Genomic DNA, 1,153,433 nt, shown 5'->3' with positions numbered 1-1,153,433 from the left:
ATATTATTTATGGCAGTCTTCTAAGCAACGTCAGTCTCATTCTGAGAATTTTTTACACAACTTGTACTCATCAAGAAAGTGCAAAAATAATGGGGTACATTTCTACAGATGGGTCAAACGCTTCATCCCTATCGGCCCCTGCGAGATACAGGATGTCTGTGGGTTTAACGTTTGTTTCCTTAATGGGCAAGATTTGATATGTGTGTTTCCTAATCCCAAGCTATTGAAATATTGATTCTCCTCCTGACCTGGCCTCCTGGGAACGGAGCCAGCATATCTGCATCTCTGCACTCCACATTTAGACCGTCTTCCTGCTGGCCTAGCCTGTGAACACCAGGATGAGATTAGATTTGTTTGGGGTGGAGAATCTAAATCCCAGTGACATAGCTGTCTGGCTTCATTTCTGTTTGACAGAATGGGGCGGCCATTCCCAACATTTTTGGCCAGTGTTATCATGTGTTTACCCTAATATCCTCTTAGCTCCCCTTTTCCCTGCTTGATTTAAATGTAGGTAGGCTATTCGGTGAAAATAAGAAAAGAAATCCTAGTTAAAGATTCCTTTGAACTTCTGAATAGGGTTGTCTGAAAAATGTAAAATATCTTACAAGGAATGCCAGAAAGGTGAACAATTCACACCACTGAAAAATGTTTCCTGCCACAGGAGACGTTAGAAGCCCTTCCGCTACTTGTGTGCTCTTTGAATATAGATCAAAGGTGGTTGGAATCATGCTGCCACAACCTGGTGCGGGGCACAGCGCCTGATCAGTGGTAATTCCAGCCTATTTGAAAATGGAGAGGCTGAGGAATGTGTGTGTCAAGTGACCATTTATCATCATCAGCTCAACCCCTTTGCACCATGGCAAAATTTAGGAAACAGAACCAAGGTGAACCCTGAGGGGACTAATAGGACTTCCCACAGCATGTTTAATGTCTTTTAAATGCTGCTTGACTCTCTTCCTCATCTCTTTCCCTTCCACCATTTCGCCAGTTAGGACCCACAGTGTCATTCATCTGGACCAGGGATGATGGTGTTCTACTGGACCTCCCCTCTGTCGGTCTCGTGGCTTCCAATATTCATCCTCCTACCATTGCCAGACTGAGATTTGAAAAATACCTGCTTATTGGGTGGCTCAGTCAGTTAAGCGTCCGAGTCTCGATTTGAGCTCAGGTCTTGATCTCAGGATCATGGGATCGAGCCCCATGTCAGGCTCCGTGTTGGGTGTGGAGCCTGCTAAGATTCTCTCTTCCTCTCCCTTCCCTCCCCACCACCCCCATCCCTGCTCACACCTGCTCTAAACAAACAAACAAATAAAAATACCTACTTGTTTAATCCTCTTGAGGCTCCCTATCATCTAGCCCCATGCCCCTTTTCTAATGTACAGGATCACCATGATCTCACCCACTTCCCCCTGCAGACTTGGCTTCCACGTTTGCCTTTGACCCTACAGTTTGTTTTTCTTGGAGGTCCATTCCTTGCTCTTTTCCCAGTTTTCCCTCTTAGAGACTCCCCTCAAGGACATCTCCAGGAATCCTTCCACATTTGCTGTCTCTTCATCTATCAGCTACCCTTCCTCATACTTTCTACCAGTACCTGTGTTTGCCATCATCACCATGTTTACTGGGGGGTTTTGTCCATCCATCTCCTTGACAACACCATCAATTCCTTGAGAGTAGCAGCACCCCTTACTCAACTTTGTAACCACAGTGACTTACTCAGTGGTGGAACAGAGACAGTGTTCAGGAGGGTTTTTGAACTAAATTTAGAAGAGGATGCTGAGCATATAAACAGGAAGAGTATAAGGCAGAAAGAAATGAGCACCAATAACATTCTGAGTTTAGTATCAACACTCTGAGGAACGATTATCATTACCATTTTGTTGAGGAGGAAACTGAGGGCCACAAAAAATAAGTTTGGGATTAATCGCTTGAGATTAAGCTCAAGAGATAGTTTGAGCAGGAACACCTAGAATAGTTCCAGGAAAGGATCTGTAAGGATCAATAAACATTTGTGGCATTGAACCGGTTGCTAGTGTATCTGCAGGTATTACTCTTGAGTGGGTTCATCATCAAATCACATGTGGGAAGAGGTCTTTTTTTTTTTAAGATCTATTTATTAATTTGAGAGAGAGAGAAAGAGAGAGAGAGAGCACTCAAGGAGGGACAGAGGGAGAGGGAGAGAAGCAGACTGCGCTAAGCCCAGATCTGGATGTGGGGCTCAATCCCATGACCCCAAGATCACAACCTGAGCCAAAATCAACAGTTTGACACTTAACTGACTGAGCCACCCAGGTGCCTCAGGACAGAGGTTCTTTAAAGACCTTCTTTGTTGCTTCTTTCTGTAGGGCTTTTACCTTAACAGTATCAAATTGGCTTTATTTTGCTTTTAAGATTTTTTTTTTTTTTTACTTATTTGACATAGAGAGAGAGCACAGGTAGGCAGAGCAGCAGGCAGAGAAAGAGGGAGAAGCACGTTCACCACTATGCAGGGAGCACAATATGGGGCTCTCTCCCAGGACCCTGGGATCACGACCTGAGCTGAACATAGACACTTAACCAACTGAGCCATCCAGGCGCCCCAACAGTACCAAATTTAATAGAGTAAAATGAGTCTCCTGGATTTGAAATATTCATTCACTAGTTCCTTTAGCAAGTATTTATCAGGTGCTTAATATATGTCAGGCACTGTGCCAATACAAAGGAGTGTGATTTAGGGCAAGAAAAACTGCCCCATGGAAGCTTTTCTGGAAAATAGTCTGCCTGGAAAAATCTCTCTAATAACGTGGAATGAATTAACCATTGACTCACCAGTGGATGAGATATTCTATCAGCCAGACTCACATAAATCATGCCCACTGGTAGACCTAAATCCTTGAAGCCAGAAGCATTTATGAATCACCAAAGAGTTATTGATTTTTGGGTTTGTTAGTTGCAACAGAAAAGACTCTAAGCAGAAAAGGAATTTATTGAAAAGATTAGTTGGCTCAGAGAACCATTAGGACAGTTGGAGGACCAAATTTGGGAATTGGACAGAAACAGAAGGAGGTAATAGCTCAGACCCTTGGCTCAGTCTGTTGGCAGAAAGTGCCAGTGGAGACACTACTCCTGGCCCCCTCCCTCTGCCTCCAGGTCACTGTGGTCCATGTGGCTTGCTGGTGCTGAACTCTGATGCTGCTGGTACCATTACTGCCACCAGAGAAGAATCATTTTCTTGTTTCCATACCTTACTGTCAGTGGCATGTACTGAGTGGGCCCTATGCACTCGTAAGTCTGTGTCTGGCTGAATGGGATGCTGGGAATGTGGATAGTCCACCTCTGCAGCTCCTATAGACAGTCAAGACCTCTGCCTCCCCAAAAGACTTATACACAGGGCAATTCTCCAAACATAGAAGGGCATCTGGGTAGCCAAAAATATGACCAATGTCCACTATAGTCACTAAGATTAATTTTAAATCTTAAGATTAAGGTATCTCAGAGCACCTGGGTGGCTCAATCATTTAAGCATCTGACTCTCAATTTTGGCTCAGATCATGATCTCAGGGTAATGAGATCGAGCCTCGCATCAGGCCCCATGTTGAGCATGGAACCTGCTTAAAATTCTCTCTCTCTCACTCTGCCCCTCCCCTTGATGTGCTCATTCTCAATCTCTCTCTCTCTCTCTCTCTGTGTCTGTCTGTCTCTCTCTCTCTCAAAAAAAATTAAGGTCTCACCAATGGCCACATTGTACCATATGAAAATGAGTAATATCTTTTTTAACACTACTAATTGAATTCCTGAAATGCCTCGGGCAATTAGCTTCAGGACCTTATAGAAATCATGGTCAAAGTTTTGTCACATGCCTTTTTTTCTGGAAATAAAAAAATGGAACGATATTATATTATGACATATGTTTTTCTCCCTCCCTCCCTTTCCTCCTTCCTTCCTTTCTCCATTCTGAAAACACTGTCAAATGCCTACTAAATACCAGGAACTGTGCTTCATCCTAGAAAATCAAAGATAAGTAAGTTATGCTCTTTACCATCAAGTTGTGCCCAACATCCTGGGGGAGAGACAGACATGAAACAAAGAATTGCCTGCAGTGTTAGAGGAGCTAGGATAGACATCTAAACAAGGCTCCATCAGGACACACAAGGTAGAGCATTCATCTTTACCCTGTGTGGTTGAGAGGTTAGAGAAGCTCCATAGAGATGGTGGCACTTGAACTGAGTCTTCAAAGATGTAGGCAGTAACCAGGCTAAAAGGTAGAGGGAGATTCCCAGGTTGAGGGGAACTCACAGTCAGAAAACAGGTCCATGAAAAAGAGGTGGGTGCCCAGAGGGACTCTGAGAGCTTGGCGTGGCCAGGATGTAGCATCTTGGGTGGCTGGTAAAAGGCGAGTCTGGTGGACTGCGTGGAAGAAGGCTTAGATGAAATAAAGTAGAAGCTGCATCGTGGGGGCCCTCGGCACACGCAGAGGGGTTTCGAGCTTATTGTAATGGGTTACAGAGCCATTGAAAGAATAACATGATCAGACTTATGTTTGTGAAAATTTGTATTGGTGGCAGTAAGGGAACAGATCTGGAATGGGATCAAAACCCAGGGGGCCAGTTAGGAATTACCGCAGTGCAGGTGGGAGATGGTAAGATCCTACAAAGTTACCACAGCAGCAGTGGGAATGGAAAAGAGGAAATAGAATCACTTTTGAGGAGCTGAAATGTGTGGGACTGTGTATGGCTGAGGAGAAGGCTGGCAGGTGCTCTTCTCCAAACAGAGGACTCATGAGGAGGAACAGGATTTTATTTGGGGGAGAAGGAGCTGGTTGGGTGGTGCTGAAGATACACACTAGGCTTTAACCAAGCTTATTATCTAGGTGGTTACATATAAAGGACTGGAGCTCCAGGAAGAGGGTAAGAAATAAGAGGTTCATGTCTATAGTTACCTCGCCAACAAACCTCTAGGCTCTCCTCGTGACCAGAGGAAACCTAATAACATATGTACCAATGTGTGAAACTGGAAAAGTAGGTTGTCTCCGAATTCCAGAGTAGGAGCTAAAGTTTACACCCTGTTAAATCTCAGTTTGAAGCGAACCATACTGCATTTAGGGAGAGTTACAAGTTTGGACCATGGAAATGACCCAGGGGTGGCGATCAGCTCTGTGTCTTCTATACGGATTCTGTCCCTCACTTGTTTTGTGATGGAGTGTGTGGATCTGCACTTGATTAGTTCTTTTCTGCAAAACTAGAACTAAACGATCTCTGTGGTCACTTTTGGTTCTAAATTAGCCTGAATGACTGGAGTACCACCCTGCGTACCAAGGAAGCCACGTTCTTCTGTCTTTCAAATTAAATCTAGCTCGGGTCTCCAGAGTTTGGCAGGCTATCCAGTCCCTCTGTCTACATTATCCAGATTACTCAGTTCTGGAAATAAACCCCTTTTGGTGAGAGAACTGCATGTGTGACCAGTTCACTAGGTAGCCCACTTGTGGTTGCTTTTGCTCCATCACTGCCTCCCTGTAGACCCACAGAGTCACGCCTCAATGCCCCCAGCCTCTCCTGTGACAAAGCCAATGCTGGTCCAGATCTTTGTGCCGAGTGGGTCTTTAAGGCAAGATGACGACCACAGTGTCAGGGTCCATGGCTCTCGATTTGCATTTCCTTGCTTTTCTGTACTCCTGCACCTCAGCACACCCACCTTGCCCCTCTATACCAGAACCACCTCTTCATCCTCACTGGTTGTGGAGTTGAGGTTACATTTCTAGACCTTTCTTTTGCTGCCATGGTAAGTCCCCCTTGGTGGCCCTTGGTGTTTTTTTCTGCCAGTGCCTCTTGGTCAGTCTACTTCAATCCACCAGAGACCCACGTGTAGACTTACCCACTTACATTAAACTTGTTCTTAGAGCAAGGGGACCCCCCAAGAGGACTTGCCATCTCTAGGATAAAGAAGTGGCTGGCAAATTTCAAATAACTATGTACTTTCATTGAAAAATTAACTAACATGAACAATTCCGATTACCCAGGCACTCATTTACCATGAGAGCTCTCTGTAAATGATGAACCACAGTAAGAGAAAGGGAGTCATGAAAGGAGGGACCAGGAAAGAACTCTGAGAAGTGAAACTTTTATCAGTCAGCATCCCATTAAGTAGATACAGTCACTGGTTGGAAATCATCTGCCAGGATCCAGCTTTTCAACTGAGGCTGTGGGAAATTCTTGTGGCATGTGGGTAGGGGGGTGTCCATCATCGCGACAGAAAGGATGGGTAGTGCACCACCACCCACTCAGCCGATGGTTGGGTGCAACATATGGTTGCCACATGCTGAGAACCGCCCTTCCTGCTTCTCCCAATTTGGATATGAAAGTGGGGGGGGGGCGGAGGGTGGACTGGGAGTGAGAAGGTTCCCCCCCACACACACACACACAGCATCACGGAGAGTGGGTGGGGCTGCACCAGCAAGTGGGAGGGCCTCTGGGACTGCCCAGTGATTTTCAAGAGAAAGGTCAGCTTTGTGGGGCAGCATGGGGACATACAAGCTGGATTGGTGCATCAGGAGGCAAAAACACACTGGGAAAAAACATCACCATTTCTTGCACAATCAACCACTGAATATGTGTCATCAAACACGAGACCATCCTTACCTGGCAATAACACAGATGAAAAGGTCATTTAAGTAGTTTCTCGTTGTTACTGAACCCACCGTGGCCTTTGCCCGATAACCATCCCATAACAAGAATCCTGACATAATAGCCTGAAGTGCAGGCAAAGTTTATTTTCTTCATAATCAGATGAAAATGTTGTGGGTACAGAGCCAGAGAACAGGCTTGTATTGGATGTGTTTTGGTGCCTTTAAGTTGACCAGCTGTACTTTTTTTTTTTTTTTTTTTTAACAATACCTGTACCATCCTAGTAAAGCTTTTTGAGATGAAATGAGGGATTTGGGTTTTACTGGGAAATCTACGTTTATTTTAAAGATAATATGCAATGTCCTCAACTTTGCTATCCTCTAAAGATGCATTCTTTGAGAATCAGGATCCTGTTTTTGCTTCATACTCAACCCGTGGGTCAGGCAAATCTCAGAGACCAAACCTAGCAGATTGACTTCAGCCACAACAGGCTGATGATGTACAGAGCATGCAACACACAGTGTGTATAGTTCCAGGGATGCTGCATCCCATCTAACGAAAACCCAAGAAAGTGACTTGCTGATCCCTGGTTTCATAATTAGAAGTCTGCAGGAACAGACCAAGTCAAGAGAAAAGGTACATTTTATAACTAGTGGTTGCTATAATTAAAGCTATTAGTTAAGGAAGGGCTGTTCCCCAGGGCAAAACAATCAGAAGGAAGTTTGAGCAATTAAGTCGAATTCACTGTGGTTGTAAGGATTTTCCCCCCTTGCTTTCTTTCTTTCTGGAAAACAAAACAACCCCAGGCAAGTGTTCTGTACTTCTCAAAGAGCGTCTTGACTCTGTAGTGGCTGGAGAGCAAACAGTGAACTGTGCTGTTGACTCTATCAGCAGGTTAATTAAGAAAGCTGTTAGGGATGATAAAAAAGCCGGCACATTTTCAGTGTGTATTGACAAAATCCATGACCTAGGCAGAAGTGATGTTTGTTCGATACTAGGAAGACATGCTAGAGGCATTTAGAGGAAAAGATTGGCAAAGAACACTTAAAGCTCAGTACAGGATGTCCCTTATTTATACTGTTAGCAGAGTCGATCGTTTGAAATTCCACCTACTTTTTCCTTTCATAAAAATGATGTAAGCAGTAGCGTTCACGGCCTCAGATTTGCCCTGGGAAGCCCAGTTCATCCCTAATGGAATAGTTACAAGGGAATGCTGGTCTGGCAGTTGGGAAACCGGGTTCTACTCCTGGAACTTATGTGTTGTGTGGTTTGGGACAATGGGTTTGACTCTCTGGGTTTCCATTTTAGACTCTGTGTACCATCAGCACAGGCCTGTCTCAGGAGCCCAATAAACCTACTTTTCCCAGATTCCCACTTGGGGGGGGGGGCATCTGTTCAAAACCCTAATATGAGGCAGTAGGAATGCACTGCCCCAGAGGGCAGTGGCCCTGATAGGACCGTCCTGCTTTGAAACAGAGTCCATGTCTCCTGCCCCAACTGTCGCTGGTTGGCTGGCCAAAGGCTGATGATGAGTTTGGGAGGGGGCAGGGTTGGGATTTGTCCTACATTTGCAAATCCTGACGTCAGATCTTAATAGGGAAAAAGCTCTCAGTTCCCTAGGTAAGCTTCTGTTTCACTGAGCCCAGGTTTAGCTGTCCTGCTTCTCTTCCATGGCCAACACTCCTTCCCAGTCTCTCAGAATACAGCCCCTTGAAAACATGAACCATCCCCTCATGCTGCTACTAAGTGCTACCTACAAGCACACAAGTGCTTGTGGAATTGCATAGGGGACATGGAAAAGAAGGAAAGAGGGTTCCTGTTAGACCTGGCATTGGCCTTCACTCCCTGCTCCCTTTCTCCCTTAGGGAAGACACCACTGGGGAGTTCCCACTGGAGCCTGGCCCAGCGCAGGAGCCACTAGAGCAAGAGAATGCATGAGAGAAGAGACTTCTCTTACGTATCTCTAGGTTGTAAGGGGGATATAACTGACAAAGCGTGGACTGCAAATAAGAAGTCAGATGCTTTCAAAATATAATTTGAACAGTTACCATGTCAAAGATGAGTTATCAACATTGTTTCTGGAGGCCTTTTCTGCCTGTGAATATTTGAGCATCTATTCGGATCTGAGCTCTAAATTTTATTTATTTTGGACCCTTTTAAAGTCTGATGGTGGGATACCTGGCAGTTGAGTGTCTGCCTTCAGCTCAGGGCATGATCTCGAGGCCTGGGATTGAGTCCCATCGGGCTCCCTGTGAGGAGTCTGCTTCTCCCTCTGCTTATGTCTCTGCCTTTCTCTGGGTCTCTCAATAATAAATAAATAAATACAATCTTTAAAAATAAATAAAATAAAGTCTGATGGTACAAGATAAAAAATTGGGGCCCCTGGGTAGCTCAGTCAGGTAAGCGTCTGACCCTTGATTTCAATGCAGGTTGTGATCTCAGGATCCTGAGATGGAGCCCTGCTCAGTGGGGAGTCTGCTTCTCCCTCTCCCTCTGCCCCTCCCGCCAGCCTGTGCTCTCTCTCTCTCTCTCTCTCTTTCTCTCTCTCTCTCAAATAAGTAAATAATCTTAAAAGAAAAAAAAAGTAAAAATACATTTAAATAACTTCACTCCCTCTGGTGCCCAGGGACAAGGATGCTGTGTGTCCAGATGCAGTGACAAGATGGCATACAGGAAACCACAAATGAAAAGAAGGGGAGAGAGCTTCCATGGTGGGACCACAAGCCATCCCTGGGAAGGTCTTTACAGCAAGAGTAGAAAAGGGGTATGATGAGAAGTGGAAGGAACAAAGTAGTTGGAAGAACTGAGCTCAGATACTATAGAGGGACATGGAAGCTGAACTTGAGAGAACTCAGATGTTGATAAAAGCAGAACCCCAGAACCAGCATCTATGCTAGGGGCACAGAAAGGTACTGGTTTTGTCTGGAAATGGCATGAAACTTTCATGGGAGTAGCGTGGGACTTTCTCAGTTACTGTTCCCTTCCATCCTGAATCCCCTGGGATTTGCTCCCTATGCTCGTAAAGCCGACTGTGTATGGCTGAGCTGACCAGCTGCCAGATAGAAGGTTCGGGAAGGGGTGCTCCTTGAAATGGAGAGCAAAGAAAACTCGTGAAAGTTAGACATAATAGTTTTGGCAGGTAGCTGTACAACATTTGGGTACATGTGCATTTTCTCCATTTTCACAAATTCTTTCTTCTCAGTCTCTAAATATCATACTCTGGTTATACCATTTCCCTGCTCAAAATCCGGTACATCATTTCATGGCTGTGGAATGATGCCCAGATAGCTCAGCCTGGCCCTTGCAAAAGCTCTTCACTATCTAGGTGTGCACATGGGTTAAACTAAAATGTATAGCAAGCCCCGTGCCTGTACATAGAAGGCCCGTGGCCACCGTGGTCCCTATAATGGATTTGGTTTCTATCCAAATTCCATCTTGTCTTCCTTCCTTTCTCCTGAGTGAACCCTCACTTCACTCAGATCTCCCACTTATCCCACACTTAGAGACAAATCTCAGGAGAAGAGGGAGGCCCTGATCGGTCTAAGAATAATCCCAATCCCCTCTCCAGTGATCGCTTTTGCGATGCTCTTCGTGACTCAGTTCTGGTCAATGAGAAATGAGCAGAAGTGTGTTGGAGGCCTCTGAAGAGATGTCCTTGCTTATCAGAGAGTCTCAGGGAGAGAGGCGAAGTCTGGCTTTGGGTGTTGCGTGTTTGGTGTTGATTCCTGGAAGTAAGCCAACCCCAAGGATGGAAGAACACAGCGGTGGAAAGAACCTGGGTCCTTAACTCATGCCCAGTCATACTGCGGAAGCGAGCAACTCTCGAGTTTGCTCTGCCTCTGGAGATCTTGTGATATGATTTAATGTGATGATATGATATGATACATGAGATGTGATATGATACAGCTTTTCATTTTAAATCAGAGTGATGATATATGATATGATATATGAGATATGATATGATACAGCTTTTCATTTTAAATCAGAGTCAGTATTTCAACTACTTGCAGCTAAAAGCATTGTGCACAGTCTTGTTCTGCTCTCATTTTCTCTCCCAGCCTAACTCCAACCTGGATCTTTACAACCTCAGGATCCCCAGCCAGATGCTTCTCTATGTATGTGTCCCCCCCACCCCCAATCCATAATTCCCTTCCTCTGCCCACCTACTGAAATCCTAGCTCTTAAAAACCTTATTGAGACGTCTTTCTTGATAACCCACATTTTCCTTCCCAGGTGCCAGAAAGTTTTCCATCCTTTGAATTCCAAAAGCCCTTTACTTATACATTTCTTCAGGCATTTCTCATATTCCGGCATCACAGTTATTTGTGTGAACCACACGTCTTTTTCTAATTGGAAAGTCCCAGAGAATAATGGCTAAATCATACATATCTTTGTATTCACCTCCCACTTGGAAAAAGAGTCTGAGTCTAACTAAAAGCACTGAGACTTGTTGAAGAAATCAAATACCGCCAGACTGATTTACCACCCACCCTCTGAGAACTCAATGAACACTAATTGGTATAGTTAATAAAGTAAGAACACTAATTAACGCAGTTGATTTTTTAAAATGTCACCTCGGTATGAGAAATGTACAAAAATGGAATCTTAAGGATGTGGTCCCTCTGGTAGGTCTGACTGAGTGAAATTTAATGATAACAATTGAATGGCATTGTAAACAGTAGTGTCAATTCACTTGGAAAGCTCTTTGCATTTAAAATGTGAGAGTAAAATAAATAAATTAATTAATAAATTAATTAATTAATTAATTAAAATAAAATAAAATGGGAGAGTAAATCACCTAGAGGGATTGGTTTTGGTTTTCCAGTTGAGTGAGACAGTCAGATGCCCAAATTTCAAGAGCAAATTGACAGCAAAAAAACAAAAGATGGGACAGAAATCATTTTACCAACCCATCTGATGAAACCTTGGCTCATAAGATTTATAATGCTATGATAAACCTAACAAATTAGGAAACTGCCATCGTGGGCTGAGACAAAGGTTATATTCCATACTGTGAAGTGGCAATAGAATAATGACTCTTTACTTGCAGAAATCATGGATCATGAAGCTTGAATTTCTCCTTCCTGACGTCTTTTAAAACAATCACATAATTTGCTGAACTCTGACTCAAGCCTCACTGTAAACCTACAACTAAGGTTGGAGAGACATTTTAAACTTCATCATATTTTATTTATTTTAGTTTAAGTTGAAATATTTTATACATGCAGAAAATTCACAGAAGATGAGTTTTAGATACTCCATATATCCAGCATCCTGACATGATAACATTTTGCCACATTTGCAATATTTATTTAATATTTTACATCTCATCATTTTGTGTGATACTCAGAATAAAATTTCTGCTCAAGCTCTGAATTCACTTAAATCATCATGATCTTTTGAGTTTCATTTTGAACGTAGGCAAAATTTATTGAGAGTGAAATGTACAATTAATAAGTGTAAGTCCAATGACTTCTGGCAGACACATACACTTGTGCAAGCAACATCTCGATAAAAATGTACAGTTTCCTCACCTTCAAAGTTCGTTTGTATCATGTTACAATCGCCCTTTGAAAAGCAAATTCTATTCTATCACAATAGATTATTTTTGCGTGTTCTTAAATGTCATTTAAATGTATTCATATGGTGTGCAATGATTTGTGTCTGACAACATAATGGGTTTAAGATTTATCCACGTTGTTGCGTGGTAGCAGTGTTCTTTATGTTGCTTAGTAGTATTCAATTGTATGAATATGACACAACTACTTTACACATTGTCCTGCTGGTGTACTTTAGAATTGTTTCCACCTTGGGATTATTATGAATAAAGTTGTGATGAACATTCTTGTGCAAGTCTTTCTATGGATATATATTTTTTAATTTTTTGAGTAGAGTTGGCACACAATGTTACATTAGTTTCAGGTGTACACCTTAGTGATTTGACAAGTGTATACATTATGCTATGTTCACTGCAAGCGTTATACTGTTACATCACTATAACAATATCATTGACTGTATTCCTTATGCTGTGCCCTTTATCCCTATGACTTATTCATTCTATAACTGGAAGCCTGCATCTCCCTCTCTCCTTCACCTATTTTCCCCATCCCTCCAGTCCCCTCCCCTCTGGCAACCATCAGTTTGTTCTCTGTATCAATAGGTCTGATACTGTTTTTCGTTTGTTGATTGATTTATTTTTGTGTTAGAGTCCACTTATGAGTGGAATCATATGATATTTGTCTTTCTTAGTTGACTTATTTCACTCACCATAACCCTCTAGGTTCATCCATGTTGTCTCAAATGGCACTATCTCATCCTTTTTAGGGCTGTGTAATATTCTTCTCTGTGTGTGTGTGTGTGTGTGTGTGTGTGTGTGACATTTTCCTTATCCGTTTGTCTACCAAGGGACACTTAGGTTACTTTCATGTCTTGGCTATTATAAATAATGCTACAATAAGCATAAGGGTGCATATATCTCTCAAATTAGTGTTTTTATTTTCTTTGGGTAAATATCCAGTAGTGGAATTATTGAATCATATGGTATTTCTGTTTTTAAGTTTTTGAGGAACTTCCATACTGATTTCCACAGTAGCTGCGCCAATTTACGTTCCCATCAACAGTGGTAAAGGGTTCCTTTTTCTCCACATCCTCACCCACATTTGTTATTTCTTGTCATTTTGATTTTGGCCATTCTAACTGGTGTAAGGTGATATCTTGTGGTTTTGATTTGCATTTCCCTGATAACGAGTGATGTTGAGCATCTTTTCATGTGTCTATTGGCCATCTGTATGTCTTCTTTGGGGAAATGTCTATTCAGGTCCTCTGCCCATTTTTAAATCAGATTGTTTGGTTTTTTGGTGTTGTATTATATAAATTCTTTATATGTATTGGGTATTAAGTCCCTATCAGATGTATCATTTGCAAATACCTTCTCCCTTTTAGTAGGTTACCTTTTTGTTTTGTTGATGGTCCCCTTACTGTGCAAAAGCTTTTAGGTGTAGTCCCAATACTTTATTTTTGCTTTAGATTTGCTTTCCTGAGGGATGCCTGGGTGGCTCAGTGGTTGAGGGTCTGTCTTTGGCTGAAGTCATGATCTCAGTGTTCTGGGATTGAGTCCTGCTTCTCCCTCTGCCTGTGTCTCTGCCTCTCAATCTGTGTCTCTCATGAATAAATAATTTAAATCTTTTAAAAAATTTTTTTTAAAGATTTGCTTTCTTGAGAAGTCATATCTAGAAAAATGTTGCTAAGGTCAATGTCAAAGAAATTACTGGGGTACCTGGGTGGCTTAGTCAGTTAAGCCTCTGACACCTGGTTTAGGCTCAGGTCATGATCTCAGGATCCTGGGATCGAGCCCTGTATCAGGCTTGACACTCAGCAAGGAGTCTGCTTCTCTGCCTCTCTGTCCCTCTTGCTCATGCTCTTTCCTTTTCCAATAAATAAATAAATCTTTAAAAAAAATTACTGCTCATGTTTTCTTCCAAGAGTTTTATGATTTCAGTTTCACATTGGTTCCTTAATCCATTTTGAACTTATTTTTGTGTATGGTGTTAGAAACTGGTTCAGCAGAACATGAAGACTCCTAACTCTGGGAAATGAACTAGGGGTGGTGGAAGGGGAGGAGGGCAGGGGGGTGGGGGTGAATGTGTGATGGGCACTGAGGGAGGCACTTTATGGGATGAGCACTGGTGTTATTCTGTATGTTGGCAAATTGAACACCAATAAAAAATAAATTTATTATTAAAAAAAAAGAAACTGGTCCAGTTTCATTCTTTTACATGTAGCTATCCATTTTTCCCAGCACTGCTGATTAAAAAGACTGCGTTTTTCCCATTGTATATTCTTATCTCCTTTGTCATAGATTAATTGACCATAAAAGTGTGGGTTTATTTCTAGGGTCTCTATTCTGTTCTATTGATCAGTGTCTATTTTTGTGGCACTATCATTCTGTTTTGATTACTCTTGCTCTGTGGTATATCTTAAAACCTGCCTCCACCTTTGTTCTTCTTTCTCAGGATTGCTTTGGCTATTTGGGGAACTTCTGTGGTTCCATACACATTTTAATATTTTTTTTGTTCCAGCTTTGCAGAAAATGCTGTTGGTATTTTGATGGAGGCTGTGTTGAATCTATAGATTGTTTTGGGTAATGTAGAAATTTTAACAAGATTAATTCTTCCAATTCATGGAGTATCTTTCCATTAGTTTGTCACCTTCAATTTCTTTCATCAGTGCTTTGTGGAATATATTTTTTGGAATATAGATCTTTCACCTCTTTGGTTAAGTTTATTCCTAGGTATTTCATTCTTTTTGGTACAATTATAAATGGTGTTATTTTCTTAAAATACTTCCTGCTACTTCCTAATTAGTGAATGGAAACACTACAAATTTTGGGGTATTAATTTTGTATGCTGCCACATTGCTGAATTTGTTTTTTACTTCTAGTAGTTTTTTGGTGGAGTCTTTTGGGTTTTCTATGTGTAGTACCATGTCATCTACAAATAGTGACAGTTTAACTTCTTCTTTACCAATATGGAGGCCTCTTATTTCTTTTTCTTGTCTGATTGCTGTGACTAGGACTTCTAGTACTATGTTGAATAAAAGTGGTGAGAGTGGATGTCCTTGTCTTGTTTCTGACATCAGAGGGAAACCTCCAATTTTTTTTACCATTGAATATGATGTTAGCTATGGGTTTGTCATGTATGACCTTCCTTATGGTGAGATACGTTCCCTGTTTTTATCATGAATAGGTGTTGAATCTTGTCAAATGCTTTTTCTGCACCTGTTGAGATGATTATATGATTTTTATCCTGTGTTCCTGATGTAGTTCATGAACTTGATTGGTTTGCAAATATTGACCTATCCTCACATCCTCAGAATAAATCCCATCTGATTGAGGTGAATAATCTTTTTAATGTATTGTTGCATGAAGTTTGCTAATATTTTGTTGATGATTTTTGCATCTATATTCATCAGGGATACTGGCCTACAGTTTTCTTTTTTTGCAGGGTTTTTGTCTGGTTTCGATATCAGGGTCATGCTCGCCTTGTTGAATATATTTAGAAGCTTTCTTTACTCTTCTAGTTTTTAGAATAGTTTGAGGAGAATAGGTATTAACTCTTCTTTAAATGTCTGGTAGAATTAACCTGTGAATCCACCTTGTCCTGGGCTTTTATTTTTTGATTATTTTTTGATCACCGATTCAATTTTGTTACTTGTATTGGTCTGTTTAGGTTTTCTATTTCTTCCTGGCTCAGTTTTTGAAGATTGTATGTTTATAGGAATTTATCTATTTCTTCTAAGTTATACAGTTTGTTGACCTATAATTTTTTTGTAGTATTCTCTTATAATCCTTTGTATTTCTGGGGTGTAAGCTGTTAATTCTCTCTTTTCTGATTTTATTTTAATTTTTAAAAAGATTTTATTTATTCATGAGAGACAGAGAGAGAGAGGCAGAGATACAGGCAGAGGGAGAAGCAGGCTCCATGCAGGGAGCCTGACATGGGACTCGATCCCAGGTCTCCAGGATCAGGCCCTGGACTGAAGGCGGCCCTAAACTGCTGAGCCACCCAGGGTGCCCTCTGATTTTATTTATCTGGGTTCTTTCTTTTTTATGTTGAGTCTAGCTAAGGGTTTTTCAATTTTGTTTATCTTTTCAAAGAACTGACTCTGATTTCACTGATTTTTTTTCTCTTTTCCTTTTCTTCACTCCTCTTTCTCCTCCTTCTTTTTTAGTCTCTGTGTCATTTATTTCTGCTCTGATCTTTATTATTTCCTTTCTTCTACTCACCTTGAGCTTTATTTATAGGTGTAAAATTAGATGTTTATTTGAGTTCTTCCTTGTCTCTTGACAAGCCTGTACTGCTATACACTTTCCTCTTAGAACTGCTTTTACTGTGTCCCAAAGATTTTGGGCCATTGTGTTTTCATTTTCATTTGTCTCCATGTATTTATTTTATTTCTTCTCTGATTGCTTTGTTGGCCCATTGGTTGTTAAGTATCATGTTGTTGAATCTCCATGTATTTGTGTTTTTTCCCGTTTTTTTTTCTTGTGATTTATTTCTTGTTTCAAACTGTTGTCATAAGAAAAGATGCATGGTATGATTTCCATCTTTTTCCATTTATTGAGGCTTGTTTTAAGGCCTAAAAAGGATATATTCTGGAGAATGTTCCATGTGCACTTGAAAAGATTTTGTATTTTTGTTGCTTTGAATGGAATGTCCTGTATACATCTGGATCCAATGTGTCATTCAAAGACCATGTTTCCTTATTGATTTTCTCTCTGGATGATCCATCCACTGATGTATGTGAGGTGCTAAAGTCTCCTACTATTATTGTATTACCATTAATTTCTCTCTTTGTGTCTATTTACATTTGCTTTATGTATTTAAGTGATCCAGGGCTGGCTACATATGTATGTTCAATTGTTATATCCTTTTGTTGAATAGACCCATTTATCATTATGTAATGCCCTTTGTCTCTTGCCCTTTGTCTTTGTTTTATTTATTTTTTTTATTTTTAAAAGATTCATTTATTTATTAATGAGAGACACACAGAGATAGAGGCAGAGACACAGGCAGAGGGAGAAGCAGGCTCCCTGCAGGGAACCCGATATGGGACTCGATTCTGGATCCCAGGATCACACCCTGAGCCGAAGGCAGACGCTCAATCGCTGAGCCACCCAGGAGTCCCACAGTCTTTGTTTTAAAGTCTATTGTGATAAATTCTTTATCAGGCATATTATTAATCTCTGTTTCATTTAGTTCCTTTTCTCGGTTTTTTTTTTTTTTTCCCGATTCTTTCTTTCTTTCAGTGCATATTTCCCTGTCTCTCCATTTTCTTGACTTTCTGTATTTGTTTCTATGGATTAGACAGAATGGCTCTTTCTGAAGGAATGATCTTATGCATGGGGTCCCCTATGTAGATGATGGGTGTTTGGTGAGTCTTGCTGGCTGGCTGGAGTTGTGGATGTATGTGCTAGTTACTCTTCTAAATCACAGTTGTTGCTGTTCACAGAGGAAAAACTATAATACTAATAACAGAAAACTGGAATAAAAGAAGAGAGAAGTTAAAAAGAGAAAAAGATAGAAAAGTAAAGAGAAAAGGGGGAAAAAACAAAACCAAAAAGAACAAAATAAAACAAGACAAAATAAGAAAATTTTAAAAATTAAATTTAAAACATTTTACATCTTTTTAACTGAAAAAAAGGGGGGCAGTTTATTTTCTGTGTCGTAGTACCAGTAGGCCTGGTGTGGGCTTGCAAACCCTGGGCTTGCTGAAGTCACAAGCTCACTGTGAAGACCAGAACCACCTATTGTGGGGTCCACCTCCTACACTGGTCTAGGCTTTTAGGGTGGGGTGGGAGCATTAACTGGGTAGTTCCCCAGCCCCTCTGACCAGAGACTTTTCCTATATCTCTGCTGCTGGTTGGCAGAGTTCTAGTGTTGTCGCTTTCTTTTAAAAAATTTGTTTTTAATTTAAATTCAATTTGCCAACCTATAGTATAGCACCCAGTGCTCATCCCATCCCATCAGGTGCCCTCCTCAGTGCCCATCACCCAGTTACCCCATCCCCCCCAACCACCTTCCCTTTCGCAACCCTTTGTTTCCCAGAGTAGGAGTCTCTCATGGTTTGTCTACCTCTCTATTTCTTATATTCCACGTATGAGTGAAACCATATGATGATTGTCCTCCCATTGACTTATTTCACTCAGCATAGTACCCTCCAGTTCCAACCACGTCAAAGCAAATGGTGGGTATTCATCCTTTCTGATGGCGGAGTAATATTCCATTGTATCTATAGACCACATCTTATTTATCCATTGATTTGTCGAAGGACTTCGAGGCTCCTTCCACAGATTGACTATTATGGACGTTGCTAGTGTTTTATATACTAATTGCTCTTTTAAACTGTGGCTTTTTTTTCTCTTTCTGTGCCCAAGCACAGAGGAATCCATTCCCAGTACCTCAATACTATTTCTCCCCACTGAGTTCACAGTGTGGGAGCTGAAGGTCCCCTTTGTCACCATGTCTCCGACTCTCTTGATGTTCTTCTATCTTTTGGTGTTCAGAAGCTGTTCAGTCAGCCCTCAGTTCTTCTTCTAGAATTGTTCTATTAATAGGTATTATTTGATGTGTTCTGTGGAGAAGGTGAGTTCAGAGCCTTCCTACCTTGTCATCTTGGAACAAAGCTGTGGATATATGTGTTTGTGGGTTTTTTTGGTTTTCATTTTTTGGGTTTGTTTGTTTGTTGTTAGTTTTGGTTAAATACCTGGTATGGAATTGCTGAGTCATAGGGAGGTATACTTATAACTTTATAAGACACCAACAAATACCTGGTAGCACCTCATTGTGGGATTTTTTTGTTTGTTGGTTTTTGTTTTATATATATTTTTAAAGATCTTATTTATCCATTCACGAAAGACACACACAGAGAGAGGTGAGACACAGGCAAAGGGAGAAGCAGGCTCCCTGCGGGACTTGATCCCAAGATCCTGGAATCATGACCTAAGCCAAAGGCATCTAGATGCTCAACCACTGAGCCCCTATTGTGGTTTTATTTTGCATTTTCCTCATGACTAAGATAGACCATTTAAAAAAATCTGCTTATTTTTCATCTGTGTACCTTCTTTCATGACACAAATGTTCAAATTTTGACCATTTAAGAAGATCGGGTTGTTATTTTCTTATTGAAATCCATACTGAATTTTGAATATTTGAATTTGAATTCTTACTGAATTTGTATTTTCTGGACACCCATCTTTTATCAGATATATGATTTGCAAGTGCTTTCTCCCAGATTATAGCCAGTCTTTTCAGCCTCTTCATTTGCTTCTTGTCAATGGCAGAAGTTTCTAATTCTGATTAAATTTAATTTATCAGTTTGTTCTTTTATGGGTCTTGCTTTTAGTGTCTTAAGAAACCTTTGCCTTACTCAAGGTCACAGAGATTTTCCTCTTGTTTTCTTCTATAAGTTTTAGAGCTCTTGGCTTTATATTTTGAGTTAATTTCTGTATATGTGTGAGGTATTGATTGAAGTTCTTTCTTCTTTCTTTTTTTTTGCATATCGCTATCCAATTGCAAAAGCAACATTTATTGGGTATCTGTTAACATTTAAGTATTCCTCTTTATATTTTTAAAAAAATCTTGTTGCCTTAGGGTTCATATTATGCATTCTTAATTTATCACAGTCCACTTAAATTAATATTATACCACTTCATGTAAACTATGAGATTCTTAAAATAGCGTAATTCTGTATACCCCCGTTTCATCCTTTATGAACTGCCATATATTTTACTTCTATATGTATTATAAAATTCACAACCCAGTGTTATTATAGTTAGAGTCCACTTTCTTTTAAAGAAATTTTTAAAATTTCAAAAGGCAGGGGTTGTTGTTGTTGTTGTTGTTGTTTTTTGACTTATTCACATATTTACTCTGCCTCGTAGTACTGATTTCGCACTGTATAACTAAGTTTCCATCTGTTATAATTTCCCTTTAGTCTGAAGAACTTCCTTTAGCATTTCTTGGAGTGAAGATCTGCTGGTTATGAATTCTCTCAGCTTTCTTTTTCTAGCAATTTAAACCTCATTTATGAAAGGCTATTTTCACTGGCTGTAGAATTCTAGGGTGCCAATTTCCCTCTGCTTTATGGATCTCATTCCATTATTTTCTGACTCTCATTGTTTTCCAGGAGTAGTAGTCATACATAATTCTTATCTCTGATAGACAATGTGTCTTTCGTTCCCCTCTGAATACTTTGCAGTTTTATCTTTGATTTTCAGTTCTTTGACCGTGATATACCTAGATATGATTTTCTTGATGATCAATGTCTTTTATCAGTTTTCAAAAATTCTCAGCTACTATTGCTTTTTTTTTTTTTTTTTCTATTCTCTCCCCTCTCCTCTATACCTTCATTTACCCTATGCTAGATTACTTTATATTGCCCCACGGGTCACTGAGGCTGTGCTTATTTTTATTCCAATCTTCTTTCTCTATGTTCATCAATTTGGAAAATTTCTATTGAGCTTTCTTCAAGGTCATTGACACTTTATTCTGTAGTGTCCAATATGCTATTAAGCTTATGCCAGGGATTTTTTATTTCAGATTTTGTATTTTTCAGCTCAGTATGTCCATTGGCTCTTTTTTATAGTTTTTATATCTTGACTAAGATCTCTTACTTCACATTTATTCATGTTTTATTTCACATCCTTAAGCATATTATAATAGGTGTTTCTAAATCCTCTTCTAAAAAAAAATCTTCTGATAATCCTAACATCTGAGTCATTTTAGGATCTGTTTCCATTTTTTCCCCTTGATTATAGATCATACCATCTACTTCCTTGCAAGTCTAGTAATCTTTTATTGCATGCTTGACATTGTAGATGATACATCATAGGGAAAATTGATTATGTTGTCTTCTTTTAAAGGGTGTTAAGTTTTGTTTTGGTAGCAGTTACATGATTGGTTGATCTTAATCTAGTTAGACTTTGTTTAAGCTTTCTTAGGGTGGTTTATTGCTATTTTTGTTCTATGTCCTAGGGTGTGGCCCTTATTCTAGGATATAGATTTTACTCATAAAACATAGCTTTGTAGGGTCTTAATCTAATGCCTTCTGTTTTCATTGAGGATTCTCCACTCTGACTGAGCCATAACCCAGGATCTTCAAGGTCTGTGTGATCTCTGATATTTTTCTTTGGCCCTCAGCCTCCCACCAGCACAGTTCACAGAATCAAGACAATGTGTGCACCTCTCAGGGAAATCTCCATGTAGACTTCTTGGGCCGCAGCTGTGTAGCTCCTTTCTCTGGCTATACCCCTATCAATTCCAGCTGTCTCCAAAACACTTTTTGAAGAATATTGTAATATTGGGCAGCTTTTTCTTATTTCTGATTTTAATGAAAATTTCTTTAATATTTCATTATCTGTTACTTTCCAATAAACACTCTATCTTGCTTAGGAATCCCCTTCCATTTTTATTTTACTTAGAGATGTTACTATGAATGCCTACTGAATTGTATCAATTACTCTTCTATCACACAACAGTATAATCCTATATTTTCCCCTTGCTATATTAATGGAATAAGTTATGTTGATAAAAGTCCTAATGTTCAGTCATTATTTGATTTCTGTAATAAATTCTTATTTTCTATATTATTTAAGTATGCTTTTCAAATGTTCAGGCCCTTAACATTCAACTTGTTGGGATGCCTGGGTGGCTCAGCGGTTGGGCGTCTGCCTTCGGCTCAGAGTGTGATCCTGGGATTGGGGATCGAGTCCCACATCGGGCTCCCTGCATGGATCCTGCTTCTCCCTCTGCCTGTGTCTCTGCCTCTCTCTGTTTCTCATGAATAAATAAATAAAAATCTTAAAAAAAAACAAGCATTCCACTTGTTGAAGTAGAATACTATGCTTTAAAATTTAAAATGCTTTGAGAGGTGACTGGGTGGCTCAGTTAGTTAAGTATCTGACTTGCTCTCAGCTCAGATCTTGATCTCAGCGTCATGAGTTCAAGCTCCATATTCAGCTCCATGCTGGGCATGGCGCCTATTTAAATTAGTATATATGACTTTTTTTAAAAAAAAGAAAAACACATTAAGTTTCATTCACTTTGCTTTACTTAAATGTACAAAGGCAAGTTGATTATTAACCGTGAAAAGTTTGTACTGCATTTCTGTACTAGTGCTTTTAAGGCAATTGCATATTTGTTTCAGTTTTATTGAAGCACAGTTGCATAGCAGAGACTGAGCTGATACTATGAAGTGAACAGTATTGAGAATCCAAAGCCCTGCCACTTATGAACCAAGTGACCTCATTGAAGTCATTGCTTCAATTACCTTCTTTGTGAAAGGGAGATGAAATTATATCTACCCTGGAAGGTTCCGGTTATTGTACAATGTGAGTGGCATTTTTTTTTTCCAGAATTGATCCACTATATTTCTTCCCCCACCCCACTTTTCCTTTTAAAAAAAAAATTCAGGTTCTAATTTTTGATAAAGCATTTTAAGGTTCACTGCAAAGTTGAAGAAAAGGTACAGAGATTTCTCCTATGCCCTGGTCCCCACACATGCACAGCCTTCCCCATTATCATCATCCCCAACCAGACTGGTTCATTTATTACAACTGATGAACCTTCTTTGACACATTGTGACTACCCAAAGTCCATAGTTTATGTTAGGGCTCATTCTTGGCGTGCTATATTCTGTGAGTTTGGACAAATGTTTAATGGCATGTATCCACCATTATGATATCATACAGAGTATTTTTGCTGCTCTCTGCTCTGGCTTTTCATCCCTTCTTCCCCAAGTCCCTAACAACTACTGGTCTTTTTACTGTCTCCATAGTTTGACCATGACTATCTTTTACTACCAGTGGTTCCTAAGGACTACACAGCTGACATCAGATATTTCCTCTTTAGGAATTTTCTGTGGGAAGATTCTCTCTTGACCCTGTTGTCACTGTTCATATCAGATTCGCTGTTCTGGCTGCTGGGCAGAACCTGAGGGTCCTGTTGTTATTCGAGGAGACATGAACAAGAAGAAGAAACCCACTCTAATTTCCTGGGTAAGAGTTAAAAAGGAAAAAGTGAAGAGAGGACTCATCTGTCCTTGAGTGGAAAAGGAAGAGAGACATATAAGGGAAATTCAACTCTGGAGACTGGAACTGTATTTAGGGCACAGTTCTCACCCTACTTTCAAAATTCATTAGGACTAGTTCATTGTGTTTCCCAAAGAAACAATTGGAAATGATTTTTAACACTCCAATTCACCTGCCTTAAAGTTTAAATAAATTTTCAGAGGGCTGACCTAGAAACCTAATCCTAAAGAATTCTGTTATGCAGAAAAAGCAAATGCATTCTGGATTTAAAACAAAAACAGAGAAAAACCTTACAAAGATATTTCTACCCAGATCCTTTATATACATCTCATTAGCTCAAGCACAAAATGCCTGAACACATGACAGCAATATTTATGAAGAGTTTTATGTGGAAAGGGAGCTTCCAAAAGGCTGAAAAATGATGATCAAACCTCAAGATAGAAGAAAAGCAAGAAGAAAGCATCTATTCTGTTTTGGAAAGCCATGGAAATGCTTTGGCATGGTCTTTTAGGAACGGTCACTGAACCTCCAGGTAGGTGTTAAATAGTCAAAGCTTCCCTGACACCAGACAATATGAATAATGGAAAGTTGCAAGCAATTTCAGAGAGTTGAGAGTGCCTTTAAGGAAAATCCCAGTAAGCCCATTCTTGGCTAAGTGGCCAAAGTTTTACATGTACCCAGACATAGTAATTAAACAAATGTGCACATATGCCCTCAACTTGTGATTCTGGACAATAGGACTATTAAGTTGCAATACTAAGACTTAAGTACATTCACTTGAACTAATTTAACTTATGTTTCAGATAATGGGGCAGCCAAGTTCCTGGAATTTGCCTTTTCTCATTATTTTTCTTTCTTCTGAATTTAAATCCCAGTTTACCTAAAGGTTTCAGTACTTTGACAGTTCTGATTTGCCTTAAATAGAGGTCAAGAGAAGCTCTTCTTATTTATAACCAGAAAGAGCATGTTCAGTGGTGAGAGAAATATCCCCACATGGTTCAGCTCTAAAACTCCAATGGCAGATAAAAGTGAAGTTGGTGGCATGATGCACTTAGAAGATCTGCTTTGCATTTGTAATATTATCTGTTTGGTTGGTAGCCTAGTTTGTGGTTTTTCAAGAAAAATACTGCAAAGATTAATATCTGCTTCCATGTTGCTGTTCCTCTGGTTTCCACCATCCAGAATATAGGCCTGCCTGCTTTTCCATTTGTCTCCTTTGGGAGACTCAGAATTGATTTATTAAGTTGGATTAGCTTAGCTTGATGCAAAGAAATGTCAAAGACTACTCAAAAGAAGTGATGGAAAAAGGACTAAAGAAACAAGTCAACCAAAAAGTGGGAGAAAAGAAAAAAATAAGGAAGGAGGGGAAATGATGATTGTCAATATGCTTTCTTAACTGAGAGTTTTAAAGACTGCAAAACATTGAGAATTTAAAGTAATGGCCTGGAAAATAAACTCAGATTAAGAAATGTCAGATTTCAGGATAATCTTGATGGGGTGGAAGAAAGAGAAACAGTGACTTTCCCCCACCCTCCCCACCCTGCACATAGAACATTGCAAATTCTTTGGATATATACTTTTCTTTAAAAGTTTTTATTTATTTGAGAGAGAGAGAGAGAGAGAGAGAGAGCATGAGCAATGCGAGGGGCAGAGGGAGAGAAAGAAGCAGACCCCTAACTGAACAGGAAGCCCAATGTAGGTCCATCCCAGGACCCTGAGATCTTACCTGAGCTGAAGGCAGATGCTTAACCGACTGAACCGCCCAGGTTCCCCTGGTTAAATACTTCCTAATTCCTTCCAGAAGTCGTATCTTAATTTCCCTAAAACTTGAAGCATATAGGATGAGAAATTCTTGCAGGAAAAGGACAAATGTCTTAATGTCCTCTGGCCTCTGATTATTTTCTGTTTCTGTGGAGAAGTTCACAGAGCCACATTTCGCTGGCTTTCAATGACATAGGGCTTAAACCAAAGTTGTGAAGGGTTCCAAACATTATGAGTCAAATGCTTATCTGGCTGACTCCAGTTGTCATATTTAAAGAATACACTTCCTTGAACTATTGTCTTGATAAGTATCTTTTCAAGACTGTGCTGAGTCAAAAGAATTTTTGATTAGTAAAGAGGAAAATGTCTTGGAGAAGAAATAACCTACCAAACATTTTCCCTGTTTGTGATCCTACTTGGAGTTCCCAGAATCATCCTGGAGTTACAGTGGGTGAATGGCCTTCTATTAATGGGATCATTCATGGATTACTTATATCACATGAATAACAGATAACAGTAATTGAGCATTTGTTCTATGCCAGGCACCATTCCAAGTGCTTTATATGTACGAATTCAGTTAGTCTTCACTGCAGTCAAAGGTGGAAGTATTATTATCCCTGTTGTAAAGATGAGAAAGCCAAATTTGGGTCATTGCCTGAGGTCACACAGGTCTTATAAGAGAGGCAGGATTCATATCTGAGTTATTCTGACTCCCAAATCCACACTTACAACCACAATACTGTGGTCTTCCCACTATATAAAGACACTCAAGGTTTTTTGTTTTTTTTTTTAAGATTGTATTTATTTATTGTAGAGAGAGAGAGAGAGAGCAGAGGGGAGAGGGACAGAGAGAGTGAGAGGGATTCCCAAGCATACTCCCCACCCCACCAAGTGAGGACCCCGATGGGAGCTCAGTCCAAGACCCTGAGATCATGGCCTGAGACAAAACCATGAGTCAGACGCTCAACCAAATGAGCCACCCCGGTGCCCTGGGACACTGAGGTTTTTTGTTTTTTTTTTTTTAGATTTTTTTTTTTTTTTTAATAATCCATTTCTGGCCATTGGTAGGAAGATATATTCATTTATCCTGGAATAGTTTTGTTGGCAGGAGGAAGTCTCTTTTCTGTTACTCATTCATTTAACAAAATGAGTTTAAATACAAAACAAGTCAGTCTTCACACAGCCGGAAGATGACAGGAAGGTTTGGAGAGAATACAGAAGACAAGCCTGTGTTCAGAAGAGATCGCTAACATCTTCCTGGCCCTCCTGGGATCAAGTGTGATAAGTTCCTTCTAAGAAAAAAGAAATTGTGATAAAACTTAAATAACTGATCATGTTTTTAATTTATTTTCTTTTCTTTGACATAATGGATGGTTTAAATTACTCAGCAGCAGGGAGTGATAAGAGACATGCTTTAATTAAGCGCGTGAAAGAAACATGTTTTGAACCATGAAGTCAGAAGGTGTGAGAAACTCCGATTTACCAGGGGCCAGCTGCTGGCAGAGGAGGAGTTGGTTGCCACACTCCTCAGAGCAAGAGGAAGCACAAGTGTCTCTTAATATGATGGATGTCTCAGCACCACAGGAGTAGAAGCAGCATCTGTTTCTTCCACCCAAAGAATAATTGACACAACCTCTCAACATGGTTGAAGTGGCTGTGAGCTGGGCAGTGTTCCTCGAGGGGTAGAGAGGGTGTGTGGTGCAAACTAGAGAAATTAGAGCAAAGTGGAAGAGATCAGCCCCCCAAATAAACTGGAGAGTTGTGCCGAATCAGGAACTCAGGAAAGGGATAAAGGGAGAAGCCCGGGGCTGGCCACTTGCAACCCCATTACTAATAGCACGTATCCCTTTTATTCTTCCTGCTTTGCAAGGTATGATGTTTGCACAAAAATGTAAGAAAATACCCTTGTGAGCCTGAAAGCTCTACCCCGTGAGGGAGAAGGCACCTAAAGTAACAGTGGTAAGAACTTAGAAAAATATTAAAAGCCATGGAGATTCCATAAAAATGCAAAAGCAATAGCTGTGCATCTAGGATGCCATTGCTTAGGGTCCAAGGAAAGCTTAACTTCGATCTTCTACTTTCTGCATTGATATTAGGGAAAAAGTAAATTTTCTCTCTTTTTCCAATATTTTCTAACTATGTAAAAAAAAAAACCTCACAATTTTGCACAAGGAGAAATGGATGAAATAACTGCAGATGTTCTCTCTGCCATGAGAAGACAGTGTGCTTGCAATTTTATTAATTCACTTATTTGTGAGGTCCCAGGTTCAACACATATTTGCTGAGAATCCTGAGAGAGGGAAATATGGCCATGCCATGATTTAATAATCTAAGAATCCAGAACTTGGAGACATGAGCACAGCCAATACAAAGTCTCTCTGCAGGTATTTCTGCAGAGAGGTATTTCTGTTGGTAAAATGGAACAGCATTTGTGGATGCATCCCAGTAGTGGGGATTTGGGAGACAGCAGTGTTGAACATGTCTTCACCACCAACCCAGCACCAGGCTTGACTGCCTGTGTGTAGATTCGAGACTTTTGGAGGTTGCAGAGTTCAAGCCATTATCATCCCTTGTAATTTTTTAAATTACGGAATGACATATAGCAGCCCTTATTGCAGATGGCACATAAAGCCTCCTCTCAAAGGCATTTTACTTCATGCTTTACCGTGTGGTGCAACTATGATCAACTCTGTGCAAATCCGAAGGAAGAGGAGAGCTCTGTTTCGTGTGAAACATGAGGTTGTCTCTCATTTCTGCTACAGCTGATACAGTGCCAACGTATAGCAGGGGGTGAAGAATTAAAATTCTACTAAAGATTTCTATTCTTGAAAGATATGTTCCATCTATAGTTTCCAAAATTATGCATTTTATGATTTTATAAAATTAAAACCCATTCTTTAAAATATAGAAAGAAAAAAAAACAGAGGGGCACCTGAGTGGCTCAGCAGTTAAGCATCTGCCTTTGGTTCAGGTCGTGATCCTGGGGTCTTGGGATGGAGTCCCACATCAGGCTCCCCAAAGAGAACCTGCTTCTCCCTCTGCCTATGTGTCTGCTTCTCTCTCTGTGTCTCTCATGAATAAATAAAATCTTCAAAACAAAACGAAACAAAACAAAAAACAAGTATAAATCTCCCTTAGAGTCAAGGGCCTCAACCAGTTCCACAAGGAGTCAGGGGTGGACTCAGAGGAAGTTAGAACCTTCTATCAAGTGCTCCAGAGTGTTTTTGAACATTGAAAAATAATATTTTGTGGAACATAATTGTCAAGGGTGAAGATCATGGATGCGGGGAACTCTACGGTGGCATCTAGATGCTGCTGGAAACACAGCTTTTGTGCAAGGACCTGCTCTCCTCAACCTGGGCTGGGGTTTTGCATAGTCAGTAGGCAAATAGTCGGTAGGCAGGGCAATGACCACACCTGTCTTTCTTTCTAGGAAGTCAGAGGTTTAGTAGGTTTTCACTGGGAGGGAGACAGCATTCTTGAAGGAATATTTAAATAAGAAGAGAAAGAAATGTAAGCTTATTCCCTGGGGGTCTCTGAAGGAAGACAGGAGACCGGTCTCATCCATCTAGCGAGGTTGAAATGTGTCTCTGTATCAAGAAAAGTAGAGAATGGTGTGTCAATTAGCTCTTATAGGCTTTAGATCTGTAGGGAATGGAAAAATGTAAAAAACAAAGCAAAGCAAAAAGGTAACTTGGTGTAATATTCTGAAAAGCCAAAGTTGAGTAACAGTAGCATCAGGTTATTCTAGGACATGGATTTTATGGCGGCAGGATTGGAAACCCTCCATTCCTCCTAGGCATCTGTTGGCCTCCTCCAATGGACCTCTTCCCCTCCCGTTGCATTGCTCTCCCCCAGGAAGCTTCTGGCTGCTTCTTCACCCCTCATTTCTGTACTCCCCAGTTTCTTTCCAGGAAGTCACTCCACGCCAACAAAGATACATGTGTTCCTTGTCATGGATACCCCTCGTATGTAGATTTACTGCATGGTTACTGAAGGAGCAGACTCATTTCGCAGTGCGTGAATTAATTTCAAATTCAGTCTCAACCTCTCTGGCACAGCTTTTGCAGCCAAGAGCTGCAGCTCAGATCATGTGCCCGAGTAGCCCCCACCCCTGCACCCATCAGCCAGATCTATTTTCTCTACAGAAGCACATGCATTGCCCCATGCTGACAGTCACTTATTTTAGCATTGGCTAATCACCAATATGTTCTGTTAAGTGAGATTCATAGATGCTGATTGCATTTATTGCATAAATTACTTCATTATTAAAATCAGGTCATTTGAGCCCCCAAACCATTAACATGAAGGTTATTAACATAATTTCATAAGCTAATAAATCAAGCACAGGAAAGGAATTAAAGGGTTCTTAGTGATAAGTGTTTCTTCAGAGATTAAGGAACACAATTTTCTTATGCATATATTAACATTTTATGAGTGGATTCATGCAAGAGCAGTTTTTTCTCTCTCTGCACACATGACTCACACTTCGTCTTCATGCTCGCCCTCTGAAGCTCATTTTCAAAATTAAGTTTTTTTTTCTTTTCAAATAACTGTAGAGCCGTTTTCAACGGAATCCATTAGCCTTCTGTAATGTGCACTACCTATAAAATTCTTATCTTTTCACACTCCTTAGACTGCAAAATCTTTGGAGTGGGGGGAGGAAGCAAGGTAAAGGTGGAAGGAAAAAATAAGTTGGATTGGTCTTAGATAATGCAATTTTCATTCTAGGTGAATTTCAAATGTATCCCTCGTCTTAAAAGGTTCTAGTGAAGTTCTAATTATCTCTCTAATTACAACACATACTGAGGTTAAGTGTTCTTATCAAATGGTGCATTAAAAATAGGTTTTATTCCCAGGCTGGATCTAATAGGTTGAGATACCGGCCTTAACACACAGAAATTGTGTTCATTCCACTTACCAGATTGTGAAAGATTCTGAGGGTCGGAGCCATCATTATCCAGTGCAATGGTGTTGCCTAGAAACGGAGATAAGTTCCCAATGTAAATTAGACTATACAACTTTATCCTTTGTGCAATTTGTGTAATGTTTTTAGCAAATAGCGACTGATGGGTCATAATTGAAATACGTGGAATGTTGTTAGCAAGCATTGGGTGTAATTTTAGAGGAGCATCTGGGAGATGGGTGGGACTTGCCTGTTCTTTCGAAGAACAAATGCAGTGACCGCGTCATACCTTTCCTCTAAATCTTCAGTGACTATGAATATTCCCTTGAACAAGTTACAGGCTTCCCTGGCCCTCCTCCTACCTGCCAGCTTTTAAACATTTCATTGCTCCTAGGATAGAAAAACATTTCTCAGCACAATCTACAAGTCCCACATGGTCTGCCCTGCCCAGCCTACTGGTCCAGCCTTGCTCCCCAGCTTGCTTACTATGCCGCTTGCTCTTAGTTCTTCATAAGCACCACTATCTCCCCACCACAGGGCCTTTGAACAGGTGTCCCTCTCTGATTACAATGCTCTTCTCTGCTCTTTGAACCCACCGACTCCTATTCATTCTTCAGATCTCAATAGCCACTTCCTCCAGAAAGCCTTCCCTGACCTCTCTGGTTAGGTCAAATCTTTCCTGGCTGTAACAATACCATGAATGTCTCATTTAAATATTTGTCACAGTTGAAATTTTTAGTTGAAGAAATTTTTAATTGTTATAATCTTCATGGCTAAAAACTTAAAATGAAATAACAAAGATTATCTAAAGCTGTCTAGCTTTGATTCCCATTCTCATGTATTCCATTACGTCTTCCACTAGAGAGCTACTTTTTTTTTTATTAGTTTCTTATTTATCTTTCCAGTATTCTTTTTTGCAAGGACAAATGCAAATATATATCCTAAATATATATGTTGGTTTTGCCCTTTTTAACACAAAAGATAATGTACTTTGTACATGGTCTACATCATGACTCTGGAGCTTATTCTGTATTGAGACATTAAGAATGTTTCTCGGGATCCCTGGGTGGCACAGCAGTTTGGCGCCTGCCTTTGGCCCAGGGTGTGATCCTGGAGACCCGGGATCGAATCCCACATCGGGCTCCCGGTGCATGGAGCCTGCTTCTCCCTCTGCCTATGTCTCTGCCTCTCTCTCTCTCTCTGTGACTATCATAAATAAATAAAAATTAAAAAAAAAAGAATGTTTCTCCTTTTTATAGCTGCATAGACTTCCACTGTGTAACTCTTCCATTGTTTATGGAACCGATTCCTTAGGCTGGCAGTTACATTGCTTTCAGCCTTTCACTGTTACAAATACTGCTGCAATTAGTAACCCCATGTATGCATGCATGTCTCTCTCTCTCTCTCTCTTTCTGTTATTTATGCATGCGCAGGTTATATGTGGAGTAAATACCCAAAGATAGGTTTACTGGGTCAAAGGATGAATGAGTGTATGAGTAATTTCAGTAGATACCACAATGCTGTGAGCTGTATCATCTTGCAGCTTCATCAGCAAAACATGATCGTCCATTTCTCCCCGACTTTCCAGTCCTGTTTGTCCCAAGTTTGTGTCTGGGAGGTGAGAAGTGGTCCTCTGTACAGTTTAAACATGTATCTTTCTTATATTGATTACAGTTGGCTGCCTTTTCAGGTGCTTCAGGACCCTTAGTGGGTTTTGTGTGTATAAAATGTATGTCCATGTTCCTTGCCCACTTTCTATTGCGTGCTTAATCTCTTCCTTCCTGTTATCTAGGTGCTTTTTATTACAGAGATTAGCCATGTATCTGTGATATGTTTTGCAAATGTTTCCCCCAGTCTGTCATTCTTATGACTTTCCATATGGTGATTTTGGATAGTTAGTAACTATTTCTCCTGCTAAGACACTAATAATGCCAGACACACATCTCTTTTTGGCACCTCTAACATCCCAAAACCTTTTTTTTTTTTTCAATCTGTAAAAAAAAAAAAAAAAAAAAAAAAAAGGTTAGCTGTGTTGTAGATGGTCTCCAGGGCCCCCTCATCTCTGAAAATGTTCTGGTTTGCTTAGTTTCCCCTGCCTTCCCCTCCCTCTGCCTCTCTAAGCTGGAGCTCTAGGGGCTCTTATATCATTGGGAAAGGCGGAGGCTAACATAATGTTACCTGGGAAGCGCCTGGAAAGGCTCCCTACCCACAAGGATTCAACCTAATTTTCACCATCAGTGATACATTCAGTCTTAATTCCCACGGACTTTGTTCAAGTCTTTGTTACCTCTTGTCTGGATGTAAGCCCGTCTCCAAGTTTGGCTGCCTAGATCCTGTCTCTCTGACCTCCAGCCTATATGCTGCCTCCAGATGACACTTCTTATAGAATAGTCCTGATCAGACTACTTTCTCCTCCAGCTTTCTTGTATTGCCCATTTCGTTCAATATTACGCTTTCCACTTCCTTCCTGAGAAGGTCTCAAAGGACTTGTTCAGCTGCATGTCTCATTATGCTCTCGCTGATACCTTTTGTTCCATCCCATGGGCTTCTTGCCTCATCCACCTCAATGCTCTTCTCAGGTTGTTCCTTCCACCTGGCATGTCCTCTTTTAATCCAGTCTAATCTACCTACTAAGTATTTCCCATTTCTCACCATCCTCCTCTCAGCTGGGTTTGAGTTCTGTTTTCTCAGGGTGCTCACAATATTTTAAAAAGATAAAAGATCAGGGGTGCCTGGGTGACTCAGTCAGTTGAGCATCAGACTCTTCGGATCAGATCATGATCTTAGAGTCCTGAGATCAAGCCCTGTATTAGGCTCTGTGCTGAGTATGGAGTCTGCTTAGGATTCTCTCTCCCCCTCTGACCCTCTCCTACTGCTCACACACATGTGCACTCTCTCTCTCCCTAAAAAAAAAAAAAGCTAAAAGAACATATTCTATGCTTTTCTTGGAAGGTATGTGCATGGCTCTCCATCTACCAGAGTATGATCTCTTTGAGGGCAGAAATATCCTCATAGGGTTCTGTAAGAAGTAGTCTCTAAGGCACTTGTTGACTAGAATTGAGGCAACACTCAATTCTAGGAACTTTAATTTTAAATAAATTTGCACAATACTCCTGGGATAGATAGCAACTTAAGACTTACATAAGTAAGAGTTAGTTTAGCACAGTGGGTTTTTTCTTAAATTATGGTTCATGAAAACATTAGTGTGTGTGTATGTGTGTGTGTGTGTGTGTGTGTGTGTGTTTATGAGAGAGAGATAGAGGGAACATGTTCACAGGAGGAGAATGGTGTCAAGACGGAGGGAGAGTATATGTAGACGTTAGAAGTGAAGGTCAGTGAGGAGAATATCTACTCTGCATTTTGCCAAAGAGTATCTCTGCTCATTCCTGAGGTAGCCTGTCTCATTATCTTACCAAACTATATCCTTCCCATCTTTTTGACTTTGGATGAAATGTATCCATGAAAACTTTTCTAGTTAACTCGCAACCATCCACCTTACATCACTCGGCTAGGTTAATATATTCTGCATGGGTGTGCCAAGACATTATTGTATTGTATCTTGAGGCTACCCTTTGTCTGTCTTATCTCCTCTTTGGATTGTTCTTCTTGATTGTATTTCCTATTTAACCTTGTAGCATTTCTAGAGAAAGAGCTCATTAATATTTGATAGCGGGAGCATTCTTCAGGATTTGTGAGTGGGTCAGACCCAGCCTCTCCCATGACTGCCTAGAATGGAGATTAGGTTTTCCTAGGCTTCTTTGCATCTCTGTGTGGCCATGTGACTGAGTTCCCGTCAATGAGATGTAAACAGAAATGCCACATATAACTTCCAGAACTGGCTTTTGAAGTAAGAAGTCTCCCCCTTTGGGGCCCTTTCTCCTTCCCACTGAGAGGGATGCCAAGGTAATGAGTGAAACTTGAGCAACCATCTTACACTGAGGTGTAATCTCTAATGCTAAAAACAGCTGTGTAGTGAGATACAAAGAGCCTGAGTCTGTGATGACTTTCTGAAGACGCATTTCTAGACTGCCTATCTCCAGACTTCTTAGACATGAGAAATAAGGCTTCTGTCTTGTGTGGGTCTTCATGATTTAGTGTTTCATTGTTCTTGGCCAAACCTAATCCCAAGTGAATATAGTCATAGGATAGGACAGAGTGTGGAGATTTACAAGGATCCCTCACGCAAGAACCAAACTGATACTCTGCCTGGATAAGAATAATTTACAGGGGTACCTGGGTGGCTTAGCGGTTGAGTGTCTGTCTGCCTTTGACTTAGGTCATGTTCCCAGAATCCTGGGATCGAGTTCTGCATCAGGCTCCCCTCAGGGAGACTGCTTCTCCCTCTGCCTCTATCTCTGCCTCTCTTTGTATGCCTCTTATGAATAAATAGATAAAATCTTTAAAAAAGAATATCTTACAAATCATTAAAGGGGAGAGGAGGAAGATCAAAATTGTTCACTAATGGTCATATTTCCTTCTTGTTGAGAGCAGAGACTGTGCCCATAATGCAGTTCAAATACTCTGGAAGGGCAAGGAGTATCAGAGAACTGAAGCAGGAACAAGACAAAAACCACAACGTGTTATGGAAGCTCGAATGTAATGTGTCCTGGCTTTTCAGACTATCAGTAGCTAACTTCAAAGCATAGGAGATGTAGAATTTGATCACATGGTACCTTCATTCCTCAACTACAGCTAATTTTGTTTATGGCAACTAACACATTAAAATGAAATTTTAGTAATAATACCTCTCTTTATTTGAGCTATTGCCAGGAATTTGAAAGAAGAAAGCAAAAAAGAAAATTCTAGTCTGGCATCATTATTCCACAGAGCAAACCACCCAAGGAAATCCTTGCCAATAATGCAGTGACATGGGCATTACGTTCTGGTAGAGAAACTGACATCCAGAAGGGAAAGTGATTCACCCCAAACCACCCACCTACTTGGCTAACAACATGATTAGGCTTTGAACTCCCCTTGAGGCTCCTAGGCCAGTTGTCTCAGCACAGTCGTGTCAGCCCACTTATTCCTCTATCCATCAGGAATATTCATTGTGCCATGGAAAAGTGGGGGGAAGTGGAATGGAATATTCATCTCTGCCATAAGGTTGTGGGTAACCAAACATTGAGCTTTCACCTACCACCCACAAAAGAGAACTTTAGCTTTCAGAATGTTTGTAAAGAAACATTCCTTCATGTTGTGTGTCTCCCTGAGTCTAAGAAGTGGGTTTTGCTTGAGAGAATGAGGAATAAGATGACATGTGTGCTGAGAAGAACAGTGTCAGGCCATACCAATGTCTTTCTATGGGGTTTAGAAATCTCCAAGTCTTGAGCTGACAGGTGGGCTAGTCACAGTGACAGTTTACAACGTTGTAGTTGGGATAATGAAATGAAAAAATAAATATGAGGGGCACCTTGGTGACTCAGTGGGTTGAGCAACTACCTCTTGGTTTTGGCTCAGGTCATGATCTTGGGGTTGTGAGATAAAGCCCTGCATTGTGCTCTGCACTCGGTGAGGAGTCTGCTTCAGACTCTCTCTCTCCCTCTGCCCCACCCCCTCCTCTCAAATAAATCTTTAAAAAAAGAAAACAGAAAATATGACCAACATGTTCTTTGGTAGATGGCAATGTCCCAAAGCACAGAGCTCTTCAAACAATAATATTGCTATTAAAAAAAAAAAACAATGTGTTGCCGCTTTCTACTCAACCTTTCAGTGTATTTCTTGCTTATTATAAATTTCTGACACCTGTATGTGAACGGTGCTAAATCAGACTTGGCTATAACAAATCCTGATGTAATGGGAGATGTGCTTTTTCACAGGTTCTCCTCCTTGGCGCTTTAGGTAAAGTGGCCCAACTTAGAATCTCAGGTTTTAACATTGAAAGAAACCTCTTAGCTCAATATATAAGTAATCCAGTCCCCTCATTTATAAATGAGAAAATTTGAGGTCTTAGGAGATGCAAGATTGTGCCCAAGGTCACAAAGCTAGTGGAGTATCCCTTCCATTCCTTTCATATCTTTGCAGAACAGATTAAAAATATATTTTTCCCTCCCCTTCTGTTTTCTCAGTCACCAACATTCCAGATGCGACCCAACTGTTTGGAATCATAAATATGGCACAACAAAGCAATACTATATACAATTTATCAAATGATGATGATTATTTTTTGTACTCTGTAGGAGCAAAATGTATCATCACCATTCACTCTTTCTCACTTTTGTTGTCAGCTTTTTATGCCTGGGTTGAACTGGTTGTTCTTTGCACTGAGGTGTGTGTGTGAGGATGTCATGTGTTAACAAGCTAATTAGTAGCATTTCTGAGCAGAAGTAGACCTTGCTAACACAACCTGAGTCTTTGTGTCACAGTGCTGCTGGATGCAGGTGCTGCTCTTAGGTGTCAACAAACCTCAATACAATGGAGACATTACCCAGGGCTAGGAGAAGTCTTCTGAGAGCAGCAGATGACCTCATTTGGAGCCTTCTAAGTAGCTGTATTGGCCATTGGTCTGAGAAAAGTGCTAGATGCCTGAAGGCCCCTGGTAACCCAGTGCTAGCTCCCAACACCTCTCACAGATATTCACATGGAACCAACTGCTGGCACCCAAAGAAGCAGCACGTACTTGTGAAAAGAGCCATAGTGCTAAGGGAAAGAAACTGAATTCTACCCACCAGCCTGCCTCCAGCTGGGTGATGTTCCCACCCCGTCCACACACTTTGTCAAAATTGTATTTGGCCAAGCTTTCATTCCTGGGACAGAAGTTATCAGGCAAGAGTCCAACAAGTAATGAAATCTCATGCTTTCAGGGGTGGAGAGCGATGCTGTATTAATGTAAGAGGACGAGAAGGTGATCAAATCCACATCTTGTAGACATAATTTATCTGATCTACTTCTAATAGCATCACTAGGACATAAGATAGCAAAGTTCTATTTGACGATTCCAGGGGATTTTGTTATTTCACTTTCATTGAAAAGGATCGATTGTGGCACTTTCACGTTTCATTTCAGATGTTGAGAATAGGAAGTTTGCTTTCCCAGCTTGGACTCAGAAAAACAACTAATGAATTCACCAAGTATTTATTCAGCACCAACTCAATAGGCTTGAGCCTGTGCTCAGATGCTGGGGTGAAAGCTCGGACCTGCACAATCCTGGGAGTGCATTGAAGGCCTCATGCAATCCATATAAATGCCCTATTGAGTACCAATCTGGCCCAGGCAGAGAAGGCTGTTTTGACATTCCTATTTTGAGATTGCTACGTGGTAATTGCCACCTTCTCTGCATTATTTTTTTTTTTCCTTTTCCTTCAGAGGGAATACAAAAATTTCTGAACTCTTGTCACTGGTGTTTAATGAAAACTACCAGAAACTGACTGTCATGCAGAACACAAAGAGTATAATTGGTTTCACAATTACTTAATGCTCCTAAAAAACAAACCATAGGGACTTCCAGGGAAACATGGAAGATTTAAAAAAAAAATGACTTTACCTCCAATCCCTCTCAAACTCCCATTAAGATGACAGGAAGAGAAAGGAAAAGGAAAAAAAGCACACATCAATAAGGACTTTGAGGACAAAAGGGGAAATAGCAATATTTTGAAAGCCAGGGAGCAGATGGATAGGCAATAAGTGACTTAGGAGGGCAAGAGAAAGATGAATGGCAAGAGCCCATGAGAAGTGAAGCCAAAAAGCAGGATTAACAGAGCCACAGAAGTCTATAGTGTCAGCAGCAGTGGCACCAGCTGCTTCCAAAGGGGTGTATGCAGGACTGGAACCAGGAGGAGTGGTTGGAAGTCTGTTGAAGTGGTAGTTCCACCGAGGATCTCCTACAGCATCCCTGCCCTACCTCGTATAAGACAGGAGGTGTATTCTCAAAAGAGGTTGAGCAAGAAGATCCTGGACTAGGGACCACTGGGAATGACTGAGGGCATCTGTGACATATGACAGCCATGGAGACTAAGCGGAAGGGGGCGGGGGAGGGCGGCAGCATCTGCAAACCTAGCAGTGACACCACCAGCACCATTGTACTCTTGCTCCTAGACTGCTGGCAGCCAGGCCAGCAAATGCACTGACAGGAGAAAGGAGACTTTGTTTTGGGTAAACTGGTCGACCCAAGAGAAAGTATCTACAGATACTGTGGTAACTGTGATAAGCAGAATAGTTAGTCCATGTCCCAATCCCTGAAACCCGTGCATGTATTAGAGTACAGGGCAAAGCAGAATTACACGGCAGTGGAATGAAGATTATGCTAATCAGCTGCCCCTGACATAGGGAGAGTGTCCCAGGTCATCTAGGTGGACCCAACATAATCACCAGGGTTCTGAAAAAGCAGAAGAGAGAGAACAGGTCAGAGGGATGTGACGTGAAAGAAGCTGACCCAATGTTGATAGCTCTGAAGACGGAGGAAGGGAGCCCAAACTCAAAGAGTATGGGTGGCTTCTAGAAGCTGGGAAAAGGAAGAAAATGGATCCTTCCTGAGAGGCTCCAGAAAGGAATGCAGCCCTCCCAACACCCTAGTTTTAGCCCAGCGAGACTGTACCAAACTTCTGACCTCTCCAGAACTGTAAGATAAATAAAATGTGTTGTTTGAAAGAACCAAGTTTGTGGTCATTTGCTGCTGCTGCAATAGAAAACCCATGCAGATACTATGGGAAGGGGACCCACCTCCTGGATCCCATCAGTTGCAAATCCTACCCATACTCTCTGGACTGCCATTAGCTTTTTACAACATCCAAGGAATAACATATATTTGATGGAAATATCATAAAAGGCAAAGTTCAAAATTAATAAGCATCACAGAGGGAAGAGACCATGAAGGGACCAGGGGACAATGTAAAGAATAAACAGGCAAACAAACAAACGAACCCTCAGAGAAATAAGAGAGAATATTGTATCCACTAAACCAAAGAACCAAATGCCCTTAAAAAGGAACATCCAACAGATTTAAAGAGCTCTCAGTATTTAAAAATATAATAGGCTAAATAAAATATTAAATTAGAAATGTAGAGAAATAAGTTTAAAAACCTCCAGAAAAAGAGGTCTATGGCAAGCTGTGGACATGGGTCCTTATTAAAAGTAGATACTCTACTTTGAGCAATACCAAGTGAAACCTAGGAGAAAACAAGAGGATAAAATGGATTATTATGCTCAGAAACATTTATTAACCCAGGACAAAAATAAGTACAATTTCCCCAAAACAGTTCGAGTAACTGACAGAGAAGTTATTTGTCAGATTGCTCATGTTTACATGGAAGGGGATATGATAGCCTGTGCGGTGAATGCTCATGAGCTTCCAAAGTATGGAAAGCCTGACAAAGCATGCTGCCCCATATTATACTGACCTACTGCTGGCCTGTAGGCTTCTCAGTAGGTTTGACAGAGACAAGATCTATGAAGGCCAAGTGGGGGTGACCAGAGGTAATCACAAGGAGGATTGTCCTTGTCAAGCTGGTGTTTCACCTACTATTTGAATGCAGGCCTTTGACAGAACTACCGCTAGATACAGTTTTGGAGGCCCTCACAAGACCACATGACTCCCTGGTTATGATTCAGAAAGCAAGGAATTCAATGCAGAAGTCCACTGAAGGTATACCATAGGTCAGATCACGGCAGAGGACATGTATTACCTAATGGAATGGAAGAAAGATGATGCTTACAAGAAACAATTCTCTTGCTCTGTGGAGAACGACATAAACTCCAAACAAGAAAACTCATACTACTATATGGAAGAATCCAGACTATAGGGTGAAGCCTAAGAGGGCACCTGGGTGGCTCAGTGGTTGAGCGTCTGCCTTCAGCTCAGGGCGTGATCCTGGAGTCCTGGGATTGAGTCCCATATCGGGCTCCTTGCATGGAGCCTGCTTCTCCTGTCTCTGCCTCTCTCTCTCTGCCTCTCTCTGTGTCTCTCACGAATAAGTAAATAAAATCTTTTTTAAAAATAAAATAAAACAAATAGTTTTAAAGTAAGAGAAAAATGAGAAAATAAGAGTCTCTATAAAGGATACCCAAAAGGTGTCCCAGAATGAGATGGAAGCTACTGGACCCAGAGTCAACAAGCCTAGTGCAGGAATGGAAGAAGACCCCCAATGAGATACAGACAGCACTATGTTTTTTCAGAAGTCCAGTAACACAGGTGATTCTTCAAGAAACTTCTAGAGAAGAATACCTGATGATGGACAAAGGATCAGGCTTCAGAATGATCTCAGTGGTCTTAAAAGTAATACTGGAAAGTAGAAGAGCAGTGCCTGAACAGCTCTGGAGAAAGTGGTTTCCCCCATTAAGTTTCCAAGTGAGCAAACAAGTCTGCAAGTGCAACAGCATTGCTCTTCGGCCATTTGAAGACTCAAAAAGTTGCCTCCCATGCACTGTTTTTCAGGAATCTACTAGAAGTTATGTTCCTCCAAGATGAGGAGGAAACTCAGAAAGCAGATGCTCTTAGCCAAGCAACAGGGCACTCTACAGAAGAAAGCGGAGAGAACCTCAGAGTGATTACTATGTAACAGGCCCAAAGAACACCCAGCTCGGCTTGGAACAGAAGGACAGAGGGCTCAGAAGGGATGAATCCAAGGCCGTGGGGGAAGCAACTGGCAATTCATCTGTTGCATTGGTCCTTAGGAAGTGCATGCTTACTGCAGAGAGCTTCCCTGGAGCTGAATTCGAAAAACACAGCACACAATTCAAAACAAGACAATTATTTGCTCGGAGGATTGGAGCAGAAATCTGTGTATGTAAAAGAAAATATAATCCTAGGCCAGGATGAGCTCTAGTCATACGTGGGTGTCAATCACTACAATAGGGCAAATACTGAATACTGACTTCACTCCGGTGGGTGCTATAGGACATGCTGGTGGCTCTATAAAGACGACGGTGGTGAGGAGGACTGAAGACGCGTGTATACATGTTATTCACTGGGCTGGATTGTAGGAGTGGCCACAACACTCTTCTCCCTGTTCTTTCACAAAGCATAGCATCTCCTGTCAAGAGATAGAGTTTGTTTGTCCTTCCCTCAAACCCAACCAGCCTTCTGTGAGAATGCAGCGGGAGCACCAGAAAGCCAGTTCTGAGCTGGGTCCTCAAGAAGCTTCCCGTGCTCTCACTTTGCACCATCGAACTCTGACCCTCCCGTGTGTGAGCAAGCCCAGCACAGTCTGCTAGAGGATGAGAGAATCCATGGAGTGTGAAAGAGCCACCCCAGCTGAGACCACTTAGACCAGCCAGCCCCCTCCCCCCAGCCAACCCCATAACCGACCACAGCTGCATGAATGAGCTCAGCCAAGTCCAGAAGGATTGTCCAGCCCAGCCAAGTTCAACTTGGTTCAACTGCTGATCCACAGGCCAATATGTTTCGGAGTCCTTGGTTACACAGTAAAAACTAATTGATATTGTGTGTGTGTGCGCACGTGTGTGTCTGTAGGAAGATGTTCCTGCAAATGCGGAGTTTTGGTGTTCTGTCAGGGGAATCAAGACATCTACATAAATCTGGAAAATCAAGCAATACAGCAGAAGCAGGTTATTCAGAAACAGGAAGACAAAATAGTGAATAGATTTTAAAGTGGATATTCGAGGAATGGAAATCAGGGGTTGGTAGGGACAGACTGGAGGGCTGTGCTTTTTTTTCTCAATTGTTTAAGAATTGCTTGATTTTCTTAAAGTCATGTACACATTTCACTTTGATATAATTGCAAATTAAGTGGAAACAAAAAAGAAAAACAACCAACCTTCCAAGTTATTGATAGTCCGCTGGGGTAGAGCGTTTGCCCCGGCCGGCGGTAGTCATGTGTGCAACACATGCCCTGGTGGCTGCAGGAATTCCCTGCTAAGCCATTGCCACAACCCTTTGGATTTCCCCTTGGATTAATATTCAGTCTTCAGGCTTGCATACTTGTGGTCAGTACACAGTGGGAGCATGGAAGACAGCCCCTGGAAGAGGGGCTCAGCCCCTGCAGGTGTTCCCCAAGCTGTGAGTCTCCATTCTAACAGAGTCAGCGAAGGACCACAGGCATCAAAAATAATGGAACACTGGCTGCCGCCAAAATCAGGGCATGGAAAAATTGGTCATTAAAAATTATTCTGTGGTAAAAAAGCAAAACTATTCTGTGGTAACACTGTTGAATTGGCAGGGCATCTAGGTGGCTCAGTGGTTGAGCAGACGCTTCTCCCTCTGCCTATGTCTCTGCCTCTCTCTCTGTTTCTCTCATAATTAAATAAATAACATCTTTTTTAAAAAAAACCCAACATTGTTGAATTGGCATGAATAAAAAGTGGAGCAATCACTTTGCATAATCACCATTATGTAACATGATGAAACAGCACTGTAAAAACCAACCCCTCCAACACACACACACAGTTTTTTTTTTTTTACACACACACTGTTGTAGCAGAAATGGTTTTTGTCAGATGATCATTCTCTTCCCTGTTACTACTCTCTGTGCTTTATGTGTATTTTCCTCTTTGTCATTATGATTTTGAGGTGTGTTTATTAAATTCCCTCCCCTGGGTGAGGTTGGGAAGAAGTAAGCAATGTTTAGAAAAGGCACAGAAGGTAAAAGCAACTAGACACCAAGTTGACGTGTTTGTCAGTCCGAAGAGCCTAGGGAATGCCAGAGCAACAACCCCCCCAGATCTCTGTGACTTAACATCTCAGGCTACATGTCCAGAGTTGAGTCTTCAGGAGGAGTCTGGTTAGCCAAGTCACTCAAAGATCCATACAGATCCAGGCTGCCACTCTTGCTTCCTCTCAAAACTGACCAGAAGTGACCAGAATCATTTCGCATGGCTCTGTCTGTATTCAAAAGGATGGGAAGACACCATGCTGCCATGTACCCAGAAGGAGAACTGGAGTATTCGGGACACATTCCAGCTCAATCTGGTGCTCTGTCTGCTGTTCAACATTGTTGCACATCACCTAGAATATAAACTAGTTGTGTTTATTTTTATCCAAGCACAGGATCTTTTCCTAGACATGTTTTCCTCCAGCAAAGTATCATGCTTTAAAGGCAGATCATGAATCTGGCTAAAGAGGGAGGGCCCAGGAGGTTATACGAGGTACGAAAGTTATGTAAAGTGATGTGGTTTCCTTTTTTTCTTCCTGCGGTTTAATGGTGGAGCTCAGTATTTGCAGACCAATCCTCGTCTTCCTTAAGTGGTTTCTATAACAAGATCATTTTATTTCACCTAATCACTAACCAATGTATTTTTTGCTTCCAAGTAGAACCTTGTTTTTGCCTAAATTTTTGAAGATTGTGAATTTAAGCAAACACCACTTTTGGCCCATTTAGGAAATGACCCTAGTTGGCCTGGAAATAGCAATGCTAATGTATAAATGAGAAAACTGCATTTATCTAAGTCTCAGAGCAACAGTTGCGCCATGAGAAGGAGAGGTTAAGGTGAGCAGGGCCTGTAGGTCTGGATGATCAAAGTAGAGTTTTCGGATGAAACGTGTGGCATGGGAAAGGAGCAGAGTACATTCCCATCTCCGGTGACTAAGGAAGGAAACTACTTTTCCTGCATTTATTTGTGAAGAACTATAGTGATAAGACCCGGGCTTTTCTCTTGCAGAAAGATGGAAATAGAGAAGCAGGGGTTCCAAATCCTTAGCCAAAGTCCCCAAACCCTTTGATCCTGCAGCTTCTAATGTGTCATGCCTCACATCCAAGTATGAGTTCACCTGCTCCGTGAAATCCAAACAAGCGAAAGGCTGAAATAATTGGAACTCTTTATTGCATTGGAGTAAGAAAAATAATGCATGGCAAGGAAACCAGTAGAAATCAGGCAACCTCCGAAAGAAAAGCAGGTCCAGAATGTTACAGGGTTAGGACCGATTTCAGTCCATTTCTTAACTTCTCAAAAACACATGGCACTTTGAGGCAAGAATAAATTTCACTAGGATGAACCACTTATCTAATAACTTTGCTCATTTTGAAATCTAAAATCCTTATTATGGAAGGTTCCAACTCATCTGAATGATAAGTACCGTGGTCTTCAGCATGGGACCTAATGAGATCTGTTATGCTTATTTGTTGTGAACATTCATACCCGTGAGTATATGCCATAAGCTTCAAACCATCTATTATGGGTCATGAGAGCACTCTCCAGGTCTTCCTAACTAAATGTCCTGACATAGGACAATCAGAGGTTGGAAGGACTAATGTGAGCTGGTCTGTTCTTTTATCTCATGCCACATGCATAGATTGTTTCTGGCCTTAGCACGCCCTCTTTTAATTAATTTATTTAATTTTTAAGTTTTTAAATTTTATTTTAATTTCAGTGTAGTTAACGTACAGTGTTATAATAGTTTCAGGTGTACAATATAGTGATTCAACAATTTCATATTTTACCCAGCAGTCATCAAGATAAGTGTGCTCTTAATACCCTTCACCTATTTCACCCATCCCCCATCCACCTTCCCTCTAGTGACCATCTGTTTGTTCTCTAGAGTTAGGATACTTCTGGCCTCAGGCCCTTTATATTGCAAATGGTAGTTTACTGGTTGTAGATTACTATATCATAAATATTCCATCATATAAGTATAGATTTGTAGATGTTTGTTCACTTTAAACTGCTTTTATATTCTATTAATTGATTTTTCTAGATCAGGGTTTGTCAACCATGACATTAGATATTTTGGATGGGTAATTCTTTGTTATGCGGGGAGGTTGTCCTGTGAGTTATAAGATGTTGAGCAGCATCCCAGGCCTCTATTAAGTAGATGTCAATAGCACCTATACCCTCAGTGGTGACAAAAATGTCTCCAGACATTGCCAGTGTCCCTTGAGGGTGGCCAAAACCACTCTCATTTGGGAACCACCAGGCTAGAGCACTTCTATTTAACAGAAATGTAATGCAGTTCATAAGTGTGGCCTCAGAAGGAATTTTAAATTTTCTAGTAGCTACATTAAAATAAATGTAAAAAGAAATTAACAAAACAAATTGTAATGATTTTTAACTATATATACTCAAAATGTTATTTTAACACGTAACAATATAAAAATTTTCATGAGGTAGTTTCAATAGTTGTTTTGCTTTATGTTCTTACTAAATCTTTGAAATCTAGTGTGTCTTTTATACTCACATCACATCTCAACTTGGATGAGGGCTCAGTTACCACTTGTGGCCAATGGCTATCTTGTTGGACAGCAAAAGACTACATGATTGTTATGGATTGCAAGTTTGTGTCCCTCCAATATTCAGTGGAGGAGGCAGTTCAAGATAGTACATAGGAAGATTCTCAACTCACTTCCTCCCTTGGACACAACAAATCTATAGCTGCATATGTACATTTTCTTCTAAAAAGAACCTGAGAACAACTTGAACAACTACTCCACAACAAAGGATAAAAGGGCCAGTAGGAGATGCAGAGATACAGTTTTACAAAAAACCTAGCCCCTAGTGTGGTAATCTACCATCAGAGAAGTCTTACAAATACAGAACTCCCCCTTGAAGAGTGAGGGGTTTGTGCCCCACAGCAAGCACCCCCAACCCTTAGGACATGCACTAAAGAGACAAACCCCCAAAGTCTGGCTTTGAAAATCAGTTTGGCTTATATCCAAGAGAACCATGGAACATAGGAAATGATGAGTCCACTATTAGCATACATGCATACAGACTCATTTGTCCTAGGATCCAGTGCAAAAAAGCAGTTTGAAAAGACTCCAGACCATATGTGAAGGAGATTCATTACTAATCTTAAAGCATCTACCAGAGGCGCAAAAGCCTGTTGGAACTCTCTTCAGGATGGCTGGCTGGCAGGTACCACTTTAATTTTAATTTATTTTATTTTAGATTGTATTTATTTATTTAACAGAGAGATAGAGAGAGCCAGGAGCACAAGTGAGAGGAATGAATGGCAGAGGCAAAGGGAGAAGCAGGTTCCCCACTGAGCAGGGAGCCTGATCCCAGGGGCCTGGGATCATGACCAGAGCTGAAGGCAGATGCTTAACTAACTGCACCACCCAGGTGCCTCAGGCATCACTTTTATATTCTCTCTCTACCTTGCTAATGCTTGTGCTAGTGGGCACTCTGACTCTAATTTGCTAGCACCTGCTCATGGGCCCCATTGGAAGTGGTGGGTGAGTGCTCCCCCCTGCACTGCTGCCCAGCCTCCTGGAGGTAGTGGGCAAGCAGCCCCCCTTTCCACAGCCATCAGGCACATATAGCCCACACATGAGATGCTTCTTGATCTCAAGAGTCTGGTGGCCATGGGGGATTGTGTTTCTGTGCCCTGTAAGTCTGAAACAATTGGAGAGACAATATGAGAGACAATCAAGAACTAAGGCAAGGTTAAATGATAAGGCTCATCATCTATACAGGGCCATCCCTTTAAGACTAGGAAAGATAGCTGTTTTGCCTACTACATACAAATAAATACAGAGAGTCAAGCAAAATGAGGAAACAAAGGAATACATTCCAAATGAAAGAGTAAGATAAAACCTCAGGGTGGGGGCAACCTGGGTGGCTTGGTGGTTTGGTGCCGCCTTCAGCCCGGGGCCTGATCCTGGAGACCTGGGATCAAGTCCCACATCGGGCTCCCTGCATGGAGCCTGCTTCTCCCTCTGCCTGTGTCTCTGCCTCTCTCTCTCTGTGTCTCTTGTGAGTAAATAAATAAAATATTTAAACAAACAAAAACAAAAACCTCAGGGTGGAGGGAAAGCTTGATGAAACAGAGATAAGTAATTAGTAATATATATATAGAGAGAGACTGTTATATGTGAGCTTCATGGTAACCACAAAGCCAAAACTTATAATAGATACACAAAAGGTAATGAGAAAGAAACCTAAACATAATACTACAGAAAGTCATCAAACCACGAGGAAAGGAAGCAAGAGATGAAAAAGGAACAGAGTAGAGCTATAAAATAGCCAGAAAACAACTAACAAAATGGCAATAAGTACGTACTTATCAATAATTATTTTACATATAAATGGACTAAATTCTCCAATCAATTCTCCAATCTCCAATCTCCAAATAGTTAAAAAATACTAGACCTATCGATATTTTGTCTATAAGAGATTCACATCATGAATGTGAATGGAAGGCTGAGAGTGAAGGGATGGAAAAAGATGTTTCATGTAATCGGAAACCAAAAGAAAGCTGGGGTAGTTAAACTTACATCAAACAAAATAGACTTAAAAATATATATATTTTATTTATTTATCCTGAAAAACACACACAGAGAGGCAGAGACGTAGGCAGAGGGAGAAGCAGGCTCCCTTCAGGGTGCTGAATGTGGGACTTGACCCCAGAACCCCAGGATCACACCCTGAGCTAAAGACAGACATTTAACCACTGAGCCACTCATGTGTCCCGAAAATAGACTTTAAAACAAAGGCTATAACAAAAGACAAGGATAGGCATTACATAACAAAAAGGTGTTAATTCAACAAGAAGATATAACATTTGTAAATGCTTTTTTTTATCCAACATAGGGGCCTATTAACCAAATATTATCAGAACTAATGGGAAAAATGAATAGCAATACAATAATAGTAGGAGACTTTAATACTCCACTTACATTAATGTATAGATCATTCAAATAGGAAATCAATAAGGAAATATCAGCCTTAAATGACACATTAGACCAGGTGGACTCAATAGAAACATTTAAAACATTCCATCCAAAGCAGCAGAATATATATTCTTCTCAAATGCATTTGGAATGTTCTCCTGGATAGATCATATACTAGGCTACAAAACAAGTCTCAGTAAATTTGAGAAGACTGAAATCATATCAAGCATCTTCTCTGACCACAGAGGTATGAAACTATAAATCAATCATAAGAAGAAAACTGGAAAAATCATGAATATGTGGAGATTAAACAACAGGCTACTAAGTAATCAATACGGCAACCAAGAAATCAAAGGAGAAAAACAACAACTAAAACAAAACCTTGAGACAAATGAAAAATGGAAATATAACATACCAAATCTATGAGGTGAGGGAAGTTCATAGTGATACAGGCCTACTTCAAGGAATAGGAGAAATCTCAAAGAAACAATCTAATTTTACACCTAAAGGAATTTGAAAAAGAAAAATAAATGAATGCCCATGCTAGTAGAAGGAAGGAAATAATAAAGATCAGAGTAGAAATAGAGACTAAAAAGATAGTTAAAAAGATCAATGAAACTAAGAGCTAGTTCTTTGAGAAGATCAACAAAATTGGAAAACCTTTGCCAGACTCACTAAGAGAGAGGGCTTGAATAAAATCAGAAATGAAAGAAGAGAAATTATAGCTGATACTGTAGAAGCACAAAAGATCATAAGAGACCTATGAAAAATTGAACAACCTAAAATAAATAGATAAATTCCTAGAAACACACAGTTTTCCAAGACTGAATCATGAGGAAATAGAAAATCTAAATAGACTAATTGCTAGTAAGGAGACTGAATCAGTAATCAATATACTCCCAACAAAAGTCCAGGACCAAGACACTTCACTAGTGAATTCTTCCAAACCTTCAAAGAAGACTCATACCTATCCTTCTGAAACTCTTCTAAAAAACTGAAGCAGTAGGAATGCTCCCAAACTCATTTTATGAGGCCAGCATTACATGGATACCAAAACCAGACAAGAACACCATAATAAGAGAAAATCACAGGCAATATCCTTGAGAAACATAGATATAAAAATCCTTAGCAAAATATTAGCCAACCAAATTCAACAATACATTAGAAGGATTATACACCGTGATTAAGTTGGATTTATTCCAGGGATGCAAGGATGGTTCAATATCTGCAAATCAATCAACATGATATACCACACTAGCAAAATAAAGGATAACAATTCTAGGATAATCTCAATAGATGCATAAAATGCAAATGTTGAAACTAATCCACAATGGAGGTACTAGTGAGTTTGGAAGGTAATTATGTTTAAATGAGGTCATGAGGATGGAGACCCCATATTAATGTTCTTATAGGAAGAGACTGGCACTTGCTTTCTCTCTCTCAGTCCTGTGATAATAACAACCAGAAAACTGCTATTTGCAAACCAGGAACAGTGCTCCCACCAGACTTCAGATCTGCCAAAGCCTTAATCTTGGACATCTGCCTCCAGAACTGTGAGAAATAAATGTTTATTGTTTAAGCCACCCAATAGCTTACATGAATATGTGTGCACCCATGCACCCATGCATGATGCCTTCTTCCTGTCGACTGTCTTCTTGCAAGTTGTGGTGATGAAAAGGTAGATAGAACACAGACATTCTTGTTTAGTTATGTCATGCTAATTTCGTGTGGGTGCACTTGTGTCTAAAGAATTGCACAATGACAACTAAAGTTATGGCTGACCATCCACCATGCTCTTTGGTTTATCATAAAGGATTATATTCAGGAGATGTTTACTGCTAAAAACATTATATGAAATGGTAAACGTCCTAATCACAGTGTCTCACAATGCTGGATTAACTAAATTTCTCTACCAAGCATTCCAGAGGAATAGTAAGTTTTTAGTTTTGTTTTGTTTCAGTGTATTCAGTTTTTGGATGAATCTTGTTGTAACACTGGTTAATAGAACTGTGTGCAGCAAAGAGGATAAAAGAAGTTTCATTGATGGCCATTCTTCCCTGTAGAGAGCCTTTTTTTTCCATTCAAGGCTACCTACCATTTAGAGAATTAAAACAGTTTTCAGAGTGAGACTTGATTATTGAACTAGTGTAGTTGAGTCTTTTTACTCCTGGCTAAGACAGGTCTCCTCTCTGTATATATTTCCCTTTGTGTTGTTTTGTTCACGAATCTTCTTGCCCTGACAACCATCTGTAGAAATGCTGCCAAGATGATGAGTAAGACACCTTCAGCCCAAATTATTTCCCTTTAATTTTTTCATTCTAAAACCGAATGTTCTTGAGATCTTCTAATACTATCTGCCTTCCAAACCTTCAAGATTATCAAAATCCTTTGGGGGGGATATTTTCAAAAGACTAGGGGCACAGAAAATATAGAAAATAGAAATGACAAAAAAAAAAGAGGATTATGAAGATCAGGACATTTCCAAACAGGAAATAAAAAGCAATATACAAGTGTGTTAGGCAGTTCATTAATAAACACATGTTATTTTTCTGGAAAAAGAAGTCTCAAAAGACTCCACCTCCAGAGATTTTATTTTATTAGCTCTGGTGTGGGTCCTGACTATTGCATATTTTTAAGCCTCGTGGGTGATTTTAATGATTAACCATGTTTGAGAACCAGTGGTTTAATTTCCTGCCTGAATTAGAAGAGGCAGCAAATGCTAAGGAGACTTATCCTAAAATCCTTTGTTTTTGTTTTGTGAGCCCTTCTCTGGGCTGAGTAAGATCCTGTCCAATGTGGGTATATATACCTGAGGTTAATGAGACGTACTCTGGGGTTAAAGTGAAGATTTGATTTTATCTGTTACTAATGGTCTGTCTTCAAACAAGTCATTTATTCTTGCAATCAGTTTTTTCTACCTGCAAAATGGATTTTGTAAGCAATGACCCTTACTTTAGTTTGTTGAAAATGTGATTTGACATGTATTTAGGCTGTAGGAGGTACATTAATTAAAACTGTTATGATTATTCATTGGCATATAAAACAAATTATCAAACTTGCTTCTCAGTATCTTCCCCAAAACATTTTTTTTTTTTTGCCAGCCGTATTCACTGCTAGAAGATCTCTTTTATTGTTCACATAAGAAATCATCCTAAAATTCAGTCTGCTGGAGATATAGACAAATGTAGTAGGGCTACAGATATATAATATATAATACAAACAATGTAGATAGACACAAATATATATGGTTTCTCTGATCTCAAATAAAATATAAAATTAACATAAAATATGTTCCACAAAATTATTTCTTATTGTTTTTAAATATGTCATTTTATCATATTTGGGTAATGTTTCATATTTAATGCATAGATATTTAAAGCATTCTTTTGTTAATATTTTGTAAATAATAGGGCTAATTTCAATAAGACATAAAAAGAAAACTGTGGTTAATAACTAAGTATGAAAACATGGCTAGTTAGAATTAATCTGCATATGTAAACTTAATTAACATTTATTTTATTCAAATTGAGTAGTTTGCATAAACGTTGAAGGGTATTTACTTTATGGCATGTTTTCATTTTGTGAAAGCTCCAATACTTTATGAATATCACAATGGCTTCAAACAGTTATTCCGAGATAATCAGGATGTTATAATGATTGCTCAATTTTGGTGGTGAATTTGTTTTCATGGATAGTCATTATTATGTAATCCATCAAGTGTGTTTTGCGTTTGTCTTCAGAGACAACTTTTCTATCTATGCAAAATCTTGATGATCTAGAAAGATGGAAGGTAGTATCACCCAACATTGAGCTATTTTGCCAAGAGGATACTGCTTTGATTTGTTTCTTATCTATCACGAGAAGTGGCACACATGTGGCAACCATCTCAGATCTAAGCCAGTGCCATATGCATCTTGTAAAATACCACCCTCTGAGGCAGTGGAGAAAAGCTCTCTATTCCCATCTCCACCCCATTTCCTGCAACTTCTGTGAAGTCACAGAACTTGGGGAAATAGTGGCGCTTCCTGGCCTAGATTTATCACCATCTGGAAACCAGAATGCGATGCCTGGTGATGCCACCACCACTTTCATCTGCCACATTCTCGGAAGTTCACCACCCACAGGGTCATTCTGGCCAACACAAATCACCTCATCCACTGGGAAGAGGAAGAGAAATAATGGGGAAGGAGTCCTGCTCAAAAACCTCCCAGCCTGCTTCTATTTGCTACCACATCCTGTGTTAAAATTCCTTAGGCCGACTTCCAAGGCCATTGCTGATTTGGCCTCACCCTGCCAGTTTCTCTCCCAAGCCAAATTGGCCTCCATGATCCACAAACAGACTCATCTCAGCCTCTGTCTTCATTGCAATTATTGCTCTTTCTCATGATCCTTCCAGGCAACAGCCCAAGTCTCGAATCTCATAGAAATCTTACTGATTCTTCTGGTTCATACTACTGTTTCTCCCCTCTGACCTCACAATTTCATCTGTAACAAGTAATTTAGAGCCTCATTATGTGCTAGGATGGACTGTCCTTTGATTGTTTCATGTGTTAACTTTAATTCCCCAATTAAATTGTAAGCTCCTTAGGATAACTTTTGTGACTAATGTCTATTTGCTAAATTCTCCTCACTATCCCTTTCCTCCAGTAACGATCAGAGTACTAAGTCCACTAATAGGTATTCAATAATTCATAGAACCTTAGAGTTGGAACTTTTAAATCCAGCTAATAGATGGGCAAATAAACTCTGCTATTTTAGAGAGAGAACCACATTCATGGCTCTTCCTTCCTTCCTTCCTTCCTTCCTTCCTTCCTTCCTTCCTTCCTTCCCTCCCTCCCTCCCTCCCTCCTTCCTTCTTCCTTCCTTCCTTCCTTCCTTCCTTCCTTCCTTCCTTCCTTCCTTCCTTCCTTCCTTCCTTCCTTCCTTCCTTCCCATACTCCCTGTTTTTTCCCCATCCTCTGCCACTTCATCCATTCATTCTTTTCTTCCTCTCTGTCCCCTTCCCTCCTGACTTTTCTCCTTTCTTCTCTCGTTTCCATATTCGTGGAGAGTTGAAACCTCTCCTCTAATGACAGTGATACAATGCGCAAAGATTATGGAAGAAATTTAAAGGTGCTAAGAGAACACCTGCCTCCCTTTGAGGGTCACAGCTTTGCAGTTCTATAAGGTCAAAGCAGATTGTTACTAAGGCTTATCTATCATTGATTCTATTGTGACGATTTGCTACAAATTCTTAGGAAGGAAATGACTAAGGTTGACTTAAAAAATCATACAGGGGGTTCGCAAATTATACCATTTATGTCCTAATGGCTCATTGCTAAGACTATTTTTTGGAGCTTTGAGACAACTTGTTTCTAATTCAAATAGTTTTGCATAATGATTATGTCCCAGGACTAGCACATGAAATCCTGTTATATCCACTATGCACCTAAAGTTTAGCACAGCATAATATTAATGTTCTAAAATCTAACCAGATGTAAATGGATTTTTTTTCAGAAAGCAGTAGAGCTCCAAATCTGCACAGAGGGACCATGGCACCCTGCCCCCTCTCACCTGCTTCTCTGTGCTCCCCTTATCCTACCATTCAAGAAGGAGGAGGCACTCTTTTCCCCTATTCCCACCAGACAAACAACATTGGGATAAATGATCATCTTGCCTCTCCCATGTTGACTGGGAGTGAAGTTTCAAGGAAGAGCAAGGAAAAACACGAAGGGAAGGTTAAGAGAGCTCTGTATACCATAGCCATATTTTCTCACTTTGAAATGGGGCTAAGTTGTGCAACCATAGGTTTTTGGATCATTCTTTTGGTAGGAGAAGCAATCTGAGAGATGATGCTTTGTCACCAACTTCTAGAATTTCTCAGACATTCTACCCCTTCCTGTGTTGTTGAGAGGATTAGAGATAGTGCATGTTGGGGTGCCTGGGTGGCTTAGTTGGTTAAGTTTCTGACTCTTGGTTTCAGCTTAGGTCATGATCTCAGAGTCATGGGATCGAGCCCTGCAGCAGGCTCTGTGTTGGGTGGGCATGGAGCCTGCTCAAGATTCTATCCCCCTTTCCCTTACTCCCACTACCCCCCCAAACTCTCTCTCTAAAATAAATAAAATAAATATTTTTTAAAGAAAAGAGTGCATGTAAAGTATCGACATGTGTAGTAATGACAATTTTGAGTAAAATAAGATTAGTGTTTTTTGAGAGCTTACTATTACTATGAGAGACTAATTAGATATACTATTCAATATTAGCATAGAGGGATACTATGCTAAGCTATTCTATTGTCACTTTTAATTCTCACAACAACCCAGTGGGCTGTTCTGGCCAATTTACAGATGAGTCATGAAATGGAGACAGAAGGTTAAGGAAGGCCACTCAGTAAATAAGTGACAAAGCTGAGATTCAGAACTGTGCAGTCTGATGTCAGAGCCCAGTACCCTGGCTTTTGCTGGTAGGGCCAGTAGAGCAGACACTTAGACAGAGACTGTCTCAGAGTGTTCCAGACACATGCTTTCGTAGTTTCCACTGGGTGAGTGAAGGAGAGGGAATGGAGGATCATATGTGAAAGTGTACGAGGGTGGTGGAAGGAATGGGAGAGCTGAGGTGTCAACACCACGGTCTGTAGGCTTCTTGCCCACACCCACCTGCTTACACACCTGCTCGGAGCCACTTGAGCTCCAAAGCAGCTCCTTCTCTCCTGCCCACATGACCTGTTTTTTTTACTTCCAGCTTTTACCTGCACGCTCTTAGAAACCAGGGCTCCTCTCTGCCTTGATCCTACAATTCCCTGTTTGGGGCTCCGAAGAGCAAACACGTAAGCAGCTTGGGGCTTTCTACCCCCTCCATACCCATCTCCTTGTCTTCAGCTCCTCTCAGGGACAGAGATAGATACATGAGGTCATAAAAGCCAACAGCAGTTACTCCCAAACACCACTGTCTACAGTAAGTATTACTGTTTGTTTTAGTAAAATCCCAGTCTCAGAACACCACTGAGGACTTGGTTTCTAGAACACAGAAAAAGAAAAGCATCAAGGGCTTTTGAAAAGTGAGGCTGTGGGATGGGTGGTCAGTAAAGCTGAGGAAACCATCACAGGTAGGGTGCAAGAAAAAGTGTTCTTTCTGCCTTCTCTCTCACTCTCCTCCCTTTGCCACATACCTGTGTTGACAGCGGCAGCCCAGGAGCCACGAGGGTAGGGGGCTGGAGCAGGAGCTCTAGGTCTGCTTATGTGTGAGAAATAGATAGAAACTGCCCAGCGAACTGCATTTCATAAAACTCAAATGCCCCACTGAACTTTGAAAATTAGATACACGATGCAGAATCACTACAGAAAAAGCAGGATGACTGTTAATTTGGGTGGCACTTCTTCTAATCTCTTTTTATCCCACCCAAATAATGGGATCTGTGGTCATCTCAACTGCCCACTGCTCATTTGTGGTTTTATGATAACTTCATATTTGAGGGATCATCTTAGATTTAGATTGCTCTGGGTTCATGAATATAAAGAACCTCAGTAACTCCTCTACTTTTAGGCCAGAAACCATACGTAGAATAAAATCTATAAAAATAAAAGGAACAAGACAAGACAAGCTTTAAGAATGAGAATTTTAATCTTCCCCATTCAGTGTAGTTCATAGGTCAATTTCTTTCTTTCTTTCCCTCCTTCTATCCCTCCTTCTTTCCTTCTTTTCTTTCCTTCTTCCTACCTTCTTTTTTCCTGTTCTTTCTTTCTTTCTTCCTTTCTTTCTTCCTTCCTTCCTTCCTTCCTTCCTTCCTTCCTTCCTTCCTTCCTTCCTTTCTTTCTCTTTCTTTCTTTCTTTCTTTCTTTCTTTCTTTCTTTCTTTCTTTCTTTCTTTCTTTCTTCTTTCTTTCTTTCTTTCTTTCTTTCTTTCTTTCTTTCTTTCTTTCTTTCTTTCTTTCTTTCTTTCTTTCCACCCCCCCTTTCTGTCTTTCTTATGGGCAGTGATTTTGCCATCTGCAGAGAGAGCTAGACTGAAATAAGTTGTCACAGGAACATTAAATATTATAGTGAAAAATGAACAGGGAATTAGGGCAGAATTTTATACAGCTGGAATGGAAAAATATACAGCTCAATGGAAAAATAATTCCATTGAGAGCTAGAAAACATTAAGATAGGAATTCTGGAGTGATAATGGGAATTGTTTTCAACTCTCAGAGAGTACATTGTAAAGAAAATGTAAAGTTGATGACTGCCTTTTGTGTGGAGAATATTGACTTACTACACAAGAATTACTCACTACCTGGCTGGCTATTGGGCAGAGTTTTGGGAGAACAAGACACCTCAGGGCTGAAGTTTTGGGGATTCCACATCCCACAGCTATAAAAGGTGGGCAAGAGTTTGAAAAGCATTATGATAAATAAGAGCCAACGCCATTCCTCTCCTTACCTGGAAAGGTGTGATCTGTGGGAGGAAGTTCTGATCCTTTTCCTGCTCAGGAAGTTTGCTGAGTATGGTGTAGAACCAACAGAGATGCTCTAGATTTGTCCATACAAATGCAAAGTATTAACAGAGACTTCAAAGCAATATCCAAACCAAAATAGTGAAAACTGTATAATCCCTGTAATAAATACCTATATTTTATTCAACTGATATTTACTGTAAGACTGTTACGTGCAACACACTGTGCTAGGTGCCATGGCAAATAAAAACTGGAGCTTGCCTTCTTCTTGGGGAATCAAGCCCTGCAAAGTGTCTCCAGGCTCTTGATTTGCCAAGTAAATGTGTAGGACTGTGTCCCAAAAATGTGAAGGTGGGGACAGTTGGTTATCAACAAGGAACCTAAACATAAAGCCCAAAGGAAATGATCTTCCTAGAGGTAAACACTATGTTTGTAATTGAAACCGAACCAACTGCAAGCCTGTACTTTGCTTCTTGACTAATGGTAACCTTAAAAAAAAAAAAAAGATAATTAATGGAAGCAGAATGGTACAAAATCAACAATCACAGGGACCACTTTATGGGAAACTTACTCCCCGGGCTCCTTGATTTGTGTATTCCACAGCTACTTTCCCCTTGCCCAAAAGGTAATTAAGAGGTGATAATGATATGTATCTTCCCTTATCAAAGTCATTAACACGTTATTATTGTTGTAAGGAGGCTAGCTATTGCCTGGTTGCAGAGATGCCGGCTTTCTGCGAAAAGTCTTTATTAGTCTACCAGGGATTTCTGCTGTGATGAAGAAATTGCAGTTTGGGGATGAATTAGCAGGTTACATTCTCTGTGACTCTTGAGCATCTTATTTCCCCAAACCTTGCAGGTTTCTGAAAACCCCCAGGGCCATTGTGACTCTCGATTTGACCTACAACTTTACTCCTTTCCAAGCTGTTCTATTCGAATCAGGGCCACAACTATCTACTGCTCATCAAATTGCACATCTATTATACTTGAAGATTTGGCTCAAACCCCATCTATCCATGGTGTCTGCTCTGAACTTATACTCAGATAAAAAGACACCACAAATTCTCCCAACATTAATTGATTTCTGTGCCTTGGTTAGCAAGTGTTATGGTGCACAAATATTCACTCCAGATTTCAGGGAAGGTTTCATAATTAATCTCTTAAACATCTTGGAAAAATATGGGAGTACCTACTCATGCAACTTTTTAACACTTTAAGGATTTCTACAGATGGAAGAAGAGAGGAAGGAGCAAATATACTCACATTGGTTCTAAACTCTCTTAGGCTTCTTTAGATTAGAAAATAATCTGTATGATTTTTCTGAGGGTTGTGTTTAAAAACCTTGATTCTAAGCCATTAGAATCAAACTTATGGCAGCTTGTTTTTAAAAACTATTCAAATAAATATATACATTTTAAGAATCAAATATTACTGAAGGGCTTTTTGAAATAAAGGAAAAAACCCATAGCAATTCTCCTGTTCTACCCTCTTCAGCCATCAGTTCCTACAGGCAGCTACTTTTAATTAATTTTAGCAGTTTCTTCTGTTATTTACCTACATATTTCTAATTAATATATATGTTCTACTAGATCATTTTTAGTGACAGACAATTGGGGAGGATTTAAGCCTGCTATCCCATAACACTGCTTCCTCTTGTTCCCCTTTTTGGTTAAATCAATATTCCGGGTTTATATTATTATAACTATATAAATAACATTCTTTACTGAGCTAAAACTACACTATAATTACCTTTCCTTTCTTGTACAGCTTTTTGTTTTTCTTGGAGTTAATAATTGCCTTGTTTTCATCAGCTTGGCTTTGTATATAACTATACTTAAGTTTGCCACAACTTCCAACAGTCTCCCCAAAACTTTCCACATAGTAATATAGAACAGATAATCTATTAGAATCTAAAGACCTCCTTCTTGGTGCCCTTTTATTCCTTTTTCCAACCTGGACCAGTGTTTCTCCACTGTATCACTGTTATCCCACAACTTCTCTCTGTCTCATCTCGGTGATTCTACCTCATTCTTGTGTTGGAGCCTCTCCTTCCTGGTTTTCATGTTTTCCTCTTTCTTGCTTTATTCTCTCATTTTGGTGGCACACCCTTCCTGAGAAAGGGTGCATGTGAGGTAAATTTACTGAGAACTTTCCTGCCTGAAAATATCTTTACTCTACCCTTGCATTTTTTTGGTAGTTTGGCTGAAAATTGAAATCTAGGTTAAAAATAATTCTCATTCTGAACTTAAAATGCAAAATAACATGTCTTGGTTGAGTCTTTTCCTATTTATTGTATTGGGCTTTAGTGGTTCCTTTAATCTAAAGATCCATATCCTTCTATCTATAAAAATTTTCCTGTATTGTTTCCTCAATAGTTTGTTTTCTTCTCCCTCCCCCCAACCCCAGTTTCTCTTATAGAACTGGTATTGGACAGCTATTGACTCTTCTGGATTAATCTCACATTTTCTTTTCTCTTCTCTCCTAATGCCTGTGTTATCTTTTAGTTTTACTTTCTGGAAGATTTTTATCTTCTTCATCTCCCAAACTTTCTATTGATTTTTTTAAATGCCAGAACTCATATTTTTAATTTCTAAGGAATCTTTCATGTTCTAAGATTGCTATTGCAAGGATGCAGTATGTTTTTTAACTTCTCTGTGAAAATTCATTATATTTCATCGGAAGTGTTCTTTTAATCCCTGTATTGTGTTTCTTCCCCCTGATTTCTCTGTTTTCTGTTGCTTGTTTTATCCTTTTATGCTGGAGGCTCTCTTTCAAATCTCATGATCTTTGGTTGTAATGGAATCACATGCCAAATGAATGTTGTGTGTGCATGTGTAAGGCTCACTGACTGAGAGATCCACTATAGAATTATAGGGCAATGAGTAAACACTTTTATTAGAATACCCCCTGACTTCTACAAGGTTTTTCCTTAATACCCTTTAACTTCTCCACAGAATGATCTTCCAAATATGTTCTGAGGGATATCAAGCCTGGCTGTGGCCTTCTGGGTAGTAGGTAGAAAAAGGAGGCTAACAGAGTTCAATGATCAGGGTTTTGCTAATAGCCCCTGTTGCTCTCTCTTCTGTGTCTTGTGTCATTGGTCCTGAGCCTGTCTTGTTTAGAATAATTCGACTGTCTTTGGGGGTTGGAGGTGATGATGACAGAAAGACCTAAGGAACTAACTGCTTTAACGTGGACTTTCACTAACTCCATGCCAGTACCTTCTGTGGGCCCCATGCTTCCAGTTCCGGAGTCTTCCAAGTTCTGAAGGAGGACTGGCTTGTTTCTTATTGGGATGCCTCTATGGGAGACATAGAATCCAGCCTTCTGTGTTCTGCTTAAACTGTTATCATTACTCTAATAGATTGTATAATGTAGGCATTTGTTAACTTTCTTGTCCACTGTTGTCCTCTTTGCTGTTCTGTTCATTCTTGTAGGTTTATACTTTTGCATTTTTTAAAGGTTTTTACTTTTTAAGTAATCTCTACACCCAACGTGGGGCTCAGACTCACAACCCCAAGATCAAGTGTCACATGCTCCCTGACTGAGTCAGCCAGGCACCCCCTGCATTTTTATACTGACCCTTTCCAGGAGGGAGTGGAGGTGGTATATATAAATGCACACAAACTTTGTAATTTAATTGATGATTACTTCTGTGTTAAGCTTTTTTTTTTTTTCCTTCTTATTAGGCTCCATGCCCAGCGTGGAGGCCAACACGGGGCCTGAACTCAGGACCCTGAGATCAAGAGTTGGATGCTTAACTGACTGAGCCACCCAGGCACCCTGAGTTATAGCTTATTTTTTAAGGAATGTTGGACCTTAACATATTGATAAATAAAATCATATGAAAATATCATTTATTCCAACACTGATACCTGCAAAGACTGGGTCTTTCCTTATAAATCAAACTAATAATATGCTAAGGTTGATGTGCTAACTAGGGTAAGACCAGGGCCAGGGTTTGTCTTATTCATTTTTGTGTTTTGTGTTAAATCATTCTAGGATTTAGCACAGACTCTTGCAAAGAAACTTAAAATCAAAAGCAACAAGAAAACAATGAATCAAAAGAGCTCCAGTTTTCTTTTTTTTCTTTAAATAAACATGTTAATGGTCACCTGTTAAGTGTAGTGAAGAGCTGCATGAGTTGGAGATACAGTGAATGGGACAGAGTCCTTAGCCTGGAGAGTTTCATGATCTAGTGGGAGAGACTAACAAGAAAACCAGTGTATACTAGGTAATGTAATTTGTCTTGGTTTAGAAATGTGTACCCAGTTCAGTGAGAGTACCATTCCCCCAGAAGTGATAAGATGCCTAGCTAATGTCCTCTTGATGCTCTTCATGGAGGAATCCAAGGCTCTGGTTAGTGTGAAAATTAGAAATAAGTCCACAGAGCTGTGTGCTATGTCTTAGATACAGAGCTATGTGCTAGAGCTAGATTCCTAGAGACACAGAGAGATACATGCTATATTTTAGCAGGTCCTGTACCTTAGAGAAGCATCACTGGACATAGATGAAAGCTCTAAATACATCTCCTCCTTAGGAGACTCCCAAACTTTCCCCTTCAAAGCTGATCCAGCAGCATGGTTCAAAACTTCTTCCCAATGCTGAGAAGAGCCCGGGTAAGCCTTGAACATGATTATATTATTATAGTAATCGTGTTGTTATTGTTTGTAAACACATCTGCATAATCTTTGAAGGCAGGTTGAAGGTCTTATTCATTTCAAGTAGATCCTGTGGCATGTGGCAAAGAGCATGAACTTTGAAGCCAGGGCATCTAGGTTTGAATTCCCATATTAGCTGTGTGACTTCAGTCAAGTTACTTGATCTTGCTACACCTAAATCTCCCACTATGTCAGACTGACATAATACCTAACTCGCAGATTTGTTGTATTAAATAAACAAAACTAGACAAAGGGCCAAAGGCACTTATTGATGGGAAGTAGGTGAAGAATAAATGGTAGATCTTGTGTTTTTTTTCTTCCTTCCCCACCAGGCTGTGATCCTCTCAAATGCAAAGAACATATGCTATTCTTATGTGTAATCCCACCCTTAGTGCAATGCCGGGCATGAAGTTGGCACTTAATGCATATTTATTCAAAGAATGAGTAAATAAAAGGATGTTTGGATTCCGCAGACTGAGGTATTTTCCTGCTCTTTGAATCATTATTTGCCACTTTCTTCCTTTAGACTGCACTTCCTTAACTATTTGCTGATACTAATAAACCACCATTCTTTTCTGAGCTCCTGGATTACATGTTCTGTGGTGCTGCAAATAGTACTAAGGAGGACTAACATGATTTTTAAACACCCAAATGGCACTTGAAATCCAGCCCTGCTTATGTACACTGTGGCACCAAATATAAAGAAGGACCCCTGAAGTAAAAGAGGTGTCTGAAGCAACAGATTGTCTCCATTCTGAGTTTCAAAGGCCATTTGGCAATCACGTCTCTTGGCAGCCCCAAGATAGGAGAGCCTTTGGCTGTGAGGCTCTGCAGTGAGAGTAAAAGGTGGGAGGAGATGGTGAGGTGAGTTCATGTGTGCCCCATGTGTTTGCAGATTTCCTCCACAGAGCTGGAGTGCACTTTCCAGTTAGGTCTACCATCCACTCTTCTCTTCATGAAAGCAGAAGCAGTGTTTGGCTAAGCCATCCTTCATCACTTTCTAGCTTGGGCAGTTATAGTGTATCAGGGTTATTTGTAAACAAACAAGCAAACAAACAAATAAAAAACTATACACACACAAAACCAAAAAAACAAGTCCTAGCCTCAAGACTTCCAGTCCACTCTTCCAGTCAGGCTTGGCTCCCTCTCAGGTACGTTGGAAGCCTGTTGTGCGCTGAGAGCGTGCCTTCCTCACTTACTGACACACATCTTGCTCTGAAGGAACCTACCAGCCAAAGGGTTCTTATCTGATAGTGCCTGCTGAGGTCTCTGCAACACTGGACTCTCTGAAACCTCTCTGAATTACACTCTCGTACAAGGATGTCGTTGAGCTTGTTTTGCTTTTTTATTCTCTTTCACATTCTCCAGTGTTATTGTTGATCATGTCTTTTTCTTGCCTTTCCCACCCCTGGGTGGAGGGACATTTTGTCTACCCCCAGGGCTCTGATTATGACTTCTATGCTAATGAAGGCCACTCTGCACACTCATTTCCACCTCTTAGGAAATTCATAATCAATAGAAAAAGGAAATTTATTATCTATTTGCACAATTCAGTTTTCCTCTCCTTTGGAATTCTTTTATTCTATCCTGTATTTATTATCTTAGTATGTTCCTCTTGATTTTAAACTTTCTGTAACTATACCTATAAATCTAGACATATATCAATATTGATATCTCTGTGTGTATTTATATCTATACTCCCCCCAATCACTTGGTCTGTGTAGGTGCCTAATGAATGTTTGATGGTTTATCTTGATTCACTGTTTCGGCCTTTATAATTAAATACAGTCAAGTCAGGAGGGCAGTGCTTTCAGCTGATGATCCTTCCAGTCCCAAAGGAATGGATCCAGTATGTTCTCCAGAGAAGATCATGGGGCTTAAGATAAAACAAATGTAAAATAAAATTGTAAGACAGAAATGCACAACATTTAAAAGTTGATTTTGTGAGGGAAAATACCAGGCCATTACATCACCAAAATCAGCTTAACTGAAGTGTCTAAATTAGTTCCTGTTTAGATTTTTGAGGTATCTGATGCAGAGATTTGAACAATTCTGTGCAGTCTTCTAGGGAGCTTGAGTTAAATCATCTCTTTCAGAATAGCTTTGAAGAATGCAAGAAGTTTTCCCTTTTTAAAAAAGATTTTATTTATTTGGGGGGTGGGGGCAGGGGACAGAGGAAGAGAAGCAGACTCCATGCTGAGCACAGAGCCGGACGTGGGGCTCGATCCCAGGCCCCTGAGATCATGACCCAAGAGGAAAACAAGAGTCCAATACTCAACCGACTGAGCCTCCCAAGGCGTCCCAGTGTTCATTACTTCTAAGAGATTTCAGACGTGGCTCTGGAAACACAATGCTAGATAGGGTCTTTTAAGTTCAAGATTATACAGTCTCCCATTATCAGAAGCACAGGGTGGCAAGACCGAGGAGCACATCATCTATGGGGGGCTGCTGTCCATGCCCGTCTGGATCAGAGGAGGAAAGCCTGCCTGACTGGCCGGGCAGAGCAGACTGACCTCTAAACACTTCATCACTGCAGAACCTTCCTGACGAATCTCTCCCCTTGCCTGTAGTCATATAATGTGGCGGGTCAGATTCACCAGTGTTTTTCAATAATGCCCAAACATCCCACCCTGCAGACTTACAAGGGAGGGAATTGGAATCTGCTGCTTCAGCCCTGAGATGTCTCTCTGGAGCCTCTGATCTGGTCTCTGTTTAGACTGGACCTGGAAATGCCAAGCATGGTGCTTTTTCTCCCCCGGACCCTTGGGAAAGGGACAGTGAGATTTACAGCACAGTTCATTGCATGGCCAGGATATTTTAAAACAGTGGTTTATAGTGTTCAAGCAGGCTGATTAGCCAGCAGGGATTTCTGCTGATGGTCCTCAGGATAGAGAGTTAAGAATAGCTGCCTGCCTGGCTTTGTTTTGGGTTTTGAAGTGGTTTTGTTTCTCAGGCCACATTATCTCAGACTTCACTGCATTTTCAAACAATGCACATAATAAACGACATCTCCAAGAATCACTTAAGTCTTACCTGGATCTCTCCCTCCTTGCTTTGCACTCAGCAGTCGTTGCTTACATTTAGAAGTCTACTGGAGACTGTTTTTCATCTAGCTTACTAAGGCAGCCTTTTCATAAAGAATTGGGTTGCGGAAGGGATTGTAATTCTTCTTCCCAAAATCTTGGCAGCCAGAGTCAACTTACGAATGTACACATTTGGCTGGGTTACTTTGGCTGGTCCTATTTATGATGGTGGGTTTGGGTTGAATTCTCAGGCCAGAGCCCTAAACATTCACATGCCCCAGTGCTTTTTATTAAACTGGCACTTGTATCTGCAAAGTCTCCAGTGAGTCCCATAATATTTAATGCAGTTGAGAGATTACAAACAACAAAACTTTACATATGACATTGAAATAGGAGTCTATTAAGATTCTAGTCTTCTGGTGGGATTCCTCAAAGCAGCCCCACCTGACAGTAGCAATGCCAGATGGTTAAGTAAAAAGGCTGATGGGCATATAGGTCTTTTGAGCTCAGTTAGCAAGAGTGCTGCTCTCTCTGCTTCTTTGAGACTCGTGCTGTCTGTAACCAGACATAATTAAAAGATTAAAGAGACATTTGGAAATGTGAAGCTGGTCACTTTTTAATCAGTGAGATTGATTTTCCAATCCCAGTGTGAAGGTGGAATTTTAAATAATTTATAGGGTAGAAATCAGTGGCTTGTCACAACTTGGCTGAAAGAATACAAGCTAGGGGAAAAGGAGGACTCCATTTTTTTTTTTTTTCTTCTTCTCTAAGTTCTTTATGGAAAGGAGCATAAAAGGGAGTAAGCCATGGCTGGTTGTTACAGAGGAAATGTTTCCCAGCCTCTGTATCTCTGCTGGAAGAATGAAGATTAGTCTGGTTCCCTCCCGCCCTCTCTCCTCTTCTCCCTCTGGCTGGAGGTCTGGACATATTCTCTTCACTACTCAGCAACATTTCTCTTTTATCCTACAGATACCAGTCAGGTTCCAGTCAGGTTAAAACCAGAGTCTCCTGAAAAGGGATTGTGACTGCAGAAAATGATGCTTCCATTAGCCAAGAGGGTGCATTCCAGGGACACATTATCAGAAAGCACATAATCAGAGTCAGAATACAGGAGGGCTAACGGCAGGCTCCATGGGGCTCTATCAGGGCACTTCTGGCACCAAAGGAGAAACAGTCTCCCGGTATCAATGTAGGTTCCAGCAGCTATGTGAAAAAGATATAAAATAGGCATCTAGAAGCCTTGATGTTAAGGGGAAGAATCGACTGGTTGGCTGGCAGAAATCAGAGAAAAACCTGCAGGGATGGGATTGCCAGCAGAGGCTGTTTTTTAAGGGTAGGTTTGGTTTGGGTTCAGGAAACACTGAAACAAATGTCTTCTCTTCCCAAGTAGGCCAAGATGGCTAGTCCTCCCTAAATCAGGGAGTATCAGGTGACGGAGGCTCCTGGGCTGGGTCCCTCCCAAGTAGGAGCCTGTGATAACACCTCTCCCCTTTCCCAGGTAAACTCTCAGGACTAGCACAGATTTACCTTCAGACAAAGTGTCATGCTTCGTGAAATTTCCAGACCGGGTTTGCCCTCACCCAAGATCTCCCTGCTACTTTTCACATTTGGAGTGCACTTGCCAAAGTGGAAGGTGGAATGGAGAAACCCTTTTATGCCATGAATATCCTATGAGATGATGTTTCCCAAGGATAGTTGCTATTAAAGTGTATCAATCAATATGGGAAATAAGTGAGGGCAGGCCCTCTCTACCAGTTCCTGGCTGCCCTGGGCCTTGGGAAGGAGGGAGTAGGATGGATGAGAAGGTGAACAGAGTGGGCTGAAGAGTGCACACTCCCGGAGGGGTGGAAGAGGCAGGGAGAAGATGGCCTCCAGCGGCACTTGTCTGCCATGAGTTGGGCTAGAACAGTAAGTAGAAACTAAGGCATTTTTGCTACTCTTCAAGATGCATCAACTGAGTGATTTATTATAGGCAATTTTCTCCCATAAAACTCACTGATTAGAGGTATCACTGTAACAGGGGCCCAGCACCTCCTTACATGAATTGGCTCAGATTTACGGCTTTCCGGTTACTGAAAGGGCAATGAATAATCCACTATAGGGACCGAAAACCAACTCTCAAATAGCAGGTCAAGGGGCTGAATGTAACAACGGCTTTCTTTTCTTAAAGGTTTTGTTTATATATTCATGAGAGACACACAGAGAGAGGCAGAGACATAGACAGAGGGAGAAGCAGGCTCCCTGTGGGGACCCCGATGAGGGACTTGATTCCAGGACCCTGAGATCACAACCTGAGCCAAAGGCAGACACCCAACCGCTGAGCCACCCAGGCATCCCTAACAATGGCTTTCTGAAGATGAATGACATTTAGGGGCCATTTTCTGTATTTGTGCTTCACGTCGGTGCATTCCTGTTGCTCTGTAAGGTATAGCCAGAAGGTACCACACCACGGTTCTATCATTCCCCATTCCTACTTGCTTACAATCCCAAAGCAGGGTTTCTAGACATTTGGGGCTAGACAGTTCTTGTCTGGGTGAGGTTGTCCTGCATATTGTAGGATGTTCCTCAGCATCCCCAGTCTCCACCCATTTGATGCCAGTACCACCCTTTCTCCCATTTGTGACAACCAAAAATATCTCTAGATATTGTCAAAAACCCCTGGGAGAGGGGGGCACAGAACCGACCACTGTTGAGAGTCACCACCCTAAAGAAACTTATCGTTTATATTGACTTAGTAGGGCAATTACAAATCAGGTTGAATCAGCCCTTATTTATTAGGCTTCCTCTAGATAACTAATAAGACTACATTAGTCATAGGCCTATAGGGTTGAGCTGTACCAGAACCATTCTCTCATAATTGTTACCTACTCTGTTTGCACTCATGTTGCAATGCAGCCCTGAATAAACCTCTCAGCAAAGGTAAGTCTTACATTACCACCTTTTATTCAGGCTCTCTTCCTTTTTCCTCTCCTTGCTGTCTCCCCTCTCACCCCCTTGACCACCAGTTGGCTTAAATATGATACCTCTTTGAAGAATGTTTTCCAGGAGGCAATGCTTAATGCAGAGATGTGATTCAACAGTGGTGGAATCTCGGGTGGCAGGGCTCAGAGGGTCTGAGAGAGAATTCTGCAAAGGAGCCTCTCTGCTGTCCTTAAAGCCTACCAGGAAGAGGCTACAAGATCCTTCCATCTGTATGCTTGGCTCTGTCAGAGCAGATCATGTTATTAGTATCCACTAACAACTGCCAATAATAGTCAGAATGTTGGGTAGCTTTGCTGGGAAACAGACCTGGTTCTGAAGACAAGGGTCTGGTCTCAGAGGAAATGGAAACTGTTTTGCCCCAGGAAAGGAATAAATGCAATCAATGGTTCTTACAGAGCTCTCTGCCCAAGCAATTTTGGTCAGGTTAAGTGTGTCAGCAAAGTGAACCAAGTGTTACCATCATAGATTATGAAATGCAGAGTCTAATGTTAATAAGGTTACCAGTAAATGTGGGAGTTCTGGGTCAGTAATGGGGAATTGGGGTGGGTGAGAGCCAAAGAAAAATCAGTAAGGCAAACACATCAACAATAACCTGTAGGTAAACATGAGGAACTATTCACTTTATGAGAACAGGAAGTAAAATTTCTGCCTGCATTAGCACAGTGTTGCAAATACACGTTAGGTCATCAGTGCGCAGTAGAGGGAAACTGTCCTAAGGCTCTTCAGTATCCAGGTAGCTAGAGGAGGGAATGAGCCTTTGGGAACAGTGAGACCTACATCTCTCTGAAGATGGAGCCCTGTATTAAAACCAGTCCCTTGGGGCGCCTGGGTGGCTCAGGAGGTTAAGCATCTGCCTTCAGCTCAGGTCATGATCCCAGGGTTCTGGGATCGAGTCTTGCATCAGATTCTCTGCTCAGCAGGGAGTCTACTTCTCCCTCTCCCTCTTCCCCTGCTTGTGCTCTCTCCCTCTCTCAAATAAATAAGTAAAATATTTTTTAAAAATTAAAAAAAAGTAAAACCGGTCCCTCCAATGGGAGTAGTTGGTCTATTCCATACTGTTCTGCTCATTGAAAAGAATGAAAAAGAAAAGATCTTGTCGGTTGAAAATTCTCATGGTATATATTCTGAGGAGCTCCTTCAACTGTCCTACTACACGTGTCTATTCAAAACAATGAAATGGAGTAAATGGACGAATTCATAGGCAATCCATTCTGTGCTTCCAACTTTCTTGAGCGGGGATGCTGTTATCGTGAAGAACCCAATTTCCCTGAAACCTGTAGAATAGAGGGGGTGATACAACCAACAAGGTGTAATCAATGACTGCCAGGCCTCTCCCTTTTAAACCAGTTCCTATCTGTCTTTGGAGACAGGCTGTCTTTCCTGTCTGTACAAATGCATTGACTATTTCCTGAACCATTTTTGAGATGTCTGGTGAAAAGCTTTGTAATGACTGCTTCCCTCCCCACATAAATGATCTGCATAGTATAAGACTTAGGGCTGTCTGTTTTTTAGTTGACTCTCAAGCATTGGGTAACTCGCAGCTAAGGTGATCTCATTCAGTTTCCTGGCTTAAATACCATCTGCTTGGTGATGTCTCTCAGTCCAGACTTCTACATGAACTCTTGCTTCTTATTCAGTATCACTACTTTGAAATCCCATAGACATCTCAGATCTAGCATGTCCAGAACCTTAATTCCTGGTTCCCGTCTAGCAAACCTATTCTTCCTGCAGTCTTACACATCTCAGCAAATGTCAACTCCACCCCCCCAACCTTGTTCTAAGGCCAAAAACCTTGGTATCATCCCATCTCCTACTTAAGTACATCCAATCCATCAGCAGAACTGTTGGTTCCAACTTCAAAGAACATCTATCCAGAATCTAATTATTTCTTAATACCTGTGTGTTTGTATCTGGCCCAAACCACCCTTTGTCTCTTGCCCAGTTAAATGTAACAGCTTCTTTCTTTTTTCTTTTTCTAAAAGATCTTACCGTTAAGTAATCTCTACACCCCACATGGGACTGGAACTCTCAACCCCAAGATCCAGAGTCACATGCTCCATTGACTGAACCAGCTGGGTGCCCCTAAATGCAACAGCTTCTTAACTCGCCTTTGCACTTCCTCACTAGTGCCCTTGGTATCAATATTCTTGGCATAGTAGTTAGAGGAATCCCTTTAAAATTGCTGCTCTGCTTAAAATTTTCCAAAATCTTCCTGTCTTAGAGTCCAATCAATGTCGTATGGATAAGAAGGCCATAGTGATCCTTCCACCTTCATTTCCATCCTCTTCCTCTCTCTCACTGGGTTCCAGGCCCACCACCCTCCTGGTTTTCCTGCAAGCTCTCGAACAGTTCTGCATCTGGGTTTTGTACCCGCGCTGCTCTGCTCAGACTGCCATTTCCCCAGAGAGCAACATGTGGCTTCCTCCCTCACTAGCTTGGGGTTTCTGCTCAAATGGCAGCTTGCCAGTGAGGAAGGCCTTGACCCAACTGTCTAGCAGCATGTGGACCTTTCCACACACAATGCTCCATCACCTTCCCTATAATTATTTTTCTCCAAGGCCTTTATCATGTATACTGTTATGTTCAATTGTTTTCTTTTGTCTCACACGGGGATGGGAGGATTCTGAGGGAAACGACTTTGTTTCATTTGCTGCTGTACCCCAAGGGCCTGAATTGATGGCTGATATATTCTGGGTGCTTAGTCCACATCTGTGAACTGAATGGTGACTTTCTATTCCATTTACATGTTGGTTTTGTAGGAAACCTTCCATGACCCTCTAAATAAGGGTGAGGAGATTTCAGGTTGTACTACAAAGCTGTTCATCAAGACAGTGTGGTACTGGCACAAAAACAGACACATAGATCAATGGAACAGAACAGAGAATCCAGAAGTGGACCCTCAACTTTATGGCCAACTAATATTCAACAAAGCAGGAAAGACTATCCACTGGAAAAAAAAAAACAGTCTCTTCAATAAATGGTGCTGGGAAAATTGGACATCCACATGCAGAAGAATGAAACTAGACCACTCTCTTGCACCATACACAAAGACAAACTCAAAATGGATGAAATCCATGAAAGAGTCCATCAAAATCCTAGAGGAGAACACAGGCAGCACCCTTTTTGAACTTGGCCATAGCAACTTCTTGCAAGATACTTCCATGAAGGCAAGAGAAACAAAAGCAAAAATGAGTTATTGGGACTTCATCAAGATAAAAAGCTTCTGCACAAGCAAAAGAAACAGTCAACAAAACTAAAAGACAATCTACGGAATGGGAGAAGATATTGGCAAATGACCTATCAGATAAAGGGCTAGTATCCAAGATCTATAAAGAACTTATTAAACTCAACAGCAAAGAAACAAACAATCCAATCATGAAATGGGCAAAAGACATGAACAGAAATCTCACAGAGGAAGACATAGACATGACCAACATGCACATGAGAAAATGCTCTGCATCACTTGCCATCAGGGAAATACAAATCAAAACCACAATGAGATACCACCTCACACCAGTGAGAATGGAGAAAATTAACAAGACAGGAAACAACAAATGTTGAAGATGATGTGGAGAAAGGGGAACCCTCTTACACTGTTGGTGGGAATGTGAACTGGTGCAGCCACTCTGGAAAACTGTGTGGAGGTTCCTCAAAGAGTTAAAAACAGAACTGTCCTACGACCCAGCAACTGCACTGTTGGGGATTTACCCCAAAGATTCAGATGCAATGAAACGCAGGGACACCTGCACCCCGACGTTTCTAGCAGCAATGTCCACAATAGCCAAACTGTGGAAGGAGCCTCGGTGTCCATCAAAAGATGAATGGATAAAGAAGATGTGTTCTATGTATACAATGGAATATTACTCAGCCATTAGAAATGACAAATACGCACCATTTGCTTCTACGTGGAGGGAACTGGAGGGTATTATGCTGAGTGAAGTAAGTCAGTCAGAAAAGGACAAACATTATATGGTCTCATTCATTTGGGGAATATAAAAATTAGTGAAAGGGAATAAAGGGAAAGAAGAGAAAATGAGTGAAAATATCAGTGAGAGTGACAAAACATGAGAGACTCCTAACTCTGGGAAATGAACAAGGAGTAGTGGAAAGAGAGGTGGGCGTGGGCTTGGGGTGACTGGGTGATGGGCACTGATGGGGGCACTTGTCAGGATGAGCACTGGGTGTTTTGCTAAATGTTGGCAAATTGAACTCCAATAAAAAAAAGAGAGAAAAAAATAAATCGGGGTGAAGCATCCCTCCCACAGCTGTCTGTGCTTCCCTGTTATAGTGTTTCTCATACTGCATGATGATTTCATGGTTAATTTATAAAAACTCCATAGGGATTGAAGTAAGTTTTTCTTTCTCGCTGATAAATCTCTAGTAGTTGCAAAGTGGTCCACACATTGTCCACACTCAAATATTTGTTAAATTGAATACACACACACACACACGCATGCGCGCAACAGGGTTATAATTTAGCAAGTTAAAATTCACATCATATAGAATCAACTGTGTTAAAGTCTGTGGTTCAGTGGCATTTTGTACATTCATAATATTGTAACATCATCACCTCTTTCCAGCTTCTAAGCATTTTATCAGCCCAAAAGGAAACCCCACACCTGTTAAGCAGTCATTCCCATTCCCCAATTCACCTCAGCCCTTGGCAACCACTAATCTGCTTTCCATCTCTATGGATTTACCTATTCTTGATATTTCATGTAGATGGAACCATACACTATGGGGCCTTTTTGGCCAACGAGGTTTTAATGTATATGACTTAGAAAGGTTTTATCATGGCAAGACTGTTTTTAATCCTATTGGCACATGTAGCCATAGGTTTAGCCTGTACCTCTTTCACGTGCATACCACTCAAAAAGGCCAAATCAATCCACGTGTAGAACTTTCTTCCGAGTTACTGCTGGTAATTTACCAGCAGCCCTTACCTTGTGCTACAGCCAATCCCTCAGGTCTTCATCCTCCCCCCTCTCCCCTTCCATGTCCCCTTATAGTTTACCATCCCTCCCACCTCTATCTAGATGCTTGCCAGGATGAAAGGAAGGGCAATAAAAGACCAGAGTTGAGGGGCGCTGGTGAAAGTCCATAAAGTCATGAAGGGTAGGGAAAAATCTGTGTAAGAACGTGTCTTCCAAATCCCAGAATCTTTTTGAAGCTTAAAGAAGTCAGTTTAAGGGAAAAGTAAAAAGTTCTATTTTATGTAGTAGATTAGATACAGACAAAAGTTGTTACCCTGGTGAAAAGATAAATAGCTTTAGGGTTTAGACAAATATCCAGACAATAAATCAATACAAGGCTGTTGAGAGGAAGCAGAGGACAGGAGTTAACATCCAAGAGCAATTACCATCCTCTCTCACAAATACCCCTGGTTGGGACGGCCTGGCCAGGGTGGGCCCCATGGCGACATGTTAACTGCAGCCTTCTCAAATGATCTGCTGAACTGTGTCTGCCTCACAAACCTTTCTGGAATTGCAGTCCGCTTCATATTTTCAGAGGCTAATTTTACAAACTATCCATGAACTTGCCCTGGGGATGAGCATTATTAACATGTTCCTGACTCTGGGCTATTTCAGAATCTGGAGGTGACAGGATAAAAGAGGGAGAGAAGGGCATGGAGACCAGTGCATTCTTCCCCTGTTACCATACATGGAAGTTTTATCCTGGAGGAGGCAAAAGTAAAGTTGTGGATGACTTCAGGTTTTTAAGAGCCTCCGTGAGGGAGCATTGGAGAATTAGCTGAAGAGGCTCAAAACTTTAGGTTAAACATCTTATTGAAGAAACAACACTTCCATTTTATGCTTTGACTTCAACTTATTATGTTCTTACTTCTAGATGTTGTAGTAATCTATAACTTGTGGGCAGGGCAATATTAGCTTGACTTGGTTAAACGTAACTGAATGTACTGTAGAATCTCAGCACAACTGTCTGACACCTATTTGACCTCCAGATAGTGCATTTTCTACTAGACAAATGTTAAGATGTATGGTTTAAACTGAGGTATTACAAAGTTTCCCTGGAACAAATAAATGAACAATCACCAAATATTGTTTCCTTTTGCCAATGAGAGTAGCTGGCTAGATGGACAGGCCAAAGAAAACTAAAACCAGTGTGATGAGATTCACTTTTAGGAACTCAGGCCTCTGAAACAGGCAATTAGAAAAACAGGAGTTTTGACTTTTGAGATTGAGGGTGTGCTATTTTTTTTAATTGGGTGAAATTTAGTGTAGAAATGAAAATAACATCAAGGTTTCAGGCATGATGCAGAGCTTATTAATCTGGAAACAAAGGGCATTTGGCCAGTTAAAATAATAATTTTAAACAAGGACTACAACTTCCTCTGCAATGGCTGAAACCCAATTAGGTCTTTCCAACTGGAGTTGTAGTTCTTTCTTTCAGAGTATGCGGTTTGGCATAATACGGAATGAGTAAACTTTCTTAGATGGGGAAAATATTATCAAAAGAAAATAATATCATGGAGTAGCCTGCCCTTGCCCAGTATTAATGAATGGAGAAGGTGCATTTGCTCATCAAAGAAAACGTGCTAAAGCCCAGCAGTAGGACATCACGTGAGGAAAGCCAACAAATCAGAAGACAAATGTTTTTGATTTGTGTGGTTTCCAGTAGGAAATAACTCATCAACTCACATGTATTTATTTAGGATCTACTTCACATCTAGCCCTGTGCTTGGGATTGTGAAGTCCACAGGAATTTACGTCACTTGGGATCCTTGCTCCATTCATCATATCACCACCAAGGTCATGAACACTGGCTCCATGTAATGAAATGTGTGTCAGGCTCTTTAAATGTGTTATTTTGTTGAATGTTCGCAAGCTCCCTGCACAGGAGATATTGTTTTGCCCATTTTGCAAATAGAAAAACTCACACTCAGAGAGATGAAGAAGCTTGCCCACAATCTATTATCAGTGGCAGAGTAAAGAGGAAAGGACCATGTGTGACCACAGAATGTCTGTGCCTAAGAATATGAATGAGTATGGTTTTGTGAAACATGAATTGTTTAATTCCAGGCAATTATAGGGGCTTCTGGGCCATTTATTTGACCAATTTTCCCTAACTAGAATGAAGGCCAAGAAAAGAGAATGAACATTTTCCATTTGCATCCCATTTTTCAGTTAACAGAAATTCAAATCAGGTGGTCAGAATCTCAGACGGTCCTCATGGCCCAAATAATCAACACAACCATCTTAACTTTAAAACCCAAAATTTTATTGAAATATAATATTGAAATATATCTATAAATCTTGTTAGAACTTACTGAGGTGGTTTTTTAAAAAGATTTATTTATTTATTTTGAGAGAGATAAAGAGAAAGAGAAAAAAGCAGGAGGGGCAGTAGGAAAGAGAATCTCAAACAGGCTCCACGCTCAGTGCAGAGCCCCAAGTGGGGCTTGATATCATAACCTGGGCTGCAATTAAGAGGCAGACACAACTGACTGGGCCACCCAGGCATGCCAGAACTTACTGAGTTTTTAAAATAATCTCCATTAAATCTTGTTAGTTTTAGTTTTCAACATTTTGAGGACCTTTGAGTTCAAAGCCAAGTGGAAATTTATTTTTTCCACAAAACAACTTAGTTTCTCCAGCAATTTCCACATGACCGTAGTATCAGTATGTGTGACAGCTTTCTTTTTGTTTGTGACAGCTTTTTAAAAGTCATTTTGAAAGTCGCCTCTAGAGCTTTAAAATTCTTTTTATTGTGCACATATGTTAAAGACAAGGGACAAAACTTTTGTTCTTCCAAAGGCATTTCTTAACAAAGTACACCTAAACTCATTTTCTTTGTATCTTGACTAAAATTTGAAGGATTTGAATTTTTTTTAGAAGGATATTATTCACATACCACTCTTTACCCTGTAAAATACACGATTGGGGGCTCCTGGGTGGCTCAGTCAGTTAAGCATCTGCCTTCAGCTCAGGTCATGATCTCAGGGTCCTGGGATCGAGCCCCACATGGGGCTCCCTGTTCAGAGAGAAGCCTGCTTCTCCCTCTGTCTCTGCCCTCTGTTTATGTTCTCTATCTCAAATGAATAAATAAAATCTTTAAAGGAAATAAAATAAAATACACAATTGAGTGGTTTTTAACATAGTCAAAATCATGTGACCATCACATCTTTGCTATCTGAAAAAGTAACTCTAACCCATTAGCAGTCATCCCTACTTCCCCTCCCTTCGACCTTTGGCAACTACTAATCTACTTTCTGTAACTATAGATTTGCCTATTCTGGACAGTTCCTGTAAGAGGAATTATAAAATATGTGGCCTTTTTTTGTCTACATTTTTTCATGGACCATGATGTTCATCCATGGTGTAGAGGTATTTGTAATTAATTCATTTTTATATCTGTGCAATATTTCATTATGTGCATATATCACATTTTGTTTATACATTTGTCTGTTCATTTTTATTTCCTATTATAATACTGCTGTCAACACTCATGTAGAAGTTTTTGTGAGGAAAGGCATTTTCACTTCTCTTGGTATATACCTAGGAATGAAACTGGTTAGTTTATATGGTAACTAATTTAATGTTTTGAAGAGGTGTCATACAGTGATTTGTACAGCAGCTGTACCATTTTATATTTCCACCAGTAAGGTATGAGGCTCTAATTTTTCCATATCCTCCCTAATACTTGTTATTCTCTTTTCTATTTTAGTTTTTATTTTTATTATTTTCTTAAGATTTTATTTATTTATTCATGAGAGACAGAGAGAGAGAGGCAGAGACATAGGCAGAGGGAGAAGTAGGCTCCCTGTGAAGAGCCTGATGCGGGACTCAATCCCAGGACCAGGATCACTACCTGAGCCAAAACCTGTCTGCTTTTGGCTCAACCACTGAGCCACCCAGGCATCCCTCTATTTTAGTTTTTAATTATAGTCATCACAGTGGGTATGAGGTGGTATCTCATTGTAGTTTTGATTTGCATTTCCTTGATGATGAGCACCTTTATATGTGCTCGCTAGCCATTGTATATCTTTTTTTGGAGAAATGAATCTGTTCAGGTCTTTTGCCCACTATTAAATTGTGTTGTTAATCTTTTTATTAAGTTTTAAAAGTTTTCTTTTTGTATATTCTGGATACCAGACCCTTACTGATATGTGATTTGCAAATATTTTCTCCTGTTCTGTGGATTGTCTTCACTTTCTTGATAGTGTCCTTTGAAGCACAAAAGTTTTTAATTTTTATGAAGTCCAATTTGTTTGTTTGTTCTTTTGTCATTTATGCTTTTGGTATCATGCCTAAGAAACCATTGCCTAATCCCAGGTCAGATACATTTTCTATACGGTGTGAGGTAGGGTTCCAACTTCATTTTGTTTTCTGTTGCTAGAATTAAATGTCTTTGCAGAATAGCAGAATGATTACAAACTCAGGTGCTAGAGTCCAACTGCTGTACTGTAAAACAATCCCTCTTCTTAAGTTACTAGTTGCGTGATCTTAAGGAACTTCCCTAATTTCTCCATGTTTCGCCATTCTCATCTATAAAAGGGACAGAGTAGTAACTACTTCACTTGTGTTCATTAAAATTAAATTATAGGGGCACTTGGATGGCTTAGTTAGTCAAGTGTCTGACTTCAACTCAGGTCATGATCTCAGGGGTCCTCCTGGGATCGAGCCCCACATCAGGCTCCTCACTCATTGAGGAATCTGCTTGTCCCTCTGCCTCTCTCTGACCCCCCACCCCCACTCATTCTCTCTCTCAAATTAATAAGATCTTTTTAAAAATTTTTAAAAAATTAACAAGGCAGGAAACAACAAATGTTGGAGAGGATGCGGAGAAAAGGGAACCCTCTTACACTGTTGGTGGGAATGTGAACTGGTGCAGCCACTCTGGAAAACTGTGTGGAGGTTCCTCAAACAGTTAAAAATAGACCTGCCCTACGACCCAGCAACTGCACTGTTGGGGATTTACCCCAAAGATACAAATGCAATGAAACGCAGGGACACCTGCACCCTGATGTTTATTGCAGCAATGGCCACGATAGCCAAACTGTGGAAGGAGCCTCGATGTCCAACGAAAGATGAATGGATAAAGAAGATGTGGTTTATGTATCCAATGGAATATTACTCAGCTATTAGAAATGACAAATACCCACCATTTGCTTCAACGTGGATGGAACTGGAGGGTATTACGCTGAGTGAAGTAAGTCAGTCGGAGAAGGACAAACATTATATGTTCTCATTCATTTGGGGAATATAAATAATAGTGAAAGGGAATATAAGAGAAGGGAGAAGAAATGTGTGGGAAATATCAGAAAGGGAGACAGAACGTAAAGACTGCTAACTCTGGGAAACGAACTAGGGGTGGTAGAAGGGGAGGAGGGTGGGGGGTGGGAGTGAATGGGTGACGGGCACTGGGGGTTATTCTGTATGTTAGTAAATTGAACACCAATAAAAAATAAATTAAAAAAAATTTTTTTAAAAATAAATAAAATCATAGAGTTATCATAAGAACAGAGTCTGTACATAAAAAGTGCTGATGTATTGATTATTAGTTATAATCATTACTGGCTCCGTGAACATTTAGAACTGTCTCATTGTCTCCTCTGGGTGCATGTTTTCAATCGCTGACTTGATAAGTGTCTTATAAAGAATACGCTTTAACAGATAGATTTTAATGTACCTTGAATGTTCCAAGGGGATTGGATGTGGGCTGAATTTGTAGCTGTATTTCACCCCTAAAAGAAGCAAAGTATTTGGCAAAAGGCATTTCCAATCTTTTACAGAACTTCACACAAAGAGACTAAAGCATGGTGAAAGTATAGTTTGCTAGTAACAAAATACTGCAAACTGGATGTTGTAAACAACAGCAATTTATTTTTTTCACATTTCTAGAGCCTAGAAGTTTGTCTTTAGTTTCATCTTTTATCCTTTTTGGTGTCTTCAACCCCCACCCCCCACAATACCCTCCTTTCCCACCCCTAGACTTCTCTGGGGGCCATTCCTCTCCCCCAGCTAGCATCATTTTGATCACGTGGAAAATTAGAGACAAAAACCTAATGCTTGCTAATGTTCATGCAACCTAAAATGTTGCATGTCTATCCAATAATGGGCTTCTTACCCAAGTAGTACCACCAAACTATCAACTATGTGTATTTGATTCCCAACGGGAAGAAGCTCTGGAAACCCAATGGTATTCACAAAAAAGGATGCCAGCTCTGATTTGATTTTCAGCATCCTGCCAAGAGAGCGATCCTCTGCTACCCGTTGTCCACCAGTGCTTCCTGCAAAACTAAGCCTCATGTTCCAGGGTTTGATGTGGCCCTTATGACCTGTCTCTGCTGGCCCCCACCACATGGGTGAGTTCTGGTAGCAATCAGAAGTTACTTCTTCCAGGAGTGGTACCTACTGATGTAGAAGCAAAGGCAATGGTTAACTGTAAAACTGGCATATTTGCTGTGAAACTCAGGCATTTGCACAAGCCAGTGAAGGAAATGCTTTGGAGAGAAACACATTTTTGTTACCTCTCTAATCATCTCATAGAGGCAACTAACTGCCTTCTATAGAGCATCATTCCTACTGAGATGAAAGGTCCTTAATTCGGGTAGTTTGTGGAAAACAGTTACCAGGAAACTTTCAGCTCACATAATGAGAAGCTTCCAGGTAATTTAGAATTACTTGTTTTCTAATGTGAACTCTGTATTCTTAAAAAGGAAAGACAAGGGTTTAGCATTTCCTGAGATTGGCTTCACCTAATTAATACACAGTCGCTAACTTCAACTAGGGGAGCGGGCAGGGGGTAAAAGTGTTGCCTTAGGGAGACTTTCGTCAAATGGAGAATTCAAAAAAGTCATTCCTTTTGAGCTTAAAGCCATTAACTCCTCTAGTAACCAACTGTGAGAGTTATGTTTGAGCTTGTCTCGAAAATTACTTTGAAAAAAAGGAGCAGACAAGGGGCTGCTGACTTGGCTGCCAGTTTATTTACACGTCTTAAGCAAGAAGCTGCATATACTTGTTTTAAGATCTGTTTGGAATACTACTGGCACTCCCCAGAAATCTTGTAGAAAAGCCCGTCTATGTCAGAATCAGCACCTGCTGCAGTGTGGGTCAGGCTGAGAAATTGTTACAGACCCTAAATAACTCATTTCTTCTTTTTTTCTTCAGTAAAAGTAATATTCAAATATGTGTTCTTATATATGCAATCAGTTGAGTGGATCAAATTTAAAGAAATTCTTTTACAACAGGCTATCTGGTACCTTGTTCAAAATGTAGCAGCTCATCAGAGCACTGTTAGGTCTGTTGGATCTTATTCATTTTGATGAACATGAGGAAGGGACAGAGAAATCCAATTGTCATAGTATGGAGTGGGGGGCATTTTAGTTTGTTAGGGCTGATGTAACAAAGTACCAGAGGCCAGGTGCCTTAAAGAACAGAATTTATTTTCTGGCCATTCTGGAGGCTGGTGAGTCTAAATAAAATCAAGATGTCAGCAGGGTCAGTTCCTTGTGAGACTGTGAGGGAGACTCTGGAGCTGGCCTCCCTCCTTAGCTGGTGGATAACTATCTTCTCCCTGTGTTTTCCCTCTATGAGTATGCCTATAGATCCAAATTTCTCCCTGTAAAAGGACACCGGTCCTATTAGATGAGGGCTCATCCTAATGATCTCATTTTAACTTGATGACCTCACATAAGGTCACATTCTAAAGTAGTGGATGTTAGGACTCCAACATATGCATTTCTGGGGCACAACATTCAACCCACAATTCTGGAGGTGAAAAGGTGTGGCATTTAGTGAAAACCCATGTAGGAACCACACACTGCTGTAAAGGCACTGATCCCTGGTAGCCTCACTGATACACTCAGTAGACTAACAAACACTTTCAGGGTCTCAAAGACAAACCTTCTAGAAGCAGTCAGACTAAGGCTGCTGTGTTCCATGAACTAATACACAAAAGTATCCGGTACCCTTTGGAAAGACTCTCACCAAAAGGTATAAGCAGTTAAAAGACTCGATATCTGGAGGACCATCACTTTAATTGTCAGAGACAAGTAACTTATAGATCAATACCTCGTTGACTGATTTTTCATTCTGGATAAATGAGCTTCCTGGGTTTCAAATTGTGCTGTGGCCCATTTCATTTTTATCCGGAGGGTGCCTAGAATAATGCGTCTTTAGCATTGAGTCATGAAGACAGTTTTAATGATACTTTGTTAAGGTGCCATGCTTTGGCAACTGATTGATTTGCTTTCTTAAAATTTGGATTAGTTTGGGCATGTCACTTCACCTCTCTTTTTCCTGGTCTATAACATGGCTTAAAAATACCCGCTTCATAGAGTTGGAGAGTCAGATGAGGTAATGTGGGTAAGCTCCCAGTTTGGGACCTGACCCATAGTCAGTGCTCAATAAATGGTAGTTTCTACAACATGATTATTGTATTTTATATCATTATACACTACAGCTGTGGATCGAGGCCAGGTCTTCAGTGTCCACAGAACAAGAGCAGGAAGGAGGGCCACTTGTCATGAAGAGGAGTCTTTATAAGCAGGGTGACGCTGAGGAGGACATGCTAGAGGCTTGTGATGTGACCCATGCTTTCCACGTCCTATCCATCTCTGGAAACCACAGAAATCACAGGATCCTTGATATAACTAGATTTCCTTGTGCAAGTTGGCATGACATGAAGCTTGGCACAAGTCTGGTATTGAGTTTGGGGTAGAGACAGAGAGTCAAAAGGGAGCAGAGACAGAGGAATCTATGAGTAAATAGGATCTGAAAATCACAGTGTTAAGCCCTGCAATCACCTCTGAATAAATGAATGTGTGAGTAAATGAAGCCCACGTGGTTTGAGATATGATTGTCTACAGATAGAAAAATCAGAAAACTGTGCAGCCTGGTTGCTTTCAGCATTCTTCAATATAATTAATCTTTTGCTTAATTACCAGTTTTTCCTTCCTAGAGCCCATTTTCTTGGCCTTGCTTTAGATCTCCTGGTTGTTTGGCCACTGGCTTTTTTTTTTTAAATCCAAATAATTAATCTCTTTGTGATTTTTTTTTTTTTTTTTTTTTTTTTTTTTGCCATACAGTATGTGCAGCTATGCCTTTTGCTTCCTCTAAACTTCTGGCTACTTGTGATCACTTATAGTCCAGGTGGGGAGACACTGCTTAATGGAGAAGTTCACCCAGCAGACAGTTCGACGCTACCTAAAATCTTTCTTTAAGCCATGTTCCCAGCCTCATTTACCATTATCCTTTACAATAAACCCTCTATTTAGGGCACATAGTGACTTACTGACCCTGAATTCCCATTTTCCATGTTGGTTTGTCTCTCTACAATCATACTACACACACACACACACCTTCCCACTCAATACACACATGCAAAACTAGAGTCTCCAAGGTCCACTAAAAAAATATCACCCCTGCCCTCCCAAGAAGAAACAGCTCCATGAGTTCTCCCATCGGCATTTTCATCTGATGCCATCACACACCTTGTCTAATAGTATTCTCAGCTGCACTCTGTTTGCATGGTGAAACTGTGGCTCTCCTCTCCTGGGAGCCTGGCTCACTGACTGACATAGAAGGGAAGCCTAGTATAGGTTTCCATGAAGGTGTAAACTAATGAGTGGAAGTGAATAGCAACAGGAAAAATCCAAAACATCAAATAACCCGAAAATAATCTATATGTTACTTTGGAATGTATTTTATGCACACACTCAGGGAACATCAAACACAAAACTTCAAATACAGCAATGAAGCCAGCCTGTGCAGATCCCAGTTGGGTGAGGTGGCCTGGAAAAAGGGTGGGAATCCCAACAGGAAGGGAGGAACCCCTTACCAGCCAGCTGCCCTTCCCTAGCCTCAGTGACTTATCTAGAAATCAGAGAGACTCCAAATGGCTCAAAGCTCAAGGGCACAGGGCTGGGTAATTAATAAATGATTGTAACGCCTGCAGAAACGGAAGTTCTGAGAAAACACTAAATCATAATGATACAAAAATAAGCATCTTTCATTTTCTTCTTTAAAATGGAAATGGCATAGTTTTTTTAAAAAAAATCTAAAAGGGGTTCAAGAAACAGCAGAAAGTTTAACAGGGAGATGCACCAAATGATCATGCAAACCCATTCAGTGTTCTAAATGCAATTATAGTGCTGACCATCAGCCCTGGAAACAAATTACAGTAGCTAATAACAGCAATTAGGATGTTTTTAGAAAATCACTTGGAAGCAAAATTGTCAACAAAAGACCACTCAAATATAGCTGTAAACAGCTTAAATAAGAGAATAATGCGGTGACCTCTGCCCCAAGTGACATGAAGAAGATATAAACCACATGCAGGGTCCCAAGGAACTGTCTTCCAAGTGATTACGGACATTTGTTTTTAACCTCAATCTTTGGGGGCCCTTCTCAATGTGGTGGAGCGCCAAGTGCCCTTGAACATTTCTGCTGCCTGCTAAGTCTTATCCTGGTTCGCTCATCTACTCTGGATAATTCTCCCCTTCTCCTCTCTTTTGCATTTTTTGTTATCTTTGGCATTCATTTTTGAAAAACATGCGCCTCACTTGGAACAAATCCACTAAAGCAAACAACCTTAAAACTTTCCAAACAGCCCTGACTGTTGCGATCCACAGGCAGCCGCCTCCTGGGGCTCATGGTGCTTGCGGGGATCCTGGTGGGAGAGCCGCTTGTTGGCTCTAATAGAAACTGACATTTACATATCTCAATATTAATTCCCCGGAGGCTGGGCCGGCTCACGTCTGCGATAAGCAAGGGGGGGCGGTGCAGAGTAAAGAGGAGAGAGGGCTGGGTAGAGAAGGGAATGGAAAGGAAGACAAGCCTTGAGATTGAAAAATGTTCTCTGTTAGCGCTTCATTAATAACAGAGCAACATAAGGAGCGAGGTCCTTTCATAAATTGTCACTTTTTTTCATTTATTTATTTATTTATTTATTTATTTATTTATTTGAATTTTATTTATTTTTATTTTTATTTATTTATATTATTTTATTTCTTTTATTTCATTTATTGCCTGTTGAGGAAGAGTGAGCGATTCCTTGCAGGGATGTGTGTGTATGTGTGTGCACGCATGTGTATTCATGTGCACGAGTGTGTATGCATGTGCGCATGTGTGTTAAGGCAAAACAACAAACAAATAATTTAAAAAGAAAGCATATTATGTGGAATTCTTTCCAAAATGTGTATCCCACATGCTCTTCTGACTAGATAGCCTCCCAAGTAGGGTAAGTGTGTTGCTATTGAGAGCTCCAATGTCATTATTAGAGCCAACTGCCATAGAAAATGCTGGAATATAGTTATGCTTGGCATAACTATATATATATATATATATATATATATATATATATATATACTATAACTTGGTAAATAGTTTTCAGGACATTTTGGTCCACTTTGGAGGGGTTTTCTCTACCTCTGGACTTGATGGTCAGGCTGGCAGATGTCTTTTTTTTTTTTTTTTTGCAACCCCATCTACTTTTCAATTCCTTGCTTTTCACATTCTGTGGACTAGAAATTCTAGCTTGTTCAAATTGTGGCAAGAGTAAACCTATCTGGCTGTAAGTACCTGTGAATAAAGCATATGGGTTTTGACAGTCCTTTTGCTTGCAAGAATTTTTACTTTTGCTTTTACCTGTTTCCTGACCAGATTCCAGAGATTTGAGCTGATTACATAAGTGGGGTATCACTGAAATTAATAAAAGGTGAATTTATAGCATAGAATTTAGGCACCTGATAGAGATTTAAATGAAATGTTCAGATTACATGTAACTTTATTTATATCAATTCTTTGGCCCTTAATTTTATATCTTCAGGAATATATAATACATTAAAATCACATCATTTTGATTAATTTAATTGGTAAATTGTCCACTAATAGAACTGAGATAATTTTATTTGTTATACAGAGGAAAGAAACAAACAGAAGTCCTATAGTGCTATTGCCCTAATATAAACATACTTTGCATCTGGGTATATAGTTGACCTTTGAAAAATGTGGGGGTTAGTGGAGCCAACCCCCCCAGTCAAAGATCCACCTATAACTTTTGACTCCCTAAAAACTTAACTGCTCATAGCCTACTGAGACCAGAAGATTTACCAATAACATAGTCAATTAACACGTTTCATGCTATATGTATTGTATACTGTACTCTTACAATAAAGTAAGATAGAGAAAAGAAAATGTTATTAGGTCATAAGGAAGAGAAAATGCATTTACAGTGCGTACTATAAAAAACCGGGTAAATGGATTCACACAGTTCAGACTCTTATTGTTCAAGGGTCCACTGTACTTCCTTAGATATTTTTCCTATGCATGCTTTTGCAAATAGAGTTGTACTATGATCCTCTATATAAGTTTATATTCTGTTTTTAAAATGTACTTTTAGGGGCATGTGGGTGGCTCAGTTGGTTAAGTGTCTGCCTTCAACTCAGATCATGATCCCAACTCAGATCTGGATCCTGGGATCCAGCCATGCATGGCGCTTCCTGTTCAGCAGGGAGCTGCTTCTCCCTGCTTCTCCCTCTGCCTCCTGCTCCCTCTGTTTGTGCTCTCTCTCTCTCTCTCTCAGTCAAATAAAGGAATAAAATCTTTTAAAAATGTACTTTTAATGACTACAGGATATTCCACTGAGCTGCTATAATATGATTTTTTAATTATTTATTTTATTATTCTACATAGAACTCCCAATTACATATAAAACATCCTAAATGCTCTTTTCTTTGAGATAGTCATATACTGTTTTATTGAGACCCACCTGCCCCTTCTGAAATGAGTTTAGTCTGTTTCTAATTCACTAGAGAAAAGTTTAGAATATATTTAAATTTTTACTATTATAACAACCCTGCAATGAACACCTTCCTGAACATAATTTTGTTTGCTTGATTGATTATCTTGGAGTTATATCTTTTGGAGTCCCAGAAATGGAAATACGTAAAAAAAAAACTACAGCAATTTAGAACCAAATTTTGGAAAAGAAGCATTCAGGATGACTCTTGGTGGTCACAGACAAAAGCTGATAGCAACAACGAAGCCAGTGGGCATGAAGCCTGGAGATGAGAGTTATTGGGCTAGGGAAACGTGTTTCATTTCTCAAGCACACATATTGCTGTACAATGGTAACAAGGGACTTGCAGTGTTTTAAATAAGATAACGTGTAAAGTATATACGTACCGTGGCAACATTTCACTTGTGTTCAGGTTGAGTCTTGGGAGGGAAAAAGGAAAAGAACTAGCCTGAGTAAATCCTTAGAAGAGTGTTCATCCAGAAAGAACTTCTACCCTAAGGCAAATTAGCAATTGTCTTACACTCTGTCTTTCCTGGATGTCATCTAAATGCACTGGGATGATCTGGGCAAGTAAGAGAAGATCCAAATAAAAGCTGAAATGGGAAGGGGTTTATTATTTCATTTGACAAAAATCCATAAGTAATAATAATATTAATCATAATTAACGAATTAACATTAAGAACTAAGTTCCAGGTATTTATCCTATGCTCTTAGGGTGCATTAGCTCATTTGCTACTTTATATAAGCCATATAACATATTCCCAACTTGAGATGAGGCAACTGAGACATGGTGAGTTTAATAATTTACTAAAGATTACACAGATATTAAGTGTAACCTAGTAGGTGGGAGATTCAGAACTTAAACCCAAGCCATCTAGCTCTAGATCCTACTCTTTCAAGTATTACAGTAGGGCTATTCTCAGTTAGTTCGGTGATTCCATAACTTTGTAAGGGACGGAAAACACCACTTCGACCATACCAGTTGATTTACAGTTGGTGTGCCTTCTGATTGCTTGCTGCCTAGGGTGTATTGGTTTTAAATATTTGGTATCACCCCTGGACCTAGGTAATCCCCAGCTTTCTACTTTGCTGTCTTCATCACATCAACAGTGTCTTTCTTCATGGTTGAGGGAAGCTTATTAATTTGAAGGATCACATTCGAGTTCAATGTCCAGCAAAGAGGAATTAAACATTTTCCTTCTTTCTTAGAATTTGTTACTATTTAACTTCTTTTTAAGATTTTATTTAATTAATTAATTAATTAATTTGAGAGAGAGAAAGTGTATGCATAAGGAGGAGCAAAGGGAGAGTGACAAGCAGACTTCATGCTAAGTGTGGAGCCCAATGCAGGGCTCAATCCCACGACCCCGAGATCTTGACCCAACCTGAAACCAAGAGTCAGATGCTCAGCTAATTGAGTGACCCAGGCACTCTACTATTTAACTTCTTAAAAATCATAACATACATACACACACAAATCTTAAATGTTCAGCTTGATATTCATCTTGATGAATTTTTATCCTAATACCCAATTAATCACCACACAGGGCTATAGATCATTACCAGTGCCTCATATCCCCTTCAAGATTCCTATGGTTTTTCTGATAAAATCCAACAATTTTCTTAAGCATATTAACCAGAATTACTTTTCATTTATTGTTTGATAACTACAATAACTTGATCGCCAATCATCCTCAGGTTTATGAATAGTATCTGTTTCTTCTTTTGGTTTTTGTCATTTGATCCTATCTGTTCATATACTGGTAATTTTTTTAATTGAATGTCAGACATTGTGTATGAAAGATTGTAAGGCTGGGGTGCCTGGGTAGTACAGTCAGTTAAGCATTCAACTTTTGGTTTCAGCTCAAGTCTGATCTAACGGTCATGAGATCAAGTCCCACATTGGGTTCCACACTCAGCACAGAGTCAGCTGGAGTTTCTCTCTCCCTCTTCCTCCCCCCCTCAAATAAATAAATCTAAAAACAGAAAAAGAAAAATTGTAAGGCTCTGGCTGATGGTATTATTTCTATCCAAAGATTTCATTCTATTCCGGAAGACAGAGAGGCTTTTTGCAGATCAACTTGATCTAGTTGAGCATGAGTCTTAGACTTTGTTCGGCTTGATATGTTAATGGTTTTCTCTTACTCCCATGGTAGAGTCCTCTGAGTCTCAGTGGTAACCAGGCCCTTCAATCTTTTTAGGCCCCCAAAATCTGTCCATCCTCTTTGGAAACTCCCAAGTCCCAATATTTTCTAGTCCAGCAAGATTGTCCTTGTCCACAGCCTTCAGTTTTTTTGCCTATCTTTATTTTCTATACCATTACTAGGTAGAAGTACAGGCAAATGTAGAGCTTCTTTCAGTATGTCTTCTCTCTACAGGATTCTGGCCACTCAAGTCCTGTGTGCCTTAGTTGCCCTTTTGTGCCTTTCAATAGTTGGTTCAAATATATTTTTTAAAGATTTATTTATTTATTCATGAGAGACAGAGAGAGAGAGGCAGAGACACAGGAAGAGGGAGAAGCAGGATCCCTGTGGGGAGCCTGATGCAGGTACTCGATCCCAGAACCCTGGGATCACACCCTGAGCCAAAGGCAGATGCTCAACCTCTGAGCCCAAGTGTTCCAATTGGTTCAAATATTTTATCCAGCTTTGATAATGAATAAATCTATCCAGAATGCTCTTAGCAGAATTCCTCTTAAATCCCAATGGCAGGGATTGCCTAAAAGAGTGAATAACAAGGGGCATGAGACCATCATACACAGTTTAGACCAACTTGGGCACATGGAAAGGTGAACACGAGCAAAATCAAGATTCTGCCAGATAAAAGTGGCAGAAACTGGGATTCCGTATTATTTATTTCTATGATGATGGATTTCCTTATAAAGGACTATCACCTATTTAAGTAGCATGGGCTCTCCATAACTTCAATCTTCTCCAGAAAGACCTGCCTTCTGATTTAGACTCTCCTTTTCTGCCTTAATTTACAAGCTGCTTTGGATCCATTCTCTACCTCTCTCCATATCCTTCCTCAATCTTTATATATATATATATATAATTGGAGTTCGATTTGCCAACATATAGTATAAGACCCAGTGCTCATCCTGTCAAGTGCCCTCCTCAGTGCCCGTCACCCAGTCACCCCATACCCCACCCGCCTTCCCTTCCACTACCCCTTGTTTGTTTCCCAGAGTTAGGAGTCTCTCATGTTCTGTCTCCCTCTCTGATATCTCCCACTATTTTCTCTCCTTTCCCCTATAATCCCTTTCACTATTTTTTATATTCCCAGTATGAGTGAAATCATATAATTGTTGTCCTTCTTCGACTGACTTACTTCACTCAGCATAATATCCTCCAGTTCTATCCACATTGAAGCAAATGGTGGGTATCCTCAATCTAAAGTGTATCTGTAATCTAGATATGAAGCACTTGATTTTAAGTGACATTTCCCTTTTCTAAATGAAATATAATTGACACACAATGTAACTTAGTTTCAGTTGTACAACACAATGATTCAACAACTCTATGCATTATACTCTGCTCACCAAAAATGTAGCTACTGTCACCAAAATGCTATTACAATACCATTGACTGTATTCCCTATGCTGTACTTATCATCTCTGTGATTTACTTATTTTATAACTAGAAGTTTATAACTTTTAATTCGCTTTATCTATTTCACCCATCGCTCCTACCTTTTCTCTGGCAGCCATCAGTTTGTTCTATGTAAATGTCTGCTTGGTTTGTTTCTTTATTTTTGTTTTTTAGATTCCACATGTAAGTGGAGTCATGTGGTATTTGTCTTTCTCTGTCTGACTTATTTCACTTAGCATAACACCCTGTAGGTCCATCCATGTTGCAAATGGCAAGGTATATTTTTTTATGGCAAAGTAATATTCCACTAAATATATACAGCACATCTTCTTTACCCATTCATCTATCAATGGACACATGGACTGCTTCCATATCTTGGCTATTGTAAACAATACTGCAATAAACATAGGAGTGCATATATATTTTCAAAATAATGTTTTCATTTTCTTTGGGTAAATACCCAGTAGTGGGATTATTGGATCATATGATAATTCTATTGTTTAATTTTTTTAGAAACATCCATACTGTTTTCCACATTGGCTATACCGGCTTGCATTCCCACCAACAAGGGTCCTTTCTTTCCACATCCTGACCAACATTTGTTATTTCTTGTCTTTTAATACTGGCTATTCTATTAGGAGTGAGGGGATGTCTCACTGTGGTTTTATTTGCATTTCCCTGATGATCAGTGACCTGGAGCTTCTTTTCATGTAGCTGTCGGCCATCTATGTAAAGATATCTATTTAAGTTGTCTGCCTTTTTAAATTAGGTTATTTGGGTGTTTTTGGTTTTGGTTTTGGTTTGGTGTCAAGTTCTATAAGTTCTTTATATATTTTGGATGCTAACCCTTTATCAGATATGTCATTTGCAAATTATCTTCTCCCATCCAATAAATTGCTTTCTCTTTTTATTGATGGTTTCCTTTCCTGTGCAGAAGCTTTTTATTTGGGTTTAGTCCCACTAGTTTATTTTTGCTTTTGTTTCCCTAGCCTGAGGAAATACATTCATAAATATGTTGCTAAGACCAATGTCCAAGAGATTACTGCCTAAATTTGCTTTTGGGGGTTATGGCTTTAGGTCTCATACTTAGGCCTTTAATCTATTTTGAGTTTATTTTTATATATGACATAAGAAAGCCATCCAGTTTCATTCTTTTGCATGTAGCTGTCCAGTTTTCCCAGCACTATTTATTGAAGAGACTGTCTTTTCCCCATGGTACGTTCTTGCCTCCTTTGTCAAAGATTAATTGACCATAAAAGTGTGGGTTTATTTCTGGGCTCTCTATTCTATTCCTGATCTGTGTGTCTATTTTTGTGCCAGGACCATCCTGTTTTGATTATTAAAAATTCAATTTTCTTATGTGAAACCCAAAAAACATTTAAAATTCTACTAAAATTAAAATGAATTGCAACACATGGAAATAATACACTTTTCTTCTGGATACTAGTACTTCCAAAAAGTATTTTAAAATATTCTATTGGAAGTTTAAAATATAGAATCTATGTGAATTATTTATAATTGGTTGTATGTATATTCTTTTTAAAAAAATACTTGGCTACTATAGGATGTTTGAAAAATTACAGAAATGCACAAGGAAGAAAAGAAAATTAACCTTAAACTCATCATTTTGGGATATCCCTTATTCACTTTTTGGGGAATATCCATCTGATACTCTTTTCCTGTGTGTGTGTGTGTGTGTGTGTGTGTGTGTGTGTGTGTTTAAAACTCATTAAGGGGTGCCTGGGTGGCTCAGTGATTGAGCATCTGCCTTTGGCTCAGGTCATGATCCCGGGGTCCTAGGATGGAGTCCTGCATCAGGCTCCACATCAGGAGCCTGCTTCTCCCTCTGCCTATGTCTCTGCCTCTCTCTGTGTGTCTCTCATGAATGAATAAATAAAATCTTAAAAAATAAAAATAAGACCCATTAAAATGGTTCTGGCATGGATCATTTTCAAAAAATTTTTAGTATTTATTGACTTTTTCTTTAAGATGAAGATAAAAACTACAGTATTTGATTATCTGAATATGAGAGCTTTCTATTTAACGGCAACTATAAAAATATAATCCTTAAAATACTTTTGATAATATTTTTCTCCAGTTAAGCCATATGACCACACATACTTTGAGTTTTGAAGAAAATAAAGATAAAACAAGTGTTATGAGTTCAGTAATAATGAAAACAAACAAGGAATTCAAGAATAATCTGTCAGATTTCACACTGTTATGCCTACAACTTCACAGCAAACATCTGAGATTAAATTGTGACATTTCCACACTGAGAATCCAGAGCCCTAAACCCTCCTTCTGTTTTATTTCACTAATATTTGGAGAATGTTGGTGGTCTGGTATGAGAAGAACCTGAGTAAGGAAATAGCCAACACTGGGGAATAGTGGAGGAAAAGTAAAGCATGATTTCCTTCCTTCTACCAGAAAATATAGCTGCTCAGCCAAGATTGGTCTCTTCTTGTGCCAGACCATTTATTGGGGTACAAAAAGAAAATATTAACATATTATTTTCATTTCTTCATTAAAAATTACATTTTCTGTTTATCTTATATATTATATTAGTTCATGTACATAATTTATAAATGCATAAGTATATGTTTTTGGGGGTTAACTAAAATTTTGTGTATATTTATACACAAAATGGGCATGTATCTTTCAAAGGTTTTTTTAAAAGATTTTATTTATTTATTTGAGAGAGAGAACAGAGTGAGAGAGAGAGAGAGCATGAGGTGGGAGGAGGAACAGAGGGAGAGGGAGAAGCAGACTCCCCACTGAGCAGGGAGCCCAACGTGGGGCTTGATCTCAGGACTCTGAGCTCATGACCTGAGCCGAAGGCAGACGCTTAACTGTCTGAACCACCCAGACACCCCTCAAAGATTTTTTAAAAGATTTTTATTTAATTTTGAGAGAGAGTGAGAGCAGGGCTGGAGTCAGAAGGAGAGAATCTCAAGTAGACTCCTCACTGAGTACAGAGACCTATGTGGAGCCCAGTCCCACAACTCCTGAGATGATGACCTGAGCCGAAATCAAGAGTCAGTCACTCAACTGACTGAGCTGCTCTGGTGCCCCTGAAGGTTTTTTTCAAATATCTTTTTCATGATAGAAATATACAATCAAAACATTTGGAGATCACTGATTATATTCTCTCAAAATCACTTCTTTACTGGGGTCTTGCAAGAGCTTTTAAGTGGTAGAGAATCAAATCCTCCCTGGAAAAATGCACTGTTTAAGATTGTTTTTGATGACTGAACTAATTGCTGAATGGAGTCTGGCCAAGGAAGAGGACCTTTTTCCTTAATCCCTCCCATGTACTAATTAAGAATCAATTCATTTACTCATCTAGCATTTATTTAGCACCACTCTGTCAAACACTGCTCTGAGCACAGTGAAGGAAAAGGTGAGGACATGGTTTAGACAATAGTCTGTCGTTCATGGAAAAGTGAGACTGTGGTAGAAGTATGGGCTTGGTGCTGTGGGAGCGCAGAGGAGGGCTTCTTTATTCAGGTCCAGGCTCCAACTGGAGTTGATTTTCATAGGTTAGGAAGTACGGGCCTGTCCTGGTTATGCAACCAAACAGCCATGCTGGTATGGAAAGTATTTGGTCTGTTGGAGAAAGAAAATATTTCCAGGAGGTTGGATCCCAGGGTCTTCAGAGTGGGACTGGAAAGAAGATCATAAATGTTCTTGGATATCATGCAAAAGAATCTGAGCAACAGCCCTCAAGACTATTCTTGCCATCCCTGTTTTTATATATGAAGAAACTGGGCCTCAGAAAAGTTCAGTAACAACATGGATGTCAAGCAGAGCTGGCCTCTAATCCAACATTCTTTATACCTTTCAACTTGTAACTCTTAGAAATGTAAAAACAAAAATGCAGTATAAAATGCTTTTCTGCATTATTGGTTAAATGTCATGTGGGTTTACTAGAGGTAAGTTGAAGCACCTGATAGGACTTAGCAATTGTATTATCGGTTCTTTTAAATCAATAGGTTTGAAAACTTGCTACAGTGCTCACAACTGTGGTCATTAAAGCATAATGACAGACTGAAATATATGTGCCTCCAGATCTCTGGTGTCTGAAGAGTGCCTGTGCCATGGCAGGTGCATAATAAATGCAAAGGGGGAGAAAAGATTTATTTTCTTTCTAGAATAAAGTAAGTCCATTAAATTTGAATTCAGTCAAGGAAGTTGATTAGAGAAGCATGCACACCGATACATTTGTAATAAACTTATGTCCCCTAACTATGGATCTGGCATTTTATTTATGAAAGTTAGCATCTTTGAACTTCTGGTGGAAAACTACCTAATGGTACTATTGGACAGAGCACAAGGGTGGAAAGTACACAGGAGTTAGAAGTTAGACAGATTCAGGTAAAATCTTGGTTCTACTCTTTATTTATCCATCAAAAGACTTTCTGTAACCTTGGATAATTTCTAGGAGTTTCTGTTTTCTCATCTGTAACACGGGAATATTATTACTACTTTGCAAGGTTGTTGGAAGGGCTAGAAATATCAACTACATGTAAAGTCCCTGTCACATACTAGGCATAAAATAAAGTCTTGCGCTTACTGTTTTTGTTTTCTGTTTTCATGTTTTGAAAACTCTGGTACACGTCCTGACAGTCACTTTTGTTGGATGGAATCCTGAGCTAATAGAATCTTTGAACATGTTCTGTAGCCATATAATTTTCTCAACCTTTGGACAGTAAAATTAAATACAGAATAATCCTGTGGGTATGGATAACTTTAGCTCAGGTGTTTCATATCTGTGAAAATATCATTTGTTTAATAACTGATGTCAGAATAGGGTTAAAGCAACCTAAGAGCAGTAGTGAAATTGGGTTTAAACAAATCTGTCTGTTTATATTAATTCCCTCCACTTTCTGATAGAATGAATGGTTTTATTAGAAAATAATCAGTGTGTGGATCTCTTTTTTTCTGCACTTTCTATCCACCTTCACTACATAGACCCTCTTAATCTCAATGATTCTTGTTTAGTTGGGTTCTTCACAGATAACAATGAATTTTAAGCATAGTATTTACAGCATTCTTCATTCTGTAAGGAAATTGATTTGATGGGAACAGTAGATTTGGAGTTCCAGCCTGAGGTAGTGTGGAGAATTTACAGAAAAACCAGATAACTGGCCAAAGTAAACAATATCTATAGAGAACTTATCATTCCCTCTTCAGAAAAGGCCAGCAGAGTCATTCATTTCTGTGTATCTTCTTTTGTTCGAGACATAAATCTCCGTTATAAAATCAGTGGAGGACTCTGCTACACAACTTTATAAAACACATGCTTGTGAGCATTACGAAGTTTCCACATACTCGGCGCATCCTCCTCATTCCCTCATGAATCTGCCAGTAGAGGTTTGGGACATGTGAGTTAATAGGGTTCATGATCCCCATTCTGTTTTCTTCCAAGCAGATTTCCTGAGAGTATTAATTTACGCATTCAATTCCAATAAAGACTTTAATGCTAAAAATGTCAAATTATTACCCACATAATTTTTGTCACTTATTAAGTGAAATCTCAGTTGTCAAGTCCCCACTTCACCTGGGATATTTGCCTGAGATGAGCTCCAACTTCTTTGCAGTTATCCCTGCTGCAATCCAACACTCTGGAAATTCTGTGTGCAAATCTCAACCTGTAGGCGAACAGGACCTTTTAACCTCCAACTCTTCCTTCCATAAAGGCAAGTTTCATCCTGCTTCATAGTAGACACTTGTTAACTTCTAACGGTCCAATCTTCTTTGCCTTTGCTCTAGTCACACACTTTCCCCAAACTGTTTGCTCTTCTAGTAAAAAGGAATTTAAAAAATGGAAATATCCCATGTTGTAGTGGGCTCCTGTTTTGAGACAAGAGTTCAAGGTCTCGACAGAGGGCCCTTTGCAGTTTGCAAGCTATGACCAGTCTCCATGGAGAAAAAGCAAAGTGAGAAAATGGGAGGTTCCCCCCCCCGCCCTTAGACCTACTCTTACCTGTTCTCCCATTGCAGTGGAACCAGCAACCCTTAGGTCAAGGTGTGGGCCCTGTAGAACTCTACCTTAGAACCCTGGAGAATGAATCAGTTGATTTATAAGAGGTGTTCCCTGACCTCAAAGGGTGTTGGAGAATAGATACAGAAATAAAGTAGAATGGTGTCTTCTAGGGGCTTGGGTAGAGGAGAGATGGGGAACTCTTATCTAATGGGTATAGTTGTAGTGTTACAAGATGAAAAGAATTTTGGAGATGGATGGTGGTGATAGTTGTACCCTATGACTATATTTAATACCACTGAGCTGTGTAAATTTTTTTAAGATTTTATTTATTTATTCATGAGACACACAGAGAGAGTCAGAGGCATAGGCAGAGGGAGAAGTGGGCTTCCTGTGGGGATCCTGATGTGGAACTTCTTCCCAGGACCCCAGGATCACACCCTGAGCGGAAGGCAGATGCTCAACCACTGAGCCACCTAGGCGTCCCCTAAGCTGTATACTTAAGCCCGGTGAAGTTGGCAAACATTATGTATTGTGTATTTTACGACAATAAAAAAATGGAAAAAAAAGGAGTAGGTCCAGGGCTATGACTCCACCTTTCAAGGAAATATGCAACTGGTTGCAGCTTCACAGTTGAGCCAGGTCTGTGCTTGCTCAAGTGCCTCATTGCTTATTCTTGCCATTGCTTTCTCAGATGCCAGCTGTGGGCCTTTGGCCATTGATCAAATATTTGACAAAAATGATTGCCTGAATCCTCTTTTGGGATGCCCTACACAGCTCACCTTTGGGGGTCAAAGGGCAGAGCTCCTGAGTAACTTGGTGACTTCTAACTTCCCACTACGTCTCTTTGGGCTTTTGTTGACTAGATCGACTTGATTCCTCTCCATGTTCAGACCTCCATATATAACACAATTTGAAAACTGCTCTATCTTTGGGGAACTTCACTTTTAGATGGTTTTCTACTGAGGGAGAAGGTAAGATAAATGCTCAGATGCTCTCAAAATTCAAGTTTCCAAACTCCAAAGATTTTGCTGTACCATGACTTCTTCCTAACGAGCCTCTCCTTGGAAATATTCCAATGGAGAGAGTAGTTCTCTTGTATAAAGTACAAATTCTCTCCCCCCAAAAAGAAAATCTTCATATTAAATCATTCCCTCTCCTGCTCCATACTTTCCCAAAGTTTCACATCTTGGTAAAATGCATAGTGATTAAAATGGCCTCAGGTCTGTGTAATCTGGCTCTGCCCCATCATAAACCTCTTTCTCCCTCTTTCTTATTCCATTCCAGCCTCAGTGGCCTCTTCACTGTCCCTTTAACCTGGAAGGTATGCTCCTGCGTCCAGTGCCTTATTACTTATTCTTGTCATAGCCTTCATGGATGCCAGCTATCATTTTTCAGTCTGACATCAATTAGTCAAGATTAATAATAATATTAAAAATTTGAGTGGCTGGGGGTGCCTGGGTGGCTCAGTCAGTTGAGCATCTTGATTTTGGCTCAGTTCATGATCTCAGGGTCATGGGATAGAGCTCCAAGTTGGGCTCTGCTTTCAGTGGGATGTCTGCTTCAGATTCTCTCTTCCTTTGCCCCTCCCCCCACTCACACATGAACACTTTCTCTCTCTCTCTCTCTCTCTCTCTCTCTCTCAAGTCTTTAAAGAAAAATTACACTCATCATGATGAGCACTGAGTAATATAGAGAATTGTTGAGTCACTATACAGAATGAACTAATAGAGCACTGTTAAGTATACTGGAACTAAAATTAAAATAATAATTTTCTATGTTCTTCCCATCATCCTTCTCTGCTTCATTCTTATCCTTACAACTCATTACTATATGATGTACTGTGTAGTTTGAAAAGGTATCTTATCATCTGTCTGCTTTTAAAAACATAAGCCACATGGCAGGATCTTTCATTCATGGTGTTCATTCCCCTATCCCTAGCACCTAGAATAATGCATGGTATATATTAGATGCTCGGTGAACATTTGTTGAATAAATGATTGCTTAAATGAAGAACAGCTCAGGGCCATTTACTGCCATTCCTGACTGTCCTCAGCCAAGAACACCCAGCTCATCCTCTCCCTAGGGCCACATGATACCTCTATAGATGCTCAGAGACGCTGCACAGACTCTGGCCTAATGTCTGATGGATCCTCTTTTCCTTGGTCATTGACCTGGTGGGGGGAGGATGTAATAGATATTCCCTGGCTCTTTGCACGCATAAACTGATAAACTGATGCTCTCCAGCCTCACCCTCCTGTGGGTGAGATTGTATTTACATTGTACTTACAAATGAGATTGTATTTACATTGAAATTGTAATCATAGGCACTCTCAGCTTCTACCCCCTATACTTGCAGGACCTCTACGTATCTCCCTCAATTTCTTTCTTTCACATTCTCCCATGCCCACTTTGCCAAGGCACCTGCCCACATCTCTGCTACCAGTGCCCTCTTGAGAAAGGCTGCCACATGCCTGCCACATGCCTGCCACCTGAACCACTTGAAAATCTTCTCTACTCAGCACCAGGGCTTCTCTGTGGGCTCTGGAGGATTGAGAGGAGGATGGCAAGCAGCTTGGTTTCTACTCAAGACTTGGTAACCACAGCTGCTCTAAAGCAGCTTGGGTCTGTACTATCCATACATTGTACACAATTTATGGACAAACCCTCAGGCTAATGGGGCAGTAGAGAACTTGCACCCTCTCCTTGCTCCCCATCTTCCTCTTCTTCTAGTGCTCACGCAAAATAACACCCCTTCAGCTCCTGCATGCATACACACGACACAGATGTCGCTGTGCAACCAGGTGCTAGGGACTGGGCATCTGGAGTTGTCACCAATGGGCCAGAAGTATCCAGTCTCTGACCTGCAACAGGATGCCATGCAACTCATCCTCATGGTATGCAGAGTGTCCCTCTCTGTGACTCCAGTTCACTCACAGTGGACCAGGAGGCAATGGGAGCACATTGCCAATTCTCTCAGGGTTTCTGGGCAAATCTGCAGATGTCTCTGCACAAACCCACTTCTTTCCTTCTTTATACATAAGCTTGTTGAATTAAGTACAAACCAGCAGAGCCCTGATGGGATTTAGGTCCTCTTGCTCTAAACTCAAAAATTAGTATTCTCGCACATTACAATGAAGAGTTTCCTGGTTAGAGAAAAAAATATCACCCTAAAGTCATCTTCCCATGGCGTCTTCCTTTACTTTTAAGACCCAAGATTATGCCCTTTCCAGATCCTTCCTGTGAATTTAGCCCACCCTCCCCTTACCCACACGAAGCCTTGGTCAGTTTATGATACCCCATGGGCCTTGGGTTTGAAAAAATATGGATCTGAAAAGAATAATGCAATCCTTCAAAAGGAATATGCTTTTGATTTCTGCCTCTTTTAATGATTTGGTTGTAGCTGAAAGATGCCTGTGTCACCCTACTTTGCTGTAGCTTTGGGACAATCAGAAGTTTGCTGAAGCTCCCCACATGGGCTTCTCTTATAAAAAGGATCAAAGCTGAAAAAAACAATGAGGATCAACTGTTTCTCAGAGGAAGAAGAAAATATGTAGGATTTGTCACTGCCGGGAGAAGTGGCACTAAATGTTCACCCAGAATCATATACTGACTATGCTTTTCTAAAGGCTGCTTCTAAACACCCGGCTGGCAACCAGACTGTCTGCCGAAGTGGGGCTGCAGACAGCTTCTTAATCTCCTAGCTAGCGACCTGCAGGCCACAGGCCAGCTCCCATCAAAGCTCTGTGCTAGATGGTGGCCTGCTCTGCTGTGTCTCAGGCTCAAATGTGCCTGTGGAAAGGGTGTTTTAAAGTTGCTGCTTTGAGAATCTGTTTTTCCAGAAAATGTGAACTGTTTTTATCAAATGTCTTTTAGCCTTGTGACCTGAAACAAAGTATCACAAATGTTTGAATGCCTTAAACTTAAAAACAAAACAAAACAAAAAACCCTGCATGCTCTAGCATTTTAATAAGTGAAAATGTCAATTTGTAATTAGAGCTCGGACTTTCAATGGCCTAAGTGGCTGACACTGGTTCTACTTGGAATCACTGCTGATTTATTTATCCTGGAGTAAATGCAATGCCATTATGTCTTGGTGACAACAGAAATAAGCTTTGGCCAGGTCTGTGCATAGTTTGGGGATGAAGAAAATAAGTTTTGAAAGGCAATGGGTATTGCTGATTATAGATTTTTATTAGGAACAGATGTGGGGCTATGGCTGTTAGTGGTGGACAAACTTATTGAAATAAGCAGCTAAGAACCATATTATCTTCTTTTTCCAGAAAAAAAGAAATATCAACAAGTCGAATTTGTAATCTTTTTCTCCAAGGGATGGCCAGATCATCAAAAACAAACTCTTAAGATATTTATTTGTGCATATTATGAATAGTGAACAAACAGGGGGCACCGTGTTTATTAACATGTCTGCAGGCAGAAGCAGAGGTTTGGAAAGTAACTCTAGAAACTTCTTTTACCACTGTGCTAAAGCTTCAGATCTCTCCACTTTAAATTTCTTCATGGCTGATGCCTTCTAACCAGTGTCATCCTCTTAGAGTGGAGAGCTGTCAGTACTATGTTACATACCGTTATGACACTTTGTGTATTCTGGGGCTGTTTTGTCCTCCCTTCAAGGACAGCATAAATATTTTGGATCACTTCCTGCCTCATCTATGGCTAGGTCAGTGAAGGGGCAGGCTTTAGACATCACAGATCATTTCTATCTCTCTCCACCAGCCTCCTTTGTCACTATTTATGGAGACCATGTCACATAAGGACACTCCCCAGAAATTTCACATGACATTTCCCATATATACTGTTGGCCAGAACTTACGTGGCCATGCCTAGCTTCAAAGGAGTCAGGAAATGAAGAGTAATCTGAGCGGCCATGTAACATGTTGGAGTCAGGATGTGACTCTGTGGAAGAATGGGAAATTCATATGGAGATTGGCTAATAGGGTGTTCCATAGGCTCATACTAACTTACATTCCTATCAAGAGTGTATGAGAGCTCCATTTTTTTCACTTTTTCAATAAAATTTGTTTATTGTCAGATGCTTTGAATTTTGCCCAACTGATCAACACTCAAATATTTTTTCAACAAACCTTATATCCATAAACTATTCCATTCCCTCTCCTCACAGCCAACCAATCTATGAGGCATAATGGGTATTATTTGGTGTGTGTCTATTTTTAATTCTTTAATTCACAAAATCGTTCCAGTCGGTGTCTTTTATCACTAAGAGCTGTGTTTGTAAGCTCCATTTGTGTCACCAAGGGTGCTCCTACTCTGTTGCGCCTGACTGCCACGTAGTATTCTGTGATTTTCACCCACACATCTTACCTGTCCATCCTCCCATTGATGGATTCTCAGTTTGCTTCTAATTCCCAACATCACTTAATGCCTGACAACGAGCCTGTGTGATGAATATTACTCCAGTTTTACAGATAAGATGACTGAAGTTCAGAGAAGTTAAAAAAAGAAGTTTGCCCTGAGTCCCCTAGCTAATGTCTTCCTCCTGGTTTCAGGTAATGGCCTCGAGAAATAATGCCAGTGAAAATCCACCTGTGAATATAAAAAAAGTAAGGGTGATTTCAGAGATTCCAGGAAAACCTCTCCTGCTCCAGAGTATCTCCCCCATTCAGCTCCAATGCTGCATTCCAAGTTGAAAGCCGAGATTCTTTTCTTTGAATTGATGATGATTCCTTTTTGATCAGAATCCAAATAGATTGTAAGCCTCATTGGTTTTTATGCCTTGTAGTTAAATGAGCTTTCAGCCCTTCTCTGGAGGTGAAGGATCAGGTGAGCTGCTGTAGCTACCCAGGGATTAGAGGTCATTGTATCAGCTGAGACTGTCTTCTGCTATGACTCTATGAACCCAGAAGCTTTCACAGAGGGCAGTTCAGTTCTCCATGTGGTTCTCAAGCCCAGCCTCCAGCCAGTGCAGTCAGCATCACCTGGCAATCTATTTGGGGCCCTCACTCCAGATCTTCTGAATCAGATCCTCTGGTGGAAGATCCTAGAAACCCGTGCTTTAGTGAGTCCTCCAGGTGATTTAGATGCCCCCTGGAGTTCGGGAGCCACAGGGTTAGCCTTTGTAAGAGGAAGCCCAGGGCAAGCAGCCAGGGCTGGCACTATGGCACAGACCGCTGCTGAGGACCCTGGCTCCTTCTCCCTCCCTGCCCTGACACCTCTAGCATGTGGTTTTCATCTCTGCCGGATGCCACATCTGCATTCCAGGTAGGAAAAAGGGATGAATTCAGAATGGGTGGAGCCCCTACGGAGAAAACAAACCTCTTTCCATCTTCTGCTTCCATCTCCTTGACAGCAATGTCACGCAGCCATGCCCAAACACTGCAGTCTCGCTACACATGGGCATGCGGTCGCTGTGCATATGACCGTGGGAGCCTTGCACCTAAGCTGGGATTCTGTTGATAAGAAAAGTGGGGTGTTGGGGGAAGGGTTGCTGTCGGGTGCAGGCAGATCCACAGGTTTTGCCACGTGCACTTCCAGATGGGCTTAACCTGCTCTGTAACTGGTCCAGAGGCTGGCCTCAGTACGCAGAGCAGAGATCCCCACTCTTCACAAGCCCATGTCCTGGAGACAGGGTGCTCTTTCCCTGGAGTGAAACAGCTGGGATCTGTAGCCAGCACGTCCCTGTCATCCTCAGAGATCCAGAGAAGTTCCTTAATTCACAGTAACTGAATCTGAAACGCTAACCTCCTCGCTGAGAATGTATTTCATCCTGCAGAACCCCCAGCAATGTTTAGCAGTGGGACCGAGATTAAGAAAGGCTTGTTATGATGAGTTTGTTTACACGAGCTCCCCGCAGCCCAGGAGAAAGGATCATCGTTTATTTTTTGCCTCTTGGCCTTGAGCTGGTTTTCATCCCTGAGTATCTCTGCCTGTTGACTTACTCTTTAGGTGAACATGGGGCTGGGCCCTGGATTGGAAAGAAAATAAAGAGCTTTATCTTGGTCCTCCAAAGGCCACCTTTTGAGAAAGAAAAGGCAGGCCTGCTCTGTCTTAAGCAGTGGGAGATTACAGCAGCGTGTGAGGGAGATGCTCTTCCCTGGCCCTTAGGCAGGCGAGCTTCCTGCAGCCTTCTGCCTGGGATGGGTGGGGTGCTGCACTCCCGGGAGACCTTTCATGTTCCCCGTCCCCCCTCCCCCACTCCCAGGAGTGGGTTGTGCCCGTCAACACTACAGGTGGGTCCGAAGCAAGTGCCAAACAGGCAGCTGCACAGCCCAGGGACTTTGAGCTGTTTGCAGCCCTCCTCTCTTTGTACCCCTGCCAACTCACACACACCTGGGATTTCACCAGCTGCCTGCCCACCGCAGCCCCCTTTCCACCACGTGACCTAATCCTCATTACACCTGCTCCTCTTCGGGGCGCCAGCCCAGTCCCCACCTTCCTGGAATAAGGCCTGAGGAGGTTTGCACAAGACCCGCGCTATTCATGCCTCAAACAGCCAACTCCCACTAATTTCATGGCAAATTACGAGGGATTAAAGTTGCCTTCGAAGAAAGGCCAGAGCTGACAATTAATCAGCTTGGTCATTTGGGGATCAAATTAAATTGGACCTGAGACCCCAGCTTTAAAATGGAATCAAATTCTCTCTTTGGCATGGTGTGCATATTGGACTGAGAATACAAACACAGACTGTCCCTATCTTCCTTCTTTGCATATAGATGTTGGTTTGTAATTTTAAAACACAGCAAGGGGTAGAGCGAGGACTACAGCTTGGGTTTTCAAAGTGAATGGCAGGGCTTCTGTTGAATTCAGCAAAGACGTATGTTCTCCCTTTGTCTGAGGCGTCTCTCAATTAGGGGCTGGGGCAATAGGGCAGTAAGATCTGAATAATTCCAGATCCATGTCTTCAGGGAGATCCAAATCCAGTTGTTTTGGAAATGATATTAATATGAATTTGCCTAGCTAGCACTAGAAGTGTAAAAAGCTATAGAAATTACCAATTCCGACTGGGGATTGGCAATGATTTTACGGTGGAGGTGATATTGGAGCTGAGTCTTGAAAGATGAGTTGTAGCCTCGTGTTCTCTCTCTATGGGAGGCACTGGTAGGTCACCTGCAGTCAGGATCTTTTCTTTGGTTGTGTCTGACATTGTTTTGCACCACGATTGCTCCTGACCTTCTGTGCGTGACTATAGTCCAAGGCTAAAAGCGGTAATCACCTTTGGAAACTGCCAACAAACATGAATAACTGTTCTGGGGCCAACTTTTCTCAAGGAAGTAATAAATGTGTGCTTGTGGCTGATGGCAGTAAGCATGGAAGTCTTGGTCTAGCCCCTCACTGCCTTGTGACTTTGAACATGAAACATAATATATCAATTCATTGCCTTTGCGAGTGTGGTTTCTTTATGATGATGTTAATCAGCAGATGAGTTGTAAGCTCTTACTGTGTGCTCGGTGCTATTTATTGCCACTTCTCGGAGTCACAAAAGTGCAGAAAAGCTGAAAAACAGCGAGTGGAAAGCATGTTAATAACAATACAAGGAAAACAGCCCTGTTATTTTAAAACAGTATCATTTTCAGAAATGACTGGAATGGCTCCAGAACATTTTTTTAAAGTAGTTTGTGAAGTTTAGAATTCAAATAACTTTTCTAGTAACTTTGAGAATGCACACAAGCACGCCCTGACCTTGCCCTGGCGCTGCCCTCATCACTCGCTGTGGTAGGCTGGTGGCCCTCAGTGCTGCTCACCAGTATTTACGGTTCTCTTTTGGGGACCACAGTGGATTGCATTTCTTTAGCTCCTTGAGTTTAGGTATGACCACATGTGTTGTTTTTACCAGTGAAAAGTGAGTGTCAATGGCTTCAGATCTGAGCCAAGGCATCTGATCACCAGTGCTCAGTTACACAGTTCTTCAACCTCAGCATCACGAGAGCTACTTCCATAAGGAGATATCTTGCCAAGCCGTCTGAAGGAGGATAGTTTCCTTCAAGAGTCACACAGACCTGCAGTGGCCTCTACTTAAGTAAAATAAAACAAAGTAAAACAAAACCTTTTGAGATTCTTCGAAAAGCATTGAGCTTTAGGAGTTGCTTCTTATGGCAGTGTAACCCAGCCTAGCCTAACTAATGCAACAACTGGTTCACTGTCCTTAAGTGTGTCCACATGTGAGAGACTGGAATTTATTAGAACACACACACCCAGGCAGGACTGATGCACAGAAGTCATCCCAAGGGCTGTGTATCACATACAAGCCTACAGCACATCACATAAATGATCTCATCAGAATTCTCACAAGAGCACCGTCTGATAGATACTATTCTGCAGATGAGCGGGCCAAGAACCACAGAGTTCAAGTAACCTGCCCAAGATCACATAAAAGCGGCCAGTGTGGTGCCAGAGGCCATGTTCTTTCCTTGTACTGCCTCCCAGAATGCTTATCTAGATTTTTCTCTCCTGATTGTATTATTTTATACACATGCACATAAATCCAAAGCCCCCACAGAGCAGGTAATTAGCTTCCCTTTTTTCCAATGGTCACTCATCTCAGGCTCACCCAATTTCTGAATCAAGGGTATGATGGATGTCAGTGTTAAAGAACCTGATGGGTGGGGCGCCTGGCTGGCTGGGTCATGGAGCATGCATGCAACTCTTAACCTCGGGATTGTGAGTTTGAGCCCCATGTTGGGTGTGGAGATTAGCTAAAAAATAGAGTCTTTTTATTTTTTTATTTATTTTTATTTTTTCAAGATTTTATTTATTTATTCATGAGAGACATAGAGAGAGGCAGAGACATAGACAGAGGGAGAAGTACGCTTCCTGTGGGAACCGGATATGGGACTCCATCTCAGGACCCCAGGATCACGACCTGAGCCAGAAGCAGACGCTCGACCACTGAGCCACTCAGGTGTTTTTTTGAAAACAAAAACAAAAACAAAAACAAACAAACAAAAAAAAACAAAAAAGGAAAGGAAAGAAAAAAGAAGAAAAGAAAAAAAAAGAAATCTGGTGGGAAAATGTGGACAGGAGGCAAATGTATCCCAACTTCTGGAAAAAGCAAACCAGATAACTGACTGAGTTATCATTCTGTATGAAAACCACACAAGACTTCCATGTATTATGAAGATTAAACAAAAACAACAAAAAAGTTGTCTACTCCCTGTATTTCTAGAAAAAGTGGTTGCAGCCCAACCCAGGTAAGTGTTGATGAGTCCTCTACCATCAGTGATCTCCAGTAAGGTTTCCATGATTTCATGTAGTCCTTTGGCTCATACCCCTATCTGTGGATCAATCAATGTACCAAGTTCTCCTGTATTTGCATATGGCCCTACGGCCCAGCATCAGGTTATTCACAGGACAAAGTGAAGCTCGGTGGGGGTGAGGGGGGAGGGAGGAGGAAGGGGAGCAGGAACCATGACCATCTTGTTAATTTGTGGATCTCAATGCTTACTTGATGTCTGGAAGGCAAGAAACTGTTCAAGACGTCTGTTAAGCAGACAGGTAAGGGTAAAGAACCCATGACCACTGACAAAGATAGTGAAATAAACACAGAAAATGAGTGGTTTTACCAAAATAAAAGAAAGCTTTCCTTTAGCTGATCACATGAAGGGTCATCACCCAGGATCTGGTTGTACAACCTTAACGATATGGTGCAAGTTTATCTGAGGTCGAAACTCAAAAATGAAAAATAATTCTTCCCTGTGTATGTAAGCGGAAGACCTTAGGTTTTTCTGTTTTGTGCATGTTGTTTTAATATCAGTAAGAATTTCATTTCTGTTCCTAATCCATTCTTTTGGTGAAGGAAGACATATAAATTAGGGGGCTTTGGGAGAATTTTGATTGGGGATATGCTAGCATCTGGACTTGGCTTTTACAAGTGGAAACCAAAGCAGTGAATGAGTGGACATGCACTTCAAAGCAAGCCGTCTAAGGAACAAGAGGCTATTTGAAGAAGCACTGTGTTCCTCTTTGAAGTGTAATCACCCGCCTGGCAATTGGACTTTTAAGAACCATCCATTGCTTCAAAAAATAAATAGTTCCTTATTTGGCAAGTCTAAATTCAATGTATGTCTCATCAATTCCACAGTGAAGATAAAAGAAAAAAGTCACCAGAGAGATTTTTGTCAAGTATACATGCACACCTATGTGGTATTATAAGGACATGAGCTCCGCTACATCTACAGGTGCCCGCCTTGAGAGTCCAGTTCTGAGAATCTACAATTGGCCATGAAGGTGGCTGCTTTCCTTTGTGTTCTTAAGTCAGCTCTGGACTCTTAGCTCCATTTCCTTTCCTTTCTGCAGTTAGTTGTGAACATGTGTGTAGTTTGAGGGAAAGGTTTTAATCAATGTTTTATTCACTAGAATCACACAGGATGGAATTATGGTCAGGAGCATGCATTTGTAACTAGTGTGTAAGTTCCTTGCAGGCAGGGTACACCCTGGACTGGCTATTTTTTAAAAAACCATTTAGCTTTGCATTAAATAGGTGTCTAGTAAGTGCCTGTCAGGTAGGCTAAGTACATACTCGTGTCTTGTAATAAGGCTAAGTTTGTATTGGTGCAAACTCTACAACAGGTTGCTGTCTGCTTTTTTTAATTAAAGACTTTATTTTTTATTTTTAAAAAAATATTTATTTGAGAGAAAGAGAGTGCATAAGCAGGGGAAGTAGCAGAGGGAGAGGAAGAAGCAGACTTTCTGATGAGCAGGGAGCCCGACATGGAGCTCGATCCCAGAACCCCGAGATCATGACCTGAGCTAAAGACAGATGCTTAACCAACAAGCCACTCAGGCACCCCAAGACTTTATTTTTTGGAGCAGTTTTATCTTTATAGCAAAATTGAGAAGAAAGTACAGAGATTTCCTGTATCCTGCCTGCCCCTACACATGCATGATCTCTCCCAGTATCAACATCCTCCACCAGAGTGGTTCATTTGTCACAGCTGATGAACCTACATCAGCACATCGTAATCGCCCCAAATCCATAGTTTAAATAGAGTTCACTCTTGGTGTTGTACATTCTAGGGGTTCATAGTGTCAGCTTTTTGATAATGGAAACATAACCGATCTTGCTTTTAAGAGGTAACAGGTTGGTTGTAGATGCCTAAAAACCTTATTTTAATTTTTTTCTAATTTCAAAATAATCACAAATTTACAGAAAAAATTGTAGCTGCAGCACAAAACTTCTTTTCTGTACCATTTGAGAGTAAGTGCTGGCCCAACACCCCATTACCCCAAATACTTCAGTGTGAATTTTTCCTAGATCGTGGACATTCTCCTACAGGACCACAATATAACCATCAAAGTCAGAAAATTAACATCGATACACTGCTACCCTCTGATCTTTAGGGTCTATACAAGATTCTCCAGTTGTTGCTGTTATTTTTAATAATCTGTACCCACAACATGGGGCTCGAACTCACGACCCTAAGATCAAGAGTGGCACACTCCACCTACTGAGCCAGGCAGGCGCCCCTCCAATTGTTTTAATAACATCTCAACTTTATAGCACAAGGATCCAGTCCAGAATCACATTTCTTCTGTCAGAAATAGTTCCTCAATCTTTGGTTTTCATAAGACTGACATACTTTTGAAGCGTACTGGACAGTTATGGTATAGACCACACCTCAATTTGGATTTATCGGTTACTCTCCCATGATTGGATTCAGGTTATGTATCTTTGGCAGGAATAACAGAAGTGTTGCTCTGTTCTCTCTGCATCCTGTTAGGTGGTGCAGGATTTCATTTTGCCCCCTTACAAGCGCTATTCAGTTCAACTGCTTAACATAGTGTTCACCAGGCTTCTTCACCTGCCAAGTTACTCCTTTTTCTCCTTTCTGATGAATAAGGATTTTGTAGGTGATATTTTGAAACCATGTAAATATTCCATTCGTCATCAAGTTTTTATTTAATGATATGTAAGGATTCATAGTTTGCTATTTTATTTGATGGGTTAAATCTTTTAAAATTATCTTAAGGTCGGGATCCCTGGGTGGCACAGCGGTTTAGCGCCTGCCTTTGGCCCAGGGCGCAATCCTGGAGACCCGGGATCGAATCCCACGTCGGGCTCCCGGTGCATGGAGCCTGCTTCTCCCTCTGCCTGTGTCTCTGCCTCTCTCTCTCTCTCTCTCTCTCTCTGTGTGTGTGACTATCATAAATAAATAAATAAATAAAATAAAATTATCTTAAGGTTCAAATCATCCTACATTTGATGAGTAGGAACCCATTCAAGTTAGCTTTTGTGCTTTTTACATCACTAGATCATTCTTTGACCATTTCTTTAGTTTATGACACAGAAAAATTGTATTTCACTTGCCCCAGCCCTGGAATTAGCCATTTCTTCAAGGAGCTCTGGTTCCATTTAGCAGAGAGGTCAAGATCTGGACAATAAGGATACTCCTTTCTACTGGCAGTGCTGATTCCAGGCACCATCAGTGGACAGAGCTAGGAAATATATATGTAAATACACATGTCCACAGATATGTTTACATCTTTATTTCTGTATCTGCCTATATAGACAATACTGAGGGCGCCTGTGTGACTCACTCAGTTAAGCATCTGGTCATGATCTCAGGGTCCTGCAGTGGAGCCTGGAGTCAGATTCCCTGCTCAGTGGGGAGTCTGCTTCTTCCTCTCTCTCTCTGTTCCCCACTGCTCATGTGCACATGCTTTCTCTCTCAAATTTAAAAAATTATATATGTACATATACACACACACACACATAAAAGAGAGAGCCATGGGTTTGTACCAATTTTTGCACTTCACTCCCACAGGTGTATCCTAATTTTCTCTAGTATTTGTAACTTGTACCTCCCTTCTCTGGTAGTGAGAAACGTGGTATTAGGGACTGAATTGTGTCCCCTTCCTCCATTCCCCCCACATCAAATTAATATGTTGAAGCCCTAACCCCCAATGTGAGGGCATTCAGAGATCAGGACCTTTGGGAAGTAATTAGATTTAGATAAGATCATGATGATGGTACCTTCATGATGGATTTAGTGCCCTTAAAAGAAGAGTAAGAGATAGCAGAGCTGTCTGCTATGTGAGGACAAAGCAAAAAAGCAGTTGTATGTGAGCTATAAAGAGACCCCAACCATACTGGCACCCTAACCTCAGAACTACAACCTCCAGAAGTGTGAGAAAATAGAGTTCTGCTGTTTTAGCCATGAGGTCTATAGTACTCTGTTATGGCAGCTCAAGCAGATTAATATAGATGTTTTCCATTACTCTTAATATATTTGTTTATTTGATCAGTGTTCTTCACTAGGGCCTCTGACCCTCCATGCTGAGCTCTTTCTTTTTGGGGATGCCCCCCTCAACCTCCTTGGGTTCTGATTTCCCATTCTGGCCATCATGCCCCCTTCCTCCCCACCCCCACTCCCCACCCCCTGCCCCGTTAACATCTACTTTCCTCTACCTCATCTAATGGCTTTGGGGTTGACCTCTTCAGGAAGAGAAGGAAATAGATTTTGCTTGGTTCCCTAAAATACCACTTGATCATTTGGGGAGAGGTGTTTTATCAAACAAAAGTCTGAAAAGTTCACTATAATAATAAATTGAAGCCAGAAGGAACCTTAAAGATCCATCCACAACCATCTCATTTTATTTCATAACTATTTGATTCCTAGGGATAATTTTTCTTGCTTTATTTTTTTAATGTCTTAAAGAGAAATTGAGTCATATATTTTGCATGAATGGAGCTGCAATTGTAAAGAAACTTCTAGAGTTAGAACCACTGCTTTATAGAAGCTACTTCTTGGACACCTGGGTAGATCAGTGGCTGAACATCTGCCTTTGGCTCAGGTTGTGATCCTGGGGTCTTGGGATTGAGTCTCACACCCCTCGCAGGGAGCCTGCTTCTTCCTCTGACTATGTCTCTGCCTCTCTCTGTGTCTCTCATGAATAAATAAATACAGATCTTTTTAAAAAATAAGCTACTTCTTATTTTTAGAAGCTCCATGGTTCCTGGCATGATAGAAGGAGATATGCTATTATTTTCTAAGTAACATGGCTACTTCACATAGCTTGTTCGTCCCATTCAGTGTCTTTCTCTTGCCTGTTCTTTGTGTTTCCAGCAGAGGGACTTGGAAGAACAGATGAGCTGTACCATGGCTGGGAAATCTGCTCTGTGAAGAAGCTAAAATGGGAAGATGCAGTGACTTTACTCTTCAAACTAATATTGAACTAAAAGAAACTAATTTTATTATTGTCTTACCACCACCACCACCACCACCACACACACACACACACACACACACACACCAGGACGTGTGGTTTCACAAGTATAAATGCATTTACAGAGGTAGTGTTACTACAGTTGAGCCTACACAGGAAAGTATAGGCAACAGCAATGTTAAGTGTCTTGCTGGGGAATTATATAGGGCTCAGTCCGTGGGAGAGACTATCTACAAGGATGTGCCTTTAAAGATGCAGATTTAAGGATGAGGAGCGTAGAGGGAAGTAAACCTAGGATCAAGAGAGAAAAGCAACCAAGGAACCAAAGATTCATCACTCTGATTTGATTGGGGAAGGGAGGCACTCACAAAAATTCAGTGGGAGAACAGAGCCTGTCTTGAGAAGTCGAATGGATTTGTGTCTCTTCAGCCATATGAAGTCTTTTAGATGATGCATCTCAGAAGGCACTGAAGTCAACTGAGAAAAATGGAAACCCCAACCAAAGTGGCTTAAAGGAACAGGGATGGGTTTATCTTTTATCCTTTTTTTCTCTTTTTCTTTTATCTAAAGAAATAGTTGACATACAGTTCAGTGTTGGTTTCAGAAGTAGAGTTCAGTGGTTCATCATTTACATATAACACCCAGTGCACATCGTAACAGGTGCCCTCCTTAATACCCATCACCCATTATCCCCTACCCACTGCCCTCCATCAACCCTTAATATGTTCTCAATAGTTAAGAGTCTCTTAGGATCTCTCTCTCTCTCTCTCTCTCTCTCATTTTCCCCACTCCTGAATGTTATCCATATTGTTTCTTATAGTCTACATAGGAGTGAAATCATATAGTATTTATCTTTGTCTGACTTAGTTCACTTAGCATAATATACTCTTGCTCCACCAACATCATTACAAATAGTAAGATTTCATTCTTTTTGATGGCTGAGTAACATTCCATTGTGTGTATGTGTATACACATACACACACCACATCTTCTTTATCCATTCATCAGTTGATGGGCATTTGGGCTCTTTCCCTAGTTTGGCTATTGTTGATAATGCTGCTATAAACATAAGAGTGCATGTAGTCCTTCACGTGTGTATTTTTGTATCCTTTGGGTAAATACCTAGTAGTGCAATTGCTGGATCATAGGGTAGTTCTATTTTTAGCTTTCTGAGGAGCTGCCATACTGTTCTCCAGAGTGGTTGTTCCAGCTTGCATTCCCACTAACAGTGTAAGAGGGTTCCCATTTCTTCACATCCTCACCAACATCTGTTGTTTCCTGGGTTGAGGTGGTATCTCATCATAGTTTTGATTTGCATTTCAAACAGGGGTGGATTTATCTTACCAGAAGTCTGAAGGTTGGTGGTTGCTGGCAGTGGTTCAACAGCTCAAAACTGTAGGGCTAGTGTCTGTGTGATTCTCTTGGCCTTTCCCTCATGGTTCCAAGATGGCAACTGTAACTCCAGGCACCATATATGCATGTAAGAGGAAAAAAGGAAAACAAAAGCTTGTCCAGAGCCTTGCTCCGTCACCACCTCCAGCAGATATGCATCCATTGAACATTAGCCTGCCTTTTTACATCATCACTTCTACATACAAAGAAACCTGGAGAAATGAGTAATTAACTTTCCCAACTTTTATGGTGGAGACAAGAAGGGAAAAAAGTGATTAGGAATGGGTGTCAGGTCTATCAATCTATTTAGAAGACTGATCCATTATTTTCCATTTATCGTTTGGGAAATGAAGTTTCAGTTGGACATAGGAAAAATGTTTTTAGCTCTCTGATTAAAAGCCCACTGAGGCAGAGAGCAATGCCTCTATCCTTGGAGATCTTCACATTGAGAAATACTCTTGTGTCTTAGAAGAGTTAGACATTCGGTTGCCTAAAGCCTGGAAACTAGACCAGATGATTTCATTAGGTCCATGATTATTTGACTCACTGTTTCCAAGCTACACATTCCCTACCTCTCAAAGCACTGTGAAAAAAAAAAAAAAAAATACACAATGGCTGCCCCGTGTCATCAGTTCCCCACCCTCCTCCCCCAACTTCATTGGAAAATTTCCAACAGCACTTTGCAATTAGAGCCTCTAAGTCTAATGCTGTTTCTCTTAATCAAAACTAGTTTCAGATATGACAAGGAAAAAAAAGAATTTGATAAATGAGGTATAAGTAAAAGATCAGAATATCAAGATTTATTTAGTATACTGAAATGCACTTGGATAAAACTAAAAATTGGTCTAAGATCCTATTAGGTAGATGTGAAGCAATTACTCGAATTTTATAGCAGAGTCACAAAACTTCCCCAGACATAATATTATACAAGATTATGTCTTATGCTTACTTTTTAAGTAAACACAGTTGTAAATCACTTGGCAAACATGTCAAGAGCCCATGGTTTATTTCTGCTTCACATTACACTGTAGTCTTGGCTACACCAGGTTCCCTAATGGCAACAGCTAACCTTTTCCAGACAACCCTTCATGCCCCGGAGCAGGGAAGACAATGCCCCATTGTGAACTTACACAAGATTCGCAAATATGGTGCAATTTTGGTGAACCAGTGGCCTGAACTTCACAAACCCACCAAAGATTCCAGCTAGCCTGTACTCGTCAGCCAGGAAGCATGAGGAAGACTGGGGTAAAGTCCCCATTCTTAACTGTGTTTAAAGACAATCTAAAAGACGGGTTCTTCCCTCTTGTCTTTTAAATGGCCAGAATGAAAATTGGGATTGGTTTCACAATAATCAAACAAATCATCTCTTTCATACACATTTATTTTTATGACACTGCTGGATTAGTTTAGGGAACCACTAGCCTCCAGGGCTTCCACGAGTTCTGCTAGCTGAGAGCTCGTTTCCACCATGTGCCAGGCTTTACGTGAGGTGCGACATATATTATCTCAAATGCATTTTATCTGTTTAGCAGATTTTTATTGAGCACCTACTTACGAGCCATTGTTCTAAGTGTCAGGGGAACACGCTATTGTGACCTCTTAAAATATCACAAGCTGGTTATTTTCTACCTTGTAAAAATTAAGAAACTAGGGCCCAGAGAGAATATACAGCTTGTCAAGGTCACACAGCCAGTCCGCGGCAAAGCTGGGTGGAGAGCCAGTGTGTTCTCACTCCATGTTTCGTGCATTTTACCCAGTATCTTGCTGCCTGGCCTTGTCATAATGGGCCATCATTGTAAATGCAGGACATCTTCTCCAAGACTACAATTCATGAGCATTTCCAGTTCCTCTGCCAAAAGAGTTAATGTTCATGATAGGAAAATTGAAAGGGGATTCTGACTCTTTTTTTTTTTTTTTTTTTTTGACTCTGACTCTTTGGAACCTGGTATAAAAGTTCATTCCTTTTCTTTCCAAACTGCTCAACTTCAGAATTTGATTTCAGAAGGCTTTTAGCTCTGAGGCATGCCAACTCAGGCTTCCACTAATCATCCTGGAAGGCCAGCCTCGGATTGGGAGTTACATTGGGTCCTGGTTGGAATATCCTCAAAGGGGTGAGGAAGAACCCTGAATCTGCAGTCATGCCCTGAGTTTCTAATCTGCTTGTTCACCATCTGGACAACTCTCTGTGTTTTCAGATCCCGTATGTTTCAACTTCGGCATTGTGAGAAACAAGTGAGGTAACCTATAGCAGGGCGACTCGAAAGTCTGGAAGAGTCTTCCATCTAGAATGATCACCCTCCTTGCTTGCACCCAAGAGGGATTGAAAACCAGGAACAGCATGACACAACACTTCGGCCCAACGTCACGCCACTTCTAATCAAATCTCATTTAATTAGGAGGCTCCGAGGATGGTCATGAGCTCACACACTGCCTGTCACAGCCCTGTGCTTCTCGGTAACTGGGAATGGGATTATTTTTTAAAAATATTTTATTTATTTATCCATGAGAGATACAAAGAGAGATGGAGAGACACAGGCAGAGACACAGGCAGAGGGAGAGGCAGGCTCCCCATGGGGAGCCTGACTTGGGACTCAATCCCAGGACCCCAAACCCCGGGATTATGACCTGAGCCAAAGGCAGATGCTCAACCACTAAACCACCCAGGCGCCCTGGGGGATGAGATTCTGAAGAGGAAGGACATTCCTCCTTCTCAGATGCAAATGCAGGAGAGGCCCAGGGGGGATCCGTCCAGCTCTGGCGATCTTCTCAACAGCCATAAGATGGTTTAGCAGAGACAGAGAACAAGTGGGGTCTCCATTCCAGCCTCTGAATGCAAAATTCACTGTGTGTCAGAGAACAGAGGGCATGTGGCCCTTCCCATTTGGTGCATGAACCCTGAACCACCTCCACGTGGGCGGGGGCCAGAGTCACAGAGGCAGGTGTGCTGGGTCCTGTGGCCTAAGGAGGAAAGAGGGCCTGCATGGTTCTGGGGCCCAGAGCCCTCTGCCGAAGGGTAAAAGGGCTCCCTGGTCCACACCTTTAGCGTAGAGGCAGGGCCCATCATCCAGCCCGTCCCTTCCCCTTCCCAAAGCACCTCCCTAAACCATGGCCTTCTGTGTTCCTTTCCTCCATGGGCCCAATCCATATTTCCGGCCGGCTCTTGTGTCTCCAGGATTTATGTTGCCCTTTCAAACTTGTGACCCCTCCTCGGAAAGGTCGGTCCTTGGGCAGGACCCCATGTAGTGCCTTCTAGAGAGAGCTCTAGGGAGACAGAGCTGTGTCATACCCATGACATGCCGCCAGGTGGGATGAGAGGGGCCAGGCTCCAGTTCTGGCACTCTGGGCCTCAGTTTCCACATCACTAGCAGTGGAAATTATCTCTGCTTGTTTGTTCCATGTGACTCAAACGAGACATCTGTGGAAATGTTTAAAAACACTTTACAAATATAAAACGCTCCCACTCTCCCCACCATGACCCTTGACAAATGCAGTCATCTAGCCAAGGATTATTGAGTCTCTACGATGGGCCATACTGGGCTGGGCCCTGGAGACAGGATAAAAAATGCAGTGCATCCCCTGGGCTCAGGGGGCTCCCCTGGGGACAGGGGACAGTAGGGCAACAGGCAGTTAAAATACACTCTGCTAAATCCTCTCACTGAACATCAGAGGGGTGCCCAGCTCATGCCACAGGGGTTTTGCAGGAGGAGGGATAACCCAGGAGCTACATCTGGAAGGATGATAGGAGAATCTGCTAGGAAAAGTAGAGGTAGAAAAGCAGCATGAGCAAAGGCAGGAAAAATGACAGTGAGGGAAAGTCAGAGCATGGCAAATATTTCAGCGTAGCTGGAGCCGACAGTGAGAGATGACCCTGGAGCATCTGGGGTGGGGGTGGGGGTGCGGGGTGGGGGGAGTGCGGGCCCTCCTCGGGTGGCATGCTGCATGCTCATGATGTGCGGGGGCTTTTCTTAAGTACATCATACGTATTAACTCTAATTCTCCCGCCGCCTCCATGAAGCCAGTCCTGATTACCCATTGCTTATGGAAGGTGAGGCCCAGAAAAGTTAAGTAATTTGCCCAAGGTCATGCAACTAGAGTGTCTGCCAAGTTGTTGGGTTTTGTCCTAAGACCATTGAGAAGATACTGAGTTTTTAAGCATGTTTTGGGGCCAGTTCAGGTTTATTTCTATTTACTCTACTATCTGTTTCCAGTCTTTTAGATATTTCTTGACAGCCTGCATAACCGTAGAGTATACGTCACTTTCTCTTGTGGAGAGTTGTGCTGTTTGCTTAAATACTTAATGCTTATCTCCTGGGCTTACCAATAATGTAGTCCAGTAATTGGAATCTTCTGGGATGGGGTAGATTATAAATGGAAATTTAGACCTAAAGGTCAATTATACATAATGATCAATTAGCTTGGCTAATTTTGCCTTTTCTCCTTTCCTTAACAATCTTTTGTGTGGGATAAATAGAATCAGTGGCCTTCAAAAATACAGAAATTTGTCCCTGTGGCGCAGCAGTTTAGCACCACCTGCAGCCTGGGGTGTGATCCTGGAGGCCCGGGATCGGGTCCCACGTCGGGCTCCCGGCGTGAGCCTACTTCTCCCTCCGCCTGTGTCTCTGCCCCTCTGTGTGTGTGTGTGTGTGTGTGTGTGTCTCTATGAATGAATAAATAAAAATCTTTAAAAAAATCAAAAAAAGAAACTTGTAAATAAGACACAATACATACAAAAAACTTCAAACTGTTTGAACTTTTTTTTTTTTTTTTTTTTTTTAGTAATTTCATTTCTAGGAATTTATCCTAAGCAGATAATCAGGCATTCTAAGTCACACATGTAAGAATCGTGTTATTTCAGTAACAGGCATGGAGTCCACCTTAGCACCCTTTTTTAAAAAATTAGTGCTACACCCAACATGGCACTCGAACTCATGACCCTGAAACTGAGACTCGCAGACTCTACTGATGAAGCCGGCCAGGCATCCCAGGCATGAAGTCCACCTGATGCCCGAGTACCACATATTCTCTCCAAACAAATTCAGTCTGGTTTAACACCACCAACAGGGTTGGCAGGAAGCTCAATCAGTCATTTTTCTAAGTTCTAATTTTTTCTATTGTCCTTTGGGATGGTGGAGAATCCCTGGCTTTAGGTAGTACAGGAATTTAGGAAAAGGTATAGTTCCTGGGAGTTTTGCTATCTAGGCTTGCATGGACCTCACAACCCTCTGGACCAAACTCTGCCAGATGAATGTAGAACAGTCCCAGGTACCCTTGAAGGCCTCCACCCAAGCCACCTCCAGGTGCCACCACCAGCCTCCTGATGGTCCCTGCCCCCCTGAGGAATCCACCCCTCCTCCGTTCCCAGTATCAGAATATTCCACCCTCTGCTTCTGGTCTGGCCCTTCTGCCTCTGGACCCTGTGAGTTCAAAACCCTTTTCTATCTAGGACTCTTGGTTTATTGGACCTCAGTTGACTTTCCTTCCCGAACACATACTTTTGCAGAGACCTATTATCTTGCTCCTGGGACCAAGGAAAGGCCAGATGGCCCCAACTCAAAGTCCTTGGGAAGAGAAAGGAAGACCTCTGTTGCTTTATAATGAACCCACTACCTAGAAAACAGGCCTAGTTGATGCTCAATGCATTCTACTGCATTAAAACTTTAATGTCATCAAATTACATCTACCTAGTAAAAGTCTGGAAAAGTTTAAATGTCCCACTGAAAGAATTGTATATTGGAATAATCCACAAGGCTCTGTTTTTAAAAACTGTTTCAATGATTTGGAAAAATACTCTTGAGATGCTCATTTTTAAAAAGTAGGTTACAGAGCAGGGTGTGCAACTGAAGTCCAATCTCTAGACTTTATTTCCACGCAGGCACACACAGTGCTTAGCTCAGGAGTAGTGGAGTTATGGTTGAGAGTTGTTTTCCCTTTAATGCTTTTGTGCATGTTCCCAATTCTTTTCATCTATTTGTATTACTTTGGTAGTGACACTGAAAGGCACAATGGTGTGTGTGTGTGTGTGTGTGTATGTGTGTGTGTGTGTGTGTGTGTATGGCACTGGCCCTTTTTCTGGGGTAGTTAATTCAAGTGAGGCAGCGAGCCATCTTGACATATTGGTTGGGAATAAGAAGCTAACTTGAAAGGGGCATAAAAATGTGAAAAGCAAAATATAAAATATTCAGGAGGTAGGACAAAAAATCAAGTTTTACCGGGATAATGGTACTATAATATTTTTTTTTTACGTTGTTTTAAGTCTCTCCTTTAGAGATGTAAGTGACCCAAATATCTTTTTTTTACTTTGGCCAACATCAGCTTTCAGGCAATGTGCGACTTTCAGAAATGGGCCTGATGTCTGAATACCTGTGTTTGATGATGGGTCTTTTATTCATTGTGCGGCTGGAAACATGTCAACCATCTCTTTAGACTTTCATTCTTCGTCTTTCATTTTTACTGTTACTCAACAAATACCTCTCTTTTTTTTAAGCAGGCTCCATGTCCACCCTGGAGCCCAACTCAGGGCTCAAACTTACAACCTTGAGATCAAGACCTGAGCTGAGATCAAGAGTCTGACACTCAACCAACTGAGCCACCCAAATGACCCTCAACAAATACTTCTCTAGCACCTGCTACCTGCCAGCCGCTCTTCTGTTTCTCCGAATATTAGTGAAGGTAATCCTCATTCGTACCCTCTGAGGAGGACACTGTTATCCCTACTTCATACATGAGGAGACTGAGAAACAGAGAGAGGTTTGAAATTCATCAAGTTGCCTGGGTGGCTCAGTTGGTTAAGTGTCTGCCTTCGGCGGCTCAGGTCACAATCTCAGGGTCCTGGTATCAAGACCCATGTTGGGCTCCCTGCTCAGCGGGAAGTCTGCTTCTCCCTCTGCCCTTCCCCGTGGCTGTGCTCTCTCCTCCTCTCAAATAAATGGATAAAATCTTTAAAAAAAAAAACTCATCAGAAGTCACACAGATCATAAGCTAAAAAACCAGGATTCAAATCCTCGCTGTCTGGCTGCAGACTCTCTAGCCCTGTGTTATTGCTTTGCTGGACTAAATGACATCATCTGCCATTTACTGTGTGTAAAAACCCTGCCTGGTCCCAGGCACACTCCCTGTCTATCCTCCCTAAGTCTCTTCCTCTCTGTCCCCTGAGGTTTCTTATGGAAAACCAATGGAGAAAACGATCATAATCATGCCAGGTTTTATTTTATGACACAAGGACTCTCCGTTGCATATTAATTTCTTAACTTCTCTGTTTTAAAGTTACCTATTCAGTATTGAATATTGAATTCAGTGCAGTGAAACAGAGATCACACCTTCAGCTAGCTCAATAAAATGCCCCCACTGAGTCCATGTCCTTCAGTCTGGCAATCTCTGCTGCCTTTCTCACCAGGTCAAGTAAGAACAACAACACTGTTTGCCAGGAGAGAGAAAGAACTATTTTCACTCAGTAGAACATACCCAAATGCAAAGTACTTTCATACTTTGAGAATTGACTACCTTTAGAAAAATGTTTTTGGATTAAAAACTTCAACTGAAGAACAAGCTGGCTAGACTTTCTTAACAGCCTTCTTCCCTTTGCACTTAGAGTAAAGATTTAGGGGTGCCTTGGTGGCTCAGTCGGTTAAGAAGCTGCCTTTGGCTCAGGTCATGATCCCAGGGTCCCAGGATTGAGTCCTGCTTCCGGCTTCCTGCTCAGTGGGAGGTCTGCTTCTCCCTCTCCCTCTCCTGCTCCCCTGCTTGTGCTCTCTCTCTCCCTATCAAATAAATAAGTAAAATCTTAAAAAAAAAAAAAGAGTAAAAATTTATTTGCCCACCAATGCGACAACTGCCAACCGATCAGGCTTTGGAGAACCAAGACCTCCAAAAGCTCGTACAGGCTTCGTGCCCAGCAGTGGCAGGGCCTGGGCAAGAGAATTCGGATGGCCTCCCTCCCATGCTTCCAAATATTTAAAAGGCACAAATCAAACCAACATGTCATTAAATAAAATAGATTCTGCTCTCTTACCTTGACAAATGCAAAACCAGAATTGAACTTAGGGTTCTCCGCTGCTCTGGCAGTATATGTGGGCAGTAGCCTCTGGCCTCACCCCCTCCTCTGCCCAACCCCCCCCCCCCCACTCTCTGTCACATTAGGAGAGGCTTCTCCCACACCTGTGGGTATCCAGCCCCCAGGAAGCTGCTCTCCCACAGCCGCCCCCACCCACTCCTGCCATGTAGGAGCACCTACACTGGCAGCATAGCTCACCTTGACCACACAAGCCCTGGTGGTGCAGAGATGTACATGGGGGTTCAGCCTCAAGGTCTGGATACCCGGAGCATGCTGCAGGTGTGAGGAAAAGCACAGGCCCTGGGTGGACCTGTCCCCTTGACCCACTGGTTTCCTGTCCTGTGGGGAAGGCTGTGACAGGGAATGCCAGTGAAGGGACAGAGCCAGGCCCTCTGAGTGCAGCTCTCAAGAGTGGGGCCCAGGGTAGTGGCCTCTCCTGCTGGGTCTGAAGGCTGGATTTCTCCAGTATATCCTCAGTCATCTGCTATGTTTTGTGGGATGGAAGGATTAGGAACTGATGTGATAGAAAATGAATGCTTCCCTGATGCTACCTTTAATCTTCGTATGGCTTAAGACTTTATTGAGTTCTATTGGTTGATCTTATCTCATGCTGAGCTAGAAGCTAGATGCATTTTTAGACCTTAAAAGAAGGAAACTTTAATGGGAAGTCCCTCAAGATAAGCAAATTTGAGCACAGGAAGAGAAGGCCATCTGCTAGGATTTTTTTTTTTACTCGGGGATTTAAAAAAATTTTTATTATTATTATTTTTAAGTATGCTCTACACTCAATGTGGGACTTGAACTCACAACCTTGAAATCAAGAGTCCCATGCCCTACCAACTGAGCCAGCCAGATACCTCTGCTGGGATCTATTAATAGCCGTGGTGAAAGGAGGGCCAGTTGAGTTCTAGGATGTTGGTACCTTCTTTTAATGTGATGACAATGGTGATGACAATGACACTGATGTATGGTGAGTACCAAGTAGGTGCCAGGCACTGTACTAAATACATTAAATATATATGATAAAATTTCATATATACAGTTTATATATAAAAAGTAATTTATAACTATATATAATATATATCATATATATAATTATCTTTTAATATATATAATTTAATACTTAGCTAACTTTTGAAGACATGAAGCTCAGAATGCTTCCATAACTTGGCCTGGAGTCATGTTGCTAGTCGAGTCACAACACAGACTATAATCCAGGTGTGTCTTACTACAGAGACTCTTACCCAGTCCGTTATAACCAATTAGTACTTGATAAAAATAGGACATTGGTGGAATTCCAGCCAAAGACAGACCCAGCATTAACTATTGAATAGTATCTTTAATATCTACTGGGCACCTGGATGGCTCATCAGTTAAGTATCTGCCTTCAGCTCAGGTTATGATCCTGGGGTCCTGGGATCGAGCCCTGCATTGGGCTCCCTGCTCAGTGGGGAAGCTGATTCTCTCTCTCTCTCTCTCTCTCTCTCTCTCTGTCAAATAAATAAAATCTTTAAAAAATTCTTTTAAATATCTACTGAAAGTTTTAGAAATGCTGAACTGAATAAAGAAACATGGCCTGAGGGAGACACCACCTAGAAAATGCCTGCCATGTGTAGGTGGGACCAAACCTTGGGAAGAAAGCTTTGAGAATACCTGTACCCCTACCCAGGAGTTGGGGCCAAAGACATAACCTAAGGCCTTGTATGGCTACTGAAAGGAAGTGCTATGGACCAGAACTTGTGAGTAGACATTTGGCAGATTTTGGAAGCATGAAGACTGTCTTCATTCCTGGGAGCTCTACCAACGCAAATCTCGGAGAAGCTTGATCTAGGGTTCAGTTAAGAGAATAATGGATAAATCTCAACCACAAGACTGGATCCAAGAGCTGAAGATGTGAAGAGGTCTTGAGAGGGCAATCCTGAACTCATTTTTATTAAGACCCAGAGAAACTAATCCTTTTAAGAGTTCTTGTGATTTTTTTCACTCCCCATGTTTGCTTTTCCCTATTTCCCTGAAATTGCATGCAGTAGAATGATTTGAAAAGTGAAGAGATTTTTCCTCTTGTTCTGAGAAAAAAAAATAGGAGTTGGGGGAAAGTGGAAAAGAGAAAGCTGACTGGGAAAAGTAGGGGAGGAAAGAGGGAGGCACAGAAGAATCCACACAGAAGAGCAGTTGGTGGTTGTTCAAGAGGCACAGGTCACTGCATATGGCCTACGGGAGAGAGAAAGGAAAGCTGGTCCAAGAACAGAGATAGGCCCTGGGAATTAATGATACTGATGCCAAGTTACCAGTGTTCACCCGTGTAGTGGGCAAAGGCTCCCTGGCAGTGGAGACCAAGACTGGGAAAAGCCCACCTCCCTCCACCATCAATGTGGGCCGTGTACTTTCCACGTCAAAACACAGCATCTGGGCAGCCCGAGTGACTCGGCGGTTTAGTGCCGCCTTCAGCCCAGGGTGTGATCCTGGAGACCCGGGGTTGAGTCCCATGTCAGGCTCCCTGCATGGAGCCTGCTTCTGCCTCTGCTTGTGTCTCTGCCTCTGTGTGTGTGTGTGTGTGTGTGTGTGTGTGTGTGTGTCTCATGAATAAATAAATAAAATCTTAAAAAAAAAAACAGCATCATTAGTGTTTGCATCAAACCACTCATCATGTTAAAGAAATAGTTAATGCCTCATAAGAAATAACAGTAATGTTGTCCTTCAGAATTCTTTCTTCACCATATACAAAATTTTTTTAAGATTTTTAAGTAACTTCCATACCCAATGTGGGGCTCAAATACACAACCTTGAGATCAGGAATCACACACTCCACTGACTGAGCCAGGTGGGCACCCCTTCTTCTTCATCATGTATAAATTTTACTTAAAGGAAAGCTCTGTAAACAAATATTGAATTCTAGCTAAACACTTCAGCAGGCATGTCCTTAGGGGTCAAGTATATTGATGTCTGCAACTTACTTTGAAATGTGTCAAAACAATAAGACGGATTGATGGATGAGCAGAGTGGTGGATAGTTGGATATAGACGTGATCACACAAGTACAGTAAAGTATTATTTATAGAGTCTTAGTATATGGGTATTTACACATTTTCAGCTTTTCTGTGTGTTTGCAAATTTTCATAATGTTGGAAAGATTCTCATTCTAGAGAGAAGAGGCTCTTTAAAAAGATAGTGCATAGATAGAAGATTTTCAACTTTTTTTTTGATCATGCCATTTAAAAGTAAGCCATGGTGAGAGTGCTTTCTTTTGTGTGTACCTGTTTCTTTTGTCTCATTGGCATTTTTCTCTTTGGCAGCCTAGTGTGGCACAAATATTGGTACTTGGTAAAAAGCATGTTTCATTACTTTACACTTAAAACTTAGGGAGAAATATACTATGTCGTGCTTCTCATAACCTGTTAGAGAAATCTCATACCAACTATGAATATTCTATTTGATTATATGTGAGATGCATCTATTCACTATAGTATTTGTTAACTAGTTAACAAATATTAAGTAGAGATTAATATATACTGTCCCTGAGGAGTTTTTTTGTTTTATTTTGCTCTAAGCCGGACTGTAATATTAAGCTGAAATAAAAAATGCAGTAATGCCCAGAAAGGCTTCAGTTACTAAGTGATAAAATTCATATATTCTTTTTTTGATTAGTGGGATAAAGTTTTTTTTTAATTAAGGTAAAATTGGCATATATCATTATATGAGTATCAGGTGTACAACATTGTAATTTGACATCTGTATGAACTACAAAATGATCACAACAAAAGCCTAATTATCGTCTATCACCATATAACTGACTCCCCTCAACCTTTTTGCCCAGCCCCCACTCCGCCTTCCCCTCTAGTAATCATGGATCTGTTCTCTGTATCTATGACACACATTCTGTCTTAAAGCATGAGGCATTTTGGTGGATTCTCTGAGTGTGCTTCTGGGTATTTACATTTTAAATCACCCTTTGTAACTACAGTTGATGCTCTGCAGTGATTGGGAGTTCCGAGTGAGGAGGGAGGGACTAACTCTGTGCCTATCTTTCTCATGTCCACCAAAAAAGAAAAAAAAAAAAATAGAACACTACAAAATAGTGTTAAGCCCTGATTGTCTGACATTCACCCAAATTAACCCCTAAAAGTATACTTCTATAGCTGACTATTTTTCAAGTTACCTGCAACTGTAGTTATTCTATGTTATGCTTATTAGAGCATTCTAAGTAAGATATAACCATAAATAGTGAATATGTTGTCAATAGATTAAAAGTTATCTAATGAACTTATTTTTTTATATTCTGTATATTTACATTCAATTACTTAAATAGTGTTTGAAAGAAAACTTAATTTCAGGCAAAGACTAGAGTTTAAGTTTTTCAGTTAGTGAGCAGCTCTGTTTGACTTTACCTGTTTCTTGTGGCAAAACAATCAAATTTCAATATTATTAAGCACTAACACGCGATGGTGTTAGTACATGATAGGCACTTGCATCCTAAAGAGATAAACCCTTCACTTTCCAAGAATTTAAGGTATAAATACCCGAATCATAAAACTACAAGCTTCAAAGTAGCTCTCCTTATCAAGTAAATACAGTTAGTTTCTGAGTCCCAAAAAGTTACCAAAAGTCTGATTTCCAATTATTCTTAGATAATTTCAGCATGCCTATATTACTTAAACATCAGACACAAAAAGCAGTGTGTTCAGTAATTATCCTGCTCAAACTACGGCTATTGAAGAGTTTTAAAATGCCAGAAATGAAAAATCCTTTACAAAATATCAAGACTATGTGTTAATAAAAAAAAGAAAAGAAAAGAAAAGAAAACACTGGCCCATAGACAGTGTAGGTTTGTGAAAAGCCCTTTGTCACTATCAGGCAAGCCTCTTTCTTGAAAGGTAAGAATAACGGTTTCAGTATTAGAAATGTGAGCTATCTAAGAAAAACAGGATGGCAACATAATTGGCATCTAGTGAATTGCTTTACTATTTTTTAAAAAATATTTACCAGGTAAAACTGTGTCTCCCTTTCCTTTGAAAAGTATTAGAACCTTGAATGTATTCACATAAAGGGAACAGACACTATTTTTAAGTCACTTTTCAAAATACTATGTTTTCAATTACATTTAGGGAAAAAATACAGAAAAAAAAAGGTTATTAGTTATCCTGAGGGCATTGAGAGCAACAATAAGTGGAAAGAAAGTACAGTATAAAACACATATGCCCACCGAAACCAGACAAGAGGAACATGAACATAATCACTTGTACTAATGATTAGAAATACGACTTACCTCCTTCTGACAAAGGTATTTGAAGGTGTATGGGAAAGGCTAACACCGTAATAATGGATTAAGAAGCATATCAGGGATATGCAAAACACTCACAACATTAGACAGGTAGTTCCAAACCTACCTTCCTCCCCATGGACTGTCATCCCTCAGAGACCCCATCCCTCAAGGAAATCAAACTTAAATCACTTGACTAGCAGAAACCCACACACTGTCTTCATGCTACTGAGAAGTAAAATTCCAGACGTCATCATGGCTCTTAAATGATGGCGCAATGTCTGCTCTCCAGCAAGCTTTATGAACCATGCCACTTTCTTGAAAGTGGAGGGAGGGGAGCACAGTTACCCTGAAATGGACTGTGCAGGCTTTCAGAAAAAGTCCTCTCTCTTGAGGTTAGACTCCACTAGAGAGGCAGCAGACATACCCACAGCCAAAGTCACAGCTGCATTTGATCACTCAATCGGAAATGCATGCCTTTAACAAAAGCTGCACAGAGTTATTACTGGATGTGTCTCTTGAGCTCCTTCTCAAATCGGAGAGGTTTTTTAACACATCACACCAGGATTAGAATTTCCTGAAGGAATCTCTAACCCGAAAGCAGACAGGGGTTTCGAAGAAGAAACAAAGACATGCACCTCATCTTGACTGCATTTTTAAACTCCTCTCCCAGAACAGAATCTTTCCCCCCTTCTAGTAGACACAGGCTTGTATACATTAAAATAAAGAGCATATATACATTAACAAGTCTATGCCGTCCTGTATCACAGCATCAACCCCCAATCCACGACAGGCTCACCATTTCTCCCAAACAGGCATTTGGGGTGAAAGCATTGGAAAAACAAAACAAAAAAAAACCAAGAAAGCAAAAACACAAACCAAACGAAAGAGGCACTGCAGCCTAGGAGAATGATCTTTGCTAGGGCTTTCGGAGTTAAGGTATTTATTTCATGCACCACCTCACTTTTGTTCCGGTGCGAGATAGATCCACGGGTGCCAGGCATGGTGACACATACAATGGGCACGAAAACCACACAGTCAGCCTTAGCAAATTAGGTAAATAGAGATCATTTGATGGCATTCTATTGTTGCTATTGTAATCATAGCCATTTTCCCTGGTAATGGTGCTTTGTGATGAAGTGCAGTCCTCGCAGGATAATTGTGAAAGATCCCGAAAGATTCGGGGATGCAGCATCTGGTTTTAAAAGCTCTTCAGATTCAAATTGGCATTTTACTTTATCTTGAAAATGTATTAGAGATTCAGATCATGCCGGTTTAAATGGAAAGGTGAAAGCAGGGTAATTTCAATCTATGAATTATTCAATCGCAGCCTGGCGAAATTGCCATCCATGAGCTGATGCTCTGACAGTCCTCTCGCACAGTCTCCATTATGCTTGTCACTTCTATTTCTCTATCTAAGATCTCTTTCTCAGTTACCGAGCTTTGTCCCTTAGGGCTCGGCTTCACAAACCAAAGTATTTCGAATTGGCAATAACCTAAACGTGCTGCTGCTGTCTCCACAGGCTGCTTCCCCCACCCCCACCCCCAAATCATTAAAAACCACATCCATGATGATATCTGTTAGGCTCCTCGATTAGATAAATTAAAACACGCGCGCGCTCGCACACACAGGAGAGCATCACTGCAAAGAAGGCTTATGTTCTGCCAACATCACAAGAGAAGACAAAGTGATGCTCCCTGCTTCTTTCTTTGTTGTCACCGTGACCCATCCCAGTTGCGTAGCATCACGCAGAGAGGAGCCAGTACTAAAGCAGGCTTGCCTGGCACCCTGATTTCCAACCAGAGCAGATGAAGGCTGCGCCGAAGGCAGCTCTGCAGACAACTGTATACTTAGCGAGCACGGTCACTTAGGAAAATAAGAAGAAGCCATCGGATGACCGGAATCAGACTGGCATTCTCTTGGGCTGCGCTCAGCAATTCTCCACTGGTGGCTGGTTGTGTCACTGCTAGTCGACAGCTGTCCCCGCATCCAGAGAGGACTGGGATTGAATTAGGTCAGTGAGTCTGGTTTCTCCTTGACACCGTGTCCTAACTGAGGAGTGGGGGCCCCGCGCCAGCCCCCTGCCCGGCCTGAACTGGGAGCGGGGAGGGTCCCAGGGCTTCAGCTCGGTGGAGCCGCCGGCGCAGGCCCGGGCCGGACAAGCCGTGGCCAGCCTGGTCTCCTTTGTCCTAGCCTTTATCCCCGCGGGTCCGGCCGCCCGCAGGCCCGTCCCCACGGTGGCGGTGGCGGTGGCGGGGCCCAGCCGCGCTCCAGGGAGGCAGTCTGGCTGCGAGGCTCCGCGCGGCACCTGCTCGGCTGCAAACTCACGCTGCCAACCTAGAAGCCACCGTACACGCTCAGACGGCTGCTGCGCCCCTGGCCACACAACGGTAAAGGCTCCTCGTGTGAGGGATGCTGAGCAGTGGCAGGCAAATGACACTTTAAAACTCTGTCGCTTGGCGCCTAGTTGGATGCCTCGGCTCCGCTGCAGTGCGGCTGGGGAGCTGCAGGAGCGGGAGAGCAGGGCTGTGACGCAGCAGCCGGCTGATTGGCAGGGCGCTGCCCCGGTGTCCTGCACGGCTCGGCCGGGCCAGGGTGGCACGGGTCAGGTGACCTTGGAGGCACGGGCTCGCTGAAGGGGGGCAGCCTCGCTCCCTCCACACCTGGCGCCCCCCCCCCCCCCCACACACACACACACCTGGCAGGGACAGCCCCCTTGGCTTTCTGGCGGGCGCCGTGGTTGTTTGCTATTTCTTGTGGTTTTTTTTTTTTTTTTTTTAACTCCCAGCCTTTACAACTTAACTGTTTCCGTCCTGCCTGCCAAGATGCCAGGTCCTTCTTGGAGTGACCATCCCACCGCGAAGATGGGCTGAAACCGCCTCCGTCACCCAGCATTTTCCTTAAGCTTCAGCGTCAGAAGAATAAACGTGGCTGAAGCCCTGCCCGGGGTTCTGATTTCAAAAACACATCTTTTTTTTTTTTTTTTTTTTTTTCCCCTAATTTTTAAAAAATAGGTAGCAATTGCCTCCGGCTACTTGTGCGCTGTAACGAAGTAGCGAATGGTGCCTAACCGGGTGGCAAGAGCAGTAGGGAGACCTCCAGGGTAAAGGGGTCCCGCAGCTGCCGCCAGTGCACATGCTCTACCACAAAACGCAGGTTGTGCATCCCAATTAATCTGACAATGGAGCAAAAGCCTTATATGGCATCACCCCAGTGGTTTGAGGAATGCCGAAAGAAGAAAGCAGTCATTACCAGGCATTTGTTTAATGACTGTAATCATACTGAATTAATTTAACTTGCTGCAGTGTTTAACAGAAAGTCAATTATGAATTTGTGCTCGAAGAATAACAATACTAGTATTTGCATAGCACCTTCCTCTGAGGAGACCCCCTCTGAAGATAAGCTCATATCCTCGGCGTTTACAGAGCACTCAGAATGTGCTAAGTGCTTTACAGAACAATCCATGACCAGCCTCTCTGAGGACAGGTGCTTATGATTCTGAGTCAGAAGGACACATGCATACAGTAGGAAGAGCATACAGAGGATTGCTCCATGGCCCCCGCTAGGATTCAGCAGGGTTTGGGCTGGGCTTTTTTTTTTTTTTTTTCCAATTTATTTCCTACGAATTTTATTTTTCTGTTTGCTTCTTATCTGGTTGCCTTGACATGAATCCCACTTGAAACCAACAGGAGGTCAAAACTAGATGAAAGAACTTCATCTATGTAATTACAGAATTACTGTATTAGGGATACTACTTTGAGGCAGTAGGTGGGCAAGAGGGAGCCACAGGCCCATGCTGAGGGATGCTACCTGCAGAGAGCCCAACATAGGTCTTTCCTTCCCATTCCCTCATTCTCTCATTCCAGAATCCAAGTCTCTTAAATTCACCTTGCTACGTTCCTGCAAAATGTGTTGCCAGGAAATGAGCACCAAATGATACAAATAACCGATAAGTTTTACCATCATTCCTCCAAAGTACTTCTATTTTTCGAGGGAAATAAAGCTCCCAGAAAAGGTATGGCTATCTAATTGGGGTATTTTGAGCGCTGATTCACTTCTGAGGTGAAAAGAGACCTTCTCCATCTGCGGCAGATCTGTGCCCATGGTGCCGACATTCCCACAGTGTATGTAAGGCTCAGCTTGGAACCTCTAAAGCATGCACTACAAATGTGGGTGGTCACAGTGGGTCATTGGGGTAGGCCAGAGAGACTGCAGCCACATCTCTCCCTCCCTCCCTCTATGGCATCCCATCTTTGCTCATGACTTCTCTCAGGTCCTTGCCCACCAAGAAAAAGTGGCTCAGGCATTGGTATTTTTAAAAAGCGTGCCCAGGTCATTAATTCTACCCCATGCCCAAGATCGAGAACTCCTGATTAAATACAAAATATTTTCCTTTGTGCAGCATGTGAATCTGCAGTTGGAAATTCAAACATACCGTGTATACTTTAGTTGGACTACCAGAACGGAGATTTAAAAAAATGAAGTCTTCAATTTGCCTATCTGTACTGTTAAAATTCTGTACAAATCAATGAAAAGGAAATGGTTTTTAACAGAGCACATCCATACAGCTCCAGTACACCCACATATCTGTCATGGAGAACAGCCACACGTGATAGTCACACCCTAACATGGTACCTTGTTCTTTCCTCTCTTACAGCACTGGCTGCCTCATGTTGAGATTTTTGTTGACCTGGTGTCCTCCTCAGGGGACTTGAGAGCTCTCCCAGGGCAGGGGAAGGACACATTCATCCTGATGGCCTCAGTGCCTTCACTCTGCCTGGCAAGTGGTAGGTCCTCAGTATTCACAAAAGGAAAGAGGGAATGCTGTCAGAGAAGAAAGCCCAGAGACAGCCAAGTTTCCCCCATGACGACACCAAGCTTTCCTCTCATTGCAGCTTCTCCTGAAATAGCATGCTTCCCAATGACTACAAGAATGCCAATTCTCAACCATAAATACTGCTCTTAAACATAGGTGGCAAAGAATTTAAAAAAGGGTGTGTGTGTGTGTGTGTGTAGAGAAATGGATGGTGGGCTTTATGAAAGTTGATCGAAATCCTATTTGTGGGATCCCTGGGTGGCGCAGCGGTTTGGCGCCTGCCTTTGGCCCAGGGCGCGATCCTGGAGACCCGGGATCGAATCCCACATCAGGCTCCCGGTGCATGGAGCCTGCTTCTCCCTCTGCCTATGTCTCTGCCTCTCTCTCTCTGTGACTATCATAAATAATAAATAAAAAATTTTAAAAAAAGAAATCCTATTTGTATTTAATAACTAATACATTTCTCTTAATTTTAGGTATTTGGAAGTAGAAGGCATACATTTCATTTTCCTTTGCATTTTGTAGAAGGAGGCCAGTAGGGTGGTGGCCATCCATGCCTTTGTGAAAAGTCTGCCCTCTCCAGCCTAGACAAGAAAAAAAAAAAAATCTGTTCCTAAACTCTCTGGAAATCTCCATTTTCATATGTGCACCTTTTTTTATTTCTTTTCTTTTCTTTGGCCACATAATCTCTGGAAGTCTTAGGAAGTTTGTGGATTACTTCTCAGAGCTCTTATATGCATATGCAGTACAAGAAACAGGATTATCAAGGAAACTAATTGTTACATATTCTAGCTTAAGAACTCTTGCCTTAGAAATTCCAAATACTTCCAAGGTGAAATTGCAAAGTGACTCTTATGGTCTCTGTTCCAACTTCTATCCAATAAGAAAAACAAGTTCAAGAAGAACCTAGACAAGATAAAAGGTTAGAAAGGAGAAGAGATGACTATATTTATTGAATTTCATTAAACTTGAAATCATGTTTCTTCTCAAAAGTGATCTTTTTAATGACTAGCAGATTCCCCATTTTCACATTTAAAAGAACGCTATACTCTCCAGACTGTCAACTCACCTCATATGGACCCTTCCTAAGGCTTTAAAAAAATAACATGGAGGCAATTTATTCTTTCATCTTTTTGTTTTACAGGTGAGGGAGACAAGTGGAGCTCAGAAAGACTGCATCTTGCTTACAGCAGCATGTAAGTAAAAAGGCAGTCAAGCCTGGGGCCCCAAATCTCCTACACCTGCATCAGGCCCCCCTCTTTTTACATATTTGGCCAGTCATATACAGGGATTGTAAAAGCTGGGTACCAAAGCATTGGCAGCTTGAAATCAACCACGGTGGGAATATTTACACCACAGAAATGGGCAAACGCTAACATCAGGGCTGTTGTCTTCCTTCTGGAGAGCGGATTTACGTGTTGTGATATATCTAATCTCATCAAGTTGTAATCCCGTGTTCTTTCATTTCAACCCCAGAATCCAAAGTGCTTAAGAATATGAAGCATCATCGTTAAGCATAAAGCTGTCGGGTCAGAGGGCCTTTAATCCGACACCACTGGTTATCTGTGTGACCTTGGGCAAATTCATTCCCCTGTCTGGGATTCAACTTCTTTTGTAAAACGAAGATAATAATACCGTGCACATGGTTATATCTACTCGTGAAGCCGTGCATGTAAAGTACTTAGCATGGACTTAGCATGGCATGCTAAGCAGCCAATGACTATTAGCTGTGATTATTTTCCTCTTCCTCCTCCTCCTCCTTTTCTGATTCAGTTAGTCATCATGGCAGATTGATATTATTTGCACCGAGATGGGTAAAGATATTTTTAAGAGACTACAGGCCAAAAACAAAACAACCCTCCCCCCAAAATAACCCTATACAACCAATTTGGGATTGTAGAGAGTGGAGTGTCTACAGGTGAGGGAGACAAGTGGAGCTCAGAAAGACTGCATCTTGCTTACAGCAGAATGTAAGTAAAAAGGCCTGTGGTTCCTGACTTTTGTGTGTAACAGAGACTGGACGGACCTGTGTCATTTCTGCAAAAATTCCGTAATCTAAAGGAGCATCACAACTCAGCAGAGAAATTATTGAGAAACATGTCTTCAGCATGATTTTAGAGATCTTATAGAAGTATACACTGTATTTGGGGTCTCTAGGCAAAGACCAAGTTGCAGATTGTATGGAAAGCATGCAATCATGGGGCCTCTGGCCCCTGCAGTCACAGACCTCCCTGCATGAATACATTTTCACTTGTGGAGTCCAGTGGCCAATTTGCACACCTGCTGAGCTCAGTACTGTATTTTTTAGAGCTAATAATTCTTCCCTTTATGAGATTGAGCTTTAGGGGAAGAGGCTTTGCTTGCAGGATCTGGGAGGACTTAGTCCACAGAAGCAAGGAGTTGGAATGTCAACTCAGCTCTGTCTAGAGGGCTACAAGCCAGGGAGACGTCCCCTCCCCCTTTTCACTGGCACTGGCATGCCCATGGAATGGGTCCCACAGGTTCTGTGCCATCTTTTGGGCTTCTCTGAAGTCAGAGTGCTATGGAACACAGGACTGCCATTACAGGGAGAGGGTAGAGGAGCAGCTTGGAAGAAGTAGGGCAGAACTACCCTACTTCCACTCATCCCAGCCCAACCACAGAAGAACAAAAGGGGAACAGTGTTATCAACGTGGTACCCTAGGTTCAAACAAAAGCCCAAGGGAATATAGAATGAAGTCATGGCATGCTTGCAGACTGTTTATAGTCAGTAAGTTCTATCAGTTCAAAGAAAAGACAAGTCACCTGGCTCTCCTTCCCCTGCCTCCGCCACAGGCTCCATCTGGTCTACCTACTTTGGGCTTGCTCATTTACAGAGTTAAAGGTCCACTCCCAGGAAATGGCATCAGCTGGGAAAACAGGAACTGTCTAAACAGCCAGGCCGTGGCCCAGGAGACATCAGCCTTCTGGTCCCTGAAGAAAACGGTGTTTTAACCCAAATATCAATATCTAATAACAGAACTGCAAAAAAAGAAAAATAGACACAATTACCATCTATTGAATGTTTACCAGGTACCAGGCACACATGCGGAATCTTCCCAATCATAAATACAATAACAAACACCTGTGTAGGGCCTTCCGCGGTCAGAGTTCCAAATGCTTCGCATATAATAACTTATTTAGTGCCCACAACAGCCCTATGAGGAAGATCTTCCCCTACCAACTCCATAGGTCGGAACTACTAGGTCTCTTTCACAAATAAGAAAACAGAAACATGAAGAGAGTATGGTTCAAATCACACTTGTGGATTCAAACCCACATTGTCTAATCTGGGTTCAAATTCAAACCTCATGCTCTTAAACACTAATATTCAAAAATGGGATTCCTATAGATTAGCGTTCAGTTGTAACAGTCTTTGAGCAGCTTGGAAGAGCCTAGGAGAGGAGGAGAAAATAGAAACTAGTCTTGGAGTCATTCAGGAAAGGGTTAAAATCTAAAAGCTGATGAGGGAGATCCTGTCCCTCAAGAATTATTAGCAAAACGGACTTTTCAGCAAAGGATTCCTTTAGAGATGTCTGAAGTCAGTGGTATGCTAGTGTATTGGCTCTCTGGGGGAGAAAAGAATGGCTTGCAGAGTTAGCCAATTTCTGTGGTGTAAATACTCCCACCATGGCTGGTTTCAAGATTCCAACGGTTTAACAATCTGTTTGCAAGATTCCTGAGTATATAACAATGGGTTCTTGAAAGCCTATAGCAGTTGGCTTCAGCACATGGCAGTCTAGGCTCTAGTGGGGCTCACTCCCCCCAGGAACTGTATCATTTTATAAAGCCTATGCATTCAGGGCAGACTTCACAGTAAACACACAGCTCTGCGATGTTCCAGGACCTTATGTAGTCAGTCTCTTTCTCGCTCCCCCTCCCAAGCAATGTGTTTTTACTTCTTGTATTTAACGAAAGACATTTTTACTTTTGTCGTTCTTGGCTTTAAGAGGAAGGTGAGACATTTATATTTCTCTTCCCTTGACCTTCTAATAAATCTAACAAACGTGTGTGGCTTTTTAAGTAGGAATGACTCTTGGGTAAAAGCTTTCCTTTGTGAATTGGTCGGCCTCTGGGAGACCTGAGAAACTCTCAGATGTTATGCTTACATGTGTACAAGCACATGCTCGCCCACGCACATGCACATGCAAACACATTCAACACTATTTATGGTGAGCTCTGTGTCTGAACACACAGCATGCGCCATTTGGGATTTGCACCTGTTCCCAACTACCTTCTCATGCTTTAGCTGTGCACAATATTCTGAGGCCCCAACAGCCAGCCAAGTCACTCTGTAAGTACATGATTACTATGAGGTCATGATATGAATTCAGACCTAGCAAATGAAATGGCAATTACCCTTTGAAAAACAATGTAACTCTAAGGATAATCACCATGTTCTGTGTAATTTTTTTTTAGATCTTAGGGGGTGCTAATTTGTAAAGCACATATAACCAAATGAATAATTACATAGCAAAGGGCTGAAGGCAATTACAAAATAATTGCATGTTATTTGATCCCTCCATGAAAACATGCTCAATAGAATGATCCCCTAAACTGTTGTACCTGTGGAAGAATTTGAGGTTATTCTTTTTCCTTAACTCCTTTAAATTAATGTTGTTTGGTAAAATATACTAAAGTGTAGGCCCTAAGTGGAGGTTAGAAACTCAAAAGTTTGATTTTTTACTCCTGTATTATATAAAGTAAATTTACGAGATATTCAATACTTTATTATAAAATAGGCTTTGTGTGAGATGACTTTGCTCAATTGCAGGCTAATGTATTTGCTCTGAGCACATTTAAGGTAGGCTAGGCTGAGCTATCATGTCCAATAGGTCAGGTGTATCAACTGCATTTTTGACTTAGGATATTTTCAAATTATGATGGGTTTATTGGGATATAAGTCGAGGAAGCTCTGTACTAGAATCACTCAAAAATTTTAAGAATTTGGTCTTTGTTTTTTTTTTTTTGTTAAATCATGTTCACATGCATTATACATTTCTGTGCATCCCTCACAAAATGTTTCCATTCTCAGCTGAAAACAATAAGCCTGAGAGAGAGAAGGTAAGTGATTTGTTCGATGTCCTCAATCTCTTGGCTCCAAGATTTTCCTCCCATGCTACCTACATGTACTGACTTACTTTTATCCTGATCTTTATTAGTTTCCATTCCTGAAGTCAGATGAGAAAGAGGGAGACAAAGGCAGAAGCACAGCCACACTTGTTATTACAATAAAATGGAATAAGAGGTCGGGGAAACCCGGGAAGCATTTTGTAAGCACATACAGAAGCTAGAAAGCATCCCATGTTAATAAACACACAAGGAACTTGCCCCACTATGGATTCTTCTAAAACAGCATTTACAATAAACTTTTAGAGCCAATGAATAATAGTGTTGAGTATCTCATGTAATTTGTTGAACCCTGCACTGAAAGGGAGACACATAATGGATGCATGCGTACAGGATGATCATAGGTGTATTGGCCGTTTACCCTCATGATCCTGTGGCTGACCAAGAGCTAAAGCTTGTTGCCACTGTCCAGTGTCACCAGATGATATTATACCCCATATTGCTAGCCTGGGAAAAGATGAAAATTCAAGTACACTTTCTACGGACTTAGAATCCCTTTTGCACTGTCGTGAAGCCAAAAAATCATAAGTCACACCAACATATTTTGGGGCCTCCCTATAATCTAGAATGATCAGCAGTATGCCACAGCTAACTCTCCACCCTCACTGCTCTGGGCCCCGCCTCTCTCTCTCCATCTTGCTTTTGGCAATTTCTTATTCTAATCATGTTTTGCAAAGTTTCAAGAGTGAAAAACTACTAAAAGCCAAAGAAGTATCTGGGAGAAAAATTATTTCTTGTATTTTAATGAGATTAATTACAGCTGACCTTTGAATAAGATGAGTCTGGGCTGCATGGGTTCACTTATATGTGGATTTCTTATCATCTGGTACTGTAAATGTATTTTCTCTTCTTTATGAATTAAAAAAAAGATTTTATTTATTTATTCATGAGAGACACAGACGGCAGAGACATGGGCAGAGGGAGAAGCAGGCTCTTCACCGGAAGCCCAATGTAGGACTTGGTCCCCAGACACCGGGATCACGCCCTGAACCAAAGGCAGATGCTCAACCGCTAAGCCACCCAAGCGTTCCTTCCTTATGAATTTTTTAAATAATATTTTGTTTTCTCTGGATTTATTGTAAGGATATATAATATAATACACATAGCATACAAAATATGTTAATTGACCATTCTCAGTAAGGCTTCTGGTCAACAGTAGGCTATTCGTAGTTAAGTTTTTAAGGGGTCAAAAGTTACAGGCAGAATTTTGACTGCACAGGGTTTGGTTATCATGCTGTTCAATGGTCAACTATACTGTTTTACTTCTATTTTTAGGACATTTTAGAATTTTTCCTTGAAGGATCCAGTGGATACAGAAGTGTTCCAAGAGCTGAAATTGGCAGCATTAGAACTTTCTGACACCATGAGTGTTCTTAATAAACTCTAGATGATGGAGTTTAGAAATATAGTTATATGATACTTGGAGTTGAAACTTGTGGTTTTCCAAGCAAAGGCTTGGAAATTATCTACTTCCAAACTATGCTGCCAAAGTGACTCAGGTCTCTCCCATCCCTAGAGGATGTGATGCTGGGGAATGACAAGTATAGGGGTAGATGCAAACTGTCAACAGACGATCTTTTCCCAGATTCATGTCACTAATGCTTCTTCCACTGATAATTAAAAATGGAACCGCCATATTTAATCCATTGTATCACTCAACGTGCCTTTGTTTCCATGATAAGTTAAATATGGTCACAGGCATCAAGATTATGTAAGCATAAAAGAACAGAAATAGCTTTCTTATGTTAAGCATAATATGAGAAAATGAACAGCAAGCTATCACAGGGTTTAGGTTCACCCTTTCATAGTGAATTAAAAGTCATATTGAGTTAGTAAAAGAACACATTTGTGAAAACTAGACTTCTTAACAGATTTAGGAATGTTTTCAAGATGCATATCGGACAGATGAGCAGCCCTTAAAATACAAGGACAAAAAGCATCCGGCTGGTCAGCTTCTCTGATTTATAAAGAGAACTGCCACTGGGGATGGACTTGGATTTGAAAATTGCCAGAGATGTTCGATATAATTGGAAATTGAAAGGGGCATAAATGGGAAGTAAGGAGGTAAAGATAGCACACGTTAAATATTCTTTTAAGAAGTATGGTTAACGGGATCCCTGGGTGGCTCAGTGGTTTAGCGCCTGCCTTTGGCCCGGGGGCATGATCCTGGAGTCCCAGGATTGAGTCCCATGTCAGGCTCCCTGTGTGGAGTCTGCTTCTCCCTCTGCCTGTGTCTCTGCCTCTCTCTCTCTCTCTCTCTTTCTGTGTGTGTCTGTGTGTGTCTCTCATGAATAAATAAATAAAATCTTAAAAAAAAAAAAAAAGAAGTATGGTTAACAAGGACTCATTAGAAGTCACAGTTAAGGGCACCTTAACTGGGTGGCTCAATAGTTGAGCATCTGGCTTCGGCACAGGTCATGATGGGGATCGAGTTCCACATCAGGCTCCCCATGGGGAGCTTGCTTCTCCCTCTGCCTATATCTCTGCCTCTCTCTCTGTGTCTCTCATGCATAAATAAAAATAAAATCTTTAAGAAAAAAAATAGAAGTCACGGTTAAAAAGGTACCTATTTCTACAAATGAGGTTTTGGAGGGCTATTTATTTAGGATGGAAACTTTTAAAATAAATGTATTGGCTGACAAGTTAGAAGTATGGGAGACAGAAGAGTCGATTGTTGGAGCTCCAGAAAGACATGGGACAGGGCCAAGAACAAGGTGGACATGTTGGCTTTGAGCATCTGAAACTGAGGTAAAGGTGGCATGGGGACAAGAAGGAGTTAGCACTTCCCATCTGTCCAAACCTGGCTTCCAGAATGAAGAGAAATGCTACCAATATGTCTGATCAGAGACAAAGACTGTTCTGTTCCCAGATATAGCTCCTGTGATACTATTAATGTAGTCCAAGACTGAATTAGCCGTTAGACGCCTGGCTGGCCCAGTTGGTGGAGCATGTGGCTCTTGATCTCAGGGTTGTGAGTTCAATCCCTATATTGGATATAGAGATTATGTAATGAAATAAAATCTTTAAAAAAAAAAAAAAAAGATTGAGGGACGCCTGGATGGCTCAGTGGTTAAGTACATCTGCCTTTGGCTCAGAATGTGATCCTGGAGTCATGGGATCAAGTCCCACATCGAGCTCCCTGCATGGAGCCTGCTTCTCCCTCTCCCTATGTCTCTGCCTCTTTCTGTGTCTCTCGTGAATAAATAAATAAAATCTTTTAAAAAAATATTCCATTGGCTTTTTTAGACAATAAATCACTTTTCCTTGGGAAATAGTATAACATAAAGGTAAATGATAAGAGTTCTGGCATTAGGTTTCTGTCCTGACTCACCCACTTACTAGCCAGAGGATTTTGGTCAAGTACCTTATAAGTCACAATTTTCAAAAAAAAAGTAAAATAGAAATAATAATAATAATAATAATAATAATAAATCTACCTCAGAGAATTACCCTGAGAACTAAATGGGAGATAACTAATAGTAAACATTCAGGAAATATATTATTTTTTTGTTTGTTTGTTTGTGTTTTTTTTTTTGAAATATATTATTTTGATTGCTATTACTACCCGTGCGGTAAATGAAAATCAGTAGATATTTTTATGGAGTTATTAAGAAACATTTCCCTCATTCTATATACTGTTGACTTTTTTAGACTCCAGCATAAGGTTTTAACCCTATTGAATTTTGTGCATGTTAGATTCATTTTATTGTTCCGTTTTCCTAAGATCCTTCTGTGTTCTGACTCCATCATTCCATGTATTTATTGCCCTCTGCAGCCTGTGTGAGCCGTGAACCTGAGAGTCCTGGCCCACCACTACTACTGCATACCCTGCATCCACTTCCACCTTCTTCCCCGCTGACAGATGCTAGATCTGGTTCAGCCCAGGCAATGGGCTCAATGTCAACATGCTGTCTCCCCACATCCCTTGCAGCTAGGGGTGGTCATGTGACCAGTTCTGGCCAACCAGGTAAAAGCAAAAGTCACAGGATGGGCATCCAGGTATTGTTTATTAAGGAGGCTAGGTTCATGAGAATGAAAACCAGATCCCCAGAATGATGGAAAAGAAGGAAGAGGAGCCTGGGGCTTGATGCCCTCCTGCAGCTGCTGTGCAGGCCTTTCACTGTGCATCACCAGGGTCCTTGTCCTGTGACGAAAACAACCCCTTCTTGGTTAAGTCTCTGCCATCAGGACTCTGTTACATTTAGCAACTACAATTCCTACCTGCGACAGGTGCCATCTGTAACACATCTAAGTATTTGGGGGCAGGAAAAGAAACCTAAGCAGAACAGAGCTAAAGCTAGAACACTGTAGGGGCACCTGGGTGGCTCAATCAGTTAAGCATCTGCCCTCGGCTCAGGTCATGATCTCAAGGTCCTGGGATCAAGTCCCGCATTGGGCTCCCAGCTCAGTGAGGAGATGCTTCTCCCTCTCTCTCTCCCTTCTCCCTCTCCAATAAATAAAACCTTTAAAAAAAAAACTAGAACACTATAGTATATCTTTACAAACCATCCTCTGCTTTGTTTTATTCCAGATTTGAGATATATCTATCATATAACATTGTGTAAGTTTAAGGTGTACAAGTGTGAGGAGTTGATGTACATATATAGATTGCTTTCACATTAATGTCTTACTTTGCAAAAACTGTCCATAGGTAATAGTTGCAAAAATTGTCCATAGGTCACAGTTGTGTTGGCCTTTGTCTCTATGATTAAATCATTGAGATTGCATCCTCTGGGTAGGTGGTATGCATTCAGTATCAATTTGTAAAACCAAAAAGGGTCATGCAGTGATCAACTCCCTGTGGTACAGACGAGGGAACAGGGGCTCAGATGCCTTGTTCCAAATCAGGCTTCCAGGAAGTCCTAGCACTGTGCTCACTCCGTATTCTCACAACCAGGGCTTACTCCACTGCACCACGCTGTTTGGGGTGAAAACTCTTTCAAACCTTTCATTTGTCTTATGCTCTTGCTTCAGGATCTCATTTTACTTTCCGCCAAATTATATTATTAACTTTTAAATATCCTTGGAGCACGCATGTGGGATTAAAGTGTTTGTTTTCTAGGTGAACATACTTTGGTTCCCAGTACCTTCTGGTGTCCTGTCCACAGTCACAAAGAATTGGTGGTAGTAAGGCATGAGGTTGAAGACCACTGTGCAGCTATACGACAAAGCCAGACAGAGGGCCTCAAATCACCACCTAGAACTTGGGGCGGGGGGTCACTCTGCCCTCCTCCCCTCCAATTGTGAGAATGGCTTCCCCCCAGTGATACCTGTCATGCTTCTAGGTGGAAAACAAATTGTGGATTTCTGTACCACCCCAAAATGGGACAATACTAGCACAAACATTTCCTTGATATTTAATAGCTCCCTACCTCCCTCCAACTGCTGCAGCTGCCGCGCTATGACAGCCACAGGGGAGATTAGATAGGGCATCTGCACCTGGCCAGCCATAAACTGCTCCTCAGTCGCATAGGAAGGTGAACAGGCCCAGTGTCCTTCCCTCCTTTGACCTAGAGTGTGAAAACATGAAAGAGAGCTGTAATTATTTATAAACAATAAAAACTTCTGTGGTGTGTGTAAAATGAATGGATTTATTTACCTGCTCAGAGTGGAAGCAGAGCTTTTCCCTGGTTGTTGACCAGGACTTCACTGGGTCCTTTATGTATTTATTTATTTTTAATTTTATCTATGTATTTGTTTGTTTGTTTGTTTTTGGTAACCTCTACACCCAACATGGGGCTTGAACTCACAGCCCTGAGATCAAGAGCCACAGGCTCTACTGACTAAGCCTGCCGGGTGCCCCTCAGTCTGGTAGCTGATGATTCAACCCTTCACAAAGCAGGAACTTTGCTCTCCATAACTCTGCCTGGTTCTTTCTGGTGCACCTGTCCCCCCACGCCCAGCCAGGCTCTGGCCTCCTCCCTTGTTTTTCTGACCCAGCACTGATCCTGAGGCAGGACAAGTGGGGCTCAGCTCGGGAAGCCGGTAGAGCTGGGTGCGCTTTGTGGAGTCCTCTCCATCATTATGATTCAGTGGATCCTGGCTGGCTAAAAGTACGATTAAAATGAGTTTATAGACTTCTGTGGCCAGCTGTCATCTACTTAGCTGCAATGTGGTAATTTGAGAGCATTAAAAAAAAAAAGACTCCACATTAGCAGATCATTTGAATGTGCCCCCCTCTTTTTCCTCCACAAATCCTAATGCTCTACACTTTTGTTACCAGTAGGTTATATAAGCATGAATCATTCTTAGAGTTGAATAACTCCTTTGACCATGTGGAGTTCAGAGGCACACAAGGAACTCTAGCTGAAATGGAAGCTTGCCATTTTGGTGACACTTTCCACTCCAGTTTTCTACTAGTTTCCAAACTTGTCAAGTATGAGAGCCCTTTTTTTTTTTTTTACCTAATACTAGTAGTTTTGTTTTAGTCTCTGTTGATTGAGATTACCAGAAGCTACCATGAAAACAGCCTATTTTATATTTATTAATCATCCCAACAGCCACTTACACATGAAAAATAGTACATACATTCCAGTATATTCTTTATTCTGTTCTCAAGAATACTTGGTATAAATATAGATTTCAGGACTCCTCAACGAAACTTCAAGGGTTCCCAGGGGATTGAGGGCCAAATTATAAATACAGCCACTCTTCGAAAGAGTGAATGACTCTTTCAGAAGGAATTTAGAGAGAGAGCTGTTAAAAGAATCTTGCAAAATCTTGCAGAATAAGATCATTGGTATGTCATGTTCCACAAGACAAATGGAGAGAATGCTAGGAAGATAGCTTCTGAGTTTCCAGCAATAACTTTAGGTGCTGTGCTCTTGCAATTTAATTAATCTATGGGCACTGTGGTTTTTTTAATGGACCAATGTAATTAGATAGAATTCATAATCAACTCAAATATTTATCTACTTGGGGCGCCTGGCTGGCTAAGACAGTGAAGTGTGTGACTCTTGATCTCAGGGTTGGGAGATTGAGCCCTATGTTAGACGTAGAGCTTACTTAAGAAAATTTTTTTTTTACTATCTTTTATCTTCTTATAGTGCATAACCCTTAACAGTATAATCACCATACATTAGCAATAGAGATCATAATGCACAATCTGATTTAATTTTTTTTATTTAATTTTTATATGAGATTTTTAACGAAATACTGAGCTATCATACAGAATCTAAATCATGTTCTCTCCCTTTATTCAGACCTATAAAATAATAATATTCAGAGAATTGGATATGTTTCAGAAGTTATTTCTAGCTTCATTTTCCTTTTTGATTTGAGGCAAACAATGGTTTCCACAAGATTCTCAGATTCACATCTTCAAACACAAAGCAGAATTCTAGTGTAAATTATAGTCCTTTCTTCTCTAAAAAAGTGCAAAGAAAAAACACAGTGTATCTCATTTTTCAATAATTCTCAACTGTTGATATTTCCTCCTGGGAACTCTTCCTGATGAAATTACATTCAGTTTATAATCTAAAGAACCTGTGTTGCACTGGAGAGAAGAAATGTAAGGATCAGTCTCACACCTAAGCCAAACCATTCCCTGGATAATCCTCTCCAGATAACAAACATTAGAAAAAGCAAAGATCACCCTCACATGAGCAGTTCCAAGGTCGCACATCCCCAGGAGGAATACTTCGAGACTTCCTTGGGTGCCTAGTTACAAGAATGATAGGGTCCAATGTGACAAAAGATACACATTCCCATAAAGCATTTATACAAGTTAAATAGTGACCCCCACCAAGCAGGCAGGGGACCTGATAACCTCTCCTAGTCAGGCTGTCCAGAGAGATCTTTGAAAGCCAAAGGGCAGACTCACATAAACTCAACTGCCCTGATAATATGCAGTTGACCTGCCAACATCTTATGGTTACACACCTAAGCAGACTTTCCAAAAGGACAAAAATCAAAGGCTTCACTCTCAGTCTTGTTCTGTAGCACAGGACTGAATTCTTCACAGAGTGTAATACTTTCCTTGACCCCGAAGACACCAACTGCCTCTCCCCAAGTCCACCACAGAACCCACTCTCCCTGGATTTGCATCCAGGTGCAAATTCATACATGTGGTGGGAATCCTTCATCCAAATGCAAATCATTTTGTGAGATCAAAATTCTTTTGCTATGAACAGTAGGGGCCAGCCTCTAAGAAAATTTGCATTTTAACCGGTAATATAGGTACAGCCATGGGTTAGAGAAATGAAGGGACAAAGAGATCATTACAAAAACAAATTAACAAACAAATGAGATATGAATATACTCTATTAACTGTCTACATTTTTGAAACAGGAAGAGACTAGAATTTAGAACACTGAAACACATCCAACTGAAAAGGAGCAAAAGGAATTTTAATGAATTACACCACAACTTGAGATGCAGACTGGATAATTAGAGTCTCCATTATTGTAACTCAGTGGAAAAACTGGCTGGATTTAGCTCCCTTTAGATGATTGCCTGTAGTTTAAGACAGCTAAGTTATAAAGAAAGCCAAGCTAATATTAGAAAAAGTTAAAAACATTTCCTGCCAAATATTTTTAAATGACTTGCTAATATAACACTTTAGGACACTGTTTTCTATATTATATATATAAAAAATGAAACCAGAGAATTTCCCCAAATTTAGTTCCCAAAACTCCTGCATTAGTTTGTTATATCACCCTCCATAATCCAAATATATTGACACTGAGAATAACCAAGATATCCAGAGTCAGTGATATGGATACACATTAAAAGCAATAAAAATGACTGATGGGAAAAGTATTACCTACAATTTTTGAGACAGAGCTGTAAGTACCTTGACCATCGAGGAGATCCACCATGAAAGCACAAAAGTGAGCAATGACCAATATCACATGTCTTTGTCCTCACCACCAGACATGTAGATTCACATCCTCAGGAGCTTTAGGGTTAGACACTGGCCCTCTGAAGACCTGAGCCCCCTCTACCCACAGGCTAGAAAGGGTTCAAGGCTTACCTGGCAATGGATCCTCTGAATCCAATATGCAGGACAGAGTAAGATCAGCCTTAGCAACCATAGGGGAATGAAGGCCACCAAGACCATTTTCTTCTAGGCTTTCCCGAGTCTGGTGAAAATTGGTCACGGACAATAATCTACAATTGTCTTTGAGCAAGTCAGGTCTCCCTACTACTGTTTTTTTCTGCCAGGCCCCTACCCCAAGCTCATGCCTGACGTTTGACTTCTAAACCATTGACTAGGAGCAGCCCGGGTGGCTCAGCGATTTAGTGCCACCTTCAGCCCAGGGCCTGATCCTGGAGACCCAGGATCAAGTCCCACGTCGGGCTCCCTGCATGGAGCCTGCTTCTCCCTCTGCCTGTATCTGCCTGTGTGTGTGTGTGTGTGTGTGTGTGTGTGTGTGTGTGTGTGAGAGAGAGAGAGATGAATAAATAAATAAAATCTTTTAAAAATATATAAATAAATAAATAAACCATTGACTATAGTAGGGACTATGGGCTAGATTAGCTGACGGACTCTATTTGGAATTGTTTAACGTGGTTTAGTGTAATTACTGGCACATGATAATCACATATGTGTTTCTCTTCTCTTTCATTCTCGCCTTCCCTTCCTGCCTTTCTGAAACCAGAGCAGAAGTGTGTGCATGCACACTGGAGTGAATGTCCTAGTCACATCAGACTGGAATTGTAAAACTCTTCCTTATCACAAAATACATGTAAAGCTTATTGTTATTAAAAGAAGGAAAAAGCTTAGCCCACCCTTACCTCCTTAATCCTTCTTCAGTCTTGCCCTAAAACTTGTGCTCAGGGATGTCACAGGGAGCCAACAGTTAGGCTTCTACAAACGGTGCTTTATTAATGCTTGCTTTAAAAAACACAGAACTTTATATTTTCCCACCCAGTCCTTCCCCAAGGTCAATACGTGACTCAAAGTTCAATTTTTTTCAAGCTCTGTTACCACTATTGTTTGATATGGATTGTTTAGGAAGTGCCAAACTCAAGGTCAGGTGTGTATTAAACATTCAATAAAAATTCTTTACCTTCTCACTCCTTATACTTTTTTTAAAAAGACTTATTTATTTATTTATTTATTTATTTATTTATTTATTTATTTAACAGAGAAAGAGTGATCATGAGCAAGGGGAGGGGCAGACTTAGAGAGACAAGCAGACTCCCTGCTTAGTGGGGAGTCCGACGCAGGGCTCAATCCCAGGACTCTGAGATCATGACCCGAGCCAAAGGCAGATGCTTAACTGAGTGAGCCACTCAAGTGCCCCTCTCCACACTCCTTATATTTAAAGCTAAATGGAAACCGGGTGTTGCTTACGTTCTATACTATCCATCCCACTGAGAAAGCTTCAACCATTTGAACACTAAGCCTCTTTATTTTCTGCATGATTTTAGTTTATTCATAGTTTCTGGTATATATAACACTATTGCTCATTCTATGGTTCATTCAACGGACACTTTGCAGTGCCCTTTAGGTGGAGTGTTATGAACAGCACCATAGTGAGGCTAGAAATAAGGCAGTGTTATGGTTGACAGAGGAGGCTAGTGAAGAGTGCGGGCTCATGAATAGTTGTGAGCAAGTTACTTCTATGCTGTTCCTCTGTTTCCTTATATTTAAACTGGGGATATCCAGAGTATCTACCTCATAGGGTTGTTGTAGGTATTAAATGGGGAAGATCCTGTGAAGTGCACGGAACAATGTCTGACACACAGTAAGGATTTAAGTGATAACTATTTTGATGTACCCAGATGCCAGTGCAGGGGTTCTTAATTAGGGGTCCATGGAGTTCTAAGGTCCACAGATGGAATTAGAGTATCCCAGAACTCCTTGAAATTACTTGCAAAATTCAGAGTTCTTCATCTAGAGATCCAAGTTTATGATTTTCGTCAGATTCTCAAAGGGGCGTGTGAAGCACAAAAGGTTAGGATGCCCTGAACTAAGGGCTACAGAGACACAAGACAAAACTTTTGCCCTCAGAGACCTCATAGTCTAAAAGAGGAGACAGACATTCAGTAACAATAAAATAAGACAGCAGTGACATAGAAATGGCCCAGGATGCAATGTGACACATAGGAGAGCCCCCAAGAGGGGTGATGCAACAAAACTTCCCATAGAATAGTTGACATTTAAGAGAAGTACTAAGTATGAGGTAGCCAGATGTAATGGGAAAGTAAGAGTGTTCCAGGGATAGCAAGAGTCATATGCAAAGGTAGGCGCTGATGTGCACTATTTAGGAAAGAGAAAATAGTTGAGTATGCTTGAGCTAAGAAACTAACCGGAGGTAAGGACACTAGAGGCAGTTAGGAGCTTACTGCGTCAAACCACAAAGTGAACCAGTCATTACCTCAACAAAGGCATTGGTCTCAGGTGGTGAATGAGCAATAAGCCCAGGTCTTTCCTTATGCATACATCAGGAGCTCATGAATCTGTCAATTAATTATTGCAAATATGTACTGAGGTATGTTCCCTAACACTTACCTAAAGAATCTTATTCCGACCATCCATGACTATCAGTTGTGGTTAGTGATTTTCATTTCAGAATTAGGAAAATCTATTGAGAAAAAAAAAGGCAAATTTAAAAGCTAACTTATTTATGAAAAAACATTTCCAATTCTATTTCAATCTGTTCCTGAAATCCAGTTGGAATGACCGAAGTATTCCTTGCGCATGTAACTGAAAGGGTATCTGTGATCATTTCAGTGGTGGTGACTAGTTTTTATATATCCTGTAGCTAAACATAATCGATTTTGTAGCTTCCTAATGATCTGCCTTGAGGAGTTATTATTTCTGATGGCAATTAATCAAAATTAAAACAGACTGCATAGAATGAAGCAAATTCAAAATCTAGCCTCAGTTAGGAACACCTGCACATTAAGATTAATCATGGGCCCTGCTTGAATGTGACAGGTGTATCAATATTATAGAGAAAGAGAAAGCTAACATTTTCCAGCAGAGTTCCAAGTGTATTTCCAAGAAGCAAAGGTTCTGAGCCGGAGTCTGTGTTGAACAAAACCACACAAAATCCACAGTGGCCCATTACATTGGAATTAAAATTATTTTCTTCCAAAAAGTTTAGATATTTGTGGCAATCTGCATTACTAAACATAAAATGCAGGGAGAGGTGACAGTGAAATGGAGGAATGAAAGTTTTCCACTGTCTTCCCCCATGAAAAAAACCCCACCAGTTTGGACCATCACCCACAAATGAGAGTGCTTTTGGATTTCCAGGAGTCCAACAGAGAAGTTCCAACACACTTATGGAGGAAAATCTAAGATTGGACACACTAAAGAGGAGGAGAACAGTTTCACTCGATCCGTCAGCCTTCCTCCACAGTAGCACAGCTCAGCACTGAGGGAGACCTTGTTTGCCAGTGACTTCTTCACAAGGAAAGTGCAGGCATGTGACTAAGTGCCTCACTTCCCCAGCTATGCAGGATGCTGCCGAAGAGGCCCCAGTGCTTCTTGCCTCATCCAGGATACTGAGATGTGCTATATAACTGAAGGGTCAGAAGGGCCTGAAAGAACAGCAGCCAGGGCATTTGGAGAACAGAAGTGGTTTCCTTCGAGAAGCCCAACTGTGAACCACTGGGGGTGCCTCACCTGTGCCTCCCCCCAACTGGCCCACAGGCGCCCTCAACACTTGGCACAACTTCCTCTCAGCCACCCTTACCCTCACCAACCACCATCACCACGTGGCCTGCTCATTTTCACACTGCCAAGGTCAATGACTGCAAGTCTTAGAGACCGCTAATGAGCATGTGCAGAAAGCCAGCATGAATCCGTAGGATTGGGAAAAAGCACAAAACTTCAGCATTCAGAAGTGCCCTAAGGAAGATAAATTGGAGGATGTCAGCAGTGAGCTGGGCTTTGCGGGGTTAGGAGGCAGAAACACCATCTTAAGAATCACCCCCCACGCACTCAGCCACCAACAGAGAACAAGAAGTGCGGAGGATGTGTATCCACAGAAAATGTCTGAAAGGGCACCTGGGTGGCTCAGTGCTTAAGCATCTGCCTTCAGCTTAGGTTGTGATCCCAGGGTCCTGGGATTGAGTCTTGCATCAGGCTTCCCACAGGGAGCCTGCTTCTCCCACTGCCTGTCTCTGCCTCTCTCTCTGTGATCTCTTGAATAAATAAATAAATATAATCTTAAAAAAATAAAAATAAAGAAGTTTAAAATAAATAAATAAAATCAAGGAGAACTTTTTTTTAAAGATTTTATTTATTTGACAGAGAGAGAGAGGGCACATAAATGGAGGTGGGGGGCAGAGGGAGAAGCAGACTCCCTGCTGAGCAGGGAGCCTGACTCGGAGCTCAATCCCAGGATCCCAGGATCCCAGGATTACAATGTGAGCCGAAGACAGATGCTTAACCAACTGAGCCTCTCAGACATCCCATAAAAATCAAAGAAAATTTTAAAATCAGCAAAGACAAAACACAACCTTATATACAAGGGAAACTTCATAAGGCTATCAGATTTCTCAGCAGAAGTCTTGCAGGTCAGGAGAGAAGGAGATGATATATTCAAAGCACTGAAAGAAAATAAAATTGCCAATCAAGAATACTTCACTCAGCAAAACTGAACTTCAGACATGAAGGAGAAATAAACAGATAAACAAAAGCTAAGGGAGTTCGGGCAGCCCCAGTGGCGCAGCGGTTTGGCGTCGCCTGCAGCCCAGGGTGTGATCCTGGAGACCCTGGATCGAGTCCCATGTCAGGCTCTCTGTATGATGCCTGCTTCTCCCTCTGCCTGTGTCTCTGCCTCTCTCTCTGCCTCTATGAATGAATAAATAAAATCTTTAAAAAAAAAAAAAAAAAAGCTAAGGGAGTTCATCACCACTAAACCTATTTTTTTTTAAGATTTTATTTATTTATTCATGAGAGACAGAGAGAGAGAGAGGCAAGGACACAGGCAGAGGGAGAAGCAGGATCCATGCAGGGAGCCCAATGCGGGACTCAAGCCCAGGTCTCCAGGATCACACCTGGAGTGCTAAACCACTGAGCCACCCGGGATGCCCCACCACTAAACCTATTTTATAAGAAATGCTGATAGGATTTTTTTTCAAGCTGAAATGAATGGACACTAATTATTAGTTTGAACACAGGTTAAAATATACTTTGGTAAAGGTAACTATATAGTCAAATTCAGAATAGTCTAATATTGTAATGTGATAGTGTGCTAATCACTTAAATTCTAGTATAAAAGCTGAAGGATGGGATCCCTGGGTGGCGCAGCGGTTTAGCGCCTGCCTTTGGCCCAGGGCGCGATCCTGGAGACCCAGGATCGAATCCCACGTCAGGCTCCCTGCATGGAGCCTGTTTCTCCCTCTGCCTGTGTCTCTGCCTCTCTCTCTCTGTGATGACTATCATAAATAAATAAAATTAAAAAAAAAAAAGCTGAAGGACAAAAGTATCAAAGTTTGTGTCTGTGAAAGAACAAAAACATTAAAGCTTGTAATTGTGGCTTATAGCTACAATAATTTAATGGACACACAATATAAAAAAGATGTGAATTGTGACATCAAAAACCATAAAATGAGGGAGAGTGAAAGAGTATCTATATGCAATCAGATTTAAGTTGCTATCTTTCCTTTCCATCCTGGGCCCAACAGCTGGCTCCTGCAAAGAAAGGTGGTGAGAAGAAGGGTTGTTCTGCCATCAACAAGTTGTGACCAAAGAATACACCATCAATATTCACAAGCCCATCCATGGAGTGGGTTTCAAGAAGCCTGCCCCATGAGGCACTCAAAGAGATCTGGATATTTGCCATGAGGAGATGGGAACTCCAGATGTACCCATTGACACCAGGCTCAACAAAGCTGTTTGGGCCAAAGGAATAAGGAATGTGCTATACCATATCCATGTGTGGTTGTCTAGAAAATGTAACAAGGATAAGGATTTACCAAAGAAACTCTATACATTGGTTACCTATGTACCTGTCACCATTTTCAAAACTCTACAGACAGTTAATGTGGATGAGAACTAATCACTGATTGAGAACTAATAACTTGATTGTCAAATAAAGATATAAAACTGCAAAAAAAAAATTAAGTTTCTGTCACCTTAAAGTAGACTGTTACAATGATAAGGTGTTTTGTAAGCCTCATAGTAACCAGAAAGCAAAAACCTGTAATAGATACATAAAGGTAAGGAGAAGGGAATCAAAGCCTAGCACTACGGAAAATCATCAATTCACAAAGACAGCAAGAAAGAAAGGTTCAAAGGAACCACAAAAGAGCCAGAAAACAACCAACAAGATGGCATTAGTAAGCCCTTACTTACTGATAATTGCATTGAATGTAAATAGATTCAATTATCCAATCTAAAGACATACAGTGGCTGAATAGGTTAAAAAAAGATCCAACTATCTGCTGCCTGCAAGATACTCACTTCCTCTTTAAGGAAATACACAGGTCCAAAGTGAAGGGAAGGGCTGGAAAAAAACATTCTATGCAAATGAAAGCTTAAAGAGACCAGAATAGCTCTACTTGTATCAGACAAAATAGACTCTAAGTTAAAACTATAACAAGACAAAAGTAGATCATTATAGGGATGCCTAGGTGGCTCAGTGGTTGGGTGTCTGCCTTTGGCTCAGGGCGTGATCCTGGGGTCCCAGGATCGAGTCAAGCATCCATCTTCCTGCGTGGAACCTGCTTCTGTCTCTGCCTCTCTCTCTCTCTGTGTGTGTGTGTGTCTCTCATGAATAAAAAAATAAAATCTTTAAAAAAAGTAGGTCATTATATAATGATAAAGGGTCAATTCAACAAGAGGATATAACAATAGTAAATATGGGGATCTCTGGGTGGCTCAGTGGTTTAGCGCCTGCCTTTGGCCCAGGGTGTGATCCTGGGGTCCCGGGATTGAGTCCCACATCAGGCTCCCTGCATGGAGTCTGCTTCTCCCTCTGCTTGTGTTTCTGCCTCTCTCTCTCTCTCTCTCTCTTTTTCTCTTTCTCTCTCTCTCTGACTCTCATGAATAAATAAATAAAATCTTTTAAAAAAATAACAATAGTAAATATATATGCACCCAACACTGGAGTACCTAAATATATGAAGCAAATACTAATATATCTGAGGAGAGAAGTAGACAACCATACAACAATAGTAGGGGAATTCAATACCCCACTTACAATACTGGACAGATCATCCAGGCAGAAAATCAATAAGGAAACATTGAGCTGAATAAGAAATCAAAAGGGAGGGGCACCTGGGTGGCTCAGTGGTTAAGCATCTGCCTTTGGCTCAGATGGTGATCTCGGGGTCCTGGGATCAAGTCCCATATTGGGCTCCCTGCAGGGAGCCTACTTCTCCCTCTACCTATGTCTCTGCCTCTCTCTGTGTGTCTCTCATGAATAAATAAATAAAATTTTTTAAAAAGAGAAAGAAATAAAAAATAACTTGGAATACATGAAAATGGAAACATGGAAACACAACATACCAAAACTGATGAGATGCAGCAAAACAGTTCTAATACAGAAGTTTATAGCGATAAATGCCTACATTAAGAAAAAGATCTCAAATAAACAACCTGACTTTATACTTCAATGAACTAGAAAGAGAGGAACAAAACCCAAAGTTAGCAGAAGGAAGAAAATACAAAGAGCAGAAATGTGTGAGATAGGGACCATAGAAATCATAGAAAAGATCTACAAATTTAATAACTGGTTTCTTGTAAGGATAAACAGAACTGACAAAACTTTAGCTAGACTAACCATAAGGGAGTTACAATCTAGGAGTACAATCTTGGAGTTACAATCTAGGAATACAACAACAACAAAGAGGGGAAAAGAAAAGAAAGACAAATTCCTATCCTTTCTAAGGAGACCACTGGAGCCTCCAATCTCATGAGGAATAGTTGAGTGGACAGGTAACTTCCTGTATAGGGTGAGAAGTGCTTTCACAGGGAAATGACAGGGTGCTCCTTTTAATAGGGCTCTGGAATTGTCAAGGACAGCTGCTCAATTCTAGGTTGACACCTGAGAAGTTTACTACAGTGATTTTTATCAGATTTGCATATTTGGAAGATCACTACCAAAAGGAATAGGAAGAGATGGAGGGGGACAATACTGAAGGTAGCAGGTAGGAGGCCAGGGCAATGATCCAGGCCAGAGATGATGGCAGTGGGCACTGCACTAGTGGCCATAGGACTGGAGAAGTTTAACTGAGACAGGGAAGAGCTAGAGAGAATAAAAACTGAAGATATATCTAATCTATATCTATATCTATATCCCTGAAGATATCTGAAGATATTGTACCTGTAAAAGACCATATAAATCATATTGTAATGAGTTTTTAAAAACAAAGGTGAATATCAGGTTAAGAGAGGACTTATGGGTGAAAGAATGATTGTTAATAGAAAATGGAAGAGACTCTTAAAATGTTAATGGGAAAGTAAAAAAAAAATGTTAATGGGAAAGAGCAAACGAAGGGGATGGAGATGAAGGTGCAGGAGAAATGCTAGAAAGGCATGAAATCTCTAGAGAACAGACAGATTGAATCCAGAGATGGGGGTTGGAGGTGGGATGACCTCAGATGGACTTAGTTTCTTCTGTCACAAGTGGGAAGGAGAAACATGGTGGGTCCCGACCAAGGCTAATTTGTAAATTTGGTGACATGAAATTAGAAAGGTATCTGTGTATTTACTCTGTGAATTAAGAGTTGAAGAGAAAGGTGTGAGGGAGGGGAAATCGGTGATGCCACAGTTGTAAGGAGCTTGTGGATGGAATGACTCCTCTCTGGAGAGAACTGAGAATAAGATGGTGAGGTGAGCTGTGCACAGTGGCCCATGTGTAAACCCAGAGACTAAATAGTTGTACTTCCTCAAGACTGGGTTTGAAATGGGTGAACGAGAACGATGATGGGCAAGAGAGTTGCAAAGTGTGTAAGTGAAGACAACAGAAAATCTAAGCAGCATGGGGAAGAATTAAACAAGGGGAATGATTGATAGCAGACTCTCACAGGAATGGTGTTCTAGCTTCCACTCAGGGCGTTCTATTTCCAGGGTTTGGGGTAAGGGGGAGAGCATACTACAAGGGATATCTGTCACAAACAGGAGCCTGTGTAAATGGATGAAAGTTGACAGACATTGATTAATTTGCCAGAATAGAAAGATAAAGCAGGAGCTGGTTCAGAAACCCAGCATGAGGGAAGGAAAGCAGGGCAGCCATGACTGCAAAGTGACATGGCTGGGCCAGTGTCTAACGAGTGTATTCAGTGATCCCGGTCTGTCCGCTGCTCTGTCCCTCTGTTTTGGGTTGAATTGTGTCCTCCAAAAAGATACACTGAAGTCCTAACCCTTGGGTTCCTGTCAATGTGACCTAGTTTGGAAAAAGGATCTTTGTAGACATAATCAAGAAGAGGTCATTTGGGTGGGCCCTAGGCCAATATGACTGGTGTCTTGATAAAAAGAGAAGAGACATAGATAAAGACACACAAGAAGAACCCACGTGGCAATGGAGGCAGAGACTGGAGTGATGTCTATAAGCCAAGGGATGCTGAGGTTGGCTGGTGACACCAGAAGATAAAGGCATAGAATAGATTCTCTCCAAGAGCCTTCAGAGTATGGCCTTCTCTGACACCTTGATTACAGATTCCCAGCATCCAGGACCAGGAGAGAGAACAGATTTCTGTTGTTTAATCTGTTTGTGGTATTTTGTTACAGCAGCTCTAGGCAATGAATACACCTTCGTGCTTCTATATAACTTAGCCTGGGTCTGGGGTATATTCCTTCATGTCACAGGACACCGAGGGATGTCAGCCTGTCGTTGACAGGTCCTGGGACAATCCTCAATTTCTAAGTAGAAATTGGACATTTTCATTGTCATTAAGTATCGTTTTCAACTCTCATCCAGCAATCTGGTAATTCAGTGTACTGTTATTACCAAGCAAAGATGTCCAAAAGTTAAGTTCATCCAAAAGGAAGAGAACTTAAAAAAAAAAAAAAAAAAGCCAAAATGCCTTGCATGTAAATTTAGAAGTGTTAGGGTATTTTAGACTAGAGTCAATGCCAGAATACCTGACATTTACTATATTTTTACTTACAAAAAGAAGCCAGTGTACTTTTTTCTGGTGACAGTACGTGCCCATTTTGTGTACTGGAACTTTTTTCATTCATGGCAATGTTGACACACAGTGATTTAATGTTCCCATCTCGACTGATTGATTTGGCACAAATCTTTTTGTGCCAATGAATTAGAGACCTACGTGACACCTTTGTCTCTCTCTCTCTCTCTCTCTTTCTCTTTCTCTTTCTTTTTCTCACATACACGAAAATGTAACACTGTCTTCATATGAACAAATATTGAGAACACTAATTAAATCAATGAATTAATGAATGCCCCACAGATGTCCTCAAAAGTCTCAAAGCTATAGCACTTTTATTAACCAAAGACTTGAAAATTAGAGATTTTCTGTGACCTTCAGATTGTGTTAGGTTTTCAGCTTCACACAAATTATTTAAAACTTAAAGTAATAAACAGTTTGTATAAGTCAGGGAGGCAAACCCCCCTCAGGAGTTGGCGAGGTAATAAAAATAAAGTTGGCCAGATTGTATTCTTGGGGCGTACTTTGTTTACACATTAAACACACAGCTTCAGTTCCACCAAGAGATGTGTTTTCTCCCAGTTTTCTTGAAACACAAGGCCCTGCTCAGCCTACCTTTCATTTCCTCATCTTCGTAGAGGCTTAGCTTTAAAATTATTCGACCATTCTGTGAAATGTGCAAAGAGAAGCGCAAGCACCAGGCTCAAAGACCACAGTGCCAACAAGAACACAGCGTGGGTGGTGGACATCCAGGCTTTATGTAGGGGGATCAGGCCTTCCTCGGCTCAACCGGTTGTACCCAAGTAGGAGTGTGTGTCCACAGTTACTAGGCAGCCCCGTTTTAGAAGGGATTTTATATAAAATCTCCAGATTTTAAATGTTAGAACTAATTTCATCTTTTTGTACACACAGAATGGCCAAAACAGTGTGAGGCCAAGCAAAACATGTCTGAGAGCAGATTTAGCCAACAGGCTGCTCATTTACAACCTTCACTAAATGGTGCATGGGATTTGTGTGTGTGTGTGTGTGTGTGTGTGTGTGTGGTAAAATATACATAATATAAAATTTACCAATTTAACTATTTTTTCCATGTATGATTCAGAGGCATGAGGTACATTCCCAGCATTGTGCAACTATCACCATCACCGGTTTCTCAAACATTTTCATCATCCCAAGCAGAAATTCTATACTTATTAATTTGTTGTGCATTTTTATTATCAACCTTAAAATGAAAAGAGCCTTAAAATGAAAATGACCCAAACAGTTACCAAATTTATTGTTTTTAAAAAAAAAAAATGCTTCAAACTTCAGTTAGGCTAAGTGCCACCTTCTTCCAAGAACCATCCAGGAGTAAATCTTCTATCAGCTATTAAAGCCTCTCCAGAAATCCTTTATCTCGTCAACTCTCAGCCCCAACCTGCTTACATCATCCATCCTCCATGTGACCCAACTCTGGACCTCATTGTGCCCTTGGAAATGCTGCTCTGTGCCCAACCAACTTTCCTGTGCCTTCACCTCGGCTCTCTCTGCTCTCCACACCCCCTCCACCTCTCTGCCGCAGGGACACCTAAGGGCTGTCTGAGAACATCCCCTCCAACCCCCTGCATCAGCCTCTTAAGCAGAAACTGCTTATTCTCACCTCAGGTTTGGCGGCTGGGTCAGTGTTTGCCTACTTGCAGACATTGAACCTGCTTCCTCTTGTAAATATCCCCTCTCCTTTGAGACTCAGCCGAATCCCCCTTCCCTCCTCATCACCGTCATACACTGTCACTTCTCTTCATTCATTGGAGATTTCAACACCTGACTTCCAATCTTCCAGTCCACCTTAGCTTCTGTCATCATATTAGACATCAACATATATTGGATGACCCATCCAAAGTGCTGAGCTGCTAGTTGGCTGAACTCTCTACCTCAGCAACTTATAAAATCAGAAATCAGGGGCACCTGGGTGACTCAGTGGTTGAGCATCTGCTTTTGGATCAGGTCGTGATCCTGGGGTTCTGGGATCCAGTCCTGCATCAGGCTCCCCATGGGGATCCTGCTTCTCCCTCTGCCTGTGTCTCTGCTTCCCTCTTTCTGTGTCTCTCATGAATAAATAAGATCTTTAAAAAAAAAAAGAAAGAAAGAAATCAGACATCCCATCATCTAATAAAATTATTTTGCTTCCAACTTATTCAATCCAACACCCTGCTCTTCTTCCATCTTATTAAGACTCCCAATCCACAACCCCTTGGCTTTCTCTTTGACCATCAGCCCCACTTGTCTTTACTTCTTTATGTACATAGATCCTTACAGTTACTCTCAGTGTGTAAAGTCCCTTGCAAATGCCATAGCAATTGACATGCTTCTTTCTCCTCTGTCAAACACTCCAAATCCCACTTAAGATGAACCCAACCATCCTTCTGCTCTCACACACAAACTGGAGAGAACACACAACTGAACTGATTGGTATGGATGAGAAGTCAATGCCTCCAACCTAAACACTGCTTGGCAACCTAATTATGTATCTCTAGTCAGCTCCGCTGATCACTCCCTAAATGATTATTTTGTACTTCTCTAACCCCAAATCTTTTTCTTCCTCATCTCCCCAAAACAGTCCATCACTACATTCTATCAATTTCACCCCCAGAATATATCACAAACTATTCACTTCTCTTTCTCTCTTCCTACCCAAACCATCATCATCACCTCTAGACTGGGTCACCATTGTAGTCTTCATATTGTGCCTGTTGTCTTAGGGCCCTCTCCATGAATTCTCCACAGAGAAGCTAGTGTGATGTTTTTAAAATGTTAACCAGAAAAAAAATTTTTTTAAATGTTAATCAGGTGGGGCACCTGCCTGGAGCATTTTGGTGGAGCACGTGACTCTTAAACTTGAGTTGTAAATTTGAGCCTCACATTGGGTATAGAGGTTACTTTATTTTTTTAAAAAGATTTTATTTATTTATTCATGAGAGAGACACACACACACACACAGAGAGAGAGAGAGAGAGGCAGAGACACAGGCAGAGGGAGAAGTAGGCTCTATCAGGGAGCCTGACGTGGGACTCGATCCCAGGTCCCCAGGATCAGGCCCTTAGCTGAAGGCGGCGCTAAACCGCTGAGCCACCAGGGCTGCCCATGGAGATTACTTTAAAAAGTCTTTTTTTAAATTTTTATTTATTTATTTTAAAAGGTTTATTTATTTATTCATGAGAGACACAGAGACAGGCAGAGACACAGGCAGAGGGAGAAGCAGGTTCCCTGCAGGGTGCCCGATGTGGGACTTGATCTCAGATTCTGAGATCATGCCCTGAGTGAAGGCAGACGCTCAACCACTGAGCCACCCAGGTGTCCCCCCAATTTTTTTTTATATTTAAAAAAATGTTAATCAGGCCATGCCATTCACTTACTGAAAACCAGTTCATGACTTCCCACTGCATTTTTAATAAAATCTAAACTTCACATAACCCAGTATCTTGTGTGGTCTGGGCCCTACCCACCACTTCATTTTCATCTCTGCCACTTATTTGCTTGCTCATTGCATGCTAAGCATACTAGTTTCATGGACTAAACTCTCCTTTCTCCGGCCTTGGCACAATCTGCCACCTCTGCATGATATGATCCCCCTGTCTCCCTCATATTCCTCACCATTCATGTAGATGAATTCTGTTGGTTCTTTTGGCCTCATATTTGATGACCCCATCTTGGAGAAGTCTGCTCAATCAACTCCATCTTTAAATTATGCCCTTTCTATTCCCTCTAACTTGCCAATTTCTTTTTCTTTACAACACTTCCATAGTTACTTATTTCATTGTGTACTTACTTGTTTCTGACTCTCACCAGACAGTTCCTTAGGGGCGAGGAACCATGTACAATTTGATTTTTCCTATATATTAGCTCCTGACATAGTACATATTATCTAATGAGTGTCCCAGAAGTATTTGTTAAACTAATGTTGAGTGAAAATTTACTCCTGATTCAATAGGAAATAAGGGAGAATGTATAGGAAAGAGAAATAGGTGGGAGAGATATTTTACAATTATTTTGGTATGGTTACTTGGCACCTCTTTTTGCCCTTACCAAAGCAAACAAAAAAGCACCTTTCAGTACTTCAGAAACAATCATACTATGGTGCCTGGCTGGCTCAGTCAGTAGAGTGTGTGACTCTTGATCTCCAGGCTGTGAGTTCAAGTCCCATGTTGGGTGTAGAGGTTACTTGAAAAAAATTTTTTTGAAATCTTAAAAAAAAAAAAACAATCATACTATATTTGGGCTACAAAAGAGCTTACTACAATAACCCCATATTATAGAGGGAGTATTTGTATTTTGTGACTCATTTTAACTGTGGGGTGATATATTTGCTAATGTTTTAAAGCAGTTTTTGTAAATCAAGTTTATTAGAACACAGCCATGGTCATTTATTTACATAATGTCTGCATCTGCGTTTGCACTATAGCAGCAAAGAGTTTTAACAGAAACAATGGCCTGCAAGCCCAAAATATTTGCTATCTGGCCCTTTACAGATAATGTAAAGGGTCAGTTCTCTCACGGCCATTTCCAGTCAACCCTTCAATGACAGATAATCACCTTCCTCACTTCTATCACTTACTATTGTATTTGACTATTTATGAGCTTCATATAAATGGAATCATGCAGCACATACTCTTTTTTGATAACTTGTTTTGCTCAACATAATGTCTGTTCTTTTGTTTCTGTGTAGAATGCCATCAGATGAAAATTCCATAAGATACTTATTGATTCTCCTTTTAATGGTCATTTGGGTTGTTTCTAGGTTTGGGGTGTGAACATTCTCGTATGTGCCTTTGGGTTGAGATGGAGATATATATATATATATATATATATATATATATATATTATATATATCCTCATTTCTTTTGAGCATATATTTGAGGGTAAGTTTGCCGGACATATTAGTTTAGTAGTGGTGACAGTTTTCCATATTGGTTGTACCAGTGTACATGCTCACTAAACACATGAGAATTTCAGATGTTCCACATTTCTGTCAAAACTTGATATTGTTATTATTTAATTTTATTAATTTTTATTTAATTTTAACCCATTCTTGTGGGTGGATAGAATGATCTAATTCCCATTGTATTTTGTATTTCATACAATTAATGGCCATTTGCATAGCCTCTTGTGTGGTGGCTGTTCAAGTGTTTTGCCCATTTTTTAAATGGGGAAAAATATATATCCTTCATTGTAGTATCAATATCTTCTATCAGGATTTGAGTTTTCTTATGCCTAGATTTTTTGTATCCTGTGTATAAAATCTTTGCCTACTCCAAGATCATAAAGATATCCTCCTATGTCTTCTCTACACATGTACAACTATGATATATAAAAAGTTATTATTTTTAAAGATTTTTATTTATTTATTCATGAGAGACACACAGAGAAAGAAAGAGACACAGGCAGAGGGAGAAGCAGGCTCCATGCAGGGAGCCCGACGTAGGACTCGATCCCGGGTCTCCAGGATCAGGCCCTGGGCTGAAGGCAGGCTCTCAACCACTGAGCCACCCGGGCTGCCCCCAAAGCTACTTTTTGTATATGGTGTGAAGTAGAGATCAAGGTTCATTTTTTTGCCATGTGGATATACAATTATCTTGGCATCATTTTTGATGCCAAATAAACCCACTATCCTTTCCCCCACAGAATTGCAGTGGTGTCTTTGCTAGGAATCAAGTAATTCCATAAGTGTGGGTCTATTTATGACTCTCTTTTCTGTTCATTTAGTCTATAATTTGCCTACTCAACACTTATACCACACTATGTTAATTACTGAAACTCTTAAAGTCTGGTATTATAATCAATTCTCCAGCTTTGTTTTTAGTCTTCTGGATTTTTTTGACCATTCGGTTCCTTTGCATTTCCATTTAATTTTATAACCTGCATGGCTATATACATTTCCCAGCCATCTTAAAGTAGAGCATATATGAAACCTTCTGTAAACCAAGCTGCCATAAAATCTAAGAATATCCCGCACTTTGCAAAAGTTCCCATTAGGCCACTTTGCTTTTACAAAAGACCTAAATTGGTACCGTTTTGCTAACTAAAAGAAATCCAAAGAGGAGTTAACTTTTATGGAAAAAATCTATTGACATACTAATGTGGGTCTTTCATAAGAATTAAGTGGCCTAACGCAAACTTTTGGAAAATGGGGATTACCTGTGTCTGCATCAAATTTAGAATTAGCCTGGCTATCTCTACAAAATAAACAAAAAACTAGAATTTCATTTGAGATTGCATTTAATATATCAATCAATTTTTGAAGAATCAACATATTTACAATATTCAGTTCTCCAATCCAGAAATAAAATATACTTCTTAGCTTAGATCTTTTTAATTTTTCAGAAAATCTCCATAATTCTCAGGATAAAGGCTTTTCATTTCTTTCATTAGATTTCTTCCTACGTACTTTATGATTTTTAACACTATTATAAGTGGCATATCATTTACATTTTGTTTTGTTTGTCATTAGTACATGGAAATACAACTGATTTTTGCATCCTTGGCTATATTGAACTCACCTATTAATTTTCATAGCTTGTAGATTATTCGAATTTTCTGTATACAACGTCATGTCATCTGTGAATCTTTTTTTCCTGATCCTTATATATTATGCTATTCCTTGTCTTATTATATTGGCCAGGATCTCCAATACAATGACTGAATAAAAGTGATGAAAATAGATATCCTTGTACTGTTTCCCACTGCAGTCAGGAAATGTTCAAAATTCTGTAATTTTACGGTTATCAGATTGAGAAAGTTCCCATCTATCCCTAGTTTGCTGAGAGTTTTTATCCTAACTGGATGCTTTATTTTGTCAAATGCTTTTCATTTTTAATATTTTATCTACTAAGATTATCATATGGGTTTTTTCCCATATTCTGTTAATGTGGTATATTATATTGATTTATTTTTAAGAGTTAAACCAACCTTGCATTCCTGGACTAAACCCTACTTGGTCATGATGTGTTATCTTTTTTTATATTGCTGGATTTAATTTATTAATATTTTTAAGATAACTTTTGGATCTAGGTTCAGTAGAAATATTATAGTGTCATTTTCTCTTGTAATATCCTTGCCAGGTATTTGTATTGAAATTACATGCACTGATAAAATCTGTTGTGAAGCATCCCTTTTCTTGAGTCTTTGAAATTTTTCTTGCAAAATTGGTGTTATTTCTTCCTTAGATTTTTGGAAAATTCACCAGTGGACTGCTGTGAGCTTTGCATTTTCTTGGTAGGAAGGTTTTTACATTATAGATGCAATTTCTCTAATAGGTATAGAACTATTCAGATTTCTTATCATGTCAATATTTGTAAGTTATTTTTAAAGGACATTTCTTACTTCCTTTATGCTGTTAATTGATTGGTATACCACTGCTGATTCTATTTTCTCATTATCTTTTAATTATTTGTATAATTTCTATGGATATACCCTCTTAATTTATGATATTGCCAATTAATGTTTCATTTTTTTCTCTTGATCATTCTTGCTAGGAGTATTAATCTCTTCCAGAAACAAATTGGTTATTTTTCTCTGTAGTGCATCTGCTTTTTATTTCATTGATTTCTGAACTCATAAATGTTCTTTCTTCTATTTCCATTGGGTTTAATTTCCTATTTCTTTCTTCAGTTAGCACCAAAGAGGTGTTTAATTTTCCTTTTACACATGTGCAACATATATGTTGAAAGTTATAAACTTGAGAAGCCCGGTGACTCCGTGTGAGTGTTTGCCTTTGGCTCAAGGTGTGATCCCGGAGTCCAGGAATCAAGTCCTCAGATCGATCACATCGGTCTTCCTGCATGGAGCCTGCTTCTCCCTCTGCCTATGTCTCTGCCTCTCTCTCTCTCTCTCTCTCATGAATAAATAAAACTTTAAAAAATAAAGTTATAAACTTTTCTTTGACGACATATGTTTTGATATGTCACATTTTCATTTTGAATTTGTTCAACTAATTTATAATTTCTAACATGAATACTCCTTTGGAGTGTGGGTTTTTTTTAATTTATTTTATTTTAGGGGGCAGCCTGGGTGGCTCAGTGGTCTAGCATCACCTTCAGCCCAGGGTGTGATCCTGGAGACCCAGGATCAAGTCCTGCATTGGGCTCCCTGCATGGAGCCTGCTTCTCCCTCTGACCGTGTCTCTGCCTCTCTCTCTCTCTGTGTCTCTCATGAGTAAATAAATAAAACAATTTTTAAAAAAAAAGATTTATTTTATTTGAGAAAGAGAGAAAGAAAACACAAGCTTGGGGAGAGGTAAAGGAAGAGGGAAAAGGAGAGTGATAATCCTCTAGCAGACTCCCTGCTGAGCACAGAGCCCAACTTGGGGTTTGATCCCAGGACCCTGTGATCCTGACCTGAACCAAAATCAGGAACTGGACACTTAACCAACACCCAGGCAACCTCGGGAGTGTGGGTTATTTAATTTTTTTTTTTTTAATTTATGATAGTCACACAGAGAGAGAGAGAGGCAGAGACACAGGCAGAGGGAGAAGCAGGCTCCATGCCCTGGGAGCCCGATGTGGGATTCGATCCCGGGTCTCCAGGATCACGCCCTGGGCCAAAGGCAGGCGCCAAACCACTGCGCCACCCAGGGATCCCGAGTGTGGGTTATTTAAAAGCATATTGCCTCGGAGTGCCTGGCTGGCTCAGTCAGTAGAACATGTCACTTGATTTTGGGATGTGAGTTCAAGCCCCATGTTAGGCATAAAGTCTATTTTTTTAAAAAAGTTAAAAGTAGTTTGCCTAATTTTGAGACACGTTGGGATATTCTGATACATTTCTATTGCTGATTTTTAGTTTAATACTACTTAATCAGAGGTATAGTCTGTGAAATACCAGTCTTTTGAAATTTACTAAAAGCTGATTTATTACCTACAATTTAACCTCTCTTTTTTTTTTTTTGTCTATTTTTTTATCGGAGTTCGACCTGCCAACATATAGTATAACACCCATGCTCATCTCATCAAATACCCCCTTCAGTGCCTGTCACCCAGTCACCCCATTCCCTCATCCACCTTCCCTTCTACTACCCTTGTTCATTTCCCAGAATTAGGAGTCTCTCATGTTTTGTCACCCTCTCTGATATTTCCCACTCATTTTCTCTCCTTTCCCCTATAATCCTTTTCACTATTTTTTATATTCCTCATATGAGTGAAACCATATGATGATTGTCCTTCTCCGATTGACTTACTTCACTCAGCATAATACCCTCCAGTTCCATCCATGTTTAAGCAAATGTTAGGTATTTGTCATTTCTAATGGCTGAGTAATATTCCATTAAATTTAACCTCTCTTGATAAAGATTGTGTATCTGCAGTTGTTGGGTGTACTGTTTTATTAAGATATCTGTACCTATCTTAATTAGGTCCAGTTAGTTGGCAGTGTTGTTTAAATCTTTCATATCCTCACTGGTGTTTTATTGTTTTGATTTATCAGTTACTCACAGGTGTTGAAATCTCCAACTTTGATTTTTATTTTTTTTATTTTTATTTTCTTTTAATTTTATGATAGTCACACAGAGAGAGAGAGAGAGAGGCAGAGACACAGGCAGAGGGAGAAGCAGGCTCCATGCACCGGGAGCCCGACGTGGGACTCGATCCCGGGTCTCCAGGATCATGCCCTGGGCCAAAGGCAGGTGCCAAACCGCTGCGCCACCCAGGGATCCCATGATTTTTAATTTAAGTTCAGTCATTTTGTGTTTGTTTTACATATTTTAAAGCTATATTACTGGGTGCACACAAGTCAACTTTTTATTGTCTTCCTGTGGACCCATTTATTATTATGAAATATTTTTGCCTCTAGGAATATTCCTACTTTAAAGTCTCTTTCACATTAATATAGACACACCAGCTTCCTTCTGGTTAGCCCTTATAGCATAGCTCTGTTCATCTACTGACTTTTAATTTGTATTCTTTTTTTTTAAGATTTTATTTATTTATTTATGAGAGACACAGACAGAGAGAGAGAGAGAGAGAGAGAGGCAGAGACACAGGCAGAGGGAGAAGCAGGCTTCATGCAGGGAGCCCGACTTGGGACTCGATCCAGGGTCTCCAGGATCACACCCTGGGCTGAAGGCGGCACTAAACCGCTGGGCCACCCGGGCTGCCCAATTTGTATTCTAATATTTATTCTTATATTTATATGTATTCTTATATTTAAAATATATCTCTTGTAAATAGCATATAGCCATGTCCTCTAAAAAGCCAATTTGCCAATTTTGGTCTTTTAATAGGAGTGATTGGTTCATTCATATTTAATGTCATTACTAATTTGGTTTGCTTGTACGTCTATGATCTTGCTATTTGTTTTTTATTCGTTCTGTCTGTGCTTTGTTCCTTTCTTCTCCTTCTCTGCCTCTTTCTGAATCAAATGTTTTTTAATATTCTATTTTCTATCCTCTGTTAGCTTTTAATTATATCTATTTGTATTGTTCTTCTAGTGGTGTAGTGGCTACACAAAAAATTCACATTTGTGTCCTTGATTTATTAGTCTCCTTGAACAGTGCAAGAAATTCACAGCAGTTCCACTCTATTCACATCCCTCCCCCCCTGCACTATTGTTGCCATATATTTTACACCTATATGTAAGCTCCATAAGGCATAAGATTGCTTGAGGGGCACCTGGGTGGCTCAGTGGTTGGGCACCTGCCTTCAGCTCAGCATGTGATCCCGGGGGTCCTAGGATCAAGTCCCGCATCAGGCTCCCCACAGGAAACTTGTTTCTCCCTCTGCCCAGGTTTCTGCCTCTCTCTGTGTCTCACGTGAATAAATAAATCTTTTTAAAAAATAAGATTGCTTGAAATAGTCAATATTCTTATATATTTACCCTTTCTTTTGTTTTCACTCCTACTTTACTTCTGTGCTTGTAACTTGGAATTATTTTCCTGTAGCCTGAAGGACTTTTCATCTTTCTCACAGTATGTGTCTGCAAGAAACAAAATCTCTTAGCTTTTGTTTACCTATTTTTTTCTTTTTAACCATTTTTTACTGAGGTATAACTGACAGATAACATTACATTAGTTTCAGGTGTACAAAATAATGATTCAATATTTGTATACATTGCAGATAATCACCACAATAAGTCTAATTAACATCCATCACCACACATAATAAAAATATTTAATCTTTTTTTTCTCATAATGAGGACTTTTAAGATATACTCTTAGCAATTTTCCAATATGCAATTACAGTATAATAGTAATAGTCACCATGCTGATATTACATCTCCATGACTTACTTATTTTATGACTGGAAGTTTGTACCTTTTGACTCCTGTCATTCATTATGCTCACCCCCTTAGCAATCACCTCATCTATGTATCTATGAGCTTGTTTTTGTTTGTTTGTTGTTTTGTTTTTTAGAACCCGCATATAAATAAGATTATATGGTATTTGTCATTCTCTGCCTGACTTATTCCACTTAGCATAATGCCTGCGAAGTCCATCCATGTTGTCACAAATGGCAAGATTTTGTTCTTTTTTTATGGTTGAATAGTATATAGGTTTTGTTCTGTGTACACACACACACACACACACACATACCACATCTTCTTTATCCACTCATCTATTGATGGACACTCACATTGTTTCCATAACTTGACTAATGTCAGTAATGTTGCAATGAACATAGAAGAGCATATACTTTTCTCTAATTAGTGTTTTCATTTTCCTCAGATGAATATCCAAATGTAGAATTGCTAAAACATAGAATAGCTCTATTTTTAATTTTTTGAGGAACTTCCATACCGTTTTCCACAGTGGCTGTACCAATTTACCCCCTCACCAACAGGGCACAAGGGCTTCTTTACATCCTTACCAACACTCACTATTTCTCCTCTTGTTGATAATAGTCATTCTAACAGGTGTGAGGTGATTTCTCATTGTGGCTTTGATTTGCATTTCCCTGATGGTGAGTGATGTTAGCCATTTTGTCATGTGTCTGATGGCCATCTGTATGTCTTCTTTGGAAAAAGATCTATTCAGATCCTCTGCCCATTTTATAATCAGATTGTTTTGTTTGACTTTGTTTGCTCTTGACTTGCATGAGTTCTTACATATTTGGATATCACTCCCTTATCAGATATACACTTTGCAAATATTTTCTCCCACTCAGTAGGTTGCCTTTCATTTTATTGATGATTTCCTTTTCTGTGCAGAAGCTTTTGAGTTTGATATAGTTCTACTCATTTATGTTTGCTTTTGTTGCCTTTGCTTTTGGTAATTCAGAAATCATTGCCAAGACTGATATTATAAGGAGCTTATCGCCCATGATTTCTTCTAGGAGTTTTGTGGTTTCAGGTTTCAGATTCAAGTCTTTAATCAACTTTGAGTTAATTTTTGTACGCTGTCACATAGTTGTCTGGTTTCATTAATTTGCATGTGGCTGTCCAGTTTTTCCAACACCATTTATTGAAAAAATTGTCCTTTCTCTGTTGTATATTCTTGCCTCCTTTGTCATAAATTAATTGACCATAGAATCATGAGTTTATTTCTGGGATCTCTATTCTGTTTCCATTTAACCTTAAGTTTTGAAGGATATTTTCATTTGTTAGAATTCTAGATAGTTTATTTTTTTATTTCAGAAGTTTAAAGATATAATTATATTCTTTTGACTTTTCATAGTTTCTGATGAAAAGTTAGTCATAAATCTATTCTTTTTTCTTTTAGAATAATGTGTGTTTCCCTCTTGCTTTGCTTTTAAGATTTTTTTCTGGATTTGCAAAGATGTCCCTTTGAATAGTTTTTTTTCAAGCTGCTTGAGGTTCACTAAGATTCTTTGACATATATATCATCAATTTTGTAAAATTCTGTCATCATTTCAAATATCACTTCAGACTCATTCTCACTTCTCTTCTTATATGGCATTAATAACAATGACAATGTTAAAACAAAACAATGTTTAACAAAACAATGTTAAACTGTTTGTCTGTATCCCTCTTGAACTCTGTTTCATTCTTTCCATTTATTTTTTCCTGTACTTATATTTGCATATTTCCTATTGACATATCTTTGGATTTACTAATTCTGTCTTTTCATTTTCCCGGTCCTATGTAAAACATTTTCAATGAGAGGGGTACCTGGGTGGCTCAGTGATTGAGTGTCTACCTTTGGCTCAGGTCATGATACTGGGGTCCTGGGATCAAGTTCTATATCAGGATCCCCGAAGGGAGCCCACTTTTCCCTCTGCCTATGTCTCTGCTTCTTTCTGTGTGTCTTATGAATAAATAAGTAAATTTTTTTTAAAAAGCCAGAGAGATTGAAATTGTTGCTCTTTCTCCCTCAGAAAAGATTTGTGGTTTGGTCTATTAAACAGACAAGGTGAAGTCCTGATCATCTCAACCCAACTAAGAATGGTACTAGAATGGTGCTCACACATTTAGTTAGACTCAGTCCATCTGTGTTTCAAATGTCTTGAGGGCTAGGCCTTCTTGTGTTTGTTCCTGACACTACCCTTCAGTGGAACTCTGAAATTTTACATTGTGCTTCTTGCCCAGCCAATTTCTTGAGCATGGCCTTCCTACAGAAAGACTGGTGGACCTCTGTCTCTGTCTGCTCCACCCTTAAAGTTCTGGTATTAGAGATTTGGTTACTTTGCTCTTTAGCTTCCCATGTCATCCAGGTTAAATATTTGGCAAATAGTTTAAAGGGGAAATGATAGATAGATGATAGATAGATAGATAGATAGATAGATAGATAGATAGATAGATAGAAATATATTTTTGCATGTCCCCTTCCTCTAATATGACTTGGTCTGCAGCTGACTTCTCTCCATCTTTGTGACTCAGCCTCTTGTAATACTGCCCCAGCACCCAGCACATATCCTGTGAAAGAAAATAGCTGTTTGATGATTATGTAGATTCTAATTTGTCCATGCCAACCATCATGGATATGAAAAATTCTGGTTTTCCCCTTTACTTTCCTATGACAGCCTTTGTCCAGACTCAGCAAATGCTCCCAGGCAAGAAAATGGCCAGCAGTCTCAGCCCTCTCTCTCTAAAATTTATTTCTTCTAATCTTACATGCTTCTATAGCTTCCCAATGTCTTTATAAATATGATGTCTGTAATCTCTATTCTTTTCTATTTGTGATAGCTTTCTACTATTATGTAGTATTCAGAAGCATACATGTTCTTGTCTCTAATGACTTTTTAAAATCTTAATGTGTTTTTTAAATTTTTTTATTTGTTTTATTTTAGAGAGTGAGAGCACAAACAGGGAGAGGGAGAGGGGGAAAGAAAATCTCAAGCAGGTTCCATACTTAGCATGAAGCCCAACTTGGAACTCAATTTCACAGTCCTGAGATCTTAACCTGAGCTGAAACCAAGAGTCAGATACTTAATGGACTGAGCCACCCAGGTGCCCTTTTAACATGTTTTTTTTTTAAACAAAAATATCCTAAAATATTAGTCCAGGTAAAAAAATTTTCTGGAATAGCATAACTTTGATTTTTACATGCAGCTGAAAAGAAAATATGATTTATTTAAATTCACTTTATAGAAAATGTAGATGAGGTATATCAGTTCTATAAATAATGTAGCACAGATTTCTCATGTTCACCCATACTCATTTTTCCTCTATTCTGGGGCACAGAGGAGAGTCCTAATCCCAAGCCTTCAGGTTGGGCCATATGCCTAGTTAAGTCCAATGGGTTACAAGCACAAATGATATTCTGTTCCAGGAAGAGGCATTTAAGAGTGAGTGAGAGTTCTCTCCAGTCTTCCTTTCATGCTAACCAAGGAAGTCACCTATTTGGATATGGAGACACTCAACCTGGTTCTATAAACGACTACTGGGAAAAGGGAACCACTTTGGAGAGTTCCCAGGCCCACAGTGGACTTTGTATTAGTAAGAAATAATTTCATGTGGGAGTCACTGAGTTTTCTAGACATCCCTACATCTCAGCATAGTCCACCCTATTAAGGTAAATTTAGTAAGAATACCTAAACTACACAAAGGCATAGCCTTTTCTCTGATGATGACTGTTTTTTTAAAAATCTCTGAAATTTTAATACTCTAGAAACAATTTTTTTTTTACTACTAGATATGATAGACACTGGTTATCATAATAAATTATTTGTAAAAGATGGGTTAGTGAAGAATATCCTTTAATTACATGGTATGGAGTTTCCTTAGGAGCCTTTTTTTTTCCATTTTACCTTTGAGGCATAAACATGAAAAGGAAAACTATATCTATTCTGAGCTATGCTATATCATACCTTAAAGTAATTTCAGTGATATAATCTTGCATATTAACATAAGGGACTTTCCAGTCTCAAGAAATTAAAGCTATGTATATAAAGAAGGCAGCAAATTTTAACCTTAAATCTTCCTTTTCTCATCTATCATACCGTACCCTTTAGCTAAGGGCACTTTAGCTAAGAGTGCTACATTTAAACCTCTCCTTCTCAAAGTTATCTTTTCTTTCTCTCTCCCCAACCCCTCCCACCCATGTTAAACCCTACCTGAACCTACTAGAAAAGAACTGCACTGAAGCTATTATTGCCTAATAGTGCCTCCATACTATTCTTCTTGGATAATCTACATTATAATTAGACAAATATATATTATAATCTAAAGGGATAAATCCTACTTATGAAAGCATTGCTATCATAAAGGTGAGGGTAAGATTTCAGAAGGGAAGATTGAAAATCTCCATTTTCTATCAAAATACCTTTCTTGGGTGGCTACTTACTCAACCTATACATAAAGATCATGCTTGAGTAAAGTCAACTCTCTAAAGCAGGACTGTTGGTGACTGTCTGTGATGGTTAATTTCACATGACAAGCTGAGTGGGCTCCAAGATGCTTAAATATTTGATCAAATGATTCTGGGTATTCCTGTGAGGGCATTTTGGGATGAGTTTAATATTTGAATTGATAAACTGAGTGAAGTAGATCACCTTCCCTAGTGTGAGTAGGCCTCATCCCGTCAGTTGAAAGCCTGAATAGAACAAAGGCTGACTCTGTCTACATAAGTGAGAATTTCTCCTGCCTGACTGCCTACAAGCTAGGACATCAGTTTCTTCCCTGCCTTAGGACTCCAACTAAAACACCAGCTCTTCCTGAATCTTGAGCTTCCTGGCCTTTGAACCAGAAGCACACTACCGGCTCTCCATGTAATGACTGCAAATCATCATATGGGATTTGTCAACCTCCGTAACAGATAAAGATATACAGATATAAATGGAGATGGAGATACAGACCTTCTATTGGTTCTGTTTCTCTGTAGAACCCTATCACACCATTCCATGGCATTACAATTACACTCTGTATGTGAACATAACACTTTTGCAGGTCTATGGATCTGATGATTATCCCACCCCCAACAATGGACTGAAAGAAGTTTTCAAGCAGAAGCAATAGCAAAAAAGCCAAGGTAAGCTAAAGAAGCAAACTAGGGAAGGCTTAACATGGTTGGCTGGCTTATTGACCAAAAGTAAATAAATGTTGAAGCAACAGCAGAAAATGAAGACAAGTGAGACCAGAAGAAAGTGAGAAGAAGAAAAAAGTGTCAAAGGAAGAGCTAGCCAGGAAAGGCTGTGGACAGCAGGAATGACAGAGATGAAAAATAACAGTGCTAGTGAGCAGCAAGCCTCCTGAGAAGAGAAAGAATTTCAGGAATATGTGGGAAAAGGCAAAGGAACACAACTTGCAGCTAGAATAGATAAGATGTCTGGAGTTACTGAAGTCTAGCTAAAACCTACATCCACTGTAGGCAGTGGTGAGTATATCAATTAAACTCATGGGGCACCTGGGTGGCACAGTGGTTGAGCATCTGCCTTCAGTTCAGATCATGATCCTTGGGTCCTGGGATTGAGTCCCACATCAGGCTCCCCACAGGGAGCCTGCTTCTCCCTCTGCCTATGTCTCTGCCTCTCCCTGGGTGTCTCTTGCAAATGAATAAATAAAATCATAAAAAAATAAACTCAGGGGGATCCCTGGGTAGCTCAGCGGTTTAGCACCTGCCTTTGGCCCAGGGCGTGATCCTGGGGACCCTGGATCCAGTCCCGCATCAGGCTCCCTGCATGGAGCCTACTTCTCCCTCTGCCTGTGTCTCTGCCTCTCTCCCTCTCTCTCTCTGTGTCTCTCATGAATAAATAAATAAAATCGTTAAAAAAAATAAACTGAGAATGAAGACCTGAAGTCATTAAAAAAAGATAACCACAAAACTTGCAGAAGAAAACACAGGTGATAAGTTCCTTGACATCAATCTGGGCAATGCTTTTTTTTTTTTGGATCTGTCACCAAAACCAAAGGCAACAAAAGGAAACATAAACAGGTGAGATTACATCCAACTCAAAAGCTTCTGCACAGCAAAGGAAATCATCAGCAAAATGAAATGGCAACATACTGAATAGGAGAAGATATTTGCAAGTCATATATCTGATAAAGAGTTACTATTCAAAATAGATAAAGAACACATATGAACTAATAGCAAAAAGAAACCTCCTCATTTTAAACTGGACATAAGATTGGGGCACCTGGCTGACTCAGTCAAAAAAGAGTGTGAGACTCTGGATCTAAGGGTTTGTGAATTTGAGCCCCATATTGGGTATAGAGATTACTAAAAAATTTATATATATTCTTTAAAATGGGGATTAGATCTGAATAGACTTTTTTTTTTTCCAAAAAAGTTCATCTGTATAGATGATCAATGGCAACATGAAGATGTTTAATGTTGCTAATTATCAGGGAAATGCAAATCAAAACCACAATGAGATATAACCTCACACCTGTTAGAACGATTATTAGAAAGATGAGAGGGTTAAGTATCTGCTTTCAGCTCAGGTCATGATCCCAGAGTCCTGGGATCGAGACCCATATGGGGCTCCCTGCTCAGTGAGGAGCCTGCTTCTCCTTCTGCCTTTCCCCCTGCTGTGCTTTCTCTTTCTTTCTCTCTCTCTTCCTCTTTCTCTCTCAAATAAATAAAATCTTTTTTAAAAAGCGAGAAAAAATAAGTGATAGCAAAGATGGGGAGAAAAGGGAACTCTTGTGCACTACTGGTAGGAATGTAAGTTGGTTCAGTCTCTATGGAAAACAATATGGAGATTCCTCAAAAACTCAAAAATAGAACTACCATATATTCCAGCAATATTTGGATATTTATCTGAAGAAAATGAAAACACTAACTTGAAAAGATATCTGCAGCCCCACATATGCACCTCATTGCAGCAATACCGACATAGCCAAGATATGGATGGAAACAACCTAAGTGTCCACTGATAAATGAATAAATAGGAATGTTGTGTATATACAGAAGACAATTCAAACATTAAAAAAAAATGAATGAAATTTTGCCATTTGTGACAACATGAAGGGACCTTGAAGGCATTGCGGTAAGTGGAATAAGACAGAAAAATAAACACTGTATGCTCTTACTTCTATCTGGAATCTTAAAAAAGCTAAGCTCAGAAATACAAAGATAGATACACAGAACAGGTTGGTGATTTGGTGGGGGGTTGAGTGAAGGGAGTCAAATGGTACAGACTTCCAGTTATCAAGTAAAGAAATATTGGGATATAAGGTACAGCATAGTGACTACAGTTATACTGTGTTGCATATTTGACATTAAAAAGAGTAAATCGGGATCCCTGGGTGGCGCAGCGGTTTGGCGCCTGCCTTTGGCCCAGGGCGTGATCCTTGAGACCCGGGATCGAATCCCACGTCGGGCTCCCGGTGCATGGAACCTGCTTCTCCCTCTGCCTATGTCTCTGCCTCTCTCTCTCTCTGTGACTATAATAAATAAATAAAAATTTAAAAATAAATAAATAAATAAATAAAAAGAGTAAATCTGGGACGCCTGGGTGGCTCAGTGGCTGGGCGCCTCCCTTCGGCCCAGGGTGTGATCCCAGGGTCCTGGGATGGAATCCCACATCGGGCTCCCTGCATGGAGCCTGCTTCTGCCTCTGCCTGTGTGTCTGCCTCTCTCTGTGTCTCTCATGAATAAATAATAAAATCTTTAAAAATAAATAAAAATAAAAAGAGTAAATCTTTTTTAGGGCACCTAGGTGGCTCAGTCATGTAAGCTTCCAATTCTTGATTTCAGCTCAGGTCAATGGCCTCAGGGTCCTGAGATTGAGCCCTGTGTCAGAATCCATTCTCACCGGGGAGACTGCTTATCCATCTCCCTCTGCTTCTATCCCGTGCTTGAGCTCTCATGCTTCTTTTTTTTTTTTTAAAAGATTGATTGATTGATTGATTGGAGAGAGTGCACAAGCATGAGCTGGGGGTAAACGGGGGAGTAAGCTGGAGAAGGAGAGAAAGAAGCAGACTCCCCGCTGAGTGTGGAGCCCCAGGCAGATCTTGATCTCAAGACCCTGAGATCATGACCTGAGCCCAAATCAAGAGTCGGAAGTTTAATTGACTGAGCCATCCAGGCACCTCTAAAAAGAGTTAATCTTAAAAGTTTTCATCACAAGATAAAAATATATATGGTGGGATGCCTGGCTGGCTTAGTTAGAAGAGCATGCGACGCTTAATCTCAGGATTGTCAGTTCAAGCCCCACGTTGGGTGTAGAGATTCCTTACAAATAAAAAAATCTTATTGTTGGGGGCAGCCCCGGTGGCACAGCGGTTTAGCGCCGCCTGCAGCCGGGAGTGTGATCCTGGAGACCCGGAATCGAGTCCCACGTCCGGCTCCCTGCACGGAGCCTGCTTCTCCTGCTGCCTGTGTCTCTGCCTTTTTCTCTCTCTGTGTCTCTATGAATAAATAAATTTTTAAAAAATCTTATTGTTGTATGGCAACAGATGTTAGCTAGACGTATTGTGGTGATCATTTTGCAATATACACAAATAATGCTTCATTATGTTGTCCACCTGAAATGTTAGATGTCAATTACACCTCCATTAAAAAATAATAAACATTATCATGTCTTTCAAAAAAAGAAAAAAGACAACCTTCTTGAGTAGATTTGTATTTTGGCATCTATCACAGGGTATCATAGCTAATACTACTTGGTTCTCTATTACTGCAAAACAAGGCACCCAAAACCTAGTGATTTAAAACAATGATATATTGTTCTCATAATCCTGTGGGTTTGTCCATCTGAGTGATTCTTCTGCTGGATTCATCTCGGATCCCTCATGTGTCTGCAGTCATCTGACAATCCTACTCAGGTCCAAGATAACTTTGGTCACATGTTTGGAATGCTAGCATTGGCAAGGCATTTCAGTTTTCCCCACAGGGCCCTTCATCCTCCAGTAAACTAGACTGGATTCTTCACAACAAGAAGATTTCATAGTTTCAAGTGGACAAATCCCAATAGGAGGCACTTTTTAAGTGTCCATATTGCAGGGGTCTTGCTTGTTAACGTCCCATTGGCCCAAACAAGTCATATGACCAAACTGAGAGAAGCAGAGAAAGGTCCATAGTGAGGCACAAATACCAGAAGGTTGATTTATCATAAAAACGGACCACACCCACTCTAAATTGAAGAATTTACAATATTAATAGCATTCCCAATACTTAGTACTTGCCTGATGTTCACAGTTCACAATTCACATCTAGGCAGCAGTACTATCCAGGGAGAATTTTATAAATTCTAGACGTTTCGGGAGTGCTAGTGAAAAAGAGCCTGAGGATGCACATTTGAAATGTATATCGTTTTATTATAAATTATGTACCTTGTACTTTTCCTTTAATACTGTAGTTTGACCATTCGGTTGATTTTTATAAAAATATCTGGTGCGAGTAGGTTGTATTATCCATGAATTTTCTTTAGTAGTAAAATTACAAAACACTTGTTAGGTAAGCAGTGGTGGGGTCCCATAGCTTGCGAAACTGACTTCAGTTTAAGGACCAGCCTTCAGTTATTTTCAAACGCTGCTGGCCAGACGGTCACTAAATCATTTGTTTCCATAGTTATTGGTAATTTGTATCTCTGCACGAGACTGTGGGACAAAGCACGGCGTGGGGGATGGGGGGGGGGTCTCTGTGGCCTCAGGCAGCAGCGTAAAAATCACCAAACTTCACACTTTACTTTGCCAGCCCCACCACTTGCCCAAGCCCCCCGCACTGTCTCAGGCACTCTCGTTGGCGCGGCGAGTTTACTTCTAGATTATGGTTCGGAGCGTGAACGTGTTGCGGAATACACGGGGCTCCTTTCTAGCTCGAGGGTGTGTCACAGAACAGATGGTGCAGTTCCCGGGCCCAGCAGCTGCAAGGGACCCGGCTGCGCTCGGCACACAGTAGGCGCACCATAAACGTTGATTGACGGAGTTTATTGCGGCGGTTGCCACGAAGCCATCCCTTCACCAGGCGGTACCCTTATCTCTCTCATGCCCACACCCCTACCCCGGAGGCGGTGAGCCCGGAGCAGATGGCGACTCGCGGGTGCCAGGTGTGCACGTACCGCGCGGTCCTGGGCACCGGGTTCGTTGGGCCCGGCCGCCGCCCGCCCCGCCCCTCCCAGGAGCTCCCCCCTCGCCGAGGGCGCCCCCCGAGCTGTAGGGCCGCGGCCGGGTCCCGGGAGGGGAGGGATGCGAGCAAGGAGACCCCGCCCCGCCCCGCGTCCCTTGGCTGCCCACGCGGCCTCGGTGCCCCCCCTTGTCCCTCCCTCTCGTGTCTGACGTTCGCCTCGCTTGCCTCTGCCCACTCCCCAGCGGCTTCCCCTCCCTGGCAGCCGCGCCCGCCCTCGCACAACCTCCAACAGCAGGTCAACTGGTTTGCTAACGTTGGCTGGGGGTTGCTGTGGTTTAAGCGTTTTTCCAGAAGTGAAATCAGCCGCCTTCCCCACCAGGCTCCAGCCGTAATCGCTCCGACTCGGCGGTTGGGGGTGGGGTCCCGTGGGTGCGCTCCCGTTCGCAGCGCTCGCTGGGCCCCGGGGGCGCCGGGGTAGGTGCCCCCGCGCCCCAGACGCTTCGCGCTCGGGCCTGGCCACCGCGGGGGCCCGCGGCAAGTCCGAGACCCACGAATCCAAAGGGGACACGGCGAGCCGAAGCCCTACCGCTTCCCGGGGACCGCGCCTGGGGCGCAGCGTCCCCCGGTCCTCTGCCGGCCAGAGGCTCCCTCGTCTCGGACCCGGCACCGGGTCTCAGTCACGGGGGCGTCGGGTGCACCCCTCGGCGAGGCCGCTCCGCCGGGCATCCCGGCGCCTCTGCGACTCCCGCAGCCCCTCCCCGTGTCTGCGCCCTGGCGAGGGGCGAGGGGCGAGGGGGCTCAGGCACTCCGGCCCCTCCGAACCCCTAGGGAGGGGACGCTCGAGGACTCGGGTGCAACCAAGGGCAGCCGCCGCCCGCCGCCCTCTGGCGTTGTCCTCGCCGCGCTCGGCCTCCGAAGGCCGGGGCGGCCGCAGCTCCGCAGGCGCTCGGGGTGCCCGCGCGGGTCCGACGTCGCCTGCGAGCCGGCCGGGGGCTCCGGGCAGAGGGCGCGCGGGCGGGCCGAGCGCAGGCCGCGGGCACGCGAGGGAGGGGGCCCCGCGGCGCTCAGTTCCGGTCAGTGGCGGAACCGGGCACCACCGCCGGGAGCCGCGCTGGCTCGGGGGCGGGGGCGGGGCGCGCTGGGGACGCTCCCCTCCCCCGCGGCAACTTCAAAGGGGCGCCAGGAGCCAGCGCGCCGTGGAGCGCGCGGGGAAGAGGGGCACGTCCTCCCGGGGGCAGCGTGTGCGCGGGGGACCGGAGGCGGGGTCCTCCCGGGGGCAGCGTGCACGCGGGGGGGGGGGGGCGGCGGGGTCCTCCGGGGGCAGCGTGTGCACGCGGGGGGGGGAGGCGGGGTCCTCCGGGGGCAGCGTGTGCACGCGGGGGGGGGAGGCGGGGTCCTCCGGGGGCAGCGTGTGCACGCGGGGGGGGGAGGCGGGGTCCTCCGGGGGCAGCGTGTGCGCGGGGGGACAGACCGGGTCCTCCTGGGGGCAGCGTGTGCACGCGGGGGGGGGGAGGCGGGGTCCTACGGGGGCAGCGTGTGCGCGGGGGGGGGGGGGAGGCGCGGGTCCTCCCGGGGGCAGCGTGTGCGCGCGCGGGGGGGCGGGGGGGATCCTCCTGGGGGCAGCGTGTGCGCGGGGGACTGGAGGCGGGGTCCTCCGGGGGCAGCGAGTGCGCGGGGTTGGGGGGAGAGGCGGGGTCCTCCGGGGGCAGCGTGTGCGCGCGCGGGGGGAGGCGGGGGGTCCTCCTGGGCGCAGCGTGCGCGCGCGGGGGGTGGGGCCCTTCCCGGGGGCAGCGTGTGCGCGCGCGCGGGGGGGCGGCGGGGTCTTCCCAGGGGCAGCGCGAGCGCGCGTGGGGGTGGGGCCCTTCCCGGGGCAGCGTGTGCGCGCGCGGGGGGCGCGGGGACGTCTTTCCGGGGCGGCGTGTGCGCTCTAGGAGCGGGGGCGGGGGCGGGGGTGCGCGGGCGCGCGTCTGCAGCTCCTTCCCTGGTCGTAAAACCTCGACGGAAGACGGGTGTTAAAATGCTGCTGACAGGATCGCCTGAAACATGTTTACAGTAGGAAAGACTTTCCTCCGCAAGCACCGCCTGAGTCGATCCCGACTTATTTCCTCCCCGTAACTGTGACCGAAAGGCGAGGCGCGGCGGCGGCAGGAGGCTGAGCACCGTTCACCGTGGCCGCGTCCTCGCCGAGCTCAGCGCCCGGGCAGTGCCCAGCCTGCGCCACCGAGCGAGGCGTCCCGGCCCAGGGAAACTTTTTTTTTTTTTTTCTTTAAGGAGGAGCGGCGGCCTCTGCTCATCCTTAAGTAAGGCGCGCCGGTTCCTCCAAAGCCGCGAGCGGCCGGCTGGGGACTCCGTGCCGGCTCGTGCCCGCTGCAGCAAGACGATACGGACGTGGTAATTGATCACGTCCCGGGTTCGGGGACTGTGTCCAACCGGGAGGCCAACCTCGGCTTCCCCGGCCTCTGCGAGCAAGGACAAGGGAACAGGAGGCGGTGGTTGGCTGCCTTTAGTTTTGATTTATGGGGGGGGGGGGGGGATCATCAGAATTCGCCGACACACCCTATTAACCGCTGATCGTTTAAACTGCTGCCTAAGAAAGGCAGAGTCGTGGAGGTTGATAGGGGTTCGGGAGGAGGAGGGGAAGAAGAAAGAAGCCTGACCATCCCCACGTTTTTCCCACGTCTGGGCGCGCGCAGGGAGGCTCGGCGCTGCCACCTGGCGGCTGCTGCTCCGCAGACCGGGAGCCCGCGGGCGGCGGAGCAAGCCCAGACTCCCCGGGGGTGTGGGGGTGTGGGGGTGTGGGGCTGTGCAGGGCCTGGGCCTCGGGACGAGGAGAGGCTCGAATGCAAGCTTCAGATCTACGTGACCCAGGCAAAAATTCGTCGTCTCGTGGGAAATTGGGAAGGAAAGCAAAAGGGGGATGGTAATGCCATAAAGTGGTTACTTTTAATCTCACCAGGCGCTAGCTACCCGATGGTTGGGAGGGGAGATAAAGTGGTCAAAATCATTAGAGATTCTTACCCTTCAGCTTCTTCTAAGAGTAAAAATAAATCACGATTTCATTTTGCACCAGACTCCCTATTTTGGTATTTTGAAAATAAGAGTCACTGACATATGTTATTTTTTCAATGTAAACCCTGAAAAGAGTAAGTCCAGTCCTAATAAAACGTGGGCCCAAAAGGATGAGTGGAAGTTGTATTTGCCAACTTGAGAAGTAAATCAGCCTCCTTTGGAGGGTTCTTTTCCCTCAAGTGTGGAACTGAAAACCCTGGGCCTTTCAGTTGACAAAGTCCAATGACATCAAGTTTCCCAGGGCTGCTTCTAAACTAACACAGGAGGGGAGGGGAGGGGAGGGGAGCGGAGGAGGGTGTCCCCACCCCCTCTGTTTCATTTGAACTGAATACTTGTCAGGTTAGACCAGCTCCCACAGTCATGGTTTCTATAGCCAAGGCAAGGCAAAATCTTGCAAATCAGTGCAAATCCAAGAGATTTGTTAAACTAATTTCCCTTCGGCGCCCTGCCCCCACACTATAGGAATATATTCAGCAGTGGGAGAGAATCTGACTTCCATCTATACCCCATACCGTTCTATGGATGTGAGATTTTATGTTGTACAGGTGTGAGAGCAGAAGAAATGAGTTAGCAGATACTACATTACATCTCAAACAGAATTCCATTATTTTATAGAAAAGAAGATCATTTACCTTAATTCAAAATTGGAAATGTCTAACAGCAGTACCAATGAAGACAATTGTTTATTATTCTATAACAGGATTTTTTTTTTTGCAAAATTATCTTGATTTTCTGTTAATATGGCTTAAAGAGTAGCATTAAGAATTACTTCATGTACTGAAAAGCCAGCAGAGGGAACACTGAGTACTGATTTAGTAGAGGCCACCAAATATCTGGTATTTGGGGGAAAAATGTCAGTAATGGGGAACTGGTTACAAAGCATATGAATTTAGGTATTAAGAACACAGAAATCTTTTCCCATTGCTTGGTTTTCAGAGGCCCAAAACATTCCAGCATGCACATGTTTACTGGGTTGGTGAGAAAGGTGACTTTAAAAAAAGCTAAATGTCTTACATTTGAAAAGAAATACTCACATGGAAGAACAAATGTACTTTAGAAGTCTGAGCGTTCATATATACCATTATCACATTATAAAGTCAATGGAAATGACTAATACCGTATTTCTTCAGTTCTGAGAACTCCTTTTCACTTCCAACATCTGTGAAATAAACAGGGGCAGGTTGATGTCTCTTTGGCAGTTATCTTTCCTTACTTGCATGGGACGATGGTGTATCTTTTTTTTTTTTTAAGATTTTATTTATTTATTTATTCATGAGAAACACAGAAGGACAGAGAGAGGCAGAGACACAGGCAGAGAGAGAAGCAGGCTCCATGCAGGGAGCCTGACGTGGGACTTGATCCCGAGTCTCCAGGATCAGGCCCTGGACTGAAGGCGGCGCTAAACTGCTGAGCCACTGGGGCTGCCCATGATGGTGTATCTTAAAATCCACTGGATTTGTTAAAATCCAAAAACACATCTTGTAATATGTAATAGATCAGTGGCTTTTTTATTTTTATTTTTATTTATTATTATTATTTTTTTTTAGTATCTACTTTGGAAAAAAACCTATGTGCAGGGTGCCTGGCTGGTTCAGTCAGTGGACCCTGAGACACTTGACCTTGGGGTTGTGAGTTTGGGCCCCACATTGAGTGTAAAGATAACTTAAGAATAAAAATCTTAAAAATAAATAAATAACCTGTGTGCTTTAAAGATAAACAAAATTACTAGGGCTACTTTGATTAAATCCCACTTTTCCCCATCATTTTCAGCGGTGAAAGCAGGACTGGTTCTAGAAATGTCATCAATTATGTTGATAGTCACCCTGACCGAATTTTCACAAACTAGCTACATTCTCAAATCATGAGTTGGTACAAATCTCAAAATATAGTATTTATTCTTTTTTTTTAATTCGAGTGAAGATACTGATTTTATAAATAATAGGCCTCTTAGAGTAATTTTTGATGTCAGAGTATAACATTTAGGGTTGTTCAGGTGTTTTGGTGTGCATACCAAAGAAAATAAAACACATGATGACACACCCAACTTTGTTACATGCAAAAAAAAAGATGCCTGTGGGTTTTTGTTTGTTTCAGATTTGTTCCCCCTTCTAAAAGAAAAAGTATATAACTTGGGTAGCTAATGGTCAAAGATTACTTGCTTTTACTCACAACATTCTTGCTTGTGATTGATCCTTACAGATCCAGTCAGATGTCTCCAAAGGGTGTTCTTTCCAGTAAAATTCTAAATCTGACAACCTGGGCCTCTGGCCAGCCTACATACTTTAAAAGTTTGACAAGATAAATAGAAATCTGCTGCCTAGCACTAGTTTGATCTGAATCAAAAGCTTACTTAATTATGTTGGGTTGGCCCTACCTAACCACCACCTATCCCTGGCCTATAGAAAAACAGTTTATTATTACGGCATTAAAAAAGACGAATTTTTACCAAAACTCTAATTTTCACACTTTGGAATGGAGGTAATTTTTGTGGCCAAATAAACATGTATCTGATTACCTATGTACCTGTTCTCTGCCAGAATCTCCACAACACTCTTGACAAAGTTCCTTTCGTTTAAAATCATTAAGACCACAGGATTGCCACTGTCGTCCTTGGACAGTTCACATCATGTGATTCGTGATTACTTTTGAAATGGCTCAGTCAGTAGAGCGAGCTACTCTTGATCTCAGGGTCCTGAGTTCAAGCCCCACCACAGTGGGCATGGAGCCTATTGAAAAAAAGAAAAAATTCAGTGACCATCCCCAACTTTGATCTCTTGGACGACAACATGCTGCTACTACTAGAAGGAGTGTCTCTGGCATTTGAATTACCAACAGAGGGATAAGAGCATTCACTGAGGGCTTATTATGCATCAAACTCCTGGAACCCTCAAGACAACCCTATATAAGGTAGCTCCTAGTGTTCCCATATCACAGATGAGGAAAACTGAGACTTAACCATCTCTACAGAGTACAAAAACAGTAGGAGGGACTGACATCCAGGTCTAATATAAATCCAAGGGCTCCAGTGTCTTCTGCTACCAGTTACACCATGTCCTTTCCCTTAGCTCAATTTGATTCAAGTAACATATAAGTAACATCGGAGGAATACATAGGAGAAAATATACGGAAAATAAAGGGAAAGTAAGAAGGGTTGAGGGGTGGGGAGAAAGTGCAGCACTTTAATTTTGACAAATACGGGAAACGAGTATTTAGAAAGTAGAAAAACGATCCCGATCCTTTACTCGTGGACATTACCGTCCAATACAAAAACCCTGTGGAAATTCTCCCCTTGAGTTAAGTATGGAATACTGCATAATGTGTTCCAACGGAAAGCTCCCCTGTTTGGGCTACCCAGGATTTATAGGGGAGTTTAAATCATTAAGTAACCATAGTTAACCCCTGCTTGGTTAAGAGAGCAAGCAATTACTGCAAAAAATTCCTCTTCTCTGCCTTCCACAAACAGCACACACACAAAAAAATTGCTCTGAAGGGATCTACACAATACATCAACATCTGTGCTGTACCTAGAGCTGTTAAAATAATTGTGATGACAGGTGTCTAGGTACCACTTTCTTAATGGTTTTCAATATCCATTGATTTATTGTTGTGGCTTTCCTTCGCCCCTTTTACATCCTTGGCTTTATGAAGGATCCGAGGAACAGATTTTGCACTAGAGGCTGATTCTTTATTCCAGTACTGAAAAGAACTAATAAAAATAATCACTTGGCTTTTAAGCAGAAAGCTTCCATTTACAGTATTTCACCCTTACCCCCCTCCCCACTTCCAAGCCCCTTGTTATCTAACATAATGGTTAGAATACATTTCCGTCTCTCCCCTTAATAATTTCATGCATTAACATCCTCTTTACACACCGCACACACACACACGCACACACACGCACGCACACACACACACACAGAGCAAAAGGAAAAAAAGGCAGCAGAAATCTCAGCTGTACTTCTAGCCCTTTTAAAAAGTTTGCTCTCTAAATTGGAATGAGGTCAGATTTGGAGCTTCTCATTGCACGCGGAGATTATTATTGCATCGGGTTCCAAGCCAATGGGAAGGCCGGGGGCGGGGCTTGGCACGAGGAAGCGTTAGTTACAGCGGCTGATTGGCCGTGGCCAAGACTGTGAAAGGATAAAGAGGCGCGAGGCGGAATTGGGGTCTGCTCTAAGCTGCAGCAAGAGAAACTGTGTGAGGGGAAGAGGCCTGCTTCGCTCCCGGGTCTCTAGTTCTTGCACGCTCTTTAAGAGTCTGCATTAGAGGAACTCTGCCATCACCAGCTCCCTTCTTGCAGAAGGGAGGGGGGAACATACATTTATTCATGCCAGTCTGTTGCACGAAGGCTTTTTGGCTTCCTACCTTGCAACAAAATAATTGCACAAACTCCTTAGCGCCGATTCCGCCCACAGAGAGTCCTGGAGCCAGAGTCTTTTTTGATTTGCATTGTAGGGAAGGGACTAAGTGATAGAGACTATGTCGCTTTCCTGAGCTCCCGAGAGCGCTCGTGAACTGGAACCAACTGCTTCAGGGGAAGAGAGAGAGAGAGAGAAAGAGAGAGAGAGAGAGAGAGAGGGAAAAAAAAAAAAAAAAAGACTTGCCTGGGAGGCGGCGAGAAACTTGCATTGGAAGCTTCGGCAGCCAGCGTTCAAGAAACTCCTCCACTTAGCACGGTCTCCAGACTCGGAGCCGAGGGACGGCGCAAACTGCGGCGCGGTGAGAGCGAGAGAGCGAGAGCGAGAGCGAGCAGCAGAGGGAGGGAGAGCAGAGCCTCTCCAGCCTGGGAACTATAACTCCTCTGCAGGAGGCAGCGCGCTCCTTCCCCGCATCTCCTGGGGACACTTCTCCCCGCGCCCGGCGCCGGCCCGGCCAGGAGCGGAGGGGCCCGCACGGCCGCCGCGCGCGTCCTCCCGCTCGGCGTGTGCTGCGCCCGGGGAGCCGGGAGGGCCCGGCGATCGCGCCGCGGCCGCCGCGAGGGTGTGAGCGCGCGTGGGCGCCCGCCGAGCCGGGGCCATGGTGCAGCAAACCAACAACGCCGAGAACACGGAAGCGCTGCTGGCCGGCGAGAGCTCGGACTCGGGCGCCGGCCTGGAGCTGGGCATCGCGTCCTCCCCCACGCCCGGCTCCACCGCCTCCACGGGCGGCAAGGCCGACGACCCGAGCTGGTGCAAGACGCCGAGCGGCCACATCAAGCGGCCCATGAACGCCTTCATGGTGTGGTCGCAGATCGAGCGGCGCAAGATCATGGAGCAGTCGCCCGACATGCACAACGCCGAGATCTCCAAGCGGCTGGGCAAGCGCTGGAAGCTGCTCAAGGACAGCGACAAGATCCCGTTCATCCGGGAGGCGGAGCGGCTGCGCCTCAAGCACATGGCTGACTACCCCGACTACAAGTACCGGCCGAGGAAGAAGGTGAAGTCCGGCAACGCCAACGCGGGCGCGGGCGCGGCGGCCGCCGCCGCCTCCAAGCCCGGGGAGAAGGGCGACAAGGTCGGGGGCGGCGGCGGCGGCGGCAGCGGCGGCGGCGGCGGCGCGGGGGGAGGAGGCGGCGGCGCGAGCGGCGGCGGCGCCAACTCCAAACCCGCGCAGAAAAAGAGCTGCGGCTCCAAGGCGGCGGGCGGCGCGGGCGGCGGGGGCGGCAAGCCGCACGCCAAGCTCGTCTTGGCGGGCGGGAAGGCGGCGGCCGCGGGCGCCGCGGCGTCCTCGTCGTTCGCGGCCGAGCAGCAGGCGGGGGCCGCGGCCCTGCTGCCCCTGGGCGCCGCCGCCGCCGCCGCCGCCGACCACCACTCGCTGTACAAGGCGCGGACTCCCAGCGCGGCGGCCGCGGCCTCGGCCTCCACCTCCGCCGCCGCCGCCGCCGCCCCGGCCGGCCTCGCGGCGCCCGGCAAGCACCTGGCCGACAAGAAGGTGAAGCGCGTGTACCTGTTCGGCGGCCTGGGCGCCGCGTCCCCGTCGCCCGTGGGCGGCGTGGGCGCGGGAGCGGGCGCGGGCGCGGGCGCCGACCCCAGCGACCCCCTGGGCCTGTACGAGGAGGGGGCCGCGGGCTGCTCGCCCGACGCGCCGAGCCTGAGCGGCCGCAGCAGCGCCGCCTCGTCGCCCGCCGCCGGCCGCTCGCCCGCCGACCACCGCAGCTACGCCAGCCTGCGCGCCGCCTCGCCCGCCCCGTCCAGCGCGCCCTCGCACGCGTCCTCGTCCCACTCGTCCTCGTCCTCGTCCTCGGGCTCCTCGTCCTCCGACGACGAGTTCGAAGACGACCTGCTCGACCTGAACCCCAGCTCGAACTTTGAGAGCATGTCCCTGGGCAGTTTCAGCTCGTCGTCGGCGCTGGACCGGGACCTGGACTTTAACTTCGAGCCCGGCTCCGGCTCGCACTTCGAGTTCCCGGACTACTGCACGCCCGAGGTGAGCGAGATGATCTCGGGAGACTGGCTCGAGTCCAGCATCTCCAACCTGGTCTTCACCTACTGACGGGCGCGCGCGCGCGGGCCGGGGGCCGGGGGCCGCGGGCCGGGGGGCGGGGGGCGGGCGAGGAGGAGGAAGGAGGAGAAAAATTAAGAAGAGCGCGAGACAAGTGGACACAGGACGAGTTGGAAGAGAAAAAGGGAACGGGAAAAAATTAAAAAGGAAAAGGAAAAAAAAAAAAAGAGAGAGAGAGAAAAGTGAGCAGGGCCGGCGCGGCCGCCCGAGAGCGGAGCGCGGCGGCGTTTCGGGGACCCGCGCTCCCATCCCCCACCCGCCCGGCCGCCGGGGCGCGGGGGGAGGGGGGCGACCTTTTATTGTTGTTCGTGATGTCGTTGTTGATGGCAAAAAAGCTACTCGGAGTTTCCTCCCCTTGGCCCGAAGAGACCCCCCCGCCCCCCCGACTCCCCACTTCCAGCGACCTTCCGGACTTGTCTGCTGCACCCCCAGCAAGAAGCCGACTCGGTCGTCCTTTTTTTTTTCTAGAGACTGAAGGAATCTCGCCCCTTTCTCATCGCCCCCAGTCCCCCACCCCCCACTTTGCTGTTTTTTTATTTTATCTCATTTCTTGGCCAAGAGAGGAGGGAAAAAAAAAAAAAGAAAAGAAAAGAGCCCCAGCGCGCCCCCGCCGGCCCCCCCCTCCCCGTGAAGAAGACCCGAGGCTCCGGGCGTGGAGTTGGACCCGCGGCGGATACGGGGCGGGGGGGGGGGGGGGGTCCGCGCGGGCCGGAGCGCCGGGCCCGAGACTCCACGCTGGCGGGTTCCCGTTTTGGTTTTTTTTTTTTTTTTTTTTTTTTTTTCTTTTTTTGCTCCTGTTTCCCTTTCTTTTTTTTTCTCCCCCCCTCTTTCTTTCCTCCTTCCTTTTTTGATTTTTCCTTGCCCCCGCCCGCAGCCGGAGGAGGAGGAGGAGGAGGAGGAGGAGGAGATGCGGGGCGCCCGGAGAGCCCCCGGCGGGGAGCCCGGCGAGGGGCGCGCGCGGGGCGGGGCGGGGCGCAGGGGGCAGGGCGGGGGGCGGCGGAGGAACTGGGACGGATTTGCACGTTCTGGGGCAGGTGGCGCGTCCCGCCGGCCCCCGCCCCGCCCCGGCCCGGCCCGGCCCGGCCCGCCCCGCCCCGCGCGTCCCCGACATCCGAGCGGTGGGACGCGGCCCGCGGGGGCGCAGAAGCGCGGACTGGGCTGTGGCCGCGGCGCCCGGGGGCGGGTCGGGCCGGGTCGGGCCGGGCCGGGCCGGGGCGGGGAGAGAGGTTTCGGGCGGTGGGGGGGGAAAAAAGAGGTTTTTTTTCTTCTCTTAAAATCGGAATCGTGATGGTGTTGGATTATTTCACTGGTGGGGTTAATATAGCATGTTATCCTGTCTATCTTTTAAAGATTTCTGTATAAGACTGTTGAGCAGTTTTTAAAATAGTGTAGGATAATATAAAAAAGCAGATAGATGGCGCTATGTTTGATTCCTACAACAAAATTATCACCAGCTTTTTTTCATTCTTAACTCTTTAAAGGATTCAAACGCAACTCAAATCTGTGCTGGACTTTAAGAAAAAAAAAAAACCACAATTCAGGACCAAATTTTTTCTCAGTGTGTATGTGTTTATTCCTTATAGGTGTAAATGAGAAGACGTGTTTTTTTCCCTCACCGATGCTTCATCCTCGTATTTTTTTTTCCTTGTAAATGTAATCAGATGCCATTTTATATGTGGACGTATTTATACTGGCCAAACATTTGTTTTTTCTTATTTTGTCCCTTTTTTATTTTAACCTTTCGTTGGCTTTCTTTTCTTTTTTACTTCCTTTATTTCTTCCTTCCTTTTTTTTTTCTTTTTTTTCTTCTTTTTTTTCTTTCTTGCTTTCTTTTTCTTTCTTTTTTTCTTTTTTTTTTTTTTTTTTTGGTAGTTTGTTGTTACCCACGCCATTTTACGTCTCCTTCACTGAAGGGCTAGAGTTTTAACTTTTAATTTTTTATATTTAAATGTAGACTTTTGACACTTTTAAAAAACAAAAAAAGACAAGAGAGATGAAAACGTTTGATTATTTTCTCAGTGTATTTTTGTAAAAAATATATAAAGGGGGTGTTAATCGGTGTAAATCGCTGTTTGGATTTCCTGATTTTATAATAGGGCGGCTGGTTAATATCTCACACAGTTTAAAGAATCAGCCCCTAATTTCTCCATGTTTACACTTCAATCTGCAGGCTTCTTAAAGTGACAGTATCCCTTAAACCTGCCACCAGTGTCCACCTTCAACCCCAGTCTTACAAAAAAAGGGGAGGAGAATTAGCCAAACACTGTACGCTTTTAAGAAAAGACAAAATTTTTAAGTAAAATACCGTTCTGTCCAGAGGCTTTAAAACTGGTGCATTTACAGCAAAAAGGGATCCTGTAGCTTTAACTTGTAAACCACATCTTTTTTGCACTTTTTTTATAAGCAAAAACGTGCCGTTTAAACCACTGGATCTATCTAAATGCCGATTTGAGTTCGCGACACTATGTACTGCGTTTTTCATTCTTGTATTTGACTATTTAATCCTTTCTACTTGTCGCTAAATATAATTGTTTTAGTCTTATGGCATGATGATAGCATATGTGTTCAGGTTTATAGCTGTTGTGTTTAAAGATTGAAAAAAGTGGAAAACATCTTTGTACATTTAAGTCTGTATTATAATAAGCAAAAAGATTGTGTGTATGTATGTTTAATATAACATGACAGGCACTAGGACGTCTGCCTTTTTAAGGCAGTTCCGTTAAGGGTTTTTGTTTTTAAACTTTTTTTTGCCATCCATCCTGTGCAATATGCCGTGTAGAATATTTGTCTTAAAATTCAAGGCCACAAAAACAATGTTTTGGGGGAAAGAAAAAAAAAGAAAAAAAATCATGCCAGCTAATCATGTCAAGTTCACTGCCTGTCAGATTGTTGATATATACCTTCTGTAAATAACTTTTTTTGAGAAGGAAATAAAATCAGCTGGAACTGAACCCTAAATCTCGACTTTTGTCATTATTATGCTCAAAGCCTAAGGGTGGGAGGGCCCCTCTTGGGTAGAAGCCACCCCATCCGCCTTAGCTCTGAAACGAGTAACTCCTCCGGGGGCAGCCTGTTAAATGCTATTTTACTGAGGAATATGAAGTTCCTCTGGGCCAGATTTGGCCTGCCCTGACCCCGAAATGACGGCGTCAGCTGAATATGTGTCAACTCTACATGCTTTCTAGGAATTTTCTGAGTTTGCCACATTTAAATAAATGCCCTTTGTCTTAAAATTTTAAGAACAGTGGGGGAAGGGCGGTGCGGATCAGATTCTTTACAGATGAAAACTGATGTGTATTTTTAACCTTCTGTTCCTAAAGCTCCTTCACTTCCCAAGTTACCACCCGGCTAGAATCGCTTCACACACGGATGAAGATCAAATAAGCCTGTTACGTTATCTATTAATATATTGTGAGAGGACGAAGCCATCACTACTTTAAAAATGGGAAAGTTGCATAAATTTTTCCCTCCAAAGCAAAGAGGTTCTTCACATGGTGCTCAAAATCTCCCATTCTGTGCTATGCCCATTTTGTGGGTTATTAAACGTAAGAGAAATGCAACAATAGGGATGTCCTGGAGAAGTTGGCTCCCTGAGGGCTGAGAGGAAATCCAGCCCTCCCCCCTTGGATCTGTGAATAGCACGCATTCAGCTAGTGGAGATTTATACTTTTTATATGCATCTGGCACAGCAGTATTATTGAGACCTGTTTGCAAGGAGTAAAAAAAAAAAAAAAAAAACCATTAGTCCTTGGTTTGGAACCTGCAACTTGCTAAATAGCAGTATTTCCTTTCTGCTTTGGGAGTTAACTATTGCCATTAACAAAACCCATCCAGGCTTCCAAACGTTTGTTAATTAAAAATGTGTGCTTTGTGTGTCTTCGAGTTCTTTAGCACCGGAGAGAAGGGGTTAATGAGCAGAAAGTGTTTGGAAATAACCCTTTAACCGTCAGGATTGAAGGGAGTATCCTTCATCCCAGGAGATTCTTGGAGACTAGTACAAAACAAGCATTTTTATTTTACTTTTTGTGTGTGTGTGTGTCCAGTGAAGAGCAGTAATGCCTACCTCCAAAGTAGTCTAACTGTTGTGTTACAATATAATTTCACCTTTAAAAAATGATTATAGCTACTAGTTTACAATTTTTTCTTGTATTTTGCTAATACGATTTTAATTGCATTTGTGTTCTGCAATTTTAAGACCTCATTTTTTTAGGAAGAACTTAAGATACCATGGCATCTTGAGTCTCTTCAAAAGCTTTTGCAGAAGGAGGGAGGACTCCTTTTTTATAAAGTGCTTGAATTTAATTTTTGTTCACTGTAGTTACGATAATGTGCTAGTTTTAGTTTTTTTCAGATCCAAAATATCAAAACCTTGACCTTAAAATGAAGCATATGTGATGCACTTTTTTTACATTCTATTTTGTAGGGTTCTCCTTCCAGAGCTATGTATTTCCCCTTCATGTTCCATGTAAGGGCAGATGCTTTGAGTATTTTCTTTACGAATTTTGATAATGTTCCTTTAAAAATAAAGGCTCAAATGTGTATGTCTTCCTAGCAGGTGATAGAGTAAATGTAAGAAACATTTTTGTACCTTCCTCTGAAGCAGTTCTCATTCATAAGGGATACTACCGCGTTGGGTGGGTGGTACAAGGCATAATAAGCCTGAGAAACCAAACAGTTTAGTATGGCCTTTTCTTTCAGGAAAGTTGGATGAACAGAATACGCTTCAGATTTTAAGACTATCAAACCATTTTTCTTTAAATCCACTGCTTCTGGCCCTTTGGCTCCAACAGAAATGTGAATCAGTAATAGACTTGCTGATGCAAGTTTTGTCACTTCCTAGCTGAGTACCTGTAAGTGCCAAGAAAAAAACACAGAGCATGTAAGCTGATCCGGTAGGCTGAATGCCTAAAATGGCTTCTTGGATTTGTGATCCAACTTCTCTGGGGACTGGGGATGAGGGTGCTGGAGACATTAAAGGGATTCTGAAGAAAGTGAAAGCAAAGGGTTGGAGAGTGGACAGCAACAGAAGTTACTAAGTATTTCCTGTATTTATAGGGTGCTCGTGAATTAGAAACTGTGGTTTGGGGAATGCTAAGGGTCAGAATGCTTAGTCATAAATTTAGAACAATTTAAGGATCCCAAGGAAGCATTGGAAAGATCCCTATGTCCAGGAGAACTAAATTCTGCTAGAAATACAAATCCATCTTACCTATTTGGATTTCTCAGAGTGGAAGGTTGGTATATGCTTTATTCTCCTTGTGGTTTTGTTTTATGCCCTTTCTCTTATCATTTGAGGCCCACAAACTGCTTTTTTAAACCATATTTGCTAACATCTATCCTTACCCCTCCTGTCCATCCTGGGAAATTATCTCCATATTCATTTCTAGGTGTTTACTCTCCCTGTCTTTGAGAAACTAAAAAGAGGGTGGAAGGAGGAAGCATCTGTAGGCATCTGCCTGGTGTTTTCAGACTCTCCTAAAAATCTACCAGATAACCCTTCTATCCAGGATAGAATGCAAAATTCACATGCTGCTGCTTAAGGCTCTGCTCAGAATGGTTTTAGCCTGCCTTTCCAGTTCTCCAGAACTCCCAAGAGAGCCAAACTGGTCTCTCCATTAGACTGGGATATTTGGAGGACTGAAACCAGGCCTTAAATACTTCTGGTATCCCCAAATGTGCCTGGTTGGTTGCATAGAATAAATGTTTTACTTATTGACTTTACATTTACATTGTTTCAATGGGGGTCTTAAGAGCTTCCAAAATGCTTTTGCATATTAGCCTGCTTGCTATAGCAGCTGTGGTAAGGGTCCTTGGATTTAGGGAACACCAGGCTCAGAATTCTAGCTTAGGGACTCTAATCAAATTTCTCAGCCTCTTTACACCTCAGTATTCTAAACTGTTAAACAGGAAGAAGACTTTATAACATATAAAGCCATTGTGAATGTGGAGCAAAATTACATATGCAGAATTCCTGCTGTAATGCCTAGCCTACTGTGTGGGCTCATTAAATGCTAGTTCCTTACCTTCTGGGTGGTTATATTAAAAAAAAAATGTAGCACATGTACAAGCCTACTACAGTGCTGGCAACATACAAGACCCTAAGTTCGGGATCCCTGGGTGGCTCAGCGGTTTGGCACCTCCCTTCAGCCCAGGGCCTGATCCTGGAGACCCGGGATCGAGTCCACTCCCTGCATGGAGCCTGCTTCTCCCTTTGCCTGTGTCTCTGCCTCTCTCTCTCTCTGTCTCTCATGAATAAAAAAATAAAATCTTAAAAAAAAAAAGACCCTAAGTTCTTAAAAATATATCCCCCAGAATCAGTGTCTTCCAGTCTGATACATGAACCCCTTCATCAGATTTACCTGGAAATTCTTGTTAAGGGCAGAGATTATAAAGATGATCAGACTCGGGTGGGTCCCTAACACATACCCCCCATATATTTCCACTAAATATGAGTTTGAGAATCCTTGACCCTCATCCCTGCGAGGATGGTATTTTAGCTTCTTCTCCCAATAAATATGCAGCAAGGGATTATCACTCCCTTTTGTTAGATGGAAAAATTGAGTTCTGAGTAGTTCAGTGACTGCTCTGAGGTCCTGAGGTCAGAAGTGAGAGACAGGGCATGGGAACTCCTTGAGTCAATAGTTCTGGTGTCCATACTAGACGTCGTCTCCATTTCAGTAACAGAGAAAACAGACTTTAGCCAAGGCCTTAGGCCTGTGAGCCAGGATTCGTCAGCCCTGCAATTTGCTATGCACTTCCCAAGGATGTCCTCCTACCATCCTGGTTGAAAGAGCAAGAGCAAGTGATGATGAGCTAGTTTGAATATCTGCGTATATTCCAGTTCAACAAATGTGCTCAATGAAAGATGAACTCAGGGACTGAGGTTTGGAAGGAGTAACAGACAGAGGAGAGAAAGGTATAAAATACAGTGAGTGAAATTTCTGTGTGGTTGCCTAAAAGGCAGAGAAATTCCAGCTAGTGAGAAAATTGGAAATTATTCAGAGGAAGGCACTCGGCCTGTAGAGAGAGGGCTACAAGCTACCCATTATATCCTAATGAGATTGACCGTTGGCTACAGTTAACTTGAAGGGTTTTATGGTTTCCTGCATGTGTTGTTTTCCTTCTCGATGTTAAAAAGAAGAAGAAGAAGAAAAAAGCCTCGCATCACCAAGCGGTATTTCCCTGGGGGCTGTTTGACGGGGGCGCTGCATGTTGGCTTGTACCTTAGTTAACAATGCACCTCCGTACATGGGTGTCAGTGGGTACAGGTGATGATAAATTTCACCCATTTTATTTTCTTCCGACACTTTCAATTCAAGGCAATTGGTTTATGGAGGACTGCCAAACAGGCCTAAGTCAAGTCATAGCAGGAAGATTCACGTAGGGCCTTCCTCTAACCCTGCACATTCTTTGTCGAAGGACAAAGTTGTAGCTCATCTGTGTGCCAAGACACAGAACTGCTTTGCATCACACATTTAAGGCATGCAAGTGATATTCCATGTGTGGTGGCGTTTTGTTTTTTTAAGGGTAGAACATAAGAATCAAATGAAACATCATCATCATGTAGCCTGCTTGGTTCCTTAGATATTTTCCCCAAAACATAATTCCTTGGACCAGTTTCTAAAGACAACGAATGTGCCGTTTCCTGACACAATCTACAGTTGAAAGACAGGAGGCACATGAAAACACTATTATCCTTGGTCGGTGCTTGGGGTAGCGAATGCCCAGCAGTGCAGCGCGATGACTGGCTCAAGTGTATGGTGCATGTAACTGCTTTTCTGAGAGCCAAGCAGCCAAGTCTTGTTTAACAATCAATTAGCTCCAGCTGCAGATGTGGTTAATTGCCATTTTCCTACCAGTGCTTGTCCTAACTTCCCCAGCTCCAACACCTAAAACCTGTGAAAATACCTCTTCTGGAACTCCTGACCTTCATCGTGGCCTCTGCTTTTTCCTCTCCTAATTCCCACACTCTCTATGATATGGCCCCTTTATCTCTCTTGTTTGCCAATCCCCTGAAACACTGAATAATTTATTTGAAGTTCCTGGGAAGTTGTGGGACTTTCGTCTAAAAACACATTGCACTTTGTTCTTACCCCTGGCAGGAGTAGATCCAGAAGCCTGTCTTTGAAAGAAGGGATGCTAAATACATTTGAGGACTTGCTAACTGTTTTATTTTGGGGGTGAGCACCCCGTGAATCCAAAAATTGGAGGAAAGAAAAAAAAAAAAACGGGTGGAGGGAGGAGGTGTTGCTGAAGGTGAAAAGTACCTTGCATTTCCCCAGTTGGGTCCCCAGAAGACAATTCCCAAAATCACCTCTCAAGATGTTAACAGGCGTGCTGTGAACACATACCTTGTAGGCGAGTAGGTTAAAATATATTGGTTAGGAAATTTCCAATTTTTATAGTTATAACAATGGCAAACATTATAAAATAGCAAACATTTCTTGAGCAGCTCCCAGAAGTGAAATTGCTGGGTCCTAGGGCCATAAAAACATAGGCTTATGATGGTTTTTGCATCCTGGAGCTGGTTAGTGTAAAGTGGGTGTTGGGGATAAAAATTGGTGATAGGTCGAAGTGAACTAAGATGAAAAATTAAACAAACTTAAAAAAAAATGTAGGGGCACCTGGGAGCCTCAGTGGTTGAGCATCTGTCTTTGGCTCAGGTCGAGATCCCCGGGTCCTGGGATCCAGTCCTGCATCAGGCTCCCTGCAGGGAGCCTGCTTCTCTCTCTACCTGTGTCTCTGCCTCTCTCTCGCTGTTCTCTCATGAATAAATAAATTTAAAAATCTTAAATAAATAAATAAATAAAAATCTTAAAAGAAAAAAGCCACCAAACTTTGAAACAATCCTTTCCTCCACCCCCAGAGAGGGTGGATAGATGACTGTAACGTGTAAACAGGGATATCTATAAATCATTCTGAGATTATTTTTCTGTCACAAGTCTCTGATAATCACATACATGATTTAAAAAACTCAACAATCAGAGAAACAGCCTTGATCCCCACTTCATGGTGCCAGTGGGTAGGGACTCTAGTACTACTGAAATGAGGACAGAGATCACCTCTCTTCGGTGTTTTTCTCCTGCCATTAGAACTCACCAGGCTGATTATCATTACTGTGTTATTGGCTTTGCTCTTGCTAGGCTCTGTATCTGCAAGAAACAGAGGCTGACTCAAGTAACCTCAAATCATGGGGCTTTATTTCAAAGAAACACATGACTCTAAGGGAACTAGAAATTTCATGAGAGTTCTGGAAGAAATATAATTTAAAGTCCATGGCTCAGGGGCGCCTGGGTGGTTCAGTGGTTGAGCGTCTGCCTTGGCTCAGGGCTTGATCCTGGAGACCCGGAATCGAGTCCCGCATCGGGCTCCCTGCATGGAGCCTGTTTCTCCTCCCTCTGCCTGAATCTCTGCCTCTCTCTGTGTCTATCATGAATAAATAAATAAAATCTTTAAAAAATAAGTCAATGGCTCTTGTGAGCACTGTTAATTGGTTGCCTAATTTAGCATCAAGAAGGTGCAGATATTAATACTAATCAGGTATGCTCTAGTTTTCCTGTGTCTTGACTTTCTCCTAATACCAAATTCTTCATTCTTTTTTTCCAAATAATATCCTCAAATTCCCTTTTAAAACAGAACTTTGAGGGACGCCTGGTGGCTTAGTGGTTGAGCATCTCCCTTAGGCTCAGATAATGATCCCAGAGTCCCAGGATCGAGTCTCACATCGAGCTCCCTGCAGGGAGCCTGCTTCTCCCTCTGCCTATGTCTGTGCCTCTTCGTGTGTATCTCATGATTAAATTAACAAAATCTTTAAAACATAAATAAATAAAATAGAATTTTGCATGCTTCGTTATCTCACCCCTCTATTTTTGCCTTTGCTCCTGGGCTCTGAAAGCCTTCATACTTTGTCTCACATCCTTTCTTTGTCCTCTCTGTACTCCACGAGAGTAAGCCCAAGGTCCATGGAGCATCTAGCCTTCCTCTTCTACCATCCACACTATTCCCACTCAAAACAAGTTTGGTTTCTATGTATTCCATATATTAGGTCTTTTTTCCGTAGCCCTAATTTTGGCATGGAGGCTTCAGGATACAAACAGCAAGATAAATACAGCAGGATTAAGCATATCACATTCTTAAAAAAAATAAGATTTATTTATTCATTTGAGAGAGAGAGAGAGACCATGGGGGAGGGAGCAGAGGGAGAAGTAGACTCTTTCACTGAACACGGAGCCCCACATGGGGCTTGATCCCAGGACCGCAAGATCATGACCCGAGCCAAAGTCAGGTGCTTAACTGACTGAGCTACCCAGTGCCCCAGTATACCACATTCTTAAAGAGAGTGCCCAACGTTGTGGGCCAGAGCTCCTACTGTAATCATCCAGAGAAGAATTAAGAAAATGTAATCAATACTCTCCTTCTCAGCCCAAGTCCAACTAAGCAGGAGACTAGAAAAAAGGAAGGAAAGGAATCCAAGAGTCTTGAGACATCCCTGTGGGGAGCACAGCAGATCCTCACCTCATTCCAAAGCCAAGTGATGGGAAGGTTCTGAGGGATTCTCCAAGGGATTAGGATACCTGTAAGAAGTGGGATTGGCATTCTGTTTGGTCATGTGCTTAGGCAGCTGAGTTGAAATCAGCACAAAGAGACAAAGCTCTATGGCAGCGGCCAGTTACATAAAGGAATATTTATATTGTTCCCTTGCTCCATCCCCCAACATACTGGAGGAACTAAGTTTTGAAGTGGCATGAGAAGAAAGCATTTTTCCATTTCAAGCTACTCAAATTGACTGCGGGGAAGAGGAGAGGACATTTAAGTCAAGCCTGAGGATGAATTTTAAAACTATGAACTTTTAATTTTTTTAACATTTTATTTTTAAGTAATCTCTATGCCCAACATGGGGCTCAAACTCATGACCTCAAGATCAAGAGTCACATGCTCTACTGACTTAGCCAGCCAGGCACCCTGAAAATTGTATGGACTTTTTTTTTTTTTTTTAAAGATTTATGTATTTATTTTAGAGAGCAAGCACAAGCAGGGGGAGGGGCAGAGGGAGAGAGAATCCTCATGTAGATCCCGTGCGGAGCATGGAACCCAATGCGAGGCTCAATCCCAGGATTCTTAGATCATGACCTAAACCAAAATCAAGAGTTAGCTGCTTAAACGACTGGGTCACCCAGGTGTCCTTGTATAGACTTTTTAATACTTGGAAGTGATCAGAAAGTTATGGACTCATACCACAATGTCATTAGGCACCCTATTTTGTTTTCTTCTTGCACTATGACACCACAATCTTATCACATTATGCTGGTGGAACATCCATGTGGCAAATTGGTAAAAGATATTTGGGGATGGGCATAACACTCCTTTATATATAAGTAAGAAAGGCAGTTCATCCCATCTAGTCCTCATAAAGCCCAAACTTACTACTCCCTTTCTTTCTCCTTTAAACAGATGTACTCAAAGAAAATCACACATAAACATGCAACCAGAACAGTTCCTCTTTCATCTATTTTACATAAAAATTTTGCTTAAAAAAATGAAAAAGAAAACACACTTTGGGATATGATATAGAGTCAGTGATCAAAGAAATATTTTTTAAGTGGGCTCCATGCCCGGCATGGAGCCCAGTGCAGGGCTTGAACTCATGACCCTGAGATCAAAACCTGAGCTGAGATCAAGAGTCAGACCTGCAACTGGCTGAGCCACCCAGGCATGCCATGATCATAGAATTTTTAACTTTTTAGATTACAAAGAAACTTTAGAGGCTGTTTGACCCATTTCACTAGACTAATCCTACCAAATCCCCCAACTCTCACATAATCCTAGAAAGCAGTGGTCTACACTCCCAAATTAACTATTATTATCCAAATTGTTATTAAAATCCCTGACCCCACAAAATAAAATAAAGCCCAGTGTCTTTCCATTAGAACTACTCTCAGGTTGGTATTAGAAGAACATCAATATGATTGAAACTTTTTAATTAAGTGATTCTCTGCCTCTTAAACTAGACATATTTGCAGTTTTTTTTTTTAAGATTTATTTATTACAGAGACAGGGGGAGGGGCAGAGGACGAGGGAGAAAGAGAATCCTCAAGCAGACTCCCAGCCCCAAGATCACAACCTGAGGCGAAATGTGGAGTCAGATGCCCAGCCCACTGAGCCACCCAGACACCCCTAGACATATTTACGTTTTATTTTTTTTTAATTTTATTTCTTTATTTATGATAGAAAGAGAGAGAGAGAGGCAGAAACATAGGCAGAGGAAGAAGCAGGCTCCCTGCAGGGAGCCCAATGAGGGACTCAATCACAGACCCTGGGATTATGACTGAGCTGAAGGCAGATGCTCAGCCACTGAGCCACTCAGGCATCCCCATATTTATATTTTAAAAACAGGATGTTAGTTAAGTTCAATAAAGCTGTCCACTTGTAAAAGGGTGGGTAATTTGACAAAGTGAAGTGAAAACATTCAGGAAACTCAAGGGGACATCTTTAGCTGTAGGTTATTAATTGGCTGTCATTTTGGAAGGCTCACTGGCGGCGGCAGGGCCCTTGGGGATCTCCCGATAATTTTCCCTTCCACTTCCAAACCCACATGTTCTCTAAAAGAGTGGGAGGGTGTTACGGTCAATGTTCCAATGTCACAGATACCTACTATGTCCGAATACCTTTACCTACTATATTTAAATGTATATTACTAACAAGATTGGCTCAAAGAATTTCTTAATAACCCATAAGCATTTTATGGATGAAACCTAGCCCTAAATATTTATGGAAAATCCAAGATATTCCCATTTTCTCCAGGCCCGCTTGTAAGGAGGCAGACATTTGCAGACTCGGACTGCCAAATTGTTTTCCTTTTTGGCTACTGTGAGCAGAGGCCATAAAAACAACTGTGGAACATTTAGATAAACCTGACAAAAGATCATTGAAACTATCCATTTCTAGGTGTCCCTACCCTAAGTGGTGGGTGCCCACTGTGGTTCCCTAACCTGTTCCTACTCCTCATACAGACGGGAAGGCCCTCCTCAGAAAGCATTTCCCACCCCTTGATTCCTGCTTGGTTCACTCCCCTGGGAAGCAGCTCGTTTCTCTCTCCTATCTCTATGACATCTCTGATGCCAGTTGGTCCATCTGGAAGTAATATTACCCAAGCGTTTATACCCGGAGCCCAGCTCTCCACAAGTGACTGCATGTTTCCTGAAACCAACCATTGGCAGCTGTTACTAGGCATTTTCTGCTTTTTAGATACCTATAATTACACCAATTATGCCAATCATTGATGTTTATAAAGGATTTAAAATTTTATACACCCAGAAGATTCTATCAGAAAGCAGCATCTGAGGCAGAGTGACACCCCACAGAGGGGCCTACTTGGCCATTGCAATTGCTGCTGAGAGTCCCTTAAATTGAGCGTCAGCAGAGTGAGTGAGGCTCTTATGAGCCTATACGTCTTAGGCAAGTTAATCCTGTCACTGGAATAAAATTCTGTCTGGTTAAGACTGCAGAACTCAATCTAACTTTTATTTTTGAAAGAAGAAACAATGTCCCCATTAATGAATTAGGGTTTTGACCTAAAACTTTCTGAATGGCAGCATGAGGATGAGATGGTGGACACACATGTCCCAGTCTCCACTCCTAGCTACAGTAAGAGGTCGGACTGGTCAACATGCTGACCCAGAAAGCGAGGAGTGATCCTGGCAGGCCAGGGGGACCATATGAGAGCCAGGAGCAAAAGGAAAACTTGGTTAATACTGACCCTGGGGATGCCTGGGTGGCTCAGGGGTTAAGCGTCTGCCTTTGACTCCTGGAGGCCCAGGAACAAGTCCCACATTGGGCTCCCAGCGTGGAGCCTGCTTCTCCCTCTGCCCATGTCTCTGCTTCTCTCTGTCTGCATCTCTCATAAATAAAAAAATAAGATCTTTAAAAAAAAAAAAAAACTGACCCTGTCTTTATTTTAAAAATTTGGTACTTTGCGGCACCTGGCTGGCTCAGTCAGGAGAGTGCAGGTCTCTTGATCGTGGGGTCATGGGTTCAAGTCCTGAGCTGGCTGTGGAGCTTACTTAAAATAAAACAAAATAAAATAAAATAAAAATTGGGGATCCCTGGGTGGCTCGGCGGTTTAACACCTGCCTTCGGCCCAGGGCATGATCCTGGAGTCCCGGGATCGAGTCCCACGTCAGGCTTCCTGCGTGGAGCCTTCTTCTCCCTCTGCCTGTGTCTCTGTTTCTCTCTCTCTGTATCTCTCATGAATAAATAAATAAATAAATAAATAAATCTTAAAATAAAATAAAAATGTGTTAATCTGTTCGTTGTGGATTTTTTGGCTTTAATTTTGTCTTATTATATTGCATTAAGGTACTATTTATCTTGATTATTCACGGCTTGGCTCCCCCTTCAGTTTCGTGCATGGGTAAGTCCCTCGCTTGTCTCCTCCTAACCCCTGCCCTGGGTTCCCGAGTGCAGGCTTGGTGTGGGACGTGCTGGCCAGGTGGAATGGCCTTAATTCCGAGTCTCTTCCATATGCCTGCGTTTTACGTATTTGCCACTTGCCTAGCAGCCCGCTGGATGGAATTTCACTCTCTCTCGTAGAGTTCTTAAAACATTGGAACAATTGTCCTTAATTGTTAGTGTGTATAAGAATTGTCTGGGGTGCTTGTTAAAAAGGCAGAATTCCAAAAAAAAAAAAAAAAAAAAAAAAAGGCAGAATTCCAGTCCTCGTGCCCAGAAATTGGGATTTACCGTGCTGAAGTGGGATTTGGATCTCTGCCTACCTGGGCTTTTAGATAAAAAGTTTCTGATGCAGGTGGTTTACAGACCACACTTGTTTAGAGGGCTCGATTTCAGAGGAGAGTTCTATTTTGTGTGTGATCCTCTGTTCCATCAGGGGCAAAAGGGATCACTGCCACATATGGAACAGCCACCAAAAAAGTAGCAATAACTATGTTACTCTCCAAGCCAGCCTATAAGGAAAGGAGGCCTAGTGCCAGAAACTTCCGCTGCAGTATGCCACAGCAATCCCCAGCAGGTAGGATTTGCTGATAATTTGGCAGACGTTAAATAAAACAACACATGTGTACACATTTGATATCTAAAAGCAGCTCACAAATGTAAGGAGTTATTGTTACTACATTTATTCGGGCCTTTTAGAGGCGCTTAAGAGGTTCCACAGAACATTACATTCCTTTGTAAATCTCCATTCAGCCAAATTTTCTTAATTTAATAGGATTATCCCCTTATGGAATGCCTTCACAGTGTTTCTCAAATTGAGGTCTGAGGACCACCTATTTATCAGGCGGTGCACAGCTGGTACAGTGACTTTTCCTGAAAACGTTATCTGGAGCTCCCCCGAAATGCTTCTTCACAGCCTTGAGGCACCTGTGGTAAGTCCTGGCTTTATCTAGATCAAGATGGGAGGAACTCGGGAGCAGAGGCTGATGCTGCCGGTTACTGTGGGCAGACTCTGGGTTTGCACCCAGTGTCTGTGGGACGTCATTCTCACGGAGCTGGGGGGCAGAATGTGAATTCGGGAAGTAGGACACCAGGAACAGAGCACCTAACCACTCTGGGACAGCCAGTGCCTCGGCAGGCTGTGCTTCTGGAAGCCCAAGGCTGTTGCTCTGCAGGGTCACCTTCCCCCTTAGCTTGTTGGGATAATAAGCTTCTTCCCTGGGCGGTCTATCAGGTGAACCTACATCTCTGCTCTCTACTGGACACTTGGTATTTATGAAAGGCCTTTGCAGACCGAGGATCTCCACCACTTACCATGAAGCCTCCATGTGCTTGGTGAGTCCAGAACCTTCCTGAAGTCACCCCATCTTCTTGGAGGTTGGCCACACTGCTGCTGTGTCTCTGAGCTGCCTGCCCTCTGAGATGAGGACTTGCTCTCACGTGGCTGCTGAGCCTCAACATCCTTACCTGATGCTCCGGGGACCCACCATTATCCCATAGTGACTTTGGCTGGTGTAGAATGATTATGATTTTATGTCTTCAGCGGTACCTAAGCATTGACCTGTCCAACTCAATGCCAGGCTCACTGGCCCACGCTGGCAGGGAGGGAGGCATGCTCCATGTTTCGGATTCCCTGTGATCTATCTGGAACAAGATTGCCCCAGGACAGCTGGTTAGGTGAGTCCCACGGTGAGGGAAAAGGAAAGAAGTCCTTCCTGTGAAAGGCAGGGAGAAGTTTCAGCTCTAGCCCCTGCAGACTCTGCCATAGAAAAGAGAGGGGGGCTTCTAGTTCTCAGGATTTCTGCTTTACTTCTTCAGCAGATGGAGGCCTTTTTCATCTCCTGACTTTTTTCTTTTCTGGGGAAGTGGGGAGCAGGGAGTGCCGGGGCCAGGAAGAGAAGCAGGGGGGAGGGGTGGAGAGAGAGCCAAGCCTGGGAATTATCAGAAAGGGGGGGATGATTTTTAAAATTTTATGTTTGAGACATAAGAGGATGAAGTTAAAAGGCAAACCTAGTTTCCCTGTCCACATTCTCTAGACACACACACACACACACACAATCACACACAGTCACACACACTCCCGCACTCACTTATGCAATCCCTTATGGCATACTGTTTCTACTGCTGTTCTCCTGTTGCATTGCCAGAAAAGGAAGGTGATATTTTGAAAGACATTTGATCCATCTAATGGAAGAGGAAGAAAACAGGGAGATGAGATCAGGGGGATTTCTGGGAAAGAAAGTGTGAAACACAAGGGACAAAGGAGTGAGTCATGAGGCCAGAAGCAATTGTGAGAGACCATCTGGCTCAGTGCTTCCCAATTTTTGAAAAGATATTTGTAAATCTTAGGGCCCCTGGCTGGCTCAGTTAGGAGAGCTTGCCAACTCTTGATCTCAGGGTTGTAAGTTCGAGCCCCATGTTGGGTGTAGAGGTTACTTAAGAATAAAATCTTTAATTAAAAAGAGAGATTTGTAAATATTTAAATTGGATGACAGAAGTAAGTAAACAAATAGAATTGCTTGATAGTTACCTGTTTGGCTGCATTAGGGAGGTCAGGCCAGGGAGTGGGGGGAGGGGCCATGTGTCTCACAAAATGACCTAAGAGAGAGGCTGCAGGGGAAGGGAGGGGGTGTGAGAGCGATTTCCCTGCCGGATAATGGGTGAGAGGCCTTTGATGAGTGCCCATTCCTGTTTCCTTCCTGTTTGGAACAGCTGCTGTGGCTTATCCTGTGGCCCTGAGAGAGATCCCAAGAGCACCATGGAGGTGCTGGCCTGGACCCATGACGTGGTGAACTATGAAACCAGTTCCAGAACAGCACCACTGACCTTGCTGCATGGGGAAGACAAATCCACATTGACCAGGTCATTCTTAGTCTGTTGCTTGTAAACAAAAATCTTACCTGATACAGATAGGGAAGCCCATTTTCATGCAGACACGTATTGCTTGGTCTGCTCTGTGGCAAATGGAATTACTATTAATCTGTTCCAACCACCGTCACCACCACTAATGGCATCCACATTTACTGAGCCCTTTATAAACTTGTGCTTTATAGTTTCATTTAAAATTGGCCCTTCCAGATACTTATTATTAGCCCCATTTTGTAGATAAGAAAATCAAGTCCAGAAACGTTCAGTCATTTGCCCCAGGTGTAATAAGAAGTAGAATTGACCTATGCAATGTGAATTCTTTTCCACTGAGTCTAGATAGACATTTTTTTTCTAGATAGACATTTAAAGTACAGCATGTAGGGCCTCTGGCTGGCTCAGTCAGTGGTGCTTGTGACTCTTTATCTCAAGATTGTGAGTTTGAGCCCCTTGTTGGGTGTAGAGATTACTTAGAAATTTAATTTAACTTAATTTAATTAAAAAAAAAAAGGCAACTGGATGGCTCAGTGAGTTGAGCATCAAACTCTTGATTTGGCTCAGGTCTTGATTTCAGGGTCTTAAGTCCAAGCCTCGTGTTGGGCTCCAGGCTGGGCATCGAGCTTACTTTATAAATAGTAAATAAGCAAACACATAAACAAAAATAAAGTACAGCATAGGTTTTAAGGCAATTTTTGAAAACTGGTAAGCTACGTGTCTTGTTCATACATAATAGCATTCATTTGACCATCGTATTTACATGGATTGATACATCTATTTTCACATTATTTTGAATAGCAATTTATTAGAATTAATTTGCAAGATTTCCCAATACCTGGAGTAATAAAGATTGCCAAGAGTCGGGGTGGCTCAGTGGTTGAGCATCTGCCTTTGGCTCAGGTCATGATCCCAGGGACCTGGGATTGAGTCTCCCTCTGCCTATGTTCCGTTTCTCATGAATAAATAAGTAAAATCTTAAAAAAAAAAAAAAAAAAAAAAAAGATTGCACGTGATGTCACAAAAGTGATGTCACAAAAGAAAAGGCACTTCTGAAGGATTATCAAATTTTAGGTTTGGAACAGACGTGGAGAATGTCACATGCAATGTGCTGAAGTCTGAATTTACCTTAAATATGATTTTTACATTGACCAGATTGTAGCTTTTTTGTTGCTGTTGTTAAGAAACCAGCATGTAGTGATTTTATAAATTTAATCTGGCTCCAAGTGTTTGCTGATTTATTTTCTCTGATCACAGTGAAAATTCTTGAACGTTTCTAGAACTTAATGTAAAGCACTTCGGTCTGTGGTTGATCTTGCTCCTTTTCTTCCCTCTTGGAAAAAGAAGAATGTTGGTCCTTTTGTGCCAACTGCCATGATTGCTGGAGATGCCCAAGGATGGTCCTTCTGTCCTCTGGATGCCGGGATGCTGGGAGGTAGTCCCTCCGAGATGACCTTGGGGAGACCCGGAGCCTTGGCTGCTCTCAGCCAACATGCACTTGGCTTTCCGGAGTAGGCTCCTGATGGTTAAAATGGAAACAAAATGGAAATGAAAATGTTCTGTGTTTTCTCTAGACCAGGGAGAGGGCCTGTACCTTTCCTCCTGTGCTTCATTTCTGAGCCACAGCCCTTTCAGCTTTGAGGAATATGCTTCAGAGGCCTTTGGGCATAAAACTTTGTGAATCTCTTTCAGGTCCCTGGTTGTGTCCCGGCTTTCATCTCTCGCTCCTGCCCTTTCACGTCTGAGCACACCCAGAAGGCTTTGCAGGCGGCTTGCTTGTGGCTGACTTCACCTTTTCTTCCCTCGAGAAAGTTCTAATAATACAATCACAAGTGATTCCAATTTTGAGAGTCCTCTGTTCTCTTGTGCTATTTCTCAGGTTTGAATCTCTGGCCATCCAATTTTACCTATCTTCAGACATCCTGAAATCTGCTTTCCTCATCTCTAAAAGAGTATTGTTGGACTCTATTTAGCTTTTCTTTCTCTGTGGGATAATAATGATTCTGTGGGTCTCTTTCCCACGGTTTCTTGTTATTTCCACTGTACTAAAGAATTCTTTTCTTGACAAGAGGAAGTCCAGAAAGAGCATCCAAATCCTACTTTAGAAATTCTAATTTATTCAAATTCCAGTGTAGCAGGGAAATTCAATTATTTCAAAATTAATTAAAATCTCTAAACAAAAGAAAAAAACTTTAAAAAACTTTTTTTTTTTTTTTTAAAAAGATTTTATGAGAAGGAGAGGGAACATGAGCAGGGGGAAGGGCAGAGGGAGAGGGAGAAGCAGACTCCCCACTGAGCAGGGAGCCTGAGATGGGGCTGGATCCTAGGACCCCAAGATCTTGACCTGGGCCTAAATGATTGAGGCACCCAGGCATCCCAGGACTTAGCTTTAAAGGAATTCCGGTAGTAGATGTGGGATCGTGTTCTAGGTTTTTGCTAATCATATTCCACATACAGAAACTGTGTTACTGGTTTGAGTTAACAATAACTTTTGTGCACACAAGCCCAGCTTGAACCTGATGCTACAGCAAACCCATTTTACGGATGAGCCTGTTGGTACATGAAAGTGAATAGACCATGAAAGCTGTTATTAAGGAAAGGGTATGTACAAGCACTTAGCTTATTTAATTGCCAACTAAATGAAAGTGCTTGAAAAAAGTTTAAACTGTGTCATTGGCACAAAGCCTTTAGCAAATAAGAGTTGTGGACGTTCTTTGTTTCATTCAGGAAATTCCATGAGATGAGAGCTTTCTCCTGGCTTCCATTCCCACATCTCCAGGGACCCACCTCTCACCTTGCCGGCCAATGTCATCTTTGTTGTTCACTCCATTGTGTGCTATTTGACCTTGATCTGACTGGCCCTCCAGGAAGTATTCTGTGTCGTCCTTGAAGTGTCTCCTCCCTTGGCTTCTGTGATATCAGATTCTCCTAGGTGTCCATTGGGCCATGTTAGCTTCTCATGGGCTCTTCTGCTGCTGACCATACCTTAAACACTGGTGATCTGTGCCTCTCTCTTCTCACTGCCCCCCACAACCTCTGCTGTGAAGTAAGAGCATCCAACCCACATGGCCTTATTCACTTCCATGGCTTTAAAAATGATATGCGAACTGTTGGCTTCCAGAATCTGGGTGTAAGTGCCCTGGACTCTCTCCTGCAATCCAGACCTACTAAGCAGGTCCGTGTGGGTGTCTCACATTGATATCAGACTCATGTGTCTAAATATGAACTCCTAGGCTTCCTCTCAAGACTGTTCTTTCTTGAGTGGCAGGGTCTGGGGAAGGGGCAGCAGGCACTACGTCCAGCCAGGAAGGTAGCAAGAAGGCGCACCCGAAGCAGCCCAAGAAGCAGGCTAAGGAGATGGACAAGGAAGATAAATCATTCCAACAGAAACAGAAAGAGGAGCAGAAGACACTCGACAAGCTAAAAGCGAAGGCAGAGGGGAAGGGCCCCCTGGTCGCAGGTGGAATTAAGACATTTGGCAAGAAGTAAGCTGTTCCTTGTGCTGGAGGTGATGGTGATCCTTAATTCCATTCCTGTTTAAACATCTGGATTCCCTGTCATTGCGTCTATTGCCACTTACAGCTAGAATGAAGTGTTGTCTTAGGGTCTGTTGTACATTTAAGAATAAACTTTTGGGGGATCCCTGGGTGGCGCAGCGGTTTGGCGCCTGCCTTTGGCCCAGGGCGCGATCCTGGAGACCCGGGATCGAATCCCACATCGGGCTCCTGGTGCGTGGAGCCTGCTTCTCCCTCTGCCTGTGTCTCTGCTGCTTCTCTCTGTGTCTCTCATGAATAAATAAATAAAATCTTTAAAAAAAAAAAAAAAAAAAAAAGAATAAACTTTTGGGGACGCCTGGGTGGCTCAGTGGTTAAGTGTCTGCCTTCAGCCCAGGGTGTGATCCTGGGGCCCCGGGATCGAGTCCCACTTTGGGCTCCCTACATGGAGCCTGCTTCTCCCTCGCCTGTGTCTCTGCCTCGTTCTCGTTCTCTCTCTCTCTCGAATAAATAAATAAATACTCTTAAAAGAATAAACTTTTGTAGGGTGCCTGGGTGGCTCATTCAGTTGAGCATCTGGCTTCGGCTAAGGGTCCTGGGTTGGAGCCGCTGTCAAGCTCCTCACTCAGCCGAGAGTCTGCTTCTCCCTCTCTCCCCACCTTATCTCTCATGCTCTCTCTCTCTCTTGCTCTCTCTCTCAAATAAATAAATAATATTTTAAAAACAAGTAAACTTTTGTAAAAAAAATCATTTAAAAACCCCCAAAAACAATACCCCCCTGCTCTTTCTCTACCACTCATTTTGATGAATGACACTACTGTCAACCCACTGGTACAGCTGCCTTTTTTTTTAGTTTATTTTTTTTTTAAGTAATACCTACACCTGACATGGAGCTCAAACTCACAACCCCAAGATCAAAATTCACATGCTGTACGCCAGCCAGGTGTAACTCCTGGAAGAAGGATTCTAGATTCCTTCTTCAGCTTTCCTTCACTCTACCCAGTGATGTACCATGTTTTCCCCAGCCTGCCTTCTTGAAGACTCTGGAATTTCCCTACCCTCTCCTAATGCACCTATGGCCACTACTGTCATCAGGCACCAATTGCTTTCCAGTCCTGGACGTTGTGGGAGCCTTTGGACTGGGTCCTGTCCTGTGTTGTCTTTCTTCAATCTTTACATCACACTGTGTCTAGCACCATCTATTTAACCTATAAACCCAATCATTTCACTCCTCTGCTTGAAGTCTCTTCATGCCTCCCTGAATCAGGAAGATTCAAATGCTGTAGCAGGTTTACAGGACTCTTGGAAACTGGGCCCACTTAGCTCCCTGATCCAATTTTATTCCACCCCTCCTTCCTCATTTAGCCTCAACCTCTACATTCTAAGTTCTAGCAATGTTAACGTATCTTCAGTTACCAGAATATACAAGACTTTCTCACCTTGGTGCTTCTGGTATTTGGTCTCCTGGCTTCCTGATACCCCCTTTCTGTAATCCTTCACGGGGCTAACACTCTTTCCTTGGGAGAAACCCCACCCCAGTCTGGTTTAGGCCACCTCTGATGTGAGCCCTATCACTCTGTCACTGTCAGAGCCCTTATTTTCATGGTCATCTTTCCTACTCACCAGAAAATCTCTGAGGGAGCCACTCTGTCTTATTGATTCTAAGTGCTGCACCCTGAAGAAGCCATTGGTTAATGTGTACCCAGTGAATGAAGCATAAATGAGGCAACTAGTTATAACAGAAAATAAGTTTAGTTATTTTTTCAAGAAAAGGGAGAAAAAATTAAAGAGATTTACAAATGGCTTTTTTGAGGTCATATTCTGGTAGGGAATATGGATATTTTGATTGCAGTAAAAACAGTATTTTCCTTTTTTTGTTTGAAGGCCTGTCCTTGAGATGATATAACTTAGATGTCAGTGGGAAACAGACAGCAAGCCAAGGCTCCTCTGGTTGGTTGCTCTCAGGTGAGTTACTTAAACTTTAGGAATTCATTTTCCTCATCTGCAGAATGAGGGTTGTGTTTGCCTAGAAATGTGTTGTGAAACTTTAAGTCAGACACTTTTTTTTTTTTAAGATTTTATTTACTCATGAAAGACAGAGAGGCAGAAACACAGGCAGAGGGAGAAGCGGGCTCCCTGTGGAGAGCTTGATGTAGAACTTGATCCCAGGACCCCGGAATCGTGACATGAGCCGAAGGCAGATGCTCAACCACTGAGCCACCCAGGTGGAGCATAGGATTCTGGTGATGAGTTCCAGTCCCATGTTGGGTGTGGCGCCTACTTCAAAAAAACAATAAAATAAAAGTATCTGGATATAGTAAGTGTTGAGAATATATCGATTAGCTTTCTATTCTCTGAATAGCTTAAAGGTTAACAGATAATGCCATTTTCAAATGAGGGAAACACACATTTGGCCTTCAGATAATATGGATTATAGAAACTAAATACCTAAAAATTTGGTCTATTTGTTCAATTCTTCAATTATGGTAACTTTGTAAATTGTGGAATAGACTCATTGGATAGTTATTAATTTATATAAATTATTATTTTTAAAAGATTTTATTTATTTATTCATGAGAGACACAGAGAGAGAGGCAGAGATACAGGCAGAGGGAGAAGCAGGCTCCTTGCAGGGAGCCCGATGCAGGTCTCCATCCCAGGATCCCCGGATCATGACCTGAGTCAAAGGCAGACGCTCAACCACTGAGCCACCTAGGTGCCCCTATTTTTTGTATAATCATAGAGAAGTATCTCTAATTTTCCTGATTATTATATCAATTCTATGATATCGACTAGCACATTAACAAAAGTAGCCTAATTTCACTCCTTTCCTGAAAGCATTTTTAAGTCTATTAAATCATGTGTAAGTATGCAGAGTTAAAATAAGTACAAATACTCATCCATATATTGAAAATTACTATGTGGAAAGATGTACATTTTAGTTTTTTAATTGTTTTTTTAAAGATTTTATTCATTTATTCACAAGAGCCACAGAGAGTGAGACAGAGGCAGAGACACAGGCAGAGGGAGAAGTGGGCTCCATGCAGGAAGCCCAACGCGGGACTTGATCCAAGGTCCACCAGGATCACACCCTATGCCGAAGGCAGCCTCTAAACCAGTGAGCCACCCAGGGATACCCAGATGTACATTTCATAATTTATTTCTCTATTATTGCAAGTTGTCATAAAGCCACTGCTCATAATTCTGGGAGGTAAATCACATGAATGTGGGAAGCTGAATTAAAAGGAGGACTGTAATTCAGATAGTTACTTAGATAAGTTTTCAGATAAATTAGCTAAGTCTAGGAAGTAAATTGGGCAATTTAGCACTTTTTAAATGGCCTACAGACATTTGAAATGGCCTTTTATTTATTTATTTTAAGATTTTATTTTTTTGGGGATCCCTGGGTGGCGCAGTGGTTTGGCACCTGCCTTTGGCCCACGGCGTGATCCTGGAGACCTGGGATCGAATCCCACATCGGGCTCCCGGTGCATGGAGCCTGCTTCTCCCTCTGCCTATGTCTCTGCCTCTCTCTCTCTCTCTCTCTCTGCGTGTGACTATCATAAATAAATAAAAAATTAAAAAATAAATAAATAAAAATAAAAAAAAAGATTTTATTTTTTAAGTTATATCTATACTCAATATGGGGCTCAAACACAACCCCAAGATCAAGAGTCACATGCTGTACTAACAGAACCAACCAGGTGCCCCTGAAGTGGTTTTGTCAAGTTTCCCCCTTTTTTAAAAAAGATTTTTATTTATTTGTTTATTCATGAGAGACACAGGGAGAGAGGCAGAGACATAGGCAGAGGGAGAAGCAGGCTCCCTGTGGGGAGCCAGATGTGGGACTCGATCCCAGGACCCTGGGATCATGCCCTGGGCGGAAGGCAGGACACTCAACCGCTGAGCCACCCAGGCGTCCCTTTTCAAGTTTTCCTAAAGTCAACTCTGTCATTTTTTTCAGGTAAATAATTGCTTGATTCCCTTAATTCCCTTGGCAAAAGGAATAAGGCTCCTTTCCCCAATCCTCTCACTTTCTGGGCTCTTTCACCCACGAATCTCCAGCAGGTTAAACTGGCTACGCGTTGGCTTCTTTTCACAAGATATGACTAATTACTTTAAATTGCTCTGTTTTATTAAGTGAAATCCAAAGTAGCTTCTGTACCTACCTGACATTTAGTTAATGAGCATCGTGGTACCTGCAGGAGATTAATGGAACTTTGGTAAAGGGGTAGTTTAATTGGGTGAAGTAGCACATTTGGATTGCACTCGGAAAGGAGTGAAATAATCCATATATGTGAATGCAATTTAATGTAATTACATTGTAATTTTGTGATTGCCAAAAGACGGTTTGCCATTTGAAGTGAGGATAACTCATGTAAGTAATTGGCATCTATCAACAAATATTAATCGAGTACCTATTATGTTCCAGGCTTTGGGGTAAGTATTATGAGAAATACAAAAACCATAGGACTCAGTATCTATTCTCAAGTGACAATTCTCAAATTATATATATACACAGTATAGTACATAATTTAATTGAGAAGTGTGTATATATGCATGGCAATGTCCTGGATACGTCCATGTATTTTGACTTTATAAGTTTTCACTGATCTGGGGCACCTGGGTGGCTCAGTGTATTGAGCGTCCAAGTCTTGATCTCAAGTCATGATCTCAGAGTTGTGGGTTCAAGCCCCATGTTGGGCTGTCCACTCTGAGCACGGAGTCTACTTAAAAAACAAATAAGTTTTCACTGACCTCTCTGTGTAGGATATTGTATTGGTGACACTGGAAAGTATTAAACATGATTTATTAGTTCATTCAGAATTTGTGTGGGGAGGGATGCCTGGTAAGATGAGTTGGTGGAGCAGTGACCCTGGATGTTGAGGTTGTAGGGTAGAGCCCCATGTTGGGTGTAGAGATTACTTAAAAATAAAATCTTAGGGGGCACCTGGGTGGCTCAGTCAGTTAAGCATCTGCCTTCAGCTCAGGTCCTGGTCTCAGGGTCCTGGGATCGAGTCCTGCATCAGGCTTCCTGCTCAGCCGGGAGCCTGCTTCTCCCTCTCCCTCTACTGTTCCCCCTGCTTGTACTCTCTCTCAATCTCTCTCAAATAAATAAGATGCTTTTTTTTAAATTTTATTTATTTATTACTGAGAGACACACAGAGAGAGAGGCAGAGACAAAGGCAGAGGGAGAAGCAGGCTCCATGCAGGGAGCCCGTTGCAGGACTGATAACCGGGTCTCCAGGATCACACCCTGGGCCAAAGGTGGCACTAAACTGCTGAGCCACCCGGGCTGCCCAAAATCTTTAATTTAAAACAGGACTTTCATACATGCCCTATATTACAATTATTCTCCTTGGGCCTGCTTTCCCTTGAGCTACAGATCTATCTTCCAGATTACCCGAAAGTCTCACGTATACTCATGTCTGGCTGCGTGGCCTTTCTGTACCATCTTCATCCCTGAAGTATGAGTTTGCCTGTCTCTACCCTCCTGAAGTGTTTCTTCCATTAGCCAAATTCAATTGGCCTATTTCAGTTCCTTACCACTGGATCTCTCAGTCATGGTCGACACCAGAAACTATTCTCTTGTTTTTGAAACTTTCTCTTCTCCTTCTCTGATACCATGTCTGTGGCTTCCCCTTCATCTCTTTCACACTAAGTGGAAGGAATGGCCTTGAGCCATGGGCTCCAAAGTCTTAGGTATACTTCTGGTGGCCCCTGAGACAGTAATATGACTTCATACAATATGTGGGCCCATGCAGAGGGAGACCTCAAAGGATGGAAAGGAGGATGGGGTTACGTGGTAAGGATTGTAGGGAAGGGTGGTGGTCCCTATCTGATACCAAGCCTTCCATTGTGGTCCCTTTTGTATATCCTCCACCACCAGCCCCAGATCCAGCCCTCCTTTCCTCTAGTTGCTCTGACATCTGTACCTGCAGCAGCCCAAGGTCTAGGCTTAAGGAGGGTCCAGGGTTTCTCAAGGCCCAACACCAGGAGTTTGGGATTAAGAGGTTGGAGACGATGGGTTGCTGTAGCATTGGGCTTTTTTGATTCAGCAGCCCCAGAAAAAAGAATAGGGCAAATAATAGCTCTGAACCAGACCTTGGGTTTAATATAGCTTTGAAACCAGAGGAAACCTGCTCGTATCAAAACCAAGAGGTCTTTCCTGTTTCTTCTCTCTCTCCCTGAATCTTCCCACACCGGTCAGCATGTCCAGTCCACTCCATCTCCAGAGCCAAACCCTTCTCTCCATTATTACCCTGGTTCGGTCTGCCATCATTTCGTGCTGGACCTCTACACAAGCTTTTAACTTTGTGTCTCTTCCTTCTTTTGCCCTTTATTCTTCAAACAGTACCCAAAGGATATTTTTGAAATGAATTCAGATTATGTTGCTCCCCTAATTAAAACCTTCCAAATGTTTTTCATTGCTGAGAATAGCTTCCAAACTCCTCAACATAGCTACAAGGCCTTATGTAACACTGGATATAACGTTCCTCATCGCTCAGTAGATTCAAGCCATACATTCTTTGTTTTTCCTGAGCATGCCAAGCTTGTTCTTGTCTTAAGGGCTTTGCAATAGCTGTTTTTCACGCCTGGAATGCTCCTTCCCAGTCTTCATAAGGCTGATTGCTTCTCATCATTCCTTTTTAGCTCAATCATTCGTTCTCAGACAAGACTTCTTTAATCAGCCCCTCTTACTCTATCCCCTGCCCTCCCCCAACATATCTCTGGTATATAACTTACTATCCTTACAGCTTGTTACTATCAGAAATTATCTTGTTTATCCTCTCTCCCCCAACCATCACTAAACACAAATGGCCTATGTCTATTCTGTTTGTTTCTGTTGTCTCAGTGCCTGGATGATGCCTGGCACAGAGTAGACAGTCAAGAGTCAATAAATATTTGTTGACTATTGAATGAATGAGGTTAATACATCTCTTTGTGCCTAGAGTTTCCACTGAGAGAAAATTAAATGAGTTTTTTAAAAACATATCACATATATATTATAGCATTTAGATATATAATCTCATTTTATACATCTAGAAGTAATATGTAAAATCTCATTATATATAACATATACATAAATTGACATTCTATAATATAGAGATGCCAGCTCTTTCTCTCTAGCTATATAGATGTCTACTGGCCCCTTAACAAACTGCCCGGCCTGTAGTAAGAATGCAGTAAGGGCACCTGGCTGGCTCAGTTGGTAAAGCATACAACTCTTGATCTTGGGGTTGTGGGGTCAAGCCCTACACTCTGTATAGAGATTACTTAAAAAATAAAATCTTTAAAAAATAAATAAGTAAAGGGGCACCCAGATGGCTCAGTTGATCACATCTGACTGTCAATTTTGGCTCAGGTCATGATCTCAGGATGGTGAGATCGAGCCCCTTATCAGGCTCTGCACTCAGTATGGAGTCTGCTTAAGAGTCTCCCGGCACCCCCCACCCTATTCACACTCTCTAAAAAAAAAAAAAAAAAAAAAAAAAAAAGTAAATATATAAGAATTTTTTAAAAATTAAAAAAAGAGTACAGTAAATGATAGTTCTTGTCTTTTCTGAGTATGTGACATGATAAACTCAGGACCCTGGGAACAAATTCTGAAATGTACATCCATTCTGCTGACAATGCTTGTTGACAAACTTATTGTTTCTTTAAAAGTTTCATCTGAAGAACTTGCTGAAAACACTTTCAAAATTATGAGAAGGCCACTTGACAAAGGTTTTTATAAATGTTTTCTCAGACCAGATGGCAACGATTCAGGAAAAGGAAATCCTCTGTAAATCGCTGCTCTGGTTTTACCAAATAACCTGATCCATTCAGAGGATTTGGGAGTTCACTTTGGAAGTCTACTGGGACAATAAAATTTGTTAAACATCATTTTGAGTAGGAATTAATAATCAGTATCCAACCTTATTTGAGAAGTCCATTAAATATCTTTTGGATAGGGATGCCTGGGTGGCTTAGACATTGAGCATCTGCCTTTGTCTCAAGTTGTGATCCCAGGGTACTGGCATCAAGAACTGCATCGGGCTCCCCGAGGCTGCTTCTCCCTCTGCCTGTGTCTCTGTCTCTCTCTCTGTGTCTCTCATGAATAAATAAATAAATAAATAAATAAATAAATAAATAAAATCTTTTAAAAAATAAAATTTCAACCCATTCCAGGATGCTACTTTTTAAAAAGTGTATTTACTTATTTATTTTTAGTAACCTCTACACATAGGGCTTGAACTTACAACCTCAGGAGAATCTCATGCTCTTCCAACTGAGCCAGCCAGGCACCTGTGCAGAATGCTACTTTTATAAAATCCAATAATTATTAACTTTTAGAAAAAGAAAAAGACATTAAAAGGATACACTTGCATTTTAAATTACTAGATTCAACATTTATAAGGTAATTCTATCAAATGGCTATAAAAGTTTTAAATACTTACTGTCAGTTTCAGAGCTGATCTCTTTGCATATAGGTAAGAATTTGCAGATGGGCAGCTGGTTCACTGACCACACTTTGAGTGACATTGGCCCAGAAAAAGGGTCCAGACCAGAGAAAGACCCTTATTTAAGGGTGGAATAGAGGAAAGGTAATTCCAATGTCTCCTTTTCCAGATCCTTAATTCTAGAGGGTCATTATGAATTCCTATTCATTCTCTCTTCTCTGTTCCAATTCTCTTAGCTTCAAGCCCTCCCTAATGAACTGAGTATAGATGTAGTGTCTTAAAAAGTGCTGTTTCTCATCAAGTTGTTAAAAACAAATGAGGCCTATAAAATTTGCTAATTACCCCTTGGCTATTGAGCATATTATCCTGTATATAGTTCAAAATTTCTTTGAAGATGGCTCTGTAAAAACTTTCCTTTGGAGATATACCTGGCTGGCTCAGTTGGTAGAGCTTGTGACTCTTGACCTTGGTGTCATGAGTTCAAGCTCTGTGTTGGGGATAGAGTTTACTCAAATAAGTAAATAATTGATTAATTAAAATTTTAATTTTTTAAAAAAAATTAAAAAGATTTTATTTATTTATTCATGAGAGATACACAGAGAGAGAGAGAGAGAGGCAGAGACACAGGCAGAGGAAGAAGCAGGCTTCCTGCAATGAGCTCCATGTGGGACTTGATCCTAGATCCCTGAAACACACCCTGAGCTGAAGGCAGACATTCAACCTCTGAGCCACCCAGGTGTCCTGATTAATTAAAATTTAAAAAACATTTTCCTTTGGAATTTAGTGCCAGGAAAAGGTTTTGTTCTTAGGAAGTACTATGTGTTTGTTTTCTTCTTCTTTTTTTTTTTTTTTAACCCTTCAATCAGAGAGTAAGCGTTGTATAACACACCCTGGCTATATATACCTTATGGGTTTGTTAGTTTGTTTTGCCAGAAAGATCAGAGATAGATTTAAATACATAATACAGTAATTATACTGGTGTTCAATTCTCTCTCCTCTTACATAGGTTTGCATTTCTATTGTATAGAATCCCCTAACTGAGAAAAGAAATAGCCTTTGGAAAATCAAAAGTATGACTACTTTTTCAGTACTTCACTTCTATTCAAGTCAAGGGTAAAGAGTTTAAATCTTAGGAAAAAGTAAGAATGAATGAACAGCCAACATTAAATAACTCATTATTCTTCCTATTTTTGTGTATTTCTGAAGCCTTCTAAAAGTTTTGAGTAAATAAAGGCTACAAAGCAGAGATTTAAGTGTTGGGCTTTTTTTTTTTTTTTTTTTAATTGGGTCTATTTCATTGGCCTGGAATTTAACTTGTCCTTTGAGATTGAAACAGTTAACAAGAGAGCTGGTGATGGAGCTAGTTCTACATGTATTTTCTGGTAATTGTTGGTAGGCTGTTGGAATTGGACCTAGATTTGTTCAGGATATGAAGTAGGCATGATTCATCCAGTTATTTTGAAAGGGTTGTCTGTTCCAGTTCCGGGAGAGAAGCTGTTGTTTTGCCTGCTGCCCTAAGGAGGAAGGCAGGAGTGAAGTGGATTGTATGACACCATGATTACTGGTCTTAGATAAGGAGTCGGAAGTGCAGTGTCAACCTGAGGGCATCTCAAGTGGTGGGAATGGGATTTGGAAATTCCAGGGAACAAAATCCATTCCTCAAGTCAGTTGAATCTGTGTTCCTCCAGGTGCATTCTTGATTTTGTCTGTTTTTGTGCTGTTTTTCCAAATGAGTTTAACTTGCCACATGTTCTTGTGGGAAGTCCAATAATTCTAATTTTTCTTTTTTTTTTTTTTTTAATTCTAATTTTTCAATATTTTCTGTGTAACTGCTGGTCAGAAAGAGATACCATTGCAGGCCTATCTTGTAAGATGGTCAGGGGATGAACCAGTGAACAGAAGGTGATTCAGAGTCTCAGGAAGATTGGAACTATAAGATGATAAAACCTCAGGGAGGAAGTGGAGAAAGGTAGGAAAATATAGCTTTGGTGGCAATGACAAATATATTGCAATTGGGATTAATATTGGGATTTTTCATCTATCTTGAACATTGGTTTAAAATCAGGAACATATTACAACATCAAAATTACTGTCACCCTTTATCCTGATAGGGGGCTGGGAAGTCTCTAATGTTCTACTCAGTTGACTGAATGCAGAAGAAATGAGAGAAGAAACAAGCTATTGAAATTTGTATGCTAGAAGAAAGTGCTGGCTGCTTGCTCATCTAAAAAACAATAGTAATAGTGGTGGGAAGAGGGTAGAAATAATCATCATCATAATCATCATCAACAGTACTGCATTTAAGGCATTTATATAAAACTGACTTCACTGATCATGATAAAGTATTTATCATATGTGAGTTCCTGTTTCATGGAATATCCACTTGTATTGAAACTGTGACTAAATTAGTGGTTTACCTGTGATGAGAAGAATGAGATAGCTTCTACTATCTGCCTTTCATGGAAGAAATTCTTTTCCAACTGTATTAGAAATGTTCTGGAATACAGCCACAATGACATACCGAGAAGGCTTGGCTACTTGACTAAACATTCTGTTTTATACTGTAAAAAATATGATAAAAAGCAATAAATGAGGGCACCTGGGTGGCTCAGTTGTTGAGCATCTGCCTTTGGCTCAGGTGGTGATGACTGGGTCCTGGGATCAAGTCCCACATCTGGTTCCCTGCAGGGACCTTGCTTTTCCCTCTGCCTGTGTCTCTGCCTCTCTCTGTGTTTCTTATGAATAAACAAATAAAATCTTAAAAAAAAAAAAGAAAGAAAGAAAGAAAGAAAGAAAGAAAGAAAGAAAAAGAAAAAGCAATGAATGATTGGGGCACCTGACTGGCTCAGTCAATGGAGCATGTGACTCTTGATCTTGGGGTTGTGGGTTAGAGTCCCACATTGGGTATGGAGACTACTTAAAATCTTTAAAAAAGCAATGAATTATTGTTGTAGTAATGGCATTTGTTGCAAAACAACAACAACCCAGCAAAACACAATATAACTTTGGCAGAGAAATTAAAGTATAAACAGGAAAAGTACATACCAGTTATATTAGTAAGTAACCAGATTTCATATATAATAGAAACACATCGGGATCCCTGGGTGGCGCAGCGGTTTAGCGCCTGCCTTTGGCCCAGGGCGCGATCCTGGAGAGCTGGGATCGAATCCCACGTCGGGCTCCCGGTGCATGGAGCCTGCTTCTCCCTCTGCCTATGTCTCTGCCTCTCTCTGTGACTATCATAAATAAATAAAAATTAAAAAAAAAAAGAAACACATCTTAGGAAACTATAATATACCTCATATTTTGGCAATGATTTAACAAGCAATTTACTTAACACTTGCTGTAACTTCAGAACATTTATATTAGTAAAGCTGATTTGCTTAGAGATGATGTTTCTACTGTTATAATCTAATTTTATAGAATTATGAGATTTGAAGGCTAAAAATAGAAACAAAATAGTAATACTCCCTTCTGACCATAATGAGAATTGTTTCTAATTCATATTAATATCCTTAAGTTATTCTATGTTCATTCTAAACAACTACTTTGGGATTCACTTTTTAAGATAACTAATTTATACCTTGACATTAGTTTGACTGTGCAGATATTCTAGTTTCAAATATGTAATCACTGAGAAATTAGAGATCCCCAAATAAACTGCTTTCTTTTTTTTTAATATCTTATATCCTTTAGATAGTTTTCTACTCAGATGAAATATTTTAAAAGCATAAGAGAAAAGAGCAACTTCCTCTAATATGAATTTCTAGTGAAATATATTTCATTTTTTAAAAGCATTTATTTATTCATGAGAGACAGAGAGAGAGAGAGACAGAGACATAGGCAGAAGGAAAAGCAGGCTCCCTCAGGGGAGCTCGATGTAGGATTCGATCCCAGGATCCCAGGATCATGACCTGAGCCAAAGGCAGACGCTCAATCACTGAGCCACCCAGGTGTCCCTGTAGTGAAATTTTTTAAATACATTTCAAAACTTTTTTTTCATGTGGTGTCCATGTAACCTAGCCACAGAGTATGTAAGTAATCAACCTACAACTGGTAGGAATCAGATTGTCAAAGATTTTTATATTCACTTTGTAATTAGTTTTCTAGGATCTTTTAGTGCTATAGCACGATGGTTTTCTAATAGCTCCATGAAATTGCTGGAACCCCTATTCCTTGCCATATAATACACCAAATTTCTGTGACCTTACAGGGGACTTAGATTGTCATGGTCTTCTGTGGTTTGGGGCTCTTTTTCCTACTGAATTAATTTAGATCTGAGACTGACCATTCTTAGTTTTTCCCTGTTCTGCATCATGTTGAGCCAGTTAGAAAATTTGTTCTTTTTTTCTTAAGTTCCATTGGAAAAAAAAAAAAAAATCACTTCCAGAAGGCACTACCATGTGTACAAGTCTTAACTGAATTTTTTGCGATAGCAGAGAAATGTAATTAAGAAAGTACAAACATCTTAGAATGGAATGTCAAGAACACCTAGCTGCATGTTCTTTGATCTTGGGCTTCCAGAACCATTAGAGAAATAAATGTCTGTTGTTTGAGCCACTCAATATATGCTAATTTTGTTATAGCAGAACAAAATGGTCTGTCCACCATGCAGACAATGGGTAATAGAAATGTGAACTCTTGGGGGTATCTGGGTGGCTCAGTTGGTTAAGTATCTGCCTTCAGATCAAGTCTGGCTTTCAGGTCCTGGGATCGAGGCCCACATTGGGCTCCCTGCTCAGCAGGGAGTCTGCTTCTCCCTCTCCCTGTGCCTGCTCATGCTCGCTCTCTCTCTCTCTCTCAAATAAATAATAAATAAAATCTTTATTAAAAAGAAATGTGGACTCTTCATCTGCTTACAGTACAGTCTTGGCATTGTGGTTTTTCACAAGATTTTTTTATGCATCAGATCTGTAGACTGGTGAAAAACCTCTCTGGTGTGTCCCTCAGGGGGAGGGTAGAGTTCTTTTGGCTCCTCTTCCATAGTATGAGCAGCTGTATGCAGAGACCTCTCTGTAGTTATAATACTGCACAGTAAAGATCCCATCTCTTGTCAAGGCACAAAAAGCCCCACTGACTAGGGCCTCATTTGGTGTCTGCTGCTCTTCTGAGTCTTTGCGTCCTCAAGATATGTTTTCACTACTCTGAAGTTCTGTCTTCTCTCTGACACTTTGAGCTTCCTTTGTATTCTTTCAAGTATGTATGTGTGTGTGTGTGTTTGATCATTCTTTTCTTTTTTTCTCTTCTTTTTTTTCTTTTCTTTTTGTCAAAATGGTGATGGGAGAGGGAGACTCACATCAATTGGGTCTCCCAGTTTGCCATATTGCTGGAATTTTGAGATCATCTATTTGACAAACAGGTTGCCAGGGCAGAAACTTTGGCATGGTTTTCTGCAGTGCCTTGAACATGGTGATTGTGTAATCTGCTGAGCTGTGGAAGACTCACGTGATGGTACTGTCCTAGGTGATCCGATCCACACCATGCAGACATAGAGGTGTGGATTACAATGAATGGAAAAAAGGAATGTGTTTACAATCTGAGAATTTTAATAGAACAGAGGCATTTAATCTCTGAGGAGGAGATATTGCAGATTTACAATTTAAAGGAAAAGATTCGGGGCACCTGGGTGACTTCATCCATTGAGTGTCTAACTCTTGATCTCAGCTCAGGTCTTGATCTCCAGGCCATGAGATCAAGCCCCACATTGAGCTCCATGCTAGGCATGGAGTGAATTAAAAATAATAAATAGAGGTGCCTGGGTGGCTCAATCGGTTAAGCATCTGCCTTCAGCTCAGGTCATGATCTCCAGGTCCTGGGATAGAGCCCCACATTGGGCTCCCTGCTCAATGAGGAGTCTGCTTCTCCCTTTCTCTCCATATCTTCCCTCTGCTTGCACTCTTTCTCTCTGTCTTTATTGTGCTTTCTCTCAAATAAATAAATAAAATCTTAAAAAAAAAAAGAAAAAAAAAAAAAAAGAAAAATGGGGCATCTGGCTGGCTCAGTTGGTTAAGTGCCTAACTCTTGATTTCAGCCCAGGTCATGATCTCAGGATTGTGAGATCAAGCTCCCAATGGGATTATGGGCTCAGCATGGAGTTAGCTTTAGATTCTCTCTCCCTCTGCCCTTCCACTGCCCCTAAGCGTTCACCTCTCTCTCTCTCTAAAAAAATAATAATAATAATAATAAAATTTTTAAAAAAGAAATGAAATGAAAGAAAGAAAGAAAGAAAGAAAGAAAGAAAGAAAGAAAGAAAGAAAGGAAGAAAGAAAGAAAGAAAGAAAAGAAAAAGATTCAGCAAAGCAGGCAAGGCACAATGATTTGATTAGTCTTTTCAAAAAGGGCTGTGGCTGATTAGTCTTTATTTTGGTTTCTGAAAATACAACAAAAAATAGGTTATATTTGGCATACCACTAATTACACATCCACAAGGATTTTCTTGTAAATTCAAATATTTACTTGTAAATACAAATGTTTTAAAAAACTTACATCGGGACACCTGGGTGGCTCAGCAGTTGAGCGCCTGCTTTTGGCCCAGGGTGTGATCCTGGAGTTCTGGGATCGAGTCCCGCATTGGGCTCCCTGCATGGAGCCTGCTTCTCCCTCTGCCTGTGTCTCTGCCTCTCTCTCTCTCTCTCTCTCTCTGTGTCTCTTATGAATAAATAAATAAAATCTTTAAAAAAAACTTACATGAATATTTTTGGTGTTAGATGAAGCCACAAGCATACAGATTAATTCTGATTTTTGCTGTAAAACTTTTTATTTTTTTTAAGTTTTAATTTTTTTTAAAGTCATCTCTATATACAACCGTGAGATCAAGAGTCACATGCTCCACTGAATGAGCCAGCCAAATGGCCTGGCATAAGACTTTCTGAGCAAAATGTATTCACTGTCCTTAAGCTCATAATTTTCTATGGTTACATGTTATATTTTCTGGTAAGTCCAGATGTTTTCGATTGATATAATCATGACAATGGATACTTAATGTGCTCTTCTGTTTTTTTCAAATAATGTATAATTTAAAGAATGGCTTTCTAAACATATATGTTTTAAAAACTCAAAACTCACTTGTTTCTTAACATAGTTTATGTCCCATGTTCCATACTTTACTTTATATGCTAATATTTTTTATCATCAGCCTCTTTTACAGGTTGGTATATATAAATGATGACAATATTATAACTCCAAACATGACGATGCTATAATTTCTATAATTTCTACATCTTAGTAAGTCCTGTTAATAATCTTCCATTATAAATTCCAATGACTGAGAGATTTTTTGTCCTAGAATCTGAGTTGTTTATTGGCCATGTTGGAGGAAATCATGGAAGATACCAACACTAGGTCTAGCACCAATATTAAATGTTAATAAAGGTTGACTAATAATGTTGGGTGGTCAAGCCTGAGTTATAGTGATTCAGCAGGAAATAAGAGTGGTATCTGGTTAGAGCATCTCAAGTCACTTCCCAATTTTATTTTTTATTTTAATTTTTAAAAGATGTTATTTATTCATGAGAGAGACAGAGAGAGAGGCAGAGACACAGGCAGAGGGGGAAGCGTGCTCCCTGTGGGGAGCCCGATGGGGGACTTGATTCCAGGACTCTGGGATCATGACCTGAGCCAAAGGCAGATGTTCAATCACTGAACCACCCGGCATCCCAAATTACTTCCCAATTTTAAATCTTCCATCCATCCCTCTCACTTTCCTACATCTTTTTTTTTTTTTTTTTTTTTTTTAAAGTAAGCTTTAAGCCCAATGTGGGGCTTGAACTCATGACCTTGAGATCAAGCTTCATGCTCTACTGACAGAGCCAGTCAGGCGCCCTTCAATTTCCTACATCTTTTATTACACAGGTTACGGTCTAGAACTCAAAGTTCAACTAGCCATTTTACAGAAAGGAAAAGATTGAATAGCAGACTCTTGTCTCGTACTTGAGATTGGTTTTAGTGATCTCAGTATAGAAATGAAAAATAGATGGGAATTCAAGTGAGCTCTGTGTGGGTTTTGAATTCTAGTTCTGTGGGTTTGCTACCCAGTGAGCTTGAACGAATTGTTTAGCCTGTTGAAGAAATAGGCATGATGGGTAAGGCTGATGAGTTAATGTAAGGACCAAATGAAATCATGACCATTAAGGCAGTGCAATCATCTTAACACATTCCTCATTTTTCCAGCATAGTTCCTAGCTTTCTCATATGTTTAGATATTACTGTAAAATCTGTCCAGAGAATCTTATTTTGAATTTCATTCAACACACATTTAAAGATTTTACTTATTTACTAGACAGAGAAAGAGAGAGAGAGAGCAGGAGCAGAAGGAGGAGCAGGGGGAGAGGGAGAAGTAGGCTTCCCACTGAGCATGGAGCCCAATGTAGGACTTGATCCCAGGACTCTAAGAACATGACCTAAGCTGAAAGCAGATGCTTAACCGACTGAGCCACTCAAGCACCCTCAGCAGATATTGAATAGGTACGTATTATCTGTCAGTGCATGTTACACAAGAGTAAATACCACCAGTTCTCAGGAATAGACTGTGCCTGAAATCGATTTGTCTCTCTTTAACATATTAACTTTCATAAATGAATTTGCATTTTAAGTGGGCCTGTATTGATTTACCCACAATGTTTCATGTCATCCCTCCCCTGACCCAGGTCACAGGTACTTCCGAGTGGACAGGACCCCATCAAAACCAGAGTCTCACTAGGGAGAGAGCAAGGCTAGGGCCCATCTGCAATGCTGGTAGTCAGGAGCCGTTTACCAGAAGGGCCTATGAACAGGCCCAGCTAAGGAATAAAATCTGACTGACCCTACCTTATCACTTCTGTCCAAACATCAAATCAAGCAAAAAAAAAAAACATTTGAAAAAATGGAGACAGTACAAACAATTAGCAGAGGACAAAAATAACCCATTGCCTGGATGAAGAAGGAAAATGAGAAGCCTCTACGGGAGGAGATTTAAACCTGTCCATGATGGCTAAACATGCCATGCATATGACCAAAGATCAGTAGGTGAAACTTTCAAAAGTAGGAGTTGTTTTGTTTTAAATATTTTATATATTTATTCATGAGAGACACAGAGAAGCGGAGACATAGAGAGAGAAGCAGGCTCCCTGTGGAGAGCCCCATGTGGAACTTGATCCCAGGATGCTGACATCACAACCTGAGCCAAAGGCAGATGCTCAACCACCCAGGTGCCCCTCAAAAGTGGGAGCTGAATGGGGTAATCATGTTTACTGGGTAGAGTTTCTATTGTGGAAAGGGATTTTGGTGATGGTTATACAACAATGTGACAGTATGTATGTATGTATGTATTTATTTTTAAAGATTTTTAATTTATTTATTAGAGACAGAGAGAGACAGGCAGAGGGAGAAGCAGGCTCCATGCAGGGAGCCTGACGTGGTACTCGATCCCAGGTCTCCAGGACCACACCCTGGGCTGAAGGCGACGCTAAACCGCTAAGCCACCGGGGCTGCCCTGTATTTATTTTTTAAAAAGATTTTACTTATTTATTTATTTATTTATTTGAGAGAGAGGGTGCATGCGAGTGGGGAGGGGCAGAAGAAGAGCGAGAATCTCCAGCAGACTCGACATTGAACGCAGAGCCCGATGTGGGGCTCGACCCTACCAAGATCATGACCTGAGCCCAAATGAAGAGTTCCATAATTAACCAACCATGCCACTGAGGTGCCCCACAACATGCCGTTATTTAATGCCACTGACTTGTACACTTAAAAATGGTTAAAATGATGTACGTATTATCTCTATTTTATCACAACAAATATAAATTAATTAAAAAGCACAATGCAGATATTATACATGCCCTCCCAAGAAAGTAGAAGTTGGCTGGTTGAATCTGGGGGTTCTCAGGGAAGCCATCTCACTTCCTTATTTCTATGGCTAAAATACTGCACTGCAGTTCTTTTTTTTTTTTTTTTTTAAATTTGTGAACGCTCATGTAGATGTTTGTTTCTGCTTCTTCTGATCTACTCCAATTCAGAGAAGTCAGAAGCTTTGTATGTACAGTGTTGTATGTGGACCCTAACAATGCACTTTCAGACTCATTCTCTGATGATCCACACCACACTGGACACGTGTTGCAGTTGATCTGCAGTTGATCTGCAGAACCCAGGAGGCATAAGCTTTATTTCAAGGATTTGGAGGCTCAGGCCTCCCTATAGTCTCCATATAAGCAAGACTGGGACCTATGTCTCCTGGGATGGACATTCTGTGGATACATGGTATTTTGACTTGTCTTTTACAGGCACGACACTAAAACTTTTGTGAGATGAGTGAAAATAGTCACCAACTGCATAAATGTTTGCCATCTCTGGAGGAAAGTAGTGATAGGTATGACCAACACCAACATAGTGGAAATTTTTACTTTCTACCCAAATAGTTTTGGCATCATATAGTCATGCTCTGAAAATAATTCAATGCAAATGTTGGATCAAAATATTTTTTATAAAGATTTTATTTATTCATTTGAGACAGGGAGAGAGAGAGAGCATGAGCCAGGGGAGTCAGAGGCAGAGTGAGAAGCAGACTCTAAGCAAGGAGCCCGATGTGGTACTTGATCTCAGGACCCTAAAATCATGACCTGAGCTGAAGCAGATTGTCACTTAACCATCTGAGCCACCCAGCCACACCAAGATCAGAGTAGTTTTAAACCAGTCTGAACTTGTGATTGTAGCTAGCAAATGCAAAAGGTTAGTCTGAGGGGCACCTCGGTGGCTCAGTTGGTTAAGCATTCAACTCTTGATTTCAGTTCAGGTCAAGATCTTAGGATTGTGAGATCAAAACCCTTATCTGGCTCTGCACTGGGTGTGGAACCTGCTTAAGAATCTCTCCCTCTCCTTCTGCCCCAGCTCTCTCTTTCTATACATAAAAAAAAAAAGAAAAAAAAAGTTAGTCTGAAATGTTAGGTGTCATTGGCTTAATCAGTCCTAAAGCAACTTTGCCTAATCTTGTCATCTTATCAAGGCATTCAAATTCCATATTTGTAAAAAGAGACAAAATTATTTATGCCCTAGAGTACCTGGCTGGCTCAGTCAATGGAGCATGAGGCTATTGATCTTGGAGTTCTAAGTTCAAGCCCCACGTTGGGTACAGAGATTACTTAAAAATAAAATCTTAAAAAAAAATTATTTATGCCCTGATTCATTGTTACATTTTACATGTGCAAAAAGATAAAACGGATTTTTTTTAAAGTAACTTTGAAAAATAAATAAAAATAAATAAAAGTAACTTTGTTGGGTAGAAAATAAGGGTAGAAAGACTAAATTAATAATGCAAGGAATAAGATTACACACGTTTACATTTTCCCTTTGAGTAGGTGCTAAAGAAAAGCAGCAGTTCTGAAGAATATTCTAAGGAACAAAGCAATGAGGGAACCTGCTTAATTACAGGATTTATCCATAAGATTAAAGCTAAACTATAAATGAAACACATTTTCTGATCTTAAAACCTGTGAAATATTTTTTCCTGTAGATTTACATGAAGAATACATGGTATGATACAGTGAAAAATGTCCTTGGCAACATTTACAATAGACACAAAATCATGTGTCTTTGATAACTTTTAGTAGAGGCCAGTATTATATCATCAAGCACGTTCTACAAGGGGTCACTGCAAATCTGTGTTCTGAAGTCTCAATTCCACATGTAGTAAAAATAACGGAAATGAGATACAATTTGAGCTCAAATTCACTGTCGAAGTCCATCGAAAATGCTTAAAGTGGTTATAGTAAACTTTACCAAATCCCAAGAGTATGCAGATTAAAAACTGATGTATATCAGACTCTGTAAGGAAGGGGTGGGAGATGGAGCAATACACTTACCTATTAGAGCACAACATAATGGGTAGGATGTTCCGGGGACTGGGTTTACCCTTAGGCAGACACAGTTAAGGAGTGAAAGTTACAGCGGGTTGGCTAGCAGTAGAATTCAGTGGACAGGTAAGCAGGGGAAATGCGAAAGTAGTTAGATAATGAATTGATATCAAAGTAGAGGGAGATTTTTTAATATCCTTCCTCCAGGCTCTCACCAGGACTTATTAATCCCTTTATGAAATCAATGACTTAGTTGAAGGTACAGAATTGTGATTGGTGAATCCATCATATTCGATATAAGTGCCAAAAAAATCTTGATGGATTGATGAGATAATTCTGGCAAGATCAAAGTGAATAGAGATGAAATAAGGTCATATATTTTCAAAGTAGTGGGAAGGAAAATACTATTCTGATTATTTTTCCCCAGCCTTTCTGTGTCTTTCTTCTGATTTCAGAAACATTGAGGGCCTGTTGTGTGCCAGGCACTGTGCTATGCACTAGGCATACAATGATAAATGAGGCACATGACCTAGTAGGGAAGACATGTATAAAAATTGCAGGTGGGGGGCGCCTGGGTGGCTCAGCCATTAAGTGTCTGCCTTTGGCTCTGGACATGATCCTGGGGTTCCGGGATCAAGTCCCACGTTGGACTCCCTGCGGGAAGCCTGCTTCTTCCTCTGCCTATGTCTCTGCCTCTCTCTCTCTCTCTCTCTCAAATAAATAAATCTTAAAAAAAAACAACAACAAAAAAAACCTTCAGGTGGTGTGACTGGCTGGCTCACCAAGTCACATGTTGACTCTTGAACATGTGATTCTTGATCTCAGGGTCATGGGTTCAAGCCTCACATTAGGCTCTATAGAGCTTACTTGATTTTATTTCGTTTTTTATTTTTTAAATATTTTATTTATTTGAAAGAGAGAGAGAGAGAGAGAGAGACCACAAATGGAGGGAAGGGCAGAAGGAGAGGGAGAAGTAGATTCCCTGTGGGGAGCCCCATGCTTGATCCCAGGACCCCCAGGATCATGACCTGAGCCAAAGGCAGATGCTCAACCTCTGAGCCACCCAGGTGCCCTGCCCTCATCCAACCTTAATTACTTCCTTAGAGGTTCTAACAACAAATGCTGCCACCCTGGACTCCCACATCTTTTTGTTGCTGTCCCCTTTACCAGTATAATAGCGTTCTCCAGAGAAACAGATACATAGAGATATAGATATCTTATTGGTCTATATATCCTATGGTTCTGTTTCTCTTCACAACCCTGGTACTTATGGCCTCCATGGTCACAGGAGCCTGCAAGAAGTCCCACATCCTGCTGACTGCAAACTAGAGAACCAAGAAAGTCACTTGTGAAATTCCACCTGACTCCAAAGTTCTGAGATCTAGGAGCACCATCATCTGAAGGCAAGAGATGATGGATGTGCCAGGTCAACAGAAAGCAAAGTCACCCTTCCTCTACCTTTTTGTCCAATGTTGCCCTCAATATATTGAATGATACCCACCTATATGAGTGAGGGCCATCTTCTTTACTCAGTCTACCTATTCCAAGGCTAATCTCTTCCAGAGACATCCTCAGACACACCTGGAAATCACATTTTATCACCCTTAGTAGAGTCAAGTTGACACAAAATTAAACCATCACAACTGGTTATATGGTAGTACTGCTAGTGAGAAGAAGGATTCTGGGGAAATCTTCCGATTTTAAGAGAAAGCAGGCAAAATCAGTTTAAGATACTCTAAGATAGGGATCCCTGGGTGGCGCAGCGGTTTGGCGCCTGCCTTTGGCCCAGGGCGCGATCCTGGAGACCCAGGATCGAATCCCACGTCGGGCTCCCGGTGCATGGAGCCTGCTTCTCCCTCTGCCTGTGTCTCTGCCTCTCTCTCTCTCTCTCACTGTGTGCCTATCATAAAAAAAAAAAAAAAAAAAAAGATACTCTAAGATACTCCAAGCCAATGGAGGCATATGTGCGGTGAGCAGTTTGGATATATAGGTGTTTGCTTCAAGAAGAATAATGTGGAGTGAAAGTACAGGGATGGGGGAGGTCAGCACTCAAAGCCATAGTGGAGAGGGTCACCTGGATAGTCAGGTGTAGAAGAAGGCAAGAGGATCAAGGATTGATTTGTGGGAAGAAACCAAGCACGGAAACACCAAAAAAACTATTGTTAAACATCTTATTATTTCATTTTAAGTTTAGGAGAAAAATTATATAGAAATACTTTTGATTTAATAATTTATATTTGTTCACATCAGATTCTCACCCTTATTCTTAGTAATTTTGTATGAGCACATCCTCACCGTTATTGCTGACTCAAAGTGATATTTTTGCTAATAAATGAGAGAATCCTCTGGAAGGTGCTGTAATGAGTAAAGGATTGTACTTAGCTGTAAATTTAACCTCTGTAACTCCAGCTGCAGAATGAAGTCATTTATTATAGGGAAAAATTGCTGGCTCTGGAGGAGAAGACAAATGGTTGCCTCTTTGCCCTAGTTTAAATAGGATGATGGCCCTAGCATCGTTCCCTAGAGACAAGGTCTGTGCTTTAGAGGCTCCTGGCAGCCATTAACAAGGCCAACTGTGATCAGGTTGCTATGGGTGCCAAATGGTTTTTCTTATAGGGTGGGAAGGGTTCCTGCCTGTGCTCTGGATCAAGGGATCTGTCTCCAGCCCTCTTTATGAGGGCTAAGCTTGCCTACAAATAAAAAGCAAGCTAAATAAATAATGAGAGAAGAAAATATTGCAAGACTGAAGGAAATCTCTTATGAGCTAACATGAACTGAAATGAAAAATGAATATCAAGCTTGAGTGTATAGAGACTACCATCCTAAAGCAGGTGATAATGCATTTGAAGTTAAAAGTTCACGGAGGGTGGTGGTGGGGGGCACCTGGCTGGCTCAGTCAGTAGAACATGAGACTACATCTTGGGGTTTGTGAGTTCAAGCCTGACGTTGGGCATAGAGCTTACTTACAAAAAATAGTTAAAAGATCACCTCTTCCAAATCATGGTAGAGAGTGTGTAATCAGTGTTCCCACTGGTATATAGGACAATACAATAAAAAGCATGGGATAGAAAGCCAGTGGCTGAGGAAGAAACCACCTTGTTTATCCCTAATGCTTTTTAGTTGTATCCATTAGTGACAGGCTTCCTGAAATGAGTAAGTCAAAGCTATAATAGAAATGTTTCTCTGCGAGGCTTCTTTGACTTGGATAACCTTGATTTTTTTTTTTTAAGCCTAGAGGAGAAAGTCTAATAATACCTTTCTCTAAAAAGCAAAATATTTATCAGTTCAATTCTTTTTTAAAGCTATTATCACCACAAATAAGCATTTCCACAGGAAATCAGAAGCAATAGCAAAATTGCATGCATTTTGGAGTACAAAAAATATTATAAAGTTGAAAGACAACATGTAAGACCATTTCCATTCAAGTGTACTGCTTTTGGCTTAAAGATTTTATCTAAGTTAGATATAAGGGATACATGTTATGACACAGAAAATCTGAAATTAAAACCCAAAATAATGCCATTTAACATGGAACAGGATCAAGTTTTTCTTCTTGAAGTTCAAGATATTCCTGTGGCATAATCATGTTAGCCTGAAGGACTGCTTCATACATAGGATAATCATCTAGGAACTTGACTTGTAATCAGAAGTTCTAATGTACATTGTTCTACAGAAAGTACCTCCCATCTAATTAATGCAGAAGGCTTCAGAGAAACTCTATAATGGATGGAATCCTGATTCCACTGGGAAGCATACATTATAACAGCAAACACTAAATGGGTAAAGGTAGTGGAGAGAGAAGGAAATATACCTCAACAGAGGGAAATGTTGGGGCATCCTGCTGCCTCAGTCTCTGGAGCATGCAACTCTTGATATCTGGGTTGTGAATTCAAGCCCCAAGTTGGGTGTAGAGGTTACTTAAAAATAAAAAAAAAAGAGGGATATATTTAAATATGTTTTTAAAAGATGTGCTATTTTTTGAGGGGGGAGGCAACAGCCTGGCTCAGTTGGGAGAGTAGGTGACTCTTGGTCATGTAAGTTTGGTCCCCCCATGTTCGGTGTAGAGATTACTTAAAAACAAAATCTTAAAAAATAAAGATATGCTGTTTTAGAATCTTCTACAATAATGTCATGGAAATGACCCTTGGTTTACATGGGAAGAAAGTAAGGAGTTGTAATGTATTAAGAAGTACAAGCAGACACTGATGGATTATCTTGGGGAGAGTCCAAGGGTGGAATTGTTGAGATTTCTCTTGCACCACTCTGGGAAAGTACTGTATGGGACAAATGTAACAAGACAGAATTATATTCCTGGTATATTCCTACATGTAAGGTAAGATATTTCTGCCCAATCTATCCTTCAGAAAAGGAATTTCCATTACAGAAAAGTTCTTATGATACGATTTCTCGATTTCTCACTTTATTTTGAATGACAAATTGTACTGGTGGAGCTACATTACCTTCCATCTTTGGGCCTCAAGCTAGTTTTGAATGCTTCTAGAGGTCACTTAACAAATTAGAAATAAAGGATGCTAAAATATTATATATCAATTTTTTTGAGATTTTATTTTTTTTAAGTAATCTACATTCAAGGTGGGTCTTGAACCTACAACCCTGAGGTCAAGAGTCACATGCTCTACAGACGGAGCCATCCAGGTCCCCCTCAACTTGTTTTATTTTAAAGAATTTGTTCCTAGAGATATTTGCTGTCTTTGTAAACAAATGTCATAAAAGGTAAAGCAAGTGTCATGTTGTGGCTCACTCAGCTACACATCTGTAGGAAGAATAAATAATCTTGCTAATGTTATATGAATGACTATTTGTGAGATGGGATAAAGATTCCAATGTCAGTATCACGTGCTCAAGAAGAACTATGTTTTATTTTTTTACATTTAAAAAAAGTAATCTCTATCCCCAACGTGGGGCTTGAACTCACAAGGCTGAGATCAAGAGTCACATGGTCCACTGAATGAGCTAACCAGGTGCCCCCAAGAGCACTATGTTTTAAACAATTTAAAGAGAAATAAAGATGATGGGCTCAGAAAAGTAGATAAAGGAGTTTAATGGCTCTGGGGATGACAAATGAATGTGTTAAGAGGAAACAAAATTGTTTCATGAACTGAGTGGTAATAAAATAATATTTCTAAGTTATTATTTCTAAATTTATTAATGTAAGTAAAATATGTTATGTTAAATAAGCAAACATATGATCCAAAAGTGTGTAGGGATACCTGGATGGCTCAGTTGGTGGAGTGTGTGACTGTTGATCTTGGGTTCCTGAATTTGAGCTCATTGTTGGATGTAGAGATTATTTTTTGTTAAAAACTTAAAAAATAAATAAATAAAAGAGTTGACCAAAAACCCTTTAAAATAATCTTATGAGGGGGTGCCTGTGTAGCTCAGTCAGTTGAGTATCTGACTCTTAGTTTCAGCTCAGGGCATGATCTCATCGGTCATGAGGTCAAGCCCCATATGGGTTTTGTGCTTAGCAGGGAGTCTGCTTGAGATTCTCTCCCTCTGCCCCTCCCCCTACTCATGTGCACACGCACTCTCTCTCTCTCTCTCTCTCAAATAAACAAATAAATCTTAAAAAGAAACCAATCATATTGGGAAAATGGGATATTACCTTATATAGTAATATATACTACCTACTACTACTATACCTTATATAGTAGTCCCATATACTACATAGAGCAGAGATTTTCTCAAAATTCACTGTAGCCTGGAAGAGATACATGAGCCTCCTTCCTTTTTCTGAACTTTATAACGGTCTAGTGGGACCCATATATATTGAGAGAAAAACTGGAATACTCTTGATCAGGAAATATGGTTTCTGGTATGCCTCCTATAGCATAGCAGCCTCTTGAGAGTTTGGGTAGATTTTTGTTTTCAAGGCCCATCATACTTAAGGTAGATTATTTATTGGAGTCCCAGATCTTTTAATCTGCAAAGAAAAGCTGAGAATCAAAAAGAAATTTACCATCTACTATTTTACTACTTTAACTTTCTTTACATCTACTGGAAGGGTATCAATGCTATTTTTATTATTGTGAGGCTTATATATGAAGATGTTACAGTTTAAAGATTTTATTTTATTTATTTATTTTTAAATGATTGATTTGTTGTTTAGAGAGAAAGAGCATGGGCAGGAGGGGCAGAGGGAGAAGAGAGAGAGAATCTCAAGCAGATTCCCTGGTGAGCACAGAGCTGGAGGCAGGGCTCAGTCCCAGAACCCTGAGGTCATGACCTGAGCTGAAATCAAGAGTCAGATGCTTAACTGACTGAGTCACTGAGGTGCCCCTTAAAGATATATTTTTTTTATTTTTTAAAGATTTATTTATTTATTCATGAGAGACACAGACTGAGAGAGAGAGGCAGAGACACAGGCAGAGGGAGAAACAGGCTCTTTTGCAGGGAGCCTGATGTGGGACTCAATCCTGGATCCTGGGATCATGACCTGAGCCGAAGGCAGGCGCTCAATCGCTGAGCCACCCAGGTGTCCCAAAGATTTTATTTTTAAATAATCTCTACACCTTAGGTGTAGAGATTCTACAACCCCAAGATTAAGAGTCTCATGCTCTGCTGATTGAGCCAGCACTGGACTTCCAGGCATACTAGCATTTTACATTTTTAATGTATTTTATTCATACAATCCCCTCATATGGGTAGGGTTATGTTATTTCATATGTGGTAATGGGGTAAAAAGGTGAAGTAACGTCATTGTGGTCACAGAGCCAGTGAGTGGCAGAGCCAGGTGATATACACCAAGCTGATGATTCCAAAATTTGCATTCTTTTTTTCTTTTTTAAGATTTTATTTTTTTCAGAGAGAGAGAGAGAGAGAGAGAGCATAACCACGAGCAGGGGGAGGGGCAGAGAGAAAAGCAGACTCCCCATTGAGCAGGAAGCCTGACACAAGTCCCAATCTCAGGACCCAGGGATCATGACCTGAGCCGAGGGCAGATACTCAACCGACTGAGCCAGGTGCCCCAAATTCACATTCTTTTTTTTTTTTTTTTTTTTTTTCAAGAGGCAGAGACAAAGGCAGAAGGAGAGGCAGGCTCCCTGTGGGGAGCCTGATGTGGGACTCCGTCCCAGGACCCCAGGATCATGATCTTAGCTAAAGGCAGATGCTTAACCACTGAGCCACCCAGGTGTCCTCCCCCCCCTTTTTTAAACAAAAAGATAAAGCTAATCTTTCATAAAGAAAGTAATTTACCCAACACAGTGCTATTAAGCTGGAAGTCCAGCTAGAAAATACTATAGGAAGTTCATGGGAGCTATCCTATAAACCTTCCAAGATCTAAAGCCCATAAGGAAAGCAGAGGTGTAACTTTGCAAAGACAACTGATGAGTATCTGAACAAGTGACGATTAGTCTGGCTGTGCTGTGATTACAACTAACCCTAAAATCTCAGTGGCTTAGGAGAGGGTTATTTTCCCCTCACGTAAAGTAACCACTGAGGTTTGGTGAAGGGCTCTCTCTGGTACCTAGACTAAGTGAGCAACCCTACCCAGCACTGTGGTAGATGGAAAGGGAGCACATACAATGATACACTGGCTGTTAAAACTTACACTCAGGGGTGAGGTATATAATTTCTGTTCACATGTCATTGGCCAGAACAAATCACATGGCCACATCTGATTCATTCCTACCAGGTGCCCAGAGGGAGGATAACAAAAATTTGGTGAACAGCATTTAAGGATGGCCATGGTGAAATCTTCAGAAAAATTGCAATGAGAGGAACCTGGATGGCTCAGTTGGTAGAACATGCGACTCCTGACCTCAGGGTTGTGAGTTCAAGCCCCACATTGGACATAGAGCTTACTTAGAAAAGAAAAGAAAAGAAAAGAAAAGAAAAGAAAAGAAAAGAAAAGAAAAGGAAAGGAAAATAGAGGTAAAAACCACTTAAGAAAAGTTGTGGAGTGAGGAATGGCATTGGGGCTTATAATTATGTGGATGCTGGATGACTTATTCATAATGGTGGTTAAGAGGATAATAGGGCTTAATGTATGATTTTATAAACTGTGTTGCAGTCGTTGGCCAATTTATGCTGTGAGAAGTTTGCTGAAAAATTCCATAGGATCTCTCACTGGACATATTACTGGTTAGGTCACACCAAGGCATAAAATGGTTTGTATTAATCATTCTCCTTCACTGTCATCAGAAGTTCAGTCAAAATCCTACATGTTACTTCTTCTTTTTTAATGCTACTGACCTACATCTTTTTTTGTGTGTGTGTTTAAGGATTTTATTTATTTATTCATGAGACATAGGGAGAGAGGCAGAGACATAGGCAGAGGGAGAAGCAGGCTCCCTGCAGGGAGCGTGATGAGGGGGCTTGATTCCAGGACCCTGGGATCATAATCTCAGCCCAGGGCAGATGCTCAACCACTGAGCCACCCAGGTGACCCCTCTATGTTACTTCTAATTTTTTTTTTAAAAAGTGATTCTAATAGTTTTTCCTATTGCATTGCTATCTGCTGGCATTAGACCTAAGGAACTTCTTTTCTTATGAATTTATGTACAAACATTTCACACGTGAGACACGATCTACATATCGCTGTTTCTATAGTTTATTCAGTAGGATATCTAATTTTAAACTATTACATAAAAAAATGAACTAGATAACTCAAACATTTTTCATTACTGAAATAACCTCCATTCCAGGGAAAATCTGATCTTGTAGCTTCATTGTCCAAAAAGAACAGATCCCTCCCTTTGGAAAGCACATATATGAGAGGTTAGGTTGAGTTCTTCCAGAAGCTGAGCCTAAGACCAGGATTTAAGTACAAGGACTGTAGTTTATTTGGGATGTGATCCCAGGGAGAGACAAGGAAGGAAGCTAAAATAGGGTTCCTTAAAGAGGAGGTTACTGCTATGGGCAACTGAAGTTCAAAATTGGGGACCTCTGGGAAACAGTGTAGAACACAGCTGAGCATAGTCCTACCTGTATGCTGGGGTATTTTTTTAAAAGACCTTTTTTTAAAATTTATTCATGAGAGAGAAAGAGAGGCAGAGGGAGAAGCGGGCTCCCTGTGGGGAGCTCAATGTGGGTCTTCATCCCAGGATGCTGGGAGCATGATGTGAGCCAAAAGCAGATGCTCAACCACTGAGCCACCCAGGAGCCCCAACGCTGGGTTATTTTTAGACCGACTCCCTGATTCCTTGAGACTATGCTAAGACCATTAATTGCCTGGCACTTCTGGCCTATCTGCACTGGCAAAATGGGGTCTGGCAGCCAGAGGAAGTCCTTGGAAAGAGAAGCAGAGATGGGAGAGAATCATAGAAAATTAAGATGCCATTGGCCTGCTAGTAGGAAGCTGAATAGGGGTGTGGTCCCAAATGGAGCTCCAACACTGCCAGTAGAGAGAGGATCCTTGGGTTTCTAAGCCCATCTGCTGATACATCCATCTTTGACCCTAGATGCTAATCAGCTTTAAAAAAATATAAAAAATGTGGTGTCCTGTGAGAAAAGATGGCATCTTTTTAAAAGTTAGTGGTGGCTAGGTCATACACAGTGTGGCCCAGGTGTGAGCCTTCTGATAGAGATAGGGAAACTGGCCTATTTAGGACCAAGATTCTCTGGAGAAATCACTTTATTCATTTTCTTTTTATTTGAGAGAGAGAGAGAGAGAGAGAGAGAGAGAGTGAGCGCACAAGCAGGGGAGCAGAAGAGGAAGCAGAAGAGGAAGAAGCAGAGCAGGGAGCTCGCTGTGGGGTTCCATCCCAGGTCCCTGAGATCATGACCCAAGCAGAAGGCAGATGCCTAACAGATTGGGCTACCCAGGTGCCCCTGGAGAAATCACTTAAAAAAAAAAATTATTTATGCAAGCAGGGGGAGGGGCAGAGGGAGAGAGAGAATCCTCAAGCAGACTCCCCTCATGGGGCTAGATCCTAGGACGCTGAGATCAGGACCTTGGCCAGAAATCAAGAGGCTGTGGCTCAACCTACGGAGCCACCCAGGCTCCCCAAAATCACTCTGTGCATCAGCTGGTTGTGAAAGAGCTAAGCTCGGACAGGAGTGTTTCATAGAGCCCAGAGAAGGCCTTTTTAGGGTCATATTGACTTTTCACCTAGCAAATGGCCCTTACTTCTCCCTCCTTGAGAAAAGAGAGAAACAAGTTGATATTTTCAAAGGATTGGTAATGTTTTAATAGGATCCGTAGGCACACTCTAACAGTAGGTGGGGGATTGGGTGTTACCCAGAAGTTCTGGAATATCTCCGCTGGTTTGCCCTATAACAAGTAGTTCTGTAAGGCAGCCGATGAGAATTGTCTCGAAGCGCCGACTTGTCATTATTTTCCAAGCCGATCCCCGATGATAGCAAAAAGTAAGGGGTTTGTCTGGGGGAGGGTAGCCTTCTCCTAAAAAACGAGAATTGCGGAAGTCATCCTAATTAAATTGTGGAAGTCGTCCTAATTAAACAGAGATGTGCCAGACTGGAGCGGGCGGCGGCTGCTTTCTCTCGGTGCTGGGTGCTGGGTGGTGGGTGCTGGGTGGTGGGTGGTGGTGCCGCCGGGGGACCCGGGGGAGGCCGCACAGGTGGCCCAGCCTCGGGCAGGTGAGGCGGCCTGAGCGCGGCTCGCGGGTGGGGCCGGGCCGAGTCCCGGGAGCGCCCCGGCCTCCCGCCGCCGCCCGGCCTCCCGGTCCCGCGTCCCCGCCGCGCGCATCCCGCCCGCGCCAAGTCCTTTCGCTCTCTCGGGCGGGGCAGAGCGCGTGCTCCTGCCGCCCTCGCGCCGTGGGCAGCCCGGGGTGCGCTGCGCGGAGTGGCCTCGGCGCCCGGGAGCCGACGGGGCGGAGGGCGTCCCCGGGCCAGATGCGGTCGGGCCCGCTGGTCCCTCGGGGCCCCGCGCCGCGCGCGCGAACTCGGGGGCAAGTTGTCGCAAAGTTTCCGAGAGCGGCGTGGGCCCAGCGAAGCCCTGGGCGGGTGCGGGCGCGGGGGGCGCGGGGGGCGCGGGGGGCGCGGGGGGCGCAGGGGGGCGCGGACCCGCGCTCCTCGCGGCGCCTTTGTTCTGCTCTGGGGCGCAGCGGGGCCGGCCCGCCGCGACGTCGCGTCCTGCTCCTCGCCCCCCGCCCCGCCGCGACAGCGCCCCGAGTCCCCACGCCTCCTTCCCCACCTCAAACTTTACCCACCCGCCAAGATCCCAAGTGTGGGGACAGCCAGAGGGTGGAGGGGAAGGTGCGCGACGGGCCGGATGCCTCCCGAAGGCGGGGTGTTTGCTTTGGAATGTCTGGGTTTTGCTCCCGCGCCCAGAAGCTGCTTCCCCACGCGGCCCCCCATTTTCTCCTTCCCCCCCGCCTCCCGGCTCTCCTGCTCTCCAAGTCTAGTTGAATGTGGGGGGGAAAGCGAGCGCTGCTCGGGGTCCCCCAGGGAGCTAGTGCGGTGGCCCGGAGTAGGGATGAGGGACGAGGGATGGGGCGAGGTGAGGATGGGGGGGGGCTCCCCGATTCTGGAGGTCGGGGAACGAGTGGTAAAGGCCCTGGCGAAGGATCTGGGATTGTTCTGGGCCCGAGACACCTGATTTGCCCAGGGCAGGGCAGTGGGCGAAGGGACGGAGACCGGGGATGCTCGGAGGGTACCAGGCGCGCCAGGGGGGAGAAGACGGGGGGCGGCGAGGGACCCCAAGGCGGAGGGTCGGGGGCGGAAGGCTGCGGCCAGGGCAGGGCCGCGGGGGTCACGGAGCACTGCACGCGGGTCCCCTGAGCCTGGCCGTCGCGGTCTGGGGCTCGGGCAGTGCGGGGCGGGCGAGGTGGGCGCGACGCTCAGGTGGGACGGCGCCTCCGAGTCCCCGCACGAGCCCTGCTGCGCGGGCAGCAACAGGTAGCCCCGGGGGTGGAGGCGCCGCCGCCCCGCGCCGGCTTTGTCCTGCGGCTTGCAGTGCTCCCCCAAGGGACAGCGCTGGGGTGGGTGGGGTGGCTGGGGTGGCTGGGGTGGGGAGTTCTTTCTGGACACTTGGAGCCCCTTGGGGGTTCTTTTGGTGCGTTGGGTGGAGGAGGGTGAGTCTGAGCGTCGGAAAGAGGATGGAGAGCCCAGGGTGCGCCCCACCTCTGGTAGCGTAAATGCGCTGATCTCGTGGGGTTGACCCCCTACCCTTCGCCGAGCGTCTCCCGGGAGGACGGGAAACTGACAGAAACTCGATGCCAAAGTGGATGGTTCGCATTGATTGGCAGGGAAAGTGCAAACAAAGAGGTGCATCTCCCGGAAACAATGATTTTGGAGATTCCCCCCCGAGACCCGCGCGCGTGGGGCGGGGGGGACGGCGTGGGGGGCAGGATAAAAGGGCGGTGCGCGGGAAGGGGCCGGGACCCGCATCTCCCGGGGAAAGTTTCGAGTGAGGTCGCGGGAGGAGAGGAGGTCGGGGCCGAGTTGCGTGGAACTGGGGACGGAGCCGCCCCGAGCCGGGCGGGAGATGCGGGGAGAGGGAGGGGGCGGGGAGGGGAGGGAGGGGAGGGGAGGGAGAGAGGAAGAAGGGGTGAGAGGGAGAAACCTGCCGCCGCTCGCCGCCTCTTTGTCTGCTCCGGGACTTGGAACAAAAGGGGGAACTCTGATGAACTCTCCTCCCCTCTCCCCCGGCGCCCGGGTATCTCCTCCTCGCAACTTTGCCGCCGCGACTTTCCCGGCTGTCAGGCCCCACGCAAGTGTCCGAGCGCCTCGCGGGCTGCACAGCGGGGAGGGTCCCTCCCGAGGGCGACGAGGCGGGGGCGGAGGTGAGCGGGGACCGAGGTCTGGGTTCCCTCTCTCCCCGGCGCTCCGGGCTCCCCGCCCTTCGGGGGACGGAGGCGTAGTCCGGTGGCGAAGTTTGGCTGGTAAGTTCTACCTCCTTTCCCTGTTTCCTCCTCTTTTGTTCTTTAACGAACTTGCACAGATTGTTTTATTTGTTGCTTTTTTAAGAGGCAACAGCCGGACAGGCCAGGCGTGGGTCGCAAGTGCCTCGTTACCGGAGGAGCTGGGGTGGGGTGGGGATGGGGGTGGGATGGGGGGCAAGGGTCTCTCCAGGGGGCATTGCCTCGTTTCCCCCCCCAGCTACACGCAAACGGCAGGGAACTTGCTGAAACGGATGGGGACCAGTCCCGTCCCCCCCCCACCCCGCCCCGACTTTGGTCCTGCGAGAGAAAGAGATCGGGGAGGTGAGGGTTTCAGAACTTAACCGTCTGCGGAGCGCTCTGCAGAGCCAGCGCACAACACCAAAGCTGCAACAATAGAATGCAAGAAGAGGTTTGGGCTGCGGGGGAGTGGACACTTGCGTTTGCGGGCAGGGGGTTGGAGCGCGCAGGTAAGAGTTCCGAAAGTTTTCTTTCGGGCTGGGGGAGGGTGGAGGAAGCCACAGGTTCCCGACTGTCAGAGATGCAGGGATGGAGGGATGGGGCCTGGACCACTAGGTAAGAGTCGGCCGTCCCGACCGCCCCTTGCAGCCTCACGACCCACCCAGAACCGCCTATGCAGTGCTGGAGCTCTGTGATCCCCCTTCCCACTTAACACCCACCCCCCTACCCCTTCTCATTGTGTTCGATTAGAAAGGGGAACGCGAGCCCCCGGAGCTCCTCAGACCCAGCAGTCCGCCCCGCCTTTTGTGTTTTAACCTTTTGTTTCTAGCTGCCACGCCCGCCCAAAAGAGGGATGGCTGAGGCTGCTCCTGCGGGGTGGAGAGGCAGCGCGATTCCCTCCTGATTTACAGGCTGGGGGAGACTCCCCAGCCGCTCTCCCAAGTAGCCTGGCTTTGCAGTCTCTGTAGGCCGGTTCCTGCTCAAGTGAGGGGACCACTCCAGAACTAGTAAACATGTCCACTTGTTATGAAAATTTTCAGCGCTTGCCCACTTTCTCGAAAAAGTTGTTTATCTGTCCCATCACTTGGGGAATAGACATTTAGGGACAAAGATGGGAGTGTGTCAAAAGTGGGCAAATGTAGTTTGCTCTGGCTGTTACCATGTGCTTGAATATTAGGAATGTGTGGAACAGGCTTCTCGAATTCAACAATGCAAATTGAGGTCATTATCTTCAGGTATGTTTTATGGGATCCGTCCAAATACCAAGGCAATTTATCACCTTCTCTACTTTCCTCTGCTGTCCCCACCCCTGAGCTTTCCTCACACCCTTGGACTTACTCACCTGCATTTTCAGTTTGACATGACTAATGAAGTATCAAACTGAATATGCTGTTAATAATTGGAGGAAACACCCAGACACAGTCTATTTTAACTTCCTAAAGTTATGATTTTGCCTAGTAGGGTAGAGAATATCCATTATTTAAAACTTGCTGCTAGAAATGATTCAAGTGCCAGAACTATGTATGTGACATCTATTATGGCTACGGTTACTATTCTTTTCTTTTAAAGAAACTGAGTGTGTAGGATGACTTGGAAGCTGATGTTACTTAATTTCAATTGTATAGGTGCAATTATTATTATCAGCATCTAGAAAGCATCACACGGAGCATTGACCTTCATGCTGCATTGTTCTTACTGGATCCTCCTATCCGTGAACATTATGCCAAGTACCAATACAGCATCAAGTCATTTCTGGATGGAAAGTTTTCAAACTTCTTCATTTGGAGTTACTTAAACGTGAGGGTGTTGGGATTTTTGAGGATGCCTTCCCTATGTGGATTATTACAGTTTGATGACTGATTCTCTGCCTCAAAGAAGGTACGTTTCTTTTTCAATACTCTACAGACATTCGTTTTGGGGCTGGTGGTTATTGCCATTAGAAAACTGTCCAACTGTTGCCTGATTAAAGTGATTTATGACTATGGATTTCCTGGTTTTGAATGGCTTTTTGTAGGTTCATTTTCATTTGGAATGATGATTTGGGTACTTCTGATGAAACTTTATTAATTTCTCAACGTGTTCTTCAACATTAGTACACATAGGAATGTGGGTTATAAAGTCACTAAGGAAAGTTATGTAACAGGGTTGGGTCCAATGAGCATGTGTCCTAGTTTATTTATGATTGTGTTTTTAAATATGGCAGTGGATGTTTATATATTTGCAGGACTTTAGTGGTTTGCATTATTTTTTTTCACCTTTGGTATTCCATTTTGGTGAATAGAATCCAAAAGTGGCCCGAAAGAAATGAATTCCTATTAATGGGAGTTCCTATAAAGTACAAGTTCTATCAGAATGAATACTTAACTATGTGTAACAGTGAAGACTGTAAATTTATTTAATCTTTATAGAAAACATCAAGTTTTTATAGCATTCATGAAGCATCTTCTAGTCCTTCCTTTAAGTCCTTAGGATTCATTTTTGTTAATCTCTGTGAGGAAGCAGTTAAGAGTTCACGTAAATACTGTTGGTAATAGAAAAAAGTATTTTGATCCAGTATTGACTTTTCTTGCTTTGCAGTTACTTGCCATGGAAAGTCAGAGTTTTCTTTGTTTAAGATAGGTTGATTTGAAATGACTCAAGTTGTCGGATTTGATCCTCAAAAATGATTCAAGTTTAAGGAGGTTTAAAATCCTACAGATGGAGGATATCACTGACATGTTACTTTATTGGGAAATGTTAAGATCTGGTCAAAGATGATAATTGGGAATTGGAAATATTTTTATCCTGCTGTAAGTTGAGAAAAATATTGTGATTTGCTTTTTTCTAGTTGTATAAACTTGGACAAACTACTTCACTTTCCTGAGCTTTAATTTATTGTCTGTAAAGTGAAGGATAGGTTAAAGAAATTTGAAGAAATTGCTTGGCTTTAAGATTTTGTAATTTGTTGATTGCTCTTGTAATTAGGGTGCATCTTCTCTTGTGAGATTTGTTTTTAAATTGTTGAACAGTAGACTTAGTGACATGGGAAACTTCTTATATATTAATAATAATTATTTCATGTGAATGCTTAGCTCAGGGAGTATTAGTTCAGGAAATATATTTTTAATTTTTTTGGAAAGTATACTTTCAGGAAAGTGTGCTATATGGAAATGCCAGATTTCCTCAAATATTTTTGACAAAAGTTATCTGCTGGAGTATTTTTTTTTTTTTTTTTTTTGGAGCTGGGGGTAGAGAGTGCAGTATTGCCTCTCAGAAGGTGTTTTACCTAGAAATGTCTGAACTGAGTGTGTTTGAATTTGTTCTATTGGCCACCCAGTGTGGGGGCTCAGACATGGGCTTGGAATGAAACAGACCTGAGTTTGAACCCCAGTTCAGGCTGGGATTCACTGTGATGCACCAGCTGCGGTATTGATTTCCTTGGGTCTCAGTTTCCTCAGCTGTAAGTGGGGATCATAATACTTAACCCGTGGGGTCATTGTTGGGAATATATTTTTAAAAAGCATATACATAAGAAAAAAAACCGGAAATAGGGATAAAGATCTATAAATATAGAATAAGAGGTACTATTGTTACCTTTCACAATGAATTGGCAGTGTCTCGATACTTCCAACTTTCTCTATTGACTGTTTTATAAGTTTCAAGCCACATTAACCAAAAATATTCACTAAAATATTCAGTCCAGTTGGATAGAAGTTTTTACATATTCAATTTTTTTTCTCTAAAAATATGTTCTGTTCGCTTTCTCTATCCATTTAAGTGTGGGTTAATCCACTTCAACAACATTTATTTGTAAGTCTTATGTGTATAAGCAATTGTTGAAGGTTATGGCTTCCACTTGGAGTATGTGTTCCTTCCATTTCCTGACACAACTTTCTGTAAATTGAGATAATAGTGAGTCTCTAGAATTGGTTTACTCAGATTTTCAATGCTAACCATGATGAGTAGACTTAGTTTTAAAATTTTTGTTCATTCACTTTTCAGCTGTAATATAAAGTGATGGTTCAGTGGTTTCTGGATGAGAAATCAAGAACTCTAGTGCATTTTCTGATATTAGTTTTTATAGAATGGTCCTTACTTAAATAAAAAACTCAGTATAAACAACATGCAGAAGAATAGCATATCATTATGTAATAAAATTTAAAGTCCTGAATTTTCATTTCTTAGATCTGTAATTTAGCAAGACATATTGCCTTTTCTGACTGATGATTTACTTTGAGGAAGATTATATTCATTTGCCCTTAGGAAGTTTCTGATGGAAATGTTAAGGTATGCTTTCTCTCAGTTGTAATTCTAGTTGCCTAGAAATGATAATATAAAGGGGAAAAAGTAGAATAAATAGATACTAAAATGGGAATTTTTTTTGAGTTGGATACAAATCTGTCTGTTTGTGGACATGATCAATTTTAATCAGCAGATAGTATATCATTAGTGTAGCAGCTACTAATAAACAATTTGTAATTACGGAGTTTAAAATGATAAATTCCATTACATTTTTATATGATGTTAATTCTTAAATTATAGCTAGATATACTTAATAACTCTACAAGAAATATCAAACTTTATAGCCTTGGTTATTTGAGACTGTTAATGTGGACTAGTTCCAATTACTGAAACAAGAGCAATATACCAAGGTGTTCACGATAAACTTGCATAGTAAGAAAATCTAAATATTCAACTCTGCCTTCTAAAAATGATGACTAGAATACATACTAAGCATCTTCTAAGTAAATAAAAAGCATTTATCTCACTTTAAACTTTATAACAAGTCTAGGAGGTGATTGCCTGCGTATTTTGTTGTATTTTGAGTACTGTTTCTACTTATTTATTTGCTATGAATTTCTTTAGGTTTATTAGGTGCTCCCAAATTTCCTTTGGTTTCTTCTTTATGCCCTCACATTGGCTGATTTTTAATTAATTAATTAATTAATTAATTAATTTTTTACATTGGGTGATTTTTAAATGCCAGACATTTCTAAGAGCTTTGGTAGTATTTGTACTCATTATTGTGGAAGACACAGGCGTTTAAGAATACATTTATCAGGAACCTATGAAACCTACTTTGGCCATCTATTCTTTCCTCATTCATTCTTTTAAGCAATATTTATTTAGTGCCTTCTATGTGCCAGGCATTGTTCTAAGCCCTGAGGATACAAAAAATAAAAATCCTGCACTCTTGGATCTTTTTAAGCAGTGGCAATAAAACAGATGTTAAAAAGTGGTAACTACTGTTAAGAAAACTAAACCAGGAGAGAAAGATAGGGAATAGGGGAGGGAAGGTTACAGTTTTTGATGAGTTGGCCAAGTATGACCTCATGGTAAAGGTGACATTTGAGGAATGATTTGAAGGAAGTGAAAGAATGAGCTGTGCCATGTCAGGTAGAGGAGCATTGGGGCAGAGGCATGACAAGTGCCTGGTTGTTATAATCAAAGACAGCAAGGAGTGGGTTAACAGCTGGGTGGTGGTGGGAGGTGAGATCAGAGAGGGAATAGGAATATGGTAGGCAGATCACATGGTTCTTAAAAGACCATCATAAGGACTTTGGATTTTTCATGGCTTGGGATGAGATACCATTGAGGGGTTTTAAACAGTGATTGACCTGCTATAATTAATGTTGCAATAGGGTGAGTGGAGACCTAGAGCAGGGCAAAGGGTAGACTATTTAAAAAGCTTTCTCAGGTATTAAGAGAGGATGTCAACTTGGTACAAGTAGTATGGAGGTGTAGTGAGAAGAGGTTGAATTGTTTTTTTTTTTTAAGATTTTATTTATTCATGAGACACACACACAGAGAGGGACAGAGACATAGGCAGAGGGAGAAGCAGGCTACCTTTGGGGAGCCCAATGTGGGACTGGATCCCAGAACCCTGGGACCATGACCTGAGCCAAAGGTAGACACTCAACCACTGAGCCACCTAGGTGCCCCAAGAGGTTGAATTCTTTTTTTTTTTTAAGATCATTTATTTATTTATTCATGAGAGACACAGAGAGAGAGAGAGGGGCAGAGACACAGGCAGAGGGAGAAGCAGGTCCCATGCAGGGAGCCCGACACGGGACCCGATCCCAGGACTCTAGGATTGCGTCCTGGGCCAAAGGCAGGTGCTAAACCGCTGAGCCACCCAGGGATTCCCAAGAGGTTGAATTCTAAAGATATTTTGGTTGGAGAATTGTCTGGTGGATTGGATAAGAAGTATGAGAGAAAGAAAGGAGTCAAGTATGATTCTAAGATTTTTTGACTTGAGCACTTGAATGGACCAAATGCCAATGAACTGAGATGACGTGTGGGCTTGGTGTCAGGGAGACCAGGAGCTTAGTCTGGACACATTTAGACATATTTTTGAGCATGTAGGCAGTTTGATACACAAGTCTGTTTTTCAGGGAAGAAATCTGGAGAAGCAAATTTGTGCGTTAGATGTCATGAAGTGCCATTTAAAGCCATAATACTGGATGAGATCACCAGGGGAGTAAGTATATGAAGAAAAGAGGTACAGATTTAGGAGTGAGGAAGAAGAGAAGGGTCAAGTAAAGGATAGTGAGAAGAGCTGCCGTGGAGGTGGAAGCCCAGTGAAGAAAGTGTCTCTAGCAAGAAGGCAAGATCATCTCTGTCAAGAGCTGCTGATAGATTGAACAAGAGGACAATTGAGAATAGGGCTTCAGGTTTGGAATTTGGGAGGTCGAAGCTCAATGGTAGTCTTGGCTAGAGCAGTTTTGGTAAATGGTGAGAGATCACATCTTTTTCTCTATTTGTATGGTCTGTTACATTAACTTAAAAAAAATCTCATCTGTTCCAATTAGAATTTGTCCATACTTTATAGTTGGTAAAATGCTTTCACATGGGTCATCTTAGTGAAGTCTCATAGCAGCCTGAGGGAGATGGGATCATAATGTCTATGCTTATCTTACAGGAGAAAATATCAAGACTTAGAAGTAAAATGATTTCTCCAAAGTCCTCTAAATATATGATAGAGCTATCTTTATTTTTTTTTTATTTTTATTTAAAAAATTTTTTTTTTAAATTTTTATTTATTTGTGATAGTCACAGAGAGAGAGAGAGAATGAGGCAGAGACACAGGCAGAGGGAGAAGCAGGCTCCATGCACCGGGAGCCCGACGTGGGACTCGATCCCGGGTCTCCAGGATCGCACCCTGGGCCAAAGGCAGGCGCCAAACCGCTGAGCCACCCGGGGATCCCTAGAGCTATCTTTAAACTGCAAAACCCTTTGCCATTCACAGTAGGGGAGATAGTAATAATAAAACAAATTCCACTATAATGTGATAGAGGTGGTAATAGCAACATGTATAAAGTATTTAAATCAGAGAGAAAGTGATTATCTTTTGGGGTCAGAGAAGACTATCTCCAGTTGGGATTTAAAAGCTGCATAGCATTTTAGCATCTGGTCAAAGGGAAAGAACAGTCTAGGCTTGGGAAATGTGATGTGCAAAAACACTGAGGGATGAAACATGAGATGACAACTGGAATGCATTTGGGATGCTTAAGCTGCTCATGCTGACATGAGGAGAGTGGATGGGAAGTAGGGTGGAGTGATAGCAAGGGCTAGTTCAAGCTTGAATTGGAATATGGGTATTTATTTATTTATTTATATTGTACTTATTTATTCATAAGAGACACACACACACACACACACACACACACAGAGGCAGAGACATAGGCAGAGGGAGAAGCAGGCTCCATGTAGGAAGCCTGATGTGGGACTCGATCCCAGACCCTAGGATCATGCCCTGAGCCAAAGGCAGAGCACTCAACTGCTGAGCCACTCAGGCATCCCGAAATATGGGTTTAGTATAACAACTATTAGGTACCATCTTTTTTAAAAAAGTTTTATTTATTTAAGCAATCTCTACACCCAACATGGGGCTTGAACTCATGACCCTGAGATCAAGAGCTGCATATTCTACTGAGCCAGCCAGGAGCCCCTCAGTGCCATCTTAAATGTGCCTCATGCCATGCAAGGTAGTTATACACAACCTAGCTAGAAATGCCTGAACATATGTACATCACCACAAAAGCCCTGTCTTAGTCTGTTCTGGCTGCTGTCACTAAGTACTAAAGACTGGGTGGCTCATAAACAACAGAAACTTATTTCTGGCAGTCCTGGAAGCTTAGATATCCAAGTTAAAGGCACCAGCAGATTCAGTATCTGGTGAAAGCTGGCTTCCTGTTCATAGAAGGCTAAATTTTTGCTGTGCCCTCACATGGTGGAGGGTCAAGGGATCTCCCTGGGATCTCTTTGATAAGAACACTAATCCCATTCATGGAAGTGCCACTCACATGACCTAATCACAATCCACAGCCTGCATCTCCAAATATCATCACACTGGGGATTAGGTTTCAATGTAGGAATTTTTTTGAGGGGGGGATATAAGCATTCAGTCTATAGCATGTATATCTTCAAGATGTTATTCATCCATTAAAATTAACGATCTATGTGAATCCTATACCATGGAAGAGGATCTGGTGACTATATCTCTAGTCTGTTTCAATCAGGATGCTTTTGGCTTCAAGTAAGAAAATACTTAACCAAAAGTGGCTTAAAAAGTAAGGGTTTTTATTATTTAATTTTTCGTTTCACATTAAAGAAATTTGGAGCCGTGCTACTGTGGGACTGGCTAATTTAGCTAACTTAGCAGCTCAGCAATGCTCTGTTTCCTGGTTAGCTGAATTTTTCCTTTCGGTTATGAGCTCCTGTAGTGTCAAGTGTTATGTCTCCACTTGGGAACCTAAGATAGGAAGGGTTGAATCCTTGTCCATATATATATATACACACACACACACGCATACACACACACACACACACACACACTACCAATGCACACCATTTTTAGAACTTTATATCATGCCTGAAATATCCTCTGTGCCCATTTGCAGTCAATTTCTATTCCCCTCCCCCCTCACCATTGGTCTCTTTCTGTCTCCTATAGATTTGCCTTTTCTAGACATTTCACACTTAAATGGAATTACACAATTAGTAGTTCTTTTGTTTGGCTTCTTTCACTTACCATAAAGTTTTTTAAAAATTATTTATTTATTTTAGAGAGAGAGAGAGAGAGTGTGTGCGCATGTGAGAGCTGGGGGAGGGATAAAGGGAGAGGGAGAGAGATTTTTCAAGCATACTGAGCACAGAGCCCCACTGACCCAGGGCTCCATCTCTGGTCCCTGAGGTTATGACCTGAGCCAAAACCAAAAGTCAGATGCGTAACTGACTGAGCCACCCAGATGCCTCTTGCTTACTATAAAGTTTTCCATATTGTTGCTTGTGTCAGAAGCTTATTTCTGGGATCCCTGGGTGGCGCAGCGGTTTGGCGCCTGCCTTTGACCCAGGGCGCGATCCTGGAGACCGGGGATCGAATCCCATGTCGGGCTCCTGGTGCATGGAGCCTGCTTCTCCTTCTGCCTATGTCTCTGCCTCTCTCTCTCTCTCTGTGTGACTATCATAAAATAAAATAAAAAAAAAAAAAAGAAGCTTATTTCTTTTTATTGTTGAACAGTGTTCCATTGTATGGATATTGCACGTTTGTTTTTCCGTTCATCTGGTGTTTTTCCGTTCATCATGTGGGTGGTTTCAACTTCTTAACTATCACAAATAATGCCGCTATGTACATTTATGCATAAGGTTTTGCATGGACACAAGTTTTTATTTCTCTTGGGTAGATATGTAGGCATCAAATTGCTGTATTGTATGGCAAATTTATATTCCACTTTTTGGAAACTGCCAAACTGTCTGACCAAATAGGGGTACCATTTTACAGGTTTGAGGGTTAACCAATGAGGTATCAGAGTTCCAGTATCTCCACATCCTGGCCTTTTGTAACTTTTTAAGAAGGAGAAAACTTCCAAAGAAGTCAAGAAGCCTTCCCAGGGCAACTACAGAAGCCGATGAGAAAAACTAGTCACTAAAAAGGGGCATGGGATTATTCTGAGAGGTGTGGGTTGATCCAGGAACACCTGGGACCCAGGAGGAGGCTCATTATGCATGTCAGTGCCCAGTTTCAGAGCAGTGTGGTGGCTGGCATGTAGGTGACCATGAAACTCAGCCATATGTCTGTGTGCCAGGCTAAAGACATATTAGTGGTATAAACATACAAAGCAGAGCCAAGTGCTGTGTTTATATGACAATTATGACTGTAAAGGTAGCCACAAACTCAAACAGAAATAATACATCCTATGGCAATTCAGGTTAGTTTTCTGTTTATCAGGGTAAGAATTTCTGAAAATTCACCTGTCCAAACGAATCAGCAAACAAGCACAGCCTTGGTGAGTGACTCTGGGCAGTTGCTGAGCCCCTGCATTCCTTTCCTATGAAGTACCATGTAACTTCTTTTGGCATTTCAGTAACAGTTTTTTATAATCTTGGTTAAGTGTAAGTTAACAGCCACCGAATCCTTGGCTTAAGATATAGAAAGATATTTAGGCTATGTTAAGTGTTGGACAACTTGGCAGCCACGGAGCTAGGATGGGAAGAAAACAAAACAAAACAAAACAAAACGAAACCCAAGACTGTATTTTCATAGTCTACGTCATTCTTATATTAGTTCTTTTAAAATCTATTTTTTATTTTGAGTTTTAGCATGCAATAAGGATAGGTAAACCCATCTATGTGTAGGATGTTGATGCTGGCCTCTGTTGCAAAGTCCACAACATGTAGGACAACATGGTTATTTCAGTGGAATGATGGAATGTCAAGTGATTCATGCTTGAACGTCCCTGAAAATCTGAAAAGCAAAATAATGTTTGAAATTGATTTCTGTGACACTCTTGTTTTTATTATTATTTTTAAAGATTTTAACTTATTTATTTGAGAGAGAGAGGGGAAAGCACAGGCAGAGGAGGGGCAGAGGGAGAAGGAGAGCAGATTTTCCCCTGAGCAGGGAGCCTGAGGCAGGGCTCGATCCCAGGACCCTGAGATCATGACCTGAGCAAAACATGGACCTTTCTCTGACTGAGCACCTAGGCACCTCAACACACTCCTGCTTTAAAATTTTTTTTTTTTAAAGATTTATTTTATTTTTAATTTTTTTAAATTTTTATTTATGATAGTCACAGAGAGAGAGAGAGAGAGGCAGAGACATAGGCAGAGGGAGAAGCAGGCTCCATGCATCAGGAGCCCGACGTGGGATTTGATCCCGGGTCTCCAGGATCGCACCCTGGGTCAGAGGCAGGCGTCAAACCACTGCGCCACCCAGGGATCCCTGCTTTAAAATTTTTTAAAAATTTTCTCTCTTCAGATCTTTAAAGTAGATACCAGCTTAAATTATGATACCTAGAATTTTATAACTGTGGTCTTAATACTAATATGTTGAATTATTCGGTATCTACCTATAAGAATCCAAACAGTACTTCTCTCATACTGGGTAATTGATTCTAGAGATAGAGGCCAAGAAGAGAAATTTAAGTTTAAGTTTAATTATTGGTCTTGGTGGGTATGACATATACATCTTAAAATGTATGGTTTAGTGTCTCAGAGGAGGAATAACCATTACAGAAACCTGGGACATTTGTGCCACAGTATTTTATCTACCCTCTTTAAAAAAAAAAAAAAAAAGATTTATTTATTTGTTTATTTAAATAATCTGTACACCCCATGTGGGGCTCAACCTCACAACCCCAGGATCCAGAGTCCCATGCTCTACCGACTAAGCCAGATGGGCGTCCCGGTATCTTATACATCCTCTTATTTGATTTTCTCTCCAATCCCATGTAGCAGGTGTTAGTAACATTATCATTTTACGGGTGAAGAAATTGAGGCTCAGAGAAGTATTTAGCCCAAATAACCAAACTAGCAAATGGAACAAGGTAAATGTAAATTAATTGGAGACCAGCAATGTGAACAAGGTCAAGAGGAATATCCCCTTGAGAGATCCCATGCAACCAGATAGTTTATTTCTCATTTCATGTTGACATGATTTACTCTTTTTCTTAGAAAGGATTATGCTTATTTTTATAAAGATTTTATTTGTTTATTCATGAGAGACATAGAGAGAGAGGCAGAGACACAGGCAGAGGGAGAAGCAGGCTCCATGCAGGGAGCCCGACACGGGACTCGATCCCGGGACTCCAGGACCACACCCTGGGCTGAAGGCAGGGGCTAAACCTCTGAGCCACCCAAGATCCCCGACATGATTTACTTTTTAAAAAATTTTTTTTAAGAGGAGAGGGAGAGGTTATCCCTGGGTGGCTCAGCAGTTTAGAGCCTGCCTTCGGTCCAGGGAGTGATCCTGGAGTCCCGCATCGGGCTTCCTGCATGGAGCCTGCTTCTCCCTCTGCATGTGTCTCTGCCTCTCTCTCTCTGTCTCTCATGAATAAATAAATAAAATCTTAAAAATATAATAAAAGGAGAGGGAGAGAGCAAGAGTGAGAGAGGGGAGGAGGGGCAATGGGATGTGGGGAGAGAAGATCTTAAGCAGATTCCACACCCAACACAGAGACTGACATTGGGCTCCATCCCACAACCTTGAGATCATGACCTCAACTGAAATCAAGAGTTAGGTGCTCAAGCAACTGAGCCACCCAGGCACCCCGAGGTGATTTATTCCGCAAATACTGTTAATATATTTTGAGACCTAGACATTTAATCAGGCTTCAAGGGAGGATGGTCTGTTCTGATGTTGTTTTAAAATTCCTAAATGATTGTTTTAAAAGCGGTAGTTGAGAAGTCAGCATGATCATGAAACTAGTGGCATTCAAGAGTTTTACTTATTAGATTTTAATGGGATAGTGTCATTATTTGTAATAAATGCCCCAGAGAAGATATGTAACAATAATCCTAGAATCCCCATTCTGTAGCAAAAACAAACAAGCAAACAAACTAAACCGGTTTTTGGATCATCTGTTCATCTCATTTCTTCTTCAAGTCAGATATCCAAGGAAGAGCTTTGGGTAGGCTTGTAGTAGCTGAATCATAAACCTCACATGGAAGACTTCCCTATGGCTTCACTTTGCTTTGTCCCTGAACTTAGGCCTCTCTCTCCCTCTGCCCCTTGCCCCCATCTCCATCTTGATATATATGCAGAAGGATTTGTGCAGTGACATGCTCTTCATTCAAGACTCTCATTCCGCGCTATCTGCTTTGGTGAGCAGCTGCTCTGGATTGTAATGAGCCTCTTGGGAGATTTCTTGTCCTTTTCCATGGGGCCTAGATCTGAAGTAGGCCCAAGTGACTGTTCCATGCTTTCCTTCCCCATCCCAGGATTCAATCTTACTAGTTTTCTGGATATTACAGCTCCATTAGAGGGAATAGGATGTCTTCTCTAAAAGCCTGTAGCAGAATGAGGCCAAGCTACACATGCTCTGCTTGCTTTCTCTTGGGTCTGGGTACACCCTGCTTGAACAAGGCCTTCTGCTGGTATGGGTTTGGGAGGCTTCTTGAGCCCCTGCTTTTCCAGCCTGCCTTGGAAGGAAGAAGAGAACTTGAATCTCCCTCAATACTGCACACCAGCAGGTCCATTGCCTATGCTTTTTTGTTGCTTTCATTTTATGTGAGGCTCATTTTGGACTGGACCTACATTTCCACAGCTCCTATTTAGGTTGGAAAGTGAACCTTAGGGAGTGAACTAAGCTATTAGAGAGAAAAACTGAGAACGCTGTCATCTCTTTTCATTGGGATACAATAAGATGTCGAAGAAAGAAGTTGTCTAAAAACTGAGAACACCCGAAGGTGGGCAGTTCTTGGCTCTCTGGCTCCGTGTGGTCACCCTGTGTTCCTACGTCTCTTTCTGTCTACCTGGCTCCCACCACAATGCCATGTACTTGCTTTGTGGTTTTCCATCTGGATTGCCGGGGTTTGTGTGTTCTTAGGCTTCCAAAGCCAGTGATGAGTTTAGGGAGTGCTGGCTTATTAGATCACCTCTGGAACTTAGCAGTTAACCCAGGCACTCAGAAAAGGGGCATGGAGTCTCCAGCCTCTTGTGGTCCCCATGCTATTTTCTGACTCCTAAGCTTTGCATCAGTTTGTCATTATTTAACTACTGATTCAACTTAGTTATCCAAATTCAGGGACTTGATGTACAAATTCAAATGGTTTATCTTTGCATATCCTGGTCTTTGGTGTCCCTGGTGGTTTTGTCACTGGCCTTAATTGAGCCTAGTCCTACCTACCCTGCTATTATTTCTTGTCCTTGCTTCTCATCTTTGTATCTCAGCCCTCCTGTTCTTATGGAATAATCTTCGATAATGACATGTTGCTAAAAAAAAAAAAAAAAAAAAGTCCTACAACTTATTTTTAAAATCAGAACTCTCCATTTGGTGTTATCCTGTCTGCTCTTCTCTCCAGGGCATTGCATTAAGATACTGACATTCCAGAAGTTCAGTGAAATACAGAGCCTCTCAGTCATCTAAAGAGAATGAAGTTGGGCTGAGTACCATGTTTATCAAATGTATTTTAGTGTTTTGATTCTTTGAAAACTGGTGATGGCTGAATAATATATGTGGTGGTGATTCTTTATGAACCAGACTATTTGATGAATCCACATAAGGAACTGTAACAAAGCAGCTGAAATAGGTTAGCTTTGCCTGGAGACCCTTTGGAGTGATGAATAATAGTAGGGCATTTTGTTTTGAACAAAATGCTTAAACCCAGAATGAACAATATTTAATTCTTTTTTCTTTTTTTTTTGAGAGAGAGAAAGGAAAAGAGAGAGAGAGAGCATGAGTGGGAAGGGAGGGGCAGAACAAGAGAGAGAATCTCAAGCAGGCTCTACACCCAGAGCAGAGCCTGACGTAGTGCTCGATTTCATGACCCTGAGATCATGACCTGAGACAAAATAAAGAATTGGGCACTTAACTAACTGATCCACCCAGGCACCTAGGAATATTTAATTCTGAGCCTAATTTACAAGCACTTGTTGATTGAAATGCTGTTGCTTGTTGATTGGATGTCTCATGGTATACATTTTTGTACCTTTTGAACTTAAACTATGTGACCACATTTTACCCAGGCTAAACAGGAAGATGAAACAAAAGAAGAGGAGGGAGGGAGAGAGGAAAGAAACTATTAATTACAGAGGTGAATAGGTCAATTAAGTAATATTATCAAGTCGTATGCTTATCTAAAGTACTTTGTGAAGCTCTTGGGATATAAAAGTATACAGTTAAAGGAACTATTCAGAGATGCCTATATGCTGGTCTTCAGGGAAATGATCTTTAAACCTGTCAACAACCCCATAAAGTAGGCACTGTTATCTACTTTTTACAAGTGAGGAAGTGGAAGCTGTTAATGTAGAGCAGGAGGTTGGACGCATGTGTCTGAATGCAAACACTGTGCCACTGTGCCCATTTTAGTCACCTTGGGCTGTTTTAACAGAAGAGTGCAGAGCAAGTGGCTTCAACAACAGACATTTATTCCTCTCAGTTCTGGAGGCTGGGAAGCCCAATATCAAGGGGTAAGCAGGTTCAGTGTCTGATAAGGGCTGTCTTCCTGGTATGCAGATCACTGCCTTCTTGCTGCATCCTTGCAGAGAGAAAAAGAGCTCTGGTCTCTTCACCCCCCTTCTAAGGGCACTAGTGCCATCATGGGGGCCCCATCCTCATTCAAACTCAATTGAATCATCATTCAAACTCAATTACCTCCCAAGGCCCTTACCCTCAAATACATCACATTGGAGATTAGGACCTCAATTTGGATGGATTCGGAGGGGGGAGACACAAGCATGCAGTTCATAGCACTTCCTCTTAAACCAACATGTATTATAAGGGATCTGTAAATATTCTCCAGCATCAGCTCACCAGCAGAACCGGCTTTGAACAAAGTTGTCATATAGGGGAAATGTGATGGCTAGTATTTATAGTTCCCACCTTCTCAATTGCCTTCTCCTTTGCTGTATTCCATTCTTCCTTTTTTTTTTTTTTTTTTTAATTCCATTCTTCCTTTTGTCATCTTTCCTTTTCTTGTTCATCTGGAGCAGTTAGGTCTCTCAGGATGTTATTTCATCTATCCATTTACAAAGCATCTACCTTGCAGCCCCTCATTTAAATATCACTGATACCTATTGTGGGTCGGGCCTGGACTAAATGCTGGGGATAGAAAGTTAAGCAAAGCGGGACATGGTTTCTGCCATCATACAGCCTAACGGGAAGAGAGGTGTCTATGTTGTATAAAGTACATCTGGGGAACTTGACACACCATGTGTATATCCCTTACTAAATGCCCTAATATGTCTGGTGGTTCAAATTTTGCTTTCTTAAAAAAAAATGACTTTTTGAACTTAACTTTCTATGGAATCATGATTTCCCTGTTTTTTTTTTTAATTTTGTTTGTGTTTTTTAGTTTTTTTTTTTTAATTTTTATTTATTTATGATAGTTAGAGAGAGAGAGAGGGAGGCAGAGACACACGCAGAGGGAGAAGCAGGCTCCATGCACCAGGAGCCCGATGTGGGATTCGATCCCCGGTCTCCGGGATCACGCCCTGGGCCAAAGGCAGGCGCCAAACTGCTGCGCCACCCAGGGATCCCTGTTTTTGTTTTTTAAATTCACAGAATATTCATTAACACAACTCCACAGAATTAATCTTTTGACAAACATACATTTTGGAAATAATGACTGAAGTTTGTTTTATGAAAACTCAGTAACTTGACCATTTAATGCATAAACCACTACAAAATAGGATTTCAGTTGAATTGAACTGAATTCTGGTTGCAAATGTGCAGTTTAGTCCATAGGAGCAATGTGGGGAATTTTAGGCACAGTGACATGTCCTATTGGGCAATAATTTGGAGCAAGTTTCCTGTGTCTCTCAGGGGGTATCAAAGGTAGTTGCTCACTATAGCTCTGAAAAGACTGACCCCAAGACATGACTTCAACAAAAACAGAAACAAAAAGACTATGTAAGATCATAATGGAGTAGAATAAAAATGTGAAGGAGTGCAGTAGAAGAAAGATGATGCAAATAGGAGATCATTAAGAGCATCTAGAATGGAAAACCTGGGTGGCAGCCCTGGTGGCTGCAGCGGTTTAGTACCCCCTGCAGCCTGGGGTGTGATCCTGGAGACCAGAGATTGAGTCCCACATCCGGCTCCCAGCATGGAGCCTATTTCTCCCTCTGCCTGTGTCTCTGCCTCTCTCTCTCTCTCTCTCTCAAATAAATAAATAAAAACGTTTAAAAAAAAAAAAAAGGAAAACCTGGGTGGCTCGGTAGTTGAGCACCTGCCTTCGGCCCAGGGCATGATCCTGGAGTCCCTGGATTGAGTCCCACATTGGGCTCCTAGTGGGGAGCCTGCTTCTCCCTCTGCCTGTCTCTGCCTCTCTCTGTGTCTCTCATGAATAAATAAATAAAATCTTAAAGAGCATCTAGAATGGCTAAGTACTTAGATCCTTCTGAAGCTCTAGGATCATTTGAGAACATCTGAGAGAAGAGAAGCAGAGCTTCATTCAGGCCTAGGAGAACCATCCTAGTTTAGTTAGGCAACACGCACTGCATTCTCTGAAACTTGGGCAGAAGCTTTTCTGACACCCCACCATTTTGCCCCTACCTATGCTTAAGTTTGCAGTCATTTCAGCTTGATTCCGCAGAGGCTAGGTAGCTCTGGCTGGATAATGCCCCCACCCCACTCCTCCATGCCTTGCATGAGAGGAAATCCTGATACTTGGAAACTGTAGACATTATCCCATAAGGAAAATGATCTCTGCAGATGAAATTAAGTTAGGGATCTTGACATGGGGAGATTTTCCCGGGTTATCTGAGTGGCCCTAAATGCAATCGTAAGTGTCCCTAGAGGAAACAGGCAGAAGGAGATGTCTCCGCAGAGCAAGCAGAGCAAAAGGTGATACGAAGGGCAGAGATTGGAGTAATGTGGCCAAATGCTGAGGAATGCCAGCAGCCACCGTTAAGCTAGAAGAGACAAGGAATGGATTCTCCAGAGCCTCCAAACAGAGCACAGCACTGTCAACACCTTGATTTTGGATATCTGACCTCCAGAACCATGCGAGAATATTTCTGTTGTTTTCAGCCCTGGTGATTTGTTAAAGCAGCCCTAGGACATGAATAGGGGTTGCAGACTCCGAGGACGGGCAAAGTACTTGGCTTCTGTCCAGCATGCAAGTTCTGACCTTTGCAGACACTCAAACGCTTGAGTACTTGGACCGACTTCTTCATTGGTTCAGGACCTGAAGATCTTTATTTATTTACTTATTAAGATTTTTTTTTTAATTTATTGGTGAGAGACACAGAGAGAGGAGCAGAGACACACGCAGGGGAAGAAGCAGACTCCCTGTGGGGAGCCCAATGCAGGACTTGATTCCAGGACCCCGGCATCACTCTCTGAACCTTCAAGGCAGACGCTCATCTGCTGAGCCACCCAGGTGCCCCTGAAGATCTGTATTTAAATTCAGGGCCTGAAGATCTTTATTTAAAATTTCATTGGATGGGAAGTGAGACCAGCAAGATCTGATTTGCAAAAGAAGAAATGAATGCCCCTAAGGCTTAGTCTCTTATGAGTTTATTGCATCTGAAGTTGGATTTACACCACCTTTTAGTGTAGCAATTCCTTTGCTATGCTGCAGTATTAATAATACCACCAAGGAGACTTCATCTAGCAGAACAAGAAAAGCGAGTCATTCCAGGCAATGGTTTGACGTCTTAATTAAATACTACCTTGGTGCCTGCTTTCTCTTCTTTTGCACTGACAATATCAAAATGACAGTGGCCTGGGATTTCTAGATCAAACACAAAATGCCTTCTGCTCAAATCTTCCATGAAATGCAATTTGGAACTTAGGAGCTTGGTTCTTACTTACTCAAGCAGAACCCCAGTGTATTTATTTACTGGGACTTTGGCTGAATGGGAACTGCATGATCATGTTCTTGGGGAAATATACAAAGTTTGTTTTTACGCATAGGGAGGCTGCAGAAAAAATCTGGACTCTCAGCTCAGTAGACTGGCTTGGTGCTGAACATTAGCCTTTCCAGCAGTATGACATTTCTTATAAGATTTCTTATAGGCATTTTGCTTTTGTCCTGTTGAGAGACAAGGTCTTCTCTAAACTATTCCTCTACAATCTCAGTTATGTTGTAAAGCCACATAGGAGTTAAAATAAATCGCTAGAACATTTTGCCAAATATTCTTAAACTAATGGCAAAGGAAAGGCAAATTGTACAGCATGCAGCAATGTAGTTAATGTGTTGATGATTTTGTTTTTGCTGTTGCCTCCCCCCCCCCCTCTTTTTTTTTAAAGAAATCTCTATGCACAGCATAGGGCTCAAATTAACCACCCAGAGATCTGGAGTTGCATGCTCCCATGACTGAGCCAGTCCGGCTCCCCGGTAGTGGTTTTGTTAGATTTATTGTGAGATTTATTTTTCTTAAGCATTGGCCAATGCCATATAGAAATAAGATTACGCTACTACTTTTGCAAGATTTAGTCACTCTCATTGTTTTTAGTGATAAAGTCTTGCAGATATTTGCATAATTATCTTATCTTCTGATTAAGGTTGAAATTAACATTAGAAAGTTTTAGCTTTAAGTTAACTCACCTGGAGCGCCTGGCTGGCTCTGTCAATAGAGTGTGCAATGCTTGATCTTGAGGTTGTGAGTTTGAGCCCCAGGTTGAGTGTATTGGTTACTTAAAATAAAATAAAACAATAACAAAAAAGTTAACCCACCTCACATGTCCAATTAATTCCTTGGATTGTTATTGGTACTCCTGTCACTTGTCATACTTGTCTAAGTCTACTTGAAATATGCTATTTAGTTTTTACTACTAATAGCTACAGACTAATAATAATTACTAAAGTATCAGCTATTGTGACTGGGACCTTGTGTGAAAGGTTCCTTATGAAATTCCCTAGAGACAGGCTCATGTATGATACCTTACAATATGTTGTATTATTTTGCCTGGGATATAGCAGTTGCTCAATAAATAATTATTTTACTAAATGAAATAATGATTCAATAGTGATGAAAATCCACAAATTTTGGCATCAGCAAAGCCTTAACTAGTATTTTCAGTGTCCAGGGCTCACAGATGAACCTTGCAACTGATGTGGTGAAGATGAGCATAGAAGAATATTCTTTTTTTTTTTTTTTAAGATTTTCTTTATTTATTCATGAGAGACACACAGAGAGAGAGGCAGAGACACAGGCAGATGGAGAAGCAGACTCCATGCAAGGAGCCCAACGTGGGACTCCATCCCAGGTCTCCAGGATCATGCCCTGGGCTGAAGGCGGCGCTAAACTGCTGAGCCACCCAGGCTGCCCCGTAGAAGAATATTCTTAGCAGTTTATCCAGTGCTGTTCAAGAAAACTATAATGTGAGCCACGAATATGAGCTCACACATGTGGTTTGAAATTTTCCAGTAGCCACATTACAAAAGGAAAAAGAAACAAATGAATGAAATGATTTTTAGCAATATATTTTGTTTGACTCACTATATTAAAAATATGACTTCAACGTGTAATCAAAATAAAAATTTCTTAATGAGATATTTTATATTCTTTGGTTTTTAAATTCTTATATGTATTTTGTACTTCCAGTACATCTCAATTTGGCCTAGCCTCATTTTAAGTGCTCAAAAGCCACATATGGCTAGTGGCTACCATATTGGGTAGTGCATGTTTATACCATCTGGAGGCTCCTATTTTAAGCAATTATTCTTGCTAACTAGATGTAAAATTTGGATTTCATAAGTTATTGAGTGGGATGCATGTATAGTCCTGTACTGATACAAAAGTTGTATCAGCTGTGCAACCCAAACAGAATTTACCACAAAACTCCACATCATTTAGAGCTTTTGTAAAGTATGTAATTTCCTCTTAAGTTTTAGGGTCCATGACCAAGCTTCCATTGCTGTGAGACTCAGATTTTCTCTTGTGCTCTTATGGGGCAAGTTACTTAGCTTTCCTTAAACCTCTGTTTTCTCTTCCGTAGGATGGGGATAATATTTGCCTCAAGGTGTAGCCATAGCATTTGCAGAGGTTTTAAGGCTGAAGCCTTGAGTACTCATTGTTAAATGGCATAGTTTATATTTTTTTCTTTTACACACAGAACTCCAGAAAAAAAAAATGGGTGACTTCTTCCCTATATTTGCTAATCTTTTTGTAATAGTTTTTTCCAAACTCAGCTCCTCATTGTGGCAAAGACTTGATTTGATTTTTGATGAAAATAAGGTGATTGACACTTTGCTTAAATGGGTTCCACATGGGCTGCTCCAGGTTCTCTCCTGTACAGGGGGCTGTGCAGGATACCAAGAAGCACAAGACTGGCATTTACAGGTGAAGAAACTCAAGGGACCCTTTGTTAAAGTTTCTCTAAGTATTGAACTGAATTTGGAGACTCCATTAATGCATTTCTATTAAATATACCAGTATCAAGTCCAAATCTATTATCTAATGGGGAAAGGTGATCACGATGGAGAATTAATTACATATATACCTAGACTGTTCATTCTATGTAAAGCCTATTTCTCCCTCGGCTCTTTTTTGATTTTAGGGGGATAAATGGAATTTAGGACAGGAAATTGTTTTTAGCCATTGTTTGTTTCCCTTGCTTTGTGTAGGGGTGAAACAAATAATAAGAAATGACTTGGAGGTAGTAGCTAAAATTTCTTTTAGTATTCTACCAAAGCTCATATAAGCTTAGTCAAATAGTTTTTTGCCTGTTTTTTTCCTCCCCCTGTTTTTAAATGATGTAAATATGTCTGGAGTATTGCACTCACTGGGCACTTCCTAAGAATTTTTGCATAACTTCAGTCTCTTTATAATGTAATTGTCATTCTAAGTAAGGTGATCTTCATGATAAAGGGTAGGTGGCCACTGGTTACCTGTTCTTGGCTATCAGTTGTGGGTTTGCTATTGCTTTCATCAATAGTTAATGAGTGTTCTGATCCTCCTTCAACTGTTGTGGAAAAACACTTATCAAGGGAAGAATTTATAATTTCAACAACACTTGAGACAAACGTCTGACTGGTTTAGGGAGAATAGTATGACTTTTGAGGCTGGTGTTAAGATTCTTCTTCTTCTTTTTTTTTTTTTTTTTTTTTCTTCTTTTTTTTTAAGATTTTTATTTATTCATGAGAGGCACAGAGAGAGGCAGACATAGCAGACATAGGCAGAGGGAGAAGTAGGCTCCCTGCAGGGAGCCCAGTGTGGGACTTGATCCCAGGGCCAGGTTCATGCCCTGAGCCAAAGGCAGATGCTCAGCCACTGAGCCACTCAGGTGCCCCAAGATTCTTCTATTTTTAATTAAAAGAAAAAAATATTTGGTTAGTATTAAACCTTCCCACACACAGCTGGACTTTGGAAAAGAATTATTAATTCCACAGTTGAAAACAGAGCTCTAAAATGTCTTAGTAAAAGCAACATACCTTTGCTAAATTTATTGAGTGAGCATAATAAAAACACAGGCATTTTTTGCTTCTCATATTTTTTTTTTTTATTTTTATTTATTTATGATAGTCACACAGAGAGAGAGAGAGAGAGAGGCAGAGACATAGGCAGAAGGAGAAGCAGGCTCCATGCACCGGGAGCCCGACGTGGGATTCGATCCCGGGTCTCCAGGATCGCGCCCTGGGCCAAAGGCAAGCGCCAAACCGCTGCGCCACCCAGGGATCCCTGCTTCTCATATTTACGTGAATTGAAAAAATATCCAAAACTGGCCCTGTATTTTATTTTTTAAAGATTTTTTTTAAGTTTATTTTTTGAAGCAATCTCTATACCCAATGTGGATCTTGAACTTACAACCCCAAGATCAAGAATACTATGCTCAGAGGGGCAGCCCCTGTGGCTCAGAGGTTTAGCGCCGCCTTCAGCCCAGGGCCTGATCCTGGGGACCCAGGACTGAGTCCCACATCGGGCTCCCTGCGAGGAGCCTGTTCTGTCTCTGTGTCTCTCATGAATAAATAAATAAAATCTTAAAAAAAAAAAAAAAAGAATCCCATGCTGGGGACACCTGAGTGGCTCAGCGGTTGAGCATCTGCCTTCAGCTCAGGGCATGATTCTGGGGTCCCGGGATCGAGTCCCACATCAGGCTCCCTGTGAGACTCCTGCTTCTCCCTCTGCCTGTGTCTCTGCCTCTTTCTCTCTGTGTCTCTCATGAATAATAAATTGTAAAAAAATATTTAAAAAAAATGAATCCCATGCTCTGCCAAATGAGCCAACCCTTGTGTTTTTATGTTGCACAACATGGGTAACTTTAATTGAAATAGACATTGAAATGGAGAAAGTGGAGCAACTGTTAACTTTCTTTTAAAATCTTACTATTAAAATATTTGGGTGCGTACAGATCACTATGAACGTAATGGTTTCCCTTTCTCTGAATCACTGGTTGTAAAAACCATGCATTTGGCTTATTTTAGAATAGGTGAAACTTGGCAAGCCTAATATATTTTCTTTGGTGGGGGTCAACATGATGTTCCCTTTTGCTATGAGGTCAAGGGTATTTGCCTCTTTGATCTTTTCTTTGACACAGCTCACCTTGCTGGAAATGTTGAAAACTCTTCTCTGAGAGAGAATAAATTATGTCTGGTTTTACACTACACCTTATCTGTGTAGAATGGTCAGAGAAAGGGGGTCATTTCTGCAGAACTTCTAGAAAAAGTTGCATCCCTGTGGTGTTGAAGGGGTGCACGAGATGGGTGCATATTTTCCCTCCTGTGGAAATAAGATAATCACTCTGCAGTTTTCCTGTGAGTCAGGAAGCAGTTACCAAGCTATAGATATCACAACCAGCTTAAGAAAAATGAGGTAGTTTATTTCGGGGGGGCGGTGTGTGTGTGTGTGTGTGTGTGTGGGTAGTGCGGGGAAGAAGATGAAAGGAGCTGGTGACTTAAAAGTAGAAATATTTGTTTTTCTGGATCTACACCCAAATCTGGTTTTCCCGTTATTTTGTTTGTAAAGAAACCTAATGGGTGGAAACCACCTCTTCATCTTGTGATTGTGCTATTTATTTATAGACAGGGAAGGAGAGGGGACGAGGGCAGAGGGAGAGAGACAATCTCAAGCAGGCTCCACACCCAGTGTGGTGCCCGACATGGGACTCAGTCCTAGAACCCTGAGATCAGGACCTGAGCTGAAATCAAGAGTCAGAATTTTAACCACCGACTGAGCCACCTAAACCGCCACCACCGACTACCTAAACCCAGGTACCCCATGATTGTACTTTTAAAAACTTTTGCTTCCGTTGTATAATGACAGTGATTAGGAACACAGCAGTTCCTCCTTATCCGTGGTTCTCCCTTCTTATGTTCCCCCAAGGCAGATGATCTGCTTTCTGATGTAAGGTTGGAAGGTCAAGAGTAGCCTGACCCCATGTCACTCACCTCACTTCATCTCATCACAGAGGCATTTTGTCTTCTCATCTCATCATAGGAAAAGGGTGAGTCCAGGACTATATGATACTTTGAGAGAGAGAGAGAGAGAGAGACCACATTCCCATAGCTTTCATTACAGCGTATTGTTATAATTATTCTATTTTATTATTAGTTATTGTCGATCCCTTATCGTGCCTATGATAAATTAAACTCTATCATAGGTGTGTACGTATTAGAAAAAAAACATAGGGAACCCTGGGTGGCACAGCGGTTTAGCGCCTGCCTTTGGCCCAGGGCATGATCCTGGAGACCCGGGATCGAATCCCACGTCGGGCTCCCGGTGCATGGAGCCTGCTTCTCCCTCTGCCTGTGTCTCTGCCTCTCTCTCTCTCTCTCTGTGTGACTATCATAAAAAAAAAAAAAAAAAAAAAAAAAAAAAAACGAACCATAGTGTCTAGTGGGTTTGGTATTATATGCATTCTCAGGCACCTGCTGGGGCCTGGGATTGTTACCCCTGTGGAGGAGGGGGGGACCGCTGTAGACTGATTTCCCTCCTTGGAGCTGAGTTCTGTTACACATCTGGTAAGAAACCTCTCATTGTCAGAAGAGCCAAGAGGCAGGCAGGTCTAGCTAGTACTTTCAAACCCAGGAAATATATTATCTGCAATGTTGTTCAACCGATAGGTTTGCAGGATCTTGGCATAAGATAATTTCCCTCATGATAATGAGAGACTGTGTCTCACTTAACTTTTCCACAGGGTGTTTGTTTTCATTTTCTGATTTCTGCTCCTGGATTTCAGACTTACTTTTTTATACTAAAGGATGATGCTGTTGAATACCATTGATAGATTTTTAGCTTAGGGAAACTTGGTTTATTTCCTAAGTTAACAGAGTTCCATTCTCAACAGTAACTGCACGTAGAGAGCCCTGGATATCAGTCTTTATTGAGCCAATAAAGTTTTATTTACTTGCTCTTAAAAGTTTGGTTCAAGATTCCTGACAGTTGTGTGGATAATAATATATTTAACACAGATTTCAAATATCTTTCTTTGAAATGAGGCAAGGGCTGATCTTATTGGCTATGAACTGTGAAAACGTTTCAGCTGACGTTTTTAACATTGTTTGACACTCTGAGAAGTGGTTCATTTTGGAACAGGTCCTTGGATTGTGAAAGAGGGGAAAGGCAGAGTGGTTCTTTCTCCCAAAGCTGGGTGATTTGACCAAGGAGGAAGTTACAGGGCTTGAGCTAGATACAGCCTTACCCTGCTAGGCTTTATGGGTCAAGTGGTCATCCAAGGGAATTGGAGTCACATTTAAGGAATATAGGTACATATATATATATATATTTTTTTTGAGGTACATATATTTTTAAAGTAGGCTCCACACCTACTGCAGAGTCCAATGTGGGGCTTGCACTCAGAACCCTGAGATCAAGGCCTGAGCTGAGATCAAGAGTTGGCACTTAACCAACTGAGCCACCCGGGCACCTCAGGAATATTTTTGATTATTAGAATTGGTTCTTCTACATTTTATCATGGAAGAGTTGGTCAGGTCTCTACCTTTTTGAGCACCAGAGACTCAAGATGGCTTGCAAATGTTGAAGAGTCTATAAATATTATGTGTATCATGATATGCTGAAGTTTTTGTAGTTACCACTGCATGCAGTAGAAGGAAAGCACTCAAAGTCCTTTAATTATTAGGGTTTCTTGCACACATCAAAGAGCCACCAGCAGACATGAGATTGCCTTCAGGAAGGTTCTGATTTCTGGAAGATGACTCTCAGCATCGCGAGGTTGTTGTTGTCTGGCTTAGACAGCCTGTGTTCCTGAAATAGGAATTCTGTAGCAAGAATATTGTATTAATTTTGATTAATATTTGGTTATTGTGCTCGCTTCGGCAGCACATATACTAAAATATTTGGTTATACATGATGTATATGTATGTAATGCATACATATCGCTTAATTATGTTTTTAGTTAAAAAAAACCACATTGGTAAAGTTAAGTCTATGCAAATATCCAAAATAACATGGTGATTTTACCCCTACACCACCTTTTGAAGAAATGACAGTAAGAGTGTGGGCTATTGGCTAGTGTTCGAAAGAAATTGAGTATATATTGACTGCTTCCAACACTGAAAGATTTTATCCTTGGGGCAATTTGGAATCTTCTGTGTAACACAGATACACTGGATGGGTCTCTAGGAATGTCTGATATACACAAATTCTGCAGATTGTGGCTATTAAATGTTAACAACATATGTCTGCAAACATTTTAAAATGCTGTGCTAGGGGAGCACCTGGCTGGCTCAGTCTGAAAACCATGCTACTCTTGATCTTGGGTTCATGGGTTCTAGCCTCACATTGGGTAGATTGCTAAAAATAATAATAATAACCTTAAATTTTTTTTTTTTAAATACCGTGATAGAGACTTCTCATTTGTCATTACATACTGAGTATGTGGACCTGAAAGGGTTCTTCCTTAATTTCACAGCTTGGCATTTCTAGGATTAACCCAGGAAGAACGAGTTGGTTGTGAATCACTCCATCCTGTGCTAGAATCCCAGGCTTATGTCTCCTATTGCTGAAAGTTAAGTCCAAGAGGGTCATTGCTATTCTCAGCATCAAGATTTTTTGCCTCCATTAATTTGCTGATATAGCATTTGTATAATAAAGATGGACCTCCACACTTCTTTCAAGCGCTCTATATTTAGACAAATTTATGTTTTTATCAAAAGGTTAATACTGACAGATTATTGTAAATGATCTCTGGAAGGTCTGCTATCGGTGTGGTCGAATTAATTCCACACTCTGTGTAGCCAGACGTATATTTTAGGAAAGATTTAGTGCATCCTGTGTGTTAAAAATAGAAATATGGGACACCTGGGTGGCTCAGTGGTTGAGTGTCTGCCTTCTGCTCAGGGCATGATCCTGGGGTCCAGGGATTGAGTCCCATATCAGGCTCCCCGCAGAGAGCCTGCTTTTCCCTCTGCCTGTGTCTCTGCCTCTCTCTGTGTCTCTCATGAATAGATAATAACACCTTAAAAGAAAGTAGAAAGACTAGAGATGCTCACAGTGGGACTGGGATCTTTTCCCTACTATGCAGATGAAGGATGATCACTGAGAGGTGGAATTAGAGCTTTCATATTCCTGATTGCTACGCTCTACTTTCTAGTATAATCCTTTTTCATTTTGTCTTTGTGACTTTTCCCCCATTTTGATTTCCTCTTTTTAGTGGGAAGGTAATACCCCTACTTATCTTCTATAAAGAAGTATTCTTTGTGTTTTCGTGACAGGTACTTCTCATACTCATTGTTTCTGGAAAGCAGGAGAACTTTTTCATTTCTGTGGTTCCTGGGTCACACAGATACAAAGAGAGGATAAAGCAAATGTGGGGGGATGCCTGGGTGGTTCAATGGTTCAGTGTCTGCCTTTGGCTCAGGTCATGATCCTGGGGTCCTGGGACTGAGTCCTGCATCAGATTCCCTGTGGGGAGCCTGCTTCTCTCTCTGCCTCTCTCTCTGTGTGTCTCTCCTGAATAAATAAATACAATCTTTAAAAAAATTTAGAAAACAAAAGTGGGCCTTGAGAGAGGAATATAAATTAGTGTTTTGAAGTTGAAAAAAGGCATTGACCACACACCTACAGGAGAGGGTTTGACATAAATTAAGTGCAGCAGTCTTGCCTTAAAGGAGCTTATACTCTGAGACCCATGTGTGTAGTAGGATGTAACAGGCAGTCATGAGTAAGCACACCGATTGTTTCTTGGCCTTTTGGCTAAGATCAAGTGTGGTGAATAAGCACATTGACATTTCTGAACTTCCTCAATGAATGGTTCACCTTAGTTTGGTAGGGCTGCCATAACAAACTACCATAGACTGGATGGTTTAAACTACAGAAATTTACTTTTTTACAGTTCTGGAGGCTAGAGGGCCAAGATCAAGGTGTCCATAGGGTTTCTTCTGAGCGTCAAAAGTGGGGGATCTATTCCATGCCTCTCTCCCTGGTAGATGACCACCCTCCCCCTGTATCTCTACACACTGTCTTCTCTTTGTGGGTGTGTGTCCAAATGTCCTCTGTCAGTGTGCCAGTCACACTGGATGAGGGCCCACCCTAATGGCCCTTTTAACCTAATTCTTTATTTTTAAATTTTTTAAAAAAGATTTTTATTTGTAAGTAATCTCTACTCTTCACGTGTAGGGCTCAAACTCAGTTCTGTGTTCTAAGGTCAAGAGTCACATGCTCTACTGACTGAACCAGCCAGTTGTCCCTAGTTACCTCTCTAAAGACTCCATCTCCAAATACAGTCACATTCTGAGGTATAAGGAGCTAGGAATTTTGGGGTCACAATTCAGCACATAAGAAATGCTAGTAGTTATTTCTTCATACTCCTACTTCTTTTCTCATTTCTTTTGTTCTTTTGAATATAAAGGGAGTCAGAATTTTAAATTTTGTGGACTTTCTCTTAAACTGTTTTGTGAATAAGCTAGAAATTGATTTTAGAGTTTCTTAGTGAGTTTGTAGTTTTTAAAAACAGTATTTATCCAAGTCGTCTTTGCCCCCAACATGGGGCTCAAACTCACGACCCTGAGATCAAGAGTCATGTGCTTTTCTGATTGCGCCAGCCAGTACCCTCTGAAGTTCTATCATAGCTCTCATCAGTGGGTCAAATTTGGTGGCTTCTCATTTCTCACTTTTTGGTAGTCCTTATTGGTCTGGTATTGAATAAAACAGTGAATAAAAGATAGGAAAAATAAATAAATTAAAATAAAACATTTGATGGAGAAAATGCTGGGTTGGTTCTTATGAAGCCCATCATGATCATCAAACGTTTATTGAATTAGTACCTGCTATTTGAGCCCTTTTAAGATAGTTGTGAAGTCATTGGAGTGATTTTTTCCCCCAATATATCTGCTGAGTTAAGATTTTTTGGGAGAAAAAGAAAGCATGAGAATATAACCTATTGGGTATTTTTCATAAACTTTATGAAATATAATATGCATAAAAGTATATTATATTACTTAAGTGTACAATTGTACAGTGTATCATAAAGTGAACTCTTTTTTAAAAAGATTTTATTTATTTATTTGAGAGAGAGAGAGCACAAGTAGGAGGGAGGAGCAGAATCTCTACTGAGCAGGAAACCTAATGAGGGGCTCAATCCCAGGACCATGACCTGAGTCGAAGGCAGATCCTTAACCTACTGAGCACCCCCAGGCATCCCCAAAGTGAACGCTTTAGATTAAGGATGTTGATAGCTCTACTTCTGTCCCTTCCATTTACTGTTTCTGCCAAAGGTAACTACTGTCAAGACTTTCATCACCATAGGTAGACGTTTTAAATAGATTTCCGTTAATATAAATGCAGTTGTACACTATGTACTCTATTGTGTTTGCCTTCTTTTCTCAACATTCTGTCTGTGAAATTCAATCATGTTGTTGAGTGTTAGCAATAGTTTGTTTCTTTCATGGCTGTATAGTTTTCGATTGTTTTTTTTTTTTAATCTTTAAATTATTTATTTATTTATTTATTTATTTGAGAGATAGACAGAGAGAGAGAGGCAGAGACACAGGCAGAGGGAGAAGCAGGCTCCATGCAGGGAGCCTGACATGGGACTCGATCCCAGGTCTTCAGGATCAGGCCCTGGGCTGAAGGCGGCACTAAACCACTGAGCCACCTGGGATGCCCATTTTCTATTGTTTGAATACGCCACACCATGTTTAATCATTCTACTGTTTGTTTCTGCCATTTTGACTGTTATGAATACTGCTGCTATGAATTTTCTTGTAAATGTTACTTGTTAAACATACATGTGCATTTGTTTTGTAGGATAGAATTGATGGATCATAGGGTGTGTATTAAGTTTTAGTATATACTGTCAAACAGTTTTCTAAAAGTACTTGTGCCAATTTACACTTCCACCAGTAATGTATGAGAGTTCTGGTTACTGTAGCTTTGCTAGTACTTGATATTATCATCAAGTTTTAAATTGTAGGCATTCTTTTCATTAGGTACTGGAATCTCATTGTGATTTTATGTTATTTTATTTATTTTAAAGATTTTATTCATTTATTCATGAGAGACACAGAGAGAGAGAGGCAGAGACAACAGAGGGAAAAGCAGGCTCATGCAGGGAGCCCGATGCAAGACTTGATCCCAGGACTCCAGGACTATGCCCTGGGCAGAAGGGAGGCACCAAACTGCTGAGCCACCCAGGGATCCCTGTGATTTTATTTTAAATTTCCCTGATGACAAATGAGTTTGAGTATGTTTTCATCTGTTTTGATCATTAAAGTATCTTCCCTGTGTGTGTGTTTTAGTTTCAGATGTAGAGTTTAGTGATTCATCAGTTGCATATAACACCCAGTGCTTACTGTATCAGGTGCTGTCCTTAATGCCCATCACTCAGTTACCCCATCCCCCCCACCTCCCCTCCAGCTACCCTCAGTTTGTTTCCTAGAGTTAAGAGTCTCTTACAGTTTGTTTCCCTCTCTGATTTTATCTTATTTTACTGCCCCCCCTTCACCTATGATCCTATTTTGTTTCTTAAATTCCACATATGAGTGAAATCATATAATTGTCTTTCTCTGACTTATTTCGCTTAGCATAATATCCTCTAGTTCTGTCCACAATGTTGCAAATATTAAGATTTCTTTTTTAAAATTCTTAATAGCTGAGTAATATTCCATTGTATATATATCCCATATTTTATTTATCCATTCATCTATTGATGGACATCTTGGCTCTTTCCATAGTTGGCTATCATGGACATTGCTGCTATAAACATAGGGTGCAGGTGCCCCTTTGGATCACTATGTTTGTATTCTTTGGACATACACCTAGTTGTGCAATTGCTGGGTTGTGGGGTAGCTCTATTTTTTAAGTTTTTGAGGAACTTCTGTACTGCTTTCCAGAGTGGCTGCACCAGCTTGAATTTCCACCAATAGAGTAAGAAGGTTCCCCTTTCTCCACATCCTCGCTACCATCTGTTGTTTCCTGACTTGTTAATTTTAGCCATTCTGACTGGTGTAAGGTGGTATCTCATTGTGGTTTTGATTTGTATTTCCCTGAGTCTGAGTGATGTTGAACATTTTTCATGTGTCTGTTGGCTATTTGTAGACCTTTGGAGAAATGTCTGTTCATATCTTCTGCCCATTTCTTGACTGGACTATTTGTTTTTTGGGTACGGAGTTTAATTAATTCTTTAGATTTTGGATACTAGCCCTTTATCTGATAAGACACTTGCAAATATCTTCTCCCATTGCATAGATTGTCTTTTAGTTTTGTCAACTCTTTCCTTTGCTGTGCAAAAGCTTTTTAATCTTGATGAAGTCCCAGTAGTTCATTTTTTTGCCTTTGTTTCCCTTGCTTTTGGAGACATGTTTTTTTTTAAAGATTTTATTTATTTATACATGAAACAGAGAGAGAGAGAGGAAGAGGGAGAGAGAGGCAGAGACACATGCAGAGGGAGAAACAGGCTCCACGCAGGGAGCCTGATGTGGGACTCGATCCCAGATCCTGGGATCACGCCCTGAGCCAAAGGCAGATGCTCAACCACTGAGCTACCCAGGCATCCCTGGAGACATGTTTAGCAAATTGCTGTGGCCAAGGTCACAGAGGTTGCTGCCTGTGTTCTCCTCTAGGATTTTGATGGGTTCCTCTCTCACATTTAGATCTTTCATCCATTTTGAGTATATTTTTGTGTATGGTGTAAGAAAATGATCCACTTTCATTCTTCTGTATGTGACTGTCCAATTTTCCCAACACTATTTGTTAGAGAGACTGTCTTTTTTTCCATTGGATAGTCTTTCCTGCTTTGTTGAAGATTAGCTGACCATAGAGTTGAGGGTCCATTTCTGGGTTCTCTATTCTGTTCCATTGACCTATGTGTCTGTTTTTGTGCCAGTACCATAGTGTCTTGATGATTATAGCTTTGTAATAGAGCTTGAAGTCCAGCATTGTGATGCCACCAGCTTTGGTTTTTTTTTTCAACATTCATCTGGCTATCCAGGATCTTTCCTGATTGCATATAAATTTTAGGATTATTTGTTTCAGCTCTGTGAAAAGTATTGAAGGTATTTTGATAGGGATTGCAATGAATGTATAGATTTTTTGGATAGCATTGACATTTTAACAATATTCTTCCAATCCATAAGCATGGAATGTTTTTCCTTTTTGTGTGTGTGTGTGTGTCTTCCTCAATTTCTTTCATACTTATTCTATAGTTTTCAGAGTACAGGTCCTTTACCCTTTGGTTTGGTTTATTCTGAGCTATCTTTTGGTTGTTGGTGCAATTGTAAATGGGATTGATTCTTTAATTTCTCTTCCTTCTGTCTCATTGTGAGTGTGTAGAAGTGCAATGGACTTCTATGCATTGACTTTATATCTTGCCGCTTTGCTGAATTCCTATATGAGATCTAGCAATTTTTGGGTGAAGTCTTTTGGGTTTTTAACATAGAGTATCATGTCATTTGCAAACAGTGAAAGTTTGACTACTCTTTGACGATTTAGATGCCTTGTATTTCTTTTTGTTGTATGACTGTTGAGGCTGGGAATTCTAGTACTATGCTGAACAACAGTAGTGATAGTGGACATCCCTGTTGTGTTCCTGACTTTAGGGGAAAGCTCTCAGTTCTTCCCCATTGAGGATGATATTTACTGTGGGTTTTTTTGTATATGGCTTTTATGATATTAAGGTATGTTCCCTCTATCCCTACATTGTGGAGAGTTAATCAATAAAGGATGCTGTATTGGGATGCCTGGGTGGTTCAGCGGTTGAGTGGCTGCCTTTGGCTCAGGGCATAATCCTGGAGTCCCGGGATTGAGTCCCACATCGGGCTCCCTGCATGGAGCCTGCTTCTCTCTCTGCCTATGTCTCTGCCTCTCTCTCTGTGTCTCTCATGAATAAATAAATAAAATCTTAAAAAAAAAAAAGAATGCTGTATTTTGTCAAATGCTTTTTCTACATCTATTCAGAGGATCATATGGTTCTTTTCCTTTCTTTTATTAATGTAGTGTATCACATTGATTGATTTGTGAATGTTGAACCAGCCCATGAATAAATCCCATTTGGTTGTGGTGAATAATCCTTTTAATGTACTGTTGGATCCTATTGGCTTATATCTCAGTGAGAATTTTTGCATCTATGTTCATCAGAGATATTGGTCTCTAATTCTTTTGGTTTTGGGATCAAGGTAATGCTGGCTTTCTAGAAGGAATTTGGAAGTTTTCCTTCCATCTCTATTTTTGAAACCATTTGTGAAGCTGTTTAAAGTAATCATGGACACTGAATTATCCCTCAAATTCCCCAAACTCTTCTAATTTTGAAGTGGATAAAAAAATGTTTTGATCTTTTTTGCATAGTTTGGTTCTTTATTTCTAGGGTGAAGGAGTTGGTTTACTTGGGGCAGTCTAGGTTTATCCTTAATCAACAGCATCCTCTTTCATTCTCAGAAGTGCCCTGGTTTGGACACTAAAATTATGGTCATGCTGTTTATAATCATCATCTTTTCTTGCATTATTTAAAGCTTTTCTTTTTTTTTTTTTTTTTATTTAAAGCTTTTCTATCTGAAATCACTCCTTCAATTTTTCTATCATTGTTCGACTCCTACTCTATTCCACTAGTGTGATAAACACTCAGGAAATAAAGATAAGTCTAAGGCATCCTCACCCTGAAGGTCCTAAGTATTGAGGAAGAAACAGATTATAGAACTGCTTTACTTGATTTAATCATAGTTCTGTAATCATAGCTCTCAATTTTAATAGAGCCAGATTTCTGCGAGAAGGATATCTATGCTAATGAAATGATTTGTTATACCTAATATCTTGTGTTGAGGATTTATGATATATTTTATGCAACTAATAGTGACTTGGCAATTATATTTGGTCTGAATCACTGAGAGAATTCACTGTGTGTTTTCCTCTAGCTTTGTGAAGGCTCTAGTTAAAAAATACCCCTTTGGGCACTGCATTTATCTCAAGATCTTAATCTGTGTTGTGTATTTATGGTCAGAGAATTCTGTAAGCAGCTTCATAGAACTCATGTTGTGGGCACAAGCCTTAAGCCCTTGAGTTATAGTCAGAGAAACTTGTCTTAATGAGTTGAAATCATGTGTTTAAAAAAAATCATTCTGGTCCCGATGTCCTCATTCACTTGGATCCAGCTGGGTTAAAAAGGCAATCCGATACTGCCTCTTACCAGCAGAGAATACTGTTTTAATTTAAATGTGTCCTGTTGTCACATCTGCCCAAGTGCTTAGCTGTTACTCTGTGCTCACTCCCCTGTGTGATTGAACCATAAACCCTGCCTTGGAATTGTCTGTTTACTTGTCCACCTCCTAGATTAGATTGTGATCAACATCAAATTCCCGGCAGCTGGCATGATGCCCAGTACAAGTTAGCTGTTCTGGTCAGTAAATGCCTTTTGAATGAAGTAGGATAAGCGAATAGCAGAACCCAAGCACACACACTTACTCATTCTTTCTTTCTTTCCACACGTAATTACCGGGAAACTGTAATGCACCTGGCACAGAGCTAGGCACTGGGCTGGGTCAGTGTGGTCCCAGAGAGACTTGTCGACTGCTCTACGAGCTTTCAAGTTGGAGGTGAAAAGCAAGTAATGATTAAGGAATAACACAAAGTCTTGTTCAGTTACAGATTGAGATGAGTGCTTTGAAGCAAAGGAGTGTGTGACTAATAAGCCTGACCTGGATTTGGGAGCTGGGAAGGCTTCCCAAAGAAAGTGCCACTTGAACTCTGAAGGATGAACAGGAATGAAGTAGAGGCAGGAGAGGGGGCCAATGGGAAAGTATCTCCCGCTGAGGGAATGGCCTGTGCAAAGGCTCTGTGGTGGTGGTGGTGGGGAACATGTGTGTCCTGGATCAGAGAGACTTCCAGAAAAGATCAACCAGTTAGGCTGTTCATGGGTTAGCAGGCTTCACAACTATATTTTCTAAGAGCAATGTTTGCCTTTTAAAGGTTGTATGGGAAGGTATGGGAGCAGATTTGCATTTTATAAGGATCACCTTGTGCTAGGAACTAGTTTATTACTTTGAAAATGTAAAGAAAGGGAAAGAATCAAATATTTATCCTTACTTTGCTGTATAATTTATATCTCAAAGCAACTGAGTAGCTCACAAAGAGAAGTTTCTCTATAGAAGTGTTCCAGCTGATACATGAAAAGGAATGGTAGGGTACCACCATTTTGTAATCCTTCATGGATTAGGTGCCTAGGCAGTAATTACCAATGTAACTGTTAACACTGGGAAAAGACAGACAAGCAGACATGACATGATTCCTGAATGTATAGAATACCATCATTTGGTAGAATTGTCGAAAACTCAAACCTGGATCTGACCAAGCTTCTAGGCCTGACTAGTATATTTTCCAGGAAATGTGAGGTGGCAGAGGAACATGCTACCCACATCACAGAGATACAGTAAGCAAAATCCAGGTTCTGGGAATCTCTATAGCACATACAACCCTGATTATTTCAACAAAGAAATTGCAAGGTGGAGGTTTGGGGGAGGAAGATAGGGATTAAAAACTGTAGATTAGAAGATTTACACACATGTATAGACCCTATTTGGATTCTAATTTGAACATACTCAGTGTAATACAAAACAACATTTATGAGATAATTGGGATAATTTGAACACTGGCTGGATATTTAGTGATATTGAGGGATTACTATGAATTATCTTTGCATAGTAATGTTATTTTGATTATGTTTAAAGAGCAACAACAGAAAGAGTTCCTTTCTTTTATAGATACATACTGAAATATTTATGAAAGGAATGATGTGATGTCTCGGATTTGCTTCCAAGGGAGAGGAAAAGTGGATGGAGGTTGAAGCTGGGTTATGGGTCAATGGGAGTTCATTTTACTTTTCTTTCTACTCCTGTTTATGCTCAATATTTTCTAGTATGAAAACTTTTGAAAAGTTCTAAGGGGAAAAAAGAGATCATCCTGACTTTGACTTTTTTTCTCATGCCCCAAATCCTCAGTATGTTCAAGTTGAAATTTTATCAGGTGACCACATTTTAATGGATTCCTATATTAGAATATTTTAATTTTAATATCTTGAATATTAGTATATTTTAATGCCCACGGGAAATGAATGGGTAAATTAATTAACTTTTGGAAAATTAATACTTCTAATTTTATAAAATTTGGATATTTAGGAGAAATCTAATGAGGGCAATAAATAGCATTGATAATACCACCATTCTGGAGAGAGCTAAAGTTAATATTTTTTGGTTCTCCGGTCTCATACTAAATAGAATTTTAATTATAAGACTGATTGTATGATAGATTTTCTGTTTTTTTTTTTTTTTTTTTTTTTTTTTTTAAGACCTATTTATTTACTTGAGACAGAGAGAGAGAGAGAATGAGCAGGGTTAGGGGCAGAGGGAAAGAAACTTGAGCAGACTCCACACTGAGTGGAGATTCTGCTGCAGGTCTTGATCTCAGGACTCTGAGATCATGACTGAGCTGAAATCAAGAGTCAGATGCCTAAACGATTGAGCCACACAAGCGCCTCCCTTGTTCATTTTTTAATAGTACATTGTGAACATTTTCCCAAGGCATAAGGGATTCTGTTATAAATACATTATAGTGACCATTTAACATTATATCTAAAAGACATGGCAAAATTTATTTAATAAATTGCCTCTTGGTGAACATATAGAGTTTTTTTAAAAAAATATTTTTACTGTGTAAATCATGCTCTAATGAATAGCCATATGTAGATACATCTGGGTGCATACTCTGATTATTTTCTTAGAGTAATTCCTACAATTGACTGCTTGGGTTAATGAGTCTGTATTTTTATAGCAATTGATACGTAGTCCTTCAAACTATTGATACTGATGTGCATTCCCATTAGCTTTATATGAGAATGCTTGTTTTTTCTATGCTCATCAACTCTGAATATTCTCTGTAATTTTTTTTTTGGCCAATTTGTTGATAAAAGATGATATTAAATTGCTTTAATTTGCATTTCTCTGATTACCATTGAGCTTGAATGTTTTTCCTATTAATTACTGCATTAGTCTTGGAATGACCAGAGAGGTCTATTTGTGCATTCTTTTTATTGATCATGCATATTCTTTATATATTAAGGGCGGTATCACTTAGGTAGTCATATTGTACATTATTTTAACTCAGCATATGGAATTTTCTGGTATAGATTTTTCATATTTTTAAATAGTCAAATTAATCTTTTTGCTTATGTATTCTTTTTGTTACTGTAAAGTCCTTTTCTATTTCAAAATTGCTGTTTGTACTATTTTTTCCCTGTTGTTTCATTTCTCTTGCATTTGACTCCAATTCACATGGACCTTATTTTGCTATATTATTATGCTGTTATATTGTTTAGAGTATGGATTAACATTATTTTTCTAGTAATGACCATTTATCCCAGATGTTGAACAATTCTTTCTCTGAATTATTACTACATATATTAATATTTTATTCTTGTATATTGATTTTTTTTTATACATGGGCTTTGTATACTCTCTCAATGCATACTATCCAATCCTGTGCCAGTATAATACTATTTTAAGCCTTGAAAGTTCATAAGTTATTTTGGCATAAAATATCTATTTTCTGGGGTGCCTGGGTGGCTTAGTGGTTGAGGGCATGATCCTGGGGTCCTGGGCTTGAGTCCTGCATCGGGCTCCCCACAGGGAGCCTCCTTCTCCTTCTGCCTATGTCTCTGCCTCTCTCTTTGTGTCTCTCATAAATAAATAAATAAATAAATAAATAAATAAATAAATAAAATCTTAAAAAAAAAAAAAACCAATTTTCTGGAATGCCTGGGTGACCCAGTGTTGAGTGTCTGCTTTCGGCTCAGGGCATGATCCTGGGATCTGGGATAGAGTCCCATATTGGGCTTCTTGTGGGGACCTGCTTCTCCCTCTGCCTATGTCTCTGTCTCTCTGTCTGCATCTCTCATGAATAAATAAATAAAATCTTTTAAAAAATTAATTTTTTGTCTCTTTCTCTCTCTTTTTTGTTTCTATCCTTTTAAAAAGACATGTCTTGGCCTTCCTCTGACCCTCTTAATCTTTCAGATGGCTTTCTTACTCCTGTTAGGGTTCAATAGGATTTGTGACTTTGAATGAGATGACATCGGACTGATTTGGGAGAGTTTTGATATTTTCACATCATTCATTCTTCTCATCCAGTAACAAGTAATATTCAATGTTCTTTTATGTTTTCCTGATAAATTTTTGAATAGGCTCTGCATTTTTTTTTAATTCCTAGATAATGTGGGAGGCCTTGGGTGGCTTAGCAGTTGAGCATCTGCCTTTGGCTCAGGGTGTGATCCTGGAATCCTGGGATCAAGTCCTTCATGGGGCTCCTTGCATGGAGTCTGCTTCTCCCTCTGCCTATGTCTCTGCCTCTCTCTCTCTTTCTCTGTCTCTCATGAATAAATAAATAAATATTTATTTATGAATTTATTTATGAATATGGAGCCTGCTTCTCCCTCTGCCTATGTCTCTGCCTCTCTCTCTCTTTCTCTGTCTCTCATGAATAAATAAATAAATATTTATTTATGAATAAATAAATAAATAAATAAATAAATAAAATATTAAAAAAATTCCTAGATATTGTATATTTATGTCTGGGATCAAAAAAATGTAACAATTTTATTGAGATACAATTATTTTACCATTTTTCCACTTACTTTCAAAGGTAATCTAACTACTGGGCATGTATGCAACCTTAATACCGCTTTTAGTTTTCTGTTTTGTCTTTTTAAAGGTGATTTTGCCCACTTCTTATAACCTACTGTTTTTCAAGACAGGAAACAGGATTATGTGACATAGAGATCTCTGAATTAGGCATAAGTAAACATTAAACTCTGGTCTCTGCTCTGTCATCAAACTGGCTGTGTTATCTTAGGTGTTAAAAGGTAAACTGAAGCATGTTCAATTTTTAAAAGTTTTAAGCAAAGATTGCTTCAAATTGGGCAGCACCCATTTTATAGATAGATAGGAGCTCTGAGGAAATGTTTAAAATGAAAGACTTTTACAGGCAGAAAGAGCAGGAACAAGAAAGTTACTCTATGCCAAAAAGTGGCTCGATGATTGCAAGGATATGTTCCCTTAGAGCACTGAAGGGTCTATCAAGCAGATTACTGATTTAGTGCTGATCAGGTGATTCCTGATTGATTGGTTTAAGAATCCACTCCTGGGAGAGCCAAAACTGTAACTAAGTCTTGTTTTGATGCTATAGGGCTTAGCATAAGTGACTCCATGTTGGGTCTGTTGTCTTGTTTTTAACACAGGCAAATCCTTTAATTCTGGATTCTGTTTTTTTCCCAAAGGGTCTTCCTAGATCTTTGTTTCTAAAAATGTAATAGAGGCCCTCAAAATCTTTCAGTTTCATACTTTGTGTATTAGAGAGAAGGAAATCAGAATTTCAATGTCAGCACAGCAGATAAAATGTTATAGAAGTGAAGCTGTGAAAAATATTCTGTATTTCCTCCTCATTCTGTTTACCTGGTATTGGCTCATTTTAGCATTTTAATTGCCCAGAATAATGCCTTTGTGTCCTAAGTCTACCAAGTACGATCAAGAATAAACATGACCTCACTCTGAAGAATTATGTCACTCCTCCATTTTAGATGCTAGTTTTAACACTTCTGAGGGGAGAACACATTTTTATTTTAAGGTTTACTTTTATAACAAATGACCCAACTTCAGTATTTTGAACCTGGTAGCATTTTCACACAGGCTATTTGCATTCTAATGATACAAGAAAAGAGTTCACTTAAGTTGAAACCTGAAATGTGTATTGATTATGGGAAAGGGTGGAAAGTTAATAACTTTGGATATGCATGTCATGGGAGAGAATATGCTACTGGTAAGGCGCTCAGGATTATAACCTTCTACTGGTTGCTCTTCATTTCTCCCACTGGGTATCTAACAACACTGTGTTCTGAGAAGTAACTGAACTTGCAGAAATAGCTCATGAAGTCATTTTCTATTTAAATGGTCTGCACTTTGTAGAATAAATACTCTTTAACTAGGACGATATTAATATATGTCTTTGACAGCAACTGCATTGAGAAGACAGCCTTTGCAAAAACACTTTTGTCACCCATCCAAGTATGGGTCTTTTATGACAGATTGTTGTGTATCTGAAGGAGCTATTGTGTCAACAATGAGCATCATAATGAGTCTAAAAATCTGACTCAATGGAACAAATGTATTTTAATGGCATGCATTTTACTTTAAAAGGATGTACCAAAATAGAGTGAGAGTCTGAAAGCAGGGCATTATTTTATAATGAAAGACTAATATATGGGTAGTTCTAGCTAAAGTAAGGATGTCACTGGGAATGAAAATTGACTTTGAGTGGATAAAATCACTCCCATCAGCAAACCACAAATGCTGTGGGAGAGTTATCTGCAGTGGTACAAGAGGGACTATTAAAATGGGTGTAGATACTCAGGAATGTCCTTTACTGATGTTCACTCTAGTGAGACACAGAGTTCTGTGGGGCATCGTTAAGACTCCCTTACTATGGCACTCAAAATACCCACCATGTTTTTCTGGGCTTGCAAGTTCACATTTACCAAAATTCCATACAAGCAAATCCTAGAATAACCTATTTCTTTCAATGTTTAAATTCTGCTTATTAACTGTATTGTAATATTGAGGGGCAAAGAGGTAGGTTTGGAAAGCATGATAAATTTTGTAACATGTTTAAGATAATGCACAAGTCATAAGTTTGTAGAACTGGGGACCAAATTTGAATGCAAAAGGCGGATGGTATAGAATAACAGTTTTCTTTGTATTGACCTCACTATACTTCTGGAATTGATTTTAAAGACTGCATATTATTTGCATTTTGGGTAAGAAAATTTGCATTTTATGGAAATACACCGTCATATGTTTTCTGCATTTGTATTGTTCAATTTATTAGGCTCCCTGGCCTAAGATATTGGATACCCTGTTCATATGTCCTTATATATCAAAACTTAGGTGTGTAATGTCAACATGGGCATTGTTTTTTATTACTGTCTGTGATAATCCACATGGTTTTTCGTGTTACACCTGCTGGCTAAAAACAGCCATAACTCTTTTCCATGAAAGGCCTTTTAGGAAATAGTACTGCTTTGGCAAGATAAAATAGAGAAAACCGAGGGAAGAATGTGAGTACTGGGTTGTCACTTAAGACATTTTGTTTTGTTTTGTTTTTAAAGATTTTATTTATTTGAAAGAGAGAGAACACAAGCAGAAGGTAGGGGCAGAAGGAGAAGGAAAAGCAGACTCCTTGCTGAGCAGGGAACCTGACTCAATCCCAGGACCCCAGAATCATGACCTGAGCCTAAGGCAGGTGCTTAACCAACTGAGCCACCCAGGCACCCCAAGACATTTTGTTTTCTTAAACTTTTTTCTTATTTTAAATTTTCTTTAAGTTTATTATTGCCTTTTTTTGGGTAATCTTTACACCTAACTTGGGGCTTGAACTCACCACCCCAAGATCAAGAGTTGCATGCTCTTGTGACTGAGCCAGCCAGGTGCCCCAAGATGGTTTATTTTCTGGGCAGGGTTTCCTGTTGACTCCAAATCATCATTTATGTTCCTTACCATCTTCTCTTTCCTATTTAGGTTGCTATAACGTTGTCTTGGGTTTCTTTTGCAAATAGCTTACTTCATAAATGCATGGTGTGGTTCTCTTCTTCCATTACATGTTTCGTTTTTAGCTATTAGGCAGGGATGCCTTTTAGGAAACCTGTGAGATTTGCAGGTTCTTGGAGTGGAAGTCTGAAGAGATACATGACTACAAGAATTAGAATAATTCTAATTATTCTAATTAGAATACACCTAGATAGCTCAGTGGTTGAGTGGCTGCCTTTGGCCCACGGCATGCTCCTGGAGTCCCGGGATCGAGTCCCACATGAGGCTCCCTGCATGGAGCCTGCTTCTCTCTCTTCCTGTGTCTCTGCCTCTCTCTCTCTCTGTGTCCCTCATGAATAGATAAATGAAAAATCTTTTTTTTTTTTTTTTTTAAGAATTAGAATAAGCACTGCTAACTGAGTACTACCATGTTGGGTGGGTAGACTCCTATGCCTGGTGATCTCCTGAGGAAGGCAGTTGACCATGATGTGCAATCCTGGGTGCCCTGTTGGCAGGAAGCATTTACATAGTTTACAGATTTTTTTTTTTTTTTTTTTTTTTTTAGTTTACAGATTTAATACGTAACAGGAGCTCCAGGGCCTGGTGTTTGAAGGGTGGTGAGGCTAAACACATATGCTCCAGTCTGACATGTTGAGGGGAATGTGACCCACCTTTAAGAAAAGTAATATGGAGTTGTGCCTGGGTGACTCAGTTGGTTAATTGTCTGGCTCTTGATCTCAGCTCAGGTCTGGGTCTCAGGTTGTGAGTTCAAGCCCCAAGTTGGGCTCCAAGTTGGATATGGAACCTACTTGAAAGTAGCATGGGGCAGCTACTTTGGTGCAAGAGGTCCACGCTCTTAGGGTGTTTGGTATGCCATCACTCCGCACATGCTATTTCAGAAAACGGACCATGTCTTAGCTACCTCTGCACTGTCTGTGTCACAGTGCCTTCCATTACAGCATTACATGGCTGTGGCCAAATGAATTGAGCTGACATTCAAGTATTTGTTGAACGAAGGGGGAAAACAATGAAAGACCCATGCCTTCCCAATTTCGTGTTCCTGAGCTCTTTGCTCATCTGTGTTCCTCTGTTCTCCCTTATCGAAAAGAACCTGGGAATGTGCAGATGCTACAAAGAAGAAATTCTTGTCAATTGGCACAAGAGAAAGGAGGGCAGAGGTTCAAGAGAAAACAGGAAAGTCAAGCTTCGTGGCTAAAGAAGCACCCCCCAGACTGTCCAGGGGGACCTGCCTCTCGTACCATGGGAGTAGTCCCAGGGGTCCATGCCTGGTTCCCTGCCAAGCCCCAGAAGAGAGCCTCTCTTTACAGAACTCCAGATCGTATTTTTGTGAACAGAAGGGAGTCTTTTGTATTTGGGCCGACCGCGCATTTCAGAGTCCAGTATGGAGAGGTCAGATTTGTGAATGATGGAGGGGCCACTGCGCCGGAGATGGACCGGGGTAGGGGTGAAAAGGTGAGGTGTGGCAGATGGTGGGTTTGTGTATCGGGGTCTCCCATTATCTGAAACGTCACGGGCCTACGGTCATGGCTTAGTGCCGAGCTGTTGACTGAAAGCCTGATGACAGTCTTTAGGGCATTGTGTGCCATGTTGCATCTCACAAGAAGAGTATTAAACTTTTCTGCTTCTGTGTTGTGCCTCGCCTAGACAGTGACAACTTTCTAGAGTGAAGCCTGCCTCCAGAAAAGAGTGATGAGCTTGTCGAAAATGTACTGGAGTCAGTTTCGGTAGTCAGGATTTTCTTTTTTGTGCTTAAATGCATTTCAAAGTGCTTTTTGAAGCTGCTGGCAAAGAGGACTCTAGCTGGGTGACCAAAAGCCCAGCGCTGCCCACATCCAGGTTAGACAAAGATAGAAGAGTGCTCCTGGTCAGACTCCCTCCCTCCTAGGCTAAAACTATGCAGGGCCACCAGACACTCTGTTCTGTATTTTAAAAATCCCAGAGCCTATAATTTTGCACGCTAAATTTGCCCGTGTTGATACCACCATCGCTTAACTCCATCTCTTTTTCCCAAGGCATGGCACACCCACACATTTGCAAGTCAGGGTGGTGGCACAGGAAATATTTCCAGCCTGAAGATGCAATAGAGGGAAGAAGTGCACCTTCAGGAAGACCATGGGAAACCCCTGCTGCCTACACGTTCTCCTGGCTTCCCTCTCCAGCTGTTCCACCTTACAGGGACTTGTTTAGCCACAGAGATCTGGGCACATTATGGAATCTTGGAGACAGGACATTTGGGACACATTTATTCACAATTCAGCAAACATTCATGAAATCCCAATTATATGGTAGGCACCTTTCTGGGTTTGGGGGCTGTGGGCATGAGTAAGGTAGCCATTCACCCCATAGAATGCTCAGAAAATTCCCTTATGCTTTTCCAAGGGAAGGATGATTATGAGAAGACACTAAATTTATGAATTACTTGTTTTTGTTTGTCTTGTGCTAGACATTTATTCTACTTCTTGTTTAGAATAACCCAGTGAGACAGATTTTATAGATGTGGAAACTGCCTTTGGGAGTTTGGCTAACCTGTCCATGGCCCACAGCTAGGGTTAAGGTTAGCCCCAGGTCACCTTGACCTATCAAATGCCCTGTTAGTACAAACCAAGCTGCTACCTGCTGCTACATACCCTATGCTCCCAGAAGATTTTGATAGCATCAGTTATGCCATACTCTAAAGGAAGGGAAGAACTGAAAAGAGCAGAATTTTAAAATTCTCGAAACAAAGTCCACACCTACCACCCATTCCCACTTCTTTCTTGAATAATTGGATACATACTTGCCTGGGCCATGATGCGCTCTTCTCTCTTCATGAAGGATTTATTTCTTGGGGAAAAAAATCTTGATTTTCTTGAGTTCCTGGTCAACTGTAAGTCATTTTTCTTTCTTTTTTTTAAAAAAGATTTTATTTATTTATACATGAGAGACACAGGGAGAGAGGCAGAGACATAGGCGGAGGGAGAAGCAGGCTCCTCGCATGGAGCCCAATGCAGAACTCAAACCCAGGACCCTGGGACCACAACCCGAGCCGAAGGCAGATGCTCAATCACTGAGCCACTCAGGTGCCCCTGTAAGCCATTTTTTGTAGAGACAAACATATTAGCATGGTGCTGAGGAAAGATACTTATTTTGTTCTGGGAAAAAAACTTTGTAACTTAAAATTCGCTTTAAATCATTGAAGAGGAATGAGATAATTTTCAGTAATCATACCTACTCGAGATCCTTGGTTTTTAGGAATTCAAAGTTTGATATTACTGCACTTCTTTAGTGCATCATGTAGCTAATAGCTCAGTAAATTACGTGCTTTGACAACCTAGTGACATGGCAAGCCTCACTAGCTGAACATGCTCACCAAGGGAGTGTTCCCGTAGAGAGAGGCTACCTCCCTACTCTTTGGGTGCAAAATTAGAGAACAGAGAGGAGCTTCATTTATAATTCAGTAATATTCCATTGTCTCCTCCTTGACGGCATGGCACACCACATTTCGTATTAGTTACTCCTTTAAAAATGCACTGTTTTACTTAAGCACATGTAAAAGAATTGTGGCTCCGTGGTACACTTTGAGTGTTTTATTGGAAGGAATCTGTCTCACACACAATTGCAAGACACCGTGGAGTGTGTGTGTATGTGTATTATTGCTGAACAGAATAGATTCAACAACTAAGTTTTTCGCTTCCACGTACTCTAGAATGTGGAATTCCCTTATGATTGAGAGGATGTGCACTCTTCTTTTGGGGACTGTCTCCCATATTAAATGCACAGCTTGCTTTGTCTGGGGACTACTCACAACTCTGCCATCTGCGGTGGGTGGCAACATCTCAGTCTTGGAGAATTCATCTGTTAATTTTCTTTCTCCGACTTGATGACACCATTGTGGTTACTTGTCCTCCCTCTCCAATCAATAACCTCTCATTTTCCATTATTACATCTTAAGGATATTGCAGTGGTTGCAAGCTGTTACATTTTCATTTTGGAGAGGCGATGGCTGGAAAAATCTGTCTGGAAAAAGCAGTGGGAGTTTGAATTCTCCAAACAGGGTGGTCCTTCCAGGTGGGTTAGTTATTTGTTGGAAGAACAACTCCACCTGCCTACGGTTCTCAGTGTCAGCCTGCGCCAGCCCATGCCACCTTTTCACAAAGACCTGGGCTCTGGGGAAGGAGTCAGCTGCCCACATGGGGCTGATGTTGCTCCCGGAGTAGAGTCCTGGGTCCCGACTCTGTTCTTCCCTGTGGCCTCTTTTAAGCTTCACATATGAAGACTATCAGAGGATTTTAGAAGCAGAGCCTTATTTCTCTGTGGATTATTGGGAAAGATGTGTTTGATCATCAGTAGAAATCTAGAATTCTCAAAGTATAAGAATTCTAAGTGGTAGAGTGGCAGGCTTCATATGAGGATGACTTAAAGTCACAAATTGGTCTTTTGGCAAATGAAAGAAATCTGGAGGGTCATTTCCTATGTTTCTATGTGCCAGCGTTTTGAATGTCTTGGTTGATTTCTAATAGATGCCACTTTCTGCATGTGTGTATGATGAGGGAGGAATAGGATGTCTTGCCTTTTACCAGTGCAAATTTAAGGAAATTTCCTCAAATTTAGAGGAAAAAAATATAGCCTGTATTTAAGAAGTTGTGTGGGGACCTTTCTTGGGAAGAGATGGAAATGTGTAGGGAATGTGTCCTAAATTGGAGGAAGAATGGGGTTTAAGATTTCTTGGCTTCGTGAGATTGTGTGAGTTTGGAACTCATGGTGACAGGATCTAGATTGATAGGTGAGCCACCACATGGCCCACTTTTCCATAATGGGCTTTGGGTGTTTGTGGGAGGCTAGGCCTGGGGTGCGCTGAGCTTCCCCATCCTCCATCTTGAGGCCACTGACTGTGGGCTGGTGAACACAGGGGAAGAATGGGGAAATTAAGCTCGGGCCACCTACTGTGTACTTTCAGGGAGTGTATCTCTCTTCAGTGGGTGCCAAGTATAAATCAGGGTGCATTTCCTTTTACAAGATGCGTCATTGTGCTCCTTTTCACAAGAAAGAAAAATCCCTGGGTGGAGGTTTGGCCCCAAAGGAATGGATTAAGCTAATTCCAGTAGTAAGAATAGGACCAATCTTATAGACATCCATTACTCTTTTCCTCACCCCCACTTTCCTCAAGTCTATTCTGTTAATCTGTTGATTTGTCTTCCTAGTGTTTTCTTATGCTTTCCAGTCCTAGGACACTCCCAGGCCTTCCTCACGGTAGAACCTAAAGCCACTCTTCCTCACCCTTCAAGCTCATCCTGATTGCTCCTCTTGAAACATCGGAAAACCTTCCTGAATTGCTGGCTGGCTAAGTGGCCTTAAGCACCTCCTTCTCTCTCAATGCCTCAGTACTACAAGCATCATTGTAGTACCTACCTTTTGGGTTCTTGTGAGTTTTCGATGAAGTAAATACAGGTAAAACATTTAAAATTGGCCAGTGGCCAGACACAGAGTAGGTGTTTTACTGTTTGTGGTTTTTTTTTTAATTGTTATTGCTATAGCTCCGTTCCCCATCCACACCCACGGAATAGCTCTCACGCAGCTGGTGTCGGTGCTGGGGTAGTGCCCAGTGTGGTCTGGAACGGGCCTCCCTTTGCCTGCACCTGCTGTGCTTTCCCCCAGGATGCTGATCTACAACCCCCCACTCCCCAGGCCCCCCAGCAGTCTGACGGGTGAGGAAGCTCTCCTGCCTCTGAGCTGCTCAGTCCTATTCATTTGGGCTGCTTTTCTCTCCCCTTCCTTCCCTCTTCTGGTTGGGATGAATCCTCTTCCCATTCTCTCCATCTACTAAATTTGAATAACTCTCCCCTTTCTTTCCTCTTTCCTTCTTCCTCCATTGCCTTCTGTTCTTCTTCTCAGCGCTCCCCCCTTTCTTTCTTTTTAATATTTTATTTATTTGACTACAGAGAGAGAGAGAGAGAGAGAGAATGCACAGGCGCAGGGAGCAGCAGGCAGAGGGAGAGGGAGAAACAGACATGGGGTTTGATCCCAGGACCCTGAGATCAGGTCCTGAGCCAAAGACAGGTACTTAACCCACTGAGCCACCCAGGCCTCTCTCTCTTTCTTCTGCCTTTTTCTTTCTCCTTCTATCTCCCCCACATATCCACTCTGATCTTTTATCATTGAAATAATTTAGACAATGAGAGGAAGATTGCTCACTTCATCCTTTTCCTAGGTGTCTAGCACAGACCAAAAGTATGTGACCAGAAAGACCGAAAATTTGTCTTAGCAAGACAAATAGCCCAGAATGGTGGGCTCAGAGGACCTTAAAGGTGTTCCCCCTGACAGGTGTGTAGAAAGTGATAAAAGTGCACGAAAATGAAATTGCTTAGTACAATTCCATGGTGGAAAGAGGCAATGGTTATAGCAAAAGGATAAACAGAAGTATTTAGGGTGAAAATTTGCAGCACTTGGATTGTGCTTACTGATGTTAACGAGGCTTCCTCGTTATTTTATGGGAAAACCATATTCTGAGTTCTAGAAACATCTACCCAATTATTTTGACACATGCATGTGTGTATGTGAGTACTCGTGGATGTATATTCGTATTTTAAAATAGAGCAATTTAGGGGCACCTGGGTAGCTCAGGGATTGAGTGCCTGCCTTTGGCTCAGGTTGTGATCCCAGGGTCCTGGGTTTGAGTCTCTAATCCGGCTCCCTGCAGGGAGTCAGCTTCTCCCTCTGCCTGTGTCTTTGCCTCTCTCTGTGTCTCTCATGAATAAGTAAATAAAATCTCTAACAAAATAGAGCAATTTACTATGAACTTGCTAAATTTAAATAGTGAATATTATTAATCTTAGGGAGATATTATACTAACACATAGTTAATGTTCTTGTAAAACATAGTGTATCATTTTTGAATAAAGTGTTTCCTTTTTGTGGCTTTTCAATTCACTTTTCTCTGAGTTTCCCGTGAATCTTTATTAATAATGAAGGTGAATTAAACAAGGCCTGGCATTCTGATATATTTGTTCAAGACCTGGTTCACAGCGTTTGTGTTCAACTGCTTCTCTGTGATAAAGCCCTCCTTGATTTTTTTTTTTACCTCATCTAATAATTGGTGAGACATTGAGGTTTGCAACTGCAAAATATTAAGAGTTGAGAACGTGAAAAGTAAAGCTACAGAAGTATTGCTTCTTAACAGGTGAGGTAATAATCCCTTCTTTTTGAAGCAAGTGGAAGGCTCACTAGGAAGATTGGTATTTTTCTGGGAGGTCAGGGGGCGGTCGCTTGGGTACAAGAAAGATGCTTAGAAATCAGCTTATTGGTCTCCCCAGATATTACTGGGGAGTTCAGGGGGAGACGTCAGGGTGAACGCATGCTTTCCCTCTTCCAATGGTCACCTACCTTTCTGCCTCTAATGCCCATTGATGTTGAGCTGGTTAGAGAGGATAAATAATTTATTTCATAGTATCAACTTCATCAGAAACCCATAAAGATTTCTTTAAGTGTTTGGATCTAAAATCTTTCTGAGTTGAGTCTTAAATTATTCATCATGTGAAACTAGGGTACATTTCCTGCCTGTGGTGTATACGCTGCTGTATTTTGAAACTGAATTATTTGTGGATCCCTTTACCAGTTGTTTCTCTTTTTTGGTCTAAGGCAGACAGCATGGAGGAAATGGAAGGTCCTAGGCATTTTTTACAACCACTACTAGATAGCTCTTCTGGGCCTGATAAGTTCAGGAGACAGAATAAAAGTCGTTAGTCTCTTGGTCCTCTGTTGTTTGATCTGTAAAATCAGTAGGTGAAATGAAGATTCTTTGCAGCTTTAAATTCTGTAATTCTTTCTTATAGAACTTGTGAGGAATTGCTAATATTTATGGGAACCAAAGTTCGAGTCACTACAAAGAGGCAGAAATCAGGTTATCGGTCACGGGGTTGTTTTTTCCAGTCTTGTCTCTGCCAATCCAAACCTTGTTATAACCACATTGTGGCAAGTTATGATGTCCCATTATTATTTCTTTCGCTTGAGAATGCTTCAGCTCTATAGATCTATCACAGCAGTTGTTACACTGGTGAGTTTCCTCATATCCATCAGAAGAAGAAAATCCATCACGCTTTTGACTACTTTTTCCTCTCCAAGAAAATGATCTTTAAGAGAATGACATGTAATATAGACTTTACTATTCTTAAGGCATTGGAGGAACTGCATCTGAAATAAAATCAATACATGATGCAGTAGTTTATTTACATTTGAAATATTGAATGGCAAAGCATTTTATCAAACACTTCGGACCAGATAAGCGTAGCTGACTGATGGAGAGTAGAAGGATAGGATGCCGTAGAGATAAGGGGCTAGCTGCTGTGTCCCATGCCCAGTTGTGGTTCAGTCACTCTGTGTATTCTCAACTATGCTGCCAGAATGAGGGGGATTCATGAGAGGTGAAGATACCAGACATGTAGATAGTAGGGTTGGATTTAGAGATTTATTTTTTTTAATTCCATCCCGTAATGTCAAATTAAGTGATACTGATGGTTACCAGGCAACATAGAGGAACCAAAGCTCGGTCTTACCCTTCAAATTTGTGGTTTCATTTTGCACTCTCTTTGATAGGTATAGGTATCAATTATGTGTGGCTGTTGTGTCTTTTAGGGATTTCTTTTTTTAATGTCCTGAAGCAGTTTATATAGCATGGAAATTACTGATCCTTGAAATTTAAAATAATTGGCCAATAAAACCAAATGGGCATTTAGTCTCTTTGTTGGTGTAAATTACTTTATCCATTTCTTAATTTCTCCTGTGTTATTGTTTTACTTTTGAGAATTGAAATCTATACAGCCACCGGTTTTATTGAGATTTAAAAATTTTACTGTGAATCATTCTGCAATATAGATGTATCAAATCATTATGTTGCACATCTTAAATTTACACAATGTTAGATGTTAATTATATCTCATTATAGCTGGAAAAAACAAATAAAATTTTTACCATGAAATCATAGATTAGGTAACCTTCAATGATAAAATTTTAAACACATAGTTATTTTAAATTTGCGTTTTCTATTTTTCTCTGGTTAGGTTTGCATAGTCTTTCCCCCCAAAATCCAGCTTATGGGTTCATTTACTTATTGTAATGCTTTTTGGTTTTTTATTTACCTTTCAGGGTAGTCTTTAACTTTTCATTCTCCAGCTCTCCTGTTTTCTCCAAGTGGCCCCCATTTTGATATAAGGCTAACCTACATTCACATTCACATTCACAGGCTAACCTACAACCCTCTGGCTTGTTGCTTTGCCCTGGAACAGAAGGCCTTTAGCCTCTTCTCTGGGACTCCTGAGAAAGAATGTGAAGATTCACAGACTTTTATGTATGGCTAGCTGTTTCCTGCACATCTGCTGTCACCTGCCTGCCACTGCATTGTTTTCAAGGCTCCCAGTCTCACGGTTTACAGCCACCATCACTGTGTTAGCTTCAGGGGTTCTTCTTCCCTTTATCACTTTAGTCAAGCTTGAACATAGACCCTTTCACTAGTCCCTCAAACATTTCTAAATTGAGGCTGTAACATTTACCATGACTTTTTATTTTTATTTTTTTTATTTTTATTTTTTAAAAGATTTTATTTATTTATTCATGATAGTCACACAGAGAGAGACAGAGAGGCAGAGACACAGGCAGAGGGAGAAGCAGGCTCCATGCAGGGAGCCCGACGTGGGATTCGATCCCGGGTCTCCAGGATCGCGCCCCGGGCCAAAGGCAGGTGCCAAACCGCTGCGCCACCCAGGGATCCCTACCATGACTTTTTAAAAGTTTAGGGTAATGGGAGAGGATCATGGCACAGAGAATAACTTTGCAAAAAGTTGTGAGATAGGATTATTTTGGGGACCCATGGGTCCAGGTCATCAGCAAGGTTTTACATTTAGGTTGAGTGTCCCCAGGTGGTAGGAGGAAGTCAGCACTCCTCACCATTCATGGGTACCTGGATGTGAATCTAGATTCCTGAGAGTTCAGGCCAACATCCCACTAGAATTAGGGAGAAAAGGTGAGTTTCTTTCTCAGCCTGGGTCTTTTCTGCCTTTATTTCCTCCTTTGGGATCTACCCTTTCCCAGGACAACTGATGGAAAGAAATACTCATTTCTCTCAAAGGAACATCCCAACTTACCTGCAGTGTTATTAGCTTAACCTGTAGCTCTAGCCAAACAACCACATAGTACATAACCGTTTAGCATAACCGTTTAGCTTTGTGTACACAGGTTTGAGTGACATGAGCCCCAGGAAGCCGTGTGCAGTTTCGTGGGTGTAGAGCTTTTTCTGGGGGAGAGGCAGATCCATAGCCTTCCTCACATTGCTAAAGTAGTCTGGCATCTCTCCAGAGATCAAGAAGCACTTTAATTCAGCACTGAAGTCTGAATTGATTAGGTAGGACATCCACAGAATCCTCTCTGGGAGGCTTTACTGATAGTCTTTCTTCCATCAGCACATGAAAATGGGGCTTCCATCTCTTCTTTCCAGACCTCTATGTCTCTGCCTTTGACTGCTTGCAAGCAACTGCTCAAGCACAGCAGATATCTCCATGGAATAGTTTTTGGAACCCCATGGTCCATATCCCGTCTTGGATGAGAAGCATTTCTCCAGGGTTTACACGAATGTGCAGAGTTGACACAACTAATCCTGACAGTCATGGGCTGCCAACAGCCTTCATTTTGGAGGAAATCTTTGTAATATTAAACTGCTGGTGTCTCTAAGTCTTCCTAGGACCAAGTTTTCTACAAAGGGGTATTATTGAGTTCCTATCTCATGGCACTTTGAAACCTATTCCCATCAGGATTTTTGAGATCTTAAAAGTCAAGGTTTAGCTAAGTCTGAATCCTGTTTTTTTTTTTTTTTTTTTTTAACATTTTATTTATTTGAGAGAGAGTGTGAGTGTGAACTTGGCGGAACAGAGGAGGAAGATGAGGGAGCAGGAGAAAGAATCTGAAGCAGACTCTATTCTTAGAATGGAGCCCCATGCGGCGCTTGATCCCACAACTGCAAGATCATGACCTGAGCCAAAACAAGGATGCTCAACTGACTGAGCCACTTGGGTGCCCCTAGCTAGGTCTGAATTCTCCTCCCAGTAGTCTTTGCAAGAAGGAAAGCTCTCTGAAGGACCTGACCTAGGATTTGGAGCCCCGTGGAGTGGTGGTGGCGGCAAAGGCTTTCCTTGCTCCTTCCACATCTTGCTGCAGATCTTGTCCCCTGTTCTGCTTGGAACTCAGGCACTTTCCTGGCTTGCTGTGGATTCCCCAATTCCCTCGCAGTTTTCTGTGGACTCTGGCAGAGTCCCTCTTTCTTTTCGGATACTGCAGGGCAGTTTGATTTGCATTGTGATGAGCTCAGCTGATGATGTCTAGCAATGTGTTTAGTAACTGCTATGTCTCTTTCTGTGTGTGGGATTCATTCCCTTTCCTATAAGCAGTGCAGGGATGTTCATTTCTTTCCAGGCTTAGGTCATGTGGAGAAGTGGGGTGGAGTACTTTGTAGGGACATTGCAGCTTTGAAAATTGGGCACCAAGCCAAAATATTCTTGAGGCCTACTAAGATAAAAAGAGTGTTCAAGGAAGGCTTTTTCCTGGGCTTCTCATCTTGCCTCTGCCATCCACTTCCCAGCATCATGTTTTAGTTTGAAATAAGATTGCTCTTTTGCCTTTATCTAGCATTTTTCTCTCTTGTGCAGCTCTCCTTGCAAGAAGTAGGTTCTTGAGCTCTGAAAACAATCTGTTAGAGCGTTTCTAATAGTATTATTAGGTGTAGAAAGGAAGACCCATAGAATGCGAATGTGGGTCACCGACCTGGCAGGCTGTGCATTTTGTCAGGGTGATGTGGTTTCTTGCTCCGGTGCCACCTGTGAAGGTGAGACCCCTTGCTTTCACTGCCCACCTCATAGCTCAGGAGGCAGGTTGCAAAATGGTATTTCTGAATCTAGCCACAATCTGTGGGAGGGTGGAGGTGTCTCCAGATTATGATTATGCCGGCTTCCTGATCATGTCTTGGCTCTCTATGACCATGTCTTTGCCCCCTATGATGAGATTTCCCCCCTGCTGGGGTGTTTTAACAGGTATTTATAGGAAACTAGGAGGCATTTTACTATTATTTCATTTCACCTGAAATTTTGGAATTTTTATAAAGGATGATTTCACCAATTTGCAAATTTATGATCATGCAGACACAGGTGTGGGTTCTACTCAACTTAAATCAGCGTCTTTACTACTGATTTTGAGTTTGAAATGTAATGTAAAGGAAATATAATATCAGAAAGCCTCCCGTAGAGTTAAAGATTAAAGACACTTTCTCAGGCACCTGGGTGGCTCAGCAGTTGAGCTTCTGCCTTTGGCCCAGAGAGTGATCCCTGGGTCCTGGGATCGAGTCCCACGTCGGGCTCCCTGCACAGAACGTGTTTTTCCCTCTGCCTGTGTCTCTGTGTCTCTGTGTCTCCCATGAATAAATAAATTAAAGCTTAAAAAAAAAAAAAAAGAGCCTTTCAGCTTAGTATCAAATTTCAAGTGTCTCAGTTGTCATGTTGTAAAGGATTGCATAGTCTTCTTCAGTAGTATGGAGTGTCCCATTTTGGACTGAATCAAAATAATTCCTTTCCAGCGTTATTCAGCATCTTAGTTTAAAACTTGGTATATGCGAAGAAGTGTGGATTCCTGAGAAATCATTTTGTAATTCAGACCTTGAAGTACATGGCCTCTCCTCTCCTGATCACTTTGAGTTAGTGCCACTGTAATCTCTGATCCCAGAGGGGAGACAGTGTGCAGAGTTTTTGTGGCTAAGTGGTAGTTCTGACCCAGGCTCTTGGGGCTGGTAAGGTTTCCCACTGACTGCTGGGATAACCCCTGGTGACAGGAGTAGTTGGCATCTTGCACTTGCAGTTGGAGGCGGAGTCTGTGGTCCACCAGGTGGACCTGGGCTGTCTGCCTTTATCACCATGTGCTTTCTTGTGGTATCTGTTGGAGCTGTGGGGGCCCAGCCTCGGTCATGGAGGTTCTTATTTGCTATCTCCCTGGCATCCTTTTGTGTATAGTTGTTTCTCATGTTCTTTCTTTTCCTCCAATGCATTGGGGATGGTGTCTCAGGTTACAATAACAAAAAACTGAAGACCACGTGGTATACGCAACAGAAATTTACTTCTCAGTTATGAGACTGTGAAGTCCAAGATCAAGGCATCAGCAGATTCATGTCTGGTGAGGGCTGCTTCCTGGTTCATGGACAGCTGTCTTCTCGATCTGTCCTTGTACCGTTGAAGGTGGAAGCAGGAAGGAGCTCCCTGGGATCCCTTTTATAAAGACATTAATCCTGATGAGGGTACAGCCGAGGCCCCACTTCCAAAAGCCATCCCGTTGTGGATTAGGTTTTGACTCTGGGAATTCAAGAGCACACATTCAGTCTATGGCAGATGGGTTCATATATTGTGTGGTTAGGCCTCCCAACAAAGCCGAGAATAGAGCAATGAGTCACAGACGGCTAGAACCAAGACGGAACTTCACTGTCAGCCAGTCCTCCCGAATGTGAAGACCGAGGCCTAGAGGGTTTTGGTGATTTCTATGGGGTAACTCAGTTGGTAACAGAGCGGGGAGCACTGGGGATTCATTTCAGTCTCCTTTCTACTGGTCCTAGTCACTTCTGTGTCTGGGCTTGTAATCATATGTGGATTTCTCTAGCTCATCACTAGGTGTATCCAGGAACATCCAGGAACATCCACCATCTCCATAACTACATGAGTGAAAATGTGGCTGCTGCTTCTTTTGTGTGTTCTTTCTCTTTTATTATTACTATTTTTAGATTTTATTTATATTCATGAGAGAGACACAGAGAGAGGCAGAAGCAGGCTCCCTGTGGGGAGCCCATTGTGGGACTAGATCCCAGGACTCTGGGATCATGACTTGAGCCGAAGGCAGATGCTTCACCAACTGAGCACCCAAGGCACTCCCTCCTTTTCCTTTTTAATACTTGCTGTGGCCATATGTTGGGAGTCCGTTGAACATTTTCAAATCAAAACTGTTGAATAATTTCGAGTGTTCATATTCATTACCCCTCAATAAATACAAATATCACTTGTGGTCCTGAAAGTGTACAAAACAGAGGAGTTTGCGGGCTTGAGCGCCAATGTACGGGTACCTTCATTTTGAAATTTATTTTGTTTGCAATTAGCAAAAGGTTAAAAAAAAAAAGGCCCTTTCCGAAAGTTTGGCTGAGGTCCTAGAATTTGTACATGCCTTTGCAATATACTCACAGTATACTCCCTCGGCCCCCATTCTTGGCTTCTTCCACTGATCAACATAGGGAGGAAAAGGAAGGGGTTTCCCTTCTGCCACCAGAGAATGGTCAAAATTTTATTAAAATAATTTTTAAAAGTTGTTGCAAAACACATATAATATAAAGTTTACCATCTTAACCATTTGTAGTGTATATGGTTCACTTATATATATATATATTTTAAATATTTTATTTATTTATTCATGAGAGACAGAGAGGCAGAGACATAGGCAGAGGGAGAAGCAGGATCCTCATGGTGGCCTTAGGTGGAATTCGATCCCAGGACCCTGGGATCATGCTCTGAGCTGGAGGCAGACACTCAACCACGGAGCTACCCAGTGGTCCCTTAGTTCAGTTATTTTTTTTTAAAGATTTTATTTATTCATGAGAGACACACACACACAGAGAAAGAGAAGCAGCCTGATGTGGGACTCGATCCCAGGTCTCCAGGATCACACCCTGGGCTGAAGGCGGCGCTAAACCACTGAGCCACCCAGGCTGCCCCCTACTTCAGTTATATTAAGTACATTTTATCATTGTTGACCATCACCACTATCCATCTGCAGGTCTCTTTCATGTCAAGGAATTGAAACTCTGCATATGAAAATATTTTGTCTATACACATAAATCCATGAAGCTGAAACAGTAAAATTCTAATGGTAGAAAGTGCAGTAGTGACATATCACTATTTTGATTTGTATTCTCCATATTAACATTTCTCCATCTTCACCCAACACTTATCTGGTTTTGCTATAAATATTCTCATTTAATGCTCAGAACTCATGAGAGGTAGACATTAGTATTCCCATTTTATAATTGAAGAAATTGAGCTGGCACGAGGAGAGAGGTAATGATGGAGTCAGAATTCCAGCTCAGTGCTCTGACCCTGAAATCCTTTCTTTTTCCATTACTCTGCCCTTCAAAAGACTGTTACTGATATTTTCTTCATCTATCTGCCCTATCTCTTTATTTCGTGGGGCTGGGGTAGGTGTTGAGAAGGTGGATTTGTGGCATTTGTTTTAAAATATGGGTCTTGCTCTAACAATAGACAGTCTTGTTCATAACCTTGGGCATCTCATCAGATCAGGGATTATTGTGCTTTGCCTAAACACTTACTAGATGTAGCAGATGTCTATTCAAATATTACTTTTAAAAATGCCTGGAATTGTATTTAAATTGCTTCCATTATTCACTAATTAAATTGCAGATTGTTTCTCCTGGGGATTTTTGCACTAGGCTGAGTTTCTTCAATTGTTTGTGTTGGACAATGACAAAATAAATCTTTTGCTTTGTAGCTTAGTGGGAAAATCCTGCCGAATGGGCTACGTAAATCCACAATCATCCTACAACAGACCTATTTTTTTTTAAAAGAACACACACACAACAATCTATTTTCTTCTTTTTGGCAAGATGGAGCGTGGACAGATAGTGGGCCTTTGTTTTATTTTTTATTTTAAGCCCAGTGCTTAAAATACCTGGAGGGGTCTTAAATACAATGGAGGCCCATGTGTTCTATTGAAAGTGTCAGCTCCCTTGGTCGGTACGGATTTTACCAAGAACAGCACAATGGAATTCAGATATTTTAAAACCACATGTGTGTCTCCCACATGGCTGCCCCCATTTAAATCTTTAATCAGTCTTTTTAAGGGGTTAGGCGCTGCAACCAGTTTGCCCTAGGACTTCATCCAGGGTCCTTATCAGTTGTCATTGCCCTGCTATCCTGCTTGCAGAGTCTCCCCCGTGCTATTTTCATTTGCAGAGAGAGGGAAGAAAAAAACAAATTGGGACAAGGAATGAGACAGAAGAGTTCAGTGTCCTTCCAGACCAGGGGCTTGTCACAGGAGGACCTTGACATTTATTTATTTATTAAAAAAATTTTATTTTGTATGTTCAATAATCTGTACACCTAACGTGGGGTGCAAACAGACAATCCCAAGATCAAGAGTCACCTGCTCTACCGTCTGTGCCAACCAGGAGCCCTGACCTTGACATTTTTTGAACAGGAATGTCTGCTTGTGCTTCAAATGTAAATCATTTACATTTCCCTAAAAAAAAAAAATGCACAACAGTTTTGCTCTTATCTTGAGATAATTAAGACTCTCTGCTTTCAGAATAAATAAATTCTTGACAGCTCTGAGCACTGGCTTTGGGACAGTGTCTCTGCCAAGCCTTTCACACACATTATTCTATTTAATTGCAGTGTGGTGAGGAAGGTGGTATTCTCCCCATTTTATAGATGAGGAAAGTGAGAATCGGTGAGGATAAGAAAGTTTGGCTTGAAGGTCATACTGGTAACAAATGCCAGATCTGGGTTTGTGTGCATTCTATGATGTAATTGCTTAGGATTTGAAAAAAGCAACAGGATAGTTGCTGTTATTAATGTTTTTTGGACTTGAGAACTCATGTGGAAGTGAGGCGAGCATATGGATGTTACAGACAAAGTTGGATAAAATGTAAGAATTGAGTTCTGCTCAACGATGTGCTAACACTGGGCCAGCTGAAGCTGGGAGCTCTCGACTTTCCAAATTATCAGTTGGGAAATGGAATGCTTTTACAAATCATGTGTCTTTGAGTGATCCTAGACAGTTGGTGAGAAAGAGTTTGTCACCAACATAAATAATCAGAGAGAAGTTGGATATGCCTGAAGCTACCCAGAGATCTCCACATGGAGCTGCTGAGAGGAGACTGGGGAGTGTGAAGAAATGAAAGTTGCTTGGTGTTCAGGATCAAAGAGGGCTGAATCTTCACACCACAGGTAAAAAAGGACAATGGCGAATAACAGAACCAGCAGAGACATTTCCTTCTGGATTCATTCAGCAAAGGATGTCTATAAACTCTAACGACAGAAGGAAATACATCAGCCCTGGTTTTGTCAGATCAAAATGCAGGATCAGATTTAAAAGGGGGTCTTCACATACATAGTCCCATTTTGAGACACCCTATGGCTTATAAATTGTGTTGTAGGTAAAAACCTATTTTAGTCTCATATATTTAATTTATTTTAAAAATAAAAACACTCCTTTCCACAGATCGTCATACCACTTTATTGTTAGGGACAAATTACAAATTACCCTAGTTAGTTTTTTTTAAGATTTTATTCATTTATTCATGAAAGACAGAGAGAAAGAGAGAGGCAGAGACATAGGTAGAGGGAGAAGCAGGCTCCATGCAGGGAGCCCGATGTGGGACTCCTGGGATCCTGACCTGAGCTCAAGGCAGATAGATGCTCAAGCAGTGAGGCACTCACATGTCCCGCTCTAGTTAGTTTTTGGAATGAAATGTAGGTATTTTGTTCTTAATATTGTTTCCCAGTGTTAGTTCTGAGAGGTTATATGGCAGGTGCTTTGTGTTGTTCTGTAGCCACGTTGTAGTGTTTCAGAAACACTGAAACACCCTTTTGTAGGATAGTGGTGAAATGACTACTGCAGGGGGTTGTGGAGCCAGGAGGAATGAAATGTTGCTGCTTATTTCTGAATGTCAAGTCATGGGGACCTACTTTTTTTTTTTTTTTTTTTAATCTTTTCATGCTTCAAGTTTTTCAAGCATGTATTACTTGGGTGTTTTTTCTCCATTTCTTTGCTGCCTCTTCTCATGGGATCTTTGTGCTCTGGCACTCACCTGCTAATGTGGATCTTTGAATCACATTTTCGATGAAAAAGCATAGGAAAAGAGTTTGACACCTTTCATGAGACAAATGAAAATTGTTCCATGTTTGTATAATAAAATGTTTTCTTCACTGAAACTAGCAGGATTTCATTTATTTAGGAGTGTGTATGTGTGTCTGTCTTGTCTATCTGTCTCACCAGCCTTTTATTTATTTATTTATTTATTTATTTATTTTTTAAAAAGATTTTATTTATTTGTTTGAGAGCGAGAGAGAGTGAGCACAACAGCAGGGAGGGAGGGTGAGGGAGAAGCAGGCTCCCTGCAGAGCAGGGAGCCCAAGCTGGGGCTCCATCCCAGGACCTCAGGATCATGACCTGAGTTGAAGACAGATGCTTAACCGACTGAGGCATACAGGTGGCTTCTCACTGGCCCTTCATGAGAACGTTTTGAAAGCAATGGATCTTCACCCCAAGAAGAAACCCATACATTCTCATGCACATAAGATTTTTTTCATATAATTTCAAATGGTGGATTCATCCCTGCTCTTGGCTATGAGTCCTTTGTTCTGAATTACCAAAAGTCATTTTGAATATACTTGACTTTGGGCACAATTTGTGTGGTCCCCAGAGAAAGGTGACCTTTGAGGTTGTTTGAGACAGTAGGAGATCTGGACATATCTAGATTTCATGCCCATGCAATACAGGTCACACTTTATATAGAGAGAACTTGAGTCTGAGAGTGTGTTTCCTGGGGATGTTGGATTGGTCCCATTGGTGAGAAATGGGACCAGAGAAATTCATGGCTTAGTTTTTTTCTTTTCTTTCTTACTTTTTTTTTTCTTTAAAGATTTTATTTATTCACTCATGGAAGACACAGAAAGAAAGAGAGAGAGAGGCAGAGACACAGGCAGAGGGAGAAGCAGGCTCCATGCAGGGAGCCCAACTCAGGACTCGATCCCAGGTCTCCAGACTCACGCTCTGGGCGGAAGGTGGTGCTAAACCGCTGAGGCACCCAGGCTGCCCCTTACTTTTTTTTTTTTTTTTTTAGCTTTGAACATCCACTGAACATGAAGATTTACAATAATAAATGCAGTGAAAACAAATAAACATTTACAGCTACTTTGGCTCTGTGAGTGAGAACAGAGATATCCTTGAAGGCAAGGACTATATCCTATTGATGTATGCTCAGGGAGCTCCCATATGTACTTAAATATGGGCTCTGGGAGTGCAAGAGCCAGTCTTCATTAGACATCTCCTGGGAGGAGATAAGTTTTGGGTTGGAGCTTCATCTTGAGTCTTCTGGGATTTAAACTATTTTCCCCTATGATTTCCTAGTGATAAACCACCAGCACAGGAGGAAAACCCAGAAGAGTGTAAAGACCTCCCTGCCCTCCTTTCTCCTCCTGGGAGGAAGGGGCCCCTCACTCCTCAGCTCCTGACTGCTGTTTGAGAGTACTGCTGCAAAACAAGAGTTTGTAAGTCTTGGCCTAAAAGGAGCCCAAACTGTCATCTTAGAGCACATGTACCACCCTACTAGCAATATGTAACAAAAGGCCACAAAACAACAAACTTGACTTCATCCTCCTGTAAGTTCCAATAATCCCGTGTTTATACTCATGTGACCTCTATATGTCATGCCTTATCATCACCTTAGTTCATATACCAGACTGAAAAGCTCTTAAATTAGGTCAGAGGTCTTTTTCTAAACAGCTCAATGGTCCTTTTACTGCCAAAGCCAGCCAGGCATGTTGCTGGTATTCAGCAAATAGTTGCCGAGCAAATATTAAAAGGGCCAGATAGCTAGTGTCCTTTAGAATCTCTAAACATTCCCTTTCAAATTGTTTCCAACTCCTGGCCAAGTTGGAACAATGATTCAAGGTTATATTGTCAGAGGCTGAGCCATTGCCTTGCTATTAATTAGTCTTATAATTTATCCTAAGTCTACATAGCAAGTAAACCATACTATTTACATTTTTGGTTTTCTATTGATGTTTATGATGCATAGAATCATGATGGGTGGACTTACGGTCATATTCTGGTAATTTTATTACACGGGTTCAGTCGTTGGCAGGGATGAAACAGATTCCTTCATTAAGTTCATTAAATTCATTGACTCTCATATGCTAGTTATTATTTTATATACACTGCGATAAAAATATGAGTGAGAAGTGGTTATCCGCTTATAAGCAGCTCTCAGGTTGGTAGGCAGACAGATGCATGAGTAGTAATTGCAATATCTAATGTGTTAAGTGGCCTGAAAGAGGTAAGGAAAGAAAGGGCCAAGGAATAATTGATTTTGCCTGGGCCTGAGGAGAATATGCCAGGTCCAAGGACAGGGTGAGGAATGAGATTGGAATGGCAACATTGCGAGCAGAGGAAATGCCTATGCAAAGCACATAGGAAGGTGTGCAGATCTCTGAGTAGCGTGCGGGCGTCTAGGATGCCAGGAATCACTGGTGATGATGAGATGGAGATGTGTAGATACTCTAGACGGGTTTTGAAGCCTCTGTGTAAAGTCCTTTGGATTTCCTCTTGCATGTACTGGGTGCTTTTGAATGGGTGAAAGCAGGTTCTGACTACCACTTTTTTTTTTTTTTAAGATTTTATCTATGTATTTGAGAGAGAGAGAGAAATAGCATGAGCAGGGGAGGGGCAAACGGACAAGCAGACTCCCCATTGAGTACTGAGCCTGATGCAGGGCTCAATCCCAAGACACTGAGACCATGACCTGAGCTGAAACCAAGAATCAACTGAGCCACCCAGGTGCCCCATTACTACCACTCTTTTTATAGTAAACATCTACACCCAGATCTGGGTTCTTGCCTGAGGTGAATAGTAATAAATGGGGACCATAATTGGCCAGAGAAGCGATTTCTTTTTCTTTTTTAAGATTTTATTTATTAATTCATGAGAGACACACACACACACACACAGAGGCAGAGACACAGGCAGAGGGAGAAGCAGGCTCCATGCAGGGAGCCGGATGTGGGACTCGATCCCGGGTCTCCAGGATCACATCCAGGGCTGAAGGCGGCGCTAAACTGCTGAGCCACCCCGGCTGCCCCCCACCCCCCACCCTTTTTTAAGACTGAGAAGCTATTTCATCCACTCCAACAAATAGTCAGCGAAGCTTACAGAAAATGTAGTGTGGGGCATGGTGACTGGCTGCCACATTGAAATCGTTTTAGAAAGTGAGGAGCTCCTCCTGAAGATAAGGTTATTTGTTTGTTTAGAATTAAGAGAAACAAACATGAACTTGAAGTGTTTCTCATTTTGGCAGTTTGACTTGGGAATCTGAGAAAGACCAACATTGTTATTAGTGCTGCCCTTTTTGAATTGGCTTTACCTGGGAGTAAAGAGTAGCAACCAGCGGTATAATTAACATAGGAACCACAACAAACATTTAAAATACTCAATCTAGGTTTAAATATATAAATATATAAATATAAATATAAATATAAATATATATATGAGTTTGATATGCCAACATATAAGACCCAGTGCTCATCCTGTCATGTGCTCCCCTCAGTGCCTGTCACTCAGTCCCCTCATCCTCACGCCCACCTCCCCTTCCACTACCCCTTGTTCATTTCCCAGAGTTAGGGGTCTCTCATGTTCTATCACCCTCTCTGATGTTTCCCACTCATTTTCCCTCCTCTCCCCTATAATCCCTTTCACCGTTTCTTATATTCCTGGTGTGAGTGAAACCGTATAATGATTGTCCTTCTCCGATTGACTTACTTCACTCAACATAATACCCTCCAGTTCCATCTACATCAATCTAGGTTGTTTGGTGGGGTAAGACAACTACTTAGACCCAGAATAACCTGCATAACTGGATTGACATGTTCTGGCCTCATAGTCAGTGTCTGGCAAGTAGTTCTAATAAAAACAGCTTCAGGGGGCACCTGGGGAGCTCAGTCAGTTAAGCATCTGACTCTTGATCTCAGCTCAGGTCTTGATCTCAGAGTCATGAGTTCAAGCCCTGCATTGGGCTCCTGGCCTAACATGGGGCCCACCTAAAAAAGAAATAAAAACAATACCACTTTGTCACACACTTAGTGGCATTGTGGCCCTGTTCATTCTTTTATCCAAAACCAAATATTTATGGAACACCTACTGAGTGCTAGTCTTAGAGGTTAAGTTTTAGGAAACATTTGAAAAAGAGGCCCTCTTTGTAGCCCATTTCTAGGAAAAAACTTACCATGGAGACTTCCAGGACTGTTTGAGTGTAAAAACTTTCTCATTAATTAATTAATTTATTCAGTAGAATAAATCTTGATCACTCACAAAGTGCTGGGCCCTAGGCTGGGCATTTGGTGTCCGGAGGGAATTCAGTATTGAATGCTGTAGACTCAGCCCTTGTCTTAATGGAATTTGCATTCTAGGAAGATATGTACGGATTGTGACAGCATTGGAGTGGAGCATGAGAAATGCTTGGACAAGTTAAATACAGGGAAAATTAAAATGGTTTAGCCTGGCTGTACCGTGAGGTGTGCTGTGGAAGCAGAGAGCAGGGTGGATCTGGTGCCCAGCCGGCTGGTGTTTGGAGCTCTGAGTGTTGAGGATTTACTCTAATGCCAGAAAGAGATTTGCTACCTAGAAAGATTGGGCAGCCTGTGTGTGAAGAGGGTTTGGGCTGAATTTGAAGACAGACCAGACAGATCCTGCCCTAATCCTAATCGGGTTGGTAGATGATTTGTAACTCTACAAGGGGCGGGGCTGTGGGAATGCAGAAGAATGGCTGGAGTGGAAGATTTTTGTTAGGTAGGATCTAAATAGGACTTGGTGAGTGACTGGAGGTGGGGATCTTGAGCAGCTATGGGAAGAGGATGCTCTCCTATCCACTAGGAAACACAGTACTTATCTATGGAGGTGAACATTATTTTCAGTTGTAATTCAAAAGAATTAATACAAACTGACATAAGAACCTTGTCCTTTGCTAGCGCAGCCAGCGGACAGATGCATTAGAGAGAGGAAGGGAAGAAACTCAGAAGGGTGACCGCTCCAATTTTGATTTTTCTCTCTACTTTCCAATTTCAAGGCCAGTTGAATATGCCTCATTAGTTGGAGGGAGACTGATCCTATAATCTGTTTCATTTTCAGAGAACTAGAGAGATGGATACTTCCTTGGAGAAGGTGATTTTTGCAGCCTTTGAATAAAAGCACTTCCAGTTCTACCTTCAGCTGAAAATCAGTGGTGTCTGGTGTTTATCAGAAGCCACTCAACACTCTCATGCCCAGGTCACCGGCACTCATATTTTCTGACTGTCACTTTGAGCCAAATAATCTCTAATGGTCCCCAACTGCTAGGATCTCCAGCTCCCATTCTCTTGGATCTTCAATTTTTTTGTTAATTAAAAAAAAAAAAAAAACTCTTCTAGTAAGGCACATTTGATTTGTTGCTGAATTAATGTTTTTCTCCTTTTGAACATGTCATCTAGGTCGTTAATGGAAAAATGTAGTCTGTGGTGCTGCAGGGTTTATCCGTTTTATTTTAATATGTTTTAAATATAAAATATAAAAACTGCGCTGTTAAAAGAATGTATAGCTGGAATTTTAATTTGATTATCTTTCCCAATTTTCTCAGGCTTTCATAGGCAAGTACTTGTTTGAACAGCTGTACTCCTGTAAATCTCAGTAACAAATGAATGAGGAATGATTTTTTTGTGTAGCAAGTCAGATGAAAGGAACTTCCTAAGAAAGATCGTTAAGAGAGGAAGGAAAACTAGCAAATATTTGAGAAATTTAGCAACTATTTAAAACAAAATAAAGCAGTTTACTCTAATAATTCTTTCCTAATGATCTTAAAATGTGCTGTCACTAATAGAGAAGCAGCTTCTTATTTCATTTCGGTTTTAATCCTGGGTGGAGATAAAATTTAAAACTGGAGTCAGCACGAAAGGAGAAATGCTACAAACTGAGATGCATAAAAAATGGGGATGTAGTCAGTTTTCTATTATCTAATTTTCCTGCATCTATACGTGTTAGCCAATGCTGGCGTGGGGGGAGGGGCGGGGGCGGGGCTGTGAAATCTGTCTGCCTCCAATCACAAAGAGATCCAATTAACATGTGAAAAGATACTCGAAAGAGCTGTGGGATAGAAAGGCTTTGGGCTTTCAACATCTTACCTACTGGATAGATTTGAAAGCATAAAATAAAGCTAAAGTCAATTCAGGGAAACATTGATTCACCCAACTGAATAAACAACTTACTGAATTTGCTAATCTAATTAATCAAACTCTGCTTCTCCTTTCCAAAGTAGATTCACAGGCAGTAAAATAAATTAAGTCAACATTTCCAGCCCCCCTCCCTCCACTTACTAAAAATAAGCTTTCTTTCCCTGGGTAAATCGGTCATTTAAATTCCCAAGGCTGTACTAGGGCAGTCCACTGGCAGGAAGCAATTGTATGGATGCAAAATCGTTTCTCTGCAGATTGCAGAGCTTGGGTTCTGAGTATCATATCTCAGCTCTACCACCTTAACTGATGAATAAAATAAATATGAGCTGAAGTTGTTTTTAGAGATAAATAGCCTATGGATGATGTTGATTTGCAGATAGGGGAGCCTGTGACTTAGAGATGTACTGTAATGGTAGGAAATAACAACTTTGGGGAAAAAAAAATCCTGGAAAATTAAAGGATGTTTAAAAAAAAATTTTTTTTTTAAGATTTTATTTATTTATTCATGAGAGACACAGAGAGAGAGGGAGAGAGAGAAGCAGGCTCCATGCAGGGAGCCTGATGTGGGACTTGATCCCGGGTCTCCAGGATCAGGCCCTGGGCTGAAGGTGGCACTAAACTGCTGAGCCACCTGGGCTGCCCAGGATGTTTAAAATTTGAAAACAGTCGTAATTGTGAAAATTTAAGAGACCAAAAGTAGTAAAAATATTTCAGTTCAGTAGTCTGCAGGCCTGGTCCTTGATGTTGAGTTTCCTTAACTTTATTTTTAAAAAGATCTTATAAAAAAATAAAAAAATAAAAAGATCTTATTTATTCATGAGAGACACAGAGAGGCAGGGACACAGGCAGAGGGAGAAGCAGGCTCCATGAGGAGAGCCCGACGTGGAACTCGATCCTATACCTGGGGATATGCCCAGAGAGGAAGGCAGACACCCAACCGCTGGGCCACCCAGGCACCCGAGTTTCCTTAACTTTAAAACACTAGAATCAGATTCAGTTTTAGGTTGCTTGTGTATACATATGGTTTAGTAACTTTATTTTTTTTATTTTTTATTTTTTTAATTTTTTATTTATTTATGTTAGTCACACACACACAGAGAGAGAGAGAGAGAGGCAGAGACACAGGCAGAGGGAGAAGCAGGCTCCATGCACCGGGAGCCCGATGTGGGACTCGATCCTGGGTCTCCAGGATCATGCCCCAGGCCAAAGGCAGGCGCCAAACCGCTGCGCCACCCAGGGATCCCGGTTTACTAACTTTATATACACGTGCGTTCACATAGTTACAGAGCACAAGGGAGAGGGAGGGACAGAGGAAACAGGGAACACAAAGGAAAGGAATGTAAGGTGGTGATGGCAGGTGCTATGTAAATTAGCCAAAATATAATATATGGATGGATAGTCTAGATAACAAGTCAAGTGTGAGACAAGACGTAACACTAGATTTTTTTTTGCTTTTTAAAGGTATGATACCAAGATGCAGAAATAAGACTACAGATTACAATTGAGAAGGAGATATGCCACAAAGCATATCCTTGCCTTCACCATGAACTGGCACACTTCCGAGGAAGTGCAAAGTGCTTCCAGATGACTTCTGAATGCCACCAACTGTAGTCACCTTGCTGGTGCCCTCCCTTGGAGGAGGATCAAAGAATCCCCAAGGATTGCCTTTCCCCACATTTCCTTCTGTGAGGGACCTATTTCTATTCTTTCCAGTCTTATTCACCCTAGGATATTATGCTCAAAACTCACTTATATGCCCAGCTAGTCTTAATTAAAATGTAAGGGAAGATTAGGGCATGATCAAATGAAGTTCTGAATATACTTGAATAGTCGGGCAACAGTTTAATGGATTAAATAGTTCTTGGAGGTACTTCTTTTTCTGACAGTAAGTCTTACTAGTGCTGTCATTTCTTAATACCCTTTTCTACTTCTAGAAAAGGCTCAACGTTCTCTTTTAACTTACAGATTATTTTGCTATCTGGAAACTCATGCCCACCTCTTTGACTTCGGGTCAAAATTGCTTTCCTCACAGTCTGACTGGGAAAGTTGTAAAACATTAGAATGTCCTTCAGCGGTGGGCTGTGGAATGTCATGTAAGTTATTACTACTTTTTTTCAGAATGTGATGGATTTTCATGTGCAGATTTGGTTGTGTAGATAGCCAAACCAGATGGGTGTCTGAGAATTCACGCTGTAATTTATTGAGTTACCCTTAACATTCAAATTGGGAAAGAATATGGCTAGATGCAGGTGAAGATGATAAACATTACCTTGTTTTAATTGTGATGGCCAAGTCATCCTTAAAAAACTTACAATTTCCTGTAATATTTACCCCAACTCCAATCTGCATGGTCAGGCATTACTACCTACTGAGTCACTCTGTGTGAAGCATTAAGCATAGTGTCTAGGACCACTTAAGTGTGCTTATAAATGTTAGCTATCATTGTTTTTATTTTCAATATATATAGTAAAAATATTTATTTTTATATTTAATTTTATTTTGATTTTATAATAAAAGTATTTTTATATTGTCTGTGCTCTTATATGGTGACTCATACATCATACACACATTCAAGTAGTCATAAATGTTTTCTTTTTTTTTAAAGGTTTTATTAATTTATTTGAGAGAGAGAGAGAGAGAGAAAGAGAGAGAACACGAATGGCAGAGGGACAAGGACAAGCAGACTCACTGCTGAGCAGGGAACCTGCCATATGGCTTGAGGCTTGATCCCAGGACCCCAGGATCATGACCCAAACCAAAGGCAGATGCTTAACTAACTGGGCCACCGAGGTGCACCCCCCAAAATTTGGTTCTTAAAAATAATTATTTCTTTCTGCAGATAACAAACGCAAGCTCTCTGTCCTAAAAATGATGGTCTACCTTTTATAATAATGTGTCACCTTGTAATATATTCCTTTACGTCTTCTGGATTTTGAGTTCATTTGAGGTCAAAACCATGGGAACCAAAAAAATTCATGTCCTTACCTTGAACTAGTTCAGGATTAGAAAGATAAATCACAAAGTGCTTTGCATTGATAAAACTATTTTTATTAAAAAAATTTTATTAGCACCTAACACAGGATCTTACACATAGTAAACTCTTAATAAATCCAGCTACTAAAAATCAATCAATCAATCAATCAATCAATCAATCCAGCTACTCTTATCAGGCCGTTTGTTTTAATTGTGGCTCTCTGAATGACTTTTCATTGAAAATAAGTTTTTAGTGAGGAGGCCCAAAAAGGGATAGAGTATCATGCTAAAAGGTTGACCATTGCTGAGTTTTCTCACCAGTTTTATTAAGATGTAATTGGCATATAATACTATATAGTTTTAAGGTATACAACTTAATGATTTGAAGGATGCATATATTGCAAAATGATTACCACAGTAAGTTTAGTTAACATCCATCACCCACATAGCATTTTTTTCGTAGGACAAATTACTTCAAAAATACTGTATTCTCTTCTGGACCCATTTGGAAATATTGATAGCTGCAGTATATTGACATCCCTATTTATGGTTCAGAAGACCTTACTCTAGCAATAATAACCACTGTTACCATCGTCACAATATCTCCCTACCAACAATACCTAGTATTATATAGAGCTCCCATATCTCTTGGCACATTTGAACCTTACAATAATTCTGTGAGATATGGAGGGTAGCAGATTCTTCCGTATTTTATGGATGTGGGCAACCTTCCCAGGTAATAATGACTTCCCTAAGATCAAGTAACTGGTGTCAGGGCTCAAATCCAAGTTTCTTCAGTTCCATTGTGTTCACCGCTAGACTAATATCGCTGGCATATTCCTTAGACAGGTGAAGGGCCTGGGACTGTTTCAGTATGGGAAAGATGACCACTATCTTACCATGTTTGAAGCCTATCCTGTATCCTGTAATTAGTCTTACCCTGAAATTTCTCAGAGTGAAACTTTGAATGTATGTTGCTTATGTCTATACTTATTTTGGCTTTGTAAGACTTCTTTTTCTGATATGCAAGGCCAGAGGTGGAACATGTCTTGCCACACACCCTTGTGCTCCGGCCTCTGCCCATCTCCTGGCCTCATTTCATTAAGTTCTCCCCAGCCTCACTGGTTTTCTTTTCTACCACAGGACCTTTGCACTGCTAGAATGCCATTCCCCTTTCCCCATAGTTTTGCTTGGTTGGATCTTATACATCCTTTAGGACTCAGCCTTATGGTCACCCCTTGTCCAGAGAAGACTTCCCCATAAGGATCAATGTTGCACACAACCTCAGTAAATTAATCAGAATCCTTAATTGCAAGCAACAGGAATGGAATCTGAGCAGAAGTGAAGTCTGCTGAAAGGATATTGGGAAGTTCACGGGAGAGTGCCCTTTTGGGAGGGGCAAAGAGATAGGCACATAGCTACGTTTTCAGGAGCAATGTCCAAAACTGCACCAGAGAAATAGCTCAAGAGTATGGGCTGTCACCTGTCCTGCCTCACAAGCACTAGGTGCTGTGGTTTGCAGTGGTGGTGGGAGATCTGCCTGCTTACAGCTGCTGTCAGTAGCAGTGCTGCTCTGTGCTGGGGGCTCTGCCTTGCAACAAGACTTGGCCCCCATGCTGGATACCCTGGTTGCCATCCTGGCCAGTAAAAGCAAATCAGATCCATACCAGTATGGAGTGCCCTTCCTCTCGTTGCTCACACGTGAATCCCAATTTTGCAAGGGCAGATCTCATCGGTGGTACTGAGCTCACCCTAGCTGCAAAGGAGGCCAGGGAACTGGGTTTCCTAAGTTCTATATACCCAGAAAGTGGGACTCAGAAAGCCAGAAATCACCCAACCACATTAAGGCTGCTCCAAGAGTGCTGATCACCAGATCAAATATCTTCTGCACGGAGATCAGTATTCTCATCCGTATGATGGACCAGTCATACTTACCTCACGGTGTTGCTGTAAGGATTGCATATGGTGATTTGTGAAATTGTTGAATAAACTGTGCAGAGAGACAGAAGTATAAAATAATAGTATGTATTTGCTATGACTTATATCTTTGGCCCAAACAAAATTGAATGCGTAAACGGTTGATTAATCTTCAATTCACTGTAGAGGTTTGTAAAATATGAAGGATATTCTGTTTCCCCCAAAGCATTCTAAACGCTTAGGAGAAATTGAAAAAACAGTCTTTTTTATATCAAAGTGCTTCCCTTATAAATTTATATCATCTCCACATTTTTGTTTTGTAATGGAAACATACAAAATGATGCCAAGCATAAAAAATGTGGGTGAGTTTTCAGCTACTTTTGAGCCCTTTCTGAATTTTAAGTCTTTGTTCTAATCTAGTTTTTACTCTGGTTTCCTTGGGAATACAGCCCTCTTGTTCCAAAACAGACAATGGGCTATTCAACCCTCAGTGCTCTCTACATTGGGTTTTTCTGCTATGGCCCTTTGGTGACTCTACTAGCAGGATTATTATCTTGGAAAAAAATGTAGACGTGACAGCTGAGTTTTTAGCACAAGTAATAGCAGTTGTGTAAAAGAGGGTGTGCACAGAAATGCTTGTAGCAGTTGCCAGATTTCATTAATGCTAATGCTGTGGGAGTGATTCACACACTCGGTGAATGCAATTCTGGCTTTCTTCTATGGGGACACTTCCTCCATAGGAGAGGTCAATAACAATGCAATTTCAGAGGAGAAAGAGCCAGGCAGGGCTGTTTGCCTATTGGACAGAAATGTTTCTCGTATAACATAGCAGACTTTTGAGTCACAGTATTTGGCTAGCTTTCTCTTTCGATAAATATTGCATTAAAATAATATATTATCGCTAGAAAAAAGCAAAACATGATCCTGCTTTGCAGTACCAAAAATAGGGTTCTAATTCTTGGATTGTTTGATTTCTTTCATCCTAAAGTTATCTTTTATTCAGGAATATGGAGAATTCTAAGATAAGGGCTTTTAGACCTCTTTTACTTAAGTGATACTTCATACCAGATTGAAGAGCATCGTGGATTACCAGTGTTCTCATGCTGAATTTGGAAGAATTTCCTCTCAACATACACACTCTGCTTCTTCCTCCTCAACCCTTTTCCGCTTATCTACACTCATGCACACACTCACTCATTTATGCTCAACCTCAATAGGACATTTGTTTCAAGACTTATCCTTATGCTGGGTTTTAGTAAAGGTCACTCGGCCTGGAAGTGGAACTGCCTTATGAATAGCACGCAAAAGCAGAGCTCTCTTGAGGTAACGGTGCACTAGGACACAGTACATTTTGGTGATTCAAAAGTTATTTCAATTATATGGACCAGTATTTGTGTGATCTGTGAATAGTTTCCAGCTATGGAAATTCTAATTCCATCTCTCAAAATACATCCTGAGCTTAAGGGAGCCGTCTCTTGATTGGGGTAGGAGGAATGAGGTACATTGGGGAGGAAATGGAATATTCAGAGCTGAAGCTTTTGCTTTAATTGGTGGTATTGGAAGGGACTTGACACTGCGCAACCCTCCCTCTTTGTCTGCAAAGGAATTCTCAGGTGACCAAGCGGGTGTATTGTGATTGCCTTTTATTTTATTGGCTTAACTGAATTCTTACATTACTCTTTACCATTTGATATTGACAAACCATAAAATTCTTATAGAACCTGCTCAGTAGCGCCTTACAAAGAATTATCTTGTTAATAAACTCAGGGTCATTTGGAATTCAGGTTTAATTAAAATGGAAAAGTAAATGATTATGTAAAGATTTTTCCTCATTTAAACTTCTATCCTTTTGTTGTCTCTCTCCCTTTTCTCTAAATTCAAAGATAGATTTTATTTCAAACCCATTTTTGCAAGGTGAATTTTTACAGAATCTGTGGTAATACCTGTTCTGCTGTTAGCTTTTGAATTAAAGACTTTTAAAAAATATATAAATTAGAAAGGTTAAGACGAGTGTTCTGAAGTAAAGTCTGAGGGAGGCAAAAATGAAAAACAAATCTATGTTATCCAGGGATTTTTGTTTTTAAGGATGCTGTTTGAAGATAATGATTGTTTATGGACTCTTTAAAGATGTTTTCTCATAAGAGTTGCCAGATAACAGATTAGTTATCCGAGAGTGGTTTGAAAGGCCTTTTGAAATTGCCTCGGTGACAATACTACCTTACGGTACTTATAGAGCTCCTTTGAAGTTGGCTTTTTGTATTGGACAACCGGAAAATATTTTTTCTTTCCTTCTTTTATTAAACAAAAGTAATACTTGGACCAAAGGTTTAGTAAACTGGCATGGAAGAAACACACTAGTTATTTTTGTGATTGACTCAGCTTTTCATCTCTCAGCCTTTGTTGGTGGTGGCAGGATTTTTCTGAATTCAGATTCTTAGCCTAACGTATATGATGCTTTTTGTAAATTATATGTAGTTACCAGGTGCCCACTGCCATGCCTCAAAATTTGAGGGCTTCTCCCCTCAAAAGGAGCAAAGGCCGTCCTGCTGCTCCCAGGCTTGGTTGTTCAGAGAGCTTTGGATTGAGATAAACATTGTAGGTCACGGGACATTCCTGCACAACCTTTGTTATAGGCAGTCATGCTAAAAGAACAGGGAAAATGGACTGGGCTGTCAGGGGTCAAGGCTGGAGACTTGACGAGGCAGACATTGTGGTTTGGGTGAGCAGGAGTTTATGGGAGGCCACTTCAGCCCAAGCTTCTCTGAGCTCACAAAGGAGATTCACGGTCCACTGCTCTGCCAAAGCTATTTGGGCAGGCACTTTTCTTCCCAACTAGCTTTTAAGTGCTCCTGGGGCCCTCCAGCCTATTCACTTAGGCCTCTCAGATTATGAATACATAAACCTTAATGATTTTGGAGTCCTAAAGGAAGGCATAGCAACTAGAGCATCATCAAAACATGTTTCTGCTAATCGAATGAACACGTACATTGGGAAGAATCACAAATACACTCCGTTCTAGTAGTCGACGGAGTGGTGAGTTTTTACAACAGTTGAACAACATTTTTTTCTGTTTTAACAGGGATAGGATGGCTGGTACTGATGATAAATTTGCATTCCAATGGGGGAACCAGTATTGTGTGATGGATGTAACTTCTGAGAGCAGCAGAAATGATTTTAGTTTTTATGGATTGACAAAAAGTAGACGAGGCATTCGATGAATACACAAGTTGGTTATTTTAAGCATTTGGGACCTCTCGTCTTCTCATATTCAGAAGCTGTATCTATTACACAGTTTCCCCCCTTCTTTTCAGTTTTGACTTTCAGACTAAAAATTGTGATTATCGTAAATATGTTGAGTCTCAATGTATATTTCAGTTGTTGTAAGCACTGTTTGATATAATCTGAATCCAAGTCAATTCTTTCAGGAGAGAATAGAAATATTCAGATGAAATTTGTTCTAAAAGGATTTAACCTGTAGTGTTCTGATTCTCTCTTCCCTTCAATTTTTATCAAGTTTTTAATTGCCCACTGGATGATTTATTTTAGAATTGGCCTACTTTCTTTTTTTTTTTGTCTTCAGTGCCTGTGGGCAAATGTAAATTTGCAGCTGAATAAGCAAACCAGGGATCTCTGTGTAAGTTAATAACTACAATAGGGAATCAAGTAGCTGATTTCTCTCCTTTTCTAGATTGGCCATGTATATAAGGGGGTAGAGCTAGGATTGGAAAAATAGGGGGAGTTATGGGGACTTGACTGGCTTTACATTGTTTGATTAATATGAAAGGAATGCATGTTTATCATAGAAAACAGACAAAAAGAAGAAAGGAAAATCCATTGTTCTTCACTTAGGGATAGTTATGTGAACATTTTGATATCTTTTATTTCAGATTTTTACGGTTTTTGAAAATTTTTTTTTTTAAGTAGGCTCCAAGCTCAGCCTGGAGCCCCACAACAGGTCTTGATCTTGCAACCCTGAGATCAAGACCTGAGCTGAGATCAAGAGTCAGATCCTTAACCCCCTGGGCTACCACTCAGGTGCCCCTGAAATATTTCATACATAGGAGTGTACATGTATTTCTGTCATAAGGAGTAGCAGCACACTACCTACCTGTGCACTGCCATCCAGCCCTAACAGAAGGGAACCCATCTGGTTTTAATCCCTAATCATACCCCTTCACTTGTACTCCAGATGCAGTTTTCCTCTGTGCAGGTAAAGTTGGTTTTTAAAAATAAAACATGTTATTGTGATTATTATAAGCACAAGTCAATTTTTAACTTGTATTCTAGTTGGTTAACATGTAGTGTGTTAGTGGTTTCAGGAGTATCAGTATATTTTACATAATTCCGTCTTCTGGATTCTGTATTTGTCATTTTCTTGTGTTCATTAATATTTCCATCACACCTGTGTATGCTCCTAAATAATGTATTTTTGTATGTTTTAAATCTTTAAATAAATGGACCTGTACTGTATTTCTTCTATCACCACTTACTTTTTCCTGTTAATAATATATTTTTAAAAGATTTTATTTATTTATTTGAGAGAGAGGGAGAGAGAGAGAGAGCATGAGCAGGGGGAGGGGCAGAAGGAAAAACAGGCTCCCCACTGAGCAGGGAACCCACTGAGGACTCTTCCATCCGAGCACCCTGGGATCATGCATGACCTGAGCTGAAGACAGATGCTCAACCCACTGAGCCACCCAGGTGCCCCTCCTATGAATAATAGTACATATCTTGTGATATGTGTGGTTGTCGTACATATAATTTTACTACTGTATTATTTTGAATTCAATGGACCACAGTTTATCCAGGTCCTGTCAGTGAATATTTGGGTTTAGTTGTGTGACAGGTTCTGTCAGCCTCACCCATGACTGTTGAATCTTTCTTGGAGCTCTCAGCAACTTCCAGATGTGGGACCCTGCATCTGTGTCTGAGGGCTCTTCCCCACTGCAGCTGCAGAGAGCCATGCTGCCACTGCGTGAGGCCAGCTGGACATGCCCTTGGAAGCAGCTTGGGAGACGAATACGTCAGCTCCTCAGATGACTCCAGTTCCCATAGTTTCCCCATGAGATGATACTCCAGTCATCCACATAATGACTGGTTTAACAATCTACCCATTAGTAGCCGTCTTTCCTTGCCCGAATTACTTGTCCACACCTCTAACAGTTTTCCTGTTTATTTTTCCTTCTAAATGACCTCAATCTTACCTCAGGGTCTGCTTCTGAGAGAAGTTAAGACTGGTTGTTGGCAGTTTTGGTCATTGCAAATTAATACTGCTGTGGACGTTCTTGAACATGTGTCCTGGTACACAGGGCAACTATTTCTTTGGAATATATTCCCAAGTAGAATGACTAGATTATATTCATGAGTCGTGAATAAGAATTGTTATTATTTAACATTCTTGTTAATTTACCTTTGGTTTTGTGGGGAGCATAAAGTTATTTCTTACGGTTTTAATTTGCATTCCTGAAGAATTAATGAGATTGTGCATCTTTATGTATACATTATTGGCCGTTTGTGTTTCTCTTCAGTAAAAACAAATGTATATCTTCTGTTAGTTTTTCTGCTGGCCTATAGTTTTCTTTGTAGGAGCTCTTTATTTATTTATTTTAAAGATTTTATTTATTTATTCATTTATGAGAGATACAGAGAGAGAGGCAGAGACATAGGCAGAGGGAGAAGCAGGCTCCCTGTAGGGAGCCTGATGCGGGACTGGATCCCAGGACCTGGAGATCATGACCTGAGCTGAAGGCAGATGCTCAACCATCTGAGCCACCTGGGCTGCCCTACCGGTTCTATTTTAAAGTAATCTCTACACCTGACATGGGGTTTGAACTTATAACCCCAAGATCAAGAGTTACATGCTCTTCCCACTGAGTCAGCCAGGTGCCCCTCAGCTCGCTTTCTTATTAATGCTTTTTTGGTGAACATAAGCTTAAAATAAATGAATTCAGAAGAAAGCATTAAGTCCTTCACAATTAAGTATGATATTACTTGTAGGTTTTTCTTATATGCTCCTTTAATTGCAATGTTTCGTTCATTTGTATTTAATGTAATTATTGGCTTGATTGGATTTAAATCTACCACTTATTTTCTAGTTTTCTTCTTTTCTTTCTTCTTTTCTTTCTTTCTTCTTTCTCCCTCCTTCTCCTTCTTCTTTTCCTCTTCCCTCTTCTTTCTTCCTTTTATTCTCCTATTTAATAACTCATACATAAAAGTTGAAATACAATATATTACAGTTTTAATGGCATTTTTACTATGTCAACAAGTGGAAGATTCTTTTCTCTACTGGAATCTCCAGCTGTGTAGTGGCTATCTGGAATAAAGTGTTTCTGATGGGATGGGTTTGGATATCACTCATTTAGTGAAAAATATGAAGTGTGAATTTGTAGTACTGAGCCACATTCAATGGGTGACATTGTTTGCTAATAAGGTGGCTCTTGAAATGCCATAGACTCAGACAAATATACTGGAGAACACCAAATAATTGAATGTGATACTTACTTTTGAAGACCAAGTGAGACAAGTGATGGACAATTGTAAAGTTTGGAGTTTAGAGGAACATCTGTGGGTAGCTCAACAGGTCCATGATCAAATGATCAGAGGTCCCGTGCAAGGGACCCAAACCCATGGCTCACTTCATCCATCAAATGAAGGAAGGCTTGTTGTAAAACTTTCCCACATTAATCTGCCTATAAATTCAGGAAAACTCTTAAGAAAAAGTCATTGAAATGACATTAGAGAGCTTTATAAGTCAAACTAAGTCTTGCTCCTTTAAACAGTTTAGTGTAGAGAGGTTTTCATAATGTTTATAAAGTGAGGTTGTGTGAGGTCACTGAAATGGTGTTTGTTTCTCTTGCAGCTATCTCAGTGGCAGTTATATACTGCTTGATATGCTTTGTTTGGGAATATGTGATACCATAAGACTACAATTTTTTGGGCTGTACTTCCTGATGTGACATTCTAGTCTGTGTGTAGATAGTGTGGAATACCATCACTCCTGGGATTTTAATAATGGAATGATAATAATATGTGTGACCTGAAATGGGTCTTTTTTTTTTTTTTTGAAATGGGTCTTAAACATCCTCCAGCTCTCTTACTATATAAATGTATTTTATTTTAAGTAGGCTCCATGCCCAATGTGAAATTTGCACTCAGGACTCCAAGATCAAGCACTGCATGCTCTATTGACTCAGCTAGGCACCCTAACTCTGTTACTATATAGAAAAAGAAATAGATGCAGAGAAAGAGACTTATATCAGTTACAGCAACTAGGACATCTGGGTAGATCTTGTAAAATAGAGATTCACCCACAAAATGTTTTAGTGGCTAATTATTGATTTAACAAAACTATTCACAAAAGTTTTTCTTTTGCCTATCAGAAAGTGGCTGAAGTTTCAAGAATGAGGAAGACAGGCTAAATTTCAAGAGAATGTCTATTTCCCAAGTGAGGCATTCATTAGACAATGGTGGGAAGGGGGTTAAGGATCGTTAATCTAAGTGTAGCTGTGTTCTTTCCAATCTCGTAATATTGTGACAGCCAAATTTCATACAGCCCCTGTCAGTGATTGTATTCAGGAAATGGGATGTACTTAAAAATGGTTAAAAGGGTATATTTGAAAAAAAAAAAAAAAGGTATATTTGGTGGTCTATATATTTGACCACAATTAGAAACATGCAAATAAATGAAAAAAAAAAAAAGTAGTCTGTGGATTCATGCCATATTTTTCCTATTTCCTTGGGTGTGAGGTAAGGTAGGTTTTAATGAGTGGAACTTTTGTGCCTTTTCTCAGGGGAGATACCAACTCCTGAGGACAGGCATCTCTTTTGAAGGCAGAGCTGAGAGGATTGGCAGTCAAAGTTATGAACATAAAAATTGGCTTGCCTGCCGGAGGCTGCCCAAATCCTCTCTTTTTCTGCCATGCCAAAAGAGCACTTCATTCCTATCACTCCATTCAGGCTACTTGGAGTGACTCATGGTTCCCCATAAGTTTGGAGGGCTGATATTATTCAGGATCTGTAATGTGTGAGGCAGTATACTAAAACTTGCCTTTCTGTGATCACATTAATATATTATGGTCATGTGCTGCAGGTGGTATTATCCCTATTTTCATCTACAGAACAAGTGAGGCTCTGACAGGTAAAATAAGCTATTTAAGCTCCCACACGTGGCAATTTAGAATTAGAATCCAAACCCAGGACTCTGTTGTTATAGTTCTTGGTCCTTTCATTTTCATATAATTGAGTAAAAAAATTTTAATATTTATTTATTTATGTGACAGAGAGAGAGAGAAAGAGAGAGAGCATGAGCAGGGGGAAGGGCAGAGGCAGAGGAGAGAAGCAGACTCCCTGTTGTGCACAGAACTGGACTTGGGGCTCGATCCCACAACCCTGAGATCATGACCTGAGCTGAAGCCGAGAGCCTGATGCTTAACTGACTGAGCCACCTCCGTGCCCAATTGATTCAAATTTTTTATGCCATCCAGGATAAGCAGAGGCAGTAATTTAGTACCTTAGACTTGGCATATAATGTATATAATATATAATGTATATAATGTCTTATATAAATATAAGAAATAGGATTTTATTTGGCATGAAGTGAATATTTCATTCGTTCGTTACACTTTTAACGAAGACCCACTTTGTGCAAGGCGAGGTTGATCCATTGCCCGGAACAAGACAGACATGGTCCCTGCTTGCAGGGGAAAATAAATTATGCTATAGCTGTGTAAACCCACTTCATCTCCATGCAACAATGTGTTTGAAACCTAATTAAGGACAAAAGTAGAACTTTTAACCATTTCTCTGCTACTTGTGTTACCACCAGCTGTCATCTGGTGTAGCAGGAGCAAAATAGACTACTCAGCAAAATGTCTTTCTTTGGAGAATTCCAAAAATACATATATTAAAAATAAGTGCATTCGGTTCTTGTTTTTCACAGTAGTTACACTGTTTAAAGTTGCTGTGAACAGTGAATTAACGAATGCAGGACTATTGCTCCTAGGGGAAATACAGGGTTAGGTTCCTGTGAGCCTCTGCTCATAACATTTTCCACCGCAACACATAACCTTGTTTTATGTGTGTTTCTGATCCAAGACACTTTATTTATTTATTTATTTATTTATTTATTTATTTATAGATTTTATGTATTTATTCATGAGAGAGAAGCAGAGACACAGGCAGAGGGAGAAGCAGGCTCCACTCAGGTAGCCTGATGTGTGGGACTCAATTCCAGGACCCCCAGATCATGCCCTGAGCCAAAGGCAGATGCTCAACCACTTAGCCACCCAGGTGCCCCAAGACACCTTATTTAATATATATTGTTGATTCATTAACATTGAACTCATGGCCAAAGCCCTGCATGAATGGAGCCTATCACACACGTGTATTTTCTTGGTAAGCACACCAGTCTTTTTGCACTTGGGAACACCAGACAGCACTTCCACACCACACTTGGGGGGCATTCTAAAAAGTGAAATCACCAACAAAAATCAACAAAAATGCAAAAATTGGGCAGTGAATGGACTACAGAAAGGACTATCATTTACAGTGAATGAGAGCTGAAATAAAAAGGCAGAGTATCACCTTCTTGGCCCTCAGCTGGGAATATGTGCTTTGGGAAACACAAATTTTTCACTGCTCTGCACTTTTTGTGAATGACATGAAAGTGCGGAGGGTATTGATAAATAAAGTTTAGCCAGGTAGGAAAGTTTGTAAATAGAAAATCTGTGACTCCTGAAGTTCAACTGTACTAATTTCAGTGATAAAAATAATAATCAAGAGAAATGTCAGGTATTGCTCTGCAGAGAATTAAAGTAGGGTGAGGTGAAGGTGGCAATGTGGCGGTTGCTGAGGGTGAGGTCTGGTCTGAGAGATCTCTGGCGGGGCCCCTTCTAAACTGAGATCTGAATTATGAAGAATTCTGTTTTCTGATGATGGGGCAAGGGCATTTGAGGTGGTGGTGGGGACAGGCTGAGCAGAGGCCTTGGGTGGGGAAGGATTTTGGTGTGAGGAACCCCAAGGAGGCCAGCATGACTGTGGAGGAGTCGGGAGAGATGGGGCCAGGCGGGGCCAGCAGGTGCCAGGCTGGTCATTGGGCTTCATGAACTGGGGGTGGCATGTGTGTGTAGGGAATTGATTCCAAGTACAGTGGGACATAGCAGATGGATTACAATGTCGGTACCACGTAGGTCAGTTTGGGGACCATCAGTGAGGCTTCGAGGAACTGTAACAATGTCCTGATCATGTGAGCTGTTTAACATGTACACTGCAAAATTTCATTTGTCCCAATTCTACTCTTGGACAAGTGTTTGCTTACCCTGTGGGTGCCCTTCCTGCCTTGCCCAGCAGTCTCTGGCCAGGGAGTCTTTCCCTTTACAGAAGCACCTGATCCCAGCCAAGGCTTTGTTCTACGTTTCCGGTACCCCATTATTTACTCCACTTGTCCTCCATTAGTGACTCTTGGTGTATTGGTCTTATTTTTCCCAGCCACATTCTGTCAGGGTTGGGGTCATTTTTGCTTCTTTATTCTCTTGGTACCCTAGACACAGTAGCTGCTATATGTGTTGAATGACTCTGAGGTTTTGTATTCTGGTGCTGTAACCTCTTCTTCACCCTGTGACCATTATGAATGAGAATCAAATGTGAATGGCTGAGAACATAAGAGTTGGCTGGGTATTGGGGGCTGAGTGGTGGGGAAGGGGGTAGTGGGCAGCCTTTACATAGCGAATGTTACCAAAATGTTATAGGTCTGTATTTTCTCTGAACGATGGATAGCAGTATCCACCAGGAGACAGAGGGCCAGAACAGGACAACATTTAAGGTCTTTAGTGAATCTTAATATCTGTGCATGATGGTCACAGTTTAGTTAGCCCAAAGCCTTTGGAAATGTGGCAGTGTCAACAAAGATAGCATACTTCTCTACCTTTTGGTGTCTCCCTAACTTGACTGCTTTGAGCTCTTGATACCTCATTAACCAATGGTTTGTTTCCCCTACGTATCTACATTCCCTTAGTCCCTGTGAGGTAAGCTTTTAGAAAATGGTTTGCAGCCAGTCTCTTGCTTCTGTTGAGAAGCAAAGATAGGATGATAGAACTTGTGAGTTTTTAAATTTCACAGAACCGTTTGTTGTTGAATTTGTCAAATGTCCTTCAACGTATTTGGTGAAGGTAGGAAAATTAAATTTGACTTTTCCAATATCTTCTGAATTTTTAATGAGCTGCTATGTGTCTTCTCATGTTTTCTGCCGATAGCTATTGTTTTGAGCATAACTGTGTTCTATATTTTTTTTTTCCTTCAAAAGTAATTTATTTCTTGTACTTTTCAAGATGGCTTCCATTTGACTGCTTACAGTTCCAGATTTAAATATAAATATAAGACTTCTTTTTTTTTTAACTGAAAAGCTGTGGAATCTAGTATACCCCATGATAAAATTGTGACATGTTTATCTAAGAAGGAACATGTCACCATGAAGACATGGGTTTCTCTCTTTGGGAAAAGTTTGCAAATGCCTCAGTGCATTACAAATCACCATTGTGTTGCCCAAATGTAAGGATGAGTGATTTTTAGAAGGAAAAAAATGTGTTCCAAACAGATCTCAGTTGATTTCTTTTTTTTTTTTTTTTTTTTTTAAGATTTTATTTATTCATGAGGGAGAAGCAGTCTGCATGCAGGGAGCCTGATGTGGGACTGGATCCCGGAACTCTGGGATCATGTCCTTGAGCCAAAAGCAGACATTCAACCGCTGAGCCACCCAGGCATCCCTTAGTTGATTTCTTTAATCATAAATTTATATTCTCTCCCTCCTTTGTATAACAACCTGAATGTTTTTACTAAACTATGAAAACGCACGCATAAGCCACTGTGTCACTTGGGAAGTAGAAGTTCTTGCACCTGTGGATTATTCCATAGTCTGTGAAGGCACTAAGTCTGCATGCTGAAATTCATTTTAAACATAATTAAAGGGCGGAAGTGGAGCTTTTAACCACTTCTTTGCTAGCTTTTGACATCATCAGCTGTGGTTGAGTATAGCAGGAGCAGATAATAGACTAACTCAGCAAAAGCAAAAATATATATATTTTAAAGATGTTATTTATTTGAGAGAGAAGAGAAAGAGATAGATAGAGATAGAGATAGAGATAGAGATAGAGATAGAGATAGAGATAGAAAATGAGCAGCAGGGAGAGAGAGAAGCAGGCTCCATGACAATCAGATAGCCCAATGTGGGGCTCCATCCCAGGGCCCTGGCATTATGACCTGAGTTGAAAGCATACACTTAACCAACTGAGCTACCCAGGCACCCCAAAAATTTTTTTTGAGAACTCTAAAAATGCAGATACTAAAAAGTAGCTTACTCTAGTGAAAATGTTTTCCTTTTACACAAACATTGATTCTGGAAAATACCTTAGCTGGTGTTTACCTTGGTTTAAAATCTCAGAAGAAAAAGACCAGTTTCTATTAAAACCAGGATGAGCAAGTTGGTGAGGTGAGTGTCTTTATGAACAACCTCACACTTTCAAGAAGATTGAGAGCACAGTAGTCTCAGCTGTCTGATGGGCATAGCTTGGGATCCTGAATGAGACAGGGAACTGTAACTCTATCCTTAGGCAGCAGCCTGCCACATGTCACCTGTGGAACACATGGTTTATGTTGAGAAAATGTGAATAATTCAGTGCCAGATCCAAGTCTAATGATTGGATATACTCAGGACATACGGGTCACTAATAGTAACTCCCTAATAATGAGATCAAATCAATATATTAACTCTATATACACGAAGGTGAAGCCATTTAGAATTTCTTATTAATGATGTGATAATTTTATGAAAATTTTGCAGCTTTGACAAACAAAAGTGTCTATACATTCATCATTATGTTGGTAGACATGCAAACTCAATAGTTTTTTTTTTTTTTTTTTAATGATAGTCACACAGAGAGAGAGAGAGAGAGGCAGAGACACAGGCAGAGGGAGAAGCAGGCCCCATGCACCGGGAGCCCGACGTGGGATTCGATCCCGGGTCTCCAGGATCACGCCCTGGGCCAAAGGCAGGCGCTAAACCACTGCGCCACCCAGGGATCCCTTGGGTTTTTCAATAGAACTCTGTGGGTCAGTGTCTGAGCGATTGGTGACCCTACAGCAAACATATATGACAAAGTCATTTCTTTCCATTAACTCGAGGATCTAAGGGAGCCTATTTAAAGGAGGTTACAAGGAATTAAATTAAACCTCATTTTTATAAAATGCACTCATATTCTTGATAGGAACATGATTTATTGCCAGTTACATCTCTTACTACACACTCATTTTTATCATATCTTTATCTATTACTCTATCTCCCAGAATGTAGCTGTTGACTTACCTCTTAAGATTTCATTTCCTCACTCCATAGATTTTGTAAATTTGAACCCAGTTCCATCATCAGCCCCTGTCAAGATTTCTTTGAATTTTTAGGGGTTGTCTGGCTATTTCTTGTCTTGAGTTTATTTTCCATCTGATCTCTTAATCTCCTTTCTCCGCCTGCAGAGCTGTCTTTCTCCTCTCTCTGCACAAACTGAAACATGAGCTTCAAGCTCTTTTTCATGATTTTTGCAGAAAAAGCAATGTATTGTGAGTGTAGAGATTTTAATGAAAATTTGGTCATCCTAAGGGTCTTTACAATTGTAGTAATACCAATAGTTTAAAATTTATAGTAGACATCCATGTTGTTCAGTATCTTACTGGCTGTCCTTTCTCCACAGACTCGAGGATTTTGCAAATTGCTGATCCTTTTCTCTCTCCTTTCTTTTCATCCCTCTCTCTCTCTCCCCCTTGTTCTCAAATGTCTGCAATATTTTTACGTTGAGTTTTAGCTACAGTATCTTCTTTCTCTCCTATCTCCCCTTGCTCTCAAGTGACCTATAAAGATATTTTCCCAAATAAAGACAGTTACCTCCCCAAGACAGACTCTGGGATCAGCTTTTAGATAATACTTATTTTCCCCACAATAGATATGCTTATTAGGCAAGACATTCCCAAATGGTAAGTGCATTATCTATTTTTCTCTGTTTCTCTATCTTGTAGCCTATCTGCGGATTTTTTGTTCCATATTATAGCGAGTTTTGATTACTTTGACCATATGTGCAAAAGGGGGAAGGCACTGGTATTCACCAATTCAGTAACAGAATAGGGGAGTCACCCTGACTTTTTTTTCTGCTTTGCCTCATTTTGGCACAACTGAAATATTTATAAGCGCATGTTCAGGAGTAAATGGAGAAGGTTGCATGTGTCCCAGGGGCTGTGGCTGTTCCCAGGGCTCTGGGCATGGAATCCTCCATCCAGTCAACCCAGCCCCACGGAGATCAATATGGATACCTGTAAAAATCTCACAGCCACCTTTTGGGAAGCTCTGGAAAAGGGTAGCCTCACCCAAGCCAAAGAAAATCAAAGCAGCTTCTCATCTGTCTGGGCTAAGAATCCCTGTTTGGAACTTATGATACTTCAAGGAAATGTATGTTTCTTAAATACATAATGAAACCTATATTAGGTTGTATTACTTCTGGGTACAGAACTCTGAAAATACAAAACCAAAAGCCTGGCCTACAACATTAGTATTACTGGATTATATTTGATTAAGTCATATTTCCAAATGTGTTATACTAAGATGGAACATGTAACTATCTTTTGTGTTTATTGTTACTTTAACATTCTACTCATTGCTCCTTTTAATTAGCTGGAAAATTCGAGGGGGCTTTGGAACATCTGTGGGAAAATCACCTTAACACATGGGTGGTTAATTCCAAAGCTCATTTTGAAAATGCTTAGTGTGTGATCGTTCATTTTTTTCCTTCACTCATTCATTCAAGAACTATTGGCTGAGTGCCTGGCATACGGTGGTTAAGGAGAGAAAGGGAGAAAGTATATCATAGTTGCTGTTTCTATGAACTATGGAATCTTAAGAACAATGGAGAGACAGTTCTTGGATATATGAAGCACTAAACTTATGTTTATTTTATTTTTAATTTAATTTATTTTTTAAAAGATTTTATTTTTTTATTCATGAGAGATACACACACACACACACACACACACACACACAGAGAGAGAGAGAGGCAGAGACAAAGGCAGAAGGCTTTCTGTGGGGAGCCTGATGTGAAGGCTTTCTCCCCTGTGGGGAGCCTGATGTGGGACTCGATCCCAGGACCTTGGGATCACGACCTGAGCCAAAGGCAGATGCTCAACCACTGAGTCACCCAAGCATCGTCATGTTTAAAAGAGTTAATAGGTGTCAAAATAATAGATAACAACAGTGAAATAGGAATTCTTCAAAAAGAGTATTCTGGTAAGGGAGCATTGTTAGGATTAAGATATAATTTAAGCTGGTCCTTGAAGGATGGGTAAGATAAGAAGAGCAAGAAGCAAGAGACGCCAACTATAGATTCTGGAAGAATGCACTTAAGTAGAAGAAAGGGCTTGTTTTAAAATAAAATCCTTCCCAGAGAATAGACAAAACCAAGAGTTTTTCTAAGTAAAATTTTATTTGTTTTAATGAAAGAGAGAGTGAAATGAAGAAATGATCAAAGATGTTGGCATAATTCTAGTGTAAAATGATCCAGCACAATTTATTCACTAAATATTGGCAAAGGATTGTGTGTTAGCTGTTCAGATGGGTGGTTATTGTTCCTATAATGAAGAATAAGTGTCTCAAAATTGTTGCCTATCAAGAGAGCAAAAATAGGAATAATATCCATTTTTAAGACCTTGTAAATATTTTATTTCTTCATAGCCAACACCTTTATTGAAGGGAAACAATTTTGCTACAGTTGTGACAGTTGCTCTTGTTACATATGTCACAAGTTCTGACTGATCGGAGAGTGATAAGGGTTGTCCATCTCCCTTCCCAACCCCAATTCAGAGGAACCTGCATAGGGCTTACTTATTTTCCTTTTCTTCTTAGAATTGCTTTCATGCCCATAATGGAAATGCCATAAAACTGTAATTTTTGAGTTCATTTGGTCTATGGGGCCGGACTATTTTAAATCCCTAGAAAGAAGCATGACTAAATTTTGTTGGTTCTTCCTTGAATGTGCTGGTTCTGAATAAATTCTTTTCAGGAGTACTGAGAATTATTTTGTGTGAGAAAGTTGCCCAAGAGTTATTGTGTAGAAGGGCCAGAAAGGGGCCGGGGGGAGGACAAACCTAACTATTCTACTTTAGTCATTTTAATCAGTGGAATGAGTCAAAACTGGAGATTCATTTTGACAGCACTAAAGAAATGTATTCCTAGACCTGAGACTCACTCCTGCTGAACTTGTTCTTGAAGGCTTGCAGCGCAGTATGTAGTAATGTTTTTTCTCTCCCATTACTGGCCAAATCTAAGACTTGAAGTTGTTCACACAAGAACAAGTTATTGAATTCATAAGGAGCCATTATAAACATTTTCCATCCATTCACCCATCCACCCATCCACCCATCCATCCATCCATGCAGCCAGCCAGCCAGCTAGCCAGCCAACCAAACTTTAATTGTTTTACACCTTACACTTAACCAGGTAAGGCACCCGGGGTCCATGTGAGCAGCTATACCTCTTGTGCCGCTTACCTTTTTCCGCACATGTCCACATAGTATGATCATTATTCCAGGCCCAAATACCAACATCTTCCTTATTCTTATGAATGGCCACATAACATTTGATGGAATGCAATGGATGTGCCTTAATTTATTCAAGGAGTTTCCTTTAAGAAATGCAGCAAAACTTATCAGTTCTCATAATTAAATCAGAGTTGGAGAAAGCATGTAATATTTGATTTATTTAAAGAATTCCGTGATCCCTAGGGGGTCTTGTGTGTGTAAATTAGATATGGCATGTAACATTTTTTCAAATAGAAAATCCAAAGCTAAAATCACTCCTTAAAGGACAAAATACATCCCCCCCTTTTTTTATGAACATGCTTTTTTTAAATTGAAATATAGTTGAAGCACAATGTTACATTAGTTTCAGGTGTACAACACAGTGATTGGACAAGTCTGTATATCATGCCTCGCTCACCACAAGAACAAAATACATTCTGTCTTTACGCTTCCACAAACAGCAAGGAGACAAAGCATTATGTGGGCTATACTAAAGTCCTAAAGTCTGCAGCTTGGCTGACCCCCGTTGTTCTTCAAGAAGAATCTGCTTTTGATCATTCTATTGTTCTTCATCTCTGGGTATATTCAATTCTAGTGGGGCTTTTCCTTCCTAACTGCTCTGCATATTCTTGGAAGGCCCACCTCCCACCCTAACTTCTCAGAGTCAGCAGGCTTCGTGCATATGCTTGGTGTCCTGAAAATCTGCCTAAGTCTTCTCACCAGGGTCCCTGGTACTCACGACATATTTTGCTGTTTAATTGTGACTTGAACCAGAGTCCCTCTTCTGTAGGGTTTGGTAGAAGACTTCGTTCTGTTTTCAAAGAATACCCAGTCCTTGCTTCCTTCCTCTCCTCTGAACGCCTGGATTGTTTGGTGTGTCTTAATCCATGATCTTAACTTATTTTATTTTACGTAGTTGAATCAAAAATTTCAAATTCATCTATTCAAGTCTATGTAAACATCAGTAGGTAAAAGCAATTGAAGATTGTTCTTCATGCAATAATATCCTTAATGTTCTTCATGCAGTAACATCCTTAATTTCACCCTCAAAGTTGAGATGAATAAGTGTTTTCACAAAGTTGATTTATTGGGAAATCAAATGCAAGCACTGTGGAGAAGAAAATGTGCTGTATATGATCTATTTAGTTTACCAAAGGTAATCACTTAGGTAATTTGAGAAATAAAGCCTTCCAGAGATATACAGAATTAATCTTACCTTTCAAATTATTTTTAGTGAGAGAGGGTTCTTTTTTGTTTAAAACTCAAGTGAAGTCTGATACTTTTGTCTGAAGTCCACTTGGCTTCATTTTGTTTCACATCATTGGACAGCACAAAGCACCCTTATATAGCATGACCCCCATTCCTTAAAAAAAGAAATTAAAATGGGTCAGTGAGAAGATAAACGTATAATTTCTTTTACATACAGGAACCTGAGAAAACTCTCAAGTATTTACCCAATACATGGGTATTTCTACCCATGTGTAGCTAAGTAATTTAGAGTGGGCTGGCTTATTTCAAAACGTCAAATGATATCCTCAGCAAAATAGTCTCAAGAAATAGGAATCTCTAGAAAATAATGAAAAAAATTATACACTTTACCCATAAGACAGTAGTCAGCAAAAACAGATTGTAGGAAGACAAGAAGACAGAGCTCATCTTAATCATGGTAAAGAGTGGAGAAAATTTTAAGAATTAATGTACATTTAGAAAAACCGTCTTGGATAATGGTTCATATGACAGCAGGCTGATTGAAAGCATTTCTTGTAATATTATTGTATAGCATTTACACTCCCTGTCTCTAAAGAACTTTAGCTTCCTAACAGTCTTAGTTCAGCTCACACCATGTCTTTGTGTCTTTCTGTGTCATATTCATTTCCTAGGGATGATGCAACTATACAGACTCAGTTTATTTGAAAGAAATGCAGTATAAGTATTATGAATCATGAAATGCTTTTATTAGATTTTTTTTTGTTTTAATTCTCATTTCCTTTGGTCATGGCCCTTTTGGAGATTTAAACAGTATTATCATTTGGATTTATCTTTTCTATATTCCTTGCCCATGACAAGGCAATCGTCAACGTATTGTTTTTAGTTGATAAATTCTGATGTTTTTAAGTAATCAATCAGCTGTTTATGAAATAATTTACAGAGCATCAACCAAGGGTCTTCACTGAATTAGGTGTTAAGCTGACATTATTGTCATTTCCTGCACGTTGTCTTACTTACTGGTTTTTAAAAGAAATGGACATTAATGTAGATGAGGATGGAAATTTTTTTTTTTCTTTACCAGTTGTTTGCTCCTTGTATTAACGTGAACTAAACAATTAGCTATGGCTGTCCTTCAGCCATCATCCTCCCTTCAGACTTTTTAAAAAAGTTTATTTATTTATTTATTTGTTTGTTTGTTTATTTATTTATTTATTTACTTATTTATGAGTTATCTCTACACCCACCACAGGGCTTGAACTCCCAACCCCGAGATCAAGAGTTGCACGCTCTTCCAACTATGCCAGCCGGGCACCCCTCCCTTCAGACTTTAAAGGCCCTGGTGTAGAATTAAAATGAATAGTTTCTCAGTGCTGGCTGAGCTTATGGATTGGTGGCACTTCTGAATAATGTTGGCTTCTGACAAACAGAAGAGATGTGTATGGAAATGTCGGTTTCAGAGGTAGAAGCAGAGTTGGGATTTAATTTTCCCCTGTGGTTCTGTGTTGAAAATTTGCCTCCCGCCTCCTCTGCCCTTATGCTTGGGTCATTCCAGAATCATCAGAATGTTTTTTTTTTTTTTTCCCTGCTTGGGATCGTAAGGGGTAAGAGGGGCAAACTTAGTCTGTTTTACACCTATTTTTATCCTAATTTTTTACCTTCTGTGTAAAATCATTTTTGTCCTCTTTCTGCAACTGCCTTGGGTACACAGGACCAGTAGTGTGAATGGGAAGGTGAATTCAGGGGCAGTGCTAAGGTTCTTGTCCTTAGCCACAAGGACAAGGTTTTTTGCATGGAGTGACAAGTCTATAGGAACTGCCCCACTTCCAAACTTTAACGGAGAAGCCAGATTTTTTTGCTCAATGGTGTGATCTGCCGTTAAGTTCATGTTACACATCCTATCTTAATATTTCCCCTTCTCTTAGCTTCTCCCCACCCCGGAGAGCAGTCTCTCTCCCCGTGTCAAACTTCCTTTTCTCTCCTCGTATTTCATTCCTCCAGGATCTGTCAAGTGTCCAAGTTCTCAGAGCTAGCTCGCTTAAAAATGGATCATGTCCAGAGGGACCAGTGCCGACTTCTCATGAATCTATTGGAGTTTCAGATGTACACACTTGCACCCAGAGCAGTGGGAGAGGAGGAAAAACGAGAGGGAGGTCTCCTCTCCAGGAAAGGAAGGCAGGGAGGGCCTTTTCTTCCTGTGGCAGGATTGGTACCTTAAAATCTGCTCTCCCAGGGTTGAGTTTTGGGCTGAGCAGTCTGGGAGAAAGTCAGCCTGAATCCAGAGGCCTGAGACCAAGAGCTTGGCCGAGACCCTGTGACCGTAGCTTCATGGCCAAAGAAGAATATGTAAATTCACTGAATTCCCAGGCATTTCAGTTCTAGAGGAAGAAGATTAGGGGAATCCAAGAGTCTTGACCTCACTGTGAGGCTGAATTAGAAGTAGAGCCTGTTTTAACTAGCACAGCTTGAGTTTTGTACTTGAACCCAAGCTTAAATCAAAATACTCTCCACTTCTACCATATTCTGATGGGAACCGTTATGAAATGTTAAAGTCTAGTCTGAAAGCAAACAGAGCTTTAAGTAAAACGATGTAACATCGTTTAATCGTGTTTATAACTTGAGGGACGAGTGTCTGGGCCTCATATCCCAGATAGGAGCTGGAATTCCACGGCCCTCCTTCCCAATCTGGACCTGTCTGGAAGCATTTATTTGTACGAAGTCTCCCAGTCTGAAAGTCTGTGTCATTGTTTAGATACGCCTGAATAAACAGACAGAACGATAAACTTCCTCCTCAGGTGCGGTTTATATCTTTTGAACCAGACCGTAGCCTGTGAGCCATGCTTTCCTGGCCAGAGGCTGCTTCAGCTCTGCACGTGTGTGCAGGAGGCTCTACTTGGTGCCCAGACCTGGAAGGCGAACCAATGGGCGTGAGGACAGGACGGTGACACTCAGCTCCTAGTGAAGTGGGAGTCCCGCTGGGAAAGTGAATCTGATGCACGAAATGAGATGCTCATTTGGGAAAGTCCCCAAGTCAATAGGAGTCAAAAGTCATGATGTCAAATGTCAAATCCTGCTCAAGCAGGTACTGTGTGCTTAGTAATCAGGAGGAAGACAAAATGAGTTGGCTTTAGTTTCTGGGGGGACATTGGATGAAATAAATTGGATTTGAGATCGGCTGTGCAGAATGTGTTCAATTTTGGGTGCCAGACTTTATTATTATTATTATTTCTTACTTATTTATTCATGAGAGATGGAGAGAGACAGGGACATAGGCAGAGGGAGAAGCAGGCTTCCTTTGTGGAGCCTGATGCAGGACTCGATCCCAGAACCTTGGGATCACCATCTGAGCTGAAGGCAGATGCCCAACCGCTGAGCCACCCAGGTGCCCCTTGAATGCCAGACTTAATTTTTTTATTTTATTTTTTTTGAAGATTTTATTTATTTATTCATGAGAGAGACACACACACACACACACACACACAGACATAGGAAGAGGGAGAAGCAGGCTTCTTGTAGGAAGCCTGATGCGGGACTCAATCCTAGAATCTCAGGATCATGACCTGAGCCAAAGGCAGATGCTCAACCACTGAGCCACCCAGGTGCCCTGAGTGCCAGACTTGAAAGGAGTAATCACCAGAGTCAGCTCAGTGCTTCCCATCTGGGTACTGCATGAGGTGGAGCTGGAGCTCCAACCTCACAACCCTTGTGAGGCCCTTGCCTTTCTTCCCAATATGCTATATAGACACTATCATTTTCTCTTTGTGCACAAGCTGAGTAGTTAGGCAGCACTGAATCAGAGGAGTTTTTGGGTGTCAAAGGACCCAGATACCAGGTCTCCTGAGGAAAATGGAAGGGCCTTGCCACATGCACTCGGAGCTGAGAAGATAAAGGATAAACAACAGTGCTTTTCAAACATTGCAAAGGCCATCTTGTTGCAGAAACAAGTCCACTTGTTATCAATCCGGGGCACAGAATTGAGCCTGTAGGGTGGACGTCCCAATGACCATACAAGAATTCAGCTCAGATGAGAGTTTTCTCACAGTTAAAATGCCTGACAGAGCACTGTTTTTCAGAGCAGTGAACTTTTCGTTTCCAATAACGTGAAGGAGAAAGAAGTTAGATGTCAACAATGCTGGCTGCGTGGATAGGGTGGCAGGGTTAGACTAAATGGACTCCAGGGTTTCTTCCAACTCAAATATCTCCTTCACTGGGTATATATTTAGTACACCAAAGCCAGTAGAAATGATGGAGCTTTCTGTAGCATAAAGAAACAGGGAGTGAGGAGAAGAATTGGGATGTCCCTGTGTCAGGTATATGTCCAGGAATGACAAAAATATGAGATCAATGGTAGAGGTTTTTGAGCATTCTTTTTTTTTTTTTTAATTTTTTAAAAAGACTTCATTTATTCATGAGAGACAGAGAGAGAGAGAGAGAGAGAGAGAGAGGCAGAGACACAGGCAGAGGGAGAAGCAGGCTCCAAGCAGGGAGCCTGATGTAGGACTCAATCCTGGGTCTCTAGGATCACGCCCTGGGGCAAAGGCAGGTGCTAAACCGCTGAGCCACCCAGGGATCCCTCTTTTTTTTAAAGATTTTAATTTATTTATTCATGAGAGACGCACTGAGAGAGGCAGAGACACAGGCAGAGGGAGAAGCAGGCTCCCCGTCAGGAGCCCGATATGGGACTCGATCCCCGGACCCCAGGATCACACCCTGAGTGGAAGGCAGAGGCTCAACCACTAAGCCACCCAGGTGTCCCTTCTTTGAACATTCTGATGGGTAAGGGGGAAGGATATGATAAAACAGGTGTGTGTGGGAGTTTGGGTTACTATCCTGGGCTAGAGGGTTGTAGGAGAGATCTGGGGCATGGGGGTGGGGTAGTAAGACATTAACAGCTACTTAGGGAGACCACTGAGGGGCTTTCCCAGTTACCCTACACCTTGCCCCGGCTATGGTGAGAGTAATGGAAACAGAGAAAAAAGAAAAAAGGCAAAAATCAGAATTTAATGAAAAGACCAAAAGGGGTTTCCCTGAAATAGGATTCTGTAAATTATTAATTGAAGGTTATGTGGTTGAGTCTTTAAATCAGGAGACCACAATCAAGTATTTACATTTTGGTCTACCACTCAAGATGACCAGTGACCTGAGTCAAGTCATTAAAATTCCTCATATTTGAATTCCCTAGTAGCATCATCCCAGCAACAGAGAGTGTTTGCAAAATATTCTGGAGTCCTGGATGAAAGGAGCCTTGTTATGTTAATATTAGACTATAATTTTTCTTGTTGTCGAGGTTGTTGTTCTCAGTTACAACAATAATGCAATTTTATATTTCCTACCTTAAGGATGTTTTTGTCTTCCAGTTGGATTCCAGAAGTGGGCTTTTCTGTGAGATGTTCTTTGAAAGACCGGCAAATCGTTCTAATATTTGTTTTAATATTGGTCCAACAAGGGAATGTGAAAAAATATGTAATAGTCAAGATCATTCTTATTTCTCTCCCTACCCCCAATCTAATATCTAGAATATATTGAAAATACTTTGGCCTCATCAATTTGTAAGAAGCTATAATGATTTATATTGGTGCTTTCCTGGGGTACTGATTTTTTTCTTTTTCTTTTTTTTTTTGTGGAATTCTCTGAACAGGGCTTTCCTGAAAAGAATACATTAAGACTGTCAGAATGATTTTTTTCAGCAGACTAAGCTTTGCAGATGCCCTTTGTTGAGGGAAAAATGCATTATTCTGAAAGTCCTTCTGATCTTCGGGAAAACTGAAAATATCAAATGTTCTTCTACCATTTGAACTTCCCTACAAGAAAAATCCCAGGAATATTTATTTTCTGGGCTCACATAGTTCAGAGCTGATGGTATTTTAAAACATAAGAATAGAAGTGCCTTAAAGAAAATTAAACTTTTAACATAGATTTACTGAAAGGAAGCCTCCTCCTGCCCTTGAAAAGCAGAAATTGTAGTACTCCCTTTCTGTTTTCCATTTAATATATATATTTTTTCACCTGAATATTTCCATAGATGAAGTGATGTGTCCAACATAATTATCCTGGGAGATGATTATTTAATGTGTGTCAGCAAGACATGGTTCAGATATGTATTGAGCTCTGGTTGGCTGTGCCCTGAATAAGACCATCCTGCTATTTCAGGATCGCAAAAACAACTCCAATGCATTGGAAAAAGAAGAAAGGAGGCAGTTGGTCTCATGGTTTAGAAATCCATTTTGTGGCTTGCATGGGCAGACAGTCCTTGAGTGTGAGAGAGCTCGCTTTGATTTATAGGGGCTTATAAAATGTGCTGTGCTTTGTACCCAAAGTCACAGACCTGCTGTGAATAGGACATGGACCTGGAGTTTTTGTGGTAGTAAAATTTATAAAACCAAATAATGATCTCTTTGGGAAGAGCCTCAAAGGCGGGAGGGACCGAGTCTGTTAACCTGGGTTTGTACAATGTCTAGCATGGGGCCATGCAGAGACAAGCCCTCACTAATGTCTTTGTTGTTGACGATGATTGAGACTGAGAGTCCAGTGAGGAGCTGGGCGGGGGGGTGTTTACTATGATAGATCGAAGGGGAGCTCGGAGGCCGGGAGGGAGAAGATAAATGGGCAGTTGAGGACCTCGTTTGGCAGATGCTAGTGCTGTTCTTTAAGAAAAAGGAAAATGGCTCAAATTCTCCTCCAGAAGTGTCCTGGCCCCCTGCTAGGGAATTCGCTCCTGGTTTGGAGGCGTCTGAGACGTTCAGAGTGATTGGGGTGCAAAAGGTCATTTGTGGCTGTCTTCTCTCTTGGCATGGCTGGCTGTCCACTGTGCTTGATCTTTTATTCTGCTCCCTTCTTCCTGCCTCTCCTCCTCTCTCCCTTTCTTCCCTCAACTCCTTATTGATGTTTGCTTCTCTACTAGGCTGCAAAGATCTCACTCTTTTTCTTCCTGTGTCTGGAGACTGTTTCGGGGACAGTGTGCATCCACCAAACCAGCATTTTTATGTGTGAGCGAGTTGAGGCTTGCCTAAGCACAGAGCAGGGAGGTCCTAGGACATTTTCTAGCGTGCCTACTGGGTTTTCTTGCACCTAAGGTGGAAAAGCAAACAGATTGTCATAGGATCAGTATGAACTTTAGCTGGCCTTGCAGTTTGTTATTATAGACAATGTATCCCTTTAAGGCAATTTTGTTGAGAGAATGTCTCAGTTTGAGGGAACGGATGAAGAGCAGAAGCAATATGAGGTTGTTAGGTCCCTGAGTTACTCTCTAAGTAGCAAGAGAAAGGGTGTGTTTCTCTCAGGCTGCAAGTGCAACGAAAACCTGTGCGTTGCCGAGTTAATAGTTAATGCAGGTCTAGTTTTATGCCTAAAAGAGAATGTGTTTATTTATTTTAAAGTAGGCTCCATGCCCAGTATGGGGCTCCCACTCACAACCCCAAGATCTAGAGTTGCATGTTCTACCAACTGAGCCAGCGGGGTACCCCTGCCTAACAGATGATTTATCATGGAAGGAAGAAAAGATATTCAATGCATATAGTTTGTTATGTGTGCAGAAATTACTGTGCTCTCAGGTATGCTGAATTAATGAATTAATAGCTATTCTTTTTAAAAAGATTTTATTTATTTGAGAGAGAGAGAGAGAGAGCAGGAGCAGAGGGTAGGGGGTAGGGGCCAGGGACAGAGAGAGGGAGAAGCAGACGCCCCCCACTGAGAAAGGAGCCTGATGGGAGGCTCCATCCCAGGACCCTGAGATCATGACCTGAGCCGAAGGCAGATGCCTAACCCACTGAGCCACCCCAACACCCCTAAATTTAGATATTCTTAATTCTTTTTCATTTGCTGCCTGCAGCTCTGTGCAGAGAGATCTTTTTACTGCATGTATTCATCAACAAGCACGTTTTCTAATAAAGAAAAGGCCTCCAACCTGATTTTTGTCCCTGTTCCCAGTGTACTCTTCCTTAGGAAGATTGTAACCTTGTCTCACAGTCTGGTTAGCAGCGGGGGCCCCATAAGACACAGACAGGAAATGTCATCCCCTCGCAGCTTCGTCACTGCCATGGGAAGGGTGACATCCTTCAGGTCCACCCCGGCAACAGGTTGTGCCATTAGCATCTAGACTAGTTGGTGACTGTACTCAGTGGTGACCCTCCTCAGATCTGCTTTTGCTTTAGGCTTAAAGTGACCTCCTCACTCCAGTTTGCCCAGGAGCCTCCCACTATGCACTCGCTGGCCCAGGATAGTTAGTAGAAGCACCTCGTTCCTTCTCTGGGCTTCTTCATCAGTTAGCTTGGGTATGAGTGGAGAGAAGCCAGGTTCCAGTCGGCTGTTCCTTTAAACAGACGAGAAACTATCGTTGTCAGTAGCTAGTAACATTGGGTCTATGTTAGCAGGTTTCTGATCTGGGAAGGAGATATCCATTCTCCCACTTAGATATTCCCTCACCGTCTATCTCTGGTCACAGACAGTTCGAGGTACTGGGAACACAGAAGTGAAGAAAACAAGTCATGGCCCTAAAGAAGCTTATGTTTTGGTGGGAGAGACAGGCAAAAACAAACAAACAAACAAGATACGATTTAATGTCACATAATAATAAATGCTGTAAAGAAGCCAAGCAGAGGGTGGGGATGGAGACGTCGCCAGAAGCGTGATCTCCAATGGCATGGCCCGAGAGAACTTCTGATGCTGTGACGTTTGAACGGTCACGATAGTGACCTCCGATTGGTCCTGTGCAACAGGAAATGCCTTGTTTAACTACTTCAGATGCCCCTGGGGTGTCCTGGAACCTCACAGGGGAAAGGACAGTGATTGACACGATGTGATGGCCACTTGTTTTGTGTGTGGTGTCTTCAGTTTGCTATGAATTTGCTCTGTATCTTCTGTCCGGTACCAAGAACTGGAGTTTTCCACTTGGTGTATTACTCACATCACACTTCCGGTGAGTTTGAGACTTCAGAGAGGGATGGGGAGAGGAGGACATTTTTGAACATGGCGCAGCAACATTCCAGAATGTCTCCAAGGCTGTCTTCTGTCCGCCGTGTGGCTCCATAGGCAGGTGTTCTGGGACATTCTTCCTGGGCTCCAGGTCCTGGTTTGGAGCCTCCTGCCATCTGAGAGGTTTGCAAAGTCTCCTGAACCTTAGAGAGGGAAGAGAAATGGGCTCTTATACCCAAAACCTTCAGAGTGAAGTATTTGCCAAGTGCTTTGCAATCGGCCTTCCCATAAACCCCCCTCATCATCTCTGTGATGGGGTTTCTCGTGCCGGCACCCACTCTGCGGCATAAATGGAGGGACAGATGGGGATGGCAGAGTGGAGGAGAACAAGAGAGGATATGGAGCTGGAGCTCTTCACAGGGATGACCCCCCTGTGCGCTTCCTGTGGGGACAAGCAAGTGCCTGGCACAGGCTATTGGCTCTCGGTAAAAGCTGTGGCACGAATAAGCTACCCAAGGCAAAGGTGAGCTGCTATTTATTTGAAAAGTTTTGAATACAGTTATATATTAAACTAGTTAATCTTCAAGGAATGACATTTAAGAATGTGTAGTAGATGAAGAAAGGATGAGTGGTGAGGTGGCCATTGTATGGTGGTCAGTACACTATCTCCCAGGGTTTGAATTGCTGATGATATCTTGGATGTTGTATCTGATTGGTGGTTGGTTTGTCCTTATGTCTATCTGTTCATCCATCTATCCATTCCTTAACCCACCTTTGCACCTCCCCATTCAAAGTTGGTCATATAGGAAGAGGTACTATTACTTAGTGCGATTATTCATCTCACTTGGACTCTGCTTTCTTTTTTTATGAAGATTTTATTTATTGATTGATGAGAGACACAGAGAGAGGCAGAGACACAGGCAGAGGGAGAAGCAGGCTCCCTGCAGGGAGCCATATGTGGGGTTTGATCTCAGCACCCCAGGATCTTGACCTGAGATAAAGAGATGCTCAACCACTGAGCCTCCCAGGCATCCCTGGACTCTGTTTTCTTAGTTACAGAGTAATGGGTTTTATCTAGAGTATTTAAAAGGAACTGTTAATATTAGAACCCTGAGGTTGTTATATTTGATTATGCACGAGACATTGGAAAGAATCCAATTGAATTAAACATGAATTAAACGGGGGTCCTACCTCCAAAGAGCACAGTCTGGAGGGTGTGGTGACAATAGGGAGATAGTAATAGTGCATGCAGAGAATGACCAGTTACCCAACACTGCTGCCGTGAGATTGGGAGGGCAATTCAGAGAAGGGGGAGACGTTTTTTGGCTCTGGGTGTTAAAGAAGACTGTCTGGAGTAGGGGAAGGTGGCATTTATTGAGTGCAGGGAAATAACACTTAAGTTACTGAATATGAGTTGCTTACCATCCTCACTTGGAGCTCATTTTAGTTCAAAGCAGTGAGACAGGCTTTCATATTCCTATTTAGCAGATGGAGAAAGTGAGGCAGGGAATAGGAGTAAGTAATTAGCCCAGAGCCACCAGGCAGTGGAGGAGCCGAGCGGTGATTCAGGAGGAGGTCCATGAGTCAGGAGAGAGATGAGGCTGGCAGGGTGTTTCAGGAGAATAAAAGACCATCTGTGGGGTCTTGACCAGGTGGAAGTGCCCTGCATTATGGGAGGAACAGCAGGGACCCCAGAGGTAGTAGTAGAAACCAGGCGTGGGAAGCTGGTTGGACTTCCCTCATGCCGGGCTACAGGATCTGGTTTTCATTTGGCCCATGTGGAGATTTGGTGCTGGGACATAACATGATTAGAGGAGTGCATTTTAGGATGTTTATGACTATACAGCTTTCTTATGATTCTAAAATACTTGCATGCATCTAAGTTCTTCAGTGTGGTATCCAGAAATTCCCTCCCCTGGTGTCTCCTGCAGTCTGGCCCCTGAGAGGTTTTGTGGAGGGCTTTTGTACTAAAAAAACAGCTCGCCCCGCTCCACCGGCCTGCCATTCTGAACATCAGCACTTTTTAAAAATCCCTGTTCCATTCTTGGGATTTTGAGAAGACAATTCCCTAATCTTCCCCCCACCTCTGTGCTGTTCCCTTGGCTTTAATCTATTTCCCGCGATTTCAGAACTTCTCTATTAATAAAGGAATAATTAGATCTGCTTTGGCTTTGCTAGTGAAAAAATATACCATAATATTTAGATTAAAACAGTGTACAACTACACTAGAAAAACACATCCCGGTTACATGATGAGTTCCTCCTTTTCCTTTTTATTCACAATATCCTGGGGTGGCCTACTGGAGAAAAAATACTATTTGATTCTCCCTGGGTGGTCAGACAAGACTTGTAAAGACTCTTGTTTGTTTTGTGTTGAGGCTTCAAAGGCAAGCAAGCTTCCCTCCATAAAGATGTACTAAGAAAATGGGGATTTTTTTGAAGTTGCTATGTATAAAGGGAAATCCAGAGCAACCATCTTCCTTTAGAACTACAAGCTAATGTGATTAGAGGGTCTCTTTTCACCGGGGATCTTTGTTGTTTCTATGTCTGGTCAATACCATCAGTCTTACTGGGAGATCTGTGCTCATGAAAACCATTTCCACCTGTGTTTTTTAATTTAAAGTTTTATTTTTTTTTTACCCACACAAACACATGCGTTCATCTTTCAACCCATGTTTATTGTGCACATTTAGATGGTTTTAAAAGCTAAGGAATCCGAGTGGTGTGCATGTGTGTGTGTGTTGTTGATGCTCTGTTGGTGCATGCTGGTGAAACCTGGTCCTCGGGCCACATGTTCTGCACATTCCAATTAGTAAGGCCCTCTTGCTGCGGAGTGGGAGAAAAGTTTGGATTGGGGTCAGGGCTGGCTAAATGTGGGATCCCTTTTAATGCAGGCTTTGCAGAATTCCCTTATTAGCACCTCGAGGTCAGTGGGAACCGGGGGAAGCTGGTGTCCTGTGCACAGTTGGTATTTTCTGCTGTGTGTAGCGTGTGTCAGCCATTTCCAATAAAATGCTTATTTTCTCCATTTCATAAAATTAATTGTACTTAATGGGGGAGGTTGATAGTGCTGAATTATTTTAAGCCTGGAGGGAGCAGAGCAGCTGTGTCCTACATCAGACCACTGATCTATCTAATAGGTTGTCTTGCCACCTGATTCAATGGACGAATGTGCGTAGCCAATTACGTGAATCCCTGTATGGAGTGAAAAATGACCTTGAGCCCCAGAGAGCCAGACAGTTGCTTGATGCAGTATGTTCACCCACTGAAGCTGTTTTGCTGCCTTGGCCGGATGGGAAATGTGGCATATTTCTAATCTCTAGAATTGTATTAAAAAAAAAAAAAAAAAGAAGTAGCCACTATGTAAAATAGGTAAATCTATCATGACTTGCCAGGAACTTTGCTTTTGAAACCAGATGCTTAGAAAAATAAGTAGTTTGGGGGGTGTAGCCTCTAAAAATGTTAGGGAAGGGAAGAACCTGCAAGCATCTACATTGTTATAGCCAGACATATAACCTGTTCTTATAAACTGTGTTTTTTTTTTTTTTTTTCAAATGAAGACTATTAGGGAAAGGAAAATATAAATTTTTTGAATAAAAAGACTTAGAAACACCATAAGCTAATTTTGTTGGGTATTCTTTTGGGCAAGTATTTCTATAATCAAATACATTCTTAGAAAATATCAGATTTTTAAAAGAGAGAAGTCCTGGCATAGAAAACAAACTTAACCCTTGGTATGACCTTGCATGTCTTTGTAAGTCCCGGAGTCAGGATTCACTGTGGCTTTGATGTGAGTCTACCAGCAACAGGATGGCACTCAGCAAAGTGCCCATGGTGTAGTGGGAAGAAAGTCCTTTTGGAGTCAGCCAGCTCCTGGTTTTGATCTATGGCTCTGCTATGGCTAGTTCTATGACCTTGGGCAAGTTACTGCATACTCTCAGCCAGTCTCTGTCCATAGCCTTCTACTGATGTTGAGACAAGCCTTACAAAAATGGTTTTAGAGGGTAAATGAAATAAGCAATAGACAATGGGGTCTGATATATATGATGTGAGTCAGGATTATAAATATATATATATATTTGTATTAGCTTTCTTTCTTTGCTCTGATTACATCCCAGGGCTAATATTTTTTCATGTGTAAAAATGCACTGTTAACTCTGGTAGTCACTATGAACATTTAAAACCCTTCATTTTTCAGATAATGAAGTCTAGCCCCAGAAAGGGAGAGTGACAAGCTTGCATTGCTTTACAATAGGAGTAGCAGAGCTGCTGCTAAAACCAGGTTGTTGGGTGCTTCCAGCTTTAATTCCAGGTATAAGGAGGGCCTAGCACTCTGTAGTGAGTCTGTGGCATGGGATGGCTCTAGAGCGGGCAAGTCCAAAAGCAACTCTTATGTGTTCTTTTCTTCTAGAAATCTTCAGGGTAGACCAAAATGTGTACTGAAATGTCAGTCTGCTGTGTCCTTCTGTTTACTCTTGCAACTTTTGACTCAGTTTCCCTTTCTTTCCTAGTACTCTCAGGTGACTACGGAAGCATTAGCACCCTGCATGCTCAGGTAAGAGACTTTTTGGGTGGGAGAGATTTACAGATAAAGGGTCATACTGATTCCCTTTGTGGCTGCGGCCTGGTTTTTGCTCTTTCCTGGGTTGCCCTAAAGATCCTCATGGCCACCTTTTGCTTTTATTTATTTTAGTTTCTTTTCTATGCTATTACCCTATTATATTTTTGGTTTCATTTTTATCTACTCATATATGTATGTTGTGATAGAAAACATGCATGGTAATGGCAATCCCTACCTTCAGGGTAAGGCTTTGCTCTTGAAGAGACAATTCGAGTATAAGGCAGGTGGCAACTATCTGTAGTGTTTTAAAATTTTTTTCAATGCATACATTACTCTTGAAGATGAGAGCTCTTTGTTTTTTTTTTTTTTTTTTACATAGATACAATATTGTTTGTACACCTAAAACAATAGTTAACAATAATCTCTTAAAAGATTTTATTTATTTATTTATTTATTTATTTATTTATTTATTTATTTATTTATTTATTTATGAGAGCCCAAGAGAGTGAGAGTGCAGGGAGAGGGGTAGAGAGAGAAGGAGAAGGAGAAGGAGAATCTTGAGCAGGCTCTGTGTTGAGCTTGGAGCCGGACTCAGGGTTCAACATGGGGGTCAGTCAGTCTCACAACCCATGAAGAAGATCATGACTTGAGCAGAAATCAAGAGTTGGACACTTAACCAACTGAGCCACCCAGGTGCCCCAACAAGAATTCTTTTATATGAAACACCCAGTCTGTTCAATATTCTCATTGTACAGACACATACTATAAAAACAAATCTTAGGCATGCCATTTACAACATGATGGCTATGGTTAGTACTGCTGTGTGGTGTATTTGAAAGTAGTTGAGAGAGTAGATCCCAATAGTTCTCATCATAAGGGAAAAACATTGTTTCCCCTCCTTTTCTTCTTTTCTTTTCTTTTCTTTTCTTTTCTTTTCTTTTTTTTTCTTTTCTTTTCTTTCTTTTCTTTTCTTTCTTTCTTTCTTTTCTTTTCTTTTCTTTTCTTTTCTTTCTTTTTTTTGTACCTGAGATGATGGATCTTAACTAAACGTATTGGGGTGATCATTTCACAATATGTGAAAGTCAAATCATTTAGCTATACACCTTAAATGTAAACAGTACTGTATGTTAATTATATCTTCATAAGAGTATGGGGGAAAAGAATCTCCGGTATTTTGTATGTTGGGAGGCACCACTTTAGTCTAAGCAGTGGTTCTCAAGGTGTGGTCCAGCATCAGCATCACCAGGGAACTTGCTAGAAATGCAAATAATTGAACCCTATCCCAGACTGAGTTAGAGACTCTGGGGGTGGAGTGATTCTTTAGGTGATTCTAACCCATTGCAGAGTTAAAGGAAAAATAGTGGTCTAAAGAAAATCCCAATGTTTTACTCTATACACACCCTATTTTATGTTTGTCTTTGGGTTCAACACAGCAGAATATCCTGAGATACTCAAGATACACAAGATGGTGCACTTATACCTGGGTCATTGTGATATAATAGGAAATATATATTTTGGTCTTCCTCCCTGGCTTCTGGCCAGAGCTCCTAAAACCTCAGTAATTTCCTAAGACTAACAGAAGCGTCTTTTGTTTTAATATCTGGTTATTGTTCCTAGCTCCTGAAACAGCTCTGGAGTGATATGTTTTGTTATTCAGAACAAGCCCTTTCAACCACACCTGAGTTTCTGTTAATAAGGCAACTCTTGGAAAGCCTCTAATTATGGGGGCTGGTTGCCAGGGGAACCACCGTGTGATTAGACGATTAGAGGATTGGTACTTGCAGGCTCCACCCCCTGACCTCCAGGGAGGCGAGAGGGGGCTGGAGGTTGAGTTAAACACCAGTGGCCAATCATCTAGTTCATTATACCTACCCTAGGAGAAGGGGTTTGGAGAGCTGCTGGGTTGAGGCTGGGCAGGTCCTGGGAGCAGAGCATGCCAGGAGGCCCACGTCCGCCTCTTGCGCCTTGCCCCAGGCATCAACCCCGTCTGCCCGTCCCGGAATTGTAGTCTTCATAATGAACAGGTAATCTGGTAAGTAAACTGTTTTCCTCAGGCCTGCGAGCTGTTCTAGTAAGTTAATGAACCGACAAAGGAGTTGTGGGAACCCCTGATTTCCATGTAGGTGGTGGGTGGGAGTCACAGGCTGTGATCGGGGCTTGCAAGTGGCCTTTGGGGTGGGCAGCGTTCTTGTGGCTGGAGGCCTTAACTTGTGGGGTCTGTGCGACTCTGGGCAGGTGGTGCAGAGTCAGAATTGAACGAACTTGCAGTACCCCCAGTCTGTGTCCCTCGAGATGTGGAGAATCGCTGGGTGGGGGGCAAGGCGCACGTTTGGTGTCAGGAGTGTTATGTGAGTCGAGGGAAATGGGGAGTTTGCTTTCTCATGACCAAGTTGGGGTTGAAGGCTTTCGTTGCCTTCCGGGGGCCTGGACCAAGCCCCTTCCATCTGTGGCTGCAGAAAGCATCCTGCTGAGCCCACTCCCTTGTCGGGAAGCCAGCACGCGCAGGCCATTGACTAGAACCTTCTGGCCCCGGAAACAATGTCGGGACAGACCCAATTAGAACCATAACTTCTGTGAGTGTGTTTGGTGGAGAAACAAACTTTTTAAAAAAGAGCACACTGCTAAAAATTGGGGTACTAAGGTGCTTGCCGCACTGGAGCATCACCCGGGCAGCTTCTAGAAAGGCCCCGGTCACCTGGCCTGGCCTCAAGAGTTTCAGTTGAGTTGGGAGTTGGTGTCAGGAGGGGACAGGGCTCGGTCCTCGCATCAGCATCAGCGTGGTCTGAAGGTTCTCCAGGGGACGCTACCGGTGGCGGTGGTTCACAACCAGGAATTTATTTGGTTCGGGATAGAGGTAAGGAACTACGTGAAAATACATCGCAAGAGTGTGACTCTCCGGGGGCTTCCTCCAAACGAATACGTGCTTTTCGGACTGTGGTTCTTGAAGCTATTGGCTTGTTCTGTGTTCAGCTGAGGCCCAAATTCATGCCACAATCTTTCTGGCCAGTTCTAGGTAAGGAGATTCGACTAGGGTTTCTCTGCACACCTGTAGGTGTCTTGGGGGTTCGGGGGTACAATGCGTATTTCTGTAGCCCGTGAGTCAACCTCTGCAGTTGCCCTTCATCTAAGTGGACATTGCTCTGGGAAAGAGACTGATGTTTTGCAGGGTGGGCCATTTTAATGTTTCTGAGGCTATCAATGAGACCAGAGCCTTCCTTGCAGTCCCGAGGTTACGGGAAGGAAAGATTGAGCTGTATTTGTTGGTTGAGTGTTGAAATATTCCATGGAAAAAGGGAAACAAGTTCTACCACTGATTTTTCTTGGCAGGATTGGTAACCTTTCCCCCCAAATTTCTGGCAAGTGTGATTAGAAATTGACTTGCAGGATTTGCTCCCACTTGCTTCCCAAGACATCTTTTGCTGGCTTGCTGCTGACTAGCAGTAGTTAATTTGCTATCTCTCACACGTGTTATCCAAAAATCACAGAACTCAGAAATAAACAGCATGAACTTGGTCGGTCACATTTGGAGGATTAGCCAGATGTAAATCTGAGTTGGACTTGGGAGGTTTCGTGTGCCTCATTTAAAAATAAATAGAACTCTAGTTTTGAGTAGAAACAGATTTTTAAAAAATGAAATATCGTACTGGAAAACAAATTTTATTTTTCCAATAAAAAAATGCGGGGAGGAGGTAAGCTTTTCTTGACGCCAGTGCTTATTTTATTTCATGCCCTTTCTTTCTCCTTGCTGATGGCAGATGCAGCCAAAATAAGACCTGAGTTCATTTTCTAAAATGGGGGAAAAATTAATCATTCAGGAATTTATTTATTCTTAATTGACAGCAGACGTTTAAAACCTGATTGGTTACGGTCGACGGTTTAACGTGCCTTTTAGGAAAATACACCTTTATGTATAGCTCAGAGTTTTCTGTGGACTCCTTATGACACAGCAGGTTGAGGTGTTGGTTGACCGTGAGGGTTTCTGATTCTTAGACCTTCTAAAATGTTATTCCTCACCAAGAGAAAAGCGAAAGCTATTTTTCATGTGATTACAATATGAGTTATGTGATTAAAAAGTTTTCTGTTGATATGCAAATTTGCTGCCAGAAATACCAAATATTCATATGCCACCTGTTTTTAATTCGAGCAAAATCCATGATCAGAACGAAATAAAAAGGGATCCCTGGGTGGCACAGCGGTTTGGCGCCTGCCTTTGGCCCAGGGCGCGATCCTGGAGACCCGGGATCGAATCCCACGTCGGGCTCCCGGTGCATGGAGCCTGCTTCTCCCTCTGCCTGTGTCTCTGTGCCTCTCTCTCTCTCTGTGACTATCATAAATAAATAAAAAAAAAAATTAAAAAAAAAAAAAAAAAAAAGAACGAAATAAAAAAATCTTAGAAAAATCAGAAAAAGGATTCAAATTTTCTTAAACTTTTTGTACTTATCCTTCCAGATTGTACTAAGTCAAACTAATACACCAATGCCAAAAGGTTGACTCTACCAAGTAGAGATAATGTTTCATACAGACATGTGATTTGAGTTGCGGATCTGTTAGACCGTTCCGGGGAGTGGATTTTGATCATACAGGTTTCTAAGCAGTCCCCAAATTTAACAATTGTGGATCATATTACCTTTTGTTTTCTATTTATTACAAAAGTGACTATTTGTGACCTGACATAGTAAAACCTGCCTGTCTAAACCGGTACGGCTGTCCAGCCATCCTGTCCCATCTTCTTTGCCCGTGAAATCCTTTTCTGTTCTTCAATCCCGAGATCAAATTTACAGTGTATACCACTACCCTTTTCTAGGGACAAAGATAGTTTGTCCCATTAATTTATGAGTGTTTTAAAAGTAACGAATGGTCAGATGTGCAGCAGACTAACTTCGCAGAAGGGCTTTTTTGAAAGCTTCTGTCACTGAAGGTGTGGGGTGAGGGATGTGGTAGTGATGGGGATCCAACAGCTCTTTGGTAGGTAGATGTTATCCAATTTCAATAAGTAAGGTGTAGGGAAAGGTAAAGAGAAAGAGAGAAAGCACCAGAAGGAAATAATCCTACCCATGCTCAGATATTGTCCATATGACCTCAGACACAGACACTGAAGTGACGGAACCAGACTGCTTCTCTGTGTATTCCTGTGATCTAATTAAATGTGTTTTCACTTAAAAAGGATAACAATGTTAGATCTTAATGGGATTAACCTCACTGAAGTTTATTAGGCATTGCTTTGACAGTAAAGATTATGGATGGCTCAAGTTCTGTGCTGCTGAGGATAGCCAAGGTATCAAACAAAACGTGTATTATATGACTGACACTTGGAATGGGAGCAGAGTTTGAATATTTTTCCCTCTAATTTTTTGGGAAGATTCATTTTGATACTAAGGTGAAGTGTTTAGCTAAAACAAAAGGGAGGCATGGTTGTTGTTGTGTTTTAAGTAGAACCAAGGCTGTATTGTTCCTGAGGGTTTCTCTTGCTCCAAATTATCTAGATGAACTGTTTCTTTAGCTCAAGTTCATTGATAACTACCCACTTATTTTTTTAAAAAAGATTTTATTTATTTATTTGAGATAGTACAAGCACAAGCAGGGTGGAGGGGCAGAGAGAGAGGGAGAGCAGACTCCCCACTGAGCAGAGAGCCTGATGTGGGTCTTGTTCCCAGGACCCTGAGATCATGACCTGAACCGTAGGCAGATGCTTAACTGACTGAGCCATCGGAGCCAACACTTTCTTTTGTATGTGTTGTAGGTACTGAATAGCATTTTTTTTTTCTTGTGGTAAAACATAAAATTTACCATCCTAGCTGCGTGAAAGGTACAGATGAGTTGTCCTGAGTACATACTTGCACAACCGTCACCATTATCTATCTCTACAACTTTTCTTCCCAAACTGGAATTGTACCCACTAAACACTAACTCCCATTCTTCCTTCCTCTCAGGCCCTGGCAGTCACCATTCTACCTGTTTCTGTGAATTAAACGGTAGATAATGATTTGTAGAATCATACAGTATTTTCTTTTGTGTGTGTAACTGGTTTATTCCATTTAGTATAATGTCCTCAAGGTTCATCCATGTTGTAGCATGTGTCAGAATTTTTAATACCATATTCCATTGTATGTGCAGATCATTTTGTTTATACATTCACTTATCAATAGCATGAGTGGATTTCTTCCAACCTTTGGCTGTTATGACTCATGCTAGAAAGAACATAGATGGACAAATATCTGTTGGAGTATCAATATTTTTGAATTGTTTCCCCAGGAAAAGTGTCTTTGTCCAATTGTGTAAGATACCCACATGCTGGTTTTGATACTGATTAGGTGACTTCAATATTGTTTGTAACAAAGCCTTTTTTGTAGCCTCATGAGAATTAGTATGTTGTGTATGATTTGTGAAGGTCCCCAAAGGCGTATAGGGACAGATAAACACATGGCACTACAAACCTTTAGAACACACCTGACGAGACATAAAGATCCACTTTTCCCTGGTAAAGACCCATCGAGATACACTTTTTAAAACAAAGTCTGGCATCATAGAAAGACCTACGTTTTAGAATCTTCATTAAGATGACCTCTGGAAAAATTAAAGTGGCTTCCAAAATTAGCATTCTCTGGCTAACCAAAATTCTCAAAACAGAGGATAATCTGGGATTCGGAGCATATGTCTTTCCCTAGAGAGTAAAGTTTATCTCTTGGAAAGTAGTGCAATAGCTCCTTTTGGGAGCATATACCACCCAAAGATACATCCTCTCCTCACATTTTTGGTGTTTTCAATGTTTTTTCTACCTTCTAGAACAATCCTGACCCGATGATTATTTCAGACACCTTATGGTTACCTAAATAGGGAAGCTCCCTGTAGCTAATATTTGAGCAGGTACTGTATGTTAGTTAGGATATTATTACTAGTTAATGTTCATCCAATCCTTGGTGTGATGGGCATGTTCCAAGCCCTTTATATGTGTCGTGATTTATTTAATCTTTCCCAATATCTCAATGTGTTTGATACCAGTATAACCTGATTTCACAAATGAGACAGAGGTTCATTTGAGGACACAGTTAGGAATTGTCAGAGTCAAGATTTGAACTCAGGCATCTGACTTCAGACTGTGTATCTTTGACCACTATGCCCTACTGGCCTGGCACTTTGCCATTGATCTAACTTATAAGCTATGTGGGCAGCATTCTCTGGAGGACAGATTCTGAGGAGAAAAAGTCAGTTCTGTGTGTCTGTCTTGAAACCCATGCCATATTAAATGATCACCAAGTATTTTAGAAGCTCAGCAACAAAGGACCAAGCTCTCTTCTGAACACCGTGCCCTTTATTTCCCTTTTTAAAAGGTAAACCCATTTCCTGGAAAAAGAAATTCAGAAAGATCATGGTTAGGAATTTTTAAAAAATTAATCTATTTTTATGAAAGTTTACTACTTCTCTATGAATTTATATTTTGTAAAGAATTTACCAGAAGTATTGGGAATAAACCTCACTCAAAAGTTTGGTATTAGAGTTTGTAAGGAAGATCTACTTATGTCCAGTTAAAATTGCGTGATTCCTCTTAAGATACTGGTGTTCTAACAAGTACTTGTAGCCAATTTTATCCCAAAATATCCAAGAATCATTATTTATACCCGTTAGCAAGTGAATGGGTCCTCTTAATGAGGTCTTATTTTTTCTGAATGCTCTTGGTGAGGATTAGAGAGTCCTTTGTAGCTGAAGGAACATTCTATGAGCAAAAGTCATAGTTGCCAGGCATTTTGCTAGAGGCTGTGGAATTAAGGACCTTTAAGAAATAATGGTTAAGATAGGTTTAACTTAGTATGAGACACAGAGCTAAGACAGGAGATGTACTAATTCTGTTGAGGAATGTGGTTTGGAGAAAAATAAACTGGGTGGGAGCTTGGTTTTTCAAGTTGAAAAACCAAGGAGTTGTCTGGACAAGGTACGGAGTAGTGGTGGCGGGGATGGCGGGTGAGTGTTCTCAGGCAAAGGAAAAGCTGCATACAAGAATATTTAGGTAAGAATGACGAGTTGAATTAATGTGGAAAAAGATTTAGGTGACAGATTTTAAAACTACTTTTGAGTCTTGGCTTATCCTCTGTCAAGGTATATCAATCACTTTGGCCTTTGTTTTGAGGATTAAAAGTAATGTATGTAAACTCTTCAGTAAACCTGATGTAGAGATTTCTACATGGATGCTGTCATATGCTATTATCCTTTTCATTTGTCTCTTTGTTTTGAATGGTATTACATTTGCATGATGCAAAACTCCCCAAAATAAAAAAAAAAAATCTTCCACATTTGAGCATCTTCTGTCAGGTTCCTCATTTTCAGCTCCCACGGAAATCACTATTTGTAGTTTCGTATACAGCACTTTATGGTCCCTTTCTGCTGCTCTATGAGGAAATAGGAGTATCCATTCTATACTTCCTGTTCTTACACAAAAGGTAGCATATTATACACATTGTGTAATACCTTCCTGTTTTATACTTAACCATACATACTAGACCTCTTTCCATATCTGTTTATAAGCGAACTTCCTCATATGCTTTTTTTTTTTTAAAGTACTACTTTACTTGGATAGTTTGACTCCCAAGATATTACAGTAACAGTACAGAGTTCTCACATGCGCTTCACTCAGCCTCCCCCAATTAGTATCTTAGTATGTTGTCAAAATCAGGAAATTGACTTTGGGACAATACTCTTCACTCTGATACCTTATTTGCACTTTACCAGTTTTTATATGCATTCTCTTTAGGGGGAAGTGCCTATTTCTTTTTTTTTTTTAATATATTTTTTTCTTTATTTATTTATGAGAGTGTCACAGAGAGAGAGAGAGAGAGAGAGGCAGAGACACAGGCAGAGGGAGAATCAGGCTCCATGCACTGGGAGCCTGACGTGGGATTCGATCCCGGGTCTCCAGGATTGCGCCCTGGGCCAAAGGCAGGCGCCAAACCACTGCGCCACCCAGGGATCCCCAGGGAAGTGCCTATTTCTATGCAGTGTTATCACGCTTGTGTATTTGAGCGACCATCTTGCCAGTCAAGGTGCAGAACTGTTCCCTTACTGGGGCACCTGGCTGGCTAAGTTGGTGGAGCATGTGACTCCTAATCTTGAGGCTGTGAGTTCAAGCCCCGCATTGGGTGTGGAGATTACTTACATAGAAAATCTTTGCAACAATGAATGGGGCACCTGGGTGGCTCAGTCAATAGAGCACCTGACTCTAGATTTCAGCTCAGGTCATGATCTCAAGGTGGTGAGATCAAGCCCTATGTTGGGCTCTGTGTTGGGCATGGATCCTACTTAAGATTCTCTCTCTCCCTCTGCCCCCTCCTCCCATAAATAAAGGAAGAAAATCTTTAAAACGAAACAAAGAAAAACTTTTTCCTTGCCATCAAGCAACTACCTTCTCTGCTACTTTTTATTTTTTATTTTTTATTTTTTTCTGCTACTTTTTAATAGTGTGACCTATCCACTAGCAACTGCTGCTTAATCCACACATTATATGTATGCCTACTTTAAGAAAACCCAAACATATATTCCATGCTTCTCAACGGTAAGAATCATATTTTCATATATTTTTATTCCCTATTGGACCAAGCACTTAATGGGTACTTAATAAGAACTTGTGGAGGGATCCCTGGGTGGCTCAATGGTTTAGCACCTGCCTTCAGCCCAGGGTGTGATCCTGGAGACCCGGGATCAAGTCCCACATCAGGCTACCTGCATGGAGCCTGCTTCTCCCTCTGCCTGTGTCTGCCTCTCTCTCTCTCTCTCTCTCTCTCTCTCTCTCTCTCTATCTCATGAATAAATAAATAAAATCTTAAAAGAAAAAAAAAAAACCAACCTTGTGGAAATGCAGGAGTCAAAACCCGAAACAAAGCCAAGCCAAATAGAAGATTCAGAGTTGAAAAACAGATGAGTCAGGATCATTTGCTTCACGAAATAACTAAGTTCAGACTTCCTTAAGTGGGAACTCCTCAATGTGAATTAAGTGACAGTTTATCATTTCTTATAGGACTCCATTAAAAGTGCTAGTGATCAGAACACAGTCTTTTAAAAGCATCGCTTTTCAGTGTTTCTGTTTTCATAATTTCCTCCCCCTTTAAGGCCCTCTATTTTAGTGGCATGATAGTGTTTATTATCCCTAGTTGACAGAGTAAGAAACTGGCTAAAAGAGGGAAGAAAGCTGTCATTGAGTCTAATAAGACTAAATCAATTTGATTTAGGCTGTCCAACAACCTAAGGTTAACATTACTCTCCTCATTTTACAGAAGAGAATGAAAAGTGCTCAGAACTTTAGGAACTTGCCTCAGGCCAGTTGAGATCAGACAGGTTTCCAAACCTACAATTCTCACCAGGACTCCATAATGAATACTTTGCTTTCCTTGGGTTAAAAGTTAAAGAATTCAGATTCCCTGCCTCTTTTTTTTTTTTTTTTAATTAATAAATGATGGTGAAAGTAGTATTCCAGCACATTATTTATGGACGATCTATACTGTAATAGTTTATAAAAATGATCAAGGGCATTGGAGTTGGCCAGACTTTTGTCCAAATCCCAGCTCAGCCATCCTCTAGCTTAGCTGATGGTGGACGTGTTGATTTACCTATGGAAGCTTCAGGTAGTCCTCTATAAAACAGAAACCTTGGTGATTTCCCCATTGAGTTGAGGGAATTAAATGGAATAAAATATGCAAAACACTCAGCGCAGTGCCTGGTACTTACCAGCCATTTAACAAAAATAAAACTATTAAATGTGGGTCTTTATTTTATGGACCTTTCCACTTATAAATACCAAAAGTAATAAGTATTAAGACTATGCGATTGATGTACAATACAACATACTATTGATGGAATTCACCTAGCGACACAGCGATTTAATTTTTTAAACTTTCTTAGGATGTCCTTTTACCTTGACGTTTTTTTAAATCATTGAAGTTGCTGTATTGTCGAATGTACCTCGATAATTTTTTTATTTTTATTTTTAAATTTATGTTTATTATTTTGAAAGGCTTTATTTATTCATGAGAGACACAGAGAGAGGGGGGCAGAGACACAGGCAGAGAGATGGGCAGAGAAAGAGGGAGAAGCAGGCTCCACGCAGGGAGCCTGATGTGGGACTTGATCCCTGGACTCCAGGATCACACCCTGGACCGAAGGCAGGTGCTAAACTGCTGAGCCACCCAGGGATCCCCAGATAATTTTTTTTTTTAATCATTGAAGTTGCCGTAATGTCGAGTGTAAGGTAGCCCTTTTTCCCCCAAGGTGGTTTTTATTTTAAATTTGTGAATGAACAGATTTTCTAGAAGTTAATAATTTGTGTTGACAGTATAGGAACAACTTTTTTGTGGTTTAGGTCTTACTAAGGTTTTGGTAACGTAATCTTCTGTATGCCCATGGACCTATTCATTACCTGAGAAGTGGTCCAGCAGAAAGGCAGGTAGCTGCTGTGGGTGTGGATGTCTGGTGGTGGTTGGGGGGCGGTGGAGGTGCTCAAGGCAGGCAGCTTTTGCAACAATAAAAGATAATTGAGTGCAATCACCGGCTTTGCCATTTGCATTCGCATTGTTGGAATTGTTCAGGGCCTGTGCTTAACTCTGCTTAACAGGGTGTTTGTTTGTTTAGGGTGAGACCCTTTAGGTATCTGTGAGTAGCATTTGCATCACAGTGACAGACTGTGGAGAGCTCTTTCCTGTGTTACAGATTGCTAGGAAATTGGATAGACCTCCAGAGAAATTCTCTCCCACGCCTTCCCTGGGGGACCAGCCTGTGACACAGGTGAGAAAGGCAGTGGGGGTGGGGTGGAAAGCCAATGGCTAGACTGGCTAGAAGAGAGTGAGCTACAACTCCATAGGGTTGCCTCCAGTCTTCCAGACTTAGGGACACTCTGCGTGTAGCCATGGAGAGGACACTTGGCACATGCACTGAAGTTCCCTTGAGAGCCTCTGGCACTTCTCAAAAAAGAAAGCCGAAGGAGAGCTTGCCTCACAAGTTCTCATTAGGCATCTAGATGATAGAGTTGGATGCTGTCTTCATGAAGTTGAACCCAGATAGGATGGAACAGCGATTCTCAACTCTACATGCACACTAGGCTATTTTTTTTTCTTTTTTCCATCTTTCAAATGATTTTACTGTACAGCTGGGGGTTAAGAGCCACTGGGATAAAGAGTAAACACCCTGACAAAATGACAAAAGGGCAAAACAAAGTTCCACTCCCGGTTTGGTGGATGGATCCCCATCTTTCCCAGTGAGACCATTGATTTGTTGTGTTGGCTGGAGTTTGTCTCTCCACCTTCCAGTGGTGGGCTCACGGGGCAGATGTTCTGTTGGCTGCTGTCTCCACCCAACCCAGGTTTCCATGGTGTGTAGGATATAACTGCACGGCCTGTCTCTGGAGTAAGGAGGGTGACGTTTTGCTGCTTACCCTTGGAATTGTGATTTAAAGTCTCGACCCTCAGGCTTTAAACAGAAATGTACAGTGCGTTCTAAGGGGTATTGTGTTTAAATCTTAATAATTTATCTCTTTCATATAAGAGAAATAACTGCAGGGTAGACAGAAACGCTCTGAGAAAACCATGTGTTTCACATTTACTACAAATAAGTCATCCCTTCTCCTGAGCTCTCAAAAGTCGTAATTTGGAAATCATTCTTTTCCTGTGAAAACCGGAAAGCTGTTTTTTTCCTGTCCTTTTGATAGGAGCTGTAATAAAAGTTCCCATAGGCAAAAGCTTTTGATTTGATATGATACGGTGCCTGTCTCTCTAGGGAAGTCCTGGAAAATGCATCGCTGCATCTCTCCCTCTCTCTCTCTCTCTCTCTTTTTCTTAATTGATATGTCTTTTATTCCCTGGGTTTCATGCCCAAGCATGATGTCAGTCACATGTCTTTCGTACATCCCAAGCCATTTTGCAAATGGAAACTATAGAAGAAAGGAAAATTGGTTGAGTGTATAAACTGTATTTCAGGAACCTTCTAAAGGGTATGTTTCAGAGGCACTAAACTCCGAAGTATTAGCTGACATTTATCGTCATGCTTCAAAATTAAATGTCTTTCTGATCACATGTTTTGCATACTGTGACATATTTGTCCTCTTTTAAATGCATAGGAATTGGCAAGAATCTAATTTCACCGGAAGGTTTGCTGAAGCATTATCACCAGACAGCCAGAATGATTGATGAGTGCTTTTCAGGAAGGGAAATGCTTCCAGCTTGGTTTGTATTTTGTCTTACCTGGACGTTAGCGCCTTAATTTTCTATGTCAGTTAAGAATAATCCCTTTTCATGCTTGTCGTCATAATCACACTGTAAGAGACTTAAAAATTGTCATCTCCCAGCAATGTAGTTCAGTGTAAGCATTTTTAAGATTGCGCCCCTTTTTTCCATCACTTTGTGATTGAAGGAGAGAGATACTGAGATTTCATTGTGTTAATGGTACTAACTCAAGGCACAGTGTGGTCAAGTGGACAGGCTAAGGGGTATCCAAGGGAACCCCAACACTCCATCTGAAATGGCAGCAGTAGGAGGTGTGGTGTACTTTGACAGTTTTTAAAAAGTAACATTAAAATGGTGCCTGAGAGTCCGATGGCTTCAGTTAACGTGGAGTCTAGTGAGGCAGTGTAGGTGATTCTGTTTTTCTCTTCTCATGCTTTTATGTTTTGCTGCCCTCTGAAATGTACTCTACAGGCAATTAGCCATTCTTGAAAGAACCACATGTCTCTGGACAGGCCCAGAGATGGAGATAAACAGGCCCTTCCCAGATAACCATTTCCAAGTCTGTTCCTGCAGAAAGGCCAACAGAGTAGAGGCCCACTCTGCATCTGGAAAGTGCAAAGATGTAGCTGTACTACTTTTACAAACATCAAACTACATTAGTCAGTTCTTTAGTAACACTTGAGCCGTGGAGCATAGACCTTGTGGTTCCTTGAATAATCCTATTTAACTTCGTAGGTCTAGAACTTAGGCTTCATTTCTCCTTTCTCTCCTAAAGTACTTTGGTTTAATCTTCACAGAACTTTTTTCTTTTTTCTTTCTTTTTTTTTTTTTTTTCTGGGCAAAGGATATAAATTCTTTCATTTGGTCCTTCCCCATTCAATATCAATACCAGGTGCTTAAGTTTCCTGCGTTCAGGAGAATATGATACAGCTCAGTTGATTGTTTAGTTGTTGCAGTTTTGATTTATAGTTGCTGCAGACACTGTAAATGGTTTGTGGTCAGGTGGAGTAAATTACTATCTTAAATGAGCAGGATTATCGACTCTTTTATTTAAAGAATATTGACTTTACATGGAGGTTTCTGATTGGCTGCCTATGGCTCTTACAGCTATGTCAATTTTAGAAAAGGTGACTCGGAAGTATTTTTATTGATGAATCTAATCCAATGGATAAGCAGTGTTTGACACTCCAAATAGTAATCCTATGGCTCTTGGGGCATGAAGGCTACGTGACTCCAACTCTATAGTAAGATGTAGAAACACCTGGACTCACCCCTTTTGGATTCTTTTTTGGGAGGGGGAAGGGGTTGGGTTCATGTCTCCTGATTGGGGGCGGGGGGGCCTCACTGAGATCCAAGAGTTCTATACTCTGTTTTTGCAGAAAGACCGAAAACAAGTCAGATATGTTCATAAATATTCTTGTTGGGTTGCAAATAATTCTTTAACAAGTTATGACAAAGGTGAGTGAACACTGAACCACACCTGGGGCAGGGAGAGGAGAGGGCTCTCTAACCATGTGTAGGTAAGTTTCCCACAACTTGGTTCAGTTCTACCGTCAAAACTTAAAGAAAAAATGAACTGGTTTTATTCCTGGAATGGTCTATTTGACAAGCCTCCAATCAGCTACTAAATCCCACTGCCTTGGGGGCGCCTGGGTGACTCAGTTTGTTAAGTGGCTGCCTTCAGCTTTGGTCATGATCTCAGGATCCTGGGATGGAGCCCCAGTCTGGGCTTCCTGCTCAGTGTGGAGTCAGCTTCTCCCTCGGCCCACCCCTCCCACTCGTTTTCACTCTCTCTCATAAATAAAATCTTAAAAATAAATCCTACTGCCTTGGCTTTACTTAGGAAATTACAGTTCATGATAGCTGGGTGTTTCCAGGTCTTACTTGATTCTCTCCTGTCCCCCATTTATGCTTAGATAGTCCTAGAAGTGGAGGAGAGTCTGAAAAAAGAATCAGATTTCCAAATTACATTCCACTAATGTGGAATTAGGAGTTGGCTCATTAGATTTTACCTTATTTTCTCTTAATTTGAAGAAAAACAGAGTATGTACAGAGTTGTAAATAAATGGTACCACCCAAAGTATAGCGAAGGTATGTGACATCCGTTTGAGACTAGGTATATTTTAGAAATACAATTTTTGCACCAACAATTTTTTTTTCTAAATTTGGCTAAAACTGTAAAAATTTTTTTCTTTTGGTATATTTTGCCTTTTAAAGCAATTTCACTTTTTTAGTTTTGTAGAATTCAGATGGGCCTTCAAGGCAATTAATGTTGAATGAGGTTCTCTTGAGCTTACTCTTAGGGATGGGTAAGGGCTGGAATTTGTGCCCCTTGTAAAACGATGATGCTTTGGCACACAGTCTGATGAGCCACATGTTAGGACATTGGTCTTTAGTGAATGCTGTCGATAATCCAGATTTTTCTCCTTAACCAGTTACCTGTGAGCACCTCACCCATTCATGTTCTTTGGTTACAGTTCAGTCACCTGAGAAAGGTTTGAGAGTCGTCTTGAGAGAGAAGTTCATATACGCCTACCATCTTCTCCAGCATGGAACCATTTCACACCAAGAACATAAATTTGGAAGCTAAGAGACCATTCTGTAGTAATTATAATCACAGCATAAAAAGCATCAGTTTACCAAGAAGGACTAAAAGAACCCTCAAGAATTTTAAAAAAAAAAAAAAAAAAAAAAAGGCCAGCTGGGGACTGAGGAGCAATCTGGGGTTATGTTGATCTTCTGGGGCTGGCCGAGTCTCTGGGCACCAGAGTTCACACAGCTGGATCAGGGTTCTACCCTGTAGTTTCTCTTTCCACTTGGACAGAAATGGAGGTGTTGAGCCTATAATCTGGTCCTTGCCCAAAACCAAGTTAGTGTTATGCAGTATTTCTGTTTTGAACACATTTGTCCTCATTTTCCCTTTTCTCTTCTTGCCCACTAGAAGGGAAAAAAATCATCAGAGGTACTGCTGGGGCGGAGTCACTCTTTGATTACAATGCCCCAGGGTTTTCTAGGTTAACAAATTAGAGCTTCTCAGCTGGCCTGAGTAGGGGTGGGTCCTCCCTTCTCCGGTTCCCTTCCAGCCTTCCCACTGCAGAGGAGCAAGGGGAGCCCAGTTGCTGAGCTGGGAGGGCATGCTGGCTGGGGAGCACAGGATTGTTGACAGCAGCTGTGCCCTTTTAGTGGGGCGGCCTTCCAGCATATTGGAAGGTGTGGGATGACCTTCTTTATATGCTCCTTTTGTAACCTTGCCCGATGCCTCTGCTTGGATGTGCAGGGGTGCAGGGTGGGGAGGAGGTTGGAGTTTTTTGGGCTCAGTCAGCACAGCATCCAAGGAAGCACCGAGCAATCCTTTGGCCCACGTCCTCCTGTCCTCCCCCCTACCCCCCCTGCCGTGGATTAGAAAGGACCTTGGTCAGTTGTGTGGGAGGTCAGAAAGTGAGTGAGCCAGCCCAATTCTCCTGCTGCCTTGCCTTGGGGGGATGACTTTTCCTGCTGCCTCCTCTTGCTTCGCTGCTGGGGGTGTGGAAGAACTGGTGGGAGGTTTGCTGGAGCTGGAGTTTATTGAAAAAACAGCTGCCCTGCTCCATTTCCCTGCCTCCCACCCCGCCCCATCCTTCTCTCTGCGGCAGGATGTAACAGGATGTAACTCTGCTGTAAACTTTGGTGGGGGTGAGGCCTGTTAATGCTTTTTTAAAACGGGAATTTACTTTTTTGGCGTGGAGCTGTTAGGTTAAAGCTGGGAGGGGGGAGGAGGAGAGGGCTAAGTAAAATTTGATATAGTCATTCTAGAAATGATTCTTCTGCATCCCCCCCCCCCCCCAAGTCGGAGTGCAGCGGGTTGGAGTCCAGAAGGGCCGAGCTGAGGTAGGGAGGCCGCGCTGCACGCTGGCAAGCCTTGCTAGGACTCCAAAGCCTGTTTGCAGCTCTTCCTTTATTATCATAACCTCTTGAACAGAAAACGCCATTCGAAACGACAGTAAATGCTTCTCAGCGGACAAGTTTATGACCTCGTTTTTGACCAAGAGCACTTATGGGATTGAGCGGAGCGGGGAGGAGCGCGGCGGCCCGGACACCATTGGCCAGAAGTTCTGTGCAAATCAGGAGCTCGGGGCTAATTAGGACCCCGAGACGTGAAGAAGCAGCTGTTTTATGGTGTGAACTTTCGCACAGAGGATTTCAAGAGGCTAATTCTCCTTGGAAGTCTGTTTGCAAAGTGGTTCTTTGCTGGCTGTTGCTTCATTCTTCTTCGGAGGCCCCTATTTCACCGCGTGAGCGTTTCGTGCCAAACCTAGCAGTGACCTTCTGGCGCCCGCGGCCACAAGGCCTGACTCAGCGGCCAGGGGGGGGCGGGGGGGGCAGCACCCAGCGAGGGGGGCAGGACTTTTTAAGCTCTGCTGGCTTTAGGGTTGGCCCCACACTTCAGACCTGGAGGAGCAGAAGCGAAGAGGGGGGCTCAGAAATGTTTCTTCTGCCTCCCTCTGATGAATGCAAGCCTGGTCCCCCCCCTTCTCTCTTGCCCTCCTCTCCCTCCCCCCTTCCCCACCCTTCAATCTGAACTTGCTTTCTTGCTCTGTGAACTTGAGAGTAGATCTTTTCAGGGAGAATTCTGGGCAATGTATGTATGTAATGTCCTAGGCCTTTGGGTATGGTTAACACGTTTTCTCCCTCCCCACCCGTTCCTTTTCTTCCCCTCCTCCCTCCCCCCCTCCCTTTCTTAACCATTGTTTTTCTTTCTGTCCTCCCACTTGTGTTTACTTTTACAGTGGAATTACTAAACTAAACATACTTGGACATGTTTGAGAAAGTGAAGCTACTCTAAAAAAGTTAAGGGCATGATGCAGAGTCTGGGATGCATGAGAAGTTGTAGAATTCAGAGGGCCAAAGTTAGCATCTGTTATTAAGCCACTGGGATTAGTTGCGAAAGTGGTTAAGATTTGCAGAATTCACTACTTTTTCCTACTCTACACTTCTTTTTTAGGAATGCATGTCTTCTATACCTCAAAGGTGCACGCTTCTGACTTATTCAGGAACATCATCTCTCTGCAAAAAGCACTTTTACAAGGGAACAATGACAACATCCCTATCATAAACCTGTAGAGAGATAGGTATGTAAGTGAAAACACAGGAGAAAAATACTAAATATTAAGACCACTTAGACCTGTCTTCAGTGTACATGTAAGTTTAACTTGAACTTTAAGTCAAACTTAAGTATCTGCTTCAATTCTTGAAAACCCAAAAGGACTAGAAGATTGCATGTTATGATATTTGTGTAAAAAAAATCCTAAGGCTAGGAAGGAAGCATCCCAGAACAGTAAGTAGGGATTACAAACCTGTATGCTCATTTTCACACTTTCTCCTCAGTTTTTCACAATGAGCCAGTAAATCTTTTATGATCAGAGCTTGTAACTTTCGCTAACCTACTTGAACAAGTGTGTAGGACAATGGATTTTTCCGTATAGTCGGATACAGTTCAGATGAAATAAAATTTATAAATGCTCAGAGTTGTGTTAAGTCTATTCCTATGTGCAGGGCTTTCAATCTTCTGTGTAACTCGCACCACTTGGGGTGAGCCTGGGGTGGGTGATGTACATTCTGATCTCTAGCAAGAGAATAGAATGAGTCTTGCCTTGGTGCTAGGTTCCCATCTTTCTCCTGTGTGCTAATTTGTGTGTTCTTTTTTTTTCCTCCCCCCTCCTGGGACCTCCCCTTTCCTCCTCGCTGCTGCTGTGCATCCTCTTCCCACCACCCTGGAGATGATCCCTGAGTTACTTTATTGAAGATGACTCATAATCAGGGAGCAACAGGTCACCATTAAAGTTAATAGTGCTTCTTAAGGACTCCATTGCGGCAATAAAATTTGCAATGAGGCACGAGCAATTTCCATTTGCAACATTGTTTTAATTGCTCAGAGATGTCCGTAAAAACATAGTGTGGCAAATTAAGATCACTTATGAACTGCTGAGATTTTTCTTACCAAAAAAGGTACTCCATAGAAAGTACCCTCCTCTTCAACAGTGACATACAGCTGTTGGCTTGAGCCTTTGCCGTCTGAGATGATCAAGCTGTGCTTGACACGTGGCCCAGAGGAGAATGTTTCTTAAACAACTTGCTTTCCATATATTGTTAAGAGAACATTTGAACCAGAAGTAGCACCACCTAGGTCGGCAAATTGAATAAACTGTTCCATTACTGATGCATGTTAGCCTTAGATTCAACCTCTGTGCATGCCACCTAAGGGAAATGAAAACTATTTGAATTCTCCCCATACTCTCTTTCCTAAATCCTTAAAGTATACATACTAGAAATTAGAATTTTTAAGATTTTATTTATTTGACATACAGCACAAGCAGGTGTGGGAGGAGCAGGGAGCTGGACGTGGGACTCGATCCCAGGACCCTGAGATCATGACCTGAGCTGAAGGCAGACAGTTCACTGACTGAGCCACCCAGGCGCCCTGTGATCCCTTAAACTTCTCTGACCCAAACCATAGGCCCAAGGGTCTGGCTCTAGTGCAGGCTAAGGGATTCCTTGTGATGAATGCTGATGTCTGAAACCAGGCAGTGCTTTCTGCAAGCCCATGTCCCTCCTTCTGCACGAACAGCCTGGGAAATAAATGAGGGTGGGGGACAGGGGCACCCCACATGTTCTCACCGTGTTATAAGTGCTTGGCTTTAACTTTACCATTAGTCACCTATACAGAGATGGGCAGTAAACTAACTTCCTTGGTTCCAGATCTCCCTCTTTCTTTGTATGTCCTACCCACATGATTTTATTACTTGCATAAAGCAGAGCTTTCTGGATGAAAACAATTCACGGTACCATTAAACAACACGCTCCAGTTGGCTATTGGTGCTTGTTGGACAGCATGAAAACCCAACCCCCTACCTGGTCATCCTTTCTACACCCCTCTGTGGCCCTTGAGCCTCCCCATGCAACCCCTTAAGACTTCTCCAGATGAGACCTATGAACACCAGTGTTGATGGGGTTTGGAATAGGGTCTTTCTACTCAAGCAGGGCAGAGAACGAAGCTCAGTCTGTACTTAGTTTTGGAACCTGGGGGGGCAGCTCTGTAGCACTGTACCTTATGTTCGAGCTGTTCATTGAGCTAAACTTTGTTTTTAGGGAAAGTCACTGTTCTGAGCACACAGGAAAATTAACTTTGTGTCAGGACACCGGGGTGGCTCAGTGGTTGAACGTCTGCCTTTGACTCAGGTTGTGATCCTGGAGTCTTGGGATGGAGTCCCACATCAGGCTCCCCACAGGGAGCCCGCTTCTCCCTCTGCCTGTGTTTCTGCCTGCCTTTCTCTCTCTCTCTCTCTCTCTCTCTCTCTCTCACTCTCTTTCTGTCTCTGTGTCTCATGAATAAATCTTTCAAAAGAAGTTTGTGTCTACCAAGTTGATCTTTCTCTTCATCCATTCTCGCGTAATAGCTTGCCAGTGAGAAGAGAGTTAAATAACTCAGGTGGGGGAGGATTTTCTCAATCTTCCTAAAACTCCATCCACTTGTTTCCATACTAGATTTTTAAAACTTAGCTGAAAACTGTGCTTTTGAAGAAGGAATTCTAATGACCTAGATGATGTTAACAGTCTTGTTTGAATCAACTCTGTATGTGAGGGCTGGTTTCCCTTTGATTAAAAAAAATAAAGATCCTAAAGTGCCTTTCCTTAAATTTTTTTCTCCAGTACCTTAGAAGAGTGACTTGTGCATAGGTGATGCTCAGAGAATGGATCGTGTGAACTAATAAATGAACTGCTTCCCCTGAAGCACCCCTGGACCGGCAGATTAAAGTACATTGATGCTGTGCTGCTGGCAGTCCTGACTCTTGGCTCGCATGTATGGGCTCACATGTACCTGAGATGAAGCTTATTTCAAGATGACTCTGACAGTCTTCCTCTCTTTCCTGATACCAGTCATTAAGAGATTAGGTTTCTTGAAATATCAGCATCTGTTGGCCCCCTGGCTGAAAAAGCTCTCTAGCTTAAGGAGGAAGGGATTTCTGAATAGATTTTCAGCAGTGAAGAAATGCTGAGTTTTAAAAAAAATACACATTCATAGTGCAAGGCACTCTTTTGCCTCCTGCAAATGGGCCTGTGACTTTCAAGAACTTAACTGCAGTCAAGGGCATATAGAGCTGTCTGTAGACAGGCAGGGGGAGGGGGTGGTGGTGGGAGTGGGAGAGAAAGACATTTCCCTCCTGGATGGTAACCATCACATGGTATTTGACTATGCCAATTCTCACCATATAGAAACCTCTTATTTGGAAAGAAGTGCTCAAATTGCTTCGAGACTTAGTTTTTTCAATCTTTTTAGGACAAGTGGTTGCAGGATTCCTCATTAATAAAGTTCTCTGGCCTGTTCAACTGTGGTAGATTTCATGAAATACGTTTTTGGTACTGAAGTGCCTACTATTATCAGGGGAAGAAATGAAAACAGACTGAAGATTCACACTGGTGGTATCACCAGAAGCAAACTGTATGAAAATAGCTACTTTATTTTTTTAAAAAAATATTTATTTATTTGGGAGAGATTGCAAGAGGGAGCATGAGAAGAGAGAGGGAAAAGCAGGCTCCTCCCTGAGCAAGGAGCCCCACGTGGGACTGGATCCCAGGACCCTGAGATCATGACCTGAAGGCAACACTAAACCAACTGAGCCACCCAGGCACCCTGAAAACAACTTTAAAAGGGAAGCATGTGATCACTTACATCCTCCTGGATGAGCTCTTTAGGGCTGTTAGTGCCTGAAAATGGCAAATCCAGTTTTGTTTGGTAGATGGAAACACCACGAATGGGTTGCTTCTTTGCCTTTTTAATTAGAAAACATTGTGGTATAGAAACTTTTTTGTTGGACTGGACAAAAGGGCAAAGTTGTGTTGTCCTCTCCAAATCGATTTGCCTGATTAGTGAAGTCGGTACCATTTCTTGTACCTAAATAGTATAGCATTCAATCAAATGATTTGACTAATTCTGATAGCTAGAGATGGAATTTCTGTCTGGTTCTGTTGCAACCTTCTGGGACTTGCAACTCACTATAGAAACCCATTAAAGGTGGTGGTCAAGCATAATAAAAGCTGAAAGTGCAGTTTCTCAGTTTGAGCAGGAAAGTGGGCCAGCACTTGGCCCCTGATTAGAGGTTAGACATTCCTGGATCCATGAGCATGAGTCTTAGCATCTATTTTCATGTGATTGCCAATAATTAAAAGACAAATGTGTTTATAACTAATCTTTATCTGTTACCTTTTCCTTGACCGTCACCTGGGAAACTGTACTTCAAGGCATAACCTCTGATATTTTTTACCTTCCTCTACCTTTTCATTTTCGCTGCTTATCCTTACTTTTTTCCTGAGAGATGAAATGAAACTTTTGCGTATTTGTGTATTTTTAACAAATAGTGTGAACCTAAAATTTGTTGCTGAAATATTTTAAGGGTTGTGTATATTTCAGCAGTTGCTTCCTTCACTGCATTGAAGAATCAAGATCATACATTTTCTTCATGTTCTCGGTGATAGATCTCATGTCCACAAATTGACAATGAAGTATATGCCACCAATCAGAGTAATTTAACCTAAAAAGTTGCCGGTGATGGAGCATGGACTATGAGCAAAGTTTAAGGCTAAAATGGAGAGGTAGACACTCGGTATTTCTCACATTATCTTCTCTTCAAATTGTTGGTAGGGTCAAGGAATAATTTTCATGAGCGTCTCGACTTGTCTGGCCAATTAAGCAGGCATGTCTCTGCAGGGTAAACCCTATTAAGTGAAAGGGTTGGGTCCTACTGGGTATAATTGCAATTAAGAACAGCCCACCGTCCCTTTTGCAATTTTACCAAAATAAGGATCCTGAACAGAACAAAATCATGGTTAAGCAAAGCAAAACCTGAAACTCTTACAAGAGGCCAAATGATGTTACATCAGTATCAATATGCAGATTTCCCAGGGCTTCCACCCTGTAGGATCTGAGACTCATTTGAAGTGAGTTTGGCAAAAAAAAAAAAAAAAAAAAGGCTACTCAGACCTATAAAGGATATTTTGAGCTGGAATATAAAAAGCAGATGTAATAATTAATATAAAAGCAGCTGAAAGTGCCTGAGGTCAGTCGTTGCTACATCTATATTACATGTAAACAAAGTGTTAGCCAAAATTACTTTCAGAGGGCCCTAATTATATCTGTTTTAATTTGATTTAGGCTGATTCAATGATACTTTTTATATGAATTTGCTTCATGGTTATTCTGATTGCAATTTCCTTTCCCTGACAAAAGTGTATTTGAGATGGGATAATTGTGAACAATTTTTTTTTAACCCATGTAGTTTGGTGACCCTGGATATATCACAGGCATTGGTATCTTAGTGTACAGGAATCTTTGGTTGAAAGAATATAAAGCCAACAAAGAGCTAGTACTTGAAGCTTAATTCCAAATTATTTACAGTTAGTGTAAAATTTCATATAATGAGTTGCAGCAGTCTTATAGGTCCTTTAGAGTTTTGATAAATGGATATACTTGTGTGACTTAGACTCCCATCAAGATAATATTACCATTGCCCCAGCGAGGTATTTCTTGCTCTGGTCTCTCCTTGACTCTCACTGTCAACTGGCAACCACTGCTTGGCTCTTTTATTTATTTATTTTTGGATCTTAGTTTTTTCCATCGTAGAGGAGATTGGCCTTTCCTCCAGCATCATGCAAATGAAGTCTCACAGTATGTTCTGTTTTGTTAAGGGCTTCTTTCATGCACAAGCTTCATTTTAACCAAAGGTTTTCACAGTATATATAATGGAAGCTAGTTATGATAAGCAGTTGTGTAGGAAGAGAGGAAACCAAGAATGCTTCTGTTTCAAAGAAGGCAAAATTATTGCGATATAATTTTGGGATGGCTAAGCTAGCAAATACTTGTTACCGATCTATTCTTAAGTTGAAACTTTAATTGAGGTAATTTTAGGTTTGCGTGCAGTTGTAAGAAATAACATAGCCTTGGCTCTTTTCTGCAATGGTACCATTTTATGAAAATAAAGTACACTATAACCAGGATATTGATATTGGTGCAGTCTACCAGTTTTAGATTCCCAGTTTCACTTTAACTGGTGTATTTGCGCACATTTAGGCTATTTTTTTTTTAATGATAATCACAGAGAGAGAGAGAGAGAGAGAGAGGCAGAGACCCAGGCAGAGGGAGAAGCAGGCTCCATGCACCAGAAGCCCGACATGGGATTCGATCCTGGGTTTCCAGGATTGCGCCCTGGGCCAAAGGCAGGCACCAAACCTCTGCGCCACCCAGGGATCCCCATTTAGGTTATACATTGTTACCATGTGGGGGGTTTGTATATCCATGATCACCTTAAAGGTGCCAACCAGCTCCAACAGCACAAGGATTCTTTCCTTCAGAGCTATACCTACTAACCTCCTATGACACCCCTCCTGTTTCTAGCCCTTGGAAACCACTAACTTTGTTTCTTTCCTTTTCTTTTTTTCCTTTCTTTTCTTTCTTTCCTCTACCCCTACCCCCATGTGGGGCTCAAACTCAAACCCCAAGATCAAGAGTGGCATGATCTACTGGACTGAGCTAGGTGCCCATTCAGGTTCTCCATTTCTTTAAAAAAATGTGTGTGTGTGTGTGTGTGTGTATACACAATATGGAATTGTACAGTTTGTAACCTTTTAGAGTGGCTTTTTAAAGCCCTCATAATTCCTGGGAGATAAATCAGACTCACATGTATTCTTGGTTTCTTTTTGTGGACTGATACTTCATGATACTGTATATACCGTAGTTTAATTATTCACCTGTCAAAGGACATCTGGCCTGTGTGCAGTTTGGGCCTGCTATGAATGAAGCTCTCTGCACATTTGTGTACAGGTTTTATGTGAATGTACCTGTTCATCTCTTTGGGGTAAATGTCCAAGAGTGAAATTCTGAGTTGTATGGCAACTGCATGTTTGGTTTTTAAAATAAACTGCCAACCCATTTCCCAGGGTAGTTGTGCCATTTTTGGATTCCTGCCAGCAATGTATGAGTGACCTAGTTTCTCTGCATCCTCGCCAGAATTCGATGTTGTCACAGTCTTTCATTTTCAACGTTGTGATAGGTGTAAAGTGATTCCATTGTAGATTTAACTTGAATTTCTGACCACTAATGACGTGAACATCTTGTGTGTATTTGCCATCCATATACTCTCTTCGCTGAAATGTCTGTCCATACCTTTTACCCATTTTTAATGGATTAAAAAAAAATCTGTGCTTAAGAAACAAAACACAACCCAACTAGCTTTCAAGTTTTAAAAATATCCCAAGGAAAGTCTCTTGGCTTGAGAGATGCTGTTAGTAGCTAGGTAAGTAGATGAATAATTTGAATCACCAAATGAATGTAAAAGGATGTTTTGTGTCAGAAGGATGCACAGAAAGAATTTTCATGTGTGGTTCCCATATTCTTCTGTCAGTAGCTTGGTCTTCCCCATCACTCTTTTTCCTAGGTTCTGTGCTCTTCCTTCTTTGGCCCCAGACCTATTCTTTTTTTCTCCTGACACCACCGGGTGACAGATCAGCCCCCTTGACTAGTTTAATTCTGAAACATATCAGTGGATTCCCTAAATGGGTCTTGTGGCCCAAATTCTATTTTTCAGCAGAACTTGGACATTTGACATCCTCTATCTTGGCACTGTTCTGTATGTAGTGTTTGCTTCTATCATTTCTAAGACAGTGTGACAGTTATCTTAATGGAAGGATAAGCAATCTAGAGATAGAGTAGAAAACCCTTCGAGTATACTTGGTAATGAATTTACTATAGAGTGACATATAGGGGTCATCAGAACATTTCCTTAGATGATGCTTTTCTGACCAAGTAATAAAAGAGCCCAAGGCTTACAGGCAAAAGGCCATGGATTTGTGACCTTGTTGTGACCTTACTAATTGAGTGACATTGGGCAAATTACTCAACCTCTCTGAGCCTTCACTTAATTGTGAAAATGGGTAATCATTCCCATGCTACTTCCACAGTGAATTATAAGGATCAAATAGGATAATGTAATGCATTTGTAAGTGATAAAGCACTACACAAATGTAAGCTGCTGTTGTTCTTATAATAATTATATTCCTCCGCCCCATGACTTAAAGCACAGAATCAAAACCTGGAAGAGAAACAGTCATTTTCACAGATTGAGGTCCAATAGTCACTAAGTTTTTTTTAAGGTGGGGGGAAAACGGTTAACATTTTCTTAGATTTGATTTAAATTTTGTTTGGTAGGCAAAACCACAAAAACAAAGACCAAAACCCCCAAAAACCTGCTAAAAGAATTAATCAACCAGCAATAATTATATTTCACATAGGCTGTGATATGGCCACTGAGCAAAGCCAGTAAGAGTGAAAATGTAGTTGATTTAAGAGCATTCCAGTCTTACCATTTAAGTTCTACTTTTAAAGTTGGATTATGAATTAACTTGTGAGTCAAAGCCTTACCTGGGATCCTATTCCCTCCCACTCTTATCTTGAATCATCAGCTAGATTAGCCTTGTGGTAAAGAAGGCAGACAGGCCCAGGTTTGTATAAGGAGTGTTATTAATTGTGTGACCTTGGATGAAAGATTAGTTTTCTCTTTATCCATAATATAGATTCAAATGAAACTGTTAATTTGCTACCTACACCATCAATTATCTGGACATTGCCTTTGAACAGTAACTGAATAATTTTAGATACAGTAGACGCCGAGTGGTTGGCATTCCTGTCTATAAACTGAGGAGTTCAGAGGGAGGGTTGATTAGGGTCTGCTCAGCAGCAAAATCCTATTATTCTAAAATATGAAGCTGATTGTTACCAACTAAGGATTTGATGAAAACAAAAGCCAGTTTGCATGCATGCACTTGTTTGCCTCAGATCTTAGTTTAAGTAATTTACTTTTGTGAGTTAGGGTCATTAAAAGGTCTCAAGGTTGTTGTGAGGATCAGATGTGATTAATGTATGTGAAACTGCTTTGAGAATTGTAATATGCTGTGCAAACATGGTCAGTTGTAGAGGTGATGGTGGATGAAGTGAACGTATGGAGTAGTGCTAGGAGAGTGTTCATCCAGGTTGAAGACTTGTCTAATATTTCTAGTTATTGGGAAGTGTTGGAAACTTTAATTTGAATCACTCTACATTGTAACATCTGAGTTGTAAATGGTAACATTTATAAAATTGTCTTTTAAATCCTAGAGGACTAGTGCAATGAATTCAGAGAGCAAATGGGGAGGAGCTTTTTTTAAAATTTATTTTATTTTTTAAAGATTTTATTTATTTATTCATGAGAGGTATATATATACAGAGAGACACAGACAGACAGATAGAGACGCAGAGACATAGGCAGAGGGAGAAGCAGGCTTCGTGCAAGGAGCCCGATGTGGGACTTGATCTGGGGATTCTGGGATCACACCCTGAGCCAAAGGCAGATGCTCAACCACTGAGCCACCCAGGAATCCCCGGGGAGGATCTTAATGAAAACCCAGGCCATGATTAGATGAGGTGACAGGAAGGGGATCAAATGGATTATGGAAAAATGAGGAAGGAAATGAATTGAGTCCTTATGCTTTTAGTTACAGTATATTTTTACAATTGATTCTGTGGGTGGTATACTGTTTAATTCATTACAGCTTTTAAGGACCAATTTCAGATTAAAAGCATGAATGATTAGAGCTTTAACCAGACTCTAATCCCAGCTACTAGAAAGCTATGACTTTAAAAAAAAAAAAAAAAAAAAAAAAGTCTTTTAATCTGAAATAGATTATGGTTTTCCTGTAGTGTTGGACTCTTCAAATATTCCCTTTCAAATACAGGATTTATTTCACTCTGCAAACTTCTAAGGCAGTTGCTTCCTGCCTTTTAATACAGGATGTTGGTATCTTAAAAAAAAAAAAAAAAGTGCCTGTTTTAAATGAGAATTACATTAGGAATTTGAAGCTTGTTTCTCCTTTATGAAGAATGAAAGATTATATCTGATCACAATTACAATAAAATTAGTAATAAGGTTTTGCAAAATTTGTTTCTGTTACTTGGATCTGATGGTATAAACTATTCGTATATTCCATTCTTTCCCTGAAAAAGAACTCTAAAGGACAATGGGTTTCCTTGGATTTGTTGTGTGTGTGTGTGTGTGTGTGTGTGTGTGTGTGTGTGAGAGAGAGAGAGAGAGAGAGAGAGAGAGAGAGACTGAGACTGATGTGGCCCTCTACGTGTAAGCCAGGCTTGTGATGGTCTTGGTTGGCTCCGATGAGCAGGGCTGGATGAAGGATCTGCCTCTCTGTCCTATTGGCTGCTTCACACATTTCTTCCCTTCTTAAAAATTCTTCAATGTTCCTTCGTTCATGTTCTTGTAAGCAGCCTTTAGCATTTCATGCAGGCTAGTGATTCCTGGTGACTCTGGGGAGTGGGAGTTAATATTATTCTCAGTGTTGGATTTAGTCCATGATTGATTTAAAGGCTTCAGAGAAGCTTTCTCTGCCCACCTTTACATTTAAAATAGCAGTATTATGGCCACCACCCCCTGCCCCCCAAGACTTTGTCACTTTGTATTGCCCTCCGTTTTGTTTTCCCTCCTAGCATTTAACACTGTCTGCAGTTACAGTAAATATTTCATGGCTTGTTGGTAGATGGTCTCTGCTAGAATGGAAGTACTGTATGGCCAGGACTTTGACTCTATCTTTTGAGACTAGGACTGAGCAGGGCATATATACAAGTATTTATGGAATCAGCTAATGGGATCCTGTGAACCCAACCAATGGATGGGCTGGATTCTCTTAATGTTTATGTTCTTTCAGGTTCTAAGCTTGGGATCTGGAATCGTGCTTATAGTTTTCTGGATTCTAGCACTTTTTTGCACTGGAGAATTTCCTAAAGAACATTATTCTGGGAGGACAGATGGCAAATGAGTGTCGGTGTCAGGTTTATCAGGTAATGATGGGAACAACTTTAGCCTACCATTGGAAATGTTTATTTTGCTCAAGTGTGCATTTGGTCTGATCTTAGAGATGGACTTACAAAGTTGCATAAATGTTAATGCATGTTCATAATGTGGACTATGAGCTGAAGGCACTTAAAATATAAATATTTAAGCCATATATTAGAGAATAACCAGAGCCTTGCAGCTATTTTGGATTTGGGGGAATTGCTTTATTGATAAGAGCTGGAAATTCAGAGTCCTAGGTTCGATTTTCATTCCTGCTTTTGACAGCAGTTTATGCTATCTGTTTAATAAATGTTTAATTGAATATTAATCTCTTTATAAACACCTTTTTTATCCATTAGACTTTTTGTGCTCTGGCTTTATTGATGTTTTGTTAAGTCTGTTCTTTAGGGTTTTCTGTTTTTTTTTTTAAACCCACTAGTGCCCCCCACTTCAGTGTGTGTATTTGTAGAGTGATTGTCTTCTCGTCATTACCTCACTGGTACATTTTTCTACCTCAAATTTGTATGAGCTTTGCCTGAAAAAACTTGTCCAGTCTTTAAAATCTAAATCTACCTGACCACACAGCATGCAGTCAGTGCGATTTACAAAGAACAAAGACTGCTAGGGCCAGTTTTACTGGCAATGGGCATGTTGCTTCAAATGAAAGTACCTGAAAACAAGATCCACCCGGACAGCAAGGAAAGCAAGGAGAGTGGACCTCGATAAATCTTGAAAAAGGGTGGCTAGGCACAAACCAGGTTCCCTATTGAAAAAGAAAATCCATTTACTACCATTAGTGTTATCTGGGTTTTTAGGCCAGACTTCTTTCTGTCTGTGGTGTATTTGGTGAATTTTTAACTGAACAGACTTTACAACAGAAGCAAGGGAACAGACCATAAACAGCTTAGAAAAAGAAAAAAAAAAAAACCACATCAGAATTCCAAATGCCAGATTCCACTCTGTCCCTCACTCAGCCCTTTGCGCTCACCCCTCTTCCTGGGGTTTCTGGAGGGGTGGTCCTGGGACCACCAGCATCCAGCTACTTGAGGCCTTGATGAAAGTGCTAATTCCTGGCTTCTTGTGTAGACCTGCTTGGTCAGAAACACCGGGGGAGGATTTTGAAGTTGTAACAAGCCCCTCTCCAGTGATTTCTCAGGCACATTCAAGTTTGGCAACCACTGGTTCCCGGTTTAGTAGTATTCCTTGTCTTAAGGTAGCAGGAGGTTTTTTTGGATCATTTTTGGACAATGTTATGCTATTAACGGAGGGGGAAAGAACTGCCAAGAAAGAAGCCCGATTTTTCTCTTCTGTCTCTAATTTCTTTAAAGGTTGTGGGAGGAACGAGAAAACCCCCACACTTGTTCCTGTAGTGGGCGTGCTGTTTGAGGGGATATCTTAGACCTTCTAAATTTTAACACACTGATGTATATTTGCAAGGAAAACCTCTGCAGATACAAATGAGAAATCCTCTGAGCTCAAAAAGCTCATACATACCCATTGGTGTACATACCACTTTGATGAAGATCTCATCAGGCTGATCAGGCCAGGTGCATTTGGTATTCAGGGTGAATTTGGATCGAAATATTAGTTCTGGGTGGCAAGGAGGGCTTTTTATTTTTATCTTTTTAAAATATTTTATCATTTATTTGAGAGAGTAAGAGAGAATCTGAAGCAGACTCTCTACTGGGCACAGAGCCTGACTCAGGGCTCAATCCCACAACCCCTACATCAGGACCTGAGCCAGAACCAAGAGTTGGATGCTTAACCGACTGAGCCATCAGGCTCCTGAAGGGGGGCTTTTTAAATATGACTGGTATAGAATGTTCTCTAATAATCTAGGACAGGGTGGGTCTCAGGTAGAAGGTTCAGAGTGAAAATACTGCTAGAGATTTGGAAAGGGAATATGTGGTCGCACCCTTTGTCATACTTGTCCATTGAAGCATCTGTGTAAGGGTCCCGGTTTTGTAACAGGTGAACTCCAGCCCATCTAATATAAGAATTCGTTCTGAGACTTGAAGCAGAACACCTTTTTCAATGTATCTGTAAGGAATTCTAGAAGTATCAACTGATCTCGGAAAATCTGAGTTTCGTTGTCATACATTGGCACCTTTGATGAAAAGGAAAAAGGTTAATGTCAAAAAGAAGTTTTCAAAAAAAAAAAAAAAAAAGAAGTTTTCGTGCCAAGCTTCCATTACATCATTCACGAAGAGTTTGTGTGGGAACTCTGCAAGTGGGTTCCCTGCTCCAAATGCTGGAGAGAGTGATGAAGAGAGTGCATTCTGCGTCCTTGCCCTGCGCTACCGCCAGTTTGTGGCAGAGTTAGAAGTGGAAGTGCAGGATGGAGAGCTAGTTTTTATAGACCACTAGGCCATGACAACCCATTGAAATGTTTAGCAGACTGCTCCATTGAATCAGATGGTGGTGTTTTTAAATGGTTCGAGGAGACCTAGGGATGGGCCGAAAGATGCTTTTCTCCCCAAGGTGACAACACCTAGGAAATTAAAACCATAGATCAAAATGAAGTACGTGGCTTAGCAGCTTGGAGGATTGTGTAGTGGACACAGAGTAGTAGGCTTGTATTTCGGGTTTATGGCAGCTGGTGGCCACGTTCATGTCTCCTCTCAACTTCTTGAGGACCTGTGGTTTCAGGGGAGTCACGCCTTTAGGACAGATGTATAGATTTTTCTTGAAATATACTTGACTGAAATTCCTACAGATGCATTTGGAATACACCCTTGCTGAGTTTCAGTTCAAAATTCAGATCGTTTCCCTATTGTACAGGTTTGTGGGAAGGAGTAAATTGAACCACATCTATAATGCCACCATCCAGTTTCTGGTATACAGTAAGTACTTGGCAAAGTGAACTTCCCTTCCTGCCCCCCTACCATGGAAAAATAAATGTATTAATGGAGGGAAAGAAATTATTCCAGGGATGGTAAAGCACTGTTGCTGCCAGTGGCCTTAATAATTCTTTCTTTGGGGTGTCTAGGTGGCTCAGTTGGTTAAGCATCTGCCTTCAGCTCGGGTCATGATCCTCAGGGTCCTGGGATTGAGCCCCATGTCAGCTCCCCGCTCAGTTGGGAGTCTGGTTCTCCCTCTCCCTCTGCTCCTTTCTCCACTCATGCTTCCCCCAAGTAAATAAATAAAATCTTTTAAAAAATGATTTTTCTTTGACCCATTTTTACCAGTGGCAACCTGAAGTGGTCTTTGCCCTTTTAACAGTACATGTAAATATGTGGGAGAGCCAGATTGTCTGTGTTCTTTAACAGGTTTTTTTTTTTTTTTTTAACACTGTACATGGTATACCATTGAGTGGATTTTTTTTTATGATTTTATTTTTTAATTAATCTCTACATCCAACACGGGCCTTGAATTTACAACCCTGAGATCAAGAGTTGCCTGTTCCACCAACTGAGCCAGCCAGATGCCCCTATAGTACCACGGAGTAGATTAATCTTTGAATATTCTTGCCCTCAGAGTTTGGAAGTTGGATGAAGAGGCAGAGAACAGGGCCATTACGTGACCCAGCCTATGCCCCTTGTGCCAGAGATGGAATGAGAATAAACAGAATTGAGGTATGAGGAATCTTTGTCATTCCCTGTAAACCAAGCAGCCACCTATAATCTCAGACATTTCAACAGAGCAGACCTAGGTTTGGTTTGCTCATCCCCTTCTTCCATGTAGGGGGTGTGTGTCCTAAATACAGCGGTGAAGAGCCAGGTCCTAGATGTTTCTTGGAACACCTGTTTGTGGAGGATCTGCCTGGGTGCCGGGTGTTGGAGCGCCAGGCTCTGCTGTGCCGTGTGATGGTGAAAAGAGTATGGACAGTTGCACATTGAGAGGAGCTGTGGAGGCCCTAGTAAATACAGAGCCCTCCGTAGAGGGGAAGATGCTTCCGCTTTAGAGGTTTTGACTTTTGTTTTTATTGCTTGACTTTTGGAGAGGCACAGCTTGACTTAAGATTAGCCAAAGCAGCGTCTTAATTGAAGGAGTCACAGCTATTGGGACAACCAAATGTAATTAACTTTGATGTTTTTGAATTCCTTTTGCATTCTTTGCTTTGCTTGTGCTTTGATCCTTAATGATACGTGCACAGTGAGTTATACTGCAAGAGCAATGTCTGTGTGTATATGAAACATCCGCAGACCTTCTTTTCTTGAGCGCTGGGGCATTCTTACCTCATGGTAAGATGTATTGGTAGGGAACATGGTGTACCGTGGTAAGCATGTTGTCCGCTGGAATTACAGCCAGTAACATCACAAATTCAGGGTCTGAATAAATAAACTCTCCTCCATAGCCTACAAAAAAAAATTGTGATGTTGGGAAATGGAGTGTAGGGTCCGGTAGAGGAAGCAGACTCGAAAGATAATTACTACGTGGAAATAAGTTTGCTTCCATCCTGCAGCAGGTTCACTCCCTAGTCATCTGTATAGGATTTGCCTGTGATATTCCTGACTTGGGGGGATAGTTAGGAGTTTACAACAGGTTCATTTTCCCCCCGACTTTCTTTTACTCTCCTTGTTGTAGATTTGAAGTCCGTACTACAAAAAACATAACCTCTTAACTAAGGAATAGGAAGATCTATATTGGGGCTATCTGGTCACTTATTTGTGTCACTTTGGGAAAGTTCTGCAACTTCCCTGAACCTCAATTTTCTGAGCTGAACCGAGGCTGTGCCTACTTGATGGGTTGCTGTTGGATCACAGGAGATCTGCAGAAATGCCTGGGAAACCCTGAGTTTCTTTAAATAGGATTCTCTAACGATGTGTAGAGAAAGGCAGTCCAGAGGACGCAGACCAGCAGGTGTGTCTTTTCAGTTAAGTGATTAACTTACCTCTCAAATGTGTGTTTGATAAGAAGACTCTCCCTCCTCTATGTATCGGCTCCTCCTGTCCATCTCCCAATACCGGTTGTCTCATGGTGTCTATTTTCTGTAGGGCCTTTCAGTGACAGACACAATGTCCCAGGAACACACCGACAAAGTGACAGTCGCTGGTTCAGATAAGCCCGTGGTCAGTTAGGGGACACAGATACAACTTTTTCTTTCCCTTTTCTCCTCCTCTCCTCCTGATTTTTTTTGGGATGTTAGGTACTAACATTGGGGTGTATCAGCCCATATTTTTGGGTCAACTGTAGATATGGGGATTTGGACCCATTTTATCCAGGAAATGATATTTCACATTTTACTTTCAAGGTAAGTGGATTCATAAATGTGTGTCTAATTACTTTACATTCGAGGCTTAATAACTCCAATATTACTGTTGATTCTGACCTTGTACTCCGTTATATATGTTGAAATCAGATTCTCATGTATTTTTGTTTATATTATGTGTGTGTGTGTATAAATAAAACTTGGTCCAACCTCAAGTATCACTGCAATGACACCATCCCAGAGGACTTCCAAGAGTTTCAAACACAGAATTTTGATTATCTGGATAACTAAGCCAAGGAAGCAATGTGTAACTGCTTTTCCGAACAGTAAAGCCCTATATTTTTTAACTTCCTGCAACCTTTTTTATATACACTGTGGGCTTTCTTTTACCAATCCAAATATATTATATATATATATATATATATATATATATATATATATACACACACACACACACACATACATATACAATTTTAAAAACATAACCTAAGTGTTCATTTAGGAATGTGATTTGAAGCACTTCTGTCATAATTCCTTCACTGTGTACCTGTCTACTCATTGCTCATGTGAAAATTACTTAACCTATTACAAATATGACCCAATCCTTGCAGTAAGTGTGTGCTGTATATTAGCCCACTGGCATTTTGAATTGGTCAATCCCCCTTGTAGACATAGATGTATTTCTGTTGTTTTGTTCTGTGGGAAATCAAATTTATTCTTGTCCTTTTCTCTTAGAGACAAGATATAGGAAGGAAGAGACAAGATCATAGCATTAAGATTGAATGTATTTCTCAATCTTCACATCCTTAACCGCTTTCTTTGAAGCATTTGAGTTTGCTATAAAATGTTCAGGGAGGAAGGAAGGCAACCACTGATAATCAAAGGGGAAGAAAGATCAGGGTAGGACTCCGTGACATTTGAGGCTTAGTTTTTGGAGCTGTTGCAAGAGTTATGGCTGTCTGTGACTATTTGGCCTGGCTACATGTCAGGGCCATTAACTTTAGAATAACAGAGCCTTTAAGAGAATGTACTTTTTTGGAAAACTTCTCATTAACTTAATTTATGGAGGGGGAGAGGAGTTAGGAAGTGAAGAGCTGAAAGCCTGAGGTTTCTACAGTGCCTGGGGGTTAGGTTAGGGAAAAAACAAAAGCTGTATGAATGCTGGGTTGTGTGAAAAATCTTAAAACTCCCCAGCTTGGCTTCTGGTGGTCTCTGAGGGCTGTCTTATAGGGTTGGAATGGAGTCCTTGGTGATGGCCTTTGCAGCTCCAGCCCTACCTGTGGATCCCAGCTGGGAAATCTTCAACCCTAATTTAGTTCTTGTTTATTTTGTTTCTCCTCCAGCCTTGAAGTCCAATAGCTTTGTGTGTGTATAGTCTCTTGCTAACAACTTTTCCCACGGTTGGGAAAATGTGCCTCTGCAGTGTTAGTCTTTACCTGGAAGGCTTTGGCCACCATCGTGAAGTAGGTGATGTGTGCTTCTCCCTGCAGTCCCCCACATGGCTTTTACCAGATTTGGGATCTAAGGACCAAGCTATCGTTACTAATAAAAGACTGGGAGAAGATTGGGTGTCGAGGTCTATGTAATTATGGGAATGTGCCAGGATCATCTCCCCAATCTTTTCAATACCTTTTTGCCATGTTTTCCTGGGCCAGACCAGAAGAGGTGGTGTAAAGTAGATGGAGAGAGAACTTAAACTATTAAATCACTCAGAAATTCTTGCTGAGCCTACCTCTTTGCCATGTGCTGAAATCCAAAGGAAGGAAGAATGTCCTCCTGCCACATCATTGCAAGGCAGCGATGCTGTTCCAATGGTACTGTCAGCGTAGCATCATGATTGCAGATGGAGAAAAGCCCAGTGCATGGCCAGAGGAGGTCAAAGGAAACTGTCCTGAGGAAGTGGCCTCAGAATTAAAGAATACATACTTGTAAGCTTTTGGGAATGAAAGTGGGGTGTTCATGTGGCTGGGATATCATGGAAAATGGTATGGGGAAGGATAGGAAGGATAGGTCTACAAGAAGTTTACTATTTCTGGGGTGCCTGGGTAGCTCAGTGGGTTAAGTGTCTGTCTTCGACTCAGGTCATCATCACAGGGCCCTGGGATCAAGTCCCACATTGGGCTTCCTGCTTAGCGGGGGGTCTGCTTCTCCCTCTGCATCTGCTTGTGCTTGCTTTCTCTCAAATAAATAAAATCTTTAAAAAAATGTTCACTATTTCTGTAAAAGTCATTTGTTCATTTAACATGTGTTTATTGTGTACCTACTTGGCACCAAGTGCTGTGCTACATACCAGGAGTAAAACTGGCAAACGAGGCAAATATTTAATAGAATTCTGTGATGCATTGTACGTGGGAGGAGGTCTTAAGGTGTCTGACATGACCATCAGATGGCTAGAGGTCTACCTTCTAGCATAGAGGAAGACCAAGCTGGGGGGACAAGTGAAGGTGGGCATGATGTACAAGGTAGACCATGAAACAACATGATTAACCCCATCTGATGGATCTAAAGGAGAGGTTAAGTGGTGGTTGGCTTTATATCTCTAGAGTTCAGAACCGTCTGGTTGGGAGATGCCAATTTGAGGTAAAGGTACCTACATAGATCTGTTTAGATCATGAGTGGGGACTGACTGGACCAGATTTGCTGAAGCACATCACCTAACCAGGTGGAATGGTTGAGGAGGCAAAGGAAGCTAAGAGTAAGGAAAGACAGACATTGGGAGATTGTTATAAAAACCAATAAAAGGGGAATATGCAGAGCACAACTATAGCCAGAAATTGAGGAAGGCCACATGTCTACTGGACTTAGAGACATAAAGGTCACTGTCACATTCATTTATGTGGAAAGATTGGACTGGGTGCTAGATCATGTGCCATTTGCTCTGGGGGCATTGGAAATTTGTGGGATACTTTGTGTGTATGTTTCATGGATTTTGTTTCTTTTTAGCCTGAATGGTTGGGGGCCCTGCAGGCATTTAGTGAACAGAACACAGGATGTTTCTATCTTGCAACCACAGAGTACTCCTGTACAGGAACACGTGTCCTGTGTTGAACATGACCCTCAAATGTCTAAACAGATGCTTATGTAAGGTTCAAAACAGACCTGTTATCAGGTATTTGCATTGGAACCTAACGTTGCTCTCCACATATGGGCACAAAGCATTTGTGGTGACATTTTAATATACACATTGAGTTTTCCGGGAATAAAACTACTATATGTAAATTGGGGGAAGATGGTACATGCTTTTGTATAGACTTTTACTAGAAATTCCCAAGGTAGGGTAATCATGTCATCAGTGGCTGCAGGTGCTTATAGAACTGGAATGATCAGGGAAGACCTTGCTGGTATGTACTTGTAGCTGTTGTGTTCATGATGATTTGATGTATGGAGGCATCTGTCTCCTTCATTACATCTTCTCTATAGTTGTGCACAAATACTTCCATAAGCAAAATTATTTGAGAAGTACACCTTTTTTCTTTTCCTTGTTTCATATTGTACTGAGGGCATCATAATGATATCTTTTGGGAATGGTCATGCAGGTAGAGTATACTCATGATTTATATTTCAGGGCAGAACGGCATATTATGAAGAGGGAGACTCAGGATTTTCAAGCTTTTTAACCCCTGGCTGTATCTTCAGGCACCTTTTGTATACTCTTAAGGGGAGCCCTATGTCTTGCGTCTCTTGTTCCTCAGACCTTCCAATCAGAATCACCCAGAGGGCATATGAAATGCATCTTCCTGGGCCCCACTCCACCACTACTGACTTCTTGCCGAAGACTCTGGAATCTGTAGACAAGGATAATCCTCCAAGAATTTGGAGGAACTGAGAGGGCTTTTTTGGGCTAAAAGCCATATTCTGATGGGACATCGGAAGGAAGGTTGAAGGAGCATGGGACTGTGCTTGATGTAAAAATTTGAAACCTAGCAAAGGTAGACACAGAAAAGAGACATTATTAAAACATAAAATGATACTGTGTTGTACATATGGGGAATAAATGGGATACATGATGATTAGGGATGGTTTCTGGCTGGGTGGATGGTGGGATCACAGATCAAGCTGGAGTATTCAGCAGAGAGATGACTAGACTGAAAGTTCTGGTTTGGGCATGCTGACTTAGTTTCCTGTCTGGCCTGTAAGTTGAGATCTGAGTATGTGCATAGGTGATTTAGTTGGGGAGAGTCATTTGGAGAGGAGAATGGGGGAAATCATACATAGGCAGGTGGTGGCTGAAGCTGCTCCCTTAATAGAGATTGTTTTCTAGGGAGCATACACACCTTTCATTAAACTTTATTATTTGTGGACTTATTTTTTTCTTCCTGTTTCTAAGCAAATCTTCCAGAATGTTTGAGTCTTCTTTTAGGCTTGGTGGTTTTGATTATTGAAGACAGAAGGACTTGAAAAATCAAAGGCCATATAGTTACATCTTTGAATAAGCTTAATTGGGGTATAGTGTGGAAAACCCACTGCATACACAACCTTCCTCTTATTTTGCTGTGCAGTCCAGCTTAGAGCCAAGGATGTGTCTGAAAGAGACGAGCGTGGTTTACGATGTCATCAGGAAGGTTACCCTGAGAGCAGCTGCCAGTCTACAAGTTAGTCCAGTTTGTATGAATCTCATCTGTGAGATCTGATCATTAAGACCCCCAGGTGAGGTGTATTGTTTTGCCTTTTTTATCTCTGTACTCTTTTCCACCTTAATATACATACTTGTGCCTTTGAAATGACTGCAATTTGAAGTATCTTCAGTAAAGGAGATTCTAGCTTTAATGGTCATTTCCCATGGAATTCTTTCCTTTTTACTCATTCATATTTGAACTGGCAAATAAGATGTAAAATTAAACAGACCGATTTCTTTGTTTAGCCTTTGACCTCCTATGTCAGAAATCACAGCTGCTTTCTGTTTGGTCCTTCTTTTTTAGCTCTGCTATTAGGAGAAATGGTACAGTGTAAAGTTATTTCTTCCACAAGACTTGGGTATTTCTCTGCTTATACTGTTAATTTTTTAATTTCTTTTAAGATTTTATTTATTTGTGAGAGAAAGACAGAAAGAGCACAGGCAGTGTGATGGGGTCAGGGGAGTCAGGGGCAGAGGCAGAGGGAGTAACAGGCTCTGTGCTGAGCAGGGAGCCTGATTGGAGGCTCCAACCCAGGACCCAGGGATCATGACCTGAGCCTAAGGCAAATGCTTAACTCAATGAGCCACCCAGGCGTTCTTTATTCTGCTAATTTAATAACAAATGGAACAAGTGCTTTTTATAGTATGTCTTGGTTAACACTAAATGTCTTCTACCAGAAGTCCAAAATCTCCAGTCCATATTATGGTTTTCACTGCTGAGAAGTTTCACTTTCATTGTTTAAAATTACCAAGTGCCAGGCTCTGGGGACTGGCTGCTGGGGGAGGGCCCATGTATTTAAATGCACTTTTGCAGCACCAGCTGTGGCTGGTGTCATGCCAGTATTTCCATCCTCCTGACTCCCAGCATGCAAGGGTTTATAATGAGACTGTTAAGTTTCACCACAAACTGAAGCTTGGTATGCATGAGTTAGACCTGAAGCAAACTCTTTCATTAAAAAAAAAAAATGCAGTTACTTTATAAAGCCACTAATAAAGAAACAAAGCTAGAGATTGCTGTTGTAACCAGATCCACACTACTAAGTTGACTTAATACTGTGGGGACATGAGACTCTAAGGTGAAGCAATCACCCCAGGAGTTTGAAGAAAAGACTATGAATGTGATGTTTAATTTCGAATGGGGTGTCCATTTGAATAATGGAACACATTTTCCTCTTAGTTTCAAGATAATTCTCAAGCCTTGTTTGCCTAATTGTCCTGTAAGGGAATGAAGATGCTCAGGATCTCAAAGCAGTCCCTGCCCTCCACCTAGAAGCAAGAGCAGTGACACACACATAACTGAGGGGTGCTGGGTGACTCTGGGACCTGCCCAGACTTGGGACTGTCTTGATTCAGTGATGTGCTTTAATTTCCAGGTAAACTTGATGCCAAAGGACCAATGTAGGGAGAGCAGGTACCTGGTGATCCCTCCCTCTTGCCCTGGGGATGATGGAGTTCTGTGCCCCAGTGCTCTGGCCTCCCTCATGACTAGTTGGAAACATGTGCAAAGTGCTAGTTTGAGTACGCACAAAATCTTTGGCCCTGGAACAGAAACCATGTGATTCACATTAGGCTAAATCCATGACTCTGGCCTAACCACTCTATGCTGAAATCACTGAAATTATTTTGCCCTCAAGTTAATGGATGGCGAGCCAAAGATAACCTTGTGTGAGTCCAATCCTGCCAGTCTTGTCCTCTCTCCGCCATGTTGTCCATAGACATTGGTCACGTTTCTCTTCTGTCTCCTGTTGACTTAATTCCTTTCTTTCTTCATCTCCTCTTTTTGGTGGGTATTCTTTCCTCTCCCTTCAAAAAAATTCAGATCTAGGAGCCATTTGTAGAGCCCCTACTAAGGACTAGGTGGGTGAGCTGAATGTCTTCATATATATGCATGACAGGAATTGGGTGGATGGACTCAGATCTGATATTGGAATGATACACATCTATAGAATATATGTATATATGTGTTTTTAAGAGATTTTATTTATTCATGAGAGACACACAGAGAGAGGCAGAGGCATAGGCAGAGGGAGAAGCAGGCTCCTCCTCCCTGTGGGCAGCCTGATACCAAACTGGATCCCAGGACTCTTCGGACCCAGGCCGAAGGCATATGCTCAACCACTGAGCCACCCAGATTCTCCAAACTTAAATGAATTAGAAAAAAGGTGTCTCTGCTGGTTCCAGAGCTTGTGATTGGAGAGCAGGTGAGGGCTGTGTGTGCTCGCTCACTCATAACCTTCGTGTAGGCATCATTGTATAGGGCAGAGCTTGCACAGCTCTGTGGAATGGCCCCAAGAATGTCACTAATTGGTATCAGTCCTCTTTCCTATGTGCGTGTTTCTCTCTCACTCAGTAGGACTCCAATTTTAAGAAATGTGTCACAGATACTCAAGGCATAATAAAGTCCTGTCAATATAATATCTAAAATTCTTTATGTATAGGAGGAGGTACCTAAGTTTTTAGATTTCTAGACGAGGTAGATAGTCTAAGGAAGTATTTGTGAGATCCCTGCCTATTCATATGATAGCGTGGTGATTTGCAGGCAAGGATCGGCCAGGCCTCTGAATTTGACCCATGGTTATTTCTTCCCTTTAGAAACTTAGAAGGTAATTTCAAGCATGGAGATCTTGTTTTGCACTGAAGAGTTAAGTGCTATGAATGCCAGAGTGGCCTCTTAGATTCCTTAAAAATGTGATGGTTGGTGATTAGGATTATCTATCTGCCTGGATAAATAAGTATCTTAGTAATAGTTGTATGTTTTCATGAAATTCATATCCTAGCCTTCTCTCCAAATCCAGTGGCTTAGTTATAATTAGATGAAAGTTAAGAATGAAAACCAGTAAACAGAGAAACCAGGAGATATGCTTTGGTACCTTGACCTCATCTGCCTCCTGGATGCCTATTAAGAAATGGACTTCTTAACTCTACCTTTACCGTGCGTGGTCCTTTTCCATACCCGTTCATTTTCCATCACCTGTGTGTGGAAAACATGACCTGTAACGGTGTAACTGTCTTCCTTTATCCTCTAATGAATGTTCTATACATTCTATGCAGACACTGCCTGTTAACTGGGAGTAGGGGAGAATGTGACTATGAATTTGCTGTTCCCAGTAAGAGACTTTATTTTTACACAGAAACCAAATCCTGTACATCAAAATGCAAACTATTTAGATGAAATTTTTATAAGAACTGACTTAGAGTCATTATCAACAGAATGAACAATTTGACTATCTTAAATTGTATGGTTTCAGAATAAAAAGTTAACTCTTGAGTTCTTTCTTCTTCCTTCGAAAAACATAGGGCAAGTTCCCCAGCTCTGTGGTTAACTTCCTGTTTTGGGGGACAGGATGTTGAGTGGTAAATGGTGAGGCCCATAGAAGTCTACCCTCCTTGTTTGGGCAAATGGATTGTTTCCATTGTTTATCCAAGGAACCAGGGAGTCAAGTTGCCTCTTGTCAAATTAGAATCTTCTTAAAAACGGAAAGCTAGGGGCACCTGGATGACTTAGTTGGTTAAGCATGATCTCAGGGTCCTGGGATGGAGCCCTGTGTCAGGCTCACTGCTCAGCGGGGAGCCTGCTTCTCCCTCTCCCTCTCTCCCTACTTGTATTCTGTCAAATAAGTAAATACAATCATAAAGAAAAAAACCAACAGAAAGTGATGTTTTAGTTTTGTTTTATCCACATAGTCTTTCCATTCTATGACCTCAGCTTTACATTTATAACGTCAGCTTTCAGTTTATCTTCTATGTAAAAATGCCTAACTGATCCTGTGTACAAGGAGTAATTTGTATCAACTGAACAATGTGTCTCCCCTGTGCCCACCCCCAAGTTGCCAACGCATCTGAAAATGTGTCGCTTGAATGAGACAAGACGTTTTTCCTAAAATCTCAAACCTATCTTCATCTGCTGTACACTTCAAATGTGTAATGAAAACAATGCCCATACGTAATTTGAACATGGATCTGTCACACGCAGTATTTTGCAGTTGATGGGCATCATAAGGGAATTTTACCTGGAGGAGGAGAGGAGAGAGGAAAGATGGTTGTTCTTCATGCCTTGGCGTCCTATTTTGGGAATACCCATTCCACATACATACTTTTTCTAAACTTCCTCTCATGAATTTCAGAAGCAGATGAGAGGCTTCTGTGTTCCCCAAGGGGATTATATTAAAAGAATACACCATTGGGTTGATTTGAATGAAAAGACAGAGGCTAGAATGAGATGAAGAGTAAAAGGATGCCTCAGGAGGTAGCTTCCGTTTCAACTGCTTAGTCATACTCAGGGAAGAATTCATCGTAAAGATGGCAGAAGAATCAGGTACTGTGATGCATCAACACACATGAGGGCTTTCTGTACTTCTTTAAAAGAGAATCTTGGTGTGGGCTCACCTCTGTCTACTGGATGAGATCACTGGGCATTCATTCTCCAAATATTTTTCTGACTTACCACTTAATCTCAATGTGGAACCTCTGGAATCAGCATTGGAATCCAGGTTCAACCTGCCATTTCTGACTGGAATAACTGTGTTGTGAATATGTTGGATTTGAATTAGAGGTTGAAGAAATGGAAGCAACAGCTTTACCTTTGAAGAACTGACGCCGGGGACAGGGTCAGGGTAATGAGCATGGAGAATTGAGTCAGGAGAGTTGATAATGAAAGACATGGGTTTGGTTTGTCACAGTGCTTCTTAAACCCGGCCGTTGTTGCTCACACCTTTGCACACACATATCCCTGGCAAATCTGGGCATCTGGATGCTTACCAGCACTTGTACCCCTTTGCTGCGGCTAATTCTATCAATATGATTAGTATGTGTGGACAACTTATCTGTGACCGTTCAAAACAAAAACAAAAACCCAAAAGACCCAGAAAACAATCGGCTTTCTCCTATTACCAGCCAGTCACTGTCTGTAGTTGTTAGTTGGTTTGTGCTGAGGGAATATGAAATTGAAAATTCTAAACTAAACGTAATTAGGGAGGGAAATTGGTTGCCAACTTACCACCCCCATATAATACAACTAGAACCAAATGTAAATGATTTTCCGATGATCCAAATTAGTTTTTCCTTCTGCCAACTACCATGGAGCACCAAGATTATAGAGTAGTAACAAGGCCTTCTAATAGGTAGGTTTTGGAAAGGATTCCATTTGTCTTAGGAAAGGGTATTGGGAAGGATGCCCTTTTGAAACATTTACTTAAATATTTATTTTTGGATTTATGATAGTAGCATACTGCCTTTTGATATGTTCCTTTCCTGAGTGCTCAGATTCTCTTGTCTTGCTTTTTCATTTTGCCTTGGTGAATTTTTATAACTTTCAAAATGAGAACACCCATTGCTTAGCATATGGGACAAAAGGAACTTTTTTTCCCCTTATGCTTTTTTTTTTAGGCATCGAACACTTTTTCCACTTTTTTTTTTTCTCCCTTAAGTCTCAAATGACCTAAGATTTAGAGGTCCGAGTCATATTCTTTGCTTCACACACAACTATATTCTCCTTATATTGTCATCCTTCTGGTTTGTATGGAAATACCATGTGGCAGGGAGAATCTTTGTGTTGGCTTCAGTGGGTATGCATGTAAGGGTGGTTAGATGATTCTGATTATGTGGCCCCCAAACAAGGGGGACCCCAACTCCTCTTATCCCTTTGAATCTTAATTTATCTTTGAAGCAAGTGAATTATATAAAGGTACAGGCTAATTACTGTATTTGCATGTTTCTGGCATGGGGGGTGGTGAGTTCAAAGCCAAAGGAACTTGTAGACATTGAATTTGCTTTGAGTAGAGTCATTTTTTTCCCCTCCTTGTACATTGTTAAATCTGTAGGAAAGGAACATCAGCTTAAGATCTGTCACTCTGGCTCCAGGCCAGCATGCCAAATTCTGTCATCTTTGCTGCATGGCCAAGCATATTTTATTACATGTTATAATTCTGGGTTTGGGCTTGATCCAGCAATCCTGATACAACATCAGATGGTTAGGGGTGTGGAAAATGAAAAGGGCCATATTCCTTTCTTGACAAGGTTTTGGGAGAAGTGTGAGAGCAGACTGCACGCTGTGGGTGAATAGGGCAGGGATTTTTCATGGGTGCCGTCAACCTTTTCTGTGTGCCACCTAGAATTTTAATTGCATCATCAACTTCTGTTCATCCAGATTGTTGATCTTTAGACTGAAGACAAATTTGGGCCATGCTCCTGCTCTGGCCACCACATCTCCCAGCAGCTCTGTTGTTAGCTCCAGCCTTGAGAACAGTATCGCCATCAAAGATGTGCAGGATCTGTCCCCGTGGCTCCCTGCTCCTGGGGTCCATGGAGAGGCTTGGCCTCCACTGGTCTGGGAGTGGGAAGCTGAATTCCTGAACTCCTGTGTCTGTGCTGGCCAAGGATTAATCATTTCACAATTAACTTTTCTCAGTCCTTCAGGTTGGGGGGTTGGAAGCCATATGAGTAGATAGTAAAAGAAAAAAAAAAAAAAGTAGGGAAAAGCATTTCAGTTGTTTCTTGAGTCCAGAGAACCTTGACCCTGCCATTGACAGTGCAATCCTTCCTGCTCCTTGGGGTTTCACAGATGAATCCTTGGCTTTGGTTTGTCAATGAAGGACTGTCCTAAAGCTCTAGAACGCGTTCAGCAGCTTTGCAGGAAGCAATGACACAAGGTTCCAGCCACTGTCCCCCGCCTTCCACTTATTGTTTGGGGATTGTCAGAAAACCGGCTGGGATGAGGAGGAAGAGCGGAAGAGCGACTGCGAAGGTTTTTTTTTTTTTTTTTTTTGGCAGTTTGGCTGCTGAATGAAAGCAGGCACTTTATTTAGAAGTGAGTAGGGAGGGAAATGCAGCTTAGGGTTGACACCCTTCTGGTGCTTATCCATAAATATGAAATGGTGTTAGAACACCAGACACCGGAGGGCTTTCTGATTGGCTGTTGGTGATGTCATCTTGTCATTAATACTGTGCTCAGAAAATAAACTGATCTGCCTGTTTTCTTTCTTTCTCTTTTTTAAAGCTGAAATGTATAAAATCCATTTTGTAATCGAAAATGAGTCACTTCAGTCAGAGCGTTTTGAAAGAATGATATTTCTCATGTGTTCAGAGTCATTTTGGCCTTCACTTGAGCACTGCAATAATCCACCACAGGTATTCAGCTCGTCTTGTCTTATTGCTGAAAAGTGAGGCAGACGCTTTTCAACACCTGGGCACCAATGGTTGACATTTACCCGTATTAAGTGCTAATGCAGTAGATGGGAGTTTCTTTCTGTCAGCCTTAAATGTCTTAGTATGCTCACAGTCAGGGTTGGCACTTCTGGGTGCGAGAGGGATGTGGATGGTAATGGAAAGTGCTTGCTTTATTTTCTTAAATCCTAATTTTATTTCTCTGCCTCTGATAACTCTGTAGTCCCATCTAAACCGGCCTGCTTTTCCACTCGGTGTTCATCTAATCTCATGATGGTGTTTCAGGAGGATGCATCACACTTGTGGCATGCCGAGTTCTGTGTATGTGTGCGGGTGCGTGTGCGTGTGTGTGTGTAAAATCCAATAGCATTCTTGCTGTGCAGGATTGATTGACATTCTCAGGAGGAAAGGCACTGCCCAGCAACTGTGTGACCCCTGCATTGATCTGTGACCCCCAGAGGTCGGGGAAGGCCTAGCTGTCCTCCCTTCCTCCTGGTTCACTCTGATCGAAGGAGGCGTATGGAGTTTCGATTGACCGTTGGGAAGGGTTTTGTATAAATATAGTCTATGTGTTTTCTTTACATGTAACTATGGAACATGCAACTTTTGAAAGCTGTGACTTCTCATTAGGAATGTTAGCTAGAATAACCATATCCTTCCTTAAAATACCTAACTGGGTTTTTGAGTAGAACTATTTCACGATACGCTCCTTTGTTTGTCAGTGTACTCTGAGGTAGGATCTCTTCATGTCCTACACAAATGTATAAATTCACCACCCCTACCTCCCCCGAAGCTTTTTTTTTTTTTTTTTTTTTGGAGTAAAAGTGCATCTAAGACTTTGCCCCCAACACCGATGAAATGGCTGTCCAAGGTTATTTTATGAATGCTATGGCTGTATTCCTTGGTTTAGCAAAAAGCCTAGCAAGCAGGTGCAACTGATGTGTGTCTTGAAACCATATCTCTGGTTAGAGGGAGATGCTGCATTACTTTTCAGTTTTCCCTTGTTTTCCAGCAAGCCTAGAAACCATAGATTTAGTGGCCTTTGGGGTCAGAGGAGGGGAAAAAAAAAAGAAGAGACAATGAGGCCCATTCATTCTTACGGGCTCTAATGAATCATAGAGATGGTCTATTTTCCAGGTTAGAGCCCTCTCTCTCTGACAGGCTTTAATTATCTGTGAGCTGAAACAAGAAGTGATAAAAACATGCAAAAGCCTTTCAGGAACAGGGTTTTGAAGGAGATGAATCACGCAGTTGCGCGTCCGGCTCAGCCCTTTGGCGAGGGGCCTCGGGCCTCTGCTGGGCGCTGGAGGTGCCACGGCTCACCTGACTGCCGCCCGCGGCCCGAGGGGAGAGACAGTCCTCCGCTCGCAGGAAACCTAATCCCGGGCAGGTGCAGCTTGAGCGATGACCCTGGGCCTGCAGGTCGGTGTGGCTGCGCGACCTAAGCTTTTGCAGATGGCCCGGGAGGGAGGCGCAGGCTGCAGGATCCCTTGGCGCCCCCGCCCCTGCGGCCTGACCACCCTCCGGTCCCCGGGGCGCCGCTGAACTCTTGAACCCCGGGGGGGGGGGGGGGGGGCGGGGCGGGGCGGGGCGCGAGGACGTGTGGGCCGGGGTTTCAGATAAAGCCCAGCGGGTTTTAAGGAAACCGTAGACAGATCCATTTTCCTTTTCCTCCGGCGATGTTAGGGATCTAATTAGAAGTCAGGTTCGAGCGGCTTCCTCCCTGTGTTTTGGGTTCTTTTTCTTTTTCTAAGGGTCGCCTCTGCACGAGAACAAAAGGCGGATGTTGCACCGGAGCCTGAGCCAGTGCGGAGCCTGAGCCACTGCGCTGAGCGGCCGCCCCCCCCCCGCCCCGCTCTCGTCGGCGCTGCGCGGACCCGAGGCACCCGGCCCTGTTGGGGCTTCTTGTTTTCGTCGTCTGCACTGTTGTTTTCACTCTTAAAGTGTCCCTCTGCCATTTTATTTTGTTTTGTTTTATTTTATTTATTTTATATTTTATTTATTTTATTTTATTTATTTTATATTTTATTTATTTTATTTTATTTATTTTATTTTATTTATTTTTATTTTATTTTATTTATTTTATTATTTTATTATTTTATTATATTTTATTTTATTTATTTTATTATTTTATTTATTTTATTATTTTATTTATTTTATTATTTTATTATATTTTATTTTATTTATTTTATTATTTTATTTATTTTATTATTTTATTTATTTTATTATTTTATTTTATTTATTTTATATTTTATTTATTTTATTTTATTTTATTTTATTTATTTTTATTTTATTATTTTATTTATTTTATTATTTTATTTTATTATTTTATTTTATTGTTTCATTTTATTATTTTATTTTATTATTTTATTTTATTTATTTTATTATTTTATTTATTTTATTATTTTATTTTATTTTATTTATTTTATATTTTATTTATTTTATTTTATTTTATTTATTTTTATTTTATTATTTTATTTTATTATTTCATTTTATTATTTTATTATTTTATTTTATTATTTCATTTTATTATTTTATTATATTATTTTTTATTTATTTTATTTTATTTATTTTATTATTTTATTTTATATTTTATTTATTTTATTTTTTATTTTTTATTTTATTTTAATTTATTTTTATTTTATTATTTTACTTTGTTTTATTATTTTATTTTATTATTTTATTTTATTTTATTATTTAATTTAATTTAATTATTTAATTTGATTTTATCATTATTTTTAAAGATTTTATTTGTTGAGACACACATAAAGAGAGAGAGAGACAGAGAAGACACAGGCAGAAGGAGAAGCAGGCTCCCCATGGAGAGTCCAGTGTGGGACTCGATCCCAGGACCCTGGCCTGATGACCTGAGCCAAAGGCAGACACTCAACCACTAAGCCACCCAGGGGTCCCATCCCTCTGCCATTTTAGTTTGCAGCCATTTCAGTTGTCGCTTGGAACTGATGGGGACTCCAGGTGCCAAAGTGTGTCACACCCAAGAGCTGGTGTATTTGGAAACCTGTAACAATCGTGAAGGATGTCAATCACCCTTTTGAGAGTGGATGGGAGGTGAACAGTCCAATAGGAATCATGGAGAATATCAAATACACAAATTTGGCGGCGGGGGAGGGGGAGGTGGGCGGTAAGAATGGAACATTTTCTCACTTGCAACCGGATTTATTGAAATCTGATGTTGGGGAAGAACAGAATATTTGCTAAACTAATCCACTTCTCTGAATAGCTGCCTCATTTCTTGCGGCTTGGCGACTAAAACTTAGAAATCCACAATTATACTGTATAGATGAGCCTTGTTGTAAATTTAGTATATAATCTCCACGCTCAGGCTACGTATGGCTATGAGCACCCACTTGAGAGCTAAAAATGTAAGTTACCACCCACTTTGTCCTGAATTGGAATCCTACATAATTGCTCTGGGCTTTAAAAAATCTTCCCCGGAGGAAGGAGTTCAAGATTAAGTCGTTAGTGGGCAATCCTTTATTACGAAGCCAGGAGTCCCTTGGAAGAAGCTGAGTAAATACTTGTTGTTGAACAAATAGAATAAATGAAGGAATAACATTCAAGGAAGAATTCATAACGTGTTGCTTAATCCAGATGTCACACGGTGAGTCCAGAATAAATACGCATCACACAATGGGTGTAGGCTGTCCAGAGGTGCACTGATGGGCTTGCCTACTAGAACATGTGGAAAGTCTAGTGGTTTCCAACTCTATTTATCGAAGTCCTACTGTGAATTCCTAAAAACAAAAACAAAAAACAAACCAACAACACAACAAAAAACCCCCCCAGGCACACACAAGCAAACAAAAGTCTCCCACTCCCAGACCTAACTCCCAGAAGTCGTGCACAGCTGGAGGAACCACTGGCTCTGTCCATAGGTCGGGAATGCTGGGAATGAGAGATGGATCGTCAGCAGGTGGAGGGGACTTGGTGAGGAGACAAACCAGAACAGTGACAAGGCGGTGCCAGTACAGAGCAAGGAATCACACCCGTTTGGGGGGCTTATTTTAAAAATGGATTAAAAAAACGGATTCAGCAAACACGGAGCACAACACACGGAGTCACATGTTATAATAGGAATACACCCAGCAGAACTCCTTCCTGCTGATGGGTTCAGGCAGGTTTGAACAGGATCACAATGCCACTTGTCCTGGGATCCCTGGGCGGCTCAGCAGTTGAGCATGTGTCTTTGGCTCAGGGCATGATCCTGGAGTCCCCGGATCGAGTCCTGCTTCGGGCTCCCCGCAGGGAGCCTGCTTCTCCCCTGCCCGTGTCTCTGCCTCTCTCTGTGTGTCTCTCATGAATAAATAAATAAAACCCTAAACCCAAACAAACAATGCCACTTGTCCTGTGGATTCTGGACCTCCGAGCACAATTCCTGTAAGGGACCTAGGGAAGGGAAGTCACAGCCAGATTGAGGAAGCCTTCCTGGGGGAGCCGTATTGAAACTGGAGAAGAGAGCTCACCTGTTGGCAGTAGTGTTGCTAGGCTAAGGTGTTTGGGATTTTATACTGTGAATGGCCTTTCTCTCGCAAGAGAGGTGGGAGAGGTATGTGGCTTCTGCCTCCCAACGCAACACTAGCCCTCGGAGGGTGCGGAAACTTATTTTCCACGCTGGTTCTCCATGCCGGCATGCAGTAGGCAGTCCTAACTACTCTTTGGTTAAGATGTTTAATATATGCCTCATTAAGCAGAATAATCATTCTCTGAAAATGCTTATGTGCCTGACTTCTGTTTTTATTCAAAACAAAAATTAAGGGGATGAAGAAGAGGGCAGATCTGCTAGTGTGGGCTCCCTGTTTCCTCTTCTCAGTGATGCTCTGATTTTCACACCTCACCTGCGGGAGGACTTTCTCCCCAGATCCCAGCTTCCTCTGATCACCAAGTGAGCAGAGCCCCTAGAAACAAGAAGGTTTAGAGCTAGTCTGTTTTTCTTCACTCACCTGCCAAGATAGAGCCACAAGGATGTGGGGAAGGAAGGATTTTAAATATTTGTGATGTCTGCCTGGCCTGTCTTTAGCAAGGAGAGGCCTTCAGAGTCCTGCTAAGATGCAAAATGGCTGATACCCATAGGCTAGAAGTGCTGTGTTCTCAGAGTGTTCTTCTGCTTATTTTTACTGCTGGTTTGTTTGCATCTCTGCAGAATATATTCATGAGATAGAAAAGGAATGTGAGGTTTTTTTTTTTTTTTTTTTCCTCCTCTAAAAGATGCCAAATCCAGGTGGGGAGTAATGATCTTAATGAATTCTAGCACTTGTCAATTTGAAAATGTTCAGGGAAAACAAATGAAAGAGAGGATGGGTTTGTTTATGTGCGATCATTCAGTGATTCAAAGCTACAGACATCTCTTTCTTACTACACTTTTGAAGTTGAGGGTTGGAACTGAATAATAGACAACCTTCCAACATAGAGCATTATTAAGCTTGAGGGAGTTTTTATTGGGTTTTTTGATATTTCATTGTTTTCTAGCTTGCTTTTGTCTTTGATCACTTATTCCTCTGACAAAAATTTGGTCATGTTACTGCTTTTCTCTTTCCCCTAAGCTGATATTGCATGATGGGAGTTCCCCCTCTCTCTTTTTTTCCTCCCCTTTTCTTATTAAATTTGTTGGTTACAAATAAATTATTTATTTAGACCTAGATAGTTTAAATATACCCATCCATCATACAGCTGCTTTTGTTTTTGCCTTCAAATATTTTCAGTTTTCTTTTCAAACTTGTCCATAGCAGAGAATTTTATTTTATTTATTTTTATTTTTTTCATAGCAGAGAATTTTAATGATGAAATAAAACCTGTTAACCTCAAGTGTTGGGATGAAGCTTATCTTGGTAAACCTTTATCAATGCTTTGAATTCATAGCGGAGTTATATTGTAGAGGATGTGGTGTGTTTAAAAATCTTAGAGTGTAAACTGTTTTCAAGTGTCCTCAAGTACTTCAGAAGACTCCATTTCCATCCTAGCACTTGATATGATAATGATGATTCTTGTGTGTTCCTTAGAACATGAGCCTAAGTCTCCACTGACCATTTGTAAGCTTCTTACAGGTTGGAAAGTAGTAAGATTGCTTTGCTTTAAAAAAAAAAAAAAATCTATAATTCAGAACTTTCACTAATCCAAATGATCTTTTTCTCTACTTTTCTCCCAGGTTGGTAATGACAGGAATTACTTCTGTTTTTAGAAAGATTTTATTTATTTGAGAGAGAGAGCATGAGCTGGGAAGAGGAGTGGAGAAGCAGACTCCCCACTGAGTAGGGAGCCTGATGCAGGGCTCCATCCCAGGACCCCGGGATTATGATTTGAGCTGAAGGCAGATGCTTAACCGACTGAGCCACCCAGGCACCCCGACAGGAATTACTTTTTATATACCGCTGAGAAAATGAGGGTGGTCCAGCCACATGAAGGAGGAGGAAGTGGGCAGCCCTGGGTGGCTCAGCAGTTTAGCACCGCCTTCAGGCCAGGGTGTGTGATCCTGGAGACTTGGGATCGAGTCCCATGTCGGGCTCCCTGCGTGGAGCCTGCTTCTCCCTCTGCCTGTGTCTCTGCCCCTGCCCCCCCGCCGTGTCTCTCATGAATAAATAAATAAAAATCTTTAAAAAAAAAGGAAGTGTGGGGTTACCTTGGGAGGTCCTGAAAGACCCACAAGTCAAAGGCATGGTGGTGATCCCCCGCCTCTCACTTTCTGTGGTCAGCCTCTATCCCTGTGTTTTTCAGAAAAGATTTCTATTTTTCTCCCTAAGGCCAAAATAAGTTGCTATTATTTCAATAAGACCATCATTTTTAAGAATGGGAATGGGATGGGGGAGGCAGTTTAAAACATGTCCACACGATAGCCAAAAGGTAGAAGAAACCCCAGTATCCGTTGACAAAATGTGGTCTGTACTTAGGGTAGGATATTCAGATTTCAAAAGGATATGCTCACACCTGATACAATACGGATAAACGTCGAGGACCTTATGCATAGTGATATAAGCCAGTCACGGAAGAACAGATACTTGCATGTTTGACTTGTATGAGGTGCCTGGAATAGTCAAATTCCTAGGCTTGGTGGTTCCCAGGGGTTGGCGGTGGAGGAAATGAGAGTTAGTGTTTAATGGGCAGATTTTCAGTTTTGAGGAGTTCTGTGGCTGGATTGTGTGGACAGTAACAACAACATGAATTGAATGTCCATAACGCCACAAAGGTCTACACTTAAAAATGGTTAAAGTGAGGGACGCCTGAGTGTTCAGTGGTTGAGGGTCTGCCTTTGGCTCAGGTCATGATCCTGGGGTCCATGGATCAAGTCCCACATCAAGCTCTTATCAGGGAGCCTGCTTCTGCCTCTGCCTATGTCTCTACCTCTCTGTTTCTCATGAATAAATAAAATCTTTTAAAAAAAAATGGTTAAAGTGCTAGATTTCCTTATATGTTTTACCACAATTAAAAAGAAATCAACAAAAAGGAAAACGAATTTAAAAACATTTTTTAAAAACTTACAAATTAAGTCATATAAAACAAGCTCATCATGTTAATTTTGAATGTTTATGTATGTACTATAAATTGTAAATGTTTAACGTTACAGCAACATCTAAAATAAAAAAATGTATGAAATCTTGGTGACGAATAACTGTATTTTTTTTTAATTTTTTTTTTTATTTATTTATGATAGTCACAGAGAGAGAGAGAGAGAGGCAGAGACACAGGCAGAGGGAGAAGCAGGCTCCATGCACCGGGAGCCTGATGTGGGATTCGATCCCGGGTCTCCAGGATCGCGCCCTGGGCCAAAGGCAGGCGCCAAACCGCTGCGCCACCCAGGGATCCCCGAATAACTGTATTTAATGTAAGAAAACAAAGTCCAGTCAGTTTTCTAGTTTGTGGTATTTGTCTCCTGGACATTTTGTCATTTGGATTCCTGACATAAGGTAAATAAAATTGCTCTGTTTCTGAATTTCGAATTCATGAAACACATGAGAACTGAGATATGTTCAACAGCAAAATAGATTGACCAATGTGCTACTTAGAGTTGATATGCATGTGGAGCACCTGGATCTATCATGTGTATTCTGACTTTGTTGGCTGGGGGAGGGACCTAAGACTTTGCATTTCTAACAACGCCCTCCTTCAGAGGTACTTGGAATGGTTGGGCTGCTGTTAGGATCCCTCTGAAGGCTTGCTAGGTCACTCCTGTGTTTCCTTGCCACTTCAAGCTTCTGCAAGATCAGAGCTGTTGTCATCCACGTCCCCTTGACCTTGAGGATTCTGGCAATCTAAAAACTGCCCTGACCACCACTGTGGTGGGGTGCTGCACAAAAGGAAGGGAGGTGTAGTGCCCACATTTAATGGGAAGCCTCTGATCCCCTTTCAGTTTTTATGGCTATGTGCTAGTTATTGGGGGATAGCTGACTCATTTTAGTCTGATTATGAGCAATGATACAATGATTAAAGTAGGAAAAAAAAAACACTCTGCCTTCTGTTTCAAGCAATAGAACCTATTTCTGTGAAAGTTCTGAACTGTGGCCATGCTATTGGGTCATGGATAGTTTGGATGGAATTGTTTTTGTAGTTAGGCAGCGTTGGGGGGAACGAAACATGGTCTGAAAGCAAGCATTGTGTGGGAGGCAGAATTTTCATCTAGCCTCCAGGTCCCCTTTCTGCAGGTGCACTCTCAGTGATCCCCAGCTCTGTGAATCCGGAGTTAAAGTCGACCATAAGGTAGGGAGATGATCCACGTGAGCATAGCTTCATCACATCAGCTTTGTTAAAAGCAGAGTATTTTGTCTTGGTGATCAAAGAGAACCTTGAAGGATTTGGTGCAGTCTTGCTGGCTTGGGACCTCAATTCTATAACTACGAAGAACTGAATTCTAGTGATGGAAATCAGCTTGGAAGTGGTTTCCCTCTCCCCATGCCCCACTCCACCCCAGCCTTCTGATGAACACTCAGTCCAACCAAGACTCGATTTCAGCCTCATGATGTGCTGGACTTTAGATGTGAAGAATTGTTCTATAACATATGGCTGTCAAAGCCACTAAACACGTGGTAGTCAGTTCTACAGGAACAAGAAACCAATACACAGGGCATCTTTGGGTGTGAATGAATTTAAAAAGTATACAAGCTGTAGAGGTGCCCGGTTGGCTCAATCGGTTAAGTGTTTGCCTTCAGCTCAGGTCATGGTCCTGGGGTCCTGGGATCGAGTCCCGCATTAGGCTCCCTTCTCAGGGAGGAGTCTGCTTCTCTTTCTTCCTCTGCCCTCCCCTACCCCACTCATGCTTACTCTCTCTCTCTTTTAAATCTTAAAAAGTATACAAGCTATAGTAGTACAAACGAGCTAATGCTGCTTAGCCAGGCTGGACAAAGAAAGTCCATCTTCCTTACACATGATGGAAATAAGAAAAAAAATCTCTGATACATAAGAATTTCAACAGTGGAAAGAATGTGGATTTCAAGAGAAGAAACCTGAGCAAGTCTTAGCTCTATAACTTCCTAGCTGAGGCAAGGGGCTCATGCCTCTGGGCCTTACCTATAAAACAGAGGTTAATCAAAGTTATACTTACCATGTATTGTGCTCCCCTCCCCTCCATACTTTCTCTCCACGCAGCCTACCCTTCACCCACTTGGTACAGAATGAGGGGTGTCTGTTGCAGATCTTTTTAAGGTAGTTTTCTAAAAGCAGTTGAAAATTGTCTGCATTTTTTTTTTTTTTTTTAGGACCAGTCCAAAATGTTCCCATGTCAGAACATCAATAATCTGATGTTAGCACCAAAAAGTTACTTCGCAACGTATTAGGTAAAATGTCTGAAATCTGCTCTAGTTCTACAAAACGAATGTCCACGAATAGTTTTTATCTTTTTAAAACCAGAGATTCCCTTCTTGTGTGTTTAAAATATAAAGGTAGGAAATGGTCTTTAAAATCTACTTTTGAAACCTAGGGCGATTTTAGCTATAGAAGTATTTCTCTGCCTAGAACAACTCATCAAAATTCCTTCTGGGTGTTTCTGCAGGGTTTCTGCAGCCCTTCCTTGTGCATCACTGAGCATGAGCCTGGTCTGTTGCACTTAGTCCTGTGTATACCCAGGTCTGTGTGTCTAAGTGCTGGAGTCGTAAAGGAAAAGGTTGTGTGGGGCTTTCTGGGTGGCTGGTCTTTTTTCCTATGAGAGGACTCCTCCTTGAGCTTACAGCTCTTATTCACACTGAAATAAAAAATCTGTGGGAAATTAAGGATACTTCAGTTACAGCATCTCAGGAATGTGATACTTTAGAGGGAAAATGCTACTTAGGGAGAGTTCTTCCCGTCAGCACCTGGAGCTTCTCTCCCTGTTACCAGCTAGCTGCTGACACCCATAAATAGGACTGCAAGGGTGGGGGGGACTCCCAACCATGGAACCACCAGGAACATGGTAGAAAGGATTTGTCCATCATTAGGACGAGAGGAAGGAACACTTTTTCAACCACCTCCCAGCATGTGAGGAGCCTCTTCTAGGAATGTCTTCCAGCATAGAAAACAAAGTTGCCTACGTGGCCAGGGATGTGGAAGTGCCTCGGTCACGTGGTTTCATGACTCCATCACAGACAGTAATAAGCCTTTCCATCTCCATCGTCTACACAAAACCCCCGTCAGAGCAAATCAGTGGTGTGAGCTGTATCCCCCCCTCCATCACTTGTAATTCTGCACAGACTTGCTGGCCCTTATTTGGCTTTGGGCTTGTGAAAATAACTTTTGTGGAGCTATTGTTTCTTCTGTCATTTTTCAAGAATGCCAGAGGATGGCAGGGGAGGGGAAAGGGAATCACAGCTCCCACACAAAGCAGATGCCTCTTAGAGTGTGTGCTAAAGCAGTGATATTCTGGGAATAGCAGTCTCGTTTTTCTTGTCCGCTTTTTACCATTAGTAGAAGTGATGTATTCTCTGACAGTGGTTCAGGGACCAGAAACATCAGGGTTCTCATGGTTGGCCACATTTTTTTTTGAGCGTGCTGTCTTACTATATATGCCATGACACTCGGCAGCCATTGCTACCATTCCATCCTAGTGAAGGGCACCCCAGTGCTTGCAGGGTTACAGCAAAAATCCTTTTTTTTTGGATTTGTAGCTTGGTAAGCACTTTGCAAATGGCTACGCCTTAAGCAAATGAAGCTTCAGTCATTGAACAATCTTGTTGAGCATCTAGAGCTTACTTCTATGTTCCTCATTCTTCCTATCTGTGTTATAAGATTGAGGGCACCAGAGATAGTAAAAGTGGTTTGGCTTTAGAATGCTCATGTAACTAACTGTGCATAATTTCCAATGATCCATTTTTTTTAAAGATTTTATTTATTCATGAGAGACACACACACACAGAGAGAGGCAGAGACAGGCCTAAGGAGAAGCAGGCTCCATGCAGGGAGCCCTATGTGGGACTCGATCTTGGGACTCCAGGATCACACTCTGGGCCGAAGGCAGGCACTAAACCGCTGAGCCACCCAGGACCCATTGTTAAATAGAGGCAGCCAATGTCAATTTCTAGGTTGCCTAGCTTTCCACAATACCAAATTCCAGAGTTTTAAAACCATGGCAATGACCTTCCAAGCTGCAATGTTGAACGAGTGTATCGTCTTCAAAGGATCTGGCTCTGTGAAGTGGTGTTTGATGAGAGGATACCTGGAATCTCCTTGATGTGACTGTGGATGCTTCCTTCCTGAGGCAATGTTTATGTAGCAGAACTGGGATTTCACCTGAAGTCTTTGGTTTGAACATTTATCTTCTCTATTGGTAAATTATTTTCCTTCTGGAGGCTTCGGTGTCCTTCTATGAGAAATGGGCATAATAGCTTTCTCATGGGGCCTTATGCTTATAAAATTGTAAAAAGAAGGGACACCAGGGTGGCTCAGTGGTTGAATGTCTGCCTTCAGCTCAGGGCGTGATCCTAGGGCCCTGGGATTGTGTCCTTCATCGGGCTCTGCAGGGAGCCTACTTCTCCCTCTGCCTATGCCTCTGCCTCTCTTTGTGTCTCTCATGAATAAATAAATAAATAAAATATTTTAAAAAATAGTTGAAAAATTTGCCAAGTATCTGTCACAAAACCAGGTAATTTAGTGGGTAAAAGGAGTTAACTCTTTATTCCAGGTTTGCCCTATAAACATAAGACTTATTTTATCAATGTTAACTTGCTCCCTTGTAGATAACAAGAGAAATAATGCAGAATTGTACTTCACGCGATGACTCTTAAGTATGTAACTCACAGCCTTGCCTCTCCCAGAGCACATATGTACAGAATATGGCCCTTCTTTTCCTGATAATGTTTCTAGGCATGAATTGGGTCAAGTCATGAAGAACAGACAACAGGAGGGTGCAGCAAAGACACAGAGGAGCCTACTAGGTCTTCTTGTTTGGCATTATCTTCATCTTAGGAGGATGAGGGGTGTCCCCTATGGCAGCTCGAGTTTGACTTCCCTTGACTTTTGTTCAGGTGTGAAGCCACACATAATGAAGCTAATGAGTAAATCACCATCTTTCCTTTTTTTTTTAATTTTAAGATTTTATTTATTTATTCATGAGAGACACACAGAGAGAGGCAGAGACGCAGGCAGAGGGAGAAGCAGGCTCCTCAAGGGGAGCCCGATGTGGGACTTGAGCGGAGAACCACACCCTGAGCCAAAGGCAGACATTCAACCAGTGAGCCACCCAGGCGTCCCTAAGGGCTCAAGATCTACTTGTTCATTTTCCTTCTTGACTTCTTTTTGTTCTTGTGCCCTAGGGTGAGAACTCACTGTGGAGAGTGAGAACTCTGTTGCACTATAGGGGGTTTAGGATGTCACTGGGGCCCAGCGGGGGTGAATGGGACATTGGTGGGCCTGTAGGGAGGGAACGTACACCATAGAAGAAGCCAGAAGACTTTTAGTGCTAATGTTTTCTAGTAGGAAGACTTTTGACAGGCAACTTCTTTTAATCTTTGATTTCCTTATCTTTAAAAGAGACAAAACATTGGGGGCACCTGGCTGGCTCAGTCAGTAGAGCATCCGACTCTTGATTTCAGCTCAGGTCATGATCTCAGGGCTGTGGGATTGTGAGCCCTGTGTTGGTCTCCATGCTCAGTGAAGAGTCTGCTTGTGATTCTCTTTTTCTTCTGCACCCCCCGAATAAATAAATCTTTTTAGAAAATGGATGTAACATCTATTTAATCTTCACTATTGGGCCACTGGGAAAATAAAGTGAGATATAGTATGTGTAAGAACTGTGCAAGTTATAAAATGAGTTAACTAGCACCTGTCCAAGACATTATTCTTGGTGCCATGGGAGAACGAGCCCACCTAGAATATTGAAAAAATGTGCAGGATTTAAAGTGAGAAGACCTGGGGCTGAGGGCCACATGTAGAGCTTACTATGGTGAGACGCTCAGCAAATTATTTAACATTTTAGAGGCATAACTTTCATCATGCCTCCTATTATCTCTATTTTAAAAATGTGGTAATGTATTATCTAAAAGATCCGGGGCAGTGCAAATGTCAATCTTTTTTTTTTTTTTTAATCCTCCAAAATTGTTGAGTGATTCAAAGAAAAAATTTTTGGGTCTATCCAAAAGCCCATATTGTGGAATCGTGGGAAAGTAAGGAAGTATATCTTGTGATCCAGGTTGCAACTAAGGAACTTATTTTGGAATTGAGAAGTTAACAGGACACCAGCCAAGTTCCTTCAGCTTCTCCATAGATAATAGTTCTCTCAACTAATTTAGCGCATTCTTTCATTTTTGTAGGATTTTGAGATGAAGGAGAAGTTCCCTATTTCATCCCTCTTCATATTTAACAAACCTGATTGGATCTTGTGATAACTTTTTAAAAAATCCTTTGGTGTCTTATAATGTTCATATGTTTAAAAGGCAGATTAAAAACACATGTCTTAGTAGGTGGGATTGTTGTAAAGGCAATGTGAGATAATTTACTGGTGGGTTTTGGAAACCTAAAAGCTAACAAACAGATTAGTATTGTTTTAATGTATTTTGAACCAAACATATACTTTTGTCCAAAATACTTTGTTTAGAACAGGCTAAAAAATATTTCAAAGAAACAAAATAAAACTGAAATGGGATCAATCAGAATTCACATTAAAGATTGGTTTCATTATGGTGGCCTTGAATTTCATAGTTCACAATAATAGGAAGTACAGTTGAAGTAATCTCTCTAAATAATAAAAACAAATTTTAATACTGAAACTTTATTGGACAACAGAAGTAAACTTACATCGTCCTAACCAGAAACATAATAGAATCAACAAAAGTGCAACTTTAAGGAGTAGGTCAAACACATATCTGTCTGAAGAAGTCAGATGAACAGATACCAAATAAAGATGCTAAGGATTTGGTCAGTGTTAACAACAATTAAGGATTAAGGGATATATTGAATTTCGTGCCTTAATGATATTGGACCTTCTCACATATGAAAGGTTTTTTTTTTTCTTTAAGAATTCATATTATTGCTTCTATTTTTTTTTTTTTTAAGATTTTATTTAAGAGAGAGAAGAGAGAACACATGAGCAGGGTTGAGGAGCAGAGGGAGAGCAAGAAGCAGACTCTCCATTGACCAGGGAGCCTGAGTTGGGGCTCCATCCTAGGACCCTGAGATTATGATCTGAGCCGAAGGTAGGCGCTTAACCAACTGAGCCACCCAGGTGCCTTATTGCTTCTATTTGAAAATTGCCAGGGTAATTGGGTGATTCTATACTATTAACTCATTGGTAATAATTTTCAGACTTTTCTGTTGTTTTACAATAGGTGTTTCTGGCTCCTGCTAAAATACGAGGCTCTGAAGACCTCACAGTGTAATGAGAGCCATGACCATCTGAAGCCAGACACCTCTCCAAAGAGCTTAATAAGAAAAAACAAAACTTTCCATTTTGCCAGCACTTCCCACCCCCCTCCTGTACCCCCTATTCTAGTCTGCATGGAACATTGGGAAAGTGAGGAGGAAGACTCATCAACTTTATATCAGAAATGAGAGGGAAGATTCCAAGAGTCTCACCCACCGAGATTGGGGGTGCCTACAAGAATGCAGAAAATGGTTTTGGATTTCCTGGTTGAATGTCCGCTCAGGCAGACATGTCTATCTCTCCCTGTGCCTGTTTGGGTTGGGAAGGAAAGAACTGAGAGGCATGACAGGAGAAGGGGCTACCAGTGGAGCAGCTCACACATTTTCTGTTTAGTTTGGCAGGAACAGGAGAGCTTTTGGAGGGTGAAGCGAACCCTGCGAGTGGTAGATGGTCTTGATCCATCTTGTTAGACTATTCCTTTGAGGCTGTCTTCTGGTAATGGGAGCCAAGGGGTGGGTGGAAGAGGTTGGGCCATAGCTGGCTGGGGTCAGACCTACATCAGAGAAGCTGTACAGTGAGGAGGTCCCTTGGGAAAATTCACACACCAGCCAGTATTAGAGGAGTCATGGCCAGCTATGTAGAGAGACATTTGTCTTTCCCTCCATAACAGTTGCTTGTAGGAGGGGTATGGACAGCTCAGGGCAGGGAGGGGCGGGGGGAGTAAAAAAGTAGATCCCAGGGATACCTGGAGGGCTTAGTCTGTTGGGCATTGGACTTGGTTTTGGCTTAGGTCATGCTCTCATGGTCTGGGAGATCGAGCCCCACATTGGGCTCTATGCTCAGTTGGGAATCTGCTTGGAGAAATTGAGTATGCATGTGTGCTCTATCTCAAATAAATAACATCTTTTTAAAAAAGATTTGAGAGAGAACATGAGTGGGGGAGTGGCAGAGGGAGAAGCAGACTCCCCACTGATTAAGGAGCCCAGAGTGGGGCTCAATCCCAAGACCTGGAGATCATGACCTGAGTCAAAGGCAGATGCTTAACTGACTGAGCCACCCAGATACTCCTCAAATAAACAAATCTAAAAAAAAAAAAAAAAGGCAGTCTGGGTGGTTTAGCAGTTTAGTGCTGCCTTCAGCCCAGGAACCTGGGATCGAGTCCCACGTCAGGCTCCTTGCATGAAGCCTGCTTTTCCCTCTGCCTGCCTGCCCCTCTCTCTCTCTCTCTCTCTCTTTTTCTTTCTCCCTGTGTCTCTCATGAATAAATAAATAAAAAATCTTAAAAAAAAAAAAAAAGATCCCAGCCCTCTCTGTTTATAGTTGGGGGAAGGGGGTGTCACAGGTTTGCCTGGTGTTATGCTGGGGGCTTACATAAACCACAGGTGACCTTGAGAAAATAAAAATTAAATTGACCTAGAGTTTTACGAACCCAGAGTTATCCCTGAATTGTAGGATCTGCACAAGATGCCATTAATGATAGAAAAGGAGTCGAAAAAAATAACAATTGTTAGTCCTGATGTGAATAAAGCCAAGCTATTTCCCCTTAATTGCTTGCGAGACACGGACACTCAGTAAACGCAATTTCACGGATTCTCCCTCTTTTGCTGTTATGACACCAGATACCCATCCCAGAATTGAATCCTTGCCAGAAAAGTTGGTGTTCCCTGTTAGCCTCCAGGACTTTTACTGTTGCTAAGCTTGTGGCCTTTCTTCACGTTGTATATGGTGTATGTTGTATCAGAGGGCAAAGATGACTCATGGCTCTAGAGGTTTCCTTCAGTGGATTGTTGGTGATAATTTACTGGCCTCTTTGTGCATGAATGGAAATGTCTTTGGAAGAATTGGATTTCTGTTGTCAGTAGTGTACTGGGCAGATCCCCGAGACCTATAAAAGATACTAGATAAAATAATAGAGGCAGATGTATGTAATGATGCAGTTGAAGGTGCCTTGGTGCTCCTTATTTGCTTAAGGAAGACTGGAAGCATTATCAGCTACCATGTCAACACGGCCTAATAAAAAGCTCCCTCATAAAGGGAGGGACCCATTCAGCATGTCTCTCCTAATGTTTTCCAGAGAGTCTGTGAATGGATCGAGAAGTAGATCCAGGATTTCATGTATCAGCACCATAGGTTTGTTTTTTTTTTTTTTTAATCGTTTTTATAATCCTTTTTCCCCCTCCCTGTTACTGTCAAGATATTAAAGGGGGATTTATAGTTGGAGTTAAAGAGAGCAGGCCATGCAGGCATACCACACAAAGTTGTTAAATCTCCAAGGCCTGAGATTTCTTGGCTCTTTTTTAAGGCTTGGAAGCCGAGCACTCCTAGGGAATGCTATTAGGAATTGGCTCCATTGAGGAAATGTAGCTTTTGGACAGTTAGCTTTCAAAGCTGAGAGAGGATAATAGGTTGGCGACCATGAGAAGGGAAGTTGCTTCAGGTGGAGACAGTAAAGGGAGTGAGGAGGGTCCCGTGGTGTGCCTCTCTTACTGTAATAGTTCTTTAGCAGGACCAAGTGGTTCTCCAGATCGAGTTCAATTTTCTACTGAGTGCATTTGCTGAATTTTGACAAAGCCTGGGTACCCTCTAACTGCGTGTTTCCTTGTGCCCTGATTGCTAGGGCTGTGCTATCAACTTTACCAACTGCCCACTTCCTTTGGGTCTGAAACGAATAGTTTAATTTAAATCAGATATTAGAGATTTGGGGCTTGGCAAAAAGTATCTCCAAGTGGTGCTTTTCCTTCCCCCTCCTCACAGTGTTAGAGGTTTCACATCCCCTGGGTACTTCACAGTACAGAGAAGGGTTTTTGAACTCAGTAGTGAGGGGAGGAAGGGAGGAAGCACCATCTGTGCTTTCCTGAGTGGGAAGTTCAAATCTAGGTACTGGCGAAACACAACGACATGGATGGAGCTAGAGGGCATTATGCTCAGTGAAATAAGTCTCATCAGAGAAAGACAATTATTATATGATCTCATTCATATGAGGAATTGAAGACACAAAACAGAGGATCCTAGGGGAAGGGAGGGAGACATAAGACAAGACGAAATCAGGGAGATAAACCATGAGACTCTTAATTCTAGGAAACAACCTGAGGGTTGCTGGAGGGGAGGAAGTGGGGGGGACGAGGTAACTGGGGTATGGGGATGAAGGAGGGCCCGTGATGGGGTGTGCACTGGGTGTTATATAAGACAGATGGATCAGGGATCCCTGGGTGGCTCAATGGTTTAGCGCCTGCCTTGGGCCCAGGGCATGATCCTGGAGTCCCGGGATCGAATCTCACATCTGGCTCCCTGCATGGAGCCTGCTACTCCCTCTGCCTGTGTCTCTGCCTCTCTCTCTCTGTGTGTGTCTCTTATGAATAAATAAATAAAGTTAAAAAAAATAAGACAGATGGATCACTGACTTCTACCTCTGAAACCAATAATCCACTATATGTTAATTAATTGAATTTAAATTAAAGAAGTCACAGGTGAGGAGGAGGGGAAGTAGCCCTAGGAGTTCTTTGGGTGGGTGGGGGGAGGTGCATTTCAGGACAGGGTCACCTGCGCAGGAGTTGGAAGAACTGGAGCACCTCAGTGAGCCGCACCTCTCAGGCTCTGTGCAGACTGATGTTTATTTTGCTTCACAGGCATTGAGTCCATCACCTCGTTAAGTGTCATTCCTAATGTGGAGATGGACTTGTTCCTGCCCCAGAGCTACTGGGAGCCTAGTTGGGGAGACTCGTCTTGGGCACACGCACGCCCAAGTGTCTACACTGCCTGCGAGCAGCATTGCTGTCACTCACTGAAGCCACTTGCCCGGTGGAATGCAGTTACCTCGTTGGGAGGCCTCTGCCGCAGGATCCCATGAGACCAGGCAGAAAGCTGAAATGCCACGTGACTGCACGCACACAGCAATGTTCGGGGGTGGTGTGGACTGCACCTGGGGGGAGACCCGTTTCTTGGCGCAGAGGAGCAGCGGGCTCGTGGCTCTTCCCTCCAGTGCTGTGCTGTGTAGTATGTGTGTTCTGGTGACCGTGTGTTGGTGTCCTAAGTGTGCCCAAGGAGGGGCACTGCTTCTCCCACTGCATTAAATCTTGGGAGCTCGTGAGTGTGGTGGCCGGAAAGTCAGGGGGGCTCCCTGTACCAGGGGCAGGGGGACCTGGAAATGGCTCTGAGTGGCAGTTTCCATGTCAGCTGGAATTCTGTGCTGGAAGAGCCCATCTGCTGTGTATTTTCCAGATGAGGAAATTCAGTGCCAGAGAGGGAGCGATTTGCCCCTTCCCCTAAGATTAGCCGGCGGAGTCGGTACGAAAATCTAGGTCTTCTGATTCAGCCCAGTGCCTTCCCTGAGTGTCACACGGTTTCTCTCATTATCTGGAGATTTGCTGGAGCCACAGGACTACGTAATGGTCACGCATATGTGGATTTTAGTCCTACAGCTGAATTAACTCATGGCAGCCTAAGTCCTGAGCCGGTTTCTGCAACACGTGGTGGTGAGTAGCCGCTCCTGTGGTCTCTGAATTGGGTGCCCCGAGGCTCTGCTCTCTGCTGCACCCTGTGTAGACCCTGCACCCTCCTCTGCCTCTACTTGTCTTTTCCTCTTTGAGGCAGAGACTGAAGGGGTGGAGCCCAGCAGTTCACGGGTAAAGACAGGTCGGCCCCAGCTGAGCCTAATTTGAGCCCCTTGCATGGTGTTCATGCAGACACCATATATTCTTGAAAATCCAGGGGAGTGTCTTTGGGGGGACATAGCTCCATTTTAAGAGCACTTGCTTGACCCGTCCCTAGACCAAGGAGGGGCCCTGGCCGGGCATCCAGTGTCCAGGATCCCCTGTGCTTTCTCCAGATCCGAACTAATCTTGAGAACTGGCTTGGCTCTGCAAACTCCTGACAGCTCCTACGTCATCGGCTGCCAGATTTTGTGCCATGCATTGTACTGATAAGGTACCACGTTTCAATCTTGCAATTATGCAATGCAATGACTTACTTAAAGGAGCCCTCTCCATCTCAGGCCAGGACCACGATCCAATACGTCCTAGGCTCTTTGGGATTTGAAGCTCACCCTCCGTACATTCTTATTTTGGTACATCGTGTTTCAAGAACATTAACCGGATTTAGGGATCCACCAAGTGAGACCTGTACTCGCCCCTTTCACTGGAGTTAAGCCAGCCTCGTGCACGGCTCCCTCTAATTTTATGCCCAGCTCTTTCTTAGAGAAGAAATCTTCCATTTCCTAACTTTTTTGAAAAGCCATCCAGAGTTGGCTTTAGTTGTTTTTCTGTCCATGTGCCTACTTTCTCACTCCTGCTGTCAGGAGTACCTTCCTGGACTTGGGCTGCCCTGGGGTGGTTTAGCTGAAGGCTAAGACCTGAAGGCTGTTGATTTCTGTGGACTGGCACTTCTGGTAGAACCTTTGGGGTTCCTGCCTTTCTTCCTCTTTACCCTCTGTTCCAGATACCGGGTGCTCTTTTGGCTTTGTTGCCTATTAGAAGTATGGGCAGGTGGGAATTGCAACACTTGTACCTCTGGTTCTTCTTCCTTGAGGGCTGGTGTTCAAGAGGAGGGCTAAGAGGAGGATCAGAAGGCAGAGCTGGAGAATAGGAGGGAGGGGGTCAGAGCGGTCAGAGCAAGCAAGAGTGGTGATTGCCACTTAGGTTAGCCAGATGGTAAGCACAAGGAGAGGCTGTAAATGAAAGCAGGCTTTCCCTCTGTCCCTGCCAACCCTCTTTCCTCCTTGTAGGCACCTTTACCCCTTAGCTATTCTTTCCCTTCTGGGTTCTATAAATGACAAGCCTTTATTGCCTCAGCTGTATATGCAATTTCACAAAATGTCTCTGTAGGCCCATCTGGAATCCTAGTCACCAGTTATGATTACTATTTCTATGAGGAGCTGTATTCTGAGTTCCAGATAAATCACAACCATTCCTTAAGAGTATGAGCCATCTGCATGTTTAGATAAGTAAATACATCCTTCGTTGCTGGGTCTTCTTAAGTTCGAACTTCGTTTTAGAATCTAAAGTTGTGGGGCACCTGGGTAACTCAGTGGTTGAGCATCTGCCTTTGGATCAGGATGTGATCCTGGGTCCTGGGATCGAGTTCCACATAGGGCTTCTTGCAGGGAACCTGCTTCTCCCTCTGCCTGTCTCTGTCTCTCTCTCTGTGTCTCTCATGAATAAATAAATAAAATCTTAAAAAAACGAATCTAAAGTTGTGACAGATAGCTGTGAAGGTATCAGAATAGGCAAAAAACCTATTCTCTGGCATTGAATCTCCTTTGCTACTTCTACGACTTCTGAGATGTCTTTGTTTTCCTTTCCTTTTCCTTCTGAAATGAGTATTTTTCAGAGGATCATGTTTTGGTCTTTGGATAGTTGTGCTTTAAGAATACAGCATATAGGGACGCCTGGGTGGCTCAGTGGTTGAGCGTCTGCCTTTGGCTCAGGGCATGATCCCAGGATCCGGGATCAAGTCACATATCCGGCTCCTGCATAGAGCCTGCTTCTCCCTCTGCCTGTGTCTCTGCTCTCTCTCTCTCTCTCTCTCTCTCTCTCTCTCTCTCTGTCTCTCATGAATAAAGAAATAAAATCTTAAAAAAAATACAGCATATAGCTGGGGACTTGCTTTTAAAGTATTATACAGAGTTTTCTCATGTTAGAATACTTTTTTTTTTCCTCCTTGGCTGACTTCACTAAATACTGTAAACTCAAGAAGAGTTCCATGGTTGCAGATCTGGTATCGATTATCATTAATTCTTCCTTTTATGACTTTGCCACTTAAATACACATTTAGAAACAAACCAAATAAACATTAAATAGCGTAACTAGATTTTTAACTTGGGTGGTCCAGTGAGTTTCAACATGTGCTTAAGCTTTGAAAGGTGGTTATGAAAACATTACATTTAACCAAACCATTAAATGATTGAAATAGATTTATTTTGAAATGTACTAATTCAGATATATTTAAAAAGAAACCTTGGATTATTTATAATTTATTGCGATACAAAGTAACTGAAAAGGTAAATTTTTGCCCATCTAAGTGTTTTAGTCACTGTATTTCAGCTTGGCTGGTATAACCTGACTGGTTTCCAACTGTGTGCCATTGGGCAAGTCACTTGAGTGAGTTTTTGTTTTCCCATTAGTGGCAGGAAAGATAAACTAGTTGGCTTGTAGGCTCTTACTTCTGAAATGCTAGGACTCGGCAATTCTGTGAGTTTTAAAGTTGATCTTTAAAATAATCCTATGAAACCAAAAGTATACTATTTACTCCACAATTTAAATGGAGACATGGCACGTTGTGGAATGATCAATAAAGGTCTAAAAATAGCATATAATTCTGAGCCTTCTTTAAAAAGTCAGTCTTTATTTATGGCCTTGTTTATTGAACTGTGCACACGGTGGCGAAAATAGATGGGGCATCTGGAAAAAATACTAACGAAATATTTATGGGCAGAGACTATGCCTCAGCATCTTAAATAATTTGTATTACGAGGTGTGGTGATACTGCCATGAAATGCAAGGTCAGCTATGTGAATCAGCCCCACTCGAATAACTTTGGATTTGGTCCAATGGTGTTTTGTTGGTTTCTGGATTGTGTGTTAGAAACTTGAGGTTCTGGAGTGAAGCTTTTACCCCTTTCACTCCCACAGGTTGGCATTTCACATGGACAAAAAGGAGAAAAAGAGTCCTCCTTTCTGTTTTCCTGTTTCACACCTTTTTGTGATCATCTTTGCTTCTCTGTCTGGTGATCCATTTTCCCACATTACAGTAAGAGCTTTTTTTTTTTCCTTCCTGGTGGGGGGGCTGGGTAACTGGTTGTCCTGTTTCTTCTGTTAAGGATTCTTAACTGGTTTCCTGGAGTAAGAATTGGGAGTTAGATAGTGATCACCTAAAACCATTGTCAAGAAAGTGTCTATATAAGGAAGAACTATATTAAATCTTATAAAAGGCACTGGAATATAACATGTTTGCAAAATCAGTTGTGCTTCTGCAAGCAGAGCCTGGGGCAAGCCATTTTGATTTGTCACAGAGGCAGCCCTTGGGCAAATGCTAATGGCACATGAAGGAAGAGTGACCACAGTGTTTCTCCTTTAGGTTCCTTTGATCACTCTTAACTGGTTTTAATATTATACCAACATTTTATCAGAAACCAAAATATTTCTCAGTGTTCTAATCCTGGAACTGGTTTTTTCCTCCCTCTCTGAACCCAGACTAGAAGGTTGGCTGTTGTGTCGATATCTCATGTAAGCAACTCTCTTCAGTTAAACTATAGCCGTAAGGACTTAGGAGCATTTGCTTCCCTTTGTTCCAGGATGCTAAGAGGGCAGAGGGTCCTATCTCAGTACCCCGGGGCCCTACCTAGTACCTGGTGTTTGGTGGGGGCTTCCTGTTGGATTGGGTTTCTGAGATCCCTGCAAGAATCTTCCTTAGAATCTTAGTAAACCACATAAAATCTAAGTGATCACGGAAGGCGGAGAATAAAATGAGCCTTGCTCCTCTTGTCCTTTTGTTTACATCTTCAGAACTGATGTTTTTTTTCCCCCCTGACAAACAAGTGTAATCCTATAAATGCAGAGTTAAAGTTTGTGCTTTAATATTCACACTTGTAGCAATAGTTGATGATAAAAACAAACATAAATCCTACTTTTCAGCAATAGGCTAGTGAAGTACGATTAAATCTTTAGAAATCGAAGAGGCAAAGGAGTGTGTAGGTGCCTTGATAGGAACATGAATCACTTAAAGTGGAAGAATCTGACCACATCTATCCTGGTTGCTTTTTTGGTGATGATTGGGCAGTTGGAGACACATGGATTTACCATCTCTACTTAGAACTTGGTTGTCTAGGTCTTTACTAAGAGTTCCATGGCTGTATTTTTGCTATGACTTTGCTACCTTCTTGCTCGACTTGGTATTTTTAGGTTCTTCAGGGATTTGCCATTTGATCATCCAGGCATCCTGCCTTCTGATCATTCTGCTCGCTGCTTCTGTACTGGAACTTAGGTTGGAGGCACAGATCTGTGCAGCTATTTCTATGCCCTGGGTTCCTTTGGTGCTTAAAGGCAGAGCCTGTGTTTGTCAGTTGGTGGTTTAGACAAGTTACAGGTAAAACACGATGAAAGTCTCTGTCTAGATTCTTATCTCCTGCCCCAGCAGAAGCAGACAGGGAGGGAGGAATGAAGTGAAATGTTGGGCAGCCCTTGTTTAAACAAAGGAGATGCTGGTGTCTAGAACAATTTCAGCCACTAAAACAGAATAGAGCCTCAAGGTGGAGGAAAGACATCATAAAGCTTTATGCCCAAAGCCTAATGTTGAAGTTAGGGCTCATAAAATCTGTTTCTCAAAGACCAAAACAAGTCCTCCTGGAATGTGAAGGTGTTCATTTTATAAAAAGAATGAAACCTGGAATGCCAGGTGGTCCTAAGGATGGGTTAGTAAAGTCCCAATGGATGTGAAACCACTCATTTTAAGTGTTTCCATTTGTTTTGTGTGCTTGACTTGTTTTATAATATCCAGATAAGAAGTCTAAAGGCTGTGAGAAGGTCTGTTGTTATGATAGCAATGCTGCTTTGATCTGGAATAGATAAAGCCTAAGTGATGGTGTGACTTACTTGTAGATAATGCAGAGCCACCCTTGTGAGGGGAGGAGCCAGGAGGAGCAGATGTGTTCCCAGCCCAGTTAGCTTGCAGTTACCTAGAGTTGCCTGAAATCTGGAAAAACTGGACGAAGAAATTACCCCAAAACTCACGGGACCTACTCTTCAGATGATGCCAAAGTGGCCATGGCAGATCTGTGAACCTGCCTGCCTGCTTCTTCACAAGTTTGGAGTTTTACAAGGAAAACAATCTGGGTTAGAGAGATTATTCCTTATATTATAGCTCCACAGATTCCTCCTTACTCTGACCTTTTCAGCCCAATTTAAACTCTGTTAAGTGGAGAAACTGATATCTAAGCAAGAGTAAGAAGATGAGGTCACTTATCTTAATTTCCTTAAACCTTTAATCATCATAAATACAGATCTGGTTTCTTTGGAGCTTATTACTGATGTCTCAGTTTTGTGGCGGTTGGTTGACTCTTAGCAGATTGAGTCATCATAGGGCTTGAAGATCTAGAATAACATACCATCTGTAAAGAAATGATGACAGTAGCTGGTCTTGACACACCAAAAATTGTATTTACAGAATTATCTAAAAACATCTTTTTTAGGTACTGTGTCACACCTGAAATAAGTGTGTGCTTACCTGATGGGCATTTTAGAGGCTAGACTTGCATCCTATTTTCCTCGGGCCCTTGGCCTCCTGTGGACTGTATCTCCTTTTCCCAGGGACAGACCTGGAGAAGCACCAGGGAATATAAAGCCCTTCACACACAGGAGGCATTTAGTAAGCACCTGATTGGCAGCTGATAGCAGTTGGCAGCCCTGGTGAGTGGATTCTGAAATACAAGGTGGGTGATGCTGTGTTTTTATTTACCAGCCCAAGTTACGCTGCCCAGGCTCACACACTACGATCCTGGTAGGATAGTTGTTGGCATTTACTATCTTTCACAGGTTCCCCTTAGGGGGAGGCACTTTGCAGTAGAGTTTGAATCTTGATCCATGTTGGCCTTCCCCTATGTTGCTGCTTTGAAGGCCTTCGTTGTGGGAGGGAAGTTGCCCTGCTGGCCTGGTCACCCCATTTTGGCAAAGGATCAGTGGGTAAGCCTCCTGCCCCAGAGCTCTCCTACAACTCAGCCGGTATCAGGACACTGATTACATGCAAGCGATCCCCACACTAAGAGCTTTAAAATGAGATTTTTCTTTGAAATTTAAAAGAAGAATCAAAATGTGCTGGCTTTTCAACATAGATTGATTAGCTGGCATGGAGGGAAGGCCGGCCTTTGAAATCTATAGGCATCACGTTGCAGGCCTGACCCTGCTGACCCCGGTAGATTAGTAATGGTCTATGCAGCCTGCTCTGTCAGCACGTCTGGCAGGGCATGCACAGATGGTGCCAGTTGGAGAAAATCACTGCTGAACGCTGCACTGCAGCCTCGCCTTGGCTGTGCTGCCTCTGGAGGAGGAGCCGAGACGGGGTTGTTTACAGACGTGTTCCTGCCTGGAGCTGTGGGACAGACCTGTGAGGATGCCAGTCCAGGGTTAGGATGCGTTTGCTGATTAGGACTGAAGTAATGCTTTCTTGTTGTAGCTTAGGCCTTCTGCACCGTTGAGCAGCTGGGATTTTTACGGGGTCTGTGGCCTTGGGGTTGTTCTGGAAGGGAATTTGAAACTAGAACTGATCTCATTCCAGGGAGTCAAGCATAATGCAATACTTGTTTTCCTAGAGTCAATCAGCCTAAGGAAAATGCGAGTGGGCTGGAATGGGGGGGAGGGAGCAGGAGTCTTTAGAGTTTGAGTAATCAACCCAGGGGAAAGAAGAATTTTATTATAGAAACGAGCTTATGCCACCTCTGTTCTCCCCTCTGCCACCAGGTTGTGGGGTGTCAGGTGGTACCCTGGGTTTAGGATCAACACTGCTCATGTGGGGTCAGTCCTAGAAGTGGTGACTCTGCTCTCCAAAGATGGGAAGGGAAAGGACCTCATGCAAATGTAGCCATTGACTGGGGAATGGTCTTTAAGGAAACCGACCAGAGCTAAGGCTGTAAGCCTGCTCTTTCGAGTTAGGCATTTTATTCTTTGGAAATTCAACTTGGAGTTGCATTGAAAGTCCAGTGTTAAGGAAGTGTATCCTCCTGCCACCCCTCCATCTGAGCTACATTTCAGCAGGTTGAGGACAGGCTGAAAAGTGACCAGTGTCGAGCCAATCAATGTACAGGTGTCTCATCCCCGGGGTCTGACTGCAGGGGCTCTCTCGATCCGTCTCAGCCATGGGCTTGCACCATTTCTGACTTTGTTTTGTATTCTTCTTGTCAAAACTTTCTTCTTTAAGACTCCATCCAGGTTAGTTTGGCTTTGCAACTTGTTACTGTTAAACTGACTCACTGGGTTGTTTTGGGTTTTTATTGAAATATGATGTTTCGTTCTTGAACTTTCCTTGGAGAGGATGCTGTTGTGAAGTGTGGACTGCTCTTTTAAGCTTTCACTTGAGAAGAGTTTACAGTGGCTTCATAAACATGATCAATTTTTTTTTTTTTTCTTTTTCTCCCAAAGATGTAAGGAGATGGGTCCTTTCGATGCATGCTGGTGCTTTTGAACTTGGGATATGGGGCGTGGCCTGGAGGGGGAGTTGAGGGAAGGAGGAAGACATTTGCTATATGCACACAGTGGGTCACACTCAGATGTGGCATTGCCCGCTTGAGTCTGGAAGAGAGGGCTACTCTGAAAGCATACTTAAATCTGATGGAGGAGTATCTATTCTTGGTCACTAGAGTGTGGCGTAGGCAGGATAGCTTATTGACGGGATGGGAGACTGAAGAGAGAAGTTCAAGGATGCCTCCCAAGTCAAGAGGTGGGAGAAACCAGGAGATGATGGAGCGCGTTGGCCAGAGCAAGACTAGTTCAGTTTTAAGCCATTTGTAGTTGAAATGTCCATTGTATCCTTGGCTTTCTGGGTCAGGCTTTGAGCACGGAGATCTGGTCTGGAGACAAATTTGGGAGTTAACCTGTAGTCATGGTACATGAGAGTGGAGACAGATGGGAAAGTGAGGTGACCACTCAGAGCAAACTCTGTTTCTTCTCCCACTCTGGTGTTGGAACAATGATAAGGATTTGCCTAGAGTGGACAAATAACAGAAACTAGTTAGTGATTGTCAGGGTTGTGCTTGTTGTATATTCCATGGGAGAATTTGTAATAGTCTCAGGAAATGGATAAATTCTTCAATAACCCCAAAGTAGAATTTTGGAGGGCTTTGGTCCATTTCACAGATGCCCTACCATTTGAAGTGGCTGCCAAAACCAAGCAGAAGATGGAGAGCTGAGAGTCTGTAGTACACGGAGCGAGCATCTGCTCGTTTATTTAGTAGCAGGAAGAGCAGAGGGACAAGCAGACAGCAGAAGCCAAGAATAAAATCTGGTCAAGAGGCCACATCAACCCAGCTTGGCAGAAGGGCCTAGTGGCTTTGGTAATTACACTGGTGCCCTCCTGTATGTGTGCCTTTTCCACTGAGTTTAAAAAAGACCTTCCTCTAACTACTGGGTCTCCCAGAAGTTGGGCCACTTCTGCCCTTGGTGGTTTCTTTCTTTTTTTTTCCCTCTGTGGAATCTTTGCTGTGTCTGCTGACTCCATGACCATACTCATGGTTCTGCCACTTCACACAGCTCCTGCCCGGGTCCTCTTCCTGCCTGAGCTCCTCCTAGGAGGTTTGTGAGGACATGCCCTTCTGGAAGAGCCCAGCTGAAACCACATGACTGCATGGCTAGACGGGCACACGTGGACTTGACCGAAGCCTTTTTCTTTCTCTGTCTCTCTCTCTCCCTCTCCCTCTCCCTCCTGCTCTCTTTTTCTCTCCAAGTACTTTTGGCATAAATAATATGTAATTAAAATCATTAGAAATTTCATGGCAAAGTTTATTAACTAGTGGTGAGGACTTATTAACACTGGAACTTCCTTTGGATTAATACTTTTTTATTTTGACTAGAACTCCTTTTTTATACCCACATTCACCACCACTTCTATTTTAAGTATTCTAACTCTGGGAATGACATAGGAAGAATTTACCCAAAACTTTAGAGAAAAGAGTCCAGAAAATAATTCTGTAGCTTTTTCTGTGTAGTCCTCCACCATATATAAAGTCCCAGAATAAATATCCAAGAGACTCATTTTTATTCATTGCTTGGGTGTGCTTGTGTTACTTTCTGGGAGAAGAGAACCATAAGCACTAGTTAATAATGTGTTTTGTATTATTTTTTTTAGAAGGAAACAGTGCACTGAGACTAGGATATCCTAAATATTTGCAGCTGGAATACTTCTGGCATTTGTTGAATTTTTAGTTGTTTTAAAATTCCATTCTATTATACATAAATGTATTTGCTTTTTTTTTTTTTTTTTTTTTGCCACTGTATTTTTTTTCTTAAACACTCATCCACCTGTATAAAAATATTAGGGGCACCTGGGTGGCTCTTTGGGTTGAGTGTCTGACTCTTGGTTTTGGCTCAGGTCATGATATCAGGGTCCTGAGATGGAGCCCCATGTCAGTGTGGAGCCTGCTTGAAAGTCTCTCTCTCTCCCCCTTTGTCTCTCCCTCCGCTCGTGCTCACTCTCTCTCATTCTGTTTAAAATAAATGCTAAAAGTAAATAAATAAAAATATTAGGCAATGATAGAAGTTAAGTCTAGCTTTTTTTTTTTTTTTTTCTTCTTCCCCTCCCCTGTCATTTACTGGACATGATGCTGTCTTTTGGAGCTGAAAGATGTGCATGAAATGGTCTTGGCCCTCAAGGAGTCTGGAGTACAGTGGTGGTGGGTGCAGAAATGGATGCTTTTGGTTCAGTGTAATAAGGACTCTGAAAGCTTAATCCATTCTAGGGGGCACTTTTGGGAAAATATTCTCATTGAGTTAACTCCACCTGATTCTTTAGGATCCAATCTAGGAAGAGGAGCACGCTTTCTAGTCAGAGGGGTGATCTGGGTTTTAAACATCATGGGAGAGGCTGGGAACTACATCAGCAAGCTCCGAGGTGGGGATAATAGTGGGGTGGGAAGGAAGGCTGAAAAGCAGAGCCAAGGTCAGATCTTGAACTTGGGTTCCTATTTGTGGTTGAAGGGTGTATGATAGTAGATTAGTTTTCCAGTGGTGTGGAGGATGATGGGATTGAGAAAAGGGAGAACTGCAGTAGGGAATCCAGTGAGGATCCAGGATGAAGGCCTGAATTAAGGCAGGGATACGAGTGTGGCCAGGAAGCAAAAGATGTGAGAAGTATTTGGAGATGTAATTGGTGGGACTTTTTGATGCTTGTGGTGTGGTGTTTGTAGGGAATGGTAGCAGGGGAGGGGTGGGGCGCTCATCTTTTTAAATTTTTATTTATTTTTATTTTTTTTATAGATGAAATGATTGGGTGGATAGCACTTCTGGGATTGTTGAGCCAAAGAGGAACAAGAATTACTGGAGGAGACTGTGAATTGGTATCATTCATTCCTCTGTTTCTTGAATATTTACTATTTTTATTATCTTTTAAAGATTTTATTTATTCATGAGAGACACACAGAGAGAGGCAGAGGGAGAAGCAGACTCCCTGTGGGGAGCCCAATGCGGGACTCGATCCCAGGACCCCAATCATGACCTGAGCCAAAGGCAGATGCTCAACCACTGAGCCACCCAGGTGCCCTGGATATTTAACTTATAAACCATGTCTGGAGTGCTGTTTGGCACTTCTCCTTTATAAAAAAGGTGAAGTATGTGTTCAAGTCCTGCAGTAGTGATTTGGAAAATTTGAAACTGGAGGAATGACTGTATGTGTAGGGCCTCTATGTCTAGAGGCATGAATTGAGGAGGACTGGAGCTGCCCCATTTGCCTATTTTTCCACTTTAAAGCCTTCCAGCTGTGCCTTTGTGAGTTACATTAGGTTTCTGCTTCCTTCTTGTTGTCTCTACTGTTCCCACACTTCCTGTGTAGCCTCCTGACTCCCATGATGGTCTGCTCTCTGGCACAGTTAGGGTAGTCCTTCTGGAACCCTAGGCAGACTATGCTGTCCTTTGCTTTGACTTCTGAAGACCTTTCATTTCAATGAAAGTAAGTACAGAAATGCACTCACCTGCCCTGAGGCTGTAGGTCGGGGGTCCCCAGGATATGGACTCAGGCTGAAATTGGCTTGAGGGAGACTCATGGAGGAGGTTCTAGGGAATAACACCTCCAAGGGGGAAGAGAAGCAGGATTGCCTAGAGTGAGAGGGTGAGCTTTGATGCAGTGGCAGGAGAAGGATTGGCTGATGTTACAGTGATCTCTGAAGCTGGGATGACCTTCCAGACCTCTGTCTACTACCCTTAACCTCCAGGCCACTGGATGTACCCCAAGAAGGGGGTTGAAACTCCAGTGAAGCAATTTCCTTTGTTTCCCAGCTCATGGAGAAGTAACTTCACTGGAAGCCATTGACAAGCAGCCTTCCTAGTGCCTGGAGGAGTCAGTGTCTTGGTCTTGGAGGGATTTCTGGGTGGTAGACAACAGTATCCACTACACGTGGCCTGTAAGACTCTGTGGTCTGACCACTCACTCCTGCCATCTTTGTGGCCTCCCTAATTCCTCTCGTGTGCTTGCTTTGCTGTAGCGCCATTGTCCACGTATCCCTTTGACATTATATGCATTTAGTTGGTTTTGGATGATTGGAAAGTACGCTCCATTTGGGTAGGGACTGCTTACCAGTGGTGTGCTTTTCAATTGTGCATTGTGAAAGATGTTCCTGGAAAAGATAGCCTATGAAGTGCTTTTCCTTTGGAGAAAGAAACAGAAAAAGATTTAGAAGTGCAAATGAAATATAATTTAGATGGTAGCTGATAACTATGGTCTGAGCGTTATCAGGGATTCTTTAGGTAGACGGATTAGCCTAGAACATTTTGCAGTGATGAGATTTATAAAAAACAGTTTATATATACCCTAGTTTTCAGTGCTGTGTCTACTGTGTGAAATAATGTAAACCTTGTACCTTTTAAGGGTGTGCTGCTAGTTTGTCATGGCAGTATAATTTTACATTGGACAAGCTTCAATTGAAATAAATATTTATCCGAAGGCAGAAATTATGCTATTAATAATTCAGAAGAGTTTTCAATTAAGCATTAACAACATCGTTGCCTTTGGCGGCAATCTGCTTGAGCTCATAATAGCGAATTATTTTTCTCAATGAAGCTAAAATTGAGCCTCAGATAACCAGAATGCACAAATCCCAACTCTTTAATCAACATGTGCTCCCTTTGAGCATCTCTTAGGAGAAATATAGGATAGCCAAATTGATCAAGGATTTCTTTCTTTCTTAATTTTTTTTTAATTTTTATTTTATGATAGAGAGAGAGAGAGAGAGAGAGAGAGAGGCAGAGACATAGGCAGAGGGAGAAGCAGGCTCCATGCACCGGGAGCCCGATGTGGGATTCGATCCCGGGTCTCCAGGATTGCGCTCTGGGCCAAAGGCAGGCGCCAACTGCTGTGCCACCCAGGGATCCATCCATCCATCCATCCTTCCTTCCTTCCTTCCTTCCTTCCTTCCTTCCTTCCTTCCTTTCTTTTTCTTTCTTTTTCTTTTCTTTTCTTTTCTTTTCTTTTCTTTTCTTTTCTTTTCTTTTCTTTTCTTTTCTTTTCTTTTCTTTTCTTTTCTTTCTTTTCTTTTTCTTTTTTTTCTTTCTTTCGTGTCTCTTCCCAGGCATATCCTGTGGTCTGTTTACATTTGGCTCTGTGTTCTAGAACAACATCATCACAGTTCATTACACTTAAAATTCTGACTCAAAAGCATGACTTGAACTATTTGAAAATTCTTTACCATCAAAGAAAAATTATGTTTATTACATGGAAGCATGGCTAATTAATGCATTTCCTGAAGATCTCAGGGATAACTACATAAAGGCGTTCTTTTATTGGATGATCTGTACTGTTCTCACCCACTCCAATCCCAATTCCCATCAGAAGGCTACTTAGTCTTCAGTGAATCAGATGCTGTTTATTAAAACATCTTGCTTGACCTAATATGTTTAGTGTGTGTACTTTTGGGCAGAACAATTTTTAAAATTTGTGATTATAGATTTGAGAATGAGCTTCTTTCCTTTCCTGGAGCAATAGTTGTTGTTTCTGCGTTGCAAGTACACAGAAAGTGATTCTTCAAACTCCCAGAGGTGTTGAGGGTACTTGTATTACTTGGCATGCTTCCTTGGTGTGTGTGTATGTAAAAAAACAATAAAAGTGGTGTTACATTCAGATTTTATCTACTTGAAGTTTTCTTTCTTTCTGTTTTTGGCTGGGATCTATTTGCATCCAGCGTCCTTCTGAGTAGACTAGTATCACTCTCAATACTTCATGTTCACCCCTACTTTTTTAATAAAAAGACACTTTCCCACCTCAGACGCTAATTATTAAAATCGCATGATTTGCCAGACAAACATGACTCAGTAGTGGTATTTGAGCAACAAATCAATGAGCAAATATTGATGCAACACACATGCCACATGAGCATGACACCATCTGGGGTTCTGTACATGATTTATACTGGAAGACAGAGAGCATCTCTGCCTTTAAGTGGCTCAAAATTAATTAATAGGAGACTGGAATGAAGCAGTAGAAAAATGAACCGAAGCTCTTAAACTCATTTTCACAGTTGCTAGTGTAGTAATGTCATTCATTCATTCAATATTTGTGATCACTCTTGCTGCTTGTCAGGAGATATACTGAGGGCTATAGATGAATGGGGAATGTATGTGTCCTGATCCTTCAGGAGATTACAGATGGGGCTTACTATGTTTGACCTTATAGTTAGTAATATGGAAAGACCATTGTCAGTGATCCAGAAATGAGTGAGGCAATTACATAAACTACTTATAACTAAATTGTCAGGAAGGTTTACTATCTGACTACTGCAGAAGGAGTTCCCTTCATCACTAGTAACTGGTGGATTTGCCTTTGGGTCTCTAGATTGTGGGAGTATGTGTATATAAGCAAGGAGGCAATGTTGGCAAGAGAATCATCTTGAGTTTGGGTGTTCTGTATATTTCCAGTGCCATTTTCAGCTGTACTTTTTTTTCTTTTTCTTTTTTTTTTAAAGTAGTCTCCATGCCCAGTGTGGAGCCCAGGGCAGGGCTTGAACTCGCGACCCTGAGATCAAGACCTGAGCTGAGATCAAGAGTCGGACACTGAACCGACTGAGCCACCCACATGCCCCTGGATGCTGTAATGTTGTTAGAGTATAACTATTGATGTTGGAGTCTGTAGTTCTGGTTTTAAGTCTGACTTTGCAACTTACCAGCTGTGTGAAATTAGGCAAGTGCCGTAAACTCTTTGAACCTCCACTTATGTGTCCGTAGAGGAGATAGAAACTCTGAACTATCCACTCCATGTGCTCTTTGAGGGTTCAAAAGAGACAATGTGTAATGTGAAAGGAGTTGGAAGATTATGTTCTATATGTTTTAGTTGTTAGTATTGGATGGTTGCACAGGTTTGATCCCCCTGAAACATACCTTCCCAACATGGTTTTCAGTTTTTGAGGATAATTGTGGTCTGCATCCAAGGGACATGTTAGAGTTTGTGGACTTAGTAGTAATATGATAGAAATGTAAGGGCCTTGTCTCATGCCTTTGAGATTGATTAAGGGAAATTAATGGGTCAGGTGATAATTCCAGGCCTCTAAATTATATTGGCATTCAGGCTTGAACTTCTACAATTTGAAGGAATTATGTAAAAGTAGGCTAGATGTATGTTTTACTTGTCATTTCATTGAGTAAATTTCTAAGCCATCAAGAAGAAATGTTCTCTACTGTTCTTCCATTCAAAGATGACTTGAATGTAAGCCCGATGAAGGCTGGCATTTTCACAGATTCTATTCACTGCTGTAACCTCAGGGCCTGGGGCCGGGTCTGGTCAGTAACAGATGGTCAGTGGATTTTCCTTAAACTGTTGGCTGTATTGAGAACCTGTTGTATTTGAGGCACTCTGCAAAGCATTTGGTCATATAGTGGGAATGTAATTTCAGAGTCCATGACCTTAAGATCTCCTCATCTAACAAAGAGAAAAATAAACAGAATATGCGATTTTTAACAAGTCCTCCAATAGAGGAGCTGGGGGGTGGATAGTAGCTGGGAAGGCTTCGTGGAGGTGGTGGTGAAAATTATATTCTATATAATGTGTTCTTCAAGAGTGGTATGCCAATGGGTGTTCTCAGTTCCAAATACAGGCAGTGAGAGGTTTCCTCGTTGATAGAGAATTTATTTATTTATTTATTTTTTTTTATTTTTTTTTTTTTTTATGATAGAGAATTTAATAACAATAATAAAACTGGCTAAAAGTTGGTTGCTTGTTTGATTATTATCCTGGGAGCCATTCTAAAGTCAGACTGTGATAGAGTACTCCTTTCCCCAGGGCTACTCTAGGCCGGCTCCCCAATCATCCCACACAACCTGCCCTGTGCTTCAGTTTTCTCTGGGTGGAGTTAGTCCCTTTGAGATACTTGAGCTTCAGAGACAATTGTCTCCTTGAGATAAAAGCCTTCTGGCTTGGAAATGATGATTTTATATAAGTGTTCTATAAAAAAAAACAGCAAAAAAAAAAAAAAAAAAAGAGCCTAAACTTTGAATACACATATAATTCAAGATAACTCTGGTAAAAAAGAAAATGTTTGCTCTAACTCTGAGAAGTCAGGAAAGGGGTTTCTTAATCTTTAAAAGCAGTGTCGTCTTTGGGGAAAAAGTCTACTCAGTCTTAAAAATTGATGATTGCTTGGACTTACCTCATGTACTATCACCCCTCTGTTATAAAAAAAATGACCTTTTATTTATTGAAAATTTTCTATAAAAATTGATTTTTGAATTCCATCATTTTCATTTTGAATGTCCAAAATGGATCAACTGGTTGTTTATTGTTATGTGTTAGGTTTTTTTGTTTCTTAGACTTAAGAGAAACGTTAGGCCTTCTCTTGGACTAGCCAAAATTCACAACTCTGACGATCATTCACTGATGAATTTTTATCTTATTGTTTTGCCATAATTTGGGTGTTGTTCATGCTTTAGGCTACTTAAGGATCTCTTCCCTTACTGTTTTTTGGGGTGTACGGAATGAGGTGAGACATTAGTCTTAATATCTATAGCAAGTAAAAAAGTCAGTTTAAGAAAGCTCTAAATTTCCTATGATGGATTTTTGTTCCTTGAAGCAGTCACTTTTCACATCCAAAGCTGTGTGGATAGCTGTACCCACCAGAGGACCTTATTTTACCCAGCAAGTGCTATACTGTTGATTTTTGTGGAGTAAATTATAAGAGCCTATTAACATTCCATTATGCTGAGCACAAAACTGATAGGAGAACATCTGTGAGGTCAGAGATCTGAAGTAGATTTCAGAATGTACTATCCAAAAAAGGGTGAAATGGAGAACATTTACAGAAGCCAGTGGGCAAAGCAGAGACTTTAAGGGAAGGTAACAAAGACCAGAACTTTCTAGTCATTGAGATATATTAAGATGGACTTAATCTATTGCTAACCTAATTTATTCTTCACCAAAATGTAGCTGACTTGAGCATGCACATACCTTTTGAACTTCCTTGGGTTTTCTCCTTAGGGTTTCAAATATTTAACTCAATTAATTAAATTAGAAAATGGGGGAAAATTATTTGACTGTTCTAATCTCATTCAGTGCTTTCATATCAGGTGAGACCCTCTGAGGGCAGGAATGGCAGTTGAGATGTGAAGGTGAGGGAGGGGGCAGTATTGGGCAGAAGCACTTACAAAATAGCCTGGATCGCCCTAGACCAGGAGGCATGGCAAGGCTCTGTGAACCACCTGGGAAGTACAACCAAGATGCTTTCCTCCTGCTGTAGCTGTTAAATGGGCCGTCTGTGCAACCCCTAAGTGGCACTGGAAGGAGGTGGGGGGACTATTGAGTAGTTTGAGAGCTTGTCTCCATAAAATCTGGCAGCATCTACTAGGGAAAGCGGTTTTGAATGTGAGAATTTAGCTATGTTAAGATTAAATGAAATCTTAAGCTTTATTATGTGCCAAATACTGCGCTAGGCATTTTGAGGTGTAAAGTAAGTGAAACAGAATCCTATCTCTAAGTGACAACTCTGGAGGATCTGCATCTGGAAGACTCTGGAACCTATTACAAGCCTCCAAAGAACCCTGTGGATCTGTTAAATTAGCTCCAGTTAATCTTGCTTCACCATTCATTTAGTCATCCATTAGCCATTGTTTTGGTGCAAAGTGGGGAAGAAAATCTGCTTCTTAGGAATGTGATAAGGAAGGAGTGGTCAGACAAGTAGGAGGATTACCAGGAGAAAACTGTGTCCAGAAAACTGAGGAAGAGATAATCTCCAGAAGGAAAGGGTGGGTCAGATGTATCCCTGTTGGCAGAGAATCCAAGTAAGAAAAGTTCACAGAACAGCAGTGATGTGGAGGTATCAGAAGCTGGAGGAAGATTCTTTTGAAAGAGAAGGGGTGTGTATGTGTGAGACACAAAGGGGGTGACGTATGCATTCACCACCATCAGTCCCGTCAATGTGGAATCGTGATCTTGCACAAGTTATTTCATCACTCTGGGCCTCAATTCCTTTGTCTCTAAAACAAGATTGACACTAGCAGCTACTATTTTGGAGAATCAAATGAATGTTGATTCACACTGTTGAGCAATCAATCTCCAGAACTTCTTCATCTTGCAAAACCAGCTCTCTACCCATTAAATAATAACTCCCCATAGCCCCCAGCCCCCAGCTCCTGGCAGCCACCATTCTGCTTCCTGTTCCTAAGACTTTGACTACTTGAGACAACTCATGTGAGTGGAATCATACAGTGTTGGGCTTTTTGTGACTGACCTGTTTCATTCAGCATAATGTCCTTAAGGTTTCTGTGTGCAGTGGCTTGAATATTAACCAGCCCTCCAAAGGAAAGAAACATCCTTTGGAGGGCTGAACAAAGTTTCATTGGGTGGGTATTACCAGATTTTGTTTATCCATTTGTCTGCTGATGGATGTTTGGGTTGCTCCACCTTTTGGTTATTGTGAAAAATACTGCTATGAACCTGGGTGTGCAGATAACTTTCTCTTTTTTAAACAAGCCATGTTGACTTGACCGTTCTGTGTGAGTCACAGCTGGTACAAGGCCGAGTATAAGAATAGGGTGCACACAGGAGATGGAGTAGCTGTCAGAAGTGTCTAGAAGTCCACTAATGGAAGGAAGCAGAGCTCAAAGACAAAGGCATTTTTCCTTTAGATCTTAGGAAGTACTATTCCCAAGAGTGTAATGCTTGTTGTGTTTTTCAGTGGAGAAGGGAAGGGTCCATCTTCAATTCCTTTTTCAACTTGAGTGGCTGGAAAACCTCAAGTGTGTCTCCCATTGTGTTGGGCTCTAAAAGCATTTTTCTTTACTGCACAATTTGTTTTTTCTTGTGCTGTGAAGGACAATGATAAGAAGGTACCTTCTAGACAGGTAAAGAGGACATAATGAAGCCCTGCAGCGAGTTCATGGCCAAGCCTGTGTTGCTCTACCAGCTGGGAGCGGGGGCCCCAAGCCCCACTGTGCCTCGTCACTAGTGGTGGTCTCCAGCCTCGGCTGCTGAAATCTTCCTCCTTTTCTCCCTGAGAAATGACATAAGAACCAAAGTTGATGCTGCGTCTTGTGTGTGTATTTATTGAATTTGTAAAAATGTTGCTGTCTTCAACATGGTCGATGACATTCCAGAGGAGCTTTGGGCTGGGCATAACTCCCAGGAAGTGTGATAATGCCTGAGCCCGATAATGTCGAAATTTTTTTTTCAACTTTGTCAAGGTTTTAGGAGTAAATTATCTCCCGATTTTTCTCAAGTGGCTTGATGTTGAATAAGCTAATGTGGAGCTGTGAACAAAGTGGATAGGTACTGTCATTTGGGGGTAAAAAGGAAGAATGAGGGGAACAAGTAGAAAAAACTTAAAAATTAACTTCTTATGGTCTATTCAGCCATAATGCACGTTTTTCACCTAATCAGATGCTAGCTTTGTGACTTGCCCGCTTATCTCCCACATTTAAATTTGTGGGGAACTCCGCTGTGTTCTCCTGCTTCCACCCCCATTCCTGGGGGCCTCTGGCTGCACCACAGAACCCCATCCCTGGGGGGCCTTCTGCTCTGTGCCACACTCCCACTCCTTGGAACTTGACTTCACCCAGTTTTGCTTCCTTTGCAGCATTAGATGCTTAAAGAAGTGATAGTCTTTTGAGGTATAAAAGGTGTTGGGCATTGCTGCTCCAACTGTGCCAGAGCTGAGCCTCCTCAGAGCTTCCATCCCATTCTCAAGTGGCGGCGAGGGGGAGGGAACTAGGGCTCTCTGCTGTAGGGAGATTGCTTTATGTGATAACTGAACGTTCTCCTTAGGAGAGCTCACCTGACTACTGAACACAACTGCATAAACTTCAGGACGTTCCTTAGGCTTCTCATTTCAAATTGGGCACCAGAGTCAGCTGATCTATGGCCCAGGCTCCTGTAATCTTACTACCAAAATGTTAAATGCTGCTTGGTCACACAGTAAAAGCTAGGCCTGCTCTGGTTGACCGTGTCCTCAGCCTAATCTTCCAGTTCTGGTTGGATGTCATCCCATTCACAGAGCTAATATTTTAATGTTTTGGTAGGCTTTGAACTGTTGGTCTGCAACCTAAATAGGGAAGTGACTTTGCCAGAATAACAACTGTGAGAAACAACTGGTTCTGGGGGATGAAGCCTAGACTCAAAATCAATAGATCTTTTCTTTTCTTTTCTTTTCTTTTCTTTTCTTTTCTTTTCTTTTCTTTTCTTTTCTTTTCTTTTCTTTTCTTTTCTTTTTTCTTTCCTTTCCTTTCCTTTCCTTTCCTTTCCTTTCCTTTCTTTTCTTTCTTTTCTTTTTTCTTTTCTTCTTTTCTTTTCTTTTCTCTTTTCTTTTCTTTTCTTCCCTCCCTCCCTCCCTCCCTCCCTCCCTCCCTTCCTTCCTTCCTTCCTTCCTTCCTTCCTTCCTTCCTTCCTTCCTTCCTTCCTTCCTTCCTTCCTTCCTTCCCTTAAAAGTCTCTGTACTCTGAGTAAACAGACCAACACTTTTCCTCAATGTAAACAGCTTTGGTGGATGGAATTTCAAAAAGATTGTTCCTGTCTTTACTTGGGGAGAGGATTTTAATTCTTTTTTTTGTTTTGTTTTTTTTTTTTAGTTTTTTAAGATTTTATTTATTCATGGGAGACACAGAGAGAGAGAGGCAGAGGGAGAAGCAGTCTGAGCCTGATGCGGGACTCCATCCAAGGACCCCTGGATCACAACCTGAGTTGAAGGCAAATGCTCAACTGCTGAGCCATCCAGGCATCCCAAGAGGATTTTAATTCTTATTCCTAGAATTTTATGAAAAGATGGGAGAAAAGAGTGAGAACACAGAGCAAAGAGGAAGAAGGGAGGTATCCGTGGGTTATAGGCAAACAGTTGGCGGGTACCCAGGGCATGGGGAGAGATGGGCCAAATTCCAAGCAAGACAAGCAAGCAAGATTTTGTTCCCCTTTTTTCCCCAGCAAATACATGTTGGTCTTACCTGATTGATGGTGCAGATTATGAGAAAATAAATCTTGAGACTCCTCTCTGCTGGAGGAAGCCAAGCCTCAATGTTGTTGACTTCAGTATGGGATGAAAATTCTCTGTGTTCTGGTCGGCTTCCCTGGACTTCTTTCCTTCTTCTTCGATCCTCCTACTGCCTTTGGTGACAGTCCACACCAGTTATAAGCTTCTCTCCTTAAATAAAACTTCTGTTATATTCCCCCCTCAGACTGTGGTTTACCTGTTGAACTGTTTCTGCCCTTTTGGTCTTGGTCTCTATATCCCTGTATGAAGCAAATTGATGCTAAGGAGGTAGTAGGTATTTTATCTAAGGGAGTTGATACCTAGTACACTAAGTAAAGGGTGGGGATTTGGGTACTCTGACAAGCTGCCTAGAAGAGAGTTCTAGAGTAGTAGGGCTTCTTGATGCTCCTGAAATCTTATATGTATTGGCTGAGTGAGCCAAATGTGTGGTTCTGGCCATATTTAAATACCCTTAGTGTAGTAAGAATGTTTTTTTAAATGCATAGTTTTCTGTTACCCCACTTTATTTTTTTTTTTTTGTTATTTTTTTTTTGTTATTTTTTTTTTTTTGTTTTTTTTGTTATTGTTACCCCACTTTAGAGATTTTTCATTAAATATTACAGCTGGAAAAGAACAACACTGGTCTCTGGAAAGATCACGAATTGATGTATGTATGTATGAATTGTTGCTGTCTCAGGGTGAGAGAAGGAAAGAACAAAAAAAAAGCAACTTCCTGAAGTTGTGCTTCTCACTAGCAAGAGAAGCTTGGCCCAATGATGTGCTAGGATGAACAAGACTGGCTATGTGTTTGCATTCTCAGATTAAATGTTTGTTTAGCTGGTGTTCTTTTGGGGCTGAATACCTAAAGCTGTTTTTACCTAAAGTGCCTGACTTTTGAGTAGTGGTTATGACTATTTATTGAAACATTCTAGGAATCAACCTAGCTTTGATAAAAGGACGGAATAAACAAGAGGGTTATTAGAAAAATTTAAAAAGGAAAGATACTTCTTGACAACCACCCCCCCCCCCCCCCCCCCCCGCCCTGCTACCCCAAAGAGAAATCAAGACTTTGTTCTTTTATCAAGACTTCTCTCAGCTAGCTGGCCAGGTTCTCTTTATGTGGCATCAGGCCTGGAGTTAGTGTGAGTCAACAAATGGACAACAGCAAATGTCCAGCCACCTTATTGGTGTCAGGCCTAGCAAATTGGCAAATTATATGAATACACCAAATGCGTAAACAAGTTTGCATGAGCCAAGTATTCCAAATGAGGACAGCAGCTGCTGGTTCTGTCCTTAAGAATAGAAATGCCCCTCCTGATCTTCTAATCTGTTTTTGCCCTAGGTTGGGAAATGTCAGCTGTAAGATTTATAGATTTAGGGCTCTGGTATAACAAGTTCCCTCTTTGAACTTTTCAGCTTCAAGAGCTGCTAGCTGCTTGTTATCCAACCGGACAGAGCTAGAGAGACATAGTTATGCTTCCTTGTATAATTCTTGAGCCTTTCACAGCATCAGTGGTGGGCTTAAAAAAAAAAAAAAAAAGTGTTTTTTTTTTTTTTTTTTTTTAATTTGTACAAAAATACCCACCAGTAAACCATGATAACTTTCAGCAAAGTTTCCCTTCAGCTCATAAACTCTATTCATACTGGGACCTGGAGTGCAAAACTCTTAGATGCATACTTGTTTTGCAGTCTGAACATAATTGTACCTTAGCGTGATCCTCAGATAATAGAAAACTCTGCTGCCTCCTCTGTTCCTCCTTAATACCCATCCTTTGAGTCTGTGCTTTCCCTCCTCACCCTCTTCCTCAACCTTTAAGATGTTGTTAGAAAGTTGGTTCTGTTCCTTGGAAGATTGTTAGTGCCTCATTGAAATCGAGTATCTATGGTTCATTATTGAGTGCCAAACTTGATGGCAGGGAGCATTTCCTGGCAAATCAATAAAACCAGCTTTATGCCTGGCTATCCATAATCAAGTGGCAGGTAGAGGGGACTTCTGAACTAGCTGGTCTTCTGCTTTGATCACGACAAATTTGTAAACCACTTGGTCTATGAATCTTTTTTGTGATGCTCTAGTGTCAGGAGAATATTTCCATGGATATTTTATTTATATAGAGAAACAAAACCTAAATCTCAAACCACCATTTATAAAACCCACAAACTGCCGGGCTGTCATTTTGGCTGTAGACTCTGAGCAATCCTCTGGTTGTGTTCTGTGTGGTGGTGAATGTGTGTCTGATGGGGGTGCATTTTAAAGGGAAGATAGATTTAAGGATATAATTTAATCTTTTCTTTTTTTTTTAAGATTTTATTTATTCATGATAGACAGAGAGAGAGAGAGGCAGAGACACAGGCAGAGGGAGAATCAGGCCCCATGCCGAGAGCCCGATGCAGGACTCAAGCCTGGGACCCCAGGATCGCACCCTGGGCTGAAGGCAGGTGCCAAACCCCTGAGCCACCCAGGGATCTCAATTTAGTCATGTTTTGCCTAGCATGCTCCTTGATCTGCATACCTCTTCATATATTTTACAATTTTAATAATACTTAGGTATCTGTTAGCCTACTTGAGGCAGGCCTAACAATTTTGGGACTGTTGAAAACATACATAACCATTCCATATATGTCTGGTTTTGACATTAGCCATTCTTGGTTAAATTTAGTACTACTTTGTGGACTGTATATGAAAACGTGTATATTTAACAAATAAGCCTACTAAATGCCATTAAATGAGTTGTCCTTCTTTTGGCTTATGCCCTGCCCCAATTTTAAGTTTTCATATCGAAATCTAGCCTTTAACTACTACTTTAAAATCTCTGCCTTTTAATTTTGGATACCAAATAAGGCAGAGTTATTCAGGTGGCCAAGTAGACTTTTTCTGACCTTGAATGTGGTTTACTGGTATTACATTAAAAAAAAAAAAAAAAAGAAAAGAAAGAAAGAAAGAAAAGTCAGTATTTGCTGTTTTAGGATAGCATAAGCCTGTGAGATTTTTCCAAAGATCATTTTTAAAGTCTGACGTGCAGCTGCCTGACATCTACATTTTTAGCCAAAAGGCGTCTTCCTTACATTCGGATTTAAGTGACCCTGGAATGCAGTACTGGGAGAGTTTGCTGTGGGTTAATCTTTGGACATTTCATATCTGACAGGCACCAGCATCTGTGGTTTATACTGCATTGTTCTTTAGGTCTCGAAATAACATTCTCCTAAACCTGATGATAGTCAGAGGAATGTTTACTAAGATTGGTTTTCTTCCATTTGCATGGCTTTAAAGCTGGAGGTAAAACATAACACAACTGTGATTTAAAAAAAAAAAAGTGTCATTCAAAAACTAATTCATGCCACTAGTAAGTTTGAAATAATCCCCACGAACTCATGTTTTGTGCTGGAACGTTCATCAAGATGTACTCTTTTGTTAAGTAACATATTGTGTCCATGTACTTTACTATGGATGCCAGATCTATTAACACAGGCTTATTGGAGAAAGTGTATTTCTGTTTGCATATACATTCAGACACAGGCATTATTATTAGTGTTTTCCAGCAGCACAACCAAAAAGTCAAAGGAGATACTTTCGTTTTAATATAATGTTAATGGAGTGTGGATAAGAGAGTCCTTTGTTGAAAGTTGAGCTGACCACAATTCATTTAAATTGAGTCAAAGAGCTTTTGGCCCTACAATGTAGGGCATATAATCTTATTAGAAAGCTCTTTAAAATCAATAAAAAATAAAACAACCTTAAAAGTGTGGTAGCACTGAATTCATTCTTTAAGAAACAAAATCTATTTTCAATTTCAGTACTGTTTTTTTTTCTTCCAAGTGTACCATGGTGTTCTTATTTAAAAAAATGCTTTTATCCCATATATTTACTCCTGTGAAAAATATGTGTCATTCTTTGTCCTTAGGAAAATTCCTGTTCTCAGCCATTTCAGAGCTAATCCTTGAGGCGGCCATTTTGCTGAAAAGCAGTTAAAGAAGCCGTCTGTCAGCTTGGTCTGGTTCTTGCTGAGAGAGTGTCTACATGCATTTCTGAGCGCCCAATGTGAGCTTTAGTTCCAGATTTTTGAATGAAATAAAGTTAAGGTCAGGGAGTCAAATATAAAAAAATATCTTGCAGACAGAGCCCTCATTAGCATCTACTCATCAATCTCAAATCTAGGAGCTGGGAGACCATTGTACTGTTATCATACTGATACTGAGCTGATAGGAAATTTGATGTAACAGGCTGGCAGTTGTGAAGGGCAGCTGATAATAATGGTGCAAACTCAACAAAAAAGTTTAGTAAAATCTGCAGGAGGTGTTTTCTATCATTTGGCCTTGTTCTGTTGGCTGCTGGCTTTTGCTTGGCAAGAGGGAGGCATTGTTCTTATTCTCCAGCTAGAGAGATTTTAATGTGCTTAAAAGTATTGACTGTGCACTTCTGTTACTGCCTCTCCCCAACAAGACAAATAAATAAAAGTGATGCACTGGTGTATTGAATAGGAAAACCCACCCAAATTTAAAAAATTCACATAAACCTGGAAAGTTGCCTTTTTTTTTTAATTCAAAGTAAAAGAATCCTCTGACTATTGAAAACATGTCTTCTTTCTGTTCAAGGTCTAGTCAATAAATGGGCGCATAATCTTGGAAAATGGGTTAACATCAAATATTTTTCTTGAGAATTGATAGTATTTTGTGATTCTTAACCACTTCTATGTAAAACTAAGAGTTGTTTTATATAATTAGGTAGCATCTTAAAACTTAGCATTCATTGGTCATGTTTCTGCCCTGACAAATTTATGAGAGGAAAGTCATGCTAACAACCAGGCCAATTCCACTAATTAAAGTCATGCCCAAGTGGGTTAACATGATATAGATGTTTGCTTTTAATGGAGCTTAGAAAGGGTACTGAGTCCTGAAATGTTCTGTTTGGAAAGCTTTGCTCTATAAAATTTGCCTTTAACACGGCTGATGACTCTTAATTAGGATGATATACTTGCTGGTGTGATGTCTTGTTTGAGAAGAAACACCACCAGTTTGCTTAAGTAATCTTATTTTTAATGTATTAAGATACCTTTCTTGGGGCATGGCATTTCCAAGTACCTGTCTTCTCCGCTGTGTTTTAGGTGTGAATCATGGTGCTACAGTGAAAGACAGATTTATTGCTTTGAGGGGTCTTCATGTGTATGATTAAGGAATAGAAGTGCAGGACTCCAAGATTTACCTCCTTCCTGTTCCATTGGGGATAGTTGAGGAGAGTGAGTAATGGGATAGTTTATAACACTGCAGGCCCTTTATCAAGAGACCTCTAGTCAAAACAAGAAGATAAAACTCAGAGGATTTCAAATGGGAGAATACAATTTTCGATACTCTCTGGGACATACCCATTCAGGCTGAGCAGTAGAGTCCTCTGAATTTTCCCATCTTACTCTTTTAAAATTTCCATTAAAAAAGGTGAGCGTATCAACACTGGTTAAATTATGTAGGTGTGCTTAAATTTTGTATATCTTCGCCCTGTACTTTTTATTTCTTGACATTCTTTAGGTTGTTGGGACATCAGAGAAACGCAGTAGCCTAATTATAGAACACAGATGATTTTTTTGTGAGTTCTTATTATTGAATGTTAGTAGTGTAATGATAAATTTAGCAGTGTTATCTATTTTTGAGCTTACCAAAAATTAGCCTGTTTCTCTGAGTCTTTCATTTTTATTTATATGTACTTCATTCCAGTTTTGAAGTGCTGAAATAGGGGGTTGGGGTTATAGAGTTTTCCCCAACTGTGTGTGCGTGTGTGTGTGCATGTGACAGAAAGAGAGAGAGAGAGAGAGAGAGAAAGAAAGAAGAAAAAATATGTATTTAGGGCAAAAGGGTTTATTTGGCCTTGGAGAGGGCTTTATCCAGGATTTTTTTTTTTAAACAAGCAAATTCAGAAGTAGAATAGGGCATCTGCTAATGTTCAAATGGTTTGTTTCATCACCAGTGTATAGATACAGGCTGCTGCTGCTTCTGCTGCTGCTGCTGCTGCTGCTGCTGCTTCTTCTTCTTCTTCTTCTTCTTCTTCTTCTTCTTCTTCTTCTTTTTCAGATACAGGCTTCTATGCTTTGTTTATTCTCATGTTCTTTACAAATGGCAGATACCACCTTTAGAGCAAAAATCACCCTCAAATTAAGGTATAGCCTCACTCTGGAGGAGTTGCTTACTTTTGAGAGCTTTCAGGTACTATCTAATGTGATGGGATCTTTTGACTTGTTGGTGACATTAAATCCTAAAAAGTGACTACTACAAGTGATATTTTTATGTTAAAAATACTGATTTTACCTTTGACTTTGGAATGTGTTAGTAGTTGGCAGTAGAGTTCTTATGTTAAAGATTAAGATAAAATGGGAACATTTCCAAGCTCTTCGTTTTCTCCTCTCTGCCTGAGGTGACTAACACATTCCCATAAATAACTGGTACCCTTTTGAACCGACCTTCAGGTTCATGTGATATAATATTGATGGCCTTGACATTCCATGGTATATGCACAGTTCTGGAGACAGAGCGTGTCTAGATTCCTAAAAGCAAGTGGAACAGGTGGGTAGACACCAATCCCCATAATTCAGGGGGACCTTAGTAGGAATGCTGTTTCTGGGCTTTGGGCAGGAAGAATGTCTCATAAGCAAAGTCCTCCCACCCCTTTAAAAGTAGAGACTTGAGTACTACTACTGGGGTGATCTTGAACGGTAGCTAAATTCTCTGGAGCTGGCGTTCTCAGCTTCACATTCTGGTTCTACCACTTACTAGCCATGTCACCTTAGGCCAATTATTTTACTTCTCTCTGCCTTCATTTCCTCACCTATAAAATGGGGATAATAATGTATTAAAATTTAATGACAAGATACCCAGTTGGGATTTAGCACTTTAGCAAAGATGTCTTCAACATTGGTCATTAATGTGCTGCCCAAGTATCCTGTGCCTCTGGAGATTAAACTACAAAGCTGAGAAGTTCCAGTTAAAAAAAAGGATCTCTCAAAAAAAAAAAAAAAAAAAAAAGGATCTCTCTTTGGAGGTTTACCCTCCTGGAGTATATATTTCATTCCTGAAAACCATTTTATTGATTTAGAAAACATGAGGATATAGCACTGACTTTGCAAAAAAAAAAAATAGTTTAACAAGTTTTATGTTGCTACTGGTTTTAAAGTGATATTTCTGGTTTTGTGCAATGCGTGTATTAGAAATGGGAATATTAGAAAACTTAGTTCATTGTATTGTCAAGCATTATTGGTAGCCTTAATTTATATATCCATTGTGCTGCAATTTTATTTGCAAACTAACCCCTGCAGGGATCATTATAGCACTTGAGGGGATGAAATTACTGCACTCTGTTGTGGGTACTTTTTTCACTAAGAAGTATGGGCACCCCGAGATGGTACTTACCCATCTGTCCGTTGAAGCATTTGTATGTATATTACCTGAGCACTTAGGCGTGCCACCAAGAGAGGGGATTTAAAATGGAGAAGAAAGAAGAAAAATCAAAAATAAAAACATGTGATGAGAATAACAGAAGCCTCTCGCAAAGAATACCTAGACTGCTCTTAAAAGCAGATTTAATAGCTAGTAGCAAAACCATTCACTATTGTCTTTAAGAAACAAAGCCCAATCTACAAAGTTGAAACTGAAGTGCAGATCTGGAAAATTTCCAGGGAAGTCAAGCCATGCAGGCTTCTAGATCTCAAATTCAAGGGGGAAAAAAAATCCAATTTACAAAGTAACTTCTTCCATTGATTGTGTGCTGTCAGTGTTTGGGTAGATCCTGAACATTAACTGATTAAATTCTTCAATGTATGTGGTCATACATATGGCTTCCTCTGTTTGGAGCTTCTAAATGTGTGTTATTGACACATGGGACATTCGTTAAATGAAGAAGAGGGAACAGAGTGGAACATTTTGGCCCTAGCTTGATCTTTCCTAAAAAGAAAGAGTAGAGAGCTATTCAGTTCCATTGAAATATTATTTCTTGATTGCCTATGCTTTATATCACCTAATAAATGGCTGTATGTCTTAAAAACACCTAAAATTACTTTAAAATCAGTGGTGAAACAACTCGCTAAGCCATTTTTGTAAAGTCAGTGCTATATTCTAATTTTTAAAAAATATGTATAAAAACACACTCCATCTGCCTAATTTTCCCTTTCTAGTACATCAGATATAAAAATAGTCTGCCTTGGTAGAGAGGAAAGATTTCAGGTGTACCACTGGGCTCCTTGACAGCTCTTCTGCATTGCGCTGTGGGCCCTCACACTTTTGAATTCCACTTAGGGGCTAAGATGAAGTGTTTCTTTTGTTTTCTTTTTTTCCCTACTATATTCAGTTGTCTTAATTTGTTCCCTAGGTGGCCCCCACTCCTACGGACACAGCTCTTTCACCTATACGGTAAGACTGGGATCTGGTTTCCCGTGATTCTTGGTGTCTGTGCATGGTGGAACACCTTGTGGGCTCATAACTTGGGAGGATTTTGGTGGTGATAGGGCTGCAGAGGTAGAGGTGAGGAAACTGGCCTGAGATCATTCAACCAGCCAAGAATCAGGACAATGTCTACAATGAGTGTGATCTTGGCTTTCCCACTGGGACATGCTGAGGAAGGGATGTGCCAGGATGCTGGACTCTGTCACAGTTAATGGACTGCAGTCTACTGACCAAGGAGTGATAGAAGAAGGGTATAAAGGTAGAAGAAGAGGGAAATGGGTTTTGCCTGAGGTTGCCCTGAAGGGGGATACCCTTTAGTGAGGAGGCTACGAATATTCATTCTCTGATATAGGGGGAAAAGAGATTAAAAGCACAATGAAGATCAGATTTAAAAAAAAATATTTTATTTATTTTATTTTTATTTTATTTTATTTTATTTTTTTTTAATCTTTTTTTTTTTTTTTTTTTTTTTTATTTATGATAGTCACAGAGAGAGAGAGGCGCAGAGACACAGGCAGAGGGAGAAGCAGGCTCCATGCACCGAGAGCCCGACGTGGGATTCGATCCCGGGTCTCCAGGATCGCGCCCTGGGCCAAAGGCAGGCGCCAAACCGCTGCGCCACCCAGGGATCCCTATTTTATTTATTTTAAAGTGAGGGAGAGCAGGAGCAGAAGGAGGGTCAGAGGGAGAGGGAGAAGCAGGCTTCCCACTGAGCAGGGAGCCTGATGTGGGGCTTGATCCCAGGACCCTGGGATCGTGGCCTGAGCTGAAGGCAGACACCTAACTGACTGAGCCACCCAGCTGTCCCAAGATCAGATATTTTTAATAGTTGTTTACCTCCTATTGAAACGGGAACAAGGAATATTGATTCATCAAGTAATTTAGGGTAATGGAGTCTGGACAGTTTGTGGTTCTACCTTCTCACCTCCTCTGGTCCCTGCTCTCTTTTGTTTTGCCAAAAGAGAAAGCAAGTAAACACCTTCCATATCTGATAAATGCAGAGATCTCAAGTGAAGTGTCTGGCTCCCATCCTGGGGTGAGGTCACACAGTCTGACAGCAGCTGGGTTTGTGTCAACATGTCAACCGAAGTGCAAGGCATGTGGCCATGATTCTTTTTTAGCCCTCAGTCAGGTCAGCAGGAGGGGGCTCTTTGGTCAGGTGTAGTCTATATTATCGTTCAGGAGTCTCGCCCATCCATGGATACTTCTAAATGCATGCGTGAAAGCAGACTTTAAGGTGTAACCAGTGGTATGGCTTTGGCCTGCTCCATGCTTACTCATAGTCTTAAATTCAGTCTTGTCTTGGCAAGTCTAGAGGTCTGGTGTTTTGGTTTCTAGGAGTCTATTTTTGTCATTGTTGGAGGAAACTGTGGGAAAGACCTGGTTCAATGGGAAGAGTTAGTTGAATTGGACAAGAAATATTGAAAGGACAGGTAACCTGGTGGCACCTTATACAATCAAAGCAATAACTATTTTAAGTATACATATCTGAGAATAAATACTTATGATAACAAACAATGGTTAATGAGTGCTTACTATGTGCCATGAACTATTCTAAGTACTTTACAAATCTTCTCAAAACCTGAATTGTGGACTTTATGCATCTCTCATGTTTGTCTAAAGGAGCTTGTTAACCAATGGAGGATTGTTTATGTAAACCAAACTTCAAAATGTGTTACTAGAAGGGAGGAGGAGTTCAAGGAGGGCATGCTGACAATCATTTGGGTTATTCTACAATTCAACACCTCCTGGAATCAGGCTAGAAACCTAAGGATATTTGATGATGTTAAAGTGAAACCAGGGTCACCTGAGTGGCTCAGTCAGTTAAGTGTCTGCCTTTGGTCCAGATCATAATCTCAGGATGCTGGGATCAAGCCCCTCGTCAGGCTCCCTGCTCAGCAGGGACTCTGCTTCTCCCTCTGACCCTCCTCTGCTCATGCTTGCTCTGTCCCTCTCTCTCTTTCCCCTTCCCTCTCCTTCTCTCTCTCTCTCTCAATCTCTCAAATACATAAAAAAATCTTTAAAAAGACCAAATTAAAAAAAAAAAAGGTGAAACCAAAAACTGAAGGGAACTGATTGACCAATATCTGTGTGCCACATTGATATGTAAAGTGACACCACTCACTCCATCATGGATTGGGGTTGGCAGCAATAAGAGTAGGTGGTGTGGATAATAGGTGGATATGATATTGTTGGTGTCTCAGCAGCTAAATTAGTACATTGGGCATGGCACCTTTGACATTGGCTCTTTCCTTTGATTTTCTTTTTATTTTATTTTTTTTATTTTGAGAGAGAGAGAGAGGGAGACAGAGAATGTGCTAGTCAGGAGTGGAAGAGGGAGAGGATTGCAAGCTGACTCCATGATGAACATGAAGCCGGACATAGGGCTTGATCTCATGACCCTGAGATCATGACCTGAGTTGAAATCAAGAGTTGGATACTTAAACGACTGGGCCACTGAGGCACCCTGACACTGGTTCTTATTGGTAGATAGACCTCCATGAGACTGAAGTGGAGGAAAGTGGCAGGCACTATGTGATGGACGAGAAGATAGTGTTCATGAGCTTATCAGTCATCTCCTGGGGAGTCCACAACACTTGCATCGTGAGGATGCACAGGATGGGAGGAAAGAGCATAGGGAATTAGAGAGAAAGGAAATTCTTAGCAATAATTCTGCACTTGGTTTGCGGTGTGCTTTGTGGACACGAAGCCCATAAAGTCCCATCTAGCAGGTATTTCTTCTGGAACATCACTGTGCCTCAGTTCTACTGGAATATGGTCATAGTAATAAAATTTACCTTTTTGGGTTTGTCTGAAATAATTAATATAAGGAAGGTGCTGGCAGTGGTACCTGTAGGCCATTATCTCTGTGCTAGCTCTAATGATGAAGAATAAACCGGTCAGTCCTTTTAAACAATAGGAGACAAAAACCACCACTCTAGAATCCAAGGGAGGTTCCCCCCAGCCCTCCTCCAGGAAACTTATCTTACTGAGCAGTTAATTACTTTGACAGTTGTGTATACCTTAGGTCTGGATATCCAATGCCTATCTACCCATACCTATCCAGCCCCAGATTACATTTTACTAACTCTTCTCATGTATCCTGGCTCTCTGGAGCCATGCCAGACAACCCAGGTGACTTGGGTTTGTTTCTCGAATGTCTTGGTACATTAGCATAAGACATTTCCACCGGTCTAAAGTTCCTTCCCCCTTCCCCTAATTTGCCTGTTGGAATGGACCTTCTCTCTGCAAACCCTCCTTCCTGCCCCAGCCCTCTTCTGCCTCCACTGCTTTGCTCCTGTGTTTCTGAGGTGCCTGTTTGAAACCTGTTTCATGTGCACATTCCTCCATCAGATGGAAAGCTTCCTGGAAGATTGATGTAAACGTTTGTATTTCAGACTCTGTGCAGTTGAGCTTAGTGAGTGAACAAATGATTTTTTTTTTTTTTTTCCCAGCACCACCATGAGCTCTTTGAGGCTGTGTGGGTCAATTTTTTTTTTTTTTTTGAGCCAGCTTCCTTGTCTGTAAAATAGTTTATTGCTAAACACCCAGACACCCAGAAGAGCGGATAGCATACAATAAGTGTTCACTAAGTGCTGGATTATTAAGAATAGAACTTTGAGATACATGTTTTCAGTGCAGAGTTTGTTTTGCTTATATGAAGGTAACTGCAAGGGCTACTTTATATGTTTTATTCTTCCTGAATGCCTAATCTTCTTTATTTATGAGGACTCTTCCTCCACCACTCTCAGACAGACTTCCCTGGGGCCATTTACCTCCCACTAAAAAGCAAATGAAGGTAATCTCTGGTTTTAAATTGATTCCTATCTAGCCTAGAGAGAACATGCTAATCACCTTTGCTAAGTGCTTTTTGACCAAAGGTGTAAGAGCCTAATCTGATTGGGGGCGTGTAGTGTGTGATTTCTGTTTAAAATTTGTGATTGTGAAATTTGCATTTTGAAAGGTAATGGGTAATGGGATCTCAAATCTAATGATATGCTACTTGCAGTGGACAGAGCGTACATTTTTGGCCTTTTGGTTGAAAGAAATACAGCAAGGCCTAGATTTCTGTGACATAGTATTTAATTCTGTTACATTCAATTTCATTTCTATAAAAATAGTACAAGTCTCGCCCCCCTCCCCCATATCGGTGGTGTGTTTTTGTGGATGTTTAAAGCCATTTATTTTCCAAAAGCACAGACTGTTTTAAAGAACGGTACTTAAGGCTGTCAGCCTGCCTCAGTTTCTTTGTCAATGAGTATAACCCTGGCCACCTGCATACCTCCCTGGAGTGTTTGGCTGAATGGCTCGGAGCTTGTAAAGTGCTTTGAATTTCTTGGATGAAAGGATCTCTAAGTACAGGTCTTATGAAGGTATTATATGTAGGCTTTCTAAACTGCCGTACAGCCTGTTTTGCAAGAACACTAATGCACTTCTGGGTTTAGAGTTATAAAAAGATGTATGTTCAGAAGCCTCAGGCTGCATCTTGTGAGGTTCCTGAGGCATGTGTCACTGCTTGCTTACCTGTAGCATAAATTCTGTCTACACTACAGGTAGCTACAAGCATGCACAGGTAGAGCAAACATTTGGACTTAAAGTTGCCTGCGTTTGGCTCCTGTGGTATTGACGAGAAAGCGCAGGATGCCGGAGGGTGGCCTCTGGGTTCCCAGACCGGTGGCCTCAACTCTTCAGGGTGATGGAATCACGACATGAGAGGCCACACCCAGGTGTTTGGAAGCAGTGGAGTGGAGGGGAGAGAAGGTTTGCTCTGAGAAGTGACAGTGAGGGTGTAGAGGGTTGGATTTGAGGTCTGGTTCTCCTGGTGACTGGCTCTGGACCCTTACGACGGCCGCCTGCCCTGAGCCCGTTTCCCTAACACTGCCCTGCTTTCTTTGTGGTGCCCAGGACAAGAATGTGAATGCAGGTCCACATTCTGTATAGGTAAGTATTTGGAAGTTATAAATCAAACTAAAAAACTGTCATTATGTTCAGCACTTGTCCTACTCTGAAAAATATACCTTCATGATAACCTTGAAGGCCAGGTTTAAATTTTGAGTTTCCAAATTCTTTTTTTTTTTTTTTTCTTTTTAAGGTTTTGTTTATTTGTTTGACAGAGAGAGAGATTGAGAGAGAACACAAGCAGGGGGAGCAGGAGCAGGAGAGGGAGAAACAGGTTCCTTGTTGAGCCAAGGAACCCCATGTGGGACTCAATCCCAGGACCCTGGGATCATGACCTGAGCTGAAGGCAGATGCTTAACCGACTGAGCTACCCAGGTGCCCCTAGTGTTCAAATTCTTGAGCTATCTTCCCCTGGCCAGGTAGCATGAACAGAAGCATGGGCCTAGCATGCATGAGGCTACATGTGGATACTCTTGTCCACACCTCACCTTGTGGACCTTGGGTTTGTCTGTTGAAGGTTCGGTGAGTATCTGGGGGCAAATCCTGCACAGTCTCTATATAAATGAACTTGGGCTGTTTGAACAGGGAACATAGGGCCATAGTGCCTAGACAACGATACAGAAGGGGTTTCAGGGATCCTAGTGGGCATGTGCTTTTGGCCATGGAGTCTTGTGGCCTGGGGCTAAGGATGGCACCACCTACAGGATTAGAATGAGCATTTATTGCAAAATATGTATAATTTTGCATTTATAAAGTATTAATATCACATAAATGAAAAGACTTCTAGCAGGAAAGTTTCAGCTTCCACTTCAGCCTGGATCATGTCCATGTTACACAGTGACAAGAGTGAGACCTACCAGGTAGGATGATGCCTTATGGTTCTTGTCTCTCCAGGGTGAAGCCCAGTCTGTTTTTACTTAAATATTTATTTGTTTGATAACATATATTAAAAAATATTTATATTGGTTACTTCTTTTTTGCTTACGTATTAGCTTAGCCATGTTTGTAATATCTGTATGCAGACATGACTTCCTGTCTTTGTAGAACTGACACTTTAATAGGAAGAAACCGGAAATAAGGATAAAATATATAAAATTGTTAGGTTCCTTGAAGGTGGCTTGCTCTCCTGTCATTTATATATAAAATGTGCCCCTGCCAGGGACTAGACACTTTGCCTTCACCAGAGATACAGATGGGGGAGGAGTGGTAACCAAACAAGATGTGGTGTGGAGCACCATTAGTTGCAGGGAATACTTGTGCCCTCTGGGACTGAGGTTCAGGACTTTCCTTTTCATTCAATTCATCACTTGTCTACTCATTCTCCATTGTATGTGAGGCATTGTCCCAGGCTCTCTGAGAGGTTAAACATATAAATTGAAACTTTTTAGTCCTTTAGCATTTATGATCTCCTGGAGGTAATAGGTTAAAATTTGAGATCAGTTCTTGGTGTCTGATGAGTACTTGCATGTTAGCAGTTTTCATGTACCTGCCTGCATTCCTGTCAACAAAATGAACTCTGCCCCATGCCCTCTACTGTCTCCTTCACTGGGGTAGGGGGAAATCTTGTCTGAACCAAGCCACTCAGTGGGTGTGTATTGAAAGAATTCTTTTTACCGCCCTGGAATGCTGTCCTTGGGATTCAGCTGACTTCTCTCAATGGGGACTCATACATCAAGAGGGCTGTAGTATAATTATCTCAGCTACTGTGAAGCCACTGAAAGGCACTTGCTGAATCCGGGTGTAAATTTATTGTGAAGTTTAACAAAGGAAATGTCACCTCCTCCTTTCCTTTTTTTCCCCCGCTTATACTTGGATTGCATTTAAAAGTTTTCTGTTGGGATAAATATGCTATTTGATCTATTAAATGATCTATTCTGGTTTGGGATATGTAAATACCTTCTGAAGCACAGGAGATTCCTTGGCTGTTTTATCTCCCTTTGTGGGGATGGTCTGGTTCTTTTTTTGATAATTAAAATAAAACAGCTAGAATGAAAAGTACAAACAATTGTGGTGAGCCATAATTAGGATAATCAGGAATTTCTCACCCAGTTGATAAAGGGGTCAGCCAATCTTCACCGAGTATTTATCATAATCAACTACCCTCTGTGGCTTATCCCTACTATTATGATTCTTGTATATTTACTACAGTCTTTATGCAGATGTTGGTTAATTTTTACATATGAGATATAAGGGGTGAACTTTTTCTGTTAAAGAAATTCAGGAGGTGGTTGTAGAAAACTGAGTAGAAAGAATGTTAAACCCGATTTTATGATTTTTCTTATAAAAAAGTAATTGTGATTTTAAAGAATCTAAAAGCAGTACATTTTGGGGTTCATATTTTATCTTTCAGGGGAGAATCCATTTGCATATAATCTTGTTTTGAGCAACAAGAGTCCTGGCAGCAGTTCCATTTCTAACTAGTTATGGTCCTGGGCAAGTTTCTCAACAGATCTGGCTCCTCCCTATAAAAGGAATGTTCTAATTTTTTTATTTCATAGGATTCTTCTAGGTTTAAAGTTCAGTGATTGGACAAAAAGAACTTTCTGTTGAAGCTACATAATGTTTCAGAGCCCTGGTGTGTACTATAATCATTCAAGAGGCTTTTTTTTTTTTTTTTTTAGATTAATGCATGTGGGCCTTGTCTATCAAGATTCTGATTTAGTCAGGGTAAAGTGGAGTCTTAGGACACAGATTTTTTATAAAGGTTCTCCATAGATTCTTCTGATGCACAGCAAGAATCGAGAACAATCAGTTTGCTCTCAGTTCTTCTAAAAAGGGAAGTGTAGTATGAGTCCTTGAGAATTTAAGAAAACTGTGGAATTTTTCCTGAGAAAACTATATGTACACAAATTTTGAATGTGTAATTTAAGGCCGTTCTTGTACCCTGTATTTAACAAATCTTAAAAGTCCCTGATCTAGAAGCTGCATCTAGGACTCTGTTTTTATAAACTACTGCAATCAAATGCATAATGTCAAATATAATGGAATCACAATGACCACTGTTATGTCTGTTGGAAATGCCACTGAGATTCAGAGACACAGGAATTGGTGTTGAAACTAGGAAATAGTGTGAATAGGAGACTTTTAAAACATTTTTTTGCCTTGGCCTTATTTACTGAGATCTGACCTTTCTGATAGGTTTCATGACTCCTTTGGAATGCAAAGTTGGGGATAACTAATATTTGCCACTAGGCAGTATTTATTTAGTGATGTGAGAACCTAGGGCCATGCGTCGACTGCGTGTGTGATTATTAACAGGACCCAGGAAAATGCTACCAGAAATAATGGCACCTTTGTTATCACAGTGATGTTTTTTTCTTTTCTTTGCCAATGACACTGAAGAAAAAGTGATATTTGTTATCAAATTGGGCAGGGAATTTACAAATGATAACGAGTGAGAGGGACTGCATTCTTGTTAGTATCTCACTCTTGTAGTCCTAACTAGCTGTCTCCTATGGAAAGATAAAAACACTTGACCAGGGCCATAAATCTGCTCTGTCCCTATCACTAGGGCGTTAGGATGTATACACAGCCTTGACCTCCTCCTACTCTGCTTTTATTGAAATGATGCTTATACTTACTATGTGGTGATAGTTTTAGGAGAGCAGAAGAGACACTTCAGCAGAATTTTCCTAAAGAAAGTAGAGAAGTGGCGTTTTGGAGGGCAGACATATCCTTGTGGTGGTGGTGCCGGCTGCCCTCCTTACCTTACCTGAGAACTTGTGGGTAGAAGTGGATCGTGAGATGCATTGGCTAAGAGTAAGCATTAAACAAAACCCAAACCCAGCTCTCCAGGGTTCTCTTATCTGATTTCTACTTTTTCCTGTCAATTTCTCTTGCCTTGATTGCTGCCCATATTTTAGGCAGGGGCACATCAGTTTTCATCTGGTAGCATCGGGGTCAGTGATGACGGACACGGAATGGTTGAGGAAAATCAAACTTCTTTATTTTGACAGTGCTCAAGTGAGGTTTTATGGCCCCCTCTGAACTACACAACACTTTGTAGACTGGATATCTCCAGTATATTCTGTGCCTAGCATTTGAAAGGCCAGAATTTGATACCCAAATTACTGTATCACTATCCAGAGTGGAAAGTGTTATTTGGGTAGATTATGAGCAAGTGTGTGGATTGGTTTTGGGGGCACAGTGGATTGGGTTCTGCTGGTCTCCAGGCCCAAGCCTCGTGTTGCACTGTAGTTGACCTGAACTTAGCAGCTGATATGACATCATCTTGAGTATTGCTGGCACATTTTTCTTAGTAGATCTGTATTAAATTATTTTTACTTTTCAAAACATGAAGAATTTTGGCTTGCTTTGCATACCCTATAGGTATGTCTGGCTGTTTCTGATGAGTGAGGTATTGTCCGCCTGTTTATTTCCTTCCAAGGAAGTATCTGTTAACACAATATGCATTTCAATCATCTTTATTACAGAGCAGTCTGAAAAATCTTGAGGGCAAGTCAGGAAAGCCCCCAAAGCAACTTCTGAAAGACAGGCCTAACAAGATACCAGCAGTTCATATTTCTTTATTTCTGGAGATGTGGCTGGTGATAATGAGAGACCTCACAGAATATTAAGATATTTTATTTAGAACATTATGTTAGGAGATGGGAGCAAAAAGTCTCCAGGTGTTTTTCGTCTCTCAGTACATCTGTCTCTGTCAGGGCAATAGTACAGCACAGGATCACTTTGCTGAATGCATAAATGAAGTTTGCAAAGCTCAGGTCAACTTGGGGTATTTGACCCTTCAAGACTCTTGGTTTTTTCACATTTCCTGGTTTGGGGATCTTTCTACAATATTTTGCTATCAAAGATTTCTGATAAGAATGCTATTTTCAATTTCAGATGCTTTAGTAGCATTGGCTTTCCTGGATTTCTGGAAGAGGGATTGAATACTAGAGTCTTTGCTAGGTCCCTCTCTTACTTTATATTAGTTCTTGAGTGCCTAAAATTTGGAGGAATTTTCCTGTACTCTCGGCCTCCATCTCAGTTCTCCTGCCAGGAGCATTGTACACTTAGAGATAGGTGAGGTGGACTTAGATGCCCAAAACCAATTATTAATGGGGCAACCCACATTTTACTTGGACTTTGTAATTCCTTTCACCCATTCTAGTTCTGACTCCTTCACTGTTTCCTCACAGATATCTAAAGCAATATGATTCCTCCTCACTATATTTATATCTGAAGTAATTAATCATATTTTATCCTATACCAACTGCTCCAAGAGGGGTTTGTAGTTTGTAGTGTATGTTTGACATATAGATATACTCCCCCCCCACCCAAAAAAAAAAAAAAACAAACAAACAGGAGGGACAAGGCTGTGGTAAGGAATAGAGGAGAGAAGTGTTCTATGTAAGTGAGGCTACTAATGCTTTGGGGTTTTGATGAGAACTTAGGTAGAACAGGGCCTGCTGACTCTGTGTTCTATTTAATCACCCATTGTAACTCTACCCAGGCTGGAGTAGGTAGGAGATAGGAGTTACTAATTGGCCTTCTAGAAGTGGAGTTCACTGTGGTTTTGTTGTTGTTGTTATTTATTTTTAAAAAGATTTTATTTATTTATTTGAGAGAGAGAAAGCAGGCATAGAGGGCGAGGCTGAAGCAGACTCCCCTCCTAAGCAGAGAGCCCCATGGTCTGGGATCATGACCTCAGCTGAAAGCAGATACTTAGCCGATTGAGCCACCCAGGCTCCCCTAGAAGTGGAGTTCACTGTTGATGGAAGAACAGTGCATAGTTATTTTTTTTTATGATTGTTTTGGAACATGGCTTACAAACTTTGAAACAAAGGGAACTGTGTAGTGAAACTTCCAATCGGTTTTCAATTACATTTATTACAATACTATATTTTCCTTGTTTGATTTCATCTGTCCCCAGAGACTTCAGTAACTTATTAATCGCTGACTTCTTTGTCTCTAGCCCCTTGGTGGCTCTCTTAAAACCCACATTCCTGTTCTGACTGTTCTGCTATAAGGCTCCATCTAGTTATGTGGGAGATACATCACGTTAGACACCAACAGATTAGAAACAAATTCATTCTCTACACCCAATATTTTCTCCTTATATTGTTTGTCTTTAGAATGGGTCCAAGTTAGAAGCTGGGATTTATCCTTGACGACTCCTTCCTCACAGCCAATTGAGTCACTGTCTTTTCTGTTTCATCTGCTAAATATCCCTGGACTGTGTTTTCATTCACTCTCTTATCATTTCTTGCTGGCAACAGATACTGTCTCCAGAGCTGGATTCTGAAGGAAGTTTCTGATGACTTCTTTCCCTTGCTTCATATCCTCCAGGGTAGACAAGACCCTTCCCAAACTGGTTTTTCTGAATTGTCCTCCTGTCTTCTCCCTCCTCATCCTCTGTTTCAAGTGTCCTGGGTCCTACTGTTGTTGAGGAATAATGCTCTTTCCTGTTCTGTCCATGAATGGACCTGTCCTTTTCTTGGTTCCTCCTCCTTTCTCCTCTTCCTCCTGGAGACTGTGCCACTTACTCACCAGCCTAGCCCGGATGTTTTCTCTTGAAGCCTCTGTCAATATTCCTTTGTCTGTGACCCCTTTGTTACAGCAAATAGCATATTAAATTGTCATTGTTTATGTGTCTGTCTCCCTGTTGAACTGGGTGTTTCTAAAGAGCAATGACTGTGTAATGTCTGGCACCCAAAAGACAGTCAGTAAATATTTGCTGAGTGAAGGTAAGGTGAAGATGGAAGCAATGGATGTTAAACATTTTTTTTCTCTTCATGTGGATCATTGTAAAAAGGCATATTTTACATCTATTAACACATAATAATCTGTTGGCATATATTCCTTTGGCTCTTAAAATAACTATATTGTTATCTATCGGAAACGAGAGTGTAATTTTTGCAATTAGATGATACAGAAACACTGGCATCAAATACAATTAGAATATTAAAATATGCCCTAGCCAACTCCTCCTTCATTTGACATATTTGACAGATTATCTCAACCTTGACCTATGTCCTTAGGAAGCCAAACTTTATTTCCTCTAAATTAGAAAGTCTCCTAAGTATTTCAAGAGTCTAAAAGTCATTCACATTTCAGAAATGGAGATCTTTTCAAGCATGAAATGTCTAAACTTATCTCAAAGCAAAAGGAAGCTGGACAGATGGGATCAGGCCAAGGCATACAGAATCCCAACATGGATTTAGTTATGTTTTATAGCACTGAATTCTTAAATGATTATTGCTGTTAATAATATATATTGCAAGATGATTAACAGAAAACTAAGGTGAAAAAGATCCTATTGATAAAGTTAATAGTCTTTTAGTGACTTATGAGCAACTGATCAGGGAGTAGTACTTATTTGGTGTGAGCTTGCAGTTTCAGAGTAGATCAAATGATTTCTTAATGCTCCACACCAATATTGGCTGTATTAGAGTGGGAGATACACAAGCCTCAATGAGGCTTACCTTGCGATTTACAAATCAAAGACTTAAATCTCTCTTGATATTAATTAATTAATTAATTAAAGTAGGCTCTATGCCCAGTATGAAGCCCAACATGGGGCTCGAACTCATGACCCTGAAATCCAGAGTCAGATGCTTAACCAACTGAGCCACTCAGGCACCCTTCTCTCCTGATTTTTTTTTTTTTAATTTTTAAAAATTTATTTATGATAGGCACACAGTGAGAAAGAGAGGCACTGACACAGGCAGAGGGAGAAGCAGGCTCCATGCACCAGGAGCCCGACGTGGGATTCGATCCCGCATCTCTAGGATCACGCCCTGGGCCAAAGGCAGGCGTTAAACCGCTGCGCCACCCAGGGATCCCTTCTCTCCTGATTTTAATGCACAATGAACTTAGTTAGATTTAATTATAAATTTTTCAAATGTTAGGAGTGCCTGAGTGGCTCAGTTAGTTAAGCATTTGCCTTCGGCTCAGGTCATGATCCTGGGGTCTTGGGATTGAGTCCCTTGTTGGGTTCCCTGCTCTTCGGGGAGCCTGCTTCTCCCCTTGTCTCTGCCTCCTTCTCTCTTTCTTTCTATCTTTCTTTGTGTGTCTCATGAATAAGTAAATGAAATCTTTTTAAAAAATCTTCAAATGTTGTAAATGAAACTGAGTGTCTGTATTTGAATTTTCATTTCCAGATATTTGAAGATGTTTGTGTTACTGATTTGTAGTTTATTTGCATTACAGTCTGAGAATATACATTATATGGTTATAATCTTTTAAAATCTAGATTTTTTAATGGCCTATGTTATGGTCTATTTTTGTCAAATATTTCATTTACTCTTAATGTGTATTTTGTTGGTGTTGGATAGAGTGTCCTCTGTATGTCAAGTATAGATGCAGTTGGTTGATAAATCCAGTTCTTCGCTATCATTATTGATTTTCTGTCTATTTGTTTGACCTATATTACTGAAAGGGGTGGAGTTTGATGTCTCCAACTATAATTGCAGATTTACAGTAGTGCTTCCTTACCTGTGGGTGGTGTGTTCTGAGATCCCCAGTGCAGATAGTACTGGACTCTATCTACACTGTTTTTCAGTATAGATACATACCTATGATAACGTTTAATTTACAAATTAGGCACAGTAAGAGATTAACAGTAATAACTAATATTAAAAATAGAGCAATTCTAACAATATACTGTGATAAGTTATATGAACGTTGGCTCTCTAAAGATCTTACTATACTATACTTACCTTATTGCGATGTGTGATGATAAAATGCCTGTGTGATGAGATGAAGTGAGGTGAACAATATAGGCATTGTGACCATAGTGTTAGGCTACTGTTGATCTTCTGACTGTACCTTAGAAGGAGGATCATTTGCTTCTAGACTGTGCTTGAACGTGGGTAACTGAAACCTCGAGAGCAAAACCATGTATGCAGTGGGGTTTACTGTATCTGTATCTACTTCTCTCTCTCTCTCTCTCTCTCTCTCTCTCTCTCTTTTTTTTTTTTGGTCAGGTTTGCTTTGTGTATTTTAAGCTCTGTTGTTGGGTGCATATACACATGTCTTCCTGGTGAATCGGTTCTTTTATCATTCATTATGCGGTACTCCATCTTTATCCCTAATAATTTTCTTTGTTCTAAAGACTGCTTTCTCTGATATTTATATAGTCTTTCACCCCAATTTCCTTTTTTTTTTTAAATATTTTTAATCTGGGGCACCTGGGTGGCTCAATAAGTTAAGCATTGGACTCTTGATTTTGGCTCAGGTCATGATCTCAGGGTCCTGGGATCAAGCCTTGAGTCCAACTCTGCATTCAGCAGGGAGTCTGCTTGAGGATTTTCTCTCTCCCTCTGCCCGCTCCTTACTTGTGCATGCTCATGCATTCTCTCTCTCAATCTGTCACAAATATTTTTAATCTGCCATAATTATCAATTCACATGCAGCATGGGAGTGAACACTTGATTTAATTTCTCTTAATCATAACATTTTTACAGAGTATAATATGAGGTCCCAGTCAGGATGTGGACATCGATTCAAATCACTGATCTTACTTAGATTCCTACAGTTTTACATGTAACTTGTGTGTGTGTGGGTTTCTGTGTTTACCCCATTGTCAAGATAGAACAATTCCACTGCTACAAGGGGCCTTCCTCTTGTCCTTCCATAACCACACTTGGCTTTCCTCCGCTTCCTCCCAATCCCCAGCCATAGCAACCAGTACTCTGCTCTCCATTTCGATAACTGGAACTTCAAGAATGTTACATACATGGAATCATATAGCACATAACTTTTTGGGATTGGCTTTTTTTCACTCCGCATAATTCCCCAGAGATTCATGTAACCTTGTCCCAATAGTTCTTTTTTTATTGCTGAGTAATTTTTAAATGTTTAATATTGTGAGAAGCTAAACCTTATTTAGTGGATTTCCAAGTGGTTGTATCATTTTATATTCCCACCAGCACTGCATAAATGATCCTGTTTCTCTACATTCTTTCCAGAATTTGATGTTGTCACTTTGTTTTATCTTAACCATTCTGATAGGTTTGTAGTGATACCTCATTGTGGTTTTAATTTGGACTTCCCTGATGGTTACTGATGTTGAAGATCTTTGCATGTACTTATTTGCTATCAGCATATCTTCAGAGAAATGTTGTTCATGTTTTTTTGCCTGTATTGTTTGCTTTTAAGGGTTTTAAAAATTATTTGCATTATATATTTTTCATCCTTTAACTTTTAACCTACCTATATAAATATATTTAAAGTGAATTTATCATAGCACATAGCTGAGTCATTTAAAAAATGCAATTTGAAGGGTACCTGGGTGGCTCCTTCGCTTTAAGTGGCCGACTCTTGGTTTTGGCTCAAATCATGATCTCAAATTCCTGGGATTGAGTCCCATGTCCTCTGGCTCTGCACTCATCAGGGAGTCTGCTTGAGGATTCTTGCCCTTCTTCTGCCCTTATCTCTGCTCATGTACATGGTCCATCTCCCTCACTCTCAATGGAATAAATAGATCTTAAAAAAATTTCAATTTGATTATCTCTGACATTTTATTGCTGTGTTTAGACCATGTGTATTTAATATAAATATTGATATATTTGGATTTAGGTCCACTGGTCCATTATTTTTGTTTAACTTTACTTTTCCTTTCATTCAGTTTTAATATTCCATGTTAATTGTGATTTTGATATCTCTTTGTATAGTTTTATTCCAGCAGTAGCTTCATGGATTACAAAATACATACTTAATTTTTTAACATATAATTTATATCTTACCACTGTATTTGGGCTGTAGAACTCTTCCGGTAGGTCCCTTTCGAGTTCCTTCTTGATGTTCTTGTCTCATATAATATCGACATGTATTGAAAATCCCATCAGGCACTTTTTGCTTTCAACCATCAAGCACATTTTAAAGAGCTCAAGAGGAGAGTAGTCTATTTTATTTATCCAGATATTTACCATTTCTTTTCTTTTTTCTTGTTGTTTATGTTTCCTTCTAGTATCATTTTCTTTGTTTCCGAATTTCTTTTGGTAATTCTTTTAGAGCAGGTCTGCTATCTGCTTCTCTTCATCTGAGAATGTCTTTATTTTGCTGTCATTGCAGATGTTTTTACTGGATATAAAACCTGAGATTACAGTTTGTTAAAGATTTTATGCTACTTCCTTCTTTCTAGCCTCAATGGTTTCTACAAGATATCCACAATCATTCTAATCGTCATTTCCCTATATGTAACATGTCATTTTACTTTGGCTACTTTGAAATTATTTCTTTGTTGTTTTTAATTGTGGTCAAATACACATAACATAAAATTTACTATTTTAACCATTTTGCAGTGTACAGTTCATAGCATTAGTTACAGTCAAATGTTTTGCAGCCATCACCACTGTCTGGTTCCAGAATTTTTTTTTTTTTTTTTTTTACCATCTTAAATGCCATGTCTTTAGACTGTAGCAGTTTGTCTTAGCATAGATGGCTTTGGGTTTACTCTATTTGAGGTTGGCTCAGATTCTTGAATTTGTAGGTTCGTGTCTTTTGTTGAAGGTAGCAAATTTTCCACTCATGTTTTTTCAAATATATTTTTTGCACATTTTTTTTTAAAGTATACTCTAACCCATCGTGGAGCCCAACATGTTGTTTGATCACATGAACCTGAGATTGAGACCTGAGGCAAAATCAAGAGTCAGAGGCTTACCTTACTGAGCTATCTAGGCACCCCACACAGGTTTTTCCCTATATCCTTCATGGACTTTGATGGCATGAATGTAGACCTTCTTCTGTTATTGAGTTACATGTCTCTGAAGCTCTGTTCATTTATTTTCTGAAATTTTTTTCTCTTCAGATTTGATCATTTCTTAGATTGAGCTTAAAGTCCAATGACTGTCTTCATCTCCCATCTTCACTCTGCTCCTGAGTGATCTAAAAAATTTTGTATGATTGTCGTTTTCAGTTCTAGGATTTACATTTGTTTTCTCTTTATTTTTTATTTTTTAAAGATTTTATTTATTTATGATAGTCACAGAGAGAGAGAGAGAGAGAGAGAGAGAGAGAGGCAGAGACACAGGCAGAGGGAGAAGCAGGCTCCATGCACCGGGAGCCTGACGTGGGATTCGATCCCGCGTCTCCAGGATCGCGCCCTGGGCCAAAGGCAGGCGCCAAACTGCTGCGCCACCCAGGGATCCCTGTTTTCTCTTTATATTCCCCATTTCTTTGTTGAGACATTTTATTTAACATTTGTTTCAAGAATGTTCATGATAGGTCATTGAAACATTTATATAATAGCTGCCTTAAAGACTTTGTCACAGAATTTCAACATCTGTATCATGTCGACATTGGTGTCTGTTGACTATCTTTTCCTGTATGAGTTGAAGTTCTTATGGTACTTGGTATGTTGAGTAATTTTGGAATCTATCCTGAATATTTTGAAGATTACATTATGAGACTCTGGGTTGTGTTTAAATCTTATGAAGAATGTTGATTTTTTTTTTTTTTTTTTTTGACCTGGCAGGCATTTGGCCTGGTTAGATTTAGGCTGCAGGTTTCAACCTTTGTTCGGTGGGTGCTTATGCTTCAATATCAGTTTACTTTTCAAAGTCCTCGTAGTACTCTTTAGTTACTTTCTGAGCATGTACCTTCTAGCCGCCCATCTGTTAGTTCATTTCTCAAAACCTTTGGTATGTAATTACAATCTGATCCACCCATTTTGGGCGTGGCGATGATCTGAGCATCTCCCTCTCCATTTTCCTTGTACCTTGCAGTTTCTTGGCGAATCACCTTCTTATTTCTCTAGGTTCTGCTGTGTGCATCTCTATTAGTGCCCAAGCAGCAGAAGGACAGTGTAAAAGAAATGCAAGGGGTTGGCCTCAGTGTCTTCTGATCACAACTTTACGAAGTGGGTAGAAAGATTTTCATCATCAGAGTTTTCATTCTCACTGACTCCTGTTACAGCTCTCTGCCATCACTGCCACAGAACTGTCTAGGGGCAAGAGCATCAGAAAACTGGCAGGAAAGGGAAAATACAGAACAAAGTTGGGGATTTCCATACTCCTGGGAGTGTTAGGAGTCCCCGTTCTTTTTCCATGAGCCAAAATTATTATTATTATTTTTCCTTAAAGATTTTATTTATTTATGAGACACACACACACACACACACACACACACACACACACACACACAGGCAGAGACACAGGCAGAGGGAGAAGCAGGGAGCCCTACGTGGGACTCGATCTGGGAATTCTAGGATTACGCCCCTGAGCTGAAGGCAGCACTAAACCACTGAGGCACCTGGGCTGTCCACTATCAAGCACTTGTAGCTTTCACCTACTTGAGTGCAATGCTCATTTGTAGGATTCTGGCTATATTAAGGTCAGGCTAAAAGATTCTCCTGGTCAATAAATGGTAAGTAAACCCACTGCCACTTGGTGCTTTAGTCCCATCGGTCTTTTTTGATTTGCCTACTTATTCCTCAGAGTTTTCAAACTCTATATCATGATTTGATATGCTTATTTATTCCTCAGAGTTTTCTCCTCTATATTATGTGTTCAGATTGTATAGTTCTGTTCAGTGGAAGAGGTGCTTGAAATATGCTTATATTTCATCTCACCCAGAACCAGAAGTCTGACCTAATTCCTGTTGACTTTTGAACAATAGAGATGGCTTTTTCTCTCCCCTACACTAATGGAGTCATGCATGTAAGTTGTGAGGACTATTAATTTCTATATTGTTTTTGAGTTGTATATAGTTTTAGGTAATCTAAATTATCACAAGACAGGTTTTTTTGTATATAGGAATATGGGAATCTAGGTAAGGGGACAAAATTTAAAAAGCATATGATATCCTATGAGTATGTGTGCATAAATACACTCATATTCACACATAATGATATCCTATGAGTATGTGTGCATAAATACACTCATTCACACATAATGATATCATATGAGTATGTGTGCATAAATACACTCATATTCACACATAATTTTGATAAGCTTAATTTAAAATCAGACAAAACTTTCAGTGATTATATAATTAAACTCAAGCAGTGGCATGCTGTACTTAGTATGTCATTCCTATCCTAAAGGATAAACATCAGTGATCCGAGAGCATATGAATCTCTGTCCAATGGTTGAGGTGTAAACTAATTTTCCTGCTTCACCGTGTTTCATATTCTTGGCATTGAGCAGAGAGGAAACTTACAAAAATAGCTAAAAGGAGTGAGTGATAGAGTAAAAAAAAACCCTCACGTCTAGTAAAATCTGGCCTATTTTCCAAGGGGATCAGAAGAGGAGATTTTGCTGCTTTGTGATTTAGTTGTGGGTTAGTCAAGGGAACTGAATCTATTTATGTCTTTCAGGCCGAGAAGGATTTAATACAGGGCATTGAGTTACTATTGTTAAAAGGACTGGAGGGGAAAATCCAGATCAGGGACTGCAGGAGACCACGACTGCCAGTCCTGGTGTGTGTGTTCATTTGTCCCAACATTGCCCACCGAGTCACTACAGAACTGCTCTGCCCTATGCTGCTTCCACTACAGGAGCTAGTGCATCTCACCGAAAGAACATAACCCTAGAATCTTGCTGGGCCAAAGGAGTCTGAGTAATGTAAATTTCCAGGCTTGCAGCCTCACTGGTAGGGTTAGAGCTTAGAAAAACAGGGATGATAATTAATGTAAATGTTTAATTCCATGATATTTTAATATTTGTTTTTATCTTATAAATGTGTCGTCTGGTAAACAAGATTCTAAGCTGCTGGAGGGTAGCGATGGTTTTTGTATTCTTCATAACTCCACACAGCACATGTAGCCTTGTGCTTCCTTAGTGTTCTTTTCCTATAATTAAGACCAGAACAGCAAGCATGCCTTCAAATAGCAGACTGATGTTCTTATATCACATTAGTTCCAGAGTGATTGATTAAAGGGGTCTTCTCTTTAGTCCCTGGGGCAAAAGCCAGAGAAACTCAATCCTATATTCCACAGAATTCCTGGGCCTACATCATTATCTCCCATTCATCTGCTTTTTATTTTTATTTTTAAATTTTTTAAAAAAGATTTTATTTATTTATTCATGGGAGCCACATTGAGAGAGGCAGAGACATAGGCAGTTGGACAAGCAGGCTCCCCGTGGGGAGTCTGGTGCAGGACTCGATCTCAGGATCCCAGGATCACTCCCTGAGCCAAAGGCAGACGCTCAACCACTGAGCCACCCAGGTGCCCCTCATTTGCCTTTTAAAGAACAAAATTGTCTGTCTTAGCAGGTGATGGCTATGGAGGCAGAAGTATATGCAGGTAGGTTAGTGGGTACCCATCCAAGTGACTTCACATCTCTCATCCAGGGGATTGTCTGCATTGTTATGGAGTCAGACAGGCAATTTTTCACTCACCCCCTCAGCTGTATTAAGGAAAGATCAAAGCATTCTGCTGTAAACCTTTTTGTCTTTTTTCTAGTCTAAGTATAACACATCTTTTAAAGCAAAGTCACATGAAACCTGGCTACTTAAATATTGCAGAGATTTTGGCATATTTCCATCTGGCCTATCTTCAGTCTTGTCTTTAATGGTTAGTTTGCATAGATGGCTGAATCTTTGTAAGATCTTTGATTGTGTCCTGGTATACTAATTAGATCTGCCACAATTTACCTTTTTTTCTTGAGTATTCCTGTTTTGTCATTATAAATAATGCTCCAGGGCCTATCATGCCTAATATGTGGTTGTTTTTTTGTTTTTTGTTTTTTTATATTTGGTATCCTTTCCTCAATGTTCTAGAAGCAGAGCTACTGGAGGCAAGTAAATGAAGCATTTATTTTCCTTTATTATTTAACATTTTTCTTTTGTGAATGTATGTTATAAACAAATCATAAATGCATGGCTCAAAGAAGCTAGAGATTCTCACATGGGCAGCCCCAGAGTCATTGCCAGCGCCTCTGAAACCATCCTCATGCCTTCCCTTAGATTAGTTTTGCCAGATTTTGAATTATATATAAATGGAATATCATTGTTTATAGTCTTTCAAATGTGCCCCCCCACCCCCACATCCTATTTGAAAGGTTCAAGGGGTTTCTCTTATTTATTTTAGCCATCATGTAAAATATCACTCTATTGACCGTTCATTCTACCATTAATGGATGTAGGTTCTTTCCAGTTTGGAGCATGAGTAATGATGCTCCTAAAACCTTTATTGTTTTTGTACAAATCTTTTGATGCATGTGCATATGGTTTTGTAGGTAGGTGCATATTCACACAAACAAACCTGCTCCAGGAGCAACATTGCTGAGTATGAGGTTTTTGTACACTCAAATGACATTGCCATAGAGATTTTGAAGCTAGTTGTACCTTTTTATGCTACCAGGACAAGCATATGAAGTTTTGTTGGAGAAGGTCATTGAGAAGATGTGACTGCCAGTTGACCTGTGAGCCAGGACCTAGGTAGTCAGAGGCTCTTCATTGCTGCACAGCACGCTCCCTCTCCTCCCCACTCCTAGAATGTGGGTCCCTCTTGCCTTTCCTGCTCCCACAGGCTGCTCTAAGAAGACAGCCTTGAGATAGTGACATCGTGTGGAGACCGCCTTTGTCGTATATGTGACTGAACCCAGTTAGGGTCTCTCTGCAAACTTCCAAGATATGATGTATTGGGGGGGGTGATCTATTGGTCTTGCTGGGACCCAAGACAAGCCTCATATGTAAGTTCCTTTTGCTTTATTAAAACTGCCACCTCCAACCTGGGATAGCCTGCCTCTCTATCTTTCTCTCTCTACAGTGAGAGTTCAGTGCTGAAGAGGGTTGAGATTATACCTGGGAAGCTCCTCAGGAGATTGTGAACCAACAGGTTTCTCATTACTCTACATTTGTGTCAACATTTGCTGTTGCCAGACATGTTCATTTTTGCCATTCTGGTGGGTTCATAGAAGTATCTCATCATTTTTAAAATTTATTTTTTCCTCTACTGGCTGGCTAATGAAGTCATCAGTCTTTTTTTCTAGTTTTTATTTTAATTCCAATTAGTTAACACACCGTGTTATGCTGGTTTCAGGTGTACAATACAGTGATCCAGCACTTTCATACAACACCCAGTGCTCATCAAAGCTAGTGCACTTCTTAATCCCCATCATCTATTTGCCCCTTATCCTCTAGTTACCATCAGTTCTCTATAATCAAGAGTCTGTTTCTTGATTTCTTCTTTTTTTTTAAGATTAAAAAAAAATTAGAGTGAGCGTGTGAGAATACAAGCAGAGGGGGCGTAGCAGAGGGAGAGGGAGAAGCAGGCTCACCACTGAGCAGGGAGCCTGACTTGGGTCTCAATCTCAGGGCTCTGGGATCATGTCTGCCAAAATGAAGGCAAATACTTAACCAACCGAGCCACCAGGTGCCCCTGATTCTTGATTTCTTTCTTTTTTCCCCTTTGTTTCTTTGTGTCTTAAATTCCACATATGAATGAAATCATATGGTATTTGTCTTTCTCTAATTTCATTAAGCATTATACCCTCTAAATCCATTCATGTTGCAAATGGAAAGATTTTGTTGCTTTTTATGGCTGATTAATATTCCATTGTGTGTATCTATATCTATATCTTTATATCTATATCATCTATCTACATATATACATGCATATATACTGCACCTTTATCCATTTATCAATTGATGGATGCTTGGGCTATTATAAACAATGCCATTATAAACTTTGGGGTGCTGGATCCCTTTGAGTTAGTATTCTGCATTCTTTGGGTGAATATCTAGCCAACAACTTTTCTTTTACTTAGTGCACATGTGGATACCCTCTTTTTGAACAACTTGATCAAATTACTTGCTCATTTTTTATTGAATTTTACTTCAATTTTTTGAGTTGTAAGAGTTCTCTGTGTACTTTGGAAATGAGCCCTTTGATAGTTAAGTGTGTAACAAATATCTTTGCCCACTCTGTGGCTTGCCTTTTTGCTCTCCTAGTGGTGCCTTTTGTTGAATAGGAGATATTAATATTAATGTCCTCAAATTCATCAGTCTTTTCCATTGTGATTAATGCCATTTGTGTCGTCTTGAGTATTTTTTTCTATCTCCAAATCATGGGGATATTCTGTGTCATTTTCTGGAAACTTTATTGTTTTATTTATTTATTTTTTTAAAAAAGATTTTATTTATTTATTCATGAGAAGACAGAGAAAGAGAGGCAGAGACACAGGCAGAGGGAGAAATAGGCTCCATGCAGAAAGCCCGACATGGGACTCGATCCCAGGTCCCCAGGATCACAGCCTGGGCCGAAGGCAGCGCTAAACCGCTGAGCCACCCGGGCTGCCCTGTTTTATTTTTCATATGTAGATCTACATCCCACTCAGAATTGGCATTTATGTAAGCTGTGAAATAAAGGACCACTTTATTGTAACCAGTCATTTGTTGAAAGTACCATCCTTTTTCTAAATGGCTTGCAGGGCCACTTCACCATAAATCAACTTCCTGTGTATGTTAGCTCTTTCTCATCTCATGGTAGAGCATTGGATGCTCTGGTGATCTCCACCTGCTTCTCCCTCTGGCTGGGCTCCATACACTGATTATCTTTACAATCTTTTATGGAATACCAGTACACACCTCTCTGACCAAAAATATGCTGGGTTACCACTTTTACCTGATTCCTTAATAAATTTGACATTCAGGTTATATCTCTCTATATATAAAATGAGTAACCTGGTAGGTTTCTTTACAGCTCTAAAAAGCTTGTATGCTGTGACTTCCTTGTCATTACTCATTATGTGTTATTGACTCAAATAATTTCAATCCATCACTTTCAGTTATTTTTTTTCTGCTCCTAAACTCTTCATTAGAGCTACCTCAAAAAAGAAAGATGGATTAATTTAATATGATTTTGCCTTCCAGTTATCTCTTTTCATTTTCTGGTAAAGGTGGTTGACAATCAGTAAAAGTATCAAAATTGAAAGAGAGTAGGTAGGGATAGCTGTGAAGAGCTGATGAGGAAAAGAAGCAGAGGATTGGACCCATCCACAAAGATAGTAACCTCTTCTTAACTAATTTGGGGCCAGCTTTGAATGTGGATTAGGAGGTTGGGTGTGGGTGGGGTATTTTATGATACTTGAGAATCATCCATTTTCCAAAAATATATTTGTATTCTCCAATTTTGCTTCTGGAATCCTTCAGGTAGCCTCTTTTATGAGCATGCATTATTTCTTCACCTCTCCAAAGATGAACTTGCAAAAAACTTTTATCAAAAAAGTTGTCCTACATTTTAAAAATGAGAATAAAAAGAAAGGATAAACATTGCAAATACAGTGCTTTAAGAAGTGGCATTGACATCTTTTAAGTCTGATCTTGTTGGCTAGGGTGCACATGTATTTTTGCTAAAGGTTAACTAAATTGTTTAGACATCTCTAAGGCTGGACATCCATCTGCTGTATCCAGCTGATTAATGTGCTAGATTTCTGGAGAAAATTCCTTTAATTACTTATTATGAACTGAGAGTGGCTAATTTTGTAAAGTGAAATTGCTCTATGAAGTTCTTGGCAACCCAGGGAGTTAGCAAATAATCGTCTCTACAAGAAAAAGAGCCCTGGATTATTTGAAATGCGGTGGAACTTAGTTCTAAAACTGCTATTGGTATAACATTGACAATTTATGAAGCTGTTTTTCTTTTTATTTGCTTCTGCAACCATATAGCAATGTTATGAGGACAGGAATATTATGTTTTTAAAAAGAAGGAAACAGAAGCTCAGGGATTTCAAGGACTTAGGCCCAAAGGCATTCAACGAGCAAGCTGGTAGTAATAACAGCTAGGGTTTATTGAGTGCTTACTGTTTTCTGAGAGCTTTTCTAAGTGCTTTACACATATTAAATTTTTAAATCTTCACACTCGTCCTATTAGAGAGGTACTGTCATGATCCTTGTTTTACCCATGGGGACATGGAGATACAAAGATACCATATCCAAGATCCTGGTATGCTACAGCAGCCTATGTAACCTGAGTTGAGGCCATACCGCTACACTGCACTGACCAGGCTTGAACCTTTGGTTTTGATTTCACAGTCAGGGTTCCTTGGTCTTTACCACTGTGCCACATGGTAATGTTGCTCATTTTGATATATGTGGATTGAGATCCTCCACTCTTCACACAAGGGTCCTGGTTTTCAGTCTTTGGTGATAGGGATTCAATGTCTGTCAAATGGATTAGGCTTCAAATGATGATTATTCTTCTCCTATGTCCCCTGTGTTTTTACTGGTCACCATTGAAGTCTCCTGTTGCTTTTCGGCACTGTGTGGTTGCTCATGTGTCCTCCATCACAGACCTCCTGGCTGTAGCCTTCCATCCTGAAGATCCCACCTCTGACTGTATCTATGACATGGGGGCCCTCCGTGCTTTTCTGACTATCCACAGGATTCATCACTGTCCCTCATGAACATTTCTCCTCTGGCTTCTCTATGTTCTGGTAACACCTCTGTGGGTGTGTGGGCTGAGTTGTCTTTCTACACCCAGATTCCACACTGCCAGTGACTACTTACATCTTTTGTTTTCCACATGTTCATGACTTTGTATTGGGAATTGGGAGTCTTTTTATTTTTATGATTTTATTTATTTAAGAATATGAAAGAGAGCATGAGCTGGGGGGGCGGCGGGGCAGGAAGAAGCAGACTCCCTGTTGAGCAGGGAGCCTGCTGTGGAGCTCCATCCCAGAATTCTGGGATCATGACCCACGCAGAAGGCAGATGCCTAACTGACTGAGCCACCCAGGCACCCCTGGACAAACCACTTAAAACAAAAAAAGGTTTACTGATTTTAGAGAGAGAGCAGGGGGAAGGGCAGAGAGAGAGAATCCTCAAGCAGACTCGCCTCACAGGGCTGGATCCCAGAACCCTATGATCATGACCTGAGCTCAAAGCAGACACTTAACCAACTGAGCCACACAGGTGCTCTGTGTTGGAAATATGGATTCCATTTCCATTGTCTAATTGTCAGTCCCTGCATTGTGTTAATTTGTTCTAATGACAGAGCGTAGAGTGTTGTCCATGATAGGGCATATCTTCCCCCTCTCTCATATTTTTTTCTTCAAAATTTTCTTAATTTTTCTTCTCCTTTGGTTCTTCATGTAAGTTTTAAGATTGACTTGTATTCCACAATGTACAATACAGTGTCGAGGTTTGCTTGAATTTAGGGTTGCTCTCTCTCAGTCTCTCTATTTTGGTAAGAATTATTTGTGATGTGTTTTATCAGCAGGCTCATGAGGCCTGTTTATTTTTATGATTTTAGCAGCCATTATGGGTCATTACTTAGATGCATCATTTTCTTTGGGTTTCCAAACTGGTGATGTTCTAATTCTTCAATTATTAGGTGTGATATTTCAATAAAGAGAAACTATGCTAGTATGTAATTTTAAATTTTTATTGGCATAAATGGTTTAATGCCTGATGTGTGTATCCATTTTGATAGTGTGCCTTTTCTATTTTTCATTATATTGACAGCAGATCATGTGTCTTAATAATGTTCAAAAGAACTTTGGGTTTAGTTCATCGCCTGTACTTTTTTTTTTTTACATATTTTTCTTATGCTTCTAGTTTCTTTTTTTGTGTGTTCTTTATTCATCTTAAGTTGGGTAGTTAGCTCGTTACTTTTCCTTTCTTCTCGTATAAATGCTTAATATCTCTTTTCTATTTTAGTAATTTTAAGAACAAGTACCGTGTGATATGGATCTTTGAATTTTTATGAAGACCTCATTTATGACAGTACAGAGTTGATTTTAGTAACTGTTCCCTGTGTATTTGAAAAGAATGGATATGCTCTACATGCTGGCTACAAGATTCTATATGCATTTATTGGATAGCTGATTTTAATGTTTTATATCCTTACTAATATTTTACTCAATTAAACCTTGAAACTGTATTATCCATTGTGGAATACGACAAGTCAATCGTAAAACTTACATGAAGAACCAAAGGAGAAGAAAAATTAAGAAAATTTTGAAGAAAAAAATACAGGGGAGGGGGAAGATATGCCCTATAACAGGACAACACTCTACAGTATTTGATAAAAGTATGTTAAAATCTCATTAGAATTTTGGATTTGACAGGATCTTGTCATAACTTTTTTGCATTTTGTTTTTAAGGCTATATTTGGTGAATATAAGCTTATGAATGTTACAGGTGCATTTTTTAAAATGATGTAGAGTCCATATTTAACCCTTCAGGTGTTTTGCTTGAATTCTACTTTTTCTGATATTAATTATAACACAGCCTTACTTCTGGTTATTTGCCTTGCCAGGACTATCTTCTCTGATTGTTTTATATTCAGGTTTTCTTGGTGTATTATTTCAGTTTTTTCTTTTAAGCCATTATCAGACTCTTTGAGTGAGTGTGTTTTATCAAGACACACTTATTATAATTACATATTTTTTTCTACCTCTTTACAACTTAGTCATTCCTATTTACCCCCTCTTTTCTTTTTAGGTTTTCTTCTGTATTTCCTGATATAAGTCTCCCCCTGACCCCACTGGAATGCATGGTGAGATTTCTAATGTTTTCCAGAGATTGCTTTTAAGTGTTTAATATCCTATGTAACATATAACTATACAGCTTCCTAATGAAATAAGTAGTTCTTCAGTATGTTTACCTTCTTCCTAACTGAGGTAAGGCATGCTAAATTTCTCTTCAATCTATTAAATGACCCCTCTCATCTTGTGTTTGTTGCTAGAGTTTGAACTTACATCTTAACATAAAAAAAAATTGGTTAGTACTTTATCAGTCAGTCCATCACATTTACTGTATTTTGCCAATTGTTTCATTTGTTTCATATATCCCCATGCTTGTATAACCCATTGACTTCAGTTTTTATTTTACTGAAGTCCATCTTCTAAATTTGTGGGGGTTTTTTTGTTTGTTTGCTACCGTTTTTCTTGGGTCTCTTTTTACATTTTCCTGCAAGAGAAATTTAAAAATTGTTATATAATATTTAATATATACTGAGTACACACATGCACACATACTATTGTATATATAATATTATATGTTATATGTTATGAAGCATGCTGTTAAATGAATACCAGTTAATTCATCACAGGCATTTCCAATGCAGTTTCCTTTACCTGTGTATAACCTTTTACTTCCTCCCCAGAAAAAACCACTAGTCTGAATTTAGTGTTGCTTATTGGCTTTTAAAAACATACATGTTGGGCTTTTAAAAATAGATTTAACAGACTTAGATTTATATTTGAACTTCATAAAAATACTATGAAATAAACAAAATAGCTAGTCTTTTGTGACTTGCTCTCTATCCAACGTCCTGTTTTGAAGATTCACTAGTGTTACCCATAGTTGCAGTTGTATTACTATAGCTATGAATAATATTACATTATTTATAAATACTACAATATACTCATTGTCCCATTAGTGCACTTGTATTCTATTGCATTAGTGTCAGTAGCAGTGCGGTTATGGATGCTCTTGCACATGTCAGCTGATGCATATGTCAGAGAGCTTCTCTAGGGTATACGCTTTGGAGTAAAATTGCTTGGATGTGGACTGTACTAGGCATCAAGCTCAGAACCACCACTGGTGCTGCCATTTGGGATTCCAACAACCACGGTCTTAGCCTGTCTTGCTAGTTGGCATTTCTGGTTTATGAAGAGGTTTATGATTCTATCCCTTGGGACTTCTCTTTTATTCGTGGCAGTGGGTTTGCAACAATGGGATGTGTCATTTGTGAACTTTAGGTGTCGCTATAGTATGATGTCAGCCATCATTGACTTCAAACATTGCGTGGTCAGTATGGAACATTGTCTGGAATTAGAAGGGTGAACCCCTCCATATGATAAAATAGCTAGAGTTTTCTTTGTTTTTGTCTGTAGGAAGAACAGCACCATTTATTATTCTGATTTTAATGTCTATCTCTTTGTCCTACTGGGGATGATTTTGTCCTCGGGACATTAGCCAATGTCCAGAGATATTTTGATGGTCATGAACAGGAAGGGTTGAAGATAATATAATACTTGAATCAGATGTCTCAAGGTCATGGATGTTACTAGACATCCTGTAGACAGCCATCTACAACAAAGAATTATTTGATCCGGTAGGTTAATAATGCTGGAGTAAGAAACTCTGATGTACCTGAAGGTTATCAGTCATTGTGTTCTGGAAGTACCGGCAATACAATTTGATAGATTCACGGTTTTTTTTTTTTTTTTTCCTTTCTGTTATGAGCCATCTTTGGAAGTGTGCTTTTGGAATGCCCAGGTAATAATACTAATGAATTACTTGTATGCTATCTATTAAGTGTTCAATTAGTGTGAAATGAGAGATTAATTATCAAGAAGGAACATGTGTTGATTTCAGTTATATGAAAAGCCAGATTTAATTTCTATTTATATCTGTAAATAGAATTCTGTAAGTGTTGGTGGGTATTCTTTGAAGTCTGGAGCCTTTTAGGACTATTGATTCTCCCAGCCATCTCAACTCTCGATCAGGAATCAGAAAGAGGAGAGTCCCATATGTATCAGGGACGGCTGAGGGGGGATGTGGATTTCATTGAATTTTGGGAAAAAAAGCCATGCCAAACCACAAAACCACAGGACATCTCTCCCCTCACTTGATTGGCCCTACCTGAGAGTAGAGCTACCCAATAAATGCAGATGGACTGGAGCTCTCTGAATCCGGTTGGCTCTTCATTTCTGTCCCAGGTCTCTCTCTACTAAAGGTTGAAACCTGAGTGTAGTTTATGACAAAGGGAGCCAGGGAGGGGGGGATGGAAGAGAAGGCAGATAGTAGCCGAATGTAATCAGCATTTTATTACCATCCTCAGGAAGTAGGAATAGGGGGGAAAAAGTAGGTTGGAGCAAGGAAAGTTAATTATGTGAGCTTATTTGACAGGAAATTACTAAATACAAACAGAGAGAAGACACACATTTTTAGAGCAGGGTAGGAAATCTCAAGTTACTTCACTGTGTGTATTTGAAACCCCAAAGCAAATTCTGAAAATAGCAGTTTAAACAAAAGCTATCTTATCTGATAAAAGTATTTCAAACACAAAGGGAAATTTATATATTGGGCAGGCAATCTTAAAATAAACTGAGTTTGTTCCTAGCACTGCAAATTTAATTGTGGGAAAACCCCCTCAGATGTCTGAATTTATCTTGTAAATGTTTTGAATTTATTCTGAATTTGGCATTTTGCTTCTATAGAGGTATAAATGTGTCACCCTGGAAAAAGTGTATGTGTGTGAAATGAAAAGTACCTATATGTGTGCTCCTTTTTAGTATTTCAGAATTTTCCAAGGCTCAGTATTACTTCCAGAAGAGTGTTCTGTCCATAAAACAAAGAAATGAGGAAGTTTTATCTATGGTATTTATTTCCCTGGCCCTATATTTTAAGTGTTTGAATTATTTGGTAATTAATATAATATCACTATTGCTTTTGCAGTAGTTGGGAATGTTGGCAGTATTTTTGTAAATTAGCCAAATATATTTGGTAGTGTTTTTTTTTAAAAGACTGGATGATTAAGGGCCTTTCCCTGTCTTTAATTACTTGGGTTCTCGAATAGCTTCCCGCTAACTAGTCATTGTTGCTGACTTAGGAGTGCCCAAAGTGGTTGATATTTTGGCCTCTCTCCCCACAACACACACACACACACACACACACACACACACACACACACAGGTATACATGCACACATACTTATGCATGGCTTTTCCAAGGAGAGGTAGTAGGAGAAAATTTATCTTCCAGCTCTTCATTGTGGGATTTCTAAAAACATTTAATTAATAGTGGAGATATTGAAGAGTCCTGTCAGGGAAATTCAGTCTGGGTGAATGTAAAATCTCACAGTCTGGATCAAGTTACACATTCCAAGTTACTTCAAAGAAAAAGCAATATTTTGAAAACATAAATGGAGCTCAAAGTCTGCATTCCTTTTAGAAGGCCGACACCTGTGGAAGGAATGCAGGTTGCTTCCACTTGACCTTCAAGTGTGGAGCTGGGGGAGGTACTTAGATATTATGGTGGTCAAATAGGAGCACTTCTCTCTCTCTCCAAGTCTCCTGGGGCAGCATCTGTCTTGTCTGTTGTCAGGAAGGGAAAATATGGCAACAGTCAGAGTGCCTCCTCACCCTCGCTTTGAAGAGCTTGCTTTGTATACCACCGAGTCACACGGTGATGGATGAGTGGGTGTAGATAATGTGAAATAAGCCATAACCCCTCTGAGCAATCAGGGTTACTTTTTGCAAGTCCTGGGAAACCCCGGGCAGACCGTATTAGTACACTCAGGCTGAGTCCTCTGTGAGTAGTAGTTGAAGATAAAGACATCATTTATGTTCCAGACAGATTCTCGTCATGCATAAATAATTCCTGAGGACGGAATTAGCCTCCGTGAGTGGTGCTTCTACTCCTTTAGGCTACTTGCATTAGTTCAGCAGTTTATTGTGGTGTCTGAAGGACTAAGTGCACGATTAAACATCAGGGAGAAAGTTACCCACGGAATACTCTTTTCAAACAAGGAATTTCTTAGCCCATGCAACTTTTGATGGGAAAGTATGGAGGTCTGGCTCATTTGTTGTTGTTTCATTCTTTACTCATGTACGTATGCAGCCAATATTTCTTAATTGCCTTTTCTATGCCAGGAAGTGTTGTCAAGGCTGGGAATACGGTGTTGAGCCATACTTGTATTGTCCCTACTTCTCAGGACACATAGTTTACTGTCCTCTGGTAATGCTTTGTGATCTTGGGCAAGGGATAGTTTCTATCTCCTTTTCTTGGCATAATTTTCATGGTTTTCCTAGATGAGCCATCAAATCCTGTTCAGTGCTAATATTTTCTGGATATATACTTTTATTGTTAAATATTTTTATCCCCATGACCTAGCTTGGTTGTCTGGAAATGACTGAATGGGGTGGCTTTGGTTAGATCCGCTTAGATGATTGTATTCCAATCAGTCACTGATATGATGCCTGTGTGGCCTAGTTATCTTTCTGAGTTTATACAGCTTTTATATCATCTAGCTGTTTGGCTCTTATATAAATGTAGTTTCCTAAAACTCAAGGTTATTTTCAAGAGGAAAAACATGGATTTCCACCAATGTTGGAAACATTTCAATTGTTCTGAAGCATGGTCTTTAAACACAAAAGATTATTATCATATATATTTCTTTGCCAAGGCACTAGCCCAGAGCGGTTGAGTTGTTTTTAGCCCCAAATCAGTGCTAGCTGACCGAACTATGCTTGGGACAGCATTATTGAAGTTTGGATCTTTCATAATTTAGTATTACCTGGGAATGTTGATGAATTCAACCACTGATTACATCACCTGGTTTTGTAAATAAAGTTTATTGGAACAAAGCCTTGTTCACCCATTTACGTATTGTCTGTGGTTGCTCTGGGGCTATAAGAGCACACCTGAGTAGTTGGTACAAAGAGAAATCCAAAAATATTTATCTGGCCATTAAGAGAAAAAGTTGCTGACGCCTGGATTCTAGAATGTACTTGTCTGCCTTAAAAGCTAGGAGCCCTGAATTGCTGGGGGAAAAAAAATATGTTAAATAATTGGTCCTGTGGATCTGGAGATCCTACCTTTCTTCGCATTTCAGCTGTGAGGGGAGATGAGACAACAATTCAGAGACATGTAAGCACTTGGGGACATGTTTATAATCTTCCCCTACAGTTTTCCTGTATCTGTAGTTTACGGAGCTGTAGGGCTAATGCATGTGGCCTGCAGGACTGCTGAGTCAAAACGGGAGAAGCCTGGGGTGTAAATTCTGGCCATTGGTCCAGGGAGCTGGACCCAAGCTAGTGAGCTTCAGTGCAGCATCATAAAACTAGAAAGACCATGAGTGTCAGAGGGACAGGCGGATGGAGTGGAGCTGGTGCCAGAATCTTGCTCTTCAGCATTTTCTCAAGGGCTCAGAATGGATTTGTAAAGACATCAGCTTCTTTTCAAAAGAGTTCAAGGGTGAGGAATGCAGCTCCTTGGTAAATGGCTCACTACTACAACAGAATACATGAAATGAGGGGCAAAATGAAGTTTTAGGGTGAAGCAAGGAGGCTTTTATGGGTTGAAATTTGTCTACTATGACTAATCCTAGTATATAATAATTTCTGAATAAATACTGATGTGTTTAATATGTTTAAAAGCTCTGGAATTTGAAGTATACCAATGAAAAAAATTGCTTTTGGCTTGAGACTTTGTGTTGACAGCCCGCTGATTGGAAATTCTTTGTTATTTTCATTCACATTTGAGTTTTTAAAAAAGATTTTATTTATTGAGAGAGAGAGAGTGCAGAGGGAGAGGGAGAAGCAGACTTCCCGCTGATCAGGGAGCCCAAAGCAGGGCTTGATCCCATGATCCTGGGATCATGACCTATGCCGAAGGAGATATTCAACCGACTGAGCCACCCAGGTGTCCCTTCATTCATATTTGCGTGCCTACTATATACTACACATTTTCTGTCCTCTTGGGGTTTCCATGCTATTGGGAGTGACTGGTTGGTCAACAAACACTTTCCCAAAAGGGTGGGAAATGCCCCTTATAAGGCATGCAGTTGAACCCAAGAAGTGAAGAGGAGGCATGCCTATTTGGAAGAGGGGACTGGGGACAGGGTCATTCAGCATGGAGGAGGGTCCCCAGAGGATAATGCTTCCTTCTGACCTATCCCTAAGGAGGTCCCTTTCCTTAGAAGGTGGGGTGTGTGTGAAGCATGAAGACAGGCTTTAGACCCAGATGACTGGGACTCTCCCTCCTGACACCGTCTAAATTCCCCTACTGCAGTTTTTCCCCCAGTCTGGTCCCATCTGAGAAAAGGGACATAGGCCAAGGACTCCGGTGTGTAAGACAAACAGCTTCCATCCTGGGAACTAAAAAGGATTAAGTCATGCAGGATTGTGAAACAAAGCTGAATGCATCTATATCAGCAGTGCCCTGGTCGGACCAGTGGGTCAGGTGACTCCCCTCCTTCCTCATGACCTGGCCCTCCTCTTTCCTTGATGGGGTCTGCTCCTTTCCCTGGCATGGCCTAGGATCCTTTCCTTCTTCCCAGGAGATTTTATAATTAAGTGAGATAAAGGCAGGAAATCTGTAATAAAGGACTGACTTCCATGTATGCCAGATTAAAAAAAAAAAAAAAAAAGAAAAGAAAGAAAAAAAGAAAGAAACCCCAGCCTGCAAAGTAACACGGTCTGGTGGGAAGAGATCAAAGGGCAGCCGTCTGGCTGGGCTGGCCAGGGCTCTTTTCCCATCAAGTCCACATCCTGCCCTTCAGAGCGGAGACAAGTCAGAGGAGGAAGTGGTGTGCAGTGGGCTGAGGGCTGTTCTCAGGGATATACTCTTAGTTCAAGGGCCCCAGGAGCGTGCCTGGGAGTATGGGAACGATAAGCACACATCTGCTTGAAATCGTAAACAGGGCTCCAGGAGGCATGGTTTTGAATGACCCCTCCTACCCCTGCTGCCCCCCCGCCCACCCGCCCCCAACCATCCTGCAGAGATGTCAGGTCCAGATAGGGCTCTCCACACTCCCTGGTCTAACTGACAACCCCCATATCAAATGGCCCCTGAGCCTGAGGATTAGGTGGCCACAGGAGTACCCTGATCTTGGTTTCATTGTTTTTCCTCTCCCCAGAAGGGTAGGATTGGATCTGGAGGTGGCAGGACCATCTGCAATGGAGTTGCTGACACCCCGTAGGGAAAACCCTCCGAGGGGGTTATTCCCATCTGGAGGGCTCAGCAGATAGGCCAGCAAACAAGCCTGCCACTGTTGTGTCCAGAATCCTTCCCACTGTAGTGCTGGCAAGTCCTGCGCAGGCAGGCAGGCAGGCAGGCAGGCAGGCAGGCAGCTAGGCAGCTGCTGTGGAGGGGCTGGTGGAGGGAAGCTGAGTGCTGGCTCTGCTGGGCTCTAGAATTATTACCTGTAAGAGCAAGCAGGCCAGGTGAGGGGAGCTGAGACTGGGGGTGCACGGAGACCCCTCCACCCCTCCTCAGCAGGCTGTCAGCACGCCCAGTGCACACAGCAGCTCAGGGGATTTATGCTTCCTCTCTGGCCTTCCATTGCTTCTGTGGATATACTTAGCCACGACAATGCTGGTGTGGGAATTTCCCTAGGATGGGCTAGGACTTGTTTCCAAAATAACACCTTTCAAAGCATGCAGAGACTTTTAGAAATTAGATAATTGTGTGATATTTATAAAATGAATTACGTTGTGCTAACAAAGTCTGGGCAGCTGTTTCTGAGGCTGAAGTAAATAACACCTCATGATTCATTAAGGTTGGGGAGAAAAAAAGACTTTTTGAAAAGTTGCTGCTTTACAGCTGAGTCTCTGCAAAAAATTTAGGCAACTCGCGAAGTAGGTAAAAACAGTTCCAGGGTAAAATGCTTGGGGGTGTGTGGCCTGGGGGAAGTTGTCCTATTTCATTCTTAAAACATTTGGCATTTAAAATTTGCTTATCTGTGATTAGACGCACAAGGATAATAGTTTATCGCTCCTGTCCTCCATGAATTCTTACTCTGTTGAGGGAGACAGATGTATAAATAGATAATTATAATATAGTGAGCTAAGTGCTAGCAGAAGGATGAACGAAATGCTGTAATGATATGAGGGACATATCCACTTACAGTGAAAATGGAGAGGAGGGAACAGCTTCACACAGGAAGTGACATTTGAGCGGTATTTGATGGAAGAGGATGGATTTTGAAAGCAGAGAAGGATGTTGTCTTCTTTTGCCTCCTCTTACTCACCAGCCTTCTCTTACCCCAGGGCCTTTGCACATTTCTCTCCCTAGAAAGCTGCCCCCATTTGTCTTCCCTGTTCAGTCCTTCAGATTCTAGATCTCACGTTACTTCTTTAGGCGAGCCCTGGCTTCCTTAAATCCTTTCTGCTGCAAGAGCTCATCAAGTAGCTCACCTTTTTTTTTAGGGTACTTATCACAGCTGTACTCTGAGATTTGCACGATCATTTGAATGCTAGTTGTTTTTTCCACTAGGAAGAGGCTCACTGTTCAACTTTGTTTTCTATCTAAGTAAACATTTTTGAATAAAGTACATAAAGGACATTCCAGGTGTGAAAATAATGTATGTTAAGCAAATACCAAGGAGGTAGGTATGTTGGATCTTGAGGTGTGTGACCTGGGCGAGGTAGAAGATGAAACCATTGAAGGGCACTGGAAGATCTAAGCTTCTGTTCATGCCACATATCTCAGTTCATATTTTTTAAATTAATTTTCTTAATTTAGTTTTTAAAGAGACGGTGTGGGGGATGGTGAGAGGGAGAGGAAGAGAGAGAGAACCTTAAGCAGAGTCCACATCCAGCACAGAGCTTGCTGCAAGGCTCAATCTCACAACCCTGAGACCATGACCTGAGCTGTAACCAAGAGTTGGGTGCCCAAATGACTGAGCCACCCAGTTAATATTTTTAAATACAAAAAGACATCCCATAGGATCTGCCTCTTATTATCAGTACCACATTTTAAGTCAAAGATGAAATATTAGAAAAATAAACTTTTAAAAATAGTGTTTTATTTTATTTTTATTTTTTTGATTTTATTTATTTATTCATGAGAGACACAGAGAGAGGCAGAGACATAGGTAGAGGGAGAGAAGCAGGCTCCCTGTGGGGAGCCCGATATAGGACTCGATCCCAGGACCCTAGGATCATGCCCTGAGCCAAAGGCAGATGCTCAACCACTGAGCCATCCAGGTGCCCCCAAAATAGTGTTTTTATTTTTATATTTTTATTTATTTATTTTTCAAAATAGTGTTTTTAGATGTGGCCTATGTTTTTCAATAGATACACCTTTAAAAAATGTGATGAAAGCACATAACCTGCATACAGAAACAACAAGTAATTGTACACCTGTTTGAACTGCCATGAAGTGAATTGGTATGTGGATCAGAAGCAGAAGAGGACAAGGTGTAGGAGATTATCTGCCAGACTATTAAAAAGTGCAAGTTTTCTGGAGAGAAGGGGAGAGTGATTCACCTAATGCTTCCAAGCTTTCTCATGGACGTGAGAAAGTAGGGTGCAAGCCTTGCAAATCCCAGTGTCCCCTCATCTGTCTCCTTGTTTGTTCTGGTGTGCAGGGTGAGCTTTCATAAGTGTGAAGCCAAGGGACCATGGTTAGATCATGTCACCCCAGCATTCCACCGGGAATGGTATTGACCTAACCAGGTTCTAGCACACCTGTGGCTGAAGTCGCCTATAGCGTAGTGGTGCTGGTGTATCTGAGCGTGGGGGCCTCGTCTTTCACTTACTAGCTGGGTGCTCTCAAACCTCATAGAGTTGTGAGGTTTGACATGTTCATATGTGTAAAGGGCTTATGAGGTGACCTGGGATATAGTAAACACTCAATAAAAAAGAAAGCCTTTCTATTTGTAAATATTTTCTTTTTTGGCGTTTTAATGACGTGGGTGTCCCTAATGGACAACCAAAGTAATTTGAGGGCTTCTGAGAGACACGATTGGAGGGTCGACATTGTAACTTGGTAGAGGAAAAAGGATGTAACCCAGGAGTGAGTGCGTTTGTAAATGATACCAGGGACAGGATATGGTTTTCTAGAGCAGGACTTTGTATATAAAATGATGGAGTCATGGGTTGGGTGGAATGCCACTCTGAAGAAACAGGAAGAGTGCGCATTGAAAGGAAATACTAATTTGATCTTCAAGGTTATAAGCTAATATTTATGCTGTAGTTTGGGAGGTGGATGCTGTAAAGAAACAGCAAGAAAGGGGGCTTTGACAAGAATGATTTTTGATGAACAGTCCGCATGATTTATGATGAATAGAAAACATGTCAGTAATTCCTAGAACTATCGGAGGCTGGAGGTGAGCATGAGTCAGGTGTCTGAATTACGTGCAAGGTATGGCTTAGAAATAAGGGAATTTGAAATAAACCAGAGAGGAACACTCAGTTGTGTAGCTTGGAAACAGAAGGGGACTCGTTCTTGCATACGGTAACAGAAAACCATCGGACAGAAAGAGAACACACATGAGTGTCTTTGTGCACGTTCTCAGCTACCACGTTCAGAGGTTTAAAGATTCACTTCTGAAAACAGTACTGAGATCTTGAGAGTATTAACCTCCTCTCACAGATAAGGAAACTGAAGCTGAGAAGGTTAAGTTTCTTGGCAACTTGTTCAGCCCTAACTGGGGTGGTAGCCCGAAGGTGACTTTAAACCATACACTCCTTCTATTCTGCTACATTGACTTTTGTATTTGTTAAGGAAATATGCACCTGTGTTTAAAAAAAAAAATTCTCCTTGAAGGTAGAAGCACTGAGGACAGCATTCAGGGAAAGAATAAATGGACAAGAAAGGTGATAAATCCTGCGATCATAATAGCAAAGAGTGCCAAGTCTGATGGAGTGTTTGTATGATGTTTTCAAAGCGGGTTACAAAATGGTCAGTAAAATGAGACCGGGGAGCCGAAACGTCAGTGCCCAGACCTTTGCAGTGAGTCTTTTTCTGTTAAGAATAGCATAGGGTAAAATCTAGACTTGCCTTTTGAACAATTTTATCCCTGGAATGTTAAGTAAATAACCAAAGAAATGAGAGTACAGAGTTTAACTTAACAAAATTCAAAATTGTTTCAGAAGTGGAGAGACCCAGGCACAAGTTCAGAGCTCCAAATGAGGGCAGGTTGAGTCAATACACTTTGAACTGTAGGGAATGGTAAGATGCTCTTCTTCCTCTTCCTCCCCCTGCCCCTCCTCCTCCTCCTCCTCCTTCTTTTCAGTAATCTCTTCAGCCAGCAAGTTCAAATTCATGACCCCAAGGTCAAGAGTTGCATGTTCTTCTGACTGAGCCAGCCAGGTACCTCAAAAAAAAAAAATTCTTTTTGGAATGGCTAAGAGATTTTCTGTTGAATGCCAGTTCTCATTGGGGAGCTGTTTCTTCTAGTGTTTTATTGTGAGGTCTTCTAAGACTATGTCTGGGATAAATAGCAAGAGCCAGTTTCTGTGGGTTTTTGGACGGGAAGATGGCTTCATATAAGCTAAACATGCCTTAGCCTTTCAGAGTGAGACTCAGCCTAAACAGCACATTTGAAATATTTAAGTTTTTAATTAGCTAAAATGTCGAGGTATTTTGTTCAAATCACAAGGCAGGGCTTCCCCACTTAGTGCTCATGCTGCTCATGTTTGATTTCTTAAATGGAAGATTTTGTGTTTGTTTCTACTGAACTCCATTATGCGAGTTGGGGCCCACTGCTCCCTGTCAAGATTTCATTCCGTGGATATTTATGTAGAGGCTCTGTTGTGCAGAACACCGTGCGAAATGATGTACAGAGACCACTGATGTGTGAGTGTCGGGGAGATTGTGGTGTAGTGATGAGTTAAAACCAACAAAAAGCGAATCGTTATTATGAGCATTCTAGAATTTGTTCCTTCTAGAAGAGGGATAAAATATACTGTATAAAATATGTTCAGTTGTGTGCAGTCAGGAGAGAGAACCACAGAACACCTACCCCAGGAAGACAATGGCTACACTCTGCCCCATAAAGTAACACTGCCTCGTACAAAAGTCATGAAAACAGGCATATAATACAGTAGGCGATCAGTAACTGTTAGGGAACCTTAAAATAGGTCTCAGGACAGCTGGAGATTTTGTTGCTTTGCAAATGATGGTGCACGGATGCAAGGTGCTCCGGAAATACAGGTACATCAATATCTCCAAATCATGAGAGTTTTTCAGTAAAACTGAATTGGTTTGTTTTTGTGGTATGTGGGGGCATATTTACAACATATTTACAACTCTATCTTTTCTGTTATTTTTTATCGATGTCATTAAAGTCGCTGAAACGAGTATCAACCAGGACAGATCAAGCAAGAGACCTAAAGGCTCTTGTCAATCTTCAGATCTTCAATCTACTAGTTTCAGATCTACTCAAAAATACTCCATGGGAGGAATGGTACGACATGCTTTCATCTGGGATTATTTTCCTTCTGCCTAAAAACTCCCTTTAGAGTTTCTTCAGTTCATGTATCCTGGTGATAAGATCCTTCAGATTTCATTTGAATGACTTTATTCTGGAAAAATATTTCCACTAGCTGTAGAATTCTTAGAGATGTTCTTTTTTTTTTTTTTTAGAGACGTTCTTTTCACTTCATTAGAGCTATCCTTTCTGACATTGCGTCTTCTAGTTTATTGCACTGACACTGTGTCAGTCTTACTTTTGCCTGTTTGAATATCCTGGCACCCCTTCCCCCATGAATCCCCACACCCTACAGCTTTCCTAACGTTCACTTTGTTTTTCAGCAGATTTATTATAACGGTTTAGGCGTGAATTTCCTTATATTTACGTAACTCCAGATACACATGGCTTCTCAAATCTGTGGCTTTGATTTCTCTTATCAGGCTTTGAAAATTCTCAGCCATTATCTCATCAGATAGTGCTTTTACTCCATTGTTTTCTGGGATTCTAATGACATGTGTATTAATCTGGGTTTTTTTTTTAGGTTGCTTTCCTCTGTTCTCTCCATGCTTTGATCCGAATCTTTCCGTGTCCAGTTCTCTTCTAAGCTCTTTGGCTATATAGCTATGCTGTTAAAACCATACATTGAATATTTTCATATCAAATGGTTATATTTTAAATTGTCCCCCTGATTCATTTTGCACTGAAATTCTTTAGTTTACTGTCTGATAAGATACACATACTAATCAGTTATTCTAAAATGGTGTTCTGATATGCAATATCTAAACTCTTGGTGTCTCTTTTCTTTTGATTTTTGTTCTTATTTTTGTAAACATGATTATATTAAAAAATAAGATTTTATTTATTTATTCGTGAGAGACACAGAGAGAGGCAGAGACCCAGGCAGAGGGAGAAGCAGACTCCTTGTGGGGAACCCGATGCGGGACTGGATCCCAGGACCCTGGGATCACGACCTGAGCCAAAGGCAGATGCTCAACCACTGAGCCACCCAGGCGTCCCAAGCACGGTCATTTCTGATGAATGCTGGGCATTGTGTATTAAAAGTATACACATCCCATTTAGCTGTGGGTGATCTTCTCAGAGAGTGTTTATATTTCTTCTGGGAGGCAGGCCGGGTAAGAGAACAGCACCTTGGTACAGGTACAAGGATTGGTGCAGGCAGGATTAAACTGCTCCAAAGGTGGCCTTCGTCTCCGTGTGAGCTGCTCAGTGTCTGGTTTGTTATGCTGACTCCTTTGGTTTAGCACTTTGGAATCACAACTGCAGGTCTGGCTAGTTACTGGGCCCCATTCCCTAGCAGGCTATGAATTCCAGTTTTTGCCCACCCAGCTCTGTGAGACTGTTCAGCCTCATAAGATTTTGGCTCTGTGGTAAATCAGCAAATACCAGGCTCCCTTCTCTCTGCAGCCAAGGCCCTTTGAATCTGTGGGCCTCTGTGCACCACTAATGCCTTCACATAGAGGCTGTGTGGACAGCTTTTCCTCCTCGTTATTTACTTCTCTGTTGGAAAAGGTGGTCTCTCTCATCTCCTCCATGGTATTATTGAAGAAGTTGGATTACTTATTGAAGATGGTCTCATCCTAGATGTCTGGAAACTCAGATACTATGTTCCAAAAATTTCAAATGCTAAAATTTGCCATTAACCTGGCTGCCCTGTCTGTCAGAAGTTTTTTTGATGAAGTTATTAGAAATAATTGCCATGGCCATGATAAAAAACATCACCTATTTTTGTCATATTTTTGTATTTAAAGAGAGTTTATAAATTGTTGTTATTGTTTCATTTAATCCTCATAAGAGCCATAGGATGTCAAACAGTACAACTGCAGGTATGTCTCCCTGGAGAATGTAATTGCATTTAGTGACTACATTGGGTGCATATTCATTTACCTCTCGTACAATGAATATTCTGGGAAATGGGGATGGAGAGGGGCGGTATTAGAGTGGAATTTAGAAGATTAGAATTTTGGGGCACCTGGGCGGCTCAGTCGGTGATGCTTCTGACTCTGGATCTCAGCTCAGGTCCTGATCTCAGGGTCATGAGTTCAAGCCCCATGTCTGGCTCTGTGCTAGGTATGGAGCTGACTTTGGGGGGGGGGCGCGGAAGATTAGAATTGTAAAGGACACAGTGACTAATTGTGGAATGAGGAGGGAGTGAAACATTTTACTCCACTAAACCTTAGACACGGTGGTTTTCCCCTTAAAGGGATCATACTGTGAGTAGCATTAAAGCTTGGCACGGTCGATAATGAATAGAGAAAACGAACACTGCATTGTGCTCCCAGGAGGGAGAGTTGTGACAGAATGAAACTGTTAAGGGACATTTTAAGGATGAGAAGCAAAGAAGAGCCAGCGCGGTCTTGGAGTGGCTAAAAAGAGAAGCTCCTCTCTCCCTCTTTCCCCCACCCTCTGTCCTCTAACTACTGAGGGCTTATAAAATGCTGGGCACTGTGCTAGGTTAGTGTATACTTTCTCATTTAATGTCTAAGCCTGTAAGATAGCTACAGGTGTGTCCCGTGTTATGGCCTTGTCTCCTGGTCAGGCAGAGAGGCCACTGCCTCCAGTGGAGCAACATGGTGAAGCATGGAGTTGATCAGGAGGTGGATGCAGGCGCTAAAGATCCTAGAGTTAGTCTGAGTGAAAGGCTTCAGGACTTTAACCTGGAGTCACCTGGCTGAGCCAGGTACAGTGCCTGGAAGCTCAAATAAGCAGTGGAGTGCCTGCTTGGATAGCAGGTCGGCTGGGAGGTGGAGGAGTGTGCCATAAGGGGGCCCAGAGGTGACTGTGGCTGCCACTAATACCCCCCCCCCCCACTACTGCTGGAGGGCAGGTTATGAGAGACGTGCCCCCCTGGGGTGCAGTCAGCAGGGGGAGCAGTGGGGTCAGCGCTAGCCTTCAGAGCTCCAAGCTGGAGAGGTCAGGACTTGGTGACTGTGAAGGTGGGAATGTCTTAAAGGAGCTTTCAGGCCTGGGGAAAGAGGGTCCCCTCTCTGCTGTTTCCTGCCGCGAACTTCCTGCCACCCCCACTGTTTCCCAACTCACCAGGTGAGTGCTTCCTGTCCTTCCAGACTCTGTTCCACACCTGTCCTCAGGTGGACCTTTCACGCTCTGCCCTCCCTCGTGCACTTAGTATATGGTTTCTCCTGTTTCAGCTTACTATGAAAGCCCCACTTCCAATACAGTATTAGGATCGTCTCCCTCTTCTTCCCTTCTTTCCTTTATGTTTCCTTTCCCTATGCCTCCTCCAAACTTCCCTTAATTTTTTGCCTTAAGGGGGGAAAAAAAACCAAAAAACTTTTTTGGAACATATAGACAACCTAGGACCACAGTAAGATTTTTGGGTGTAGGGAGTGTGATTTTCTGATTTTACTGCTAGCATCTAATACTATGTCTGCCATGCGTAACATACTGAATATGTGACTAAACAAATGGCAGATCATGGTAATAGTGCCAGAAATAGGTGTAGTGAACAAAGCACACAGATTTGAAAGTCTGCCGTAATTGTTCTCATTGCCAAGTGGGGTTCCTCCGTTTTGTCTTTTACCATAATATATCATAAACCATATTATGTCTGTATACTGTAATATTACTGATGTGTTGTTCTGGTGTCTGTGCTAACTTCATTTCTTTAGACAATTGAGTTTACCACTCACCAATGTTTTTGCTTGATAAGGTTCTGCTGGATAGAGGTTGCGACAAACCCTCCAATGCCCAAATAATGGGTAGAAGGAGAGAAGAGAAACACTATTTGGAAGGACTCCTGTGCTTCATTGGGTTGAATATAACAGAGTTCTAGGAAGTGATTGCTAGTTTTGGAAAGCAGACGAAAGTGGGATGGCATAGAGCTCGGAATTTAAGGAGGAACCGAGGGATAAAGGAGCAACAAAATTCATTAATTTAGACCTAAATTAAGACTTTTTATATTAGCAAAGAAATGCCAGTAAAACAACTTGCTGCCTCATCTCAAATCCAGCATTAAGTGCTTAGAAATTATGGCCCCATGGTCATTAGCTGACAGGCGAGCCTTCCCAGCAGGTTCTTCTTAGGGTAAGGAAATCACACAAGCCATAATTGCTGTGTTTTTAGCCATCTCTTCAAGAGGAGATTGTCACTCTCAGCTGTTTAGTTCTTTGACTATCTCTAATAATGCAGGAAGGTTAACATGAGCTTAGTCATTTTTAAGCTCCTGGGACCAGACCGGAATTAATTTTATCTGCAATTTGTCCAGTGACAAGCACCCTGTTGGAGAAAAATAAATATTCACTGTAATTTTTATTAGTTCATGGCCAGTTGTAAATCAAAGCTGTGAAGAATTTAAGTAGCTTTTCCCAATCCCTGGGATTCCTGGCTCCCTGAGTTATCACTTAAACAAGGGTGGTCACGGGACACCAGTGCTAACCCGGGATGGTGAGCTTAAGGGAACATATTCCTTTCTTTCCCACCTAGCTTTAAAAATGTGATGTTGTTGTAAGACTAGGGAGAGAAGACTTTTCAGTTTAAATCCCTTCTTTTCCCTTAGGTAGGACTCCAAATTTTAGATTTCATGGATGAATAGGTAACCTTAGTGAGTGATTTGAGACTCCAGTACATAAAAATGTGTCAATAGTTCGGGATGATTGATGGCATCTCTTGTAACCAAAGCCACCTGCAATTTTTTATAGTCGGGCAGCATAAGCCATCTTGAACAGATAATCAATTCTATTGCACAAACAGTCATTTTTGTTCACCAAGAAGACCCACTTTCTCTTCCTAAGAAGGACTATAAGAAAATAAAACAACCCATAACATACATAATCCAAATGATCACAACTTGTAGAATACTGGGGCATTGGTAAAGTTAGTCTTCTTCATCTCCTCCCTATACCTTGTTCCTGTCTTCGGTTCTGAGATAAGGAACAGTGAAACCTTTAATGCACCCGTGACAGATCAATGAGAACTCCAGTGATCTATCCATATGCATACATGCAAACACACACACATGGGTATTTCACTTAAAGTATTGTTTCTTGCCCAGCTTTTGCCTAGAATATTGATCCTTAAAGGGTCAGGAGAACGTTTATTTTTTTCTCTTTAAATAAAATATCAGATTGCATTGCAACAACAGCTTGTCTATAGCAGGGATTCAATTTTCCTTAGCTACTCTCTGTGTTCCATTGAATTAAAAATTGTTAAAGGGTTTGAATTTGGAATCTGAATTTCTTGAGGTGTTCACTAAAAATATACTTGTGAATTAAAGCTTTTTTTTTTAATTAAAGCAGCCTTATATATAAACAGTTCATCCATTTCCCCCCCTTTACCTATAAAAATGCCATTATATTGCAGAATTCATTAATGCTAGGGTGGCTCCTATTTATAGCTTCAATGTGGTACACACAGTGTCCTATTTGCCTTGAAATACTCAACAGTATTCAAATACAAACTAAATCATTCCTTCATTCCACAAATATTTCTTGAGCTTTGAATAGTTGAGGGGCCCTTGTTTTAGGTGGTGGTTCTGGGGATTCAGTATTGAATAAGGCACTTGAGGTTTCTGCCCTAGGAGCTGGTGTTTGAGGATACAGGTGTATCAGTTAGCCTCTGATGACCACAAGTCTAAAACATTCTTTGTAGAAGTTGGGCCACTAACAAGTAATGATTTTGAAAGAACTATTCTCAACATTTCAAAAAGAGGGGCAAAATCAATAATAAGCGATTCAGGCTTGTTAGTCATAAAACATGTTCATATCTGGATTTCCACCAGCAACGTGGTCGTTCTGCTTATGCTTTAACAGTGAAAAATGTTAAATCCAATGGGTTGTACCCTTTCCAATTTCTAACAGACAAGCTTAGAAATCACATAGACAGGCTTAGAAACCAGTCTTGCATTTTGAGTACTTTGACTAACTCCTGGTTGAACGTCAACTGGGGGACACTTTGTTTGTTTGTTTTTTAAACACATTATCTGGCCCCCATTGTCAGGCACCACGTTAAGCTTACACCAGCAATTCTCAAATTTTGGTTCACAGATCCTGGGGTCCCGCTATCTTTTGGTGGATCTTCAAGGTCAAATCTATTTTTGTAGTAATATTAACACATTATTTGCCTTTTTCTTTCTCTTTCTCTCATGATGTATGGGGAAGTTTTTTCACTGCACTTAGAGCCTCTGCATAACTCAGTATTTTTTTTCTGTGGGCCAGTGATTGGCGTTGCAGAGTTTTGCATGGGCATAAAAATCAAGTGCTAAAGAACTCAATAGATTTTAATGTATTAGACTATGGAAACTTCACTGATGGGGGCCTAGGTTCCTATAGAAACTCCCTGTTGCTGAGTTTTGGTGTAGTATCAAGGAGAGAATATCCAGATTCACCTGAAAGGCCATTACGTTATTTCATCATTTGCCAACTACTATCTGTGTGAGCATGGGTTTTCTTTATGTCTTTCAAGGAAAATAAGATATCACAACAGATTGAGTGCAACAGATAGGACACTCCAGCTGTCTTCTGTGAAGCCAGACATGAGAAAATTTGCAACAATATAAAATGGCCACAATTTTCACTACATTTGTGGGAAAATTGAATTGTTTATGAAAACTTACCACTTAAACAGTGTTAATAGTAATGGGTTTTTAGGTTCTGTTTTAATGAATTAATAAATATTATATATATAAGAATTTTAATTTGCCACATGGTAAATGATGATAAATGTAACCTACATAAGAAGAAGCTCTTTGGAGTCCTTAGTGATTTTTACAGTGAATAAAGGGGTCTTGGTATTAGCTGATCCAAAAGCCACTGATCTGAAGGGTTGCATTAGGGCAAACCTACTCTTAGAAAAATCAAGTGCAGACTGAGAATTTGTAGTAGTTAAATTCCCTGGGATCTGGGGTGTACTTCTAGTTCTCATATTGAAGCAGTTTCAGAGAGTTTAGATTGAGTCTCCTTAATGGTTTCAAGGCTCCCATTCTGGGTGCGGTGATAGGGGATGAAGACAAAAAGCCCATACAGTAATTTTGTTGACGAAGTCCATTTTTAACCTCCAATCGCCTATGTCCCAAAGTCACGAAATCCTCTAAGACCATTTAAAAATTTTCCAACCCCAGCTACTGAAGACGGAGCATTTTACAAGGGCTGCATGACATTTATTCTTCTGGAGCTGCAGCTTGCAGCTCCGCATGCTAAAAGGAAATCAGAGCTGCTTATCTGAAACATCTTCATCACCCATTTGGAAATGAAGAGTTCAGCCTGCTGGACTTCCATCCCTGCAGGAAGCTACACCCAGTGGACTTTTCAGTCTGGACTTGTGCTCAAGGTCACCTATGTAATTTTTTTTTTTCAAAGCCTCCGCGTCCTTAGCTTTCTGGGAGATAATAGCACCAAGCCCATCAGTCATCATTTCCGTCCTCAATTTTCTTTTTGGCTTCCTGCAATTTTAATCCCAAGTCCCTGCAATTCCTTTCCGTGGAGGCTTAAGTAGCCCCATTTACAACCAATTTTCAGCTAATATTTGATGCATTCTTGTAAAATAAACCCAACAGTCCTTGCTCAGCAGGCTTTGTACATTTGGACTTAATAAAATCAAAGGCCCGAGAGCAGAGCTTTAAACCAATGTGGTTTTGTCTCAAGACTTAAAGAAAACTAAAGTGATCTTGAGAAATAGGAGATAGATACTCATATTTGTTCTTGATGAATACATTTCAGAATCTAGTGCTGTGTTGTTAATAAAGGGAAGGAAATTACCCTTTACTCTGTTTTGCACCAATTCTTATAAGGGAGGGGGAGGAATGGAGTGAAGGTAGGGTAGATGAGTAAGGAAGTCATAGATTTTTCTGGGGGCTGTTTCCTCTGGCTCCTTGGCATGCCTTATCTCTGGCCCCTTCTGTAAGCTGATCCAGCTCATGTCGGCCTGACACATGAACCATGCAAAGCTGCTTTTTAAAGAGATTTTAATTCCTGCTTGACAGGCGAGGCTGAAGCCTATAAACCACAGTGTGTGTGTGTGTGTGTGTATCTTTAAAATAAGAGTGAAAGGCACAGTGCACCTGGTATTTCATTGAACACTCAACATTTTTTTTTCTAGAAAAGATAAAAACAGTTAAAAAAAAAAAAAAAAAAGCTAAGCTTTAAGTAATAAAGCATAGCTGAGTTTGCCAGGAGTCGTGTATTAAGAACCGAGAGCCACCATTTTTGGCCTGCTTGAAGACAGTTTTTGTTCCTAATCTGTTTTAAATCTTTTAAGGGTTTTATCTTCTTTCCCCGCATTGCCTTAAAACCAACTCATTTCTTTAAATTTTGTATCTTAGTCTGAAATTTCATCCTTTATTAAGCACCAGAGTATCACATCACATAATGTAAACGACACATTCAGTGAGACCCAGGATATTTGGGTAAACTTGACCACATCCCATGTCCTGATGGAAGTAGAGCTAGGAACTGGGATTGTCCTTCAGGACTGTGTGAGGCCAAATCTGGAAAAACAGTGAAATGATTTAGGAGTTGCCTAAATGTTCACTTGTATATATCGAAAGAGCTTGGTTTTATTTATGATCACAGCACATTTCAATCAGCTTTTTTTTTTTTTCAATCAGCTTTTATTTGTGTGTCGCAAACAACGTCAAGGTTTGAAAGTAATAACTCTGATGATGGAGATCATGATGTTGGTGCTGTGACAAGGTGGTGACGGTCAGGGAGTTGTCACGTAACTGAGCCTTGGATACCTGGCTTACGCGGGCTTTTTTCCCCTCGAGTGACTAGCATAACCACCTCTCAACTAGGTGCCCTCCTCTCCATTTTCCACATGAGGAGTAGAGAAACTGCAACACCAAAGGTTGGAATGACCTAGTTGATTTGATGTATAGTAAGAGTTTGGTGCCAGAGTTGAAACCCTGTGGACAGAGTTGATTCAATCAGTTTTTTTTTTTTTTGACAGAAATGTTATATTAAGGGAAAAGGGAAGGGAAAAAAGAGCCACTTACAGCTGTATAGCATAGCCCCATTTACATAGTATTTTCACAAGCACTGACTTCCTCCTTTCGGAATGCTTATAAGGTAGGAGGTCTTGCCATCCCCATTCTGCATTTCTTCCTAACCATGGCACTGTGGTGATTGATGCTAATTATGACAACTCAGGGCAAGTGCAGAATTCCAAAATAAGGAACTGTTTTTGGTTATGTGAACTATGTTTATGGTTCAACATTTGAGTAAGTGTTTTATTAATGTTCCCATGAAAGACATTGTTCTCTTCTAGTTATTTAAAATTGGCTTGCTACGTCTGTGGGTATAAATTTTTCTCATGAGGGCTTATAGCACTGCATGTCTCTCGGTGGATATATTTTAAAATTGTATGTTTAGTGCCTCAGAAAACATTTTTAAAGACAGCATAGCATAGTGATGGCAGAAGTCGGGAGCCTCAGGGTTGGATTTTGGATTGTGCTTCACTTCTAATGAGCTTTTTGACTTTGGGCAATCCTGTGAGCTTTCTGGGTCCTGCTTTCCCCACCTTTTACTATAAGTGGGTGAGATGTTCGTAAGGATATGCTCAAATTTCTTCTGTTTTAGAAAACTTAGTGACACCTGGTTCTTGAAATTTTTATTGCTCAATAATATATTTTAAAATGTCAGCTCTTTTTGTTGTAAATATATGAACAACTGCCTGTCTTAATGCACATTGGAAGACAGATGAGAATCCACCGGAAAGCGGCTCTAAACTCTGTTACCTCCTGTGGCTAAGAAATGAGATGGCATGGTGATATATTTGGTCTTGGACCTGGATTACTTTTTTTTTTTTGTAAAGAGATGATCGTCTCAAAAATTTAGTATTGCCAGTCTTCTTTGCTTGCTGGCTTCCTTTATTCTCTACTCCCTTTCTTAATTCAGTCCAAAAGCCATTAGGCAGGTCCAAGCAAGGAGGCCTAGGGAGCCCAATGAGCAAATCTTTTGAAGGTAATAGGAGCCAGACCTCTTACTGTCAGAAGACAGTTACAAATATAAAACCAGAATGAATGCTGTGCTGTGGAATTCGAGTATTGATGTGAACTCATGGATGTCAATATGTAGAAGTTACATATAGGAATTTCAATGTAGAAACAAATATAAATGTTAAAGCCTTTGCCTAGTTGTGAATATGTATATAGATATACATACACACGGAGCACACCTGCTTCTTAACTTTCCTCATGGAACAGGCCAGGATGCAGTGATGACCCAGAGAATATGAGCTCATTGATTGTACAGATCTTGGTTTTGAGTCACCAGTCTTTGCTAAAAGGAACCACTTGTCTTTGAAAAAATGTCTAGTTCTTGGGCTGAGGCAGGGAATGTGCAAAGTGGGGAATATCTTGTGCTAGAAAATAGAGGATTTCCCAAAGAATGATGCTAGATGGACATAGTAGTCAGCAAAAAATTACTCCTGCAAACCTGGGACAAAATGTGCATCAAAATAATACTAGAGACAATATTCCACAAAACCAATCAGGAATCCATGGGGCCATAAATAAGTGAGAAGAAGGCAGATAGTCTTTCCTTAAACTAGGAAGCAGTCTGATAAATAGAATGTGGGGACTGGAAAGATGGTGGTTTCAGCAGCCTCCAGGATAAGAATTTAGGTAAGAAACATCAGTGGGTGCTAAATCTAGTGAGCAAGAGTTGGATAAGGATCAGCATGTTTATACTATTTCAAAGTGTCTGTCCATAAAGCCTTATTAATTATAAGGATAATACAGTAACTCTGTTGGAGAAGTGGAGAACAGTTGACCTGACTCAGATGATCAAAGTTATCACTGGGGGCACCTGGGTAGCTCAGTGGTTGAGCATTTGCCTTTGGCTCAGATCGTGTCCCCAGGTCCTGGGACTGAGTTCCATATTTGGCTCCCCACAGGGAGCCTGCTACTCCCTTTGCCTATGTCTCTGCCTCTCTCTCTCTCTGTGTGTCTCTCATGAATAAATAAATAAAATCTTAAAAAAAAATTATCACCGTTGATGGAATAAACCGACATCGCATGTGATATGATGGAATCCACTGAGAACACAGCATCATTTGCCCAAACTGCAATCCTTGAATCTTCTCATGAGACAGCCTTAGGAATCCCAGTTGTGGGGCCTTCTCCAAAATAATTAACTGGCAATCTTCAGTTAATGAAGTTCAAGGAAGAGCTGGGTGCTGCTGTAGATTGAAGGTCATCCTCTCAGATTTCTCAGTACAGAGCGTGGTCCTGAAATGCATTCTTTTTGACTAGAAAGAACACTGTTGGGCCAGTTGGTACAACTTGAATAGGGTCTCTGGGTGATGGGAATGCGGAGGCTCTTTGAATAGTTCATCCAGTTTTTCTGCATGTTTGAAATTCTTTTGAAATAGAATGAAAAATAACTAGTACAGAAGTGCATAGCTGTTAGTTTTTACTTTATCGTACAAAAATAAAACATTTCTGGATTCTATTTTTAGTTTATTTGTATCAGAAACATACAAGGTATGGTCATTAAATGGGATTTTTCATTTTGGATTTTGGTGAAATTGCATAGAGAAGGGTATAGTTTCATGAAATCAGGACTTACTGGACTTGTGGTGTGGTTTGTGTAGCTGTACAAATTAATTCCAATGTTTCTGAGAGAAGAATCAGAACTTTTGAGTTTCCTTGGGTCAATACTGTGAATATCATAATGATGGGGAGGCCTTTTAGATTATGGGGATTAGGACTGAATATTCCGGAGTCTGGCCTTTGGATCCTGCCTCCACTACTTACCAGATGTGTGACATTAAGCAGGTGAACCAAACTGTTTTTTATTTCATCGATAAAATAATTGACAATAGTACATATGTCATGGAGTTTTTGTGAAGACTGTTAATCTTGCTGCTATCATCACAATATCTATAATTTGCATACATACTAGAGAAGCTGGTTAAAAGAAATTTCATTCATTTGCTGGAAATTTGATCCCTCCTTACACTAATGATAAAAAGACAGAAATGCCATTGATTTTGGACATTAGCCCTGTGTATACTGATTCTTCAGGATGCTTCTCTTATCCTCACAGCCAGCCCCTACCCTTAAGTGCACCCTGGGATTCTTTTACTGTTTTATAAGGGGGCGGGCACGCATTTTAAATGTTTAGGAAGCACAATGGAAATGATGAGAGGATCAACGCAAAATATGAGGAAAACAAGACTGGAGAATTAAAATCAAGATCCAAAGAAAAATATGTACTTTGGTAGAAATACCTAGGAAATCTAATGACTCCAGGTCTTTTTTCAAGTTCACATTGAATCTCAACATGTGTACATATTTGCAAACGTAAGTAAATTTATGCACCAAAATGAGCTGGCAAACAGGGCCTGTCCCTAAAGGGAAGGAAGTGTACTGCTAGTCCGTGTTGTCCATGATGTACTCAACATCCTGCCACCTGTTCCTGGCCCTCAAGGGCTCCCTGTCCCCAAGGGGCTTCTGGTCAAACTCTTGACGTATCACACATGATACTTAGCATTGAGCATTATGCATTTCTATTTTATACTTTGCTCCTTTGATAAAAGGATTTGAAGACACAAATTGTTTTGTTTTTAAGATTTTATTTATTTATTCATGAGAGATACAGAGAGAGACAGAGACATAGGCAGAGGGAGAAGCAGGCTCCCTATCGGGGACTCAATTCTAGGACCCTGGGATCATGCCCAGAGCCAAAGGCAGATGCTCAATCACTGAGCCACCCAGGCATTCCTGAAGACACAAATTGAATTGTACCACCCTAGTAAGTGCTGAACTATCCAGGCTGGACCAGCATTGCCAAAGTATAAAATGAAAGAAGAATCTAATTGGAAGAGTGAGAGGAGACACAGATTTTGACCCACATCCCAAGGAATGGATCATGAGGGGACTAATCAGAGGAAAGAAACTCATTGAGCAAATTTGGGCATGAGAGAGCTTGAGAAGTATCTCCACATACAGCTCTTTTTTGTTTCAGCTCTGCTTGAAAAATCCAGGCTCCCTTCCATTGATATGGTCTGTTTTCTCCATATCATCCTGAATGTATTGTATTTTGAATTCTGGATCATGTTTATGTATTTTGAGAAACATTAACAATTAGACAGGCTTAAGTCATCTAGAATTCCTCATGCCATCTAAGCTTTGAGAGTCTTTCGTGCAATAGAGTATTGTGTGTTGTGGTTAAGAACTCAGAACCTGGAGCCAGAATCCCTGGGTTCAACTCCTGGCTCTGCTATCTACTAGCTGCTCAATACTATTGAAAAGTAGTATTGAGATAAGAAACCAATGAGGTTACATGCGAAAACTATATAGGAAGCTTTCACAAAATGGTTAACTAATATTTATTGAGTAGAAATTACACTTTAGTACTTTTTGAGAACTCCTGTGTTTATATGATTTACTCGGAACCATATCACACCTTTCATACAGAATTCTAATCACTGGCTTTCGTCTGTAAGTAAAATCATTTTGTAGAGTTACTCTGTTGTTTTTATCCTGCGGAGATCTAAATCTTGATTTGGAAGTTTTGGACACAATCTTGAGTGTCTGACTTCTCTACATTACCAATTGTAAGTAAAAGCGAGTTCCATTCATTTAAATATGAATTTTTAGTTACTGAAGCATGGAAAATAATTGTTTTGAGATCTGGAATGCATCAAATAAAATTCTGGTTTCTCCATGTTAAAGATTATGAAAATTAAGTTTTCTTAAAAAAAATACCACAAATAAGGAGAAAAACTTGTTTTCCCTTAAGTTTATGAAAAACTTCATAAAAGCCCTTATCACATGAATTTTTGAAATCCCTACTACCTACTTGTTGAAATAATATCATAAAATGGAAAGAATATACAAGTAAATGAAGAAGCAAGTTATTGTAGGAGTTAAAGAATTGACAGACTAAATAGGAAAGCCTTGGGAATGATAAAACATTGGTGTAAAAAAGGCAACAGGAAGTGAGCTAGGGCCCCTTACACTCCAGTCCAAGGATCCTGGAGGTCTGACAGAGGAGAAAATCCCTTCTGAGACTCCCTGTTCATTTTGTGTCCAAGTAAATTGTTTCATAGTGTTGAACATAGAAGCTGATTTTTTTTTTTTTTTTTTAGATTTTGTTGTTTTTTAGTTTTTTAAAGCAAGTGTGGGAAACTTCCAACAACTGGCTTCTTTTCCATTCCTCACTTTCTCCTCCACAGACCTGGTTTTTACCTTCTTCATTTTACTTCAAACTTCTTGCTCTGGCTACTTGCCTGTGGTCATAAGAGAAGCTTTAGGTGTGAACTCCCTCTCTTCTTCCTTATACACTTAAGTTGCGCTTCCCACTTTACCTCTGCCACCAGTGGGAGGAGACACCCCTCATTCACACTCATTTGCCTTCTTGCCCTGCCCTTGGCCCATGTCAGTCTTACCCTTCTCTTTATCTACCATTCTTGCCACTTTCCTCTTTTTCTTCTTCCTGACCCCTGTGTTAGTACCTGGTCACTCTTATTTCTCATTGAGATAGGAAAAGTGTTATTTTGTAGTTTTTAGTCTATTCACAAAGTAGTAAGACTATCACCATGGTCTAATTCCAGAATATTTTCATCACAACAAAGAAACAGCTCATCCCACTAACAGTTACTCTCCATTCCTCTCTTCTCTCAGACCTTGGAAATCACTTATCTGCTTTCCATCTCTGAATTTCCTTGTTATGGAGATTTCATCAAAATGGAATTCTACAATCTGTGGCCTTTTGTGTCTGGCTTTTTTCACTTGGCATAATATTTTCAAGGTTTGTTCATGTTCATACGTTTTTCAGCATGTACCAATATTTCTTGATGATTGAATAATACTATACTTTGTTTACACATTCATCAGTTGGGATGCACCATACTTTGATTACCCAGGTGGACATTTGGGTGGTTGCACTTTTTGGCTATTTTGAAAAATGTTGCTGTGAACATATATGCACAAGTTTTCGTGTGGACATAGCTTTTCAGTTCTCTCAGGTATAAATTTAAGAGTGGAAATTACCAGGTGATAGAAGAATTCTATGCTGAACATTTTTGAGAAATTGTCTGTTTTCCAAAGTGGCTATACCACTGTACATTCCCAGCAGTGATTGAGTCTTCCAATTTCTCCTTTTCCTCACCAACACTTGTTATTGCCAATCTTTTTAATTACAGACATCCTAGTGGATGCAAAATGATTATCTCCTAGTCTCTTACAGAAACTCTCCTGAACATCTCAGCACCTCCCCTCTTTGGATTATGTTAACAGTACCTCCTGTATGTTTCCATGGCACCCTGTTGTTGGAACACTCCTCCTCACACTGAATTATAATCATTGCCTTTATCTACTCCATTAGAGTATGAATGTGTGAAGGAGGGCCCTAAAATATAATGATATTTCCTGTGGCATCTCCTAGGATTAACCCAGTGCCCGACAGTTATTTTTATCTTTTTGAGAAGAAGGGGAGGAAGAGACTTGCAGACCAGGCTTGATAGCATTATTACCCAAGTCCCTGAATATTAGAAAGGAAATATTCATTGGTGTTTTTTGTTAGCTGATACTTCATTGTCTAGAAAAAAAGACAGGACTTTTTAGCCTGTAGAGTTGTCTAGGACATTGTATTTTCTTTACGGTTGTATTGATGAATTCCAGTCCCTTAATTTTACCAAGAAGTTGGAAGGGGAGAACCAGGGGTTACTTATAATACCACCACAAGGAGAAATCACAGAGGTGACTTTAAAAATCTAAATCAACAGGCCATTTTTACTTTGACTTTTTTTGTAAAGCATAACTGATTGAGAGCTGTTCCTTTTCACAAAATATTACTGGTTTCGTATACTAGACTAAAAACCTTCCAAAGTCAATGACAGTGCCATGAAATTTCTAGACCTTCAGAACCATTGCATAGTTTTGATGGTGCTTAGTTCCAAGTATCAGGATTCTGAGGTTCGTTAGCATCAGAGTTGAACAGATACACATCAGTGCTGGAGAACAAAAGCTGGAAGTGGAATTAAACATAATTAAAGACTTAAAAAAATAAGTTTGAATTAAAAAGTACATCCTGCTTGAGGTTGACTCATAGTAAATTACAATGCCCTGTGCATAAGTACAGATTAAAAGGCATATTTAATTAGTTCTTTTGAGCATTTCTCTTCCAAAAACCTATTTGCCTTTATAATCAATATTTAGATGATTTTGTTTCCGGTTATTATTTATGATCCTGTAAGGATTTGTTTTTAATGTAGGTTTTCCTTAGTTGGATAGCCATTCCCTTCCTTGTTGGTGATTTCACTGTGTTGGAAACTCTATCCTGCTTCTTTGCTATGAGTTTTGTATGCTTCTGGAATGAAGAGGAAATGGGGGAGGGACAGAGAGAAACAAATGTAAGTTGGACCCAGATCAGTGAGATAGTATCAAATGAGGCCAAAATGAATTTGGCAGATGCTCTTCTCATGTTTCTCACTCGGGCGCACACATATTGTTACTTGGAATACCACTTGCATTTCTTTCATACTTCTAAGATTTTTCTTCAGCTTCAGTAACAAACTTTAACTTCAAAGATGAGCCAGGAATGAAAATTGAGAAATTTTTTTTTCTTTGAGCGTGCGAATGTGCTTAGTATGGATATTTTGCTATTAAGGATTGGTTAGTAAATAATAGAGGAGGTGTCTTTTCAGGATAAAAATGAGGGTGTGGAGGGCTGAGCATGGTGGAAGGTATAGCAGAGTTTGAAATCTCACTTTGCCAAGAAGAGTTGTATGGCTTCTACAAATGAATCTGTCTAGTGTAGCTTCCCCTCATAGGTAAAATGGGTATATTCAATTTTACTTCCCAGTGTTGTGTTGGTAAAAGAATTTAATGGCACACAGAAGGCATTCGAAAAATGGTAGCTGTTTCCAAATTGTCTTATTCACTGAGAGAGAAAGTGGGTGGATCATTCTTAGAAAAAGTAAGTTTTTTTAATCAAACAATCTTTTTAAATGCCCACTAAGCATTTTATTCTTATGATAATTTAGATATGAAGGTAGTCCTATTTCCCAGGTTTCTTTTCCTAATGTCTTAAAAAAATTTTTTTTTTTGAGCTAGAACCAGAACGTGGGTGTGAGTGGATTGAGGGGCAGAAGGAGAGGGAGAAGCAGGCTTCCCGCTGAGCAGGGTGCCCAATGCAGGGGCTCCATCCCGGGACCCTGGCATCATGATCTGAGCCACTGACTGAGCTATGCCTATTTTCCTGGTTTCTGTCTGTAAATGTGGAAGACAAAGAAAAACAATGAAAATTGAGAGTGGGCCACATAAACTTTTCTAGATACCACCATGTGGTAAATTAATATGTATTTAATGGAAGTTTAATAATATCAAATGGGAGTAAGAGGCATCCAGTATTTTATTTCTTGTAGGATGAACATCACAACTGAAAATTGCCCTTGAAACAAAAATATATAAATATATTTCCAAAAGAAATTTATATTTATCTCCAGCATATATCTTAAATATATACTTATATATGAAGTAGGAGATCTCTATAGATATATCTTAAATATACCTCTGTGCATCAAATGGACCATCTATAAATATGTTGATGTGTTGGATACATGTATATCCAAAGCAAAAAGAGATGAGGTAACCTTCCAAAAAGTTTATTACCATTTTTTCAATAAAATATATCGAAATAAAATTTATTGGAAATAATTTTAGGTCATAGGAACGTACAAATCTTGGATAAATCTTGGCTTTGCTGTTTATTTCCACGTGGTCCCGAGGACTTTTCTTAGCATCTGTAGTCCTCTGTTTGTTCATCCGTAAAAGGGGTTGTCACTGACCTTACAGAATTTTTCTGATGATTAGCAATTGTACAATGCAAAGAGCCTTTTAAATAAATGAGTTTTTAAGATGATTGTCCTCTTACTATGTTTTCATCAGAATCCCCAGTAGCTGGTCATTATCTTAAATGTGGAATGTGCCCCTTTGGCACTTTGCGCATACTCTCAAGTTGAGGACCAGATACTAGTAAATACACTAAAACATTAAAATGACTTCATGGTTCCTGTGTGTCCATCTCTTGGTTCTGTACCTGTCCACAGCCTGTTGGCTTTCCTCTGTTCTCTCCCACCTTATGTGCACTGCCTGCCTTCTGCCTGAAAGGCCAGAAATCATTCCTCTCCTTGTAAGAATCCTCTCTCTCCTCCAGGTCTCGTTTGTTATATGGATTATAGGGAACTTAGTTATTTCTAGGTTTTTGTTTTGTTTTAATAATGCCTCTTAATTACTTAATTCTGTTTTCTGAAAAGTTGATTATAGCTCTCCGTTAGATGCCTACTTGAAACCCAAGCTCACACTGCCAATTCCTGGGTATTCCTGCTCAAAATATCCTCTGGGAGGCATTGTTTCCAGGGCTTTGATGGGGGCTTTCAAATGCTGCTGGCTGTAGAGAGGGGTAGTAGTGTTGTTTCTATGTATGCCAGTGCATCTCTCATCTCTCTACTTGGATGTAGCTGCCAAGGTGGAAGCAAAATTCTGCATCCTGCTCTTAATTGTGTGAGTGTACATGTGTGGTTTTCCTTCTCTAACCTCTTCTAGCCCAGACCTCTCTAGCCCTATTTAAATACTTTAAAATGACTATTTGGAGTATTGGCTCAATAAAGGTGTTTTCTGGTAAGCCCTTCTGGTATAACTAAAGCTGTCCTCAAAAGACAATCTTCAGTTGATTTGGGACAGAAATTTTATTTTTGTTTGCTTGTAACTTTTCACTGAGCTACAACTGGGGAGACTGTCGACTTGTCTTGTCTCTGCAGCATCTCCTTCTCTGACTTGGTTTCTTGCTCTTCTGGATTATGTGCATCCTCCCCCCTTTCCCAAGTCTTCTCTTTTATTTTCTTGGTCCTCTTCCTTCTACCCTTAGCCTGTGCTTCAAATGTAGATTTCCAAGAGAGGGCCCCATTTTCTTATATCTACATAGTATTCAAATGCGTGTAAGGACTATTAAAAAAAAAAAAAGTTCCTTTCTGTGTTAAAGTATCCCTTTATGCTTTAGCAAGTGGCATATCATTTCCTGCTTTAGTTTTGGCCCTAGGCCAGCAAGCCAGGGCTGAAGCAGGGTGAAAAGTTCACTCTCCGGAAGTGCTGTGTAGGTCTGACTCACGTGACCAGGAGCAGCCCCAGACTCCCAGTGATTCCCTGTGGATGTGAGTCTGGGAGAAGCAGCACAAGAAGGACCTTGCCTCAATTCTGCTTTCTGGGCTTGAATTTTTAATGAATGTATGGCACTGTTATTCCAGGGATTCTCTAGAATGATCTTACTATTGTCTAGAGCAGTTGTGCTTTAAAATTGAAAGTTGTCAACAATTGGTAGGTCATGCAATCTATTTAGCCAATAGAAATCCGCATTAAAAATAGGGAACGATATAAACAGAAGACATGACATGTAATTATATGTGTTATTTTCTTCAACTTTTGTTTGGTACAGATATACATATACATATAAAACATACAAAGGGGACCCACTTGTTTGTGGCTGCATACGTGCTGGCATCAGACATTCCCCACTATTTCCCATTACATTCTAACAAGAACTCAATTTTCAGGGCACCTGGGTGGCTCAGTGGTTGAGCATCTGCCTTTGGCTCAGGATGTGATCCTGGGGTCCTGGGATTGAATCTCACATCAGGGTCCCCACAGGGAGCCTGCTTCTCCCTCTGCCTATGTCTCTGCCTCTCCCTCTGTCTCTCTCATGAGGAGATAAATAAAATCTTTAAAAAAACTGATTTTCAAAGTGTAGGTACTTGCCAGTGAATGTGTTTTTACAAAACATACAGTTTCATATTTTGAATTTATTGTGCCTATATTTTAATTTATGTGAATGTGTTATATATCCTATTTTCTGATTTCTCCACCCGGCATCGTCTGAAGGTCCATGACTATTGCCATGTGTACATCTAGCTCATTGAGTCTAAGTGCTCAGAGTATGTTACTGTGCCGAGAATACAGTTATATTCTTTCCCAGTGATGGACACCTGCATTGTCTCCATCTTAGCTTACCACTAACAAGGCTGCTGTGAATAGCCTCTGACATGCCCTTCTGCTGGAAAATATCAAAGGGCATTCATTTTGGGTCCAGACAAATAGTGGATACCGGCATTGCTTGGCCTTAGAGTGTGTACACACACACACACACACACACACACACACACACACACGGCTCAGATACCCTTAACAGCATAGTTTTTTTCAAGTACTGTGATGATCTCCAGATTAATTCACAAGTCCACACTCCCTCCAGCAGTATGAGTGTTTATATACCTACATTCCCACCAATACTTAACATTGAGTTTTCTAATTTTCTATATTTTTGATTAGTGGATGTAAGATGATTTTTTTCTTGTTTTTATAGGATTATTGATGAATTCAGTTATTTCTATAGGCTTACTATTATTTGGATTTTCCTTTTCTGTAAATTTCCCTTCAGATTCTTTGCACATTTGTCCACTGGTAGGTTTTATATTTTTCCTGTTAATTTACAAAGTTCTTTGTATATTCCAGATGGTCTCTGGCTGGTTTTAGACTTTCCAAGTATTCTCCTAGCCTGTTGTTTTTCTATTAACCTAGTCCATCATGTTCTTTTAGTGAGTCAGGATCTTTAATGTAATTCATCATGATTCCACTCAGGGGCTTTGTGAGATAAATTAATCCCTATCTCTCTGTCATAAAATTTATATTATCTACTTTATTTTATAGTTTAATCTTTTACATTTAAGTTTTAACCCATCTGGAGTTCATATATACATATGTATATACATATGTATATATACGTGTGTGTATGTATGTGTGTATAGTAGGAATTCAGTTCTTTTTCATATGGTGATTTCTGTTTCCTCTAGATTTGGTACCAACTCTGTGCTCCATTGGTTTGTTAACCACACTTAAGCTGTTTTGTTGTTATAACTTGTTACTGTATTTCAATATCTAGCAGAGTAAGTCCTCCATATTGCTCTTCTTTTTCAGGGTGGACTTAGGTATGTTTGAAGTATTTTCATATGCACTTTGAGAAGTCTATTAACTTCCTCAAAATACACTTGAAAGTCAAATTTGGAATGCATTGAATGTATAGCTTAAAACAGGAAAACAACATCATTTTAATAGGTTCCATCAGTTTTAACTGTTTTTCTGTTCTATCATCTATACCTTTTTACAGTTCAAATGACTCTCTGCAGATACTGGTATTCTTTTTTTTTTTTTTTTTTTTAGAAAACATGTTTTATTTTATTTTTTTAAGATTTTTATTTATTTATTCATGAGAGGCAGAGAGAGAGAGAGAGAGAGAGAGAGAGAGAGAGAGAGGGGCAGGCAGAGGGAGAAGCAGGCTCCATGCAGGGAGCCTGATGTGAGACTCAATCTTGGGTCTCCAGGATCAGGCCCTGGGCTGAAGGCGGCACTAAACCCCTGAGCCACCTGGGCTGCCCAGATACTGGTATTCTTGTTAATACTTGGAACCTATAGAAGATGAAGGCAAATAATACATATAACGATCCTAAAGTAGTTATAGAGATTAAGGGTTTAGCAGTTCAGGCAGTAATATTCTTTGATCATGGATTATTCATATAAGAAGAAATCTTCAGGTTAATCTCAGATACCCCCCCCCCCATAATATAAATAAAACTAATCCACAGGGAGGTCAAAGGACTCACTGAAGAGTGCAGAGTTAGCCTGAAGATCTCAAATCAAAATCAAATTTTCTAACCCTTACTTAGTCCATTCCTTTTGCCAAAACCATGGCCATATATTTCTGATACCTTGTTTTTGTTTTTGTTTTTTCCTGGTACAGTTATGATTTGCTTATGCTTCAGAGAAATCAGCTTCTTTTGTTACTGATGTTCACAGAAAGAATGATTAATCTGCCAAAGCCCTAAAATGGGGGGGCGGGGGTGCAGAAGCCTCCCGAGCAGCATGTTTTCTTATTAATAGTGATGTGAGTTGGCATTTGAGTCATTTTCCACAGTCATTTCCCTGCATTCCAGACATGGTTGATAGAGACTTTAAAAGGTGTATATACAATGGTACTTGCACAAAACCATGGTCTCATGTTAGCATGTTAATGAAGTGCTAGAGCGCTAAGCTTGGCTGGCAGGCCAAAGCAGAGAGAATGGTCTGTCCTCACCTTGTGGCTGCCAGACGGCATAATCCACATGGAAGAAGGCAAGACCTGGGTTGAGGGGCAGGGCATTATGCATTATTGACATGCACTTTCTTCCTCTCCCCACCTGTATGTTGAAACTTGGTTTTTGCTATCTTAAACCCATCTTGTTTCTCCAAGACAAGTTGGTTTGGGGACAGAAATGAGTGTTCTTCCTTTTTTCAGACAGATAGCAGAGCTCAGAAGGGAATAATTAGGAGACTAACTCCTCCATTTTAATGACATCAATTGAATAATAGTAAGTCTAAGCCCACATGATTTCAGAGCATTTTAACTCGGTGCATTTGAATTGAAATAAGATGTCCTTTTGCTGTGAGTTTGTGTAGTAGGGTCATTAACTTAGAAGGAGTGTGTGTGTCTGTGTGTGCATCTGTAAGTCTGGGGCTAGTCTTGTCATTGGGTGGCTTGAAGGTTGGGGGATGTCAGGCTGCTCTTCTAGCCAATATAGACACTGGGCTCCCATGTAGGAAACCGTAGTAATGCTGCTGACTCCCATGTGGCTGAGTGGTTCTAGATTAATGTCTGCAGGATCAGCTTTTTTTCAAAATTGAGTTTATTTCCACTCACCTGTTAGGACGTCTTTATCCCCTCAGTACCCTGCCTACCTACCCTACATCAGCTCAACAAATCTAGAACCTCATTACTCATTGTCTGGGGCTGAAACCCAGGAATCCAGGGAGTCCTCTTTCTTGGAGTGTCAGCTGCATTCTGCTGGGCTTGTAGGCTCATCGCTCCCCATGGCATGTCACCAAGTCCTGGTCACTCCTTTGTGGTGTCACTTGTGCACATGCCTCACTCCTGCTTCCCCTTGTCACTCACACCTGCAAGCTTGGACTACAACGTGCAGTCTTTTTTAGCAAACCACCTTGCACGCTCCCCTTGATCAGTAACTTTCCTTGGACTCTGGTGTCGGATGAGACCATGTGTTACCTGTTCTCCCTGGACAGCTCACTTAACTTCTATGAGCCTGTTTTTTCAACCACCAAAAGTTAATATAACAACTTGAGTTGTTGGGAAGACTATGGAGACAATGATTGGAAGGTACCAAACACAGTGCCTGCCACATAACGTGTGCTCTATCTTGTCCTGCCTTCCTCCTTAATTTCTTTCAAGGGTGATTTCTTTCTCCTTGGTGATAGTCCCCAGTGCCCCTGTCTTCTTCAGCTTAGATTTCACCTTCCCCAATCCAAAGGCGGCCTGGCTGGCCATGTCTATTGCCTGTCTATTTTAGAATCTCTTTATGTCTCTGACATGGTCTTGCAATGTAGTCATCTAACTTGCTATTTGTCCTTTTTCCCGCTTGTGCCCTGGAACGTGAGCTCTCTAAATGTGAGGGCTGCATCTGTCTGCTTTGCTGCTATAGCCCAGAATGACTGAGGTTAGCCTTTGAGATCTTTCTGAGACTTAGGAGTTATTGGAACTTAGCCTTCACACACCAGCACCAAGCTTTTAGGCATTTTAGGAGACACAGATTCTGCCGCAAGAAGAGAATAGGGAAGAACATTCTAAAGCTGGAGCTACAGGCATATAAAGGATGAGGATCTATCTCCATAGGCTTTTGTGTTTTATACCTGGAATAAGCATGCTAAGGATAGTAATCATGAGGAAAGACCAGAGCAACTCCATAAGATTAGTTTTTTTGTTGCTGTTGTTGTTTTTGTTGGATTAAATAGACTTTCTTAAAGTACTTTCTTATAGCCACCCCATTCCTGGCTCCCTTCATCAGTCTTGCTTCACATCCCACCCAGCCTTCAAGCTACCTGGTCCATTGCCAGGACCTTAATCCCTACTTATTATCCTGCTGCATGCCACTAACTCTGCTTTTAGGAACCCCACATTCAATATGGTGCATGCCTATCCCTGGCCAACTTCCTCTGGTTCTTTGTAATCCTAAAAAGACCTGCCCCATCTGCTGTCACTCTTTTCCCCATTCAGTGGGTAAATAATAAGCACGTGCTTTATCTGCTATCTGAGGCATTCCCATCTGAATTCTAGTGTAGTAACCCAGAACAGAAAGGAGCACCCTGACCCAGCCCCCTGGGTAGGTAAAAACTAGTCCCCATCACCTCTCTCCTCACCCTCCTTTCCTGCCTCCCTGCCTCCCTGCCCCTGAGTCTTCCTAGTCTATCACTGTGTCCTTATTTGTTCCCCTGCTAAGAAAAATTTGTAGGATAAATTTGAACTGTTTAGCCTGACATTCAAGGTACTCAATCTGAACCCCACTTAATTTCCAGCCATGATTCCTACATGAATGCTTGGCCAAGTGTTCCCCAGGCCACTCAGTATGTTTGCACCGCAGCATCTGAGCTTCGCCATTGCTGTCTCTGCACCCGGATGACTTCCTGCTCCTTTGTGCATATTCAATCCTGAGCCTCAGTTCGTAATTCAGGTCCTGCTTGCTCCAGGAAGTGTCTCCAGCTGTTTGAGTTAACGTGTAACCCGCCCTCCCCTTGAACTTCTCTTTCTTGCTTGCTATAACCTTCATTTGGCGGGTGGCTTCTGCTATACGCAGTGCCACTCACCTCTGAGTATAGGGGGCCTCTGCACTTGACTTGAAAGTCCCTTGAAGGAAGTAATATGGTTTTCTTTGCTTTTTGAAATGTTGTAAAGAAAGTAACTTCTGTTATAGCTGGATACGATAAAGATATTTGCCCATTTGGTGCATCCTGTCTCACATATTGTACTATATGTTTTATACATGCTATCTCGTTTAACTTTCCAATTATCCCATGACATAAAACATGTATTTTACAAGAGAAAACAAATTTATTTCATTCAGCTAATTTATTTCATTCAGCTGGGGGAGTTTAGTTTCAAAAGCGCCATTTGTTTTTAAAGCTTGTGTCCTTTCCACTATTCAGTGATGGTGGATAAAAGTGTTATGCATTTGGAATTTGGGAATAAACAGCAGAAAAGGAGAGTGAGATTTTTGGTGTGATCCAAAGACTCTGGAACCTGTCTGTTCCTGAAGACAAGGAATAGTAAAGATGGGGAAAGACTCCGTGTGTGGTGGGGAGACCAAAACCCATGAAATTCGTCTTCACTTAACACTGTTTTTCATTCCTGCTTCTCCATCTGGGCAGTCTGTTCAACTCAATCAGGTAATGGGAAATATAATATCATCGATAATATCTCAAATGTATTTTAGCCAGTGGTTTTCAAGATTTCCTTAAACTTTTTCACTAGATATGTTTACAATTAAGATAACTATTGATTTGAATTTATTTTCTTCTAGGCTTTCTTGGGAGCCAGTTTGTTTAGTGAAAGGAACATTAGCTTTATAGCAAGTCAATGTGGTTTTGGACTTAGATTTAATACAAGAGGAGAGGGACACAAGTGGAACTTCTAAATAATCTGTTGGGATTGGATTTCTTTCTAATATCCAGCAGGTTATAGGTCTTTCTGTATTCTTTTTTTTGGTGGGGGGGGGGAGGAGAGGGAGTTTACAAAGGTATACTTTCTTCCATGTGTTTACCCAAATGATTGACTAGGGCCATTTACTTATGTCCTCTGAAAAAAACTCATGTAAGTGTAATAATAGTCCGCAATCCATACTTTTTCTCTTATGGACCCATGATCATTTGCTATAATTTAATTATCATCACTTGAAAAGTTCTGACGAACACCAAGTTCAAAGAACCACTGAGCTCTAAGTAAATATTGATATCAACTTCTGATGCAAAGTTCCATGACAAGAAGAGCACAGGCATAGAGTTTCTCAGAAATTTGGGGTAGTTCACTCTCTCAGGGTCTAGGTTCCAAAAAACAAAATCAGAGAATTAGACTTGATTGTCTTTAAGGTTTCTCCAGCTTCAGATCATTCAGAATCTATGATTTTTTTCATCCATTTCTTGCCTCATTAATCTTTCCTCCAAAAGTTAACCTAGTGTTTGGCAATATCTGAGGAAATAGAAACAGAATGTTTATAAGAATTGGAAAGACTGTTGGATGAAGTGGTTATTTCCTTCACTACCTGTTAAAAATAGCAGTGTCTTGAGCATAGGGAATGAATGGGATGTGTCAAAAAGACCACTCATCCTATGAGATAAAGAATTTAAAAACACAAAACACAAAACCTGGATAGGATTTTTAGGATTTTACCTGTCCACATGTGGCCACGAGTGGATTAATACTGAGGAGTTAACTATCCCAGAGTCTTGTAACTTAAAATAGCTAAAGACAGTCATCTTATTACACTATGACTAATGAAGTGTCCATGGATTGTTGGCTATGTGCAAGGCATTCTCTCCAGGATTGACTTAAGCTAGTATTATCTCCATTTCTCAGATAAGAAAACTGCAGTTTAGGAGATGTGCTTGGCCTACGGTCACACAGGGTGATGGTGCCACCATCCAGTTGTGTCTATATTTGACCGTGATCCTCAGTTCTCTCTCCTGTGCTTGTTTCTGTCAATACCAGAAATCCTGCCTGATGTATTACTTATAGGCTCAAGATCCAGCACCCTGTTTCTGTAGTTAGCTGGCTGTGTAGAGCATGTATGCTGTAACTCACTACCAGATCTTTTCTGGTGTTATGACTTAATTAAATGTTGAATAATAACGAAGGCACACTTCTGTAAGAAGTGTGAAAACACTGTTTACACCTGACAAAATCAACTCACTGTTATGTCTATCAAGGTATAAGAATGCAAATTGTGAAGTATTAGACAAAGGCCTTTTCTATCTTCCCATTCTTAAAATTAGGGACGAATAATACTGATAGAATCAGATGATTTTTTTTCAATTGTAGCTTTCCTTCCTAAAATACTCATGTACCTGATTCCATTTTTAATTCATTCTTTTTTTTTCTAGATACTAATGCTGTATGAAAAAAGTACTATAATCTATAGAAAATGACATTATTTTAAAATAGACTTTTTTTTTTTTTTTTTTTAGATTGATGTCAGTTTCTACCTTGACTTGATTCCTAAAGTATCTCCTTCAGATGTTGGGAGATCATTGAATGTTTGGTTCATTGAAATTGTAATTCCAATTACAAAATTCTTCTAGACTGTTGAATCAGGGCTCAAATAATGATTTTCTTTTTCCTACTGATAGACTATCTTAAAACCATACAGTCTGGGACGCCTGGGTGGCTAAGTGGTTGAGCGTCTGCTCTTAGCTCAGGGCATAATCCTGGAGTCCTGGGATTGAGTCCCGTATTGGGCTTCCTGCAGGGAGCCTGCTTCTCCCTCTGTCTGTGTCTCTGCCTCTCTCTGTCTTTCAGATAAGGACTTCAGTTTTCTTATCTGAGAAATGGAGATAATACTAACTTAAATCAACCCTGGAGAGAATGCCCTGCACATGGCCAACAATCAATGGATACTCCATTAGTCATAGTGTAAATAAACAAATAAATCTTAAAAACAAACAAACAAACCATAGAGTCTAATATTTTAGTTACTATCCAATAAAATAAAATCTGTTAGCATTAAATAAAACTAAAAATTCAGTTCCTCAGTTGTAATAGCCATATTTCAAATGCTTAGTATTCAGATAATTCTTAGGGAGTACCAGGCTGGAAAGTATAGATGTAGACCATTGCTAGAATCATGGAAAGTTCTATTGGACATTGATGATCTAGGATCATTTTAATGATTTTTAAAGACTGTTTTTATGATATTAAAAATCAAGACTGGGACACCTGGGGTGGCTCAGTGGTTGTGCATTTGCATTCAGCTCAGGGTGTGATCCTGGGTCTGGGGATTGAGTACCACATTGGGCTCCCTGTGAGGAGCCTGTTTCTATCTCTGTTTATGTCTCTGCCTCTCTCTCTCTGTGTCTCTCATGAATAAATAAATAAAGTCTTTTAAAAAAATCAAGACTATTTTTTTATGGCAATTTAAGATTCTCAGTAAAATTGAGGGGACAGTACACAGATTTCCCATATACCCCCAGCCCCCACAGATGCATAGTTTCTCCCATTGTCAACATCTCCCACCAGAGTAGTACAGTTGTTACAAAAGATGAACCTACATGGGCACATCATTGTCACCCAGAATCCATATATCACAGCTTGTTCTTGGACTCCTGGTGTTGTTCCTCTCATGGGTTCCGACAAAGCTATACTGATTGGTATCCACCATATGGTGTATACAGAGTATTTTCACTGCCCTGAAACACCTCTGCATTCCACCTATTCATTCCTACCCAGTCCTAGCAACCACTAATCTTTTTACTGGTGCCATCGCCTTTTCTTTTCCAGAATATGACATACGTGATATTATATACAGTGTAGCCTTTTCAGACTGGTTTCTTTCACTTGGTAACAAGTGCTTAAGATTTCTCCATGTTTTCATAGCTTGATCACTCCTTGTTTTTCAGGTTTTTTTTTTTTAAGCATTAAATAATAATCCATTGTCTGAATGTACCATAGTTTTTTTTAATTAATTAATTTTTTAATCCATTCACCTACTGAAGGACCTCTTGGTTGCTTCCATGTTTTGGCAATTAAGGAATAAAGCTGCCATAAACATCTGTATGCAGGCTTTTATGTGGATATAAGTGTTCAGCTCCTCTGAGTAAATACCAAAGAGCATGATTGCTGAATCCTATGGAAAGGGAATCTTCACTTACCTAAGCAATGTATGGAGGGTTCGTGTTGCTCTACATCTTTGCCAGCATTTGGTGTTCTAGATTTTGGCCATTTTAATAGATGTGTAGTATCTCATTGTTTTAATTTGTATTTCTTGATATATGTAGATCATCTTTTTGTATGCTTACTTTCCATCTGCATATCTTGTTTAGTAAGAGGTCTATTATGATCTTTGGAAGGTTGTCTTCTTATTGGTGAGTATTAGGGGTTCTTCGTATATTTGGGATAACAGTCCTTTGTAAGATGTGTCTTTTGTAGATATTTTCTCCCAGTCTGTGAGTTGTTTTCTCATTATTGTGACCTTTTCTTTCACAGAGCAAAAGTTTTTAAATTTTAATCAAGCCCAGCTCATCAATTGTTTCATGGATTACATCTTTGGTGTTATCTAAAAAGTCAGTCATGCCCAAAATCATGTACATATTTTTTTACTGTGTTATCTACTAGGAGTTATATAGTTTTGCATTGTAAATTTAGATCTGTAATCCATTTTGAGTTAATTTCTATGAGTGATGTAAGGTCTGTCTAGATTTATTTTATTTTATTTTGCTTGTGAATATCCGGTTGTTCCAGCACTATTTGTTGAAAAGACTACCCTTTTGTGCCTTGTGTTGCCTTTGCTCCTTTGTTAAAGACCAGTTGTCTGTATTTATGTGGGTCTATTTCTGGGCTCTCTATTCTGTTCCATTGATCTGTTTGTCTATTCTTTTGCCAATACCACACTGTCTTGATTACTGTAGCTCTATGCTAAGTCTTGAAGTTGGGTAGTAATGAACTGCTTTTAATAATTAGTTTATTTGGATTAAAACATTATAAATTGGGTAATTGCCATAAAAGGTAGCCAGATCTTACAGCCAGAAGAGGTTATGGTATGAGAAGCGGGCTTAGGAAGTTCTGGCCAATATTTCTAATTCCACATAAGCAGCTATGTATTATGTTATTTGCTCTAGCATATGTAATAGCGCTGGCTGCTGTAACTTAACCTTGTTTCAAAATCTGTTATTCTGAATAACTATGATTTTATTAAATACATTGCACTGCTGGTTTTGATCGGTTGTATCTTTGCTGAATAAACTGGTAAGGAGCAGCTGTAGACTCAAACTACTTTGATATAAAATCCTAACACAGGGAGTCTTAAGTTACACAACTGCTTTAAGTTCATTTTGTAGTCTACAGATCGTCCTACAGAAATTCACCCTTGAGGGCTGCAGGGAGTTCAGCAGACTGTCTGGTGGCTGTCTGTCCAAGTTCCTTGAGGCAAAGAAAAGAGACAACAGATCCTTGTTCTTTGACAGCTTTATTGAATGTATTCAGTCCTAGATTTTGAATAATTTGTTTAACTAGAGATATTTTGCACAGTGAATAAAATTTCTTTGCTATGAAATTTGATCCTTTTAGTATCTTCAGAATAATTTTAACACTTACCAGATCTCTACATCTACTGCTCAGCTCTCCAAATGCTCTACAGCTTGAAGAAAACTCTACTGTGTACTTCTGATTTTTCATCTCTAGCAAACGGGAAGTATAGAAAATATGTGTTTAAAAAAAGATACAGAAGATGATTGGTTTAACGTTTCTCTTGATCTTACTCCCTCCAAGCACACAATATCTTATGAATTTTTGCTAGTTCTTCTTTCTCATTGAGTAGGTGAATGTATGAAAGATAATTGACAAAGTGCAAAATTAGCTCAATGACCATCAAAAAAAAAAAAAATGACTAGATAAGCATACCTCCAAGGGTTTAAAGGAGATTAATTACGAACATGGAGAACAATTTAACTAGAACTGGTGGTCCTTTAAAATCTTTTGTGACTTCAAGTATCTTCACTTAAAATTGTTTGTTGTAAGCTTAATGTGATACTTGGTGCTTTGTTATGATGTTCTGGTTTCTTTTCTTTTTTTTTTTTTTCTTAACATCCTAACCCCATGATATTGCCAGGGTGCAGGAACATTATTTATCTTGGTGGCCCTGGATGGTCCCCTCCTTTAAGAGATCTAACTATGGAGAGGACTGACATTGGAATGGAGGGGTAGGTTGGTGCCTTCCAGTCACACCATCTTAGTTTTCTGAGTTTGGGAGCTTACAAAGAAGGGTGCCAGCTGTTTATCATCATTTGCGCACTCTATCCAGCTCCAACTTGATCAGATTAGCACTTAGCTTTTGTGGTCAGTCAGAGTATATTCTAAAGATTCTGTTTAGCAGATGGCGTCACAATATTTACTATCGTAAAAGTTTTCTCTGCTTAATTTATAACCTCACCTGTTCTGTTGTCATGCTTGAAATCGGATGTTTCGGAAGCGTCCAATTGTTCAGGTTTGTTCAGTGGTTTTATAAATCAGTTTGGTGTACTCCAAGAATTTAGTGAACATTATCCTCTGCATTCACCTTTCTCTTTGTGAATGACTTACCTAGGCTTGAATAGCAACTGAGCAAAAGCTGCCCTTCCTGTTCATTTTATTTTGCAATATGGTGAACTTTTTTTTCTTTTAGATTTTATTTATTCATGAGAGACACAAAAAGAGGCAGACACATAGGCAGAGGGAGAAGCAGACTTCCTGCGGGAGCCCATTGTGAGACTCAATCCCAGGACGGTGGGATCATGACCTGGGCTGAAGGCAGATGCTCAGCCACTGAGCCATCCAGGTGCTCCTATGGTGGACCTTTAAGATTTGTTTGTGTTGCTTGGAGGCTTGGAACACAAATATAATGTGGGTGCTACTAGGCTGCAAAGTAGCAGTTGGCCATGATAAGCTGGCAGGCTTTTTTTTTAATGTCAGGGGTGATAGGAATGAATGAAGGGAGAGAGGAAAGCAGAATATTGGCTGTTTTTTTGTTTGTTTGTTTGTTTGTTTTTTAAGTACTGTTTAAATCCTTCATCCACTTCATTCTGTGTGAGGAAAGCCTGTGAGTACCTCTAGGGGAGAGGGGAAGAAAAAGGAGATGGTGCCAAGTTTGCTTGTGAAAATTCAAAAGTTCTGTGTTCTTATTCCCTACTTGGTATTCTGGGTTTTGGAGAAAATGTTATGTATTTGTATTTTCCATTTCTACTTAACTTGATTTTCTGATCTTTCATATTTGGCCAGCTCCTTTCTGAGAACATATTGTCCACATGTTCTGATGCTGTTTGAAGGCCCTCCGAGAGACAAGAGTTGATTGAAAGCTCTCCGTTCTACTGAAGTGGGTGGCCGGAGAGCTGCAACTGAACAGCTGCCATACACCCATTGAACTTTTGTCATTTATAAATTATTTTCCATGCCATCTGGAGCAAGAATGGTGCCATGGTCTAGAGAAACTCTTTGTGGGGTACATTCACATCCAGTGCTTACATAATTTGCTTATTACCACATTCAACTGAAGTCTTAAAATCTTTATTTGCTTGGAGGCTTAAGATGTGAATAAATGTGAGTTACTTCTTTAAATGTCATATTCAAGACACCACCTCCACCCCTACCAACATTTTCCCCTCCCTCTCTCCCTTCTAGTGACTACTTTCTGCCTGCTTTCAGCTCCAGTGGAAAATACATTAATCCTAGAGTCTCTGTGAGGTTTCCTGTTTGATGACATAATCAGAAAATCCTCCTCACATTGCCCTTGGGGTTGCTGTCTGGATGTTAGGTTGTCTTGGTAGGCGTAACTTAGCCATCAAAAAAAAAAAAAAAAAAATTCAGAGGCCATAAACTTGGAGCCTGAAATGCATTAATATCATGTTAAGAGAAATAAAGCTGCAGGCATGTCTGCAGCACTGGTGGAGAATTTCATTAATCTACGGATTCTTGCTGGCATCGAATGCATTGGCGGGTGGCTCCTGTACATATGGCATGAGCTGGTGCAATGCCACTAGCAGGAGGTATTTGAACTGTTCCAGTGTAAGCTGTTAGACTAAATCTTGTGGGAAACTACCACAAACCTCGACTACTAGACTTTGGTGGTGTTTAAGTAACCCCCCCACCCTAACTCCCACCAAGGCTGTTTACCTAGTGAGTTTTGCCTTTAGTGGTTGATCACCGGAAGCGGAAGTTGGGACAAAGAAAACTACTGGGACAAGTCAGAAATAGAAGATGGGACACATTTTAAGATGAATAAAAGCAAAACGCCATCTGGCATGTAAAGTGGTTTATAAAAGTTCTGAAGCTTAAGATCTCGCAGGGCAAAAACCTCAGTGGCTGTGAATTAGTTGGGTAGGAGAAACAGTGATATGAAGGTTGAAACAAGTTTGATGCCAAAGGGCATGTACAGTTTTACAAGTTCAAAAGTTACTGGTGTAGGCAATTAAACATATGTTCTCCTACAGGTCTTTCCTTCGTTATTTGGAGAATTTCTCATGGTGTTTGTCGTGCTGGTAGGCTGCAATAACCTTCCATTTGGTTGACTTGGATGAGTGTCTCTAACTTTTGATCTTGCAAGTCTGAGCTTGACTGGCACTTGGTCAGGACTAGAATGAGGAACAAGCTCCTTAGCAGGGCTTACATGTTCTTGATGCAAGCTGCCTCTGTGATTCCTCCTCTTGTTGTATCAGACTCTTAGATGTAGGGCAGGAACAGGAGAAATGATGCCCCCTGATGGAGTTCCGTTGGAAGGAGTGTTGAGGAAGGAGAGGGTTTTGCCCCAGCCCCAGTGAATTGAAAGCTTGGCAAGATGTTATTGTTCCTGCCTCCTTGTATTAGGGATGTTATTGGGTTTTCTATGTTCTAAGCAATAATATACTTTTCATATGTGCTACCCATGCTGTTGGGAGTCTAGAATGTATAACACTTGAATGAAAAAAATTATATTCATTTATGGATATTGTGAATATTTTTTAAGTTTATAAATCACTATTGATCTCTAAAACTTAGAACTCTGAATTTGTTTCCATGATTTTTTTTAAAGATTTATTTATTTATTTATTAGCATGAGAGAGAGTGAGAAGGTGGAGTGGTGGAGAGGGACAGGGGGTCTTCAGTAGTCTCCGTGCTGAGTGTGGAGCCTGACATGGGGCTGACCCCATGACCCTGACATCATGACCTGAGCCAAAACCAAGAAAGGAATGTTTTACCAACTGAGCCACCCAGGCGCCCCATCCATGATTGTTTTGTATAATGGTATAGACACTACATGCCTACACTATGAGCATTTACTCTCAAAATATGTTTTTTAAACCAACCTATGCCTTGCAGTAGAATAATGGTACCCCGTGGGTAGGAAAGGATCTTAAATAATCACATCTGATGGATGAATCACTTTTTCTAGTGATAATTCTCTAGAGAGGCCACTACTTTCTAGAGTCTTTGGGTGCTTCATGTGTCTGTGCTGGTCGGAAATCTAAGTGTCCCTTTTTGTTGACTTTGCACTGTACCCAGTTTGCTATGCTGAAACCGTAATTCCCAGAATCCCTCTTTTGCACCGTGGTGCAACCCCCTTATGTGGTTCTTGGTTAGGGTTGGTCATGAGAGAAGTTTGTACAAGGTTTTGGAGGTAAAATGAAGGAACATCCAGTTTTCATGCTCTGAAGGTCTGTTGGAAGCCAGACACTGCAGCTCACTTACATTGTTGTTCATCTCTGGCCTTCAGTGCTGGTGTGGGGATGCATTTGGGTCTCCCCTGCTCCACTTCGTGCATCCTTTCCTCCATTGGCTTTTCTGGGTCCTGGACAAAGTATGCAGCTCTGAGCTGAAGGTGCCACCTTTTCCTGCAGGTCCACCTTGTCTTTTATATTGGAGTTGGTGAGAGAGATGGGTACCAGCTTTTCCTTGTTTGCTCCTACTCGTACTTCATATCCAGCACTCCTTGATTGCCTGCCTATGTGAGCTGTAGCATTTCCACATTGGAAAACCAACACAGCTGCTCTGATTGCTTAAGACTGAATTCCTTTAATTTCTTCTTTTATATCACCCATAGTGATGGGTCTCACTTCCCTCTGCTCAAACTCTAATATATTATTGAATTGTGTAATTCATTCTCTCCTGTGACACATAAAATAACATATGACGTATATTTTGAAGACATCCATTGGTCTTTTCTTCCTTTCAATAGTTGTGCTTTCTCTAGTTTAACACCCTATAATTCCTTCAAGTATTCTTCATATGATCTCATTTCCTGTTCTGTACCATCATGATAACTGTTTTCTAGTTATCCTCTATCCCTTTTATAATCTACCCAGAATGTTGAATGCTATTGTCTGGGTAGTTTGTGACCAGCAGAGAGAAGGGGGGCCAAGATCATTTTTACTCTAGATAATCAGCTTGGCTGGATTAGCAAATTTACCAACTCAGACGTCTCATTGAGTTAAACGTTTAAAAATGCCCATGTGACAAAGTGTTACCCATAAGAACACACTGGGACTCTATTTTATGGCATTTCTCCGATGTTTCCTTTCACTGTTGCTTGTCAGGGCCTGTTAGGATCCTGCATCTGTGGTTGTTGCCTATCTCAGGTTTTGGTCAAAATGTGAAGTCAAAAGACTTGAGGTTAAATCCTGACTCTAGCTTTATTATTTGAAAATAGTAATTTTCTACAATGTCTCTGTTTCCTCATTTGTAAAATGGAAAACTAAGTGTTTTAACTTACTGAATAGTTGTACAAGAGTCATTGTGTCTATCAAGGTATTTTGGGGGAAAATAATGCACAATACCAATAATAGTTTTTATTTAGCTGTCTTAAAACATAAATATTCCTTCTTTGGCTTCATCTAGGTGATTTATTAAAAATGGTAAAGCCTATGTCAGTTGTGGTGTTATTTACAATAGCTAAAGTATGGAAGCAACCTACATGTCCATTGGTAGATGAAAATGTGAGGGTGCCTGGCTGGCTCAGTCAGTAGAGCATGTACTCTTGATCTCACAGTCATGAGTTCAAGCCTCACGTTGAGCCTCTTAAATAAAAACTAATGAAAGGAAATTTGGTATAGATACAGTGGAATATTACTCAACCATGAAAAGATTGAAATCTTGCTATTTGTGATGTGGAGGACCTCGAGGGTATTATGCTAAATGTATTAAGCTAGACAGAGAAAGATAAATATGATATGATTTCACTTATATGTTGATGCTAACAAAATAACAACAAAGATAGACACCTAAATATAGAGATAATAAACTGGTAGTTGCCAAGGGGAGAGGGATGGGAGGATGGGTGACATGGTGAAGGGGATGCAGAGGAACAAACTTCCAATTTTAAAAGAAGTCACAGGGAGGAAAAATACAGCATAGGGGATATAGTCTATCATACTGTATACAATACAGTGTATTATTGAGATCTCTCTCTTTCTTCTCTGTCTTTTTGACAGGGGGAACATTCATCTTCCTCATCTTCAGTCTTATGGCATCAATTTTGTTTCTCCATCAGTATTTATAAGAAGGGAAATATAAGAGCAATTAACTTCTGTTTGAGTCCACATTGCATACACATGGCCTTTTGGTGCCTCATCTCATTTTTGCCAATGTCCTACCTCCTCAGGAGCAGTGAGATGTGTTTATTATTATAAATTCAGAATAGTTAACATCCATGTAATTAGAAGACCTTTGGAAGATATTCCTAAATATTATAAATGCACTTTAAAAATCTAGAGTCACTTTCACTTCCTTTGTGAAAGCAAAATCAACAACATGAAAGCCATTGTATTAAGAATATTGTAATAACACAATTTTACTTTTGAAAAAAAGGTATTTTCCCCCCTAAGTTAAAAAAAAAAAAAGAGCTCTAGAGAAAGCCCAATCAGTGGAATTTCTACTTTGCTTTGTTAATATGGATATGCAGAAATGAGAAAATTGGTTACTCTTAACATTTTGCTCTAAACAATAATACTAGTAAAACTGGCTATTTAGCACTTTTTGCTATGTATCATACATTTTATATGGTTTGCTCATTTATTACAATTATTCTGCAATGTATGGAGGTTTGCAAAGTTTGGGAAGGAGAAAACCAGGACCCAGACAACTTTACTAAAATACTTAATAAATGCCAAGCTGGAATTCGAATTTAGATCATCTGATTGCAGAGCCACAGGGTTTTCCATTACACCACGTTGTAACTTTAAATGACAGTTTCCATTTGACTTTAAAATTTTTTACGTATTTAATATGATGACCATGCTGAGCGACCTTTCTTTTGGGCTGTGTCAGTGGGAATTGTGTGAATAAAGCTGTTACATTAATAAGTTGAGTAATGGTTGAGTTGGACTGCTTTCATACTTTTTAGTATAAAGAAATTTACCAATGAAGAAAAAGCTGCCTTTATCAATTGCTAGTCATAAGTGGAGATTGTGCTTTATTTATTACAAATCAATTAATGGTCCTTTCCTCTAACACCCCATCAATCAATGCATACAAGTTTCCATTGATAAGGATACCTCACCGAAAGAAATCAATTCTCCTTTGTCATTTTGACAGGAGTCAGCTATAAAGGAGGATTAATCCAGAATGCAACAGGGAAATACCTGCAGGCTATGGCCAAAACCTAATTTGGTAAAATCAAAATTGTCATAAGAACATTTCACGATCAATGATAACAAAAGGCTTTATTCCTTGTTCCCATAGTAGGGATTAATTTGCTTCTCCAACTTAAGAGCTGAAAACTACTTTTGTTTGTTCATTTCAGTTCTCTCACCCCATTGCCAGATGCTGTAGAAGGGCTCAAGATAGTGTCTGCTCTGTTTCCCAAGGCTTGGTTTGGAATTTAAACCATTTTAATAGGGAACTGTATAAGAAAATCTCGTGTAATGCCTGAAAAATGTACAGTTGCAGATCTGCATGAGGCCGTTTGCTGGCTCTGCTACAAGATTTCTGTAAGAATGGTCCAAAAGAATCTTTGGAAAGGAGAATTTTCATTAACACAGGCTCAGCAGAGGAATGTTTGAACTAGTATGAGCATAGTCCAGCCACCAGCTCTGTGCACACAATATTACTAATTGCAGGCTGGAATGCAGCGACCCCAGAAGGTGCGTCTATGGAGTCTTCTTTTAAAAGGTGATTGCAAACATGTGAGCAGTTAGCATCCTCTACTTTGGCCCTAATCATGCTATTTCCATAGTATTTACGGAAATCATTTTTGGAGCAATTTAAAAATTGGACATTAGAAAGCCTCTCTACTTAGCTGTGTGACAAAAAGCATCCAGGAAACATTTATGCTACTTTTAGTTCATGTTTATCTTCAAGCTGAAAAACTGTATAATGGAAGACCCTGCCTTCCAGAATGTTGCCTCGCTGTTTTGATTTATATAACTTAAATTATGTGGGTCAAATCCGTGACTGGGAACTCACATAAATAAGGTTTACTTCTGAATTGTGCTGTTTAAATAGCTTTGGGGGAACAATACTTTACTAAATAGTCTTTACTAAAGAAAGGCCAAAAGCATTAAGTGTTTTCATTTTTAGAAATTTTGCAGTATTTTTTTTTTAATAATGAGAAAAAAATTTTTTTTAATAATGAGAAAAAAAAATTTATTCATGAGAGAGAGAGAAAAAGAGACAGAGAGAGGCAGAGACAGAGGCAAAGGCAGAGGCAGAAGCAGAGGGAGAAGCAAGCTTTATTCAGGGAGTCTGATGTGGGACTCGATCTTGGAACTCCAGGATCACCCCCTGAGCCAAAGGCAGGTGCTCAACCACCGAGCCACCCAGGCATCCCAATTTTGCAGTATTTTAAAGTTAACATCCTTTTTTGGAAATCAAGTGGTTTTATAGCTTTGTTTCCCTTCTATTTGGAAATCTTTGAAGAAAAGGTTTACAGTTTTATTTTATATAACTTTGATATATGAATGTTGATATTGGACAATCATTTTCCGGATATTTCTTAAGAAAAAAAAATCTCAAGTCCTAGTCCAGTTCACTTTGACCCAGGGTAAGTTTTAAGGAAGGTTGTTACTGATCTATTGATAACACCTAGAATGTGTCTCTTAGAAGCAGAGTGATTAGTATTTGGTTTAGAAGTTGTATGAAGAATCAGTTTAGAAATTGTATAAAAAGTTTTAAAATTTTGTATAATTCTAAGATAGGATTATACTACTTTCAGTCTGTTAGTGATTTGGGTAAAAAAAAATATTTTGGCAACTAAAAATAAATACTTTGTCCATTTTCCCCAAGTAGAAACCGAATTCTCACCTCATTAAATAAATTTTGTTGTTGGCTTGCTTCTGTTTACTTATGCAATCCTATAAGTGACTGATATTTTTAATTCATGTGGCCATAGTGAATGCAGCTCTGTCAAAATATGCTACTATTAACATTCTAAATGTGAAGTTGATGTGCTGAGCCATCAAACAGGCTTCTCTACTGTAACAGGGATTGAAATTATACCAAGTATGTTCTCTGACAACAGCAAAATTAAGGCAGATGTTAGTAACAGAAAGGCATCTAGAAAATTCCCCCACATTTGGAAATTGAACAGTTCACTTCTAAAAAACCCACAGGTCAAAGGGTGTATTTGGAAGTGTCAATAATGCATGCCTCGGGTATCAAAGACTGAGGGATGCAGCTATAGCACTACTCAGAGGTTAATTTATTGCTTTAAATGGTTCTGTTAAAAAAAAAAAGTATAGATTTAGAAACATCAAATAAAGTTGGTAAAATTATCAAAAGTTGGAAAGCAAAAGCCATTGGAGGGGCTACCCCTGCCGGACAAAGGCTGTGACCTGGGAGGGACTCATACAAGGGCTTCCAGTGTCCTGTTTCTTGAACTGATGTGGCATTGGAATAGGGGTGTCAGTTATGGGGTTGTGTGTCCCCCCCACCCCACCCCCTCCCCCCCTGCCAAATTCATCTGTCAATGTCTCGACCTCCAGTTCCTCAAAATGTAAGCTTGATTGGAGATGAGAGTCTTTATTTATTTTAAGTTTTAATTTATTTATTCGTGGGAGACACAGAGAGGCAGAGAGACAGGTAGAGGAGAAGCAGGCTCCCTGCAGGGAGCCCTATGTGGGACCCGATCCCAGGACCCTGGGATCACACCCTGAGCTGAAGGCAGATGCTCAACCACTGAGCCACCCAGGTGCCCAACCACATGTCAATTATAGATGACTTCTGTGCCAGGGCACACTAATGACCTTTTGGGGACAATAGTTTTAAATGTTTCAGCTTAGAAGAACAGTGTGTGTGGATACTGAAACAGCGACAGCACTATCCCTTGTAGTAATCCCACATACCTCAGTGTTGTGAGACCAAAGGTGGAAACAGAGGTAGGGCCCCTGTGTGGCACGTGACTGGCACGATCTGAGTTTGCACTAATGCCTGGCCCTGTGATCAATGATGATCATCTCGTTGCAGTTTGGTTTTCTTGAAAGACACTGGCTTCACAACGAATCTCATGTGGTAGATCTCTGGGAAAAAGGGAGGTGAGTTAAACTGATTGAGAATGTAATTGTTTCTGCTGAGGTGAAGACGTGCTGGGCGGAGACTGTGCAAGTCCTCCTGGGGACGGATGTACTGCTCTTCCTCCGGCCTGGCCTGAACGCGTCCTGCCTTTGGGATTGCACAGCTACAGCAGATGATAGACACATTTCTTGTTTTAGGGCTACTACTTCCTTTGGGACCCATGTGTACTTTTCTAGAGAAAGGAAAAGGGGAGGGGGAGGAAGGAGCTGGTGCTTTTGAACTACTTAGACCTAAGCTTGTAGACCTGAGGTGGGGCACAGGCTGCGCTGTGTGTGTGCCTCTATGTGGGTTCTCATCATCAGGCACACACAGGTTGGCATTTGCTGTGGGAATGATATTAAGGATCAAAAGGCTATTGGTTGAGGGATGAAAAGAAGTGTGTGGAATGTGTGTGCACTAGGGAACGATGGGAATTCAATCAGTTTTTCCTAAAAACTGTCCCCCAAAAGAAATCCTTCCAGCTCCCCTCCTTCCTGTGCTTCCTCCTGCCCACTCTCTCTTTTTTTTTTTAAGACTTTTTATTTATTTGAGAGAGAGAGAGAGAGAATAAGAGAAAGAGAGAGATCACATGCAGGGGATAGGGGAGAGAGAGAGGCAGACTCTCTGCTGATCATGGAGTCTGATAACAAGGCTCATCCCAGGACCCCCAGGATCATGACCTGAGCTGAAGGCAGACACTCAACTGACTGAGCGACCCAGCCCTCCCCTGCTTTCTTTCCCCCTCCTCCCCTCCTTCTCTCTCTGCCCATCATGCTGGGATTCTAGAATTTAAAATATACTCTTTGGATTAAAGACGTAGTAGTCTCTTCCAAGAATTTATTTTTATATGATGAATATTCTTGGAAAGTAAGACTTGGCTCCTTGGGAGGGATCCACTCATCCTATTGTTTTGCCATATGGTAGCTGAACTGGGGGTCAGGAAGAAGGAGAGTATCTGGGGAACCTCGTCCGTTAAGTGGGCTGTGTAGACTTCTGTCCAGCGCACATACTCTGGGGGACTTCCTTCTCTTCCAGGGCACTACAACTTTGTGTTTTCATTTTGGTAACAATAATAAACTGGCATAAATAGGTGCTGAATCACTTGGATGGTAATGTTGTAACAAGATCGTCCCAGGGAACTTACACACCTGTGTTTACATTTGTGCCTGCTCTTCAGTCATTGTCGTTGTTTGGGCTAACCATTGATTTATAAATGATGAGTTTCCACCAAGTTTAGGCTAGGTGACATCCGTTTCCGATATAGGTTAATTGGAAAAGTGGCGGGAGAATTGAACCACTCTGCTAGCCAGAGTAGAGCAAGCCCTCTCGGCTTGGGAGCATCTTGGCTGTCGCCTCCCTGCTACTGTAGTTGGGCTGTGAGCTCAGGCCTCCTCTATCTAATTCAATTAATACTATTACACTGTGTTGGTTTCATAGCTTTTCTGGAATTTGTCTTATAAATTTATTTTGGCTTTAGAGTCGTGTACAAGCTTAAGGGCTTTATTCCTGGTGACGTTTGGATACATATTTTGAAAATTTAATAAAATAACTTGTGTCAAAACTTGGAGTATGAGTGAACTTTTGTGTATTACTCAGTGTTTAAGGAATGCTGGTCAGATGTAGAGCAGAGAAGGCTGGGCCGAGTAAGCCTCTGTAGTGAGGGATCCTTGGGGATGGGGAAAGGACAGGGTTACGCTAGATTGGATAGTTGGGGGATGAAGAGGATTTGGTAAGTCATTTTGCAGGTGTCCTGGAGGAATACAGGGGACACACACAATTTGACCTACAGCTGGCACTCTGGGTGAGTTTTAAGTAAGGAAGTGCTATCTCAGACCAATCTGACCTCTTCTGGAGTATTTAGAAACAAATGCATTTCTAAAGCGATTCATTATGAAAATTGAGGTCAGTGACCTCTGTAAAGAAAGGTGAAGTGGTGTCAGACCCATTCCATTTAGCTACCAGCAGGTCCACAGGCCATATATGGGGTCGTCTGCTTGCATAGTGAGCAAATGGAGCCAGTAGCCTTTAGACAGAAAGGCAGAGGGGCTAGAGAGAGCTGACTCCTGTTCCTCACCTCTTTGGTGGATCCTCATTGCTAAGGCTGAATTCCTGTGTTTATACTGCTAGATAAAACAATTTCTGTGTCCTTTTTAGTTCTTCATTAACTAATCCCACTTTTAGGTAGATTCAAAGATGAAATCAGCTTTATATCAAATTCTGGATAGGGATTCATGTCCTCAGGGGCCCCTATGGTTAATATATATTTTAGGGAGGAACTTCAGCTAGATGATCTTATGCTCACTTTTAAGAGAACTATAACCCTAATTCTAAATAAAAATACCAAGATCTTTTAAAAACAAACATTGCTTGGAAAGCTAACATGTTGTTTATTATCTCTAAGCAGTATTACTACATAGAAATAACTAGGACAGCAGATAGTATGGGATTTCTGGGCCTTTTTGCATGTTTATATACAAGGCACACAGGCATCTTGCAAAACTCAGGTAGTTTTATAATACTAAGAATGTGCTAATCAGACCAAAATAAAATTTCAGAATTTCGTTTTCTTAAATAATAGTTACCACTAGATTTCATTATAGAAGATATAAAATTGCTTTAGGTTCCATATATGAATAAACACATCTCATTGCATATGTCATTATAAATATAATGAGAACTTATGCTTCATATGTTATATGTATAATGAGAAAATTTTCAATGTATGCTATAATTCAAAATTATTTTCAGTTTGCATGTTAATCATTTAAATCCGTTTTGTTCCTTAGCCCTGTGGTGTGGAGAATATAGTAAGTGGAAATCAAGTCTTACCATCTTCTATGAAGGGGAGAGCATATCCTTACAGAATCAGCATTGGCTTGAACAAGCTGATTTGAAGCTGGATCTTAGCTGCTTACATTGTCATTTCACTTTGTATCAGCATTCAATACCAACAAGCGATTCTTCTCAAAGGAAAAGGGGAGAAATGAGACTTCTAGAAAGTGAATCACAATACTGAAAGCTTATATACAAAGGAAGTATGAGATTTAAAGATAAGAAAGAATATGATCTTGAGGTATAGTGAGTGATAGGAAAGGATTAAGACATAGAGGTGTGTGTGGGGGCACTTGGCTTCCTTAGTTGGTAGAGCATGAGATTCTTGATCTTGGGATTGTGAGTTCAAGCTTCATGCTGGGCCTAGAGTTGACTTAAAAAATATCGATGGCCCCTGGCTGGCTCAATCAGTAGAGGATTTGACTCTTGATCTCAGGGTTATAAATTTAATCCTCACATTGAGTATAGAGATTATTTAAAATTTTTTAAAAGAAAATACAGGAAATAGAGATGAGGAAAGATAGAATAAATAATGAATAACCAGAAATGTTATCAAGTAGGTTTGAATTTGAGCTCTTTCCTCAAATGATACCTTTTAAGACTTTGTTAAAATAATTTACATTTATTCATAATGGAAGAACTTGTGGATGTATTAAGTTTTTTAGGGTAATAAGATGAAAATGTGTACGTTTTTCACATAAAGCATCCGTTAATGTGTTAAATGAAAGAACCAAAACAAATTTTTTGGTAAGTTTTCCTTTCATCAAGGAAAGAGAAAAATGTTAGTATCGTTCATGTTCAAAGTTTTCTACATGATATTAAACCCATGTGAAGATACAAACATGGTAGATGTGTATCAATTAATGATAGTGCTGTGCAAACATACAGCTTTCACACAAAGGCCAAAGCAAAATTGTAATTTAAATTGCCTAATGGATTTCCCAGTGATGATGTTTGCCTAATGTTCTAATTTTACCTTCCCTGCAAGTATATGTAGGACTTAGGGATTGCTAATATTGATTACTAATAAATATCCATAGCAAGTCCTTTCTGTTGCATCTGCAATAAGTAATCCACACAACATGTCTAACATTAAGGGCAGCATGATGGAGGTTTATATATGCCCTAACTTAGTAATTGCAGTACTAGCCTTTAAGTTAAAATTTTTACTTAGATCATAGGGATGTAATAGTGTTAATATATATTGCATAGTGTGCACTACTCAATGTCGTAAGGGTGTCCTGGCATCACCGAATTGAAACTTAATAACAACATAATGGGGTAGATCATTACTTTATCCCCATTTGTTAGTTGAGGAAACTCAGTGAAAAGCAGAAGAAATTTGCCCCCAGTCAGATTATAGTAAGAAATGGACTCAAGATTTGCACCTGGATCACTTGCTCCAGGGTTTTAATCAGTCCTCCTATGACTTCCTATGGAAGTTTGTATGCTCCTTAATGTAAGCCGCAGAACTGTGATTCTAATTTTGGAATTACATAATGAACTGCTTTTGCAATGATTCAGCTGGTCTATATATAATGGTATATTGATCTTTTTACCTGGTTAAGAAAATGTAACATTTGACTATTAGGCCAGTCATTTTCCTGAGTGGTTTTTCAGATGTCAGACTGGTAAATGCATATTATATTCCCTCCAGGTGTATTATCCAGTTACCTCGAAGTCCAGCATTCTTTGTGAATCCTCTGCACCTCAGATTTCACTGAGTTTCCTTGTTTGATTTGCTAAAATTGGATACTGCTACAAATGAACTTATTTTTTCCATAGAGATGGGAATAACTTATTGTTGCTATATGTTTAGCTAGGCTCTTATCACCTGAGGTCCCCTGAAAGGGAGAGGGCCACACGGATATCTTGGATAGGGAATCAAATAAGTCTTGTGTTTATACAACATAAATATATCTGGAGTTACAGATTTTGATATGCAGACTAAGGAGTAAGGAATGGACTTAAGGATCCCAGATGGCATGGAAATCCTAATGCTACTCACTGTTTTCAAAGTCTGAGTGTGGTCTGTGTATATTAAGTCATTCTTAAGGAATCCCTTTGAGATGTTGATTTGTAGACCTAAGTTGATAATATCTAAACCAAGCCAAAAGATTTTCTGGAGGATAAAAATATGCACAATTAAGTGTTTTGAGTCATTCGGGTGTCATTCTGTTAATTAATGCTCGAAACCTGTGTAGTATTGCAATATTACTTGAATGGCTGCTGGCATGGGTTTTCTAATCCATCAACATTTATGTATAGGGTATCCACTCTGTTGAAGCAAAATACTATATATTAGGCAATGAAGGAAAAACTAAGAGCTTTTAGAGCCTATTCTCAGCCAATCCTTGGGTGGTTGGGTGACCAGATATCTGTATAGCAAATATGTACATGAGTATCTGTATTATGAAATATAGGTATTAGGTAGTCCTGAGCAAGTGCTATTTTATTTGAATAACCTATTCAAGGAAAGGAACATTAGTTGGAAGAGACACAGGAGGGATTTGGGTGGGGTTTAAGTTGAATAAAATGATTGAAGGCAGAAATTTTACCGCTGAGAATGGTCTGAACGAAACAGTAGGGCAATTAACTGTTGGGGACATGGGGAAGAGATTAATTTGACTGGATGAGAGCCTTCTGTAAGGGAATCTGAGATGTTAGATATGCCTTGCTCATCAGAGCTGTGAATGTGTGTTGTTATGATTAAGGATAACTTGGGGGATGAATTCTTAAATTTAATGCTGAGGTCAGGAACCTAGAGCAACTTTTCAAAAGCTCAGTTCTTAATCCCCCATGAAGTATTTGTTGAAATGCATTCTATCATATAAGTGTAGACAACACTTTGCAAAGTTTATGTGGACTTCTCAGAGTCTTGAGTTTACTCATGTATACAGTGCATCCCCAGGAGGGAAAGACCATAGCATACTATGTGTCTCACACTTTAAGCACAGAATCTTTTCCTAGAGAACTCATGAGCAGCTATCCTGTGTGCTAGTTTCTGTTTTATGTGGTTTGGAAAAGATAGTCTTAGATTGTTCTATGTTGGGGTGAGGCATTAAGAAACACTTCTGAAGTGGGGAATAATAAGAAACTATGACCTGTTAAGCCAACCTGCTATTTTTAATTTTTGTAGGCATAGATCTAAGCAGCTAAGATTTTTATTTTATTTAGTTTTTTTTTTTAATTATTTATTTGGAGAGAAGGCATGAGAGCAGTGGGAGGGACAAGAGAAGGAGAGAGAGAATCTCAAGCAGACTCCTTGCTGAATATGGAGCCTGACACAGGGCTCTATCTCAGGACCGTTACATTAGGACCTGAACTGAAATCAAGAGCCAGATGTTTAACTGACTGAGCTACCCAAGTGTCCTTAAGATTTTTAAAGTACGTAGAAGTCCCAAGATTTCATGGAATCCCAGAGTCATTTATAGGAGCTGATTTCAAGGTATATTTTAAATGTAGTTTCTTTTTAAAGTACTGATTTTCTGGCTTCTGTTGTTCTCGTTGACAATGAGTTTAAAAGACTCCTTGTTGTTTGTATTTTTTCAACTACATTGGCATTACAGTGGATATTAAGAGCTGTTAGATCGTGTATGGTCAGAAAGAGAGAAACATGGCCACCCACATTTCCCGTTTTATCCCCCATACCAACCATAGTGTTCAAGGAAGGGCTCACTAGGACCTATGAATAAAGACATGATGGGGCTGTGGTGGTTTCCAGTCTCTCCTGTAACTCTTTTTTTTTTTTTTAAGATTTTGTTTATTTATTCATGAGACAGAGAGAGAGAGAGGCAGAGACACAGGCAGAGGGAGAAGCAGGCTCCATGCAGGGAGCCCAACATGGGGCTCCATCTTGGGTCTCCAGGATCATGCCCTGGGCTGAAGATGGTGCTAAACGGCTGAGCCACCTGGGGTGTCCCTTTCCTGTAACTCTTGATAAAGCTTTTAATGCTATTTCTAGCACTTCACTTCTAAAACTCCATTTGGATTCGTCCTGGTAGGACCACGTGATCTAATACTTGTGTGCTATGTTATCAATTCTGGATTATCACAGGATCATGCAAGATTGGATCCCAAAATCATTTCTTCCTCTGCCCATATTTGAAATAGAACACATGGAAAATCGCATTTCATCAATAAAATCCTTAGTTGCTTTTTTCTCTGCCTTTCAATAACTATGGAGGAATTTTTTCCTTTTGGTTTTGAAGTAAACTATTTCATTGAAAATAAATGTCTTAGATAAAAGTAGCCAATTGAGAACATTTGATCCAGAGAAATGTGAGGCAAATTAAAATTGCAATTAATTGGATTGTTACTTGTGAAGGCCTTCAGTTAAAATCTATTCTTTACACATCTTTGTGTTTCTAATTTCAAAAAATGGTTTTCCTTTTATTTTTGGTGTCTTACTGCAGATGGAGGAGGAAATGAGATAGGAGAGCAGGGTAATGTTTTTGTTTGTAATATGACAACTTTCATTAAAAATTGATATTTCAACCTGTATGATCATGATCATGTACTCGATCTTGTGTAATTCTTTTAAACTGAGATTTAGATTTCAATTAGGGATGATAGAAGGAAGATTTAAGGAAGATTTATGAAGTGCAGAATAAATCCTGAAGTTATCTTAAAAGTAACATAGTATTTACTTCAAGCTCTACTTTAAAAAGTAGATAAGTGTGTCTTTTAGGAGAAATTGCTTTTTTTGGGAGTGGATGCTTACAACTTGTCTTTCAATATATCTCATTTCATTGTCTTTTGTCACCCTAAATGGTCAAAATTTTCTGCATCCATGTGGAATCCTTTTTATTTAAACTGTCTTCAGAAAGTGTATGTGTGTGGCTATTTTGGTTTGTTTGTATCTGGTACTCTTGGAGATTTTTGAAATAATCAAAAAACACTTAGGTCATAGACAATGTTTACTGTCTTTAAACAATAGTTTACTTTTTTTTTTTTTTTAAATAGAAGGTATGGTGTTGGAGCATGTATTTGAGAAACAGGATAGACAGCATGCAGATTGAGTGTAGGACACTGGAATCCTACTGCTTAGATTCAAATCCTGGCAGTCTACATGCTAGGGATGTAATTTTGGGTCAACCGCCTCACTTTCTCTGTGCCTTAGTTTCTCCTTATGTAAAATGGGGTTGGTGATAACAGTAGCTACTGCATAGAGTTTTGTGAGAATATTTGAGGGCTTAGAATAGTATTAGGTACATAATAAATATTAAATAAATTGGTCATTATTACTAAATAAATTAATAACAAATACTAGACATCTTTGTTTTTCTAATTTCAAAAAATGGTTTTCCTTTTATTTTTGGTGTCTTACTGCAGACAGAGGAGGGAATGAGACAGGAGAGCAGGGTGATGTTTTTGTTTGTAATATGATGATGAGGATCTCTTTAACAGGAAGATAGGATTTGATTATTACATGTGTTTATATGTACACAGAAACCGTATCATTGCCCTTCCAATTAACGACCAACGCCAGAAACGCTCAGTCACCGCAGTTGTAGAAATGACTCCAACTTTGTGTTCCTTACCAGAAGTTGAAAACAATCCATATTCAATTTACCTTCTTAGTTTCAGAAACCTTCGTTGGCCCTTTGACCCTGGAGCTTACAATGTTTACGGTCTTAAACCAAAAATCTATATGTGCGAGATTATTATGATTGTCCATGTCATGGGGGGGGCAGTTAGTAAGAATATGAGACTCTACATACCTTTTGGTGACATTGCTTTGATTTTTTTTTTTGTCATGGCATTAGTGAGTAAAATCAAATTATTAGTTAGCCATAACTTATTTTCTTAGTGAAATTCCATCGAATGCTGTTGGCTGTCATTACTAACCATAAAATTGAGCTTGGTATTTTAGGATGACTATTGCTTGTTAGATGTTTGTCTTTGAAATATTTTGAGAAATATGTTCATGGTATAAACCCAGCCTCATCTCTGAAGTATTTCCAAGTTCTTTGGTTTGGGATTTTTCCTAATAGTTTGCCACTAAAATCAGAAGCTGTGATGTGTTTGAGAAATTCCAAAACCTTTCCATCTCATAGCCCCTGAATTCTTTCTGTAAATGGTTTCTCTAAGATTATAGCCCTTATTCAGCTTCCTGCCAGAGCAGTGACAGTGCACACATTTGCTCTTACCCCTGCCCCCCAGAAGAGATTTCATTCAAGTTATACCATCTGTACCTCCAATTTGGCGTCTCTATAGCAGAATCACTTTTCAATTTGTGTCCATTTTCTTTCTTCCCAGTGACTTATTAGCCATCTCCTTAATCTTCTTGGAGCTGAAGTGTAATCCTAAACAATTTTTATCTTTTCCCTTTCCCATTATTTTCTTCATCCACATGGTTACTGAAACCTTTTGGTTGCCATTAGTATTTTTTTTTCTCCCCAGCTGTCTTTCCTTCAACTCTTTCTTTGCTTCTTCCTTGATCAGGAACTCATGGCTTTATGCCTAGATCATGACCCCCTCCTAATTAGTCTCTATGAGACAGGTATGCGGTCTTGTCTTGGTGGTGGAACTTTCTGATTAAAGCCCATATTTTGTGTTTCATTTCTGGTCTAAAATTTCCAGTGGTTCTGTGTAAAGCCCATCATTGGCCCTTACCATCTTCTCTCTTGCAGGAAGGATTGATTTTCTGTGTGTAGTGTTCTAACTCCAATCATGTCAGCCTCATTCCTGCCTTCTTTTGTTCCAGTCCTTTGGTATCTCCTTCACCCACATTTCTGCTCCCTTGTCTTTGATCCATTCCTCCTGAGCTTCAGCTCACAACTTCCACCTTGTCTTTGCTTAAAGACTCATAACCTTCATTTTGCTTTGTCATTTCTTGCCTTATAAGGCTACTTCACTGTTACCTGTCCATTTTTATATTTACATTTTGCTTTCTATTTTTATACTTCTGTATTTTATATTTTCCATCTTACTGGCTTTTAACTTCCTAGGGGCAGGGATTATTAGGTTTATATTTCTCCTCCATATGATTGATAAAGTAGGCACCTAATAAACAAAAGCAGAGTGAATCCATGGTCAAATCTTGGAGGCATCACCATATGCATAGCTCTGCTAGGGTTCAGATGAGGTGTTAGGAAGCAGTGTTCATATAAATGCAATGCAAATGTAAGGTGATGTGATTAATTGTTGGGCATGTTTTGGACTTTTGCTGCTAATGTCCCTTTTTTTCTGGAATAGCACTTTCCCTAAACGTCCCTTGACCTTCAGAGTTCAATTGGAGACCATGAGATGTGTTTCTGTAATAGGTCTTAACAAATAAAGCCTATTTGCTCATGTCTGTTTATTTACATATATTTTATGATGTCCTTTTTGTTGTGGCAGTTGTTCCTTATGGATATTTGTCTTTCTTGTCCAAAAGCTCACTAAGGTAGAGGTGCTGTTTTACCATCCTCTCATTACTGCTGTGGTCCAAAGGTCCTTCCTCTACCTTTTAGCTGGTTCCAGGCTAGCATTCTGCCGCAGAGCACTGTACACTTGAGCATTTTGGTGGGGGGGAGCATAGCTTCTATAGCTCTAGGGCACAAATGCATCCTTTAAGCACCTGGTAAGCATACCTGTACTTTCGCAGATAAATCGGTGTGTGTCTCCTCTGTGCCCCCCCCCCCCCCCAGCACACCGCCCTCCCTCCACCCTCATTTCTTTTCCCAGGTGGTCCATATTAGTGAATATACTGTGTTTTTTTTTTTTTTTCCATAGGATTTGCATTTGTTCTTCCAGGAGTGTCTAACTGGATGTCCTCTGCAAATTCATCAAATGTGCCATCTTTTCCATCATGTGGTCATCCCTGGGATCATCATCGAACATCGTTCTCCACCACTCTGGTCCATGGATGGTTGTTCTCTTTTGTCCATTCCATCAAATGTCCTGAACACTGTCAGAAGAGGGAAAAGGCTAATGGTAAGAATTATTTTCTACTGTTCTTTGAAACACTTCTTTACTTTTAAGTGCTGCCAGCATGAGATTTCTCTTATGAGTGGGTGGTAGGAGAAGAGTTCACAAATGTTGATTTTGGATATTAACATTTTCGTGATCTTTTTTGGATTCCTTTCATAGTAATGCATCAGGAGGAAGAAGGTGAAAGAGCACATTACAGACAACTTTTGAACGTGCAAACGTTTTTAACATTCTGAGCTTCAGATGCCAGCATCTGTTGTCTTCTGGATGTCACCCCTGGCATGACCCACTAGTATTTAATTTTTTTAAAAGATTTTATTTATTCATTCATGAGAGACACACATAGAGAGGCAGAGACACAGGCAGAGTGAGAAGCAGGCTCCATGCAGGGAGCCTGACGTGGGCCTCGATCCTGGGACTCTGGGATCACACCGTGAGTCAAAGGTAGACGCTCAACCGCTGAGCCACCCAGGCATCCCAATCCGCTAATATTTTAGACTCAGTATAGCTAGAGGCACACTTATTCTCTCTGTTCTACTATAATCTTTTCCTGCCAGTCTGGTAATGAAAAATTAATGTCATCATTTATCTGCTACCCCCATGCTCCACTAATCACTCATTTGCTGTGCAAGTTACTTGCCTTCTCCTCTAAATATCTGCCAATCTGCCACCTTCGTCCAGTTATTTTATCTGGCCTCTATCATCTCCAGCTGTGGCTCGTTCAGTCCCCTGCTTGTAGGGTTGTATTGGTTACTGGAGATATCACACCTTGCCCCTACCCTCCTGAAATGGATCTCATTGAGTTTTACATCTTGACTAAAGGGCACATGGTAAGCTTTTTAGCATTTCATATCTCATTTCCCTGATTGTACCATATCTGGATCCACTGAAGTCTTTGATTAGATGGTTCTTGTCCTGATCTAGTTTCTGAGAGCATCTCGACTGAACCAGGGTGCATGTAAATGTTCTCCATCCCTCTCTTCCATATCCAGTGGGCACTTAAAACGAAGTGACTATCTGGGGCCAGGAAGTTGGGGGCTCCATGATTACCTCCAAGTTGCTGTATCTCTTATTGTTTCCTGTACTATGCAGACCCAGTTCTTTGTGTGTCACTGTTTGGTGGTATGGTTTGCAGGTCTTCCATCCACTTTGTATTGACCCAGTTGCGGCTTTTACGTGGGCCTCATTCCCTATTTTTTTGCTCAGTTACTTAGTATAATAATCTACTCTTCCTATGTGGCTTCAGCTTGGACTTCTATTTCTTTGTAGCTGAGGTGCCTTCATCTGAATCATTCTTACCAAGACTGGTAATCGTGATACCCAAAAGCCCTTGGCGAGTAATTCTTTGCTCCCTGTGTATTGTTTCTAATGGTCATCATAGCAAATTTCTGCAAATTTAGTGGCTTAATACAATAGAAATTTAGGTGTTCACAGGGCCACACTCCTGACAAGGGCTATGGGAGAATCTGTTCCTTGTCTTTAATAGCTTCTGGTGGCTTCTTTGGCCTGTGGTGGCTTCCCTCTGGGATCTCCATCCATGGCCACATTGTCTTCTCCCCCTACCTCCCTCGTAGGAGTGTCCTTATGAGTACATTTAGGGTTCAGCTGGATGATCCAGAATAATCTCCCCACCTTAAGATACTTAAGTGCATCTGCAAAGTCATTGCCAGAGAAGGGATCATGTACAGTTTCCAGGAATTAGGATCTGTTATGTTCAGAAGCCATTACTCAGACCACTATCCCATGTTTTACACACCTAACGTGGGACATTTCCTTCTCCTGGAAGCCCTGCTCCTGACTATTCCTGAGCCATGGTTAAGCTTGCCAGGCCCTTTGGCTTCTCTGGCCTCCTTATCCACCTCCCCTGCACCTGGAACATTATATGGAGTTAGAGAAAATATCAAGTCCCTTTTCAGAAATGTTACCCTGTGATGCTCCCTCTCTGTCTCCCACAGAGGCCTTGCCAGTCAGAGCCTCCTGAATGGTCTCCTGGCTCTTTGGTTAACTAGGACATAGTTCGACATTCTGTGAGGTATGGGCTGCCTTCTACTTAGCCAGAATGCACTTTTCCCTCTTGTCTGTGCTTGGTAATGTATCATTCATTTGGTATGGTTCTGTTCAGATTCCCTGAAACTCCCCTGATCCCCTTCCCACCCTCCTCTTCCATGCGGAATTCATTACTTCTTCCACTCTTCTTCCTCAGCACTGTGTTCATATTTCACTCTAACCATTACCACATTGTATTCTATTTGATTGCATCTGTGCCTCCTACTCGCTAGACTCTGAGAGCCAGAATACGATAGTATTCATCTTTTTAAAAATTTAATGTGACATACGATGCACAAGTGCTTGACATAATATAGAAATAAGTGTAATATAGGAAACAAGTATTTAATCAATTCAGATATCAATTTTTTTGTAATTCAGATTATCCTAGGGTATATAATATTCAATGCCCTTCTCCCAATTTCCTTATGAATCCGGAAGTAATCATTCTCTTCAGGTGAGCATCCTTGTCTTTTCCAGCTTCTGGTGGCTGCTGCTCTAGGGCCTTATGATGGCTCCATTCAGAATCGACCTCTGTGATCACTTTGCCTTTGTACAGTCCATGTTGGCTTTTGTTTCCAGTGCAAATTGATTAAAAGCATTCTAACTTAATGTATTCCTCACTTAAATTTTTATTCAACATCAGGGGGTCATTACACTTACTCCTCAGTGGAACCAATTTACCTTTATAGGAGAGTTTACTGAACCTGAGACTATAGTCAAGGGATGGTCATCTTGTAGATCTGGACCTTTAGGCAAGAATTTGGAGTTCTATCTGTCAGGGTTGCCTCTTTCAACATATTGGCAATCTGTTGAAACAAAACTTGCTTTATCTTTTCTTTTCTTTCCCTGGATATTTTGTTTTATCTGAATAGGCCTGAATTGGAGTTATTTTCCCCACCTCTTCAACGGAAGCAAGCTGGAGTCAGATTTGCCCACTGCCTCCCTGATTTTAAATGTTATGCCCCATGGGCTGTCTACTGTGGAGTATTGCCTGTGTCTGTTTCCTATTTCTATAGCCTTGAGCATCTTAGGACTTCTGTAGAGGGTACTGGTATTTTATTACATCGCATGTCTTATATTTATGAGAAACTCAAAGGGCTTTGAGGATTTTCTTTCTTGGTATCTAATCTTCTAACTGCTCTCTGAGGTAGACAGCGTGAAGTGTTATCTCCATTTTGCAGATGTTATAACAGAGGTATAGCACGACTTGAGGTAGGCCCTGCAGCAAATCAGAGGCCAAGTGCAAAACGGCTCCCTGACTTTTAACCTCCATTTTTCTCATCTGGATGCCAGATGACTTAATTTCAATTTTACCACCTATGCCCATTTGGGTTTTGCTTAAAATGTTGGCAGCCTCCTAGAGTAGATGGAGCTACAATTTTCATGTGAATTTTTCTGTCTTTTGTGTCCCTTCTCATTTATTACACACCTATACTCGTGTGTGCATATAATAAAAAATTATATACTTTCCTTCAAAAGAATTTGCATACAAAATCAGGTTCTGTGAAGGGGTTGTTTGGTATGGGAATGGTGTGCAGATGTGCAGATATAAGAGTCTGAGACTTTTGGACTGTCTTCCTTGCCATTTGAGTATACCTCATTGGCATTAGCCACAGACATGAAAACATAAAAACATAACTAGTGACAATAGGAAATGTAAGAAAGTAACAGTAGGTACTCACAGCAACAAATGTTTTCTATTTAGATAATTCTTGAGGCAAATGACAGGATCCCCAAAGTGGGCTCATACTATGACTTTCATACACTTGGCCTCAAATGTTAAGAGTTTTCTTTTTTCTCACTCAGAGGAGAGTTAATACATTTTTTTTTTAATTTAAAATGCTACTGCACACATGCTTTCTAGATGAGATTGGCCTGTTTAAAGAGAATGTCTTAAGGGGCTCTGTGGGTGCCGCATAGGGTGTGCGGCAAGGCTTCTTTCTTCCTTATGACTGAATTTGGAATGCCCCCATCTTTCAGCAAGTGGCATTAATTATACCATTGCTCCTAGAGCAGAAAGAGCAGCCTGGTGGGGTGATTTCCCCAGTTTCTGAGTCTCTAAGGCAGTTTCAGTTTCTGGTTGTGGAATGGGGGTGAGGCCTGGCTCTGACCAGCCACCTTAGGGATCAGCCTCAAGACAGACCCCAGATTTCCCTAAGCCCCGAGAGGGGATTTGAGAACCTGGTGGGGGATGCAGCTTGCTGCCCTCCCCTCTGACTGCCTTTCCTCCCACCCACTACACTTCTGAGCACCACCCAGCTGCAGTGTTTCTGCCTTGCAACCATTTGGAGCAGCTGGGATGGAGGCCACCCAGGGCTTCTGTGAGCTGTTGTGGCTGCAGGTCTCCTATTGGCCAGAAGCAGAGAGGGTTCTCACTTATCTGCTCTGAACATGGGTGGCCGTGATCTCTTAGGATAATGCAATTTCTCACTGCCTGGGGGTGGGAGCTTATTGTCCTCCTTTCCAGCTTGTTGTTTGAAGCTGGTTTGTAAGGCTTCCGGCTTTTGCTGACTCACAGACACACACTGAAAAGCTCAGTCCTTCCCCCCGCCCCACACCCCCATCCTCATTTAATGGTTTTTCAAAATGACTAAGAAGATAACACATCTCCCTACGAAGGGGTAATTGGCTGAGGTCATAAATAGACCTGGTTGTGCACACAGGTCCAAGGCTGAAAATCCTCGTCTTCCTCTTTAGCTGCTCACTATTTCCTATTCTGTTCCTGTCTCCTCTCTTGTAGTGTTCCTGGGCTGAGCCACAAGCCTCAGTGTGGTTGGCAGGCAATTTCAGGGGCCTCTCTCATGTTGGGGGGACGTTGTGCAGATGAACGAGTTAGGGGATGGTGTCCTTGTCTCCCTAACAGAACACTGCCATTCCTAGTGGACCTGTGATGAGGAAGCCTCCTCCCCCACCTCTCTCACTTGTGCTTAACTGTAGTGAATGTGCGGGAGGAAGCCAATTCCCGGTGTGTGCACCTGGGCACTTTGTGGATTCTCTCCTAACGGCGTGCCACGAGAGCAGACTGGCAGCTGATGGGTTTGCAAAGCAGAAGATCAAGCTTATTCACAATCGAAGCTTATAGTTTTAGAAACCACATGGATAGGAGTGCTATAATTTTGCAAGATTTGGCAGGCATCCGTGAACCCAGTAGCCACAGTGACTGAGCCTGAAAATGTAGAAACTCAGCTTTCCTTCTTAATGACTTTTAAACCATGTTAGCACATTCTCAGTGTCAGTTTCAATACTTCATTGTACTGATATATATATATATTTTTTCTAGCAAGAAACTAATGGTCTTCAGGTGCTTTTATTAATTGAGGAAGAAGTGAAGAGTGTAGAGACAGCGCTGCTAACTTGGTAGCATGTGTAAACTTCTTATAATTATCACTGTGTAGTGGTTGGGCACCAGGAAAATTCTAATTCTGTTAGATCCCTTATTTTGTGTGTGGGGGCCACTACTTGCCCGAGTCAGTAAGTCACTTAACTGGTAACATGTGCACCTTTCTCAGTGATCGTTTAGACTAATAACAACATACAAAAATAGTTTCTATCCTCTATTTTATTGTCATCGGTTCATGAAAATACTGCCAAAGGGCTGGAAAACAAAATTTTCTCATGTTTTACAACACGGCTACCCAGGGACGCTGGGCCTAATTTGTCCTTAGTAATTTTCAAAAAGGACTCTGTCCTTTAGCTCCCCATCAGTGTGCAGAGTGTCTTAAAGCAAGCTGCAGCCTGATATAGACCCTCTGCCAGTTTCTAGGCCATGGAAGGTTCTGGAAAGTGGATCATTTTCCCCTTCTGGTAGATACGATGTAAATTTTAGATGGTGTGTGCGTGTGGGTACATGTGGTGTATTTGTGTTTGACATATATATACATAGCTCCTAGTACAAAACTTGTAAAATCTTTTGGTTTCACTAAGGCTTGTCTCCAATGTTTGTGCCTTGAATACAGATTATAATAAATAGAGGCAGGCTCTGTCTGGAAATGCTGGACATCTCTGCCTGAGTTAGAACTCTTGTTCCAGGCCTCAGGGGATAAAGACAGTGAGTTGTTTTCTAGCTTGCCCTGGAGCCCTTGAGCCTTTGCAGATGGACATAGCTGCTTTTCTCTGTGTGCAGAATCTTGCCTCCAGCCTCCCACGGTGTGGGGAGAGGGGAATGGGAGGAGGGAGATCTATCTATCAGCCTCTGCTAAATGTCAGCCACTGTGCTGGGTGCTATATATGCATTTCATGGCACCTATACCACAGCTCTGAAAGTAAGTATTTTATAAGAGGGGCAGTGTAGAGCTCCAGAGCTGGGACTGGAGCCAGTCCACCAGGATATAATTACAAATTTACCACTCTTAGAGTATGTGATTTGTTCATGCCTCAGTTTCCCCATTGTGAAGTGAGTGTAATACAGGACTAACCTCAGTTGCTTGTTGTTGAGATGTAAAAAAAATTTTTTTTTAAAGATTTATTTATTTATTTATTCATGAGAGACATACATAGAGAGAGGCAGAGACACAGGCAGAGAGAGAAGCAGGCTCCTCGCAGGGAGCCCCATGTGGGACTTGATCCAAAGACCTCAGATCACGATCTGAGCTGAAGGCAGATGCTTAATCACTGAGCCACCCAGGCGTCCCATTTGTTGTTGAGGTTAAATAACAAATTGTAGAGTGCTTAGAAGAATCTCTACCACATAGCTTTAGAGAAGTATTTTGTAAGTAAAGAGGATAGAAATAGAGGTCAACGTGCCCAGTTTGTAGAAGGAAGTAGCTGGGTTAAGGTCAGAACCTGAGTCTGTTAGCTTGGAAGAAATGGTCTTTCTACCTCACCGCTCACCCTACTTCCTTTTTTTCCTAGTTGTATTTGGGTTGGTATCTTAGCTCAGTTCTCTTCACTCCTCCTCACCTTGCTGGGTCAGGGGTGGGTTTGGTCCCTAAATCATTCTGGTTTTCCCATTTGTTTGGCCTTGTAGAGACATCCTCAGGCCTATGATACAGAGCTTAAATGTTAAAGGTGGTCCATGGAGACAGGGGAGAACAGCTCTTTCCTCCAAAAGACTTTGGGGTTGGAATGACCACTTTAGTTGCACAGTCAGTGTTTTAGAATGGAAAGAACAGTCGTTCGTTGTTCTATGTGTCAGTTCTTCCCCTCCCTCTCCAACACGGAAGCATCCTGTGAGCAGCTTCCATGGCATAGACTTCCCACCATACCAAGCCTTTGACTTTCTGCTGAGCACATACATAGCAGCTCAGGGGTATTTGAATTGAGGAAGGAGAACATCACATTTAAAAGCCTCTTCCTGTCTCTAAACATAAAATGCCATGGGACAGCATTTTTCCTTTTTTATGGTGGCAGGTTCAAGAGTTTATAGGCCAGATTTTGGGATCATTGACATGTCCTTTGCTTCCTCTGGCAATTCCTTCTGCAGTTTCCATCATAAGCTTCTGTCTCTCTCTCATAGGCCTCCTAATGTTGAGGAGTTGGCTTGGACCTGTGTATCTTATGCCAGCTCTCCTTCTTTTACACTCTCTTAAGAAACTCTGCTAAAGATGTAGAACATATTTACAAAGTTCTTAGGTGTGGCAATGAGGAACATAACATTTGGTCTCCAGAAATGAAAATATAGAAGGGATTTGATTACTTTTGCCTCTGTCCCACCTATCTTACCTACCCATGTCCAGTTGACTTTGGACAGGAGTTTTCAATAACGTTCACATTTATGTAAACTGCAGTGGTTTCTTTTTTTTTTTTTTTCCCCCGACTAAGGATACAGGGTCTTTAAGGCAAGACAACACTATTAATAGCATGTGGATGTGTGTGGTTTATTTTTGTTTTCAAAATGGAAATGTTTCTTTGGGGTTTTGGCATGCTCTTTGATATGTTGAAAGATGAGAAAGCATCATTTGGGAAACTCAGCACTCATACCATATTAGGAAATTTACAGTGCTTCGGATTTCACATTTAATGTTTTAATTGCCTGGTTTGGTAATAGAAAAATTTCAAACTCCTCTCTTTCATTTAAAGTTACCACCACTTTCCCCCCTCTCTTTAGCGGTGGGTTGTTTCCAGCTTCTACTTCCCACTCCTGGTTCCCATGTGGACTGAGTAGTTGAGAAAGCAATTTGTCACATGTTATCTTGAATGACCATGTTGACTTCTGACACATGCGGTTGTTTCCTGGGACCCTTGTAAGTATGCTAAAGGTGTGACCAAACTGGAGCTGTGTTTTTGAAACTTTTAGGTTCTGTTTGAATAGAGGGTGCTACTCTGAATGTTCTAGAAAGTACATACAAAATCAAAGAGAATGCTGCCATCTTGGTCTGGGGCAGTATTTGAGACATACACTTTGCATTACAAGAGATGGACATGCCGATGGAGATGGGATGACAGAGTGGAGAAGGAACAGAAGTTGAGTAGTTCATGGAGTTTAGGTGTTCTGGAAAAATCAAGACCTGAAATAAAGTTAATATTTACTCTTCTTATAAATCTCTTCTTATGGAAGGAACAGTAGTGGAAGGATTTCTAAAAGTCATTTCTTGTGGACAAAAAGATGTGGAGAGAACAAGCCTATATGTCATCTTTAGTGTCCCACAGAGTCATGAGGTTTAGAAGGGAAATGTGCTCTCCTCTGGGGGAATTGAGGCTCCATCACTAGGCAGCTGAGAGTAGGGATTATGTTCACTTTTCATGGACCACTCTCTCTAAATAGAGTTCCAATTAAAATGTCTATTTCATGTTTCAATATCCAAATATAATTTTTAATTATAGAGTAATCCATGCTTAGTGTAGAAAATTTGGAAAATACAGGAAGACCTCCAGAAGAAAATAAAAATAACCTATAATTATATAAACCAGAGAGAATTTGGATATATTTTTTTAGTATTTATTTCCATGTGCTTATGTCTGTATGCATTTTTATTTAAGTAGGATCTCACTGTATATGTGTTTGGAATTCTAATTATCTTTCTGTAATAATAAACACAGTATTTAATGGTCATATTGTAATTCTTCATAAGTTTATCCCAGAATTTCCCCCATAGCTTTTCTGCTGAGCTAATTGTGGTCAGGGTGGTTTATTGTGTCAGGTTAAGCACTACCAGGAAGAGCATGGGGAACCGAGTACTCAGCAAAATGTTGTTGATTGATCTCACTGGTGGCAATTTGTCTGTTTTGTCTATATTTCCTTTTGCTTTTCCATTTCTTCTATTGTTCATTTTGTCAGGATTGAGGATCACTTGGTATCCTTGTTTCATGTTTCCTGCTTGTCTCCCTCTCTCTCAAGCATGACTCCATGCCCTCTTCATGTGTCCTGTTCAACTACCACAGAACCTCAAAGGCTTTAGAAATGAAGTGACAAGGTAATTTTTTCCTGTCATTTTTTTGTTTTCTTGGTAGCCTAATCAGTGCTATTTTCTAATTCTTAATATGCTTCTTTCATCTTTCCTCCTTTGCCAGATTCCCACATTTTATAACCCAGATGTGGCTCTCCTCGTCGTGGGAGGTCCTCCCCACATTTTAGAAAGGGGATGTGGAATATATATATGTGAAGAATTTAGAGATCAAGCAATGAACAGTGAAATGTGGGCCCTTGATGTACTAGGAGATCAGGAGGGGAGAGATGAGTGTGAACTAGTTTATTCAAGAAAGGCGTCATAGAGGGGTGCTTGTCTGGCTCAGTTGGTAGAGCAGTTGACTCTTGATCTTTGGGTTGTGAGTTCAAGCCTCATGTTGGGCATACATCTTACTTAAAAAAAAGGTGACTTCATAGGTATAGGTGACATTTATCATGGATATGAAAGGATGACAGGATTTACATGGAGCACAGGGAAAGGGAAGGTATTAATGATTGCAAAGGCAATAAACAAAGGCCTACGAACTATTAGTAGCAGTGTTTTGTGGAAATAAATATGGTATATAAGTGCAAAGTTGAGGTAAGGAGGATGTCTATGTATGATGGTCAAAAGGGGAACATAATGATCTCTCTGAAGTCAATATATGTGGTCGGTGGAAGCCCACCGTGAAATTCTGTAACTCCTTTCTAGACCTGCTACACAGGTCTCTTCAGATTCCTGACTACTGCTGTTCCCGCAGTCATTATTCTAGCTCCTTCACTCTTCAGTCTTCTCCTGAAAATGCCGTTATGTTCAGACAACAACATTGTCACAATGAGTTTCCCAAACACTATCTCATTTGACACTCATTGGACAGGCACTGCTACACCAATTTAAAGCAGGAATCCGAGGTTCAGTGAAGTTTAGAAACTCTCCTGAAAAGTAACTTAACAGATAGCAGAAGCAGACTGTGAGACTCGGGCCCAGATGTGGTCCCTGCCCCTTGTGATCAGTCATGCCAATGCCTGTCATGTAGGCCCTTTCTGTTAACTCATGTGCTTTTTCACTGGTTCACTAGTTTTTGGCAGATCTTGACTAAGTACCTCCTATGGGCAGGACCCCAAGTTATGACAAAGATGCACAAAGTTTACGTCCTGTTTCCCCTTCCAGTTGGATAGGATTCTTGATGCCGAGCTGTCTGGTACAGTCTGCATGGGTGGTGTTGTGGGTGTATCACGAAGGTACTTTAAGGCTGAAATTTTGGGAGGGACTTAGTTTCCCAGGAGGGGAAGTGATATGTTAGCTTTGTGTTGGGGAAAAAATTGGGGGATTCCTTTGCAGGAATCCATGCCTTAAAGGGCCAAAAGGTGAGAGAGGGTGGTGGTTGGTATATTTGGGAGTTCAAAAATAGTCAAATTTGCCTGGAATCTGGTGTGCCAATTAGGAAGCAGTAGAAGATAAAACTAAAGAGGTAGGTGGATCCGGGGTGGCTTCGGAAACCATGGTTAGAGACTTAGCTTCTCAGTGCAGTGGGAGGGGACATCAGGCCTGGATTGGCCCAAGCTTGCCATGTCAGAAGGTTCCTCTGATGCAATGGGAAGGGTAGTCTGCTGAAGAAGAGCCATTAGCAGAGGTAACAAGGTAACCTCTTCTTCAGGGTCTGGACTAGTGCTCTGAAGCAACCTGAAGCCCGCTCTTCTGGAGCAAAGCTTTATGAGCTGGAGAGCAGAGAAGGGAAGTCTGCTGTCCCAACACGATTCTGGCCCAAATGCACACACCCTATTCCAGTTCCTTATAACATCTGTGAAACTGAAGTTAGAACATAGCCTCAGAAGCCATAATGTCAACAGAGATCTGGCATTTTGACTACCCTTCTCCAGGTAGATAACCAAAGGCTGAGTTTGATTTCATTAAAATGATATACCTTCTCCTTTGTCTTCAAGCCATGGGTCTTAAAAATGGAAGCTATTTAAAAAAAAATTATTTTTCCTAAAAGTTGAGAATCGTGGTCAAGTAACGGTATATAGCTAATGGTAATAAAAACGTTGTAAAAACAAAATGGAGCTCAGGAGCTCTTCATTACACATCAGGTTCACAAATAGGAGCTTGCTGCAAGGTCAAGCAAAGAAACTTGGTGGAAATGTATGTCCTTCTGGCCAACAGGCGGCGAGCTCAGGCTGGCAGCGTAGCTGGACTTCTGTCTATGAGAGCTGCTCTTTCCTATGTGACGAAAACATGTTTTCTCTTGTCGTCCTTTCTACATTTTTCTCATAAATAACTCCCTTTAGAGACCACTTCTTGAATGTGTTCTTCCCTTTCCTTCTAAAAAGCGACGTGATAGATTATCACAAAGAGCTGGTGGGGAAGGATCCCACAGCAGAAGGTGATGGAGCCACCTGCAAGCGAGGGTCCTTACAGTCCCCTGGGAGCTCTGAACTTGCTGGTCCCCCCCAGCATCCCTCCAGTGGCCTCATTGTTCCTCTTACCTGAGGGGAAAGAGTATGTGACTCTCCTGGCTGCCTTGCAGTCTCGTTGCCATGGAAACTTCCATTCCACACACCTGATTCACACATCACGCTTGACTCAGTCCAGACAGAGGTCACAGACTGGCATTTGCCCTTTGTTTTCCCCTTCTTGTGTTTTCCAGGCACTTAGAAATGTATCTTGAGAGATGAGAGGGTGGGCAGTATCATGTGTGACCAGGCTTTGTTGGCAGGGGAAGAAATTTGGGAGTTTCAGAAATCATAACTGTGAAGGGAAGAGCAGAGCAAATGGGGAAGTCTGTATAGTTTTAAGCTTCTCATGCAAGGAGAGGCTTTGATTCCAGGCCATCTGAAGGTCATTTTCTGGATTTTTCAGGTGAGATGGGAAACGAGTAGAATGGATTCCAGAAGCTGTTGCTCCTTAGTGGGTTTTCTGTCCCATTTTCACCAAATTATCCACTAATCTGAGGTCTGTGTTGTTGAGTCTGTTGAGTGTGTAGTCCAGCCATCAATTACAGCTGAGTCTTAAGAATCAAGTCCTCTAAAAAAAAAAAAAAAAAAAAAAAAAAAAAAAAGAATCAAGTCCTCTGATGATATTTCTCATACCATGGCTTGACTTTTATATAAAGTACACTATTTTAGAAAGCACCAATAATTTTGAGGAAAATATCATTAAGGGTCAGCACACGTGCTGGAATATGTTTCTGTTTCCCTTCTGATTTCTTTCTTCCTCTTGAATAATAACTCCTTTAATATATAACCTGGAGAAAAGGACCTGGTAGGAGAGATTAACGTTCTTTCCCAGCCAGAATTTTTTTTGCATAGATTGAGAAATTTTCCTTTGATTCCTGTTTATAAGGCCAAGTTTCAGAAATTAAAAAGACGTTCACTTTGACATGGTAATCATTCTTCCTAAAACGAGATTTCAGACCTTTCTGTGGCTCAGTTAGGTGTTACCCACATCTTGGCAGTGGAGTTAGCTAGTCAGTGGCTTCTCAGTCTTACCCTGCTTGCTCTTCTGGTTCTTCCAGTTTGCAAATTTTCCTCCCCTTCAGGTGGTCTCAGTTTACAAAGTGTGCCCTCACAGCAGTCAGGAGACCTAGTTTGTAATCCACCAGGCCTGAGTGAAAAATCTCCTCTCTCTTGTATTGGGCATATATATTCTTTTTTTTAAAAGATATTATTTATTTATTCATGAGAGACACATAGAGAGAGGTAGAGACACAGGCAGAGGGAGAAGCAGGCTCCATGGAGGAAGCCTGATGTGGGACTCGATCCCGAGAACCCGGGATCATGACCTGAGCCAAAGGCAGACACTCAACTGCCGAGCCACCCAGGTGTCCCGGGCACATATATTCTTTAAGTGTGTATTTAAATTCCAGTTAGTTAACATGCCATGTAATACTAGTTTCAGGTATATGATATGCTGATTCATCAATTCTGTGCATCACCTGGTGCTCATCACAACAGGTGCACTCCTTCATCCTCATCACTTGTTTCCCCCACCCCCTTCCCCTCTGGTGACCATCAATGTGTTCTCTAGCATTAAGAGTCTGTTTACTTGGTTTGCCTATTTATCCAACTTTTGTTTTGTTCTTAAATGCCACATGTGATGAAAATCATATGGTATTTGTCTTTCTACGATTTCACTTAACATGATACTCTCTAGCTCCATGCATGTCATTGAGAATGGTAAGAGTTCATTTTTGTGTGGCTGAGTAGTTTTCCATTGTGTGTGTGTGTTTGTGTGTGTGTGTGTACACACATATACACCACTACTTCATCCATTTATCAATCGATATGCAGTGTTGGGCTATTTCTATAATTTGGCTATTGTGGATAATGCTGCCAGAAACATTGGGGAGGATGTATCCCTTTGAGTTAGTGTTTTTGTATCCTCTGGGTAAATACCTAGTAGTATAGTTGCTGGATCCTAACGTAGTTCTATTTTTACCTTTTTGCAGAACTTCCATACTGTTTTCCATGGTGGCTGCACTAGTTTGCATTCCCACCAACATGGCAAGAGGGTTCCCCTTCCTCTTGAACGTGTTTTATCAGATGCAGTTTCCTCATCTGTGAAATGGCATTAATAACTCAAGGTTGTTGTTAAAAATACTGTAATTTAAAAAGCACTTTGCTGGCAGCCCGGGTGGCTCAGCAGTTTAGCGCCGCCTTCAGCTGAGGGTGTGATCCTGGAGAACCAGGATTGAGTCCCACATCAGACTCCCTGCATGGAGCCTGCTTCTCCCTCTGCCTGTGTCTCTGCCTCTCTCTCTCTCTCTCTCTCTGTGTCTCTCATGAATAAATAAATAAAATCTATTTAAAAAAAATAAAAAGCACTTTGCATAATGTCTGCTACATGATGTCTATTCTTGCCTTGCTAGATAATTTTGGAAATGACATTATAGCGTCTGAGAGCATCTTCTCACCACCACTACAACTGAATTTGTTGTTGCTGACTTAGGCTTGGACGAAGATAGACGTTGGGCTAAGAATATGAGTGGTGGATTAAACGAACTAGAGAATTCTTTGTGAAAACAGAGTGTGTGCACACCTTCCCTTCTTTCTGACTTGTGTGCGCACCCTCAGTCTAGTTTTTGAATCTCACTGCAGGTTTGAGCCACAAAATGAGAAGGTTGTACCCTTCGCAGAAGGCAAAATGCTGTCCTAGTGACCGTGTGGCTTAGAGAGGGGTGATGCTCCACCAACGTTCCCAGGCAGTCATGTGCGTGAGAATTTCCTTTTTGATGATCCAAGAGCCATTCACGTCTTCCTGTCTCCTCTGGAGTCTCACCTCCTTTGCCCTTCTTTTCTTGGCATATTGTCTTTTTTTTTTTATTATTGTGGTAAAATATGCATAACATAAATACATCATTGTAACCATTTTTCTATGTATAATTCAATCACATTAGGTGCTTTCACGTGTTGTGCAAGCATTACTGCTGTCCATCTCCAGAACGTTGTCATCTCCTCAGACTGAAACCTCCACCTATTAAACAATAAATTTCTATTCTCCGTTACCCCCATGGACAGCACCCACTGTTGCTACTTTCTGTCTCTGAATTCCAGATAGATGATTCGTATTAGTAGAATCATGCAGTCACAGACTGTTGTGATTGTCTTATTTCACTCAGCATAACATCTTCGGGGTTCATCCATGTTGTAGCACATGCTGGAATTTCATCCTTTTGGGGGGCACCTGGGTGGCACAGTTGTTGAGCATCTATCTTAGGCTCAAGTTGTGATCCCAGGGTCCTGGGATTGAGCCCCACATCAGGCTCCCTGCATGGAGCCTGCTTCTACCTCTGCCTATGTCTCTGCCTCTCTCTGTGCATCTCTCATGAATAAATAAATAAAATCTTTAAAAAAAAATTTCATCCTTTTCAAGTATTCTGATACCACAGTTTGCTTATCCATTCATCTGTCAGTGGGCATTTGGGTTATTTCCACCTTTGACTGTGGTGCGTAAAGCTGTTATTACATTGGTGTGCAACCATTTGAGCACATTTTCTTCTTTTATTTTGGTAAAAGATGATGAGATGTTCTATTGTGTCAGGGTCCTCATGTGGATTCTTCATTATCTGGAGCATTGATTGTGCCATGCATTTTCTTCTCATTGTGGTAAAAATACAACATGAAATTTATCATTCTGATCATTTTTAAGTGTACAGTTCAGTGATGTTAAGTATCATTGACATTGTTGTGCAACAGATTTTTCAGCTTTTTCATCTTGTAGAAGTATAACTCTGTACCCTTTGAATGGCAGCTTTCTTCGCCACTTCCCCGAGCCCCTGGCAATTGCCATTCTACTTTCTGTTTTTATGGGTTTGACTACTTTGGATATCTCATATACGTGGAATCAGACAGTATTCTTTCAAGATTGTCTTATTTCGCTTGCCACGATGTTCTCCAGCTTTATCCATTTTGTAGCATGTGATAGTTTTCCTTTTTTAAAGCTAAATAATTTTCCACTGTATGTATATAGGACATTTTGTTCATTCATCTTTGGACAGTCATTTGGGCTGCTTCCACTTCTTGGCCATTGGAAATAATGCTGTAATGAACATGAACATGGATGTGCGTATATCTTAGAGATCTATTTTCAGGGTTTTTTCCCCTTGGTATGCATATTGAGAAGTGAGATTGCTGGATCATATAGTTATTCTATTTTTAATTTTTAGGGGAATCTCAACACTGCTTTCCATAGTGGTTGTAGGATTGCACACTCCCAACAACCATGCGCAAGAGGGTTCCAGTTACACCATATCCTCACTAGCCCTTGTTTTATTTCGTATGGGGGTTATCCTGATATGTGTGACATAATTAATATTGTGGTTTTGATTTGCAGTGAATGTTCTTATAACAGTCTTAAGGTATTAAAAGTAAACAGTTGGGCTGAGCAAATAGGTAGACTCTGGATACCAAGGAGCCTGGAAAACTGCAGGCTCCCCGATGAGCTGTTTCATCTCTTCGTGACAGCTCCTTGCCCTCTGTCTGCTGGGTCTTCTGCACGGCTCAGTCTCCCCTGAAGGCCTGGGGGTTGAGCTTGATGTCAGTGGTGTGGCCTGGCCGACAGACAGTCTGTCGCCCGCTCATCCTTTCTGAGTCCTGGCTGATTAGTAAGCATTTTCTCAGCAGCAGATGAGTCAGAATGAAATGTAGCTCCAGATAGAAATTATTTCAGAAACCACTATGTCTCACTCCTTTCTAACCATTCCTATTGACTATTTCTATGTTGATTTAAAAATATTACTGCTGGGCGTGCCTGGCTGGCTCAGTTGGTGGAACATGCGACTCCTGACCTTAGGGTCATGAGTTTGAGCCCCACGTTGGGTGAGGGATTACTCAAAAATAAAACTTTTAAGAGAAATAGAAAAAATGAAAAGATCACTGATAATCTTAAGTCAGTATTCATTCATTCTTTCTTTCATTCATTCAACAGCATTAGTGGAATATACAGAAAGAACCATGCTGTCCAATAGAAATGTAATATGAGCCATATACAGAAAGAACCATGCTGTCCAATAGAAATGTAATATGAGCCATATAGGTGATTTTAAATTTTCTAGCAGCCTTGTTAAAAAAGAAAAGCCCAACAGGTAAACCAATTTAACTGTACATATTATTTAACATGATATATCCAAAATGTTATTTCAGTATGTAATGTATATAAAAATGGAGAAGACAGTCGACTTTTTCATACTTAGTCTTTGTAATATACTGTGCATTTAAAATTGTAGCACTCCTCAGTTACGTTTGGCTACATTTCAAGTGCTTAAGAGCCACATGCATCTAGTAGTCACCTTATTAGATGGAAGACCTAGCAGACTCAGTCAGGGGCTCGAAGCCTTGCAGAGGTCAGCCCTCGGCTCTGCCCCAGTGTGCCAGATGCACTGCTAAAGAATAAACACGGTGTTGTGTGCTCAAGAGAGGGAGATGTGCCTCGAGGGTCACAGCGGCCCAGAAGAGGGGATTCCTGCAACCAATGTGGATTGTCCTGCCATCTCTAGACCCCATCCCTTTGAGCTACCTCCTCATCGGAGGGCACTGAACTGGAGTTCTGCATTGGACCCCAGTCCATCAGACATTCACTTTTTGCCTCCTGTATTAAGAGCCACTGTCATGTTTACATTTAATTACAGGCTCTGCTCTTGCCACGGGCCTGTGAGTTGGGATTTCAGGTCCACATCCCAGTACTCCCGGCCTGCCTTTTGCCCCCAGGGGCAGAATTGCCCGCCTATCCTTGAGGGGACTTCATTTAACCAGCTGCACCTCTTCACTCCTTGGGCTGGAGCACCTGCAGAAGGATAAAAATGTGGCATGGAGATAAGGAAAGGAAGGAAAGCATTGTGATTTTTTTTTTCTTTGTCCAGATACCTGTCCACTCACCCCTGGGAAGTGACACTAAGAGTTGTGGGTGGTAATGGAAAGGTCATTGTCATCAAATGAGCTGTCTTGTGGATCCATCCTGAACCCCTTCTGTGCCCAGGTTCTCAGGCAGCTCCTGCAGTTAGGCAAGCCTGTGCATTTCCCCGGCTCCCTGCAAGGAGGAAGGGTGGTAAAGATGTGTTTACAGATAGCCTGGAAGCACAAGGAAGGGTAGGGGCCACTTCCACTTACCTTCCACCTCCTTTTGGCTTTCTCTTCTGGCATTGCTTAAGGTCAAAAAAAGGATAGGAATTTGGCAGAGCAAAAGTATCGTGGTATTTCCCTACCCCTCCATCTCTTCTCCCTCCTGAAAAGCCAGGGCTGGTTCTACCCTGGTCAGTTAACACTCAGGGACTTGAAATTCCTTTCCTACCATTGATGTGTAATAGGCTTGGACATAATGTGTCTCTCCAGGAGATGAGTGAAGTGGCAGAGAGAGAGGGTCAGATGAGGCCAAGGGACTGGAGCCAGAGTCTTGCCAAATTTGGCATGGGAGCACTTTGGCTGCTGGGCATGCTGTCCTCATGGAAAAGGGCTGCCTTGGGGTGCCATGGTGTTGAATCCCTGTGTTGGTAGGCGGAGTCAAAGACAGTGAGCCAAGAGGACTTTGGGGGAGACAGGGTTGAGTCTGGCCCTTCAGAATGATTAATACTGCTAGCCAAGTCTGAGGCTGTGCTTCTGACATCACCTAATCTCTTTTAATCATATTTTAAACTTTATTAGCATAGATTTCTCCAGGAATTGTATATGCCTCCCAGCCTTAGGAATCTGGTCTATAGCCTAAAGACCCTAAATAATTACCTAATGTAAAGGAGAAGCCAAAGTAAAAAATGTTTCCTCTCCCAGGAAAATAAAATAGATGAAGGTAGAAAAACTACTCTTGCCACTACTCTACACTCACAAAACTCCTTCAACTCAATGTTGGCTTCATAATAGGTCTTAGCAGATAGTATTTTTATTGACAAGAAGTATTATATCAGGTAGGGGGTTAACTCATTGATATGAAAACCGAGGCCACGCTATTTGAAGGTCACACATGTGTGCTTAATGTTGTTCTGGATCAATGTTCATCCATGGTTTGCTTTCTTGGTTTGTTACCTGTGGTCAGCTGTCATCTGGAAACAGGTGATCCTCCTGGAATGTGGTGAGAAGGTGAATGGCAGTCTCATGCTGCTTCATGCTGCCTGCATCATTCACCTCCCTACTTCTCATCCCATAGGTTATCTTTCCTCTCCCATCATCACAAGAAAGGTTAGTACGGTGCTGTAAGACATTGAGAGAGAGAGATTACAGCCACATAGCTTTTATTATTGTATATTATTGAAAGTGTTCTATTGTATTATTCATTATTGTTGTTAATCTCTTACTGGGTTTAATTTATAAATTGGACTTTATCATAGGGTTGTATGTGTAGGCAAAAACAGTTCTCTGTAGGGTTTGGTATAGTCTAGAGTTTCTGGCATCCACTGGGGTCTTGGAATGTATTCCTGTGGATAAGGAGGGGCCACTGCAATGAAAGAGGATCATTGTTATTGCTGTGGCTTACGACCATATACATTTTGCTACCAAAAGTCATTTCCATTTTTCTTAGTTTTACTGCATAGATTGAGTGATTCATTTGAATTGCTTGGACTGGTCAGTAGACCGGACCAGGAGCTCGCCATAGTTCTCACATGGGGCATGGTCTGGCACTGTGAGCTATGGCCAACAGACTGTGGGCTCTGGATTTGAATTACAAATTTATTTATTACAATTGGAATTACAAATTTATGTTCATAGAGCTTTTCCGTGCAAAGATGATCAGTGTAAAGTAGCCCATAGTGCCTGACAAATACAAAATTATGGGGAATTTTTTTTTTTATTATTCATTTATGATGGTCACAGAGAGAGAGAGAGGCAGAGACATAGGCAGAGGGAGAAGCAGGCTCCATGCACCGGGAGCCCGATGTGGGATTCGATCCCGGGTCTCCAGGATCACGCCCTGGGCCAAAGGCAGGCGCCAAACTGCTGCGCCACCCAGGGATCCCATGGGGAAATATTAATTGGTACTAATACTTCTGAAAATGTTGAGTTTAATTGACAATAAATAATTGCCCTTGTTTATTTTTGCCAGTAACTAAGTAATACACTGTTTGGTTAACAGTTGTTTGGCCTCTGAAAAATTCTTTAATTATGTATACTTATTCTTCCCAGCATTGTAGGTGTGTGTGTGTGTGTATTTGGAAGGCCAGTAATTACCTCTTGCAGATGGAGCTGCCCAAATACAATCTTTCCCATAGCAACTGAAAAAATAAAAAATAAAAGCAAAAAAACACTAGGGTTACATAATTGCTGTCACTGGCCTAGGAGAATTGAGATCATGAAGTTTTTTTTGTGGCTTCTGGCTTTCTTCTGGTTGAAGGTGTTGGGTGAAGACACAGAATCCTACTCACTAACTCAACAGGATGCCGTTGCTTGCTTTGAAGCGAGTAAATTGGTCACAAGTACAAGTGGGAGGGGAAGTTGAGGTTTAATGAAGGGTCATTATTAATGTTTCCATGGTTTTAACGGTTTAAAAGCTGGGACTTGAGGTGAAGTTGTTGGTTGTGGGGAAAACAGCCCCCAGATGTTCAAACATATCTGAAGTTCTGTCTCTTGGTCTTCATTATAATCTGAAAACTGGAAGCTGGTGCTTCTGAATAACACAGCCAAGGGGTCACTTCATAACTTTAGCAGCGAATGCTAATTATCCCATGTTCACGATGGCACAAGATGTAAAAAGCTACAGCACTCTTTCAAATCCCAATTATCTGAAGAAAGTTTGTCTTGGGAGGTGAAAGAACATTACTATTTTGGATTACGAATCCTCCTTTCAAAAAAGATAGTTAATTCCTCTGAGGCCTCGGTGGAAGGACAGACTTTAGCTTTGAGTGAACAAATGTTCTCTTTTCCTGGCATCCATAAATTGACCTTTATATTCCTTCTTTTTGTATCCCTTTCATAAAGATTGACGTAGAAGAGTTCATTTATTTGATTGGAAGACAGAATTGACTTTTCCACTGGAGAGTTGGCCCTCTGGTTCCCAGAACAAAGGCAGAGAAAACTATTAACTTCCATTCCCAATCCTCAGATGTTAAGCTCATATTTTGTTTTATTTCTAAAAAATTATTTTCTCTTCCAAAGACCCATGAGGTCAGACATAAGCCCAACTCTGCATTATTAGTAATAATCTAGGGGTAGGAAGTACATGGAGAATTGAAATCTAAAAACCCAACTTTCAAAAATTTCTTGTGCTCAGCTCTTTAAACGTAAGTGTAGGGCAGAAGAGTGAGAGAGATGTTACCTTCTGTGAGTGCCTATGGATTAGAACTCTTGGCATCTGGAACTCTGGCTTAGAAACCAGCCTCTTCCAATTACCAGTCAGCACTGGGCAATTTTTGCAATTTCTTGGTGTTCTGCTTTCCTCATTTGTCAGATGGAGAGAGAGTATTTGTTGTTTTCTGTTTTTGTTTTTGGGTGGTGGTTCTATTAGACAAGATACATATGTGACAGTTTGTAATCTGTTGAACATTCTCCAGATCTGTCTTACCTGTTAGGGGGGACAGGAGGTACATACAACCAGTAGCCTGAGAAAATATTTTATATCTATCACCCTAAATTGTCAAGAGTGGACTGTAAACTAACAGTTTCCTCATTTTCTGACCTCCATCAGCTGTAATAGTCCCAGTCCTAAGAGCTGCCATTGTTAAGGCAAAAATGTAAAAAGCAAGATCCATGTCCTTTAACTGCTCTTGCTTACCCTTCTCCATCCATCCATCCATCCATCCATCCATCCATCCATAATATCCATGAGACCATTTACCTTGTTCTGGCCAAATGACTTTTTCCTTTACCTTTTTTGGACATCTTCTAGCACCAGTTTCAGTGTTCATAAGCTGTGGGAGCTGGGAATTTCTTTCTTCCCAGTACTAGCCTTTTTCAATGATAGTATAGGTAACAAATTTCAGAACTCTGGAACAGTGGTGATTTGCATTAGCCTGAAAGCTTGGGGCTTTTGTGATATCTCTGCTCCAAGTTTGTTGTCTACCTTAGTTCTACCTCGAACTTAGGTAAAGGAAATCTATCTGTGCTTTCCATCATCCCTGCCCTATTCTAATCTAGCAGGAGTGACTGTTCAAATAGTGTTACTTCAATTTTTCCCCCTTACCTTCTCTTCATTGAAAAAGAAGATAGACATTTCCTGACTCTCTCAATTGATTTTGGTCGACACTAGTATTGGAGAATTGCCTCTTCAGTGTGTATGTTGGTGGAGTGCACATAGCATCACCCTGCAGGCCCCACAGTCCCATTGCAATAGCCGATGCCCTCAGCAATCCTAGGACTTGTCTTTGGTCTAGTCCTGAGTGCATATTCTGTGATCCCTGAACTTTTAGTGATTTGTGAACACAAATTACTAACATCTAGCCATGAGAAAGGAATGAATCCATGGTCTGATTAAATATGTTAGATGTAGAATAAAAAATTCATTCCAGGGCAGCCCGGGTGGCTCAGCGATTTAGCACCACCTTCTGCCCAGGCCATAATCCTGGAGACCCAGGATCGAGTCCCGCGTCGGGCTCCCTGCATGGAGCCTGCTTCTCCCTCTGCCTTTGTCTCTGCCTCTCTCTCTCTCTCTCTCTCTCATGAATAAATAAATAAAATCTTAAAAAAAATTCATTACAATGATAAGAAATGGTCAGGAGTCAAGACTGGAGGTATAGTCTTGGTTTCACCACTAACTAGAATTATAAAGGTGGTAGAAAAACTTGATTTTTATGGACCTCATATCCAAATATGAAATTATTTCATTTTTTATGAGATAAGATTTTATTGTGAATTACCATTAAGCCTTCACTCAGCATTATGGTTCTGCTTTTAAGTCCAATACTTTTGATTATAATTTTATTATTTTATTAGGGATTACAATATTTGTAGTTTATACTGCTTAAAGAATATCATGCGGTATTCAAGATTGGTCATAGCCATTTGTATGCTCAACACTCAGAGTATGCTGGAAATAGTTATCTGCATCTCTGACTAGTTCGCCTCACCCACTGGAGGAGACTTTCCTCGTGAAAGCAACCCAAGAAACTGAGGTAAAGACCCAATGTCATGGATTTTAGTTTGTCTTTGGAAAGGAGTCTGTTTATAAAGGAAAAAAATCTGAGTTCAAAAGGAGACATTGCTTTTAGAATCACTCCTTTTGGAAGTTTTAAAAGTAGAATGAGCAGATTAGTTTATTCAGGTATTCCCTGAAGCCTGGAGAATTTTAATTGGCTTTCTAAAAACTGAGTTTCAACCTTAGCCAGAATTCAGATGCTTCTCTCTAACATAATCCTCTGTTGACTGTGTGGATTATTTTTAGATGAAATGCAGAAAAAAAATACCTAGGTGCATATGAAAGCCAACAAAACTGTAGTTGGTAGGTATATGGGCTCATTCAGAAAGCTTTATATGAGAGCTTGGTCCTCAGAAAGTTGTATGAACCATGAGCCAGCCTCTTCTTGCTCTTGTTTTAAAATAAACGCATTTGTAGACTTGTAGTTGGCACCTAATGAACCATTCATGGAGCCATTTAAGGCATGAGCTTTGCATTGGTGTTGAACCAAGTGAATAAAAGCTGTTTATAACCTTGTGTTCCCCTCCAACATAGACACTATCTCCTAAGTAAATCATTTTTATATTAGTCTATATATAACATCATGTGGGAGCTATTCCTCTTCCTTTCTGTGTGATTTGGATTGCTAACATAGACATTCATATCTCCTGACAGTGGTTTTCTAGGTTCTCTTTACATTCCAAATTGGCATGAGCCAAAGATTTTTATTTTATACTTGTCAAGGGATAACACTTTTTATTCTATCATAACCAGGGCTCACAGTGAGTGACTTTTAAAGCTGTTTTAATTTTCTACATATGTATACAAGTATACCCTTTACATAGGTACTTGTATTGATGAATTAAGAAGTGCTTTTTTTTTACTCATTTATATATTATCTTTACCCATCATTATTGTTCCCTACTGATAATTTGTTTCTTTAGATGATCTCATGGAACTTGGTTGTTCTTGAACAAATTTTGTGTTAACTAGATCTAAGAAGATGAAGAATGCTATACATTTTTTTCCAAGGAGACTAAAACTATAAATATCGGTATGATTATATTTTATTCTTCTTTGGTTCTCTTTCTCTCTTTTAAAATAGATTTTAGGGCAGTTTTATGTTCAAATTGAGAGAAAAGTACAGAGGTTTCTGATAATACTCCCTGTCCTACACATGCACAGACTCCCCCATTACCAACATCCCCATCCATCCGAGGGATACATTTGTTGCAATGGATGAACCTACAGTGATGCATTGTTATCACCCTAAGGTCATAGTTTATATCAGGGCTCATTACTGGTGTTGCACGTTTTATGGATTTAGACAAATGTGTGATAATGTGCATCCATCGTTTACTGTCATACAGAGTATTTTCACTGCCCTGGAAATTCTCTCTGTTCCACTTGTTCATCCCTCCTCATCTCCCTAACACAGGCAATAATTAGCCTTTTTACAGTCTACATAGTTTTGCCTTTTCCAGAATGCCATAAAGTTGGAATCCTAAAGAATTTAGCCTTTCACTTGGTAATATACATTTCAGTTTCCTCCATGTCTTTTTGTGGCTTCTTAGTTCATTTCTGTTTAGCACTGAATAGTAGTCCCTTGTCTGGATGTACCACAATTTCTTTATCCATTAATCTCCCGAGATTATCTTTCAGGTTTTGATAATTATGAGTGAAAATGCTTTAAACATCTGTGTTTAGGCTTTTTTGTGTGCAGACTTTTCAACCCCTTTGCGTAAATACCAAGGAGCATGATTGCTGTATGATAAGAGAATGTATAGTTCTAGAAGAAACTGCCCAAGTGCCTTCCACTGTAGCTATACCATTTTGCATTCCCACCAGTAATGTTTAAGAGTTTGTGTAGTTCTGCATCCATGCCAACATTTGGGTTTGTCCATGTTCCAGATTTGGACCCTTCTGATGGGTATGTAGTGGTATCGTTGTTTTAATTTGCATTTCCCTGATGACATATGATGAACATCTTTTTGTGCTTATTTGCTGTTTGTACATATTATTTGATAAGCTATTAAGGTCTGTGGCCCATTTTTAAATTGGGCTGCTTGTTTCCTTATTGAGATTTAAGGGTTCTTTGGATATTTTAGAGATGCAGAGCCCTTCATCAGATATTTCTTCTTCAAATATTTTCTCCCAGTCTGTGACTCTTGATAATATCTTTCACAGAGTCAAAAATTTTAACTTTAATGAAGTCTACTTTATCAATTACAACTTTCATGGATTGTGTCTTTGTTGTGTATCTAAGAGATCACTGCCCAACCACATTCCTCTACATTTTCTCCCATGTTATTCTCTTGGAGTTGTGTAAATTTGTGTTTTACATTTAGTTCTTTGATCCATTTTGAGGTAATTTTGTGAAGGGTGCAAATCTAGGTGGTGGTGGTGGTGGTGGTTGTTGTTGTTGTTGTTCTTCTTCTTCTTCTTCTTCTTCTTCTTCTTCTTCTTCTTCTTCTTCTTCTTTTTTTCTCTGCGGGTGTTCAGTTGTTCAGCACCATTTGTTGGAAAGAGTGTCCTTGCTCCATTGTATTGCTTTTCTTCTTTGTCAGAGATCAGTTGACTGTATTTTTATGGGTCTATTTCTGGGCTCTCTATTCTCTTCTTCTGATCTGTTTTTCTATTCTTTCACTAGTGCCACACTGACTTGGTTACTATAGCTTTCTATTCAGTCTTGAAGTTGGGTAGGTTTAGTCCTCCAACTATGTTGTTCTCTTTCAAAATTGTTGGTATTCTTGGTTATTTCTTTTTATGTGTTTAGTGGATCTCATAAAAGCTGATCTTGGATTTCACAGTATAGGAAAATGTTGGTTCTTTTTTCCTTTTTTTTTTTCCTCTGGGGAGAGTTTGGATATAGGAGATAATCATGATAAATATGGTATATCCTAGAAATTTGGGAAGGTTCGAAAGAGTGACTTGTTGACTATCCTTTCACTAAACAGTGTGTCTGAAACTGTTCAGGAGACCAGCATCTGACCAGGAGAAAGCACTGTTACAGGAAGAAGAGTTTCAGTTCTTAAATTCCATCTGTCTGTGGCAGATACTATTTCCCTTCCTCTTCAGCAATGCTATTTTCCTAATAGAGTTTTAGTGGCTCCTTACACATTGAAGGTAAAGCAGATGCTCCATGACCATTGCTAGTTGATTCCAGTTTGCCTTTCCAATAGTGAAACTCTGCTTTGCTAATTTGTGTGCACAGAGGAGGCATAGTCTGAGGAGAGGGCGTGCATTGTCAGATTTAGAACACATGGCTCAAATCGCCGTGCTGTGTTTCTGAGCTATATGGATTTTGTCAAATCACATCACCCCTCTGAATCTTAGTCTTTTAAAGGCTAAAAAAGAGTGTGTGTGTGTACACACTTCTGTTTTCATTTGTGATACTGCATGAGTATATATAGTGCAGGGTCAGAAATTTAGTTTTTCATTCAACTACTTATTGTGGTTAATTTGGATTTTGTATTAAATGAACATGGGGAACTCAGAATTTAAGATATCCTTTCTTTCCTTGTTATCTTTTTAGGTGGTGAATTATTCTTTTCCTGTTATCTAAAATCAAAACCTTTGGGCTGCGAACCAGTGATAATTTAATAGTAGATCTGAGGCACAAATAAGATGCTTAAAAGTTAATAAATAAAAAACGATACACAAATCATCTTGAAGTTCATGTCCAATCTTTAATTTGCTATGTTACTCAATTATGAAGAGAGGAGAGAACGTGCAACCTGATTTTTTTTTTAAGATTTTATTTTTTTATTCATGAGAGACACAGAGAGAGAGAGAGAGAGAGGCAGAGACACAGGCAGAGGGAGAAGCAGGCTCCATGCAGGGCGCCTGATGTGGGACTCAATCCCCGGTCTCCAGGATCACACCCTGGGCTGAAGGTAGGTGCTAAAATGCTGAGCCACCCGGGCTGCCCGCAATCTGATTTTTATCAGATTACATATACACTATTATTTATTGTCTTCTCTAATCTTGCAGAAAGACCCAGAAGCATAAGCAATTCAGTGTTCTCAGCTCCTGTTCACCATCTGTTTTCAAAGTGAAGAATGAGCATCATAGGATACGTCTATTATCCTCCACTAAAGTCCAGGCTTAGCTTGATACTAACAATGCATATTCCACCATCTACTTTCTTGCTATAGTTTTCTGGTAACCATTCACCTTTTCTTGGCCCCCTCACATCCATATTGCAACAGATTTTCTTGGCTCAAAGAAACAGGGAACTCATTCATTAGGTTCGATTTCCTTAGTATTTTTTTTTTTTTTTCTTTCTGACGTGATCCAATGTGGAAGAGAGGGAAAGTAAGAAGAGGATCTTGGAAAATGAGGTGAATCACAGCAAATGAGATTTAGATACAAATTGGGAGGAATAAAGATATAAAGTTTGTGTGGATCATCTGTAATTAGGTGCTTTCATATATATTACATTTTATCAAAAGCATTAGTCATGGTGACCCATGACTAATCTCATTGGACAGAGAAGGAAATATACTTAGGGAGGCACTAACTTAGCCTAAAACACTGCTAGTAAGCATCAAAAAATCAAATATTTTTTTTCTTTAGTCCGTTTTATGTGGCTCAACAAGATGTCTTTTGTGCAATCATATGGGTTATAATAAAATTAATACTACAATTATGTTTCCTTTCAAAACCTTCAGTGATTTCATGCCCTATAGGAGCATATATTAGGACCAGGTTTTTATATTGCCATCTATGAAATGACAGTGACTTTCTGTCACTGACCTTCTCAGAAGGAGCATTTTCTCATCTTCTGGAATGTTCTACTAAAGGAATCATGTAAAAGAGAGGCACATTCAAAGATGACCATATAGCAGTTGACTATTACTGAATGTTTAATGTGTATCACATGTGTGTCTCTTGTCTTTATTTGGATTGACTTTTTTGTTCTGCACAGTGCTCCGGGGGGTAGGTACCATTTTCTTTTTTTTTTTTTTTTTTAATACATGAAGTGGCCAAAGCACAACAGGATTCATAACTTGCCACAGTCTCAAAGCTAGCGTGGGTTCAAACCCCAGTGCAGGGGCTCCACGGCCACTCTACGATGCTACCTCCTATCCTGATGAGTTAGCGATTGTGACTCCCTGAGAACTTTAATTGGCCTTGTTTGACTTAGGAACTAGTTTTGAGTGTGTATTACCAAACCATCATATTTTTTTTATTATTTATAAGTAGTCATGAAATGGAACTCAAGGCATAGTTAGAGGGTGGGAAAAGATTCAGTCATTTGGAATGGTTAGCAAAAGCTCTCTGGGCACACTTCCTGGTAATTAGAGTTTTAGCTGTGCTTGGAGAGAGTGGAAGATTTTGTGTCTTTGCACTTAGGTGTCCCTGCATCATTTTGGTTTGTAGCCTGAACCACTCAGCGACGGAAAAACAAATCTCAGGAAAGATCAAAGAGTAGAACTAAAGGAAATACCACCTAGGTTTCAAAGGACTAGAGTTTCGTAGCTATAATTTATAATGTCCACTGCCCTTGTGATAATTTACATGGGATTGTTGATCTTTTTGTGTTTGAGAATCCATTTTTCTTTTATATTTAAAAATATCCTGCCATTAGAATCCTTTCAGATGTAGTGATTGAAGGGTGGAGGTCCTTTCCCCTCCATCTTTTTGCTTTTAGTCTTTTGTATAATTTAAACACTTCTTGGTTCACTGGCATGCTTACTGAACAGATGCTTATTGAACACCTACTATGTAAGACAGATCCTCTGCTGGACACTGGAGATAAACTGTAGATGAGATGCTGAATCTGTCCCCAAGGCATTTGGATTCTGGTAGAACACACTTTTGTGTACTCAGCTAATCAAAATGCAGTCCGAGAAGTGCTATGATAGCAGAATGCAAAGTTCTTTAAGGGCACAAGGGAGGAAGGAGGTATTTCCTCCTATGTTTATCAGCAGACATTTGAGCTCTCTAGGAGAAGTAGAGGTGGGAAGGAAAATAGGGGATATGTGTGTAGGAGACTAGACTCCTCAAAAGCCCAGAGCACTGGAAGGATAGGAAGAATTATCATCACCTTGTGACCAGCGTCATTTACCTGTGAAGGATACGCCACCAACAGTCAGGGCTCAAGGATCTCCCCAGGCTGTCTTCACTTCTTTCTTTATTATTGGGTAGAATTGGGCTTCTGCTGCTTGTCTCGCTCTTGCTTTTTCTGGTTGGTTTGATAGATGTGAATTAGATGTAGGTGTTATCCACATCAGGCTTTAATTATACCAAGGAAGTCAGGAAGAAAGTAAGCCACATGCTGTGACACAGTGCAATATAACGTTTTCTGCTTTTCCTTTCTACACCCTTGTCCTATTTGTTTTCCTCAGGGGATAGTGTTTTTTGTGATACCATTAGAATATGTCTGTTTGATGACTATGCGAGTGCCCATTCACTACTTCCTCTGGCTTTTTGTAGGCTATCCTAGAGAAGCGTGGCATGCTAATGGGGAGACTTCCTCTGTTGAGTTCCTTAAATGTGCTAATTTGGACTTTTATATCAGGACAGCAAAATGTTCTTGTTTAAATAACATACAACTCCTAGGAAGCTCATAAAACTGTCCAACATGATGTCAAATAGTTTGTGTCTATAAGAAACTTTGCAGATGGCTAAGATAAGTATGAAGCTCTTTTTACTTGTTTTAGATTTACTGTCTCCTTAATTACATTATATATAATTAAGACTTCTCCTTGATCATCAGGGAAGTAGATGATTTTCCAGTCATAAATCACAAATACTATAAACTACAGGATTATAATGGACAGGTCTTCACTGATAGTTCATGTACACTCTCCAGGAGGACTCACAAAAATGTGGCATCCACCATAGTTATTCAGAAAAATATACTCTTCAATAAAATTTCCCTGACACTAGTGGCTGGAGTTAAGCAACTTGATTCCGACTGCTTCATTTGCTTGGTAAAGCAACTGGGTGTCCCAAACGGGGTTGTGTAAGTTAAAAGAGCACAGTTGCCAAAACTTGACAAGAACATGATGTCAAAAATAAATACATGCATACACACACAGGTACAATTGAATATATTGTTCATGATGTTCTGATCCAGGGAAACTAGAAGATGAGTAGGAGGCATAACGATCAACTTGGTATTTATTCCAGAAAAAAAGTCACCGGAGGAGAAAACACATTCTTAGCATGGAATTAAAAAGGCACATTTTGTTATATAATTCATTTTGTGATTTAAATTTTAAAAATTCAATATATCTAATAAAGATGGTAGTGTTGGATGACAAATTGAGTATTGTGAGTTAAAAGAAGTGTGTGAACGATCTGTCATTTTACTAAATGAACTGCTGAATTGAGAGTATAGATGTTCTTTTTCTGATCCTCCTTTCCTTTATCTCCTGGTCATCTTTACACCCTGTCCATATATGCCCTTTCCCTTCAGTCTAACCTCCTTCGATCAAAGGAAAGAAATCTTCAGGGGTTGTAAGGTAATTACATTTGGGATGAGAGTTCTCTTCAGTGTAACATCATTGGCTGATTTAGTAATTTCTAGCATTCTGCCCAGACTTGAAAACACTTTCAATGCCCAATGCTGAATACTGCCGTTCTCTGCATGTTTTCCTTCTGGGATTGAACTGGACAGGATTTTGGTGTTTTAATACATTCCAGTGGGTATAAGAATATTGGATACTACAGGTTTCCTTAACTGACCTGGTTACAGTAGAAATGATCCCCTCCCCCTGCTCCTGGATTTTTCTCTTTTGTAAAAGCCAGAGATTAATAACTTGCTGTTATCTCCATTACATGGTAGGGGAGTCTATTGACAGTGGGTTACAAAAGCAACTTTGGGGTGAGATCTGGGAAATAGCTGGGATGGTAACAAAACCAGATCCGTGTTTTTATTTTTGTTTTAAAGTACACGGACAGTTTCATAAAATAAGTCACCAATTTCACATTCTGTATTCTAAGCACACAAGAGGGAACAGGTTGCGTCCCCCATCCCACATTGTTCAAATAAAATTTCCTTTGCAATATTTTCTTCTACTCCAAGGACACAGGCCTTTCCCCAGTCCATTTTCTCTGGTCCCAGTACCTTGTTAATGGTGAGCATTCAGTAGACAGTTGAATGGATGTCTTTGTCATTGTGTCTCTATTATGTGGAGTGCAAGTCTGCCCTGGAACAATAGCTGGTGGATGGTGTGCACTGGGGAGGCCTGGGCTCCACTTCAAAAGTGATTTCCCCATCCTGACAGGGTAGGACATGTTCTTCTTAGGCTGGGGAGCCACAGCTCCAGCCCTGTTAAAGACTGCACCTCCCTTGTGCTTTTTCCTTCCCAGGAGCTGTTAAGTCTAAGTATGACTGCCAAGATGAATCCAAAAAAGCCAAAGAGCCTGAGCATGTCAGACCTTCCTGCAGCCTGCCACACACACTTAAAACCCCAGGGAAATGAGTGCGGCTCAGGAGGGGGGAAGAGCGCCAACCAGGTGAGCAACCACATCAGTCTGAAGACTAAAGCAACAGGAAAGGATCCTTGGCAGTTCTGTTTATTTGGCAAGATTGTAGTGTGACCTGAGCTTACACTAAATTACCTCACAGCAAATAACTTTTTACCAAGCGCTATAAATGTTAGGATGACTCTGGGGCCGAGGACAGATGAGTACATCAAAGACTACTAATTAGTTTCCAGGTGTGGTTGGGAGGATTGTCTCTCTTCTTTCAGGAAGGGGCTAAAGCATAACTTTTTTCAACCCTCAGGTGAGGTTCTTCTGTTCAAAGCCAATATAAGAGCTTTAACACGGAGTCTTGGGGCTTTGGTGTAGCTATGGAGGGGCGGGGTATCTGTCTCTATCCACAAGAGGTGGCCAAGGCTGTGTTTCCTCCTTATTAATCTCACTTTTTTCTTTTCTTTTCTTCTTTTCTTTTCTTTTCTTTTCTTTTCTTTTCTTTTCTTTTCTTTTCTTTTCTTTTCTTTTCTTTTCTTTTCTTTCTTTTCTTTTCTTTTCTTTTCTTTTCTTTTCTTTTCTTTTCTTTTCTTTCTTTTCTTTTCTTTTCTTTTCTTTTCTTTTCTTTTCTTTTTTCTTTTCTTTCTTTACTTTCTTTTTTTCTGTCTTTGGGGCACACATTTTGAAGCTACCTTCTAGGTGAATTGAATTAGATTATGCCTTAAAAAAAACATTTTAGTAATGAAGTCACTGGTTGGAATCTTTTGTAAAGTTTGCTGCTACTGTAGGATTTACCAGGGTTCCGTCCATGCTTCTAAATTAGTTTCCAATTTCTGCCCCTTGCTTTCCTTTTCATTTGTGTTAAATGTTACTGTTATGTGGAGGGGAGGTATTCTCTTGATAGCAAGGTATCATTTAGAAACTCCCTCTGAATGACTACTCCTAAAATCCAAATGGAATATGAACCTAAGAGGTAGTTTAATCCCTGAAACAATTCTCAGGCAGGGTTTACTCAACTTCTGCACTATTGACATTTTGAGCTGGATCATTCTGTATTGTACAGGGCTTTCCAGTGTATTATAGAATTTATTAGTACTCCTGGCTTCTATCCACTAATTGCCAGTAGCACCCCATTCCCCCAGGGTGCAACCATAAAAGTCTCATGGACAAAATTGCCCCCAGTTGGGGACTACTGTTCTAGACATAGATGTGACTAAGGACAAACAAGATAAAGAAAGCAGTGAAGATGGAGAATATGGAGCTATTGTGTTTGCTTCTTAAAAGTATTACCTGTGTAATTCCAAAGAATGTAAATTCTTGGGGGGTGAGGTCTACCAGTCGAGTCCCCACTTACCGCCAGTGATCTTTCCATTATTGATTAGAATGGAGTTTAAATTAATACAGTTGCAATTAGCTTAGAATAAGTACCGATTTTGATGCTTTTGTTATCAACCCAAGAACACTCTCTCTGCAGAAGTTTCTCTGAAGGTCCCTGATCTCTTAGTTGATTGGGTGGGAAGATGGAGTGGCAGGAGAGTAAGATTCAAATGAGGCTCATATAAGTCTTTAATAACTGAGTGCGCGAATGAAATGAGGAAACACACCCAGGCTACACTGTAATTCAGCAGCTTTATGAATGGGAGGTCAGATAGGTGACTTAAAGACTAGTTTCAGTGAATTCACCATCTTTTACAGTATTAAAATTGTCTAGAATGTTGCACTCCTCCTATATGGGACTATAATTCATTTTCCTGTTCTCACCCCTTCCACATTTACTCTTCCCTCTGTAGTAGAGAGTTTGAGTTGTCAGACAAGTAGAATCATGTCTCTCCTATGATTGAACGCGAAATGTACTGTTGTCTTTATTTCAAATTTTCTTTTATTCTCTCTTCTCTCATCACATGAACATACATGTTTTCCAGGCACGTTCTTGCTTTTCCATTTTCTGTTTCTGATTTTCCATCTCTCCTGCCTGTCCTTGTTTTCTTCTCTTTTCTCTGACCACAGACACTGTCAGGTGGCCTTGCTGGCATCATCTTACCTTTTCTGAACCCTGTTACCCAGAGACTTCCATTTATTATGCCTTGGGCACCCTCTTTCTTTAATGCTATATCTCTCTGAGGGATAGTTAATGATCTTTGCAGCAAATGAAGGTGAACTGTAGCCACATTATTGTTATAATACAGCCAACTGTATGGAACAGATTGGGCTGCGCTCTGAACAGCTGGGGCTGGCAGAGTGAGTCTTGACTCCTCTCGGAAGAGTTCCAGAACTGCCAAATCATCAAACTTGAAGGGGAAAAAGGGACGAGAAAGGTTATGGGCAGAGTGGTTCCTGCAGGTGCTTTTTGCCTTTGTAATATACCTTTTTTTTTTTAAATTCTCACTGGTTTGTGGATCTGGCAAAGCATGGACTAATTGAACCCAGGGGCCGCTCTCACTGCTATTGGACTGGCCTGCTTTTAGTGGCTCTGATGGCATTTTATTGCTCATTTTCAGGTACTGAACATGTGATAAAACAGATGCTTCTGTTGTTAAAACTGGGCCTCTTTTCCATCCATTGAAAATATTTGTAGTTTTAAGGAGAATTTTTCCTTGCAAAATGGACAGAGCCCTAATATGAATTAATAATGGCCCTGTTGGAACTTTTGGATTTGGACTATATTGTGTGGCCTCCTGGTGGATGTAATAAATAGGAATCAGTGTGCGGTAGGACAGACTTCATGAACTGGTGGCCCACAGAACCTGATCTAACCCTCAGATATGTCGTGTTTGCCCATACAAGGAAGTGCGTATGTGTATGTATTTAAAGAACTAGCTGCCAACATTAAAATGTATGTGTGTGTATTAATTTGGTGAATTTTTCCAAAGAAACTGGAATATCTGGTTTCCCTGGAACTGTATCTCCTGTGGTGAATATCAGTTGAGGCTAAGTAACTGACTACCTGATACCCATCCTGAGTGGGCAAGGTGCTGCAAAGTTTCCAGTTCCCTGGGGTCTTCTCACCCCCTCAGAGTTGGTTCTTACTTGGCCTCTGCAGGCAAAGTTTGTGAGAGAACTTGACAGAAGCTATGGAATGGAGAGGAACTGGGTTTGACTCTTAGCTTCATCACCAGCTTTCATATGGGCAAGTTACTTAACTTTCTGACTCTTAGTTTCCTCATGTGTCAGAGGGGAAAATGGGTCTTCACACAGTTGCTGGGAAGGGTATTAAGAGTATGAAGTGAGGTAGTATGCCTGACGCCCTTAAAACTGGCTGTGTCGGGATCCCTGGGTGGCACAGCAGTTTGGCGCCTGCCTTTGGCCCAGGGCGCGATCCTGGAAACCCGGGATCGAATCCCACATCAGGCTCCCGGTGCATGGAGCCTGCTTCTCCCTCTGCCTATGTCTCTGCCTCTCTCTCTCTCTCTGTGACTATCATAAATAAAAAAAAAAAAAGTCTTTAAAAAAAAAAAAAAACTGGCTGTGTCCATCGCTGGTATGACTGCTATATACATGAGTTGTTGTTACTATATTTTTCAGTTGCCAAGTATCACAAGAGAGCTGATACCAATTCTTTGAAGTCATGTTGATCATGTTGCAAAGTTGGATACACTTTTCTACTACTTAGGACAGTAGGGGGACCTGTGTCTGGCCTTCCCGTATTTCTTTTTTTATCTTGCAGTATAAAATTGAAAGTGTCTTTAAGAAAATAATACAATAGAGACTGCTCCTAAGAGTGGCATTGTCCGTAGAGGGGAATCATTTATTTATTTATCTGTTTGTTTGTTTGTATATTTGTTTATTTATTTTTATTTTTTAAAAAGATTTTATTTATTTATGAGAGAGAGACAGAGACAGAGACAAAGGCAGAGGGAGAAGCAGGCTCCATGCCGGGAGCCTGACGTGGGATTCGATCCCAGGACTCCAGGATCATGCCTGGAGCTGAAGGAAGGTGATCAACCGCTGAGCTACTCAGGCATCCGAGGGGGAACCTTTTATAATTTAGTTCATGTTAGGTAGACACTTGGTTGTGGAGTTTTTGTTGTTGTTGTGGTTATTGTTGTTGTTGTTGCCTGAGTCCTGACTTTGTAATTTTAGATTTGTGCTCCTGGAATTTGCATGGAGGGAGAGGTACAGAAATGAGAATACTCTATCAATATTCTCTTTTTTTAAAAAAAATATTTTATTTATTTATCCATGAGAGACACACTGAGAGAGAGAGAGAGAAGAAGCAGGCTCCATGCAGGGAGCCCGATGTGGGACTTGATCCGAGGACACCAGGATCATGACCTGAGCCAAAGGGAGACACACAACCGCTGAGCTACCCAGATGCCCTAATTAATATATTTTCTTAAAAGTGGAAGTTAAATTTAATTTTGATTTGGATTGAAGTGGATTGAAAGCAGTCTTTTATCAGCATTCTATGCTCCAATTCTTTAAGGTTTCAAAGGACTTTTTCCCCTATGTTATTATATTCAATTGGTATCTTTTCTAATGCCTGATCTTTGACATCTGTCTGAGAGTTCCAGCACACATTTGGCCACACCAGGTGGGGGGGTGACTTCCTGGTTATTATATGTGTGGTGAAGAAATACAAGGTTTTCCGCTTATTTTTCTTCTTCCTGCAATGATGGGTTTCCGTTAGATGTGGATATTTCCCTTAAAGGCATACACTCGTCTCAAAATGGTGAAGGATGACAACAGTGCAGTAATTTCTTCTTTCATTTTGTGAAGGTGTCTGGAAAACTCTTATGTGCTCCATTGAAAAGCTTCTTAGAAAAAAGAAGGCAAGGTGGTTAGAAAAATGTCAAGGCGGTTCTGGGACCAGTAGGAGAAAACAGATGTAAGAGGTGAAAAATGATTTGTGATCAGCTCAGTTTCTAGAGTCCAAAAATCAAACCACATGGCGTATGTTTGTCTTCAACCCACCTAGTGTGAGTGAATGTCATTATTGGGATGAAAGTCCCTGAACAGAAGAAAATGAGAGGGACAGAAGGTTATTTTTAGATCCCTGCTTTAAAAACATTTTAGGAGTAGAAGTGTAAGTCTGCCTCAGGTCCTTGAGCTTGGGCCCTGACCCAGATTTGGTTCTGAGTGACCTCTTAGCCTTACTTCTTGCTCCCACCTCCATCTGACCCTGTTGAGGAGGCAAAGAGAGGAAAGAGAAAGGCTGAAAATTGGAGATGAAGAAAATGGTGATTTTCTGCCCTTTATCAACTTTTCATCCAAATCACCCACAAGTATTGTGACATGTTGAAAATCCAAGGAAATATTCAGGCTGATTCTTAGGAACTTGTCAGTATTGCAGTTATACAAACATGGCAATTTTACATAGCTCAACTAAATAAAATTATTATGTTTTTGTCAGCATCACTCTAGGTCCTTTGACTTGGGGTAAGGATGGTTTAAAAAGCCAGAAATGTTCTGTCATCCAATTGGTGATTTTTTTGTTTTGTTTTCTTTTGTTTGGGCATATACTTGGCTAGAATATATAGGTATGTTCTGCTTGGATTTTTTCTGTTACCATTTTTTCCCTAAAATGACAGTTATTGCCTTAAATCTCATAGAAGAAAGCCTGAAAGGAGTACACAGCATGAGGCAATTGAAGCTAGTGGAGTGTTGTCAGATTACCCATCTGGGGACATACGTGGCGGATGGTTTGGCTGGGGGTGGGGGTACCAAGATCCAAAATTGGATTTTTCTCTTAGCAGGCTTCTATTTTGAAAACAGAAATGGATGTGAAAAGATGAAAAGCTACCTACGTGGACAGTGATCTATCACAACCTGTTCAAAGGATAGATTGAGTCTCTTCTAGGGTTATGAGGTTTGCTCAGGTAGGCATTCTCTGCCCAACTCATCCCCCGGTTTTGTGGGTCAGAACAATTCAAGGAATACTCTTACGGTTTGAGCAACACACCACTTCACTTAGTCGAGTAAAATGAAGAGTCTCTAAGAAGTCCTGGATGTCGTGCCATCAGTGGTCTGATGGTGGTGGTGGGGGCGGTGGTGGTATGTGTGTGTGATTCGTGGTGGAAGGTTTCTGCAGAGCGCGACAGATGCTTCCTCTGCTTGCTTGTTTCCTGGTTTTCAAAGCCTCTTTTTTGTTGTTTTATTTTAGGGTTGAGTGCCTTTTTGTTCTGTCAGTGAGGGTATGGAGAGCCTACAGGCACATGCGCCCATGTCTTTAACTTGCTATTCCTTGTGTAATCTCAAGTGGAAGTATGAAGGCACCGCAAACTGCTTTGAGCAGAGCCCACTTCCCTTCACCCACAGAGAACATGAAGCAGTTATACCGACATCAATCAAGGAAAACCCACAGGCTGAACTCACACCGTTAAAGCAGGTGTGTGAGTGAGCATTCTCCAACAGGCACATGTGAGTGAGGTGTACCTCGGTGTCTTGCCCACAGATGTCAGTTATGATGACTGTGTGGGGCTGGGCTCCCTCCTCACAGAGCTAAGACAGGCCTGTTGTATTTGTGGGACGTGGGACAGAGCAAGTGTAGCTCATAGCATCCCAGTGGCCGATTTACTGGGACTAAGGGGAAAAATGCAAGATTTGGTGCCCGTGGATATATATCAAAAGTATGTAGATGTCTGCCTTTGTATAGATGTATGTGCATATACACATATATTTGTAGACATACATGCCAGTTTAAAGCAAAACTCAAGTGAGCCATGAACTAAAGAGAATGTGATATTCTTTTTTTCTTAAGATATTATTTACTTATTTGAGAGAGAATAAGCAGGAGGAGGGGGAGGGGCAGAGGGAGAAGCAGACTCCCCACTGAGCAGGGAGCCTGATGTGGGGCTCCATTCCAGGACCCTGGGATTATGTCCTGAGCTGAAGGCAGATGCTTTATTTTTTTTAAATTTTTTTTTAAATTTTTATTTATTTATGGTAGTCACACACACACACACACAGAGAGAGAGAGAGAGAGGCAGAGACATAGGCAGAGGGAGAAGCAGGCTCCATGCACCGGGAGCCCGACGTGGGACTCGATCCCAGGTTTCCAGGATCACGCCCTGGGCCAAAGGCAGGCGCTAAACTGCTGCGCCACCCAGGGATCCCTTTTTTTTTTTTTTTTCAAGAAAAAAAGATTTATTTATTTATTCATGAAAGACATAGAGGGGCAGAAACACAGGCAGAGGGAGAAGCAGGCTTTCTGTAGGGAGCCCCATACAGGACTGGATCCTGGATCCCAGGATCACGCCCTGAGCCAGAGGCAGCCGCTCAGCCACTGAGCCACGCAGGTATCCCCGAAGGCAGATGCTTAACCGATGGAGTCATCCTGGCGCCATGATAATGTGATATTCTTAAATATCTGATGGTAAGGTGATGGTGCTAGTTAAAAATAAACAAAAACCACATCTCTCCTTCTAATTGAACCACTCTGATGTATATTGAGCTTTAGGAAATTTCTACAAAAGTTTTGAATGATCTCAAAAAAATAAAAATAAAAAGTAAAAAACCCAACCATTTCACACTAGGACTTCAATCTATATTGTACCTCTTAAGCAGTGACTAGTTTACCAAAGCTACTTGTGTAAGTTATTGGTTATGAACATCCATGTTGAGCTGCTGTTTCAAAATATTATGCATATTACTTATATTTAAATATGAGAACAATCACCCTTGAAACAATATAAAATAAAGTAAGATCCACTCTTGAACTATCAAAACTGGGTAAGTTGGGGAATAATTAGAAATCCAATATCCCTATAGGCATGGGGAGAAAAGATTTTATGGAGGAGGGAATTTTATGTACTATTTGAAGACTGTTTTGCAGTATATAAGATCAAAAGCTGCAAAATGAGCTTTTTCATAGTTCTGGCAAAACAGCTCCAAGGCAAATTTATCCTGAGATTATTATCGAACAAGTGTAAAAGGGTTTACTACAAGGATTCTTTATCACAATCTTATTTTTGATGTGAATTTTATAATTGTCTAACCTAGTATTAGGGTGGCCATATAAATTATAGTAGAAAAGCACAATAAAATACCAAATGAAGCATTAAAACAGTGTTGTAGCTTTTTCTATGCTCCTATTTAAAAATACTGTGTTGTATGCATACATGGATGTCTGGGTCTTAGAAATAGTTTGAGAGAGATTTATATATAAAACTTAAAGTTATTATCTCTCAGTGACTCAAAGGTAGTAATGTATTTTTATTTTTGCCTGTTTGTTCTTAACAATATTCTAATATTTATATGTATTGCCTGAGTAATGGAACAAAGGCTAATCATGGAAATATAATTTTAAGAGTAAAATTTATCCAGAAATACTTGTGAGGATCAGGAAGCAAAAGAGCTTTTCTCCCCACTCGTTCCCGCAGATAGCTGTTGAGTAGATGTCAAAGACTACTGGTTGATTTATTCATTGATATATGTGTGCCAGACACTGTACAAGTGCTGGTATGTGCTTTCCACATGGCAAATGGCTGAATCAGTTCTACTTGTTAGACTGATAAATGTGGCTTTACCAACGGAGCTATTAATACTAATCGGAAAATTCTATGGACATGCAAGCACTAAATAGTGACCTGTTGCTTCATGTTCTTACATATGTGTTTTATCTGGTCTATACTATCTCACATGGTTAAGTTTTTCCTACCATGTGGATAGTTGGTGACTCCAGGTCAAGCAAGCAGAAAATCACTTGGCAAACTTGACACCATTTATGAAAACTTTAAAGGACTCTCAAAAGCATAGCGGCAAATGCTTTGAAAAATCTGACCTCTACTTATTTTGTAGGCTTTTGGCTTTGAAACTCAATCTCAGTTTAATGTTCAGCAGGTGTCCTTTGGGGTGGTAGGACAGGATTCGAAGGGGAGAGATTAGCGTGGTGAATTCAGTGTCCGTCTGTCTGGAATGCTGAGACTGTGGAGGATATGAATAGGATATCTGAGGGAGGATCAGGATTCCCCAGAAGTGCAGATACTCATCTAGAAGCTTACATGCTTCTGAATCCCCAAGAATCTACCCAACAGGCAGTCTTCTGATGGCTGCTCCTGGAAGTGTCACTTTCCCTGTGGCCTCTCAATATGTTGGCCTCTTCTGTTGGTAAAAGGTTGGAAATTTTGAAATTCTAGCCAGAACCACCCAGGCCTCCCAAATGAAAAGATTTTTCATGAGTTCAGCTATAAAAATAACAAAGATTCTTGAGAAAGGATGTTTTGGATGAGTATCAATTTGCCAAGTTGTTGTTGTGTATATTTGTCTGGGGGAATGATTGTGGCTTTATGAATTTTGCTCATTTCTTTCCCATTGGTGAAGAGAACAAGTCAAACTTTGGATTTGGTTCTATTTTCATTGTTCAGTAAATCAGGAGAGTTAGCTCCATCTGTCCAGCTCCCCCGCTGGTTTTCTGTGATATTGTGGGAAAATTGGTTATTCTCACATCCTCTTTTTCTCTGTATCCTTCTCTCCTGTTAAGCCAGATATGGTGCCATTAGCTAATTGTCTTGGGATACTTTAAAGTATAAAGAAGGGTCCGGGGTGGGGAGAGTTTAAGCTGTTCCTGAAACAAGCCCAGAGTGATAAAATCAATAATTTGAGGAATTACTTGCCTTGAAAAACAAAAGCAATAAAAAACCCTTGTAAATAGAACACGATTGAGAAAAACATGACTTTAGACAGCCTAATCTAATCACACAAAGACGGCAGCCTGTTTTCTTAGTTGTTGGATAACTTCCACTTTATCGTCTCACAGAGAACAATATATTAAGTACAGTATTTAGAAATATTTGTTGAATCCTACTGTCTGATTTTTTGGCAAATCTCAAGGGGAAAAAAAAAAAAGAATATGTCTTGGACCACATGAGCTTTCCTGGGAAGATGTTAGAGTTTTCCCAGAGAGGCTGGCTTCACATTGTGGGAAACATTGGTTCAGTAGATAACACTGTTAGCATTTGTATTTCAGATGGCATTTTGCTTTCTTTCGGTTTTGGAGTAGCCACAGCTGATCTTGTATCTCTCAGGGTCTGATGAAACCCAAAGCATATGCTGGTCTTCTGTTGATAGCTGCATTTCCTCCTGAAGGGTATCCTGGTTTATAATCCCCTCATCCCATTACAGCAACAGGCTGAGCATAGGAGCACTGAAATATCCAGCATCCGGATGAGAAGATGTGGGTGTTAACAAGGAAGAGTGAGAGATGGAGCATGAGGGGTGAAATGTCCATTGGCTAATGTTTTTTTCTTCTTATGGAATGTTGAAGCATCAACGTTTTTGCAAAACCTGAAGCTAATTCTTTTTAAATGTGATCATCACATGGCATTGACTGAGTAATTGAAATTTGTGATGGACATAAAGATGAGATATTGAGAATATAATGTTATGGCCTCTTTATTTAAAAGTGTGTGCTAAGATACAAGTGCATTATTATGAGGGATGTAAGTGAAATGCCTTTAGCAGACGCTTCTTAGCATGTATCTGGCATAAAATCATATTAATAGATCTTAGGCAAGGGCATATTTTATAGCCCTATTCCACTGGTTCCTTCAATGTGGAGTAGATGTATCTGACGAGTTAGCTTGTAACTTTGGGAAGCTGTTTACCCTATACGTTTTCCTGTCTAGGAGGGAGATAAAGAGCATTAACCTCAGAGGTTTTGTAAAATAAGTTTATTGTAGAATAGTTTTAGATCAACAGAGAAGTTGCAAAGATAGCAGAAAAATATTCATATATCCTTCATCTGGTTTCCCTATTGTTATCATGTTGCCATGTTTTAAAATATTTATTTGAGAGAGAGAGAGAGAGAGAGAGAGAAAGAGAGCATGCACACACGCATGTGAGAGCAGGAGGGGGCAGAGGGAGAGGGAGAGAATCTGAAGTGGACTCCCTGTTGAGCTCAGAGCTCAATGCGGGGCTTAATCCCATGATCCTGAGATCATGACCTGAACTGAAATCAAGTTGGATGCTCAACCAATTGCGTCCTCCAGGCACCCCATGTTACCTTATTAAGGTGTGTTTGTCAAAACTAAAGGACTCACATTGGTACTTTATATTTAACTAAACTGTAGAATTTATTTGAATTTCATGAATTTCTCCTAATGCCTTTTCTGTGTTTGGGGATCCCCTCCTGGATGTATGACATTTACTCATATGTCCTTAGACTCCTCTGTTCTGTAACTGTTTCTCAGACTTGTTTTTGATGACCTTGACAGTTTTGAGGCATACCAGGTAGTATGGTGTGGACTGTCTCTGATTTGTGGTTTCACCTGATGTTTTCCTCAAGATTAGACTGAGTTATGCATTTTTGAGAGAAAGACTGCAGAGGTGGATCACTGTTCTCCACGCTTCCCATCAAGGATGGACACATTCGACATGGCTTTGCACTCTTGACCTTGATCACGTGGATGAGGTCACGTAGTGCCAGGTTTCTCCAGTGTCAAGTGACACTCTTTCCCTCCCTTTGTAAACCATGTCTTTGGAAGAAAATCACTGGACACCTCTCATAGGATTGTTTTGAGGTTTAAATGAGAAGATAAAGCTCTTAGCACAGCACAGAGTGCTTTGAAAACACTCTGGAAAAAATAAAAAGAAAAAAAATAAAAAAAAAAAAGAAAACACTCTGGAAAGTCCATTGTTACAGTAGAGGTTGCTTTTGCACTTGTCCCTTCAATACTTAAAAGCTAGTCTTTAGAGCTGCTTCCTTGCAGTTACACGGTCTTCAGCCACTTACTGATGTGGTTCCAAATAAGAAAATAAAAAATAAGAGTGCTCACAAACCTCTCACGTGAGGTGACTGTATTCGAGGGCCTTCCAGGATAGAGGTCCATGCATTCACTCCAGATTCACCCTTGAAAGGCTATCTGTCTTGGGATCATCAGTATCTGGTTCTATGTCAAAGGATGTCATCAGGCATCAAGGATGAGCATGAGAACTTGTGCATGAGGGGAGCTGGCCTGTTTGGGCATAGGGGTGGGGGAGAAAGAAAGTAATTTAGGAGCTGAGTTTACAGTGAGTTTTGTTTTGTTTTTTTGGATTTTTTTGTTGTTGTTTTGGTTTGTTTATTTTATTTTTTGGGTATACTTTATAGCTTTCAGGTAGAACCTAGAGTTCTTAGAATAAACTGTCTTCAGCATTTCTCTGTAAAATGAAGACCTTGTTCTGCAACCCCAAATGCTTCAAAGCCTGTGCGATTGTTGCTGGAGTAGTTGGCTGAGCCTGGATAATAGAGTTCAGAGTCTTGTAACCATGTCTGTTGGAATAAATAAGAACAGCTGGTCTCTTGTACAGTTACTGTTTGGCATGAATTTTTTATTTAAGTCTCTCCATGTATCTAGTAAACAGTAAGCAGTATTCTAACAGTACTAAAAGCCTTCAAGTCTCTCTCCAATTCACTTCCTTTACTCCTCCCCATTTAAAAGTTGAGGGTGTAGGGCAGGGTTAATGTACCAGAGAAGGAATGCTAAGAAAGTGTTTCAGAGCTAGGGAAAATAAGGTTCCTCTTCTATGTATTCCTTTCCATTTGACCTTCAGCTTCTCTCTTAGTTAGATAACATAGTTTTTGGACGGTTTCTTGGGAAAGCCAAGATTTATGCAGACATTCTTTTGCCATTTTGTATGTACTAAGTGGAGAGAGACTTATTCATATTAAAATGGAATACTGTGTCCCCGAGTGCTTAATGGGGAGAAGATTTGCATCTGCATTAAGGGTAGGTGAGTGATGAAATATGCTCTTGGTCCTCTTTAAGTGACTAGTGAGGAAATTCTTTCCATATATCTTTATGAATTTGTCTTAACAAGCTTACTGGAGGCTGAGCATGCCTTTTCTGCCTCCTAAGGAACCGAGGAAGTACTTGAGGAAAAGATGGCATTATTCACTCATTTCACGTTATCTTTGTTATCGATGGCTGTAAGACTTTTGTCTTCTGGCTTAACCTGATGTATTAACCCTGGGCTTCAGTGGAGTCAGAGCTACTGTAACATATTGTCCAGCCTTTTTTTTTTTTTTTGTCAGGCAGACATTGAATTCCTTGTCCTGGAGGCTAGGAGTGATTATGAGGAGATCTATATGTACCTCAAGAATCAAATGATACCTTTTATGGGTTCTAAGAGGTGTTTTTGTCTTTTAAAGCCTTTGTGAGACTCTTGTGGTCATTTAGGATGCTCAGAAATGCATCTGTTTGCCCTCCTTCGGGACACTCCATATGGATGTACTTTCTTCCTTCCTTTCATGTTAGACATGATCATGTGACTGGCTCTGGCCCATGAAATGTGAGCAAAGGTCACATGTTACTTCCCAGATGAAGCCTTAGGAGTCACTATAGGATTTACTTTATCCCTCCTACCTACCTTAATGGAAACACACTTTGACATGGAGCCTGCACCGTCTGATCCCTGAGGGGGCCTCATGGAAGGGTACCCTGATCCGGATTGGATATGTGGTGTGAGCAAGACGTAAACTTTGGTTATTACAAGTTACAAGGATTTGGGAAGAGTGTCTTGCTGCAGTGTTATCATCTGAGCCTGACTCAGGCCCTCAGTATGACTAGCTCTTCAGACGTAAGACATAAGGGCTAGGTGTTTGGCTGTGGAGGGGTTGATCACACCGGCCCTGGTGCCCGCTATAGGAAATCTGTATGCGCGGTAGTTACTGCTGCACAAAATTTTGGTGCCATTTCTCAGAGATGAGACCTACATTTTGGTGTGGTTGTTACATTTCTTCAAGGAGATGACATCCCTTCTGACACTGGAATGTATACTTTTCAACAAGTATCTTTACATACTGGAGAGTAATTCTCAAGAAGGAAAAATCTGTTTCCTCATTCATTTTCTCTCTTTCTTTCTCTCTCTCTTTCTCTCTCTCTCTCTCTTTCCTCCCCTGACCCCCTCACTTAATCTCCCAGGAGTCACATGAAAGATTTTAATGCCAAACTACTGGTTGAGTGCCAGGAAGAGTTTCTTGGGTGGACATAATGCTTAATTTATATTTAGGGAATTTCCACTGTTAAATCACAGGGCTTGTAAGATGTGAAAAGAGGAGGAGGGAATGCAGAAGGGGGAATAAAGAGCCCAGGGATGTGGTTGATAATATTCCTTTTAATTTAAAGCCACCTGAAGGCTTCCGTGGAATAATAAAATAATTCCCATATGGTTTCCGTTTTTAAAGCATTGGAACCTCAGAAATGCAATCTACTCTGAGCTTCTGCTTGCCTCTTTGTCAGGCCGGGAATGCTTCCTGTCTGCAAGCTGGTCAGAAATGTAAGCAAAGCTGACTTCTGGGGGCAGTGGGGCAGGGGGGTTGTGGGGGGACTGATCCCAGGTTGTACTTTGTCCTGAGGAGCCCTCCTGCCGTACGGCTGGACCCCTCCTGTTGGGCATGCCTGAGTCTCGGATGGTTGGAGACACCACTGCCACCACCCTGAAGGTGACCCCCTGCTTCCATAGTGAGAGAGCCTCATGCACACACTCTCCTCAACCTGGTGGTGTTTGTCCCTCTCTTATAGTTCTGTTGACCATAAACCTTTTCTCCAAAGGCAAAACCCACTTTTTTCATTTGGGCTTTGATGCTTTTCCCTTAAATCACAGGTGGTAGTCTTCCAAACTGTTAGAAGGGCAAATATGCACTGAAGCCAGAATTCCTCTGTTACTTGGACTCTGGTTACTCAAAGTTTCCTTGTTTCCCTGTCCTCTGCAAGTCTCTGTTCCCCTGTGTGAGGATGAGTTCATGAGATACTCCAGACGGTGGTAGAAAAGCATTTGGGGGAAGTTTGGCAGTCTGATGCTTACTGTAATCCTGCTGGAACACGTGGAGGGATGTCCCCTTCCTACGCCTCCTTTCTCCTAACATGTTGTCAGGATCCATGGACAAGGAACTTCCTCTTTTTTTTTTTTTAAGATTTTATTTATTTATTCATGAGAGACACAGAGAGAGAGGCAGAGACACAGGCAGAAGGAGAAGCAGGTTCCCTGCAGGGAGCCTGATCTGGGACTCCATCCCAGGAACCCCGGGATCATGGCCTGAGCCAAAGGCAGCCACCCAGGCACCCCCTTCCCCTCAAGCAACTTCCTCTTAAATGTGACTGAGAAAAATACTGACCAGCCTTCAGTTCACACCTGGGTGAATTAAGGTGATGTGAGAGTTCACCTGGAGAAAGCCAATATTTCCAGTCCTAAAAGTACTCTCAGTAGACAGTTATTAACATAACACCCTCTGAAAATATAAAGAACCAATTAGTATATCTGCAATAAAAAAATTCGTATGAAGAATAGGCTCTGCTGTGGATGTCGTAAGGTTGGCCCACAGCTGGCTTATAGTCTCTTAGCAAAGTAATTACAGTTCACGTGGCTCTAAAAACTGTTATGCCCTTTATTTTCTCTTTTAGGAAATCCCTGACTCCTCATTTTTTTCATGTAAAATTTCCATAGTTACTTGTTCGTATGTATTTTACTTTTAAAAATGAAATTTTTAATTTATTTAATTTTTAAATTTTTTATTTTAATTTTTTTATTTTTATTATTTTTTAAAGATTTTATTTATTCATGAGAGGCACAGAGAAAGAGGCCGAGACATAGGCAGAGGAAGAAGCAGACTTCTTGCAGGGAACCCGATGTGGGACTCCATCCCAGGAATTCAGGATCATACCCTGAGCCAAAGCCAGACGCTCAACCACTGAACCACCCAGGCATCCCTAAAAATGAAGTTTTTAACTGCTATCGTTTTACATCGGAAGAAAATTAACTCCTTTATTAAAAACAAATTTATGTGGAAAGGAAAAAAAAAGGTACCTGGGTGGCTCAGTGGTTGATCATCTGCCTTTGACTCAGGGCATGATCCCAGGGTCCTGGGATCAAGTTCCACATTGGGCTCCCTGCAGGGAGCCTGCTTCTCCCTCTGCCTATGTCTCTGTGTTTCTCATGAATAAATAAATTCATTAAAAAAAAAAAACCCAGACAAACAAAAAAAAGAAATGTTACTGGAGAAAAATCATCCTCTTTTGAGAGCAACTTAAGGGAAGGTATATTTAAATTTGGAAGTTGTTCATCTTATTTTTCAAATAGGTGGAATTAAACTAGCTAAGCACTTTAAATCCATTATGGCCATTGACTCTGAGCTGTGTATATCTGTTCTGATCTGAATTTGTGAACTCCCACACTAATGTCATTGAAATGCCATGAGATAATTGTGCTGTGGCTCCAGAAAAAGCTGTCTAGGAAGTCAGAAAACAGGAATGTTGGTCCTCCTTCACTGTGGTAATTTCACTATTTAATTTCCATACCTGTTTGTCCATTTGAAAAAAAAAGATTCATGAGCATCACCTTTCCCCTCTTCATGGAGTTGCACAATGATTTCTTTTCATAAGGACAATCAAAAGAAGATGTATAAGGTGGCCTGAATCTTTAGAAGGAAAGTTTTATGAACATATAGGTAGATGGAAGTAGAGGAAGACTGTTTACACTGAAGAGCACAGGAGTCTGAGAGGACGTGGGGTTATCAACTCCTTCAATTGCCGAGACAGTACTGAGTATTGATAATTATTCCCTTTCTGCCAAGTCAGCATTTTGATGAGTACCGTTGGTCAGTCTTCCTCTTTTTTTAAAATTTATTTATTTATTTATTTATTTATTTATTTATTTATTTATTTATTTATTTATTTATTTATGAGAGCCACACAGAGAGAGGCAGAGACATAGGCAGAGGGAGAAGCAGGCTCCATTCAAGGAGGCAGATATGAAACTCAGTCCTGGAATTCCCGGATCACACCCTGAGCCAAAGGCAGATGCTCAACCACTGAGCCATCCCGGCGTCCCCAGTTCTTCCTCTTAATTTGAAATAAGAAAGTACATGTTGAGTCCAGAGGCACACTTAATATGACCTCATGCCAAAATGAGCCTCTGTGATGTTCAGATATCACTCGGGTGATATGCTTTTGTCATGAAAATGATCTTGTCTGGCCTGTAAATTGAATGTCACAGTTTGTCTTCTGTACAATGTGCACCCAAATGGTATTTGGTGTGTTTCTAAGAAATGCCTCCTATCAAATAGACTAACATACAGCATGTGAGGTCTTTTGTTTTGCCTAATTTTTAATTGTTAACTACTAACATAGTGACTTTGGTTTTTTTTTTTTTTTTGTATTTTTTAGATTATATTTTATTTATTCATGATAGACACAGAGAGTGAGAGAGAGGCAGAGACACAGGCAGAGGGAAAAGCAGGCCCTATGCACGGAGCCCTGACGTGGGATTCGATCCCGGGTCCCCAGGATCACAGCCCGGGCTGCAGGCAGCACTAAACTGCTGCGCCACTAGGGCTGCACTAACATAGTGACTTTGAATCAAATGTAAAATGAAGAAAATCAGACACCACCCAACACCAATCTCAATGGATGCAAATGTCTCGGTGTCTTATGAATTTCTTCAATACACATTTTTTAATGTGTGTATCATTTAAATAAGAAAAAACTACTCCTGGTTTCCTTAGATAACTTTGCAATACTTTATTTAAAAATCTACTTAATGAGATAAAGATACAGGCACTTCATCATTTTCCCTGCTTCTCTGTATTCCTTCCAGTTTCCATCATGTTCAAAGTGTGCACTTATTTTCACATCGCGTATAGTCGCTAACAATTTTGTTCTATAACTATTATCGAGTCTCCCTTGTCACGTATTCATCTGATACTAAAAATTGAAAACCAGTAACCAGTGTTTATGCTAGCACTACATAAGTAATGCTCACTACAAGCCAATTAAGATGCTCTGATTACATTTTTTTTCCAATTTCATGACCCCTATACCTCTCTGTGAAAGGGGTCAAATGCAGAGGGTCAAAGGAAGACTCCTTACTTAATTTTATCAATTAATTGAAACCATACAGCATTGAGTTTGCTTCAAACCTGGCTTTTAACCTTCTTTTACAATTTATTAACCCTGAAATGATTGATCTTTATTTGTTTGTTTTCTTGCTGGGAGAAGAAACTTCTTTAAGAAGTTGAGTTTTTATTCTGGGTTCAGTGTTTTCTCTCATTAAGCTTTTGGGATCTCTTTTAATCTCTGTATTCTCAAATTTCCTAATGATGTTTGGGTCTTATTAATTTCTAAGTGGCTCTTGGAGTAATCCAGACTCTACATCCCCCATTGGCCCTCTGGCACATCATTTATTATTTTGATATGTTTTTCTTAGGTTTTCTCTGTTCGTTCTTATAGAGCTCCTTTCTGCTAGTCAGAGGTTGGATTCCACTGCGCCCCCCCCCCACTTGATCCTCTACATGTCTTATCTTCACATTTTTCATCTTTCTTTATCCTTAGCTTGTGGGAGAGTCTGCCTGTTTTCTAGCTTTTTCCTTTGTGTGTTTTTTAGCGGTCAAATTTTTAATTTCTAAGAGCTCATTCTTTTATTTTATGGGCAAGTATTTTCAAAATACAGGAAAACAATATTATGAAGTACTAGTATTATGCCAGGAATTCATCTATTAAAAAGATCTACATTTTGAAGTCAGAATTCCCTATGGGTATTTGAAGACACAGCTAGAATTTGATCCAGTTTCATAATCTGACCACTTAGGTAAAGAATGCCCATTGCCTGTTGGCCATCTGATTTGACTTTTACCTTATTAATAATGAGTACTGGATGGCAGTAATATATAGAGCAAGAGATGAAAAAGATGGTTTCCATTCTCAGGGAGCTGATGGTCCCATTGAAAGAAAAGGCAAAAGCAGAAACATATTAAGAATAAAAATTGCTGTATGATGCAGTATGGAGTTTTAAGCCAGAGAAATTGTTTTTATTTTACTTTGTTTTGGTAGTGGGGGGTGTTGTGGGCTTTTTTTTTGTTTTTTCTTTTTAATATGAACCTTTTATACACATAACTTTTTTTTTTCCCCGTGTTTTGAATTTTTTTATTTATTGAGAGATGTGGTAAGTTAAGCTGTTGGGTGATGAATATTGCCTTTGATACATATGCACATCTTCCTTTAATGAGGTTATCCATCATGTGTTCCAAGATCAAATTTACCAAAATCTAACTTGCAATGGATATTGTAATTTTTAAAGAACTTATTACATGTGAAAAGTGGCATTTTATTGTAGCTTGAATTATTTACTGTTCTACCTCCTCTTTCATTGATTGACATTTGTGTATAAATGATCGTATACCCATATGCAAACGAGACTTTATTTTCCTCTTTCTCCTTATTGTTTTCCTCCTCCCCCTCTTCTACTTGATCTTCTCTCTCTTCCTGCTTTACTTCTTTGGTCTTACTCTCCTATAGTTCTGATGAAGAATATACCCAAGCCGGTGATCCCTTGAGGACATGGGATGATTTCCTGAAGGAGGCAATGGGTGTGAATTGCATTTACTATTGGTTAGAGACAAAGTGGTGTTGGTCTATTAATTAATAATGTGAAGGCCACCTCTTCTTAGATGGTAGGAAATGTAAACAGTTTTTTTTGACTTAGCACTTGAATTAGAGAGAAGGGGGCACTAGTTTGTTGTCTTGAACTTTTTCCTGAACACTGATTTCCATTATTTCTTTAAAGGCTGTCTTCGTGTGGGGCATCTGGGTGGCTCAGTCAGTTGGGCATCTGACTCTTGATTTTGGCTCAGGTCATGATCTTGGAATCTTGGGATTGGGGCCATGTCCATCTCTGTGCTTAGCAGGGAGTCTGCTTGTCCCTCTCCTCGCTCACACATGCTCTCTCTCTCTCTCTCTCTCTCTCTCAAACAAATAAACAAACAAATAAAATCAATCTTAAAACCCAAAAAAGAGGCTATCTTGATGTGGAATGGTAGAATCATGTACGGCCTTGGATTCTTAACCTAGCATCAAGCTACATTTAATTGCATCAGCTTGTCACAGTGCTACTTCTGTTTGAAAGTTCTTTACAAAAATGTACAAAGTCTGACAATGTCATTAAGAGAGGAACAATAATTGACCCTACTTACTATATCTGTTTACATCTTTATTTTTTTTTTAAGTTTTGAAATTTTCTGTCAGTATATTTTGGCTCAAGAAAATTCAAGGAAATATCTTGTGCAAATTAGAATTCAGCATAATGTTTGTCAGTCTTCCATCAATGAAAAGTTTAATTTCTTAGGTGAATTAATTGTGAAAATATAAATGCATATTACTTGATATTTAGAGTAAAACTATTTGAATAAGTTTTTTGGGATGAGAAGCCAGGCTGCAGCTAGAGTAGCAGGCTAACTATTCTGTTATTGTTGAATATTGGTAGCTGCATATTATGTTATGATAGCTTATTATACCTAAGCTTCACATTTAAGTGATAAGAATAGCTTTCTCTATTTAACCCAATAGAATTACTTGAAGCTTATAGGTAATTAACATTTAAACACTCTGCTGATGGTCAAAGCCCAAGGTGAAGGTACAGTCTTGGATAGAATGCTGTTGGTTCTTAAAGCACCATCTGGCAGAAGGTATGTGTACAGACAGTAAGAATCACAGAGAGAGATTTAATTGTTTTTCTCAATAAAGAAAAAGAGAATTATTCAGGCATAGTAGAAAAGTGGGAAAATCCATATATCTTTGGATTTCTTGGATTCAAGCAGTTAATAAAATAGGGGACCCCAAAACTTTGTGTAGACATGTTCCTGTACTATATGTCACTTTGTGTCACCATATTTGTAGGATGTTGATAAATAGCATGATTGCATTTTTCCTGATTGATAGTAATAAGTGACAGTGATTTGTCACTGTGCTTTTCACCTGGGCTCAGATGATAAGCAACTAAACTATTGAACAGAAAATTAGACCTTTTTGTTCTCCCAGAAACATATGTCTAAATATTAGCAATGGGAAATGAAGAAGGGGAAGGAAAATTGTATAAGGATTGTTCGGGAAACATTCTTACCATCAGAATTGAAGGAAGAGCTCATTTTCTTGCCTGCCCCTCTCTCTTCTCTGTCAGCAGCTAGTTTCTTGATTTTTATCAGGTTATTGCTTCTGATGTCTATATTTTCATTTACCTTGGTTGCCATTTAATTAGGAAAAAAAAGACTAATGACTAGGAGTGCAGCCTAGAATGGATATCTCGTTATTAGTATATGAATCTGTCACATTACCTGTGATGTCTATGATGTGGCTGAGTGCTTTGTTTTTCCAAGACATATTCCCAATTCTCACTTTCCTAACTTTTTCTATAATTTTTTGAAATTATAAAAGTGAGGAAAACTCTTGAGGCCCCATTTCTAGAAGTTGGTCACTTTCAAGTTGTGTCCTATCTAGTTTTAAGTACCAGGATGCCTATGATGCCATGGAAGACAGAGATGAGAGAAGGCACAGGTAACAGCTCTCTGGCTTTTCAGAAAGAGAAGACTTCAGCCAGATTTTTCAAATGATATATCAGAGTTCTGTAAAATTTCTATTAGCTATGTCCTGAACAAAGTTTGAAAACCATTGGTCCAGGGCATCCTAAATTCTAAAACTCCTTCCTTCCTCCAGTTTCCCAGCATGGGCAATTGTTTTTGATCCTGTCTTATACAATACATTTCCAAAAAGCATTTTAACTCTAACTGTAGCTGGAGCTGACTGTGTTCTTCAGGCCATCATGCTTCCTCTAGTATTATAAATATTTCTGCTGCTGGGTGGATGGATGGTTAGGCTGATGGATTGAATGGATAAGAATTAATAGGAAGACAGGAAGGAAAGCATATAGTTATTTCTATTTGTCTATTCCTTAATGTCCATGCATATATTTTTTAATTATTTGATTATATTTCTTACCATGTAGGGCAGGAATCACATCTTGCAACAGTAGATAGGTTCTTCATTTCAAGATTTCCATATCACATTGAGGATGGGATATTGGGACAAACACTATTCTGTAATTCTTTGTGGTAGTTGTTCTGAACCTGCTTGCTCAGAAAATCTGCTCCCTGCCCCTGCCACTCCCTCCCCTGCACTCTTACTGGTTCAGCCCAGTGCTGTCCAGATGGAACATGGACCTCAAGTGCAAATCACATCAAGAAGTTTAAAATTTACAGTTGTCACATAAAAAATATAAGGAGAAGCAAGTGGCATTAATATTAAATGTTGTATTTAATACAACAGATCCAAAGTATCATTTTAATGTGTAATCACTATAAAAGTTACTGAGGTATTTTTCATTCTTTATTTCATGCGAAGTCTTCAAATTCCAGTGTATTTTACAGTTTGGACTAGTGACTTGCCAAACGCCATAGCCTCGTGTGGTCAATGGCTGCCATATTGGACAGTGAAGGTCTGTAGCTACTGGAGAAGGATCAGAACTCAGCCTTCCCAGCTGACAAATGTCCTTTTATTAAAGCACTAACAACACTGATAACATAGTGATGTTAAAATCAATTTGTGAAATCTCTTTTTTCTTGAAAAATTATAGATATGGACTACTTTAGGAGTACTGATTCAAGTCTCCCAAGGTATACTGGCAACGATTAACAGCAAAGTAGGATATAGGAGGGCTTATAATGTTCAGTGTACTTCTCTTATCCTAACATTTATTTTCTCCATGTAAGTTTCTTCTGGGCTCTCAGTTACCTGGTTATAAATATTAAACAAAACTCTGCTTTCTTGGCCGTTTCCCGTTCCCAAACCCCAGCTCCACAACTGATTCTAAGATCTTTTGGTAAGACTTTAGAAGTCTATGGATTGCACCTTCTCCCTCTTTGAGGGGAGTCTTCTATGTGCTCTGTCATTTATTTCAATGTGGAAATAGAGTTCAGAGGTGGAGGCTGGTGAAGGCCAAACATACCAAGACAGCTCAGTAATACTCTGCACAACTTCAATATGTGCACATTTATTCACCTGTAACTGATCCTGTCCATGACAAAGTTATCTAGAGTTTGTATAGGTAAAAAGAGTCTTATATAAACTGCAGAAATACCTAAATTTTAAAGTTATTTCTAATGGACATGTGAAAACAGAATTTGTAGGGCCCCTGGGTGACTGGCTTAGTCTGTTAAGCATCTGCCTTTGGCATAGGTCATGACTCAGGATCCTGGGATCAAGCCGTGCATCTGGCTCCCCAATCAGTGGAGAGTCTGCTCCTCTCTCTCCCCCCTGCTTATGCTCTCTCTCTTTCTCTCTCAAATAGATAAATACAATATTTTTTTAAAAAAGAATATAGAATTTGGGATTTGGGGGAAACAGAAAGGCTATAAATAAAAGCCTTCAGAGCAGATTGGCTTTAATTTCTGACATCGGGAAACTTGCAGCCCCATGAGAGGCTCCTCCTGTGGCCTGGGATACCAGGAAAAGTGGCAGCCTTCCTGACACTGCTATTTTGGCTTTATCACCTTGAGGGATTCCAGCTGTGTGGATAGGGATCCTTAGAGAATTGGCTGTAGAGTCTGAGGAAGGAGGTAAAGATTGGAGCTAGGAGAATTTTGAGTTCTTAGTTTCTGTAACCACATCTGATTCTATAAGGGAAAGGGTATCTTTGTGGTATATTTATATATATATATATATATATATATATATATATATATATATATATATATTAGATCCAGGCAATTGAAATAATAACTGGGTTATAAAGAGATCATTCCTTTTCCACATCTTTGTGGATTTGTAGATACAGTCTTAACTCATTAAGTTTGACCTTATGCCAAGTGATTTCAGTTTCTTTAAGGAAGGATTTTGGCAGATGCTAAGATGGATGGGGCCACCTGCTTTTTGGAATTTCTTGAAATAGATCATTTTTTAGTCCAGTAAAAAGAATAAAAGTAATACTTATATTCTCATGATATAACAGCAGCAACAACTGACATGAGGATATCACCTCTTCTGGCCAGGCATTGTCTCCGAATTCTTGATGTAGAGCTCATTCTTACAACAACTATGTGAGATAAGTATACCTCTTTTCCCCCAGTGTACAGTGGAGGAAAGCAGTTCCAAAAAGCTTTCACAACTTTCCTAGGATCACATAGCCAGTAACTGGTGACATTGGAATTTGAGCCCTTGCAGCCTGACTCTCCTGGTTCTCGCTCTTTTACTCATGGTACTAAGTAAAGACTCATGTGCAGGATCTGTGGATGGCTGAAAAATATTTTACAAATCAACTTCTTTTAAAATGCTTTGGGTTTGAAATATAATGCATTCCTCCATTGATGCCGTATGAAAATATTACTCATGTTGGGGCATTAGCTTAAATCTTATTTTTTTTTTTTTGTCTAGTTTTTAAAACTATCAGGCTTACCTACAATAGAAATCCTCTGTAGTAAAGCATTTGAGTTCAAGAAATAAGAATTAACTAGACTAATAAAGGAATGTAATATTCTATGGCAGGATAGTTGGTCCAATGTAGAGTTTATAGTTAACAGTTGAATCAACCTAAGTCTTTTTTTTCTTTTAATTTAAAAATATTAATATTTTAAGTTCAGTTTGCCAACATATAGCATAATACCCAATGTTCATCTCATCACATGCCCTCCTTAGTGCCCATCACCGAGTTACCCCATCCCCCCACTCACCTCCCCTTCCTCAACCCTTTGTTTGTTTCCCAGAGTCAGGAGTGTCTCATGGTTTGTCTTCCCCTCTCTAATTTTTGCTCTTAGCTTTTCAAGCCATTCCAGCACTTCCCATAGACAGACAAGAAATTCAGGCAGAAAAGTTCTCCTAGAAACCATCCAAGAAGCTCTCTCATTGTTCCTGTACTCTCTCTCTGAACCAGCTTCCAACTTACATCTTTGTACGTCCCCGTGTTGATCCTGCCTTGACCCTCTAGGTTCATTCTTTGCTGTTAGTTTCTAAACAGTGTGTGAAATGCAATTTTCACTAAATAACTGCTGACTTTGGTCAGCCCGCAGGCCCCACCATCTCTTGCTGTTTAGGGAGGAACTTTGGGTGGAAGTCTTGCCCCCATGAAACCCAGCCTCCTTCTGCCTCCTTGGACTATTTTTGAAACAAAATATGCTAGTGTAGTGTCTTATTCAGAATTCCGTTTTCTTAGAGCTCTCTCTGGAGGTTTCTGTGGGCTAATGGCTCCCCACCCACTTGACATTTTGCCCATTACACATTATATGTTTCTTCCAAGGAACAAAAATATAACTCTCCTTTCCTGACAGCATGGGAGACATTCTCTTGTTGCTCTCCAGGAAAAATCTCATAATCTAACGAGACAAACCCTTGCTGAAAAATTAGACCAAATGGCATTTGTAAACTCCAAGGAAAGCATTTTTCTTATGTGAAGTATTTCCTAGCTGGAAGTGTTAGAAACTTTACATATACTGATACCGGTTAGGTTTATGGAAAAAATGAAAAGCTATAAACAGCTGGATACGCTGTCAAAACTGAGCTCTGTCAAGCTAATTTTTCCCCTAGTCTTGTGTGCTGAGAAACCTGCAGCATTCTGAATTCACATTTATGAGATGGAGAAAAATGCATGGAGTAAAGTGTAGCTGGTAAAAGACTGGGTAGATTTCTTTTCCTTTTTTTTTTTTTTTTTTTTTGCTTATTTAATTATTTCAAATGAAGAAAATAATATTAGAAAGTGTTATGTTGGGATTGTGTGCCTGTATCTCCTTTCTAAAATTGTTTTCACACATGATAAAATCAGTGCCCAATCAACTTGCCAGTATGCCTGACATGGCTGGTGCGTATGTGTTTTGTTTTGTTTTGTTCTCATTTTTGACTTATGATCTAAACCCATTAGGCAATGAAATATCTTGAGAAACAAATATGATCTACCTCTTTTGAGTTACCAGGGAACCATAAAGAATCTAAAGGTCTGAGTGTTTGTTTTCAGTGTCAGAACAAATAAAAATGTTAGGTTTTTGGTTTTCTTTTCTTGTGTGTGTGTGTGTAACTCATGCTGCACAAATGTGATTTCTTTATAAGGTTCTTTTATTTACTAATTAGCACTTCACTGTCTAATGCAGTATAAAAAATCTTCTCAATCCCCTTATATGATGGCAAGACTACTAGTAAGGGAATAAGCACAGCCAGTGACTTACTTAACATACTTCTAGCCTCTAAGTAAGCACAATTACATAATCAACTGTTTGAAATAATACCGAGATGGAGTGAGTGTGTGTGTGTCTCTGTGTGTGTAGTGAATGTGATCTGTGGTTAATAGTAAGTGTAACTAACTTCATTGTCTAATGTGCCTTTTTTTTTTTTAAAAGAACCAGAATAGTAGCATGCCTGAAATTGAACTTTGAATTTAATATATTTTATTTTATTTTTTTTAAAGATTTATTTATTTATTCATGATAGACACATAGAGAGAGAGGCAGAGACACAGGCAGAGGGAGAAGCAGGCTCCATGCAGGGAGCCTGACGTGGGACTCGATCCCGGGTCTCCAGGATCACGCCCTGGGCCGAAGGCAGGTGCTAAACCGCTGAGCCACCCAGGGATCCCCCCTGAATTTAATATATTTTAGAGAAATAACTTCTTGTCATGGAAAGGCAACTATGACCAGTAGAGCCACTTGCTCCTATTATGAACGCCATATATAATGGCATTTCTTAAGTGATACTTTTCCGTATAACTTGCGGTCTACCATACAGGGAGAACTTGAGAGCTAAACATAATAGTGTGTTTATATCTGACATCTTAGCAACATGCCCTTGGATAAATTACTTAATCTTTGCCAATCATTAATTTTGACATATGTAAAATGATGTATTATGTCATTTCAAGAATTGTTATAAATATGAGATAAAATATCTTATGTAGTGCCTGGGACACAGCAATTATTAAACAGTATTCATGGCCCAGATGATTTCACTGGTGAATTCTGCCAAACAATTAAGGAAGTAATAAGACCAATCTTATTCAAAATCTTTCAGAAGCTAGGAGAGGGTGAGGCCATACTTTACATAGCTATCATAATCCTGATTTTAAACCAAAAAATAAGAAAGAACTTTAAAAAGTAGCAACCTTAGCAAAATATTAAACAATGCAGCAATGCATAAATATGATTATATCACAAATCGAATTTATCCCTTCAAACTCAAAATTAAGCATTTGGAAATTAATCTGTGCAATTCACCAAAACTACAGGATAGTGGAGAAAAAGCTACATGATGACTTAAAAAAAATGTAGAAAAATCATTTAGTGATGTGAAACATCCATCTAGAAAAAAACTTGAAACAGGAATGATAAAGAATTTTACCAGATTAAGTGAATCTACAAAACATATTTAGCTAATATTATACTTAATGATGATATGCTGAATGCTTTCACCCTAAAACTGATGACTGGGCAAGGGTGTCCACTCTCATCTCTTTCAGCTGTTGTTTGTTTTGGATGTCTTAGCTAATGCCATAAGAGAAGAAAAAGAAATACAGATTGTAAAGGAGGCAGTTAAACTATTTACAAATTACACAATTGTTTGCTTATAATATCCTAAAGAATCTGGAAAACAAGGATTAATGAATTTAGCAAGGTTGCAGGATATGTTGTTGATATACAAACTTAAAGTATTTTTATATGCTAGCACAAAGAATGGGAAAAATAATTTAAGATTTTATTTTTAAGTAATTTCTACACCCAGCATGGGGCTTGAACCCACAATCCCGAGATCAAGAGTTGCACATTGCATCAACTGAGCCAGTGAGGAGCCCTGGAAAAATAATGTTTTAACATTCTATTTAAAAAGCATATAGTGTTAAGATCTCTATTTCATGATATGTAGATTGAATGTAATCCCAACCAAAGTTCCATGGGCTTTTTTGCTTGTTTTGTAGAAAGACAAGGTGATTCTAAAATATATATATGAAAATGAAATGGGCCGAGAATATCCAAAGCAGTCTTGAAAAAGACTACATTATTATTTTAAGGTTTTATTTATTCATTTGAGAGAGAGAAGTGAATAGGGGGAGGGGCAGGGGCGGGGCAGGAGGGGTAGAAGCCGACTCACCACTGAGCATGAAGCCCCCATGTGGGGCTTGATCCTCATGACCCCAAGATCATGACCATGGTCAAGACCATGACCACCAAGGCACCCAGAAAAAGAACAAATTCTGACTTCCTTACTCCATATGAAACAGTAGTAATCAAGATTTTGTGATACCTTCATTAAAACAAAACAAAATAGGGCAGAACAGAATTGAACCTAATAATAGATCCACACTTATACAGTCTACTGGTTACCAACACAGATGCCAAAACATTCCAATGGAGAGAGGAAATTATTTTTAGAAAATGGTACTGTGAAACACTGGAATGTCAACCTTTACCTTATACCATCCACAAAAATTTATTTGAAGTGGATTGTGAACCTGGAAATAAAAGCTGATATTATGCTTTTAGGAGAAAACAGGAGAATATCTTTGGGGGAAAGTAAAAGTTTCTTAGATTACAGAAAGCACTAACCATAAAACTGATAAATTGGACTTAAACAAAATTGAAAATTCGAGTTAATGAGAAAACATTAAGAAATTGATGAAATACATGGGATGCCTGGATGGCTCAGCTGTTAAGCATCTGCCTTCAGCTCAGGGTGTGGTTCCTAAGTCCCAGGAACGAGTAAAACATTGGGCTCCCCTTGAGGAGCCTGCTTCTCCTTCTGCCTGTGTCTCTGCCTCTCTCTGCGTCTGTCATGAATAAATAAAAAAAAAAATCTTAAAAAAGGGAAATTGACAAAATACATATCTGACAAAGTGTTGTTTCCCACAATAATATAATGTACTTTTACAACTCAGTAATAAAAAGTCCAATAAGGACAGAGGCAAAAACTTGTTCAGATCCTTCACCAATGAAGATGTATAAATCAATAATGGGCCCAAAATGCTAAGTATCATGAATCATTAGGGAAGTACAAATTTAACTGTAATGAGAGGCATCCATTGGAATGACTAAATTTACAAAGACTGACAAAGTTCAGTGAGGATATAGAACAACTGGAGCTCTTAGGTCTTCTATGGACATGTACTTTTGTGAACCACTTTGAACAAAAGTTTGGTAATCTCTTATAAAACTAAACATATATGTACCCTGGGACTTACAATTTTACTTCTAGGTCCAAGGTGAAATAAAAACACATGTCCATAAAAAGACTTGGAGAAGAATGTTCATAGCAGCTTTATTTAGAATAGCCATCAGTGGAAATAGCCCATCAAGACAAGAGTAGATTGATTTTATGAGATTCATAACTGGAATACTTTTCATCCATAAAAAAGAATTCCTGATTCATGCATCAACATGGATGAATCCCCCAAACTTTTTTTAATCCCCCAAACCTTAATGCTGCATGAGAAATTTCCACAAAAGAATATCTACTGTATGGTTCCATTTATGTCAAGTCCTTGAACAAGCAGAATAAATTTGTGATGAAAACCTATCAGAAGAGGAGGGTTGGGGCAGGAATTTGACCAGGAGGGTCATGAGGGAAGTTTTAGGGGTGACGGCAATGTTCTCTATCTTGACAGAGATTTGTGTTAATATGGGTATATACATTTATCAAAGCTTATTGAATGGCACATTTAAAATTTATGTATTTCCCTATATATACATTTTGCTTATGAAACACTTGGGAAATTTTGAAGTCCATTTCCTGCATGCTGAAGTATTTAGGAGTAATGTGTGTTGAGATTTGTAACTAACTTTGGAATGGATCAGAAAATTGAGTAAATGAGAGAAGGATCGAAAGATGAATAAGTATCTGAGAAAAAGCAAATGTTACCAAATGTTAATTGTAGAATTGAGATGGAGAGAAAATGCTCTTCACTGTGTACTTTTCTTAACATTTTTGTATGTAAGAAAAATTTCATAACAATGGGCAAGAAGGCTACTTTTCTGTGAGAAATGATCTTGATTTGCAGAGGAAGGCATTGAAATGCAATTCCTCAAAATCCAAAGTTGTTAAACAGATATTCAAATTAATAAAATTAATACAATTATTAATAAAATTAAATAGAAACAGCAAGTATTAATTCAGTGCCTCTAGTCCTACAATCCGTATTCTTCCTGTGTTACTGTGCCACTTTCCAAATCTAAACACCCAGAGCCCTGTGGATTAAAATAGGAAGTGGGCATGAAGCCTCAGTTTTGCTTTGAATGCCTAAGTACTCTCCATTTTTTCTTTTAATAACCTTTTTGTTTTTTTAAACAAAAATTATTTTTTGAGAAAAGAGATGCTGGTAGTCAGATGATTGAGCACACCTTTATTAAAGATCTCTACAAAATAAATATTGAGACGAAATCAGTCATAAAATTTATCTGCTCAAAAAATTATTTTTCTTCCTAATCTTAATGTACTAGGAATTTTATATACTGAAATAAAATTCCAAGTATCTTAGAATCATTGGTCCATGCCACGTGTATTTTTTTCTTCGCTCGTTCAAGTAGAAATTCAGCAGAGTCTTGCAGATGTTGAGATGTGTCTTATTCCTAAGACCCCCACAGGCAGGCTTACAGAGCAGTGGAAGGAATGCAGTGCTGGGTGTGTGGGGTCTGGGACTCCAACCCCAGGTCAGATTGCACCTGCTGCTTTGTACAGTGTCCTTGGCCTTTCTCAGCAGCATCCTTTGATCCTGTTTTCTTTATGCGTGTGGGGATAAAAATAAAACACAGTTCAAAGTTGAAAGAAAATTTCAAAAGATCATTAAACCCAACCTTCTTATTTTATTGACGAGAAATCTGAATCCCTATGGCTTGTTTGAGGTAACAGGTAGGTAGAAGCAAAGCCATGCTATAACACAGTTTGTTAGAGGTTATTCTAATAGTCTCATCATACTTACCTTCATTCAGTAGCCATGAAAGCAATACAGGGATAAATGCACCCCAGGAATGCGAAATGGTCTCAGCGTTTCTCTTAAGATACGTGTAAATATGGTATGCATGCTTTTACTTAGAAAAAGAAGTGTTTTAGATTATAATATGTATATTAAGGTTTTATGTTAAATCTATAACTATATAAACCGTGCATAGATAATTCGACTGTAGGGAAGTAGTCTCTTTGGTGAAATAAATCACTTTGTTAATACTCTGATCACTCTTGGACCTTTTTATAGATTATTCTTAGGTGTAATAATATATATAATAAGTTATGAGGTTCAGTATTTCAATTATAGAGGTCCCATGGGACCTGAGTGAATCAGTCTATAAAGCAACACAGGACGGCATTGCATTTGAAATGCTAGGACTAAAGATACTAAATACAATAGTATCTTTTTAAATATATTTTTTACTTTTTATCCTGAAAAAAATAGAAACCATTTTGATATTTTAAAAAAGGGGCTAAATTTAATTTCTTTAAACCAAACACCTGCATATTGGCAGCTTTTTAATTTTGGTTGTATTTGTGTTTTGTAGACTTTGTGCAAGACCATTACATATCTGTTTTACATCTTTATGGAGGTATAAAATTGCATATATTTAAATACAATGTGATCCATTTTGACATGTTTATACAGTGGCGAAAACATCTTCATTATCAAGATAAATAATAATGTTATCATCCCCCAAACTTTCCTTAGAGCTCCTTTGCAATCCGTCTCTACTTCTGACCCCATTTGCAGGTTTGTCTTTTCCACCATAATTTCCATCTTCTATAATTTTACATAAATAGAATCATAAATATACACTTTTTTGGCCAACCTTCTTCACTTACTTAGCATGTTTTTAGTGTGTTTTTGATACTCATCTGTGCTATTGTGTGTATACAAATTTCCTTTTGTCGGGGCACCCGGATGACTCAGTCAGTTAAGTGTCTGCCTTAGGCTCTCTTGCCCAGGGGGGAGTCTGCTTTTCCCTCTCCCTCTGCTGCTCCCTCTGCTTGTGTTTGCGCTCTCTCTGTCAAATAAGTAAATAAAATCTTTTTTTTAAAGATTTTATTTATTTATTCATGAGAGACACAAAGAGAGCGAGAGAGAGAGAAAGAGAGAGGCAGAGACACAGGCAGAGGGAGAAGCAGGCTCCATGCAGGGAGCCCGATGTGGGACTCGATCCCTGGGACTCGATCCCAGGTCTCCAGGATCAGGCCCTGGACTGAAGGCGGCGCTAAACCGCTGAGCCACCTGGGCTGCCCAAATAAAATCTTTAAAAAAAAAAAAAAAATTCCTTTTTCCTTTTTTCCCCCTTGCCCTGTGTTATTCCATTATGTGGGCAGATATGCCAAATTTGCATTTGTTTATTGAACATTTAGGTTAATTTCCAGTTAATGGGAATTGCAAACTAAGCAGCCAAATCTTTGTGTGGATATATGTTTTTTATTTTCTTATAGGCAAATACCTAGAAATTGCACTGGCTGAGGTGTAGGATACATGCCTGATTAACATATTGTGAAGCTACCAAGTGGTTTCCAGAAGTGACTACCCCATTTTACATTTCCACCATCGTTAGTAAAGGAGGAGTCTGTTCGCTCAAAGTTCTGGTCAGTACTGGTTATGGTCAGTCTTTTTAAGTTCAGCCAATCTAAAGGATGTGTGTTTAATATGCTTTGCTCTGAGGATGAATGATGCTTGCATCATGCGCTTTTGGCATTTGGGTATTCTCTGTTGTGAAGTGCCTAAATCTTGTTTATTTTCTTTTTTAAAAGATGGGTTGTACTTTATTGTAAATACTCTTCTCAGTGTTTGAATAAGTCCTTCATCTGACATTGTGTGGAGAAAATGCTCTTGCTGCATATAGCTTGCTTTTTGTGGGGGGTTGTATTTTTCTAGGAACAGAAGTTTTATTTTTTTTTATTTTTTTATTTTTTTTAAATTTATGATAGTCACAGAGAGAGACAGAGAGGCAGAGACACAGGCAGAGGGAGAAGCAGGCTCCATGCACCGGGAGCCTGATGTGGGATTCGATCCTGGGTCTCCAGGATCGCGCCCTGGGCCAAAGGCAGGCGCCAAACCGCTGCGCCACCCAGGGATCCCGGAACAGAAGTTTTAAATTTTGACAAAGTCTGATTTACCAATTTTAGGTTCAGTTATTTGTATTTTTGCGTGTGTCTGTGCATTCTTTCTGCACAAACTGCCCAGTCTGAGATTACATGTATCTACTCGTATGGTTTTCTTTTAGAAATGTTACCATTTTAGGTTGTACATTTGGGTCTGTAGTCTTTTCTGAATCTATGATTGTCAAGAGTGAGATAAGGATCATTATACTTTTTAAATTTTGATTTCCAATTGATCCTGCATCACTTGTTGAAAAGACTTTTTTCCCTCCATTGTACTGGCTTGATACAGTTGTCAAACCTTGGCCATATTTATGTCGGTTTATTTCTGGACATACTCTTTTTTTTTTTTTTCCCGTAAATGTAGATCTCTCTCTTTTTGCCAGTAACACGCATTCTTGAATAGCTTTATAGTAAATCTTGAGAGTAGGTAAGGCAAATTCTCCAACTTTTAACTATCTAGATTCTTTGAAACTTTAAATAAATTTGAGAATCAGTTGTCAATTTCAACCAAAAAACCTACTTGATTTAATTTGGAATTACATGGAATCTATAGATCAGTTTGGGACAATTGCCAACTATGGATATGGTGCATCTTTCCATTTATTTCTTCTTTAATATAGTGGTATTTTATATTTTTTAGTATATAGATTTTGAGTAACTTTTCTTGGATTTATTCCCAGGTACTCCTTTTCCCCCTCACTAATGTAAAAGGAATTATAAGAAATTAATTTCAATATTTGCTACTAATACATTATTATAGAATCATTTTAAAAAATATTAACATATGTGTGCACACTTAAATCTTTCAACAGGTTTGTGTAGACTTTTATGGGTTACTTGGTATTTTCTTAGGTAGGTAATCAATATAAGCATGCAAATATTGATAGTTTTATTACTGATTTTTTTCAGTTAATGCAATGGGTAGATCTTGCAGTAAAATGTTAAATGACAATATTGAAAGCAGGCATCCTTGCCTTCTTACCTCATGGGGAAAAATTAGGTCTTTCATTCTTAAACTGTGATATTGGGTGTTGGTTTATCCTAGATGCTTTTTATCAGTTTAGAGAAATTATCTGCTTTTCCTAATTTGCTGAGAGTTGTTTTTTTTTTTAATCATGAAAGTTTTGAAATTTGTTAAATACTTTTCTTTTTGCATTTATTGAAATAATTTTTCCTTTATTCTATTAATAGGGTGAATGACATTCATTCTGCATGTTAAACTAAACTTGTATCTTTTTTTAAAGATTTTATTTATTTATTCATGAGAGACAGAGAGAGAGACACACACACAGAGACAGAGACAGAGGCAGAAGCAGGTTCCATGAAGGGAACCTGATATGGGACTCGAACCCCTGGACTCCAGGATCACAGCCCGAAGGCAGGCGCTAAACTGCTGAGCCACCTGGGGATCCCCCTAAACTTGTATCTTAAAAAAAGTCTCATTACTTATGCTATCACTGTGTGTTCACACACACAATTAAATTACATTTGATAACATTTTGTTAAGGATATTTACATCTATTGCAGGGATATTGAAATGTGATTTTTTATATGATCTTTTTTAGATTTTGGTGTTAGTATTGTCCTTACAAAGTTGGGAAATGACCCCAAATTTTTTATTTTCTCAAAATATTTATGAAAAATAAGTGACTTGGGAGTTTGCCAGAATTTGCTACTAAAAACATTTGGCCTGGAGTTTTCTTTTAGGAAAGAAGTTTCATAATTTCATATATATTCTAACTTTCTATTTTCATGTGCCAATTTTGATAAGTTGTATTTTTCAAGAAATTTGTCAGTTTGTGTAGTTGTTATATATTTTACTGTCATGTATTTCTTACCTTTTTAAAACCCATTGGATCTGTGTGATGAGCTCTTTCATTCCTGATATTATTGATTTGTGTCTCCTCTCTTTTTTTTTTTTTTGAACATTCCAGCTAAGGCTTTGTCAATTTTGTTGATTTTTTTTTGGAAATAAGTAGCTATTAGATTTTGTCTGTAGTTTCCTCTGACTGATTTTTGCTTTTTACTCTTTTCTTCTAGTTACCCTGGGGTTAAGTTTTTGCTCTTTTTTGTTTGTTTGTTTTGGTCAGCTTTTTATGATAGAAATCTCAGGTCATTTTCTTTCACTTGTTTTTTCTAATATGAACATTTAAAGTCATGTGTTTCTCTACACTGCACAACTGTAAGTATGTTGTATTCAAAATAATTTCCAGGGATACCTGGGTGGCTCAGCGGTTGAGCGTCTACCTTCTGCTCAGGGCGTGATCCTGGATCTGGGGATCGAGTCCTGCATCGGGCTCCTTTAGGGGAGTCTGCTTCTCCCTTTATATCTCTGCTTCTCTCTGTGTGTCTCTCATGAGTAAATAAATAAAATATTTTAAAATTTAAAAAACAAAATAATTTCTAGTTATTTTATGCATTTGTCTTTTATACATGTATTATTTTGAAGTGTGTTATTTGATTTACAGATATTTGGTGTTTTTCTCTATGTTATTATTCTTTGCTACTTTAACTGTGTTGTGATCAGCAAATATAATCTGTATGATTCTGATAATTTTTAATATTGAGACTTTGTTACTGAACCAGAATATAATTTATCTGGGTGAATGTACTATGCATATGCGAAAGTAATGTGTGTTCTGAACTTGATAGATGAGGATTTCTATAAGTGTTAATTAGATCAAAGCAGTGCTGTTTTTGAGATCTGTGTTTTTGCTGATTTTTTTTTTTTGGAGGGGGAAGAGTAGAATCTAGTTTAACTAAGAATTACTCAGAGGAGTATTACAATCTCTTACCAAGGGTGTAAAATTGTTCATTTCTTCCCTAAATACTGTTTTATATATTTTGAGTCTCTATTAATGAGATGAATTGACATTCATAATTGTTTACCTGGATAATTTGCCCTTGTCATTTGAAATATTCCTTTGAATCTGGAAATACTTTTTGTCTTGAAATTTGTGTTCTCCAATGTTAAAGTTCCATTTGATGCTTATAAACTGCATAGTATATATTTGTCTATTTGTTGTCATAAATCAAGTCTCTCTTATGATTAGTGTATAGTGGTTCGTGCTTTTATGTTCATTTTGCCAAGCTGTGCCATTTAATTAGTGTCTTTGGACTCTGGTTTAATTTATACTCTCCATTATACATATATATTTTTTCCGTTATATTTTTTGTTTGTCTCCTCTAGTTTTTGATTCTCACATGTTTCTTCCCTGTGATCTTTTATATTATTTCAATATTCTTTTGTATTCCACTTTAGTTTAATGTGTATATTTTGGCAAAGTCTCATTGTATTTTCTTTTATAAAAGTATTTTCTCTAGGAATTACATATTGATATACCAAATATTTTAGTCTATTTTAAGCTACTACTGTACCATTTCACATAAAATGTAGGAAAATTCCAATGATACAGGTTATCCCCTGTCAACCATTATGTTATAGCTTTTATATGTACACTGAAAATCATACCAGCTTATAAAAGTTTTTCTTTTAGTTATATGCATTTTAAAGAACTTAAAAAAAACATTAATCTTTTACATGATCCAAGAATTTATCATTTGTGTTGCTCTTTCTTCATTCCTTCTGGTTGTCACTTTCCTTCAGTATGGAGAACTTCCATTAGCAAATCTTATATGTCACATCAAATATATTGATTTTACTGTCATTTTTGTAGAATATTTTCACTAGCTACCGAATTCTGATTTGACAGTCTTTTCCACTCAGCTCATAAAGATGATGTTCTGTCATTAGGCTTGCAATGTTTCTGCTGAGAAATCGTCAGTATTGCAAACCATTTCCTGTGTACAATGGGCCAGATAAATAGATTTTTTTTTTCAAAAAGGTTTTCTTAAGGCCTCCTGAGTGTCTCAGTTGGTTAAGCATCTGCCTTCTGCTCAGGTCATGATCTTAGGGTCCTGGGATGGAGTCCCCTGTCAGGCTCCCTGCTTAGTGGGGAGTCTGCTTCTCCCTCTCCCTCTGCTACCCACCACCACTCCTACTCTCTGTCTCAAATAAAGCCTTAATTTTTTTTTCTTTATGTTTGTTTTTCACTAGTTTGACCATGATGTGTCTGGATGTAGTTTTCTTTGTGCTTGTGAATCACTGAGTTTCTTGGATCTGTAAATTTATGTATATGACTATATTTATGAACTCTTAGGCATTTACTTACTCAAACTGTTTTCCAAAAATGTCACAATGTAACATGTGGAATCCAAAAAAATTGAAGCAGAGATAGAATATTGGGTATTCGAGGTGTAGAGTTGGGAGAAATGGGGAGATGTTGGTCAGAGGGTACAGAGTTGTGGTTATGTAGCATAAATAAACATGGAGATTTAATGTAGAGTGTGATAACTACAGTCAGTTATACTGCATTGAGTTTTGGTGATTTGCCAGCAAAATAGTGACTAGTCATCGTTTCATTACATGTATATATATCAAACCATCATGTTGCTCACTTTAAATAAATACAATTTTTATTAAAATAGTTCTTTTCAATTTCTCTTTGCTCTTCTTGTGGCACTCCATATATACATTAGGTGTTTAGAAATATCCTGCAGGACTCTGGGGACTCTGTTCATCTATTACATTTTATTTCCCTCACTGTTTTCCCCCATCTATATTAAAGTTCCTAATTCTTTCTTTTATTATTTACATACTGCTATTGAGTTCACCCAGTGAGTTTTTCCTTTTAAATTTTGTTTGCCTCCAAAATTTTTTTTTATTATTTTGCTTTTCTCTACTGAGAGCTTTTGTATTTTCATTCAAGAGTATTTTCTTTATTCATAAAGCATAGTCAATCTTAGCTGCTTATATGTTTTTATAGCTCCAGTACCTAGGCCATCTTTTTGGGTTTGTTTGTTTTCTGGTCTTTTCCTTTGAAAATTGAAATTTCAATTTTCAATTGAATTCTTTTCCTTTGAAAGGAAATTTCCTTTCCTTTCCTTTCCTTTCCTTTCCTTTCCTTTCCTTTCCTTTCCTTTCCTTTCCTTTCCTTTCCTTTCCTTTCCTTTCCTTTCCTTTCCTTTCCTTTCCTTTCCGTTACATTCCGTTTTGTTTTGTTTTTTGTTTTGTTTTTGTATGTAGAATAGTTTGGGATTGTATTCTGGTTTTGTGAGGATTGTGTTGTGCAGAGTGTATCATAATATTTCTATCATAACCATCTGGAGATGTTGATGTTTATTTTATCAAGGAATTGAGTCACTTAGAATGAGACTGTACGTTGTGTCCCCCCTTTTGGGGAGGTGATTCACACCTCCATTTATCTTTCTCAAGCTTGCCTGGATTGCTTTGTTGCATCCCTGCTGCATGAGGTCAGAAGCCTCAGATCTCCATTCAGCACCCAATGCCTTTGATTCCTTCATTGGGACTGTCTTGTATGTGTGTAGGGCAAGAATTTAAGTGATACAATACATATTCACAAAATTAAGGGATCCTCTTTCTCTCACTCTTTCATCTCTGGGATGCTCTCCAAACTCTTGAGCCTGCTGGAATCTTCCCTTCTGTTTTTCTTGCCAGAAAGAGTTTATCTGAGATTTTACCTGCTTGTGCAGCCATCGTTGCTCAGCACCTTGCAGCTGGGGTCATACTGCACAGGAAAAATAGAGATGAGAAACTCATTATTATGTGAATCACTTTTCCAAGTTTTGATTCTCTTCCATAATCTGCCTGCTTTTGAGGGTCCTCAGGTGACTGAGATAGATATGTATACATATATATATGTTTTGCCATGTGTATGTATGTGTATATGTACCTATGTGTGTGTATAAAGTTTAAGGTTTTTAATTGTAATCTGCATGAAGAATGGGGGATAGTGGACTTACCCACCACAATTGAACCAGAACCCATGTTGATTTTTTTCCTCCAGAAAAACATTAACTATGCCAAAGTATAGAATCTTCAGATTAGCAAAGCCATTGTGACAAAATTCTCTGTGTGTGTGAATTGTGCAGAGAAGAGAAGTGATAGTCAAATTGTGTTCATTACAAACACAAACACAATTTAAGAAAAATACTTCAGATTTTGCATTCCAAGTAAACTTTGCCTTTATTATTTCAAGGGCATTGAAAACAATAGTATGCTTTTTTTCTCTCCATTAGGTTGTTCAGGATAGAATAGGTTATATATGCTTGGAGCCATCAGAATGAAGCTATATATAACTCTAACACACGACTAATCTGTAGGTATTGTTCAAGCCCTTTAGGACTGATACTTTGTGGTAACTTAAATATGTTTCAGTTAAGAATAAGGAGTTTAAGAATTAACATTGGTGATATTTCCTGTTGTGAAATACATATAGTATAGGTCAGCGCCAACTTCCTTATGAAAGTGAGTTTATATAATGATAAAGTAAAAATATCAAAGGATAAATTATTATGTCTGAATGATGTGTGTTTTGGAAATAGTACAATATTCTTTTTTTGTTTCTCAGAATAAACAGAGGCTGGTGTGTATTGTGTATTAAAGATTTCTGCTTTTTGGGTAGTGATTAAGTAAGACTCTTAAGGAAACGAAGAATGAGGGCAACAAAGCCATTTTATGCAAAAATGAAATTATATTGTTTTTTTTTAAACATAGGATGTATGAGCATGCGATAAAGCATAGGATTTTCCATATGCTTATGATACCCTTCTGACCCTGAATTAGATCAAGTTATTTAAATAGGGCTCAGATAAGGAACACATTGCAGTTCAGGTGAAAGAATTTTGTAATGTGCACTTTCTAAGCATTTATTCTTCTTCTTTGCCCTTTGATATTGTTAGTACAAAAATAGCAATTCTCTGAATTTACATTGTTATTTGTAAAATGATGCACCATTTAGAGCTTTTGTTGTATGGCAACAAGGATGTAGAAAATACTTGTGTTTAATCATTGTTTTATTATATCAAGTTACCTCAGTGTTTCACATTTTAAAAATTGAGCTGTAATTTGCATTCAGTAAAATGCACAAAGCTTCGTGTAAAGCACCGTGGCTTTTCAAAAATACATGTTCTCCATATGTAACCCAGATCAAGGTCTGGATCATGTCTCTTGGCCCTGATGCATAAAACTTTCTTCATTCCCCTTCCCTCTCAATATCTTCCATCCTCAGCCAGAGTTAATCATTTTGGGTTTTGTCAGCACATATAGATTGCCTGTTCTTAAACTGTATGTAAATAGAATCATACAGTGTGTACCCTTTCTTTCACATAAATGCTTTGAGATTTGTGTGTTGTATGTATCAATAGTTCTTTCATTTCCACCATTGAGGAGTTACTTAGTTTTATCAATATGCTCCAGTTTGGTTGTCCATTTTTCTCTTGCTAGCTTGCTTCCATTTTTGGGCTGTTATGAATAAAAACACTTAGAATTTTCTTATATGCATCTTTTTGTGGATTATAGCTCACATTTTTCATATTATATGAGTTCATTATAAATTGTGTTTAGTATAGCAGTATCTCTATTCCTTTTTCTTGTCAACTTTAAAAAGATACTTTGCTATAAAAAGAAAAAAATGGTCCCCAGATGTATGTTATGCTAAAAAAGTTAACATTTTTGAAAGATTAGTTGCCCTTTATTCAAACATGGACTGTCCATATTTGATTCTCTTGTACAAACTCTAAAGAAAAATTAAGCATTGTAAACCTATAAAAGACGTATGAAAATTAAAACATACCACCTCTATGAGAGTCTCTTTTCCCAAACAACTTATATGATTATTTTCTTCCTCAAAGACCAACCACATGGTAGCATGTCTTTTCCCCACTAATCTCTTTGAATTTACTATGTAATAAGCAATCATATGTCCACTCCTCATGAGAACAAGGCCATCTGTGTCTTACTCATCTTTCCATCCCTGGCATCCAGCACTTTGCCTGGCACATGGTAGATATATTTTGTGTGTTGTGTGAATTGAATAGCTGCCTTTTGTCTAGGGGGCTTATTTCCCTTGCAGGAGTTGTTTTTGCTATGGAAACATAACACACACTTAGCTTTAGCTTAGGCGTTTACTATTCCCTTTGTCTTAAGTCTTTTGTTTAATACATGAGCTGACTTATCCCAGTTTCCTGTTTATATAGGGCAGACTTTTGATGGAAATGCACACTATCAAGAACCTATGAAAAACGGGGCACCTGGGTGGCTCAGTGGTTGAGTGACTGCCTTTGGCTCAGGGCGTGATCCCAGATCTAGGGATCGAGTCCCACATCGGGCTCCCTGCAGGGAGCCTGCTTCTCCCTCTGCCTATGTCTCTGCCTTTCTCTCTCTGTCTCTCATGAATGAATGAATGAATGAATGAATGAATGAATGAATGAATATCTTAAAAAAAAAAGAACCTATGAAATATTTCTGTTTTATTACCCTAATTACATTATATTAAACTTCATCGATGTGTCTTTGTGGAAAAACAATATCAGGTAAATACTTCATATGTATGTGCTTATATGTATGTACAATATATATTATTAACTTTTTTTTCTCAGGTATATAGTACTTGGTGTACTCTGTACTTAGTAATAGAAGCCAAGCCTCATTTTTTTCTTTTTTCTTTTTGGCAAAAGACACATTATCTGTTTAGCACAATTAAAAGACCTTGAAATTATGCATGATTTTCATTACTACTGGGATTTCTATGTTGAATCAAAGGTCATTATTCTAATCATCTCAGACCCCTCTTTTTCCCTAATAGATCTTTGCAATGCCCATCTGTCAGTCGTTCGTGGTATAACCTTTTCTGATCGGGGCAGGATGGCAGATGGACAGCAGATGGGAGTTTTGCCCTGCCTCTTGATTCAGATCCTGGAACTGTCAGCGAATGTCAGTTTGTCCTCACAGTTTGCGGGTTCCAGTACTGTATTTGGCTTCCCAGCCAGGGGTCTGACTTGATGCAGTGCTCAACCAGCTTTTGGTCATTGTGACTTGTTAATGGTTGAAGACGAATAGTTAGGGTGGAGGAACCCACTGGGTGTGTAAAAGCACTTCCTTTCTATTTCACTGAGTGCTATGTGTTCAGGACCCTGGAGTCCATTCTCAATTTCCCATTATTGGGAAATTTTTATTGTAATACAGGTCTCTATGTTTTTAAAAATCTGACTCCATTTGCCCAAAGTCTTTATTTCTGTATAAATTCACATGAGGAAGCAAGTAAGTAGAGATACTCAGCTGCTTAAACCATAGATGTTTTTGTCTAAATTGTTGGACAACTTGTCATCTTTTGGAATTCCTAAAGGTAAGGGATGCTTAAAACTTGGTCTGATAACATTTTGAATAACTGTATCGAACTGTAACTCTACCTGCTTGGGCTACAGCATTAAGAGAGAATTTATAGGAGAGAAGAAAGTCTTTTTTATTCTTTATTTTTTAAAATTCTGAACTGTTAGCATGCACTCTCTTTTTAATTTGTGGATGAATTTGTTGCTTTACAAGTGATTCTCTTCACTGTAAGTATAAGCCAGATTCAAGTAAACAGATGAGGCTGAGTAAATGGAAATGGCCTTGACAGTGACCATGAATAAAAGACAACCATGAGTCAAATTGTATGTGAAGAGGTTTTTCTTTCTTAGTTTCTTTAGACTTAGAGCTTCACAAAGACCATATTGTGCCCCATTTTCAACTGAGCTGAATTTCAACTTTGATTAAGAACATAAGAGTTTATGTAAGGAATGCATGTCCACCGATCTTTAGGTAATTGTCCATCCTGAATATGGAAACCTGTGAGTCTCTTAACTGATCTGTCATGAAACTATTGCCCAGAATTCAAGGAGACCCTCAGAATGCTGCATTCCTTCTTTGTACTCTGAACTAAATTGAAATATTGTGCCCTGCTGGTTAATAGTATTTCGGTTCATACAATAGATTGATGATGTCATCATTACACAATTTCTTAATATGGATTGCTTGTGCTTGAATATTGTGTTCTGGAAGTTGAGTTGGTTCTACATGTGAATAAATTATACTGGTCCAATTATGTCAGTAATATTGGGTTGTTATTCTCAAATTGCTTGCATTAGTTCAAGAGATTCCTTTAATCTAAGATACCTATAGTGTTAGCCACTATAGGGCACTATAAACTGTAAGTTATAACAGATTGCTTGGTAATCATTTGCCTAAATCTTGAGTAATCTGTGCATCATAAAATGAATATGCATTGTATTCCATGTTCCATCAGCTATTCTATGATCTTTCCAGTTTTCTTCTTTCTTAATATATTTAAATTTTTAAAAACTCTGTGCTTGTGTCCTCACGTGAGATTGTGCATGCATGTATGTAATTATCCATCAGATTATATCTGGCAGATGACCAAGGTACCATCATTCTGGAACCATGGCAATCTGTCTGGGGCTTCCTTGAAACTAATTCATTGATTCTTTTAAAGGAATCTTGAAATAGAAAAAAATCTTGTTACTCCACTGCCCAGCAATGGCATAAAGGACTGTGTTTCACCCCTACTAGTGATAAATGTATTTTAATATGGATCTTGCTAACATGATTTCAGGTGAGGTGTGGACAGGCTCTAATTAGTTATAAATTTATAAATCCTGGAAGAGAGGTTTAATTCAAAACTCCCCATCTGACTAACACTTCTGTGATGCTTTTATCCCAAAAAGTGTTCTCATAATGAATTCCCATTAGCCATGGAGTTAAGACAAAGTCACAAACTTCAGGAAAGCGAGCAATCCATGTGACTTAGCCAGTTAGACAGAAGCTCTACTTTGCCAGCATGCCACCTGATTCCCCTGGACTCATTCTTGCTTTTTGGAGACAACTCTTAGAAGAAAGTTTACAACCATAATGAAATGTTGTACAGAAAAATTTAAGCCATCTTACATTAGACATCTTCAAGGACAATAGCTAGGGCCTCATATTTAAATCATCCTTTATGTAGTAGAGTACTTATTGATTTCAAAGTACTTTTCCCATGCTTTACCTCTTCTGATTTCAAAACATCCTCATTAGGCAAGCATAGAAGAAATATAAATAACCAAGAAAGCAAACCAAAGTTCAGCATCTGGTTTGATTAGTTATTGCCTTTGTGCCACAGCCATCAATACTGGTTAACAGTGGCAAACTTACAGAGGGTCCTTACTTACCTTCAGGAAACTTCCATGTTCATAGGCAGTAGAGATAATTAATAGTTTAGCATATGCTGGAAGGTGGTATTTTAATGAAAATTATCACAAATAGTAAAGCAGACCCAAGTGTCCAAGATGGAGAGAGGGGTATGCTCCTTCATGCCAGAAGGGTGGCCAGAGAAAGCCTCTCTCTAATTGTGTGTGTGTGTGTGTGTGTGTGTGTGTGTGTGTGTGTACATTTTTTCCACTGTTGGCTTTTTACTGAGATATAATTTACAGATTTACGGACTGAGAATTCAACAGATTTTAAGCACGTGATCTAATGAGTCTTGATAAATATAACCTGCACCTCTGTCAATATGTAGAATGTTTCTATCCCCAGAAATAGAGCACCTCAACCCTTTTACAGTATAACCTGTCATCTTCACTTCCCAAGGCGACCACTCTTCTGATTGTTTCACCATAGATTGGTGTTGCCTATTCTGGAACTTCCTATAGTGGAATCATGCAGTAGGTACTCTTTTGTGGCTGGACTTCTTCCTCCTCTTAAGATTGTTGATGTTTATTCATGCTCTTGCTCTATAGTCATCATTCTTTTTTTCTTGTTCCTGTCTGGGTGTGCCCCAAGTTATTAAATACAGTTTCCAACTTGGATGACTTTCAGTTTTGGCCATTAAAATTAAAACTGTTAGCAATATTTTATGTAACAGATTGAAATATATATATGTATATATATATACACACACACATACATATATATACACACACTTATCTATTTAATATCTATTTATTTCATATGTGTGTGTGTATATATATGTGCATTTATTTATCTATCTATCTATCTATTTATTTATTTTACATTTCTCTCTGGTAGATCCCAAAAGGTAGGTGTTGAACTTTAAAAAGTAACTTCCATACCAGTTTCCAAACTTTAAAAATAACTTCCATAACATTTTCTCCTCCCAACAGCAATTCAGGAGAGTTCAGGGTTTTTTGAATTTTTGCCCCTCCCCCTGCCCCCACATCCTCATCAACATTTGGTGTCCTCAGTCTTTCAGGTTTCAGCCATTTGAGTAGGTATAAATGGTGTTTCATGTGATTTTGATTTGTATTTCCAAAACAACTAATGTTGGTGAGTACTACTTCATGAGCTGATTGGCTTTTAACATATATTCTTTTGTGAAATGCCTATTCGAGTAATTTGCCCATATTACAAATTGAGTCGTCACTAATAGAAATATTAGTGAGTTGTAGGAGTTAGCCCTCCTTTGTCAGATACATGTACTGAGAATATTTTCTCCCAGTATGTAGCTTTATCTACTTATTTTCCCAGTGAGGTCTTTCAAAGGCCAAAGGTTTTAATTTTAATGAGGTTTACATTATAATTTTTTTTCTTTAGTTATCAATGTTCTCTTGCATTGTAGGAAATTTTTGCCTCCTCCAAGATCACAAAGATATTCTTTAATGTTTTCCTTTAAAAGTTCTATTATTTAATTTTGCTGTTTAGATCTATGATAATCTGGGATACATTTTCATGTATGATGTGAAGTATGGGTAAAAGTTCATCCCTCCACCCCCACCCCATAAATAGCCAATTGTTCTAGCGTCACTGGTTGAGATCTCTCTTTATCTTTAGAAATGTTTTGGGGCCTTGGTTGAAAAGTCACTACTATGGGCTTCTATTGAGAATGTAAAAATATGAAAAGACCAGTGTTCCCATCCTCCCAACAGCAACAAAATGGCAGAAAATATGCAAATACATAACAATTCTTCAAGTCACAAGAAGGCTGAGGTCCCAAAGAAGCCAAGTGACCTTAAAATATAAGGAAGGGGGCACCTGGGTGGCTCAGTGGTTGAGCATCTGCCTTTGGCTCAGGTTGTGATCTCAGGGTCCTGTGATCGAGAATGCATTGGGCTCCCTGTAGAAGCCTGTTTCTCCCTCTGCCTATGTCTCTGCCTCTCTTTCTGTGTCTCTCATGAATAGATAAATAAGAACTTTTTTTTTTTTTTAAGAGAGATAGCTAAGGAAAGACAAGTTCTTCCAAAGAGAGATAGGGTGCAAGCACTTGCTTACCAAGGCTATGTGTATAGATACTGGCAAGCAGAATTCAAGTAACATTGCTAACAAATTGTCAAAAGCCCATTATGGGATAGTAAGAGGAGGTAAAACTTCTAGACACTAATGGAATTTGTAGTCACTCCAGGCTCTTCTGATGCATAATATATGCATAAAAATGTTAAGTCAAGAGTCCTGAGAAGTCATTTTTATGTGCAGGCCAGGGGAGTGGATCAATTCTTGTGGGAGGAGAGGCAGGAAGTCTTGCCTCTGCCATTTACACCCTTCTCTTCTGACAAACAAAAGCCTTAAAATCACATGGGGGTAAAGAACAAGAAACTGTTGTCTTTAGGATGCTGGTGAAAGCTCATTGCAGCTGGAAGAGGGTCTGGAAAAACTCTCTCTCTCTCTGGGTTAGAGACAGCAGTATATCTTGGGCTCAGGCCTACAAGTTAGGAGTGGGGCAGGACCCAGGAGGAGGTTTATTTCCAAGACCCAAGAACTCATCATGTTCCTGATTAGAGCAACAGAGAACACACCTCAATTTCTACCACCTGGCCAACAAGTGTCAAGGGGCTAATAATACTGGTATGATCCCAATTTACAGATGAAAGACTAAGGATAGAGACATTAAATTTCTCAGCCAGTAAGTGGCAAAACAGATTTGAGCCAGGAGAGTCTGGCTCTGAGTCCCCATAAGTGCTACACAATGCTTCAAAGGTAGGACATTGCATCATTGCTTCAAAGGTAGGACAGTGGGAATGCTGATGGGATTGAGGCAAATCAAAGAATGGGCTACTCCAAAGTGCAGGCGAATGCTTGAGGGGATATATGATTTTAAGAATGGGGTCCAGTCTGGGGCACCTGGGTAGTTCAGTTAGGTGAGTGCCTGACTTTTGATTTAAGCTCAGGTCCTGATCTCAGAGTGGTGAAATTGAACCAGATGTTGGACTCTGCACTCAGCAGGGAATATGCTTGAGATTCTGTCTCCCTCTCCCCTATATCTCTCTCAAAATAAATATTAAAAAAAGAAAGAATGGGTTCCAGTCAACAAGACCTCACCCAAGTGAGGAATGAAAGGGGTCCATTGTACTTAGCAATTTAAAAAATTATCTGTAACATTAGCAAGTAGGCAGTTTCATTGGACTGGCAAAGATTAGAACTAGGATCAATTGGATTCAGAAATGAAGATGGGTAAGTAAAAACACTTCACTTCCCCCAGAAGTTTGGATAGGAAAAGAAGGATCGATGCATAGATAGTGACATTGGAACAGGAGTGGTTTCTAAGAGTAAAAGCAATTTGAACTTGTTTATAGGATGGGGAAGATGTCAGTGGAATGGGAAAATTTCTCATTCTAAGAGAGGAAATGGACAGTTGGAATGGTGTAAGGTTAGTTGATGTGTCTGGGATGTGTATTGAGGGGTTCCTGGGAGTACATATATCTTTATGTGCAATATTAAGAGGCAAATAATTTGTAGAGTTTCAATATATTCCTATGTCAGATAATAACTTATCTATGCCTAGAGACCTATATATTAATGTCACCTACATCTTCCTGGTAATTTTTTTTTTTTTGAACAAAGTAGCAAGGAAAAGTTGTTTCCTCTTTACTGATGTGTGTTGATATGCACTTTGTCAGAATACAGCTTTTTGGTAATGGTGCAATAAACCACTGTCGTTCTGATGTAGTAATATATAATAGACACAATAACTCAAATGATTCCATCTTACTTGACATAATGCAAAATGTCTTGAAAGATGAGACCCAAAAAGAGCAGCTTGCAACTCTAAATAGCATGAGTTTTGAGGTTTCCACTAGGGTAGTGGTGTCTTGCAGGACAAATGTTGTACAAACATATACATGCATCTCATTGTTCTTAGGATGATAGGTGCCTCAACGTGTCAAGTGTATTGAAAGAGAGTAGTAACATAGTTGTAAGTCTGTTAACAAGATTTAACTTATTTAAAGATTTTATTTGAGAGAGAGACAGAGATAGCAAGGGAGAGCTCAAGTGGGGAGGAGAGGGAGAAGCAGACTCCTTGCTGAGCAATGAGCAAGGAGCCCTTGTTTAGGTAAGCATGACCTAAACCAAAGGTACATGCTTAGTCGAGCCACCTCAGCTCCCCTGTTGTCAACATTTTAAAGCATGTGGCTATTTGAGTATTTTTAATCCTGCATTTGACAATTAGTAGAACCTCTAGAAATTCTGGACTTGCAAATGTAGTTGAAGTCATGAAGTTTCATCTGACATTAGAGATTTAGTCATGGTAGCCAGTTACTCTCGTCAATGTAAAAGGCATTCCACATGCCTTTTTGTTTTCAGCAAAAGCACTGGAAACATTCTTCTCTTATGCTTCTAAATCCTTGACTGTGTGGATAAGATTGTTTGGTCAGATCCATTTCCATTATATGCATCTTACTAAATATTCATCCCTTCCAAGAATACAAATACAGTATGTTTGCTATTTTAAAAACTGCATTACATTTTACTCCAAACATGTGAGATGGGCTTATTTATATCTATATCTTAAATATTGACACATATGAATAAGAAAATGGCATTTTCATTTGGGAATTGAATTGACAATGGGAAGTTTAGGTTGGCTGTCTCAGTAGGTCACATGGAAGAACCCAGCCAAGTCTATCAGCCATATTTGGCCTAGTTTCCTACATATGTTTGCCAGATGCAAAAACCAGCTTGTTGCTCTAAGGCCCAAAAACCTGGAGCAACTTGTGCTACTTAATCCAATGGGTGTCTTTCTTTTTGCTTAAAGTTTACATAGAGAGGTCAGTTTGTCCCAGTAGAGCATAAATAGAATGAGGCCTCCCTTTGCCTTTCACAACATACAGAGACTTTTATAGAATGCTCTTGTCAAGTATTTTTGGCAACACAACTGCAAAAAAAAAAAAAAAAACCCACACACAATCCTACAAATATGAGCTTTATGGTGAAGAAATAGGTATGAATGTTTGGACAATTGAGTTGAATAAACACATTCTTTTATTGAGGGGTCTCCATGTCTTGTGGAAGTTGTGGCTTAGGACACCACGAAAATGTTTATATTCACATGAAATTTGTCTCTTGTGTCATGTTTTTCAGAAATTTTGACAAACCAATCCCACAGTCTAAGGTCATACGTCTGTAGCTGATTCAGACCTGAAAATGAATAGAGATGTCAAAGCACTGAGCATATTGGATGTTCACAGATGAATAAGCAAGATGGCAGAAATAGTTTTCTAGGTCTTTTTTTTTTCTTTGCCTTTGTATGTTTTTGGTAATTCTTCAACTTGAAATTGTCATAGAATATGTTGTCATATTTATGTTTGCTTGTGCTTAGCATAAATATATATATAAACATATAACATATATATATATAAACATGTATCTATGTTTCCATAGTTCTATCATTGCATCATAATATGTAATTATGTGGGGATATATAAATGCTCCCCCTGTACAATAGAGGAAAAATGGGTCTGGTATTTCCCTTATGGAAGTATCTCTAGACTATTTTATGTTTGGGGTATAATTGTACTTTTTAAAATTAAAAGGAACAGTTTTAAGTAATGCATCAGCCTATTAATTACATGTTTATTTATTTATTTAAAATACGTTATTTATTCATTTGACAGAGCGCACAAGCTGGGGGAGAGACCATGAAGTAGGGAGCCTGATGCAGGGCTCAATCTGAGGATCCCGAGATTATGACCTGAGCTGAAGGCAGATACCTAACCAACTGAGGCACCCAGGTGCCCCAGAAAATGTTTTAATGAAGTTTACCAAATTTTATTTTTTAGTGCTCTGTGTGTGTGTGTGTGTGTGTCTCTGTGTGTGTGTGTGTGTGTGTGTCTGTGTTTGGGCAGCTGCTGTAGCTCCCGAGAGGAAGCATAGTCTTATAGGAAGCTGTAGCTCCCGAGAGGAAGCTGTAGTCTCCTGAGGCTGTTGAGATGTAAAATGACCAGGGATAAGTGGATAGAAAGTGAACATGAGTGGTTCTCATGACTTTCATGTTACTACATACTCTACATTTCTGTCTTTCCCTTTGTGATTAAGATTTATTGGGAGAGAACGGGCTCTATTGGTTAGATATTTGACTCTTTGTTTTGGCTTAGGTCATGATCTCAAGGTCATGAGATTGATCCCTTTGTCTCTCCCTCTGCTTCCCCACTTGTGCATGGTCTCGCAAATTAAAAAAAAAAAAATATTGACACGGGAATTTTGCACTAAGTTAATTTCTCACATCCCAATGTATAATAAATCTTCTACCTGTAGAATTACTGTAAAATTCTAGTAACCATTTGAAGCATGAAAAAAATTGACTTGGAAACCCTAAGAGTACTATGATACTTAAAATCATATAGTGCTAAACTTGCCTAGTTGTATTATAGTTACATTTGTCTATCTTGTCTACTGTATTTTGGTTTAATTAAGAGCAGGGGCAATTTTTATTTTTAATTTAATTTTTAATTATTTTTAAGGATTTTATTTATTTATTCATGAGAGACACAGAGAGAGGCAGAGGGATGAGAAGCAGGTTCCATGAAAGGAGCCCCATGTGGAACTTGATCCCAGTATTCTGGGATTATGCCCTGAGCCAAAGACAGATGCTCAACCACTGAGCCACCCAGATGTCCCTATTTTTTAATTTTTTAAACTTTCTTTTTGGATGTTTTAAAACTAATCAGATTGTGAAGTCTTTTTTTAGCTTGTGTATATTGACACACATGTTACATTAGTTTCAGGTGTAAAACATAGGGATTCAACGACTCTATTCTTTATATTGTGCTCACCACAAGTGTAGCTCCATCTGTCACCATACAATGCCACTACAATACCATTAACTATATTCCATCTGCTGTAACTTTTATCCTTGTGACTTATTCTATAACTGGCAGCCTATATTTACCACTCCCCTTTTATCCCTTTTGCCCATAGTTTGGCTCCCTCCTTTTCCCCTCTGGCAGCCATTAGTTCTCTGTTTATAGGTCTTGTCCTGCTTTTTGTTTATTCGATGTTTAGATTCCAAATACAAGTGAAGTCAGGGTCTTATTCTTTTTTATGGCTGCATGATATCCCATTTTGTGTGTGTGTATGCAAACATACATATCACAACTTCCTTATCCTTTCATCTATTGATGGGCATATAGGTTGCTTCCATATCTTGGCTACTATAAATAATGCTGCAATGAACATAGGGATGCAAATGTCTTTTTGAATTAGAGTTTTTGTTTTGTTTGGGTAAATACCAAGTAGTATAACTACTGGATCATATTGTTATTCCATTAATATTTTGAGTAACCGCCATACTGTTTTCCAAAGCATTCTCAGGTGGGTTCCTTTTTCTACACATCCAACAAGTATTGGTGAGCAACACTTATTTCTTGCTTTTTTTTTATTATTATTTTTAAAATTTTAACCATTCTAACAGGTATGAGGTGGTATCTCTTTGTGATTTGATTTGTATTTTTGTGATGATGAGGCATGTTGAGCAGAATCTTTCCATGTGTTTATTGGCCACCTGTATGTCTTGTTTAGAAAAATTTCTATTTAGGTCCTCTGCCTATCTTTTAATTAGATTGCTTGGTTTTTGTTTTTGTTTATTTTGGCATTATATAAGTTCTTTATCACAATTTAGATTTTTGATCCCTAGTGTAGTATTTGTTATATTAGGAAATATTCAACAAATGCTAGTTGAATGAGTAAGTTAATAACTTACCTGAATTTCTCTTGCAATCTTCACCAAAGTCATATATTTTTCTTTTTTTTTGGGTAAGTAGCAGAGATTTGTGTTCATATTTTCCCTTCTGGAGTTGACTGACATTGCCAAGGGACTTTTATATTAGTGGTAAAAAGAATGCTGGAGTTACAGTACAAATAACCTGCGTTTAAATTCTGTCATCACTGTGTCATTACATGCTGTGCCTACCTGGAAAAATTATTTATCTTCTCTGAACCCTCATGTCTTCATCTCTAAAATGGGTTAATAACAGCTACTGTATATGGTTGTCATTTCAGTTACCTTTATTCAAGAAGCCCTTGAAATCTCTAATATTCTTAAATGGCTTAGCTCTTTGAATAGGAATAAAATTTTGAAATATTTAATGATAGTTTAAAACCGTTCACTGTAAATCTTGTTGCTGTGCACCTGCCTCAGTCATGGAATCAATGGCCTTTCTTGCTTCAGGAGCATGGCAGATGCAGTAAAAATTGTGGAACAAATGTGTCATTGTGCACTTGTCAGAAGAGTTCTTGTATAAGCTAGGATTTGTTGAAAATGCTAACGCTTCCATTTACATATTGAGAAGAAAGTCTGAAGGTCTGAGACTCTAGCTTATAAAAGTGAGATGGAACCACACAGAAAGGGAAGGCCCCCTGCAGTGAGGCAACAAGATGTTTGATGAGATTTTGGGGGTTGGGAGCTGGGACAAGGTGACTTAAAATGACAAGAAGGTTGAGGAAGGGCTCCCCCACCCCACCTCACCCCACCCCGGGCCTGTGCAGTAGAGCAGAAAGTGTCATCTTCCAAAGAGGCCACTCTATTCACCTCTTCTCCAGGTAACTCATGTCTTAGAATTGGCCCAGATTTTCTGCTGGGGCAGAGATGGTTAACTGAGCTTATAAGTCAGCAATAGCACCAATTATAGGTTCACAGAGCAAGCGGAATCTGTGACAGAGTGTGCAGTGTGCCCCTTTCCACCTGCGATCCCCACAGTGGACATAGCCAAGTCTGTAAGGTAAGGAATAGGAGCCAAGATGGAGTGTCTGGTCAACTGGGGGATACGGCTAGAAACTCGTGGAGAGAACCACCCCAGACACTTCAGAAACAGATACAGCCAGCGAAGGTAGAGATTTAAACCCAAAGACTGAGCCACAGTAGCTCTGCCCTTCTCAGGACGGAGCAGCCCTCCCAGAAGGGTAATAAACAGAGTAGACACCCTACTCTGCCACCACAATCTTGCTTACTTAAACTTCTTCTTGAGGAGATGCCAATGTTTCAGGAGAAGAGGCAAGAGATAAAAAGCCCAGAAACCCTAAAAATGTCCCCCAAAAGACTATTTTCTGAGGAACCTGAGTAATACCAAATGAATAAGCTTTAAGGTTCTGTTTTGTTTTGCTCATTTTGCCACCGAGTGGGAATGGAGACTTCTGAGCAAGATGAGGTCAGTTCTGTGATGGGAAAACATTTTATTTACAAAATTGGTTTTTATACATCTGTGTCATAATGAATAAATTTCAAATTAACCACACTAGTCTGCCTTCCTCTGTTTATAACTTACATATGTATCATGGTCTCATTTATAATTTATGTCTTTGTAATATTTGGTAATGTAGGGAATGCTTTCCCATACACTTTCTCATCTGTTTCTCACCATAACACAATGAGGTAATGTCAGTATTATTATGTTTCTGTTCACGTGAAGAAATTGAAGATTTGTCCCAGAGCAGGTAGCTGAGGACGGAGAAAAGAAGCAAGGCATCTGATAGTTCAGAGCTTCTTTCTATGCTGAGGAGTCCCCACAAATGTTACTCCACTGGCCCTCATTTTGTTTCTCTCTGGAATCCTAGTCTCTGCAATGGTATGATTATTTGTTGGGGTCTCTTACACACTTTTTCACTTCTTTAAAGAAATATTACTGCAGAGCTTAATCAGGATGTATTTGAAATGAAAATATTCTCTTGTTACCAGTATGCAACTCATTCTTTTGCTTTGGTTGTGTTAGTCAAAATTTCACTAGAATAGCCTGTCTATGTGATAGGCTATGGCTACATCTTGGCACAACAAAACAACAGCCTATGGAAAACTCATCCTGATCATTTCTTATCCTAGGAGAAATGCAGAGAACAATGAAAGTGAGTCAATATTTTATAAATTCAAGGTCAATATTCTATGTCAATGTCAATAGTGTATGAGCTCCAAAGGATTTGTGTCACTATTAAATTAGAAATGATCCACTCTTATTTGATGTATAGTAGATTTAGCCATATAATGGACAGAATCTAACAGAATACAAAGGACAGAGAGCAAACATATTTTGTAAGATAATTGGAAACCTCTTATGAGCTTCAATATAGAGTAATAGAGACCATTGTGTGTCTTTGGCTATTCATTCATCTTTAGCATCAGTGAATTTATGGCTTATATTCCTGGCCTTGACCTAGAACCCTGAAGTGCTGCATGTCTTTGCCTTGCTTTAGCAGGTCCACTTCAGGATCATGAATTGGTGTTACATGTCTATAGCTCAGATCTTAGATAGATGGGTGCTATTAAAATTGGGAGGGAGACTTTAAGTTGATGGTCAAGGATTTTCTGCTTTTATTTATGTTTGCATCTTGTATGTCAACCTTTCACTATAAACTTTTTATTCTCAATATTTAGTCCATTTGAATTTGTTGAGCTGTAGTTCATGATGGTAGAAATAGATCTATAGGGCTTTCTTCAATGCTATTTGTCCTTGCTAATGTATTTTGTACCTAGCCAGGTTTGTGGAAACTCCACTTTGTGAGTTTCTCTGAGATCTACATATCAAAGAATGTTTTTCTCCTTGCTTAGGAGTTTTTTATTTTCCATCAGATTTCAGTGGGCCTTGTAGAACCTTCTCCAATCATACAAGTTACACTTTCGCGATTTCTTTTAGAATGTTAAGAGAGTGTGTCCGTCCTTTTTATATGATTTTTGTTTTCAAAGTCAGATCAGGGTTTTATTAGAGTATTGTAAATTCACATCTTAAGTTCCTTTGAAATTCTTTTTATATTCATATTTTAGAGTCTTTAAGTTGAATTTTCTAACCCATCTCTACTCATTACCACTGACTAAAGAAAGTGAGATTAGGAAACCCATGTTTTTGGGCCTGTGATGCTGAGACTCTTTGTTATACACTGTATATCCATTATTGTCCAATCTGGTGGGCAATGTATTTAAAGACACTCGGGTTAAACAAATCTCCTTATCCATCCCTTTACAAAAATGACAACACAGCACATAGATGATTTGGGATGACTTTTTGTGGAGGATGCCTGGGTGGCTCAGTTGGTTGAGCCTTTGACTTTTGATTTCACTCAGGTCACGACTTTAGGCTCTGCACTTAGTGGGGAGTCAGCTTGAAATTCTTTCTTTCTCTCCTTCTGCCCTTCTGCTCGCTCGCTCTCAAATTAACAGACAAATCTTTTTTAAAAAATAAAATGACTTGTTAGGCTATTTTGGGCTAGATTGGGAGGACATTTCTGATAATAAGCTCCTTTAATGATCGAAATCTTTTATACTACTAACTCAATTTCCTTCATATCTATAGCTCCTTTTTTCTACTATAATGTCTCCATTGTGCAACATGTAAATGAAAAATATCCCTACCTGTTTTAAAAACATTGAGAAGATCCTCCATTTGTTTTATATAGATTTATTGTGTAGTCAATCCAGGACTGAAGGCTTGGATGGCAGCTGGTTCCACAATGTGCAAGAGGCATTAAAGCATTGGGAAAGACAACACAATGGGACACAGAGTAATACTGTGCTTATGACCAACTACTTTTGCCATTATTGTTCGATGAGCATCTCTTTTTCTTTTTTATCTGTTATGTATTTTACTTGCAATTATTTTTTCTCTTTGGTTCTTCCATTTCTGCTTAGCCCTCTTAGTGTTATCTTTTCTGTCCTCCTTTTTTTTTTTTTTAATAAGAATGGTATTAACTGGAAAGTATATAAATAGCTTTGAGCTATTCAAATAGGGTAGGATAGAAAATTTGCCAGGCCTCAAATATTTCCGCATCTGGATCTAGAACATAGCACTTATTGATAAGAGTTCTCTAAGTCATGTCTATTTGCAAATATTGTGTACACATTTCAGCACATTTTGGCAAAAGCCATGTCCTCTGATGAGGAAGTGACTGTCCTCTTCTTGTGTCATTTCCCAGCCCTTAAGTCTTGTTTATACCAAACTTCTTTGTTAAAAATTCGACATAAAGGTCTTTGATACTCTTGAGCCCATCCCTGACTCATTATTAGCCGACACTTTGTGTCTGGCTGGCAATTTTTCCAGAGTGGTAAGGTCAGCCTCTTTCAGTATTACACAACCTTCCTCATTCCTTGTGCGTCAGTGAGAATCAAATGACTCTTAGCAGTGAAAAACAAAATCTTGGAGTAGGGTAGAAAGATGACCAGTCTCTGAACAAAGCAAACCAATGTTCAGACCAGGAGGATTTTTCTTGCTCATTTTGCATCTTACTGGTTTTCTTTTTTTTTTTTTTTTTTTTTATCTTACTGGTTTTCAATGAAACAGCTTTCTCTTGCTAAAGTACCTTTTAAAATTTGTCTTTCCTCTAGGTAATCAGCATCTATAATTTGTGGTTTCTCTCCTTAATTGAGTTTTGGAACACTTGATAGTAACTCAGGGTCAGCATAGTATAGTGAAAAGGTTACTGAGTCAGCAGACCAGGTGCCCATTAAAAGGTTCCCTAACTTCTCCTAGTCTCTGATCTCATCTGTACAATGGAAATAATCGTATCTACCTCACAGTTCATGCATAATTTAATGTGTATAAAATAACTTTGTCAATTGCAAAAACCTATTCAAATGAAATAGGCTACTACGCTTTTAAGGGCCAGCAGGGTTTGCTATTATCATTTCAGGGGAGGTCAGAGTCTTGGAACCCTCTAGAAATTGTAGCATAATGTTGTTGGAGGGGTGATTTGATAAATATTGGCTTCAACTAGTGGGATTTTTAGTAGCTCAATTGCTGCATTTTTCTTATTACCTTGCCTCTGTGAGGCTATCAGGCTATATTGGAAAATCTTCTTCTCTTAACCATGAAATTAAAAATGGAAGTGGGCTTGAGTCCTCTGATACTCTTTCAGTGACTTGTGAGCAATATAGTTTGAGTAATGTTATCCTTCCAAGTATTTTAACTCTGTCCCCATCCTCTTTCCTCAGTTCTTTCTTCATTGCTTGGAAAGAAACAATGGGGAATTTCCTTCTACTCTTCCCACCTGTTTTTTTATGGATATACACATTTTTTTTTTAAGGAGCCTGTGTTTAATTCAGAGAAGATATACTCTCTATTTTAAACCTAGTGGTAAAAAAAAAAAAAATAAACCTAGTGGTGGGGCACCTGGGTGGCTTAGTGGTTGAGTGTCCACCTTTGGCTCAGGACATGATCCCAGGGGTCTTAGGATCAAGTCCCACATCGGTGTCCCCACAGGGAGCCTACTTCTTCCTCTGCCTATGTCTCTGCCTCTCTGTGTCTCTCAGGAATAAATAAACAAAATCTTAAAAAGAGCAAAATAAACCTAGTGGTAGATACACCAATTAAGAACCTAGAAGTAAAGTTGAACTTTGAAGCCACCATGATAGTTGGGCTCCTGAGTCTTCCTCACAATAGTTCTTCATTATAAGCTCCTTTGGCAAATATGAAATTGTCCCCTTGGGAAGCTTTGCCTTGCCAAATCTTCATCTGTAGTTCTGAACTGACTCCAAGCCAGATGGTTACCTGAAAACAACACACATTCTCTCTTATCTAATCCCTTAACGTCAAGGATTCAGTTGGTGAGCATTGCAACAGCCAGAAACTGTTTGGAGAAAAGTACCTTTTTCAAAATTACAGTTGTTAAGGAATAATGCCATATGGGCTCAAGGGGTGGCAAAGATGCTGAGTGGCTTCTTTTTCATTAAGATGGAAATATTTATATGAGCAGCAATAATAACAGTATATTTTAGAGTCTGTGTGGTATGAAATTGAGCACTGATGCAATTAGATAATATTGACAGCTCTATTGTAATTATGTAAATAATACCGAGTTCAGCTTCCCTGTATCGTGTGTTTCCATGCACACATGCAAGAAGAGGGCTAGGCAGTGAGTAAATACCGGGCAGGAATGCTCAGCTATTTATTTACCTGACACAGTAGCCTGAAGCTTCTATTCCCCTGAGTTATTTTTTCATCTAAATTAAGCAATTCCAACGGGTTGCACAGAAGGGACATACGGGTATGTGTTTATTTGTAGCAATGCTTGGTGATAAAACATCCGCAAGAGAACCCTGCCAACCCAGCAGGCCCATTTTGAGTTTTTCCACTTCAGAGCTGCATGTTTGGATCCCACTTGACTGATACCAAAGCTTTTTTTTCCCCGTTACCTTTTGAACAGATCATTTTAAATTGTCCTCCACAGGGATGTTTTCTATGTCTAGCCGCCTATCAATCTTTCCATCTCAATGCAGAAGTATTTGATTAGTGTATTTAAAGTAATAAAGATGTCAACAGTAGTGTCACCTTGATTGATGCTAATTATAAGTCTTTAATGGTTCCTCTGCTTTGGCCACTATCCTTGCAAGTTGTGATTTTTATGGTTAACATAGTGCCCTGCTGTCCAAAGGCTTAATCATAAATTCTGATCTATCTTTCTCTAATGATTGTGCATGCAGTGGTATAATCCCAGTAACATACATTATCTTTGTTCGTTAAAAGCAAGCAGTGACTTTCATAGGGGTGATTAATGCATTTATAAGGAGTTTGAAGAATCCTTGTTGGGATCACAGCAGAGGTTATGATGATTATGCTTGCTGGGCATTAGAATTAGCAGCAATGCTACATAGGCTGCCAGAAAGCACTAGAAGATTTTCCCATAGTCCCTGTTCAGCACATTAGTGCTGTGAATGAGACTCTAGCTGCAGTAGGAAGAAGACGTGGGTGTTGCAACCTTAAGATGCTATCAGAGTGTGGTTGTCACACCAGTGAAACTAAAAGCAAGTGAAATTATCTGAGGGTTTCCCTTCTTTAGAACAAGCAGTCTTGTTAAACAGGTTTGGGGTCACTCAATTTGAAATATCTGTTGATTAAGATGTCTTTTTCAGTGGGGCTTTTCAGGCTGAATTTTTAAAGTGCTAAGCAATGTTTAGTCTCCTTTCTCTCAAACCCACAGATAGTTTTAAATAAGAGAAAATGAGCCCAGTCCTATATACGTTTACAAGACTTTCCAGATATGGGAAACTTGCTTATAGAAATCTATATATGTCATATGATGTCAGATATGCCATAAATGCCCATATATGTCACACGATGATACTTCTCTGAAATGCCCTATCTTATGGAAGAGAAGCTGCATGTAAATTAAAAGAATGCTTTACTATTTTATAAGAGCAATTTATACTCAACATCAATTACAACACATAGCTCCTTACATATAATAGATATTTTAAATAGTGTTTTAATGCCATTAAAGAAGGTACCAGAAACTGTAAGAAAAGTTGCTTTTGAACTAACATTAGTATTTGCCTGTTTTCTCCTGTTTGATTTTACTGTATTCTATGCTTATAAATTAAGATAGATGGAACTTTATTTGACTTTATCCCCAAACATGAGAAGTATTCATACCTCTCTGCTTTCTGCTAATTTTATATTCAGCTCCAGTGATTATCCTGCTGTAATATTCTCTACCAGCTCTAACCTCTAAAACTGTTCCTTAACTTCTAGTAGGGAGAAAATAATTTAAAAATTTTAAAAATTTAAAAAAAAATTTTTTTTGAATTGTACTCGTTTTCAAATAAGGGAATGTCAAATTGCATTATAGGAAGATAATTATTCCTCCAGTGGTACTAGCTTAGGGATAGAAACCATAGACCTCAGAGGCCAAACTTGAGAGAGTAGTCTTCTTATCAAAACATGCATTTAACATTTATAGAGGTGGCTATAGTTATAGTTTGGGATGATAATAAGATCTACCCAATATATTTCTTGGGCTAGACTTTGGAAAATACATGCCAAGCTGCATCATGTTTTTTAGAAGGACGCTCAATCTGCAAGCAGTGTACTGGAGAATGTTTAACATCTACTTTGGGGTTTTTAGGATGATGACTCACTGTGAAGTCTTTTTATCTTGCCATTAATATAGTTTAGGGTGGTTTAAATGTACATCTCTTTACCAGAGTGATAATATGGAAAACATACACACAGTCTAATCTCTTTACAGGGGACCTTTGCTTCTGGAGCTTTGCTTGGACACTGCAAATATGGGTAGACAGAAGTGGTGTTAGACAGCATGGGATGGACGAGGAAGTCCAGAGTTAACTGAATGAGAGAGAATGACTGACCAGGAAGAAGCCTGGCCTGGGAGCTTATGAAATACTAAAGCTGACCTTCAGTGGTGAAGCCCCTGTGAGGTCAGTAGATGCCTTGATCTGTCCACTCACTTCCATGATGGTAGCACCCCACTTACTCTGAGTAGTGATTTTCATCAGAATAACCAGAGAGAGACCCCTCTTGGCACCAAGAATGGGTGGGAGCCAAGGAGATCTTGGCCCTAGAATTTCATTGTGTGTGCCTCTGCAAAGAGAAATGCAGACTGTTTGATCAGTGAAGTGTTAGCTGCTTTGCTTGGTCCCTCACTATGTGATTATTTCCTTTTGTAGTTTTGATAAATTAACATTGCCGCACGTACTCAACAGGAATATTTTTTTAAGTTTTTTTTTTTTTTTTTTTTTTTTTAAGCCCCAGGGCTCCTGTTTAAAAATGCAGGTTAATTCTCAGAGGCTTTCAAAAGCATTTCTGCATCATGCTACTAATTAAGATAAGGTTATCATTTTAAGTTATACCAGGAATGCAATTAGAGCTTCTAGTGAGAACTGTAGCAATCAATTTTATACAAATTATTCAGACCTAGTAAAGTAGAATACAGTTTTAATAGGACAAGTGAACATACTGTGATTTATTAGATATAATGTGAATTCAAATGACACCTGAACACAGCATCTGTAACCCATCATGCGCCCAAGTCGCTGAGAATCCAGTTCAACAGCCTTTTATCAGAAGGGATTTAATAATATGCCTTCCATTCCCTGTTGTTCACTGGCCGTTATTTTGGATTTGAGAGGGATTTTTGTTTTCAAATTTGAATGGATTTTGACGTGAGAAAGTCATTCGTGGAATACAAAGTGCAGATTACCTGGTCCTCTCCTTTATCTAGATTGCTGCGTGCTGCACAGAAGTCGGCTTGGTCCTGCTTGCTTGCTTTTTTCCACTTTTGTGTGGTCTGCAGAGCTAGGTGACCAACTGACAGTATAATCACCTAATTTTTCTGTGTTGTCCCTCTCTGTTGAAGAATATTGGATGTTGGATAAGAACACTGCATGTCTTATCTGCCAGCTGTCAGTGATGACTTATTCATTAAGTGGATACCTGTTTTCTAAGGATGTACAAGGATGGCGGCGTTGGGTAGCTCCTGAGAAGGTTGTGTATCTCCTAAGATCACTGCAGGTCATCCAGTGCTCTGTGCAAAGGCATATAAATAAATAACAGCCTTTCGGGGCTTTCTTTTCTTGGACACCTTGAAAATATTTGGAGCACCTTTTATGTTTCCCTGCTTAGTAGCTTTTATTCTCATTTGACATGTCAGCTGTTCTACATTGTATTATGTGCCTAGATTCCTCAAATTGTCATCATTTGTTCCATGTGTACTTAACGAGCTTCCATTGTGTGCTGTGGGTCATTCTTGCTATCTGGCATGTGGTGGTGGGTGAGGGGTCATGTACTAGTCTCTGTGACACAAGCCTGCCTTTCTCATCTCCACCATCAACCGCATGTGATGCCCTCTCGTGCAGGTGACCTTTCCTTATAATTGACCAAGAAATGGCATCTGGGACACTTGTCTTCATGTTCTCTCCTCCGTATCCACTGCTGTCTACCGACCAAAGGTGTTTCTTCTGCTTGTTCTACTTGACGGAAAATGTCTGCTTTCCTCCATAAAATGACCTGATTAATTTTAAGAAGATACTGAGTCCATTTTCTTCCTCCCTCTTCTGTCTCCATCTTTCTTACCCTTCTGCTCCTTCTCTTCAACTGAAAACATATGCTCAAGATTTGCCCCTACCCTATGCATACACAATAAATAACCATCTGTTGTCTTACCTCTGCTACTCCTTCCCACTTCCGGGCTGCCGGTCTTCAAAAGCATGTCTGCATAGATTCTGAGTCGTCTTTCTCATCTTGCTGCAACTGTCTGGCTTCTGGAGCAGCAAATCTACAGACCAGTGAGCACCAATGGCTTATGATTGATTCTCATCCCACGTAACCTCCTAATAACATTTGGTATTGCTGCCTGTTTCCTACTTCTGGAAATTTGCAACCTTCTTGAAGCCATGACATCATTCTTTCCTGGCTTCCCATCCAACTGTCTGATTGATCATTTCTTTGACTGAACTGTCCTCCTTTGCCAGTCATTTTAGTGACAGTTGCTGTCAGGGTTTTTGCCTTGCTTTTCTTTTCTTACTCTGTTTGGAGAGTCTTAAAAGTAGAGTCTTCAGAAGTGAGAGCTGCAAATGCCCCAAGATCATATTCTACATCTACAGTATGGATTTAGGTATTTGCATCTTTCTGAGAGGAGAATTCCTAGCTTTTATGCGATTCTCAAGGGTGCCAAAGCCTTAACAAATGGTTAAAAGCTTACTTCTTGAATGATTGCATTACCTTCTGTGGCATCCCACTCCAAACCACTCTGTTTCTCCGTATCTCTCAGGCGGTGGCCCCGCTCTAGACTTAGATTCTTAAATGGTCCTGGTGCATCTTCTCCTACCATGTTCAATTATACACCAGTTTCTCTCAATTGTGACTCACAGCTATAATTAGTCTATCACAATTTTGTTCTAATTAGATTCTCTGTCACCTATGTCTCATCACCCTGGTCCTGGGCAGGATTTCCAGAAATATCTTTTGATATATCCTAAAATAAAAAGCATGCTCTTACCACTCTCCTTCACTTAATTTTCCATGGCACATTCCTTTCCTCTCCCCATACGGGTTAAATTCTGTCACTTGGATGATGGAACCCACCAATGGAATCTCCCTTACTTATAAGAGCCCTTTGAACATTTTGCAATTCTCCAGATATGTCACGGTGCTGTTTTCTCTCCCTGAAACAATAAGCCTCACTCTGGTCTACATGGCTGATTTCTATTTCTCGTTCCAGATCCATCTCAGCTGTTGCACTGTCAATGAAGTCTTCCCTGGCCTCAAGTAAATTTAGGCTAGACTTCCCCTTTGTCTTGAACTCTATTGTTGCATTGACCCTTCTGTATCTTAACTTTTTTTTTTTTAATTCCTCTCCTCAATAACATGAGATGCCAGGGTGTTGGAAGCCTGTCATCTTATCTGAGCACCTGCCATGCCCAGCACAGCGCTTCAAGACCGACTTTCCGACAGACCGCCAGCTCTCAACTTCAACTGGGCATGAAGGTATAAAAAGACACTATGTTTGGTTCAATTGCTGGATTAAGTAAACACATCATTCTCAGTTGAATTCCTTTTTGGGAGAGATTCCAATTTTTGTGATTTGAAATAGGTATTATCTCTGAATTTCGCAGCATGATGCATTCTGCACAAATGTTCATCATATGTAATATATATTGTAATGCATGTTATAATGCCTGTTATACAGTAGGCAAGACACTTGGATCTATTTTGTGAAACAAAATGAAGCACATATAAGCACAAAATATATTTTCTTTGATATGCCTTTTTTTAAAAAGATTTTATTTATTCACGAGATACACACAAAGAAGCAGAGACATAGGCAGAAGGAGAAGACAGCTCCCTGCTGGGAGGTTGATGCAGGACTCATCCCAGGACCCCAGGATAATGACCTGAGCCAAAAGGAGACACTCAACCATTGAACCACTCAGGCATCTCCTCTGATATGCCTTTTCTTTAATTTTTAAAAGATTTTATTTATTTATTCATGAGAGACACACAGAGGAGGCAGAGACATAGGCAGAGGGAGAAGCAGGCTCGCTGCTGGGAGCTTGATGTGGGACTCGATCCCGGGACCCCAGGATCATGCCCTGAGCCAAAGGCAGAGGTTCCACCACTGAGCCACCCAGGCATCCCTGATGTGCCTTTTAAAAAAGTAAATTTTGAGTAGAGTGAGCAGCTTTGCCTTAGCTGATGTGTAACTTCATTAAGTTTGCAATGGGAATTTGGAATTTTGAAACTTTATAGCAATTTTGCATACTGTACGGGCCAAGACCTCCTCCTTTCCCCTTTCCTGGGTTCTAGCCTCCTTGGCAATCCTCAGATCAAAGTGATTGACATCACTCTGTGTCTTGAATTTTACAGTGCCATGCTTTAATAAAAATGATGGATTTTTTTGGCCCTCTTTTCTGAGATTTGTTAGGTAATTTAATATGATATGTCCTGGGGAAATATATTTTTAATCCTATTACTATCTCAGTAACATTTTTTGCTAATGAGAAAACTGGATCACATGGAGGCTAAATGACTATCCGTGATTTCTTTTTCTGTCCCAGAGTGTTGCAAGTCATTAAAAGTCATAAAAATTTATTCTAAAAAAATTGTACTGCTTCATAATCTATATTAATCTATTAATCCTTTATCTTCAGTCTACCTGGTAAATAGTTTCTAGATACCCTGAAACTGGCAAAGTCCTAGTATTTTGTTATTCTCTGACCTACGAAGCTCTGATTTCTGTTTTATTTTGTTCTCTGTATCTACATAGGAAAAATAAATAATAGAGATTTTTAACCAGATTTTTATGAAAATTCTAAAAACGAAAGATGAAAATATGAATAAAAAGTTAATTTTCTGATCTTTTCCAGTTAGAGTCTCATTCTAAAGGTTTTTAAAATAGTAAGGGAGCAGTGGGATCCCCGTGTGGCTCAGCACTTTAGCGCCCGCCTTCAGCCCAGGGCGTGATCCTGGAGTCCCAGGATCGAGTCCCACATCAGGCTCCCTGCATGGAGCCTGCTTCTCCCTCTGCCTATGTCTCTGCCTATGTCTGTCTATCTGTCTGTCTGTCTCTCTCGAATAAATAGAGAAAATCTTAAAAAAAAATAGGAAGGGAGCTATTTCTTTGGTTGTGGTAGGTAGATTAATTGCGTGGTGTGCATTCTGGGTTTTTGTTACCTTTCCTGAATACTTAAGACTTTCTTTCCCTTCCAGATAGTTTAATATTTGGGTTCAAACAGAATTTAAATCTCAGCCACTCTCTCTTTCTGGCATCTTTGCTCATACTTCTTTTCATCCTGCAATGAGTCCAGTTATAAAACATCCAAATCCAAAATTCTGTCTTTGTACTTTGTCACCAACTGCTCAGACTTGTCATGAGTCTATTCTTTACTGTCTGAAACTGATTCATGTTGGTTTGGCTACCTCATATGTATTTTCTTTTGTAGAAGAATGGAACCCAGCTTTATGAATGCTCTAAGGCCAGAAGCTAGATTTTTCTTTTTTTTCCTGGAAGGATTTTTGAAGGCTTGAACCACTGTTTCATGGAGTATGTTTGAGCATAGGGATGTCTCAAGATGTCTGACCATGTCCATAAAAGTTCTGCATCTCCTAGGTTATTAAGTATCACATGTTAATAATTTCAAGTATGTTTTATCATAAATCCTCTCTGTTCCAAAGGCTTACTGGCACATATGACAAGTTGTGAGCATCAACTGATGAGAATACTTCTTTTAACATTGCTTTATTACAAGACAGATTGATCCAGGCACTCTTGCTACTCTCTTAGATAATCAGGCATATGCTCTGGTTGCAGACTACCACTCTTTCTATTTAACTCAGACTCTTGTTTCTGGCATTTGGGAATATCTGAGGTTTCTGCTCACAGATACCTCATCACCTTCAATATCTTACCTTTCCTGCCTTCTTGATGCTGTTAATGAGATTATAGGAAGAGTCAGCCACCTGTTAGCTGCATTCCAGGACAGACCCGACCTGATATACATAAACACACACACACACACACACACACACACCTGTATCAGTTATCCATTTTTCCCTCTGTCAAGTTCTGGTGTAATATGACAGTCCTAGCAGATTGAAGCTCGTTGCTCTAAGGTAATATCTGTGCAAGAGTATTTTCTTTTCGATCTTGATTCCTATAAATACAAAGGTGCTACTGCCTAGTCTCACATTAATTCTTTGACGATATTTAAATAATGTATTTAATACATGGCATGATGAGAAAGTATACCCTAACAACTCAGATACAAGATTGTTAAGAGTTAAATTGAATAAGTCTCTGCAAAATAGATATGATTTATTATGAGTAAGTGCTGACTGAAAATTTTCTATAAATACAGGACTCAAGAGATTAAAAAGCACATAGATTCTAATCAAGAATCAAGGTGGTCCCTGGGAAAAATCTAAGAGGCAGGACTGGAAAACAGTTATAATTTGCTAATCAGAAACAATCAGCGTATTGCATCCTGTTTTAAGAAAGGCTGTATAAATATAACCAGGTTATATTTATGTGACTAAGAAAGTAGAGAAAAGTCTCAAAGGTAAATTTATTGATGCCCATTAAAGCATAGTCTGGTGGAAAGGAATTCCCAAATAAAAGTCTTGAACATTACCAGAAAAACTATTGCTAATTTGAGCATCTATTATGTGCCAGGTACGTGTTTAAAACTTTACACTGTCCTCCTGAATCTTCAAAATTACTTTTGAACTACTCTTACATTTTGAAGTATCTACATTTTACAGTTCAGGAAAATAAAACTTAGGTAGATTCAGCAATTCACTCTAATAATTTGGTTATTACCAAGCAATTCATTTAGAGAGCTGGGATTTGAACCCAGATACAAGGGTTCCAAAGCTCACTGAGTCACCAACTGTGCCATATAACTTTGTTGTCACAAAACTATTTCCCACCAATAAAAGAAATTCTTTGTTTTAAGATTTTTTTAATTTGAGTTGAGGGTGAGAAGCAGGCTCCATGCTGTGCAGGGAGCCCAATACAGGGCTCAATCCCAGGATCCCACGATCATGACCTAAGCCAAAGGCACATGCTTAACAGACTGAGCCACCCAGGCACCCCTAAAAGAAACTTCTTAAGAGCTTCTAAGAAATCATATAACACCTGCAGTCATGTAGCCATCAAGACGATCAAGTTGTAGAAGAGTTTCTCATTCCCCCAAATCGTTCCTGCTGCTTCAAGAATAATTTCTATGCCCACCCAAGCCTCTGGAAGCTTCTGGTCTATTTTATGGTCCTACTCACACTTTTTCTTTCTTTCTTTTTAAAAATTAATTAATTTAAATTAATTAAATTTCAATTATTATATAGTGTATTATTAGTTTCAGAGGTAGAGTTTAGTGATTCATCAGTTGCATGTAACACCCAGTGTTTATTACATCGCATGCCCTCCTTAATGTCCATCACCCATTTACCCCACGCCCCCTACCCCTTCCCCTCCAGCAACCCTTAGTTTGGTTCCTATAATTGAGAGTCTCTTATGGTTTGTCTCCTCTGATTTTGTCTTGTTTTATTTTTCCATCCCATAGGGGACTATGGTCCTGTTTTGTTTCTTAAATTCCACATATGAGTGAGATCGTACGATAATTTTCTTTCTCTTACTGACTTATTCTTAATCTGCTTAACATAATGCCCTCTAGTTCCATCCACATCATTGCAAATGGCAAGGCTTCATTTTTTTTGATGGCTGAGTAGTATTCCATTGTGTATATGTACACCACATCTTTATCCATTTATCTGTTGATGGGCATCTGCACTATTTCCATAGTTTGGCTATTGTGGACATAGTTGCTATAAACATTGGGGTGCAGATGCTCCTTTGGATCACTACATTTGTATCTTTGGGGTAAACACCTAGTAAATTGCTGGGGTATAGGGAAGGCTCTGTTTTCAACTTTCTGAGGAACTTCCATACTGTTTTCCAGAAAGGCTTCACCAACTTGCATTCCCTCTTCTCCATATCCTCGCCAAAATCTATTATCTCCTGACTTGTTAATTTTGGCCATTCTGACTGGTGTAAGGTGGTATCTCATTGTGGTTTTGATTTGTATTTCCCTGATGCTCAGTGACGTGGAGCATTTTTTCATGTGTCAGTCATTTGTAGGTCATCTTTGGAGAAATGTCTGTACATTTCTTCTGCCCATTTCTTAATCAGATTATTTGTTTCCACTCACATTTTTATGTGGGGTTCGCCAACATGTAGGTATACCTTGTCTAGGATGAAAATAGGCATCGGTCAGATTGACAACATCTGGTTGATTGGACACTTGTGCATCCCATTGTAAATTGATTGACATTCTGTTTAGAATTTGGTTTTCTACATTGTGGCTTAGAATAGAATTCACTGACATGCTAAATACACACACATGTATGTGTTTGAAAATACTTCTTTAATAAGATAAAATGGCACATGTATACCTTTCTGTATTTGTGGGAGAGTTGTATATGAGTCTGGATTTAAAAATATAACTAAAGATCCCTGGCTGTTTCAGTCAATGAAGCATGTGACTTTTGATTTTGGGAGTTCACACCCCATGTTAGGGTATAGAGATTACTTAAAACTCACAAACACAAACAGACATTGCCCCATCCCTCAAAACCTAGGGCTTTAAAAAAAAATAAACAGGTAGTAAAAATAGAAGGTCAGGATGCCTGGAACACTTCAGCATCTTCTTTCTATATGATGAAAAAAAATTTATGATTTTCTTTGAGTATAGTTGGTAAACAGGGTTACACTAGTTTCAAGTTTATAATTTAGTCATTTGACAACTTTATATGTTTGGCTATGTTCATCACAAGAATAGCTACCATCTGTCCTGTTACATCACTCTTAGGTATTGTTAACTGCATTCCTTACGCTCTGCTTTTTATTTCCATGACTTACTCATTCCATAACGGAAGACCTATACCCCCCACCCCCTTCACTCACCTTGCCCAACTCTCTGGAGTTGGCCAGAGAATACAAGCCATCAGTTTGTTCTCTATATTTATAGTTCTGATTCTGCTTTTTGTTTGTTTATTAATTTGTTTCTAGGTCCCACTTATGAGTAGAATCATAACTGACAACTCAAATTTATGTTGGTGAAAATACTGTAATGGCACCTGGAAGCAGAATGACATTGAAACGAAAATCCCCAGTCCTGTGCCTCAGAGGGCTGTTTGTTTCAATAAAGTGTTTTGAACACACTTCATTCCTTTAACAATGGTTTATTGACAACCTATACCAGGCTAGAAACTGGGTGAAGAGATGCAGTATTGGGCACAGGGTAGAATGTTCTCAAAAGAGCAGCATATGTGGAGTATCTGAAGCCAGAAAAATGTGATGTGTTGAGTAAGGAAAGGAAGTAGTGAGAGCCTGAGGAAGATGAGAGCAAAGTAGCAGAGCCTGGATCTGTTACTAGATTCTATGACATTCTGTGAAGAGTATAGTATCCTTTCACTGTCTCACTCTACTTGAATGTACGTGAATGGATGTGTTTTGCATCTGACCCATCCTGAGTACAGAGGAAGCTCACACTGTCCATGTACCCCTTTTCTCACATGTATAGTCAACTATTCCCTCTCAGTTGAATCCTTCCCATTGACTTCAAAGCTTACTGTTGGTCTAGTTTTACATACCAACAACCCACCCTTTCTTGAGTCTGTATCCTCCTACAGGTCTGCCTTCTTTTCTTCTTCTTTATGGCCAGAGTTAGCAGAAAACATAGCTCTGTCTTCATGTCCTTGCCTCCCCCTGCCTCTTTCATGTAGTTCTGCCTTCATCCTTCTGACAAAATAGCTTTTCCTAAGTTTACAGTGACTTTTTCTTGTCAATCCCATGGTGGGCTTCTTAACTCTTTTTTTTTTTTTTTAAGATTTATTTATTTTAGAGAGAAGGTGAAAGTGTGGGGGAGGGTCAGTAGGAGAATGAAAGGGAGAATCCTCAGCAGACTCCCCCCCCCGAGTACAGAGTCCGATGCAGGGGCTCAATCTCGATCTTGAGATCATGACCTGAGCTGAAATTAAGAGTTGGCTGCTTATCTGACTGTGTCACCTGGGTGCCTCTGAGTCGACTTTTAAGAGCATGGTAAGAAGTCCTCATTTTGTACAGTAACTCCTCTTAGCTTCTAGGGCAGTCCATGTCCACTATTCTTCATATTAACATTTTCAGCTTCCTCTGCCATTAATCAGTTTTAAAATAATTTTACCCTCAAAATCTCTCTCCTTTTCTACTCCATACTGCCTCCAAAATGCATTGCATCCCCTTCTTGGCTTATTATGAGAGGTTGCTTAGCATGACAGGGGGCAGGAGTATCTGGGGTTATTTCCCAATCGTGTGACTTAGGCAAATGGCTTTAACTGTCTTAACAGTTTCATGACATGTTAAATAATGATCATTATAATATCTGCCGCATGTAGTTGTGGTAAAGATCAGATTAATTCATTTATATAAAGTGCTTAATAGTAGATGCCCCTCGAATTCATAGCTTTAATTATAATATTTGAATAAAACCTAAGTTTATGTACTCTAGATACTTATGTATTTATTTGTTTATAAATATCTCTACTTTCAGCTCTAAAGATGCATCAGACTCAATGTATCCAAAATCATCTACTGTTTCCTGCCTTGATGAGTAGGTCAACCATCTTTTGTTTACAAGCCAGAAAATTAGATTCCATCTCCCATGACCTCTCTTTTATTTGTCCAATTTATCACCAATCTCTTTCAGTCTGACCAACCAAATTTCTGTTAAAAGCTTCTCTTTTTTCAGTATTTCCACTGCTACCATCCCAGATAGAGATACCACCATCTGTCATCTTGAGTACTATAAAAAGAGGTCTCCATGATTTTACTCCATCTACTCATTACCTCCAGTAAATTCTCCACCCTGTTGGAAGAATTATAACTTAAGAAGGCTGCCCCAATGATCTCCTTTTTGCTTCAATCCTTTCCATAGCTTCCTGTTTCTCTTGGGATGTTCTTTACATGGTCTATCAGTCCCAACCCGTGAGATCTCCTGAGTCTCTCTCCCATCCTTTCTGTTCCTTGTGCTCCATTCACAGCCATCCATTTACAGCTCCTTACATATACTTGGCTCACCCCCCACCAGAGACTTTTGCCCATGTACTTTCCCATGCCAGAAAGCTCTTCCCACTCTTGCCCCATTTTGTAATAAATTTTTCAGCTCAAACAACACTTCTTCAGGAAAGCCTTCTCTGACCTTCTATTCTACTTCAGGTAACTATGTAATGAGCTTTCATAAATTAATATTATTTTATTTCAGAGTATGTGCCCCAATTTTTATTATAGTTTAAAGTTGGAGTGTTCCTAAGACCACCTTTAGGCCCAAGGATTTGTCCTAAACACTAAAGACTCACAAGGCTCAAGAAAGCTGGTATACTCATGGTTATGGTTTATTACAGTGAACGGACACAGGTTAAAATCCACAAAGGAAAAAGATGTAGAGGTGGAATCCATGAGAGACTAGGTGGAAGCTTCCAGTTGTCCTCTCCCAGTTGGAGACATGTACAATTCCTTATTCTGTCAGCAACTTATTGTTCTTTCAATAACATAAGGCATGTGTTGCCAGCTGGTGAAACTCACTTGACTTTGGTGTGCAGTTTTTACTGGGGGTCAATTATACAGGCAGGCGGTACCTTATCTTCTCAGTCTGCAGCTCCCCTAGAGGTCAGATTCATTCAGTGTGTTCCAACACTTCAAGCTTTACAAAAATAGGTGCTCATTCACTATAAACCCTGTGGTTAATATAAGCTATCTGGTATTGCCCATGGCCTCAGGTGTACAGCGACACAACTGGTAAGTTACTCCAAGGAGTCAGAGGTCATGTTTCAGTTGTCAGGCCAAGGACCACTCCTAACAATTTGGGAAATGTACAGGGTTTGAGAGCCAAGGCCTGCCGCATTACACTTTCGGGTACATTTCCATAGTGCTATTATTGTTTCCCAGCAGAAGATATGAGACCAAAATTGATAACTGTTTTTACCCAGCATTGGGCACTACTTTTTAATGGTTCTTGACCAATAGCAGGCGCTCTGTAACTGTTTGTTGAATGAATGAAATCTATTTATTGTCTTGATTTCCTTCCCTTCTATACTTGTTCTATGCATTTCTGCTCCACTGCTTTTGCATATTTTTTATTATGGAGTTTCACCATGCATTTTAGGCCCGAAGTTACTTAGTGGTAATGAATGATAGGTAGTAAGTATCTAAAATATTTATTATACTTTTCTAACTCCCATTACATTTTTAAACCTTCTTGTATACTTTACACAATTTTTAAAAAGCCAATGTTTTTCACATTTATAAATATATGGTGAAATAAATACAGTCAATATATTGAGTTGTGTGATACTTATATCACTAAAGTTATTTCTAAGTGTAGACTCAGCATTTGTCTGACAAATTTCAATAACCAAGCCATGGTTAACTTTGAAGACACTGACTATGTAATGAATTTTATTTCGGCTATATCAGAAATAAAGTGAGAATGTCCCCTGGGACAAAAAGTGTGTATCCTTTTTTCTCTGTAAACAGAATAGTGGAAATGTCTTCCTGCAAATCCTCAGCATCTTATTCTTGATGGTGTTTATGACCTCCAAATAGTTGACTCTACCTACACTCTTTCCCTGGCCAGGAGACAAAAAGTGGCAGCCTGTTTTTGCAAATGAACTTGAATAAATCTCTTTCTAAAATTTTTTGTTTGTGGTAGTGTTGGTTTATCACTCAAGGTATAAAATAAGTATCCATGAATCTATATTAATATGAAAAATGATTGAATAAATAAGTAAGTGGGAGAGAAGAGAGAATTATCCCCTGCAGAAGAAATCCAAATAATGTATGTTGATATTCTACTCAGAAAAAGCTGGGGAGTAACTCCTCACTCCTTGGTTTGAGCTGTGCATAATGACTTCCTTCCTTTGGAAAAGCACAGTATGGAAAGTGGGTGAGGTTGTGGAGGTGAGTAACTCGATGATAGAGAAATGTGCCAAACACTACCATGGCCAGATGTTGAAGGTGCATAGCCACAGTTCAGGGTATGTTGATGGTATGTAGCCTTTTTTTTTTTTTTAATTAAGATTTTATTTATTTATTTGTTTTTATTCATGAGCTACACAGAGAGCAGAGACATAGGCAGAGAATAGAAACAGGCTCCCTCTAGGGAGCCTGATGGGACACTGGATCCCAGGATCCTGGGATCATGCCCTGAGCCAAAGGCAGATGCTCAACCATTGAGCCATCCAGGTACTCCGATGGTATGTAATCTTAATGTAATGTGGTGAGGATGGCAATGACACTTCACCTCTGTGGTTTTCCTCTTCAAAACCCATAACCCCAAATAGACCATAAGGAAAGGGCCAGATCAACCAAAATGTAAGGGCTATTGTAATACCTGAGCAATACTCAAGATCATAAAAAAGGAGGCAAGTCTGAGAAGCACATAACCCACAGGCACCTAAGGACACATGACAAATATAATGAGGTGTCCTATTTGGGATACTAGAACAGAAAAAGAATATTATGCGAAAACGATGGAAATTAATTAATGATAGGGAAGCTTGGGACTAATATGGGATTCTGTTCTCGCTTTTCCATTTTTAATATATCCAAAACTATTCTAAAATTTTTAAAAATTTTAAATTTTGATCCATGTTAAAGTCTTTCATTTTAATCTCAGTGCCATCTTAATGAAATTTGCTTATTATCAGTTTTATTTGTGTTTGGTCAAGAATTACCTCCAGTTGATTGGAGTTCAGATTTTTTTTTTTTAAGGTGATTGTCATAGGTTGATTTTTCTACAGCAGACACAGAAACCGTTCTGTTATTGTTTAAGTTTGGGCAAAAGAATTCTGTCCTTTGTGATTATGAATTTCTTATAATTGTTAAAATTTAAAGGTTCTAAGATCTTATGAGTCATAGAGTATGTCCAGTTTAGAAGTTAACAGGACAAAACATTAAATTAACTAAATAAATTGGCATAAGAAAAAACACAACATTTTTGAGAGCATGAGTCCAGACAATGTGTCTGTAAGATAGGCTTTACAAACTTAGTTTGATTAATTTTTGTTTTTCTGAGGATATGATTCTTTTCTGTAATTATTGTTCTGTTTTTCCTGACAGGCCATCTAGTGCCGGCCGCCGTAAGCTCCCTGTGAATTGAGTTATTCTCAATAATACTCTGTATTATGAAGGCATTATTTGAGTGGCTGTCCACTGTGATCTCATTATTTGGAGCTTTACATAAAACAGGTGGTTCTTCCATCCCATGAACATTTCTTATTATCTAGAATTCACCATCTTGTCTGTGGCCCGTCGTACCTCCTCCATCACAGATGTGGCTCTATCCTACAGTTTGCCCCTGCTTATTGGCTTCCCATGAACATCTTGGTCATTTCTGATAATCCAGAGTCTCTTGTTTTCAGACTTGATCAGAGCTCATACTATATGGTGATGTGTTTATTTACACTGATTAATTCCCAAAGGGCTTTGCAGCAGCTAATTTTGTTTGGCTCTGAAATGACCCAGGCACCTCTAATTCCAACTCTGTTTGACAAACACAAGGCTGAAGCTCATGACCAAAGAGCAGGTGGCCATGCTCTGTTGATCCTCTGAACCCAGTGCTCTCAAAGGTGCCATTCCACCTGACCCAGATACTCTGGGTGTGACCTCTTTGCTCAGACCTCCTTTTTTTTTTCATTTAGATGATGCTTTGAACATGGCCTATCAAGGTATGACTAATCTGGGGTACAGGCTTTAGAGTCATATAAAGTGAGGTATGAATCTTAATTGGTGTTAACTATTTCATTGTAAGGCAGTTGCTTAATCTTTGGGGAGGTTCAGTTTCCTCATCTGTAAAATGAGAAAAATAACAGACTAGCAGAGCTGTCATAAAAATCAGATTGAAATTTTTCTGGAGCTCCTCTAGAATACCTGATTCTATCATGGATGCTTAATATATGCTCACCGTCCTCAGTCTGATGATTTGATTGGGTTTCAGTCCCTCACCTCCCTAGCCCCTTCTAGCTGGCTCTCCACTGCTGCCAGCCATGTCTCAGCCTTACTGATTTACACCTTCACATGTGTTTCTAGTCACTGTGTGGTAGGAGCAGACTTGTCAACTTTTGTGCCCTGCTCTAATCCTTTTCAAAACTCTATAGAATGTCATTTAGGTAATTCCCACTAGTGTAAACATGTCATTAGAAGTGTTCTAGGGCAGCCTGGGTGGCTCAGTGGTTTAACACCGCCTTCAGTCCAGGTCGTGATCCTGGGGATCCGGGATCGAGTCCCATGTCAGGCTTCCTGCGTGGAGCCTGCTTCTACCTCTGCCCGTGTCTCTGCCTCTCTCTCTTTCTCTCTCATAAATAAATAAATAAAATTATTAAAAAAAAGAAGTGTTCTATTTTCTTCGTTGCATTTTGATGTATGTTGTTTTCATAATAAAACAAAAAGCCAGGCAGACCCAAGAACAGGATCTGCCCTGGATTCGTACTTGGCTGTGTCTGGGGTCAGGTAGGAGAGGGGAGAGACAAGGAGGACATACAGGCAGAATAATGGGGTCTGGACCCCAAGTGCCTGAATTTGTAGCCTGCCCTTCCCTACCGCTCACATGTATTAGCTGTGTAGCCTTGGTCAAGTTACTTACCCTCTCTGTTACTGCTGGTTCCTCCCCTGTAAAATGGAGGTAGGGCATGTCTAACTCATAAGTTTCCTGGTGAGGATTAAATGTGGAGTTCTCACAGCATTATTAAGTAATAATTAAGTGTTCAATATTATTATTCCTTTCCCAGTTTCACAACATTTATTGCATCAGGTAAATCTTACTGATAAATGGGTTTTTTTTCAGCTTTGGTAACTTCAAACTACTAAGATTGTCTTCATCTTTTTTGTATATGCATATAAATAAATATGTTCTCTCACTGTAGTCATACCAAGAAGTGCTACATGTGTGTCAATACTTCAACATTAAAAAATTATTTTATAATTGAAAAAAAATCAAATTGTCTTTGTATTCTGCTAAAATTATTCTTTTGGATATCCTCATTAATAGCAAATCTTTGTTTTTTAGGGTATCAAAAATGAGAGCCAACTCCATTAAATTTAACCAAATGATCTATATTGACAATCTTTATATAATTTCAGATACTGGTGTAATTATGTAACTTTATAATTTTAATAAAATAATACACATAATACCTACATATAAAACGTGTGCATATTTGAGAGGGAGAGTGTCGAGAACCACTGTTCAATGTAAACTGAATCATTTTCATGAAAAAGTCAAACATTGAGCCACAGTTCACTTAAAAAAAAAATCACACAGAATGCCGCTCATGTCCCAGAATATTTTTCAAAAGCATAATTGAATTTTTTTCCTAAGGGGCCGAATTCTACATTAACCATGCATTCAAGCAAGTAGAGGAACAAATAAACATCTCTTGTCTTTCCGATTCTGGCGCTCTTTTCTTCCCTTGCATAGTTTTACATTCCTGCAGACACCATAGCACTATGGCACTGACCTCAGAGGAGCTGTGGCAAAGAGCATCACATTCAGGGAGCTGTGCTCCAGTGAGCTGCTCAGTCTCATTGAAGGTCTTGGGCATATGCCTGCTTCCCCTATTGCTTGTGAAAGCTTCACTGCTTCTGCATCCAGTGAGATATCTATATGCATTTGGCATCCTAAACATAGCCATTTTATTATCTTAAAGCTTCCTTCAAAAGTCTGCCTCACTGCCTGCATGGAGATGTGGTCATCTGTGCTAATATCATCTTAGAGTCTCCATTGGTGACAATAAGCTAATGTTTACAACTTTTGTTCATAACCAGATACCAGGAGGCACTTAATTATGTAACAGTTTGCTACCTAGAGATATTTTGCAACCACATATCAGAAAGCATCAGTCCCTGTCCTCGGTGTGACCTGTGTTGGAGCTATACCTCTACCGCATAGCTGCTGCTTCTCCTTCAGACTCCCGGCTGTGCTTCATGGCCCTTGCTATGTAAGCCCAGTGTGTTGAGAACTCTGTGCCGACTCCCTAGCAATGATCTGGGGCTGACGCCAGAGCAAAGAGCTTGCAAGAGAAAGGCTAGGCCCTTACTGAGCTCCAATTTTGAGAAAAGCCCATTTTTCTCATTTTTAGTTTCAATCCTTTGATCTTAGAGAAAAATTGCATAGTCTAATAACCTACTTAGTGAAAAGATCAACTGTTGTGCTCCATGAGGTTAATAGTAGGAAGTTTTCACATGTCTTCGAACCTCATGGTGAGATCTCCAGGTGAGCTGGTATCCTCTTGTAACGATTTGCCATCCTTCCCTACCTTCTAAGAATGGGGATCCTGTTTCCATTGTGAAAACTGCTGATCGACATCAAGCAGCTCTGTTGTCACAGCTCTAGTTTAAAAAATGTGAAAGAAACTGAATCTTCTCGACCTAAAGGTTCCCTCTGTATAGTTAATTAAAGACATTTTAAGGAGACATTTGGATTATAGAAAAGTGATGATATCACATTATGACATTTATTTCTTGCCTTACCCCAAGAATCTCAGTAATTGGCTCACCTACTTGAAACCATTTTATTTTTATCAGAGGGTAAAGATTGCCAACCCCTAGTCCGGCTTGCATCATTTACCTAATTGGCATGTCTTTTAAAACAACCATGGACGCAAGGAACTTTATGATCTGCCCATGTGCTGTTCGCTTGCGTTGAAACCATTTAATGTAAAAGTCTGTAGGAAAGTTTATCAAAGGGTTAATATTTTATTTTTGCCGTAGTACTCAAGAACAGATTTTAGAAATTTAATTAAAATCCCACATAAACATTAACTTTTCAAATGCTGTGCAGCTCAAGGTACATAATTGTTGAGGTTCTTACTTCACATCAAGAAGCCAGCGTTGGAAAACAGCCCCTTACCTATGGGGTCAGATAGCAAATACCCCACAGCAGAATGGGTACTGCGACCTAGAGCTTTTGACTTCCAGGCCAGTATTCTCCCTTCTAGACAGAGCTGTTTTACATAATTGGAGGCATTTCCTTCAAAGCAGTGCTATTGTAATAGAGGAAAAAGAACAGTTATACTCATGGTCTTCTAGAAATGTATGCCGTCCTGGGGGTTGTATCTTCCGATGGAAGAAATCTTTATTTTATTTTATTTTTTTGAAGATTTTATTTCTTTATTCATGAGAGACAGAGAGGCAAAGACATATGCATAGGGAGAAGCTGGGTCCCCATGGAAAGCCCATTACAGGACTTGATCCCAGGACTCTGGGATCATGACCTGAGCCAAAGGCAGATGCTCAACCGTTGAGCCACTCAGGAGCCCCAAGAGATTTTTATATTTATAAATACATTCCTGTTTCCTTCAAGGATAGTTCACTACTTTGCCTTACCTTTGTATGTTTTGTTCATACCATGGGATCTTCTATGCGGTGACCCAAAACAACATAAAAGGTCAAATAATTGCACAAAGTCCCTATCCAGCAATGGCCATAATGTGATTTAGGTGGAACCTGTGTTCAGGAAGGCATAGGTGAGCCCAGGGAGTCACCAGTGAAATGTATCCACTAGGAAAGCAGAGGCAGGTGAAGCTGTGCGAATCAAGATCTGGCCTCCTGGAATGAGAATGGTGATGGTACCATTTACATGGTATATCTGCACTCTGGGACTTTGTGTTCTGTTCCATGGGACACTTCATTCAAAGAACTATCAGTAAAGTAGAATGAATTCATTGGCTGAGGAGATGTTGAATGGAGTAGAAGTCACACAATAGTGGCAAAAGAAACTGCAAATATTCCTTGGAGAGCACGAAAACCTACGTGGTCGATTCCCTCTAGTATTTGAAGGACCTTTAGATGGAGAACATTCAAAACTTGAGCTCCCAAGCTTCTCAGTTGACAACCAGGAAACAGAAGGTACAGCAAAGTTTCCCCCAACGTGGAATCAGACGTTTTAGCTCAGGGCTTTTAAATAATCAGGCTATGGCATTCCAAAGATGGGATGGCCTGTCTCCCTTCCAGGACACCGCATTTTCAGCCACTGGAGGCCCTCCCTGGGAGCCCGGATAGTTGCGTAGTGGAGATATTTTAAAGGGCAGCATTCACAGTTCAGATTTGCAGTTGGACCAGATGACCTTTATGGTGCTTTCCAGCACCTGGGGTTTATGATTCTATTTCTCTTCTGCACTGATGCTGGATTCGTGTCACATTGTTTGAACCAAACACTGAGAACAGACAGGATCGCAGTTTGGAATGTTGGTGGTGCTTACATCTATTTTGTGTTTCAATTTCTGGAAGCGGTCTTTGTCTTTGAGGCAGTTTGGTCTCTGACCTTCTGTAACATTTGGAGCCCAGCCACACTGTCTTTGTTTACTGTAAAGAGCATGGAAAAACTGACTTCCTGACAGTGCTCTGTAAAGTCTAAGGTCAAACCACTCACAGGTGAACAAACACAGTCCTTCCACCTTAAAATTGCCACTTGGCCCCCGTGTAAGGGAGCAGGGTAATGATACTGGGTAACAGAAAGAGGGGAAATCAGTTCTCTGCCAGCAGCCAGCAATTAGTCACTTTGTCAGTCTGCTTTGTTGCAGAGCTCATCTTAATTCTGTATCCATTTTGGAGAAGTTAGAAAACATGGCATGCTATTTCCCGCCCTCTAGCAACCTACTAAATAAACCTGTAGACCCGTCCTCTCTCTCTCTCTCTCTCATCAGCACCATCATTTCCCAGGATGGCAAAGCTAAAGCATAACATTCTTATTCACTTCTGGAACTTATGAGTACCACCATTTGAATATTCATATCATCCAAGCTACGTTGTTTTTCTTTTTTAATCTTTTATTTTTTAATGATAAGACCTCAGAGTAGCCTGGTTGGGCTGATTTCCTCTCAAAAAGGCGTATGTGTTGGATATTCTTGTTTTTTGTTTTGGCTAACCTCTGCTAGTCCTTACTGTCTTCCAAAGCAATAATAGGTCCCCTTTATCAAAAAATGGATAGTGGCTTTCAGAGTAAGGGTATTGTAAACTCTTGAAGAGCCTAGACAGTGTCTCATTCATTTTACACCCTTCTTGTATTTTACACATCATCTTACGTTAGCAGTCCACATAACACATGTGCGTGTCACTGAATAAAACAATGACCTTGTCACATATTCCCCATTTACTTGAAATCACTTATTTGCAAGATCCATCATTTTTTTAATATTTAAAGATTAATTCCTAGAACTGATCTGAAGCAGAAGAAATAAAAACATAAATCCATAAGTCCAACATAAATTCACTTTTTTTTTCTAATTCACCTCTCTTTCCTTTTTTTTTTTCTTCAAGAATAAATTAGGCTTTGGGTGTATTTCTTTTTCTTTTTCTTTTTTTTGTCTCTAGTGTAAGCAGGCTCTTGAAATGTCCTAGTTATATCTAACATTGCTCTTGAACTCCACTTAGAGATGATATACTAGCCTTTTACTAAAATATATCTGGGTATTAAAAGCCCAATTCTTTATTGCTGATGAGAAAGATTATTAGCACTTTTTTTCCCCAGCTATAATATGAGGCAATAACACCCTTTTTTACTTCCAGAGCCAGAGGCAGTATGTCATATTAACCTCCATTAACTGCCTAAGAAATGAGGTGCGTTCATTAATTTAGTATTCTGGTTAGCTAAGATTGTATAAGAAAGCTGATAAACTTCCCTTTGTTTTGTTTTTTCCCTTTGCTATATATATAAAAAAAATGAAAGAACGGTAAAACCTCTTAATACATACTTCCTTGCCTTGGTGAGTGCAGCATCTGGATTAGGGGCTAGACTAGATGAGGTAGGTCTACAGCCAGTGGGTAACAACTGGGGTGGCCAGAGGGGGAGGGAGCAAACACTGCCTCATCTAAGGAGGCTGGAAAAGTATATCTGAGGCATGCAATGGGAGAGTCCATCATCAAAAATCTGGGCCAAAGATGGAAAGAGAAAAGTCCACTTCTCTGTATATAATTTCATGATGGACCTTTCGCCTTGAATGTCCTATGAAACTCTAAGTTCTCTGTAGAATTTTTCCTTATATGAAGCATTGCTTCTCATTTTCCCATTTCTACCTCCATGACTTTCCTTCACTCATTCATCATTTTTTAAAAATACATCAAGCATTGAGCTAGCTATTGGGGAAACAGAGATTAATGACATGACTCCTAAGCACAGGGAACTGCTTGCTTTATTTATCCAGGCTTTAAAAAAGTACAGCTCTGTGACCATCCTTCTCCTCATTCTCCATGAATCCATCTTGATTTTTCCTTTGCTACTGCCAGAGTTCAGGCACCATCCCCTTACGGTGAGACTATTGTGGGAGCCTCTTTTTTATTCTCCTTCTACACAAGGTCCCTCCTCCCCTATTGATCTTAGCTGTGACTACCAGACTCCATATCATGCAATTTGGATGTTCCCTTGGCTGGTTCTCAGCACAGTATGACTTGAACCAAATTGATCTTTGCACATACCCTGAGGCTTAGTTATGTCTTCTCACACTGTTGGCCTCCTTTATCTCCACGGTGTGTCCAGCTCTGAGACAGTCCAGCAAGGTGGTTAAGAAAGTATGTCACGGACCAGAATGTCCACTCACTCGTCATTTAGTCTTGGACAACTTCTTACTCCCTCTTTGGTGTTTCTGTTCTATAGCATTGAAAAGAACAATGCTTCCCTCCTAGGATCATTAAGATTAAGTGGGCTCATGTACATAAATTGTTCATAATAAGTGCTTGCGTTATCCATGTTGTCATTGCTGTTTTGGTTATGACTCAAACCTTACCCCTTCCCCTGGCCAGACATCTCCTAGCTCACTGTAAATCTCAGGATTCCCTGGGGATCTTTCTCGGTTTTTAGGTAGAAGTCATGCTTCCCTTCTCAGTCCTTCTCTGGCACTACTTATCTGATGCTCATTTAGCAGGTAGACCTAACACCTATTTTATTTTATTATTTTTTAACGGTTTTTTATTCATTTATTCATGAGAGACACAGAGAGAGAGAGACAGACAGACACAGAGGCAGAGGGAGAAGCAGTCTCCCGGCAGGGAGCCCGATGTGGGACTCAATCCCAAGACTCCAGAATCACGCCCTGGGCTGAAGGCAGGTGCTAAACCGCTGAGCCACCCAGGGATCCCCAAACCACCCTATTTTATTTTTTTATGAGAAATACAAGTTGAAGAGAGAGCTAGCAGCTTAGGATAGTACATGGCTAGTGCCAATAGAGCACGTGCCATTGGTTCCATAGAGACCTTCACGGAGGGCGGGGACAGTGCCCCAAGTGTCTTTGTTTCCCTCACAGCGTTTTATGCCTTGTTATTAACAACAGGAAGCCCAAATCAGTAATGTTTTTTTTTTTTTTTTTCTGATTCAATGGATGGTGTATTCCAATGCTCAGGAATAGATTAATCTGTATAAATAGTGTACAGTCAGGGATGCCGGGGTGGCTCCGCAGTTGAGCATCTGCCTTTGGCTCAGGGCATGATCCCGGGTCTGGAGATCGAGTCCCACATTGGGCTCCCTGCAAGGAGCCTGCTTCTCCCTCTTTCTGTATCTCTGCCTGCCTCTCTCCCTCCCTCCCTCTCTCTCTCTCTCTCCCTTCATGAATAAATAAATAAAATCTTTAAAAAATAGTTTACAGTCAGATAACAGGGCATCTTTACTGGTACCTATGAATGTGATCAAGTAAGCACTGTCCTCAGTTTTGGGGACAGGGTGGTCCAGACCCTCTAGACAGGGGTTCTGGACATCAGGAATGTGATGGTTTAACAGGATTCGTAGGGTAGCAGGCCACCAAATGGTCTGGAATGCAAAGAGGAAGACCAGAAAGAAGATTGCTGAGGGTGATGGCATGAGTGCTGAGCTTAGACTCTGGAAATGGGGAACAGATGGAAATCTTAAATTCAAGGGGTGTTTGTAAGGAAAGAATCCACAGGATTTGGCAGTTCTTAGAAGATGATGGCAAGGAAAGAGTGTAAAAGTGGCTGCTTGCTGTCTTCCTTGGTAACTTAGGAATGTCCAAATCGAAAGGAGGCTGTCTTCAAAGGGAAAAGGATGTGTGTAGTTACTAGACTGAACCGATGACGGGAAGGCCATGCCCATTTGGCTCACCCCTGGATTCTCGGGGTTTAGAACAGTCCCTGGCACCCTCACACAATGGGAGGCTGGTAAGTGCAGCTCGAATGAATGCAGGGCCTCTCTCCCTGATATCTACACCTCGAATAAGCCATGGTCTAGGCCATCTTGCCGCCTGTTTAACAATTCTCTTGTTCTAGTAAGCTGGCATGATCAGTCTTTCTAAAAAGACCTCCTTCTGACATCATGGGCACGATGTCCTAAAAAGGCAACTTAATTCCTAAGTAAGGGAATCAAGACCCTGAGGCCATCTCCTTCCTCTCTGCCTTATTGTAACTATTAAAACATACCTGGCAAAGCTGCACCTCTGCAGAGAGGTGCTCCAGAAAGCAATTGTTTGCTCTCACCCTGCTGAGAAGTGGCAATATCCGTGTGGCTTAAGGGCTCTAGCTGCAGCCATGAACAGCGTTAGAAAAATATCACCACCATTTGCCAGCATGAGATGCCAAACTGCAAATAAGAAGCATGTCAATTCAATGAAGCAGAAACATTTCACTTGTTTTTAATGATTACTTGTGGGAGAACTTTATTGTTGTGTGTTTGTGTGCCTTTAAATAAGAAGCTGCAATTTTTGAAAATGATGAACACCACCGTCTCGTTTCCTCTCCCTACAAAGGGACAGGCTTCTCCCACTTGGGTGACTATCGCCCGCGCCACTCGCCGAAGAAAGGGAGCGGTCTTGGCAAGCATCTTATTAAGTCTAAAAATAAATTATTCAGAATGCAGGTTCAGATACAGATTGCAGGGAGAGATAATAGAATTGGTTTTCCAAGCCTGATCATGCTATGAAGACATGGTGTGTGCTTTTCAGGAATCCACTTAAGTGGAATCAGCTTTGACTAATACAAACTAGAAATAATATTGCTGCCATCCAGCTAGTGTGTGAGGTACAGCACCCTCCCAATGTCTTCAAGTATCTGTAGTCTCTTCGGTCTCCGCAAGTGTGCATATGTGAAAGTATATATGTATGCAAAAGCATTTCTTCGGAGATGCATTCTTCCCATTGTTCTTGCAAGCAAATTTCTTCGTGGCAGCGTGAGAGGGGCCGGTCTCACTTGAGATTTGTCTCCCTCCTGCACACCCCCCCGCCTCGGTAAAGTAGTTGACCACATCAGCAGCCGACTGTAGTTGTCATGTGGCTTCTCATGTGATGCTGGGGCTGCAGCACTTTGAGCAAGAGCCTTTGTGACTCGGCACTCATGGACAGTAGCATTCAGGGACAGGAGAGATTTTGGAGGGGGCGGGGCGGCCAATAAACCGAGAAACGTCAGAAATAAAAGTCGCACGAAGTACCCTGATCTATGTATTCCTTTTTATTTTTTATTTTTTGAAATTTGATTTTAACTCTTGCTTTTTTTTTTTATATGGTTTGTGTCTGTTTTTTTTTTCTACCCCCGCAAGCGCTGAGCTGCGCTGTTTTGTGTTTCTCTTTTTTTTTTCTTTTTCTTTTTCTTTTTTCTTTTTCTTTTTTTTTTTTTTTTTTAAATTCTGAAGCCAGACCGTCTTTCCTCACAGCTCCAGGGCTGCATCGCTGTGGGCACAGCAAGCTTCCCCGGTTACCTGAGCTGCTCCTGCGGCGTCCCCCGCCTGGGCTTGGCCGAAGCGGGAGCGGCGGTCGGCGCCGTGCAGAAGAAGCACCTGCTCTGGAGCTCTGACCGGGGCCCCTCGCAGCTGGAAGAGAGGGTGAAGCTGCAGAAGACCCAGGGTGGGACGGATAGAGAGGACGCCAAGGACCGGGGCCGGGGAGTTAGGAATACATCCTGTGCCCGGCGGTCCTCTGCAGGGCACGGGCAGCAACAGCCCCTGCCGTAGGCACCCAGCTCGGGCTGCTCCCAGGGATGAGTCTGGGGGGGGAGAGAGAACCAAGCCAAGATGTGGTGGCATTTTACCTGAGTGGAGCTGAAGATGGATGAACCAGGTATCTGCTGTGTCTGCCTGGCGAGGCAGACTTGGAGAGAGGCAGAGTGAGGGGAGCGCATGAAAAGCAAGAGGAGGTGCCGAATGCCGCTTGATTGTCTGCCGCTTGGTCTGCATTCCCATTCTAGGGAGGATGGCATAATTTATAACCCAGTACATGGATGGAGGAACTGTAAATTGTAGTCTGGATGTCCCCGGGGCTGTCAAGGAAGAAACTGATGGGCTAGGTGACTGTACCATGTCCCCAGAGAAAAGAGCAGCCTTGCAGCATGGATTTAAATGCATGTGCGTGCATGTAGAGACATGAAAAGAAAGATTTCTGACCATTTTACACAGGAAGTCTGTCACTTTGCTGGATCGGGCTTGATTGCAGCTTGTATTTTCAGCTTCAGCTCAACACCCATTTCCTGACTAGCTAGAGAGCATGGCCAAAGCAGCTGCATGCAGAATTTTCTTGTTAATGTGAAAGCAAGACCCCTCAGCTTTAACTCCTTGAAGTTCTGAGTGCTCTGTGCTTTGCTAGGACTGATTGTGGAGTTTTGTTTTCTTCTTCTTCTACAAATCCCTGTAAACACAGCTGTATTCAGTATGGTGAAGAATTCTATCCTGTAAATAGAAATCTGATCAATTTAATCAAAATAAATGTATCCCAGATGACTTTGAGACCAGCTGGCTACCACAGGCTTCAGATGCTAAGTGTTCAATAGAGACGAATGCAGTGTTATATTTACGTGTTGCAGAATTCCAGTTTAGCTTTTAACTTAAAATCCTTGTGTAAGGAAGAGAAGTGGTCGTGCCAGCTCTGAGCTAGGAATGGGTGTAGGCACAGGTGCAGGATGCTGTTCCTGAGGCTTGGGGGGGGGGAGGGTGGCGTGGTGTTGCATTTGGGAGGGCGGGCGCGTGACCTGCGGCAAAGCGTGGCCAGAGTCAGCACAGGGAAAGCGCGCATCTAACTTACTGTGTAGGGAGGCGGGTGCCCTCGGAACAGCCTCTGCTGAGGTTGGGGGAGGCGCTGGAGGCTGGTTTTGGACTCAGATGAGTGAGCTATGGTGATCCAACCCCAGCTCCGTGGAGTCAGCTCAGACCTGGGGAGGAGGAGCTTCTGACAACTGTTGTCATGGGGAAGCTCTTCTGAGACGCCTGTCTGGCCCTTCCACTGTTTGTTACTATTTCTACAAAGGCAGCTCTGTGTGTTGGATTATGTTTGGCCAGCTGTTGATGCATTCCTGCGGGCGGGGGTGGGTAGGGATCTCATTACTGTACTTCCAAACTGTAGATCTGAGTGCATGGAGCGTGGGGAGGCAATGGAAAGAAAGCAGGCTGGGGGATCTGATCGCTCTTACCGCTTTCTCGAGATAGTCCACGAGTGAATCCAGAACAGCTTACCGTGGAGAGAAGGGGAGAGGGAATAACGGGGCAGAAGGAGGCAGCGGGGAGGAGGAGGGTGTCCAATGAGACTGAGCAAGCACATAAGAGAGAACAGACTTAGAACTTCAAAGCTGCATAGACAAGCAGAATGTCAGCAGCTTGTAATTAGCGGCTCATGGTTGCGTCAGTGACTGGATCTCTCCAAGAATAACTATGTGATGTGTGCCACAAAGTGAAGAAGATAGTCATAACTAAGTTATCAAACCCGGTTCAAACAAGGGCAAATGGATTAAGGAATTGTCTCTGTTTGTAAATCAAATACTGATGGATTCTGCGTTTAAGACTTGGTGAATTCTGCATAATTGAAGGCTGAATTCTCAATTTGTCAGGGGGTGTATGCTCCTGAAATGAGATTACGAACCCTGAAAAAAGTCAGAAGGACCGTGCAAACAGAGCACAGGCGTGGGGCCCGTAGGTTCGGAGCAGTTGCCCCAAACAGGGCTGTGGGTCCTACTCCTGCACCCTGCGCCTACTTTTGGTTTGCTCATTTTTGTGCAATTGAATGGAGAGGAGTCAAAAGTTGCATTCCACGACGTGTGGTCAGTTACCTTCCCAAATTCCCACTGGAGGACTCACAGTCGGCTGTGGGGTTCTGATTTGGGTTGCTAGCCCCGGTTTCAGCCTGGTGGGAGCCTTGGCTGTCTTGCAGGCAAACAGCCGTCTCTTAGTAAGCCCCGTGGGAAGTCAGGGCACCACGGTGGCTGAGAGGACTTGAAGGCCACGTTCACTTCCCTTACCCCCTCCCACCCCCCTCCTACTCCCTCTCCCGCGCCTGGAGATTTGGGGTGGAGTAGGAGCCCCCACAAAGACATGGTGGGAAGAGCTGATTGGTCGGCGGGCTGGGGATGTTTACTCTTGTTTTCTTCGGTGCTTCTCCACAGCATTCATTTAGTATTTGTATTTGTGTTCACGCCACACAATTACTCCTGACCTGCTTTGTTTCTCTGCCCGGAGAGAAGTCAATTTTAGTTCAGCTCTGTGCATTTGGCTTCCTGGGTAATGTGCGCATATGTATTGCGTTACCCGCATATGCATTTCCCTTTTTAATATGAATTAGGGAAAATTGTAGGCAGGGAAAGCTGTGTATATTAAATCAATAGCTTTTTGAATCACATGTAATATAATTTAAATATACTTACTTTGGGGTTGCCAACGCTGACATTGTCTGAGCCCTTTTAATTTACATCTTCCATTTAGTCAAGAAGCGGAACCCGCCAGATCAGAATAGTGTATTCTGTGCACCCAACAGGGTGGAAGACATTATTTTGTTTGTGTTAGTTCCAACAGCTGGTCATTAATGCGGTCCCCATTTCTAGAGTGAAGTGCTAGTGAACATGAATGCCTGCCTGATTAATGCTGTCCCTCTGAGGGTCCTTCACCCAGCAGCCACGCTCACAGCAGAATAATGTAGCATGATGTGATTGCACTCTAACAGGGTAGTATGTCATTGTGTCACCAAGCAATTGAGGTTATTACGGGGCAGGGCAGACAGACGGGACAGTGGGGTTACTAGACCGTAGCATTTTTAGAAATACAGGCCTGACCTACTTAGAGTTATTCTCTCTGGCTGGCAGCTGCATGGTACATAAAGTCTCCTGATAGGCTGAGGCTGTTGCTAGGGGGAATTAGCATGATTTTTTTTTTTTCCACACACAGACTCAGTGACTGAATGATAAAAGCTGACTGGAATTAAAGAGATTTGGTTCAGTATTATACAGATTTATCTGCCTCGTTTTTCTTTCTCAAGTGCAGAGAAAGGGTGCAAAATACAGATTTTTGTTTCCATTTGTTCTTTGACCTTCACGTTCTCCCCTCCAAGAGGCAGGAGGGGAGGAGAGAACAGGGCAGTTATGAAATTTGGTTAATCTCTTATTGGTGGGGTCATTGAAACGATGTTACAAATTGCAAGATATTTAAGCTTAAAGTCTGCTGAGAATGACCAACAGAAGGTTGGATTATTTTTTCTCTTCTGTGTACTAAGCTGTTTTGAAGTTGGGCATGCATCTTTCATGCACTGTATATTTAAACTCTTTCCCTTTTGGGCTGGAACAAAACATTTATATAAATTCTTTTCTATCCAAACAGATTGAAGCTTGCAATCTCTGGCTTGTTTAAAATAAGATAGTAAGGATTCCAGATTTAGATGGGGGGGGGATATATATATCTATATATATAGATATATATAGATATATATAGATATATATATCTATATACATGTATGCCCTTTTTTTATTACAATTTTTTTTTCTGGGCTATTTTGGGTTTGGCTCATTTTTCAAAAGCCGGCCTGATGTTTATGCTCTTGGATAAAACTTAACTGCTCCCACCCCACCCCCTCGGCTTCACAACATACAGAAAGACCTAGGTTTTTTCCCCAGAAAAAATATTATCTGCAGAATTTATCTGGAGATTGTTTTTCCTTGTTGCTGACATAAGCACTGCATGTAGAGAGCTCACATAATCAATTTTATAAGATGACCCGTATTTTTCCTTTCCCACTCGGGCATTCTCCAAGTGTCTGTGTGCTTGTGATTTTTAATAGATCTTTTAAGGTAAACTGAAAGTCCATCAGGAGAAAGAGAAAAGCAATGAATGTCTAATCAAGAATACTTTGATTTTTCTTGTTCTTAATTATACACTATCTGGGCTTAAATGGTAGTGTCCCTCTGTAAACTTTTACTGCTGAAAGTAATTATTATCCTGCCTTTTTGATTTGAAATTAATTTTTTGTAAGCACATGCTGTGATATCACAAGTAAACAAGAAGTTTGGCTACATAAGGGAGAGGAATAGTGTAGATTCTTAGGAACTTGGACCACTGGATTCCTTGGCCACATGAAAAAGATGAAGAAATGTAGGAGTGGATTTTTTTCGTTTAGGTTTTTAGGAATATTCAGAATGATTTAGATACATGTGTTTTTAAACCGTGGTTTCCACTTATACCAGAGGCCACAGTCAAAACAACAACAAAAATATGCTCTAATAGTGTCAGAGTCAAGAAATCCATCAATCTTCTTCGTTTTTAAGCCCAGCAGTATTTACATTTCAGCATATAAATCAAGCTAAAATTTACCTTATCAAGCTAAAATACGGTATATTTTCTGATGACTGATATTTCATACCCTTACTAACTTTGAGAATCCCCCAAATAACATTTATTTGTAAAGGTTTTCAACCACACTAACAATGTTTCTTAACTGAAAAGAGTATCCATTAATATTTGTTAAATAAAAGATTACCTTTGTGCTGCTCTTTCCAAAATGAAGCAATTTCATTTATTTTAGTGGGCATTTGAATTCTTCTGTGCTACTTTCCTTGCTTCGGTCAATGGACAGTCATTTAAGTTCAAAGTTACAGAAATAAAGTGCCATTTTAAAATCACTTAATAAGGGAAAAATGTTAGCATAAGTTCATTCATATTTGTTAAGGACAGATGCCTAATTTGTATGTTAAGTACAGCCTGTGTCCAGGTACCCAATCAGATCAAGTATTTATTGTTTGATTAATAATAAATTGATAACATTGAAATCGTCCAGCGTGAATCTTATTTGGTTGGTTAGGTTGTTAAGAATTTTTCATTGCTGGGGCTTTCCTCTGTTACGAGAGAGGTAAATATCAGGTGGGTCAAAGCAAAAGACAAGGCTATTTCAAGTGTTATTTTTGCTGCCTTAGCTATGGTCAAGCTTAATTTCTATTGTCAAGCTGAACTTTTATAATGTATGTCCATAGTATTAGCTTCACCCGCTGCCATTGATCAAAAAGCCAAAGGAACAATCACACTCAATGATTTTGTCAATCACTTATTCATTAGGTAAGTATTTACTTTCTGCTCACCTATGAGGCTAGCTTCTCCACTTTGTATAAGTTTCAATATTTGGGACCTGTGAGTTTGGGGGATGTTGTTGGGCGCAGTGAAAAAGGAACATAGCAGTTGGTCATTGTGGGGCACCAAATACAGTTAGAACTCATTTCCTTTACTGAGTTCTAACACCTAACATAATGTAATCTTTATAATCTGGGGCAGCGCTGGGGATGACGGTACTGGGTGCCTGGAAATGATCAGTTTTCCTCATGTCATGAACAGGCTCCGTCTCTTCTGAACCATCAGAACACTATAATATTGGCGATCTAACAGTAAACCAGAATGTGTCTATTGTGAAGTCATGAGAGCAATAATGTAACCCAGAGATTTTCAGCCTTTTTATTTAAATGATAGTATGTCAAATACCTTTAAGTCCCCAAACTAAATACTACCTGGACCTGTATGAGTCACTGTAAATGGTTTGGTTTGGTTTGCTCCCCTTACCTACAACCTTCTTCCATTCCTTGAAGCGTGACTAGTTTACTGTCTTGTGAGGCCACCCCTGAGTTTCCCAAGCAAAGGACTAACAAACCATATTCATGGTTTTCACCCATGTGATCACCTCTGTAACAAAGCAAAATTAGACCTATCTGACTTCCTCAAGGTGACACCTTTTGGGCTTCCTTTTCCCCAAGTTCCTACTTTTAGAGCAGTCATTCATTACATGGTCCTTTTTCTGTTTCTCCATTGAGTCTCTAACCCAGTCTTCATCTACATGCCATGTGCGTGGAAGTTGCCTCAAATGTTAGTTGATTAACAAATGAATAAATGAGTGAATTAATGGAAATATGGAAGACAAATTGTAGAGAAGAATAATGAAGTCTTCTAACTGCAGACTTCTCAGTGGTACAGGGCAGGGCACAGAAAACCTCTTGATAAAAAGCCAGATAGCCACCACTCAACTTAGCTAGTAGAGTGAGAGAGCAGCCCTAGACATTGGGTACCTGAATGAGGGTGGCGTGATTTTTAATAAAATTTTATTTACAAAAACAAGGAATCGGCCAGATCTGGTCATGGGCTATAGTTTGCTGACCTTCTTTTGTAATTTTTACCTATGATATTTTGAGGATGTGATTACAAAGGACATGTATACTGAAGATCAAGATATTATAAAGCATTCCAAACAACTAAAAAAAATGAAGACAAAGGGGCCAATATTATTTTTTAGAGATGAGAACTCATTGCTAGTCCACCAAATTTTATTCCCTTGTGTTTAAAATAAACACAGAGTGGTTTCTTTTAAAAATCAAAGATGAGAGCAAGGAATGTCATTCTTTCTTAATATATAATGCTATTATAATCTGATACATAAAAAAGAAGAATGGAATATTGATACTTCCCCAAATTATCCTTCTCCTTCTGAGGGACAGGAGGAGCCCCTACTTCTGTTGGTTCAAAGAGCTGGCCCAATAATCAAAAGGTGCAAAATGGTAAATCTGGAAGCATTGCCACTGCAGCTTGCTATTGTTTACAGATTCTATTAATCAATTTAAATGCTGCATTATCTCATTGACTTGACCTCCTCAGTCTCTTTTCCGTTATATAGTAATTAACCTTCAGTATTAGAAGTTCTACACTATGCATTTTTACCTTTTCTCTTGCTACATTGGCATCTCCTCTCTCCTCTGTTTTATGGTTAGAGTTCATTGACCTTGGTTGACGGTATCGGGGCAGTGAGCAGGGGCATGTATTGTCTAAGAGCCCAAGCCTGGGTGTTAGGCAAGTCTGGGTTGACATCTCACACAGGCACACACCAGCTATGTGACCTATGACACTTGAACTTTATCCCTCATGAAATAAGGATAATGAGAGTACCTACTTCACCAGAGTTCTGTGAGGGTGAAGTGAGATCAGGAACATAAAATGCTCCTGGTAGATGGTGAATGTTCACAAAAATGTGTGTGGTGCTGTGGCTTCTGTTCTTGCTTCATTTTGGGGAGTTATTCTGTAGACAAAGAATTGTGTGGCTGGTGTGAGGCTTTGAGATCCTAGTGGCATCATTGCGGCTAACTCTCCTTCATGTGAGGAGGCATCTCTTTATTTATTGTGAGGAATCAGAAGTCCTGAAGCCAAGAGCAAAGGAGACACAGAAGCCCAGAAGTCTGGAGGTATCCAAAAAGCTGTCAGTGAATTGTGTGCTTGGCTGTGTCAGCCTTTTTTTTTTTTTTTTTTTAATTGGTTGTGGGTGTGTTTTAACATATTTTCTTCTAGGAATGTCCTAGAGGCACAGTAGGGTTTTTTTATTTTGTTGCTGTTTTTTTTTTTTTTTTTTTTTTTTGGTTTTTTGTTTTTTGTTTTTTTTTGTCTGTTTAGAGTAAGGCCAAAGACCAATGCTGAGGAAAACTGCTCTTCTAAGGCTACAATTTTCTTTCTCGAAAATTACACTCAGGGCTTATCTCCTCCAGAAAATTTATCCTGATTAAACAGCTTAGAAGTAACACATGTCCACAAAGGTTCCTCAGTCTTAAGCTGATTTTGTGTTGAATTGTTAAGAGCATTTGTTATTCATCATTGCCTGGCTAACTTCCCTGTCCCTTCTTGGCCTCTCTTGAGTAATTATGTTCCCCAGAACCCCTTTTCTGGCCTTCACATGTGGCCTAGGTTATCCTCTTGTGTGAGCACCCTGAGGTCCCCAAGCAGACCACTTATTAAACCATTATTCCTGCTTTTCATCTCTCTGATCCTTGCCATTAACTGTGAGAACCACAAGGCAGGAGAAGGGTGTCTGTCTTTAATATGATATTCCCATCACCTCATAGTAGAGTGATAGGTTCATGCTAAGTGCTCAAAAAATATTTGGGAAGCAAGTGACTGTCAGAAGCTTATCAGAAACTAATGATGTACTATTAGTTCACTACCTAAATTTAAATTTTAAAAAAGGAAATGTAAAAAAAAAGAAGCTTATCCATTCTGTATATTATACTGATTCAAATTAAATTACTCACTTGGAATTTTACCACACCGATAGTAGTAAGTACACATTCATGGTGAAATTCATGAGTCAATCTATCTCATTGTCCTAGAACATCACAAAAAAAAAAAAAAAAAAAAAATGAAGGTCTTATTTGTCTACTTACGGAATCAGTAAATGAGAAAATATAAACATTATTGTAACTTCTATGATCAGAAACAGTTAAGTATACATTTTTTATTTAGACATAGTAGAGATGGGAAACCAATTTTTGTAAAGTAGCAAAAATAGCAATTGTTATACGGCAAGCGTTTTGTACAAAAGAATGATTATTCTTCTTTTGTGGCGATTTCATAAAACATGTATCTTATTCCAGGAGCGAGACATGCTCTTGGTTCTAACAAACCATTGAGAAGCTTATTAAATGAAAAGTGTTCAGGAAACATCAGTGGAATTTGATATTTTGACTTGTCTTTTTATTTTTCTTTAATAATAAAAAAATCCTTTAGTTCTCTATCTGCCCAGAAAAAAAATATTACTTTGATGCTTTTAAGGACCCTCTCCTAACCCATGAACTGAAGTATATTAATACCAGAGAGGTATAGAGCCAGGAGGGGTGAGGGTGTGACTGAACATATCTTATCTCTCTGAGGATTTCCCCTTGTTGCTGCTAGTGGCCACAAATGGCCACGTACCGCAGGGGGAGTGAATACAGCAGCATGGAAGTGAGAGCCTTTTTGTGTTTCCTGCCAATTATTAGGTGTGATTGAATATTTTGAAAGAAGCCAGTACATAAGAATTGGCATTGGACTGGTGCCGTATAGAAGTGGTCTTTTCCTCTCCTGTTTTCTTTTCAGATGTGTTTGATATACGACATTGGATTCCGTCTATGCCTCTTGTTATCAAAGGCAGACATCAACCTTACAAAGGATGCTCAGAAGATATGTTATAGACAACATTGGGTTTACTATATTTTTTTCCTTCTCTGTCCACTATGGGTTTATGTGTTTCCTTGCTCCGTTACATGGACACCTTTACTTCACCTTTTTTTTCCAGGACCATAGGAATCAAAGTTCATACTACAAACCAACCTTGGTTTAGGTTTCTAGTTTTAAGAATGAGGGATGCCAGATTGTTTCCCAAGGATAACCACTGGCACATCTAACTGATGGTATTTTCAGAGTGAAAGGTGAAACAGAATTATAATTTTTGTAATTTCAATAAGGAAATCTCTTTACATTTTTTACAGGAAAAAATAATATAGGATTTTGCACTTTAAATTGCTTCATCAGAAAACACATCAGTAGCAGGAGTGATGTTTGGCAGTCATTAATCTTTATAAAATACGAGGACTCCTGAATGAAGCATCAAAGAGCTCTAATTCTTTTTTTTAAGGGAACACATATTTGTGTAGATGGAGTCTTGCAGAAAAATTTTAAATGTTAATTGCTTAGAGACAATTCAGGTGAGGGCCAGCAAATGGAGTTCAAACATTTGCATCTCTCTTTCCATGAATTCTCTGTATTGTTTATTGCTGAGAATTGGGAGTTGGTGTTGGTGGGGATGGCTTCATTTCTGAGGAGCATAGGAAGGATGGACAACTATGAATTCCTTGAGAAGAAGTAGTGATGGGATGCTGTGCAATAGAGGTACAGTCTCAGAAGCTTTTGGTGTTTTGAAGAACCACTTTATCATATAAGACTATACTGGATTTCCGGGAGTTTGTATGTCCAGGACTCTGCTTAGAAACGATGTACTCCCCTCTGCCATCTAAATCGCAAGTGTGAGTAGAAAGGTAAACACAGATTAAGGTCTCTGTTTTTAGAGAGCTGCTTTTTTTTTTTTTAAGATCAGTTTTGAATATAAAAGGTTGATATGGCTGTACTATACTCAATTCTTAAAGAACGATTATGTTAATTTCCTTCAGATCTATACATCGGACTATATAATTCCATGGGAGCAAGTCTTATATCAATTTAGCTCACCATTGCCTGGCTCAGAAAAAGTGCTATATATTCATCTATTGAATGAATTGAAAGCAGTGGAAGTGGTGTTAACACCGTTTAAACCAAAATGCCCAATGTAAATGATTAGTTTTCAGTTAAAAATGTAAAAAAAAAAAAAAAAAAAAAATCCACGCAACATTGTTAGAGAAGTCATAATTTCCAACTTTTATTTAAGTACAATGAAATTTCCTGAAGAAAAGTGTAATTTTAGCCATGCTATTGCTTTGTAGGATGCTTTCTGTTATAGGACGCTCTTTCTTAGAAATTGTTATGGTCATGATACTTTGAGATTTAATTTCTTGATAAAATATTCGGTATTATTTGACCAATCCTTAGAAATATCCATAGAGAGAACAGGTGGCAGAATTATTTTTTTCTTCTAAGCAGAAGACTAACTTAGAAAGGTTATTATTATATAACCATTTGTCTAGCAGGAATTAGAATAAGTATCTTAGAACTGGAAGAGACCTCAGAAATAATCTAATCCTCCCACTGCCAGTCATTTTGCAGATAAGGAGATTGGGTCATGGAGAGGTTAAGAGATTTGCTCAAGGTCACACAGCTAGTTTTTTTTCCAGAGCTCATTCCCTAACTGCCCCTCCACTTTGATTCCAACATGTGTGTTTCTGTGACCCTGCTATACCTTATGCCTCTTTCTCCTACCTCAGGAGAAGTCTCCAATGCTTACATTTTCAAAATCATTTATGTTTGTTCATGCCTAAGGTAAGTATTAGAAGAGCTCATATAGGAGAACTAGGAGGAATCCTGATGTGATCCTTTGCAATAGAAATCTATACATAGTGAGTGTGTGGGCATTCAGCATACTGGAACAGAAGGTTAAAAGCCAGAAGTGTGGATTTCCAGCATGGATCTGCTGTCCACCAGCTGTATGAGCTTAGACAAATGACTAGTCTCTCAAGCGACAGGCTTTACCCAGTGAGAAGACAGCATTGTGATAAGTAGTTCCCTCTAGTTCTGTTCCTTAAGTCTGTGGTTGGAAAAGCTAAGTTTACCTGAGTAAATCTGAAGATCTAATTGGCTTTCCTCAATGATTCATGAATTGGGCAGCATCCATCTAGCAAGTAGAAAGCAGATCCAAGGAGTTGTACAAAATGGAAAACTTTCATAGGCAGAAATGGAACAGGATGAGGAAGTTACCAGTAAGAGTAACTCAGGCCAAGTCACCTTCTTTGGGGGATGGGTGGGGGTCCATCTTGCAGATGACCTCATGCTGATCAGGAAATTCCATATTGACTGGTTAAAGGTTACATGCCAGCAATTTAGTCTTGGTTTGCTTCTTTTGGGCCTGTTTCTCCTTTTTTTTGGGGGGGGGGAGCACCATCAATGTTCAGAAAAAGTGATCATATGTTTTTTGGAGCTATAACCAAAGTATCTTTTTTGTCAGTCATGGTCTGTGGACTCTTTCATGAATTAAAGGAAGTCAGTTTCCAAACAAAGATGTGACACAGTTAAAGTTGTATCATAAGGAACTGGTGATATTCCCTATATTAAAGTAAAAGAAGAGTCCTAGGTCTGAAACTCTACCAGATTTGTTCTCATTTTTAACCTCTGGGACATAAAGTATGATTACCTTAAACAAAAATATATAGCAAAAGTACCAAATAAAGAGAGTATTTATTGGGCAGTGTGTATGCATTGATATGCTATGAGATACAGTACACTCTGGTCTTTTAAGAATCTTTACCACAGTAAGAGGAATGTAAAATGTATATTGAATTAATTTAAATATTGATTACATGTTAAATGATAGTTTGGATATATTGGATAAATATATGGTTATCAAAATTAAATTCCTCTTTTACTTTTTCAATATGGGGCTTTAGAACATTTAAAATTTGTGTGTAGCTCACATTATATTTCTGTGTGATAGCTCTCATCTAGTGCTATAATTTGTTCACTTTTTGTGTGGAGAATAGTTCTTTAAGTCTCAGAAGCCTGTGACTACCAGAGTGGTTGTGGAGCCTTGAGAAAGCTGCATGCCCTATGAAATCCTTGGGAGTAGTGAACTTCCCACAGATGGGTTGGAGGTTCCTTCTGGGAGTTCCCACCTTCATGTTTTAAGTCTAGAGAGCTTACTTGGAATGTTCATCAGTGATATAGAGATGGGTGTAGTCAGTTACCAATTCACAATCAGTCAGCTGATTGAAATCAATTTCTAAGACCCCTCTAATCTTTGCAGTGCCAGATGTCTTGGCTTTTAAAGGAATTTTCCTCTTTCAATGCAGCTTGCTGGCTTCAAGTGGATTCAATCTGAGGTTCTCACAATGCCAAAAGGCATAATTACCCATAGGACTCACGATAATAGGGAAGTTATGGAATTTGGAATAGAATAGCTGCAATGGATGCCCTAAAGGATCATAAAGAGGTTTTATAACTTTGCCTGTAATAACAAAACATTTGAGCAATAGCAACTGTAAACTTGTGGGATAACCACCATCATCATGAACAAGCTGTGGGGCTCTTTGAAAATAGTATTGAATTTAAGTTTTGAGAGAGAATGAATAGATCACTGATTATGTTCATGTTGTTTAGTGTATTTCATTACTGCTTTAAAGTAGTGAGAAAGCATGACGGGTTACTTAACATTGTTAGACTTAGACTTCTATCTTAGAGTCTTTTCCTATATGGTCGAAAACTCCTTGCAGCCTCTAGAGTTGTGATGGCTTTTTAAAAATTTTAAGTGGTGAGGAAACAGGTATAGACATGGTAAGCAATTTGATGATGTTGGACTTGGGCTTATATGTCTTGATTTAGAATCAAGTAGTTGTTTCTATATTATCTTGGGAATGAACTACCTCAATGCTACTGGTTTGTTTGTTTTAATCACATTACTAAAGCCCAAGATCTTTTAGCTCTCTACAATTTGTTTCTTGAATCACAAAATACGTAATGCAGCAAAATCTATCAGGGACCCTTCACCTTCTAGGAAATCTAGTTGTCGATAATATGGAAAGAACTGAACAGATCTGAATACACTTTGAAAACACTAAAGGGACATCTTGTTTGCTGACTAAAAGAAAGGAATATGTTGATTGACCAACTTATAGTAACTCTTGAGATCAGGACTCCTGACGTGGAAAACAACCATTAAAACAAAAGGAAAGGCATCTTTTGCTTTATGAAATAACTAAGTAGGATCCTACAGATGGACACCTTTGCTGGAAAACAACGATAAATTCTGGTTATGACACAAAAAGCAGCCAGTCAAAGTCACTAAGAGAAAAAAAAAAAAGTAGGCACACTCTACCAGAGGCATTTCTTGAAGGAAGAGAATTGAATGGAATTATTGCCTGTTTTCATGACTTTAATCTTTAGATAGCATATAGGGGAAGAGGGTGCTGGTGAAGAAATCTGTAGTGTTTCTACAGCAGAAACCAGAAAATGGAATCTGGGGAAAACTTACCCAGCCGAAATAAGAGGAAATCCCAGAAAATAATAGCTATAAGTGAGATTCTTACATTTTGTTGCTATCTGGCTTATCTGATTCACATATATGGAACACAGTCAAAGCATTTCAGGTAATGATAAAATATCTTAATTTGGACCAGAACTGTCCTCCAGAAATCAAAATTGGCAGTTTTGGGTCGAGGAAGATAATTGCAAACTAAAGCTAAAGGGATAACGCTCACAGGAGAAAAAAAAACAACCCAGAATCCAGAGTGTCAATATCTTATAATTCATAATGTCTAGGGTGCAATCCGAAATTGCATGACCTATAGATAATTAAGACAATGGAATATGTCCTCATAAGAATAAAACATGAACTGATATAAATAGATTGACATAGGTGTTGGAAGTAATGGACAATATTTAAAATAGTTATCATGACCATCTGCTATGAAATAAATATGACATATTCATAGTGAATGAGGAGAAAGGAAGCTCTGCACAAAAATAGAAAAGATAAAGTACCAATAGAAATTCTAGAACTGAAAAGAAATTTACTTGTGGACTAACAGCAAATAGAGTTGACAAAGGAAAAAGTGTGATTTAGATCTATTAATAGTAATTATTCAGTGTAAAAAACAGAATTGGTTGAAATAAAAATGGAGAGGACTTCAGACACCTGTTAGATAATATTAAGTGGATTAATTTACATGTACTTGGAGTTTCAGACATAGAGAAACAATGGAGCAGAAAGAAGTATTTGAATAAATAATAGCCAACATTGCCCCAAATATGATGGAAGACAGAATGCCACTACATACCAAGCAGAATAAACAGAAAGATGGCCAGTATAAAGAAAAGATCTTCAAAGCAGTGAGGTGTATTACACCATACAGCAGTATGATGTATTACAGACAAGAGTATAATAATTTGATCAGCAGATGACGTTTCTTCAGAGACATTGGAGGCAAAAGAATGTAGAACAGTATGTTTATAACGTAGAAATGAAAAATAAATCTTCCAATACTATATTCACCAGCAATATCCTTTAAAAATTAGGACAAAATAGGGCACCTGAGTGACTCAGTGGTTGAGTGTCTGTCTACCTTTGGCTCAGGTCATGATCCCGGGGTCCTAGGAATGAGTCCTGCATCAGGCTTCCCCCAGGAAGCCTGCTTCTCCCTCCCTGTATCTCTGCCTCTTTCTGTATCCCTTATGAATAAATAAATAAAAGAAAAGAATTAGGACCAAATAAAAACATTTTTCAGATAAGAGAAATCCACCGATATTTGTTATTAGCAGACTTACAGCGCAAGAAATTTTAAAAGAGGGCAGCCCAGGTGGCTCAGCGGTTTAGCGCAGCCTTAGGCCCAGGGCATGAACCTGGAGACCCGGGATCGAGTCCCATGTCACCCTCCCTGCATGGAGCCTGCTTCTCCCTCTGCCTGTGTCTCTGCCTCCCTCTCTCTCTCTGTGTCTCTCATGAATAAATAAAAAAAAAAAAAAAGAAAGAAAGAAATTTTAAAAGAAGTTCTTCAGGGGAATGATACCAGATGGAAATTTTCATCCTCATAAAGGAATGACGAGTATCAGAAATGGGCAATACCTGGGGAAATAAACTTTTTTCCATATAACTTCTTTATAATACATATGGTTGTTTAAAGGATAAATTATAACAATGTTTTTATGGTATTCATAACCTTTATAGCTGTAATATATGTCATAGCAATAGAACAAGGGAAAAGGATGGGTGATGCTTTGGACCCATATAATTACAAAGTATCTACTTTGTGAAATTGTGCAATACTAGCTATAAGATGACTGTGGAAATTTAAGAATTTATGTTGTAGTTCGCAGAATAAGATTCATCAACTTTGGTGTTGACATTTTGGGGGCCAGATAGTTTCGTGTCATATGGAGCTGTCCCATGTGTTTTAGGATATTTAGCAGCATCCTTGGCATCTCCCCACCAGTAGTACTTCCCACGCCTACCCCAGTTATGATAACTGAAAATGTCCAGACACATTCCCCTGGGGACCAAAACAGTGGTCGAAAACCATTGATATCTATAATACAATGGTTTAATGACAATGCCTATAAATACTTTGGCTATTGAAAGTCATTTAATCAGTGATGCTTCAGGTTTGTGTATGTATACCTATATATGAAAAGTAAAATGGAATTCTAAACCAAATTCAAATAACCCAAAAAAGGACAATGAAGATAAGATAAAAAATAGATTTGACAAATAACAAACAAGTAAACACAAACCTAGTCATATAAATACATAAACTAAACAGTATTGAGATAAATATTCTAACTAAAATGAGGAGATTTTCAAAAGGATTAAGAAAGGCAAAATGTAATTTCATGCTGTTTACATAATCCTACAGTAAATATCCTATATATATATCCAGATGTATCCTATAAACAGGAAAGAAAAAAAGGTCAATGAGACAGAGAGGACATGAGGACTTGGTGCACTCCTCTCCCCACCACAAATCCCTACCCCTGCCCTATGCATATCTTCTATTTGGCTGTTGTTGAGCTATAGCCTTTATAATAAACTGGTAACAGTGAACAGAGTGCTTTCCTGAGTTCTACAGGCCAGTCCAGCAAATTACTGAGGCTGAGAATGCCATCATGGGAACCCCTGATTTATAGCCAGTTGGTCTGGAGTACAAATCACAACCTGGGCCTTGGGTTTGGTTTCTAAAACTGGGGAGAGTGGCAGGTTTGTGGGCCTAAGACCTTAACCTGTGGGGTCTGTGCTAACTCAAGCTAGTTAGTGTCCTAAATTTATTTTAGAACACCCAGAAGTTATCTTCCAATTGTACAGTTGCATAATATAAGGGAAAACCCCATAGACTCGCTGTCAGAAGTATATGAATAGGAGGAAAAAGTTTTCTTTTTAATTGGAAAAGAAATTCTAAAAATCTATGGTTTCAGTTCCCACCGTAAGAAGTTAGACAATGAGAAAAAATTAAACCTGTAGTAGGAAGAAATAAAAAAAAGGAAATTGTAAAGAAAAAAACTGGAATCACTGCAAAAAAAAAAAATGGGAAAATAGAAAATATAGTAAACTCAAAGTTCATTCTTTGTGAAGAAAATGGAATTGATAGCTATCCCATGACCAATCAAAAAAATATGGGAAAAGACACAAATTGGCAATATCAAGAATGAAAGAGGCACATTATTACAGGTCCTATAGATACACAAGAATAAATTTGATCAGAAGGATGAAATGGACAAAATCATTGAAAGACAAAATTTAAGAGAGTTGACCTAAAAAGAAATAGGAAACTTGAATATATTGATGTTGAATATCAATAAGAGACACTTAACTCATAATTAAAAGTTCCCAACAAAGAACACTAGAAGCTTCAGTGGCTTTACTGGTAAATTATGTTAAAGATAGAAGAAATGAAAAATACTAATCTTAAATTCTTTCAAGAAACAGAGGTGTTGAGTTCCTCTTTCAGTGAAGATGGACTAACATTTTGAATCAAATAGTACAATGAAGCTGAAGGTTTTAAAGGAAGGTTTAATAAGTATTGATTACAGCCTAATACAGTTTTCTTCAATGATGGAACTATGTCTGCACTGCCTAGTACAGTAGTCACCCTTGACATGTGGCTGTTAAACTCTTGAAATGTGTCTATTTGGATCTATGGAACTGATTTTTTTTTTCTTTAATGAGGTTGAGAGAGAGAGGAAAGGGAGGAGTGAGGGGAGAGATAGAGAATTGTAAGCAGGCTCCACGCTGAGTGTAGAACTCGATGTTGATCTCACAACCCTATGATCATGACTTGAGTTGAGATCAAGAGATAGACACTTAACTGACTAAGCCATCCACCTGCCCTGGAACTGACTTTCTTTCTTTTTTTTTTTTTTTAATTTTTATTTATTTATGATAGTCACAGAGAGAGAGAGAGAGGCAGAGACACAGGCAGAGGGAGAAGCAGGCTCCATGCACCGGGAGCCCGATGTGGGATTCGATCCCGGGTCTCCAGGATCACGCCCTAGGCCAAAGGCAGGCGCCAAACCGCTGCGCCACCCAGGGATCCCTGACTTTCTAATATAACTTAATTTTAATTAATTTAAGTTATATAGCCACATATGTCTAATGGCTACCAACTCAGAATGTCTTTCAAATACATAAACTTGAAGCATCGAGGGAAGGATGCAGTGATTTTAATTACCCAGAGTATACATAGATATTGTCATTGGAATTGTTAAAAACAAATACTTGGCACGCTAAATTTCATGTGAGTGAATGATTTGTCCATATTCCTGTGTTTCCCAGTTATTCTTTTGACTGGGCCGGTATTGGGCAAATTAGTTTTAACTACTTGCAATATTAAAAAGTTAAAATAGTTTTTTAAGTTATTTATTTATTAGAGGGAGAGAGCATGCCAGCAGGGGGAGAAACAGAGGGAGAGGGAGAAGCCGACTCCCCATGGAGCTGGGAGCCCAACACAGGGCTCCCTCCCAGAATTCTGGGATCATGACCTGAACCAAAGGCAGACAATTAACCAATTGAGCCCTCAGGCACCCCAAATAGTCTTTGGTTAAGAATATGTAATAAATACTTTTCATTGAACAGTCAACACAAATAGTTCAGAAAGAATATTTCACGCTGACTCTTGAAAGGTGTCAGGAACATTATCTTTTAATTACTTAAAGCCATATACAAACTCAATGCTCTTTTGATTCTTATTTTTCACTTGATTAAATGATTTTATTCTTCTAATATTTCTCGCTGTATAGCAGTGGTTAAAACCCCCAGGAAAGCAAAAGCAGGTTAGAAGGCATGGGAAGAGCAAAAAGACTGAAACCTGGAAAAATAAATAAATAAAACATCTCTGTCCTTGGCATTCTCTTTTCCTCTCTTTTGAGGAACATGTCCTGTTATAGCAGTGAAATGTGTGACCCTGAGCCAGTTATTTAATATGTGTGGATATTAATGTTTATGCCATCTACATCTTATAAACTATTGTGAATACTAGACCAGAGATATATTCGTTAAATCTCATGCAACACTCATCACATAATAAGGTCGTGTAAAGTATTCTCTCTTCTGAGGTGATAGAGGACTCTCTTAGGAAAGATCAAGAAACAAAACCAGGGCAGACTAATAGCAGAGAAGTTGATTTAAAATCAAATGATTTCACAAAGAAGTTACAAACAAACAAAAACTATTTACTGCTTAATTTTTATATGATTCCATGATAATATTAATAAAAACAGTGGCCATGATAATCATAACTAAATGATATTTATGTATTTATTTTTATCTTATTTATTTATTCATGAGAGATACAGAGGGAAAGGCAGAGATATAGGCAGAGGGAGAACCAGGCTCTTTCCTGGGAGCCTGATGCGGAACTTGATCCCAGGACCCTGGGATCACAACCTGAGCCGAAGGCAGACACTCAACCACTGAGCCACCAGGGTGCCCTATGTATTTATTTTTAAAGTTTTTATTTGTTCATTTATTTGCAAGAGAGGGAACAAGCTGGGGGAGAAATAGAGGGAAAGGGAGAAGCAGACTCCCTGTTGAGCTATGTGGGACTGGATTCCAAGGCTCTGGGATCGTGACTTGAGCTGAAGGCAGACACTTGACTAACTGAGCCACCCAGGTGCCCCTACTGAAAGGTATTTAACGGTTAGGTCTGCCTGTCATTGTTTGATGCACTTTACGTGTATTATCTCTCTATCTAGAACCTAATGTGGCATTTAGTAGTATTACCCCCATTTTATAGAGGAGGACATGGGAAGCTTTAAGTATTTAAGGACCCTGCCCATTATAGCCCACTATGTTATTTGTGGTGGAAGGGTGATTTGAATTCAGTACATTGGCCCTATTTCTCAAGCATTCTACTTGATGAGAAGATAAATATTATCCATCAAAAATCTCCTCCATCTCCTCCACAAGGAAAGTTTACACATTGAAACAATTAGTTCCAGGAGATTTCAAAGTAGTGGAAGATCCAGGTGTGACCTTGAGTAATCTGAGAAGGTTTTGTGTTTTAAATAAATAACAGATAGCTCTTGAGTTGCCCTTTTATAGTATTGGCCAGGTTTCAAAAAGAGACTGCAAGTTGGGAGAACTTTTGTGATAGGAATGTGGGCATGATTCAATTGCCTTACCCCCGGTTGAAATAAGCATGTTAGGACAGAGCATTAGATATAAGATTAGAGAGAGAATGAAGTAGGATCATGATGGGCCTTAAGAGCCAATTGCAAATGTTTTGTCTTCTAATGCTAGGTCTTAAATCAGTGACCTTTAAACTTTGTATCTTGTCTCCTTAGTAGGTTGTAAAGGTTGTAAAGTTAATGTACTGGGTCACAGTCAACATATTTCTTTGAATGAAATGGATAGAATAGAGCAGAATGGAAATTATCAAAATGTCTTGCTATTAATAAGGGTCTTTGTGAAACATTGGTTTAGTTATATATACTTGATACTCATCTGTGGTAGTTCTATTCTATAGAGTCAGTGAAAACAATGAATTAATAAATACTGAATGATTCCTCCTAAGGAAAATGCAGGGTTGGGATCCTTTGAAGCTTTGGTTACTTGATTTTCATCAACTGATCTATACGTAAACTTACTTTTTGTGTATTTCTGTTTAAAGACACCTTATTTAATATATATTGTTGATTCATTAACATTGAACTCATAGCCAACAGCACTGCAACTCATGCCTGAACAAAGCGTATCTGACACAAGTATTTTCTTCATTAGACAAAGCATAGCCATCTAGCATTTTGAACACTAGTTAGCACTTTAGCATACGCTTGGGGGTAGGCAATTTTAAGCATTCTAAAAGTCACCAACAAAAAGCTCAAAAATACAGAAAGGGTGACATTAAATAGAATGTAAAGAGTATACTTGTTTACAGAAGGCAGAGCATCACCTTGTTCAGGCTCAGCTGGGAGCAAGTGCATCAGGGTACTAAAATTGTTCTATTCACTATACAGGTCTGTGAATGAATGAAACAGTGCTATGAGTATTGATTTGGGGGCCCTAAGTCACTTTTAGCAAGTGGATGGTTTTGCAAATATGTAATTTGAATAATGCAGATCAACTATGTGTATGTATGTACGGAAATGTTTATTAGGTCATCACGTGTGTGTTTCTCAAGCAAAAAAAAAAATAGTATTTATTTATTTATTTATTTGGGAGAGAGAGTGGGCATAACCAGTAGGGGAGGGGCATAGGGAGAGAATCTTCAGGCAAACTCATCGCTGAGTATGGAGCTGTCCTGGGGCTGGATCCCAGGACCTGTGAGATGACCTGAGCTGAAACCAAGAGTTGGACACTCAACTGACTGAGCCACTGAGACACCCCAAGCAACAGCTTTTTTTGAGAAATATTGTCCTCGATACTGAGGAATAACATGGTGAACTGTGTCCCTGGTACTGATATGCAGAATGGGGTTAAGAGGCAAAACACTAGCTGGACAGGCATCTTACTGGCTCAGTTGATAGAACATAATAAGGCTCTTGATCTTGGGGTTGTGAGTTCAAACCTCACGTTGGGTGTAGAGATTACTTAAAAAAATAAAATCTTAAAAAGAGACTAGCTGGAGTACAAAAATCTTGTAGTAGTCTACCTTTTAAAGTAATGAGAGAGAAAGCAGAAATGGCGGAAGAAGGCTGGAAATGAAGTGAAGGGAAAAAATTGATAATTTGCTTTCAAATTAAGTATATGAATGAAGTAAAAGTTGGTTATTAACCCTGAAGGTGGCCAGTCTAGAAATCAGAAGAGTGGTATAACGGAAGGACTGGCACTTGGCTGCTCCTGGGGTCCAGTCTGAGTCCTGGCTCCATGACTTTGGCAACTCAGAGGCCTATGCTTCATCTTTAGAATAATGCCATTTGAAGTGCATGTTAACTGTTTGAATTAAATGAGGCAATATACATATGTATTGATGCTGATAAAATTCAGTAACACCTGGAATCTAATTAGGTGCTGTAGAAACAGCAGGTTATATGTTTGTGTGTCAGGTGTACCATCATATATGTATACATTACATATACAAGATCACTATAATTTCACCTGAACAAATATTGGGTTATAAAAGAAGAGGTACTCCTCAGGCCATTGAAATGTGAGACTATAATAGAGCTGAGATGCTAAGAGAGATTTATTCATCCTCAGAGACAAAGAAGCAACAGAAAAGTTAAAAGAACCAGAAGTAAGTTATTAAGTATATAAACTAAACTGTATGATTGAGTAATCTATATATATTATAAAATATATACTAAAACAAATTTATGCTATATATTTGCAACGCTCTAATGTGAATTATACATTAAAGCTTAAAATAATATATACTGCAATATGATGGGTTATGTTTCTAACACACACACTACATGATAGTACTGGATTTAAACTCCAGAGCAGAAGAGATACACAATAAAACTGCCTGACAAAATGTAACCTTTGTTTGAGAATGAGTAGAATCTTGCAACCAGCCATAATCATAAATATCAATTTTTACCATATTTGCAAAGCATGGAATTGCTAGTAAAAAGGAACTTCTGGTTGATGGACTACCAAAATATGCAGGCTTTTTACTGTAATTTGTTCTACAGGCTAAAGTTAGTATTGTCAAACACTGCAGGCAACATTATAGATTTTAAGGCTTCAGCATCATTATATCCCATGGTATTAAATGTAATTCAAACACAGAAAAATGTTCTTCTTTCATTGTGGCTTTTCTTTTTGATGAGAGATGAATAGATCCACTTGAGAAATGATTATATTGACTACTGTAGTTTTAAATTTTCTTTAGTACTTAAAACCGGCAAGAAGTGCAAGCTGGTGAGTCCAAATAGTCCTGCGAGGGTGTGACTTCACATCAGATATTCTCTCTGCAGCATGATAGACCAGACTATATGGTACTGAGTTATTCCCCAATGAGGTATGTCCCTCTTGCACGCTCTACAAACAGTTTTCATTAATATTAATCATTACTAATTGTAATTAAACCTTGCCAGAGAATAATGGGAATTACATTTTTGCAATTTGCAAATGTTGCCTCACAAAGGCTTTATTTATTTATTTTTTTCCTGCATCCTAGTCATTGTGCAGTCTGATTGCTTTCAAAAGAACAAGCCAAATTGTCAAATGCTGTCAGCGTGTAATGTCATGTTCGATCTGGAGCTGAAAAGTGTGGCCTCAGGTTTCTGGCCCATCTTTTATGTCACAGAAGCACAGAATTGTTAAACAATCTAGGAAAGCTGCAGGCAGCAAATGTGCAATAAAACTTCCCATGTAGTTCAGGGCTACATAACAAGAGGGACCGATAAACTTTGCTTTACTCTTACATTGGATGCTAACTTACCTGCAGGAATGCCATTCACAGCAGGTGTAACGAAAAAGAGAACTTTTTAAAAGTAAAACTTCAAAACATTGTTTTAAAGTCTTTGTTTTAGCTAACACTCAAAGCTTTCCTCAAGTGTTCTGTTGGAAGCAACGAGAATGAAACAAGCTTGATTTTCCATTTTCTCCCTCATGTCTGGGCTTTCAGAACGGTCTTTTCATAACTGTGAACTTATAGTGTGTTTTCATTAAGGACTTCGTTGTCAGAGTATGATAACATAAACCTAAGATCTCCTGCGACTATCATGGTTTATTTATGGTTTTACAACAACCTTGTATTTTATCCTGTTGCTGTATCATCATTGTATCTTTTGAAGCTGCCAAAAAAATCTCAGAAGCTGAAAGGGGAGACAACATCTTCAGCCACTTTGACTTTCTTTTTTTGTGATGAAGTGATTTATCTCTGTATTCAATTCAGTACATGGGACTTATGAGTACATTTATTGTTTTAAAATGTCATATTTACTTAGATCAGATAGAGGACTGTGTTGAAAATAAGACAGATAACCATTTTCAAAAAGAATTTCTGTCTCTGTCAAGGACATTATATGTGTTTTCCTCACGCCAGGAAATGGGCATAATTTTGACATCTTTCACTTTATTTTAAAAGGTACTTTTGTGCTTTTGTCTTAGAAGGAAGGTAAACAATCAATGGCAAGAAATACTGGATCATTACCAAAATTAATTTACAGTGTGGTAAGACGTTAATGGAATTCTACTCTCTTCTTCTGTGTCAGAAATTAAGTTGAAAGCCTCAATGTGAGGCAGAGTAAGGTAGGTGTCTGCAGCTGGAGATAGGGTCTGGGGTGGAGGGGGAGCAGTTGTGGCTCAGAGCAGGGCGTCCAGCCCACGTGATGAGTAGGCATTGATAGGAGAGCTGACTGGGGGTGGGTACCAGGGCTTTGTCAAGGTAAGAAGGATTTTCATGTGTGAGGATGGTCTCGAGTGGGGTTTTGAAGCCCAAGCAGGATGAAGAAGGATCTCCATTTGTGTAGTGGGTTGAAATGTAGACCCCAAATAGATCTATCCAAGTCTCAATTCCTGGCACCAAATTCTGTATTTATTTCCCAGTGCTTCTGCAACAAATTACCACCAACTTACTGACAATAAAACAGAAATTTAGTTTTTAATGGTTCTGGATGCCTGAAGACTGAAATCAAAGTATGAGTAAGGTTTTTCCTTCTGGGGGCTCTTAGTGAAAACCGACCCCAGGCATCTTTCCTACCTTTGGATGGCTGTCATCATTCCTTAGCAGACACATCACTTCAATATCTGATTCTAGTATACACATCATACTCTCCCTTGTGTGTCTTTATGTACTTTTCTTTTCTGTTTCTTATAAGGAACACCAGTCATTGGATTTAGGGCCTTCCCTAATCCAGGATGATCTCAAGAGCCGTATGTTAGTTACATCTGCAAAGAACCCTTTTCCAAATAAGGTCACATCCTACAGGGTAGGCCTGTCTTTTGGCAGACTACTATTCAACTCTCTATAACATGGCAGGGAGTAGCTTATCAAGGGGAGTGAGACATCAAGAGGAGTGAGGACATCCCCGTTGAGGGGTAGCTGCCTGTGGGTGGTAAAACCCAGGCAGCATAGGAGAGAATCTATGAAGGAAGTGATGTTGCCCAGGTATTAGATCCAGAGTGGGATGAAGAGGCCATCTGCCTGGGGCAGGAGAGAATGGGACATGAGAAATTGGTTGTATTTGCTGGTGAGATCAGATAGGCATATATATCGAGAGTGATGGAAGCCAAGTTTCTCCTTGTCAGGGAAGTTAAAAATATGGAAAAGGAGAATATATTAAAATTGATAGTGTTGATGAGAACTCGTGATTTTGCATTAAAGAGTAATACATGGAGATGTAAATTTGTGTAGGTGTGTGTGTGTGTATGGATATTCCCCCTTTGAAGGGGCTTGGGAACAGACTCTGCAATAGCAACAAGCATTCTTAGCAGCCATATCTTGCTTCTAATAGTCTAAGAGAAGTAAAAGAAGAAAGATATTCTTGGGGGAAGAACAGCTAATTTCAGAATTCAGATAGAGGATATGCAATAGGAGCCTGAAACATCTTTTGCCAGAAAGTATGGAGGTGCTCAGGGAATGATGGGAATATGTGCACAGGACATGGAAGTCCTCCTTACGAGGCTCCCAGAGGTCAAATGGGCAGTAATTTGAACATCAAAATAAATGACAGCAATCTATTTTAACCTATTAAATACAGAATTATAAGTCCTTAGTAATCTCAGTAAATCAGTGAATACATTGAAAGTTTAATGAATGGAATAATTAGATATTTTCAAATATACCCACACAAAATATTTATAATGACAAAGGGAAAAGGAATAACTTTTGAGTGGGAAAACCTGGTGGATACCACCTTCACCTAATGATCAAAGCAAACACCGCTGGTCTTCAGATGGCATCAGTCAACAGTGGTACCAGATAGATGCAATGAGAAATATATGTGATATCCTTGCTGTAGACACATAAGCTGAATCATGAGGAAACTTCATAAACTCATTATGAGGTACATTCTACTCAATGGACTATAATTTTCAAAAATATCAGCAGTATGAAAGTCAAAGAAAGACTAAGGAACTGTTCCTGTCTGGAGCTGGAAAACTCATTGCTGGGTGTGATTCTGAAATGGACCCACTGTTTTAACACGTGGGTCTGAACATCAGATGGTGTTAATAACACCTCAATATATGAATTGCCTGGGACATACCTGGAGCAGAGTGAGCCCACATTAATTTTAGCTGTGATGATCATAATGAAGAAAAGTACTGAAGAATCATGTGAAAAGTCTATCTGGCATTTATCTATTTAATATCCTCAGATTCTGGAAGACAAATATTCTGGATTCATATGGAGAAAATAATCTCCCCTAGGTCTAATCAAGTTAAATTGAGAGGTAAATTTAAGTTATTATATTCTTTTTAGTCAACAGAAAAATAAAAAGCACTTTGCCAGGTAACTCAATACTTGGGAATTGTAAAATTAAATTGTTTTCATTAAAGCAAAAAAGTCAGTCTCCTTCCAATAACCAGAGGAACAGCTATGAGAAAGGGAATGTGAATTGTCCCAACATTGGAGTATTGGGAGTAATTCATCGAACTATAGATTTGGAAGAGATATTAGTAAGCATGCCAAGGATCCTTTTATAAAGCCAGTTTTGGAAGAACTGATCTCTCATTCCATTTTTCAAGAGGAAAATAAATCCCAATGTAGTATCAGTACTTCTGTGCAGGTCTTTGCTCATGTTTTCCAAAGTTTGGAGTTCACAATATATCATTTGAACTCAGGAAAGTCATGTGAGTAACCTACTTACTCATATTGCAGTGTTTTTCCTGGGGATCCTGAGTATCCATAGGCCATTATTTTGGTAACCCGGTATAATGCAGCACATCACTCAAGATGTTGTGTGTATAAAAGTATTTCCATACTATCCCACATTGCCTTGAGTTGTCACCAAATGTAAATTGGAGCCTTTTAAGATGCAATCCTCAACAGGCTTGATTACCTGATTTTCCAGAGCCCCATGTCTAAGAAACAGTAAGTTTTTGGTTTAACCTTGATGGTAAAGAAATTGGTATGTGGATGAGAGACGATAGAAGCACAGAGAAAGGTAATAGTGAAAATGTTGACAAGGAAGTGCTTTATTGCATAGTACACATAGAGATGTAGTTAAGTGAGCATTAGATGAAGATTCTTAAGATTTGAATCCTATTCTTGTTAGTGATGGGAGACTTTGAGGAACTGCACAATTAGATGATCTCCCTTTACATCTATAAAATGGGGATGATAACCTTGCTTAATAACCTTGCCAAGTAGCTCACACAATTGTAATAAGGAACAATTTTATAATAAAAGTGTGTGATACACTCAAAGTTTCATACAAATGTAAGATATCATTCTCTTATTTGTTTATAATGCTGCTTCTTCTTTAAATTACATTTCAATAGGGGGGATCCCTGGGTGGCTCAGCGGTTCAGCACCTGCCTTCAGCCCAGGGCGTGATCCTAGAATCCCAGGATTGAGTCCCACATCGGGCTCCCTTCATGGAACCTGTTTCTCCCTCTGCCTGTGTCTCTGCCCCTCTCTCTCTTCTCTCTGTGTGTGTGTGTCTCTCATGAATAAATAAATAAAATCTTTATAAATTACATTTAAATAGGTAAGCTAATGTCTACTTGAGCCCACAGAGAAGTGTGCATCCAATGTGTGAAGGATTTACGTTAAAGGTAGTCAAAACAAGAGACATAATAGTGCTCTAAGTGGTGAACCCCAGATAAGTCAACAGTTAGACAGTTGCTGAGGATGTTTGGTTGCAGGTGACAGAAACCCAACTAAAGCTAAGTGAAGTCACATACCTGGGAAATCCATGATACAAGTCATGCTTCAGAAGTGGAAACATGCTGAGAGTGGCTGATATTTCATCCATGTTGTCTTTTTTCCCAGGCAGCCTTTTTGCATATGGCGGCAAAGACTACCTTCGAATAAATGTCCCCCCTTTTAAGGATCATTTCAAGCCATTAAAGGCTACTTTGGCTGTACTGGGAGAATTATTTTTGTTTTCCTTAGTTTGTGATGAGTGGAACAGGGAGCTGTGATTTTGAAGAATGTCCTGTGATATATGGCTTGGTATGGTAGGGTCAGTGGGCTGAATCTGATTTGTAGCTTGTTTTTGCAATATTTTTCGTTTTTTGTTTTTCAGTTTTCATAGGAACTCAAGCATGGTCTTTCATTTACATATTGTCTATGACTGCTTTCAGGCTACAGTGGCAGTGTTGAATAATTGCAACAGATATTCACTCTCTAGTCCTTTACAAAAAAAGTTTTCTGAACCCTGCTCTGGAGGAATGTATGTTTCTAGTCCCAGGAATAAAACTCTTGGATTTTTTTCTCTCATCTTCACAATAATGCTCGGGGACTGGATGATTCTTGAGACTCCTTTATGAATGCTAAGGTTTATTCTTTGGCAGTCCTTTGGCTCTCTTCCCAATGCTACTGAACATACAATTTAAAACCCTGGAATTCCCTTTTTTCTTTTGCTAAACTCATGCCTTCTCACATAGTTAAAGTCCTGTCCAACCTTAGAGGTCTTCAAATCATTTTCCTCAATTAAGAAGAGCTGGATTCAAAAATGGCCCATTATGCCATGCACACTCCATTGAAAAAGCTTCTCTTTTATGCACTGTGTGCACTTGAGCACCCTGGCAGCTTCCCAGGTAGGAAGGGAAGATTCTTCCATAACATATATTATCTATGCAGGGGTCAGAAGCTCCTCTTTACTGTGGAGAGTGATGAAAGGAAGGGATGGGATGAAATGGCAGGAAAGGGATATGACAAAGAATCATAAAATGTGAGGATTGAAAAAGACCTCTGCCATTCAGTCATACAATAGTTTAAAAATGAGAAAAATGACTCCTGATTTCATGGCTGTTTTGGTAAGGCCCATATATTTTGGTACAAAAGGCTCACACCATGGGTTTTCAAAGCTTGAAATAATGAAAATTTTACAATAACACTGAAAATACATTAAATCAGGACAAAAATCCCGGAGCCAGCTTCCTCTTCTTTCTTTGCTCTTCCTTTGGTGTTGGTTCTGGTTTCTCAGACCAATTCCCCAGTCCTCTCTGCTTTTTATGACTTGCCTATTGGTGGTGGTTGCCATTCATGGCCAAAGTAATGAACCTCATCTGTAGGCTCATGACCTTGTTGAATGAGTAGTTATGTAACTAGAGAAAGGATGGTAGCATTTTTTAATTTTTAATTGTATGACCCTGAATCACCTTGACAGGGGATGATAATCCATGCTCTATGCCTTTTGTGTTTGTGCAGGTGCTGGAGAGTTGGTATCTTTAGGACATTATCCTAACTACCAGCCTTTGGGAGGGGCTATATATATGAATATAAATAGATGTTTGTTATGATGGCAACATTACTTTTTTAGTCTAGAGCTCGTCAAAGATGGACATAAGTGGTGTTCATTTTTTCACAAAACTGACCAAATTTTTTAATGATCAGAAAACTGGTATTCAACTCTAGGCATTTTATGGCACCTCAAGTATACCCCAATATTTTAAAACTTAAATATTCAATTATCTTCAGCAATCTGAGAACAAAAATAAATATTTTAATGGGAAAAAAATTGTGCCATGACAAGCTGTGACTTAACAAAGACAAGGAATGGTCTCCATAGACCAGGAGAAAATTGGGGTCTCAGATATATTTGTACTAAAGAATGTCATGCATATAAAAAGCAGCTTGTCAAAAAAAAAACCAAAATACCCCACCAATCTTTACTTATGTTATTTCAAGACTAATGCTCCTTAGTGAAATAAAGAAAACATAAATTGGTTTACCTGGTCTCCATTTAATATTTAATAACTTTATTTTTATAATTATATTGCCCGAGGGTTTTCACTTCAAGTTCAGCAGGTTGATTATAATGGTTTTCATTGAGGCAAATGCGGAAAACCGAAAGTGTGAGAAATGTCTAATGGGTAGGAACTTCAGTATGCCAACTCAGGTGTGCAAGAAATTGAACTTATTTCTCGAGATTTAAACCTAATTTCGCATTTGAGCCTTTGACCTCTAGATGTTAATAACACTTCAGGGATGTGTCCCTTTCCCCAAGGGTTATGCTTACATTTTAGGGGGTAACATAGAGCTACAGTATTGAAAGGGTAGAGGCTGAAAAGGGGGTGCTCTCCCAAGGCACCATGTATAGCCATGCTGGTCTTGTTCTGTGCTGGCATCCATCCATACTGAGATGGATGGAGATATCTTTTTTTTTTTTTTTTTTTTACATTTAATCCTTTATCCTTTTCTGTCATACAGCGTCTTAATTTTGACTCACTCTCCAGAATTTTCAGGCCTCTCTTGATCACATGGAGAGCTTTCTAGTCCTTTTTCACCACCATGATGACCCATGAGATTCTCTGTGGGATTCTTTGAGAACCTCTTTGTCTAAATACACCTCCCTGAAATTTCTTTCCTGTGTCCTACCACCTTCCCAGGCCTAAAAGAGCTAATGTACTCTTTCCTGTTGGATTTCTCCAACACCCCCATCTCACCAGTATTGTTCAGAAGTCCACACCCTTGCTTCTCCTTCAATCTTCTATCCTTCTCTGCGAGGGAAACATCCAACGTGGGAGTGAGATGGCTGTCTTTGGCTCCTGAGTATACTCTGAAGACTATTGCTTATTTGAGATTTGTCCCTTTTCTTCCTGAGGACTAAGCTGTTAAAACATTTAGTTGATTTGCTTTGTCTTTGTCTTGTTCTGTTTCAGCCTTTTGCTGGGTTATGCCTTCTCTAAAGCAAGACATTACAAAAATGCTTTAACAGAATAAATGGGGCAGGGGTCAAGGAGTATAAGCTAATATTACAAAATCCTATTCTGCCACAAATAAAAGTATGGTTTATATTATAATGGTGGTGTTAAAGGGATTGAAACACAGTCTCCGTTGTTACTGTCGACCCTCCAGTCTTTGGAAACAACGAAGAGGAGTCAGTATAGGTAAAATAATGAGCCAAAATCATGATTGGATAGACTTTAAAAAGCCTCTTAGTTATCACCCTGGGCTATTACAGTATCTGTTGGAGATTAAACTTAAGTCCTTGGTTGAAGTACCAACTCATTTTCAAGGTCCAGACTCAACCACAAATAAGTGAACCTTGTTGTATTAGTTTACTACCAAGTGATTGCTAAGGCCCTGACAAAGTAATGGGTGCTGAGTAGCAAACTGACTCTGTCACCAATTAATTCTGAAATTCTCTGTTAAATGATTGCCTTTTTGATGTCTCATTTAAAAATATGTCATAGGAGTGCCTGGGTGGCTCATTCAGTTAAGCATCTGCCTTTGACTCAGGTTATGATCTCAGGGTCCTGGGATTGAGCCCTGAATCAGCAGAGAGTCTTCTTCTCCCTTTCCCTCTGCCCCTCTCACACCCTCTCACACTCATGCTCTCTCTTCCTCTCTCAAATTAAAAAAAAACAATATATATATATGCATATACATACATACATACATACATAGGTAGATAGATGTTTTATATTGCGGTTTTATTTCAAATCAGATATATACCACATTAGGGTGGGTTGGGAAATAAGAAAATATAAAGGAAAGATCTAGACCCTGAAAATGTAGGGAATTTGGGTAATGGAGTTTATCTTGAAGTTCCAAGAACCCCAATGCAGGAAAGAGGAGATTAAATGAAATGCTTGGCAAATAAGCTTGGCAAATTAACTTTCCTTACCTAGCATTTTTCTTAAAGCTGATCATGCCCACATTTTTTATGTCAGCCAGGTTGAACTGTTTGGCTCAGTTTATATTTCTGATCTAAAACTCAATGCAATAAATGCTGTGCTGTTTTAGGTACCTATTATGAAGTGCTCACATGGATTATAGAAAATTCATATGGATTCTTTGATCTCAAGGGATTTGTATTTGTATTATATAGTTCTTTTTATTTTCACAGGTTGGTTTAATGGAAATTACTTAGGCATTTTAAATGATGGCCTTGAAACGTGGGAGTGGGACGAATGTGAACACTTGACCTCTCTCCATAAAATTGAATTGCTCTTTACATTTAAAGTTTTGACAGGGAGAGAGAGAATGTCCTTATTTGGTAATGAACACCTATTAAAAGGACAGTATATTACATTTCATCTTTGTCCTCTACATTGTCATGTTAAGGATTTGCCAGCAGAGTGCTGAGACCTCTAGAGTTAAGAGCGCGGAGACAGGTAGTTTGGATATTTTAAGGGGCACTGGAAAATGTGTGTAGTCTGCATGGTGAAGCTTAATTAGATTCAATTAAATCCAAATATACTGAACAGCTACTGTGTGTCTGGCACTGTGCTGTGTGCCAAAGTGGTGTGAAGGAGAAAGAAGATCCATGGAAGCTTAGAGATGAAAAGAAACGTGGAGCGTTTGGTCTCCTGTCCAACACAGAATTAGCAGGTCACCAGTGCCTTCTCTGAGCTTGCTGTCAGCCCCTCATTGCAGAGAGGCAGTATGACATGAAAAGGGTGCTATATTTAGACTCTGATTCCTGGCTCTTTGAGTCCTGGCTCAACTGACTTTCCTGTGAACCTGATAAATGGACTTGGTGACTATCCCGCCTGCCATTCTGGGTTGTTTGAATGGCAAATGAGATGGGGAATAATATACCAGTTTCTTTCAAACCAGAAAAGACTTTCTATGATGAGATTTCTGTTATAGGCTGAATCATATCCCCTCTAAATTCATGTTGAAGTTTTAATCTCCATATTTCCTTAGCATGTGGCTGTTTTAGAGATACAGTCTTTCCTTTTATGTTAATTGAAGTATAATTGTTTTTTTTTTTTTAAGATTTTACTTATTTATTCATGAGTGACACAGAGAGAGAGACAGACAGAGAGAGAGAGGCAGAGACACAGGCAGAGGGAGAAGCAGGCTCCATGCGGGGAGCCCGACGTGGGACTCGATCCCGGGTCTCCAGGATCATGCCCTGGGCTGCAGGCGGTGCCAAACTGCTGCGCCACCGGGGCTGCCCTGAAGTATAATTGTTATATGACATTGTATTAATGTCAGGTGTACAGCATAATGACTTGATACTTATAAAGATTGCAAAATGATCATCACAATAAGTCCAGTTAACACCCATCACCACACATAAATACAAAAGTTTTTTTGTGTGTGATGAGAACTTTTAAGATCTATTCTTTTTAGGAACTTCAAATATGCAATACAGTATTATTGATTATGATCACCATGCTGTGCATTCCATACCCATGACTTTATTTTGTAAACTGGAAGTTTCTACCTTTAAAGAGATAATTAAATCTAAATGAGGTCATGAGAGTGGGCCCTAATCCAATATGACAGGTGTCATTATATGAAGAGGAAATTTGGACGTAGATGTACATAGAAGACCATGTATAAGCTGAGGGAGAGGGCTGTTGGAAGAAACCAGCACTGATGAGACCTTGATCTTGGACTTCCAGCTCCCAGAACCGTGAGAATACACATTTCTGTCATTTATGCTGCCCAGTCTGTGTGATTTTTTTTGCTATTACAGCTCCCGCAGCACCATTTAGGGTTATGATTCTGCATGTGCTGTGTTTGAGATCCAGTGGGCTCAGATGATTTGCCTTATTTGACCTTGGAGAGTTTCTTATCCTGTAGGGCATGCTGTAAACAGCATACAGCTAAGTGTCCAAGCTATTAATAATTACCCTTCTACCCCGTGTTTCTGCTTTCCAACTTAGCACCATTTGCCAACCTCAGCTGTAGCCAACATTAAACTTCTGGTTTTATCATTTGGTATTATGCTTCGTGCTCTTAAGAAGAGGAAAATACATCCTAGGCTTTATGGACTAAGTTCGGTGTCTTAAATATGCCTTTTAAATGTTTAATCTTCACAATAACATTGAACTTAGCATTCTGTTTTCAAGGTGAGAAGACCAGGTCAAAGAAGTGAAACTCAGTAGCAGAATTGGTGTTCAAACCCTATTCTGTCTTAAAGGAAACCTTGTGTTCTTTCTACCAGAGAGCTGGATTTGTCTTAATTGTAATCTTGCAACCTGGATGTATGGTTCATGAACAAACAAAAATAAATGAAATAGGGTCACCTGGGTGGTTCAGTAGTTGAGCATCTGCCTTCGGCTCAGGTCATGATCCCAGGATCCTGGGATTGAGTCCTGCATCAGGCTCCCCACAGGGAGCCTGCTTCTCCCTCTGCCTATATCTCTGCCTCTTTCTCTGTGTCTCTCATGAATAAATAAATAAAATCTTTTTTTTAAAGAATATATAAAATAAAAGAGGCATAGAGAAGGCCATTTATTATTTTTTATGAAGATTTAATTTATTTATTTGAGAGTGAGCATGAGCAAGCATGAGAGCAAAGGGAGAAACAGAAAGAAAGGGAGAGAGGGAGAGAGAGAGAATATTAAGCAGACCCTCTGCTGAGAGCAGAGACCAATGTGGGGCTTGATCCCAGGGCCCTGAGATCACAACCTGAATGGCAACCAAGAGTCGGCCACTTAACTAAGATACCCTGATGCCCCGAAAAGGCCATTTAAAGGCCCAGTGAATCTGAAACAGGTTCAACCAAATTGCTCAGAAGCCCTGCCTGTTCTAGAATGGGAGAATGAAGGCTGACAGGGAGCCTGGCTGCCCATTGCTTGGGCTCCTTGTGGGAAACATGTGCAGTGTGGGGGGACTATCAGGACACTAGTACAGTCATCTCTTGGAACTCTTCCCGAAGGAACTGAGAAGCCTGTCATTTGTAGTCATTGTGCTTTGTGTATTGACTCCAGCTCTTCAGGGCCAGTCCTTGGGCTCCCAATCATATTATCTTCCAAACCAAGTCTCTAGACTGCATCATCATTTCTAAAAATGCCATCACTTCTCTTGTTCGTGGAGTCTGGAAACCCTGGTATCATTCTTATTGTCTCTCTCCTTTGCCATTTGCTCTACCAAATTGCTTCCTATCTGCAAAGTTACCAGGTCTGGGCCTTTCTTATTCTTGGTATTGTTTCATAGAATTGCCATTAACTTGACCCAGGTCCTTGATCATGACTCCTGCCCTTTGGGTTAAGCAGCTCTGCCTTTGGGAGTTACCTGATTTAAGCTTACTGTTTTATATGCCATCTGCTCCCTAAACACACCTGGGTTTCCTAGATCTGTGCTCCGTGCCTATCTATCCCAGATATCTCAGATACCACTTCCTCCATGAAGCCCTCCTGAGCTATCCAAGCAATCTCTCTGAGCTTTTCACAGCATTACTGCTTGTATCTCTCTTCAAGCATGAATTTTATGCTACCCTTTATTCAAGTGATGAATCTTTAAACTCGTGTGTTTGATTAATGTAAAAATTACATTCTTAAATATTTCTTTGAATTTCAAAATGTACTAAACATTATGATTTAAAACCAATCAATTAGAGTGTTGAGAGGTCCTGCCCCCCCCCCTCCCCGCGGAACATGCACACTCCTCAAAAGACTCTGCTATACTTTCTGCTGACTTCATCTCCTTTCTAAGTGCCCCTTACTGAGGTTTGTTGATTTAAATGTCTTACCTTAGACCCTGGATGATGGCGACTGTGCTTGCCATGTTTCACTCTTCTCCTAATATCTAATGTGTAGTTAGTGTTTAATGAGGATTAATTTTATATAATATTAGGGAAAACTGGATTTGGCTTAGAAAAAGCTAATGCACATAAAAACTACACAGTTAACCAAGCACTGAACTGTGGTCAAATAAGCTGATCTGTCAAGAACTTGATTGCAGATGCACGTGGATTTATGGTGGTGATCCTAGGAGATAGGGCTGTATTTTATTCCACAGAGGGAAGGACAAAGAAGGTTATCCAATGCCATGGAGCAGAACTCCAAGGCCTGTTTCCCTCTTTTTCTTCCTGTGTGCTGATTTTTTATTTTGGCAAATAGAAACATAGGGCTAGCAAACTGGCATCCCATTTGCCCTTATAAACAGAATTATGGGGATGCCTGGGTAGCTCAGTGATTGAGCATCTGCCTTTGATTCAGGTCATGATCCCAGGGTCCAGGGATCAAGTCCCACATCAGGTTCCTGTAAAGAGTCTGCTTCTCCCTCTGCCTCTCTCTCTCTCTCTCTCTCTCTGTCTCTGTCTCTCATGAATAAATGAATAAGATCTTTTAAAAAAACCCACAATTACAGGATTGGCCTTGCCATCAGAGCCTCCATGGGGTGCCACCCCCTTAGTTTGATGGAGCTGTGTTATGCTGAAGTATAGCAGAAATAGAAACTCTAAACAACAGGTTAACCCATTGGCTTCTTTCTCTGTCCCCATCCACATGTGAGATCCTTCCTGGTAAAAGCAGATTCCCGTGTTCAAAGCCACAGTATTGGAATTGGATCTATCATTTATTTCCTTGGGTGATTTAAGACTAAATAAATAGAAAAATAATTTAAATGGAAGAAAACTATGCACTTTCAGTGTCATCTAAAATGAATATCTTAAGAAAAGAAAAGAAAAGAAAAGAGAAAATGAATATCTATAGAGACAAAATAGGTGGCTGGCTAGGGCTTGACCAGAGGAATGAAGAGTGATAAAATGGTATACATTTCTTTTCAGGATGATTGAAATGTTCAGAAATTAAATTGTTGTTTTTGTACATCTGTGTATGTTCTTAAGTTCATTGACTAAATACTTAACATAGGTGCGTCTTATTATACTTAAAATATGCCCCAATAAAAGTTTTTGAAAATGAATATCTGCTAGGGTAGAATGATAGGAATAAGAGAAGCAGTGTGGCATTCTGAGGGTGCTCTGCATATTGGATCTGTAGTTGGGCAGGTATATGGCCAGGGCCAGTTTTCTGATACCCACCTTCATAGGATGATGCCCAAGACAGCTGCTCAGAGATCGCCCCTGACAAGCAAGTTTTCCTCCTCCACTAGCTGGCCTCAGAAAATGACACAATTCCCTGCTGTTCATGTGATTATATTGACTTAAGTTTTTAATTTTGTTTCTTGCTGTTTTTTGTTTTTTCTGCCTTAGCTACTAAAGCATGAACACTTGTGTTTTGCAGTTGCTTTTTCAGAAGGCAGTAAAGAGGTTCTGGTTCATTTCTCTCTTGTGGATGCTTCAGATTATCAACACCCCTCACTAGCTTAACTGAACACAAACCTGAAATCACATGAGAGACCATGAAAACATATTATGTGTCTGCTATGGACTGAATTGTGTCTTCCCAAAAATCCATATGATAAAGCCCTGACCCCTCCACAACCCTCCCCATGTGACAGTATCTGGAGCTAGGGTCGTTAGGAGGTAAATAAGGTTAAATTAGTTCATAAAGTTTGACCCTGATTTGATGGGAATGTGGCCTTAAAGAAAAGGAAAGCTCTATCAATCGCCCCACTCCTGTGATGAGGACACATTTAAAAGGAAAGTCTGAAGGACCCAGGCAAAGGGCTCTCATTCGGAATCATCAGCTGGCACCTTCATCTTGGGCTTCCCAGCCTAGAAATATATATATATCTTATAATTTGTCAAGCCACCCAGTTTGTGGTATTTTGTTATGGTGGCCCGAGCTGACTAATACAATGTCCTTCCAGAAAGAGAACAATGCCCATGTGTTGAGGGTGTTAATTTATCCATAATAACAGATGTTCTGAAATATTCAAACCATTGTGCCATTGTTTTAGCGGTAAGGACTGGATCATTTTTCTGTGTTGTGACCCTCTTCTCCCCCAACCTCCCTGGGGCTTTTCTTATCTGTATAACAACAGTAGGACAGATTGCTCACAACAGAAGGCATGCATTTCGTGTAATTTTTAGTAAGTTTTCTTAGAAATATTTGTTGTCACAGCTCCCTGGCCAGACTGAGTCTCCACCTCCACACACTCAGTAACTAAATGTGATTTGATTTTGCTTTCTAGAGGTTTCTTGAATCTGTTCCTTATTCCCCATGCCTTTATTTATGTCAACAACATCTCTCACGTGAGTTATTGTTATTACCTGCAAAATCTCCTTTGGCCAGTGGCTTTTCAGTTGCCCACAGAAATATAACCTTCACTGACTCTCATGTTCCAGCCCTTGTTGTATATTCAGACCCATTTCCACTCATTGCTTTTATGTGTATCCCCAATATTGCTGTGCAAGTTGGTGTACCTGAACACAGCATACTGTTTCATTGCTGGGTCTTTGATTTGCTGTTTTTTGTTCCTGGAATGTCCTCACTCCTGTCCACTATCATCCATTTTTCTTGCTGGTTTAAATAATAATATGGCCAGAGTGAGCTTACATAATTTATAATTTACTATAGACTTTTTAAGCTGAGACATGTTTGAGAATAAAAGTAGGCACTTGTTAATTCTTCAGAACCTCAGGCATAAGCTGAAATTATCATGGGTAAATAGGATAAATGACCATCTTATTTCTAGTTAAAACTCTACAGTATACCTCCTTTAAGAATCCATCAGTAATATGCCATAATTTGCTTTGTGTTTCCACATGATGCTATTCATGCCTTTAGTATAATTTACTAATACTGTCTTGTTACATTCTGACCCTTCATCCTGATTTGAAAGTGGAAGGAATCAGATTTTTCTCATTTTGGGGAGTGGGGACTAGCACTTAGTCCAAGATCCTAGGGATCAGAGAATCATAAAGAGGTAAACCTCATATATGATGCTGATTTTCTGTAAAAAAAAAAAAAAAGAAAGAAAGAAAGAAAGAAAGAAAGAAAGAAAGAAAGAAAGGCCAAAAAACAAAAACTCATGGTAATTTCAAACAGCAGCTGAGCATTGGATGTTCCACAGAACTCTGCTGTGCTTCCTAGTCCGGGGAGCCTGAAAGTAATGTTCAGTTTCCCCAACACTGAAGCCCTAGGAGAAACTCCAGGTTGTGGATCAGCACCTTAGAAGAGTTGCACACTAGGAAAAGAAAGTGAATAAAACATAGAAAGTCTTAACTTGGGGCAAGTAGATCGACTTACATTCAGATTCAAGTTAGGAAAATACCTGATCAAATGAAAGTGATTTACCTCTGGCTTGACTGATTGCCAGGAGCAAAATTCGATCCACACATAAGAAAATATCCTATAGAGCCTCAAGTTATCTCTTTAATTTTTTATAAACAATGCCCTGAATATAATAAAAGAATAATGGGGCACACCAGAGGACTAGATAAATTGAACAAAAATGAGATGAAGTAGCAATAAATAGAAACCTAAGTCATCTGGATACAGCAGTTTTCAGACAATGGGCTTGAAAATATCTCTGAAAATATTTAAGAAATGATGTGCTAAAATAAAGGATAAAAGGATAATTGTGGCCAATAGAAAAAAGTTTACAAAATAAAATAACTGGGGTCAAGGTATGGATATGTGGGTTTGACAACAGTTTGACATAGCTCAAGAGAATATTGTGTCTGTGGATCTATTTCTGGTTTTTTAAAAGTTTCTTAAAGCAAGTGAGAATAAATTATTAATACTAAGGCATGAAGATAGAAAAAGGATGAAAATATGGAAAACGATAGATACATGTGTAACAGTGAATTAATGTAACATATGTAATCAAAATCTGAGGAGAAAGGGAATAGTAAAAAAAAAAAAAAGTTTGAGAATTAGACAAAATGAAAAAACACCAAGCCAAAGACTCAGAGAGCCTCACAAAAGCAATGTAGGAAAAAAGGTAAACCAAACCTAGGCATACCATAATGAAATGCTAAAAATTGAAGAAGGAATCTTAGAATTGTTCACAGAGGACTCCTGATTCTAGCCATAAATGAATGCCTTGAATCACTCCAACACTTTTCTCAAGCACAGCTACAAAAGCTAAACAAAATACATTCTGGAAAAGCTCAAAGGCACTGGAGGGCACCTAATGCAGGACTTAAGGTACTGCAATTTCTGATTGAAGGAATATGCATCAAGATTTGCTTCAAAATCTCACTGACTTTTTCCTCAAGGGCATTTACCAAGTCATAGCAAAGGGAAACACCGGTTTCTGAGTGGGGAACGGTAGTCTCATTGGCCTGAGAAGACAGAAGCTATAACATGGGGCTTCCATATTGCTAGGATGTGAAGGTCAGAATCTTGGAGACAGAAAAACTGTAGAGAAATGAGTTCAAAATTTTGCATAGGAGGCCTTAACTGATATGTGAGTTGCACGTATACAGAAAATTGCAAACACCATGCTGAAAGCAGCAGCAGAGATTTGAAAAATTGTGACTGAGAGGGAAATAAAAATTGGAGTTCAGAAGGTGCCAAGGTGGATGCACTCTGGTAAATATCCAAACTTTTAGTTGACACTTAAGAAAAGATCACTTCTAGGAGTAAGGGTCATACCAAAGGACCAGGAAAATCTGTAATACAGATCAGCCCTAAGAAAACAGTATATAAACATCTCACAGGGTCAAGATGATATGCCTATATTCTCTCTGCCTGCCAAAGAAACTTTTGTCTCTTTTTGGATGAAGAGGTCATCATTCAGAGCCTCTAAGAATAATTTAAAAGTTGGGGCATAGTAAATAACATGAGCAAATGACTGAAAACCAAAGGGAAAAAAATGACAATAGAAACTGACCCCAATGTGTTTCAGATGATAATACAGTTAACAGGTAGCATTGTTAAAGTAATTATAAATGATATATTTGGGAAAATTGCAGGAAATTAGAGAGTTTATGTGAAGATTTGAAATCGTCAAAAGAATCAAATTGAATATTGGAATTAAAAAAACACAATGTCTGAAATTCAGAATTTGGTAGATTGTTCCATAGATTAGACAAAGCAAAATAGACCCAAGAATATAAAATAACCACACTGATGCAAAGAGAATAAAAACGAAAAATATAGTACAATTGTGAAGAGCCATATGAAACTGAATAAATTCTGAATAAGAATTTTCAAAACTAAGAAAAGTCTTTACAAGCATAGTTTTAAGATCCTTCATGAATTCATACAGGAGGACTTATACCTAGGAAAAACTATACCAAAGCATGTTATAATCAAATTGATAAAAGATTACCAAAATATTAAAAGAAAAAAAAAAAAAACAAAAAGAAAAGCAGTGAAGTAAAAAATTATTTTAAAAGGAGAAGCAATAATACTGATGGATCACTTTTCAACAGAAGTAATGGGAGGCAGATAATAGCAGATGATCCCTTAAATTATGTGAAGAAACTACATGCCAACCATGAATTCAGTACTCAGTGAAATTATTCTTCAAATGGGAGAGCAAAATGAGAACTCTTCCACAGAAATGAAAGTTGAAAATTTTCCACCATCACAAATGCATCATAAAAATTCTCAGTTTCTTTTAGAAAGAAGGATGTTGATCCCAGGAGGAAGAATAGAGATGCAGAAAGAAAAGTAAATTATCAAATAATGGAATCATAAATGATATAAATAATAAAACTCCTTGATTAATTCACAAGAAACCAAGAAGGCAAATAATAGACAATTTTTTTTTTTTTAATTTTAAGGGCTGGGGGAGGGGCAGGGGGAGAAAGAGAATCTTAAGCAGGCTCCATGCTCAGCAAAGAGCCTGACATGGGGCTTGATCTCATGACCCTGAGATGATGACCTGAACCAAAATCAAGAGTTGGACACTTAACCTACTGAGCCACCCAGGTGCCCCAATAGTAGACAAATACAAACAAATAACAAAGATAGTAGATTTAAGCCAAATGTATTAGTAATTAAAGGTAACTGTATTAAATTCTGCATGGATAAGATAAAATTATCACAGTAGGATAAAACAATAAAACTTGTTTATATGCCATGTACATGAAAAAATATAATCTTGTTTTAATGTGTTTTTTTTAGTCTTGAGGCTGTCTTAAATCATGCGGTTTATTTTCTAAAAGGAAATCACTCAAAAATCACTTTCAGTCAGTTTAAATCTCTGATAACATTAAAGATACAGTTCTTTTGTTATGCTTTTAACTCTTGTTGAGGTTTCTGTGACTGAAGTTTCATGAAATCAGTTCAGAACAGTGCTTTTTTGTTATTTGTTAAAGCTAAGTATTAAATATAGATAATTATTCCATTTTATAGCTGCATTCTGATTTTCCCATAAATAGACCAAATTATCAGTCAACACTGGTGCTGTAACAAAAAGGAAATTCCTTGGGATCCCTGGGTGGCGCAGTGGTTTGGCGCCTGCCTTTGGCCCAGGGCGCGATCCTGGAGACCCGGGATCGAATCCCACATCAGGCTCCCGGTGCATGGAGCCTGCTTCTCCCTCTGCCTATGTCTCTGCCTCTCTCTCTCTCTCTCTGTGACTATCATAAATAAATAAAAATTTAAAAAAAAAACAAAAACAAAAACAAAACAAAAAGGAAATTCCTTGATTCCTAGTTCTGATAGCTCTCAGCTCATTATTTTCTATACCCTTGGCCTTATCTTCCGGCATGTTCTTCCTTTTCTCCTACCTTCTTTGGCCATATCTGCAGGAGATATTAGAGAATATGTCCTCTTGGGTACTGAACAGATTTATAAGTAGAAGATCTCACGGGAAAAAATCTAGGACCACAAAAATTGCTGTAGGCTTTGAGTTGCCATAGTCTTTCATTCTTAATCCTGTTTAGTGCTACCTTTGCCTGTAAAGTCTGTCAAACTTTTACTGGCTTCCAAACACCTCCTAGAATTTTTTTTTTTTTTTGAGGTATATCTCTCTATCTATTTATTTGAGTATAGTGGTTTCCTGGATGAGCCACACACATATTCTCTATTCTGAGCGGAAATTTTCACCTTAACTAAAAGATTTTTCTTTGGGCAATCTTAAACCACTACCATGTTTAACCAAGTAGGTGATGACCATACTCAAAATTGGGTCTTTACCTTGATATATACAATGTACTATTGATCAAGTATTTGTTAGTATTTTCTTTTACTAGTTAATGATGAAAAAAATAATTCATTTTCAACTCTGCTAGAATTGGAGTTTCTGGATTCTCTCTATATATTTTCATCCTAGTTCTAGTGGGCTCCATTTTCATGTTATACCTTGTCAAAGGCAGCTAATCATAACAATCCAGGCACCCTAGCAAAATCTTTGCTTTGCAATCTCTTTGCCTGAAGCCACAAGTTCAATAGGTTGTTTAGCTAACTTCTATGCTATCACAGAAGACATTTCTATGCACACCACTGCATAACATATGCCATCCTTTTTCTCAGACTCAAATAATATTTTCCTCACCACCTACCCACCTGGCTTCAAGGCCAGTACCTCATATTTCATGTATTGTTAAGTCATCACTGTACTTCTGGTACCAATTTCTTCTTGCCCAAATTTTTACATTTTTTGTTTTTCCTTATGATAGCAATGACCATATAATCCCATTAATTTATAATAACAAACATTTGCCTCTTGCTCTCATTACATTTTGTCACCTGTCAAGTCAGTAGCTGCTGGTCTTCTCCACATGTCTTGACATTCCAACATGTATACAGAGGGAACCATCCTGTATATTCTCTGTCCACACTTCAACTCTATTATATACATTCTTTCCCCACTTCTTATGATGGAGGGAAGGAACAACAGGGCTTTCAGAAGCAACCAATGTGTCTTCAAGCTTCTGCTTATATGTGGCTCACATTTTGTCATCTCTTGTACCTTTAGCCAAAGCCAGTCATGTGGAGAAGTCTTACAATGCACAGGGAAGTGTAACCCACTTACAAGGCACTGCAATTTGTGTAGTAATGGATGGGGATGTAATACACGTTTATAAAGAAGAATAGAACAAATAATAAAGGGCAGTAATATACCAAAGATACAAAGGCCAATTGTGTCTAAGAACCTTGACCAATTTGGTGGTATAATTTACTAATCCCCTGAGATGTCCGTATGCCTATATTTCCTGCTAAACAGGCTAACTAGAAGACTAGAATCCTAGTTAAAATAAAAAGAGGTATGTCACAAAGCCCTCTTCATTGTAAAGCAATTAAATTATTATGACATGCTTATTAGATTCATTACCATGGTGTTAGTTATATTTACATTTTATATTTATTAGCGCCTACCATGTGCCAGACACAGTGGTGACCCTTTTCCTGGTGCTATTTATTTAAACCTAAGAGCCCTGAGATGTAACTATTTCGCTTCCAATTTATAAATGGGAACACTAAAGGACATAATAGTTCATTTTTCTGAGGTCACAGATTCCTGCTCTTACCCAATATATATTTCTGTCAGAATGCAGAAATTCTGACAACATTATCATCTATCTTCTATTTGGACACTGAAGGAATGGCAACTTACCACTTCCTAAAGTACCCTCATTCTAATTTAGGATAGCTCAAACTACTAGAAAAAAAATTTAATAGATCTCTAATCAGTTTCTCCTAACATTTTTCCCCCCAGTGGTCCTAGTTTCAATTTATGGGCTTCAACATTTAGGAAATTGCCCAGTGACTCTTTCAGTAGTAGAAACATCTTTTAAATTTTATCCTTTCCATTCTAAAAGTAGTTTCTTGAACAATTCCTTATATGACATGATTCACAGATTTTTACCATCTTGGTTAACTTTCTCTTGGACTGTCAAACTCTTTAAAGTGTGGCGAAATAAGAACTGGTGACAATGTAACACATATGAACGTTTATGTTAAATTTGCAAGCATTGGTGCCTTCTATTCAACTGAAATATCTCAGAACATAAAAGAGTTCTTGATATTTCAGAAAATTTGGCTCCTGCCTCTTTCTCTGGCCTGAATTGTTATAATAATGAATGATGATATTCTGCTGAAGGACCAGTTCTGCTGTTTTTTATGGCAGAACCAGTGTCCATCCCTTACACTTCTACAGAATCCTGGCTTGAGATCTCCTCTGTTATCGCAAAGACTTAAAAAAGGATTAAAGGTGAGTGATGGGTTCCTCTGGGTTGCTTCGGCAAATTTATGTGCTCACATAGAATGTTAATTGTTTCAGTTTAACTTCATGGCTCAAGACAAGTAACTGCATATTTGTATCTGACACTTGTATTTGTCAAATCCTAAAGTCAACGTGAACCCTAAACAAACCAACTTCTTGGCATATCCTCCAAATAACACACACAGCAAATATATTCACTCTGATTGTACTCTAAAAATGTCAGCTCATCTGTTCTTTTACTCATGGAGTTAGTGGAAGATACTTAACCCTGAGCTTGAAATGAATGTTAAATTCCTGTCTTACCATTTGGTAGGTCTCTTCCTAGTGATCCTGTGAGTCAAAGAATTTGCCATCTGAAAAGCCTATTTGTTTGTCTGTTCTATGTAACACGGGTAGGTCAGTATGCAGACCCACCATGACTATACTGATTAAGAGTAACATGCTGTAAATGGGCTTATCATGTTAGGAATACGGAAGTTATCTTCTCTATTTCCTGAAACTTCTAAAGATTCTAGTGCAAGATTCATCTCAGTCTTGCAGGAGTTTGAATAAGGGAAATAAAGACCAGAGAATCCAGTACTGCATTCTGCCATTTTGTCTTACTTAATTGTGTATTTTGTTATTTGGGGAGCCCATCTTGAACTTCTTCAGAGAATCGAAGAGCCCTTAGGTAATAAAACTTACCTAAAAATCTTGTTAAAGCATAGCTTACTGGGCCCCACTCTCAGAGTTTCTGATTCAGAAGATTTGAGTTGGGGTCCACGGACTTGTGTTTCTAATTAGTTCTCTGGTGATGCCCATGCTCCTAGTCAGAGGACACCACCTTGGAGCCATTGGTGTAGAAAATTTTTTTGATTTATTTATTTTAGAGAGAGAGAGCAAGAGAGTGTGCAATGTGGGAGAAACAGAGGGAGAGGGAGAGAGAAATTCAACCAGACTGTGCTGAGCTGGAGCCTATTTGGGGCTCTATCTCACCACTCCAAGATCATGACCTGAGTGGAAATCAAGAGTCAGATGCTTAACTGACTGTGCTGTCCAGGTACCCAGAGACCATTTTATTTTATTTTTTTAAAGATTCTACTTTAAAGTTATCTCTACGACCCATCGTGGGGCTCACTCTCAACCCTGAGATCAAGAATTGGATATTCTACAGACTGAACCAGCCCAGTACCCTGAAAACATTTTAAATGGATCCATCTCCTTAAGGAATTAAGGTCTCCTCCAGGTGCTTGACGGTGGGAACCATAACCTATGACACAGAGAACCTGTGCTTCTTGGAATGTTGGCCCTCTAAGCCGGAACACTGATTCAGTATAAAACAAACAAAATAAATCCTGGCAACAATTAGGTTCGTAACATGAGAGTGGCACTAGGGTTAGAATGATTAAATTTGTCATATGTGGACCAAAGTAGAACAAGGGACTGTGTAGGTAAATGAAGTCCCTCATTAGCCTTTTAAAAATGTGTTTTGAAATTTCTGTGTGTCTATGTATGAATCTTTTATGAGATGTATGTGGAAGCTCCATTTGGGCACAGGTTTATTCAGAATCTTCCCAGAAGAGTGATTCAGATTTTAAAATGTCCACAATGATTATTTTTCTGAATAAAGGAGGCATTTTATGGCATTTCCTAGTAACCAGGAAACAGATGCAAGAGCCTGAGTTAAAGTTAATACCTCATTAGCTGCGTTAATAATTTGACACCTGTATTTGTGATTAACAATCTTAAAGCAATACATAGTGTACCTAGTGCTGTGTACCCTAATTCAGGGAACATTAATTCATTTGAGTGCTGGATATTTTTTGATGTATTTATTAAATATTAAATGTCTGACATTAAATTATTCAAGTTTTATTTGGTTAGGACTCCTACTATTGTTTTTTTTTTTTTTCAATGTGTACATATCATTGTGTAGCTTTTGAAATGGAATAGGTTTTTAAAATCTGGTGTGAAAATCCATCTTTCAATAAGCAAGTTTTATACTTTATTGTGAGTACTGCTACATCTCTTTTTGGTAATTCAATCTATTATCTACTCTTCTTTGTATTTAAATATCTCTTATAAATTAGCCCCTATTAGTAATATTCTTCTTTTTTTTAAGATGTTATTTTTTTAAGTAGCGTCTATACCCAGTGCAGGGCTTGAACTCACCACCCTGAGATCAAGAGTCATGTGTTTCACGGACAGAGCCAGTGGGCACCCCAGTATTATCCTTGTTCATACTTAATGCTTATTTAGATTTATCCTTAATTTTACTGTTGTCTTTATTTTTTAAACTGCCAGATCCTGAGAGGTCTGAGATTCTGCTCTTCCTACCAGCTAACAACATAACGTATACTTTTGCCTGTGTCTCCTGGATCCAAGACACATAACTTTATGACTCACGGCAGTAGCATAGTAGCTCTAGTCTTTCAGTATTTTTCTGATGGTTCCTACAGAGGCAACTCTCCGATTCCTTGTTATGCTTTAGGTGTGGGCTATAGATTTTTTTTTTTATGGATGGTTTTATTTGTCCTCCTTACTGAACTATGTGGTTATTCCATAGTATGTGAAAATGTTGACATTTGAGCAGTTTCTATTATGTTAAGGGAACTGAAAGTATTTTTTTCATTTTTTAAGGAAAATTTTTTCAGAGCTTTTGTACTTTAGAACTTTCAGCATTTTTTCTGTACTTTTCAGAGCCATCACCTTTAGATTTTACCCTCCTTATTATTAAATAAGGAGGTGGAGGGATCCCTGGGTGGCGCAGCGGTTTAGCGCCTGCCTTGGGCCCAGGGCGCGATCCTGGAGACCCGGGATCGAATCCCACGTCGGGCTCCCAGTGCATGGAGCCTGCTTCTCCCTCTGCCTGTGTCTCTGCCTCTCTCTCTGTGTGTGACTATCATAAATAAATTTAAATAAATAAATAAATAAATAAATAAATAAAATAAAGAGGTAGAAAGTATGGTGGATATTATTTACAAAAAACTCTAAGCAAAATTTTGGGAAATGATCTAAAAAATTGCTGAGCATGTCATTTTACGTACACTACAATGGAAACTTCTGCTTTGTACTTTGTACTTCTGCCTAATGGAAACTTCTGCTTTGTACTTTAATATGTCATAATGGAGTTGAACAAACAGTAGATTAACATCTGAACATCAATTTTAAATTGTAGTTGTATCTCATACTGAGTGATTATGGATCCTTTGGTCTTATTATCCTCATCTGTGAAATGATTTTCTTCTTACTTTTGCCATCACTAATGGTTAAACATTTAAAATGTTCCTAGGCAGAATTATGATCCCCCAAAGATGCCTCATCCTAATCCCAGAACCTGTGAGTATGTGAACTCACATGGCAAAAAGGCCTTTGCTGATGAAACAAAGTTATGAATTAGAAGTAAGAGAGAATCTCCTGGATTAGTTAGAGGCTTGGCATTGTAATCACATGGACCCTATGAGTTCAAGAGGGAGTCAGGAGATGTGATAACAGTAGTTCAGAATTATATAGCATGAGGAAGACTTGTCTGTATGTTGCTTGCTGGATTTGTAAATGGAAGAGACCATGAGCCAAGGTGCATAGGAAACCTCCAGAAACCTGAAAATTTGGAACAAAATAGTTTCTCCTCCAGATCCTCCACAAGGAATGAAATCCTGCTAACAACTCTTTTGTGTGTGTAGTTGTATTTTTAGTTGAAGTATACCTGACATATCATATAGCCAAGTAAGACCTGTTTTGTGCCATTGACCTCCAAAAGTATAATAAATTTATGTTCTAAACTATTACATTTATTGCAATTTGTTACAGCAGCAATAGGAAACTAATACGCTACTTTAATAGATTACTGGGATGATTTGAAAACTTAATTGATAATGAGAAAGTGCTTTGTAAACTGAAGTATTATAAATGTTAATTATTATTAATAAAATTAAAGTGGATTCTAACAACTCTAATTAGAAGGATGAGGTCTGTTGCAAACAAAATCTAGATTAGAAATGGGCTAGTGGGTCTTTGCCATTTTCATCAACTTTAATAGCGTTTCTCTCAAAGTGAATTAACAGAACCATTAAAAGCAATCCCTCTGGGACCAATCTGAAATTAATTTTTGAGCTTGATCTCCACAACATTCTTTAAACCATAAATTAAAAGGAAGCAATCATTCTTCTCTGAGTCATGCATCTGCTTCAGTAAGAGACCCATGGGTGCAGGGCGCCACTGGCCTGGGAATAAAACAACCTTGTCGGGTTGAAAATGCTTAAGTCAAAGAAAAGTCTCTTATATATGCCATAGCCCATGGTAGTGTAATCCACATGATAAACTTCTTATTTGAGAAATGTGTAGTCTACAAATACATTGAGGAATCTTTTCTAGCAGTTCTAAGCTCAACTGACTTTCTTCTGGCTCTCATACCTGCCTCGTCCCTTCCCCCAACCTCACCTTCTGGTTGTGACCACTAATCAGTCCTCATGAGAAAAGATAATGACACCTTTATTGGCAACAAACTATAAAATAATCCAATTGGTACAAATTGTTCAAAATTATTCTTTTTAGCCAGCAGTTTCCTCCTTTGTGCCCCTGGAAATTGTTTTACATTCAGGAACAATGATATTTGAAATTAAAGTCAACCTATGTGTTGGCTTTAAACTATCGACATACATAGCATTATGTAGAAAAATGATTATGCAATTGACTAAAATCTGCCCTATTATTCTGGATTTCTTTTTGTCAAATTAAAAATAATTCACTTCTTTATCCTCAAAATCACTAGTTTTTCCTCACAATGATTTTCAAAAGCATGTCAATTACTGAAATTAAAATAGATTTGTCGATTATAGACATGACTTTGGTTTCAAACAGACGCTGATAAATCTGTCCAATACAGCACAAAAACAGACATTAGGAAAGATGGCAGACATTGTAGAGACATCTACCCCATATTTCACTTTGGACCTTGAAAGAGAAAGTGTTCATTTTGAGTTGATTCCTGCTCAGAATTATTTTAATCTAGCAATCAAACAACAGAAACCTCCCAGGGAACTTGAGTCACAAAACTTTTGGGAATTGTTGTCTCCTACAAAAATAGAGAAGCTGATGCGGCACTAGGATGCACACGAAGTTCTGCCCCCAGGAGTTACAGCATACCAGGGAAATGTGGGTTTTATTTGGAAGGAATTCTCTTTGGGCTCAAACTTAAAATGGTTGTCTGTGGTGCTCCTTTCAGGAGCACGATTTGAACAGAACAGAAAACCACCAGAATTTTGGTTTGCTTTGGTGTGTCAGTATTTAGGTTCTTGGACTGTGTCCAATAGAACTAAATATGAATTGTGTTTTTGCATTTGAAATTCTTGTCCTAAACTGTACCAGCTGCTGCAAAATGGAGACTGGCACCTGCTAGTTCTAGGCACTTGACTTCTCCATCCAAGTCCTTGAACACCTTCTCTTAGAACCTGGATAGATTTTGTTTGTTAAAATCATAAATTTACTCAACCAGGCATATGAAGAAGGGTATTTTAATTTATAAGTGCAGCTTAAAATTTTTAAGGGGATTTAATTAAGTTTTTAAATGAGATTGGTTATTTTAAGAGGAACTAAGTTTATATAACTTGAGTGTATCCAACACTAATCAAAGTTTCTTCCAAAAGTTGGTTGACTTTTTATAAATGTATTATATTTATAAATAGATGAGATTTGCACGTTGAATTTCAATCAAAGTCTGTTTCAAGTTTTTTTTTTTTACTTTAACTTTAATAAACAAAGTTAAAACACAAATAACTCTAAATAGTTATTTTTGTGTAAATAGGAGCCCTTGGGTAAAATTACTTGGACACCATTGGCAATTCTCCCAACTCTGGCATATGTTTTTGAAAATGCCTAATTCCTTCTGCATTGCCAAGGCTTCTCTGTGGATCATTGTTCTGCCTCCAGTGGACATCTTAAGAGTACTTTCTACAGTACTCAGGCATCCAGCTCTCTCCTGCTTGGGTGGTCCTTTGTAATAGATTTCTGAGGCTTTTTACACAGTCGTCCCCTACTGGTCTGTCTGGAAGCCTTCTCAGGTGAACTAAGTCCCTCTTTCCCTCCCTTCCCGCCCCCACCACTGTCTTCTTAGTTTCCAAAGACCTCGCTGTCTTTGAAACTCTATTCTTCCTCCTTATTCCCATCGCACCCCAGGCATCAACCTACTTTCTTCAGTCCTCTGTCCTTTGGTCCAGTTTCAATTCCATCTGTTTTTTTGTTTTAGAGATAGCCCGGGATTTAGATCCCTGGGGAGTAGAGAATGAGATTAAAGGAAAGCAAAACATCTACAGGACAATAAGAATTTAAATCCTATATTAAGCTACAAATATTCTCTAACTCTTTTCTGTGAATTGAATTGTATTACAAAGAAATTACTTTCTTAACTGGATTTTGACCTAACTTCCAAATAAGGGAGCATAAGTATAGACCCTGCAAAATAAAAGGGGTGGGGAATACTAGCTTGAAGCATCCAGGTAGAGCACCCCTGTCTGGCATTGAGATGGAGTAAATAATTTTTCTTCACATTTTATTTCTGCATGTCATTTCCTGTGTTGTCCAACACTTCTTGACTCTCAAGAAGATGGTCTATTGATTAAGCCTGTTTTGTATTGTTTGTTTGCTTGAATCTTATTGTGGTAAGAACACTTCATATGAGATCTACCCTCTTAATTTTTTAAGTGTGCAATATATTGTTGACTGTAGACTAGCCTTTATTTATTTATTTGTTTGTTTGTTTGTTTATTTATTTATTTACACATACCTAATTTTCTTAGAGCAGTTTTAGGTCTATAGCAAATTTGAGAAGATGGTACAGAAATTTTCTCTATGGGGGCACCGGAGTGGCTTGGTTAAGCATCTGACTCTTGATTTCAGGTCAGGTCTTGGTCTCAGGTTTGTGAGATCAAGTCCTGCATTGGACTCCATGCTGGGCATGAAGCCTACTTAAGATTTTTCTCTTCCTCAGCCCTCACCCCAACCTGCTCTCTCTCAAAGAAAATAAAATTTCTTAGAAATTTTCCTTATATCCCACAGTTGTCGATTTGTTACAACTGGTGAACCTTTACTGATGTAGCCTTATCATCCGAAGTCCATAGTTTGCATTATGTTTCATTGGTGGTGGTATATGTTCTATGGGTTTGGACACATGTATAATGACATGTATATACCTTTTTTTTGTATCATACAGAATAATTTCATGCATCCAAAAGTTCCCTGTGCTTACCTAGTCATCCTTCCCTCGTTCAGTCCCTGCCAAGCACTGATATTTTTGTCTCCATATATTGCTTTTTCCAAGATGTCATATAGGTGGAACCATACAGTATGTATGCAGCCTTTTCAGATTTGCTTCTGTCACTTAGTATTATACACTAAGGTTTCCTCCCTGTCCTTTTTAAAAAAGATTTTATATACTTATTTGAGAGATAGCAAGAGAGATAGCAAGAAAGGGAGCATGCACAGAGGGGAGAATGGGGAGAGGAAGAAGCAGGGTCCCCACTCAGCCAGGAGGGTCCCCACTGAGCTGACGTGAAGCTCGATCCCAGGACCCTGAGATCATGACGCAAGCTGGAGGCAGATGTTTAGGTGACTGAACCACCCGGGCACCCCTCTTTTTATGCTTTTTAAAGAAGCTAAATAGGATTCCCTCTCCTTACCAGGTGATTATGTTCTGAAATCACATGCCCTCTTGTACCTGATATAGCCCTACACCCAAAATCTTTAGCCTCTACTTAACTTGTCAGTTTCCTGGTTTACATTTCGATTTCTTCCTGGAACTAGAGCCCTGTTCTGGACCTTAAAATAAGTAGCAGCTTATCTTGGAAAACCCCAAACTCAGGTTGATGGACCGTGTACTGGAAAACCCAATAGTTGTATACTCCACATAAATTAAGCTACTAGACTGGAGATCCATTATCTGCCTGCATGGTGAGTGCATATATTTGTGGTCTTATCCCACCCCCTGGGTAGTACCTCCTGGATATAAGTATCAGCTCTGACTGAAACCCAGGGTCCCTTATCTACTTGAACTTTAGGATTTCAACTGTTGACAAGTCTTGACACCTGGTTAGTTTTCCCAACTCTAGACTCTTCTGTTCCCCATGGTCATTACTCTTCTTGCTGTGCTGCATGTGCTCCCAGCATGCAGAGAGCCCATGTGAGTTATAGCCTTGCACATCCGTAGTTGAATTATAATTAATGTTCATAGTTCTGTCCCTAAGTCACTCTAGGAGCTAAAGGTGCCTGCTAAATCATCAAGGAAAGAATAAATTAGGTTCAGTAAAATTTTATGGTTCCCATATTTTTATTCCTTGAAATCTGGTAATCCACATGGAAAACGCAGTTAGCTCTGTATTAATCAGCTTCATCCGCTGTCCGTTTTTTAATAGCTTCAAATTTACTGCCTTAGGAAGGATCTAGATGATTGAATTTCATTCCATATCTGGATATTTGACATCATATACATAGATTTCCGACAGAGGTTAGGATAGCAGGGAGATAATTTCTAGCACTGGAGCCCTCAGAAACTTGGCCATTATGCCAAAAATCTCAACTACCTGCTAGTTCCTTTGTTTCATACATTGACATTCATACCTTCTGGGTCAACTTCTTCTATTCTCTGAAGAGTGAAGCACCTGGTTTACCACCTCTCTCTTAAATGTTAGTTTCTTGATAATTCCTAATAATGACATGTCCGCAGTGTGGCAGCCAGAAGTGCTCCCTCAATATCCCACGTTACCATGCACGTGGTGCAGATAAAATGATGAGTATCATTTCTGAGCTGGTGCACTGAAGAGCCAACAAGTCATCTCCATTTTATCAACTTTCCATTGTCAGGAAAGAGAAGATCCTCTCTGTGATGAAAGATGCCACATGTTGAGACACAGAGTCAAAATTGGAAAGTTGTCTGATTCTTTAAGTCACTCAGTAGAGACAGCAGAGGCTTTAATCCAACTGTGTGATTAGAAATTGGGTAATATGTTTGATACCACTGAAATATTGGGATTATTTGTTACTGTAGTGTAGCATTACTGGTGCATGTAGGTAATCTTTTCAATAACCAGGACTCAAGTCTTTGATCTCTTTTCATCCTACCATCTTCATATTCATCTTACCTCAGCCATCCATTTCCTTGCATATGTTCCTTTTGCTACCAGTGGTTAACCTCACTTTGTGTAGATTAAATCTTGAGTATCCTGCTCTTCAAACACTATCTCCTGTATTTCCAGCTTACTTCTGCAGATGTCCCCCACTCCTCATTCTATACAACCTTAGTATCTGTTACTCCCCAACTCTCTTTATATCCCCCTTTCCTTCCTTACTAAGCTTTCATTGCTTAGTCTACTATCATGACAATTCCTGTGCACATAATTATAACTGCTCTGTCTTCTTTCCCTTCACCGTATAACCTCAACCTAAGTTAAATGTGACTTTAGGAAAAATTAACTTCAGTATAGTTAACACAGTTTTATATTAAATTCAGGTGTACAGTATAACAATTCAGCAACTCTATATACTAGTTTGTGCTTGTCATGATATGTATACCCTTAATCTCCTTCATCTATTTCACCCATACCACACTTACTTCCTCTCTGACTGCCCATTAGTTTATTCTCTATAGTTTAGTCTGGTTTTTAGTTTGTCTCTTTTTTTCTTTGATTGCTTTGGATTTATTCCACATACAAGTGAAATCATATGGTATTTATCTTTCTCTGACTTATTTAACTTAATATTATACTCTGGATCCATCCATGTTGTTGCAAATGGTAAGATTGCATTTTTTTATGGCTGAGTAAGAGTCTTTTGTGTATTTTTACCTATTCTTCTTTTTTACAAATACTTTATTCATTTATTCATTTATAAGAGACACAGAGAGAGAGGCAGAGACAGAAGCAGAGGGAGAAGCAGGGTCCCTGTGGTGAACCTGACACAGGACTCTATCCCCGGATCCCAGGATCATGACCTGAATCAAAGGCAGATGCTTAACCACTGGGCTACCCAGGTGTCCCAGTTTACCAATTTTTCTTTATCCATTCATCTATCAGTGAGCACTTGGGCTACTTCCATAGGTTGACTACCTTAAATAATGCTGCAATAAAAATAGGGCTACACATATCCCCTTGAATTAGTGTTTTCATATTTTGGGGGTAAATAACTAGTAATGTGATTACTGGATTATAGGGTGGTTCTATTTTTAACTTTTGAGAACTTCCATACTATTTTTCAGAGTGGCTGCACCAGTCTGAATTCCCACCAACAGTGTAAGAGGGCTCCTTTTTCTCCACATTCTCACCAACACTTGTTTCCTGCATTTTTACTTTTAGCCATTCTGATGGGTGTGAGGAGAGATCTCATTGTAGTTTTGATTTGCGTTTCCCTGATGATGAGTAGTGTTGAGCATCTTTTCATGTGTCTGTTGGCTATCTGAAGGTCTTCTTTGGAGAAATACCTATTCATGTCTTCTGCCCCCTTTTAAGTTGGGTTATTTGTTTTTTGGATGTGGAATTGTATCAGTTTTTTATATATTTTGGATACTAACCCTTTATCAGACATGCCATTTGCAAATATCTTCTCCCATTCTGTAGGTTGCCTTTCAGTTTTGTTGATGCCTTCCTTTGCTGTACACAAGTTTTTATTTTGATGTAGTTCCAATAGTTTATTTTTGTTTTTATTTCCTTGCCTCAGGAGACATATCTAGAAAGAAGTTGCTATGGGTGATGACAAAGGGGTAACTGCCTGTGTTCCCTTCTAAGATTTTTATAGTTTTAGATGTCACATTTAGCTCCTTAATCCATTTTGAGTTTACTGCATGTCAACTGAATTATAAGGAATTGGTCCAGTTTCATAATTTTACATGTAGCTGTCCCATTTTCCCAACGGAAGAGACTTTTTTCCATTGCGTATTCTTTACTTCTTTGTTGAAGGCCAATTGGCCGTATAATCATGGGCTTATTTCTGGGTTCTCTGTTCTGTCCCATTGATCTATATGTTTGTTTTTGAGCCAGTACCATACTGTTTTGATTATTTCAGCTTTGTAGCATATCTTGAAATCTGGGATTGTGATACCTCTAGCTTTGTTATTTTCTAGATCACTTTTGCTATTTGGGGTCATCTGTGTTTCCATACAAATTTTAGGATTATTTGTTCTCGTTCTATGAAAAATGGTTTAATAGGGATTCATTAAACCTGTAGATTCTTTTGGCTGGTATGGACATTTTAAAAATGTTTATTCTCCCTACCCATGAGCATGGAATTTCTTTCCATTTGTTTGTGCTATCTCCAATTTCTTTCATCAATATTTTATATTTTTCAGAGTACAGGTTTCTCACTTCCTTGATTATGTTTCTTCCTAGGTATTTTATTCCTTTTGGTACATTTGTAATTGGGATTGTTTTCTTAATTTCTCTTTCTAAAAAAAAAAAAAAAAAAAAAAAAAATTTCTCTTTCTACTACTTCTTTATTAGTGTATAGAAATGCATTGGATTTTTGTATATTGGTTTTGTATTCTGCAACCTTACTGAATTCATTTATCAGTTCTAGTAGTTTCTTGTTAGAGTCCTTTGAGTGTTCTATATATAGTATCATGTCATCTGCAAATAAAGTTTTACCCCTTTCTTACCAATTTGGATGCCTTTTATTTCTTTTTCTTCTCTGATTGTTGTGGGTAGGACTTTTGGTACTATGTTAAACAGAAGTGGTAAGAGTGGACATCCTTGTCTTGCTCCTGACCTTAGAGGAAAAATCTCTTAGTTTTTCACCATTAAGGATGATATTAGCTGTGGCTTTTTCATATATGGCCTTTATTATGTATGTTTCTGGGACTATACTTACTTTGTTGAGTGTTTTATCATGAATGGATGTTATACTTGGTCTGATGCTTTTTCTGCATCTATTGATATGATCATATGATATAATGTATGACATCATTTTCTCTTGTTGATGTAATGTATCACATTGATTAATTTGCCAATATCGAACCACTCCTGCATCTCAGGAATAAATACCATTTGATAGTGGTGAAGGATATTTTTAATGTATTGTTGGATTAAGTTTGCTAATATTTTGTTGAAGTTTTAAATCTGAGTTCATCAGAGATACTGGCCAGTAGTTCTCTCTCTCTCTCTCTCTCTCTCTTTTTTTTTTTTTTTAGTGCCTTTATCTAGTTTTGGTATCAGGATAATCCTGGCCTCATAATAGAATAAATTTAGAGGCTTTCCTTTCTCTTCTATTTCTTGGAGTGGTTTGAGAAGAATAGGTATAAACTCTTCTTTAAATTCTTATTAAAAAAATAAAAATAAATTCTTGTTAGAATTCACCTATGAAGTCGTCTGGCCTGGGACATTTGTTTTTTGGGAGATTTTTGTTTACTGATTCTGTTTCATTGATGGTAAACAACCTATTCGCATGTTCTAGTTCTTCCTGATTCAGTTTGGGGAAGTTATTTGTTTCTAAGAATTTATACCTTTCTTCTAGGTTGTCCTATTTATTGGTATATAATTTTTCATAATATTCTCTTATCCTTTGTGTTTCTGTAATGTTGGTTATTATTTATCTTTGATTTTTTATTTTCTTTCAGTTCTATCTCTTTCCTTTTTTAATGAGTATGACTATAGGTTTATCTATTTTGTTGGTTTTTTTTCAAAGAAGCAGCTCTTGGTTTCATTGATCTGTTCTATTGTTTTTTTAATGTCTATTTCATTTATTTCTGCTCTCATCATTATTGTTTCCTTCCCTGTATTGGTTTTGGGGTTTGCTTGTTCTTTTTCTAGCTTCTTTAGGTGTAAGGTTATGTAGGCATGTATTCCTACAAACTTCCTTCTTAGAACCATTTTTGTTGCATCCAAAAGATTTTGATCCATTGTGTTTTTATTTTCATTTGTCTCCATGGCTTTTTTTTTTTAATTTCCTTTTGGATATCTAGGTTGACCCATTCATTGTTTAGTAGCATGTTATTTAAAAATCTTTCCAGATTTTTCCTGTTTCATAGTGCTGTAGTCAAAAAGATGCATGATATGAGTTTCAACTTTTTATATTTATTGAGATTTGTTTTGTGGCCTAACATATGATCTATTCTAGAACTAATACATTGCAATAATATCTATAAAAGATTAATTGAAGGGAGTTCAGGATGAAATGGGAGGAGAAGACATGTGAGCACCCATCAAAAGTTGAGCTATCAAGAGCAGCAGAGAAGTGGTGAGGGAGCTGCAGGAACATATATGATTACATGAAGTTTTCCTGCCTTTCTATTGAGCAAAGTGCTAGCAGAGCATGTTTTTATGCTGATGGGATGATTTAGTAAAGAAGAAATTTATAAAGCAGGAGGAAAGAGAGAGAATTACAGATGAATAACCTTGACTAGGCATAAAGAAAGAGAGTGTCCTTAGAAGCAAAGATGGTTCATCATCTAAAGTAGCAGGTGGAATAGAAGAACAGATGGAAAGAGCAAGTAGGTTGGTAGATGTGGTAGTGAAAGTATGTGGAATTGCTTTTCAGATTGCTCATATTTTCTCAGTAAGAGGAAAACTTATCAGCTGAGAATGAAAAGTTGGAAAAAAGTGATGAGCAACTAAAGAGAGAATAAGATATGAAATATCCATCTTAGTGTGAGAGTGAACAGACACGGAAAATATAATAGGAATAATTAAATAGTAATTAGAATATGGCCAGTGAATTACATGTTTTTCCCCCCACCGTCATTCACTTGCCTGTTCACAAAATATATGAGTATGTTTCAAGAAAGGCACATTTAGATTTTGAGGGAAGGTGATGGAGTAGGAAGATGCTAAGTGCACCTTGTCTCATGGATACAACCGGGTCATCAGTAGTAACCCAGAAACTGGCCCAAAGACTGCCAAAACAGACTCTCCACAGCTGAATGTAGAGAAGAGACTACACTGAAGATGGTAGGAAAGACAGAGACCTAGTGTAGAGCTAACTGGAACCACACAGCTGTCTTTAGGAAAGAGGGATGTTCTGGACATAGAAGAAACAGGCCTCCTACCAATAACCCCAGGCACTGGGAACCTGCAATGCAAAGCCCCATAACATTTGGCTTTGAAAATTAGAGGGGACTAATTCCTTGAGTTCCCACAATTAGTGTGGTTTAACATCTTAACAAGAGACAAAGAACACTGCATGATCAGAAAGGGAACGAGCAACATGAAGGTGTAACAACTGTAGATATTTATGCACTCAAGAAAGGAGCACTCAAATATATAAAGCAACTAATAATAAACATAAATGAAGTAATCAGTAGTAATACAATAATAGTAGGGGACTTGAACAGCCTACTTACATTATAGCTATATCATTCAAACAATCAACAAGGAAACAGTAGCTCTGAATAAGACATTAGACCAGAGGAATCTAACATATATTCAGAACATTCTATCCTACAACTGCAGAATACACATTCTTTTCAAGTGTACATGGAACACTTCAGATGAGCTGTCTTTGCTTCTAAGGACACTCCCTTTCTTTATGCCTAGTCAAGGTTATTCATCTGTAATTCTCTCTCTTTCCTCCTGCTTTATAAATTTCTTCTTCTTTACTAAATCATCCCATCAGCATAAAAACATACTCTGCTAGCACTTAGCTTAATAGAAAGGCAGAAAAACTTCATGTAACCATATATGTTCCTGCAGCTCCCTCACCACTTCTCTGCTCAATTTTTGATGAGTGGTCACATGTCTTCTCCCATTTCATCCTGAACTCCCTCCAATTAATCTTTTATAGATAGCATTGCAATGTATTGGTTCTTATCAAATCCTCCTTCAGCCTCCACATTACCAAGTACAAGATCCATTTTCATCTTACTTCATCATTTGACATAGTTGATCACTTCATCCACACTGAAATGATCTCTTCACTTGGATTCCAAGACCTCATTCTCTCACTTCCTTCTACCTTTCTGTCATTTCCTTCTTTTCTCTTCTCATCGTCTTGATCCTGTTTCATGTTGACATGACACGAGGCTCAGTTTTCATGCCTTTTATCTTCTTTTACTTGACTCCCTTGTCTCTTTTGATTCAATAGTTTTAATGAATATTTATCTCTCCTCCAGACTTATTCAAACTCCAGAGAAGGTGCAAAATTATGGAAAAACTCAATGTAAAGGACACCAAGGTCTGTTGGATTTTATTTTTCATTTCAATTTTATAAACTGACATGTAGAAAGACAACTTTCACCATCTAAGCTCTGAAGTGAATTCCTAAAATATTTTAGTAATTCTGTTTGAGTTTTTAAGTCATTTTAATATTCTGACAGATGAGGGAGAGGCCAATTATACTCATAATTAATTCCAAAAGCATGAAGATTGAACTTAGGTGAATTTGTTTTATTGCCTCCATAAGAGAGTAAGATCAAGTTAACTTTTTCTGGTGGTACTTTATATGCTAACTGATTTTTCATTTTTCCTGTCTGAATGTAGATATGGTCCTCACTCTTCTTTTTATTTTTTGCCAAACTTCCTTACAGCTCTAGAAGGATGTACACAAAGAGTGTAAAATACATGAGTCAATAGTTTTGAGACAGATTACAGTTAAGTAATTAAATTGCCATTTAGTCATAAGTCAATGTCATTGGTCATAAGTCAATGTATAGTACATTGTGTTTAAAACTTGATTTCCTGAATATAAATTTTGAACTTTATGTTCACTCCTAGTCTCCAATATTTTAAACTTTATTTATTGGCTCCTGATGTAAAAACTTGTGTGAACAAAGAAATATCTTTCAAAATTGTAGCAGCCCTTTAAATAAAGAAGTGTGGTCAATAGTTGTCCAGAATCTTGGTGATATTTGTACTAACCACGTTTGAATGGAGCTCTTGTAAGAGGCATAATGGAAAGAGTATCGGACTAGAAACCATGGTACCTACCACCAAAGAGTGGCTTTCCATGAATCACTTCTCTGTGGGCTTTAACTGCCTCACCTGAAAAATGATGAAGTTGAACTTAGTGGTTTATGAAAGTCCATAGAGGGACTTATATCTGATGACCTGTTTGGCTTGTTGTTGTTTCCTGTATCTTTACAGAAAGATTGAAGAGATTGAAGGGGAATTTATGCCTTTCTTTTTTGTGGGTATGATAAATTTTGCAGGCTTCTACCTGTGATTTCCCCTACTTCTGGTAAAAAGCTAATCCTACCTTCATGTTCCCTAAAATAAAGACCATGTTTTCTCTGTCTACTATCCTCATTTTACATGAAGTACAACTCCTTCTTATGGAAATTGCTCATTCTCCCTTCCTAGCCATATGATTCTTTTGATTATTCTATGTTCTTGAATAATTCATTTCCTCTTTCATAACAGTTATGAAATCAAATGGCTCCAACCCTAGATGACTTTTCTCCTGATCATGCGTGATTGGTCAGAGTCAGGCATGTGACTAAATCGGGGCATCAGAAATTTTCCTATAATTGTTCAAGCTAGAGATGAAGGACAAAAAGGCATTTCCTCATATGTGATGAAGTTGGGGAATAGGAAGCAGGTGGCTTCACATTCTATTGTTCCCTGCTCTGTAAAGAAAGTTGGTCTCTGAGCACAGTGTGATCCAGTGAAGCCAAGAGAAGGGATGAGAGGGGTGGCCTTAGGTAGTATTTGAGTCTATGGCCAGCTGAATTACTCTACTTCCTGCAGTTATGTGAGCCTTCCAAAAATTCTATTTTTGCTTAAATTAGAGTTTGGGTTCTGTCTGTTGCAACCAACATTTATTACTGACTTTTAATTTCATAGCCAGTCTGATGTGGAAATTTGTGGTAGAAGAAATAGTCATTGTTTTCTTCTTTCTTTTCTCTACCCTCCCACACACCTTTTTCAGCTGCCAAAATAATTGAGGACATATGGAAAGATTCTGCTATAAATTAGTATCAATCACGTTAAAAAATGGCTTACTATTGTCCATTCTATGTCTTTTCTCTCTTCTTCTGGTAATAGACCCTGGCCCCAGGAATGAGGATTTGACTCAAGATGCCATAATTGTTTTTTTTTTAATTTATTTATTTATTTTTTTATTTTTTATGGCACAGTGATTAGTCCAAGATGTGAGCACATAACCCATGCCAGACCAATGAGTTCCTTTCCCTGGATTTTTTTCAAATTAGACCAGAAGACATGCCTCTTAGTTTTTTAGGCCACAGAAGTACTGTCCTATTGGTCTGATAAGTTCATGAATGTGTTGTCCACACACAGGATTGAGAAACTGCACCTTCAGCAGGTGAGAATTAAGCTGATTGGCAAAACAGAGGACAAAAGTTTTAGAAAGAATGAGTCTGAATGCTGTGGAGATTCAGGTTCTAGTTTTCACCAGCTAGAGGCCCACTGTCACACTTATGTTCTTCAGAAGCAGATGCTGAGATAGAGTGTGGCGTGCTGCATAATTTAGTGATCAGCGCCCATTGATTGTACACTGAGAAGTGGGTACATGTTATCTTGCAGGAGAGAGGTCTCAGCATGGTCTTCAGTGGAGGGAAGAATGCTAGCTCTTTACAGGGATGTGTGGGCTATTTCCACAGATTCCAAAGGTGCAGAGCACCCTGAGGTTCAAAATTTTGAAGGACCTTTGACCACATGATCTCATCCCCAAGGGAAAGTGTCCCAACCAGGTCTTGATCTTCATCTAACAACTTGCCTTGGTTACCTTGAAGTTTGGTCATTCTCACTATTAAGCCAGAGTCAAATCCAGTTGTTTTTTGTTTTTCCTTGTGTCATAGGAAATGAAGTCTCTTTGTGAGGGACCATAGAGGTTCTCTGGCTTTTACACTTTCATTTTCATTTAGCACCTGTACCTTTTCATTAACTTTTCCCAGAAGAACCATTTCAAAGGTCCCAGACCAGAACCATCAGCATCACCTTGGAGCTTATTAAAAATATAAATTCTTTGGCAACACCTCAGACCTTCTAACTTTGGGAAATTGTATTGGGGCTCAGGAATCTGTATTTTACCAAATCTCCCAAGTTATTTTGATTCATGGTAAAGCTTCAGAAACCATGGTGTTGTCAATATCTCTCAGCATTAGCCATTGGTATAACATTGTTCTTTTAGTCACAAAGTCCCAGCCTCTGTCAAATATCTGATACATCATACAATCTGGGGCATTCCCTTCTACTGGTATGCTGTTCCCATTCAACGCTACTGCTAGTGCTAACAATTGGATCTCCACCCTGTGTCCCGAACTGTCTAGGTTCTATCTACCAAATGGTTGAGTCCTTTTTGGCTGAGGTTAAAGTTAGGATTCTACTACTTACTACTAAGTGAATCCTGATTAATATACCTGAAACATATAAGTGTATCTATGGGAAATGTTTATCTTTCTACTTGCATCATTAATAATAATAATTTAGGACCACATAATCATATTGTGCACTCCTGCTTATAATATGCTTTCATATATTACTTCATGTGGTATAACTGTGAGATGGGCAGAGCCAATCTGTCATAGATGTACATGAGTCTCTATATCTGTGGATCACACTGAGTTTTTCTTTTACTATGATATGAAACATAATGTGAAATAAGGTAAAAACTTCTGGTTGTTCACAGCAGTGCAGGATGCTCTCATTCTTTTATTGCCTCTAATTGAAACTTGTTCCTGAAATCTCAGGAGGACTGAAAAGATAAAGACCTGTCCTCTGCCTTCCTCAGAGGCCGTTTCTGTAGGATTTTCTGTCACTAGGATGACACAAGTTATCCACAAAGCATATGACAGTATTCAATGACAATATTCCTCACATGCTTTCTGGGTGTATATGCAGTTTCCAAATGACACAGTTGATCCTATCATTTTGGCAGTGTTCACATTCAATACAAATCACTGCTCCCAACTAATTGTGATTTACATTTGTTGTTCAGACAGATGAGCTGGTTTTCTAATTGCATGGTTTCTGTATTTTGCATCTACATTCTTGGTTTCTTGGTCTTGAAAACAAATTAGTAAGCTTTCCTCCTGTAGATATTTGGTTGCCAGTATTTCAACTGATCAACCAGAAAATATTAAACACCTAACAGGAGAGTGGGATGAAGTTTGATATCATGGCAGAGAAGAGAAAATATATATGGCATAGTTTAAGTGTAAAATACACTATCTGCTTAGGCGAGTCCTTTAGGTTGGTTTCATAGATTCCACGTCCAAAGAGTTCTCCTGCAAGTGAATAATTGGAGTGATGTTTTCAGAAATCCCTTCAAGGGAATAAGAGATACCAGATAGATGAATGTGTTGTTTGAGAAAACATTTAGCCTCAGATTGTTATCATTGCAGAACCTGGAGAACGAATCATATAGCAGAGTTTGTCCTACACGGAGAATTGGGGACTGGGCTATTTTACCTATTATTGCACTGGTCAGTCGCTGGCTATGAGTTGCCTCCAGGGAAAGGTGGCACAACACCCCAGACATCCTCAGGAGAGGCAGCCAATGACAGTCTTCTGGAGAAGGTGGTGGGCATGAAACTTTCGTAGCTATCACCTCCAGTAGCTGAGCGAAGGGGAATCAGGGAAGCAACAGCTTCTCATATAGGAAAAATGATCAATTATCTATAATTCTGATAATGATGATAGTGATGTTAACAATAGCAAACAATTACAGTGATTAATACATATGAGACATCGTTTTGAGTGTGCCATAGCTATTGACTCACTTAATCCTCACAACACCCATATGAGGGTAGATAGTATTATTATCCCCATTTTATAGATAAGGAAACTATGAATGGCTATGACCTTGGAGATTACATAGGAAGCAAGGGAAAGCAAGACCCAGGCATCATGGGAAATGTTAATTGAGGCAGTATGTCTATGAGGAAAATAGGCTAGACCTGGTGTTTGTCTGAAAGATAACTAGAAAGATAGATGTGGTTCTAGATAAGAACAGGTAAGAATTGAGAGGTACATGGATAATAATGAAGATATTGGCAAGAACACTCTACTATTCATAAAATATGCTTACCAACAACATAATTAGATTTCTACAATAACTTGGTGAGATAAGGATTTGGTTTTAGAGGAGAGGAATAGTCAGAGTGTTTGTGATCAACTTCATGGCACTCAGGAGAGGTATCTGAGCTAGGTTTCTAGACCAGTTCTTTACTGCCCAAATGGGAATATCTTCAACTGTTACAACTACAAGTGGAATAGACTAAGTGTTTAAAGAGTGGTATGGATTGAATTGTGTCCCTGCAAAATTCAGGTTTTGAAGTCCTAACCCTCCATATGACTGTTTTTAGAGATAAACCCTTTAGGGAGATAATTAAGGTTAAATGATGTCATATGGTTGGCCTTAATCCAATGTGTCTGGTGTCCTTATAAGAAGAGGAAGATAACTTTCTCTGTGATGTGCACACAGAGGAAAAGGCCTAGCTAACTAATACAAAGACCAATGTTAATGATGACTAGCAACTGAAACAGTCATCACTAAGTATATGGAACACACCATTGGACTTCAGAATCTTCAGAAGCAGATCTGTACATGTAGTTCAACCTACTATATTAGCTATTATTACTTTGCTAGAGCTACTATAACAAAGCACCACAGTCTGGGTGGCTCTAATAGCAGATGTTAATTTTCTCACAATTCAGAAATTAGCAGTTGAATATCAAGGGTTTGGCAGGATTGGTTTCTCCTGAGGCCTCCCTCTGAGCTTATGGGTGGTGTCTTCTCCCTATGTCTTCACATGGTAATCTCTGTGTGTGTCCTCATCTCTTCTTAGAAGAACCCCACTCATATTGGATTAGGGCCTACCCTAATGACCCCATTTTAATTGAATTACCTCTTTAAATACCCTATTCTCAAATACAGTCACATTCTTAGGTCCTGGGGGTTAAGAACTTCAACATATAAATTTTGGGAGGACACCATTTAGCCCATAACACTGACCATTTCTGGGAAAAAAAAAAAAAAAAAAAAAAAAAACCCTCAGCGTGCTTTGTACATGTGATATATCACTCTCCTGAGAAAATTAGCTGCAGATGTCTCCTTTTGTATTAGTTGTTTTGCTTTGTACAAGTGACTTTACTAAGAAATCTACAGCTGATTGGATCAGTGGCTGAATCAGAGGTAGTGGTGAAGAGGGCTGGCCTGCTATGAGAACTCTCCTTAGTAACGCTACTTTCATTTGAGCAGGGAACATCAATCCAAACATACCCTTTGTTTTGGTGGCTTTCAATTCACAGCATACAAAGAGAAGTTAGAAATAGAAGGTAAAGCAAAGACAGAGACACAATGAATCAGGAATGGTGGTGTGATGGGCATGGGATGTACAGATGCCCTTTGTACTGAAATTTACCCCTTTACTCTTAGATCCACTCCCTGTGCTGCTTCTGCATTGATCTGTAGCACTAGCTACTGGTTGTGTTAAGCCAATGGGAGGCACTGGTGAGAAATTCGATTTCAGGAAGAAGGGAAAAGCCACCATATTTGTCCCTCTCTTCCCATCTTCGTTGGTGTCTCAGGCAGAGACTATTTTACCTTCATGATTCCAGCTCTGTCTGAAAGCTCCTTCATCAATGGTCTCAGCTTCCATTAGTCAGGCTTTCCATCCATGGTTGCATTTTCCTCCACATAGCTGTCCTTTGTGGAGTCTAGTAACCCTGGACATCCCTTTGCCTCTTCAACCCTCAGGATGACAGCAGATTTTAGCTGTTTTAATGAGCTCTATTACCCCTGATGGGCTTCTCACCTCTTTCATCATTTGGGAAACCAGTTCCTCTACTAAATTCCTCATATTGAAATACCTAGAGTAATTTCTGCTTTCCTGACTAGACCACAATTCCAACCCTTTTCTAAGGAGATGAATTCAAGAACCATCACGGCAACACCTATTCCACCCTTAAAAAATATGAATAGCATGGATAGCATTCTGTTCTAATCTTTAGTGTGAATTGCATAGATCTTTTTTGGAGTTTCTTATCTGTCTCATTGAGCCATACGTTATATATCCATCTTTGAGCTAGCTTAGGCCTATCTCTGATTTTTACAACCAGGAAGATTCCAGCATAACTAAAGCAATGACCTATAAGGGAACAGCACTTTTATCAGAAAGGCAAATTACTTCATCACAGGGTCATAGAAACGTAGGAGCTTTGCAGATCCTAATAGCAATCTTATTTACGTGGATGTTCATCCCATTTACCCAATTACCTTCTGGAATTCTTAAACTGGGCTCCAGTAGGTAGGCATACATGGTTAGAATGTGAACCAATCTCACAGACACTGTAACATTTCTTTAAGGTTATACTCCTTTAAATTACTCAAACAGTGGAGATGGTTAAGGTTTTTACTATGCACATTCCTATAAAAGCCTCAGAATAAACCTTATAATACTGTTGCAGCAGAATCATGGGAAAATCATGAATAGCAGTCTGATCTTTTGGGAAGGGGCACAGACATACTGGGTCCAGCATGGCTATATTTTTTTAAAAAGCTCCATAGATGATTCTGATACATACCCAATGCCAAAAAAAACAAAAAAAACAAACAAAAAAAAAAAAACTCCACCATAGACTGGCAGAATGGTACAATGTCTTTCAACATTTTTTTCCCCAATAATCATCTTTTAGCCGTATGGCAGATTTTCATGCTCTAAGTTGACACATGCTATTGAAAGCACATTGGGGAAAATGATATTATTTGGCATTATTTCACCTTAAAAGTGTGCAAAGGACTCAAGGATATTCTATGAGGTATCTGTGGATAGAACATGAAGCCAAAATCCCAGACCTAAGAGGAGGATGTCTGTGTAACAACAATCCCAGAGACATTAGTCCAGAGTTTTCCAGCCAGTTGCAACAGGAGGCTTGAAAAACTCCTCACTAAATCAAATAATAGGAGTTTCCATGTAAGAGTCTGGAGTACTGCTCAGCAACAGACATAAATGAACGCTTCTTATAACCAGCTCTGCTGGCAGAAGCTGGGACAGCCCAAGCTGCACGTCATGGTGAATGGAGTGACCAAAATCTGGTTGAACAGAAGAACTACATTCATGTGAGCCAAAGCTTCCTGGCAATAGAAGACGGATGAGTAAGAGGAATTAACCAATTGTCTGAGGCATGAGAGGACAAGAAGGAAAGCATGGCCACTGAGAAGGAGCTGGGGGTTTGAGTGTCTGTGCTAGGGCAGGGGGGCATCTCAGCTAATCAGCTCTCCGTGTCAGGGCCAGAGAAGGGTGGGAAGACCCTCGCAGGGAAAAGATGGCAGTCCTCAATAGGATTTTATGTGTCCTGCTTCCTGGCAAGAGCACATTCAAAAGGAGTGAGAAAATCAAGAATGAGGAGGCATGTAACCTTTCTCCGTTGACCATCACCCTGTGCCAGTGGCTTTGGGTTCAGTTTTCACACTAAGCCAGACTGTGGCATATTTGGGGGGAAGGAAACAGCCATGGGATGGGAAAGCTGGAGCTTCCAAATGGGCAGGAGAAGGAATGGAAGCAGGAGGGTGAGCCTGTGAGTTTTCACAGACTCTGGGACCCACTTGTTTTCTTAGTGTGGTCTGTCTTGTGTTTATCATTCTAGTTTTTGAACGGGTGCTTCTCTCTTACAAAAGGGAAAATGCAAACTCATGAAGGATGTCAATGTGTTTAACTTAAATGATAACTGATTCAAATGATCTATGTGATGTTATTCAATATTAATGACATCATGGTGGTTAAATAGATAATCTGTCACTAACTTATTTGCAATAGTTATTTGCACAGTTATTTTGCAAACGTTTTCTATTTATGATATAAGGTTAGGAAGATAAATCATTTTGTGTTGATGAGGAAAATAAGGGAGAGACTCTAGTTTTTTTCTTGAACTTTAATGCTTTCAATGAAAGAACCTCAAGTCATATGCTTCTTTGAGATAAAATGCATTTTGCATCACTGTCTTCCCCCTCACATCATAGGCCTCTGCCTCACCCCATCGGATATTGGCTCTGAGCATGTCTTATCTCTTCCTAACATGCATCCTGCCATGTTATATTTCTTAAATGAATGGAAACTTTGTTTAAACGGGAGAAATATAATGATCACCTCACCTGTTTAAATGACTGCTTGAGTGTGCTTTGGTCATCATCATTAAAAATGTGTTTACTTGGCAAGTTCTGCTGTATGAATTACCCTATAAGAATTCCCCACAATAGTTATCCGGAGATGGAAATATAGTTAAGTGACTACTTCCATATGTATTTTAAAATTAAAGGTGGCAGTTTAATAAAATGAAAAAGGAATGAGTTTTGGAGTTAGAGCTTAATTCTGATTGTATGTTTTCCATTTACTCCCTATGTAACCTTGGGCAAGATATATGACCTCGTTAAGGCCTCTGTTGCCATCTATAAAATGAGAAAAAAAATCCATTTTATTAAGTTGTATTAGGAAAGAGATCTCTCCATGAAAACACCTGACACATTTGGCACAGAGTACAAACAAAAACATTTTTTGCTTCTTTTAGCATTTTCATTTTTTCCCTTTGATAATTCATCGGTAATAATGTATTTTATTACATGGAGGTTTGCAACTGACTTTGTTCATATCTTCCAAGAGAGTCAAATATGCATCTTCTTAAGATAACAGAGAAACAGAAACTTCATTGAGTATACAGCTGTGGAGTTGGTGGGTCACAGGGAGTCATCTTAGCCCTGGTGATTTTTTTCTTGCCTTTTTGATCATTTAGCATCATCTTTCTGTTTTAATTTTAAATTTTCTGAATGTTATCAAAATGAGCATGTTCTAGTTCCATAGAAGTAGTTCCGAATTTATATTCTAGAAAGGATTAAATGGGTGGCAATGTACTGAATACTTGCAAAAATGGCTTGACAAGTTCAGTTTAAAAAGAAAAGGGCATAAGTAATGAGCATAAAAACAGAAAAAAACAACCCTTATGGGCATAAATTCAGGCTGCTTGACTTTTTCAGAATGACTAGTCTACAGTTTTAAAGGACTCACATAAAGAGCTCTTTCTATAGGGGATACTAACATTATGATATCACTGCAGCTGGCAAGGTCAGCTGGGACATTGGCTCAGTAACAGAAAACATGTTGCTGGGCTTCATTTCCTTCTAAACAAGGGCATATTCCATATTTTGAACAGAATACCTATCAATTCATAGATCTAAAAAGAAACCAGGTGATGTAGTAAAAGGATATGAGTTTTGGAGTCAGATATACTCCACTGAGGTCATATACCAGCTGGACACATTTGAGAAAGTCATTTATCCATCTGTGGTTCAGTATCTGAGTAATGGGGACTGTGCCATCCAATTTGCTGGTTGGTAATGAGAATTTAAATGAGGTACTGCACGTAGAAGTGCCTGGCGTTTACTAGATTCTCAACAAGGATCATTGTTTGTTGTTGTTGTTTGTCGTTGTTGTTTTACCAATGATATTCTTACTTATAACTGTAATGGTTAAACCCCTGAGGCCAAGGAAATTTGGAAATCTCACAGAGCTCCTATGGAGAAACCTTCTAAGGACTTCTGTGAAATCACATCATGAACATATGGTGTAGATTTCTAACTTGAACACACCATGTCCTCAGGATTAAGATTAAAATTATTGACTTTTACCCACCCTGGAAAGTTTGACAGGAGTTCAACACATTTGACCCCTCACAAACCTGACTGTGTTTGCCAACACCAAGGAGCCAGGAAATGTTAGATGAAGAAATTTGTCTGCCTCCAAGCCTTCAGAATTCATCTGATTGAAAGCTCAGGGTTCTACATACAGGTGACCTATTGTGAGATTGACTCTGGTGACTTTTTAATACTGTGACCATTTTTTCTTCTCTTCACCATTTACATTTTTGTGGTGATTCTTAGAGATTAAATCACTAGCTCAACCAGAGCATTTTCCTCAGCATTACTTGTTAGCTCATTCCCAAAGTTATCCTACAGTTGGATGAGGTTCAGTTGCTTCTGAGAGGCTGTTGTTTGACGTTTGGATTCCATTCACATGACTTTATCCTTCATAACTCACAGATGATCATTAATAATAAATGCTGTCATGAGTATGTTATGTAAAAAGTAATATTTAAGAGGCTGAATTTCTAAGGCAAGACCTAGGAGGCTATAGTGGGACATTGAGGTTATATGGAAACTTCTTGCCTCTCTGAATTAGATTCTTAATTATGTCCAGTCTCTTAATCTTTCTGATGAGCCTTCTCATCGTAATGCAGTTGTAGAATAGAATTAGAGATTTAGGAAATGTTTAAACTAAGAGTTCATTCGTCCAGCTTGCTAATTCCACTGGTGAGATAACTGATAAAAATATTTTCTTTGAAAGGTGATTTTCAAAAGACACATGTTGCCTTAATGATGATAACGAGGCTGTGTTAATATATGAAAGGTTACTTGAGGCCAAAGCCAAATTTAAGAATAGGAATCCATTGTGTCCATTGAATGCTAGGTAATAGAGAAAAGTTTGAGTTAGTGGAAAACATTCTGTGTTTAAAAAAAATACGTAGTTCAACTCTACATATTTGCCCTACTACAATGCCCTACTACTCGTCCAAGGTTATGGAGGGACTATAGCAAATTTGAATGGCTAATGGTCTTAGTTTGCTCAGTGTAACAAGATGACATTTGATAACACTGAATAGTCCTGGTCACAAAGTGTTAAAATATAATGGTGGGCATTGTGACTTTTAGTGCTAGAGGACCTGGGTTTGCATCGTGATGCATCTGCTTCCAGTTTGCATAACCCTGAATAAATCATTTAATCACTTAAATCTTCCACTTACGCATCTATGAAATGGTGATAATAGTATTGTCTCTTAGGGCTGTTGTGAGAATTATGTGAAGCAACTCAAGGAAAATGCTTAACCCAGAGCTAAGCCCAGAACTCTATCTGTATTTTCCCTCCCCACCCCGTGTGTGTGTGTGTGTGTGTGTGTGTGTGTGAATTGTGGCAAATTGCACACAACATAAAATTTACCATCTTACCTACTTTTTTTTCTGTCTTAACTATTTTCAAGTACACAGTTCAGTGTTATTAAATACATTGACAGGTTTTGCAACCACTGCCACCATCCATCTCCAGAATGTCCTCAAGGCCTACTCATGTGTATGTACATAGCACACTTAGTCTTCCATCCAACTGTCCATGGAAACATGGTTGCTTCCATATTTTCACTATTGTGAGTAAATTGCTATGAACAAGAGCTCACAAGCAAAGCATATATTCAGAAGTAGAAATCCTGGATACCGTACTAATTCTATCTTTAAAGATTTGAGTCACTACCATACTTTCTTTTCCATAGCAGCTGAGCCATTTTACATTGGCATCAGCAGCACACAAGGGTTCCAATTGCTCCACATTCTCATCAGTACCTACTATTTTCGGTTTTGTTTTATAGTAGCCAGCATAATGGGAGTGATGTGGGTAAATATATATATATATATATATATTTTTAAACACGAGTTTATATTATTATGGGTGTGCTTGTCTCTTTGGGCTATGGCATATAATTCCCATTGTCCACAGTCCTTGGGATAGTAGCTAAGTTAGGCACAGACTAGGCAGAGGAACTTCTTCACTCTTTTTTTTTTTAAAGTAACATTTATTTTTTAATTTTTATTTATTTTATTTTATTTTTTAATTTATTTATGATAGTCACAGAGAGAGAGAGAGAGAGGCAGAGACATAGGCAGGGGGAGAAGCAGGCTCCATGCACCAGGAGCCCGGTGTGGGATTCGATCCCGGGTCTCCAGGATCGCGCCCTGGGCCAAAGGCAGGCGCTAAACCGCTGCGCCACCCAGTGATCCCGAACTTCTTCGATAATAGATGTATGTCTGGAGTGGAGGAGGCTAGGAATTCTAAAGTATGGGGTAGGTGAAATATGTCAGAGAAAGATAAAAATGTATGATTCCATTTGCATGTAGAATTAAAAAAATGTCTAAATTGGATTCTTAAATACAGAGAGCAAACTGATGGCTATTGGTGGGGGTGGGGATGGGTGAAATAGGTTAAGGGGATTAAGAAGTACGAATTTCCAGTTATAAAATAAATAGGTCATGGAGATGAAAGGTACATCATAGGGAATATAGTGAATAACATTGTGTCATGACTACACTTCTTGTGCTAAACTGTGAGTGTCCCATTACTATATTGTATACCAGAAACTTCTATGACCTTGCGTGTCAACTATACTCAATAATGAGTTTAAAAAAAAAATCTAAGGCTCTAGGACATGGGGAAGATGAAGAAGGAGGGACTAAATCTCTTCAGAAGGAGATAAATTACTTTCTCCTGGCCATACTAACCCAAACTGGATAAAACTCCACATCTTAAATTAATTAAGAAGATATTTTTTGGTTGTAGGTTATGGAACTGTGAATTTTAGAGATGAGCATCCGAGTAGCCCCATTAGTAGGAGGTAAGAGGGTGGCCATGACAAAGGGCTTGCTTCATACATTGCAGTGAGACGTGGCTGGAGACAGCCAAGGCAGCGAGCCTGCTTTCCTGAAGTCCATGGTTTCTGAGGTTGGTTGAGAGGTACCTCTGTGCTTCTCCCTCCCTGGGCAGGGCAATAAGCAAGCCTCCAAGAGGATCAGTTTCTGTGACCCCAGGAATTCTGAAATTGTAGCAGGGAATGTACTAGACAAAGGATAAGCCTTTAGTGGTACGTTAGGCAAGTACAGACTTAGAGCCCTCACAACTCTTAGCACTTAAAACGTGATCTTATGGTAAAAATGAAGGTAGGGGAATATGTGAAAATAGTGATGTCTATTAATGCACAGCATCCATGTGGATTCATCCAGAAGCTGATGTCCTAGCAGTGCTATAGCACTAAATGTGGCAGATCGGCCTTGCCTTTGATTTTGTGATCACACTGTATGTCCTTACAAATAGCAGGGAGCCTCTGGGTACCAGGCTCATTAAACCTGTGCTCCTCAATATTAATGATCATCTGATTCTATTAGGGGTAGGGTATGAACATAGGTGTCATATTCCAAAGGTTGAAAAGTGGATCAAGCTATTTAGAGAACAATGTGATTTAGACAGAATGCTCCAAAAGTCTTGAGCCCCAGTCCAGATTCTGTGACTTCACTTATTGGAGAGGGGGAGAGGGGATCTCTGTCAAATTACCTCACCTTTCTGAGCCTCAATACTCAGCTGTAAAATGATGGTACCTCATAGTACTGACTCAAAATACACATAGGCAAACAATTACAGCAGAGTGTGTTTAGTACTTTGATAAGAATACTGAGTGTTGTAGAACAAATGTAGTGTGGCAGATTGCATTTTTTAAAGAAACAGCAACAATGTCCTCCATTGTGCTTGTTCATCTACAGTGTGACCTTGATACCAGTGTGACCTTGCATTAAAGGGCTGACATCTGTGCTTCTCCTCCTTGAGTCTGGGCTGGTTTATGACGGTGGTATCGTGAGTCCTGAGGTGAGGCCCTGAAGGGCATCATGGCTTCCACCTTGCCTGCCGGAACTTCTCCCCTTGAAGTCTTCAGCTGCTGTATAAAGGGTCCATCTGTCCCAAGGCATGCCTGCTGTGAGGAAGCTCAAACTAACTCAAGTAGAGAGACCACACTGAGAGCTCTCGAGACTATGGACAGCATGAGAGATGTCTGGCCAGTCCCTACATGGCTGTGTCCCTGCTGCTTTTCCAGCAATAGCCACCTTCTAACTGAAACCATGGGAAGGTTCCTGAGCCAACACTACTCTGCTGAGCCCTTCTTGAATACTTGGGCCAAATAAATTGGAGGTATAAGCCATTACATTTGAGGTGTTTTATTGTTCAGCAAAAGATATCATAATGGTAGGACCCCTATCTTAGACTTATGGGGTTGGGCAGGCTTCCTCAGAGAAATAATATCAGAAATGAGACCTTGAGGTGTTAAGCAAAGTTAAGGGATTATGTGTGGTGATAGTACTCCAGTCAAAGACCCAAGGTGAAGGCGTTTGCTCACGGCATACAGCCCATGGAACATCAATGGGTGGTTAGGTGTAGTTTGAGTTTAGTGTGCCCTAGAGGAGAGAGACAGAGGGCAGCAGGGACTCCCTGATCCTGTAAAGCACTTGGACTTTATCCTAAGGGTAATTAGAAACCACTGAGGGCTTGTAGGGAAGCTAGAGTCAAGCTGATTTGTTTTTTGTTTTTTTTTCTTTGTTTGGTTTGTTGTAAAGATAATTTTGACCCCAGTGGGAAATGTAGTTTGGAAGAGGACAAGACAGAAGGGTGGCTCTCAGGGAGACTGTATAGTGATTTGGGTGAGAGGGGAGGGTAGGATGAATTAGGGATGAGGAGGAATGCATAGACAAAAGGAAAAAAAATAACTGGAATTGTGAGTGGTTGTGTGCAAGAATGAAGTCCTGGATTTTACCATGGGTAAAGTGACACCACTCAATGCTGGAGGTTTCAAAGGAAGAGGGACATATCTGAGCAGTGGCATGTGGGAGATAAACTTAATTTGAGCCATACTGAATAAGAGATTCAAATGTCCCATGGTGTGTGTCTATGTGTGTGTAGCTTACTGGAGTGTGTATATGGTTTGTAGCTCAGTGGAGAAGTCTCTGTGTGGCAATATTAGGGGTACATAGATGGTCATTGAAGGACATGGGAGGGGGTGAGGTCATCCAGGGAAAAACTGGAAAGGCAAGAGAGTAGAGCCCTTGAGACAGGTCCAAGGAAAAAAGGCATTTATGCAGTGGGCAGAGCAAGCAAAGTTCTTGAAGGAGACTAGGAAGGGGCAGTCAAAGAAGTGAGGGAAAAGCCAGAGTGTGGGGTCCAATAAAAAAATGAATGAGACTCTTTTAGATAATTGTCCTTGGTATCCGATAGCTACAAATTAGTCAAGACAGTGAAGATCCTGGTCATGTCTCTGCTTTTGAGTTGCATGAAGGGTTGATGACATTGGCAGGAGCAGCTTCAGTGCAGGAGTGGGGACAAGTCAGATTGCTGTGAGTTGAAGAGTAAAGAGGGGGTAAGAGTATAATGTCAGCACAGAGGAAGTCCCCAGTGTAGTTTGGCTAAAGAGGGAGGAAGAATGGAAAGAAGGCAAAATCTAGTAATAGAGCTTATGCGATGTTGGAGAGGTCTAAGTTTATACTCTTCTCCATGGTCACCATGAGCCACTTGAGTTGTGGCTAGAGCCACTGAGAAGTGGATTTTAAAATTTTATTTCCTTTTAATTGACTTTGTTGAAATAAGTACACATGACAAGGGGTGACCACAGAAGACAGAGCAGAGAGTACAGGATCTATAGAAAGAGAAAGAGATTTTTGAGGGAGTTTTTGTTTTTGTTGTTGTTAAGATAGTAGACACTTGTATAGTTTTAAATGCCAATGAGTAGTAGGCAGCAAGGAGGAGCATTGGAAGTTGCAGGAGAGGGTCAAGGAAGTATTCAATAAAGGCTCTGAGGAGAGAGGTGGTAAGTTGATGGGACATAAAGCAGAGATGGATGCACTGGCCTTTCAGAACACACAGGACCAGGAGCCTGTGGGAGGGAAGAGGGAATGTGATGGGTTTGGATGCCATTGGGTGTGTAGGCTGCTGGCAGGAAGCTGAGTGGGTTTCCAGCTGATGGATTCCATTTTCTCTGCAGGATGGGAATTGAGGTCATTTACTGCAAGGGAGGGGAATCGTGGTGAGTTAGAGGTTTCAGAGAGTTGAGGAGATTTAAAACAGCTTTGCTTAGAAAACAGAAAGTTGCTCAATCTCTGTCAAATGCAGAGAACAGTTGCACCTTGAGCAGCATGGTTATTAACACTGCCCCAAAATCTGCCCTCCTATGCCTACCTCCTAACAGCTTGACTTTTGACATTTCACCTCCTTCTTCTATGGTGTTTATTCATGTGAAGGCTTTGTTTCTCTTGACAAATTCCAGGTGGGCAGGACCCATCATCTAATTCATCCTTGTATCCTAGTTGCGCCTAGCACAATTCTTGGCCCACCAAGGAGGTTCAGTAAATATTTGTTGAGTGAGGGAGTGGGTGACTGCCTAAGCACAAGGTGCATGTGGCTCAGGAAAATCCCTTCTCGGACTTGGGTTCGCTTTCCTCATTCATATGCATGATTGGCTCCATTTCTGCTTCACATTTCTGGCTGAGACCCAGCGGGAGCCTCTCCCTTTGAGAACCATCCTTTAGACAGGCATAATTTAAAATCAAGTGAAGTGACACTGTATGGAAAAGAAGGGCTGTTATTTTTGAGAATTTTTTTCTTTTTTAAAATTTTAATTTTTATGGAGTCCAGATGGGGCCTAAAAGCTGACACTTGGAAGGTTCCCCTTTCCCCAATTTACCAGAGTTCCTGCTCTTATCTTCCATTCTCGGGGATATAAACAAACATTGGGATCGGCCAGAGCCCTGACTTTCTGGATGATGAAGGCCCACTGGGGTTAAATTCTAACTAAGATCTTCCCCCTGGGTCTCAAATTCTATCATTTTGTGCTATATTTGCCAATAATGTTACACTTTATCTTTATCATAGCAAATATTTAACTTGTTGAGAGAAAATATGTCATGAATGCATTACTCATAAGTTTCCATATTTCCCAAAGATTTTGGCAAGTGGTAGAGATGAAACTTCTGGGGTCCTATTAATACAATTGAAACAAAGCCAAGTGCCAAATTTTAGTGAATTCAGAGGGGTAGAAAGTGGGTGTTGTATAGAGGCTAACAGAGTTACGCTAAGTGATTTCATATGGCTGGTTGATCAGTTATCAGCCTTTTCCTTGTAATGGTCTTCTTAGCTTGGAAATCAGATGGTTTAATAAACGGGCATCTAAGAAGGAAGAAAATGTGTCTTACGTGCTGAAAATGTGGGGAGCTCACCTTTTTTTTTCAATTCCATTCTCTTCTCTTAGGTATATAGCTGCCAATTGATAGATCCAAGGATTGACTGAAATTTTTCATTATCTAGTTTTTGTGCTAATGTGTAAGCTTCTGAACCGGAACATCTTTGGGAGAATAAAATACCTCTTGATATTGATGGTTTTGAGACTACTGAAAGCCGTAGCGTTTTAGAAAACCAAAATAGGCTGTTTATTTTCTTTTTCTAGATCCATAGAATTATTTGATTTTCTGTTTTGTCTTTTTAAAATTTTTAAATTTTTTTATTTAAATTCATTTTATCAACATAAAGTTTAACACTCGGTGCTGTTTAAAGAATTTTTATTGATGAGCACTCTTAAAAACTCCTTATTTGTACTGCAAGCTGAAATTAGACCGTAGAAGCTCTTCTCTTAATTTCCCAAGCGACCTCATAAAAGGTTTGGGCTAACGTTCTCTAATTCCAAAATCCAAAGAAAATAAATTTTATCCAGATGTTGGGCTCGGAGATGTGTGTTGCATTACCAAGAAAATCGAATATTTGTTTTTTGGGGAAATCTTACTACTGTATATGATTTCAAGAAAAGATCATGTCTGTTTCTTCTTTCTTGCCCAGTTTCTTGTTTCCAGCCTCTGAATGCCACTTCTGAGTCTCTGGCCTTTCTATGTTTGTCGACAACACGCATGATTAAAATGATATTTTCATATTTCAGTGTCGTCGGAGCTCCTTAAAGCAGAGGGTTGTAAGTGCAAGGAAGAAAAAAAAAAAGATAGGCAGTTCCCTAATGGCTTATTATCATCACATTTGCAATTCAGATCAGCTCTAAATTGACTGAAATTTTTAAACACATAGCAGGCAGTTTAAACTAATGATTGTCTGGAGGTTCACATCTGACATGAACTAAGCTTCTGTTCAAAACAAATTGCAAATAATTCCTCCCTTAGAGTCAAAATGTCACTTTTAAAACTCCATGTTATTCCTAGATTTTTGTCAGTTACATACAAAAAAAGAAATCTGCTTTTATCGTCAGTATTCTACCTTTGAACGAACTGAGTGACACCATTTTCCTATTTTAAAAAAATAACACAACAACACGTATCTATATATATGACTCTACATCAGTTTCACTAGGAATCACCCCCCTTCCCCCTCTTCCCCTTCAAAAATCCTAATTGTAAAGTAAAACACCCTTGGGGCAGTGGTATGCCCATGTTGCCTAGCAACCCTCAGCAGGTAGCTGGGATTCAGCTGCAGCTGTCCTGATTCTTTCCTAAAGAACCTTCTTATTACTGTTTGTGTTAATCTTTAACCAGGCTTTTAAACCACAGTCCTGCTCTGGCCGTCTCTTGTTGTTAGATTGCAGGGGCCCTACTCAAATGTTATCCCAGAGGTAATGGTATTAAGGGTGGCTATTGAATGTTTGAAGAGTGATAAGCCCTGAAAGGAATTAGAATTGCATGTTCCAACTCACCTTATTTTACATTCTTAAAAAATATCATGAAAATTGTACCCTAATAGGAACAATGGTCGGTGTTGACACACAGCTCTAAGCCTGCTTTTGCTCCCGGCTGGTAAATAAGGTGCGGCTGCCTCACTGCGAGCGTTCCTTTTAAAAAGCCCCACATTTTCCTACAAAGACTACTTAAGGAATTCATTTAGGATTTGGGGGTAGCTGTTAAGACTGATTCCTAAGTCTCTTGATTTAATTATAGGAGAGTTAGGTATAGACGGGTGGATGTAAACACAGATTGACTAGGGCATGGAAAAATCTCCCCGTTAGGGAGGTGTTTTTGTTGGGACTTCCATGGACTTGAAGTTGACCATTTCAAGGAAAAAGCAAGTGTTATGTGACAAGGGAGGCACATTTCACTTTAATTAGCCTTCCTTTCCTCAGGAAGTTTGGATAAATTTCAGAGACCGCCTACAACTGTTATTAACCAATGGGGGTAAGCTCATAAAACATTTTAAAATGAGGCTATTTCTACATTCCCATTACACAACATAAGACAAAGTGAAGAAGGCACAGCTTCTCTGAGGTCTTTTCACTCCCTTTCTCTCAGTAGATTAGAATTTTTTAAAAAAATCATCAGGGATGATTCACTCCCAAGACCTTCATTCCGTGTCATTTAAAAGGAATTTAGGTCTTTTTCCATGATAGCATTTGGTTACAGACCTAGTCCTATTATGCAACATAATATGTGCTTAATAATACTGATTAACTGGCTTGGAAATTGGAGAAAGGTCAGAGTATATAAAGTCGATAACATTTTCATATTTTCCGGACCTTACAGAAGTTAATCTATGTAGATACAATCTTCAAACTTTGGATTACACACACATGCACACACACAGTTATTAGTCTCCAGATTTCTGAATTGCATTGGTATTCTCCTTTTCTGTCTGAGGCTGTTCTAAAAATATTTTGATCTTATGTGAAAAACTAAAATGTACAGCTTCCCCCTAAATTCACCGTAATTGATCGTGTCCATAATCTACTAGGTTATATGTGTTCATTGTTATTCCTCTCATAACACTAAACATCAAAGCACAGGAAATGTACCTCATATTTCTTTTGGAGAAACTAAGACAAGGAGCTTGTTATCCAGATTTGGGACTGCTGTGTTTGGATGTCTCACAAGTGTCATGATATCAGAAAAGATAGGGCACACACATTCAGGGTGGTATGGCCATAGACTGGAAGTCCCAGGGCATCGGATTAATGTCTCCTAGTGTAAGATGGCATTCAGGTTTCCACTGAGATCAGTTTTGCATTCAGAATACTAGCTCATTTTTTCTTTCCAAGAAATGTTACTGATACCATTTAGAAGTGATAAACCCTCTCTGTAATTTTGATTTGTCTCCTGTTTAAACTCCAACCTCTGTCTTTTATCTCTCTCTTGCCCTAAGATAAATTATTTTGTTACATGAATGATTGCCCAAGTGGGTCAATTAAATTCTTAATACAGCTGGTGTTGATTACGATTTTGCTAATGAAAATATCTTTGTGAAATCTTCAAGGCAACTTATAAAAATAAACTCCTTGATGAATCTAAAAGAAAATTTAGGGAAAAAATTATTAGTAAACATGTTGGTAGATATCATTCTATCAATCAAAACTTAGTTTGTGAAATGATAATTTGTCAAATCCCAGTAGAAGAGAGTATCAGTTTAGAAAAGGCAGTTTGAGATAATGTTCCTCTGCCTAGATTACAGAGTCATTTTCATGGCATTTATCCTTTGTCTCTGCAGGTGGGGTGTACCTAGTCCCCTCACCTGTGATCATCAGGCACTACATTCCTATATATCCAGGCAGCTGTGGACTCAGTCTACTCAGGGCAGACAGCTTCGTGGACCTCATACCTGCCTGCTCCTCATTTATGCCCAGGACCTGTGCCTCCAAACAATCCACATGATAGAACTACTGCCCCGACCCTGAGGGGTGTGTCAGGTTGGGATGACCCATTATGGGCGCTGTGGCTCTCATTGTGGTTCATCATTTAGGTTTGAACACACACTTATAATGTTTCCAGCCTCACACCCCACTCCCACCTTCAGTTTCTTTCTTTCTTCCTCCCTTCCTTTTCTTTCCTTCCTTCCGTCTTTCCTTCCTTTGGACCTAGGTATGAATAAAACACAATATATTTTATTCCTCATGATAATATGTTGATGTTAAGTGGAGCAGATCCATAGATTTGTTTAGTCCAGAGTTTTTCAACCTTGGCACGACTGATGTTTTGGACATTGTTGACATTTTAGGCAATAAGAATTCTTTGTGGTTGGGACTGTCCTGTGCATTATAGAATGTCCAGCAGCACCTCACCCCCACCCCAGTTGTGACAACCAAAACTGTCTCCAGGCATTGACAAATGTCCCCTGGAGGCCCCAGATCACTCCCAGTTGAGAGCCACTGGTCCCGACCCTACCTCAGAGTGTGGTGTGTAGGCCAGCCCATCAGCATCACCTATAAACTTGTTAGAGACACAGGATCTCAAGACCTACCCTGTGCCTACTGAATTCAAATCTGTGTTTTAGTAAGATCCCCAGGTGACTTCCTATGAACATTAATGTGCAGGAAGTACTGATTTAGTTCATCATCTTAAACAGAAATTTGGGCATACTTCCTTCTTAGGCTGAGAGAGCACATTTCCAAGGGTTGGAAAGTAATTGTAGCAGAATCCTCAGTCTGCAAGTTGTTGTATGTATTGGCAGAAGTATTTAAAGCAAGCACAATTGAAATATTCAAGAAAAATAAAACAGTATTGACTTAAAATGTTTTCTCCCTAGTAACTATCATACTGTCTTAGATTTTTATCCACTTTGTACCATATGATTATCAGTTTTGGAATATTTTGGAAATATTTTCATATCTCCCAGGATAATCCATACATAACACTAATAATAATGCCCACTATAATTTATCGGGTGTTCATTACACACTAAGTCCTCTATTAGGTGCTTTAATCCTGACAACAATTCTGTGAAGCATTAGCCTCATTTGATAGATGAAGAAGCTGACTTTGAGAAATCGTAAGTACCTTTGTCCTGATCACAGATTTCTATAAAGTGAAAGACACAGCACTCAGGCCCGTGTTCTCGCCACCTTTCTATTCTTCCTCTTCTTCGAAGGGGAGAAAAAAACCATAATGAACATTTTCTCCAGCTAATTATGCCTAAACAACATCCCCACAGATTCTCAGCCCCAGGAATGAGCAGGGGGAAAGAATCATTATTTTTCTTTAAAGCCCTCTTTTGTTCTATCTTCTTAGGCAGTGGTCTCATTATATCTTGAGAATGTCTGAGTGTAGCCAAGAGCTTGAGGTGAAGAAGCAGGGCTCCCCCGTTTCCATCCCTATGCCCCAATAGAATTAGCGTTCAGAAACAACAAAGCCACACGGTACATTGTAAGAAGCATCCTTGGAAGAAATCGTTTTGTCTCTTGTTTTTGAGATTTGTCCACTGATGGCTAGGAAGATGAACTATGGACTGCATAGCTAGCCTGAGGTTTAATAAGTCGACAGAAACTGCAAAAGAAAACCAAATGTGGCATTTACATGATTTAATTGGAAACTAATACCTCTGTGATTCTTGATGTTTTTTTCCCCTTCATTAGAGAAACCCTCTGCTTTTACTTCTGATCCTTTCTTCGGCTGAACCTCTTCTACTGTATCACCAACCTATTTTTTATTCAACCTATATTCCATCAGACGGTATTCCCAGCTTCCTTTTATCACCATGGTGACACCATGTGCTTATGCCTTTATTAAAAATTTATCTTAAATAGATCTTCTAGGAACTAGTCTTTTAGCCAATGACAGTTTTTCAGTTTCAAATCCACCATAATGTCCAGATACTGGGAATTTGTGTGCAAATATTATGCCACTATTACTATAAAGGGAAATAAAGCAAAATGTTTAAAATTAGCTGCTATTCCTGTTAGCTACTTATGCATGGAAAAGACATTTTATATGCATTCCATTCTTACTTTCCAAGTACATTTGGCACACATTCTTTTTAAAGAAGAACTTTATGTAGACTTGAATTAGCTTATATGATCATGTATTACTGGGAAATTTTGAACCTTTAAAAAATGTTGTCCAGAAATGTATCCTATGAAAAAAAAATTGGAAATGCTAATAAAGATTGACATGCACATAATTGGCCTCACTTAAAAGATTAAAAAGTACATATATGTTCAGCAACAAGAGAAAGATTAAATAATAATATAGCAGTATGGTTGAACAATGTGCATTTCTGAATGATATTACAAATAATTTTAGTGATGGGGAAAGGATTATATGTTAATTGAAAAAAGATACAAAATTATATGTGATAGGACTTCCAGCTTTATAGATCTATCTATAGCTTTTTAGTTAAATATCTTTGGTTACAGGTATCTCTCTCTACTTATATAATTGAGTAAATGTCAACTATTAAAAATGCTATAGCTAATTGATTAGTTTATGGGTAATTTTTATCTTTCTAGAGCTTTTTTTCTGTTTTCAACAGTTTCTTTAATGAACATAAAATGCTTTTGAAATCAGAAAGAAAACAGGGGAATATTTAAATAAAAAATTAATTCTACCTGGATTGTACCAATATAATTAAGAGGTCCCTGGGATTTTGCATATTTTTCTTATATTTAAAGAGTCTATTGTTACAGAAACTACTCTTAACCTGGTGCTTTTGTTTTAAAAGAGGTTTCAAAACAGTTATTCCAGATGAAGGACAGAGACTATTGTCTTCACCATGGATAATGAAAAATGAGTGTCAAGGAAATAGGAACCAAATCAGGGGACATTGTCCCAAGTGTGTATAAATTAAATAGCTAATTTTCCAAAAGGTCAAATCCGGAGTCTGCAGATGGGTTTGACAATAGTAAAGATTGCAGGGATATTTTTCATTATAATTAAACAAAAATGTACTTAAATAAAACAAAGTGTAAGAAGATGCTTTTCTATATGGATATGATTAATGGGTGTTTTAGGGGGGAAAGTTCTCAAAGGACAATGCTGCAGTGGTAAGAAGGCATAGGATTCGGTCACAAGAATTCTGGGATTTTAGATTTGACTCTGCCATTACCAAGCCTTGGACAGGTCATTTAATCTCTCAGTTTCTTCACTTAGATTATAAAGGGTTTGATTAGATGCTATCTAGAATTCCTTATGGTTGAGAGTCTGAGTTATTCTACTGTTTCATTTGTTCTTATAGTACAGATCAATTTATGGGAGTTTACATTTCTGAAACTGGGGTCAAGATCCTAGCTGATCCTCAGAACAACTGTGTAAGCATCTGTGGTGATGATAGGATTTCTTTGGTGGCCAGACAGGCTCTGTTATTTTCTCCAACTAAATGAAGCCAAGCAATATGGAAAATAGGCTTCCAGCATACAAGATCTCTTCTTGATTTCCACCAAACAATGCTCTTTCACTTGGAACACTATTTACATGTGTAGAAGTATTTCATCTTTTATAAAATGCTTAGTAAACTTGTGATGGGAAACAAAAAATGATGACAATAGCAGTTCTATTTTATGAATATAAGTATCTGTTAAATATGTCCGATATGCACTCAATATATGTGAATGCATGTATCAAAAAGACCTTTAATTTCTAAGCAGACATAAATAACTAGCTTTTGAAGTGGTTTTATCGAAGTATAACTGATATTTAATAAACTACATGTATTTTAAGTACCCAATTTGCTATATTTTGATATACGGATATAACTCACCAAAACCAAACTAATAACTATAACAGCACCCCAAAATATTGTCTTATTTCCCATTGTAATTCCTCTACAAACTTGAATGTGGTATTACATATGGCTCAAAGTTATTTTTTATTCTTTGCAATGTGGATATCTGATTATTCTAGCACTGTTTATTAAACTCTCATTCTTTCTCCCCCATAAAACTTTGTTAAAAAGCATTTGACTACATGCATATGGGTTTCTTTCTGAAATAAACTGCTTGGTTTCATGTTATGATTCTCTGTCTCTGCTAATTCCACATTACCTTGATTCCTATAGGTTTATAGGTCTTGAAGTTAGACGATATAAATCGTCTGAATTTGTTTTTATTTATCCCAAAGTAGCTTTGGATATTTTAGACCTTTGAATTTTCATATACATTTTAGAATCCATTTGTCAATTTCTATAAGAAAGCCTCCTGAGATTTTTATTGGAAGTACATTTAATGTCCAAATCAATTTGGGGATATTTGGTAACCTGATGATATTGAATTGTTATTGAATTGTATGATTTGTGAACTAATTGCATCTCTCCATTTACTTAGGTGTTCTTTACATTCTCTCTGCAAAGTTCTAAGTTCTTTTATTTATCAGCATATATATCTTGCATATCATGTTTATATTTAATTATTTTCTGTTTTTGACACTTGCCTAAGTGGTATTGCTTGTTTCAATGTCAACTTCTGAATACTATCAGTCTATAAATTTACAATTGATTTTTTTTTTTTTTTTTTTTGGTATTCATCATGGATCTCATGACCTTGTTAAACACAATTTTTAGTTCTAGTTTTTTGAGGGCAGATTTCACAGGATTTTCTACAGAGATGATCTTGTCATTTGGGATTAATGGTAGTTTAACTTTTTCCTTTCCAATATAGATAACTTTTATTTTTTTTCTTATCTTATTACACTGGCTTAAACCTCCAGTAAAATGATGAGTTGATGTAGTGAAAGCAAATGCCATTTCTCAATATTTAACATTAAATATTAGTTAACTACATTATTTTGATAGCTATTATTTTGAAGAAGTTTCCTTTTGGTGCTACTTTCCTAAAAGTTTTTGTTTTGTTTTTTTTAAACTAGGAATGGATTTGGGTTTTGCCAAATGATTTTTTTTCTGCATCTATTGAAATTATATGTGCGTGTCTTCATCAGTTAATATGGTAAATGACATTGAGTTTTAATGTTAAACTAGAGTGGTATTCTGGGATAAGTTCCACTTACTTATGATGTATTATCTTTAAAAAAATGTACACACACACACACACACACGGTTGGATTTGATTTACTAAAATGTTAAAGAACTTGTTGCATCTACGTTCATGAAGGATACTTGTCTGTAGTTATCTTTTCCTGTAATGTGTTTGATTTTGGATTCAGAATAATGCTATTATCACAGAACGAGTTGGGAAGTGTTTATTTCTTCCTTCAGTGTTTGAAAGAACTGACCAATAAAGCCATGTAGATATAGAATTTTCTTTGTGGGAAGATTTTAAATTGCCAATTAAATTTCCTAATAGATATACGGCTCTACAGACTGTCTCTTCATATATGACTTTTAACAGTTTGTGTCTTTTAGGGAATTTATCAGTTTCATCTAGTTCTCAAACTTATAGACATAAAATTTATAATATTTTTATTAGGTGCTCCGGGTATGAATTTATTACATCTCAGCTCAAAGTCGACTCTTTACCTGCTCTGTGAGAATGGAGCTTTAAACATTTTTTCTTTGCAGCAAGTGTGATAATAAGCTTTGTCAAAAGAAGGCACTGGAGGACATTATAGAGGAGTGAATTTTCTTTCTGACTCCTGTAGGGAGTCAATGCTCTATGTATATTTTCACATTTTTGCAGTGAGGGCTTTTGAACAAAGAACTCTGGCACCTGAGTTAAAGGATGACTGAATAGAACTATAAAGATAGAGATATCCGGTGAGAGATACTGATTTATCTCCCCAGAGCCATTTTGTTTACATTTGTTTATATTCCAAGTGGTTATATAGAGGGCAGAGTTGGGGATCTCCAGAGAGGATTTGTTTATATTCTGGAGCAAAGGTCTCTAAAAGGGAGGATGGCTGGTGTGCCAGCAGCCCTGTATACACTTTGAGTTTCCTAATTTTAGAGTTCCTCTCCTGTGGTGCAAAGCTCATTTTTACGCACAGGGTGCATGTGCTGCACTGCATCACCCTGTATTTTCATTTGAAACAACTTCCACATGTGGAAATAGAGCATGTGATGCTCCACCGCATCTCCGTATGGAAGAATTGAATCATGAGGAAGGGACACACAGTGCTCTGTGTGTGAAAGGTCTATTCCCTGAACAAGAGATTTCACATGCTCACAAACACCCCTCCCCTCTGCATATTTATGCCTCTGTACACATACACATAGAAAGACATCTGTGGCAGGCTAACTTGCCAGTTTATAGATCTGGTAACATTTCAGCTCTTTTATGGTTGCAGACTCACCAGTTCCAGTCTGCTGCTGTGTTGCCTTTCTGCCCCTGCTACATGGCTGTCAGCATCTCACTGCCCCAGCAAACACACACAGAGGACTCAGTTCCTCAAAACACTCACTGCCCTGGCCACTGCAGTCACTGTGGCCCTGCTGATATGGACACCATGTGCTCCAAGTGTCGCTTAGGCCTTTGGTCAACAGGGTTCCAACACTCCAAACTCCTCTGCACAATACCCCACCAGCCTCTTCCCATTTGTATCCCAAAGGGTCATTCTCCACAGTCCTCCTGACATAAGACACTGCATACCTCTTGCTACACACACACAACTCCCCCCACCCCCCCACCGGCAATGAGTGTACCCACAACACCTTGACTCCTTTTGTGCACCAGCATTGTTTCACCTGCAACTGGGAAAGGGTGGTTGGCCATTTACTCATTCATTCATTCATTCATTCATTCATTCATTCCTATTGCTTAATACCCATGGACCATCTCTGGTTTAGGCAGTCCAGCTAACTTCTCTGCTATGGCGTGGGTAGTAAGACTACCTTTTCCAGTAAGGTCTTCATTCAGCCTTGAGAAGGGCATCACTTCCAAGTTTGTTCCTATTTGAATACTCTCCCTAAAACTTGTGTTTTATGTACCCTAATTAGATTTGAACTGATATATTACTTATAAAAACAAGTTTGTAACTGACATAAGATAAAGCACACATATTTCAAGCGTATAATTTAATACATTTTGATATATAAATGTGTTCATAATATGCCATCAGATAATAAATATGTTTATTAGCCCCAAACACTTCTTAATGTCAAATGATATTTTGGGGGATTGCATAAAAAGAAACTGAGCCAGGGATATGTTTAGTTTGGGCTTATTTGCATCTGTTTATGTGATTCATAGTCACTTTTATGTATGGTTAAATCAGTGCTGGTCATCTTGCTTTAAGGAATGACTTCTGGGATTACTTCTGTTGCCTACTCTTGTCACGTGCTTCTTGATGGGAAGTATTAAAGCCATATGAATCTGTGCTATGGCACTGAGCATGGACCTGTGTGGCTGTTGGAGGAAAAATGCAATTTACAATATATAAATATATAGACCTAGGACCTTGTCTGTGCAAATTGTTCTAAATTCTATGCTCATGTGTACAAGACCCAATATAAATTATCCCAAGTTATCAATAAAACTTTATTTACAGATAATGCAAAAATAAAAAAAAATTAAAAAGGAAATCACTGATAATGCATCCAAAACCAAAAAGAGTCATTTCTAAACTATTAATAAAAAGAAAATAAAATTTTTGTTAACCATGTTTAAGGAGAGACTAAAGTAGTTGTCTAGCATCTTTACAAGACAGGGAATGAAAGAGATTGAGGCCAAAAAAATGGGGGTCAAACTTATTGTGGTGGTGATCTGATAGATTGTTAATAAAAATGTTTGTTTTCCTTGAGTCTATAATGTTGATGATATTTGTCAGCTTTTATATTTTAAAATCTGTTATAATTTTTTTCATTCCAAATATTTATGCCTAATTTTGTATCTACAATTTTGTATTTTTCTCTTAAAGTGGGACCCCCCCCCAGAATGTATAAGCTTCAAGTCCCACTCAAACTAGATCCGTCCCTGCCTCCAAACATTGCTTTACTTGAACATGTCTTAGCAAGTGAATTATCCAGTGTGTGATAATTGTTTATAATATTAGGGACTGTGTAGGGATTTTGAATATAGATACTGATGATGGTGAGGGAGCCAGTGTTGGCCATGTTGAATATGATAGCAGCGACAGTAATGAATGGCTGTTTCTTTCATTCGCAGATCAAGCTGAATCCATTACCACCCTTTGTAGATTTTTCTGACATGTCAAAGATTGCTTCTTGTTTGCTCAAAATCGCACCTACTGCAATTTAAACTTACTTCACCTTGATCTCTCCTCACTGCACAATGAAAACCTCTGGTCAGCATTTACTATATATTTCTTGATGTGATTGAGGTCTGTGATAGCTATATTTTATCAACCCAACATCAGAGCACGCAGCTTTCCCCTCATTTATACATTTATGGGATTATACATTATGGTATTTCCAGCTTTATAAAAGTATCTGGTTAATTTATATTTGCTTATATACTTCAAAAATTGCCCTTATTATAGAAAGTGCATGAGAATTGAGTACATATTTTGAGTACATACTTCACAAACATATAACAGTTTGTGAAAATTGCAGTGGAAAATTGGGGACTATGTTCTTTAGAGTAGTATTTGTTTAGTCTTCAATAATTATGTTTTCAGATGTATTTTTTCATTTAAGGGTTGGCATTGAAATGGGTGGCTTCAGACAGATTTTTAAGCTCAAGACAAAGGTTAGAAGTCTCTTGTATATTATACTTTGAGAATTATTCAACACAGCATAAGTCATCTGATAGGTGTGCTTTCATCATATTTTACTTATGGGTATGTATTGTTTTTAGATGTCTGTACTTTGCTGTTCTTCATGTGTATCTTCCTAGTTTGAATAGATTCCTTCTTTTCTCTCTTCCTTTGTCGACTTTTCAGTCAGATTGCTCAATCCCAAGACAAAGAACTCGTGGATCATGGGCTAGAAAAAAGGGTTAAAGGATTAGAATGAATTCAAGAAAGAACGATCTGGTTGCCACTTGGAGAAGGACACAGGAGCTGAATCCAATGGTGCTGTGGAGCCTGGGGAGGAAATTGTGAGTACTTGCTCTTGATTGAGTATCATTATCCTCCTGTTGTCTAGGAAGATGATTGTTATAATTAGCGACAAATGTCATGGGCAACTATAATTTGCCTTTCCTTGTAACAGCTGATAGTTTACCTTTCTCAATGCCTTCTTCTACCTAGCCACCATGTCCGTCTCTCTCCACCCCTCCATAACTATAAAATATTGAATAAAATACATTTGTCTTATGGTATTATATATTGATGTACACTTATAACAATAATTTGTTAATTTTTTAGAAGTCACTGAGAGGCCACTCACCCAAATTTTAGGCTCTTGTATAGTTAAAATACCTACAAGGAGAAATAAGAAACCATGAGTTTACATAATAGGCACCACCAGATGGGTTGGTAGAGATATTTTGGAAGTATCTTTCATTAATTTTATTTCTAAGTGTAGTACAAAGGGATGTAATTTGTGGTGTTGCACGGTGCCTTTTAAACAGACTTTTTTTTTTTTTTTTTAGTTTTCTTTTTTTTTTTTAAACTTACTTATGATAGTCACAGAGAGAGAGAGAGAGAGAGAGAGAGAGAGAGGCAGAGACATAGGCAGAGGGAGAAGCAGGCTCCATGCACCAGGAGCCTGACGTGGGATTCGATCCCAGGTCTCCAGGATCGCGCCCTGGGCCAAAGGCAGGCGCCAAACCGCTGCGCCACCCAGGGATCCCTTAAACAGACTTTTAATATCCTTTGGATTTTATTTGTAGTGTATTCTTTCCATTTCATTTTGAACTTATTATGGTAATCCAATAGAATGATACACAACTCTTGAGTTAAATTTTAAAAATAGAATGCAAAGCACAATAATTTACAAAGCATGATATAACTGTGAAGAATACTGAACTAGCATGTACTTGTGCTACGCATTTACTCTAGGAGAGTCACAGTCGTTGAATTGCCTTTAAATAAAAGTAGCTCAAGGGCTCTTTTAAAATGTGTCACTACTTGGTACTTCGTACTATATCTAGGTGAATAAGTCCCAGTGTATATTTTTAAATAACACAGAATGTTATATTTAGAATAGTAATGAAATGAAAAGTCAGTGAATAAATAAATAGCTGATAAATCTAGGGCAAAGATAAATGCTTCCAAAACTGAGGAGGGATGTGATTTCATGTCTCATGATGATATGTTTTTATCTGTGCATAGCTTCTGCCCCAGCATTTTACAGTAGTCTCCCATTACCTGTGGTTTGCTTTCTGCAATTTCAATTACTGGTAGTAAACTATGATCTGGAAGCAGATGAGCCTCCTCCTGACTTCTTGTCAGAAGGTCAATAGCAGCCTAATGCTAGGTCACATGCTTACGTCAGTCTCCTCACCTCATCTCCTCACGCGTTTATCATCTCACTTCATCATAATAAGGGTGGGTACAGTACAATAGGATATTTTGAGAGATAGATAGATCACAGTCACTTTTATTAGAACATACTGTTACCATTGTTCTACTTGTTGTCATTGTTACTTGGCCTAAGTGATTAATGAAACTTTGTCATAGGTATACATGTATAGGAAAAACAGTCTATGTAGGATTCTGAACTATCTGCAGTTTCTGGCATCTGGCACCCCCCCCCCCCAGGGGTCTTGGAACCAATGGGGGGACTGCTGTACTTGTTTTACTCCCTCAATTCTAGGGTGAAGAGTCAATATCTTACATCTACATGTCTACTTTATATCCTTATGATCCAAATTCATTCTGTATGTTTTCACTGAGACTCTCTTTTAGAATATTATTAATGTATTGTTTTAGCCATATATAGTGGCCTTTGCTCATTGTCCATCTTTATAGCATTACTGTAGATTTCAACATTTTTGAGCATTCCCTGCTTCTCAAAGCAATTGGCCTTTGTGGCATTGATTCTGGGTTGTCTTCTCTCCTGGGGACAGCTCCTTATCTCGCTACTGTTTTTTTCCACTATTTTAAATGCACGTGTTCTGTTATTCCTATTTCCAGAACATCTGCTTTTTTCCTCCTTCTCTGGGGAGTATCTCTCTTCTAGGTCTCAACTATCATTTCTCTGTGGACAAGGCTAAGGCAATGAACATCTTTTCATCTCTAGAGCTTTTTCTTGAATCTCGTGAAGTCCAGAAAAAAGAGAAGAGAGCTAAAAAGATCAAGGATATTTCTGTGAGTTCAGAAAACTATCTAGTTGCAGATTTGGAACTACAGAGAATAATGGAGATTCAGTAGGTAGAAACCAAACCAAAGCTGGAGCTTTTCATTTTTGCTCTCATTTGAAAGAAGATTCTTTTCTTTTCAATATACTTTTTAATCTTTCGTTCTTCATTTCAGAGTTGGTTCTGAGATTGTTGCATAGCTTTTTACTAAAGGTCAATAAAATAAACTGTTTTGAAGTGATTAGGTCAGGTACTAGACAGAAGTACATAGTTTTCAGGTGATGGAAAAATTCATTTACTATTTATACTGAAAGTTATATTAAGGGGCACTGGAGCAAGTCCATTATTTCCTAATCTTACTGATTTTGCTGATATTGATTACACTAAATATAATAATACTTTTCATTTATAAAGTGCTTTTAAACTATATACAAAGAGTGCCTGAATCAGGTCACATTCAATATGTCTCTTCATATGTCACGTGGTAAGTTCACTTTCTGAGGCCTGATGAATACATTTGCATCAGTTCATTTTCCTGATTACTGGAGCCAAAAAGACCAAATATACTCTATATATTCCAATTATATAGGATTGCCCAATAAAGCCTTGTACCAGGATAGGATTTATTTATTTATTTTTAAATATTTTATTTTTTAAGTATTTCTACCCCCAACATGGGGTTCGAACTCACAACCCTGAGATCAGGAGTCACATGTTCTATCACCTGAGCCATTCAGGCACCCCAAGGATTAAGAACAAAAGAACAAACAACCAGAAAAACAAAACTTCTGTGAGTCAGAAACTAGACTGGTTTTTATGTGTGATTGTGGGATTAGTTTCATTATCTTAAACTCCCATCTGCACCATTCTTGTCACCACAAAAATTGCAAAGAATACTCTCATTAGCTGCCTAAAATTTGGTCTTACTAATGAAGAAAATATTTCTGTGCCACCTCTTCACCATTGGAAGGGATCGTGTATGAAAGCTCTGCAGGTGCTTCTTAGAAGTTAAAGCATATTTGTTGTAACAGTTTAATCTTCTCCCTCAATTTCATTTTGTTCTCATTTGCTTCCTTTTGCTCCTTTATCAGTTTCCATCTCCTCCACGTTGCTTGGGTAATGATTGTCCAGCAATATGACCAGACTCTGGATAATTCAATAGGTTTAAACAACAAAGCGTTCATTAAAGAAAACTACTGAAACTGCATGTGCCCTCTGTCTCTTAGCCTTGTGGGTCTTTGGCTGTTTATTCCCCCCGCCCTTTTAAGACTATATTTATTTATTTGAGAGAGAGATGGAGAGAAGAGTGGGGGTGAGGGGCAGAGAGAGAGAGAGAATCTCAGACTCTGCATTGAGCATGGAGCCCCGTGTGGGACTAGATAACATGACCAGAGCCAAAATCAAGAGTCAGATGCTTAACTAACCAAGCCACCCAGGTTCCCCTATTTTGCTTTCTGAATTTAAAGGACATTTACACACACACACACACACACACACACACACACACAAAGATTGCCTTTTTTTCTTAAGTCATTTTCTGAACTGAAAATATCTCCATATAGACATATGGCCTTCAATATGTATGGAAACTGTATTTGATAGTAAAGAAGAACTTTGGAAGGAAGTTAGAAATATCGTAAAGTGATATTGAGGGTACTGTCAAACTAGACAAAATCATTAATGTCATCAAATATTTGCTATAAAAGAATTAAAATAGAAGATTTATGTCATAGTAAATACTTTGAAAAAAGTTGCAGGAAGCCCTGGGTGGATCAGCAGTTTAGCGCCTGCTTTCGGCCCCGCGGCGTGATCCTGGGGTCCGGGATGGAGACCCGGGGTCCGGGATGGAGACCCGGGATCCGGTCCGCATCAGGCTCCCTGATGGAGCCTGCTTCTCCCTCTGCCTGTGTCTCTGCCTCTCTCTCTCTCTCTCTCTGTGTCTCTCAGGAATAAATAAATAAAATCTTTAAAAAAAAAAAGTTGCTACACTAGAAATTTGAGATGGAAGTTTTCAAGGAAGTTACTTAAATATTTTTATTTGTTCTGTTCCTATTAAGCTTATTTAAATACTTGATATTCCAAGTGTGAACTGGAGCACTGTGAGTTACCAAATATTGGGAGACTTAAAAAATATCACTATATTCATATTCTTGTTAAATTCATTCTGTGACCTACTGGCTTCCAAAACATATAGTAATATAACATTACATCCATTGAGGTGAATTTTGGAATATAGTAGTTGGAGAAATTTATTTCTGCATGACATAAGGCAAAAAAACTCAGATACTGATAGTAAATACTTTTCACAAAGGATGCAAATTCTCTAACACATGATTAGAATGCTGTGTTATGTTCTACATGTGCTCAAATTTCGAATCCAGTTTTACTTCACAATTAGACTTTCTCTGATAGTTTTAGGTAAAACAACATTAAACAATTCATCCCCCAACATATAACAAAAAAGGTAAGACTTTAAGGGAAATCAGTTTACTTTTGTTTTTTAAATTTTAAGGATATTTGGAAGTTAGGCTGTCTTCATTTCTGTTTCAAAGTAATCAAAATATAAATCCACAATGTATTTATTTTCTTGTCCTCCAGATCTTCCACTAATTAGATTATTAATGATATGCTTTTAAAACTACACCAGATTTTGTTTTTTGTTTTTAAGTTTTATCTTTTTAGGTATTCTCTATACCCAATATGGGGCTCAAACTCATGACCTCGAGATCAAGAGTTGCATGTTCCTCTGGCTGAGCCAGCCAGGAGCCCCTTGTTTTTGTTTTTGTTTCTGTTTTTTATTTTGTTTTGTTTTTAAATAAAGCAGACTACTTAATCCCATATTATATATTCCACTATGGTAGATTTAACAGACTTAAAACACACCAAGAAAACATAGCAAAACATCACTCAAAGTAAATTAAATTAAAAACAATTGAAGTTTTCAAAGAGAAACAGTGACAAAAATATTAAAAGCATGTTATAACACCTACAGACTTGCTATAAATACACCAAAATGTCAGCACTAAACTTTTTAACAATTAACTGAAAAATTGTAACCTGGACAATTCCATAGTTCACAGACCTTATGTGTTTAAAGATAGACCAGTTGTTCAAGAGGTAGAATTATTTTGTGTACTAATCCCAGAAAGGAATTTTGTGCAAGACTCCTCATTAAGAGAATAATATAAAGGACTGTGTCCTCCATGAGATTTCTACAGAAGAGCTTAGGGGGTCTGTTTTGAAAAAAGTATGTATTAAGTATTAAGTATTAAGTATTTTAGAATTACTATATTTACATTAATGTATTATGTGTGAACTGATATGAGTGCAGAAATAGAACATCAATGTTAAATATTAAATGACATGCTTTCCTACAGTATTACAACAAAGCAGAGAATAGAGAGGTACATGTATTGTCTTTGTAAGTACCATGAGCCAGCAATGCCTTGAATACACATTTGGCCATATCATTTCTTGACAAGCAGAGGGGCTCACTCTAGAACAAAAGTCATCATTTAAAAAAAAAAAAAAAAAAACTAACCATACCATACAACTGACTTACAATGTTTTTTAAAAGATTTTGTTTTTAAGTAATCTCTAAACCCAACGTGGGGCTCAAGCCCACAACCCCGAGATCATGAGTTGCATGCTCTACTGAGTCAGCCAGGTGCCCCTTATAATTTTTGATTAAATGCAGCACATGAACTTATTTAGTTCTCTAGGTATATCTTTTGCAATCAATTCTCCTATACTGTACAGAGAATGACCTGCTATTCAAGATGAACCATTTCAAAAGTGCTTTCCTGAGACTTAAAAAGAAAAAATGCCAAAAGGCATGCATACTTGGTTTGCCTGCATATATAATTTTCAGATTAGTTTGTTTCAACCATAGACCTTCTACTGGTGAACTTTGGGGATCTTTTGGTCTCTTCATCTGTATTTTCAAAATTATACCTTGAACAGCTTCTTGCCTTTTCCCTTAGGGACTGAGGGCATCTCTCTTCATTGTATGGCCTGTAGGGCAGACACCTTGACTTTCCTACAAGAATATTAGTCCATCCCAATTTGGACGTATTGTTCCAAGCTAAGGGACTATGCAGGATGGCTGCATTCCAGGTAAGTGTTAGGGAATACTACCTTAAGGTCCCACTGCTCCAATTCTGTGGAAAACTCACTTAAACAAAAGATACTTATAAACACATGTGTGCACGCGCACACATTACTCACACACAGACACACCTCCCATTGGAGATATATGTGGTCAGACTGGGAATGGCATTGACTGCTGGCTACTCAAATAATTGTTTTCATTGAATTGCTTTTTTAGTACAAGGCCCCCAGCCTACAGTGAGTAATTTTATATGAAATAATCTCGTGAAACATGTTGCTGCCTTTAGTGTAAGGGTGCTGTTGGATTTCTTTCGTCACTCAGTGTCCTCTTTTTTTTTTTTTTTTTTTTTTAAGATTTTATTTACTTATTTGACAGAGAGCACAAGCAGGTAGAGCAGCAGACAGAGGGAGAGGGTGAAACATGTTCCCTGTGGAGCAAGAAGCCTGATGTGGGGCTCTATCCCAAGACCCTAAGATCATTACCTGAGCCAAAGGCAGATGTTTAACCAACTGAGCCATCCAGGAACCCACCTGTGAGGACCCATGGGAGGACATTGTCTTAGATTTTTAAACCAGTGCCTGTCCTGGGCCCCATTGCCCATCCATGCTATGAATCATGCACCTGATTGGGCTACATCTGAATCCTGGACTTCCTGGCTCTGTCCACTAAGGCCTCCTGCACTAGATGCCAGAGAAGGTAGAGTCGATATGTGATCTAGCAAAGGTCCAGGGGCACAGATCTGTAGGCAGCTGTGTATTCATTTTAGTCCTGCCCTCCATGAATTTGTCCTATTATCATTTTGCCTTGATGCCATTTTTTTGTATCCACTTTGTTTTTATCTTTTCTTAGTATTCTGTATGGATTTTTAAAGCTACCTTAAATAATTGGGGGAAGTGAGCATGAGAATTTGAGGACAATGAAAGCTTCGACCTTTCCTTATTTCATGCCCTTCCAGTCTAGGGCTCCTTGTGTTCTTTAAGCCATTCCCCCAAAAGCAGACCACACTCAACACTTGTTCCCTGTTCCCCTTTCCTGTACTGATAAAATGATATATTACCACCTTCCCCAGAGAGGGCATGAGACATGGTTGCTGTTGCTTCTATCTCTGCACACCACTTGTGCTGTGCTCTACAAGCATATAAATTTTAATATAAAACTTAAGGTTTCTTGGAAGTGTTAGATTCTGTGGGCTTAACATTTTTGATGACTCACTGATGCTCAGTTTCTTGGGTGATTTAGTAAAAGATCTGAACTCCTCTCTAAAATGAACACATTCGCTTAAAAAAAAAAAGTTTACATAATTATTTTGATAGGAGTTGACAGTAAAGCAGAAATTCTGTGAAATGTGGGTACTAAATATTGTCAGTAAACTCAATTCTCCTTTGTCTGAAAATCTTATTTAAATGGCATAACAGAGATTCCATGTATCCTGGGAGTAGCTTTAGAATTCATACTTTTGAGTACCTAGGATGAATATGGGAAAGCCGTTTTTATTAGTTTTTCATTCATTCCCATGTCTGTTTTTCCTGTAGTTAATTAGTGTAACTACTTTGTCCTCACTATTGTTCTAGGTGCTGGAGATACAGTGATGACAAATCAAAATCCTTGCCCTTGTAGAACTTATTTTCCAGTTTCAGGAGGAGATACTCAATGAATGAATTAATAAGCAATGAAGATAATTTCAGATGCAGATACAGCGAAGAAAAAGAAGTGGTTATGTATCCTGATGACTTTGGTTAGAGGGATCAGGATGGTCCAATGAGCTTTGCTATAAGGCCCAAATAAGAAAGGGAACCAGCCATAGAATGAACCCTCCAACAAAGAGCAAAACTAGGACAAAGGATCTGAGACAGGAACAAGTTTGTGTACTCAGAGTCCAGAGAGAAGTCCAGGGAGCTTAAGCATAGAAATGTCAGAAGAGGTAGACAGGAGGATGATGGCAGACAGAGTGCAGATCACTTGGTGCCTTTAGCTGTGCATATCTACCTATTTGAACCTTGAGAAAATGATCTAATGCCTTGGCCTCAGTTTCTCTTTCTTTAAAACAAAGAGGATGAAAGCTAGCTCCTAGGCTTATTTGGATATTTTGTGTGTCAATTGATGTTAAGTACTTGGAAGAATGTCTGGCCCTCAGTAAAAACTATATATGTTTTCTGTTATTAGTGTGTATATATGCAAAGTACAGTTTTCCTCTAGCTAATCACTTCAATTTATTGCCCTTATAGGCTTTTAAAGCAAGCAAGGGTCTTGGCAATCACATCCAATCTTGATATTTTACAGATGAGGCTTTAGCTCAGAGAGGTCAAATGGCCTACACAAGTTCCCACAAGTAGTAAGTAAATGTTTAGACTAGAATCTTAGTTTCTTGATTCTCAAGCCAAGAGTTTGATACTGTTGAATGGTGTTGGCCTGTAGTTAACCTAATGGCTTGGAATTACTTTCCTTAATATTTACCTTCTAGGATTATATTTAGATTAGCATTATTGAACCTGAATGCTTTTGTAAAGACAGAGATGGTTACCATATTGGTAGTGAAGTTACAAGCTAATGATTTACTGACAACTGAAAGATAGCTGAAAGTAATTAGAATTGATATTATCCTAACATTAACCACAGATTCAAATATCCCCTTAGTAGCTTCAGAATTCATACTTTTTTCACAAGATGGATATAGGAAAATCATTTTATTATATAATTTATTCATTCCATCAACAACTCCTCCATGGTTTGGACTATTCTAGATATTGGAAGTATAGTGATAAACAATTTGAAGTCCCTGCCCTCATAGAATTTACACTTTTGTCAGGGGAAACAAATAATAAACCCTTGAATAAACAGACAACTAAGTAAAACATATTTATGTCAGGGCAGTCCCAAACATACTTGAAAATTGGGAACTCAGGTGGTCAGTGATTTGATTGCCATTATGATATATAAAGAGATTATTGCTAAAATTAGAAAATCTAATCCCACTTTATTTTATTTTTTTTAAACATTTTTAAAAAAGATTTTAGTTATTTATTCATGAGAGACACAGAGAAAGAGAGAGAGAAGCAGAGACACAGGCAGGGGGAGAAGCAGGCTCCATGCAGGGAGCCTGATGTGGGACTCGATCCCAGGTCTCCAGGATCACACCCTGGGCCACCGCTGAGCCACCAGGGCTGCCCCCTAATCCCACTTTAAATGATTAACTCAAACAATTCCTTTATCAAACCTCAGTTCTCTGGCCTCACTTTTGAGATAAAGAAAGGGTCAGGTTACATACATTAAAATACAGTTATGCACATGGATAGTACTAGTTGAATGATGGGGGTAAAGTTAATATACGGTATAAAGACTTTGCTAATGAATCACAATCTTGGATTAAAGTTATTTTACCCAAAATATATGATTTGGTGGCTTAGAGAAATTTAAAACTTTTCTGTTTTCTTAGACATATCAAAATTGGTTCCTGAGATAATCTTTTTTTTTTTTTTTTTCCTTTGCCTCCTATTAGGAAATCTCTTACCTGGGAAAAATTCATTGTAAGCCATTTTGAACTCTTTTGCCATAGAAGCAATGTTTATTTAATATGATAGTCAAGTTCAAATGGTAGTTTACAGAAGTTCTTTTCTTTGTTTTGAAAGTTGAAAGATTGCATTTACTACGCTCCCCTAAATTTTGTCCAGGTGGGTTTAGAAGCAGTAGGCAGAGTATGTGCATTTTTCTTTTTCTCTAGGCTCAGAACCAGGTCCAGCCATCTTGGGAAACTGGTGAAATACCCCTCTTGCACCCTGCTGCCTTCCTTTCTCTACCCTTACTGGGACATGGCACTCTTCTTTTTGAGGCCTTTATAGTCCCCCTACCCGTGCCCCCTAGCAAAAGTTATGTGTCCCTATTCTCTATTTTCTTATTGAAATAATACCAAAGTTGGTTATTGAGTACACAGTATGGATGCTTGATTTTTCAGGATGACAAACAGTATCCCACAATGTCAGAAAGATTTCTTGTAACTTTCAGTCACATACCTGTTTTTAGGGGCCAATCACTTATTTTCTCAGACTTGCCTCCCTTTGCCCCCTAACAAACAGCTCCTATTCAGTCAGAGTTATAGCTGACTGGTGTCCATGTATTCATGGAATGTTCTTGTTTCTCACTTTGGGATGGTCTACAGGATTTAAAATCTATAGATTTCACTCCGAGCAAGCTTAGTCCTCTAAGAAAAAGAAAAAAAAAGGCTGAAAAATTATAGCAATATTTTCAGATTAGTTTGGGTTCACCCTGCTGTTGGCATCTGCTTTATTCTTTATATTGTCTTTGTGCACTTTGCTGTCACGTTAGAGAAATCTTCTATGTGAAATCCTAGCCTAAGCAAAAGGCAAACAGAAGCAGTGAATTTGTCCCCAACCACTGTGAAGACTGTGACATAGGTCTCTGCCTGCCAGAAATAGACGTAGTTTATAGTTTGTTCAACTTCATCACTCAAATTTTTTTCATTTCCTGTTTTCAGTTGAATAAATGGGGGGGGGGGCAGAAAAAAATGACTACCATAAAAAGTACATTTCCCACTCTATGTTCAATTATGAAGGGACATCTATAAACACAGGAATAAAGCCCAAAGGAAAGGAGAGATTTCCTAAATGTTGTTGGATAGTCACGTTAGCTTCCAAATAAAAATTGTTTAAAAATACATTTAGGACATATAAGCAGAAATATTGACATATGGTATGTGATAGTTGGCTGAGTTTATGGATAACATATAAGCCTGGCTGGAGGAGCTTTGATGACAATTGTATGAGCCAGGAAGAGTCTGGTCATCAGAAATACAGATATTTAGGGAGTCGTGGAAACTTAATGGTCATGTAGAAGAATTTATTTGATAATTAACATGAAGGAATATAACTCAAGATGTGACTCATATTAATGACACTTTTTAGAAACAACTAAATTATTCAGTTTTTATTTTTGTGATCTCCAAAAAATGCTATTGGGTGAGCCCCTGATAGCCATGACCTTTGTCAATATCTACAAGGGAATTCTTGTTTCCAGGCTACTTAGGGTATGACATTTGTTTATTAAACGTTACCTCTGAAGCATATCACACATGCATTTATAGCATATATAAAGTTATAAGATACGTAAATTTATGAGAAAAAGCTAGATTTGCAGCAGTACATGCTCCAGACTGTGCTTATGTGAAAAGTAGAGTTTTTAAGAGATAGCATAGTTATAAGATATTCTACTGGATTGAAATTAGAAAATTTAGTTTCTATTTCTACTCTTGTCATCTAACTTTATGAGTTTAGATACATGAGGTAATCATTCTTGGATTTATTTATACAATTCTAAAACAGCAGGACTGTCTACTTGATTTTCAAGATTCCTTCCTTTTCTAGATATCTGGTGAATCCTACTGGGTATTTTTAGGATATGATATCCCTTTTTTATGTTAAGACTATTGGTTGAAATACCTATAAAATTATGTAAAAAGTTAAGAAAAAGGGACGCCTGGGTGGCTCAGTGGTTGACCATCTCTCTTTGACTCAGGGAGTGATCCTGGGGTCCAGGATCGAGTCCCATATCAGGCTTCTGGTGGGGAACCTGCTTCTCCTTCTGCCTATGTCTGTGCCTCTCTCTCTCTGTCTCTCTCATGCATAAATAAATAAAATCTTAAAAAAAAAAAAAGTAAAGAAAAAGCATCTGAATAGCTTTTTTTTTAAATCTTGGTTTTTATTTAAAAATTTGTCTTAGCCATTTGCTGACCTCTCAGCTTCTGATATTTGTTTTATTGGAAGCAAATTGAACTTACTGTTGGGGATCTGACACATTTTCAGTATTTAATCTCCCCATTCATGCACAATGCTGGATACACCCAATTAGGAAAGACTTCTTTATGGCTTTTATTTTATATTTATATATATATATTTTATATACATATAATTGAAGTATAATTAACATGCAGGTTATATTAGTCTTAGTTGTACAATATAATGATTCAACAATCGTATACATTGCTCAGGGCCCGTCATGATAAGTGCACTCTTAATCCTCTTTATCTTTTCATGCATCATCCCCAACCACTTCCCTTCTGGCAACCACCAGTTTGTTCTCTATATTTAAGACTTTGTGTTTTGTTTGTATCTCTTTTTTTTATTTTGTTTTTTTTTTCTTAAATTCTATATATGAGTGAAGTCATATGGTATTTATCTTTCTCTGATTTACTTCATTAAGCATAGTATCCACTGTATCCATCCATGTTATTGCAAATGGTGAGATCTCATGATTTTATATGGTTAAGTAATATTCCATTGTGTGTGTGTGTGTGTCTGTACCACACCTTAATCCTTTCATCTACTGATGGGCATGTGGGTTGCTTCCATATCTTGGCTATTAATAATGCTGCGTAGTGAACATAGGGGTACATGTATCTTTTCTAATTCCTATTTTTATTTCCTTTGGGTAGATGTCCAATGGCAGAATTAGTGGATTATATGGTAATTCTATTTTTAATTTTTTGAAATTTCCATACTGTTTTCCACAGTGGCTGCTCCTATTTGCATCCCCATTAACAGTGCACAGGGTTGTCTTTTTCTCCACATCCTTGACAACACTTGTTATTTCTTGATCTTTTGATTCTAACCATTCTGACATCTGTACGGTGATGGCATTGTTGTTTTGATTGGCATTTCCCTGCTGATTAGTTGATGTTGAGCGGTGTTCAGGTGTCTCTTGGCCATCTCTATGTCTTCTGTGGAAATATGTCTATTCAGGTCCTCTGCCCATTTTTTAATCGGATTGTTTGGGACCTTTTGTTATTGAGTTGTATAAGTTCTTCATATATTTTGGATATTAACCCCTTATTGGTTATATCCTTTACAAATCTCTTATCCCATTCAATACGTTGCCATTTTGTTTAATTGTTCCCCTTGCCTTAGGAAAAATATCTGGAAAAATGTTTCTGTAGCCAGTGTCAAAAAATTAATGCCCATGTTTCTTCTAGGATTTTTATGGTTTCAATTTTCACATTTATGTTTTTAATACATTTTGAGTTTATTTTGTGTGTGGTGTAGGAAAGCAGTCAGTTTCATTCTTTAGCCTGTACCTGTCCAGTGTTCCCAGAATCCTTTGTTGAAGAGACTGTCTCTTCAACCCCATTGTATATTCTAGCCTACTTTATCATAGATTAATTGCCCATAGAAGTGTGGGATCCTTTCTGGGCTCTCTATTCTATTGATCTATGTGTCTGTTTTTGTGCCAATATCATCCTGTTTTGATGAGTACAGCTTTGGAATATGGCTTGCAGTCTAGAACTGTGATACTTCCAGCTTCATTGTCCTTTCTCAAGATTGTTTTGCTTACCTGAAGTCTTTTGTGGTTCCACACAAATTTTAGGATTATTTGTTCTAGTTCTGTGAAAAATGCTGTTGGTATTTTGATAGGGATTGCATTAACTCTCTAGATTCCTTTGGGTCATATGGACATTTTAACAATATTATTCCTCTGGGTAGTGTGGGCATTATAGAAATATTAATTTTTATAATCCATGAGCATGGAATATCTTCCCATTTGTGTCATCTTCTATTCCTTTCTTTTACCTTATTGTAAGTTTCTTGCTAGGTATTTTATTCTTTTTGGTGTAATTATAAATGGGAGATTTTTAAATTTCTACTACTTCATTATTAGCATATAGCAGTGCAACAGATTTTTGTGTTGAATAGTTGATTTTTTATCTTCACCTAGCAGCTCTGTAGCTATATGTATCATTTTCAGGAAATAAGATAGTTCAATGAGGACCGTAAGGGAAACCTAATGAGCTGGTTAGAGTTTAAGTAGCTAGTTGGAAGTTGTAGTCAGAGTTAAGGTTAACCAAGGAATGACAAAAAGCTTTGGGACAGGCAGAAGCAAGGAAGCATTAATACTTTTACGGCTACAGAAACAAAGAGTGTGGACTTTGGAATCTGTAGAGTTTTGTGGGTAGCTAATAACTGTAGCAGAGGGCCTCTGATTAGAGCTCTGGGCTTCAGTGAGGAAGTCTGGCTGCTTTCCAGAGAGGTACTTCTCTCTTTCTCCACTGACTGATGTCTTACTGGTGTCTGTCATTGGCCAAAGGGAGCCAAAGAAATGCTGACTGGCCAGGTCTAGAGGGGCAAAGAAAGAATATCAAATATATCCATTATTTGATTCTGTAGAAATAGTTTCTTCATCCTATAATACATAGCTAGCTGTATATGTTTTTAATAGACATTGAGTATGACTTTCGGCAAGATTAACTTTAATGGAAAAGTTAGTTTACAATTTGACACAGACTTGAATATTTGTCACCATATTGCTGTAATGATGATAATCTTATTAGGGCCCAGACTGACTGTGTCACTGACTAATGCACACTCTTTCAAGAGATAGGTAGTGCAACCAGACCTTGGAAGGGAGCAGAAACAGTTCGATACCTATTTTTATACATTGTTAGATTCATTTTGCTGGCTTAGGTGAGAGTGAGGAATTTTAAATCTAAATTTATGAATGATATTGATTTGTTGTTTCCTTTTTTTGGTACTGCCTTTGTTTTTGGTATAGGGCAATTAGTTGGGAAGGTTTTTTTCTCTTCTATTTTCTAAAAGAAGTGCTATAAAATTGATTGTAATTCTTCTTTGTTTGGTAGAATTCTCCTTTAAAACCTTCTGAGCTTGGGGCACCTGGGTGGTTCAGTGTTTGAGCATCTGCCTTTGGCTCAGGTCATGATCCCAGGGATCGAGTCCAACATCAGGCTCCCCTGCAGGGAACCTGCTTCTCCTTCTATCTATGTCTCTGTCTCTCTATCTCTCATTAATAAATAAATAAAATCTTTTAAAAAATTAAAATAAAATAAAACTTAGCTAAAGATTTTTTTTTCAGGAGTTTTATATAACAGTTTCATTATCATTAAACATTATATGACTATTCAGATGATCTAATTCTCCTTGGTTGAGTTGCAGCAATTTGTGAGTTTTAAGAAACTGATCATTTCTTCTATGTTGTCAATTTCATGATTATAAAATTATTTGTAGTGTTCTTTTTAAAAATTAACTATAGGATCTGCAGTGATATCTCTTCTATTTCATTCCAATATTGGTGATTTGTGACATTTTTTTCCCCCAGTCTTGCTAGAAATGTATCTATCTTACTGATTTTTTTTTTAAGGAACCACTTTTTGCCTCATTGGGTTTTTTTTCATATTGTTTTTACTGTTTTTTATTTCATTGCTTTCTATTGTTATTTTTATTATTTCCTTCCTTTTGCTTGTGTTAGATTTTCTGTACACTTTTTTTTGGTCTAGTTTAAGGTAGATATTTCCTTCTTTCTTTTTTTAAAGATTTTTGTTTTTGTTTTTGTTTTTAAGTAATCTCTACACTCAATACAGGACTTGAACTCACAATTTTGAGATTAAGAGTTGCATGCTCTACCGACTGAGCCAGCCAGATGTCCCTAATGTAAACATTAATTTTATAAATTTCCCTCTCAGCACTGCTTTAGCTACATTTCACATATTTTGATATGTGTACTTTCATTTTTATTAAGTTCTTTATATTTTTAAAATTGTGTTAAAATTTCCTTTTTGACTCATGGATCATTTAGAAATGTTTTTCATTTATACATGTTTAGAGATTTTCTTTTTATTTTTATGTTATTTCTGGGCACTTTTGGTTTTGTTTTTTTCGGCTTTTTTTGCAGTTTAGTTAGGGAACAGATTCTATGATTTTAATATTTTAAAATTGGTTGAGGATTGTTTTATGGTTCAAGATATGCTCTATCTTAATGTTCTATGGGCACTTTGAAAAAATATGTATTTTGTTATTGTTGAGTGTTGTAATTCTGTCCTTTAGGTGCTGTTTGATTGTATTGTTCATATCTTCTATAACCTTGCTGATTTTCCATCTTGTAGTTCTTCTATCAGTTTCTGAGAAGGAGGTGTTGGAGTCTAAAACTATGATTGTGAACTTATTCATTTCTCCTTTCTGCTTTATAAGTTTCTGCTTTATATATATTTTAGACATTGTTATTTGATGTGTATATATTTCAGATTATTATGTCTTCATGATGGATTGATCCTCTTTCCTTATGTAATGTCCTTATGTTTTTCTTTGCTCCTAGGAATTTTTTTAAATTTTATTTATTTATTCATGAGAGAGGCAGAGACAAAGGCAGAGGGAGGAGAAGCAGGCTCTATGCAGGAGCCTGATGTAGGACTCGATCCTGGAACCCCAGAATCATGACCTGAGTCAAAGGCAGACATTCAACTGCTTGAGTCACCCAGGCGCCCCAGTCTCTAGGAATTTTCTTTACCTTGAAGTCTTTTTTTTATCAGATATTTATATAAATATTCCTGCTTCTTTTAAAAATTGTTTGCATGGTACATTTTTTTTAATCCTTTAACTTTCAACATATTTCTGGCATTACATTTGAAGTGAGTTTCTTTGAATCAACTGTTACAGTCTCTCTCTCTCTCTCTCTTTTAACTCTGCCAATCTGTCTTTAAATCTATCTACTTAAATCAATCTACTCAGGTGATTATTGGTATGCCTTGTTTAAGTCTGCCATTTTATTATTTACTTTCTTTAGTTTTTCTGGTTATCATTAATCTTTCTCTTTTCTTGACTTTTTATGTTACTTGGGCATTTTTTAAGATTACATGTTAATTTATTTCTAGTGCTTTTGAGTGTTTTCTTTTTTTGGGGTCAGTCTATCTATCTATCTATCTATCTATCTATCTATCTATCTATCTATTCATTTTTGGATGAATGACTTATTGCAGCCTATTAGTATTACCATAGTGAAATGTAGAAACTTTATTTCCATTTATGGTTTTCCCACTTTTAAATACCATTCTCATGAATATCATGTGGTATTATATTTTTTTGTTTCAATCAATAAATATGATACATAGGTCTCATGAGGACAAGGTCCGTCTGTTGTACATACTCAGTTCTTTCCACCTTCTTTTTTCTTTTATCCCGAGCCTCTAAGATTCTTTCATTACTTCCTTTTTGTTTATAGAAATTCTTTAGTCAGTCCCTAAGAATAGGTCTGCTAGTGATATATTCTTTTAGTTTTCTTCTTCATCTGTGAATGCTTTTATTTTCCCTTCATTCCTGAAGGGTAATTTAGCCAAATATAGAATTTGTGATAGATAGTTCTTTCCACATGTATAGCTTATTTCCCCATATCCTTCATAGTTTTACTAGAAAAATCCATTGATATATGACTTGGTGTTTCCCTATAGATAATGCATCATTTCTCCTTGGTTACTCTCTATATTTTTTCTTTGTCCTTCATTTCCTGAAATTTGATTATGATGTGATTTGGTGTGGATTTCTCTGGATTTATCCTTTTTTGAGCTGCTGAGCATTATGAATCTGCAGGTTTGTGTTGTTTTCCATATTTAGGAAGCTTTCAGCCATTATTTCTTTGATTAGTCTTTCAGCTCTATTCTGTTTCTACCTCTTTTCTGAATATGTTGAGATGAATGTTAGATTTCTTATTGATGTCCCACAGGTCTCTGGGGCTCCATTCATTTCTTTTTCAGTTTCAAGTTTCTCTCTGTTGTCCAAATTCCATGAATTCCATTGACTTGTCCTTAAGTTACTGATTCTTATCTTCTGTTGTTTCTACTCTTTTTTCTTTTATTGTATCTTTCATTTGTACAATTTCCATTTAGTTCTTTTTTTATAACTTCTATTTCTTCTTCTATAAGTTTTTTTATATGTTCCTAGAGAATTTGTAATTTCTCGAAGTCTTTTTAAAATGGCTGATTTAAAACCTCTGTCAGATAATTATATCTGATTAATTCCAGTGTTGGCATTGGTTGGTTGTCTTTACTCATGCAAAGTTTTATTGTTATGGTTCTTGGCATGACAAGTCATTTTCTTTTGTTGCTTGGACATTTTTATCTTATGTTAGAAAACGTTTGGATCTTATTTAAATCTTGTTCTGGCAGAAAGTCAACCTGTTTATAGTTAGCATGCAGTTTCAGGTCTACTTTATGGGCTGTGCTTCCATTGCATTTAAATTTCAAAACTTTTGCCGTGTTGTTTTAGTCTTTTTGCCTTACCTGATGTTTCTTAGGCTCTCATTGGCTCCTAATGATGCTATCTGAGGAAGCAAAATGGTTTCTCCAATCTGGACCATTGCTTGTCTTAAAGTAAGACAAACAAACAAACAAACAAACCCACAAGGCCTATGGGAATAAAAAGGCTTCCTGAGCCCAAAGTTACTATGGCATGATCCCCCTAAAGTTCCTCCCAGATGCACCAATGTCTCCAGGTAGAGGATGGGAGTTTTAGACTTTTAGAGACAAAGAGACTTTCTAGATCCTGCTGCTTGTGTGGTTAGGTCTCTTTTGGGGGTCCTCCCCACATAGTCTGCCTAGTGCCCCCAATGTGTAGAGGAGTTTCAGGCTTACAGAGGCATCTATGGCCAGGTGCTGGCCTGATGGGATCTTTTTCTCGAGGGGTACAGAGAGTGTTTCTCAGGCTGTGCTGCTTCTTGTGGTGGAATTCTTTATAGGTACCCTCTGGAGGGAAGTTACAGGATCATGGGGATAAAAAGCCTTCCATAGTTAGACTGCTTGTGTGGTGTCTCTTGCTTGTGCTGTGTGGTAGCCTCAGACTCTTCCAATCCATTCCCCTTGTTGCTGTGGCCTGACTGACCTGGTATGCATTTGAGTTCCATCTGGGGAAGGAATAGCCCTCCCTCAGCTGTCTTCTGATGCTGTTTGGGGGTCAGGAAATGCTGACTATGCGTCACCTTCATTGGATGCTGTTGTGTTGCTTCTCCAGTATTCAGGTCCCAAACGAATTCCGTGTCTTCTTAACAACTCTTACAAACCTCCTTTGGTGGCCTCTTGTTATTGCCTGGACAAAGAGTGGGCACAAATAGACCTATGCTATCTTGTCTCATTCAGAAATCTAGGTTCTGTTTTATATTTTTATAATGTCTTAGAGGAGACTTTTTTTTTAAAGATTTTATTTATTTATTCATGAGCGAGAGAGAGAGAGAGAGAGAGAGAGAAGCAGAGACACAGGCTGAGGGAGAAGCAGGCTCCATGAAGGGAGCCTAATGTGGGACTCAATCCTGGGTCTCCAGGATCACTGCCTGGGCTGAAGGCAGCGCTAAACTGCTGAGCCACTGAGGCTGCCCTAGAGGAGATATTTATTTATTTATTTATTTTTAAATAAGTTTATTTTTTATTGGTGCTCAATTTGCCAACTTATAGAATAATACCCAGTGCTCATCCCATCACGTGCCCCCCTTATTTATTTATTTATTTTAGAGGAGACTTTTAAATGAAGGCAGTTGTAGAGGAAAATGGAAAACTTTGTAGCAGGCAGAAAGAAATGGAAGTGGAGCCCTCTTCCTTTGGAAGCAGTGGGAATTTGAATAAATGTTCTAGAAGAATTGCACTTCCATCTCTGAGTGAGTATGCTTTCTGTTTCATCCAATTTTAAGTTTTGTATTTCTTCATTAATTCTCTATACAGATTGGTATGTGTAATGATAAACATACTAGATTTTGTTTTTTCTTCTAGGCCATTGCTCTACTTTTGTCATGCCTCGAGATTTAAATCCATATAGAAAAGAATTGTATTGTAAAATTTGGATTATTACTTAGCACTGAACTAATTAATGTAATAATAAAAGGGGCTAATGGTGATTACTTAATTGAGCTTACAAAATTTTATATATGCATATGAAGAGAGTTATTCACATGTAATATTATTCCCAGCCCCTTGTGGCACTCTGAGTACTTTGATTTGAATTGCATATAAAAGAATTATTTTTTATGATAGTTAAACTGTAGTATAATTATATGTGTGCATACAGAATCTATTAGTCCTGTGATCTTAAAAGTGAATATCCTCATTTCTTTGGGAAGAAACTATCAGCATTTCTATTTATTTTGATCTCATTGTCCTTTAATTTGTATTGTATGCATAGTTTTAAATACCATAATATATTAGAATAACAACAGATGCAGAAAATTTTAAAATTATATAATTTGGGGTCCTGATAGGGTACTTGACTATAAAATGAGAAAAGTTTTGAGATTAGTGATTTCGGGAACAGAAATTTTTAAAAATTTGCTGCATACAAAGGTATTCAATCTGGAGGAGTTTACCCTCAACTCTTTCAGTTCGAATAAAGAAAGGCAGATGTGTAAAATAGTCATGTTTTCATGAGTTTGGAGAATACATATAAGGATTAGAGACTCAGAAACATTTTTGAAGTCATGTGGGAGAGAAGGAAATCTGACCAAACAGGACAGAGCTTGAAGCTGGGGTCTGAGAGAACACTTAGTCTGCATGATTTCATAGGAAAGTCAGCCATTGCTCTTCCTAATGGTTCACACCTGTCTATAAAAATTACTTCTCTTTTTCCACCTGTACTTCCTAAATTCCTTACTTTGCTTTGCTATTTCTTTGTCCATAACATAGATCACCTCTAACTTACTATAATGCACTTGCATTAATGTCTATTGTGTCTTCCTTCAGACAGAATGTCAGTTCCATGAGGGAAAGTGTCTGCCTGCCTTGTTCAATGATATAAACCAGATGCCTACAACAGTGCCTGTGTAATGTGGGAATTCATCAAATATTTGTTAATTGACCAACAGCAGGGTACAGGGCTTGCCCACAACTTTTAGGATTTAGTGGTTTTTATTAAACTATATTTGGAGATTAAATTTTGAGACCCAGTATGCTGGCTAGAATACAACATATAAAAAAGAAAATAGTATTGGTTGATTTGCTTTCTTTATTCAAAATGTAAACCCATTCCTTTAAATAATACTTATTTTTATTATTTATTTTTTATGGAGGTATAATTGACACCTAACCATTATATTAGCTTCAGGTGTATAGCATAATGATTCAATATCTGTATGTATTATGAAGTGACCACCATAATAAGTCTAGTTAACAACCATCATAATACATAGTTACAGAAATTTTTATGTGTGTGATGAGAACTCTTAGGATTTACTCTCTTAGCAACTTTCAAATCTGTAATAAGCATATTCCCTTTTTGTAAGTACAGTTAAGTGGAATGAGTGGCTCTGAGTGCTAGAATCAAAGAATCATGATTAAACAGTTGAGTTGGGTAAGACTTCTTGTAGCCAATTCATATAGAGCTGTCACTGAGGCTTTCCTGGCTCCTGTTGTGCTGCTATGGCATGCAAGTGTGGACCTGTTTTGTTTTGTTTTGTTTTTAAGATTTTATTTATTTATTCATGAGAGACACAGAGTGAGAGAGGCAGAGGCATAGGCAGAGGGAGAAGCAGGCTCCATGTGGGGAGCCTGATGTGGGACTCAATTCCAGGACTCTGGGATCACACCCTGAGCCAAAGGCAGATTCAACCACTGAGCTACCTTGGTGTTCCCTGTGGACCTTTTTTAAAACCTATGTTATCTTTTCCATTTCTTCATGCATTGCTTTCTGAATGTTGTTCATTGCTCCATTTGTCTTTTCTATCTTTGCTGTCCAATAGGTTATAGTTATTGCAAAAGCTTTCTGACTGGCAGAGTCATATCTAGATGCCTACAGGGCATTTTGGAAAGATGCTGGAGGGCAGTCATCTCACTATTAGAGCTATATTTTCAGGGGATTAAAGGCTTCCCAGTTTCAAGAATCTTTAAATATGAATATTATCTTAGGAGTAGATACTTTTAAATTATGTATTTAATTCTTGATTCTTGACCATCTGCCGGGATTAAAACAATAATGGGATAGGAAACAGGAGAGGATTCATGAGAGGAGAATGAGAAACTCCTGGAGAGGGTAAGACAAATTTTGGGGAGATGGGCATTACTTTTATTTAGGTTTTTTGCAGAGCTGGCTCTGTAAAGAAATGGATTGTTTTCATTTTATTCTTACTCATCCACTGTGCTTTACAATGTATGCCTTATGTTAGTGTTGAAAGAGACCAGTGACTTAGTACTCATTATTACTGGATAGTATAAATTCTTTGGTTCTGGTATTTGATATAGTCTAGCCATGGCTCTTGAGTGTACTCATTTCTGTCATTTGCTAAAGTAACCTACAATTTTTGATGGTTTCGGGTACAAAGTTGATGAAATACAGGAAAATTAAGTTCAGATGCATTGGACAAAAACTTATTTGATCTCCCCTCTTCTCTCTGGCTTTCCCATCCTTTATTTATTCATCCAGTCTCATGTACTTGGATGCCCTTTTGATTCTTAACGTCTCCCTCATTTCTTCAATTTGATCAAGCCCTATTCTGTACCTGCACATCTCATATACTTTGCTTCTTTCAGCTTGGCATAGTCCTCTTTGATTTTCTTTTAGTGTCATAACAGTATTCCAACTTGTTCCTGGACCTGCTTCTTTTTCCTGCCAGTCCAATACTCCCACAACCCTCCAAACCAGATTATTGCTTCTCTTTTCCAATTCTGAACATATTGCTCTCTTGAACTAAAATTTCCTAATTTCCTATTGCCTTGTAGATTAAGTGCAAACTTTCCAAATTGATGTATGTGATCCTCCATAATACATAAGCAATCCCTGAATGCTTTCCCCTATTGCTACCCTGCAGTAATGTGTATAGTATATCATCTGAGCATAATAATGAGTGCTATTACATGTTTGTTAAAAAAGTGAACTTTTTTTTGTGTTTTGATCAACTTAATTATTTGCTGATACCTATAAATATTAACAGCCCGGTTCCTTTTAGATTAACAGTTCAGAATGCAGGAGATACTGACATCCCAAAATGATTTTAAATGAATTGACAGATATACTATCCTATTTGTGCCTATCAATATCCCATCAACCCCTCAGAACTCCTTGAAGAAACCCTAAGTCCATAAAACTTGCTTGTTCTCACAACCAGATGTCTTCTCATTGTCTTGAATTCACTCTAGTACTTTGGTTTGCATCACTTGGTGTACTGACTATTCTCTACCACATAGGATAGTAATTTGCATGTTTATGTCACTCTCTCCACAACCTGAGAGCAAACTTCTGGAAGATAGAGATTTTTAAAATCTCTTTAAGTCCTTATCATGCTCAGGATATGTGATTGACAAATCTATGAGATCAGTGCATTTCAAGGATTTTTGTTAGTTTGTTTCTCTTTTGTAATCAATGCTGCTGTTCTTCCTATAACAGGGCCTGTTTCTTCAAATGTAATCTTACACGGAAATCCATAAAAGAAGCAAAAAAATAGACTCACTCTGGTTGGCGGGGAGTGATTGTTATATTCTTCCCAAATATCCCCTTTCCACCTGCCCCTTGCTGACTCTACAGAGCACCCATGGCTCTGCTCAATCTTGTCTGAAAACTACAGTATTCAGTTTATATGTCATGGTCAAGCTGAGAGAAACCTTTTAATATCACCACCTCAGTTATTTATCTGAAGTCTTGAATTTGTGCTGGGAATAAACTTTATAAGAGAAGAATACATGAAGATGTCTGTGAGCTAATGATGAACTTATGTTTCATACAATTGCATTGTTGCCAAATTTCACCCCTTATAAATACCATCCTCTCTGTTGGAAATATCTAGAAATTGAAGGAAAGGGAGTGAAGTTGTAACACAATAGAATTAGATATTTCCAGCAATAAATGACTGAGAAAGGAAGTGCATACAGGTTTTTTCTCATACTTTTAAAAGAAATCTGAAATATGAGAAAGCTGACATTTTGTATGCATCCAGGAGAAAAGGGAAGTTCATGATTGGTTTAGGGCAGAGATTTCTGTTGTGTTCTAAAAGGTTTGGGTCAGCACAGCTAGAGGCAGAAGCAGGACTCAAATAAAAATAATCCTGACCATGAGGGAAATTAGTTTTGTTGGACAGTGTTCCTGTCTTTGTGAGAAAGGCTTCACCACATGGTTGAGGGAAATTGCCTTGAGTTCTGATCAGAAGATGTGTCAATTTCTGCTTGTCTCTAGAGCTATTGCAAGCTAATCAGTAAGGGCAAAGAATATTCTAATACAAAGGAAATTTCAGAAAAGGAAGAGAGAAGAATAAAGTGGAATATGAGGAGAATATGAGATAATATTTGCTCTTAGGGTGTAAAAATAAAGCAATAGATTCAAGTTGTCACCAAATACAGTGCTGATATCATCTCATCCTTCACAACTCAAGTCTTTTACTCACATTTCCCCTTCTTCTCCCCACCCCTTCCCTCTTCATCCTCCTCCTGCTTTAACTTTTTATATCCTCTCTCGCAGGATGTTGGATGGAGTATTTCCTCTTGTCTGTTGTCTAGGAATTCATGCCAAATCCCTAAAGCTGCTGCAGAAACAGCCTCGCAATCCCACTGCCTTCTAAGGAGAGCTAGCAGAGATCAGCCCTAATCCTGGGTTGTTTAGCAGCAGTTGGACAAGCTGAGCTACCCTAATCCAGTTACCTTTCTCCAGCAGGAGACTAAGTATATGAGAAGGTTGTTGTGATTCAGTGGCCCAGCAGGAAGTATTTGCAAGACCAACTCTCTAAGACAATTATTGACAGAGATAATTATTCACTGTTTTTAAAAGAAGGGGAAAACCACGTATCATCCATCAGATTGATGTGTGTTTATGAATCCAACTTTCTGATCCACTTGTGTCTATGTGAACAGGAAGAGAAAAGGATTGTCAGGAGACTCCAGGATGGGATAAAAGGAAAACAGTATAATAGCTACCCAAATTTTGGAATGGTTATGATGCATGAGTTTGCTGTGGGTTCCCTAGTAGACAGATGACCCTGAGCCAGTTTTCTCTGGTAGGCTGCTGGCAAGGCAAGGGGAGCAGCAGCAGAGGCTGGGGAGAATACTGCAAGTGGCACAAATGTGGGGTAGATAAAGAATCAAGCCAGAGAGTATCCCCTGGTAAAGAAACTAGACAGTGGGGGTGTCCCACTTATAAATATCCTTGAAAATCACAAGGGTGTCTCACAAGACAGACACTTGCCACTTGAGGGAATTCAAGGTTAGTTTCTATTGGCAATGAGAAGGCTACGGCAGCACCAGAGAAGTCAGTGATGCCAGAACTTGCCCATCTCTCCTCATACTCTCTCCCATTCTAGCATAGCAACGAGAGATGGAGATCCAGAAGTAGGAGGGAAAGAAACCTTGCAGAAATTGACAACACCTGCTTCCCCTGGTAGGTCCTATGAGCCACAAAAGGGCAGAGGAAAATCTTAAATAGGTTGAATATGAAATGGAGTTGAGAAATGAATGGACTTATGAGATCCAGAGTGACTCGAATCCATGGGATGCATCCATGATAAGGCCAACAAGATGAGTTCAGTGGTACATGGTTGAATACAGCCACTGGAGAAGAATAATGCCATTTCTTGTTTGAATCTGCCCTGGTCTGAATATTTCTAACCCTCCAAATTTCATATGTTGAAATCCTAAATGCTAGAAGGCAATAGTAGTAGTAGGTGGGGGTTTGGGGGTGATTAAGTTATGAGGGTGGAGCCCTCATGATGGAATTAGTACTCTTATAAAAGAGACCCCACAGAGCTGCCCTGGGTCCTTTCACTACTCTGGAACACAGCAGAAGTCTGGGACCTGGGAGAGAACCCTCACCTGGCCATGCTGTGGAAGTAAATTTCTATTGTTTTTAAGTCCATGATGTTTTGTTATAACAGCCAGAATGGACTGAGTTGCAGATGGCTCAGTAAACTTTATGCTATGAGGGTGCATCACAGCCTCAGAGTGCTTACGTTGTCTGTTGGAACACTGTGAGAGTTAGCTGATAGTGTGTAGCTGACTTTCATAATGATGCTGGGAGTTCACTCTTCTTGGTAGAATGACAAGCATGATGAATAATTACCTAATTCTTTGATTCTAATAATGTGACCTGTAACAATTTACTATGATTTTAAAAGAAGCTGTTTATGGTCTTATTTGTAATGCTAGCTTCTGCTATTTGTGACACATTTTAATGGGAACTTCTCAATGGTAGTGATGGATTTTCTTTTTATTTTCTATTAAATGAAGACAAGAAACTTTGACAAATTCCCTTTTTTTTTTTTTTGACATCTCTAAGGAGTCAGTTTTTATTTTTTAAGATGAGACCCATTACACCCAAGCATGCATTAAAAAGCTATAAAGCTAAGAGAAGCTTGCGATGGGACGGATCATTAAGAACCTTCCCAGAAATAGATAGAATGGATGTGGGCTTAGCAGTTGCTGTCGTAGACGATTCGGCACTTCAGGAGCTTGAGATAATTGTCAATCTTATGTGAATCCCTGCGTAGGCAGTGGAGCAGGTTATAAAAAGCAAAAAGGCGAGTGTCTTCATCCGCCATCTGCAGGGATGGAAGTCCTGACCAGACAGAGTAGACCTCATTTTCTCTGATTCCAGGATGAACCTAATCACCAAAAGACAGTGACTTAGTATTATTAGTATTTGCTTATCTTTGTTCCTGAAGATTTGGGGAAGAAGCATGAATGTAAGGCTCTCTAGATAAAGGCACATATTATTGAGCCAGTGTATCATAAATCTATTAATAGTATAAAAAGTGGGAGCTGAATTCAAGTGTAAGTGTTCTAACATGTATGTGATCACAGATGAAGTATGTGCGCATAGAAATAAACAGAGAACCAACCACAAAGGTGCTACATATTGAGAGAGATTCAGTTGCAATATAGTTGTGCCATATATATGGTTGTTCTCTAACTTGAAGATCTATTTCATGTCCTAAACCTTGTTTCTGATATGTTCTTTGTACCGTATTTCTTCTGATAGGTCAGCGCAATTACATTTATCTATTCCCTGCTTCAAACTGATTATATATTCCATGTTGTGTATGTATGAAAGACCTCAGAAATGATAAGGATTGCAGCTGATGGTTTAAGATGAAGATAATCTAGTGACATCTATCACAAAGAATATCTGCTGAATTAGGAGACTTTCACAATCTACCCAGGACTGAGAACCCCCAAATGTCTTTGAGCAAAAGGTGCTTTGTTTTGAGATCTCTGGAGTGGGAGTTGTTGAGGAAAGTGCCTATGAAAAAGAGTGAGGATGCTAGCAGTGACCCCTCAATGGTGAGAGGTGGGTGGTAGGCTGGGAAGCATGACAATGATAACAAAAGGACACTAAGGAACATGAGGGAGAGGCACCCTGATCTCTGCTTCCCGAGCCCTTACAAACTGGAAAATCCCCAGAGGATTGAGAAACGGAGTAGCCAGCTTGGCAACTAGGCATGTCAGTTGCTTTGAGAGCTCCCAAGTCCAAGTGTGATGCTGAGCTACTGAACCATCTCTTACAGAGTAAGAGTAATTTTTTTTTTTTTTAAGAGTAAGAGTAATTTTTAAACCTGGGATTCCCCATTGAAATTTAAAGTGTGTTTGTTTGTAGTGTGTGTATTTGTTGCCTTGCTTTTCTGTTTATTTTTTGGTGCTTGGGCCCTAAGATGAAATTTACTGTACAAGGGACAATGATATGAATAAGAATAAAGAAATGGTTAAAAAAAAAAAGAAAACCAAAATACCAAATGAAGTATTCTAGAACAAATCAGTGCCCTCAGAAAGTAAACTGACAGTAATGATAAAAATAACTTGAAAATCTAGTTGTTTATTTCATATGTCTCAAGTTGCAAATGTGGTTTGTATTTGTGTTGGATATACTCCTCTCCATGAAAGTGACAAAAAGGACACATGATAACATATAATTTGTAGATAGTAAGGGAAGAATAAAATCACTCTGGTTATTCTTACAGTCCCATCTTCTTCTTTAGAATGATACATCATTTCTGACAACTTCATAAAGCTATTTGAATGTTACCTCACTTTTGCCAAAATTTTTCCATCTGATCGGAGATCTATATTGTAAATATTAACTTAGTCTAAATATGACATTATTTGGGGAGATTAAATGTAATGACATGACTGTTGATTTTGGAGCCCCCCCCCCCACAAAAGAAAACACAGAATTTAGAGGAAACCACTATTCTGCAAGTGACAAAATAAAGAACATTTCAAAAAGTTATGCTCCCTTCTTTTGTGACCCCCTGAAATCTGGTGCTTGTGAGGCAGCACTGATGCCCTGACCTCATCTTTTCAATCCCTGACAGTCTCTTCTCTCTCTGACAAATGTGTCCAATAGAAGTGGGGCTGGGGTAGTAGCACAAAATGCCGTCTCATCTGATTTTACTTTTCTCTTTTCTCCATTCCCACTGTCATCCTCTGGTGTGGGGAGAAAAGAGAAAGAACATGAGCAGAATTTCAGTAGCAGGTATCCTGGGATACTTTAAGAGAAATGTTTATCTTGCCAGTTCCACCCTCCAGTTGTCTTTTCCTAGAAGATATTGTAAACCCCGGTCCCCAGGAAGGGGCAAGCCTTTGGTGGATTTGTGTGTCAAATGGGGATGGCTGCACCTGTCGTGTATCATATCCTAAGATTCACTTACCATAGATTCTATCCGTGTGAATTACTAGAATCTTCATTATTTAATAGCAGCCTAGGATATAAAATGCCTAAATTTTGTACTTTCAAAGCAAGGTATTTTGGAACTTGCTTCTCACCATGGAGGTCACCTCTTTCATCAATGAAGAAAACAAAAAAGCATCAGGAGGCTGCTCACCTGGCCAACTATCTTCTCCATACCCTCTAGAAGTCTTCTGTTTTGTTCTTCAATCTCTATGGCTCTGGATAGAATTGCATCTGGGGCTTCTTGCATCCCCCGCACTTCTGTGACTAGATGATACAGGGGGTCATTCCAGGAGCGCAGCACCCTCAGTATCAGATTCAGAAGGTCTTCATGCTAAGTGACCATATAAAACAATTGTATTTAAAAAAGCATAACACAAGGGGTGCCTGGGTGGCTCAGTCAGTTAAGCGTCTGCCTTCGGGGTCCTGGGATCGAGCTCCATGTCAGGCTCCCTGCTCAGTGGGGAGCCTACTTCTCCTTCTCTCTCTGCTGTTCCCTCTACTTGTTGTCTCTCGAATAGAATAGAATAGAATAGAATAGAATAGAATAGAATAGAATAATGCATAAGACAGTGGGTTTAGTCACTTGTGATTTTTGCTCTGAGAGGCTGACCTAAATTATCTCTTTGTTATTCCTATGTGTATGTGACATTTTTTGTAGGTGGTTAAAGTTGTAAAAATAAAAAGGTTTAAGCTATTGGCTTAAACTTCGCTAAAATTAAAAAAAAAATCTGGATTGTTTGAATAACTACTTCCTCAGATGAGAATTCTAGTTTATAGCAGGAAGAATTTAGTTTTCCCTTGGAAATTTGACTATCCGCCCACTCAGTGAGTTCTTATATATCTGATAGTTTTGCTTGTCCAAAAAAGAGCTTTGTTGGAACTCACTGTGTGTCTACCCCATGAAAGGCAGATTCCACTAGTGCCAATGACAAAAGGCCCAAATCATCTTCCTTCATCCAAGGACACATTCATATTAATGAATCACATCATCCTTTAATGTATTCATTTGTGATTTGTAGGTTTTATTTTATGATATTAGAACAAAGGGACAGCGAAGAAGACATGGCACTCATGAATATGCTCTCCTCAATCTGTACCAACCCCTGCCCCCGGGCAGCTACCAGAGCAGACTCTTCTGTTGACCTGTGTTGATGAATAAAATGGTACGATGCTAGCTGTAGTAACAGCTTTGGTGGAATTTACAAGGGAGGTTTGCCCCCTATTTTCCCACTGTTGGGATCGCACATGAAACTCTTAGGAGCTGCTTGGCCCTGATTTAAAATGCTTGCTTTCCTGAGGTCCGTGAACTAGTCTAGTGTAAAGGAGGTGAAGAGTAGAGAAGAATCAAACAGATGTGGAGATAGAAAGACATCCTGGGATACGAAGTGAAGGATGTATAAGCTGCAGAGTGAATGGCCATCTGGTTATGCTAGCATGTTAGTTGTAGCACAGCGATTAAGGGTGAGGGCTTCAAACTGGATGAAGCTAAGACTCACAGCTTACCACCCCATCACTAATCCAAATTCTATCACCTCTGTAAGCTTCAGTTTCCTCATCTCAGCAAATGTGATAAGAGTGCCTAGTGTTCTAGGATTTTTGTGTGTGTGATGATTAGCAACAGTAATGCATGTACATTGCTTTGTGAAGTGTCTGGAAGTGCAGTGGCTCTCAATAAATTTTAACTCCTCATCCTTCTTCACCCTTTCCCTTAATTTTAACATCATCATTATCATCATTATCATAACTACTATTAATGAGCTTAGTAGACAGAAAGAATGCCAGTACCCATTAACAAAGTTGTGAAGAGAAAGCAGATTGTATTCATGAGGATATATATGTGAAGATGCTTATTTTAAGTCATGTTAAGACTGTGGTTGTGGCAGGAAATCAGAAGGAAGAGATTATTATGATAAAAAATAATTAGGATAAATGATTGGGGCTTCCTAGGCAGATTTTGTGGTCACCAGAACACAGGCAATCATTGTAGCTGTGAGAAATAAAACATAATACTTTACAGGACCTAATTTGGGGGAATCTTACAAATAAGAAGTGAGAAGTGACAGAGAAGTCAGAGAGGATTGAAGACAGAACTAGGTGTCAAAGAAGTAGAAGTAGAATCAGAAGGAGGGCCTTCAAAGTCTGGAAGAGATGGCTCACCCGGTGCTGTGCTCAGTAGTGTGAAATGCTGCCAGTGGAGCAGCCAAGGGTATCATGTAATAAATAGAGCTGCATTTGCATTTCTTACCTATCCATGAATTTCTCAAACCTTCTATTTTATACATCATGGAAGTACAATTCAGTTTGGGCTTTCATATGGTATAATATATGTGATCCTGGGTTCAAGCCATTGATTAAAATAATGTTGTTTGTATGAACAATTTATAGATTTTTATTTATTTATTTACTTACTCATAGACTTTTTTATTTTGTTGCTACAATCTGTAGTCAGCATCTGGTTTTACTGATGCTTCCTCAATTATATTCTGTCATTTCTCTCAGATTACTTGCTCTTCCTCCCTATTTCTCTGCCTGTATGATTAGCATTACTTAATGCAGGAGCTCTGATACTCTGTAGCATGTTAACACCAGTGTACTGCCTCAGTGGTATTGGTGAGAAAGCTGGATAGAAGACTTACGTGGATCTGTTGGGCTTGCTCCTTGTCTTCAGGGGTAGAGAGGGAGGAGGTGTGACAGCTGTTGATGGCCTTGGTAATGAACCCCCGGCCCTGGGCATACCTTTTATCCTGAAAGCGAGTAAGCAAATTTAATTAGTTATAGTTGTTTGAGCATTGGTTAAATGAGCCCATTACCAGAATATTAACACACTTCATAGATGTATAATCTTTTTATTAATTGAGAACTACATAAAAAACTAAAACTAAAGAATTGAGAAAAAGTTACCCTTTCCCTGCCTTTCATTTAGACTTTTCTCTATCAATGCATTAAAAAAAAAAAAAAAAAAGAAATCTCACTTTCTAAATCCCGACCTTGGGCACCTGGGTGGCTCAGTGGTTGAGTGTCTGCCTTTGGCTGGGGTCATGATCCCAGAGTCCTGGGATCAAGTCCCACATTGGGCTCCCCACAGGGAGCCTTCTTCTCCCTCTGCCTATGTCTCTGCCTCTCTCTGTGTGTCTCTCATGAATAAATAAATAAACTCTTTAAAAAAAATTCCAACCTATTCCCTTCTTTGTGATTTTTTGTTTGTTTGTTTAATTTTACCCTTTCCATGAGATACTATTTGGAAAGCAAATACTAAAATATGAAACATTAGGTATTTTTGTTAAGTATACTCTTTCTTTAGTATTTGAACCAATGTCCTAGTGCATATGTACCTATATTTTGCCATTTAATATTTTGTTTACTGGGGGTCCAAGCCAAATAGGCATTACAAAATTATGACTTTTCTTTGACCAACATGTAAATCCACACAACTGTACTTTACCATGCTCATCATAGGTACATAATAAAATTTCGTCAATTCTTCAAAATGGTAAGTAAAAAAACCAGGGTATAATACTTTAGGAAATATTAATCAGTGGACTCAATGAAAATACACACACAGAGACCCCTTGCTCAACAACTAGCTAAAGCATTGACATAAAGCTAATCTCTCCCCAAAGCTGTGAAAATCTAAGGAGATTACCAGGAAGATGTGAAAGACAAAGGAATGGCTATCAAAAAGTTGAGGATGAAAGAAAATTCCGTGAATACAGAGAACTATGGAATATATATTTATTATAAGCATTGAGCTACATTCTTTATAGTGACTGATTTATTGAACCTTTTGTACACTGTTTGCTCCTTGGTCGACCTAAGAGATCTGATACAACTTTCAAAGTACCATGATCCCATGATCAGAAGTAGAATATTGTTTTCAATTCTAAACCAACACTTCAACTCTAGTTCTGAATCTAGAACTAGATTATCTTAGAACAATAATTTATAGCATTCTTGGTTTTCAGAAGAGCTATTATTGTTTGTTTATTGTTTGTGTTAACTTTCTTGTGATGAATTCTGTTCAGAGCGGTGTGATTCTCATTTTTTAAAATATCTAGTATGCTAGATGACAAATGCCTAGGGAGACATGTGCTCTACACACAAAGACAAGAAATCAGCATGCATCCATTTTCTTAAATATCACCCGCAAGTATTTTATGCCAGATGTTGTTAAGGAGTGATAGGTTGTGTTCTCCCGAAATTCCTATGTTGAAGTCCTGACCCCCAATGTTCTGTATTTGAAGATAGGGCCATTATGGAGGTAAGTAAGGTCAAATGATGTCATAAGGGTGGAGCCCTGATCCAATAGGATTCATGTCCTTACAAGAAGAGACACCAGAGAACCTCCCACTCCCACCCCCACTCACTCTCTGCCACCACGAAGGCAGCGCAAAGGCATGATTGGAAGATGTGTGCCCTTCTCAGGACCTGACCATGTTGGCATCCTGATCTCAGACTTCCAGCTTCTAGAACTGTCAGAAAGTACATTTACGTTTAAGCCACCCAACCTGGGGATATCTATTATGGCAGCCCCAGCTGGCTAATACAGGTACTTAAAAAATTTGTTGGAAAAAAATTTAAAGACAATGAATTCAAGGAAAATTTTAAAGAGTTCTTATAACTCTTTACGAAACCTTGAGGTTTCACAAAACTGTCCCTTTCTTGTTCCACGTTTTATGAACTGATGGCTTTTTAAAGAATCTACAAAGTGTGTTATTTGAGATTTGGTTCCTGCAGCTTTCATGTTTAAGGTATGGGGGGAGCCCCATCATTCACGTAAGGTTCCTTCCGGGAAGAAGCAAGGAGTAGGATACTTACAAATTCGTTGAACATTTCCGAGGAGAGGTTGTGGATGTAGTGAGACAGGATGACTGCACGGTCAAACAGGTCTCGGAGGGACACCTGGCAGTTGACAGCCCCGCTGGGACAGATGGGCAGGGAGGCCACGCTCTGGCACAGGAGTAGGTCTGACACCAGCAGCAGCAGGAGCAGGAGTGACCCTGCTCAAATAAAAACACGAACCACTCCGAGGTGATCTGTGCAGCTGAGGTTATCTAGAGTAATTCTGTCCGGGAAGCCTTATCTCCCCCCTGCCCTTAGCCGGATTTGGTACTGTTATAGCCAGGGTGGGGAAGAACCCGCGCCTCCTGCTGTGTAAATTTAGATATAGAATTATATTTGCACAGATACATAGTTTGAGAAGTTGGTTACTCCCTGCATTTTTGTACTGCTCCCAGGAGTCCTTCTGTACTTTGCAAACATTTGGAGCTTAAATTAACTCTGAGCCAGGGTGTTTAAGTCATTCTTATAAGGTAGTTTAACATCTTGGGAGTTACTGCAGATTTCCAGCAGCCGGGCTTTCTATGAATTTATAACTTTTTAGCTCTGTGTTGACTACTCCTTTTAAACCCTGAAATGGCAACCATAGCACAGTAGACCTGTTTGTCTTACTTTCATGCCTGATGAGAATAAATATGATCGGCAATGGCTAATAGGGAGTATGAAGAGAATCTAACATAAGATGATACTATGGCCTAGCTCTGCTAACTCACCTTAAAAACCCTATGTGATTGCTTGACCCCTTACCAAAGGCTTTGAATTTTTTTTTTTTTAATTTGTGTTTCCCGGTAACCTCGTGAGTGCTTTGACCTTCATTATTATCATCAAATTACATTGATGAAGCAGAAGGCTTAGAGAGGTTAAGTGATTTCCCTCAAGTCCTATGATTAGCAGGTGGAGCTGGTCACCTGTATTATCACTTTGACTTTGTCATGGGGTTGTCACGCACACCTGTGGGCTCTCAGGCAGCATCCCTGTAACCAGGAGCATGACAATGGCTCAGTGCTTGTAGAGTCACTGCCATTACTTGGAAAGAACAGTACTTTGTCTTTAATCCATGCTAACAATGGCCTAGAAAGTTGATTTTATCCCTTTCTTCTGTTCCATCTTAAACAAGAACAAAAAAAACCCCACCTACTTTTCAAATCTTGGACATTTATCAGAGATTTATGTGTGAAAAACATCCTAAGCCTAAATGCCTAAAATATCTAAAATTTTTTGTTAATAGAGAATGCAACTCACAATCTGTTAACTGCAAAATGAAAGATCTAAATGTTGTGAAGTGAATCGTATAACAGACTTTTAATTTTTCAAACACATGATACTTCCAAAAAGTTTATTTTAGGTACTTTATAGTCATGTAATTTAGCTGAGCAGATATTTAATCTACAGGTATAAATAAAAAGTACGCTGCAGGTCAAGAAATTGGAATATCAGTTCTAGGAAATTCATAACTTCATAGATATTATTTAACTCTGACTACATTTATCTGTACATTTATCATCTGAAGGATTCTCACAGTCTAAAGAGGAGATAAAATAGATAAATGTTTTTGTTCTTCATTTCATAAAATAAATTTTATGGTTGTTGCTAATTTATTTTTCTTGCAAATGTCAACCAAGAAAGTAAAGATGGTTAATTATTACCAGGCTGTTTTTCTTTTTTGAAATGTCACTTGGCTTAAACCCAGTTGACAAAGTATTATAAGAGACAATTCTACTATCATTGTCCATATATTACGATTTCAAAGTTGAGAGTTTTACCAGGCTGACTCATTGTGGCCAAACCATGTCAGAGTCTGAAAACCTGAAAATGTTAATATCTACCTCTGGAGTTGTGATAAATTGGATCATAGAGATTTATGGTCTTATCCCAGGCCGGAATTTCTCAAATTTGCCATTATTGGCACTTTGAGCTGGATAATTCCTTGTTCTGGGAGCTGTCCTGTATATTGTGGTACATTTAGCAGCATCTCTGAGTTTTACCCACTAGGTATCAGTGGCACCCCCATTCCGAATTAAGGCAACCAAAAACATCTCAGACATTAGCCAATGTCTCTGGAAGGAGGATCTTCATTTGAGAATGAGTGTTCTACTGTGCCCTTATACAATTGCTTTCCAGAGCAATGACTAGATAGCTCTTCTAAACTCTGTAAACTTGAAACCTCTTGCTCAGAGAATATTAGCTAAAATTTCAAATGAGTGCCACCCCCCTGAAGAGTATTGATAATTCAGCAATTCCATGAGTTGTTGCACATACCTTTCAGCGACCACCCTTTGTTATCCATGGTGGCGATGCTTTCGAGAAACACACGTCGCCAGAGATCTGGTAGTCCAACAGCTTTCTCTCTCCCAGATATTGGCTTTATAAGCCTTTAACATCTTCATGAATATATTTAACTAGGCATTCCCTTCCCTTTTGCCAGTCATCTGTTTCCGTCACTGAGATTACCCCCATAATTTCAAACATCAAATGGTATTTTATTTCTTATTCATATTCAGGAAGACATACTGACCAGAAATGAACATTCCAGGAAGGATTTTGATTAATTAGATGAAAAGGAAATGAGAGAAATGATGAAGGTGAGATCTGGAGACTATTTTGAGTGAAAGGGCCTGTGCCACTACAGAAGTCATTTGCTTTAAAATTTACCTTTATTTCTCTGCAGGTTCTTGAAGATAGCATTATATTTCACTTAGATGTCTCCTGTATTAGCAAAGGGGATTCTTTTTTTCCTAGTTCAAAATTGTGAGGTGAAATCATGATTCCACAACTGACCCAGGAAATATCAGGAAGTATAGAATAAGGAGAATGTGGTACATTCAATCCCCCATCATGCTCTCCTTATGTTTGCCCGCATCTTTTTCTTGCTTTACACATTCTGTTTTGTTCTTTTCAAAATGACATATATGTATGGTACTTTGTTTTAAAATGGGTATTTTCATCTCTTCATTTCTTTTAACATTTATGTAAATTGAGATGAGCAACCCCAGTTGACAGAGTAAAGAACCAAGGCCTGGAGAGATTCAGCATCAAGAATATTGAAGTGATTGGGACACCTGGGTGGCTCAGTGGTTGAGAGTCCACCTTCCGCTCAGGTTGTGATCTGGGGTCCTGGGATCAAGTCCCGCATCTGGCTCCCCACAGGGAGCCTGCCTCTTCCTCTGCCTATGTCTCTGTCTCTCTCTGTGTGTCTCTCATGAATAAATAAATAAAGTCTAAAAAAAAAAAGAATATTGAAGTGATTGGCCAAGTGAGATGCTGGAAGGATTATTACTTCACGAGGGATCAGGAGGGATGTAAAGAAGACTTGGAAATGAATCATTTAACAAACACAATTGGGCATGAACAAGAAATCACCTCTGCCCTTCAGGAGTTTATTCTGGGGAAGCACTATAGTGGTTTTCAAGGACGAACACACACACACACACACACACACACCAGAGTATGATGTAGGAAAACAAAATTCTAAGCAATAATTTGCATCCTCCTCAAGGATAGGGTGGACGAACTGTCACTAATTTATGACCACTTTATTTCCATGACCCAGCACCCCTCCAGGGCCAAGCTGACAAAAGTCATCTTTCTTCATAGGCTCAAAATTTCCATCTGCCTCTTAGAGATTTCCTAAATGAAATGATTATAATGAATAAGAACTGGGTTGTTGATGACTTTCTCTCATTTTTAAGTCCTTGCATCTAAAGCAGCCCATGACCATTAGCTTCAATGTCACCATATGCCTCTCCTGGTAAATCAACAGGTGAAGTAATGTTTTAAATAATTTCTTTCAATGGCATTGACTTTTTCCATAATTTTGACTGCCATAATTGTACCTTAGCAATTTTCCAAATGCTCTTATGGAGAGCTAAAAATCTTAATGAATTACTACTTAATGAGTAGCATCCCTTAAAAACTATCTTTCTAATTGCCTTAGTGTAAGCAGTATTAGATTTTACATCCTAGGCAACAAGTGTGGTGATATATAGGCTCTATCAGTCTGAAGCTGGGACAGGATTTCATTGACTCTACGAGGTATCCATTTTTTTTCTCCTGGACAGTGAAAGTCTGAATTATTAAGAGACCAGTGCTCTGTGGTAGAGAAATTAATGCTGCCCTCCATTCCCCTCTTCTTCTAGAAACTTACGAATAGGAAAATCTGCTGTAAGAACTGACAACATAATGTTAAAATTTAAAGGTGTTGTGACTCTTGTAGATGGCCAGGAAAAAAGCTATCTAGGAACACCTGAGTTGTGTTTATTCTGGGAGGCCAATTGATTTATTTGACTCCAAAGAAGGGCATATTTCTCTGTAAACTTTCTTTGCTTCCTTTCTGCCTCACTGTCCTCCCCCGCCCCACCCCCATTTCCTGTTAATGGGATGTTGCAATATCTAATAATGCAAAGGGCATATTTTATGCAAAGAGTTATAGTTGTCCTATTTTTTCTGCTATCTACACCTACCTTTCACCTTAATTTTTGTACGTGACTCTTTTAAAGATCTCTCTCTTTACCAAACCCTGTCCATAATTTAGAGCAACAAAGACATTCACTGAGAATAGACTTGTCTGTTTTTATTTACAAAACTTCATTTGTTTGCCATTTGGGGACTTAGGATATACCTGAAGCTGATGATTGATTTCTGTCAAAAGCTGGAATATATAGCTGAAATGATGTTAGAGTTGCCATGAAATTTTTAGTACCTGAAACTAATGAACAATTTTGTCATCTCTTCTAAATGATTCTAATTTTTAACATTAAGTAACATCAGGTTTCTTTTTTTACTAATTAGGAATAGAGCTTGTAGTTTCTTTGAATTTTCTTTTGTTTATTTTTAAATTTGGAATAGCACTGTTTTTTTCTTGTCTCATTTGTGATGCAAAAGTGTTAAAAATATATCACAAAGCTTGAAAGGTGTCTGCTGCAAGATATTATGTGGGATATAAAGTAAAAGAAATGAAGTTTAAAAACCATCAGATAAGAGGACCACAATGGTATTTCAAATTATATTAGTCATGAATTGCCTTTAACAAAGTGAAAGTTGAAAATGATGAAAAGTGTATTGTTAATGGATTTAAGAATTCCCAACAGCCATCTTCCAAAACCTGGACTGAAAGATCAGATAGGTTGTATGTTGTTTTCTATAAAACATAACAGCAAATATGAAGGGTATGTTGGAAAAAGAATCAATCACAATGGTGCTTTCTTGAACTGCACTTTTTTCAGGATAACCAAAAATAATGATTTTGTTACATCCTCTATGTACGTCAATTTCATGCATATTAAGATGTACATTTTCCCCTAAGTGCTTGTATTTAATGCTTATCTCTGCCAGGGCTTTGCAGGTCATCAGCTTCCTTAAGTAACTCCAGAACCCAAATTCTTCATCTAAGAAGCTGTTAGCAGGGTCTTGAGGGCATTTGCTCCTTAAATAATAAAGCCATAATGGAAGCGTTTGGAAATTTCTCTTGTAATTTCTTTTCACTGATACAATATTCATGTCCTCTGATTTAATTCTCTGAGTTCTCTGTGTTAGCTTCTCCTAAGAGTATCTTGTCACATGTTTGTTCTGAACAGTGTGTACCTTTGGACAAATTTTAACAGGTGATATATGACAAATCCAGACCTAAGGCTGATGTGTCTGGAAACTTCGCAGATTCACTCTTTAAGATTACAGTTTTTAAAGTAAAAGTGTCAAATACTGGCTGTAGGCTAATGCAAAGTGGGGCAGATAATAACTTTTCTTCTAAAAGATTCTTCATACTCCAACATTGTGTGTGTGGATCTCTTGTCAAATGGGAAGTAGTTCTAAAGCATGACCGCTTTCAGGGAGATATATATCTATATATAGATATGGACACACACACATGGAGTCATCATCTAATGGGAAGTGGGACTCTGAGCCATTGCTACTTCCAGGGATAATTTTAAATTTTATAATTAGCATGGGCACCACCAAACAGAACAGAACACTCCAGCAACAGACCAGGGTCCCTGAGGGTGCCGTACTCCCTGATAGGCATTAATTCTTTAATTGTTCAATTGTGGTGAGACTGTCAGTGTCCTCGGGGAAGGACTAGGGCAGTTGGGAGGATTCAGGGCAGCAAATCTGTACTGATCCGAAGAGAAGTATTTCAATAGTGTAATAACTCATAGAGCCGTACATGTACTGACAGCTGTCATCTCTGCCTTCCTCCATGGGTCATCATTTTTAGTGTATTGAAAGAATTCAGATTGAGAAGTAGGGCAAGTTCTTCACAGGAAATAATATACTTCAGTTCTAGTGTATATACCCATCATCCTGAAATACATTTTTCTGTTGAAATTTGCCTAAAATATCTTATCTGGGACATGTCCCTTTTTTCCTTTAATTTATTCATTAAATGAAAAATGTATTACCAACATAATATATACTTTGATACTCAGGGAGTAACTCCAGTGACATTTGTTTAGAAAATTCTCTATCGTTTGGGATTGAAATATAAATAATAATTGATGGAATGTTCTGTTGACCAATTGCTCTATGTACAGACACACATATACACATATTTTATACTCTCTATATAGATATTACTGCGTGTGTGTGTGTATATATATATATATATATATTAGTGCGTGTATGTAAATTACAGAGGGAAAGTTAAGGTACACAGTGATTATAAGGATTTCTGAGATAAGGAGATCACAGAATTCTGGCTCTCCCTAATTCTAATAAAATGAGCAAAAAAGTAAGCTTAAAAAAACTAGCAACATTACACCTGTTGTCCAAGATAGGAAGACATATGAGCCTGTTATTTTTTCATGGCTCAGAGTGGGAAATCATTAGATAAAATCAAGCTAATTTTCTAAAAAAAGGAAGGGAATTGACAGATGATGCAATTATTATAACCGCTAAAAATATGGAAACAGATTAGCAGCCTTCTAACTCAGAAAAAGGAAATATCACACACAAGCAGGCACACATGCACATGCAAACAAAATAAAAGACATTCAACAAAAGATAGGAAGCATAGGGAACATAAGCAGATACACACACCCACATGCACAATTAAAGGTCAGAATAAGACCAAACATCAAAGATAGGATGGGACAAGTTATTTATTAAAAGAATAATACCCCACCCTGTTTCTTTAAAGGTGGCAAATGCCAATTAGATGCTGGATACAAGTGATACATCTAAAAGTTATTTTCAAAGGATGACAGTTGCAGACTGATTGTGCCTCTACTCTTGGGGACATTTTCCAATGTCTGGAGACAGTTTTGAGTGTCATAACTGAGGGTGGCGTGATCTTGGCATCTCCTGGGCAGAGTCCAAAAATGCTGCTAAATATTCTACAACATTCAGCACAACCACCCAGACCAAATATGACACCATCAAAAATGTCTGTATCTCTAATGTTGAGAAGCTCTGACCTAAAACGAAGTGGTTAAGAAACGTTAAGGCGCAAGTACAAAAAAAAAAAAAAAAAAAAAAAAAAGCACATCAGGAAAAATTACTTAAAATTGCTGGAGTGACAACATCACTATAAGGAAAGTTTAAAGTTAAGGTGAAAATGTGAAAAGGCCATACTTTGTGATACAATGGAGATGAGGCTATCAACAATCTTTATGCATTTAGTAGTGGGATTCAAAACATAAAGCGTATAGTAAGAAAATGTGAGGGGAAATTAACTAATACACAAGAGTAGGAGATCAAATGTGTGCGTGCATTTGACACACCTAGGAAACCTCTGCAATAAATGACATACTTGGCCATAATGAAAATGTAACAATTTTCCAAAAAACTATGATGGTGTCGTATTTCCATACATGGAAAGAAGATTAATAGTTCAATTTATTTTGTTCTGTTTTCTTTTCATAATCACCAGTGAATATTTCATTACCAGTTCAGAATAACTCCCTGAGTTTGTAACTATATCATTTCTGGGACATTTTACCTGTAATAGCCATGAAGGTGATGCCAACTCTATCTTCCTTCTCTGCCTTCTCTGAAGTGCCATTTACCTGCTACACATTTCAACCTGTCTTCAACCAACATACACTGAATATTTTTTTTAAATCCATAACTATTCAGCTCTTCTCTTGAACTACTACCTTCTCCATGACCCACACTTAACCTCCCAGAGTTGTGTTTATTTGCTTTTCTTTCGTCTCCTTTGACTCCCACTTCATCGGTTCCTAAGTTGCAATGATTCTGCCTCCTTAACTTTGATAAAATTTTCTTTTGTCCTCATCCCAGGTTATCTTGACCTGGATACTTTTACTAGCTTCTCCATTTTGTTCTGCCTGAGTCCACTTCAATTTCAACCTGTTTATCCATCAAGAAGATTAGTCATCCTGAAGGGTAACTTCTTGTACAAGGCTTTATCTGTCTAAACCATAGTATTTGAGATCAGAGGCACTAGAGAGTACATCTAACCACATGGCTCATTGCACAGGTGAAGAAAATGCAGTAAGCACATTTAATTACTGACAGAACTGTCCTGGAACTTCAGTACTCCTGCTTGCCATGCTGATAATATTATTTTTTGCCTTCCACATTCATGCTTGTGCCCCCTGAGCTTCATGTACAGCTGATGGTAGTAAGTCTTGCTGAGGAGATGCAGATGTGACCTTGAAGACACATTGAGAAACACATTACTTCAAGGAAAAATGCCAAGGTAATTGAGTTCCCAAAGAGAGAGGAGAGAGAAATGGAATGTTTTAAACACTTTGAATCCTTTAAGGAACACTGACACTGTCAGATAGAATTTGAGTGTGATTCTTAATCACGTTAAAAAAAAAAAAACAGCACGTTTGTTAAACTATTTCTTAATGAGTTATGTAGATAAGGAATGAAGAGCCATTAATTTTATTTCTACTTCAAATTGGTCTTTGGTTTATCTGCCATTTTGGTCTCGAAGAATTCTTTTACTAATAGGAGTCTTGCATGTGTCATAAAATCTTCATTTAACTTTTTCACTTGTCACTTCTACATCATTAGTAGAATGAAAGTCAAAGAATTCTTGTAGATTAAAAAAAATAAAAGGTTATCTGTCGACCACTTGAGAGAAGCAATATTATTATTACCATTATGGGTGATGTGGCATTTGAATGTCCTCTCTTCTACAGGCCATTTGTACTCCTACCTTATACGATGAACTTAATAGATGAGAAATAGGGTGTTTCTTCCAGAAAGGGACATTAATTTCATAGAGAGAGTGAATATAAGCTGTAAGTTTCTGTTAATAACTGCAGGATAAGAGATAGACTTTACTTTCAGCTATGCCTGAAAATAATGACCATTTATATAAATGAAAGTCGTGGATGTGTATAAAGGAAACAGTTATGAAATTGTGAGAATGTTTTTGTGTTTGGTTTATAGAAAACTTTCCCATTAAGGTCTCAAGTATATAGAAACATCTATTTTATCATTTGAGAATATGTTTTGAAGATAAGTATGTGAAATAACCATATCTTCCAAATTCTTGTACATATAAATGAAGTATTAAAAATAAAGCAATATTGATAGGATTCAGCTAAAGAGAACTTTAATCTCAGATGTCAATACACAAAATTTTATCCCCATTAGTGTCTCAAGCAATTTCAAGTATTCTTTGCATTTGTGTGTGTAGATGTGTATCTTACTTTTGGTGAGAACTTTAAAAATTTTTGTTTACATGGGAGCAAATTAGTTGAAAAGAGTCAATGAAATTGTTTGCTAAGTTTTGTAGATTGAAGTGAAATCAGTAATAATTTTTACTTTTCAAGCAATGATGATTAGAAGAATGTAACCATTTTTTAGTGTTGTGATCAGAATCCTATAACATATACAGTGATGGGTAGATTTTATTAATGTTACTAGAATATTTTAACCTTAAAAATTTTATGTCACTTTTAATCAATTTTTGCTGGGGGGTGGGGTAGTGGACGTCTATGAGTATGTTTTCTAAATTATTCAGGTTGTCGTTGCAGTGTCACTGTATATTGCAAGATATGTGCAAAATATGTTTTAATTTCTCATCCCTGTCTTACTGTTTTTAGAAAATATTTCTTAAAACAAATGTATTATTTCTATTATCTGGGTTATTTCTAGCAATACGATGCAAATTAAGAAGCCCATAAAAATGATGCCATTAGGGCTTTCAGTGACTGCAAGAAGGTCAAAGATATGAAAGTGGAAATAGGTCTACTTTTGATGCATTTAAATTTTTTTATAATGTGTATAAAATAAAAGGTGAAAACTTAGGTCTGATAGCATTTTATCACCCAGGTCCATTTACACTGATAACCAATGCTTCCTTCAAAGGTTAATTAAATTATGAACGCACACCTGCAGAATATTTGTGTGTTTAAAAAATTCATTAAAAGTGGAATATACCTTCCTGTTTGGCCAATTCCTTAATGAATATATTTGCATTTAATAACAGCAGCCCACCTTTAGAGCTTTCCTGCTCATTTTCTTTGCCTTTATCCTAAGCAGACAGATTTCCAAGGTTAAGACCAAAGGCTTTGTGAAAATGTCATGGGTTTGTCCTTGTCGGAAAAAAAATCTCAAAAGTCTTTTCTTGTAGTTTACTTCAATGTCATTCCAAGCAAAGGAAACTTTATCATTCCAAACATAAAACCAAAAATGTTGTTTTGTAGTGTTATGAAAGACTTTATTATATGTATTCTCCCTCCCAGCTGATATATTTTAGCACACATTTCATAAAAGATGATATTAAAGCTGTCTGCTTTCATTGTAGCCCCAAATTTCAAATTCATATCTTTTCAGAAAGAGGTTATGTAGGAGTAAACTCCAAGATTTTGAATGAAGACATACGCTTATTTCTTGAAACAAATTGTATCTTATTGTTTATCAAGGAGTTATATAGTGTCATGCATAAGTCATTGAGTAAGGAAAATAAGTTTCATATTATTATTGACTCCATTTCTGGCTGCTGGGGCTATACTTACATGATGGTGACAAATCATTGGTTTACAACCAAATTTGATGAGTATGATATGTCATGGTTCAGGAATGTTCCCAATTAGAAGTCAGCAATGGCCACACTTCAGTTAAGGTATCAAGCTAAGGTATCACAAAATCACACATGTCAAATATGTCCTGTGGGACAGTGGCCTATGTGTACAATACTTATTTAGTATGTTGAATAATATTATGAATACCCTTTGAATCTTCAGTAAAACAGACTATAATTAGTTGTTCTGGTTATTTATTGCTGCAAAAAAGTCCTCCCAAATTTTAGTGGCTTAAAACAATAATGATCAATTTGTTAATATCTGTCAAGATTCTTCCTCTGGGTCTTTCATTCATGTCGGTTGCAGCCAAGGGGTAACTAGGGCCAAAGGTATCTGAAAGGTTTCTTCAGCTAGATGTCTGGTAGTTAGTTGATGTAGTTTGTCGGCTGTAGTTGTCCAGCTGAATCCCTGCCCATGGCCTCTCCGTGTGGTCTGGGCTTCCCCACAGCATGGAGGCTAGGTTCCAAGCTCAGCCAGCGCAAACGTTGGAAGTTACATAGCATTTCCTTCAGAGTCACTGGCATGCTCAAATTCAAGGCGACAGAGTAGGAGTGGCTGTCAATGGAAGGGCTCCAGCCTTATAAGAAAAGCATGTAGAATGGAAGATTCTATCATGTCCGTCTTGCAGGACGTAGGTGGCAATAATCGTTCTATTCTAAGTGCAGATATTATGTTCTGTCCTTAAATTATTCTGCAAATGAACTTTGATGTGTAGCATTTAATCTTTTTTTTTTTTTTTTATTCAACCAGCAGCACATTTCCCCATATTCTAGTTTGGGGCTTGCCAGTCAGTGACAGATTCCTCCTTTGGCCCAAAAAAGCATTTCTAAAATTATTTCTTGTGATCTGACACACAAGTCTTACAAAGGAAAGGATATCAGAAATAATTATTTTTTTTCTAGAATCTACATTAGGAGTCAGGAAACTTTTTCTTAAGAGCTAGAGAGTAAATGTTTTAGGTTTTGAAAGCCCAGAGGCAAAATTAAGGATATAACGTAGGTACTTAACATAACCATTTTGAAGTATAAATAACATTCTTAGCTCATGAGCTGTACAAAAACAGCTTGTTTGGCTACATTTGGTCTGCAAGGTATAGTTTGTTAACTTCTGGCCTAGATCATTAAGATAACATTACAAATAAAATTTTTTAAAACCGGTGAATGACATTTAATTTGGTTTTAGGAATGGGGAGGTGTTGAAGCCTGATTCTCTGCTCTGGTCACTGCAACTATTCTGCTTAATGCTCTCAATTCTGATTGCAAAGAGTTACCAAGCATTGCCTGATGGACCTTTCATAAAATGTGTAATCAATTTAAGTTATAAAACTAGTGTGGAAGTGAATCCTAAATATCCAGAGCTGGAAAGCAAAGAAGGGAAAAAAAAAAGCAATGTCATGAAATTCTATTCCTTTTTTTTCCTGCCTTTTTTTTTTTTAAATGAACCTTAGGTAAAGGAGTAATTTATTTCAGAGTACGTTATCACTATTGTTCAATGCATAGCTGCTCCCTTTATTATTTTTATTTATCATCTATCTATATCATCTATCTCTTCTTATCCCCTTCTATACTCCCTTTATTTCCTTTTCCCCACAATTGATCATTCCAATATGTTTATAGGAATTACTTTATGTGTGTTCCTGTAAGATGTATATTGTTCCTGAGTGAGAATATATTTGTACCTTATCTCAAACATATGGTCCTAGAGATTTCATTCTTTGTCTTATTCATTGTTTTCATTGTTATGTTTATAAGATGCATTCAGGTTGTTATATGTATTTGTACTGTGTCATTTCTAACTCCTTTTGATGCTCCATTGAATATATTAACATTTTACTCATCCACTCTTCCAAATTACATCTATTCCTCCCTCACTATAAGCAGTTGGGTGATAAATATTTGCATACATGCCTTAATGGGAAATATTGACAGGAAATTCTCTTAATAATCAAAATGAAATTAGGAATTTGTTACTGTTGTGACTAAATCAGTCTTTTACAGATTCTCTTGAACTATTATAATTTCTGCATATAATGCAATTATGAAAAATGTTAAATATATTGAAATGAAACAACATAAAATGTATTTTATCAAGAATGTAAAGTCCATGATTATTCTGTGAGGTCTAAATGTATTTACTTCCTTAGATTTGATTGAAGTGACAGTTACTGTCTTGAAAATGACTTATGATTGCATTCAGATTCCAATAAATATTCTTTTAGTTGCTTAGCAAATACAGTGTGCCTTCATATTTTTTCCCAGGCTAGTTAGCAACAGGGTTTCATTCCATATAGAATATAGAAAACTTACAATTATATATAGGTCCATTTACTCCCCTCCCCATTCTTTATGCTATTTTTGTCCTATGTGTTACATGTCTATACATGATACAACTCACAAAACAATGTTATAGTTTTTGCCTTAAACATATTATGTAGAAATTAAGAGGAAATAGTATTATCTATTTATCCAGAAATATGGCATTTCTAGTGTTTGCTTCCTGGAAATCCAAATTTACCTCTGGTATCATTTCTTGTTAGACTGAAACATTTTTAACACTTCTTATAGTACAAATTTGCCTATGAAAATTCTCTCATTTTAAAAATCTAAACTCTCCTTTTTTGCCTTTTGAGTGATAGCTTTGCCCAATGAAATTTTAGTCATATTTGTTTAACAATTTAAATATGATATTCCAATGTCTTCTAGCATCTATAATTTTTTATGAGAAGTCAGATGTTTATTAATCACTGTACTGTTCCTTCTTGTTGGTTTCATGGATTTTCTATTTTTGGTTTCAAATAATTGGACTATAATATGCTTAGATGTGATAATCTTTGGATTTGCACTGCTTGGGTATCATTGAAATTCTTATATCTGTACATTTATTATTTTCATCAACTTGAAAACTTTTTGGGTGGTATTCAAATACTTTTGCCCCATGTTCTCTTCTCACTCTGAGACACCAATTAAATGTAAATTGGACTTTTAAGAATTGTCCCATAGGTCCTTTAGGCTCTGTTTTTTTTTCCTCTTTTGTTCCTCATATTAATCTCTGTTGTTCTACGTTCACTTTACTGACTCTGTCATTTGTATTCTGTAATTAAACAAACAAAAAATACTGCACTTTTCTGGAATTCTCATTTGTTTCTTTTTAATTCTGTTTCTCTGCTGTAATTCTCTTCTTTTATTCATTTTGATCATATTTATCTTCATATTATTGATTATAGATATAATAATTGTTCTAAAATTCTTGTTTGCTCAAACACCTCAGTCATCTCAAGATCGAACTCTGCAAATTGACTTTTCCTTTGAAAATAAGTGACATTTTCCTATTTCTTCATTTCTTCCCATCAATTTCATATTACAGTCATTGTAAATTATATATTGTGTTTGGATTTCAAAATAGTTAATTGAAGAGTATTGCATTTTTCTTGCTTGCTTGTTTTAGCTGGCAATTAATTTAACAAGAATCAAGCTTCAATCTACATTTCTTGGATGACAATTTAAACCTTAGTTCAGTGCTTTAATTCTTATCTGTGCTGATTGAAGTTGGCTAGAGGTCAGCCAGAAATTTGCACAGACTTTATACAGAATTTGGGTCTCCTCTTCACTGAGTCTTTCCTTTCTGAAATTGTCTGCTCATTTTCAAGTGGCTTCAATTGCCCAGAGTAGTTGTAGGATTTCCAAGAAAGTTTTAGCCACCTAGAAGAACTTTACTGCAGTCTTCCCTCAAGTTGAAAGTCTTATAATACAGAGAAATCACCCTTGTCTTTCCCTTCTTCTGAATATTGCCTGTCTTCTAGAAATGCTTGCATTTGGTGTTCTTCAGTATGTTTCAGTATGTTTCTGCCTCTTTCCCTTTCTCCGCCTCCCTCCCCCCTTCTTCCTTCCTGGCTCTTCCTCCTTTCTCTCTCTCCTGCTCACTTGCTTGTGTTCTGTCTGTCTCCCTCCTTCCCTTCCTCTCTCCCTCCCTCTCTGTTTTTTCCTCCTTTCATCCTTCCCTTCTTTCCTCCCTCTAATCTCTCCCTTTCTCTTTCTCTTTTTTCTTTCTATTTTCTTGACCCAGAGTTTCTAAGACCAGCAGAAAGAGAAAGTATATTAGGAGATTCAGGTATGTGCACATTGGAGGATATTAAATCTTCCTTTGAAATCCAACAAAACACAAATCTTTTGATATCCCACACTGAAAATTATAAACATCCCTATGGTTATAAGATAATCCATGATCTATTTTATATAAAGTTATGTTGCTGCACTTGGATAAAAAAATTTCAATTGAATTTTTTAAAATGTTTATTTTCCTTTTTGTAAAAAGGATATCAGATGATAGGCAAGTGTCCTTTTTATCTAAAGTATTTTAGGGATCCCTGGGTGGCGCAGCGGTTTAGTGCCTGCCTTTGGCCCAGGGCGTGATCCTGGAGACCCAGGATCGAATCCCACGTCAGGCTCCTGATGCACGGAGCCTGCTTCTTCCTCTGCCTGTGTCTCTGCCTGTCTCTCTCACTGTGTGCCTATCACAAATAAATAAAAAAATAAAAAAAAATAAAGTATTTTAATGTCCCTATTTGTTTTAAAAAATCTTCATTTTTAATATTTCATGATAAAAATGTTTCTGAGAAGAGAATTTAAAAAATATGCCTGCAAAAACTGCTCTAGTCGGGTCTGATCTAACTTTCATGTTGTCATCAAGTTTTAATAAACTTTGATATCCTTTTTGCCCCTGGAACTGGAAAAAGTATATTGAGAACCTGATTCAAACTTGGAAGAATAATGAGCTAGTGACCTTTGTAAATAAGTGGAATTCAAGACTGAAGTGAGAAAGAATTTAGCCTGGGAAAAGACTGATGAATGAGAGAGATTTTATCATCCTGAATGAGATCTGAACATGATTGTTTTTCCAATTGATCAGAAGAGTGGTAATTAAATTAAGGATAAGATATCAGCACTTATTAGATTTTCTATGCTCTTAGTCAATTGGAAATGGCCATCATCTGTAAGAGCAAAATTGTTATTTATAATTAGGTGGTTAAAACAAAAGAAATGGCCCTCAAAAAAAAAAAAAAAGAATGAGTTAGAGAAATATATGACTGTATCTCTCAACATACTTAGAGCTTATTGTGGCAAATTAAGGGGAATAATAGCTCATATATATATGTTTGTCTACATGTATTTCTGTGTATATTTACATGTGTTATACACAAATATAAATATACGTTTAATTGCTATAGAGCAATTGGGGGATTATCTTGAGTACATTTTATGTGTAGCAATAAGTATGGCATAAAATCTTTGTCTGATTGATCATTCACTGGTAGATGAGCAAATGTATGATTTTGTTCGGTTAAAATTGTTCTTTTATGACCAGATAACCTATTGAAGTATGTAAAAATCACTAAAGAAATTCTCAATAGGTCATCCAGACTTTGAACCGAAGACCTCAATAATCACTGGATAAATACGCATTACCTTTAGAGTTCAACAAGAAAAATTGACAAATACTATTTTATTCAACTCGGTGTCATAGCAACATTCAAACTCTGCCTTTATTCACTTTTAGGTGTTATAGTGTTCAAGCATTAGAATTGGGCTAGTTCCCAGAAGTGCACAGATTTGACTCCTGCCTCAGAGTCTTTGTTCTTGGTGCTGGAGTCTCTTCCATTTTCTGATCCACCAAACCCCATGCCTAAGGATCCTCTGGTCCCAGACATTTGCATAAGCTTTTGTATTTTGGCTCCATAATGATTTCCCTTGTTTTTTTGGCAGACACCTGAGTGCATTGGTGATTTATTTTTCATGGTCATTTGTGTTTTGGTTTTCCTGATGCTGATGAGTGTATTTGCTCTCAGACCTACCTCCATTCCTAAATTTTCATACCTACATGTATACTATTCTCAGATTCTCTTAAAGTTTGGCTTTTTGCTTCATCGTCTGTTTATGAACTTACTTTTTCTTCTGTTATATAACTTAAGCTGGCCTCCTCACTTCTGGCTTGTTCTCAGCTTCTTAAGCAACTTTGAGAACTTTGCTTTGTCTCTAGGCAAACCATCCTTCATTTGGATCCCACTGCTGACTTTCTAAAATTCCACTTCCTGCCTCATATATTCTGTCTTTGTCTTTCTCTATTCACTCTGATTTCATTACCATGTGCCTCTGTGTCGGTATTAATCTTCATAGTATATCATTAACCTGATGTACCAGAGAATTAAAAGAGATAAAAATACAACAGTGATAATAAATCTCCCCCAAACCATATAATTCATTAAGGCTGCCATTTTTTCATTATTTTTTATCCATATATTATTGAGGTCCCCTAACTCATTTTTCCTGACTATGCCGTTCAGTTTTGAAATAAAATTTAGAGAGCAATGGGTTGTTGAACCATAGATGTTACCTTGCTTTTCATATACCTATTAGTAACTATGTGAATATTAGTTATTGCACACTGGGGCTCTTCTGGGGCCCATGTTACAGCTCACTCTAGGGTGATAGCTTCTGAGTGCAGGGACTGCAATCACAAAACGGGTGAAAAAAAAAAAAAAAACGGATGGGTGGAAATGAATAAAAAAGTAGTGCCCAGGAGACATGGAAGGCCTTTGTTACTCTGGTAGGATAAGCTTGCCATGCCTATCATCTGGAGTCTGATCTGGAAATTTATCAAAACTCTTACTCTTCTTTGCCCATTTGGAAAAAAAAATTATTTTGCTGTTGAATTATATGAGTTTCTAATATATTTTATGTATTAACCCCTTACTATGTATGTAGCTTACAAATATTTTCTCCCATTTCTTAGGCTGCCTCTTCATTTTGTTGATGATTTCCTTTGGTTTCCTTTGTTGTGCTTGTTTAGTTATGTGGTCCCACTTATTTATTTTGGTTTTTGTTGCCTTTGCTTTTGGTGTCAAATCTAAAAAGATCTGCCATGACCAATGTCAAAGGGACTACTGTCTAGGAGATAACCTCTTATGTTTTCTTCTAGAAGTTTTATGATTCCAGGTCTTATATTGATGGGGGTACAGTTTCATTCTTTTCCATGTGGCTATCCAGCTTTTCCAGCACCATTTACTGTAGAGATTGTCCTTTCCCATTGGAGATTCTGGCTCTTTCATAATAAGTTAATTGCTTGTATATATTGTGTGTTTATTTCTGGGCTTTCTATTCTATCCCATTGATCTCTGTGTCATTTTTAATACTATACTATTTTGATTAGTATATTTTTGAAGTGTAGTTTGAAATCAGAAACTACTATGCCTCCAGCTTAGGTTTTCTTTTTCAAGAAAAAGAAAACTTTGGCCATTTGGTGTCTTTGTGGTTCTATATGGACTTCAAGATGTTTTTTTACATGTGCAAAATGCTGTTGGGACTTTGATAGGGATTACATTGAATCTGTAGGTCACTTTGGGTAGTAAGGAGATTTTAACACTATTCTTCCAATTCATGAGCATGGAATATCTTTCCTTCTATTTGTGTCTTTTTCAATTTCTTACACAATGTCTTATAGTTTACAGTGTCTTTCACCTTCTGTGTTAAACTTATTCCTATTTTATTCATTCGAAGCTATTATAAATGGAATAGTTTTCTTCTCTTTCTGATAGCTTATTGTTGGTGTATAGATACACAACTGATTTTTGTTTATCTCTTTTATATACAGCAATTTTCCTGAATAGACATTTTTCCCACAAAGAAGACATCGTAATGGCTAACAGAGAGTAAAAAGATGTTCAACATTATTAATCATGAGAGAAATACAAATCAAACCACAATGAGGTATCATTTCATACCTTTTAAAATAGCTACTATCAAAAAGACAAAAAATAGAAAGTGTTGAGGAGGATGTGCATGAAAGGGAGCTCCTGCCTACTGTCAGTAGGCATGTAAATTGGTGTGACTATTACAGAAAACCACTATGGAGGTTTCTCTAGAAATTTCAAATAGGACTATTATATGATCTAGTAATCCCACTTTTGTGTATAAATCTAAAGAAATGGAACTATTCTCTCAAGAAATAGCTGTACTCCCATGTTTATTGCAGCATGATTCACAATAGCCTAGATACAGAAACAAGCTAAGTGTTGATGACCGGATGAATAGGTAAAGAAAATGTGATGTGTGTGTATGTGTGTGTGTGTGTGTGTGTGCACACGCACACACACACAGTAGAATGTTATACAGCCATAAAAGGAGGAAACTGTGCCATTTGTAGCAATGTGAATGAAATTGGGGGTTATTACGCTAAATGAAATAAACAGGACAGAGAAAAACAAATACTGCATGATAGCAGTTATATGTGGAATCTTAAAAAATTAAAAAGTTGAACTCATAGAAACAGGGTACAAAAGTGATTACCATGAGCTGGGGAGGGTAAGATGGGGGATAGGAAAAGATTGATAAAAGGTTACAAACTTTCCATTCTAGGATGAATAAGGTCTGATGATCTAATGTATAACATGGTGACAATACTTGCTCAGATTGTATTGTGTAATTGAAACCTAGGAGAATTGGACTTAAATGTCAACCACAAAAGGGCAAATGTAGGAGGTGTTGAATGTGTTAATTAACCCAGTGGGAAGGGGGATCAAATCATGAGCTTTATACACTTTAAACATTTTACAATTTTATTTTCTTTTTACGTCTTCCAATTTTATTTGTTCATTATGCCTCAATTAAAAAAGAAAAACCTCTTATTCTTCTTAATTATTCACTGTTTGTGACATTTGATCTATTCAAATTGGTGTTTGTGTAGGAGAAAAAACTTGTTCTTGACAGCATTTTCTGGGAAGTGGTATTGAGAGCTTACTGGGTAGTTTGAGTATTATTTAAGCCAAAGGGTTAACATATAAGTAGTAAATGGTAGTTGGAAAGCAACCTCTTTCAGTTTTAAAAGGGCCTGTTCTTTGATTTTTTAAAATTTTTGTAGGTGCCATCTCTTTTAGGTCCAGTCAACAGGGCAATCTTCCCCAAAATGGTCATTGGTATAAGTGGGTATGCAGGCCCCAGACATGCCAAAGTTCCCTATCTTTTGAAACAGCTGGTGTGGAATAATAACCACCCTCTCTCTCACTTGTGTTCTTGATGAGATTAAAAAGAGTTGAGGTAATGCTATAGGAGGGATTTTGTTTTCCTACCTGGACTCTTCCTGTCAGGACTAGATAGGCAGCATATGAAAATTTTCAGGTTGCTTGAGCAGCAGTGGAACTTGTATGTATGTGTATATATGCCCCCCCCACGCCCACACACACCGTACAATAAAGCTATAGTCCTGGAACTGAAATCAGGGTCTCACAATCCACTACACAAAAGATCTAAAAAGTAGACTTCTTTTTATTACTGTAATTCTTTTCTCTTTCTTTCAGTGCAAAATCTGAATGAGAGAGGTGAAAATACCATACTCTAAAACCTTGAAGTCAAAAGAGAATTTATAACTTCTCCTCTTCATTTTCTTAAAAAAAATTAAAAATGAAATAAAATATGTACGTATATGTAAAGTGTAGCTGAGGGATCTATTAACAAGGATGCTGTTAACATTTGTCTGGATGTACTATGACCATGTTCATGATGACTGGCCCCTGAAAAATTGGAAGTTCTTGATTTGGCTAAAATATTTTTTGGGGGAGGATCTGGCTGGTTCAGTCAGAGCATACCACTCTTGATTTCAGGGTTATAAGTTTGAGCCCCACATTGGGCATAGAGTTTACTTAAAAAAATAAAATCCTTAAAAAATATTTTTTTTTGACAACTCAGGTTCTAAAGGCTTTATGGTGATACAAATAAAAAGAGAAACTTGCCCTTGTGTTGCTATTACCACACCTGTGATACAATTTTAAACCCCTTGGAGTGTCTTGTAAGCAGAAGTGTCGACTGAAATGGCCTTTGTAAAGTTTGCATTTATTGTGTGCTCATATTTTATCTTAAAAATATTTTTTATTACTTGTCAGCATAACTGAATTTTAAGCTGATTTTCAAGTTAATAGATTTTATTTTTTTAATGTGTGTGTGTGTGTGTGTGTGTGTGTGTGTGTGTGTTATACTGGAGTTATAGGGACTTTGCATAAGGTTTTTAAATATATAATACTTTGACATTTTGGAATTGGAAAATATGATTGGGGTGACCTAATCACTCTCATTCCTTTTGCTTGGTTACAAAGTATGAGCCACATCAGACAGTGACCATTTTGCTTCTTATACAACTCCTGGGAAGTCAGACCACAGTCTCCTTTAATGATTCATCCACTTCAGGATTCAACAATCCAGACTGTTGGAATTTTTTACTACATATACCTTGACACTTGAAGTCACTCTTTTTTTCCTTTTTCTGGTTTTACACAGAGTTTGAAGACCTCCTCCTTAGCCTAATAATAATTCTTAATATACTTGAATGTTGTTATTAAATGATCTTGGGCATAATTCTTTTTTGAAAGAGAGAGAAATAGAAAGAACATGATTAGGGGCAGGGTCAGAGGGAGAGAGAGAATCTTAGGTTTCATGCCCAGCTTGGATCCTGACGTGGGGCTCTATCTCACAGCCCTGAGATGATGATCTGAACTGAAATCAAGAGTTGGAAGCTTAATTAACCAGGCTACCTAGATGCCCTAGACTTAATTTTCTGTAAGGTAAATAATCCTAAGCATTTGACATTCTTCATAAGTCTCACTTTTCATTCTATCTTTTATGCATGTTAGGGTATGAATTACTAATCATAATTGAGATTATTAGAAAGGTTCATAGTTTATTATGCATTTCATATTCATGCTCTCTTTTATTTGGTCCTTCCACAGACATTGTGCTAAACAGGGAGATGAGATGTTCATGTACTGAGATAAGGAAGGAGGGATTTGGGGAGGAGGATAAGGGTATATGTGTATGAAAGGAAGGCTCAGATGGAATAGGAGATGGACACTAGAGCAGAGTATATGGTAGTGTTAGTGGATTTCAGCTGCCTAGTGATACAAGACCAATGTATCTGCCTGGAACAGATTCCCTTTCCTGATTCACTAATTTCCATATCAAAACCAAAGCCCCTAATTTTTGCAGACTTATTGCCTGCTTAAGATGGATACTGAATCCCACTGAGATCAACTTGCCACGCACCAGGCGCACACCCAGGCCCTTATAAATGAAATAAGCTGGTTATCCATATCATGCTACTTGTGTTCTTTGGCTTTCCCCTCTTTCCCTCCAGTTCTCTGTACTTCTCTTGCTTGTCTGCTCTGTCTCCCCCTGGGTAGGGAGGAGAAAGAGGGGAGCTCAAACACATCTGTGTATTAAAAGCATGGAGATAAAGTTGGCTCACAAAAAAAGTTGAAGTTACTTCCATCCAGGAAGACCTTTAAGAAGTCATTTCTCCATTTTTTTTTCATGAGCTCCGCCAAATATGATTTAAAAGCTGGAATTGTGTTTTGTTTTTTTTTAAATCAGAATTACTTGTAAAGTTCCTGACTGAGTAATGAGTAGATAAACTCAGACCCTAAATGTTTAAACTTACAGAACGTCCTTAAGCTGTGATGAGACGGTCAGGGTTGAGAAATCTAAGCTCAGGTCGATCTTCTCTTCACAAGGAGTCGGCTAGCAGATGACATCCTGCTCTGAGCTTCTTGTTTGTCTCTGGTTGTCTCCAGTTTGTAGAGCGAGAAGGCTTAAAAGACTATTAGGGTTTTGTGGGTCAGATTCCTAATGGCAAAAATTTCCCCCACTACTCGATCCCACAAAGAAAACAGCCTCTTTTTGAAATTGGAAACTTTAAAGAAAGATTTATGAACCTTCAGGGTTATGAAACCATCTGGTGCTTTGGGGCTTGCAGACTGGTTGCTCTGACAGTTCAAAGTTTGCGCTAGCCCTCCACTCCTCTTTCTAGAATAGTTCAAATCAGTCTCTGCATCGATAACTGAGAGTCTCATCTTCTAAACATATTGAATGACTTGTGGAAATCAGTAGGATTTGTAAGAATATACCTGTTACTTTTCAAGGGCATTTCTACTGTTTGTTACATGCTGCATTAAGGAGCCAAGTTGGTGAACTCCGAGTTTCCACTCTGCTTAGCTTCCTTGCAGGAGCACTGTGTAATTTTGGTTTTGTTTTGACAGTTGGTGACCTTTGACCCCTCTGAGTAAAATGTTTAGGCTGAGGAGAACTAAAAGAGCTTTCAGATGGGATATTTCCAACCTCTTTCAAGCTAGAGCAGTCTCCCCCTGCCTCAGCGCAGCAAACCCTTATATAGAAATGGTTTTCGGCCTCTAGACGGTGTTCTGGTGTAACACATCAGATCAAAGCCTTGCTTAATATGTTTGAAAAATGCACATCCGCATTGCAGAGCAAAAACATGCTATGGGAATCAATAATATCATATTCAGGCAGCCCTAACTTCAAAGCAACTCCTAATGTGTGTTCTCAATTTCAAAAGAAAGTGGAGAAGATGAGAACAGGGTGCATAAGCTTTCTCGGCTTCATTCTATTTGTAACTGAGCTGAGATCTCAAATGTCTCTTTACTGCTTTTTGACGGGTCCCTAAGGACTCTGGGCGTAGGGCAATCTGCTTGCTAATTGCCTGCACCTGTGATAATCTTGTACACTTAGGTTACAAGAGTGGCAGACCTTCTCCCACCCCCGTGCTTTTGGAATGCAAATTATTTACACTTTATTGGAGAAATAACATTTTAGGGGAGAATATAAAATGAGAAACACAGAGATAGTGTGGTTTAACCCTTTAGATTCTTTCACTCTCAGCAAATTGGTTTGCACTGGCTGTTCGTTTCTCCACGGTTGTTACAATACTGGTTGACCCCTTGTATGGCTGTCGGTCGCTCTCCTAAGTACAGTTTAATTATATATTTATTTATATGATTATCTTTAACAATCTTTATGTCTATATATACTCTTTGGGGGGATCGGACTGATATTTTTACATATTGAACTTGCTTTAGGATAACATTAGAAGGTGTCCTCTGAAATGAGCATTTATAGTTTAGCATGTAAACTGTTTAGTGTATTCTTTCATTACTTATTTGGCACTTGTGTCACGTACACATTATCTGATTTGCTAGAAAGTATTAACCGTAGTGTGATGGAAGGATTGTATAAAATCAAGTCTCCCACCAACTCTTCTTCTTCCCTCTATATTCTGGGTTTTTTTTTTTTTTTAGATTTTATTTATTTATTTGAGAGAGAGAGAAAGAGAGAGAGAGAGAGAGCACAGGAGGAAGAGGAACAGAGGGAGCAGAGGCTCGCCGCTAAGCAGGGAGCCCAGCGCAGAACTCAATCCCAGGACCCCGAAATCATGACCTGAGCTGAAGGCAGACTGAGCCACCCAGGCGCCCCTTCCCTCTGTATTCTTTCTGGAAATGTTGATGATGAACTGTAACTGAACCATGTCAAGGATGCACAGCTCACAGAAGGAGAACCAGGGATTGAATCATGAAACTGATCTGTTTTGTAACTTTGCCCCAACACGTTGGACATCATCATATCAAGGGTTAGGTGAGCCAGTAGTGTTCCTTCCGTAGCAATAGCTCTTACTTTGCTTCTCAGGCTGTGGTAAGTCTGCTTGGTAGTGACCTTTTCCAGCACAGTGTTAACATGTCAAAGTTCATATGACAGATTGAGATGGAAAGTATTTGAATTGTGGGCTTTAAGTGATGCTCCACAGTCATTTGTTTAGAAAATGGGAGGATTCCAAATTGTCCAGATGCTGGTACACTCAGAGATTTGTCTACATTGATTCTGTACCTGACTCATTTGTGACTGAATCTTGGTTCCTACTACTGCATTTCAATTCAACGTAAACTCCAAAAAAGGCATCAAAGATTTTGATCAGTTTCCTTCAAATTTATTTTTAGATAATTCCTCAGATGCAGCTTATAGACTAAAGTATGACTTTCAGCTCCTTACAGAATAAAATTGCATGCTCTGAAATTGTTCCTTCTTATACTGCTCAATAACTGGGGTAAAAAGCAGAATCGGGCTGCTTTCTTTCCATCCTGCAAATGGTAGGAAAGAAAAGGGCTCCCTAGGCATTGTTGAGTGAATACATGATAGAAGCTCAGAATTTCAGAGTCAGCTTTCACTTGCTCCTCTTTTTTTATTCTCCTATCCCGTATGTCCACGGTTCTCTGACTTTTCCTCCGGAGAGCAGGTATTTTTACTTGACTCTCATGTCAAGTGCTAGGAAAATATTTTTGAGTTTTGACAGATGTTATCAACTTTGGTTTTTCTAACTAGCAGCACTGAATACACTCTGTCCTGGGGATTACTGACTTCCAGTCGGCCCATTGACGCTGATCAATGGTTGTGGTCACTTTTCAGGAAGATACTATTTAAAACATCCCACAATGGGACTCTGAATTGTACTTGGACCCCTCGGTATCCATCTGCTGTCCTTACTCAGAGATTTAGAAAAATCTCTGAAAAATATCTGTCTACAGTTTTAAGTGTATTACAATTATACATATATACTTATATATATATGCATATATATGTGCATATATAATAACCTTTGCAATATCTTAATGTTTGTGTTACTTTTTTCTTCCTTTCTTCTTCTCACTCCTTCCTGTTATGTCTCTTCCTTTCCTTTCCTTTCCTTTCCTTTCCTTTCCTTTCCTTTCCTTTCCTTTCCTTTCCTTTCCTTCCCTTCCCTTCCCTTCCCTTCCCTTTCCTTTCCTTCTTTCCTTTCCTTTCCTTTCCTTTCCTTTCCTTTCCTTTCCTTTCCTTTCCTTTCCTTTCCTTTCCTTTCCTTTCCTTTCCTTCCCTTCCCTTCCCTTCCCTTCCCTTCCCTTCCCTTTCCTTTCCTTCTTTCCTTTCCTTTCCTTTCCTTTCCTTTCCTTTCCTTTCCTTTCCTTTCCTTCCCTTCCCTTCCCTTCCCTTCCTTTCCCTTCCCTTTCCTTTCCTTCTTTCCTTTCCTTTTTCTCTTTCTTTCTCTTTCTCTCTCTTTCTTCCTTTCTTCCTTTCTCTCTTTCTCTTTTTCTTTTTTTCTTTTCTTTTCTTTCTTTTCTTTTCTTTTTTCTTTTCTTTTCTTTTCTTTTCTTTTCTTTTCTTTTCTTTTCTTTCTTTTCTTCTCTCTTTTCTTTTCTTTTTTCTTTTCTTTTCTTTTCTTTTCTTTCCCAAGCATAGCTAATGTGCAGTGTAATATTAGTTTCAGGTGTGATTCAACCCTTCCATCCATCACCTAGTGCTCATTATAACATGTGCCCACCTTCATTCCCATCACCTACCCGCAACCCCCCCCCCCCCAACTCCCCTTTGGTGACCATCAGTTTGTTCTCTGTAGTTAAGAGTCTCTTTCTTGGTTTGCCTATCTCTCTTTTTCCTTTTCCTTTTTTCCCTTTGCCTGCTTGTTTTTTTTTTCTTAAATGTCACATATGAATGAAGTCATATGGTATTTGTCTTTCTTTGTGTTTCCCTTAGCATTATACTCTCCAGCTCCAATAATGTTGTTGCAAATGGCAAGATTTCATTCTTTTTTTTATAGCTGATAAATACTTTTTAATTTTTACCAAGAAAGGCCAAAACAAATTATGTTCCATCTCTCATGTTAGCGTACTTTGTTTCTCCTCTCCACTTTATGAATCAAGTTCTAATTATCACTAAATTTAGTGAGATCCAGACAAAGTTTGTTATTATTTGCTGCTTTATTAAAAGCTTCATCATGAGGTCTTCATGTGTTTTCTGACCAGTAAATTTCACCAGAGCAAACCCACAATTTACTTCAAAACCATCACAAGAGTTTACTGGCCTTGACCTCTTGATCATTTGTTTGAGATTTTTATACTAACCACACATTTCTGGGTAAGTGAGCACACATATCCATGCATTTCTGCAATATTATGGTAAAAGTCTTGGTCAAGTTGTTTTCAAAGGGGGTGGGGAAGCTGTATTTTTAGTATTCAAGTGACCCCTGGGTCCTGGGTAAAATGCAGATTGCAGAAAAGAAGACATGACCAATCCTGGAACTTTGGCCTTTGGCCCAGAAATATATCTTGATGGGTCTCTGGCTGAATTTCCACAGCAATTCTTAGCGTAATAAAACTGACAACCATGAGCTTTTCTTAAATGTTTACACTGTAGTTTCTTAACAACATGTGAACACAATTGAAGCATTTAGAAATAATCTTCAGATTCTCAAAATTCACAAACATTCGTCTGACCTTGAAGAAAGCTATAGGCAAGGAATTTGGAATTCCTAGCCTGGAATAGCTGAATTAAGTGAGAATAGTGTATGTGAAAGTGCTGTGTAACTTGTCACTGTCATGCTGATGCCAGTCATTTGTTTTTATTCCTTGATAGTTTTCTTTCATTTCCCTGAAATAAGGTTCGAGTTATAAGTGTTATTCGGTTGAAGTGTGTGTGTGATAGTGAAACAGACACCGAATGGGTTTCAGAGTAACTGATTCTGTTCTCGTTCCTATATACCAGATACCTATCTGTTGGCTCTGCTTGTGCAGCATTTCTTTTACCCTTACTTCTGGGAAAAGTTGTTTTTTTCTTTCTTTCAAGAATCTACTCCTCACTTGAGTCCATGCTTTTTGAGGGACCCTGACCCTCATATCCTACTCTGGGGATGGCTAGCTGTGTTAATTTGACCAACCATAATTCACTATGATTAGTCTGTGGGCGGGCATGTGAATAATGCTAGCCTAACTGCAATCATCTAGGGGAATTTTGCTAGAACCACTGGGAGGAGTAACCTTATAGCTTCTAGTAGCTGTGCTTTCTATCCTGTGAGGACAGCCTGCCTGAGAATGAAATCACAATGAGAAAAAAAGACAGGGGTATGGAGAACAGGGCCCCGCATTCCTGGTAACAGAGGTCAGGCTCCCTCATCTACTCGTGCTCAAAGTCTGTTCCTATGAACAGCTCTGGAGGCTGTGAACATCACCACTTTAGTTAGTTTCAGAGAAGTTTCTATTTCTGGAAACAGAGTTGTCTGGTTTATTCCAACTCCTCATTCATTGACTGTCTAATTGTATTACTTCCGGGTTTGCCACCTAACTTCTCAGATTTAGATTTTTCATCTGTAATACAAAATGGTATTATTTAGAATTCAAACAGAAAGCAGGTGGCATGATGAAATGAGAATATTTCAAGGGGTGCTGGTTTATAAAGGTATGGAAGTGAGGTGGTATTAGATGAGTAGTATAGGGATCTCTGGTGGCTCAGCAGTTTAGCGCCTGCCTTCAGCCCAAGGCGTGATCCTGGAGACCCGAGATCGAGTCCCGCGTCGGGCTCCCTGCGTGGAGCCTGCTTCTCCCTCTGCCTGTGTCTCTGCCTCTTTCTCTCTGTGTCTTTCATGAATAAATAAATAAAATCTTTAAAAAAAGAAAAGATGAGTAGTATACATCCAAAGAGATGAGGGCAGGGAGCATATCTTGAAACTGAACAGAGAGACTCTTGCAGAAAGAAGCAGTGACTTGTGTCTGGAACAAACTTAACAGGGGAGAGCCAGGGAGGATAAGCTCACTTGCCCCATTCTCCTTCCTTTCATCAGTCTTCCTGCCAAGGCTTCCCATTTGCTGACTTCAGCAGGAATGGACAGGGGCCTTGCCGATGTGGTCCGTGGAGGTGGAGAGCAGGGTGAGAAGCATGGAGAGCAGATCTGCACAAGCAATTAGAAGGATCTTCAATTTGTCTTCTGGTTCTAAAATTAAATAAGTATCAATGAAAGAATGAGGCAACTTTGGGATCAATTTGGATTTATGTACATATATGTGTAAGAAAAGAGGAAAACAAATCTCATTTGTTTTTTTAAGATTTTATTTATTTACTCATGAGAGAGGCAGAGACACACACAGAGGGAGAAGCAGGCTCCCCATGGGGTGCCCAACGCAGGACCTGATCCTAGAACCCTGAGATCATGCCCTGAACCAAAGGCCGACTACTCAACCACTGAGCCACCCAGGTGCCCCACAGATCTCGTTTTTATTCTTCTGCACACGTAACACTCCAGTTCATTAGGAACACAAATAATTTGGTCAGTGCCATCACATTTTCTCTAATGAGATGGAGAACAAAGGGTTAATGTACTAGTTAAATCAGATAATGCACTAGTGCAAATTGTTCTTAAACATTCCCTTCAGTCAGTAATTAGAGTGGGACTTTATTTGAGTGTCTGTTTTGAAAATGGATAAAAAAGTTTTCTTTTGTATGTAGTGGAGTTATAGGACATTATCTTACTTAATTACATGTGCTTGATAAACACAAAAACAAACAAAAATAACTTTTTACAATATAGCCACTACAGGCAGGCCTGGTTTCATCCGGTTTCTTTTTTTTTTTTTTTTAATTTTTATTTATTTATGATAGTCACAGAGAGAGAAAGAGAGAGAGGCAGAGACATAGGCAGAGGGAGAAGCAGGCTCCATGCACCGGGAGCCTGATGTGGGATTCGATCCCGGGTCTCCAGGATCGCGCCCTGGGCCAAAGGCAGGCGCCAAACTGCTGCGCCACCCAGGGATCCCTTCATCCGGTTTCTTAACTGAAGAAACAGCAGGTTGTTTTGAAGATGGAACCAAAGCTGACTGTACGAGGTTTATTCCAAGACAGTAACATACATACTAAACCACATATATCGTTCTTCGTGGGCAATCTAAAGAACGTTCAGGAGTAACTTTCTCTGAGATTTTCTTCCCCAGTGATTTAATTGCTGCGTATGATACAGCACCACTGTATGGCACAGTAGATTACTCAGGGAGGAAAATAATAATTTTGCATAATGGTGTGCAGATTCTATACATTTAGAAAATTCCTGTTCAGTTCTTTATCTTTTATTAGGACTGCATCCTTATGAAATCTGAAGTGTAAATGTATGCATGTCAACATGCAGTGTAGAAAGGCCACACTCCTCCTTGGTGGTAATGATAGTCTATCTCTGGTCACAGAAGTAGGACAAGTTCCTCATGTCTCGGGATTGTTCTGTGCCCTGCCCTCCACGATGGTAACATGTGGCCGGTGGCACAAGCGCCCACTCAACCTGCATGTACCTTGTACCTTGTGCACGGTTTTAACTACAGCTGTACTGCTCTCCAGAACTTTGCTTTGGTGACCGTGGCATACACACCGTGCCGTGCCTCCAGAAATTTTTCAATCCAAAGGGTTTCACCTTGAGGTTTTAACCCATAGCAGTAAAATAGATGTCCAGAAAAGAATGCAAACTCACGGCCTTGATTTCCCTGAGAATTTAAATTTGAAATCTTTTTAAATTAATTGAGGTCTATTTTCATAGGGTAGGTTTTTTTTTTTTTTTTAATTGTCCAAGGAGTACCTGCCAACAGGTAAAGGTGGGCAATTCATCATCTGGATGCCTTTCCATGGGCTATTTCTATATGGTGGCAGAGCAGTGTAACAAACACCTGCCACACTTACTTCCCTTTGCTTTGCTAGGCTGCAGTCTTTGCATGCACTGGGAAGGATTCAGAGATAACAGGATCTTATCCAGACCAAAAAAAAAAAAAAAAAAGAACCACCACCACCAACAAAAAAACCCACTTGCATTTGATTGTGAGAAAAACTGAGCAAAATTTGGTTTCATCCTAAAAATCGCTTGCTTGCTTGTTATCTCTTTCTCTCTTTCCTTCTTTCTTTTTCTTCTTTTTTTAAGTTTCTGTTGTGGATGAGGCACCTATACATGGTATAGGGTGTCGCATTTCCATTTTTATCCACACAATACATGGCAGGGCTTAAGATCCTTATTTTGCCGGAGAATGTCTTTCTCTCTTGCTTTCCTTATCCCTTCTACATATACAGTGTTACAAATTGTAACCATTCTTTATTCCTAAAACTCTTTTGGATTTGTCCATTTCTTTCCTGACCTCCTATCACAAAGTGTTGCATCCCTCTCCTGGATTATCAGTAGTCCCTGAATTAACATCCCTGCATCTACTTCTGTCACCTACAATACAGCTTCTGCTCTCCAGTTCGACTTCACTTTAAAATATAAAGTAATTATATCTCCACTCTTGTGACCCTTGGAAGGCCTCCCTTTGTCCAGAGAATGAAGTCTACAATCCTGTGTCACTGCCAATGGATCTCCCAGGTCTGGACTTTTCCCTGGACCCACCTGTGCCGCATCGTCTCCCTTCTCTTCCAGGACAGCCACACCAGACTTCCTCAGGTCCTTGAACTGATAGCTATAATTTTAGATATTGAAAAGTTCTAAGTTCTTTGTGACAACGAATATGTTCGTTCGTTCTTCTTTCTTCTTTTTTCTTTTATCCTTTCTTTTCTTTTCCTTTTCATGAGAGAGAAAGAGAGAGGCAGAAACACAGGCAGAGGAAGAAGCAAGCTCCCTGCAGGGAGCCCAATGCGGAACTCGATCCCAGGACCCCGGGATCATGCCCTGACCTGAAAGCAGATGCTCAACCATCAAGTCACCAGGCATCCCTGGGATATGTACTTTAAAATGTGTTTTGAAAAGATTGTTACAGATTATGGTATTTTGGCAACTGGCGATATACCCACATGTTTTGAAAAAGTTTCATAATTATAACCCTCCTGTGATCATACAATGCTTATAAATATTTATTTATTTATTTATTTATTTATTTATTTATTTATTTATTTATGATAGTCACACAGAGAGAGAGAGAGAGAGAGGCAGAGACATAGGCAGAGGGAGAAGCAGGCTCCATGCACTGGGAGCCCGACGTGGGATTCGATCCCGGGACTCCAGGATCACGCCCGGGCCCAAGGCAGGCGCCAAACCGCTGCGCCACCCAGGAATCCCTGCTTATAAATTTCTTATCATCTCATAGTCTTTCTGAAGTAAAGCTTTCCCAGAGAGATTACTTTTAAATCGCAATATTGCTCGGGTGTTTACTTTTGCATACACAGTACCACGAAGAGATCAGTTGCTGCTGTGTAGCCGTGTTTGTTTATGTTGTAAAAGAAAGAGGACAAATTATTCTGTTGACAAGCAATTGGCATGTGGAAGGTGAAGCTGGTTTATGTTTGTCAGTAGTTAGTTGATCTGTGAAGTTTGATTCCCAGTCCAACCGGTGTTGAGTAATAGAAGTGCAAATGTTGGCCCTGGCTTTTGGTTAGCTTCTCTCTACCAATATTTATAAATACCTCTTGGTTGTTAGCAGTTTACAAAAATTACAGATTGCCTGAGACTAATGATTAAGGAGGATGTAGAAACTTCCCCTGGTTCCTCTTTCAGACCTCATTTTTTTTACGCATCTTGAAAAGGAGAATAATTGAAGATATAGAAACACTTCTACTGCTGGTTAATAGTGAGCGGTAGGCATTTAAGTCTGTTTTAAATTTTAATGAGTAATTGATATTTGGTAGCTGCTGCCTGGCAGTTACCTACTTCTGACTGGTGCCAGTTCTACTCTGGAAGGAGATTCAGGGACAGAGAGGCTTTCTGGAATCCAATGAACCTGCCTTTCTTATTGGTGAAAGTTTGAAAAAAAAATAGCTATGGAGACCTTCAACTTGAATATTATTGGAGTTTATTCTTTTCCTGTTACCTGCATTCATTTGTGACTTTCCATGGATGTTTTCATGATCCTCAAAATAATTTTCCAAAGTAATTTACAGCTGTGATGTAGCATTTGTAGTGTCTACTGTGTAATAGTCACAGTAAAAATCTTTGAAGGTTGGTTTGTTGTTTAAGAGTTAGGAATTTTCAACCTAACCATGACACCCTGCTTATAAAATGGACTAATATGGTTGCATGAGTTTATAGCTGGTGTCAGCCTCTCCTTGACTCCAATGACATCATTTCTTAGGTAGTGACTTCAGAGGTAGGCATTTAGAAATACAGAAATGTTTCAAATGACTCATGAATATGAAAGAAAAATGTCTATTGTAGGTCAGCTGAAAAGTGAAGATGGTTTTGAGTATTAACAATGAAATATTGACCTTTTGATACACTCTGTGAGATTCTCTAAGACAAAACAGCTTTGTAATATTTGTTTCTTTTACTAATTTATATCTTTTGCAATTTTAGAACTAAAAGGAATATTCTTTAGAGGAAAAAAACACTGGAAGTGACATTTTCACTAAACTCTCAAGAGTTTCTGTTTGTTTTCAAATAAATAAAAATGCAGTATGTGATGCTCTTTACAGAGACTCTTGGTATGTTTCACAAGTCAGTTCTCAAAAAATGAAACTATTTTTTGGTAAAAGCAAATTGAAAATTCTAAGTGGTGAATCCCAGTTGCCTGAAACAAACTCCCAACTGTGTATCTATTGCCTGCAGATTCTTGACAGTATTAATTTGTTTGGTAGAAAAAATTATTTTATTCATAGCAAAAATCAAATAAGTGCTATCCACAATTGACAACTGTTGTTTTGTTTATTTCCACCAGGTCTGGCACTGGTGGAAATATGACAAGAAAAGGCAGAAAAATAAGTTGGGTGTGTGAGCTGATAGGGAAAAGGATCATTGGAGCAATAAAATACTTCATTTCTCATCTTCTTTTATGGCTGCCACTGTAGGCGACTGCTCTCAATATACTCTCCCATGGATTTACAAATGAGGAGCTTGCATGCTACTCTATCAGGGGCAACTCCTTATTGCTTACTACCACCATTGGAAACAGAAGGCCTGAAATGCTTGGGCTGGAGTGGTAAGAAAAGCCACCACTGGATTCCTGAGCATTCTTTAGATCTTAATTAGATAGCGTACTTTCTGCCATGGCTCTGTAAGTGCCGTGTGGGTTGCAAATTTATTTTGAACCCAAGGTGGATGCGTTATCTGTAAGTCATCCATTCCTGACTAAAGGCTTTGGGGCTACAGATCAGAGTGGGCACTTTATGAAATCAGAGCCAGCGTTTTAACTAAATCCTAATGGTCAGCTTAGATTTAATTGCAAATGGGACAGTGCCTTGAACTTTCCCAAACCATTCCAGGACATCTTAAAAGCAAAATGAATTTGGGGTACCTGAGGTCAGCCTTTGGATGACAGTAAGCAAATAGATCATGGCCAGGACCATGTCCTAGTGTAGACATTTTGGGCATCACTCATGCTGTAATACATTAATTAATTTATTATGTTTAAATATATATTGTAAATACCTTTTCATGATACAACAGCACCATATTCACTCCACATGAAGTAAATAAGTGGAAAGTATGTTTTCTACCAGTTTCTACCAGCTCTATAATCTTGAGGAAACAGGACATATGACAAGAAAAAAGCTTTAAAGAATATCTTCTTAGTGATGACAGATGATTTTAGATTTGGAGGGGGCTGCTTTAGGATCCTTTGAAACCCAATGTCCTCTGCAGTGTCTTTCCTGCCCAGTGACACACATGAATATCCACATAAGTGACCCCACCTAGTTAACTCTCCAGTTGTTGGCATGCTGTCTGTTCTCCTCTATAATGTAGTTACTGGTGCCCCTTTTGCTGACTAGTCACTCAGGAGGGCCCTCTGCAGGCCATCACAGCTCCCTGGAGGTGAGTTAATGCATGGAGGTTGGACAATGTAGCATGGGTGAAGAGCCTGATACATCTGACTTTGTATCTGACATTCTTTTCAGTTTAAGATTTTATTTATTTTAGTGAGAGAGAGAGAGGGAGAGAGAGCATGCATGGGCGCTGGGAGGATGAGGAGAAGAAGAGAGAGAGAGAGAGAATCCCAAGCAGCCTCTGCATTGAGTGTGCAGCCCAACATGGGGCTTGACTCCATGACCCTGAGATCATGACCTGAGCAGAAACCAAGAACTGGATGTTCAATGCACTGAGCCACCCAGCTGCCCCTCTTTTTTGTTTAATAGCATCATTTGAAATATATCCATTAAGTCCGACAAATATATGGTAAGCTTCCATAGTTTCAGCTAAATTATTTTTAACTCTATATTGAATTATAAAAATAATTTTATCACCAACTCAGTTTCCCGAATTTGTTTTCTAGAAGACCAAATAATAACATATACAAAGTGATATATGTAGCCCCCTCCTTTTTCTTTAGTCTGATTCATTTTAAGTACTTAATTATTTTTAACATTATTCTTCGATAGGCCTGTCAAACTCATCCCCTTCCACCTCAGCCATATTGGGAAAGAAGTTTTGTTTTGTTTTTCCCTCAGGAGGTAGATAGGTTGTTGGAGTCTCACTAAAATATATAGAAAGCCACGCATAATTAAGACAGCAAAAACCCCATCTTCCATGTTATAATATCAGGAAGTAGCACAAGAGGGTTTTTATTGAAAAAAACATATTTCTGGAAAACATTTTAACAGTTTGTTTCAATGTACTCAATTAAAAGACCAAAGAAGAGAGTACAGACTTTTTAAAAACTCCTTATCTATATATGTTTAAAGAATATACTTTATTGAAATGGTATCCTTAGACAATAAAAATAATGATTATTTGTTGAAGTGGTTAACCTTGGACAATAAACTTATATCATGTTTATAAATTATAAATGTTGTCTTTACCACAATAAAATTGCCTTATATAGACAAAAGAAGAATGATTTAAGAAAACTAGAAAAAAAAATCTTATCATTTGTAGCAAATACTAAGGCCATTATTTCTTTGTAAAACTCAATACAGTTGTTTAAGAGACAAACAGATAATAATGTACATTTCAAATCAATGCTTTCAGTTTATAAAACTGGAGAATACAAAGTCCCCTTAAAGTTTTTAAATGACACACTTGAATGTTTCATCATTTCATAACTTTCCCTCTTGACTTTTTTTTCCTATCATCTGACAATGCTTCTTTATTTTGCAGATCTGTTTGGTTTTAAAATTTAATCCCAAGGCCTTAAGCACGTCTCATTATTTCCTAGAAGTGAGATCTGACAAATGCCTGAATAACTCCAGTTTTAGAATTCACAGAATGGCAGGTCAAAAACATGGATGAGAGTGTATCAGCTTGTCCAGACAGCAGCTGAACGCTGAACACTCATAACAGTCCATTTTGCCTGCAGCATGGGGTCTGTGGTTGAGGTGTGTCAGATAGTGTCGGATCAGATTGCAAAGGACTTGCATGACAGGTGAACAAATTTAGATTATATCCTTAAGGAGTGGTCCTGGTGAGCTTTGAAGGAGATGTAGAATGAGAAAATTTTTAGTGAGAATATGAAAGCAACAGATATTTTCCCTAATATATCTGTTGGGGAAACAACAATCTAACATAGTAGCTATAAACTATGAAGTTTTTGTCTGTAAACCCAAAATCTTAAGCTACCATTGCCTCAGGTATAACTATCATGTCTGCCAAGAGTAAGAAAAAAGAGAATAAAACTGTGTATAGGGTTGTTGTTGTTGTTGTTGTTCACTTTAAGGTGAAGCAGCTGCTCTAAGTGGTGTGTTTGTAAGATTATTTCCCTGAAACAGACTTCAATGCCCTTAGACAGTCTTCCTCCTCACAAAGATTTCCTTTGCTTTCTCTGCATGAGAACCTACAAAAGTATTGAGATTGAGAAAAGAAAAGATTCAAATAAGCTCTTAAGTGGTTTTAAAACATACATAGTGCAGTGCACAAAAGGGAAGCCCAGGGAGAAACCAGGAAGCCACTTGCCAAGCAAGTGCAGAAGGTCATGGAGGCTGGACTGAGGGAGTCATGAAAGGGAGATCGTGGGGAGAAGTTCAAAGATGTTTTGGTAGAATTGGAAGATTTGGATGACTCTAAGGAAGAGGCAGAAAAAAAAATGAGTACAGTTTGTGATTTGGTACACAGATGGGATGCTGAGAGATCACTGGTGGGCAGAGCAAAGAGAAGGGAGGTCCATGGCTTGGAAGCAGATGGCTTGGATGTCTGGTGCTACACTAAGGAGTCTGAAGCACTTCTGTCATTCAGAGGGAGCCTGAAAATTTCAGAGGGGGAAATGATCTCCATACTTATCAATGTTCTGGGTCTAGCATGGGCTCTAGTTCCTGCTAAAGCCACCTTAATGTGAGTTTCAGTATACATGCCAACAAATGAGTGTTCTCTTCTACCTTGCTTGCCAGGGGAGGGTACTTATGATTTTTGTAATGTATTTGTGTATTTATAGGTATTTACTACATTGGTAGCCTAGCATCACTATGTTAAGCTTTTACTATATATAGTATTCTAAAAGAGATGTGGTTATCTAATAGGCATATTCAAATCTATGTAATAATTAGTTGATATAATGGGTCTTTACCAGAGAAAGTAGTTATGAATCTGATTCTGTCTTACAAGGTGAATACCTACTCCTCAGTATAAGAAATGCTTGTCTGAAGGACATTGAAGACATACATATGTATAGATGGTTGGTTGTAAGTTATATGAAAAAAATGAAGTTAGTAAAAAAAAATATATATCTTCTACCAGAAATTTGACATTCACTGTGAATTGGACAATGTTATTATACATTATTATTGAAATGATATGAAACATGTAAAATGAATGAGTTATATTTTGTAAGGTATGGCTACTTCATGGGCAATGTATTTGTAACAGTGTTTTGTTATGTATTTCCTGATGTGAAGGAAATATAAATGGTCATGTAGTGTTCTTGAGGTGATTTAGAATTTGGAAGGATAAATGAAATGGAATTCTTGATTGGGATGAATACATTAAATTATTTGGTTTTACATTTGATTTTGCTTTATGTATAGACTTCATAATGGGGCTTCAGATACATAAAAGGGAATTCATTCCATAAACTAGAGTTAGAAATTCATTTTAAATATTTAATGATTTAATTAAGTTTTATTAGTGTGATGCTCTTTGCTTTGCCAATTAAAAATTGACAAGAGCCTCATCTGTTTTTTGTTTTGTTTTGTTTTCTGTTTTCCCTCTTTGGATAGTATCTCAGTTAGATTAGTTTGTTCTGTATCTTTACAAACAGTGATAAATACTAATTTTTCAAAATAAATGTTCTTTTTAAACATGTAAAATTGCCAAGAGAAAAATATTAAGCAATTGCAAAGCATTTAAATCAACAGAATTTACTCATTGCTTTGCCCTTTGATTAAAAAACTACTTTATACTTTGTCTTTAGGAAAATTTGATTTGCTTTACTCCAGTTTTCTCTCTATACTAATCATCTTTGCCAGAGTGCAGAAAGTGTTTCATGCCGTAGGACTCAGACGAGGTGCAAATGGTGCTTGCCATTGCACTGGACTTTGGGGCATGGGTGAGAGTGACATATCTAGTGGTCAAGCAAACAGTGGAGAAGAGTGAATTACATAAATTACACTGCTATCAACAATGAGTTCACTGCGAAGGGTGTGTAGCGGGTGGAGTTTTCCCAAGTTTATACCTCAGGATCATGCAGGTACTCCAGGTGGTTATGGAAATACTGTAAAAAGTAAAGAGAGGCTATGACCATATGCATTTCTATGAACCCTCATATTCATATTTCACTTATATTTATTGACATAGAATCTATGTCCATGTAGCTCTGGATAACTTGGTGGCCTGAGAAATTTTATTGACATGAGGGAAAAGGAAGAGGATATGTATAGTTTGCAGTATTTATCCAACAGGCAACAATTGACCCTGTGTAGCTAAGAATATGATTCTCTGGACTTTTCTGACAAACCTCCTGCCCTCTGCCCCAGTGGTGATCAACAGTAAACATTACCCTTAAATGTGCTTCTGAAGGAAAAATAAAATATGTTTTGGAGACAAGAGATCTAGATAGTTGTTAATTATCCTTTTTCTTTTTAGAAAAAAAATATAATTAACCAAAATTCACCTTTACTTTTGTCGACGTTTCAAGGTTCAGGAACACAGAGTATGTGGAAAACTGTCTTGTATCCTGTTGAAAGTTGAAATGATCTTACTAAAGATGGGAACTGAGTTTCCCGGTATGGTAGTCATTAACCACACATGGTCGTTACATTTAAATTTAATTAAAGTTAAATAAATAAGTTTATTTCTTCAAAGTCCACAGGTATTTTGTGGCTGCCATATTGGATGGTACAGAAATATTTCTGTTGTTATAGAACATTATATTGTATAGCACTGCATTAGAAAGTATGTGGTTATGATACCCGAAAAACAGTATTCTTATATAGATACTATTAGACATAATAAGAAACAAACCCGACCATTTTAGTTATGATGAGAATTTTTTTTCAGCTTCTTAAGTTTTTATTTTAATTCTAGTTAGTTAACATGCAGTGTTATGTAACTTTTAGAAGTACAATGTCATGATTCAACAATTCTATCCATTACTCAGTGCTCTGCACTATAAGTATTTTCTTAATCCCCTTCCCCTATTTCACCCACCCCCCTCCTCCTCTCCTCTGAAATCCACCAGTTAGTTGTTCTCTGTAGTTAGAAGTTGGTTTCTTGATTTGTCTCCCTCTCTCTCTTCTGCTTTGCGCATTTGTTTTGTTTCTTAAATGCCACATATAGTGAAATCCTGTGATATTTGTCTTTCTTGGACTGACTCTGCTTAGCATTATACTCTCTAGCTCCATCCACATCATGGCAAAAGGCAAGATTTCATTCTATTTTTAGCTGAATAGTATTCCAGTGTATATGTATACCATTTCTTCTTCATCCATTCATCAATTGATGGACACTTGGGCTGCTTCCATATCTTGGCTCTTGTAGATAATGCTGCTATAAGTAAAGGGGTGCGTCTATGCCTTTAAATTAGTGTTTTTGTATTCTTTGGGTAAATACCCAGTAGCGCAATTGCTGAGTCATGGGGTAGCTCTATTAACTTTTTTGAGGAACCTCCATACTGTTTTCCACAGTGGTTGCACCGGTATGCATTCCCACCAGCAGTGAATGAAGGTTTCTTTTCCTCCACATCCTTGCCAACACCTGTTGTTTCTTGGGTTGTGGATTTTAGCCAATGTGACAGTATGAGGTGATATGTTATTGTAGTTTTGATCTGCATTTCTCTGATGATGAGTGATGTTGAGCGTCTTTTCTGTGTCTTTTGGACATATGTATGTCTTTTGAGAAATGTCTGTTTATGTCTTCTGCCCGTTTTTAAATTGAATTATTTAGTTTTGGGGTATAGAGTTTTATAAGTTTATATTATTTTGGATACTCTTTATCGGAGATGTCATTTATAAATATCTTCTCCCATTTTGCAGATTGCCTTTGAGTTTTCTTTATTGTTTTCGTCACTGTGCAGAAGTTTTTTGTTTTGATGTAGTCCCAGTAGTTTATTTTTGCTTTTGTTTCCCTTGCCTTAGGAGACCTATCTAGAAAAATTTTATGGTTGGCCAATCTCAAAGAGTTACCACTTTTGTTCTCTTCTAGGATTTTTATGGTATTTAGGTCTTCAATCCATTTTGGATTTTTTTGTGTGTATGGTGTAAGAAAGTGATGAATATTTCTTGGTCATTTATATGCTAATATGGGTGTTCCCAGTTGTCAGGCAGCTTTTCTCTTTGTGATGAAGATCCTAGGCTCTTCCCTTTTGTGATTTTGTTATGCTGCAAATCCTTGAAGTCCTGCTTCCAGCTGCTGGAAGGGTTCAGTTGCCCTGGCCTCTTCACCACCTTGACCTGAAAGTGATGAAATAAATTTTCCCTCATATTCAGTTGGTGAGAACTACCCATATGGCCCACCTAGATGCAAGGCTTTTTGATAGAAACTCTGCAAAATAAATATGGGGATCCCTGGGTGGCGCAGCAGTTTAGCGCCTGCCTTTGGCCCAGGGCGCGATCCTGGAGACCCGGGATCGAATCTCCTGGTGCATGGAGCCTGCTTCTCCCTCTGCCTATGTCTCTGCCTCTCTCTCTCTCTCTGTGACTATCATAAATAAATAAAAATTAAACAAAATATGAATTTTATATGGAAAAGTAACTAATGAGTTACTGGTTGGCTCAATTGGTTAAGCATCTGTGTTTGGCTCAGGTCATGATTCTAGGGTCCTGAGACTGACCCCCTCGCCAGGCTTCCTGCTTAGTGGGAAGTCTGCTTGCCCCTCCCTCTACTCGTGCTCTTTCTCTCTCTCCCTCTCAAATAAACAAATAAAATCTTTTAAAAAATAGAAAAGTAACTAATGGTTAAGAATAATTTTGTTCATTGTTAAATTGCATTTCTTCATCTTTAGAGTACATATACTATTGTTTTGACAATCTCTGAAAACAAAGTAATATCTTTATTTTCATGTTCTTATACATTTTAACACTTTGGTCCTTGCAGATTAAGAACAGTTAATAAGACCAACATCATTTTTACTTACTTTATATAAGATATTATAGGTCTATGGGAAATTTATATAAAAAGATTATGTATTTTTAAGTGGGCTTTCAACTTTATAGGTAAAACAGTTGTACTCTGTTCCTGCAGGTTTTCTCTTGTGAGCCTGAGTATGATTTAATTTAGAAGACTAGAATGCATATAAAATTTGGATATGCTTATTACATGTAGTGAAGTACACTTGCAAAGGAGGTCTCCCTTGTCATAAACAAAGAGTTACTGGCAGGAATTGTCCCTTATAAATCACTTTCCAAGTTAAAAGATAAATCCATACTCAAAATTTGCAGTTTTATTTTTATTTATTTTTATTTTTTATTGGTGTTCAATTTGCCAACACATAGCATAACACCCAGTGCTCATCCCATCAACTGCCCCCCTCAGTGCCCATCACCCAGTCACCTCCACCCCCTGCCCACCTCCCTTTCTACATTTCCCAGAGTTAGGAGTCTCTCATGTTCTGTCTCCCTTTCTGATATTTCCCACTCATTTTTTCTCCTTTCCCCTTTATTCCCTTTCACTATTTTTTATATTCCCCAAATGAATGAGACCATATAATGTTTGTACTTTTCAGATTGACTTATTTCACTCAGCATAATACCCTCCAGTTCCATCCACGTCGAAGCAAATGGTGGGTATTTGTCGTTTCTAATGGCTGAGGAATATTCCATTGTATACATAGACCACATCTTCTTTATCCATTCATCTTTCAATGGACACCGAGGCTCCTTCCACAGTTTGGCTATTGTGGACATTGCTGCTAGAAACATCGGGGTGCAGGTGTACTGGCGTTTCACTGCATCTGTATCTTTGGGGTAAATCCCCAACAGTGCAATTGCTGGGTCGTAGGGCAGGTCTATTTTTAACTGTTTGAGGAACCTCCACACACTTTTCCAGAGTGGCTGCACCAGTTCACATTCCCACCAACAGTGCAAGAAGGTTCCCCTTTCTCCACATCCTCTCCAACATTTGTGGTTTCCTGCCTTGTTAATGTTCCCCATTCTCACTGGTGTGAGGTGGTATCTCATTGTGGTTTTGATTTGTATTTCCCTGATGGCAAGTGATGCAGAGCATTTTCTCATGTGCTTGTTGGCCATGTCTATGTCTTCCTCTGTGAGATTTCTGTTCATGTCTTTTGCCCATTTCATGATTGGATTGTTTGTTTCTTTGCTGTTGAGTTTAATAAATTCTTTATAGATCTTGGAAACTAGCCCTTTATCTAATAGGTCATTTGCAAATATCTTCTCCCATTCTGTAGGTTGTCTTTAGTTTTGTTGACTGTTTCTTTTGCTGTGCAAAAGCTTCTTATCTTGATGAAGTCCCAATAGTTCATTTTTGCTTTTGTTTCCCTTGCCTTCATGGATGTATCTTGCAAGAAGTTACTGTGGCCAAGTTCAAAAAGGGTGTTGCCTGTGTTCTCTTCTAGGATTTTGATGGAATCTTGTCTCACATTTAGATCTTTCATCCATTTTGAGTTTATCTTTGTGTATGGTGTAAGAGAGTGGTCTAGTTTCATTCTTTTGCATGTGGATGTCCAATTTTCCCAGCACCATTTATTGAAGAGACTGTCTTTCTTCCAGTGGATAGTCTTTCCTCCTTTGTTGAATATTAGTTGACCATAAAGTTGAGGGTTCACTTCTAGATTCTCTACTCTGTTCCATTGATCTATGTGTCTGTTTTTGTGCCAGGACCACACTGTCTTGATGACCACAGCTTTGTAGTACAACCTGAAATCTGGCATTGTGATGCCCCCAGCTATGGTTTTCTTTTTTAATATTCCCCTGGCTATTCGGGGTCTTTTCTGATTCCACACAAATCTTAAAATAATTTGTTCCAACTCTCTGAAGAAAGTCCATGGTATTTTATAGGGATTGCATTAAACGTGTAAATTGCCCTGGGTAACATTGACATTTTCACAATATTAATTCTTCCAATCCATAAGCATGGAATATTTTTCCATCTCTTTGTGTCTTCCTCAATTTCTTTCAGAAGTGTTCTGTAGTTTTTAGGGTATAGATCCTTTACCTCTTTGGTGAGGTTTATTCCTAGGTATCTTATGCTTTTGGGTGCAATTGTAAATGGGATTGAGTCCTTAATTTTTCTTTCTTCAGTCTCATTGTTAGTGTATAGAAATGCCACTGACTTCTGGGCACTGATTTTGTATCCTGCCACACTGCCAAATTGCTGTATGAGTTCTAGCAATCTTGGGGTGGAGTCTTTTGGGTTTTCTATGTATAGTATCATGTCATCTGCAAAGAGGGAGAGTTTGACTTCTTCTTTGCCAATTTGAATGCCTTTAATGTCTTTTTGTTGTCTGATTGCTGAGGCTAGAACTTCTAGTACTATGTTGAATAGCAGTGGTGAGAGTGGACATCCCTGTCTTGTTCCTGATCTTAGGGGAAAGGCTCCCAGTGCTTCCCCATTGAGAATGATATTTGCTGTGGGCTTTTTGTAGATGGCTTTTAAGATGCTGAGGAATTTTCCCTCTATCCCTACACTCTGAAGAGTTTTGATCAGGAATGGATGCTGTATTTTGTCAAATGCTTTCTCCGCATCTATTGAGAGGATCATATAGTTCTTGTTTTTTCTCTTGCTGATATGATGAATCACATTGATTGTTTTACAAGTGTTGAACCAGCCTTGCATCCCAGGGATAAAGCCCACTTGGTCATGGTGAATAATCTTCTTAATGTATTGTTGGATCCTATTGGCTAGTATCTTGTTGAGAATTTTTGCATCCATGTTCATCAGGGATATTGGTCTATAATTCTCCTTTTTGGTGGGGTCTTTGGTTTCAGAATTAAGGTGATACTGGCCTCATAGAACGAGTTTGGAAGTATTCCATCTCTTTCTATCTTTCTGAACAGCTTTAGTAGAATAGGTATGGTTTCTTTTTTAAACGTTTGATAGAATTCCCCTGGGAAGCCATCTGGCCCTGGACTTTTATGTCTTGGGAGGTTTTTGATGACTGCTTCAATTTCCTCCCTGGTTATTGTCCTGTTCGGGTTTTCTATTTCTTCCTGTTCCAGTTTTGGTAGTTTGTGGTTTTCCAGAAATGTGCACATTTCTTCTAGATTGCCTAACTTATTGGCGTATAGCTGCTCATAATATGTTTTTAAAATAGTTTGTATTTCCTTGGTGTTGGTAGTGATCTCTCCTTTCTCATTCATGATTTTATTAATTTGAGTCTTCTCTCTCTTCTTTTTAATAAGGCTGGCTAATGGTTTATCTATCTTATTAATTCTTTCAAAGAACCAACTCCTGGTTTTGTTGATCTGTTCCACAGTTCTTCTGGTCTCTATTTCATAAGTTCTGCTTAAATCTTTATTAACTCTCTTATTCTGCTGGGTGTAGGATCTATTTGCTGTTTTTTCTCCAGCTCCTTTAGGTGCAACGTTAGCTTTTGTATTTGAGTCCTTTCCAGTTTTTGGATGGATGCTTGTATTGCGATGTATTTCCCCCTCAGGACTGCTTTTGCTGTATCCCAAAGATTTTGAATGGTTGTATCTTCATTCTCATTAGTTTCCATGAATCTTTTTAATTCTTCTCTAATTCCCTGGTTGACCCTTTCATCTTTTAGCAGGTTGGTCCTTACACTCCACGTGCTTGAAATCCTTCCAAACTTCTTCTTGTGATTTAGTTCTAATTTCAAAGCATTATGGTCTGAAAATACGCCGGGTACAATCCCAATCTTTTGGTATCAGTTAAGACCTGATTTGTGACCCAGTATGTGGTCTATTCTGGAGAAAGTTCCATGTGCACTTGAGAAGAATGTGTATTCAGTTGCGTTTGGATGTAATGTTCTGTAAATATCTGTGAAATCCATCTGGTCCAGTGTATCATTTAAAGATCTTGTTTCTTTGGAGATGTTGTGCTTAGAAGACCTGTAGATTGCAGAAAGCGCTACATTCAAGTCACCAAGTATAAGTCTATTGTTATCTAAATATTTCTTAACTTTGGTTATCAATTGATATGCTTGGTAGCTCCCACATTCGGGGCATATATATTGAGGATTGTTAAGTCCTCTTGTTGGATAGATCCTTTAAGTATGATATAGTGTCCTTCTTCATCTCTCACTACAGTCTTCGGGATAAACTTTAGTTTATTTGATATAAGGATGGCTACCCCTGTTTTCTTTTGAGGACCATTTGAATGGTACATGGTTCTCCAACCTTTTATTTTCAGGCTGTAGGTGTCCTTATGTCTAAAAAGAGTCTTTTGTAGACAGCAAATAGATGGGTCTTGCTTTTTTATCCAGTCTGAAACCCAAAATTTGCAGTTTTTTAAATTTGTTTTTTGGTGGTTTTGTTTTGTTTTGTTTTGTTTTTCTAGATTTTATTTTTAAGAAATCTCTACATCCACCATGGGGCTTGAACACACAACCCCAAGATAAAGTCACATGTTCCATTGGCTGAGCCAGCTGGACGCCCCCCGCCCAAATCTACAAGTTTTATACATGTTAATATCATAATTGGGTATCTTGCATATATGCAAGCATACTTCTCTTTAATGACCTTGGTTGGCACTTACCCCAAAAAAAGATAGTTGAAGGAGTTACACTATGTCCGAATTCATTTTGGCCATTTTCTTTTCTCTAGATATCTCTATCTATAATCTCTACTTCTACCTCTACATCTATCTATCTATCTATCTATCTATCTATCTATCTATCTATCATCTCTACAGACAATCCTCTACACAGTAGTGTGCGATTGTAAAGATGGCTTCACAAACTGAAAAAGCAATTTTAATCATCAAGAGGAAAAATTATGTTTCATCAGTGACCTTTACAAGTTTTTGCTAAAACATTAAAAACTCTCTTACTTTCACTCATAAATGTATAGGGAAATGAAAAAAGCAGTAAAACTCTATTTAGTGTTTTATCATTTGAAACATATTTTGAGAATTAAAGAGCTTTGTTCCTTTATAAAAACTTGTCAAGAGGAGTTTGAACCACATCTGCCTTCTGCTCATCATGTAACTTATGGAATGAATGCCTTCGTGGTCATGGCAAATTGCCTTACTTCTTCTAAATTCAGATCACCTTCTGACATTTCATGCTTTGTGCTTTCAGTGTCATGAAGTATCACCGATCATTCTTTTAATGTGAAATTTATATTTTACAGATATCACTTCCTCTAAGACAACTCGATCCTTTCATCACAACTAGTTTCCTCATGTTTGTTGGTAAGTCCTCTTTCACTATGTTTTTATTGGTCAGATGTCCAGAATCTCTGAAGTGGTAACAGGGTCAATGCTCCTGTGGTCAGCCATGCATGAAAGATTCCAATTTAACTTCCAGTGTCGGTGCTTTTCATTTCTTTGCTCAACTTTCATCTTTTTTGGCCATTTCCCTCTTGATTATCTTTTTTTTGTAGAATGTTTTGTGGGATTTTCACTGGGAGACAAGGGAGCAATGGAACGGCCTGCTTTTTTGTCTGTACATGCACAGAATAACAGATGTACAGTGATCAATCACCAACAGGCTTTGACAGAAGTGCCATGGTTGGTCACTGAAAAGGATGCACATCTATTTTTTTTACATAGAGATTTGTGGATTGAAGAGCTAACAGTAAAGTTTATATTTCAAGTGATTACTCACATTTGATATATTGCAGTAACTGAAATTTGAACCCTGTTGTTAGACACTGGTGGTATTTCACTAAACCATGATAGCTGAAATTTGTATATATTGGAATCATGCAGACAAGGATTGTTTCTGTGTGTGATTTCCTTTTATGGAATCCTCTCTCTGGTCCTCGGATCATTTCCCCTTCCTTGCTATTATTACTACTGCTACATCCCATATAAAATGAACCCCATGAAGCCCTTTATTTATTCTGCTGCAATGTGTCTATGACATAAGCTGGAACAGGTTTGAGGAAAATAAGCATCATTATTCAGAGAAATCCATAAAATATTCGCCTTTGGAAAGTGGATAATGGCTTGAATTAGAGAAAGCTAAAAAAACCCCAAAACAAACACTGCACACTGCAGGGAGGTCCACACCCAAGTGAATCTATACAATCTGTACGCATGGATGTGATTGCATTCCAATTTAAGAGTAAAATATTCATTATTTGAGATAGACAGTATAACTTGAAACTAGTTAATTATTGGATTTGAAAAAGAGCAATGCTGATATTTACAAATAAATTAGATGTGACTCTGGTATGTATACAGAGTAAATCAAAACAGTTTTAAACTATACTTTAGTGGATAAGATTTCTCTTGGTTTATCGATAGTAGAATCTGGATTCATGGTTTTTAAACTTTAAAATGCATTTAAATCGCTGGCAGTTTTTGTTAAAAGATTCTGGGGTAGGGTCTGAGATTTTTTAGTTTTAACTCCTTCTCAGGAAATGCTAATGGAGCTGACCAAACATTGAGTATGAAGAGTTTGGAACTACCTAGATTTTGCTGTATAAATTTAGGAAGCTGATAGCTTTAGCAAATAAAACTACACCATGTTTGAAATTGCTGAATTTGACTATTTTCCACTTCCATGACAGTGGAAAGTACTCACCATTAAGAACAACTTTGGACCTCCCTTATCTTTCAAACTTCTGTCTTGTGTTTGCCTTTCCTTTCTGTGCCTTCTGAAAGATTCCTCTTTCTTTGCTCCTACATCATCACCTTCCATTTATTCACCAGCTCACCAGATCTGGCTTTAGCCTGGTTGTGAATGACTGACGGAGACTTTCTAAATGCACATCAGGACCTCCTTGTAGTCAATGGTGAGATGTGTGTATAAGGTCCGGTAATATTGAGCTGCCTTCATGCAATTCTTCCCTCTTGGTCTCTGGAACATTATTACTAGTTTGTTTGTTTGTTTCTTTTTTCTTAAGATTTTTATTTATTTATTTGAGAGAGAGAGAGAGAGAGAGAAAGAGAATGAGAGCAGGAGCAGGAGGAGGGTCAGATAGAGAAACAGACTCCTCACTGAGCTGAGGGCTCAACACAGGGCTCAATCCCAAGACCTTGGGATCATGACCTGAGCTGAAGGCAGACTCTTAAACTACTGAACCACTCAGTCACCCCGACGGATCTTGTTTCTTCTCCAACTTTTCTCATGCCATCTTCTCCATCTCCTGCACCAGCTCTTGTTTGTCCAGCTCTTTCAATGTTCTTCTGCCTTTCCAACTGACCAGCTGCTCACCCACCAGCATTTCCTCTATGACTTCAGTTGCCTATTTACCATGCATATTTCAGTGGCACCCAAATTTTAATCTTTCTGCCTCCAAGACTGTCATAGTTCCACTCCCATAATGACTTTGGGCAAGTTTCTTGACTATCCTGACCTTCATGAGATTCCTCTGATAATATTTCCCATTTCTATGCATGGCAGAGGGGCAAGTTACAGTAACTAGAGCAATCTGAATTTATTTCTCTAGGATGGGACATTCTAGTTTGACCTGAATGCACTTAGAAACAGCTGATTTAATGGATATATCCAATATATGAATATGATATATTTCCTTGGTTATATTTTTAATTATGGGCATCTCTCTCCATTTAAAACCATGCCAAGTATATCAACAATTTTTTTGCTTTTGTTTTTTGAGGGAGTGTGGGGAGGGAAGGGCAGAGGGAGAGGAGAGAGGGGGGGAGAGAGAGAGAGAGAGAGAGGCTCTTAAGCAGGCTCCATGCCTAGGACAGAGCTGACATGGGGCTCCAACTCATGACCCTGAGATCATGACCTGAGCTGAAATCAGCAGGTTCCCCTAATCAACAACTTATATTAAAGACTACATCATACATCAAACATTTGTTTTTATAGATAGAATTTTTGGAATTATCTACATTTGGAAAATAACTAATTTTGAATTTATCATTCTATTGCTTTACATTAATAAAAATATAATATTATACTAAGACATAGCCTAAAGAATTTTAGAATGAGAAATGAGCTTGATAACCAGTGTATAAGTAAACTATGTGTTTAGTGCATTTAATTCTACACATTTCTTAAATATTTATGAAGCATCATCTTTTGAATAAGTTTTGCAGGCCTTATTTTTCATGAGAAGAAGGCAAATATGTGAATAAGTGATTATAGTCAGATGTGTTAATTTCTGTAGTAAGTATTAGTAAAACACACTTTAGTAACCCAAAGGAGAATACAATCTGTCTAGAGAAGTTATGAGACTTTTCATAAAAGAAGTGTAATTGGATCTTTTGCAGACTTGTCTAGGAGTGAAAAGGGGAGAGAAAAATCCAGATTTGGAGGAGAACATAGGTAAAGACGTTAAACCCAAAAGGTCACTGCAGGTTTGGGCAAAATGATAAACTCTGTAGGTTCACTCCACGTTCTGTGCGGGAGCCAGGTGAAAGCAATAGGGGAAGCCTAACCTGTGGCCCACACTCTAGATTTTCCTCTCTTGAGGTTTAATCCCAGAACCCCGGGATCATGACCTGAGCCAAAAGTAGACACTCAACCACTGAACCATCCAGGTGCCTCTATAGTTCCTAAATATTCACTCATACCCATGAGTGAGGCCCAGCAAATACCTAGCTAAAACTCTCTATCAAGGTAGAAAGTTGTAGGTGAAGAGCTATATAGCTATAGGATAATCATATTTCAAGAGTGTTTTCTTTTAAATAGGTCGATCAGAAAAAGACAAATACCATATTATTTCATTCATATTTGGAATTTAAGAAACAAACCAGGAAAGGAAAAAGAAAGAGAGAAACAAACCAAGAAACAGAGTCTTATTTCTAGAGAACGCACTCATGGTCACCAGAGGGGAGTTGGGTGGAGGGATGGGAGAAATAGGTGATGGGGAATAAGGAGGAATCTTGTGGTGATGAGCACCAGGTGATGTAGGGGTGTGTTGAGTGACCACGTTATATACCTGAAACCAATATAACGCTGTGTGTTATCTCAAAGTACATCATCATAGAACATGACTCAAATTTATAACAAACCAATATGTTTGCTAAGAAATCCTGTGGCAGCCAATGACACCATCGGGAAATAAAAGAGAAAAAAAAAAAAAAGGTGAAGAGAAATGGGTCAAGCAGGGACTGAAGGGAAAAAGGAAGAACAAACATGGATATGAAGTTGGCTGCACTGGACAGCACTGGGCGCTAAGGTGAGAACTGCTCCAGTTTTCCGTTAATGAACAGTCACCATATGTGTTACCTTTAATGCAGTTTACACAGTAGAATATTAAGGACCAGGATACACAAAAATTTTATTTATTTGAGAGAGAGAGAAGGAGCCCAAGCAGGAGGAGCAGAAGGAGCAGGAAGCAGAAGGAGAGGGAGAAGCAGACTCCCCACTGAGCAGGGAACCTGATGCATGGCTTAATCCCAGGACCCCGAGATCATGACCTGAGGCCAAGGCAAACGCTTCACCAACTGAACCACCCATGCACTCCACACAAAGCTTATTCTATACAGCTTCAACTTCCTAGAGATAGTGGGCATGAATAAATTAAAATTAGTGACATCTGGGTAAGTAAAAGTTAAAAAAAATTAAAACCCCAAATATAAAAATCATGTCAAACCTCTTATTTCTCTCTTGAACTTGGGGACCAAATTATGAAATGAGAGTTCTAAACTCTAGTTGGGACTAATCAGCATTGCTATTATGGCTCATTTCTTATTCATTTAAGGTGATTATGCTAATGGAATATTACTATGATGCTTCAAGCAAGCTCTCATTTCATAGGATTTAAATATAGGAGAGGAAGAGGAAGAGAAAAACCCCACCTTTCTAGGACAGCTCTAACTCAGAATACTGTTTGTTTTATTTAGTCTCTTGTTTGTTCTAAGTATAATTCATTCATTTTGCTAGAGGAAATTTAATCTAGAAGAGATTCATTGGGTGTGGCAGATAAAAATCCCTTTTCTCAGTAAAAGACATTTTAATCTCAGAGCATATTCTAGAATAATGAAAGCTATTAAGCAGGCAGCTGTAGCACCCTATAAAAAAACAAAACGAAATAAAACAGTCCAATTGATCAGTAGAGGTTCATAATCATTAGTGTTAGGTAGATGAAATATCCAGATGTCTTATAACAACCAACTTTGTCAAATTGACCAGATATTTTGGCATGGTGTGGACAAAGTCTTAGTTCTGTAAACATTAAATTACATGACATCAGATTTTCTGCTGAGGATAACTCTGGTGACTGAATTCAACGTTAAACATTCTGTTAAAAAAAAAAGTAGTGATTTGGGGGCACTCAGCTGGCTCAGTCGATACAGTGTGCAACTCTTGATCTTGGGGTTGTGAGCTTGAGCCCCACATTGGGTATAGAAATCATTTAAGAATAAAATCTTTTTTTTTTTTAAAGTAGTGATTTTGTTTTACTGTACCAAAAAAAAAAAAAAAAGGTTTAAATTATCTTGTATTGAAGTGAATTTATTTAGAAGTGATTGGAGCATATGTAAAAACTTAAAAACATGCTTAGTGGGGGAGGGGAGGTGACTCCCTAGAACAATACAGATTTCTCTATCAAAAATATTTTGCAATTATAGAGTTCTCTTCATTTTTCAGAAGTTTCCATTTATATTTTCTCATTTAATGCTCCAAACAGTTTTTTTTCAAGTAGTGCAAATTATTACATTTTTTTTCCAAGTCAGAGGTGAAGAAAATGAATCTCAGACAGGTGACCTGCCTAGCCTAGAGTGACAGATTGTTACACTAATCCTCCTCAGACGGTTCATATGTCCCTGTATCTACTCCCTTATGTTGTCTACACCTGCTCTAACTCATATTGTTTTTGGCTAATGGAACAATAGCAAATGGGGTACAAACAGAAGCTTGACGGGTGCTTGTGCAATCGTCTTTCTATTTCCTCCTGCTGGGAATCTGTGCTACTGGGTGTCTTCTGGATGGGCCTCTTCTGGGCTGGGCTGAGGCCTCAGATATGTGGATGAGGTCAGCCTCCATCTACAGCTCCAGCAAGACAGCCAAGGGGGTAGAACCAGCCAGACAACCCTCAGAATCAGAAATTAATAGTCGATTGTTGTTTTAAGCCACTACCTTTGGGGATGATTTTGAAAGCATCAAACACTAACTCATAAACCTCAAGTCAAAAGAAGGGAGAGGGGCAAGACCACAGCCCAGAACTTTGGGATCCAATTTCAGCGTTCTGCTGGGGAATGGAAAAGTGGGTATTTTACCCAGAAGTCGAAAGAAATTGATCTAAAGGATTTCGAAGATTGGAAAGGGAGAAATTAGATCCTTTTACAGTGACTCTCAGAGACTCTAGTTTTCTCTGCTTTTTACAAAATTCTTTTATCTTCATAATTAAATAACTGTTATCTACAGGCTCATTTCCCCCCTCCTTTGTTTAATTGTTCTATCATCTCTCACATCATAATGTGTGGGTTTTATGAAAGGTTGAGTTTTCTAAAATGTAAGATAAAACTGTTCAGGTTTGTTCATTTATTGTCTTGACATGTTTATAATTCATGGTTTATGTATTTTACCTTCTATAGGCCTGTGGAGCTGAATAAAATAACCAAGGTAGCATAGGGCGACAGGTTTTTTTTTGTTTGTTTGTTTTTTGCTTTTTGTTTTTTTTTTAAATTTTCAATCTTCCCTCTGTAGGGGTTGTGCATACTCAAGGCAGTCATTCACAACTGCTTAAAAATAAAACACGTTATTTTTGTTGTTTCACATGACACAAAAATATCATGCAGAGTATCCCAACGAAAGCAAACATTTTGTGTTTTCAATATTTATTATCTTAGTAGGTTGCTTTGGTGAATTTCCTTCAACTCTTCATCAGTTTCTTCTGGTTCTGTACCAAGATTGATCTTTTGCAAGCCCCAGATGATTTTTTTTTTTGAAAGTAAGATTGAATTTGAATGGAGATGGGGAAGCAGGTCCAACAATAGTTTTTGCGGGAGGCTGGCTGCAACTTTGAAGTCCAGCGCTGTAGCCATGGCTTCATAATGCCCCACTGGAAAAAAAAATCCCACAGAAAAGTAAACATTTTGACAAGGATCTAGACATCAATTGGAGCTTATCCAGTATTAAACAGAAACACATGCTTTGTTCAAGGCATTTGCAGAAACAAAACCATCCTGCCTTCTTTATTTATTTCTTTAAAGCTCCGTCTTCTATTTATGCTATGTCATGACTAAAGGCGGCCATGAATTGGAAACAAAGGGAAATTCTCCCAAGTAGAGTCCGAAGCACATCTAGCCTCCCTCCCTTGTGCCTTCACCCGTGACCACAAGGCCTGAGCTCTCACCCTCCTCCACCATGCCCTTCTGCGTGTTACTATAAATGTGCCATGGCCAGGTATTAATTATATGCCAATAACAAGAAAGCCGAACATGCACCTCTTCCTCTGAGGAGAGTGCTGAGAGTCAATCCTCTTTTTGGCTTTCTTTTCAGCTTTATTTGAACAGTACCTGCTGATGCTGGGGTTCCCTGTGACAGGGAAGCTTCCCATTCTGTAAGTGGGGAGTGCGCCTCCCTCTCTAAACAAAAAGTTGGAGATGTTTGAAAAGTTATATCATACACCAGTGCCAGGAGAGGGCCCAATGTGCATCTCCTGGAACATACAAGCCCCAGATTTAAAGGACTATGATCTATGATGTGGTACAGACAATAGGGACACAAAACCCAACAGTCAAAGAGCTTTGCCAAAAAAAAAAAAAAAAAAAAAAAAAAGCTTTGCCAGTCCTGTGGGATAAAACGAAAGCAAATGCCCCCCTATCCACAAACCTATAATATTTTTCTTTGTTTTTATAGGAATTGTACAACAGAGTAATTAGCTAAACTTTTCACTTCAACTCATTATATTAGTGTGGACTTGTTGCCTTTTTGATTCTATTAAAAACAGACAACTGGAGTATTTGTAGACTATAGATACAATGGAGTGCTGACAGTGTTTTGGCAAAATTTCTTTAAAGATCATTTAGTTTCTAATCATTATAAAATAATCCTCTGAGTAAGGCAGTTTTACATATTAAATTCTACAATTACCTGTTTGTAAAATTTACAGGCAGTAAAATGGGAGAACATCTGTATTTAATATTTCTTTAAAATCAAGTTGTAACTGATGTTTCCAAGACCACCCACCTGACAGATGAGGAGGTATAAAATGGTCATAAAATATGACTCTAGACCCAAATAGTCATTCCATCACTCATGCTCACCATTTTGCTTTTTCGATGGAACTCGAGCTCCTTTCCTCCTTTTCCAAGAATTTTCTACTCAGAAATAGGTCTAAGAGGGGGCCTGCACACATTTATCCACTAAGAGCAGCTTTCGCTGCTTAGAATGGCCCTGTGTTGGTCCTCCACAGCTGTGCCATTGGTATCGCTGTCCTGGGCACCATCTTTTGGAAACTACTGGCCACATTGGAGATCTCACTCTGTCATGGAAGAATGGCCATGGATAGAAGCACTCCTTCATCCTGCTGCCTAATGGTAGACTACACCATTAGCCCCATCCTGGGTTGGGGCATGGCTGTCTCTCATAGCGCCATTGGGACCACATCTCTTCCATCACCATTCCTCAGAAATATTAAGACTCTCCTCTCCCTTTGTATGGTCAGACTCTCCAGCTGGATTTCATATGAAATTCCTCACACATTCAGTCCATTTCCAGGGCTCCCATCCTAATTTATTTATTAAATATCAACACCATTGGTCATACAGCAAGTTAATGGAAGCTTTACCCTCAAATTTTAAGATTAATGAAATGAGATCATTCAGACTTGTCAATACAAACCAAAGCCCCTGGGGTATGTGGAGGTTTATAAGGACACGCTCATATGGAGTATTTTAAGGAAAACCATTTTCAGACTGCCCACTTCCCCGTGTTCTCTTTTTAAAATGTTTCTCTCCTACAAGGCATTTATATCTGAAGACTCAAACACCAGTCTTCCCACCTCCCCTTTCAGAATTGCCCTTACCCTGTTTTATAAAGAAAGGCATGCCTTCCCCTCACCCAGAAGCTTATCACTGTGCAATGTCCCCCACAGCGTCTCTGGGATGCCAGACAAAAAGACCATTCGAAATACTGTTGTCAACAACAAAGCCTTCTTTGATCAAGACACCATGGGCTCATGGTAAGTCTTCATGTCCTCCTGTCTTATATTCATTTCTGTTAAATGTATAGCTAAAAGAGTTGTGTTTTGTGGCAGTCTGAATTCACATATATGGTGGAACAGAATGGAACAGTCCTGGACAGTTTTCATCCAGTGGCCTTTTGCCTTCTTTGCCTGGTCATGTACCCATGGACCTCTACTTCCTATGGAAAGAAAGCCTGTACATTTGCAGTATGGTGAGGCCTAGCATGAATTCTTACAGTCTCTTCATTGTACCTCTGGACTCACGTATCTCCTGTTTATTACATCACCACAGCTCACTGACTCTGCAATTTGAGGCAGTCCTCAGTTCCATTTCTAAAATGCCCTTCAAATCTTGCCCATCGTGTAGGGCTGGAGTGAGGATGAGTGGAGACGATGTTGGGAAAATATTTCAGAGAAGACCAGAACAAAATAAATGCTTAAGAAATGTTTGTTTCATAGCTAAGCACACTTACGATTTTTTTTTTTTGTGAAGTTACAACAGGGGAGCATCCTCAGGCAAAACCAGCTCTCCAGCTGTGGAGTGAACGCAGCCCTCTCCAGAGAGGAGCCTGGCCTCTGACCTTGTTTCCTGGGAGGTAATCTCTAAGCCCTTAGAATGTTTTGTCTGAGAATAGTTGTCAAAAGTTGACGTTGAGAAAAGTGCTTCTGTTTACCTGGAGGCCTTTGGCTAGCCAGATGGTGACAATGCAGTTTGGAGTGAAAGCTTTGGGCCACACCAGCAGTATGATTTACAGTGGGGTTTGCATCATACATGAGCTGGAGGCGCTGGAGACTGAGTCAGCCGTCTGGACAGTCAGTGATGCCTAGGTGGTAGGGCCCCAGTTAAATCTCTACACACGGAGGCTTGTGTGAGCTCTGCTGCTTGGAAACACTCTATGCACATTGTCACACATCAGCACTGGAAAGGTAAAGTGGATCATGACTCCCTGGGGGTAGGAGAGCCAGAAGCACCACATTTCATACTTTCTTCAACTCTGCTCCATATCCCCTTTCCCTTGGCTGATTTTAATCTGTATCTCTCAGCTGTGATAATCATAACAATCAGTAAAATAGCTTTCAGCATTACCCTAGGCCAGAGTGTAACCAAAGACCTTCTAGCTGATTATGGAACCCAACAGCAGTCTTACAGATCCCCAGACTTGCAATTGACTCTTGTCAGAAGTGGGCGTGGTCTTGTTCATTTCATAATGTATCTAGATATCAAATCCCTATATCATACACTTGAATCTACTTCAGTATTGTATGTCTACTCTTCAATAAAATAAAAAATGGGTGTGGTCTGGTGGACTTCTCTCTATTTTGCACCTGCAAAAGGACTTTTTTCTTTGTACCCATAAGGCTTGATGTTTGTGTGTTGGTTAACTTGGATGCTGTGATAATTTGTTTTGGAACTTAGTAATTAATTCTTATCTTCCAAATAGGGACACATGTGGAGAAGAATTACTTAATCTGACTGATAACCAAGAAGGAACCTACAGACACTCCTGCGTTGTTGTGAAGTCCGTTGATCTCAACCTCAGACTGTGGCTGTTGCTCTTTATGCAGCTCTCTTGCAACTTGGCTTGCAGTCAGCACCACAGGGTGTTCAATATGGAGGAGGAACTGGGTTATTTTAGACAAATCAGGCTCTTATTACTTCTGTTTCTCTGGAGAATCCTGACTATTACAGGGGTGGAGACTCCTACGCATCATCTCAAGTTTATAGTTGTACGTGAACTGGATCTAGCCTACTGAACTAGAGGAAAGGAAAAAAGAAAAACAGAATGTCTGAGGGTGGAAAGTTGTTTATAGAAAGAATGTTTTTCTACTTCTCCTAACATCCCTTGTCCATTCCAGTCATCCTGCCTGTATGAAGATGATTTATTAGGAATATATTGTTCCTAATATGTTCCCAGTAGATTGTTTCTTCATGTTCTAGAAAGGATATATTTGCTCTCTCTCTCTCTCTCTCTCTCTCTCTCTCTCCCTCCCTCCATCCCTCCCTCTCCCTCTCCCATTCTCTCTTCCTCTCTCTCTTTTTCTTCAAAGATTTTATTACTTAGGGGCATCTGGATGGCTCAGTCAGTTAAGCATTTGCCTTTGGCTCAGGTCATGATCCAGGAGTCCTGGGATCAAGCCCTGCATCAGACTTCCTGCTCTGCTCCCTCTGCTCCTCCCCCTGCTTATGCTCTCTCTCTCTCTCTCTCTCTCTCTCGTTCTCTCTCTCTCAAATAAATAAATAAAATATTTAAAAAGGAAAAGATTTTATTTATTTTAGAGAGAATACATGCATGCGAGCTGAAAGTAGGAGCAAAGGGAGAGGGACAACCAGACTCCTTGCTGAATATGAAGCCCAATGTGGAGCTCAATCCCATGACCCTGAGAGCATAACCTGAGCTAGAATCAGAGTCAGACGCCCAACCAACTGAGCCACTCAGGTGCCCCTGGGTATAGCCAATGAAATAGCAAGAATAGCCAATGAAAACAACTCAGAAAACCTAGTGGGAACTTGTAACCAAAATTTAAGGATGGCAGTAGCAAACTACTATGAATTACTCACCATCTTCCATATGATGAATACAATTCATATGTTATCTCACTTGGTCCCCATCACAACAATGTACTATAGCTATTATGTCTCCCATTTAAAGGTGAGGAAGCCAAAGTTCAGAAAGGGTGGCACTTAGATAAATAGTATGGATGGACATAGGACTGGCAGCTATGCTCTCAGATTCTAAAGTCCCTGCGAAACCCTGTCTACTGTGTCATGGTGTGTGCTATGTTACAGATTCTTTCTAGTCAAGACTCAATGGAGGGTAGGGTTTATTGGCCCAGCACTTTGAGATGCACAAATGGTAAATAGTGCCCGCTGCATGGATGGAACTTTGTCTTGACAAGTGAATGGAGACTCCCAGGCAAGAGAGAAAACACCGCACAGGACAGTGAGGACATAAGCTGCCCCCATAAGCCTGGGTGGTCATGTCCGGAATCCTACATGGAAGTTATGTATCATGGATACTTGTTTGCAAGAGCAGGATAGGGTGGCAGAGATGCAGCAACTTGACTCCAAGTCTAATCTGAGTTCTAATGTAACTGCCCTTTGATTTGAGAAATTTATCTTCTCTAGGCCTAAATTTTCTTACCTATGAAAAGAAATTAGATTAGAAAATCCTATACTTTTGGGACGCCTGGGTGGCTCAGTTGGTTAAGTGTCCGACTCTTGCTTTTGGCTCAGGTAGTGATTTCAGGGTCATGAGATCCATCCCCATGTCTGGCTCTGCACTGGGTATGGACCTGCTTAACATTTCTCTTTCTGCCTCTCCCTATGTCCCTCTCCCTGTGCCCCTCTCCCTACGTCCCTCTCCCTCTTTAAAAAAAAAATAAAAACAAAAATAAAAGTAAATAAGAAAGTCATTCAGCTGAGTTTTATAGGTACAAATGAGGAGAAAACATTCATTAAGACTAAACATGTGGGGTACCTGGATGGCACAGTTGGTTAAGCATCAAACTCTTGGTTTTGGCTCAGGTCATGATCTCAGGATTATGAGATCAAGCCTTGCATCAGACTCTACACTCAGCACAGAGTCTGCTTAAGAATCTCTCTCCCTCTGCCCCTCCCCACACTCATGATCTCTCTCTCTCTCTAAAATAAATCTTTAAAAAACAAAGAAAAGAAAAAGAAAATACTTTACTTTTGCAAAGATTGTGCAAACCTCCATATAAAACATGACCCCAAGCTGAATTTTGTGGTTTTCTCAAAAAGAAAAATATAGATTTGTTGTGCAAGTTCCCTGTTGGAATCACTTACACTCCTCATTATCTGCTCTATCTCACTGTGTGTTTTTCTAGATTTGTTTGAGAAAAAAAATCCTCAGTAGAAACAATCACTCTACACTTATGGAATACTGTTTTCATCTCCTCAGTCTTCCGTTAAAAAGCCTGAATTATAGTCAGTGTAGTCTAATGAGAGAAATTATTTCAAAATGTCAGTATGTCACCTTGAAGAAGTTTGCCAGTTTAAAAATGGGTCTTGAAGTATACAGAAGAGGCATAATTTGCATACTTTTGTTTCCTGCACCAGTGTTTTTCCAAATAACACATCTGTCCTGTCTCTATTTGCCTGAAGCAACTTAGAATGCATACTCTCTTTGCAAGAGAGAATTAATAATGCATCAGGGAACTTTCATCTGGAATAGCAGTTCAGATTTAGTCCAGTCAGCATCTAATCCAAGATAATAATATCATAGTCTCTGGGAGAGTGGAATCCCCATGTAAATTGCCATCAACATCAATTTTATACTTTAGTTTGACAATCACTCATTTAATGTATGCTATGAGCAAGGACCCATGCTAGATGAGGAGTATAAAGTAAACCCACTTCTCTGAGATTCAGTTTCCTCATCTCTGAAGTGCTTATTGTTGTAATATTTACCTCAAAAAGAAAGAAGTTGATGTATTTAAAAATACCACTTTCTGGCATGGTAGAGATATTCAATAATTAGTAATTTCAGTGCAGCAGATGTAAGCCCTTGTTGCCTGGAAGGAACTGAACATGAGTAGTGAGAATTAGTGTTGTCCAAACAACTAACAATAATATAAGCCAGAATGTGGTCAGTGAGATTAAAATGGCAAGAATGAAATTGGGATACGTGGAGGGAGAAGAAAGTACTTTTGTTTAGAGAAATTAGGTAAAAACATTTATCATGGCAGTGCCATTTCTTTTGGTCCTTAAAAGATTAGGTTTTTATGTGCAGTGTAAGGGTGTTTGATATAGACTCACCTTCAAATATTAGCCATGATCAGGATAATATAGCTAGCAAGCTGAACTTCTATGGAAAAGCATCATAATTGTATACTAAGAAGTAGTTTCAAGAGGGAGGTCTTTAGAGCAAATGTATTTACAGTTCTGCCTTCAGATCCACCTAATACTCAGGCACTAGAGTTTGGGTGGGGGAAAAAATAACTCATTGATTTTAGTCAATTGCAATTCATCTGTGAGATAGCACCTAAAAACTCATTGAGATTTCACTCTGCGATAATAAAATTATGTCACTCAACAAACATCTAATGAAGGGCTACTGCATGTGAAGAACATACATCAGTAAAGAGTACACCCCTGGCCATTGTGATCTCAGGGCTTAAATTTTAATAGAATAAACAGAAATGAAATTATTTTCACAGTTGAGTGTCACACTGCAATTGTGACAAGTGTCAAGAGGAAAAAGCAGACACATAACAAGGGGGCCTGAACTCATGTCAGGGTCAGGGGAGGCTTCGTTGAAGAAGTGACTTTTGCTGAGAAAGATATTTGGGAATTAACCAGGGGAAAGAGAAAGTCTTCCAGGTAGAAGAGACAACATTTATAAAAGCCTTTGGCCAAAAATGAAAATATAGAAGGCCAAGATAAGATACACCAGGACTGAACCTCAAAGGAATTCAGTTCAGCTGGTAAAACTTGATATCTCAAGTCAACTAGATGATTAATATAAAGTGGAATGTGGACAGTGCTGTGAAAGAGCTCAGAATAAAGTTTTGCAGAACATAGGCAAAATTTCCATTTGCCTGGGGAAGTACGTACAAATTCACCAAGAAGATGATATTTCTTTTGGATCTTTAAAGAAAGATCTGGTTCTGGCAGGCAGGGTTAGGGTATTCTCAGTATGCAAAGACCAGTTAGTGGAGGATAAGAGAACAGTAATTTAAATTGTTAAATTAAACAGAGAGCTAGGAAGAAAATCAGGACAGTGTAGGAACATGGTAATTAAAGGGAGATAGTATTACAAAGAGAGAAGGGTTACAATATGGAATGGTTTGACAATGTTCAAATAAGATGAGGCCTGGGGACATCTGGGTGGCTCAGTGGTTAAGCATCTGTCTTTGGCTCAAGTCATGATCTTGAGGTCCTGGGATCAAGTCCTGTATCAGGCTCCTCAGAAGCCTGTTTCTCCCTCTGCCTATGTTTCTACCTCTCTTTGTGTCTTTCATGAATAAATAAATAAAATCTTAAAATAAAAGATGAGGCCTGAACTACATTTACTATATGAACTGTATGTTATTGGTAAACTTAGTGTGAGTAGACATAGCTGTGAGTGTAAAGTGAGTAAATGGAGACAGCTGATAACAGCTAAAAAACCCAGAAATGTAGGATTTTAGTGGCAGGATCCCTGTGATGTTCATTTTTTGTATTTTTAGAAAGACTCATTGTGCAGTAGTCATGTAGTAGTTATACAGAAATTAATTTCAGTTGTTGGATGGATGAATATTTGGGAAAAGAAAGGTTAATTATTTTAGAAATGGGACAAGACTTTGGGGAAAGAGTTGATATTGTATTAGACTCTGTCTCTAGCAAATTACTAACTTTGTGACCTTGGGCAAGTCATTTAACCACTTTGAGCCCTACTTTCCTCACTTACAAAAGGAGGATAATGATAATTGATCTAATTTCCCAAGAGAGTAGATGAGTGTGTGAAAGTATGAAACTACATGATTGTGCTGTGTAGACTGTGGCGTGCTTACATAATAAGAGATATTTTAGTATTCAAATGATTAGAAGCTATGTTGGGGACTGATGAGGTGGTCAGCTCATTGCTTCCCCTTCCTGGACTGCATTTCCCAGGAACTCTGGCCCTGAAACAGTCATGTGTTTGAGTTTGAGCCAATGACGTGTGACCAGAGGTTGTCTATGGCCCTTCCAGGACTCTGTTATTGAAATCTCCCGCAGGAGCTCTATAGGAGGTTTTTTCTGCGTCTACTGGAGTGAACTTGGAAGATATATACTGATGGATGTACAAGCTCTTACTACCAATTTGGAAAACAATTTGGCATGAGCTTCAAAATTTGAACATTCTCATATCCCATAATCTGCTATTGTACTCCTAGGTATATTTGCTCTAGAGAAACTTGTAAATGTGCCTTTAGGAGACATACATGAGTGAGTTATTGTTTGGAATGGATAATAATCCAAACTGATAACAATACAAATGTCTTTCAATAGGAACTCCAATGTCCATCCACAGAAGGATGGAGGAACTCCAATGTCCATCCACAGAAGGATGGAGAAAACAATTTATATTCACAAAAATTAAATAACGGTGTAAGAGCACCTCACTATACATAGACTACATTAATGAAAGTAAGAATTAGAATGATAGGTGAAAAACACATCACAAAGGAAAATATATACTGTGGTAAAATTGTGGAAAAAAAATGAAAAAAGAGATAAAATGACAGGGCCGAGCAATATACTTATCAATGCTGTATGCATCTGTAACTTTTTCAAAAAGAGGAAGGGAATTGTATAAAGCATCTGTTGCCAAAAAAACACTACAAACAACCAGCACAAAACTCAGTGACTTAAAGAGGCATGTAATATTTATATAGCTCACAGTCTGTTCTGTTCATCTGATCTTGCCCATGCTTGACTGACTTTAGCTGGGCTTCCTCATGCTTCCATGGGAGCCACAGGTTGGCTGCGTGGTTCTGGTAATCTTGGCTGGCACATGCTCTTGGCTTGGCTGTTGACTGATCTAGGATGTCCGTGACCTAGTGCGGCATAGCTCTGCTTTACATGCCTATCACCATCCAGCTGGCTAATATGGCCATATTCTCATGACAAGGCCCAGAAAGAAAGAATAAGCAAGCACAATAATTGCTTGTGCAAGGGCAGACAGCAATATGCACATGCTTCCAAAGCTCTGCTTGCATCTCCTTTGCTTACCTCCTATTGGCAAACACATGTCATATTACCAAGCCTAGCACTGAAATGGGAGGGGATGATGATACTATCAGACAAAGGCCCTAGAAGGACACTAATGGGGCATATTAATACAGTCAGCCTGCCTCAGAGACTCATCACAGAATTCAGGACCCTGATGGCCACTCTCAGGAAGGCAAGAGGTAGAAAGAAGAAACACACGGCCGCCATTGGTGATACTCTAGTCTCTAAGTGAGGTAGCAGTTCTATTACTTTTCACTTTATAATTATGCCTTGTAGCATATATGTATATATATGCACATAATATATATACTTGTATATATATGACACATATATATATAATGTTTACCTTTTATAAGTACCAAAATGCCAAAAAAATATATGTTTTCAAATGCTGTATTTATAAAATACTGGGGGGCGGGGGTGAAGCTTTTTGGGAAGTCCAGTGGAAGATGAGACTTCTGGATTCTCCCTGTGTTTTTGCAAAATGGGATATTAATTGTTGCTTTTTAGCAGAAGATTATGACTCTGACAAAGAAATCACTTATTAAATGAAATTGAAGGATAAGCTTTGTCACGGTGGTGAGAATAATTCTTTCTTCTAGAGACCTCAGATCACATTTCAACATCGTAGAAAACACACATTTATTCTGCTCTGTTTTTCTCCCTTTTATTCTGTTTATTTTACTCCCGGAACAAAGATAACCACAGCTTGTCTTCGAAAGACTTCCATGTGAGTGTGAAAGAGGGTCGAATTTGGAACAAGCTAGAGCTCAGATAAAACTCTGATTTTTTTTTTTTTTTCAAAGTGTTTCTCAATTGGACCCAGATCCCGGACCTCCAGGGTTTGATTCATTCATCTTAAGCTGGAACAGTGTTTTTTCACCCCTCTCCAGAAGACTGGGAGATTCACTTTAAAAAGACACTGCTGCTTTTTTTTTTTTTTTCACATCACAAAAGAATTAATGTTTGCACGGCCCTTTGAAGATGTGGTGTCACGCATGTGCTATTATTAATAATAAACTACAGATCTGCTTCACACCATCTGAAAAACAGGGCTGTGCCACCATGAAAGAAGGCTTATTTCAACCAGCTCGCCATTGTGCTTAGCCCAGATCCAGATCCGCTTCAGACTGGGGCTTGTTCCAGAACACGGGGAAAGAAAGGAAGCAGCTGGAGGGAAACAAAACAACATATACCAGCCAGCCCCTTAAAGAAATAAAGAGGAGGCTTTTAGAACCATTAGAGGTCAGTGCCAGCCACTACAGGCATCTTGGCCACCCATGGGTGTGGGACTCAGCACCTGCTGGCAGGGGGCTGATGGATGTTGTGTTTGGTTGTGCAGGCGATCCGAGGAAGGCACACACTCCCGGGGTCGTGAGCCTGCACAGACCAAAAAGAGAGGTGCTGGTCACAACCTGTTAGGTTCTATCAGCTAAGTACACTGAGTAGTTCTGTTTCCCTTTCGTTTCTGAAACCACTAATATTCCCCCAGTAGCTTTGTGCACTTACAGGCTCCCTTTGCATGGCTGGGTTTGAGGAAGCGGATGTGAAATCGGGCCTACTGTAAATACCAGTCCAGTGGAGACGTCGGGACAGGTTTTGCTTGGAGAGGCAAGTACAAACACACCGAGCTGAAATGCAAAGCATGGACTTTGTGGACTCTGCTAGCAGCGGGGACACCCGTTGACACAGGAGCCAAAGGAGGAGCAGATCTGAAGCTGGGTCTGTTACTTCTGGTTTTGAACAAAGCATCTCTGCACCTGTCTTCGGTGGTGGCGATTCTTCACTCATTCCCCTTGTTTCAACCTCCCCTTGGTTCTGCTTGTTGGTGAGCTGGTGACTCAAAATGGACTGCAGCCTTCTTTCTGAGTTACAGGGGTTTGCAGGAGGGGAAAGTATTTCTTGCACCGTTTTGGGCCCTAACACAGAAGGTGTTGTATTATGAAAAACGGAGCTGGAGAGAGAAAGAGAGAAGGAGCAAGCAGAAAAAGGCAAAAATACAAAACCCGAGGAAATCAAGATCATGCTGTGCAAAATTGTTACAGCTGTTTCTGTTTTTATTGGCTGTTTCTTTTGGCTTCACTTTTCAAGCAACTGTGGTTCATATGGGCAGGAAGGCATAGAGCATGGCCCAGCTCTGGGGCGGTGGGAGGACACAGGACCGAGCAGGGAAGGAGTGAGAGGAGGGGCAGGAGCTGGGTGAGGACGTTCTGAATTTCGTAGAGCACTTGGAAGGGATCCACATCAATGCATTTCTTTTTTCTTTCTTTCTTTCTTTCTTTCTTTCTTTCTTTCTTTCTTTCTTTCTTTCTTTCTTTCTTTCTTTTCTTTCTTTCTTCTTTCTTCTTTCTTTCTTTCTTTCTTTCTTTCTTTCTTTCTTTCTTTCTTTCTTTCTTCTTTCTTTCTCTTTCTTTCTTTCTTTTTCTTTCTTTTCTTTTCTTTTCTCTCTTTTCTTTCTTTTCTTTTCTTTTTTCTCTTTCTTTCTTTCTCTTTCTTTTTTTTTATAATTTTGTAGAAGCCTTTTGCAATAGAATTCAGATGCACTTAATGGCAAGCTCTTAAAAGCATCCCATCTCCCTGGCTGAATCAGATTAGTGGTCCGTTTTAAGGCTTTGTACTACCTCCTGGAAATGACGTTCCCGTATCTCTGAGGAAATAAAGTGTCAAGATGCATCCCTTTCCTTCTCCTCGACTGTGATTCACCTAGACCACTGTACAGGGCTGAACATAAGGAGAGTGCGTATTTCCCCTGGGGGACTCTATTTCTCATGCTTACAAATGGAATGAGCTCTATGGCTGCTCACTGACCCTAGGAGGATATTGGGATACAGCGCCCCAGGGCTGGGGGTGAGCTGCTCGCCCACCTTATTTCCCCTGCCTAGCAGCCTGCTGGAAGGTGAGCCAGAAAAAAAACCTGTGGAAAAGCCCACAATTTCTCACTGTCTTTCTTAAAACTTCCTATTGAACTGGTAATTAAAATGACATTTTTAAGGTGTATAAAATTGCTTAGAGTTCCTGAATTTGATAATTTGATGCTATTCTTAACCACACTTGTCCCCCCCTCCACACACACACACACACACACACACACACACACTGAACCACATTCATTCTACAGACTCTAAGGAAAGATTATTCTTAAGGCAAATAGCAAGTCCCCAAATGAGGGCACATTGGTGGGAGAAGGGGAAGATATGGAATATCACAAGGGAGAAACTGTTTACTTAGGTTTGGCTTTGTAGTGAGAGCAAAACAAAATAGGACAAAAAGGCGATTCATGATAAATACCTTTATCCAGTGATACATTGTTGTGTGCCCTCACATTAAAAAAACGATCCAATCCAATGAGCCCAGCTATAGAATGAAGGGCCAATCCAAAGCCCAGGGCCCAAGCATTGGTTCTGCTTTGGAGCTTCCTTGGCTTTTTTGGACTGGAATTCTGGCTCGGCTGCAGGAGGGCAAATCATAACCTACCCACCTCAGCGTGCTCATCTGAAAATGGAGCTGCAATGTGAAGATGGATTGATGAAAGGCGGCAAAGCACTGGGAGACTATAAAACCTCAAGTAATTGCGAACATTAAATCTAATAGCATCTAATTAGGTGTTGAACGTTGTGTCTTGGTCTTTTTTTTTTTTTTTTTGTCTCGGTCATTTTGTTACCTCAATGCAAGAAAGGGTTCCTTCGAAGCTCCTTCTGTTTATTTTCCCAAGGAGGCCATTGAATTACCTGAAAAATGGCAATTTGAACTAACATTGTGAGTTTTTGGGATGTACCAATGCTGCTTCTGCATTATCTGATTTCATCTATTCCTCATTTAACCTTTCTTCTTACGTATTAATAATGGTTAGCAGCCCATTGTTCTCACCAAATATTACATTTGTTTAGAACTTTCCAGTTCCAGCAGAGTGTATGCAGTATAGGTAGAATGAGGCCGGCTGTTCCTCAAAGGGGGTTCACTAACCTCTTTGAACAGGAAAAAGAGTGATTTCCTGGATTAGTGCTGCCTAAAGAAAGCTATTCTCTGGTTATCAAATAACAAAATTGTTCCTTATGAAAGACAGTAAAAACAAACAAACAAACAGACAAATCTTGTATCTGGCACTAATGCTCTGACTTAATGTAAGGGTAGGTGAAATTCCTATGCCTCGAGTCTTGGCCACAAAATGGGTTGGTAGGGCTTGATTAGAAAGAAATTCTTTCCTGAGAATCCTGTGAAATTTAGACATGGAACATCAAATCTCAAGCACCGGATGTTCTTGTTTGCACTCGACAGTGATATTCACAAAAATTAGACAAAATAATAAATGAATTTCTCTGTGTTTTCAGTAAATGCAACAATGAGCTTCATCATCTTCTTTTTTCTTAGAATGGCTCTTTGTGAAGACTTATGGCTTTATACTCTTAAAGTTTTATCCGCACCCTTGTGAAACTCTGCAAAGGTCACTCTTGTGAATGTGGATGTTGGCTATACTATTAGTGGTCACTATTAACAGTCTCCCTTGAAAAAAATCTGGTTTTTAAAAAAATTTTATTTATTTATTCATGAGACACACACAGAGAGGCAGAGACATAGACTGAGGGAGAAGCAGGCTCCCCGTAGGAAGCCTGATGTGGGACTCGATCCCAGGACCCCAGGATCATGACTTGAGCCAAAGGCAGAAGCTCAACCACAGAGCCACCCAGGTGCCCCAAGATCTCTTTTCTTAATTCACTTTTCTGTGCTTTAGAATAAAGCTATTAAACTTCATAATGTTAAAAAAAAAAAAAGGCAGCATCTGTTAGGTGTTACTACAAATTTGAAATAGCATTAATCAGTAGCATCTTCTACAAATGAAGAGTAGATCTTTGCATACTGAGGTTCAGGCAGGCACCCCCATTTGTTGGTGTATACTGAACCTCACTTGCAAAAACATGTTTCTGCTATTATCCTCACAGAAGGCCCTATGTTCACACACATGCACAATTATGAGACCGAACACTCCCTTCTTCTGTGGATCGCTCTTTGATCTTTTGTTGTTCTGCTGCTTTGTGTCCATATGGAAATGTTGCCAACCAGCGGGCAATTCCTCTCCATTAGGATTCCTCATCCAGAGTCTCCCCACCCCGCCCCCTGCCCCTGTTGTTTCTTATTTGTATTGGGCTCCAGATTGATGCCAACATTTCAAAGGAATACACCTCATTGGGTTCAAAAGCTCAATTTGCATTAAGTAGCCATCAAAGCTTACACTTAGATTTAAGTACCTGTTTATAGTTAGGTTTTTCTGACATGCAGTGACAAGGCATACCAGTGACAAGGCACACGGGCATCTCCTGAAAAACAGTTTTCTTGTGGGACTGGGGAGACCTATGGAATCAGGTAGGGAGGTTGGTCATCAGTGCTGTGGGCAAGAAACCTGTTCCCAGTGCAGTGTGCTCTGCTGATTTCCATCGTGGTCTTTACCAACTGGAAATATATATATGATACACACAGGCACGGTGCCATCCAACAAAAATGTCTTGAAAATGCCCCAACTCTACAAAAGCTCAATTTGTGGATGGCAGTTTATGTTCATTAGTAACTTTTCTTCCTGTCCATAGGACTTAGTTACACTGGTCCTGGAAATCCCCCACTTTTATTATACTGGAAAATACCAAAGATGTGAGAGCATAGAAGTATGTGCTTACTAAGGGAGCTTGCTTTCTTTAATAGCCTTCTGAAGCTCCTCCTTAGGAGGGATTAAATAAAGCCGGTGCCTTGCCACTTCCCAAGTCTATCTCACACATCAAACAAATGAAAATCCGTCCCAAACTCATCTCCCTTCATGTCCACACTCAAATATGCTGTTTTATGTGGGTTGACCAAAGTCTTTTTCTGATTTTCCTCCCCATCTGTGCTTTGAATAAACATGCATCCTAAAGAGAAGGAGGACTAAAAAGGATCAAATTTGATTCCTGTATTTGGAAATGTTTTCAAAAGACCACACCACACTTGGCTATTCGGTCAAATTAGATTCTGTTTGCCTCTAATAGCATTTAATTACCTCCCACATGCTTCTTGGACTCTCTCACTTCTTGGTCCACATGACTTAGTTCTTCTGATGTCCAAAACAGTTTACTGGCTATACTGGGTGTCTGGGACTGTAGAAACCAAATAACCAGAGACACGACCAGTTGGTTTTTAACTTCTTGAGCTGTTTGTTGTTCTTTTGCCAAAGACACAGTGCCTCAATTTCTTTCTTTTACAAGTGCATTGATAGGCTCACAGGGTTTAAAAACTCACTTGAATGGAAAGCAAAGTGTGCACTGATGAGTCTCTGAAGGAAGTTTAACCCAAAGTATGAGAAATTGAGAACAAGTTCTCTTACAGTATCTTCAAGGGATTTGGTCATCCTGACAAATTAGCTTTTTTTTTTCCTTTCTCCAGATTAAAAGGGAAAAGAAGATCAAGTAAAGAACTGTGGACTCTAATGCATGTGTTCAGTTGCATTTCTAGTATTTCTAGTTTAAAACTTCTGAACAAACTGAGATTAGGTTTGTTTGTTTAAGATTTTATTTATTCATGAGAGACACAAAGAAAGAGGCAGAGACATAGGCAGAGGGAGAGGCAGGATCCTTGCGGGGATCCCAATGTAGGACTCATCCTAGGACCCCGGGATCACGACCTGAGTCAAAGGCATATAGATGCTCAACCACTGAGCCATCCAGGTGCCCGAGATTGGGTTTATTAATCGGATTTGAATTCCAGCAGCAGCACGTGCAAAAGCTAATTATTTTCAATATCACAATACTGTTTAAAACATGGGTTGGCAAACTTATTTTTTTAAGGGCCAAATAGTGAATGATTTAGGTTTTGTGAGGGCCAAGATACTTATATGACAAAAGGGGAAACACTTGCCCCTCTGTGGTCCTGTCTGCCCTTTGCATTTGGGGGCTCCTGCTTTCCGCTGTAGGCTTTCTCTGGTTCCACTGGGTGGGATCTGGTGGGCCAGTAGGAGCATCTGGTACACAGGGGATGGGGACAGAGAAGCGTAGAGGAGGATGGGTTGCCGTTGGTCAAAGGCAGGCCCTGAACGCAGGAGGAACTGGGTTTGAGGGGGATACCCTTAGCCTCTGTGGCTCCCAGTGTTCACACAAGATAGTGTAGTACCTGAGGGCCATACAGAAATAGGCTTGAGTCTGGATTTGGTCCTGCAGCTGTCGTTTGCCAACTCCTGGTTCATCAAATAACCAGATACTGATGACTCCCAAATTGATAATTCCAGTTTGAGTCTCCAGCTATCTGTTGTATATTTACCCTGAGCTACTTGGCAAGAAAGGATGTTCCAAACTCCACTCATTTTTATCTTCTTCCCTCTATGCTCTGTTTCTGTAAGTAGCACCACAACTCGCTCATTTGTCTGAACCGGAAACTTTGTGTTCATTTCTGACTCCTTTCCTTTATCCCTTTGCCTCTAGTGACCAGACTGGAAGTGATGGAAAGGCATGAACCAATCTAGCTCATGTTTATATATGTAACTCTCTCTTGAGTCCTGACACATAGTAGGCTTCTAAACATTGGTTCCTGAATCAGTCTATCCAACCCCAGACTCAGTTGATTTCTTCTTGATTATTTCATTCCTCTGTCAAAATTCTCCTGTGGCTTTCTACTGGATAAAGCATAAGTATAAAATATTTGCAGACCATGCCAAACTTTCCCTCTTTTGACTTTGCCTACCGTAAAAACTGATGGTATAGAATTATGCTACACCCTTCACGTATTCCCATTCATAAGGTGTTTGTTCTCATAGTAACAGTTCCCCCTCTGTCACAACAGTTCATCAGTGCTGAGATCATCTAGTAAATGCATTTCACCCATATTGGGTTATATGTAGCATCAAGGTAAGACTTTGTCTATGTTTTGCCTGGTACTTGGAACATGGCAGTTGAACCAAACAGGATACCTAAGTATAGCTGAGAAACTTCAGACCCTTTTTGCAGCCATGCAAACCTACTGGGCCTTCTAGGCTCTAATGGGCCTTTCTCAAACCTTCTCTTAGTCTGTGTTTGGAGAGAGTAGAGTACAATTAGTCTGTGTTAGGGATTGATTAGTGCAGTGAAAGGCATTGGCTCCAATGGGAAAGGACCTGGTGGGGTGAGGTAGGAAGAGATTGCTTTGAAGCCCCAAGACTTGGTCTTTGCTCTTGAAATCCTCCCCCCACTGCCCACCCCTGTTGGCTTTGTTGCACCCAAGGCAAGGCAATTGCACCTACAAGTTACCTAGACACAAGGATGCTGAATCTGATTGGGGCAGCCAATTGGGGCCAACACTGAGTTGTAAATTTTGTCCTAGAGTCACAAAAAATATGATGTTCAAACAACTCCAGGGATGGTGACAAGAATCTTCAGTGAGTTATTTGTTTTTATTTTTTTAGAGAGTATGAGTAGAAGGGAGGAGAGAGTGAGCAAAAGAGAATCTCAAGCAGGCTTTATGCTCAGTGCAGAGCTGAAGGGAAACTCAATCTCATGACCCAAGATCATGACCTGCACCAAAATCAAGTGTCCGATGCTTAACCCACTGAGCCACCTAGGTGCTCTGAGTTTTTTCTTTATATGTTTAAAAGAAAGAAAGTCCAGAATGATCACTGTAATCGATGATTGTGATACCTTCTATGTGCATGCCAAATTAAACAATAAAATCAAGCAATATATTAGTTTTTCTTTTTCCTTTCTGAAGTATAGGTAGGTGGAGAATTACAAACAGATGAAAGTGCCAGGATCATTGTATCGCTGTATTAATTTAGAAAATCTGAAACAAGTCCCGATGACAGTGATGTCAGGGCGACTGTAACACTAACTGAGTTATTTGGAGGTAAGCATGAGGTTGTTTAATGTAGCCATCACATAATTAGGCGCAATTAAAAATCTCTCTAGCATACGTGATAATTGAGATAATAAGGAAGATAGAGTAAAGATTACAGACTTTTGGAAGAAGTTACTTTGAATTTGATAAGGAATACAATAAAGTACCTGAAAGCATTGTAGAATCCAAGAGGGAACTGAGCTGCAGGGATATGTGGATTTTTTTTTCCAAATACAGTACAGTATATTGTAAATGTATTTTCTGTTTCTTATGATTTGCTTAATAATTTCTTTTCTCTAGCTTACTTAATTGTAAGAAGGCAGAACATAATACATATGCAACATGTGCATTAATCAACTTTGTTATTAGTAAGGCTTCCAGTCAACAGTACACAATTCCGTTTTTGTGGAGTCAAAGTTATATGCGGTTTTTTGCGTGAGTTTTACTTCCAACCCCTGTGCTGTTCAAGGGTCAATGGTACTCAGATTTTCCAGTTGTATTATTTCTTTAACCATAAAGGCCAGAAAGTTAGATGAATTTTTATTGTTATCAGGAGGAAAAAGTAGAAAATCAGGTGCATAGAAAATGCCTATTTGACTCCCTTCTTCCCTATATTTCTTTCACTCCAGTAAAACAAGGGATGAAAAATATTCCAAAAGTACTACTTCCAAATTACTTAGAAATGGGACCATTTAGAAACCAAGAATTCCCCCAAAGTGATAAAATTAATTTACCAAGCCCATGACTCAACAACTTCTTTAGGGAGAAAACTTCGTACAATTTTGTATCTTCCTGTTTCATGAAAAAGAAAATATTGCATCATGGTTTGAGCCATAATTAATCACATGAGAACAGAATTTTGTTTTTGTCCTGAAAATGTTGATTTGGGGAAAGAGTGGGAAGTAGGGTTTTTTTCCTTTTTCTTTTTACCTTTTAGCTTTAAAAAAAAAAAAAAAAAAAAAACATTAAGGAAGAAACTAGCAGAAATAAATGAATCACAAAATTGTCTGTAGACGAATCAGACCCCTGGAATTAATGAGATTTCTTCAAGTAGAACTTTCTCTGAGGCCAGGTTTAGGATCTGGGAGAAAAAAAAAAAAAAAACAGGTGTGTGCTTGCAGGGCTTCAAAGATGAAAACTGCTTCCTCTGCATGGCAATGCAGAAAAGGATTTACCCCACAAAATTTCCCCAGAGTCCTCACTAATAAGATAAAGTCAGCTGAAAATCACTTTGCTCAGTGCAGACTGTGACTTCTGAAAGGCTTATTGAAATTAATCAGTACATTTCTGTCTTACACTGTCTTTGTGTTTCACATATAAGAATGTTTGTTAGGACCAAGTGAGGAATAGACAGTTTCCCAGACGGGGTGCTGGCAGTCTTGGCAGGTGTCACTTACTTGCAAGGTGGGCTGACACAGGCTGAAAGCAGCTCATCTTAAAGGTTCTGTGTGTTGCTAGAGCTGACACACGTGATGAATGGGGCTGACAAGCCTCTGTTATCTTTTTTCTTCATTCTGCATGATTCTACTCTGGAGCATTTCACGTAAGTCTTCCAAGCCTGCATGAGAAAATGAGTGACCATGCCACCAGGCAGAAATGAAAAGGAGAAACCAAAGAAACGTATCTTGTGTTGGAAAGTTACACAAACCACTAGGATGGTGGTATATTTCTTTGGAGAGACCTCAGTGATGCTTTCTGGCACACTTTGGAAGTCCATCAATGACCTGGTCCTCTTATTACAGCTATGCCTGCTTTCTCTTCCATCACTATATTCTCTTTTAGTGAGTTGAAAATATCTCTGGATTTCTTCAGCCTTGCTACAGAAACTTATTCAGTGCTACAAAAAAGGATACACTAAATAGAATTTGGGAAATAGGATTGTACAGTAAATGAAATGATGCATAAACTTTCGCCCTTGAGCAAGACAATCCTAAGCCTTTCTTTCACTCTTGTTATTTAAATAAAATACACTTCGTGTTTTTATGTGTGTTTTCCTTTATTTAATCACCATATATAAACAGGTTTTTTTTCCTGAAATCTCTAATTTCTAACTCTTGCCTCTTCTTAATTGAGTTAATAAAATATAGCAAGGCTTTATGTCTCTCTGTCCAGAAAAATTTATTTCAATTCTAAATCTATGGCCTCACTTGCTACTTCCTAAACTGTACTATTTGTGTGTGTGTGTGTGTGTGTGTGTGTGTGTGTGTGTTCTGGATCCACGTCTTCAGGATAATGTGGCAGAGAGGAGGCAATGTATTCACCAAGTTTCATTTTATTTTCCTCTTCCTTTCCCAATCACACTTCCCAGACTTTCCCACATTAGGTGGTGGCAGATGATGGATTCTGGTCAATGAAATGTGGAAAGAAGGAATACACGTCAATCCCAGGTTGAAACAGTGAAAGCTTTTGGGAATCTTTGGTCAGTTTCTTCCTCTGCCGTGGGGAATGTGAAAGCTTCACATTGAGACAGAAGAGCCTCAAGCTTAAAGCCACTTGGATCACCGTGTCACTGTGTGGCGACACCTGCCATGGAGGATGGCTTGAACCCACTGCCAGACTTTGTGTGTGTTCTGTTAAACTACCAAGACTACGTGTTGTTGTTTACATGGCACAAGCCTAGCCTAGTCTAACTGATACTGAAAGGATGCAGTAGGAGTCCTTTCTAGTCTTTGGGAGCATCTTTTGTTTTATCACTTGTGATAATGTGGGCAGTAAATGCTGGGGATCCTAGATTTTTTAAATGGTAAGCTCTTATATTATTATTAGTGTGTAAGTCACATCCAAGCAAAGGATAAAATAGTGAGAATAAGCTATCAAGGACAAGAGGCCACAGTGGTAAAAATAAGCCCTGGATAAGATACCCAATCTGCTGCTTTTCTCCCTAATCATTTTAGTTTTACAATCTACTTTCTGAGTCTCAGTTACTTCAGAGTTAAAATAAGGATAATAATTTCCACTGTATAGAATTGATGGGGGAAGTATTGGCATATGCTTGATTCCTACTAAGCTTCACTGGGTTTTGGTTGCACCATTAATAAGCTATGTGACCTCAAGAGAGACACTTGACCTTTGCAAGCAAGAAATTCTTTGTGTTTAAAAGTAGAAGCAATGCCTGCCTTGCAGGCAGGGTGGCCGTGGTGAGGATTAAGGAGAGTGAATATATTCTGCAGTGTCTGGTGCATGCCATGTGCTCAATAAAGGTTGATCGCTACCGTGAGTTGACAAACAGACTGGGATTTACTCTCCATACTGGTATCTCCAAGCACTTGGGTTTACACCTTGATTAAGAGCATGAAGAGTTTGCCTTACTGAAGGCCCCATATAGAGCCAAACAATTTCTTTTTGCTGTTTTTTTTTTTAATTAGCATGGAATACAGATTAATAAATGACATTCCTTTGTTATGCTTAAGCCCTGTTGTTTAGTGTTTTTATAGACCACTCTTTGAGTCCATTTTGGACTCTGCATGGAGAGAAATGAGTTTCAAGTATGTTCTCATCCAGGGGTTATTATGTCATAGAGATAAAACCTAAGCTGGATTTCCTTTAAATGATCAAGCAAGCATACCCACCATCTACACCTGTACTTTTGTCTGGTTAGTTTTTAAAGTATCCTAATCTGATTTTACTAAAAAACACACCACGGAAATGCAAGATGGTGAGAGACTTTGCTCTCCCACATCTGTTTGTAGCTTTCGCCATCCTAATTTGCTCTCTATTTTTGACAGTCAAGTTCATTTGAGAAGTGGAAGCACAGATATCAAACTAGCATCTTGCATACATTATCTTGCAATAATTCACAGTACAATAAACAGCTGTTAATGAAGAGTCTCATGGCAGAGATATCTGGTTTTATGATTTACTCTACACAATTAATTAAAAAAATAAATCTTTATTGCCTCTTATAACTATGCAGTCCCGTCACATATCTTTCTTTTAGCATTTTTTCCCTTCAAGTTTGCGAGAGATACTGGCCCACATTGGTTCGTGCTCCAGATGGATTATGATGTAACTGGATTCTCTTAAATCTCTGCAACTACCTGCTTTGCCAGCTCCCTGTGCTTTAGCCTTTCCAAGTCTCAGGAGCTCCAACACCCTATAGCTGTCCTGGTCCTGCTGCCAGCAATCTGTTAAAGGGAGGAATTTTAAGTTTATAATGGCTTTATTATACACTAAATAACTGTAGGAATTTGAGCAAGTCACTTACTTCTTGGTGAATTTCCTCATCTGTGAAATAATGATGTCTGACTGGATCACACTGGAAATCTTTCAAGAGTGAGGATTTTGTGGCAAGCTAGAAATTAAGTCAAGAGCTTTAGGGCTTCCAAATAGAAGACTGAAAGGAGGTGATGCTGAATTTAACCAAAATAATTAATTTCTAATGGTAGATTATATTATAATCACGCACAAGTATTGGTTGAACACATCCCATATGCATGACAGTGTGCATTTTGGTGGAATACAAGAAATGCAGCTGACGTTGTTTTGTCCTGAAAGAGTTTTCAGTTCAGTAGTGAACACATGTATATGAGTAAATCTATGTCATAAAGTTTCATTAAATTAATTAATGTCATAATGGAGTCTCACTCAGCACCATGGCTGATTTATGTCCATTTTAGCTAGTTTGGTAGATAATTATAACTGTTTGCTGCATCAAAAATAGGATCATTTGCAAAATTGAAAACAATGCTTTAAGTTATTGCCAGAATTCTATTTAGAGATTTGAGGTCTACTTATTGCAAAAAAAAAAAAAAATGGTTTGCATGTTCCCTAGAAATACATTGAAACAAAATGCATCCTCCAGTTTGAATTTCCAGGAAGCAAATGAGATGGACTCAAGATCAAAGGAAACATTTTAGTGGATTCCAACAACGATTTCATTTTGTGCACAATCACGTGTGGGTCAGAAATTTCAGCAGAACTCAGCTAGTAGGTCATGTGTCATGCACAGGAGGTCACCTGAAGTTGGGAGAATCTACTTCCATGATGCCTTCATGCACACATCTGGCATCTCCATGTTCCTCAGTCTGTTTCTCCACATGGCATCTCATTTTCTAAGGCTTCTCCATGTAGTTTGGTCTCTTCATGGCAAGATAATTTCATGGTAGTCTTCTCATCTGGTGGCTGGGTTCTAAGAATGCAGGGCAGAAGTATCCATTTTCTTAAAGGTTAGGTCCAGAAACTGGCCTTACATCATTTCTGTCCTATTCCATTGGCCAGGGCTGTCAGGAGGGACACTCCTCTCAATAGGAATTGTGTCAAGAAACTGAGGCTGTCATTCATCTGCCATGCACTCTGGGGCATATGATATAGCATGAAATCATAATTCCCTGAGTTTTTCATTCACCCCATTTTTTTTAATAAGTAGTAAGTAAATAAATGGTTAATACAACCAACTTCTTAAGAGTGGACTCCTGGCATTTTGAGTAAGACAGTTGTGTTCTCTAAATCCCAGAATTTTTACCGTCCCTAACCAGCACCCACAAAATGCTATGTGTGCCCTACCTCCGCTGTTGGACAATACAAATATGGTCTGAAACATTTTACAACTCTCTCTGATGAAGCAGACATTTCTCCCAGATCAAAACCACAAACCTGATGTTAAGATGGTGGATTTCCTGATCAGGTTACTTTTTGTCCTATATCAATGTAGACAACAATAACATGATTTGTTTCTGTTCTGTTCCAATACATACCATTCAAATTTCCTTCTACTTGTATCCTCTCTGTTCATACCTGTGCATTTGCAGAGCTATCGGGATATATAATAGGCACCCTCCTCACAGACAGGAGATTACATTATTGAAGACATATTATTCAATAGTAAATAAAAACTACATCCTGAGGGTGCCTAGGTGGCTCAGTTGGTTTAGCATCTGACTCTTGATCCCAGAAGCTCTTGGGAGGTCTAAGGTCTTGATCTTAGAGTTGTGAGTTCAAGTCCTGCGTTTGACTCTATGCTGGATGGGAAGCCTACTTAAAAATAATATATCCTGCTCCTTTCTTTTTTTAAGATTTTTATTTATTCATGAGAGACAGAGAGAGAGAGAGAGAGGCAGAGGTAGAAGCAGGCTCCATGCAGGGAGCCCAACGCGAGACTCAATCTCAGGTCTCCAGGATCACGCCCTGGACTGAAGGAGGCACTAAACCGCCTGCTCCCTATCCTGCTCCTTTCAATTAAAGAAGACATTTACTCTAGAACATTGGAAATATAGAAAACACACACATACTTTGAATCACACAATTCAGATACACCACTGTTGACATTTTGATGGATATCATTCCAATTATTAATGTGCAAATCCATGGGGAACATTTTACATTTGTGTACATATATATATAACAGATAATACATATGATATTTTATAATCTGTATGTGTTACTATATATAGTACTTTTGTAATATGCTTTTGATAATTCTTGACACTCAGAAAACAATATCAAACGTTAATTAAATGAAGCACTAAAGAGAATCAAAGAATAAAAGTGTGTATGGAGATGTTGAGTTAGTGGGGAAACCTTCATGAAGTTATCAAATGAATGAATGAATGGTCAGTTTGTATTCTATCATACTGAAGATGAGTCAATAAGAAAAAGGCTAGTTAAAGTGGTTTCTACTAAATAACCATGTTAAAATAGCAATTTTGGTTCATACTTATAAACTTCTGTTTAAAAAGTAACCGTTGTAGGGGTTGTGAGTTTGAACCCCACACTACATGTGGGTATTACTTAAAAATAAAATCTTTAAAAAAGAGTAACCATTGCAAAACAGCTAGGAGAGGCTCATAGTATAAATAGACCAACAATTCCAGGACAAATGAAGATAATGTTTCTTGGTTAATTAGTAATTTTAATGCCACACTTGATAAAGTCAATATTGCAAATAACGTTATTCTATGTGGTAGGAAGCATTAGAACCACTATTTAGGCACTACAGTGGTTAAATCTAGTGGTCAGAAGAATCAGTTGAAAGTTGTTAAAAGTGGGATTACTGGGCCTCATCACTAAATGATCCCCAAGTCTGGGATTAGCTTCTGGAATCTCCATCTATAATTTGCATGTCAGGGATTCCTGTGCAGGTGATCTGCAATCTATATTTTGGAAAACAGTTCTTGAAATTCCTGCTGCTGTGTCCTTGCTTAGAAGATTCAGTATATTAGTGATTAATGAACCTGAGATGCTCTTATTTTAGGAGGACATTTTCATCGTAATTTCTAGGCATTCTTTCGATGTTTGCCTTCCAACTAGATCACATTCTCTTAAAATCTGCTCTGCCTCTCTGAAATTAGTACCATCATTCACTTAGGATTTGTGTTCACAAGTATGACTGTCTGAAAAGTCATTTCTTGGGTGATCTTTTTTGGGTTTCAATAACCATGTTATATATACCTTATTATTCCCTCTTTTTGTGTTTGGAACAAAATAAGCAGCACCAATTGCTTTTAAGAGTTTGTAAAATTCCCCTATGATACCATGTGGACCTAGTATCTTTCGTAAGAAGGGAATCTAGATCTTTGATTAATTTCTCTTTTATTTTCATTTGAACTGTTGGCTGTTTTATTACTTCTAGAATAAATTTTCTATTTTGGAAAATTTATATTTCATCCATGTTTTCAATTTTTTTGTTGGTGTAGAATTCAGAAAACTAGTTTTTTATGCTTCTTTGAATTTCATCAGTATTTATGAATAGTCCTCTTTTTATTTTATGTATTATTTTGATATCTCTTTTCCCTTCAATTAACTTTTAGGTGAACCATGGAGAAAATGGCAGCAAGTAATTTAAAGAGAATTTTTTTTAAATGAGAAAAACAATTTAAAGTAAGCATCCTCAGGGGCACCTGGGTGGCTTAGTTGGTAAAGCATGAATCTTGATCTCAGAGTCATGAGTTTGAGCCCCACATTGAATTTAGAGCTTACTTAAAGAAAAATAAATAAAATGAGCATCTTCAGAAGATGGGAAAGGTATATGTCAACACATGTATGAATACATATGAATCTGTGGTCTTCTATTCCAATGAATCTTATCACATCCCTGACAAATGAGGCTTGTGGTGTTCTAATGCATTTATATAATACTTATATGGAAATACAGATAAAAGAATGCCATTCCATTTTATTAATAGTATAAGCTGATTACAGGCTACTTAGTTAAAATTTTTGACATTGACATGTCAGTGTAGATTACATTTTGAAGATATATTAGTTTTTTTAATCTATCCATAAATTTAATTGGATTAAACTTCTTTCAAAGGGTAAGAATGTGGCATCCCGGGAGGCTCAACGGTTTAGCACTGCCTTCATTCAGCCCAGGGCCTGATCCTGGAGACTCTGGATCAAGTCCCGAGTTAGGCTCCCAGCATGGAGCCAGCTTCTACCTCTTCCTGTGTCTCTGCCTTTCTTTCTCTCTCTGTGTGTCTCATGAATAAATAAATAAAGTCTTGGGGAAAAAAAAGGGTAAGAATGCTTATAGACTTGTAAAATTCTCCTAAGCATCTAATCAAGGGCTGGAGTCAGGAAATATGGCAAAATGAGATATTAAGAAAGCAATGGGTTGTATTCAATGTAAGGTAATGTCAGAATGGCCATTTGTCCTCACCAAATCCTCCCTAAATTCTAAATTTGACTGTTGTTAGTAATCCTTTGTAGACTGATCTGAAAAGTAGGAGAAATAGCATAATATTAAATATCTTATGTATATTGGATAATATTAACCACATTTTACTGATTTCATTCTAGTAAGTACAGTTCTCTTAACCTTATAAGAGGTACAAATTTGGAGAAAGAAGATTCTTAGTCTTTTTTATGTATAAAAGTGAAGTTTTTGGGGTGCTTGGGTGGCTCAGTGTGTTAAGTGGCCAGCTCTTGATTTCAGCTCAGATCATAATCTCAGGATCCTGGGATAGAGCCCTGGTCAGGCTCCCTGCTTAACAGGGAGTCTGCTTGTCCCTCTGACCCTCCCCCCTGCTTGTGCTTTCTCTCTCTCTCTCTCTCTCAAAGATAAATAAAGAAATCTTTTTTTTTTTTAAGTGACATTTTCTTTTCTGCAAAACTCATTTGTAGCACTAGAGAGGTTGTTTCCTATCTGTAACTAAGTGATGGGTTGGAGGCAGAATTCTAATAACTTTTTCAACACATGTTGACACCTGTAGTCTTTTCTTTCCCTTGGGGGGTGTGTGGCTCTAGTTATGTCCAGAATTTCTATAAAAATGCCCTCTGTCATAATAGGTGCCAGGTGCCCTGCTAGTGCTCAATACCTAATGGATAATGATAGGATATATTCACACCTTGAAAATGAGGTGGTGAATTTTTTGAATTTTCTTATAGAGTTTAGCACAGTGAGAATCCTCATGGGGGTACCCAGGGTGCAGATCTGTCCCAGGGAGAGCAGGTGATGACAGAGGGCTCCGTTTCAATATGTTTTGTACAGGAAATCACAGCTTTGGTCTGTTGAAGCTAGTGAGTTGTCATCAGTTGTACACCGGTGATGTTAGAGACTTGTGGAATCTGTCACTCTAAAGGATTCAGGAAACCAGAGAGTGACTCTTATTCCAGATGACATTGGCATCTTTGGCATTGATAATTACATGTATGAAGTGAGAACTTTTCTAAAAGCAAATAAACACAGCTTTGAGGGCAATAAGCAAGTGATGGTACTTTTCAGGTTGACAATGGAAAGAAAGTTTTCAATTTCATTTATAGCAACTCCAATTACTAGACCAAGTATGGACAGGCCGATAAAATCGGTGTTTGGAATGCATTTCATCCACTAAATTATTTAACAATTTTGGATTTTTTTTTTAAGTTAGCTACTAGACAAATGGAGAGGAGTGCCAACTGGGTTTCAAAGGCTATCACTGTCTTTTAAGGATAGGCAGGATTTTAAGTATGTTAGCATTCGAGTAGGAATGTGTAGTAGAGAACGTTATTAAAAGTGATCCTGATCTAGCCATCCTGGATGGCTCAGTCAGTTCAGTGTCTGATTCTTGTTTTCAGCTCAGGTCATGATCTCAGAGTCCTGGGATCAAGCACCTGTCAGGCTCTGTGCTCCATGGGGAGTCTGCTTGAGATTTTCTCCCTCTCCCTCTGCCCCTCCCTGCTGCACTCTTTCTCGCTTAAATAAATAAATCTTTTTTTTTTTTTTTTTAAAGGTGACTCTGATACAGTAGTTCTGAATTTCACTGTGTAGACTGCAGTCTATTAAGATTTGGGGGACCTCATGAGGTAGTATGTGTAAAACGTGAAGGTGACTCCGTTGGTTTCAGGGTTTATGTTCTCCCACTTATCCACCCAAAGGGCAGCACATTTCCATGGAGGAAGGTGAGGACAGATATGAGCAGTCCACCTGTGCAATTCCTTGCAGAGTCATCTTGCTTAGATCAGAAAGTCATGGCAATCTCACCCTTCCTACGCGCACTGAGTCACTGCTTGGCCCTGCAGTCCCAACCAGCTCCCGAGGTCCTGCCTGACCTAAGGTCTAATTTCCAGCACTGAGGAAAGGACAGGATCAGCGAAATAGAATCACTCCAGGTCACGCTGACCTGTGTGATTCTAAAATACAGACGTTAGACTTTTTAAAAATAATTACTTCCCTTCTAATCTTTTCCTCCTATGTATTTTCATCATCTCTCATTTGCTCCTGTGTGTTTCATTGTTCTGGAACCAGTTGCTTTCCTGAAGCTCTTATTGGGGTAAGCATAGCTTTCATGGGTTCTATCTCTCTGTGTTAGGGATTGCATAGCACTTTTAAAAAATGTTTTCAGGAAGAAAAAAAAGAAAATGTTTGCAGGTATTTTGGGGTGGTGTATTTTGCCAGCAAAATTTCAGCCCCTAAATATATATATATATACTTTTTTTAATGGATAAGTTGTTTAATTAGGTTCTTTGTAAGAAATTTAGAACACCAATTTGTGAGGTTAAACTCCACTTGTGAGAGAAAACACAGTGCGGAGGTAGCCCTGAAGCTGAGGAATAGCTTTGATTTTTGGCAGAATTTGTGAGTCCACAGTTTTCTGATCAACCTCATGCTGCTCTGAAATCTCGTATTTCTCCTTCTCTGTGTCAAAAATCTCCCCTTCCTGGTGTCTGGTTTTACGCAGCTTCTTGAAATAAGTGTTTGGGGATTTTCACACTGCTGATGTCAATTTTGGTGGAAGTGGTAATGACAGATTTCTGGTATGTTCTTTGCAGAGGAACTCGGTTGAGGGCCAGAGGTCCAGTTACAAGTAGCAAGCCACTGCTCAGTTGCTTCAAGAAAACTACCCTCTTGCCTCTGTGGCGCCCAGTGAGGATGATCAAAATGGTCCCAGGAGTGATGCTAGCTCACAACTTTCTCACATGCTGACTGAAAGGTTTTTGTTTGCCATGGCTCAACAACTTTTGAGGCACATCTTCAGTAGGATAATACCTAGGCATTTTGCAAAGTTTAACCACTCAGGTACCACCATTCTTGTCACTGGTTTTGTAACAGCAGCAAGAACCTTCTTCTTCTTTTTCTTTTCAACCCTGGATTTAGCTACCAAATACTTCCTCTTGTACATGGCTTTTCTGGAATACATAGCCGATCGGGAATATTTGCCAATTCCTCTGACTAGGACAGGGGTTTGGCTGCCGTGGGGCATCCCCTTCTTTGGCATTTTAGCCTTGAGGTTACCCTTCTTTGCCTTCCAACCAGCATCAGTCTTCTTGGCTTCAGGTTTCTTCTTAGTATCCGGCTTCTAGGCTTTTTCGCCTGCCATCTTGCAAGATGGAAGAAAGAACTAAGGTCCCTAAATATGATATTTTGTGTGATCCCTAAATATGAAAATGCTGTTTTACTGCCCTGTTGAAAAGCAGTGGACTTCGAATAGTCCTAAATATTTAGACAGACTGTGAAAATGTAGTCAGTTAAAACAAGTGTGGTGTGCCTTAAAGACAACGCTGATTCAATTATTTAACTTCAATTTGTTTTCTCTAAGACATGATTATTTTTTTTAACTTGGTTGATTTCTGGTCCTCAGAAGACAATGTCTGTGATAAACTGTCCTCTCTCCCCCAAACCCTTCTATCTACCTCTAATTTGTTCCTGGTGAATGACAGCAACTTCACAGCCCCAGGTAGCTTTTTACTTCTTTCATTTCTCAAAGCTGCCTCATCTTTCCTTTCTGTCTATCTTAAGATTTTGTTTGGGCATACAGTTGAGGGCTTTAAGGATTTTGTCTTAAGATCCCTGGATTGGAGTCTTTGATTTAAGTTCCTGCCGAGGATCACCTAGGAGTCAGCAGCCCTGCCTTTTGGTGATGCTCTGTCCGTAGGATCTTTGAGTGCAAGGCCAGACCCATCCCCGCCCCTAGAAGGACCACTGAGACAGCTCCTCCAGGTGTGTGCTCAAAGATGCCCCTTGGGGGTCCCTGGTGTCCAACACTTCCAGAATTTACTTTTAGGGTTTAAAAAAGTACTCTGAGAGTCCATGTTATAATACCCAATTTGCAAGATACTGACCAGCTGGAAAACACAGAAATCAATCAAGTTTGTAAATGAATGGGGAATGAGGTTACATTATTATGTCATCTTCCTCTTTATGCTTGTTCAGATCTTCACGGATGGGGGTTTGGAATAGGCCAGCGTGCATGCAGGAGCATTAGGCTTTTAGTTGTCTATACTAATTAGTTAAGGAGCTTTTCTGAGCAAAAGTGTGGATGTTAAACAATTCCTTTCCTTTCAACTTAATGATAACTGTGAAAGAGAAAGCAATTCCATTTGCTTTCTCCTTTATACAAGTTTTACCTATGGATCCATGGGTTCAGAATCTATGTATGTGATGGGCTTAGCACCTCAGTGGGAGGTAAATCTGAGCTTCCAGAGCCCTGAGATACAGAGGCACTGAGCTTGCAGATGCAGTCACCCTGATGCACCAAGCACTTGTCATTGTGTGTCTTGCATTCAGTGACACGGCCTCTGTAAAACCTCTTTTGGAACTGTTGGAACCTTCCTTTTACTTGACATGGGCCTCAGGTGGTCATACCATGTGCTAGTCAGAGAACAGGTGTTTTTAGACCAGCTAACCCAAATGTCACCCACCTGTTGTTGCTTTGGACATGACATGATGTGGATTTCATCTGGTAAGCTTCTCCAGGAACCCAGTTTTAGCCTATGATTGGAAATGAAAGGACAGTGAGGACAAAGGAGAAGAACTCGCCAAAACAAGAGCTCCAATGACTACTGTGACAAGGGGCCTCATTTCCAGAGAAGCAAGGGAAGTCGTAACAAAATGTTGGAAGGATTCAGGATCATCTAAACCTTTGCAAAACAAGACAAGCTCAAGCAAATTGCAACAAAGAAATAAATGGAAAAATAACTCACAATTTCCCTAATAACTTGGTTCTCTTGTTTTCTCTGAGAAGGCTGTTTTGTAAGTAGGCTCCAGGCCCAGTGTTGGAGTCCAATGCAGGGCTTGAACTCATGACCCTGAGATCAAGACCTGAGCTGAGATCAACAGTAGGCCACTTAACCAACTGAGCCACCCAGGCACTCCTGAGAAGGCTATTTTAATGTGAGTTGGCTTGAGCTTTTTATAAAGAAATACACTTAGTGTGAGGAATGCTTGGCTGGCTCAGTGCTTGAGCGTCTGCCTTAGGCTCAGGGCGTGATCCTGGATCCTGGTATCCAGTCCTGAATTGGATTCCCTGTGGAGAGCCTGATTCTCCCTCTGCCAGTGTCTCTGCTTCTCATGAATAAATAGGCTAAATCTTTAAAAAAAGAAGAAAAAAAAGAAAAGAAAAGAAGAAAAGAAAAAAGAAAAGAAAGAAGAAAGAGAAAGAAAGAAAGAAAGAAAGAAAGAAAGAAAGAAAGAAAGAAAGAAAGAAAGAAAGAAAAAGAAATACACTTAGTGTAAATGCTGAGGCAATAAACATGACAGGCAGGCAAGTTATTTTTCAGTCATTAAACTATACACTTAATCTGAACGATTTTATTTATCTCTTTTCAATATTAACTGAATTAGTTTTAGTCTAGAGAACAATAATCCATTTTATCATGGTTTCTCTTTTCGATTTCTGGCCTACCATGGATCACTTGAATATTTTGAGGTATATAAACCATTTCCCATTGCCTAATTAAGGAATTAAAATTTTAGAATGTAGGCAAACCAGAAAACTATTGCTCAGAAAAGCCATCTATCTCCTTGGAAGGAACAGTGCCCCCTTTTCTCTGTTTATTTGTAGTTAGTCTTTGAGATTTTAACACTTATTGTCCACATGATTATAATCCCTTCTGGAGCACTGAAATCATGAGACCTGTCTGCTTTCAGACTCACACAGCCAGATTATTTCTTAAGATGCATTTTTCAAAACATATATCATTGGCAGTAAGTTGTGAGTGCTTCAACAGGGAGTATTGTAGCTGTGGTTGCTGTCAGTTGGATGGCATTCATTGTTAGGTTGGCTCAATATTGCTTAGTTCTTCCTTCCATACTTCCAAGGACACTGGTTTCCTTTGCAGGGTGTATTTTGAGTTAGTGTTAAACTTTCTATGTTAAATCTATTGTAGATTCCTCCTTTGTTTTGCTGAAGAGGATTTTCAACTCACCCAGCATCCTTATATATATAAAATTACTTTTTGTGTTCCCCAATGCCTTGTACCATTAGCATTGTTTATTTTGGTTCAAGAGTCCTAGGGACCTCTAGATCTTACTGCTTCTCCCAGAATCTGTGCAGTAGGTTTCCAGAATGCCTATTGTATTGAGTGATGATTTATGTTCATCACAGAGTTTATAATTTAAGGAGTTTCTGTGAGTTTCTCCTTGTAGATATGCTATTATAGTCATAAAAAATCTCCCGTATGAGTGTTCGTAACTCTCTTCTTGCCATTGCCTTATGACTGAACAGTCCATTGGCCCACTGAATTAAAAACAATTAAGATTAAAGAAAAAGTCATATGGCCAAGTCTAAGAGACACTGAAAATAGTATGCCATTTTTAAGTTAAAATGTCCTACTTTTTCTAATGTTTTCATTTTAAAATGTGGGAAAAGATGACATTTGGCTGTCAGAGATAACATTTGTGACATATTTTGCATTTCTACGTTTGTGATTTTTTAGTTTTGGTTAGGAAGTAGACAAAGTATTTTAGAGCTTTAGTGCAGGATTTATATAATCTTTTTTTCAGTGTATTTAAGATTTTTGTTGGTAGGTATACTAAACTCATAAAAGAGTTTCTGTAAACTAAATCACCCAACTTATCTCAGTTTTATTATTCTTTGGAATACCCTGCATTGAATATAGTGAGATTGTGCTAAACTTTTTCTTTAAAGATTTATTTATTTGAGAGAGAGAGAGAGAGAGAGAAAGAAAGAGGGAGAGAGAGAAGGAGAGGGAAGGGAAAGGGGAGAGGGAGAGAGAGAATCTCAATCAGACTCTCCACTGAGTGTGGAGTCCAAGGTGGGGCTCTATCTCATGACCCTGAGATCATGACCTGAGCTGAAATTAAGAGTCAGACACTTAACTGACTGAGCCACTCAGGTGCACCTGTGCTAAAATTTTATGAAGTACTTCAGGTGAATCACCACATCCTCATCACCTTCCATCTCTTCCCTCCCACCCCTACCCCCATGAGTCATAGACCCTTCAAATGGTAAGAGTTATATCAACATAGGATTTCCCCCAATGTGTTGCAGGGCTCTTAAGCTGCTCAACCTCCTTGTCCCTCTCTTGAGAATTTCTCCATACTCTGTACCACAAGTATGGCTCCCTGAAAGGGTAACCAGTTACCCTGGTCTACCTTGTTTACCAGTTTTAGAACTCAAGGTCTCAAGCAACCAGAACAACTGATCCCCCAGCATGAAAGCCATGATTTGGTTCATGAGCCTGCCCCAGGGGGCCATGACAGATGCAGCTATGATGTACATCTTTGTCAAACTTCTCTGTTCATGGGGTTCTGACTGCTAGACTAAGAGAAACCCTGAGATTAGGAGTTGTTTGCAGTATAATTATGTTAAGTGCAGCCCCTTGGAGCAGTTCAGCAATTATTACACTTCAAAGTCACCTGGAACTCTCTAAAACATACTGCTCAATAGGCTGTGGCCCCTCAACACTGATTTAATTGATTTGGAATGGCTCTATGGGGAAGCCAAACCTGGTTCTGGGTTCCTTGGGAGAACTGGTCCTTTCTCCTTTTCCCACCCTAAGAGGTCTGAGAGCTGGACTCTAGGCAGGACAGCTGGTGCCTAGGCCTTTGTGCTGCTGCCATCACCTGGGAGGAGTGGGCTTTCATATGGAGGGTGTCTCCCTGTGCTAAGATGGTCACTATGAGAACCACTGGGTTTGAGGTGGCCATGGGTGGAGGGAGGAGAAGGAGGGAGGACATGAGCATGTGTGTGTGCATGTGCTGGGTGTGTGTGTATGTGCTGGGTGTGTGTGTGAGTGTGAGAGAGAAAGAAGAGGGTAGGCCCTGATTTTATTTAAATAAAATTGTAACAAAAGGAAAAAAAAAAGTATGGTACTTTAAAAAGTTCTTGTCTGGTGTTTCTAACATGTAGACAGGGTCCAATATACTGATCAGAAGGAAGATACACACATGTACACAGTCCTCCTGTTGAGGCTCTGGAATTGCCTTGATTTCTGTCATTTCTGGCACTTGTTCAACACTCTCAGATTCTGTAAGAGACTCTAGTATCTTTCCAGTACATCAGTTTTTTAAAAATCTAATTCACATTGTTTCTTAGTTTTTGCAACCAAAAAAAACACAAATATTATGCCTCATCAATTTTGTTCTAAGTATTCTACGTGGGAAGAGGCAGGTGGGGAAACAGATTGGATCACAATTCAGTAATGGAGGAAACATTTGTGCTCAGAGCCCCAAAACTAATAATCTCATAGTTAAGACCAGAGCTTTAGCAGGGCACATACTAGATACTCAAGCATTATGAACTGAATGAATGAAAGAATGAGTCCTGTAGTCCATTGCATGAAAATCTCTATGATCATTTAGAATTACGTCGTAGGAAAAATTGCCAACCTAGATGAACTAATATGCTTTACATTTAAAAAAATAACTTAAAATGGTTGCAGCACTGTATTTTATTTTGCCTCAGTCAACAGGAAGCATAGAACCAAGATTATGGTCAATTAATAAGAATATTTCTTGATTTTTAAAGTATTTTTTCCCTCCAAAGTTTATAATTTTTCTTTTTATTCAAATTGTCTGTCTATGAATCTCATATATTAAGATATTTTAAAGTTTCTTTTGAAATAAGATGTTCCAGAATATGAAGAACAAAAAATACAAGGATGAAATGTTCATAGGATGAAAGCCAATATACTAGGTACTAATACTAAGCCTGTGATATGGATTTCAGAGATAAATGACCTTAAAATACAAATGCTGATAAATAAGTGCTATGATAATAAATGTGGGGGGGGGGAATGTCAGTAGTTGGAAATATTTTCAAAACATGGTTAATGCAAAGAGTTAATATATTTAATATATAAACAGGCATTGTAAATAAAGATATAAAAATATGATAAAACTCCAATAAAAATTGGCAAAGATCATGATATAACAATTCACAAAATGAAAAAGGCTAATAATCTTATCAAAACATGTTCAGCATTACTAGTATTGTAAGTTAAGACATGAGTGAAGTGGGATATTTTGTTTGTTTTTCAGATAGACAAAGATTTTAACAACATCTGAGATTGTTGAGAATTTTGTATAAAGAATAACTTTTGGTTAGGATCAATAAATGTTAATGGGAACATTTCTAAAGGACAAATTCTATAAAATATTCATATACTTCCACCACTCTAAAAAAATTAGTACATATACATCACATATGTTATATATAAATTAAAAATACATATGGTATATTTTCACTGAGTGTGCACACATATGCATAGAAAAAATTAACCAAAATTTTACTAGGTCATTGATCTATACTAACATTATGAATGGCTTTTATTTGCCTTTCTGTATTTCCTATGTTTCTTTAAAGAATGTATTATTAACAAAATAAAATTCTATCTTAAAAAAAGGCAATCAATATGTGTACAAAGCCATTCATTCTCTTGATTTCACATTATTCTGGAGTTCAATATAGTTTTTATAGTTGTATTAGGTGTTTCCCATAAGTATAACGTTGTTGAGAAATGGGTTATGTGTAAGCAGCCACCATTTTATGACAGAGACTGGGTGGTCCTTGCCAGAGGGAATTTATTATTAGCTGTTGAAAAAGATCCATGAATTGAGAAGGAGAGGGTACACGAAGGAAGAAACCTAACAAAGTCATAAATTGTGTACTTTTAGATTCTTTGCATAACTGTAGGTATATGCTTTGGTATATGCTTTGGTTATAAACATCACAGACAGTCATAATTTTGTTGTTCATATCATACCAGGAGACTAGGATACAGACTCTAACTATGATTACCTACACAAAGTCTCCTTCGTGGGTAACAGTTATGGTAGAACCCATTATGTGAGTAGTTACATTTTGGAATAAAAGGCATTATTTAAAAGTTGGGAATATATTGGTCATTTTTAAAAAAAGATTTTATTTATTTATTTGAGAGAGAGAAAGCACAAGTTTGGGGAGAGACAGAGGAAGAACCAGGCTTCCCACTGAGCAGCAAGCCAGATGTGGGGTTCCATCTCATCATTGGGATTATGACCTGAGCGGAAGGCAAACACTTATCCGACTGAGCCACCCTGGTCCTCCTATATGGGTCATTCTTATGTCAATTGAGCATTACCTGTTCCTTAGATTAAATATATTCCTATGCATATACTTAGCAGTATACATACAACCAAATTTTGCAATGATTTGGTTAATAGGGAATTTTTGTAAAATTTATTAATTTGGGGGACATTTTTAAATGCTACGTGTGGAGCTAGATGCTTTATATACCATGTAACAATATTTTTATCCCATTACAGAGATGATGAAAATAAATAATTGCTTATAAGGGAAGCATCTTGTGCCATATCTATATTTTAAAAATTTGTAATTGGGATCTGTAATCTTCTAATTCCTGCAATTGTTTATGTACTTACATATTTGGGTTCAATAGATTCTTTCTTGCAGGATATGCATTTTGGACGATCATAAACTGAGTATGGGTTAATATATTTTAGTGTAAGTATTGCGGTTATTGCTTTTGAGTTCTTTGCTCATAGTTTTGGAATGTCTACTACCACAAATTTATTGCAACCATTAATGAAAAAATTGGGGAGACGTCTAAAGAACTCCATTAAATATGGAACATGACAGTCCAGATTCACAATTTTAAAACATCGATATAATGCTAAAATACAAAGCAGGGGAAAGTAAACTATAAAACAGTAGATGACACAGGCATTTAAAAATATTAATGGTGATATATTATCTTATTTTTCTATCTTGTTTTACTAGAACTTGCATTTCCAAACAACTCCCCTGAGAATTTTGATGCAGCTAGTCTGTGCTATGGCTTTTGTTTTTGTTTTTGCTTTTTTTTTTTAAATCCCTAAAGTGCTCTATGATTAAACAAGCTTGGGAAGTGCCAGAGTAAGTGGAATCAAATTGTTTGGTGTAGGACTTCACAGAATTTGTAAATGGCTGACATACTTTGTAAATCCTCAAAACAAAAAACAAACAAACCCAAAACAACAGTATGCACCATTTTGAAAATGCATTTGACTACAGAACCCTACCTAAAGGAAAGATACCCTGGACTCAAGGCCTATGAAACTCTAAGTTTATGACATCTAGATCTGTATTGTTAGAGTGGAGATAATGAAATGGCTTTATTTCTGGAAACCAGAATGTTCCCTCAAGTGACACTATGAAACTCAAATGGGGAAATATTTCTTAGCAGTAACTATCCTTCATAGAAACAGGATCTTATGTCCCTGTTGGTTTTCCATCTCTATATATGATTTGAATTTAAACGCTATTTGAATGTGGAATTTATTATCATGTGTATAATAAGATTTGATAAAACAAGACATCATTTCACAGAATCCTTACACCTATTTTGGATTGATATGTCTCACTAAAAATGATTATTGTATATAATATCTTTAATAGCAACAGATATGTTTTTAATCAAAATCGGCATCAAAAATGACAAACACAGAGGATTTTTTTTAAAAAACGATTTTATTTACTTTAGAGAGAGAGCATGAGCAGGGGGAAAGTGCAGAGGAAGAGGGAGAATCAGACTCCCCACTGATCACGGAGCCAAGCGTAGGCTCAGTCGCATGGCCCAAAGATTATGACCTGAGCCAAAATCAAGAGTGGACATTCATGTGATTGAGGTGCCCAGGCAACCCAAGGATTTTTAGGGCACTGAAAGTTATCTGTATGATAGTATAATGGTGGATATAAGTCATATCTGATACTTATGTCATATTCTAGGATTTTTGTCAAAACTCCTAGAATGTACAGCACCAAGAATGAATCCTAATGTACATTACTGATTTTGAGTGATAATGAGAATCCATCACAGCTTCATCGATTGCAACAAATGTACCACTGTGCTGCAAGATGTTGATAGTGGGGGAGGTGGTGTATGTGTGGGCACAGGGAGCACATGGGAAACGTACATTCCACTCAATTTTGCTGTGAACCTAAAACTGATCTAAAAATATACTCTATTAGAAAAAAAGTGACAAGCATATAGAGTCTCAAAACATGAAGAGCCTCTTATTTCTCTCTTAATGGAGGCATACGGTGAATAAAGATGAAAGAACATTGTAATGGGTTTATAGGAACTGAATGCCCGAAGCACATTCAGTGTAAAAACAGCCCAGTAAAAATTTTGCACATGGATGGACATTCACAGCACAAATGATACCAGATATCTCAATGGCCAAAACCTCTTCAGGTGCAATCCCTGTTTCATATAGTTATTACCTACTGGAAGGGAGATGCGTTTTTGTTTTAGGAAGGAGCAAATGTGAAAAAAAAATGTTCCTAGAATGTTACTGATATCCAAATTTAACATTTCTTGGATTTGAATTCATTTTAACAGATTCACAGGTTTTAATCAAAAGTACAAGTTTTCCATATAACTCTTGAGTTAGTAATAGAAACAGGAGGAGGAACTCAGAGAGTTAATGAGTTAAAAGGATAGATCACTTAAGGAAGACTGTGGACAAAGCACATGAAATTTAGAAAAGATTTTTGCATTCCACTCGATTGAGCCATTCCAGATTCTCAGGCTTAAGTATAAATGTTGGCATGCTGGGGAGGGGTGGCCGTCTGATTTTGTTAATTTCAGTGTATAAAGCGTTATGGATTATTTCCATTCTTTAGATCCTAGCATCTGGTTATAAACTCAGAGAAATTACTAAATGACCAGGCGTGGGCACCTGGGTGGCTCAGTGGTTGATCATCTGCCTTAGGCTCAGGTCGTGATCCTTGGGGTCCTGGGATAGAGTCCCACAGTGGGCTCCCCATGGGGAGCCTGCTTCTCCCTCTGCCTGTGTCTCTGCCTCTCTCTGTGTCTTGAATACATAAATAAAACCTTAAATAAATAAACAAATAACCAGCAAAAAAACCCCAAATCATCCCAAACCCTCCCAACAGACACACATGTCCATCAGCTTAAACCTTTCTAACACTCACATCCTTCATGGAGAGGGCAGTGTATTGGGGGTGGGGAGCAACAGGCAGTGCTATCAGTTATCCTGCCCCTTCCTTTTATCCCAAAGATGGTGTCTTTATGATTTAAGGATCTTTTTCTAGGGTACCTCTGGCCAATGATGGATGTGATAATGAACTATCTGTGGTTTTGGCTTACTGTCACTGGACTCACCTCAGAAGCTTGCTTGAGACCTTACTTACTTTCACCAAAGTGTCATGCAAAACCACTGGGCACATGTGGTGACACTCTCCCTGACCATTAGAATTCTATGTATTTGTGCATTTTCAGTTGCAGGCTAACCTGGCTTATTTCTTCTGAGATTCTTACTGTTTCCTGACTCCAATCGTGACATCAGTATCTGATACTTATGTCATATTCACTCAAGTGTTTCTGTTATCCTTGGTAAACCAAAGTTCCAAAGTAGCATTTTTTTCTTTTACTTTTTTTTTTTGTTTTTTACATTGTTAATAATAGTTGATAAAAGCAAGATTAATTTCGTTGCTTTTTTAAACAAAGCTTTCAATAATTAGCCATCTTTAATTTTTCTCTTGTTACCTTATCCCTTAAGATAATAAAAACACCATAAAAGTTTTAAAGACCTCCTGTTTGCAATATGGACAGTTATTTAGTAATAAGCTTAGGACTATCCTTTGATAACCATAGATTTTTGAGAAAGTAGTGAATTTTGTCAGTATGAACTGACTGCTTACTTCAGTAACTTGAAATTGATGACATCTTTGATTGCCGGTAGAAGAGAATCAGATGTGCTTTCTTTCTGATTCCCCAGTTCTCAGGGAAGGTCCTATTGGCACAAAAGTGGGTACAAAGAGACTTCTTTGACAGACTGTCTAGTTACTGCTAATGTTTAATACATGACATGTGATTAATTTTTTCCAGGCATTCTGACAACTAGAAACCCATTCCTTTCCACATTTTTCCTGATGATCCCAGGAGACACACAGCCACTCTCAATGAAAAAATCTGCTCTGTAGGGTCATACTGACCTAATTTATAAGAGAGTTAACTCCAAGAGACGGGGTAGTATAAACTGGTGAAAATTCGATGATTCAGAACACATCATGTCCAGTCCTTTTGACTGAGAATTTACTACACTTTGTTTCTGAGTGCCAGGATTTATGATATCTTGTGCTGATAAAGACCAAACCAATTTCCCTCTCCACATGGTCTCTTTGTCATCCTCCTGAAAGTCCTGCTGACGTAAAGATGGTTGCTAGGAATGCTTTACATATCTTTAATGTCAAAACCTCTAGAAAATCTGCTAGCAAAATCTATTTCATTTTTTAAAATATTATATGTGAGAATTGGCTTATTTTTTAATTAATGTAATAATCTTAGTATAAAAATCACAAATATTAGGGGCACCTGGGTGGTTCAGTTGGTTAAGTGTCCAACTCTTGATTTTGGCTCAGGTCATGATCTCAGGGATGTAGGATAGAGTCCCACATTGGGCCCTGTGCTCAGTGGTAAGTCTGCTTTAGATTCTCTCCATCTGTCCCTCCCCCCATTCACTCTTTCTCTCTTTCAAATAAATAAATAAAACATAAAAATCACAAATAAGAGTTAAAATTTATGATAAAAAATGTAACAGGGAGATTAAATATAAGTAAAAGAATAGGATGGCACATTATCTATAAAAAGAAGCATTATAGGAGACAGAAGTTGTAAGCCAAGGGCCTGAATGACCTGGATTTTATCACCACCTCAGCAATCTTCAATTTTCTTATCTATAAAATGAAAGATTTACATGTTAGCTCTAAAATCCAATCTTTCTGCAATGTCCAGTTAATCTGTACAAAAACAAATAAATAACAGTGATGCCTGACTAGAAATAAGTATCTCCAGAATTATATGTCACAAGTGTCAAAGAGTGAATTTTGGTTCAGGAAAAACTGACAACTGAATTTTGTTTTTACAATTATATAGCTGTATTAAGGAAAAACCAATTTATGTAATTTTAACTTCTAGTGAAATTCTGAGAAGGTAGCAATGACATCATTTTTATTTAGGGATCAAATTTCTTGAGGAAGTTACAATAGGATCCTATGGATTACTGTGGATTTATTTAGCTCTTTTTTAGGCGTTGAATTGTGATACACGGTACAGAAAATTGCATAGAGTCTAGACGTTATTCACTACAAAAGGCTGCCAAATCATGGTAGAGGCCCCCTTTGATGTTTTTTAGTTGTTTTTGGAGGGTAACAATTCAAAATGGGAGAAAAGTGAAGGCTTACATAAGCTATTCTCTTTTGTTTGTTTGTATGTTTCCCTAGTAGAAAAGATTAATAGTTCTTATCCCAGAAGAGGCTAAAGAAATTTAGCTAGCACCTGACAACAGGGTGGTTATGCTCATTTTCTTAGTTTGAACACTTCCTGACATAGTCAATGAATTTCAGGGATAAAGACCTTTATCACGGATTGACCTAAAGTATGTATATTTCCAAGGAAGCAAGGCTTAAATCAAATCGGTTATCTCATCCATTCATCTCCTACCCATTTTGAGATCCAATTTATGCCAGACACTATATTAGGAGATTAAAACAATGTCAACTGAACCATCCTCAAGAGAGACAGTGGACAGGGAGAAACATATATTCAAACAAACAACTGCTATTCGGTATAATTGTTTGGATGGAGGAAGATGCATCAGAAGAATGGAAAATGGAATATGAGAACTGGCCTGGATGATCAGGAAATATTTCATGGAGAAGATGACTAAGACCTCAGGGAAGAGCAAAGGATACGCTGGAATCTGATCTAAGCATCTTGGAGCAGGTGGATGGAGAAGGTGGTCCAGGCAGAGGCACTGCAAGGAGGAAGGCATAGGGGATGGGCAGATTGTTCTATGTGAGACACACATGTGTTTGTGGGCCTCTAGCTTCATTCCAATAGGGAAGTTGAGGCAGAGCAGACCACAGAAGTCAGACCATGAATATTTTTGCCTTTCATGCTGATGTGGTAAGACTCAACTGCGTTCCCCTTGCTTTCCAATATGGGTTAATTTAACCTTGGGATTAAATGAGAACATGACATTGGATATTTGAAATTGCTGGATACCAAAGCATCATCTTCCTTAAATGGCAATTAAGCTAATCTTTAGTAATTTGAAGTTTTAATTTTTTTCCTCAAAAGACAAAGAACTAGAAAACTAACCTAGCATGAGTTTTAGAGATTAAATATGGTATTTTGAAGAAATTTCTCTAATAGAGATGAAGTTCAGAGCCACGTGCCTGGAGCCCCAGTGGGTTTTCCTTTGCTATCCTTGATCACAAGGGCTTAGGAAGGTTTCCTGGACAGTGATGTATTACTGGCTTTCAAAAACAAATAATGAAAAAAAAAATGGATAAAGCTATTACTCCCAACAAAAGGGAGTTTAACTTTTTTCTTGTAATGATAGGAAATATTTCTGGCAAAATCATTAAACTATGTTATTGACAGTGAAAGCCTCGTCCATTATTATACTTACTGTGCTTTATCAAGCCTAAGGAGTAGAGAAAAGGGATTCTTTGTCATATGAGACAACTCAGTAAATTTTCATAGTCCTCTTTACAACTTGAGAATTAAGGCCAACCTGAGGGTGGACAGCTGCCCCCATGTAGTCCTCCCAGTCAGCATGAGGAACAGTAGCCAAACAGCGACATTTTATATTCTGTTTCAGTACTGTTATGAAAGGCACATAGTCAAAAAAGATACTCTCTTAACATGAAACCAAGAGAGAGATGCAACAGTAACGATCACTTTTATTTGAATTTCCCTTCTTCGTGGCCACGTGGGCTTTATTTAATTTTGTAGGGGTGATTGATAATCTTTTTATTTAAAAAATGATTACTTCGAAGGAATTCAGTAACACATGTCACATGTTAAACTGAGTTCATGGTGACTTAGTTTAATTGAAAATAGTGAGAACACAAAGGGGAATGTAGAGTCATTTTACTCAGCATCCTTTCAACCCACTGGTAATGAAAAACATCTTGTCATTTTTTTTTTTAAACTCAAGTGTTGAAAGTTCTCGTCACTTAAGAGAAGCCAAAATGCCTTTGTTTATTTTTAAAGGTGGACACAATCAAGACAGTAACGAAGATTCTGCTTTCTGCTCCTGCCTCATATATGTGAAATCTCTTTGACTCTGGCGGCCTCCTTTATCCATGTGTGAAAAGGATATAAAAGTTTATCTTCTTTGCTGAATATTGCTCATCATCAGGGAAATATGAATGAAAACTACAATGAGATACCAACTCACACCTGCCAGAAAGTCTGAAATTAACAACACAAGAAATAACAGGTGTTGTCGAGATATGGAGAAAGGGGAACACTCTTACACTGTTGGTGGGAATGCAAGCTGGTGCAGCCACTCTGGAGAACAGCATGGAGGTTCCTCAAAATGTTAAAAAAAGAGCTACCCTACGACACAGCAATTGCACTAGTGGGTATTTACCCCAAATATACAAAAATATAGATTTGAAAGGGCACATGCAACCAAATATTTATGGCAGCATTATCTACAATAGCCACACTATAGAGAGGGCCCACATGTCCATCGACTGATGAGTGGATTAAGAAGATGTGGCATGTATATGTAATGGAATATTACTCAGCCATCACAAAGATGAAATTTTGCTATTTGCAATGTCATGGTGGAGCTAGAGTGTATTATGCTAAGTGAAATAAGTCAGAGAAAGACAAATACCATATGATCTCACTCATGTGGAATTTAAGAAAGAACACAGATGAACATATGGGAAGGGGGAAAAGAAAAAAAAAGGAGAGAAACAAGTCATAAGAGACTCAACAAGAAAACAAACTGAAGGCTGATGGAGGGAGGTGGATGGAGGATGGGCTAGTTGGGTGATGGGCATTAAGGAGGCACCAGCTGTGATGAGCACTGAGTGTAGTAGTAAGTGACCAATAACTGAATTCTATTCCAGAAACCATATGCACTGCATGTTAAATAAGTAAAATGAAAGAAAAAAGTTTATCTTCTTAGTCTATGATTAAATGAAATAAGTCTGTAAACTAGAACATTTTATGCAAAAGTAAGGGAGCATCAATATTTTGTTCATTGGTGACTATAAACAGACTCTTACAGAATATGGTAATGTCCCATTCTTTTGGGGGATTTAAATGACCAGGTTCGGCAGGCAAGCTTGTCATACTTTAGATACTTCCATATCTTGAAATTTAATATTCCTTCACATTTTTTGGTGTTTCATATTGCCTTCTCGTGATTTTGTGGTTACCATATTCTTACAATCCAGAAAATTCATGTCATATAAAAATACAAATGACCACATTTCCCACTGGGTTAAAAAATATAGGATGAAATGGGGCACCTGAGTGGCTCAGTTGGTTGGACATCTGCTCTCAGCTTGGGCCCTGGGTCCTGGAATCAAGCCCTGAGTGGGGGTTCCCTGCTCAGCAGGAAGTCAGCTTCTCCTCTCCCTCTGCCCCTCCCCACCCTCATACTCTCTCTCTCAAATAAATAAATAAGATCTTAATAAGAGGAAAGGGGGAGCAGCCATATTGGTACTATCCAAATACTCATAGCTACTTGTTGTAGTTCCCAATTGTCTTTTCTCCTATTTACTATAATAGTGTGTTCACAGAATTTTCATGTAATATTTTGGCATAAGAATTTTTCCAGGTGATCCTACCCTCAATTCATCTAAATTAGGGTTCAGCAAAACTTCTTTGTGAATGGCCGGATAGCAAATACATTAGGCTGTGGGCCATAGAATCTCTGTCACATCTATAACCCTCCCATTGCTGTCACCTTAGACAGTGTATGAATGCGAAAATATTGCTGTGTTCCTTTCAAAGATTAGTAACAAACACAGGCTGAGGGTCATATTTGGGCCATGGATGCAGTTTGCTGACTCCTGATCTAAATGGTAAAGTTATTTTATCATTTAACCATGAGATTATTATACTTAAGTTTTATATTTCTTTCTTCCTCAATTGGAATTTGTTTTAAATCTCATTTTTAATGCTGGGCTTAATTTTTTTTTTTTTTTTTACAATTATGCTCTGAGAGCATTGTTGAAGTAAAAATTGTATTAGTAACTACATTTCTTTTATCTGCCTTTTTAAAAAAATATTTATTTTATTTTAGAGAAGGAGTGAGAGAGTGTAGAGGGGAGGGGCAGGGCGAAAGTGAGAGAGAAACTTAAGCAGACTCCATGCTGAGAGGGGAACCTGATGTGGGATTTGATCTCATGACCCTGAGATCATGACCTGAGCTGAAACCAAGTCAGACGCCTAACTTACTGCACCACCCAGGCACCCCTTCTTTTATCTACTTCTAAAAACAGTGCATTTTTCTCTTTTTTTTTTTTTTAATAGAATGAATTAGTCTGTAACACTGTATAAATCTAAGGTGCATAGCAGGTTACTTTGATACATTTAAGTATTATTATATAATTGTCATTGTAGTGATATCACATTACATAATTGTAGAACAATATTATTGTCTATATTCATTATACTGTGCATTACATGTCTGTGGCTTATTTATTACTTGTTACAATTTGTACCCTTAAATACCATCAGTCTGATGTCCTCACCACCCTGTCCTCTAGTAAGCACCATTTTATTCTGTTTTTTCACAGGTTTGACTTTTTTAGATTCCACATGTAAGTGACTTCATACACTATTTGTCTTTGACTTATCTTCCTTAGCATGATGTGTTCAAGTCTATTCACATTGTCGCAGATGGCGGGATAGCCTCCTTTTCTCTGGCTGAATAATATTCCATTGTGTATATGTACTATATCTTTTTTTATCCATTCCTCTTTGGATGGGCATTTGTATTATTTCCATATTTTGGCTATTGTGAATAATGCTGCAATAAACCTGGGAGCATGTGTATCTCATCAAATTGTGTTTTCATTTCCTTTGGGTAAGTACTCACAAGTGGGAATCCTGAATCGCACTCTAGATTTTTAATTTTTTGAGAAACCTCCATACTGTTTTCCAAAACAGTTGGACCAATTACATTCCCACTACCAATAGAGAAGAGTGAATCTAGTAGAACTCATATTGGTAATTTACTTTTTTTTCCAAATGTCTCTAATTTCCAATATAAATTGAATGAATACAGTTTCACATTTCAGAAGTTTTAACTGGTTTACTCACTATGATATACTCTTGCAGAAATCAGCCAAAATTATTTTTAATAGTCATACATGTACATAGGGCAATATCTTGAAACATACAAAAGGACACATAATAACAATAAATCTCCTCAAACATCAGATCCCTTTCCCATAATGCACCACTTTTATTCATTTCTTACACATTCTTTTACCTATAGTTTATGCATATCTAAATTCAGTAGAGAAATCCTGATGAACATTACTATTTCTTTAATGGTTATTGGTCTTAGGTGTTTTTAAAAATTTCTTCTTAGTGCAATATTTGGTATTTAAATTTGTCAGAAATATATATATTTATACATATATTTATGTATATATGTATTTGTATTTATATATATAAATGTATTATATACATAAATATATTTAGTTAGATCTTCAAACTTATTTACATTTGTAGTTGCTTGTAGTATTAACATTTAAAATCTTGGGCAGCCTGGGTGGCTCAGTGATTTAGCGCTGCCACCAGCCCAGGGCCTGATCCTGGAGACCCAGGATCGAGTCCAGCATTGGGCTCCCTGCATGGAGCCTGCTTCTCCCTCTTTCTCTCTCTCTCTGTCCTTATGAATAAATAAATAAAATCCTTAAAAAAAATAAAATCTTGCTCGTAACTCCCCTTTTTCTTCTACATCGTGTTTGTTTGCAACTGGCATTTATAAGGCTAATAAGGTAGAAAACCTCTGTTTTATGTTTGTGTATGTTGATGTTTCTTGCTTTCATTGATATTTTTTGCTTTTTACTATCTTGTTTTTAATTAGATCTATAATTCTCTGTTTTGTGAGGGTATAACAAATTGTTATTTACTGAGTTACTCATTTGAAGTTTTACGCCTCCCATCGTGGCATTTTTTATTGAGCATACTTTTTAATGATTTCTTTTTGCCTCATTCCCTTTGTTCCATCAAATACATTAAATATTCCTTTACTGGCTTGAAAGTTATGAATTCTACTCTTTGTCTTCTAGTGCTCACACATAATTTATTAAAGCCCAGCCTCAGTTTCTTAAAAATTTAATCTATGTATCTTCCCCCAAGTAAAACACATACCTTAGCATACTCTTACCTCATTCTGCTTTTTCCCATTATTGCCCATATTCATATTTCTAGACTTATTTCTGGATTATTAGCAATAGACTCTTGTTATTGCTTTTCTCTGCTTATTTTGACAACTTCACGAAGTTATTTACTTAACCCTACTTTTTATATGAGTCTTAGTACTCTCTTTGTTTTCAGAAATATGCTGAATCCTCTGAAGCCTTGGAAACTTGTTTTACCCCATTATTTAAATGATATTTAGCTGTTTGTATAATTCTGGGCTTGAAGCTTATATCTCTCATTTCTTTGATAAATTAATCTAATGTCTCCTGATGACCTGGGTTACTTCAAAAACCCGATTTTCATCTAATTTTGTCCTTTGCAGTGATCTGGTCTTAGTCCTGGAAGGTTCTAGAACTTTTTTATTCATTCTTGTTTTCTTAAAATTATCTGAAATATTCTGAGTTGTGGGATTTTACACCCCTATTTAGTTATTTATTTATTGGCATCCTATGAACCTTTAATCAGAAGGTAATATTCATCATAAATCTGATAAGATGTCATTCCCTAGTTCTTTATGTCCTTCCTTTTCATTATTTTGTTTTTATTTGGGAGAATTTCTATTATGTGAATACACTTCTCCTTCTATGTTCTTCTATATTAATTTTTATTTTATTTTATTAAGATTGTATTTATTTGAGAATGAGAGAGAGAGAGAGAGAGAGCACAAGCAGGGGGAGGGGCAGAGGCAGAGGGAGAAGCAGATTCCCCGCTGAGCAGGGAGCCCTATGTGGGAAACAATATCAGAACCCTGAGATCATGACCTGAGCCAAAGGCAGATACTTAACCTACTGAGCCACCCAGGTTCCCATCTTAATTTTTATTTTAGAAATCTTTTCCTTTCATTGTTTCTGGGTGAAGAGTTCCGTTCCTTGACCTAGCTTTCTCAACAGTTTGTTTGCAATGTTCATTGTATTTTTGAAATCACTTGCTGAGTTCTTTAACTATTTCATATTTCATACACAGTGTTTTCATCTAGTTTTTCCAAATGATACCCCATTTTTGTGTCTTATCTTCAGTATCTTCCCTTACCTCTTTGAAGACATTAATTACACTTATTTTAAATTCTTCTGTCAAGTATATTAATTCTACCTTGTCTATTATAGTTTATTTATTTATTAATTCATGAAGATACACAAAGAGAGGCAGACACATAGACAGAGGGAGAAGCAGGCTCCCTGCAGGGAACCTGATGTGGGACTCGATCCAAGGACCCTGGGATCATGACCTGAGCCAAAGCTCAACCACTGAGTCACCCAGGTGTCCTTTGCTACAGTTTTATAAATTCATTGAATTTTTAAAACAGCACTCAGGTTTAAATGTCTGATTTCCTTTCCTTGTGAGATGATTCCCATTAAGGTATGGGACTATATGCTTGGGGGAAAAAAATTCTGACAAAATCCTGGATTGTATCTTTCCTGGAATATTTCATAAGGGGAGTATGTTTCAGGATTAGAAGATTCTTTGGGATTGTGTTCCATCAGGATGGGCCACTCTCATTTCCCTCCCCGTGCAATAACATGTTACCCTAGGAAATCTCCTTATATCTCTTCCCCACATGCTGGCTCTATGAGTTGTAATCATCAATCCTTCAAGGTATTTTGACAAGGAGAGGAAATACTCAGAGTATGCAGTGAGCCTCACATATTCTGGTCCACTCCCTAGCTGGGCCAGAGCACCGTTTTCAAGTCATCCTGTGGTTCCTCCAAGCTATGCTAGGCTGATACAATCATGGATTTTACTTTATATTATTTCTTTTCCTTCTTCCTTTCCTTCTTTCATTCTCTTTTCTTTCCTATATTTTTCCTATATTTTTCTTTTCTTCACATTTCTCTTTTCCTTTTTCCTTTCCTTTCCTTTCCCTTCCTCTCTTTTCTTTCCTTTTTTCCCCCACAGAGGCAATGGAGTGCTCAACAATGTGTGAAGTGATGGAAAAGTGAAAAAAACAGAGTGACTACAAAACTCTTATTACTATCTATTCCCAGATATGGCTCCTGGCCTCTCCTTTGGGTTTCCATCCCTGCTCTCAGTTCTGTGCTAGAACTCAGGCTTCTTGTGTAGCCCTAAGAGAGTCAGCAAGATGTCTACGATACACTCTTTCATCCCTCCATCACCCTCAACTTCTGTGACATCGCCATTGCTGCACTGTGGTTGCAGGAGGCCACCTAATTCTGCCTCTTTTCACCGTATCTTCAGGGGGAGAAATCTAGTGGTTTATTTAAGAAAAGCTCAAGGGGCACCTAGGTGGTTCAGACAGTGAAGCATCCAACTCTTGGTTTTGGCTGAAGTCATGATCTTAGGGTGGTGAGATCAAGCCCCCTGTAGGGCTCTGCATGCAGCACGGCCTCAGCTTCAGATTCTCTCCCTCCTTTTCCCTCTGCCCCTCCCCTCTGCTTGATCTCACTCATAAATAAATAAATACATAAATACATAAATAATTCTTTAAGAAGAAAAGAAAAGCTTAAGCTCCTGGGGTGGCTGAGAGGCCCAGTCAGTTAAGCTTCCAATTCTTGGACTCTTGGTTTTTGCCTCAAGTCGTAGGATGGAGTCCTGGGTTGGGCTCTATGCAGAGTCTGCTTGAGATTCTCTCCCTATCTCTCCCTTTGCCTCTTCCCTCCCCCATTCACATGTATAAGTGCTTTCTTTCTCAAAAAAAAAAGAAAAAGAAAAAGAAAAAGAAAGGAAAGCTTATGAAAACTAGGACTCTGAATTAGTGTAAGCTGAAAAACGTCTGTTTTATACTTGGATGGATATTTTGGCCAGGTGCCTTTGTTTGGGATCATAATGTCTTTCCTTGGGACTTAACTATGTAAGATCTTCTGAGGAATGGTGATTTTCCCCTTAAAGTGCCTTGGTTTCCCTGCTTTGATTTTCAAGATCATGTCTCTATATGTGAAGTCTAGTAGTCTAATGTTTTCATACTGGGTCTATTATTTGGGTAGTAACCTTTTGTTTTTCCTGAAACACCAAGTGCTTCTTAAGATTTCAGATTCAATTCTCTTTATATTCTGAAGTTTTTTTTTTAAAATTAAATATGCACACCTTTTTCCCATTTCATTCATTTCTTCTTACCCTTTTTAGACTGCATTTACAGCAGAGGTGATCAGCTTTGTATTGCACACATGCCGTTTTCTTTAGGATTTTTTTGGTCCTTCATTCACTTCTATCAAGCTTCCACTACTTCCAACATGGACTTCATTTTGCAATAATTTGATTATTTGCATCTTCTCTATTAAGTTCTGCCAAATCATTTCTTCATTTCTTTTTTTTAAGATTTTATTTATTTATTCATGAGAGACACAGAGAGAAAGGCAGAGACACAGGCAGAGGGAGAAGCCGGCTCCATGCAGTAGCCCCATGGGGACCCGATCCCAGGACCGTGGGATCACGCCTGGGTCCGAAGGCAGACACTCAACAGCTGAGCCACCCAGGCATCCCCATTTCTTCGTTTCTAAACTAATCTCATTTCTTTCTTCAATCTTATATTTCTGCTGTGATCTCTTGTGTTACAGATCTCATATTTTCTTCATTTCACTTGAGTTCTTGGAAATGACTTACATCATGATTTTAAGCTGTCCCATATAAACACGTTGTAGGGGAGTTCTTTGCCATTTGTCTTCCTTATTCCTTTTCTTTCTTTCTTTTTGAAGATATTTGTAAATATACACATGTTTCACTTGTTCTCTTTGATTACTACTCATCTTTTTTAGTGTCCAACATATAAAATTTAATAGCTGAAGTGAGCGTAAACTATATGGGAAATTTAAAAGGTCTCATGAAAAGAATTCCAAGTTTGACTGGTCAGCATGTAGAGATGAAATATAATGACATTTTAAAAAGATATTCATTTGAGAGATAGTGAGAGAGAGGAAAGAGAGCATAAGTTGGGAGGAGCAGAGGAAGAGGGAGAAGCAGACTCTCTACTGAGCAGGGAGCCCATTCAGGGGCTTGATCCCAGGACCCTGAGATCATGACCTGAGCAGAAGGCAGACATTTAACTGACTGAGCCAGCCAGGTGCCTTCATAATGGTATTTTTAAACAGCAATGATTGTTACTACATCTCATTTATACTGTTTGAATTGTTGATAATGTCTAGATATACAGCATTTTTTGTGTGTTACCTGCTTATTATCTCTGGAAATAATCACTTGTTTACCTATTCCTTCTCTGATACTCTTCCTTTTTAAAGGTCCATCTGGGTTTTTGAATTATGTCATTTTCATTCTTTTAAAATAATTTCTGTTATCATTTTGTGCAGGCCAGGTCCACTGACCACAAATTCCTCAACTTCTGTTTATCCGAGAAAGTTTTTATTTCTCCCTCTCTTTTGAGAGATAATTTCACAGGGTATAGAATGCTAGGTTGGTGATATTCTTCCCTCAACTCTTAAATATTTCACTCCCCTCTCTTGTTTGCATGGCTCCCGAGAAGTCAGTTGTAATTCTGATCTTTGCTCCTTTATTGGTAAGGTCTTTCTCCCACCCCACCTATTTCTTTCCAAATTTTCTTTACCTTTTATTTTCTATAGTTTAAAAATGATATGCTTGTGTGGAAGTTTTATTTTTGTTTCTGTTTTTGTGTTTTGCATTTATCCTGATTGGGTTCTCTGAGACTCCTGGATCTATTGTTTGGTGTTTGAAATTAGTGTTGGAAACATCTGCAATTATTATTTCAAATATTTCTTCTGTTCCTTTGTTTCTTCTCCTGTTGTTTCATTTTGTTTTAGTTGTCCAGGAGTTATTGGATATTCTGCTGTGTTTTTGTCCAGTCTCTATTCTCTTTGTTTTTCAGTTTTGGGGGTTTCTATTGAGATTCTTCAAGCTCAGAGATTCTTTCCTTATCTGTGTCCACTCTACCAATAAGCTGTAAAGGCATTCTCCGATTCTGTTAGTGTTTTTTATCTCAAATATTTCTTTCTGGTTATTTCTTAGAATTTCCATCTTTCCACTCACATTGCCCATCTCTTCTTGCATACCATCTACTTTATTAACTAGATTGTTAATCATACCTGCTTTGAATTTCAATCTGATAATTCCAACATCTCTGGCATATCTGAGTCTATATATGATGTTTGCTCTGTCTCTTCCAGCTCTTTTTGCTGTTTAGTATGTCTTGAAATTTTTTATTAATAATGAGACATGTGCTAACCAGGCACAATGTACTGGGGGAGATGAAGAGGCCTTTAGTAACATGGTGGTGAGGTGTGGGCAGAGGAAAAACATCTTATAGTCAATCCTATGAATAAATTTTCTTTTTTAAAAAAATATTTGAGAGAGAGAGAGAGAGAGAGAGAGCAAGTGGGGGGTGGACAGAGAGGGAGAATCTTTAAGCAGACTCCCTGCTGAGTGTGGAGGCCAACACAGGGCACAATCTCATGACCCATGAGGTCATGAGGTGAGTTGAAACCAAATTAGATGCTTAACCAACTGAGCCATCCAGACGCCCCTAAATTTTAGCCTTTTAGTGAGCCTATACCTCTGGACTGTGAACTTCATATGTGCTTCTCAGCCCCACACATATCCCTTCCTAACTTAGTGGGGACAGGATGGCTAGGTGGGGGCTGCCGTTGGGTTTTTCATTTTCCTTTCCCCAGGTTGGTTAGGCTCTGACAAAAATCCCAGTAGGTTAAACTGTTGTTAAATACTTTCTTATGAGGAAGGACTCTGTTAAGAGGAAGAGAGTACTATGGCCTATTTCTAAATGATTTCTTCTTTCCTCCACTCACTGGAAGGACAAGGGGATTTTTCTCCATATTCACTGCAAGAACCTGGTAGAGATGGAGGAGGTGAAACTCACAACAGTGTGGGAACCCCTCAGTGATTGGATCTCCTTGGAGGTTTTACCTCTCAGAGTTGCTCACATGGAGCTTCTAGCAGTTTCAACCATATCAGTTCAGGTTTCCCAGCCCCACGCTGCTTCCTTACATGTTGCTGTTCTAGTAAGTTGTGAGTCCATGTATTTTCCTGTTGATCTTTCCAATTTGGGGGCAGCAGTTTGCTCTGTGACCTCACTTCTCTTTCACATCTAGGAAGAATTGTTGATTTTTCAGTCTTTTCAGTTTTTGTTATTATTTTAGGATGAGGGGATGACGTGCAAGCCTCTTATATGCTAATGTGGGGACAGGAAGTCCTATTGCTCATTATGGTTTGTACCTGGATTCTTGCCGTGTATGTGGGGTTCCAAATATAATGTGTTCTGAGGTGCTTCTGTAGAGAACCCTTTTAACTTATTCCTTGCTCTGAGTATTGAATTTTGTTTTGTTCTTTCATAGCATGCCATCTAACTAAAGAAATCTGTGGCCCATACACTTTCTTGAGGTCACAACTCTGGACACCTTTTTAAAAATGTTATTTTCACCCTGGTTCAGTTTAACAGATGTTTGGAATCTTGTTATATGTATTAACTTTCAAGATTCTAATGTTAATCAAAAATGGGAGAGAAAGAAGCAGAGATATCAATAAACTGCCATCTTAAAATTGTAAGCTCCCTATTTCATTTGGGAAGAGTTTAACCCTTCTCCTTTTATTTCTGTCTCATGGCAACACCATGCTCTAGATGTTTTCCTAAAGAAAATAGCCATGTACCTAGATCTCTACCCTTAACTAGAATGGAATTCTCAGGAGTTTTACAAACATGACTTTGCTTAACATTCTCCAAGTTAAATGTTTAGAGGAATTTCCATCTGCCACATTAATAATCTGTTGCCCCACACTTGGGGAAAAGAGAAAAGTTTATGATCTTGATGTTTAGGACAAATCCCAGGGGTATTTTTCTCTTTTCTCTTTTCTCATTATATGGATGGAGCAAGTAAGATTTATTAATCAGTTGATTACGAAACCCAACTTTCTCTTACTTTTCTTCTAAAAGTGCTCTTCTTGACCAGTAATCTAATCATCTCAAGGTCTGAGAAATAAAAATATTTTTTTCCTCCATGAGACTATTTGTTGTTCCTGGGTACAGTGGGTAAACTAATTCATAGGAAGAAGGATAACTTCACCTTAATCTAGGGAAGCCACTGGGTGAATATGTGATGTTTGTTTTTCTGTCCTTTGAGAAATTATGAGATTTTCCGACATATTCTTGCTGTTTTATTATGTAAATTGGGAAGAACATGTGCTGTTGTGCTTTCCTCCCCCAAATTACTATCAACTGAAACACAAAAAAGTTCAAAATGTGATTTAAAATTTTGGTGCCAACATGCCAAGTCACTAGTATTTTTATTTTCCTTATATTTAATAAAACTTTAAAAAATTTCACTAGCCTGTAAAATTAAAGGCAAAATTGTTTTCATACTCATTCCTTTTAAATGAGGGGAACACTTTCTGTATCATCAGGCGCATAGAGGAAACAGGGAAATAATGAAAATTAGTATGTCATTAATATATTACTTATTCAGACAAATGGCATTTGTCAGTATCACAACACCATCCAAAGTCTTTCTGTTTACTGTCCATCTCCAACAAAGTTGAGTCACATGGAAGAAACACCCCATACCTTAAGGCTTTAATGTATGACAGACAAGTCTGACAAACATACAACAAAATATAAGCAGAAAACTAATTGCAAAAGCATCGAAATATCTGAAAGACAACCAAAAGATTAAGACCTCTAGGGTCAGATTCATGAGAATTACATATTTAGGTGGTGTTGTCACCAGGGGGATTCATTGCTTTTCTTTTGCTTAGATATATTTATGTCTAATGAATCATCAGGGAAATATTTATTGGGCACCTACTGTCTGAGAAGTAGCAATGCTAGAGACATAGTGACAGACATAAGATAAATCAGGCATGGATTCTTCCTTTTAATAATTTACAGTGTAAGGGAACAAAGATTCTACATAACATAAAATAGAAAGCAGAAGATAGAGTTATTGAAAGAATATCTGGGTAATCCATGTATTGTACTTTGTTGTTCCACATCATAAACTCAATATGAGGTTTAGCTCGGTCTGTGATTTCCACATCAAATATAAAAGAAGAAAAAGAACAAAATGCACAGAATTTGTGGATAGTTTGAGGGTTTGGTGGAGATGGAGTATGACTCATATCATATAAATAACTTAAATTTCATTTTAGAATTCCTTTCATTAAAATTTATTTGGCCATCCTGCTATCTTGATACCCAATGGTACTTGTATACAAGTACCATTTTCATCAAAAACTGGTGTGTTTTTAAGATTATGTTCTTTATTCTGTGTCGATAACCTGCAAATGAGTATATCCTGTATATCTCCACTAAGAAAAAGAATATTGTTTCAGGGCAAATAAGGAATTTCAGTTTTTCATTACTTTGCATAGGACCCGCAAGTGCTCATAGTAGACTATTTATGAGGCGTGGGATGTACATAGGGCATCGCTTTTCCTTGGGGATCCAATTACTTCTATGTAGTCCCTTTATGTAGAACTGGTAACCTAACAACATTTATTCTTGGAATGAAAATTGGTCAGATGAAGAATGGCCCCTGTGAAAAGTCTTAGAATCTCAGGGTATTAGGCCTTGAAAGGATCATAGAAATTCTGAGTTTAACCTTCTTACATTATAGTTGAGAAACTGAAACATAGAAAGGTCTACCCAAGGACACCTGGCTATCTTATGGGATCAAGCAATTTATAACCTTCTCTTATAGTTCCTAAGATTTACATGCCATAAAGTGGTTGTGTGAAGTCATAATACAGGGGTTGTAGGACAAGATTTCACCCTTGAGAATTGTTTTTAAGACCCTTAAAATTTATGTGATTTTCCATTTCCTCAGATTGATCATTTCTGGCACTTTATAGTTGTGAGTTAATGCATAACCCAGGTCCAAATCATTTCCATAGGAGAGCAAATATCAATTCACAATACAATATAGAATTTAATGTTAATTTAAAAATCATAAAGAAACTCTGTTCAGAATTGAAATAGTCTCTTCTTTAAATTTCCTTGGCACTTACCCATTATTTAATATTGTTTGCTATACCTTTACTACTCATATAGTTATTTACATACTGTATTTCTACCAATAGGCCAAAAGCACTCTGAAAACAAAGACTGCCATATTGCCACCTCCCTCACGGGTACCTGTGCTTTCACATAAAGGTTTGCTCCATAAATGTTTGATGCTTTAATTAATAAGTGAAAGGAACTTTTACCTACTAAACTTAAACTTACTACCTGATATTCCCTTTCAAAAATAGGCATATGGTAATAATGTAAAATGGAAGAAAGACCTACACTGTAGGTGAATGACTAGCTTTTCTGGCTGATTGAAGTCAACCTTTTGTCACAGTGAAATATCTAATCACAAATGGGACTGATTTTTCTATTCATAGCTACCGAGATTTTATTCTTTCCCCTGGTCAACATGCTTTACCTTTATGATGCTTCTTTATTTCAAGGCACTTAACACATAATGACTTACCATGCAGTTTTCCGGTATTTTTCTTACCATATGATACTATTTCTTTTTTTTTTTTTTTTGATACTATTTCTTTTTAGACCTGACTTGCAATGTAGGTTCATCTTAGCAGAGTCACACAGTGATTTCATGATGAAGATGATTGTAGGATTTGACATTTTTCATTTTACATCATTATTCCTAATTGCTGACTCTCAGAATTATTTGGAAGGATCTTTCATATACTCTCTGAAAATTCATCCTTTGGACTATTTTCGACTGTAAATGAGGCTGGTAACATCAACTTCATTTTATTAAGATCATCTGGGTACAGTCAAGGATGAATAGATTTTGAAAGTGTTAGTCCACATGAGCCTTTTGTTACTTTCATTTTTAATGAAAAAAGCTTAAGGCCTTTCAGGTCGAAGCCATTTACAATCAATAGTACAAAAAAATCATTAAAAAATAAAATAATCCATTATTGATGAAGCTGGATGATAGCATCATCCTGTGTTAACATTTCTAAGTTCCAACAGTTACTAATAAATCTATAGAGTGGGGAACATAAAATATTTAAAAAATGAATAATTAATTTGCTAGAGGATCATTCATTAAGATCAGAAGTAATTCACTAATATGGAAATAAGCAAGTGAAAGCAATATTGTAATTCATTCCTAAGAAATTACTATTTGATTGAGGAATACAAAAGATCTGAGGAGAATGAGAGAAAAATTATTAATCTCAACTAATTTGTTTGTAAGAGAAATATAGTTACAAACAGGTGGTTGAAACTATTTCTGCTGTTAGCCATTCTTTTAGTCTTTTAGGCTGACCTTGTGCTCTGTGGATCAGAATCCACATAATGGAAGGGCTGCAGCAGGAGAGAGTTAGAGTTTGTGTTTGTAGGACTGAAAAGCATAGTTCAGTGATAGTCATGCTCGGACATTATTGAGAGTGGTGTGGGTGACATTTTTACTCTCTAAATTAGTTTCCTATTTGGGGAGATATCTGAAGATTATTTCAAGACAAGAAGTTTGTATTCCCTGCTGAGGAAGCCCAAAGTGGATCCCAGTGGATTGAGTAGATGTATCCTTTTCCTGGCTCATGCCAACTGATGTACAGACTCTTGATCTAAGCATGGCTCCTCCCTGGGACTCTGACATTTGAGGAGATGACACAAGGTGCAGGTTCAAGGATTTTTTTTTTTTTCCTGATTCTGTCCTGGAGTTAGGAGTCAAGTGTAGAGCATTCAGAGGTTAGAGTCACCAACTTCTCTGCAGTAGGACCTACCTTGTGCTCTGCCCTCCTCCATTCTTCCTCCAGTCTGATTTTTCTGCCCTTACCACAAATGCTTTCAGCCACCAGTTTCTGATTAAGTTAGCCAGAGTCCCAGTTGATTTATCTGGACTGTATTTTCATCAATACAATGGATATTAAAAATTGTACTAATAAGATTGTTTTGAGGGTTAAATGAGATAACATGGAAAGTGCTTGGGCCTTGGCTCATAGTAGGCACTCATTTCCATAAATATATCAACATAGTTGATATCAATTAGTTTTTGCCAAAATATTTAGTCTTGAATGGACTAGTGAATTACATGCTCGGTGCAGTGGACTAAACTAAATGACCTTTTATGGCTTCCTTCATTGATTTCCTAGAGGCTGTTCATTCCTCTGGGGCAGCAGTAGCTTTTGGATTCTTTAGCAGGATGAGGATGTGGTTCTCAAATTAGCATTGTATGTTCAATACCTAAGAAGATGTCACTAGAAATGTAGTAAATACAGATCACAGCATAATTTTAGAAATACACATCAATGTTTTAGGTCAAAGTTGAAGAAATGTTATGATTGAATTTATATTTCAGTGGATTTGAAACAAGCAACCTTTTTGTGGCTTCTTCCTGTAGAGCTTGGCTAAGGTTCCTTTTTTTTTTTTTTTTTCTTTAGGTGGTAGGAGTCTAAGGGGAGATCTTACTCTACCTTCCTTAGGTCATGGAGCCACAGGTTCATATAAGACCATATTCCCAGGCTGTGGAGGAGGAAGTTAGCTTCTGTTTCTTTACAAGAGTCTCTCTCTGTTTTCTTCTCTCCTGGGTCTACCTAACATTAATATCTGCATCATGTCTCAGTGGAAAATGAATATGCCAGTTGGGTTCATGTAGAAATTAATGTATTTTACCTAGAGTGCTTCACTGTTTTGAATTAATCCTGTATACCCATGATTATGAAAGATTATTATTGTTTCCAAGTGGGAAAATACTAGGCATGCGAATGTTACATAATTCCTCCACGTTAGAGAATTTCAGAGTGCAGTTGGGAATGAAATATTTAACCAAAATCACTTAACTTCATCATCCATATTCTTCCTTTTCCACCATGCATCCTTCCTTCATTTTTCTTTCATTTTCTTGCATTATTCCAAATAATGTTTGCATGCTCATATTAGGACTTATGCACTCTGCTAGTTCTGGGAATGTCAAGATAAATAAGGTATTGTTTTCACCTAAAAATGTCTCACTTCAATGTGGAAGATGGACAAATGAATGAAGCATTATAATTTAGCAATAGATTATTTCATGCCCATCAACTAGTTGACCATATGCTCCAAGAGAGCAGAGACCATCTGGTTTCCAGCACAGTGCTTAGCATATAGTAAGCATTTAATACATATTTGTTGAACTGATGAAATAGATAAACAAGAGGAGGGGGAGCTTCTCAGAATGGTAAGCTAATTATATCTATCTTCCACAAAAATTACCAGAGGATCCCATTGTGTGTTATATTCAACACATTCAGTGCTTTGCTTCCTTGTTGGAAATTTGATTTTTATCTGCCAGTAAGAAATGTGAGTAGGAAGCAAAGAACAGACACGAACCCACAGACACATAGACATAAAGAATATGTGTTTTGTTTTTTAGGTTTATGGTAATTTTGCTATTTATGTCAATCCTGGGTCTTCGTTATCATGTGAGTGATATAATCGGAAATATTTATTCTTGCTTTGGCTAGCCCACCTAATACTCAAGCAGTATATAACCTGTTATTCATTATGTTGATCTGTCTATATCCCTGTAGATAGAGGATGATTTTCACTGATGGATGTTTTAATTCTTTGTCCAGCCTAATATAACTCTGCAGTTAACGTGCTTTCTCAGTCTGACATCTCCCACCACCTCCAAATTCTTCCCGATATTCAGATGAATGATTTCTCCTCCTACTTTATTCCAACTCTTTGTGACAGCATACATAATTCTTCTAAACTTTTTTTTTACTTTACTCTTACAAAAATATGTACTAAATATTAAAGATGATTCAATATAATAAGAATGTAAATATCTAGACTCACTAACCTTCATTTCTCTAACCCTTTCCCCTTATAGTCAATTACTGAGTCAATTTAAATTCAATCTTTTCTTGTCACAATTAGATGGGTCAAAAACTCATTTTAGTTGTTAGATAATTAGTATAAATTGCAAAATTACCTTAATATCCTAATCACGCACTAAGTGCGTCTTTTACACATTTTTCTTCCTAAACTTGAACTAGAAAACAGATATTCTAGATCTTTGCTCCCTGCATAAGTGAAATACATACATAAATCCTTGAATAGGCTTTCAGGTAATAATTGTAGTCATTTCCCTGTACTCTTCATTCTTTTATACATGCATTTACTCATTTATTCATACAAGTTATTTGCTGATCACTGTAAGACACAATACCAAGAATAAAATAGAGAAAGACCAACTGCAGGGAAAAATGAATTGCATCAGCTGCCAAAGAAAGTATTCATTTTATTGATCAATATTAGCTTTTAAATTATTTGGGCATATTTGTATCTTACATTCATGGAGAGTATTTCACATTTTTTAATTTACAAACATTTTACCTGAGTGATTAGTAATTAACTTTTCCCTCAAATTCATTCTTTACAAAGATACCTTATCAATGTTGGTAAGAAGCTTCAGAGGTGAATCAAGTCTTTGGGCTTTTCTTGTTTTTTAGAGAAAGGAAGAGAGAGAGAGAGCACAGGTGGGATGGGCAGAGAGAGAGGGAAAGAATCCCAAACGGACTCCACACTCAGCACAGAGCCTGATGTACTGTTCTATCTCATGACTCCAAAATCCTGCCCTGAGAGGAAATTAAGAGTCTGATGCCTAACTGAGTGGAACCCATGGGCACCCCAAATGTGAATCAGGTTTTGAGCTTCTTATTATTGTGAAAGCACAAGTTGCTTTAAATCTATTTCTTTACATCTGTCTATATCATTCTTCAAAGACTCAAGTTCTACCAGTGACTGTCTTGGTGAGATCACTTCTCCATCTTCTCCCTCTGTTCCCTTTGCTGTGGTCTGGTCTGGCCTGGCCTGGTCTGGTCTTCTCCCCTGTTCCTTGATGTATGAGCTACCAAAGATAACTATTTAGGGCCTCTAATCAAATTCTACATAAAACTATCAGAGCAATCACTGTTAAGATTTTGCAGACATTTGCAAAAATATGATCTCTTTATTAATACTGATATCTCTGCCCCTTTTCTAGGCTTCTCCTAAAATGTCCAATGCCCTGATTAGTACAACTTACATCCTCTAATTTTATCAAGTATTGATTTTCTGTTTTACACACTTGTCTCTTCTTAGTTTGGGCTTCCTTTTCTCACTTTCAGTTGTTCAAAGCCAAATCCATCCCTCTATGGCACAGCCCAACAATGGTCTTGGTCTTCCCTGCCCTCTGTTCAGTCCATGGCTGCTCTTCCTCTCTGAACTTCACAAGCCCTTGATTAGCACAGTGTTAGCATAAAATTGCATGTCATTTGAATTCACTCATTCATTCAATTAATATTAATTGACTGGCTATATGTAAGAAAACATGCACATTGCTGCAAATTCAAGGTAAACCAAACAAAACATGTTTTGGCTCTCACAGAGATTACTATGTAATTGGGCAACCAGACATTAAACAAATAATTATCCATAAGAAATATATAATTATAAATGATGATTAGGACTATCAGGAAAACTTACAGGGTACCCTCGTAGAGAATTTCTAGAAGAGTATTTTAGAAATTCAGAAATGCAACAGAATGTAGTGCTAAGTATACAGACACTGGACAGAGGATATTTGAGGTCAATGCTGGCCTTACCATTTGTAAGCTGTGAGATCTTGTGCAAGCTGATTAACCACTTTCCTTAGCTATGTCATAGGGATGATAATTGTCTGTACCTTGCAGACTTGTGAGTTAGCTTGCACAATGTCCATCTCCAATTCTGTCTCTCTTATTTCCAGTATGGTTATGAGAAAAGCTAAATATTCTCCAAGCCTTCCTTGTAGCACTGGTTAGTGATCACGTGACACAGTTCTGGCCCTGGATGCAAGTACTAGGGGCTGTCTGAAAAATCTTTTGCTTTTCTGATATGAGATGGTGTTAAAAATGTACTGGCTCTCTACGGGGTTCTGTGTGGTGGCTAAGCCCATGTCCTGTGGTTTGTCACTTTCCTGTAGAGTCTTGCAAGAAAAATCTGTGATCCAAGGTGACTTGATGACACCTCTATCCATGGCAGTGTAAAAGTGCTCAACAAAGCCACCATGGAGGACTGGATTGGACCTGTGCTCTGCATGTCTGAAAGTTCTCGCTGTGTGCTGTAGATTTACCCCTGCTCAGTGTCAGGAGGGGATGATGTAGCACTTTCTCCTCAGCCAGAGCTACTGAGCCCACACAGAGCTCAGATAGAGGTGCCAGTGGTTGAGTATCTGCTCCCTGACATTTCCTTTATGTGCCATTGTGGAAAACCAGGAAACGTATTCAGCTAGTTCAAATATATCATCATCATCATCATCATCATCATCATCATCATCATCATCACCAATGTCTTTAGTTGGAAACAAATCTTTTGTGGCAGTTCCATTGCTAGCCAAATGGTAGCTGAATACTTCTAACTCAATCGTGGCATTGGGCCATGGTATAAATTGCAGACATTAAAGAAGCTTCTGTCCTAGGAAAACAGGTTCAGGCCTTTCCATACACTTCTGTTAACCCCTCTTCTCTCTTGTCATCCACCCTTTTGCTCACAGTGATCTCTGACCAAATAGCTCTATGATCACCATCCTGGGCCTACCCTGGTCAGCAGTGCCCAGTGCCTTCTGATTGACTTTGTACCCAAAGTCCACCCAGATAGACTTGTCTCTGTTTTTAGTTCCTTACAACACTTTGTTCGTGGCTACAGTTAATCAGACTAACTTATGCTCAGGTATTCATAGGGTTGTTGCTAAAAGCATCACAGATCCTAGTAATTGATTTGTAGGCTGATAGGGGTCCTAATGAAAATCTGCTGTAATGAAATTTAGATAACAAATAATATTATGAGTTAGCCACTGAGCCAGAAGATTTTGTGCCAATTTATGTAATTTTCCCAACCCAATAATATGGGTGCTATTATTCCTAAAGTATAAATGAGGAAGTAGGAATGTCACAAATTTTTCACATAGCTAATTAGTGATGAAGTTGAGATTTAAACATGACACCCAGTCTAGTGATAGTTCTGTGTTGAAGGGGTACGTATTGCCTAATGGTTAAGAGCCTCATTGTGGAGCCACACCACTGGCTTGGGTGCTGGCTTGCTTCTAATTGGCTGTGTGACCTTGGACAACTTATCAATATTTTTGTGCCATTGTTTCCTCAAATGTAAAATGAAAATGATAATACTAATAGCTGCCCCCTAGAACGATTATGTGAGGCTGAAATGAGTTGGTGTCTAGAAGGGCTTAAAGTAGTATCGAGGCCCTAGTAAATGAGCATCAAAATGTTGACAATTATACTCTGGACAGTAGAGCTGTTAGCAACTGGGCAATTTCATGCCTCTAAAACAACATCACATACAAGACTGCCTACATGGTAGTGCTTGTGTATGGATCTTTATGAGATACAAGAAAGTGTTAAGGGAAATTGTAGAATATTTTTCCATGTAGGACCCAGTAAAGTACAATAGACAATTCAGGATATGTCGGACATTTTGGGTATACTGTTCAATAGAGGCTGAGAGATAAAAGTATCACTTTTAAATAACCCTTTTTAAGGTGACTTAAATGGCTCCATTTGCCTCCATATGACTCCAGTTGGGCAAATATCAGCTTATTTTCCACAAGTTTTCCTGAACCTTCCAAAGCAATTTAAGTGTCATTTTCTGAGGTAACCATCTTAGCCTATTAAATTCACATTTACATTCATGAAAAGTTTTCCAAATTTATATTGCTAAATTACAGTTACATTGATCTTACATACATCACTTTTATGGCATAGCCATCTAACGTAGAGTATAAGTATCTCATCCTTCTAATGTGCTTTGCGTGCAATGACATAGGAGTTAAATGGAGCTGGGAAGGCCTCTGGCATGATTCCGAGCATACAGTGGTGCCCACTATATTTGATGCTGATGTAGGCTGACACCAAAGCTAACATTCTGCAGTAGATCAAACCCTTTTATCGGCCTAAAATCTTATCCAGTGAAAAGTAAATCCACACATACATTTGGTTATGAGGGTAAACAGCATTACAGAGTAGGCCCATGGTCTGCACCCCACAAATTCTTTAACAATCTGCAAATTTGCATCTGAGTTAGTGTCACTGCAGTCACTGAAAAGCTTTGCCCTGGGAATTTTAGTTGTATTAACAGAGGTGTATAAATAATAACACCATAGGCCATTAATCATTCTAATTAGAAGCATCAAGAGCAACAGAAATAGGGGAACAGGGCACATGGGGAGCTACCATACCCAATCATAAGATGCTAATTAGCCCCAAAATAGGCTAATTAACTAGGCAATGCAACAACTTACTATTTAAGGAAAAATCAGAACACTTTACATACATTGTCTCATTTAATATTTGCCTAACATGGTGAAATTGGCATTATTTTCATGTTTCTCCAACAAGTAAAGGGATGCCCAAGGTTAATTAACTAGGAAAAGATCCTAGAGATAAGAAAACCCTGAACCAGGATTCAGATTCATCCAGGCTGACTCCAAGGCAAAGTTGTAAGCTTTCTGTGCTGTTGTATTTTTATAAGACCTCATCTTGGGCTTTGTACTTTGGTGGAGACTAAATCATTCCATTGCCTCATTTTGTCACCTCTTCGGTCCTATGTCTACCAGGGGAATAGGCATTGCTTGGAGAGCAAGTTCAGTAGTTTGCCTAAGTTAGAAAGTTAGCAAAGACAGAGTTTTAATCCAGTTCTATTCCTAAAGATGGTGCTTGTTTTAGAACCTAATCCAGTATTTGTTTTATTCTATGGTGCTATAATTAATGAATATCAAGCATGTGTTTTACAAACGGAATGTATAGTTCCTGGTAAGATTTCAGCCACTCCAAGTTATTTCGGACTGGAGGTTGTTTGTTCTACCTCACAAAAAAAATATGAAAACACCACTCAATTCTCAGAGTTGACTACGGTAATCTCCCCATAACTAGATACTCTGTTTGTAGACTCAGTCCCCCACCTTCCCCACCCTGCTAACTGCTGGTACCTCCACACTGTTTGCTTGTAGGCTCTCACTTGGTGCTTAGTTCTTATCACAGGATGTCTACAGCATCCCCCAGGTACAGACATCCCCAAACACACACATACACCTTTGCCTAAGTTAATGTGTTGGTGTCCTGTCAGTTATTTGGTTCCTCTTCTCTAGACCCGGTAACCTTCTTTTTCCAGAATGTTCTACACTCCTACCAGTGAATGAGGTCCTGGCAAGTAGTTGAACCTTGCTACCTGGTGCACTAGTTCTCTGTGCTGTGTCACAGATTACCATCTTAAAACAGTCTTATCAGGCTGTAACTTCGAATTGGCCAGGATTGTATTCTTATCAGAGACTCAACTGGGGAAAGATGCACCTTTCAGCTCATCAGATTGTTGGCAGAATGCATCTCCTTGCATCTATGGGGCTGAGATCATAGTTTTAGTGGAGGCCGAGAAAATTAAGGCCATTCCACTTTGAGTTCAGCGTTATCACAAGTGCAGCCATCCCAGGCCCCTGTGAATAAGAGCTGAACTTTACCTTACTTCAGTTACAGGAAGAAAACAGCTTGCAGCTTAACGTCCTAGAAAGCCCCTATTAGAATGAGAACAGAGCCCAAGCCAAGGGCAGGAAGCCCCTATTAGAATGAGAACAGAGCTCAACGCCCTTGAAAGCCCCATATCAAAATGTAAACAGAACTTGAGAAATTCCTCCACCCCTTCTGAAGATCCCCTAGACCAGCCTATTAAAAACTAAGCTGAAACCCACCTCGGGGTCCAAGTCCCTGCTCCGCTGTGTCGCTGTGTCGGGTGTACTTGGACCCAAGCTGGAGCTTGTAAATAAACCCTTGTGCGTTTGCATCAGTGTCGGCTCCTTGGTGGTTTCTCGGATTCGCAATCTTGGGCACAACAGTTTTCTTACTACCTATCCAGGCTGGGGGCAATTCCCAGCTCCTAGAGGCCATTGGTTCTTTGTCATGTGACCCTCCCCATAGGCCCTCTGACATCATGAGAACTGACTTTAAAACCAACAAGGAGTTTCTTGCTCCAGTCCATTTGGACCATCTTATATAATGTAACATAAACATGAGAATGGTGCCCTGCCACATTTGCCATATTCTGTTAGTTTGGAAGCAAGGCATAGTTTCTGCCAAGGTTCAGGGGAAGAGGATTGTACAAGGGCATGACTCACTGGAGACAATAATTAGGATGTGTTGGCCACATCTGGTAACAGTTTTCTTCAATACCAAAGGCCACTCATGAGCATTTCTGTGACCTGTTACTCTGAGATCTTGATTTCCTATCTTTGCCCACTTTGATGGCCGACTTGGATTGAAATACATCCTGGACAGGCTACTGGATGAGGTAATAGGTAATGATCTCTAAGGGGAACTAATAAGCATCACTGTGTTAATTGGAAATTTGCTGCCAGTAAACTGAAATTTTCACATGTGACTTTTGTATAGCAATTGAAATGTAATTAGAAGTAAAAAGCATCTAATAAAAACATTTTGAAAACTTTTCATCTGTCCAGACCTGACAATGTCAAATAATTTCTCAAGGTGTGAGTAAGAGTCACAGGTAATAGTTCTACCTGTCCTGAGACCAGCCTGTAACTGGCACCAGGTATCGAGTGAAATTCCAAAGCCAAACAATGCTTGACTTGCTACAATTTGTCATGAATAAGTGGTTTCTTTAGTATTTGTGCTCAGTCATTTATGGACCTTTTAAATATTTGTCTATTGCACAAAATCATAGTTCTAGGGTAATTCCTAATAAAATGTTATTTAACATTAGGGGCCTGTAATTATTTTCTTATTTTGAAGATTAAGTATTTGTGTTAATGTAAAATTAGTTTCTTCCAGTCCTCTAAATAGATTTTTATTTTATTTTTATTTTATTTTTATTTTAATTTTTTTATTTATCTATGATAGTCATACAGAGAGAGAGAGAGAGAGAGGCAGAGACACAGGCAGAGGGAGAAGCAGGCTCCATGCACTGGGAGCCCGACGTGGGATTCGATCCCGGGTCTCCAGGATCGCGCCCTGGGCCAAAGGCAGGCGCCAAACCGCTGCGCCACCCAGGGATCCCTAAATAGATTTTTAATGAAGATTTAAAGATATTGCTTTCCAAGGGCACCAGATTCTTATTCTGACTTGTATGTCAAGGAGTCTCCGTAGGCCATGCCTGTTGGAAACTGCTCTCCCTACTTCCTTCATTCCCCATCCTGACCGCTTGCCTAAATTTCCACCTGTTGGTGATCATTACCAACAGGTATGGCATCATTACCCTTTGGCCCTCTGAGTGTTTGCTTCTCTGTTTGTCCCCTTAACTGGCCTCAATCTACTTGTCCTGTCTCCTTTGATCCCAGGCTCTTGTTCCGCACTGAGCTGCATTTGCAGGTATGATGCAGTTGAGCAAGTTAGTGCTGGATGACATTTTATAATGCATTACAATTCATAAGCACATGAGCATGCTTCGTTTCCCTTGATCCCCACAATAACTCTGGTGGGGGTATATTCCCAAACTTTGCATATGATGGACTTCATTGATAATGGAGGGCCAGGGAGAGAGCTGAGGTGTTTGTAATCAGTTCTTGTGGTGTTTTTTGGAGCAGCAGAGAGGCCTGGAACTGACCACCCTGTGATTTCACTTTTCTATGATATTAACCTGGCTTTAGTCCCTCATGAGATCTATAAGTCTTAACTTGCCACAGATTGAGGGATACAGACTTGAACAAATAACATCTTGATTTCATTTAATAATCCTGAAACTCCTCTCTGCCTAACTTAGCAAGATTGGTGACCAATGCAATTGGTTTTTTAGTTTCACATGACATAAATGGTAAGAGAAATTACCTTTTTTATTATTTTGAGAGGATAAAAAATGCATAAGTGCCAAGTTTAGAATCTCTTTCACTCTGCCAAAGTAGCAAATTGGAGACTGGAAATTCAGCTAAAACTGATAAAGGAAAGAGGTTGACTTGAAATGGCAAAAATATAGATCAGCTGAAGCAAGTTATCAGGCAAGAGGAAGCTAAGCAAATTCAACTTGCCCAAGCCTGTCAGAAGTACTTTCTTGTGCTAGATATGATAGAATGTGATTCACACGGGATGAACGAATTAATGTCTTCAAACATGGAAACCTCTCTCTCTCATGCACACATACTAGAATTTTCTACAATTCAAAAACACATTCATTGTCAGAATGAAGATATGAGTTTGCCAAAACCTGATAATCTATTCATTACTTCAGCAATATTTATATTCAAACATTATGTGGTGTTTTTCTATGTTGCACAATAGGTGCTTCTACGTATTTAGAAACATGTGTAAAAAACCATCCTGGCCCTCAGAATTTTTATTCAATTTGACCAAAAGAAAAATGGCTGGTATAATGAACAACTCAGCTTGTAAAGCAGTCTTTAAATGCAGTTTGTAAATAATAATTCAAAACGAACAATGTAACAGTAGTCGTAATACATCAAGCTAGTCTTCTAAATTCTATGACATCAATAGCGACTACTATCTTTTCCACGAAAACCTTTCCTGCGCTAACTTCTCAGACACCATTCTCTCCTGATTCCCTTTTGCACTTCAATTGGTTTTTCTCACTTCTAGAATCTCCTTTTGTTTCCATTAGATGTTAGTATTTCCTTGGATCTACACTCAGACGCTCTCTCTCTTCAATCCCCTGCATTCCCGTGGCAACCTGTTCAACACCCACTGCATCCAGGGCTTCCTGGATAGTGATGACAACAAGTCAATATGTCCATTCCAGCCTTTTTTCCTTAGCTCTCTACATAAAGGGGTTCCCTGCTCTTAACTACTAATAGGAAATCCCACAGAAGAATCCAATGCATTTAAAAGCAAAATTATTGGGGTACCTGTGTGGTGCAGTTGGTTAAGCATCCAACTCTTGATTTTGACTCAGGTCATGATCTCAGGTCATGTGGAGATCCAGCTCCACGCTCCACGCTGAGTGTGGAGTCTGCTTGACATTCCCTTTTCTTCTCCTTCTGCCCCCAGCCCTGCTTTCTCTCTCTAAAATAGAGAAGTAAAAAAAGAACACCAAAATTATCTTTCTCCCTACACTTGCTCCTATATATATATAGTAGTATGTAAATATATATATATACACACACACATATCTATATCTATATATGTGTATCTGGCTGTAATTACAAACTTTTCCCTTTCTGCCCCATACCTAATCTCTCATACCTGTCTGGTCACTAGATGTTATAGTGTCTTAACTATCTTAACATCTTAACTGTCTTAACATCTCTCAATCATCAACCCTTCTCAAGTCCCAGCACTGCTACCCTATGTCACACCTTCATCATCATCTCTCATGGACCAATGTCAGGATTTTCTCATTCATCTTTCTCCCTGTACTTTCTCTAAGTCCATCTTCTCCATTGTTGGTAGTAAAGTCTTTTTAAAAAATAAAAACCATATTATTTTATTTCCATGCTTCAAATTTCCTGGCAACACATAAATCAATACCATCTATGCACGTCATCCAAGGTCTTCTATCATTTGGTCTTTGTCTTCTAGCTTGACCCATCTTCCCTTTCCTCTTGCATCCCACCTCTGCTTCCATCTTCAGTCCCTGGGTGCACCTTGGTACTACTTCAGGTTGTTGTGCTTTTGCATTTATTCCCTCCACCACCAAGGCTTTCATCTAAGGCTCCTTGTGTGCCATCTGTCTGGTTCAACTGATGGCAGTATCTGATTATCTACTGATTCTAAAGGACCTCAACTAAGCATCATCTCTTTTGTGAACAATTCACATCTGTTTTCTCCCCAGTCTCCCTCCCAAGGGACTTGATAATTTCTTCTCTTGTGCCACAATATCTCATTTGTTCCATCACGTTAATCTTTTAATACATTTTTAAATTTACATCAGTATCTTCTGGAATCTCCATTTCTTGAGCTCACAAACTAAATACCAGTAATTTCTGACTTTCAGACCTACTGCAAGTCTATGTGATTTACAGTAGTTGGATGAATTAAAGTAGGAGAAGGCAGTGGACATATTTTATCAAACGGTGTAATATTTTAATGCGAATTGAAGTGAAATATATAATTTTAGAGAAAGAAGATATTCCAGCAGAGATTTCCAATAGAAGATAATGTCACAACAAAAAATCTTCCCGACAATAGTGTTCAGCATGGGAAATGTGTAAGCATCACATATACAACTTTTTTCTTCTTCCTTCCCTTCTGCTCCTTCCTTCTCTCCCTTCCTTTCCCACTTATCTTTCTCTTTTTCTCTTCCATTTTCAAACTCACTTTGAATTATTTCACTATTTACCAGATATTCAGCACTAGGCCTTCTTCATAATTACATATTTATTGGATAATTTTAAGCACACATGAAAGAAAAATCCACTTTAACATTTTTTTTCTCGTTGAATTATACATAGGCTTCTGTGAACTTATCCTAATGAAAAAGCAATGATTCAATAAGTTAGTTATTTAGGGTAGTAACATTGCAGCCAAGATGAATCAAAGTGAATAACCACTACTCTTATGTCTCAACTCAGTTTTGCTTCCATGTTGACTGATCCTGAAGTCTGGTCTTAAAAAGTTATCAGGACATTTTCTGGGTCTACCATAAAAAGGTCTTTTCTTTCCCATTTGAATGTTTTGTCTTGAGGATTGTAGCATTTAATCTAGTGTCATCAACTCTGATAGCCTGAGAGTTTTAAAGGGGGTGATGAGTGAAGTAGCTCACTGGGCTGAAGTTAGCCAGTGTCTGAAGTGTGCATGTCCTTGTACATCAGGTATTTAGCTGGGGCTCTGATGCTAAGGAACACAAGTCATTCTAGATATAGCTATGAAGTTTCTTTCTTGAGGCAATTTCAAAATCTGTTGTGAATTTAAGTAGAAAATCCCAACATTGGAGTGCCTGGGTGGCTCAGTCAGTTAAGGGTTGCCTTTTGCCCAGGTCATGACCTTGGGGTTCTGGGATTGAGCCCCATGTCTGGCACCCTGCTCAGCAGGGAGTCTGCTTTTCCCTATGCCCCTTCCCTGTTTGTGCACTCTTGCTCTCTCAAATAATTAAATAAAATCTTTTAAAATGGGAGAGAGTGGGCAGCCCTGGTGGCTCAGTGGATTAGTGCCACATTCAGCTCAGGGTGTGGTCCTGGAGACCCAGGATCTAGTCCCACGTCGGGCTCCCTGCATGGAGCCTGCTTCTCCCTCTGCCTGTGTCTCTGCCTCTGTGTGTGTGTATGTGTGTGTGTGTCTTTCATGAATAAATAAATAAAATCTTAAAAGAGAGAGAGAGACAGACAGACAGATATGCCAAATCATGCCTCAATCTTAGGGGCATGGTTTTCAGGATAAGTAAGAGAAGCCCCTTTGTGATGTTGGGTTAGAAACGAACAAACCAAAACATATTCCCTGGTAAGCAAGGCATCAGTAGGCCAATCCTGTTCTATATAGAAAGTACTATAATACCAGCAAGTAAGTGGTAAGCAGAAAATGCACGTGATTCTAAATTGTTTCCAGAATATCAGTCACTTGCAGAGTGCCTCAGAGAAGCCTTCGATTTTGTACCCACAGACTATGAATCACATACAAAATATGTATTTTTCCTTTCGTCCTCCTCTTTTTCTGAAAATGTTGGAAAGAGGATTAGCCTATGACAGGAGTTGCATTTATTTGATAAATCTCTGACATTGACTTTCTCTGCTTCCTAATAATAGAAACATAAAACACAGTTGTGTCTGTGTGCTGAAACATTACTGTATTGAACATTCAACATAGGACCTTAAAACATGTAGTTTGGATTTAGTTCATTTAGAAATGTAGCACCTAAAACTTTACTGTGAAGGACTTTTTCTGTCTCAACAGCCATTGATATGCTTTGTTACCTGCATGACTATCGCATCTTTCCAATAAACGTGCTCTCTCCATTTATTATTGATTATTGATAACTTTATTCACTAGATATTTATTGAGAGCTATTATAGGCTAATAACTATGTCATGTCCAAAGACAGAACTGAACAAAACCAGAGAAGGCTTTTGCCCCATGGATTGGCTGGTCTAGTGAGGGGAGTATAAAATCTAGCGTTTCATAAAACCATGACTGCTATTGGAAGCAGTACATGGCTCAATGAGAAATGCGTGAGAAGGGTTCTATCTGGATTGAACTATCAGGATAGGGTCCCCCAAGTAAGTGAACTTTGACTTGAAGATATTCAAGGAAGGGGAGAGTTACATAGGTGGTGAGGGAAGGAAAAGTATTTTAGGCAGAAGGAACAGTATTGACTCAATTTCAAATACATGTTTCTGATGTAACATTTAAGTCACATTTGCATTTGTTCTACCATTTTTTTCTTTCTTTTTAAAATTGAGATATAATTGACATATAACATTGTATTCATTTTAGGTGTACGACATGATTTGATATTTGTACATGCCACACATGCTCACCACAGTAAGTTTAGTCATCTCTTCTCACACAGAGTTATAATTTTTTTTTCTTGTGCTGAGAACTCTTAAGATCCATTCTCTTAGTGGCTTTCAAATATACAACATTGTATCCTTAACTATAGTCACCATGCTGTGCATTATATCCCCAGGGAGTTAGACCTCATTTGAATCTATTTGACCCAACTGTCCTTGAAAAAGTTTTCATGTTTTTTACCCAGAGATAAAACATCCCTGGATGGCTTCATTTAAGGATTATAATTATGTTCAAATGATTACTTCTGTTATAATTTGTTTTCTTTACTACTTTATTCAGATAGATATTTTTCTAAATATAAGAGTCTTCCACTACCCATTAGGAAAAAGGGACTAAGAGGGTACCTGGGTGGCTCAATAGTTGAACATCTGACTTGATTTCGGCTCAGGTCATGGTCTCATGGTTGTGAGACTGATCCCCACATCAGATTCTTCGCCGTCTCCCTCTTCACCCACCCCCCACTTGCTTTCTCTTAAGAAAAAAAAAGGGGGGAAAGGGGGCTAAGAAATGAAAAAGTATGCCCTCTTACTGTAGGATATTGCAGAAAGGTTTTGAAGAAAGCCTCTTGATTTTCCAGTATCTGTTTTATTTTATTCATTTAGGGTCTTTTTTTTTTTTTTTTTCTGTAGTTCTTTAGAGTATTCTAACCTGATTACCTCTCAAAAATCTGAATTATCTTGTTTTAGTTTATTGTTGCTATTGTTTTAACAACATAAGCTTGTGGCAGATTGGTGCTGTTAATGATCCTAGTTCTTTGCCCTTTTCTGTCACTATGCCTTTGGTCCTGTGACTTTTGCATCTTTTCCCATTAGAGGGGTAGAATCTATTGCCCTGTCCCTTGGACCTGAGCTGGATTAACAACTTGCTTTGGGTAATGAGTTGTCAGTAGGCAAAGGTGACACAAGCAGAGGCTGGAAAAAAACCCTTTGTATTTCTGCTTGCTTCCTGCTCCTCTGAAATTGCTATGAGAACATGCCTAGGCTAGCCTGTTGGGAGGTGAGACTTGTGGAAGAAAGCCAAATCATCCCAGTTGTCCTGGCTGATGCCATCCTCATCAGCAACAGCTGGGTGAACCTGAGGCCAGAGCTGTCCCGCCAAGCCCAGCTGAGCCCACCAGAGTCACTGACCTGGAGACTTATGAGCAAAACAGACGCTTATTGTTTAAAGCCTTTGAGTTTTGGGGTGATTTATTATGTAGCATTATTATGGCAGTATGAAACTGATAAGAAGGATCCCTGGGTGGCGCAGTGGTTTAGCGCCTGCCTTTGGCCCAGGGCGCGATCCTGGAGACCCGGTATCGAATCCCACGTCAGGCTCCCGGTGCATGGAGCCTGCTTCTCCCTCTGCCTGTGTCTCTGCCTCTCTCTCTCTCTCTGTGACTATCATAAATAAATAAAAATTTAAAAAAAAAAAAAAAAAAAAAGAAACTGATAAGAAGGAGAAAGTCTTATTTGCAACTTTGTTACCCCTTCATAACTTCTTTCAGTGATCCACACTTTATTTTCCAATGGGAAGCCGATAAGAAAATTGTAAAATAGATATTTGGCTCTGAGCAATCTTTTAGGAGGCTTTATATTCTATGAAGTGTGGGATACCTATAGTTAGACACTTGAAATTTAGAAAAAATGAAAACCCCAAGCCCCCCGCCTTTTGTCTATAAAGATACTAAAGTATGTAGTCAGTTTGTCTCAATAAAATTTGTTTTCTTTATGAAGAAATTCAGATTGCCATATGACGATGGTCTAGCAATGAAAATCTCATATGAGGAGAGCATGACCATTGACTTTATTATGAGAAATGCACAAAAGTATGCCGGTTTGAAATGTTACTGAATATAAACTTGTGTTGGTTTTATTAGCTGTAAAGAAAGTTTCTCATATTCTTACTCTTTAGAAATGTGCCTGCCTTCTTAGGCATGGAAATGTGAGTATTGGGCCAAGTTTGACAGTTGATTCTGTATAACCACTTAATTCCAAGTCCCTGAAAGGAAGGGGCTCGAAAAGCAAACAATGGGAAAGTCATGAGTTACAGCAGGTGGGTGTTATGCTCAACTAGCAGAGTCACGTGCAGTGTATTAATCACATTTTAAATTAGTGTATATTAAAGAAAATCATGAGGTTATTAAGAGAACATTAGGTTTATATTGTTTTTCCCTGCTTCTCACATGTATCTGGCCTCCTCTCTGCCAGAAGTCCAGAAGATGGGAAAACTGCCTGGTCAGTTAAGCTCCCCAGCCTTGGGGGAAGGGGCTGCAGAATGAGAAGGTAGCAGAAGGAGGTTATGGGGCATGGGAGAGGGCCCTGACTCTGAGGGCTTCCCATACTGTATAGGTCATGGCAACTGACTATATAAAGATGGCCTATGTTTCAGAAAGTTCATTCCTTTTGTCCTGAACACCATCTCTATGGGTGGACAGCTATTGACAATGTCTTGGGTTAGTGAAAGATTTACTTTCATCTTTAGATAATGCTGCAATGATTATATCACAGACCACCCACATAGTGGAATATTATGCAACATTAAAAATGAGACCTTTAAGGGAAATTTTAATGGCTTGGAAAAAATGCATTATGATAGTGATAAAAAGGGGCCAATGTTAAAATTGCACATGTGCTGTCATGATTATATGGATGTGCATTTATTTGTCCGATGAAAAGACCAGAGGAAGTATACAGAGTGGTTGTCTCTATGTGACGGGTTTATGGTAGTTTTATTAGTCTCCTGTACTGATTTGTTTTGTTTTGTTTTTGTTTTTGTTTTTTTTTCTGATTTTTAAGAGTGATTATGTAAGAGCTTATGATGAGAGAAATTATCATATCAATGAAAATATACTGGTTTAGGAGCTCTTTGGAGACAAGGAATTTGTCTTATTTATTTCCAAACTTGAACATTCTGAAAACCAGTATTTGGAGGGTTGTAAGGGGAAAAGCATACCTGATGAATGGAAAAGGAGCCCTCAGGCAGGGAATCTGTAGGTTGAATAGAGTCTCTGTTAATAAAGCAGAAAACCATGGCTAGTTTAGGTGCACTTATTTTTTTCTTAAGGTTTATTTATTTGAGAGAGAGAGAGGAAGAAGGATGAGGGAGCAGGATAGATAGAGAGAATCCCACACAGAATCCATGCTGAGCAAGAGACCCCCGGGGGTCAATCCCACGACCCTGAGATCATATAACCTGAGCCAAAACCAAGAATTGGAGACTTAACAGACTGAGCCACCCAGGCATGCCAAGGTGTAGTTATAAGAAAGCAGAGATACTATTTCTTTAATAGTTACTGTCATCTGTATCCTAAAATACCAGTATCTATCTGAGATTTGGGACCATTTTATCATCAGTTGGCAACCTTTGGGTCATCTCTTAATTGCTTTATGGTTTTGTTTTTTTATTAATTATTATTTTTAATGATTATTAAATAATTATCAATTACAATTACTTCTGAATGAGGCCTTTCCCTGACCATCTCCAAAGGGCATATAATTTAACAGAGACTATGAATGACAAAGAAAATAAAGGGAACATTGTTGCTTAATTTGATGAAAACTTCATTTCCTCCAGGGAGTCCTCCTTGATTACTGCAGCTACTCTTCTGCTTAACTGTCTTCATTACATATTGTCATTCAGCCAAATGCTATGCCAAATGCATGCTTTGTTTTTCATGGATGCATTTGTGTAGTGTTCCCCAACTGGCAAGTATCATCACATAGAACTTCTCTTTTCTATCCTAAACTGAAAGCTCAGTGTTGGATTGACACGCAGGCAAGGTGCTTCCTATGTGCCGGGCTGTGTTCTAAGCCCTCTGCATATGCTGGCTCCTCCGTCCTCTCTGCAGCTGTAGGAAGCAAGTGACTTCTCATTCTTATTCTATAGATGAGAAAGCTGCATAGAGAAGTTAAGGACCCTGCCAGCATCCCAGAGCTCAATAAGAGTGAAGCTTTGCTCCAAAGTCCCTGTTTCTACTCACAACGTCATACAGCCTCTTTTATAATATTAGTGAGTGTTTAGTCACTGCTTGTCAATTGCTTGAAAATGTGGTCCAGGTATCTTTGCAATTCCGAAATCATCTTAGACCATAAATAGAGAAGAATGATAGTATCTGATACATCTGATAGAAAAGTCTGAAAGCTTGATCCTACTTTAAAACGGCAAGTCCCAAGCAAAGGACATTTTAGTTAGTGTTTGAATGACTCAAGGAAACATGAGAGGTTGTACCTTTGGGATGAGGGTGTCTCTGTGGACACATAAAAGCACCTTGTTATGCTATTGGGAGAAGTAAACATTTCTGTCCACTTTCTTAATTCTGCATTTTGGTTTAGTTCTTATTTGGCATATGCAGCAAGTTTCTAATGAAATGGAAACAGTAAAGACAGCCTCTAACCATTTTTTTTGAAAATTTTATATTTATCTATTCGTGAGAGGCACAGAGAGAGAGAGGCAGAGACACAGGCAGAGGGAGAAGCAGGCTCCTTGCAGGGAGCCCGATGTGGGACTCGATCCGGGGATCCCAGGATGACACCCTGTGCCGAAGGCAGATGCTCAACCACTGAGCCACCCAGGTGCCTCAAGCCTCTAATCATTTTTGAACAGGAGGTACATGAATGGGATAGGAAGGCTTTACAACTATATGATGAGTGAAGAGTTCGCCCTGTCACTGGGCTCCTGAGAATAGAGCAGTCGGATGTTTGCAAAGTGGGCCCCTCTGGAGTCAAATAATACCCCTGAGGACCAGAACCTAATCTAGGAGGGCACTCTTCAATTCTTTCCTTCAGCTGAGCTCGACCTCACATGTGTGCTCTGGGTCTAATCACTTTCCTTCTCCCTGCTTGAGTTTTCTTATCTGTCATTTGGGGGAATTAATAACTGGCCTTTTCCTTGGAAAGCAGTTCGAAACCATTCCCCTGAAAGCTGTTGGTTTGTCCCTGTTATTATTAATATGACTGGATCACCGTTACAGGCCAGCCCTGGCTTAGGGATGGAAAAAGTGAGCCGACCTTGCCTGACGTTATTGTAACCCTACGAGCCAGTCAGCTTTCTTTTATATCTGACCCCGATGGCCTCATGCTGCCCTATGAAGCTCAGCCTTTTGACAGCTGGCCCCGGGTCATCTAGTTCAGAGCAAAAGTGGGCCCTGTGGACATAACACTTTGAGGGCTCTTGGAATGATCCAGCTGGGGTGGGTCCAGGCTCTTCCTGTGCCAAATGGAAAATGAAGTGTGGGTCAGTCCCAGAGAAGCACGGCATGGGGGAGCCATGCGCTCCATTCTTACCTTCCTCCCTAAATTCATATTAGTCTGAGCTGCTGGTTCATGTTCTTTATTGCTCACCACTAACCATGAACATTTCCAAAGCCCGCGTCCTTTGCCTCTTGGCTTTGAACTCTTCAGCCATGACTGAAACTTTATATTTTTATGTCTGCTTGGCCAAAATCTACTCCTCGAGGAGGGGAGAGAGTAATTGCCTGTTGGGTGATTCCACCTCTACTGATTTTTTTTTTTTTTTCACATTCATAGAGGGTTTTTGAAGATACAGACTTGCCTCCTGGGTCCATCAACAGGAGAAGAGCAGACTTCAGTGGCAGCAGCCTGTTTATAATCTCCCGGGCCTGTTTCTGTTTTAATTTTCCTGAAGATTGAAGTGGATGTAGCACAGAAAACAATAGTAGGATAATACTGTAATCCTCTTGACTCCCATGCGAGTTATTCACTAGCATGCATTCGGAGATGTATGTAAGAACCTACAGTCCTTGGACCCGTGGGCAAACAAAGGATCCCACAGTCTGTTGCCTATCCCTGGGGAATTAAAAACAAATGTATATACTATAATATTCCCAGAGATTAAGTTATTTGAAAGGCATTTTATTTTATAATCATGCAAATACATCTGTTCTTGTTTTTCAGGCTGGTAACCAGATCTCAAATGGCCAGGAAATAATCTCTCTTTTCCTTTCTTTTTTGTCCTTTACCCTGATCTCCCTTACCCTCTGCTCTTTGTTGCATAGATGGGTGGGTAATGGGGGTACTGATGATCCACGGGAACTGAGGGTCATTTTTCATTTATTATTTCTTCCGAGGCTATTACTTTTCTTGACTTTAGCTAGTTAAAGAAAGGGGCAAGAAAGAAGTTGATGAGAAGGTCCATTGTATTACCTCTAGGTTCTGGTTCTGTATATTTGCCCTCCCTGGGTCTGTTTACCCTGTGAATCACTTGACATGCTGCACATTCTTCTATGAAATCTAGCTTTGAGCAGCTACCTCTTGGGCACAGGGGAGGCACACTGAGTAGTTCTAGGATATGAATAGCTAAAAGAAATGAGGGATTTTCTTTAAATGACCCAAAACCTAGAAGATAACTTCCTTAATTAGCTGTGACCAGTTCTGCAGGTTTTCTTCTAAAGAAACTAAGATCGTTATGCAATATATGGAAGCATTGTGCATTTGCACTCTTAATTTCACATGTCACAGTGGGTCCATTTCTGCCACTGTGAATGTTAAGTACTGTCTTTATTTGCACAAATATCATAAATGGATATTTAGTAGAATCAAATGTTACAGCGGGCAAGTAGTTATCTGGTGTTGGAGTTCCAGTGAAATTCTATTTAAGGGTTTGTATTAAAAGGGACATGTATTTAAGAACACCTTAGTATATGTGTCATGAGTATATATTGCAACTTTTAGTAATTCATAAAATATATCTATGTATTCGCACATTGAAAAATTAGAGATTAGTGTATGGTTTATTTTTAAAGGGCAATCGAGCGCTATTCTGAGATTTTGAGTTGATGAAGGCATCAGTTTTTGGAAACATTGATTAAATCTGCCTAAGAATAAGTGATGGATGAAATTCATTCACAATAAAAATTTAAATATGTTTGTAACAGATGGATATTAAGAAAACTTTTATAATGTCTAAAATGTATTGCTGAATTTTAAGTTATTAATAATTATGACCAGTCAGAGATTTCTAGGCAAATCACCACTCACCAAAAAGAGTCTTTGTGTTTCCAAAACAAAACTTCTTTTAATCATTTAGTAAGCCATATAATCTATGTTACTTCATTGTAAAATAATCCATAATTTGTTTAAAAAAATCATTAACCCAATCTAATCTCTCCAGAGTCATTAGGGTCTGACTCAGCCTGACGTTTTACTAAACCTGATTCTTCCCGTTTATGCTGGATTCTGGCTCTCCACGGCATTTTGCTGGGTAATCTCACCAAAGGGCTACACTATAAATCTAAGTGTCTTTCCCTCCTGAGCTGGAACCACATGAAACCAAAGGACAGCTGTGTCAGAACATGGGTTTTGTTCTGTTTTTGAGCGTTGAAACCTAAGTTTGGATTGAATCCTTCATTTTCAGTTCGACATTGTACTGGAGTCATTACGTACTTTATATTCTTCATAATAGTAGAATAAATGGGATTATAATAAATGAATGGAAATTTTGAATTGCTTTCTCCTGCTATAAACAGTGTTTTGGTGCAGCCCTGAGCCTTGGCATTCAGTTAAAGCAGTGGTTTTTGATGTTGGGGATGGAGAATGAAGTAGAAGAAATGATGTATCAGAATCTCTGGGAAGGAGGTTTGATTTGGGTGTTGGGTTTCAAAAAATATGCTTGCCTGCTTGAGAATTGATTCCATAGTGAAACTCTGTCACTAATGGGATTATACTGGGTGAAAGTGATAGGTTTGAAGCCATTGATTTAAAGTACTTGTCACAAAGTGGTCAATTTCAGTGAACGTAAAGACCTCTCCCTCCCAGGGGGGCTGTTTCCATGAGTTGATATGGAGTGTGTGGATGTGTGTGTGCTCCTGTTGGAAGCTTGGAGGGAGGATGGTGCTATTCTTTTCCTCCAAATGATAGGAAAGACAGGAAACTGAAGAATTGGATCCTGTCTGTTTCCTGTCTTGTATTTATTTTTTATTTTATTAAGATTTTTAAAAATTTATTTATTCAGAGAGAGAGAGAGAGAGAGAAAGAGAGAGAGGCAGAGACACAGGCAGGCTCCATGCAGGGAGCCCAAGGTGGGACTCGATCCAGGGTCTCCAGGATCACACCCCGGGCTGCAGGTGGCACTGCACCGCTGCACCTCCAGGGCTGCCCTCCTGTCCTGTATTTAGAGGCCATCCTGACCCTGATACTCACAGGGGAGGTGCCTTTAGGGATTCTCAGAATATCTGGAGACATCTCAGTGGTGGGCTGAGATCCTGTAATATTCAGGTCTCAGAGGAAAATCTGTGAAATTCAGATATTATAGTTAACATTTCTTCTCACAGGCCTGTGAAACTTGAGAAGATTTGGGCAATTTTTTTTTTAAGTTTACAATAACAATCAGAATAACGGGTGTACTAGTAATTTAAAACTCTATGTAAGTGTCATATTCAGAAGGCTGAGCTTTAGACAAGAAAACTATGAAGATGTAAAACTCCTGATTTTTTTGAATGAAAAAGAAGTTTTCCAACAAAATGACACATTCTGAGAAACTTTTTATGGTGTGGATTATAGCCAGTATTTCAAACCCTTAGATAAAAACTAATGACTGAGATTGTTCCTGACTCCAACAATTTGTTGTGTGACTTTTGACAGCTTCCTTAACTCTCTGTGCCAGTTTCTCCATCAGTGGAAGAAGGTGAATACTCATGTTCTACATACTTCAGGAAGAGTGCCTTATTAATGTTTTATTTTTATTTCTTAATCCAGTGCCTAAAGCAAGGTAAAGCTTATCTGTGAATCTAATTTATCAGAAAACCTAAGAAACCATGTTTTAGAAAATCATCAGAGCATTTCCAGTATTATGGCAAAATTCTTATAGGAATCACCACCCCCTTATTCCCTTAAAACCCCACCCCCCTGCCCCCCCCAAAAAAAACCTTCTAAATCTTAGGAAAATGATAAAGCCACATATTTCAGAAATTCAGTAAACCCAAAGCAAATTAAATAGTTTAAACATACAGACAAATGCACATTATAATAAAATTGCAGAAAATTAGTGATAAATATAAAATAGTAAAACCAGTAAAGAATGTCACATTATGTAGAGAGACAGAAAAAAAAAATCACAGTAGATGTCTATTAGAAGCTGTAAACCAAAGAAAATGAAGTGACAATTTTAGGGTGCTGAAAGAAAAAAAAGTATAATAAAAATATCAAATTAGTATTCTATACCCAATGTAAATATCTATAAATGGTGATTTTCTTCAGACCAGTATTATAAGAAATGAAAAAGGAATTTCTTTTCACTGAAGAACTTGACACTAAATGAAAATTTAGATCTATACAAATAAGAAAATCAAGAATGGTAAATACATAGGTAAGTATGAAATATTTTCCTCATTTGTAAATTTTGTTTAAAAATACTTTCCAGAGGGGCACCTGGGCAGCTAAGTTAAACAACTGGCTCTTGATTTTAACTCAGGTCATTATCTCAGGGTTCTGGGATTGAGTCTTGCATCAGGCTTTGCACTCAGTGGGGAGTCTGTTTCAGGATTCCCTCTTTCTCTGCTGCTTCTTCTGCTTACTTGCTCTCTCTCTCTCTCTAAAATAAACAAATAAATCTTTAAAAAATAAAACTGAAAAAATAAATAAAAATACTGTCTAGAGCAAAAGTGATCACAGTCTATTATGGGATCTGTAAATTAAAGTATGACAAGGGGCTGAAATAGACTATATTGTTATAAGGTTTTTAAATTGTGTGTGAAGTAGTGTTTTAAGATACATCATGATAGGGGTGCCTGCATGGCACCATTGGTTAAACATCTGACTGTTGGTTTTGGTTCAGGTTGTGTCTCAGGGTCATGACATTAAGCCCCTCCTGAGAGTCTGGTTAAGACTGTCTCTGCCCCTTTCCCCGGCATTCTTTCTTTCTCTCTCTCTCTCTGTAAAATAAATTTTAAAATCTTTAAAAAAAATTAATGGACACCTGTGTGGCTCAGCAGTTGAATGTCTGCCTTTGACTTAGGGCGTGATCCTGGGATCCAGGATTGATTCCTGCTTTGGACTCCCTGCGAAGAGTCTGCTTTTCCCTCTGCCGATGTCTCAGCCTCTCTCTCTCTCTCTATCTGTCTCTCATGAATAAGTAAACAAAATCTTTAAAAAATTAAGATAGATTATGATAAAGATGTATATTGTAAATGCTAAAACAATCACTCAAAATGAAACAAAGCAATAGATTTAATAAGTCAATAGAGGAGGTAAAATGGAATAATAAGAATAAGCTCAATTAATCCAAAAAACACAGAAAAAATAAACAATGAACATATGGCACAGGTTGAAAACAAATAGTAATGTGGTAGATTTACATTTAACTATATTGATAATACTATTACATATAAATGGTTTAAAATGTCCAGTTTGGGGATAGAAAGGCAAGTCCCTACATTATACAGTCTATAAGAAACTCACTTTAAATATAAATATAGATGGGTTAAAAGTAAAAGGATGGGCAAGGAAAACCATCCAAACATTGATCAAAAATAATCTAGAGTGGCTTTATAATTTCAGACAAAATAGATTTCAGAACAAGAAAAATTATCAGTAATAGAGTAATTTCCTAAGGATGAAGGAATCTCATTTAGCAGTTATGATGATCCAAAATATCAAATACAAGAAAAATATCTGACAAAACTGAAAGAATAGGCAACTAAAATTTAAAGTTACAGATGTCAATATTCTTGTTTCAGTAATTGATGGAATAAGTAGACAAAATTTAGTAAAAATACACAGCAGTTGAACCCACACTATTAACCAGATTGCCCTATTTGACATTTATAGATTAGGCCACTGAATGGTAACAAAATACCCTTACTTTTTTCTTTTTTCAAGAGTTACTATTTATTTTAGAGAGAGAGAATGGGTGCACACAAGAAGAGGGAGGGGCAGAGAGAGAGAATCTTTCAAGCCAACCTCTGCTGAGGGTATAAGGTCAATATATGAGAGTGATTGCATTTCTTTATATTAGCAGCAAATAGTTGGAATTTAAAATGTAAAAGACAATATCACTTATAGTGTACACAATAGACAGGAAATATAGCTGAACATATGCAAAATCTGTTACACTGACAACAATAAAACTTTGATGAGAAAATTAAAGATTATCTAAGTGAGTAGAGAGATATATCACATTTATAGATCAGAAGACTCAATGTTTTTAAGATGCCAATTCTTTTTTCTTTTTTTTTAAGATTTATTTTATTTATTTGAGAGAGAGAGAGAGAGCACTTGCATTCAAGAGTGGGAGGAGGGGCAGAGGGAGAGAATCTTCAAGCAAACTCTGCACTGAACAAAGAGATCTCACAACCCTTAGATCATGACCTGAACCAAAACCATGAGGCAGATGCTAACTGACTGAGCCATCCAGGTGGCTTTAAGATGCCAATTCTTCACAAAATTTTCTATCAATTCAGTAAAATTCTAACAAAAAATGTCTTAGCAAGAGTTTTTATAGAAATTGATAAGCTGATTCTACAATTTACAACAAAATGCAAAGGGCCCAGCATAGCCACATCAAGTATTATGCTGAGTGACATAAATCAATAGGGGAAAGACAATTATCATAGGTTTCACTCATATGTAGAATATAAGAAATAGTGAAAGAGATCATAAGGGAAGAGGGGAAACTGAGTGGAGAAAAATTAGACAGGGAGATAAACCATGAAAGACTCTCAACTCTGGGAAACAAACGGAGGGTTGCAGAAGAGGAAGTGGGTGGGGGGATGGGAAACAGGGTGATGGGCACTAAGAAGGGCACATGATGTGATGAGCACTGGATGTTATACTATATGCTGGCAAATTGAATTTAAATAATAATTTAAAAAACTTCAAGGGCTAGAACTACTTGATTTCAAGAATTTCTACAAACCTACAAAAATTAAGATCATATAATGATTGATATATAAATTAATGGAATAAAACAGAATCCAGAGATAGATCACCTCATGCACTCTTGAATGTCAAAGTAATTTGATAGAAAAGAGTCTTTTCATCAAATTGGTGCTAGAACAAAATATGCATCCATAGAGGGAAAATGAACCTCAAACCCTACCTCACACTATATTACAAACACTTGATATGGATCATAGAGCTAAACATATGTGCCCAAATTATACGTTACCGGAAGAAATCATGGGTAAAAAAAAAAAAACAGATGACCTTGGGTGCCTGGGTGGCTGAGTCAATTAAATGTCTGCCTTCAGGTTGGGCTATGATCTCAGAGTCCTGGGATCCGCCCCAGATTAGGTTCCCGGCTCAAAGGAAGTCTGCTTCAACCTTTACTACTCCTTCCCCCTGCTCATGATCTGTCTTTCTCATGGTCTCTCTCTCTCAAATAAGTAAAATCTTTAAAAAATAATACATTACCTGCTTAAAAAATTTTTTTAGATCATAGGAAAAAATCATAGAATTAAATATAAGAATTAGAACCTTGAAACTTCTAGAAGGAGATCTTTGTGATCTGGAGTATAGATAAGATTTCTTAAATCCTACACAAAGAGCACTCACCATAAAAGAAAAACAGGATAAATTGAACTTCATCCAATTAAGTTTTGCTTGGCAAATCACACTCCAATAAAAAAAATATACAAAACAAATTAAGTTTTGCTCTCTGACGTACACCATTAAGAAAATGAAAATGCCAGCCACACAATGGGAGAAAATATTTGCAAAACGTATATCTGATAAACGGTTTGATTCCAGAGTATATAAAGAACACTTAGAATTCAATAATTAAAAGTCTAACAACCAACTAGAAAAAAACAACCAAAAGAATTAAATACTTCACCAAGGAAGATATATGAATGGTTAGTAAACACAAGGTAGTTTGCATTATTAGTCAGGAATGAAATGCAAATTGAAACTACAATGAGGGGTGCCTGGGGGGCTCAGCCAGTTAAGCATCTGCCTTCTGCTCAGGTCTTGATCCAGGGGTCCTGAGCCCAATCCCCAAGTTGAGCTTTCTCTTTCTGTCTCAAATAAATAACAATAAAGGAAAGGAAGAAACTGCAATCAGATACCTCTACACACACTGGGACTTCTGAGATTAAAAACACTGCAAATACCATGTACTTCTGCTGATAGGGAGTGACTAGAAGCATCATACATACTAATAATGTCAAATGATACAATTGCTTGGAAAGATGTTTAGAAGTTCGCTGTCAGATTAAAAAACATCAATAGGCCTAATTTAAAAAAATTTTCTAGGGATGCCTGGGTGGCTCAGCGGTTGAGTGTCTGCCTTTGGCTCAAGGCATGATCTCTCCAAGGATTGAGTCCTACAGCGGGCTACCTGCGAGGAGCCTGCTTCTCAACTCTATGTCTCTGCTTCTCTCTGTGTCTCTCAGGAATAAATAAATAAAATCTTTTAAAAAAATAAAATGAAGTTTTCTGAACTAGAGTTCAGTATACTATGCATTTATATACTCACACACTTACTCATCTAATTAATGTGAGCAAAGGTCTGGTGATTGGGGCCACTGTAACTACAGTGTTGGAAGCACAACTAGGTGCTGAAATTGCTTACAGTGTAGTTGAGGGATGACAATGGGGCTGATACGATATGGCTCCCACCATGGGACCATGTAGGAAGACTTGATAGCAGATTTGTGGGATGAGGGAGAGCTTTCCAGAGGTAATGATAGCTCTGGCCCCTGTCTTTTTATGTGTCAGCCGAGATTGCTTTTAAAATTTGTGCCAGGTGGCCCCCCAAAGCCAAGGGATTAGAACTGTACCACAAAATGATGTCCTCCCTAGTGAGATGAAAATAGGGAAATGGACAATATGAACCATAAGCTTTATCACTGGACATATTTGTGCTGTGGACACCACATCTTCATCATAAGTGTGTGTTTAACAATCCATAGAATAATTGAATTAAGCAGAGAAGCACTCCATGAATTCTCTGTTGAATAAATAACGAGAGGATTGCTAGGGAAGGCGTGAATCAGGAGCTGAATTCAGTGGCGATGGTGCATGGTGAGTTATCTGGGGTCCTGGATGTGTGAGTGAATGGTAACTGTGTCTTGATAATAAGGACTCCCTGGTCTGGGAAAGATGGTTGCTGAGTGCTGAATTCTTAGGTAAAATTTGGGATGACTCACCTCTGCTCTTATTCTGTGTATTGTTCTCAAACACTAAAGCCTGTAGGAAAGCTTTCTAACACTTTTAAAGTTAAATCATGGTAGAGAAAGTCCAGAACTCTATACTATTCTTAATCCACCTTACCAGACTGAAGATTCCTTGATACATTTGAATGCAGGGCATGTACATTATTTTAAACAATTTGTTTCATAGATAGAATCAACAGAAGTGCTCTTATTCACAGCAATTGATTTAAAAACAAATCTCTGGCCGTAGTAATTTGGGATCTTAATGTTATTCAGATTGTGCCGAGGAAAAAAAATGCATTATTTGTTTCCTAAGGGGAAAAAAAAATAACTGGATCTTATGTCTTCAACACTGGTTAAGTAACCTAAGGTACTGAGGTCATAGAAGAGAAGACAGGGATTTGGTGTTCTTCTCTTTTTTCATAAAATATAAATCTCTTTCTGTTCTCTACCTTTCATAGTATGCTTTATTATTTTGTTTTTTTTTTCTTCCCATCATTCTTAACTCCTGTCTTTCTATTCTGTTTTGCTTTTTTCATTTATCTTGTGGAGTTTCCATAGTCCCTGTTTAAATCAGTGGTTCTCAAGCTTGAGTGTACATCAGAATCGCCTAGAGGTTTGGTTAACACAACCTGCAACAGACAGCTAGGCTAGGACTATAGAGTCTTGGATTCAGTGGGGAGAGAGGAGTGGTGTGTGTGATACTTTGCATTTGTAATAAGTTCCCATGCTAATGTTGCTCTTCCTGGGTCCACACTTTGAGAATCACCGACTTGTAAATCACCCACAGACAAAGGAGGTTGTGAGTGTTCTAGAATGGGCTAAAATGGAACTTAAGTGGTCTGGAAGTCTAATTGCTTGAAAACCGTGACTTAAATCCACACTCTCAAGGTTAATTGATGATATTGTTTTTGATCTTAAGACTGGAGATATTTTAAAATCTTTTCGTAGCTGTTCCAGTAGATTATAAATTCGGAAAGTGTGTACTTTTCAAATTGTTATCATTCATTGTTGCCTCTTCCCTCTGATAAGTTTTTGTATTGATTTGCATAATCTCCTTGTAAATTTGAAGCCTTTGATGAGTATTTTCTACTAAAAACATCACAAAATAGATCGTATCTTGTTACATGGTTCTGACAGCTGAAGAAAATGAAAAAGAATATGTCCGTTTAATAGATCAAGCATAGAAGAGTAATCGGTTACCAGAAATGCAATGAGATCTATACTGTCTGTACACTTTGCATTCCACAGTCTTGGCAGTTATCCCTTTTCCATATGTTTTGCCAGAACTAAATAACAAAATTAATCAATAAAAACCATATGAAAAGCCAGAAATTTCTTTTAGAATTTTCATTAGGCTTCAGAAAATTACTTTTCTTTTATTATTTTAGTCATACCAGTTTTTGCCTTTCTTCATTTGACTTCCCAAAATTTAATTATGTTTGTGAATTTGCCTTCGAATCTTGCATTTCTCCCCCCTCTGTCTTTCAGAGTAAAGTTGGTTTTTTCTCTTTATTGAAACTCACTTTCAGCTTCCAGGTTACTTTTTACTCCTGTGGACTTTTAGTCTTGTACCTGAAGGGAGTATTGTGTATTTTGTATAGTGCATTGATAGCTGGAAACAATAGAGTCCCTATTAGCCAATTAAACCTGGCAAGATATGGACTGGTGCCCAGGCTCTAGGACCGTTTGATCTACACACGTGGTACATACCCTTTGAACTTAAGAGAATTCTCTGCTTCTTAACCCAACTGCCTCATTGTTTGTGTTGAATGGGGCAGGGAATAGACATGGTGGGGAACATGGCTGAATAAGAGAAATCTTCTGAAGAAATATAAGATGCTCATCCAGAATCGTAGGATACTTTGCTTACCATGAAAGGACAAACATACTCATAATTATGGTTTGCTCTTTCTTCTCAGAATGCTTTCATATTCCCTGTTCACCTAAAATTCGGGTCACCTACTGGAGAACACCACGTCACAAACACTCGAATGTGTTTGACTGTGTGCTTAGGAAAGGGTGGTCAGTGCATACCGACCATACCAGCAAACACATTTCACCTCGGGGGCTCTCTTCCAAACCCTTCAGGAAGTCAATGGGAGCTTTGTGTAAACAGGTAGGGAAAGAACTGGGCTCATTGTGTTTGCTTCTTTGCCTGCAGGCACCTGCCTTTGGAGCTTAAGCTTCTGAACTAAACCTAAAGGTCCTTATGGTTTGATTATACCCTCATTCTATTCATTCCTATTCCTTGGGATACTTTAGTAATTCTTTGAGAAAATTGCAATTGGTAAGTGCCTGCTCCCAAATAATGTATGAGGGATTACTAAATTGTGTCTGAGACTGGCACTGTTGAGGGTCTAGGAGATGTTCGGAGATTATGAATTTGAAGTAGAGAGAAAAGATGGAGCAAAGTTAGTGACTATAATGTGGAGGGGCTCTTATTATCGGTTTGGTAGAAGGGAATGCAGCCAAAGAGCTTTAGAAATCCATTTTCAATTTAATCAGTCCAATATATTTTATATTCATGTTGCATTAAAGACATTGTTTTATTAGAGACTTCTTAATGTTCAGAAATCCTTGTGTGGACTTTCTTCCTTCACTCAGAGCATTTTATTTTCTTTTTCATTTTTCCTTTCTGTCTTCATTTTCTTTCTTTCCCGTTTTTTCCCCCTGTGATGAGGAAGTTTTGTTTGGCCTGGAGTAAATGAAACTCAGAGCCCAAAAGGCCCAGTTAAATTGAGCTTGAAACTAAAAACCCATGATGCTCCAGTGAGTGCTGAGCAAAAAGGAGAATATTTGCTGTGCTTCACCCCAGTGGAATCATCTGACTTTTCTGTTTCTATTTCCTCTTTGCCTTCAGAACTAGAAGAAAACAATTATGAATGTAGAAAACTAACTCTTCTGAGATTAAATTCTTATAAACTGGAACTCTTTCATAACTGATGCAGTGATTTATATTAACTAATATTGGTTGTAAGCAAATTCAATTGACCTAGTTGCAATGAAATGCCCTGGCACACATGTCCACTTCCAACTGGCTGTCACACAACCACCAGGCTTGCTAGGGACAGCCATCAGACCCATGCCAGTTGGCAGCTTTGACAGCAAGGCCATAGATCAAATGGAGTAGGAAAAAGCATCGCTCTCCCTCTTACCCACTAGACCAGTCCTATCCTCAGTTCAGAATTGGGGTAGCCAAGCACAGGCTCTAGATAAATTCAGTGAAACTCCTGCTAGAGGCACCTGTTTAAGAATTTCAGTGCAATTGAATCATTATACCTGTCATCCCTCTGCAATAAATTAGTTTCCATGTCAACATGAAGCCTAATAGAAGATTCTAGCTGAATGTAGGACTTTGAAATGGAACATTTTCTTCATTGTAAACCAAGATGGGTCTGTTTTAGGGAAAGAGTTTGAAGATTGGATGGCATTTAAAAATTTGCCTCTGCCTAATGGTTTGATTCACTCCTTAAACCTTGGTAATGACATTTCATACACCCTCTGACACTCCAAGACTGACAGGACTCTGTTTAAGGAGAAAGAATGAAAAACTCCCAATAATACTTGAATTCGGCTCCCTTGGCTGCCTGTGTTATGGCTGCCTGTGTTATGACAACATCTTTCATCATGGTAGTAATCTCATAGAGTAATGCTGGACAGCATAACAATAAACTGCTTTTATCTGGCTTTTTTTTTTTTTTTAAGCTAAGCGATTTCCCTCATAGCAAACATTTTTCTGTAGACACCATCTACATTTTCCTTCTTGTTTCTTTCCTTGGGGAAAAGAATTGGCTAAATGGATACCGTTTTGCATCTATTTGGCATTTTGGATTTCAGTGAAGAAGACAAACACTCATATTTCCAAGGCATTTCTAAACATTTACTTTTGCCACATGCACATAATACATCCATGACAAATACAGGAAGTGAGCACAGGCCCTTGGGAAAATAAGAGAAGACAGGGTTGAGATGACATCGCTTATGCTACCTAAAATATTGTAGGCAAAGCTTGTGTACATATACTCTTGGTGGCTTATCGATGCTGCTGTTTTTTATGATAGTTATGAAGGTGGTCTTGCTCATTTAGGAAGGATGCTGCTTTATTTCCCTATTGCTTGAACCAGAAAAGAAATCCTTGTTCTTTGTGAATGTCCTGTGTTCTTTGGAAGAGCAAAGCACCATTCAACACCAAAGCTGGCCATTGGGATTCTCATATTCTTAGACCAAGGTGAGGAATTCATTCCCTGCAAGGTAAATAAACTACACAATGATAATAGCAATAACATATGTCAAAGTTTGCTATGAAAATGAAGTGAATGTATTTGATTTTTTTTTCCCATTCGGACCTTTGATGCTTTGACCCATTTGGCATCTATTGAAATACCTTAAAATTTCTTATGTCTTATGTCTTAGATGCTCTAAACATGTCATCTTGCAGGTTCTAATAACAACTCCTGAGGAAAATACGGTGATTCTTCCAATTTGCGGGTAAGGAAACCAAATCATCAAAAGTTAATGAATTTCTTCTAAGTTGACCAGTTAATTAATGGTTGAGCACAAGATCCAATCCAAGGTAATCTGGCTCAGAAATGCTCGCTTTTAAATGATAAACTTCAGTGCTAGAGATGGGAATGTGTCTCTGGGTAGAGATGTGAATCATTGCTTCTTTGTAGACAAACCAGTTCAATGGTTATGTTTCTTCCTGTAGTGACTGTCTACTGATTTTGGTATTACAATAATCCAGGTTATTTCAATGATTAGTACATTTTCTTTTGGATCCTTCTCTGGGTAAGAGTATTCACATTAGAGATACATGAAAGAAGACTGTCTACTATTAGGTTTCTGCCCTAGTTCTTTTTTTAAAGATTTTATTTATTTATTCATGAGAGACATAGAGAGAGGCAGAGACCAAGGCAGAGGGAGATGCAGGCTCCTTGTGGGGAGCCTGATGCAGGACTTCATCCCAAGACCCCAGGATCACAACCTGAGCTGAAGGCAGACACTTAACCACTGAGCCATCCAGGCACCCCTCTGGCCTGGTTCTTATCTTAGGATCTAGTTTTGATATCAAGATGACCTGCAAGAGACCAACGTTCCTGGAGAGTTAAGAGTGTTTCCTTTGTGTAGATCCTTGTACTAAAGTTTCTTAAATAATTAGTGGACATTTTTTACCTACTGGGTACTCAGCTTTTTGCTGAATTTGTAGTTTCTTTAAAGCTTTGGTATCCAGGGATGCCTGGGTGGCTCAGTGGTTGAGTGTCTGCCTTTGACTCAGGTTGTGATCCCGGGGTCCTGGGATCGAGTCCCTCATTGGACTCCCCTCAGGGAGCCAGCTTCTCTCTCTGCCTATATCTCTGCCTCTCTGTATGTCTCTCATGAATAAATTTTAAAAAATCTTAAAAAAAAAGTTTTGGTATCCAAACATCCAAAGACCACACAGCCTAAACCTGAAAGAATGTTAAAAATGAAAATTCTTGTTTCCAATTTCCTGAGTCTGCATTTTAAAAAGACCCTTCAGTGACCGGCACCTGGGTGGCTCAGTCAATTGCACATCTGACTCTTGATTTTGCTTGGGTCATGATCTTGGGGTCATGGGATCGAGCCCTGCGTCAAGCTCCATGCTTGGCAGGAAGTATGCTTGGGATTCTCTCTCTCTCCCTCTGCTCCTGCCCCCAAATCTCTCTCAAATAAATAAATCTTAAAAAAAAAAAAAAAAGACCCTGTCATTCATACATAGTAAGTAAAATCTAAGAAGCTCTGCTTTAAAGAACAGGAGTGTAAAAAAAAAAAAAAAAAAAAAAAGAACAGGGGTGTCTACACACCAGAATGTGATCCAAAAACCAAGATCCTGGCTCTGTCAGATACTGGCTATGTAAACACAGTCAAGTCCTATAGAGTCTGTGAGCTTCAGTCATCTGTAAAAGAAAGGAAATAATCAACAGCATAGTGCTGTTAAAGAATAAAGGTGGGATACACACGGAAAGCCCTTGAAATAGAGCTTTTTAAAGTTCTTCAATAACTCCACTCAGCTTGTAAGTCAGGCTGACCCTGTGTGGATGGGATACTTTATGTCAGGGTGGCCCCAAGGGCAAGGACAACCCAAGACCTGCTCATGCACTTAACCTGGTGAGTGTGGTGTGGGCAGCAGTGGAGGAGGTAGGAAGGGTGATAGAAGGTCACATGTGCATAGTGGCCACAGCCCTGGAAGCTCTGATGTCAGGGAATGTCCCAGAAGTAGGAGGAAAGTAGGCTGGGTTCAGGGGAAACTTGTTTCCTTTAGCTTTGTGTATTCAGTTATCACCATATTAACACATGGGTCATCACACATCTAGCCCAAATCCAGGGACCGGTCCAATGTCAGAACTGAAAACGGGACATAGAAGTCAGCAATAAAAAAAAAAAAAAAAAAAAAAACAAAAATACCAAAAACCTGAAAACATGAGAGGGAGAAAACTAAGAAGGTGACAAGAAGGGAATGCTGACCACACCCAAACTCTGGAAAAGCTTTGAGGATGTCAGTGTACCCACCAGAAGTATTCCACAGGCAGATCTGGCCCGCCTTCCGCCCTGTCTGGGATTTGCAGGTGAATGCACGGATGGAATGGGGATTTTCCAATTGTCACTGATGGGCTCAGGACACATTTTCAGAATGCATTATAAAAACAGCACTTCCTCGGCGTCCCTCGCTGTGGTCACACTTCCTGATCAACATGGGTTTTGTTATAATAGTTTCTTTCTGTTGACAGAAATGTAGTTGGCGACCTCAGGCAGCCTGCAGCTGGAATGTGAGCCAAAGCAAACACACCCTTTGGCTCCTCCTAGCTTCAGATGGTTGTAGTTTTTGAGTATGTGCCCTGGCAGCTCTCACTGCCATCACTGTTATTATTTCAATTTATTGTTAAGCTTTTCATAATTCTAGTAAAGATATATATTTCAAGATAGGACAAGGGTTAACTAAGTTCGCTGAAAGAGAAAAAATGCATAGAGAGGTGTGAAGCTGCCAGGGGAAGAGCCCTTTACAAATCAGGGACTCTGTGACCTCCTAGATCACCTTCCCAGTGTCGTGCTGCCCAAGTCGTTTTTCTTGAATTATACGGGCCCAGGAGCCACTGAGCATCAAGTATGCCAACGTCACCCAGAAGGTAATTATTGGTTATTTCCTTCAACTGGTGTTAATTCAAGTCCTCAACAAATAAAGTCAAATGAATAAAAATAAGTAAGTGTTTTGGTTTTGTTTTGCTTTTTTCTTCTTTCCATGTTTATATTTGTTTTGAGATATCCATGTATTAGATATTAACCGGAACTGCTGAAGTTTGGGCGAGTGAAGTGGGTCACAGGCCATTTTACTCCCTCTGCCTGGTTACAATCTGCTTACTCCTTTGTTTTTCTCTCTCTTTCCCTGTCTTTGAGATACTGTCACTACCTCGTTGACTGCCCCAGGCCAGAGGCATCGCAGGTGTGTAGGTGCTGGAAACTTCCATTAGGGCTTGTCCACCACGTCCTGTATCCCATTTGCACAGCCCTGCTTCTTCGTGCTTTGCCCACTTCTTGCATGCATCTTATGACTTTCCTTTCACACTTGTCATCTGCCGTGCGTTGTTAAGACTGCTGGCTTCTCTGACCAAAAGGTACTGTCACTTTTTAATCTTTCTTATTTGCTTCTTTGTTTCAATCGGCAGCATTATTTTGAGTCAAGGTGCTGTGAAGACAAGTTTGTAGAATTCTGAGTCACTGAAGAGATGATGAGAGAGTGTGCTAATACCTCTTTGCAATTTCCCAAATGTAAGCAAATTTAACGGCATCTCATAGAAAACCCGAATTAAAGTGGATGGAGACATTACCAAGCCGTGAAATCATTAGTTCCCTACCAGCTAAGTCCTCAAAGCAGCATGTTTCTCTTTTATTCCATGTCTTAACTCAAATGGCCTAATTTAGATAAGAAACAACAATTGTACGACACCCTCCTCCCTGTGACCTATGACATCTGTCAACATTGTCAGGTATATGTGAGTTTTTTCCTTCCAAGTATTGAGTGAAGAGCAGAGCAGCCTATAGATAGCCTTTCTTCACCAGAGTAGGGTCTCACCCAATAACCATCAAACTGCCCCCTACGTATAACTCACCAGTGAAGTTGCCAGAAGTGCATTTTATGAGGGAAACTTGTCCAAGAACTGGGGATTGTTTCTTCCTCACTATTCCTTGGCTGGTTCTGTCACACTGTCACCACAACCTTTCATGTTCATTCTTTGAGTGCCCATGAAAACTTATTTTACTCTGCCAATGGTTTTTTTTTTTTTAAGTCTATTAGAAAAAGTCTTGATGGTGACTAGGGGCCCCAGGTATAAGGACAAAAATCTGTGATGGAAATCACAATTGGGTTTCAGAGTTCTTTGGGGGAAGATGGGAAAGTTTGAGCAATGACAACATAGTAGAATAACGGCTGGAGTAGGAGTGTGTATGAGATGCTATGCTTGTAAATTTTGTTGAAGCTCTTTTGAGCTTTCTTGCAGCTCTAGGGCAGCGCTGTCCAATACAACTTCCTGTGGTGATGAAAATGTTCTGTATCTGTGCTGCCATATGGTAGCCACCACCCACATCTGCCTACTGAGCACATCAAATATGGGTAGTGTAAATGAAAAACTGAAACTTTGTTTTTATTTAATTTTAATTAATTTATACTTAAATTTCAGTAGCCACATATGCTATTGACTTGTGTATTGGATGGTGCAGTTATGTGGAGACATTCTTGGTCACTTATATTTGCATTTCTTTTCCTGGAAGATATGAAGGGCATGGGCACACATGGCACTGTCTTCTTCCCAGCATCACCAAAGTCACCAGTAAAAATTCTCTAGATGTTTACTTATACTTCCTTTAGGAAATCAACCCACAACTGAGAACACTCTCAGAGCGGTCCATACTTACCCCTCTTGGCATTAAAATTGCCTATTTATTTATATCTTCCCCATTGAACTGTATACTCTGTGAAAGGGACTATTTTTGTCTCATTCACCACTGTATATTGAGGGCAGACTCCAGTGACTACCAGAGAGGTATTTAAAAAACACCAGTTGAACAAATAGTTTTCCACATGGATTATTTAGAGGATCATAAAATGTCAAAGCCAAAGGGACTCTTGTTATTGTGACACATCCCACTGCTGCCTCCTCTAAACCACTTTTTATTTCTTCCTTCTGACCGGCAAACACCAGTGATGTTAGGGTGTCCAAGTCTTCCCCTTATGACTCAGTGAAACGTGGCCTATTGTCCTCAACTCTAGGGGTAAATCTTGATTGGTGTAAACAAATGATGGCTGTCTGGCCCAATTCCTCTGGCAATAATTGATTTGAAGGTGGGTATATAATCCAGATCTGGTTACTAAGATGTGAGGGGTTTCTTTTTGGAGTAGTTTTGGCAAAGGTTTGCTCTTAAAAGGGATGTAAGGAAGAAGTGGTCCATCTTTTGCTTCTAGGTATTCCTACATCTGGATGCGAAGCCTGGAATTTCTGCTGCCATTTTGTAAACACTATGGGAGTTGACTGAAGTAGACAGTTAAGGCAGATACAGAGTCTTTGATAATGTTGAGCTGGTTAATCAACCAACCGTGAAATCTGCCCCAAATCTCCACAGCTTGTTATGGGATATAATATAGGGAAGACTCCAATTGCAAGCTTACATGGTCATTGACAGCATTTAGTCCTTCCAGGTTACCAGGAGTCTTCCCATTTTGCTAGCTGATGGCCAGAGACTGTCCTCAGCCCCTTATTTTATGGCCTTCTCTATGAGACCACTCACATCTCAGCTTGCTTCTTTAAAGCAGAGTCTCCTCACAAGATGGATTGTTATAGTATAATGTAATAGAGTCATATACATCTCGTCAGCTTTGCTTGTCAGCTTCTGATTAGAAGTCTACAGTCCTGCCGGCACTCCAGGGGAGAAAGTCATGCAAGGGCTTGGTCATAGGGGCCACACTTGAGTCTGTTGCCAAGCCCCCTCATTATAAAGTGAGGAAATAGGCCCAGATGGATGGTTTGGCTTCTCAGAGATATGATTCCTTGGTGGAAGAACTAGGAATAGATGTTCCATTTTTTTTTTTTTTTTGCCTCAACCCAGTAATTCAGCCACAAACTAGCTCAATGACATTATAAAGATACTTAATCTCATTGAGCCTCAGTTTTCTGATTTCTAAGACAAGGTCAATGCTATCTTTAAGAGATTGTTTTAGAGAGTTTCATGTAGTAATATTTGTATGTGCCTGTCATGGTTTCTGCAGATATTAGGTGTTATAAAATTTTACTCTATGCTTTCTTCCTTTTTCTGTCATGTTGTTTAGTCTCTCTCTTATCTCTGTAGTGAGAAGTAGGGGAGGGCTAGAATGTTTGGGGTGCTGTGTTTTACTTTCAGGGTTTAGAATGTAATCTGTTGGGTTGAAAATGATGGTAAGCAAAGTGTTTTTTTGTTTTTTTTTGTTTTTTTTTTTAACTATCTCAGGAGTAAAAACCTAGGTCCAGAGTCAAATAGGAATCCCTTCTTTAAAAGGTGCTATCATAACTGTGTCTTTGCTTTGGCCACAATCTCTGAACTTAAAGTCAAAGCAATTGTATTGCTGAACTGAGCTCTGGGGACTTTCTCCGCAGCATTTTGGTTTTTGCTTTTTAAATCAAGGTCAACTAGCTCCAGTGGAGGGCGTTTCTGATGTCAGCTGATCGTCACAAATAGTACACCAATAACTGCTTTCAAAGGATACAGGCTAGATGGTTAATGAAAATTCTTAAAGTGCTGCTGTTATACTGTGATTCTGAAAATGAAATTCAGAAATTTCCATGGGTTCAAGATAAGTTCACTTCATAAAGCCTACATGAAAATTCTATTCCTTCTTTCTGACCCACACTGAATTGTTTTATAGCAGAAGGTCAACAGGGTATGCGTTCTTTCTTACTACACTATCAGACTGCTGTCCTTTGGGGACAAGAGTCTTTATACACTGGTGAACTGTCATGTGTGATATGAAAGTAATGTCTTATGATAGACTCTGACAGAGTTAAGAGCTGGACTATTGTACCCTTATTTATTAAGTTAGGCTCCTGAGGGAGACATGTGTATTAAAAATTCCAACAATGCTCATGGACATTTTGTCAAGGTTCTTAGTTCCATGGTGCCATTCTGGCTTTTGCTGTAAATATGAATCATTTTAGATGAAAGGATTGTGTAGTCTCTGCCTTGTTATTATAATAAAAAAGGTTACTTTTATTGAAATCTCATTATATATGAAGCCAAGCTTTGTTCTAAGTGCTTTGCATACGTTAAGTCACTTAGCCCTCTCAAAAACTCTTGACATAGGAACTAAAATCCCATGAGGGATATTTTCTGAACAGATATAGATATGTTACCAACTTAAGTTTGCTTCCTATTTTGTCAGCAAAATGTAAAATATTATTCATGATATTGGAGGCTGGAGGAAAATCTATTTTTCTTTTTATCTGTGCTTATCCAACACAGCGTCTAACTGTTTGATTTACCCTGGCTTCTACCAAAGTAAGAGAGTCAGGACATTCAGAGTCTTATAGTTTATTATGGAGACAACCTCAGGTCTGTGGTATAAGGATCATCTTACACTACTTCTTATTTTTTTGCTTATAAATATTGTTCATTAACTTTTATGAAATTGGAATTGGAGTTAATATAAATATGCCTTATGATTTATAAGTGATTATCTGATAAATTATGTGACAGATTTTTCATTATATGCAGTTGTCTTATATATAAGTAAAAAGGGGAAAATAAACATTTCTCAAGTAGATTTACTTGAATAGAGAACAATGTAAAGTAAATATATAATACTAGGTCCTAATGGTCAATGACTATTTATCGGTGATTAACATATTTTAACATTCTTACTTACTTACATGAGTTTTTTAAATGGTGAATAGTTTATCCTGGGACCAAAATCACTTGCCTCATTTTCTCCTATGATTTTTGTCACACGAGAGGCATTCACTCAGTGTTTCTGTATCATACCCAACTGTACCACCACTATTTTTATTGGATTCCTGATAACTAGAACAGAGTTTTAATTCTTCTCCTTGAAGAGTAAACCAGAATCATATACACCTCTAATTCTAATACTAGAACAACTACTAAACTCCATCTTCTGAGTAATTGTGTTTTATTGGAGAGTGTCCACTAAATAATCACCATCAGGTTGGAAAAAATAACGGTAATACTCTACTTCACTGGGATGGGGGTGTTTGGTGTGTCTTTTGGTTTTTGGAGGGATATTGTTGTTTGTTTTTGTTTTAAGCTAATAGCTATAATGACTTAAATTCAATGATGAATTTAAGCTGAGTCCAAGGACTTTCCGATGTAATAGACTGGCAAATTCCACCTGGTTTAAAGTATCTTATCATCTAGAGGCCATTAGAGACTAAAATCTAGTGTCAGAAAATCTTTGAAGGAAATGATGCTCATATTATTTTGAGAATTATTAAAAGAACCTTGATCCAGCAGAGCTTCAGAGTTGTGTATTAGTAACTTGATAAGTTCCTTATGCTCCTCACTGCCAGAATAACTGGGTAACATATAATGGTTATTATATGTTATATGTTATATAAGCCCAAGTGGGCTTACTTGGAAAGTTTTATTTCTCCTGTGCACATAGGAGACTGTTAGGAACAGAGAAATGGACGTGATTCTTTGCATTGTATCTTCATAGCCAATAGACAGCTGACATTTTAACTGAACAGATAGGTTCATAAGTAGCTTGGGTGCTAACATATGGTGATATTTCCAATTATAGTCTCCTACTGTATAGTAGAACTTCTGATTTTTTTTTTTAATTTGCTCATGCAAAACAAAACTCTCTTAATGATCATTTCTTTTGGTGTCCAAAAGAAGGTGCAAAATAATTGAAGGTGTGTTATGTAATAAAGGAAACTAATTCATTGCCTTAGGCTATGAACAAAAATATGTCATATTTAGAAAAATAAATGTATATGCATTGTGGGAGAAATTTGCTATCTTTCAAAGCCTTATGCCTAGTTTTGCTTAGACCTCAGATGCCTGGGTCAAATTAATATATCCCCAGAGAAATCAGCAGGGGAGATTACATTTTGGATTGAAAACTCCTACAAGAGGCTTTTTGTCTTAGAAACTAGTTTGTGCAGAGTAGGACAGCTGGGTACCCATCACTAAGCAGATGCTTATCCAGGAAGTCAGACACGGGCAGAAGAACGTGCAAAGAATTTAATTCTGAATTTCTAATGTGTTGTTTTAATTTTGAATGCGTAACTCCATGTTTGTGTGTGTGCATGGGTGTCAACTTTTCAAAGACTTAAGTTGAGGAGGAACTTTGAGAACTTCGATGGTGAGCTACATTTATTTTTCTTTCGGTGGTACATCATGGCCACTTTCCTTAACCCAAGTCCTGCCACCAGATTCTTCTGCTAGTCAGAGAAGTCTTCAGAGTCAATGACTTGTCAATATATACCTACTCCCTTTTGAAGTCAGTTTCTAGTCTCAGAGTTCAAAGTTAAGTTTTAGGCATTTACTTCATTTTTAGTTTCTAGATGATGTTCCTGACTGATTGCTGAAATTTCATGGATTTGATTTCCCAAGTTCCATGTCCAAAGAGCTTTGATGAGACTTACAAGTCTCTGTGAAAACACTGATTGCAAAATAAAGGACAAAAGAGATGACAGGCACATAGACCAAGGAATAAGTGGGTAAGAAATAGTGACAAAAAGGGGATATGAGGTGGTTTTTAAAAATATACCTGTATTAGAATATTTAGAGACCCAGGCTAGTTTATCAAAGTACTGATAAGAAGCTACACAAACTAGTCAAGTAAAAGAGCTGGTAATTATCATTTAAAAAATCCTAGAGTGTGCAAGTCAGATTAAGAAAATAAAAACAGAATTTTTTCATGGGTCCTTCTGCTAATAATTAAATAAGGAGCATCCATGTCCATTAGCTACACTGTTACCTATCATATATAAATCAAATGTCTATTACTGTTTCTTTTCCTTTTAAGTATATTTTAACTTGCATTTGTCTGTTATATTTTGCTTTGAACTAATACCTATAGATGCAAACTTGGCATGCTTATTTGGATTCTAATAGTTAATAAGGCAAAAAATTAATTGATGCTGATAAACTTTATTAGAATTTTGGTCTCAAAATGATCATTTCTAGGGCATCTGGTGGGTTCAGTCAGTAAAGCATCTGACTCTTGATCTCAGAGTTATGAGTTTGAGCTCTAGGTTGGGTGCAGAGATTACTTGAAAAAAAGCTTAAAGCTCAATCTAAAAAAATGATAATTTCTTTGATTTTACTAATATTTGTTATTTGTTCTTGAGTTTCTCTCATGGAAAATGCCCTAATTAACTAATTAACCTGTTGAAATTTTAAATTAATTTTCCACCTAAAGCACACCATTATAATTAGAGCAATAAGATTGGTTAGGGTTAAGGACTAACCTCTACACAGTATAATAATAAAACTGTTTAGAAGATGACATCCATTTTTAGCTAACTAATTTCTCCCTATACCCTGGAAGAGCGTATTTATGGTGCATGTTAACCAAGTTAGGCAGACACAGAAATATGCCCACAATCAAGTAATAAACATTTGTGTGTGGAAGCCTCGTGCTGGTTTATATACAGTGGAATCCATTTCTTTCGGCAGTTGCTAAATTGTCAGCATGAACCCACCAAGGGTATAGCCTAGCTTTAGAAATTGTTGTTCCCACTCCCCCCCTTTTTTAAACCACACTTTATGATTTCTGAAATTCAGCTTTAAAAAAAACCAGAATTACAAAGTTTCATATTAAACACCATGCCACTATGGTTTGACGTTTAGCAGCATTAGAATTGTGGGGAAAAGAGCTTTTCATTATGAAATTAAATTTACTATCTTCTATATGGAAATGAGACTTGCTTCTGGTTTGTGGGCTAGCATTTAAGTAGTAAAAATGATCTAACAGGTAATCTTTAATTTGACAAATATGTAGATCTTTTGAATAAAGCCCTACTAGATATCACTGTCAGTAGGATTAACTTCAGGTTTCTCCGTGGACATGAGACAAGGAATTCATTAAAATAGATATTTCAAGCGCCTTGCTTGACAAATGAGAGTAAAATCAGAGTGGCAGCCCAGACCCTAAGCTCTCGTGGATACATGAATGGATGTGTCTATAAAGTGCAGGGATTTACAGGAAGGCACAGTAGGAGAAAGCCCATTTCCAGCTCTGATGTTACAGGGCAAGGAAAGGGGAGAAATAGGGTGGGAAAGAAAAAGCAATGCATCTCTCTCCTGTGTGGCTCTATTCATAATTAAACATTTAATTCAGTTACTATGGCTTCCTGATTTGAGGTTCATACTTTTGAAATTCTTTTATTGCCTTCCCACCATAGGCACAGGAGAACGGGGCAATGGGACAAATGAGAGAAAATGAAATTTCAGAAGATTGGGTGATCGATAGGCCTACAAATATACTTACAACTTCTATTGTTCCCATATTTCAAGGTTACATGTCTTGCAATGGCATAGAAGTGGCGAAAAACTGATTTGAAAGAAAGTAGGGATAGGGTGAGCAAAAGCAAATACTGCATGAGAATGGATCCATAATGTTCCAAAGAGAGCCAGTGACAGACCGTAGCTTCTTTTGTTGGTGTCATCCCAACGGAAGCTGGAAGTGTTTTCACCAAGTCTGCCCCAGGAGGGAATTTCAGTAGAATGAGATGAACCACAGGCTTGTAAAGTTACTAAATCTTTGAGAGCTCTAGGAAGTTGTAACACTGATGGGAAGGAGGACTTCTGTTATAATTAGAGAATTTCTGTTATAATTCAAAAGAATGATGACAAATTTGTTTATGGCAAATTAATTATTTCTGATCATCTTTTGTATTTTGTGATCTAAGCCCACTGAAACTTGACTTTTTTTCCTAAGCTTAGTATATACTCTTCTCTGAAATCTGGTATTTTATGAAATTACCTTTAATTTCTCCGTATGATTTTTTTCACTGCCTGGTGTTTTGGAAAGACACCTGTCTGTTCATTCCTTTGAAAGCCGGTCTATGTCTCTAGTAGATGCTTGCATACATGTGTGTATATCATCTTTTTGGAATAAATAAACAGGCATTACCATCATATGTTTACAAAATGGTTAGTAATTTATATGCTAGAAATATAAAAAATCTTTGGTATACCTGAAAACCTGAGAATTTCTTCTGATGACAAAATGAGAGATTTTGCATATTTAACTATTCTAAGTGAATCTCAGGCACTTAACTATTGAAAAAAAAAAAGAGCTTCATAGAGTTATATGAATCCAGATGTCCTTTCAGATTGTGAAACAGCTCAGGCTATTATGTAAATGTTTGGGTTGTGGTAGAAACCATAATATATTTTTCCAAAAGGCATTGCTTCTTCCATTTTAAACTTATGTACTCTTTGAGGGAAACTTAGACCATGTGTTTATGATTCATTTACACTTAACTCATCAAAATAATGTTTGCTAAGAGCTATTGGGTATCCAACCAGTTTCTTAATCTATGCGGATTTTTTTTTGAAATGTTTTCTTTTTTCTCCTTGGAATCAAGAAGTTAAATTTGATCAAACCACTTGAGTTTTTTGTTTTCTGCTTTTATTATTATTTTTTTTTAATTTCCCCATGCCTGAGAATCTAAAAGATACATTGGATTCAAACTAGTAAGATACCTGCTGTCTCTTACTGAACAATTACTCTCCTAAGACTGAGATTAAAAAAGAAATCATTAGCTACTAAGAAGTGAGCTATCTAGTGTTGCTGAAACAATTTGGTTACTACAGAATGACTAAAAGTTGATGTGATGAGTGGTAATGATTAAAAATGTAGTGGTGAGTCTTGGCCTTTTAGAAGTAATATTTCCATTGCTTTATACAAATACATTTAAAAAATAATTTAGTGGAATGTGTAAGAAAAATAGGCTAACATGGTGACTGTAGTTGATAATACTGTATTGTAGACTTGAAATTTGATAAGAGAGTAAATCTGAATTATTCTCACCAAAAAAGGAACTATTTGATATGACGAGGTATTAATTAACCTTATTGTGGTAACCATGTCACTGTATATATGTGTATCAAATCATTCTGTTGTATATATCTTTAGCTTACACAATGTTGTATGTGAATTATAACTCAGTAAACCTAGGAAAAAACAGTAGCAAAAAAGTCAAGAAGAAATAGGCCTTTTTATTTGTTTATTTATTTATTTTTTTAGAGAAAATGGGAGAGAGAGTGCATGTGTACATATGTGAGTAGGGATGGGGTGGTGGAAGGGCAGAGGGGAGAGAGAGAGAGAGAATTTGAAGCAGGTTCTATGCCCAGTGCAGAGCCATCTAGGGGGCGATCTCATGACGCTAAGGTCATGACTTGAGCTGAAACTAAGAGTTCAATGCTCAATTGACTGAACCACCCAGACTCCCCAAGAAATAGGCAGGGAGGTTTGATAAGGCATCATAAAATTACTGCTGTACTTAGAGAGGTCAGAACTCAAAGGACACATGCCACAGTGTTGTCCAGAAGCTTTTTCTAGGAAAAAACAAGGGGTTTTAAAATACTTGAATCAGAGAAAAATATATATACTTATGTAACTTTTTAGTTCATAACTGATTTTTCCTCTAATATTTTTATAAGGTTGGAAACTTATGGATAGGCAGATGAATTTTGTTTCTTCTGCAGGAATGAGAACTTTTGTCATATCAAAATTCACACTTCACTGGTGTTATCCAAAAAGAGTGAGGGGAAAGCGTTATCTAGAAAGATTAAAGACAAATATCTGCCACGAGATCAAAGAAGTAGACAGGAATTGGTTTGTGCGGTCCCCTTCAGGCTGTGATAAGGAGTTCAGGTTTGGTTACAACTGTCATGGGAAACTACCTGTGGAATTTAGGGAAGAGAGTGGCATAATTTGATTTATGCTTCTTAGACCACTGGACTGCTCGATGGAGGATGAGTCACAGAGAGGCAGAAAGAGAAAAAGCAAGAGTAGGTAAGCAATACCCGGAGTAGTTAGGGGAAGAGATGATGGTGATTTAGCCCATAGTGCCAGTGGCTCAGTTAGAGAAAAATGAATGGTCTCATATTATATTTTGAAGACAGAGGGTGGTAGAAGGGGAGGAGGGCGGGGGGTGGGAGTGAATGGGTGACGGGCACTGGGTGTTATTCTGTATGTTAGTAAATTGAACACCAATAAAAAAAAAAAAATGAAGACAGAATCCACAGGACTTGCTGACAGATCACATAGTGGGGAAACAACCAGTGGTGACTCCTTGTCTGGTTTCAGTAACCTGGAATATGGTGGTATTACACACTGGGAGGATTCGGTGTGGTTATAGGGGTCATTTGTTTTGGTTTTAGTTTTTCTAACTTGCTATGTGGCTTACTACAATGCCTGTTAGATAACCATGTATAAATGTCAGTCAAAACATAGATAGTGATAATGTGTATTAGATATTCTCAGTAGGCATGATGCTATTAAAAAAGTTCTTAAATAAAAGTATTCCTACCTGTACTCTCTATATGGGCTCTCAGGCCATTTTAATGAAAACCAGGACAAAGCGGTAGACATGGATAATCCTATTAGAACACTTCTTTATGACATGTCTACTTAAGGATTTTCCTAAACCTAGGAGAAAAATAATTAGAATCATCCACCTGCTGTTTATTGTTTGTAGGGTGTTGTAATTATTTTATGCTTAAATTAACCGTTTACTCTTTGTGTGTAACTCATTCCAAAATACCATACTCAATTTTTTGGTGAGAGTCATAGACTTCTCTAGCTATTACTGGAGAAGTCCAATCTTTAACTTCCACAGATCAGATGAATTTATTAAAATTGTGTTTGTTTCTAAGAAAAAGTATATAAATATGTAAAGCATATATTTTATATATAGCATATATATATACATATAAATATACCAATATTTATACAGATATATATCCATTACATCCTAGGTATTTCTGACCCCTCTATGCCAACAGTCTCAGAGTCCTCTTGTATATTCTCAGTCATTCAGTGCTTTCCAAGATTTTCTGAGTGAAGTATATTTTATAGTGAGTTTTGTTTATTCTGCTGTAGCCTCTCCTGCCAATTATTTGTGTTCTGGCCAATAGTTTTGATCTATAAAACTTAATAAAAGTGACAGTCCTGGACTTACCCCAAGCCGATTAGCCTCATAGTTGTTAAAAATACAGGTTTCCTGGTAACTTGAAATGCCTTCAAAAAATGGCCAATTATGCAGTGTAAAAGATCACCTGGTAATAAGGGAATGGGAGAAATGCTCTGACATTACAAAGGCTTCATTCATACCACTGCAGCCTGGAGGAGTTTCTCTGCCATTAAATGACCCATAGCTGGGAGAATCTATGGTTGGACAAAAGGCATCGTTTTAGGAATTACACTTCATGACACCACATAGGGCTGGGTCTGTTGGTGATATCATTTCCAAGAGCATATGCCTTATGCAAAATGGAGTGTTTATTTGTATGTGTATCTTCTGAACTGAGCAAACACCAAATGAACCCCATATAAGTAGACCTGGAAAGCATCCCTCTCATAGAATGGGACTGAAAAAAATCTTGTGAGCTGTATCGCCTACCTCATGTGAAACAAATTCATACAGGGTAATGTGTTGAAACAGAGGCACTCAACCTATTTTTTTCCATCACAATACACATGGTGAATGACACTTACTTATGTAACACTTTCTGATGCAGAAGTCCCAATATCCCACATTTTTTTTCACTCAAGAAAAGTAATGCATTTAAGAATACAAGTACATGATAATAAAAATATACAGGTAATCTTACCATTGTTATAATTTGTATTAAAACACGTATGTCATTCACAAATGCTGATTCTTTGTTGTTAATAATTTCTTGCACGGGATACAGCTCAGAGCTAATGGTTGTATTGATGAATGGTTCTGAGATTCTAAGTACAACACATTGAAACACTTTAACAATCTATGTGTGATATTCCTACCCAAAACCAAGCCTACTCTCTGACAAAACATTCCACAATCACTCTGAGGATGAGCTTTTTATATTATAACACTTGGCGGTTTTTCCTTCAAGTCTTTTGGGTTGTATCCCATACTCAGACTTTTCATTTTCCGAGATTATATTTTTAGAAATAACTTGTGTTTTCTTCTAGTACTTTTATGATTTAATTTTTTTTCCTTCAGTACTTGGAACCTCTGCTATGGAGAAATCCTATCACAACTTGTTCCTTTCCTTAAAATAGCTAGCTCAAAGGCTTTTGCTACATATTAAATCTGGAAGCAAAGATTCTAAGACTTTAGGGATAATTATTAGGTTTTAGAGCAGAAATATGCTATAAAGATCAACCAGCATAATGTCCTCATTTTCAAGGTGGGGAAATGGGAATAAATGTAAAGAATGCCAGAATATAAAATGTCTTATTGAGGACCTCACAGTGTCAGGTGCCAGAAGGCACACGTCTCCATGCTCATGAGTTTACTCCCTTCATTGGATTCATCCCTCTGTTTTACCATCATTTAACAAGCAAATCTTGATCTGGGCAGCACCTGACTTGAGTTGGCTGGATTTTATTGATCATCTTGTTTCACTTAAGAGGATAAAATGGACTTCAGGTCTTTAGATCCCTTTCGGGGAAGTGGGAACCTAGTACAACCCAACTGTTAGATTCTGAATATTTTCCTTCTTGTCCAGATTCAGAATATTGTCACTGGTTATTATAAAGTCTAAGGGTTAGTCATAAAAATATCCCTGAATGTGAAAACAATCTGTTTTCTTCCTAGGCTTTATTGAGCACTTGTAAGAAGGTTGGGAAGAAGCAGATAAAGAGAGGAGAACTCTGTCCATGGCCTTCGGTGACATCACAGCATCCTAAATGAGCAGTAGATTTCCAGCATTATTCCATAGTCTCACTGGATTTCACAGAGTCAGCAAAAGAATGCTTTCAGAGGGAATTGAGATTTAATAAAATATAAAATGTAGAATTCAGTTTTCTATGAGGCAGACATTCTCCAGGTTCATTCTGTTCTCAAGCATATAGATAGTTGTAACAATTGACTGCAAGGTCTAGCTTAGAGAAGCCCATGAGAAGACTGGATCTGTTCTTTGGAGGACACACTTCCTTCACAGAGACTAAATATTTATGTGGCCATTACTCTGAAATATTTTCCTTGGGACTCAGTATTTAAACTCACAAAGCTGCCTGCAGTTAATTCTTAACAGCAATTCTTGTTTTAAAGAAACCATATTGTGCGCCCCACACACCTTTCTTACTCCATAGTAGCATCTCAGGCTGTTTAAAAAAAATTACAATGGGTATAAATAGTAATCTAATTATAGTTAGAAGAGATTTACAGCTCTAATTACAACTGCTGTTAAATTTCAAAGGGACTGACATAAGCAATCAACACATCCCATACAAGAATCCATCTTGCTATTATAAAAGCTACCTGCCAATTGTTTGTCAGTTGAATGACATGCAACACTGCACACATTATCTCCAGAATTAGTGATACCGACAGTTTTGCCATGTTTAATGTATGTCGGCAGTATATTGCACAGGCATGGAGCCTAGAAATTACTCAATTAGGGATTGCCGAATTGCCAATATATGCATATTTCATCTAGTATGTGATCATCTCTTCCTCTCCACGGCATTTTAAAAATTATTATTTAGCTCAATCAATTACACATTCAGAACTTCTCCATGGTAAAAGTGACCATTCTGAGAAACATACACATACACACACAACCCCTTTCTTATAAAAAATAATATGTATTTTACTTGACAATCACAAGGTATTTGCTATGTGTCAGGGTAGAAATTTTATAATGGTCTCATTTGAGACTTGGAACAATCCCTTAGCTTATTTACTACTGTACCTATTCTTTTGGATAATTTCTGTTATGGAATGAATATTATATATTTTGGGAGATGGGGCAGATGCCTGTGCCTTTTTTTTTTTTTTTTTAATTGCTAGTAATTCCTGCAGGCTGAGGAAAAATGGTGAAACCATATCCCAACCCTTACCTCCATCAACCGGCCATAGCTAGGCACACTGACCACCACATCTGAGGCCTCAGCCTTCCTCTGGATTCCTGAACCATCTGGACAAGGCATATTTAATTCATTCCAGACCAGTTATCTAATGGGATTTCACATTAATCACGCTCTGCGATCTGGAATCTGGGTGTCCCAATGCAAACCATCTGGCATCCAGTAAGTTTCTCTAAACCAAGGTTCCCCACTTCCCAGGCCTGACTGCTTGGTGGGACTCCTCCTGCCCTAAAGATCCTTGCCAGGGATGGGACCTGTGCTGACAAAATGTGGCCCTAGGGTGAGGCCTTGCTGTCTTGTGTTCAGACCCAATTATGATTAACTTCTTTCTAACGTGTTAACTTACATTCCACAGTATGTTACCAATACATTCTTCCAACTTCTTACAACCTGCTATCTTTTGACCTGGAAATCTTGTTCTGATGTTTAATGAAATCACATTTTGATTCAGGATTGACATGAGAGAGTATGAACCAGTGTGGGCATATTAGCTGCTAAAATAGTTAAGTTACTTCCTACTAGTTGGTCAAGAGCTGTTGGTCCCAAGACCTCCTCTCACCCCCAAATACTCCTCCCTTCCCTCAGGTGGCATGGTCCCTCCCTCAGGACTCACAAACATGCATATCATTCAGCAACAGGATAGTCCCTGGCACATCAGGAGACCTATGGGATTCTCTCGCTATCACTGGTTTCCATTCTGCTTGGTTGGCTGTTCTACCTGTTGTGTGCCTGTTAATGTTTTGAATATCACTCTCAACTTTTATCTTGATATTTTGTTTTTGGTTTAGACAAATTAGTAGCCCTCTATCTCAGGCAATAGCACAGATTTTCACTCCTTTTTACTTCTTGTAAATGCGGGTATTTTATATTTTTTTTCTAAGATTTTATTTATTTATTTGACAGAGAGACTGCACAAGCTGGCAGAAAGGATGGCAGAGGGAAGGGGAGAGGGAGAAGCAGGCTCCCCACTGAGCAGGAGCCTGATGCTGGGCTCCATTCGAAGACCCTGAGATCATGACCTGAGACTAAAACAGATGCTTGACCGACTGAGCCACCCAGGTGCCCCGATATTTTCATTTTCAAAGTACTTTCGTGTGTGTGTTTGATTATGCAGCTATGGACAGCACCACTTTTTAGTTCATGTAGAAAGAATAAAGATGCGCTCAACAAGCAAACTGAAGGAATTTTAAAGCAGGGTTTTGGCAATGATAATGCAGTTTAACTAGATTGTAGGTCAAGGCAGTTGGTCATGTCTCTGATTCAGTGACATTTGAAAGACATAATTACAGTAAGACAGCGAATTCGTGTCGACGTGAATAGTTTTTTCTTGAGATAACTGATCCCAGAGGATGGCAGGAATTATTTTCTTATGTATTCTGCTGGCATTTGTTTTGTCAGAATGTAACAAATTATACATAAATCCTGTTTTATAAATGGTGTGCTGTGCTTTAAATACAGTCCAATATGTCATTCTGTCACAGATTAGCAATAGCAAGCTGTTTTGTTGATTGATTCATGATTCTCAGGGCCCAATTGAAAAAAATTATTACCAAATTTATGAAATTTTCCTTTAAAATGAATAATTGAAATAGTTTATGCTAAAATAATAATAAAGGCATTTTTATTTTTTTGCATGTTAAAACTGCTCCTGAGCCACTGACATGTCTTCCTTAACACCCTGAGAATTCCTGATAGTGTCAATGATGTATTAGGTGGCTACATAAATGATGCTTGGTTACAGTTAATAATTAATATAGAATTTGTGTGAAGCACAAGTTACTTTTTTAACAGCACCTGGTATCTCTTGGGAAACTGTGCAACTTAACTTTACATCACTTCAAATTTCTTTTTTTTTTTTTAATTTCATTCCTTTCTTTTATTTTTAAATCTCTAAATGCCCTCACTGAATTAAGAACACAGAGCTTTGGCAAATCCAGCTCTTGTATGTACCACATAGAAAACTAAAGTCAAAGATTACATCTCAATGGCACCATTGATTCAGAGACAGAATTAAACCTACATCATCAATAAATATTTAACCTTTGTCTTTTTGGCAATAGATACCTTGAGTATCTGGTTTCTAATAGTAAGTCCTTGCTCAAGTTTTGTCTAGCCAATTCTTTTAGGAGTTCACAGTTTTAACCCTCTGGGGTGAAAATTTTGCACATTCACTGTATGTATAGTTTCCTGGTCAAGATGTTTATCTTTACCCCTTCTGAAGTCTAGGCTAATTACCATGAATTCAAAAAATCTGAGTTTTCCTGTTTGTAAAATTTTCACCTCATCATTCTCTCTTTGATCAAAAAAAATCTGTCCATTTGCCTTGGTCTAAGAAGCCCTAACTCTGGAACTCTTGCATTACTTTCTGTTCTAAGAGGCCAGATAAGGATGAAAATTTGATCTGTCTGTGTAACAAGGCGTGGAGTTCCCTTTTATCTTCTTAGGGATTAGGCAGTGATCCGCTGATGGTTGGTAAATCCCAGTATGGATCGAGTGAGTCCCCATTTTACTGATTGGGTTTCAGGCTGAAACCAAAGAAGAAAATCTCCAAAACAGATGACCCCGAAGGGCCTTTTATTTTTTTTTTAAACCTTACTTGCTCTGTTACTTTTCTAGAGGAGCTCACTTCCCTATCTCTTTCCCTCCAAAGAAGGAGTCTGAAGACAAATCCATTATGATCCTCATCAGCCCTTTAGCTAATGCTACTTTTAGCCTTAATAAACTTATTTGCAAAATTTAAGATTTAGAAAGAAAGTGAGGTCGCTTAGACTGTTGAACTTACGTTGACAATGACAACCAATCCTTGTGAAATCTTGAAAACTGTGAGTGGGAAAGAATGAATGTCTCACAAATGCTCTGAAGAAAGTACTAAATCTAAATCAATAGAATTCACTGGAGCCTACTTGGCACTAAATAAAAAGGTGGAGGCATGGGACAATAACCTGAGAGAGGTAACTTGAGAATTCCAAGTCCAGCTGAACACCCTGCTGTGATAGAGAGCCCCAGTTGAGTTGAAAATAAAATTGAATCTGTATTAAAGCTAAATTGTATACCCTTTTTTAGACATTTCTAAAAATTTCAAGGCTTTATGTTACAAGTCTAGATATGGATTGTCTTGCACTTTAATAGTGTTTTAAAAGTATCTTTCTGAAAAGATAAAGTCCTTAATAAAAGTCCAATGAATGAAAAATTTCAACTGGAAGCAGTTGATAAATTCTTGGACTAAATCTACATGACTAATTTTAAGAGAAAAAGATCTGGACAGTTGAAAAATGCCATGTTTTCAAAGAAGTAGTTGATTTTTGTCCTAGTTAGGGCAAAAGTTAAGTTAATTCTGTATGTATGTCTACAACGTAAAATTGTCAAAAGCTTTAAAATTGTTAATAGCTTTGGTGTTTCTAAAAATCTTATTTTTTTTCATGGTTACTATGGATTGATAAAAAACCCATCTCATAAAAAAAAGTTTATCCTCATGTCATTGCTGCCACTTGAACTTGATTTTCTAAAAATTATTTACCTTTTCCTCCTTATCAGTTCTGAATCATTTTACATATGTATTTGTGTATACACACCCACACATATACACATATATCTTAGGTCAAGTTTCTTGGCAAAAGAAAAAAGAAAAAAAAAAGGTAAGATTTGTAGGAAGTTGATAGGGAAGGGTTTTTAAAAGCATCAAATGTGGGGTAATTAAGGAAGCAGTATCAGGCAGGGAAAGACATGGGGCTATGATACAATCATAACAGAATCTCAGCTGATCCTTTAGGAAGCTCTGCGGCTGGAATGTCACTTCAGATCTGTCCTGAATTGAGACAAGAAGACTTACCTTTGTACCCTACACCATCCAGTCATTGGCCACAAGCTGTCCCTGGTCAACCTTGGAAAAGGAAGTTGTCTTTGAGAGCAATTTCTAGGGAGATGTCAACTGTGAACCACCAGGACCCAACACTCTAGTAGCTTCTGTCTTCAAAGGGTAACTGGGCATCATTTCCATGTACTTGCTTCGTATAATAAATTTATCCCATCTGCAAAGAGTTCCTCCATTCTTCTGGTTGGTTTCTTTTACCTAAGAAATTTCTAAGAGGAAGATCCATGGGGGAAAAAGCAGTTCCCATTGCTGCATATGGCATGATCTTGCACTGCCACCCTTAGGGTCATATGTTGTGATCTTCCTACTGTGACTTTCCATAAACTCCACAGAGGGGCTCCCCTTATAGATACTTTTGAATATGTAGGGTCATGAGGATCTATGACCCAAATGGCAGGGCTGCCTACATTTTAGGCTGGTTCTCCTGAAGAGTCCATTTCTCACACTCACAGTTGGCAGCCTTACATTACTCAGTGAGTTGGAGCAATGCTCACAGTTGTGGAATAGATGCTTCCAGAATCTAAAGAGGTCAACTAGGTGAGATGCTTTCTTCTTCATAATGGGAACTTCATGGTATAAGAACATATCCTTTATTTTGGCTTAATCCAGATGACTATGTCTCTAAAACTGCACTGAAGCAAGAGGGCCTGAAATCTTTTTTTCATGTGGAAGCACTCTTTATTTTCACTTGGAAGAAAAAAAGCAATTTTCTAAATCATACTCCACAAAACAGCCTTGAACGTAATTGGAATCTTCTTATTTTCTTAGAAGGGAGAATGGATGGTAATGTAAGATAATATGCATGGCAAGGCATAAGAAGAAATTTTGAGGGGAGGGATTGTTATGAACCAGGTGGTTTCATAAACAACCAGATTATTTTCTGAGCTTCATTATGACTTTGTTCTTTTGAGAGTTTGATCAGTCTATCAGGTAATTATTTTGATACTCTTGGTTTCTATGAACCTTTGTTGAATTATCTTCTCCCTCTCCTATATAACCCTTTAAACAACATTCAGTTATCTAACAAATATGTATTAAAGCCTACTTTGTGCCAGGCTCTGTTCTAGGTTCTGGGAATGTAGCAGTGAACCAAACTTTCATGGAGTTCATATCATGAGATAAATTTAAAAAACAAACAATTTTCTATTCACTTATATCCATTCATCCATCTATCCATCATTTCCAAAAGCAGTTCATACCTGAAAATAGTGAGAAAATAAACCATGCATATTTACAGAAGAAGAATGTTCCAGGCAGAAGGAATAGGAAGCACCAAGGTCTTGATATATAAATATGTTTGTCATGTTTTAGGAATAGCCAGGGTGCCACATGACCAAACTGGATAGAGCAAGGAAGAGTGTCAGGAGATGAGGTCAGATTCACAACAAGGTATCAAGTCTTATAAGACTTTGATGACTACTGCGATAATTTGGCTGTATTTGGACTAAAACAGGACGCTATCGGAGGGTTTTGGGCAAAGGAGTAACATGCTCTGATTTACATTTTAAAGTAATCCCTGTGGGGATCCCTGGGTGGCGCAGTGGTTTGGTGCCTGCCTTTGGCCCAGGGCGCGATCCTGGAGACCCTGGATCGAATCCCACGTCAGGCTCCCGGTGCATGGAGCCTGCTTCTCCCTCTGCCTATGTCTCTGCCTCTCTCTCTCTCTCTCTCTCTCTGTGACTATCATAAATAATAAATAAAAAAAAATGATTTAAAAAAAAATAAAGTAATCCCTGTGGCTTCTGTTGTTGACAATAAGCAGCAATTACTGAAGCAGAGATGTGGGTTGGAAGCTATCACAATAATCTGTTGAGGATATAAGGGTGCCTAAGGATAGTATGTTGGAGCTATGAGTAGTAGAGTTCTGGGTTTACTTTGACTCTGGGTATGTAGAATTTTCTAATTGTATATGAGGTATGAGAGAAAGAAAGGTCAAAGATAATGTTATTGATCCTGGACTGAACTATTGGAGGTATAGATACAATAAATGGGAGAGGACATGATGAGTTTGTGGGATTAATGTACTGAAAATCTTGGTGAATCATAGCATGTTATAGTTGGGATATCATCCAAAGATGTGAAATGGTGGTCAGAAAGTAGAAGGCATGAAATCCAGGTTATGAATTATTGACTATGGGGATGAGTTAGCTTTTGTAGCATGGAAATTTTTGGAGGAAAGAAAGTCAAGAAATTGGAATGTCAGCCACAAATATTCACAGGGACTGGGGGTTGGCATGATTATAAAAAGTAGGAATGTCATTAACTCACAGATGGGGTTTTAGGAAGGAAGGAGAACGTTGTATGTGGCAACACATAGCATATCAGGCCCGTGAAATAAAAGCCATAATAGAAAAAATAGTCATCTCTTGAGGGGGCTGCAGAGCAGGCCATATTTTAGGTTTTAGGAGAACATGCATTAGGGGTTAGATTTGGGGTACAGTAAAAGGATGACCTTTAGGGGAGTGGCAAAGACAATAGGGGATTTTGCTGACAAAGTGTCTCCTGTCCCAGAGGGCACAATGGAAAAGTTTCAAGATTCAGGAAGGAGCAGGAGACAGAGTCAGAAAATGTAGGCAAAAAGCCATATAACAGTGAGCCTTGGGAGGATGAGGAATGACCTGGAAGTTCTGGGCTAGCGTATGACTCACATAGAGATTAAGGTCCTGATGGTCCCAAGACAGATGACAGTGTGAAACTTGTGGGCATTGGAGGGAAGGAAGAAGATTTTGGTTGGATCACACAGAGACCCAGAGACTTTTTAATGAGGGATAGTGGCCAGTGGCAGATGGGTATACTTTGATCTGTTCTAACATTTTTCTATACATCTGTCTTTTCTTTACATATATTGAAATGAAATAGAATCAATAATAATGATAGTGTCTGCATAAACTAATGAAGCTCTAGACCATTTTTCTCTGTCCCTATAAAATCTGCACACCATTATCACCTTCACATTTTCTAAAACTCTGATATTAACATCTTATTCTCAGTGCACCTGGCTGGCTCAGTCTTTGGAGTGCACAATTCTTGATCTAGGGATCATGAGCTCAAGCCCCAAGTTGAGTATAAAGATTACTTAAAAACTTAAAAAGTGAGTCATTTTCTTACTTACAATCTTCATTAATATCTTACTTTTACCTTTATAATATTCCTACTTCCTTCCCTTGGTATATAAGACCTTCCTGAAATATTTTGTAACTACTTTTTATTTCTCATTCTTTTGGTTTATTCACTTACTATTTACCTATATTTTTGGAGCACTTACTTGGTGTAGACATTGGGGAATGGTGAATATTCATTGCCCCAGCCCTCTGAATTGTCCTCCTGTTGCCTTATTTTTGTACATGACACTGCACTTGAGAGCTGTAATACTGACCTGCTTCTCCTCACCCCAATCACCCATAGAAGAAATGTCACACATGTTCGAGATTGATCACTTGCTGGAGGTATTTTCCTACATGAAGGCCTCTCCCATTCCTCTGTATTTACTACAATTTCCCTATGCTTCAGTGGCCAGCTCAATTTCAGCCTCCCTTTCCAGAGACTATTCCAAGCACAGGAATATCTTCCTTTCTGCACATACATTGTTTCCATCACCAGAGGAAAGCCTAACACCAAGCGTTTGTTCACCAAATATGTGCTGTTGAATGAATAGTGTCTGTTGGTGCATTATATAATATAGTCCCGAAAAACGGAGTTAAAGTAGCTAGCAGTAGTGCATCTGTCTATTCCTTCATTTATTCTTCCATTCAAAATTCACCTGGTGAAAATCCATTAGGTACCAGATATTGTCTTTGACATACGGGTTCTTTTAAGCCATGATGTCTTTGGGTTCTTCTACCTGACAAACATCTTTTTGAAAGTCTGTTAAAATTCATTTTTAATGAAAAGTAAAATTGACATATTCCTCCAAGTAACATTATTAAGGCAGGTTTAACATTTACACAGCAGTGGGTTTCCATTTGGAAATGGATTTATTTTAAAATGCCCTGAATACATTACCCATTGCTGCTATAACAAATGAGCACAAATGCAGTGCCTTAAAACAACACACAAGTATTATATTTCTGCAGGGCAAAATCTGAAAGGGGTCTCCCTGTGTTCAAATCAAGGTGCTGGCAGTCCTTTCTGGAGGCTCTACAAGACAATACCCTTTCTTGCTCATCTGGCTTCTAGAAGCTGCCCACTATTCTTGGCTTGGAAACCCCTCTCCATGATCTGCCCCCTTTGTCCATATTTAAGGAGCTTGTGATGACATGGGGCCCAGCTGACAATCCAGGATAATTTTCCTATCTTCAGATGACCTGATTAGCAACTTTCATTTCCCTACAAGCTCAGTTCTCCTTTGCTGTGTGACCTAATACACTCATAGGCTTCAGAGATTAGACTATGGACATGTCTGAGAGCCATTTCTCTGCCTTATGGAAGTAAGTCATCAGATATCATCACCTTTGAGGTGTCCAGGCTTCTGAGGGTCTGGCATCATGCTGCTCATCAGTCAACCTTGATGCTTCTGCACTTTGAGGTGTGGCTACAGGTTAAAGAGTCTCCTACCCAAAACCATGCACCATGATCACTGAGGATGGAGTATCATTTGGACATGAAATATTCCATATCTAATCTTGCGGGTCTTGTTTAGGGAAACACACAATACTCTCCTAAAGCTTATGGCATTTGCCCAGACAGCAGAAGAGAATTAAACAGAAAGAATCCTTGAGGGAATTATACTAAAAGCATAAAATGACAAATTTGACAGCAAGGTGGGTTGTGTTTTGGTTTACTTACTGGGAATCATTCTCTTGTAAGTGATGGCAGATCGGTGAAGATGTAGAGAGCTGGGTGTGTATTTGAAATTAGGAGTGCTTCTATCTCACTACAGATGACAGGACCATGGGTTGTAATTTGCCTCCTCTGCCCAAACTATAATGCATCCTGCACAAGTTTCAGAATGGCCTTAAGCCATATGTCTCCAAGGGGAAAAGTTTTAAGTGAAAGGCAAAAGACATTCCCCGAATGGGAAGGGAAGTGAAGGGAACACCCAGGTCAGGAAACCAGCTCCATAGGAGAGACAGTACAAGGTAGGCAACTGTTGGTATTGTTTTTAATTAAATGAAATTACTCTCCAGAGAAAAGGTTGTTATAGGGCTCTTCTAGTAAAACAGAAATTGAATATCTTGTGTGAACATCAAGATGAAAATCTACTATGTGCACTCTGTACAGAATTAGCTAGAATCTATTAAAAATTAATATATTAGTTATTAAAATGAAAACTGTGCTTAAAACAATTCAGAAGTTCTGTGGGCATTTTATCTAAGAATAATTCCAAACCTATATGGTTCTTTCCTAAGATGTGCTTTGGGGAATGGGGAAACTTTTCTTTTATCTGTTATTTTTGTTTTCATGCCAGAAAATAGAAAGTTATACGCACACATATAAAATTTTCACTACGACTTTATTTCCTTTGGCTGTTTTCCTTACAGACATTTGCCCTCCTTGTTTCTTTCCAAATCCCATTTATGAGACCATTTTTCCAATCCACTTTTAAAAGTTAATTGTACAGAATATCTTCTACTTTTCTTGCTGAAGATTTTATTCGTTCTATGTTCGTTGAATATTGGGGAAATGTGTGTTGACTAGAGAATTCTTTTCAAATTTGTTCTTGTGTTTAAATTGAAGGTATGCCTTTGGAAAACATATCTAACTATTTCCAAGATTACTGACCATCATTTCATTTTTGACAGCATAGGATAATTAGAGATTCATGGCACCATGTGGTTGAAATGCAGACTGAACGTTTGTAAGGAAACCATCTAGGTCTCAATTCATTGATATGATGTATTCATTTATATCTACTTGGACAGAGTTTCACCCATTCCCCTTGCTCTGGCAGCACTAGATTTCATAAAGTCAGTTGTGTTCTTAACACATTGTTCTTATTTCTGACAGTGTTTTGAGTTTTAACATCTTCAAGAACACATTCTTTTCCCTTGCTATCAGACCTAGTCCTATGAGGCATGGAGACTTCGTGCTCACCACCTGAATTTTGTTCTTTAATGACAGGCTCATAAAATTATAAAGCTGGTGGAAGCCTTAGTGTTCATAGTGTTCTGGAAGGCCTCTGAGACTTACCTGCAGTCCTTACTTCTCTCTACTCTGGAAGAGAAGGTCCTGTTTTAGACATGAATTCCAACCTAACTCTGCCCAGCTAAGCAGGGGCTTTTCATCCAAGAAGCCACAGAAAGGTACACAGAAGAAGCCTGTATAGATTTCTGCTGGTCCTATCTGTGCTCTAGACTTAAAGGTACATATTTTTCTCCTTCTGTAAGAATTCATCTTCTTCTTCAGTCCCCCATAAATGGAGGCACTGTCAATTGTTGACATTCTCATGCAGATACTTTAATTAATATACATTATAATTAATATATATTGGAAATAGGATAATAATATGATGTTTCAACTTTTGGTGGGAGGCTATGCCTCAACACATAGCTCTTTTGCTCCCAGTTGTTATCCAGAGTAGATAAAATATGAGAGGAAAAAATTAAATAGAGTCAAGTCTTAGAAAATGTGATAGTATCTCCATGGACCAGGTGTTAAATAGAAATAAGAGAGTGTGAGGAGTTGATGTGAAGAGTCTGCTGGCGTCTGGGACCAGAAGTAGGCATTGGCCCTGGGGAAGCTGAGCTCATGTGGAGCTTGAAAGTGCTTAGGATAAATGGTTCCAGAGTTTAGCTCGCAGATTGGAAACCAAGACCTGTTAGGGGAGCTGGATCTCAAGGAGCACCTTCTCCTCACCCTGAATTTAAGTAAAAGGCTGAAGTAAATTTCTGCCAAATGACTGTCTTTGGCTAAACAATGGAACTGGCATAATGTCCAGCAACTGAAATAGATCAACATGTCATTCAGTAATGGGTCCTGTAATATCTCCAAGGCAGAAGCTTTAACTATTCTGAAATCTCTTTCTGGAATGGGGAGGGACCAAGAGATGAGGACAGCAGAGATAAATTAAAAAAACAAAAACAAAAACAAAAACAAAAAAAACATAGCAACATCCACACCCCAGGAATTTGGTAAGAAAAGAAGTGAAACCAGAGAAAGGATATAAAATAGGACAACTGAAGTAGAAGGTTTGAATTTAGAGCTTAATCCAATAGATATGTGAAACTCACAACACCCACCCTCCATAAAGAATGTATAATACTATTCAAGTTCACATGGGTTATTTGCAAATATTAGCTACATACCAAATCACAAAGAACATCTCTACAAATTTCAATGGATGGTTATTATGCAATCTCATGCTGTAAATTTCACAACAGAAAACGTTTTTTCATCTTTCTAATCTTACTTCTCTGAATAAGCTATTTTGTGAGGCTTCTGTTTCTTGTGTCTGAGGGATCATCAAAAGTTGTTATGGGAGATGTATCAAAGGATTGAGTGTGATAGTGGGTGAATCAATGATGAGATCTGAGGCAGGGAGATCCATCCATTAGGGAGCTGTTTAATCAATCTAGTTCCAATCAAAGAGGGACTTATACCCGGTGTGATAGGAGAGAGGTAGCCTCATGTAGCAGTGGAGACTATGGGGTCTTGAATCATACAACTCTGGGTTGACTTGGAGCTTCATCAGTAACTTATTAAACCTTTATGAACCTCCTTTACTTCATGTTTAGACTGCGGAAAACATACCAATTTGCATCATGGTTGGTAGGACTAGAGATAGTATATGTAGACACCTTTGCAGTTCTTGGCACATAGTTACCACTCACCAAATGTTAGACTGGGAGTGGTGGGGAGTGAAAGTTAGGGGCAATGTGTGGTGTGTCTATGTGAAAAATGGAATGGAGATGACTTGGTAATTGACTCTATTTTTTGAAGTGCAGAAGATTAAAAGACAATTCCAGGAGCTGCAGGAACTCAATATTTGAATAAAATATTTGAATAAAAATTGAAGGCAAATATGTTTTTTACATGGCTCCATACATCGAAGCATTTGTAAATGTCTAGATAATAATTGATTTTTTTTCAGCTTTTGTTCACAAGTTTTGAGTCATGTCAGCAGCCCACAGCCTACAAATCAACCTGGCAGTTATAGGAGTCCTATTTTGACCAGAGCTAATGAATTTTTACGAGATATAAAAATAAATATGATGCAGCTAAAATTTAAAATCTCTCAAGTGTTTATTTGGTGTTTCACTATTTTCCAAATTGTACTCAGTGCACAGATCAGCCTCAGGCCCCTTTATAATTGGCACACACATTTCTCCTTGAATCCAATGTAAATTTAGCTAAATTGTAACTCACTTCACTATTAATAAAATGGTGCTTTATATGAAGTCCAATCTTTTGTTATTCTTCATGTTTTCAGCAATTCACAACATAAAATTACAAATACTTTAAAACAACCACTTTTAAATATAAAATGAAAGAATTAGAGACCTTGATACTAAAATCCTTTTCTTATTGAAATGACTTTATGATGTACCTGATTTGTTCATGGCGTAGAACAAAGATGATTTAAAAATCATTTCTAATTGAAAGCCATGGGGGAAAAGTTAGGAACCATGAACAGAAACTTACATGAGAAGCTACAAACATATATATATATATATGTAGTTTATATATAAAGTTTTTATTGAAATTTATTCTTCAATGTGGCCTCTTCTCTCCCTTCAGTTGTAGGTTTGTTCCGTTAGGCTTCAACCTGAAGATTGAATCAACCTGAAGGTTGATTTCTGGGATATTGAGGATGATTTCCAGGGTATTTGGGATGAGTTGTGTTCATAGGGTGAGGCGAGTCTGGGCTCTTCCTTCTCCATCACCATCTTCTCTCCCTCTATTTCCATATATTTTAATGTTACATTTCATTAGTTAAGCAGGGACATTAAAAGAAGATGGAGAACAATCAACAGATCAGATAAGCATGATAGAAAGGTAAGTATGGAAGAAAAGATATAAAGAAAGACAAATATGAAATAAACAGAGATCTCTGTAAGTCTTATAAAAGGAAAGCAGAGACCGAGACCAAGAATGGATATCCTTCTTAGGGGATAAGGTGATGCTAAGTCCCTTATATGCTATACTTTCTTTTTCACTTAAACATCTCCTTATCTATACCATCCTTTTGAGATACAGATGTCCTTTCTCCATTGCAGGAAATTCCAACTGGTTTCTTCTTTCAATCATGCCACCTTCCTTCTGTTTATGAATTACTTTGAAAATGTTTCATTCTTCTGATATCACCAGTGTCTTCTAGAAATGTAAGTTTTGAGATGCACTATGCGCCAGAAGCTGCCATCTATACTATGCCTCACTTTCTTTACACTATAAAATGTCTTCGATGACCTTACTACATTTGTTTCTTTCATTTCCTTGATATCTGGTCACCTCTAAATTCTTGCTGAGCAATAACAATCCAACCTACAAATCCAATGGTCTTTTAAAAGTCTTCTCTTTACCTTTTCATAATATAGATATTATCGTTTAAGATAAAGATATTCTTGTTTAAGATCTCTTCCTCTAGATGGTGTAAAACCGCAAAAATCCTAGTTCTTCACCTAAGCACTCATACCTCTCCTTTACCTTTCAAAGTTTTCTTTCCTTCCTCCACCCTGACATCCAAACACAGAGGTTCTAGAACTCTCTTTTCTTGTTTAATACCCACTTAAACACAAAGATTTCACCCACTTTCTCAAATTTTCATAATCACTTTCATAGTCACTTTAATAATGACCTCCAAAGATCTAAATTTAGCTTCAACTTTAATCTCTCTGCAGGATCCCTATCTCCTTTTGTATTTTCCCAGCTGGATATGTGTTTGACACTCCAAAGTTAACATCCTACAACTGGAAGCAAACTCCTCATCTTCCTCTGTCAGTATGATGGTGTTCTCAACTTGGGGGGATTTAGAAGCTCTGCTTCAGTCTCATTCTGCCACTCTTTGGATCAACTTCCATAATTAAGCAACAAGAATCTTCTGGACCTTTCTCTTTATTGTGCTTCCAGATTATTTTAAAAGATAGATTGCATTTTTTTTTATTTTATTTATTTATTCATTAGACAGAGAGAGAGAGATTGGCAGAGACACAGGCAGAGGGAGAAGCAGGCTCCATGCAGGGAGCCCGATGTGGGACTCGATCCCAGGTCTCCAGGATCAGCCCCTGGGCTGAAGGCAGCACTAAACTGCTGAGCCACCCGGGCTGCCAGATATATTACATTTTTAATATCATCATCTTATTTCAGTTCTTTCCTTACTTTAGCACCAACACAACTGGTTAACTGGCTGACTCCAATCTTTTATCCATGAACACTGTTGTCAGTCTGAATTTGTAATACTTATCTTTTCCTGGCTACTCACAGGATCATATACCTACTCTTATTGTGGTATTCAGTACCTTCTCCTGACCATTTTTAGCTTTATCTCCTCAATCCCAGTGCCCTCTGTCCTGGCTTGGGTGTTGTACTTAGTGTGAACGGGACATGATTTATACCTCATGGTGTAATGCTTTGTTCCTGCTCTTTCTTTCCCTGGAGCCTCTCCCACATCCTCTGAACTTCACTTAAGGACCAACTTAACTATTTTACCCTGACTTCCTTCCTAAACTCTTTTCTGACCATCTCAGCCCGAATTACCATCTTCCTTTGGTAAGAGTCTCCAGGACATACTGTTGTGTATTATCTCCAAATGAGACTATAATACAAAAAGTGATACCTGATATACCCTTCAGTGCCTGGAAGTGAGCTTTATGCCATACTAGGAGCATAATAAGAATCTTTTAAATGGTTTAACTCATCATGACCTGCTTACCTAATTATGCCTCCTCTTTCTGTCGATTCCCTCTTCTAAGACTCAATTTCTCACTCTCATCACTTCTACATTTTCCTAATTCTTAGCTACTGCAAAACAAAAACCACGCTTCTTAAATTGCTATGTCAAAAAGAGTAAATGAAACACCATTGAGAAAAGCTGACTGATTTTCTACCAGTCAACTCCCTGAGGTTTTTTTTTTCTTCTTTTTTTACTAACAAGAGCCATTTTGCAGGCCAACTGACCTAGTTTAGGATGACATACATCCAGGTTCACCTGGGACAGTCCTGTTTTATGCCTGTTGTCTTGGGCTAATTATTAATAGTACCTCCTTTTGCTCTCAAAAGTGCCCTAGTTTTGATGATAAATTATATGGTTACTTCACCTATAGTGCCTTTTGTAAAAAAAGCATTTTTTGTAATAGAAACTAAGAAGCTGCACTCTATAGTATCTTAACCATGTGTCGTTTACTACCTCTTAACTATAAAAGTTCACATGCATTTTTATTAATGAGTTGAATTTTCTGATTTATACGGGAAATATGTTTGCACGTCCCAGCTTAGATGATGTGCGTTCAAGTGTGAGGATGGGCTGAGGCCTATGAATTTATAATGGGTCCCACACTGGGAAAGGCTAAAGGCAGAAAGTTGTCTGTGACCAAGGAAAATCACAGAAATAGCTTTCAAAGACCATGGTACCAACTGGCCTGTGTTTGACCGGAGCTACTGCTAACCGGAAAAACAGAAGCAGCTTCTAAATCAAAAGAGTTCAAACCAGGGCATGGGAGCTGCAAACTAGTTAGTAGAGGGTGAAGATAGGGACCTGTTGGGAAAAGGAAAGAGCCCTATCTCATAGGCCTACCTGAGTCTCAGGGAAAGCATTTGGCCACATTGGTTAAAAGAATCAAGACACTATTTATATATTTCTTTGGAGACATCGCGGCTCTTAAAAAATTTTTTTGGCAGCATTCCAGGTATACTACAGAAATCTGTTCAGTGTGAACACTCAGATTTCAGCAGGGGATTTGCTGTCGGAGGTTTTGGTTCTGATTCATGGCAAATTTTCACATCATTTATAGGGAACTCAGAGAACATACATATACAGGGAGTTGAAAAAGCATGTTTGCAAATCTTAAAAGGAAAAGGAATCATTTAAAAATCTCCTCTGTTATTTATGTATAAAAAGCCATGTAAGACTGCGTTCCTAGAAAGGTCTTAAGTTCCTCTTAGAATGCAATTTGTATGTAATGGTTTATTTCACTTGCAAAAATATACACAGCCCCACTACAGAAAGTCCTGCAGCAACTTTATGATTTTCAGAAACCTGGCTCCTTAATACTGCATTTGCCTTGTCTGTAAACATGATCCAAATTGACTATTGCTGCATCTCAACCTTCATTTGGGAATCTTCTTGGATTCCAACAGACAGACTGTACTTGCCATCAAACTTAGGCCTTGGAAAATCATCAGTTCTGGTCTGGGATGGCATGACTGAAGGTTTGTGTGTCTTGTGAGAGTTCAAAAGAGCACCTGAATTTTCATGCCTTGCCTCTTCTCTTTTCTTGCTTTCCAAAATAAGTTTGTAGTGCACCTTGGACTTTGGTCTCATCTCCTGGGTGTGCCTATGCTGACTGGGTAAGGCTCCTGCTCACCTTCCCGCAGGAAAGGGCTTATGTGGGAAGGAATGGCAGAATGAAATTTGAAGGTATTAATTTTTAAACTCTCAAACCAGTTGATGTACCTGTCACTTTGGGCTTCTGAATTTCATTAGTGCTGACAGAGATGAACGACGTGTCCTAATTGGGGGTTTGCACCTGCAGCCCAACAGCACTGGTTTCTTTATTAGCAGTAGCACCAGGCCTCCTTCCCCACGTCTGTTCTCAGATGTAGTAAGCACCCCCACAGAATGTGTCATTCATTGCAAGAGGGTGATGGAACTACATGTTGGCATCTCAAGAAAGTCTCTTCTTTCTCACTTCCTATCTCCTTTCAGCTGCTCTTGCAACCCCCTTACCTCTAATACATTGAAATAATTCAATCTTTGCAAGGCCCATAATATAAACAGGAAAGAAGAGACTGAATGAGGATAGGAAGAAGAAACAGAGACAAGGGCAGAGTATGATAGGAGAGGGAAAAAAAAGAGAACAAATATTTGAGCTCATTTAAGCAAAATCTCGTACTTCTTCTATTAGGTCTTCAGATCATTTTATCTGCTCACATATTTCAGTTTAATCAGTTGTTAAAAAGCAATAGCTTTGTGTCAACATCATGTCCATATAGTTATATGAGTACAAAATTCACTCACACTCATGGATCTGTGTTATCTGTTAGGACCTTAACTAAAACTATTCTCAGATAAGATCAAAAAGAGTTCAAGTGACTATACTTCTACTTACCATTACTTAGAAATACAAACCTACCTACATATACTTAGCACTGCCGTATATGATGTACACATATACAGCTAGTCATATTAATGTGCAGTGGACAGTCATTCAAGAATTACTCATTTGTTGTCTTTAATAAGTGGAATTATTTACACAACCCAATGAAAGTTTATATATATATATACATATATATGTATATATATATAATATATATATAAAACATATAATATTTTAAAACACAGAATCATTTAATATATTCATTAATGAGTGTAATTATTTCACTTTTTTCCATAAGCTGTTCTGTAGCTATTTTGAGGGGCAATAGCAATCAAGAATATTTGACTCAAATTAGTTTCAGTCTTAATTTCACCACTTGTTATGTGTGTAATCTTGATAAGATCGTTTAAATTACAGATTAGCATGGAAAAAATAGGTAATTCCATAGAAAATGGGGCAGATATTTTGAATAGGTATTTCCCCAAAGATGCCATCTAGATGGCTTATAACCATCAAGGAAAGTCAAGGCAGAACCATAACAAAGTACTGTTACACGGTCAAGAGAATGGCTAATACAAGAAAGCCTGCCAATTCTTTCTCCATAACTCTCATACATTTGTGAGACATCTAGGAGTTCAAGATGAGGGAAGATATAAGTCTTAAGGTGGAAAACACAGTTAATAGCTCTCATTCCATTCATCCCAGCTAGCAACTCCTCTCTTAATTTCATTATCAAACCCTCAGGAAGGAACATATTCAGGAAGTGGACTACATTCCCCCAACAGTAGGGGTTTAGATGGGGACTGACAAGGGAATGTTAGATGCTAGTCAATCTTTACCTACATTTTTTTTTCCATTTGTTTACCCAGTAGGGCCAGGGCCTGGCTCTATCTATTATTGACGAGGACACCTTGCCATGGATCTTCAGTGAAGTCCTTGAGCAATGGTCCAAGGTGAGGGGAGAGCAGAACTGAAGTTATCTTTTTGAATTATCCCTCTCAGATTGGCCACCGATTATCTCCCTTCTCTGGTTGCAGAACAGCCTTCAGTTTCCACAATTTTCTTACTTGTGTTGCTGGCACCCTTTTTGTTTGCTGCAGTATATGTCTTACTCTGTATTTTTTCAAGGATTGTTTGTTTGTTTTGCTGGTGGCAGACAGAGAAACCCAGGTTGGCGAGATGGAGAGCCTACATCCATACCTACTTGAGCTTGAAAAGCAGATGCTAACATGGGCCTCAATCCTGGAAAATTATAAAATTTATTACATGTTAAGTCCATAGTAGATCATGTAGGTCAAGCCAGAGTCTTAAACAAGGCTACCAGGGAGAATCAAAGCCAAGAAATGAGGTCTAAACAATAAAGAAGAGAAAGTGCAAAATTGTGTGGACAAAACAACCCACATGACTTGGGGGCTGGATATATTTAGCATTTTATCCAAACTTAAACAAACTGAGTGTGTGTACTGATGCTTAGTGTTATGCAACTACGGAATGAATTCAGTCACACAACTTTTAAGACTAGTTATTTCCTACTTTCAACATTATTAAGTTGAAATTTTGTATCACTCTTCTAGGCTAGTGGGAACATGGTAGACCAGGTCACTGATCATAGGAAGCCAGTGATGGAAAATGACACATAGAGAAGTATGTATAATAACATACAGACTCGTGTGCTCCAATTTCAAATTGATTGGACTCAGAGCACAAATGAAGGATTTGGTCTGGTACAAGGATAGGAAATCTTCCACTATAACATATGACAGAGAATGAAGGGTTTATGGTAAGAAGCAGGGGGAGTTGATTTTTCTTAGGTTAGAAACTCACCAGATTGCCTATGTTGAGTGAGGAGGTGGCAAAAAATTTGAAGTCTAAAAAGAGTATTAAAGGGTAAAACATCAAAGAACTGAGTAAGAGAGATAAATGTGAAAACAGAGAAGTATTGTCAGACAACCAAGACCAGTTGGGGATGAAAATCATGAATTTATGGTGAACCAACCTGGGTAATTTTGTGATATTTTTTTTGCCAATTGCAATTACCCAGAGTAGAGTCATCCATGATTGAGGTTGTTGAGTGGGGCCAAAGGAAAGAAAATTGAGGATGATTTGGGGATACTGGGCAAAAGAGTTAATTGAATTTCTGCAAAATTAAGCATTGACATCATATCATATTGAAACCTTTTGTGAAATACATCTTAACAGCCAACGACATGATCTCCAAAATTGAAAAACAACAACCCTATGCAACATTAACAGAAGCAATCCATTAGTTGCATGCTATTCATTTGGTTTGTAAAAACAGCTCCAATTAGAAATTAAAATAAAAATTTGTGCAAGATAAGCAGCTCAAAGACTTTGTGACACTCTCTTTTGCTGTCATTCTTCACAAAAATATTTTTAAAAGCTACAAAATTAATTTAATTAATTTAAGAAGCACTAACCAAAGTTTGACTTCTTAAGTGATGAACCAGCTTAAAAATGAGAAAGGTTTAGATGGGTTGATGACTTCAGCACCACTTCATTAACGCACAGAGAAATACTTGCCAATATATTTAAAGAAGAGCTAAAAAGAAAAAAAAAAGGTGCTAACATGATCTGTGACTAATTATCTCATCTCAGAAAACATATTTTATGACCAAAGCAAACACAAAGAGTAAAAAAAATGTCTTGTTTCTAAGTTTTTAGCTTTTATTTATTACTTCTAGGTAGAAAACATACTATAATTTCTGTCCCTTCAGGTTAAGAATGAGCACAATGGAACTAAAGAACTACTTAATGTGATTACAGTCTGAACCCAGCAAAACATTTTCAGTCCTGGAGATGGTGGAAAATAAAGATGGGCTGTTGTTAGTGGATATCTGGAAGATCCTCTTAGCTGTATAATTAAAACCCTGGAATTCTAGTTCAGGGATATTACTTGGTGCTTTGAGTCTCAGAAAAGCTATCAAGTCTGCTTCTGAAAGTTTCCAAATGTGCAAATCAGTGGACCTATTTTATTTTATTTTGAGCTTTCATCAGGGAGAGATGCCAACAGATCAAAGTCAGAACTTGTGCTTAAAAAATGGATACAATGTGTAACCACCCACTAGCTAGGCAGTCTCGAAAAAGGCTTCATTTTCTTAACCTCCATTTCTTCCAACTATTAAATCAAAGAAATGCTAGTCAATAATTTCTAAAAGTCCTTTCACACCAAATATTATGTTCCCTTTAAAGACAGTATTTTGTGGATTGCATATATTATTCCTCAACTGTGACTACCCAGCTCTTGAATAAAAAGAAAATGGATTATTCTGATGATCTCTTAAGAGGGTGATCTAATAGGTCTGTGAAGTGGGAAAAGTGATTGGAAAACATAAAACTTAGTTTTGTGTCTGTTAATTGCATCCAGTGTTGTTGACGGTTTCCACAGTTGTGGCATAGGAATTATCATATACCCTTCCCGTTGCTGGATCAAGATGCAATAATACATATGAAAGAACTTTGATTAAATAACATAATATGATCATAAGAGACTATAGCAATATAAAAGATTTGTAGTCTGTGCAACTTTAATCATGTGTCATCATTAACTTATTGAAGCTTGGGAGGTAGACAGCTGCATTGGAGTTTAAGAGTACAGTATTTATAGGTCCACCAGGGAAATTGTATTATATGAAGTAGATGTTAGAGTGATTTTTCCTCAAAATTAATTTTTCAATAAAAGAAGTTCCAGCTAATATCTCTGGAACTTTGTTTTTAAAAAGAATGATAGTAAAGACATAACAGGAATGGTGGGTGAAAAGTTTTGTTCTGCATGGTAACAAAACATTTTGAAGATGGTCATTAAAATTCAGTCATTTTGGCATAAGAATGGTCAAAAAGACCATTAGTAGTGACTAGAGGATCTATTTAATTTGCCAATTTGGAAAATTAAGATGGGAGAAATCTGAAATATTCTGCTTGAATGTTGATCATTTATTGTCCTTTTTTTTAAAAAAAGGTAGAGTCCTGTCATTCACAAAATTCTAAGTGTAAAGGAACAAAAAATGTAAAAAAAATACAATAAAATGTAAGGGAATGTGCTCACTAACTTGATCCTGATTGAAGTATTCTTTTTATCAAGTTACAAAATGCAAAAGCTGAGGTGCCTGGGTGTCTCAGTATGTTAAGTGCTCAACTCTTGGTTTTGGCTCAGGTCATAATCTGGAGGTAGTGGGATGGAGCCCCCTGTGGGGAACCCTGCTCAATATAGAGTCTGCTTCAGATTATTTTTCTCTCTCCCTCTCCTTCTGCCTCTCCCTACTCACACACACACACACACACACGCGCTCTCTCTCTCTCTCTCTCTCGCTATGGTATACAAATGAAATCTTCAGGGAAACTTGACTTGCTTAGTCGGTTAAACATCTGCCTTTGGCTCAAGTCATGATCTTGAGGTCCTAGGGTGGAGCCCTGCTTCGAGGAATCTGCTTATCCCTCTCCTTCTCATCTGTGGTCTCTTTTACTATCTCTGTCTCTGTCTCTCTCTCAAATAAATAAATAAAATCTTAAAAAAAATAAAATGAGATCTTAAAAAAAATTACAAAAGCCATAAGAAAAATATATTGAAAAAATAGTGACATGCTAAATAATGACTCTCATAAACAAAGTGAGATGGTGATTTGCAAACAAAAAATATTCATATCCAAATGATTAATATCTAGAATAAAGAAAGAGCTATTAAGAGACATTAGGAATTCAGAAAAGATGGAAGGTGGAAGGAAGGGAGGGAAGGAATGGGGGAAGAAGGAAGGAGGGAAGGGAGGGACAAAGGAATGGACCAGATGTACGTCACATACGGGGAATCATGAACATGTCTGCATACATGTTGTGTATATTGTGTACATTTATATACTTATTTACATTTACATATTATATTTATACTTGGCATATATTTTATGTATTACATATATATTGATATCTGAATATGGACAGTTATCGAGGAGGGCTTATCTTAATCTGTCAAAGTGCGTGGACCATTGAGAATAAGAATGAAATCAGAAGTCAAGAATTAAAAACTAATAGCAGGTCTCAGATTGGAAAAAGCCTAACTGAGATTGGAGAGTAGGGTTGAAACAGTTTTTTTGTGAGAAGCAGAGTCTTTAGAGTCTGAGGCCTGCTGACCTTAAGACACAATGTTACTTTATACACCTAAGTTTTTGTGTGTTTTTAAAGATTTTATTTATTTATTCATGAGAGACACAGAGAGAGGCAGAGACATAGGCAGAGGGAGAAGCAGGCTCCTCAGGAAGATCCCAATGTGGGACTTGAACCCAGATCCCGGGATCACTCCCTGAGCAGAAGGCAGACGCTCAACCACTGAGCCACCCAGGAGTCCCTATGCCTAGGTTTAGAATAGGTACTTATGAAGGAGACAGCTTGAACAGAAGTCTGCAAACTGACTGAGGAAATAAATTATGATACTAAATCTGTTTACTGATATTGATTGATAGCAATCTTGGAGTTCTAGTGCACAATGAAACTGCTCTTTACACTTCTTTTTTTAAGATTTCATTTATTTATTCATGAGAGATGCAGAGAGAGGCAGAGTCATAGAGAGAGGGAGAAGCAGGCTCCATGCAGGAAGCCTGACGTGGGACTTGATCCAAGGACCCCGGGATGACGCCCTGAGCCAAAGGGAGATACTCAACCACTGAGCCACGCAGGTGCCCCCTGCTATCTATACTTCTGAAGGACTTTTGGATGTCTGGTGAACAGGAATGAGGGTATGGTTGAGGCAATTTTACTTGTGTCTCTAAGTTTAGCTGGAACTAAAAGATTTTATGAGAGAGACAGAAAAGTGGCCATATGTGATTTTAAATTCTCTTCACAATTGACTTTGTGATATTTTATTCCTGGGAATGCAAAGGCAAATAAAATAACACCAAATCAAAATAAAGTTTTCCGATGATGTGGCTTGGCTTAATCAAGCATTTAAATACATTCCAGCATTCTATTTAAGTTATGTGGATTTCAAAAATACAATCTTATGTCAAGGTACACCCATTTTCCATCTACTTTTCTTCTATTCTTATACATTCGAAGATACATTTATAGCTACTTATGTGAAAATAGCACCTTTAATCATACTTTAGACTTGCCCAAAAATAGTTAATAGATTTTATAGAATGTGGTCAGGTCTAAATTTATACAAAGAGCTCATGGTGGTCTTATGTACACAGTTTGTTGTGCTTTAAACATAATTAAATTTCATTATGTGCCCAATAAACATTTTATTGAGGGTTTCACAATGTCCACAGACATATAGCTCTTTTAACAGCCAAAACATTTGTTGAACTTCAATTCTTTTAGTCATATTAGTTATGGGAAATTGAGTATTTGGGAACTAAAGGAACAGTCTGCTTAGGGCCAGAGAAAGTAGCCTGGGGGTTGCCTCTCTTCTCTGTGCCGGAGGGTCTGTGCTCTGAACAGAGAGTTAGGACCTGCCTTAGACAGGAAATGGTAGCCTAATGCTGAGAATAAATCAGACTGGAGCCCAGAATTAAAAGGCATCTGTGATCTAATCCTGAACTATTTAACCTGTCTTTCCCAATTCCTTTCATATACCTCATGCTTCAGGAGTTACTTATTACGTTCCTGCCACCCCATGCTTTCATACTACCCTAGTGTTCCTCCTGCCACCTTGAAGACCCTCCCTCTCTCCCTCCTCTTTCTTTGTATTCCAAATTCTGCTATTCTTCAGAGCCTAACTCAACTTGCACATATTTCTAAGCACTTTCCTCATCCCCTGACCCTTTTTCATTGTTAAGATCTTAGGAATATCCTCGATAACTTCCTCTGACATTCATCACTTATCCTGTGAAATGTCTCATTTCCAAAGTAGATTCTGATAAATGTAAGCAGATGTCCAAGGGGAAGAGGGTGAAAGCATCTCTAGGATTATTACCCTGGAATGTAAACAAATCTCTGAAAGGGAATGAAAGGGAAGGCTTTACCTTTATTACCCTGGGACATCTCCAGAGAGGGAGATGTCTCCAGCTTTGCTTTCCTGGAGTGTCCTCTTATACACACATTGGCCATAAATACCTTTTCTCAGTGGGCTTAAGCCATGCAGAAACATGAGATAATTATGAAGAATTGGCTTCAACAGCTATCATGTGTCAGGCACATTATATGCATTATCTTCAATTCTAACTACAACTCTATAATTTAGATATCATTATACCAGTTTTGCAGATGAGCAGCCTGGGGCCCTGCAGAAAGTCAAAAAATATCCCCAGAGCTACGCAGGTACTAAGTACTAGAGTCAGGAGTCAAACTGTGGTCAGAGAAAGACAATTATCATATGGTCTCATTCATATGTGGAATTTGAGAAACAAAACAGATGATCATAGGGGAAGGGAGGGAAAAATAAAATAAGATGAAATCAGAGAGGGAGACAAACCATAAGAGACTCTGAGTCATAGGAAACAAACTGAGGGTCGCTGTAGGGAAGGGGGTAGGGGGATAGGGTAATTGGGGGATGGACATTAAGGAGGGCATGTGATGTGATGAGCACTGACTGTTGTATGCAACTGATAAATCACTGAACTCTACCTCTGAAACTAATAGTACACTATATATTAATTAATTGAATTTAAAAAGAGTCAAACTATGGTCATTTGGCCTGAAAGACCATGCTTTTTCCATCCCCAATCTGATGCGGCACATCTTCCACTGAAAGGAGCCTCATGATGCTTCATATGAATTTCTTTAATGGCATATATTTCCTATTAGTCTCATGTAAGCTTCTTGAGGACAGTCAGGTCTTATATCCTCTCTTATGCCTAATGAAGTGAATAGCTTGTGATTATTGCATGCCTTATTAAGATTGCCTGGGTGAAGAATATCTGTCAAAATACATATGATGAAAATTTGGCATTATACCACCTAAATAATACATGATTGTGGAAAAGAGGTCACATCATAAAATTCAAATATAGGAACCTCTTACCTGAAATATTAATAATGATCTCAACTATTTTTTACTCCAGTGACAATTTAGCCTGAATGTTTATTAAAATTTGATGTCTAAAGTTTAGACAAGGCAAGAGTTGCTAATAAACAATGAGGAGAAATATACAGATAAATTGTATGAGGCAACTCACACGAGAACTCATGTTTTAACATAGGATATCTTGAAAAATGAAACATTTATTTTGTTGGAGAATGAAAACTTATGCTATTGGGACCAGAAATATGCTCAATGCTGAAGAGTCAAAAGTAATGATTGACTTACAGACTTTTCCCTTCAATCTGGTTCTGGGGCAAAAGCTTTTTTTTTTTTTTTTTTTCCTAATGACAGTTTATTCTAAAATTCCCATCTTCTGTTTACATGGTCAGTCTTCTATTTTCAGAATTCATATCACTGAAATATGTGTTCAGAGTTCTTCTTTATCTCAAATCAGGCTGCACACTGTTCAGAACTTAATGAGCTTCTGAAGTAAAAACATGAGAGACTATTAAATACCCATTGCAAAACTCAGTCCCAGCCTTGTCATGTAGGTACTCTACCCAAGTTATTCAGTAGAATAAATACAATTGCTTGTATTTCCCCCTTTGGGCCAGCATTCAGTGCTTTCTTTTCCTCTTTATGTTCAATCATGAGTTTTTAAGGCTGATCTTGCATTCCTACAAATAACTTGCTTTGGACACGTGCCCCTTCTTGAGCTACAAAACCACTATTCCCCACACATATTGAAAGAGCAAAATATATTTACATAATATTTGAATAAGTGTTAAAAGGGATATTTTAAAAGAAGTATTTTAACCTTTCTTCACAAAGATGTAACAAGAAAACAGAAATGCAAGTACTTATGAGTGGGAGGAAGGTTATGTTTCATTAAACTTTAAACTACTTTGACAGTTGTTTTCCTTATGTATATGCAGGATATTAAAGTGTTAGCTGTGTATGTATGTGTGTGCATGTGCGTGATTTATCGTGGAATCTCTTTACCCAAAAAAAAAACCCTGCTATTTTAGTAAAGTTCAATATATTTCCTTTGGGGAAGATTAAATAAAATATGTTAACTCAGTTAAATTTGGAGTCTGATGACAAATGAATAAATGTGTCCCAATTAGCCAGGCACAGGAAATCTGTCCAGCAAAGGACAAAACTGGGAAATAAAGTTTGAATGTACACGGCAAAATATTGCTGTTTGTTGCATTAGCATTCAGTACTATAATATGTCATTAATTTTAAGTAGTAAGTTAAAGTAAAAATAACTTTTCTGTTTTCTGGCACACAAGCCAGACATACAGCTATACACTAAAATTCAAATATACGTAAAAAGATAAACTGCAACTAGGATGAAGTAGTGGAATGTAGTTTACATTTGATTTTGGTGTACAGCATTTAGAAAGAGAAAGGATATCTTTATTTAACCCCAAATAACATGCCAAACTACACTCAGGCACTACTGAGTTATTACCTTGTGATAATGGAAATAAATTATTCTGGAGGTAGGGAATATATACTTACTGTGTATTTTTAAATCTATTATTTTATGTAGGGGCAATTATAAAAAAAGAGTGTTAGGAATTAACTCGGGATCAACCAAGTTCAGGTAGTTGACTTTGGTAGGTAAAGCTAGGAAAATAAATAGTGAGGTATATTTTCATGTGTTTTACTCAAGATCAAAACAGAAGTTGATGGCAGACAGTTGGGCGTCCCAACTATATACACGTTTCTTACAGTAGAGGTTTGGAATTATGAAGATAAAAGATACTGCTCTCCCACTTCATAATCCCAGAGTGACCTAGTGGAGAGGTATACAAGATAATATTGCTATTAATGTCAAACTCACAGATGTAGGAATATTTTTCTTCCTAGGTCATGAATTTCAAATTTTGAAAAACACATACAGATGTAAACAGAACACTGGAGAACACTCATGTGCCCTAACATCTTCCAACATCTTCCTTTTCTTTAACCCTTAAAGCATGAACAAGGCTATGCACTGTAGGAAGTAGCCAGAGCACCTCATTTACCATGGGAACAGAAACTGAGTTCCCTGCTATGTCTGTTCAGAGAATAACTATTTCTCCTAGAGGGCAATCCAGGCGTCCAGCCCCTCATCCTTATTAAAGAGAGAATCAAACTCAATGAAAACAAAAACCTGGTAACAGTGCAATAATAAAATGATTTATCTCTTAATTATTCTTACATTTCCTATGAAGGCTAATTTCCATTCCTAAGCTTGTAAACCTCAACAAGTGATCATCTTATAAAGTCAATTTGTACTACACTTTCCATTTCTTCTATGACATCCAAAAGTGTGTCTTTGGTATGGTGCTTTTGGTTGTAGCTAAATCAAAACATGACATATTCTTTTCCCCCAAACCACAGCAGTGTGCCATTTTTTTTTTTTTGAAGTAAATTTCTAGGTAAACTCCATTTCTGATGTCTGAAAGAATTACAGCCCAGCACTGAGGATTCAATCTGCTGAATTAAGAATGGACAAGGGTTTCTCAGATTTCAATCAATTAGATGATTGGAGTTTAATTTTAAGTAATAAGCCAAAAGAATTTAAAAAGTTGAGGTTTTCAGTGGTGTTGAGTAGCAGTATTGCCAGATAAACTTATATCACCTTGAAGAAATTATCTCTATTTTTTTTTTTTGGAAAACATTATCATACTCTGGAAAATGTAAAAATGAATCATACATATAAGACACTGCATGAGCTCAGACAGGAGCTGAAAAATGGGGGAAAATTAAACATAAGACTTTATAACAACAAAAAAAAAGGAAAATAGGGGTTGGAGAAAATCTAGCAGAGAGAGAGAAATTAAAGAACAACTATTTTCAAGAGTGCTATGCAAAATGGAATATATAATTGCAGTTTCATTTGAAGGACTTCCTAGGTCCTCAAAAACATTCTGATCCCACTTTTCTGTCTCCAGACCAATGTACCAGTACTCACATGAAGCATTAGTAGCTGGAGATAACCATCACCCATGGGGTGGTGGTATACCTCTGTCGATTTTGATCAATTTTAAGTGCAAATGATTGAATAGTTTAAAAATGAATGGCTTTTAGAGAACTATTATAGGTGAGTAGAAGTGCACTAAAAGATCACAAGATGAGGACTGGTTAATGTGTGTGGCAATCTAATTGTTATCGGAAGAGAATAATCTCCTTGAGCCTAACAACTGTGGAGAATTAGGCAACAGGACTTCAACAGATAGGCATCGAGTTTCTGTTTGAACTAAGTGTTTTTGCTTTTATCTCTGTCTATTCATGGTAACTTCTGAGGAAGCTGACAACTTTGACCGAATTTAGTAGTAACTTCAAGAGGTACCTTAATTTCGATTAATGAGTCAGCCTGCCATCTTGATTTAATACAAGTTTGGGTGACTTAGGCCCATTTTATTTTATTTTTACATTTTTATTTAAATTCAATTTGCCAACACATAGTATAATACCCAGTGCTCATCTGATCATGTGCCCTCCTTAATTGGGATCATTGTAAATATTAATTTTCCCTAACTTCGGTATCAAAGAAAATAGCCAGGTCCTTTAATATCACCTTCCTTGATATAAATGTGGATTTAGAGCAACTCTTTTTTTTTTTTTTAAAAGCCTTTATTTTTTTTTATTTATTTATGATAGTCACAGAGAGAGAGAGAATGAGAGAGAGAGAGAGACTCGAGAGAGAGAGAGAGGCAGAGGGAGAAGCAGGCTCCATGCACCAGGAGCCCGACGTGGGATTCGATCCCGGGTCTCCAGGATCGCGCCCTGGGCCAAAGGCAGGCGCCAAACCGCTGCGCCACCCAGGGATCCCTAGAGCAACTCTTGATTTAATCTCTGTGGAGACAATTTGTTTCAGATAATGCACATATTTTGTTATAACCTTCAACATAAATGATAATGCTAGAATTTCCTCTGATTTTTTAGTCAAACACATAAAATTAAGGTTTAGAAAGGAATTATCTTTCTGCAGTAGATAAAATGTGAAGGTGTCAATCTCTGAAGACTGTCGACAAGTTATATTTTGTGAGACCCCTCGTAGAACTCTGATCCTGTATGACCTATAGTTGGCAAATGTTGTGTTCTACGCCGCTTCTACCAGTACACACATGCAACTACAGTGTGTACTGTAGTTTCAGGAACTACAGTATCCTATGTATTACCCAGGAGATGTCCTAGATATACCATGAAGCAGGTCCAGCCAATTCCAGTGTGACACTGCCCTCCAGTATCCTCCTCTAATCTCCTATGCTATTAGAAGCCCCGCTGCTTCTAAGACCCACCAATGCTGTTTATTGTCAAAGCCCTGCAGAAGTCTCTGGAGTTGGCCAAGTGTAAGGGCTGATTGTATTCTAAGCAGTGATTTAAGGAATCCCTTTAGACAGCACAGTAATTTTTTAAATAGCTTTTAAAAAATAAATAAATAAAGCTCCTTCCCTTGAAACAATTTTTGAGTTTCAGACAACTCCATTAAGTAGAATCTTGGCTTAGTAACAAATGTCCACAGAAACAGTACTCTCCTCACTGCTGATTAGGCTTTCTTGCCTGACTGCTGGATTTTCTATTCCCATAGAGTTATCTTCCAGAAAATTCTTCTGTCTCTTTAGCTGTCAGCTTTAGGTAGGGCTTCCCCATTAAGGTGTATAAATGGGACTGTTTCAAGGCAATGATGGTGTTAAACTTTAAGCCATTTGCCTATCATCTCCATTACTTCTGTAGATAAAAATTTTCTGGGGGGAAGATAACTATTCTGATGTGAAAGATTACTAAATGTTCCAGGTTATCACCTAGAGCCCTGTAACTGTTGGAGGTAGAATGAGATTCTGGAGGTAGCTCAAGATGGGTGCCATTACAGATTTCCCAATGAGCTAGCAGGGGCATTATTATGTCATCGTGAATGTTGTGATGGATTCTCTTGAGGCAGCCACCCTCTGGAAATCTGTTAGTGAAACACAGGAACCTCATATGAGAAGCCACACATCAAAATGCATGTGCATTTTAAGGTTCATGGAGCTTTTCTCTGAGGGAAATGCTATGTCAGTGCTCTTTTCTCAGTATTCCATGGTGCCAGTTACCTCTGAGTCTTATCAAAGTCTATTCCCCAGATCTCATGAGGTTTTCAGTCCTCTGCAGCCTCATTGATGCTGACAGGCAGAAAGGGCTGTCTTGTGGTTTAGTATACCTTCCATCAACACTTGGAGTGTGCAGGCAACAGCCTCCTGCTAACAAATCCTCATCCAATGAAGAACCCCATTTCTGAATCCAATCTTGTCTCCTGAATGGGCCCGGCATGCACCTTCCTTTTCTGGCTCTGTTTGATGTGGCCCCACAGACACTAATTATTTCGGGATCAAACCAATATCAGCACTCCAGTGACAGCTTCCTGAGTTGGCATATTCTGTGATTATTTAATGCCTCCCTGCAGTTTAGACACAAAACTGAGTAAGGCCAACGTAATATGTGTGTTATATTGAAGACATGCTTCTTTTTGCTTTTGTACGTACAACAAGAAGACGAGAAGAGTATGTTGTTTCTATAGACCCAATAAATCAAGAAGTTAAAACAGTTCATCTGGAAGGTAAATCCATCTCCTAAGAACGCATGCTGCAGAAGGGAAAGAAGAAATCTCCATATATGGTATTTCCCCCTGCATTTTAGCACTAGCTCTTAAAAAGTGTCTCTTAGATATATTATATCATTTCAGGCAAACAAAATACTGTATTTCATTTCAAAGAAAAGAGAACTACTCCAAAAGGGAGCTTCTCACATTTTGAAATATTCTTTTCTAAGTGTGGAATAATAGATGTTTATTGTGGAAATAATAAAGAAGTTAAGCAAAGGAGGAAAATAATTCCCTATAATCTCATCACGAGTGTTAACAATTGTTAATGGTTTATTCAGTTTATGTAGAGTCTTTTTATCTATCTGCATACATACCTGTCTATAAACTGTCGTTCTGTGGAATAACCATAACAACGGTTATAAGAGCAAAAATAAAAGCTAACGTTTACTGAGCATTTTCTACTTGGCAGTGTTATCTGTGCTTTTCAAAGATTAGCTCATTTTTTTTAAAGATTTTATTTATTCACTCATGAAGGACACAGAGAGAGGCAGAGACATAGGCAGAGAGAGAGAAGCAGGCTCCTTGCAGGGAGCCTGTTGGAGGATTTCATCCTGGGACTCCAGGACCATGCCTTGGGCTGAAGGCAAACACTCAACTGCTGAGCCATCCAGGCATCCCAAAAATTAGCTCATTTAATTTTCATACATCTTCCTGAAAGAAAGAAAATTATTATACCCACTTATTTGGAAGAGAAAACAGGCACAGAGAGGTTCAATAACTCTTTTCAAGGTCACATAAGTAGCATATAGTAAATTTTAAAAAAAGCACACCCTCCCACATACAGAAACACAGAAACCTACAGATTCAATGCACACATACCCAACACACTCATACATTTTCTCCAGCTTTTTAATAGTGAACATTTTTATGCTGAAGGGTTTAAAAGTAATAGGCCTATAATGAAAAACATGGGAAAATGCACAAAAATTTTAAATAGGAGAAAGAAAAATCATCTAATCCCACTATTTAAAGTATCCCACTGTCTACATCTATAAACTAATTTTCTTCTATCCAATTTTTTTTTTTTTTTTTTTTTTTTTTTTACTATTTTAAGTGTACCTGGGTGGCTCAGTTAGTTAAGCACCCGACTCTTGATTTCAGCTCAGGTCATGATCTCAGGGTCATGAGATGAAGTGCCCCCCACCAAATCAGGCCCTCTGCTGAGCGTGGAGCCTATGGAAGATTCTCTCTCCCTTTCACTCTGCCCCTCCCCCACATGCATGTACAAGCTTTCTCTCCCTCAAGTAAAGAAATCTTTAAAAAACTTTAAAAAATATTTTAAATAGGGAGGTGGATGGGGCAGCTGGTGTTGGGCACTGAGGAGAGCACTTGATGGGATGAGCACTGGGTGTTATACTATATGTTGGCAAATTGAATTTAAATAAAAAAATGTAAAATAATTCTACATATATATCTTTAGATACCACTTTTTTTTTTTTACTTAGCACTAAAGCGAATGCATTATTTCATACTATTGAAAGCTGTGGTACCATAACTTTTCCTAATCCAATGATAATTTTGTTGAGGATCACAGCTTAAATGGACATAAGACAGGTGCTAGCAGACAGTACTCACACTAGTACACAGGCTAAAGAAAATGTGCCTCCTGTTTAGTATTTTGGATAATCCTTTAAAGGATAATTGATGGAAATCTATTATGCCTGATCTTAAAAGGGATGTTTTCATGATAAAGATGGCATTGGAACTAGCCTTTTAACTGTAGGAGAAACAAGGTTTAATAACAAACACATGGTCAGATTATTTAGCATAGTGTAGGCAAATGCACCGAGGTAAACTTAAGTCTTGTGTGTGTGTGTAGAGGCCAGATAGGCCTCATATAAACTGGGATGCTGCAGCCTTATGGAGAATAAACTTACAGGTTCATACTGGAAAGAAGCAGAACATAAATTGGGATAGAATACAAGAGGATTTGGATAACCCTGAAATTCAATAAGAGTTGCTTCTATCTATAGAACAGAAGCGTAGTTGAATAATGTACATGGTTAAATACAGAACTTGGTAGTTTTTGATATAACTTAAATTTATCTATACTTGCTGAGGTGAGAAGAAACCTCACTGAAAAATCCTTGTTCCTTGAGGGGAGGGAGCAGATTATTTTGTGAGTATATCCAAGAATCTCTGCCCCTGGAAAATAGAAGCTTATGCTTTTAGCCAATCAGCCAATCTCTCTTAATTGCAATGTTTAGCCCATTGACCAGTAGGGTTTGAATGAAGTCTATCCTTTATTAATATAGATACAAAAATCCTAAATAAGACATTAGCAAATCAAATCTAGAGGTATATAAAAAGGCTAATGCATCTAACTTAGTGGAGTTTATTCTACAATATGCAGGGACAAATTAGGATGGAAAAAAATCAGTATCATTTACCATATTAACAGAATAAAGGAAAAAATACTATCTCAACATATGTGGAATAAACATTTGATAAAATTCATCATTCATTCCTCATCAAAGCCTCTGCAAACCAGGAATAGAAAATAACTTTATCAATTCGGTAAAGGATCTACAAAATGCCTTCAGTTAATATTCCATTAAATGGTATGTATTAAAGCTTTTTCTCTAGGGTGGGACAATTATCCCAATCCTATTCAATATGATACGACAAGCTTAGGCAGTCTAATAAGAAAAAGTCAAATTGCAAACAAACCATTAGAATAGCATATGACTTTAGAAAGATTTCATGATATGAAGTGACTATAGAAAAGATCAATTATATCTATACACTGGCAGCAGATGATCAGGAAATACAATTTTAAGATAGTACTATTCATAATAGCTTCAAATACCTGGAAATAAATATGCCAAAAGATGTACAAAATCTCTACACTTGAAATTACTAAACAATGCAGAGCCAAGTTCTGGAAGACTTAAATAAATGGAGATATCCATCATATTTGTGAATTGGACTACTCAGTATTTTTGAGACATTGTTTTTCCCTAAATCAATCTATAGTTCCAAAGCAATTTTTTTTCAGACTTTTGCTCTAGAAACTGACAAACCCACTCTAAAATTTATATGGAAATGCAAAAAACCTAAAAGAGGATAATGTTAAACAATAAGAACAAGTAGAGGGTTTACCCTACCAGATTTAAGTTTTGCTATAAAGCTAGTCATTAAGGTAGTATAATATTCATATAAGAACAGTTAAATAAATCAATGCAACAGAACAGAGTCCAGAATCATTAGATATAATATCATACATCTGTGCTATTTTATAATATATATGTATATATATTATTAACAGTATATGTTTATAGAATGCTAATGAAATTAGCATCATATATTAATTAAATTAGCCTTCTATAATACCATATGGAAAGCTAATGAAAGTCAAGAGGGAAAACAGGTGTTTCAATAAATAAATTAATGATGATGTAGTGAGATATGTATATGGATAAAACAATGAACCTTGACCTCTACCTCACAAAATTTATTGTAGAGGGTTCATATACCTAAATGTGAGCACTAAAGAAATCAGCTCTCTACAACAGGGACTAGCAAACCTTTTCTATAAAAGTCCAGATATATGGGCTTTTTGGACCACATAGTATCCGTGGCAAGTACTCAACTTTGATGCTGCAGCATGGAAAACAGCCAAAGACATTTTTTTTACATTTTTAAAAATTAATTAATTAATTAGATTTTATTACATTAAAAAGATTTTATTTATTTATTCATGAGAGAGACAGAGAGAGAGAGAGAGAGAGGCAGAGACACAGGCAGAGGGAGAAGTAGGCTCCATGCAGGGAGACCAACATGGGACTCAGTCTTGTGTCTCCAGGATCACGCCCTGGGCTGAAGGCAGTGCTAAACCACTGAGCCAACCGGGCCGCCTGCATTTTTTAATTTAAATTCAATTTGCCAACATATAGTATAACACCTAGTGCTCATCCTATCAAGCTTCCTCCTCAGTGTCCATCACCCAGTTACCCCATCCCCCCACTCACCTCCCCTTCTGCAACCCTTTGTGTGTTTCCCAGAGATAGAAGTCTCTCAAGGTTTGTCTCTCTTTCTAATTTTACCCACTCAATTCCCTCCTTTCCCTTATAATCCCTTTCACTATTTCTTATATTCCATAAATGAGTAAAACCATATGATGACTGTCCTTCTCTGATTGATCTATTTCACTCAGCATAATACCCTCCAGTTCCATCCACGTGGAAGCAAATGGGTATTCATCTCTTCTGATCAGCCAAAGACAATTTGTAAGCAGATAAACATTGCTATGTTGCAATAAATATCTATGGACACTGAAATTTGAAATTTACATAACTTCCACGTGTCATTAAAATATTTTTCTTTTGATTTTTTTGGAACTGTTAAAAAATGTAGAAACCAATCTTAGGTTATGTTCATAAAAAGCAGGTGGTGGGTTGTATTTGGCTCTTAGGCTATATAGTTGGCCAACCTCAGTTCTACAACAAAACAGTAGAATGAATATATTGATGATTTTGGAGTAGCAAAGATTTTTTTAAAGATTTCTAAATCATTAACAAAAATAACAAAAATTCTACAAACTGTCGTTTCAACAAAATTAAAAAAAAAAGTCTTACATTAACTCTAGTAAGCATATGTAAACAAACCATCAATCAAGAGAAGCTATTGTGAGCGCATATACTGAGAAAGGACTTGTATATGAAATATATAAAGTACTCCTTCGGATCAATGAAAAACAAGAGAAAGAGATACCAATCTTTTAATAAAAGGGCAAAAGTCTTGAATAGGCTTTTTAAAAAGGAAATATCCAAATGGCTAGTAAGAGCATGAGCAGATTCTCAACATCATTAGTTTCAGGGAAATGCACAAACATGGTGAAGTATCACTATACACCACTAAGATAGCTAAATTTTAATAGCAAAGATGAAAATAAATGGCAACTTGGTGAGGACATGGAGAAACTTCAACCTTCATTCACTGCTAATGCAGGTGTAAAATTATACAACCACTTTGGAAAAGTTTTTGGTAGAATCTACAGATCTAAAAATATGTACCCCGTGATCCAGTTATTTCACAACTAGTACATGTAATTGAATCTACTTTCTATCACTCACTATTCAACTAGTATTTTAAGATCCATCTGCCAGATTCCTGAGCTTATCTCCTAACTGCTTTTGAATTCAGCTTTTGGTGCACATTTTTTAGACCTTCTAAGTGTCAACACAGAGATCAAAAAAAGCAAAACAAACTTAAACATTCATGTTCAGCCCAAATCCTATATGGTCAGCCTGCCATTTCAGATACGTTCATTTAGCTCAGTGGTTCTCAACTGGGACAAAATTGTCCCCTCAGGGGACATTTGGCAAATTCTGGAGACATTTTTGGGTGTCAGAACTGGTGGTGTGTGTTACAGGTATCCAATGGGTAGAGACCAGAGACACTACTAAATATCAGTGTATAGGGAGGCCCTCCCAAGCAAAAATTAGCCAACTCAAAATATCAGTAGTTCTGAGCTTGAGAAACGCTGCTCTAGCTTCTCTCCATGTCATACTCAGCTTTCTGAGTTTCATACTTTTCTGTTCTGGATCTCCCTCTGGAACTACCCATTATTTTCCTTCTATTATGCAGGACAGTTTAGCCCATGTTCTGATATCAGGGCATGAGACAACCCCTCGGCTGTAGTGATGAAGAAGGGAAGTAATTCTATACTACATCAGCTGTATATTAAAGCATTTCCCCAAAGGCAGGACTCTCCTTAAGAGCAATTGTGGTACACATAAATCTTCCTATTTCATTTTTCTTAAAATGAAAAATACGTGCAACTTAACTGAGATTTATAGTAATAATTTTAATTAATTTTAACTAAAGACTCAACATATAATAAGCGGCCAGAAATACATTATGAAGCACAGCCCTATGTAAATTTCAGTTAAAATACACATGGACAACATACATAGGACAACACACAAATTGTACTTGCTTTGAGTAGTGTACCGTATTAATTATTAAATATTATAAATTTAACATGTACCAAAATTAATATGAAGAGAAATGCACAAAAATAATAAAACATTTTCAGAAATGATGTTGGGGATGGAAATCCTCTCCTTCCTTTGCAAAATGTCAGAATATTACTTGTGTGATGCAAAAACTTCATGCTTTGGAGTAAGAAAGTGTTTGCGGTGAGAGGCTATGCTGGTAGGGATGTATCAATGTTATGTGAAATGATTACGAGAAGTTTCCTGAAGATGGTATGAGAATGTCTACATCAGAATAATTGAATTTTGATCATAAGCTAAAATATCACAACACTTTTGTTGAGCTGGATATGAATCTGGCTAAATCACCGTGGTGGTCACAATTGGGATACGTGTCCTGAGAAAACCTTCTTAGGTTAAGAAAAATCTCTTAAACCACTTATAGTCTCCTCAGACCCTAGGAAGCAGCTGAAAGTCAGCATTGATAGACCAAATCCCTTAGCTGCTGTCTGGAAATCCAAATGGCCTCAAAGACACCCTCTGACCTTGGTGACAGGTATCTGAGTCACAAGCACCAGGTGGATTTAAATAGCAAATTAATTTCATATGTTTGGTTTCTTGTTTGTTTTTTTACTTCCCTTGTTGCAGCAGGTCTGTACTGTCAAGGCCGTGTGATAAATATGTCTTTCGCCCAGCACAATAATCTTTATCACCAACAAAGATGATAATTTATTTCACACTTCATTACAGCTATCACTTAGTGAATTATTTTCAATGCTCAACTTAAAGTATCGGTAGATATTTACAAACACATGCAGGGTGTAGGAATACCATTTTTTTTTCTCAGCACACTGACATTTCTTAGCTAAGGAGAGATTAAATGAGAAATCCAATCATTCCATGGATCATCTCTGTAAAGTATTGTTGATATTCTGAATTCCAACATCCTTTCAAAACAACACTAAAGCCCCAGGGGGCATCTAACATCAATTTAGAAACTGTCCATAGCACATTTTCAGTCTTACATGTATAGGCTTAGTGACATGGAAGTTTTCCAAAACTCTTTTAAGATTACGTTGCTCTTTCCCTTGAAATTTTGCAATGATTCCCATTGTTTGAATTGGGATGGAGACCATTACTTTTTTGAGGTGGAATAAAACTTACGTTCTGCATCAATCACTAGGCATGCAGTACATATTGAAATTAACATGTTAAATATTTTAAAAAGATTTTTATGTATTTATTCATGAGAGAAATAGAGAGAGAGAGGGAGAGACTCATAGGCAGAGAGACGCAGGCTCCTTACGGAAGCCTGATGAGGGTCTCAAATCCCAGGACCCTTGGATCATGACATGAGCCCAAGGCAGATGCTCAACCCCTGAGTCACCCAGGTGCCCTACTATTTTAAATTGTAATTGCCTTAATATATATACCTTATTTCTCTAATTAGATTATAAACTCACTGAAACCAGGCACTCCACTCTTTACAGGCATTTAGAAAGAGGTATAGCTAGAAAGATTCAAACTCTTAATGATTATTGGTTAATATATTAAATATATTTAGCAAGATGGTACAAGAAAAAGAAAAGATCACAAGAAAAATGGCCATTTTGTAAGCAGAAATAAACAAGAATAGAGAAAGCCTAGGACTTTGAGACCTTAAAGAATTTAACACCTTACTGTTCCCAGATGCAGGAAAAAAAGAGCAAAAATACCCTTGAGAGATAAGAGCTTTCTGAATCCCAGTCTTGTGCCCAATCTCAAATTGAGGTCATGGTTTTGTGAGTATGTAGGCTTCAAAGTGGCTACCATTAAGGAGAGAGAGAAGTGTTATGGGGTTGAAAGATGTAATAAAGTAGGCAGATTTGAGAATAATATCTAGGAAAACACTACATATAGATATTAATACATGGAACTAACTAGAAGAAAAGATGAGAAGCCTATTAAGTTTTTGGAGGAAATGTATTTCCTAAAACACCAAAGGCTGGAACTAAAAATGTCTTTGTTCAAAATTAAAATGCACTTGAGTTACCACCATTCCAAAAGCAGGAACATGTTCCAAAAAGTGTACCACCTTCAAAAGGGCATACTTCCTGATACCCACTTTAGATGTAGCCATGGAGGATGGTGAATAAAAACCCCTTCCCTTCTGAGGTCAGAACCCAGAGCTATAGAGATAAAAATGGAAAATGGAGTCTAATTAGGGCACCTCCCTATTGCCAGTTCAGGAAACTTTATAATGTCTGCACCATAGTAACAGAACAAACCAGAAACTGCTGAATGTCTTCCATTGTTCCCTCTTCAAATACGAGCTTTATGTGGCTACTGTCTCTACTTCATCATTGAATATTGGGTGTATATGAGGTGAGGAATGGCAGACAAACTTTTACTCTCTGCTATGTTTTACTGTACAACACACGTATGTTATATTGCACATGCCCTTAAAAATGTTGCTGTACTTTATGATTCTAATATGATTTAATTTAATAATATTCAGTAATATTGATGATATTTCACCAACAGTTCTTAGTTTTTAAGATTTGTCAAGGAACTCCTCTTTAACAGGTCTTTCAAAAGCCACAGGTACTTATATGCATATCCAGGGAACCCCAGGACCAGCAACCCAATAACAAACTGTAGAACCCATCAGATGCACTCAGGACAAACCAATTACTCACATGAAGAGCAAGTTGCGGGATCCCTGGGTGGTGCAGCGGTTTAGCGCCTGCCTTTGGCCCAGGGCGCGATCCTGGAGACCCGGGATCGAATCCCACGTCAGGCTCCCGGTGCATGGAGCCTGCTTCTCCCTCTGCCTGTGTCTCTGCCTCTCTCTCTCTCTCTGTGACTATCATAAATAAATAAAATTAAAAAAAAAAAGAAGAGCAAGTTGTAGAAAGCCCTCATTTTAGACACCTCCATACTGTATTCTCAGAGTCTTACAATTTTACATTTACTTATTTATCATTTAAATGTTATTTATCAAGCACTTACTATGTGCAGACATTGTGCTAAGCATTAAAACCTATTGATGAATAAAACAGATGCCATCCTTTCTAGAAGACTCTCTAAATGCTGTTGGAAACACACTGCTGGATAATAAACACACCCATTTGATTAGTAACTAGTCTGCTGGCAGTTTAGTGGTTTTACTGGAAAACATGTTAGAATATTTTGTATACTTTTCAAAAATGAAATATATATTAATCGTAAGTTTTAGGCATATCCTCCAATGTTACATTTTTAAAGGTTTGACAGAAGCTGTTAAGGATTGATGTGGTCAGTTTATCCTGACTAACATACCGTTAGGGTAGAGGTTGTCTCAACTAATTGTTAAAAATCCAGTGCTATATTTTTATTGGCTGAATTCATTTTATTTTTACTATTGTATTGGATTGTACCACCATGTCATAAAGATAAACCATCCCAAAAGTTATCCACTAAATATAAAAAGAATCAATAACAAATATTGAAAATAAGGCTTTATTGAAGATTCAATCTATTTCCCCTAACTCCTCAGACACAGTACTGTTTATTGTGGATCTTTGTCAATGAGAAGCATATATTTTGCAAAGATTTCTTATTTTCAAAGTACACTGAACTTTCTTATACTCCAGATAGAATTTCCAGAACAGGATAAAATAATGCTTTTGGTGTGAAAAGGCTTCACTGAAAGGCACTGAACTAGATACACATCGTAGTATTGCTAGGAAGTTGTAAAACCTGCATGCCTCCTGAAAACTGTTTCAGAGAGAGAGAGAGTAGGATGATTGGTTGGTGGTATTCTTTAATCTGAAGGCACATCTGGATATTGTTATCAGTGGCATACAATTTGGAGATTCAATTACTCTCTTATGTGCTAACAGGTATTTTTATATTGCAGTTGGATAAAACAATTGTCTTTTCCTTTTTAAGTAATGATTATTTTAAGAAACACAATATAAACTAGAAATGGCATTTGGTTCATGATTGACATCTTTTTAGCTACCCGATCAACAAGGAAAGGCATTGTCACATGAACAAAAGAAGTTGCACAAAGATGGCAATCCACTTACCACATTAATTAGAAATAACAGTTGGAAGTCAATAATATGTCTCCTAATCTTGATTCAGTGATGGAGAAAATAATTAAAATTGAAAATATAATCAAATTTTGCCTCTGAAGGTATGTTTTTCAGCGCGATGTACATATCCATCTTACAATATGCTGAGTGTGTAGGGTAAGTACTCACTTCAGTATCTGATAGGAGAACACAGAAGGATCTTTTTTTTTTTTTTTTTTTGTAATAATGTCTTCAGGTGACTGATAATGCCAAAGTGATATTCAAGATTTTGAATAACAGAACCTAATGCTTTAGAATCAAACAATCATGGATTTAAGCACAAGACGGTCAGAATTTCTAAAAAGAATTGTCTTCTAAATGACTTCATTGCCAAGAGATTTACTTTTTACTACACATGGTGGATTGGAAGAGTCAATCATGTGTTACTGACATGTTTAGGAATATCATTAAATTTCCTCAACAGAACATAAATGTTTCCCATCCCTGAGTACACCAAGAGATTGATTAAAAAGCAGTTACTATTGCCAACCAAGTTCAAACTCTGCAACCACTAGATTCTGAATGTAATGTAGTCAACCTTTAGTAGCTGACAGGATGCGGTGTCTTCAGAGGAAAAGAACAGGGACTTGTGGGTTCAATCCAAGTAGCCAGAACTATCTGAAAGACCCATCAAACAGTTACTGCCTTTCTTGAGGTTTTCAATTGTTGAGTTCACCTGCATTTTCTCATTTAGGGAAAATGGAGAAGCAAGAGACACTAACCTGGCTCAAACCATCCATTACCAAATTGAATATCTAACACACACTAACAATTACTGATTTAAGAATAAGATGCTTTGTTCTAGTATTTAAAATTGTGGTGGACCTATTAAAATATCCCCAATTTAGGTTTATTTTTGTCAAGCTCTAGTTAAGTCTTTAGATAGATTGCTCCTGACTGCTTTTATCCCAGACCCTAGAGATCTCTGTAGGAAAAAGTCTTCAGGCCCAGCCCCAGCAGCTAACAGACTTTTCAGTCTCTATAGAGGCTCTTTTTACTTCCTGTTCTTTCCTGGTTCCCAGAAGCCCAGGTAAGTTAAACAAACAAACCACCCAACAAAAAAATTCCAGAGTGGGAAAAATCTACTTAACAGATGGCTAATCCCATTTTTTTTCATCCCATCATCTGTCCTCTTTAGGTGCAGACTGGGTTCTGGACTGGGTTCCTCCCTCATTTTCCTTTGGCTGAGGCCCTTGCCCTCTCCCGGCAGAAATGCCCAAAGGCTGATGCCAATGCTCCAAGGGCAAGAGCCTATCCCCTTTCTAGTTAACTTGTCATTTATCAAATTCTTTGTGACAACTTAGTGGCCTGTGGTTCTCATGACAGGTAAAACTGCACACCGTGAGAATACACGTGAATTCCAATGATTAAGAATGCTTGTTGAGGGTGCCTGGGTGGGTCAGTGGTTGAGCATTTACCTTTTGGCTCAGGTCGATGTCCTGGGATCGAGTTCTGCATTGGGCTTCCCTGCGGAGAGACTGCTTCTCTCTCTGCCCATGTCTCTGCTTCTCTCTGTGTCTCTCATGAATAAATAAGTGAAATATATATTTTTAAAAGAATGTCAGTTCTTATTCTGATCTGGAATCAATTCTGACCAAAGTGGATCTATATCTGTCAAGGGTCAGTACAGGAATGAGGTGGCATATTCAGAAGGATTTCACTGAAAATTGATTTACTCAATGATCCACTAGAGAGACATGATCAGAGTGACAGGAGGTTTCACCGGTCATGTAGGAACCAGCACCAATGCTGTTATCATCTCTATGCCTGAAGGAGAAGGAACTGAATTCTCAGAGCCTCCCTAAAGCGGGACCTCCTGACAAGAATCCTGGCCATACGGAAATGCATCTACTGCCAGAGAATATCAGCAAGTCATGGAAAGAGTGTACAGATTAAGTACTCCACCTCTCTTTCTCTTCCTGCCCTCTATTGTCTTTTTTTAAAATTTTTATTTATTTTTTTAAAGATTTATTTATTTATGATAGACACAGAGAGAGAGAGAGAGAGAGAGAGAGAGAGAGAGAGGCAGAGACACAGGAGGAGGGAGAAGCAGGCTCCATGCTGGGAGCCTGACGTGGGGCTCCATCCCTGGACTCCAGTATTGCACCCTGGGCCAAAGGCAGGTGCTAAACCGCTGAGCCACCCAGGGATCCCCTGCCCTCCACTGTCTTAATAAATTCTTCTGCTTGGCCAAACCCAGCTGGCAGGCAGCAGGCAAGAGTACCTGGGGGTTGATTGGCCTTTTAGGACACAGGAGGACACAGAGAAGGGAAGAGTTTGACCGCAGAAAGTAGGCTCAAAGGGCACAAGACTGGATGCAGTTCTTACAGCGACTATAAAAACAAGCCACATTGTGCTGGAGCCATGTTACCTTTTTAGTACCTGGATACCTCTCCATTCAGATTTCTGGTTCATCTGTGGAAAGGATTGGGGGTCTCCTTGCTTGACTGGCTCTTTCTGCCTGACTACCCTGCATTTTCTGGGCTCTCAGACATGGCCTGATATTCCACGGTAAGCCCATCACTAATCCAAGAGCTCTATTTCTAGTTGGTTTCTGAATGCCAACTTAGGGTATATATCTCTTTTTTAAAATAAATTGTTAACTGACAACATTGGCTTTCAAGAGGGAGGATGAGAAGTTACCAGTTTGGAGAAGGGGACTGCCAGCCTTCTGATGGTATCTCAGTTATATTCTTGATCTTCCCCCAAGCTTATAATAGAATGGGTAGTTTACCAATCATTGGATGCAGATCTCATCAAAAGTACGGGATCCTCACTGGCAAATCTTACCCTTTGCATATGAGAGATAATTATGGAGCAATGTCACTATGTATTTAGTGCCCTCCACATTCTTGGCAAAAATACTCCAGATTCTCCCAATGTATTATTAAACCTGTTGCAAAGACAAGACAATTGAGAACAGACACCTTCCATAACTAGCCCAAAGCCACACAGTTAGTGAAGGACTGACCATTGGTAAATAACCATTCTGGATTTGCATGTTAGATTCCATCATATAGATTTGAGGCTGAATGGATGCAGGCTCTTTGAAGAGGTCCTCCCCTGTAACAGGTCGAAACCAAGGCTGCCTTGTGGATAATGGAAATGCCCTACTGCATGAAGGAAGCTTTATCTTCAGCTTCATGTGTTTGATATAATTTTTAATGAGGTCTTCCGGGCTACCCTATTGCAAATTGTACACCTCTCCAGAAGTTCTTCCCATTCCCTCTCTTATTACTTAATTATTGTCTCCTCACTCTATTGGAAGCTCCATGAAGGCAGAGCTTCTTGTCTGAATTATTCACTGCCAAATCCCTGGTGCTTAGACTAGTGTCTGACGTATAGTAAGTACTTAATAAATACATGTTAAATAATTAAATTATTATTTAATTTAATTATTAAATTAGATGATCTGCCCACATCTGTATCTTTAAGAATCTCAGGAAGTGGTTTTCTCTGGTGGCTTATACTTTAAGGCTAATAATGATTTTTTTCTCCTATTTATATTCAATGAAAGTAGCCTAAACTATCAGATCAACTTTGTGAGCCACAATAAAAGTATCAGAGATACTCATTTTGAATAACCCTCCACTCATGGATTCATGATACAATTTTTGAAATGGTTATTGTTTGTGGTATTGAAAGGTTATTTTCCATTAGTTCCTTAGAGAATAAATGAAAACATTTATAAAGTCATTGCATTGAGTTATGCTATTTTGTTGGAGATGAGGGGAGAAATACATACATGTGTGCATCTATCTCTATGTATTTATATCAGTGTATGAGTATGGACATAGATGTAGATTCAATGTAGACTGTAGATGTAGGTTATCTACAAATATGGATTAGGTATACATATTATATACATACATATCCCATTAGTATATATAAATATAGATCCATTAGATATAAATATATATAGATCCGTTAGATCTAATGGACATATACATCTATATAGATATAGACAAATATTGTTAGATAGCTATGGATACAGATATAAATACAGACGTATATATCTGGTCAACAGCACATTCCAGTCTTGAAATCAGACATACCCAAGGACCTAATCTCTCCACTCTGTGATCATGTCTATGAATCCAAATGTCTTCAGGACATCTTCTCCTGTGCCTTTGATAGGTATCACCAGGCTAACCATTCCCATGCAGCCTGGCCCTGACATCTGTCCTGTTCCACAACTGTCGTGAATATTGGACACCAGGGATTTCTTCTAGAATTCCCGTTGACTAGTCGTTCTTTTATTATGATATTGGAAATCACACTTTATTATCTTTTCTTTCCCCAAGATCTGTATTTTCTGGCAATTCTTCAGGGAACTCACACTCTATAATAGTTTTCTGAGTCCATTTACCATGGCGAAATGCACTGAATTCATTCTCCAAAAATGGGAACTTAAGTAGTAGAGGTCTCTGCTGATACTCTGTTGGTGGCATAATTTCGTAGAATGGTGGGTTTCTGTTTATGTGTAGGGCACAGATACGGGAAGGTTGGGCTGTGTGCAGAAATATGGAAATAACTAACTGTTTAATTTCATTTTGCAGGTCCAAAAGCTTATATGAAGTTAACCACAAATGAGAGGATTTCTTCATAATCTGCAAAAGCCTTTTAAAAATCCTATTTACCAGTGCTTTTTAAGAAATGCCAAATGGTGATTATTTGGGGAGCCCTAGGAAGGAACCAAACCTCAAAAAAAAAAAGAATACATCCTTCCCTAAGTTATAACTTCTGCATTTGCACATGTTTGCTTTTAATTGCAAAAACATCTTTTCTTCTTATTCATAAAATATGAAGCATTCTGATGCCCCCCCCCCCTTTTGACACTGGGAATAAAAAAAAATCTTTGACTTAAGGAAGTCACAGATATACACCAACCTTCATTCTGCTGCTAATTAATGCTATCAAAAGACCGAGCAGGATTATTCTGCAGGCTTTTTATCTCTGCATGATGAGTAGCTTCAAATAGCCTCCCATCTCCCTTTACCAGTTGGATGTCACCTAAAAACTGAGTAATCACAGCAACTGTTCCCAGTAAAAATAATACAACCTCTTCCTCCAGAGTATGCAGTAAAAGAAGATAAGCAGCCACATAATTATCTAATGACCAGGGTTTTTTCCATTTTAATTTTAGAAAGAAACATTCTCTGCATTCCTGAGCCATGTATATTAGCATTGTCTGAAATGTTTCAGGATTAATTGATTTTCAGATTGTTTTGTACTGGACTGCAAGAAAAATTGTAGGGTTTTTGGTAAAATATCTTCAGAATCTTTATAGGCTTTGCATTAAAATTCCTTCAAGAGGATAAGCCACAGCATACATGTCACTGTCATAGCCTATGACAGTTCATGCTGAATATCATCAAAGGACATATTTAACTTTGGGCAGATATATAAATGACTCTTATCTTTCTAAATGTACACAGTAAACTTTTCTTCTGAATGCAATTCCCATGATTTCCATAGTGCTTTATTTTTCTCTATTGCTATGAAAAATCAATTTATCCCATAAATGACACAATTTCTAATTTAAGTAAAATGAAGTTAACCTTTAATTTTAAGAATTAAAGAATATACTGGATGGCTTTGTTTCCATTATTATAAAAGTTAAAGGAAATATTACAAATAAGTATCCACAGGAATATTTATTTCTAACTGACTTGTGAGCCAAAAGATTTTCTATGAATGAAAATGGAAAAATACAAAATAATTCCACATCTTCCATAATATTCCACAGTAAGAATTTAAGCAAAAATTTTTGGATCAACTCTAATAATCAAAGAATACTTATTTCAGTATAATTGGTAGTAGGGTTAGGGAAAAAAATCATTGGTGCATGATTTCATTCTTACTGAAAATCAAGAAACATAGCACCCATGGTTTGAAGTAACAGTTTTTTTTTTTTTAAGCTGTATTTTAATGGCTTAAAATGGCTATTAAATAATCAGTCTTTGGGAAAATATTTTAACCAACATTTTTCCCTCTTCTTTCACAATATAAATTGTTTGCTATTTCTGAAAGTAATACCATTGTACTTGTTAGATAATTTACAGTAAACACATATCCTCTTAATCACATCATTGAAACTTAAATAGATTTGTAAAACCATTAAAAAATCAATACTTAGCTTTTAGGTGATGAATTAATTAATGGAGTGTGAATGCTTGAAGTCTGCATTACACAGCATGCACCATGGCTTTTCATACCATCACTGTCAATGGCAGCCATATACAAAGCAACATGATGTAACTAGTTGGGGAAGTGTTGATAAAAATATATCAATCCCTGTTTCCCAATATTCCAGTAATAATTACTTTTTTGTAAGAAACACAACTCCGTATTTTTCTGTTGCATGTAGTGGTGGAGGAAAGGAGTGTGACTGATAAATGATATCCAGAGAAAAAATAATCAGGAATTTTCCAACTCATTTTAATTAATCAGACAAAAGGGGGTGCCTGGCTGGCTCAATCAGGAAAGCATGCAACTCTTGATCTCTCAGGGTCATTAGTTTAAGACCCACATTGGGCATAGAGCCTACTTTTTTAAAAAGTAAAAGCGCTGGTACACACAATATATAAGTTCAAAGGGCTGTAAGGGTTCGGGTGTGAGATTTTATTGTTTCCTTCATAGAATTTTTTAAAAAGTCTTTTTCTGAAAAACAGATCATATTTTCCTATTTTCATTTGGGTTTATTTTATAAATAAATAAGCTCTTCCAGTGCTTCTTTCCACTTCTTTTAAAATGTCTCCCTTAAATAACAACTAAGATTTCCATAGGAAAATATAATTACATACTGGTCCCTGCCTTCAAGCACTTACCCACTTATTGGATAATGGTATACAGTAGACCACTATTAGGAACAAAGGAGTAATTGAAACTGAGGGAGTTCTATATCTTCAGGTGGCAAAACACAAATAATTTTGGTGATGATCTTTAAGATTTACAAATTTATAAATATACACGTTTGCAATTTACAAATACAAGATTAAATAAGAAGGCGTTCACTTTGGGCTATGATTTCATCCAGACCTAGGATCTGATAACACCCCTAAAGCTAAGAAAGTTTTCTAAAATCTGGTAATTTAAAGAACTGGGGAACTGTTGGGGCAACCAAGATTTTTAGAAAAGCAATCACTGAGAATGAGTAACTATGCAGAGCAAGATAATTCACTTTTACCTTGAGGGCATTTGCTGATTCTGAATATGGGGTAAAAGACTTAACCTGATGTCTGATGTCTTGGATAGACGGCCCCTATGAAGACGCAGAAGAACCACTGGAGATTTTGGCAATCCTGCAATAACAGAGACTAAAATTATTGTCTTGATACCTAAGACCCTAATTAAGCTAAAAATCAGTAACAAAGTTAACCAAAAAGTAATTGACTTCTAGTAAATTAAGCGATATACTTCTAAATAATAGGATGGTCAAATACGAAATCAAAATAAAATTAAAAATATTTTAACTATGTGATAATGCAAATAGACATTAAATTATTAGGATGCTGTTAAAGCTGCAGTCTTGCCTTCATATATTAGAAAATTTTTAAGACTCAAAATTGACTCTCTAGCTGTTTCAAGAAATCAGAAAAAGCAATAAATTAATCTCAAAGGATATAAAAATATATAAACAGAAATAAATGATGAACCAAAATCACCTAAGTCAAAATATGATTCTTTGAAAAGGAATACAACAGAGATCTATAGAAAGACTCACCAGAAAGAAAAGGTTCAAGAAAGTGTGTATATATGTATGAGGGAAAAAGACAAATTATCACTATCAGGAATAAAAGGGAGGGCATCATTAAAGACCCCAGAGATATGTATGTATGTATGTATGTATGTATTTATTTCAGATTTTATTTATTTATTCATGAAAGATGCACAGAGACAGGCAGAGACATAGGCAGAGGGAGGATTTCTGCAGGAAGCCTGATGTAGGACTCGATCCCAGGACCTTGGGATCATGTCCTGAGCCAAAGGCAGATGTTCAACCACTGAGCCACCCAGGTGCCCCAATCCTGTATATTTTAATGGAATAGAACCTATCATTAAAATCTGCCTCCTCTGTTGCCATCTGACACATATACATGCATGAAGCTACACAAACATACCATCTCCACTGTCAGATAGTGTTACCAGTAAAATTTTCCAAACATTTTAATTATGAAATAACAGCAACTTTACATATAATCTTCCAGATAATTAAAAATATTCATTAAAAATACCACTCCCAGGATACCTTTTCTTCTCCCTCTGCCTATGTCTCTGCCTCTTCCTCTATGTCTCTCAAAATAAACAAAATCTTAAAAAAAAAAAAAATTGCTGCTCCCAGCTTGGTTTATGATCCCAGTACAATTTTGTGTTATTTTTAGCTTAAAGTCTATTTTGACTGCAGTAAGTCTAGCTACCTCTACATTTGTTTGTTTTGGTTACCATTTGCTTGAAAAATATTTTCTATCTTTTAGTCACAGTCTGTGTGAGTTGTGTGTCTTTAAAGCTAAAGTGGGTCTCCTATAAATACCATATCATTGTGACCTTTGTTTTTGTTTTGTATTTATCTATTCTACCATTCTATGCTTTTTGATTGGAACATTTAATCCATTTACATTTAAAGCAATTATTGGTAATGATGACCATCTTGTTCATTGCTTTCTGACTATTTTGTAGGGCCTTTGTTCCTTGCTTCTTGTCTGATTGGTCGAGTATGTTTCTTGAAGCTCTCTGTTGAATTCTTTAGTACAGTCCTTATATTCTTCAGCTCTAAGATTTCTATTTTTGTCATTGTTGTTTTGTTGCTGTTTTCTATATCTTTGTTGAACTTTTCATTTTGTTCATACATTGTTTTCCTTATTTTGTTTGGTTATCTGTCTGCACGTTCTTGTGGTTCATTAAACTTCTTAAAAAGGAATTATTTGGAATTTTGTGTCAGACAGTTTATAGATATCCATTTCTTTAGGGTCAGTTATTGGAGCTTTGTTAATTTCCTTTGGCATGGTATGCTTACCTGATTTTTCATGATCCATGATTTCTTGCTTTGGTATTCAAACATTTGTGTAAGCAATCTCCTATTCCACATATTACAGGTTTGCTTTGACAGTCATTCACCAGTCAGCTGAACTTTGGGTTGTCATTGTTCAGTTCTAGTATATAAAAATATCACTTATTTCTGTTCTTTGATCTTTTTCTCTGGTGTTCTGTGTTATTTTGGAGAGGAGGATAAATCTGGTCATTGCCACTCCCTTCTGAGTAGGAGTGAAAGTCCCTTCTACTGGTTTTATAGTTGTATATTCTATCTCTGTTGTTTTAATGGTTGGTCTAGAAATTTTCAGGTAGTAAAATTAATAAGTATTTACCATCTGCTGAAGAATAGTAAAGCTAAGATAATTTAACTCCAACTTTTTATTTATGTGCTATATTATATTAGTATTCATCTCAATCTTATTTTTTTAAAAGATTTATTTATTTATTTGAAAGAAGGAGAGAGCCAGCACAGGGCAGAGGGAAAAGGAGAGAGAGAATCTCAAGCAGACTCCCTGCTGAGTCCCTACTCAAGCAGATCCCTGCTGAGGACACTGAAATCATGACCTGAGCGGAAATCCGGAGTTGGACACTCACTGACTGAGCCACTCAGATGCCCCTCAATCTTGTGTTTATTACCCCTATGAAATAGTTGTTGTTCTTGCTTTATGCAATGTTTGTTTACATATACTCAAGTGTTTAACATATTCTTTCTTCACCATTTCTTCTGGCATAATTTTTTCTTCTACTTAGAGTGATCTTCAGAAGGAATATTTGCAAAGGATTTTTTTTTTTTGGAATTCTCTAACTGTCCATAACCTTGGATAATTTAGTTGAGTATATAATTCTAGATTGTAAGTAATTTCTTCCTGATGCCTTTAAGGTATTATTTCATTGCCTTTTGGCTCTTGTTGCTAATATTTTAGTCATTTCTTACTTTTCTCTCTGGTGCTTGATTCCTTTCCTGCTGTGTTATGCTCAAGCACCAATTTCATTGTAACTATTCTGTTTGGGTTTTCTGAATCTAGGTATCCCAGATTTTCCTTTCTAAAAAATAGGTAATGCTAAAGAAGTTATCCTTCAGAAGCCCAAGTTTTATGTGGAGTTGGAGGGTGGGCTGTGGCAGAAAATGAGAAAGAAAGTCTTTCCCTGATCAAACATTCACTTTGATTGGGTACCATATTTTTTCCTCCTAATTATGTCTCTGCCTGCCATTACAATTGAGGATCTGGGATCTCTCAAAGAGAATTCACAATTTCCTGAATGTGTTTATCTCCCTTGATGCACATTTCTCCATTTTTTTCTGGCCTAGAAGATTTCCTTTGCTTTCCTGCTGGTCCAATAGAACATTTAATGAAATTTTACCCAAAATGGTTTAGGATTAATTTAAGTATTTGGTGGTTGTTCTTCTTAGCAAAAAGTCTCTGGAAATCTCTTCTATTGTATTATCAGAAAAGGTGGTATGAGAAGGACTTACATATTCTGTGTGAGTACAGGTTTGTTTATCCTCCTGGACCATGAACTCTATCCAGTTTGAACTTGCATTTAAGTTACTTTTGATAACCAGCATATTACCTGGTAGAGAATACATATCAATAAATATTTAAGTTTTTAAAGGAGTGTGGTAAGGGAACCACATCATGACTTTTGATAAGGAGTGAATGGCCACCATTTTAAAATTCAGAGGAAATGTAATGCATGATCAGGAATGAGAAGAAGTCACTGGACATAAAAATTAGCAGGCAGTTTTGAAAAAGCAGTTTTTAAGGCAGTAGAGAGAAAAGATATAGAGAGGTGAGCAGAGGAGAGAAAGGTAAATGGGGAGGTAATGTGTCTGAGTAGTGTGAATAGGATGGAAAAAGAGAGGGTGAACTTAATTGGGAGGGAAGACTGAGGAAATCACAGTTTTAATGGGAAATATTTTAATCAGAGCTTGGAGTAAGAAGATCTAATGAAGGGTGAAAAATTAGAAGAGGAGGGAGCATTGACGAAGCAAGTTTATTGAGAAGGTCGGAAAGATATGAGATCCACAGCAGATTTAGAACAGTTAGCTTCAAATCAGAAGAGAGAAAAAAAGAATAAGTGGAAATACAATTCAGTTACTAGTAAAAGGCAAGAAAGATTGAGAGATATGCTACCTGATGAAAACTATTTTCTCATTTATTTATATTTCCCACCTACTACATGAAAAGAACTAGAAGCAGCTGGAATGTTGTAAAAAGAACTAAAACTGCATCCCAAATAACTTAATTGGAACAGCTGCACGCGAATTTATAGCCATAGATAGCTAACATTGAATTCTTTATGAAAAGATAACAAAGAGAAAAGATTTGGGGAATAAGCTCCTATGATTCAAAAGGAAATGTCATCTATACCCTCATTTATTTTCACTTAGCACTTTTATTTCAACAGTGCAGAACATCAATCTCTTATTGTGTCATTGTTATCACACCTACTGGACTACTCTAATGTTGTCTAGAACTATAGTTTGGGAAAAGTTGTGAGTCTCTCCAGAGCCCAGTGTGAAAATATCCCCATTCCTCCATTTGGATGAAAACAAGACTTGAGACTGAGTCTGGATGGATGTGCCTTTGGAAACCTAGAGATTCAATGTTGAATGTTGAGTTTGAGCCTACATGGCAACTTCCAATACATGAACCGCATTTGCTATTAAGGTGTTGAACCATGTCACACAAACTGTCAGATGAATTTCTATATGGAGCAGACCAAGAGAATATTTTTATAATTAAAATCTGCTACACATTTCACTAGCATTTCAGATATAATTACATTGGAATTTTTTTTTTCTCCTAACTCTTAAAATGTGTATTATTCATGCTAAATGATGTCCAAGATAGGTAAACATTCTTTGCATCATTGACAAGAAATTATGTATTTTATGGAAGTCTTCTTCTATTCTTAGATCTGCACAATTGATTGCTTTAGATAGAAAGGAAATCCACAGCCCTGAATATCCACTTAACTGAGTCACTGAAAGGCAATGGCCCAATACAAATATTATAATAAAAGATGAAACTAAGAAGGACCCAATAAGGAGCAAAGATCAAATGGAAAATGTTCTTTCCAAAATGAAACACTTAGTCCAGGAAAGCCTCAGGAGTCAAGCCTTGAACCCGAGAAGCACTTGGCTCTGAAATCTTGGCCTCCAGTATGAGCCTGTCTGTTACCCTCTGTGTGGCTCACTGTGATGCCTACTTCTCAAGCATAAAGAAAATGAATCCCAGCCTGGAGTTCAGTACTGTCTGAAGACAACGTCTTATTCATCAGTCAGTTCTCCTGCTTCCCCTAGGTTGTTGTAATCTAACTTGTGGTTTCCAACCCCACATCCCGCCATCACACTGTGGGTTCATTCAAGGGCTCTCTCTGCAGAATGTCCCATATGAGATACACTCCCCTTTACCACCCTATCAATCAGAGTGTGTCTTGCTCCCTGTTGGCTCCAAGTATAACCAACTAGTAACTAGTGAGTCCTGTTAGTAAATGCCAGTGTAGCTAATATCTCCTAAGTAATGCAAGTGTTATTATAAGGGTCTTTCAGGGGAAAGATGCTGAAATGAGAAAGGAGTGGCGATAATGGAAATGGTCTCAAGAGCTGCGAATTAATCAGTGGGAAGGAAAGCCCTCGTTCAAACTGATCTGGAATCTATTCTTGTGCCAGACTTTTAGGTGGAGAGGAAGAATCTCTAATATTCAAGGATATGGAGCAAGCACTTTATGTCAAACCCTGAGTTTGTAGTCCTTTCACATGCACTATCTCCTTTAACCATTCCAAGAACAAGTGGAGAAGCAAGCCGGGGAAGGGGGTTTCAGTGTCTATCCCACGAAGGATTCAAAACTTAGGTTGTGTTAATTCCCCGATTGCGATACTCCAAGTGTGGTTTCTAATCATGCTTAGAGCAAAATCCAGAGTCTCTGTCATGTTATTTAAGGTCTTCCAGACTTCTCTTTGTATCTCCACCTTTAGAGTTGTCCATCCCTGTCTACAGTCACATGGCTTCCCTGTTACTCTTCTAACAGAGCAGTTTTGCTCACACACAGGATCCTTGCAAATGTTGGTCCTGCTGCCCTGAAGCGTTGCCCTCGTGTAATATCCATGTAGTCTACTCCAGTCCACCCAATAATCTCCTTCTCAGAGAAGCCTTCCCTGCTTCCCTACAGAAGAAAACATACATCACCCCCAAATCTTTCTGCATTCCTTTATCTGGCTTTATTTTCCTTCCAGGGTTTTTCTCATTATATGGTATCGATATTACATTATATCCTGTTAATATCATATTTTTGTTGTGTTTCCCACTAAAATATAAGAAAACTCTGTAGGTGAAGACATTTTATAACATCAGTGCTTAGAACAACATCTGGCACTTAGGGAAATGCTCAATAAATGTTGAATATGTGAATAAATTATGATTCATTTTCTCTCATAGCCCAATGCACCCTTTTGATGCCAGAGTAATGTTGCTTTTATTGTTGTTGCTAATGTTTACTGGGTGCATACTGTATTTGAAGCATGAGTAAAATGCCTTACAAACTTTATTACATTTAATTTTCTCACACTCACATAAAGGCACGTAAGTGAGAATGTTTATGATTACCCCAATTTTGCAGATAAGGATATGTTATGCTCAGAAAAATTAAATAATAGGCCACAAAACTAGTAAGTGGACCATCGGAGATTTCAAGCCAGGTATGTCTGACTCTAGAAACCGCACTCACAACAACTATGGACAGACATGCCCGCGTTATCTTATCAATGATTCTGCTATCTTTATAGAATCAATGATTTAGCTCTTTCTCATACAGATGAGAAAAGTTGAGGCCAAGAGTGGGTTTGAAGAGTATGAAACACAGCAAGATCCAGAACTCATACTTCTTTACACTTTCCTGCACATACCATCACTGCTTAATAAAGAATTTGATGAAGGATGTTAGCTACCAATCAAGAAGGAAACATGTTTAGGTACTTCCTGACAACACTAATCAAAATAATATATTCAGTGGCAAATTCAGAAGGAAAGCATGTGAAATTCATGTTTGGAAGTGTGAACAATATTTGGGTGAAATAAGAATCCTCTGGATTTAAATTTGAAATTAACCTATAGTATTTGTGGGACATTAGCATATTCATGTTTGACAAAGGCAGACTTTTGATTCATGATAGGCTTTTGATCCAGTTCATAACCATTTTTAAGGTATTTAAGGAAGCATAACCTGGATAATCAGAAACTCACTCCAGCACTTATTTCTTCAGACACAATATGTACACTTGAAGATAATTCTACTTAGATGTTGGAGCAAATTTCAGTATATTTTACTCACAGAGGTTGAAAATAACATTGACGTTTTATTACATTGAAGGATAAAATCATCAAAAAGTAGAATATAACTATAGAACTAAAAAAAATAGAATTTGGAGGGATGGTTGGATATCTAGACAGATCAGTACTCATGCATTCTTTTCAATTGAAGTATACTGGACACACAATATTACATTAGTTTCAGATGTACAACATAGTGATTTGACAAAGTCTGTACATTATGCTATGCTCACCACAAGCATAACTACAATTAGTCACCATGCAACACACAATAGTATTGACTATATATATTCCCTAATACATATACATTTTCATCTCGAGTTTGTTGTTTTAAAGTATAAGAATATTTTCATTCAGAAGGCTGCCATTGAACATTTTGACTGATTATCTACCAGCATGACAGAAGTTGAACTTAATATTTATTTCTGTTCTCTCCTGAAACAGTGCTAAAATAATTGAAAAAGAAGATAAAGGAAGCACAAATTTCCAAGGAAAAAGAGAAATGAGATGTGAAGACAACATAAAAAATAACATATTTTAGAAACTTGGGATAGATAGGCATGTGATAGCTCATTTACAGAACAGAGAATCTAGCTAAGCCTGTAGAAGAGGAGGAAGGGTTGGGGAAGGGAAACCAGAAGGAATGAGTTGATGTCCTCAGAGTCCGGGACATGCCCAGGCGTCAGAGGCACCTCTTACTGCTGAAGATGCAAATCAGGCGGATTCCAGAGGCAGGAGAAAAGATGAAGTTTTAAAGAAAAGCATTTGGACTCCAAGAGCATCTGCCCAGACTTTTGAAGCTATTGACACTCTTCTTCTACTCCAGCCCAGGACTAGACAGTGGCCATGTAGACAGGTTGATCCAGATAGATTCTGGATTTGGGGACATCAGACCCAGGCAAAGGCAGGAGTAAGAATGTGAGTCATCTTTCTAAATGAGGACTAGATCAGTACCTACAAAATGATCTCTAGCTCCTTTCTTAGCACCTACACTAAGCCCCACTCAGCCGCGTCTAATCATACCCACTTCCAAGCCTCACCAACTCATCTTCTCCCTTTCAAGTGGGAGATCTTTCTGGAAAGCCAACCAGTTTAAGAGAAGAGACCAATAGATAGTGACATTCAGGCATCCTCCAATAAAATGTCCTAGTCAACAGGGTCAACCGGCAATGAGGATTGCCATAGAACAAGCTCCACTCCTATATCCTTCCAAGCATCATTTTAGTGCCTCATTCTTAAACAAGAATGGACTGACACTACCACAAGATATATAAGGGAAAAGCCTTAACATGAAACAAAGAGATCAAAATAAACATAAAAAGAAATATGCTTGAAATCAACACAATACAGAGAAGAAAATTTCAAAAGAACAATTATTAATATCTCCAAAAAAGAAAGAGAATATATCACATCCATAAAAAATAAATAACCAAACACTGTAAAGAGTCAGAAGAGGTGAAAACTCTTGTAAATTAAAAAGACTACAGTAAAAAAAAAAAAATTCAATAGAAGGTTGGCAAGACAAAATTAGGGAGAGTGAAACAAAGATGGGCTGTCTCCTGCATGCTCCCCTCTGTTGTGCAAGGGCTGGAAATCTATGGCCTATATTCAGAAAATCCCTGCAGGCCAAGATTCCACAACAGGAGACACCTGCATGTGATCTGAGAGGTGCAGATGCCTGTTACTATAGTGGCCAGCAAGTGCTTGGGTCTGGAAGGATAGTTCACAGTGGCCTCTGGACATCTTACTGGACATCACCCATCCCAGTGCTAGGGAGCTGTGTTGGCTCAGACTCCTTGACTCCGTGAAATCTAGTGAGGGCTTTCAATTGTCCTTATTTGCTAGCCCTTCCTGTGATTTTTAAACTTAATTCCTATATTAAATTTCCCAAAGAAATTCTCCCATAGTAGGTAAACAGGAAGGAGAACTTTCATTAGAGCTAGTATGAATGTGCGTGTATGTAAGAGACAAGGGAAGTGGAGGTAATCCAGGTATTTGTCACTAGAAGAATTAATAAGTAAAAGGTGGTTGGGGTGCCTGGGTGGCTGAGTCAGTTAAGTGTCCAACTCTTTTTTTTTTTTTTAATTTTTTATTTATTTATGATAGTCACAGAGAGAGAGAGGCAGAGGCACAGGCAGAGGGAGAAGCAGGCTCCATGCACCGGGAGCCCGACGTGGGATTCGATCCCGGGTCTCCAGGATCGCGCCCTGGGCCAAAGGCAGGCGCCAAACCGCTGTGCCACCCAGGGATCCCAGTGTCCAACTCTTGATGTTGGCTCAGGTCATGATCTTAAGGTCACAAGATGGAGCCCTATCTTTGACTCTGCACTGGATGTGGAGTCTGCTTAAGAGTCTCTCTCTCCTTCTTCCTCTGCCCCTCCCACATACCCCCTTCCTTCCCTCTCTAAGAAACAAAACAACAACAACAACAATAAAAAAAAAAAAAAAACACAAAAGGCAGTTATAAGTCAGTTGGGAACCCAAACAGTACAATATAATACAACTTAGATCATGAAGACATAATATTTAGTGGAAACAAGATAAAATGAGCCTAGTGCATTGCATTTATGTAAATGAGAACACAAACAGTCAAAATGATGCTGCACATTTCACAATGGGCATACTCCCTCTAGCATGCCCACTAGAATGTCATGTGTGGGAATGAGGGAAGAAGATGAGAGCTAGGATCAAGGGTGGATGGAGAGGACAGGATGATACTGCCCTAGGACAGACCAATAACCGTGATGTGCTGTGGACTAAGGAGCAAGACTATCTCCACTCTCCATGGCTGCAATCCCTCACTGGCTCTGGTTCTGTCTCTGTCTCTCTCTCACACACCACACACAAAACTGAAATTGGGCAGCCCATCAGGAACCATTGTCTACTGACTATTAAATCCAGGAGTGATTTATGCACATGGCTCTAAGCACGGCAGTGACAAGTAAGGGGCAAGATGACATAAGAAGGCTTTGAGCTATAAGCTCACTGAGAACAGGGACATAGTTCACCCCTGCATTCCCACTGTCTGCAGATGCTCAATACTGTTTTCTAAAGTGGAACTGGCCTGAAATCAACCGATATCCTTCTCCAGAGTTTAGGTTCCAGGGGCAAAATCCCCTAAACTGAATTGTATCATGAAAATTGTCAGAACTCTCTTTCCTGTGTTGCCATATCAATAATGTATAGTGACCAGTGAACGGCCAGCCCTGCAGTTGCCTTAGTTTAGACAATGACAGCGTCAAGACCATAAAATTGGCCGTTTCCTGACCTTCAGTTTTTCACCAGTGCTCCAGAGAAAGGTATAGTTGGGGAATCAGGGTTGGTGCCAGAACAATGTTTGAGATCTTAAACAGCCACATCTGGAAGAAGAGGACTGTCAATGGCCATTTGAAAAACAGAAATATTTTTCATGCAGTTTAAAGAATCTTAGTTTTAGACCTGAAATGACCAGGACTTTATATAACTAGGGAATCCCTCTCATCATTTACTAAGATCAAATCACTGACATCTCTATAAAACCAGACAAGTTGACAATTATAACAAAGGTTAAGAAATGTGGAGTGTCAAAAAAAAAAAAAAAAAAAAAAAAAGAAATGTGGAGTGTATATAGATGTGTGTGTGTGTGTGTGTGTGTGTGTGTATATATATATATATATATACATTTATACTTATATACACATATGCACATATACATATATACACAAACATATCAACATATATGTATCATTCGTTGACTGCACCCAGAGAACATTTGGTCTTATAAACAACTTTATTGCTTAATTGGTAATTAGGTCCTGCTTGCCTGTGTGTGGCATGAACATAAATGGGTCGAGAACAGCACCAGGTGCATTCAATTAAAAAAAAAAGCTTTAAAGAGAAGTATCATGTTTTACCACTTGGTTGCATGTTGAAAATATATTTAACAGGTTTATTCCAATGTCAGAGTTGCAATAAATGGAAGTCAGGCTGACTCAAAACAGACATGTCTTGTGGGTTAATCTTTCTGTCTCCTGATTTCCATCACCTACTTTGAAACAATTTAGTCTTCCATTTGTAGAACTTACCAAAGCCTGTGGTTGAAGCCTGCACTCTTCTTTATGCAACAGAAGATGTATATGTGTGTATGTGTATATGTATATATATATATATATATATTATATATATATTGTATATGTGTATATATATTCACTTGGAATACTGTTTGTCTGAGTCAGGCTAACTATCAGAACTAACAAGGCACAGGGCCAATTATATCCATTATTTCTGTAAAATGGCTCAATGGACTTAGGCGCAGCATGAATAAGAGAGACATTAAATAAACTGTGAGCCTATGTGTACGTGCCTTGCCTCCTGTTACTATTCACTGCAGGGCTCTTGGCATGTGTAATGAACCCTGAATAGCAGATCTCAGAAATATATTAGAACATTACGCAATGCAATTATTTTTAGACTTCTCTGAGCATATGAGAAGTTTATGAAGTAGCTTAAAGCTGAAAACTCAGGTACAGAGTGGAATAAAATAGTTTTCAATACCAGATTTCTCTGTGAAATGAGTCAATACTGATCCAATTAGTCATTGCTAATAATTTCCTGGAAGAACATGCCTTTAAATGTAATAGCATAGTAGTTATGCTCTTCATATTTCTCAGAGGACATAGATAGATACATTCACACACTTTCTCTTCTTGCATTGGCTTCTCCAAAATTGATCTATAGCCATGTCTCTAATACAAGTTTGAAATCTCTACCAATTGTGTGTGAAATTCTGTAGAATTTCTCAGAAATATAGTCCTGTGTATTTATTCTTTGTGTCTGATTTAAAGGTTATCCCAGTTAGTATCATTTCAGCAACAATAGTTTTCACTTTACAAATTTCTGATTTGTCATATCTTACCCTGGGATGAGTGTTTACATGAAACTGCTAGGACTTCCAGAAAACTGTTTTTTTCTCAATATTCCCATGGTTGTGAACCCAGAGATGTACAATTTTAAAACACTGTCTCTGTATACTTCAAAACCACTAATGGAAGGTACATAAACTGTATTTTCAAGGCACCTAATGAGGCCAATCCATAAGGAAGTTAAAATTCTTAGATGTCTTCTCCATCCAAATTTTGCTCATTCCTTAAGAAAAATCTCAACTCCTGCTCCATCCAAAAAGTCTTCCCTGATTATTTTTTTTATAAATGGATACAAGTTTTTGTTTTTATTAGAATCTGTTTTGTATTCTCTAAATATTTCATACATAGAATTTTTTCTCCTCAATTAACTTGCAAATTGCTAAGGGAAGGGTATGCATGGCATTTTATAACTTCCTGATACCTAATTAAGATGCTATAAATTCAAGCTTTGAGACTTTCTCTTTTTGATCCAACATATGGCAAATAGCAGATAAAATATAAAAGATACAATTAAATAACTTCAAAGTACTAAATGTATCCATAGGCTAAAAATGGAATGACATGCAAAGTGTTAGGGGAACCAACACTGGGAGTTGGTATGAATCTGAGACTGGAAGCAGGCAGAGGTGACCACGTGTCAGGATTCTGTGGGGTAGAAGGAAATAAGTCCCTCAAATGCAGGGGGCACTAGAGCTGGTCTCGCTGCTGGGCCGTGCAGCTTCCTGACACTGAAAAAGCAACTGCAAAAAGCCCAGATTTACTAATTTGGGGGAGGGGGGATACAACATTTGTAATGTTGCTTCTGCTAGAGGCACAAAGAAACAGACAGCTCTGCAGCCCGACAACCTTGAGCCAGCACCTGTTGGCAGCAGGAAATGAAATCATGACAGATTAAATGAAAATAAGAGACAAATATCAATGATGGTTTTAAAATAAGCATGTTTAGAATCTCTGAAGGGATAGAGAAATGAATAACTCCATGAAAAACATGAGAAAATATGAAACCAAAACAGATATAAATAAAATAATGAAGGGTAGATATAAAAAATTAGAAATTTGTAAAGTGCAAACTATTGTTACCAAAATGATACTAATTGGTGTAACCTTTAAATCAGACACAGGAATAAATACATGGGACTGTAGTTTTGAGGAATCCTACAGAAAGTATCCTAGTAGATAGAGATTTAAAGCATGTATAAGAGACATGGCTACAGTTCAAGATAATTTAATATACTTATCTAAGTGTTCCAGAAGAGATTGAGGAAATATCTGAGAGGCTATATTTAAAAACAGGAATTTTCTAGAGTTGAAGACAGACATGAGTTTAGAGTAAAGTCTTAAAGTATCAATTGTAACGAGTAAAAATAAGCCCATACATGTCTTAGTGAATTGCAGTTTATCGAGGATAAAGACTTGATAACTGGAAAAGAAGACATGATACCTGGAAAGAAATGCCTTTTGCACTGTGGCTCACTTCTCAGCAGCAATAATAGTCTGTAGAAGACAACAAACTAATGCCTTCCTCACATTCTGGCAGAAATAAAATTTTAATTATAAACCATATACCCAGCTAATGTACTATTTAACAGTGAGGTTACCATAAACATATTTTGAGCTATCTACAGTTAAGAGAATTTATCTACTACTGTACACCCTCACTAAAACAATTATTGAGTGAATGTATTTCATTTATACAAAGGAAAGGAAAGGTGTAGAAGAAATGAATGATAAAATATATGAATAAATGTAATAAACTACTTATAAAAATGAAATTTTAAAGATGTAAAATTTTAGACAATTACAAAGGTGAGTGTTGGGGATATTTGCACATGTCTTCAGATCTGGTTAGAAAATTTATAGAGTTATGTATGTTCAGTTGTAATTTCTGAAAGAAGAGAGTTACCAAACCGGTGAAAGGAACTAGCAAAAAGGAAACCTGTAGTCGTGATGATGATGATAATGATGATGATGATGATGATTCTTTCAGTCTGCAGGAAAGTAGAAAAACAGGGAGAAAAAAACAACGAAGTCATGGTAAATCAAAAACACAAAGTGAGAATCCATCACAAAATGTTAAAAAGACTAAATTTCTGTTAATAAAATCTTAGGTTGAATGCAATCTACCCAGAGACTGGTTTCAAGGGTATTATCATTAAACAAAAGGGCATACAAGTTAAAATTAAAGAACTATAACACTTAAGTGCTAACAACAACAACAACAACAACAACAACAACAAAAAAGCTGTTTCAAGGGTGCCTGGGTGACTCATATGGTTAAGCATCTGCTTTAGGCTTGGGTCATGATCCCAGATCCTGGGATCAAGCCCCATAGGGCTCCCTGCTCAGTGGGAAGTCTGCTTCTCTCTCTCTGCCCCTCCTCTGATTCTTGCTCTCTCGTTCTGCCTCTCTTTCTCTCTCTTCCCTCCCCCCCACACTCTATCTCTCTCAAATAAAGAGAAATCTTAAAAAAAAATCTTTTTACAAAAGCTGCTGTGGCATACTAATACCAAACAAGGTAGAATTTCAAGCAAAAGCCTTCAATAGAGCAAAATCATTCTGATAAAATACAAGTTCTAATAAAAGCCAAACAATATAAAAATAAGGAATTTGTATATAATTAACGATAAAGTCTCAAAATGCACAAAGCAGAAACAAACTTAAAGGAAATCGATAAATCTAGAAATACCGTGGAAAATCTTAATGTATTTTTATCACAGATAAATGAAGAAGACAATATATTAGTAGGTGTATGGAAATATGAATGAACAATTAATAAGCTTGCTTATGCATGTTGATAATGTATATACAAAAATATTATATCAATTATGAAACAGATCATGAGGCAGATCACAAATAATATTTCAAAACATTATCAGAGACTGGATGTAACATAGAATACCCAGTATGACCTTTGGTTAAAATATTCTATACTCATGTTGTCTTTCCCACATCACTAGCTCTCTTCTGGGCATGCAATAAGCACTCAGACCCTGAACTGGTATCCGAAAAGATGCATTACATTCCAGATTTCACTGTTTGCTGTTTTCTACATATGTAGCCTAAAAAGTCTCTGTGAAGTCATAAGAGTCCTATAAAACAAACAGGAATAAAAACCAGAAGCCTGAACAAAATCAAATCAGTCCTTCACAATATAAAAAGCTACATGCTATCATTCTTTCATTTTTTTCAGGTATACCTGAAATGTGTGAGACAGCTAAAATTAGTAAAGACAAAATTCGATGAACTATTTCAAGTTACAATTGGTGGAAGAGTTATTAATTATTAATATTAAATTGTTCAATTTACTATTTAGGCATTTTGGATTTATCTGTTAATTGAAAATTTTATTGACTTTGCTATTATGACAAGAGAAAAATGCGTGGTCAGTCATCATGAATCAATATGGTAGCTTGCAAAAGTCTCAGAATATATGTCCTTTGAAAATGTTTTAAAAAAGGGAGGGAGGCACTTCATGGCTCAGTCAGTTAAGTGTCTGCCTTCAGCTCAGGTCGTGATCTCGGTGTCCTGGGATCGAGCCCCATTTTGGGCTCGCTGCTTTTTGGGGAGTCTGCTTCTCCCTCTCCCTCTGCCTGCTGCTCCCCTTACTTGTGCTCTTTCTCCTTCTCTCTCTGTGTCAAGTATATAAATAAAACCTTTTAAATTTTTTTAAAAAGAAAATGTTGAAAAATGCTCTTATGTGATTGCAGTTTATAGTTATAACTATTCTGAGAGAAAAAGAAAGGCTGGCCATTTAATGATTTATTTATTTGAGAGGGAGATGGGGAGGGGAAAGGGAGAGGGAGAAAAGAGAATCTCCGACAAGACTCCCTGCTGAGCATGGGGCTCAACATAGGGCTGATGTGGGGTGCAATTCCATGACCCTGAGATCATAACCTGAGCCAAAATCGAAAGTTGGTTACTTGACTGACTGAGCCACCCAGGCACTCCAAGGCTAGCCATTTTAAAGAGAAGTAGACATTCTATCTGTAATACTTTACACCTGGGGAGATCCCATGTCCCTGCTAACATTACTTGATGTGTAGCTAACATCATTTTACCTTTATACATAACGGCCCATCATCGATTATCAGCATAATTATTGTTCTACATATTATTGTAAGAACAGATGCCCATTCTTAAGATTAAATCTGCCTCTTCGTATCTCCTTCTCCAAACACTGTCATCAAAGGCAGATAGATACACATTTGACTCACTGTCTTTTTTTAAGTTTTATTTATTTAAGTAATGCCTACACCCACATGGGACTCGAACTCATGACCTGGAGATAAGGAGTCACACGCTCTTCTGCTTGAGGCAGCTGTGCACCCCTGACTCACTATTTTTAGTATAAGAATGCATATACATGGAACTGAAATTGTAACTGGAGTAACCTTAGGAATTGTAACTACTCCCCATTTCACTTTTGTGATCCTTCTAGTAACTTGTTAAGTTTGTGACATTTCTGCTTTCTTAGTATTTGCTTCATCCTTCTCTTCATTTTCTCTCAACCAACTTTTCTAGCCGCTGATAGGTTGTATTTTTTGAATGGCTTTGCTCATGAGGAATAGGTGGACAAGAAAAAAAAGAAAGAAAGAAAAAGAAGAAAAGCAGTATAATGTAGCAAAGTGTTTTAAGAATTAATTAAGAAAACAGGTATAAAGTGTTTCTATCAATATGTGCCATGTAAGTGCTCAATAAATGGTAAACAGCAGCTCTATTATAATTTTACTTATGAATATATTCTCATTATGATTATACTTTGACAAGTGGGAATAGAGTATGGACTTTTGTTATGTCTGATTTTGAAGAGCTATATCCTAAGTGTCTTATGTATGTATTTCAATTTTATAAGTATCGAAAATACTCTATTTTGTCTACCTTGAAAAATGGCCAAAGAGAGAAGGGATAACATCATTTGTTCAAAGAGTCATCATCTGTGTCATATGGAGCATTCTTCTGAGGCATTGAAAGTGCTTTTCCCTCACTGATTCCATCTAAATAATGAACAAACTCTATAAAAAGACAGAAGGAATGCTTGTTGAAGATTTTGCTCACTTCAAATGCTGGTTTATGTTGAATTTCTATGCTCTGACTTTCTTTTACTGGATCTCTATTCCATGCTTTATGAGTTTTTGAATTAATATGAAATCTCTAAACTCCCTAGAGTACTTATATATTTCAACAAATAATATACATATTCCCTCATTTAGAGAAATCTAAATTGTTCTGAAGGCAAAATATTTCTTTCACAATGTTTAAAAAGACAAAGCCATTCATCTCCAATAATCCTTTGGTTAGAAAGATAAATACCAACTCAATACAGGTATCTCTAATCCAAAATTAAATGAAAAATTTAAGGCATTTTGTAATAATGAAATATGTAAAACTTGGGGTGCCTGGGTGGCTCAGTTGGTTGAGTCTCCAACTCTTGATCTCAGGGACACAAGTCTACTTAAAAAAAATTATGAAAACTTCAATCAAAATTATTGCCCATCTTCAAATACCATTTTCATTAATTCAAAATTAGAAATCTGGGTCTAAAAATTACCTATTTTTCCTTGTCATGCATATTGTTGATGATTTCCTTAGATGGAAACAGTATAAATGACTTATACCATTTTCATTAATTCAAAATTAGAAATCTGGGTCTAAAAATTACCTATTTTTCCTTGTCATGCATGTTGTTGATGATTTCCTTAGATGGAAACAGTATAAATGACTTATTCCCCAAAGATTAGTATTTTGGTAATTATTTTGGAAGCTATGAAACTATTAGAAGGAAGAGTAAGAGGGTATTGAGGTGAAGACTGAGTTTGTAACATCAAAAACTTTTAGAGGCTTTCTGAAAGCTTTAGTTATTTTATTTTTTGTTTTTTTTAATTCATGATAGACATGGAGAGAGAGATAGGCAGAGACACAGGCAGAGGGAGAAGCAAGCTCCATGCAGGGAGCCCGACCTGGGACTCGATCTGGGACTTCAGGATCACGCCCTGGGCTGAAGGCAGGGCTAAACTGCTGAGCCACCCAGGGATCTCCGATCTTGGATCTTCCAAAAATGTGTTTCTATTGCATGAAGACTATGTTCCCTCCAAATGATAAGAAAAAAAGTATGCAATTATAAGATTAAAGAAACACTGGCAAGACATCAAGCTAAATTTAGAACCAGAAGCAATTTGTGTGTGTGTGGGGGAAACAATAGTAAGCCCCTCAAAAGTATCACGTGAAGCAAAAATAAAAAAGATTCGCATTTTAACAAAATAGAGTAGTGCTTCCTATTTTAATAGTGATGACGAATAATAGTTGAAAATTTAATAGATCCCAGGCAATCTGTTGGACACATACTTTTTGCTCATTTGAAACCGCTTTTCTCTCAAATGGGTCTTAAGTTTATTGAAGAACTAGGTTTTACATAGGCTGAAAAATTGCCTACATTATATATTTGGTTCTTTCTTTTCATTCAACTTCCTATTTTAAGCATTTTCAAAGTCATTAAATTATACTATAAAAGCCTTAAAGACAGAATATGGCCATGTTATATGCCTCCAATCCTCAACTATTGGATACTCACTAGCATTGATAACTTGTTTAAACTTTGCTAATTATATAGATAAAAAAATAACTCATACATTTTTTTGTGTGACCGTTTGAATAAACATTATCCTGCAAGATTCCAATTAGAAACACACTCATATTATTGAAACATTTAATTTTTAACTTTTTCCCAAAGAGTAATCTGTAAAATCTTCTAGCACCCAATAAATCAGGATAATAAAATATAATTTGTAATCAGCCACTTTTATTAATTTTCAAGTGACAATATTCTTTCTATAGCTATGAAAACATCAGTTTTGCAAACTATTGTGATCTATTTGCTCCCTCCTATGCGTCACCCCCATAAACATTTGTGACTGGCCAAGGAGGCCCAAGTTGGTGGCACACATACAGGAATTGGAAAATCTGTACCCTCTGTCTCCCTTCCCCAAATGCCATCATCAAACCTAGGGACAGATTTGACTCACTATTCAAATTGATAATGATACAGCTCCTTGGAAACATTCCTTAAATTATCCTTTAGCTCTGGGACATCCTCACTGATACAGTTTATCCTACTCCCAGCAGATCCCTTGGATTTCAGAAGTCTCTGAGGCTTTAAGGGGTAGGCTAAGTGGTCACTGATAAAATATAAAGGAGACAAAATATAGAAGTAGTGCATCTCCTGTGGCTTTTAAAAAGGACAGTGTGGGGATTTTCTGCCCATGGTCAGGGAGGGGATTTCTTTTCCATACAATTGTGCCTGCTAGAACATTTTAAAAAGAAAAGACTTGACCCCACATACCAACCATGTATAAATATTTCTGTTGTATGAACCCGGAGACGGCTAATATTTTTAATGAAGACAAAAGCATACAGAAAACAACTGCATTTTTTTTATATCATAATTTCATCAGACTAATTGAATTTTAAACTAATTAAACAAGATAACATCAATTAGGTATCTATTGTCTCTCTTGTGTAATTATATGTTTTATTAGCTGTGTTTCATAATTGCTACAGCAGTTTTTTAAATACTATCATGAGTTTTCCAGAGAAGGAAACCGAGAAGTGCCGTGCACATTTTGGATTCTAAGGTGTTTTAAAAGGTATGCCTCTGCTGAAATTAGGTCCCCTTGCCAAACAGGTGTTTTTGGTACATTTGATATTTAAAACATCTTGATCTATTAGAAACAGTTGCACTTCTGGAGATCTAGTTTTAAGAAATGATAATTGTACTTGCCCACAAGTATTTTGTATGACAGCCCAATCTACACCTAACCAGGTTATCATGAACACCACTTCCCTATTCTCTCTGCTTCAAGCAAGAAAGACAATAACTTTTTTATTTTAAATTTTTATTTTAAAGATTTTATTTATTTATTCATGAGAAACAGAGAGGCAGAGACATAGGCAGAGGGAGAGATGCAGGCTCCCTGCAGGGAGCCTGATGTGGGACTCAATCCCAGGACCCTGGGATCATGACCTGAGCCAAAGGCAGATGCTCAACCACTGAGCCACACAGGCACCCAGATAAGAACTTTTAAAAATAAGTTGGTTTCAAGGGTAAAAGAAGCCAAGATCATGCCACTTAATTACATCACTGAGAACAGAGGTGTAAAAGAATTGTATTTCCACGAAAATGGTCCCTATTTAACTTTTTAAATGAATTTCACTTTTCCTCAACCTTCGTCCAGTTCTCCCACTTCTGGAGTAAGCTACCATTAGCAGTTAAGTTCCACTGAGGAATATTGTTTTTAAAAATAGTATTTCCACATAACAAAATCTCTTGCATTGGCTGCCGTAGAAGTTGTGATGGATGTGACATTGCATATGTCATATGGATAATCAGCTGGCACAGGGCTTCTCTTCATCCTTCAATGCCCTTATTCCTGAATCGACTCCTTTCACTAGATCTTTATTCTCATTGGGTCTAATAATTAAAAAAATAGCCTAATTCCTACCGAAAATGAAACTCTCCTTCACACTTTATTAGTACTGACCCTCATACCCATTGTTGGGACTTTCATACCCATAATCTCATCAATATTTTTAACAATCCTGAGAGAAATTCAAAGTATTACTTCATCACCTTAAGATCATGTAGCAGAGGCTCAGAACCATTTTATCTACTCCTGGCCTTAGGAGGCTGGCAAACAAATGAGGAATTCGAGAATCCTTTTTATTGTCTCCTACCACCCCTTTCCTGTCCTAACCACCACCCTCCCACTGAGTTCTCCTGGAATTCCTTTGTATTTATGCAAAGAACACGTTTCATCAGTTGAAGACTAGCTTGGGTTTCTCTTTAGTGAAGTCTCTGGTGGCTTAGCTCTTAAATTATAGTTTCAAGTCCTCAAAGATAAAGATCTTTTGTGCTGGCCCTGTAGCACCATACCGATAAGGGGTGAAGACAGGAGAATGATCATTTGTGCCCAATAGAATTTCTTTTACTCTTTGCAGTTCTGGGTGCTTCTCTACTAGACTTTCTTGCTTGTTTCCTTTTTGTTTCAGATTCTGATACGTTTTTGGTTATTTGCTCTACTCCTCAAATGCTCCCTCCAAATAATACCCTCACACCTCCCTGTTTACCTGCTGTGACCCTGATGACACATGATCTTTGATGTTTGGATTACACTGCTACGGCCCATTTGCCCATAATCAAACTCACCTTGAGCTATTGGTTTTTAGGTCTCGTCATGCCTTCAGACTGATGGGATGGCATAACTAAATGTCTTTTCTGGCCATCATCCTGTCTAACCAGACTTTTCCTCTTTGAGCGACTTTGCTACATGATCTGTGCTTCAGTGCAGCATAGTGAGGGCTGAGAAAAAAAAAAAAGGCTGCATGTGTGTAGTAAGGCCTCTGCCTACAGAAACTCCACATTCCTTCCTACCATGGGCTCCACAGTTGCCCATGATGTTCTATTTATCTTCTACAGCCACTAAACATTTCTAGTTTTCTGGTGCTTTCAACCTCTCTATGAAGTTGAAGAGGAAACGTTATCAGATTCATCTTTGTAGCAGAATGTCATAAAAAAAAATGTTCTGAGAAAATGGCTTGACAGAAAAAGCTACAAGGACTTGTTTAGAATTATCAAAGTGCAGGGTTTTGTTTTGTCTTACTGGGAGAAGGTGCCTTCTTTTGCCCAGAGCAGGTCTCCACCAACCAGAGGCAAATTGGTGATCATCCAACTCAGGAAACAGGAAACAAATCTGCGTTGTAATGAAACTGGTTAATGGTTCTAATTCTCCACTGGTCACTGTTGGTTACACTAGGAAAGGACATCTGTGTACTTAAACACATGATTAATATTGAAGGGTGTCTGTCGTAATAGCCAAGAGTACTCATATTGATAAATTTGGCTAGGCTTCAAAGTGGAAGCTCACAGGACTCAAAAAAAGATGGATTTCTCCATCTTTCTAACAAATGCAGTTACATGGAAACTCCCCAAAGTATCAGTTTAGAATCCCTCTTGTAGCTGGAGAAATGTCTCTTCTTTAAATAGTGTCTCAGCTGAGATAATGCTTTTTTTTTTTTTTTTTTCTCTGTCTGTGGCCCCCGGGAAGGCCTAGTTACCAACAGCATATTTGATATGAGCAGACCTTTATCTAATTCGTAATCACAACCATCCCACCTTTCCCCCTCTTGTAGCAAGATTTTGAGAGCATTTGGTCTACTCTTTGTGTTAGAATCATTAAATCTCATTGTTTACCATACAGTAGAATCACGCAAAGAAAAAAGTCTGACTCCAGCCTGCGATGCAAACCTGCCACGCAAAGTGGGAAATTTTGATATGGTTGGTTTGACCTGGGCATGCAGCTGATATAAACATTTTGTGGGATTCCCAACCCACCCCCCACCCCAAATACTACCGGTTCAGAATACTGGATTCCAGAAAGATGTGCACTCAGGACATCCTAACAGTGTCGCTAACTCCATCCCTTTGCCTGGAGGAGGCCTCAGGGTCAAGCCTCAAAGAAATCAGAAAAACCCAATGAAACCACTGACCCAACCAGGCCACCAGAGGCTCCTGAGGCCAGAGTGGTTTGCTGCCCCGAGTAGGCCGGACGCACCCGCACGGACACCTCGAGTTTGCACTAGCCTGTGACTGGTCTCACCCACATCTGGGTGCACCGAGTCACCTAGTTGCGCCAACCACACCGGCCCATCTCACCCCCTCCCGGGCCCCTCTGGCTCACCGCGCACCACATAGTCCTCGTGGCCCGGGGACCCTGGGGATCGAGGGGCACCGGGCCACCGGGTGGCCGAGCTATGGGCTCCATCATTCTAGAAATCGCGGCGTGCACAGCGGGGCCTCGGAGATGATGCCGTGTGCGCGCTGGAACCCTCCGGGGTGCGGGGGTGCGGGGGTGCGGGGCGTGCGCGGGGCCCGGGAGGGGGGAAGGCGGCGGGGAGGGGGCGGGGGGGGCGAGGGGAGGGCGCGCGCCCAGCCCAGCGGCCGCCACCCGCCGGCGTTCCGGGCGTCGCCAGGGCCTCCGCCGGGGCCTCCGCCGGGGCCTCCACCGGGCCGGGGCCTCCACCGGGCCGGGGCCTCCGCCGAGGCCGGGTGCGCAGCCTCGCCATGTCGCGGTGCTGCCGGCGCAAGTACGAGAGCGGCGACCTGGTGTTCGCCAAGCTGAAGGGCTACGCCCACTGGCCGGCCCGGGTCGAGCACCTGGCCGAGCCCAACCGCTACCAGGTGTTCTTCTTCGGGACCCACGAGACGGCCTTCCTGGGCCCCAAGCACCTGTTCCCCTACGAGGAGTCCAAGGAGAAGTTCGGCAAGCCCAGCAAGAGGAGGGGCTTCAGCGAGGGGCTGTGGGAGATCGAGAACAACCCCTCGGTCCGGGCCGCCGCCGACCCGCCGGCCCCCCAGGAGCAGCGGGGGGCGGCCAGCGCGGGCGCAGGGGCCGGGCCGCAGGCGGGGCAGCCGCGCGGCGACGTGGGGGCCGAGGAGGAGCAGCAGCAGCGGGAGGAGCAGCTGCAGCGGGAGGAGCAGCAGCGGGAGGAGCAGCTGCAGCGGGAAGAGCAGCTGCAGCGGGAGGAGCAGCTGCAGCGGGAGGAGGAGCTGCAGCGGGAGGAGCAGCTGCAGCGGGACGAGCAGGCGCGGGCCAAGAGGAGCGCGGGGGAGCTGCCGGAGGGCGCCCCGAAACGTCCCCGGGAGGCCGAGCCGGAGCGGGAGCCGCAGCCGCGGCCGCAGGAGCAGGAGCGGGAGCAGGAGCCCCGGGGCGCCGAGCAGCAGCAGCGGCGGGGAGAGCGCGACAGCCCCAGCCCGTAGCCCCCACTTCCTGGAAGAGCCCCCGCCCCGTTCCAGCCGCGGCCTGCCGGGTACTGGGGAAACCGGCCGCGGCCTGCGAACTGGGACGCCTCCCCCTCCCCCACCCCCTCCCCCTCCCCCACCCGCTCTCCTCCACCCCCGGCCCGGGGTTGACCTGCAGAGGCGGGCGCCCGGCCCCCAGCTCTGTGCTCCCCACACCCTGTGATCTGGGTCAGGGCCTCCAGCCCCCGGGATGAGGGGCGCCCGCCGAGCCCCTGCCGGCCCGGAACTGTTTCCCAAGGCTTCAGTTGGGGCCTGGCAGACACCCGCCTCTCCCTCCGCCGGCATTCTGGACGTCTGCGTTGGAATCGGGGATACGGAGCGGCGGGGGACTTGGGGGGTGACTTGCAGGGCCCGGTGGTGCTGGTGGGGAGCAGCCCCCGGGGCTCCTGCCCGCGCCCCCTGCTGCCTCTTACCCCAGCTGCTCAGATGCACCGAAAGTGGGACAGCTTCTGGGGGAGGGCCTCCCTCCTTTCTGAGTCCCTTTTGGGAGTTCTGGGATTTGTCATTTTTCATCCAGTAATGTGGGAGCTTCCCAGTTGTTGGTGACATGGGGAGGATTAGCTTTGCCCCCGCTCTCTGGATGGAAGTGGTGAGGCACACCTGTCCCCTGTTTAGATCTCTGGGGCTATAGGGGATGTTCTGGGACGACGCCTGGCCACCCCTCTCCCTCGTCCACAGCCTCAAGGCCACCCCGCAGTCAGTCATATATGTCACTCAGGTGGAAAAGGCACATAGTTTGGGAAACTTTGTTTTAATGAAAAGATTCTTTTTTTTTTTTTTTTTTTTTGACAAATGAAAACCACCCTCACCTATGCCTTCAGTCCGCTCTCAGCTCTGCCGTTGTTAACTCCATTTCAGAGATGGACTAGGAGGTTCCCTTTCTGTTTGGGATTCGATGACTTTCTTTTTGTAGCTAAGGCTTTGGTGTTCCCGGGCAGTGCCATTTCCCATCCACCTTCCGCACTCTGGCCCCCTCAGCATTGTCACCAGACCTGAAATGTAACTTCCTGAGGAGAGGGAAGTGAGTGCCCCCTCCCAGCCTCTCCTGGAGCCTCTCTATGTGCCTTTCCCCTGTTGTCTCCTTACCCCTGCCCCTCTCCCATGGGCTCTGATGAAAAATTGTTGACTAGCTTTGGAAGTTGAGAACTGAACTATTTCAGTTCCAGGAAATAAAACCTGTTGATTCAACAAATCTCAGGTCTGTTCCTTTGGTTCCTTAAGAATTGGCCATTAACGTTAATGCCCCTCCTATCTTCTGTACATCCTGTGATAAAGGCAATCGTTTGTAAGGTACAGGGATATTTTAGAAACCCCGCCCCAATAAAACTTCCTTATTTCACCGTCTCTACACCATCTGTAGTAGTCTCCACACGCTGTGTAGGACCAATGGAAAGACGTCAACTTAAAATGTTTGAATGGTGACCCCCTTAGGACTATAACTGGGTTTCTAATACTCTGCTTGCTTTATCAGACAACAGATTTAGAGCAGAAGGAGGGTAAGAGGATGGATCCTTCCTTTAATTGTTGTGATTGCCCTCCCAGATCTCATCACTACTCTCCTGATAAAAGGCCCTTGCTTTGTATTTCCAGTTCTTAAAATATGTCATGTCCGCAGAATATTTTGTTTTCTTCAGTGGTTTTGTGCATATATCTGAGGATATTTAAATATCCTTAATGATGATCACATGCTGGTTTCCAGGTATTTGTCAACACTGCATGCATGTGGAGGCTTAGTAAATACTGGAGTCCTTTTCGTAGAACGCGCCAGGCCCTTCCCAACCAGCACGGTTGGCAACTAAAGACAACCCTATTTTCCAGCCCTGTACGAGATATTATTTTCCTCCAAGGCATTATATCAGGATGACTCCTTGTTTTTCAGCTGCCACTATTGCAGTCATATCTATACTAGAACTTACTATTCAATGAATGTTGACCAGGTGCTGAGAAGAATGACCTCATTCAATCTTTGTAATAATCTGGGAAGGTAGACATTGATAGTCAAATTTTCCATTGGAAACAGCTTGGTTCAGAGAGGTGAAATGGCTTTTCTTATACTTCACAGGACCCTCAGGATTCAAATACAAGTTTTGCTGGTCCCAGCCTAAGCTTTGTCCCTTGAATTACACATTCAAAAAAAGCACTAACTAGGAAGTCAGAAATTCACAAAACTGCTCTTTTAAGATTAATAACAACTAATCATGAGAGCAGCTAATTAATGCTCTACACACAATGTCTTTATTACACAACTACCCAGTTAGGTACCTACTATCCTCTGTTTAAAAGCTGGGAGAGCTGAGGTTCAGAGGTGCTAAGTATTTTACCAAGGTGAGACAACTAGTGAGTTGAGCCAAGATTCAAAGGTTACAGATGCTTTGGTCTTTTATAGTTTATGGGTTCCTAGTAAACAAGACTTCCTATTGAACAAAATGGGAGTACTTATTTTTCTCTACTATTTTGAACATTTAGAAATTTGTATGTGCAAAGAATGTATTAGCAAACGCTGCTAGTGGGTGTATAAAAAAAAATCCGGGGTACCTGACAATTGTTTTGTCATTAAAGGACTTGGTGAAATGATGAGGACAATTGCACATTCCCTATTTTTCAAGAAGTATGTGACTATGGGAAATTCAAATATAGATTGGTATATTTGCCACAGGCAAGCGTGTGATTTTGATAAGGTTTTTATGGAGGCACATCTTCTGAAATGATTCAATAACCTGAAAGATAGAAAATGAAATTATGACCATTTGAGTCTCTTTGTATTATCTCTTTCTTCTTTTTTTGTTTCTAATGTTGGGGATAGAAAAAAGTTGGTGTTTATTAGGAAGCCTCGCATACATTTGCCTTCCCGGCAACTATAATATGGTAGTGAAAATGATAATCCAACTAAGGGTATCTCTGAACAGTGACACAAGGAATTAGCAAACACAATTGAGACTCAATAAATAAAGGGAAATGTGGAAAATCTGTATTCTCAGTCCTCTTCTCTGACGTAGCAGACCCTATTTGTATGCTTTTGTGGTCAAGAAATGTTTCTTATGTGTGTGTGTGCGTGTACTGAAAACGATGCTATTTTGTAAAATGTTTTTGGTTTCTCGGTAATTCCAGGGCCTTGTTTCTTTGTATGGTTTTGTCTTCTTCTGAAACACATGTGCCTCAGTGACAAAATTACTGATCAATAACTAGTTACCTTGCTGAACAGAGAGAACTGCTGGGCCTTTTGCCGATGCGGTGTTGGAGGTACCCAAAGGTGTTCATGAGTGTTCGGAAGATCTTGTTTAAGTGTTCCATGCAAATGCATGCTCAGCATGTTGTCAGTGATCTGCAGATGCATTTAGCATACGGGCTTCAGTAAGGCTTTCCAAGCATTTGATATTTTACACAAACGTCACTGATTACGTCACTTTGGCAAGCGACTTTTGCCACTGACGGTTGTAAATTTTGTGTCTGTCTTTTAGCTCTCAACCTGTCCTGCAAATTCTCACCAAAGGTGCTGATCCTTCTCTGCGGTCTCTACCTCTGTTTTTTGTTTCCTGGGAATATAGTAGATATTCAGGGCACATAGGGCATTTTCTATTCATTCATTGTCAACACGTTTGTCAAAGAGAAGCTTCTGCTACACATGCTGTGCACACATGCTGCTCTTTGCATTTGGAAAACACCGCCCCCCTCTTCTGGACCTGGCCAACCACTCAAGGGAAGAGACACCCCATGTGTTCCTGTAGTGCTCCATGCTCACACTGACTGTATTCTAATTTCCTGTTCGTTTTTTTTGGTTTCCCACTAAATGGAGGAGAAAGAAATATGTGTCATTGATATTTTATCCCCATTATAAGCACACAGTAGATATAGTCTAAATGCTTCAAAGTCTGCTGTCAGATATCCTTATAATCATGGTTCTAGAATAAAAGTCACATGTGAAGTTGAACATGTTCTGACCCTATCAGGGAAGCAGGGTAAACTGACCTGTTCACTAATGACATGTGCAGATTTTACGTCCCCCATTTTCATAACGCCTGGGTGCCCAGGTAGGCAAGGGAGCATACTGGTTGCTGCCTTCTTCAGATGGGAGCCTGTATTAACCCTTCAGCCCAAAATATATACAACAATAAAGTGTGAGTATGCCAAGAAGAACTTGGATCTGCCATTCCTTCAGCCTTTTGTGATATAGATGCCTCACTTGGTATATAGAGAGTTCTCAGAAGGGAATATATTTAAAGGAACAGGATCTGTTCACTACACAATATGGCCCCAATCTCACAAGCCAACTATCTGGCTTGCATAGAAACACTTATGTTTCCCACTCTTGGTGGAAAAATTGACTGTATTAGACTTTAAGATCTTTAAAATAGAGACCTCCTAAGTGGTTTCCTAGAGTAATTCTGACAGCAGGCGATTTTCTCTTTGCAGTTTGATTTTACACATAAACTTCAACTTCACTGAAATGGTCTTGAGAATTGCTGGAGAGCACACAGAAGAGATCGCAGCAAAGGGCTCCAGATGGCCTGGGGCAGCTTGAGGCATCTGTTGGTCCAGGGCACTCCTCATCATGGAATGGTCAAATCTTTGGCATGGGGACCAGTGAAAAACAAGCTTCACCTGCTTCCTGCCCTGGTGTGTGGTCCGTGCCTGAGGACTGTGGGTCATTTGGTGAGTGCCCTTGTCTCTCTCGTTTTTTTACCACTTGGCGACAAGCTCTTCTTTCTGCCCAGAAAACGAACAGCTGCATTTCCTCTTTCCCTGATGAAGCTTTCCCTAAATTACTACATCAGAATTAGGTTTTGCTCCAATGTTGGACAAGACCCTGGATTTCCCATAACAACATCTACTCTGCTCCCCTATGCTCAGTAAAACAGTAAGATCCCTTTACTGGTTTGTATCACTCACTCGTCTCTATACTCTATGGAGACAGGAAGTGTGACCATTTTACTTATTCTAAGAGCCACCAAAGTGCCCGGTTTATACTAAGCTCTCAGTAAATGGTTGTTAATAAAGAAATGGATGAATGACTAAATCACCCCCACTCTCACTGCAGTCCTCGGAGGGAAATTTGTGGAATTCTGTGATGCCGAGTAAAACACTGTAAGGGTGTGTGTTTTTTTTCTAAAAGGTGTGGGCCCTGGTTATTAAATAAGATTATTTTGTCACCATATATAGGTAGGTGTTGCTCTCATAAAATAACAAACTTCAGCAAGACTGAAGCCCAAGGAAAGTCAATCAAATCATCCAAAGTCACCATCTGAATCACATACTCAACACAATGTCTGGTTCCTCAAGTTACATTTTTCTCTTGCGTAGTATAATACTTCATTATCAACTTCCTTTAATGAAAGAATCAGCTTCGTGGCAGCTGGCTTTGGAGCTATCCAAACTCAGATTTAATTCTTGGCTTTGCGATTTAAGAGCCACGTGATCTCAGTTTCCCTCAGCTAAAAGTTGTGATAATGACTTTCCTGTGACAGGTTTGTTGTGAAAAGCAAATGAGCTCATATATGTTAAAATGTCAAGCACAGGACCCAGCACAAAACAGGCTCCCTTCCCTGCAACGTAGTCCAGAGCGACCATCCCATTTGAGGTCATCAGAGCCCACCTTAACATTTTGATTTAGGAAAACACTGGAGGCCTCTGCCAGATGCCAAGCATCTCCCTCGTGGAGATGTACGTGACAGTGCTATATTTAGCCGCCCATACACAGACAGAAACTGATCTTTTGTTCTCCCATTTCCTCATATTGCTCTTCAGATAGCTTCTTTAAATTCCCCCACTGTTAGCGGAGTTATTTTATACAGACATATCCAATTTTAAATATTCCTCCTCTTTGGCATGACTCATCCCTCCTGTGGCTGCTTTTATTGTTCCTGTTATTTCCCTAGGAGCCACTCAAATGTTTTCCAATGGGCATTTTTTTAAAGTACACCTCCTCGAATACCTCCTAAGACCTGATTTTTTTTTTCCAATGCTAGAAATAGTAATTGTATTGTTCTAGCTATTTCTTGGCTCCCTTGCCTTTTTGCCAGGGTACCTATCTGTTCACACGTAATTTTAATGAGCTGCCCAATTTGATTACTAGAAGGCACTGGAGTGTTACAGGGGATTGACCATTCTTTCCAGAAACCCTGTCAAGACTCACGTCCTCCTGTGATTTACCAAGTGTCACTTAATTTTGCTTTTTTTTTTTTTTTTCACACCCTGGCTGACTTCTCATCGCAGTCATTATCCACCGCACTTGGTGATCTACTTAACACTTCATTAAAAAATATGTTCAGCTCGGCTCCTTTCTCACTGCCTGCTGTTCTTCACTTGTCAACAAGACCCACTGTCCCCTCTCACTTGTGATTCTTTGGGTGCTCAGGATTCGTCAGTCACAGGTTCTCCCCTGGATGCAGTGGCTTCTTTGAGGGCCACTCTTCAGGAGTGTCTGGTTTTCAGCCTGCACATCATCCACTTCGATTCTTTCCTTATTGTCCTTGCTCTCATTTTTTGATGTTGGGACAGAAGTACTGATGATAGTGAATGCTTTGAGGAGAGGACCTCGAACATCTCTTTAAAATAAAAGTAAAAATAGGAAAAGACAAGAGTCAGCATTACATGGTATGAGAGTCACTTGTTTCTTTTTTAAAATTAAAAATCTGCTAAATTATTAAAAACCTCATAAAAACGTTGCTCTCCCACATTTTGGATAGTGGGTTGGGGGAGCTGGAGGGAAGAGCATTCTTGGTACAGATGAGTCGGTGTACCTGCATTGCAGTGGGGCCTGCTGGGGGCACTGGGAATAAAGCAGTGACAAGACAGACAAGCTCTCCACCCTCATGAAGCTCATATTCTAGGGGAGAAACAGATAAGTAGACAATGAAGGAATACCATGGAAATTTCAGAATGTGCTAATATCAGAATTTGACACAGAAATGGCCAAGAAAGGAAAATTAAATTTTGTGTACTGTAAGGCTCCAAGGAAGTCTGTGGCTCACTTCATGTTAAGGTGTTTAAAACAACAAAATGTTTCTGGTTTTCTGTGAATTCATAGCACCATTGTCTCTGCTACTGATTCTCAGTCTTTTTAAGGCATAAAAAAAAAAAAAAATCCCAGAGACTTTCATGCCAGTAAACATCCCTGTATGTGTGGATTTTATTTATTTATTTGAGAGAGAGTGCAAGCGAGCAGAGGAGGGGAAGAGGGATTGGGAGAGAATCCCAAGAAGACTCTGTGCTGAGCTCAGAGCCTGACAGGGAGCCTGACACTGGATTCTAGGAGTGACTTGGTACAGTGATCGTCAAGGGGCTACATCTCAGGACCCTGAGATCATGACCTGAGCTGAAAGCAAAAGTCGGACACTCGACTGACTGAGCGACCCAGGTGCCCCAATAGCACCCATTTATTGAGTGCTTACTGTATGCCAGATGGTCTTCCAGGGGCTTGAGATACATTCAAACATTTATATCAACGTGGTTTCTTGAGGCTTCCATTTTAGCAGGGAGAGAGAGGCAAATAAAAATAAATTTAAAAATTTTTAAATTATTTACTTAAGAGAGACACAGAGAAAGAGAGAGACAGAGGCACAGGCAGAGGAAGAAGCAGGCTCCATGTAGGGAGCCCGACGCGGGACTCCATCGCGGGTCTCCAGGATCACATCCTGGGCTGAAGGTGGCACTAAACCGCTGAGCCACCTGGGCTGCCCGAAAAATAAATTTAATAAGTAGGGAAATTCTATGGTATGTTAGAAGATTATAAAAGATACAGGGAAAAACAAAGCTGGGTGAGCTGGGCTGGAGAGTAGCCGGCAAGGATTGTGTTGTGTTAAACCACTCAGTGAGGGCAGTGGCCAAGTGTACATGTACCCGTGGGGCTCTCCTTTTCCCCTGTCTCTCAAGCCATCACATCAGAATCTAAGTGAATAGAGCAGCATCTTTACAAAGATGACCTTGAATCAATATATTTATGAAAATTAAATAATCCACACACTCAAATACTTTATTATTTATAATAGTTACATTTTAATACTATATATAATGTTATTTATAATATATCACACTTCACAGCAGAGAGAGACATGCAAGTACTTTAATACTTGAAATGAGAACCATTGCTCAATTCCACTTATTTGCCAAGCTGTCACACACATCCATGTGGCATCTTTCACACCGTGGTATAGACCGAGATTATATCTTTATGCTATTCAACATTTTTCAGCTTTTTTTCTCTCCCCAAATAGAAAGTACAGAGGCCATGAAATTTCCCAGATCTCCAGCAATGCCTATCAGATCACTTCACAAAGAGTCACCCATTGTTATTAATTAACTGAAATTAATGGAATAACAATGTAGGCAGGTGTTGGCAGCACACCTCAGTATCCAGAGAGCATGTGCGCGGGTGAGATTAGTTTCATAGGAGACATAGGAGACGTGGGTTATGGTAAAGGTCGGATGCCAGTACAGCCTCATGGAAACTCCATGGGGCATGTTGTTGTTGTATGCCTATAGTTTAAGGTTTGCAGGGTCAGTATATTGGCCCAAACAGTTCCCCACCCCAGTCTTCACTAGCTAACATCCCTGAACATAAACTGAGTGGTTCCTGCTGGAGTGCGTACATGGAGGGAAGTGTGTGTGTGCAGGTGGGAAATATTCTAAAGACAACTTTCTGTTGTAAGGATCAAAATCAAGGTTTTACTTCGATTTCATAAGGATACGTCTAGGTAGGTTGAGTTTCTAGCTACAGTTAGATCGTTTTAGGCTTTAAAACCTTCTCCATTTCTGTTTTTCTGGTCTAGGACCTGAATTGTTTCTTCGTGACAGGAGCAGAGTCTGGATTTATAATAGACATAAATCAATTATGTTTCCAGGGTCCTATATTATCCAGTCACCCAAGGAGAGGTCTTGTGGTATCCAGGATTTTTGTAAAACCTACCTTGAAATGCTAGTCTTTTAGATGAACAATATAAGCCTGGGATAGATGATGGTGCAGAATACAAAGAGATGAGCTTAGGATACATTAAAAGCCCCCTTTGACACTACAGAGCAAAGCATAGCTTTGCTATTTCTACTTGATTTGGTATTCCTAACAATTGCTCACCTGTGAGCAGCCTTTGCCACTAGGTCTGAATGTCACAGCCTTGGGAAAGAAATCCACATTAAGGTCTTTGGTTGAAGCAGAAGAGAGTTCTTTGGACCACATCAATTAATGAGGGAGCTGAGTGTCTACCTTCTCATATTTCTTATGGCTGTCATGAGAAATGGGCACCCTGACTATATTTTAATCACGCTGATATAAATGTTTGAATGCCAAGCAGACATAACTCAGTGTAGATATTCTGTAATATTTCTGATACTATCAGTTAAAAAGAGAGAGAATGGTGAAAATGATATTTTACATCCCCAGGGCTCACTCTGGAACAAAAAGCCCAAGCGCAAGACTTACTCTACTTTCTCATGTCTCCTCCCCACCCCCAGCACTTATATCACACCATGCAGGAGTCCCTCTAATTGTACTCACCCCATGATCTCTGATTCGAGAGATTCCCTCAAAGCTGAATAAAAATGATACTGAACAGGTTAAAAATGGCAGACAGAGTGGTCCCCAAACCTTCCCACCAGAGGCATAGCTTGCCACATTTGTTTTCACAGAGTCAAAGATAAACTTCTTTTACAGAAGCTGCATATTCAACCTTTTTTCCCCCCTGATTGTGTGGGTTCAAGATAGATACTACATATTCATCAATTTTGAAAAATAAATCAACCCTATACCACATCTAGTCAATGACAGGGTGTTTCATGCTGTACTTGGAGAGCTGTTTTGGTTGTTGAAATAAATAGATGCCCCCCAAGAATTATATCATAAAAATAATTGACGTAGCCTGTGTCCATGAGGCCATTCTTTCTGCTGCCACCTCCCCTCTTCTTAATGGCCATTATCCATAGCAGGGCACTTGAGGTCACTAGTGTGGTCGATGTGCACGGGACCCTACTATCCATCCTATGTCATTCTCCAGATTGTGAGCTCTGGCAAAAGGATTAGAAAACCAGTTTATTCTTTGTATATGGGATGTATATGACCTTGTGTTGTCCTTCTGCGTCTTATATGATCTCACAAACCCTCAACACAAGACTTTCAAGCAGCCTGGTAAAAAATATCTCCCACTGTGCTTTGGTTTTGAGTTTAAATCATAATATTCCAATCATTTGTTGGTTTTGCTATGAAGATGCCTGGGGCATCCAGCTGCAGCTGAGAGGGCAGACTCGCCATTGTTAGTAATTAGAAGGAGCCTGGTACTGATTCAAGGTAGCTCAGAATTCATACATTAAACACTCACACACACAGCACAATGTGTTAGTGAGATGTAGTTTGCTGAATTCATTGTAACTGTGTGGCTGTCTTTTTAACCTTGCTGCCCTGCTCATTATACATGCAGTCAGTCACCAAAGGCCCTGCTTTCCTGCTGTGCTCCTGAAGCTTGATAAAATGCATCAACTATTAGACGAATCTTCTAGTCTTCCTCTCTGTTGGTCACTGTCTCTGAGATTTCAGACAGTTGGCACAGCCATAAACTGAAATAAATTCCGAACACCTAATACGTGTGCTAGGGCTTTAGTAGGCACAGAATAAAGGCCTAACAAATTAATAAAGAAAGAAATAATTCCATGGAAAAATATTGTTTATGGTGTTTCAAAGACAGCAACTTTATTTTACCAAGGAAATCAATCATTAGAGAATTGCCCAATCTTGCACACCCGCGGGAAAGTTCTCAGGCAGACAAAGTTTTATGGCTTCTTTTGAGGTTGCCCTAGTTACCAAGGGAGCAGCACCTGCATTTGTAAAATAGCTTCCCCTTACCAAAGGTCCCTTTTCAGGGGCTATTTTTTTTTTTTGTCTCTAGAGAAGGTATCAATACTCAATAACAACTGGACTCTCTGAAAATAGGGATGCTATTTCAGAGAGGAAAAATCATTTTAGTGGTGTAACCAGGAAACATTGATGTGTAGCAAATTAATGGATGTCTCACATTAGGCAGTATGAGGTAACTTGTGATCGTCTCAATTAGTAACTTCAATCTTTTTTAAAAAAAGATTTTATTTGTTTGAGAGAGAGTGTGTGTGAAAGAGAGAGGGAGAGAGAGAGCACAAGCAGGGGAAGCGGGAGAGGAAGAAGCTCCCCACGAGCAGGGAGCCTGGTGCGGGGCTCCATCCTAGGACCTCAGGATCATGACCTGAGCCAAAGGCAGCCACCTAACCAGCTGAGCTACCCAGGTGCTCCTCAATTAGTAACTTTATTCCATAAATTTAAGAGTTTAAGAGGAAGATAGACAAGGTAAAATCACTGAAACATTCATCAGTTGTTTACATTTTAATTTGGACAACATCTATACATTTTATGAGCTCTTCTATTACAAATAAAACTTGATTCAGCTTTCTTGATCTACTCCTACATTTGCTAGCATCTTCATCTGGAATTTAAATGTAGCTGGAATGAGCCAGATTTCCTTTTAACGTAAATGTGCACAGTACAGGTAATTAATATATTTCCTAATTAGACTCTACTACTACACCCATAAATATACTCTTAGGTTTTTGTAGTAGTATCGGTCTTATGAAGTCCTATTTAGTTGATGAACAGTTGTAATCATAAACAGAAGTTGAAGCTAAAGATAAAGGGAATGAAAGGAAAAAGGTCATAAAGAAAAGTGAAAAAGGGGATGCGGGAAAATTTTTGAAGCCAAGCGAAACAATCAGATGTCATGTAGTTTGCAACGATGCCAAGATTCTGTTCTCCTGATGTTTCTTGGTGAGCAACTCTGGCCTCAGCTGTGCTCTATCTTGAGTCTTATCAAGTGATTCTACTGGCATTTTCAGAACACTCACAGGAAACGCTCATTGAGAAATTTGGGGGAATCAACCACAGAGGTATTTTTATGTAAAATTATGCCTTGTTACTCAAGAAGAACAAATTTCTCTACACATGCAAAACAGCAAGTGTTTAGATATGTTTTCAAAAAAATAATAATAATACTTTTTAAGAGCCCCAACCTTCTTTATGATAAAATACTTTCATCTTCCTTTCTAAGACGATAATAGTAAAAGCTTTTTTTTTTTTTCCCCCTTGTGGTAGCAAGTTACAAATTTACATTGGAAATTTATAAGAAAGAATTTCTGAAAGCTGTAGATTCGCATTTATAACTTCACAGAAAAGTTTTTAAAAGCTCAACATTTGAATATTTTTGCATTAATTAGGAAGAGGGCTATTGAGTGAGCTCTAAGGATGGATTATGAGTTTTGATCTAATGTCCTTTGAAAAATGAAGAGAGTATAACGATTTAAACCAAATCCTCAAGCACTTATCCACCGTCTGTCTCTATATTCGCCTCCTGGTCAATATTGTTTACAATGCATATTTAAAGAGGTGTTAAGTTTCTTTCAAGGTGTGTGGAAGGAGCTGAGATTTATGAAGGCTGCAGGTGTGAGTGACTTATTTCAAACTGTTTCTCTATAAACAGGGAGGTGAGTGCTTATTGTTGTGATGTTATAAAACACATGTCTTTAACCCAAATCTAATGTTCCCCCTGCACTTAAAAAAAAAAAAAAAAAAAGTATTTCGCAGTCTTGTTTAGTGTCAACTGTTTCTTTTCTGGCAAACAGAGCTTTATTTTTAGTGACCAGAATGACTCATTCCTCAAATCCCAGAAATATGGTTTTCCATGACAGTCAGCATTTCTGGTTTCTGATTGTGAGCTCTGATTGTGATGACATTCCAGGAGCTTAACAGTGGCCAGAAGAAAACCCTCCAGCGTCAGGGCAGTGTAACTGCTTTCCTTACAGAGTTGGGCAAGCCACCCTTACAAGCGATAGAAAATACGAAACATTTTAAAATACAAATTTCATTTTGCTACAAACGAGGTCAGACTTTGGTTCCTAAGTTTGAGGACTGGAACCACTTGCTACCACTTACCATCCCAGATTTCAATCAAGGAAACCAGAAATATAAGAATAGTGAAAATATATATTTGACAGCATTATCCTACAAGGTCAACTTGACTAATGTCTTTTGTGCCATGTGGAAATGAAAGCTCAAGATGACATATTTAAGGACTTTTTGTCCTTTTCGTCCCATCATCCTTCTGGTGGGACAGCACAGAGATACCAGGCCCCAGAAGAGAGAGGAGAGGGAAGTGAGTTGTGGTTGCAGAGCTGAATCACATTGGGCCAGGAGAGAAAAAAAAAAAAAAGCTTTAAACAGGCTGTGGACTGAAGTTTTAAACTGAGTTCAATTAAAATTTTGTCAAGGAGATTCCACCCCTATACGGGGCTTGAACTCACAGCCCGGAGATCAAGAGTCCGATAATCTACTGACAGAGTCAACCAGGTGCCCCTAAACTGAGTTAAATTAGTTTGGTCTTTTTTTTTTTTTTTTTTTTTAAGATTTTATGTATTTATTCATGGGAGACACACAGAGAGAGACAGAGACATAAGCAGGAGAAGCAGGCACTCTGCAGGAGCCCAATGAGAGACTTGATCCCAGGGTCCTAAGCCGAAGGCAGATGCTCAATCGCTGAGCAACCCAGGTGCTCCTAGTTTGAACTTTTAAGTAACTGATAATAGTTGACAAATGATAGAATATGATTGAGATGACATCAGGGTACAGGAAATAGGACTTTTACAAAGCGGGTCTGAAATCAGCAGTTAGAAGAAAAAAACACACACACACACACACATTTCCATTCTACAAAGTAAACCTTTTAATTTAATCAATGTTCCACACCTTTTCCTGAGTTATGTTGGATGAATGAATGAATGGATGAATGAATGAATTTGTCACTAACTGCAGAATCAAGTGCATGTTTTTCTACATTTAAAGCCTCAGTGAGCAGATGGTAGGAGCTTTTATTTTCCTGGAGACAAAGAACCTGGCCCATGCCTTTTAGCTCACAGCAGTGGGAGGCTGTGGTCTCTCCCATGGGTAACAGCCCCAACAAATCGCAAATTGTCAGGAAAGCCAATCTACAGCTTTCACTTTAAGAAAAACTACTTAAATTGTCACAAAAAGAATCTTTTTCAGTGAGCTATTTGATTTTGAGAAAATTAACACTTTTATATTGGTGTTTTCACTTTTATTAAAATGTTTAAAAAACCTACATTCTAGAAGAACAATTTCCCTAAAAGGGACAGCAGGATTGCTAAGAATTAAATTTAAAAACTCCAACACTTGGTATTAGAATAGACAGAGCCTAAACTCCAAAAGGATTTAAACTTGACAACGTGAACTAAGAGATGTCTGCTTTCTCTACATTACAATTTTTAAAAGTGTCATTCCAAGAAAAGCAACCAAAACTGTGAATGTTGTTTGTTATTTCACAGCATAGGATATTTGCTCGTATCAGAGTTTCATTGTTTGAAAGAGACTCTTTTTTTCCTAATATGAATATGAGATATCTCCTTTGGGGTCAGAGGCATGCATAAAGATATATCATTTGCCTTTTAATGGGGCTTTCTGGTGACTCTACAGTTTTAAATTGTCCTATATGCATTGAATATTCCTTACCGAATGTTCTTGCTGTGTGCTCTACAAATATGGATGGAAATAATTATAGCGAGGATGGCTTCACAAGATGATGTCACTCCTGAGAAAACCTGCACCCCAGGGAGCATTTCCAGTAAAGCATGGCAGAAACTGCAAGGTAATCAAAGTGCAAATTCCAATTTATTTAAGCAATATTGTTCTTGCTCCTCCATTTCACAAAGCTGTCCTTTCTCATTAAATTTTTGAAAGAGAAGGAATGAATTTTACCAGCATAAATCTGAATGCTAGTTGACCTTTTTGAAAACTCTGCTTGGAGCACTGGCATCCGCTGCCTTTTCACACATCTGGTGAGAAAAGGAAGAAATTGAGGCTCATAAGGAGAAAGCTCAATGTATGCAAGACTTGATGCCATCCAGTTAGGCTTTGATTTGAAGAGAAGTATGTGTATATTGAGGGTGGTGCATTTGTTGTTGGCCCTGTGAAGGGCTTAAGTGGGATAGGAGTCTAAGGATTTCTGTGTCTTCTGGATGGGACAGCCCAGGGACTGGCTTTGGTCTGAACACGCCTTTTGCTTTCTGGCAAGACACACACACACAAACAAATATGAATAGAATTGATAACATCTGTGCATTGGTGATGATTTGACAGAGTTAAGCTTTATTTCATAGTTTACTGAGTCTATTGTATCAGATGTTTTTTAGGCATCAATGATGTATCAGTTGACAGTGTACGGGGTGGAGGGATTACAAAATCAAATATAACATAGTTCTTGCCCTTACTTAATGTGCTTATAAATAGGAGCGACCTTCTGATTAGTACACAGACAATTACAGTGGAGTGTGGCTCATTCTATGGTGGAAGGAGGCCCAGGGCACTATCAGAGTATGGAGAAGTGACCTTCGCCCACATGGTCTGTCAAGGAAGCTTCCCAGAAATGATGATATCCGATGTCCAATTTGAGTTTTTAATGACCAGTAGTTCAGGAAGGGGTTAAGTAAAATGCTTTGAAAGCAAAAGAACTAGAGGGTTTTTTTTTTTTTTTTTTGGTTTGGTTTTTGTTTTTTGTTTTAAATGCCCAACCTAAGAAAAAGCAAGGATATTGTGGCAGGAAGTCACTTCCCTTTGGCTAGAAAAGGAGAGTCTGTGAGAATGGGGAAGACATCTAGCGGGGGGAGAAACGATCCAGGAGTTTGCCCATAGAGTCTCGTCTTCTATATTGTATTACAAATATATGGATTTCACTGGAAAGGCAACAGTGGTTTTGACAGAACTGCTCATGTCCCCTAGGCTGGAGGAGCCCTTGCTCTGGAGCCCATGGTTTAAGAGGCTTTCATTTAACAATCACATAAAAAGTTTTTAAAGATACAAGACTACCTCTGTACTCGGGTTGTACAACCAAGGGTAGCCTGGTTCAACACATAATCCTCAACGAACATTCAGGATCCAGGACATCACTGACCCCATGTCCACAGGCATTCCATAAGTAATGCTGAATATTTTAGAAGAAATGACTGTAAATATGAAAAATAATATTCGTTTTTCACTTGTATTTTTAACTTACATCTTGAATGAATGAAAATATATTAAACTTTTATAATCTTGGAATATTTCTCATCTTTTAGATCATTATAGTCACTAGAACATAAGTAATGTAAAATATTGATTAAATAACAGTGATTTTGCTAAAATGGGTATTATAAAATACATAATAAACTATACTTTTTGTGTTTTTATTACTAATTCTAACATAATCAGACTCTAAACAGAACACTGAAGCATGTACAATAATAATATAATTAATTGCTTTACTATTTTCCTGACTTCCTTTATATAAAAAAAATATAACTTTACATATTGTGGTGAAATTTTGTCAACATAAAGGCATACATTTCACAAGATGTCTTCTGTTCATTAGTTTGTTAAACTGATTAGTACTTATGCTGTATTTAGCTATATTTATGTGGGATTTAACCTGTATTTTTGCCCCAAGTCCTGATTACTGAAACATCTTAAGTAATGAAGGAAGGAAAATGATCAACATTGCACTTGAGAAAGCTCACTGCACTGGGCACAATAAGACTAGTTAGGAGGCTGATCTCCCTGGGTGGCTAATGTTTCCAATTCTAACCTGAATTCTGAGTCAACCTCATTCACTTCGTTCCTTAGTGTATCACTGGGGAGGTGTGTTGAGCCCTGACACTGTAGGTTTCCTGGCCAGCAAGTTCTTGGCTGCAGGCCTATCCATTTTCAGACCAGGCACTTTTGACAGCTCAGCTAGAAGGATAGATGGACCAAAGGTCTTCTAGCTTAACTAAAAAGAAAGTTGAGAATTTACAGGAGGCTATCTGGGGTTTCAAAACCCAAGGCTCATGCAATAACTGATGCCAGCCATTAACCACAAGAACTGTTCAGGCACAATAACAATGTTTTGAACCCAAAATGGCAAAGCCATTGGTGAGAAACCCCTCCAGACTTGAGTGACAAAATAAATGAGACTCTTTAGAGCACCTGAAACCTCTAGCCTGGCCACTATTCCAGTGAGTCTGCAAGGTTTCCCTGGATTCACTCAAGTTACAGCCTTCCAGTTGGATCAATAATGGACTTCTCAGGAGTCAGCCATCAGTGTCTTCAGTGACAAAGAGTGAGGAGCCACTATGGTGCCACAATGCTTTGAGATACTACTTCAAATATTCTGCATAGGTTATTTTATGGACAGAAAAGTATTATATGAATAGAAACCAAAGCACTTTTTTTCCCCCAAAGCACTTTTCATTCAGGCTTCAACCTAGAATTGAAGGGGAAGTCTCCTGCCTACTGTCAAACTGGAATAAGATGTAGAATGAATCCTAAGTAAGAGCCAGAGAGTCTAATTAAAGTTTTTCTTGGACTTAGACATTTAGAAAGATTTCTTCTCTATTTTTATCTGAAAGAAAAATACAGAAGTTAAATTTTACGGTGATGCCTTGGTGACATCAAGTTTCTAAAATGGGAAGCAAATTTTGTTTAGAAAATATACTCAGTAATCTCAGAATGTTTTTTATGTTTTATCATCATTGATAGGAGAATATATCTTGATGGGAATATTGAAGGTTACTAAGGACTAAATTAAGTAGGAGATGAAATTGATTAGTCCTGATAAATTAAAGATTTTACATATAAATGTATAATTTATGTATGTATGCATAAATTTACATGTATGATAATATAGAGAGTCATATTTTAATAAACAGTATAATCTCTGTTTTCAATTTGTGTGGAATTTGTGAATTTCTCATCACATCAGTAGGACTTCTGAAATGGACTTATGTAATTAAAACTAGATTTAAAATAATTTTAAAAATCTATTACTGTGATTTACTCTTATTAGCAATTTAACTTGCCCCGGTGCATTTTATCCTATTTTATGCATGACATCTATCCATTTCCCACAGGAGTGGCATGTGGCAGCATCATCAACTCCAAAGACAGCTTTATACAAGATTAGCATCTTCAACAAGAATGTCAGAGGCATGTAGATGAGGAAAATGTAATCATAATCACTCACTACGAATTTCCTGGGACAAAAATCATACTTAAACAGCAACCACAAAGAGTGAACTTGGTTAAAATGATTGATAGCCACTTTGCCTTTGCTAAATTTCATTCTATTAAAATAGCACAGGTCATATTTGAGTGTGTTCTCATCAGATAATTGGTTACTGTTTTGGTTTTGGTCTGGGATCTGCTACTTATCACCTGTGAGACTTTAGTCGAGTTAATTTTTCCATCCCTCAGTACTCATCTGTAAAATGGGAAGAATGAAAGTACTTGTTGGGATGAAATGTAAGTGAAATAGTACATATTGTACTGATTAAATGACATGGTATGAGTGAAGAACAGCACAGAGGCTGGCACATAATCAGTTCACACTACATGTTAACCATTATTAGAGTACCTACAAATCGTATTTTACTAATATTGAACAGCTGTGCTTTTCTCTTTATTTGTCCACAGTAATTAAGCTCACTGGCTATTTGTTTTGATCCATAATAAGGATGAAATTTAAAGGTAAACCAGTCATCCCTCATATTATAATTGTAAAAAATTATCTTTCATGAACTTCAATTATAAACCCTAAGGCAAGAATATTCTTTATGAGGCCAAAGATAAAGAGAGCCAAAGCCACAAAGAATTGCATTCCACTTAAAAATTCTCCCACAAGCCCAGGACAAAATAAAATTGATTAGTGTCAAGTAACAATTCTATCATTTTGGCCACCTGAATCATGTCTGGCTGAAATAGAAGTGGTTGTTATTTTACTAAATTAGTTTTTTTTTAAGTCTTTTGTTTTTGTTTTTGTTTTTGTTTTGTTTTTGTAATCTCTACATGGAACCTGGGGCTCAAACTCATGACCCTGAGATCAAGTGTCACATGCTCTTCTGACTAAGTCAGCCAGGTGCCCCACTAAATGAGTTTTTAATGCATTCATCTCAAACTCTTTTTGGGCATGTTTAGACTCAGTAGAGGGCTCAACCTGACACACAAGAAATCAGGAGTTAGTGGACAGCAGAACAGAACCACTCTGCACAGTGCCTAAGGACGGTAAAGACCATAGCCAGCCCCTACTGAGAGTCTACTGCAGTAAGCACATGAAGGCACAAGCCACAGAATGGAAAACCTCACAGGTTACCACTTTGGAATATTTATTTTGTCTACTTCTAAACTATTTAGTCTGGAACTTTTAAGCGGATCCTTTAATGGTGTATACACTTGTCCAAATTTACAGCAGCCGACACTGTGTGGAGCTTTGGGGACTCAGGTTCACATCTAGCTGATTGTTTAGAAAGCTCGTATGTGAAAAGCCAGATCTTTCTGTGAATGTAGATAAAAAGTGGATCAAGCCAAGTGTATGGAAAATGAGATAATGGGAGATTCAAAGACTATTCCCATGGGGGCCCGTTTCTCTGATGTCCAACTGAACTACATATTAATGAAGGATGGAAACCTCTCGCAGCTGATAAGCAGGCTGTCTCCTGGCAATTATCATAGTGCCTGTTGCAAAATAGGTACTTTATTTGGACTTTATCCATTCCTTGACTTGCTCTCTGTGAGGAAGCATGGCCTCAAATAATTGCAGGTCTATTAGCACATCAATTACCTAAAGACCTTGATTTTAGCAAGGAGTGGATTTTAATCAATCACTGCAAATGTTATCGAGAGATGAGTTGTCCCAGAGAATAAAATTAACTACAATTAGACTGTAATAACTTGCAAGTGCCACTAGCATATATTTCCTGGTCCCTTTAGAATTAATCCATTTTGCTGCTATCCTGTATAGAAAAAATATGTTTAGACTTTTGCATTAATAACTAGAATTCATGTTACCTTTTAACTTCCTTCCTTGAAAGGATGCAACTAAACTAATAAATAAGTAACTCACACTTGAAGATATCAGAGATCTTACTAGACAAGTCAATTTGAGATAATTAATAGAAATTAAAAAATTTGTAAAGGAGGGATCTCATTTCAATCCTGAAATTCAGTCCAGTGTTCTCTAAGCATCGAATAGAAGAGGGCATGATGCTGGGTGAAATGAGAAAAAGCAACAGTCAATTGAGATAACATGACAACATGGCAGATCTCAGAAAACGCGAACATTCTCTCAGGCACCCGGAAATTTGTGATGAAGGGACTTGTTCAAAGAAGACACTTGCTGTATTCCCGTGTCTGTAATAATGTGCTTTAAAGCGCATTGGCATACACTGTACAATATTATAGATGTGCTACATGGTTCAAGCTTCACCTCTGAGGCCATTCCGTTTCTGTCATCAGGAATCCATACACCAGGGATGGCTCCTACCATTATATGAAAAAAGCTCATTCCAAAGATGGCTACTAAAAGCCTTTTAACTATCTATAGTTCAATCAACACCTGAGGATTTTCTAATCAGCATAATGAAGGTCAGACATGGGTTTGCTTGGTGAAATTAGTGGCTGGTTATTTCGCATAATCGCAGGTAGAACCATATTCTGATTAGGTAAAATGAAAATTGTTCTAGGGATGTGACATGGCTAAAATATTTTAGTGATGTTGTACCTACTTGCATGGATAGAATGTGGGGATTCAGGATGATACAAAGTCAGTGTTCTTAGAAATGGCTCCTGATGTTTAATCCCTTATTTTTTTTTAATTTTTTAAAATTTATTTATGATAGTCACACACAGAGAGAGAGAGAGAGAGAGGCAGAGACACAGGCAGAGGGAGAAGCAGGCTCCATGCACCAGGAGCCCAACATGGGATTCGATCCCGGGTCTCCAGGATCGTGCCCTGGGCCAAAGGCAGGCACCAAACCGCTGCGCCACCCAGGGATCCCTATTTAATCCCTTAATGGCTCTCTCTGGCTGGTCCTTAGTGCTGACCGCCAAAGTCACATTTTCACGCCTCCTGAATGTGGTGACATCTATACAGAGAGGAAGTTTCATGCAGGGTGATGGCCAGGGCATCTACAAAGGCAGAAATGTGATATTTTTGTCAAACTTACAGAATAGGTAATATCAACTATTTAGGGTTTGATTGCAGAAGTGTTTAATACATTCTATATTTGCTACAGCAGAATGTTGCCTGAAACTTACTTTCATTATAATCTGGTAATAAGGTGGCATGACTAACTTCCATTTACCTCAGACTATTCAGTGATTTTTACTTTTTTCCACCAAAAATAATTTAAGAGTTGTTCCTGTCCAGATTGGCTTAGGATCCCTTGCACCAGGACATCACATTACTCCCATTTTGGAATGAACTGGTGTACTACCTTCATAGTGAAGTTACACCTACCTTATGATCTGCCAAATGTTGTGGGAGGATCTTGATACTCACTCTGCAGGGGCAATTCTTCACCTAAATTTAAGGGGTCTGTACCTGGAAAGGGGAAAATTATATTTTTAATTTCACTAACTGCTAAGAGAATTTAATATTTCTAAATAAACCACATTGTAGCAGCACATGTAGTTTTGTTACCCATTAGAATCACAGATATTTTTCAGATCATTTTATGGTGGTTGCAGACAGTGCTAAATATCATTGAAGATAATTGGCACTTAAAAAAATATAGTAGTTACTGGACCAACTGCTAGACCTTTTATTTAAGAGATCAGTAAAAAAAATTGTAGGAATTACTGTATCACATACATATTCCCTTAATATTTTGAAACCTTATTTCCATATAATTGGCTTTCTTTTTAACCCTATGTGCATTATCCTCTTCAAAAAACATTTTTTTAAAAAACCTTTTTTTTTTTTTTTTTTGAGGAAAGGCATTGTTTTTTTGAGGAAAGTGTTGGGTGAAAAGCTTTCATGGCACAAAGACATCAAAACCCCCTGTCCTAGAAGATTTTCTCAGTGCCAGGCCTATTGCTAAAATCAAACCTAGCTGCCTGAATTAGCTCTTTGTTTATGTGACACCATAGAAGGAAGTGAATAGTATGCCTCTGTGTGTGTGTGTGTGTGTGTATGTGTGTGTAGAAGTGATTGGATTGAGGCATCAAGCAGATTTTAAAGAATAAGGGTGGCTAGTAGAGCAGGATCAGGAGAAGAAGGGGATAGAGCAAGAAAGGAGTTGTTGGTATTCTTTCCTGAAAATCCTGTTTCCAGTTTGTATGATGGAGGAGGAGAATGTCATAGAGAACCATATAGTAGGGTTAGGCTAAAAGTCCTACTATATGGTTCTCCATGACATTCTTTCACGTTGCCGTGATCAGCATCCCCTCCACCATGGCTACCCTAAATGAAGAGTTGCCTTTGCTTCCTTCATTTCCCTGCATTGATTCATCAGCAGGGCCATCCTCCTCTCAAACTCAGAAAATGAACCAAATTCATCATTTGAGGCCAGGCAGCCATCATCTTGCCTGACTGTCTGAAACAGTCTCCTGAAGCCTCTCCCTGCTTTTCACTCTTTCTTTAAAAAAAAAAAAAAAGATTTTATTTATTTATTCATGAGAGAGAGAGAGGCACAGGACACAGGCAGAGGGAGAAACAGGCTCCATGCAGGGAGCCCAACACAGGACTCGATCCTGTGTCCCTGGGATCAGGCCCTGGGCGGAAGGCAGCGCTAAACCGCTGAGCCACCCAGGCTGTCCTCACTCTTCCTCTTTCAAAGTCAGTTTTCCATGCAACGGCCAGAGTAATATTTTTACCCATATAAATTTTGTATATCCATATATATATACCACATCTTCTTTATCCATTCTTCTGTCAAGGGACATCTTGGCTCTTTCCACAGTTTGACTATTGTGGACATTTCCCAACCATCAGAAAGGATGAATACTTACCACTTACATTGACATGGGCGGAACTGGAGGATATTATACTGAGTGAAATAAGTCAATCAGAGAAATCAGGTGATTTCACTCATGTGGAATACAAGAAACAGCACAGAGGATCATAGGGAAAGGGAGGGAAAACTGAATGGGAAGTCATCAGAGAGGGAGACAGACTGTGAGAGACTCCTAGTTCTAGGAAACAAACTGAGGGTTGCTGGAGGGGAGATGAGTGGGGGATGGGGTTACTAGGTGATAGACATTAAGGAGAGCACGTGATGGGATGAGCACTGGGTATTATACGCAAGTGATGAATTATTGAACACTGCATCTGAAACGAATGATATACTATATGTTGGCTCTTTGAATTTAAATTTTAAAAAAAGAGATAGAAAAAATATAAATTAGAACAAGTCACTTACCTGCTTAAGATCATTGAACAGTTACCCCTTCCATTTAGGCAAAAATTCAAATGCATTGACGGGACTTTCAGAGCCCAGAACCAGATTCTCGGGACCCTCGTGTGTGCTGTCTCATCTCAGGGTCTTCACATTAGCGATTCCCTCTGTCTCTCCTTCTCACTGATGCTCATATCAATGGCTTTTTAATATTTTAATGTCATTCGATGCTCAGAGAGGCTTTCCACAGCTGTTGGATCATTTGGCGGCGGCACTTCATCCTATTCTAATTCTCTGCTTTGCAATGATACTTTTTGATTTTGCTTGTTTAATTAGTAGTTTACATTTACGTAGAGGTTCCTGTGTGTCTCTCATCATCTAAATCCTTTACATGTTTTAACCATACCCCCTTCTTGGGCGATCTCTTGCACTCCCAGAGTTTCAAAAAATGTCCATGCACTTGGTAGCAAAGATGGGGACTGGGTCTCTCCCTTTCTTCACTGTGGTCCCTTTAGGCTTAGCACAAGGTGTTAGCACAGAGGAAGGGCTCAGGATTCCTTGAATAACTGATTGGTGACTCTTATATTTCCCTTGCATTTTATAGCCATTAATTGCCACTAGATAGTGATACAATCGTCTCAAAATTGTCTTAAAAAATACAATTTCGGGATCCCTGGGTGGCTCAGAGGTTTAGCACCTGCCTTCGGCCCAGGGCATGATCCTGGAGTCCTGGGATCGAGTCCCATATCAGGCTCCCTGCATGGAGCCTGCTTCTCCCTCTGCCTGTGTCTGCCTCTCTCTCTCTCTCTCTCTCTCTCTGTCTCTTTGTGTGTGTGTCTCATGAATAAATAAATAAAATATTTTTTTAAAAATATAATTTCTCACCTTTTCCCCAGATGACTTTTTCCTCCTCGACTCTGTACATGAGCAAATGATAACAGCACCTATACTATTGCCCAAGCTGGGGACATCCTAATGCTAATGCTGAGCACATTTCTCCTCTGCCAATCGCTATTGAAATTGTCTAAACTCTCTGAAATAGTCTACACCTCCAAGTTCCTGTATGAGCTAGAGCTTATTTCACTAGTTTTATTTATGCTGGCTCTGTCCATACTATTGCACCACTCTACATTGTATGCTATGACGTTAGCACAATGCATGCCTGTTCACATCAAGATGGCATGTGTGCTGACCCCTCAGACTGCAACATTCTTCTCTCTCTCCCATTTTATTCTGCCCACCCCACCGCTGCTGCTCCTGACCCACCCTGGCCCTGGTGACAACCTCACACAAGCCTCTCCTTGATAATTCCCATCCCTTGATGAGACTCATTTCCTCTGGGAAATGAGCTCTCTCTCTTGGCTCTCCTGGAATGCCGTAACATGGTTCAGACTCAGGATGCCTGGAGCAGAGTCCTGAGAACATGTATTTTTAAAAAGCCCCCCTGGTGGTATTGATGTAGTATGATCGTGAATCATCCTAGCACACTTTCATAGGTGAGCATTTGTTTATCTGTATTTGTCACTAAACTGTGAGCACAGTGGGACAGGGAACAGATCTTACGCTCTAAGAAACACACAATGAGGCCCTTGATAATTTTTTTCAAATTAATAAATGCATATACCTTGTGAGTTTTCTTTGAGTATTCAGGGCTCTGTATGTAGCTGCATCATTTTAGTAATCATATCTCATACCAACCTATCATAATATTATTCAAATTTTTCCAATAGTTTTGATACCATACCCAGGACTGTACATGAGACATCTAATAGAGTTTAAATCCCGAGTGCTAATGGTTTCTGATTTTCTTTATATAGAAATGAAAAAAAAAATTGCTAAAAGTGAAAGCCAATGTTAGGCTCCTGGACAGATTCCTTGACCAATATTTACGAAGAGTTCCTTTTGCGAATAATCTTGTAAGATGTGTGTTAAGAATAAATTGTTAAGTATAAATGCCCTTGTCAAAGTACAGGTAAATGTCAAGATAAAGGTAAGTAACTGGAATTAGATAGAAGTTTATGCACATATGTGTGCACATACACACACACACATACTTTAAGGTAGGGTAAATATTATTGCCGTGAACATTAACTAACATTTTTCCAAGTGCTATGCTGAAACTGATTTGAAGGTTTATCAGATGAAATAGAAATGAAATGCTTTCCCCCTTAAGGACGATGATTTATTTATGCTTTTAGCCCCTTGTTTCTGCTTGCAAACTTCCACTGATCATCACAGTGCTGTATGTTTTGCTATCATCTTTCTCTCTTTACACCTATAAAATTCATAAAAAAATGTCTTAAGATATGTTTGGAAAAATCAATAGTGGTCTTCATGTTTTTAAAATGACAGAGCTAAACATGATTACCTTGTGGTTGTTCATAATACTTCGAAAATCAAGTAGGAAACAAAGAATTGCTCAGATAATTGACAGCGATTCTCTACTTTGGTTTTGTCAGAAGGAAATCTGTGCATTGGCCCCTCTGTCTTCCAATTACAGAGGGTAGCCGATTTCTTCATGGCAAGTACAGCTGTGTCTGATTTTTAAATTATCGTTTTGATAATTTTTAAGAAGTATAAAAAACAATCCTTAATGCCATAGACGGAGATCATCAAATGAGTCTGGTGTCTATTTACAGGAATGGAAATAGACTTCTCTTCTAGCGATGTGCCCTGTTAATGGGTGGAGTCAACTTGGATTACTGTTTTGAGAAAAACAGAAGCTGCTTCTGTGCCTAGATGGAAAAATAATTGGGATTGATTAGCAAAGACCAGCATGGACACTGGGGGCGGGGGTGTGGGGGTGTGTGGAAGCCATGCCATGCCTTTGCAATCCTTGATTTTTTTTTTTAAAGATAGTATTCATTTATGCATGAGAGATACAGAGAGAGAGGCAGAGACATAGGCAGAGGGAGAAGCAGGTTCCCTGTAGGGAGCCTGATGTGGGACTTGATCCCAGGACCCTGGGATCATAACCTGAACCAAAGGCAGACGCTCAACCACTGAGCCAACCGGACGCCCCTTGATCCTTGATTTTGAATGAAATACCTATGTGGACAAGGATGTGTAGAATTAATTTTTTTTCAGTATGGGTCAGGCTAATTCTTGAGGATTATAAATGGAAAGTGAAAGTGGCTGAAAAGCTCTCAAACCCTCCCATTGAGTTGTATGAAATCTGTGCCATCCCTTACTTTATATGTGGAAAATTAAGTACATTGCATCTAATTTATAGTATTAAAAGTTGTGCCTTTCTTCTTTTACTCAGTATGCCTTCTGCCCTGGGCCTGGCCCTTTTTTATTAAGTTCATCCTCTCTTTCAAAATAAGTATTCTCAACTGTAGGTGACTAAGCATACAGAGTTCACTATTCATGACCACCTTTGAAACTTGCTTACCGTTCGTTGCTCACCATTTTGCCCAGAAAAGAGCAAGAATGAAGGGTGAAATGGAGGACAGGGAGAAAAGAAGGAGGAAGAAGGAAGGATGGAAGGAAAGAAAGAAATGGCACAGTAAAGAAGAAAGAGAAAAAGAAAATAGGAACATGAAAAGGAGAGGGGAACACAGCGATTTGGGTATTAGTCGCACCTGCAAATCCCAAGGGGACAGGAAAATGAATCCTTGAAAGGGCAATGGAAAAGCCCAGACCATCCCTGACAGTCTCCTCTGGGGATGCTGACAGGACCCTGCCCTGCTGCAGTGGACAGGCTCTTCTGCAGTTGAGCTCAGGGACTGGCTAAGGGGACCAGGGCTCTCTCCCCTGTACTCACCCCTGCACTCTGAGCTTGGGGAGCTGCAGATCCAAAGGAAAACCAGACCCCGGAGGGAGGAAGTGGGAGGAAGAATTGCTGCAGGGCTTTGAACTTCAGGACATTCTCGGTGCTCCCCACCCCACTGCCAACCCTCCCCGTCAGAGAGCAAAGGAAGAGAGATGTGGGTCTGTGGCTCACTTCACTAGTGAGTTTGGGGAGAACTGAGAATCCTTCAGCCCAGAACGATTTGTTAATGGAAAGAGGGGAAAAAATGTGGAAAAGCCCATTTGTACTACACTTTTGCACTTGGGCTGATATGCCAGAGGGGAAATTGTGTTCAAAATCTGTGGCTACTTAAAAAATAAAAATAAAAAAGGGATGCCTGGGTGGCTCAGTGGTTGAGCATCTGCCTTCAGCCCAGGACATGATCCCAGAGTCACAGAATCGAGTCCTGCATCGGGCTCCCCGCAGGGAGCCTGCTTCTCCCTCCGCCTGTGTCTCTGCTTCTTTCTGTGTGTCTCTCATGAATAAAAATAAATAAATAAAATCTTTAAGAAAAAAAAAGAAAGAAAGAAACCTGTGGCTTTCCTGAACTATTACATGTATTCTGTATTCCACTTGTAGAAGACAGGTTAATTTCCCCCCAGACAGAAGAACCTGTGGCTTCAGCTTCCAGAGACAGTGGTTCCTAGCTGGGGAGGACTGTGGCCAGAAGACCTGTGGACCAGCCGGTGAGCTAACATCCTCCTCCTCGGCCCCATGGAGGTGCTCAATCCCCGAAGCTTGAGAAGGAGCACCCCGAGAAGGAGCTGATACCCAAACTCAAGGGAGCCAGTTGGCATCGAGAGGGGGGACTCTCTCCCAGTCCGTTCAGGCTCCTATAACAAAATGCCAGAGACTGGGTGGCTTATGAGCAGCAGGAGTTTGTTTCAGATAGTGCTGGAGGCTGGCAGGCCCAGGTCAGAGTGCTGGCAGCGGGGCATGGGGACCCTCTCCTGGTTGCAGACCTCTTGTGTCCTCACGTGGTGGGTAGGGCCACGGAGCTCTCTGATATCTCCTTATAAAAATATTTTATTTAAATTCAATTTGCCAATGTATAGTATAACACCCAGTGCTCATCACACCACGTACCCTCCTTAGTGCCTTAGTGCCCAGTTACCCCATCCCTCCACCCTCCTCCCCTTCTGCAGCCCTTTGTTTGTTTCCCAGAGTTAGGAGTCTCTCACGGTTTATCTTCCTCTTTAATTCCCACCCCCGCTCAGTTTCCCTCCTTTCCCTTATGGTCCGTTTCACTATAATCACTAGTATGTGGTGCCTCTTTTATAAAGAGCACTAATCCCATTCCTTCGGGTTGTACCTTCAAAATGTAAGCACCTCCCACCTACTAATACCACCACCTTTGGGGGGGTTATCAGCATATCCACTTTGGGGGAACACAGCATTCAGATCCCAGCAGCCTCCAAAAGGAATGCTTTGAAGTGTCCATGATGACAGTGTTTGCAGAATTTTCATAAATTCCTCTTTATCCTGACTTCTCATCTCTTTAATAGCAAATAATGAAAATAGGAAATATGCATGAACACCTTTGAATGGCAGCAGTGTGGATAAGATGGACATATCTCAGGGTGAGTTTAGCTTTTTCCATATTTTGCTGATTTTTACTAATTCTAAATCATATATAGTTGTTATAGTGATTGGAATACGGTATGCAAATTCCCTAGTACTCAGAGGACTTACAATAAATGTTAACTCTCATGTCTTATTTACTTGAAGAGTTTAGCCTTAATTTATTAGCTGATACGTGCTAAGGCAAATCTTCATCAGTTAACTATTCTGAGAGTTATATAAAATTGCTTTTTTTTTTTTTTTTACAAATTGTTCTAATGAAATATCTTAAACGTCTATATTGTACCCTTGATATTCTGTGGTAAAATAATCATAATCGTGATAACAAACATATACCACAGGAACTTTAACTGCCATGTGATATTTTTGGAATCAAACTCTGTAAATAAAGGCTGGCACACAGCAAGGCAGGAAGGAGCCAGCACACTCAGATGAGAAGAAATGAATGTGCTCACTTGAGCAGAGTTATGGTCAGGTTGAGAGAACTGGAAAGACCTCAAGCTGTAGGAGAGGGCAGCCAGATGGAGCTCTGGCCTTTCCCGGAGAAATGTACCCACTGCCAGCCAGTGGCCAGCAGGGACAAAATTGGGAAACGCACCTCCTGACCTCACTCTGCTCCTGCCCTTTCTACCAAGAGTCTCTCATTGGCTGAACTCCGTGAGAAGCCAGGGTGAATCTGGGAAAGGGAGCCAAGGTTAGCCTACAGTGTGTGTGTGTGTGTGTGTGTGTGTGTGCGCGCGCGCGCGTGCGCACGGGCATGCCCAAGGTTGGGGAGGGGGGAAGCACAAGCACACACACCCGTAAAGTCAAAGCCAAAAGTCCAGGTTCTCCACTTTGAATCCTCAACCCTTCCCAGCCTAAGGTTAAGTGCTTGAACTGAATTATTTAGGTTTGGAAGACAAATAACTTAGGCAGTTAACTGTATCCCAGGCAGGAGGTCAGAGCAGTGATTCATCACATCATTTTCAACTTCTTGTTTGCCCTGATAGGATAGCGGGGGAGTGATTTACCTAGCCTAAAATTCTGTCTCTGTTCCTTGGAGGGAAAGAAAGAGGGCTCTAAACCTCTAAACTGAGATCAGATGTGAGTGGGTTAAACTTTCCATCTGCTTCTTGAGAAGGGCTGACATAAATTCCCCAGTGAACAGGCCATCTATTATTTACCTCACTTAATCCAGTACTCATGGCACTAAAAGTATCACCACGGGGACCCCAGTTTGGCCTTTTAACTAATAACTTTTTAGGGGAGGGATCTGTTTTGCTCTGAGAGGAGGACGGCTTGTTCTACCGGATGAGAGCTTTCAGATGTTAATGAAATTGGATTCATCCCTGACCCATTTCCTGATACTTGGTGATTCACCTGCGGGTGAACTCAAGGGATAGCCAATTGGGAGATAATATCCTGAGCAGGCCTCTCACATTTGTTTTCCAGGGCAAGTCAAGCAACGGGGGATTGCAAGATAACAACGATGGTAAGTAGCAGTTCGTAGTTTCAAGTGAATTGAGAACAAATATGCAATCTGTAGTTAGTGAGCTAACAACCTTGCTGGTGCTTTTTATTTGCAGAGATCTCTGTTAATGCAGAAACAATCTATGAGTTTGGGGAGGACTAGAGATGATAGTCTCCACCCAACCTGGAAAACATGCCCAAGAAGCCCCGATGTTCCTTCAGCCAGAAGCACGTGAAGCTGTGGTGGAGGAGGCAAGCCATAAAGGCTGTTACAAACTTTGGCAACCAAGGGAATTTTTTTTTAGATCATGTATCAATAGTGTTAAGTTACGTGCTATCTCCTTACCATTACATTTCTCTTTAGACAACCCTTACATAAGACTGCCCTTTACTTAGATATTCCTTAGATTTCTGTGAAAGCAGCAGTGACATTAGCAATGATAAAATTCCAAGGAATCAACTGCATGCATGATGTGAAGGAAAATTCACTGAGCTGGGTGTTACTATAAAACATTTCAGAGAATGTTTTATCCATTGGAAAGGAAGTGTGCTGGTGCTCGAAAGGTATTTCACTTCCAATTTTCCTCAATATGGAAGTATGTTTCTACACAATGTGCCAGCGTACTCTTCTCAAGGCATCAGCATTGTGTTTGTTTTACTTAAAGCCTTACAAATGTTTTCTCGTTTTGCTTAAAACCCAAGCCCCTCATTATGGGTTTGGAGGCCTAACACGATCTGGCCCCTGCCTGCCTCTTCCACCTCACTTGCTCCCACCCTTCCTTGTACCAAACGCTGGCCATGCTGAACCCCTTGGTGCTCCTCAAATGTACCAACCTTGTTCTTGCCTCAGGGTCTTTGTGCTTTCCCTCTCCTTTGCCCCGAAGCTCTTCTTTGGACCCCTCCATGCTGTATATGTATCCAGTTGTGTATGCAATTCTCATCAGCCTTTATCCCTAATATTGAATTATGCTTTCTTCAAAGCACTCACCATTAAGTGGAATTTTCTTGCTTTTTAAGATTTTTAAAATTTTATTTGTTCATGACAGACACACACAGAAAGGCAGAGACATAGGCAGACGAGGAACAGGCTTCCTTTGGGGAGTTCGATGGGACTCAGTCCTAGGACCCCGGGATCATGGTCTGAGCTGAAGGGAGACGCTCAACCACTGGGCCACCCAGGCATCCCTCAGTGAAATTTTTTTGTCTGCAGATGGATGGTCTGTCTGTCTTTGCCAGAGAATGTAATCACTTTGAGGGCAAAGACTTTTCCAATGAAGCTTTGTCTCTGGCACAGAAGGCAACAGTTGGCCACAGAAAAGCTGATTCTTGACAAATAGCTCTTGAATGAATGAGAGCAGCCCCTCCAAATCAAAGCCCTGCATCCTGAATCCTCTTCTGGTTTTGTCTGTAGCATCAAAATAAACATGACTTGGATTAAGTTTTAATGTCTTTAAACTTGGGTTTACTACTTGTAAAATAAGATAATGTCAGTTCTTGACTTTCTTTGAGAATCACTAGTCCTAAGTGGCTTGGAGTTCTTCATTCAAGCTGCTTTATATGCCAAATTGTGTCTGTGGCCAAAGGAGAGCTGTTAAATGAACTTGACAAAATGTGTGTTTGAGTACCAAAATTGAAATAGTGTCATTGAATGAACAAACTTGCTCTCCATACTTAGCATGGTAAAGGTTCTGTGCGTTGTGAAGCGAAAGGATATTAGTCAACAGTCATTGTTCTTGTATTTGCGTAATATTGCCTTCCATGGGGGATTGTTTTCATGGTGTAAATGTGTTGATTATATTGACACAAGCATTGTCCATGAAACCGCTATATTTATTAATTTAAATGAATGAATTGGCATTCTGTTTGCCCATCTGACTCTTGTGTACCTGGGTGATGTAGACTTCCTTTTAAAAACAAAAACAAAAACAAAAACATGGCATCCCAGTGCTACCTTATGACTAGGCAACCAGTCAGCTTTTATGCAGCAAACACCCCTTTTCACCTACTACTCAGATCAAGACTTCCTGTCATTCAACTTCAAAGACAAGTATAGATTCATTTTGCCTGCTTTTTCACTTCATATAAGTGGAATAATGTAGTATTCACTCTTTTATGACTAGTCTTCTCAATATTTATCCATATTTTCTGCTTGTAGCAATATTTGCTCTTTTTTCTTGGTAGATACTATTCCATTATCCATTATCACACTTTTTTTATCCATTTACTGTAGATACTGTTTTTATACCAGAGTTTGCTTTTAATGAAGTGTGCTATGAATTTTTTTTTTTTTACTGTTTTGTTAGAGTCCGTGTATATGCCTTTCTGTCAGGTATATCCACAGCTGGCATTAGTGGGTATATGTGTGTCCAGATTTATACTGCCAAGAATTTATTGAAGTATTTTCATGAAGGTGTACCACATATGAGTCTAATTTGCTCTAAATTATTTTAATTTTAGGCATTTTTGTCAAAGTTTAGTAGTATCATATTTTGCACTTGCTTTTCTTTTTAAAAGATTTTATTTATTTATTTGAGAAACAGGGAAGGCATGAGCAGGGGTGAGGGGTAGAGGGAGAAACAGACTCCTCACTGAGCAGGGAGCCTGACACAAGGCTGGATCCCAGGACTCTGAGATTGTGACCTGGGCTGAAGACAGGTATTTAACTGACTGAGCTACCCAGGCACCCTGCACTTGTTTTTCTTTAATGACAAATGATGTTGAGTGCTTTTTGTTGTATTATTGACCATATGGAAATTATGTTTAATAATAATTAAATTATTATTAAATAAATTATTAAATAAAAAATAAAAAAATAAATTATGTTTATTGACCATTTCAGCAAATTAGGAAAAAGTCTTCATTTTTCAAGATGCTTCAAAGCCATTAGCTGGGAAAACTGTCACAAAAACCTTGCATATCTATAATGATTGGAAGGTTCGTGACAATATCTAAAGATGTTTGGTACCCAAGTTGATATGAACAGTGAACAGTAGTCCCTGACAGACACCACTACAGAAATTAAAGGTAAGTGAAAGACTCACCTCAGAAATTTATATTGGCCAAAGTGAAACCAAAGGGACCCTGGTTTTGTATAAGATTCTCTGGGACTGTAAGAATTTGAAGGGGAGCAGACACTCAAGAGGAAGAGATAAGTTGTCATTGAGTTCTGTTAGGAAAGTGTCCTATGAAAGGAGTGGCTTAGCTTAGACAGTATGCACCATGGGTGAGTTTCAAATTATGCTGTAGGCACCGACCTATCATTGGATGCCAACCATAAAAGGCTTACAGCTTAACAGATGCACATTAGTCCTGGGTACCAGGATGCTAGGGGCAAACATGGACATGGAAGGTATTTGAAAAGAAAACAAAGGGTTGTGCACAAAAAAGAAAATATGCTATGAGTAAACCCCCTTCTTCACACTTTTGCTTAGACCTGGGCTCCAGGTTCAAGATCAAGAAATCTAAATTGTTATGACCCAGTATCATTAATCCATTGTGTGATGCCATGCAAATCAATATGTATCCCTATAAGCAAATTTGTTTATAAACGAAGATGATATTATTATATGTCCTAATTTCCCCTTATTTGTTTCAGATACTATAGTTTTAGAATTGAAAATCCATCAAACCTGTTACCAGCAGAAAATATTTTTGTTGCATAATTGAATGCCTATTATTGTTTCAGATTCTTTTTAGATTTACTCTAAGAAATGTAAAGCCATAACATACTAAATAATTTCATTAGACGTACATGCAGATAGATAAAACACCATTTAAAAGTTGTTCTGAATTCCAAACAGAAGCAATAGTCACATTTATAAAACTTACCAAAATTAAAAAAAAATCTTCTGTTTGTGATATAAGTCTCATGACCTTTAGCTTTTTATCAATATAATTATTTGATATGATAGAGGGGAAAGCTTGCAGTGTATGAAGTATTTTCATTAGATATGCATTTAGATACAAGAAAATTCCATTTAAAAGTAATCTGCATTCACAATACAAGCCATGGTAATATTTATAAAACCTATCAAAATTTTTAAAAATCTAATTGTTTAGTAACAAGTCTCATGACCTTTAGATCACCTATTGCATTCAATTTTATTTTTAGTCCTTTCAATTATCATCCTGATACTCAGATATCTTACAGTGAATTAATTCTTATGTGGGAGAGTTTCATCTTCTTTGTGGGGGGCATGAGTCATTATTCCTTTCATCTTATGCACAGCATTTCCCCATAGTCATTTGGGTAATAATGAACTATTTAAGCATTTCTGAATATAAAGAGTAAGGCATGAGTTTGATGGTCATTTATTTGGAGTGAGGAAAATGATCTTATAATGTTGGTGATTATGCTAATTACTTCAACGGGGTGGATTGAGTATGTGAATAGAGGAAAAGAAACATGAGAAACTAATAATGTCGCTAAAACACACCAACAACATCAAAAATGATTTAACTATACGTAGCATTAGAAACAATAGGTTAATTAAAATTGCATAGGATACTTTTAAATTAAAATTTGATCAACTTTTATGTTATGTGCCTTTATGATTTTCTATGATCCTTTGAATTTTGATGCTTGCTCTATCTACTTCAAAACTTTAATAAATCGTTGCCTATAATATTAGTTATATAAAGCAGACATTTCAGTCCCTTAGAGAAAACACGAACGTCTCTAGGTCAGCTTGCTTTTATAATAGTTTTGGGAAGCCCAAAGGCCGCATATAAATAAGTGTATTTGAGAGCCTTTGGCAGAGTGGTGCATAATGTGTAGGTAATCATTAAGCTATAGTAAAACTGAATTTCAATTAAGGCCAGCTAACACACTAGAAAATGAACATAGGTAATTTAAACAAGGTTTGGTGGAGGAAAAACAAAATCACTTACTGGCACTTTTTTTTAAAGATTTTTTTTTATTATTTATTCATGAGAGACACACACACAGAGAGAGGCAGAGACATAGGCAGAGGGAGAAGCAGACTCCTTGCAGGAAACTGGATGGAGATCATGCCCTGAGCCAAAGGCAGAGGCTCAACTGCTGAGCCGCCCAGGTGTCCCATTGCTACTTTTCTTAAAGAGGATTTGTACATGGTATTTAATTATTGGTACCATTGCTCTGAATTAATTAAGCAACCACAGCCTTGCTAGATGTTGCAAAATGTAGATAGAGCTGTGGTATAGTGGTTGGAGTTGACAGTCTCCTTAAACTCTTAGGAAAGTAAGGGTGTGCCAAGTAGTTTCAATGAGAACTGATTCAGTAGGCCTGGAAAGGTTAAAAGAGAATTGTGGAGACATTCCAGGGGTAGGAACAGGTAATGGAATATTGGTTTCTTTTCCTTACTGTATGTCTCAGAATAGGTATGTATATGGAGTTCCCTTAATATTTTCAGACAAACTTTGGTGTGCTTATTTTGTTTCCTCCTTAACTACAGAGCCACATTAAGTGGTCCTGAAGAAAGAAGAAAATATATATTGGTGATCAGAAAAAGAGTATTTGTGAGTTATGTTCTCCTATCAATGATACTTAATGCAAATATTTACTAAAACTATATAATACTAGCTTAGAAACACTATTCTGATTCGGTTGGGAATTCACCCAATGTTACTGTTCTGGGTTTTAAGCAAATGTCACATAAACAGCATCCGCTTATTCTATAAAAATCAATTGAATGTGAAGTGGCAGACACTGCTGGTTGTCTACCAATTTCCCTTCTTCTTAACCTGATAAGCAAGTTTCTCAGTTCCCCTGAATGCACAGCCACCCAGATAAGAATGTTTTCTAGCTTCTCGTACAGCTGGGAGTGCCGTGTGACTAGATTCTGATCACCATCCAGCAGAGAGGTGAGATGCCTCCTGGAGGGATGGTTCTTTCCTATTTCTCCTCTCCATTGTGTGGGAGATTCTCCAATAAGTAACCACTTGCATACTGCGAGTGTGTCAGAAAGAAATAAACTCCCATAAAAGAGAAATATAAAAGGCTTTGCATGTTAATGTCTCTTAATTATGCCTGCTTTGCCCATTGGGTGAATAATACCAATACTAACTGAATTTTTGGGAGGATCTTATTGGCTTTATTTTTCTTAGGCTAAAATATTAGCACACATTATTTCGCTACTACATACATGTATATCCTACTGGTAAATTATTTTTAAAATGACACTACTCAAAGCCAATCCTCCTAATATTTTTCCAAGATCAACATACCCCAAACTGTAAATGCTCGAACTGTCTGCCTTTCCTCCCTACTTTGGTGGAACACTCTTCCCACACACACCCATGCCTGCCATCGCATCACCTTGCTCATGGAGAAACTATCATCAGAAAGTTCATACTAACAACTCTCAGGCATTATCAAGCTCATATTTGATGATGGTAGTGCCTGAAGATATCTCTATTGGACTAAATAAAGCCAATAAAGTACAGTAAGGCTTAGATTTACCAAAATATTGATAGTGCTTTTATGCACAATGATCCTGATAATTTTCCTTCAAAGACCTTTTCTAAACATAATAATCTTAGCAAGATTCCACAAATCTAAATCATTTTCCTCCCTAATTCTCCTATCCTGTGCTGCTGAATTTGGCTTGCTAGTATTTTGTTCAGAATGTTTACATCCATATTCATCAGGGATATTGGCCAATAGTTTTCCTTTTTGGTACTGTCCTTCTCTGGCTTCGGTAAAATGACCTGGGAAGTATTCCCACCTCTTCCATTCTTTGAAGTTTTTGAGAAGAACTGGCATGAATTCTTTTTTAAATTGTTTGGTAAAATTTATTGGTAAAGCCATCGGGTGCAGTGTTTTTCTTTTTTGGGAGATTTTTGGTTACTGATTCAATTTTATTACTCATGACTATTCTGTTTAGATTTCTTCTTCCTGTTTCAGACTTGATAGGTTGCATATTTTTAGGGATTTCTCCATCTCTTCTAGGTTGTCCAGCTTGTTGGTATGGAGTGGTTGAAGTCTTTTATGGTCCTTTCTATTTCTGTGGTATCAGTTGTAATTGCTCCTCTTTAACTTATAATTTTATTTATTTGGGTTCTCTCTCTCTCTCTCTTTTATTATTTATTTATTTTGGGGTCAGTCTAGCTAAAGATTTTTCTTTTTTTTTTTCTCTTTTCAAAGAAGCAACTCCTAGTTTTGTTAAGTTATTGTTTTCCTATTCTCAGTTTCATTTATTTCTGCTTTAATTATTCTGTTGTCCTTCTACTAACTTTTGGCTAAGTTTGTTCATCTTTTCCTTCTCCCTTTAGGTGTGATGTTAGGTTGATTACTTGAGGTATGCATGTAGAGGTACATGTCTCCCTCTTTCTACTGCTTTTTCTGCATGCCATAAATTTTGGTATATTGTATTTCCATACTCTTATGAGGCAGACTGAAATCAGGAATGACCTTTGTTGCTATCTTGGTGCCACCAGAACTCCATTAGTTTCTAAAGATGAAATGTAGGATTCGAATTGGTATTGGGAGAAATTCAAAGACAGTGACTCAAGAGAAAAGACAAAAGGAAGAGGACAAAATAATTTATTTTATAATATTTTTAGTAATCTTAGACATTCAGATTATAATGGTTGATTTGTAATGTTATATTTCTTTATTTATATTCCCCCGATAAGCAAGAAAAGTTAAAAAAGAGGGCCTTATGATTCCAGAACTGATATTCTTCAGTACTCTCTAAGAGAACAGGGGAAATTTTCTTCCATATTTTTGTTTTAGTTTGCAAAAGTTTATCATTTACCCTTCAACCTCTCACACAAGGGGAAAAACCACCAAAACTCTAGCATGCATGCACATTTTTTTACATTGGTCTTTAGAAACTAATTTTAGATTTTAGCATGCATACACATGCATACATCCATATACAGTCTAGTTTTCCTAAAATTGGGTGTCTCCTTGTGGAATGTTAGCTTCTCTCTGCCTGACACAAAACATTGTTTTCTAGCACATTTGACCATCTTTTGTTCCTACAAAATGATTTCGATTGATAAAGAAACACATATTTTCCTCTGAGTTTCTTTCTATTCTGAGTTTGTGTACTTTCCTATGTTGTACCTGCTGCCATAGATTTTTTTTTACTACTTTTAACAGAGCTTAGGGTTTTGCCAAACAAAAACTCCTTGCTTCACAAATATTAAATCCATGGGCACATGCATACTCACACACACACACAGAGGCAAGCATATGTTGAGTTTACGGGTAAGAGCTTGGGGTCTCCAAGTCATCCAGCCTTCAGGAGCCCAGTCTCTGTTAAATTCTTATCCAGTTGGCTTTCTACCACAGTCAAACGACCACGTGTTCTCAGCAGAAGAGGGAAACACCAGGAAATCTGCTACATAATGTCAGACCTAAACATCTAAGAATATTGTTGAGAGGAAGAAAACAAAAGAAAATTGGGCCCTTTTGCTTCTGTTCCCTTCTTGGTAAAATCTAAAAACTACTTGCTCTCTGGTGGAACAAAGTGATTGGGGGATGACTTTTTACAGTTTCTTGGAGAGGAAGGCCAACTCAATGAGAGCAAAGACTGAGTACTAGAGATAGATCCTAACTCCACAGCATTCAGGAATTGAGAGAAGACTGGGGGAACCCATGCCAATCTCCAAATTGCCTTGGATTTTGGTACATCAACACTTATCGCCTGCACACCTACCACCTTCACGTAGCCTCAAATGGTTTCCCCAACCTATCATTCCTCAGTGCAGTGTTCATTAAACGAAAGAATAAATGACTTGGATTTTCAGCCTGCTTTTCTGGAAGCTGATGAAATGCTAATTGTCACATAATTTATCCTGTTATCCTGTTTAAACCAAGGGGCTGATGAGGTGATCAGAGTCCTCTCGACTCTAAAGTTCACTGACATAGAGTGTGGAATTTAATTGATCTGGAAAATAAGGTCTAGACCAGTTATTTATCCCATATCTATATTACTCCTTACCAGCAGAGATGGGACTTGGCATTTGATGTCTTCACATTTAATTTAGAGTTCATCTCTCTCTCCCTGTGGTTTACACTGTGTAAAATTTTAGACTCAAGATGGGTTACTTCTGATTACTCGATGTTTTCTTCCTTTCAATAAATGTTTTAGTATTAAAATTTCACTTTAAACCAATCTGACAATCAAATTTTGATGGAATAAATAAATAGAAAATATCAAATCTATCTCAAATGAATAAATAAACTTTTGATTTTCCAATGGTTTTATTTATTTTTACAATTTCTCCTATATATAGATGACTCTCATTCAGTGGTTTCCAAATAGGCTTTCACCCCAAAATTCCAAGACAACCTGGAAAGAATCACAAAGCTCAGGAGACATTTTGTGATCACTTAGAAATTCTTGAGAACTATGGCAAATATTATATCATCATAGATTTAGGCCTTAAGCAATTTTTGTAAATACTGTTTGTCTTCAGAGAGGGTATTTATAAAGCTGATTTTATTATGGGATTGAGAGACAACCTATAAAATATATTAGAAAAATACTGTATCTGTACATACAGGCAAACAGTATGTAGGATAGTCTTGAAAGGGATTTGCTCATTGGCCTGGAACAGTACTGAATGATCAGGTGAGTAGAGAAGCATCCCAATTCCAAGAATTTACCAGGGGAAGAACGTAAAGAAAAATCCACCTCAGTAAGTATTCTGCATTTCAAGTCTATTAAATAAAAATTAAATACTTAAAAGCATAGTTAGGTTTCAGATGGAGGTAGACTAGGTCTCAGTATCAAAACTTTAAAAATATATCCACTGAGTCTTTGAAAGTCTTTGGATATATTTGGACATATTTTCCTTGTGGCAGAATGTGGGTCACAGAGAATCATCTTTCATTTTTAAAATAGAAATACACTGATGCATAAATGTATTGCTTCTAATGTATCCATCTGCAGGGTATTATTTTTCTCATAACAGGAAATGGAAGAAGTAGGTAACTATATTCTTCTGCTGGAAAACGGAACGGAGCGATCTTTTGCAATTACAATGCGTAGGCTATACTGGTCCTAGTGCGGGAAGCATAACAATTTGCATATTTTAATTTAGAGGTTAGAGACCCCTGTCAAAGTAACAGCTTGGACCAGGCCAGCAAGGAGAAATCGAGAAGAGAGAAATAATTGAAAAGGCAGTTCCCAACAAAATGAAATTTGTCTCGTTGTCATTTAAGGTTGTCTTCTTGTCTTTCTGAGGGAACAAGGTCAGTTTAAGAATGAAGGGAGAGTAGAGCATGGTAGATCACTAAGGACCAAAGGATAATTTTTTTTTAATAACAGTGGCAATTGCAATATATATTTATGAAGGGGAGAGGAAAAGAATGCACACAGCTTTCCAGTTAAGAGTCAGCAGGTGTCCTTTGAGTCGAAATATTGCCGACGTGTACATGGCAGATCTAAAGTTTGTCCTCAAAGACAAGCAGGTTACAGAGGAGATGAAGTACTTAATGAAATGATTTAGTGTGACATATTGATATTGAAGTCTGGAAGGCAGGAAAGGATTTGCAACAAAATTAAGGTACAGTTCCCCGTTTCTTCCTCTGAGGCTGATAGGAGATTTTCATGAGAAAAGGAGCCCATTTTATTTCTCTCTCCAAATTTATGCCAAAACATAGATGCCACTGTGAGGTTCAACATTTGCAACCATAAGACAATCTCATTGGAATAAGGTTCAGAGGAAAATTGAGTATGAAATGTGTCTTGGTTATGTTTTAGAAACGTTTTAATCTCTCCAATGTCATGTGTTTTCAGTTAAAATGTACATTAGCGAAAAATTCAGAGCACCAGCAGTGAAGGGAATTAGGCCTGGGGAATGTTAGTTTTACATATAGGCAACGGAGGATGGCTAGGGCTATTATCAGGGCATAGAAACAGCAGCCAAATTTCAACTCTGAGTGGGGCTAAACATTGTCAGAGTATCTGGGAGTATTAAAAGAAAACTGCTTACTTGAGAAAATAAAGATAAGTATTTCATGTTCATGATATAGCTTTATCATTTACATAAAAAAAAAGAAAAAATCCACAAAAAAAGCCATATTCTGTGGTTGGCAAGCTATGTTCTATCCTAATACACTGGAGGGAAGCCATGCATCACAACGGCTGACTCTGTCAGTAATTCTCAACTGGTGGGACATTGCTTATCAAACTTTTCAGATGAGCCAGGTAGGGAACATGAAATGTATGAAAACTGCCCCCGCTCCATTCCCTCGATGAGAATCAAGGGTAGAACATTAATTACTATTTTGGAGAATCAGAATATTGGGTTAGAGTACTAGTGCTCTAGCTGGGCAATCTTGGGCCAATGAGTTAACTCTGCGTTTGGCAGAGTGTCTTGGCTTCTAGACACTTGCAAACCATTAGCTCAGCCATTTTCCCTAAAGCTAAGTCTCAAACACCTATGCTTCCTCTTTGGTCCCAATCACATAAACAATGTTATCACAGGCTTCTGCACACTTACCCACCCAGAGCATGTTATAGGAAAGAGTGGGCTTGTTCTCACAAGTACATTTCCAAAATATACGACACCTATTGCTCCAGAAATGTTTCCCAAATTTCTGTCCCCCTGGTGATTTTTCTCTTTCAAAATATAGTGAGAAAATAAGAAAATGCATTTGTCACAAAACATAACTAATAATGCAGTTATGTAAAACTCCTATGGCTTCTGGTAAGGTGCTGCTAAGTGGCAATTTTGGAGAGAAAGTTTATAGAATTTACTTGGCACTGCTGAGCCTTTCCATTAAAAAGAAAAAAAAAAAAAAAGAATGAAAGACCACACAACACTTGCTATGAAAAGATATTACATTTTCTCCAGAGAAGTAACACTTCCTCCTTTGTTTGGAGGTTCTCCAGTGACTCTAAAGCATTTTTGCAGATTATTTCACCTAAAGTTTTTAAAACTCACAAAATATCCATAAAGTAATAAAATGGAAACTCTTAGTATGCCAATCAAAGGCAGATATAGAAACAGTAGTCCTAAGAAAATGTGACCTGTCTAAAACCTCCTTAAAAAAAGCTGATGGATCCAGAAATAGAATCCAAGCAGCTGATTCTAAGCATTGGGCAACACTTCCTCTCTGCAGCAAAATTATTATTGTTAAAAGCCTTTGCTCATAAACCACCTCCTGCTCCTTGAGGATGGATGAGATCATGCTAACAAGCTACCCATTCTTTCTTTAAGAAATATTGCAGTCATGGCCAATGAGCTAATTCATAGAATGTTCGTGGGCCACAGCGAACACACACAAGCACATACATATGCACACAAAAAATCCCATTCGAGGTTCAGTTTGGTTTTGTTTTTTTAAACTGAGCTTTAGTTGGAATTTTAATTTCAAGCTTTAGCCCACAAATTTCGCCTAAATTTCACACTCTGTCCGTTTCTGTTCCTACTTGCTCTACCCTCCCTAAATCATATAAAGAAGAACTAGACCATGGCAGAATGGATTTTTAACAGATTTTATAATTTAGCTATTGTCATTTCCATAAAGCCGTTCATTAAACTAACATGCATTATGGATATGAAATAGAATCTGGAAGGTTGGAAGTCATCAAATCTTGATCATGAAAAAGATATCAGTTTATCCCATCAGAATTATACCTGGTCTTAAAGATGTTGGGAAATAAAGTGAATATTGGGGCACCTGCATGGCTCAGTCATTTAAGCAGCTGCTTTCCACTGAGGTTGGGGTCCTGGGGTCCAGCCCTGCATTGGGCTCCCTCTTCAGCAGAGAGTCTGCTTTCCTCCCTGCCCCTTCCCCTGCTTGTGCTTTCTCTCTCTCTCTCTCTCTCTCTGTCTTGTTCTCTTCTCTCTTTCTTTCTCTCAAATAAAATTTTTTAAAAGGTGGGTATTTTTAAAGAAAAATACAAATAGCATTTGGATATAATATAGGTAATTTGTACAACTTATATATATCTTTTTCTGTACTATCCTTCTGAGATAATAAGATGGAAAAGATAAGATAGTAGTAGTTAATAGAAATTGGCTCTTCAAAGACCAGATGAAGTTAGCATCAAAAGGTACCTTGCCTACGTGTATGGTTTAAAAAAGGCTGTTGGCCCACACCAGGTTTTAGGCACATCAGGGCAAACACAACTACCAGCTTCATCTTTTTTGGATGTGAAAAGAGGGCATTCTGGCTGCCTGTTTGGCAGCCAGCAATTCTTGATTCTCCCTCTGCAGTCTTTCCATTACAAGGCTCCTGAAAACAGGGAAAGAGATGCAGTTTCCACAGTATTGGTCCAAAATGTGTCAGGCAGAAAAGGTGGAGAGTCCAGGAGGGAAAGCTTTAGCCTGGAGGCAGAATTGCAAAGCCACTTGGATTAGTAAAGTGTGGGATTTCCATCTACACCACTACATGGAGTCACAGGTGCACTTTTCTGTTTTGTGAAAGCTCCTCCACATGGAAGCCAAACACATTGTTCTACCCTTTGGCCCCACTTCAGACTTCAATGCATTTCTGCCCAATATTCCTCGGCAGTGAAATACTACTGAGGCCAACATGGGTGTGGATAACCCTTTAGATCCAGATGTTGGAATATTTATTTTACAATTTAGAGATAAAGTTTGGCATGTAGCTTATTAAATAAGAGCATTGGCTTTGGATTAAAAAGAAAAAAGCCTAATTATACATCCTAGTTCCTCCATTTTCTACCTCTTTTATCTTAGAAAAGTTACTTAATCTCTGAAAGCCTCATTATTTCCACCTTTAGAAGGGATAATAATAGTAAATTTTTTTCATAAGATTTTTGTGAAAAAACTCATTGAGATGATATATTCAAAATGTTTAAATGGGGGGCACCTGGGTGGCTCAGTGGTTGAGTGTCTGCCTTTGGCTCAGGGTGTGGTCCTGGGATCGAGTTCCACATCAGGCTCCTCACAGGGAGCCTGCTTCTTCCTCTGCCTGTGTCTCTGCCTCTCTCTGTGTCTTTCATGAATAAGTAAATGCAACCTTTTTAAAAACAATGTTTAAATGGTGTTTGGTATATAGTTCAGTGCTTAATAAAATTAAAATGTTCAAAAACTAAACTGTAATCACACAATTAAAATTATTAGAAACAATAAACTATAAGAACATTACAGAAAATTGAACTTTTAATAATGAATAAAATCTTGAGTGGCTTAGAACCCAGAAGAAAAAGAAACACGGAAATGGAAACTGATGTGAGAAAGAAAGACAGCAGAAAAATGATTCAATTACCTTACTACCAACAGCCCACTGACAAGTCCTTGAAACAGGCAGAGTGACATTCTTCTAGGATGCCTTGATGTTAATACTTTGCTGAGGGCAAAAGGAAATCTTAGCCCAACCCCCAGGATCCTGTAAGTCTACTTTAACATATAAAAATTCCTTTATTTCTAAACTCTAAGATATATGTTGGCAATCATTCCCCAAGCATATGACCCACTGATATACATGGGAAAGGTCTTATGACTAAAGTTTTATTAGACAGCAATAAATGACCTTCTCCCAGCAGGAGCCAGCCCCCTCAAGGTCCTAGAAACCTTGCTTCCAAATTTCTTAGAGACATAATGCTCTCCCTAACCCCTTCCCAATTTGAAAATACATAATGGGTCACTCCTCATGATCCCAGTGCAGCTCTCTCTGCCCACAGGTTCTGTCCCTGACCTTTAATAAAACCACCCTTTTGCACCAAAGATCTCTCAAGAATTCTTTATTGGCTATCAGCTTCAAACTCTAATGTCTTTCCTATATCAGAAACAATGATAGAAAAGACGATAGATATTAAAGTCAGAAACATCCTTAACATATACTTAACTGGGTTTATAATAAAGAAATAAAAGTAATAAATAAATTATAATGGAAGCCAAACTTATTAAGCTTAATACTTTAGTATGTAAAACAAATTATGTGCCAGACAAGTAAATGGAGAAAAATAATTAAACATCAGTTTGTATAGTTTTGTTTTCTTTTTTGTATATTTGTCATTTCAACTTTTTTTTTTTTAAGATCTTATTGATTTATTCATGAGACACACACACACACACAGAGGCAGAGACATACACAGAGGGAGAAGCAGGCTCTCTGTGGGGAGCCTGATGCAGGGTTCAATCCCAGGACCCTGGATCATGCCTTGAGCCAAAGGCAGATGCTCAACCACTGAGCCACCCAGGCTGCCCTGTTATTTCAGCTTTTAAAGAACTCTTAATTTAGACAAAGCATTAAAAAAGAAGTTGCAACAAACCAAACAACAAAAACCAGAATTGTTTCACAGTTTTTTTTTTTTTCAGTAACACAAAATTCTAGGAACCAATCAAGCAACATCAAGGCTCACAATCCCAGTTGTCCAATTGCTGATAAAAGTGAGACAGGTAATGCAAAAGAGTGCTAGGGTGAATTGGAGAGTACAGGTTCAGATGAGGGGCAGAAGGAACCACTGCACTCTAGTTCTGTATTGCTATGTAAGAACTATATCCAGGGCTGCCAACCATTTTAGCCTTTTGAGAAAAGCCAGGATTGTGAATTTTTATGTGAAATCTCCAGATTATAAAGTCATCGACAAATTCACATTTTCTGTTAATACTCCACAGGCCAAGAAAAACACATCAGCAGGCAAATATATGGTCGCTAAACTAATTCCAGGTCAGCAGTTCATACAGAACAGAGCTATAACATAAGCTAAAGAGTTCCATTTCTAGCCAAGTTTTTGTTCATGTATAACAGAAAAACATATTTTCATATATTGACCATTTATTTTTATATATTTCATGTATATTGCAACCTTTCCTATATTTTTGCTTTTAACGTATTTCTTTATAGAATGGATTTCTTTTGAGCAACCTATAAATATATTGTGTTCTCTCTCTCTCTCTCTCTCTCTGTGTGTGTGTGTACGTATAAGTGTATATATGTTTGTGTTATATTAATCATATAAATTTATAAAATACAATCCCTGTCTTTTTACTGGGGTTTAAACCATTTAGATTTGATGTGATTATTGATAATCTATTATCCTGCCATTTGTTTTCTATTTGTCCTGTTTTCCCTTTGTTACTTTTTTCTTTTCTGCTTTCTTTTTTCTTTTTTTTATTTATTATTTATGATAGTCATAGAGAGAGAGAGAGAGAGGCAGAGACATAGGCAGAGGGAGAAGCAGGCTCCAAGCACCGGGAGCCCGACGTGGGATTTGATCCCGGGTCTCCAGGATCGCGCCCTGGGCCAAAGGCAGGCGCCAAACCGCTGCGCCACCCAGGGATCCCTCTGCTTTCTTTTTAATTGAGTATAATTTATGATTTCATATTATTTCTTTTTTTGGATGGAGCATTAGTTATAACTCTTAATCTTAGTGCTTACTTTAGGGTCTATGAGTATACATCTTTAACTTATCAGAGTCTACCTTTAAGTGATATGACACAAATTCATGTATACTCTAAGAAACTTAAAACGGTATATTTCCATTTTTCTCCTCTGAGCTTTTGAGCTATTGTAACTATAGATTTTGCTTTGACTTATGTTATAAACCATATTACACAGTTATTAATTTTTCTTTAAATAGACCCTTTTAAAAAGATATTTAAATAATTTTCTTACAAAGATTTGTATTTACCTATATAGTTATTATTCCCAATGTTCTTTATTGGCCACAGGTTTCATATATTTGAAAAGTCTTTATTTAATATTTGTTTTTGAAAGATATTGTCAATGGGTGAATAACTATAAGTTGAGAGTTTCTCTTTTAGTATGTCTGGCTTGCATTATAACCAACGAGAAATCTGCCATGACACGTTCTTTTATATGAACTGTACTTTTTTCTACCTCTGGGTACTTGTAAGATTTTTCTTTATCTCTGATTTTAAGCAATCTCATTCTGATGTGACTTGGTAAAGTTTTTTTCATGTTACTTGCACTTGGGGTTTTTTTTGAGTTTTTGGATCTTGGGATATATGGTTTTCAGGAAATTCAGAAAAAATGTGCCTGTTATTTCTTCAAATATTCTCTGTACTCCTGGTTTCCTGTTTTTTAGCAATTCCAATCAAGTGTTTATTTGTTCTTGTGCTTACTGACGCTGTGGCCATAATTCTTTAGCCTCTAATCTTCTACATTTAAAAAAGAAATTAAGGGATCCCTGGGTGGTGCAGCAGTTTGGCGCCTGCCTTTGGCCCAGGGCACGATCCTGGAGACCTGGGATCGAATCCCACGTCGGGCTCCTGGTGCATGGAGCCTGCTTCTCCCTGTGCCTATGTCTCTGCCTCTCTCTCTCTCTGTATGACTATCATAAAAAAAAAAAAAAAATTAAAGAAATTAAATACTTTTTATTGATATATTTTCAATTTCACTAAACTCTTCTGCAATGTCTAATCAGCCATAAATCCCATCAGTGAATTCCACATCTCAGATATTGTAGTCTTTATCAGTGTACGTTCAATTTAGTTTCTTAAAAATCTGTACCATGTCTCCATTGAACATACCGTCTTTCCTCTAGCTTCTTGAACGTATGGAATACAGACATAACAGCTTTTTTTAATGTTCTTGTTTACTAGTTCTCTGATTTGTGTAATTCTTGTTGTCTTAGAATATTATTTTTGTTCCACTTTCTTTCTCTCTGTGTAGTACGTGTAATACTCAGTTGCATATATCAAGAGTTGATAACCTTTTTCTGTAAAAGACTGGAGACTAGATACATTGGGGTTTGCAAGTCATTTAATGTGCCACAACTACACAACTATCCCACTGTTGTGAGGAAGCAGCCATGGACAATACGTAAATGAATGGATGTGGCTTAGATAAATGTATCTTCTTGTTCTAGTGTTTCTTTTATGGGTTGATTAGAATCTTCTTGGCATTAAATTATATTTGTCAAGTAATAAGATTACTCTGTCAGTTCTCTTTTGGTTCTATTTGCTTGATACATCTTTTTTTTTTCTTTTATACAACAGATTATTGAATCTTTGTTTATTGTATGCATTATTAGAGTCTATACCATTAATTCATGTTTAACTCAGTTTTATAGATAACTATAACTACCAGATAAATATAACTGCTATTATATTGGTACTTATTTTTCATGTAAACTTCACATTTTTTTATCCTTTTTCTCTACTTATGTTTTCTATTTGATAGATTGTAATTTGTGCTACTGCTTAAAATGTATACATGGCATTTTTTTGTTATTATGGCAGTGTCCTTCCCCACAGATTATATTCTTGGGGATATGATTATATTCTTGTAGCAAAATTTTTAAGTTGTATTATGTAATTATGATTATATTCTTGCAGAATTTTTAAGTTGTATTATGTATACACACATGTATATATATGCATATATGTATATATGTTTTGAGAATTTTGTATATTTTTCTCTTCTGACAAAACAAGTAATGAACATAACTTTCGAACGGACATTTTCCTTCATAAGACAAATATCTTAATTCAGTCTTACTACTCAGGTTTGCTACCTCATCAAATTGAATCATGTTAACTTTTAGTTCTGGGTTATTGTATATATACTTCTTAATTTTCTCTAGATTATCTCTCAGGTTTTGCCAAAAATAACTGTTAACCACAATATTTGATCATTCTACTTATCATATTTCTTCCATTATATTCTGGATGTGTTCTTTTCTAATTTGATTTCATCCTCTAAAGTTGTTTTCAGCTGGGGCCTTATTTTCTTCCTTTGCTTTCTATTTCAGATTTTCTCTTTGTCTTTTATATTTTTAAATTTAATGGTACTCTGTCTAGTTGTGAGTTTTTCATTAACAGTCCTATTTGGTACCCAGCTGTCCTTCTAAATCCAAGATCTTTCCTCTTTCTTTAATTCTGAAAACAGTGTTTAAATTTTTATACATCATATTCCCACTTGGAACTTTGTTGTATCATTTTTCTTTTTTATAGGGCTAATATGTCTACTATCTCTATATTTATCACGCTGTTTTTAGTTCTTAATATGTCAGTTCTACTATTTTTGCTTAAGGTGGTATATGCTACCCAGTTTGTGCTTTCTCTTTTAGGTAATCGTAGGTGTTGACATCTAGTTATTTTGGTGAGTTCCTGTTCTCCTGGTGCATCAGCTACTCTGTTTCATTCTGCAGGGCCTCTGAAAAGAAAAGATGATCCTGAATTTCTGGAAATGTGTTTGGGAGCAAGGGCCAAAGGCCAGGCTTCGGTCTACATGAATTGTAGGGAATGGAAAAACAGAGGTGCGGGGTGGTAAGTCCTTGGGCAGAGTGTCCAGGAACCACAGAACCTCATAGATTCCAGACTGTTAACTGTCATTCAGGAGTTTTTTAATGGTAACACAGCAATGGGAGGAGGCTGTCTGTCTAGGTTGACATTCATCAGGGAATGAGTATTGAGGGGCAAGAGGGGGACAGTGAATGCTCAAGGGCAGCTGGTCAATCTTCATCTGTTTTTGACAATTTATCATGCAGGCAGGGCCTCTGTGCTGCTTCAGTGTTCTCTCAGGGGTTCCCCCTTGAGTGATCTGAGCTGCTATAGCAGACTTCAGGCAAATGGGAAGGTGAGGTTGTCCACAGACCACGTAAGGGGAAGGCAAGTGCCAAATTTGGAAGGCTTTTCTCCACTTTGTCTTCCCAAGGTCATCTTTGGAGTACGTCCATAAGAAGATACGAATCTTGTGGGAGGATGTAAACCCTAAACCTTTCCGCATGCGGCAATTTCAGACATTCTTCAGCCTTCTCAGGGCCTCCTGTTAGTTATTTCTTAGAGACATTTTCCTGTAGTGACAATATGACAAAATAAACTTTAAGGTTGATTTGAAGAAACTGAGCCAGCTGTACAAGCCATTTCACCATCTTGACAAGAACTGGCCCTCTCCAAGTCAGTTGCTTCATTAATTTTACAAGTAATTTGCATTTGTTTGCCTTTGTTGTTGCTGCTGCTTAAATAGTTTAAAACCCTTCTTCCAACTTCGGTCTGTTGGCATAGTTTTCTTGCTCAAGGGCTCTTATATATTCATCAATATATGCACAGTCCATTATATGTTCAAGAGTTCTGTGCTGAAAAGTGGTGTCCATATCCATGAGAACTGTACCAGTTTAAATTCTTGTCTTTTAGAATGAAGGCAAGTGGGAGAGCTTGAGCTGAGATGGTTTCCTGTCACTGGATCTCATTTAAAATAGTGCTCTCCTGCTAGTAGTTAGACAAAGAACAGACTGTAGTGTGGAAGAAGTTGAATTACATTTTTGCCTGCCACCCCTCAATTTAGATGCATTTTTAAAAATAGGTATCAAAATGCAAAAAATATAAAACAAATTAAAATGCAAAAAATGCCACTTGCACGGAGTCCATACAGTTTTAATTCTAAATATTTCTAAAAAGTCTTCTAAGATTGCACGTATTTTTTTTTTTAACGAAGGGAGGTGAAATGGATAATTTGAATTACAAAAAAGCCTTGATAACCCCCCACACATCAATTTACCTGTGAACAAAAAGATTCACACTGAGAAAATGGGATTTAGGACTATTTGATAAATTACTACAGACTACTTGAATATTCCATTAGCAAAATAATAGCTCGTTATGGAACCTCAGAAGAATGTAGTATAATTACAATAGTACTATCCTCCCTGGGGGGGGGGGGGTGGAAGGAATGCAAATGTTAAAAATGATAGCTATTTAACCAATGTTAGGGAAAAATGCCTCAAAACAAACTGAGAGGTTATATGATTTTTGGAACTCGGTGAATTTTTGTAGTTTCCACCAGCTTTAATTAGTTGACTGTGTTTCTGCCAAGTGAAGGTTATTTGCATTCTTGGACTCATATAAACAGACGCATGCACACTGCATGTGATAGTGATGATAGAATTGCCTTAGTCTGTTACACTTGGCTATAAACCACACCTGGATGTATTTGAGAAATTATGGCATGCTCATACTCTCAGTACCAGGTGAAAACATTCTGGAAGATAATTGACCAAAGGTGGGTCAGAGCCGGTATGATGGCGGAAAGGATGAAGACAAAAAGGAGAAAAGGAGGTAATTGAAGCCTAGTGCCCAACATGTAAATATGATGACTCCTACCACAGAGCGGAAGTGCAAAATACTTAGCTAAAATCCTCCCAAGTTCACGAGCTAATGAATTTGTAGCAAGTGCTTTTTTCTTGCAGCTAACCCAACAGGATAGAAAATGAAGGAACGGCAACAACAACAAAAAATTCATTTTCTTTACAAATTTAGCTTTATTTTTCTGACCTGAGGTTGTTAACTGTGACAGTCAATAAACCACTGGGAAAAGACAAAATTGTGCTAATCAAGTCACGTAATTTGTCAAGGTAAAAAATTGCTTAAAAAAAAATTAAAGCTAGGGATACCTGAGTGGCTCAGCAGTTGAGCATCTGCCTTTGGCTCAGGGCATAATTCTGGAGTCTTGGGATCGAGTCCCACATCAGGCTCCCTTCATGGAGCCTGCTCCTCCCTCTGCCTATGTCTCTGCCTCTCTCTCTCTGTGTCTCTCATGAATAAATAAATAAAACCTTTAGGAAGAAAATTAAAGCTATAATTATTAACTTCAACTGGGAGAGCACAAATCAGAGTAAAGAGACTGGATTCAACATCTGGCTTTTTTTTTTTTTTTTGTAAAGCTGACATATTTGCCTACGTTTTAAAAATTTGCAAAATATTTCAAGGTGAGAATTTCACAGGGAGTGTTATGCTCAGTGAGTAGGGCTATTTATGCCTAAACCACATTGTTATGTTTAATATCCCTCAGAAGTGTATAATGGCCCCAAACTTTTCCGCGTGAAGGGTATTTGAAAAGAAATGTGATGAGTCGAGTCTCCATCTTGTTGTAAAGATCACACTATAAACAAACTCAACTTACAGAATAATTAAGAAAAAGGCAAAAACTCTGCATATTCAAAACAATATTGAACAGTTGCACTTGTCAGCTTGCCTATGAAATTTTATTCAAATATCCACCCTGATAGGATGAAGACGAGACATTACCCCATTTGTTCCCTGCCTCACTGTCAAAGCCAGAGCTAGAGGAATGCTCAATAAGTATCTGCTGAATAAATAATACAGAATGTAGGATTAACATGTAAGACTGAATATGTATTTTCAGCATATAGCCACCTTCCCACTGTTAGTACTAACGATAGTAATGGCAGAAGAGTCCAAAATCCTATTTAAATCTGTAAAGTCTATATATTTAGAGACACTTTAGCTTTCTAAAATATGATTTTCTTGAGCACATTTAAAATATTCTCGTTCTTCCATACGCATCCGCAGTGCGATGGGAAAGTGACTTGGGATATAATTAAAGAAGTTAGAGCCCTTTAAATAATCTATAAACAGAAAACCCAAGGTGACTTCTTTAGCACTCATCCGTGAAAACGTTATCCAGAGACTCAAGAAGTACTATTTTGTCATATTTAGCAGTTTTCCCCCCAAACACCTATTTTTTTCGTGTATCCTTTGTGGCAATTGCTCTGGAGGGATGTGGTTGCAGGCTGCAGGGAGCCGTCCTCAGCCCTGCGGTGGAAAGCCACTGAGGCCAGGAGAGCACCCAGGGCAGCCACCTTGGGCCCAGGTACTTCCAGGAGCCAGAGGGCGAGAGGAACAGACTCCTCAGACCGAGGGAGTTTTCTGCCCCCCACCCTGGTAGCAACCCCCGGCGGCGTGCACCTAACCCAGCCAGGCCCCCGGAGGTGAGCCCCCGTCTGCAGCCCTGAAGCTCCGGGGAAAGCCGGCTGGAGGACTCGACACCGGGCTTGCAGCCCCCGCGCCTGCTGAGCCGCCCGGCACCGTGCACCTGCCACTGCGCCTGCGCCTGCTCCAGCCAATCCCGGGGCAGCCGTGGGGCGCTGCGGGGCGCGGGGCGCGGGGCGCGGGCGGGTGTCCTCGGGCAGCCCGCAGGGCAGGGAGCCGGCTGACCCCGTCCCTTGGTCTCTGCCCTCCGGCTGCGCCGCCCAAGGCCGCTGGCAGGATCTTTGTGGGTGCTCTTTCACCTAAGTCGGAAACTTTTCAGCCATTATGCCTTCAAAAAAATTGTTTTCCAGACATGCACTTTTTTCTTTCTCCTGGTTCTATGACGTTACAAGTGTTGGACCACCTGGTGTTTTCCCTCAGTTCCCTGGTGCTCCTTCTTCTCTTCTCTTCTCTTCTCTTCTCTTCTCTTCTCTTCTCTTCTCTTCTCTTCTCTTCTCTTCTCTTCTCTTCTCTTCTCTTCTCTTCTCTTCTTTCTCTTCTTCTCTTCTCTTCTCTTCTCTCCTCTTCTCTTCTTTCTCTTCTTCTCTCCTCTTCTCTCCTCTTCTTTCTCTTCTTCTCTTTTCTTCTCTTCTTTCTTCTCTTCTCTTCTTCTCTTCTCTTCTCTTCTCTTCTCTTCTCTTCTCTTCTCTTCTCTCTCCCCTCCCCTCCCCTCCCCTCCCTTCCCTTTCCCTTCCTTCCTCCCTCTCTCTTCCTTCTGTTGGTTTCCCTTCTTTCCTTCCTTCTGTTGGTTTTCCTCTCTCCCTCCCTTCCTTCCTTCCATTGGCCTTCCTTCCTTCCTTCCTTCCTTCCTTCCTTCCTTCCTTCCTCCCCTTTCCTTTCTTCCTTCTTTCAAAATGAGTGTCTGTTCTTTGATGTTCAAGTTTACTGACTCTCCTGTGCTACTTCCATTCTGCCATTGAGACCAAGCCGACGTTTTTATTCTAGTTACTATATTTTTCAGTTCCAAAGTTTTCTTTTAAGTTCTTCTTTATGTCTTCTATTTCTTTGCCAAGATTGTCTATCTTTGCATTTGTGTTAGGGGTGTCACCCTTTCTTGCTGGAGAATTTTATATAACACCTTTAAAGTTTCTATCAGACAATTCCCAAACCTGTATCACCTCACATTGTCTTTTCCTATGCAAGCTGGGATTTTCCTGGTTCTACGTCTGCTGAGAAATTTCGAGTTATGTTGTGGACATTTTGAATACCACCTTGCATCCCTGGCTCTGGTTGAAAGCCTAACACAGTTGCTGGTATTCTTTGTTCCGGCAGCAATCAACTTGATAGGATTCAAACCACACGTTTTGACAGGGCTTCTTTGGGTCGTGCTCCAAGTGTCGATTTGGTTTTCAAATCCGGCCGCAGTGCTGTTCAAATCTGTCCTGCACGCAGCCAATCTGGGACTCTGTGTGTAGGGGGTGGCTGTGATGGGGCTATCCTGTCATTTAGTTTTCACAGTTGGTGGGTGCTGTTCAGGTCAGATCCTTGCACATGCAGCTCAGGTCAGCATAGGAGTTCATGTGCAACTTCAGGGAGTTGCTTTCTCAAGCTCTTCCCTCTCTGCTGTCTCCCTAATACTTTCAGCTCCCCATTTTCAGTCCTCTTGACCATAAAGCTGGGGCTATATAATATATCCTGCTGTGCTGCACACTGTCCTTGGCTGTACCCACACTGGAGTCAAGAAACGGAGGAGCGGGAATGGAGGGGAAGGGGAAGTAACTAGAACTTCTCCACTTATTTTAAGACCAGAACCCCTTTATTTGGAAGGGAAGGTTTTCTTTTCTCAAAGTCACGGGCCCCTGATGGATCCACTTGCTGCCATTGCCATCAGTGCTCTAGGTTGCACTTACCCTTGGCTGAGGCGCTAGAGAAAGGAGCGAAAAGAAAAGAAAAAAGAAAGAAAAGAAAAGAAAGAAAAGAAAAGAAAAGAAAAGAAAAGAAAAGAAAAGAGAAAATAAAAGAAAACGGGACTTCCACACTCTTCATGAGCATTAGGAGACCCTGTTAGCACTCCTTGAGTCGGAACTAGGATGCTTGTCCTCATTTCTGTCTGTGTCAAGGACACCTCGTTCTTGGGCTATATTGAATTCAGGCCATGAAACTCCAGCGGGGAATAAGACTGGTGAACTGCCTGTTTGATGGTACGTTGAATTCTGGTCCTATACAGTCCACTTGCTGCTGTATTCTTTTCAGAATCCTCAAGTAACCACTTCCTGCACCTTCTATCCAGGTTTTAAAGCTGTATTCAAAGAGAGATGGAGTCGGGAATGCTTAGTTTGTCTTAGCTGGTAGTGAATGGTTCTCTGTCTCTCTATTCCTATCCATCTATCCATGTAGGTATCCATCCTTAGATTAGATTAGCTTAGATGCTAGACTATAAAGCTATAAATGGTTGAGCAACATTTTATTTTGGCAACCCTGTTATCTCTTTGGGTTAGATTTTCTTAAAAGCAAGCTTCAAGATTCCTTTGTATAAAATATTCAAGATGTGATGAGGTGGTTTAGGAAATTGGGTTAGTTAATATGGTGCACAAATGTCTGGCTGTATTTTTCTTTATTCTGCTGTAGAGGTAAACATGTAGAACTGTGATAAGTTTTATTATTCTGAATGAATTTGTATTTTAAGGGACACGGCAGACGGAACTATCTATTCACCATAAACTTGAATCCCCTTGATCATATCTTTGCTAAGTGACAGTCATTCTAGGATGAATCTAGAAATAGTGCTTTCCAAGGCAGTCCAGTTTGACTGTTAGAAATTCTTCTCTAAATTGAGGCCAAATCAATTTTTCTACATTTTCAACCCATATTTCATTTCTCTATCTCTTGGGGTCTTAAAGAAAACGGCTTTAAAAAACTCTATTTAACTTTTTTTTTTTCCCCAAATAGGAAGACATTTTAAATATTTGAAGACAGCTTAGCTTTCCCCAGCTAAATATTCCTGGTTTCTCTGAAAGCTTTTCATGTAATAGTCTATGGCCACATTTCCCTGGGTGGTCTGCAGACCATCTGTTGCAGAATCTTCTGAGCTTCCTATTAAAAAAATGCCGATCTTAGGGTTTCACCTCAGATGTACTGAATCAGAATGTCAGATTGGAGAGCCATCGCTCTGTGCTGTGGGAGTTGGGCCCCAGCTGGGCTCAGTGTCAACCTGCTCTGTGCTCCTTTTAACTGAGTTTCTTCTGCCCATCAAGTGAATACCAGTGGGGAACTCACCCTTAGAATCTCAAAAGTCCTTTAAAAAAGTTTCCAGAAATTGGCAAGGACATATGCCTTGGGATTCCTGTATTTTCTGATGGACAATACAATTTGTAGCAAGTAACGTCTTGAGAGCCAGGATCTCTGAGAGCCAGAGATACCAAAGCCACAAGTTTCAGGCACCATTTCTGGATCAAAAAGATTAATTAGAGAGAAAGAGAGCCAGAGCTGTGGGGCTTGGTAAGGTGACTTCTGTTGTTGTTATGTCTGGGCTCACCAGTTCCTTCGTCTCTCTATAGGAGAGAGGCAGGAATACTTCAGCTTTAATTCTTTGTGTCCTGATAGAAATCCTTTTGTACCAAATTTGATCCTCAGCCACAAAGAAGTGGCAGCTCTCTGGGAGAAGGAGTTTTTCATCCAGGTTCCCATTAGATTCAACTGAGAGTTTAACAACAAAATACCAGAATGGGCTCCATGTCTAGAGATTATGATTTAGCTGCTCTGGAATAAGGCCCAGATATCCATTTTGTTGAAGTGCTCCAGGTGATTCTAACATGCTTCGAGGGTCAAGAGCTGTTATCCTAAATAATTAAAATAGAGCTACCTTCCTGCTGGCATTTATTGTCAAAAGTGATGTGAACACTTGCGGCTAATTGATAACAGAACCATGAAAAACCTGGTAACTATTTGGAGCTACAATGCCACTGCTTTTGAAAAAAAACAAAAATTCCACTTTGAATCTCTAGAGAAGAGAGAGAGACATGTTTAAATTGTTTTTTTTGGGAAAAAAAATCTCCTTATAGTAGGGAATGAATGAAAGCAAGTAAGTCCAAAGGGAAAAATTCACTTTGCTTCTGAATCAGCAGGACATGGTCAAAAATCACTCATTTTTAAGTAAATAATTTTGTTTTAATAACCTGTTTAGCATTTTAGACACCACCACCCCTCACTATTGAGATCGTGGCAGCTTAAAACAAACTAAAAACGGTAAATGTTTTTTGGAGGTGATGTTAGAGCATTTCAGAGACAAACAGTTATTCCCCTGCCCCTAAAAGTGTATATAATTGGGATGTGGACTCAGTCTCTTCAGCTTGAAATAAAACCAACATCTTTTTTTTTTCCGTTCCCCCCTCTCTGCATATTCATACACAGTAATTTTTCCCTCTTCTGAAAACAATACACTCTGGCAAAACCACATTATCATCAGACTTGACCTTGTTCCCCATCCCCTTGCCACCAAGTTTCAACTTTTCAACTTTCACAGTTGTTGGGAGCTGTAGACCAAATCAAAGCTGAGAGAAGCTTTGTAGTTTCTGAAATGTCCCGTTCTTTCCAGAAAGTGACAGAACGTCTTGGGATGTCTGAGCCACTGCCAGACGGTGACAGATCTTGCAAGACCTGCCTCCCCTCTCATCTCTCAGGAACTCGGCTGATTGAAGGAAGCCACCTGTTCCAAGGCTGCTGACTTTCCCTGTGATCAAGAAATAACCACACAGGGGAGAGCAATCTCTTTGTTAGTTCCGGTGAGTGGCCTATTAGTTTGTGGTGTAACCAAACACGAGCAAACCTCAGCCAAAAATTAATGCCAAGAGCAGAGCCATATTAATGGTCAGCTTTCATTTTTCTGTCATTATCATATGGTTCTCTGTTGATTTTGGAGCTACAACTTCATGGTATGTAGTGATATAAAGAAGATATTTTTCCTCCCTCTCAGGAGTTTCAGATTTTTATTGTCAGGAAGACCTTTTAAAGGAAGGTGCTCCTTTTTAAAGGTAGGTAATAGTGACTTGGAGAAGGGGTTTGTGTGAGTGAACAGCAGTCAGCCCACACCAGGACGTGGCCTAGCCTTGGCTAATTAGATGTTTCAGCCTCTAAATTTTAATCTGGAACAGAAGATTCAAAAGACAGAAGGCTTGAAGATGCATTCATATCTCTCACTGTGGCGAGGGTGTGGTGTCTAGCCCCATTACTGTTCTATGATGACTGAATCAATGTCTCAGTTGGACATTTCTGCCACAATTGTTGGCAACTGTTTTTGCTTCTTGTCTTTACCAAATTCCCTTACTTTTGATCTCTTTCCTAAGGCTGATTTTTCCATCTTCCTGCAGATTCTGTGAACTCCTTTTATTTCCAGTAAACACATTTCTATATCTACCAGGACCAGATTCTGCTGCTTGTAACTACAGATCTTACCTGATACACAAGAGGTGAACATGGCACATCATTATAATGGGGAGTGATCATTTTAATTCCAAGCCTAGCAATATTTCTTGAGAAAATCTCTGCAGTTTTGAAATATATGTGAAATTATAATCCAGAGTGTAGATAGATTAGAGATAACTATTAGAAAATTCAGCCCTAGGGACACCTGGGTGGCTCAGTCAGTTGAGTGTTTGACTTCAACATAGTTCATCATCTTGGGGTCCTGGGATCAAGCTCCCATGACAGGTTTCCTGCTCATCAGGGAGTCTCCTTCTCTCTCTTCCCTCTGCCCTTCCTCGTCTCTTGCTCTCAAATAAATAAATAAAAAAATTTAAAAAAATAAAATTCAACTTTATAGTGCTATAAAAAGTTGGTACATGTTATTGAATTTTTAGACTGAATATTCTTTACTGGAGCTCCTTAAAATTAAGTCAATGATAATTTTTCTACAATGCAGTAGATGCAGTCCTGCTTTGGAGCAAGGGCTTGTCAGCATTCTTCATATATAATGGATGCTGGAGGCTCTCAGCAATTAAATTTAATGTGAGAAATATTGCCATTTCTGTGTGTTTTAATGCAGGATTGGAAGTCTCTTCTTCTGATGATTAGAATCTGGGTCATGTATTCTCCACTATTGTGGGGTTGTGGAAAACAAGCAATAACCACTGGAATTTTTGGAATGTTCCAGCCCTTTTATCAATCGCCTAGGTCACCTAGTTTCAAAGGATTCCTCTCTGGGGCACCTACACTTTGAGGAACCCCAAAGGAAAGAAAATAAAAGCATCTAAGCAGGCTTTTTTGTTGTATGAGGGCTGCAGCAGGTGAATGGAGGGAGTCTGAGCACTTGTCTGGTTAGACAGAGCTAGTTAAATAAGAAGTTGCTGGTGAAGCCCCTGGGAGTAAAGCCATTCTCTATAGTTTTCCTTTGTAAAGGATAAAGATAGGGTTGAGTGAACCCAGAAGCTTTTTCCTGTCAGGGGGGAATTAGAACAAAGATTTCCTTTAAAGACCGCGTGCTTAGTACTGTCTAGTGACGGATGAATCTCAAAAGACTCAGTTGTGATAAAACCCCAATGTGTAGATTCTCAGTGGAAGCACAGAGTAACTTCTCTAAACTTTCCTCTACTTGTCCTTTGTCCCCCTGGCATCCAATTTCCTGTTTCTGGCTCTCTTCCCTCATCCAAATCCCATGTGACCTTTTACCTAGAAGAATTATTACAAAACCAAACCAAAACCCAAGCACCTCCAAGTTGTCCCCCTTCTGGAAGAAAGTAGAGCCACAAGGTGTTGAACACCCATCCCTTTAGAGTAGAGTAGCATTTTATTGAAATAATTGAAAGGATTCTTATTTAACACTAGACTGTCTGATCTTAACCTTCTGAAGTCTTTTTTTTCCCCAAGAGACTAATGTTTACTAACAGTACAGGAATTCTGGGATGATTAATTAATAGTGGTTAGTAGACCACGCAAAATGCTCATCGCTCCAGAAATAATAAATATGATGAGAATCTGACTGTACACTCTCCTCATTTTCCTTAATTTCAGCCTTCTCAAAGCGCCTGGGTGTACAGCTCCACAAGGCTACACAGTCGCCATGTGTTTCTCTCTCTGTCCTGAGTTGTGATGTTGACTTCTTATTGTGACTCATGTTTGAGATGAAGTTTTACTCCTATGAAAATAATTGTGTATTACCTTAGCTTCTAATATAGTACTTTGGGGTATTATATACCCATGGCCTACCAAACATATGTATGGAGGAATTGTTGAAAAAATATTTGACTAAGGAGTCCTAATTACATAAAACCAGTGGAATTATGTAGCTCTCGTTTTTAGCACTTTGCTTCTGTGTTTCTATTGTTGTTTATGTTTTTCCTTAGTGAAGGTCTCTCAAATATCTAGAGAGGTGAAAACAGAGAAACATTTTCCCAGCAAATGCCCCCAGGGCTGCTGTGTGTGGTTGAGTAGTTGCACATTGCACAAATTTAAGAGACACCATTCTTAGTGTAATCAGCCCATGTGGCTGCCGTGATGTACCCCATCTTTGTATGTTTTCTCCCTTTATGACAGGATTCACTTAAAAAAAAGACATTAGTAACTAAAAAATATAAATGACAGAGATAATATTCATTAGTTCACTGAACCAAAAGCAAGCATACGGACTATCAATCATTTCACAATATCATGATTTGTGGTGAGTTGGCTCCTATCTATTCCCAGTCTCTTGACACCGTGTTTCCCTTTCATTCAATTATGCTCCATATAGTAATGTGATTTCTATCGTGTGCCAGATAGTGAAACAATAACTATATGAAACCCCCTATTCTGTAGTCATATGTGCAAAATCTGAATTTGCTACTCAGTATTGTATTTCCAGATCTTTAAACATAGTCTGGTTGGGCCCTTCTAAAAAAATAAGGTATAATTCACGTACAGTAAAATTCATTCTTTTTAGAGTAAAGTTTTATGATTCTTGAAGTCTAGTAACTACCACCATAGTCAAGATCTAGAACTGCTCCCGGGTGCCTGGGTAGTGTACTTGGACTCTTGGTTTCGGCTCAGATTGTGATCTCAGGGTCATGAGATTGAGCCCCACATTGAGCTTTGTGTTCAGCAAGGAGTCTGCTTGTCTCTCTTCCTCTGCTCTTCACCCTGCTTGCACACCCGCTCTCTCTCTCTCTCTCTCTCTCTCAAATGAGTAAATAAAATCTTAAAAATATATATAGTTCCACATCATCTCCGATGGTTGGAATTTTAGCTGTTTAATTTTTAAAAATTTTTAAAAAATATTTTATTGATTTATTCATGAGACACACAGAGAGAGGCAGAGACATAGGCAGATAGAGAAGCAGGCCCCCTGCAGGGAGCTGGATGCGGGACTCAATCCCAGGGTGTTGGGATCATGTCCTGAGCCAAAGGCAAACACTCAACCACTGAGCCATCCAGGCAGCCCTCATTTTTTATTTTGACCATTCCAATTGTTATGTAGTGGTATCTGGTTGGGGTTTTAATTTGCATTCTTTAATGACTGCTGAAGTTTGCATATGGTTTTATTTATTTATAGGTACTCTGATTTTCTTCTTAGAATTTCCATGTTGTGTAGACTTCAATGATCAGAGCAACTATCTTCCTCTCTAGAACATCTTCTCAGACTGTCAGCCAGAGAGATAAGTTCTTTCTCTTTGGTGTTTGAGTGGCAACAGCAACTTGCCTCTGCTGGTGCATTTCTCATTTTCTTCTAACCTGTTTCAATATAAAGTTGGTGAATCTCAGGTGAATAGGGACCCTGCTCCATTCGTGTTTGTATTTTGAGTGGCCATTTCAGAGCCTGCTTGTATAAATTGAAGATTGGATGTATGAATTCAGATCAGCTGAGTTTCCTCAGATGTCCAATAATAGGGTTGATAGGGGACATCTGGGTGGCTCAGCGGTTGAGCATATGCCTTCGGCTCAGGTTGTGATCCTGGGGTTCAGGATGGAGTCCCACATTGGGCTGCTGTGAGGAGCCTACTTCTCCCTCTGCCTGTGTCTCTCATGAATAAATAAATAAATCTTTAAAAGAAATAATATAAAAAAAATAAATAAAAGAAATAATATGATTGATAGTACAATTACGATAATCCTGTCTGTCCAGGTGCTGCAATGATTCCATCATGTAGTCTTGCTGCAGAACCAGGTCTAGCAAACAGGTTGAAGCTCCAGTGTGGGGTGAACACATACATACATGGCAACTGATGTTATAATAATAAACTATTAATACTATGCATTGAGTGCATTACTGGTGGCAGGCACTGTATCATGTCAGAAGTTTAATACGTTATTTAATTTGTTCCTTATAGCAACTTTATAAAGTAGATTTTACTAACATATCTTTACGGTATAAATCAGGAAATGGGGTATCAAAGTCATCAAAGTAACTTGCCCAAAGTCGCCCAGCTCTAAAGTTATGGAGTTGGGCTGTGGACTCTGGCCTGTCACTCTCTCAATCTTTTACTTTCCCTGCTTGGCAGCATAGTCCCTGTCCTGTGCCATGTCCTAGATTCATTACACCATCTGTATCCTCTATCTAACAATCACAGCTAAAAGACCTGGGGAATAAGGGATTTCTTGCCTTTGAAAAAACTAAATAAAATGTTAGTGTTTTATAAATAGCCACTTTAAACAGATGCAAGGGAAATACAGAAATAATATGTGGAATTTAGTGAGCTGTTTGGATATCTAAGATCCTGTATCACAATTGAAAGTAAGGTACCTCCGATGAGAAATCAAAATGCTATATTCTAGGTGGATGTGTGAGGGGCTTGGTCGCCCCGCTGACCAGAGTGCAACACCTGTTAAGTCCCAGCAGTTTATGTAAGCTATTTTGGGAATGCAGAGGTTTTATTTCTTCCATTCCTCCTGTCCCTCTGCCCAAGATCCTGTTGCTTCCTCTAATTGCTTCTGCTTTATTTGGTACTACGTGACAGTTTATTAAGGAAGAGAGAAACTGCAGTGATTCATCATTAAACTTCCACTGTAATTACATTTCTGCACACGTAGGCTCTTGTCAGCCTTCCAGTTCAGCTCAATATTGCATACATTAATGTTATTAGGATATTAACAACTATTAGATGCTAGGCAGAGCAATCTGTTTTTTCATTAAGCAATAAGTAACATTCAGGGATGTGCTATTGAGGATATCGATAAAGAAACAAAACCCTGAGGCGTGGAGACAGGCTCTGGCTTTGAAGCTGAACATTGCACTGCACCTCCAGTTACAAAAGTATGCGATGTCACCCCATGTGTTTCTGGGGGTGTCTGGTCTCCGCAGACCTTTCACGTTTTGAGTGCAGGGGGAAAATGTCTGATACACTGAAAATATTTAATTAGCCTTATCATAGTATCATTTATAGGATACATTCTTGAGGCTAGAGGGGTGCCATTCTATCACTCTATGAGTCAGGTAATCAAAAGGTTTGCTTCCTTTTCTCATTTTCCCCTCTCTCGGGCTCAGAGACCATTCTTCCACATTCCACTATACAAACTTAGCAGTGATGACCCCTCCTCTAATATTTCTCACTCAGTAAGCAGAGTCTAATTCTATTGAAAGTATTATGGCCTTATCTTAAGTCTTATCTTATGAAAATTCTGGCAGTTACTTCATTGACTTCACAAGATGGTGGATGAAATGGAAGTGCTCATACTAGGATAGCATATCTTTTCCAAGTTCTTCAAAGCAAAATGGAGTATGCCGCTTAAGGATTCAAAAAGGAAAGGGATTGGCAAATTATTTGGTTTTCTGCATGATATTCTTCTGGTCTTTGCATTCATTTATTCATTCATTCATTCATTCATTTAAGAGCTCAGTGGGGAAGAGGCAGAGGGAGAGAGAGAATCTCAAGCAGACTCTGCACTGAGTGAGGAGCCTGATGCAGAGCTCTATCTCATGACCCTTTGATCATGACCTGAGTTGAAACCAAGAGTTGGACGCTTAACCTACTGCACCAACCAGGTGCCCCTAAAATTATTTTTTAAAAATATTTTAATTTATTTATTATTGATAAATAAGAATTATATAGATGGCAGGATCCCTGGGTGGCGCAGCGGTTTGGTGCCTGCCTTTAGCCCAGGGCGCGATCCTGGAGACCCGGGATCGAATCCCACGTCGGGCTCCTGGTGCATGGAGCCTGCTTCTTCCTCTGCCTGTGTCTCTGCCTCTCTCTCTCTCTCTGTGTGACTATCATAAATAAAATAAAAAAAAAAAGAATTATATATATGGAAGGTGTCCAACATGATCTTTTGATAGGTCTATACATTGTGAAATGATTACAGTCAAACTGAATATATCTATCACCTCTCATAGTTACTTTTTTTTTTTCCTGTGGTGAGAACACTTGAGATCTACTTTCTTCACAAATTTCAAGTATATAATACATTATTATTAACTACAGTCACTAGGCTATATATCAGCTTTCCAGAATTTATTCATCTTATAAGTGAAAATTTGTACCTTTTCATCAGTATTTCCCCTTTTCTTCCATTCTCTCACCTCTGGTAACCACCATTCTACTCTCTCTTCCTATAAATTCCACTCTTTTGGGGCACCTGGGTGGCTCAGTTGGTTAAGCATCTCCTTCAACTAGGGTCTTGATCTTGGCATCCTAGGATTGAGCCCCACATCAGGCTCATGCTCAGCAGGGAGTCTCTTCTCCCTCTCCCTCTGCTCCTCCCCACTGCTCATGCTCTCTCTCTCTCTCTCTCTCTCTCTCTCTCTCTTTCTCTGTCTCAAATAAATAAATAAAATCTTAAAAAAATAAATTCCACTCTTTTTCCTTAAAGGTTCCACATATAAGTGAGATAATTTGACATTTGTCTTTCTGTGTGTGGCTTATTTCACCTAACATAATATCTTCCAGATTCCTTCATGTTGAAAATGGCAGGATTAGATTCTAACATTATCAAATACGTGGTTTGCAAATCCTTTTTTCTCATTACATAGATAGCCTTTTAATGATTATTTGCTTTGCTATGCATAAAAATTTTATTTAGAGTAGTCCAACTTGTTTACTTTTTGCTTTTGGTATCTATTGAGAAAGAAAATCATCACTAAGACCAAAATTGAGTTTTTCCCATGTTTTCTTCTAGGAGTTTTATGGTTTCAGGTCTTAATCCATTTTGAGTTGTATTTCTGTGTCTGCTATGATGTAATTTAATTATTTTGCATGTGGGTATTCCGTTTCCTCAACGCTGTTTATTGAAGAGACTGTTCTTTCCCCATTGTATATTCTTGGCACCTTTGTCAAAAATTACTTGACTGTATATGCATGGATTTCTTTCTGGGCTCTCCATTCTGTTCTATTGCTCTATATGTCTGTTTTTATGCCAATACCATATGATTTGGGTTTTTATAGCCTTACAATAAAGTTTGAAGTTAGAAATTGTGACTTCAGATTCTTCCAGATTTACTTCTTGCTCAAAGTTGCTTTATCTATTTGATTTTTTTCTATGGAAGAGATGCCACTGGAATTTTGATAGGCATTGCATTTTCTTTTCTTGTAGTGTCTTTATTTGGTGGTGGTACTCAGGCTTTGTAGAATGAACTTGAGAGTGTTCTCTCTTCTTCAGTTTTTTGAGAAGAGTTAGAGAAGGAGCATTGATTCTTCTGTATATGGTTTGTAGAATTCACCAGTAAAACCATCTGGTCCTAGTCCTGACTTTTCTTTGTTGAGAGTTTAGTTTTTTTGTAACTGTTTCTATATTTTTACTCATTACTGCTCTGTTTGATTTTTCTGTTTCTTTTGGTTCAGTTTTGGTAAATTGTGTATTTCTAAGAACTTACCATTTCTTCTAGTTTATCAAATTTGTTGGTGTATGATCAGTCACAGTAGTCTCATGATCCTCTGTATCTCTGTGCTATTAGTTGTGACATCTCCTTCATTTCTGATTTTATTTGAATCTTCTTTTTTTCCCCTCAGTCTAGCTAAATCTTTATTAATTGTATCTTTTTTTAAAAAAAAAGCCTATTTTAATTTCATTGATCTTTTCTTTTTTATTTCCAGTCTCTATTTCCTTTATTTCTGCTCTAATCTTTATTTCTTTCCTTATACTAACTTTGGACTTAGTTTTTTTTTTTTTCCCCTAGCTCCTGGTGGTATAAAGATAGGTTGCTTATTTGAGTTCTTTATTCTTTCTTCTTATGAGTATTTATCATTATAACCTTCCCTTGTAGAACTGCTTTTGTTGTATCCCATTAGTTTTAGTGCATTTTACTTCCATTTTCATTTTTCTCAAGGCATTTTTAAATTTTTGATTTCCCTCTTGATTTCTTCTTTATCCAATTGGTTGTTCAGGAGCATGCTGTTCAACCTTCCCACATTTTGAGTTTTCCAGATTTCTTCCCATGTGCACCCAGTGGCAAAAGCTGCAGGGTTTCATGGTGGCTGTGATGGCTGTTCATTTCCTCAGTGGTGAAGGCTCCTGGGGTCCTCTGTGGAGCAGTCTGCTGAGGTCTGTGACAAGGTGCTCAGTGATAAAAGCTATTAGAATCTACAACATTTGCAAGGGCTGTGGAAGCCCTCAGTGACAAAGGCCCCTGGGAACCATGGCCATTCCTGCCATGTAGCTGCTATTGGTAATGCCTGTACTTCCTTGTTCTAGCCATCTCTGGATGTCTCAGCTGTGCTGGGCTCTGGGTAGGGTAAATCCAAAGAAGTCCATCATGCAGTCCCCTGAAAGGCTGAGGCAGCTTGTTGTTCACCCCACTCTCCTTTTCCTGATGAGGAGAACTGTCTCAGGCTGGGAAGTTCTCTCTTGGCACTGAGGAGGGCTGGCCTGAGGAAGAGGATCATGCAGACAAAATGAAACCATTTTTCTTACTTTTTTTTTGTACTGTTATTCTCAATATGTTTACTCCATTATGCTACTGAAGGTTTGTAAGTGGATTCTTGCGATCTTCCAGGGGTGCTGTTGTTGGTGAATAGCTACCTAAACGTTGTTCTTTATGGGTTGAAGGATGGGGTCTCATATCTCACCACCTTGGTGACATCACTCTCTTGAAGATATTTTTGTTAGCTTTATTATGTCCCAAGGCACCAACAGGCCTTCAAAAATGGAAATACTGTTACAGGAAATATAGTAATATTTCTGGAAAGAAACAAGACAAGAAAAATTGTTTATAAGTTACATGACAGGTCATTTGATGGGTTGGATTTTAAAAAAACAGCTTTAGTTACCACTTGGGCAAGGTTTTTGTGTTATATTAATATTTGCTTTACTTGCTTTATTGCTGGCCTTCTTTCAGAATATACTGACAAGTTATTGGGTTTTGTATAGCTTTATAAATTTTTCCCAAATTAGAAGTGTCTATTAACTATTTGTGGCTCTAAATTTGTCAAAAATAAAGGACAAAGGTATAGCTTATGTCATGTAATAACACGATATTACATGTGATGGAGGGGAAATCACCCACTTTCACTAACTCCTTACCTTGCTGTGTCCCCTCCATCATACCAAAGGAAGTCAACCTATTTATATGGAGTTCAACACATTTCAATCTTCTTTTTGGACTCATTTTGTAGTGACACTCTATCATAATGCAAGTTATTTTTTAAAGCAACTGGTTATTGAAATTTTTCTCAGAAACATTTTCCAGAGCATAGATGATAGCAGAATTTGAATTTTGGGAAAGCTGTCTCTTCCCTGTTGACCTGTTCATTAGTCCCCCTCATATTTCTTCTGTTTACCCAACCACACAGAGGGATTGCCAGTTTCCAAAACACGAATTGGGCCCATCTTGTAGTGAGGGGATAACTCTGTGAAAAAGTGGTGCACATGAACGTAGCTCTGTCATCTTTCTTATTTCCATGTAGTAAGCAGGCATACTTGGCTCTAATGTCCTTCTTTCTCAAACCCTTGTCTACATCATAAAAGCCACAAGCAGAGTTTGGTCTGACATTTTGAGGATGTTGAGCCATCCTCCTTCATCTTACACAACTGCTTCCATGCATTGGATTTCTTACAATTTGGGCTCAGCAACTTGCTTATGATGAGAACTCCAAGCCAAGGAAGGACCTCTCCTTTTGAAGTCAAGCATTTACTTTGGGGCTTTACTATGGGGTTTAGCTGGGAGTTATGACAGCTGGATTATTATAATAATGTGGTGATTGAACTTCTCATTTGTCACCATCCCTTGTGTGTACAGCTGTTTGTGAAATCTTGTAAAGTTGGAAAGAGGAGCCCATAGCATCTTGGGGGCCTTCCTCCATCTCATGGTTATAAATCAATAAAATAAAGAACTTCACCTTGATTCCTAATATTTTGGTAATTGGATATTTTTCAGTGGATTAAATTTGGTGATTCAGTTTCAGACCTGTATATTTATTTGTATCATCTTATAGATATAAGATATGGCCATGGGTGAACTCTAAGGAGAGCTACATTAATGAATGTCATCTGTATTTTGTTTTTTGAAGAACGTATGCACATATTTTTTCCCAACTATATATTATAAACACTTTGAAGAGAAAAAGTACATATGATTCCTTCTTGTGGGACACTATCACAATGCATAGTGCATGGTTAGTGTTCACTAAATGTTGAAAAGAACTGATATTAATGTCAGTAGTTGAAAAGGCTAATTTTCTGCTTATAGGTTTTGTTACATTTTCCCCATTTTTGACATTTTAGGAAAACAAGATTAGTAGCTATTTACAGGTCTTACTTTTGACCTTTTCATCGGAATTTAAAAAAAGTGTAGATCATTGGTGCATTTGATTCAGAAATTATAATTACGTTGTTGTTAATAGAAAGAAACGGAAAAATACTGGTCTTATAGTTTATTTCCAGTGCAGACTGTCAGTCAGCTAGTCCTATCTGTCAGCATTTCCAGTTCAGCTGCATTGTTAAGTAAATGCATGTAAAACTGAATTTGCTGAATTAAAGAGCTATGTAAAGCAATTTTATTTTGTGTATAATTTCAGAGTGGCTCACCTTGCTCAGCAATGTATATAGCAAATCCCGTCAGGGTGTTTTGTTTAAAGAACATAATGGAGGAGGGTAATATTGTCTTTTCCATTTCTTTACTTTTTTTTATCTCTGGAGTTTCTATAGTTCTTCATTGCTGTTGAACTGCAGGAGGCAAGTGGTTTTTATTCTGGTGTGCTTAGACACAACTGATAAAATCTTATTGGGAGAGGGTAGTTACTTCCAACATTAATATTTTACACAAAGTTGTCTTTATGAAATTTTATATTAGAAAAGCTGTTAATAAGAAAAACAGTTCTGTTCTAGGCCATATATGACTTCATCAATTAAGATTGATATAGCAAAGAGATAAAGCACCATTGAATAATATTTGATTTGGCAAACTGTACGTTTGGATTTTTTCTATACTGGAATATTATAAGGAAAGTGCTGAAAATTATGTCCTTTGAGTACTGAAAATTATATCTTTTTGTGACACCCATTTGGATCTTAGAATATGAGTACCCAACCCCCTAATGGAATTTCTCAAGATTATTTTGCTGGCAGAATTTCAGGAAGTAATGGGGCTTTTTTTTTTTTTTTTTTTTTTTACAGAATGCCATAAAATATTATTATAATTTTACTATGATATATACAGTCACAACCATAGAGATTTATGTGCAGGGCAGTGAAGGAGCCTGGAAACCATAATCCATACTTTCAAAAGCATGACATTGTGAGTAAGAACTCACATATGGGTATAAAGATGAGTTAGAATTCCAGCTTCACTAATTACTCAAGAGCACTCTTAAGAAAGTAGGTTACCCCTTCTCTAGCAGAAATGGCCAGCTGTCCACCAAAGATCTGTGCTCGCTATACATTGTATGAATATACTGCTGGACAGTCTTCTATGTTGTGGTCTCAATTTTCCAATCATCTTTGCTTCTAAATGAAGCCATATGACTGATTCTTATTTTTTAAAGATTTTATTTATTTATTCATGAGAGACGCAGAGACACAGGCAGAGGGAGAAGCAGGCTCCATGCGGGGAGCCTGATGCAGGAATTGATCCCAGGACTCTAGGATCATGCCCTGGGCTGAAGACAGGTGCTAAACCACTGAGCCACCCAGGCATCCTTCGATATGACTGATTCTCACTAAAGGAAAGTGCACAGAAATGAAGAGTATCATTTCTAGGGTGCCATGATTTTCTTCTTCCACAGTGACTTTGCAAGCCAAGTATTGAAGATGGTGGAGCTATAACAGTACAAATCTTAGTCTTGAATTATTGCAAAAAAGATTATCTACTTAGTACTCTCTTTGGACTATTGTAGAGAAGAGAAATAAGTTTCTACTGTTTTAGCACCTAAGACTTCAGGGTTTATCTTTGTTAGCAGCCACTGTGACCTTGACCACTATAGACACTAAACTTCAGTTTTTCTCATAAATAAGATGAGAGTAAAATTATTTAAACTTCATACATACAGTTATCAGGGTTCTTTCTCTGTAAATTAATACATGTAAAACATAGAAGATGGAGGACGCTTTCAACAAATGTTGGCTATTGTTATGAGGGTTTGCTATTTCTATATGACCTCTGCAAGTTTTTTAAGTACCAGCATTTCCCAGAGGACAAACAGTAGTAGACACCAAGAAATTAAGAATAAGTTAAAGCATTTATGTGGAAAATAATCAACTCTGAGATTATAGTCAATGATGTCATTTTTTTTTCCTGGGGTTTGGGAAAAGGTATCCATTATTGTAGTTTGCGGAATGCAGTATACCATGGGTAACATTACCTTGAAATTAGGTTGAGCAACCAGTGTGACTTGCTCCACACATAAAAATAGGGGATCAGAGTACAGTACCTCCATCTTTCTCACTTAACTTCTCTTATTTTAAGAGATTCATTCTTGAGTCTCTATTATTTCCAGCTACTACCCTGGTTGATTTTACTTGTCCTTGAAAGCAGGAGGGATGATACGGGGGCACTCATTGGTAAAGCTCCCAGGTAATTGTAGTAGGAGATCAGCCTTAGGCACTGTGAAACATGAGGCAAAGGTAGTATGAAGATAGAGAAGTAGACCCATGACAGAATTGATAGCCAATGCAACCAGTCATACGAGGGATGTATGAGAATTGAGAACATTGTGCTCTAAACTTGCTCTGAACTGTACAAATTCCAATTTATGTTTGTTCCACAATCTCAAGACTGCTGAATTTCATGCAAATAGTCTTTTTTTCCCTAAAGTCCTTGAAGAAAAGTGATGATTTTTCCTAATTTCTAGGCTATCATGTAAGTGATATTCTTGTCTTTAAACTCCATTCCACAAAAGACTGTCTATAGTTTACAAAGTACATCCGTGTTATTTTCTTGTATGGAAACTTTTCTGGGTTTGTGCATCTATTGCCTGTTTCTATTTTATGCCATTTTTATTCAGCCACAGTATAGTGTGATACTAAGATTGGTATACACAAGGTAGTTGGGATAATGGAATTGATGTAAATAGATATAATTAAAAGTTAATTTAGAAATATACTTTCTCTACTTTTATTTTTATCCAGGGTAGAAGTGTTTATTTTTATCCAGGGTAGAAGTGTTTATCCAGGGGAAGATAACAGAAGGTAAGATATCAAATTGTAAAGAAAAACAAAAATATAATTGTCCTTCTATATCATATGTGTTCTATGCCATTCTATGTGGGTCTTCACACAGCCTTACACCCGAGACTGCCTACTCAGAAGTTTCTCAATTCTGAGTGTGGTGTGGATGCATCCAACCAAAATATGACCCCATGTTTACATTCAGAGTTCACCATAGGTTTGCAGTCTGAGAAATTGGATTGGGGTCATTAAAATTGCGGACAGCATCTCAGTAATGTGCTGCATGCTTTTTAGTAGAGAAGCTTCCACTGACTGAACAGTTCTACCATGTAACAATCTTCTCCGAGCTGCTGTGCTGATGTTGGAGCTAAGAGCTTGAAGACCTCAGGCAAGGCCAAGGACCCAACAAACACACCTGACCCAGGCTGTGTTAACACTGTACAAGTATCGAGAAAATCAAGAAAATCTATGATAATGAAGTTACCATATATTTGGATTTGGTTTGTTTATATATTCTTCTCCCTTATAGAGCTTTATTCGTATTTATTCTTATTCTAACAGATGACCAGTGGGAAACAATACATGATTTTCTATAGGATATCTATCTATCTATCTATCTATCTATCTATCTATCTATCTAATCTGTCATCTATTATCTATCATCTATTATTAATAAAACATCTACCATTTCTCTATCCGCCTATCTAGGGAGGAGAAAGAATTAAATATCACATTCTATTTTAGGTTTTCATACAAATTCTTTAGTTGATCAAAATATCTTTTAAATTTAACTTCAAGGAGCAACATAAAAATGTGTAATGCAGCAGAGCTTCTAAAAAGAACCTAAGGTCCTGAAGGCTGTTTTTAACTGTGCCACTTACTACTTCTGCTCCTCTGAAAGAATTACTTATTCTCTCTTCAGTTTTTTTTTTTTATTGGCAAGATGAAAATAAATTTTTATTGTGTTTAAGCACACTTATTGTAATTTAATAAATACATAAAATGTATAACATGAGTATAGAATATAACATAATTATAGAATTTATACTAGGTTTATGTATTAAATTGAATAAGCTCAGTAAAAACCAAGTCTCAGTTTTACCTACCACTATTTTTTTTATTGATTTTTATCAGCTAATTAAAGAAATGGTCTTTGTGCATCCCATGTCCATCTGGTTGCTATTCCCACAGATACAGTTTTCAGAATTTAAGTCATCACCATGACTACCTTGACAATAGTCACAGATCCTTTTTCTTGATGAAAGACATAAATACTTTTGCAGCCGAAATACATATATCATTCATGATTTTATCAGGCACTTAATATAGTTTATCTATAGTGCTTTGGGAAATTTGTTTTTTCAGAAAACTGGGACGACCTCTGAGAAACCTATTGTGGTAATAATTTACTGATTTTCTCTTGTGAAAGAAGGGTGATAGTGATAGACATAGTTTGAGGAACATTCTTTCCTTCAGATAATCCTGAAATTTCTGCTTTTTCTGTTGTGAGTGTTCAGAGTATGGGGTACTTAGGCACGTTCTCTTGAAGTCGACAGATGAGTTTCTGTTCCTCCATCTGTAAATATGCTCTACATTTCTTTCTGGGCTCTTACAATGTGGTTTCATCATGATGTCAGGCAAAGAGTCATTTTGGATGTGTTCAGAAACATTTACCCCAATTCAAAGGATAGGACAGGAATTGTTGAACTTGGGGGAAATCTTCTTTTTCCCAGAGCTCACCCGGTCCAGAAATTCTTGGCTGAAGATCCTTGCTTCCCCACAGTCGATTAACAAGCCCAGGGTATAAATACTTTTTCAACAAGAGAAATTCACTTCAGTGATAATCTGAAGTAAGAGACTCTTGATTTGTTCATGTCTATACCATTACTGTCTTATTTCAGATACTTAATAAACATTTTTTTCACAATTTTTTCTATATCCAAATTCTTCTTTAATTTGTCCATGACTAGTAAAGAGTCCCTCCCCCACCAGCCCAAGAGAAACAATGATAGCTCCCTTTCACCTCCACTCATTTTTGGTAGTTTAGCCTGTTTCCCGTAATACCGGTGGAAAAAAAAAAAGAGTGGATTGCAGAGATTTTTGCAGGATTCCTTTGGTTTGGCTTTATGAGTGAGATTAAAAGGGGCAGGGAGATGCAAAGCTCTTGATTTTACTCTGTAAATTGCTTTGTAAAATGGACTTCTGTCACATGATGTGGAGATGATACAACAGGCCTGCTTCATGTTCCCTACAGAACCTGGCAGGAACATGACTGACAGCTCTGCATGGAAATAAAGCTATACCAGGAAGCCATTCCAGTGTGGTCATGAAATGAAGGAGACACATGCTGTGCTGGCAATAGTGTAGGAGCCACGGGATGAGCAGCTCCTCCATGCCATGTCCCCTGATTGCTCCACAAGCCACTCTGGGCTACACCCCAAACATTGCAGCTCACTGCTTTGGAAACCCAAATAGGGCACCAGTCTGTGCTCGGTGGCAGGCCTCTGGTCATAAATAAAACAGAATGGAAGGCATTTGATGGTTATCATAGAAATGGGCTTTCCTTACCTGGAGTTTACCTGCCTAAAAACATCCACAGGGGGAAACAAAATATCCGTTAGGATTTAATAACTCATTTCACATGTGGTTTTTAATCTCAAAACTTGATTTTTTCCCCTAAGTACTCATGCTTTAGTGTATCTGTTTGTATCTCTTTCAGATTTTAAACATAACCATCTTAAGGAATATCTAAAGAGCAAAATATTTTCACTGTTGATAACCTAAGATGAACTGTCATTAAACAATTTAGTATGCTTCTTCAGCACTCAGCTCTGTGGGGTGAAACGGTCAACAAGATGAGGATGTACTTTGCCTCCCGGGGCAGTCACTTAATATGGGACAGACCAGAGGACTTGACATCCTGTGACTTGTGACAAAGTGCTAGCAAACTTTGATCTATAATCCATTTTTAGGGAAATTCACCTTTCGTGTTAAAAAAAAAAATCAGATCTGCATTCCCCTGATCTCATTTCATTTATATAAAATATGAATGAAGAGACAAGTTAACTAGAGCTAATAAATAAATTGTTTTTGGGAATGTACTTTATTTCATCTAATGATTTGAATTCAAATATGCTTGAAGGAAAAGAAAAAGCAAAACAATGATCATTTGAAAGTTATGCATTGCTGATGGTTGCAAACAAACTCAAAGGCTGGGCTATTTGGCATGACCGTGAAGCTGGAGGATGCTGAGTACATGCCAATGTTGATAAGTACAGTCCATCCCTTCTGCATTATGTCCACATCTTTGGGACTTCGGGTCTGGCAAAAAGAATGGGGAGTTTATCTTGTTGGAAGATATGAGTTGGGAAACCAACCCAAATGAAATCGTGGAAGCCAAAGAGTGAAAGAGTTCTAGAAGTTTTCTAATCTTTCCTTTGTTAGTTCGATGATGTTACATGCCTGTATGTACTTATTATCGTAAGACATTTTTTGAAGAGTATCTAGAATTGCAAAGACACTATTAAGATGATAATATTAATGATACTTTAAAAACTACACATTTACATCATTAAAAAATAAATTAGAAGGCTTGGCTGAACTTTCTTCTATAGCCCAGATAGACAATTTCAGTTAACTGCCTTTTTGATGCTTTGGTCGCTGGATACAATTAGAGTTTGAATTTCTCTACACTGCTTCTGAGCTCTGTGTCTACGTTCTGATCTGCATTTTCCTCTCAGTATTATCAGTGTCGTTACTTATGTTTCACTGCTACTCTTAACTATTGGTGGTGGGGATGCACTTGGAATTTAATGGGTTGAATTTATGTACGTAGGTGTCTGAATTTACTTCAGTAGCCACATTTTCTCTGAAAACTAAATCATCAGTATCCATGCACTTGCTTTAAATGGCAGTTGAAATTAGATAGTATTTCGAGATATCTTCACATAGCATTTATTATATGGTAAGTTTAGTTCTAAATTTTTTACAAATGTTAAACTTTGTTAATCTGTAGAACAACAAAGTTATTACCTAGGAAGTGTTATTTTTATCCCTGATTTTCTGATGAGGAAATTTACTCACAGATTGGGTAAAAACCTGCTTCATGTTCCTATGGGAGCAGGTGTAAGTAAGACTCAGGATGCTCCAGAGAGTCCTCTGCTGCCCACTACACAAGCACCAGCCAGTCTAGCTTTGCTGACTACAATGGTAGTTACAAAAACAAAACAAGGCATAAACTTGACAATTTGGCCAAATAAACTTAAATGAGGTAGTAGCCTTGATTGAAATCAAGACAACAAATGTGTATTAGATACATAATCTACATCAAGCAAGATGCCTCCTACTACACTAGTGTTAGTACAAAGTTAGGTCCAGAAAAAGTAGCTGGCCAGGAATGCAAGAGGTGAAATGAATCATGTTAAAAACTATATTTGCATTTACTCTGTTGTCTGTATTTTGTTGGTCAGCAACTTATACAATAAGAAATATGGATTTAGCCCCCCTTGAGAGTAGTTTTAGAGTCTTTTATAACAAATGCCACCCTAATTTTGAACCTTGTGAAATTCCTAACTGAAGCTTTAAAAACAAATTGAGATTCCCAAAGCTGTAAAATAGCAGTCTCGAATGTTTTGGTGTCAGGACCCCTTTACATACTTAGGAATAATGTGGGTTAGATCGGTCAGTAATTTATATTAGAAATTAAAATAGAGAAAGTTGTCAATATTTATTCATTAATTTATTTAAAAATAATAACCCGTTACATTTTTACATAATTGCATATTCTTATAAAAATATATTTTTTTCAGGATGTCTAGGTGGCTCAGCAGTTGAGCGTCTGCCTTTGACCCTGGGGTCCGGGGTTAAGTCCCACATCGGATATCTTGTGGGGAGCCTGCCTCTCCCTCTGCCTATGTCTCTTCCTCTCTCTCTCCTTCTGTCTCTCTCATGAATAAAAAATAAAATCTCTAAAAGATATATCTTTTTCAACACAAAAGGATGGCATGATTTTAGATTTTTTAAAAAATTCTTTATTATCTTTTTTTAAAAGATTTTATTTATTTATTAATGAGAAAGAGAGAGAGAGCGGCAGAGGGAGAAGCAGGCTCCATGCAAGGAGCCCAACGTGGGACTTGATCCCTAGTCTCCAGGATCAGACCCTGGGCTGAAGTCAGAGCTAAACTGCTGACCCATCTGGGCTGCCCTATTATCTTATTTAATAGAAGACAGCTGGATTCTCAGATTTTCTTCTCTGTTCAGTCTGTTATGATTTGATACATCATGTACCCTCTGGAAAACTCCACTGGACACTTGTGAAAGAAAGAATGAAAACGGCAAAAGTAACATCTTAGTTTACTGTGAAATTAGCTCTGATGGACCTCTCCAAGTGTCTTAGGAATGCCAGGGATTCCCTGACCACACTTTGAGAACCACTGCTATAGAATCAATCACCAACATAATTATTTATCATGCTATATGTTTTAGCTTCTTTTCATCCAATATCATCTGAATTTGAACATTAGCAGTTCAGTGTATTGCTTGTCTTTGATTTAAAATAGGTGATTCCTTTCTAGTATTGGTATAGTTCATGTATTTTAAATATGTCTCAATAAAACATAAATATAAAAAAGGAAGATGAATGGTAGTTTCAGGTATTCCAACACCTGTGCAATAAAGTGGGCGGTGCACACAAAGTGAATTGAATAGATAATTGAGATAGACTAACAGATGGATAGATAGACAAATGGAATTATTTCTGGGCTTACAGAAACATATACTGCTTCCTATCTGTTGTTTTGTAATGCAAATTAATAGCCTTTTAATTTGTTGTATTTACTTTCTCTACCTAGACTCTCTCTTTTTTTTTTTTTTTTTTAGAGATTTTCTTTTTAACTAATCTCTAACCCAACATGGGGCTCGAACTCACAATGCCAACATCAAGAGTCACATGCTCTACTGACTGGGCCTGCCAGGCATCCCTGTACTCCTTTTTAAAATAATCTGAATACATGGAGGTATTGATTAAATCAATAATGGCTGCACTAGTCTCATACAACTGAAATCCCTATCTAGTTTGGAATAGCTAATAAAATATTAGATATTTTTAATTCTTTGACAATTTTAAATGTGTTGACTGTTAGTATGTATTTCACAGCCTTACTTTGTTATGGCTGAAATACAGGCCCACAGGTATAAGAGAGTTTCTAGACTGGTAAAATTACTATTACAGGGTGTTGAGGTCCTTTGGTTTTCCTAAGGTCAAATGGACATCTGTTCTTTTAAGTTTACACAGGATGCTTACCGATTGCCTTCTGTTTATACACAGCCTTTGAAATAATTCCTTTTTTAGTGTCCAAATCTGTCAAATGCACAGCCTTTTCAGTAAATACTGTGATTTAATATTAAAGAAAATCATTAGTTTTATTGTTTCAGAAGGCTATCTGAAAATTTTCAAATTGGCATTTTAGAGAAAAGCACAAACCAACAACTTTGAGAAAAAAAAAGAGAAAGTTTTTGCTCACAAGGCGGTGAACACTTTGGAAACACACACAAACAGCAAATAAGCATGAGTACACATGTGTGTGCCCTTCCCTTTCCAAGAAAAGGTGACACTGCAATGATGTTCAAACTGATCTTTTATGCTCCAGTGAAGAGGTTTCTCACTGAAATATTCAATTATTACTCCAATAGGGCAAAGAAAGTCTGGGCTCTCATCTGTATTTGAGTGCCCTGGCCTGGGTGAAAGCTTCATGGTAGCAGCCAACTGCCAGCTGTCCACAGACAATAGGACTCTTCTGTTTCTCAGTTACTAAGGGGATCCTAAGGTCCCACATTTGGAGGCAAGGAGTCCTCTTCTTTCCCTGGCATCTTCCTTTGGCAACCTTGGGAAGGTTTGTTATCCAGCCTCAAAAGATGATCTGGAGGATGGCAAATGCTGGAGAAGGACTTAAAACATGTACATTTGCTCAGAGCAAACCATAACAAAATAGGGTGAATAGATGCATTCAAATCCAGGAGTCACTTACTTCTTCTCTTTGATAAGGGGCACTTATTCTATTTTTTTAGACACTAACCTGGACCTTCTGAAGTTTGTGTTTTTAAATTAGTTGTAGGTTCAAGTTTATAGAGATAGTCCATTGTCTAGTCAATCACTAAAATACAGTATTAGATAATTAAGGCACATGTGTTGCAAATTAGGTGTTCACTGTATGCCCTTGATAGGTTGGAACATGACATGAGATGGAGCCACTCATGTAGACATTTATTTTGGTCAGTAAGTAGCAGTTGCTGAAGCCAAATCAATCACATATCAAACCACATCAATTGTTAGGATGGTCAATACGAAGAGGCGATAATGGGGTTTATTTCACATGTAATGTGCAGACAGAGCCAACCTGGGATAAAAACCACACATTGGAACACAATTTGTGTTCCAGCATAGTTTGGGAATAATGTTTGCAGCATAGTTTGGGGATTTGCAGGATATTTTGGGAATAATGTTTGCTTACCTGAAGTATTTGGAATTAGATTTGTACACAAACCTTCTGTTCTGACAGGGCATTATCTGTGAAGCTAATACATAAAGTAGCTTCCCTCTAGGGTCCCTGAACTAATGAGACCAGAGTGAGACAAATACTTACATTTGCTTGTCTTGAAACTTCATCACAGAATCATTTTGTAACATTTCGATTAAGTACATACATAGGATATTTTATAAAGACTTTTACTAATTAAGGAAGAAATCTAAGTGTAATTGCTTTTACTTGAATCAGCATTGTCACAGAATCCCAAACTTCTCCAGAGAGGTCCACAACCAAGCAGTTGTTGAGGCTCTGTTGTTAAAATTGCATTGTTTCCTATCCAGAAGGATGGTCAGTTTTCCAATACAGAAAGTATCTGTCCAAGAAGTTCCATCCTTTTATGTCACTTGTTCTAACACTTCAAATTGTTTTCCATTGCTTAGAGTCATTTGGCATTAGCTACCATTTGAAGACTCACTTTCAAGTATTTTAGTTTCTCCAAATAAAATGAAGGCACGATACAAAGCATTAGCTTGTCTTTTACATCCTTTTGATTCTGACCTCATTTTAGACTGCGCTGATGGAGAGATAGGGGACATGATGAAATAGTTGAGTCTATAAAGAGCAGGAGGCAGAAGCTTAAATTGTAGCAGCTTTTGGATGTGATGGAGAGCTTGGAAGGCAATGGCTGGAGAAGAATTCTGGGTCAAATGCAGTGACTGTAGTGAATAAATATTCTGATTTGAAAAGAAATCATTGTTTCACAGGCTGAGAGGTGAGCAAACAGGAAAAGTGAAGAAGTATGTTCCTTCTGTAGGTTACAGTACATGGTGCAAATATTCCATCAGAATTTCTAAACTACAAGACAAAGCAGTCTCATGAATGGAAACTTTGATTTTTGTTCTTGAACTGGTACTGTTTGCAGAGTCCTTTGAGGAAGGGCTTCTCTGTAAAATATCTCATGATATACTGTCCCCTGTTTTGAAGGAAAGGGAAACCACCTTTCCACTGTGAATATACCTTTTGTGTGATGAACTGTTAGGACATGACAAGGCTACACAATTGATTCTTTCTTCTATCAAACCCTCTTTTGCTTAGGTTAATGCCATTGTTTGAGAGGATTAGGAAACAGGTTTCTGCCTTTCCAGGCTGTTTGATATTTCTTGATGTTTCATGTAACTTTAATGGAATAACTTGATAAAACAATCTACTGCAGCCTTGCTCTAGGCCTTACTGGCCCCTTAAAGGCCGGGGCTGAGGGACTTTGGCCCCATAGTGAACACATTTCCTTTAATGATGAGTTCCCCGGGTCAGGCAGGTATTCTGTGTGCCCGAAACTGACCCAAGACTTGATCCTGAGGAAGAAGTGGGCTGTAGATGAAGGCACACCTGGGTTCTGGAAGCTTGCCTGTTGAACTTGAATATCTATAGCTTTTAGATAGGAGAATAGCTTTGCCCAGGGCTTTCTGAACATAGGTAGCTGGTGGGAGCTGACTCTTAAGAAATAACCTCAAATCAGAGAAACATGGTTTTGTGAAATTAGCTACATGGGGCATTTGCTCACTCACTTCAACTGGGTGGAAGCCCCCGTGGTAGAGGAGGGATACTATGGGCCCTGGAATCAAAAATTGCACTCAGATTCTTGCTCTACCACATAGCTGCCAAGGTGGGTCTTTTATATTCTCTGAGTCCCCAAATCCTTCTCTCTAAAATCTGTAATAATAATAATACCTCCTCACAGGATCATTAGCAATATTTGTTGGCATAGCATATGAAAAATACATGGATTAATTTAATTTAATTCAGGCTAAGGGCCTTGCTAGGTTTTTGAAGCTGCTATGTGTTCTCCCTCTGACTGGCTCTATTATTTACACAGTTATCCTATGCTTCTCTTTTTCTCTAATATTTTGTTAATGTTTTAGTAAATTATTCATCAACGGAGAACAAGTTTTTTGATAAAATGGAACATACTTGGAGGGGAGGACTGTTCTATAGGCCAAATAAGACAGTTGTCATCCATGGTTTATGCTGCTGTTAGAGCGCTAAAGAGGCTTGGTTGGGGACCTGACACCTGACATGTTCTCGTTCAGACCCAAATGGTTTCCTTGACTTCCAAATCCACTGATCTTTTAGTTTCAATGTAAGTAAATCTAAGCCCTGAACTCCAGCATTTTCAACACAATGAATTTTTAAAATATTGAACATATTTTGTAGGCCACTTGTACAGAGAAGGAAGCTTCCAGAAAACGTTGCCTAAAGAGATAGGCTATTGGAATCCTTCAAAAGTTAAATAGTAAAATTTGTTCTGAATATTTACAGAGAGCTCCAGGAAGGAGGCAGGGAGGATGACTTCTAACCAAATAGTGGACTGTTTGCTTCAATTGATCTGCATTTGATTAGCAAAAAAATGGTCTCTGATTAAAAAAAAAAAAAAAAGTCAAATTAGGCTTTACTGATTAGAACAACAGAGAAATGTCATTCTTTCTTCTCGAGTAGGGAAACCATTCTGCCTAAGTTAAGATGATATTCTTTCTTAGAAGTGAAAGGAAGAAGGTAGGTGATATGTTTTTTTTTTTTTTCTCTTTTTCCCCTTTAGAAATGAGGAATGCTCACCAAAGAGGAGAAGGCATATATGTCTCCTTGAGGTAGGTCATGATGTTTCCTTAACCCCAGATGCAGCTGTAGGGTCTTTTATGTATGCTCAGGATGTATAGCCTGTGGGAATTGAGTTCCCAACTCTGCTCACAAACTTAGGAGGCAACATATGAGTTTGAATAGGTTCCATGACCTTGTTTTCCAAATTCTGTCCCAGATTCACATCATCTCAACATCTCCCCTCTGCAGTACATATAATTTCTACCTCTGTAACAACATTCAGCAGTTCTTAAGATTAACTGAGCCTCAAGCTGGGTAACCACTCCATTGCATCATGGAACTAGAAACTCAAGATACCTATTACATGGGCCCTAATGCCTCAACTGCTCTCTTTGGGTCTGAAGTAACCTCTTTCCACCAAGGCAACTCTTCACAAAGATTTTTCTACTGTCTTATCACCTCCCACATTGTATAGGAGAAGCTAAAATGAAATTAAAATTAGGATCATTATCAGTAAGGTCTCAGGATTTAGTACCCATACCCCTTGTCTTAGATTATCCATGTTAAAGAGCAAAATTCAACTGAATGTGTTTTAAAGATCGTATTGGCTTTAGTCAATGATTTGTGAATCAGCAGAATCCAACGTGTCAGGTAGACAGGAACTCTGAGGAGTGTACAAAATGAAACTTTTATAGGCAAAAGGGAACAAGAGCAAGGAAGTTGTACTGGACAAAAAAGCAGATTGTTTATGGCAAGATTACCTTCCTTTAGGGGCTGGGAGAGGTCTACCAGGCGGGTGACCTGACTAGTGCTGATCTGGTAATTACTGATTGATTGTTTTAAGAGTCCATTGCTGGACAGTCCAAGAGTGTTTGGTGATATGGAGCTTAGCACAAGCAACTTCATTTTTGGCTTCTTGTCCCATTTATAACATATATCTTTAAAACAAGTGAAACCAAATTCTCCTTTGTCAATCATGGTTTCAATTAAATGGCATGTCTCTCAACCTTTAAGCTACCATGAATAGCTAAACTGCAGACGTAGACAAAACGGAGATTCTCTTAGAAACAGCGTCTAATGGAGACTGTTGGAGTTTGCCTCTTTGGAATTGCGAACATATTTAAGGGAATTTTTCAATATGTAGATAAATGCTTTACTACCAGGCTCCTTATAGGAAGTAAAATTTGGCAATGCATTAATAATTGTGTACAAAGGTACTGTAAACAGCATCAAAATACCTCTGGCATATTTCATGGTTCAGACACCAGAAGAAAAAGCCGTAAAATCTTCTTGGAGTAAAACAAAGTCATTTTTCCTCCTTTGGCATGCGTGGCTAGTATTTGTTAGCTACTTCATATGTTAGAGAAATAAAATTATTTATTTCTTTATCAGAGGTATCTGGAGTGTTTTTGAATACCTATGAAATATCAAAACATTTCTGTCTCTTATGTTTACTTTTCTCAACACTACACAAGTTACGATGACCTTGACCATTTAAAAAGTCTCCGCCCTGTTTCTTATGATACTTAGGATTAGTTGCATGTATTATTTTTTAGAAGTTTTTTTTTTTAAGATTTTATTTATTTATTTGTGAGAGACACAGGGAGAGAGAGAGAGAGAGAGAGAGAGAGAGAGAGAGAGAGGCAGAGACACAGGCAGAGGGAGAAGCAGGCTTCATGTGGGGAGCCTGACGTGGGACTTGATCCTGGGTCTTCAGGATCACGCCCTGGGCTGAAGGAGGCGCTAAACCACTGAGCCACCTGGGCTGCCCAGTTGCATGTATTAAAAGCTTTGTTAATAATCTCTAAATGGTAGGTGAATTCAGTTATTTAGTTTTTTGGTTTAAGACATGATCAAAATAGTGTTCTTTGTTTTCCCTATCTTATGCCAAAAATTATATGTGAAAAACACTGACAGAAATGAGTATATATATATATATATATATATATATACACATATAGTACTTAGGAGTTTGATGGGCTATGTTATCATGAATATTTCACATAGAAAAAGTGAATATATCACACCAGAATGTCAGTGGGGTACTCAGCTAAAGAAAGAGGGCAGGGAGCCCACTTTCATACACCTGGAATAGATTATACACATGGAGTTTATCTCCTCCTCAGAGCCAGAAAGCTCTGGTAATGTGCCCTCTACTCTGTGACGAGCAGGGCAAAACTGGGAATTAGTCACCCAGTGCTAGCAGAGCAGTTAATTAAGTACATTTGACAGCCTTCTCTCTGCATTTCTTTTTTTTTTTTTCCCCTGCATTTCTAGATGGCTGAGAATCAAGTAGTTGCACATCAAAATGTGAGGGTTATTTATTTATTTATTTTTTACTTGTTCTTGGCACACGTCCTTTATCTGTCATCATTTCATGTCCTCAAAGGCCTGAGAGATGCTGCCATCCTTGGGCAACAAAGGATGCCATGCAAAGCAGCTCAGAACTTGAGTTGTTTCAACAGATGCTGTTTTATGTTTTGCCAAAGAATGGCCCCTTTTATTTCTGTCGTGAATGCAGTCTTTCATTCCGTCTCTAAATGTTTTCCAGTATTAAACCTAATCCTTATCTATCATTCTTTTTGGATGATAGGCTGTCCCTTTGCCTTTGGATCCAGCATAGCCTTCACCATGTAAATATGGATTTACAAAGAAATGGAAACTTCATGTTCTTCACTTTACAGCTCCTGCTGATTTCTTGGTAGGGTGGCGGGGCTGCATTTCAAGGTCAGAGGAGCTGAGCCAAGTTATTCCAAATGTAAGAGAAAAATGCTGAAGTGGAAATGAACAATTTCACCCTGTAGAAATTCCCTGCTTTTCGGGGGTAGAAAGATTAGAAAAGCTTGCTGGTTGAGGAAAGAAATGAGATCAACAAAGCAAGCAAGCAGGCTGGAGATTATTTATTCTTACATTTGTTCCTTGCAACAGAACACAGAGGGGCCAATGACAGCTGAACGAATGTAATTTATAGGAAGGGAGGCCCTCCTACAGGGCAGTGGAATTCTCTCTTGCCAGAAATGTAATCAGGAGGGACTCCCCAGAAATCCAGGGAGTGCCAGGCAGAGATGGTGCCCAGCACCTTTATGACCTCTGTGGTTTTCATCCTAATAAAAGAAAATAAGAGCATTACTCCTGAAAGTTACTTCGATGAAAAATTGAAGGTCGTTCTACTTCTGGTCACTAATGGAATTGTTCAAAGGTGTTGTCCTAGAGGTCTGTTTTTTCCTCAGTATACTAGCTGTTTCTTCTCTTGGGGCAACCAGAGGGCTAACCCAGCTTCAAAACCAGAACTCCTCCCACTGGACTCCCAGGGAGCACTCGGGGTTGGTTTGTTCTGTCTGTTTCTTCTGTGGCTGCTTCAATCACCAAGCCTTTGTTTGGCTTGTGAGTGCAAAGCCACTGTGCTGGTGATGCATGGGATCTATAAAGGAGGGGAGAACAGTCACTCGAGGGAGGTTCACATATAGAGGGAATAATCCTCCATATGCAATCATAGCAGCGAGGAGAGGAAGAGTGCAAACATCTGAGGGATGAAGTTTTGTGGAGATTTTCACAGATTTTAGTGATTGCTGTCCAGTCCTTTCTGTTTCCCTCTTCCTGTCCTTGGTGGGAATTATCAAACTAGCTGCCATTGACATGCCCAGGGTGTACAAAGGAGGGATCTCTGAAGAAAGCAAGAAGCCACTAGCCTGTGTGTAGCCCAGATATGCTTTAGAGCCGTGCTCGGTTACTATTCTTGATTAAGAGCCTAGAAATAGCCATCTGGGCAATCAGACTCTTGCATTAACATGCAATGTTGGCTAAATCCACAGGCAGCTGGCTGAGTACTATTTAAACTGGATGCTAAGATAGGAGTGGGCCCTGACAGGCAGTAGTTAAGGGACACTCATCTATTCTACCCGTGTCAATGGTAATGATACTGTAATACTCTCCAAAATGTGGTCCTTTTACGATGTTTTGACAGGCTGGTTGCTGTTCCAAGGGTCTGTATTATTAGAGATACATAGACTAGGTTTTGACAGACATATATGCATATGCATGTGTTTATATGGTTGTATATATTTGTGGAAGAAATCATGAAAGTCAGTCATCCCTATTTACCATGTACACTATGAGAAGCACTTTCTTGTGTGATTTCAAAAAATGTGGAAAACATTTTAAGAACAGTAAGTCCAGAGGAGGTTGATTCATTTATTTTCCAGGACCTTACTTTGTGTTTCTACCAAATAATTCATCGGGGCCAGACAGACTCTAAATAATTTCTAGGTCTTTCGTTCTGTGATTCCATCTTTCTAAACAGAAAATGAATACACTGCTGAAGACACATGGACTAGATTACTGGTTAAGAGTCTAAGCTTTGGTGTCAGGTTTACTTTAAATACAACTGCAGTTTCTGCCATAGAAAAGCTCTGTGGCCCTGTGGAATTTATTAAATCTCTTTATATTTCAGTATCTTTCACTGTAAAATGGGAAATTGAATTAGTGATCTACCTCATAGCTGTTGGATCCTCATACCTCATGGATTCAATGTGGTCAGGCAGGTAAAGCATTTTGTAGAAGTCATGGTCAAGAATAGCTATGACAAAAAATGTTGGCTGTGATTATGGTGATAATTATGAAAGTAATGGAAAACTAGAAAAAGTAAGTCAGCAAAATGGAGTAAACTTGATTTCTTTGCACTGACTGGTTTGAAAAGTGTTGGCTGGACAGATTTTCCCTGTCCTGGAGAAAGTGAAGTAGTGCATTTCTTTGTATAGAAATAAATGAGGAGATATTTTGTATAAATCACCAAATTTCTATTAGCCCTGATGATTCCCACAAAGGACTCTGGGTTTTAGGTAAGGAAACATGCCTTTTTTCCAATGAGTTCATTAGCAGTGAAGGGATGTGTATGCGTTTGTGTGCGTTCACGCACCTGTGTAAAATCATCCTGGTGTTTATGTGTCCATGAGAAAGAACCAAGGGCTATGGATTGGAAGGCAGGAGGTCAGGTTCAAGTATATGCTCTAACAGTAACTTGCAATATCATTGTGGATGAGTTATTGAACTTTGTAGCCTCAATTTATTTCTATGTATAGTTAGGGTGTTCGCCATTAAATTGTCTCAGCTCTAATACTCTCCTGAAATTCTATGACACTTTGTCAAAAATGGCCCCAAGAATGAAAACCTCCACTCTAAGAGATTGACTAGGATGAACTTCATTCTTGTCTGGTCCCGTGTTTTTTCAACTTAGCATTTCTCAGATGAGAATTGGAAATCTCAAGAGTCCAGACAATGTTGACTCAGTCAGCAGCCTCACTAGCCAACAATGATGTGTTCAAAGCAGTGTCCCCTCCAGCCACCCCCCTGAGGCCCCAAACCCAATAGACAGACAACAGGAACCAGGAACTGCATAGTTCCTGTGCTTGATATTAGCAAACTAAAACAATAAAGATACGGTGTTGATGTACCCTGAGAATAGCAATGATTTCATTACTGTGAGAGGGAAATCCAGCACATTGGCTGAGGGCAGACGCACTGTCAGGTGGTCTGGGTTCAAGTACTGGCCCTATCACTTATTTAGGTGAAATCCTCAGCAGATTATTTAACCTCTCTGCTTCAGTTTACTCATCTGTAAAATGAAAATGATAAAGTATTGCAGGGATATGTTTTTGGAACAGCTCTCTCAGTGGCTTTTTTTTAATTAGCATGAAGCAGAGAGTTAATGAAACAAGAATGGGTAAGCTGAAAAAAAAAAAAAAAAAAGAATGGGTAAGCTGGAGCAGAAGCCAGCAACCTGATCATAGTGAAAAGCTGTTTCATGTATGTTTTGCTAAAAAGAGTCTTTTACATGGTGCTGATGGGGAGTCATTACATGATTTATATTGGAGGGTCTGGGGGCCATTTTCATAGCAACAAGAAGAATAGACTAGAAAAAGGGCAAATTGAAGAAAGAGAGTCATTTTTATGGGGAAAGGTGAGTTGTAGAATAGTCCAATGTTCTGGATTAGGTGAGTTGTGACAAGGGACACCTGAGGAAGTGGTGCAAGTCATTGGGGAATGTGATAAATGCAGTTTGGTTAAGTGGGACGGTAGCTATGGGATGTGAGCTGGAGATGTCTGGTGAAAGATTTGCATAGAGAACAGCATCTCAGAAGGAAGTCTAAGTGATGCTGTCCGACAGAAACCTAGTGGGAGCCTCAGATGCAAATTCCCTGGTAGTTCCTCACAAAAATGTAGAGAAACAGGTAGTAGTACTCTTAATTTTATATCTTATTTAAAACTATAAATCTAAAATGTTATTTCACTCTAATCAGTACAAAATTATTCACAAGACATGCTGCATTTTTTTTTTTTTTTTTTTTGCTAAGTCTCCAACTCAGTGTATACTTTACACTAAGCACATCTCAAGCCACAGTTCAAGTATTCAGTAGCCATAACAAGGGTCAGAGACTGCCATAGAGGACAGTGCAGCTTTAGAGCATAGTAATGGATAGAATTTATTTAACCATTATTAGTTGCGAGGATCCAGGCACCTGTGATAGGAGCTGAGCATTCAGTGGTGAACAACATGGACACAGTTTCTTCTTCTTTGAACTTTCCAGTTATTAGAGAATAGGGATTCTGTTGGCCTGAAAGTTCTCTTTGTGCAAATTAGATAAAGACATAGCCTCTGGGCAGAGCTTCCCCACTCCTGGAATCCCAGAGTGCAGAAGAGATTTCTCTGCCCCTTCTCCTCTTCTCCTCTTCTCCTTTGCCTATAGAACAGACTGCACCGGACACCAGTGGCCACTCTTCAGGGAACACAAACACTTATAAGTCACTCAAAGAAAATAGGCTATTACAATGGAGGAAGTACCTGGAGGGGGCACTCAGTCATGCAAAGGTCGGAGAAGTCCACCCTCAGGCTGAGGGGTCACCAGAAATGAGACCAATGGAAAGAAGAGATGGTAATTCTCAGGGCATCTCATGGAACTGAGAGAAGTTTAGATCACATGCAGGAGGGAAGGAGTGGCAGGCATGAGGCTGGAGAGTCCAGAGGACCCTCTGCACAGTGGATTAGGGGGGCACGGAGCACGCAGAGTCCTGGATACCACTAACAACTAGTGGCCGACTATAAAGGCATTGAGCAGGAGGGGTCAGAAATACAGGATGGGGGCACCTGGGTGACTTAGCCATTTAAGCGTATGCCTTTGGCCCAGGTTATGATCTCAGGGTCCTGGGATCGAGCCCCACATTGTTGAGCTCCCTGCTCAGGGGGGAGTCTGCTGCCCCTTCTCCCTCTGCCCCTCCCCTGCTCACATGGTCATTCTCTATTCTCTCTCTCTCTCAAATAAATAAATAAAATCTTTAAAAACATGAAAAAAACACAAGATAAAACCCAGGAACAGGGAATCACAAAAGGCACTGAGAGAGAGAGAGAAAATTCGCTCTGTGAAAGTGGCCAGCCGGGTGTCAGGTGCAGCAGGGAAGTCGAGGAAAAGGAGGGCTGCGGAATGGCTGTTGCCTCAGCGGTGGAGGAAGCCCCAAGGACTTTGGGGAGCGCCGTCACTAGAAAGGGGAGAAACCACATGGCAGCGGTGGAAGAAGAACACATGGAGCGGGAAGAAGGGAAGATGCTTTAAAGAAGGCTGGCTTTGGAGAAGTGGATAAGGAATTTAATGTTGTTACACAAAGAAAAGTTGTTTGCTCTCTTATTTTGTGTTTTGTCTTTACTCATAGGTTATCAGCCCATCTCTAAGATTTCTACTTCCCTCCTTCCCTCTCCGACCCTACTGTAGCAAAGCAGAGAAATGACCTACAGGAGAGATGAATTTTGCGTTCATTCAGTAAACACTGTGGAGTAACTATTTGTGCCAGGAGCAAACACTTGCCAACAGTGATGAAACGGTGGATTTATTGATAATTTATTAAGTGTCGGTGACTCTTCTTACTTTTTGACAGGTATCACCTGACTCATTCTCCCCCAGATCTTCACGGGGTACATACCATTACTCATCCCATTTTGCCAACGAGAAAAACACCAGCTCACAACCACCGTGTTACCTGCCGACATAAGACAATCTGAGGAGTTGGTCCATTATCACTTTGTGTTGGAACTTTGATCAAAACTCTTCCCTGGAAATTCTTCCCTGGTTAACTCTAAGCACCCCAGGGCACTGATTTTACTTTATCACTGTTCTTCCTTTGGGTCATTTGCCTTGTTTTTATTACCTATTGCAATGTGATATTCTTTGTTCGTCTCTTCATGGATATTGTACCAAATGTTTATCATTGTGGGTTTAGTACCTGGTAGCCATAAAGACCCTTCCAATTCTAAAATTGTTTAACTTTCTATGTTTTTTATCATTTTAATGGGAGGGTCACATAAGGTTAGTTTCTCTACTGATACAGTCTTGCAAATCGTGCCTAGGGGGAGCACTCCTCCTCCTGTCTCTATGATCTTCTCTTTCCTTCCTCCATTTAGTTTAGGCAGTGCTGATCAGATGACCCAAGGTGCCTGGCCTGATGCCATCTGTTATAGAAAACACGAGCAAGGTTTCACCAGTGTTTCATAGATACCCACATTCCAGAGGATCTCATCGGAGCATAAGAGCTCTTCCTGATAATTAGTAATTGGTCCTCACAGCACCCCTGGGAAGTACCTGGGTATGCAGCAAAGATACACAGAGCGTAAATGAGCTTTTCCAGAGTGCAAGACAATTTCCTCCTCAGTGAAATGGGGACAATTATAGCGATCCACCTTACAGGGGTGTCAATTATTCACAATCTAAAAGCCCTGGGAACTATAAACCACACTAGGAATATGTACACATGGCACACTTGTATTGCGCTTAATTGACATCCTCCTTTCTCGTATCCTGCTACCTGCAAATCACCCCACAGTGACACCCGTGGGTTTACCTTTGGTCCTGGTTATTGACATGGAGCCTGCCTCTCTGCATCAGAGTTCTGTCTGGATCACACCAGAGGATAGAAGAACAAACCTGCCAGGTGTTGATGAGCCCATGACAAGCAACCTGAATGGAATTCTGACAGGACTTCGACGCCTTGTGCATAAACATAATTAATCAACACAGAATACACACTGGATAAGCTACAAGAAACGCAGAACACAAAGCATGAGGACAAAGGGAAAAATGACAGATCTGGTTGGATGATAGGAATTGTAAAAGCCCACTTGAATGGAGCACATGCACAGGAGTGGAATGTTCCAAAGAAGCTCCTGTTGACAACTGCCTCTGTGACCCACCCACCTTTGGGCTCGGTTTATCTGGGCCTGTTTTGTCCCCTCCTTCTTTCCCATCCTCCGTCCCTGCCTTCTTGTTCTTGTCTCCTTGTGTGCCACTATCTTATCTCTCTGATGATGACTCGAAATTGTGAGCCCCAGGCAAGGAATCTATCCTCTATGTTAGTTTGATTCAACTGAATATGAAACACAGTTACAACAGAACCATTTCTGCTTCAGTGTTCTTCACCTGTGGAATTGCTTACACATCTCATTGTTGGCACAAGGACCATTGGATTCCTTCCATTTCCTTTGTTTCAACGTATCTTCTGTGTACAAGTCCTCATTTCATGCAGCAGCTCTGATTTTACTTGTCCTTGCACCGACTAGTAAACTGTCTGCCCTGGGTGGCTGGAGGAGGGGCTCGATTACCACACACCATTAATAGTGTTTTTATTTATTTATTTATTTTTATTTATTTATGATAGTCACAGAGAGAGAGAGAGAGAGAGAGAGAGGTAGAGACATAGGCAGAGGGAGAAGCAGGCTCCATGCACCAGGAGCCTGATGTGGGATTCGATCCCGGGTCTCCAGGATCGTGCCCTGGGCCAAAGGCAGGTGCTAAACCACTGTGCCACCCAGGGATCCCCCCATTAATAGTGTTTTTAGAGAAAAGAGCTCACCTGTATTTTATGCTGACTGCCTAAATCCCTGACTCCCCTAAAGAGATGTGGGACAGAGCTATAGTCCAGCACATGTAGAAGGATAACTGGAGATAAATGGAAGAGGGACTTGGTCAATCGTCTGATGTCAAGTCAGAAGCAAGTGAAAATTGATAAATGCATGATCCAAAGAAATGTCTTTCAAAATATAAGCTACGCCATTCTTTAAAACCTAACTCCTACTGGAAAATACCACTACCTAATGCTTTTTATTCCAAATATGTGCAGTGATAGACTCTCAACAGGGTAGGGTTTTTCTTTGTTTCGTTTTTGTTTTTGAAGGGTGGAGAAAAGCCAGTGCCATAATCTCTATGATTTCCAGAGAAGTTGAAAGAACTAAAACAAATCATCTCTTGCTATCAAAAATGAGACAGAAGTAGAAAGGTAAATTAGATCCAATAGGTCTTGGAACAATTGCACACACTCCTCAAACCTAAGTGACTAGAAAGCTTCCATAGTTTTCATTAGTTAAACGCTTGCCACACAATCCTTCACCTTGCCTTTGGTTGATTGCCCACGTGAAGGAGAAACTGGTTCAGTGACCAAGGTGGAAATTTTTATATTCGTCTTAGGAAAATCAGGAGTGAATATACACATTTTAATTCTAAAGCTGCATTGAGTAATAATAGTAAAACCCTGAAAATACAAAGCAAGTAATGATTTCCAGAACTCTCTTGCCAAATACAACAGTGCAGCAGTGTGGCTGGAAGATCATCCATTGTGGAGCTAAACAAAGATGCTTCGTCTCTATTCCTTCACATTAAGTGAGGAAATAGAGCGCGCCAACCCAAGAAATCAACACTGACTCCTTTCCGAGCATAAGAAACATTTTGGCAGCTCAGACCATTGAGAGTGAACAAGAGGAAACGTAAAAAAATCCACCCAGAGCTCACAGTGGTGTCCATGGTGTGTACAGAGATAGACGAGCATGCATTCGAGAATAGTCAGTTTCAGAATAAACTTGTCACCACTGATTTAAAAATACTCCGTCATGCCGTTAGGAGATACCTCATTATGGAGAGAAACTCTGCTTTGGGATGGTTGGTAAAAACAAACACGATTGAAACTTTGGTAGATTAATGCTTTCTTGATATTTTGTGCCAAACTTTAAAGACAAGGTGTGCTAGGTGTTAAGAGAATGTAGAAACCAAGAAATCTATTAACTGATACAATGGAAACACAGAAAACATGCATTTCTATATGCACCAAGTTACAATATATTTGTGTGCCTGAATTGTCCAGTGTAGGTATTGGTATTTATATATTTGAAAGTTACTGGCAGTCCTCTGTATCACTTTTGTGCCAGATAAATCTGGTGAACAAAAGACCCAGGGCATTTAGATATTATTTATTCATTTATTTGCAAGATTTGTCTAGTGTATAGCTTCCAAATAGCCAACAGCATTTTGCCAGGGTACCTCTACCCTTGCAGTGTTTTAACACTAGGGCCTTAGAAACAAGCAAACGAGTAGGAGAGTCTTTTGACTTTCTGGGTATCATGGCTATATAGAGGGACAAGATGGCATGGATTTAATTTAATGAATTTCAATTAGAAAAAAAAAAGTAAGGAATAATATCATGTAAACATTTCTAAAAAAATAAACACTCCTAATTCAGATGCTGACGAATGAGAGTAGTGTGTCCCCAAAGGTACCAAAATAGTGTTAACAGTGGATGTAACAGCCTAGTAAGACACAATCCTTGGCTGCAATTGGTGCCGAACACATTTCAAGGGAGGTTTATAGTCAAGTGATAAAATGTTTGTAGGCCTCAGCACAGCAACAGCAGAGAAATTCAGATTTGTCTGTTTGTCTATTTATTTGTTTGTTTGTTTATTTATTTCTGGTAGGGGGTCTCCAAGGATTTGTTCTTGGCCCCATGAGAGCTGTTTCTTATAATTGCCTATATTCACCTGTTCATTCTAGTACTTTTCAGAGTCTTTTTTTCCCCCTTTCTTTTTAGGTTTTCTTTATTTATTTGACAGAGAGAGCACAAGCAGGAGGAGCAGCAGAGGGAGAGGGAGAAGCAGGCTCTCCACCAAGTACAGAGCACAATGCAAGGCTCAATCTCAGGACCATGGATGGGATCACGACCTGAGCCAAAGGCAGATGCCCAGCTGACTGAGCCACCCAGGTGCCCTGATTTTTTATTTGATTTTTTTTTTTTTAAGTAAATATCTCAGGATCTTACTAATGCATTAGAATCTCAGGCCTGTAGTGCTATAGAAGGCCATATGTGGGTTGAAGGATGAGATTTTTTGGGGTCCAGAGAGATAAGACAGGATGGCTGATGTCATATTAATTAGCTACAGATTGGAATAAGAATCCTAATGTTTCATTCCATTTGAAGTTCCTATGGCAAATGTTTCTTGTGCTGATTAGGGAGCAAACATGGATTCAGCATTGTCAGGTAAGGTTGTTGCAAACATCCAAGGTCAATTCTGGGAGTTTGTGCATATTCTACAGTACTGTTTGAGTCAAGTATCTCCTTCAGGGTCAGATGGCCCTGGATCCCAAACTGGATCTTTCCTCTAAAATGAGTGGGAAACAGAGGCGTTTGTTGTTGTTGTTGTTGTTTGTTTGTTTGTTTGTTTGTTTTTAAACAAGAGAAGACATCAATTCTTCCAAAGTGAGAAGAGAATTTCTGCTGCAAGTTTTCCTGCACAGAGTAAAACATGGTCACTGAGTCACTGGACTTTAGTATCATGTTAAAGAGAACTAGGAATTTTGGTCTTATGCTTAAAGAATAACCGAAAATACTTGAGGCTCTCTGCACCAGATGACCTCGGGGGACTTTCCATCCTTACCTCTGTGGATATGGCTCTCTGGACCCTGCCAATGTCTTGGAAAGACTTCAAGCCACATCTTTTCAATGACAGCTTGAGTTCACAGGACCTCTTTGTGATAGCAACTGAGTGATCTGGCCAGGATTTTTGTTCCATGCCTGAACTCATTCTTTGCTGATAAAGGTCAACCCATTCTGATCACCAGTTTCTGCCCCCTGCAATTCCATAGGGGATCTCACAGTTGGGGGTGGCTCTTATGTAGTGCTGCTCTAGTTGAGCTGCTACCTGGAACCCTGGCAGCACAACCAAGGCTTCTTTTTCTCCAACTCCTCTTCCCTGAAAATTGGCCATCCAACTCATTATTGAGTGGTCTCATTTTGTTCTGAAGTTACCTGTACTCAAACCACAAATAGATGCTTTCTCTCTACATTTGTTAAAGGAAAGGTTTTGTGTCCAAAGAATTGTTCTGGGGAGACTCTTTTTCTTATCACCCCTTCCTTCTTCCAGATGCATCTCTTCTGGAGCACATAACACATGCCAACTGAGTGGAAGGAAGCTGATTGGGTGTTAGGAGGCGTGGCTCCCCACCCTGTAACCAACTGCCTGCTTTTGTTTAGACAAATCTTTAAAATCCTTCTGAGGGTCAATATCCTCATAATAAGCTGAAGGATGTCTATGTCCCATGTGGACAATATTTGTAAGAGAATTTGGAGAATATCTCACAGGGCTAGACGAGCAGACCAGCACAAGCATAGAGCGGCTTTGAAGTTAAAGATGTCATTGATGTTCATTTGGTCCTTCCTTTTTCCTCTCCCCTATTTTGGCTTTTGTTGACTCATCTATTCATTCAACTTGCTCGAATTAATGAATTCCAAGTATGCATCAGGTTCTGTGATAGGTCCCAGGGTTTTGAAGTTTAATACCACAGGTCTCTTTCTTTACATAGTTTATAATCCCATAAAAGGGACACACCAAACTAGAGATTAGCCTTTGAAAACCCCAACAAAACCAACTGTATGGGCTTTTGTCATCATCAAAGACTTCCTGGATAAGGTGATCCTTCAAATGAGGGGAGGAGGACAAAGCAAGGAAGCACCTCCATCAAAAGAGAATAGTGTGCACTAAAGCTCAAGGGTAATGGAGCTTTAAGGATTTGGGAATTCAAAACTGGCTCTGTATTACTGTAGCAATATGTAAGTGGTGGAGAGAGGGCAGGGCATGAGACAAGGATGGTGCCCAGGACCCCTTTTCAATCCCTGTAAAAATCTTGGTCTTTTCCAAGGCTTGAGCAAACAGTGGACTGTTGTCTCAAGAGAGATCAACTCTGTGCCATGGTTGTGTGCTGACATGTTGGGTGTGGAGACCAGTTGCTATATAATAGTTCCATTTTGAGATCATCCAGATTTGCAGCCTTCCACACCCATACACACACACATACACACACATACATACACATTAAGTGTTTGGGTGATGTCCTTCAACACGATCTAAGTTTTAATCCATCTCTAAATGGGAGTAATTTTAGTCACTAAAAATTGGTAGGTGTTCAGTGGTCTGACTTGAATGAGTGATTTGATTAAAATCCAAATGAGAGGAAATAGAACTTTGCACTCTAAAACCACAAGCACAAAGGCCATTAAATTGGATATGTTAGGGCAGTTGCAGTCATTGTGTCATGGAGGTGTGGTACCTGACTGTCATTTCATGGCATTTACTTTAAGAGAACTGAAAGAAATTTGAAAGAAAAAAAGAAAGATAATGACTTGCTTGGTCATAAGTAAAGACACATTCATTTCTCCTTTACAAAATATTTAATTCTCTTGATTTCCCAAATAAAATGTAGCCGTTGTGGTAAAAACTGTTCCTCTAAAAGAGGGCTATGATTATGGTTCGCTGCAAATAGTGGTGACGATTGTCATCTACCGCGTGACCATACGTCATTGGTTGGCTCTGCTGTTTCTAGACTCCTCATATTTCTTAAGATGTTCTAGTGGTAAAAATTAATTTGTGAGAATGAATTCCACTTACACTGAAGTAAATCGGTTAATGTTAGGGAGTTTTCAAGAGGTCAGGTTTTTGTTGTGCTGTTGTTTTTAAGGGCTTGTGATCTTTATTATAATTTCCAGCCCCTGTTTCTATAACTTGGTGGTGGTATTAACAGTGTTTTATGAACCCAGGCAGTAGAAATTCATGATGTGCTCTGTTCTTACAGACACTGGGTCTTCTTTCTCCCTTCCCTACCCCCTCATCCTCTTTTTCCTTCTTTTGCTATTCATTGCAAGTAATCATTTTTTTTTCTTTACTTTTTCCCATGCAACCTTTGGCACTGATTTTGTCAAGCCTTCAGAAATCATTTCAAAGCCTCTTCTTGCTTATTTTTGGAGACAGGGTTTCACCCCAGGGGAATTAATTTCCTGACCTCTCCTGGTTCCTAATAACTAACACACCCACTTAAACCCACATCTATGCAATTATGGTTTATCTGTAATCTTTGAAAATTAGTTAAAATTACTTAAAAATATTTGACTTCTATTTACATGGGAATAACAACCTAGGTCCACTTCCTGGTATTTCCTTTTTCAGGTTAGACTGAACAATTTCTGTGCTTCATGCTCGAGGAGACCCGCAATAGATAATTTCAATTACTTTTCTAACAAGATACCCATGTGGAGGTATGTAACGATTATTCATTTGAGATCAGTACACATGTTGTTAGAAGAATCTTTTACTTCTCAGTAAAGCAATTAGTAGTAATATTAAATCCAAAGGTCCTTTTTATTTTTGTTTTTTTAATAACAAGAATTTTTGCCATGTTTTTTCTGGTTGAAGCTATACTCAGTGCTCTGCAATTTATGTTTTAGCCTCTATAATGTTAACAAGATATTAATATATGCATGAAGAGTTGCAGTGAACATAATTACAGTGGCAAAGTGATAAACACAGAGCTATTTTGCCTGGTAATATTATGTATTTAACAGGTTTATTTGTTCAACAGTTTTAACTTTAATTATATTTTGCCATTTGGGATTTTTAGACATGTAACCATCATAGCCCTTCTCTGACTATTAGTCTAAGAAGATTGCGCTCATTATAAAAAATAATCCATCTTTGTTTATTTAATTTTTTTCTTCATGCCTTCCAAGTAAACTAAAAAAAAAAAAAAAGATAACTTTCTTTGCTGCTGGTATTATGTGACTCATTTGGATGCCAAACAGATCATTCTCCATTCCTCTGTGTGGCAGGGAAAAGTGCAGAACGGGGTTTTGGCCAGGCCTGCTGGTCTCAGGAGCTGCATGGGGTTCTTCTCACACAAACTTGGAGAGACATGTGAGTCCTGCCGACTCTGGCTTCCCAGCACACTGAGAATCTGCAGTGCTTTGGGAAGCATGCTAACAGAAAATAAACAGGCAACATGTCCTGAAGCTGATAAATGGATGCAGAGGGCCAACCAGTCTTCCCAAAAGCCAGGACGGTCCTTCTGTGCTCAACCACAGTGAAACCGCCTCCCTGACATTCACCCTTTTGGGCTGTGAGGAGGAGGCTGGAGGACATCCAAGGAGGTGGGTTTGTAAGAAAGTGTTGGACTCAGTTTATGTCACTGAAGAGTCGAGAGATGTGCTGAATTCTCTTTTGCAAGTTGACTATAACATGATGAGCTCACCTATTGTCATGCTTCTGCAGCATGCAAGGTATACTTCAGGACCAAAAGCTTTTTTGTGCCCCCCATCCTCAGATGCCTATTCAAAAATCTACCTTGCTGTGTTCTGAGAAAAATTATTTCTGCATTCAATTCTTTTGATAAAAGCAGATTTTTTCCCCATATCTTACCAAAGGGCACATTTTACTGTTTGCATAGTGGTATTGTTGGATGTACAACTTACATACAATCAAGTGCACAGATCTGAGGTGTATGGCATGATGAGTCATACTTATGTGTCCCAGGATGTTGAACATCTGGTGCACCCCACAAGGCTCTCATCTCCCTCCTGACTCTCCCTTCCCACCAGGTACCTTGCACAGAAGCTTTGGTAAGAGCAGATTTAAGGCTAAAAAGATAGTGTGATAAGATATTGTGATTAATTTTATTATTTTGGCATCGGGTGTTTCAATGCAGTTGGTCATCCCTGATAAATACAACTGCAAAGCACAGTGTACGAGACAGAAGTTCTTCCTCATTCATTCATTAAACAAACATTCATTGTTATACATAAAATACCTTAGTTGCAGGAAAGATTAGAAAGATTAAAACACATAGAAAAAAAACAAATAGAAAAAACAACAAACAAAACATGCCACAGACCCTGCCTTGAAGGGGTTATGTCGTTATGATGCTTTGGTTATTATTTAAGCCAAAGTTGCAAATGGGTGTATGCATGTCACATACACACACACACACATTCACAGAGGCATGCACACACAGAGACACTGAAGCTCTTTATTCCTTTTCTCTCTTTACATAAAACTAAAAAAAAAAAAGAAGAAAGGAGGAAGGAGGAAGGAAGGAAATGAAGAGAAAAGAAAAGAAAGAAAAAAGAAAAAAAAAAGAAAAATCAGATCCGACCATGTGGTCCTCATGTTGGATGAGCCAGATCATTGGCTCCCATGAGACATGAGGTTAAAAACGCCTGTAAAGGCTTCTCCAGCAGCAAGCATTCTTCTGCTCCTGGTAGATTTATTCTAGTATCTTTGGTTTGCATTCTGTGGGTTTGGGACTGGCTTCTGCCTTTTCAACTTGGTGCTTCATTTGGACCACGAGCTTGGTTCCTGCTATCCCCTTTGCTAGAATGTGTTCCATTTTTTCTTGATCCATGCTCTGAAGTACACACACCATCTTCTCAGACAATTCTGGCTGCCGGCACCCTTGTCTTGGTCACACTCCCCTGTTACTTAAACAAAAGCCGAGTCCCAATGGTGACCCCTTGCTGCAACAAGATTCCCTTGGCATAAATATTTGCATTTATAACCAAATTTCCAGTTCCCTTGGTTCCACCAGAAAATAGAACCTTCTCCTCATAGATTCTATCTCCTTGGAAATTTCTATGGAATTTTCTTGAAGATTTTCTATAGGATTTATCAGGTTGGTAAGTCAGTTATTATTATTTTTTGTCTTGAATAGGGTTTTTTATACCCTTGAGGTAGGATGTTTTGTGGTAGAATTTCTGTTATAAGATCATGGATCTTTAATGTGGCCAGTAATCCTCGATGACTAACAGGCTTCTATACACATAATGCCTTTACATCTCTTGCAATAATTGTTTAGCTATTAATTATTCTTTCAGTTTTAAAGTGGAGATAGGACCCCACCATAAACTTGTCAAGCTTTTTCCCTTTACAATCTTAGCTTCAGTTTGAACGGAAATGTAATTGATGAAGCCATTGCTGTGTGTCATAAGTTATAGGTATCCCACATGCATTAAAAGGAAAGAAACAGCAAAGCATCATGAGACTTTTATACATATAAAATGTATCATGTATATATTCTGACAGAGGAGGGAAAACATCGCAGTCTGGACTTGGAGCATTTAAGCTGCCACAGCTTTCTAATTTGGGCCACTCTGAACTGTTTGGTTTTATGTTTTCTGGCTCTCTGCAGTTAGCAGGGTGTTTATTTCCAGAGTCGAAGAAACTGATGTTTAGTCTGTATACACATGGGACTACCAAGCTCATGCAATCATATAGAAATAGAAAGAATAATCCAATGGAAATAATTTCTTCCCCTCGTTCTTGTGCTTTTTCTGAGCTTTTAGGATATGATCTACTTCTGCCTGTGATGCAGTCTTGGAACTCTTGACTCTCTGGAGGGCACTCTACAGTTGAGCCTACAAAGGATGACTTCCTTCTGAGTAGCACTCTTGTCATTACTGATGTCACAGCTGACTTCTCTTCCATTGTGGTAGATCCATCAGGCATGCGGAACATCTTGCGGTCTGTGAAAACACATAATGCTAATCATTTCTTCATCTCACCTTTGAGGCTTTGAGCCATTTTTTTGGAACATAGGTGTTCTATGGGAAATAGAATAGAATTTCAAAACCTAGCAAAATAATCCAAAATGATTATTTAGGAAAAACTGAGACCTGATGAAGAGTCCATTGTGGCTTTATTTTTGTAAAGTGTAGAATTTCCTTCTGGCATTGGGTCAGTATTTTGCAGAACATAACAGAGCTGTAAATAGTGCCTTCGTGTGTTCTCACAATCTTCTTTTAAGAGCTGAATGGCTTTCTCTCAGAAATGTATTTTGGACCTAATAATTCCAAATTGCTGATACACATAAAAGCTGGTCTTTGACATTGTCTCCTACTTAATTCTGTCCTTGGAGCAGTTTTTGTTCTACAAATGTACGACTACCTCCTAGTTGGGCTGACACACCAGGCTTCATTACCTGAGAATAAGTTGATGTTTTTCCATGACATTTGCTAGAGTAAAATATGAAGGAAGTGTTGCTCAGTATTTTCCTTTCAGTATGTGCGTGTGCATACATTTTTCAGTAAGTTAAAGTGTTTCTTTAAAAAATTTAACTAGAACTCTCTTTTGAGCACTGCTGACATATTATGTGAGAATAGTGTCAGTTTAAATTGTTTTCCTTTTAAAGTCACATGTGGTAACTTAAAATAATAAACAGATACGTACAATTAGCATTTTTCTTTAAAATCAGAATTAGGAAGTTGTGCATGAACAAAAATGGGAAGGGTGGGAGAAAAAATGCAATAATTTCTCCTCGAGACATTCTTTGATATTATTGGCAAGTTTAAGAAAAATTCAAAAACGAATTTTGCCTATTGCCCACCACAATCTGTGAATTGCATGGAAGCTGCCATTTGGTCCTCTGATTAGATTCAGAATGGGTGAAGGACTGTGCATTGGACCACCACAGGACACCGAAGGAGAAGCAGGTGAAGAGAGGCAGTGGAGGGATGCCTGGGTGGCTCCGTGGTTGAGTATCTGCCTTTGGCTCAGGTCCTGATCCTGGGGTCCTGGGATCGAGTGCCGCATCAGGCTCTCCACAGGGAGCCTGCATCTCCCTTTGCCTATGTCTCTGCCTCTGTCTGTGTCTCTCATGAATAAACAAACAAACAAATAAATAAATAAATAAATAAAATCTTTAAAAAAAGAGAAGCACTGGAGGGATGTGTTCCCTAATTTTATACCCTCTATAAGTGCTCTTTGCACTTGCATAAGAAGCTGCCACATAAACACTGTATGGTAATAATGAAATATAAATCCATAAAACCATGAAAAGGCCCTTGTAGGAAACAATCAAGTGTCCTCATTTTCCTATTTTGCACCGCCCAACATGTGTAATGTATATTTCTGGGTACAACAAGCATGAAGAGATTATATCACCAATTCCATAAAAGGCTGCAGAGTATGTGAGATTCGTGACCAGTAATGACCAAACAAAAATCTTTAGTTCTGTGCCCAGATAATTTTTAGCATTTTAACTAAATACAGTCTCATTTGCACTAAATGAAATTTGCATGTCCTGGTTAAAATTAGAAAGAGCGTGAAAACTATTTGAATGGATTCCTAAAAAATAATGTAAAGATAAGTCCTTCCCACTGATGATTAATTGATATTGTAAGCAGAAAGCATATCTATACTGTCAAAACTAAAAATATTATCAAACGAGTTTTTGCTAGGTAAAATTTGGATAGTGGTTGACTTCAAAGTTGAGTCTAAAGGAGACTCCTCAGAACAAATGACCTAAATCATGCCGGTGAATAAAATAAAGTTTGTTGATTCGATGGTATTGACCTTATAGTAAGTTAATAATGAGAAACTGGCTATACCCAGAGTCAAGCAGCTCTTAATACACTTATTATTGTTGATAAATGTTACACATTTATTCATGTGTTTTATCTTAAACATAATTACCAGTCTCACTATCCTCAGATAAAACAATTTGTTGTTTGGATTTTGAGAAAGCAACGTGGATGGCATTGTCCATAACTAAGTAAAGATCTTAAGTCAGAAGCAGATTCTCCCAAAAGTCATCCCTGTAACAAACTCAAAAGCATATACATACTTCATAAATTTCACCATACTCTTATGTTCCAAAAACTTAACACATTTATGTTGTAGAATTAACACACATTTTGATTATAGAAATTACTTACAATTTTTGAGTAACATGTTTAAAGTATCATATTCTCAGAAATATATACTTTTTCAAAAGATAAACAGTCACTGGCTGAATGTTTTTCAGTTATTCCTGTGACTGCTTGGAAATTTACCCACATGGTTTTCCACATTACCACTTGATGTTTAGACATGACATTATTGGAATAATTATGTCAAAAAGCATAGACAGCTGGACTTTTAAGAGTAGTAACTAAGGGATTTAGAAAGTAGATAAAGAGTAAAGATGGCCCTCTGAATCTCCACACAATCCCAACACGCTCCTGTCTCCTTTGTAGGGCTGGGAACATGTAGAGGATCTGGGGACAGTGGCCTGTGTCCATAGTTGTTGGTTTGTCCATATCCCTTAAATATGAATTGGCAGTCTGGAATGTTGGTGTATAGGAAGTGGTCCTTGTATGAAAGACATGCAGGAGGTGGTGTAGTCAGGGTCTGGTCAGGGCTGATCTGGATGTTGAACAACCATCCCATACTCCTGGCTTTGCGTAGTGAGGGATGTTGGTAATAGCACAACCAGGTGAAAATGGTCTCTGAAAGCTAGGGCCTAAGCTTGAGTCCCCATCCTATCCCTTATAGGTTCTGCAACTTTGGGCAAGGCATTTAACCACTCTGAATCTTGTTTTACTCATGTTTAAAACAGGAATAGTAATGGTCTTGCCTCTTAGGGTTACTATAAAAATAAAGTGAAATTATGCTTATAAATGTTTAGCTCTGTATGTTTTATACACTAAGGACTCAGTAAATGGTAGCTATTATATTATAGGTACCTATTATGTTTTTCCTGCTTAGGCTATGTAAAGCCTTTATGCATTTATTCAGAGGTATATATGTCCTAGATGTCAGCACATTTATTGGGGAGGGGTCAGCCAATAACTAACGCCCAGCTGACCTTTGGGAAGATCATACGAAAATCACCCATGGCTGAACTTTAGAGAAACATAACCAGTGGCATACCTAGCCATCATATGTAAAATCATGTCATCAGGAATTAAGGAAGGGGTGCTGTTGGTATTGAGCCTTTAAGAATAACTTTGATGATATATACACACTTACGCTCCCTGTAAGTATGTGATCAAGCAAATGATATAATAACACAGGGTTTGAGGAAGACATTCCTGAGTATTGTTCAATAGCCAACAGAATCTAGTAGAGTAAGGAGTAAGAAACTAAAATTGAGACGTTTACACAAAGATAACATAGACCTATTTTCTGATAAAATGGACCTAATTTCCTTTTATGTGGGTCAGCACTTGGTCACTTTAGGCACTTAAGAATTTGACGCATACAGATAATGGCCCTCTGACAGTATGTATTTATGATGTTAGCCCCTTGGGATTTTTCTGCACACAGTGTGTCATCCCAGAGAAAGTCATGAACTCCCTCTAGTCATAAGGTACTCAGGTTTTTTTGTTTTTTGTTTTTTGTTTTTTTTTGACAAACTTGTTAGCTGGAATATGTAAATTTTGCCAATGAAACAACCAAGGATCTAAAAGATCTATTCAGATTTATCCAATGAGTCACTGTAAAACCAAGACTTCCACCTTCTAAACCATTGCCTTTTATTCTTCCTCTGTTCTCTTTGGTCATCCAGACCATTTTGGACAAAATGAAGCATACCTATATTTACATCCAGAACCTAAGTTTTTCCAAATTTCAAGTTGAGTTGATTTACCTATTTATTTCCCAAACTTTCTTATTAAGGCAATTTCTGACTATGACCAAAATTGAAAATGTGTAACTATTGAAGCAGGACCACATGCTGTTTTCACCCAACTTAAAGCAGGAAATGTTGGCAAAGATATAAAATCCTTCTTGGATGGTTTCCCATTGGCTTCCAAGGGAAGAAGATAAGCAATGTATGAATACCCAAACATTTGGATTTTTAAAAAAATCTTCACTAAATCCTTGCACAAACTTTAAATCCTATCCACCACTCATTTATCTACACAATATACTTGGAAACAATAAAAGAAAATCAATGAGGCATTGAGTTGGCAGGAGAGTGGAACCTGAATTCAGTGTTTGGCTTTGAAAAGCAGGGCTGTAGCAATGCTGCTGAGACATCCCACCGGGAGGGGAAGCCAGTGGTGAGCCAGGAGGACGTGCTGCCTTTGGTGTCTGTGGGATTGTAGGACTCAAGTTTGTGGATGCAAAGCCAAAGCAACACCCCATTCATTACTCATCCAGAGCTCAGTTATTTGAGCTGATAAAATGGATGCCACACAGCATAAAGGAGGTACAATCTGAGATTTCCTGCAGGTACTGCATAACGTGTAGGCACCTGCCAATACTATCTGGGATGATTAGCAAGCCTGTAACAGCAGAAACATGAAATAAATAAAGTGACAGTACAAAATCTGTGGTAGGTATTTACTGAATTCCCAAGTATTCTGAGAGAGAGAGAGGAAGAGAGAGAGGGATGTTGGTGTTGGATGCAAATATAAGGCATTATCTATTTACACAGTTTCTCTGTTCATTAGATGAAATACACATTTTTAGGTGCCTGGATCTTAAAGAGGAGCGTCTATAGCCTTAGATTGTGCTTCACAGAAAGGCAATAGGCTAGCCTAGTTCTAGACTACAGGTTTTTTTGTTTGTTTGTTTTGTTTGTGTTTTTGTTTTTTTTTCTGGTTGCAAGAATTCTGTCTACAAATCCATCAATAAAGTCTATTTGTTTCTTAAGTTAGATACATAATGATCTCCTGAATACTCAGATTTAAAATTTCTATAGTTAATTGTACTTCTTGACTGCCACCTTTATACCTTCACTTAATTTTCTGGTAAAAATGATATTTTGGCTTGCAATAAAGATTGTAATAGTACAGATTTTGGATTAATAGAATGGATAGTGACAAGCTTGGTTATTTGTTACAGCACTGATTCTGAAGGGACTAATACTATATTTCATTACATGTTTCCATGTTCCCTTTAACTTTACTATAGTTACCCTATATTAGCCATAGTATGACTTTTTGGACATGTTCAGTTATTTGTGTGTGTGCTTGTTAGGACTTTTCAGACCTCAAGCAGACCTATTAGACACAGAGAACTCTAAAGGAATCTTTCTGAATTGCTTTACAATGAAATGAAATAACAGTGACACAGTTAAATAGAAAAAAAAACTTTATATATACTCGTGAATTAATATGCCACTGGCATTTCTTAGGCATGGGAATGCCTATATTTGTAGACTTCTGTTTTCTTAAATACTCACAGAAAATGGAATGGGATTTCCCCAGTTTTATAAGTAGAAGGATGTATTTTATTAATTCATCTAACCATCATTTATTGAGGAAATGCCATTGTTAGTGTATGAAACAGGGAGATCCCATGTTATCTTGTAGATTATATCCCAGTAGGAAAGAGAGAAAATAAATACGTCACGGGTATAATAATTTCATATCCAGATACGTTCTATGAAGGAAATCAAACAGGGTAGTATGTTCGAGTTTGGTGATAAAGGGAAGACTTATAAAAGAGGAATGTGAGAGAAGGTTCTGAGGTCATTGCATTTAAAGGGAAATGAGAATGATGAGGAGAAGCCAACAATGCAAATATGCTGAGAATGGACACTGTGCAATCTGAGACTAGAAAGTGCCTCGCAGATATTAACATGCAGGGACACTTTAATAAAACATCTTCCTCTAAGCCGAGTTCTTCTGTGAATCAAAATGGCACCTGCCCTACACTAACTTGATGGAATCCTGTTTCCCCAGAGTCCTAGAGAACAGGTCTGTGTAACTGCCAGCATTTGGTCTGCCTTCTGGACAAGCTCGTCTGAGACTAGGTTCTCTGTGACATCACTGCACAGAGATTTGGGGGTAAGAAGGTGAATCCACAAGGTAAGTGCCTAGGTCACTACATAGCCATGTGCAAGGTGATCTGCCATTCAGGAAGCCTTATTTTGGACTAAATATGAGTAAGTAATCAACTTCTCTTTTGTTAAGTCACTGCATGTATTAAAGCAGCTGGTGTGCCAAGTAAACTAATATACCTACTGCATCTCCTCCTGCATGTATACCCTCTGTGTTCTCACTCTTATTCTGACTAAGCATCCTATCATACGGCTCCCCAGCGAGTTTCTGCTGCCCAAATGTCTGCATCTCCCCAATTCAGAATTAATGAGTAGCAGATTTTAGAGGCAGAGGGTCCACAAAGTGGGAGGCTGTCAGCAAGTGTCCACCATCTCAGAGTATGAAAAGAGAGTGGGGACAGAAATCTGCAAGCTGTGGTACTTTGTTCCTGGCATGGTTTAATGCATACTTTGGACTAGCTTCTTGGAAAGCTTCCAGAAACTCAAGTGCCAGGCTCTTCCTAGTTTCGGGGCTTACAGTGTGCCTAATTCAGCTCCTTCAAAATGAGGGAAAATGCAAGGCACATCTTGCTCAAATCGAAATCTTCCTAATGTAAAATATGAATTATCTTTAATTTTGAAAAGTCATACACTCCCCGCCCCCTTCTTATATATGGACTCTTCCTTTCAGACAAGGCTCTCTTCATTTCTTAGTGTCCTGCCATCTGTCTTCAAGTGACAAGTGATTTAACACTTACAGTAAAAGTCATTACAACTTTTGTGGTGAATGGTGGGAAATTACATTGAAAGTGGTAATAAACTATTTCAAAGCACCAAACAAAGGAAAAGAGACTTAAAATTCAGTTGCAGATGCATGAGTAAGCATAAACATAAGAGAAGGATTTCCCATTTCTCACTGTTTGCATGTTATGGAGAAAAAAAGGGTGTTTTTTCTTTGAGAACGCCCCTCTCCTGGTTTGGATGTCTCAAGGACTTTAGAGGCCACCAAGTGCAAGTTGTGACTCTTCAGAGGATAGACTAAAAACCCAGGCCTGAGAATGTGGTTGGGTGGAAATAATGGGCTTTAAAGCCAAGCAGGTCAGACTGATTCTGCCATTTTTTATTTCCATGTCCAGATCTCATTTTTCTCAGCAGTGATAATACAGTTTACCGCACAGTGTTGTTGTGATGGAAGCTGTAAAGTGATAGGCAAGTAATATCAATAACAATGTAGCCAAAATCATAAGTGAATAAATAAAATCATGAAATTGAGGGCTTAGGTACACCAAGCTCTGCTTTCAGTATTAAATGTATCCTCTCACTTAATCTTCACAAGTATCCTTGATGGGGAACTCTACATTGCCTCCCTGTCCATCACAAAGAAGGAAATCAAAGAAACAAAGATGATGTAACTTTCCCAAGATGGCATTCCAAATAAGTATGAGTTCCTGCTACCTTCCTAGAAATTAATATTGTTTCTGTGACTCTATCCTGTCCACTCTCCTCTCACCTTAAGTACACTACCAGCCTATGGTTTAGGCTGAAGAATTTGGGTGCCCAAAATCTGTCAGTCTAGAAGAATCAGATAAAAATAGTCAATTTTGGTATATTTAGTCTGTCAGGAAAGACAAAGGATATGAAAGAAATCAAAGAAAACCTAAATAAATGGAGAGACATACTGTGTTCATGGACTGTAAGACTCAGCATAGTAAAGATGTCATTTCTCTCCAACATGGTTTATAGATTGGACATAATTCCTGTCAATATCCTTGCAAGGTTGTTGTGAACATAGAAAAGCTTATTCTTAAATTCTATATGGAAAGGCATAGGACCAAGAGAGCTAAAATTATTTTGGAAAGGAAGAATAAAGTGAGAAGGATCACTCTGTCCAATGTTAATGCTTACTCTATAGCTACAACAGCAAGAAAATATAGTATCAGCAGAGGGATGTATCAATGGAACAAACTAGAGAACCCAAAAAAATAGATCTGCAAAAAAAGGTACTCTGCTAATTTTTGACAAAATTATGGAATATGGTCACTGGAAGAAAGATAGCTTTTTCAAAAAATGGTGCTAGAGCGACTGGACATCCAGAAGCAAAAAAAAAAAAAAAAAAAAGCACCTTACTGTAAACCTCACATCATACCTTGTAAAAAATTAAGTCTAAATGGACCACAAGTTTAAATTTAACATGAAACTATAAAACTTTTAGAAAAAAATAGGAGAAAATCTTTGAGAACTAGAGCCAGGCAGAGTTGTTAGACTCCATGAAAGGAAAAACCAATAAATTGAATTGCATTGAAATGGAAAAGCATGGGATTCCCAGCTGGTTCAGTTGGTAAGGCATACAGCTCTTGATCTCAGGGTCATGAGTTTGAGCCCCACGTTGTGTATAGAGATTACTTAAAAATAAAGTCTTAAAAAAAGAAAGTGGAAAACATAACAAAAATTTTTGCATTGTGAATGGCCCCATGAGAGGATAGAAAGATAAGCTACAGACTGGGAGAAGATGTTTGCAAAGCACATATCTGACAAATGAGGAATGTCTAGAATATATTAAAAACTCTCAAAACTGAACAGCAAAACAAACAATCTAATTAGAAAACACAAAATATATGGACAGACTTTTTCACTTAAGAGGATGTACAGTTAGCAACTGAGCACAAGAAAAGATGCTCAACATCATTAGCCGTTAGAGAAATGCAAATTAAAGCCACAATGAAAGATAACACACTCATCAGAATAGCTAAGATTAAAAAAAAAAAACACACAGCAAAACTGGTGAGGATGTGTAGAAATTGGATCTCTCATGAACTACTAGTAGGAATGTAAAATGGTATCATCACTGAAAAGCCTATGAAGATTTCTTTTTTTTTTTAATTTTTTTTTTGATAGTCACAGAGAGAGAGAGAGAGAGAGAGAGAGAGGCAGAGACACAGGCAGAGGGAGAAGCAGGCTCCATGCACTGGGAGCCCGATGTGGGAGTCGATCCTGGGTCTCCAGGCTCATGCCCCGGGCCAAAGGCAGGCGCCAAACCACTGCACCACCCAGGGATCCCCCTATGAAGGTTTCTTACAAAACTATATATGTGACTACCATCTGACCTAGCAAGTGTGTTACTGAGCATGAATTAAACTTACGTTCACATGAAAACCTATATGTGAATGTTCACAGTGGCTTTTTAAATAATAACCCCAAGCTGGAAACAACATGAAGGTCCTGCAGTGGTTGAGTGGTTAAAGAAACTGAAGTTCACTCTTGCTGTGAAATACTGCTTAGCAATAAAAAAGAATAAAATATTGATACACATGAAAATTTACATAGATTTCAAGGGACTTATTCTGGGTGCAAAAAGGCTAATCTCAAAATGATTACATATATTAAAAAATTATTCCAATTTTATATTACTCTCAAAATGACAAAATTATACAGACAGAGAAATATGGTTGTAGTGGTCAGTTGTTTAGGTGGGAGGATAGTGTAGCACTATGAAGAAATAGCAGAATGGATCTTTGTAGTAATTGAGCAGCCCATATCTTGACTGTGTTGGCTATAACATGAGTCTACACATGTGATAAAATTGCACAGAGGTGCACACACACACACACACACACACACACATAAGTGCATGCACACTGGTGAAATCTGAATAAGATCTGCAGGTTGAACCAACATCCATCTCCTGGCACTGATACCATACTATAGTTATGAAAGAAAGTGTATTGAGTCAGCCACGTGGTGGGGCCATGGGACCCTCTGTACTATTTTTGCAACTTCCTGTGAATTTATGATTATTTCAAACTAAACAGTCAAATTGTAACTTTTCAATGGAAGAAAATTACAAGTATATAGAAATAAATCCAACTATAGGTACATAGTTCACTACAGAAATTACAAACTTTAATGATGCTCACAAGGGAAAGGATAGAGAATATGCTGTGTTTGAGGAGGGGAAGTTCCAAAATCATCATCATAAAGAAGGGAATTTGCCTATAATTCATCCATAAATTTAGTGTCATTTCTATTAGAGAACTAATAGAGTTCCATGAGCCTCTTCATGGAACTCAATTTATTGAAAAATTCAAATGGAAAATATAAAGAGTTATCCTATATACTAAAAGGTCTATAATAACTAGATTTCTGTGGTGTCACAATACATAGTTCAAATTATTATGTGGTATACCTAAGATTAATATTGTGTTATATGTTAATTGTATTTCATTTGAAAAAGAGTTGGGGCACTTGGGTGGCTCAGTAGGTTGAGCGTCTAACTCTTGATTTCAGCTTGGGTGATGATCCCAGGGTTCATAGGATTGAGCTCTGTATTGGGGAACACGCTTAGTGCAGAGTCTGCTTGGGATTCTCTCCTCTCTCTCTGCCCCTCACTCATGCCTCAAATGAATAAACAGATCTTTAAAAAAAGTTATTAGAAAGCTATAATCATTACAGACATAATTAAGGAATAGAAAAAATATTAATAGAACAGAATAGAGAAGGTAGAAAGGGAACAAAGAAACTCAAGTAGTATTATTGAGTATTGAAGAAAAGAGAGACTATTCAATAAATGGTGTTAGACCAACTGCTTATTCATATGAAAAAAAGATAAAATGAAGTCTCTTTCATGCACTATTCATTAATGAAGATCAGTGACCAAATATGAAGAACAAAACCTATTTCCTTTATTATATCTGAGTCGGGAGAGATTTCTTATGGAAAGATGAACAGCATAACACATAAAAGTAAGGACTGATATGTTTGATTGCAGTAGAATTTAAAACTTCTTTGAGACAAAAGGTACACGAAGTAAAGCACAAAAGGGAGTAAATGTTGCCATGTGTAGAAACAAATAACCACAGAAGGTTAGTACCCTGAATTGGTAAATAAATCCTATAAATAGAAAGAAAACTCTATTGAAAAAAATAGCAATTCATGATAGAGGAAGTCAAATTTTTTACCAAATGAACATATGAAAAGATACTCAACTTTTCTACTCATCATGGAAATGCAAACAAACAAGCGAAAAACAATGCCATATTATTATAAATTGGCAAAACAGATACTGCATATGGTAACAACACGTCTTGGTGAAGACAGCAGGAATGAAGAATTTCTATACAAAGAACTGGAAATTTGCTTCACTTCTGAGGATGGCAATCATCTATTCCTTTATAGGAGTGGTGCCACCTATGGTTGTACCATTCATGGCAACACTGCCCACACATTGCTGTGGAGACAGGAAATCAGTACCAGCATTTTGGGAAGCAAAGTGACTATCTTAAAAAAAATGCAAGATACACACACCAAATGACTCAATCATTCTACTACTAGATATTCTTCCTCTTGAAACTCCAACACATGCTCACAGGAAGTCATAAAATAATGTTTATTGCGTTGCTGTTTCTAAGAGCAAACAGAAAATCTAAACAAACAAAAAGAGGGTAATTGAACTAGTTTTATGACTACCAGCATATACAAATCTTCAAGACAATTAACATTAAAAAGTTCATTACAAAAAGATACGTTGAAGATGTCAAATGTGTGTAATGTTAAAGACTCAATCATCTGGATAGGTAGGTGATATACGGATAGATATATTGACAGACTCATGAACACAGAATATGAGCACAGAAATGTAGATGGGAGTGATATGCAGCAATATCAAGATAATGGCCTAGGGAAGAAGGGATGGGAAAAGGTAGGGAGTAATGTGTGAACTCATACGGTAACATTTTCTATTTTTTAAATGATCTAAAGTAAGACAAAACTTGTTAATGTCTGTTTAGTCTCAGGGGTAGGCACATAGATATCCATTACTTTGTGTATTTAAAATATTTATTAATTTGAAATAATTCTGAAAGAAAGAAGCAAGCAAGCAAGAGGCAATTGCCTGGTAAGAATTTTATAAGTAATAAACCTGTACCTTCCCTGTGGCTGTTTTATTTTATTTTTCAATCTCCTGAAGCAGCAATCTGGAGAAAGAAATGTTCCTCAGTGAAGATTCAATGGGGGATGGAGAAGGTGACAAGTCTTCTAAGTGACAGGTTGGGGGGGAGGTTGACATCTCGCAAACAAGCCTCCTTAGTTGTGTGTGCACCCCAGGGTCAGGACAGCTGGGATGTTGCTGGGATTTTTAACAGAAGTCAACTTGGCAGGATTGTAAAAGCAGTTCCCTCTGGTTGGTAGACGTATTCAGGAGTGCTCACACCTGCCTGCTCAGGTCTTTTCCTTACGGGCTTGTGAAGGTCAGCAGGACGGGCAAGTACAGTCCAGCTCCTCACACCCTTGACAGCTGGGAAAAACATACCAAGTGTGGCCATCAAACCACCACTGAGTTTGATACAAATGAACGTTTTTTTCTCCTTCTTGGCCGTTACTCATGGGGAAAAAAAAAAATCCTATATAAAATGATTAAGTTCCCAAGTATTTCCAGACTATTTATGAACTTGCATCCTACTTGCATCTCTCTCTCTCTCTCTTCTCTCTCTCTCTTTTTATTTCCAGACTTATTTTCGTTGTCTGCTCCCATGTCCAAGCAGCAAACAGAAATTTGATCTGGCTTGTAGAACAATTCCTTTCCACAAAGAAACATCTCTAGCTCTGGCACTAGGTGTGTCAGCTTAGGAAGACATTGGAATTCACTGAGCCTTTGTTGTTCCACCTATAAAATGGATTATAAAGTAGATTTTTTTTCTTTAAGATTGTATCTATTTATTCATGAGAGACACAGAGAGAGGCAGAGACATAGGCAGGGGGAGAAGCAGGATCCCTGCAGGGAGCCCAATGCAGGACTCGATCCCAGGATCCTGGGATATCGACCTGAGCCAAAGGCAGACACTCAACCACTGAGCCACCCACGTGCCCCACAAAATAGATTATTATGTCAATAAGGGTTAAACAATATTACTTAGTACTGGATGGAGAACTTAATATATAAACTACTGTTATTAATTGGCAGGGTAACTAACTGCCTAGTTGTTAGAAACATCATTACGTTAAAGAAATGTAACATTGCAAACAAAGGAGCCAGAGTGTGCTCTGGAGTGAGTATAAGAGAAATTTTGGTAGGAAAAGCAATTGTCCTTTGACCAAACAACATTCTAGAAAATATTTTTTAAGGCATCTGGGAAGCTTGAATCTAAGGACAGCAAAGTTGTGGTGGAAGCATTATCTCTGGAACCAGATCACCTGGCCTCCAGTACTGGTGCCCTGTTCGTTATACTATCTTGAACAATTTATCCATCACTCTGTACCTTAGTTTCCTCCTCAGGTTGTGGTGAGAACATAAATGAGTTAAAAGATGAGATCCTTAGACTAGTGCATGACACATTTGTATATTGTGATGGTCTTTTTGATGTGTCAATGTGGCCGGGCTACACCTGACAGTTTTCAATTAAACACGAATCTGGGTGTTGCTGTGAAGGTCTTTGGGAGACACCAAGTCATAATCATTTTTTTTTAAGGTTTCATTTATTCTAGAGGGCAGGGGTGGGAAGGGACAAGCAGACTCCATGCTGAATGTGGAACCTGGTGCAGGGCTTGATCTCAGGACCTTGCGATCATAACCTGAGCCAAAACCAAGAGTCGGAGGCATCCCTTCAGTTGAGTTTAAGTGAGGGAGATAATCCTAGATAATCTGGCGGGTCAGACTTGCCTAGCCACCCCCCCACGGCAGCATAAACCCATTCCTTGCAGTGAATCTCTCCTATACATCTATGCTTCTGCTTTGCTGACGGAACACCCTCAGTAACACATGTACGTAGTGCTGTAAACTATAGTACTACAAAATAAATCACGACTATTTTAGGTTAGAGGTTTCCCTGTGTTGACAGAAGAGGCCATATCACGTGAAGTTGACTGAGGAAAAGGGAAGAACATCAAATAATATTGGGAGGACAAGTAGTTCCTGGATACTGATAATGAGATTTCTAAATTCTTATGCCATCACAAGACCCAGGACTAGGCCCCTACCACCCTCATCAGTCCCGACTCCCCTGGATCCCCTGGACCCCCATCTCCCCCATCTCACAATGGAAGGCATTCTGGGAATGTTGATTGCTCCTCAGAGCATCCTTGGGAGTATTTTTGTGCCTTGAAAAAGAGTGATATGTTTTTCTGCAAATTACAAGGTATCCATTTTTTTTTCTGTTTAATATGACTGTAAAGACCTTAAGATGTCTGAGAAGAAACCCCGTCTCACCTCCTCATACAAAGAGTTGATTATGACTGAGGCCAGGATGACACAGGAGCCCAGTTGATGGGGGACTGTCAGAGTATGTCTGTCAGAGTATGTTTGACTACTTGAAATTTGAAAATAAATAATCCTTGAATTCACCAGCGCATTAGAAAAATGCACTCTGCAAGAAAAGAAGATCCTTCTGGTATGGTGCCACCATCCACATTGATCAAATGTGAGGGAGGGGAGGCATGGTTTGACAGCCAATTTAATTTCACTTGGCTGCGTGTGTGTGTTGGTGTGTGTGTGTGTGTCTGTATGTGCATGTGTTTGTGTATGTGCGTGTGCACACACGCACACGTGTGTGTTGGTGTGTGTATGCACTTGTGTGTGTTTATGTATATGTGTGTGTACACACATGCTTGTGTGTGTGTCAATAGGATTCAGTCCTCTGTCAACAGTCATTTTATTTCCACATGGTTTTCTTTTACTTCTGACATTTCCACGTATTATATTATATTAACGTATATATTAACGTATTTTTATATTAACGTATTTTTCCCACTAAATGCAGTTGTTGACAGTTGGCTTGATCCCGAGCCTCCACTGGGGGCAAGGGGAGAGACAAGGTGAACTCTGGAGGTTTTCCCCAGGCCTATACTTATATTTGTGCAAATGTTTTCATGAGATATGTAAATATTTTCTCCTTTGGTGCCTGTATTTTGTTTACATTGTTAGACTAGTTTTTGAATAGAGAGATTGAATTACAATGAAGTACTAAATATGACAACACATGGTCCCATAGATTGTACTGAGACAGATTTATACGTGTTGCAGAGAAACTCATTTTTAGCAATCCTAGACCAGATGGTGAATCAGCCCTTCCTTTTGGGATCCATCCTCTACACATCTTCTAACCTCCCTAGCCGTCTCAACCATGAACACTTCACCCCAGGACATAATCAAAGATGATTGGTTAGAAGCCATTTATGAAATAATGTGAATTAATCACTCTACATTGGGGAGAAGCCATTTTTAAATCTTTTCTTTGCCTGTATAGAGAGTTTTCATACTTCAGTCTAAGTGTGTGGTGGGAAGGGAAGTCTTTCATTTTCAACAGGAGGGAATACGGGCGGCACAATTAGAAGGTCTGGGTTCAAATCATGACCTAATGAATGTGTGCCTCTGAGTAAGCCATTTCATACCCTGAACTTGAGATTCGCCATTTTGAAGTAGGGGTTATATTACCTTTTTAACAGAGTTGTTTTCAAATCTTAAAATGATCATTTACTTTGATATTCTTTGTAAGTTGCAGGCACTCTGCCAATGGAAAAACTCGTTTTCTCCATCCATAAACACGTTGACCTCTCCTCCCAGTCCCCTAGGTCAGGCTTCTAGCTAAGAGCACACCATCCAAAGGGCTAAAAATCATATGAGCTGATACATATTGGGTCCTTACTAATGCCAGACACTGTTCTCAACTCTTAAGCTTATAATGCATTTACTCAACACAACAGTCTTATCAGGTAGGTACTGTTACTGTCAGCATCATTCCCATTTTGCACAGAAGGAAACTGAGGCAGGGGAAGGTGAAGTAACTTACGCACATTTACATAGCCAGTATGTGGTGGGCCGGAATTTGAATCAAGATGAGCTGGCTTGAGAGCAGAGTTGTAACAGCTCCACTTTACCACAATGAGTATAAACCCTGGAAAAAGAGTGTTTTCTCTATGATGTCAGAATATTCCACTCTTTTGTAGAAAAATAAAAATAAAAAAGGATAGATAAATGAGATAGAGGAGAAAATACTTTGGAACATATGTTGAGCATAAGTGAGCTGAGTAGAGCCAAAGACATTAAAGATAGAGAAGAAGGCATGGAAGGGTCGAGGAGGCAGTACATATTCATGAAGCCTAAAATCATCCACCCAAGGGGCTCATCCTGGCCCCATGTGTCCCCTGCCTGAGAAATGCAGCTAAATCATAGCTGCTCATCAGGCTAATTGGCAAGTTATAGTTACTGGCCAGATGGACTTGCCCTGTGTCTTTTGGAAAGTGCAAGTGTGTGTTGGCTCCAGGCGTCTCCCATCTGCTGAGCCCCCTGGCTCAGATCCTTGCTGTGCTTTTTGCAAAGACAGCATCCACAGGGCAGGCTGATGTGGTAGGCTGGTGGGGGGGACTCCTCCTTTCTCACTTGCACACTGCCCCAGGATTATTAACACCCAATACTTCCCTTTGTTCTCACTGTACATTTTGTATTGACTTAGCAAGCTGTGTGATAATTTGATCTCCGAGCCTCTCTGTTCTGTGACCCCTGGGACAGCATACAAATTGGTGTACTTGGAGGTTACTTGAAACCATTTTCCACTGGGCACCCCAAATTTCACCGTGGTCAACAACTTCAAACTCTTCCACCAAAAAGCATCTGCCAAGTTACGAGTAAGAGGTGAAAATCATATTTAATTTCCTATAATCCCCCTTTCTGCAACCATTCTCTGATGATGAAAATGATGCCAGTAAAAATAATGAAGACCCTGAAGTCGATGTGATGATTTTTCATATTTTGCGTATGTGACAATTGGGGCTGGTGCTGAGGTGTCTGCAAGTACTATCTCATTTAATCCTTGCAACGGCCCCGTTAGGCAATTATCATTATTATCCTGATTTTGAACTTCATAACTCTTCCCTAGTTAAGGAGAATTCAAAATAATTAAGTAGTATTAATAATTAAGTCATGTAATTATGAAACTGCAGAGCAGGGATGCAAACCAAGGTCTGACTCCCGAGTTGTCCATGTTCCCATTGGTTTAGTGGTAGTAACAGACCTAATTTCCCCCAAATCAAGTACACACTTGGAGAAGGTAGAGAAGGTAATGACCCTGATCACCCACAAATCGAAGCAAAAAGCCTTTAATAACCAAAACCCGGCAATGTGAAGTCCTGGAGAGAAAATAAGCACTTCTTAGGAATGGGTACATCTTATGTACTAAATGCTGAAAGGGATAACCTCTGGAGAGCCAAGGACGTGAGGGGTGAAGATAAAAGTCTTTCCATTTTCATGTGTGCAATTCTGTGTTACTGGAATTTATATGCCTATATGATTGGGTGTCATTTTAAAATAATAGGAGGAAAGAAGTCTCATTTATATCCCTGCATATGAAGCTGATGGCCTAGAGCAATAATGTTTTTAATGATAATAATATTAATATAATATAATATTAATATTATATAATCATTATATTATATATTATATAATTATGTCATATTATAATATATAATATAATATATTATTTTAGGTTATTTATTATATTATATATTATATAATAATATAATATTAATATTATAATATTAATGTGATTATTATGATTATGTTATTATTATATTAATAAAGCCTCAGCTTCAGGACCCCTTCCCAGACCCAGCGCTTAATTTTGCATTCCTCATTTTGTGGAAGTTTCTGGCACCACCAAATAAGGAACTGCCCCATGAAAAAGATGTACTCAGTAATAGAGAAATACCCAAAGTATAAAAGATCAAGGCAACGTATCATGTTCAACATCACCATCAACAGTGCTATGAGGCAGAGGCCTAGCACGTGTCAAGATAATTCTGAATTATTTTTAATAACATCTGAAGAAATATTAAAAATGATCTAACTCTAAAACACTAAATCAAAACATAAAAGGCAGCACATTTCCTGCTCTTTGTTTCCTTTCCCTGTGCCTTTTTAATTTCTCTTTCCTCCAAGTATGTCAGCTTCATCAGAGAAGGTGGAAGAGATGTCGAGGCGATTTCAGCAGGGAATTTTATGCAGATGCAGTATTTATGACGGCAGTCCTGGGGAGAGTCTGTGATTAATGATCACATATAACCTGGTTCAATATATATATTTTTAAAGTAGTCTTCCTTATTGGCAGCAGTGCACTCCAAAGGGGAATTTCCACGGCAGGATCTCTTAGTCCGAGGACACAGACCAATGGGTCAGTTGGGTATTGTTTATAACCTTTAAGATCAATGGTTTTGAAGGTCAGGCGTGGCACACATTTATTTAGCCTGCCGGTAGCAAGTCTATTTCCTGGATATGTTAACAAAACTGCTAACGTTCACTATTTTCTCTACCTGGCCTTGGACGCTATTTATTTTTCCAAACAACTCTTGGAAGACAGATTCGCCATAGCCATTAGATCTAGGAACAGTCTGGCACCACCTTCCTCTGACTCCCCCCTTCGCCTCTCCAGAAATTAGCCATGAACTCACGTCATTGGGAGGATAATTATGTGTCCAGAGTGGCAGCTGGGATAACCATAAAAATAAGAAACTCACCCAAGTGAGGTTATTAGAGAAGTGTGTTAGAATCACACCACCTCTTAACATCTTTTCACTTTATGGCTCTTTTTTTTTTTCCCCAAAAAAAATCTTTTCACTGCCGGGTGTTTTTTGCCTGCCTGGAGAGGCCCTATGCCGGTGCCAGTGATACTAAACCTTGGCTGCACTTGAGAAATACCCTAGGGGGATTTCTTAAAAAAATACGATTCCAGGGCTGTATGGCTAGAGACCTCATTCAATTGGTAGGGCATTGGTGTTTTTCAAAAGCTTTCTGGAGGTTTCAGGGATGCAGCAAAGTTGAAGCAACTGCTTTGTGCCCTAACCAACCTGTTCCATCATTCTGCTCTGTGAAAGGTCTGCAGCGTATTTCAGGTCTTGAGATGTCCTACCTCCTTCCCTGCCTTTTACTCAGCCCTCTAGGGACCTGTTTTCTCATTTGCATTTGCTCATTCATTCATTCAAGAAACATTTACCAGGGATGCACTAAGTCTCTGACCCAGGGCTAACACTGAGGGTACAGAAAATGATAATGAAATTCAGACACAGTCTTTGAAATGTCACAATTTGTCAGATAGATGATAAGCTAGTGGCCATCTATTTGCCTAGGACTAAGGGGTGGAGGTCCCTGGATGTGGGCCTTTTAAGACTAAAACCAGGAGAGCCTTGTGCAGTAGAGAAGTAACATTAAAAATATATATATACTAAAAGTATATAGACACCTGGGAGGCTCAGTGGTTGAGCATCTACCTTTGGCTCAGGGAATGATCCCAGGGTCCTGGGATCGAGTCCCGTATCAGGCTTCCCACAGGGATCCTGCTTCTCCTTCTGCCTGTGTCTCTGCCTCTGTCTGTGTCTCTCATGAATGCAGAAATAAAAATCATATATATATACATTTTTTTTTCTCTTCAAGCTCATAGAGGGTAGGGTCCGGATAAGAGCACTACACCTAGTTAAATTTGAGTTTCAGATATAAAACAAATAATTTCTTAGTGTGAGAGTATTTTATCTAAATCCCCCCCCCCCAAATCTTATAGCCCTAATAGAGGATGAATTCTCATCTTAAACTTGCAGCTCATCTAATGGGGAGATAGCAATTCCTCCCCACCCTACCACCCTGCCACATATAAAGAGCTGTGTTGGCTGAGATATAATGGGGTTCATTCTCTTGGTAACAGGCACAGCAAATGAGCTACGCATGCCTGTGTTGGACAGATATAAACTGAGTGAAATAGATATTTGTTAACATTTTTGGTGTTCTTTTTTTTTTTTGTTTTTGTTTTTCTTACCAGCAATTCCCATATGGCCAAACTTTTGGTCATTTGCAATTTTTGGTTGGGGAAAAACCCCCAACTCAGCATATTACTGATAATGGTGAATTATAGAATGGCATACCAACACAAAGGAAGCTAGCAGTTGAGGCATATCTAGTAAAATTTGAGAGAAATTCAGAAAACATTATTTTTGGCTACTTGCCAAGTACTGGCTGTTTGTAATTCATGGCATTTTAAATTAAAATTCAGGGGCAGCCCGGGTGGCTCAGCAGTTTAGCACCTGCCTTCAGCTCAGGGCCTGATCCTGGAGACCCAGGATCGAGTCCCATGTCGGGCTCCCTGCATGGAGCCTGCTTCTCCCTCTGCCTGTGTCTCTGCCTCTCTTTCTCTGTGTCTCTCATGAATAAATCAAATCAAATAAAATAAAAATTCAGCCAAGAATGCCCAGGTCATTGGTGATTATTTCAGATTTGGGGTCTATCTCTAGCATGTCTATTTTCATTTCAGCTGCTGTTTCCTCTCAGAGCCTGTGTGCTAGGGCACACAGAGGAGGCCAGAGTCCTGAGAAACTAAATGACCTTCCATGAAAATCATATAATGTTTGAAATCGGTCTTTGTGGTAGTTTGCTAACAATCTCTCATCCTTTGTATGTTTTGTTATGTAGATTTATTTGACTTTGTTCCATGACCCTTTCAGAAAGTAGGGACTCTGTTGGTCTACCCTTGGAACACGGGCCAAACTTGTGCCTTGCATTCACCAGTGGAAAAATAATGGTGGCTGGATTCCAGAGCTTAGGCTTCAAGGTACCTGGTGGCTTCAGCCTCACCTGTCCACCCCTGTGGCTGAGTTGTCAAAAATGCCCCATTTGAGGGGCGCCTGGGTGGCTCAATTGGTTAAGCCTCTGATCTTTGATTTGCACTCAGTCATAATCTCAGGGTGGTGAGATCAAGCCCTGAGATGTCCTCTATGTGGGATATGCAGCCTGTTTGGGATCCCCTCTCGCCCTCTGACTCTCCCTGGCCATGCCCTGGCTTGTGTGCACATGCACACACACACACACACACACACACACACACACACACACTCTCTCTCTCAAGAAAGAAAGAAAGAAAGAAAGAAAGAAAGAAAGAAAGAAAGAAAGAAAAAAAGAGGAAGAAGGGAGGAAGGAAAGAGAAAGAAGAAAAAAAAAGCAAGCAAGCAAATGAATGAATGAGTGAATGAATGAATGAATCTCTGGTCTGAAAATGGATAGGCCTGCAGCCAAGAATTTGTTGGTCAGGAAACGTACAATGGCAGGGTTCAACACACACCCCCAATGATACAGGAAGTGAATGAGATTGACTCAGAAGTTCAGGCTAGAGGTTGAAGCATTAGCCAGAGGGAGACCAGCCTCCTAACTGGTCTTACTATGCCCAGCAATGTTGATAATGCTCCTTCCTTACTTAAGATGTTTCAGTAACCAGGGCTTGGGCAAGAGTACAGGTCAAAATCCCACATACATAAAGTTAAATACAGCATAAGTATAAATCAATGTAACTGATAAACAGAAGATATTCTGTGAAATGTATGTCTTTATGTTACACATAAACTCATGGTTTTTTGTATGAATGAAGTCAGGGGTGCCTGGTTGGCTCAGTCAGTCAAGTGTCTGACTCTTGACCTCAGCTCAGGTCTTGATCTCAGGGTCGTGAGTTGGGGCTCTGCACTGGGTTCTGCACTGGGTGGGGAACCTACTTAAAAAATATGTATTTCAAAAGCAGCTAAATCATATTATTGTGCATGCCTAGGTATTCTAATACAGTCTGATTATGTTAGGATGATTAAGAAAATAAAGACACAAAATATATATTCTATTATGTATTATATATTATTATGTATTCTGTAATGTTCATCTTAGCAAAATCACTAATCATGTTTTTTAATCAAGATTTTCACATAATTTATGTTCTAGTGATAGTAAAGAATTGATCTAAGGAACTGAAAATCTTAAAAGTGTGCAAAATTAATGTTGGATATATTTTTACCCAAGATATATGGTAAAGCAAATGTAGAAAATGAAAAATGAAAGTCATTTTTCATATGTCTGTTCAAAAAGGACTTTTGTCCAAAAAGGTCAATGTTATCTGTAAAATGAAAAGGCAAAAGCCAAGTCATAATGAAAGAACATCAAAATAAGACATTTTAAAATAAAGCCTTTCCCCTCATGGGCCAATTTTTACCATCAGATACTGCAGATGAGAAGCCACCAGGAGAAAAAGCAGATCGCAGAGTTGAAAGCCCCAATCCTGTTAGACAGTGGGAGGGAGGATCCAGACGACCCAGTGCGCACAGGTGTGCCCAGGTGAACCTAACCCCCAGAGGACCCATCAGCTGAAAGCCCCTCCTGAGAGAGCCCAGGCAAGGTGAACAAAAGCACCAACTGGTCAATACACAGACTCCTAAGACTTATTATTAGAAATCTGAGGTGGTATTTTGATTTACAAACATGAAAGGAAAACAGAAAAAAGATGACTTGCCCAGTATAATACTCTCACTTCCTGCAGGAGCTGTGGTTTTAAACAGTCTCCATAATTTATTTTCCCTCCCTGCTATTTCTTAGAAAACTGCAGGGAATCTTTAGGAAATTGAGGAAAATTGTAATTGGACCTGGATTATTGCTTTGGCCCATAGATTTTATTTATCAGGTAAAGTTAATCCTCATTTTTAGATGCTCTGACACTTGTAGAAGAACAAAAAAACTAAAGGCAAAGTTTTTATTGGCACTGTGTTAATGTAGGCATGAATATATGTCAAATGAACTAAATAAGGTAACATGAAGGAGTGTTTTGCCAAATCCCTGGCACTAACATATATATTATTTCATTTTTTAGCTGCAGTCATATAGACTTGACCAAAAATGAGAATTTATTATATTCAGTGAAACCATGTGCATCTGGTTCTGTAAAGCTTATTACCAGAGGCACCATTAATCAAACATATCAAATTAATAGACAGATATTTGTTGAGTTCACACTGTGCATGAAGCTCTGTGTTGGGTGTTGTATCACATTTTCCAGCTGAAAAACCCAGTGTGGATGGCGTGCTTGAAACAGGCTCAGATTTCTGGAATGATGTGGATATTCCTCTTTGGTGGTAACCAGAACAGGGGACAAAGGAAGGCCCTGGATGAATTGCTGTGGACATCTGAAGGTATATGAACTATGTATGGGTCATCCATATATCAAATAAAATGTTCCTGTTGCATATGTTTTGCCCAGATATACATTTACAGTAACATCTATTTCAAATAGAAGTAAGGAAGGGATGCTACTTTTTATACTTTTTTACACTCTCCGGTTTGACTATTTCTTTATTGTGTACATACATTATTTTAATTGAAAAATATGAGTTTAGGAAACTACATGTGCTCAGAAGTTAGTATATTTAAGATGACATATTTCTATCTTTGTAATTGTTGTGTGAACATTTATTTATATTATTTAATGTACTTCACTCTTGCATTGGTCTGCTCAGGTGGCCATAACAAAATACCACAGAGTGGGAGGCTAGGACAGCAGAAATTTAGTCACTAACTGTTCTGCAGGTAGAAAGTTCCTGACCAGGGTTTTGACAGGTTTCATTTCTGCTGAGGCCTCTCTCTTTGGCTTGTGGATGGCCACCTTCTCCCTGTGTCCTCACGTGGTCTTTTTGTTGTGTGTGTACATCCTTGGTGTCTCTTCTTGCGTCCAAATTCCCATTTATAAGGACACTAGTTAGATTAGATGAGGACCCACCCAGATGACCTCATGTGACTCTGATTATCTCTCTAAAGGTTCTATGTCTAAATACAGTCCTATTCTGAAGTACGGAGAGTTAAAGCTTTAACATATGAATCTGGTGGGGGTGGGGGTGGGGGTGGGTGTCACAATTCAGCCCATAGCAGTTGTCATGATCCCATTTATAACATCAGAATACATCAATTCCTTTACATTATTGGTAAAGGGCATTTTATGTATTCCCCCTTACATTATTTGAACATTTTACACCTACCTTTTTGCTTACAACAGTAATTAATATTTAACATTTAATGCCTACTACTGTCAGGCTAACCCTATTTTATTTGCATTCCAGCATTTGGGCCACACAGCAACCATATGACCTAGATGCTGCTATTATTCACATTGTGCTGGCAAGAAAACTGAGATGTGGAGATGTTCGTGGGCTCACCAAGCTCGTGACTGGTAAGTGGAGAAAGCCCTCTGCCTGCGCAGGAGCTCTGTGAAACCCCTACAGCAGTTGTTAGGTAATTCATGGCCGGGGGCGGGGGGTGGGGGGCAAGTGGCAAGTTCCCTGACCAGATTTTAAAACTTCTATATGGCTGCTCCACTTATTCATTTTTACCTTCCTAGCATTTCAGTTCAGTGCCCGGCAAACAGTTGGTACTCCATACATACTGAGCAGATGCTGGTTAGTTCAGATCACTGTTATTTTCTTTTAAGAAATAAATAAATGATAGATGAGTATCTTTGTGATTTATTCAACTGAGCATCCCAAAGCTAGCCTCATGACATGGTGCCCATCAGTCAACACCCTGCCGAACTTCAAAGTTGAAAGCAGGGTGCTTCATACATGTGCGAATCCAGCCACATGAAGAGATTGAAGGGTTTGCTGAAGGCTGCCCATTTAACTGGTGACAGATAAAAAAACCACAAGAACTTTAGTCCATTTCTGGTCCCATTACTTTTTTTTTTTTTAAGATTTTATTATTTATTCATGAGAGACACAAAGAGAGAGAGAGAGGCAGAGACACAGGTAGAGGGAGATGGTCCCATTACTTTACTCTTAAATCTCACCACCCCATTTAGGAGTGCAATGACCTAGTAACATTTGTAGGGGAGAGAGAGAAACATATGCTCTGTGTTTTTTTATTTATTAAAGATTTTATTTATCCATGAAAGACAGAGAGATGCAAAGAGAGAGAGGCAGAGACACAAGCAGAGGGAGAAGCAGGCTCCATGCAGGGAGCCCGATGTGGGACTCGATCCCTGGTCTTCAGGATCATGCCCTGGGCCGAAGGTGTGCTAAACCGCTGAGCCAGCTGGGATGCCCTCTGTGTTCTTTTGAAAATACTTGTTAGAGGGCAGCCCGGGTGGCTCAGCGGTTTAGCGCCGCCTTCAGCCCAGGGCATGATCCTAGAGACCCAGGATCGAGTCCTGCGTTGGGCTCCCTGCATGGAGTCTGCCTCTCTCTCTTTAAAAAAAAAAAAAAAAAAAAAATACTTGTTAGATTTCTGCAAAAGAGAACCCCCATCTCCTTGCTTTTCCTTTAGTCAATCAGATATTTATTTAGTAACTCAGAGCCAGTTTAAAATGAATGGAACTTACAGCATCATTTTCAGAAGAGCCACAGCAGCATTTTAAAATTTATAATGAAAAAACAAAACAAAACCACAACCCACTTCTGTTGAGCGAACAGTCAAGGTGATACGTGTGTGCAAACTCAGGGGTCACAAGGGCACCTGTGCATTGCTGGTCGCTGCCCCGCATCGCCGACCGGTTGTGCTTCCTCGTTGCGGATGGTTCAGCCTTGGCTCGGAATGGAGAGCCCTGGAGTCTGGGCGAGCTCTCCATAGAATCCCAGTTCATTAGCGTCGCCTCCTTGGCCACCTGGAGACTGTGAGTGAGTGGGAAGCACTGACGCTTCATCAGAGCCCAGAACGATGAAATCCCAAGCACCTTGAGATGGTTCTTGGTTTTTCCACTTAGAAGTCAAATTTGATCATGTTATTCTTTTTGCTCCTTTTATTGTAGCCAATTCTGTGTTAACTTAATAGGCCTTCTCTGACTTTCCATCTTGTAAAAATAGGATACAGGTTGTTTACTGGCAATTTCTTAAACACTTTCCTTAAACAAACACAGAGGTGTTCCGCCTTGCTCTAAATTGGTGTTTTCTTTGTACACACCTGCTCATAACATACATATTTACTTCCTTTTATTTGGTTTTATGCTACACGTAAAACTGAGTGGTTCTGCCATTTATTTCATATATATTTTTCAAGGAATAGCTTTGTCTTTTTTCTTTAACCATTTAATTATTTGCTTATCTAGAGAGAGTAAGGCTGAATTATTTCAGGGGTAACCTGGGGAAATAAATCCCAGTTTGGAAAGAAGTTTAGGTGTCTCTGCTGAAGATTTTATAATTGATATTATTTTTGTTTCTATCAACCACTGTGGAAAGTAATAGAAATTTTAAATGAACGGGGTCCAAGCCTGATGCTCAATGGTTCAAGGGTAATTCTGTTTCAATTTAGATGCCTTAAGTTCAGTTCTGTATGTGATTGGACCCGCAAAAGGCAGAGACTCCACAAACTCATTACAATCAAATGGGACTTGAATTCTCTTGTCTAATGTCATAATAAGCAATTATGAGCATCTTCTCAGCATTCAAATAGGATAATAGTGAACCCCCAGAGAGACATTATATGCTGGCAGACTCTGGCTGATGGAATGCACATATGCTCAATGGACCCCTCAAGGCAGGATGGGTAGCTAGATGCCAGGGCAGATTGCCCTCACTATTTAGGGTAGACACTACCTTCAGTGATGACTTGTGTTTTGTACGCTGAGCAGTTATAATAATATGTGTGTTCATTCTGGAGAATTCTCTGTGGCAACAGAACAAACAGCCTTTCCCATCTATTTCCCATTTTCATGAGAGAATAGCAAGCGAACCTTGCCTTCTCACTTCACGTTTCTCTGATGGCCAAGGCTGCGAAAATACGAGTTGCTGCTGTGTGCTGCTATTTCATGTTAAGCTAAATGTCCTTTTGTCCACTCTGGGAAAGGTAGCAGATTTTGCATTAGCAGGGGGACTATTTGTAGAGATAATTGGATAAGTAAACACTTGCCGACCTGCAGCTCAGCATCGAGTAGTGCCTCATACTTATTGGACAATTTCCCTGCAAGCAAATGTTACTAAACTGTCATATTCTTTTCAGCCGGGTCCTCCCAGCAACACAAGATGGCCTCTTTTTTCACGAATTAAAAAGGAGGTTCAACCAGATGATTTCTAAGGGAGAATCCTGCTCAAAATGTATGATTCAGCGAAAAAAACGATAAGATGACATTTATACATGTTGTATTCTTTAAATTGGATATCTTTAGAAGAATGTACTTTCCATAAGGACCCAGGCTACGCAGTACAAGTAAAATAGAAATTTGGGCCAAATTAAATAACTCTAAAATGTGTATCAGCATTAAAACAATTTTTTAATGTGAAGAAAAACAAAAATGGGAATGGTTTGCAGAAATCATGGAGTTGTTTTCATATATCTCTAGTTTGCACCTTACCTACTTTCACAAACTATTTAAGGCCTATAGTACACATCAAAAATTAAACTATTAATAGACACTCCCAAGTGTGTAGAATAAGCCATAAAATTTAATATTTAAAGATATGATATCTATTTATTTTCCCACCAGCAAAACCAGTGTAGTTATTTTGTTTATCTTGATCAGATCACCCTGCTGCATGGTTGATATGATCCATGATGGTAGCATCCGTTTCTGAAATAGTCAGAAGCCTAATATGGCCATTCTATGCAAAGATGGTCAGAACCACACCTCAGCTGCATCCCAAATAGTCTCTTCGATGCATACAAATCATAAAAGGGTTCCTTTCTGTCTCTTTTTATCCATCAAAGTGGGTTATTTTAAGACTATCTTACCTGGTGATGGCTATTTTTAATTTTGCAGATGACAAATCTTACGCTCTGTTCCTCTCTAAATTAACAAAAAGAGTTGTCATTAAAGGGGCTGGCACCCACTTTTAACAAACAGAGTGACATTCTCCTGTTTATCAAAGTTACATGTAGGGATTTGCCTAGCACGTCAACAGAAAGGTAAATACAAATGCGTAAGCAGTCCCAAACACATCACATTGAAATTATTTTTGAGTTGAAAAAAAAATTGCTTGGCTTGACTTCCAAATTGGCAGAAACCTTCGCAGTAATATTTATTAACGCAATTAGGCTCAAGGATTGGGTGGAGGGATTAAAAACAAACTAATCAACAACAAACAATCAAGTAATGACAGGAGATTAGACATAGTTGAACAGTTGCCTGGAGTTCAAAAGGTCTTCTTATAACACATCGGTTTTTCATAATTCTGACTCCCTCTGTGTGGACTCCGACTCTCTGTTTCTATCTGATATCGAGCGCTGAGAAATAAGCACAAAACAATGCTCCCAAGTCCCACAAAGAGGGTTTTTTTTTTTTTTTTCTCCATGCTTTTAGCAACGTGACCTTAGGTATTGATTCATAGCCCGCCACAGCCCCCCAGAGCAAAAGGGAACATTTGATAATTAAGTCAGTATCTGCACTTTCTAAAATATTTTGTGCTGACTTACAACAAAGAGAGACCCTTTATTTTTCCTCTCAGACTCCCAGTGAATGCAGATGCAGGCTCTGACCTCTGACCTTTCTCCAAACTCTAGCTACAGCTGCTGTTTTTCCTTCTCTGGGCCTGTAGCTGCTGATAGACTGGTAAAATTCATTAAGTGGTGTGTGTATAATTTTCTTTTAAGCAAACATGAAACAATTTATACCCCAAGACTTACTTATAAAATATACCTTTATTGAGCTCAGAAAGAAAGTAAATTCTTTCATTGAGGCGCCTATCAGGGATTTGCCAGATAAGTACCAAGGCCGATTGACTAAAATAAGGCACAGAAAAATTATTTTGAAGAATTTTATATTAAACCTTGAGCTTTCCATTATAAAACTCTCAAGATTGTAAAGCAAATTAAGTCAGAAATCTCTTTTTTTTTATATTCCATTAGAGTCATTACTGAAATAGGGCCACAAAAGGTAATAGCAATAAAACCAAATACCTTGAGGTGTGTATGCAAATTATATGCTAATATATGATAATCTGAGTACCATGCTCAGTGGCCATAAAAAATACTAAATGCAGCTAATTAAAGGTAGGTAAGTTGCTGTGTTTTATACTTCACAGCAATACAAGAGAGGTAGTATATTATGATAATTATAGCATCACTTGCCTTGGGGAATACATCCAACATTTTAACAGGATTTCTTAATCTGGTATATTTGTCCATTTCACCGAATGTAATCACTTACTCTCTTTTCTACCCCAGGTTGTAGATCCATGAAGTTAGTGCAGAACTAAATAACACATTAAGTCTTTTGCCAGAAGGAAAGCAAACACTCTTCTCCCTAGAAATTTTGAAAGTGTCATGCCCACTTAACAAGACTCTTCTGAGGGCCCCCCACCAGGGTAGTGGGGTTCAGCAGTCAGCCACATTGAAAATCTGGGTAACCAGAGCCAAGAATTCTCAACATAACTGGGAAATGCAAAGAACTGCTTCTCCCAGAATGTAAGCTCAATATAGAGTATTCTTTCATATAGTGAACTTGAGTCATGGAATATATGTTTCCATTTTTAATCCTAAGAAATTCAAAGAAAATGAAAACTAAAAATTGCAGTGAGATTTATAAGAGAGCATAAAGTTGATGTGAGATCTACCTGCCAAAAAATACCTGGTTTTCTATAATCTAACTAAAAAGTTACGTATGTATATTTAATTTTGGTAGTAATTTAAGCTCTAAAATGCTTTTGCTCCAAAATACAAAGCATATACTGTACCAGGCTGAAAATTACCTAAGGTAGGCAAAAAATTCACTTGAAATAAATTTACCAACTTGTGATGTTTATGTTGTTATTTTCTGGGCTTTTGGGTGGAGATTGAAGTGTTCTGCAATAAGATGAATTGGTAATTTATGAATTCATCATATATCATGTATCAGTATTTCAAATAAAATGAACTGCAGAAAAACAAAAAACAAAAGACCTACCCAAACCAACCTACCAAAAACCCCAGTGATATGGTTAGCATGTGAGTTAGTGGGTCTTAAATTTTGGAAGGTATTAGAATCACATGGAGAATTTGTTAAACCTGAGTACCAGACCCAGTCCCAGAACTTATTTTGAAATAGATCTGAGGTGGGGCTTGGTAATTTTGTCATTGGTATGTTTCTGGGTGATACTGCTGGTCCAGGGCCCACACTTTGAGAACCAATACTGCAGGCTAAGGAAGGCTAGTTGTGTAGCTTGCACCAGTTAAAAGTGTGCATTAGATTGCTTTGAAGACCTTTCAGGCCATTCCAGCAATGAACACAAGAGTCCTTGCTCAGGTGGAGGTCATGCTAATTCACCAGTGTATGGAGTCATTTTATCTCCAGCCATATTCAGGGTCTTGTGACCCAAGATTTGTGAATTACTTGAATTTTTTTATTACCCTGACTTGTTTGATGATAGTTCTATTTGTCGGGACTCTTTTCATTGCAAGAGTCATAAACCCAATTTAAAATAATTTAAGAAAAATAGGAGATTTGATTACCAGACCATGGCTGGTCACAAAATTCAGGCTACAGAGGGTTAGGAGAAGAGCCATACTTGGACCTCAGAGCCCAGGAAGACTGAGGGTCTCAGGCTAGTGCCTAGACACATTCAGCAGTTTCCATTTCTTATTGATTGTCTTTGTTTTTACAGATTATTTTTCTCTGTGTAGCAGAGAATAAAGCTGAGAGCACAAACAGCATCATATTCCCAGAATTACCACTGCTTTCCTCCTTTCTTCTGGAATACCAGTGGACTGACTCTGCCATCCTGGTCTCAAGTCCCAGTGAGTACATAATGACAGCAGAGAGACAAGTAATACATGTATTTAAAGCTCTGCCAGTTTCACTTCAATTAGGTGAAAAAGTTCAGCTTGAGGAGATGGTGGCTTTTTGTTTTAAGGTGAGTATATTTTCTTAAGAAACACTCACCGACAAAAAGACATCAAATTTTAATCCATAATGGTTCGCCACTCTCCACCATGGTAGGGGATCCAGGTAACCACTAATTGCTGTGGTACTTTGAGGTAGACACACAATCAGGAACATCTGAGAAAGCCTCCTGGTTTTCCCCTGAAGGGATGGGGCCTGGAGGAGCAGTAATGCCTTTGGGGGGCTATGTCTTCTTTAGGACAAATGTTAGAGTATTCTTTGAAATATGAGATGATCCCCAACTCTACATTTGGAATGGATTGTGCCTACTGAGCTGAGATTTAGAGGACAGGCATTCACCTTGAACCTGTCTCAAACCATCTCTGTGGCAAGTGCTACTTGTATTAGTTTCCTTTGGCCGCTGTAACAAATTAACCCAAACCTCCTGTCTTCCAACAACATGAACTTCTTATCTTAGAAGCCCAACACAGGTCTCACTGGGAAACATCAATGTGTTACAGGGCTGTGCTCCTCTGTAGAGGCTGCAAAGGATAACTCTTGTCCTTGTCTTTTCCAGCTTCTGGAATCCACTTAGATGCCTGTACTTTGTCCCTTTCTTCTATCTTCCAGGACAGCAAGAGCAGGCTGAGGCCCCCCAGATGCATCACTCTGACCTTCTCTTCAGCTTCTGTCTTCCACTTTAGGCCTCTCGTGATTACTTTGGGCACACCAGATAACTCAGAAAAATCTTCCTTTTAGCAAACTTAATTCCTCTTTGCCACATAAGGACAACATATTCACAGGTTCTGGGGATTAGGACATGGATATCTTTGGAGGAAGAGAGCATTTTGCTGCCTACCACATTGGCATATGTGTATGGGGAGTAGATTCAGATAAGATTGAGCCATGATCCTACCTTCAGTGATTATATGGCCAATACCAAGAGATAAAAGTGCAAACAAATCCTTATCATACAGTGTAATAAGCAGTATAATAGAGGAATCTGCAAAGCCCATGGATAGAATAGCAAATTCGGTTTTGTTAGATCATAAAACATTTTAAGAGAGATGAGGGAATTTGCTTAAGTTTTGAAGAATGGGAAGAAAAGCTCTGCAGAGATACCAGATAAGTGGAGATTCAAGATAAATATAAAAGTTCAAGGTATAGGACAGGAGTAAGGGATGCTGTGCAGTTGCAATGATGAGTAGAAGCAAGTGCTTAACTATGCTAAGACCTTGAATTTCATCCTGTGTGCAATGTGGAATCACTTATGGATTCTGAGGCATTGTCTGTGGCATTGCATCACTATAGCTATCATATCCAATATGTGCATTAAGTAGATTTTTTATATTGACAGTGTTGAGGAGAATTTATCGAGGAATTCACCCTCGATTGAGGAATTGTTGAGGAATTGGACACATCCCTAAAGAGATGATTGCAATATTCCAGGAAAGTGGATATTATAGGCATTTGGTGAATTCAGTGGTCAAGATGATGGGGAGAGAGATGGTTGGAGAAAAATGCCAAAGGATGGCTGAAGGATTTGCTGAGGGTTGAATGCAGAAAATCAGGGGAAAAGGAGTCAAGGAATCACTCCTGGTCTCTGCTTGGGGCAGCTGGTTAGATTGTGACACCATTAGCCAAGATAAAATGATAAGCAATGATGGAGAAAAAAATAATTGTTTCCACTTTGAGTGTATTGACCTAAGTGTGGGAAGATGTTGAAGATCCATCTTTACAGCAATTAAAGTGAAAAAATCTGGGATATTTGGTTGATTTTTAGGTTTAAAATAAATCCTCCAAATTGTGATCTTAGCTCAGTTAGATGAAGAGGTTCTTTGAGTGAGATGGTGTATATAGACGGGACTAGTGGCCAAGGATGGAGAAGGAGACATGGCACAGAACACTGGAGATAATATCAAGAAGGAAAAACCCAATGAATGTTCAAAAATGTTAAGAGTAACTAAAAGCACTCTGTAATGTATATTTAAAGCAGAGAGAATGTAAGCAAAAGGCATGTGATATATTAACAAATGACACTACAAGAGCAGAGTTTTACAATGATTTTCTTGGTCTTCCCAAAAGAATCATCTTCAACTTGAAAACAGGTATATGGATCCAAAGAAAGGTAAGAGAGAAACTTAAAGAATATCTTTTTGCCTGAACTGAATTCCTGTCTCCAGGCTGAGATTATTCCAGAAGAGCAAATTAATTTCCAGATGCTGTCAAAGAGCCATTACTCATAATCTCTGAGGAGTTATGAAGAACTGGTGAAGTGCCAAAAGCTCAGCACTCAAATAGTAAGGGCATGTGATTAGGGGAGTTTCCTGACAAATTCTACAATAGCTACTCTGACAAGTTGTGTTTAGAGAACAGTCACTCACATGAAGGGGTTAACGGAAATGCAAGAGTGGGAAGTCATTTCAACTGTATTTCATTTATATCTTAATTCGAGGGCACACAAAGTTTGGAGAAAGCTGATTCATTGGGACAAGATCAAAATAGAATGATATTTTCCTTCTGGAATAATGACCCACACAAGGTACAATATAGAGGAACAGATGTAAAGTCTTGAGTTTAGGTTTAAGAAACCAATCAAACAAGGCAAATGGGAAGATGTTGAAGATCTAGCTTTGCAGTAGTTAAAGTGACAAGATTTGCGTATTTGGTTGATTTTATGTTTAATACCCCAGGGACACCTGGCTGGCTCAGTCAGTAGAAAGTGTGAATCTTGATCTTGGGGTCATAGATTTGAGCCCCAGATTGGGTGTAGAGTTTACTCAAAAATAAAATCTTTATAAAAAAAAAAGAAAAAAGAAATACCCAGAGATGTAAGTTGGCAAGGAATAGCTTTATCCTCACTGGCAAACATATCATTTTTAGCATTGGGTTGTCTTTGGGTACTCTATTTTAAAGGGACAAAGACTAAAAGAAAGGAAGCCCTTAGGACCTGGAAATTATGCCAAATGAGTAAAAGTTGAAGGAGCTAATTACAATGTTTAGGCCAGAGAAGACATGTTATAGCTTCAAATATTTGAAGAAATGATGAGATTAGGCTTCTAATTTTCTTTAGCTTGAGAAGCTGAAATTAGTGCAATGAGGTACGATTAAACTCAATATTGAAATAACTTTTAAAAATTAGATCTTCTAAATTTCATCTAATACCCAGTCCATACAAAAAAAAATTAATTAAAAACCTGAGATCTAAAAAAAAAGGATTGAGCTGCCTGTTGAGAAATATGGTTCTTCTCCATAGCAATCCTCAGACACAGACTAAATGACCACTTGTCAGGGATGTCGGAAAAGAAATTCCAGCATCTGGTGTGAGTTTGAAATGTGTCAGTTTTTTCCTGTCTTTTTAACTATGAAGATTCCTTTTAATTAAAAAAAAAAAAAAAAAAATTCAATGGGTCTTCATATACTAATACTCCTATCTGTTACATGAGAAAGTATATACAGTAACATAAAAACATTTATTTGGGTCCAGAACTAGAGTCATATAAATATATATTGAAACGGCTCAAAAGTATCTTTACATTTTGCAAAAATTAAATTCTCAAAGTATACTTATTCCACAGACAATGCCTACTGCTCCTTTGGATTCATGGCTCCCATGAATAGTCATGAATCCCATTTCCTGTCTTCTCATGGTTTGCATGGTTCAGACTGGGATGGAAAAAGATAAGAAATATATGATTCAATAGGTCTGGTTAGGGCCTGAGAATCTGCATTTTTAACAGATGTAGAGAGAATGTTGATGCTGCCAGTTTGCAGATCACATTTTGAGTAGTAGCAGTAAAGCATCTCCCAGGTTCAAGTTTGTCTTAGGAGTTTTACAGTTTATCCAAATCCAAACTCAATACTGTCCCCTGTGGATTTATTTACTTATTTATTCATAAGAGACACAGAGAAAGAGGCAGAGACACAGGAAGTGGGAGAAGCAGGCTCCCCGAAGGGAGTCTGATGCGGGGACTTGATCCTGGAACTCTGGGATCACGCCCTGAGCCACAGGGAGCCGCTCAAGGGCTCAACCGCTGAGCCACCCAGGCGTCCCCCTTGTGGATAATTTAAAGCATAGTTCCCTGGCTTACTCTGAATCCCAGCTTTTCCATTTACGAAAGCAGAGTGATCTTGAGGAAATTCATTAAGACTTCTGACTCCTTTGTGAGGTTGTTATATAAGATTAAATGAAATAATGTGTATAAAGTGTTCAGCATAGTACCTGATAAATAGCATTCATTCTATGTTTATGGTTACTGATTTTTTTTAATGACAGTGAACATAAAGGTGATAATGAAAAATTAAGTGGAATGAGAAGACAGGCATTTCTTCTCCAATGCTGTGTGTGTTCCTAAAAAAAAATGCACATTAAAAATAATAGGCTCGAGAGAAACAGACCAGTCCAATGCATTTTTTAAAAAGAATCAGAGTACTAAGAAGGAAGGAAGGAAGGAAGGAAGGAAGGAAGGAAGGAAGGAAGAAAAAGAGTTTATATCTGGGAATTAATTCAGATGGCCCAGGCAGATGGCTCAGCATTGCTGAAAATTGCCTCCATGGATGTTAAAAATAAGCAAAAGAGAGTACAAAATCGATACCGGCAACACTTTCCTTGGAGCAGTGTTGGTGGGTGAAGGGAGTCTGGGGTGGTAAGGCTGCCATTAGGAAAGGTGAGGGGGTTGGTGGTACCAGGTGGCCCTAGGGAAGAGTCCTAGGAGGCCCGCCCTGCCCCTGAAATCCCTTCAAGTACAGTAGAGGCTCCTGCTGAGATGGCAACAGCTGAGCTGAATTTTTTTCCCCTTTCCTCTTGAAAATTATAATTCTATTTTGCACCCATCCTTGCTGGGAGGGGGGGGTGGGGAGGGCAGGGATCACATCTTAGCCAAACTGACTCCCGTAATGTCCCTGACGTAATTCCAATGACAATGCCGCATTTCAGAACTGGTTGCTAATTTTGGTGACCAAGATCTGCATGGCAGCAGCACAGAATGTACTGGAGTTTCCATTTTAAAGTCTAAAGAAATAACCATTTCTTTTTAATCTACTGGAAGGCACAGAGAAGGAGCAGTACCCCTAACCTTCCCTGATTCTCTAACACCCAGGTGTAGACACCTCCCCAGGTGGAGCCAATGCAGGCGAATAGAGGCCCGGCAGGGGGTGGAGCAGGGGCCCACCCTGGGCTGCTCCCATCGCCCGGGAGGACAATGCTCAGTTCTGAAGCATTTTTCTTCCTAGTTCAAGCCAGCCCTATATGCCCTCTCCACATGCCACCCCGCCTCGCAGCAGCGACGTAAACTGGGTAAGCGAGCACTTTCAAAGGGAGCCGAGAGGATCAGGTGCGACTTTCGGGTTGGCAAACTCATTTCTTTGGGGAAGGAAGGGATTTAAAAAATATTTCAGAAAGACTGCAGCTCTCAGCCCAGAATCGGGGCTCACTACAGGCTTTCTGGCTTTTCCCTGATGTGTCTTGGAGCAGCAGCCTGCAGCCAGGCATGAGGAAGATTTTTCCTTTGCTTGTTTTTTTCTAAACAGTTTTGAAAAGCTCCTGTGAACCCGGACCGGGGCTTTGATCCGGTGAACTTAGGGGCATTGCGGCAAAGGACTCCAGCTCCAGCCACTTTGCAAATTCTCATTTACATTCAAATAGCCCATAATCTTAATGGGCAGGAGATAGATGGAGAGCGAGGAAGGCACAGGGAGCTGCCTGTCAGGTGTCCCTAAGGCCCTCAGATCAAAGGGAGCCATGTAGGCAGCAGGGAAAGGGTGGAAAATTCCTGAAGCAACTAGCAGAATGCCTGATGTGTGCCATAGCCCTTCCGGACCAGGGCTTCTGACCCACACGTGGTGCACAAACCCGCCACATGTTTATGGGGGTCTCCCCAAACCGTGCAAATCCGAACAAAGTAGCTATACATTTCTAAATAGCACGGCTGTCTTGTAAGATGTCTGAAAATTTTTAAGGCCTATTTTTGGTTCAAAATAGAAATGAAAGGCTTGACGTGGTGAGCAGTGCGTGCAGGAGGAAGCATCCTTTGCTTGGGTTCATTTCGTGGGCATTCCTAAAATCCATGGTCAGGTTTTTCTTTCTTTCCTGCCTCTCACCCCATTGCCTCCTCTAAATTCATGCTCAACCCCCACCCCATCCTTGGTGATTTGAGGAATTTATCTATTTTAGTGATATAGGAAGATATTTTTAACTTACACATATTGGCAGCAGATTCCCATTGTTTCACGGAGCTGCACAGGACATAAGAAACCCTTTTTCTGCTTTTCACTTTTGACCCTAGGGAAACAGCCCATCTCCCATTTGCTCTATGGTACAATTTGGGAACTCCTGCTTTGAGACTGAGCTCTCCCCGCCGTGTGCTTGCCCCCACCCCCATCCACTCTCCTCTGCATTTGGTGACTTTTGGGAAGTCTGTGTTTGCAGTATTAAGGCTTCTCAGCTAACTTCTCAGCTGTTCTCTGGCCCTAGAACTCTGCTCTTTGCTGGGGTCATTGGTCTATCCTTTGAGACAAGAGGGAGGCTCATTCCCTCAAGTACCCTCAGGCTCCACATTTGGGAGACTAAGATCGGATATGTTTTCTCACAAATCTGATTTCTCCAGAAGAGTTGACAGGGCACAAACTAAACAATGAGTTAATTTCATCATTGATCTTCAGGATACACCTGGGACACGTTATGCTTTTCTAAGTTACAAATCATTTCACCCAAGATCCATATCTAAAGAAATACATATATATGGTGCAGAGCCAGTGGGTAAAGATGATTCTACAAACTATCATTTCCTCAAACTTTTGTTTGCTTCCTATCTCCATTCCCTTTGCCTAAGATGACCTTATTCCTCATCACTAATTACCTCTCAATTAGTTCTTCTGCTGTCAGGCCTAGGCCTTTCGCCTTTCACATTGCCACCAGAGGATAATGTCAAAAATGTCGGAATGCAAGACTGGTAAAGTCTCTCTCTTGCTCTGGCGTTTCAAACATTTCACTTCCTACCAGGCAATTATGTCCGCAGTTTCTCAAATAAAAACAAACAAAACCAACAGGGAATCCGAGAGAAACTTTAGCAAATGAATAAATGGTGGAACACATATTTAAAAATCAACATAGTGGAAACCCCTCTTGGAGACTCCACCATATGCATTCATAATTCAGAGCAGTAATGGTTCTGAAGATGGCTACAGTAAGGAAAGGTGTTCAATCCAGAATTTTAACAAGTTCAGTCTTGGAATTCCTTTTCAGGTTTTACCTACTAAGTATCTACAGTACCTGTTTCCACAGAGACACAAAGGGAATGTTTTCTGGGGTGAAAACCAAGCTGTTTAACTTTGTAGCGCTGGGCACATTGTGACATGTTATTTCTTGTCTGCCTATCACATGGTCTGATTTTCTGCTCCCGGAAGCATTTACATTCTACGTGAACACAGATGCAGGGGATCTTCATCTGTGATTTTGCATTTGTTCGTCCCTCTGGCCAGAGTGTTTTTCTTCCATTTGTCTGCTTGGCAAACTTACCCTCTCTCATCTTCCCAAATCAAAATAGATGCCTCCCCAACATGGAGAATTCTTCCCTGACTCTTGCTCATTAGAGGGGATCCATCCTCCTTAGATCTACCGCCTTGCTTTGTTTCCTTGTTCACGCTGTGGTTGAATTCATATACGAGTTTATAATTGTGCTTGTGGGTCTCGTATACTCAAGTGGCTATGAGAAAATGGATGCAAGAGGTCAACTGCGTGCACATCGTTAGTTTTTAGGGTAATGCCTGGAACATGGTAGGAGCTTAAAAGATGTTTATAAAATAGGTGAATGGCCACATCGTACAGCGGTAACATCCTTTGGGATTCTAAGCTTGTAGATATCTTTAAGTTAAAAAAAAACAAAAACAAACGTGTACATCAAGAAATAAAAGCACCAATGTTCTCATTCTCATTCAATGTTCTCATTCAATGTTCTCAAATGATATTCATAAGATATGTGTGTATACATCTGCATAGATACATATATACGTACATACACATGCATAATACATAAACAGCTTATATGTATGCAAGAGATGCACACAAGCAGTTTTGCCTTCCCAGACATCATTTTCTCCAGTCATAAAACATAGTTATTTCACATACACGTACCTTATTTTATTGTGCTTCACTTTATTATGCTTTGCAAACGTGGGTTTTTTTTGTTTTTGTTTTTGTTTTTGTTTTTTACAAATTGAAGATTTGTGTGTCAGGTAAGTATTGGCACCATTTTTCAAACAGTACTTGCTTATGTCATGTCTGTCATATTTTGGTAATTCTTATAATATTTCAGTCTGTAATTATTTTATTATGGTGATCTGTGATCAGTGAGTGATCTTTGATATTACTGCTAATTGATTCGGCATGACATGAACTGTACCCACGTTTCACAGCAAAATTTATTGATGAATATATGCATTCTGACTGCTTCACAAACTGGCCATTCCCCATCTCTCTCCCTCTCCTCAGGCCTTGCTATTCCCTGAGACATAAAAATATTGTAATTAGACCAAATAATTACTATACAATGGCTTCTGCATGTTCAAGTGAAAGGAAGAGCCATGCGTCTGTCACTTCAAATCAAAAGCTGGAACTGATTAAGCTTAGTGAGGAAGCATCTAGAAAGCCAAAATAGGCTAGAATTTTGGCCTCTTGCACCAAACAGTTGACCAAGTTGTGAATGCAAAGGAAAAGTTCTTGAAGGAGATTAAAAGTGCCACTCTAGTGAACACATGAATGATAAGAAAATGAAAGAGTCAAATTGAGAATATGGAGAAAGTTTGAACGGTCTGGACAGATGATCAAACTGGCCACAACATTCCTTTAGGCCAAAGCGTCATTCAGAACAAGACCCTAACTCTTCAATTCTGTGAAGGCTGAGAGAGGTAAGGAGGCTACAGAAGGAAAGTTTGAAGCCAGGAGTTCGTTCATGAGGTTTAAGGAAAGAAGCCATCTTCATGACACAAAAATGCAAGCAAGAGGAAGCCATAAGTGCTGATACAGGAGCTGCAGCAAGTTCTCCAGAAGATCCATCTGAGATAGTTAATGAAGGTGCCTAAACAGATTTTTACTGTACATGGAACAACCCTCTATTGGATGAAGATGTCATGGAGGACTTTCATAGCTAAAGAGGAGAAGTCAGTCCCTGCCTTCAAAGCACAGGCTGACTCTCTTGTTAGGTGTTAACACAGCCCCTGACTTGAAGGTGAAGCCAATGCTAAGTCACCATCCTAAAAATCCTAGGGCGCTTAAGAAGGATGCTAGATCTACTCTCCCTGTGCTCTATAAATGGAACAACAGAGCCTGGATGACAGCACATCTGTTTACAGCATGGTTATTTCTGAATTATTATTATTATTACTGAATATTTTAAGCCCACTGTTGAGACCCTGCTCAGGAGGAAAAAAAAAAAAATCTCTCTCAAAATATTCCTGCTCATTGACAATGCATCTGGTCAACCAAGAGCTCTGATGGAGATAAACAAGTAAATGAACATTGTTTTCATGCCTACTGACACAACATCCATTCTACAGCCCATGGATCAAGGAGGCATTTTGATTTCCAAGTTCTTCTTATTTAAGAAACCTGTTTCCAAAGGCTATACCTGCCATGGACAGTGATTCCTATGATAGGTGTGGGCTGAGTAAATTAAAACCCCCCTGGAGGGATCCCTGGGTGGCGCAGCGGTTTGGCGCCTGCCTTTGGCCCAGGGCGTGATCCTGGGGACCCGGGATCGAATCCCACATCAGGCTCCCAGTGCATGGAGCCTGCTTCTCCCTCTGCCTGTGTCTCTGCCTCTCTCTCTCTCTCTCTGTGACTATCATAAAAAAAAAAAAAAAAAAAAAAAAATTAAAACCCCCCTGGGAAGGAGTCACCATTCTAGATGCCACTCAGAATATTTGTGGTTCATGGGTTCGGGTCAGATTAACAATCTGAACAGCAGTTTGGAAGAAGCTGATTCCTACTCTCAACAGATGACCTTGAGGGATCCAAGACTTCAGTGGAGGAGGTCACTGCAGATGTGGTGGAAACAGCAAGAGAGCTAGAAGCAGAGCCTGAAGACGGGACTGCATTGCTGCCATCTCATGATCAAACCTGAATGGACGAGGAGATGCTTCTTATGGATGCGCAAAGCCAGTGGCTTCTTGAGATGGAATCTACTTCTGGTAAGGATGTCGTGAAGTTTGTTGAAGTGACAACAAAGGATTTAGAATACTATATCAATTGGGTTGATGAAGCAGTGGGAGGGTTTGAAAGGATTCACTCCAAATTCAAAAGTTCTGCTGTGGGTAAAATGCTGTCAAACAGTGCCACACGCTACAGAGTAATCATTCGCGACAGGCAGAGTCAACTGATGTGGCAAACTTTATTTTTGTTGTATTTTAAAAAGTTGCCACAACGACTCCATCCTTCAGCAGCCACCACCCTGATTGCTTAGCAGCCATCAACATTGAGACAGAACCCTCTGCCAGCAAGCTCAGATGATGGGTAGCTTTTTTTTTTTTTTTTTTTTTTTTTTTAATTTTCAATAAACTGAGTGGCTTCTAGAATGGGGAATCCATGCTCAGGATGTACACTTCTTTAGCCATAATGCTATTGCACACTTAGTATGGCATAAACATAACCTTTATATGCATTGGGAAACCAAAAATTTTGATTCAATATGCAATCAAATAAAAAAATTTGATTTATATGCATTGGGAAACCAAAAAATTTTGATTCAAATTTTATTGCAATATTGGCTTTATTGTGGTGGTCTGGAACTGAACCACAGTATCTCTGAGGTTGTCTGCACTAAACAAATAGATGTGAATGAAAACCATAAAGCACATGCATACTTTTTATGGAATAGACTTAAGTGTGCTACTGGTCATTCTCTAAATCATTTCTGTGCCCTTTCCTGGCCTGCTGTGTGCCCTCACCTGACGACCCAGGCCCTAGGTGGCTGCCACTTGCATCAGCAGTTGATGGGAGGACAGGAGGAGGGAGGGTGGGGCCCATCTTTGTTGTTCCCTCCTGCTTTGCCTGTCATGAGGACAGCTCCTTATTGGGCCTAGATGACCCCCTCATCCCTCCAGGCCCAGGAATGGGAACAGACTCTCCTATTGCTAGTTTCTGGAAGTCTCCCCATCCCTCTCCTACCCACCCCCCTCCCCATCAATGCCATAGCTGGCAAACTGAGCCATCAGGACTGTCTTTTTTTCTGTACCTTTTGGGATGAAGTGTCTCCAGGTAGAATCTTGTCCCATATTCAGGCAACTCTGCTTTTGCGTGTGTGTGAGTTAAGTATCTTCTGTGTATATGCAAATTGTGTGAGCATGATTTTCCTTTCTTTTTACATTTTTAAAAAATTTTCAGCTTTCTTTATATTATCCCCTGGTACAGACATATTAAAAGTGATTCATATCTGCATCGTGTGAATGTGTATATATATGTGTATGTGTTTGCCATCAAGGGAAAACTTTTATTTTGAGGTGCCTGGCTAGCTCATCCCGTGGAGCCTGTGACTCTTGGTCTCAGGTTGTGGGTTCGAGCCCCATGTAGGGTATACAGATTACTTAAAAATAAAATATCTTTTTTAAAAATAGATTTTCACTTATTTATTCATGAGAGACACACAGAGAGAGGCAGAGACACAGGTAGAGGGAGAAGCAGACTCCCTGTGGGGTGCCTGATGCAGGGTTCAATCCCAGGACCCGGGATCATGACCTGAGCTAAAGGCAGATGCTCAACCCCTGAGCTACCCAGGTGCCCCTCAAAAATAAAATCTTAAATGAATTAATTTTAAAAAATAAAGTTAAATCTTTAAAGATGTTTTAACTATATGAAAGTTAAAAACATTTAAACAATAAACAGGGGATGCCTGCGTGGCTCAGCAGTTTAATGCCTGCCTTTGGCCCTGTGATCCTGGAGTCCCGAGATCAAGTCCCACATTGGGCTCCCTGCATGGAGCCTGCTTCTCCTTCTGCCTGTGTCTCTGCCTCTCTCTCTCTATCTCATGAATAAATAAATAAAATCTTAAAAAAAAAAAAAAACAGTATCTTAAATAAAACAAGAAAAGTTTAAGAAAATAAGAAGAAATGAGTTGCAAAATTTAACCTCCCCTAAATTCATCTATGAGTATAGGGCTAATTTATAGGGCTAATTTAATAGAAATATGAATTTTGAATGAGTATTGCTGTTAATTAGGGGTTCCCCCCCTTTTTTTTAAAGTCAATCAGATTTTTTTCAGGTAAACATTAAAGTTCTTGTACAGACTTCTAATACATGCTCATATATTTCAAGATGGCATATAAAAATGCTCATGCCATACAAAAATGTTCTTTATTGTTTTGAATATCGGTATCCATGCCAAATTTTAATGACGGTTAAAGTCAAAGTGAATTTTTTGTTTAAATAAAAATACAATACTTACATTATCTAATTCTAGAGGGCCCAATGATGTGAAAATAATGAATTCATAAGAATTATATTAACTGAATCTTTATTTGAAAAATACTATCTTAAAATTAGACTGCTAGATCTACTTGAATAAGAGTGACTGTAGCATCAATTAAATTACAGTAGCTAGGGATCCCTGGGTGGCGCAGCGGTTTGGCGCCTGCCTTTGGCCCAGGGCGCGATCCTGGAGACCCAGGATCGAATCCCACGTCGGGCTCCCAGTGCATGGAGCCTGCTTCTCCCTCTGCCTGTGTCTCTGCCTCTCTCTCTCTCTCTCTCTGTGACTATCATAAAAATAAAAAAATAAAAATAAAAATAAATAAATTACAGTAGTTAAACCAAAAAAGAGATCAATGAAAATTTGCTGTAAAGACATGTACAGATGCTGTGCCCTGGCTGGGGGTGCTCGGGACCCGGCCGTTGTGAGCTGAGTCACACCTGCAAGTGACCCTGGGGACCCCTGGACACTTGCAGCCTCTGCGGGCTGCGGGTGGAGCAGCGGGAGCAAACGGGCCCCTTGGGAGAGGCTGGAGTTGGACCCGGCAGTGGCCAGCGTTTGCCTGCGTGATGATTTTCTTCTCTCAGCTCCTTGAGGATTCTCTCAGTCAACAAGAGGCCGCCTCGCTGTCTTGGGCCCTTTCCTCATGGAAGAGGATCTCCTTTCGATGGTGCAAGTGCTTCTCTCGATTCTCTGCCTGCGTCTTCAGTCATCTTCTTGCAGAGGCTGCAAATCTGATTTGCACAGTTCATGTTTCTCCACGTGCTGGGAGGTTTCTTACTGATTCCCCAGCAGAGTCCTTCCTCCTCAGACACTTTTCTCTGACGTTGCGTGATGTGTTCCTGGTGTAATTCAGGCAGAATCTGAAGCTTCGGCTTCGGCTGCTCAATCTCACTTTCAAGCTGTGAATTTTCACGCTGCAAAGATGCTTCGTTGGCTTGGAAGCTTATTTGTCCCTAAGCCCCTCATTCATCGGCTTTCCTTCCCACGATGGCCCTGCTAGTTCCTCACTTTTCCCTTCAGTACTTTGAAGGGACACGTGGAAGTCAGTGTCACCAGTGGTACTTTCCGAGCCGACTGCTGCCTGGTGCACGGGGTGATTGCGCTCTGCTCCCCTCTTTCACTCGCCTTCCCGGCTCCGTGACCTCTCAGGAGAGCAGAGAAGGGGAAGGAAGGTCTTCAGCAGGTTTTCGGCCGTTGGTGTTGACTGTTGGGGTTTCTCCTTCAGGACCTGCTCCATTCCTGCTGCATGCAGAGGCTCCAGCCTTTCTTTCGCTTCCTCCTTTTCCTGGACTCTCCCCTTTCCATCTCGCAAGTTCTTGTTCAGGCAGTTCTGGCCTCCCGGGGAAAAGAAGTATCTTCATTCAGCTCGTCTACCATGTCCTCCCAGAGTTGTCCTCCATCCTTGTCTGATGCTCTGAAGATGGGATTTTTGTCAGTTGCTTGGGCAAGTTCGGGAGGCTGGCTCTTCTCTGCCTGCTTCCGAAAGTCGACAGTGTCTTGAAGTGGCACCGCTCAGGTTTGTATCGGTCGGCGACAAGCACAGGTTTGTCGTGTGAGGGGACTGGCCTCCACCCCAGGCTACCTGAGGGCCTCCCCGGCCTGTGGCCTTGGTCCGTTCTTCTCACCCATTCCCGCAGACTTCACTGCACGCAGAACACCGTTTGCCAAGCGCCTTCACGCTTCTTAAGGTGCATCATGTCTTTACTATCAAAACCAGCACCGCAGTACATGCCCGGATCTCCCAGGGAAATGCAGAGACTCGGGCCATGGCTCCAGCTTTCAGAAATCCCCAGCAGGGCACCCGCAGGTGCTCCTAGACCAGCTGGAAAGTGGATCCGGTGGCAGGCGGTAGGCCCTCGTGGCTGCATGGCACGCCACTGCTCTGCCTCTGGGTGCCCGTGTGCTGTGCGGCTCCACAGGCAGCTCAGAACCCTGGGCAATGCTCCATCTCTAAGGTAGACCAGGGCCAGACAAGCAGGGCAGATCAGTTGGGTCAGGGGAAAGGGTGGCCAGGCAGGTGCTAGGAAGCAGCTCTCCCTAACTCTGCCCTGAAACAGAACGTGTCTCACTTATCCAGTACAGGCAGCAGTGGAAGGGGATCAAAGCAGGGCCAGGCCATGTCCCCTTCTGTGCACAAGAGCAAGTCAGGGCAGTGGTGGGGTCCTGTCCCTGCGTGAGCCTCATTTTTCTGATTTAAAGTTTCTTTCTGCTGCAGGAAGCCTGGCGCTGCCCACAGGGTCCCAGGAATCTGCCCCTGCTAAGGTTCTCTCTCGCCTTTGTATGTTGTCACTGTAGGGAGGCAGGGGCCCCGGACTGAAGGGTCTCCCCAAATGTATTAACTAAGAGACCTGGATTCCAATCCTAACAAGTCAGGAGAAATCAATCAAAATTGGCAGGTCTTAACATTTCATGGATTTTCTGTAGGCCAGTGTGCCCCTGTTCAAGTGTTCAAGTGTTCCTGGAGGGCGGTGACTCGGCTTTGGAGGTGACACAGTGACATGGTCTCCTTCCCTCATGGGACCCTCCATCTTCAGCCCACTCCTCCCATGACAGTCTCAGGGAGGGTCCCCAGTCCATGGAGCATCTTCAGAAGTGGGCCTCTGGGGAGGAGATGGGTCCTTCCTTGGGCTCCATTTGCCACCTTTCATTTCACTGAACCACATCTCACTCTCTGATCTCTCTTCGGTAGACCCAGCTCAGAGCCTTCTTGTCCATCCCTGGGGCTCTGTCATGAACAACTTGTCCCCAGGCCATTTACTGAGAGGGATACCAGGCAACTGCCAGCTGAAGCCAGCCTGAGGGTCCTCAGGGCTCCACGGGTACAGAGAACAGAGGCTCTGACTAAGACTGGGGGTGCGGGAAGAAGGTGGCCAAACACCCCCAATGGGAGGATTTCTTTTCTTCCTTTCACTGAACTATTTTTTTTAAGAGCATCACCAGTTTAAGGAAAAACTAAGGAGAAAATGCAGAGAGTTCATGTCTGCAAAGGATTATTAGGGAATATAGGAAGAGAAACCTTACCAGTGGCACCGAAGCACATCAACCATTTTAGAAACAACACCTTGGGAGTTTTAATCTTTACACATAACCTTAGCTTCTGAGGTCTCATCCAAACAACAGACCTGCAGCATCCTGTGCAGACTTCCATTTATCTACTTGGGCTGAGCTGACCCCACTGGAAATCGAACATTGCTCCAGATATTGATCCAGTCACATGGACACTGGCAGGGCTCCCTTTGTGTGAAATTTACAGAGGAGCCTGTTCCGGGGAGTTCTTCAGTACAGAAGTATCTGGAGGCTGCTGCTTCCCTCTTGGGCTGGTGGGAAGGGATCCTCCCCCCGGGGGGGTCAGGAATAGCACCTTCACGGTGCCTGTGTTTTCACGGGAGGGCTGGGTGTACTGGGCTCTGCAGCTCTGCTCGCCCGTTTGGCCCGCCGACCCTTACTGTAACGTGACCGCCTAGTCATGACCTTCACGTGCTGCAGTGGTGCTCTGTTCTGCTGCTGCTCTGTCTCTCTGGCCTTAAGCTAGAGTGAACTCACTGAGCACGAGATTCCTTTTTTAAAAAAATCGAACTGAAAGGAGTGTTGTTTGCTCTCTGGCCCTCAAACACCAAGGCACTGTTGTGCTCCTTAAAATTGTAAATTATGTCTGTTTAAGAAAATGTCAGTGTTTTTTAAAACAGAATAACAGTGCTGGAAAAGACTTGGCTGTGCTATTTGTTACCAAAGTTTCATGCAAGAAAAATGATGCATTCATCATTATGAGTGCAGTCAAGGGGCCTAATGACTCAGGCACAATGCCGCTTCAGTTCTTTTAAGTAACATGATGGGTTTTTTTTTTCTCCTCAGCAAGTTATCTGAGTAATGTAAAAGCTCATAAACTGAGATCCAGGGAGGCTTTGTCAATAATGCACTATACTTAACAACAATTAAAACGTAAGACACATCTCATATAATTAAATCGATTTTTTTTTTTTTTTTTCTGCCAGAAACAAGACTTTTTTTTCAGGTAATGATTGCTTTGGCTGTCTAAAATTGTATTTATTGAGGTGGGGGAGGAAGAGATCTGTTGTTACATTCAGACACCATTTCTTGTGTCTTCAAAATCCAATTCTTAAATAGGCCAATAGGATGATTTTTGAGTAGAGAGGGTAAATAGGTATGGATAATCTGTGCCATCGAGATAGAAGCACTGTGCTGGGAATCATATTATTTAGTGACATAGAATTTCAGCCCTGCAAGTGGCCTCGGATACCTAGGAAGGCAGGGATAATGGTGTTCCCAGTAGGACCAGGCCTCTCATTTTGCTGTCCGCTGGCCAGTTGGGACCCAGGGCACAGCTCTTAATCTAGCCGTGCACTCTGTGGTGTCATGCAAGCATAACATGGTTACATTTTTGTGTCTAAAATATGTTAAGGTCTGTAAAAACAAGGGACTTCACTTTTTCCATTAAAAATTGCCTTTTAAGGGTAAATGTAACACCATCCCCCCCAAAAGCACATAGCTCCTCTTTGACCCCTGGATAACTCTGCTAAATTGGAATATTTACCTGAACTTTCCTTACTTGGCCTCCAATCATGTTAAACAGCTGTTGGAATGAATACAAAGGGACTTGCCTGACTTTCTAGTAATAACCTTGTTTTTTTTTTTTTTTTTTTTTAACCTTGGTGGCTTGAAAGCATTATTTAGTGAATCAAGTTTTGCCTTTTCCAGCAATGGGAGTGGCTGTTTTTCCATTAAATAGTACTGGGTTTAATGGGGCTAGAAACCCTAGCCACATGGAAATTTCAAAAGAAGAAAGAAAGATTGTTTTCTTTGTATTTCTTTTTTTTTTTCTTTTCTTTTTCTTTTTTTTTTTTTTTTTAAAGCTGCAAGTACTCAGAGCGGACAAGGGTTCTATGCGAGCGGGTGGGTGGGATATAGTTGCTGTGAAATATGATGGAATGTTTGCCGAGCTGTTTTCCATGAGAATCAAAATGTTTCTCTACTCCTACTTCGTTTTCATGGCAGTGGCCTTTTAAAAATAAAGTTGCCTCAGGGGCTGGTGATCAGACTCTGGTGTTGCTCACTTTGGAAGTAATGGCCATAGACTGTGACCAGCCATTCTCATGCTGTGGGCAGAAATGCAGAGAGATATGCTCCATTTCCGACCATGTGGGGATTGAGTTCTGATGCTTTCCAGTATTTGTTGGAGAAATGGATGAGGGAAGGCGAGGGAGAAAGCTTATCTTAATGGAGTACTGCTGCTTTGTTGGCTGGGTTAACATTTATCTCTCTGTGTGTCCAACTCTTGCCTGGAGCTTCTGCTTTTGCTATCACTTGGGCTGGGCAGAGGAGGCAGGGTGGTGTGGTGGATAGAAACAAGACCATGGATTCTGCCCATTTCATGATTGGATTATTTGTTCTTTGGGTGTTGAGTTTAATACATTCTTTATGGATTTGGATACTAGCCCTTTATCTGATGTGTCATTTGCAAATATCTTCTCCCATTGTGTAGGTTGTCATTTGGTTTTGTTGACTGTTTCCTTTGCTGTGCAAAAGCTTTTTATCTTGATGAAGTCCCAATAGTTCACTTTTGCCTCTGTTTCCCTTGTTTTGGGTGACATGTCTAGCAAGAAGTTGCTGCAGCCAAGGACACAGATGTTGCTGCCTGTGTTCTCCTCTAGGATTTTGATGGATTCCTGTCTCACATTAAGGTCTTTCATCCATTTTGACTCTACTTTTGTGTATGGTGTAAGGAAATGGTCCAGTTTCATTCTTCTACATATGGTTGCCCGATTCACCCAACACCATTTGTTGAAGAGACTGTCTTTTTTGCATTGGATATTCTTTCCTGGTTTGTTGAAGATTAGTTGACCATAGAGTTGAGAGTCCATTTCTGGCTCTGTATTTTGTTCCATTGATTTATATGTTTGCTTTTGTGCCAGTAGCATGATGTCTTGATGAAGACCTACAAATGGACAAGAGACACATGAAAAAATGCTCAACATCACTTGGCATCAGGGAAATACAAATCAAAACCAAAATGAGATACCACCCCACACCAGTCAGAATGGCTAAAATTAACAAAGTCAGGAAACAGATGTTGGTGAGGATGCAGAGAAAGAAGAATACTCGTACACTATTAGTGGGAATGCACACTGGTGCAGCCGCCCTAGAAAACAGTATGAAGGTTCCTCAAAAAGTTGAAAATAGAACTACCCTACAACTCAGCAATTGTACTACTGGATATTTACCCCCAAACTAAATGTAATGATCTGAAGAGGCATCTGCTCCCCAATGTTTATAGCAACAATGTCCACAATAGCCAAAGTATGGAAGGAACTGAAATGTCCTTTGACAGATGAATGGATAAAGAAGATGTGGTATATAAATATAATGGACTACTACTCAGCCATCAAAAAAATGAAATCTTGCCATTTCAAATGATGTGGCTAGAACTAGAGGATATTATGCTAAGCGAAATAATTCAGAGAAAGACCATTATCATATGATCTCACTCATATGTGGAATTTAAGAAACAAAACAGAGGATCATAGGAGATGGGAGGAAAAAATAAAACAAGATGAAATTAGAGTAGACAAACTATAAGAGACTCTTAATCATGGGAAACAAACTGAGGGTCGCTGGAGGGTGGGGTGGGGGCCCGGGGTAATTGGGTGATGGACATTAAGGGGAACATGTGATATAATGGGCACTTCCCTTCCCCTGTACTCCTCTGTTTTGTTTCTTAAATTCCACATATGAGTGAAATCCTATACAATTGGCTTTCTCTCATGGACTTACTTCTCTTAGCATAATGCCTTCTAGTTCCATCAAGAATCTACTTTACATACTTATAGTGACTCTATCAGTCAGTTAATAGTATCCTCATTACACAAGTAAGGAAATCATGAGTTAGAGAATTCAGCAACTAGTCCGGAGTCACACTACCAGATCTGACATCCAAACCAGGCTTTCTGACTCCAAAGCCCATGATCTTGTTCTCATTGTTTATTGACTCACCAAGTCTAAGAACTGATGTTTGTTTAATGTGACAGCAGCCTAATTATTTTAATTATTTGGCCATCTGAAAAATATAGTTCATCACAAATACATATATATATATATATAATTTTTATTAGTATATATATTTATAAAAATATTTTTCAGCCTTTAAAAATGGGAAAATTTCAGCTTTGTTTACTGAACTTTTAAACTATTCACATTGGTGTATTATGGAAATCCTACCCCTTCTTTATGAAGGGCCAACAATAGTAACCAACGTTTTTATTTTAATAATATAGCAAAGCTCATTTATGATAATTTAAAGTAGTGCCATGCTTAGATAGATCTTTGATGTTTCAGAACAATCTTCAAAATGTAAAATTACCTTGAGTATCAAATTTGAATTTGTTGGGATGCCTGGATGGCTCAGCAGTTGAGCGTCTGCCCTTGGCTCAGGGTGTGATCCCAGGATCTGGGATCCCTGCAGGGAGCCTGCTTCTCCTTCTGCATGTGTTTCTGCCTCTCTCTCTGTCTGTCTCTCTCATGAATGAATAAAATCTTTAAAAAAAATTTTTGAATTTGTTAAAAGATGTTAATTCAGGTCCTTAGTTTGGAAAGGTGAAAATGTACTCTTTCAGAGATTACTTGTAGTAATTAACAAGGTGTGTTTTTAAAAACAACAACAAATAAAATAACAGACATTTTGTTGTTTTAATTACTACTATCATTTTTTTTTGAATTTCATGTTTTCTACCCATGTGCATCATTTTCTGTCTTTAAAACTTACATTAGGTATATAAAGTCTTTTTTTCTATTATTGGTAGATTCTGCATTAGAAAACTGCCAACTGTTTGTAGCTTGCAATTAATTACAAAAAGATAACTCTGCCATTATTGACTTCAATCTTATAAAACAATGAAACCAAGTATAGAACATTCTAAGTAAATTACTTTTATAGGATTTTTATCTTCAAAATTGAGTGTGACTCCATGGTTTGGTGTGATTAATTAAACCTCATTAGTTTGAACCTTTGATCAAATCAACTAGGTGAATTTATTTTGCTCTGCATTTGACCAAAAGTTTGATGGTAAGAGCCTAAAGTAGATTTTAGGAACAATAATAAAGCCTAGTAAAAATACTAAATAAGGAAGTGTACTCTTATAACTTATCAGTGTTAGAACTTGAAAATATTTAAACTAAAAGCAAGCAAGTAAATAAACAGAAAGGAAAGGAAGGAGTTACAGTGGGATGTATGTAAATAAGCGGTGTAATGTACTAGAAAGAACACTTGGTCCAAGTCAGGGGATGTAGGCTTGTACCCCAGCTTTAGAAATTCCTGTGTGGATTTGCATGAATTTTCCCCAGAGCCTTTGTGCCCTTCATTTGTAAATGGAATTGATTGGGCCGAAACAACGGATGGCTTTGTAATGGTTCTGTAGTAACTACTAAGAGAAGATTATAATATATCCTTTTTACAAAAACTGAAAAACTGGTACAAGCTCTACTCTTGTATGTTTTTTATACCCCTGTTCTGTATAAAGTTCAGTTTGGGATGCAGAACTGTTCTCTGTTCAAAAATCTCTCTTTTCTCACTCTCTCTCTATGTATGCATATACCTATCCTATATCTTGCATTCTAAACAATCACTGAGACAAATTGGCCTGCTCTAATATTTTATGATTTAGGATATTCCTCAGTGTAGAGAAATTCACATTATCCAGAACAATGTATAGATCAAAGTAGTGATCTTGGGGGACCTGGAATCCAAGTGCGTCCAAAACAAATCAGCCATATCACTGAAACCAAGTCAAATTTCTACAATGAGATCATTCATAATTGAATTCTCTGAACATCCATCTTGTCAGAATTTGCCCTGGATTTGACCTGCCCACCTGACATCTGCCCCCTTTCCAGCACCCTGAACATACTCACACTTCCCTTTGTAATGTAACGTGGACCATGCTGTGATTCGAATGTAGATTTCATTGCTCACTGATTTTAGTTTTTAGGTTTCTAGAAACACTTTTCCAGAATGTTTCCTTCTCTGAACTTGTGTTAGCTGTGATGTTCTTTCACTAAAGCATCATTTATCTCCTTTCAGCATAGGGAGCTCTGTGCTCCTTGGAAATCTTACACCCACTAGCCCTCTTGTACAAATTACATCAACAAGTATTGGCCCGTGGCAGGTGGGATGAAGCACAGTAGGGTGGAGTCTCAGATTGCCTACCTGTGAGAAAGGTGGGAAGAGGAAAGAGAAGCAAGTGAGTGACCACAGGAAGGAAAGATGGGAAATTACCAGATGCATCAATTATAAAGTTCCTGATGGTTGTAGAGGAGTTTAAGTTCCTGTCATCAAGAAGCTTTAAGAATATTTTTGAAAGAAAAAGTGTAGACAAAATAAAATGGTTACATGATTATACAGGTATGTAGGGGCTCACTCTGGAAGTTGGTGGATCATACATAGAGTACTATGAGAGTTCAAAGCTTTGGAGTCGTCTTTGTCAGATGATTTGTGTATGAATGGACACCCAAAGGTAAAACCAAAAAGATTACACGAGCCAACATCCTTGTCACATCCTTATTTTTATGGAAAATAGTGGTAAAATATCAGGATCTCAAATATTCCTGTTCTGATTAATAGGGTGGAATAACTCATGTTGGAAAGATAGCTGTCCCAGTCAGTGTGGGGAATGCCTTATGGAGTTTTTAGTCTTCAAGATAGGCAAAAAAAGAGAAGGTATCGTAATTAAGGTCAATGGTAGCAGCAGGACCTGACCTGGCCAGTGGTGCTAGATTCAACCCACTCTTATTTCTGTAGGTTTGTTTTGCCTGTTGTTAATAGAAATAATCACTTCTCACACATTTATATTCAAATAGAGACTAAGAAGTTAGTAAATGAATCTATTCACTCAGTTAAGAGAAACAATCCAATTTTCCCAGTGCACATATGTTTGTGGTTTGCTAATATATATATTTTTTTTGTCTTTTTGAGAAATACATATGCTATAGCTTCAAGGGTGGAAAATTTCACACAATTCTATAGTGAGGAGGTTTAATTGTAACCCTTTTGCCTATGTTTTTGAAGAAAATTTATTTTCTTAAAAAAATAGATATTACCTTGTCACCTAGGAATACAAATAAAATACTCTAAGTATCCTCCTCTAGCCTTTCCAAACAAGAATATCAGGTCACTGGTTCTTTCTGTGCCTCTTCTTGGGGCTCTGCTAATTCTACATAAACACATCCTAGAAAACAGCGAGAGGATATTGCCAGTTATAACCTTCCAAATACATTCCACTTCTCTGCATGCTAGAAAATATTTAAGACAGATTGTATTTTCCCTCTGTGTTTCAGTTTTCACAGTTAATAAGATAGGCATTTTCATGGCTGACTTGCTGTTTTCATGGGTAGCAAATATTCAGATTAGTATTCCAGATACCAAGTTTACCTAATTTTATCCAGAATAGAAAGTGCCATAAAAATGAAAGATTTTACTTCTTGCCATTTATATTTAAAACATCAAAATAGCTCTAATCATATTATTAAGTATGTTATGATTGCTCTGGTAGCTGGTGTTTCTAAGGAAATGTCTTTTGAACCTATTTCTCTTGATGGATTTTCATGCCAAGTAGAAACTGGTGAGATTAAAAAAAAATAATCTCCTAGCATTAATCTCATATTCAAAACTGTAAAATAAAACCTTGCTTCTCACCAGAGAGGAGGCAAGCAGAAGATTCCTAACATTTTCTCAATGTTAAGAGTTGCATTTCTTAAGATCTGAATTTATTTGCTATTCTATGATACGTGATCAACCTTTTAAACCACCCACCGAGTACAAGTAGTCAATGGTAATATTGTGTTAGCCACTGGTAGGTTTTTGTAATTATTCTTGTGGAATGAACAGAATCAGTTCAGCTTTAGTACAAAATCTACTTACCTTCCCAACCTCTCTTTTCATGGAGAAAATTGAACCGGTGTTTCACTCATTTCCTCAATTTGATCTGTCCTTAGTCTTATGATATAAAGGATGGCACCATCCTAAATAAGATAAGTAAAGTTCAGGAAAGCGATTAGAAGGAAAATTGAATAAAATGTGGATGCCATGTGAGGGTGGTGATGGAGATGGACATTTCCAAGGGAAATAGTGAACCAACAACATGGAGGTCATGTGGATTTCTGTCATAACTAATAAAGATCAGCCAAAAACTACCAAATGAGTTTCTTTTTATTGTAAATATTATATTCTTAGTAAAAATATGGGGTCATATCATTGTTACATGGGCTTTAAAGCTCCTTGGTAAGCTTAGGAATTTAATTCATTGATTTAGTATTGTGAGGTGGATGCCCTGTGAATCACAGTTTGAGAGTACCTGCAACAGTATCTAGCACTTATACTGACAGCATGGTTTCCAGGGAAGCTGTCGTCCAATCTCATGCATTGCTCTTCTCCTAAGTAGAATTTTCCAGAAAGGTGTATACAGTACATGCAGTATCTAACAAGGTCCTTCTCCTCTCAAACTCACAGGTACATTTGATGGGAGGTGTGAAGATACACAGCTGACCAACCCAGCTAACGCCACCCAGTGAAATGTTCAATGATGGGTATTGGCTTTAACTATCTTGGTAAGTATTGTTCTGATTGGACTCCAGTCTCAGGCTGGTTTACAGCTGGAAGATAAAACTTTTGCCGAATTACTTATGCAGGACCTTTTTATGGCTCTAATTTTGGTTTGGATCCAGAGCAGGGAATCAGCATGGTGGGATCATTTTTTTTCCAGAACACTGAATAAATGGAAGAGAAGGTAAATGCCATCAGGAAGGACATACACATTTATTTTTGTTATTTTTTTTTCAGCTTTGAATTGTTTTCAGCTTTATTGATATATAGTTGACAATAAGATTATAAGGCATTTAAAGTATATGGTGTGATGACTCAACATACATGTGTATCATGAAGGGATTCCCACATCCCACAGCTGAATTAGTAACACATTCATCACCTCTACATACATACAAATATATGATTTTTTTGGTGAGAACATTAGATTTTACTCTTAGCAAATTTCAATTATATAATAGAGTATTATGAACAACAGTCACCATGTTTTATGTGAAATCCTCAGACCTTATTTTTAAAACTGAAAGTGTATACCCTTTTATCATCCTCCCCTTTCCCCCCCACTGCCAGCCCCTGTCAACTACCATTCTACTCTTTATTTATAGGAGTTCAACTTTTTTTTTTCTTTTTTCTTTTTCCATTTTAGATACTCTATGTACATAATGCCATGAAGTATTTGTTTTTCTCTGTCTGGCTTGCTTCACTTAATATAATGCCCTCTAGTTTCATCCTTGTCACAAACGGCATGGTTTCCTTCTTTTTTAAGGAAATGCACA

At 39.6% G+C, this 1,153,433-nt stretch overlaps 4 protein-coding genes, 6 long non-coding RNA genes and 2 pseudogenes across 33 annotated transcripts; 8 read left to right on the top strand and 4 right to left on the bottom strand.

Annotated features, from left to right (window-relative positions):
* Nucleotides 1–28,387: 28,387 nt before the first annotated feature.
* LOC140625952 (uncharacterized) lies at nt 28,388–54,204 on the bottom strand. The gene is made up of 3 exons (XR_012025212.1): nt 54,074–54,204; nt 29,867–29,923; nt 28,388–28,535 (listed from the first exon to the last, which is right to left on the bottom strand). It is a non-coding gene; the product is annotated as an uncharacterized lncRNA (long non-coding RNA).
* Nucleotides 34,357–40,996, top strand: LOC140626055 (large ribosomal subunit protein uL18-like; annotated as a pseudogene).
* Nucleotides 54,205–125,156: 70,952 nt separating the features above from the next.
* LOC140626044 (uncharacterized) lies at nt 125,157–148,532 on the top strand. Its single transcript, XR_012025291.1, has 3 exons — nt 125,157–125,610; nt 129,557–129,608; nt 148,153–148,532. It is a non-coding gene; the product is annotated as an uncharacterized lncRNA (long non-coding RNA).
* Nucleotides 148,533–181,155: 32,623 nt separating this feature from the next.
* SOX4 (SRY-box transcription factor 4) lies at nt 181,156–183,706 on the top strand. Its single transcript, XM_072814195.1, has one exon. It carries the CDS (start codon nt 182,036–182,038, stop codon nt 183,488–183,490), a length of 1,455 nt encoding a protein of 484 aa, XP_072670296.1. The 5' UTR covers nt 181,156–182,035; the 3' UTR covers nt 183,491–183,706.
* A 53,321-nt stretch (nt 183,707–237,027) lies between these two features.
* LOC140626332 (uncharacterized) lies at nt 237,028–828,369 on the top strand. Of its 24 annotated transcripts, none has more exons than XR_012025521.1 (14): nt 237,028–237,375; nt 238,959–239,211; nt 305,237–305,364; nt 339,390–339,433; nt 433,702–433,742; nt 461,013–461,067; nt 524,043–524,243; nt 555,467–555,613; nt 729,626–729,783; nt 809,486–809,546; nt 813,304–813,454; nt 818,318–818,404; nt 818,901–819,003; nt 819,850–828,369. XR_012025521.1 is itself a non-coding variant. In XM_072814042.1 (10 exons), exons 2-9 carry the CDS (start codon nt 239,186–239,188, stop codon nt 699,726–699,728), a joined length of 693 nt encoding a protein of 230 aa, XP_072670143.1. In that variant the 5' UTR covers nt 237,028–237,375; nt 238,959–239,185; the 3' UTR covers nt 699,729–699,739; nt 713,873–714,290. The 24 variants fall into 24 exon arrangements, 13 of the variants coding, with proteins under 13 accessions (XP_072670143.1, XP_072670141.1, XP_072670144.1 ...); XR_012025520.1 differs by lacking the exon at nt 813,304–813,454 and adding an exon at nt 735,912–736,044; XR_012025524.1 differs by lacking the exon at nt 813,304–813,454 and adding an exon at nt 587,674–587,823.
* LOC140626335 (uncharacterized) lies at nt 585,695–617,469 on the bottom strand. The gene is made up of 3 exons (XR_012025530.1): nt 617,338–617,469; nt 593,881–593,927; nt 585,695–585,989 (listed from the first exon to the last, which is right to left on the bottom strand). It is a non-coding gene; the product is annotated as an uncharacterized lncRNA (long non-coding RNA).
* PRL (prolactin) lies at nt 755,962–765,667 on the bottom strand. The gene is made up of 5 exons (XM_072814054.1): nt 765,535–765,667; nt 763,255–763,436; nt 761,076–761,183; nt 758,591–758,770; nt 755,962–756,373 (listed from the first exon to the last, which is right to left on the bottom strand). The coding sequence occupies exons 1-5, from the start codon at nt 765,560–765,562 to the stop codon at nt 756,182–756,184; spliced, it is 690 nt and encodes a 229-aa protein (XP_072670155.1). The 5' UTR covers nt 765,563–765,667; the 3' UTR covers nt 755,962–756,181.
* A 17,464-nt stretch (nt 828,370–845,833) lies between the features above and the next one.
* On the bottom strand, nt 845,834–846,676 carry LOC140626102 (large ribosomal subunit protein eL6 pseudogene; annotated as a pseudogene).
* A 150,645-nt stretch (nt 846,677–997,321) lies between these two features.
* On the top strand, nt 997,322–999,366 carry HDGFL1 (HDGF like 1). The gene has a single exon (XM_072813648.1). The coding sequence runs from the start codon at nt 997,437–997,439 to the stop codon at nt 998,130–998,132; it is 696 nt and encodes a 231-aa protein (XP_072669749.1). The 5' UTR covers nt 997,322–997,436; the 3' UTR covers nt 998,133–999,366.
* A 27,901-nt stretch (nt 999,367–1,027,267) lies between these two features.
* LOC140626175 (uncharacterized) lies at nt 1,027,268–1,030,127 on the top strand. The gene is made up of 3 exons (XR_012025374.1): nt 1,027,268–1,027,438; nt 1,028,176–1,028,215; nt 1,028,310–1,030,127. It is a non-coding gene; the product is annotated as an uncharacterized lncRNA (long non-coding RNA).
* A 25,237-nt stretch (nt 1,030,128–1,055,364) lies between these two features.
* On the top strand, nt 1,055,365–1,072,831 carry LOC140626240 (uncharacterized). The gene is made up of 3 exons (XR_012025432.1): nt 1,055,365–1,055,567; nt 1,069,249–1,069,308; nt 1,071,542–1,072,831. It is a non-coding gene; the product is annotated as an uncharacterized lncRNA (long non-coding RNA).
* A 47,905-nt stretch (nt 1,072,832–1,120,736) lies between these two features.
* On the top strand, nt 1,120,737–1,152,662 carry LOC140626099 (uncharacterized). Its single transcript, XR_012025316.1, has 4 exons — nt 1,120,737–1,121,008; nt 1,121,930–1,122,039; nt 1,128,371–1,128,503; nt 1,152,565–1,152,662. It is a non-coding gene; the product is annotated as an uncharacterized lncRNA (long non-coding RNA).
* The last annotated feature ends 771 nt before the right edge of the window (nt 1,152,663–1,153,433 follow it).

This window comes from Canis lupus, chromosome 37, assembly GCF_048164855.1.
Source record: "Canis lupus baileyi chromosome 37, mCanLup2.hap1, whole genome shotgun sequence".
Taxonomy (NCBI): domain Eukaryota; kingdom Metazoa; phylum Chordata; class Mammalia; order Carnivora; family Canidae; genus Canis; species Canis lupus.
The sequence above is the reverse complement of the archived record's forward strand: the minus strand, read 5'-3'. Positions and strand labels throughout refer to the sequence as shown.

What these genes read in the sequence shown, in the direction of transcription:
- SOX4 (XM_072814195.1), top strand. Translation starts at nt 182,036, where the DNA reads ATGGTGCAGCAAACCAACAACGCCGAGAACACGGAAGCGCTGCTGGCC.
- LOC140626332 (XM_072814039.1), top strand. Translation starts at nt 239,186, where the DNA reads ATGACTGATTCTCTGCCTCAAAGAAG. An exon ending in GGTGGGCTGTGGAATGTCAT is followed by an intron (nt 305,365 to 339,389) that starts GTAAGTTATTAC and finishes TTTCTTTCCTAG; the next exon opens with TACTCTCAGGTGACTACGGA. An exon ending in GAAGAGGGAAAAGGCTAATG is followed by an intron (nt 524,244 to 555,466) that starts GTAAGAATTATT and finishes TTTCCTTCCCAG; the next exon opens with GAGCTGTTAAGTCTAAGTAT.
- PRL (XM_072814054.1), bottom strand. Translation starts at nt 765,562, where the DNA reads ATGGATAACAAAGGGTGGTCGCTGAAAG. An exon ending in CGGAAATGTTCAACGAATTT is followed by an intron (nt 761,184 to 763,254) that starts GTAAGTATCCTA and finishes ACTCGCTTTCAG; the next exon opens with GATAAAAGGTATGCCCAGGG. An exon ending in TGGAGAAGATAGTTGGCCAG is followed by an intron (nt 756,374 to 758,590) that starts GTGAGCAGCCTC and finishes TTTGGTGATTAG; the next exon opens with GTTCATCCTGGAATCAGAGA.
- HDGFL1 (XM_072813648.1), top strand. Translation starts at nt 997,437, where the DNA reads ATGTCGCGGTGCTGCCGGCGCAAGTACGAGAGCGGCGACCTGGTGTTC.